This window comes from Lissotriton helveticus, chromosome 1_1 (assembly GCF_964261635.1).
Source record: "Lissotriton helveticus chromosome 1_1, aLisHel1.1, whole genome shotgun sequence".
In the NCBI taxonomy this organism is placed as follows: domain Eukaryota; kingdom Metazoa; phylum Chordata; class Amphibia; order Caudata; family Salamandridae; genus Lissotriton; species Lissotriton helveticus.
In genome coordinates this window covers 644,525,296-645,678,728 of record NC_136057.1, presented here as the reverse complement: position 1 = coordinate 645,678,728, position 1,153,433 = coordinate 644,525,296, and the positions used below count along the sequence as shown (strand labels likewise).

The 1,153,433-nt window shown below is 44.8% G+C and overlaps 1 protein-coding gene across 1 annotated transcript; it reads left to right on the top strand.

Moving 5' to 3' along the window:
- Window positions 1-280,700: 280,700 nt before the first annotated feature.
- Window positions 280,701-1,021,155, top strand: SEMA3C (semaphorin 3C). Its single transcript, XM_078674175.1, has 18 exons — window positions 280,701-281,040; window positions 283,504-283,643; window positions 588,256-588,416; window positions 624,893-624,955; window positions 649,683-649,802; window positions 672,696-672,786; window positions 677,774-677,893; window positions 683,003-683,145; window positions 690,476-690,590; window positions 695,018-695,087; window positions 743,384-743,528; window positions 828,901-829,123; window positions 913,258-913,346; window positions 927,003-927,044; window positions 969,387-969,544; window positions 993,127-993,194; window positions 1,006,404-1,006,534; window positions 1,019,594-1,021,155. The coding sequence occupies exons 2-18, from the start codon at window positions 283,541-283,543 to the stop codon at window positions 1,020,002-1,020,004; spliced, it is 2,253 nt and encodes a 750-aa protein (XP_078530301.1). The 5' UTR covers window positions 280,701-281,040; window positions 283,504-283,540; the 3' UTR covers window positions 1,020,005-1,021,155.
- Window positions 1,021,156-1,153,433: the final 132,278 nt, after the last annotated feature.

Genomic DNA, 1,153,433 nt, shown 5'->3' with positions numbered 1-1,153,433 from the left:
TTAGATAAAGGAGATCAGCCAATATACATACTCATTGGTCACAGCATACTATGTCTTGACAGGGTGATGACTCTTAAGACTGTTGTAATTATTTAGTGCTAGGATGGGCAATATGGCAACAGGTTTTTTGTCGATGTTCCAGCCAAATACCTGGATTTTGTTCCCGGTGGGCAAGGAAGAGTTTTGTGACTAGAGGTTTAAAATGTGATAGAGCTACTATGTGGTATATATATAATCAGCTCTATGTACATCCTCTGCTTGCCTTCTTTCTCCACAGAGCGGGGCCTCCTAATTCCTGAGCATGGTCCCGGTGAGGTGAGGTCCAGTCCTCGGTCAGGCTGGGTGAGCATTTTTGAGCAAAAAAGTTTTTACAAAAGTATTGTTTTGAACCGCATTGGGAAGAGAACACGATTAATAATCCTTAATTGCGTTATTTGATTTGTTACAGATGCCATCTGCATTCACTGATGCGGAGAAGTAGTAAATCACAGGTTGTATTTATTCCAAACGTTTGTTAATTTACTCAGTTTTACACTAAGACACGTTTATAAGCAGTAGCAATCTCTTAGAGCAGAGGCCCTGACGAAAGCCAATGGGATATTATACCCGCGTGGCTGAAACATTTTGGCAGTCATTTGTTTATACTGCCCTTTGCACTGTTCTGTTTTTAATTAGTGGATGTCCCTATGCTTCAATAAAATGTGTATTATTTTGGGACACATCACTCTATTTTAAACATCACCACCTACATTTGTTTTAGCACTGCACGTTTGTTTAATTGGTAATCAACTATTTACCTGTTCTTTGGTTATTTAAAAAGTGGCTGTGGGAGAGATCCAGCTTGCTATTACCATAATGGTAATATGCCTCTATGATCAAGAGGCGTACCATATCATGAAATGGATGACCAAATGATAATACTGATCACATGGTTAAGTTGATGGCAATCCAGGTATATCGGCTTGGATCCTCCCACGTATCACTTCTGTTGGTTCTCTTCCGAATTTGAGTTCTTTGTTTCTTGTTTGGGCTCTTGTTGTAACTAGGGTACTGACTTACCGCGGTGAAGTCTTATTGAGCCTACCATAATTTCGGTATTCAGGCCCCCGGTTCTTGGTTGTTGATCATATTTGTCATTGGGATCATGTTGAATGGATATAGTCATGATAAGATTGGGATCCTTTGTATTAGACTCCAAAGGGTGTCATGGTCCACATAATTCCGGTTAAAGAACTCAACACGCTGTCCGGACGTGTAAAAGCTGCAACGTTAATTTCAGAAAGGGTGTTCAATAGGGCGGCTACTAATTTGAGTAACGACAATAGGATTAGCCCTCTAAACCAGGCATTAAGCCAAATAAATGAAGTGATACGACCATTACATCTTAACTCTGCATTCTGGCAAAAAGATAGGGAAATACTGATATAATAGAGAAGACGACACTGGGGCAATAGCACTAATATTTGATATGTAAAATTAAAACGCATCGCAATGTGCTGCCCACAAAAGTTTAAAATCGTTGTTTATATTGAAGAGTTATCTTAGAGTCTTTTAATTTAATAGGGTATGGAATCTTATATCAGCACTATGTCTTCCTGTAGGATTCCTAAAAAGAAAAAAAGGGACCGTTTTAATCAATCATCCCGAATGAATAATAAAATCCACGGTGTCCATACTAACCTCAACAAGTGAGGAGATATCATATCCAACCAGGGAGGTTTTTTTCCCCTGCTTTCATGAAAGGTAAACATACTACAACGTTATTTATAGTATAGAATGTGTAAGCAGCACTAGAACATAATTTGAATAATATGTCTATGTGTGTGTATACAGGTGTAATCACAAGAGAAGATTCCATAAAGAAACGAATAATACAATAAAGTAGCTTCTTTGATCTACACCTGCTGCAATAATAAGATGAGACTGCCATCCCCAATTAGAGCAAACAATCAAGATGATGGCTTTCAGAAAAGATTAGCACTAATTTGTAATATGGCCTTTTGTTTACAGTTCTCGGGAGGTCCTCACTAAGCTGGGACTTTTTATCTTTGAAAAATTATTAACAAGGGAGGCTTTACCCCCTTCTCGTTTATACAGACGTCAGACACTATAAGAACTCTCATAGATGCGAATATGTGGTATGTGGAAGTGTGGAAGGATGTGAGAGATATAGTATGTAAGTCTTTCAAAGATGGTGCCACATCTAAAAGGAAGTAGTAGAACTATGTTAGTTTTAAAAGTGGTTTTATCGGGGGGCGTCGTCTGAGCGCCAAGGGAAAATGGCGGACTTCGTGTAAGCTCCGCCGCTACACGGGACTCCATCAATGCTTTCATACCTCTTTAGTTGTTATTGAGAGCGTAGAACAACTGCTTCTTTTGCCCGATGATGTGGTGAGTCTTCTGGCTAATTTTCAGATGTCTGTGCATCGGTGTTAAACCATTGTCCAGATACGGCAATTTCCACTGCTCAGAGACGCGAGCGGCTGCCATTTTAGGTCGCGCTCGCGTCTGAAGATTTGCCGATTTTTGCAGTTTTCGTGGAGGAACTTATCTGTATATTTTCACATCATCGCTCTCCTGCTGCAATGTTGCTCCTTTATGCCATTAAGGTCTAATTGAACTGGCTCTTGGCAATTTATGATGGCTTTGGACCTTTGCCCTCTCTGCATTTGCTAACTCACCTCAATGTTTCTCGCTACTTACTCAATGATGGCGGTAATGTTGCTACACTATTTCCTAATAGTGTTGTTTTTATTCTGAGGTGCCTTACACTTTACTAAGCTGTTCCTGATTCACTGCTACATCCTCCTGTCAGAGATGCGGGCGGCAGCCATTTTTGGCCGCTGAGCTCGCATCTAAAAGTCCTAACTTGTTTCATGCCATTTTTGAGGAGGAACTTGCTACTGTACAGGCACCTCACTGCTTTCATGCCAGCCTGTTACTGTTTTGTGCCCTCAATGTTTCCTACAGTCGGCTCTTGGCACTATATGGCAAATTTGGCCTTCTACTTACAATTTTCAGCGTTCCTTGCTCTCCAGCCTTTCCAACTTCATATTTAATGGACTGAGGAATTACTGCTGTATTCTCTTCTGCTGGTGGTATTTTTCCTATGAGATGCCTTCATCTCTCTTGTATTGTTACTAATCTGCAGTCCTATCAGTGATGCGAGCGGCTACCTTTTTGAGTCGCTTCGCTTGTGTATCAATACGCTTCTAGTGCTCAGCAACTTCTGGCTTCCTCATTTATCAGTTCTTTCTTCATGCTCTTCCCAATAACATGAGGTTTTGGTGCTCCTCTCTTGTTCAGTTACTCTTCACATTCAATTTTTGAGGAACTTTATTTGTGGTTCAGTGATTATTAATACAGTTTGGAGGATTTTTTTTTCTTCCTGTTTGTTTAGAACAAAACGATCAACACAACTATCCTGATTTGGTTCCCTTGCGGATCTTCACTCTTCTTCCGACAAATTACCTCTGTTGCAAGGTACAATAGCTAATGACACTCACAGTGCTAGATCATCCATAACTGGGACAAAACCAAAAAGACAAAAATGATCCACCCTCTCCCATTCATTCATCTCAAAATCCTGTTTTAGACTCTATGCTAGATAAAGTTTGTGGTCTTCAACCTTTCATGTCCACGACCAACAAAAAACTAAAACAGATTGAGGAGAGTTGGATTGTTATGGAGGGTAAAATTCTGGATTTGGAACAGCGTGTTAGTGACCTTCAGGATGTCTCTTTAAAGATTCCTCTACTAGAACAGGAAATACATAAGCTAAAGATCCATACTGAGGACCTTGAAAATCGAAACCGCAGAAATAACCTTCGCCTTTATGGTCTTCCGGAAAATATTGAAGGTCCTGATATGGTATAATTTCTGCAGAAATTCCTTCCAGAACTTCAATCATCGGTAACTCCCCTCAACATACAAAGAGCTCATCAATTGGGTTGTCTGAATTCTAATGCTACCAAACCACGTGGTATCATAATGCTCTTCCTTGAATTTACCGAATTAATGCACGTCCTAAAAGCTGTAAGACTTAAACGTCACCTCATTTGGTCTGGCCATAATACTTTCATCTCTCAGGATATCTCCAATGCAACTAACGCATGTCGTAAAGAATTTCTAGCTCTACGGCCTCAAATGAGACATCTTAACATGCAATATGGCATCCTCCACCCATGTCTGGATCCAGACTGCTCAAAAAATTTTAGGCCCATTTCCTTGTTACCCTTCCCGGCTAAGATCGTCGAGCGTTTGGTTAGTAACACCCTTTCTAATCACCTGGAATGTCAACAACTATTGGATGGGGATCAATTCGGTTTCCGGCCTGCCCACGGAACCGAAACAGCTTTAATCACCGCTATGGACGAGCTTCAAAGGCGGGCAGGCAGCGTTTCTGATCCTGCTTGATATGTCTGCCGCCTTTGATACGGTGAATCATAAGGTTCTGCTTAGGCGGCTGTCTGAGGCAGGAGTGAGAGGAACAGCGCTGCAGTGGTTCCAATCATTCCTGCAGGATAGGCAGCAGGCAGTATCCATGCCACCCTTTCAGTCAGCCTTTTCATTAATATCACACGTAGTACCCCAGGGCTCGGCTATTAGCCCGATTCTTTTTAATCTGTATCTCAGACCGTTGATCTCTCTTATTAAAATCTTTAATATCAGGATTGTCAACTATGCCGACGACACGCAGCTGATCCTCTCCTTAGAAGGGGAGGAACCTACATCTGTGGAGGTGCTCCACAATTGCCTGCGTGCCACGTCTCGGTGGCTAAAGGACAACTCCCTCCAATTTAATGCAGGGAAGACGGAGGTGCTCTTTAGCGCCGGAACTAAGGTCTCCCGGCCATTTCCAGACAACTTCTGGCCCCCGGAAAGTGGGTCCATAGTACGGCCGGTGAAATCAGTCCGCAATCTTGGGGTCATGATGGATCAAAGGCTCAGCATGGAGACGCACGTGCAAAAGACGTCTGCCTGCTGTTTTGCCATTCTTCGATCCTTGAGGAAAGTCCTGCCTCTCCTACCTATCCATGCCCGTGCTCAAGTGGTAAGGTGTACCATCCTCAGCAGGTTGGACTATTGTAATACCCTTCTGCTTGGCTCTCCTGGGTTCTTGTTGGACAGGCTCCAGAGGGTTCAATCCGCGGCGGCCAAGTTGGCCTTAGGGCTTCCGAAAAGATCTCATGGACCGCCCGCCCTGGGCAAACTTCACTGGCTCCCGGTCAGACAGAGGATACAATTCAAGGCCCTCTGCATAGTCTTCAGGGCTCTCCATGGATCTGGCCCAGCCCCTTTGCAATCAAAGTTTGCCTGGTATTCTCCAACCAGACGACTTCGATCCTCAGATGCTAAGCTGGTAGTGGTCCCCAGATTCTGGAAGGTCCGAGCTGGAGGTAGATCCTTTGAAGTGGCAGCTGCCATACTTTGGAATACCCTCCCGGTTGAGATTAGACACATCACTGAACTCCTTCCTTTTAGAAAATTATTAAAACCTGGCTATTTCCCAAGGTAACTGCCTGAAGCTCGCATTCCCTATGTTCCTTTCCTTTCCGCCTCATCAGACCTTATCAGCGCCAGGATCCCTGCAATGGTGACAGCCGCGCTTTATTAGTTTGTTAAATAATTAAATAAAAAGTCTCTGCAAGATTACACATAATGGCTGATCTCGTTCCTTTGAAGATCTGGGAAAACTTAGACTGTACCTACAGAATGTTTCTACTGCTGGAATGGATACTAATACTTGATTTTTCCACTCTTTCTTTTTGTTTTTAGGAATATTCCTTTTCCCCAGCTTTATATGTTTTGAACCATGACTTTATATCATTTATTTTTCTCTTACTTACTGAGGTATTTCTTCTTTATCTTCCTCTTTGTACCTAGTACTCAGTTCCGTGTCCTCTGGCGTCACTATGCTCCTACTGTCTCACCTTCTTCTCTCTTTACAGATCTGGCTGCTATGCTTTGATCTGTTCACCTGCTTCTACTTTTTACTTTCTTTTTCCTCTCTTCTTTTCCCTTTTTTCTTTTCTTTCTATTATCTCTCACCTTTCGTTCTAGCCTTTATTACATGGTTTTTTTCTAAAACTCCCTTTATTTGTTCTGCCATGATAATTGTTGCAGTTTTTTGCAAATGCACGTTGGACCTGTGAGTTTTTTTGTCTCATTTTTCATATGTAATTCTCTTGTGTGGTGTGTTTTCTTTTGTAGCTGTTCTCCTGCTGTGTATCAACTCCATCTGTGTGTTACCCTCCTATCTATCTCCATTATGTGTAAGTTTGTTACGTGGAACGTCCGTGGTCTTGGGAATCCAGTCAAACGACAAAAGGTACTGTCTCATTTATCCAAGCTTAATTCTCAGATCTCTTTTCTCCAAGAAACCCATTGTACCGAGGCAGAGTCCCTTAAGTTAAAAATGCAATGGGTGGGTCAAGTTGCTTTTTCTCCTGCATCAAACAAAAAGGGGGGGTGTTGCTATATTGTGTCATACATCATTGTCAGTGCAAATTTTATCTACACAGAACGATGATGATGGACGATGGGTAATGGCAAATATTGTGATTCAAAATAAAACTTTAGTTTTGCTAAATATTTATGGCCCTGTTAAACCAGACCCTAAATTCTGGAATGACATCAAAATTTTACTCTCCTTAATAGACTGCCCTAATATTATTGTCGCTGGTGATTTTAACCAATGGTTAGATCCCTTTTCTGATAGATTATCCAACTGTAAATTTTATCCCGACAAATCTCATAAAGCTTTTCAATCGGCCATTGCCTCTCGTTCATTGTATGATGTTTGGAAGACTTGTAACCCTGATTTGCTTGAATATACTTTTTTTTCTAATGTGCATCACACACGCTCTCGAATTGATTATAATCTGGTCAGAAAATCCCTACTTCCCTCTATTCAACACTCTGAAATTGGATCCATTTTTATATCTGACCATGCACCTGTTCATGCTGTATTAGACCTTTTACTTACCTCCTCCCATTTTAGTCGTTAGAACCATAATACTTTCTTACTATCAGGTACTGTTTTTATTAAAGATGCTACTACTTTCATTAATGAATTTTTCAATTTCAATAACCCAGTGGATACTAATGTTCCTATTAATTGGGATGCCTTTAAAGCCTTCTTCCATGCCTTTACCATTTCTTATGTCTAGAAAAAAAGAAAGCCCAAAGGAAAAAATATGAGGATCAATTAGAAAAACTTAAAGCTTTAGAACATACGTATTTTACTTCTCGATCCTCTTCTGCCCTTCATAAATTGATTAAAGCAAAATCTGACCTCAACAAATTGGCAACAACTGAAGCATGTATTATTCTGCTTAAAGTTAAATCTAAATATCATGGAGGTCAGAATAAAGTGGGTAAGATGCTAGCTAATTATTTGAAAATAAATCTGAACGTAAAAATATTGGTCCTATCCTTAATGAATCTACCCAAAAACTAGTTTCATCAGATGAAGATATTGCCGAGGTCGTTCATGAATATTATAAATCTCTTTATTCTGATGACACATTTCCCACTAATCAAAATTGAAATACCTTTTTCTCAGGTCTCCCTTCTCCACCTTCTTTACCTGATGAATTTAATGCATTAGAGAGGGACATTACTCCTCAAGAAGTAACTAACGCTATTAACTCTTTAAAAAAGTCAAAAGCCCCTGGACCTGATGGTCTACCTGTTAAATTTTACACCACCTTTACCTCCATTTTTGTTCCCAAACTATTGACACTTTTTAACTCTTTCATTGCAGATGCCAATGCGTCTGGATCCTTCCTGGATGCCTTAATTGTTATCATCCCTAAACCTGATGAAGACCATTCTTACTGTGAAAATTACCGTCCTATATCGTTAATAAATTATGATTGCAAACTTTTTGCCAAAATTCTCGCATCCCGACATGATACTATCATCCCTTTCCTGGTTAAAACTGATCAAGTTGGCTTTGTGAAAGGCAGATTAGCATCTGATAATGCTTGAATGTTCGCCAATATAATTTCATATGGCAAAAAATACAAGTTTCCCCTTGCAGCCCTGTCTTTAGACGCTGAGAAGGCATTTGAATGTATCAATTGGCAATTTATGTTTCAAACTCTCCAGTGGTTTGGTTTTTGGCCTTCCTTTATCTCTTATATTAAACTTTTTTATTCCTGTCCTCAAGCCAGTATTTTTGTTAATAACCATTTTTCCAAATTCTTTCCTTTGTCCAGAGGCACAAGACAAGGATGTCCTCTCTCTCCTTTATTATTCATCCTTTGCCTTGAACCATTCTTGGAACATATTCGTGTTAACTCACAGATCACTGGCTTCAAATATAATTCTATAGAAACTAAAATATCTGCTTATGCAGATTATATATTGATTTATATGTCTAATCCTGTTGATTCTCTCATGCACTTTATTAATGAAGTTCAATTATATTCTAGTATTTCCGGTTATAAACTTAATCTTTCAAAGACAGAAGTCTTGCCTTTAAACTCCATATGCTAACAATTTATGTTTAATGTTACTAATTTTGCTTGGTGTCCTTCTAAAATTAAATACCTCGATATTTGGTTTTCTTCATCTATAGCTGCCACTATTAAATTCATGTTTCATGCATTACTCACTAAACTCCAAACACTCCTCCTAACTAGGTCCCCCCTGTATCTCTCCTTGTGGGGCAGATTAGATACCATCAAAATGATGATTGTACCTCATGTTTTGTATATAGTGTCAATACTACCTATTCGAATTTCCAATGCCTATTTTTCTCGAATTCACTCTGCTTGCATAACATTTTTATGGAACAATAAACATCCGTACATTGCTTTAAATAAACGTATCCGTCCCAAGAATGAGGGTGGTGTACGCTTCACAAACTTTAAAGTATATCATTCAGCTTTTTATGATTAAGCAATCATTCGCTTTACCCAATGAGTTTGTTGATATTCCTGTACCCAGATGGCTCCTTTTTGAACGTTCTTTATTAAAAGATTTTTCTTTTCAGCATGTGATTTTTATGTCAAATTGTACATTTCTGTCTACTAACCCTATTTTAAAGTACTCTCAAACTTTACTACACAACACATTCTCTAAGGATTTCACCCCGCTTCAATGTTTTTTGTTTTCCACTATATGGTATAAAAAATTTCTTAAATACAAAGGTAAATCATTTTACTGCAAATATTGGAAAGAAAAGGGTATTATTTTTGTACACCAGTTACTTCACCAACATTCTATTATTCCCTTTCATGCCTTACAAGTACATTATCAATTGCCGGATTCTTGTCTCAATGAATATAACATAATTTTTAATGCATTACATTCTCATCTAACCACTATTCCTCTTCCAACTCACACACCATCTCTATCCCCTTCTACTCCTCTATACCCCTTATTTTCAACTCACTGGCCTAAAGCTGCTCTTGTATATAAGTTATTGTTATCAACTGTTATTGAAAGACCCAAATCCCATATTGAAACTGCATGGGAAACTGATTTGTCCGTTTCGTTTCCTATTACAACCTGGGATAATTGTGGTCTAAGTTATTCAAAGTTTCTGCCGCTGCTCGTATAACCCAATCTCTCTATTTTATTTATCATAGAGCTAATATTACTCCTGTTTCTATCTCTAAATTTTCTTCTCCATTATGCTGGTCCTGTTCTAATGATACGGGCACATTGAAACATCTACTATATGAGTGTTCTAATGTTTTCTCTTTTTGGAAATCTGTTTGGAATATTTGCATGTCAATTTTTAAATGTGATGTTACTTTATCATTACAAAATGTTTTTCTAGGATCTTTATCATCTGATTTTGCTGATTTATCTTCTGTTTCCATGTTATTTGACCTTTTTATTGCATTAGCTTTTAAAGTTATTCTATCATCCTAGAAAGACAACTCTAAAATGTCTCTAGTAACTTGGTGGAATTTTATTTGTGATGAACACAGTATAGCTACTGTTTCCTCCGTTTCTCTTTCTCAAAAAAATAAATCTGATCTTCTTTGGCTACCTTTTACTACATATCTTTCTACTCATTCTCCTATACACTAGCTCTTTTCTTTCTTTCTAGATGCTAATTTCTTGTACAATTTTGGTCCTTCCTTCACCTTTTTTTTTCTTTTTCAATCTTTTCTTTTCTCTTCTTTCTCCTTTTCTCTTTCTTTTGCTTCCTCGTTCTCTCCCATTGTTACATTTATATTATATCAATATGTTATTTGCCTAGATATATATTTTCATTATCCTATGTATATTCTATTTTTGTTTTTCCCCATTTTCTCTTTTGTCTTATGCATTTGAAAACTCAATAAAAACTTCTTAAACAAAAAAAAGTGGTTTTATCATATGTGCAAATTGTAATATATGTAGGTATTCCTGTTGTGAAGTAGCACTGATGTATATGGGTTTTTAGAAATAAACGGGCTGTATTAATTAAAATGATGTCTGACCTAGGGAATAATGGTGAATGATATGTCTCTCTCCCCTCTCTCTCCCCCGTCCTCCCACCCCCCCTTTGTTGTGTAAATTCTTTAGCTATAGAGGAGTAATGGCTGTATTTTATTATAGGCATCTGCATGAAAATATGTCACAAGATACAGAGTGTTAAATACCAGAGTCTTGAAAAAGATGGATTTTTAAGGTTTTCTCCATCGAAACGCGTCGACGCTATACCTCCATACACAATCCGCTTTGGGGACAGTGGTGTTCAAAAAGCCAATTATAGAGTGCTTAAGCCCACATCTTTAAGATGGTATCATAACGGATGTGTAACTAGTTAAGACTAAGTTGTTTGGTCTAACTCTTGTCTTTTCACTCCCTTTATATTTTCATACATATTGTTTTTTGATGGATTATTAGCTTTGGTGATTTTATGAATTTTGTATTTATTGATAGGATATTTCTGTGTTTTTATCTTGACAATTTCTGTATTAGGCATAATAAATCCATGTCATTTGATTTTTACCCAGTAGTTGAGTTTTTTTTCTTTTTATATGTGGCCAAATCTTGAAATGAGTTATTGAGATGAATGGGCATGAAAGTATATCTGAGTGATTAGTTTCCCAAATTGTGGTTCTTTGATCAATAAGTTACCTAAGGGATATTTTCCTTATTTCACTTTGTAAGTGATGGTGATTGCCTTAAGTGCAGCAGCAGGGAGTTCCTGGTCTTAATAGTGAGTTAAGAGAAGGATCTTCTTCCTGCCTTGGTCTTGCAGATCTGTGGGATGGTAGCCAAGGTCAGTTGGGTGGAGTGAGATGTCTGGTATGAGTGTAGAGGGAGAGGCTGTGGTTGAGGTATGCAGGTCCAGCCTTTTAGAGGGCTTTGTAGGCATGCGTGAGGAGCTTGAATGTGATTCTTTTGTTGACAGGCAGCCAATTTAGGTCTCTCAGGTGACCGGTGATGTGGTTGCCAGGTGGGATGTTCAGGATGAATCTAGCAAAAGCGTTTTTTTGGGAGTTTCTGGGTGGTGCTGGTGTAGAGTGTGTTGCCATAGTCGAATATGCTGCTGATGAATGCATGGGTTACTATTTTCCTTGACTCATTGGGGATCCACTAGAAGATGTTACGAAGCAGGCAGGGATGTGGAAGCAGTAGGACGAGACAGAGTTGATTTGGTGGTTCATTAAGAGCGAGGAGTCCAGGATGATGCAAAGGTTTTGAGCATGGTCCGTGGGTGTGGGGGCTCTGAACGCTGCAGGCACCAAGAGTCATCTCACGTGGAGGGAGAGGAGCCCAGGATGAGGACTTATATCATGTCTGAGTTAAGCTTGCGGCAGCTGTCCTTCATCCAGGTGGCAACTGTCTTCATCCCATTGTGGAAGCTGCTCTTGCTGGCTGTGGGTTCGTCTGTAAGGGAGGGAATTGGCTGGCTGTCATTGGGATCATACCTCTTCCAAGCCTCTTCCTGGGCTGAGTACAGGATGGAAGGAAGCAGAGGCTCACACTAATTAGCCTTCTGACAGTTCAGACAAGTAAAGGATATCTTTTTAAAAGTGACTGATCCTTAATGTTTATTAAAAAGAATCCCACTTTACCATTGAATTGGATATTCTCAAGATACAGGATTAGTATTCTAATCTATACTCTGGTTTACTATATAGGACAGCTATGCCTGCCACAGTGGAAAAATCTGTAAGGGCCTTGTCACTGTAACGACAATGTAACATGAATTTTCTGCATAACACACTTTTAAGTACCGTGCACCCTACCTTATGGGCTAGGCTACAATGCTTGCATAGAGGTAGCTTAATAGAATTTAAAAGGGACATTTTTACCTGTCAAAAAATGGGTATTTTAATAGGCTGTATTCCAAGTTTAAACTGCAGCTGCCAGGCTACAATAATATATTCATTAATCAAGGAGCAACCTAGTAACCCCACGACCTAGGCTGTATAATGATAAAGGAAACAAACTGGTCCCTGAAGGGGGAAGTGGACACCTCAACTTTCACAGAATACTAGTGAATAACCATCAGAGGATTGGTTTTACTTTAACACATACAATTGTATTCAATTTCTAATTATTTAGGAAGAAAAAATCATCGAGCTCAGATATCATGTACAATGAAACGGTGTTTCCCAAATGTCATAATGGTGCTGTGGAGATGAGGTAAATGAGTGAGAAGTGCACTAGTGCTGTATAATATATACATCCAAAGTGACTGTGGAGCATGCACAGTTGTATAATCTAGACTCTAAGAAAGAGCTTCAGCCTCTTGAATTACATATACACAGTACATTATTATAGTGTCAACATTTTGACTCTCTAGTTTTGTTAGCATAGGGTCATCATCAGGATGGATAAAAGGGGGCAACACCCATTGGATATTGCTAATGCAGTAAATGCACGCTCCCATCAGAACTGACACTTTTGTTGGAGCACTGCACGTGATTTTCGCATCGAAGAATGTGGAGCATTTATAGATAGCAAAAATAGGGCACCTTCTCTGAGACCATATACTGATTGTTGCGAACATGCCAACTATTGAATGATTGCATTCCACTGTGCATACCATTAAGAAGTCCACCTACTCTCCTGGAACTTGCTCCACAGTCATTGGACCATTAATAGACACTTTTCCTACCATACACTTATAGAAGACTTGGGGGCATATTATCAAGCCTGGGCGATACAATTATCGCCGCTTTATCGTCCGAAAACGGCCGATAAAGCGGCGATAATGGGCTTGATAATATGCTCTATGGAATTCCAATCGAAGCCCATGTTAGATGTGAAGACATCTAACATGGGCTTCGATTGGAATTCCCTAGAGCATATTATCAAGCCCATTATCGCCGCTTTATCGGGCGTTTTCGGCCGATAAAGCGGCGATAATTGTATCGCCCAGGCTTGATAATATGCCCCTAGTATCTTTTCTTAGGTGTTGTGACCTATGATTTGTGGATCCATTCCAGAATGTAATATTTGACATTTACTTTTGTGGGGCAGCAAGACCACCTGCTCTACTTTGTTCTACTCGCTGGGAACAGCAGGGTGGTCTGGAGTCGCAGCAAGTCAAGAAACAGTCTATTGCCCCTGAGCCCCACAAACTTATCCCAGAGGTCCCCATAGCACCACTGAGTTTGCCTGTTGTGTGTTGTGCCCTGCCATGCTCTCTCTCGACCTGCATTTTAATGATTTAGGTGGGGTAGTTGGCCTGAATTCTATGGTCTGAGGATTTGGCCACCCCAAAAAAAGGAAGAAGAGTTTCATCTTCTGGCTAATGCTTTAGTAACTTCTATAAAGCTGCATTGGTCCATGATGCCGTAGGGTTTGTGGTGGAGGTGGCAACAGTGTACTGTGTAGGGCTGACAGATGAGGAAGGAGGTAGGTATTTTTTATCTTGCTTTTTTTTTAAGTCCAACCAGGTAAGCAGCAGTTTCTAGTAATTATTTTGTGTTGTATCAGACTCAGTGCACCACCATGGACCTATACCCTACTTTCTCCCCTTCAATTCTACACTCTAAGTGGGCACATTGTGTGAATGTTGAGCGAAAGGGGAATGAGAGGTCCAGTAAAAGGAGTTAGGCATTGGATAAAGAGCCAAAGACAATATACCAGTGACTTCCATGAGGAGGAAAAGTGAAAGCCTCTCTCCCCTACCCCTCTTCAATAAGAAAGTTTGTCACAAAACACTAATGTTAGCTCCAACCCTTTACTGGAACAAAATATTGGAGCACAAGGTGCAGCTGAACAAGATGTAGATACGCATTGGCTAGGGGACCATTTGGAGGACTCTCTTCCCACTAACTTGCAGAATGTCCCAAGATCTTTTCCCTCACCCTGTCTTGGCTTTTGGAAGAATCAACAGAGGCAGAGCCCCCCCCCCCCAGAGCACAGGGATCACACATTAATCTGCACTCTCTGGGACTGAGCAGGAATTCCATGGCACAAGGACCATTGATCCATCAGGTAGACACAAATAAAAGATCTGTATCAGTATCTATTAATATTCTGCCATCAGCATCATCGTCCTTGCTGGATGTCATTTTATTATTACAGAAGACTCTACATGGAATCTTAGAGACTCTTGTAGTTCTAATCAAGCACTTCAATCTAACCATCTAAAGAATTTTCATACTGAGCTATGTAAAGTTAATAATTGTTTATCGATATTAATGTCTCCTTCTGAGAAAAAAGGCCCAGCAGTAAGTATGTATGATGTAGGGCTAGCAAATCTAGGAAGCTATAACCAGGACCCAGGCAGGTTCCCCAGCTCAGTATATATCTCCAAATGTCTGATGCTTGTTAGAAAAAGGCAATATAACTATGTGTGCCTCAACTTCTCCTCAAGCTATTATCTCTCCAAGAGTCAGAGAGTGGGGGGGAAAAAACTAGGGTTACTGGATGGTAGAAAAGAGATAGGAAAAACTCAAAGGCAAAATTAGTACTGCTTCCAAAGAAGTATTTAAGGCATAAAAGAGGGCGAAGCCCTAGCCACCCCTGTAGAAGTGTGGCTATAGGTTCTGGTTTCGAAAACATATCAACGAGGCAGGACAAGGCCAACTGGGAATAGCCAGTTTGCAAAAGAACAAGGAATTAAACAAAATAGAGGTTCTATTCGTGGTGATTTGGAGGGAGAAAAGTCTTCAACTGCCAAGGGAAAAAGAAAGAAAGTAATCCACATCAGGTAGAAGCACCATATACTTAAACCAGGGACTCATATGCTGTTCCAAGATATACTTTGTAGGGGGAAGAAAGCTATGAAAATTCTCCATTGAATTGATCCGAGATATTGTACATATTTAAACAGATCCCCTTACACTCCGGGATCCCCTCAGGATATCTAACCTATGTGCGATTTTAAGTTAGGGAGGTGGGGAGGGAATGAACCAAAATAGATTTTATTTAGTCTCTGATCACAAGCAAGGCCAAATCATGGCTGGGGATAAGGAACCCTTCTTTTTGCAAAAGGTCCAAGACCAATTCCCATGCTGATATCTCCCATGGATGGTTAGCCAGTCAGCGAGAGTTTATATTATCCCTCTCTACACTAGCGGTAACCCCAGGGACTAACCACTTGAGACATGGGATTGATCCACTGCCCACAGTGAATTGGAGGGTTGTAATAGCAAATGGTAGAGCATTGGAGTATAGAGGGCCAGTCCACAGATAAAAGCAGAATAGTCAGTTGCTCAATTGATACATTATCGGGCACCAAAATTGGGACACTGGGTAAAAAAATCATAGAATGTGCAGCCCTCTCGCAGCCTGAATATCCTAAGCTGGCACATCCACAGGTTTGAGAGAATTAAGAGAAGTGGTCATCTTGGTGAATGATTAAGTTTATACCACATAGTGTTCCTGCATTCCTGCAGGAATACCGGTTGTACAAGAACAAATCCATTGAGGGCTTTGTAGCGATCAACAGTATTAAGCGGTAGTAAGCATTTGAAGGGCAGAGTCTCTGCATGGGTACTGACTTTAATCTCCACCAAGATAATTAAGAATACCTTGGATATAAACAACGTGTCCATTGAAGTGCAAATCTTACTAGTAGAGCTGTGGGTGAAGAGCAAGAATGTAGGCAGTATATATTGATAAAAGTGTTCCACCATAAAGAGGAACATCAGAAAATGAATAAAATGGGTTTAGGATTTTGATTAATCATTCCGTAAGGTGATGGAAAAATTCCTGGCGGCAATATTAATTATGGCTGGAGATTTAAATGCATACTAGTACCCAAGGCCAACCTCTGGCAGACAGCCAGCTCCCTGCCGGGGGAGGGGTTTGAAGCCCCCTGTTTCCAAGCCACTATTGGCACGAGAACCCATCCCGTAGGGCCAAAAACATTTATTTTAGAGGGAGGGGTGCACTGTCACCCAACCTAAGCACAAATGGACCGGGGACCCTATCCCTGAGGCCATACACTAATTATAGGGGAGATGAGTGTGCCGTCCCCTTCCTAGAGTCATAAGAGGCCCCAGGGGACTTAGGGACCCCATGGCCTGTGCTGAACATATTTATATTAGGAGAGGAGGTGCATGGTTGCCCTTCCTGAGCCCAAATGAGCCCCAGTGACCCGGTACCCCAGGGTCATAAATTTACTATCAAGAAGGGGGCATGTGGCCTCCTCCATGAGCCTTAAATGGCCTCAGAGACCACATGACCAGGGCCAAAAGCAATTATTTTACAGGATGAGGGTGCTTGACTCCTCTTCCCAAGCTTAAGCCCTCTGGCCAAACCCACACCATACAGCCAAAGCTCATGAACGGCCGAGGTAGCTGCCCGCAGAGGGTCTTTTGCAGGCCAGGTCCTGCGGCAAATTTCATGCAGCGCACCACAAAAGGATGTGAGCGGCTTGGGCTTTCGTTCCTGCGGGCGACTTTACGTTAAAAAAAACTAGAAATTCACTGAAAAAACCAAATGACATTATACTTTGGTGTGATAAAAATATCAGATTTTGTTTTAAAAAACAAATTCTTAGAAATTCCCTGAAAAAAACAAAGGTAAAAGTGATGTTATAGTTAGGTGAATATGTCTGTGAGAGCAAAATGTTTGGAACTCAAATACCCACAGCACAGCTAACTATAACTCACGCCCACAATGCACTGCTTATGACCTCACATATTACATCACTGATGACATGTTCTATGACATCATCAAAGCTGCTTTTGTACACGTTACTCTACAAGCGAGCACAGCATTAGAAATCTGAAGGTAAGTACAAAATTGCCCAGAATAATATGAAGCATCAATAATGCCATCACACATACAACACCCTTAGGTGAACACGCTTGTGTTATTTGCAGCACTCACAATATACCATACACTTCATGGGGAGCCAAGTTCATATTAACAATCAACCACAGTTAGAAGGGTAACCCTTACTGCACACTGTGTTCAATATGTATACAGCTGTTCAGATAAAACCAAGTTTCCCCAGACACTCAACCTCCGTTACATAGCTAGTGCCCTACTACGGACAGCCTTTACCTCTATCAAACCCTTCACAGTCACCAAAACTACAGTGAGAAATGAAGTGAATATGAGTAGAAACGTGCAGACTGTAAACAGTTTTTACTCTATGGAGAGAGTTTACTCTGTACCACACTGTTTGCAGACAGTGAAACATTCATGATCAATATAACAGAGTATTAAAAAGTAACTACTAAGAACAGTGTTCACTCTATGCAAAATGTGTCCACAGAGACACTATTCATTCAAAAATCCCAAGGTATGAAGATGCTAAAGGTCAAACTACCTACAGCCTTCATTTTGTTTTGGCAACTTTACAGATAGCACATCTTCTGAAGTTAATCAAGCACATGTACATAGCTTAGTACCTGGTGAACAAGGTTTTCTATCTTACATAGAAATTGTCATGCTGAGACAATTCTGTCAAAATAGCCAGGTCTGCTTACAATCCTAACACACACATGGGATGATGTTATCAGTGGTCAGCAATGATGTCATTTGCGATATCATATTTCCTCTCCTGAACCCTTAACGCCCTTTACCTCTGCCCACACCTAAACTCTAAAATCAGCCTTACTACAGGTGGGTGTAATTTGCATCATTTTGTGCAGTATAATTACAGGAAATTACAGCAAAATTATGCATAATTACGCAAAATGCATCTTGCACCCCAAACATTACTGGAACAGTAATTTCGGGTAAAAATTCAAGAATGTTTATTCCAGTTCATTTCCAGTATCTCACACTGAAAACACTGCTGTTTGTGTTGTGATTTGTAATTTTTGCACTCAAAAATTACCCAAATGGTACGCTCAGTTAAAAATCTGCCAGAAATGTTTCGTGGCCACCTATGTTAAAGGAAGTGCTGCTCACGTTCTGCTCGGGTTAAAAAATCTTGAAATTCTGCTTGCATTAAAAAATTACCCAAATGGTGCATCTTGTGTTAAAAATTACACAATGAGACGTTATGGAGTGATGTTGGTAAATCTTTTTACCCAAAAGTACTCCAGCATGATTGAAATTTCTCCCAAGCTAAACCCTTACCTCCGTTTACAAGTACTCACCCCTAAACTCTATAATCACCCTTACTTCCCTGTGCCTCCGGCTACCCCTAAACCCTAAAACCACCATTAGCTCCCTTACCTACCTTTACCTCTACCCGCACCTAAAGCACATTTTTTAAATAACTTAAAAAGTATGTTATTTTTAAAAATCCATATCTGCGTGGTAAAGTATTATGTGATAAAGGTACAAATACATACCTGCTTGGTACTTGAATGCTTGGTAAAGACCGTGTGGTAAAGATCCAGCCTGGTAAAGGCTGCTTGTTAAAGGCTGCGTACACCTTCCAGACTCCACACTGGCACCGCTTAAGAACATCTTATATGCTGCAGCATGTATCATCCAGAAATTTGATTCTATCGTCCCGTTTATGCTGGAACTCCATTGGTTCCGAAGTCTTCCTGCACTATCTTTAAAACCAGCTGCATCATTTACAAAGCCATCATGACCAGCATCCTGTTTATCATGCAGACAAGCTCACCATCTGTGCTGGCTCTCAGCACACACAAAGCCAGCACACCAGGAGACTGCAAATGTACAAGTGTAATAAAGAAAAGAGCAAAGGAGACGTCCTTTTCCATATATGCATCAAGGATTTGGAACAACTTACCCTTTCTTTTATACCTGTCATCAGCATTTGACACAGTCTCCCACCCCATCCTGTTGAATAGACTTGTCATGATTGGAGTTCAAGGATACATGCTGGCATGGATGAAATCATTTTTGGAGGATAGGTCCAAGTCAGTTTTTCTTCCTCCCTTTCTTTCAGACCCAAGACCGCTCAGGCATGGAGTGCTAAAGGGCTCTTATTTGATCCCCACCCTTTTCAATGTCTACCTTGAGCCCCTGGCCAAGTTGGTGGAAGAGCAGGGTCTGAACATATTTTCACATCTTGATGATCTGCAGCTGATGCTCTCTTTTCACAATGGAGCCCCTGATGCCCTGCATTCCTTTAAGGATTTCCACAGAGCAGTATGTCTTTCAATGGGCAAAAACAGTCTCAAATTAAATTCCGACAAAACAGGAATTTTTATTTTTATTTTTTTTAAAACCTTTATTTTGAAACAAGGCAGATACAATCACCAGCCTGCAAGAACACAGCCGGCTATTATCGAAAGACGGGCAGTGCAAATCAATAATTCAAACCACATACATCCCGCCTCGAAAAGTCCGGATCAACAATCAGAATACTGTCGCACCATAACGGCACTAGGATAAGAGAGGTTTCATTTTTTCTTTGAAAGGAATCAAAAATAAAACAGGATCCGATGACATACAATATAATAACACCAGGGGTAGGGGACGTCACAAATCAGGATATGCACAATCGGGACCACTGCAGGCGGGGCGCATGCAAGAACGCGCATTAAAACAGGATAAACAATAGACAGTACAGCACGTTCCCCCATGCAGCACCCGCCCGCCGGGTCTAAAAAGAAAGTTATTAGAACATCCCCCACACTGGTTGAAGACATAAGAGTAAACCACACGCCATGCGGAAACCCATAGAAAAAAAAGGAAGAAAGAAGAGAAGAAGGCAAGCAAAACAAGAAGAAATAGAGGCCCTAGAAACTGAAAAAGAGAAAGAAAAACGAAGAATACCCCCCACCCTGCATCCCTGCCTCCAGCTACGGCCCCCCCCCAGCAGAGTGCCTGTCGCCCCTGTCAAGAAACCTGAATTTTAGAAGAAGAGAAGAGAAGTTACCACCCACCTAGACTAAAGAAGGAACCCAAGCGAGGGAAGAAAAGAAGGAAATGGAAAAGGAAAATGGAGGGGAGCCCCCTAACAGTCCCCCGGCCTCTCCCTCAGCAAGGAACGGATGTAGACAGGACATAAAACACCCCCTCGCAACAGAATAGAACAATGCACGGGGCACAGGAGCAGCCCCGCATGGTCACAAAAGTAAAGCAATACGGCACATACTCCCCCTAAAACCGGCAAGCAGGAAATATAGAAACGGAAGAAACATCATTTGTCCTTGACCCATCCTGCGCATATCACAATGGCCCAACAAATTGTCACACCCCAAATCAGCAATCAGAAGGATTAGAGATAGCAGAGGAAATCGAAACAGCAGCAAGTCTGTAGTGCCACAATGCGAGCAGACCACGTCCGCGCCCGCTTCCCTCCAGCGTGATAAACCCAACCGGACACAAGAACATGGCTGCCATGTCGCAATCGGAAAGTCAGAGCAGGGAAAAGAGCGTCACAGTGGAAAGCGAGGGTGGAGCAGAACCGACGATATCAACAGCATGGCGTGGAAACAAAGTCCCTGGTTCGGTTTCAGGCAGGTGCCCACGGATAGTCCTAGATCACAAACGTCACCAACTGGAGATAGCTCGAGAGCCCGTGGCCCGGGTTACAGGATATCAGTACCGGCGCCATCCTATCGCGCCTGGGCAAGTCACGCACCATCCGGGCTAAGTAGTTCCGCCACAAAGACAATACCCTCCAGCATATTACCCAGTGAACGGGCACCCTGCGACCAAATATAGCGGAGATTAGCTAGGGCAGCAGGGAGATCGCCAAGACATAGGTCTGCTCCATGTCCCCTATGTTGTCAAGCGCCCTTCCTCCATAGGACAGGAATCAGGCCGGGAAGCAGTCTCACGGACGTGGCACTATGCCCCCTCCACCACGTTACGAGGAAGCACCATCCGAGATCAGGGCCAAGGCATGCGCAGCAGGGCATCAGGCGTCCTGGGTTAACGATCAGGGCAGTAAAACAGCGGAGACTCGGCCAAAAACACATCCGCCGGGGGAGTCCGCGCTGTGAAATGCGACTGGGCTCAAATTCAGGATGCTCCCGCAAGTAGCGGGACAGGTCCAATCACGGACCCCGGCGGTAGGCGAACAAAGTTCCCAAAATAAGAAGGGGGGGACAAACGACCCAGTGAAATCAGGAAGGATCGATCTCGTAGGCATGTCCCCTTTCAGATGGGCGAGCGACCCGAAAATCGGCCAACTCGAATCAATCCGGAGCCGACCGGCCCCTCACTGCAACTGGCGGCCGTTGTTGTTCGATTGGCGGCCGGTCCAGCAGCTAGGCGAGTCCCCGGGCTTCACGCTGCCCCAGGCCGCAAACGCCACCTTCCGTTTCTCCCTTTGTGGAGGTAGTACAGACCTCGGGGGCACGCCACCGAGAACCGGAGCTGCTCCCACGCCCGCTCGCGTCCACCGTTATGCAGGACAGCAGGCAGAAGGCGTCTTCAGGAGGAGATGACACACGGAGCCGGGGGACTGGGCGGCCATCTTCGATGTCGACTTGGCTCCTCCTCCCAAAACAGGAATTTTATTTTTTGGCACAGTCACAAACCCTGACCCTCTGTGCCGGTGGCCATCTCAGATGGGACTCCCCCATCTCTTAGACCTGTCTTAGGAATTTGGGCGTCAAGTTTGACTTAACCCTATCATTTGAGCCACAGGTCAAAGCAGTTTCTGTGAGCTGCTTTGCCACTTTGAAATCTCTAGGAAGGATGCTACATTTGTTACCTGTGACTACCTGTAAGATTGTTGTCCATGCTCTTATCACTACTAAATTGGACTATGCTAACAGTCCTTCACTGGGTCTGCAAGCATATCTTTTGCAACAGACGCAGATCATACAGAATGCTGCTGGTAGCCTTATCCTTAAATTCCCGATTTGGCCATCAGTGCCAGTACATCTTTGCCAGCTTCACTGGCTCCCTGTGAGCAGCTGCATCAAATTCAAAACCCAAATTTTTACCCATAGAGCCTTAGAGAATAAGGGACCTTGATACTTAGGATGTAGACTCAGGCACTACTTTCAGAGCAGATCCTTCAGGTCTTACTCCCAAAGACTCATGCAGATCCCTAGGATCCATAGAGCTAGATGAGGTGAAGGTATTTCACCTTTCTAGCAGCTATGCTGTGGAATACGCTTCCTCTCAACCTTCATCTGGCTCCTTCCGAAAGGATGCCTAAAGCTCACCTGCTCAATGCTTAGGACCTGATTACGAGTTTGGCTCTTTCCGAAAGGATGCCAAAATGCCTACCTATGCAATGCTTACGGCCGGATTACGAGTTTGGTTGTCCTGTAGGGGGCCGCCATACCAGCGCCCGCTCCAGGACTACCAAACTCGACTGTCAGCCCCCGCCAGATCACAAGTAATCCTGTGGTCTGGTGTGTAGTTATTTGGCGTTCCCACAGTGGTGCCTATGAAAAGGACTCTCTAACTTCCCTTTCTACCTCATTATCTGGCCACAAATATAAACTTGTCATTGCTGATTTAGTTTCTATTATACCTAGGCGCCCCTCATGGCACACAGAAATCCTTTTGTTTCCTCAAAGCAAAAGGAGGAATTATCTTTCCCCGTTGCTAAGAATCCTTCCACAGTTACCAGCTTACTGCACACTTACCAGAATTCTCTGAGTTCTCCCATATCACTTTTATTGAGGCATCCTTCCTTCACAAAGTCAATCATTGTTTTAAATTCTTGATCTTTCTCACGCTCTGCTTGTCATTCCTCCAGATTTAATGAGTGTTCCCCTGTTTCATCCACCCACGCAATGTTTTCACTTTCCAACAATTCCTCCTGATTGTCTAGTAATATAGTGGCCATCCTAGAATAAAAATCTGCTACTCTGTTTTTCTTTCTCTGGATAAATACTCAACTTTGCACACAAAGTTTAACAAGCGCAGAGATAACTGGGCTAACCTAGATAATATTCTTGACATTCCCACAGTGGTCAAAATTTCCCTAAAGGTTCATGGCCAAATCTAACAAGCAGGTATCAGAAAAGGGTGTTCAGTTCCTTGAACACAACAGTTAGAGTCTAAAGCTTCCAAGAAGGACAATATGCTCCAATAAAAGCAAGATTCCTCACATACCGGAAGGTTCATCAGTGCGCTAGCTCCTCACACTAAAACATTCAAGAAACCTACTGACAGCAACAGCCTTCTCCTGTATGAAAGCCACCATGCTTTTCCCTGCCTCAACACAAGATCGTACAGCTGCAGCAAGGAAAATTGCATGCCCCAAAAAAGTGGCCCGTGACAATACCAAAACTCCTCCAAATCTCCTCTGTACTCCCCGCTCCAAAACACCTCAATGTGTAGGCTGTCTGAGGACCAAACACCCTCTCACAGTGTTCCATCAAGCACACTAGCATCACAACTCCCCTGAAGCTCCTCTCGTAGCTGGCCTGCCTATCACAGGCAGGAGGCAACACTACAAATGGTCTTCTCAAAGGGGGAATGGCCTTCAACATCTCTTCAGCCGCACATGAGAAAGACGCTCCTTCAAAGTTTGTTGTAAAAAACAAAGAGGTTCACTGGGAAACAGTGACTGGGTTGGTTAGTTAATAAAGCTTGACCGCAACTCTTTGTCAATTCCGTGTAGTAACACGCTACACAAATGGACGTTAAATATGCTCCATTCTTATGCAACCATGTGCTTTGTGTCTTCTCAGCAACTAATTTCCCTAACTGTCATTTCTAACATTCTAACTTCAACATTCCATGTTCTAGTGATGTCATTACTTCACCTCTACACTTGCTTTACAGCACAATGAAGTACCAAGAATGCAGATGCCCTGTGTAGAAAAAATAGGTAGTACTGCCAGTCATTCACGCCCCCCGTACTTCATTAACTTCACAACAGCTTTTACGCTTCAGATCTTGCAGGTCTACTTGTGGTGAACAAATGCAACTGCAATTTGACACACCAGCAAATACTAAAAGTGAGCTCCTTTAGAATATTACTTTTTTTCAATACAAAAATGTATTTGAAATGTACTTTTGGAACGAGTAACTAATGTGGTGATTGTGAGTTTGTGTCGTACAAGTAGGTTTCCTTTTTGTTTGCAGTAGTATTTACATAGAAAGGAATTGTGAAATGGTTGCACCTTTCTTTGTAGCGATGACATGCTAATAATTACTTAGTGTGATCCTCTTTCTTTCTTTAATGTTACATTACCAACTGTCTGCCATAAGTGTTGTTTCTTTCTTGATGATGTGCCTTGCATGTCTTATGTTCATTTAATGTACTTTTCAAAAAATAAACCTGATATGTTACATAAATACTGACTTAAAAAAATTTCAAAGTATGATTTAATATTTACATTTATATATTTATGCATTTCACATATAAATGTATTATTTATTTAATATTTGAGCAAACAATAATTGCGAGGTCTTTATGTTGTATTTCCATTGTATTTATGTTTAATACATTATTAAAATGTTATTCCCTGGGAAAGATAAACTAAAATGTAATATTATAGTCATCTTTAAATATTTGTATAATTTTTATTTCTCCTATTTGGTATTGATATAAATAAAATGACCACCTGCTGAGTAGGTGATATTTTCTGGTGGGAATTCCTCACCTTTCATAGGTCTAACAGCAACTTGTAATAGGATTTCTATTTCTGCACACACATTTTTTGGGTGCTATCTTACTGCACCACGTAAATCCAGATGTGGTCAAATTATACTCGGTAAATCCGTATGTGGCAAAATCTGTATGTGGTAAAATCTTTTTGTCACAGCCTTGTAATTGTATAGAGAAGATTTAATGCAATAGGTCATGCAGTAAAAATCTGCTCTGTGCAACTCATTTAGTGGTCATAGGTTTTGTGTACATTCATTCATAAAGAGGCGGACGCGCTTGAGGCCACCTAGACATTTCTTATGCAAGATCGCTGTTACAGTAGCTCTAGGGGCACCTGGTAAAAGTCTCCCATACTGTTATTTGACACTGATTTTAACTATACTGAATGTAAAGCTAGGAATTAATGCGCCGCTTTTTAAAAATCACTTTCACAATAACTGTTGAGCACTTCAGTTTACCTGCACATACTGCTCTCAGAATCGCTATTGGGTGCCTCCCTGGTCCACCACGGAACGTTCCGATTGTCTGGAGGGAGTAGACACCTACCGGAAGGTAACCAGACTTCACTTCCGGCGGACACCAGATGGGGTGGTTAGAGCCCTAGCTGCCTCCATAAAAATGGATGCAGGGCACGATGCGCAGCGGGCGTGCCTAAGGCAAGACCGTCTGCACCCGTCCGCGCCTGGTCATCGCCAGAAGCCAGAACCCCTGCCGGTCTAATCCCAGATCGTTTACACAAAACAATCATTCCTAAGAAATACTCCAACAAAGAACTTATTCGTATCGGAGACAGTCATCACTCTCACACACCTTCCATTAGAGCCTGCTCCCCACCAACAATTTGAGAAGGACCCTTCTCCTGCAGGAATTGCAGTTTCCAATGTGCAGCATCCGCAGGGCCCCCACCCAAGGCAATCAACGCCACCTCGCCCAACCAAGACACCAGGTCACTTCAGGTCCCCAGGGTACAGAAAGAGCCCCTGCATCACGCCCATCAAAAAGATAGAGGCTGGAATTGCTTCCTGGCTAACGTCTGATACCTACCCAAACATTCAATAAACATCTGGGATCTGCTATCCCCCACTCTTCGCCATATCGGGTTTCTGACCGAAACATTGACCAAGTCTCACTCCAACCCCAATAACGCCATCACTCTTCCAGAGGGCTACCATATTCAGAGACAAGACAGACCCCTCAAAGCAGGAGGAGGATTAACAATTATATACATAGACCCTATCAAAATCTCCTTCATTGATCAACAATGCAGTGACACCGTGGAGATACTAATTTTCAGAACTGAACTACATCCCCAACTCTGTTGGAAGGGTGCCCTAGTATATCGACCTCCAGGACACTTTTCCAATTTTCCATCTCAACTAATGGAACTGATCTCACCCCATGTGATCTCTACTAAGAATTTCCTATTATTGGGAGTCTTTAATGGGCATGGTGAAAATTCTGAAAACAGAGAAGCTGCAATACTATTGACAGACCTCACCATGCTTGATCTAAATAAAGTAAATAATGACCCCACCCATCAGGCCTGACATATGTTAGACCTTATTCTAACCAACTCCCCTAATATAATCAACAAAGTCACTAGCCCCTTGGAATGGTCAGATCATTTTTTGATTGACTTCCTAATCAGCAGCCAACAAGGCCATTTAAGCCCAAAAACAATATCTAGTAGGAAATACAGACAATTGCATAAAATTACACCCACAAACTTCCAGGAAGCTATCACCACTCCCCAGAATTCGGAATCCGACAGCACCGAGAAACGACTATCTTCTTTGACTGCTAGTTTGCTATCCACCATATGTCATCTAGCCCTGTTGAAACCTCAATCGAACACCAACAAACTCATACATACCCCATGGTACTCCCCCATCCTTAGACCTGAAAAAAGCCATTCAAAAATTAGAATGTCTATGTCGCCTCTCTCAAAACACACTAGATAAAAATCAATTCAAAAGTGCATTAACTGCATACCATAAAAACCTGAAATCTGCTTGCGAATCACACATTGCACTTCAGATCGATAAAACAGAAAATTCTCCTTGCACAGTGTTTCAGGTGATAAAATCATTTAGCAAACCAAAGAGCATGCAACACCGAAAAAAACCCTACTCAAATCCTCTGTGACAACATCGCAAACCATCTAGCTCAGAAAATAGAAAATATATACCAAAAAATTACCTCCGCCTCCGCTCACCATTCTGAACCTTACATAGATCTTCCCCCACCATACCTGACTCCTCTACCCTTGAAACCTTCTCAGCTCTTACAACTATAGGAGTAGAGGCTCTCTTAAGAACAGTGAAATCTGGGTCCACACTGGACCCATTACCGGCTAAGACCTCTGCCATCCTATCCAAAACACTTGCGGAGCCAATCTGCTCAATCCTTAACAGCTCCATGGAGGAAGGTATCCTTTCCACTGAGTGGAAAGCAGCACAGGTTATCCCCATTAGGAAAAACTCTAAAACCCCACCAAAAGATGTCACAAACTACCACCCCATCTCTCTGCTTCCCTTATACAGCAAACTTTTAGAAAAACACATAAACAAACACCTTTCCAAGTCCGCCAAATCCGCTAATTGCCTTGACCAATCAAAATCCGCATTTCGTCCAAGGCACAGCACGGAGTCGGTACTTGTGGAAGTCACTGACAACATTCAAAGGATAGCGGACAGTGGTCAGGCAGTACTTTTGGTGCTGCTTGACCTGTCTACTGCCTTCGATACCATCTCCCACCAGGTCCTGCTCAAACGTCTTAAGGAAAAAGTCATCCAGGGTAAAGCCTTGGACTGGCTGACCAACTTCTTAACTGACAGAACACAAACCATCAACCTCGGCCCCTACCTCTCTCAGACCAGCACTGTTACCAAGGGGGTTCCGCAGGGCTCTTGTTTGAGCCCTACATTATTCAATATCTATGTCACCCCCTTGGCAAGGCTACTGAGGAGACTCGGCTTCATTCCCATCTCCTACGCCGATGACACGCAACTTCTCCTTTCCTTTGATAAATCAGACCCTCACATTCAAGACACCTTCTCGGAAGGGATGAAAGGCATCGAGCAGTGGATGAAGGAAAACTTCCTTCAACTAAATACGGAAAAATCTGTTGTTCGGAGAAGCAAAACTGAGATGGTCTCCCCGCTGATGGCCAGGGGAATTAGGATCATCCCCTTCCTTAAAGCAGGTAGTGAACAACCTATGAGTGCGTGGAGATCATGAATTAACATTAGAGGAACACACCAACATTACTGCCAGGACATGCTTTCACACACTCGGCATCCTCTGAAGGGTTTTCCCCTTGCTGCCATTAGTCACCCGAAAAACCCTAATCCAGGCACTGATCATCAGCCGCCTTGACTATTGCAGTGCCCTGCTGATTTCTGCCAAAGAAAAATCCTTTAAAAAACTGCAAATAGTCCAGAACACCGCTGCTCGTCTGGTGAGCAATGTCCCTCCCAGAACTCCATCTGCTCCGCTACTCCACAAACTTCACTGGCTCCCAGTAAAAAAGAGAATTAAGTTTAAAATCTGCTGTATGGTGTACAAATCCCTACACAACATGGGCCCCAGTTATATGGCACAAAAGCTGGTCAGATATGCACCATCCAGGCCTGCGGTCGAGTCACCAAGCGCTCCCCTGCATTCTCCTTATTAAATTGGCACGCACGGGGGCAAAGCCTTCTCCTGTCTGGCCCCCGTTACTGGAACCAACTCCCTATTCAGATGCGCCAGTGTACTAACTTCTTGGCCTTCAGAAAACTTCTGAAAACTGCACTGTTCTGAATCTTCCCTGGTCGGGCCACAAGCAGTCTCAGCACGGAGATACCCCTATTGGGGTGATTCAGGCGCTATATATAAATAAAATAAAAATCAATAATAAAGAAGTGAACACACACCTGTTTTATCCTATAATGGATCATGACAAGGGCAGTCAACTCCCCATTCATGTCACTACAAATCTTTTCATATTATCTTCCTGTATGTTTCTAATAGAATGAGTATGACACATGCCCCTTCTTAGCAACTGAAGCAAATTAAGCAAAAAATATGGTTACTTTCTTCTTCCTCAGTCTCAGAGAAATGGTGCCTGCTTTCTTAGGTGAAGTCTTAAGCACCCACTATTATCTGTCAAGTATGTATGTGACTATGTGCAATCTCATTACCGAAGAAATGCTACCTCTTCACTCATGTCTCTGAAAGTGTATAAATGATGTCTGATTTGTTCACTTTTTTTACTTCATTCATTGTCATACAAATTGTCACTACCATTTTGTTTTTATGACACTAGGCTGCAAAGGTTTACAAAATATATATGTTACTCAATGCTTTAGGTGCCATGAGAAAATGGCACTATACTTTAAGTCCAGTTAATCTGGACTTGCACACTGCACCACCTTACCTATACATCTCACACTTTAATGGAATGTGAGAGATCCTAAACTATGCGACCCAACCATAGGCAAATGGGGATTTTGTAAATAAGTACTTAAAGCTATCTTGCTTATTTATTTGCAATTAGGTCATAATGATTGTAATAGTTGTTTATAGAGGCTTCTGAATTTATATTAAGAGTCTACAGTCCTCTGCATGATTGGAAGTTGTAAAGAGCACTGTAGGAACAACTATCTTTTGCATGGTGTACTACCAGATTTTTGCATGAACTTTTTTTGCCAGCTGTACAATTCTGTGTATATATAACTTACCCTTATGTCCCTATTATATACGACAAAGTGTATCCAGGGCCTGGAAGACAAATATCAGTAGTGGACTGCAACTCCTATTGTGCCACCCACTACAGTGACAGTGCAAACAAACTGCAGATTTGCCATAGTAGTTGTCTGGTGCCGTTTTAAACTGGAAATTCAACCTGAAATGATCCCTTTCGACAGATAAAAAGCTTCCTGTTAAAACTAATATAAGTCACCCCTAAGAAGGCCTAATGGCCCATAATGCAGGGTGCATAGTATTTCAAAGTAGGACATGTAGACATTTAATGTTACACATGTCCTTCCAAAGAAAAGAAACTAAAGCTATTTTGCCTGTGGCAAAACTGGCTGTTCCATAAGAAAGACCTTGGATTGATGTCCATTTAGGCTGCGCACCTGCCTGTGCGTGCAGCCTTGCCTTTTCTTGTGCCCAGATTGTCTCTGAGAGCGCCCAGGCCACTTCCAGGAGCAAAAGGGACTATAAAAGGACATTTTGCCATTGCCACGCAGCAATTGTTTTAAATGTCCTTTTATTGTCTCTTTAGCCAGGTGTGAAATCTCCTCTTTCTTCTGTGGCAGGCGGCAGGAGGCCCAGAACATCCTCAAAAACAAAAGGGGCGCTGCTTAAGTAAGTTTAAGAATGTAGCATTTCAGGCGGCAGTGTGAAATAAACGTGGTACTCCGGATTATTTTGTTTAAAGACTTGGCTAATACTTTTTGGTCGGGCCTCCTTTTCCTTCATTATCACATATGAAAGAATTATCGCAAATGAAAGAGCTTTTTCAAATATGTGATTTCAGGATGTTTTAGGTTTGTGCTGTGCATTCAGCAATTTTCAGGCAACAATAAAATGTATAGATAACACAAGATAAATGTTCTTGCTAGAGAGAGATGAATCTTTGACTAGTGGCAGTTTTGACTTATCATAAAGTAGTGTAAGGGTTAATATGCCTGCTGCAAAGAACATGTACCATGCAAATGACAGTACTGTATTTATGTGGATAGCTCCAGTGGTTACTGCTTTTGTCACGGAGATCCTTTTGTTACTTGCAATTCATAAATTACAATCCTAATATAGCACAGTGACCTACGAATTGTAATCAAAGAGCTGCTTGCAAACTGCATAGTATAGGTTAGAATTGTATGCCTTTTTCCAGAGCTTTCATTATCCTATTGTTGCAAAAATGGTTTCTTTGGGCGTAAATAGGGGTACATTTAAAATGGAATGGTGGAGCATGGCGTTAAGCTCAAAGTGCTAACGCCACACTCCGCCATTCAAAAACGCAGGGATGCACTGTATTTACAAAGGTTTTGTGCACCCCTGCGTTTTCACTAGTGATGTTGCTAAAGTAAGATGTCTAGTGCCAGCGCAAGCACCCTTGCACCATAGTGCAAGAGTGCCCGCGTTGAAGGGATGATTATTTATGTGCAGCAAGTTGTTCCTTCCTGCACGTAAACAATCACAAATGGGGATTTGTAACTTCTATGTGTGCTGCATTGAAGCACACATAGAAGTTGCAAATCGTCATTTTTTAAATGATTGTTTACGTGCAGGAAGGGACACCTTCCTGCACATGAATAATCATTCATGGCATTTTACTGTTTCTATTTGTGCTACACAATTGGGCACACAAAGAAACAGCAAACATGAGGGGAAATAAATCATTTCTCCTCGTTTCGCCATGTTAAGGGCATGTGTTCCCTGGTCTTAATTTTAGTGCTGCCTCCTATTTACGCAACCCTTATAAATAGGGGGCAACGTCAAAATCAATGGGTGTTGTGGCAGAATGCTCACCACAACACCCATTGTCCATCCCTTTCACACTAAATAGAGCAAGAAAGGGGGCCTTATTTACAGGGCGTCCTTGTGGCTTAACACTGCCTTATAAATAAGTGGAAGCCCCTAACACCATGGAACATCATTGAAAGTGATGTTCCTATGGTGATTGGGGCTTGTAAATATGCCCCACATAGCCTTATTAGTAATGCTAACCCCAACCACAGGGGCCAATCCCAACCACCGGGGTAAGTTTTAAATCCTTAAGACCAAACACTCAAATATACTGCCAACTAGTATCGATATGTGATTCCTATATCCTTTAATCCTCATTGTCTTTTGAAACATTTTCTCTAGATTGATTTACACACATGATTTACGTCTCTGTATAATGTACATTTGTGACGTAAAGTGCTCTGACCCCCAACACTGGTATGAGTAGTGCTGTACAACAAATGTATGGTGTGTGAGAGGCTGGCATTTGATAGATGTGTACTGTTGGAGGGTGGTAGTGAGGCAACCCGTGGAGAAGGAGATCATTGTGGGGCCCCTAAAAAAGATTGTCGCACGTGCACCCCCACAGGCGCTATGGAAGCAGTGTGTTGCTTGTCATGGATTCATACCATATATAACATGAACTCAATGTTTGATAGCACTGCTTTTCAAAGATTTGTGCTTGTCTCATTCCCATTAATAAGTAGGTTGGCATTTTTATTTTTTTATTTAACAAAATGTACTTTAACAGTTTGCTAAGGGTTTAAAGTGTCCACTTAATTGATATGTAAATTCTTTGAATATATGATTTATTTGAACAAAATATATATTTTTTTAATTGAAAATTGAAAAACAGTTTTTATCATAATGTAAAATTATCGCTGTACTTGGTGTTGATCCAGGCGGGGCCCTGCACTTCTGGCGGCAGACGCAGCTAGGGCTAGAAAAGCACAGCTCCAAGATCTGTGTGTGCTGTGTGCCTCTGATCTTACTGACCTTGTCAATGGATTGCTTCCCTCACCACACAGCTCCGCCTGGTAGCTATTGCCCCCTGATGCTTCTAAGTCCTGTGTTTGAGGTCACAATCCCTGGTGGTCCAGTGGGAAGCATTGCTGCTCCTGGCAGGATGAGGGAGAAGTAGAGGAGAGCAGAAAGGGAGAAAGGAAAGTGGGGAAGATAAAGAGGCACAAGGAGACAAGATAAAAACTTTTAAATAGGGAGTAACAAGATAAAGACAACCAAGAGAGATAGAGTGGAAGTGCATAGGGATAGGAAAAGGGGTGAGGAGGAGATAAGAGACTCAAATCAAATCAAAAAGTCTTAATTTCGATTTTTTCAATCATAAAAGACAATTACAACCTTGAACATTTTCAGAAATTTTTACAATTTAAAATTTTTAAAATTACCCTTCATTGACAGCTAGTAAAATCCACAGTTCATCACTTCGTCTCTCGATTAACAATTATTGGCCAACCACCGAACATAAAATCCATAGATTACAATCATTAAATAAGTTATGCTAAAAAGAAGACATAAATATTTTTAAAAAATTAAAAATTCATCACTAGGTACATTACTCACTAGATACATTTTACAGTTTCAAGTGTCATTAGGCCAAAATTACTGTAGGCTCATTTTACGGGCCCGAATTATCCACATCCAGTGGAGAAATTTAGCTATGGCTATAACTACGGCTTGGGAGTTGTCAGTACGTAAAATCCTGACTGCCTCACAACCCATTTCAAGACCTAACTGGACACAAATAGGTTTTAACCAAGATCTCCTAGGAACCTTATATTCTGGACAGGCAAAGAGAACATGCCCAATGACTTCCCGCTGATCAGGACAAAAGGGACAGGCCGATCCTTGTCCCCCTCGCCATTTTGCGGTGAGAGCATTTAATGGTAGTGTCCCCACCCTAAGCTGATGATATTTCTTCCTGTCCCCTGGGATGGTAATCCAATCCCAATTTGCCTCTATGGCCGGAGAATGCTTAAGTTCTAGGAAATCTGCCGTAAAAGATGGTTCAGTACAGCGGCCAAATCTCTTTACCTCAAGCATGTTCCAGTACATGTCTCGAAATGTTTTTCTAGGTGGAAAGAGATTTCCTACTGGGGCATCCCACAATGGAGATAATCCCATAGCCTTGTATATTGCCTTTACCTCCCTCATCCATAATATTTTGTGAGCCTTATCGAAGTCTCTTACCTCGAGGAAGGCCCGTGCATACTGGGAGAGTTCTGGAGTAACCCATAATCTCCTCCAGTAGGCAGCCGATCTATATCTGGCCATATCCTTGAGGCTATGAGACCCTAGGTCATAATGGAGAGGGATCAGTGGAGTGGAAGCCGGTAAGCCTGTGATGTTGCGCAAAAATGTATTTTGCGCAACCGTCAGCCTTTTCAAATTGCTGAGCCCCCACAGTTCCGCCCCATAGAGAACTGCTGCTCCAACGTTAGCGTCATAAATCTTAGAACCGGGGTAATTGGCCTAGTATGAGATAAGTAAAATTCCTTGGTGAATGCTCCTGTCAATTGTGCGTGTTTCGTGACCAGCTGGTTGGTGTGCTGTTTCCAATCTAATTTGGATGATAAAGTTATGCCCAGATAATTAAATACTTGGGTCTGCTCCAGTTGAACCCCATCCATAACCATCTTCCCTCTGACGAATTTATTTTTATGTAGGACCATGTACTTTGTCTTAGATGTATTAATGACAAGACCATGGTCTTTGCAAAAAGCTTCAAAGACTCCAACAGCCTTTTGGAGGCCCTGCTGTGTCTTCGAAATTAATAGCGTATCGTCTGCAAACATCAACAGGGGGATCGGCTTGCCATCCAGCTTGGGGGCATCGGTTGGTTGCTGTTCAAAATAGCCGATCACCCTGTTGATGTATAGTGAGAAGAGTGTAGGGGCAAGTACACACCCTTGGCGAACCCCCCTGGCGATAGGGAATTTATCCGTTACACTTCCCTGCTGGTTCCAGCGGACCCGGGCATAATTATTTTCATGCAGTCTAATTAAAAGTGACAAAATATCAAGGGGGATGCCCTGCTCTTGTAAGGCTGCCCACAGCTTAGTACGAGGCACCAAATCAAACGCTGATTTAAGATCAACGAAAACTGCAAAAAGCATACCCCCCCTAGTAACACTACACGCCAATATAATAAAACGAATCTAAAAACTTGGCCAATGGTACTGGTGTGACTATGAAACCCTGCCTGTAGAGGCGACAGAATATCCTTTTCCTCTATCCAGCCCTGAATACGCTGCAGTAAGAGCCTTGCCACTACCTTTTGTATGCAAGCAATCAAGCTAATTGGCCTGTAATTTCCTGGGTCCGAGCACTCCCCCTTTTTAAAAATTGGAATAATCTCGGCACCCTTCCAGGACTCAGGTATTGGTGAGCCCATCGCAATGCCATTAGCTAGCAGATGGATATAAGAGGCCCAAAGGTCCTTATCATGCATAAAAAGGTCTGCTGGAACGGAGTCCAGGCCTGGTGCCCTAGCTTTAAAGATATTGTTCAAAGTTTTAGTGATATCAGCTTTGGTAATGGAAAGGTAATTTGTGCCCTCAATTGTTTTTAGAAGAGCCTCGCTCTCTTCTCCCTCCTCATCCACAGTGGCAAACTGGGACGCATAGTGAGAGACCCAAGCATTTGGTGAAACATAATTGATAGGTTCACCCCTTTTAATCCCCCTACCCCATTTGACCATATCCCAAAAGGAGCACATAGATCTTTCTTTACTAGCACTCAGGAGCTCCCTCCAGTATTCATTGTCCCAGTCACTTTTGGCCTTAAGTTGTGTTTTTTTGTACGTGACTCGGGCGGTCTTGATCTTAACTATATCTTTGGTTTTTACTGCATCTGATAGGGCCCTGTATGCAACCCTACAGGATTTGCCATACCATTGATCCTCCTTTCTCGCTGGCCTACTCTGTTTTTTGGTCACCTTTTTGACGAAGAAAGATCTTAACTGATTAAAAAAACTGTCGTGAATCCGACTAGCATTTGACACGATTGCCTCCACAGTGGAATTATTCCTTAATTCCACTATAGCCTGAACAGTCAGATCCCTCATGGCAGCAACACCCTCTTCATTCATTACACAGTTTGCCCATCTGATTCGTCTATGATTATTTGAGAGGGCTATCTCCACACAATCCCCCAGGCCCTCGCGTTTTAGTAAATCAAATAACCTGAATGACATGATTAATGGGTTATGATCACTCTCTACCCGTTCCTCTATCCGCATGTCATCGATAATAGACCAGTTCTTCTTATTTGTAAGGATATAATCTATGCGGCTATGAGATATACCGTTGTTAAAGGTAGAGGCATCATGTTTGTCGGAACCCATTCTTCCATTAGTGGCACGTAGGCCATGCTCCACACATAGGACTTTGAGTTGTAGTGCTGCTTCTGACCATTTTTTAATAGGTGGTATTGTCAGCTGAGGGATCTTCCAAATGTAGTCCTCTTCCACTGTAAGATCCATATCATAGCTGTCTAGGGGTTCAAAACAGCAATTAAAATCTCCTGCCACAATGATGTTACCTTTTGAGCGATATCGCTCAAGGAGAATATCTAACTGATCAACTGCTTCGGTGGGTTTACCACCTGGGAGCCCCCTGGAATAAATATTAAAGACAAGGAGGTCCTTAAAGTCTGAGCTTTTGAGTTTGATTAGCAAAATATCTGGGCTATTTGTGACCAGCTGAGTAACGGAATATCTACTGTCCTGCTTAACCCATGTCAGCAAGCCTCCCTTCGGTCTTCCCCGTAAGCTAGGGATGGCAGAAGTGTAAAAGTTTAGATATCCTTGCTTAAATTCCGGAGTTACCTGCCATGTTTCCTGAAGGAGGATTATATCCTTATTATCCAGAAAGGCTAGCCAGTCCAGAGATGTTACCTTACTTCTCGGCCCTGCCACATTCCATGACATCAGAGTTGATAGGGCAAGAGAATTCGTACTTTCAAATTCGGTGTGGGGGTCAACGCTAACCATGCCCTCTTTGGGTAGTAAACCCCCGCATAGACTAGTATCTAATGCCTCCTGATTTAAATCAATTTTGTTTTGTGCTGTGTTGTCAACCATACAATCAAGTGGTTTATTAAGGCCATTTGTCCCTTCCAGATCCACTGAGATATTACATTTACCCATTGTGTTGGTCCGGGGCGTGCGGATGTTACTTGTAAGGGCAGCACTCTGAGCCATAGTGTCATACATTTCACAGACCTCAGATACTCTAATACACGCCGTATTACGATCCCTCAAGAGTCAGTCGCAGTCGTTTAGGCCTGACAGGATCCCAAACCTATTTCCAAGGTTAATCCCCCATTCATTAGCTGGAGCGCCTGCACCCCACCTATTCATCATGGTGTCCCACCTTGGCCCTGGAGTCTTAGGATACGTCACATTTTGCCGCTCACCATAAAAGAATTTTAAGGTGAGGGGAACAATGGTGCCCCTCCTGCGTTGAGGGGTATTTGACAAAACATTACGGAGCACAGCCGAATGGGAGAAGTTCACCACTACACAATCTCCTTTAAACTTTTTCGGTCTGTTCCCTATCCAGGCTTCCCTTCTAGCCGACGTAATCTCCCCTGCTAACTGCTGTTTCCCTCCAGGGGCCATCTGCATGTTACCTGACAGCCAGTGCAGCGCCTTACTAGAGAGAGATGTTGGGGATTCTGGCTGCCCAGGTACCAAAGGTGGGACGTTTGCCAGTACCAACACCAAAGGTGAAGCTTCTACAATAAATTGGGGAGAGTCTGTCTCTTGACAAAATACAGGTGGTACGGTTGGTGTTGGCAAAACCTCCTCTCTTACTACTGGGTGATTATCTACATTTGCTGGTGCCTGACCAGAGGGGATGATTGTTGTCGTACTCCTCTCAGCCTCTACCACACTCACACCATTCTCCCCAGATATACCTGCTAGATTTGAAACCAGAGTTGCTATGTTACCAACCTCCCCCTTTACCTTATTCTGAATCCCACCCAATTTTTGCACCTAAGCAGTGAGCTTATCAATTTTGGCTACCATTGGTTTGATAATAGCTTTGATTTTACACTCAATCATATCTGCTATCCTAAGAAATAGCTCATCATCCATAATATGCTTTGCGCTATCCTCCCCGGCATCCATATTCTTATCCTTAGTTTTCCGTAGTGGTGAAGCCCTTTTCCTCCTTAACCCTGAGCGTAGCCCGCCACGCTTGGGTTGGGTCTTTTTACATGTTCTAGCTGTCCTAGTTTCCTGCTCTGCAGAGGAAAGATCATCTTCTATGACATGGACATGTGTCTCAGGGTCAGAATCAGCATCACTTTCAGGGTCAATTTCTAAGTCAACCGCTGGGAGTGCGCTTTGATCATACTTGCCACTGGCATGAAGATCGGTTTCAGGAGCATCACTGCCAGCGGCCTGTAAGGATGTATCAACCATGAAGGATGATGGAGATGGACTCAAAGGAGGGAGAACTGGGGATTGACTTAGTCCTAATGACTGTCGCCTTTCGCTATTGATTTTCGTTACCACTTGGACCATGAAATTATCCATTGTGTTGGACGTGGTTGGAGCTAGTTTTTTCGGCATGCTACACAATTGCAGGTTAGCGCTCAAAAGAATATTGGAAGTTTATGGCCCAGAATAAGCAGTACTCAAACTAGAGAAAGGGAGGACACAACAACAATCCTCTATAAGATTTAGGCAAAATAGTCTTACTGCAAGAAGATGCCTCGAACTTAATATGGGCAGAGTGGTCGGCCCAGTCCAGTCGCGGCCAGTCTCGGACTGTCTAAGACTGTCCGCCCTTTGTCCGGGCTTCGTCCGGCACGTCCCGCGCGCGTCCTCACGGGACGAGGGACCTGGCTCTGCTTTAAGCGCCTCCTGGCGCGCTCAGCAGCGGCGGCGTCATTGCGCCCCAAGGCATCCTGGGGATTGTGGTCCTTGTGTCAGACCGGCGGAGCCAAGCCCGGCCGGTCGCTCGCGGTGATTTGTAGGCGGAGCCAAGCCCGGCCGTGCAACAGAGAAGCAAGAATTCAGCAGTGAGCCCCGGCAGCAAAAGAGTGATTGTCAAAGGACTCAGCACCTGGCTCTGCTTTAAGCGCCTCCTGGCGCGCTCAGCAGCAGCGGCATCGTTGCGCCCCAAGGGATCCTGGGGATTGTGGACCTTGTATCAGACCGGCGGAGCCAAGCCCGGCCGGTCGCTCGTGGTGATTTGTAGGCGGAGCCAAGCCCGGCCGTGCAACAGAGAAGCAAGAATTCAGCAGTGAGCCCCGGCAGCAAAAGAGTGATTGTCAAAGGACTCAGCACCTGGCTCTGCTTTAAGCGCCTCCTGGCGCGCTCAGCAGCGGCGGCGGCGTTGCGCCCCAAGGGATCCTGGGTATTGTGGTCCTTGTGTCAGACCGGCGGAGCCAAGCCCGGCCGGTAGCTCGCGGTGATTTGTAGGCGGAGCCAAGCCCGGCCGTGCAACAGAGAAGCAAGAATTCAGCAGTGAGCCCCGGCAGCAAAAGAGAGACTCATGATGATAGCAAAGAGAGAGGAATGATACATTGATTGGGGAATAAGATTCAGTGTCACTAGGGGTTCAGAAGTGCAAGGTGCCCACTGGATGTCTTTTAATACCAACCCAAAGGTAAGGGGAAGACAGTTTTATTTTGGCTTAGATTAGGGCAGATGGTACCCTTGCTAAGCCACTGACTTTGGTAGCTCGCGCATGGAATAAACTTGCATATTAAGGTATTGCTCGTCTTCAGTGCATGTAGCCTTGCCTGTAGTGCACAAAGCACCTATATCGATGCACATAAAGAAAAAAAAATAGAGGGAGCATTGACTAGGATGCAATATTAAATAAAATAATGTTATCTCCAACTGGGAGACATCCACATGTTTCATTATTGGACTCTTTGTAATAATTATTAAAAGCCCAATTTACTGGTAAAGTCAGACTTGCCATAAACTAAAGGAGAAGGTACTTTTAGTACGTTATCTTTTCCTTGTCTAAAGCCTTTGAAGGCTAATTTGCAATAACCTCCAACAGCAGCCCCCTTGTACTTATCTCAGAATAAGGTGTGAAAGCTGTTCCCAGACAGAGACTTAGGCTTTGATTCAGGGAGGTATTTCTATTTCTCTGGTAGCGTGACCATTTGGCTGTGGCTAGGAACCTGAATAACCTCAAAGAGGTCAACCCTGTCACATGTTAATGCTATCTGACACCTAGGCAGGGCCATTCTTTGTTTACCCAGTCACCCAGGCCTCAATTACATTGGGGGAGGAGTTGTCAGCAGAACTGGTTTAGAGTGCTCACAGAGGAGGGGCTGCTCATTTCACTGGCCAAACCTTTGGCATGGGGACACAGGATCTGAACAAGGAGAGAAAGGTTTTACCATCTTAGATATATGCAGGGAGGGACCCTGGGGAGTTGTTTGATGTAGGGCCACAGGAACAGCTGCAAACGTGGGTTGGATTACCATTGGAAATATTTACCCTATTGGTTATGCAGGGGCCAGAAGTCACCCACACTCACAGGCAGGTGCCAAGAATCAGTGTGGCACCCCCAGCATCTTTCTCATAACACTACTGTGAAAGATCAGAAGAGGACTGAATCTGCTGTTGGAGACATATGAAAAGCCTAGAGGACAGGACCAGCCCTCCCTCTTGAACCCAGGACAAACAAGTGGACTCCAAGGGTTATAAAGTTCCAACTGGACCTCACCTGGGTTCTGCTGGTAGCTTATGATGGAGTGAGTTTTGATCCACCAAGTACTGTTCTTGCGATCTTGAAACCCTGGGCTGTGACAAAGCGCGCACATCCTAGCAACCTGAGAAACCTGACTCCTAGAAAGGTTCTGGCTCCATAGACCGATGGAGAACTAGGAGCAACCTATACTGTGACTGGGCTATATGATTTAGTTTTCCCCTGTGCTGAGCCTTTCCGTAGTAGCAAGTCCAATTAAGAGGGATATCATGGAGAAGGTATCCAGCCTTGTAGAAACCTCTTTGGCTACATCCTATAGCCTTTCCCCTATGAAGGACTCTGAAGGGATCCAGGCTTTCACCATGTGACTAAGTCTGAAGATGAAATGTTTCACGAGATGAAGAATCTGAAAGTATCCAGCCATAGAGGGAAATTTTCTGGTCATGAAATGTGAGGTTCCCGTGCTCTGAGCTTTCCTGTTAAAAGTTAACAGCTTCACTGAAATCTCATCTAACGTCCAGGAGTCCTCCTCTGCCACAGCCTGCTGCCTTTCCCACTGAGTAGTTTTGACTTCAAAGTCTAAGTCTGAAAGTAAAATCTTCGACCGGGCTGAACCTGACTGCTGTAGGAGACCCGTGCTCCTTCAAAGACAGCCTCAAATCGTGCCTAAATCACGGTCTACCATGACCAGTTGAAAGCAGTTGGCACATAACACTTTTTGGCACGATTTTGAACCTCAACTATTAAAAATGTATATCTTCGGTTCCCAATATTGGATTATTGACATTATTGTGTTATTATATTTATTGAAAATTATTCTACCTTTCTAAATTGGTTTGGATTTTTCTTGTTTTGTGTTTAGACTTCATTACCGTTTTGGTACTCCTTAAAAACTTTACACATTGTCTGCTCTGTGCCGTAGCTACTAGGGGGTTGAGCATAGGTTAATTAAGTGACTTTAGTGATTCGCCCTAACAAGGATTAGGGGTATTAGTTGAGGCAGGTACCTTCCCCACTCAACATATCTCCCAATTTCTTACATCTATCCTTCGCACAATACAAACTAAGGGAGCTGAACAGTGCCATATCTACTAAGATGCAACAAAAAGGTGGGAACCTGGTATCCTAATTAATTCTAGCAATATATTTATTGCAACAACCACACTATATTCTTTTGGTGATTGGGTTATTTATTTACCCTATTTTTCAAACAACTCTTTTTTACAATTATATAAGGACTTCACATCCTTCTAGTTGAACACATATCCAATGACATTTACATACTTACATACATTTACAATTTACACCACATTTATCACATTTTACAATACCAACAATTTTCACAAACATCAATATAACACCATATTTTACAAACATGAATACAACACAGAACCAATGTATCATATACAATCAAAACGACACCACTAGGTTTCTTTTAGGGTTCCAAAAATCCAGTCAATTATTTCCTGAATTATACGTGTATCATACATAATTGCAATATGTTTATGTTTGCCATATAATGCCATCTTTATTGTAATTGCCGACGCGTTTCAAGCAACAAGGATTCTCAAGGGGCTCTCATCAGGGCTTTTTAATGTTAACACATTGGAATAATCTACAAACAAATAAAAATAATGCAAATAATCACTCTTTCCCTTACTTATTGTGTCTTACACTCGTATTATCATCGTATCTGCCGTTGTTTGATTTTGAATAATTCTGAATGGCTAGGCAGCTCTCTGGATTTGAAGATGGGCCAACTGTGACCAAACCTATTTGAACAGAAATTCCATTGAAGCAACCCCAGAAGCAATTACTAACTTTCTTTCCATTAGCGTATTGTTTTAATCCACATACCTCATTTATTTTTAGTAAGTGCAGAGGCAGATATTAGCATGGACTCGTTTGTCTCCTTATTAGTACCAGACCAAATCTACAACAGGAAGCAAAACACCTTTTATCACACACTGCTCCCTAAACAATCGCCTCATTGTCTTATTATGTTGTTACCAAAACGAACGCTGTTGTTGGCATACGTTATCGACTCACAGTAAATGTAGCATTTACGTGATGTTTCTCTAGGATTGCCCGCCTTTTGTTTTTGACACAATTATCTGTTTAGAAACTTAACAGAGCGTGTGCGATTATTGCCATGATAATGCCTCTGCACACAGTCTCTCCTCCTATTTATTCTGAAGTCTTAGTGTTCTCACTTCACTCTCCTTCAAAAACCGGGTCCTTTCTCCTTCCAGCGCGACCGCGATAGCCAGCAGCGGAAGTACTTCCTGGACAAAACTTCCGATTTAAACGGTGGTTTGACACGGGCTTCTGGGAATTGTAGTTTATCAAATTTTTGCATTACGAGTTTACTTTCTTAAATTTTCTCTGCAAGAGCACATTCCTGCACTATTGCAGAATTTATAAAACAAAACTCTATGTGTACAATGAATGGCTTAAAAACAGCGGCAGTTCCATTATCATGCTTATAAAAATCAACATTCTTGGGAGTGGGAGAGGTGTGGCGCCGCGGCCAGGGCGACTGACGCTGGAATCTGGGGATCAGGGTTCGATCTCCGGCTCCGGCAGCAGGTTAGCCCAGCACCATGTGACTCTGGGCAATAGCTCGCTTAATCTTCCCGACGGCCCCCAGCGCCTAGAGACCCTTACGGGTGATTGTGCGCTTTACAAATGTGGATTATTATTATTATTATTATTATCATTCTTAACACATATGAAGTTGCATGAGCACCTTCCTATATGCTTTTTTAGGGACATTATTTTACAGGATTCCTTCACAACCATCAAGTTATTTGGGGCATTACGCTTGTGACAGTTCCGACATTTCGTTCAGTCCTGTCAGGACACTGTTGAACCTCAATATTAAGTATGCCTCTTTAGCCAACAGCACAGAATCTATGTCTACCATTCTTTTAGATAGATTCAATGCGACCAGAACAGTCCACTTAAACTCACGTTCTTACTGCGCAGCCTTTATGAAGTGGTCTACCATAGGGGCAGTACTCACCTTCTTCTTGATTCTAGATCTATGCTGTGTTATCCTTTGATTTATTTACTGTTTTTTCTTACCTACATAGATTTTGCCACAAGGGAAACAACAACATACACAACGCTTTTGGTTTTACAGTTTGTGAACATCGTATGTTTGCATTTCACATCTTGGTGTACAAACTCTGTGCCCTCAATCGTAGATTCACATGCGACACAATTCCCGCACTTGTGATGACCCTCCAAGGGTTTCATATTCCACTGTGCTTGCAAATCTTTTTTGAGTTCTGTTTGAAAAATATCTGCTCTCACTATCTCCTGGCCAACACTTCTATTCTTCTTTATTGCAAATAGAGGCCGGGGCAACGAGCATTCCAAATTTTCTAATAAATGCCAATTGCATAACAAAATTTGTTTAAATGTATTGTGTCTGGACCAAAGGTTGAAACACATACGAACCTATCAAGCGGCACTTCTTCTTTCTTCTGTAGCAATGCTTCACGAGGCGTGAACCATGCACGCTTCATGGCGTGTTGTAGCATTTTTTTGGGGTATCCTCTTGCTTTCATTTGATCACAAAAGATCCCAGCATATTGCTCAAAAGCACTTTTAGTTAAACAATTTCTACGGATTCGTAGTAGCTGGCCATACGGGAGATTCTCCTTCAAACTTTTAAGCTGACAGCTATTGTGATGCAAAATCGTGTTTTTGTCTGTTTCTTTCTGATGTAATAACACTGTGAGTACATTATCTTTTGGGACAACCTCCACATCCAAACATGTCGATTTGGTCTTACTCTTAATTAAACTAAATTTGATATCTTGATGTCTAGATTCAACCACCCATATAAACTGTCTAAAGTCTCAACTGGACCGGACGACAGGCACCAGACATCGTCAATGTAGCGAAGCCATTGCTTGATGTTACTTGAGAAGGGATTATCATTGAAAATGAATTTGGCCTCATACTGGGTCATGAAGAGGACCGCCATCTCTGGGGCGAAAGGAAATTCCCATGGCGGTCCCCTTCGTTTGTATATAGAAGGCATTATCAAATTTAAAATAATTCTTTTTAAGGGCTACCTCTGCCAGTCAGAGTATAAACTGAGTAGAAACTCTATGAGGTCTTGGTCTTTTTTCTAAATATAGTTCAATGACCTCTAATGCTTCATCTTGTGGTATCTGGGTATTCAGGGAGGTGACATAAAGTGTCTACTAAAATAGCATGTTATTCAGTTTTCTACCTGCACTGGTGCACTTGAGACTGCCTTTCATCATGGTGCAAGGGTGCCTACGTTAGGAACAAGATTGTTTTTGTTCAGGAAGAGAACCTTTCTGAAAAAAAACAATCCTATAAGTCAATCCCATCTTTCTATGCATGATGCATAATGCATCACACACAGAAAGAGAAAGCAACGAGGAGAAATAAACATATTTCTCCTCATTTTGCCATGTTTGGGGTGGGGTACATTTTGGTGCAATTCCAAGATTTACTGATTTCAGTAAATCTGGGATTGCAATAAATTACATAGGTGGAGGCACAGCAATGTCCATGGTACACCCTTCAAACATGCAAAGGCTGCTGCATTATGTTACATTTCCTTACAAAGACAAGCAATACAGGACAAACCGCATCTTGTGTGCTTTGTAAATTTTGCGTAAGCCTTTGTGTTGTCTTGCGTCCCCTTGCAGATACAATGACAATGCAATGGCTTCGTAAATCTGGGCCATAGTCTATGAAATATTCTTTAAGAATAACACCTTTAAAGTAATGAATGTATGTGTTTTGATTTATCCTTTCCATTATAATCAGTCTTTAGTACCAAATAATTACTCTCAAATGCAAGTAGATTGCTACATATGTCCTCCACATTTTGCCCATAAATATGGTTCTGAATGACTTTTTTGTAATATTTAATGTTTTCAATTGGCAGAGAAAAGGTATTGTGTTCAGAAGTTCCTGCTATTCTATTCCAGGGTAACTGATTTAAGAAAAAAAAATTAAATACGCATTTCTCATTCATTAGCCAGTCTTCATCAAATTTTAAAATTCCCCTTGCTGGTAACTTTATTATGAAATACCACTTTCATATAAATGTAAATATTTGAAAAACAATTCTCACTATAAATATATCCTTTTAAAAAATAAATATGATTTTGTTGTACATTTTTGATTTATTTAGTCTTCCTTGAAATATTCCACACCACACATTTTAGCTCTGCTGTTATGGATGGAGTAATCAGTCCAGGTCTGTGAAACGAGGACAACCCCTAAACCAGACACCGGATTAACACAGAGCAGATTCCAAACGTGTGTTCTGTCTGAAATCATCAAACCAGTTTTGCGTTTTTTTGAATATTGATTTTAGACAAGGATTGAGTAGGGTGGTTTATTCCTGCTTATTTATCATCGGCATGATGTTAATGCAACCCAGACCTCTCTGCTGTCAGCAGTTACCTAAACAACAAGCAATAAAGGAAATATCCCTGTGCCATGTACTCAGTGTAGGACCATGTGCATCAAATCCTCTCCAGGGGCTGATTTGGGAGATAATTTGCATATAAAAACGGAGTGGGGGTGGGGACTTTACAATATGCTGCTTTACGGCGTGTCTGGGTTATTATCATTGCAGCTCAAATTATTTATGATCACAATTACACACTCTTTGATAAAAAAGGGCTGACTTGTCCATTTTGGCAGATGCATTTATTTTTCTCTTGCTGTGTATTTTCAGAACAGGCCTACAGTTGGAAATAATTTATTGCAGCGCCCCGCAGCTTAAAAGCAGAACAGTGATGTACAGAACTTCATAAATGATAACATACACACGCATGTTCTTCAGATCAATATCTGCGGGGGCCTCTCCGTGGACATCTCTCGCTGCGAGGCCTGCTTAATGGAACACCAAAAGGCCAAGCACGAATTCCTCAGAACATATATTTGGGTTGAAAAATGCCGAAGAAGTTTGCTTGAGGTTGTGAATCCACACGTGTCATTTTACAGGGGTTCACTGGCAACTAAACAAAGTAATGTGTTGTGGTTCAATGATAGGAGCAGAGTAACCTCAAATGCTAGGCTTTAAAAATCCAAACAGTACATCATATTAATAATAATAATATCAAAATCTCGGACACTTTCGCTAAAACAGTCACTGGTGCTGACTCCGCTGTTTAAATTGCTGTGTGAGAACGTTTTAAATTCTTGTCACCCCTGACACAGTTATCATCTACCTCAAATGTATTAGTCACAATTCGATGGACTAGTGCTTCCAGCCACCATTATTTTATGTTACACTTTATTTCAACCCCCCTCTTTCACTGTTCAGCACTCCCCTTTCCTTTCACCACAAAACATCTGATAATATATACCCATAACTATGAACGTCATATTAGTGGGGTACAGATGGATGACTTCACAAAAGGTGCCACCAGGTTTTCCCTGGTGAGGAGCCAGTTAGAATACATTGAATTGTGGGCGTGGCTTGACCGCCGGCAATGATGGCGGCGTAACATCGGAGCTCCGGACCGAACCTCCTCTCAACGCCAAAATTTAGCAGCAGTGCGGAGGTTTTCTTTCACCAGACAATTTATTCGCGGATCGGAACATGAGGTGAGCTGCATGCCCTCTTGTTTCCGGTCCCGCGCTGTTTCTTCGGTGTTGTTCCAGCTATTGCGCAACCACCCGCCATTTTACCCGCCGGCCACGTTCTCCTCACGGCGGCCGGCAGAAGAACCTTCAATATGTTTTAAACGGAGTCTGCTGGTATAAATATGGACATTTACGGAGGGTGAGCCTTCACAAAGTTTTATAATAGGAATTTGGTCGTTTCTCTTCCCCCTTGACTTTGTGACCTGTTAATAACGGCTATGTCCGTCATTTTGTGGAGTTTCTTTCTCTCACCGCCTCATAGCTCGCCCTGCCTGTCAGCTGGACCTACACTTACAGCGCACTACAGAGCTTCTACTCCTCTGGGCTTTTCCTCATGCATTCAGCTTAACCAACGCATGTTCCACACGCCTGTGGTTGTCATCCCTATGCCGGCTACGACTCCTTGAAGGCGGCCAGCTCGTGAAACCCACGAGGTGTCTACAGCAAGTGTGGTTGCTATAAAATTTAAAGAAGGACAACTGTTTGGCTTGCCATAGATGTGGGCTTTTCTCACCATGTGTCCTTTTCCACTGGAGGCTGTTTCCTACACTTATAACCACGGTTGTGCACTGAATATGCTCTCTATTATAATGCTCCTACTGTAACCTGCTTCACATCTCAACATTCTCCTCTTTGGATTATTTACGGTCTATTATCCATTCATCTGTGCTCTCTCTCCTCCCTGCTGGCCTTGCTTTTTGACCTACCACCGTCAATCTTGCTATCTATGAAATTGTCCTTCATAGCCACCACTGGGATTCCTCACACACTTCCGTTATTCTGCTTTAATTCTACATGACTGTGCTTGTTCTTGCATCACGTTTCCTTTATTTGGCCTTGAGGTGATTCCAGCTTGTATCTTACACTCAGTATTATTTTTCCTGTTCGCTCGTTGACTTCTCCCCTTCTCTCAATTAACACTTTGACCCTTTCATGGAGGAGCCCTGTGGTTTACTACTGGCCGCCACTGCTCATTTGCCTGTTGGCTCAGACTCAGACTCTCCTCTTCAGGACTTGGAGAACAACATGGCTTCAAAATCAACTCTCCCTCGTGGAGCCATCCCGAAAGCGCGTAACAGGGGCAAATTGGCGTCTACCATAGCTTCCTCTAAGCGTCTGAAGAATGATCCACCATCACCAAAGAGCAACTCTTCATCCTGTTCCATAGATCTCATCTTGGAGGAACTTCGTGCATTCAAACCCTTTATGGAAGCCACCACTAAGAGCATGCAGGCTATGCAGGAAAAATGGTCATCTCTGGAAACACGTGTCCAGACGTTGGAACTTTCCACAGACTCCTTGCAATCCTCTTGTTCCCATATCCTGTCGATGGAGGCGGCGATACTTATACTTAAACGCCAGACGGAGGATTTGGAAAATAGGAATCGTAGGAACAATCTACGCCTATATGGTCTTCCAGAGCTTACAGAAGGGTCAAACCCTACCGTCTTCTTTCAATCCTTTCTTGCCAAGATCTTAGATGCCCCGGCCTTAACGTCTATTAACATCCAAAGGGCTCATCGCCTTGGACCGAAGGTTGCTAGTAAGCCTAGAGGTGTCATTATGTTATTCCTGCAATATACTGACCTCCTGCAGGTCTTCTCAGCTGCCAAGCTCAAGAAGCAAATCATGTGGGAAGGTCATCGCCTCTATCTTTCACAAGATGTCTCCAAGGCTACTGCAGATCGACGGAAGAAGTTTTTGGACATGAGACCTCAACTTAGGGCCCTGAATGCTAGATACGGACTTCTACATCCTTGTCTCTTCAAAGTCACATATAAGGACAAAACAACCACATATGAGGATCCTGCAGCCCTGCAAACGTTTCTCCGACGGCATCGCCCAGAAGTTATGGATGTATCCAAGCCTGGTTGACAAGACCAACTACTTCTTTTAGGAACTCGTTGTGCTATGATTCTGTTGTCTTTCCATCATCGCTGATGTTGTGCATTCCCTACTGTCTCTTCTTACGATGGTCGTCTCTTTCTCATATGTTTCTTATGTAGTTCAATTGTAGTTTTGTTTTTTCATGTTCTCCTATGACACGTCTATCCATTCAATTGTATATCTCTCTTGTTTTTACAGAAGTCTCCTCCCTCCCTCCTATCCTGATGTGCCATTCTGTTCTTTATTTGCTGCGTTTTGGATCCATGATAGTTGAGGTTTGGTGTCGATTCTGGTTGTTGTCGTCGTTGTCACCCAACACCACCACCCCATCTTTGTTCTTGAGTTTTTTCGTTCCGTAAGTATGTTTCGCAGTCGTTCGTTTCGAACGTGTACTGTCTTCTTGTTTATTTTTGTTTCTGTCCTTTTTCATACACTTGATCTTTTCCCATTTGATCTTTCTTCTCTCTTTTCACTCTCTTTCCTTTCTCCTTTCCCCTTCTTTCTCTTTCCTTTCCCTGGATTCAGTATCATATTCATAGTGTTTCCTTCCCTTCTTCTTTGCTTTTTCTCCTTATGCTCTCTCTTCATCATCAACCTGTTTACAATTCTCTCAGTTTTCTCAAGTTATTTCTATGAAGTAATAAGCATGTTGCTCTTAGCTGTTTTTATTTGTTATTCCATTCCGTGTTACATCATGGAACGTTAAGGGATTAAACAATCCCATTAAAAGACAAAGGGTTCTATCGCATTTAACAAGACTTCAGTCTGATGTTGCCCTCCTTCAGGAGACTCATCTCTCTGAGTCAGAGGCTCTAAAACTCAAGCGTTATTTGTTATTCCATTCCGTTTTTCATACACTTGATCTTTTCCCATTTGATCTTTCTTCTCTCTTTTCACTCTCTTTCCTTTCTCCTTTCCCCTTCTTTCTCTTTCCTTTCCCTGGATTCAGTATCATATTCATAGTGTTTCCTTCCCTTCTTCTTTGCTTTTTCTCCTTATGCTCTCTCTTCATCATCAACCTGTTTACAATTCTCTCAGTTTTCTCAAGTTATTTCTATGAAGTAATAAGCATGTTGCTCTTAGCTGTTTTTATTTGTTATTCCATTCCGTGTTACATCATGGAACGTTAAGGGATTAAACAATCCCATTAAAAGACAAAGGGTTCTATCGCATTTAACAAGACTTCAGTCTGATGTTGCCCTCCTTCAGGAGACTCATCTCTCTGAGTCAGAGGCTCTAAAACTCAAGCGTTGTTGGGTGGGTCATGTTTTTTGCTCCCCCACAATTTCCAAGAAAAATGGTGTTGTGATTTTATTACATAAAAAGTTAAATGTTTCATCAATCTCTCATGAATGTGATGTTAATGGTCGCTGGGTTATTGTCACATTGCTTATAGATAATATTCCTATAACTTTTTTAAATGTGTATGCCCCAACTGGGATTGACAGATTATTTTGGCCCTCTATTTCAACTAAGCTGTCCTCCCTTCCTGGAGATTACATTCTTCTCGGGGGAGATTGTAACCAAGTTATTGACCCTTTCCTCGATCGTCATTCAAATGTTAAATTTGTTCCCTCTAGGATGCACACACAATTTGTTAACACTTTTCAAAATAATGCTTTGGTAGATATCTGGAGATTGTGTAATCCTGACCTTAGAGAATACAGTTTTTACTCCCCTCCACACCAATCACAGTCCCGCATTGACCATATCTTCCTTAGTAAATCCCTTTCCCAACACGCTATTCGCTCTAACATTGGTTCCATCCTACTCTCAGACCATGCTCCGGTTCATGTGGACCTTGACCTCCTTCCATTTTCCCCTCACTCTGGCAGATGGCGTTTCAACAATGTTCTTCTTACGGAACCTGTTTTTTGTTCTGAATTTACTGCCTTTGCCAATGAATTTTTCCTTTTCAACCATACCCCTGATTTCTCCTTTGTCACAGTTTGGGATTCTTTTAAAGCAGCCTCTAGGGGTTTTATTATTAATTTTGTAGCCCAACGAAAGAAACTTAGAGAAGCTAAATCCGAACGCATTTTAGCTAATATTAAAACTTTAGAGCTTGACTACCACGCTTCTAACTCTGAGACTTCTCTTAAAAAGCTTATTGATGCGAAAATCTCCTTCAATAAGTTCACAACTGATGCCGCCTCCAACCTTTTGCTAAAATGTAATTCCAGGTATTATGGGGGTAAGAACAAAATGGGGAAACTTCTAGCCAATTACTTAAAGATAAGAAGGGAGCGTACAAAGATTGAGGTCATCAGGACTTCCACTGGGGACTCTTGCTTCAAAGATAAAGACATTCTTTCTGAGTTTGTCAAATTCTATGACAGTCTTCATACCCCCGAACATATACCGGAGACTGCAGATCTTCTCTCATATTTTCATTCACTTCCCTCGCCCCCGGCTTCTCACGTTGATTTTACTGCCCTAGATCGGGACATCTCGCTTTCTGAGATCTCCCATGCTGTTTCTCAACTACGACTCGGTAAGTCTCCAGGCCCTGACGGTTTCACCATCGAATTCTATAGCCACTTCGCCTCTTTCCTTCTCCCTAAACTTTTACTATTATTCCAATCCTTCCTTGTAACGGGTTCTTCCAGCGGGTCCTTCCAACAAGCTTTAATCTGTTTAATTCCCAAAGACGATAAAGACCACTCGTTATGCAAAAATTACAGACCAATATCCCTGGTCAATACGGATTATAAAATTCTGGCTAAAATTTTGGCTTTGCGCATGGATCCCCTCTTACCCGATCTCATTGGTCCTGAACAATCAGGCTTTGTCAAGGGCCGTCTCTCATCCGACAATTCCCGTGTTTTTCTTAATATACTTAGCAAGGCTTCCTCTCTATCTCTCCCTCTCGCGGCTATTTCTTTAGACGCGGAGAAAGCCTTCGACAGGATTGGATGGGATTTTCTGTTTCAGGCCTTACGTTGGATCGGCTTTTCTTCCAAATTAATCTCTACTATCTCCCTACTCTATTCTAATCCTCAGGCTTCCATTTTCGTCAACGGAATGACCTCAGATTATTTCTCTTTACATAGGGGAGTGAGACAAGGTTGCCCCCTGTCACCCCTGCTTTTTGTTTTAGCTTTGGAGCCTTTCCTTACCAAAATTCGTCTAGACAACAGTATTTCTGGTTTCAAATATGATTCACATCAGGTTAAACTCTCGGTCTATGCTGACGATATTCTTTTTTACTGCTCTGATCCTATATCCTCTATTCCCTCTTTTCTTCAGCAAGTATCCTCATTCTCCGCGGTCTCTGGTTATTGCCTAAATGCTGATAAATGCGAGATTCTACCTTTAAACCCTATTTGTCAAAAACATCTTTTTTCTCAAACAGGTTTCTCATGGCAACCATCTAAGATCAAATACCTGGGTGTTTGGTTTGCTCCTCTCTTATCTGATATTCTCAAATTTAATTTTGATTATGTCTTCAAGAAAATGGAAACGGCTATTCAGCGCTGGAATCCACTCTTTCTGTCCTGGTGGGGTCGGCTTAATTCCATAAAAATGATGTTATCCCCTCTTCTTCTTTATACCATTTCCATGCTTCCCATACACATCCCAGTTTCCTTCTTTAAACGGATTGACTCCTTGTTGCTGAAATTCTTATGGAATGGCAGGCGGTCTCGGATAGCTTTGGCTTCACTGCGTAAGGATAAGGCCCAGTCTGGTGTGCGCTTTCCGGATTTCAAGGCATATCACCGAGCCTTCTCTTTGAAACAATCGTCCCGTTGGTTCTCTTCTGACCTTCCTTATTACCCGCCTGTCTGGTTAAATATGGAATCTTCCTTTCTTACTCCTTTTACCTTTCGCGAGTTCTTATCCTTCACATCTTCTTTAGTTCGCCTTCGTACACCTGTTATCTCTCATTCCCGTAATCTTCTCCTACCTTACTTCACCTCATCTTATCCCTCCCTCCTTTCCATTCACGAACAGCCGATCTGGCACAATTCTCATTTCAAAATTCGTAATCGTACCATCTTTTGGAAGACATGGCATTCTCGAGGTTTACGTTGGATCTCTCAATTAATCTCTCAAAATACTCCTCTCTCATTCCAGGAACTTCAATCCTCTTTCTCATTGCCTTCTTCTGATCGGTCGCAATATAATGCCCTTCTCCCAGTCCTGATCTTATATCTTCGCTCCTTGTCGCCATCTACTGATATTCCTTTAGACCGCAAAGCTACTTCTTTATTATTGGAATCCTCTCCCTCAGCTTCTGCTATTTATAACTCTTTCCGGTACGCCATTGACAGATTGAAATCTAAAATTGAGACTGCATGGGAGTTGGATCTTTCTCAGGACTGGCCAATGCTTTTTTGGGACAAAATATGGACTAAGATTCATAAAACCTCTAGAGCTGCTAATACTACCCAAACCTTATATTTCATTTATAACAGAACATTATGTACTCCTTTTGCTTTATCCCGTTTTTCACCTGACACTTCCCCCTTTTGTTGGTCCTGTTCTTGTCCCGTTGCAGATCTCAAACACATGCTGTTTGATTGCCCTCCTATCTCCAAGTTCTGGCATCTAGTTTGGATGCAAATACAAAAGATATTCCAGTTTCAAATCCCTTTTTCTCCTTCACAAGTTTTTCTAGGTTCCCTATCACCGTCACTCCCACAATCCTCTTCTCATTATCTATTACTTGACCTTTTAGTTGCTGTGGCTTTTCACACAATTACTTCTAATTGGAAACAGGCTGCAAATGTCTCTTATCAATCCTGGTGGAATGCAGTTTGCTTCCATCATCGCCTAGATACTAATTACGTATCTCCCATTTCACTTGCAATTAAGCGCGATTTGATTTGGCTCCCTTTGGTAACATATCTCTCCTCCTTTGCACCAGCACATGCCTCGCCAGACCCTAGCACAGTTGAGGTGCGCAAACCACCATGAGTTTCTTTTTTGTTTCTTTCATGCACTTTTGTTATGACATTACGTTCTGCTATATTTTATGGTACCTTTCATTCATATACATAGGTGATGTTCATGTAACCTTCATGCTTGTTCTATTTGCCTTTAATGAGAGTTTTTATTGAATTACTTATTTTATGTATATGTTTATCATCACGATGATTGTATCATTTTCCCCTTCCCTCTCCTTCCCTTCTTTATTTCTTCAATAAACTCAAACTTTAAAAAAAAAGAATACATTGAAAATAATACAGAATGAAAAACACAAAATATGTGCAAAAGGAGAAAAAGAAACACCCTTTAATACTCACTCTATCAGCAACTGTTGGCCTTTTATAAAATGGCACTCAAAGTGTAGTGTATTAACAAGTCGTGCAGACATTTCTGCCGCTGGTATATGGTTTAAAAAATCAAAAACATGGCACATTCTAAAATAATGCAAACTATTGCACACATTGCTTATTAATGTATATTGATGGGATTTTGATGTTAAAGTGATTTGTCTTAATGTTTTGATGCTTTCTGTCAGAGTGCACCACTTTGTTTTTTTTTGTTTTTTTTGCACCAATTAGAAAAGTCAGAGCAAAAATGTGTAGAAACGAAGTATAAGCTTGAAACTTTGCATAGTAATACTAAAGCTTCTATAGTTTATGAACATTTCAAAACGAATTTTGTAATAAGAGTTTAGAAAACTATGCACTTATAAAAATGTTGAGAAAAACTGAGGTATGTCCAAAGCTAGCTATTTTCCTGTAATAATGATTTGTGAAAGGTTTATATATACTTTATTTTGAATTGATGTATTCACATTATATTTGTTGTTGGCTTAGAGCTTATTTCATTTAAACTAGCAATGCCAACTTAAAGGCCTTTTCGAAAAAAAAGAAAATTCTAGTGCTGACCTTTCCCCTGATGTAATATAATGGTTCATTTTCTACTACTTAAATGTTGCTTTATTTGCCCTGTACATATGAAAACCACAACATTCCTGAATGTTTCTTCAGTGTTTACAGTGAAATATTCCTGTGGGAACAGAATTCCAGCTATTGCTATAAGATAATTACTGTGTAACTTCTTTTTTTACTGATAACAGGCCTATGTGGACTCTCAATCTCTAGTTTTTCATGACCAGCATAAGAAACCATTTCCTCATGTAACGTAACTGGTGCTTTGTAAAGCACCCTGATACCCTATTCGGTTCGGGTCTAGTTCGCGCTATATAAAACTCTGCAAAAAAAAAACTGTTTCAAGTGTCCTAGGTGACATTTTGCAAATATGGACATGTGATGGCGTTTCGATGGTGGTGTGATGCCACGCAAATGGAAATTGCTAGAGACTTTATCAAATAAACCCCAAAAGAGGGGCAATACCAAACTTTCATTTTTTCCATGTGAGAGAATGCTATGCTGACCCATTTTTGATGAACTTTCCTTTTATGTTTGAACTGCCTGACTGATGCTACAGTTGGTAGCTGATGGACTGAACCTTCTTTACCAAATCATTTCCATTTTTCATTTTCTTTATTTCTTTGCTTTTGTTAATTGAATCACCCTTAAAGGACTTAAAATGTGAACCCCTTTTCCAACTTTTGTAAGACTTGAGCAGTTGGACAACTAACTATCCTTCTGCCTTAATGTGGAGAAGAACTCTGTGACTCTGCAACTGACTCTTATCATAACCTCATTGGGAAGCTTGCTTAAATATTTGGTACTATTCTACAAGCTGTGATTTTTTTTTACTGAACTTCTCAAGAAATTACTCGTGTCAATGCACTTTGAATCTTTAATACAATAAGCAAGATTTCTACAGCATGATTTTAAGAGTGGTGTACCTACATCTGAACTTTAATTAGCAAGTTGACTGGCAATTAATGGTCCTCATTGGACAGCTAATGTGTTTGGTTACCCTACTTTCTACCCCTCCTATTGGCGGAGAAAGATAAGTCAGAGGATCAATGCCTCTGTGGTAAATGGAAGCGCTGCAGTATGTCTAATCATAAAGGGCCCAGCACGGTCAGAGTAGCAAATGCGAGTAAGCATATAATAAATGTTTTTACCACGCTTATGCAGTAACAAATCCAAAAGGTGAAGATTAAGTGGGTCATTTGCATTTGGGCAGAGCAAGTTAGTCTACCGTAAATTTGTGGCACTCCCATTCTATAAAGCTGATAGTTCCTCTTTCTCTGGTGCAGCACCTGGTAATGCCAGTGATTCCACTATATATGAATATATTATGAGCATTACCAGTGACTCTGGATGGTGGAAGTAATGGGTGCTAAAAGTTGAGCCCTAGTCTGCCTGCAGTCTTTAATGGTGGTAGTCCATCTACCAGAGGGTCTCCGCCACCAGTACTTCGAGGAGGTCTGCCCAATTTTAGTTGGGTTTCTTGATTCAGATCTCTGTCAGGGTCTGCCAAGCAAAGCAAGGAAAATCAACATTGGTTGCCCCTTATAGGGAAAAACTAGCTTTGTGTGGAGGCTGTTTTTTTATCTTTCCAGAAACAAGCGTGTCTAATCTAATCATTGGCTGGGGTGGGTGAAGCCAACATAGATGACATACCCATTCTGTACAGAGTGGGAAAGGGTGCGGTTAAAGAGTAGTTATTGTTTACGACTGGTCTAGAAATGCCAAGCTCCTCCCCTTCAGAGAGGAGACAGGAACAGCAGACCAGATAGCTTGTAACTGTAATGTCAGGGGCAACAAATACACCATATCTTTTAATCTATTACAATGTTATTGTTCTGTTTTTACCGTACTATTTATTTATTTTCTTCATATGGGAAAGGAGAACAAACATTTGTGTTTGGATTACATATCATCACTGGCATCACACAGCTATTCTTATCAGTTTCAATGAAAAATGCACAAATAGATGCTTAGAGGATAGGCTCCTTAAATGCAGTTATGAGGGTTGAGGTGGCATGGCTATCTACCATGTGAGCATTTAATAGCACTATTTTATTTAATATTATTTGAATAACTCCATCTTAATGGCCTTTATGCCAATTTACTAATTGTTCCTGCCTACACTCACTTTTCTCTTAGGATTCTAAAGTTATTGTTTATGCATCATATGACACAGTTATGTTGTCACTCGCTGATGAGGAATGATTCAAGAGTTTACCATTACCAGCTGTCTGTAGACCTGGTGTGGCGATGTTAAAAGTGTTAGCAGGTCTTGTGCTCACTTTCCCAAAGTCATTGAAGAACAAGTGTGAAGCATACAAAGATTGTTGATAGAGAAGTTTGCCATATCTCGAAGTTTGGAGGTATGAATGCTTTTTGCTGTTGTATTCCATACCCAGCTGTAGTGCTATTGATTAATCTCCAGACGGTTTTGTGAAAACTGGCAAATTTGGTGTCTTTAAAATGTTGGTAGGGCTGGAGCAAGATAAGATATATGTAGGTAGAATCTACTAGACTTGACGGACTCGACTCCAACACTGAGGCCTTTCATTGATACCAGCATGTTGTCAAAAACCTCTGGAATTCCATAAAAGGTCAGTCTGTCTCAGATGAAAGTGGCCTCCCTGCTACTCCTTCCAAGGTACTTACACTGTTGAATGTGATATATTTTCTGATTTCTTTCACCCTAGGACCTCTTGTTGGCAGGCAGATGAATTGTTTTGGCACCTTGACATATTTCCCTGGAACCTCATGGCTATAAATCAGTTTGAGGTGGTAGACCTTCACAGTGATGCCAGATATTATGATTCTGAGAGATGCAGTTAGAGAGAAAAGCTCCGTGTGTATCCATGAGATGCTTTATCAGGGACCCACCCTGCATATTTACCCTACAAGCTGAGCTTATGTCATCTCTGAGTTTTACTACAGGCTAGGTTGTTAATTCTTGTACTTTAAATCTTGTGGCGCATGCTTATCTCACAGCATGTAATTCATTTCTGTCTAAAATCACACTGAGCGCATATAGCCCAGATGAGATCAAGACTTTGTCTCCACTAATAAGAAGGTGTTATGTGCTGGCAGTGTAAAACAGTTGTGTAGCAAGGGTGTCATGCCAAGACCTAGTGCAAGCAAAGATAATGGTCCAGCTTGCACCTAAGGTCTGTACTAAAGGCAGCCATAATTTGGGTAGTGAATCTCTAACTGCTTTGAGGGCCAGTGCACTCAATGCACGTCTATGCTTACAGGTTTGTCAATTTCAATCTGAATTCTTTATCTCCTTTCACTTTTTCCCCTTCCTCACTCTCTGTTCCCCACCATCGATCACACACATCCTTATGCTCTTCCTTCCTTTGTCCTCCCCCTTTCTACTTCAACTCCAAAGATGATCTTCATTTCTTTCTGCCTACCCACTCATTTTCTGCCTACACTTACTCTCTATTTCAATCTCTGCTCTCCCTTACTCTTACACCATATCTTATTCCTACCTCTCACTTCCCATCCTCTTATTTCCTTAATGTGTCCTTTGTGTTTGTTCTCTTTTCCTCTACAACCTCTTCACCTTTTTCCATCCATTCTCTCATTCCAATATAATTTCTTTTTCCTTTTCTGTCCCCTCCCATCTCATTTTTTCTCTTTGCCCTCTCCATGAATGCACTCTCTTTCTCTATAAACACTTACATTTCCCCTTTCCATAGCTCTTTCTCTTTCATATGTCTTTCCTTGCTCTTGTTTGCCATCACTTTCTTTCCATTATTTCTGATCATCCTATGTTTTGTAACATTCCTCTCCTGGCCTTGCCCTTTTTTCTCACTCTTGCTATCATTCATACTGTCTACTTTTCTCTGTCATACTGATACTGGATTCCTTTATCCTTTTTTGATTTCCTTTGCTCTATTGCTCTTGCTCTTCTTATTCTTCATTTATGCTAACTTGTTTGTATCCCCTTTGTCTATTTTCTCACTCTCTCCATTCCTTTGCACCTTTTTATCTTCACCCACTCTTCTCTATTACCTTTCAAGCTTCCCTTGACTATATAGCACCTTGTGACCTCTTTCGTTACGCAGGTATCTCCTTTATTATTTCTCGTGGCTTACCTTTTCTTTCCCACCACTGCTTCCTGCGTCCCTCCCCTTTTACCTCTTCTATAGTTTAGTGTCTCCTTAGCTCTATACAAAATACATCTTTCTGTCTTTTTCATGCTGAGCCCCATGACTCTGCCTTCTCCAGTGGTGCGAGGCACTATGTCTATCTCGTTCTACACCACTATCTTCCAATCTCCCCCTGTCCCCGGAAAGAGTCAATGAACAAAAAAATTGTAATTGAAGGGAGTGTCTCTTAAATAAACTACAGATGGTGCAATGCACTCTGCACCCCCTTCTTGCCTCTGGGTTGAGGTGTCACTGCAGTAGCTGCACCATTGATAGCATTTGCCCTGGATTAGTCCCAGAGCTTTCTCATGTAGCACTATGCTCTCTCTCCATCTGGTGCAGGCTGTGTCCATGGGCAGACAACCTGGCTCTTCCAGTGCATATGCTATTTGAATGCTATGACCCCACAGTTGTATACTAAAAAACTCAATGCTGTAGATGACTATGGTTTTATCAATGAAATAATCAGTGACGTCATCATTGATGACATTATAAGACATCAACAATGATATCATTCAACGTCATGAGTAATGTAATTTGTGAGATGTGCAAGTTATAGTCAGCTCATTAATTATAACAGGTGATCTTCAGTGTGTTTTGGGGTTTTAAATGTTAGTTTGTATCTTATTTCATCATCTAACTTTTAATGTCATTTTAAGCTTTGGTGTGCAACTTTCCATGCAGAAGCAGAGTTGGAGAAACATTTTTTTTAAGAAAGTGTTGTCACGATTTGTCAAATGCCAGCAAAGTTATTAGCAAAACAAAAAATTATCTTCCTATAGAAAGTCTAACCTAACAATAACTCCACACTGGCCATTTGATAGGAAGAATGTTTTTTTTTATTATGCTAAAAACTGTAGTGTCATTTGATGTGCCTTCACAACACTTTTTTTCTAAAAATGAATCCATCTCTGCTCCTTCCTGAAAAGTTTCTGAGTGATCAATCAAGCTGGGGCTGAGAAAAATGTTTTTCCCCATCTGATTTCCATAGGAAAAATTAGACAATGATACAGAAAATACTGTTGAAAAGAATTACACCAAATCTGTCTAGAAAGAGTGCTGATTATTATTTTGTGTAATTATTTTCAGACATTTTAGAGAAATTAATGTTCAAAATGTATAGATATCTGTTGCTGAGAAACTCCTGCAGCAGTCCTACAGAAAAAATGTCATTCTTTTTTTTGTTATTGAGCAGAGCCAACAGAAAGCAGCCATTATTTACATATATCAAAAACTTAAACTGTAAGCAAACACAATCCATATTAATCACTTAATAAGTACAGATAGCAGCCAAAAAAGAAAACACCATCATCAAATTAACAATCAACAAAATAATCCCAGACCCATGAGAATTTTTTAGTTGCCCCCACCCGTTTGGCATAAGCTTCTTCAAAGTGCTTTGTCCGTTTCATCTTTATCAACCATTTCTCAAACAAAGGTATTTCAGATGATCTCCAGTTTTTCAAAATCAATGAACGGGCAACCAACATAGCAATAGCCAGAAAACGTCCCTCAGTTTTGGAAAGTATAGCCTCCCTAGTACCTATCCCGAATAAAGAAGCTTCCACTGAGGGTTTATACAATTTGTTAATTGCCCTACTAAAATAAGCACACAAAAAATCCCAAAAAGTTTTAGCTCGGGCAGGAAAAAAATGAATGTCGCCATCCCCTTCTGCTAGAGCACCGCAGCCAAAATAACTATTTATCACTTCTGGATATATTTTATTTAATGCTTCTGGGGTATAATATACCATCCAATTGGCAAAAAATTCCATTCTTTTATAGTTGGCAGCTCTCAAAGCCTTATTACCTAAAGTTGAAATCTTTTGCCAATCTTGATAAGAAAAAAAAACATTGTGTATGAATTTCAACTTTCTCCAGCATAACACCAAAGGAGATTCATCTTGAAAGTTCAATAAACAGTACTAATTGCCCACTCCAGATAACCTTGAAACATATAGTGCGGAAGCAATTCTACCTGGGGGATATTAAATATAAAATTATGTTTTTTCAAAAAATTAATAATTTGAATGTATTCCAAAAAAGTAGGTTTATTGGGTCCCAGACTTCTAGCCTGTACTTCTTCCCAAATAATCAACCTGCCCTGAATACCCAGTTGATTCATAACCGCCAAACCAGAGTCATTCCATGTTTTCAAATGAGTAGAATGAATATATAAACCTAAATCTCGACACTCAGTTAATTTTAATGAAAAGAACCCTGAGAGATCTTTTTGTTTAAAAATAATACGAAGTCTATTTGAAATATCTATTAACATTTTATATCTAGTTCTCTTTGGGAGTTTATATGTCTTTAAAAAAGTAGGAAGTTGAGTTCCAGCCTCTTGGATCATTCTGTTGATAAAAAAGTTATCAACCCGATATGGATTAGACAATAAACATGCTACATAATCAAAAAGTGATGCATCATAATATAAACGACTATTTGGAAGTGCCAACCCACCTTGCTGAGTATCTAATTGCAGAATTGGCAACTTAACTCTTGATATCTTTTTATTCCACATGAATGACCTAATCATAGAATCAATTCCTTTAAAAAAGCTAACGTTAACCTTTACCGGAATGTTAGTAAACAAAAATATCAAAAGGGTAAGAAAGATATCGTAATCAATGCCACTCGTCCTATCAAAGTCAAAGGAAGATTAGACCATTTATCCAGTAGTTTCTGGATCTTAATACTGGTGGCTTCATAATTTTTCTTAACCAATTCCCCATACTGACCTGAAACGTAAATTCCCAAATACCGAATAGGGTCGGTTTTTCTTACCTGTTGTTTTAATTCTTCTGGGAGGCATGCCGGCCCTGAATTTAACATTAAGATTTCAGTTTTAGAGGGATTCATTTTATAGCCCCCTATTTGTTAAAATTTCCTAAATTCTGTCATTGTTAACTGGAGATTGAACTTTTCTGGATCTAAATATAAAATAGCATAATCAGCGAAAAGTTTCAATTTCGCCATTCCATTGACTGGGGCTCTAATGTTCCCATTAGCTCATAATCTAATTGCAAGAGGTTCAATAAAAAAAGTGAAGAAAAGGGGTGATAAAGGGCAGCCTTGCCTAGTCCCACGATTTATTTCTATTAACCCAGCTTGGCTCCCATTGACTATTGTCTGTATCTGTGCCTGTACCCCCTGATAAATATTTTAAATCATAGTTATTACTGAAGATGGAAAACCAAACCTAGAAAGTGCATAAAATAATGAATCCGAATTAACTAAATCAAAGGCCTTTTCTGCGGCTACCATGATGATGCAGGCAGGTGTCTTATTAATATTAAAATAATCAAGAGCTTGAATCAAAAAGCGCGTATTGGTCGTCATCATACGGCCCACAATGAACCCCGTTTGATCACCATGAATAACTTCCTTAGCTGCTGAAGTAATACGCTGTGCCCATATCTTCATGAAAATGTTATAGTCGGTATTAATAGACTGATGGGTCGATAAGAATTCAGATTATTAGACGGTTTACCCTTTTTTTTACAAAACTAATTACTATTAAGCATGGGCGTAAAATCCGCTCCGCTCGCGGATTTTTCGGATTTTCGGCAAATTCGCAATCCGCGAACTCTCGCGAATTTGTCGAAAATCCGTGAATCCGCTCGCGGCGGATTTTTTGCTAGGTTGCGGCGCGCGGCGTGGTGCACGGCGTTCACTTTCCGTCATTAAGCGTTTGCCGAGTTGTTTTTCTCGATCATATTTTGCGAGTGCCGCGCCATTTTGGATCTTGCTGCATGATCCCGCGGGAGTTTGGCGCCCGCGAATACGTAATCGCGGCTTGCCACCTTGCACAGCACACCTCGCGAGAGTTCGCAATTGCGAACACGTAGTTGCGGCGGAAAGGAAGTAAAGTAAAGTAAAGTCCACATTTGTAAAGCGCACAATCACCCGTAAGGGTCTCTAGGCGCTGGGGGCCGTCGGGAAGATTAAGCGAGCTATTGCCCAGAGTCACATGGTGCTGGGCTAACCTGCCGCCGGAGCCGGGGATCGAACCGTGGTCCCCAGATTCCAGCGTCAGTCGCCCTGGCCGCGGCGCCACACCTCTTCCCAACAATCTCGCACTCGCGAAATAGAGATTTTGCAATTCTGCACAAGAAATCCACCAGCAAACAGGATAAACCTTCGGAAAATGATGATTTTTATCAGAATCACTCCTCAGGTTGACATTTACATGGCCTTTTTTTTTGCAAGGAGTCCATTTTTTTGGGGGGGGAGGGAAGGAAGTGCCCCACAGTCTCCAACTTCCTGTTCCTGTCCAGCAGGCTCCTCCCAGTGCTTTGTCCATCTCCTGGTCACTTTCATTTGGATCTGGAGCTGGAAGGATTACTTTTGTGGGTGCTGCTGGATATTTGGATTTGAGGCCTTTTTGACTTTCTTTGGATCACTTTTGGATTAGAAATCAACTTTCACAAGTAAGTTTGTTTGGGGCATTACAGTTGCTGCAACTACAATTTTTGAACTTTTTCAGAACATTAAATAAATTATATTGTGGGTAGCCACAGTATCCAGTAGGACCAGGGTTGGTTATGGGTGCATGATACAACTGTTTTGTTGAATTTAAACACCATTGAGGCCATGGATGGGCTGGGATTGTGCTGATTTTTGTTGTTTTTGTTGTTTTTTTGGGGCTGCTGGTGGGGCCCTTTGCCCAGGGGTGGTGAGTGTTGCATGGGCCTAGTCTTTCTGTGGGGTGTCTTCTTGAATTTAAACATCATTGAGGCCATGGATGGGCTGGGATTGTGCTTATTTTATTGTTTTTTGTCGTTTTTTGGGGGCTGCTGGTGTGGCCTTTTGCCCAGGGGTGGTGGTGCATGGACTGAGTGTGCCTGTGGCGTGGTCTCACTCTCTTTAATGTAAACATCATGGATGGCATTGGATTGTGGTGATTTCTGGCTGTTTTTCTGTTTTTTGGGGGTGTACTGTTGATGTGGACTGGCCATGTGGGTGGTGGTGGTGGCCATCTTGAGTGCTGGCTGGTACAAGCAACATGTGCTTGGGGTGCAAGGGGCCATTTTGAAGAGAGGCAGTGTCTGAGGCCTGCATTTATTTTGCCTACTTTTCATTCATTATGCCCAGGGGTAGTGAGTGTTGCATGGGCCTAGTGTTTCTGAGGGGTGTCTTCTTGAATTTAAACACCATTGAGGCCATGGATGGGCTGGGATTGTGCTGATTTTATTGTTTTTTGTCATTTTTTTGGGGCTGCTGGTGGGGCCCTTTGCCCAGGGGTGGTGAGTGTTGCATGGGCCTAGTCTTTCTGTGGGGTGTCCTCTTGAATTTAAACACCATTGAGGCCATGGATGGGCGGGGATTATGCTGTTTTTTGTTGTTTTTGTCTTTTTTTGGGGGGCTGCTGGTGTGGCCTTTTGCCTAGGGGTAGTGGTGCATGGACTGCGTGTGCCTGTAGTGTGGTCTCACTCTCTTTAATGTAAACATCCTGGATGGCATTGGATTGTGGTGATTTTTGGATGTTTTTCTGTTTTTTTGGGGTGTACTGTTGATGTGGACTGGCTTGGGGTGTAAGGGGCCATTTTGAAGAGAGGCAGTGTCTGAGGCCTGCACTTATTTTGCCTACTTTTCATCCATTATGCCCAGGGGTAGTGAGTGTTGCATACTTGCATGGCCCTAGTCTTTCTGTGGGGTGTCTTCAATGTAAACATCATGGATGGCATGGGATTGTGCTGATTTTTCTGTGTTTTGTCGATTTTTTGGGGTGTATAACTGAACTGATGTTCCTCTGTCTTCCATTGCTTTTAGGTGCACAAGACTCAAGAGAACCACCAGTGCCAGGAAGAAGTCCTGCAGCGGTGTGTGTGTGCAGCATAACGTCACGCGACGTCACGTCTGGACACAGACAACTCTGCAACTCGTGCAACTGCTGCCTGCTGTTCTGACCTGCTCTGAAGAAGATGGCCCCAAAAAAAGTTACCCGTAGCTCCTCTAGCAAGAAAGGTGCCAGTAAGGAGCAGAAGAAGCAAGTTACCAAGGAGACTGGTGTGCCGGCCGCCCCTTTTTTTGGGAGTAAAAAAAAAAGTATGCCTGCAGAAGCAGCGGGATCTGCTGGGGACCAAGCTGGGAGCAGCACCCCCGCTCCATTGGGCTCAGTGCCACCACCACCACCACCACGCCAACTTAGGTCCAAGCCCTTGAGTGCTGCAGAGGCAGCCAGTATAGTTGTTCAATCACCATCGACCAGTGATGTTGGCTCATCGCAAGAAAGCAGCAGCAATGTCCCTCAATCAACACAGGTTGTTGTAGCTCATCTGAGGAGTGTTGAACAACCACAGCCGCAACAACTATCACATGTGCAAGTACAAGCCCAAGTACATGTGGAAGGAGAGGCAGCGCAAGGAGATGCGCAAGCAGAGGTGCATGGAGGGTCACAAGTGCCCACAATAGTTGTTCCTCCCGAAGTAGGGGCACATCAGGAAATCGACAATCAAGGCGAGGTATCATTTGAGGAAGACACTCCTCCTGATGATCATTCATTGTCTTCCACACCCCTAGCAAGGAAGAGATCAAGGGTGGTGTCTACATCTTCTTCAAGCACACCTCCTTCTGATGATACGGATCAAAATTGGGAACCAGCACCACTGCCGTCTGAGAGTGAGGCACACCATGATCTGACAAAGGTAGTTAAGCGTAAAAGGAAGCTCGTCCAAAGTCTCAGAGTTATGGAGTGTGATGATGAGGCTCAGCAAGAAGTGGCGGATACTGCTGCTGATGAAGACTCTGACAACGACGACCCAGTCATCATAAAGGTAACTGCAGTCCCAGCGGGCCTGCAGCAAACAGACATTTTGACCCTAGCCTGAAAAGCTGCTGAGCGTGATGATGATGATGTTGTCGACGAGGAGGCAGTGGAAACACCACCACAATCATTGGAGTTAAGTAGTACACCAACTCGTACCGCTTCCATATTTCTTTCTGGCAAGAAGGGACCTCCATCCACCTCGACCTTAATTAGTGGCGGTGAAAGTGCACAACGTACAAAAGTTGGGCAATCCAGATCCTCCACTTCATCTGGCATTAGCAGCATGACCACCACCACCAGTATCGCCACCTCCTCCAGGCCCCACAGACACTTCAAGTCACCAGTTTGGGACTTCTTTACTGTTTGCCCAAAAAGGGAAAAGTTCGCCATTTGTACCCTTTGTAAGGTTGCAGTTAGTCGTGGTAAGTCAGGTACCAACTATGGTACCGGAGGCCAGAGAGGTCATCTTAAGAGACAGCACACTGTCCAATGGTTTGCGCACCTAAAGGCGATCAAGGAAGCCCGAATTGGAAGTCAAGAAAACGTTGATGTTTCATCTGATGATGACGAGGAGGAAGAAGACGTGTCAAACACTTCACTTACACCCAGTACCCCTGTCAGCAGCACACCCCATGAGAGGCACACTAAGAGTGTTGGAGCGAGTGAGACACCAACGCGCAAAAGTTCACCAGCGAGCCTAATTGCGTCAACGAAGTCATTATCATCCCGTAAATGCTTGGTCCAGGGCAACATTAGAACCATGTTTTCTTCAGACGCGCCATATGAACGCAACCACCCACTGACGCGTCTGTATAACACTAAGCTGGCTAAAATGCTAGCTGTGGACCTTCTCCCTTTTTCTTTTGTAGAAGCGGTAGGTTTTCTAGAATTAGTGGCAACGCTCTGCCCTAAATGGAAGGTTCCTAGCCGGTTCTATTTTGCCAGAGTTGCGGTTCCAGCACTACATGAAGATGTGCTGGAGGCGATTGGGGCAGCTTTGCAGAAGAGTGCTGTTCACACTATACATCTGACAACAGACATGTGGACCAGTGGCGCAGGCGCTGATTACATGTGCATCACTGCACACTGGGTCTCTTTTTCAGGTGTTAAAGCAAAGCTAAACGCAGGTGTTGACCCGGACCAAGTTTTTAAAGCTGCTCAGAAACATGCAACACTAGCCATGTTTGGCTTGGAGAAAAGTCACACAGCACAAAACATTTTGGACGAGTTTAACAAAAAGGTCTTTCACTGGCTGTCCCCAAAAAAACGCCGGATTGGTTATGTTTCCACGGATAATGGCGCCAATGTAGTTAAGGCCATGGCGCTGGGTGACTATTTCAGAGTGCCGTGTTTGGCGCACTGTATCAACCTGGTAGTTCAAAAATTCTTGAGTGATAGAGACAGTACAGCGTTCGAGGTAATGGCCACCTGCCGCAAAATGTGCAACCATTTCAGCCATTCTTTTAAGGCCCGGAAGCATCTGAGGAGGCTGCTACTTGAACGTCGAATGCCAGTGAAAGCACTCATCCAGGAGGTGGCAACACGTTGGAATTCAACCTTCTACATGCTTGAGCGTCTGTATGAGCAGTATACGGTACTCGATCACTATTTCTTAACAGAGGGTACAGCTCAGATGGACCTGCGGATGGGTGCGGCGCAATGGGACATAGTTAAAAGCCTGACAGACATGCTTCGTCCTTTTGAGTTCTTCACGCGTGCAGTCAGCCAGGAGGACTGTAATTTGGGAAAAGCTATCCCATTGTTGTGCATGCTGGAGCACCAACTGAAGGCGGTGTCTTCTGAGTTTGAAAAAGATGCCAAAAAAAAGACTCTTTTATTTTGTCGGAGAAATTATTAGAGCGCCTACGTGGTGATGAACGTCTTAAAAAGATCAACTCAGAACAGCATTACATTTGTGCTACTATTCTGGATCCACGCTACAAAAAGGCGCTGGCAGGCCAATCATTCTTTCCTTTTGCTGATGAAGATGTTAAAAAGTACAAACGTTGGCTAGCCTGGTCAGCCAAGAGGTTTGAAAAAGAACGGCAGGATATTGAAGGAGAAGAAGGCAGTACATCAGCATCAGCAGGCCATCCCCAGTCAAAAAAATCCACTTCTGCACCTGTGGCTGTGACACAAGTGACCTCTCAGCCGTTAAAGACACCGGCAACTGGATCATCTGCACCAGACACAACAGTAACAGTGGCTGCTGTAGAGGATTGGCTAACTTTGCTTGGGTATGGTTCTCGAAAAAATGTCACAGGTACAGCAAAAAGTAAGCAAAGTGGAGGAACCGCTGAGGACCTTGAGTCGATGGTGCAGGACTATCTGAATGACTCAACAGAGGTCTTTCTTAATGATGAGCCATTGCAGTATTGGCATGGGAAAAAACAATTGTGGCCACAGCTCTCCAACCTGGCTATAAACTATTTGTCTTGCCCACTCGCAAGTGTGTCTTCTGAACGGGTTTTCAGTGCTGCTGGTGGAATTGTAACTCCCAAACGGAGCCGCCTCTCGCCCAAAAATGTGGAGCGGCTGACAATGATCAAGATGAATCAGCACCTCATACCACCAGATTACAAAGTACGAGAAAGCACGCCGCATGAAGACCAGGAGGACGGCAACGTAGATGAGGGGATTTGTTCTCTGTTCGGTCACACTGACCTCATCCTGCCTGAATTCGCAGAGTATGATGACGAAATCTTCTTCTTATTCCCTGACACCGAGCCCTGAAAATGAGACAATGAATCAATAACTTTCTTTTTCGTCCTTATTCACTTTTATTCCTGTGTGTCTGTCTTTCTTTGTTTTGCACAGTTAATTTAATTCAAACTTTAATCACCTAATCCCAAAAACAAGCCCATCAGCAGAACTGTCTTCACTTGTTTGCTTATTGATTTGAAGGTGCCGCAGTCTACATTCCTCAGGTTCACAAGTTCTGAAGAACATGCTCCTCTATCCTCCTCCTCCAGACTCCTATTTCCCTCAAAGCAGAGGGCTGGATTACGCCCAATGAAGAAAGACTCAGCACTTTTGGAGGTGTTCTACTTCTTTGCGGGTGAGTTGACGGCTCTGGGCCCATTGCTGTGAAGCTCTAATAACGGATAAAAGTGTTTTGGACCAAATATGACGCGGAAATTTCTTGCCGTTTTTGCTGACTTGCTTGCCTTTGAGGTGCTCTTTGGCGGGGTTCCGGGTGTTTGTGGGTGAGTTTTGGGGTCTGGGAGCACTGCTGCGACAGTCTAATCTTGATTGCATTTGCTTTTCAGGAAATCCGTGGTGGAAAACAGGAGTTATGATGATGACCTAGCTGCACAGCGCGTTTGGACCGAAGGCCGAGAGATATTGTAAGTATGAGATTTTGCTTTTTGGCTGTTTGGGGGTGTTGTCGTGTGCTTTTTGGCGGGTGGGTTGGCGGGTCTCTTGGGGCATTCCTGTGAAGGTCTAATAACGGATAGAAGTGTCTAGGACAAAATCCATGCAGATTTTTTTTTTGCTATTTCTTCTGACATCTTGCTCAATGTAGCGTTTCCGGGGACCTGTTTGAGGGGCTTCCTGGTGTTTGTTGGTGGGTTTTGGTGTCTCTGTCGGAGCACTGCTGCGACAGTCTAAACTTGATTGCATTTGCTTTTCAGGAAATCCGTGGTGGAAAACAGGAGTTATGATGATGACCTAGCTGCACAGCGCGTTTGGACCGAAGGCCGAGAGATATTGTAAGTATGAGATTTTGCTTTTTGGCTGTTTGGGGGTGTTGTTGTGTGCTTTTTGGCGGGTGGGTTGGCGGGTCTCTTGGGGCATTCCTGTGAAGGTCTAATAACGGATAGAAGTGTCTAGGACAAAATCCATGCAGATTTTTTTTTTGCTATTTCTTCTGACATCTTGCTCAATGTAGCGTTTCCGGGGACCTGTTTGAGGGGCTTCCTGGTGTTTGTTGGTGGGTTTTGGTGTCTCTGTCGGAGCACTGCTGCGACAGTCTAAACTTGATTGCATTTGCTTTTCAGGAAATCCGTGGTGGAAAACAGGAGTTATGATGATGACCTAGCTGCACAGCGCGTTTGGACCGAAGGCCGAGAGATATTGTAAGTATGAGATTTTGCTTTTTGGCTGTTTGGGGGTGTTGTCGTGTGCTTTTTGGCGGGTGGGTTGGCGGGTCTCTTGGGGCATTCCTGTGAAGGTCTAATAACGGATAGAAGTGTTTAGGACAAAATCCATAAGGAAAAACCTTTTGGCACTTTTTGTAACTTAGGGTTCGTTAGGGTTAGCTAACTATTATTTTGGCCATACTTATTTATCCTTAAAAAGGTGACTCAGACAGAGTACGCAATTTCAACAATATTGTACTGTCTTAGGGAAATCAAAGTGTGACTTTTTGCACCACACAGCGTACATACCTTATATTTATTTATCAGTGGTATTGTAATAGCACTTCCTGTTTTACGTTCAATAATTACAGGCCGGGTTTCAGTCAACATCCGCCAGGCAGGCAGTGGACAGGGTGTCTTCTGTCAGTGGTCACCAACATTGATGGACGAAGCATCAGCTGGAATGGAGGAGTGCCGCTAATAAGAGGAATTGTTTGGTGCATGCAACTTACTTACCAAATTCAACAGGACAACTCCAACAACATACAGAATACAGATACAGTATCCATTGTTTTCTTCTATGAGTGTGACTGCATGTGGTTAGCTTTAGTTTGTACCCAAAGATTTCTTTATCTTCAATTATTGTTTGTCCATGCTGTGCTTTTTTTTTCTTCTCTCAACAAAACCTACCCAAAAAGAACCCCCCATTCCCATCCATTTTCCAAACCCTAACCCTCTTCCCCCGGGCTGTGTGGTTTTGCTTGATGACTGACTAAATGACATCAATAATTCCACACACTTGCTGGGGAGGATAAGGTCATAGCAACAGGCTGGTGAAGGAATACGAGGATATATTCTAGCCTTACTCAGCTTCAGTACTATTTCTTGTAGTAGTAGGAGCCAATGTCAAATAAATTCAACGCAAGTACTAGTTATACTTGCAATACTTTACCATTTGTTAGGCTACATTGTGGCACTGTTCTAGTGTACTGTCACCTGCTATATTCTCGATCGTGCCGTAACCGTTGTAATGCTACAGTAAGGACAAACCAGGTTTCGTTTTATTTTTTTCCATAGGCATGCAACTGCCACTGTGTCACACCACTAGTACCACCGCAATGAGGAAATTTCATCCGCCCAGGATTGCCAACCTTAATCCCCATTTCACGTGGAGCCAGCCCTGGGCCTAGCCCTAATTTGTAACACAAATTACAGGTAAGATAAGCGTTTGGTGGGAGGTAGTATAATGGAGTATTAGGACTAGACGAGAGATTGACGGTAGTACTACTAAAGTCCTAGGACTCTTCAGGAAAACAAACTTACTGTTACACCCCCACCCACCAGAATGAAAAGCAGTAAAAAACAGGTATGGTCAGATAAAGTTTAAAAAAGTATATTTATGTAGCCCTAACAAAATAATCTCCCTCAAGACCCTCCCTAACCCCAACGATTGTCTATGAAAAGTCCCAAAAAGCACCCAACTCCCAAATCCCACCCCCCAAAAGTCTTTAAAAAAAGGGCAAGGGACACTCCACTACTGGAGGGTGCTGGTGAATTTTGCGGCCAGGGCATCATACTCCTTGCGGAGGGTGGCATGCTCGAAGCGGAGGCCCTCCACCAAGTTCTTGTACCTATGGACCTCCTGCTCCAGGTAGGACATTCTCACTCCTAGGCGGCGCTGGCGTGCCTTGCAGCTCCTGTGGGGGGCAGCTGGTCTTTTTGCTGCTTGGCGGTGGCGGTTGGCTTTGTTAGCCCGGCTCCGTACCGCTGGAGCACTGCGCTGGCTGGCAGCCCGTGGGTTCACGGAGGAGGATGCAGCTGTCCCAGTCGAGGATGTTTTGGTTGCACCGGTCGACTGCGTGTCCTCCGACTCCTCCAGGGCCACCAGCCGCCGATATTCCGCGACAGTGGCATCCAGCCTCCGTTGCCGGGCCATTCGAGCCTGCTCCCTCCGTGATGTCGATTTGGAAGGAGCAACTATATGAAGAAAGAAAGACATAGTCTGTAACCATTGCTCCTTAACATTAATAACACAAAGTGATTGAGCCGAAAGTTGTGTCACAGTACAAGTAGCAAATTGAAAGCACAGTACATAACTATTGAGGACAGTATCTATCTAACCTCCCACTTCTGCATCCTTGCTCTAACATTAGTGGTAGTTTAATGAACAAATTCTACGACCACTATGGACTTCCATTACAGTCGACTATGACAGTACACCAGTTTTATTCTTCTTCTTCTCTCTTGTTTCGGAAAATTGGTACGTTATCTTATGCAAGCCGGCAGAATGCCAGTGCAGTGAACTTGCACCCGAGAAAAACAGACGCACACCATGATGAGTGAGACAGACTTGCGTTACTGTACCGGTCCAGTACATGCAGGTGGTGAAGCTATTACTTTTCTATTACGGGTGGCACTGAGAATACTCTGTTACAAGGGCTACTGCTTAATTAATTTACCTTTCACCCTACAGTGCAAATAAGTACTAGAAAAGGAAAATGAAGAAGCTAAATAATTAGATTATCTATCACTTCACATGGGATGTATTTGATGACATATGGGATGACTTTAGGTGCTTTGCTTATTATTGAGTGAACAGTGATACACCCACACATGAATGACGTACTACTACTAAACTAAAGTTATTAAGAGAGGTACGGAGTGTCCACCGTAATAACCGGATATATGCTGTGCTTGCAGTTGCAATACAAACTATTGCTACTATTCATGGTAGTATTGGACAAATTTACAATTTCTTTTCCTTGCCTTCCCTACACTGGAACGGACGTGTGGGTGCGGTGTTACATGCTCTTCAAGGTAACACTTAGTTCATCCAGTGACCATCTACTCTCTCTAGATACACATGTGCTATCTAAGAGTCAGATAATACCATGCTCCAGGCATCTATCCATTCAAAGTATATGCACACATACAGTTTATGTTTCACCCACCCAGGCTGTTGTCCTTCCACCCATCCTTGCTTCATCATTGACCCAGCCATGCACCATACCATATTCTTTCCTTCCCAGCCACCTCGGGGGCCAAGCAAACACATATCATTCTTCTTTGCCAGCCATCATAAAATTTCTCGTCCTTCCACACTTACTTACACCCGTCTTTCGCTTTTCGAATATATAGCTTACCTGTGCCCGCCACCACCGTGTCAACCCTCACAGGCACATTGGTGTTGTCCAGCACTCGCACCGCCTCCTCCCCAGAAGAGTTGTCCTCCTCATCCACCACCTCCGCGCTGGCCCCGCCACCAGATGTTCCACCTACAAAGTAAATTTTTAGAATGTTAGAATACACCACTCACTACTGTATAATATTTGGTCGAGGAGGAATAAAGAAAGTTAAAAAAAACGAAATACAATGTAATAATTTGTAACTGTATACTCTACAGTAAAAATGTCCCTTTTTTCAGGGAAGGCTGTTGTCTTGCTGCACTTTTTGTCACAACTGATGAATGCTTGCTTTTTATTTTTAACACACAACACTTTTTCTCCTAACAGAAGCTTGACTTCTAAGAACACGATCAGGGTCAAGCTCAAGTTCAAACCAGGTGAGAGCTCAGCTCGACCACAAGAAATGTGTCCAATTAATCGTTAGCACTAAGCACTTTTCCATTTTCAGTTAAACGTTTACTTTTATGACAAAGTTGATTTTAATAAATGTGTTTAGTTTTAATAAAGCTTTTAAACTTAAATAGACTCTGTGGTTTTTGGTCCTCCAGACTAGAGTGGATGAGCTAAAGGTTTTGGAATTTTTGCAAGCATGAGTGCCTCTGACACTTCTTGACTGTGACTCCGTACTCCTGCCCTGCGTAGGATAATCTAATGATCATTGGGGATCAATTATCGGTGACTTAGGGAGCTAAATGACTCTGCCACACTATCTAGTCAGTAAGGAGATTGGGGGTTCTTCAAAGTCTGATATCACTGAGGTATGTGGAAAGAAAGTCTACCTGCGCCTATTATAATTGATAAACAATGCACTATTTAGTGTTCATAGTTCGGTTTGTGCAGATTTGTCCCTGCAACAGTGGTAGAATGGATTGTCTATCCAAAACAAAAGTAAAGTAGTATCTTATTCTTTCTTGGTGGTCATTCACCTTTTTATTGTTGGCAATTGTCAAAGCATAAACATTTAGAAGACTTGAAAAGACATTATGGACAATCCCAGAGATCTGCACTCAGTGCATAGAGCTATTTCTGACTAGAATGGGAGTCCAATGGAATTGCCAAATGTGCAATCTTAGTTAGCTACACAGACAGACTAATAAGAATAATCTAGTAATACCACAGGGAGTCATAGTCGAGGCAGGATAAGAATTTAGATCCAGTCTACAAGAAGATCAAAGACGATTTAGAAAAAATCGAATGAGGAACGCTAGGAAAAAATAGGTACTCTTTATTAAAATTAAAACTTACTGGGGCCAGCAAAGGAGCCCTCGCCTGCCCGATCCTGGCCTGCATCCTCCTGAACAGCACCCTCCTCCTGTGTCCTCTTGCCCTTGGGGGGAGCTGATGTACAACATGAAAGAAAGAAAGACCAGAAAACATGGGTGAGATTTGTCAACCAAATCAAACATTTCAAAAGAACTATAACAAAATATTTTGGAGAAATAGCAAATAGATAGGTCAATATATCCCGTGGAATAGTTGTCTATCTCATGTGGTATACTACGTTATTCGTATTGCCTGATTTGCGGACCGTTGACTTTCAAAGTTCCTATGTAACTCAATAAACAGACTACTAAAAAGGTTTGCCTAGGCCTGGCAGGCAGAAGTCCGCAGCACGCAAAGTGACAGACAAAGTCCATCCTGCTTGCAAACTCAAACTATCAATCCACCGACCACCACCACTATTTCTTCTTATAGCCATGTGTCTAAAGGAAGGAATGGACTTCAGTCTGTTGGGGCCGATTTAGAAGTCCCTTGGGGCTCATTTTCCTCCATTGTTGCGTGACTTTTGTGACGCAGAGGCAGAACAAAAGAGTCGCCATGGTGCGACGTATATATTTTAAAAAAAACGCATATGGGACATGCATCACGTTGTAAAGCCCAGCACCATCAGGGGGCGTTCCGGCGCAAGGGAGGGGGTTCCTGCGCAGGAACGAATCCTAAAAGTGGCTGAGGGAAATCTACAAGATGTCAATCAGTCAATTTTAGGACAATGATGCGTGACTCAAACCCTGCGCCTGCTTGAAGCCGACGTACGGCGTGATGCAGCATTGGGGAGATAGGGCACCCCAGAGCATTGCTGGAGCTGCGCCATCGTTGGCACGCAACTCCAGCAATGCGCCGCCTTTACGCCACAGATGCGTAAAGCTTCTTTGACGTTTTGGGCCAATGGGTGGTGGTGGCATGGCGCACAATTACTGCCGCATCCCTGCTACTTTGCAGGGATGCGCCGGTAATTGAAAATATGACCCTTAGTGTCTAGCATTACGCAGTTCTTTACACTACACTCATACATAATTTCTCAGGCCAATGAAATGAACACAAAATACAAAACAAATAGGCATAGTAGCAAGCAAGGCTACTGAGAAGGAGAGCAGTGCACCTGAAATGCATAGAAGATTTTGAAATATAATTTACCTAATGTAATCGGCAGCATTATTGCTCTTGGTAAAGAACAAAGATTTGCAAATAACAGTGCCGGATAAAACAGATTAGTGATGAAATAGCTAGAAATGGCTAGGCTACTACTACTCACCAAGCCCGGGGACCTCTACGCCGAGCGCGTCCAGCAAGTCCCGTTCCCGGTCCATGACATCCGTCCAGCGGTGGGTGGCCTGGTTATAGGTGCGCCGGACCCCAGAGAGCTTAAACATGGCCCGGCACACCTTCTCCCACCGCTTCCGGCGCTCCCGGATGCCATAGCCGGTTGCGATCTAGCCGCCTCCCAGGATCGTCTTGGGGAGGCGGCGCTCGACGTGGAAGATGAGTGTGGCCACCTCCTCCGCGCTAAAGATCTCCCGTGGCATCACTTGCTCCCCCCTCAAACACCCGCACGGGAGCCGGGCACAGGGTGCGGGACCCTTCCCCTTCTCAGGGTGCTTCCCGGCTCCCTTTACCATGGTCTGGGCAGAAATGAGTGAAATAATAAAGAAGAAATAGAATAGGGAAGAAGAAAAGAAAAGAGTTTAAAAAAGTAGTTTAAAATTTACAAAAAGTAGCAGAAAACACAAAAATATAGAGCTAGAAAAATAGAGGGATAGATAATAAGTAAAATAGATCAAATAAACTTTAAAAAACGAAGGATGGCAGAGATTCAGAGAGGATACAGAAAGCATGCCCAGAACCATAGCAATGAATGAGAAACAAGATGGCCGCGCCCATTCACGACCGCGTGGGTAAGTTCGCGCGAGATTTTCCTCGCGATCACGAGCGAAATTGTACTAGCGAGCAGCACACTTTGCGAGATTACACATAGCGGCCGGAAACGGAATTACGTCACGCAAACAAGATGGCCGCGCCCGTGTCCGACCGCTAGGGTAACTTCGCAAACGTATAGCTACAAGCGCCTTGCGAACATGCAAAAAATCACACGAACATACACGCCGCAAAAAAAAAATTGTATTCGCACGGATTCGCGCCCCGCAAATTGCGCGAAATTGCAGAAAAACGATTTTTGCTAAACTGAAAGCAATCAGCAGGTGCAAAAGTTCAAACTTAACATTAGTAACCATTCACTCTAGTGCTTCCTGAGGGGCCCCTCCAGAGTTCAGTTGCCTATTTGCAACTATTCCATGACCCTGCTATGACCCAAACAGCAGGCTCATAGAATAGCTACAAGTAGACCATAAAAGTCCTGTGACAAAAAAATTGCACTGCAACAGAAAGCAAATTACAGATAAGGAAGGAAGCAGGTGCCAGCCAGACTGGAAGTTTCAAAATTACTGACACATTAATCACCCCCAAATTAATTCATGGCAGTTGAAGAAGGGCAGGTGTGCTTGCTTTCACTGCAACAGAAAGCAAATTACAGATAAGGAAGGAAGCAGGTGCCAGCCAGACTGGAATTTTCAAAATCACTGACACATTAATCAACCCCAAATTAATTCATGGCAGTTGAAGCAGGGCAGGTGTGCTTGCTGTTTTTCACCCCCATAATCTACAGTGATAAACAAACCTAATGGGTGGCAGTGAGGATGTACCAGAGGGTGGCATGGGTGTACCAGAGGGTGGCAGTGGTGAAACAGAGGGTGCTGTGAACCTGTGATCATAAACCAGACATAGAAACAACATAGTCGCGGCCGTTGCGAGCAGAAAAGTAAGTTCGCAATTGCGAAATGGTCCTCAAATCCTCACGAACGCTCGCCAACACAAAAAACATAAAAATCCGCAAATCCGCGAGAGTTCGCGTATTTTTGCGGATTGCGAATCCGTAAATTCGCAAATTCGCGTACGCGAGATCCGCTAGATCCGCCCATACTTAATTACTATCGCTTATTTTAATTCAGAAGAAACAGCCCCCCCATTTTAATATAATCAAATAACTTTTCCAAAAAAGGGGTCAACTCCTTCACAATACATTTATAAAATTCACTCGGGATTCATCCTCACCACAGGCTTCAGCTCCAGACAAAGACTTAATAACTGCCGAAATCTCGGCCTCTGTAATTTTCATCTGCAACATCGCCGCTAAATTCTGAGATATTGTAGGTACTTGAAGTGGAGCGAAATACTCCTGAATCATCTCCGCATTAACCAAATATCTAGTGGTGTATATTTGTTGAAAATGATTGAAGAAGATACGGGGAATTTCAGCTCTATCAGTAACTACTGTATTTGATTGGGGATCTATTATTCCTATGATACAGGCGGATTCTTGTAGGGCCCTGGTAGACCAGGCAAGCATCTTACCCATCATTTGGCTTTCTCTGTAGACCATCTGAGAATATGTCTGAGAGCTATTTATCTTCATTCTTAATGGTTGAATGGTACGAGTCCCAAGGGACAGAGTAATGAGAGTAGGGGGTACACCATGAAAGAAAATGTTGCAGCTCCTATTGCAGGACTCAGGCACTTGGTCCCCGAGTCCGAAAAACAATCATATCGAGGCATACGTAGGTGGTGGCAGCTCCTGCGCTACCCGCTCATGCTTTGGGGGCAGACTGCGAGTCACTTGCTGGTGTGATTACTCTTCTGCTTCCTTTTCCTGATCGCGATCTGTTTTAAAGTGTTTTAACATCATTTTTAAATAGTGGCCTGTTTTAAAAAACCTTACGATCTTAGTTGACACTCACCTGTGCAAGGAGGTGCGCTCCTCCTGCCCCGGTCCACCGCGGCTTTTTGTGCCGTTTGAGTGGAGGGCAGGGCGCCATCTTGGGAGTGTCCCGGCTCCTGGCGGGACCGTAGGCAGCGGTCTAGCTGGGGGAGGGGCATGTGTATACATTGTCAGACAGTGTGGGGTGCGATATGGCAAATGTAGGTGGTGGCAGCTCCTGCACTACCCGCTCGTGCTTTGGGGGCAGACTGCGAGTCACTTGCTGGTGTGATTACTCTTCTGCTTCCTTTTCCTCATCGCTATCTGTTTTAAAGTGTTTTTACATCATTTTTAGATTGTGGCCTGTTTTAAAAACCCTTACAATCTTTGTTGACACTCACCTGTGCAAGGAGGTGCGCTCCCCCTGCCCCGATCCACTGCGGCTTTTTGTGCCGTTTGTGTGGAGGGCAGGGCGCCATATTGGGTGAGTCCCCGATTCCAGCGGGACCGTAGGCAGCGGTCTAGCTGGGGAAGGGGCTTGGGTATATATTGCACCTGTCTGTCCGGACACGCAGTGGGTGCGCCACCGGTGCGTCAATAGCACGCCAAAGGCAAGCCCATCTGCGCCCGTCCGCGCCCCAGAAGCGACCAGCGCCAGCCACTCTGGTTGGGTTGCGCCTGTTCTTGCCAGTAGTAAGAGTGTTTACACCCGCGATTAACTGCTAAAGCTGAAGGCCACTAGCTGTGGCAGAGGTAAGCAGTGGAATTTCTTCATAGTTTATCTAGAACCTGCCCGGTCTGTAAATTCTGCTTTCACACCAATCTGATCAACCCCCCTATCTCAGACTCCGGTGAACCTAGGATTTTGGCAGCGCTCATTAATGCGCGCTCGATGGTCAAGCACGCATCTGACATTCATGAGCTTTTGTCAGACACTAAATTGGATGTTCTCTTCATCACAGAGACTTGGCTTAATGAGTCTTGTGCTCCGGGTAGTGGAGTTCGCAATTCCTAGGGGATACAAAATTGCCAGGGTTGATCGCAGAACTGGGAGAGGAGGGGGGACGGCTGTGGTGTTTAGGGACACGTGGACTTTTACCAGCGAAGTCATAGGAGATTGGGCGGAGGGTGAAGCCCTGGATTTTGCCTTCACCCTTTCCCCTCACTTTTCACTGGGCGGTACACTGGTCTATCATCCGCCGGATCCTCCCGGAGCCTTCCTGAAGGCTTTTGACGATATTATTATTCCACGCGCCCTCCGCTGCCCTAAGTGTCTTCTTTTGGGGGATTTTAATATCCATTTGGATTCCCTGGCCGCTCATGATGCGGGGGCTCTCTTGGATTCTTTGAGCTCAGCTCAGCTGACACAATATGTGAAGTTGCCATCCCACTCGGGCGGCCATCTCATAGATTTGGTTTGCACTAATTTCTCCATTAAGGTAGAAGATCCTGAACCTGTTACGTGGTCTGACAATCACCTGATTAGGTTCTCCTGGATGTCGGGCAGGCCTTCTAGAAGCCCTGTCCTGCCTCCCGACCTACACCCATGGAAGATTAATCTTCCAGCCCTTTCGATGGCCCTACTTCAGACTCGTCCGACTCCCGCCTCTGATATGGCAGGGGCGGTGGACAGTTTTGATCACTGGATTAGTCAGGGGGTCAGCGCCAGCTCCAAAGCTACTCGCGGTAGCAAACAGCGCTCTCTCCCCTCGCAGCCCTGGTATTCGAATAAGCTTAGGGATCTGAAACTGGGGTGCAAAAAGCTGGAGCAATGTTGGCGCCAGAAGCATTGCATGTCGGCTAAGATGACCCTGCGCTTAGCAAAGAGGGAGTACTATATGGCCATTAGAAAAGCTAAAAGCGACTACTTTGCCGGGAGGATTGCGTTGGCTCAGAACAATAGTAAGGAGATCTTTGCTATCGCCAAGAGCCATTTATCTTCCATTGCAGAACAAAGGTCGCTTCCTGTCTCCCAACAATGGTGTGAGAAGCTGTCCACCTTCTTTGTGGACAAACCATTAAGGATTCAGGATAGTGTAGGATCGCATTTCAGAACTGTGGAGACCCCTTCCCCAGGGCCCCCCTCTATTTCGTGTGCTGTCACCCCTCAGCTTACTTCATTTGTGCCTGCTGCCGAGTCAGACATTTTGGCAATTCTTAGTTCCCTTAAGTCTGGCTCACCCTCTGACCCCTGCCCGGCTCGGGTATTAGCCGGGGTAGCCGAGGAGGTTTACCCAGCAGTAGTGGATATCATTAATCTTTCCCTTCAGACCGCCTTGGTTCCATCTCAATGGAAACAGGCTAAATTGCTATTCCTTCTTAAGAAACATTCACTGGACCCTTCGGTCCCTGCCAATTACCGGCCTATCTCTGTACTACCGGCCTTGGCCAAGGTCTGCGAAAAAGTGGCTTTTCGGCAGCTCGAGACCTTTGTGGAATCATCAGGTGCTTTGCATGCAGCTCAGTCGGGGTTTAGATCTGCTTACAGCCCGGAGACCGCTGTGGTGGAGATGTCAGAGGCTATCAGGGAGTGTCTAGACGGGGGCGGCAGGGGGGCCCTGATTTTACTTGACCTCTCTGCTGCCTTCGATATGGTGCACCGCCAGCTGCTCCTGGTCCGGCTATCTGCGATTGGCTTTTAGGGCCTGGTCTGGGAGTGGGTTAAATCTTTTTTGGATTCCCGCTTGCAGCAGGTCTGCATGGCTCCCTGTTCTTCCACTGTTAGGAAACTTGCTACGGAGGTACCGTAGGGCTCTACTTTGAGCCCTCTGCTATTTAATATATACTTAACCCCTTTGGTTTATCTGGTAGAGCTGCTTGGAGCAATATTTATAGCATATGCTGACAATACTCAGCTGCTATTTACCTGGAGGGGCTCGGATCTGGACATTAACACCGCCCAGACGTGCCTAGCATCCGTATTCTGCTGGCTGTCCCAGGCCTCTCTGAAGTACAATGAGGACAAATCTGAGGTTCTCATGTACGGGCAGTTTCCTTTGGACTTCAGACAATGTTTATGGCCGCCAGACTTTCCCTGCCCTCGTTCTGAGGGTGGACTGGCAAAAAACTTGGGGGGGTGGTTCAGTGAGGACCTTCGGTTTACTGACCATGTAAAAAAACTGACTGGGGTCTGCTTTGGCACCCTCAAAGCACTTAGAAAGATCTTCCCTCTGCCCCCGAGAGTGGCCAAAGAGGCGGTTGCCCGTGCTCTGATTCTTTCTCGTCTAGACTATGCCAATGCTCTGTTCATAGGCATGTCTGGCTATCTGCTACAAAAACTACAAATTATGCAGAATGCCGCGGCTAGACTCCTTTTTAACGCCGCGAGGAGATCCAGTGCTCTGCAATATCTACGGGATCTGCATTGGCTGCCGGTGGCTCAGCGAGTACAGTTCAAAGTCATTACCCTGGCTGACCGGGCCCTCCATGGCCATAGTTCCATTTATCTTACAAATTGTTTTAATTTCTATGTGTCGAATCGACCTCTGCGGTCTGCTTCTTTTCACCGGATGACTATCCCGCGCTTCCGCAGAGCTCGTATGGGAGACCAGTCACTTTCTGTCAAAGCAGCAGCAGCCTGGCATTTGCTCTCTGCAGACCTTCAATTTATTCAAGATATTCAACTCTTTAAAAAACACTTAAAAACACATCGGGTTAGTCAGACCGTCTAATTGACTCTTACCCCTACCCCAGCTCACTCCCGCGCCAGGACACTCTAGAGTAAAGTGCGCGATACAAATTCTCTATAACATATAACATATTTGGAGCCACAAAATGTAGCAAACAAAATAAAAGTAATTGTAGGGTGGGAGTCTGTGGCTGGTTGGCCACTCGTGGGGGGTTGGCCACCCAAAGGGTTTTGGTCATATCGCAATAAAATATTACTTCATGCTGGAAAAAAAAGAGAAATCCACAGAAAAAACAAAGTTTAAAGTGGAGCTATACATGAGGAAGGTAGTAAAATTTTAACTTATGATAAATAAACCATAGAAATTCACAGAACATTCACTACAACAAAATAACCTGAATAAGCCCAGTTATACATAACTGACAAAAGTATACTTTGCACCCCTGTGATGCACTACTTATGTACTCACATACATCACTGATTACAACTGAAATCTATAGCAGTCCAAGTTACACTTCTATAACTTATATAGAGTTTCACCTCTCATGAGTCATGGCCCTTGATGATAACTTTGGCCCTCATTGGTGAATGAACACCAAGTTTGACAATCGCTTAACATATGCAGCTAAGGTTTGACATGACAATTTTTCATGTATTTCTGTGCAGGGGATAAATAATTATGCAGGTGAAAACATAAGTTTTCCCATTTACATCCCATAGGAAGTTTTGTTCATTCCTACAGCAAAAAACATGGAACTGTTTTAAATGGGAACATACCATTTGTTTGCATCCATTTCATTGTTATGCCATTTCCTTATTGGAATTGACTTATGGACTCTAATTTCATCATAGACTACCCCATTCTTTGTCATTTCATTGTAAGGAATATATCGGTAGAGTAATGGGTAAGGGGCTATGGGTAAATGGGTAATAGTAAGAGCATAGTGATGAGGCGTTAAATGTAGGAGTAAGAGCCTAAGGTGGTAAGTGTGGTGGATTAATAATGTAAAAGTAAGGGATTAATGGTAAGGGTGAAGGATAAGAACAAAGGTAAAGGGTAGTTTAATGGGGAGTATTGTGATTAAGATAAGGAGTTAGGGTATGGGGGCTAATGGATACAGGCAAAAGGGGATTTGAGGATGGAGGAAAAGAGTTGGGGTAAGTAAGTAGGGGTAATGGATTTGGGAGGTAAATTTAAGGAGTTGGGGTAATGACAAGGGAATAGAGCTTTAAAGGGGAGATGATAAGGGGGAAGGAGTTTAAGGTAAGGGGGTAAATGGTTTGGGGTATAAAGGTAAGGGATTAAGGTTGGGGAAAGTTTAAGAGCCAGAAGGTACGGGTAAAAGGGTTAGGGGAAGGGTTCCACAGTTAAGAGTCGGGGTTAAGGGTAAGTTGTAAGGTGAAAGGGATAATAGATTAACCGTGTAAAGGTAAGGGGATATGGCTAATGTTAAATAATGAAAATTGCAATGAAATGGTCGGGAAACAAAAATCAATGCAAGGAAACATCCAATATGCACTTGCTATGAAATAAGAAATTTACTCAGAAAGTGTAGTTTCATTCGTTTGGTGTAAATGCATTTAGTATATTTGGAGATATAAGTTTTTTCAAAACACTGCTTTCTCTTTTCTATATCTCTGACACTTAAAATCATGATTTTGAAAATCCTGTCAATCACATTTGAATATGTTGATAAATATGACTGGCTGATGAAGGAAATGTGTTGTTTATGTCGACTAGCTTAAAAATCAGGTTATTTGGAAAAATCACGATATTCTTGCTGTAGAAAAGGCAATTCCACAGCAGAGAGGGGGCACTATGAGATATGCCTGCCTCCAGGGAAATGCTCGGGGTCACTCTGAGGCATGGAAAATTGAGTCAAAAAACGGAAATAAGGAAGCTACTGTAAAATCATGATTTTCATGAAAATCATGATCATGCTGCCACCCTTTTGTAGTGGAAAAAAGGACACTATTTCGTGGAAAAAAACAAATTTTCATGAAAATTTTCTTTTTTGCAAAAATCTAAGTTTTATGGTTCGCAAAACACCAAGGTAGGGTGCACAGGAAGATGCTATACGTCTGGTCAATTGGCAGGCTCTGTGGCCAAACTTCGCTGGGCATCACCAATGGCCACACACAATTGGGATGGCACTGGCATCATGTTGGACACAGAGCTTGGCTTTTGGGATTCAGTACAAGACAGGGCAGAGCACAACACATAATTGCCATATGGCAGGTTATTGAAGGCCATCATAGAAAATACAGAAATTCATAGAAAAAACTATTAAACGTTAATTATGTTTCAGCTCATTCAAACCGAAAGATCCGCTGAAATTCATCAGTAGAACACATGCCACAACTTGCACTGCCTGCCATGCTCAATACAGCATTTAGCCAATAGCACAGGAAAAAATCTGACTAAAAAGAGCAAAACATAGTGGATGTTGTGATTTATGGTGGCATTCTATATAGTAAAAGAGAGACATTAGTGAGTAAACAACATATTTCAGCATACTTGTGTTAATATTTTGGCCACATAAAACACTTGGTCTGCTTCTCAGAATAATAATTTAAAGCAGGGGTATCCGACATTTTCTATGACAAGAGCTACTTTTATTTCATTAAAACCATTCCGAGCAACTAATATTATTGCAAATAGTGACCACAGCAGAAGCAATTATATTAGTGACCAGCCTATGCAAGATTATCATGAGTAATCACCTCAATGCATCAAGTAAATTTGCCAGAAATAATGTTAAAAAAAGGCTTTGAATATGCAGTGCCGCTAAATGGGTAATACATATCAGCCATGTTTTCCTGAGCTCTTAGTAGCTAAATAAGAGGAATCAAGGTCAAAACCTGCTCATTGCACTTTTTCTTTTAGTAAATGTTATAGTTCACATAGGCATAAAGGCCAATAGTCATCTGACAAAGAGGAATGCAGATTGAGGGGAGTAATCAGTGTTTACAAAATTGCAGGTAACTTAACAACTTGTGTCTAAAGAGAACCTCCCTAACTATAAAAGCCAATTTTCCCTTTTTTGCAGTTTGCTCCAATTTGTTGAAACACCAGACTACTCCAGCATTAGAGAGTAAGTTCTTTGCATACAAGTGACAGTCTAAGCGGATAGCTTCAATCATTGTGTTTGCAGAGAGATCCAACAATCATTTTATACACAGCCCTTCAAGGGAACCCCCACACACAATGTTGGTCAGGTGCAATCAGTTATTCTCTATATAGGGCTTGGGACAATAGTTTACTAGGAACTGCTCTTAGGAGCGTTTCAAGGGAGTAGCTACCATCCATTGTATCAGAACTTTTCAGGGCATTGACTGTGCTCAATAGTGGTCTCCTTAAAAATGGAAATGTAATGACCAAGGCACATTTTTTGTTATTTCAGTTTCAACTATTTAAAGGACCTATTAAATTGCTTGACTGTATAAAAAACACTAGAATTTAGTTGACTTTGCAGAGAGAAGCAGTGCTTTAGTTTTGTAGGCAACAATAATCAATTTTTTCTGACTGCAATAATCCTCCAACACAGTCATTTTGAATCGCAAACCATAATTTGGATCACAAACCAATCAGGTGTAATCCTACAAAATTAGGTCACCAATACACATTAAATATGCCACATGGTAATTACCACTTAAGGGTTAAAGTAGAATGGCTGACTTAAAGTGCATAAGGAAAGTCTGCAGAGAAAAAATGAACTAAAGAGATGTGAGGACGCACCCTTGCCATATGTCATTTTTAATTGCGAACCTTTTGCCATTTAGATTCACCTGCACCCAATTGTTTAAATGAAAGTTCTGTATCATATACAGGAGACCCATAGTTTTATTCAGGTCAAATACAGAGTGGAAGTCAACAGAAAATAGCAGTTTGTCTGTAGACTTCATAACTATTTTGCCTAATGACTATAAAACCAAACAGCGATAGATCATAGAATCGTGTGGGCAAAAGCCATCCTGCTCCAATGGGATCAGGTTGTCTTTGGGTGTCCAAATGGTTAACATTTTTTTAAAAAGTACCTTATCTTAAATCTACCTATTATACCAAGTAGGGGAATCAATCTGTAATTATTTGGTAGCAATATATCACCCCACTTTAAGACGGTTCTAAAGTCACCCCATGCCCAGAGTCAGGAATCACCCCTTTCTCTGAAGAGCATCTTAAAACTTAGAATAGAGGCCCACCAAAAGGCATCAGCTTTTAATGGAATTTCATGTACGAAATTTGGGCTATCTGCTCATAAGATTTTTAAATCTTTGAAAATTTTTAAGTAAAAGGCCCACTTCTACTAATTCTAGAAGTTCTTGATCAGGAAGTAAGTGCTTTCTGCAAAAAGACTTAAGAACAGAATGTTAGAGTTAACTTTATATATAATGGATTTATCTTTCCAGGTTTCTACAAGAACAATGCTTTCAGGAATTACTTATTAGACAACAGATCTCCAATTTACTAGAACCTAAAATTCATTTGAATTCCTCCTCTAAAGCACCAAGAGCATCTTCTTCCAAGAACTCTAAAAAAAAAAATATTTTATGAGGAGAATAGTCCTATTTTTAAGTGTTTCAGAGGTTGGTGGGTAGAATCACTTCCTTCCTTTTTTAGGTCTCGGCTAGTAACGCGTTGAAAGCGCGTTCTCGCCAGAGAACTATTGTCGGCGTCTCAGCAGTCTGAGAACACCGAAGTGAGACAAGACCTGGCCGCGCGCAGCGTTTTCCCATAGGATAACGTTGTGCGCGCGGCCAGGTGTTGTCTACACGGCATTGCATGGCTGACCGGATCGCATCGCGCGCCTCTCTGGAATGCAGGGGGAGTCTGCAGAGAGGCGCGCGGCGCTGATAACAGCTTCCCTGAACGGCCCCCTCCTTCCCGTTGCAGGAGCAGCTCTGTTTTCTGTAAATATTCTGAGCATAACAAGCACGGCTCAAGCCGTTGAAAGCGAGACTTTAAGAAACATCTGGGCAGAACTTCACCCAAGCGCATCTTGGTAATGCATTCAGAATGTGTGTTCATACATCCCCGAGCACGGAAAACGGTACGAATATTAACATTTATGACTTAACCATTTCAAATAGTGTAAACAAAAATAGAAATGCATTATTTAAAAGCTCCCAGCAGCAAGTACGGTGCTGCTTCGTCCAGGGGTGCCGCACATGCTCCTATACCCGAGGAAGTCACAGGCAAATAAAATCTGGGCGCCCAGGTCGAGGTACATGATCTGGTCTTTCTGCTGGATCAATATCGGAGCAGGGGGCGGGGCCCTGTGGAAGGCTGACCTTTTCTTCCCCCCCCCACAGGTCAGATCATCTTCATCAAAGCAGGTCACGGCATCTTCATTAGAAGCGGCGCCAAGAGCAGACACTGAATTATACGGCACCCAGCGTGGCGCCAATCCCGACACGGACTTGAAAGAGTCGTGTAGCGCCTAGTAAGTACGGTCCAAAAACAGTAAGCCACAAGGCGCCAAGAGCAGCCAGTGCATTAAATCCAGTAGGCAATATAACGCAGGGACCAACCACCATGTTCAAATGGCACACCATTCGGCAGCAGTAGCAGCCCCACGCCCAACATGGTGCCTCCAATATAGTGCTAAGAGCAACAACTAGTTTAAAACCGCAAATACGTACAGTCACTGTATAAATAAAAAAAACACTATCGTCAATAGTTAAAAAGGATAAAATTCTGCGCCAAAGGTAATCTTATTTAAACCGACCAAACGCAGCCATGTATTGGAAACCCGATGGCACGTAGTGCAAGGAAAACGCTCCTAATGCAGTTCGTATTAAAAGAGCACAATGCAGCGCCAGACTGGCCAATCAGTACAGAGATATATGCAGCCTATTTATTAAACAAGGGCTCCTTGCAGCTCTGTGGACAGACAGTGAATGAACTTTATGCAAACAGTCAATGCTGCCATAGAGAAGAAAACTTTACCACACAGCAAAGAGACGGAAAATCTGTTCGATACCAGGGTTTGCCTTAAAGTCTTGTAATACCAGCACCCTCCCCCCTCAAGATAACCCTTACTTTAACACTTACCTCTCCCACATGCCCCTCCCCAAAGTTAGGTACCCACAATGTATTCCGACCGGGAAGCTAGCTTTGGGCGAAGATTTATTCTGAGCCCTGGTGCGCGTCTCGCGGCCTCAGAGGCTACCCAAGAGCTGGCTGCTCCTCGTGTCCATCTCTCTGAGCCCTTGTGCGCGTTGAGGTGGCCTCAAGCGCTACATCACAATCCACAAACCGCAGTGCGAATGGCCGCACACAGACACAGGTCTTATTTCTGCGCCCTCCTCCTTTCTTGGGGAGCCTCCGAGGCCGCGAGAATGTTTCACTCAAACCCCAACTGCGGAAAACGAGGAAATTTTGTAAATAATGGGAAAGCTGCACTTTTGCAGCCCGAACAGCTATTTTCGTTTTGACAGCAATGACCACCCACCCCCATATGGAAGGCCTCACCCGCGGCCTCCGCACATTACCCAAGGGCCTGTCCCCACTCCCCCCCGCTGGTGGGGCATGGTGTAGCAATCGCAGGCCCGCATGGTGCAAATCGCAGAGCCTCAATGTGCAACGCAGCCCACGTGGAAGTGATTGCATTTATTTTATTAAAATAAACACAAATGTGTTTTATGTACTGAAAGTCAGCCCAAGGGAATGGAGAGCGAGGTAGCGTAAAACCGCACAAGCGCCTCAAGGTGCTAGGGGAAGGGCTAATAATCACACAGAGGCGGGGGTGCTGAATCCGCAATACCAGCGCCCAAGGTCATCCGTGCAGGACACGGCAGCGGCGGCGCCGGTTCTCTGCGAGCGCCTCTATGGTGCCACACCACTTCTTCGAGCCCCCGAAACCAAAGCAAGGCCGCACCCGTGAAGTTTCCTATACTTTGCCAAATACTTCAGCGCAGTTACACGTTGTAGAACACATTCAAGTGTTCCTACGTTAGCCTCGATTATTTCTCGTGCGAGAACACCCCCTTTTAAGTACATTTCCCTTCAAATTACTTTCGTTTGAGTTAACGGATGCAGTAAAAAAAAAAAACGGCAAAGAAATCGCCAGTCCAATAACCCCCTATAGCGCTTCACAGCTGCTGTTCAGTTGGCCTCTAACAACACAGCCTCTGTTGCACCTTTAATTAATGCACTAGTATCGATAGCTCTGTCAGAAGACAATAGTGGTCAGACTCGCAGCGGCGAGGTGGTTGTTTCTTCTGAAAGATGATGAAGGCGGCCATTGAAGCACCCTGGCCTGGGATGGACTGGCCGCTGTGAGATCCTCGTGGGATAAGGGGCATTTGCAATGCAATAGGTCTCGCATTATTAAAGTTTGAGCTATTGGCATTGCTAAATAATGCAACACCAATAGCTTTTGTTGCAGTTGGTGTTGCAATATTTAGCAATGGCAATAGCTCAAACTTAATTAACCCGAGACCTATTGCATTGCAAATGCTTGTTGACTTCTGCTGAAGTCTGTTGAGGTTCTTGCAAACTTCCTGGCAATCAGCCTCAAACTACCCACTATAAGAATGCATTTTTTACACACATTTATTAAAATGAATACAATTATATTGAAAGCACTTCATTTCATGAACTATGAGTTTCCCATATTAATGTATAGATCATGTTCCCCCAAATTGCTAGTTTGACAATGTTTGCATTTTTCATTCTTAAAGACTTCACTAGAGGTCTTATTCGGACAAATGGCCCACTTTTTATGTTGGCAGAAAGGATACTCATCACAATGGTGATGAAGTACACTTCCCACATACATAATGGGCTACCTGGCAAATTTAAAAGTGAGGAGACCACAGTTTGGCGATGACAGAGACAACTCCAACAATGCCAAACGACTCCGATGGCACAACAGATTAAGAACCGTTGGAGAATTGGCTATAAATCCACCCAATTAAAATGGTAGACATAAAGCCATTTGTCTGATTCTCACTGCACTAAAAACCCAGGCAGTAAAAACATTAAAATGTACACCTTGCCATAGGAGATTACTCCCAAGGTCAGGGTGTGGGGGTGGCGGTGGAGCACTGTTTTCTTCATATTCAAAACGAAAATCCCTCTTGGGGTTATATTTTTGAAAATAAAAAAAACATTCTAACTCTGCTGTACAACTCTGTCATGTATGACGGAGACATACATCGAAGTTACAGTGAATTCACAGGAACTGCCTTGACAGCGGTGCCTGTGAATACTGTAAAATCTGTTATCCTGTAGGACTTTTCTAAATTGTAGCAGGCAGGACCTCCGTCTGATGTTTCTAATGCCATATAACCACTCTTTATTAAAATGATTACTGTATGAATTCGACATCCATTGAAATAAATTCAATCTCAATCGGAAGAAGACATTTTCCAATATTAAGGGTGGGTGTTACATGGCTGTCAGATATAAAATGACAATTTAAATGAATTAGGTCAATTTGTGCCAGAATAAACATTAAGGGCCGGATTATGATTGGGGCGGTCCGACTGCTGGACCGCCATTGCGGCAGTCGGGAGACCACCATCAAGTTGGAGGCATCCCAACCGGCGCATTACAAGTAACCAGCCTACCGCTGGTGAGCCAACGGCGGCCTTGATGCGGCGGCAAGCTTCGGATCACAGTGTGAGGTTGAAGGCACTTCCGCTTCACTGCAGCACCTGCATTGTCTTGTGCGCACTGTCGCCAAGCCCCATTTTGTGCAAGACACACAGTGCGCACACTACAGTGCAGGAAGCCCCCACCACAATTCCCAATATTCAAAAGCACCCAGGGACCCTTTTTTGGGGCCCTTTCCCTACCTTTTGGCTGACCTTTTCATGGCAGTGTCCCTGCCATGAAAAGGTCAACGGAAATGTGACTCATAATTGGCACAGCAGTACGGGCAGCTGCACCGCCTTCAACCCACCGCCTTTCCCACCACTGGCACAGCTGGATCCAGGATCCTGGCAATGGTGGTGGTCTTGTGGCGGTCCAACTGTCATGTTTGCAATCGGGAGGGTGGACCACCTACTCGACGGCGGTGTTTCCACTGCTGATGCCACAGCAGTCCCCAGACTACCAGACTCATAATCAGCCCTTTAGTGTTCTGCCTTGCCTCTACAGTTGTAACATTGTACTTTGGATTGCAGGATCTCAGTAGACATTAACACATCTGAATATGCATCATCCAATTGAATACGAGGGAATTTTAGGTTCAAATCACCTTCTAAGACAACAGTCCAGAAAGGGTGCACAGAATTTAATTTGGTCTGATAATGGCCTGATGTTCTGGCTTACTTTTGGATATTGCCTGCTGGTGGATCAATATATATGTTAAAACATATCATCAACCTGTTTTGTAACCATCCTTGATCAGACTCCAAAATGATTGCCAAAATTCAGAACCAATCAGTGCCTATCACCGTAGCACTTTTCATCACTGACATATCAACCGTCAATAGCCCCTTGATGGTCAACCTTGTCCTCTAGTAACTACATCTTTAGAACCCGGTGCAACCTTCAGTAAGGGAATTAGCCACAAGCAACATTTCATGAAATCTATTAATACTGTCACCCAGCAGGCCTGTTGTCAATGGAATTAAATCCATGACCATTCCAAACCAAGAGGCCTAAGCTTGTTGACTGCTCATTTAGCTCATATTGACCCTTACCCTGCCTGCCTTGGTGCCCAAACTTATCTTGCACTGTTCATTTCTAGGCAGGTAGGTCTTGCAGTTAATGACACCAGTAACACCGGTGCTACAAGCATGCCCTAAAATGACACCTGCATCAATGATAGTACAGTTAGTAGCAACAATTTCATTGTAACTTCAAGTTTTAGCAAACTGTGTTCAATACAATTAGAGAGCTCAATGCCCTCTACTCCAGAAAGTAAATTTCAAAGCAGGTTTACTCATGCTTTTAGTCCCAATAGGATTGCTTGAAGAAAGTACACTATTGTCAGAGCTAGCTCATGATCAGTTTCTCTTGGGTCAGGTAGAAGGCCCAGATTCTGTTGCTGCTTTTGGTGGGCCAATAGTTGTTGGTTAGAAATAGGAGAGGATGATAGTCGCAGCAGTGAACAAGTCCAATTGAGTCGAATTCTGTATAGGAAGAAGATCATAGAGCAACTGCCATCATCAGGAAAACTTTGAGTCTCACTCAATGTCATGATTTCCCTGCTACTCAATAAGTCGCAGAGTCATTGGTATATAAAAAGCCCCCCATCCCGTGCAACCAGCACGGCCATATGTATAAGTTATGTTTGGTGTTTAACATCTTTTGCGACTATTTATACATGGTACATCATGTTTTGTAAAGTAATGCCCTTTATATTGTCTGAGCACGAGTGTTTTAGAAATGGGTCAATGTGCACAAGTCAAATGTGTCACATTGCGAGTCTAAAGAAAGACTGTGTCTCGGACCAAGTGCAGCTTTGCGTCCGCTCCACAGCTGATGCACAGAGAAAAGAACAGAGCAACGCCACGTACGCAGAGCGTGCATCGGCGCATAGGCCATCTTGGGTGTGGCAGTATTATTTAATTCCACACCCAGTTTCTGGAAGGTGCTTAGCCTTCCGCCCCTTACCAGGAAGAGAGGTGGTATCCAGGAACGCTTACCTGGAAATCGACGCGGCTTCTCTTCAGCTCCCGGTTTCACTACATGTGGCATCTCAGCTTCACTAGGGGCCAGATGTTGGTAATCTACATTTACCGATTCTAAAATACCGAATTTTACCGATTCAGTATTTCAGAATCGGTAAATGGTATGTAGCAAAAAATGTGTTACATTTTAACGAATCGGTAATATTCGGTATTACCGATTCGGTATTTACCGAATTGGTAAATACCGATTCTGTGTTTACCGAATCAGTAATTCCCATTCATTCCTATAGGCCTGGAGGCCCATAGGAATGAATGGGAATTATCGATTCGGTATTTACCGATTTGGTAAATACCGAATCGGTAATAGGGGGACAATTTTCAAGGGTGGCAGGGTGTCACATTGACACCCTGTTGCACCCCTGAATAGTGCATGGGTGCACATGGGGCACACATACATGCCCTAAGGGCATGTATGTCTGCTACATAGCACAGTTAAAAAATCACAAAATGGCTTTTTTTTTAAGGTTTTCGATATTTACCACCAACTTTTATTTGGTGGTAAATACTGAATCCTTAACTGTGCAATGCACTCATTTGAGTGCTCCCTACAATTCAGATTCGGTAATTTATCGATTCGGTATTTTAAGGAATCAGTAATTTACCGATTCCTTAAATTACCGATTCTGTAAATTACCGAATCTGAAATGTAGCCAACCTACATCTCAATTACCTAATACCGGTCGGTAATGGCTGAAATTCGGTAATTTCGGCCGTTACGACCGGTATTAGGCTACCTACATCTGGCCCTGTGGAGCAAACCTGTGGGAAAAAACAAAATAAAGCTAAGTGCATCTATTTATTTTACGGCGCCCATAGCAAGACAGCAATGCCTGCTTAAGAGTTTATTAAAACAAACTATAGCCAATTTATGGAACACTTTTCTGCAGTAAAGAAAGACCATTTCAGCACAAAGACTCTTTTAAAGACTAAGGGCCAGATGTAGGTATCCAAATACCGGTCGGTAATGGCCGATAATACCGATTTTCGTCCGTTACCGACCGGTATTTGGATACTGAGATGTAGGGCATTAAAAAACACAGATTCAGTCAATTTACTGAATCGGTAATTTTACAGAATCTGTAATTTTACCGAATCGGTAAATTTACCGATTCGGTAAAATTACTGAATCTGTGTTTTGAGATGTAGGTAGCACTGTAAACAGTGCTACAGGGCTTTAAGGATTCGTTATTACCACCAACTATTAGTTGGTGGTAAATAACGAATTCCTATGTAAATGCAAATATGTGAATTTACACCTGTGCCATGTGGCACACATACATTCCCTTAGGGACACAAGCACTAATCAGGGGTGCAACTGGGTGTCAAAGGGACACCTTGCCACCCTTGAATTATTCGGTATTTACCGAATCGGTAATTACCGATTCGGTAATTGACATTCATTCTTATGGGCCTCCAGGCCCATAGGAATCAATGGCAAATACCGAATCGGTAAATACCGATTCGGTAATTACCGAATCTTACTTATTCGATAAAAAATACAGAATTATTACCTACATCTAATTTACCGATTCTAAAATACCGAATTGGTAAAATTTGGTATTTTAGAATCGGTAAAAAAGATTTACCTACATCTAGCCCCTAATCAACAATATTCGTGAAGAATTTGAACTGTCGAAAGTTTGTTTGTTTTCTTCCTTTGTTTCTTTTTTAGTGATGGAACATGTAAAGGTTGAAACTTTATAGTAAGTAATATGTAGAAGAAGTGACAAAAGATTATTGTGATATATTCAATTTTGTTATTGATAATAAGAGTAATTTTGAATGTTTATTTCTTCAGTGTTATCATAAGAAGAAGAGGACAGAAGTACATCAAGCTCCAAAAACACACCCCATAAAACAACGCATTGAGAATCACAACACTGTGCCCAAAATCTTTAGTTCGCAGGCAGGAGAGACAACTAACATAAGGGATTGTATAGTATGAAGGGAGGGACTAACTGTACAGATCGCAGATCGACAACAAGAGCCTTCCAGCGCCCAGTATCCGGCCCTCCTCCCTGAACCCTGTAGCATAGCTCTAGTGGGAGTTAGAACACACTGGTTATAAGGTAAGGTAATGGGAAGTTGGTCCATACCGTCTCTGCGAAACTCAAACATGCAATTTAGAAGGTAAGATTGCATGGTTGGTCTGACACTCAACAAAATAGGAGAAGTATCTAATTTGACACTTGCTATCTCAGATGCAGATGCAGCAATGGATTAACCTTAGAATGGGGTGTCAATCACTCACTGGGTCTGTGACTTTTTAGTATTTTGAAACAGAATTTTGTATAGAGAAAGATACATTTAGGTGCTTAAATTTCCTTCTGTTTGGAAGGCAAGCCAGTTTTGAGCTGGGGACAAGAAAGGTAACTTACTTGCTAATTGCACAGTCTCAACAACATTTAAAGTCTTGTAACTTCTTACAGCTCCTCACAGCACCTCAGGATCTGCACTATTCTCTACAGGCATGTTCTAGAAGCAGCTTTTAAGATGGTATCTATCAGTTAGGCAATTGGCCAGACCTAGACCTGACAAACTCGTAAGTCAGCTTTAGTAACAAAGTTCAATAACAAGAGCTGTAGCACACTGTCAAGAGACAATGCTGCTATGCCTTGCTATCTGGCCTCATACAAGGCCTAGGCCCTTTACACCAGAGAGAGGTTAGTAACATCTTGATGTCCAAAGTACCAACAACAACTTCCAGCTGTTGCCAATGTCAGCCTAATGTCTGCCCCAGTGGTTTAGCGTTGTTTCATTACAGCTGTCAGTGCAATGCTCCATGCTTGCTCTGTGTAATCTCTCCTCCCGTGATGTTTACCCAGGGCACATTCTGCACTGCAACCCACCCTGCAACAGAAACAGAGAGTAATCAGGGAAGAGACCACTCACTAACTCATAGAGCTTGGAGACAATTGCCAACCTCAAATAGGCCAATCCTCCACTGCACAAACATGGGGGCAGGGGAAGCGGGGAGCGCAAAGCAGTGAGCAGAGGGCAGGAAGAGGGGCAGGCAATTTCACTGTGTCACTGATTTCCTGACCTCACCTGAGCTCTCCACAGCAAACAATGAATGAATGCACACTACAACTATACCATATGTGTAAAGTATTCTGAAATTTAAAAAGTATGTTTTCTAGTAAATAGAAACATATTCCAAAACACTTATTGCACGTTTTGAAAAAATGCACAGTATAAAAGAGATGTTCTGAACATGTATATAGCCACACACTGTAAAAAGTGACACTTTACAATAACCATATTAAGAAACAAACAATTTCCACTATAAATTACTCTATATTGTTAATGTGCAAAATAAAAAATACAAACAAATGCTAACACTTTATGGATATCACATTCACTATTCGCAAAAAAAAGTACTCTGATTGGGGAAAGTTAATTGCGGGGGAGGGACAGATTTACTATTCCACACCAAACTAAACCACATACGGGAAAGTGTTGGATTTTCGGGAGGGGGCAGATTTGCTGCTCTCTCGCTAAACCTTACCATATTGGGGAAAGCATTGTACTGTGGAGGGATTCCACATTAGTATTCCAGCTTCAAATTTGACCACATTGGGAAAGTGTTGGACTATGGAAGATTCATATGTTTGATAACTACTCTAATCGTAACCACAGAGGAAAAAGTATTGGAATTTGTGGAGCTAAGATTTATCATTCATATTCCACATGTAACCACATTGGGCAAGGTATTGGACTTTGGTGAGATGGGAGAAAAGAGGGGGTCATATTTACCATTCCCACTCCAAATGTAACCACAAAAGGGAATGTGTTGGACTTTGAGAGGGGCAGATTTCATATTCCCATATCAAGCACAACCACACAGAGGAAAGTATTAGACTTAAGGGATTTCATATTTACTTAAAATTTAGCCACATTGGGGAACGTTTTGGACAATGGGGTGTTCAGATTTACTATTTCTGTTACAAACTTGACTACTATGAGGAAACTTTTGGACTTTGGGTTGAGAGGGGTTCTGATGGTGAAATTCTCGGAACAATTCATACTCTTAGGAAGTCCTGAACCCTATAATCACAATTCCTTCACCTGTCCTAGACACTTTAAAAGATCAACCAATCAATCAGGGGTTTATAAATCTCGCTACTCACCCGTGAGGGTCTCAAAGCACTAATGGCTAGATGGTGCAATTATCAAAATGGCAGCCCTATTGGTGTTTTCAACCTGTAGGCAGCCTTATTGTTTTTTCAACTTGTCATCACTGTAATAAAAAGCAAAATATAGCACTTGAACTGATGCAAAATCATTAAAATCACTATGGATATGGATGGTGCCATCTTTTAATAATCTACATTAAAACATGTAACATTGCATTGTCAATAATCTAATTTTCATTAAAACATTATTAAACCATTCAATGTCTGTAAAAGTCTTTCTTTTAACTTTAATGAGCTGCCACTGCAGCCATGTAATAAACCAACAAGATTCTCACATTCCAGCGCACCACCTCCCAGTGCTCTGAGAAACACATGAAATCTCTCCCAGGGGCATCAGTAAAACCCCATAGGAGACTTAGGTTCTCTCATCTACTGCTAGACACTTATCTAAAATAAGATTGTAAGGACTCCATTCCCTGGTTGGGTTATGTTAAGAAATCATTGCTAGAACTTGGAATGTAGTGTAGCTCCTATTTTCCCAATAGGCTCTGCGCATTGGAATAGTACCTACAGCAGTAAAGGCCTAGGCCAGACGTTAACTAGGTCTACTACTGTCGATACTAGACTTAATTTTTGGGTTTGCCAGCTAAGCTCAGAGTTCGCTAGAAACTTTCTCGAATGTTCAAGGAAGGATTAACTCCCCTAATTAGACAAGAAGGGATTTAGTTTCTGACAACCATAGAACATGACAACTTTGCTCTCCCCTAATCAAGAGTCAATCTCGAGAGTCGTGTGAGCACAAGGCAATTATTTTACTCAGTCAGTACGTGCATTCTTAGTCTCATCAGAATGTAGAGAAAAGGAAGAGACGGGCGTGTTCAATAAAAGATGTTATTTATTGATCAGTCTCTTTTCTCGTACAAGAGAAATGGATCGATATTATTGCAATACTTATAGTTAAGTAAAGTGCATACATTAAAAGCAATAGTATAAAATAATACTGTAAAAACATTGATATGGTTTCTGAGCCATATGATGCTTTAAAATGATTAAAATATATTTACATACACATATACATTTGACTAAACGTACTCAACTGGTGTTTCTAAATATGCCTACCCCGTGTACCTGACCTAAGTCTAATGCGTGGGCGGGAATAGAAAGTTACAGTTTAAGTTAAGTTTGTTTTTGCCAAGTGAATAACTAAAGAATTCTCTAGGAGGGGTTATTCAGTTCTGTACCTGGAATTTAGGATGAATGAGGAATGGTATCTCTTTCTCTGCTCTCGATATTCCAGGCTGCCTGCGAGGGCTGCCCAGAAGCGCCGGTGCTGGGTCTCTCGGCTTGAGATAGCAGCGCGTCTCTCAGCGCGTCAGGAAGGCGGGGCTGCTGCCTGCGGGGTCTGCTTCTGCTCTCGGCTTCGGCAAGTATGGCTGCTCCGTCTTGTCACCACGCGTGTGTGTTGCATAGGGCAAGGTCGGCAATATTTATACCTTAAAGGTGCCGGGATTGACGTAAGGATGGACATAGGTACGTCAATAAAGATGTCATACGACTTGCTCGTTAGCACATTCTTTACTAAAGTTCTCTGTGAAATCAAAACAATGGCCGCACGGATTATCCAGGTTGTCATAGGTTTGATTTGTCATGAGAACGTCGTATGCCTTATCAGGGGCTGGAGGAATGTCGCTTGTCTAATTAGATCTCAAGCGTTATGACCTAATCAGATAACACGTTCCTGTGCCGTAGTGTGACTGCGTCAGATAACGGTATCTGCATCATGGGGGATTTCTTGCCTCATGGGCTGACTGTTAGTTAACTAGCTAGGTAGTTTAACCAGAATAGGGTCAGGAATAGGGGGATCGATTCAGAACCTATAGAAATACACGACAGGAATTTCTAATTTTATTTACTGTTCAAGAGACACTCTAAGACAATAGTCAACGTCTTATTCCAAGAGCATAGAAATGCCACCAGATACTCAACACTGTTAAAAACGAAGGGGCATATTATCAATGCGGGCGATATGAGATTATCGCCACTTTTGCGGGCCGTTTTCGGCCGAAAAGCGGCGATAATCTTATCGCCCTATAAGCAAGCTGTCGCTAACAGCAGTTAGCGACAGCTTGTAGGCAATAGCTAGCGGTTTGGGGCCCGCTTTGCATGTCAGCGATATTTATCGCTAATGACATGCAAAGTGGGTGTACCCAACCTGTTAGCGACTGAAAGCAGTCGCTAACATCGCTATCGCCTATTATCAACGCAGGCGTAGTGATGAAAATATTCACGCTAAGCGCGAATATCGCAAAAACCTAACGCCTGCTCTCACCACTTCTTAACCTGTATAGCCAATGGGAGGTGGATATTCAGGTTAAGACCCTATTAGCGATAATGCCGAAATATCGCTGGATTTCCAGTGATATTCACGCATTTCGCAGCTATCGCCGGACATTTTATCGCTTTGGAGATAAACATTGCTAATAGCATGTTATCTCTGTTATGAAATCTTGCAATGTGCGGCGATAAAAAAAATATCGCTAAGCTCATTTAGCGAGAAGTCCTTTACTCGCTATTTGGGGATAACCTCTGCACGTGGGACAGAGCCTTACTTACTCTGGACAGCCGATAATGAACAAAGATTTTTCCTGACCCAAATCAGGCTTGGCACATCGCACTTTTTGGGGGCTTTTCCTCAGTGTGGCACACGGTCTTCCTATCTGCCATGTTGCCCCACTGATAATTCTTCACCACAATCCATTATCCATTTTTGTTTGTATTTACACAATGCTGTGGAAAAGATTTTTAGGCCCTTACTTCCTGATTACCACCCAATAATGTGAATGGCAAGTTTGCACATTTTACAGCTTTTAGATACTCCGCCTACCTCTTCTGCTGTAATAAGTTACATTAGTAAGGCACTTAGAATCAGGAAATATTTAGAGACTTAAGCCTAGTCTTTAGAGAGAAATTTACTTAGGCCTAAAATGTTTTGGTGCATTGTGCAATATTTTTGGAAGTACTTTAAATGGTAATTAGATCGTTTTTTATATTGTAACTTATTTCATCCACACTGTGTTTGTTGTTCTTGTAAACTCTTTTATGTGACAATCTTTTTATGTCAATTGGCCGAATAAAAGTCTTTTGATGATGATGATAATGGTGTCCACTTTTTGTAGCCTATTTCCTGGTGGGGAGGGCTGCTGCTCTTCTGGCACCTCCACAAAACACTCTACAAACAATGGTGGTGATTCCCCTTTCCCTCCTTGGGCACCAAAAAAGCTAGTAGGCAAATTTGAATGCACTTGCGTTTGTTTATGGAGTTCTCCTCCATCCCAGCCATAAATATTGTATTAGTGGCTTTGCTACTTTGACAAGAAACAAAGACGCTGTAGTTGTGTTAGCTATGTGGCTTTGTGTTGCATTTCTCCTTGTCATGCCGGGTGCTGTTTACCCTCTCTATTGAGGCACCTAGTGTGTACAGAAATCTAAGCAGTGCTGGAAATCCATTCCTGTTTTGCCTTGCTCACTCCCCAGCTGACCAACACTACTCCTATGCTGGAACAATTCAGCAAGGCTGTCTTTTCCCACCTGGGTTTTTAGTGGTGAGATGGTGCTGGGGGTGTGCTTCCCACTCCCCCAGACTTGGGTATGAGGAGTGGGGCAGACACACTGCCTCCCTGTAGGTAGGGCAGTGGTGCTCATTATTCCTCTGTCCTGAGGGGTGGGATCCTGTAGGACAATTGCTCTTTCGATCATCCCCCAGTTGATGGAGTTTCTGGGAATGGAGGTCCTGGGGGCAAGGTATTGTCTGAAGGGGATTCACACATACCTTTTCCCCATTAAAACTTGGCAAACAGGTGCGCCGAACCTTGGGGTAATTTGAAGAATCTGCAGCACAGTGCTAAGTTCTCATTTTACTACCGGATCCACCTGGGGGAACACTTTCTTCCTCATTTTCTCCAGCTCCGGGGCCCCAGTTTGAATGAGAAGATGTTGTTTGCTCCTTGTGGCAAGCTTGAGACACCATGAGCTATTTGTATAAGGCTTCCTGGCCTCCAAGCTGTACTTTAACTTCTGGGGCTTGATTTTCTGCCCCTGCAGCAGTTCCAGTCTACTGTCTGTGTTCCTAGCACCTGTTGGCACCCAGGGGCTTCCTAATCAGACCCTTTACAGCCTGCAGGCAGAATCGTCCTCAGGCATCATGGCAGTAGCCATCTTGCAGGGCATTTGTATGTTAGTGGAGTCTGTGGTCCCCTATTGATGGAAGTCACCCATCTGAATAACCAGTCACAGATGTTTCAGAAGGACTATCTAAGATTCTCTAAATTCTCCAAGTGCCATAAGGAATACGGTTATGATGTACCAGAGTGGATCTGCACATGGGGTACATACTTACCGTAGGATTGATACCCGACCAGTATCTCCAGGTCTAAGGGGGGGGCTCAGTTTTTGCCCATAATGTGTAAATCAGTAAAGCACACAGACTTTTCAGTGATCATTACAGATGCACACTTTTAGAAATTGGGTTTCTGGTTGGCTAGGGAATAGTCCAAAGCCAGGCAGAACCACCACTCTAGTCAGGGGAAGGGAGTTACACACCCATAAATAACCTTTCTCACCCCTTTGGAAGCTTGGCAGAGCAGTCAGGCTTGACCTAGAGGCCCTGGGTAAAGCGTTTGTACAACACACACACACACCCCAGTGACACAATAGGCACACCATAAAAAGAGACTGCACAGATAGTTATATAAAAACATCCTTTGAATTTTGCACAAAACACATTAGACCACAATCACATATATCACTGTGCCACTAGGCAATTGTCATGAGGTCACAAATATTTATAAAATAACTTTGCCACTAGGCAACGGTCCCAACATCACAATTTGTGCAAATAAAATAAAGGTTCATATGCATGTCACCCACATACCATTACTGCTCATATAAATGCAACTCATGAAATAAAGGATGAATCAAGATATTCAGGTCACGAAAGGCAGCAGGTTATGATAAAAAAAACTTGTTCACCATCATGGCAGTGAAAACATAGGGCACAGCATTCCTGCACTCCTGTTCCACGGTGTGCGGTCGTTTCCACAATTCCCCGGTGACAGGAATACCTGCATACCTCCACAAGGAATTACAGAAAGTTACTTTGTGTTGAGGGGGCACATGTGTATGCTATAATTACTGCCCCTGAAGACCCGAAAGGCAGTTGCAGCCCCTCAGTCCCCTGCCTGGTATGTCAGGAATGTCGAACACCTTACTTAGCCCCAGGAAGAACACCACTGCCTCACTGGAAGGCCTCTCCTAGGTCTCTGAGGTAGGAGACACAGGAGCGCTGGCTCCTTGCAGCGGAGAGTGATCAGGTGGTCCTGTGCAGCTGGTGAGGTGGTGAAGTTCCTGCTTCAGACTCGAGGGAACACCCCTCCCTGGTGCGGTCTCCTTCGGTTCGCTAGGCCCCACTCACCACCAGCCTCTTCTGGGACTCCAAAGCAGCCGTCACTCTCAAGCCGGCACCCTTGGGCTGCCGGAAATTGGACAGAGACACTCTCCCCATCAGTAGGTTGCCAAGCAACGTCCAGGGCGTGCTGCAGGCAGAAGTCACAGAATCAGCTCCTTTGTGTAGGCAACCCCCACGCTCACCACATGGCTGACACAAGCAGGGGGGAAGAGGGCTTCTTCCTTCTCAGCTCTCCCCTTCCGTCCCTCCACAACCACTTGGACCAGGCAGCGCTGCACACGCTGCCAGCACACAAGAGCGATTTCCATGCTCATTCCACAAAAGCAAAGGGGAAAAAGGTAGCGCTACAAGCGTTTTCTGCAAGTCACCTACGCACTCACCATGCGCTATATTTTCCAATACATGGGGCAAGCCACTCATCCCTGTGAGATCACTGAGGGCACACAGGCAGGAAGCAGGCAACAGGCCAGCACACAGTGTCCTTGTAAGCCTGGAGATAGTCCTTCCAGCAGGTCAGCACAACAGAGCAAAGTCAAAGTGGCAGTTTGTGCTGGTAGCCTAAACGCTTTTCCTCTAGTACAGTCTGTAGAGTCTGCAGTGGCTGGGTACAAGTCCAATGCAGTGTCTCAAATCATGGGGTCACAGCCACTGTACTTATACTGCAAATCTATTTGGTTTGGTGGCACTTCAAACACTTTTTAGCAGCGCGCAACACCTCTTTTCAAATCCCAAGCCCTGGCCCCAGACACACTATGGGGGGCGGAGACAGCATTGTAAAAGGCAGGCACAGCCCGGTTAAGGAGCTGGTGCATCTCCTCCTACCACTCTAAATGCAGACCAGATCTATCAGGTGCAAGGGGAACGACTCCCGCCACTTTAAATGCAGCCAAGGTCTATTCAGCTTACCGCTGAGTCACCCAGGAAACGCAGGACACTAACCCTGGGCGTAGTAGCGCTACGCTTAGCTACGCGAAGTGCACTTCGCACTACGCAAGCTACGCGAAGCTACGCGAAGCTACGCGAACTGCGTAGTGCTGTAGGGAAAATGCTGTTCACACTGATTGCACAGTGCTGGATGCTTGTCCGCACTGTGAAATCATTGCAAACAGCATCTTGCACAGTGCAAGCGGTCGTTTTCTGCCGCTCGAGTAGATGTGTACTCGAGCGGCAGCTTTCAAAACGCGAACTGGTAGTTTCTCATCGCGAGAGGTCACGAGCATATGAGACTGCTCGCAATGAGTAACCTGACCTCCCCGAGTTGAGAATCTCGCCGGGAGTTTTATTTTCCACGCTCCCGATCGACAACCTGAGGTTGCTGATCGCGAACGAGGAAAAAGTCTCGCCGGGATGGTGATTTTGCTCGCTTGTGGTCGCCAACTTGATATTGAGTTCCGCGAGCGAGCAAAAAATGGCCACTACGCATTTTTGCACTGTGCTACGTGCAATTCGCATATCGCGTAGTTACGCAAACTATGCATACTCTGCGAGCGTAGCCTAGTGTTCCGCCCTGGGTTACAGAACACATCTCAGCCCCCTTGTGGCTGTCTAGAGTAAATGCACATTCCCTCGCTACTGTCAATCTAAACCAGACAGTGAATATACAGCCAAGCCGGGCACAAAGACTCATAAGCACACAGAAATGCCCACTTCTAAAAGTGGCATTTCTAAAATAGTAATGACAAATCTGCTTTCACCAATAAGCAGGATTTATCACCACTATTCCAAACATACCAAACATACGCTACCCCGTTCATATCATCAGAAATCACCACTGAAGCACATATCTGGGAATTCCCAATGCAAAACTATGAGAGGGCAGCCTCACAGCAGTGAGAAACCAAATAGGCTGTTTGTTACTACCACGACATGCCACAAAGCAAAGGAACAAGTCCTACCTTTTACCTACTCAGCACTCTGCCCATAAGTCTAGATTGGGCCTTCTTTAGGGGTAACTTATATGTAGCAAAAGAGGAGTTTCAGATGTGGCAACCACTTTACATGCCACCTCACTGTGACAGAAAACTGCGCAAGCAGGATCTGCAACGGCAGAGGCCTGAGAGAGGTTTGAAAGGCCACTTTGGTGGGTGGGGCAAATAGTGCTGCAGGCCCACTAGTAGCATTGAATTTACAGGCCCTGAGTATATGAGATACCATTGTACAGGGGACTTACAGGTAAATTAAATAAGCCAAACAGGTGTAGACCAATCTTACAAGTTTACAAGAGAGAGCACATGCACTTTAGTGCTGATCAGCAGTGGTAAGGTGCCCAGAGTCATAAATCCAACAAAAACATGTTAGAAAAATACAGGGGGAAGGCAAAAAGTTCTGGGATGACCCTGCATAAAGGGCCAAGCCCAACACACACTATGAATGCCCACTCGCATTATAAGACCACGTCAGCACCAATTCCTGAAGGATCCATTCTGCGACAAGCTCCCTGTGCACAGATATCAGGCTGAGCTAGGCAGTAGTCTCACACATGCAGAGCACACATGTGCACATATGTATGCTCACAAGTTCACATGTAGTCAGACCAGAGACTTTTATAACACCTGCGCAGCAGGGCAACTTATCTTAACAGGCTGGTAATGGCAGGTAGCACTCTAAATCCATTTCTTCCCAATTTAGTGTGACTGTGACTCAATTAGTGAGACTCACTCGTACAAAACCTAGTAAAAGAATGGGAAAATGAATAGGACATTATTGGGTGGGACTCATTTAGTACAAGGAGGTTCAGAGTTACAAGTCCCTCTCTAGACGTAACCACATTGGGGAATGAGTTGAACTTTACGGATTTTATATTTACTAATCCTAATTCAAACATACCCACTTTGGGTAAAGTGTTGGACTTTGGGGAATTCAGATGTATTACTGCGACTCCAAATTTAACTACATTGAGGAAAGTGTTGCACACTGGTGGTGGGGAGGTCAAATTTATTATTCGAAATCCAAACATTATTTTGCTGGGGAAAGTTTCTGACTTTGGATAGTTCAGTTTTAATATTGTGTCCCAAATCAGAGTAAATCACTTTGAGAAACTGTTTAAATTTGACTTTTAATTAGTCAGATTTGCTATTTCCAGACACTGGGGTAAGTATTGAACTTTGGGAGAGTTCAGATTTACTATTTCCACTTCACACTAAACCACATTGCAGAAAATGTTGTACTGTTAGGGTTCAAAATGATCAGTGTCCATAACATGTTAATAGAAATTATACTAAAAATAATATATTACGATAAGTAATTTTCACTACCCAAAAAATAAACTACATGAGAGAAATAAGGTAAATTATTAGTAACAAAATAAGAATGAACACATATTTATTATAACTCAATAATATATTTCTATTATTGATTTAAAAAATAATATATTTAACATTTTAAGAAATAAATATAAAAGTAACAATATATTAAATTTTAAAACAAAAGTGCATATTTTTTTACTCCCAATAACAAATACAAACCTATCTTTATTTAGAATCAAAATATATATTAGATATAATTTAATATATATATTTTAATCTAAAAAGTATTAAAAATTAGTTTAAAAAACAGATAACAAAAACCTTTTAAATAAAATTATACACAAAAAATATATTTCACACAATTAAAAAAATTGACATATTAAAACAAATTTTTTAAAAATTGTGAAAAACAATATATTTAAAACATGTTACTTTACATAATTAAAAAGCAAAAAATATAAAATTACTTGTATAATTTCATTCATTTAGTTTAAAACATTTCAATATTTTGAAAAATCCCACAACAGCAATTATAAACCTAACAAACTTATAAAATTAAAACTTTTATTTTACTTCCCACCCTATTCCTCTAGAAAACAAACATTCCATTAAAAAAAATATTATACAAATATTTTAAAAGCAAAGACAATATATTAATGCAAAAATAACATACCTAAATATGCCTAAAAAGCTATATACATTACAATGATATAAAACACATTGGGGCCGATTACGATTGCGGATTTCCCGCATCCACCGGGCCGGCGGAATCCACCGCCGGCCCGGAGGATGCGGGAAATCCGCCGGGGAGCCTTGCAAGACCCACCGCCATATTAGGATGGCTGGTGGGTCTTACTATCTGTCCGCCGCTAATCCGCCGCGGGCGGAATCCGCCCGCGGCGGAAAAGCATTAACATGGCTGGCGGTGTCTATCAGACACCGCCAGCCATATTAGGATGACAGCGGAAAGATGCCTTTACACGGCGGCATTTCCGCCGTGTAAAGGCATACGGAATTGTGTTTGGGGGCCCGTTGCGGGCCCCCAGGGGTGAAGGGGGCGTGGGGGGTGCACATGGGGGGTACCTATGGTACCCCCCTGCAATTGCCTGCACAAAGCGGCAGGCACCGCAAGTTGCCTGCCGCTTTGTGCATGCAAATGCACAACTTACTTTTTTATCATTGCGGCGGGTGCTGCTTCAAGCAGCACCCGCCGCAATGATAAAAATACAGGATGTGACCGCCAGGGTGGCGGTCACATCCTAATTTGCACGGAGGGACCGCCGCTGCCCCTGCGGACGGTCCCTCCTTCTCTATGGTGGCAGACGGACTCAGGTCCGTCCGCCATCATAATCGGCCCCTATATTTCCAACAACTATAATACAATATAGCAAAATATTTATTATTGTAGCTGCAATTTTCTGACCCATTATATTTTTGACATTGTGATATGTATGACAAAATATTTGTGTCTCACAATATCTGTTCTAATACGTCTTGTTGGAACACTGGCAACAATAATGCACAATTGCCAGATCACAAAACGAACAGCAGGTTTCCTTCAGAAGTGCACTCAGTGTGAATCCCTGCATCGCCATCCTTCTCTACTCGTAGGAGTTAAAAACTGACAGCAGAGGTTTTGAAGCTGCTTCAGAGGCTGTACAAGCAGCATGAGAGAAATATGCTGTGCAAACAAGGGCTGCCATCAAAATACTGAAGAGCATAATAGTCAGCACATTCGGCCCCCTCCTGCTTCTTAGTCCCTTTGGTGCTGCACTCGGTATTCCGCTGATAGCTATACCCTCGGCTCTTAAACATTTCTGCTATTAGGTCATTCAGACTTTCAGAATAATGTCTATGAACTGGGCAAAATTCTGCCCATGCATCGATGTATATAGACAGGCGCTAATGTGGTAATGTTTCCAAGCATTGCAGAACATGCTTCAGCACAAACTTGTGCTTGCAACACAATGATATTTGTCCTATTACTTACCGGTAATCTTCATTACTCCTGGTCCCGTTGACCTCGTCCCATTCCTTAAAATATGGAGATGACCATCTCCACGACAGAAAAAAAGAAAAGGAGCATGCTGGGATACCCTACCTGCTCCCTCCCACTGGGAGTACATAAGCGGTACCAGACCAGCATGCAGCCTGAAAACACCAAGCCAACAACAGGAAGGCCGGCCGCAAGGGAGGGAGGGAGGGAAGTAAGGAATGGGACGAGGTCAACAGGACCAGGAGTAATGAAGATTACCGGTAAGTAATAGGACATTACCCCCAGGTCCCTCCCGACCTCGTCCCATTCCTTAAAATATGGAGGATACCAAAGCAGAGAACCCGGCCTTCCGGAACCCCACCAACAACAATGGCACCAGACCAAAAAACAGAACCCCACAGGCCCGAACCAAGACCCCAAAGGCCAGAAGGGGACCGCCACGCCGAAGGGAGGCACAGAAGCAGAGACAAGCCCCCAAGGGAGCAAGCAGAGGGGCCAAAACCAAGGCCCCCCCCCCACGACCAAAGGAAGCCCAGGAGAAGCGCACGTGCCCCAACAGAGAACGGAGCCAGGAAAGGGCAAACAACCAGCGAGAAACCCCCAAGGGCGAAGCCCCCGGACCCAGGCCGCCAAACAACCAGGGACCAAAAGGCCAACCCAGCCCAAAGGACAAGGGCAGAAAGAACAGCCCGCACTGGGCGGACGAGCCGAAGGAACAGGAAGGAACAAAGCAGAGGGACGACCCCAACACAGCAGGGGAAGCCCCCAGCAGAACCGAAAAGAGGGCAGCAACAGGGAACCACAGAGGAACCAGGCAACAGGGCAGGACCAACCAAAGGCCAACCCCCGCAGAGACTCCGAAGAGCAGCAGCACCCAAAAGGCCAACCAACCGGGAGAAGAACCCAGCGCCCCAGTAACGACCAAGACCGGGGCAAAAACAAGGGCGCAGCCAAGAAAGACAACAAAGGCCCACACGGAACCACGGAAACCAAAAAACCCCAGAACCGGAAAGGAGGAACCGACCCCAGGAGGAAAAAGGGAGACACCACGGAACCACCGAAGGCGAAACCCCAAAGGCAGAAGGCCAACAACAAGGCCCACAGCCCAACCACAAGAAACCAGCCGAAGAACAGGCAGGCCAGCCAGCCAGGAGGCACACAACACCGCACCACCAGGACCCAGAAGGACAGGCAAAAAGGAACCCCCAACCAGGAAGGGGCACAGGAAAGGCACAACAGCCAACCACAGCCAGACCTCCCCGAGAAAGGAGAACCAGAGGAAGGAAGCCCAGAGCCCACACAACGGACCCAGCGCCACAGCCAACAGAAGGGAGCGGACCCAGAAAGGACCGAAGACCAACCCAGGACCGTGACAAAGCCCAAGAGAAGGAGCAGCCAGGAAAGGACCCCAGCAGGGACCAAAAAAAGGACCCGAAGCAAAGAAGGGCCCCACAGCTCAAAGCCCAACATAAGCAAGCCAAGAGGCGCACCAGCGACCTTAACGCAAAGCGAACAGGATGCCAAAACAGGGACCGGAAGGCAAAACCAACAGAGGCAGAGCCACGGCCCCCAGAGCACTCGGAAAAAAAAAACGGCACCGAAAGCAAAGGAGAGGAGCCCGAAAAAGCCCAAGGCACACCACCCAACAAGGGAGCGGGAAGGGACACCCCAGCACCAACGAGAGAGCAAAGGGCGCAGGCCGAAAACAGCCCGCGCGGGAGAACAGGGCCAACGCCAGACCCCCCCAAAGCCCCAAACCCGAAGCAAAGCCAACCGACACCCAAGGCAGAGCGAGAGGGGCGGGAAGCAGAAACCCGGCCGCACACCAGGGGAGGCAGACACCCAAACCCCACAAGGAGCGAAAAGGCACGGCCAACAGGGCAGGGCACAAGAGGGGAAACAGGGCAGCAGGCAAGAAGAAACCCAAGCTAACACCACCAAAAAGGCCAAGGCCCACCAGCACGGAGGAAGGGCATAACAAACCCACCCCCCCCCCCCCCCCCCCGGAAACCTGGGGGGGACACCACCAGAAGGCAGACACCCCGAGCACAGGGCAAGCAAAAGCACCCGAAGGGAGCAAGAAGCGCCCAACAGAGAAAACCTCAGGCAGGCAGGCAGGCCGTCACCCAGACAGGCACCCACCCCTCCCGAACCAACAGAAGGGCAGGAACCAAGGGGCGAAAGGAAGGCACAGAGACGCCACACACCAGGGGAGACCGACACCCAAAACCCACCAGCAGGGAAAGGGCACAGCACAGCCAGGACCGGCAGACATGGCGGGGCACAGGAGCCGGGCACACGAAGAACAAGAGCCCACCCAAGGCAGAGCCAACGACCCAGCCACCACCGGAGGCAACAGCAGCCAGCGAAGCAAAGCCCCAGAGCACAAGCACCATCCAGAGAAACAAGAGGGGAGAAGGAAACCACAACAGGAAACCAAACCCCACCAGGCAGAAGGCGGGAAACAAATCCCACAACAACAGGACCCACCAGGAGCGTCAGGACAAGGCGCCACTAGGACAGAGGAAGGGCCCAACAGCCCCCCCCAACAAGGAAACAAGGGGAGGACACAGGAACCCGCCAGAAAACCTGAGCAGGGCCCAAGCAAAGCACCCGAGAGGAAGCAAGAAGCGACCAGCAGCGGACACCCCAGGAACCCGACAGGCACGTACCAGGACCAAACCCACAGGAACGCCAGGAACCAAAGGGCAGAAGGCCGCAGAAAGCGAGCCACGGCCCAGCAGGAAGACACCCCACCAGGGACGGCCAGGCAGCAGGAGGACTAGACGCCAAAGCCACAGGGAAACACAGCCGCAAAGCACAGCACAAGCGGCAAACGACCCACTCCAAACGGCAAGCACCAGAGGGAGAGGCCAGACGGCAACAGCAAAGAAAACCAGCAAGAACCCCGGAACCAGAAAGCACAGGGAGCCGCAGCAGCAGGAGAAGGACAGAACACGAGCCCGTCAAGGCCCAACCGAAACCCCCAAAACAGCACTCAGGCCAGGGGAACAGGAAGAAAAAGCCCAATCTAAGGCACAAGGGCAAGCCAACCAAAGGGGCACGCCAAAGGCACACAGGAGAAAACAGAAGCGACCCCGGAACACAAAAGAACACAGGGAATCAGGGCGCAGGCAGGAAGAGAGAACAGCCCAACCCCAAAAGAAAAAAAGGGGAAACACACACCCCTCCAAGGGCACACGCGCACCCACCAGGGGCGGGGCAACCGCAGAGCAGGTGGGCCCGAGCAACAGGGGACCCCCCCAGCAAAAAAGTCGGGCCGGAGAACTCCAAGAGAGTGCCAAAAGGAGGGGGCCAACCCGAACGAAGAAGGGGGCCCCCACCACAGGAGAAACACCCCAGAACCACACCAAAGTCGGAACTCCAAGAGGAGGAGAAAAGGACTCCAAGGTGGCAGGAGGAACGCACCAGCCCACCGCCCCGACCAACAGAACACAATCCGCCGAGGAGGCACGGGGAAGGCAAACCAAGGCAGCAAGCATGCAACAGCAACCCCAGCAGCAGAAGAGCCAAGGCAGGACAGGAGACCAAGCGACCTGCGGACACGAACGGATGAAACAGTGCAGGAAAACAGCACACACCCCACTCAACCGGCAGGGAGACGCCCAGAGGACGACACCCACCAGCAACAGTCACGGACAACAGCAGGCAAAAGACGGAACCACATCCAGCAATGCCAACCCGCCCATACACAGCGGCCACACAGCGCACAAGGACAGTGAACAGGAAAGAAACAGCCGATACACGGCACTCACCAGGGAGGCAGGAAGAGGGCCACAACAGCACCCCACCCCACCCCCAACAGACTGCCCAGGCGCCCACCAGATCACCAGCGCCGGGCAGAGAAGTCCTCCCCGCCAAGGCCAAGGCAAAACCCACACCGGCCACAGGCAGGGAGCCAAGGACCAGGCCCAGGAGGAACCTGAAAAAGAAAAACAGCAGGAAAGCGGGACAACAAAAAAAGAAAGAAACAGGGACCGCTACGCGGTACTCACCAGGAGGGTAGGAGGAGCGCCCCAACAGCTCAACGCCCCCCCACGAAACAGCCCAGGCGCCCTCCAGGACATCGGCGCCAGGCAGAGCAGACCACACCACCCCGACATCAGGGGAAGACACCTGGGGAAGACATGCGGCAGCCAGGCAAACACACCCATCAGAAGCAGGGCACAGTGACCGACATAGCAGAGGACACAGACGGCTCATTGACAAATTGTGGGAGTTATAGCATTTCCAATGCAAGATTAATCTCCACATTATGAGAGTCAATGCAATATACAGGCAAAAATTACACATATTCGCCCAATGTGGGGATCAAACCCACGACCCTGAGAGTAAGAGTCACACACTCTGCCAACTGAGCCAGCCCGGTTTCCGGAAACGGAAAGCACATGGCCAAACAAGGCGCTATTTTACCATTGAATGTGGCCGGCATCGAGAACCAGCCGGTCCCCACATCCTTGCAAAGCACAGTTTTCCATCAAATGCGAGCGAGGGCAGCGACCAAGCGGAAGAAATGGACAGTGTGTCAACAGCAGCCCAGCACACACATCGGAATCCGCACGCAGGGCACAGAGAGAGACAACACCGCAAAGCGGGACTCACCCATAGCGGGGGCCGCAGCACCACGAACAAGGCCCCCACACACCCAGCCGGCTCCTGAATCCATCCAGCGCCGCGCCGCCAACAACAAGAGCAGCGCGTCTCCCACCCGGCCAAGCTCGGGGAGACGCGCACAGGCGACCCGGAAGACCATCGGGAGATGGCGCACCAGCCGCAAAGGGCCGGCAAACTGGAACACCAGCCAGGAAGAAGCCACGCAACCCAGCAAGCCAGGCAGGCCGGGAGGCAGACACACCAGGAAACAGCACCCCAGCCCGCGAAGCCAGGCAGCCGGGCAGGGGGAGCAGAGAAGGACCAGCACGCCACCCCAGCCCAGCAGGAGCAGGCGCAGGTGCAGAAACATCATAGCATACCAGCAAACTTTCTGTCAGAGACAGAAAAAAAGAACAGGCTGCATGCTGGGCTGGTACCGCTTATGTACTCCCAGTGGGAGGGAGCAGGTAGGGTATCCCAGCATGCTCCTTTTCTTTTTTTCTGTCGTGGAGATGGTCATCTCCATATTTTAAGGAATGGGACGAGGTCAGGAGAGACCTGGGGGTAATGAGCTGGTGCAAAGGATGAAAAAAGGATGAAACACAAGATCTCTTTTGACAGTTCACACGGTTGTTTTGTTGCTCAGAAAGTAATTTTGTGCAAAGGTTGCTGTAGAAGAATCCCTTTTCTGCATAAAATAAACCCCAAACGCGATTTCTCTATGTAGGCTGCCTGAACTCAGTATGGCCTAAAACCAATGTTGCCACGCAGTTTTGCCAAAGCTGAAATATATGTCCTTGGCTCAAAGATTAACAGTTCTAGCACAGAGGACAATTGCCTGCCACTAGGCCAGGAAGAACAAACAGGTGTTAAATATCGAGCACTTCACAGGTATCAGCTATCCGAGAGTGGACAGAAACAGTTAGCAGAAAAAGGGGCAGCCTTAGCAATAATTATTTTGCTTTGGAGATCTGTCAGAGGACTTCTTTGTTCATTCCTAGGATCCTTTTAAGAGTTCGTTTTTCCTCAAATTTAAAAATGCATGACTGTGGCTTTCTCTTATTGGATTGTTGTCATTTTGGTGTTAACTAATTGATCAAAATCGACTCTATTTTTCTAAATTGGTGTGGGACTTTTCTTGTATTGTATTTCACTTTATTTCTGTAGGGAACCCTACACAAGCAGGAACCACAACCTCTGTCATTGTGAAATTCAAGAAAATTCCAAATTAACCTGTCCTTAACACTCTGGTAGCTTGGCACAAAAGCAGTCAAGCCTTTAACCAGCACTTAAAACAGTTAATAAAGTCAAAACATAATACAAGAAAAATCTCATACCAATTTGGAAAACAGAGGAAAATATAATAAAATATTTGACACCAAAACAACAGGAATCCATTCAGTAGAACTAGAGAGCACTATTTCAAAGTTGTAACTAAAAACAGTGCCTAGAACCACAAAGCACCATCTGTGGTTATCTGATCTCACCGGACTGAGACAAAGTCACTAGTTCAGGTCGACACTGTCCGGATACAGAGACCAGGTTAGGAATACTGAACAAAGTACCGTGAAGTACCTTAAATCCTGTTTGCGAAGCGTTATGAGATCCCACATCAAGGATGCGTCATGCACAGCTGCGGCCCGTGGAGGGAGTTACAGTGGGGCAGGAAGGCGGGAAGGGGGAGGGGCAGGGTGGAGGGTGCTAAAAACCGGCATATGGATAATTGCAGGTAAGTACACAATTTAATTAATAAAACGAAAATCGTAGCGCGCACAGCATCGCATTTTGCGATGCAGTGTGCGCTACGAAATTCGTTTTATTAATTAAATTGTGTACTTACCTGCAATTATCCATATGCCGGTTTTTAGCACCCTCCACCCTGCCCCTCCCCGCCACCCTGCCCCACCGTAACTCCTTCCACGGGCCGCGGCTGGTCATGCAGCGGTGGTTTAGAGGAGCTTGGAAGCTGTGTTGCGAGGTCCTGTATCATTGTTAAGGATGCCATTAACGAGGGCTTTGTGATGCAGAGTCCTTCCATGAAGATGCATTATGCACCGGAAGTTCAAAGGGGGCTGCGATGCAGAGTCCTAAGTAATCATAAAGGATGCCACTTTCTGTGCGCCTCCTATATGCATATTTGCCTCTGTGCTAAGATCCATAATGCAGGGCAGCAGCAAAAGTTATTCCTTCCTTTTCATGGGGCCACGCCTTCATGAATATGAGGGAATGCCATCTTAAGTTAGTGCTGGCTCTACATATGCACAAGCACTATCGGTAATGCAGAAGGGGACACACAAGTATCTCCTTTCCCTTCTGTACTACCATTGCACCCCAGCGGTTCACAAAACAGCCACACATGCACGTTGTGCCTCATGTCACTTCCTGCAATATGGCCCATGGTGTCCACTTTGAAGTAGGAGAAGGTTCTGGAGATTTTCACCCCCAGAGGTGCTTGGAATTTCCGGCCCTAAAATGAAACAAAAAAAGAATTATACATCGCAAAATAGATATTTTAAATAATTGTGCTTCCTTATACATATATATATAGATATATGAACCCCTTCCCCTTTGATAATGTTGAAACAATATTTTTAAAGAACAGGCAGTAGTTCCACAGAAAACTGCCTACTCTTAAATGAGCGTCGAAGGGGTTAAAAAATTACATTTAAATGCTTCATTTTTTTCATTTTAAATGCATCCCTGTGATGGCAGAGAATCCTAGTGGGTGGTAATTGCGACCTACCTCATTAAAAGTCATGAGGTAGGCTATTTGCAACCTCTTGGAATCACTAACCAAACTCAAAAGAGTTTCATACAATAGGAAGGGCGATGTCCTGATTGCGATTTGCAGGAAATCGCTATTAGGAAATCGCTATTCCTAATCTTCGTACATCTGGCCCATTATTATTTACATTCTCAAAGGAGAAGGGGTCCCTTGGGGCCCCCTTCCCCTTTACAAATGGGTTACCACCGGTTTTAAACTGGTGGTAAAGTACTACTGTTTTGTAACTGGAATTTGGTTTCAAAACAGTAATACATAACATATTGATTTGGTATTTGGAAGGGATGCCCGAAACACGTCCCTTCCAAATACTGAATGGCAAAGGCAAAATGCAATTCGGTAACAAGTTACTGAATCGCATTTTGCACTTTGTACATTTGTAAAAGCCTTTTTCCGGTTGCAAACTACCAAATCGGGAAAAAGGCTTCGTACATCTGGCCCCAAGTACGCTTTTATGAAAAGTATGTTATAATTTAATTGGTTACGCACCAGTCAGGAAACACATTTCTTTGGTTAATACTTTTATAAGTTACATCACATTAGTTACAGGTTCTCCTTTTACTTTTAGAGTTATTTTTTATAGGTCACTTGAATGGATTCTCGGAGAAGCGCTGGTGCTGGAGGGACGATTAAGGGATGCCCTTCTGCCTAATGTTTTTTTAAAGTGGTTTTGCTGCTGTTAAACAGTAGTTGCGAGGAAAAGTCCTGAAGGCACGCGAATCGACATATGTTCCACGTTATTTTTTTACTTCAGATGTCTGTTGTGAGTTCCACTAAGACGTTTCCAGTTCATGCCTTTGCAAGTTCACTTTCTATTGTGCATATTTTCTGGATAAACTAAAATTCATTGTGCTTAAAATACAATGCAGTCACAAATAAGATCTTTAAGGCACATTACATTATGAACTTAACATGAACACAACTTGAATGTTCTGAAATCACATTTTAAATTGTAACATGTTAACACACATAACCAGCGATGCCTTGATTCAAATATTATAAATATGTTTGTGACTAATTGGTATGTCCAATGGTATGTTCTCACGATCTATCTCACTTATAATGTTATTATTTTAGAAATTGGGTCGAGGACATTGCCCTCATTTAAATATTGACAGGAAATCCACAAACTTGTGAAATGTGAGCACATTGTCAAACAATACATAATGGGCCATAATCACCATTTGCACTGCATGTGGAAGTATATGCCATTCACCTCACATCTTACTTGCTATGCTTAGATCCAATATTTGCTAAAACCACCTAAGCGCCAATGAGATAGCCATACCCAGGAGCTGAGCAGCATTCCCCCTCCCTCCTGCCGTTTCTCAAAACACTCTGAGCTAGGGAGGAGGAAGGGGGCATTGGTGTGCCCTGCGGCACAGCCTCTGCCTTTCGCTTTCCTGACACACATAATTCCTAACGGACGGTGTTTCCGCCGTCAGGATTATGATGTTGATTTCTGACAGGGTTTCCATGTTAGGCTTTCCGACATGGAAAGCCTGTCGAAAGTGGATTTAGGGGCCCCTAGCAGTGCCCCCTTATCCCCTGGGCCTACGGTTGTGGACCCGGGGGACACCTATGGTGTCCCCCTGTAAATCCCTGCACCATGTGGCAGCCACCTCAAGGTGCCTGCCACAAAATGCAGGGATTTACAGAAACTTCCATTTCTCTACGGGAGCTTGTGCTGCGGCCGGGTTCCGACCACTGCACAAGCTCCCATAAAGAAATGGGAGTCTGCGACCGCACCATGTGCAGTTGCATTGTAATTGTGATTACCTGAAAGAGTCTGTGTGTGATTATGGCCTTACAATGATCAGTTAGTGAGTAAAGGAACTCAAGATAGTGAGAGAGGGGTGGAACTTTGAGATATAAGGTAGAAAACAAGTTGAGGTTATCAGTTCTATGAACTGATGACACCTGATGGTGCTGTGGCGAGTAAGGTACAGCCTACTCTACATTCTGTGGTGATGCCCACCCCTTGTTTTGTTATGCAGATTATATTTGTAGAGTGCACTATCACCCAGGAAGGTATCCTGGTGCTGATCAGGTGTGAGTCTGGGCACACCTATGGCCTAGTGGGACTACTCGAAAAGCCAGGTCTCCAGATTCTTGGGGAATCAGAGAAGTAAGGAGGAGGCTCTTATGTGTAGCGACATGTCTTCCATGCTTTAGAAGCAATGTAGGAGAAGGCTCTCCCACTAAATCTACTTTTCCTTATCCATGGGATTTGTGCAAGTAACTAATATTGGGATGATGTTCAGGGTACAATGGCAAAATCAAATGATCCCAACCATCAGCCAAACCTGCAAAACCTCTATGACACCTCAACACACCAAAATGAGCTGGACACGGAGGGACCACCAAATACACAATTCTTCAGGAAATCTGCCAAACTAGTCCTACCCCAACAAAAACTCGACATAAAATGATATGACAGTGATGTTCACTCAAAGAACCTGGGGCTAACTGCACCTGTTTAAAGACCATCAAACTGACTTAATCTGTCTCTTTCCCTTTCCAGTTTCTCAGTAACTATAAAATAATGGCTGACACATATATTTCACAGGCAGACTCATTACCAGACATCTAATACAGACACTTGGAATATTGAAACTCTCCCCAGGCAATGCACTGATGCGCCATACACTCTTTAAATCATGATGCAAGTAAAAGCGCCATTTGTAAACCTTTGTATTAGTGAAACATGTAGCTTGTCCAGTGCTCTGAAACCCTCAAGACAAGCTCGGGGTCTAGAAAAACTTGAAAAAAAATAATAAATCATAAAGGTAATGTGGTAGCAGCAGTCACCTCCATTAAGTCACAGATCCCATTCAGGACATGGCTCTTGTTGTTAGTAGTGGGCCAACTGGAGAACTCTAAGATTAAAATCCTCCCCCGCCTTCTGCATTACTTTGTGAATCTTCCACTCTCACGTTCTAGTTCACTATTTTGATTTCTTCACGTCCTTTTGGGTGATTTATGCTGGTACAACTCGTGCAGGTGGGTGATCTTGGCAAAACTCCAACTTTCCCTGGAGCAGGTGGGTGATCTTGTCAAAAATCCAACTTTCCCTGGAGCAACGTGCCCTGCGGTGCAGAAATTTGAAAATGTTTACCTGGTGCCCAACTGCAATGACTCTCCTACTGGCTGGCAGGCTGGTTTTTAGAAGACACAGGGTCAATCAATCCTCCTCTCTCAAATGAAATTGTTCTTCACCCCTTGAACACATATGAGCATCATTGCCCCCTCCAGGGGCTTGCCCTCCTCTCAAGAGTGTATCTCACTTGTCAGACACAAGCGCTTCCTCTCACTAGGCATGTTCTACCATATGCTCCAGCAATAGCGTTACTCAGATACCCTACACGGAGGGGCCTCCACGTTAGCAGCTGACTACAGAGGTGGGAGGATGATGAAATCATCTGCATGGGTGACATTCACTCGCATGGGCACCTGATGGTGTTCGATATGCTGACTGAACAGTATGCACTCACTCAGTTCCAGTTTCTCTTCTATGCTTCCCTGAAGAGAGCAATAGAGGATACATGGGTAAGTATGCGGTCTGAACCAGTAACACACCAGCTTTGAAACACGCTGCACACTATGGGCTTGGGTTGCAGGCTGATCACATGGCTCACTAAACCCATACTTGCATATACACAGATATCACTTCAACCCTTGCAGGAGGTTTGAGAGATGGAGTTTGGCAGATCACTTCATCATAAGGAATGGGAGAGGGATTAGCATACCTGAGGAGGGTATCTCATAATGGCTGCCCAAAACCCATCCAACATTACATACTTCACTAGGCATACTTATCCCCAAAACAATTGGCATGCTTTTTTCCAGCTGATACCTGCACCATATATAACACTCCATGGGCTGGCCTGAAGCACATCTTGTGGGACTGCCCACAGATGCAAACATACTGGATTACTAGTCACTCACAGCTGGAATGGCTAACTAGCATATCGAACATCTCTACCTGGGACAGGAGCGCCCTGGGAGGCGTAAATGCAGAGTGGCGGCATGTTTCCTTGACATGGCTATCATACTGGCCAAGAAAAGGATCACTACTCGCTCGAAATCACCTAGATCCCTGAACAATGGCTGGCCCAGTTCACCTGATGGGCAAAGGCTTAAGCAGTGGCATTACATGATGAGGATGCCAGAGAACTACACCGATGTCCACTGACCCCCAGCTGGGAAGCACTATTCTCTAACAGATCAATCCATTATTGGAGTCTTCCACAAACTCCACGGCTCACACTCCTACGGGCTACCATACAGCGCGAGTAACCACCCCCCTTTCTGCAGGCTAAACCCTGCTCCTTAAGATCCAAACATTTCCCTGACGCATGAGGCTCACATCTTGGTCCTTTTCACATCTCCCCTATCCCCATACCAACCCGATGTCCTAGCAGTACAAGAGGAGCTTTAGACCCACTGACCACGGGACTACTCTGAAAAATGGAAACACTGAACAATGATGACCGCTCTGTATAAATATCAAAACGGTATGGTCTTCCAAATGTGTCAATCTTTGTTGTGTACTTGTTGAAAAAACTCAATATAGAAACGCGTTTAAAAAAACGGTGAAGATGGCTCTCCACAAAGGTTTGCATATTGAAGCAGCGGAGAACTTCTGCTATTCCATACCATGGAATTGCTCTCAGAGCTACACAGAAGAAACAAAGCAACAGGATGCAAAACGGTCAGTTTTTAATAGAATCTGGCAATGGTTCTCGGAACTACATGGCGATTGTGACTCTTAAATTTATTTACATGTATTTCATTACCAATTTGGCATGCAGTGCTGTATATAAAAAACACAAAATCCAGTTTCACAATAGTTGATTAAGGTTGGATAATCCTCTAAGATGGGCTTTCAATTTAGCATACAATAATTATGGCAATAGCTGAAATGTGTATGTATATAATTCCCGTTTGAACCCTGTCACTTTCTGCTCCTTCCTTACCTCTGCATTGGCCTTGCTCACCTGCCATCTCCCTGCCACTCAGTACACCCCTTCTTCAGCTGTTCTGTCTGTACTCCATGGTCCTGGTCGAGGTATCATGGCTTCGGTGGGGAGGCGCAAGTATGCTTAAATTATTACTTTCTCACTGTTTTATGCTTTGGTAAAATGTTGAACTGCTCACTTTGTTGCTGGTGCATAATTTTTTTATTATTTTATATATTGCTAATAAACAATGCTTTAAAAATTAAAAACATACAGTGTCAACATAACTGTTATTGCTATCACCTCCTGACTTTGCGGCAGATGACTTTTTCATTGGCAGTCAAATCATCCATTACTTAACAATGGACATTTAAAAATGCCTTTAAAGAGACAGGCGTTGATACTTCCAGAAAAAGTCATCGGATCAAATCAGAAAGAATTAAAGAAAACAGTAATTACGAATATTTTTGCATGCATCATCCCTGAAAATTAACAACTGGAAATATACAAATCAGATACCCCAAGGAAAGACAAGAACATAATGAATGTTGAACGTTTTCCATGCCCAGAGAGACGTGTACAGTTGAATTTGGCATAATAGTTATGATACAAATCTCTATTGGTCGACATACAAAATAACTTATATTTCAGTTTTGAGATGCCAGTGCTATATCAGGCCTCTTTTGTCAACAAAATAAGTGCTAAATTACGAACTGCTCACTCTCACGTCATTTTCGTATTTTTAATACATGGCTGGTGATATACCTTAACTTAATTTCGAAATGAACAATCGGAGCCATACACTGCACACGAAAAGCCAGTTGCGTTGAAGTCAGCTGTAACAATAGATCCTTTCTGCACAAAATGTCTAAAATTAGCTAATGCGTTAGTTGTGAAATGGAATGCTCTTACATACATCATCCTCTTCAATAAGTCAGTAGTCGTTTGGAATGATTTCAAACCCGCCTAGTTGGCTCAATATTCTTTAAGTATTTAAACAATACATCAAATGTGACATTAGTGTTTTACAAATGCCTGAGGCATTTCATCATGTTCTCAGCATGCATTCAAATTTTCCGTTGATATTCACTAATGGTTTTCACTTGTATCCAGCTTTCTCTTCTGAACTTATTAGGTCTAGCTACAGACAGCTTTGGATTTGTGAAGAATTCTTGTTTCCAAAACTTAAGAAAATGTGCAACAATTAGTACATAGAGAATGGGCACTGAGTCGGACCACTTCAGCCATTATCCTCTATTAGTTTTCCATGGCTTGCCATTGCTTAGATGGGCCGTCTAGCAAGTCCATGGCATTTTGAAGATGGGTGCATTGTTGTCCTACATGTTTTCCAATAATAATGGTGCCCAAGAAGTCATTTTGTTAAAAGAGCCTGTGTGCACTTTGATGTATTTACTTAACTGACATGATGGCATTTTAATAGCTTCTTTATGGCTTTTTATTCGCCTTTGTGACAGGAAAAAGTCGCTTTAATAATCATGCCAGCAAGCTCATTTGTTTCATTTTGTTATTGCAATAAAATGTTGTTGGGTTTACAGCTTTTGGTTTCATCAAATAAAGACTACATGTGCATATCCTTTTTTTTACAGCTGCACCTAAAATATTATTCGTATTGCCCAAAGTAACTACTATGCAATTTTTGTTGCATCTGCCTCTTATGTTTGCCACTAACAAAACAAAATTCATATCCTGACTCTTTTCATGTGTAAAGAACAACAATATCTCAACTGGATTCAATTTGGTAACAGAAGCATTCGTATGTGCAAGACATTACAAAAGATCTGAACATAAAAGAGAGACTCTGGATTTCAATTTATTTAGAAGTGCATATAGCATCATATATTTGGAAATATATTTTCATCAGGACAATTAGGAAACAGTTTGAGAAAACAGCATTGGAGGCATATAATGCTTATGGCAACCCAAGGGGGCTTAGTGTGCAACGTGATAGTATGACAAGCGGTGACGGCGCAAGTGACATATGGGTGAAAGAACAGCGAAGGACGCAAATTAAACAAAGATGAAAAACAATATATACAAAGTAACTGGTTCCTCTTTGGTGAATGGGTATTTACAATTAGTTTTGGAACCAAAGGGTGTGTTGCGCCATGAGTTGCGCTGTATTGTAGGTCGATGGCGTTTTTATCCTACTGATTTAGGATCTTCATCAGGACTGGGTTGCCGAATGATGATAAAGGTGATCTTGGTAAAGGCGCAGTAACTGAGCCCCGTTAGGCCATGGATCAATCAAAAGGAGGAGACGGTTGAGGAGAGATACTGTCACAGAATTCAGTCTGTAGATGCATTAATGGCTCCAAATACGGAGCCCCGATCTGGAACAGGTGGGGGGGAGGAGATATCAAATTGGTCAGAGGCAGGGTCCGGTGATCCGCTACCTGTGTCCCGTGTTGGGATCGTAACAGAGCGCAGGAACAGAGCCCGACCTGGCTGTGAACGATTAAAAAGTTGGATTGGGTGCAGCCGGGTCAAGGGATCCATGGGCTGCCTCCCTGTATGGGAACCATGGCGGCATGAGGAGGAGATAGCATTGTGTAAGTCAGACGAGGCCCATTCAGGTGCAAGGAAATCTTCTCCCACTTCTCTAAATTCAGCCCAGGTCCATTCAGACCAGCTCTGACTCATCCAAGAAAGGCAGGACACACCTCAGCGCCCCCAGTGGCTGTCCACAGTGAATGCACATCACCAGCCCCTGTCACTCCACAGTCAGACAGTCAATCCACAAACCAGCAGAGGCACACAGGATGACTTAGCAACAAAATGCCCACTTTCTAAAATTGATATCTTCACACACACAATATAACCATCAGCTTCACTAAAAGATGCATTTTTATATTCTGAGTTCAGGCATACTAATCTCCATCTTTCTACCTTGTCCCAATGGGAAGTTATACTTATAAGGTGCCATAAGTAAACTCCCATTCTATCCTATGGGACAGACTCAATAACGGAAAACAAAATACACTATATTTCACTATTAGGACATGCCACACACACCAGTAAATGTCCTACATTTCACATACACTGCACCCTGCCCACAGGGATACCTTGGGCCTACCTTAAGGGTGACTCACATAAAATAAAAGGAAAAGTTATGGTCTGGCAAGTGGGTGCACTTGCCAGGTCAACATGGCAGTAAAAACTGTACACAGACACTGCAGTGGCAGATCTGAGAACCTTTTGAAAGGCTGCTTGTGTGGGTGGCACAATCAGTGCTGCAGGCCCATTAGCAGCATTTGACTTACAGGCCCTGTGGACACATAGTGCACGGTACTAGGGACTTAGTATTAAGCCAAACAAGCCAGTCATGTTCCCTAAGACCTAAAACCAGCAATAACAGGGTCAAAAACAGGAGGCCAAAGTGTAAAATTCTGGGGATAACCCGCTGGAAAAGCCAGGTCTAACAATAACAAACCCTTTCCTATTATATCAGGGCTCTTAGTTCCTGCGCAAGTGTCACTCTTTGTCAATGTACACACATGGTAAAGTTATAATAGCCAAACAATCATCACCCATACCACAAAAAATGTGGAGAAAGAGAGTGAGCACCTCACGGTAGAACCGCCAATGGGGTTATCTGGCTAGCAATTACCAGTATACCCACTTATCATCATAGGTAGCTCACTCTCAACAAAGTGGAAAGAAAAAGATACAGACACACGGAAGGAAAGGACAAACACCATGTAACAATCCTTATACTTCACAACAGTCAGACAATGTGCTGAATGTTCGTGCCACAGCGGGTAACAAGTACCAATCACTGTTTAGTGTACACATTCACCAGTAACCCCAGTGAGAAAAGAAAAAAGTGAATCTCACACGTTAAAATTGCAGCACTCACTGGCCACTCCTGCTTTTATTCTGGGATGTGAGTACTCCAAGCTAAAAAAAACTCACATTTGACCAAGTTTCATGTGAGTCTCAGTCGCCGACATGTTTCGTTGCTGTATATTTTGCAACTTCATCAGGGCAATTAGGGGTTCGCCACTTTTAAATTCCACTCATCGCTTTATTGTAACCTGTGATGATTAAAATTGACAACAAAATAAAATAAAGAAATTGTGAGCCAAAAGGTCCTGACCTTCAATAACCAACCGGCCAGGTCAGATATCGAGCAGAAGTTAAAAGAGTCAGAAAGTGTGGCGCTTAGATTGTTGACAGCATAATCACCTGGGGGTTGCGTCTCTACCGCATACCTGCTACCTCCCTCAAACGGACTTCCGTGTCATCAAGATCACGTAGCCTAATGGAAACCCGCTACAGTCTGGGCTTCTGTAAAAACATGTACACAATCATGTAAGTAGGGAAATGAATGAGGAATTACCCCCGTCCCACACCACAATGTGTAGCCGGAGGCTGCTCAACTCCCCCTTGCAATCTCTCTCCCCATATGCAGGTTGCCTCCCACACCTACTTTGAAATGTTATATGTCATCCTCTTTGTACATCCCATTTCAAAGAACCCCAAAATCAAACAAATCTTACGGCACTGCCTTATTACACACATGTAAAATAATGCAAAGTTAAAACGCTGGCCACGCCCTCAAAGTGTACAAACCAAACCATCGGCATGTTCGTAGCCCACAGCAATACGAACTTTTCTCGTCAATACCGGTATCTGTTTGAACACACTCGGAAAAAGAGAATCTTTCACCCCAAAGCTCGTCCGTCTTACCCTTGCCGGTGAATACACGTTCGGTCACTCAGCCCCAGCACACCGCATTGTCGCTTTGCCGGTTTATCTAGATGCTGCTCCACCCCTAGTATCCCATATCACATGCTGCCCCTTGTCACATGGTCTGGTAGAGTAACGATACATGGATGAAGACTACGGCGGCCATCTTAGAATGGACCATCTTCCACTAACCCTCAACCATTTAAAAACATAATCGCTTTTTAATTATTAAGATACCACAGTTCAGTGACACCAACGCGTTGTTCCCAAAATCTGGAGTAGTTACTGTTTAGTCCTATCCTCAAACATTGAAATTAGTGCCCCATGTATACAAAAGGGAGTCAGTACGCAGCGTCTTAAAAGGCCTGCAGCTCATGCCACTCAATTCAGTCGACAATACCGGTCGCCCCCACGGTGCAAAAATTATCCAGTGATGAGCTGGAATTGATAGGCAATCAACCCCAAAAGTCAACCTCTCCCCCCCAAATACAAAGGGTAGGTTATAGATCTCACTACATGTTCTAACATAGTCAGGGGTAAAAAAACATTTGTTAAAAACAGTCGACATGTAGCCAATTCCACAGCCCAGGTGCCAGGACAGATGGTATTACATAGTGGAAAGTGGAAAGCCTAGTGTGTGCATATAGGGGTCACCGCCGACTAATCTTGTTCCATTCAATGGAGTCATTTAATCCCACCCTGTCAACTTGCTCCTGATAGATCCACCGGGCCTCCTTGCGGGCCAAAATGCTCTCGGCATTGTGGCTATCGCAGACCACTCTTTCCAGGACCTCCCAGTGTAGATCTTTAGGGTCATGTCCTGCCTCACTGAAATGTTGTACCAAGCGTGTGGTTAGTTTTTTCGCTTTCAGGGTGCTTAAATGTTCTTGAATGCGTACCTTCACCTTTCTGGAGGTCAATCCGATATAATGTAGACCGCATCTACAGGTTAGTCTATAAATCACATTGACCATGTTACAGTTGCTAAACCTCGTAAGATGTCAGACTCTTCCATTCCTCAAAGCAACGGTCTTTGTCGTTTTCGTAAAGCTACATACTGAGCAATTAGTACAAGGATGGTGTCCAATTGGCAGCGAGTCCACGTGCGGGGCACTAAGAATCCTAGTGTGGACTAGTTTGTCCTTCAGATTAGTTGCTCTTTTAAAGGCAAACCGCGGCGGAGGCATCTTGCTCACACTGGTATCCAGAATGGTCAAATGCTTCCTCACAATCTGCCTCAATTTCGTTGACATAGGATCAAACATGGTGACCACAGGTATACATTCCTGTTTCGTTTTGGTGTTTCTCTCAAGCAGTGCCTCCCGGGGGGTGTTTAATGCTAGTTTTTGGGCTTGTTTCACAACTTTCCTAGGATATGCCCTAGCTGTGAGTTTACTGACCAGGTCCTCTGATTGTTCCACAAATGCTTCTGTGGTGGAACAGTTGCGCCGATAGCGCAAAAACTGACCCACCGGGAGATTGTCCCTTAAGGCACGGGGGTGGAAAGACTGGTAATGAAGAAGCGAATTCTTACCCGTAATTTTATGATGAACTGTCGTGATTACTCTATGGTCCATAGCTGTGATGTCAACGTCAAGATATACTGCTGGCGTTTTACTAATCGACCAGGTAAACTTAAGGCAATCATCTGCCTGGTTAAGCCATGCAAGGAAACTCAGAAGATGGTCCTCTGTACCTGTCCAGATACAAAGGACGTCGTCGATGTATCGACGCCACAGGGATATATGATCCCTGAAGGGGTTATTTTGATGGCGGACCACACCTGCCTCGAACTGGCCCACATAAATGCAGGCCAGACTCGGGGCAAATGTGGCCCCCATCGAGGTCCCGGACACCTGCAGGTACAGCTGGTTCTTATATTAAAAGAAATTTCTCGTCAATGCAAGTTCAATGCATTGCATCACGAAAGTCGCTGGAGTATCATAAAACCACTCAAGTTCCCCCAGGGCCCGTGCTGCTGCCACCAGCGTGGCGTCCTGGGGGATGCTCGTATAAAGTGACTCGATGTCTATAGTCACTAACAGCTGAGAGTCTGGGTCAAAATGGATACCCTCAGGAATATTAAGGATGTCCGTAGTGTCTTGCACATACGATTCCTGGGTTACACAACGGACATCCTTAATATTCTGTGGAATTGGCTACATGTCGACTGTTTTTCACAACTGTTTTTTTATCCCTGACTATGTTAGAACATGTAGTGAGATCTAAAACCTACCCTTTGTATTTGGGGGGAGAGGTTGACTTTTGGGGTTGATTGCCTATCAATTCCAGCTCATCATGTGACAAGGGGCAGGATGTGATATGGGATACTAGGGGTGGAGCAGCGTCTAGATAAACCGGCAAAGTGGCAATGCGGTGTGCTGGGGCTGAGTGACCGAACGTGTATTCACCGGCGAGGGTAAGACGGACGAGCTTTGGGGTGAAAGATTCTCTTTTTCCGAGTGTGTTCACACAGATACCGTTATTGACGAGATGAGTTCGTCTTGCTGTGTGCTACGAACATGCCGATGGTTTGGTTTGTACACTTTGCAGGCGTGGCCAGCGTTTTAACTTTGCATTATTTTACATGTGTGTAATTAGGCAGTGCAGTAAGATTTGTTTGATTTTGGGGTTCTTTGAAATGGGATGTACAAAGAGGATGACATAACATTTCAAAGTAGGTGTGGGAGGCAACCTGCATATGGGGAGAGAGATTGCAAGGGGGAGTTGAGCAGCCTCCGGCTACACATCGTGGTGTGGGACGGGGGTAATTCCTCATTCATTTCTCCACTTACATGCTTGTGTACATGTTTTTACAGAAGCCCAGACTGTAGCGGGTTTCCATTAGGATACGTGATCTTGATGACACGGAAGTCCATTTGAGGGAGGTAGCAGGTATGCGGTAGAGACACAACCCCCAGGTGATTATGCTGTCAACGATCTAAGCGCCACACCTTCTGACTCTTTTAACTTATGCTCGATATCTGACCTGGCCGGTGGGTTATTGAAGGTCAGGACCTTTTGGCTCACAATTTCTTTATTTTATTTTGTTGTCAATTTTAATCATCACAGAATACAATAAAGCGATGAGTGGAATTTAAAAGTGGCGAACCCCTAATTGCCCTGATGAAGTTGCAAAATATACAGCAACGAAACATGTCGGCGACTGAGACTCACATGAAACTTGGTCAAATGTAAGACTTTTTTAGCTTGGAGGACTCACAGCCCAGAATAAAAGCAGGAGTGGCCAGTGAGTGCTGCAATTTTAACGTGTGAGATTCACTTTTTTCTTTTCTCACTGGGGTTACTGGTGAATGTGTACACTAAACAGCAATTGGTACTTGTTACCCGCTGTGGCATGAACATTCAGCACATTGTCTGACTGTTGTGAAGTATAAGGATTGTTACATGGTGTTTGTCCTTTCCTTCCGTGTGTCTGTATCTTTTTCTTTCCACTTTGTTGAGAGTGAGCTACCTATGATGATAAGTGGGTATACTGGTAATTGCTAGACAGATAACCCCATTGGCGGTTCTACCGTGAGGTGCTCACTCTCTCTCTCCACATTTTTTGTGGTATGGGTGATGATTGTTTGGCTATTTTAACTTTACCTTGTGTGTACATTGACAAAGAGTGACACTTGCGCAGGAACTAAGAGCTCTGATTTATTTATTTTATTTATTTATTTATGGGATTTTTAATGCGCAGCTACTACCCTGGGGTGTCTAGGCGCAGTGAGATACTCTGGGATACACAGGATTCAGGGCACAAACTTATTGGTTAAACAGCCAAGTCTTCAAGGCCCTACGAAAGGCAATGAGTGTTGGTGCAGTTTTAATATGCAAGGGGAGTGAGTTCCATAGTATGGGGGTTGCTACCAGGAAGCGTCTGTCTCCCCATGTAGCCGTTCTTGTACGGGGAACGTGCAGTAGACAACTTGCTGCTGATCTTAGATTCTTTCCAGGTATGTACACCTGAAAGGCTTCCTTTAAGAACTTCGGCCCGGTCTGATGGATGGCCTTATAGGCGATGCAGAGAGCCTTAAATTTGATTCTGCTCTCCACCCTTAGCCAGTGTAGATGGCGAATGGCTACTGAAGTGGAGTGTCGCCAGGGAATATTAAGCAGGATCCGTGCTGCCATATTTTGCGCAGACTGGAGTTTATTCAGGATGTATTTGTGTGTACCAAGGAAAAGAGCATTTCCATAGTCCAGTTTTGAATACACTAAGGTGGTGATCAGTGTTTTTCCTGCCGAAGCAGGTAGGTATGGCATGAGTTTTTTTATTTTCTTCAGCACAAAGAATGCAGCTGAGACCACCTTATTGACGTGATAACCAAAAGATAACCTGTTATCAAAAATCACTCCCAAATTCCTGACCTTAGCAGCTGGAACCGGGGGGGTGCCCATCTGGTAGGGCCACCAAGTTGAAGACCATTCTGGAGAGATTTTTCCGAAGGTCATGACTTCGGTTTTCTCTGCATTAAGTTTCAGGCAGTTACTGTGCATCCATGATTGTACATCCAGTAACCCCTCCTGAAACTTCGCTGCTATCACTGGACCATTTTTGTGTACCGCCAACACAAGCTGGGTGTCATCCGCGTAGGTGGTTAATCGCATCCCATGAGATTTAATGACCCTCGCCAAGTCCGCAACGTAGATATTAAAGAGCGTGGGACTTAACGAGGATCCTTGAGGGACCCCACAGAGCAGTTCAGAGGTGGGTGAGTAGTAATTGCCCAATTTGACTGCCTGTTTACGATTGACTAGGAAAGAGGCTATGAGATCTTTAGCCAGATGGTTAATTCCAAGGGCTGCGACACGGTCGACCAAGATGACATGGTCGACCGTGTCAAAAGCAGCCGACAGGTCCAACAAGATGAGCACTGCCGCTCCTCCCGAATCCATGATCTCTCGAATTTCGTCCGAGGCCTTTACCAATGCTGTCTCAGTTCCATGTCCCTTCCGGAACCCGAACTGAGTATCGTCTAAGAGTTTGTGTTGTTCAATAAACTCTGAGAGCTGTTTATTCATTATTGCCTCTACGATTTTGGCGGGGAAAGGAAGGCAGGCAATAGGCCTGTAGTTGGATGTGATGGTGGGGTCTAAAGAAGGCTTCTTGATCAAAGGTTTAACAATGGCCTTCTTCCAAGTCTGTGGATAGACACCGGTTTTAAAGATGGAGTTACATATATTGGTCAGCGGCTGAGTGATAACCTTATGTAGTTGATTCATTATGGCCGGGGGCATGGGTCCAGTGGAGAGCCTGATTTAATCTTGCCAGCAAGTGCGTTGACCTGGTCTTCAGTAACTGGCTGAAACTGAGTGAGGGAGGAATGCTTCAATGCTGGTTGACTGGTTAGGTCAGCAGCTCTTCCCACCAGCTCTTTAGAAAAAGTGGGATAAATATCCATTACCTTAGTGGTAAAAAATGTGGCCAGTGAGGTACAAAATTCCTGCGAGTTCTCTATAGTGAATCCCACTGGAGGACTGGACAGAGAGTTCACCACTTGAAACAGCATCCTAGCTGAGTTCTGTGCGTGCTCAATACGACCAGTGAAGAAAAGATTCTTTTGTGTGCTAATAGCTTTTTTGTATATCGCTAGAGCACTTTTATATTCTTGCTTAGCCGAGGGACTATAGTGCTTTCTCCAGCGCCTTTCTAGATTTCTACAGAACTGACGCTGGAGCCGCAACTCCTCTGTGTACCACTGGGCAGATGGAGTCGCTCTATTAGGACGATAGATTTTTTCAGGTGCAACTTCGTTAGCTGCTTTTAGAATCCATTCCTGAAATTTAATAGAAATGGTTTCGGTATCACCTCCGCTTTCCGGGGCTGATGACAACAAAAGATTTGAAAGATGTGGTATATCCACATTTTTCCACATCCGCGCCCCCACTGCTGCCCTGACTTTGGTCTGAGGGGGTTTGGAGGGTAGCATCCGAATCCTGAAAATAATGGCTTGGTGGTCAGACCATATCAGAGGTAACACTGCTACTAACTCAATGCTGTGGTCATTAGTAAACAGGCCATCCAGCGTATGCCCGGCCTCATGCGTGGGGCCCTTCACCAACTGCTGCAGTCCTATTGCCTGCATATCAGTAATGAGTTGGGCTGTATCAGTATAGGTCGGGGATCCTATTACTGATTCCGTAATTTCAGTAAGTGCAGCTAAGAATTTGGTCCGAGGCCCTGGTGGCCTGTACACCAGGGTTCCTTTGAAGGCTAGTTTATGCGTGAGATTAATAGTAAATGCGAAAGCTTCGCAGTTGGTACTTTGAATAGGCTCAAATTTGGCCCGATAAGTGTTCCTATAAAAAATGGCTAGGCCTCCGCCGCGCCCCGAAGCTCTATCTTGTCTGGCTACACTGTAACCTTCAGGGGTGGCTTGAACAAAATCAGGGCCTGATGCTTCATCTCCCCATGATTCAGTGATCAACAGGAAGTCCAGTTCATGGTTAAGAATGCTCTCCCTGATGTCCAGACTGTGTTGGGGGAGGGAGCGTGAATTAATCAGTGCTGCTCTAGTATACTGTGCCGCTGGGGAAAGGGCACTGGCGATTACAGATGAATAAGCTGTAGTATTTATCACAGGCAGGGGAGGTGGCAGAGTGAACGAACAGCCTACACATGATATAGGTGTGGTTATTAAGTGTTTAAAAGACGGTAGTGCTTGACAAGACGTACCCAATCCTGTATTCCACTCTTTCAGCTGTGCGGAGGTATAGCGTAAGGTAGATCCGGATCTGGCTCGGACGGGCGCAGACGGGCTTGTCTTAGGCGCGTCTTCGGCGCGCGCCCGCTGCGCTCGTCCGCTGCGCATCCTAGACGAGCGAGGACTAAATAGCTCTCTCCCAGAAGTGGAGAAGAGCTAGACCATTTCGCTAGGGTTCAGTGCAGCAGTTATGTCGTCGCAATCAACAATTAAAAATACAATTTTTTAAAATTCATATATTTCTTCTAAAATTCATTTCTAAAATTCATTCAGTGTGTCACTGAATCATCTATTAGCAGCCTACAATATGAAAGTGCAAATTCTGTCTTAGGTGATCAGCGCTAGTGCAAGTATTAGCAATTCAAGCTCAGAGGTGTGTGCAAAAGAGTATCACAGAGCGGTGGACTCGCTCGCTCTAAATAGCTCTCTCCCGGAAGTGGAGAAGAGCTAGACCGCGTCCCGACCCAGCCCCAAGATGGCGGCTGGTGCTCGTGGACGAGTGCCCTATTCCCTCCGCTCTGGCGGGTCGGGTAGGTGCCAAAGAGTGTGCATATTTCGCTAGGGTTCAGTGCAGCAGTTATGTCGTCGCAATCAACAATTAAAAATAAAAAAAATTAAAATTCATATATTTCTTCTAAAATTCATTTCTAAAATTCATTCAGTGTGTCTCTAAATCATCTATTAGCAGCCTACAATATGAAAGTGCAAATTCTGTCTTAGGTGATCAGCGCTAGTGCAAGTATTAGCAATTCAAGCTCCGAGGTGTGTGCAAAAGAGTATCACAGAGCGGTGGACTCGCTCGCTCTAAATAGCTCTCTCCCGGAAGTGGAGAAGAGCTAGACCGCGTCCCGACCCAGCCCCAAGATGGCCGCTGGTGCTCGTGGACGAGTGCCCTATTCCCTCCGCTCTGGCGGGTCGGGTAGGTGCCAAAGAGTGTGCAAATTTCGCTAGGGTTCAGTGCAGCAGTTATGTCGTCGCAATCAACAATTAAAAATACAATTTTTTAAAATTCATATATTTCTTCTAAAATTCATTTCTAAAATTCATTCAGTGTGTCTCTAAATCATCTATTAGCAGCCTACAATATGAAAGTGCAAATTCTGTCTTAGGTGATCAGCGCTAGTACTGCTAGTACTGATATAATAGGAAAGGGGTAGTGATATTATTATGCACACACCTACATGGATCCTGCAGTCAAATTGAATAATAAGAGTGTCTTGAGGGACATGCCATAATTTGGTTTGGTAGCTTTTGAGTGGGGGCGGCCTGTACCTCTGTTTCCCCCTAAGACTCCAAGGGAGTTGATCTAACAATAACAAAAACAGTCCTTTTTGTTTGCCATTACATGTTTAAGAGAAGCACACCCTCTTAATTCATAATCATTTTGGCGAGGGTCTTATTTGATGCATTTAACAGTGAGAGTAGTCTATACGATTTGCATCAAGTGGATTGCAGCCCAATTTAAGTAGTACAGTTATTATAGCTTCCCAGGTTGTATCTGGGAGTGTTCCTGTCTGCTATCCCTTCAAGTACATTTGAGTCGGATGCAAGTTGCGATCTATACAGTTTAAACCTTTGGAGGTACTGTGGGAAACATATTTGGTATGGGTGAAATGCTGTTAGGACTCTTTGTGTGTTTTATCAAAGAGAATTAGCTCTGGAATGGGTGCTCCTAGCGTATGTGTGATTTGGAAAGAAAACACATTATATTTATAGTAAAGCCCTCACTCACCAACATAGTTGGTGACATGCTTCATCATCGGGCCCCACCCAAGGCACAGAGTAGCTTTGCGTGTGCTACAACGTCTGGATACAGCAGAGCTGGTATTGTGCCGTGAGAGTGCAGTGAGAAGGAGTGAGTGAATGTTAAAAAAGCTGTCCTAAGGGTCCCTGGGATGAAAAAGACTATTTTAATCAATGAGCCCTTGGCAGTTGATAAAAACGAGAGGCGTATATTTAAGGAGATGTTAGGTAACTCCAATATCCTAGTCTGTCAACATGTTTCAGCCATGCTCTCTTATTGGTATGGCTTTCTTCAGGACCTATGAGTAGTGCAGAGAGAATGGCCTAAAAATGTGTTATTGGAAGACCATGAATGTGACACACACGCTAAGGTGTGGTAAATGGTAGAGGAGAATTTCCCATCGAATGGCGCTTTCCTGTGGGGGAAGGAAAAGGACAATCAAACATACAGAGAAACATTTAACATACTGGTATAGTTGTTTCGGGAGCGGAGTGTCCGTGCTCTTATGTGGTCAAAGGCACAATGAGGCGTAATTGGTTAAAGTAGATGCCTCGCAACTTATGCGGTACCAAGTGATAATCCAGGATGGGCATAGCGTGGTGCATCGTGTGACTTGAACCTCAGGCAAGAAAAGAAAAATATCTTACTCAGACAATACATGGAAAATGCCCCATGATTTCCATGCGGGGGCCCGACCTGTAGTCATACTTTTTGTGACTAAAGTTAAAAGAGAAGTCAAAAGCGATTTAAAAACTGACCCGCATGTTAGGCTGTGAGAGTCTGCCAGCAGCGGGGTGGAAGGACAGTGTTAGAGCGTACCCCCCTTAGGAAGTTCCCACTTCCTTTGTCAAGGTCCAGCACTCTCCTCGATACCTGCTTCAGCCGCCATTGAGCTCCCTGGTAGAATGAGTGAAGCTGAGCGGTGGTTTAAATATTCTGCTGGTTTCAACAGGTGTCAGCGAGTTTGGTTAATTGGGAACCGCTCTGACTGGTTCAATGGGTTTCAGGTGTTGATTTAGGCTGTCTTCCGGTGAATCTGCAGGAGAGAATAGACAGAGGAAAGACATGCCCCTGTGGGAGTGTAGACATAGAAAAAAGACACCTCCCTGTGTCGAGAGCATGTGTGTGCAAAAAAATAAAGATAACATTTAAATTAATAAAAGACCTAGAGGCGCCACTAAAGTCAGCAGGTGTTGTTATTATCAGTTCGAGTTTGCCTTCTTAATATGTCTGGTAAAAAAAATGTTTTTTTGTTAATTGGGAACATATCACAAACAATAGCCCAGACCACCAACTGGGATAAACTCACTGCGAAGAAAAGCAACAGGATCTGCACCATACTACATGGTGTGATCCTAACCAAATACCTCCGCACGAACACCGCTCCCAAGGGCCTCTTAGTGACCAATGCGCCCAGGATCTTCCTGGAGGATGCTTCTTTCAGGAAGGATTGGGCTCAATTTGCATGGGGCTGCACCAGGGACTGGTTGGTGCTCATTATCAAAACCGCCAAGTGCCTCTCCGACGCAATGATCATAGACATCCAGACCACTGAGAGCTACTTCAAGACAACAATCAAATCCTTTAAGAAAAAACTGGATGAATCAAACAAAGACCTAGCTGAATATAAGGAATATTTGACACAGGCCAAAATTAACAAATTCCAAAAAGACCTAAAAAGATTTGCTTATGACAAAGTGTATCCATATGCGGATGACAACTATACTGTTACAAGCTGGCAAGAAACTTTTTCTGACTCAAGATGACAGCTCACACACATAGCTGCTCCACATCTGGCAGCACATACAAACGAAAAGGCAGGGATAGAGCACCTAAATGGCAGCAATAACACTGGGGTAACTACCAACACCCGATCCTCAATTGTGGCCCACCAGTGTTCAATCATCCCCAACAATACCCCTTCTTCGGATGGCCACCATTGTACCCCCCTGGACAACATGCCTTTTTCCAACCAAACCAGAGGCTACCTTTTTTAGGACGAGGCAGCCCTGCACAAGGAAGGAGACGGAACAATCAACAGGTACACTGGTCAGACAATGAGGGACCAGTAGGCACCCACACGAGGAGCAAGACTAGGGAACCCTTACCAGGAACCAGCGGAATTAGATAATAACAACCAGAATGCACAGTCACTGGTTTTTAACCTATCCAACATCACTTTGTCTCCCACAGTTGTCTTCCACAGAAGAAGATGTCCTCAACAAAGGCCTTTCCTTTGTACCGACTACACGCCTGGACAAATTCCATCTCCATGTGGAATTAACTGAATTCTTCCGTAAGCTGAAACTCAACTTGTTTTTTAAAAAACAACCACCAACGGAATCCAATGTACACACCAATGAGACAGGAATGAAAGTAAAATCCTCATTTTGCCCACTCCCCTCCAACATCCCGGTGGCAATCACAGCCTTCGAACAGGCAGTCTATCACAAAATTGAAAACCTTGATCACCTAAGCCCTTCAACAACCTGAACACTAAAGAAAGAGAGGCCATACACAGCCTCCGAGAAAACCCCCTCATTGTCATAAAACCAGGTGACAAGGGTGGAGGGATAGTCCTCCAGAATAAGACTCCATCCGAGGACCCTCAGAGAAAACCTGCCATACGGCCAATTTCTACTGATACGCCATAACTGCAGTCTCACCGGAGACTACAAACAGCAATCCTCTGAACTAGCGGACAAACTACGAGCACGCGGGTACCCGGAGAAGATAATTAACACCACCAAGAAGAGGGCCTGCAACCAACAAAGGGACGCCCTCCTAGAGGACACTACACGGGACAACACCATGACACGCTTTACCTGCGTCACCACCTACAACGTGGCCTCTAATCAAGTAGCCAAGATACTTAACAAGAACTGGCACATAATAAACAGTGGCACAATGAAATGGGAACACCCACTATTGGCATGCAAAAAAGCGGGCAGCCTTCGCGACCGTCTGGTCTCCATCAGACCACCTATACCCAGAACTCTAGCACCTAACAATGTTCTTAATGTGTGGGGGCTCCCAGGCATCATAGGTCACTACCTCTGCGGTGACTGCAGTGTCTGCCACCTTACAAAAGCGACCAGAAACTTGAATCTAGAGACAGGAAAAACATGGCAACAGCTTCACCATACTAACTGCAATTCCAACAATGTCATCTACCTTATTACCTGCACATGCGGCCTACGGTATGTAGGCAGGAGGAGCCGCAAAGTCAGAAAATATAGGCAATCTAACAGACTACTTCATCCAAGCAAACCATACCCCAAATGACCTACACTGGTCTGTAATAGAACATATCAACAGCCAGACCCAACCAAACAACAGGACTACTTAAGGAGCAGCGTCGGATCTATCGCCTTTCTACGAACGTCACAGGGTTAAATGATAACATACCCTGGAATAGCCTGAATCCTACCTGAAACCACAGCATCATGCGCATTGGAACTTCCTACTCTCAAAGAGGCCAAATCTGGACATCATACCATCCCCACTGTGAGAATAACACTATAAAACCCCTTGTCTTTTCTCCCAATTGGCCATTAGGAACCCCATTACCACTTGAGTGCCAAGACTGAAAGATCCTCTTACCACACTACAGTGTGATTGCAAGTGTACATTTATACTACACCCAACTTTCTTCTCTTTTTTGTGATATGTTCCAAATGTTTAAAAAAATTCACCAGCTATACTAAGAAGGCACACTAGAATTGATGATAAAAATACCTGATGACTTTGGTGGTGCCTCCAGGTCTTTTATAAATTTAAATGTTATCTTTTTTTCTATGTCTACACTCCCAGAGGGGCGTGTCTTTCCTCTATGTCTATTCTCTTCTGCACACTCACCGGAAGACAGCCTAAACCAACACCTGAAACCCATTGAACCAGTCAGATTGGTTCCTAATTAACCAAACTCACTGACACCTGTTGAAACTAGCAGAGTACTTAAACTACCGCTCAGCTCCACTTATTCCACCGCGGAGCTCCATGGCAGTTGAAGCAGGTATCAAGGAGGGTCTTAGACCTTGACAAAGTAAGTGGGACCTTCCTAAATGGGGTACGCTCTAACACTGTCCATCCACCCCGCTGCTGGCAGCCTCTCACAGCCTAGCATGCGGGTACGTTTTTAAATCTCTTTTGTCTTCTCTTTTAACTTTAGACTCGAAAAGTGTGACTACAGGCCGGGCCCCTGCATGGAAATCATGGGGCATTTTCCGGATATTGTCTGAGAAAGATATTTTGCTTTTCTCGCCTTTGGTTGAAGTCACACGATGCACCACGCTATGAGCATCCTTGATTATCACTCGGTAACGCATAAATTACCAGGTCGTCTATTTTAACCAACTACGCCACACTCCATCCTCACTGTGCCTTTGACCTCATATCCGCATGGACACCCCGCTCCCGTAACAACTATACCAGTATGTTAAATGTTTCTCTGTATGTTTGTTTATCGCTCTATTTCCCCTCAGGAAAGCGCCATTACAGGATATCCTTCTCTACCACATACCACACTTTTGCGCATGTGTCACATTTATGGTCTTCTAATAACACGTTTTTAGGCCATTCACTCTGCACTACTCATAGGTCCTGAAGAAAGCCATACCACTAAGGCAGCATCGCTGAAACATGTTGACGACTAGGGTATTGGAGTTACCTAACATCTCCTTAAATATCCACCTCTCGTTTTTATCAACTGCCAAGGGCTCATTGATTAAAATAGTCTTTTTCATCCCAGGGACTCTTAGGACGGCTCTTTTAACATTTACTCACTCCTTCTCACTGCACTCTCACGGCACAATACAGCTCCGCTATATCCAGATTTTGTAGCACACCCAAGGTGCACTCGGTGCCTTGAGTGGGGCCCGATGATGTCACCAACTAGGTTAGTGAGTGAGGGCTTTACTATAAATATAATGTGTTTTCTATCCAAAACAAACATGTGCTAGGAGCACCCACTCCAGAGCTAGTTCTCTTTGATAAAACATATATACCAGCGGAAGTGAACTGGCTCAAGTACCTTTCCTCCCTCTCCTTTTGATTCTTAATAGGACTCTTTGTGTGCCAGTTGGCAGGCAGTTGATCGATGGGTCACTGCAGGAGATGCCTGCACCGTTCCTTCCTTGCATGCATCGTAAATTAACAAACAGTATATATACTTACCTACGTGGACTTTGTCTTCTTAACAATGGCGACAAGGGTGGGATGGAGCAGTGTTGACGGTCTATGAGTACAAGAATTGAGTTGTTGTTTGTCGATTAATGATTTCCAAGTGGAGGTGTTCTAACATTTGGAGCATTCATATTTCCTGGATCCTGGTGACCAGACGAGGAGGCGTGAGCATGCTGGTGTTGTTGGTCAGGCCAGTTTTCGCGGTGGCGCAAATTCACATTATTGTTGATGCTAGCAGCCATTTCTTGAAGGAAGCGTTACCTTGGCAGCTAGAGGCCATGTCATCGAGCGGCAGCCATTTCCTGGATCAGAGGTTATGCAGTGAGGCTGCTGTTGCCTTTGTGATATGTTACTGTGAGGCCACAGGCTGCAGCTATTTCCTATGCATGGCCTTACTCAGCGAATGATGCCCTAGTATGCGTTGCGGCAATGAGTATGATTATCTGGGCAATGCTACAGTTGGCAGAGCTGTGAGGGTAAATTGGTATTGTGGCAGTCATCTTCTTGGTGACTGACACAACTGTTATCTGTTATTATACCTGCATTTACTGTGACTGTCAATTCTGTATGGTATTGTGGCAGTCATCTTCTCAGTAGCAGGCACACCTGGCAATTGTTTATCATTCCTGCATGTACTGTGACTGTTGATTCTGCATACACGATGGAAATAATCCTCTCAGTGACTGGCACACCAGAGATATTTTTATTGTGGTTTATTCTGTGTGCTGCAACTGTATCAGGCATAGGTTAGTGATTGGCACACTGGGAATAAATGCTGGTGTGTGTGCAATAATAATATTGTTTTCTTGGTGTCTATTTAGCGTTAATTATTTTCCACTGCAGTTCCAAACCAATAAAGGCATTGTTTTTACTAAGCAACTGTTAAACCAATTTTGGTATATTTTGGGCAATTACAGCACACAGCCTCCTCCCTTTTTCCTATCTTAACTGGGGGAACGTCCTCTACAATTGGATCTGTGGCTTGATATGTTGGAAGGTTATGTGGATGAGATAGAAGAGGGTGAATACACAGCAGAAAGACAGTTATGTCTACTCAAACATAGATTGGGTGCCATAGGTTTAAGGGAGTTTAAGTAATTATCTACTTTAGAGAATGTCAATAATGTGTATGTGTATGAGCATGCTATCGAACAGATGCAAGAGAGCTATTGTAAGTAGGAAAGTTAAAGTTGTCCTGGATTGATTTAAATTTTATTCCCAGGCACAGAAAGAGGATGAAACCTTTGACCATTTTTTGCAGTTTTAAGAGGTTTCGCTGTAGCATGGGACTTCGTGCATATGTCTTAGGACCAGGTTTTAATAGATCAGATACTGAAGGAGACAAAATCTAAGAAAATCCAAGAGAAATTATGGTCATTTGGGGAAATGACTTTTAAGGCAGCTGTGAATGTTGCTAGAAATATAGAGGTGTCATAAAAATGTATAAAGCTGTGATAATTGAAAGTGAATATGCTGTATCAATATCTGCGGTTGGACGGGAGAAAGTTGCAAAAGATAAAGGAAAGATTTATGAAGCAGAAAGTAATGAAACAACGCAAACTGGAAGAAAAGGGTTGGCTTGCTATAAATTTGTGGATTAAGTATCCACTTAGCTGGGGGGCGTGGCATGGCGACCGGCACGATGGCTGCACTGTAGTGCTGCTCTGCCAGCCACCGAGTAAAATCCTTAATAATCCTGCCTATCCCTAGCCATCCAGTGCTGCTACTTACTGGGATTGTGTGGCTGCCACAGCGACTGACCACATGAGTGGTTTCTCGTGTGGCTGGAATGAGAATTGAAGGTTGTGTCGCGTGGTGATGCTGGCGGACTGACCGCGATATAGTAATGGCGGAGGAGCGGTAAGAGGCCTGCTCGCTGAGATTTCTACCTCTGTGCGGCCACTGCTGAGAGGTGCGAACGCTGCCTTACACCACATGGGATGATTATAACTGGCCGGCAGATGTCAGTTAAGTGCACTTGCGCAGGGGCGCTGGTTGCTGAGAGGACTGTAAGGAGGGGGAGTGGGCGCGCTGGGCGGCTGAGTCACGCGAACGGCCGGCTTCCATTCCTGAACTAGGCCGCGTGAAGCCTGCGATATTTGCTGACTGTGGTGGAGCTCCCGCTCGATACATCAGTGCTGCCTGGTCTGCACTCACCGCCGGCACTGATGTCTCGCCACCTATGTACCGGCCTGGGAGGTTGAGGGTGTGCTCCTGTGGCCGGTGACAGCTGAGCTGTGAGTGTGCTTGCTGGTCCTGAGGCCTGCACTGCGTGGAAGGGGGCCTTCTCGATTGATTTGGCCTTTGTACTGGCGGCTGCTGGGTTTGGTCCACAACGGTGAGATCTATGATTTTGAGGTAGGATTGTGCTTCCCACCCCCTCCTTTCCTTTGGAGTTGTACTGCCAAGGGGCTGGCCTGCTGTCGTGGGGGGGGTGCCTTCGGGGGCGCCACGTGGAGGAGTGGTTGGAGAGACCTCAAAGGATAATCGTCTGCTGGACTTGTTTTAGGAGTGTGAGGGCCAGCTATACATCAATGATAGACGCACGGTCTGTGGGACGGTAATTGCGATCACACGACGAGAACGCTGTGCGCCTGTTGGCGTAGCGGCCATTGTGCATGGAAAGAGTTGAGGAGGCTTGGTTGGCTATATCTTTGCCTGGCCTGGAGAGTGCGTGGAAGTGTCTTTGCCGAGTGAACAGTGTGACACAATCTGGACTCTTATAATTGGCATTCCTCAAATAGAGTGGGCGCGATGGGTAAGCCGGATAGATCTCAACCACGCCTCAATTTTGAGTTACATAAGGGCGGCAAGGCCAATCAGAATGCGGCCTCTGACTCAGAGCTTGAATCGGCATCACAGGGTCCTACTGCGTTGGAGAAATCCCTTGCCGCTATACAGGCCAGTCTTCAGGTGATAGACGGCAAGATAGAGGCACTAAATGGAAGGATGGACCATTTCTCGGCGAAACTTGACAAACATGCAGCATGCATAGGTGAGGCCGAGCAGCGCATAACAGACACGGAGGACGGCCTACAACAAGTAGCGGCAAAAACTGCTGACATCACGAAGATCCTCACAGTTATACAGGCGAAGAATGAGGATATTGAGGCGAGATCGAGGCGCAATAATATCCGCGTTCTAGGCCTTCCAGAATCTACGAACGTGGGGCGCCTTGAAGATTACATTGAGATGATGATGCGTGAAGTGTGTGGGGTGCACGAGCTCTTGCCTATGTTCGCTGTCGAGCGGGCCCACCGGTCATTGGCGGTGCGCCCTCCTCCGGGTGCCCCGCCGCGTCCTATAATTGCTTGACTATTGAACTTTAGAGATCGAGACACTGTCCTATGTATCACCAGGCAAAAGGGCACAATCACCTACCAGAATAATACATTGTTATTCTACCCGGACTTTACTGCACAGGTGCAGGTGGCTCAGAAGGAGTTCCAAAATGTCAAGAAGGTATTATTGAAGGAACAGATACCGTATGCCATGCTTTATCCACCCAGGCTGTGCATCGGGGAACAAGACGTGGGCAAATTTTTCATGAATCCGAAGCAAGCGATGGAACATGTCAGATCCCTGCGGCGAAGACAAAAATCAGCTGACTGCACATCTGATATCGATGACTGATCAGTGAGAAGGGCATGGTCCCTGCACATTTATGTGATATAGCTTGTTGTATCTCATGGTCTGGGTGGGTCAAGATTCCTCTAAAGCTGTCACTGTTGTTAACTGGGTCATCCCAGGTGGGGTGGCATGGTTCCTTTTGGGGGGTAGCTGGGTACCATGTGCTCGGAGCACAACGGGTGTGGTTGTATGGCCCTTGCTTTCTCGTTAAACACAAAGGGGAAGTGCTAGTTTACATGCAGATCTCAGCACAGATGTGATATTGCTTTATAGAGGTTGGTCTCAGTGGTGGGTTGACTAATTCCATGCTCGGTGGCCCCCTCCCTCATTGAGATGGTAGTGGACTTGGCCGCTATGTTCCCCAATGGGTAATACCCACCAAATACGATGTACTTTGCTGTTATTGTTGGGGGGGTGGGGTGGGTGAATATTCGCTTTGGCGTTTGGGGTTGCCGAAGTGGGTGGAGGATTGCAGAAACTGTTTTTGGGACGGGGAGGGTGTGTCTTTGGCGATTTGGGGTTGCCGAAGTGGGTGGGAGGTTGGGGGGTTGATTATTCTTCCTGTGTACTGGATTTGTTATTTGGAAATACTGCAGCCGGAGAGTTTGGTCTACACATGTACTTCTGCATTTTAACTTGGCTTGTTGCATGCATAAGTTTCTGTCAAAGTATTATTGATGACAGGTGAACAATATAATTGTGTTACTTGGAATGTTCGCGGCCTAAACACACCTAAGAAGACGAGACAACTATTGGCACACTTGGATAGACATAACGTAAACATTGCTCTCCTACAGGAGACCCATTTAAACAAGTACACAGAGAGCTTAGTACCACGTAGGTGGGCATCTTATCGACTTGCCTCCTCTTATTATACTTATGTGAGAGAGGTCCTTATTCTTATTAAGAGGGGGGTCTTGTTTCAATCTATTGACACCTGTATTGACAATGAGGGCCGCTGGGCGAAGGTACATGGAAAGCTGGGGAGGGTGTTGGTAACCATCGTGAATATTTATTGGCCAGTGGTTGATGAACCGGCATCATTCTTGAAACTATTTCATGTGTTGCGCACTTGGCGAGAAGCACTACTCTTGTTTGGGGGAGACCTCAACACACACCTCAATCAGCAGGTGGATAAATCCAATTCCACTGGGGCACGTATGATTAAAGTTGCACAATGTATACGTGAGTTTATGGAAGAGATGGGCCTGGTTGATGCCTGGCGCCTGCGAAATGAAGGGGTCCTAGAAGGCACACACATTTCTCCTGCCTTTAACACTTGGTCTTGTCTGGATTATTGGATACTGAATGGTGAGGCTAATGGTTGGGTAGAGAAGGTGTATACATTGCCGAGAACCTTATCGGATCACAATCCCGTCGTCCTTAAAATAGCTGTTCCACTTAACCTGCATCGCCCCTTCACTTAGCGCTTTCGGGCAGATTCACTACTAGGCCAAATTTATGCCGAGACCATCCGAAATGCTATTGTTCAATACTTTGACTTAAATACGGGCACGGTCGACAGTCCTGCAACCCTATGGGAAGCCTTTAAGGTTACGATTAGGGGGGTGTGCATAAGCACTTTGGCGGGGATTCTACGTGACCTGAGGAGTCAACTGCATCGATTAGAAGACCAATTACGAGAGTTGGAATCTCAATATGCTGCTTCACCCTCCCCTGATACACTGGCACACATTAATGACTACGTTGAGGAGTATAACTCGACAGCCGTAACAGAAATAAAATACCTATCTAAACGGTATGTAGCAAGAGCATATCGCGAGGGTGGTAGGCCCGGTAGGGTTTTGGCCAGTCGACTCCGAGATAGAACTGACGCCCTTCCAGTTGAACATGTAGTAGACGACGCTGGGGATGGTCATTATTCTCATAGTACCATCACAGCCCAGTCCCGGGGCGACATGTCTGATTCTGCATTGCATGACTATCAGGCTGACACGGCCTGTGTCTGGTTATCCGGTGTGCATAGGAAATACCTCAGCCTTCCCATTTACGAGGCAGATATCAAGGAGGCCTTTATGTCGCTGCCTAATAAAAAGGCCCCAGGGCCCGACGGTCTGACGGCAGAGTTCTATAAAGAGTACGTTGATCTCCTTACGCCACATATATTGGCAATGTATGCAGAGGCACACGATCTGGGCTATCTTCCGCCATCCCTGAGGCAAGCCTTAATTATTACACTGTTGAAAAAGAATAAGCCTTCCACGTGGTGTGAGTCTTATCGCCCGCTCTCCTTGATCAATCTTGATGCAAAGATCCTCGCAAAAGTGCTGGCCACTAAATTACAACCTTTGTTGCCTCTCCTGGTACTACCAGATCAATCCGGATTTATCCCTGACCGCTCTACCTCCTTGAATTTGCTTACGATATTTGCCATGTTCTATGTGCTTAACCCAGAGTTGCCAGTCGTGGCCGTTCTTTTAGACGTGGCCAAGGTATTTGATTCTATAGCATGGACATATATGATATCTATCCTCTATAGGATGGGTTTCACTCCTGTTTCCTACGTTGGATCCAGGTCCTATATACTGATGTGTCGGCGACGGTAAGAGTGGGTTGGCTCACCTCGGAACCATTTGCCATTGAACGAGGCACTAGGCAAGGCTGCCCATTGTCCCCTTTTCTTTTTGCTATTGTTTTAGAGCCCCTTGCATGCAAAATTTGTCAATTTCACAGAGAAGCTGCACTGAATTTTAATAATCGGCCGGTGGGCATTTCACTATACATGGACAACATGGTCCTCTACGTTCGGGACCTACAGACATACTTGTCCCAGGTTATCTGTGAATACATTAATTTTGAGCTTTTTTCAGGTTTGCACATCAATTGGGAGAAATCTGTTCTCATCCCCCTTACACCTGCTACGGTGGCGCCTCAGGTGGAGTATCCTTTAGTCTGGACGGAGGACCCAGTCAAATACCTGGATGTTTGGATACACCGTGATCCTGAGACCGTAATCAGGGAAAACTATGGGCGAGCCTATACGGAATTGGTACAGCGTATTGATCGTTGGACTGGTTTGCCACTTTCACTGGCATATTGCATAGCAGTGATAAAAATGGTTATTCTCCCCATGTTCCTGTACTTATTTTGTAATATCCCTATACCTTTTTACCTTTATACCTAAACATTTTTTCAAAACAGTGCAGAATCAGCTGGGCTACACTGACGTTGCCCTTTGAGAAGGGAGGGTTTAATGCCCCGGATCTTTTTGTATATTATCTATGCGGGCAGGCTCAATATGCCTATTATTGGTTTAGGCCGCTCGGCTTCATCCTCCATGTGGCTGTGGAAGAAGGGAATGCAGGCCCTGTGCAATTAAAAAGTATCATCACACACACCAATAGACAAACGCCCAAGTCAGAGATCAATACGATTGACACCACTGTTTCAGCGTGGCAGGAGATTGGGAGGCGGACAAATAGATTGCCCCTTTATGCTCCTGCATTGGGCATTGAAGGACATGCTGCTTTTTCAATGGCTGGGGAGCATGGCCCGATTAAGACCCTTAGGGAGGCAGGCCTCACGAATATGTGTGACCTATACAAAGAGGGGGACATATATCACGGGTGCAGATCTGTACTATATACTAAATCCTACCCCATTGTTTCGATATACTTGTTGTAGACTGCGGGGGGCAGTCGAGATTACTATACATGATTTCCAGAGGAATCAGAAATGTCGAAGGCGTTACAGTTGGTCATAGTCTCTGCATCAAAGGAAAAACTACTAACTAGGTTGTACAGGGCTGTGCAGGAGGAGATGGTACGTCAAGGGGATAAAAGTCTGGCGTGTTGGAACACTGTGTTGGATTCACAGATCACGGTGGAAGTGTGGGAGAAGATATGCATGTTGTCGGGGAGGCTGTCGTCTAATAGTAACCTATGCATTATCCACCTAAAGTTTCTACATCAAGTGTACCACACTCCCAAGAAACTTTACAGGATGTGGCTCAGGGATACAGATTGCTGTAGGCGCTGCGGGCAAGGAGGGCCGACTTCCTTCATCTTGTATGGCAATGCAGGATGGTGCATCTATATTGGGTGGAGGTTGTTGATCTCCTATATACCATGACTGGCCGGATGCTAGATTGTACGCCACTGGAGTGCTTATTGGGGTATGTGCCGGGACTGAGAGCTGGGCTGGGTCGCTTTGTACGAGTGGCGGTGTTATTGGCAAAAAGGAGGGTGTTAGTCACATGGGATGGTCGCCAGCGACCGAGTTCTGCTAAATGGCTCACGGACATGATATATTGTCATGAACAATTGGAACTATAAGATGAAGAGCTGCCGAGTTCCTCTCGACCTAGAGACATATGGGCTCCCCTAAGGGAATATCTATTGGCACGGAGTGAACATGATGAGTGACATTGCTGGGTTAAAAAGGTTCACCGGACTCTATCGTGCTATAGTACAAGTGGTTGGAGGGCATGTGGATATGCTGATATGTAACATGTTATTTGTTCATACTGTGATGCCAAACTATTGCTTCTATTTAACACAGGAAGGGGTTTTGTAGGAGTTTGTTATGTTGGGAGCACTTGCATTGTAACGTGTATGTGAGAAATGGATATGATGTGCACTATTGGAAAACTAATTTAAAACAAAACCTTAAAAAAAAAAGTAGTCACTTAGCTAATTCTAAAAGGTATCCTGCTGTAAGTAAATTTATGCAGTATGTGCAAAAAGAAGGGACATTTTAGCAGAGTATGCAAGACCATTGACATAAAGGTACATTATATAGCAGAACAAATCGAAATGATGGTATGCTATCATGAGCATATGTTTGGCAGATTATGGCCTGGTAGACAATTGTATGAATCTGATGCTAGCCTATGTAGTTTTTCAGGCCATAGGATTCCCTTGCAAGGATTCATGTGGGCTTTTATCAAAGTTAGTTCCAGACAGTGTTGTGGTAAGGTTTATGAGCTATCAAAGGTGCTAAGGTTTATGAGCTATCAAAGGTGCTAAAATTTTGAATTGGCCTCACATAATGGAGATGAGCATGAGAATGAATCCCAGTGCCAATCCCCCGGTGTATTCTGTATGTGAGGTAGCACAAGTAACAAATGTGGCGAAAGAGGAATTCAAGAATTTAAAGGGTGAATATCCATTGCATTCAGTGATGGTTTGGGGAAACTGGAAGGGTTCAAAAATAAAATTGTGTTGCATAATTCCGCTGTGCAGATTAGACAGAAGTTGAGAAATGTATCATTGAAATTTAAAGGGATACTACAAAATGTATGTAAAAAAGAGATAATAGAACCTGTTGAAAGTTCTGATTTGTTTTTGCCAGTTTTGATTTCACTCAAGGCAAATGGTGAGTTAAGGCTTTTTGTGGACTTGAGGTGTTTCAACAAAGCTATTTGGGTGGACACTTTTGCCCTAACTATTTTGCAAGAGTTGATGTCTTCAATTGGTGATTCAAACCCTCTTTCTACATTCGCCTCACAAGGGCATATCACCAAATTGAACTGGAGGAAGAATCAATACTGCACCGCTTTCATAAGGCCAGAAGGAATGCTCCAATTCAAAAGAATGTCGTTTGGTCTTGCGAGTGCTACTGCTGCCTTTCTGTGAGAAATGTCTTGGATTTTGCAAGGTGTAAAAAGTTGCGAAGGTATTTCAGGATAACATTTTAATGTTTGGTAAAGATCAACAAGAACAAGAAGTGAATATAAGACTAGTCTTATTGGTTCTTATGGAAAATGGCTTAACTGTATAGAGAGAAAAGTGTATCTTTGGGAAGCAGCAATTTGAATATTTAGGCCATGTAATATCTAATGAGTGTATTCATCCTAAAGTAAGCCATGTTGAAGCAATTATGAATGCACTAGTACCAAAAAACAAGTCAAAATGAATGTTCTTTCTACGGCTGACAGAATTATATCCACATTTTTTTAGAACTATGGGTCAGATTTAGGTAAACCCATTTTACCGATTCTAAAATACCGAATTTTACCGAGTCGGTATTTCAGAATCGGTAACTGAAATGTAGGAAAAAAATCGGTAATTATTACCGATTCTGTAAAATTCATTGGTTTCACTTTTTTTCCGATTCGGTATTTACCGATTCGGTATTTCCCATGCAATCCTATGGCCAATAAGGCCCATTGGAATGAATGGGGAATACCGATTCGGTAAATTCCAAATCGGTAAATACAGAGTCGGTAAATACAGAGTCTCCGATACCGAATTTTACAGAATCGGTAAAAATTACCGATTTTTTTCCTACATTTCATTTACCGATTCTGTAAAATTCGGTATCGGAGACTCTGTATTTACCGACTCTGTATTTACCGATTCGGAATTTACTGAATCGGTATTCCCCATTCATTCCTATGGGCCTTATTGGCCATAGGATTGCATGGGAAATACCGAATCGGTAAATACCGAATCGGTAAATACCGAATCGGAAAAAAAGTGAAACCAATGAAGGCAGCCAATCAGGTGCAAACACACTCCCCCTCCCTACCAGGAAGTGGCTACCCAGGCAGCTGCAACTAATTAGAAGGTTCTGGAGAGGCAGTCAGAGCTGAGCAGAGTCACAGAGCAGCAGGGAGAGTTTTTTGAAACTTTACCAATGGAAAAATGGCAAGCAGCAGTGAAAGCCAGAAGGCAGAAAGAAAGAGGAAAATAAAGTTCAGCAGCATGGAGCTGCAGGTACTTGTGGAGGAGGTAGTGAGGGTGCAAAACAAACTTTTTGGCAGGCACTCCCTCACTGTTCCCGAGTCTGCCAAAAGAAAAATCTGGCTGGCAATTGTTGAAAAAGTGAATGCTGTGGGAGTCACAACCAGGAACACTGAGGATCTTAAAAAAAGATTCTATGACCTCAGGAGCCTCACCAAGAAGAAAATGGCTGAAATCCACAAGCAGGCAGGCCTAACCGGTGGAGGCAGGAACACAGCCCCCCACTGACTGACCTGGAGGAGTTGGTGGCCTCAACCATTGAGGCAGACAGCGTCTGCGGACTGGGAGATGTGGACAGCTCAGCCAGAGCTGCAACAAAAAAAGGTAAGACGCATGCGCAGCATTACACCCCATACCAACCTGCTTCCCTTTACCCTTTGTGGACAAGCAAACCCCAGTCCAGTACTGCTATCACTATACAGGAGCAATGCATTATGGGAAATGTAGTCAGCAAATGTAAGACCATGTGTAACAGCGCAGACATCAGCAAGTTAGTGAAATGAATGCAGATAAATGTTATGTTATGTTATGTTATGTTATGTTATACTTGGTTTTGTATAGCGCACGGCTACTCAAAGAGTGTCCCGGCGCTTTGGTTTGCACACCTATCTCATAACATAACACGAAAAGACAACAGAAAAACAAAGAATCCAGAAAGAAGAGAAAAAAAAAAACAAAGAAGCAGCTAAGAAGTAAAAAGCCAAGTTTTGAGCCCCTTCCTGAAGGCCAGCAGGTTTGAAGTACTGCGCAAGGCCACTGGCAGCGCATTCCATAGCTGGGGAGCCAGCAATCTAAAAGAGCGGCCTCCAATACGCGCCCTTTTGACCCGAGGGACTGCGGCGAGGAACAAGGATCCTGACTTCAAGGGCCTGGCTGGATGGTAAAAAGCCAACCTTTTTTGAAGGTATTTCGCTCCGGAGGCATGCAAAGCTTTATGCGCCAAAGTCAAGGTCTTAAAGATAATCCGCTTCCGGACGGGAAGCCAGTGCAGTGCCTGCAGGAGGCCCGAGGCTCTGGCACGGCGAGGTAGTCCAAAAATTGCCCGTGCTGCCGAGTTCTGGACCACCTGCAACCGTTGAAGCAGATATTCTGGCAGGCCGAGATAAAGAATGTTCGAGTAGTCAATTCTCGAGCCAATTATCGCCTGCACTGTAATCTTCCTGTGCTCCTCCGATAGTAAAGGGAGAAACTTACGCAGCATCCGGAGCAGGCCAAAACAAGTGCCAGTGAGGCCGATTATCTGAGAGCGCAGTGTTAGGCCGTTGTCAATTTTAATCCCTAGGTTTTTAGCCACCTGGGACGAACTTGCTGGTGGAAACATGTTCTCTGGCCACCACACCTTCCGGTCCGGATCTGAACTGCACCCGAAGAAGAGGACCTCGGATTTGTCCGAGTTGCACTTGAGGCTGTTATGTTGGAACCACTGAAAAACAGCCTCAAGGCAACCCCGGATCTTCCCTCCATCGAAGTCCGCACCACTCTCACAGGTGAAGAGGAGCTGGGTGTCATCAGCGTAGGAAACGATCTGAGCCCCGAAAGACTCCGCCAGAGCCGCCAGAGGGGTCATGAAGATGTTAAATAGAGTCGGGCTCAAGACTGAGCCCTGAGGGACTCCGACACCCAATGGCGACATCTCGGCGGAGCAAGCAGAGGCCCAGACCGTTTGTCGACGGTCCGCCAGGAACGAACGAAACCAGTTGAACACCGTCCCCCTCAGACTGATCTCAGAGAGTCTTACGAGGAGACCCTCGTGGGGGACGGTGTCGAAGGCCGCCGACAAATCTAACATCACCAGCATCGCCCTGCCACCTGAATCCAGCACCTCCTTAATAGCCTCCGAAACTTCCAGGAGTGCTGTTTCGGTGCTGAGATTAGAGCGGAATCCAGACTGAGTGGGGTGCAGTAAATCATGGGACTCCAGATAATCGGCGAGCACCTTATGCACATGTTTTTCAATAATCTTAACGAAAGCAGGCAAAAGCGAAATAGGCCTGTAATTCGCCAGCACCTCCGCGTCCAATCCGGGCTTTTTGAGCAGGGGAATAATCATCGCCTGCTTCCATGACTGAGGAACCACACCCTGTGCAAGAGAGCAGTTCAGCAGGGGGTTCACATATGGATTAATGGCTGCTGCCATTTTCGCCATAAACTTGGCGGGACAGGCATCCCGCGGGGAACCTGATTTTAGACAGGTCATCAAATCCAACGAAGAGGCCGTAGAGAGAGGAGGAAAAACTGCCAGAACCGGACCTGCACTAGACGGGATAGCCGAGACATTCTCCGCCAGGCAGGGCACCTCGGGCTCCTGCACAGGGAAAGTGAAATGAAAGTGAAATGTGTAAAGCATTTATTGTAGTGACTGTGACACAGTAGCACTCAGTTGATATACGCTTATTTATACCTAGGGGCCAAATCAGGCAGTCGACCCACTGACACAGAAGGGACTGCACCAGAGAGGGAGGAGAGTGAGGAAGCAGGTCCAAGCCAAGTGCAAGCCTCGCAGGACGAAGGTGACACAACTGGCATCTCCCATGAAGATGACACTGTACTGACCCCAGCTACACTCCCCACAGCTTTCCCAATCCCCTCACTTGGAATTCTCGCCAGAAACTTCACCATCACTGCTCCATTCCACTCCTGTAACCCCACCAGCCAGGAGGCGTGTTGTGGCCCCACTACCATTAATGGAGGCAGCAGAGGGTGAGGGGGAGGCTCAAGTCACCGTAGATGTGAGTTCATCAGCACTGCAGTCCACAAATGAGACAGTGACTGCTCGCAGAAGACAACGCAGACCCAGCAGTGCAGGTGGACGTGATGAGGGCACTGTGTTCCGTGGGCTGGAGGGGAGCATGGTGCGCATTCAAAGGATGCAGGGCAAATCAATCCAAGCTTGCCAACGCCAACTCAGAGCCCTGAATGTGCAAATAGGAGACATGGAGAAGGGTATGAGAGACATTGTGGAGGCGAATAAAGAAGTTGCCAAAACAAATAGGGACATTGCAGCAGGGATGCAGCAGATGAGCAACTCAGTTAGGCAGCTATGCTCCAAACTTGACAGTCTGTCACACACAAGGCGCAGGGATGCCCGTGCCCACAATACGGCCATCAATCGCTTGGCGACTGCCACATCCCTGCTATGCAGGAGAGGCATAAATATGCAGGAGGCATTGACACAGAATACAGCTGAGGTCACCAGGAGCATGGCCAGAATACAGCTGAGGTCACCAGGAGCATGGCCAGAATGACGAGTGCACTAGAGGTAATGTTGATAACATAACATAACATAACATAACACAGAATCCTGCCCTGGACGTGGCAGAGGGTGATGACACTAGTAGCCGGAGCAGCATAGCAAGCACTAATGTGGAGACACGAAGGAGTACCAGGCGCCAAGCTGAGGCTGCAGGGCACGCTGAACAAAGCGAACAACATCCAAGTGGTTCAGGGAAGCTCGGGCGCAAGTGACGTTACCGTTCATGGGTGAAGTAACCCGGGACATATAGTCCCCACGTGTATAATGTTTATTTTGTTGCACTTAAGTGATTGAACGTTGTGGCACCATTAAAATACGTTGGTCCCATACACAACCTGTCTGTGTCTCATTACTTACTCAGAAATAGTTGCGTGTAATCTCCTCACGTCTGTATCTGCCATCACTTGGTGTTGACACTCCAGCAGGTTGTGTTTCAGGCACAGCAATCTCGTCGTCATGATCCTCAAAGTCTGACAACTCCACCTCAGTCCCCTTCTTCACAGCAAGGTTGTGCAACATAGCACAGGCAGCAATGATTTTACAGCAGGTGATGGGGGTATACTGCCGGGCACCTCCACTCTTATGCAGGCACCTGAACCTGCTCTTCCATATACCAAAAGGTACGCTCCACAATATTTCTTGTGCTCTTGTGGGCCCTTTTATATCTCCTTTGGCTGGGTGTTGAGGGGTTGAGGCAGGGGGTGAGTATGAAGGAGCGGAGGGCATATGCACTGTCTCCTAAATGGGAATACATTACTCACATGCATACATGTACTTCTTACTGCAATAGGTGTTAATGGGGTCACACACTGTGTCTTACCTAGGAGATATCCTTCACCAAATTCCCCTGCTGTCAGCCGTGCATAGATACCGCTGTTTTGAAAGATGAAGGAAATTTTGCCACAAGGTCAGTGATGGCGCGCTTGGCATTGCAGATCTCCTGCCCATTGATGGTGTGGGTGGACTTTCTATTCCTATATATGTATTCGGTGGCAGCAGGGGGACAAATGGGAATGTGGGTGCCATCAATGCAGCCAATGATATTGGGAAATGCGCCATCAGATAAAAGTCAGTTTTTGTTTGTAGCAGTTCAGCATGGGTTGCAGGGAAAGATATATACTGGTCCATTCTCTGTACCATGGCGTCAAGGAATTTGGTGAAAAAGCGTGACAGGCTGCTCTGGGTCACCCCACCTACCGCAGCAACCACACTCTGGCAATTCCCAGACACAAGCAGGTGTAGGCTGCCCAGCACCTGCATGTGGGTTGGAATGGCATGCGCCCTTGGGGTAGTGTGCTCCAACAGTGGGTGGAGGTCCCTGATGAGGTCCAAGATGGTGTCTGGCTCCAACCTGTACCTCTGGAGAATCTCTGGCTCTGTGAGCATGAACAAGGTGATCCTCTGTCTGTAGACCTGCTCCTGTCTCTGCCATTCCCTCTCTCCTTCCTCCTGTAGCCGTAGCCGCCTCGCAATGACATAGAATGCCGCCATTGTGTAGAAAGTATTGCATTTTGGGTCCTTTTTTATAGGCTGCACCTGGTTACCACCTGATTTCAATCCATGGTAAATACTGACTCTTAAATACCGAATTTCAAGCAAAATCGGTATTTAAGAGCTTACCTACATCTCAATGTTCAATTTCACCACTTCTTATTTACCGATTCGGTATATTTACCGATTCGGTAAATTTACTGATTTGGTAAATATACCGATTCGGTAAATTTACCGATTCGCAAACTGTTGCGATTCGGTAAATTTACAGATTCGGTAAATTTGCCGATTCGGAGGGTTTACCGATTCGGTAACTTTACCGAATCGGTAAATTTACCGATTCGGGCGATTTTCTGTCCCCTACATCCCAAAAGCACAATACCGGTCCGAAACGGCCGAAAATACTGATTTTCTGCCGTTTCCGACCGGTATTGGGCTACCCACATCTGGCCCTATTCTGCCAAAGTAGAGCAGCTATGGTCTTTATTGAAAAAAATACAAAGTGCTGTGTGCAAAGTGGGCTTAGGGGGGCTACGAGGAGGGGCACGGAGGTACAAAGAAATGCCTTAGCCCTCCGTGTAGCCCCACTATGCCACCCACCTCCACCCTCCCTATATTACCAATGAATTTTACTACTGAAAAATACATTAAAACACACTTACCTGTACTGCAGCGTCCCAGGACTGACCCTCCTCCTCTTGGTTGCCGTTTTTTCTAATCTTTGCTAAAACTGCACATGCTTGCGTGACCGCGCATGCACAATTCTCACAAGAAATGCACATGCGTGGCCTGAGTGTATGCGCAGTTTTCGCAAGGATTAGAAGAAATCGTGATAAAGAGGAGAGAGCACAGCCAGGGCATGCCGCAATACAGGTAGGTGGGTTTTAATTCATTTTTCGATACTAAAATTAATTGTTAATATAGGGGGGGTGGAGGCAGGGGCTTGCCAACTACGCTATTCTGCATAGTATGTGGAAATTTGCCTTTTCCGCATTCTTCTTGGAAAGAGGAGAAGGTAAATCTCCGCACACGCTGCAGGCGGAGCAGAGGTCTCCGCACAGGCCTTCCCAAGATCAAATAAAGTGTTTCATTGCAATTAAGAATTAAAAAATGCATGCACCTGCTTGCTTAAAATCATTTGTCATGGGGGTGAACTTTATAATATAAGTGGACCCCATTGGGTACCGGTTTGGTGCAGTATTTCTAAAAAAAGGATTGAATGGATAGTAACATATGCATCTCGTACATTGTCTCAGATGGAACGTAATTTTTCAGTCATTGAGAAAGAGCTACTAGCAGCTACATGGGCAGTGGAATGGTTCTTGCTATATGTTTGGGGGAGGAAGTTCAAAATTCGCACTGACCTTGCTATGCTATGCTATGTTGGGCTATGGAATTTATAGAGTGCATGGTGACCTGGAGGCATCCCAGAGCTAGGAGGGAGAGGAAGCACAGTGAGCCTAAAATGTAACATAGTTAATAATAAAAAGACCACCGTTGAAAGAGCCAGGATACAATGGATGTCCGAAAACACAGCTCATTGTCCAGACACCTTATGGCCAAGGGGAGAGAATTCCAGAGTTTAGCAACATTAAATTGAAAGGAGTGCCCTCCCTTACTGGCTCTTTTAACTCCAGGAACAGTGCCCAAATATGGTTAGATGAGGGAAGAGCCCTATTGGGGATATAGAGAGTTGAAGGATGGGTGGGCCTTTCCCATGAGGAATTCCATGGGTAATGAACAAGGACTTGAATTCAACTCTTTAAGTTATTGAAAGCCAGTGCAATGTCATCAACCCCATTTGGCTGAGACCTGGGAATACCCAGTAACATACGAGCTGATGCATTTTGTACCCCTTGCAGTTTATGGATGGCAACCTTGGACATACCAACTAAGGCGGATTCCCATAGTCCAGGCGGGAAAGGATTAATGCCTGGATTACTACGTGCCTCGCAGTCTGGGGAAGAAGCGGCAAAACTTAACTCATCATCCGCTTCAGGCCAAAGCAGCAGACTGATGTTTTAATGGCCTGTGCTGCCATAGTCAAGGAATCATCAATCCACATGCTTAGACTTTTTATAGTTGGTTTATTAGTTTGGGGAGACCCAAGCGAGTAGGCCACACCGGATCATATTGGACGGGGGATGTATGGCAAGTACAATTAATTCAGTTTTGGCTCCATTGAGCTGAAGACGGGATTGATTAATCCAGCAGGCTATTTGTTTCCAACGTGTTCCCAGATTAACTGGGGGTAAGTCAGAACAAGGTATAAGTGAAATCACCACCTGGATGTCATCCCTGTAGGAGACTATGGACATCCCATAGGAACTCAATGTCCGCCAATGGTTGAAGATTGATGTTAAATAACTTCGGGCTGAGAGAGGACCCCTGCGGGACCTCACAAGTGACAGGCAAGATATTCGAGGTGTGGCACTCGTCAAAGACTTGAAATGTTTGGTCAGTTGGAAAAGAACCAATCCAAGCTAAGGCTTTCCCTTTAACACCAGCTTTAACAACTCTGTGCAAATGTATAGAATGGGCAACAGTGTCGAAGGCCACACTAAGATTCAAAAAAATCGATGATGACCGTGCTCCCAGAATCTAATTTCAGTTTAGCCACTTGGTATTGTGTCTAGGGCAGAAGTCAGTCTGTGTTTAATGCAAGCAAGAGCTAGCCTCCAAAAAGTCAGAGAGACATCTGTTAACATGCTTTGCATCCATCTTACCAAAAGAAGGCAAAAGTAAACAAATCACAGATCAGCATTTTTAAATCTGGAAGTGGAAGGAATCTCACACCAAGGCTAACAAAGTTGGCATTAAAAATGCAAGTGTTTTTTTACAAAATTGTGCATGTGCCAGGGTAGAATAACAGCATTGGCAGTGGATTATCAAGATTGCTGTTGAACAATGGGAAAGTAATTGTAGTGAATGAGAATGATTGTGAGGTAACCTTTACATATGAGGATGTATGAATATGTGGATGACAATGGAGAAGCACAAGACTTGGTTGAGAGCTTAATCCTTCACTTGGCTGGTAATTCAAGGCTGCAAAGAGACATTTTACCATCCAAAGCGGAAATCTGTGCAACAATACTTGATCCATGGTACAAAAAAATACTTACCACTTTGTTTCGTGTTTCTGAAATGGATGTTTCACTACACAAGATGTATAATGTTGATAAAGTGAGAGAGCTTGTAGAAGAACGGCTAGAAATGAGTGTCATGCGCATAAGTTCTGGGGTATAGCCGTCAAATTCCAGAGCGGGCTGCGATGTTGTCCCAGAGCATCCAGCACCAGCAACAAGAACCCTGACAACAACAACAACAGGATCAGAAGAATTGGACCTAACCTATGGATTGGCTTGGTTTCAAGTGGCAGGGCTTAAGTCAAGTGCAGAGGCAAAGGCTAAAGAGGTCGAGCAAGTTACAGCCCCAGAGACCATTCAGAGGATGTCCCAAGACTATCTGGATGATGAAAAGAGGTCTACACAGACCACTACACATTCATCCATGGGTATGAAAGATGTGCCAATGGCCAGAGCTCAGCAGGCTGATGATAAAGTTATTGCTTTGTCCAGTAGCCAGTGAGTCTGCTGAACATGTGTTCAGTGCAGTTGTCACAGTTGTCACAGTGAGAAGGACCAGTTTCTCACCTTAAAACATTGAGAGATTGGCCATGATCAAAATGAACACTTCACACCACATAATTACACAGTTCCTAAAATACGACAAGAGGAGGAGGAGGATAAGGATGCTTGGTCAGACTCAAGTGTGTTAGCTGACCAACTTCTGGGCGAGCCCCTGAGTGTGCAGATGAAGTCTACTTCCCTAACTGAGTAGGTTACCATAGACATTTTTTATTTTTTATCATGGAACTGCTTAGTGCTTTGCACCCAACAAAATTTATATAACCAGAGGGAAATTATAAAAAAGATTTGTGTATGACTTATTCAATCCCACCATTTGAAGGTACATGGATGGCCAGACAAATATGCAAAGAAGAATCATCACCAGACAATGCCTGCCTCCGTTCCATGCATTTCCTTCTCTTTTTTTATCCCCTACCAGGGCTTCCCCAGTAAAGATCATTTGATTTACAAGACTGGCAATTTGTTGCTTGCAGTTGCATCAAAGAGGAGATACAACTGTGTACCACTATGCTTGGATTGGAACAAGTAACTATTATCCCAATGAATTATATATTATTGAGTGATTGTGAGAGATGACTGACGATTCATGTGGTGGCAGACGGTGAGGAAGAGTTTTCAACTAATTTGCAAATTAGATTTCGATGATTTGCAATATTTGGGGCCTGAAGGGTGATCATTTTTGCTGAAGGTATTAGGCACTTTAACACTTAGCAAGATTTACTTGCAGGGGCTGTGAGAAGTTGGCCTGGCATATGATGTCCACTATTCTTGTGGGCACCTTGCACCAGTCCAAACGACCCTTATTGATGGTAGGTTTAAGACAACCTTTATAGAAAGCTATCCTAGTGGTAGCTGTGAAGAGCAGTCTTCAGGCGAAGTCTTGAAGGAATGTAAAGCAGCTTGTTTTACCAGTCTATAATCTCTTGAATGATCAAATGAAAGTACATTACATAAGGTATATATATAAAATGTATGTATTTATTCTAAACACAACCCCTCTAGTCTCTTTATGAGGCTAGAGGCAAAAGTACAATACAAGAACTTTAAATAGCACGCAGTAACTAGCACTGTATAAGTTTTGCCCTAGGGGCCTCAAAACCATTTACTAAAATAGTGGTATAAGAACCACGTGAGGGATAGAAGTTAGGCCTAGGGCCTGTAGAACCGCTGGGGCAACCAGGAACCACCCAAGGTAGGGACGCAGGAGACAAACGGGGGACGCGTGCAGTGTCTAAACACAGCCGTGAATCACCATAGACTTCTATGAGGAAAGTTTAAGTTACAATTTTCAAGATTAAGGACACTTCTGAGTGAACTACGATGGAACCCCTGTAGACTTAGACACTTCGAGAGTCAAGACCCATGGGAGCACCAGAGTACTCGTGTTACCTCACCCAGGGAAGCCGGGTGCATAGGTGTCTTTTAGTGACGGGCTTCGGCGTCGATTCCAATTGAGAGCTGCGAAGAAGTGCTGCAGGCGACCAGAGGAAAAGTGTCCGGGTGGATCCAAGGGTGGATCAGAGATCTTAAGAACCTGAAAGCAGAGGGTACAGAGTCTGGGTCACTAGCCAGTTACCAGGATGGTGACAGGAAGATGTCAGCCGATGTTGGGTGCTTTCAAGTGAAGTAGGTGAAGCTTGACTCTTCAGCCACGAGGTCCAGGAGGTGTCGACAACAACCAGGAGCTGGATTCGAGCAGACCCATATTGGATGTCGAGTGCTGCTGATTGGTATCTGGATTGGAGCCAACAAGCCTTGGCAACAGCATCCTGTGCAAGATGACAAGATTGGCTTCGATGCAGACCAGCAAGATCTGAGGGATGCACCCTTTGGAGGGGAGTCAGGGCACATCCGGTGCAACCAGGAAAGCCTAATAAACAAAGGATTGTTCTACGTGGGGACCCACTAGCCAACGGACTAGAGATCGTAAAGGAGCTTCGAGCTGCAGTGAAAAAAGTGGACTCACAGAACACTTGTGGAGTGTAGGCCTCTCAGCTTCGGTGCAAATGGTGCTCTGGGGAAGGGCAACAAATAGCCCAATGCACAACTTCAGAAAACTTCGGGAAGTAGGTGCAGTTGCAAAAGTGCAGGATGTCCAGGAGTTCCGGTCCCACCTCTCTCGTGTTGGCTGCGGGTCTCAGCTTTGCTGGGATCTCGTGTCGGCCTCAGAGATGTCTGGAAGTCCATGTCCTGTGTTGGAGATTCTTCAGGATAGGGCGGGAGCCTCAAAAATGCAGGCTTGCAAGATGCTCTTAGGTGCCTGTTTGAACAGGGGGGTCACTCCTTGACCCCAAGGGAGATTTCTTCAGTCTTCCAGTTGATATGGAATGTCGAAGGTCCAAGATTTTGTCTTCAGATTTTCGTCCAGGGTAATCTAAAGTCCTAGGGACTGTGGTCCTATACTTATACTAGGTTTAGGGGATGGACTAGCTCTAAGGTCCCACCTATGGGAGGACCTGGGGAGGGGGTGGTTACACCCCTTCCCCTTTGTCCAGTTTAATGCCAGAGCTTGGGCTGAGTGCCCCAGCAACCGGTTTGAACTGTAAAATGCATGGAGCACCTTGTGTGCCCCAAGCAGTGTCTGAAAAGCATTCACTGAATGCAACCCACTCTGCACCAATACACTAAAGCCTGTCTGGGGAGGTGCTGGCACCTCCCTGGACAGGAAACCTATTGTCCAGGCCTCTCTTGCTGGAGTTTCGTCCAGCAGCAGGAGGTCAGACTCGTGTCTGTGGCAGCAGCATCCATTTTGTGATGCTGAGGCTCTTTAAATTTTTAACCGGATATACCAGTGTGTACATGTCTTCTCCCTCTAGAAGGGTGGAATGCTACCCCTGCCGCCAGAACTAGCGGGGGTAGTATTCCAAAGTGTTTGACACCAAACCTGACATGTTTTGATAAAGCCAAACCAAAGTTAGCATTAATCGCGAGGATTATAATGCATTTAAGAGTATATGGTATGGCTATATCATAGAACAGCTATAAGGAAGGGATTACGAAAGCTGCAGAGGGGCTCGGTTCATGCTAGGGCACCCTCTCACACAAAACCAAGCACTCTGCCTTCAGGATTGTCAAGTCCTGCCATAGGAGTGACTTTTAGGTTAATATGTATCTATATATATAGGTAGATATAGGTATACTATATCTAAGTAAGGGGTGCTTACACCACCTTACCCTGGATGAGAGTGCCTCTGGGGTACCTATGCCCTTGGTACCTAAGGCACCATATACTAGGTACTCATAAGGGCGACCCAGTAAACAATCCAGTATGTACCTAGAGTACATGCAATCATTTTAGAGAGAGAACAGCTTGGCTGTGGTCTTGATTTGCAGGGCCACAGCCAGACTAAGGTCAAAAAACCAGTGAAATACAGCAAAAAGTGGGGATAATCATAGGAAGCAGATCCTGCTCTCCTACACAACCCCCCTCACCTCCCCCCAAATGCAGGGACATTAAACTAACCTTGACCAGTTGAGTCTTCATGTTCTACGTGGAAATATCTGGAGAGTCCATCTGCATTGGCATGGTTACTCCCAGGTCTATGTTCCACTGTCTAGTCCATTCCCTGTAGGGAAATGGACCACCTGAGCAGTTTGGGATTTTTACCCTTCATCTTTTTTAGCCATAAGAGGGGCGTATGGTCTGTCTCAACTGTGAAGTGAGTGCCAAACAAGTATGGCCTCAGCTTCTTCAGAGCCCAAACTACAACAAAGGCCTCCCTCTCAATAGCTGACCAACGTTTCTCTCTAGGGGTCAGCCTTCTGCTAATAAAAGCTACTGGCTGGTCCTGACCTTCATCATTCAATTTTGACAGCACAGCCCCTACCCCCAACTCAGATGCATCAGTTTGGACAATGAATTCTTTGGAGTTGTTAGGACTTTGCAGAATTGGAGCAGTGCGCATGGCCTGCTTCAGGTCATCAAATGCCTTTTGACAGCTGACTGTCCAATGAACTTTCTTAGGCATTTTTTATCGAAGTTAAGTCACTCGGTTGTGTCACTAAGGAACCATACCCCTTGACAAATCTCCTATAGTACCCAGTCAGGCCCAAGAAAGCTCTGACCTGAGTCTGGGTGGTTGGAGCAACCCAGTCCAATATGGTCTGGATTTTGCTCTGCAATGGTTGAACCTGGCCTCCACCTACAAGGTGGCCCAGGTACACAACCTGACTCTGCCCCATCTGGCACTTAGTAGCCTTGATAGTTAGGCCAGCCTTCTGCAGGGCCTCCAAAACATTTTTCAGGTGGATCAGGTGATCTTCCCAGGTGGAGCTTAAGACAGCAATATCATCAAGATAAGCTGCACTATAGTCTTCCAGGCATGTTAAGACTTTATTCACCAACCTTTGAAATGTGGCAGGTGCATTTTTCCGACCAAAGGGCATTACCACAAAATGATAATGTCCACTAGGGGTTGAAAATGCTGTTTTTTGATTGGCCTCCTCAGCTAGTCTGATTTGCCAGAAGCCAGCTGTCAAATCAAATGTGCTCAGAAATTTGGCAGATGCCAACATATCTATGAGCTCATCTGCTCTAGGAATTGGATGGGCATCAGTCCTGGTGACTGCATTGAGACCTCTGTAGTCTACACAAACCCTCATCTCTCTCTTACCACCCTGGGTGTGAGGTTTGGGTACAAGGACTACTGGAGTAGCCCAAGGGCTATCTAAAGTTCAATCACTCACAGATCCAACATTTTCTGGGTATCTGTCCTGATACAGTCCCTGACATGATCAGGTTGCCTGTAAATCTTATTTTTAACAGGCAGACTGTCCCCAGTGTCCACTTCATGAGTGCACCAGGTAGTCTGACTTGGAGTCAGTGAAAACATATGTCTGAACTATTACAGAACTTGTCTGCAATCAGTTTGCTGCTGATCAGTGCGGCTGCCTGTCAACAGATACCCAGGATATAGCGGCATGGATTAGCAAATTTAGCTGCACAAATATGGAAATTTAGCGGCACAAATTTGGAAATTTAGCGGCATTTTTGCGGCACTTGATTTTACTCTTAGTCCTTCATTCTCAGCCTTAAATCAATGGAAACTCTTTTAGCAGAGTAGTCCTCTTTGGGAAATGGAACAGAGGAAGCAGCCCACAGGTGAAGGCTGTTATCCCTTGGAAATGCAATCCTCCATTTGCTTTAGTATAGGCTCTGAGAAGCCCAACAAATATGGCTTGGTAACATCCCATAGGAAATGGCGTTCCAGAAGCTACCTTAGTGAAATTACATATTTGCCTAAGATCACACAATGTGCCATGTTACAACCAGCTCGGAAAGCCAAGGTCAGGCAGCCCAGGCCAGGGCCTTTGTTGGACCCTTTAACTCTGTTCTCATGATACCCCTCTGAGTCTGACTGGTCGGCCCACTGTTGCTTATTGCTGTATCTGGATTGCTAATTGGTGCTGACGAGGTGAAACCTTTGACAAGATAGTGTTAAAATGTAGTTGAAACCTTTGACAAGATAGAGTTAATATGTTTGACACTGACTAAATACTGAGGTAACAAGATCACAAAACGTGCCACACTATGCCACATAATTTGTCTCTTCCTGACACTTAATTTACTCAACCCTGCCACATAATTTGGGCCTCTTCCATCGCATTATTCCAGTGTCCCTGCTGACAGCCTCTCTATACATCACAGGCTGTGTCTCCTTCCTCTCTCTCTGAAGTCATAACATGCCCTTTTTCTATCTCTCTATCTCTCCATAACCCACCCTCCTTCCCTCTCACAGTCGTTCTGTTATTTCTGTCTCTCCTCTGTCTCTGTCCCTGCATTCATAACAGACCCTCCTTCTCACGCCCAGCCCAGCTGGTCATCACAGGTTTTCTGCCTCTCCTCTCTGTCTGTCTACGTTCATAGCACCGCCCTTCTACTCACCGCAGGCTTCGTGTCTGCCTCTCTGTGTCCCCCCACTCACCGCCGGCTCTCTGTGTCCCCCTTTCCTTGTCCCTCCCTGCTCCACAGGCTCGCTCTCTCCCCTCCACCGTCGGCCTCGTGACCTATCACGGGCCCTGTCTGGATCAAATGAAGACAAGAAGAGAGCCCGGAACTAGGTGCCAGAGCACATTCAGGAGTTTGCAGTCAGAAGTTTCCGGAAGTCCGATGGTGATATTACTAGGATCCCGCCACATGGGGCCAAAGCACAGAGCTATCCTGAGTATGGAGAAGTTAGCTGATGAGATGGAGAACAAGGAAAGACAATTTCTGAAATTATGGGGACCGGTACTTGGGTGTTTGGCAAAGGGCTGCAGAAGTGGAGCATGTCAGAGGAGATGACAAGCCCTTAGATTGATAGAGGACAAGATGTAACAAGACGCTCCCCCTAGAAGAGAGGGGGGGACTTGCGACTGAGCACCGCATGGTCTATTAATGAGGTGAAATATTCAATTTAAAAAATCACAATATTTTTATAATAAATTACTGAGGACCTAATCGGAGTGCCTTTTTTTTCAAATAAAAAATAATGCAAGAAAACCAATTGAAAAGTAAAGAGAGCCTCTAAGGATTAACCTAAAATTGTGTTTGCCCACAGTGACATTTGCCTTTTTACTTCTGTCTCTACAAAACGTATTTTCATGAACAAATAGTGTTGACTAGTTTCCCTAGCGATACACATTTTGTTTTAGTTTACAGACAAAGCTCTAGATTACAAAATTAACTCAAAAAATAGTTTGCACTGATGTATTGGAAACATGCTAATGGGAACTTCTTAAATGCTTAAGTAATAGGCACACCTGTATAAGTATCAAGAACACTTGCATCAAGACATTGAAACGCGCAGCGTGATCAGACATGCACCCACACAAACCACCTCCCCAAGCTCCTCTCTTACCCGAATGGATGGTCAGTCGAGAATCTGAGAGCCGTTCAGAGTGAGTGGTATTCACCGTGCACTGTTGTAAAAATCGCTGAATTTTTACAAATGTGCCGATTTCGCTGGCCCTTTTGTAAAAATCGCTGCATTTTTACAAAAGTGCTGATTTTGCTGCAAACCGTGAAATCGCGACATCCTGGAGGGTCTGGGCAAGGCTTCTCCATCAACTGATCCATCATCAGGGTTCTGAGAGAGCAGGTCTGGGAGAGGATCACTCTCTTCCTCCTGTCCTTCATCAGTAGCCATGAGCAAGCCCATGTCTGCCCTGTCAACATATGCTTTGAGTCTGTTGACATGAAGCACCCTATGGGGGGCTCCTGGGAGTTCCAAGATCTACCAAATAGGTAACCTCTCCCTTCTGTTCAACAATAGTGTGGGGCCCACTCCACTTGTCTTGGAGAGCTGCTGCGGCCACAGGCTCCAACACCCACACTTTCTGTCCTGGCTGGTAAACAGTCAGTACAGCCTTTTGGTCATGCCAGGCTTTCTGTAATTCCTGGCTAGCCTCAAGGCTTTTAGTTGCCTTTTTCATGTACTCAGCCATCCGGGTGCGGAGACCAAGTACATAGTCCACAATATCCTGTTTAGGGGATTTGAGAGGTAACTCCCATCCCTTCTTCACCAGATAAAGTGGTCCTCTGACAGGGTGCCCAAACAGAAGTTCAAATGGGCTGTAGCCAACCCCCTTCTGTGGAACCTCCCTGTATGCAAACAAAAGGCAGGGTAGCAGGATTTCCCATCTCCGCCTGAGCTTTTCTAGGAGACCTTTAATCATACCCTTTAAGGTTTTGTTGAACCTTTCAACTAAACCATTGCATTGTGGATGATAGGGTTTGGTGAACTTGTAGTTCACTCCACACTCCTTCCACATTACAGTCAAGCAGCTAGACATAAAGTTTGCACCTCTGTCAGATACTACCTACTTAGGAAAACCCACTCTTAAGAAAACTCCCAAGAGGGCTCTTGCCACAACAGGTGCTGTAGTGGTCCTAAGGGGAATTGCCTCTGGGTACCTAGTGGCATGATCTACTACCACTAGGATAAACCTGTGCCCAGATGCTGTTTGGGGATCCATTGGTCCAACAACGTCAATCCCTACACGTTCAAAGGGAACCCCCAGCACCGGCAGTGTTATAAGGGGGGCCTTTGTAGTGCCACCTGCTTTGCCACTGGCTTGGCAGGTTAGACAGGAGAGACAAAACTCCTTGGTGTCTTCAGACATGTGGGTCCAGTGCAAGTGAGGGATAATTCTGTCCCAAGTCTTGTTCTGGCCCAGGTGTCCTGCTAAGGGAATATCATGGGCTAGTGTCAAACGGAAGCCCCTGAATGCCAAAGGTATGACCAACCTCCTGGATGCTCCAGGCTTGGGGTCTCTACTCTCTAAATACAGGAGTCCTTCATCCCAATAAATGTTATGGGTGCCACTAGCATTCCCAACAGCCTTAGCAGCAGCTTGCTGTCTGAGGGGTTCAACAGAAGGGCAGCTCAACTGCGCCTGACTCAGATCTGCCCTGGAAGGGCCCCCTATCCCTAATAACTCAATCTGATCAGGCTCAAGCTCCTCTGGGACAGTTCCTTCTTCAGGCTCACAATCAGCTTCCTCAGAAGGCTGATCCTCACTCTGAGTCAGGGGGGAAGGCACTGCATTAACCCTTCTGCTCCTTTCCTTGGTAGGCAACTGGTCCATTATTCCAGAATCAAGTGCCTGTCCAGTGTTAGACTTTCTCACCTGTGAGCTAATCACAGCAAACACATGTGCATGAATTCCAAGCATTGCTGCATGGGTCCTTTACTCCACTTCAGACCAGGCTGAAGTTTCTAAATCATTGCCAAGAAAGCATACAACAGGGAGGTCTGCACTGATCACAACTTTATTAAGGCCAGTTACCCCTCCCCAGGAGAAATCAACAACTGCCATGGCAAGGGTTGTCCTGACATTTCTGGCGTTGATCACTTGGTAAGTCTCACCAAGTATGACTTGTCCAGGGTCCACAAATTCTAGTGTCACCATTGTGACATCTTGCTCCTGTGTCGCTGTAGGCCTCAGCCTTTTTCTCATTAATCCAAGGTGTTTGTCTGTACTTGCCCAGATTACTGGGGCTCACATAGGCAGTCATATCTATGCCTCCACCACAGTTCAAAACAGCTTGAGTTAACACTCTGACTAGGCCAGAGTCCATCTCAGATCCCAGGGGTAACCCTACTATACCCTTCTGCTGGGAACCATCACTTGTAGCTGTACTAGGGGGAACAGTTGCCTTAGGGGAAATGGAGGATGGAGCTGTCTCCTTTTTGGTGCAATCACTAGTCCAGTGACTATTATTCTTACAAACTTTGCACCATGGTTTCTTTGGGACTTCTTTAATTTTTGTTTGGGGAACCCCACCATTAGAAGCTTTTTGGGGTACTTGTGAAGACTTCTGGTCTTTAGCTTTCTCCCCACCCTTTTGATCTTGCTACTTTTGGTCACCACCTTGGTTCTGCACCTTCTGCTTCACCCTGGTTCTGATCCATTTGTCTGCCTTCTTTCCCAATTCTTGGGGAGAGGTCAGATCAGAGTCTACCAGGTGCTGATGCAACAGGTGGTTCTGACAGTTATTAAGAATTTGTTCTCTCGTGATCAGATTATACAATCCTGTATAGTCACACACTTTACAGCCCAGTAACCAGCCCTCCAAAGCCTTAGTAGCACAATCAACAAAGTCAACCAAGTCCTAAGTCTGTGCCTTCTGGGTGTCTCTGAACTGCAACCTGTACTGTTTAGTGGTTAAGCCAAACCCATCTATCAGAGCACTCTTCGGAACCTTGTAATCATCAGCACCCTCTTCTCTTACAGTGAGGAGCTTATCTCTACCTTTGTCTGCAAAGGAGAGCCACACGATTGCTGCCCACTGCTCCTGGGGTACCTTCTGTACTTTACAGGCCTTCTCCAGTGCAGTAATCCATTTGTGGATGTCATCCCCATTCTGATAGGGAGGGACAATTCTGTTAGGGTTCTATGGTCATAAGACCTATCCCTACCACTAGGGATATTGCTGCCAGCATGGGACTCTAGTCCCATCTTTTTTCTCTCTCTTTCAAGAGCTAGGGTCTCCTTTCTAAGGCTACTTCGTGTCTCCTTATCCTAAGCTCGGCTTCTCTCATCCTAGCTTCATGTTCCCTTTTCTCATGTGAGGTACCCCTTCTATGAGAAGAGGCAGAAGACCCTATACATGTACCAGAATGGTTAGATTCCACTGAAGGTGATCTGTTCCTTCTAGGCACACCACCAGGTCTACTTGGGAGGACAAGGGGAGGCCCATTCTGCCTTCCTCATCTCCAGGTAGATCTGGATTCTCCAGGTTTAGGTCACTGACATCTACCTGGTCTACATCATCATCAGAGTCCAGGTGGGGCACCCCACTAGGGTTCTCTTCTTCTGATGTGTCCATCCCATTGCTTCCTTTGTCAGGATCTGATGCCTTCTTAAAGTCATCAAGCATCAACACCTCTATAAGGCGTTGAGTATTGGGGTTCTGTCCTGGCTTCAATTTTCTCATGGCACACAAAGTCCTTAACTCTTGGAAAGGAAATGTGTCACACTTAGTTACCTGTCATTGACTGGCATCTGGAACAGACCCACTGGGTCCCTCATTTGAAGACATGACTAGTGAGGTGTGGTGTGTGCACCTACCTAAACTACTTGGTTTCCTACTAAACCTCTCAGAGTTGTAGAAAGGGTATGCTAGGCCCTTGACACACACCTCTACGTTCAGTAGAACTTACTGTATTCTAAGCTTGATTAATATATACCTATGGTACCTTTAGTGATTTTTCAAATGATATTCTCAAGATTATCTGGTAAAACAATGCAAGCTGGAATCACACACTTTCCACAGCAATTTGAGAACTTGGCCTGGCATATGATGTCCACTATTCTAGTGGGCACCTTGCACCAGTCCAAACGACCCTTATTGATGGTAGGTTTCAGACAACCTTCATAGAAAGCTATTCTAGTGGTAGCTGTGGAGAGCATACTTCAGGCTAAGTCTTAAAGGAATGTAAATCAGCTTGTTTTACCAGTCTATAATCTCTTGAATGATCAAATGAAGGTACACCACACAAGGTATATATGTATAAAATATATGTATTTATTATAAACACAACCCCTCTAGTCTCTTTATGAGGCTAGAGGCAAAAGTACAATACAAGAATTTTAAATAGCACACAGTAAATAGCACAGTATACGTTTTGCCCTAGGGGCCTCACAAACTGTTTGACCTGGCATCATCGGCGTGAGTCTCCCTTCCATTTTTGACAGATTGCCTCCTCTGTTTTGATATGTTTTTGCTGGTGTTATGCTTTGGGCTCTGTGCCACTGCTATTCAGTGCCACAGTGCAAGTGCTCCCTATGTTAAATTGATGTACTAATTGTTGATTCCATGATTGGGCTATTTTATTTACCTGCCAGCCCCTAGTACAGTGCACCATGTGTGCCCAGGGCTTGTAAATCAAATGCTGCTGGTGGGCTTGCAGCACTGGTTGTGCCACCCACAGAACCATCTTGTAAAGTGTTTCTCAGGTCTGCCTTTGCAAGGCCTGTGTGCAGTCTGTGACTGCCGTGTCGACTTGGCAAGTGCACCCACTTGCCAATCCCTAAACCTTCCCTTTGCTTTATAATAGACACCTCCTGTGGTAGGCCCAAGGGCAGGGTGTATTGTAAGTATAAGGTAGGACATGCTCTGGTGTGTGTAGCATGTCCTAATAGTAAATTACAGCCATTTTCATTTTTTACTATTGCAAGGCTACCCGTTCTCCTTAGGCTGGAATGGGAAGTTAGATTATTACATTCTTATAATCCTAACTGACTCAGGGAACATGGTGGAAATTCGAAATTAGTATGCCTAACCTCAGAATAATAAAATACATATTTTAGTAAAGTTGGTTTTAATATTCTGTGTTTGAAAATACCACTTTTAGAAAGTAGGTATTTTCTTGCCTAACTGTCCAGCCCGCGTGTGCTAGGTTGTGTATTCCTTTTCTGTGTTTGTGAGTGACAGGGCAGGGGGATTCCAGGAGACAGCCTGGGGCAGCCCAGTGGTGAATAGAGAGATCTGCATCTAGATGGGTGGGAGGAGTTGTACCTGGGACCTGAATAGGGTTGGGCCTTCCCTCTACAATGCTGGTGCCACCTCCTGTGGCTTGTCTGATGTCTCTGCCCTGCACTGTGAAAGGAGAGAAGGAATCTTGTCAACAAGGTGCTCAAGAGCGGTATCTTCCCTCCCCTGTGCTGGCTCCAGCTCATGTGGGGCGGTTGATGTCTCTGGCCTGCACATTGAAAGGAAGAAGAGAGTCATGTAAACAGAGTGCTCCGGAACAGGTTTGAACTAGGCAGAGGCCTCTCTGAACCAAGGAAGCTGCAGGAGTTTGACTGCCCCTCTGCCAGTGTGCTGTTTGCTGGGTTGGCCTGCAGTGGTTGCTTCATTGCCAAGGAAAGGAGAAGGAACTTTTTAAGGAGTTTCATCATTTACAGAATATTCTCCAAGGGCTTGAACTGTACTTGCCTCCTGCTGAAGTCTCAGGGACAAAAGACTTCATCTCCAGCTCCCCTCTGAATTTCCTTGCTGGGAATTCTCAACTCCAGACATTTGCACGTCGCTTGGAGCTGGAAGCGCGACACATCTAGAGGAAGCATGTCGCCGTCGCAGCTGAAATCATCGCATCGCAGGAGAAGCAAGCCTTCGCCGCATCTCCCTGGAAGCGTGTGTTCATCGAAGCTGCCTGCTGTCGCATCACCGGAGAAGCGTGACGCCATCGAGAGAGTCGCCATCGCATCACTGGAGAAGCATGTTGTAGGGCCTGTCGCGGCTCCAATGTACAGAGTCGTTACAAGGCTGCCAGGGCGTCTACGCATCATCATCGCATCGCCGCATCAAGGGCTCCATCTTCTCGCATCGCAACCGGGTCATCTCATCGCATCAAGGCGCCATCTTACGCACAGCAATTGGCCCGCAGGCCGAAAATCTACGCATCACCCCTGTACTGGTAAGGATTACGGCGCATCCCCTACTCTGCGCAAGCATTGAGGCACGACGCATCATTTCCCCGGATCACGGAACCGACGCATCTCCCCTTTTGCGAGCCTTTCGTTTACTTTGCGTTACGCATCCAGGTACTTTGTTGAGAACTTTGTCGCATTTATCATCAACTTGAACTAAGTAATTTTCATCATCTTTGAAGAAATCTTAAGTGTAGTATTGTGGATTTTTGTCATTTGTGGTCTCGTGTTAAGTCTATATAAAGAATACTTATTTTTATAAAACCTGTGTTGTGTCCATCTGTAGTGTTTTCACTGTATTACTGTGTATATTCACAAATGCTTAACACACTGCTTCTGAGATAAACCTGTCTGCTCGTGCCAAGCTACCAAGGGGGTGAGCAGGGGTTATTAAGGAGTGTAATCCCCTTATCCTGACTTAGAAGTAAGGGTCCCTATTTGGACAAAGGTGAATACAATTGCCAACTAGAGACCCCCAGATCTAACATTGGTGGTCAGCGGTGAGGATTTGGACTTTGCATTTGTTTTTCATATACAGTGATTGATGTACACTACTAGTGAGTGCAGACCAAATGCGACCACATCCTTTTTTTTTAAATCTTTTTCCTTGGGCTGTTAGTTTTTCCTGAAAACTCCCAATTTTTACTACCATGAGTAAACCAGCATCTGTCGCATCTATGGATCTTGAATTTGAGGAAGAGAGGTTGGATACCTACACGGTGAAACAGCTCAAACCTCTGTGCAGGAAATTAAAAGTTGCTACACTAGGTATTTCTAAAAAGGATGACTACCAAAAGGCACTGAGAGCCTGGGTAGAAGCAAGAAATGCCCCTGATCTTGAGGTGGAGCCAGTTGTGGATGCAGATGGGCTCATTGAAAGACCTGTCCCCCAGAGAGTTGGAAGACAGGGAGAGAAACAGGGCACTCAAGCTAGAGTTGGCTAAGCTTAAGATGGAGAGTCAGAGGGAAACCGAGAATAACAGGTTGTCTTTGGAAAGGGAGAGATTGAGAATGGAACATGAGAGGATGTTGAGGGAGTTAGAAATCTAGGCCAAGGGCTTAGAAATCAATCCCTCTGGTGACAGCGCACCATCTGTGCCTTCAGAAGGCAGGGTACATATTCCCAAAGATGTCATCAAAGATTTCCACAAAAGTGAATATATTGGGCAGTGGTTTGCAGCCTATGAGAAAGCAATGTTGGCCCACCGGGCCCCTGAGAAGGATTGGGGAGCGGGGTTGTGGGGCCGCTTTTTAACTGAAGGTAGGGATACTTTGTTAGACCTGCCCAGTGAGAATAGGATGTCTTATGCCCACATAAAAGAAGCACTGATGACAAGGTATAGTTTAACTCCAGAACTCTGTAGACAGAGGTTCAGGAATTGTAAGAAGTTGGAGGGAAGCACTTGGGTAGAATATGTGTCTTTCTTTTGCAGAGCTATGGATGGTTGGGTGAGGGATAGCAATGTGGATAATTTCCAAGTGCTCTATGATTTGATTGCTAGGGAGCACTTGTCTGCTAATTGTTTTCCAGAGCTACGGCAGCACCTTATTGATATCAAGTTGACTAACCCTTGAAAGCTTGCTGAAGAGGCCAGGGTCCGCACGGGTCTTGTGGGAGACTCCGCAAAAGATGGACAGGGTCCCCAGCAGAAGAGTGAGGGGGACAAGGGTAAACAGAGGGAGTTCCAGAAAGGTCCCCAAAGTAATTTCCAAGGGACCCAAGGTAAGGGTTCCCAGCCTCCCCCTGAGTAGAAGTCAGGATCCCAGACAGGTAAACCTGTTCATAGGGGGCCTGTTACCTGCTTTCCGTGTAAGCAGGTGGGACACAGATGCTATGATCTCCAGTGTCCCCAAAAGGGTCAGTATGCGCCACTCCGTGCACCACCCCATCAGATGGCCAGTATAGCCCAGGGTGGGGAGGAGATGGGTGCCCAAGGTGGGTGGGGTCCCGCAGAAATGTCCCTTGTCTCATTAGGAGACTTTGAGATGGTCCCTAGAACTTAGCTGCCTGATAACACTAAAAAATACAGGCAGTGGGTGACCATCAATGGCTATAGAGTTGAGGCTCTGAGAGACACCGGAGCCAGTGTGAGAGCTGTCAAGTGTCACTTGGTGTCTGAAGAGCAGGTGGTCCCCAATGCATTCTTCCCTGTTGTTGTCGCTGACAACACAGAGGGCTGTTGCAAGGTGGCTCAAGTTCCCTTTGAGTGGGGAGGGGGTCTATGTTACTCTTCAAGTAGCTGTGAGGCCAGCCATGCCTGTTGATTGTCTGTTAGGCAATGATTTGTAAAGCTCCCCTTGGGTTAAGGTGGAGGCGCATTTAGAGATGTTGGGTATGCCTAAGTGGGCGTGTGTGACCACTCGGTCTATGGCAGCTAAGGGTGCTCAAGAGACCCTGGAGGCTGAAAGTATGGCCCAGGGACCTGCCTTAAAGAGAAGACGTAGGGGGTGCGGGAAACCACCCCCATTGTTCCCACGGTCCAGGAGGAGGCAGACCTTGAGGGGGATGCCCTGGAACCTACAGGAGAGCATGTTTCTAAACTGGGAAACCTGTCTGACCTGATCCATTGGCAGCAAGAAGGGGGTCCGTCCAGGGAGGAATTTTGTGGAGAGCAGCAGAAGTACCCTTCTCTTGTGTTTGAGGCAACAGGTCACAAACCAGGCAGCAGGTGATCAGTCTGGATCACATTGGCTCTACTGGGAGAACGATCTCCTGAACAGCGAGCCTAAGGTTGCTGATCCTGGGCAGCCCAAGTGCTGGTGGTACCCCAATGCTTCAGAGCCTTCCTACTGGGTTTGGCTCATGATGTTCCTTTAGCTGGTCATCCATCTGGGGCAGAACAAGACCTTTGAAAGGCTTGCCTCCCACTTTTATTGGCCCCAGATGCTGAAGAGTTCAGATAATCATTGTAGGACCTGTCAAACTTGCCAGGCAAGTGGGAAAAGTAGAAGGAGGCACAAGGTCCCTCTCCAACCTTTCCCTGTAGTCAGTACCCCCTTTGAACGGGTAGGCATTGACATTGTGGGGCCACTGGACCCCAAGCCAGTCATGGGCAACAGGTTTATCCTGGTCTTGGTGGGCCATGCTACCCAGTACCCGGAACCCATTCCGCTCAGGACAGTGACATCCCCCGTGGTGGGATGTGCACTGATGGGGATCGTCTCCCGTGTGGTGTCTGACCGAGGCCCAAACTTCATTTCTAATTATATGAAGTCTCCGTTGAAGGACTGTGGTGTTACCTAAAAGTTCACCACCCCTTAACCACCTACAAGTTAATTGGCTGGTTGAAAGGATCAACCGGACACTCAAAGGCATGATCATGGGTCTTGAGGAACCAATGAGGCATAAGTGGGACGTCCTCTTGCCATGCCTTCTGTTTGCCTACCTTGAGGTGCCACAAAAGTCCCTAGGGTTCAGCCCCATTGAACTTTTGTATGGACACCCGGTAAGAGGACCTTTGAGTCTGGTCAAGGAAGGCTGGGAGCAATCGCCCAAGAAACTTCCCCAGGATGTATATAGTTACATGCTGGCCATCAGGAACCAGACTCGGCGATTCAAAGATCTCGCTCAGGCGACTCTGGAAGCCCGCCAGGAGGAAATGAAGAGGGGGTATGATCAGAATGCCACTCTGATTGAGCTTCAACCTGGACAGAAAGTTTGGGTCATGGCCCCTATGGAGCCTTGTCTGCTAATTGTTTTCCAGAGCTACGTCAGCACCTTATTGATAGCAAGTTGACTAACCCTTGAAAGCTTGATGAAAAGGCCAGGATCCACACGGGTCTTGTGGGAGACTCCGCAAAAGATGGACAGGGTCCCCAGCAGAAGAGTGGGGGGGACAAGGGCAAACAGAGGGAGTTCCAGAAAGGTCCCCAAAGTAATTTCCAAGTGACCCAATGTAAGGGTTCCCAGCCTCCCCCTGAGTAGAAGTCAGGATCCCAGACAGGTAAACCTGTTCATAGGGGGCCTGTTACCTGCTTTCAGTGTCAGCAGGTGGGACACCGTTGCTATGATCTCCAGTGTCCCCAAAAGGGTCAATATGCGCCACTCCGTGCACCACCCCGTCAGATGGCCAGTACAGCCCACGGTGGGGAGGAGATGGGTGCCCAAGGTGGGTGGGGTCCCGCAGAAATGTCCCTTGTCTCATTAGGAGACTTTGAGATGGTCCCTAGAACTCAGCTGCCTGATAACACTAAAAAATACAGGCAGTGGGTGACCATCAATGGCTATAGAGTTGAGGCTCTGAGAGACACTGGAGCCAGTGTGACTGCTGTCAAGTGTCACTTGGTGTCTGAAGAGCAGGTGGTCCCCAATGCATTCTTCCCAGTTGTTGTCGCTGACAACACAGAGAGCTGTTGCGAGGTGGCTCAAGTTCCCTTTGAGTGGGGAGGGGGTCTCTGTTACTCTTCAAGTAGCTGTGAGGCCAGCCATGCCTGTTGATTGTCTGTTAGGCAATGATTTGTAAAGCTCCCCTTGGGTTAAGGTTGAGGCGCATTTAGAGATGTTGGGTATGCCTAAGTGGGCGTGTGTGACCACTCGGTCTATGGCAGCTAAGGGTGCTCAAGAGACCCTGGAGGCTGAAAGTATGGCCCAGGGACCTGCCTTGAAGAGAAGACGTAGGGGGTGCGGGAAACCACCCCCATTGTTCCCACAGTCCAGGAGGAGGCAGACCTTGAGGGGGATGCCCTGGAACCTACAGGAGAGCATGTTTCTGAACTGGGAAACCTGTCTGACCTGATCCATTGGTAGCAAGAAGGGGGTCCCTCTAGGGAGGAATTTTGTGGAGAGCAGCAGAAGTGCCCTTCTCTTGTGTTTGAGGCAACAGGTCACAAACCAGGCAGCAGGTGATCAGTCTGGATCACATTGGCTCTACTGGGAGAACGATCTCCTGAACAGCGAGCCTAAGGTTGTTGATCCTGGGCAGCCCAAGTGCTGGTGGTACCCCAGTGCTTCAGAGCCTTCCTACTGGGTTTGGCTCATGATGTTCCTTTAGCTGGTCATCTGGGGCAGAACAAGACCTTTGAACAGCTTGTCTCCCACTTTTATTTGCCCCAGATGCTGAAGAGTTCAGATAATCATTGCAGGACCTGTCAAACTTGCCAGGCAAGTGGGAAAAGTAGAAGGAGGCACAAGGTCCCTCTCCAACCTTTCCCTGTAGTCAGTACCCCCTTTGAACGGGTAGGCATTGACATTGTGGGGCCACTGGACCCCAAGCCAGTCATGGGCAACAGGTTTATCCTGGTCTTGGTGGGCCATGCTACCCAGTACCCGGAACCCATTCCGCTCAGGACAGTGACATCCCCCGTGGTGGGATGTGCACTGATGGGGATCGTCTCCCGTGTGGTGTCTGACCGAGGCCCAAACTTCATTTCTAATTATATGAAGTCTCTGTTGAAGGAGTGTGGTGTTACCTAAAAGTTCACCACCCCTTACCACTCACAAGTTAATTGGCTGGTTGAAAGGTTCAACCGGACACTCAAAGGCATGATCATGGGTCTTGAGGAACCACTGAGGCATAAGTGGGACGTCCTCTTGCCATGCCTTCTGTTTGCCTACCTTGAGGTGCCACAAAAGTCCCTAGGGTTCAGCCCCATTGAACTTTTGTATGGACACCCGGTAAGAGGACCTTTGAGTCTGGTCAAGGAAGGCTGGGAGCAATCGCCCAAGAAACTTCCCCAGGATGTATATAGTTACATGCTGGCCATCAGGAACCAGACTCGGCGATTCAAAGATCTCACTCAGGCGACTCTGGAAGCCAGCCATGAGGAAATGAAGGGGGGTATGATCAGAAAGCCACTCTGATTGAGCTTCAGCCTGGACAGAAAGTTTGGGTCATGGCCCCTATGGAGCCTTGTGCGCTCCAGGACAGGTGGACCAGTCCATATGAGGTGGTGGAGCGCAAGAGTGATGTCACCTATCTGGTGAACTTGCAGTCTCCCAGGAACCCTTGAGGGTCCTGCATGTTAACTGCCTAAAGCCCCTCTTAGAAAGGTCCAAAGTGGGCATGCTCCTAGCGACAGATGATGGAATGGAGGAGGAGACAAAGCCTCTTCTGACCTCCTGCCTGCAACAGAGCAAGATGGGTCAGTGGATGGTGTCAGCCTCTCTGCTACACTGACCCCTGATCATCAGCAAGATTGTCTCCAACTGTTGGGGCAATTCTCTGATCTATTTTCCTTGGTTCCTGGTGTCACAGAGTGGTGCATCCATGATGTGGACACTGGAGACAGTCCTCCTGTGAAGCACAAGGCTTACAGAGTGACTGAAAAGGTCAGGGCTTACATTAAGGAGGAAATCTCCAAGATGTTTGCTTTAGGGGTAATTGAGTCCTCAAACAGTCCTTGGGCCAGCCTAGTGGTCTTGGTCCCAAAGGCTGCCGCACCGGATGCCACACCTGAACTCCAGTTCTGTTTAGACTACTGAGGGCTCAATTCAGTCACCAGGACTGACGCACACCCCATCCCCAGAGCTGATGTGCTCATTGATCGGTTAAGGGCTGCACCGTACCTCAGCACATTTTATTTGACGTCTGGGTACTGGCAGATCGCCTTGACTGATGGGGCTAAGGAGAGGTCAGCATTCTCCACATCAGATGGGCACTACCAATTCTGAGTTATGCCCTTTGGGATGAAGAATGCCCCTGCCACCTTTCAGAGGTTTGTCATCCATGACATTGCAGTGTTCAGCGCCAGTTGAGTAGAACATCTGCACCACCTCTGGGAAGTGCTGATGGCACTGCGCAAGGCAGGCCTCGCGATCAAGGCGAGTAAGTGATGGGTTCCGTGGTATACTTGGGTCACCAGGTAGGAAGCGGCCAGGTGGCGCCCCTACAACCCAAGATTGATACCATCCTGGCAAAGGGGAACCACAAAGGCTCAGACACAGGTGAGAGCCTTTTTAGGACTCACGGGGTACTATAGGAGGTTTTTCAAGGGGTATGGCAACATTGTTGCACCCTTGACTGAGCTGACTTCCAGGAAGCAGCCCAAGAAAGTGAACTGGACTGACACCTGTCAGAAGGCTTTTGACGCCCTGAAGACTGCCATGTGCACAGCGGCCGTGCTTCAGGCGCCCAACTTCTCAAAAGAATTCATTGTTCAGACAGATGCTTCAGAGCATGGTATGGGGGCTGTTCTATCACAGATTAATGAAGAGGGCCTGGAGCCACCTGTAGCCTTCATCAGTAGGAGGTTACTTCCACGGGAACAGAGGTGGAGTGCAATTGAGCATGAGGCATTTGCTGTGGTCTGGGCACTGAAGAACTTGAGACCATACTTGTTTGGAACTCACTTCCTGGTTCAGACCGACCGCAGGCCCCTCAGATGGCTAAGGCAGATGAGGGGTGAGAACCCAAAGTTGTTGAGGTGGTCCATTTCCCTACAGGGTATGGACTTTACGGTGGAACTCCGCCTTGGTACAGAACACGCCAACGCTGATGGTCTGTCCAGGTTTTTCCACCTTAGGGATGAGAACTCCCAAGGGGAAGGGTAGTTCTCTCCACATTTCAGCTGGAGGGGACATGTGTTAGACCTGGCATCATTGGCATGAATCTTCCTTCGATTATTGATGGATTGCCTCCTCTGTTTTGATATGTTTTTGCTGGTTTTATGCTTTGGGCACTGTGCCACTGCTATTCAATGCCACAGAGCAAGTGCTCCCTATGTTAAATGTATGTACTAATTGGTGATTCTATGATTGGGTTATTTGATTTACCGGTCAGCTCCTAGTACAGTGTACCATGTGTGCCCAGGGCTTGTAAATCAAATGCTGCTGGTTGGCTTGCAGCACTGGTTGTGCTACCCACGGAACGGAAGCAGCTTGTAAAGTGTGTCTCAGGTCTGCCATTGCAAGGCCTGTGTCCAGTCTGTGACTGCCATGTCGACTTTTCAAGTGCACCCACTTGCCAGGCCCTAAACCTTCCCTTTGCTTCATATTAGACACCCCTATGGTAGGCCCAAGTGCAGGGTGCATTGTAAGTATAAGGTAGGACATGCTCTGGTGTGTGTAGCATGTCCTAATAGTGAATTACAGCCATTTCGTTTTTCACTATTGCAAGGCTACCTGTTCTCCATAGACTAGAATGGGCAGTTAGATTATTACATTCTTATAATGTGTATTCCTTGTCTGGGTTTGTGAGTGACAGTGCTGGGGGATTCAAGGAGACAGGCTGGGGCAGCCCAGTGGTGAATAGAGAGGTCTGCATCTAGATGGGAGGAAGGAGTTGCACCTGGGACCTGAATAGGGCTGGGCATTCCCTCTACAATGCTGGCTCCACCTCCTGTTGCTTGTCTCATGTCTCTGCCCTTCACTGTGAAAGGAGAGAAGGAATCTTGTCAACAAGTGCTCCAGAGCTGTATCTTCCCTCCCCTGTGCTGGCTCGACCTCCTGTGGGGCGGCTGATGTCTCTGCCCTGCACAGTAAAAGGAAGAAGAGAGTCATATAAACAGAGTGCTCAGGAACTGGTTTGGACTAGGCAGAGGCCTCTCTGCCTTCAGAGAACAAAGGATTTTGGGATATAAATATTGGGACCCTGATCCCAAGAAATTAGATCACTTCTGGAACAAGAAACTTTTTGCCAAGGAGAAGAACCAAGGAAGCTGCAGGAGTTTGACTGCCCCTCTGTCAGTGTTCTGTTTGCTGGGTTGGCCTGCAGTGGTTGCTTCATTGCCAAGGAAAGGAGACGGAACTTTTTAAGGACTTTCATCATTTACAGATTATTCTCCAAGGGCTTGAAATGTGCTTGCCTCCTGCTGAAGTCTCAGGGACAAAAGACTTAATCTCCAGCTCCCCTCTGGTTTTCCTTGCTGGGAATTCTCAACTTCAGACATTTTCGTGTGGCTAGGAGCTCGAAGCGGGACGCATCGAGAGGAAACGTGTCGCCGCCGTAGTTGAAAGTGTCGCATCACCGGAGAAACGAGTCTTCGCAGCATCTCCCTGGAAGTGTATGTTCATCGAAGCTGCCTGCTGTCGCATCACCGGAGAAGCGTGACGCCATCGAGAGAGTGCCATCGCATCACCGGAGAAGCGTGTCGCAGGGCCTGTCGCGGCTCCAAAGTACAGAGTTGTTACAAGGCTAGTCGGGCGTCTACGCATCGTCATCGCATTGTCGCATCAAGTGCGCCATCTTCTCGCCTTGCAACCGTATCATCGCATCGCATCAAGGAGCCATCTTGCGCACAGCAACGGGCCCGCAGGCCGAGAATCTACTCATCACGTCCGCACCGGTAAGGATTACGATGCTGCCCCTACCCTGCGTGCAAGCATTGAGGCACGACGCGTCATCTCCCCGTTGCTAACACTGCACATGCTCGCGTGACCGCGCATGCACATTTCTCACAAGAAATGCACATGCGATGCCTGTGTGTATGTGCAGTTTTCGCAAGGATTTAAAGAAATCGCGATGAAGAGGAGAGAGCACAGCCAGGGGACGTCGCAATACAGGTAGGTGAGTTTTAATTTATTTTTCGATACTAAAATTAATTGTTAATATAGGGGGTGGAGGCAGGGTCTTGGCAATTACACTATGCTGCAGAGTGTGCGAAGATTTGCCTTTTCCTCGTTCTCCGTGGAACTCGGAGAAGATAAATCTCCGCACACGCTGCAGGCGGAGCAGAGGTCTCCACAGAGGCCTACCCAAGATCAAACAAAGAGTTTCATTGCAATTAAGAATTAAATAATGCATGCACCTGCTTGCTTAAAATCATTTGTCATGGGGGTGAACTTTACAATATCGGTGGACCCCAGTAGGTACAGGGTTGGTACAGTATTTCTAAAAAAAGGATTGAATGCATAGTGGCATATGCGTTCCGTACATTGTCTCAGATGGAACATAATTTGTCAGTCATTAAGAAAGAGCTACTAGCAGCTACATGGGCAGTGGAATGGTTCTTGTTATATGTTTGGGGGAGGAAGTTCAAAAGTCGCACTGACCATGCTATGCTATGCTATGTTAGGCTATGGAATTTATAGAGCGCATAACCATGCGTGGAGGCATCCCAGAGCTAGGAGGGAGAGGAAGCACAGAGAGCCTAAGATTTAACGTAGTTAATCATAAAAAGACCACCGTCGAAAGAGCCAGGATACAATGGCTGTCCGAAAACACAGCTCATTGTCCAGACACCTTATGACCAAGGGGAGAGAATTCCAGAGTTTAGCAACATTAAATTGAAAGGAGTGCCCTCCCTTTCTGGCTCTTTTAACTCCAGGAACAGTGCCCAAATATGGTTAGATGATGGAAGAGCCCTATTGGGGACATAGAGAGTTGAAGGATGGGTGGGCCTTTCCCATGAAGAATTCAATCGGTAATGAACAAGGACTTGAATTCAACTCTTTAAGCTATAGGAAGCCAGTACAATGTCATCAACCCCATTTGGCTGAGACCTGGGAATACCCAGTAACATACGAGCTGCTGCATTTTGTACTCCTTGCAGTTTCTGGATGGCAACCTTGGACATACCAGATAAGGCGGATTCCCATAGTCCAGGCGGGAAAGGATTAATGCCTGGATTACTACGTGCCTCGCAGTCTGGGGAAGAAGCGGCAACACTCTACTCCTCATCCGCTTCAGGCCAAAGCAGCAGACTGATGTTTTAATGGCCTGTGCTGCCATAGTCAAGGAATCATCAATCCACATGCCTACACTTTTTATAGTTGGTTTATTAGTTTGGGGAGACCCAAGCGAGTAGGCCACACCGGATCATATTGGACGGGGGATGTATTGCCAAGTATCATTAATTCAGTTTTGGCTCCATTGAGCTGAAGACGGAATTGATTCATCCAGCTGGCTATTTGTTCCCAAAGTGTTCCCAGATTAACTGGGGGTGAGTCAGAACAAGATATGAGCAAAATTACCACCTGGATGTCATCCCTGTAGGAGACTATGGACATCCCAAAAGGAACTCAATGTCCGCCAATGGTTGAAGATTGATGTTAAATAACTTCGGGCTGAGAGAGGACCCTTGCGGAACCTCACAAGTGACAGGCAAGATATTCGAGTTGTGGCACTCGGCAAGGACTTGGAATGTTTGCTCAGTTGGAAAAGAACCAATCCAAGCTAAGGCTTTCCCTTTAACACCAGCTTTAACAACTCTGTGCAAATGTATAGAATGGGCAACAGTGTCGAAAGCCTCACTAAGATTAAAAAAAATCGATGGTGACCGTGCTCCCAGAATCTAATTTCAGTTTAGCCACTTGGTATTGTGTCTTGGGCAGAAGTTGGTCTGTGTTTTATGCAAGCAAGAGCTAGCCTCCAAAAAGTCAGAGACACATCTGTTATCATGTTTTGCATCCATCTTACCAAAAGAAGGCAAAAGTGAAATAAATCACAGATCAGCACTTTTTAAATCTGGAGGTTGAAGGAATCTCACACCGAGGATAACAAAGTTGGCATTAGGAATGCAAATGTTTTTTTACAAAATTGTGCATGTGCCAGGGTAGAAAAACAGCAATGGCAGTGGATTATCAAGATTGCCGTTGAACAATGGAAAGGTAATTGTACTGAATGAGAATGATTGTGAGGTAACCTTTACATATGAGGATGTATGAATATGTGGATGACAATGGAGAAGCACAAGACTTGGTTGAGAGCTTAATGCTTCACTTGGCTGGTAATCCAAGGCTGCAAAGAGACATTTGGCCACCCAAAGAGGAAATCTGTGCAACAATACTTGATCCATGGTACAAAACAATACTTCCCACTTTGTTTCTTGTTTCTGAAATGGATGTTTCACTACACGAGATGTAGAATGTTGATAAAGTGAGAGAGCTTGAAGAAGAACGGCTAGAAATTAGTGTCCTGCGCATAAGTTCTGGGGTATAGCCGTCAACTTCCAGAGCAAAGGCAAAAGAGGTCGAGCAAGTGGCAGCCCCAGAGACCATTCAGAGGATGTTCCAGGACTATCTGGATGACGAAAAGAGGTCTACACAGATCACTTCACATTGCTGCATGGGTATGAAAGATGTGCCAATGGCCAGAGCTCAGCAGGCTGATGATAAAGTTTCTGCTTTGTCCGGTAGCCAGTGTGTCTGCTGAGCATGTGTTCAGTGCAGTTGTCACAGTTGTCACAGTGAGAAGGACCAGTTTCTCACCTTAAAGCATTAAGAGATTGGCCATGATCAAAATGAACACTTCACACCAACCACACAATTACACAGTTCCTAAAATACAACAAGAGGAGGAGGAGGATAAGGATGATTGGTCAGACTCAAGTGTGTTAGCTGACCAACTTCTGGGCGAGCCACCTGAGTATGCAGATGAAGTCTACTTCCCTAACTGAGTAGGTTACCATAGACATTTTTAATTTTTTATCATTGAACTGCTTAGTGCTTTGCCCCCTAAAAAAGGATATAACCAGAGGAAAATTATAAAAAAGATTTGTGTATGACTTATTCAACCCCACCATTTGAAGGTACATGGATGGCCAGACAAATGTGCAAAGAAGAATCATCCCCAGCCAATGCCTGCCTCCGTTCCATGCATTTCCTTCTTTTTGTTATCCCCTACCAGGGCTTCCCCAGTAAAGATCATTTGATTTACAAGACTGGCAATTTGTTGCTTGCAGTTGCAACAAAGAGGAGATACAATTGTGTACCACTATGCTTGGATTGCAACAAGTAACTATTATCCCAATGAATGATATATTATTGAGTGATTGGGAGAGATGACTGATGATTCATGTGGTGGCAGACGGTGAGGAACAGTTTTCAACTAATTTGCAAATTAGGTTTCGATGATTTGCAATATTTGGGGCCTGAAGGGTGATAATTTTTCCTGAAGATGTTCAGCACTTTAACACTTAGCAAGATTTACTTGCAGGGGCTGTGAGAAGTTGGCCTTGCATATGATGTCCACTATTCTAGTGGGCACCTTGCACCAGTCCAAACGACCCTTATTAATGGTAGGTTTAAGACAACCTTTATAGAAAGCTATCCTAGTGGTAGATGTGAAGAGCAGTCTTCAGGCTAAGTCTTGAAGGAATGTAAAGCAGCTTGTTTTACCAGTCTATAACCTCTTGAATGATCAAGTACACCACACAAGGTATATATATAAAATGTATGTATTTATTCTAAACACAACCCCTCTAGTGTCTTTATGAGGTTAGAGGCAAAAGTACAATAAAAGAACTTTAAATAGCACACAGTAACTAGCACAGTATACGTTTTGCCCTAGGGGCCTCAAAACCATATACTAAAATAGTGGTATAAGAACCACGTGAGGGATAGAAGTTAGGCCTAGGACCTGTATGTGGTAAATAAAGATTTACCCTGGCATAATTTCTAGGCATTAACAAATAGCATGTATCAAATGAGAGGCAGAGAGTCCGTGGTGTCCAAGTTAAAAGGGCTTTATTCCAATAACTCGAGTTAAGGGAGAATCTGTTCCATCACCACTGAGGTTCAGGAAGGGTCTTCTAACATTTAATAACAATGAACAACATATATACATTTTGTCTTGTACATAGGGCGTAGGAAGGAACGCAGAGCAGAGAAAGAAACAGATAAGAGCATGTGGGCGTACATGTGGGTGTACACTTTATGAGTCATAGGTAGGTGATAGGTAGGTGTCATAGGTGGGTGGTACACAGAGGAGGAGCTTGCATGACCAGCTGGAACTTTGCCCTACTTGTGTGCAACTTGGTCATGACGTGCAATTGACGTGTAACTGGGAGGAGAGCTGACTTTAAGTCTAGTAGAGAAGCCTTCAGTGTCAGGGCGACCAGCACGTCTTGTACTATCTGATATCTTGATATCGGGGATGTATTATCTGAAGCAAAAGTTGCTCGTCACTAGGAATCAGAAAAAGCATATATTTCTTCGTTCATTGCGTGGGGGCTGTGAGCAAGCACTGTGATTTCATTTAAACGGACACAGGAAAGCTAGGCCCTATCTTTACAGACGGGTTCTGTTTACTTTTTTCACCGGGCATGCAGATAACTGTTAAGCAAAATATACTGTCTTGGCAACCCTTGCTCAGCTGAGCTAGAAGTATGCGAGGTCAGAGATACGTAATTGCAGCTTTCAGTGTGTCAGGAGTCATGAAAACCCTGATTCAGAAAGTGGTTCATTACGATATTTTATTTAAAAGTGCACAATGCAAATACATGGGCCTTCATGTTAGCTTAATGTTTGGGAAACTTGATGACAGGCACCTTAATACAGGACGTGATTGCAGAGGCCTTGTGATTCAGGCCACTGAGAGAAATATGCATGGGTGACATGCACACATATGTAACATAGGGTACACGTAGGGGGCATCTTGGTCAGGCAAAATTTCATTTTCCTCATGTAGAACCGCTGGGGCAACCAGGAACCACCCAAGGTAGGGACGCAGGAGACAAACGGAGGACACGTGCAGTGTCTAAACACAGCTGTGAATCACCATACACTTCTATGAGGAAAATGTAAGTTACAATTTTAAAGATTAAGGACACTTCTGAGTGAACTACGATGGAACCCCTTTAGACTTAGACACTTCGAGAGTGAAGAACCATGGGTGCACCAGAGTACTCGTGTTACCTCACCCAGGGAAGCCGGGAGCAACGGTGTCTTTTAGTGTTGGGTTTCTTCATCGATTCCAATGGAGAGCTGTGAAGAAGAGCTGCATGCGATCAGAGGAAAAGTGTCCGGGTGGATCCAAGGGTGGATCGGAGATCTGAAGAACCTGAAAGCAGAGGAGACAGAGTCTGGGTCACTAGCCAGTGACCAGGATGGCGACAGGAAGATGCCAGCCGATGTTGGGTACTTTCAAGCGAAGTAGGTGAAGCTTGACTCTTCAGTCACGAGATCCAGGAGGTGTCGACGACAATCAGGAGCTGGATTCGAGCTGTCTCACATCGGATGTCGAGTGATGCAGCATTGGTATCTAGATTGGACCCATCAAGCCTTTGCAACAGCAACCCATGCAAGATGACAAGATTGGCTTCGCTGCAGAACAGCAAGGTCTGAGGGACTCACCCTTTAGAGGGGAGTCAGGGCACGTCTGGAGCAACCAGAAAAGCTAAAGAAGCAAAGGAATGTCCTTCATGGAGACCCACTATCCAACAGACTAGAGATCACAAAGGAGCCCCAAGTTGCAGTGAAGAAATTGGACTCACGGAAGACTCGTGGAGTGTAGGCCTCTCAGCTTCAGTGCAAAAGGTGCTCGGGTCAAGGGCAAAAATAGCCCAATGCGCAACTTCGGGAAACTTCAGGAAGTAGGTGCAGTTGCAAAATTGCAGGATGTCCAGGAGTTCCGGTCCCACGTCTCTCGTGTTGGCTGCGGGTCTCAGCTTTGCTGGTATCTCGTGTTGGCCTCAAAGATGTCTGGAAGTCTATGTCCTGTGTCACAGATTCTTCAGGATCCGGCGGGAGCCTCGAAAATGCATACCAGCAAGATGCTCTTAGGTGCCTGTTTGTACAGGGGGGTCACTCCTTGACCCCAATGGAGATTTCTTCCGTCTTCCAGTCGATATGGAATGTCGAAAGTCCAAGATTTCGTCTTCAGAGTTTTGTCCAGAGTGATCTAAAGTCCTATTATACTAATTTTAATGGGAGGGCCTATGGGAGGACCTTAGGAGGGGGTGGTTACACCCCTTCCCCTTTGTCCAATTTTGCACCAGAGCTGGGGCTGGGTGCCCCAGCAACCGGTTTGAACTGGTAAATGCGTGGAGCACCTTATGTGCCCCAGGCAGTTTCTGAAAAGCATTCACTGAATGCAACCCACCATGCCCCAATACACTAAAGCCTGTCTGGGGAGGTGCTGGCACCTCCCTGGACAGGAAACCTATTGCCCAGGCCTCCCCTGCCGGAGTTTCATCCAGCAGCAGGAGGTCACACTCGTGTCTGAGGCAGCAGAATTCATTTTGTGATGCTGAGGCTGAGGCTCTTTAAAACTTTAACCGGGTAAACCAGTGTGTACATGTCTTCTCCCTCTAGAAGGGTGGAATGCTATTCCCGCTGCCAGAACTGGCGGGGGGTAGTATTCCAAAGTGTTTGACACCAAACACAACATGTTTTGATAAAGCCAAACCAAAGTTAGCATTAACCACGAAGATTATAATGCACTTAAGAGTATATGGTATGGCTTTATCATAGAACAGCTATAAGCAAGGATTCCGAAAGCTGCAGAGGGGCTCAGCTCATGCTAGGGCACCCTCTCACACAAAACCAATCACTCTGCCTTCAGGATTGTCAAGGCCTGCCATAGGAGTGACTTATAGGTTAATAGGTGTGTATATATATATATATATATATATATATATATATATATACGCTCCGTGGGGTGACCAAAAAGTAAGCAGCACACTGCACACAGCCGCTTTTCCCCGTAAAAGCATCTTTATTGGCATGAGCAGCCCTCTTTGCAGTCCATTTCAGCAGAAAACCACAGCCTGACGCGTTTCGTGTCTCACTTCCTCAGAGGCTGTTTGTGATTCAAAGGAGCAGGGCGTGTCCACATCTCCCTAATTATTTATGCTGTGTATCAGCGCGTTAGGGTTTCTGGGGGATGTAGTCCGTTTAAAATCCATAGATGGATGCTCCTTACATTAAATGTTTTGCCTGTTCAAAGGCTCTGAATGAGCCCCCTGGAAAGACGTCTGCTCTCAATCCAAGGATGCGTGCTCCACGTAGATGAGCTCCGTGTATCAGTGCTCCGTGGCCCTCCATAGATTCGAGGTGGTGCCAGCTCGGCGGCAGGACCGCCGCCTTAAATACACGCTCCGTGGGGTGACCAAAAAGAAAGCAGCACACTGCACACAGCCGCTTTTCCCCGTAAAAGCATCTTAATGGCATGAGCAGCCCTCTTTGCAGTCCATTTCAGCAGAAAACCACAGCCTGACGCGTTTCGTGTCTCACTTCCTCAGAGGCTGTTTGTGATTCAAAGGATCAGGGCGTGTCCACATCTCCCTAATTATTTATGCTGTGTATCAGCGCGTTAGGGTTTCTGGGGGATGTAGTCCGTTTAAAATCCATAGATGGATGCTCCTTACATTAAATGTTTTGCCTGTTCAAAGGCTCTGAATGAGCCCCCTGGAAAGACGTCTGCTCCCAATCCAAGGATGCGTGCTCCACGTAGATGAGCTCCGTGTATCAGTGCTCCGTGGCCCTCCATAGATTCGAGGTGGTGCCAGCTCGGCGGCAGGACCGCCGCCTTAAATACACGCTCCGTGGGGTGACCAAAAAGTAAGCAGCACACTGCACACAGCCGCTTTTCCCCGTAAAAGCATCTTTATTGGCATGAGCAGCCCTCTTTGCAGTCCATTTCAGCAGAAAACCACAGCCTGACGCGTTTCGTGTCTCACTTCCTCAGAGGCTGTTTGTGATTCAAAGGAGCAGGGCGTGTCCACATCTCCCTAATTATTTATGCTGTGTATCAGCGCGTTAGGGTTTCTGGGGGATGTAGTCCGTTTAAAATCCATAGATGGATGCTCCTTACATTAAATGTTTTGCCTGTTCAAAGGCTCTGAATGAGCCCCCTGGAAAGACGTCTGCTCTCAATCCAAGGATGCGTGCTCCACGTAGATGAGCTCCGTGTATCAGTGCTCCGTGGCCCTCCATAGATTCGAGGTGGTGCCAGCTCGGCGGCAGGACCGCCGCCTTAAATACACGCTCCGTGGGGTGACCAAAAAGTAAGCAGCACACTGCACACAGCCGCTTTTCCCCCGTAAAAGCATCTTTATTGGCATGAGCAGCCCTCTTTGCAGCCCATTTCAGCAGAAAACCACAGCCTGACGCGTTTCGTGTCTCACTTCCTCTGCACTGCAAAGAGGGCTGCTCATGCCAATAAAGATGCTTTTACGGGGAAAAGCGGCTGTGTGCAGTGTGCTGCTTACTTTTTGGTCACCCCACGGAGCGTGTATTTAAGGCGGCGGTCCTGCCGCCGAGCTGGCACCACCTCGAATCTATGGAGGGCCACGGAGCACTGATACACGGAGCTCATCTACGTGGAGCACGCATCCTTGGATTGAGAGCAGACGTCTTTCCAGGGGGCTCATTCAGAGCCTTTGAACAGGCAAAACATTTAATGTAAGGAGCATCCATCTATGGATTTTAAACGGACTACATCCCCCAGAAACCCTAACGCGCTGATACACAGCATAAATAATTAGGGAGATGTGGACACGCCCTGCTCCTTTGAATCACAAACAGCCTCTGAGGAAGTGAGACACGAAACGCGTTAGGCTGTGGTTTTCTGCTGAAATGGACTGCAAAGAGGGCTGCTCATGCCAATAAAGATGCTTTTACGGGGAAAAGCGGCTGTGTGCAGTGTGCTGCTTACTTTTTGGTCACCCCACGGAGCGTGTATTTAAGGCGGCGGTCCTGCCGCCGACCTGGCACCACCTCGAATCTATGGAGGGCCACGGAGCACTGATACACGGAGCTCATCTACGTGGAGCACGCATCCTTGGATTGAGAGCAGACGTCTTTCCAGGGGGCTCATTCAGAGCCTTTGAACAGGCAAAACATTTAATGTAAGGAGCATCCATCTATGGATTTTAAACGGACTACATCCCCCAGAAACCCTAACGCGCTGATACACAGCATAAATAATTAGGGAGATGTGGACACGCCCTGCTCCTTTGAATCACAAACAGCCTCTGAGGAAGTGAGACACGAAACGCGTCAGGCTGTGGTTTTCTGCTGAAATGGACTGCAAAGAGGGCTGCTCATGCCAATAAAGATGCTTTTACGGGGAAAAGCGGCTGTGTGCAGTGTGCTGCTTACTTTTTGGTCACCCCACGGAGCGTGTATTTAAGGCGGCGGTCCTGCCGCCGAGCTGGCACCACCTCGAATCTATGGAGGGCCACGGAGCACTGATACACGGAGCTCATCTACGTGGAGCACGCATCCTTGGATTGAGAGCAGACGTCTTTCCAGGGGGCTCATTCAGAGCCTTTGAACAGGCAAAACATTTAATGTAAGGAGCATCCATCTATGGATTTTAAACGGACTACATCCCCCAGAAACCCTAACGCGCTGATACACAGCATAAATAATTAGGGAGATGTGGACACGCCCTGCTCCTTTGAATCACAAACAGCCTCTGAGGAAGTGAGACACGAAACGCGTCAGGCTGTGGTTTTCTGCTGAAATGGACTGCAAAGAGGGCTGCTCATGCCAATAAAGATGCTTTTACGGGGAAAAGCGGCTGTGTGCAGTGTGCTGCTTACTTTTTGGTCACCCCACGGAGCGTGTATTTAAGGCGGCGGTCCTGCCGCCGAGCTGGCACCACCTCGAATCTATGGAGGGCCACGGAGCACTGATACACGGAGCTCATCTACGTGGAGCACGCATCCTTGGATTGAGAGCAGACGTCTTTCCAGGGGGCTCATTCAGAGCCTTTGAACAGGCAAAACATTTAATGTAAGGAGCATCCATCTATGGATTTTAAACGGACTACATCCCCCAGAAACCCTAACGCGCTGATACACAGCATAAATAATTAGGGAGATGTGGACACGCCCTGCTCCTTTGAATCACAAACAGCCTCTGAGGAAGTGAGACACGAAACGCGTCAGGCTGTGGTTTTCTGCTGAAATGGACTGCAAAGAGGGCTGCTCATGCCAATAAAGATGCTTTTACGGGGAAAAGCGGCTGTGTGCAGTGTGCTGCTTACTTTTTGGTCACCCCACGGAGCGTGTATTTAAGGCGGCGGTCCTGCCGCCGAGCTGGCACCACCTCGAATCTATGGAGGGCCACGGAGCACTGATACACGGAGCTCATCTACGTGGAGCACGCATCCTTGGATTGAGAGCAGACGTCTTTCCAGGGGGCTCATTCAGAGCCTTTGAACAGGCAAATCATTTAATGTAAGGAGCATCCATCTATGGATTTTAAACGGACTACATCCCCCAGAAACCCTAACGCGCTGATACACAGCATAAATAATTAGGGAGATGTGGACACGCCCTGCTCCTTTGAATCACAAACAGCCTCTGAGGAAGTGAGACACGAAACGCGTCAGGCTGTGGTTTTCTGCTGAAATAGACTGCAAAGAGGGCTGCTCATGCCAATAAAGATGCTTTTACGGGGAAAAGCGGCTGTGTGCAGTGTGCTGCTTACTTTTTGGTCACCCCACGGAGCGTGTATTTAAGGCGGCGGTCCTGCCGCCGAGTTGGCACCACCTCGAATCTATGGAGGGCCACGGAGCACTGATACACGGAGCTCATCTACGTGGAGCACGCATCCTTGGATTGAGAGCAGACGTCTTTCCAGGGGGCTCATTCAGAGCCTTTGAACAGGCAAAACATTTAATGTAAGGAGCATCCATCTATGGATTTTAAACGGACTACATCCCCCAGAAACCCTAACGCGCTGATACACAGCATAAATAATTAGGGAGATGTGGACACGCCCTGCTCCTTTGAATCACAAACAGCCTCTGAGGAAGTGAGACACGAAACGCGTCAGGCTGTGGTTTTCTGCTGAAATGGACTGCAAAGAGGGCTGCTCATGCCAATAAAGATGCTTTTACGGGGAAAAGCGGCTGTGTGCAGTGTGCTGCTTACTTTTTGGTCACCCCACGGAGCGTGTATTTAAGGCGGCGGTCCTGCCGCCGAGCTGGCACCACCTCGAATCTATGGAGGGCCACGGAGCACTGATACACGGAGCTCATCTACGTGGAGCACGCATCCTTGGATTGAGAGCAAACGTCTTTCCAGGGGGCTCATTCAGAGCCTTTGAACAGGCAAAACATTTAATGTAAGGAGCATCCATCTATGGATTTTAAACGGACTACATCCCCCAGAAACCCTAACGCGCTGATACACAGCATAAATAATTAGGGAGATGTGGACACGCCCTGCTCCTTTGAATCACAAACAGCCTCTGAGGAAGTGAGACACGAAACGCGTCAGGCTGTGGTTTTCTGCTGAAATGGACTGCAAAGAGGGCTGCTCATGCCAATAAAGATGCTTTTACGGGGAAAAGCGGCTGTGTGCAGTGTGCTGCTTACTTTTTGGTCACCCCACGGAGCGTGTATTTAAGGCGGCGGTCCTGCCGCCGAGCTGGCACCACCTCGAATCTATGGAGGGCCACGGAGCACTGATACACGGAGCTCATCTACGTGGAGCACGCATCCTTGGATTGAGAGCAGACGTCTTTCCAGGGGGCTCATTCAGAGCCTTTGAACAGGCAAAACATTTAATGTAAGGAGCATCCATCTATGGATTTTAAACGGACTACATCCCCCAGAAACCCTAACGCGCTGATACACAGCATAAATAATTAGGGAGATGTGGACACGCCCTGCTCCTTTGAATCACAAACAGCCTCTGAGGAAGTGAGACACGAAACGCGTCAGGCTGTGGTTTTCTGCTGAAATGGACTGCAAAGAGGGCTGCTCATGCCAATAAAGATGCTTTTACGGGGAAAAGCGGCTGTGTGCAGTGTGCTGCTTACTTTTTGGTCACCCCACGGAGCGTGTATTTAAGGCGGCAGTCCTGCCGCCGAGCTGGCACCACCTCGAATCTATGGAGGGCCACGGAGCACTGATACACGGAGCTCATCTACGTGGAGCACGCATCCTTGGATTGAGAGCAGACGTCTTTCCAGGGGGCTCATTCAGAGCCTTTGAACAGGCAAAACATTTAATGTAAGGAGCATCCATCTATGGATTTTAAACGGACTACATCCCCCAGAAACCCTAACGCGCTGATACACAGCATAAATAATTAGGGAGATGTGGACACGCCCTGCTCCTTTGAATCACAAACAGCCTCTGAGGAAGTGAGACACGAAACGCGTCAGGCTGTGGTTTTCTGCTGAAATGGACTGCAAAGAGGGCTGCTCATGCCAATAAAGATGCTTTTACGGGGAAAAGCGGCTGTGTGCAGTGTGCTGCTTACTTTTTGGTCACCCCACGGAGCGTGTATTTAAGGCGGCGGTCCTGCCGCCGAGCTGGCACCACCTCGAATCTATGGAGGGCCACGGAGCACTGATACACGGAGCTCATCTACGTGGAGCACGCATCCTTGGATTGAGAGCAGACGTCTTTCCAGGGGGCTCATTCAGAGCCTTTGAACAGGCAAAACATTTAATGTAAGGAGCATCCATCTATGGATTTTAAACGGACTACATCCCCCAGAAACCCTAACGCGCTGATACACAGCATAAATAATTAGGGAGATGTGGACACGCCCTGCTCCTTTGAATCACAAACAGCCTCTGAGGAAGTGAGACACGAAACGCGTCAGGCTGTGGTTTTCTGCTGAAATGGACTGCAAAGAGGGCTGCTCATGCCAATAAAGATGCTTTTACGGGGAAAAGCGGCTGTGTGCAGTGTGCTGCTTACTTTTTGGTCACCCCACGGAGCGTGTATTTAAGGCGGCGGTCCTGCCGCCGAGCTGGCACCACCTCGAATCTATGGAGGGCCACGGAGCACTGATACACGGAGCTCATCTACGTGGAGCACGCATCCTTGGATTGAGAGCAGACGTCTTTCCAGGGGGCTCATTCAGAGCCTTTGAACAGGCAAAACATTTAATGTAAGGAGCATCCATCTATGGATTTTAAACGGACTACATCCCCCAGAAACCCTAACGCGCTGATACACAGCATAAATAATTAGGGAGATGTGGACACGCCCTGCTCCTTTGAATCACAAACAGCCTCTGAGGAAGTGAGACACGAAACGCGTCAGGCTGTGGTTTTCTGCTGAAATGGACTGCAAAGAGGGCTGCTCATTCCAATAAAGATGCTTTTACGGGGAAAAGCGGCTGTGTGCAGTGTGCTGCTTACTTTTTGGTCACCCCACGGAGCGTGTATTTAAGGCGGCGGTCCTGCCGCCGAGCTGGCACCACCTCGAATCTATGGAGGGCCACGGAGCACTGATACACGGAGCTCATCTACGTGGAGCACGCATCCTTGGATTGAGAGCAGACGTCTTTCCAGGGGGCTCATTCAGAGCCTTTGAACAGGCAAAACATTTAATGTAAGGAGCATCCATCTATGGATTTTAAACGGACTACATCCCCCAGAAACCCTAACGCGCTGATACACAGCATAAATAATTAGGGAGATGTGGACACGCCCTGCTCCTTTGAATCACAAACAGCCTCTGAGGAAGTGAGACACGAAACGCGTCAGGCTGTGGTTTTCTGCTGAAATGGACTGCAAAGAGGGCTGCTCATGCCAATAAAGATGCTTTTACGGGGAAAAGCGGCTGTGTGCAGTGTGCTGCTTACTTTTTGGTCACCCCACGGAGCGTGTATTTAAGGCGGCGGTCCTGCCGCCGAGCTGGCACCACCTCGAATCTATGGAGGGCCACGGAGCACTGATACACGGAGCTCATCTACGTGGAGCACGCATCCTTGGATTGAGAGCAGACGTCTTTCCAGGGGGCTCATTCAGAGCCTTTGAACAGGCAAAACATTTAATGTAAGGAGCATCCATCTATGGATTTTAAACGGACTACATCCCCCAGAAACCCTAACGCGCTGATACACAGCATAAATAATTAGGGAGATGTGGACACGCCCTGCTCCTTTGAATCACAAACAGCCTCTGAGGAAGTGAGACACGAAACGCGTCAGGCTGTGGTTTTCTGCTGAAATGGACTGCAAAGAGGGCTGCTCATGCCAATAAAGATGCTTTTTACGGGGAAAAGCGGCTGTGTGCAGTGTGCTGCTTACTTTTTGGTCACCCCACGGAGCGTGTATTTAAGGCGGCGGTCCTGCCGCCGAGCTGGCACCACCTCGAATCTATGGAGGGCCACGGAGCACTGATACACGGAGCTCATCTACGTGGAGCACGCATCCTTGGATTGAGAGCAGACGTCTTTCCAGGGGGCTCATTCAGAGCCTTTGAACAGGCAAAACATTTAATGTAAGGAGCATCCATCTATGGATTTTAAACGGACTACATCCCCCAGAAACCCTAACGCGCTGATACACAGCATAAATAATTAGGGAGATGTGGACACGCCCTGCTCCTTTGAATCACAAACAGCCTCTGAGGAAGTGAGACACGAAACGCGTCAGGCTGTGGTTTTCTGCTGAAATGGACTGCAAAGAGGGCTGCTCATGCCAATAAAGATGCTTTTACGGGGAAAAGCGGCTGTGTGCAGTGTGCTGCTTACTTTTTGGTCACCCCACGGAGCGTATATATATATATATATATATATATATATATATATATATATATATATATATATATATATATATATATTCACTGAAAAAACCATAGGTTATACACCATATATAGTTAGGAATTAGCATTTAAAAAACCTTATTTTACTCACACAAAACCATTGAAATTCCATATATAGTTAGTTGCACTAACTATATATCGCGCACCCGCAATCCACTGCTGATCATGTCACACATTACATCATTCATGACATGGTCAGTGACATCACTGATGACATCACTGATGACATCTCAAATGACATCACTGATGAGATCACTGATGACATCTCATTTGACATCAATGACCACATCACTGATGATATCATTCATGTGACAATACAATGCATCTCCTCACGTTTTAATATAACCTCTGTTTCACCCAGTGTTAAATACAGAGTATAATTTTTGAAACCATTGACACACCAATACTAGTTACTACATACGTACTAACTGATTCCTACGTCTACACACACATTCACTCATTCACCCATACAATCATTCATACATACAATCACTCATCTTTACAACACTATCATATGCACTCATACACCTATACAGACACTTACACTCTGCCACTCATCCATGGAGTTACTCACACACCTAGTCAGTCCTGTAAAGAATCAATCACACTTCCATTTTCTTGTCTATACAGTTAAACATAGAGCACCTTACATTTTCAAACATATACTAACACATACTTACTTTCTTATACAATCATTGATACAAGTACACATTGATCTGCACAGAGTCACACACCTCCCAGCCAGCCACACACACACTCAGTCTCCTATACAAATACTTGGACAATCAATCAATAACCCATATAGTTAATCATATAGCTACTGATCAACACATGCAGCAGTTTACAGAACAACAGACATAATGATGCACAAATTAAGACAGTTTAGTCACTAACCCATGCACTCAGTGAGACACATTTAATCACTCACTCATACATTCAGTCATGCACCTACTAAATCCTTCGTCCAGACACTTATACATCTACTCATTCTTCAATATGTAAAACATATTTAAACTTTACAGAAACACACAGTCACTGGATGATGTCATCAGTGATCTCATCAGTGATGTCATTTGAGATGTCATCAGTGATGTCATCAGTGATGTCACTGACCATGTCATGAATGATGTAATATGTGATATGATCAGCAGTGGATTGCGGGTGCGCGATATATAGTTAGTGCAACTAACTATATATGGAATTTCAATGGTTTTGTGTGAGTAAAATAAGGTTTTTTAAATGCTAATTCCTAACTATATATGGTGTATAACCTATGGTTTTTTCAGTGAATTTTCAAGGTTTTGTAAATGCTAATTCCTAACTATATATGGTCTATAACCTATGGTTTTTTCAGTGAATTTCAATGGTTTTTTAATAGCAAATATCATAAGCTGTCGAATGTCAAGTACGTGGTAAGTAAAAACATTTTCGTGTTTATGCACACTGATCTGCTTTGAATGCTGCCCCCCACCCCTCATTTCTATTAGGAGTACTCTCTCTTTGCAGATAGTGAAGGGTAGTTAACGCAGCCTTTTGCCCCCTTTGTAATCCGTCGTGCCTGCTTCTCTCTCCATTTGATTGATTGTTCTCTTTGGTTCATTCTCTATTTACAAACAAGCACAGAGTCGCAATACTCTGTTTAGTCTTTGCAGATAGCGAAAAATCGTGTAAAAAAACAAAAGGAATCGAGCAAAATCAGTAGGCCACTAATGGGATCTCTTTTTGACCTCGCTAAAATAGAAACATTAGGAACAACCTGTTGAAAATAGCAATGCGTATGTACATAAGCGGCGTTCATTTGTGTTCACAGTACCCCTTGTTGATTGTTTCAATCGAGCATTGAATTGTTCGAAGTTAATTCTCTTAAGGATCTTCTCTACCTGCAAACGAGGAAGAATAGGAATATTCTCTCTCCCTTTGCAGATAGTGAAGGGTAGGTAACGCAAGCCTTTAACACGTCGTACCTATTTCATTCCTCATTGATTGATTGATTGTCCGAACATTGACTGTTTGGGAATTAGTTCTTTTTGGAGGTATTCCCTGTTTGCAAATAAACGTAGGAAAATCTTTGCAAGTAGTGAAAGGGTACGTAATGCGGACCTTTCTCCCCCGTTGTAATCTGTCATGCCTATCTACTCCCCACTGATTGATGCACCTTTTTCACCCGGACCATTTTCTAGAGATACGTCATCTGGCCCGACCAGAGAGCACCCCTAGTGAAAAGGACATATGCAATAATAACGAAGTGATCACTGTATCCTGTTAACAGAAACTTTACCATGAAACAACCTGGAAAGAAAAAAATAGGAAAACGAAAATCAGTAGGCCACTGATGAACATGAACTTTTATTAAACAACGAACAAAGAAACGATAACATAACGTAATGATAAAACCTATTAATGTCCTAGAAACAAGAAAACGTTAAAATATGCCAGTGGTGAGAGACCAGAAAAACAGTAAGAGAAACCAAATCACCCCTCGCTGTCCCACCGCCTGCCACGCCAAAAAAATCGATAGACTAGGGAAAATGCAAGTCAGTAGAACATCCGCCCCCACTCTGGAAACTTCCAAGGTGGGGCAGGGTTCCGGCTACACCCAGCCGGGAGCAGCCCATATAAGGCAGGTCCTGCTGCCACGCCTCGGCCAGGAGATCCTAACGTAGGGTGTAGCCGGAGGAGAGGCCGAGGCCAGCGGGACCCGGCCAGGGGATTGCCTTTACAACGCTGAACAGTTGCAGGGGGGGGGAATGTCTCCTCGACCCTCCCCTCTCTCTCCCAGTCCGGCCGCGGTGGCCCTTGAGAGTTGCAGGTAGTCCCGCCACATGCTCTTCCGGTCCGGCCACCAACGGTCGGGGGGCCGAGGCCGACGGGATCCGGCTGCAGCCGATAAACCAAGAAACCCGTTCATGGGGCCAGAGCCAGGGGCGTCCGGCCGACATCCACCGGAAGCCCGGCCCGAAGACGGACGGGACACTTCTTTCTTTTATAATGGCTGCGACAACACTGGGGGGGGATGTCTTGCACATGCCTCCGACCCCCCCCCCCTCGTCCTCATCGCCTGGTCCGGCCATACCAAATCTCAAGCGAGACGCCGTGGGGTGCACTGGGAGGGAGAGACGGTGCGAACAGGCCTCTCCCGCCTCCCCAGGTGGAGGCTTCCCAGCTGCACCCTCAGCGCTCCAGGCGCCCGGAAAAGGGTTCTTCCACTGTGGCCATGCTGCAACGTCTCGCCCGGCAGGGTGGAGCCCGTCCGCTCATGTGACCCCGCGATCGCCGGTAGCTGCCGAACTCTCAAAATGGCGGTCGACCTGGCAAGAGCGGGCCCAGCATAAAGAAATGGCCCGGTCACTGGTTGACTCCACCACCGTAGTCCTCCACGACCTTGAAGATTCTAGAGGAGCCGCGGGAGTCTCCGACCCCCGATGGGGAATGACTGCCATGATCGCCCGTGGAGTGACGAAACTGTATCCGCGGGACATCGGCGCTCCCATGCTGGCGCCAGCCTCACTTTGAATTACTAGAATCCTGCAGACCTCACTTCCGGTGAAAGCACAGTGTGACCCGGTAGGAAAAATTATTGCACCCCCTCCCCTTTTTGACTGATAGTTCAAACCACCGAAATTCCTTTCCTTTGCCCTTTTAACGGAACTTTGGACTGCCTCCCCCTCTTTTACATTTTCTAGAGAAAACAAAACATTAACCACTACATTAGCATAGCAGTTGACACCAGAACTGTTTTCAAATTGAAAACCAACAACATCTTCAACAGAATCCTTTTTGTTTCTGCTGTGACCCTGCTACAGCACAGGCATTGTCCCCAGCAGTAATTCTGCAATGCCGGTAAGAATTGCTGTGGTGCCTACTGGACTCACTCACCCCCGCGGCGCCCCACGCCATTTTTTGCTGGGCGGCAACTTACTAGACATCACTTTCGTGCCATCTAGATTTCAGCGCGTTCTGCTGCCTTGGAACTATTCGCACAACAGACCGTTACTGACAAGAATATTTCATTATTGGTGCTGTCAATTTCAATAAATCTATTGGATAATTCAAAAGAAATTGCCACGGTCTCTTCGTTGTTTAAATGTTTTTACTGTTTTTGTTTTCTTGTATATATTTATATGTTATTAAAGTTTTATATTCCTACTACTTTGTTGGAGTGCTATATATTTTTAATGTGACACATAATTGTAAAAACTTTGATGTACAAAGAGTCATTCCTGGAATCTTCCGCTTCAGGCTCGGTCCCCTCCCCAATCACAATACAGGATGTTTTTCAGATAGTAGGAACACGTGTGGTGTGACGGATCTCATCGGGTGTGGGCCTTGATCTACTATAACTCCTTTGAAGAGGGGTGATTCTTTACAGCTGGGGCCATAAACTACATCTGCAGGGCTAGCTGATAGCCTGGACAATCGGACACAGAGAAAGAGGAGTGTCAGAGGGTGCGGTAGTGAATAGGGCGAAAGGGAGGTGTCGGGCGGGCACAGAGTGTGATTCTCAGGGAAGAGCAGCGCAGATGGGGGGAGGTTTATTGCCCATGCATAAGACAGAGAGCGGTGGTGACCAGTGCCTAGGGAAGATGCTTGCGTGGGTGAGGAGCCATGCTACGAATCGACAGCGTGCAGAGAGTGGGTCTGGTCAAGACATCTAAAATGGCTGCCGTGCACGACAAAAGTGTGGCATTTCAAAAAAGGCAAGATGGTGCAGACAATGTTTTTCAACACTTCCTCATTTCCTTCGAATCGAACGTTAACAGACGTTGGGGCATATTACCAAAGTTAAGCGATATTTATCGCTAACGATGCTTACCAACCAATTTTTTACCACTAAGCATCGTCAGAAATTATCGAAGATAAACCTTGCTATTATCAAGGTTTATCGCAAATGCGATAATAAACGGCCGCAATGCATGAATATCGCTAAAAACTCAGCGATATTCATGCATTACCGAGCTAATGCTCTTAGCCATGTTATCCACCTCCCATTGGATAACATGGCTAAGAACTGCTCAGGGCAGGTGTTACTTTTTGGAGATATTCGCGCTTAGCGCGAATATCTCCAAAAGTTGGTAATAGGAGATAGATATCTTGCATGTTGTAATGCAAGTTATTGTGGTATATGGAACTCATACCATAATCTCTCAGGAAAGCAGAAACTGATCATTTTGGGACCGCCTAAAAAGGCCTAGGGGGTGAGGAGTACTCTACTTTGCCCCCTTTTCACGTTCCGAACTATTTTATTTTACTCTCTTCTGTAATTACACAAAATAGCAGCGATAAGATGCATCGGAGACACACAGTGAGAGAAAGGAGGCCGGAGATGAAGAAGAGATGTCAAATACACATTGGAGATAATATAGTGGCAGAAGGGAAGTAAATATGAGTAAACTTACCATGTAACATAAAAATGTTGCACTCTATACTATAAGTCTCATTTTATACTACAATCACTTCGCTACAACCTCATAAATTAAAAATAAAAATGAATAATGTCTCAAACAATTTTTGATTTCTAAATATAAATTTATTCTTCAGAATTTTCTAAATTTGAAAGAACTAGTAACATGTCCTCATCAGCAATGTCCTCATTAAAAGTCTTCAATGATGATTCTTGTAACTCTATGGTCTCCAAACACTCGATAAATTCGCCATCAAGAGATTGATCAAAAAAATCATTCAAGTCATCTCCTCCTTGTGACAATATTTCATTATTGGTGCTGTCAATTTCAATCAATGTAGTGGAATCATTCAAGTCATCTCCTCGTGACAATATTTCATTATTGGTGCTCTCAATTTCAATCAATGTAGTGGAATCATTCAAGTCATCTCCTCCTTGTGACAATATTTCATTATTGGTGCTGTCCATTTCAATCAATCTAATGGAATCATACAAGTCATCTCCTCCTTGTTTTTTTTTTTTTTATTTTTTTTTTTTTTGTCCTCATATATGCCACCAGTTAATGACTGCTCTATAATAGGCGCTCTTCAAGCCACTGTCACAAACTGTCCTTTCCAGCCCTCGTGTTTGTGGATAGCTGTAGAAGATTGCCCAGAGGAATGGTCGTTACCCGTCCAACTTCCTTTCGGGTTGGTACTTGCTGCTAAGGAAGGACAGGACCACTTACCTCTGGCATAATCATTGGACTATTGTTACTTTTCGATCCAGGCATTCATTGCTGACCACAACCTGACAGCTTTCTCACCCCCACATAAAATATCAAATTTACTCACCGCGACGATGTATTTGAGACACTCTGCAAATTTCGGGGGGGATACAGACTTCCATGCTTTACATATCTCTCTTCTGGCAATGGTCATTACATAGAAAATAAACTGTGACAATTTACTATTAAACACGTAATCAGGTAATAGGCCGAAGAAAACCAATCTGGGTGTACATTGAATTGGGACCGACAGTACCTCTTCTAAGAATTTGCGCAATTGTTCCCAAAAATTAGCTATGTTAGGACATTCAAGAAACATATGAATGTCATTTGCGCTCATTAGATTACACCTAGGGCAGAAATATTGCGCCCCTGAAATCCTAGAGAGTTTCGCTGGGGTCCAATATACCCTGTGCAGTGTGTATAAGTGATTTCTTCTTAGATTAGAAGGTTTGATTATCTTTTGGGATAATGAAAAAGAATCAATCCATAATTTCTCTACATCCTCAGCTATCTGAACTGTGGAAGGGTCCCATATTCTCGCAATTTCTATCTCCAAATTGTCTTTATTATTCAGTAATGTATTATACCATTGTGCCGTTTCCCTTTTCATTACTCTAGGCTGACTAAATAGTTCTAGAAACGGTTCCTCATCATTTATATCCCAATTTTGTCTACCCCACCAGGCCGATAGTTGATAGAACTTAAACCTTGTTAACGTCCCTCCAGTTATGCCCTCTAAAAATTCCCACTTTAAAGCTTTTGTTTCATCGCATAAGTCCCCCCATTTCAGAAGGCCTGCTCTTTTTAAGGGGAGAGCCAATTGGTCCATTAAATATTCCGGGGTGCCTGGTGAGTCCCAAATTGAGGAGTATTGATGATAGTATTGAATACTCAGCAACCTACACATCTGTGACCAATAGTATAGAGCAGCCTTTAGAACTTTCAGCCTAACTTTTTTGAAAAAATTTTTGTCACCAAATTTAAACAGAAAATAATCAGTACCAAACGGGAGATCTTGCAGCATTGCCTGGAATAGTAGACTGTTTGATGTGAGATCCAATTTATTAGCTAGTATCCTAAAGTTTTTAAGCTGGAAAGCATAACAGTAAAATAATAAATCTGGGAGAGCTAAACCACCTAATTTTAATCCTCTCCTTAACTTCTTCCATGCTATCCGTGGAGATTTTGTTGCCCATATAAACGACCCTATTCTGCCTTGCAGATTAAGAATATCTTTTCTGCTAAAGACTAAGGGGATAGAGTTAAACAAAAACGTAACCTTGGGGAGAATGATCATTTTGACAAGATTCACTCTGCCATAGATGTTTAAAGGCAGAGTGTTCCACCTGGACAGAAGTTTTTTAATCTCCTTTATCACTGTTTCCCAGCTAACCTTCGGGGTATCATCTATATTCTGGGTTAAATAAATACCTAAATATCTCATCTTACATTTAGCTTCGGGAATAGGAAGTAAGTTATTCCAACACATTACCTCGGTTTTCTCCTTGTTAATAGAATAACCTGAAATTGAGCCGAAACTCTCCGCCAGCTGAAATAGCCTGGGAATTGCTACAAGGGGGTTAGAGGTGTACAACAGAAGATCGTCTGCATATAGTGCTGTCCTAATTAATAATTCCCCAATTTTAAATGAGGAAATAATAGAATCATGCCTTAAAGAACAAACAAAAGGTTCAATATAGATATCAAACAGCAGTGGAGACAAGGGGCATCCTTGCCTTGTTCCTCTGCCAACACTGAACCATTCAGACAATCCTCCGTTGACCAGAATCTTGGCCCTAGGACCTCTATATAAAGACACCACACTATTGATAAAAATTTCAGGAAAGCCAAATTTCTTCATCGTTGACCATAAATATTTCCAGTTTACTTGGTCAAAGGCTTTCGCAGCGTCTATTGCGACTATGGCCAATGGTTTTTTATTTTGAACTGCATAGTCAATAGCTCCAATTGCCTGAAATGTGAGTTCATTCAATTGTCTGCCCGGGATGAATCCGCGTTGGTCCGGATGTATAATGGATTTAATCACCTTAGCGAGCCTGTTTTCCAGGATACCTGAATAAACTTTTAAGTCTGAGTTCAGTAAGGATATGGGGCGGTATGATTCTATCCTTTGCGGGTCTTTGTTCGGCTTCGCAATTAATGAAATGGTTGCGTCCAGCCAAGAAGACGGAATTTGCTGGCCTTGAATGAAGATTTTGTTGAAAAGTTTACGCATTGGAGCAATAAGTTCATCCAAATTATCCTTATAGATTTCTGTTGGAAGCCCATCTGGACCTGCAGCTTTCTTTCTTGCCATTTTCTCGACTTGAGATTTAATTTCCCCCTCGGTAATTTCTTTTCCTAAGTGAGATATTTCTTCATTACTCAAACAAGTTACATTTTTCAGAATGTCCAGGTTTTCTATTTCCTCCGATGAAATATTCAATTTTTCACGATAAAGATCTTCATAGAAAGATCTGGCCTCCTCTTTAATATCTTCGTCCTCAGATAGAACAGCGCCAGTTCCTCGTTGTATTAAAGTTTTAATGTTGTTTCTAGTCCTGTCAGATCTGGCTTTCCAGGCAAGTAATGATCCACATTTCTCCCCATATTCAAAATTGCGCAACTTGCTTACCTCCCACTTATCTCTTAATATTTTTTCAGAGTGTAATCTATGTTGAGTTCGTAGGTCATCTAATTCTTTTTCCACCCTCAATATTTCAGTTCGATCATTAGAGATGGCATAGAGGAGTTGCTGCTCTTTTATTTTAATTAAATTGAGGTTGTCTACTTCTTTACCTTTAATTAGCTTTCTATTCAAGGCCATTTGAGAACCGTATATACCTCTTAGAAAAGATTTAAGAGCGTCCCATATGATCCGGTTCGGAGCTGAGTCGTTGTTAAATAGGAAGAACTCTCCTATACTTTTCTTAGTGCTAATATTGAAATCTGTTTTTAGTAAAACGGTCCTGTCCAGAGTCCACCTGAATTCTGATAAGTTCCTTTTTTGCATGCTAATACACAACTTAACCACCGAGTGATCTGATAATCCATTCGGAATATATTCAATAGAATGTGTATCAGATAACATTGCTCTATCAAGCAAGAAATAATCTATCCTGGAGAATTGGTGGGTTTTTTTGCTATAGAACGAATACTCTCTCTGGGAGCCATGTTTGATTCTCCAGACGTCGCACAGCGCATACTACTTAATGATATTATGTAGCATACAAATCGATTTTTTTGGGCTATTATATCTAGCCTTTGATGTGCGGTCTAGCTCTGCATCCAGTAGAAGGTTAAAATCTCCCCCTAACACTATAGGGATAGAAAATTGTAATAAATAACTTGCTAGTTTATGAAGAAAACATGGATTGTCTTCATTCGGGCCGTAATAGACCCCACATAAGAGTTTAACAGTGCCCACTGATACCACTACCGCCAACCACCGCCCTGCCTGATCTGTAGCCCAATCATGGACAACTATTCCTTTATTGGCCCGAATAATGATTGCCACCCCTCTCGTTGTACCCGATTGTCTTGAGCAAAAAATTTCCTGAACCCACTTGTGTTTTGTAAAAATATCTCTACATTTGTTTGCTTCCAGGTGAGTCTCCTGTAGAAAAATTAATGATGCTCCAGAATTTTCTAAGAAGTGAGAAACGTTAAATTGTTTCTTATAACTCCCTAATCCGTTAACATTCCAGGAGAGGATTGTAGTTTGGCTAGCTTGCGCCATATACTAATTTTAAATTTTGACTGTGGCTAAAAACAAAACGTAGTACCTTATAAAAATGATAGTTATTAACAAAAGTAAAAGGCTTTTTTATGGTGCATGAGGACATTTTTTTTTTTTACCCCTACCCCTGGAACACCCACCCACCCTCCCTGTGGGGAACCCTTCCCTCCTAATTGGCGAAAATACGCCCTAAGAGGCCCTTTTCCCTGATTGCCCTACCCTAAAAATAAAGAAAAACATATGTACGGGTCTCATTCCCCTATCTCGCCTATTGTTTTCGTGCAAACTCTTAACTTAATTCTGTGTAGTGGAAACATTGTATATATATATATATATATATATATATATTTTTATTTTTATTTTTATTTTTTTTATTCCCCTTTCATCTTTCCCTTTACCTTTCTCCCTTTTTTTTTTTTTCCCTTTTTTTCCCCCCTTCTTTTTATTATTTTTGTTCTTTCTTTTTTTTTTTTTTTTCCCCTTTTTTCTTCCTCTCTTTCCCTGCACTTCATTACAAACATACTCTACCCTCCACTAATAGTAGATTTTTAGGGAATAGAACCTATGAACTGTCTCTAATTATACTATTCCTCTTGAGCCTTCATTCTCTCAAGAATAGAATCTACTTCCTCTGGGAATTGACATGTGTACATTTTATTGTTCCACATAATTTTTAAGAGTGCTGGAAATTTCATCTGTACATTTGCCCCCATGGAACGTAATTCTGGCATTCTAGACCCTAACTCCCACTGCCTTTGAGCTGTTTTACCGCCTATGTCCGATCTAATGTGATATGGGTTAGCTTGAAAGTGTAGGGAAGTGCGTGATAAGCATCTATTCAGGATCAGTTCCTTCACACTGTATGTTTGGAAGTATACCAAAATCTTCCTGGGAGCCTTCCTGTCTGGGTGTAGCCTAAATGGGTCTCTATGTACCCTCTGAATTTCTGCTTCTAGATCAATATCCGGACGGTCCTTGAGAATATCTGCACGTAGTAATCTGCAAACAAAACCTTTTATGTCCTCCACCTCGGCCCCTTCCGGAATTTTTAGAATCCGCAAATTGTTCCGACGAGATTGGGTTTCCAATCTCTCTAAATCCATAGACAGAGATCTATTCTGGGCCTTCAAGACTGTTATATCTTTCGAATTGATGTTTGAGGTCTCTGAGAGTGTTGAAACCTTCCCTTCCAGTGTACTGGTTCTAATATTGATACCATCAATTTTTGCCTCTAGTAAATCAAATCTATCATGCAGACGCTGTTGATTTTTTTCGGAAGTCTCAAATCTACTTAGTAAATCTCCTCTTAAAGACTGCAGAAGAGATCCAAGGCTCTCGCTGCCACCACAAGCCCCTTCTTCCTCGGTGTGGAGAGGTTGGGGTTCGGGTTCGGCATCCTGCATGATGGTTTCCGGCGGCTCCCTTTCATGACTTAGTTCTCGGTTAATGGAGCTTGGTAAACTAACTGAGGGTTGTGCAGTTGCATCAATTACATCGATTACCTTGGTTGTGGAGACTGCTTCAGCTGTTCCTTCTAACGTGTCAGCTGACTCCAAACCCCCATATTTATTACTCAGGGGGAAAGAAGCTAAAAGCGGGGAAACTGCTACCTGAGACAAATTATTTAAACTCTGCCCCTTTTCGCCCCCTCCTTCCGTTCCGATGCTATCCGACTTGGAAGACAGTGCATGCTCCATTATCTTGAAGTAACTCTTAAGTGACGGGGTACCCCTAGGCAAATTAAATTTGGATTGTTTTAAGTCTTTGGTCTTTCCCTTCTTCGCTCCCCCTTTTCTGCTCTGTTTGCCAGGTGAAATCGGCTCTGGACCCTTACTACTCGCCTCGACCAAGTCCGCAGTGTTTAGGACCCCTTTTATCTTAAGCTCCCTGCGAGAGCGAAGCTGGTATCTGTTTTTGGTAGCCCTCTTTTGTTCGCTGATAACTACTCCCACCTTGGGAGGCTGTTCAGGTGGCTTAACTGAAACGGGCCCTTTCGCTGTATCTCTCTCCCTGGAGGGGCTCACGTTTCCCAAAGCAGATTGCGATATTACAGGAGGACCCCTATCTGCATCCATGCAAACTGTGGACTCCCAACAAGATACTGACACAGGGAGATATGAACAGAACTCTCTACTTACAGCCCCTGTCAGCCGATACCATAGGGCTGCTCTCTTGCGGAGCCCGATACTATAAGATCTTACCCTGGGTATTACACAGACTGCAGTCAGCTCTGCCGGGGGTCGTATAATACTACCACTGCTCCCATTCTTGGTGCACTGAAGTCTTGCTCCTGATGCCGGCAATGACGCTTCTCCAGAGACCCGATGCAGCTGACCGGTAACCGGCTCCCTGGCGTACCGCCGCTCGTGAAACCAATCTTGCTGTTCTCTCATCTGCCAGGTGATCCGCGCCGGTCCTAGAGCCCTCTCCTTTCCGTCTCAGAACTCACTGCTCACTGCTCCCTGCTCGCGGTTTCAGCGTTCTGCCTCTCTGCCCCTCCGTAGTCACTCTCTATCCATTAGGCGCAAGGAAAAAAGGTAAGAGGGAGAACTTAGTTGCCGTACATCCGAGAGGGAAGACGAGGTACGACTTCTCACTCACCTATACAATCAACATGATCCGCTGTAATTCCGCTGTAATCCGCCAAAAGTAGAGGGAAAGAGACCCGTAGAAAACTTGGGTTAGGGCTTCTGGATCAGAGCCTCGCAGCAGCCGCTAGCCTGCCGCCGCCATGTTCCCCTTCCCTCGACACGCTCAGTGAGTGTGTGGGCTGCTGAATTTGAATTGATCATCTCCTCCTTGTGACAATATTTCATTATTGGTGCTCTCAATTTCAATCAATGTAGTGGAATCATTCAAGTCATCTCCTTGTGACAATATTTCATTCTTGGTGCTGTCCATTTCAATCAATCTAATGGAATCATACAAGTCATGTCCTCCTTGTGACAATATTTCATTATTGGTGCTCTCAATTTCAATCAATGTAGTGGACAATTCAAAAGAAATTGCCACGGTCTCTTCATTGTGAGCCATTTTATTTTGAAATTGCTTGCTGTAAATTGCAGAAAAAAATAATCACTTTCATTTATCGTTTTTAGTAATACATAATATAAAACTAACTTTATCAAGTATTTAGTATAACAGAAGGACTGCAAATAAATAACAGAAAACATTTTTCAAATTATCTTCAAGTGTACAACATAGTTCCCCTTACAAATTAACAACTCACCTTTTTAAAAGTAGCAGAAGTGTTAGTACTGTGTAAATCAAACACCAGAAATTCACCACCAAAAATTCCTCACAAATGTACCTCAGACAGTAGTATCACAAAATGGCTGTGGTTTCCTCTCATTTGACATATATACATAACCAATTAACTTTCATCACACACAAATACAAAACCAAAGTAACATTTTAATTGGTTCTAAATTTCAACACTTTCAAATGTGTTTTCCCCATGCAATTTTCCATAGGACATTTACATACGTCTACAGCCTGAATGGCTGAACGGAATTACACCAAACTTGACAAAATGGTACATCAAACCTAAGAGGTCAGGAAGGATCTACTATGCCCCCTTATGGTCATTTCCCCCTTCGCTTCGGCCTCCTCTTGTCTCTCAATCCTACCGAGAGACAAGATGGCGGCCGCTACGGACTGTTTGGAATGTTGACAGACGCCGGAGAACCAATCAGCTTCGCAAAGCTCCGTAACGCGAAAAGTACGCGAAGCGGAGCGCTGTTACAGATATATATCTTTTTTTGAACGTTAATTTCTCAAAATCCACTGGAGCACATATATTGAGACCTAGCAAAGGCACATCGGGCTACCAGTCCCTAATATTTTGCCAAGTTTCGTGCAAATCCATTCAGCCGTTCGATTATTATTATTTTGGGTTTTTTTTGCCCCGCGGAGCCCTTTTAAAACCTCCACATCAAACGTAGGGGGTCAGCGAGGATCTACTATTCCCCCTTATGGTCATTTGCCCCTTCGCTTTGGCCTCCTCTTGTCTCTCGATCCTACCGAGAGACAAGATGGCGGCCGCTACGGACTGTTTGGAATGTTGACAGACGCCGGAGAACCAATCAGCTTCGCTTCACAAAGCTCCGTTGCGCGAAAAGTACGCGTCCTGGAGCGCTGCCCGGTCCGCTGTTACAGATATATATCTTTTTTAAACGTTAATTTCTCAAAATCCACTGGAGCACATATATTGAGACCTACAAAAGGCACATCGGGCTACCAGTCCCTACAATTTTGCCAAGTTTCGTGCAAATCCATTCAGCCGTTCAGGCTAAAAGTGAGGCCAACCGCCCTATGGAAAACTCAATGTTAAAAACACGTTTTGGGACCCCCCTTTTTTCTCAGCCCCCCCTTGACGAACCCCCCCCAAATTTTCAGGGGCTGCTCAGAAACAAAATGTTCCATTTTCCTGAAAATTTCAGCCAATTCCGTCCACAAACGCCAAAGTTATTAGACATAGAATTTTCAAAAATCCCATAGAGAAAAAATCCTAACTATATATACCTACTGGCGACCGCCAGTAGGTAATATGTGTATATATATATATATATCTTCTTCAGAGATCTGACCAGTCACTTTAGTTAATAAACACAAATGTACACAAAATAATCAAATTCTGTTTCTATTCTTGTTCTTCAGCAGCAGTGCACCACAGATCTATATTGCTTGGCTCTGGACAGATTTGAGTGCCTACCCAAATGTGAAACTCCTCTTATGTGGTTGTGGTCAGGAGCGTGTTGCTTGTAACTGAAGACAGACTTGTGATGCCACATCATCATCAGATGTTGCCCACCCAGCCAAATGTTATGTTGACAGTTGTGAGATTGATCAGCCCAGGACAAGCAGCTACTTGTCCATAATTGGTTGTAAATTCTCAGTCAATCAATAGATAACTTTATTTGGTTTGTCACAACCATAAAGCACACAGTAAAAATTTGTATCAGTCAGAATTAAAAGTAAAATATTTTCAATAATACTTTAAAATATTTACAGTTTCTAAAAAATTCCCAACCCCTTTCCAACCCCAAGCATTTGATCTTTTCCACTTTCGCTAGTAGGTTATCCACTAGTGTCTTTTACCCCACGGCATATGAAAATGTTTGATGAGTCCCCCCATCAGCTTGTTATCGCCTGTCTGCAAGTGCGAATATTTAAGTCAATTAAGGCTGTTTTGAGCAACTTCCTTCTTTCAACTTTTACAGTCTCACAAACGCACATTAAGTGGCATATGGTTTCTGTATGATACCCACATAGACGGCATGTCTTAGCTTGCTGTTTACTTTTCCAGGTGGGGACCAAGTCCTTCGAGTTGTAATCACCTAATCTGTATGCCTTGAACCTCCTTTTTAATGATAGACGGAAGTGGGCCGCTAAATAGGGTTGCGGTTTTGGCTTTATATATGAATTTATTACCACCCAGGCGTGACGGCGTTTGGTCAGTCTTCTTTTATCTTCCACGAAGGATAATGTCTTGGTCCTGGTGTTACACACTCTGTTAAATGTTGTTCTTTCCAGGCTGCTGTTCCAGGCTTCCTCGATCTCTAATACCTCCAGGGCTGTACGTAGATAGTCACCCCAATTATTTGATTTTTTGGGGTCAAATTGCGTCTTTATTTCCGTCCAACATAAGTTATTCAACGATCCCGTTTCCGAGGCTCTGAATTTCCAGCACAGTTTTGCAAACATTGCTTTTCTTTGGTATTCTTGGTTCTGAAGGCCGAATTCCAAGCGTATCTGTGCTGGTGATGATCCTTTAAAGAGGTTAAAAACTGCTTTATATACTTTTGTCTGTAGTTTGTTTAAAATGTTAATTTCTTGGCCATGCCACATTTCCAGACCATAGGATAACGTTGGGAGCAATTGTGCTGCCATTATTTTCAGAAGGTGCCCATGTGAAGGACATTCCAGTTTCTTATAAAGCTGTTTGTAGGCGAAAGTTAATGATTGGGCTTTTGCTTTTATATTCCTTTTTTGATTGATCCATGAGGGACATGTTTCTGCCCACTTTAATATGGGGTGATACTAGATAAGTGAAGTTAAAAAATACCTGGCCTAGTGGTAGAAAAAACTGTTTAATAAACACTGGCTGGTATTGTTAAAAAAGTGAAGCGGGGAGAAAAAGTGGGTTAATGGACTTACTCTCCTGTGTGGGTCAACATGTTTCGGGGCCTCAAACCCCTTCGTCAGGACCGGGGACTGATCCCCCTGTCACTCACTAAGGTTTCACCACAAAAATATATGGTGTATGTACTAAGGATGATCAATGTGTATAGATATATTTTATAAATATATATTCCTGGCTATATCAGTAATGCTGATGTAATATGCTCAGGATGTTTGGAGTCAGTGCCCCATGAGCCAGCTCTGGAGCGAAGGGTAAAAAGAGGGTCCAAATTAACCCCCAGCAACGCGGTGCTTCCTCCTTCTTCCGTGGCTTCCGTGGCTTCCTGACGAAGGTGTATTTTAGCACCACCTCTTCACTGCCTTTTTGCCCACTATAATACCCAGATATTTATATGATCTTGTTTCCTCAATTTGTGTATTCTTTGCGTACCATTTATATTTTCATGGCCTAGGGCCTGCTAGTCTCACCACCTTGGTTGTTGTTTTGTTTAGTTCCAGGCCTAAAAGATCGAAATAGTCAATTAGTTTGTTTATGACTCTTTGCAGCCCTATCGGTGTTTGGCTCACCACCACAATGTCGTCCGCATATTGCAGGAACTGAATTGGCTTGTTTGCCAGTTTTGGTGGATGACCATTTGTTTTTAGCTAGTAGCTGTTTAAATCTGCTAAGTATACATTAAATAAACATGGTGAGAGCACACAGCCTTGTTTTAATCGATTGGTTATGTTTATCTTAGACGATATTCTTCTTCCGTCTCCAAGCTTTACTGTGGCCCAAGTTTCGCTGTATAAAGATATTATTGTGTCCATCAGTAATTTGGGTAATCCCCATGCTTCCAATTTCTGCCAAAGACGATCGCGCAGCACTCTATCAAAAGCAGATTTCAAGTCAATGTAACATGCCAGTAATCCTGCCTTTTTCATTTCTGTTTTTTCAATCAAGACCGTCAGTGCTGAGAGGTTTGTGATGGTACCCATGCCTTGTCTGAAGCCTGTTTGAAATTTTGGAATTATTCTATTTTCCTTCGTCCACTCCTGTAGGTATCGTAAAATACAAGAAGCAAAAAGTGTTGCCTCTACATCAATGAGGGCAATGAGCCTGTAGTTCCCGGGTTCTGTTCTGCTACCATTTTTGTAAATTGGGTGGAAAAGATTTCCTCTCCAGGACTGTGGCATCTTATTTTCACAAAACAATTGGTTACAAAGTGTTGTGAGATATCTGGCCCAAAATTCAGGGTCTTGTTTAAAAAGGGCGTTTGGAAGCCCATTCGGCCCAGCGGCGCTTTCAGTTTTCAATTTTTTTATCAAAAATGTTATATGTTTTACTGTTATCAATGGTATTAGGTCTTCCGATTCCGTGGTGGTTTGATCTTCTTTCAGGTCATCTTTTTCGAGAGTGATTTCTACTGATTTCAGTTCTTTTTCTTTTACTTCATCTATGCTTGCTTCTTCCCACATATGTGTCCCTGTTTGAATATTATACAGTTTGTCGATATATTGCAACCAAGCTGATTTACTTATTCCTACATTCTGTTGGGTTCCTGTTCCCTTTGTTAATTTGTTTATTAGACCCCAAAATTCACTGCTGTTCGATAATTTGCTTACCCACAGCAATTCCTCCCATAGGTTTTCTGTATGTATCCTTTTTGCATCTCTGCACTTTTCCTTGTATTCTTTTCTCATTTTTAGGATCTTAGTATAATCTCTTTCTATTCCCATTCTGGTTACTACAGCATTTAATCTTACCTCCTTTGAGATGTTTCTTTTTTGATCTCTCAGCTGTATATTATACCATCGTTATAATGAACAAAGGTCCTTAGCTTATTTGAGAATCAAAAAACAATACTGTATAGGAACACTGTGGAAAGCTATACGATATAAAGTTTCCAAACCCAGCCGGGAAAGGAGTTTATTATCAAGAAACAATGTTCAATCTTACAATACAAACGTAATAACAAGACACAAGCCTGTGCCGTACAAAAAAGAGGAAAAGGAAAAAATAGGATATGGTGAAAGCGGTGTTTATCAGGCAAAGGAAGAGAGCAAGGACAGGGCACTGAAACTTAGTAAAAGATCACTAACAGTGTCGCCTGGAGTGGAGTATACACAATCTCATTTGACAATATTGTAAATGTAAACCCACTCATGGGTGTCGACGTTTCGATCCCTATTGCTCAACTAGATACATGGGATCATCATCAGGACTTTTGTAATGAACAAAGCATGCCTGAATGGGAGAAAGCCTCAGTAAGTCTAAGCAGGAAGCCTCACATGGGAGGTATACTTCAATTCGAGGTTTATGGCCGAAGAGATCGTACACGTAATTAGGTGTCGGGGAGGTCTTATTTGGGGGTCCAGACGAATTGTTAGTTAAGAAGATTCTTGGTACAATTCGTAGTTCGTTTCCAACTGCATCCGATGGCAGCACTTACTTAGCTCATCAAGGGAGCGGGGTAAAGATTTTAAAGTGTAGGCAGCAGTGACCGTACACGGGGGTTGCCAACAATGTGGCGTTCGGACGTAAGTCAGGTGAAGACTCGTCTCTCCCGTGGCTGCTCGGTCAATGCCGGTTGCAACCTGTTCTAATTCAAACCATGGACATTCCAGGAGCAGATTCTTATTCTCTTCTCCTTTTGCGTAAATTCTTGTTTTTTTTTTTGCTTTGCTCCCTTCTGTCTGTGATTTTTTCATCAGAATCGATGTAAGTTCAAAGTATGAGTTACCCAGGACCAATCTTGATTTCCTCAGACTGATGATTCCACTATCTAGGACTTGTGCTGTTTAAACATGAATCCCGGCTTATTTGTTGGGTTGTGGTCGTACTTCTTGCTCCCTTTAAGACGGAAGTTGCTTCTCCGTTTGTGTTTGCTGGTTGGTGTGCCTCATTGTTTAATAGCGGGTATGGATATTTTATGCACATTGGGTATGCTAATGTTACGCCCCAGGCTGCAAAGACCGCTCTTGTGGAAAATATCAACTCGATTAGCTCTTTTGATGCCCATGTTGTACTGCTTACTTCTAATTCTGTCTCTTTAATCATTTGAACAAATTCTACCGCCAAGAGTTTCGCTGATGTAATTTTCCTTAATTTATGAATCCACTTTTCCTTTAGTAAAATATTCTGGCCTGAATATTAATTTACAACCTGGCTCTGCTGAATCTATTTGTCGGTTCTGATTTTGATTTGGTCCAGTTTTGTCCATTGCGGATTCCCGGGGATTGTTTGTATTTTGATTCATGAACTTTACGATGGGCCTTTCTTTTAGGGGAGGCTTTGATGTTAAGTCTACATTGTGGCTTTGTTCTGTTTCAATCTCTGCTGTTCTATGACCTGACGTTATCCTTGTATGTATTTTTTTCAAATGGTACGTTGCATGTCCTGCCTTCCTTGTCCAGAGTAATTATTAATTGTGTATCAGTACTTGTGAAACGTCCAGCTTGTTGTTCAAGACTTTTTTCCCTTTTAGACAGGTCTGATATCTGATCATCTGATTTCCTTATGATTGTTTTTACTTGGTCCCTGTTTATTAATCCGTCTTGGTTTTTCGATGCTGATTTATATTGCAGTATTCTTGTTTCTCCTTCATGTTTTTCTATTACTGGTTTATATGCTGACCTTTTTTCCTTTGTTTCTGATTCAACCTTTATATTGTTTATTGTTTTTACTCCTACATCCTGTCCTCTTTTTGATTTGTATTGGATGATTTCTGGTGACATCTGTTTTGCAATGCATGGATGAGCTAAGGCACCCCGTACTATCTGATGTATTTATTTCTTGGCCATTTGATTCTACCTTTAAGATGTTTTCCACCCAGTCATTACTGCTTTTGTTCAACTTTTGCATAAATATAGCATAAATTAGACTTTTTTCCTGCTTAGCTATTTTACTGACGTTCTTCCTAGCTTTCCGCGCTCGTTTGCGTTGTCTTTTTGTTTGGTTGTCTAGTAAGCCTGGTGAAGCAGAAGTTTTATTTTCACTATGCCCTTTTCCATCATCATTTGTTTTGTTTGCTTCCATTATTTTTATAACGTCATCAGATTGAGTGACTGGCCTCCTGTTTTCTTGTACTGGTGTCCTCATTTTTTCGCCCTTCTGTTCTCGGGCCAGTATTTCTTCTGTTGTTCTTGTTGTTTGTGCCCCGTGTTGGCAGCCAAGCGACCGTCTTTCATTTTGATCGAATGATAACCTGTGACGGATATTATTGGGGACCGGTAGGGTAGGGGGATGAAAGGGATATTTCAGATGAAATGCAGTGATGCAGGAAGAGTGGCTATGTATTCTTGGGGAAAGTGATGTGACTAGATCGCTGTAAGCAATACCTGTGTGTGTGAAAGGGCTGGGCTGCCATAACGAGGCTCCAGGCAATGCCTGCAAAGAGTAAATCCAGTACTTGTAAAGCGCACAGCTACCCGTAGGCATCCCTGTGCTGGGGGCCGTTGGGAAGATTAAGTGAGCTATTGCCCAGAGTAACATGGTGCTGGGCAGACCCCTGCCGCCGGTGATCGAACCGTGATCCCCAGCGTCCGGCGTCAGTCACCCTGGCCGCTGCGCCACACCTCTTCCCTTGTCTTTGTCACACATTTCCCCAGGTCCTCTTTCCCTGGGCTGTGTGATTTATTGAAGTGTATTTCACACCATAAGTGTTTCAGACACTGGATGTGGCGGGGAGTGCAGGGGAGGAGGCTGTGTGTAGGCCTGGGTTATGCCCAAAAGCACCCAGTCCATTCGAAGCCTCTGGGTGCCTGCAGTAGTCGAATGGCTCACCCACTGACCAGACACCCCGCAACCCCAACCATGAACACTCCTGGAAGCAGCACAGTTTAACAGCTAAAATGACTTAATCCAGCTTGCATAACAACGTGTCTGATTGCCAGCAGCTCTGCATGTGGTTACAGGGAGTGTTTACTTGCCTCCAAACTCAGAGTATGAGCGAAAAGGAGCATGTGACGTGGCTCACGCACCAGGGATATTATGGTCGAACTGGCAGAATTCAAGCTCTGCCCGCCCGAAAGTGGCGTGCCCCCTTTTTGCAACAGCCTCTCCTGTTTGTTGATTGTTTTGCAAAAGTAGATGCATATACACACTGTGTTACAGATGTTGTACACAGCAGCACAGAGTAGAAGCAATGCTAATAAGAGTTATCATCATTACCCAGACCATATCAGCGGGGTTTATTTCACCCTCCCCTGAATAATGAAAGGCTAGGTTAACTGCAAAAAGATTTGAACCGGCAGCAAACAGGTACAACTTTAGGGATATTTCTAAATCTGTCTGCCGTGTTTATCTACTGGTAAGGTTCATTTGGGGAGCAGTGAACCCCCTTAGGCCCTCTGCTTGGGTAAAACTCATTTTACCGGTCTTGAACTAGATTTTTCTTTTGCATGTTTTTTTTTCGCTGTGTCGCATGTTTTCTTTTACTCTGTCGCATGTTTAACACAAATAAAAGTTAATTGCTAAAAATAGCAATAACTACCAATAGGAGTTTTTCATTATCCATACGAGAATGCATAGCAGCTGTGGTAATTCATTCTACTAGCCGTATGGTCTATGAAACAGATTGGGTTGGAACAGGCACTAACAATTAGGCACAGTTGAAAAATGTCAATTTCATGTTGAATGTAGGAGCAAGGATGCTACTGTGAGAAGTTGGCCTGGCATATGCTGTCCACTATTCTAGTGGGCACCTTGCACCAGTTCAAACAACCCTTATTGATGATAGGTGTAAGACAACCTTTATTGAAAGCTATCCTAGTGGTAGCTATGGAGAGCAGCCTTCAGGCTAAGTCTTGAAGGAGTGTAAAACAGCTTGGTTTACCAGATTATAACCTCTTGAATGTCTAAATGAAAGGAGAACCACACAAGGTATATACATAAAATATATGTATTTATTACTAAACACTTTCTAGTAATCTCTTGATCAGATTACAGAGCAAAGTACACAATTTAAATGCAACAAAACTTCAGTAAATAGCACAATATACCCGGGGCCCCAGGGGGAAAACAAACCATATATTAAGAAAGTGGTATAAGAACCACAAATTGACTAGACACAAGGCCTAGAGCCTGTAAAATCTCTGGGACCACAAGGAACCACCAAAGGTTGTGACACAGTGGACCCAGGGGGAACGCGTGCAGTGTGAGAACACAGCCGCGAGATGCCATTAGCTTCTATGGGGAAAGTCACAGTTGGAATTTTAAAGATTAAGGACACTTAGGAGAGGACTTTGAGCAAACCCCTTTAGACTTAAGAGGTTCTAGGGCCAACACCTATGGGAGCACCGGAGTACTCGAGTTACCTCACCCAGGGAAGCTGGGTGCATAGGTGTATTTTGGTATCGGGAATCGTCGTTGATTTCAATGGCGATCTGCTGAAAAGTGCCGCTGCCGTCGAGAAGAAAAGTGTCTGGTGTGATCCAAGCCTGGATGGAAGATGTGAGGAACCTGAAACCAGAGAGGACAGAATTTGGGTCTCTTGCCAGTGACCAGGGGCATGATAGACGAATGCCCACGATGTCGGGTGATTCAGGTGTGAAGAGGTGAAGCTTGACTCTGCGGCCACAAGGACCAGGAGGTGTCGAAGACAACCAGGAGCTGGATTCCAGCTGTTCCACAAAGGATATCGAGTGCTGCGGAATCGGTGCCCAGATTGGACCAAACATGCCTTGGCAACAGCAACCCACGCAGAAAGAGAAAATATGCTTCGGTGCGGACCAGCAAGGTCCGGGGGACTCACCCAGGGGTGGAAAGTCAGGGTACATCTGGACCAACCAGAGAAGAACAAAGAAAGACAAAGTTGCCTTCTCAGGGACCCACGAGTCAACGGACCAGGGATCGCATAGGTACCTCAAGTGAAAACACAAAGGGCCGGCTCACGGAACACTTGTGGAGTGTAGGCCAGCAATCTTCAGTGGAAAAAGTGCTCAGGGTCTGGGCTACAAGTAACCCAATGCACATCCTCAAGGGATGTCGAGAAGCTGATGCACTTGCAAATGTACACAGTGTCCAGGGGATCTGGTTCCATGGTACTGCGGGTCTCAGCTTTGCTGGTGACTCAGGTCGGCCTCGGAAAAGTCTGGAAATCCACCAGGTCAGATGTATCTTTGGTGCTTACCAAGCAGGGGAGTAACTCCTTTACTCCAAGGAAGATTCTTCAGTCATCCAGCGTCGTGCAGATCGTCGAAGTTCCAGGATTCAGTATCAGAGTTTCGTCCAGGTATAATCTAAAGTCCTGTAGTCAGGGGTTTCTTTCTTATACCCAAGGAAGGGGTTGGACATTGTTGGACCTGGCCCTTTTGGCAGGTTCACCCCGAAACTTTTTGCTTTTTACTAGCCTGTTTATGGAACCTGGGTTGGTGATTTTAGGACTCTGCACACTTTTTCACTGTGGTACAGTGTAAAGTACGTGTGCTCTCTATGTATGTGTGGTGAGTGACCTGCCCTCCCATAGGAATGAATGGGGAATGTGTATGCCCATGGTAGTTCCTGATGTGTGGGGAGTGCAGGGTCGAGTTTGATATGTGTGAACTCGTGAGATTGAATGCTGCGAAATGGTGCATGTGGCATGATTGTGTCTAGTCTAGAAGTGCCACTTTGAGAAGTTGGCATATTTGTGTAATTTGTGCCTGGCGTGTGATTGGCTGGTGAGCCTGGCCCAGAGTGCCTGGGCCTGCTTGTGGATTGACTGTCTGGTTTGAGGGTGACAGGGGCTGCAGAGCCCAAGGAGGTTGTCTGAGGCAGCCCGTGGATGAAAGGCAGCATCTGCTGCCATGGAAGTGGGTGGAGATCGCACCTGATAGTGAGTGAGGCTGTGCCTGCCTGCCACAATGCTGGCTCCACCCCCCCCGCTGGGCGACTGTCACCTCTGTCCATGATACTGAAGGGACTTCCCTATAACCAGTCCTAGCTGGTTTTCACACTGCCTACACAAAGACTTCAAAGACTTTTCTGTGTATAAGAAGGGGCTGTGTCCCCTTCCAAAATGTTCTTGTTTCTGACTTGAATCTGCCAGGGGCGTGCTGCTGCTGGGGCTCAGGGGAGTCCCTGAGCCCTGCCCAGCCCCTGGACTCCTGATGGACTTGTCCTGAACCCCTGGATGCTGGAGGATTTTCCTGCTGGGGTCTATGCTGCTCCCTCTCTTATTCCTGGACTCCTGGGGGACCTCTCTGCCTTGCTTGGGCTGATGGGGGGACTTGGCTTTGCCCCCCCTGGGAATCTCTGGGACTTTTGCAGCATGGAGAAGCTGCCTTTTCCTGCAGAGATCGTGAGCTGTTTGCTTAAGCTATCGATCCCTTGGCCGGGTGCAGCTGGCTGCCCTCTGCCTGGCTTGAGGGCGCCGCGCTGTGAATTGCCTGCCCCCCAGCTGCTGTGCTGGGATATGGACGTGCTCATCGGCACGTGGGAAGTGGTGGCAGTGCGCCTGGAAGTGTTTCCAGGACGAAGGAATCCTTGTGGGGTATTCGCGATATTCAAATCGCCCTACTGTCCTTGTGCGCACTAAATCTACCTCCCCGCATTTCACCGCCGCGGCCCGGGGGCCTGAAACTGACCCGAGTGTTCCAGGAGCTGTGTAAACAACCACGAAGGGGCCGTGACCTGATTGGCCGAGCCACGAGGAGAGCCGCGCTCTGATTGGCCCTTTGCTGTGGGCCTGCCCCAAGAGCCGCGCTCCAATTGGTCGATTCGCCCCGCGTCAGAGGGGCCTGGTCCAGGAGCCGCGCTGCGATTGGCTGACTCCTGGAAGCTGCGTGACAAGTGTGGAGGCTCGCCTCCCGAGCCGCGACCTGATTGGCCCATTGGTGAGGAGCTGCTGCGGAGACGTCGAGGGCTGCGCCGCGAGGAAGAGCCTTTACGGAGAAGACCCGTCCACGCCGAGGGATCTATGAGCGCCTCTGTGACCCCCGGCCGGGCGCCCCATCTACCGAGTGCCGGCCTACCTCCCCCGCCGCTCGTTGGAGTGCTGAGAGCGGGCAGGAGAGCAGCCGGGTCCGGCCGAGTCAAGGAGCGAGTGTGCTCTGTCAGGGGCGGTGCGCCTGAAGCCATTAGAAGAGCGAGGCTGTGCCGGGGAAAGGAGAAGAGCCCGAGGAGTACTCGGTGAGGCGCGCTGAGAGTGCCTGGGGCTGGAGCAAGTCTGTTCCGATCGACGCGGTGCGCCCAGAGCCACTGGGGAGGCGGGCTCGCATTGTGTGGGCACAATAGAAGTGAAGGTGAGATTTCAGAAGTAAATCCCACGCGGGCATTATGTGAACAGTGCCTACTAAGGTCTTTTTGGAAACATTAGCATTATTACTGATGCTAGAGACATGAGACTATATTCTTCTTTAATGATAAGAAACTTCCTGATAATACAGGTGCAGATGAACCAGAGAGGTTCATGTGGGCATATTGGTTCAAGAGCCTGTGGGGCTCCTGCCGTTTGGCGCAGTACTGATCAAGGGCTAGTGAGAGCCCATGCCCTAGTTTGCTTGTCATCACAGGTGCCCAGCAAGTAGTGGGCACCTGCACCATTTAGGCCCCTGACATTGAGACTCAGGGCGTCCCAGCCCCAACAAGGCCAGTTGGCCTAGGGACTGCCACAGGTGGTGGCTTATGTAAGGAGGTGCACAATTGTATGGTTTTTATTCCTGCACCGCAGAATGTTTTTAGACATCATGTGACTTTTGCGCTATTGTATTGTTATGGTACCTCTGAATGTATTTTTATTGCATCATGTGCTTGTTCTTAACACCGCTGAATGTGTAGGTTTATGCATCATGTGTTTCCCTTTACTCCTCCTCTGAATGTATATTTATGCATCATGGGTAATGTGTTCTTTCCTAGACCCCTAAATGCTGTGTGATACTTAGGTGGTTGTTCTTTTTAGTACAGGTGGTCCTAGGGAGGTCCTGGTCCCCTGCGTGACATTCTCCTAAGGTGTTTAGGGTTGCGTAGGTGGTACTTACCTGTTACCAGTAGATACTGGTTGTGATTTACAACTGTTATTCTTTTTGCTATACTTATTCTAAGTTCTATAAGTGCTATTTCTATATCTACAAAGTGTTGATTCTGACAGTGGCCCATGTGGCCCTGTCCTGTAAATAATCTCTTATGAATGTTGCCCGTGCCAGTTGGCACAATGTACATGTGTGATTTTTATCTGATGTGTTTTAACAATACAAAAGTTATTTTAATATAACCTTGTGTGGAGTTCCTTTTGTGGTGTGCCTAGGATGTTGTTGCTGTTGTGCGCTGGCACAAATGCTTTACACATTGCCTCCGAGTTTAGCCTCACTGCTCGTGCCAAGCGACCAAGGGGGTGAGCAGGGGTTATCTTGGCGTGTGACTCCCTCGCCCTGACTAGAATGATGGTTTCTGCCTGGCTTTGACGTCAGCCTTAGCCTACCAGAAATAGCCAGTTCTAACATTGTTGGTCAGCGGTTCAGATTTGGACTTGTGTTTGCGCAGTGCCACAGCGACAACTGGCTACATTACAAAACTCTGCATTTTTCAGATAGTCACATGTTTGGGATTATTGTTTATGATTTTGTTTTTCCTCAAGAGTGTCATTTTCAGATGGTGTTCCTGCGCTTTATGTTTAGTGGCAGATGAGAGAAAATGACAGGGCGGGATGCCAGTAGAGGGGGAGGTTCCCATAGATTAGGAATCCCTTGCTGGGTCCAGTGTCCAATTCCTGTCCCTGTGTGGGTAGATGGAAGAGATAGAGTGTGGAGGAGAAATGACTAGCTCAGGAGGGTGGTTATTCCCTGAGTGTAGTGTGTGTGTGTCTGGATTCCCCAGTATGGTAGGATCCAGTGGTGGCAGCTAAAATGTGTCCAGTGCGTGAAGTCCCATTCCCAGTTCCCAGAGTATGGTGCCTGGTGCTCAGTAAGAGGGTACAGGTTGAGAGTCGGGGGCAGTGAGGAACTGTCTCACCAGTCTGGAGGGGGAGTGTATGGATGAGTGCTGTGTTGAACTGGAGGAGTTGGTGTGAGTTTTTTTTTAAAGGAGCTTGCACAGGAGGTGTACCTCTGGTGGTGTGCAGGAGGTCCTGCAGAGGCACTGGATAAGAAGGTGGATTTCTGGCGGTGTGCTAGATGTCTTGCAGAGACATTAGGGAGTGATCCTAAAAGTAGTGGCTTGTGTATCTGATGATCCTGTGTAGGTGAAGAGGTTCATGTGTAGCCCAGCTAGGTCCCATTAGGATGGTAGGGGTATAGGGGCTCACATCCTGTCTCAGTGGAGGCGGAGTGAGTGTGGGACGGTGTGTCCCACGTTGGCCCGAAACCCTATCTCAGGGCCTGGAGGGTTCCCTAAGGGAGCGCCAGGTCAGGGGCCTAGGCTGTACTTACAAGTCATTTGAGGAGGATCTTCCTGTGTCTAGAGGACGGGGAGTGTCTGTAACCAGAACTCCGGCGGTCCTGGTGTTGGGCTGTACCTCTCCTAAGTGGAGGGTGCAAAAGTCCTGGTTCGCTGGGCATTTGACCGTCTAGAGTGCTTGACCATTTTTGGGGCCTCTGGAGGTCGTTCCCCAAGGAGGGGGGAGGCCAGGTTCAGCCTGACCTGGAGGGAAGGGCATCTGTAATCAGTGTCCTGACCTGGTGTTTGGCTTCTAGGGGTACCGCTCCAAGGTGGGAGGGTGCAGAACTCTGGAAGGGGGTGCAGAGGGACGGTGTCCTTACTTCTGACCCCGGTGCAACCTAAGGGTTTAGATCCTAGGTTGGGAGATTAGGAAACTTCTAGGTCAAGAGGAATCTATGCCAAAGTAGATCAGCTGAAGAGATTGAGGGGGCTGCCCTTGCTGTGTGTTCTGGGGCCCACCTGCAGTCTGTTGTTTCTACTAAGGTGGAGGAAAGGGGATTTTGCTGTGTGTTGTGTCCCCCCACCTGCTTGAAGAGGGACTGTGCTGTGTGCTTTGTACCTCAGAAGTGAAATAGTTTCCAGATCCCAGGTGGTAGACCAGTGATGGAGTGAGGTCCTGATCTGGTGACAGAGTTGTGTTCTGGTGGGTGCTTCCCTGGGAGGGTGCGGAACCCCAGAAGTAGAGGTAGGGTGGGATATTCTTGCCCGTGACCTCTGGTCAGCCTGAGGGTGTGGTCCCTAGGTTGAAGGTTCAGTGGTAGTTGTAGCTACACTGAGAGGGAGAGTGGAGAATGTCTATTGTGTGCCAGGGGTTACTGCCCCCCACTCTGTGGATTGGTTAGGACCTGTGATTTGGATGGCCTAGGGCCTGGTCCTGGCTGTGGATGACTAGTGTGTACCAGTGGGGTATCCTAGTTGTGCCAGAGAGCTTTCGTTGAGGGAAATCTATGTAGGTTCAGAGTGGCGAAAAACTGGAAGGTGTCCCTGCCTTGCGGGCCCTTGTCCATGTTTTGTCGCCCAAAGCAAGGAAGCCCATCAGTGGAGTGATTGGTCTACCCTGCGTTTTGGCTGGAAGGGGGTTGTGTTGGACCTGGCCCTTTTGGCAGGTTCACCCCGAAACTTTTTGCTTTTTCCTAGCCTGTTTCTGGAACCTGGGTTGGTGATTTTAGGACTCTGCGCACTTTTTCACTGTGGTACAGTGTAAAGTGCGTGTGCTCTCTGTGTATGTGTGGTGAGTGACCTGCCCTCCCATAGGAATGAATGGGGAATGTGTATGCCCATGGTAGTTCCTGATGTGTGGGGAGTGCAGGGTCGAGTTTGATATGTGTGAACTCGTGAGATTGAATGCTGCGAAATGGTGCATGCGGCATGATTGTGTCTAGTCTAGAAGTGCCACTTTGAGAAGTTGGCATATTTGTGTAATTTGTGCCTGGCGTGTGATTGGCTGGTGAGCCTGGCCCAGAGTGCCTGGGCCTGCTTGTGGATTGACTGTCTGGTTTGAGGGTGACAGGGGCTGCAGAGCCCCAGGAGGTTGTCTGAGGCAGCCCGTGGATGAAAGGCAGCATCTGCTGCCAAGGAAGTGGGTGGAGATCGCACCTGATAGTGAGTGAGGCTGTGCCTGCCTGCCACAATGCTGGCTCCACCCCCCCGCTGGGCGGCTGTCACCTCTGTCCCTGATACTGAAGGGACTTCCCTATAACCAGTCCTAGCTGGTTCTCACACTGCCCACACAAAGACTTCAAAGACTTTTCTGTGTATAAGAAGGGGCTGTGTCCCCTTCCAAAATGTTCTTGTTTCTGACTTTAATCTGCCAGGGGCGTGCTGCTGCTGGGGCTCAGGGGAGTCCCTGAGCCCTGCCCAGCCCCTGGACTCCTGATGGACTTGTCCTGAACCCCTGGATGCTGGAGGATTTTCAGGCTGGGGGCTATGCTGCTCCCTCTCTTATTCCTGGACTCCTGGGGGACCCCTCTGCCTTGCTTGGGCTGATGGGGGGACTTGGCTTTGCCCCCCCTGGGAATCTCTGGGACTTTTGCAGCATGGAGAAGCTGCCTTCTCCTGCAGAGATCGTGAGCTGTTTGCTTAAGCTATCGATCCCTTGGCCAGGTGAAGCGCTGGCTACCCTCTGCCTGGATTGAGGGCGCCGCGCTGTGAATTGCCTGCCCCCCAGCTGCTGTGCTGGGATATCGACGTGCTCATCGGCACGTGGGAAGTGGTGGCAGTGCGCCTGAAAGTGTTCCAGGACAAAGGAATCCTTGTGGGGGATTCGCGATATTCAAATCGCCTTACTGTCCTTGTGCGTACTAAATCTACCTCCCCGCATTTCACCGCCGCGGCCCGGGGGCCTGAAACTGACCCGAGTGTTCCAGGAGCTGTGTAAACAACCACGAAGGGGCCGCGACCTGATTGGCCGAGCCACGAGGAGAGCCGCGCTCTGATTGGCCCTTTGCTGTGGGCCTGCCCCAAGAGCCGCGCTCCAATTGGTCGATTCGCCCCGCGTCAGAGGGGCCTGGTCCAGGAGCCGCGCTGTGATTGGCTGACTCCTGGAAGCTGCGTGACGAGTGTGGAGGCTCGCCTCCCGAGCCGCGACCTGATTGGCCCATTGGTGAGGAGCTGCTGCGGAGACATCGAGGGCCGCGCCGCGAGGAAGAGCCTTTACGGAGAAGACCCGTCCTCGCCGAGGGATCTATGAGCGCCACTGTGACCCCCGGCCGGCCGTCCAATCTACCGAGTGCCGGCCTACCTCCCCCGCCGCTCGTTGGAGTGCTGAGAGCGGGCGGGAGGGCAGCCGGGTCAGGCCGAGTCAAGGAGCGAGTGTGCTCTGTCAGGCGCGGGGCGCCTGAAGCCATCGGAAGAGCGAGGCTGTGCCGGGGAAAGGAGAAGAGCCCGAGGAGTACTCGGTGAGGCGCGCTGAGAGTGCCTGGGGCTGGAGCAAGTCTGTTCCGATCGGCGCGGTGCGCCCAGAGCCACTGCGGAGGCGCGCTCGCATTGTGTGGGCACAATAGAAGTGAAGGTGAGATTTCAGAAGTAAATCTCACGCGGGCATTATGTGAACAGTGCCTACTAAGGTCTTTTTGGAAACATTAGCATTATTACTGATGCTAGAGACATGAGACTATATTCTTCTTTAATGATAAGAAACTTCCTGATAATACAGGTGCAGATGAACCAGAGAGGTTCATGGGGGCATATTGGTTCAAGAGCCTGTGGGGCTCCTGCCGTTTGGCTCAGTACTGATCAAGGGCTAGTGAGAGCCCATGCCCTAGTTTGCTTGTCATCACAGGTGCCCAGCAAGTAGTGGGCACCTGCACCGTTTAGGCCCCTGACATTGAGACTCAGGGCGTCCCAGCCCCAACAAGGCCAGTTGGCCTAGGGACTGCCACAGGTGGTGGCTTATGTAAGGTGTGCACAATTGTATGGTTTTTATTCCTACACCTCTGAATGTTTTTAGACATCATGTGACTTTTGCGCTATTGTATTGTTATGGTACCTCTGAATGTATTTTTATTGCATCATGTGCTTGTTCTTAACACCGCTGAATGTGTAGGTTTATGCATCATGTGTTTCCCTTTACTACTCCTCTGAATGTATATTTATGCATCATGGGTAATGTGTTCTTTCCTAGACCCCTAAATGCTGTGTGATACTTAGGTGGTTGTTCTTTTTAGTACAGGTGGTCCTAGTGAGGTCCTGGTCCCCTGCGTGACATTCTCCTAAGGTGTTTAGGGTTGCGTAGGTGGTACTTACCTGTTACCAGTAGATACTGGTTGTGATTTACAACTGTTATTCTTTTTGCTATACTTATTCTAAGTTCTATAAGTGCTATTTCTATATCCACAAAGTGTTGATTCTGACAGTGGCCCATGTGGCCCTGTCCTGTACATAATCCCTTATGAATGTTGCCCGTGCCAGTTGGCACAATGTACATGTGTGATTTTTATCTGATGTGTTTTGACAATACAAAAGTTATTTTAATATAACCTGGTGTGGAGTCCCTTTTGTGTTGTGCCTAGGATGTTGTTGCTGTTGTGCGCTGGTGCAAATGCTTTACACATTGCCTCCGAGTTTAGCCTCACTGCTCGTGCCAAGCTACCAAGGGGGTGAGCAGGGGTTATCTTGGCGTGTGACTCCCTCGCCCTGACTAGAATGGTGGTTTCTGCCTGGCTTTGACGTCAGCCTTAGCCTACCAGAAATAGCCAGTTCTAACAGACATACACAGGGGACTCACCTATGGGAGGGTTTGGAAAGAGGGGTGGCTACAAGTTGCCACACTTAACATGCCCAGTAAGTCTTGGCCAGTGTTTCTTGATACTCTTAGTGGCCAGTGTTGAATGCAGGCCAACTCCAACTAGACAAACCCTTGTTTGCCTTCAAGAAGTCTAAGAATCTGAAAGACCATTTGGTGCACGCAGCATTACCCGCTCCCGAACAAATGGCCACAATTGACACACTTTGGGGTCTCCCGCTGAGGTACTGGGTTTTTAAGAACCGGCACAGAACCGGTAACCCAGCGGTGTCAGGGTACACCCAGAGACCTCGGGTTCTTCCCTGATCCAGACCACAGAAACTCAGAGTCTTCTAGGTGAAGTCAAAGATCGATTTATTGGCTGCAACCAAGGTAACAAGTGTCCTAGAAGTACAACACACGGGGAAATATATTCTCAGGAGACTGCTCAAATTTACAAAGTCAGGCTTCTCTCTTTATACAGAATATTCAGCTTCAGGCAAACATTCTTCAAATTTGCAATATATCATTTACAGGTCTTGGTTACAAAAGAAAAGCAGAGTCATGATGACATGTACATATTTCACGTTGTGCTGCCTACAACAAATCACCCGGCGAGGCCCAACATTTCATCAGATATCGGTGGACCCCCAATAAAACAGGCACCTCCCCACCATAAAGTAAGTGAAGCAAAAAGAGTAGAGACAGATGTGAGCAAGATACGGCAGGTGTGCGCGCTGAAATGGTTTTTGGCTTGTTGAGCCTTGATGCTATCTTGTTCGGCCACTGGGAGGGGAACTGACCTAACGAGTTCGGCCTGGGGCAATGGTTCCAACTTGCACAGGTCATAGGAAAGTCGATTAAGGAGTATGTGTCCTTGTGGAATTGAATTCAGCTGGATTAAGGCCTATGTAAAGGGCAACACATAAATGGAAGCCAAGGGTTCAGAACGCAAGTACGATTTCGAGGTGAAATCGTCACTCGAATATGCTGAAAATACATGTACATGGTGTGCTCGTCATTCTCGGTCTTTTGATACCAAATTCGTCATGTTTCGACGAAGTTTTAATTCTCGAGTCCAGAACGATTACATGAATCCAGAATTTTTAGAATCACAAACCCTCCTTTTGCCCTTACATAGGCAATTAATCTATTCTCAGGTTAATCTGAGTCCAGATCTATATTCCTAAAGTCATTGAGATGTTGCTGTAACATCATTCTAGTACTCAGTTCATCTCTTGATACAGGTTTCCTTACACATGATGTAACACAGAGGCCACATATTGCAGGAGCACACTGTATGCACAGACAGAACAGGAAAAGAATGGCTAAGACCATCCCAATGACCATCAGGATTTTCCATCCCCAGGCAGATATCAGTTCCCAGAACCATCCCATTAACGACCAATCTCCTTTATCCACATGAATAGATTCTGAAATCTTATGTAGTTTGGAGATGGCCTGGTACACTGTTGGAGCGTTATCAGGGATGAAGATACAGCAACTAGATTGGATCAATCTGCATACCCCACCTCTGTCTGCAAGTATGACATCTAACGCGACCCTGTTCTGAAGGGTCATAAGTCGATCCGACTGGAGCTCAGCAGTCAGGTTACTAAGGGCACCAGTAGTTTCTATCACGGTGGACTCAACTACCCTTGTCAATTGCCTTATGTTCCTGCTGTTAGCCATGGATCCCCAGAACGGCAGAAAACCCTTTGCAAAGTCTCCAAATTCTTGACCTGCAGTGTCTTCTTCACTCAAAACACCTCTAACTACCCTTGTCCTGTGGTAGTCTGCTGCTGCTGTGTAGGTGGGAGGCAACAGGAAGGAAACAAAACATGAGCCTGAAAAGTCAGGGGGCAACCATGTATAGGCTCTATCGTGACAGATGAAATAAGTACCCTTAGCTGCTAAAAACGCAGGGGAAGTCTGAGATCCAAAAACATACGTTTCAGTACAGACACTCTTCCCTAATTGAGCCCTGGGATTCGTGCCATTACCTTGCAGACACAGATGACCCTGATGGGGTACAATCCAAATCGGGGACGATCTCCTAGCTTGCTGTTTCTCACTCAGAGTAGCTCCATATCCAGTCATGTTCCATCCTATGTATAATAGTGTCTCATCTCTAGGGATAGTCTCATAAGAAATACCTTCCTTTTTCTAGGATTGTCTGTTACAGAACGCAGGGGGTAGATTTCGTGTGCATATATGAACATTGTCCTATATGCCCATACAGAACCATTGTGACTAAATGGCAGGACCAAATAAGGGATACCTTTATCAGTTGTGTGAGGCATGAGACCGCACACCCAACAGTTAGTTGTGTTCATTACAAGTTGGTGTTGATGCAAGAGCTGAACAAAGGAGTTATTAATGAACTCCAATCTCCTATTTGATTCGTGGTCAGGCAGAGGGTGGAAAGAATGAGAGGAAACAGTGGGAGGAGGTATGGGTGATGCAGTGGGTGCAAATGTTACACGAAAAGAAAATAAGACATAACTTATCAGAAATATCATTACACTGAATAGCATAGAAATACACAATATTATAAAACTTTTCCTTGTCATCACGTTGCACAACTTGTGCTTTAAGTTCGTTCGTTTGGCAGGTCTCTTCGCATCGGGAAACTCCATCCTCTCTAAAGTGCTGCCCGCGGTGGTAGGTTGCCTCTGCTAAAGGATGCTTCTGTCAGTCTAGGGCAACTCCCTTGGACCAACCAGAACTACCGACCTAACGTCGTCAGCTGCACCCCAAAGACTTTAATCAACCGCGGCCCTAGCAGCAGAACCCGGATGGCGGTTCGAAAAACAAAAAATAAGCAAGTTTCTTAGATGGGAGAGCTGCACTTTCAAAAATAGTACTTGGGAGGAAAAAGAAATATCTATTTATTAGTCCATGGATCTTGGTCTCAAATTGCAAAAAGAAATTGTTTTATTAGTTCGTTTTTCTCGGTCTCAAATTATATCGTTGTTTCCCAGGTATTGTCTGATCCTGGAACAAGAGGTCAGGCTCTGTAGTGTTCAACCGATTGGATGGCGGCACAGCCTTGTGCAAAATGTTTTCATTTTCTCGTTCAGAGTCAGTTCCTTTTACATGCGAATCATTAAAAGGGACGGCATGTGGCACGGTATCAGGTTCTGGGTCAGCGACACCCTTCTGGACCCACTGGTCATCGGGCAGAGGGAAAGGGATTTTCTTACAATGGATCCCGTGGACCCAGTTGGCCTTCTCCTCCACCCGAACGGCTGATCTGGTAGAAAGAAGGACGAGATGAGGCCCGGTCCACCTGGGCTGGTCGTTCTTCGTTTTTTGAAAATTCCTGACAAGTATCCAGGAACCGGGGTCAATGGCGTGACCCGGAGTCTCAGAGAACGGAGGCAGGGTGTTGTGGACCTGTTGATGCAAAACACGCAATTTAGCCGTCAATTCATACAGATAATTAAGCAAAATAGGGTGAACTTAGTGGGTCTAGGCACTCCCCATATGTTGGCTGGCCAGCCAAAAACTATCTCATATGGACTAAGTTTCACTCGTGAATGCACAGTCATTCTAGTGGACAGGAGTGCTAAGGGTGTAGCGTCAGGCCATTTATGACCTGTGCTCGCTTGGATTTTGGCCAGTTTGAGTTTTAAAGTGCCATTGTAACATTCTACTAATCCAGCTGATTGGGGGTGATTTGTAGCATGGAACTTCTGCCGAATACCTAGCCCTTCACACACTCTCTTCATCACACGACCCACAAAGTCACTTCCATTATCAGACCAGACCATTCTATGCATTCCGAACCTGGGGAAGTACTCTTTCACAAGGGCTTTTGCTGTGGACAAGGAAGTATTGTCTTTTAGGGGATAGGTTTCTACCCATCTTGAGAAGGCATAAACAACAACGAGTACGTATTTTAAATTGTTGCACCTCTCCATGTGAATGAAATCTAGCTGCAAAACCTCGAACGGGTACGTAGGAGGTGCAAAATGACCAGCTGGAGTTGGGGTTCCCCTACCAGGATTGTGTTTCAAACATACCATGCAATTCTTGACAACATTCTCTGCACATTTGGGAATCCCTGAATTCTTCCATACTGGGGCCAACAACTCGCAAATCCCTTTCACGCTGATATGAGCCATTCCATGAGCCATTGTAACCACTGCAAGCACATATGCATCGGGTAACAACCATCTCTGATGCTCTGATGATTCAATCCAGCAACCATTTGCATCCATTCTACCCGTACTTTCTCTCCACGTACTCAACTCTTTCTCTGTGGCCTCAGCTTGAATGGACTTCACGCTCTCTACTGTGTCTTCACACATTCCAACATCACCAGTCCATCTTGCAGGGCCTGTAACATACATTCGGCTCATTACATTCTTTGACGTTTCTTTCGCGATCTCATCAGCAAATGCATTTCCACGACCAACATCATCAGTCACCTTCTTGTGAGCACTACATTTTACAATCGCCATTTGCAAAGGCAAGGTCAGTGATTCAAGAAGCTCATTCACCAACTGACCATGCTGAATCTTAGCTCCATGCGAAGTCAGGAACCCACGTTCTCTCCACAATCGCCCAAAACTGTGAGCCACTCCAAATGCATACTGACTATCAGTGTAGATAGTCACTTTTATTCCTTTAGACAACACACATGCTCTCGTGAGTGCAATTAATTCCGCTGCTTGAGTTGAATTATGTGGGACACGTGCAGCTTCAACAACTGTATGCAAAGTCGTGACAGCGTATGCTGCAGTCGTGTCACCACTCGGGAGCTTGAAGCATGAACCATCCACCCATAATGTACCATCACATTCAGCAAGAGGAGTATCGGATAGATCTACTCTCCCTTTCGTCTCTTCCTCTGTTCTGAGGAAACAATCGTGCTGTTCTGAGACATCTGATTCCTCTGCAATTGGCAACAACGTAGCTAGGTTTAAGGTACTGCACCTTTTTATGTGCACATGACTCGCTAGTAATGTCAATTCGTAACTGGACAATCGAGCACTAGTTAAGTGCTGTGTCTTGGTTCTATTTAACAACGTGTCTACTGCATGTGGGACCATCACGACTAGTGTATTATTCATTACTAGACCAGCAGACTGTCGAATAGAGACAGCTGCTGCTGCTGTGGCTCTTAAACAACTCGGCAATGCTTGTGCTACCAGATCCAAGGTCGACGAAAAATAGGCACATGGACGCTGCCTACCTCCAAACACCTGAGTCAACACAGACAATGCACAGCCCTCTTTCTCGTGGACATACAATGTGAAAGGTTTACTGTAGTCGGGGGTACCTAACACAGGAGCCGAACATAATGCTGTGCGCAATTCGAGAAAACTTTCCTGACACTCTTCAGACCAAGGAATGGGATTGGGTGTATGTTTACACGTTAATGCCACCAAGGGTTTGGCTAATAATGAAAAGTTCGGAATCCACTGTCTACAGTACGATGTAATGCCCAAGAAAGCACGCACTTCTCTTTGTGTTCTTGGCACGCTCAATTTCGCTATTGCCTGAATTCTTTCTGGGGTCAGTTTCCTTCCCTCCTTCGATAAGAGGTGACCTAAGTAGGTCACTTCTTGTCTGCAATACTGCAGTTTGGAAAGTGACACCTTGTGATGAAGATCACACAGATGACGCAATAATGACAGCGTGGCCTTTTTACAAATTTCCTCAGTGTCTGCAGCAATGAGCAAATCATCCACATACTGTACAAGAGTAGCACCTTCAGGTAAAACAATCGTATCAAGCTGTGTTTTTAGAGCTTTACTGTATATTGATGGACTTTCACAGTAGCCCTGAGGAGTGCGTTTAAAGCGGAAGCTGCGACCTCCTAAACTGAAGGAAAAAATATCCCTGCTTTCCTCAGCAATCGGGATGCTGAAGAAAGCATTCTTCAGGTCAATCACCGAAAACCAAGAGGCAGAAGCTGGAATCATAGTCAATAATGTGGTAATGTCGGGGACAACTGGGAATTGTGGCACAACTATTTTATTCACCTCTCTCAGATCAATCACGAATCTGTACACAGGTGGCTGAGAAGGGTCAGTTCGTTTTAAAACAGGCAGAACAGGACTATTGCAAACGTTGCCTCGTGTTTCTTCAATCACATCCTTTTCAATCAATTCGTAAACGATCGCTAGCAAAGCTTTTTCACCTTCACTCGAGATTTTGTATTGTGGAATTCGTGGCATTTTAACGTTGGCTTTTAACGTTACAACATATGGTGGAATTTCTAAAAGGCCCACATCATTAGGACCAGCGGCCCAAAGAATATCTGGAAGAAACGACAGTTCTGCTGGAAGTTTGTCCCTCGACAAATACATGGGAGAAACCACTTTCTTACCTAAAGTAAGTTGTACTCCTGAAGGAGAACAGTACAAAGTCGCATACAATCTCTTTAACAAATCCAATCCTAGCAAGTTTTCACCACAACCTGTTGTCAGAATAAGGGGTGCTTCGAATTCGCAAGGACCAACAGAAAGAGACAAAGGGTTAGGAATCGGATTTTTAACTGGGGCGCCAGAAAAACCTACAGAAACGTTCATTTCGCCAGACAAAGGTGCGCCAGGGAGTTTGGAGTGTATAATAGAACTCTTTGTAGCACCAGTATCCAACAGAAAAGGCTCTGACACACCTGATGTAATCACCTCAACATAAGGTCCACTCTGATCTACTGGAACTGAAACAACTCCCTCTCTTTGTCTATGGCTGTCCTAGCAATCATTACCCTCCAAATACTCATTTTCTGTATAGTAATCATCAACATAGTATTGAGCTGTCCTGTCAGATGCGTTGTTCCGCTGATCGAATCTAATCTGTTCAAAAACATATCTCTGCGTCGTTGCTTCCCATTGATGGAAGACTTCCATGACAGACTCTACATCATACTTCACAGTGTCCATCACCCATTTCCGTGCCAAACGATTCAGTGAGTCTCTCTCTTGATAGTCAGGCAGTCGACTTCGCAACTGTCTTCGTTCCATTTTAGGGGTCGTAGTAGGCGACCCGAAAAGAGGTGAGAAAAGGTTAGTGACAGTGCTGGCCATTTTCTGCCGAATGGAAGGTGAAACTGAAGGAAGAACGGGTGGAAAAACGGGGTGAGACAAGGCAGGGGCAAAGACAATAGCAGAGGAGGCATCAGGAGAAATAGAAGGAGCATTGGACAAAATCGTAGAGGGAGCATTAGGAGAAGTAGAAAGTACAGTGGGCAAAATCGTAGAAAGTACAGGTGGAGCAGATGTGGTCGGTGGGCCTGGAGAAGGCTGCACCATGGGGACAGGAGCTAGCTGGAGAACAGCTGGTGAGTGCTGCGGAGGAATAGGAGGCACAGGTTGCACAACTAAAGGTTGCGGTGGTGCCGTGGCATTTTGCGCATAGGGGGGTGGTGAACTTAATAAATGCGACATTAATGGATCTTTTTCACGCTCTTTTGCTGCCTCTTGCTGAAGAGACGGCAAAACTGGATAACATTTATCTATCGCCATTTTACGTTGCGGTGTCAGGGTACACCCAGAGACCTCGGGTTCTTCCCTGATCCAGACCACAGAAACTCAGAGGCTTCTAGGTGAAGTCAAAGATCGATTTATTGGCTGCAACCAAGGTAACAAGTGTCCTAGAAGTACAACACACGGGGAAGTATATTCTCAGGAGACTGCTCAAATTTACAAAGTCAGGCTTCTCTCTTTATACAGAATATTCAGCTTCAGGCAAACATTCTTCGAATTTGCAATATATCATTTACAGGTCTTGGTTACAAAAGAAAAGCAGAGTCATGATGACATGTACATATTTCACGTCGTGCTGCCTACAACAAATCACCCGGCGAGGTCCAACATTTCATCAGATATCGGTGGACCCCCAATAAAACAGGCATCTCCCCACCATAAAGTAAGTGAAGCAAAAAGAGTAGAGACAGATGTGAGCAAGATACGGCAGGTGTGCGCGCTGAAATGGTTTTATGGCTTGTTGAGCCTTGATGCTATCTTGTTCGGCCACTGGGAGGGGAACTGACCTAACGAGTTCGGCCTGGGGCAATGGTTCCAACTTGCACAGGTCATAGGAAAGTCGATTAAGGAGTATGTGTCCTTGTGGAATTGAATTCAGCTGGATTAAGGCCTATGTAAAGGGCAACACATAAATGGAAGCCAAGGGTTCAGAACGTAAGTGACGATTTCGAGGTGAAATCGTCACTCGAATATGCTGAAAATACATGTACATGGTGTGCTCGTCATTCTCGGTCTTTTGATACCAAATTCGTCATGTTTCGACGAAGTTTTAATTCTCTAGTCCAGAACGATTACATGAATCCAGAATTTTCAGAACCACACCAAGACTTACTGGGCATGTTAAGTGCGGCAACTGTTCTATGTGTGACAGGACTATAGAGGGCAAGGAATTCATGCACAATGATATCAAGTATGCGCGTAAGGAATTTTCTACCTGTAACAGCACAAATGCCATCTATGCCATTGTTTGTCCGTGTTCTATGATCTATATAGGGCAGACAACCCAGAAGGCACGCACAAGAATGTGCCAACATAGGAGCAGAATACGTTGCAGGACTCCTAATGCTCCCCTTGTGCACCATTTTACTGAACGGTCTCACACTGAAATGGACTTCAAATGGACTATTATTTCTGTGATAAGACTCCCCAGCCGTGGAGGTAATTTGCAGCAGTTGCTAAACAAGGAGGAACTACGTTGGATACTGAAGACACAGAGTCTGCACACTGGCCTGAATCGCACCGAGGATTGGACCTCCTTGATCTAGGCTTCAGCTTTGCCTTGTTTAATGGAACTTGTTTATGACTTTTGATGTAACTGGACTACTTACTTCTGTATAGTATGCTCTGACTGGTTTATTCGATTTTATTTGTAACTTTCTCCCGTTAATTTCAGCCCCTCGAGCTCACTGTAAAGAGTTTTTTCATGTGAATTTTTTTTTTATTTCGCTATTTTTACATTGTCTATGTGCTGCTTGACCTTCTAAATATGTCACTGTGTGTCTGCACAATGTGGGTATCACGAAACGCACTTCTTGAATCGTAGAGCGGTTATGCAGCGACATGTTCTTTTCTACATTGTGGACCCTCTGGCCTAGTACACCCAAGATGGCCGCCACACTTTCAATCTGTGCCCGATCCAAAATGGCCGACAGTTTTTGCCATGTCCCTATTGGTCCCCAGCCTCCACGTGATCGCGAATGATTTCCATATCGCGTTTACACTTTTCTGAGTGCAAGTCGTGTTGAATCCTCACGCCTGCAAGGACCCCCATTGCGGACCTGCTCCTTATACTGTCAGGTAAGACTACGCTGATTCATGGCAGGATCACTTATACGATCCTTCCGTACATGCCGGCATTAATGCTCCATATTTACTTTCTGTTCCAACAGAATTCTAAACGAGGGCATCTTCCCTGCTGGTAAGCCCGTTTAGCAGAGTACTTACGTTTCACCGTTTACGTGCTCACCGACACCCTAACTTACCCTCTCCCTTTCCTCATAGATCCACTCGAGTCTAGATTTGGATTCACCCATTGGTAAGGTTTTTCACCCATTATTACGGCAACTAACTCTATGGTCATTAGATCGTGTTCACTGATCTAAATTCCCCCTCCTCAGAATACAGCCCTATATCGAGTTTCGTGCTGAACCCTTTCAGCCTCACTCCACCGGTAAGCCACTTCTTGTCACGACGTATCTTGTCTTATCTCGTACCGTCTCTTATCACTACACTCCTTTGAGTACCGTTTCTCACCGCTACACTCCTTGACAGCCCTTCACTTTGGTCACAATTCATGACACAGTCCACCTGTATAATTGCGTATTAGCGTTCCACTTCACCTCCCTTTCTTATCAAGTCTGAGCCAGTATGAGTCACTATTGGGACGTTGCGCCACCCACTTCGCTCCTACTTTCCATCACACTGCCTGTATCCAGCATGCATCACACTCCGTTGCCGCTGACACCTTGGCATGGTATGAGTCTTGCACTGTATACGCAGTTGTAATAAGGGTCTGATTTACTGACATGTTTCATTCTTTTATGTTTCCCTTTTCTCCTTATTTTTCCTGTTATGGTATGGCATATTGATTCCCACGCAGTGGGGACAACTGTGAATGTTAACTCTTTAGGCAATTATTCTTTGTCCTGAGGATGAACCGATATTGTTTAAGGTTCGAAACGTCACCGACCTAAATGCATTAAATGCATAGCTGACACAAATCGTTCATGCATATGTGTATATTGTGGATTATCTGTTTTATGATTTACGATATCCAGATGACCTGATATTGCCTACTACTTTCCCTTTTTGTTTGTGTTACCCTAGTGTGTTAGTCGGACATCGGCTGGTGTCCCGCTTCTATCACACTCTGTGTTTTATCGTTTTGTGATTATTTCTATCAAGATAATAAATTGTCCGGCTGGACACTTCTTATAAAAATATAGTTCCATTTGGTCTATAATTATTCTCCTAAAATATTCCTCTTGTCTAAGGACCACTGTCTTTAAAAATTAAGTACCTACCCAAGTTCCTTAGCATATTGCGCCCTGGGTTCCCTTGTTTTGTTTAAATGCCATTCCAAAGTTAGCATTTACCGCGAAGTTATAATGCACTTAAGAGTATATGGTCTGGCTGCATCACAGAACAGGCCCAGAGAATAGATTCCGAAGGCTACAGAGGGGCCCTCCTCATGCATGGGCACCCTCTCACACAAAACCCAGCAGTCTGCCTTCAGGATTGATAAGGCCTATCATAGGGGTGACTGATAGGTTTATATGTGTAGTGATTTAAGGTAGATATAGGGAACCTATATCTAAGTAAGGAGTGCATACACCACCTTACACAGGCTGCAGTAGCAGACCTGTGGTGTCATTTGGAAGGCTTACCAGGGGTGGCATAATACATGCTTCAGCCCATGGTAGGCCTCTGGGGTACCTATCCCCTTGGTACCTAAGGTGCCATATACTAGGGACTCATAAGGGTACCCCAGTAACCAAACAAGAGTGTACCTAAAGTACATGGAATCATTTTAAAGAGGAAGAAGCTAGGCTGGGGTCCTGGATAGCAGGGCCCCAGCCAGACTAAAGTCGAAAAACAGTGAAACACCAGCAAAAAGTGGGGATAACTATAAGAAGCAGATCCTAATCTCCTACAGGTACTGATTCACCTCCTGCAAGAATTTAAAAAAGGTTGGGCGCATCATGCCTGCAGTCATTATTACCCGTCTCAGGCAAGTATTTTATTCCTCTCTGCATCTGATGCGCGATAGTGTAGATATATGGTCACAATGGAAGACAGGCAGACAGGGAGAGACTGGCATTCAAAAGATGGCTTTACCCAGGGGCAGATGTGACCTGCCTCAGGCATCCAAGGCTTGATTTGTATTAAGGTCCTGGGGCCTTGTCAGGAGGGCCATGAGACTTGCGTCACCCATCGCCCCTGACAGTGATGCATATAACAGCACCAACCCAACTACTAAGCATCTCATTCCACCAGAGGACAATGCAGGCTACGCTAAGCCACAGAAGCTATGAGGAAATGGTAAGGCAGGCTTGAGATTTCTATGGGTGGTACAGCCAATCTTCTACCCAAATGTTAGCCAATATGGCTACAGGGAGCCCCTGACTACAACCCAGGAACAAGGAGACTGCGGAGTGACAACGGCACAAGTGGTCACAAGAAGACAAATGCAGAAGTGAGTGGTCAGATATTAAACAAATATGGCATCACCCAGAGTACCATAAGCTGGGGGTAGGGAACACAATAACGTTGGTAAGTAAGACAGAAGATTCGGCAGGTGGGAATATCAGCAGAACGATAATTACATCAGCGAGCTTGACAGCTGGTGGGGCCCGGGAATTCTCCATTAACAAGGTTTTTAAAAGCTAGTTAACCTGGGCCCGGGGAGCAATGCAGGCCTCACGAGGAAACATGGCAGGCATAGTGGATTCCTGCCGTGCTTTGAGAGGACTCTGCGCAGGAGGACCCCCCCAATGGGCATGACCCTCTCGGCTGTCGTGAGTTCGTAGAGTAATAAAGGTTGGGGTAGCCAAGAGTAAGGACATAATGTTGCCTAGAAGGGTGTTTAAAGGAAATAGGAACTGCGCAGGAGTTTAATACAACTGCACCAAAGACTTAGTTGCCAGGCAACTCACAAAGGTATTGCACTCCCAGACCAGGGTACAGTAAACCCTAGGTTCAGTTACCAGAAGTCGGTTGCAGGGGCCACTGCCTTGGCAAGGAGATATGTGTGACTAACAGTCATAAGACGGCTAAGTGAGAACTGTGAGCCATTACCAACAGCAGAGAGCTGCAGGCAGCATTAAGGCAATAGGTTAGAGCATACTATTCCCCCAGTCCTACATTACCCGAAGGTTAAGTAAAGGGTAAGTGGGGTAAAGATCAGTGCTTAAGATAAAGAGGACCCCCTCAACACGTCTAATCCCTAGCGCATTTTACCTCAGTGGTAGCCCACTGACTCCCTTTGGTGCAAAGGTTAGTGGCAGTGCCGAAGGAGTACTCCAGGACAGGAGTAACATAAATGGGGTAGCATACGAGGAAGTCTGGGCAAGGCAGGGCTGGCATTGGCAAGTCAGTGGAATGTGGTAGTTGGGATAGGAGGGACTCCTGACAGGGGTGGGGATGGTCACGCTCTTACTTGTACATTGTAGGGGTCTTAGAGAAGATGGGTTTTAACTGGAGGATGAGGGGGAGTGGAGAACAGGGGGGAGCTCCCTCCGATCGTCAAACCGTAGGTAGCGTGGCGGTAAAAAAAGCCAGGAAAGAGATAATTACTATTACTAGAGGTAGATGGAAGGCTCACACAGTGTCCTTGGGATGCCTCCCAGCAGTGGCACTGAGGAAGTCAAGGGCAGCATGCCGTAAGAGAAATAGTAGATGTGATGCTCCCATAGGACTCTTGTGATGCCTCACTGCAGGGCTACAGAGGGAGCGAATGAAAGATCTCAGCCTCAGGATAGAGTAGATGCTCAAGCAAGGTCCTTGGGATGCCATACCGCAGGGACCCCTGGGAGCAGGTACAGCCCATGAAAGTGTCCAGGGCAAGCGGGACGGCACTTGCAGCCCGGGCAGGTCCTCACGGACACCCTCGAAGTCAGTAGCAAGTTGAAGCCTAGACCTGTGAATTGAAAGCTCGGACAAGGGGCCCCTCCCTTCCCTGGAAATTGAGGAGGTTGGGTCCATACAGCAAGCAAGAATTATTGCAAAGATCAGGAAAGAGGTAGCATGGACATTAAGTGAGCTGTTGATATGACCACAGGCAGAATAGATGAAATGCTCACACAGGGTCCTTAGGATGCCACTTGGCAACGGGCCTAAGGTGCAGGCGAGTGGCAAACAAAGGGTCCCGGGCAAGCGGAACGGCACTTGCAGCCCACAAAATTTGGTAGCAAGGAGAAGCCTGGAATCGCAGACAAAAAGGCCGAGCACAAGGGGCACCTCGCAAAATATACTGTCTGTGAGCGAACAACAACAATAAATGTACAAAGACAATGAAAAGGATACGATAACATGGATGTTCATGAATGAAAATATGATTTGCGAAATGTACAACCATGTTATGTTTGAATAAACTGCGACCTTTTAAGGCACCAAATCATGTTGTCAGTGGAATAATTAAAAGGTGAAAAGGATGCAATTATGTGGGCCGAGGGGGGTGAGGAGGACTTGCCCCTGGGAGGGGTTATGCTTTTCCTATTGAAACTTTGGTCCTAACTATTAATGCATGAGGGGTATCGATATATATATATATATATATATATATATATATATATATGGCTGCTGTTGTACCTCGGATGGAATAAACCAATACAAATTAACCAGCTATCGTGGTCCGCGCTCTTTTCTTTCTCATGCCTGGGTCAATTGTTGCGCATATATGTTCCATGCCAATGCCCTAAGAGAGAGGCTATTACACCGGGGCTACCCAGCAAAATTACTGAAACGTGCGCTCAATAGACCGTGGTGGACACCAAGAGAGACCCTTCTAACAAAAAAGATTAAAAAAGACCAAAATAGAATCGTGTGTGTGTCAACATTTTTCCCAACATCTAATTGGCTGAAAAAGGAGATATGCAAAAATTGGCATTTAGTCAAGGATCTGGGTGGACAACTAGTTGAACTACCGCTTTTTGCATTCAAGAAAGATAAAAGTGTGGCAAACCACATAGTCAGAGCAGCAATGCCAAAACAAAAGCCTCCATCACTCAGAGAATACATGAATTTACCACCAATCATAGGCCACCATCAATGTGGAACATGCGTGTGTTGTTCCCTGACTATGGAAGGAGATGTTTTCCAACATAATGGCATTTCATGGAAGCATTCCAAATTTACGAATTGCAAGACTAAATATGTAATTTACGGCATCTTATGCCCTTGCAACAGGCTCTATATAGGAAAAACTAGCCAAGAGGTCAGACAGCGAATCAACCAGCATAAATCGCGAATTAAGAAAGCCATCCTCACTGCACCACTTGTTCAACATTGGATTGATCATTCATACACAGAGAATGATTTAAAATGGACAGTGATCTCCAAGGTAGAACCCGATCCAAGAGGAGGCGACCTGGAGGAGAAATTATCTTCACGAGAGGCAACTCTGATTTTGAAATACAATTCTGCAGTGACAGGACTAAATGAGATGTCGGAATTATACCATCTATAACACACAGAGTTCTTTTACATCTCCAATGTCTTCTTACACACCCAAGGTATCTAGATGCAAGCATTCACATAGAGTCTGATTTATGAATGAAGAATATTGTAAAACTGACATATTCCACGGACTATATTGCCCAGCAGGCATCTTAAAGGCCCCCCCCTTCTAAAAAAAAACACAGCTCCTCGGCGGAGTCATGAATGCTTCCTCCACGAAGATGACACCTTGCGTTGGAAAGATAAGGGCAGCATCAACAAGAGGAGGGCTCGGGCCACGAAAATACGAAAACTCTACTGCAGCACAATTGCCCTTGAAACGACTACAATTCCCAGAACTGCAGCACAATTGCCGTTGAAACAACTACAATTCCCAGAACACCTAGCGCCAATACGTCATATCTTATACGCGGGCAAACGAGGACCACAGAGTGCGACGGCGGACTGAGAGACGCCGTGCCAGGCAGAGGAGACCCGTTCTTTAACAAGGTAGGCAGTCTGACACACCGTATAACTACGGAATAGGAGCATAGCGAGACCAGCTCATTCCTGACCCAGTGTGGGTATAGGACGACCGCCATCAGATGGGCATTTAAACTAGTTGGGGAAGGCACGCCACAAGTTGAGAACAGAACGCGACCTCCCTTACCATGGAATGCATTTCCTGACACATTCTCCCCCTCTCCTCTCTCCCACTGTGCCTTGCAGGTATCGGGTTTAAGGAAACCAGCGAGCCAAATTTTGCCTCACGTGGGAATCATTGTTCCGAGAAGGTAATCGTCTCCCCATTTTCATTTACAGTCCCTCTTTTTGTGTATTAGCTTGTGGATCATTATATGGTTTCATCCTGTTAACAGCATACGATGAGTGCCATACTCCATAGGAAGGTGTGACTATGGACCTGTGACATTGGAAACAGGAGTCCTGCAAGACTACTAAGAAGACAAGGTAACATGCTTGGTTACGCTTGTCCGTTTTAAAGTTGAAGGTTTCACTCAGGAGTGAGGATAGTAAGGATTGTTGTTTTATCTTTCACAGGACTGAACCCCCATGGTCCTGAGGAGAATCCCCACAACTAAGGGGCTTCGAAACGCGTCGACCCTCTCTGATTGCAAGGCCAATCTTGTGACAGTGTTGTTGTGAAACACGTAGATTGTTTAACGTTTTTGATGGCCTTTTAGATGATTAAGCTGTTGTTGTCATTTGAAACAATTAAAAAAAATAACAATAGTACCCCACCACTTAAAATAATAATAGGTTCTGTTGAATCTTGGTGAGGCTATTCACGCTCTTTTTTTCCACTAAATTCTTTTTTTCTTTTTCTTAATTTCATTTTTGTATGTTTTCCCCTGAGTGCAAGATGTATGTGTATGACAGTTTCACAGAATAAATGAAAGATGATAAATAGGTTGCATGTTTGAAGCCTACTTTTTCTTCCATCTTGGAAATAATTGTTTCTTGAGCGCTCGCTCTCTTTAGCTTTCTTCACACACCACGGACTTTTTCTAGAATATCTTTTAACATAATTCCCTCTCCCCTTCTTTGTCCTAAAATAAAGAAATAAAAAAACAATGCGATATGAAAAGTATTTGTGAATACATATAAAAAATTAAAAAGATTAAGACAGTCACAATCTGTTTTGTGTTTATGCGACAAATGTTTAAAGTCTTTGTGCAATGAAAAACGTGCGAAATCATAAAGCAGTACTGGCACTTTGTTTTGTTGAGAATCTTCTCTTTCTCATGGCATGGGAAAATGGTGAAGGAGTTACCTGCAAAATATATATATATATATATATATATATATATATATATATATATATATATATATATATATATATATATATATATATATATATATATATATATATATGTATATATATATATATATATATATATATATATATATTACCTACTGGCGGTCGCCAATAGGTAGTTATAGTTAGGACCTAGTTTCCATAGGAAATCCTCAACATTCTATTTGGATTAACTTTGGCCCTGGTGGATGAATCTTTGCGAATTTCTCAAAGAAGATGGCTCGGTCCGCTGCGCTCCTTCCCTGAAAGTTTGGGGGGGAATGGTGAAGTGGGGGCTGAGATAAAAGGGGGGTCCCAAAACGTGTTTTCTCCATGTTATTTTCCATAGGACGTTTAGACACGGCTACAGGTCGAACGGCTGAATGGATTTATAAGAAATTTGGCAAAACTGTAGAGTCCGGCACGCAGATTACGCTTTTTTTGGAATGGTGTAAATCTGTTCAGTAGTTGCTGAGAAAATTAAAGTTAAAGTCAATTATATATCTATAAGCGCGCACGGGTGCGCGCACTCAAGCGGCTGCGCGCGAGCGGAATTTTTTTTTTGCTGCGTGACGTCTGTTAACGTTCAATTCGAAGGAAATCAGGAAGTGTTGACCGCCATTTTGTCACTGCGAGTAAATATATTGTCATTTCAAAGCGTTGGAACATGGAAAGGGGAGAAGGTAGAGATTGTTTTGCTGCGTAGGTTCTCTCAGGGTGTGCAGTAAGGCCCTTAAACGCGAAAATATATATATATATATTTTTTTTAAGTTGCGGGGTGCGCGCACTCGGGCGCGCACACCTATTTACAAGAGTGTGAAAATGGAGATAAATCTGAAGTTTGAGTGCTTTGATATAAGGTGGCTCTGAAAAGAGCCCTTGTGTTAATTGAGTTTTTTCTGCATTTATAAGTAAGTACCGATGCAGAGTCTGATGTTGCAGAGGAAGATTCTGTTTCCCTCATCCGTGAAATGAACACCATCTGTCCTATAGATGTCTTGCATGTGGTAACGCAAGTTGTTGTGGTAAATAGAACCCATGCTATAATCTCTGAGGAAAGCAGAAACAGATTTATTAACATGTCTCCTTGCTTTCTCAATTTGTGCACAATGTTGATTGGACCAATTCCATTTCTGTCTTTGGCATATATTGGAATATACCAAGGCAGTTCGAGGAAAAAGTGTCATCAATTGTCGAAAGGTGTCTTTTAGAAGCATTTCCAGACCTACCCCAGTCAATGTGCCTAGATCGTTCCCTCCACAGTGCACAATTATAAGGTCTGGTTCTGGGAGATGCATAAAAGTTTTCACCAATGGTATTAATTGGTGACATCTTAATCCTCTTTGCCCAATCCACGTTATCTGCACATTTGGTAAATCAAGGTTGGAAATTCGTCTGCTTGCTGCATATTTTCCACTCCCGTGAATATAGCTGTGTCCTAAAAGCCAAACCTTCATTTTCAAGGCAGATGCACTCGTACTCCGATGGGTTCTGGAAGTGGAATGGCAGTTAGAAGCTGAAAGTCAGGATAAAAAAATGGATGAAGCTTGGTGTGGTTGAAAAACGAAAAATGATTGGTTGATTCTAATACGTGAAGATTGAAGACTACGTTGCATGTTAATGTTATGTAAAAGAAAAAGTAGTATTGGGTGTGAAAAAAATGACATGTAACAGAGCTGTGGATAGGCAGGTGTTTCTGGAGGGAAAACAGTGTTGTTAGTTTGCTGTAGAACGTTGAGATATGAACTTTTGACCTGTGCCTTCAGCCAGGTGCAGAATGAGGTGTTACCATGGAAACAGCCAGAGATGGCAGTGGGTGATGGGTGACTTTTATGTGACATCGAAAATATTGTGAGGGACAACCAACTGAAATGTAAATTTGAATGCAAAATTTTGCGGGAGGAAATATGATTGGCTGAAGAGACATATATGAGTCTGTATTGACTGGATATCTGTGCCATTGAATTTTGGTTGCAGTGATAGCAGCATAATTGAGACTTCCGTCAAACGAATATCTATTTTGTGACTGTCACTGTTGTACATCGTACAAAGCATTGGTAAAGGTAAGTCTGTAACTGTTTGTTTTGTCATGTACCGTAAAATATGGTTTACTCACAAACAATGATTGATTTTCCTCATAGTTTGAAACTAAACTCATTTTTGGCTGTCATAATGTGTTGTATTTCTAAAACTATTTTTAATTTAAATGTGAAATATGAAGTTTAAAATATGTTTAATATAAAGAGTAATTATTTGTGTGATTTTGAAGCCTTTATATATAATAAGAGAAGTTGTTTATGAAGTGAAAAAATGATATTAGCAGAGAGACAGATAATGCAGATAGAGAGAGAAATGGTAAATTACATGTGATACCGTCGTGAAAAAATGTTTCTGGACGCGGCCTGCATTGGTGGGTGTAGGGTGAGAGGGGCAGGTGGTTGAGTGAAATAAAATGAAAAGTTGGTATATTACATGTGATACCGTGTTGAAAAAGTGGTAATGTTTAATGAATTCTTAAAGTTTGTGTCAGACGACAAAATTATAGTGCGGTTTGTGGCCGCGGCCTGCGATGGTGGGCGTAGGGTGAGAAGGGCAGGTGGTCGAGTAAAATAAAATGAAAAGTTGGTACATTACATGTGATATCGTCTTGAAAAAGTGGTAATGCTTAATTAATTCTTAAACTTTCTGACAGACGACAAAATTACATTGTAGTTTGTGGCCGTGGCTTGCACTGCTGGGGTGAGAGGGGGAGGTGGTCGAGTAAAATAAAATGAAAAGTTCTGACCATGAGGTTGTACACAGATTTGTGCAGTAAATGTGTTCGTAAATTGAGGTACCAAACAGAGTATAAAAATATCTCTCTCACTCCTGCTGTTTGACTGCATCTTCATCTCCCTTCTGTTTTCCGTCTCCGTTGCCCTGTGTTATCTTATTGTGTGTGTGTCTGTCTGTGTCTGCCTTCAGTCCGGGTTGAGGAACTTTGCTGTGGAGGCACACACAGATAGTCTCATCAAAGTAGTTGGAACGTTTTGAAAAAACTATTTATATAATTGAAATGCTTTTTTGAAGTGCTAGTGAATGTTTTCTTTCACAATTACCGCTCGGTTGTTTCCATAGAGCAGAGGGTATGTTGTATTTCACTACTTAGTGCCTCTGCATCTGCACTCTGTTCTCTGGTGGCTGGCGGAGAAGTGTTTGTTATTGTGGAGATTAAAGCGTGATAAGGAGTGAAATACGACATAGCGTCTGGTCTGTAGAAGCGTGGGAGCAGTGATTAACTCTGAGAGAAGCGGAACTGCGGTAGTGCTTGGTAAGAGTAATAAATTATTTTTTTACAGAGGTACAACTGTCTGCATGGTGCGCGACCTACTAAGAAAGGGTTCACGGGCTGTTATAGGCCTGTGGGTTCTAGTATGAGTAAATCAGGTCGACAAAAGAAAATATTAAGTTAGTACAGCTGAAGTTACGTGGAACACATGAATACTGTTTCAATATACAATCATTTTAGTTGAAATTATGGATTAAAAGAGAGAACGTGTATATTTGAAATGTTTATTCAGAAATGCACTGTTTTCAAGGCAAGTTTCTTATCGAATACGAGTACAGACATTGCAAAAAACAAAGTAATCGGTATAGCCACTAGTACATAAAATACAAACGGTATAGTTGATGAAAAATGAATATGGTTTAGCAAAATTAATTATACACTCTTATGAGGAAGTATATTGGGGCAGATTTATGAAGGCCTTGCGCCGCCGGTGCGTCACTTTTAACATGGGAAAAAATGACACACCGGCGGCGCAAGGCCTTCATAAATAAGGCTCATTATATGTTAATAAATGGAAGAAGGTCTCTGGCCTTTCAGTTTAGGAACGATACATGAAAATGCTAGTGGTTAGACAATATGTCTTTATCAATGAGCTCTCTGCATGCGAAGCACTATCACGTTTCTGTTATGCTATTGTGTAAGGGAAAAAAAACGCGCCAAAACCGACAAAATGGCGAGAGGTGCATGTATGTAATGTGTTGGATCGTTCGCAAATCAGGGTTGAGAAGAACTACTGTATTGAGATATCTTTTGAAGGTTGCAGTATTGCATTTGAAGCACAGTACGAAAAACAATGGAAATATTATTGAAAGAACATATTTTTCTCTTATGTATTAAAAAATATTTTAGTTTATGGAAAATTAAAGGTGCAGAGGTGTGTGAGGCGGAAATAAGCAGTTCAAATGCGAAATGGCGTTTACAGTTATAAAGTTATAAAAAACTCATTCTATATTTACACATTAATTAGGGCACATGTAGCATATATTACCGAGTTTTGCTTCGAGTACGTTTGAAAGAACATAAGATAAGATATACAATAGAATTGTTGAGATTAGACTTTAATAAAAAATAAAGTTCAAAATCGAGTAGCTGAAGAAAAAAAATGTAGTCCACAGAAAAGATCAAAATTTAACCAGCAGGAAATCATAATGTCCACTGTTAGTAAAGCCAATAGGTCTGTTCATGTTAAGAAAATATCCAAGAAAACGTGAAAAAGATAGGGAGGCAAAACGAAATGTGGACGTCAATGGCTTGTATAACAGTCATCCAATTATTGTATAGGCGAAGTAGGCAGCAACTGCTTCTAACAGGAAGTCACTGTTATGATCCGAAAACATGTCAGCCATCCAATTGAAAAGAGGAAAGCAGCATTCATGATCTGTTATTATCGGAGCCTCTAGTACCATTAGAGGACAGCTCGGTGGGTTTTCAATGTAGCTGTCTGTCAGGAAATCTTGCGCCGCTGCGAATATATTCCAATGACCTAGAACTCCTTGTATTGCTGCAAAGGCCATAATCCTTCCGTTGCAACATAGCTGTTCATGATCAATTAACGGATTCATGAGATGATTGTAATTCACTTCAGGAGGTACCAAGTTGCAGAGACATAAGTCCAGGGCCCACATGAAATCACAGCTCAGGCAATGAAATACAGGCTGTACACAGGTGAAATAGAAATATCGAAATGATAATCGATATGAAGTATTCAGAGTCGAGAGTGCTAAGATGCCGTAGTAGTCAAGCATCTTCTGGCGAAATAGTTCTAAGTGTTCCGGCTTGTTTGCGAAGACAGGAGGGACATCCATTTTGAAATAAACGAGATGGGAACACAAACGTCGCAGCACTGGCAGTTCAACAGGAAGTCCATAGAAATAGGTCGCAGAGCATGGAGTGAAGAGTAGCAGAATGACTTGATATAATTTTTGGCAGTCCGGTCACTAAACCATTGCTTAGTAGTTATAAAAAAAATAGCCTGTCTTGAAGTGGAGGATGCGTTTAAAATTAAGGGAGTCACCTCAGTAAATTGTAAAGGAAGGCCACTCTTTTATAAGGAATGGTGTTGTCTGTGAATATTAGCTAAGTGAAAGATATGTTCGCGAACAGATGCTACGCTAACTTGTTTTTGTGACAATAAGGCTGTTGTTCATGTCTTGTGATTCAAGGCCGGAATTCGCTGCCAGATGAAAACATCAAGGTTCACATGCGTGGGGTAGATAAACTACATTCTTAAAGGGAAGCAAATGCAGAGTGATTTTTACCGCGTAAGCTTTGTCGTTTAAAAAGTCATAGTGATTTTCATTATATGTAAAAAATAATATCACTGATGAAGAATGAAAAAAAATCGTTATAATAATAGGCACTGGTGTATTTTTGGAAAGATATGCAACATTACAGGGATTCCACTTAAATAAGTCATGTAATTGAAAGTGCCTGCATGTGGACGACTAAATACATGTTTAGGCGTTTAATATGCAGCTTTGAAAAAAAACGTGTGTATGGTTTAAAAATGAAATGTAAAGGTTTAAAGCAGGATTTTCCAAAGCGGTCGTGGAGGGCCAGATGTATGGTAGATTAAAAAAATTACTACAGGTTTTTCAATTGAGTTATCTAAAAAATATGTTTCATTATCTACTGTGTCGTTTTTCAGCATGTTGCTTATTGTTTGAGTTTTACTATTGCTGTGTCTTATACATTTTCAAGGGGCGGATCTAGGGTCATGGTGGCCGTGGGCAGGGAGCGTAGGTAGGGGGCCCTGTAACAGGGGGTCCGGGCGGGGCGGAGTGCGGAGCCCAGTGAAGAGGGGGGGGGTCAGGGTGTTTGGAAGTGGAACAGAGCCAGAGGACGCGTAATTCTTGGCATGGGCCATCACAGAAACATGTATCTATTGTCAGAGAATTATTATATTAAGGATATATATTGGCATGGTGGCCCCTGGGGTTTGGTGATCCAGTGCAGGTGTACAGCTTGCATATGCCTAAGGCCAGCTCTGCATTTTCTGTGTATGCAGTTGTTGTCCGTTACATGGGTTTTTACAAAACGTGTGTGTGGTGAAAATGAAATGTAAAGGTTTAAAGCAGGAGTTTCCAAAGCGGTCCTGGAGGGCCAGATGCATGGCAGATTATAAACATTACTACATGTTTTTCAATGGGGTTATCTTAAACATATGTTTCTTTATCTACTGTGCAGTTTTTCTGCATGTTGCCTATTCTTTGATTTTTACTGTTGCTGTGTCTTATACATTTTCCAGGGGCGGGTATAGGGTCATGGCAGCCCTGGGCAGGGAGCGTAGGTAGGGGGCTCTGTAACAGGGGGTTTGGGCGGGGCGGAGCAGGCAGCCCACTGAATAGGGGGGGTGGATCAAGGTGTTTGGAAGTGGAACAGAGCCAGAGCACGCCAAATTCCTGCCATGGGCCGCTACGCAAATATGTATGCATCCTTAGAGGATTATTATATTAAGGATATATATTAATATGGTGGCTCCTGGGGTTTGGTGGTCCTGTGCAGGTGTACTGCTTGCATATGCCCAAGGTTGGCCCTGTATTTTCTGTCTATGCACTTGTTCTCCGTCACATGGGCTTTTAGTTATGAAGGCCTTGTGTCGCTGGTGCATCAGTTTTAACATGGGAAAAAGTGACATATCTGTGGCGCAATGGTTTCATAAATGAGACATTTTGTATCTTATTGTAATGATAGAGAATCTTGGGGAATGTATCTGTTATGCTTGTTCTTTGCTATAATGGCTCTATGTTGTGTAAGAAATAAGTCTGTAATAAGTTAATTAAATTTTATTATTTTCTTTTTTACAGTGTTTGGTGGTGAAAAGCAACAACCTGCCTTCTGAATTACACAATTTGAGGAATTATGTTCTTTTTTTCAGGTGAGTTGGTATTTTTGCATAGGCAATTTTTTTGGGTGCACATGAAAATAATGAAGAAGATTTTTTTAAATGTTTGTAAAATTTCATTTTGAAATATGATTTTATTTTGAATTATTCACATGGGTTGTATCTGCTTATACTAGATATGTATTTTGAGATATTCTCCACTGACAGTTGAAATTATCTTTTAATGGGCTTGGTGCATGTGTTGTTTTTGATGGAGTTCAGATTTATGGATCATTGGGGTATAATTCTTTCATGTTTCCATTACTTAAATCTTGTGAAGTGCTCATGATTTTTGAAATCTTGTTGCATTATGTTTGGCAGTCTTTCTCCTTTATTTACAGAGAGGTATTATGATATGGTTCTAGGTGTGATGGGTATCTTTCCTGCATATCTGTGATTATACTATGTATAGGTATTGTTTTACATATTCATGCAGAGGTTTATTATGAGGTTGTTCTTCATGCTTAGTATGACATTTTGTATATGCTATGACATTTACATGGTGAGTATGCTGTTGAAACATAAAAGGAACTGTCTCTGTGGAAAGTAGTAATCTGTTAAGTGAATGCTATGGTTTGTATAGTGTGAGCCTTCTCTTCAGAGTGCATATAGGTTACATAGCTCTTTGTACTGGTGAACTGAAAAAATGGGTCTCTAAAAATTAATTCTACAGTTAATCAATATTTGTGATATCTAGAAAATCGAAAAAGAAATTTTACCGTAAAATGTCTTTTAAGAACAGTAATTATTTAATGGAAAAAAAAGATCAGTGTTAATGTTTAGGGTTATATTAACAAGCGGAACGTGGTATCTTAATATATGTACAGTTAATAAGTTAGAAATTATAAAAATATATGTAGTTTAAAAATTAGTAAAGGTACTTTTAAGTTATACATTTATGAAAAAAAGATATAATTTAGTCTGTATATTTTTTTAAAAGGATACAGAAGAATAAACTGAGTCTAGTTATGGAGAATTCCTCAGAAGAGAAACAAATTCATTTTGAAATCATTAACGAAGTGATAGAGGAAATTTTAGATGCAGTCTTTGAAGAGGAAATTGATGAAAATAATGATTTTATGGACATGTCTTTAGACTCAGCTTACTTAGAGATGGTAGAAGGAGATGAGGACTTTGGACTTGAAGAAGTTACTGATGATATAATGCTGGAAGTTCTACTAGATTATGAACTTTTCAATGAATAAAAAAAAATTTGATAGTAAAGCATTCTTGAAGACAGTTTTCTTGTCCTATTCATCGATGATGTGCTTCATGAGAGTGATAAGACATGTTCTCATGAAGTGTAAAAGAGATTGTAGTAAAAAAGGTTAAGACATCTACGATGACCCATAGTTCTTGAAAAAAGTGTACTGTTTGTATGCTTTAAAAATTAGAATTAAAAACTGTCTATAATGTTAAAACAGATATGGAGTGTGATAAAATTAAGAACCAACATTTACTACAGGATTTCCTACTCTGTTCAGAGACTTTCTGTTATTTTCTTTATTCTACTTAGAAAATGAATCTGTGGTTTAAATTTGTACGTTATATGCTAGTAGTCAACTATAATATTTGTTATGTTTGTGTTTTACAGATTGAGAATTTCATCAAAATCTTAAATTAAGATGCCGACCAGAACTGAAAAAAGAAAGCTCTATAAACGGACTTACAATTTGAAGAAGAAAGGAATTGAAGAAGTATCAAAAGAACATAGGACGGATAAAAAGAAGAGTGCTTCTGGTAAGCAAACCAAAAAGTTTTTGAGAGCAATATGTGGAAGGAAAAATGTTAGTATTGAAGTCCACAAGGAAAAAAGTATACCAGTATCGAGAAGGAGACATGGAACCAAAGATAAAAATGTTTCTGGAATCAGCAGACAGGAAAATCTGTACAGTAAAACTCGGATGAATCAATTTAGCCAAATCAGGAAGCGTATGTTTTACAACAGAGTAGTTTTGAATTTATTACAAAAGGAGAAAGTTTCTAAAAGAAGATCTGCTTTTCTTAAGAAGAAACAATATATAGAGGGTATTGTTGAGCGCGCGTTTGAGACAAAAAGAAAATTATTTATTTTAGTACTTAATAGAATAAATACGCTAAATAAGGCAATACGAGTTTTAAAAGCTAAAAGTAAATGGAAGAGATACATAAATAGGAGTAATTTTTGTAAAGTGTTTTCTGGGAAGTGGATGCATACTTCAACTTCTGAACCATTTTTTAATGAAGAGAGTTACTTTCAAAGTAACGATTTGTTGCATGCAGTTGACACCAGTGGTCGAGGATATTGTCGTGTATTTCTATAGGTTCTGAATCAGTCCCCCTATTCCTGACCCTATTCTGGTTAAACTAACTATCAAGTTAACTAACAGTCAGCCCATGAGGCAAGAAAACCCCCATGATGCAGATACCGTTATCTGACGCAGTCACACTACGGCACAGGAACGTGTTATCTGATTAGGTCATAACGCTTGAGATCTAATTAGACAAGCGACATTCCTCCAGCCCCTGATAAGGCATACGACGTTCTCATAACAAATCAAACCTATGACAACCTGGAAAATCCGTGCGGCCATTGTTTTGATTTCACAGAGAACTTTTGCAAAAGAATGTGCTAACGAGCAAGTCGTATGACATCTTTATTGACGTACCTATGTCCATCCTTACGTCAATCTCGGCACCTTTAAGGTATAAATATAGCCGACCTTGCCCTATGCAAACACACGCGTGGTGACAAGACGGAGCAGCCATACTTGCCGAAGCCGAGAGCAGAAGCAGACCCCGCAGGCAGCAGCCCCGCCTTCCTGACGCGCTGAGAGACGCGCTGCTATCTCAAACCGAGAGACCCAGCACCGGCGCTTCTGGGCAGCCCTCGCAGGCAGCCTTGAATATCGAGAGCAGAGAAAGAGATACCATTCCTCATCCATCCTAAATTCCAGGTACAGAACTGAATAACCCCTCCTAGAGAATTCTTAAGTTATTCACTTGGCAAAAACAAACTTAACTTAAACTGTAACTTTCTATTCCCGCCCACGCATTAGACTTAGGTCAGGTACACGGGGTAGGCGTATTTAGAAACACCAGTTGAGTACGTTTAGTCAAATGTATATGTGTATGTAAATATATTTTAATCATTTTAAACATCATATGGCTCAGAAACCATATCAATGTTTTTACAGTATTATTTTATACTATTGCTTCTAATGTATGCACTTTACTTAACTATAAGTATTGCAATAATATCGATCCATTTCTCTTGTACGAGAAAAGAGACTGATCAATAAATAACATCTTTTATTGAACACGCCCGTCTCTTCCTTTTCTCTACATTCTGATGAGACTAAGAATGCACGTACTGACTGAGTAAAATAATTGCCTTGTGCTCACACGACTCATGAGATTGACTCTTGATTAGGGGAGAGCAAAGTTGTCATGTTCTATGGTTGTCAGAAACTAAATCCCTTCTTGTCTAATCAGGGGAGTTAATCCTTCCTTGAACATTCGAGAAAGTTTCTAGCGAACTCTGAGCTTAGCTGGCAAACCCAAAAATTAAGTCTAGTATCGACAGTAGTAGACCTAGTTAACGTCTGGTCTAGGCCTTTACTGCTGTAGGTACTATTCCAATGCGCAGAGCCTATTGGGAAAATAGGAGCTACACTACATGGCGCCCAACGTGTTTGGAAAGGGCGATAAAACTAACGTAAGACATTTAGAGTAACTCAGTCGTGCTTTCTCACTCAGACCCCTTTTTCCAAATACTCCAAAGACGTCTGGAGTGGGTGAAAGGTTATTATATCCTCCAAAACCTCGCAGGAGGGAACTCCTATGTATGGTTCTTGGTCTAGTCAACGTTGAAGGATAAAACAGTTCCAGAATATTGTGCATCTAATCTCTGTTTCCATAAGAAACCTGATCTGCAAACAAACATAATACCATCCTTTCGGTAAAATGGCAGAGAGTGATGATGAAAGAGAGGCAATTAGATTAGCTACTGAAATAGCAGATGCTGATGCTACCATGCAAACAGCAGACCCGGATATAATACTCATCCAGGTCGCCAAAAGGAGATCTATAACCTTAAAACTTATAGAAAATGGACTGACACCTAGAGGTGGCACAGTCATATTCGTAATTGAGGCACACGAATATCGGCAGACAGAGGTATACTATACATGGATACATTTTCCAGCAGCAAATGCTGTAACAAAGTACTTCCACTATTACAAAGTAGAGGAACCTCCTAATGAGTACACTCCTTTCGAGGAGGTGGAAGTACCACTCAAATTCCAAGAGCATTTGCTCTTATTTGATGGCGCCCTAAAACATAACAATCACATTACAAGGCTCGGTCCTTTAGGAAGACCAGGAGCAACGTGGCCGGTCCTAGCCGGATACACACCACATCCAGACATCGAAAGAATGCCTGCAGCAGAGCTGTTAATACAGCTAAAACAACTACTAAAAATTCATAGACAATTAGTTCAGTATGTAATGCGGACTTCAACAATTCAGCCAGCGATTAAACTACCACAGCTGAACCCTCACCAGGGGAACACAAATAAAATTACACCACAGAACATCCAATCCTGCCTAGGTAAAGTTCCAGCTAAACGGGAACAAATACCATTCTGGTTGGCACAGAAAATTACCCAAATAGAGGCGGTGTTTCCTGACACCACCCCATTAGAAAAACACAGGATTCTGACTATATGTCTCCCAATGGGAATCGCACCACACATTGAGGACTGTGACACTTGGGGTACAGTCTTTGCTTCCATCTATACAAAAACGCACGGTGTTCCATCCATTTCGGTGATACCAGATGTGCTAAAACAAATTCAAGATGAATACGGTCCAGAACCTGCTTTAACTCTTGGTATGAAATTACTGAAAGACTTCAAGCAGGTCTCGGCTATATTACTAGCCAACATAAAAGGTGAAGCAGCAAACGTGGCGATCCGCCAGAGGTTAAAAGAGACAGATATAGCAGACCAACCAGCTGAAATTGCCAGAATCATAGAAAAATCCTATGAAGAACTAGGCAGAGATAGTCTAGGTGGAATACCAGTAAAACCGCAACTGACTACAAGTCCAGAAAAAATGTTTTTTAACAATAATAATAATTCACCAAAAAAGAACTGGGATGGAAACAAACAATCCAATCCTAAAGAAAAGAAATTCCAGTCCAGAGGAAGGTCTCCTAGGCGAAGAGAGAAATCTCCAAACCCGAGACAAAGATCACCCCAGAGTGAACCCTCTGGGAATAGATATAACCTTAGAAATAGGGATAATATTAAAAAACCTGATAGATATCAAGACATTGATACACGTCCCTCTCAATCTTTTCAGAATTCCTCGCAGAAATCGGAAAGAAGAGGACGATCAGAAGAGCACGCCAAGTCCAAAGACAAGGAACCTGCTCAACTGAAAAAGAAATCACAATTTCCAAAAAAGAAGGTAGCTAGTATCAAAGTAGTTAACAATGCCGAGAATACTGAGGACACAACTGAAAAACGGAGAATGGGCTCAGACAATGCTAGACAGCGCAGCAGAGGTGAGCATAGCTCGCAAAGTCCTTATGAATCATCTGGAGACAGTGGACACGAATGAATACCTTCAAGTGGAAACTGCAGATACCAGAGTTAGCAAGACCCACAAAATATACGAGATAACATTACGTATAGAGGGAGATAAGACTAGGAAAATAAGGGGACTATTTTGGGATAACCTCTCCAAGGGTTATGACATCCTTCTAGCTGAAAAAGACTGGCCACCAGAGTTTGTCAGGGAGTGCCCTCATGGCGAAGAAGTAATTATGCCTGCCTTCTCGAATCAAATGCCGATTCATAAAAAATATACACTTGCTAGAAAGTGGGCAGTGGCCTTAGCACCTGCTTTATATAAAAATCATGTAGGATGGGATGAGGATTCTCCTCCTCACAAAATCCAGTTAAAATCACAACCAACTGCACAAAGGCAGTACCCAATTAAGCAAGAAGCTAAAAAACAAGTAAATGAAATACTAGATCAGCTAGAATACCAGGGGGTGATTGAAACTTGCACCTCACAAATGAACAATCCTTTGTTTCCGGTCTCCAAACCAGACAATTCATATCGCCTAGTTTTGGATTACCAACACCTTAACCCATGTTGCAAAACTTTTGCAGTGCAAAACTCACACAGTGCTGCACTAATGAATAACATAGTGCGCAAAAAATACAAAACAACCTTGGACATCTCCAATGGATTCTTTTGTCAAAACATAGCACCAGAGAGCAGATATTTAACAGCTTTCTCAGTAAATGGCACTCAAAAACAATTCTGTCGGTTAGCCCAGGGGTACAAGAACAGCCCGGGGGTATTCTCAGCGACAGTAACAGAATTACTACAACAATATGATGATGAAGCATTATCTTATGTCGATGACATTTACTTAACAGATGATGACTTGGAGACTCACTTGAAAAGAGTGAACACCATAATACTTGGTTTCGCTGCAGAGGGTTACAAATTCAACTTCAAAAAATCCAGAATTGCCCATCTGAAAATCCAGTACGGAGGATATGAATTATCAAGTATTGCCTGGTTGACAGTCTTTTAAGAACTAGAAGAATTAAAAAATCTAAAATATGAAAAGACGTATCCTCTGCCAATCGACATTCTGCCTCTACGACATTACGCCTGTGTAATCTATACAGACGGACATGCTCAACCCTCCGTTTGGGGAGAACATGCATACAATCCCACATGTGAGATTACAAAAGAAGTGTGGCGCGGAGGTAAACTAAAACCTCTATTAACAAAATCACACTCAGTAGAAACTAATTAAGAACTACAAACTGAAATAATAGCTTTGAAAATGGCGCTAGATAATGCGGATCGCGAATTCCCGACACTTATAGTGTCAGATTCATATTTCTGCGTCAAAGCATATAACAAGGATTTGCAGACATGGATTCAGAACGGTTACAAAGATGACACAGATGCACCAATAAAGCAGAGACTTCTCTGGGAACAAGTAGCTCTTTTGAAAAAAGAACTACCAAAGACTCACGTGATACATACACTGAGTCACCAGCGTGATGGCGTTCACGTTGTAGGGAATTCATTGGCTGAAACAGCCGCAGCGGCAGCCAGTAAACCGGCTCCCGTAGATCGAAAAAAGCATACATTAAAATACATTGACGGTGAAACATTGCTGGCGGTGAAAACGTCATCAAAAGGCGACTGCTCAGCGTTACCGATCAACTATCCACTCAATTATACATACATAATCGATGCAAACTCCGTCCCTTTTGCTCGAATCCCTGGAGTGGGGGATAGAGTGATTCCAAACATGGACAGGAGACACTTGTTAATCGCAGACGCACACATGGGCGAGGGTCTCAGACACCTTAAATTAAAAGATTCTCTGGAAGAATTACAATCACGGTACTGGTGGCCAGGCATGAGCCTGCACTACACCATGTTTGTAAAAAACTGCCCAAACTGCAACAGAGATCGCAGTGGGGAGAGAAGCAGTTTAATACCTCGTCGTATCAAGGCAGATAATATTACCAACAAAAAGAATGGCTTGCGATTAACATACACAGGCTAGTTCCACTTATAATGTAGATCCACAGCACTCGGCTGACGCCAGAACTGTTATAAAAGATTTGCGAGTCTTTATCGGCACATACGCAATTGGCATTCTGCATTCGGACAATGGTCCTGCTTTTAGCTCTCGGGCTTATAAGGAGGCCATGGTCAGCATGGGCGTGCAATTGCGGTACTCTTGTCCATTTCACCCTGAGGGGAACGGAATTGTTGAAAGAAAAAACCAAGGCAGAAAGCAATCTATAATGGAAAGGATATTAGGTTCGGGAGCTGGGTGGGTCAAACATCTAATAAGTGTCCAACGTAGTCTAAATAACTTGCCAAGAAATTCTCTGAAGGGATTCAGTCCGTACGAATTATTATTCGGAACTAGGATGTTGATCTCTGACCTTGATAGTCAGACTTCAGTGGTAATAGAAAAAACCTTTGATGTCAAAGACCGTTTGGCTATTTTGCAGGACTTAAACAAAACAAGAAAAGACCTGAGCAACATACAGTTGAAACAACAGCCAACAACCACTGAAGAATCACCACCTGTCCCAGCAAGACCTGTCTGGATTCCAAAAGTCGGGGATCTAGTCAGGGAGAAGATCGCGGTAAAGAAGGAATTTGGGCCTTCTTACAGAAAAGCAGTTCCTATCTTGTCTGTCAACGGGACAAGATCAGTTGTACTACCGCCACTTGCTGGAAAAAAGGAGAACCGAGTTGTATCCATCGACCTGGTAAAACCACAACATGTGGCCGATAACAAACAGTAGGCCAAGTGGACTCCCAATAAGTAGCAGAACACCAAGGTTTGCTACCAGTACAGAGGTCCTAACAAAGAGGCTCATCACATTCGAAACGCCTAAAGAAGAACAACAAGGACTATGCAACAATGCAATAGAACTCAGACCTCTGAAAACCCAAATAAAGACATTTAGCAGAGACACACCAATCTACAATGAAGTTCCAAGTGAAAATGCAAGAAACAAAAATCCTGAACCAATTGGAACAATTGACAGAACTGCATCTGGTTACTTCATCAACTTCGATGATTCCTCTGAAGGTTTCAGCGAACAAAAGACACAGCCATCATCAAAATCCTTTAAAGACAAAGCTAAGGAACTTTTGAAACAACTGAAAGAAACATATCTGGTTACTCCATGGATTGAATTTTGGGTGGGTTTTGGTGCATTTATCCTCATACTTTGGCTCATCATGGTATTTACCTTGGGACGCTTCATTGAGGGAAAATATGCTAAAATGGACACAGCAAGTCAGAACATCAACTTGGTCCTCAAGCCACACACATCTTCACACGTCGAGAAACGAGAACTTTCTTCAGAACTTTCTTCAGCCAACTTCACAGCAATTCCAATACCTGGTGGGGTAGCCTGGGACAACACTGACTATGAAATTTATGGTCCGGTCGAGATCCTGAAATATCCACACCAAATCAAGATCTCCTTGAGTGACTTTGCAAAACCAAACTCATTTGCTGATGATTGGGACTTTGAAAGTATAAACAATATGATGTCTGACTTAGTAATGTCTGCTAAATTTACAAAACATGATTATTTGCAAGGTTCTACAAATTATGATAGTATGTATTGCTATAACCATTATGGTAACCATTTCTTGCATAAATCTGCACAACCTAGAAATGTTTTAAATTATAATCAATGGGAACATTGTGCTACACCTCCAAAAGGGAGCTCTAGAACCGTTTATGACAAATATTCATATTTTTCAGGTTTTAACATAACTAATGCTGAAACATTTTATTACAAATTGTCAAACAAGACAGGGATGAAAACCATGATAACCAACACAAAATTGATATATTCAGATTCATTCTTTGAAAAAATGAATACTTTTGGATTTGATTATTGGGACAAAAATGTTGATTTGAAAAGTGTTTGGGGTACAAAAGAATGGCAAGTACAGGGTATAGAAGCTTTGTTTAGAGCCTGCATGATCCCAGAACAAATGATATTTTTAAATGACACTGTTCAACAAACCACCTGTCTTGGCTTAGCCAAAATCAAAGATTTAAATAACCTGTCTATTCCAAAGCCAACAATGTTTAGCAATAACTCAGATACAGATGAAGAAATAGACATAAGCCATATACTTAACCAAAACAGAACACATCCTGATTGGAAACAATGGTTGATCTGGCCCACAGATACAAATAACTGTCAAGATAGATTCCTGAATAAAACACAGGGTTTCAAAATGACCAGGCCAGACCCAAGATATCCTCAAAGACATCACCCAGGGATAATAACAACCTACAGTGTGGGCAAATTATGCCTTCAATGGCTACAAACTTCCACACTGCCTGAAATTAAGCAACACCTAACTTTACTTACTGATGGTGCTGACTTGCGTGATTTCATACTGGGACCACGCAAACAGCGTCAAAAGCGTTTCATAGCAGCCTCTGTATATGCAGCATACAATGAGGCCTGGAAGGTTACTCAAATTGAGACAGCAGAAAGAATACGGGAAATTGACCGTATCAATTTGGAAAAATCACTTTCTGTAGTGGACAATGGGTTAATGACTCTGTCCTCCAGAATATTTTCATTGGACAGCATTGTGTCTTCAGCAATCGATATATTATCGCAAGACTTACTGTTATTACAACATGGTCAGTCACAATTGCGCTCTATTGTACAGCTTGGCTGGACGTTACAAAATCTGCGTTCAGGCTATGTGCCTTGGCGTTTAATCAACACAACGTCACTATTCCAAATCTTTAACCTTACTGATAGACAAATCGGTATGGCGCAGAAGGGTGCTGATTATACAATCTTGAGCATTGAAAAACTAGAAAGATTACCAATGACAATGTCAGAACGACCTGTCAGTGAATGGATAATCCACGGAATCATAAATATTCCAATCTCAACCTTCAGGTTTCAATACTGCCAAAAATATATACAGGCTGGCATGTACGAGAAATTGGGAAAGGGGTACCTTAAAACAACTTGGAACCGGCCCTATTCACATGCATGTGTCAGTAACAAAGGACAGAAAGTGTTTCTTAGTGGCAACAATTGTGCTATGTCACTAAGCGGCACGCTTCTGTGTAACGGTATTAGTTTGCATGGAGCCTGTGAAGGGAATTCATACAACCTTTCATGTCACCAGCAAGGCGCACCTGCAACTGAAATAGAACCATTCTTTCAAAGACTCTATAATGGGAGTTACATTCTTATTGTAGACCGCAGATGTTGTAGTCTTATGCCCGGGACTCCTTATCTAGTCACTACAACGGCGAAGGTCAAGTGCTGTGGACGTTCTTTGTTCCCCAGCTCCTTTCCAGACAGGGAGGCAAGGGCATGGCCCGGTTTGAAAATTACTTCTATTCGAATAGATACTTTAAGCAGAATGAAAACAGTGCTTCTTCAGACGCCTACAAGGCTCACGTCATCTAAAGAAACGTATGATCTACAAGTCGCAAGGACGACTGCAGAGATACATACATTATTATCAACTAATTCCCCCGTACATTTCGCGGAAATCCTGAGCGAAATCTTAAATATTTCTGATACCACTGGGGTCTCAAAGGTATTTAAGACAGTATTTTCGATGGCATTAACACCATTCAAAGCCATACTGGGTATTTTTCCAGATTTCGTCCATTCGATTTTTGGCGGACTTCCCCTGATCCTGGGACTAATTGCAGGAATCCTATTCCTAGTCCTTATTTTTCGTTATGGCAACCCATGTCACAGATCAAACTCTCGCGACAATGGAAGATACGATCCTAGCCATTGGATACCGGGACCGGATATCAAAAATCCTGGGACTCTCCCGGCTTAGAGACCTAAACATGACTTGGTTTCTATCATTTCGACCAATGTGGCAAAGGTGTGTTTTACCTGTACTAAGGTGTCTGCTATGCGGAGAAGAATGCGTGTTAGACACCTGTCTGACGCTACAATCGGATGCGCCGGTGGATGCAGATACACTGTTGGTTCCTACCAAGGTTCACGCACTGTGCTGCCCTCAAAGGCTGCCAATTCTGATGACGGCATTCCTGGAATCTTCACCACTACGATTGAAGAGTAGTGAAGTTCAAGATGAAAGCAGCATCGAACAGGTACGACCTTCTGTCAGCAATGCAAATCAGAATGTCAATGGAGACAATCATGCGCATGAATGCATGGTTACCCCTATTTCCGACTTAGTGGAACTTTCCCATGAAGCTGTTGACAGTTTTTTCGAAAGCCTGAATGATATGATGTTCTCTCCGGAACAGAAATAGAGACTTTTGAGTAAACTCGCACACGGCGTTCCCTGAATTCGGCCTTCAACCTTTAAAAATAAAAGTCACATGAACAATTACAATCCAGTTCACGGACAGCAACTTTTTTCAAGAAACCCTTAAAAAAAATTTCTATATATTTTTTTCCCGGGACATTGATCTTCTGCTTAAAGTAAGAAACTATTCCTAGAGAACTAAGATTTCTATTTTAGATACTTTATATAGACTTTAGCTGCCCGCTGGTATGTTCACAAATATTTTATTATGTGATGAAGTGGTCTCGAACTTCCTTTCTGTATAGCCATATTAAGAGCCATTTCATGTGTATTTCTCATATACCAAAAAGCAATAATGCATTACATTGCGTGTTTACTTTTGCATTTTATTCATAGCTTAAGTGCGTACAATATATATGACTGCAATTTTTCAGTATATTTGAAAATTTCGAAATGCATTTATGTATTTTGGGGTGGTAAGGTATACACTATACTCTATAGTATGTTGTACTATGTTATACTATGCATAGATTAGTAGATATGACCATAGTTAGCGTGGAGTGGGTGTCGTGTATTTCTATAGGTTCTGAATCAGTCCCCCTATTCCTGACCCTATTCTGGTTAAACTAACTATCAAGTTAACTAACAGTCAGCCCATGAGGCAAGAAAACCCCCATGATGCAGATACCGTTATCTGACGCAGTCACACTACGGCACAGGAACGTGTTATCTGATTAGGTCATAACGCTTGAGATCTAATTAGACAAGCGACATTCCTCCAGCCCCTGATAAGGCATACGACGTTCTCATAACAAATCAAACCTATGACGACCTGGAAAATCCGTGCGGCCATTGTTTTGATTTCACAGAGAACTTTTGCAAAAGAATGTGCTAACGAGCAAGTCGTATGACATCTTTATTGACGTACCTATGTCCATCCTTACGTCAATCTCGGCACCTTTAAGGTATAAATATTGCCGACCTTGCCCTATGCAAACACACGCGTGGTGACAAGACGGAGCAGCCATACTTGCCGAAGCCGAGAGCAGAAGCAGACCCCGCAGGCAGCAGCCCCGCCTTCCTGACGCGCTGAGAGACGCGCTGCTATCTCAAACCGAGAGACCCAGCACCGGCGCTTCTGGGCAGCCCTCGCAGGCAGCCTGGAATATCGAGAGCAGAGAAAGAGATACCATTCCTCATCCATCCTAAATTCCAGGTACAGAACTGAATAACCCCTCCTAGAGAATTCTTAAGTTATTCACTTGGCAAAAACAAACTTAACTTAAACTGTAACTTTCTATTCCCGCCCACGCATTAGACTTAGGTCAGGTACACGGGGTAGGCGTATTTAGAAACACCAGTTGAGTACGTTTAGTCAAATGTATATGTGTATGTAAATATATTTTAATCATTTTAAACATCATATGGCTCAGAAACCATATCAATGTTTTTACAGTATTATTTTATACTATTGCTTCTAATGTATGCACTTTACTTAACTATAAGTATTGCAATAATATCGATCCATTTCTCTTGTACGAGAAAAGCGACTGATCAATAAATAACATCTTTTATTGAACACGCCCGTCTCTTCCTTTTCTCTACATTCTGATGAGACTAAGAATGCACGTACTGACTGAGTAAAATAATTGCCTTGTGCTCACACGACTCATGAGATTGACTCTTGATTAGGGGAGAGCAAAGTTGTCATGTTCTATGGTTGTCAGAAACTAAATCCCTTCTTGTCTAATCAGGGGAGTTAATCCTTCCTTGAACATTCGAGAAAGTTTCTAGCGAACTCTGAGCTTAGCTGGCAAACCCAAAAATTAAGTCTAGTATCGACAGTAGTAGACCTAGTTAACGTCTGGTCTAGGCCTTTACTGCTGTAGGTACTATTCCAATGCGCAGAGCCTATTGAGAAAATAGGAGCTACACTACAATATGAGGTGAAGGAGGGATGTGTAATTGAGAAAGAGAAAATTGTGGTTAGAAATGCAGAAGAGGTGATGGCTGGAGAAGCTTCAGGGGGACGTCCTAATGTTCCTGTTTACAGTTGGAATTGTAGTAGCATTTGTAGTGTACGACAGGATTCAATTGATTTCTTTCGCAATTTCTTACGTAAGTACACTAAAGAAAGTCTTAGAAAAAAAATTGTTATGTTGCAAGAATTAGATCATTGCAGAGTGCGAGAAAAAATAGGTCTGCAAGGTCATACTCTGGCTTGTCTTTCTAAAAAAATATGCCAGAGTGTGTTTCATCACTTCAGGATGTTAGCAGTGCATCATACTAAAATGAGAAAATTAGTGAGAAAGTTGTATTATGCAAAAAGTCCAGCACTTAAACAGTTAAATAGTGCTCTTTTGCATGGATGTGAATTAGATGTTAAGAAGATTTGTGCAGAAATTGAGGTAAGTTATTTTGGTCCAGAGGAAGATAATGCAGAAACTGATATAATTATAGAAGGAAATGTGTTAGAAAATGTTGGACATGTTAATATTGAACATTTTGAACAGGAAATAATAAAGTTTAAGGTAATTGCAGGTGAGAAACCAAATTTTTCTTGTGTCTGTTGTCGACGCATTCATTACAAAAGTCAAACTAGGTTAGTTGACTTATATTTAAAAAGTGAAGATGAAAGTAATGGTCAATGGAAAGATTTTGCAACTTATTTGTTGGTGGAAAACTATTTTGATTTGGGTTTTGCGCAACGTATTTGTAAATATTGTTATAATAAATTAAATGAAAATAAAATGCCTGCTAGAGCTGTTCATAATAATCTAGAGTTGATAAATATTCCATCAGAATTGATGGATTTAAATACTTATGAGACTATTCTGATCCAATGTGTACATCCTTTTCAGGCTATTGTTCGTATGGAGCCTAAGACTGGTAAATTAAATCCTTCAGATTTACAAAGAGGATTAAAGGGTAGAGTTGTATATTTGCCACTTGATTTTAAAAAAAATATGGAAACAATTGGTGTTGAAAATGTAGAAGAGGAACCTCTAGTTATGCTAGTTAATGGTGTACCTACAAAGAGTAAGAAAATCTGGCAAGATTTAGTGGATGTTAGAAAAGTCAAAAAGGCAACGTTGTATTTAGTTCAAAACAATAAGTACTATAAAGATGTATACGTAGAAGAAGAAGATGTAAGTGAAGAAGAGGAGAGTGATTTGTCTATTGGACAAATTGAAAAAGTTGACCTATCCAGAAGTGAAGAAATTTATGAACATTACAGTGTTCTTCCACTGCATTCCAAAGAAGCAATAGGGAATGCTATTGAATTATTTCAGATGAAAAAGGCGAAAGGAAATCCTATTAGTGTGTGGGAAGAAAGTTTGGAAGGTCGTTGTTTCCCACAGTTATTCCCTACAGGTGAAGGTACACGATATGATGATCGACCTATGCAGATTCCTGCATCTGAATACCGGACAACAAGATTATATGCAGAAGATCCGAGGTTTCGGCAATGCATTCCATATTTGTTTCATCTTCTGTTTGAGAGTGACTTATCTGGTCTCTCTTATGCAGTAAACCATATCTTAAAAAGTGGAGTTCATCTGCATAATATTTCAGCAAAGGAATTTATGGATAAAGTGCAACAGAAAGATAGTGTTTTGGATTCACATCTAACTAATTTAATGGCTTGTCAGCGTGGTACTAATGAGTATTGGTACCGTCGTCATGGAGATTTGAAGTGCATGCTTAGAAACTTAGGAGCACCAACATGGTTTTTAACTCTAAGCTGTGCAGAGTATGCTTGGGAAGATTTACTTGAATTTCTTCAGGAGGCGAATGCAAACATAGAAAATATAAACTACAAGACACCCGGAGAACTGTGTTCGTTAGATCCGGTTAATGTTTGCAGATATTTTAATCATAGATTTGAAGCTATGATGTCTTTTCTTACAAACAAGAAAAATCCGCCTCTTGGTGAAGTACTGGATTTCTTTTGGAGAAAAGAATACCAAGCAAGAGGTGCTCCTCATATTCATATGCTGTTATGGATCAAGGATGCTCCTAAATTTGGAAGAGACTCGGATGAGACTGTACTGTCTTTTATTGAACAGTATGCCACTTGTGACATACCTAATAGTACAACTGATAACGACTTAAGAGGAAAAGTGTTACGCTTTCAAAGTCATCGTTGTGGAAAATATTGTCGGCGAAAATTCAAATCAAAGAGTAAATTCTACACCAAATGTCGATTTGGATTTGCACGACCGGTACTTTCAAAAGGAAGAGTCAACAATTTGATGTCATCTTTGCGACATAACATCAGAAGAAGGTCACCTAAAAATACGTACAATTTAAGAAGAGGTGAAGAATCCAAATATATAAATGACTATAACCCAGTCATTTTGTCCATGTGGAATGCTAACATGGACATACAATATGTTGCAGACAACTCTATTGCTGTGGCTCGATATGTAACGTCTTACATCACAAAATCTGAAAAGACGGAACTGAAGGAGATGTGGAAAGACATTTCTCATGAAAAGAGCCTAAGCAAGAAATTGTATACGTACAGTTTGAAGATGTTGTCTCATCGAGAAATTGGAGCATATGAATGTTGTGACCGATTATCATCAGCAAGTCTTTATGCTAAATCAAGGACTATTCTCTGGGTGAGTTTGGGTCTTGCAGAAACACGAAACCGTGTTCTAAAACCTGTGCAAGAAATTGAATATTTAGCCCAGAAAGAACCAAACAGTACAGACATTCTGAAAACAAATATGTTGGATACATACTATCCAAATAGAAGTACTCTTCTAGAAAACATTTGTCTGTATGAAATACTTCAAAACTACACTTTTAAAAGGAATGTTACAGAGAACATTGATAAAGGTGTATACGCTGTAATTGGACAAGAAGGATGTCTGGTGAAACAAAGAAAAGGACACTTGATTAATCATCGGAAACTGAGTTGCGAAACACCTGACAAAAGAGAAGTTTACTATTTTGCTCTTTTGCAACTCTTTAAACCATGGCGTAGAGAAGAGGAACTACTTGGGGAGTTTCATAGTTATGAAGATTCATTCAACGCTTCTAAAAGTAGTATTGAATGTCCTGTTTTTAGTAATTATCTCCAAATGTTGAATGATGAAATAGAGCAAGAAGCGACAATTGCAGCGGAGATTGCTAGAGATAGTTCACAAGATAGTCAAAGTTCGGCTTCATTAAGTCAAGATCCACTGGGACAACCAATTATCCAAAATGAAGCAGCCACCGCCATGGATGAGGTGGAAAGAGCAATGCAGCAAGGTCAAGAGGAAGCAATCAACTTAGAAGAATTAAAGAAGCAATTTAATGTTGAGCAAAGACAGATATATGATGAAGTGACAGAGCACATTGAGCATGGCTTTCGTCATGAGAGAAAAGATTGCTCATGTATGTCATTTCAACCTATTCGATTATATGTAAGTGGAGAAGCTGGAACTGGTAAAAGTTTCCTAATTAAAGGAATTACTACATATTTACAGCAAAGAACTCAGTCAACACTGTCGTGTGTTGTTACTGCTCCAACTGGATTGGCAGCACATAATATTAAAGGTATTACTTTACATCGTTTACTGATGCTGCCAGTTGAACATGAAAGTAAATTACAATATCACAAGCTATCTGGAGAAGCTTGTTTTGAAGTTTCTAGAGTGCTTAAAAAAATGAAACTTCTTATTATTGATGAAGTAAGCATGGTATCTAATTTATTGCTTGCTTTTGTGCATTTAAGAATGCAACAGATACTTAAGACAGAGTATGATGTGTTATTTGGAGGTAAACATGTCATAGTTTTAGAGATCTACTCCAACTAACTCCAGTGAAAGGACAACCTGTATTTGAAACTGTTACGCATGAGGAGACTAGAAAGTGCCTGGGCAGTATTGGAAATGTTAATATATGGTCACATTTCAAATATACTGAACTGATTCAAAATATGCGACAGGCAAAGGATACTAAATATGGAAATATTCTTCAAGATATAAGGATTGGAAAACTAACTGAAGATGCGAAACACACTCTACGAACACGATTACTTTCCAAGCTGTTTCCTAATGAAGATAATGTACCTGAGAAAATATATAGTAAAGAGGTAGCAGATAAATCAGTGATATGCTTGATGCCAACTGTGAAAGAATGTTCAGTTTTTAATGAGAAAATGTTGAATTTAGAAAATCAAGAAATTAGGAAACTGGAAGCTAAAGATAGAATAGAGCATGAAGGTAGTACTATTGTTTTGTCTGAAAATTTGAAGTTAAAATTGGATTCTCTTCAAAAAAGTATATCTAAAACTGCTGGTTTAGAGAAAAATCTGTATGTATGTTTAAATTGTCGGATAATTTTAAGGAGAAATTTACATGTAGAAAGAGGATTGGTAAATGGAGCAATGGGTAATGTTGTTGGTTTTGTCAAATATACAAATAGAGATGAGATTGAATTTTTAAGAATAAAATTTGATGGAATTGAGGAAGTTCCGAAAATTAGTCGCTGTTCAAATCGTTTTTTGCTTGTGAAAGACTTATATGTCCGTCGGAAGCAATTTCCAATTTGTTTGGCATATGCAGTGACTATTCACAAATCTCAAGGTTTAAGTGTAGATTGTGCTTTGGTAAATATTGGAAGCACTGTATTCAAAGAGGGTATGGCATATGTTGCTTTATCGCGAGTTAGAACTTTATGTGGACTTTATTTAATTGATTATGATGAGACAAAGATTAGTGCAGATTTAAATTGTGTGAAGGAGTATAATAGGTTAAGAAGAGAATATGCTCCAAGTTTACCTCAATATCCTTTAATTGAAAGGCGTATGGTTGGTCAGAAAAGGAAAAATGAGGAGAAATGTGCTGAAGTAGTTGAGAAACGACGAAAAAAAGATGTAGCTGTTGTTGGTAGGCATAAGAAAACGGTTAGTATTGAAGAGATTGTTGGATTTAAGTTTGAAAACAGGTCTGGTGTCAACTGTTATGCAAATGTAGTAGTTAATGTTGTTTTTTTTCTAAAAAATGTTAAAGAACAGATTGTAGAAAATCAAGAGCAAACATTTTGCTATTCCTTAAATTCTATATTTGAAAAATGTAGTAGTGGTGAAAGTGAAGTAGGAAGTGTTTCAGAACTAAGGAATGTTTTAGACATATGTGCAGGAGTAAATCAATTTTCACAGAATATTCAGCAAGATTGTCAGGAATTTATTATGTATATGTTTACAGTTTTGGAAGATGAAGGTGTAGATATTGATAATCTTTTTGGCCTTTCTTATAAATGGGAACATAAGTGTGATAATTGCTCATTTTCAAGTAGTACTGATATACACAGTGAAAGATTTATATATTTAACATTACCAGACTGTAAAGAAGTGTCTTTTAATAAACTAGTAAAAGATGCGCATCAGAACATGGTCTGTTTTCAATGTAAGTCTGAAATGTTATCAACTTTATTTATCCATAGATATGGACAATATGTAATATTAATGTTTCAACGATGCAGAGCTGATGGGAGTAAATTGTCAACTTTAATTAAAAATGTTGTGGCTACTCAAGTATCTATTTCTAGAAGAACATTTGTAACTGAAGCCATCATTTTTCATGAAGGGCCTTCCACATCATCAGGACATTATACAGCTTATTTGAAGTGTGGAAGTGGCTGAACGCTTTGCAATGATACCCAATTGACTTTTAAGAAACGTTTGCCTTTTGCCTTAACTAACTCCTATCTGCTATTTTTGGAACCCAAATTTCAGTAGAATCACTTGCTGTAGGAAGATTAATACTGTAAAGATATGAAACTTTCTTGTTTACAAATATCATGTGACTGAGGGTCTACAAATCTATAAATGAAATTTATGTTTGGTATAGTGATAACATCAGGTAGAAATTTAGTTAATGTTTGATGGTATAAAACATGTTACACATTGTTACTGTAAAGGTTCACAAAAGAATAGATAAGATTAAGATTAAGAAATTTCTGAAAAAAACTACTTAACTCATAGTATTTGGCCATGTGGAAAAATATGAGAGAAGAAAATGAGTACTTTAGATAATTATTTTAGAACATATATGGACGCAAGTTTTTGGGAGAGGTATTTAAAAGATAATGAGTTAACTTATACAATTTGGCCACGCGGAAAGGTATGAGAGAAGAAAATGTATAGTTAAGATAGATTTTTATAGGAGATACTTGCACAGTGTTTTTTTGAGATATATTTAAAAATAGGTCGTATAGTTTAATTAGTTTGTAACTGTGGAAGATGTAGTGTGCTTACTCAAGAAATTGCGAATTTGAGAAAAACATTTAAGATATGTTTTTTTCAGGTATTTATAATATGTATGGAGATTTTGGATGGGTTTTTTAAACACAATCATTTTGATTGTGTTTTTTTTTTCCCCGCTGTTATATGATGAATAATATTGAAATCACTGTTTATAGTGAAAATCAATGTATTCTGAGGACAGCAAAAATAAACCATTTAATATGTTGTTTGAGTTATTTTGTTACATTGAATTTAGAAATATGTATTAAAACATATTTTTTTACTGTCTTCCACAGATATTATATTTATAAGGTAAGTACAACTAATAACATCCGAGAGTTTTCTCTGCCTCTCTCTTATTGACTCCTACTTTTTTTTATTTTATGAAATGTACATTATAATCTTATTTTTACTTTTCTTCCACAGGTACTACGTTTTTAAAAGAAATTTACTTTACTTTTTTACTATTTTTTAGGTAAGTATAAAAAATAAAGAAACTTTTACATCACTGTGTCATTTCTTTGTCTATCCTGCTTAAAGCAATGTCATGTTTAATATAAGCACTTCCACATAGGATTGGGTGCATTGTTATAAGGGATGCGTTAAAAGTGATTTAATGAAATGAGCGACATTTTACTGAGTGAGTTCAGCAACACTGATATATGAAAACATTGGTGGGAAATGATATTAAATGTTACATGTTGTTCTTTCCAGGAGTTTAAGTCCTTTGCTGCAGTGGCAATTCTGCCTCAGCATTAGGGGGCCGGGGGGCTGAGTGGTACTTCTATGCTCATGATAGAGGTACTCCTTCATGAGCCACGGTTGAGATCTGTTCATGATACAGTGGTTCTGTCATGGCTCTGCTTAGTCAATAGAACGTGACATGGAGGTACAATATTAGTGCTGTGCAAGCACAGCGGCAAGCCCATGACAAAACTGGTCTATTCTGAGGACAGCTGAGGCAATGCTCGTGATGGAGCGGCTCTGTCATGAGCATGGAAGGACTTTACAGGTGTTAAAAAAACATGAGGGGTCTCTTCAAAGAGAGTGTTGGTTATAATTTAAAGGGCACTTTAAAACACATTGTAGCAGCTTTATGTTGACGTTGCGTCTCTTTGCGCCACAATTTCGTCAGTTTATTTAATACAATGACAGTGGAAATAATGTACCATATTTACAACGTTATGGATCTAGGAGATATGTCACATTCTAAAGCCCTGCACCATAAGGAAGTGTTCCTCTGAAGGAATGCGTCTTGAAAGTGGCTGACTGTAATGCATGATATTTCACTCAGTGACTTTCAGACCTATGCTGTTTCAAAACTGTGCATGTGCTTGAAGCAGGCGTAGGTATTGACGCAGTATTGTGAATATAGTGCATTGGTGAGCCTTGCTGGAGCTGCATCACACTTGCGATGCAACTCTAACAATGTATTACTTTTTGAGCACAGATGTGTTACGCATGTATGGTGTTTTTGTACCATGGTGCGCCACATTTCAAATGTGGCACACCATGGGTAACGGAGCACTAGCATACTGTGGTGCACATTAACTGGTGCATATCTGGGTATGAAGTAGTTAACATAAATCTGCCCCATAGGTTACAAATCCGCGTTTAGTAGAGTGTTCGGCCTTTGTAGTGTTATGTTTTTTCTGTTATTCTATGTAGGTATGTAATATTGCAAGATTTTTGTCACGAAAAAGAAGCCATGAGTATTGGGTTTGTGAAAGATTGCAAGATTTTTTAAATTAAAAAGCAAGAACCATGGCATTGTTTAATATAGCATTGTAAATACATATCTTCAATAATGATGAGAGAGTAAAAAAAGGTTAACCTGATGTTTTAAAGTTATTCACAGGCTTCTTTAGAGGAAGTGTTCTATATGATTGTAGCATGGGTGTTTGACTTTTTTATAGGTAATAGAATGCATTTTGTATGCTGTAGCAGGAGGAGTACTACATGCTTGAATATTCTTCAGTGCTTATTTTCATTTCGTAAGTGGTATTGAGACCGACACAGAACTTCAATGGATCGGAGGGGCTGTTCCTGTGCATCTGGAGGACTGCCAAGCCGTTGCAGCAGTGGGAGTGAGGCCTCTCAGGACAGAGAACTTCAATGGATCGGAGGGGCTGTTCCTGTGCATCTGGAGGACTGCCAAGCCGTTGCAGCAGTGGGAGTGAGGCCTCTCACAGGGGCGCAGCTCCTTTTGATGCTCACAATTGCAGATAACAGGGTAGAGATGTCTGTGGAATTTATAGATGGTTAGTCACACTAGAGTGTGGGCGGCGCCCCTAGCACTTCATTACGGCACACAGGGGAGCCGCGTTGCACAGTTTGAGAATCAGAGACTTAGGAGATAAACCTTCATAATAGGAAGGCTTCTAAGTGATAAAAATCGCCGGTGCTCGGCGTTAAAAATATCACTGCTATCGGTGGAATTTTCCACGGTGTTAGTGCTTCAACAGAAATGGGAACACATATCTGATAGAAAATCCTGTAACAATCTCAGTATTTCACATTATCGCGTGAAAAGAAAGTCTTTCGAAAGATGTTGAACGTTGTTCTCTTTTGAGAGTAGAAAAGAGTGAGAGAAGTGGGTGGAGTGCTCCATGTAAATTGCAGAATAGAAACTACTAAGAACCAATTGGAAGTGTTGTTTTCAAGTCACATGACTTCACATGCGCGTCTCAGGACGTGTACGCGGTGATAGTATCTGGTCACGTACGCCATTTGGAAGTAGCGGTCTAATTCAGCGAAGTTTCAAAACGTGAAAAGGAGTAAATCCAAACACATCCGGATTTAATATATCTTCTGAGCTCGATTCAAGCATACAATTGTTAAAGTATAAAACCTTTTATATATTTTTTTTAAAATACCAAGGTGTGTACATTCGGTCACGCACGAAAGTTTAAAAAGACATTCGGCTCCATTTAATGAAAATTTTCATAATAATAAAAAAGAAGCCTAGGTTTAGTGTCTTTGACGTAGTATAAGTTCTTTGATGGGTCTATGAAGAAATTTAATAAGTTGCAATTGCAAAGTTTTCACGAAATATATAGGCGGGTGCGCGCACACGGTCGCGCACGAACGAAAGCCAAAAAAGCGGAGATAAACCCCCTTTATAATATGCTCCTGGAGCTCTTTTTGGTAGAATGAGTTAGTTCTGAAAAGAACTTTTTTTTTTTTTTTTTAAAACAAGTGTTATGTTGTTTTTGATTTTTTAAACTTGCAACAACATTTTCATGTGTGACACAGGATCAAAATGAAATGAAGAAATTTATCTTTTCTCGGGGCATTTATGACTCTCAATTTTTAGTTTAGTAAGAATGAGGCTCTGCTCTCCGTACAGAAGAATTTCTCCACAGTCGTTGTATTTCATGTGCACCTTTGCAAGATATGGTCTCAAGTCCATCACAGCACTCGATGGAGATACAGGTCGTCCACCAGAAGATGTGCTGGCCACCTCTGATGGTAATAGCGTGGCCAGGGCTCTTGTCGATGCCTTTGCAAATTCCACAGGGTGCACTTGTTTGACATGCCGCACCATGGTATGTATGGAAAAGGAATATTTTTTTGTTGGATTTCCTCTTGAGAGAACCGAATTGCATATCGTGCAGGTAACTTTTGGCGCATTCACTTTCTTTTGTTCTTCAGGATAAGTGAAAAATTGCCAAATAAAAGATTCCTTTTTTCTTTTTAAAGGTAGTCGCTCATTTCCTTCAGATTCGGAAGATGAATGCGGGGCGGCAGCCATTTCAGCAAAGTCTTCCGAAGGGTGTTGAACGTCGTTCTCTTTTGAGAGTAGAAAAGATAGTGAGAGAAGTGGGTGGAGTGCTCCGTGTAAATTGCAGAATAGAAACTACTAAGAACCAATTGGAAGTGTTGTTTTCAAGTCACATGACTTCACATGCGCATCTCAGGACGTGTACGCGGTGATAGTATCTGGCCACATACGCCATTTGGAAGTAGCGGTCTAATTCAGCAAAGTTTCAAAACGTGAAAAGGAGTATATCCAAACATATCCGGATTTAATATATCTTCTGAGCTCGATTCAAGCATACAATTGTTAAAGTATAAAACCTTTTATATTTTTTTTTAAAATACCAAGGTGTGTACATTCGGTCACACACGAAAGTTTAAAAAGACATTCGGCTCCATTTAATGAAAATGTTCATAATATTAAAAAAGAAGCCTAGGTTTAGTCTCTTTGACGTAGTATAAGTTCTTTGATGGGTCTATGAAGAAATTCAATAAGTTCAGATTGCAAAGTTTTCACGAAATATATAGGCGGGTGCGCGCAGTCAGTCGCGCACGAAAGCCTGGAAATGCGCTATCCATTTTATTGAGAACTGTTGCCGAGAGTGCGCACACCGGGTCGTGCACGAAAGTTTAGAAAGGCTATTTTTATTTACAGGCAAATTTTAATGCGTTGAAAAAAAGGCAAGGTACAGACTTTCTAATTCTGTATCGCTTTACAAGGAGTCTCTATGCAACTTGAACAGTGAAGAAAACGGCTTGTTTCCGAAAAAAATATTGCCAGAACTTTATTGACAAAAGTATAGGTTGTATACACGAGATATTTCTGAATTAGCATTTTAAAAACCAATGAAATTCACTGAAAAAACCATAGGTTTTACACACGTTATAGTTAGGAAGTAGCATTTACAAAACCTATGAAATTCACTGAAAAAACCATAGGTTTGACACCAGTTATAGTTAGCTGGAAATTTTACTGATATAAAACCAATGAAATTCCACGTTATAGTTATTTGGACTCACTATAACTTGCGCGTGTAATGCACTGCTGATGACGTCACATATTACATCACTCATGACATCACTGATGACACCATCCTTGTGACACAGTGACAGACCTCCTTTCACTGTAATCTAACCCTTGAAACACATATTCAAAAATAGAAACTAAAATTTTCAAAAAAAATGGAGATACCCATACCAGTTACAACAACCAATTCAATAATTCCACCATCTATATACACATGCACTAATTCACCAACAGTTCTATATAGTCACTCATACATATATTCACTAATCATATGTAGTGATACACCTACACATCGTGTTACACACCGACAGTCATCCAAAAGTTATTCACACACATACTCACACATGCAAATAAACTATTGAACATCCGTTTATTTGCATAAACAGCTATACACACACTACCACTTTACTTCTAAGGAAACTTACACATACTTACTCTCTTAAAAAATCACTTATAGAAACACATACTAATTTAAACAGGAACTCTTACAATCCCTCACTCTCACATATACTCACTTATATACATCAATATTCACATATACTACATTAAAACATATGTAGTTACTGATAAAGACACTAATAAGACATTCATTCACTCACTAACACAGACATATACACACTAATCCACCCATACAGTCCTTCACATATGCTGTCTTCAAAACACATACAAACAGAGACTCAGTCATTCTTGCATCTATGTAGTAAGTAATACCCCCACCAAACCATGCAAACACTCATACTGATACTAAGAAAAACATCTAATAACCTATATACATACACATGTACCTACTCATCAACCCATGCAGCCACTTATACACAAAGTGAAAAACGAATACATATATTTAAATATTTAAGCATTACTCAGTAATATATGTATTCACTAAGATATTCAATAATATATACATATATAACACATATTTATTTTTCAGAAAGACACACATTCACTGGATGGTGTCATCAGTGATGTCATGAGTGATGTAATATGTGACGTCATCAGCAGTGCATTACACGCGCAAGTTATAGTGAGTCCAAATAACTATAACGTGGAATTTCATTGGTTTTATATCAGTAAAATTTCCAGCTAACTATAACTGGTGTCAAACCTATGGTTTTTTCAGTGAATATATATATATATATATCCAGCTCCTAGCGGGGTGTGTCCAACAATGAGCTGCACTCGAGTGTCTGGGTGCCTTCCCCAAAGCATTTATTCGGTGTGGGCAGTTACATTTTCAAAATTAAGAGCCCTTGAAGGGTTTCAAATGTTTTCTTCTTCAGAGGCCGTCACAAGAGTGCACGCCGGTTTCTCGCTTCCCTCGGTTTGGCAATATCATGCGCCCTAATGGGCTGCTCCTTATGATACAACACGTATCCTTCTGGGAAATGTAGTCCGTTATGTATCCAATGATCGATGCACTCACAATCCAGTGCCAAATGTAGCTGTCCTAAATCCATCCACAACACTCCACATTCTGGGTCCCGTGAGGAGAATTTTAGAACATAAACATTTCACGGGAGTCGCGTACTCAGCGCGCTCCAGCATGTATATGACGTCACGTGTGGGCCGCCACCGCGCAAGCGTCGCATACCGTAATACGCATGTGTCACGAATGCACGGGAGCAGGAGTCGCGGAGCGGTCGCATACAGGTAGCGCACACCACGTAACATTGTACGTATATGATGTAACTGAAAAAAAAATGGCACTCGTTGCTCACCATACGCGGATCCTTCACAACATTTCCAAAATGGCAGCTAGAATACGCGGAGCTGCTGCAGTAGGTATGCTTTGGGTGCGCAACTCCCCCAAAAAATTTTCAAAAACATTTCAAAAAGAAAATTATAGAAATATATTAAAATACAAAAAAAACAAAAGAAGTAAAAATATTTCAGTTTTAAATTTATTTTAATTTTTTTTTTAATTTTCAGAAAAATAGATAATGTTGTTTAATAAATAAAATATTTATAAATAAACAGTTGAAAACTGTAGAAATTCAGTACAAAAAAATAGGTATAACTACTATTGCACTTAAAAATTAGCATTTAAAAAACCTTTGAAATTCACTGAAAAAAACATAGGTTTCAGAGACATTATAGTTAGAAATGAGCATTTTAAAAACCTTTGAAATTCAGTGAAAAAAAACATACGTTTCAGGGACGTTATATCTTCAATACAGATTGGTATATATATATATATATATATATATATATATATATATATATATATATATATATGAGGTATGTTGGATTCCCAACACCAGCAAACGCAGCAAGGCAGCCACGCACGCAAGCAGGAACCAGTGAGACCCTCGAAGGTGCAAAAATGTTCTTTTTATTTAAATATAGCCCAGCACCAGTCCACCATGACGCGTTTCGGCTAGGGATGGCCTTGATCACATGTCAGCGTCAAAGGGGCTGACCACCCATTTAAAGTGCAAGAGTGCCATCACATGTCATAGAAATCAAAGAAATACTATTGATTTCAAAGCCTCTTAACACAAAAATCACGGCATAAATGCCCGTGTATACACATTTAACATAACAGCAACAACAGTCATAATATAATATCAGTAAAATACATATTATAGACACAAATTGTAAAACCTCAGTGAAAAAGAATGAATATTCATGGCAACGGCTAGAGAAAAACTTCTAAAATTCATATAAAAGTTAAAAAGCCGAATAAATATAGATGATCATATTTACATCTAAAAATCCAAACACCACAGTTATGTATAGAATATACAACAAATATCTGCGGAAATTACACCAGAACATATCTCTAAATCCCTGTTGTCATGGATTCAATGCCTTGAGAAGTTAAAAACTCCAATGAGCAATAGTATTGACACTGAGGTTAAAAAGTGCTTGTTATGTGCAAATGAGCAAAGAGTACAAAAAACTAGCTGTGTGGCATTACAGTGCTACCAAAAACAGAAGTGCAATAAATGTGTTTCATAGATCTAAAAGAAGATCAGATTGTAAACTTAAGGTCAAAGGAGGGTCCAGGATGCAAGTTAAAATTTCATTTTCCTTAATCCGGTCCAAATGCAGTGCAAACACTAGGCAGTCACAGTACCAATAGGGAAAGTGTAAAGTGCATACATGGCAGTAAGAGAAGTACTACAGATAGGTGTGGCAATCCTCCCCAATATTGAGCCCCTGTGGTGACTTGGTGTCAAGTGTTATGATATAACGGGTCTCCAATCTACGTAACAGGGACTCTCTATCTCCTCCCCTCCTCTGGGGAGGAACACAATCTATCACATAGTACTTTAATAAGGAGGCATCTTTCCCATGCGTTTTCTCGAAGTGCCTGGCTACTGGGTAAGCCACATCTGCATTGGTGATAGCACGCAGATGTTGAAGGATTCGCTTGTGGACTTGTGGTCTAGTACTTCCCGCATATCTAAGCCCACAAGGGCACTCTAAAACATACACAGCAAACTCAGATTTACAGTTGAGTTTCTGTTTGATTTTAATAGGAAAAGGGGAAAGTGGTGTGTTGAACTCACTCTTACTAACACCATGTTTACAAGCTTTACAGGTGGAACACCTAATGAAACCCTTGCTGCCTTCTAACCAAGAACCAATGGGTATCTCAGGGCTACTGGAAACCAAGCTGTCTTGCATTGAGCGTGCTTTACGATATGTGATACTAGGATATTTGGGCATAGTGGAACCAATGACAGGATCACTGGCTATTAAGGACCAGTTATCCTTGATAATTTTTTGGATACTTTTATGCTGATTACTATATCCTATAATCAACCGAGTCTCCTCACATGTTTTATGGACAGGTATCGGCTCACATGCTACTCCTGAGCCCAGAAGTGCAGATCTTTCCTTTTTGTTAGCCCTGAGTGTAGCACTATCAATGATTTCAGGTTTGTAACCTCTTTGAAGAAAACGAGCCCTACAGTCGGATTGAGCCAAACGGCATTCTTCATCATCGCTGCAAATTCTCCTGATGCGGAGCATCTCCCCATAGGGGATACTCCGTATCAAGTGTGCTGGATGGTGACTACCAGCATGCAGCAGTGTGTTACCTGCTGTGGGCTTCCGGTATAATTTAGTATGGAGGGTACCATTCTGAACAAAAATGTCCACATCTAGGAACACAATTGAATGCGCGCTGACATTGCTGGTGAAGTGAATGTTAAGATTATTTTCATTCAATTTTTGTATGAACTCATTAACTTCACTCTCAGAGCCATCCCAAACTAAAAACAAATCATCAATATATCTATACCAGAGTTTCACCTTGGTGTTCATGGTGGCTGTATAGTTCTTCATGAGGACCTGCTCCTCCCAGTACCCCATGTGCAAACATGCATAACTGGGAGAGAAGCAGGCCCCCATTGCCACCCCCCTGGTCTGTAAGAATAACTGATTGGCAAATAGGAAAACATTGTTCTCTAGGCAAATGGAAATCATATCAAAAAGCATTTTCGAATGTTCATGAAAGCACGTTTCTCTCATTCTTAAAAAATGTTGGGTTGCTTTCAAACCATCTTGATGAACAATACTGGTGTATAACGATGTAACGTCCATAGACACCAGAATGTAATTGGAGTTCCATTCAAAGTCAATGAGTTTCCTGAGTAAATCACAAGTGTCTAGGATAAAGGAGGGCAAGCATTTTACATGGTCTTGTAGGAAGAAGTCAATGTATTTGCTCATATTCTCCAAAAGGCTGTTACACGCGGAAATAATAGGCCTGCCAGGCGGCTGTAGATAGTCTTTGTGCACCTTCGGGATGAAATAAATTACAGGAGTAACAGGATTCTCTTTCTTTAGAATTTTATATTCATCCATAGTGAGCAGGCCTTTGCTCCTCCAGGCCGAAATATATACATATATATAAAATAGATATTTAAATTTCAAACAAAATCACATTTACTGGATTATGTCATCATTGATGTCATCAGTTTTGTCAATTAAAATGTCATCAGTGATGTCACTGACCATGTCATGAATGATATAATATGTGCCATCATCAGCAGTGCATTGCGGGCACGCGAGTTATAGTTAGCAAAACTAACTATAACGGAGGAATTTCTATGATTTTGTACGAGTGAAATGTCCAGTTAACTATAACACTCATGAAACCTATGGTTTTTTCAGTGAATTTCAAAGGTTTTTTAAATGCTAATTCCTAACTATAACGTCTCTGAAACATGTTTTTTTTCAGTGAATATATATATTTATATATACATATATATATATCTATGCTCCACAGCACCAAACAATTCAGCGCACTCACAGGCAGGTGCGAATAGATGCGGGGGTGCACCCGCATCAATATTCCAGCTCCACTTTCTCTCCGCCACGGCTTCCGCCAGGAAAGAATCGCACTCGCAGGGACTTGTCACCATACGTTTATTACAGCAACAGTATGTAGAGTATGTATGTATCTAGAGAAAGGTTTACTCCCAAACGCGTCTATTTACTTGTTGCTCTGTTGCTGTAATAAACATATGGTGACAAGTCCCCTCGAGCGCGATTCTTTCCTGGCGGAAGCCGTGGCGGAGAGAAAGTGGAGCTGGAACAGGTAGATAGATAGATAGATAGATAGATAGATAGATAGATAGATAGATAGATAGATAGATAGATAGATAGATAGATAGATAGATAGATAGATAGATAGATAGATAGATAGATAGATAGATAGATAGATAGATAGACAGACAGATAGACAGATAGATATAACACCATATGCGCCCCTCCTCCTCCTCCTCCTCGGTAAGGCCAAAAAGAAGGTCACAAACTCCACTTATTGCACTTTTTTTTTATTGTTCTTCACCTCACAGTCCTAACGCTTTTCGGTCACGAAGTGACCTTGATCACATATATAGACATATAGATGTATATATTAATTTAAATGTAGAAACTATTTGCTTAACTTAACATTAGTTCCTATGCAGTGTTATTTTGTTCTGAGGCTCATGAGTGAGTGAGTAATTCTACTTTATGTGCTGTATTTTCAGAATCAGGGTCATTGAACTTAGGGGCCCATTAGGATGGCAAGCGGATCGCACCCGCCTGGCCGGCGGTAGTCACTGCCGGCCCGGCGGGAGCGATTCCCCCGCCATCCACACAGTAAAGACCCCCGCCATATTATGATGGCAGGGGGGTCCACGGTGGACGGAAAGACCGTCTGCCGCTTTTCCGCCCAAAAACAAGATTAATATGGTGGCGGTGTCTGAAGGACACTGCCATCCATATTACAATGCCTGTGGAGATGTGCGTTGCTGCCATGGAAAGGCATGTGGTCTTTGCCTGCGGGGGCCCGTAGTGAGCCCCAGGATGTTGGAGGGGTGGGTGTGCACATGGGGGGTACCTATGGTACCCCCCTGCATGTGCATGCACAAGGTGGCAGGCACTGCGCGGTGCCTGTCTCGTTGTGCATGTAAATGCATGACGTGCATTCCCAGCATTCCGCCCGCCACAATGCTGGGAATAGGGTTTGCCACCGCCACAGTGGCATCCTAATGTTAGGTGCGGGACCGCCGCACCCCTTGTGGACGGTCCCGCATTCCGTTACAGGAAAGTCCACCCACCATCGTAATAGGCCCCTTTGTGCGTTCATGATTAAATGACCACACATTTTTTTAAAGATTTTCAAGTCACCTAAAAATATTACATTGATCGAGATTTAAAAATCCCATCTTGGCAAAAATGCCCCTAGCTTGCAACTCCCTGCCGAACTAAACTGTTGTGGATTTCTGTAATACCTGCAGCCCGCCTAAAATGAGATGCAAGAAGCAGTAACAGTCCGATCTTCTCCACTAAGCGTTTTCAAGCTTCGGGAGCGGCTAGTAGTATTTCAAACGGTTAACGAGAATAATACAATAGCTGGCTCTGGCTTTCAACTTCAGAACAAAAGCAGATCTCTCTTCCATAAAAGGACTCACTCACTTTTTCCGCGGTAGCTTGGCCGCTTTAATTTCATGGCCAGCATATTTTCCAACAGCGGGACAACACACAGCTCTAGTCCTGCTTGTTGCACAATGGTCATTCTGTTAAAGTAGGATGCTAGAAATCTTCTGCACTGTGAGGTCGTCCTTGGGATAGTTATTTACCCGGCTGTTATAAATAAATCTCGTTGTACCCATGTAGCTGTGCGTGCGTCTCCTGCTCGAAAGAACCGGCTCCCTTCTCCTCGCGCACGCCGCCTTCACTGTCTTAGTGAAAGTGGGCGGGGCTCCAGCATCAGGTATCACGCGCACTGCGCGGATTCGCCAGGCCGCCGGTGTGCGCGCGGCTCGGCCTGCGGGCTCTGTAAGGCAGTGGCTGCGGAGGGAGGGCGGCGAGAAGTGAGTGTGCGGCAGCTGTAACTAGAAACCCCAGCCTGCTGTCAAGGCTCGGCTACTTTCGATCCCCTCCCAGGCACTTGATACGGGAATCAAGGCAGGGGGAAGAACTGACGGCTTTTAAGAAACGCAGGATAGGATATTATTTTAAAGGAAACTGGAAGTTAATGCTTGGAAGCAAAGAAGTCAAGTTTATCATAATGTCCCGGCGTCGGATTTAAAAGATTTTCTTCACGCGATTGGAGTTTGTACTGTGATTCAAGCCAGATGCCCGCGAATACCTCCGTGTTGCTGTTTTCTTCACGTTGGTAAGGTTACCTTAAAGTTATTTTCTTGCACAAGTCAAGCATGCACGTATTGTACAGACTCTGCAGTAGATTATATTTTGTTCAGGGGCTGCCAGGGAAAGCATGAGGGAAAACTTGCTGCACATAGTCTGGCTCTTGGAAAACGAGAATACATGTGCACTCTTACTTCTTGGCACGGCACCTGCCAGAGGCAGCGCTGCGTATGTACAAAACTTAAACAACGCGGCAGACACTGTGACTCTTCACAAGTCATTTGATCTGAAAACGACTTGTAACTTTCGTTTTAGAACATGTTGGCACTTTTATTACCATTTATAGAAAAAAGCGAGTCATGCTGCTGGGGCGCGGGTTCCTCAGAAGCGGAGCGGCGTTTTCTACCGCGTTCCTTCCTACTAATTAAATGTGGTGAAATGAACTCAGGGCTCGCAGCGCGCTGTGACCCCTCGCCCACAATTAACGGAGCTGGATTTAACACCGCACATTCACGGCAGATTTATCTGAGCGTTGCAGTGGACAGACTGCTTTTAAATGGAGATGGACAAGAGATATGTGCCTGTGTAAGTTGCTGCTGTCATGTCGACTTAATGTCATGTCATACACTCCAGGCAATAACACGCATGAATAATTCACAGAACTAATGCTGGGAAAGGTAGCCGGTTTAGCCGAGAATATAGATTTTTGTTAAGGCAGTTAATGCACACAGGGCGGGGGAACTGTCCCCGGCTTCTAAATGAGTCCGATCTCCCCAAATTCAATTAAAAGGAACCGTTACCATTTTCCATACAATTGCATGAAATGTGCATTTGAGTCAGATGAAAAGGGGCTTTCTCCCCTCTTAATTCTTGCAAATGAGGCATGCGGTACTACAACTAGCGTGGAATACTAATCCGGCCGCATCTGTTAGAGCCACATGTTCGCTTCTTCGCACATTTGCTGTTGCTTGACAGTGCAATCTGTTCAGTGTGTAATGCGGGTGCTTCTTCTGAGGGGGACAGTGCAGAAACGAGCCCTCTGTGCCAGTAACAGCTTTCACCCTGGCTGACAGGGTGCCTTTTGACTCTGCAGTTTGGGAAACCTGCTTCAGAGCGGAGTACGGCTGCTGCACTGCAGGTCAGGGCTCGGGCTGTGGAGAGCAGCCCCTTGAAACGTCTGTGGACCCAGAGTAAATGCATTAATTCTGCTGGCACATCTTGTATCCGGTTCATTGCCAGCAGCGTTGATTTTGTCGGTTTGTGTGGCAACAAAGTTACCCGATGCCCTAATTATTTGTCAGCGCCAGCTGATACCATGATATGGTGAAGGCAGATGCAGCATACATGGGCGGCAGGCATGCCCTCTGCAACCCGAGCATTCTCACCCCAGCTCCAATTCCAGCCGGAGTATATGATTTCACATCAAAGAATACGGCATACGCCTATATATTTAGGAACTACATTTTATCCCGTAATTTGACAAGTTTTGAGTTTTGTTTTTACTTTTGGCCACAGCAGTCAGAGCTGTTAAAACGTAGATTCTTTACTTGTCATTATATTTTTCATTGCCAGCTGGTCAGGACTTTAATGGCCAATAATGCCCTCTAAATGCGTTAATTGTTCTCAATACGGGCACGAGCTGACGAAGCAGGCACATGTTGAAGTTCAGGGCAAATAACATGTGTTAACGCCTGATAGCATGTCGGCAATGAAGCTCTTATCGCTTGTCCCTCTAATCTCACCCACACAGGCAGATAACCATGTCAACTGTCTGCCTCATGTACCAGAGTCACACTCCTTGAACTCAGAGTGCAGGCAAATAACAGCAGGCATTGAAAGCTAAGCCAATCTCAGCATTCCATTCAGGGTCCTAAGAATAGTTATACTTTGATGGGGCTATGCAGTTAGTTTTCCTCATGAAATACATCTCATCACAAAAAGTTAATGATTACAATAGTTTAAGTGGGAAAGCCGTGGCTGACATTTCAGTTGACAAGTTTCAAACAGTTTCTAGCTATTATATGAGTTACCATCACCTTCTGTCCTTTTCTGAAGAATTTCAGGGTGGTCACTCGACCCTGGTATTAGTTCTTGATGCCCTGCTACGTCTGTTAATATCAGTTGGTATATTGTTCAAGTAGTCACATCTGCCACTGCTCCTGGATAGCCCAGTGCACAAAACAGATCAAAGAAGGCACCATTTGTAACTTTAAAACTGGAGTCCGTTGTATCAATAGTGCAGTAGTTGGAGTGCTACCTGGAACCAAGGGTGTTGGCCTTCTACACATTGAATATGGCTGGATTTCCATACCTAGCTACCTAACTCGAGTTAGAAGGGTCCATTTTTCTTCCTTCGCCTTGAGCCCATGCCACCACACTAGTTACAATACCGCTCAGTTAGATCAGGCTTCTTATTGAAGAAACTCCTTGTTTCCATGTGATTGATCTATTTGAATGGAAATCTGAGTGTGAATTATTTTCTTTTTTATAGGCCTACACAATAAACTGCAGATCACCAATCAGAAGAGATGGCCTTCTCTGTACCCCTCCTCTTGATGTGGACTCTTCTTTGCAGTGCTAGCGTGAATGGGATGTACCAGCCGCAGGCAAGAGTCTACCTGACATTTGATGGTAAGGCAAAGCTCTCCTTTTCATGTGGTAATGCTCTGGTTACTCACCGGTAATCTTCATTACTCCGAGTTCAAGTCTTCCTCGCCGTAGTCAATACAGAATAAGCTTCAGCTCCTCCTCCAGAACCTTCCACATGTGCACTCATGGGTACCGATCTGTGCTAAAAGCAACAAAAAAAAACAATTGTGAATGGGACAAAACTTTTTACCAGTTTTCCACACTGGAGCGATGTAAACACTTGCTTATAGTAAAGCCTGATGTTTGGTGGAACATTACTTTGGCTACTTTGACTATGTAGTTAGAGAATAGCGATGTGAAGAGAAGTTCTTCCCAAACCCCTGCAGCCACCAGCAGCACCATGGGAGCATGGGTGACTCTCGTTTAAAGTTCACTCACACATCATTAGCCTCTATATAATGGGTTTGTTTTATCATTGGTCTAAGACTGCCATAGAGACTGCACAAGAAATAAAACTAAAGGCAGGGCTTTAAACAGGGCGGCTCCTGCCGGGACTGAGATCAAGCAGTACGTAAACAATGATTTTGAAACAGATCCCTACTGTCCCAGTAGTTATTTCCTTAAATTTATAGGCTAAACATTGATCAATTCCTCAAGAATGCCTGTAAAAACCTTTAAAGTAATCCATATCACTGCCAGAGTCCCTCCTTCCATTGCTTATTTTACTACATCTTGCATTCCGTAAGTGTCTTTGTTTTACTAGTTGCTGTGTTTGTACAGTTTTTTCACACAACACAGACATGTTGTGTAGCACATATGTAGAACTGAGCCATCTCTAGGTGTCTGGGTGAGTTCAGGTTGTCGATGAGTTTTCAAGGTGGGGCACTATTGAGAACTCTGGAGGGGAGCCTGAAGGCCCTGTGAGTTTCTTTTGGTTCCTCTTTCTGGTTAAAACGGTGTTCAGAGCGTGTGCTCCTTGAATCCGTGGCCAGTCTGCGGAGAGTAAATGCTGCAGAGGATGGTCATATATGTGTCAAATCTAATTCACAGTCTCCTATCTTCAGAACAGAAACATTTGAACTGTAATTATTAGCAACCAAATCCGTGTTGTTACTCATTTCTATGATACTGACGGCAAACATTGGCAAAACTAACAGGTCTGGCTTGTTTTAGGTGCATATTTGTCATTGTGTGATATGTTTGGAAATAATTTGTAGTTGCTCTTCTTTAGCCGTGCCCCCCACGCACCTTTTTCATTTTACTTAAAACATTGACTAAAGGTAAATTGTACCAAAGACATGTGTGATATTGTGTTCCTGGAAATTTTATTTTAAGGCTGTATGGGTGTGCTGTTGATAGGTATTATTTTAAAAATGCTATATCTATAATGACGAGGAGTCACTGTTGCTAAAATGTGTTTCATATGTTTATATCTGGTGTATTAAAATGTCCAAGTAGTATCCTTAATGTCCCCATCTCTGTACCCCTTGGCGGATTTCCCATGTTAGGGTCCCATTGATGAAATGAAATGAATGAAATGCCGGCATTTGTAAAGCGCACAGCTACCTCCACCGGAGGTGTCCCGGCTCTGTCCGTATACCGCTTAGGAACCCTTCCTGGCTTTTTCCCTGTGAAATGTCCACTCCTGGGCACCCCCAAGGTGAAGCCAGACATCTCAGCGCTGTTGGGGCCGTTGTGGAGATTAAGCAAGCTATTGCCCCGAGTTGCAGGTTGGGACCCATGATTAAAATAGGCACCGAGGCGAGAATTATCAGGTCCCAGGAAATTGAGCCCAAGACCCGCCGAAGCAGGTATTGAACCCTGGTCCCAGACCAGACCTCTGCGTCAGGGTCTGCCGCTCTAACCATTGAGCCACACTTCTCCACAATGTCCTAGTGTCCCCTGTTAGCATCCCTCTATGTATTGCATGTATGACAATAATGGACATGCAGTATACATCTAACATAATTTCCGTTTAAGAGTTTATGTCTATACAAGTGGAATTTTACTGCTATTACTTTAGTGGGAATTGTAGGTTTGAAGGTAGGTAATAAGCACACAGCATGATGGGTCTATAGACTCCTTGCTGCTGCAATGGTATAAAAGGTCACAGAATGCTGACTTTTTTTTGCTTGTTAGATGTTCAGATGATTGAGCCATAGACATCTTTTTTGAGAAGCAACAAACTTTAAAAGTTCTTACAAGCTTGTACAGGATATCTCAAGCAACAATTGTCTTTTCTAAAGTTGACTGATGAAATCTTGACAACTTCCTGTGGCGACACCAGAGAGAGATACTGGAATCTTTCCAAAGGTAGCTTGTAATGTGCAGTAATCAAACCATGCATACAGTGTGCGTAGTTCCCATGCCAGCACATACACGAGGGTCTTCAGTCCGTGGTAGAACAAGTGGACAAGGCCACTAGCTTACCCTTCCCAAGTCATCCCGCTTATACCCTGTAGTGCTTGCGGTATGCAACTCATCTGATAGTGATTGAATCATGTCTGTGCTTCCTGTAAGGCTAGAGTGCTCCAGTTGTATTTCTTGAATTAAAATCACGAGAGTTTCCTTCCTTGATTTATTTGTAAGAGCAGTAACTCCCTCTGTCACTCGAGCTGAGCTGGAAATAGTAACTTGCCTTGGCACTGTTTGTCTCAATCTGATCTCACGCTATATTCCGTTTCCAGGCCTTGCTGGTGGCCGAGGCCGTGTTTAGAATACATACATTGTGCCACATTCATGAGGTTGTATGTCACCGTAATTCAATGCTCCAAGATTCCTCTCTGTGAGCCCTGTGCCTCGAGGATCCCTATTGAAACCCTCTCCCAGACAGGCCCAGAGAGCGCTTCACCTGACCGGTTACATTAAACAGGATCTCAGGTTCAAGCCTGCATTGATCCGCTCAGAGGCAGGTGTCTCCGCCATCTAGTGCAGTAGATCAGAGTGGCTTCCGCTGTTCTGCACGATGAGTTAATCATCATGACAGTGAATGCCGTCTATACATAAAGCCATTACCCTCTGCCTTTATTTAATGATATTTACACCTGGGCAGCAGGAAAGATTCACATCAGTTTTCCGTGGCAGTAACTCTGCCTTGTCTGTGGCTGGTGCAAGGGCTCGTCAGGCCATTTATCCCACCTAGCACTTCTCTGAGGCAATTGGAGCTGCCTTTTGAAGTCTGGACGCTATCGCCATCTTGAGCTCCATGTCATTTATGGGGCAAAAAGAGAAAAAGAAAGCGAAAAACTGAGTGAGAGAAATATGGGTGACCAGGTTTGGTTTGAGTATTGTTGCCAGGGTTGATTATGGTATCCAGCCTGGCCTTGTTGGGCGCATACAGCTTGTCACTTCTTGGATTTAGAGCTATTCACCACCCACCACCTCATTAATTGTATCTTACAACAGTATATTCAAAATATTTATGTATTTATGTCCATTATTTTACATTAACTGGATTGTTTTTCGGGTGTTAAATTCATTCATTCATTTGAGTCCACACCTGGAAGATACATTTGAGTTCCCGAAAATTAAAACCTAGAACTGCTTTTTACAAACAGCCTTTGCCCTTCCTTCTTCTTTCACTTGACCGTCGGCTATTCTAGAGTGGACAAAAATCAGTGTCCGGTCTGAATGACACCACAGAATCAGACTGCATGCCCGGGTGCAGCCAGGGAACCCGTGATAAAATACAAAGCCAGGATTAGAAAACCCTTTTTTTCTTGCACTGGCTCTTAAATGCTATAAAAAGGATACCAACGAATACTGCCGGTTAAAATAACATTCCACCAAGCATACATCATCACTGGTACACGATCTTGGTGACTTTGCAGCTACTCGTTACCAACGCCGCCCTCAAAAAGAAGCAATGATGCCTATACTACTCTTTGTAAAGGATAGTGACAGTGGACAACACCACTTACTGCTACTGTTGTATTTCCCAGCAGTAAAATCACAGCCATCCGTCAATAATGTGGAGGGCGGAGATCCGACAGGCCAGATTCCCCTCCTCTCATCAGTGATTTTGTTTTTTTTGATTTTCGGGCGCGCGCTGATTTCCCTTCCAGTAACAAATGCCACGTTGAAGGTGGTATTTTATGTGTGAGGGGGATTTCCGATGCGAGTGTGATTCATGCCGCCTGTGAGGCGTTTGAGGCTTGAGGTGACATTCGGACAAGTAGCTATTTTAGCACCTTGCACTGCCTGTCCTTTCGTAAATGCTGCAAGGTTATTCACAAAGACTGTCTGCACGTTTATTTGCATAGATTGCCAGGGGGTTTATTTGCATAGACTGCTTGCAAAGTTATCTACAAACACTGCCTGCGAGGTGTTTTTCCATAGACGGCTTGCAAAGTTATCTAAGAAGACTGCCTGCAAGGCTATTAACACAGGTTGCACGCAAGGTTATTTACATAGACAGCCTGCAAGATTATTGCATAGACTGTTTGCAAGGTTATTTACATAAGGTGCTTGCAAGGTTATTTCCTTAGACTGCCTGTGCTGTTGGTAGTGCCCTTTCAGTAATTATGTATTCTACTGGCCAATAGAAGCCAGCAGAGGTAGGGGCACTGCTGAGTTTGCTAGCGCCGTCCAATTAGAAAGAACCCCCGTTTTCCATTTAACCTAATTTATGGATTTCCCAAACAAATATTTCCATTTCTATCACCTGGTGCAGCGGATTGTGAGTGTGGCAGGTTTTGCTTCTTCTGTGGTGCTCTGATGGGATTGCTCTACAATGGCTCACTGTGGAGTTAGCAGAATTAGCAGATAAATCATTTAAATCATACCATGCTAGACGTATGCTTTAGGGCAAGGGCTTGTTCATTTCTATGTATATTATGGGTGCATACATAGACTTTGTATGTTCTTGCAGCTGGAAGCAGAAAACGCAAATTTATTGTTCAGGCAGGGGCTCTGAGACCTACAACAAGGGCAACTGTGATGGGAGCCCAGGGAAAGATCATAACGAGAAGAAGAACGAACATTTGATGAGCGCCTGATTGCAGGTGGAATAATACACCATGGTTGAGGCATACAGTCAAACCTGTTTAACATGCGTGGCTTATGTCAGGCCAGTGGATGCTTTCATAAGAGCTGGTGCCGAGCACCAGAAACCACAGGCTCACATGAAGCACTGGTTTTCAGTCTCTCGCGCTCTCTCTCTCTCTTTTTCTCACTTCCTCCTTTTATGGTTTTCTTAGTCTTCTCGTGGGTCAAAGTCTGATGAGGAGGAATAATTGAAAAAGATGAGTAAAAATAAGTCCTGGTGCCCAAAAATAAGGCCCCACATGCAACCGATGGCTCAAATGAAGCACTGGATGTAGTCCTGCCTGTGACTTATGGAGGATTGCATTCAACGTGGGAATTCCCATAAATTGTGAATTTTTGGATGTTCAGATACCTCTGAGGTGTGCCTTTTTTGAAACACCCACTCTCTGCCTCTGTGAAGAGAGTTGCCTTAAATTAAATAACAGTCATGTTTTGTGAATACCAAAGAAAAATTGACACTTGTAAACATAGATATCTGTGGAAATAGCTTTTTAAAAGAAGCACTTCGAATTTTTTTTTACAATGTAACTATTAAATATGTGCATGTTAATTTGTCCTACAAAACAGTATCTTATGTTTAAAATTGACTTCATAGAAATGTTTATATCTCTGTAGCTTTGCGCTTGTCAAGCTTATGGATAAAGAGAAAGGCAACAGGCCGGTATATTTGGTAGTCCATATTATTACTTAAAACATATATTGGTATTTGTTTGGTAGTAATGAATAAATTGATGAAAATTGATAATTTTTAGCGAAGCTAACCCATTTAATATTAATCATACACAAGGGCTTGCTTACAGAACATCACTTCATTAAATGTTATCAATACCCGTCAGTTTGCAAACAGCTGTGTCCTTCAGCTTTGGCTTTGCATGATTGTTTGGGAAATGGTAATCCTACGCTGATGTACCCCGTGTGCTTCATGCTTCTGACCATACACAGGAAGGGATCTTCATCCTGATTAGGCAGTGAGGTATCATTTGTTCTGACTGGCAGCAGGCCACCCCTGCAAACCTAAAGCCCTCTATGAAAGCTACTCCCTCTGGTCTGTTTCATGACATTACTTGAAATGAGAATAAAAGAGCAGAAGAAATCTTGCCCACAACTTTTTTCCTGTGTCGAGTTGGAATTACATGAAAGCCCACTTGAGATCTGAGTGACCAGATAACACTCACAATATTTTCTTTATGGCTATTTGTTTTAAAAGAAGAGGTCGTCATACATTAGTTTAAGGACATCCTGGCAGTGGTGGAAGCTAGGCTTACAAATGTCTCAGCTAAAATCCAGCTTATTCCTACACTACCATGCTGGTGCTCACTGACTTTTGTAGCAGTTCTGGAGCCTGGAATTTGTTCCTGATTTCTCAGGGAAAAGAGAAAGCATGTTCTCTTATTCAAAAAGCTCTTTTGCAATTAACCTGTTCACCAGAGTGGACAAGCCAGCTCCCAAATCCTGCTTCTACCACCACTGTGATGCTCTATTTGCTTTTATGTGCCACCAGCTGATGTGAAGACTGTAATGCTTTGAGCCATGTGTGGCCTATAAGCTGTGGGAACCAAGAAAAACAGCTCCTAAACCTGTTTCTACCACCATTTTGGAGTTCTGCTTGCTTCTATGTCCTGCAAGTTGATATGAAGACTTCAGTTTCCGTAAAACTATATGTTAGCTGCGGGACCCAAGGAAAAATAGGAATGATCGCTGCAAGGAAAACTCCAGCACATTTGAATGCTGTGCACCCTTATTGTGGTGGCTGGTTGCATACAAAATACATGAACGAGCCTTGTGTGCTTTAATGGAATTGTGGTATGCCCGACTTGTTCATTTCGGACCATCCTAAATCCTGACACTCTGACTCTATCCAGCACTCTTTTTGTAAGTGACAAACTGCCCGCATTCAGAGTGGTAGTCAGCATTGAGCAACGTTTGGACTTTGCCCACAAAGTTGATTGTAGTTTAGTCCACTTGGTTCACCTGGTGTGCTAATTTCCTGTTGTATTTTGTGTGTTGTGTATTACTTGTTAGCTGTCGCCCAGGCAGTGCATGCGCTGTCTCTTCGAGACATGCTGTATCTAGAATATAGGCTTGGAGCATCCCACTCATCCCAAACCTGCTCCAGCTGCTCTGACCTCCAAATAAACACTTTCTACACCCTTCCCTCTTCTGTGCCTCCACTATCCTTGTCAATCCAGCTAACAGACTCACATGTCCACCGCTCAAATTAATCTAATTTTTCCCTATGTTAATTCACCACTAAACCTGTATGGGTTACGGATTACCATGTTGCTCTTTGAAAAGTGCTTTGATGCCTTATCAGGGGTACCAAGTGCTTTATAAATGAAAAGCCCTCCCTCTTCTATCCCACCACTATAATTTCCAACCCAAATAACAGACTCACATGCCCACCGCTCTAATAAATTTCATATTTCCATGTACTAATTCACCACTAATCCTTTCTGGGTTCTGGGGTACTGTGCTACTTGCTGTAAAGCGTTTTGACACCTTGTTAGGGGTAGTAAGCGCTATGTAAATGCAATTATAATTAAAATGGGCTTTTAAAGTTGTCCCAGTTTCTTTTTGAAAATTTAGCAAGTCCTACACTTTCTGTAGCTCTTGAAGTTTAAAAACGTTTTAAAAATGTATGTGAATTAGTCAGTCGACTTTGAAATTTTGCATATGCTTAGCTGCCGTGCAAGTATCCCAATTTAAAAGTCTGCAATGTCATCAAAGAGAACCAACTACCAAGATAACAGACTTTATCTCACCATCAGTGCCCTACGGCCTGATTTAGACTTTTGAGGACGGATGCTGCATCACAAATGTGACGGATATCCCATCTGACTTATTACAAGTGCAATAGCGTATCATGCTCGGGAGAAGTCACATCTGTGAGGCAGGGTTCTGGGAAAGTCAGGTACGTCTGTGTACACTCTTCTTGAATCCTGCATCTTACTTTACAGCTATATCATTGTTTTGTTCCTCTGTGCATCTACTGTCTATGATTTGATTTGAATCCTTGATCTACCTTTGCTGCTGTGTTTTTAGTATAGCTAGTGTTGCTGCTTCCTATTACATTGTCATCGCTTCAGCTTCTTTGAGACTTCCATTTGAAATATCTGTATAATGAATAGTTAAATTGTTTATTCTTTTCCAGTTTTTTCTTCCATTTATCACTTTTCTGTCTGTTCTCTTTGTAGAGACAGATCTCTTTGTTGTATCTCCTGCGCTAACCCTGTGTAAGAATTTGCCTTTCCTTCCCCAGTACTGGACATATATTTCTTTATGAGTTTTTTAGAGCACGCAGTTACCTTCTAGAACTTTCTAGAGCTAACCACTACTAACCAATACATGTCACCAAGAGCAGTAATCAGTCGGAGAACAACCAAGTATGTCCTAAATGTCACATGATTAGGGTTGATACACAAACGACAAGTCTGAGAATTCCATCTTGTTTTTCAACAATCAGAAAACGAGCGAGCACCCTTTGTATGCCTTCAAATATTACGCAGGACCAGGCGACAAGTGGAAGTCAAGCATGACATACCAGCTAGGAAAGGAAGAGAGAAAACGCACAAAAGAAATGTTATTGTTATAGATGGCTGTATGGCAGAATGCACTACAAAAATTGAGCCTAGAACCAGCTATAGTACAAATACCTGAGAACCATGCGTTAGCAGACAAAATTGACAATATTTTCCTCAAAAGCTACACGAGAAAGCAAGCAGGGGTATGTTTGGCGATATGGGCAGAGCAATTATGCTTCTCTTCATAGGTGAAGTCAAGACGTACATTTTCGGTCCCTGTTTGAATTTTTTTGTATCTGTTATGTAGGCATGGCTTTGCATTTTCTCTCCTGCACGCTATCACTGTGCTAAAATTACCTCTGAATGTTCCTTATATTAGGTCTAAAAGTCTTTGACATTCATTGTTTACCTCACCATGTACCAGGTAACACACACCTTTTGGGGAGAGTTTACTGACGTATGCTGATCCTGGGTCTACTGTAGTTTCAGACATGGTACTGAATATTTTGGTTAAATTCAGTGATCCTTTCACATCTGGTTGATATTTAGCAATGCCCCGTCCACGCTATACATATCATGTTTCATGGTGTCTGTAGGACACAGTCTCATGTCAACATACCCAACTAACTCAAGTACAGAGAGAATCTACACCTAACCCCACACTCACAACGAGTGTAACAAGGATACTTGTTTGAGTTATTTCATCCCCCTGTGAAGGTTTCCTCTGGCAAGATGTTTGTGGGACTTTAGTTGTAGCACATGTACCCAGATATTGCCATCTGTACAATTTCTACCTAACATGCGGATTTCCTGTTTTGGCATCACACTCAAAAATGATCTGCTGGGTGTATGAAGCCATATCAAGAGAGTATGGGATGGTTTTATACAAGATGTACAAGATGAACAAAACGTTTTCTAGAGAGGCATACATCTCTGAATTCAACCTAGTGTACTGGAAATATTAGTTGAAATCTTTTCACAAGGCCTTCCTTATGTCTGCAACGTGGACAGAAGTTTGAATATTTCTCTCCCTTCTGGTAATGTTTTTCGAAACTTTATTTGAGCAGAGGTCAAGCCGTGATTTCACCAGAAAGGGGGATTGGTTTCCAGGTTTTGTATGGCAAGGTTCTGAAGGATCATTAAGTCCAGAATATTTCTTGTTTTTTGTGAGGGATGCTAAAAATGTTGCCAAATACTAATAGTTAGTTGTTCTCATTTAGGCCTCCTTCTTGGTTATTTCCAGCATTTGTGCACAGGTTTTCCATAATGAGAATTCTTTGTGCCCGTATGTGTAGGGTGAAAAACATGCCATTCTTGTTTACAAGAGCTGTTTCGTGGTTTGTGCGGTTATGGGGTCATCACATTGAGGTCTGTGCTGGTTTGGGTCAAAAGCAACATCTCTCTGAGATATAGGCCCAGATGTATGACCCTTTTTAGCGGTTGCAAATGGAAAATTGGGCCATTTGCAATCTTTAAAAGGGGTTCCCAGCAGCAGTTTTGTTGTTGATAGCAAAAAAACGGGCCTGTCAGTGGCGGCTCCTCCGCTGAGGCGGAAGAGCGTTGCCGCACTGAGCAGATCAATGAGGAAAAGATAAAATGATAATAGCTCATTATTATTATCATTTTATGTGTCCCTTTGCTCATCTGGGTGGGGGTGGGCTGCTTTGCTCACAGAGCAGGTCGGGATGAGTGGGTTGCCCACTTCAAGTTTCAGGACTCTTTTGGCCAGCCGTCTTGGGCCGGTCAAACCGTCATGCGCACTTTGCATGTTCTCCATGCAGGCTGCGTTACAGCCTGCATGGAGAACATGCCCAGCCTCCCATTCTCTTGCTGAGCGCTGATCCATGGCGCTCAGACCAATCACAGTGCTGTTGCAGATAGCAGACAGGTAGTGTTTATTTGTTTTTTTCTGAGTCTTTCGGGGGTTCGAATTTGTGACCTGCAGGGTAAGAGCAGACCAATATGTCAGCAATGAAAACCTAACTCACAATGCCATCATTCCAGTCCTATACAGTTTTGAAAGTGTTTCCTCCCTCTGCCTATATGCATTCAACATTCCAGGAACACCTTTTAAAGTTCGGCGTCATAAATATATTCTAATCGTACATTTAGTGTAAGATTTTCCATTCTAATCAACTAATTCGTTAAATTCACGATTTAAGTGAATCACATCTACACTTCACTCTGCAGAAATAAAGTTTGGCACATTCAAAATGATTGAGGAGAGTTTGCACCTTACTTGAAGAAGTTCATTTCAAGTCAAACATGTGCAAAATGGGTGCAATCCCCTATTGAGCAGTTGCATCTGCACGGGGTACAAGTGAATCACCGGCATATTTGACAGCCAGGGGCGTAACACAGGCCCCCGCAGCCCACGCGGTGCGGGGGTGGGGCCCTAGCTCCAAGGGGCCCCCTCGGTACTGAACTCTTGCCGGGAGAGCTCCTGATTGAGCCTGGAGGGGGCCCCCCTAAGTACCGTGCAGGGGTGCCCCCTCACTTTTCGTTACGCCAGTGTTGACAGCAGTAGGGCGCCACTTGTACGAGGCAGAGTCCTATTGCACCAAGAGAGCGCAGGTTTCCACTCGTGCAGTTCCCATTGCTAGAGTGCGCCGCGGGGCCCACACCTCACCCATTCACCATAGATTAAAGCGCATGCAGTGCTGGGGTCCCTGAAGCTACCTCTCCTCTCTGACAGGGTCATGTTCAGGGTCGTCAGTAGGGCTTTCTACAGCACACAGACAGGACTGATCCCACGAGTCATGTGCAATGAAGCGTTCATTCAATCCCACGCTTCTCTTTAAAGTGCTGGCCACTAATCTGATGGTGTGTGCCTTAGCACATGCCCCTGACATTTCAGTGGTAGAGTCTAGCAGGGCCGGATTACAAACCGAATGCAACCCTGGGACAAATGTTCAAAGCAGCCCCCCCCCCCTCTTTCTATCCGTCCTTTGTCTCGCTCATCTCTCTCTCTTCCCTTCCTTTCGGATCTCTCTTTATCCTCTCCCTCGCTTTCCTTCTGCTCCCTGTCACTGTCTGTTTTTCCTTTCTCTTATCATAAACACCCCCCTGTGACAGCTGCACTAAACCCAGGGGTCCTGGAGAAAGTAGCAGAGGTGCCACTGGCCCCCACGGACCTTCAAAGCCCGGCCTGCAAGGGCCCTATGAGTAAACTGGCCCACCCCACCCTGGCCTGGAGCCTCATGGCCGCGGGGCACTGCCTTAGCACACTAGCACACATAAGGAGTGTCAATTATGGCAGCACACACACAGCATGGTGAGCACACGGACCTGTTGTAATACAGCTAGCTCACTAACTTCATCCAGTCGTAAAGCTGGACGCACCTTTTATTTTACTACATTTATTCTTTACAGCATAGGTTGAACCACCCCAGATACCCTACCTTATCTACATAAACAAATCAGAATTAATCAGCAAATAACTGCAAACAGAAAACATTGCAAATCAATGCGTTACAGGCTAAGGAGATAATGATGAAATACCTCGGCATTGGATAATATCTCTGGACTATGCGGCAATTGTAGTTAATAGCCAATCCCTCCCCCCCCCCCCCAAATAAATATATAATTCTCTGTAAGGGATTCAATTTAGTCAGCTGCAACGAAAAGCTTCCCTAATATGCAGACTCCTACTCGCCCTGAAACCCCTCCCCCCCTTTATGTTTATTTACAATGTTATTATGGAATAAGAAAACTGCACGATTTGTACAAAACTGCATGACTGGCTTTGCTTTCCGTATTTTCCTCTATTCGATTTCGGGAATGCTCGCTGGAAACAGCTTTCCTTAGGGGAAGGCTGCTAGCATGTTTTGCACAGCAGTCTTTGCACGTGGCTGGAATGTGGATGGAAGTCATCAGCAGTGACCCAAAGACCCCTCTCTGATTTGAAAAATATGTGTATTGTTTCCATCCACCTGTTTGTGAAAGAGTGCGGCAAAATAAGAGTGGGTGCACATTTCTGTGTTTTAAATAGTGCGGCGCAGAAGAGGCGACTTCCACCGAGCAGGGCACATGCGCTATTGCGCTCGCGTTGTTCTCTTGTAAGCACAGTTCGCAGAAAGGCCAATATGGTACTTGTGGCCGGGTGAGGGGTAGAATTACAAAGCAGATATCAAGGCGAACCCCCAGGACAAGTTCACTTTCTGCTCTCACATCCCAGCAGCGACCCCAAAGGATTCCAGCCAGCATATAATCCCCCCTTGTTTGCCATCAGCGACACACGCGCAGCTCGGAAATGCACGAAGCATCTGATCGCGTTCGGATTTTTGTCTTTCAAATATTAGAAACAATGCAGAAAAATATAACTATAAAGAGCAAATCCCGATGCAATTTTAGAAAACATCCTTTATGAAGAAAAATGTTAATTTGCTCAAGGCTTTCCTCACTCTGCTGTGTTGAATGTGTACTTTACATTACAGAGGGATTATCCCTGTGTTTGTTACACATGCTTGAAAAGTTCTAGCCTCATGAATATATGCATAGCCGCTATATGCAGCCGTGTGGAGAATACCGGAGGAGGCGGGAGCGTGCGCGCGCATCTGCTGAGGGAAATGCGAACGAGAGCCGGGCCTTTGGGATTTTGCAAGGGTTAGTGTCCGCGTCTTTCATCAGCACCGCAGCCTTGGTCAGTGCAGGGGCTGGTGCTTAGAATGCCAGATTCTTTGTTGGAGTGTACCAACCAGGGCAGCTGTCGTGGGCGTTTGGTGAGCTGCTCCGAGGCACTGATTTTGAAACATCTTATGAATAGAACAAGGTCAAATATGACACAAAATGTTGCTGTAAGAAAAATACAAAGGAGCCTCTGATTGGCCCCACATGACCATGAAGGGATACAATGCCTTACAAGCAGGAAAAAGAATATGGTACCAATGTCCTACGTTTTAGTAAAATGTTTTGGAAAAGGGGTCACCATGAAAATGCAAATGCTCCACCATATATCTGATTAGTATATGTTTGCTTTCAAGAAATACAGCAATGGCATACAGACACGTTAAGATTGGGTGATCAGCCTCAGACAATATTATAGGTCTGACATATTTCAACTAAATACATGGCTACACTTTTATGTCAAAGGATCATATACCAGTGAAGACTAACGATTTCGGGGCCCATAAAGCGCTATCACCAGCACTCTTAATTAAAATTGTATCTATTAATCTAACTGAAGCGACTAAGCAATATATTTTTCCTAGCCTTGAGTGGGACTGGGATCCTGGGCGGATGAGAACTGCTGGAAGTTTTCAAAGGATGGAGAGTCTAATGAGGTTTCAAATGTGCTAAGGAAAGCATCACATAGCTGCCTCTCCCCTGTTGTGCACACTCATTGCTTTTACCACTGCAGAGGATCGACCCCAGAGAAGTATCCAATTAAAAACGAAGACATCATTGAAAACTTGTGTGATAACAATAGCATTACAGGTTAACAACAGGAGTTTACTGCTAACCCTGGGTGAAATGTGCATACTTTACTTTGTGAAAATTACATGCAATGGGAAAATATTACGTGAAATCAAGTGGAGTGCCGGTGTGGCGTGTTGCGCTTTTGTAGGGCACGAGGACAAACTCCGCTCTTAAAGAGAAAATCTCAATATCATATATGAAATGAATAACAGCTTCTCGAGTTCTGTTCATTCACTTTTTTCACATTGCTCCTGCAATAGGATTTCCCCCTGACTGACATCTTATTTATGCAAGATGGTGTAAAGGTGTAATCTTTGGAATTTTGCTTAACCATCTTAATGCGAAACGCCAAAAACGTACACAAGATTACACCAACGTAAATTAAATTTCCCCCAGGACTAATAATTACTGGAACTAACGAAACTAGGATAACATTGAGGGGAAAGATCAGGTGCATTCACTTATTTAAAGATTGCCAGGATGAATTTATGAGCACAATTGCAATGTTATAAAAAAGGAATAGGCTTGAAAACTGTAAGTTTATTCTTTATTCGAACAGTAATAGCGAACACATCACTCACCTAAAAAGGACTTTAAGTTCTACAAGCCACAAGGGGTCAACAAAACTTCAGGTTGCTCCCTTCTCACCTGCTTAATACAGAAATCTTGCAGCCTTTGAACAAGCACAAGCCTATTTTGAACAGTGCAAATCAGGAGTTCAACAAGTTTGTTAATAGGCTTCCACCCAATTCAGGAGAATTTGTCATGCAAAACATAAGAAAAAGGGCCTACTTTGACACCAGAAGGACCCAGAGCTCTTGACATTAAATTATTCTAACATTGGGGAGATGATGCTGGATTCACTTCCTTAGAGGAGCATAAAAAATAAAAATGTAAAATGACAAATGCACTGTATACGTATAGGATACAGATGTCACCACAAGATAACACGGATCAGACACTGAACAATGTTCCCTGTATCATGTGATCATGGCGATCTTCCAGTGAGTTTTTAGGCACTCTCGGAGACCTGAACCTCTCTCGAGGTGTGTAGGTAAGAAGGAGAGGTGGTCAAAAAGCATGAACAATCACAACAATGTACCTGGGTCTGATAGCCAAATCTGGGTTGGATGTAGAAAAACGCACTACAAATCAATGATTCTGACAAAACGAAAAAGGAAAAACAAGCTTTTTTAGGTCATGAACTCTCACCCACCCTGAAGTGGCACGCTTCATCATTGGGTTCCTCCTCAGACCCCAACTACTTGTTGTGGTGCGGTCTACAACTCCTGAGATGAGAAGCTCTTTGATGTTCAACCACCCTATGAGAGTCTAGGGTGTTGGTAAGCAAAGCAGAGTGCAAGAAGCATGGTGTTGGGAATAATAAAACTGTCTCTAAGTCACACCCTCCAAGTTTATTCTTGTCTGCCAGGGACATATTAAAAACAGTAAAGTCAAGCAGGGAGGAGGGTGATCCCTGACTATATCATTGGGTCAGCATGTTTCTCCCAAATGGTGAAGCTCAAAGAAAGCTTTTCTACATTGCCTCCATCCTGGATCCTCACTTATTATCTCAAATAATTACATTGAATGTGACCGCACCAAAACTTGACATCGTGGGGCAAGAGCCCAGTGGAGTAATGGGCATTCTGCAGAACCAGTTTGTCAAATCTCTGGAGTTACATTATTTCATTAATGTGTAGCTCATCCAATTATTTATGTGTTCTAGTACTGGTAGTCCTGAATTCATTATGTACTGAACTGGATTAAAGTGTAAGAATTCATAGGCAAATCCTCAACAGAATGATCTACTCATGCATGGGATTAAGAAACTTGAGGGCTCCAAGTTGTAAGCCATATGCAGGACTACCTGTGTTATGTGTCAGAGTCTAATACATTAATTATGTGTCAAGGAAAGGCAAATTATGTGGTAATTATGTAATAAAAGGCAAATTGTGTTACCAATGACATGACATTTTCTGTAGCTATTATGACGTTTTAACACAGTTGTAGAAAAGGAATCCCAGTGCTGTGCTATACAGTTCCCTCTGTTTCTTAAGAAAGACACAACAGGCACTCTGGAAGCACATATGCTAGTTAGAAAATAGACAAAGCAACTCACCAGAACATATTTTATGATTCAAGAAATTACACCTTAAAAATATGCAATATTTGTTGGATCCTTCTAAAGCCTTAGCAATCTCTTGAAACATCTGCCGCCTCCAAGAGAGCTCTGAGAACACTGCACTGGCTTCCAATTAGAGAACGTGTGGTTTTCAAAGCACTTTGTGTTGGCCACCGTATCCTGCTTACGCCATACCACCGACCCGCCAACTGAGATCTAGCGGGACAGGGATGGTACTGGTGCCTAAGTCAGGAGAGTAAGAATGGGAGGTCACTCCTTTCGTGTCTTGGCTGCTCAGAAATGGAACAAACTCCCTCTGGAGCTCCGGCTGGAGAAATCAGAGCCCAAGTTTCGCAAGGAGTTGAAAACATTCCTGTTCCCCAATAGTAGAGCTATGCTCTGCTAGGGTACGTTTATGTGGGTAGTATCTGTAGTGGATTGTTTTTTACGCAGCAGTCCTTAGCGCGGGGACACACTGGCACAGTGTAACCAGGTGCTTTATAAGCTTAAATAATAATAATAAAGTAGTGTCTGTGATGTAAAAAATTAGCAAGTGGGACTTTATATGTAAGCTATGTTTATTGAGGCAGAAAAGCTATGGCCCAGTCCATTAACTGAGAATGTTTTACACTATCTAAGCTTAGCAGATGCTCCTTACTCCTTCTTTTTACTCCAATTCTTAACACAGCTATCATCCTTTTAGAATGCTCAGTTTATTAATTCATGTTATGAATATCTTAGTGCATACTACAAATGAATCCCTCTAAGGTTAGGTCTTGGTTCGGTGTGCTGTGTATGTTTATATAGGGGCAACCATTTTGCCACTGCAGTCGACAATTAAGGCATGCCTAAGGAGGCTTTACTAACATATGCATGATATGATATCTGGCAGCTCATTGTTGACCACTGTCTGTGATAGAAACCCTGGCCTGAGCATCTTCCAACATTTATCTGAATAGTTTAAGTTGATGGCCCATAGTGATGTCTGTTATCTCTTTGACAATCACTACTGGTACTTGAAGGACTGCTGTCGCTGGACCATTTAGCATTAGCCTATATAGGCTGAACCCATTTGTTGCTCTAGCCAGCATTTCCTGGATGTCCATAGGTCAAACAGATTATCAACTGTCCTACCACATGTGATTGGTTTACTTTTATTGTTTCTCATAAGTGTAAGTCAAGCACTCCGTACAAGATCCTACACTTGACATCTGCTGGTAATGTGACTAAAACCATGTGAGTATGCTGTTTTAAGAGTCCTACACCCTCTTTGGAGACTTAGCCTATTATGTATTTGCTTAATTGTAGGAGTTATGTTGCACAAAAGAGAAACGTATAAGAAATTCAGTTTACACTCCACATTCTTCTGTGGTTTGAGGAAATACCACACTAAGGATTTCCCTTGCTTTTTTTCAAATTGTCTTTGGTTTGTTGAATTGTCCTTGAGGGGAAATCGATTGGCAGTAGAGGTTAATTCTAGTGGTGCACAGCTTTCCACATGGATGCGACCGTAGTTAGGGTATCGATTTCCAAGGTGTTCTCGTGACTTTCATGACTGCCTGACAATGTACTCATTTAGGCATCAACAGCTAAACAACGTAAGTCAATGTGTCTTTCATGTCACCTCTGCATTGATCTTTCATTTTGTCTTCACTTTTTCTTCTGAGACCTGCCAGTTACCACATTTGCTGAATTACATAGTTTGCGACAGTCAGACTGTTGTTGTTCTAGCAAGTCACGGCACATCCTAGCACAATTGGGCCAATCTGTGTCTGTAAATTGTGGTGATTTCAGGAATAGCAGGTGTCCATCTGCAGTGACTGTCACGTGCTCAAAATGCAAGCTTTACAATATTCTCATGAAAATAGAACGACACAGAAAGGAAAAGTCTTAACGCTGAATTGTCTTTCTGTTGAACATAACATTATAATAAAAAGCTCGTTTTTCTTTTAATTACGTTCACTCATTTATGTACTCTCAAACACTGCAAGAGCACCGTCATTATCAATCGTCATTGCATATTTAGCTTGCCCATCCATCATTGAGTAGGTGTTGAATACACATCGATGATTTATGCATCGGTATTTAACAATGTAGCTGATATGACTCAACAATAGCAAACCTTTCTCATAGTTTGCCTTTTGGGTGGTGGTGTTAATTATTTGCTGAACTTTTCTGGGCCTGTATCATTTAATCACTTCAGTCAATAAAGTGACTTCAGTCAATAAAATAACCTAGTGTGAAGACCGCACGTCACCATAAACCTTTATTATAATAAATGCATGAAGAAGTTCACTGAGACATTCACGTCTGCATACATGAACCTCAAATCAATACCTTGTTGTAACCTCCTGAACTGAAAAATGGGTGAGTAGTAAGCAAAAAAGGCACTGCTCATGTCTGTATTCATTGTGGGTTCAACCAGCGAATATAACCTATCAAGAACTTTCAGATGAACTCACACCAGAATAATATGTCTGCATTGGTGTTTTTCAAAGGTTCAATCCTTTAACAGAGGTCCATTCAAGTAATTTAAAATGGTGTGATGGACTCATTTTACGAGTGTGTCTGTATGCGTGTGTCTGTGTGCTTGCATGGAGCACTGACCTTCTGCTGTAGATGTACTGAAAACATGCACTATTGTCGCTCCCACAATAAAGTGTTACAGAGAGGGATATGCAACTATCAAGTGTCTCTTTTCTAATGAACGTGGTGTAACATTATAATGCTTTTGAGAATCATTTCTTGATGCATTTGGCCATCATGAAGTTTCTGAGATTGCATAGCAGTCATTTTCTAGGAAACAGTCGATATTTTAATGCAAATATATTGTAATAATCATCAATTGAAATTGTCAAAATTCATGAAATCTGATTAGTTTGTGAACTTCTGTGGAGAAATTCTTATTTAAAGGGCCATATCCCCTTAGAGTAAAATTCCATAAAATAATAAAGTCCAACATAACTGGGCAGTAATATCTGGGGGAGAGGGATTACTCCTGGTCTTGAGGAGATCACATTAATACCCTCCTGCCCAAATCTGGGAGCAAATTGTAAGCAGTTCCACAGCTGAGATCCAAGAACAAAGAACATAGAAAGCCCTACTCCCCAGCTGAGATCTAAACTGGGGAGGAGCTCTACACAAGGCTGTAATCTAGAGTAGAGACCCTTAGGACCACAGCTTGAAGAGCAGGGTGCCAGACCTTAAAAACATGTGTTGAGGTGGTGCATAGACAAGAGCAAGTACTGATATTGCAACGAAATGTGAGGTTGTGTTTCAAGATACATACTACTGACTCCAAGGACAGGCACTATTTATTGGCACTATTGAGAGATGGGTCACACAAGCCAATGAATTGTTTCTCTGCCCATACTCGGAAATCTATTTTTGGCATGTCTCTTAAATTGAGAAAGGCATTACTAAGTGCAGGCGACTCATTTACGTTTGTTTTATAATACATCTCTTAGGGCAGTGTTGCCCCAGATAAACCATCTACTATTCAGGGGCGGCTCTACCAAGATGGCAGAGGAGTGTCGCCCCACTGTTTTTAAGCAGTGCGAGGAAGAAGAATCATAAAATGATAATAACTTAGAGTTATTTTATGTTTCCTGCCACTTTGCTCAGGGCTGCTCTGCTGTCGGAGCAGGGCAGTGGAGGAGTGGTCAACCCACTTCTAAGTGCACAATGGCTGTTTGGTCAACCCTCTTGGGCCGCCCAAGCCAATCATGCACACTTTCCCCATTCTCCATGCAGACTACATTACAGCCTGCATGGAGAACAACCCCAGGCCCCCATTCCCTGGTTGAGCCCCGAACCAGGACACTCAGAAGCAATCACAACGCTGTATTTTAATTGGTATGGGGAGCCTGGCTGTACTTCCTGTTCCTGTCTGAGGAGGAGAGCAGAGACGTGGGGCCCTGCTCAACAAGGTAAGTATTTTTTATTATATTTTTTCTTCAAAATTGTGCACCATTCCCCCGACCCCCCACCCCCCTCACTCCACGCGCACCCACACCCGCGACCGCTAACTATGCCAGCCTCCAAAGCTACTATTGCAAGAGTTAAAGAGTAATATGTAACTTACTGCATATCTCTGCTGCAAAAGAAGTTGCTAAAGTCTGACCAACCTGCAGAATAACTCCAGGGATTAAAGCTTTAATTGGAGGGGAGTAGCCTGGGCGATATCTCTGCTCCCTCATCAATTAATGAATGCTATGTAATCTGAGGAATGTTCAAATGCATTCTACAATTTTCAATTGCTATGTATTCTGTGAGTTAAGTATGCGGTTTCTGTGGTTTTGAGTGATGAATAACATGAAGTAGAGACCTTTTGTTTCCAGTGTTTTTTTGGAAGTTGGGTTATCAGCTTTTCTTGAAGTGGAAACTAAATGGCAGGCTGTTACCTACATATTAATTGCAAGCGCTTGCTGTGATAATTCATGCATAATACAAATTTAATTTCAAATTGATATTTTAATCTTGACATAGCCAGGAAATCTTTAATTGAACACATTCAGAGAGAGTGCGCTTTGGATCAGCCCCCATACACCTGGCAGTTCCATCAGCCATTGATTTAAAATGTATATCTTTTACAAGCCCAAAGAAGTATTTATTTCTCAGCATCACACTATTGGCTGTTACACTGATTAATCCACCTTCCTTTTCAGTGTATGAGGTGCACCAAACTGTCCCTGCCCAAAAAAGGGCAGGGACTCTTTGAAGGATGCTGAAGCCTTCTTGAAAAGAAGGTGTCTCCCATTGAAATCAACATTTAAAGGTGCATTCAGAGTGATAAGCAAATGGTTACTTGAATGATGCAAATGCACTATATTTGTTAGGCTTGTTTACATGGAGCTTTGTGCTTATTTGGGATTTTTCTAGTGGGAAATGAGTCTGTTGTGGATTGGCCCTATTTTGGCTTTCTCCTCAAGGTGTGTTGCCCTTGTTTCAGGCTTCTTTACCCATGGTGTGAGTTTGCCCTGGCCTGCAAACTTCTCCCCGTGCATTAGCCAGATTTGCGTGGCAGCTTCCACCTGAGACATTGCTAACTTTTTAATTTTTAGTGCCTAAGGAAAGTGGTTTGCAAAGCCAGACTTCTTGTGCCAGTGTTCAGCGGGTCTTCGTGGACACTGTGAAGGGAAGAGGAGATCGGGGAACGGGGAGGATGCTGAGTTGTACTGCCATTGACAAAGCTACATTCCTTAGCAGCACACTTCTTTGTACAACATCCAAGCCCACAATTGCTTACATGCTCTTCTTCTGACATACTGATGTGTCCACATTCTCCACTGTCCCAAAGTGCAGAATTGTAGCCACATTGAGGTTAGTTAACAGATGCATCTACACGTGTTATCATGCCACCTTCCCTCTGTGGTGTAGTAAATATCACTCATATAAACACATACACTGTAAATGAAGCAGCAGCCTTTCTCCATTCATGAGGCACTCTAAATAACAACACATTCTGCTTAACGATATCAAGGTTCTACTCTTATACAGTGTCTGGGGTTTACAGGTTGTAAGGTGTAGACTGAGTTTTTAAAAGGGGGTTTCCTTCTTTTTACTTATAGGAGATAAAATAACCGTGCAGTGCCAAATATGTCCTAAAAGGCCTACACTCATATCGCATTTCACGTTGTTAAGCTCGCAAAGCATTTGGCTGTGTTATTTTTGTTGCTCAGTGTAAATGAAATTCAAGATCGAAGCACGGGCTAACCCAGTAGTTCTCGCTTTTATGCTCTAGCGCATGAGGGTAGAATGTATTAGGGGTGGGCGGAATTTGCGTAATTGCATTGCGCAAATCTCCAGGAAACGGCAAAAGTCTCCACGAACATGTAGAAATTCCGCGAACACGCGGAATTGCTTGTTCGCGATGCTTTTTTCTTGTTCGCAATCGCTGTTTGCATGCTTGGGGGGAAATATCTCATAAACACGCATTTTGAGAACGCGAACAAGCAAAGTCGCGGAATGCAAAATTTTGGGCAATTTCACGTTCTCCCTGGAACGCCAAATTACTAGTGGCGGGTGGAATTTGCGCAATTGTGTTACGCAAATCTCTACAAAACGGTAAAAAATCTCCGCAAACGCTGAAATTCCGCGAACACGCAGAATTGCTTGTTCACAATGCTTTTTTCTTGTTCATAATCGCTGTTTGCGTGCTTGGGGGGAAATATCTTGCGAACACGCACTTTGAGAACGGGAACAAACAAAAAATTTCACGAAGTCGCGGAATGCAGAATTTAGGCCAATTTCATGTTCTCCACGGAACGCAAAATTACCCAAATTCCGCAAATTCCCCAAGCGGAACGGAACTTACCACCCAGGCTTAGAAATTACCCAAATTCCACAAGCAGAACGGAATTTACCGCCCAGGCCTAGAATGTATGCACGCCTGGATGTACTTGTGTTAGCATATGAAAGTCATTGTTTCGATTTTATTAAATAATTTTGCAGCTACTTATACCTTGGTGTTACCCAGATGGAAGAGAACGGGGAGAACAAATACTCAGATGTTAGCATTACTTATAGTTCACCTTTATATAAGTTAATTCTCTTATTTGCTGGTATGTACAGGATATGTAACCTGGCCAATTTTCATAATGTTTTGCATTCTGTCTCCCTCTGAAAATATAAATTAGATATTGGTGATGATAATAATAATACAAATAATCATAATCCTATAGTAACCACAACAGCAATAATAATAACAATAACAAGACTTATTGTTAAAGTTATTATTTTTATTGTTATTATTATTATTATTATTATTATTATTACTATTATTGCCAACAATAATAATGCCTTTGTACAGAAAAAAGCCAGCTGCCAAGCCTACCTCAAATGTAATTATTTTCCTCGCCCTGCGAGGATGAAATGTATATGTATGGGGGAAGAGTTCTCAATCTGTATACATGCTTTAGCTGAACTCCCACACAGCCCCAACAGAACAAAACTGAGAGGAAACAGGTGTCAACAGGAGTAACTGTGGCTAAGCTTTGATATCCTGGCGTGAGCAGCAGCAGCAATTCTACTGAGTGGCTGAAGGGAAAAGAGAGCAGCAGCAGCACTGTTACCAAACAGCGTTATCAGAAGCAATCACTAGAGGTCAGCAGAGCACCAAGAGGATTGGTCACACACCCTCAGCCCAAGGGTCATTCTCAAAGGTCAGTAGTCCAGGACTGAAGTGTACTTTCAGGGTGTAGCACCACAGCTTCCTGAGATGATGTTGCTGACTTTTAGGGACTCGAGTGGTGCGTTTTTCAAATCCACAGGGCTGGTCCCTAATGGCCCAATCATTCAAGGGAAAGCTGATGGTGTGATTACCTCCTCTGGAACCAAATCTACAGATGTTTACCAGAGCAATGGTTTATTGTAATTCCTCCCAGTGACCATACATTCTCTGTGTTGCTTCACTCTTCTCGTTTTCCAAGTACTCAAAGCATGAGTGAGAAAGTTCCATAGTGGCACCAGAAGTCCACTGTAGGCCATGATGCCGAAACTGCTAATAGTCCACTCACAATTCTTTACAAGTCCAATTCGCTGGACCTCCTCGATTGGTCAGTAGACTCTTCTGGGTTCACAGTCCATATAACGTTTATTCTGCACTATTTCATACCCCCTCCCTATTCCATTTCCCAGCATTTTAATTCCACTAAATTTCTGTAGGATCCCTCTTGCTCGATGTAAAACTTCAATCCCCTCTTCACTCAGATAAGCCTGTCAAGAGAACAGAGGCATTCCTATCTCACAATCCACCCAACAGGCATGATTTCCCACAGAGTGCTACGTCAGGGTGGGAGGGAGCGCTGACTCTCTGCGAGGAAACTGGACAAAAGTTCTATTAATGTGTTCTTGGCTGAATCAGGCTAATCTTTTTCAGTACAGCCCCTTATCGATCCTCTTATCAAAGGACACCTTTGAACTTTTGCACTGGCAGACCTCACAGTGGGCTACTGGCATAAGCTAATTAAATGTACCACTGCCATGGACTTGTAAGTCTCCTAGTATTTTACTTCTGGCTGAGAAAAATATTAAAACATCAAATGCCCATGCTTCAAAAAGTAAACAGATTTTCAAATTTTCTTTTTTGATTGGCATTTTTTGGGCAAGATTACTTTTATGTTGTGAATCTTATCTTCCTGGCTGCCTCCCAGGTCCTTTACATTTGCCCATTTGAGGGAACACCTTTGCAGGCTAAAAGGGCCATCTCACTGCCACAGTTAACTTATAATATTTTATTAACAATAAAATATGTTAGTTATTCACACTTTCACCTCCCAATTTTGACCTACTATCCTAACTTGGTGTCAGAGGAATCCTACAGTAGCTGCACTTGAGGGGAAGGGAAATTACTTTTTACACACTACATACAGTGACAATGTTTTTTGATAGCATTTGAAAGCATAAAGGACCAAAATATGAATGAATTCGGTAACAGCATGGGCAGCAGAAATTTCCTATGTCGTTTTTCGAGAATTCCAGTATTTTACCTTTCGAGTTACTATTCAGATTTAAATAGCAAATATTTAAAATAAGAAATAAGATTATTTTGCAAAAGCATTTTAAGTAACTGTCAAAAAATGGGTTAATAATTTTGGGAAGGGGGCTCTTGCCAACTGATTGAACACAATTAGGAAAAATTAGGAAAAAAAACACGTCTTAGAGAATCTCTGATGCACCCCTAGTAGTTATGGCATTAGAAGCCGCAATCCCAGAGAAGTGTGTGTTAATTTCAAACAGTACCAAGAACTGTCAAGTAAAAAAAACAGGATAACTTTCTCAAACCAATTTTGAAAAAGAGAGGAAAATGTAATGAGTAAAAACATGAAAATTAACAAAATTGGATTAAGTGGAACTGGAGGTATGAATGTTTTAAGTTTTATGGCATAGGTGCCTTGAAAAAGAAAAGTGCCAATGAAAACTAACAGTTTGTGGTTCACCGAGACCTAGTCAAGATTTCAGGTGAAGTGGAAGTTGGCTACACAAATCCGGTCATCTTGATGAATGTTTTTATCTGCTGACCTGGTCTTTTTTGTGGGGGGCAGGTCTTCTATTGGGGAATGGCCCAAGGCTGAAGCAAGCAAGTGTCTCCTGAAGTTGTATAAATCATAGCTTCCTGGGATGCTTTGCTGCTGGCTTGAATATGCTGCATTGCAGCAGTGCAAGATTTTAGCTTCGGATGTAGTCACTTTTTTGGTCCTCAGAATCCTCCAGCATGTCAAGGCTATAAGCTGTAGCCAGGCAGGGCTACAAGCGGTCAGATGGCATTTCTGCACTATATTTCTCTTGTGATGCAGCAGAGAAGATATCCACAACAATTGTGATGGAGAATCTTAACTGCAAAACTACAAATAAGGCCAATAGACTTAAATTGAGTTCTGCTTGTGGTAACAATTCATAGTTTAACATGAAAAATGTGTTAAGCAACGAAGCTATTGATTTTAACATTGTATTGCTTGGCCCCAATTAACACATGTTTGTATACTGGAAAGTGGCTTACTGCTAAAAATTCTGAAGTAAATCACCCTTACTCATTGAATAACACTTTGTAAAATGAGCCCTTTGTTGGGAAATATTAGCATACAGAGTTAATGTAGTATGCTGTGTGTGGGGAGAAACATAAAAAGTAACTATTCTCACATTTCTGCGCACAGATGTAACAAATGTATACATGGTCATAGACAGATAATACTTAGTAACACCTTGTAAAGAGAATGAATTTACTTGTGGGATAACCTACTTGGAAATGTGAATAATGACTCTCCAAACACTATTATTTTCCCGGGGGGGTATGCAACAAAGGTGGTAGCTCTAATGCATGAATTGCTATAACTAAAATTAAGTTGTTAATTCTAAATAACAAGCATGCACTTTGTAGACCCTTTTCAACTTCTAAGGGTGGTTCTTGTTCAGCCTGAAAGTTTGAATGGGAGTGACCTGAACATGCACTTTGAATATAATGCAAAGCTTAATAAAGCTTCTGTAAAGCTGGGCAAAGCAATTTCAAATCCCAGGGATCTTCACAGCACATTCAGCTATCCCTAAACGTTTGGCAGGCCGCTGTGCTCAGTAAATAAAACAGAATCCAAGAGAGCTCAACAAGGATGATGCTGTATCAGAAACCGAGTCAATATTTACCGATATATCCAAATTAAGGCAATACAAACTCATGTTCAAGATCGAATTAGTAAGTGTCATCTAATTTAATATAAGATTTGTAGAAATCCTTGCCATTCATTTCGCAGTGATATGTGTGTCATGCCACTATTATGTTCCAAAAAGAATGTCATTAAATAACTTTCAAGTATATCTAGCTTTCTTTACTTACTACTAGGGGTTGTCAATCACTGTGAAAATCATGGCTTGCTTTCAACCTCAGACCTCAGCTCTGAGCAAGTGGGATGGGCCCATGGAATCAATGGTCCAATGTTTATCAGCAATGTTTGTGAGTAGGGTCGCCCTCTTACCCATGTGGCAACTCTGACCTTTTGACTGAAGAATAGATCACTGGCACTAGAAAACAGGCCACGATGACATACAAGCAGACACCGAATCTGCATATGGCACATACACAAGAATAACTGGCTTTGTTGAAAGGCTCCTTATCAACAATTTTAGCATCTCCTCATCCCTCTCTAAAGGAAGATGAAAAGGGTTTTCAGGCAAAATCTTGTCTTTAGTCATGTATTCCCTTGATTACGCTTTAATTGTAAAAAGTGAATTTTCTGCACCATAAATAAGAGGTCAATTTACCTCTCAAGCCTACAAATGTCTAGGGTGCAAAATCTGTTTCGCAAAAGATCCCTAAAATACAATTATTTTCCCTGCTCTTCCCTAATAAAAACTGAAAACTCGTTTTAGAGCCCTACAACAAAACCTTGAGCCATTCTGATTTCTAGCCATGTTTAAACTTTCCTTCATTTGTATGCACCACACAGCTGTCTTTCTGTGTGTTGATTAAACTATGTAGTAATAAAAATATTTTCTTTTACTTATACTGCGTGTTGAATTAATTGTGCTGGTTTGCTTTTCCCAATTGTCTAGCTGACTACACATAATACATGAACCGTTCCAAACACCCTCTTTTGTGGTAATAAATGTGTTGCTGCAAAAGGTTAAATCTCCATCTCTAGATGCTGTACAGGAACATTCAAGTAATAGCACACATCCCGCTTACTGTGGGTGATGTAAAATGTGAGGTGGATGAAGAATTAACCAAGATCTTCAAATGTTAGTCAGCAGTGTAATTCACTTCTTCATTACAGAGACTGATGAAATATAATTTAGAACTTTAGAAACGGATTCTGGAGTGCAGCCTGCCTCTGCTTTGCCTTTGGGTTGGGGCGTCTCATCCACTAGGGCAGAAGAGCATCACCCCACTGCTTTGTCGCAGTGCGAGAAAGCCAATACATAAAATGGTAATAACTTTTAGTTATTACCATTTTATGTGTACTTTGGGCATTGCGGTTGGGCGGTGCTGCTCTGCTCCTTGAGCAGGGCAGACGAGGCGTGGTTTGCCCACTCCTGAGTGCGCAAAGACTTTTTGGCAGGTCTGGGCGGTGAACTGCATTCTGTTCGCGGAGTTTGCGGAGGTTGTTGCACTCCGTGATCTACAGAGGTCACGGAGTGCAGAAAACTCCGCTCTGCGTAGTACAGCGGAGTTTTTTCCTCGCTCGCACTCGGTAAGTTGGCGAGTGTGAGCTGCCGCTCGGGTAGAATTTCTATCCGAGCGGCTGGAAGATCAGCCGAATGGCAGTTCGCACTGCACTCCGCCACTTGCGGAACTCTGCTGAGTTTTTCACACTCTGCCCTTCTGTATGTCCACCCCACAAGTCCCTGGCTGGGCGCCGTCCCGACCAATCTTCTGATTGGCTATGGGGAGAGAGCCTGGCTGCCTGCAAGCAAGGGAGCAGGAGCAGTGAAAACGTGGGACCTGGCAGAAAGGTAGGTTTTACTTTAAAAACATTTTTATTATGATTTCCCCCTTTCCACGTGACGCTCGCCTCCCCATATGCCCCCCGCACCCACCTCCCCACCCACGAGCCATACCGGCGGCTACTGTCTTTCAGTCAGACCCATAACTGCTGAGTGAACAATTAGGAGTGTATAAAGTGTTCACCAGCGCATTAGGCACTGTTACCCTCAAGAGCAAAACTGTTGGATACAGGATATTGTTAAACCAGCATAAGGTTTCTACTATCCTTTTTTTTTATTGAGCAGAGCTTTCAGAGAAAACATTCCATGTTGATACATTACAAAAATCCATCATTAACATTTCTCATTTCACAGCTTATAAAACAAAGTAAAAAAAGTTTCCAATCATTCTGCAAGATATTTCCATTTCCAAGAATTTTTTTGGGTTGCCCCCATTCATTTAGCATAGGCTTCTTCTAATTTATTTGTACGTACCATTTTATTTAATCATTTCTCAAACACAGGTGCTTCCGGTGATCTCCAATTTTTTTTAAACTAAAGAGCGAGCAACCAGCATAGAAATAGCAAGAAAAGACCCCTCAGTTTTAGATAATAAAACCTCCCTAATGGTAATCCCAAACAGGACTGCTTCTGCTAATGGATCAAATGATTTTTGAATCGCCTGACTAAAATATCCAAATATTTTCTTCCAAAATACTCTTAATTTGGGACATGAGAAAAATATATGCCTCCAGCCCCCTTCGAATGGGGTACAACAACGAAAACACCTATATTCCACCTCTGGATACATTTTATTTAGAGCCTCAGGCGTATAATAGGACATCCAGTGTGAAAGAAAAGCCATTCTTTTATAATTGCCAGCTCTAAGAGTCTTGTTTTCTGTGGTAGATATTTTAAGCCAATATTGGAGGAAAAAGCACATTGAGTTTCAGAAGCAACTTTCTCCAAATACTTTAAAACCAGAGAAGATTTGTTTTGTGTTCGCATTAAACTATAGCAATTACCGACCCCACTCATATTGGAGGTAAACAGAGCGATAGCAGCCTTTGAGGGGGAGCTGTTAAATGACAAATTATGTTTCTTAAAGAAATGAACTATTTGAATAAATTCAAAGAATGTGGGCTTATTACTCCCATTACATCTAGCCTGAACTTCTGCCCACGTAATCATCCTCCCCTGAATAATAAACTGATTGACTACCCCCAAGCTGGCATCATGCCAAGTTTTCAAATGAGCAGAATGCAAGAGGAGGCCCAACTCTCTACATTCATTAAGTTTTAAGGAATAAAAGCAGGCAAGTCCATTATGTTTAAAAGCAGAGGGAAGACTGTTCAAAAAATCCAAAAGTGTTTTATACCTTGTTCTTTTTTGAAAGTTTGGCAGTTTTTAGAAATGTGGGGATTTGCGTTCCTGCTTCTTGGACCATCTTGTTTATTAACAAATTGTCTATCCGTTTAGTTTTTGATAATAAACAGGCTGTGCAGTCCAGAAATCCAGATTCATAATATAAATGAATATTCGGCAGTGCTAAGCCACCCAACTGAGTATCTAATTGTAGCACTGGGAATTTAACTCTAGCGGCCTTTTTGTTCCAAATAAAGGATCTAATCATCGAATCAATTCCTTTAAAATAACTAAGATTCCTTTAGATTGGGATATGAGAAAAAAGAAATATCAATAAACATAATATAGACATCTTAATGAGCACCACTCAACCAACGGAAGGCTAGCCCATTTTTCAAGTAATTTCTTATTTTGATACTGGTGGCCTCATAATTCAGTTTTGCCAACTGGCCATATTAAGCTGTGACGAAAATCCCGAAGTATCGCATGGGGTCAGTTGTTAAAGCCTGCTGTTTCAAATTCTCAGACAAAAACTGGGCCCAAATTTAAAAGTATAATCTCAGTTTTGCTGGGATTGATTTTATAGCCCCCAATTGATTCGTATTTTTTAAATTAAGCCAGAATCAATTCTATATTTGATTTATGAGGAGACAGGTACAAAATGGCATCATCAGCAAAGAGTTTAAATGTTGCCATGCCACTAATTGGAGCTTTAATACCCAGATTAGCATGCATTTTAGTTGCTAATGGTTCCATAAAAAAAGTGAACAAAAGGGGAGAGAGGGGGCAGCCTTGCCTGTTCCCCGATTGTTATCAACTGACCCTACTTGATCACCATTAATTACTCGCTGAGCCTGCGCCCCTTGATAGATATTTTGCAACATTAAAATAACTAGAGCCGGGATCCCAAACCTTTGGAGCCCAAAAAATAAAGCGTCCCAGTTAACTAAATCAAAGGCTTTTTCTGCATCAACCATCATTATGCAGGCTTGTGTCTTATTAACGTTAAAATAATCAAGAGCTTGTATCAAGTAGCCTGTATTTGAGGACATAGAACGCCCGGCTACAAAACCTGTTTGGTCGGTATGTATTACTTCCTTTGCCAAAGGAGTACAATGCTTTGCCCAAATCTTCATCATAATTTCATAGTCTGCGTTCAAGAGGCTAATCGGTCTAAATGAGTTCACATTATTTAATGGTTTACCCTTTTTTATAAAGCTGACTACGATCGCAATCTTGAACTCCGAGGATACCAAGCCACCAGCCTTGATATAATTAAAAAGTTTCTTGAGAAATGGGGTCAACTCTTTTGCAAAAATGTTATAAAATTTGACAGGAATGGCATCTTCCCACAAACTTTAGCCCCTCTTAATGCCGTAATCTCTGATCCAGTAATTTAATTTTGGAACTGGGTAACTGCATTTTGCGATATTTTAGGTAGTTGTACTTAGGTAAAATATTCATGGTTCGCTTCCATACTAGTAGAATATTTTGTAGTATATAATTGTTGGTAGTGCTCAACAAAAACCTGGGCAATATCACCTCAGTTACCAAAAAATTAGTTTTTGAATCTATTATTTCCAAAATACAAGCTGATTCCCGTTGAGCCTTTGTTGACCAAGCCAACATTTTCCCGACCATTTGACTTTCTTCGTACAACTTTTGTAATTAGGTCTGGGAACTATTAATTTCTTCACAAACAAAGTAATCTCTCAACGTCTTCTTTGCCTCTTCCCACTGCGCTCGTGATGAGGAAGATAACCATTTAGAACATATTTGAGAGATCGCTGCAGTTCTGAAATGTTTTCTAGTCTTGCCCTAGCTTTTCCAGCTAATACAGCTATCATTTGACCTCTGGCAGCAGCTTTAAAACCACCCCAAACAGAAAAAATATCCGCAGTTCCTTCATTAATGTTGAAGTATTCTAGAATCCATGCCCTAAACTGTTCAAGCCACAGAGGATCTTGAAGAAGGAGGCGGTCCATATGCCACCTGGACCTACTCCTCTTCGGAACCCCAATTTCCACATCGGTCTGAACATAAGGGTGATCGGAGAAGGCATTTGCACCAATTACTGCAGCACTGAGGACCAAAGAACGTGAAGTTAATAAAAAATCGATTTGTGATGCTCTCTGATATTGGCGGGAATGGCAAGTGTATTCCCGAGCATTCTGATTTAACAAACGCCATAAGTCAATTACCTGAAGGTCTTCATCACAGCGCCTAAGACTTGTTTTGTCTTGGGTTTCAGTTGTTTCTTATTCATGTGGGAAGTATCAGTATTGAGATCCTGTATAAAATTAAAATCTCCTCCTAACACGATTTGAACAGGGACCCCTATCAATAGCTTATAAATAGTCTGGAGTGAGGATGCCTCATCTGCTATAGGCCCGTAGTAGTTGATAAAATTGAGCACCTGATTATTAATTTTAACCTGGACCCAGACCCACCTCCCTTGGGGATACTGTTGTACTTGTAAAAATTCCCACTCTAATTCGCGCGAAACATAGATTGCGACCCCTCTGACTGCTGCCCCCGCTGAAGCAAAAAAAGTTCTGGAAAAAAAGTCCAGTATAAATAATTTTGGTGAGTTGGTTTTCAAATGAGTTTCTTGGATGAAAAGAATTTGAGGTTGTAACGTAACAAGACACCTAATTCAACCTCCATATTTCTGTCCATTCAATATCCCGTTAACATTTAATGAAACTATCTGACATTTTCTAATTGTACTCATTCTGCCGGTAGAGAACAACAATTTTCCCATTCAAGAGTTCTGCTCAATATTTGAGTTCTCTGTTTGCTTTTTTATTAACCCCGCTCCCCAACCCCCACCCCGAAGCCAAGGGCTCCCACCCCAAGGCGTCCACCACCCCTTAGACATGTGTCCTGCCCTGCTATCCACATTTCCCCCTTCCTAAATTAACTTAGTGGTGCCTTGGTACTGCACCTGGGGTGACCTACACCGCAAAAGAAGAAAAACACATCTAGGATCACTTCCCTACTGAAATCACTTTCGGCAATTCCTGGCCTTCCTTAATTCGTGTACACATGTGAAACTTTCCCTGCGCTAGAACTTTTAGTCTGGACTGCTGCGATGAGCTTTAAAAAGATATGGTAATTTTACAAACTTCTTGCATCTACGTGCTTCGGCAACAGATATGTCCGAAAAAATTCTGCATTTAGTCCCATTGTTTGAGTCGAAGTGTCTCAACTGGATTGCTTTAGTCAATATCTTCTCCTTAACACGGAAGTCCGCAAAATTGACTAGAATTGTGCGAGGAAACTTCATGTTGGGTTGAAGATGAGCTGGTACATAATGTGCCCGGGTCACAGTTAAATCTCCAGAGAACTCTGGAATCACTTTTTGCTTGAGAAATGTCTCCACCTATTGCAGTGTATGGGCTCCTTCGGGTCCTTCCGGCACCCCAACGATTTGCAGGTTAGCGCAGCATGAATGATTTTCAAGTTTTTGTTTTCCAAACTTATTTTATCATGAGAGGCAGAATTTACTTGCTGTAGCATAGCATTCATTTGATCCTTGAGGTGTGATATCCTGGATTCTGCTTCCTGAGTGGGAAAGCTTGCCACCGCCTCTTCAATTTTTCCAAGTCGAATATGAAGTACTGCTATCTCAACTTCTTGAGACTTGTTCACATCATGGATTTCTTCAAGTATTAGATTAAGCATGGTCTTCATGTCGATCTGGCAGGTATTAGTGATTTCACTTTGATTTTCTGCATCAGGCTCCCCGTTCTTGGCAGCCCCATGTTTGCCATTTAGCGCTGGTGACTCAGTTTGCTCTATACTATCTTTGTCTTGAATGTTCTTCTTAGTTGAAGCTGGTGGAGCCGTGACTTTAATCTGAGTTATTGGGGAATCTTGTGTCTGAGGCTGAGTCAGCGCCTGCAAAGATTCTGCACACTCGTGAAGAGTTGAAGTTGAAGTTAAAGTTGGAGTTTTACCATTAAAGTGCGAGGATGACTGAGCAACCACAGCCCATGGACTAGTTTGAATAAGAGTGGGGCCGTTGTTATCCAACCATAGATCTCCAATTGTAGAAACTTGTTTTAACCCTTCGGTAGGGAAGGAAGATGGAGGTGAAGATGACTTAGTTATAGAGGAATGTTGGACAGGCCACATGAAGGGCCGCTCTCCCCCGGCCCAACCAGGCCCGAACCAGCCACGCAAGTACCACACACCACCATTACACGTCCACCGTCCCCGCAGGGACCCCTACACTCGAACCTGTTGACCGCGTAGGCCGACCCACTACCGGCCTGCGCGCCCATCCTGGGCGCCATCTTGGACACTCCACCACGAGGCCGCCTGGCCCCCGATCGACCTCAACCCTGGGCCCGGCCAGGCCTCAGACATTCCGGCACCAACATCCACCCAGGAGGTGAGCGGGCTACTTGGTCAGTCAATGGGAGCAAGAGGTGTCGATGGCTCCCCCCGCCAAGTACCGCTCGCCCATCGCCTCCCCGGGCGCTGGCTCCACCCCCCTGCTGGGTGTCTGAACCCCCTCATCCCGGACCTCCCGACCTCCAAGTGCGAGGGTCCGGACATCAAAGCACACCAGCCCTATAACTGGGGCAGCTCCAGAGCAGGACGGGAGTTGTATCTTGGAGTCGAGAGACGCAAAGAAGAACTCATCCTTGACGGACTACTGGCGCTGCCGTAGCTCTGTCTTGTGCACCTTCGTCTTGCCTGCTGGCGCTGCCGCGGCTTTGGGAACCACCCTATCCTTCATCGTCGTCGGGACCTGCTGGCGTGGCCGCAGACCGTTTGTAACCACCACCTTCATCGGGACCTGCTGGCTCTGCCGCGGACCGTCGTCTTCCTTCATCCATCTCGGGACCTGCTGGCTCCGCCGCGGCCCGTTCATCTACACCACCGAGCTCGAGGATTGAGAGCTATTTCCATCTCTTTGGTAACAAGACTGTCCCGCTACCCTTTTCCCAAACAGAGACCAGAATAGAGGGGACCCCTGAGTCCAGACCTCCTTGTACCATTCTACCGTACTCGAAGAATTACCTATAAAGTATCGTTGAACTTTATCATTGTGTGGTGTCCGTCTGTGGGGGGAGTTACTTGTCTGTACGATTCACTGGAGACGGCTCTCCCCGGAGACCTCTCCCCTTATCCTCGGCCGACCCTCCCGGTCCGTCTAACATTGGTGGCCAGCGACGGGATCCGAATCACCGCATAAACCGTACAGAGAGTAGCTCACCCCACGGCGAATCACGATGTCAACTAAAGACAGCGGATCAACGGAGAAATTCCAGATGGAGAAATTGGACGAGTACAACCATCGTGAACTTAAACAGTTCTGTATCGAATTAGGTATCGCTACCACCGGACTAAATACCAAAGATGACTTTAAGCAGGCCCTGGAATCTTGGGCAGAAACCGGGGCTGCCGGAACCCCCGATCAAGACATCGCAGCACAAACCCCCATGGCCCCTGAAGACCGAAGAACGGGTCTCTCGCCAGACGAGATCCAGGAACGAGAAAGAACCCGACTACACGAGCTGGAAATGGCCCGGCTCAAAATGGACGTTGAACTAAAGTTGGCCGAACAGAAAATCAACTTAGAGCACCTGCGTCTCCGAGAAGAAAGAGAGGAGAAACAGAGACAAAGGGAGCTCGAGGAAAAGAAACTGGCATATGAACATGAGCGGAAATTAGCTGAAATCGACCTACGCAAACAGAATAAAGAAGCAGGGGTGCCCGAGCAACCCCACACTCCAGGGGCAACAGAGAAGAAGGTACACATCCCCAAGGATGTCGTTCGAGAATACTTCCGAGAGGACGACATCCAGCAATGGTTTAAGGCCTATGAAATCGCTATGACTGCACACCGGATCGATAAAAGCGATTGGGGGGCCGGTCTGTGGGGGAGATTCCTCAATGAGGGCCGCGACGCCCTGCTGCAACTCCCGGACCACCAGATGACCTCCTATGACCATATGAAAGCTGCACTCCTCACCCGCTATGGCCTCACACCCGAGATGTACCGTCAGAGGTTCCGAGACTGCACCCGCATCCCAGGTACAACTTGGGTGGACTATGTCAATTACTTTAGCCGAGCCTTCGAGGGCTGGATCAAAGGAAGCAGGGTCACAACCTACGAACAACTGTTCAATCTTATGGTGTGGGAGCATCTGTCGAACAATTGCTTCATTGAACTTCGTCAGCACCTCCTCGACAGCAAGTTAACGGATCCCCGGCAGCTCGCAGCTGAAGCAGACCGGTGGGAGATCACCAGAGTGAGTCGAAATGGGTCCTCCGAACAGAACCGGAACAACAATGGTCAGCACCGTCCCCGAGGAGGTGGAGGCCAAGGACGCGGAAGAAGCAACGCTCCGGTCACCCTCACTACCAGCCCCACCCCCCCGGCCAACCGGGGCAGCACCCCAGCGCGACCGGGACATCGAGCCAATGTTACCTGCCATCGATGCCAACGAGTCGGACACTATGCAAACGACCCAAACTGCCCCCAGTACCAGAGCCCAAGACCCCGCCAAGTAGCCGCTGCTGCTCTGGGGGAGGAACAGATCTCAGAGGAACAAGAAGAATATGAACAGGACCACCAAGAATGGGAGCCAGCCGCCATGGCTCTCGCCTGCCTAGGGGGGAGAGACATGGTCCCGCGGGTCCCCCTACCCGCTAATACCCAGAAGTACAGCCAATGGGTGGGCATCAATGGACGCCGGGCTGAAGCCCTTCGTGACACTGGGGCCAGTGTAACAGCCGTCCGCTGTCACCTGGTGACCCCCGAACAATACTTACCAAACATTCTCTGCCCTGTACGTTCAGCCGATAACTCAGAAAGCCTGTGTCGGATGGCCTGCGTCCCCTTCGAATGGGGAGGGGTCTCCGGCATGTTGAAGGTGACGGTCCGAGATGATGCCCCCGTAGACTGCCTCCTGGGTAATGACCTGGAAAGCTCTCCATGGGCAGCAGTCGAACGAAAAGAGCACCTGGGGATGCTGGGCGTCCCGGACTGGGCGTGCGTCACCACCCGGTCCATGACCGCCCGTGCCAACACCCGCCCAGAGGAACTCGAATGGCCGGCGCCACCGCCTCCGGTCGCCCCCGCCGAAACCACCGACCGTGACGTCCCCCCCGAACCAGCTCAACCTCCAGACCTCGCTAACCTCGACCAGTGGCCTCAAGAGGGGGGGCCCACGCAAGAACAATTTCGCCAAGAACAAAAGACCTGTCCCTCCCTCGAGGGACTCCGCCAGCAAGCGCTAGCCCAAAGCGCAGGGGATACCTCCGGAACTCACTGGGTCTACTGGGACAATGATCTGCTGTACAGTGAGCAAAGAATCGCGGAGCTGGGGGCCAGCCGAGTCCTAGTGGTACCCCTCCGTTTTAGAGACTTTCTGCTAAACCTGGCCCACGATGTCCCCCTGGCAGGACACTTGGGTCAAGACAAAACCTATAGCCGCCTGGTGACCCACTTCTTCTGGCCCAAAATGAGGGACAATGTACACCAGCATTGCCGATCTTGCCCCACGTGCCAAGCCAGTGGGAAGAGCGGCCGCAAACTGAAAGCCCCCCTGCAACCGTTTCCCGTGGTCACCACCCCGTTCGAGAGGGTCGGAATCGATATCGTAGGGCCCCTGGACCCGCGCACAAAACAAGGCCATCGATTCATCCTGGTGCTAGTGGACCACGCCACCCGCTACCCGGAGGCTGTTCCCCTGCGGACTGTGACAGCCCCGGTAGTCGGCCGGGCTCTGATGGGGATCTTCTCCCGGGTGGGCTTCCCCCGGGAGGTCGTCAGTGACAGGGGCACAAACTTTATTTCGAAATATATGAAATCTCTCTGGCAACAGTGCGGGGTTACCTACCGGTTCACGACCCCCTATCACCCTCAAGGAAACGGCCTCGTTGAGCGGTTCAACCGCACGCTCAAAGGGATGATCGGGGGGTTGGAAGAGCCCCTCCGTCGCCAGTGGGATGTGCTGCTGCCGTGCCTCCTCTTCGCATATCGAGAGGTTCCCCAGAAGTCCCTGGGCTTCAGCCCATTTGAACTGCTATATGGACACCCCGTGCGCGGGCCGCTCAGCCTAGTCAAGGAAGGCTGGGAGATGCCCCCTCTAAAGAACCCACCAGATGTTTTCCGCTACCTCCTAACACTCCGCAACCAGACCCGGCGATTCCGAGAACTAGCAAAAGCCAACCTAGAGGCCAGTCAAGAGGACATGAAAAGGTGGTATGACCGGAATGCCTCCTCCATCGAATTTGAACCTGGGCAACAGGTATGGGTGATGTCCCCCACCGAACCCTGCGCCCTACAAGACAAGTGGACCGGGCCCTTCAAAGTGGTCGAGCGCAAGGGTCCGGCTACCTATCTCATCGACTTGGAATCTTCCCGGAACCCCCTCCGGGTCCTCCACGCTAACAGACTGAAACCGCACTTTGTACGGACAGAACTCAGCCTCCTGATGGCCACAGACAATGGGGCTGAAGAGGACTCCGAGCCCCTCCCGGACCTCCTACGAACGCGGGAGAAAGATGGTTCCGTAGAGGGGGTCCGACTCTCAGAGGCCCTCACCCGAGAGCAACGCCAGGAGTGCCAAGTTCTCCTGTCACAATTCGCCAGCCTGTTCTCCCTCACCCCAGGTGTCACTTCCTGGTGTACGCACGATGTGGACACGGGGGACAGCCCCCCTATCCGCCACCGGGCCTACCGCGTGCCAGATCGGGTACGGGCCTGCATCCAGGAGGAAGTAGCCAAAATGCTCACGCTCGGGGTCATCGAGCCCTCAGACAGCCCCTGGGCCAGCCCTGTAGTACTGGTCCCCAAAGCAGCTGCCCCCGGCACCACACCAGAACTCCGGTTCTGCGTCGACTACCGGGGCTTGAATGCGGTCACCAGGACAGACGCACATCCCATCCCCCGGGCAGATGAACTAATCGACCGCATGGGAGCTGCCCGCTACCTCAGTATCTTCGACCTAACGGCGGGCTACTGGCAGATCGGCCTCACACCCCGGGCACAAGAACGTTCGGCCTTCTCCACTCCCGATGGCCATTACCATTTCACAGTCATGCCCTTCGGCATGAAGAATGCCCCAGCAACATTCCAACGACTCGTCAATCAGGTCCTGGCGGGGCTCGAAGGATTCAGCGCCGCCTACCTAGACGACATCGCTGTATACAGCAACCAGTGGTCCGAGCACCTCCGCCACCTCCGAGCAGTGCTGCACGCCCTTCAGCAAGCTGGCCTCAGGATCAAGGCCAGCAAATGTCAAATTGGGCAAGGGTCTGTAACCTACCTCGGGCACCAGGTGGGAAGCGGCCTGGTGGCCCCTCTGCAGCTAAAAATTGCCGCCATCCAGTCCTGGCAGCCCCCCATTACCCAGACCGAGGTACGGGCCTTCCTGGGCCTCACGGGCTATTACCGAAGGTTCGTGAAAGACTATGGTACTATCGTGAGGCCCCTCACAGAGCTCACGTCAAAAAATCAGCCCCAGAAAGTCAACTGGACCCCAGAGTGTCAAGCTGCATTTGAACAATTGAAAGCCGCCATGTGCTCCGCCCCTGTGCTCCAGGCCCCCGACTACAGCCGGGAGTTCATCGTCCAGACGGATGCCTCCGACCATGGCATTGGGGCAGTCCTGTCTCAAGTGAACACCGAAGGCCGTGATCAGCCGGTGGCCTTCATCAGCCGGCGACTCCTACCACGGGAACAACGCTGGAGCACCATAGAGAGGGAGGCCTTTGCAGTGGTATGGGCCCTCAAGAAGCTCCGGCCCTACCTTTTTGGCACACCCTTTCGGGTACAGACCGACCACCGACCCCTGCAGTGGCTGATGCAGATGCGGGGGGAAAACCCGAAGTTACTACGCTGGTCCATCTCCCTACAAGGGATGGACTTCACAGTTGAACATCGGCCTGGGCCAGATCACGCCAACGCAGATGGCCTGTCCCGGTTCTTCCGCCTCGACGAAAAGAGTCCCCAAGAGAATGGGTAACTCTCCCCGCCTTCAGCTGGGGGGGACGCATGTTGGACAGGCCACATGAAGGGCCGCTCTCCCCCGGCCCAACCAGGCCCGAACCAGCCACGCAAGTACCACACACCACCATTACACGTCCACCGTCCCCGCAGGGACCCCTACACTCGAACCTGTTGACCGCGTAGGCCGACCCACTACCGGCCTGCGCGCCCATCCTGGGCGCCATCTTGGACACTCCACCACGAGGCCGCCTGGCCCCCGATCGACCTCAACCCTGGGCCCGGCCAGGCCTCAGACATTCCGGCACCAACATCCACCCAGGAGGTGAGCGGGCTACTTGGTCAGTCAATGGGAGCAAGAGGTGTCGATGGCTCCCCCCGCCAAGTACCGCTCGCCCATCGCCTCCCCGGGCGCTGGCTCCACCCCCCTGCTGGGTGTCTGAACCCCCTCATCCCGGACCTCCCGACCTCCAAGTGCGAGGGTCCGGACATCAAAGCACACCAGCCCTATAACTGGGGCAGCTCCAGAGCAGGACGGGAGTTGTATCTTGGAGTCGAGAGACGCAAAGAAGAACTCATCCTTGACGGACTACTGGCGCTGCCGTAGCTCTGTCTTGTGCACCTTCGTCTTGCCTGCTGGCGCTGCCGCGGCTTTGGGAACCACCCTATCCTTCATCGTCGTCGGGACCTGCTGGCGTGGCCGCAGACCGTTTGTAACCACCACCTTCATCGGGACCTGCTGGCTCTGCCGCGGACCGTCGTCTTCCTTCATCCATCTCGGGACCTGCTGGCTCCGCCGCGGCCCGTTCATCTACACCACCGAGCTCGAGGATTGAGAGCTATTTCCATCTCTTTGGTAACAAGACTGTCCCGCTACCCTTTTCCCAAACAGAGACCAGAATAGAGGGGACCCCTGAGTCCAGACCTCCTTGTACCATTCTACCGTACTCGAAGAATTACCTATAAAGTATCGTTGAACTTTATCATTGTGTGGTGTCCGTCTGTGGGGGGAGTTACTTGTCTGTACGATTCACTGGAGACGGCTCTCCCCGGAGACCTCTCCCCTTATCCTCGGCCGACCCTCCCGGTCCGTCTAACAAGGAAGTAGATGGGGAGACGGTTTATTAGATAGTGATACTGTATTTACTGCGAACTCAGCAGTTGTAGCACCTGATACACTTTGGGGTGACTGCAAAGCAACTTGAGGGGATAAAGGTAGCAGGTTCTTTTTAACAAAAAGCGGAAAATGTTTGGAATTTTTGACCTCCTGCTTTTTCTCAGACACGAGAGTCTCTTATTCAGTATTTTGTTGCTTGTCTTTTCTCTCTAGCTCTGTAATCTCAATTAAACTAGTCTCATTTAGGTCTTCCACCATCTGCTGATTTTCGGACATATCCGTCTTGGAACCTTCGGAGCTGAGGTTCCTATTATCCAATGGAGAATTTAATTCAGTCGATCTATCGGCTGCCTGCATGTGTGGGATGGATGGAGTTGATCGTGTGAGTTTGCTGCTCTTGACAGTTCTTGAACTCTCTCTGTTGTGTTATATAAATAAGGCTCCCTGTTTTCCATTTTTACGGATTTTTACAGATAAATACAGCAGAAAACAATGTGTTTTCTGTCTGCATTTATTTTTAAAAGTGGATAAATACAAAATATGTGCTTCTTTTAACTGGCTCTACGTGCTGTCTTTCATGAATTATAACTCAACAGCTGAGCAGATGGACAGCATGGGAAATTAAAAAACAGGATGACATTTCTTTAAATAACTGCATGTATCAATATACATTTGTGACATAATGCTAATATTTGCCAGTGAAGGTACTGTTATGTAATATTTGGCAACTTAAATAGCTAAAACTTGACAGACAACAAAGTATAAGTGCGTGTCTATCATTTAAAGAAATATAGAAATGTACAGTTTTACAACTACATTTATACGCAAAACACAAATTAAATATGGATAAATATAACCCTAGGCGTAGGACTACGCTATGCTCGCGCAGCGTGCATAGTTTGCGTAACACGTAGCACAGTGCAAAAACATTTATGCGTAGCGGGCATTTTTTACTTGCTCGCAGCCCTCAACGTCAAGTTGGCGACAGCGAGCAAGCAAAATAACATCCCGGTGAGACTTTTTCCTCACGCGCAATCAGCAACATCAAGTTGCCGATCGCAAGCATGGAAAATAAACCTCTCAGCGAGATTCTCAACGCAGGGAGGTCAGGTTTCTCATTGCAAGTGGTTGTGTATGCTCGCGGTGAGAAACTACCAGTCGGCATTGGGAAAGCTGCCGCTTGAGTACAAATCTACTCGAGCGGCAGAAAACGACTGCGTGCACTGTGCAAGGTGCGGTTTGCAATGATTGCACAGTGCGGACAAGCATCCTGCACTATGCAATCAGTGTGAACAGCATTTTCCCTACCGCACTATGCAGTTTGCGTAGCTTGCGTAGTGCGAAGTGTACTTTGCGTAGCTACGCGTAGCGCTACTATGCGAACTACGCCCAGTGTTAGATAAAGTCTTAAACAATTGCCAAATAATACATATGGATAAATACAGACGAAAAAGTAAAAAAAAAATAAAGACCATAAAACCGGGAGCCCATATATAAAGTACAGTCATTATTAAAAAAAATAACAGAAAGTACACCTCAATATTCCTTGAAATTATGATTTTCTATGATTTATCACTGACTGAGAAGAGAGTTTTACATTAATTTTATGTTTAAAACGTAATATTTATATGGTAGGTCATGTATTTCATATCAAACTATGGGTGATTCTAATATTTGTAGGTAGTCCTCCTTGACCTAAAAAAATGAGGCGACTAAAAATAATCTTGCTGGAAAAAGTGGCTGCTTAAATGTTCCCTATGCTGATATACCAAGATAGTTTTAACATGTTTTCAAGTCCCTGTCACCTGACGGCATAAGATAAAGAGCCTCCACTGGATGACTGCATGCGACTTATTATACAGGGTCCTGGTGTTTATAGGATATTAATGAATACTATCTCTAAAACACTGGCATTATTTGATTTCATATAAACACAGCCAGAAAAGATTGTAAGTAGTTTTTGATTTCACCCTAGAGCCGTATTACAAGCTATTTAGTAGGCTCAGCTTCCACAATATGTTTTTGGGACCATTGGCACCCACGGGTACAGAGTGCTACATAACTTGTTCATGTTAAAGTACTAGGCTGGAGCATGTAGCACTGCATGGTATGAATGGAAATGCAGAGCACTCATTCGTCGAATATTAGCACGCTGCTTGATTGTGGCCACGTCATGATCCTGCTCTTAGCGCTGCACAGGTGCAGAGCGGATACTGCCATTTTTTGGGCAGAAAATGCGCTCTCTAGAGTATATACATTAACTTCAAAATCTATGCATTAATCATTAATGCATGAATGCAGACAGCGCAGCTCGAAAGCACAGAACAACTACAGGTGAACCTGCCTTCCAGCTTTGTTGTCTTCATCTCATGCATTAACGCAAAGTTTTTCTGAGTTAATGTATGTGTCTAGATCGAGAAAATTCGAAGAAATACCAATACATAGGTTGTCCACCGCCAAGTAGCTGCTGGACAAAGTGCAGTTGTCTCCTTAATTCAAGTGACAACGAATGCAGGACGAGAAAAGAGACAGCATTTTCCTTTGCCTCTGGGTTCTTCCTGTTGCTGAACCCAGGACCCTTTTCCCAAAGGCGTGGTTTTGTTGTTGAAATGTTACATTTCCGCATTTTCGATAATTGTGATCTGTAGTTGTTGAGTTGTGGTATGTCTTTGAACGAGCCTTAGAAGGGCTCGTAGGGGCGTTCATCTTTTCAACATACAGAGGAGCCGTTGACCCCAGGTCAAAAGGTCACTGCCTTGTGTGTAACGGTAGCCATATATCAAGTGCGATTGTTTTTTCTCAATGGACTCCTCGCTGGCGCTGCGTGAGCTTTATAATCATAAATCGTGTGATTGTTCTAAAGCCACAGATACCATCTGCCAGGGCTGCGACTAAAAAACATAATTCAGCCAGCCTCACAAAATGGCCAGATCCGCTTACAAGTGGACATGTTCTGAAAGGACAAATTCCATGAGTAAAATGTTGTTGTTAGGCTATTTTTTCTATTTAAAGGCATTTCTAAAAGAGAAATGCTGCATTTTTAAAAGAGAAATGCTGCATTTTGACAATTCTATGTGCCAGAATATCTTAAACTCTGTAAAGAGAGAAAAGATTTCCAGATTACTTTCTAATTTAAAGAAAAAAAAATTAAAATGAGTTTAGGCAAGTCTGCAACAATGTGACCTTTATTTCGGACCGAATGTGCCAGCTTGCGTTACAATAGTACTTTTTATGTTGGTTTTGCATGAAGAGATTGTTAGAAGCGGCTGTCTCTAGTTGGCAGAGGTATACACTTCTGACAAATAGGGACACACCTTTTCTAGTCAGGGCAAGGGGATCACACACTTAGATAACCCCTGCTCACCCCCTTGGTAGCTTGGCAAAGCAGACAGGCTTATCTCAGAGGCAGTGCGTTAAGCATTTATGACCACATACAGTAATAAAGTGAATACACTACAAATGGACACGACACAGTAGTATTATAAAAATAAGGATTTTTATATAAGGCTTAGCACAAGACCAAATAACGACGAAAATATACCACAATCTTAATAAATACTCTTGGAAGGAAAAATAATAGTTCAAGCGTAGTTTCTTCTTAGCACAAAAAGTCTTTAGTATCAAAAGCAACTCTTCTTCTCTAAAACATAGTTCTTGGCAACAATGTAACCCACACGGGAGTCACACGACGTCGAGGAAAAGTTAATCCAAAGGTTCGGCGTCGACCGCGAGGAGCGCTACGTCGAGCCCGGAGTCGCACAGACCCCCACAACACAGTACCTTGGAAAAGTGAAGCACTCGATGATCAGCAGCGTCGAGATGTCCGGCGTCGCGTCTTCGGCGTCGATCGGGCCTCGGAGTCGGGGCGATCTGCAGCGGCGTCGACCGAAGTCAGGCGGGAGCAGCGCTCACGAGATGAAGCAGGATACGGCGTCGTCGATGTCGATGTTGCAAGAGTGAGCAGCGCTCACGGCGTCGAGAGGGCTCGAAGTCGATGCGATCAGCAGCGGTGCAGACACGAGGTCACTTGGAGCTGGAGCCGAACTCACTACTCACTGGCGTTGTTGCTGGCGTCGATCGGGCCCGGCGGCCGACGTCGAGGAAGCGGGACACTGGAGCCGTTACTCACGATGTCGAGCTGGATTCGGCGGCGTCCGTCGGCGTCGAGATTGCTGGATTCTTTCAGAGGGGCTGGATTCACAAGTTCCAGCAAACAGCACTTTAAGCAGATGAAGTCCTTTAGCCCTGTGACTTCAACAGGAGACTGGCACTCTTCCAGCCCTTGGAGATTTTCTTAGCAAAGATTGAGAGTACACACACAGTTCCTCTCTCCTGGTTCCTTGGCAAAAATAAAGAAGCAATGCAGGATTCCCCCAACAAACAGCACTCTGGCAGAAGGGGTAGGCAGTCCTTAGATCAGCAGGCTTCTTGTCCTTGGTTCAGGTTTCCTTGTCAGAAGTGATCTAAATTCTTGGTTCAGGGGTCCTTCTCTTATACCCCTTTTTGGCTTTGATCCCTTTGTCCATGCAGGGGAATTTCCCCCCATCTTGGGTTTGTTGTGGGTGTTGCCAGGCCGAAGCACCTGGCCTATTCACTGTGCAGGGCAGAGTCTTCAGCCGCCCAGCAGGAGCGTAGCCAGCATTGTCACTGGCAGGGGCAGGGCCATCAAGTGCCCGGCAGGAGGTGGGCCAGGAAAGTCCCAGGCAGGCACAGAGTCATCAGCCGCCCGGCAGGGGGGCGGAGCCAGCATTGTATCAGGCAGGGCAGGCTATCAGGAGCTACTCTTCCCCTACTCTCAATGCAAATGCCCCACTCACCCCACACTGACTCATTCAGACCTCTGGAGCCACCCAGCTCCTGTCACACGCACACCAGAACCAGCAGAGACCGGTAGACAGTTAGACAAGAAAATAGCTACTTTCTAAAAGTGCTATTTTCAAACACAGAGTCCAAAAACCATCCACACAAACGGATGCGTTATTAAACCCTGAGTTCAGGGATATCAAACTCGACATTGCACCATGCTCCCCGAGCCCGCTAGGATTATAGCATTAATAATCCTGGCAGCCCATTCTAACTGATGGAGAGCAGGTTACCTTACACTAGTGAAAAACGAATATGGCTGTAATTCACTATTAGGACATGCCAACCTTGTCAGGCTTGTCCTACCTTATGCTTACAATGCACCCTGCCCGTGGGCCTACCATAGGGGTGACTAACATGAAGTTAAGGGAAGGTTTAGGGACTGGCAAGTAGGTGTACTTGCGCAGTCTGCGTGACAGTGCCAGACTGCACGTGGTCTAGCAATGGTAGACCTTCAGACATACTTTTACTAGGCCGCTCTTGTGGGTGGCACAACACGTGCTGCAGGCCCACTAGCAGCATTTGTATTTACAAGCCCTGGCACTCCTGGTGCACGCTACTAGGGACTGATAGTAAACCAAATAAGCCAAACATGGAATTCAATCAATACAGCAATTTCACATAGGGAGCACTTGCACTGTGGCACTGATCAGCAGTGGCACAGTGCCCAAAGCATTTACCAGCAAAAACATCGTAAACAGAGGAGGCAAACAGAAAAAAATGGAGGAGAGACTCATGCCAATGATGTCAGGTCTAACACGTGTCCCCTCCAGCTGAAATGTGGGGAGAACTACCCTTACCCTAGGGAGTCCTCATCACTAAGGCGGAAAAATCTGGACAGACCATCAGCATTGGCGTGATCTGTGCCAGGGCGGTGTTCCACCGTGAAGTCCATCCCCTGTAGGGAAATGGACCACCTCAACAGCTTTGGATTCTCACCCCTCATCTGCATCAACCATCTGAGGGGCCTGTAGTCTGTCTGAACCCGGAAGTGAGTCCCAGACAGGTAGGGTCTTAGCTTCTTCAGCGCCCAGACCACAGCAAATGCTTCTCTCTCTATCGCACTCCACCTCTGTTCCCTGGGAAGTAACCTCCTACTGATGAAGGCTACAGGTAAGTCTCGGCCCTCTTCATTCACCTGAGCTAGAGCAGCCCCCACGCCATGCTCTGAAGCGTCCGTCTGGACAACAAATTCTTTAGAAAAGTCGGGTGCCTGGAGTATGGGTGCTGTGCACATTGCAGTTTTCAGGGTGTCAAAGGCCGTCTGACAGGCGTCAGTCCAGATCACAAGTCGTGGCTGCTTCCTGGAAGTCAGCGAAGTCAAGGGGTGCACAATGTTACCATAATCCTTGACGAACCTCCTGTAGTAACCCGTGAGACCCAAGAAGGCTCTCACCTGAGTCTGGGTTTTGGGCGGTGCCCATGCCAGGATGGTATCAATCTTGGGTTGCAGGGGGGCCACCTTGCCGCTCCCTACTTGGTGCCCCAAGTACACCACTGAACCCTGCCCAATCTGGCACTTACTGGCTTTGATTGTGAGGCCTGCTCTGCGCAGGGCCAACAACACTTCCTGAAGGTGGCGCAAGTGTTCCTCCCAGCTGGCGCTGAACACTGCGATGTCGTCCAGGTAGGCGGCACTGAAATCCTCCAGTCCAGCCAAGACCTGGTTGACCAACCTCTGGAAGGTGGCAGGAGCATTCTTCATCCCAAAGGGCATAACCCGGAACTGGTAGTGCCCATCTGGTGTGGAGAATGCTGACCTCTCTTTTGCCCCATCAGTCAAGGCGATCTGCCAGTACCCAGACGTTAGATCAAACGTACTAAGGTACCGGGCATCCCCCAACCGATCTATGAGCTCATCAGCTCTGGGGATGGGGTGCGCGTCAGTCTTGGTGACTGAATTGAGTCCTCGGTAATCCACACAGAACTGAAGTTCCGGTGAAGCACCAGGCGCTGCAGCCTTTGGGACCAAGACCACTGGGCTGGCCCAAGGACTGCTAGAGGACTCAACCACCCCTAAGGCAAACATTTTGGAGACCTCCTCCTTGATGTATGCTCTGACCTTGTCAGTCACTCTGTAAGCCTTGTGCTTCACAGGAGTGCTGTCCCCGGTGTCCACATCATGGACACACCACTGCGTGACACCAGGAATCAAGGAGAACAGATCAGGGAATTGTCCCAACAGTTGGCGACAATCCTGCTGCTGCTCAGGGGTCAGTGTGTCAGAGAGGACAACACCATCCACTGACCCATCTTGCTCTTTTGCAGACAGGAGGTCAGGAAGAGGCTCACTCTCCTCCTCCATTCCAGCATCTGTAGCTAGGAGCATGCCCACTTCGGACCTTTCTAAGTGGGGCTTTAAACGGTTGACATGCAGGACCCGCAAGGGGTTCCTGGGAGACTTCAAGTCCACCATGTAGGTGACATCGCTCTTTTTCTCCACAACCTCAAATGGTCCAGTCCACCTGTCCTTGAGCGCACAAGGTTCCACAGGGGACATGACCCAAACTTTTTGTCCAGGCTGAAGCTCTACCAGAGTGGCCTTCTGGTCGTACCACCGCTTCATCTCCTCCTGGCTGGCCTCCAGATTTGCCTGAGCAAGATCTCTGAAGCGCCTAGTCTGGTTCCTAAAGGCCAGCATGTAACTGTATATATCCTGGGGAGGTTTCCTGGGAGATTGCTCCCAGCCTTCTTTGACCAGACTCAAAGGTCCTCTTACCGGGTGACCATACAAAAGCTCAAAGGGGCTGAACCCTAGAGACTTTTGTGGCACCTCACGGTAAGCAAACAACAGGCATGGCAAGAGGACGTCCCATTTACGCCTCATTGGTTCTTCAAGACCCATAATCATGCCTTTAAGGGTACGGTTGAATCTTTCAACCAACCCATTACCTTGAGGGTGGTAAGGAGTGGTGAACTTGTAAGTTACCCCACACTCCTTCCACAAAGACTTCATATAGTTGGAAATGAAGTTGGTGCCCCGGTCTGACACCACCTCTCTGGGGAACCCCATTCTGGAGAAAACACCCATCAGTGCCCGTCCCACCACGGGGGCCGTCACTGTTCTGAGAGGGATGGCTTCCGGGTACCGTGTGGCATGGTCCACCAAGACCAGGATGAACCTGTTGCCCAGGGCTGTCTTGGGGTCCAGGGGCCCAACAATGTCAATCCCCACCCGGTCAAAGGGGGTACTGACCACGGGAAAAGGTTGGAGGGGAGCCTTCTGCTTCCGCCCGCTTTTCCCACTTGCCTGGCAAGTTTGACAGGTCTTGCAATGGATATCTGTATCCCTTCTCATCTGAGGCCAATAAAAATGGGTGACAAGCCTGTCATAGGTCTTGTCCTGCCCCAGATGTCCAGCTAACGGAACGTCATGAGCCAAACCCAGTAGGAAGGCTCTGAAGCGCTGGGGTACCACCAGCACACGGGCTGACCCAGGCTCAGCAGCCTTAGGCTCGCTATACAGGAGGTCGTTCTCCCAGTAAACAAAATGTGACCCTGACTGATCACCTGAGGTTTGGGCTGAGGCCTGCTGCCTCATACCCACAAGAGAAGGGCACACTTTCTGTTCTGCACAGAATTCCTCCCTGGAGGGACCACCATCCTGCTGCCAGTGGGTCAGCTCGGGTAGGTCTCCCAGTTCAGCAACTTGTTCACCTGTGGGTTCCAGGGCATGCCCCTCAAGGCCTGCCTCCTCCTGAACCACGGGAACTATGGGGGACGGTTTCCCGCGCCCCCTGCCTCTTCTCTTCACAGCTGGGTCCTGGGCCATACTTTCAGGCTCCAGAACCCCATCAACACCCTTACTTGCTGTCATGGATCGAGTGGTTGCACACACCCACTCTGGCACACCCAGCATTTTCAAATGTGTCTCCCTCTCCACCTTAGCCCAAGGGGAGTCTTCTAAATCATTGCCCAGGAGACAATCAACAGGCATGGCGGGCCTTACAGCAACTTGAAGAGTACCTGAAACTGCCCCCATTCAAAGGAAACTTGAGCTACCTCACACTCTCTCTGGGAGTTATCAGCAGCTATCACAGGGTAGAATGCGTGGGGAACAACCTGCTCTCTGGACACCAAGTGACACTTGACAGCTGTCACACTCGCTCCGGTGTCTCTGAGAGCTTCCACTCTATGGCCATTAATGGTCACCCACTGCCTATATTTCTTAGTGTTACTAGGCAGAGGGGGTGGAGGGAACAATTCCATGTCTCCTAGAGAGACCAGGGACATCTCTGCGGGACCCTCCCCTCCATGGGCAACCATCTCCTCCCCTCCCAGGGCTACACTCGCCAACTGACGGGGGGCGGCACGTGGTGGTGCACTGGGTGGTGCACTAGAGTTCTTCAAGGGACACTGAGGATCATAAAAACGGTGTCCCACCTGCTTACAAGCGAAGCAGGTCATGCGGCCCCTACGAACAGGTTTACCTGTCGGGGCCTCTGATTTCTTATCTGGGGGAGGCTGGGAACCCTTCCCTTGGTTCCCTTGGGGATTACTTTGGGGCCCTTTCTGGAACTCCCTCTGTTTACCCTTGTCCCCCCCACTCTTCTGCTGGGGACCCTGCCCACCTTTGGCTGAGTCTCCCACTGGACCCTTGTGGACCCTGGTACTGACCCAGTGGTCCGCCTCTTCAGCAAGTTTTCTAGGGTTAGATATCTTGCTATCAATAAGGTGCTGGCGCAGCTCTGGAAAACAGTTATTAGACAAGTGCTCCCAAGCAAACAAATCATAAAGAGCATCATAACTTTCCACTTTGCTGCCCTTTACCCAACCATCCATGGCTCTGCAAAAAAATGACACATATTCAACCCACGTAGTACCAGGCAACTTCTTACATTCTCTAAAGGCCTGTCTGTACTTTTCTGGGGTTAGGCCATACCTTAACATTAAAGCATCTTTCATATGAGTATAAGACATCCTATCCTCAACAGGCATGTCTAACAGGGTATCTCTTCCCTCATTCACAAAGCGACCCCACAACCCCGCTCCCCAATCCTTCTCAGGGACCCGGTGGGCCAACAATGCTAACTCATATGCTTTAAACCATTGACCAATATCCTCATTCTTCTGAAAATCTTTGATCACATTTTGGGAAAATAAAACCTACTTTCTGCAGGCACAGATGGGATGCTGCCACCAGAGGGATTCAATTCTAACTCTTTAGCTTTGAGCTCCAACTCCCTCATCCTGGTATCACGCTCAAAAGCTAACTTCTCTCTTTCAAACTCTAACCTTTTGATCTCCATATCAGCTTCTCTCCTGCCTCTTGCATTCTCTATTTCCAACTGCCCATTTATCTTAAGTTTTGCCATCTCCATGTTGTATGCTCACTCCTTCGCCCTTTCTTCTCTTTCTTCAGGAGAAAGACCTTTGGAGGAAACACTGCTGCCAGGAGAGGATGCGGGCCCATTCACTGGCACCTCCTCCTCCCCTTCCCCTGGCAGTACCACCACCGCATCAGAGGGATCTCTGGCCTCTACCCAGGCCTGCAATGCTTTGAGATATTCTGGTTTGTTTTTGCAGCCTGTGGTAGGAACTTTAAATTGCTTGCAAAAGGATTTCAGATCCTTTAACTGATAGTCGTTGATCTTACTCCTATCAAATTCCTCCTCAACAACAGGTGTAGTGCCTCCAGCATTACTCATGGTCAAAACTGGCAGTTTCAAAAATCAAGCTCCAGGAAAGCGGAGAACAAAAATAGAATATCCAACCAAAACAGATTGTGGCTGCGCTATGGTCTGCTTTCACTATGTAGCGCACACTAATCACTGCACATGGGTCATAAATGCAAAGTTCAAATCCCACCGCTGCCACCAATGTTAGAAGCGGCTGTCTCTAGTTGGCAGAGGTATACACTTCTGACAAATAGGGACACACCTTTTCTAGTCAGGGCAAGGGGATCACACACTTAGATAACCCCTGCTCACCCCCTTGGTAGCTTGGCAAAGCAGACAGGCTTATCTCAGAGGCAGTGCGTTAAGCATTTATGACCACATACAGTAATAAAGTGAATACACTACAAATGGACATGACACAGTAGTATTATAAAAATAAGGATTTTTATATAAGGCTTAGCACAAGACCAAATAACGACAAAAATATACCACAATCTTAATAAATACTCTTGGAAGGAAAAATAATAGTTCAAGCGTAGTTTCTTCTTAGCACAAAGTCTTTAGTATCAAAAGCAACTCTTCTTCTCTAAAACACAGTTCTTGGCAACAATGTAACCCACACGGGAGTCACACGACGTCGAGGCAAAGTTAATCCAAAGGTTCGGCGTCGACCGTGAGGAGCGCTACGTCGAGCCCGGAGTCGCACAGACCCCCACAACACAGTACCTTGGAAAAGTGAAGCACTCGATGATCAGCGGCGTCGAGATGTCCGGCGTCGCGTCTTCTGCGTCGATCGGGCCTCGGAGTCGGGGCGATCTGCAGCGGCGTCGACCGAAGTCAGGCGGGAGCAGCGCTCACGAGATGAAGCAGGATACGGCGTCGTCGATGTCGATGTTGCAAGAGTGAGCAGCGCTCACGGCGTCGAGAGGGCTCGAAGTCGATGCGATCAGCAGCGGTGCAGACACGAGGTCACTTGGAGCTGGAGCCGAACTCACTACTCACTGGCGTTGTTGCTGGCGTCGATCGGGCCCGGCGGCCGGCGTCGAGGAAGCGGGACACTGGAGCCGTTACTCACGATGTCGAGCTGGATTCGGCGGCGTCCGTCGGCGTCGAGATTGCTGGATTATTTCAGAGGGGCTGGATTCACAAGTTCCAGCAAACAGCACTTTAAGCAGATGAAGTCCTTTAGCCCTGTGACTTCAACAGGAGACTGGCACTCTTCCAGCCCTTGGAGATTTTCTTAGCAAAGATTGAGAGTACACACACAGTTCCTCTCTCCTGGTTCCTTGGCAAAAATAAAGAAGCAATGCAGGATTCCCCCAACAAACAGCACTCTGGCAGAAGGGGTAGGCAGTCCTTAGATCAGCAGGCTTCTTGTCCTTGGTTCAGGTTTCCTTGTCAGAAGTGATCTAAATTCTTGGTTCAGGGGTCCTTCTCTTATACCCCTTTTTGGCTTTGATCCCTTTGTCCATGCTGCGGAATTTCCCCCCATCTTGGGTTTGTTGTGGGTGTTGCCAGGCCGAAGCACCTGGCCTATTCACTGTGCAGGGCAGAGTCTTCAGCCGCCCAGCAGGAGCGGAGCCAGCATTGTCACTGGCAGGGGCAGGGCCATCAAGTGCCCGGCAGGAGGTGGGCCAGGAAAGTCCCAGGCAGGCACAGAGTCATCAGCCGCCCGGCAGGGGGGCGGAGCCAGCATTGTATCAGGCAGGGCAGGCTATCAGGAGCTACTCTTCCCCTACTCTCAATGCAAATGCCCCACTCACCCCACACTGACTCATTCAGACCTCTGGAGCCACCCAGCTCCTGTCACACGCACACCAGAACCAGCAGAGACCGGTAGACAGTTAGACAAGAAAATAGCTACTTTCTAAAAGTGCTATTTTCAAACACAGAGTCCAAAAACCATCCACACAAACGGATGCGTTATTAAACCCTGAGTTCAGGGATACCAAACTCGACATTGCACCATGCTCCCCGAGCCCGCTAGGATTATAGCATTAATAATCCTGGCAGCCCATTCTAACTGATGGAGAGCAGGTTACCTTACACTAGTGAAAAACGAATATGGCTGTAATTCACTATTAGGACATGCCAACCTTGTCAGGCTTGTCCTACCTTATGCTTACAATGCACCCTGCCCGTGGGCCTACCATAGGGGTGACTAACATGAAGTTAAGGGAAGGTTTAGGGACTGGCAAGTAGGTGTACTTGCGCAGTCTGCGTGACAGTACCAGACTGCACGTGGTCTAGCAATGGTAGACCTTCAGACATACTTTTACTAGGCCGCTCTTGTGGGTGGCACAACACGTGCTGCAGGCCCACTAGCAGCATTTGTATTTACAAGCCCTGGCACTCCTGGTGCACGCTACTAGGGACTGATAGTAAACCAAATAAGCCAAAAATGGAATTCAATCAATACAGCAATTTCACATAGGGAGCACTTGCACTGTGGCACTGATCAGCAGTGGCACAGTGCCCAAAGCATTTACCAGCAAAAACATCGTAAACAGAGGCGGCAAACAGAAAAAAATGGAGGAGAGACTCATGCCAATGATGTCAGGTCTAACAGAGATCTTGACTGCTTCCTTGTAAATCTTATAAATCTGACACCTTTTAGCACTCCACTCATGCATTAAAGAACACATCCATACATTAAGACAAGTTAAAACCGGAGTCCTTAGTGTGGTTTTGCCTTCGAGGCTTAATAATATGCACAATTACTTTATTCATAAATAAAGAATCACGGCAGGAATCAGCAAAACCCATAATCTGCTGTAAATATTTGTCTCACCATAAGGATGAAGCAAACCGCTCTTTTCAGTGTAGTACGATATTCAGTTTCACACTTAAAGGCGCAAGAAAATGTTCTTAGAATAGTTCATGATGTTAAATCTGCTTTTTCAAAATATTTTACCTAAGTTAACCAGCCATGGAGGTGGTTCTTATATTTTTAGCCATCTTTTGGTTATTTAGGTTGTGATAAACATAAACCTCCAGCCAATGTTTTTTCTGGTCTAGGAATCATTGGAGCATGACTTAAGGTCATACCCCAACACAGTTGCTCACCCAAGTTCCACTGATGTGGACCACACTTATTTGTTTGGATAAATAAAGACCACAGTTTATTGGCTGCTTTCACTTGACCTGTATTGGGCAGGGGAGTAGCTTTGGGGGTAGAAGGGAGGGAGTGGTGGGGTCAGGCTAGTGTTTGGGATGTGACAATGCCAAATAAATACATTTTTGGCTTGGTAGTTAGGTCTGAGGACCCTGAGTCGGATCAGGGTTTTCTTGACATCCTCACTCCACGCAGATTAAATTGTTAATTTGTTTGATCAGGAACTTTAATATATATTTAGGCTCATACTTACAAAGATTTTGCATTGGGTATGTGTCACTTTTTGGATGCGGCTCCTATGCAAAATCCTTTTTGGTATCTACAAAGCTACAACAATTTCAATTTGCGTGGCTTTGTAAGGAAAATAAATGCAACACAGAGCATTATGCTGCTTTGCATTACTTTGTGTCAGTTAGGCTTTACATGGATGGTGTATGGCAGTCATGTGCATCAACCCATTGATTTTGGCGCCAACTCATTATTACATGGACCATGATTTACAAAGATTTTGCATCTGTGTTGTGTTACTTTTTTGATGCAGCCCCAATGCAAAATCCTTTTTGGTATTAACAAAGCCACACAAATGTTGATTTATGCATGGCTTTGTTAGAAAAAGTAAAGCAATAGAGTGCATTGTGCTGCGTTTTGCTTTAGGTATGCATTCCATGGTTGGTGCATGGGCCTTCCTGTTCATCCACCTATGGATTTTGACCCAAATTCATACTTAGAAAGAGTTGTAGACATGGGTTTGTGCCAAAATAGTGTGCCTTTCTGAGGCTGGAATAACAAGGGGAAATTTCTTTGCAGGAATAGCATCGCAGATGGTCGTTGTTGTAGCGCTAAGAACATGGCAGGCATCATGGATACTCATCAATGTAGCTCAAATGTGGCTTATAGGTGATCAGTGTGGACAGCAAGATCGTGACATGACCTGGCTCATTTGTGGTCGCGAAGAACCCAAAAGTTCAGGATTTCTCTTTTTATTCCAGAAGGAGCTTAACTGATGCCACATCCAGGATCTAGGACCTGGGAGGCACCTTTTGTAAATCAGGAACTCACTCCAGCAGAGGCCAGCAGGACTCAGGCAGGTCCAATTACAGGTCCAGGCAGGTTCCAGTCTTCCTTTCCAGACAGCATCGCAGACTTCAGGCAGCAGCACAATCCTCTGACAGCAGGGCAGAGCTTCTTCAGTTTTATACACAGGTCCAGAAATGTATCGAAAAGTGGGCCTGAAAGCCCGATTTTTACGTCTCGCCTGAGACAGCGCATGCGCTGTCTCTTCAAGACATTTAGTAAGTGGCTTTTAAAAGTGCCACCGGAGGCTTTTGCTGGCCTACAGCTTGCGCTCACGAGCTTGTGTGTGTACAAAGCTGCCATCTGCGTTTTTATTGCTATAATCGGGCTTCTATGCTTGCACTACCACCCTCCCTCCTGGTCAGCTTCATTTGTGTCTTCTAGCTGTGAATCATGCTCCTCTGCTCGCACTCCCCTTCCCTTCTCCCCCCTCCTCTTCGTCAGTTTCATTTGTGAATGCTCCTGCTTCCCCCAGACACACACCATCAGTCATCAGTGCATGCTTTCACAAGCAGCACACACACCACCAGCCGTCGGTGCACACTTTCACCAGGCACACACACTACCAGCCGTCACACAATACCAGGCGTCGATCCACGCTTCCACCAGGCACACACCACCAGCTGTCAGTGCACACTTTCACCAGGCACACACCAGGCACACACACACCATCAGCTGACGGTGCACGCTTTCAATGGGCACACGCACCACCAGCCATCAGTGCACGCTTCCACCAGGCACACACACCATCAGCCGTCAGTGCACGCTTCCACCAGGCACACACACCACCAGCCGTCAGTGCACGCTTCCACCAGGCACACACACCACCTGCCATCAGTGCACGCTTTCACCAGGCACACACACCACCAGCCGTCAGTCCACGCTTCCACCAGGCACACACACCACCAGCCATCAGTGCACGCTTTCACCAGGCACACACACCACCAGCCGTCAGTGCACGCTTCCACCAGGCACACACACCACCAGCTTGAGGTTCCGTGAATTCTGACCCTGGGTCATAATGGTCGTGGTTCTGTTACGAATTTGGTAATAGTGAACCGTAAACAGTGAGCTCAGCAAGCATGAGTGTTTCCGTCATGCTACACTGATGGATTCACTGTGTATTTGACGATTTTGTTCTGAAACCCTTGGGTTCCATTTTGTGCATGGCAGCCATTTTGTGGTTGCCCTCACATAGGCCCATGACTGTGGCTGAACAAGTTTCTGGGACACGTGCACCTTAGTTTGAGTTTGTGCTGACTCCTGTCTGACCTGAAATGAACTGACCCTGCTGCCTGAAGCTGACCTTGCCAAACTAGTTCTTGCCCTCTAGCTGATCGAGATAGAGATCAAAGAGCAGGACATTGCTGAGTTTATGATACACACACACACCTTTCTATCTTGCGTCTCATCTCTTTCTGTTCCTTCTTTATTACCTATTTACGATGGGGATGTGCCCATTTTTATTATGGGTCAGATCGACCTGTCTGATGAAAAATGTTAAGTTTAACCAATGATTGATTATGGGCTGGACAAACTGGAAAATGGGCTTGTAATCATGCTCCTGCTTTTTGTCGTGGAAACATGTGAGTGGTCAAACTGTAAATAAGGAATATTTGCCTGAAGCACAATTTTTTGTATAAAAAGGGATTGCTTGCTTTGTAAAATGGAGCAGTCTCCTGAGAACTCATACCGTGTTGACTTCTAGGACTTCTGTTACTGGCTGCAGCCAATAAATTGGATCACTGACGCCACCAAGAAGAGTCCCGTGTCTCTGTGTTCTAAGACAGGTGATACCCGAAGACTTTGGGCGTGCCCCTGGCGCCGCTGCACTCTAAAACCCGGTTCTTCAATTGGCGCTCAACGTGGAGCGACTTCAGCTGTACCGGTCCAAGCCTGAAGATCGTGAGGCGCTTCGTGAGGAAATTCTGGAGGACGGCCACCACTTCATCGACCCCGGAATGTCGAATGTGGACTGAAGGTCTTTTCTGCGAGGCTTCCCGCTTTCCTGGCGGCTACGAAGGACTGCTGCCCTGACTGTCGCTCTGTCTTGGACCCATTTGTGATGCTTTGTACGGCGAGACGATAGACGGGTCTTCTGGTGGCGTGACTGATACCTCAGTTAAGTATAAGTGGGTCACTCCCAGTCCTTAGTTTTTGGTTCTTTGGTTCTTAGTTTGTTTGGTCCTTAGTTTTGATTTGAAAATTGCAATTTCCAAAGCTGATGGTCTTGTATATTTACGAGTGTATCAGTAGAGATAATCCCTTGACGTTTGAAGCTCGATTAGTGAGCGAAGATGCCTAATCGTAGCAAATTTGGTACTTGGTTTGGTTGTGGTTGTAACAGGGATTCCCGATTGGAGGATTCATGTCCGATACCTCCAGTTGGAACTCCGACTTATGAGCTCTACTCTAAACACGGCGTGGGCCCCATTATGTTTAATGAAGTATAGGTCCGATTCACTAGGAAAGACGGTGTTTTAAAATGGCCACATCATGGTAGCTATGACACAGAGATTCTAGATAATTTGGAAGTTAAACTATTTAAGATGAAAGCCCGGCCGGCAATGTTTGACTCCTTTCGCCTTTGGCGTAAAAGGCCAAACAGAGAGAAATAAAACAAGCTAAAAGAGATAAAAGAGAAAAGGGGTTGTCGATAATGCAAGCTGCTAGGCAGTTTAAGGAGAATGAAGAAGATAAAGCAATTGAGGTGTTAGATAGGCATCGTTGCATGGCCATAGATAAATGTTATCCGGCCTTGCCGTCTTCTCCTCTGAAAGCGATTGAAGATCTTGAGAAAGATCCTTTGATGTCACATTTACTGAGATTACCACCTCCTTATGTGCAGGGTGCTACTGCACCTCCATTACCACCAGTTGTTCCACCCTTTGTTGTTCAACCTCTTGCTGTTGCTCAGCCACCTGGTACTCCACAGGTGGTTTTACCTCCTCCTGCGCAACCCGCTCTAGGGTCGCCAGATTTGCTACCAGCTTTGCCTCAAACTCCTTTGCCTTCCGCTTCGGCATCTGAAACTACTGTTCTTATTCCTACACCTTCTTTGCCTCAAAACACTTATTCTCCTGTTCTTATGACTGCTTCTTCTCCTTCTATTCGAAAACAAATGACAGAGACTGTTTCTAGTCTATTGTCGCCATTGTTTGGGTCATTGAATATGACCCCTGTTTCGGAACGTAAGCAGAGTCGTAGTCAGCTTCCTGGTTCCGAGGAACGGGCTGTGTTGGATTTGTTGGCCCGTAAATGGATTATAAATGCCTCAAGGTATAGTTTGCCAGCGGCCATGGATGTTTTCTTTCAGTGGGAACCGCCTAAGCAGAAGTATGTTTTTAATACGATGTGTCTGTTTTTGCGTCAGGAATGGGAAGATAATGATTTGGGTTTGATCCCGCAGGAACTACTTGATGTTCAGTCGGATTTTGCTAAAGGGATGATAGTGGAATCTGATATTACAGATGCCGTAGAGACGATACTAGCCTTTAGATCTAGCCTTCCGCCTCAGACATTGTATGAACCTGATTCCTCTGTTAGAAGGAAAGCGAGACAATATCCCATGAGAGAAGTTCCCCCAGTTTGGAGAGAAGGGGACCCAAACGCTAATCCAGCTGTTCTGCCTCATTTTCAGCGAGTATGGGTACATGTGCCATGGAAGAGAGCAGAGGTCTTGGCTCTTAAGCAGTCTTTACCTGACCCCCGTAAAAATCCGGCTGGTTATTACAAGGAGTTGTCTCAGACAGTTGACGCATGCATCATGAATTTAGCCGATATAGATATTCTGTTGGGTAACGTAGTACCTCAACCTCTGTGGGCAAAAATTCGTCATGAGGATCATGCGATTGAGTTAGGTGATTCATGGGTGAATATCGCTGCTGCAGACGCTAGACAGGTTGGTGGTGCTAAACCTGAGGCTCTAGTGGCAGATCTACCTGGCAAAATTATAGATCTTATGAAAACGATGATGCCAGCGTTACGAGTAAATTGGGACAAGTTAGCAGCATGTAAGCAGAAGAAGGACGAAAGTGTATCTGATTTCTTCACTAGGTTTGAAGAAACATTTATAGATCATAGTGGCCGGGATATGAGTACGGAAGGTGGGCAAAGATTGTTCATAGATAAATTTGTTTTTAATTTGCTTCCTGAACTGTGTAATAAATTGAAAGATTCTGAAAGTTCTTGGCCTGTTTCTTCGCCGGCCCAGATATTGGCGACTGCACAGTACTACGAGAATAGGGACAAGGACGAGAAAGATAGATTAGAGAAAAAGACTAAAGATTTAAAGACAAAGGTTCTTTTGCAGCAGGCGTATCCGCCTCGCTCGAATCAACAAGAATCACAGTAACGTCCACAGTTTCAGCAACCTCCCCCATTTCAGAGGCCGCAACAGAACGTTGGGTATTTTCCTCCAAGACCACCCTTGGGTTTGAATCAGTGTGCGTATTGTAAGGAGGAAGGTCATTATAAAAATGAGTGCCCTGTGTTGCGACAACGTGCGAGTGGTATGCCGGCCCCGAGAGGTCGTGGTGGTTTTCAGCAAGTGTCTGGGGGTAGAGGAATGGTGCATTTCCTCAGAACGAACGTTCCTTTCCTCCACAAAATTCTATGAATTGCTTTGATCAGCAGAAGATTACATCTGGTCGATCGACTCAGTACTATGCTGATGACTATTATGTTGAGAGTGAGAATGCTGACTATAATGATTGCTAGGACAGCCATAGACAAAGAGAGGGAGTAGTGTCGGTTCCAGTAGATCAGAGTGGGCCTTATGTTGCAGTAGCCACATTGGGTGTAGTAGAGCCTTTTCTTTTGGATACTGGTGCGACGAAGAGTTCTATCATGCACTCTAAACTCCCTGGCGCACCTTTGTCTGGCTTAACGAATGTTTCGGTAGGATTCTCCGGCACCCCAGTTCGTAACCCATTTTCTAGTCCTTTGTCTCTTTCTATAGGACCTTGTGAATTGGAAGCACCCCTCATTTTAACGACAGGTTGTGGCGAGAATTTGTTGGGTTTGGATTTGTTGAAAAGGTTGAATGCGACATTGCATTGTTCTCCTTCGGGAGTACAACTTACATTGGGTAAGAAAGTGATCTCTCCGATGTATTTGTCTAAAGATCGGCTTCCACCGGAATTGTGTTCTCTCCCTGATACTCTTTGGGCTACTGGTCCTAATGACGTGGGTCTTTTGGAGATTCCACCTTACGTTGTGACGCTTAAAGCAAATGTAAAATTGCCACGCATTCCCCAATATCGGATTTCTAGCGATGGTGAAAGAGCGCTGTTAGCGATCATCTATGATCTGATTGAGAAAGATGTGATTGAAGAGACGAGAGGTAATGTGTGCAACAGTCCTGTTTTGCCTGTCTTGAAGTGTACTGATTCTTCTCAGCCACCTGTCTACAGGTTTGTGATCGATCTTAGAGAGGTTAACAAAATAGTCGTGCCACAGTTTCCAGTTGTTCCGGATATTACTGCTTTGTTGACTTTGATTCCGGCTTCAGCTGCTTGGTTTTCAGTTATCGACTTGAAAAATGCTTTCTTCAGCATTCCAACTGCTGAGGAGAGTAGAGATATTTTTGGCTTCTCTTTAGGAGGCCGAAGCTTCCGGTTTAAGAGAGCTCCTCAAGGCTATTGTGAAAGTCCTTCTATTTATAGCCAGGCTTTGAAGACTCAGCTTGATACTCTTGTGTTGCCTGCTGGTGCTGCTCTTATTCAATATGTGGATGATCTGTTAGTGGCCGCTGATGATGAGAAAACTTGTAAAGAAGCTACTCTTTCTTTGTTGCGACATCTGTCGGACTTGCATCATAAAGTGTCACCTTCTAAGTTGCAGTATTGTCGACAAGAAGTGACCTACTTAGGTCATCTCTTGTCAAAGGAGGGAAGAAGGTTGACCCCAGAACGAATTCAAGCGATTGTGCGAATGACTGTGCCAAATACGCAGAGAGAAGTACGTGCTTTCTTGGGTATCACGTCATATTGTAGACAGTGGATACCGAATTTTTCTCTGCTGGCCAAACCTCTGTTGGCTTTGAGTTGTAAAGATACACCGAATCCCCTCCCATTGTCTGACGATTGTCAGAAAAGTTTTTCCGAATTACGTGATGCATTGTGTTCGGCTCCTGTGTTGGGTACTCCAGACTATAGCAAGCCTTTTACATTGTATGTGCACGAGAGAGAGGGATGTGCGTTGTCAGTGTTGACACAATCTTTTGGGGACAAGCAGCGTCCATGTGCGTATTTCTCGTCGACTTTGGATCCGGTAGCTAGAGCGTTGCCGAGTTGTTTGAGAGCCACAGCGGCAGCAGCTGTTTCCATTCGACAGTCTGCTGGCTTGGTGATGGATATACGCTGATTGTGATGGTTCCACATGCAGTGGATACCTTGTTAAACAGGACCAAGACACAGCACTTAACTAGCGCTCGATTGTCAGGTTATGAGTTGACACTCTTAGCGGGTCATGTGCACATAAAAAGATGCAATACGTTGAATCCAGCTACGTTGTTGCCGATTTCAGTAGAGACAGGTGTTTCTGAACAGCACGATTGTTTTCTTAGGACAGAAGAGGAAACGAAAGGAAGGATAGACCTTAGGGATACTGCTCTTGTGAAGTGTGATGGTACCTTATGGGTGGATGGTTCATGCTTCAAGCTTCCGAATGGTGATACGACTGCGGCATATGCTGTTACGACTTTGCATACGATTGTTGAAGCTGCACGTATCCCACATAATTCAGCTCAAGCAGCAGAGTTGATTACACTTACGAGAGCGTGTGTGTTGTCGAAAGGGAAGAGAGTGACTGTATATACCGACAGCCAGTATGCGTTTGGTGTGGCTCATAGTTTTGGACGCTTGTGGAAGGAACGTGGGTTCCTTACTTCTCATGGAACTAAAATTCAGCATGGTCAGTTGGTGAATGAGCTTCTCGAGTCACTTACCTTGCCGTTGCAAGTTGCGATTGTGAAATGCAGTGCACATAAGAAGGTTACCGATGACGTTGGTCGCGGTAATGCGTTTGCGGATGAAGTTGTGAAAGATGTGGCAAGGGATGTGATGAGTCGAATGTATGTTTCAGGCCCTGCAAGATAAATTGGTGATGTTGGAATGTGTGAGGATACGATAGAAAGTGTGAAGTCTATTCAAGCTGAAGCTACAGAGAAAGAGTTAAGCGTATGGAGAGAGAGTACGGGTAAATTGGATGCAAATGGTTGTTGGGTTGAGTTGTCAGAGCATCAACGATGGTTGTTACCCGATGCGTACGTGCTGGCAGTGGTTACAATAGCGCATGGAATGGCTCATATCAGTACGAAAGGAATTTGTAAGTTGTTGGCTCCAGTATGGCAAAATGCTGGAATTCCTAAGTGTGCAGAGAATGTGGTCAAAAATTGTATGGTTTGTCTGATGTACAATCCTGGCAAGGGAACTCCAACTCCAGCTGGTCATTTTGCGCCTCCAACGTATCCGTTCGAGGTTTTGCAGCTAGATTTCATCCACATGGAGAGGTGCAACAATTTGAAATATGTACTCGTGGTTGTTTGTGCCTTTTCAAGATGGGTAGAAGCATATCCCCTGAAAGATAATACTGCCTTGTCCACAGCTAAAGCCCTTGTTAAGGAGTTTTTCCCTAGGTATGGTTTGCCGAGAATGGTCTGGAGTGATAATGGAAGTGAATTTGTGGGTCAAGTGATGAAGAGAGTGTGTGAAGGGTTTGGTATTCGCCAAAAATTCCATGCTGCAAATCACCCCCAATCAGCTGGTCTAGTTGAGTGCTATAATGGCACCCTTAAGTTGAAATTGTCCAAGATACAGGCGAGCTCTGGTCTTAAATGGCCTGATGCTTTGCCATTAGCACTTCTGTCAACAAGGATGACTGTACATTCTCGAGTGGGACTTAGTCCCTATGAAATAGTTTTCGGTCGCCCGGCAAACATATGGGGAGTGCCGAGGCCGACAAAATTCAGCGAGATCGAACACCCTGTACTGCTTGATTACCTGTACGAATTGACGGCTAAATTGCGTGTTTTACACCAACAGGTTCATGACATATTGCCTCAGACTTCTGAAGATCCAGGACATGCCATAGATCCCGGCACTAGGGTACTGATAAAGAATTTTCAGCGGACAAAGAACGATCAGCCCCGCTGGACCGGTCCCTACTTGGTGCTATTATCTACGCGATCTGCAGTACGAGTGCAAGGGAAGAAGAACTGGTTCCACGGCGTACATTGTGAGAGGGTTCCTTTGCCTCTGCCGTACGACCGGTGGGTCCAGGAGGGTATTCCTGATTCAGAAACTGACACTGTGCCTCGTTTTCTGCCTTTTAGCGATGCACGTATAATTGGGACGAGTTCTGAGCGTGAAAGCGACAATCTTCTGCAAGAAGCTGTGCCACCATCAGTTCGACTGGACACTACTGAGCCTGAACTTTTTTTCCGAGACCAGACATTGCCTGGGAAAGGCCGTTATAATTTGCGACCAAGAATTATGGGACTAATAAAATAGAAATTCTTTTATTTGCTATTTTTTTAAATTCAGCTCTCCCATCTGAGAAACTGTTTTGATCGATTTTTGTTTTTCGAACCGCCATCTGGGTTCAGCTGTAGGGTCGCGGTGTAAAGTCTTTGGAGTGCAAGCCGAAGACACAAGGTCGACGGTTCTGGTTGGTCCTAGGGCGTTCCCTGGACTGACAGACGCATTCCTTAGCGCGGAACACCCAACCGCCGCGAGCAGCACGGTTAGAGGATGGAGTTTTTTGAGATGGAGAGACCTGTTGAAGAAATTAGTTTTAAGAGCAAAATGTGCCGAATTATGAGTAGAAAGTGTTTTTTGATATTATGTCTTTTCATGTTACTTAGCTTGATGATGTTCTTGATGGAATATATTATATTCTCTTTTCAAGTGACGTTTGCACCCACTACACAACCCATACCTTCTTCTACTGTTTCTTCGCATTCTTTTCATCCTCTGCCTAAACATGAGTCCATTAGGAGATTGGAATTCATTAATAACTCCTTTGTTCAGCTTCTGCACCAACACCAGCTAGTAGTAAACACGACTAACTGTTGGGTGTGTGGTCTTATGCCTCACACTACTGATAAAGGTATTCCTTACCTGGTCCTGCCATTCAGCTTTAATGGGTCTGTGTGGGCATACAGAACGATGTTCATTTACGCTCGTGAAGTCTACCCCCTACCTTCTGTAAAGGACAATTCAAAGAATAGTGCTCTAGTTAAGGGTATAGTCGACATGATTAGAGGAGTTAGCTCCTATGAGACGATCCCAAGAGATGAGACACTAGCATATATTGGATGGAACGTGACTGGATATGGAGTTAGTCTGAGTGAGAACCAGCGAGCGAAAAGATACTCTCCTATTTGGATCGTACCCCATCAGGTTCATCTTTGTCTACAAGGTAATGGCAAGAATCCGAGAGCTCAGTTAGGGAAGAGTATCTGCACTGAGACGTATGTTTTTGCGTCCCAGACTTCCCCATCGTTCCTGCCAGCTAAGGGTACCTAATTTGTCTGTTACGATAGAGCGTATACATGGTTGCCCCCTGATTTCTCAGGCACATGTTTTGTCTCGTTCCTGTTGCCTCCCACCTATACAGCTGCGGCAGATTACCACAAGACGAGAGTTGTTAGAGGTGTCTTCAGTAAGGAAGATACTGCAGGACAAGAAGTGGGAGATTTTCTGAAGGGTTTTCTGCCGTTTTGGGGGCCTATGGTTAACAACAGGAACATACGGCAATTGACGAGAGTGGTTGAGTCCACCATAGTTGAAACTGCCGGAGCCCTTAGTAACTTGACTGCTGAGCTCCAGTCGGATCGCCTTATGACTCTTCAGAACAGGGTTGCGTTAGATGTCATACTTGCAGATAGAGGAGGGGTATGTAAATTGATTCAATCGAGCTGCTGCGTTTTTATTCCAGACAACGCTCCGACAGTGTACCAAGCCATTTCCAAGCTACATAAGATCTCCGAGTCTGTGCATATGGACGAAGGAGATTGGTCGTTGATGGGATGGTTCTGGGAACTGTTATCCACTTGGGGATGGAAGTTTCTGATGGTCAGCGGGGTGGTATTAGCTATCCTCTTCCTGTTCTGTCTTTGCATACAGTGTGCTCCTGCTATATGTGGCCTTTGTGCTACTTCGTGCTCGAGGAGACCTGTCCAGAGAGAGTTACTAAGTACTAGGATGATGCTACTGCAACATCTTGATGATCTGATGAGTATAGACCTGGATTCAGATTGACGTGAGTTTAGGTTATTGCCTATGGAAGGGCAAAAGGAGGGCCTGAGGTTCCGTGAATTTTGACCCTGGGTCATAATGGTCGTGGTTCTGTTACGAATTTGGTAACAGCGAACCGTAAACAGTGAGCTCAGCAAGCATGAGTGTTTCCGTCATGCTACACTGATGGATTCACTGTGTATTTGACGATTTCGTTCTGAAACCCTTGGGTTCCATTTTGTGCATGGCAGCCATTTTGTGGTTGCCCACACATAGGCCCATGACTGTGGCTGAACAAGTTTCTGGGACACGTGCACCTTAGTTTGAGTTTGTGCTGACTCCTGTTTGACCTGAAATGAACTGACCCTGCTGCCTGAAGCTGACCTTGCCAAACCAGTTCTTGCCCTCTAGCTGATCGAGATAGAGATCAAAGAGCGGGACATTGCTGAGTTTATGATACACACACACACCTTTCTATCTTGCGTCTCATCTCTTTCTGTTCCTTCTTTATGACCTATTTATGATGGGATGTGCAGGTTTTTATTATGGGTCCGATCGACCTGTCTGATGAAAAATGTTAAGTTTAACCAATGATTGATTATGTGCTGGACAAACTGGAAAATGGGCTTGTCATCATGCTCCTGCTTTTTGTCGTGGAAACATGTGAGTGGTCAAACTGTAAATAAGGAATGTTTGCCTGAAGCACAATTCTTTGTATAAAAAGGGATGGCTTGCTTTGTAAAATGGAGCAGTCTCCTGAGAACTCATACCGTGTTGACTTCTAGGACTTCTGTTACTGGCTGCAGCCAATAAATTGGATCATTGATGCTACCAAGAAGAGTCCCGTGTCTCTGTGTTCTAAGACAAGTGATACCCGAAGACTTTGGGCATGCCCCTGGTGCCGCTGGTTTCTAAAACCCAGTTCTTCAAGCTGTCAGTGCACGCTTCCACCAGGCACACACACCACCAGCCGTCAGTGCACGCTTCCACCAGGCACACACCACCAGCCGTCAGTGCACGCTACCTCCAGGCACACACACCACCAGTGCACGCTTCCACCAGGCACACACACTACCAGCCATCAGTGCACGCTTCCACCAGGCACACACACCACCAGCCATCAGTGCACGCTTTCACCGGGCACACACACCACCAGCCGTCAGTACACGCTTCCAGCAGGCACACACACCACCAGCCATCAGTGCATGCTTCCACCAGGCACACACCACCAGCCGTCAGTGCAAACTTTCGCCAGGCACACACACTACCAGCTGTCACACACTACCAGCCGTCAGTGCATGCTTCCACCAGGCACACACACCACCAGCCATCAGTGCACGTTTTCACCGGCACACACACACAACCAGCCACCGGTGCACGCTTTCACTGGGCACACACACCACCAGCCGCCAGTGCACGCTTCCACCAGGCACACACACCACCAGCCATCAGTGCAAGCTTCCACCAGGCACACACACCACCAGTCAGTGCACACTTCCACCAGGCACACACATCTTCAGCCGTCAGTGCACACTTTCACTAGGCACACACACCACCAGCCGTCAGTGCACGTTTTCACCAGACACACACACCACCAGCCGTCAGTGCAGCAGGCAGGCTACTCTCAGAGTTTCTTGGTAAATATGTGTTCGATGCCTGGGAGGGAGTGGGTCGAGTTTCCTTAAACCATGCTGAGTATGCAGGTTCAGTGCATGAACTCCTGTGTGAGTGAGTCATGCTGCCTGGGGCTCACTCTCTCCACACTTGTAAATTGCACCTGTACCAGGCTTTTTCTTATTTGCAAAGTTCGGCACATGCGCACAGCTAGGCAGCCCCCACACCCACGGAAATGACTGTTTCTGACAACCAGAATGGAAACAACATTCAGAGCAATGAAAACAAGTTCATTTGATGCAAAGAACTGTTAACAAAAACCATGTCCAGCTATTGTAGATCTGGCAACTTAAACAAAACAGCAACAAAAAGCAAACAAGCATTGGCATAGCCAATAATTCTCGCTTTTTGGACCCTATAAGTATTTAGTTATGCAGCAGAATATCCTTGGTGCAACAACACCAACTCAACTGTTGCATGGCTAAACAATTATAAGGTCCCAAATGCGAGACCTATTGGCTATGTCAATGCTTGTTATATCTGGAGGATTTTGGAATGTCCTGCCTCCTTTTCCTGGTGCCTGTGTGCCTGCAGTCACAATAGGGTAATGTGAAGTTCTTTGTGTGTGAGCAGTACTTCCCTCCCATCCTGCCTAGGATGATCCATCCTGACAATACATAGTCTCTCTACTGTGCGGCTGTCTAGGATGCATACCCCATGGCCAACTGCTAACTTCACCTCGTCATGTGACCCAGGTAAAAAGCTGCAGACACCATTTGGATAGGGCAGGAAATACCAACTTTCTAAAAGTGGCATTTTAAGAATTGGGACTTAAAATCTGGCTTTACCATTCAAGAGGGTTTTAAATTACAATTCCCCAATCACCAAATCTGGCATTTCTACATTCTTCCAAACAATTGTCATCACATATCTAATGTAATCAAGTAACCCAATGTTGTCCTGTGGAAAATGTAGACTTTGCAATAGCAAAAAAAAAATGTGTTAGTCTTTCACTACCAGGACATGTAAAATGTAAAAGTAAATGTCAAACTTCTTACATACAATGCGCATTGACCTTTGAGTTGTTTATGGCCTACCCAAGGGGGGACTTATATGTACTAAAAAAAGGAAGGTTTAGGCCCGGCGAAAGGTTTATTTTGCCAGGTCAAAATGGCAGTTTAAAACTGCACACATAGGCTTTAATGGCAAGCCTGAGACTTGCTTTTAAAGGTCTACTTAAGTGGGTGGCACAATCAGTGCGGCAGACCCTCAAGTAGCATTTAATTTAGCAGCCTTGGTTATATGGTGTACCCCTTTACTAGGGACCTTCAAATGCATTAAATATGCTAATTGGATGTAAGAAAATGTTATTATGTTTACAGGAATGAGCACACATACTTTAGTACTGACTGGCAGTGGTAAAATACACGGAGTCCTAGAGCCAACAAAAATGAAGTCAGGAAAATAGGACAAGTGAAGGCAAAAGGTTTGGGGGAAAACCACGCCAAGGATGTCAGGTCTAACACCACCCCATTACTTTTCAATAACTTCACCTGGGCCTCAAAATATTGCTATTCCCGTTGCAACTCAGTACCCAGGTATTAACTATCTCATTTAATAATTTTATTTTACTGCATTATCTTCTTATGTCTCACTATCTGTGAAGCTTTGTCACCAGTTGTTTTCTCATGACAACTACTGTAGAAATCTGTATTATATTGATTATAACTTCTGTGCTTTATCTCTGTTGACAGTGCTCAGATTCATAAGTACATAAAATTATTTATTTTATTTATTTTAAGAATTTATAAAGCGCAACTGTCACCATTGCAGGCATCCTGGCGCTGACAGAAACCAGAGAGGAGCGAGAAACAGGTACCGGGGGAGAAAGCTAGCAAGGGAAAAGCCAGGTTTTCACCTTTTTTCTAAACTGCAAGAGTTCATTAATGGACCTAATCTCGATGGGGAGAGTGTTCCAGAGTCTGGCGGCAGCCACCTCGAAGGATCTACCTCCAGCGCCAACCTTCCTAAATCTAGGAACAACTACCAGTTTAGCATCAGATGAACGAAGATGTCTGGTAGGGGCATACCAAACAAACTTGGATCTTAGAGGGACTGGACCGCACCCGTGGAGAGCCCTAAAAACTATACAGAGGGCCTTAAATTGGATCCTCTGTCTAAGAGGAAGCCAGTGTAGTTTTGCCAGGGCAGATGGTCCATGAGATCTTCTCGGCAGCCCCAAAGCCAATTTAGCAGCCGCAGATTGGACCCTTTGGAGCCTGTCCAGGAGATACTCAGGGGACCCGAGCAGGAGGGCATTACAATAGTCCAACCTGCTCAGGATGGTACATCTAGCCACTTGGGCGCGGGCATGGGTAGGTAAAAGGGGCAGAACCTTCCTTAGTGAGCGAAGGATGGCAAGGCAACAAGCCGATGTTTTCTGCACATGGGGGTCCATGCTGAGCCCATGGTTCAGCATGACCCTTAGGTTGCGGACAGAGTCCGCAGGCCGTACGTTGGAGCCTGTTTCCAGGGGCCAGAAGTTGTTAGGGAATGGGCGAGGGATCCTCGTTCCAGCGCTAAAAAGCACTTCGGTTTTCCCGACGTTAAACTGAAGTGAATTAGCCTTTAACCATCTTGACGTGTTCCGTAGACAATTGTGTAAGACCTCCACAGAGATAGAATCCTTTCCTTCCAAGGAGAGGATCATCTGCGTGTCATCGGCATAATTAACAATTCTGATGCCGAATCCTTTAATAAGCGAGATTAGCGGCCTGAGGTATACATTAAAAAGAATTGGGCTGATAGCAGAGCCCTGAGGAACTCCGTGCAGTACCGGGGAAAAGGATGATTGGAAAGGAGGCAAAGAAACTGCCTGCTGCCTGTCCTGCAAAAAAGAGTGGAACCATTGCAGTGCTGAGTCTCTCACTCCAGCCTCAAACAACCGCCTCAGTAGGATCTTGTGGTTTACTGTGTCAAAGGCGGCAGACATATCGAGCAGGATCAAAAATTATGCCTGTCTTCTGTCTGCACGCCTTTGAAGTTCGTCCATAGCGGTGATGAGGGCTGTTTCGGTTCCATGAGCAGGCCGAAAGCCAAATTGGTCCTCGTCAAGTAAAAGATGAAGTTCCAGGTGGGTGGAGAGAGTGTTACTGACCACCCGCTCGACTATTTTGGCGGGGAACGGCAGCAGTGAGATAGGCCGATAGTTTTTGGAGCAGTCAGGATCCAAGGAGGGTTTTTTTAGCAAGGGGGAGACTAACGCCCGTTTCCAGTGAGCAGGGACGGTGCCAGTCACCAGGGATTGATTGCAGATAAGATGGAGTGGGGGAAAAACTCATCTTCAAATTCCTTCCAAATTTTGGGAGGCACCGGGTCCAAAGGAGAGCCGGAAACAATCCCTCTAGCTACCTTGGAAAAGTTATCAAATGTAAGCGGCAGGAGCCTGAACAATAACTTGTCCAGAGCCAAAGCCGAATCAGGTAGTGGGTCAACCGGGGGAACAGGACCAGGGTCAGAAGGGGAGTCAGTGTCAAGAGGAGTGTCCAAGTCTTTAAGGATCAGTTCTATTTTCTCCTTAAAGAAAGTGGCGAGATTGTCGCAGAGATCTTGGGACGGGACAATCACATTCTTGCAAGACTCCGGGTTGGTGACGCTATTTAAGATGTTAAATTCATGTTACCACATTACCAATGTTACCACATTGAATACATCCAAGAAGCATTATCCTTCAAATTGGATAGTGTTTTAACCAGGTCTAGATTAGAAATTTGATTCACCATCTGTGTACGCTCCATGGCACGTCCTCAGTAATGTGTGCCTGATGCAGACAAGCGCAGTGTGCCCAGTTATAGAAAAAATACACTCTCTTCACTTCAGGTGCAAACTCTGACCGTTCACACCTGCACTGGAACAGTGGGTCGAAATCACAGTTCAGTCTTTTACAGCCTGTGAACCCGACCACATTTTGAAGAGGAGGCAAGAACCCCTTGCTCCCAGTGCATTGTGTAACTTGACCCCCAGCGGAGCTATATGGGAGGTATATGGGACCTCCATGTCCCCCAGCCAAGAGGCTCCTTCGGTGGGGGAAGGGAGCTATTGATTTGTGCGCAGTCAATGTGCCTCCTGATGGAGACTTTGCCCTTTTACTCTTATGTGTAACTTGGCAAAGATGCTTAAGTGTACCCTCACGCAAATGAGGAAATGCCCTTGAGGTCATGATGTAGCAATACATATTATAGCAGGAGCCACATAAACATCTTCAGCCCCTTATGTGATACCTGGTCAACTAGGTGTGGAGAAATTGCAATTATCTGTTACAGCCAAGGCACATTGTATATAGTACAGCCTCAGGAGTCTTCCAGTTCTATACAATGAATCAAAGGTTATGTTTTGGGCTAAAAGTCCCAGAATGCTCACTCATGTGTACCCATGCTGCAAGATTGTTCTCTACACCTCCCACTATTGATATCTGTAAGAATGTTATGAAGATAAACATTTTCATTTATCTTCAATTGTATAACAGGATGTCAGGGTTTCTAAAATGGTGGCTTGATGCCTTCACTTTTACCACAGATCTATAGCTATACGCATATCCTCTTCAGGAAGAAGCATCCATTGATCTCTAATTGCATTTTAGTCATCCAGTAAATGGCCGAGAGGTTGCTCATAGGTAAACAATCACCCAGAATCAAGTATGGGTATTGAATTTTATTCTGGAATGCTTTGAAAGAGATTTCATGGAGATGGCAATACACGTTTATGGAGTCACTAGATCTTAATTTAGAAAATTGAATTGAAGTAATAAGTTTGCGATTTGATGATGTTACTGGAAAGTATGTCTAAAAAGAAATTGTGGGTTCAGTATTCCATTTTAATATCTGCTGATAAACCTGCCCAGTGATGTGATAACTCCTTGTGCTGTGTTTGCCAGCATGTGAGTGCAAGTGTGCATATACACATTGTTGTTCAATTAGTTACTAGTCGAAATTTTGTGATCAGTGTGGAATTTATGAACTGAACTATGCATTAATAACTAAGTCAAAACATTCCTTTTAGTAATGGATTGCAATCTGAACTACCTCATCAGTATTCATGAGGTATGTCACAAATTGTGACTTACTATGATGGGTGAACATCACAAGGGTGGTGACATGCGGGGATCAACAGACCATCATGTTTGTAATCACTTTTTTTTAATGCTGCCTACTTTTTTTTAAAGAAAACAGGACTGCATTTATGAAACAAAGTGTTAAACATTTTTTTTAAGAATGGACAGTGGTCATCTGGACCACTGCCCTACTTCCTGGCAAAGTTTGTTTTACATTCACAAAAAGAAAGGGGTCCCATAGGTATACCTTGTTATGTTATGTGTATTTGTAAAGCACACTATCACCTGCGAGAATATCTCGGCGCTGAGCAGCTCTGCGTGTGCCTAGCCCTGCCTATGTTAGGTTGGATAATCGAAAAGACAGGTTTAAATTTTTTTGCAGAATTCCAGAAAAGAGGAGGAGCCGCTGATGTTGAGTGGGAGGTCATTCCACACTTTAGGAGTGATGTAAGAGAACATCTGTCCTCCTGATCTGGTTTTGTGTATGCTTGTGATGTGTGTGCGTAGGAGTCTTGCTGAGCGGAGGTTTCTGGGTGTTTGAAGGCGATGCAGCTGTTCGGGTAGATGGAAACTAAGGTGTTTATACCTTGAAAATGTGTGTGAGCAGTTTGAAATTAGAATATTTGTGTATTGGAAGCCAGTGTACCTCCCTAAGGTGTGCTGTGAGTGTGAGTTTTGTGTGGGATGCTGAGTCTGAGTATTGCTGCCTAGGTCTGGATGGTCTATTGTCCTCTAGTGGTTTGCTTCATGATTCTGGTGTAGAGGGTGATCCTGTAGTCCAGCTTGCGGGTGACTACGGTGTGAGTGGTAGTTTTTCAAGCGTTGCTTGTGAGCCATTTGAAATTCTTCCTCAGCATCTGCAGGTTGTAGAAGCAGGATACAGTTATGGCGTTTCCGTGTGTGGTCATATTCACTTTGTCAATAATTATTCTGAAGACTCTGCCATGGGTATTGTGCAGGGGGCGGCTCCTCCACTAGGGCAGAGGAACGTCTCCCCACTGCTTTCTTGCAGTGCAGGGAGTAGAAACATAAAATGCTAATAACCACCATTTCATGTTTCTGCTTCTGGCACTGCGAGAAAGCAGACAGTTTGGTTGAGGGTGGACGGGGCGGGGCTGCTCTGCGAGCAGGGCTGGGAAGGGGAGGAGTGGTGTGCCCACTCCTGAGAACGCATGACTGGTTTGGTCGGCCCCATGGGGCCGACCAAACCAGTCATGCGCACTCTGCTCTTCTCCAAGTAGGATGCAATGTACCCTACATGGAGAACATGGCCGGGCCATTAGCCCCTGGCTGGGCGGCATCCTGACCATCACAGCGCTGCTTGCATCGTTGGGATTGGCTTAGGGGTGGGGCCTGGCTGCCTGCTTTCTATTCCTGCCAGAGGCAGGAGAGCAGGAGAGGAGCAGAGACTATGCAAGACCCGGCTGGCGGGAAGGTACGTTTAATTTTTTTCAATTCTTAAATTAACCCCATGTTACCACCCTCTCTGGGCAACACCCCCACCCATGAGTCATGCCGGCCGCGACCGGTGCTGGGTGTGGGTCTGAGTATGGTTGGCCACCAGTTGGAGTCCCATGGTGAGATATTCTTGCTGAAGATCACTGCTCCTACCTTGTTGTTGAGCTTTAGACAGTTGGCCTACATCCATTTAGCAACTTCGGTCATGCAGGCGGTGAACTGGTTTGTTGGATTGGGATCTTTTGTGAATCAGTTACCAATCCAACCTAGGGTTGAACAGCATTCCAGTGGTTTACAACCGCTATTTTTTTCCTAAACTATTGATATATATGAATAGGACTTGCTATTTTAAAGGGACACCTACAACGCACTCCTTCCAACTAGATATTGCTTCATATTTTTAAACCCATTTTAGGAGTTAGAAAAAATAACCAACTCCTAAAATGGGTTTAGTATGATGTGCAAAGCAGTTTTTCAGTCTCAAATTTTGAATCGGAGCATTGCAACCACAAAAACGCTTTGTGCATCTGGACCTATATTTCAGGTGATGAAAACTATATTTTTTTCCAAAATGTCTTACTTAGATGATATGCTTCTTTTACTCCTTCTATTTGACCCTGCTGCCAGGATTTGTTTGGCTCCTAATTTTCCTTTAAATATTTATGACATTATGAAATTTGGACATGACAATGAATCCAACATACATAATTATTATCTTTTTATTTCATATGCTTGCACCCTAACAATTCCCTGTAAGATAATGGAAGATATGGTATAACAACAATACAGGTGAGAGAGGCACTAAAGCCTGGCTCGAGCTCAGCTTGAGGTTCCGTTGGATCCTCAAGCCCACAAAGAGTTGAGCTTTTATGTGGCTTCTACCTGCCTCCTATCAATACCTCAAATGTGGCGTTATGGCCAGAGTGGTCGACTTTGAACCTGGGAAATCAGGTTTGAGTCTTGGCATGGACTCTACATGCAATGATTCAGGGCAAAGCATTTAATCTTCCCAAGTTGAGTTTGTGTTATATAAAAACTGCAGAAAATGCGCAAAGAGGTAAAAACAAAGCCTTAACACGAGGTAAGACAAATGGCTGAATTGTACAAAGTGAAACCAGAAAACCCTGATAATTGGTTAAAATTGTTGGAGTGTTGTATTGTTCAACATTTTGAACTGCTCCCCAATTCCTTTCATGGTGAACTACAATCGATTTTAAAATTAACAAGCACCACACTTGGATACATTTTCACAATAAAGTTCTAAAGTTTTTTATGAGATTTTCACTTGGCTACATCTGGTTGAAGTTTATTTGAATTTCAAGCATTCACTTGTAATAATAGGTCTTCTTGCAGATGCATGTTAATACAACACTAACTCGGGGATATATTTTTTTCTAGTTTCATAAGTGGAATCTGTATTGTGCTGTAAATGTGAAAGTGCAGTATAAACACATATTTTACGGGTGTGGTAGCTTTATTTTTGTTGCCACGGATCTTACCAAAATGGATTGTTAGAAATGTCTTGGCTTAAATACAAATGACTATCGTCTATTAAATGTGTATTTATTTATATCATGCCCCCCTACTGGAGGAATTCTCTCTTTGTCTTCCGCTTGTTCCAGAGAGGATAGTGAGCAAGGAAGGAAGGAATGTAACGATCAAGAGAAAGATCAACGAAAGGACAAAGGAGGGAAATAAGAAAGTAGGAGGATGGAATGAGGAAAGTGAGAGGATAAAAGGGAGGACAGGAAAGAGATAAAGTGAATGAGAAAGAGAAAGGTGGACGGGAAGCTGATTGTGAATCCTATGGCCATTCATTCTATGATCTGGGCTCAATATGGACTGCTCTGTGAGCTATACATGTTTAAGAAATTGTCTATCATGATACAAATCATTTCTCCAAGAATAAACTCTCACGCTCAGGGAAACCAATGAGTACATTATAAATATTTATATGTTGTTTGCTCGAATATATTAATTTGAAGTTTTAAACCAGACTTCTTTAAAAACTATACAAATTTGCATTGAGCCCAACTTCTTAGCTTGAATTATTTTTCTTGTGTATTTTTATATAAACTTTGTTGCAGCTGCTTTAACCCCTTGTGTGCTCATGACGGCTCCACTCCGTCATGAGTCACGAGTGGCGTGTGCTCATGACGACATGGAGCCGTCATGCTGCTGCCGTTCCGCCCACGCGGCACCAATTCCCGCCTGTGCAGGCGAATTAATGAGCGGGCGGGGTCATGATGGCACCACCCGTCATGAGCACACGCGGCCCGTGACTCATGACGGCGTGGAGTCGTCATGAGCACCGAAGCGCCACTCTCACCCTCTAGCTTCCCCCCCGCCGTGGCGAAATTCATGGCGCAGGGAAGGGGTTAAAGTCGGCGTTATACTTGTTATTCATTATGAAAAGCAGACCTTGTGCAGTAATTATAGATAAAGTCGCAAAGTTCGAGTCTTGAAAGATAACAGGTGTTTCTTAACCTCACTTCTTCAATTTCTTTAAATAAAGACATAGATATTTCACACCTCCCTCTGTCCTGCTGCAACATGTTATTACAATGATGCCAGTCTATTTAGGAACTACTGTCTCGGGCAATGAATTATATAGCAGATGTGTTCACGTGCAAAGGAAATATGTTTATAGGGAGTAATTCTCAGAAACATGGCTGAGGGACAAGTTAGTGGAATGACAGATGACAAGTAGATGTTCAGAAACTTGAGCTACTTTGGCAGCAAATATGTTGGCACACAATCTGCTATTGTACATTGTTTTTCTTTTTTCACTGGGTTGAAATTTATTTGAATTTCATGCATCCACTATCACATATCTCGTGCATATCAATTACATATCGTAGAAATATGATGAAGAGTGAACCTATATGGTTCTGACCTGTGTGGAGATGGCACTGCCAGGATTTTGAAGGATAGGTGTTTATCATTGTAAGACATCGGGCTTAACAATCATCTTGCATTTTGGCTTTATTTGATCTATTGAAATTCAGCAGTTGTTTTGGGTGGCAAAAGATGCTGGATAGGGGCAATGAATAAAACGTATTTTGTGCCATTTGTTTTGTATTTGAATACGTATACTGATGTTTTGGCCTATTCAACGTTTTATATATTTTTCATATTTTATTCTGTTAATGCTGAGCTGTAAATATTAGAAAAACGCAGAAAATTATGATGTTAGCCTCTTTGTTTTTATTAAAACCAATCTAGGTGTGTGAACAGCTCTAATCCAAGTATATGCAGTATTTAGTCAAAATAAAATGCTTACAAATTTTCAGGCTGAAATATTAATCATTTGGGCTAATTTGAGTCACGTTTCTGCCAGTGTCTCTGATTCACCATTGTGATAGCCGAGTTTAAAGGTGTCTGACTGCGCACCACATGGTGTGCACTGACACTCTCTAATGAATATGGAGGAGCCTGGTGATTGCCCTGCTTTTGCATATTCATAGATCTCACCAGGAAGCCCACCAGTGGGGATGGGAACCTGCTGGCGACATCAGCCTCCATCTCTAGTAATGGAGTCGATAAAGGTCTGATATATTTGCTTAGCTTGCCTCTCTGTGCTTGTAACCAGAGCAGAGAGATGGAAATCTTTATCTGAAACTGAGCACATTTAAGATCAGAGCTGTTTTCTTCTAGAATGATTCCTTATGCTTTCTCTGCAAACTTCTGATTGCAGCCTGAACTGAAATAGTTTCTTCAAGTGGTGATGCGTATTGCAATAAATACCTTAATGAATAAGGAATGTGTTGATAACGATTTCATTTTGAACACAATGGTAACTGTGGAAACATGATTTGCAATTATTAGCAATTTGTACTTTTGCACTATATTGGTTTCACGTGTATCTTTATGTGATTTGGGAATTTTAAAGTAATACACGTTTTTGCATTTCTAAATCAACAATACATAATTTCTGCTCTTGTAAACTATCAGTGAGTGATCTTAGCACATATAGAGCAGTAGTAGTTTGTGCTTAAAAATAACTCTATTCATTTTTCTTGATCACTGCTCGTGTCAACATTTTGGAAAATCTGAAGTGGGAGCAAGTAGGTGCCTACACACACACATGCACGCGCACATAAGCATACACGCATGCACGTATACACACACACAGAAATTTTCCTCTTTATTGTCTCAGAGAATGCAACATTTCATTTTTGGAAAGCAGATGCTAGGCTTTTGTGTGCTGAGTTATCTGGCACAGAGAAACAGTCGAACAGAGTTACTTATTTGGCGTGTTCAAAATTCCATTCACAAGAGCCAAGGGGGATAATGAAGGTGTTCAGTAGTCTTGTGTGGTCAACTTTGGAACATTAGATATTTTTCCTGAGTAGTACTTGAGCATGTGAACTGCATGTACTCATCAGCAAGAAACAGCATGGATCAATTGGAGTTGGAGGTATGGGAATAAGACAGAGCAGGCATCAAACATGTCAATAAGTATGACATACCAAGAGACTATTAAAGTGCAGTGAGCACAAATACCCAATTCTCTGGATGAGTTGTACCATTGTTACTTGTGCCTTATAAGATGCATTCAACAAGTCTATAGGGTGACTTTGAAAAACACGTTCATTTCACTGCTTATGCAATCACATGGCAAGTCTGCTTCAGGCGTAGCAAATAGTTTCACGTCTTCCTCCATGTTTTTCAACCAAACAATCTTCTACTTCCCCTGAAACAGCTCCGTTAGAGTTGATTTTGTTCTTGCAGGCAGAAATAACGTAGGAAAAAATATCTGATGTTGTTCAGTGTATATAATGTGTAGTGGTTGCAAAAATACTGTGTAACATTGTTCATAATTAAAAGGGAACCTTAACTTGATATGAACAATGTTTCATTTTTCTTATGACCCCTACACTGCCAGGTTTGATATTGCATTAGTAATCACAACTGCATAATGGCTATGTCTGATAATCAGTAAGCCATATGTCAATTGCATTCATAATCTATAGAAAGTCTGCTGAACTCAAGCAAAATATGCAGTTACACTTGTTGTTATCGTATTGTGTGGATTTTCAAGGCCAAAGAACACCATTACTGACAGGTGGTCTTAAACATGTGTGAGATTTAAGCAGAGCTTTAAAGAAACCTTTCGACTTTACTGATGAAAACAGTAAAACACTCTGATAACATCTGCCTGGGCTGGAATGCTGTTTGCATGACTGTTCAGCGCGCATGCTTTCAGCTGTTAACATTCAAGATACAGGATCTCTTGTGAGGCCCGACTGGTATTTTGTTGAACATTGAGAGTCAGGGTACACGTGGGACCTTCTCCACTCCCTGGAATGCACATCGGTGTTGATAGTGTCCCTGCCTAAAGTAACATGTGGGTGTGTCTCCTTGTGGAATCCCAAACAGCGCTCGGATCCCTTTCCAGATACTCCTGCAAGTGCCAAGCAGGTTGTGACCCACGCTGCTTACATTTGGATGCATCATCAGTCTATGGGATGGTGTCGGTCATATATATGCTGCCAAAATGCTAAAATCAGTGAGAAAGACACCGCTATTTTCATTTTTATTCTTTTTGTGGAGAGCAACCTAAAAACGTTTAGCATACTGAGCTAAGGCATTGAGTTTCCCAGGCAGCCACAGCATTGAAAGTCCTGCTGCAGCAAAGCACATTGTACTGATTATGGACTCAGTGGGTCATCTGTGGCTGTATCATGCTTAAATTCACTTCAGGTTGAAATGACATTTGTTGTAGGTCATTCTTATCTGCCATTCAGACTATCCTTGGTACATGCTCGGGCATTTGAGAAGAAGTAAAATACTCTCTGTACTCAGGAATGCAAAGTTGTCATTGCAGTTTCTATACTGAACTAGCTTTAAATGCTGCTTTTCCTTCTTAAAACGTTATTTCACTAAGGCGGATTTATGTTAACTTGTTGTGCTTGCTCAGTACAAAGCGATCCAAAGAATTGCATCAATGTACTTACCATTAAAAATGCTTGTGACTGCAGCACGCAATTTTCAAGATCCACACAAGTGCCTGTACAACCGTTGATAAATCTAGGCCTCAGTGTCTCTGTCTCTTACTGACATTTGCCTGCTCTTGCAATTGCACCTGTTTTAAGGTCGAGCCTGAACAGTGCATGCTATGCTCTTTGAGGCATGCTGTATTAGGGTATGAAGCTGAAGCTCCGCCCACTCCACCGCTCAAATTTTTCATTGGCTTGTGTCATTGTCCTTTGTAAATGCTGACTTCTGATTCGTTAATAGGCTTGTTAGTCCCTCCTTAAAACCAGCTTGTCTACATTTGTAACCTGCCCCTTTTACTTCTGTTGTTACACCATAAGTCTTATTTAGTCTGTGAGCACTATTTTCTTTAATGAATTTCTCCTACAGCAGGCACGACATGCTTTCTTGCAACATTCAGCGCGCCATGTGTGCTTTCTCTTTCCAAGCAGCCCTGGACAATGGCGGCCGCTTATGTGAAATGAAATAGGTTTCGCATTTACAAGAGTTTCAGCTATTGGCATTGTAAATGACAATGCCTTTTATTAATGTGTTCATTATCAAAACAGATAAATAAAAGGCATTTGTCATTTACAATGCCAATAGCTTAAACTCTTGCAAATGCGAGTCCTATTGCATTGCAAATGCTTGTTATTGTGTGCTTCAGTTTCTTGGAGTTCCTTCTCCGGTAGTTTCTGGTAGTGACTCTTTTTAGTGCACTGTTCTCGCTCTGATGGGTTGCTTTTCACCAACCTGTTGTATTACCTCTTCCATTGTGGGAAAAGGAGGAAATATGAAAGATGCAGTATTTAAAAAAGACTCCAGAGCTCTAGTAAAACTGATAAGTAAAATACAGGTTTCCACAAATGTAATGAGAGATGCAGATATTTGCAAACTACCTCTAAATCGTAACGTTTCCATATTTAATCAGGCCTTTTTTGTAAATGAAATTACCCTGGCAGTCATTTGTTTTGATAGCGCTGATGTCTCATCTGCCACAAAAATGTTCTGTAAACCCACTAGTCTTTTTAATGTAGTTAATTCTATAAAGTCAGTCAGAAATGTAGAAAACTGTAAGAAATATATTGTGTCCAAAATCAGTTGTAGAGTTAAAAAGTGCAGTGTCCAACAAGACATCCTGCACCTGATTGTATTGTTCTGTAAGAGATTGTATGTTTTTTAGTGCAGTACACATATGTTGCAAAACTCCGGACAAGGGCTCTATTTGTTGCTTGTTGCCCACTCACTATCACACTCCTTTTAAGATGGGTGACTACGGTCTCCCTGATGAGCTCATAGCACTACAGTGACTGCTGTTAGCCAATTGTAGTAGAAGAGTACAAACCTGTTTATCTCAACCCCAGACAAGAGGTGACATACTTCAACTCACACTTGCATAGCTTGTTATGACGGGGTCCTGATTCCCCCTAATTGAGTGTGAAGTAGTGTGTTTGTGAAACTTAGGTAATATGTGAGGTGGGATGCCTATGTTGGAGACCTTCCAATATGTTGCTTTACAGGTTTTGTATTCAGAGTAGGTTGTCTCCTTACCATACGCACGTCCCTTTGAACTGTGCCTTAGATTTCCTCTGTGCTAAAATTCTTTGTGGAGGCAGTGGACTGTCTAGCTCAAAGCATCATTCCAAGATAGGCATTTTTGTTGCACTGGGAGCAAACCAAATCAGTTCCAGTAGGTCAGAGTGTGACCTAGCTAGAGCAATGCGATATCTGTGACCTGGAAGCAAAACCCAGTTGCACAACCCTTGTAAAAGGCATAGCAGGTTGACCCATACTGTGCTGCTTTGCGCTACTGGCAAGGAAATGCAGTATCACCTTAAACGAGTTGTTATGGAGATCTGACACACACAAAGAGAAATGCACTCTGAGTTGACTGATTCATCCCAAAGGCTTGGGGTCTTTGGGAAGAATTGTTTGGACAGGTGGCTTGGGTCACCTGTTCCCAGCCAAGCCACCTGTCCCCAGGAATCGATATCTAGCATATTCAGTGTACCCCTTTATATTGAGAAACTTTCAATCAATCAATCATTTATATAGCGTTGTGGATCACCATGAGGGTCTCTAGGCACTCATCAAGGCACTCATTAGTGTAGAGGAAGGTGAATACCAGTGGTAGAATCATTGACTGTCTCCTATTACAGGGTTCATATCATACTGAAGGTATTGAGAAAAAACTGATTTTGCCAATCATCTCAGGCAATTAACCAATCCTCCCGGAGCAGGTGCATTGGCAGGAAGAGGTTGGATTAACGGGGACTGCGGTGATGTGACCTGCAAACTGCTGATCTGCCTGCCTTACATTTTCCCTTGTGTGAGCTCCCTGAAGTCAGCATACCTTGTTCTGTAACTGGATTGAGAACCTTATGCCTGCACCCTGCATTGCTCCATCCTGCCCCACACCCAGTGTTCATGAGAGACGTGTCTTCACCCTTTATTGATATATTTCTACCAGTCCCAAATGAGTATGTGATGCACTTAGGCCTGCACCATACTTCACCATACTTTTCAAGCAGCTGCTGACCATTGGGAACCAATGTGTTCTAGTCTTCATTCACCACATTTGTTGCAATGCCGGTGCTCATCCTTTTGCAGCTTCCACTGTCCCCTCTTCTTCAACCTGTGGCCATCTGGCCCCAATGGATGGGGTCCTGCACCCACCCCTGTGGCTGCCTGTCCTGCGTGGCCCTGACGTTAGCTTTCACCACCTCATGATCAGAGTCCCCAAGAACTGTGTGACTGCTGTCCAACAGCTCACCCTGTGTGCAGCCCCAGTGCATTGGGGCTGCACACAGGCTGCACATCAGATATCAAACTGTGCACAAATGAAACAACTGCCCTTGACTATTAGTTGGGAATCATCTTTATGCATCCCTTGTACGTGTGTGTGTGCATGTAAGTATAGCACACGGTTACAGAGGCACCTGGATATGCAGTCAAATATAAGAGATACAGTCAAAAAACTATTAAAGTTACTTACCTCATCTTTATCAATAATAAAAGTCTTATACAATTTAACAACAAACATTGATTGGACGTTTGATGTATTGTGAGTAATTCATGTGCCCCTGAGTTAGATGTTCGACCCCACAGCACCGTCTAAAAGTAACCATAGACTGTTCAACCTCACTTTCCTTTGAGAGTCAAAGTCCAGAAAAGAGGTAATTGACAGTTCACTGAGCTTAAAGTGTCACCTGGTTCCTGTGTTTCAATTGACAGGAGCAATACTTGTAACAGGGATCGCCTAACTGTCCTTGAGTAAAACTGGTCTGACAGCAACGCCTGTGCAAATGTGTGAATGCGGATTCAAACAAGGACCAAAAGCACAATGCAAGCCGAAAATTTGCTAACATTTCCAATAGTCATTAAAAGTTTCAAAGTAATAAAATGTAAAAAGAGAACAAAAGAGAAAATGTTTACATACATATGTAAAAAATTACCCAATGCAAAAATAAAAGAAAATATGAAATGAAAGCATAGGTTAGCCCACCAGTCATGGCACTGAAGTACACCACATATTATGCAGATATGCACATGTACACAAGCAAAATAGTGTCATTCCTTGCTGTATGCTGCAGAAGTAAACTGTGATTCACACTTCAACTGACCCATGGAGGAAGAGGGCTAACTAAAAGCCCCCCTATTTTGGAAGTATGCATGTATTTTTATCTTGATTTTGTTTATTACATGGGGTTGGCATGACAGAAAAAGCTAATTTTATTGTGCTAAACATTTTTTGGAAAACTGTCAATATGGCAGGGTGTGTGTCTATTTGTCATTGAATAGAGGTTATGAGGGTGAACTACTGACAGCAGTTGGAGGGAGATGATGGCCCACCTTTTACCACCCATAAGGATCTTCGAAGCACTGCCTTTCAAGCAACGTGTGACAGAGAGGAAGAGACTCTTACCTGTGGAGTTAGTTACTACCGCTTGAACATTGTTATAGCAGGAGCCTTATGGCTGCTAGAAAGTTGAGAGCTTTTTAATATTATACTTGTGATAATGTGAATTTATCAGGTATGTGTGCAGTGGCGGCAGGCAGGGAATGGTGGAAGGGAGATGGTGGGTTAGAAATATAATAGAAGACTTAACTGCTCCTCGCCGATCGCCAGCCGCCGCCGCTCCTCCGTCTTTGCTCTTCCTTGATCCCGGCAGAATCCAGGCTTCCAGGACCCCCCACCCAAGACAATCCCAATGCTGCTGTCACCATGACAGCAGTGTTGTGATTGGTCTGAACGATGTGGTTCGGCACTCAGACAGGTAGTTGGAGCCTACGCATGCTCTCCTCCCAGGGAGTAATACAGCGTGGGTGGAGAACATGCTAAGCACACATGATGGTTTAGCCAGCCCAAGACAGCCAACCAAACCTTCATGCGCACTTAGACGCACCATCCACTCCTCCCTCTGACAGGAGCCCAGCCCGGCCCCACCCTAATCTGGCTCCAATCCGCATTTTATTTTTCCATTACACTGCTTATAGCGAGCAGTGGGGTGATGCTCCTTTGCTTTAGTGAAAGAACCGCTGCTGCATTTGTACTCTATTTGGATATTTTTCTTTAGACCCTGGACTAGTCCCATTAAAACAAAGACTAAGCAGACACTACATTTGTGATATTTTTGTGATATTTGTGGGGTATTTCTAGAGCGCGACGTTCGCTCCGGAGGGAGCATCTTGGCGCTGGGGATCCTAAATGAACCACTCCAGGAAGAGTTAGATGGAAGCTTTGGCGGAAGCGATTTTGGAAAAGGGGGGGTGGTGATGGACAGAGTTTCTGAATGATGCAGAATACTCTTACCAAGCTTTGGCGGAAGCGTCAGAGAGATTAAAAATCCATGTCTTTAGCAGCTTTCTAAAGGGTTTTTCCTGGGTTTGTTGTCTGAGAGTTTTAGGCAGTTTGTTCCAAGCTTTAGTTGCAAGGAAACTGAGGGTCTTCCCACCCTTCGTTTTCAGATTGTATTTGGACGGAAGGATGAGGTTGTCGTGGGTTGAACGAAGATGACGGCTGGGCACGTAATGGGGAAAACGTTTGGTGAGGTATTTAGGACCCGTTCTGTTGTAGGCACGAAAGGCTATAATCAGGATTTTGAAGAGAATCCTCTTGTGAGGGGGGAGCCAGTGAAGTGAGCGGAGTGCTGCAGAGATAGAGGATCTACGTGGTAGGCCCAGGACAAGACGGGCAGCAGTGTGAAGTACGCTCTGCAGTTTTAGGATGGTACTCTTTTTGGCGCCTGCGAGCAAACCGTTGCAGTAGTCCAGTCGCGAGATTATGAGTGCTACTGTCACTGTTTTTCTGGCTTCGATAGGGAGAAAGTCAAAGAATTTTCTCAGAGATCTGATTGTTCCGAAGCATTTGCCTGCGACGGTTCTGGCATGCTGATCAAAGGAAAGATCGGAATCAAAGATTACGCCGAGATTCCTGGCAGACAACACTGTCTCGGGGGGGGCAACAGAATTATCCGGCCACCAAAGTGCTGGACAGAAGGAGATATTTGTGCCGATCGGGAGGATCTCCGTTTTACTTGAATTGCATTTCAAGTGGTTATTTTCCATCCATCGAAATACTTCGGTCAGGCAGTGTTTCAGATTGAGTTCGGCTTTGGTGGAAAGTTTATCCAGTGGTACAATGAGTTGTGTGTCATCGGCATACGAGGTGACAGGTATACCGAATGACTCTATAAGATTGAGGAGAGGGATAAGGTAAATGTTAAAAAGGAGAGGGCTCAGGATGGATCCTTGCGGGACACCTGAGGAGACGAGTTTGACTTTGGAATGGAATGGGCCCAGAGAAACGGTTTGCGAGCGATCGGAGAGAAATGACTTAATCCAGGATAGGGCGGAGTCAGAGATGCCAATGTCTCTGAGTCTACTGATGAGGATGGTATGGGAGATGGTATCAAACGCCGCCGTTAAATCGAGAAGGATAAGGATGGAATTTTTTCTCTGATCTTGTAGGGTTTTTATAGTGTCAGATAGTTCGATGAGAGCGGTTTCTGTCGAATGCTTGGGGCGGAAACCGGATTGTTGGGGATGGAGGAGGTTGTTGTCATCTAGGTATCGTTTCAACTCAGTATGGACCAGCAGTTCTGTAATTTTACCCAAGGCCGGGAGTAGTGAAATTGGGCGTAGGTTGGTTAGGTCCGTCGGGGGTTTATTTGCCTTCTTCATCAAGGGTTTGACGATTCCTTTTTTCCAACGGCTGGGTACTAAGCCAGAGCTAAGCGAGGAGTTGATTAAGTTGTTGATTATCGGGTTAACCTCGTCGATTAACTGGTGGAGTATCTTGGGGGGACAAGGATCAGATGGAGCACCGGATTTGCAGGCTAAGATGGCTTTTTTCGACTGTTCTGGAGTGACAGGGGAGAAGCAACTTAGTGTGCAGCCTTGCGGGACCAATGGGGAGGGTACAGAAGGAGTGACAGGGGGGGGGAAAGTTGATTTGGATCGAGGCGATTTTGTCCTCAAAATAGTCAGAAATTTGGTCACAAAATATCTGGGAGGGGGGGATTTCAGGCAAGAGTGCCTTTGGCTGCGTGAATGATTTGATTATTTCGAACAGCACCTTTTGTTTTTGGCCTGCGTTTTTTATGGCGTTGACGTAGTAGTTTTTTTTTGCCAATTTTATTTCCAAGAGGTAGTTTTTCCTAGTGGCGATATAGGAAGTACGATTTGTAGCCTCGTATGTCTTTCGCCATTTTCTTTCTGCCTTTTTACATAGCAGATGTGCATTTGCAAGTTCTGGTGTAAACCAGGGGGCGTTGGTTTTGGTTTTGCCCCGGGAGGTGCGGGGGCGTGTGGGCCGGAATCTGGATTTAATTTCTTGAGTGATCCAGTTATGGAAACGATCGGCGTCAGTATCGACATCGCCGGAAAGGATGGGAACTTGAGTATGCATTGAAGGATTAAGGGTGATGTTATCCTGAACCTTTTTCCAATTGATGTGAATGTCGGGGCGAGAAGCAGCTTTGTCACGATTGGGAAGATTTTCGCTCAGGATGTGAAATGGGATCAGGGAGTGATCAGACCAGATCTGAGGTGAGGGGGGTAGTGTGATCAAGGAGGGAGAATTAGTGCAGACTCCGTCGAGGGTGTGACCTAGAGAGTGTGTGGGTGAGGTGACGAGTTGCTTAAAATCGAACATATCAAGGGTTTGTACGAAATTGATGGTTTGAACATCAGTTTTTGATTCTAGATGGAGGTTAAAATCACCAAGGAGGGTGAAGAATGGGTATCTGAGAGAGAGTAGTCCTAGGAAATCATACAGAGAGTCGAGGAACTCGGATGCGTTGCCGGGTGGGCGGTATATGAGTCCACCTGAGAACGAAGTGTGTTCGTTCAGTTTAATGGAGAAGCCTAGTCCTTCCATCTTTTTTAGAGGCTCTAGACTAAAGGTGTTGCACGGGAGAGTGTTTTTGAGGATGATTGCAACACCGCCGCCTCGGCCCTTGGCTCTATCTTCCCTGAAGAGAGAATAGCCCGGGGGAAGGGCAACAGCAATATCCGGGTTACTATCTGCTGTCAGCCATGTCTCAGTTATCATGAGGCAATCGAGGTCGGACTCCAAGATGAGGTCGTGTATATCTTGGTTGTGTTTGCACAAGGAACGTGCATTAATCAGACCGCCTTTGAAGAAGGGTTGAGGGGCTTGTGAGGTATAGGCCGATGGGACAGCTGAGTGGAGTCCAGTTGACCAGTGGCAGTGTATACAGCTGACTGGGCCTGAAAGTGCAGCTGGGTCGAATATACATGGACACCGTTTAGTGACCTGTAGATGATGGAGGTCGCTAGGTTGGAAGGTTATGTAGGAGGGGTTAAGGGCAGAGTTTCCTGCGCCTGTCGCGGTCTTGTCGCGGACGGGCGCAGACGGGCTTGCCTTAGGCGCGCCTTCGGCGCGCAAACGGCGCTCCCGCTGCGCTCGTCCGCTGCGCTTCCTCCATTGGCACATGTTTATAGTGTAGGGAGGCAGGGGGGCGTGGCCAGCGAGGGGGCGTGGCCTCATTGCACGCCGTCAATGGCGGCGGCCAGAGGGCGTTTGCACGGAGTGAAAGGGGGCACTGCTCGTAAGCTGCAGGCTCCAGGTGAATCAAGTAGGCACACAAGGTAAATCAATACACTCAAATGGTTTAAAAATGGTTAAAACAGCTTGAAACAGGAGAATGCGGCTCCCGGCTTTTCGCCTCAGGAGTAGGGATCTATAAGACACCAGCGCTCGTATTCAGCGCTTATGTACTCGGTGGGGGGGCGTGGCCAGCGAGGGGGCGTGGCCTCGTTGCACGCCGTCAATGGCGGCGGCCAGAGGGCGTTTGCACAGAGTGAAAGGGGGCACTGCTCGTAAGCTGCAGGCTCCAGGTGAATCAAGTAGGCACACAAGGTAAATCAATACACTCAAATGGTTTAAAAATGGTTAAAACAGCTTGAAACAGGAGAATGCAGCTCCCGGCTTTTCGCCTCAGGAGTAGGGATCTGTAAGACACCGTCGCTCGTATTCAGCGCTTATGTACTCGGCGGGGGGGCGTGGCCAGCGAGGGGGCGTGGCCTCGTTGCACGCCGTCAATGGCGGCGGCCAGAGGGCGTTTGCACGGAGTGAAAGGGGGCACTGCTCGTAAGCTGCAGGCTCCAGGTGAATCAAGTAGGCACACAAGGTAAATCAATACACTCAAATGGTTTAAAAATGGTTAAAACAGCTTGAAACAGGAGAATGCGGCTCCCGGCTTTTCGCCTCAGGAGTAGGGATCTATAAGACACCAGCGCTCGTATTCAGCGCTTATGTACTCGGCGGGGGGGCGTGGCCAGCGAGGGGGCGTGGCCTCGTTGCACGCCGTCAATGGCGGCGGCCAGAGGGCGTTTGCACGGAGTGAAAGGGGGCACTGCTCGTAAGCTGCAGGCTCCAGGTGAATCAAGTAGGCACACAAGGTAAATCAATACACTCAAATGGTTTAAAAATGGTTAAAACAGCTTGAAACAGGAGAATGCGGCTCCCGGCTTTTCGCCTCAGGAGTAGGGATCTGTAAGACACCAGCGCTCGTATTCAGCGCTTATGTACTCGGCGGGGGGGCGTGGCCAGCGAGGGGGCGTGGCCTCGTTGCACGCCGTCAATGGCGGCGGCCAGAGGGCGTTTGCACGGAGTGAAAGGGGGCACTGCTCGTAAGCTGCAGGCTCCAGGTGAATCAAGTAGGCACACAAGGTAAATCAATACACTCAAATGGTTTAAAAATGGTTAAAACAGCTTGAAACAGGAGAATGCGGCTCCCGGCTTTTCGCCTCAGGAGTAGGGATCTGTAAGACACCAGCGCTCGTATTCAGCGCTTATGTACTCGGCGGGGGGGGGCGTGGCCAGCGAGGGGGCGTGGCCTCGTTGCACGCCGTCAATGGCGGCGGCCAGAGGGCGTTTGCACGGAGTGAAAGGGGGCACTGCTCGTAAGCTGCAGGCTCCAGGTGAATCAAGTAGGCACACAAGGTAAATCAATACAGTCAAATGGTTTAAAAATGGTTAAAACAGCTTGAAACAGGAGAATGCGGCTCCCGGCTTTTCGCCTCAGGAGTAGGGATCTGTAAGACACCAGCGCTCGTATTCAGCGCTTATGTACTCGGCGGGGGGCGTGGCCAGCGAGGGGGCGTGGCCTCGTTGCACGCCGTCAATGGCGGCGGCCAGAGGGCGTTTGCACGGAGTGAAAGGGGGCACTGCTCGTAAGCTGCAGGCTCCAGGTGAATCAAGTAGGCACACAAGGTAAATCAATACACTCAAATGGTTTAAAAATGGTTAAAACAGCTTGAAACAGGAGAATGCGGCTCCCGGCTTTTCGCCTCAGGAGTAGGGATCTGTAAGACACCAGCGCTCGTATTCAGCGCTTATGTACTCGGCGGGGGGGCGTGGCCAGCGAGAGGGCGTGGCCTCGTTGCACGCCGTCAATGGCGGCGGCCAGAGGGCGTTTGCACGGAGTGAAAGGGGGCACTGCTCGTAAGCTGCAGGCTCCAGGTGAATCAAGTAGGCACAGAAGATAAATCAATACACTCAAATGGTTTAAAAATGGTTAAAACAGCTTGAAACAGGAGAATGCGGCTCCCGGCTTTTCGCCTCAGGAGTAGGGATCTGTAAGACACCAGCGCTCGTATTCAGCGCTTATGTACTCGGCGGGGGGGCGTGGCCAGCGAGGGGGCGTGGCCTCGTTGCATGTAGACAGAGAAGGGAACTGGAAGATCCTGGAATATGTAAAATTGTGAACGCCTTTATCTGTGTAGAACTACACAAAAGACCTTTGTTATGATGACAATGTCACTGTAGTAGGAATGCACTGGTTGTTCAACTCTTGAACCCTTCAAATCTTTTTCACTGTAGTAAGACTGTTTAAGTCAGTCAACGCTTCCACCCTCCAAGTATAAGCCAGACTCCAACCTGATGTCCCTAATTAAGAATGTAGGCACTCATCAACGCTATCGTTCCGATAAGGCCCTGTTTACCAGTTAGATGTAGTGCAATTACAGTACAGAATTCTGTTCCGCCTGATAATGAGTGACACAGTATTCTGACGCGACTTTGCATGGAAGAGCAGCCAGGCCTTGTCCAGCAGTCCCTGAAAAGCTTTTTCTTTGGCAGCCAACACAATTCTTGTCTTTCCATTCTTGATCTGCCAGCCCCTTCCATCTAACCCTGCTTCAATTTACCAGCTACTCAAAGGACATGGTAAATGTGAGCGATAACCCCTCGGAATAGGGAACCCTTTTTGTGGAATTCCACACAGTAATTCCATATTTTGTGTTATTTCCCATTCTGAGGGATGTAACTAATAATAGGTAGAATTCCATGCTGCGATATCAACCTCAATCAATCAATCAATCAATCAATCAATCAGGGGGTTTATAAAGGGCACTACTCACTCATGAGGGTCTCAAGGCGCTGGGGGTGGAGGGGGGTAGGCGGCTCCGGATCAGTCGAAGAGCCAGGCCTTGAGGTCCTGAGGTCCTCAAGACCTCTGTAATTCTGACTACTGGGAATCTGTGCACGGAATTCCACCTAACTCATAATCAGAGCATAAGTAAGAATGCATTCACTGAAATAAAAAAGAATTGAGAACCCCACAACTGTTCATATCTTAGCTCAGAGTATGTGTGAGGTTTTAGAAGTAAAAACTCAGTTATGTTTTCAGCTTTGGAGCACACTGTCTTAGTCCATCCATTTTTTATGCATACCTGGTTTTTGTAGGTGAGTTTAATTAGCCAAAAGAATATGCATTACTGATATTTGTTCAGGATCACACAGTAGAACTGAGCAGATATGCCAAGTTTTGAATTCTGGAATCCCGGTTGCATAGACACGAATTTGGACTTAGTGCCTAAAGTTACCAAAACGAAGCTTCAACCCTGAACCAATTACTAAATACAATGGGATTATGGTAGTTAATTCACTTAAGCAACATCAGTGAAACTGCACCTGTGTATCATGATTGTAGAAATGTTCATACTTATGAAACATAGTTATCATAAATATGCATGCTTATAAAGTAATGGCTCTAGGGCAAGTGCATCTTACATGACTACATTGCAGGGTACTCGCTCCCCACCCTTCACAGGCTCTCTGCACAGCCCAGCACCTTAGTATATATACCTCAAGGTACCCGATGAGTAAGATCTAATTGGTTTCTAGCCACATGTTTGATCAGGGCCTCTTCTTTTTCTATTGCTGCTTTAGAGAACATGATTTGTGGCTTGTATATGGACGCAAGTGAGGGAAACCACTGCTCTAGCCATCAATTATTGGCAAAGGAACCCCTTCAATGACGTACTTGTCTATTGTGTAAAAGGACACTTTAGTGGACTCAACCAGAGCTCGCACCTTTAAATAAATGCCTTCTTTTAGCTGCACTTTCTACGCTCCCAATCACATGTTCTAACAATAACATTCTAAGACCCCACCCCCACACTTAACCCACTCCTCAAGCTCCCACATCCCGCTTTATGGCAAGTCACTTTTCAACAGCTGTAATGAAGCAACCGTGTTTCCCTTTTCATCGTAGATTCTTTTTATCCTTCCACCCGCCCTCAATAGACTCCGGCGACCACACCTTGTGACTCCAATGATATCTTTCATTTCTTCCTTTTTCTCGTAAACGTGCAATCTCTTCCTCTGCCTTATCCTGAGCTCTACTTTCCACCTGCTTTCAGCAACTCTCCTTAACATCACTGCTGACATACCCACACGTAATGCTCTGCCCTCTCCCGCCAACAATGCACACTCCTCCTTACTTGCACGAGGATGGGTGTCGTGGCTTTGGCGCAGAGAGAAATGGAGCCTTGCACAATCACACTACTGAGCGCTAGCAGTGCAAGCTGAACACTAACATTCACGTGGTATTTACTCAAATACGTTCACTATGTACGGTATCTTCTCATCTTCCACATTGAATTTAAACATCCTTCATTTGCTAATGACGCATGCACACCGCAAAGTGCAGTTTACCGCCCATCTGTTGTGTTCTTGCTCCAGTGTGGCCCATACTGCCGCCGGCAGGGTGGGGCAGCATTTGTATGTAAAAAATGTTGATGTAATAGTTTGACAGGCCAGAAAAATGTTGTGCTTATTAGGAGCAGCTGTTTCCCCGACCAGGACAACAAATGTGAAATTCCAGATTCATTTCATAACTTTGTTTTCGATATGGGCTGAACAAAATCTTATGGTTTTACAAAGCAGACACATATTGGTTTTGTAATTGTGTTTCTGAGAGAATAATGTGGGGGAAGCTGGCCAGTGCCAAGAAAAGATCGATTAAAAGACAGCCAATAACTGATGGAAATGATCTTTTTTGCATGTTGCTTGTTCGCCAATAACTTTGTATTTGTTAATGTAAGATAATATATTTTTATTTTAATGCCCTTATTTTTATTTGATCACATTTTAAAGTTGTTTCCCTGTACCAGGAGGTGCCCAGCTCCCTTGTTAAAAAGTATAGGCTCTGGATTAAAAAATAAAAGGTTTGTTGCAAGAGTTCAGAATTGGTTGCACAACTGCTGTGGAGACTGGTTCTCTATGAACAAGTATTGGATTTGTCGGCCTTTTACTTTAACACACACTGCATTGGCTGTAGGCACCAGTGTGGGGCAGTGTATTTCTGTGGACTGGATTTGTAGGACCCGTCCAAAGTAATGCAGCGAGTTTAATTCCTAATCCTAACAAAACGAGTTGAGATTACTTCTTCTATGCATCAACTGCATGGATATTGGTGTAAGGAGCATTACAATGTAGACTAAGAATATTCCTGGCTTTTTTCTGCCGCATGCCCGGCAGAGGAGGGGAGGTAAAGGCCAGGGTGGGTGGAAGAACATGCCCATTCCTTTGAGAAGAGGCTCATGCCACCACAGTTCCCTGCTACAACCCTAGCCACGACCTTATGGAATAATTTAATTTGCCTGTTCAAAAAATAAACTGTGCACATACAGCACAGATTGTTCACATTTGTCTTGCGAATTCAGCCATGCACCTACTTCACCCTTAATGTGCATTTTGTGCTTGCAGGATAAATTTCATTCTGGAAATCAGGCCAAAAATATACAGGATATGATAATGTACACCCCTAGTTTCACTAAGAATATCTGATTGGAAAAAGGCTAGCACTCCATTGTGTGGGCTTACTATTGGCCTTAGCAGATAATATTCAGATGAGGTTTTGTGATAATTCTGTCTCTTACAAACGTTCTATACAACCCTCTGTGATTCTTTAGTAATGGGCATAAATACTAAGTACAGTTCTAAAACTACTCAATTGGATGACACTGAATTATTCTTTTTTAGAGGTACCAGGGATACAAATTTAGTAAGGAGTGGCTGAATGAAATCCAATTCAGTTACTTCAACCCTTCACGCCCTACTTAATTAAATAAAATCCCTCAACTTCTGGAGGTTGTAGTCTGGAATATAGAATAACGGAATATTGTGATACCTTATCACCGTAGGCAAAATATTGATGACCAAAATATTGAAAGGTAAGTGCATTGAGGGAAGTATAGAGTTACTATTCTCAAGTTCACATTTAGGTACCTTGACAAAATATATATAGCCATGGTACACAGATGTGGAGTGAGGTATAGAAATCTATATATACGTACCTGTTGATTTTTTTCGCTTGGGGGGAGGTTCATTTAAATAAAAAAGAAATATATATATATAGAGATAGATAATTAAACTCACCTTTTCGACGGCAGGATCTCACGTCTTCTCTGCTCACCTGCTCTCCAAGAATAGAAAGCAGAAGGAGGCAGCTAGGCTCCCTCCCTGCGTTGTGATTGGTCGGGACGCCGACCAGCCAGGGTTTAATGGGAAGGCCATTTTCTCCATATAGGCTGCATGCAACCTACATGGAGAAAAGGCAGAGTGTGCATGACTGCTTTGGGCTGCACCAGGGGGCCGTCTAAACAATATTTGTGCACTCTGGAGTGGGAAGGCACACCACTCCTCCCCTCCCCTGCTCTCAGAGCAGCCCTGCCCACCCGCCCACTCGGAACCATACATAAAATGGTAATAATTGAAAGTTATTGCCATTTTATGTTCCTGCTTCTCGCACTGCGAGAAGTCCAGTGGGGCGACGCTCCTCTGCCCTAGTGGACGATGCCCTGCGTTCTATATAAGATACATTGATTGACAGACGATTTCTGCAACTTGGCAGAAACAATTTCTTCTCATTTTGATATGGATTTTTAAGTTTGTATTAGCTCTAAAATAGAGAACGCACGTTTATGGTGTATTGCAACACATTGAAAATTATTTTACATTTGCTTTCAGACAATGCCTTTGGAAGTATTACGAGGTATCACTTGGTAGGCTACCAACTACCATTTTGTTTCATGACACTATCCGGAAAAAGTCAAAGTTATAAATAATACTAACAAAATAGTTTTGTCTTTCTCTGGGATTATGTATTTTACTAAATGGTCTTCTGGTGTGTCATGGGTAGCAGAATAAACGAAAACCTCCATAACAGACCATATGAAAAGATGCTTCCTTAACATTTTCCAAGTGCTGGGTCCCATCCCATTTCAAATCTAGACAAGAAAAACTCTGGTATAATTTGTGCACAATTCTTCTCAGTCAGTTTTGGCATAATGTCACAGAAGCAATATTTTTAGATAAACTAATGCAAGGGCCATGAAAAATGTGAGATGAAAATATCAGTTTCTAATGTTTCTTTTATATTTTCTGTCACAGGACTTTCATCAATTTGTCGTAACTCAGAATGATTGTTATTATATTAAGGTAACATCTACATAACCTTCATGGAGCTGTCAAGCGCTTCCAACTGTATTTCAGTGATGCAGGACATGGTTGTGGATTTGTCCATCTTATTTATACTCAGAGTTATCTACTCTGGGACTACAGCAAGGTTGCAATTTGGTATCAATGGGGAATGCACAGTTTCCACATTGCCAGGGGTGTTTGACGAGGATCTGTCCTTGCAACCTTTATCTTTAGAATTCAATTTAACGACTTGCACAAGGTGCTGGTGGAGGGGAGCAGGGACATGCCCTAGGTTGGCTCTTGTCCAATCCCCATTCCTCTTTGCGTGGATGACGTGGTTGTATTGGTCCAGACTCCAGTAGCCTTTCGATTATTATCGGATAGCTTTAAGTTATTCATGACAGATTTGGACCTTAAGATCAATCTTTCTAAGTAATCCATCATGTCTTGTGGCTCACATAGAGCTACCTCTCACTCTTTCAATTTGAAGTATACACAATTGACACAGATTGAGACTTTCTCTTATCTGGGAGTGCTCTTTGACTCATTGGGGGTTCTGGGAACTACAGATAACATCTAGAATGGACCAATTTATGAAGGTCTCCAAATTCCCATTTGCATTTTCTCATAGGACAGGCATGAAGCAATTGAGTGAATTATATATGATGTATCAAGCTAAATGTATATCTGTGGCAATGTATGGTGAAGCCATTTGGGGACACATGAATGTAAGGAGAGAGGATGTGGCCCAACGGCTAGAGCAGTTGATTCTGAAGTTGGGGAACCAGGTTCAAGTCTAGGCAAGGATGCTCAACATCCTTTGATTCTGGCCAAATCACTAAGGCTTTATTATGAGTCTTGTGGTCCACAGACCTCCAGACTGGCGAGGGAGCAGTGGTGGAGGTCTTCCAACCTCCCCATTATGACCAGGACAGGCAGGGGGGCCACCCTGGGACCACCACAACCGGAAGGTATTGAGTCTGCAATGTGCTTGGCGGGGCTGCTTTGACCTTGCCTAGCATATTTTGAGTTTCCTCACCACCACACTTTTCATGGTGGTGCAACCTCGCCATGTGGATGCACACAGGGGGGCACAACATGTGCCCTCCTATGTGCATGCACACCAGTATCTGAACATCATGGACTGCAACAGTCCATGCCGTGAAGGTACTGCCTTTGATGTTGCAGCTTTGGTGCCTATTTATTAGGCACTACTCCTGGAACGCCAAAATACTGCCCGCCAGGCAGGAGAAAACTCCTGATCTGGCAGGTGGTGTTTACAAGGGTTTGGCCGTGCAGGAGTGGGGCGATCCAGCTCCCACACTGCCAAACTCTTAATAAGGTCCTTAATCTCCCTGTGCCTCACAAAATGAATGTGTCCGTCTGCAACTGATGCTCATGTAAAGCATTCTGATACCTTCAATTCAAGTTTGTGCTATATAAAACTCTAAAAAAAAAGTTGGTACAGCAATCAGAAGATGCGTGCCTAAAGAGATTGCTCTCAGGGCCCCCAAGCTGTCGGTCCACTCGGTGCCGTAGTGAACTTGAAGTAATATTTGTTGAAGATCTTATTAAGGTACAACCTCTTTTACTAGCTCTGGGTATGGACTACGGCAACACTAAACAGAATGATAATTCAGGACTTTTTATGTCTCGACCAGTCAAGTCGCAAACCCTGGTTAAGATATATTAGAAACTTCGGTGATATGTTGTAACTTCCTAATTTGTTTGAGGATCCTAGTAGGTTGGAAAGGATGGGAAGGAGAAAATTACAGAATTTAATATTCCAGCATTTGGATCTGCATCTATCAGACAAACGATACGCAATATATCATATTCCACACTGTTTGATGAGGGAATGCAATCTTAATTGGATCGTATCAATGATAGCTATCAGTGATATCTACTAGTAAGATTTTGGTTAAACATTATGTATCGCATTGTGACTTTTCCACATCAAACTGATTGGTCACAAGAGGTAAAGAAATGGCCTTGTGATTAAATTTCTACTCAAGGGATGCACTATTTGTTTTCATTATTTTTATGTGCCTAGATGTCCATTCCTAAAGCAGGTGCTAAAGAAATATCAGTTAAGACACTGCAGCGCTGTATTGGTGTTTTTGCAAAACCTACTAAGAGAGGAAGACTGTGCTCATGTAATGTCATATATTAGACAAGCTGTTTCTATCAGAAAGAAACTGGATGGATTGTTTTAATTTGGTTTATATGTGCAGTCCTGCTCTGTGATGGCATTAATTTTAAGTGGTGTTGCAAATTAGACAAGCTATCTATATCACCAAGATTGGATGGTAAGCTTTAATTTTTTGTTTATATCTACGCTCTGGTTTTATGATGTCATTAAATTAAAGTATGCAGTAAATATTCTTAAGATGTAATGAACCGATGAGGCATTAATGCACTTTCATGATTTTAACCTTTTAAAATCAAATAAACTTTATATTGATTGATCATAAAATGTATTACAGTTTAGAGTGTTCAGAAAAACATTTGCTTTTTAGGTCTCACCTATTGACAGCACATTTGCTATCACTGCAAATTGTATTGTTTACAAATATAGGTTTAGAGACTACCCATTTCTTGTCATTCATATTCTTCATTGTTATTCTTCTTTTTTGCCTCCTAATTGGCCAGCGCGTGTCAGCCGCCACTTCCTTTTCTTTCTGTGGAAAATAGACCCAGCACACGTTGCTTCTCCTACATTAGCGCCCGTTCACTACTCACACTGTGATTGAAGTACTATTTCCCCTAACCCTCCCACTCCCCCATGTCCATGTTTTTTCTTCCCCCTCCAGCCCACCCCTTCTCTGTGTTGTTTCTTCCCCCTCCCATACCTACACTCTCGGTTTTGCTTCTTCCCCCTCCCCACCACCCCTTCTCTGTGTTGGTGCCCCTGTCCCTCAAACCTCCTCATCATTGTTGCCTATACCTCCACCCCCTTCCCTTATCCCTGATTTCCTGTGCTGCCCCCCAAAAAGTTCTATGATGCGCCACCAGCCCTGGCTGCGTTATAGCGCTTTTTTTTATAACTTTACTGTTAGGCATGCTGCACAGCTATGACTAGAAGACATTGGCAAAGCCAAAAACTGTTGCTTATGCAAGACCTATTGGCTTTCCCAATGCTTGGCAGGCAACAATATACATGGAATTGACCAGGGACTGATTTATCTACATTACAATCATAGATTCTCATAATAAACAATGTTATGCATATACAAACATAAAATAAATGAATATAATGTGTGTTGTTTTTATGACAGAATGTTTTTGCCCATTGAAAGTAGGTTTTTTCTAGACAGGACACGGCAGGGCAAGATGGCGGCTGCGTGAGCTGCGCGGAGTTTGCTGCCTGACCAGCTTACCTGCAGAATGTTGTTTCGAAGCTGAGCTGCTGCCTTACCGGATCGCTTCAGCACGATAGAAGCTGAACTTGAGCCGCATAGATTTCCAGTGCCGAACTCTCGACCCTCTGAGATTTCGAGTGAATGATCCTTGCTTTGGTTTGTGCCGGCTCCACCTGACGGAACTCCGCCTTCGAGCCTTGCGGAATAGAGTGGGGCGGGCGTCGGTGAGAGAGTTGGATCTGTGTCGGGTGCTGATTGCCACACAGCCGCTGGGGGAACACGCCGGCGGAAACGAGATAGCACATCCCCGGGCTGCTCCCAAGGATGGGGCTGCGGGTTTGAAGGACATCGCTGCTTTGAGGGCACAGGAGATGGCGGGGGTTCTTGACGCGGCCTCCGCTTCCGGCCCGGGGGACGGAGAAGCTGCGGAGACTGTGGTGGAGGGGGGTGGAAACTCCGGCATGGAGCAAGCCTCACTGGATGCGGGAACTAAGAAAAAGACCCTGACAGTTCCTGGTATGTTCACTAGCAAGCTGGTAAGTGGAAAACAAAGCTATCAGTCAAAGCTTAATCCTGAGCGAACGCCCATTCAGCTAAAGAGTAAAAGAACTGTCTCTACTGCTCCTACTGCAGCTTTGTCAGACACTGTTACTACTATGGTTACTGGTTCTATCCCTGGTATTACAGCTATTCCCAGCAATACTACTCTGGCTGTGATTAATCCAGGCAAAGTAATATCTAGGACAGACAATGTGTCAGCAGGGTCAGATGCTGCGGGTACCCAGGTTGCTATGATGTCGTCTGTACTATTAATACCAGAGCCATCTATTGAGATACAGCCAGAGAGGCAGCCAGAGGAGAGCTTAGGTCTGGACCCTGATTGTTATACCCTCCCTGAGGAGCTGCAAGAAGGAGGGGATAAAATACCTGATACTCCTGACGGGGAGAACTTTTTCTCGATGGCTGAGGAATCAGACTCCATTGTGGGCAGTGACCTGGAGATCTCAAAGGCAGATGGGTCGGCAGACAACAGCAACACAGATAGTACTCCCACAACTGCGGATACGCTCAGAAAAGCCTCCAGCCGTCTTTAGGGGAAAAGGCATCCTAGCTCCCGGCGTCAGAGTAGCCACTCCGATTCTAACACCCATCTCCAGTGGGACTACTTGAATACAAATCCAAGAGGCGACAGGGGTGAGGGAGGGATGGGATTCCAGGAGAAACTCCATGCTTCAGGGTCTAAGAGCAAGCCTGCTCCCTCAATGTCTTTAATTTATGCAACCCTTAAGGCGATACAAATCGCGGCCCGCCAGGAGCACAAAAGAGCACAATTGGCAACTAAAAAAATCCAGGGAGCTATCTGGAATACTACGAAAGCTTGTACTGAAGTTATGGCTCGAACAACGGCGCGGGAGGAACGTGTAGTAGGTCTTGAGGCTGGGTTGGAGAGCACGGAGCAAAAGACATCTGCCAATGATGCCAGAATGAACCGTTCACCACCCTACCCTTCTCAACACCCTCAAAGATCGATTCGGCTTTGAAGGCACGGTTCTCCTCATTCCTCCAAAACAGATCCCAACAAATCAAACTTAGCCATTTCCTCTCCAAACCACAACCTGTTTCACTTGGAGTACCTCAAGGTTCCATCCTCTCCCCTACCCTATTCAATCTTTTCATGGAACCACTCACCCTCATCCTCAAACACTCTATTATCAGTTACCATCTCTATGCTGATGACACGCAACTATACTACAAGATCAAATCTCACAAAGACATCCTTCACCTAAATGAGACACTGACTAAAATTCAAACCTGGTTCCATCTGAACCATCTCAAACTAAACCCCCAAAAAACTGAAATCATAATCTTCTCCCCCAAAAACAATCCTCTTCCCATCCAACTCTGGGTAAAGGACATCAAAACACTAAACTGTACTATCTCCACCTCTAATACTGGTAAGTCCCTTGGCATCAGTATTGACCAAAATCTCAAACTCATCCCCCACATCAAAAATGCCTCCAAAAGCGCTCTTCTCACCCTTCTCCACCTTAGAAAACTCAAACCTTTTATTCCAGCAGAAGATTTCAAACTTGTTGTCCAGTCACTTGTCCTCTCCAGGATCGACTATGGCAATGCCACTTTGGCTGGCACTCCTAAAATCCATCTTGCCCCAATTAAATCTGTCCTCCACCTTGCGGCTAGACTCATCTCCGACTGCAGAAAATTTGATCACATCTCCCCTATCCTCAAAAATCTCAAGTGGCTTCCAATAGAAGGAAGATCCACATACAAAATTGCCTGCATCACTCACAAAGCTCTTCACCAAAACACCCCTTCCTACCTTGCAACAAAACTTCAGAAAGCAGGTTGTTCCAGATCCCTGAGAAGCACTAACTCACTTATCCTGATCCCACCCAGACTTAAACATCATAAGACCCAATCCTGTGTGTTCTCTGGTAACGCTCCCACAATCTGGAACTTCCTCCCAAAGGATATCCGCTGCAACCCTTCCTACTATCTCTTCAAAAAAGAACTTAAAATGCTGCTTCTCAACGAATACTGGGGTATCTAATGTCACGGACACGGTACATGCCCAATGTATCGTGATACTTGTAGTATGACACCATCCCTGATAACTCCTCTCTCTCATACTATGCTCTCCCCTCCCTCCTCCGCTATACCCCTTCCCTCTCTATCTCACCCTCGCTTCACTTCCATCTCTCTCCTCCCTTCTTTATTTGTATGCATTTCAATTTATATGTCCAAACTCCTCTGACGCACTTGACTTGTTTGATCTCACTGTTCAATGTTTGTTTTTACCTTCCTTGTAAAGCGCTCTGATACTCTCGGGTCCAGCAGCGCTATATAAAACCTTTGAAATAAAAATAAATAAATAAATATTAAATAATTAGAATGATGGACGTTCTATGGAAACTTGAGGAGTCGGAGAATCGACAGCGTCGCAATAATCTGCACTTTTTGGGTATAGAAGAGAAAGTTGAAGGAGGGGACATACGTGGGTTCGTGATCAGGCTCTTTAAGACCGCTTTCCCAGAACTTTCACATTGGAACTGGGAAACTGAAATCCAGCGAGTCCACTGATTCCCTCTAATGGCTAAGAGCAACTCCAGGCCGGACCAAAAACCACGAGCAATCCTGATATTTTTGGGGAATTTTTTATTGCGGCAAGCAATATTTGAGAAAGCCCGGCCAGATGCTAAGAAAGTAGCTGAAGGGCAGACTTTGTTCGTGCGACCTGACTTCTGCCATACAACAGTCGAGAGAAGATGGCGTTTGAGGCAGGTGATCTCCCCTTTCCAGAAACTGGGTTGTGAAGTTTATCTGATGAACCTTGCTCGGCTAAAAGTTATACATCAGGGACGGCTTAGGGTATTTGTCTCTGAGACTCAGGCGGGGAACTATCTAAAGGAGATATCCTGTGAATAGAGGAGTTTGTACAGTGTTTGAAATGCATAGGCCTGGGTCCTGAGGTCGGGACCTGTCTTTTTCTTTTTTTCATTTTTCCTTCTTGGGTCATCTCTCCTTTGCTATTTGTTGTATCAGTTGGGGGATTCTACAGTGGGTAAGGGGGAGGGACGACAGGGCTTGGCTCAATTGGTGTTTTTGTTAGCTAGGTCAGAGAGCAACGGGCGCACCAACGTGGGAGGCATCACAAGCCTCTGGAGACCTTTTTTGCCTTAGTGATGGGTGTGGAGGGCGGGGTGGGGTAGGGAGGATTCACTTTAAGGATAAGGCAAGCGGAAGCTATAAGGGAAGTTCCAAAATGTGTTTTTCTTCTTTTTTTCTCCCCTTTCTAAGCTATGGCTATACTGTCTGATGTATGTTTTACATATTGTATGGGGTGTGTCAGGATAGCCACTATTAATATTTGTGGATTAAATGACCCAGCTAAGCATCGAAGGATAAAAGAGGATGTCCGAATACTGAAGGCAGATATAATTTGCCTCCAGGAGACCCACATCGAAGCCAGCAGAAGTAAGATCATGGAGCTGGATGGGTTACAATTGATTTCATGGTCCAAGCAGGAAGTTAAGACTCGGGGGTGGCCATATTTGCCCGTCGGGGTATGGGAGATTTTTCCCGCTCTATTTCAGATAAATATGGCAGATGGGCAATAACTCAGTGAGTAATAGACAACAACTTGCTTACGCTATGTTCAGTATATGGCCCAGTGTTAGACGATCCTGAGTTGTACGAATGGTTGAGAGTTGAATTGGTGGGGTGGCGCTGCCGGTCATATTGTGTGGTGACTTTAATATTAATATGAATTGTGTAATATCGAACCATCTTGAATTGACATATCAAGGGCGTAAGCCAAATGTTTTTAGATCTCTCTGCCAATTAAAGGAACTGCATGGGTTAGTGGATGCATGGGCATCAATTCAAGGCAAGGATCCTGGGTTAACTTATTATTCTGCCCCACACCAATCACACTCAAGATTTGATTATTTTTTTATTTCTCAAAGCTTGGTGCAGGGCTGTAAAATTGAAAAATTCCCCAGGGTAATGTCCGACCACAATCCCCTGGTTTTGGAAGTGAACATCAAGTGTCGAAAAAGTATTTCCACCTAGACTTTTAACAGGGCCTTGCTGAGTGACAATTTATATACGGAGCACATGGCTATGTGGATTACCAGATTTTTGAAGGAGAACCGGGGTAGTACTAGTCTGCAGAATGTTTGGGACACCTTGAAGGCAGGCATTAGGGGGGAGACTATGCAGTTTGGGTGGGGGGCCCAGAAGAAAGAGAGAAGCAAGTTAAAAGATTTGTATGAGTTGCTAACCAAGGCAGAGCTAAATCTGGTTAAGGCTATATCTGAGGGAGGGGATATTGATTCAGCTCAAACTAAGATTATAATTGCCTGAGCTAATATAATGGGAATTTCCTCAGCTAAATCTGCGGCCAGATATTTTGCGTGGCGTACCAAACTCTATGAGAGTAATGAAAAAGTGGGGCATACTCTAGCTGTGCGAACGAGAGTTAAGGAAATACAAACCCGGATCAAGGGGGTTAATGATCCCGATATCGGGTTTGTGACAGATACAGATGCAATTCTTGTTGCTTTTGAGAAATGTTATCAGAAGTTATATAACAGAGATGTATCAGGGCTACAGGCCAAATTCACTGGGTATCTCAATAAGGTAAAAATTGAACTTCTGACATCTGCAGACAGGGAAATGTTGGATGCTCCGTTTAATCTTGGCGAGGTAATTGATGCATTAGATTCAGTGCCATCTGGCAAAGCGGCCGGGCCGGACTTTCTCCCTGGGGAATTTAAAAAATAATTCCAAACGCAGCTGGCACCAACTATGCTGGAGATGTTTGGTCTGATCCAGAGGGGGGAACCTCCCTCTGCCTCTTGGAGGTATGCAAAAATCGTCATATGCTTAAAGAAAGGGAAATTGTCCACAGATTTAGGGGCATATCGGCCAATTACAATGATTAACAATGATGTTAAAATTTACTCGAATATTTTGGCCAACAGACTGGCATCTGTAATTAAAAAAATGGAGTCTCCTCAGCAACATAGTTTTGTCCCGGGCCGGGAAACAATAGATCATATACGCAGGACAATAACTCTATTTGTCTATACTAAGATGACAGGAGACCCTATGGCCTTCATTTTATTGCATGCTGAAAAGGCATTTGATAGGGTCTCCTGGCCCTTTTTATGGGCAGCTATGAAATATTACGGGATTGGGGAAGGCTTTATACGAGCTGTCCAAAGCATGTATAGGGATCCAATTGCTAAGATGGTACGGATGATTGCACAGTCGGGAGAGATCAATATAAGGCGAGGCACTAGGCAAGGGTGCCCTTGCTCTCCTTTGCTATTTGCGATTTATATCGATCTGTTAATAAGATTGATACAGGAGAATCAGTCAATACTTCCAGTTTCGGCTCGAGGAGGATATGTTAACATTTTAGGGTATGCGGATGACCTAGCTATTACTACGTCTGCACCGCAGCAGGCATTGAATGAAATAGTCCTGCTAACTTCACAATTTGGTAGGATCTCCGGCTATCATCTGAATAAAAATAAAACGCAAATAGTTATTAATGATAAGGTAGATCTTGTGGACCAACGTATTGTGGCAAAGGCTAGGTATCTAGGCGTCGAGATAAGTTCTAACCCCGCAGTTATCGTAGACTTAAATCTAGCACCATTACTATGTAGCATGAAATCAGATACTAGGAGGATGAGTAATCTCCACCTTACTCTTATCGGAATTTAGCAAGATATGGTTCCAGAAATTCAATCAGGCCGTATTGTGGCTTTTATGGGCAGGGCAGTGCCCAAGATGGGCACTTAGGTTTATGACTCTACCCAGAGATCGGGGAGGATGGTCTGTCCCTAATTTCCACATTTATTAATGGGCAATTACTTTAAAGTACCTAGGGGAGTTGGTGAATGGGGGCAACCTGGGAGGCTCAGAAATTTCTATTTTTCAACTAATATATGGGGCAGAAGCAAGGGGCCTCTTATTGAGGCAGATCGATTTTGCATATTACAAGAGGGTTAAGTTTAAGATCTTGTTAGGGGCTTATAACGTTTGGACTGCAGTTAGGAAAAAAATTGAGATTGGGTGGCTTCATCGGTACTCCCCTCTAGCTAACAATCCCTTAGTTCCGGAAATTTTTCATGACGTATATTTTAGAAGATGGGGTGTTAGAGGGATTCAATATAGAATTGTGGCGCTGACTTACTCTCTTTTGAGGCCATCAGGAAAGATTCTGTATTGAGAACAAGGATTTTCTTAAATATTTGCAAACTCTGGATTTTTTGGCTAAAAGATGTCCGAATCAGAATCGAATCCTGGTACTAGATTTGTTTAATTGTAATCATCTGATTACTTCTGTGGTCTACAAATTGATTAATGAACAAATGGGAGATGATCTTGCTAGGCATTTTGATCGATGGCAAACAACATTGTACGCTGGACAAGGGGAGTGTGAGGATTCCCTACTGCTTAGCCAAACTTCGTGTATCTCAGCCAATTTGCAAGTGCAATGTTTTAAAACTTGGTGTGACCTTTATATAACTCCGGCACGCATATACCGATGGGTGGGCACATCAGGGATACATTGCCCACATTGTGGGTTGTTGGCTGCGGGTAGCACACATTTGTTTTCCACATACCCAGGTCTTTCGCAAGTATTATTTAAAATCGAATGACGACTGGAGTCTGTATTGGGTTACACTGTATCACTGGCCCGCAGGTTATAATGTTGGGAATCTCTAATAAAGCTATGGAAGAAACTGGTAGGAAAATGGTTTTTATTGCAATGGCGGTATTTCGTCTGTGTCTGGCCGCGGTATGGCTTGATGCAGACCCCCTGACAGAACATATATGGTTCAGCAAATTGCTATCTATATATAATTGGAAGATTGCTGCGTATAAAAGGAAGGGTCGGCAGGCTAGAGAGAAAGGGGAAAAATTGTGGTTGTCTTTAACTAATTGGCTTATTAAGGAAGTATGAAGAAGTTTTAGTTTCTGTACTGTATATGAGTTTTTTGTTTTTTTAAAAAGGATGGATTCACCAGGGTGAGGGGTGCGGGCGAAAATGCAAAACATTTGGGGTATCAGCCTCAGTTTTTCTTTATGTGATTTCAGCTACTGTGTTTTTTCTCTTGTGTGTGTCTTGGTTTCCCAATTAAAAAAATAAAAAAGAAAGTAGTTTTTTTCTGCAGTGCAAGTGATTGTTCTCAAGTATTGGACAGTTGTATTGATATTATCTCATTTTCATTTGCTCTGTCTTTACATTCTTTGGTTACTTCATTTATTATGTCTTTCATTGATACTTAACAGGACAGACCTTCATACTTTACTATATATGCTAGGTTTTCACATATATATGACTGTGCAAAAGCAGCTCACCTCTGATAAGTGCACAATTGCTGTTTTAGTCTGACTGTCACATTCAGTATGTAGTTACAAAGAATGGTCGGTTACAAAACAGTGTTCATTACATTTGTTTCCTCAGTGAGTAGTTAGAAAGGTACACATCAGTCATATCAGATAGAGACTGAATTTAATTCAGTTATAAGCAGTGGTATAAACACAGTTATTTAGTATTTAATTCATACATTGCATAACGGCGAGTTTAATCATTGTGCAAAATAGTGCTCAGTGGGTGACAAAAAGGAGGGATTCCAGATTCAGTAGGGTAGGGGGTGGTTGGAATAGATGGAGGGACAAAGAAAAGGAATTGTGTCCTGTTAGACAGTTCAAATTTAATAACGAAGCATTTCCTTTCTGTGAATAGAACACATAGTTCCCTGTACAATCAATACACGACGGCCATTTATGGCAGATTCTGGCAAAACGTGTATGTTGGAGAAAATATGTCGACGTTTCGACCCCGATATGTAAGGGCGGGTGGTTCCTCAGTTTAGGGTCTTCATCAGGACAGTGAAGATAGTGTGAGAGAGCACCTAGGGAAATAGATAGGGATATCACTCAGTGGATGAGTTTAAAATGAAATTTAAAAAACATAGGGATCAATGAATGGTCCCCGAATTCGTGTACCTGCATAAATTCTGGCGTATCAGAAAGTCCCACCTCAGTTGAAGACTCGCGCCGTAGTAGATGTTCTGTGAAAGAACGATTGGCATTAAGGAAGGTAAGAAAGGGGCAGGTCAGGAAGTGGACCTCCCAGGCATGAGATGTCCCTACTTACTGAGTTCTTGGCGTTGTCCGCCTTGGATAGATGTAGGGGGTCCCAGGTCGAATGGGAAATGGCGTAGCATCTGTGGATACAAAATATATCTTTGTGTCTCTATGCCATTGGATGGGTGCACAGTATTCCAGACACACAGGTGGAGTTCAGGGAATCGAAGAATGGTGAACTTACTTAAAATGTCTTGATTCTGTATAAGGAGGTGGGGATTCAGTCAAGCACCAACTCAATGTATAAATCTTCCACAAATTATTCTTGCATCATCTGTAAAAACCACATTGCACAAAGACATTCAGGAATAAGTCATTGTGTCGGGTTCCTATTAAGCGGTAATCAAAATACGTGCTTTATATCTCGTCAGGGACAAATCCCAGTGGGGAAACAAGTAGAGCTTCTGGGCATCTAGATAACACGGGAGTGCTGTCAAGGCTCAAAAGAGCGCCAGGGTTACTAAGATGGCAGGAGCGCTCTGTCTCTGAAGATGGATCAGGGTCAGGAAACATGAAGAGCAAGGGTTTTCAAGTCCCCGATTACGCTGTGCAAATAGAGCGCCAGGGAGACTAAGATCTCGGGGGTGTTGCGCCTATGACATTGAATCGGGGCTGGGAAACTGCGTCCGAGGAAAAGTATAATCAAATCCCCGGTAGCGCTGTGTGGTCCCCAGGTTGCCACGGCCACGGGTTGTATCTCTAAGCCACGTACCTATGTTGAGCTCCGAAGGCTCCAAAGCCGGTCCAGTCGGCGCCCGCACAGGATCGCTACTAGGAGGCTGGATGCGGGGGGCGTGGTTTGTAAGGCGTGGTATACTGCCTCGCGGTGCCGGCGCTGAATGCTGCTGCTCCCGCGGTGGCTGGACTGCGCATGGGCACAGGTGGGGACGCTGTCCCTATTGTAATGCGCGGCAGTCAGTCCTTATCATACTAGCTACATTTAGGTAAATGGTTATAAAACAACACTGGAGGCCACAAATTGTGCCCGTGGAGGATAAGGGGGACATGTGATTCATTGGTTAGTAGGTCGGCCTATCAGTCATATGTACACTAAAGAAAAACGTGAAAAATCAGAGGTGAATAAACCGAGGTTGGACTCCAAGCCCTCTGTTAGTAAATGAAACTTCACATCAATTGTCAGTATGTACTCCTGCATAAACCGCAGTTGTGGGTGATTCTCTCAGTATATAATTCGACACAGGTAAAGCTGGTTACATAGTTAGACAAAAAAGGGATACATCCAAAATATCTACATCATCTATGCATGGAGGCTAGCTGAGATGCATTGTACTGACCTACTCGTTCAGCGCAGGTAGCGGACCCCCAGTATTCAGCTGGTTGGTCGCAGATGGTATACGTAGACATTTGCTAAATGTTGAATCGTAATCAGTACAGCATTCTGGATCAACAATATCCAAATGGACTAAGCAAATTCACAAATAATGTATATCACAGCCTATCATAGTTTGAAGTATTAACAGAAATCAGTGGTCAGATGATAATCCCGTAATCAGTACAGCATTCTGGATCAACAATATTCAAATGGACTAAGCAAATTCACAAATAATGTATATCACAGCCTATCCTAGTTTGAAGTATTAACAAAAATCAGTGGTCAGATGATAATCCCGCTAGCTGGGAATAGGTAGCATCAAGTTCATTCAACCCATTGTCCACAGTGTCAAGAGTGTACATCCATTTACATTCACGTAAGTTCAGAAGTGAATCCAAATCCCCCCCTCTAGGACCAATTTCGATTTTCTCGACCACCAGCCATTTGAAGGAATCAGGAGTGTGGGCTTTGGACACAAAGTGTTCGACCAAGGGGGAACCTGGTGTTTGACACCTTATCCGACTGCAGTGTTGGAGAATGCGCTTCTTCACATGTTGTTTAGTTTGTCCAATGTATACAAGATCACATGGACATATAATGGCATAGATAACCCCACTTGTATTACAGTTGGTCATTGTTTTGAGATTAACCTTATGGTTCCGATATTCCCAAGCCTTAGTCTCTATGGTGAGTGGGCACGCTTTGCACTTGGTACATTTGAAGTGACCTACTACTTGGGGAAGGTTCCAGATACTTTGTAGAGTCGGAGGGGTAGGTGTTTCCAGAAGAGCACTGACTACTTTATCTCTGATATTTTTGGCCTTCTTGAAGGCATGCATCGGGGGTTCTTTGTGGTTGATGACATCTGCTACTATCTCCCAGTGTTTATTGACTGCCTTCTTGATCAAGTTGCTTTTGGTGCAAAATGTGGTCACACAGACAATCTTGTCTGGGTTAGTTGGACGTTCTTTGGGTTGGAGCAGATCTTCCCTTGGACTGAACCAGGCCCTCTTTCTTGCCCTTGTCACTAGGCGTCTAGGGTATCCCCTTTCCATCAGTCTCACGATCAGATTATCCGATTCCAAAAAATAATCTTCTTTAAGTGAGCAATTTCTCCTCAGTCGGAGGAACTGCCCGAAGGGAAGATTATCACGGAGGCTCCGTGTGTGGTGGCTTGAATATCGCAATAGACTGTTCCTTTCCGTGGGTTTTCGGTAGAGGGTAGTGTGGAGATGGCCATCACGAGCTATGATACTGATGTCTAGAAAATCAATCGTTGTTCTGCTCCTGTTCATGGTAAATTTAATATCTTGGGATTGCGTGTTGAGCCATGTAAAGAATGAATTCAGTTCCTCTTCTTCTCCTGTCCACAACATCAGCACGTCGTCGATATACCTTCTCCACATCCAAATGTTGTTTTCATATGGATTGTTAGGTGAGAGGATGTATTCCCGTTCCAATTCTGCCATATACAATATGGCTAGGTCAGGAGCAAAGGCTGCCCCCATCGCTACTCCCTTACTCTGGAAGAAGTATTCATTTTGGAATACGAAGAAGTTTTTCTTCATTGCCACCTCCAGGAGCTCAATAATAAAGTCCGTTGGTACTTGCGGTGGTTGGATTCTCCTATCCAAAACTTGCCTCATGGTCGCCAATGCAGGGTCTTGGGGAATACTGGTATAAAGGGACACTATATCTAGTGTCACTAATAGTTGTTTGTCCTGGTCAAAAGTGACATTGTCAACTTGGTTGATAATTTGCATAGTGTCACGGACATAGGTAGGGGTAGCAGTCGCCAAAGGTTTCAAGAACATGTCTATGTATTTACATAGAGGTTCAAGCAGAGATCCACATCCTGAGATGATTGGGCGTCCCGGCGGTTTTGTCATGCTCTTATGGATCTTGGGTAACGTGTAGATCGTTGGGGTTGTCACATTCAGTAAGCACGAACTGAATTTAAAGCTCAGTCTCTTCTTCATCATGTTTGTTCTACAAGTAATTATTATGTTTTTATTGATGTTCATCTGTTTACAGAATAATTAATGTGAAGAAGACAAATCTCCAAAGACCACCCAAATAATAAGCAATTCAGGGACAAGTCAAGTATTAGCACTTCATTTTCAATAACACTGTATTTTAGGACTATTTAGTCAGAGCAATTTGGAAGAGAACACCGACTCATCCAAGAAATTTCAAATGATTCGCTACATAGAATATTAATTATACAGGAACAGTGGTCCCTCACATCATAAGTAAAAGGCAATGATTAACGCAGATCAATGATCAATATGTTATAAAGGTCCCAATAGGAAAATATACTTTTATTTAGATCATTAATAAATAGGACATAGAATGTAGGACAGTATTCAAAAAGCGCGTTTCAACGAAATCAGGCATAACAGTGCGTAGCCAAAATACAGTTTAGGCCACAAGCATATAGGAAGAACCATTGCACATGTTTTCAATGATTAGTTGAATGACTCGGTGTCAAGGTGCTGAAGTCGACGGCGTTTTTAACCCCTTTTATAATTATGGGATAATCACCAGGACATGGTAAATAAGGCCTGAGAAGGATGCCTGACAAATGGGAATAGAGAAACACGCATCAAGGCAGCCAACTGAACAATGTGGACGGCGGAGTGTCGTGTTTAGGCCATTGTAGAATTTGGCAACTGGGGGGTGGGGTGAGGGGCACGGTGTGGGTCCAATTATGTGTAAAAAATGTGTTGACCAGACCTAGTAACATGGAGGGGACATCATGTATGCACAGGGGGAGTGGATTAGGAGATGGGTAGACCCAAACGCTGGTGGGACACAGCATTTGTCCGAATGGAGCATGTAATCATGGATTCAAGGAGTGTTCACCCCATTTAGCAAAGGACCCAAATCCCTTATTTTTTTGTAAATATACATAGAATATTAAAGCACATTCTGCACAACTTGTGACACTTGGAATCAAACACACAGAAACACCTGGGTCTGGGAGAAACCTAGCTGATTGTGAATGTTTCTTCTGTAGGACGAATCCCCTTACCCACCAGAAGAGGCATGCTTCATCATTGAGAGTCTCTTCACACTGCAACAGCTGAGCATGGAGTGGATACAACTCCTTCTCTTAGAGTAAGGAGTTCTTGGGATGTTTTGAGAGAGTTGGTAGAAACTCTTTGGTGAACTAAAGAGTCTTGAGGCTCACAGAGCGTGCAATAAGTGGAAAAATAGAGAAGGGACACTGCAGTGTTTAATTGGCCCTTCTTACATGTGTTACTGAATATAGGCCAACATGCTTCTGCCAACATGACCGTCAGAAGAGGTGAATTGGCAGTTTCTGTGGCCCTCTAGATCGCTTTTGCTCATATACCGTGCTGATAAAAGGAAAAATACCAAACCAATAAATGGTCCACAGTCAAATTCTAAAGCGTACCCACTTCAATTCGTCGGGTGTTGGTCGTCAACTCAAGGGAGCCTGGCATGGTGCACAGGGTGCTCTCTATCCTTAAAGGAAGGCCCCTGTTAAACATCCTGTCACCGCCAGGTTCAAGGACCACCTGCAGGGCTTTAAATCTATTCTAGCCCTCTATTTTTGTGTTATCCTGACACTTGGAATCACCCTGTTTACATGAAGATGAATTGACTGATGACATGAGGGAAGGAGGACTTTTCTATGCTGTGCTGATAACACTCTTGTTGTCTGGGGCATAGCTTCAAGGGAGGTGTTTAGGGTGTGACATCCCCAAGCAAATGTGCTCTGGGCTTGGTTGTTTGGGACCCTGAGGAAAGTCTGCAATGTCTGTGTCGGTTTCTCTCATTGTTCCTAATGTATTAAGAAGTTTTTGCTTGCTCATTTTTTGGAACTGGAACCTACATATTTTTCATTACTTGTTTACACAAAAAGTAGCTCATTTGGACACATAGACGTACTCCTGAAATAGGTGCAAATGTACTACTTTTTGGAATTTACAAACATTGGCAGTAGGAGACTTGGAAAGCTGCATCATAAACTTTCCAGGCATACTACTGACAACCAAACACTCAAAAGGTGATGGGATAAATGTTGGCAAATCGTCTAACGGCTGTCAATCACTCAGGGCTGCATTTCAAATTATTGTTTTTCATCATTGTGCCACTGTAAACAGAGGCCTAATTAATGTAAATTAGTACTGACCCTGTTCCTCCTGAGAGAAGTCCATCCCAAATCATGGTCATCTCACTCCTGCACCTTCTGGCCCACTTCCTTTTTAGGTGGGAAGTTTGAGATTAATATCAATCTCTATAACTAAGCTAACTGATTTCTAAATAAGATGTTTTACTTTACCTGCATCTCTCATTGGACTCATATGAGATTTACGTTACACTGTCGTAATGGATCACTGACAGAATATCGAGTAGCAAAATATCAACCTGCCAAAATATCGAGGAAAAAATATAGAATGCCAGAATATCGAATTCCTATCTACAATCAGGTAAGTACAAAAATATTAAATTCAAAATATCGTTGTAATGTCTTGAAAGTAATGTAAAATTAATGAAATTAACGAAATAATTAATATAATTAACTAAAACATACTTAGAAATACTTAAATAACCCTAAAATTAATAAATAATTAATGTAAGTTAAAAAAATAAACAAGCATTTTTATTTTTTAATACTTCTATATATATTACCTTAATATTAATAAAACATATTCAATATTTTTAGCGTAGGATAGTGGGAGGGTAAAATGTACTATTCCCACTCCAGTGAGTGCAACAGTAGCGAAAGCGTTGGATAGCAGGAGGGTAAAAATTACTATTCCCACTCCAGTGAGTGCAACAGTAGGAAAAGCGTTGGCTAGCGGGAGGGTAAAAATTACTATTCCCACTCCAGTGAGTTCAACAGTAGGGAAAGCGTTGGATAGCGGAGGGCAAAAATTACTATTCCCACTCCAGAGAGTGCAACAGTAGGGAATGCGTTGGATAGCGGAAGGGTAAAAATGACTATTCCCACTCCAGAGAGTGCAACAGTATGGAAAGTGTTGGATAGTGTAGGGGTAAAAATTACTATTCCCACTCCAGTGTGTGCAACAGTAGGGAAAGTGTTGGATAGTGGGAGGGTAAAAATGACTATTCCCACTCCAGAGATTGCAACAGTAAGGAAAGTGTTGGATAGTGGGAGGGTAAAAATTACTATTCCCACTCCAGAGAGTGCAACAGTAAGGAAAGTGTTGGATGGTAGGAGGGTAAAAATTACTATTCCCACTCCAGTGAGTGACACAGTAGAGAAGGTTATGATTTAATATTTAAATAAAAATACTAATAAAAATGTAATTAAAATTAATTACCAATTACAAAATATTTTAAAATTCATTAATTATAAATACCAATAAGTATTATTTATTCACAATTAATTACCTACTAATAATTAATTAACAACAAATTACTTTTCAATACCAACAATTAATAAGTAATACCTTTTTTACCAATTGATAATTATTTAATAGTAAATTAATTATCAATACACAAAAAGAATATACATATTTACTTAATTATAATTGAATTACTTCCCACCCTATACCCCTATAAACCCACAACCCGCTACGAATAATAAACTAATACAATTAATATAATTATCAATTAATAAGCAATAAAAATTAACTACCAATTAATAATTAACAATAAATTATTTATCAATACCAATAAATAAAAGTAAATAATTACTTAACAATTAAATTACTTCCCACCCTACTCCCCTAGAAACCCACAGTCAGCTACAGAACTAAAAGGCAAAAATAAATTAAAAATAATTAATACTTCCTAAAAATTAATATTTAATTTACTATAATTACATTACTTCCCTCCCTATTCCCCTATAAACCCTCAACCCGCTACGGAATTAAATTACGCAAAAGTTAAATAACATAAAATTCATTACTTTAAAAAAATTCAAACATACATGACAAAAATAATACATACTTTTAACACATATACTAACACTTGAAACACTATAAAAAATTCGATATTTTTAACAACTATATTATGACTGTCGATATTACTAACTTCGATATTATGGAAATCGATATTTCTTACCTGAATTTCGATATTCTGCACCACTATATTTTGGCAATTCGATATTCTGTCCATTCTTTATATAAAACTTGATATTCTGTCAATTCGATATTTTTTTTTCGATATTGTGACTGTTCACCTGTCGTATTGTATCATAATTTTGATAATTTCATGTTAGTCTTATTATACACAATTCCTGCTATTACGCTACATTGTGCGTAATGCAAGTTATACTTGTAATCTCTAATAGAAAATTAAGAACACAAGTCATTTGAGATGTTTAAGGCTGCATTGTAATGCAAAGAAGGCAGAGGTGCTGCACTGAGTCTGATAAAGTCAGCGAGCATGGAGTCCATCTATAGTGACCATTCCAAAAGAGCGGTGTCACATGCATTATTGAAGCCCATTCACAGTGAAACATTCTGTATTACTTTAAATGGCCATCAATATGTTGTGTAACTCCCCCGGGAAAAGCAGCACACATGTATAACTCTGGACAAAAACCTTAATATGTCTGCACATATCAACACAATGGCAAAAAACGCCAGGTTCCACTTAAGCTACTTACGAAAACTAAAACCTTTCCTAAACAAAGCAGACCTCAAAACAGCAGTTCAGGCACTGGTCATCTCAAGGATTGAATACGAATGCACAACCCTAGCTGGGCTGCCAAAAATCCCAACAGCACCATTGAAAGCATGTCTTAATGCAGCCACAAGACTCATAGCGGGATCCAGAAAAGTTGACCATATCTCTCCACACTTGAAAGCTCTCAACTGGCTACCGTTTGAAGCACGTATCCAGTTCAAGCTGGCATGCATCACCCACAAAGCAATACATAATAAATCTCCAGTATACCTCGCCAAGAAACTCACGCTGTCGGGAGGGTCACGTTCCTCTAGGAGCAATGCGGAATTACTATTGAAACCGGCGCGCTTCTGTAAGAAAAGAACGTATGACCGAGCATTCTCAGGGGCTGCACCGAGAATTTGGAATGCCCTCCCCCCGAACTTGAGAAGAATTCCAACCATCGCAAAATTTAAAAAGGAAGCAAAATCTTTTTATATGAGGAAATTTCTCCCTTAATCCTTACAACTGTACTTCAAGTACTTCATTATACAGGGCTGGCAGAATTTTCACACAAGCAGCCATGGTACTAAGTTTGGAATGTTATATTAGTTTTTATCTCATTTAAGTTCTAAAGACTCTATGGAAATCTATCTGTGAACTTTCGGATATGTTATCTTTCTGTGAACTTTTAACGGTGCTGCCATTTCGGAATTACTTATGTCTCATTCACCAATGGCTAGTAATATGTAAAAATGATGTTTATATTCTACTGTAAAGCGCTCTGATACCCTGTGCAGGGTCATGTTCGCGCTATAGAAAACAATAAAAATAAATAAAATAAATAAATAAATAAATAAATGTAGCACCTTCTGAATATTATTAAAACATCCTATAAGCATTGTATCAATACTGACAGAAGTAGATGGCAAATTGTTAGAAATGCTCTAGTTCATTTAGAAGAGTTCAGAATCACAGTGTAAGAGGGCTCAGGTGACATCATACAGAGCCAGTAATTCAAAACTATTCTTCTGATTTCTAAAGTCAACATTCTTCCTGACAAATCCCCCTTCCTAAAAATAGAATTGCTCACTGTGGACCCCGGTCAGAAAAAGATCTATGCTAATCTTAAGCATGGAAAGTGCTGCATCTCTGCTCATATTGAATGGAGTTGCGATGGCAATCAGTGCTCCATTGTGAGAGCAACCGAGGCATAAAAGACTACTGATGTATTGCAATCTAAGCTCCTTGTGTCATTAGGGGCTGTTACTTTGTCAAGCACTGTCTGGAAAACAGCACCCATGATTGATAAATTCCTCCCATTGAAGCCAATAGGGGGAGTCAGTGAGCAATAGAATTGTATTGATAATATGAGAACATTCGATTCCATTAAATGATTCAACAAGGGAGATCAAAGTCCTTTGCAGCCTAGAGAGTCTCTTGGCTCTCTACTGTAAATGTTAACAACTGTATTGATTATTGGAAATTTAAAATCCAATTCTGCTGGATTATTACAAGTCTGCATAATCTAGCTTGTGAATGCCCATACAAGCATGCATTGTGATTTAAAAATGAGTGCTTCATTATGAAGTATAGTTCTCTCATTCTTTCGATGGAAGTAGTTAATTAGAAAACCATATAATTGAATACCGAGAAGTAGAGAAGAACTTCACTACACAAAGATTTATTTAGAGATGGCGTCTGTTTTCATATTCTGGGTTTATACTCCTTTTTTAATGTATTCCTCATTCGCGGCTAATCGGTACAGATGGAGGGTCCACATCCCCCACCTTTTTTCCTGACATGAAGAGTGTCTGTCCAGCTCAACAAAGGTCGACCTAACAGACAATCTTATTTATCAGGTGCTAAATGTGCAGACGCCTGGCTGCCTGCACTGAACTATACCAGGATGAAGATTTCACAGCCCTGTGGGTGTGACCTTCTCAGTCTGGCAAAAGGGTCTCAAGGCCCTCCCCTCATGACGAGGGTGAGTGTCACTGATATTCTTGAACCTGGGTGCTTCAGTTGTCAGCACTGATGCCCAGGGCAGAGTGTCAATCAGTAGCACCGAGTGGGGTGGGGTTAGCAATCTCACTGACCCGATCCGACTCTGTGACGAGTAAAGGACAGCTGCCTTCCCTCAGTGGCTGACCTATAGTCCCAACCTTCCAGAGACCTCTGAGGCTTCCCTCCCGGAGAGCTGTATTGAAGGTAAGATTCATGCTTTTTGATGTTTGGTGCATGCATGTATATATGAGTGTATGTGTGTATGTATGTGAGTGAGTGTTGGTAATAGGTGTGTGTGTGTGTGTGTGTGCGCATGTGTGAATGCATGGGTTTGAGAAAGTGTGTATGTGTGCATGACCCCCATTCCTGTTGCAATTACCGACCGCCACTGGTATTCCTGACAAATCATGCATGCTACACAGCCCTCAGATCTCATTCACTATAATCAACACAAGAAACAGCACAAACTTACAATTCAGTTCCTTTCTGTGTGCAGTAGCGGCCCGTGGAGGGAGTTCCGTGGGGCAGTAAGGAAGGGCGGGGGAGGAGCATCGTGGGGGGTAGTAAACACCGGAATATGGATGATTGGAGGTAAGTAAAAAAATAAATAAATAAAACAAATTTCGTAGTGCACGCTGCATCGTATTTTGCGATGCAGCGTGCGCAACAAAATTCGTTTTATATATTTAATTGTTTACTTACCTCCGATCATCCATATTCCGGTGTTTACTACACCCCACCCTGCCCCTCCCCCGCCCCGCCTTTCCACCCCACGGAACTCCCTCCACGGGCCGCTACTGTGCTGTGTGAACAGGAAGGGATATTTCAAGTACATCCACATTTTAAAGGCTAAACCCTGGATTTCCAGAGGGGTGTTTGTTTTCCACTTAGTAGCCCAATGGCTACTTTGGCAATGCAAATATAAGCAATTATGTAAACATTTACTTTTAGTCGAATGTGCTTTACTGCCCCAGTTTTTCTTTTTAAAGAATTAGCAGTTTGCAGTAGAATCAAGAAGAATCTGAATTCAAAATCCTGCTGCTGAATACTGCATGCTGTGTGCTGTATACCACTGTGGCCTACCTAGCCAGAGATCAATGCATATTTTACCCTGGGCACTCTCTTGAGGGGATCCCGTTACCTCATGCAGATGCGTAATTTGTGAATGGCTGGTTATTAAGGTATAATAACATGAATCGTGAAGATATGGAGCCAGAATGAAATGTATTTTTACTTGTGATAGGTACATACTAATGAGGTTAAGGTGGAATTCTATCTGTTTTATCAGAGTTTTCAAATCATTCATGCAGCTGCAAAAACAGTCAGTAGGCGGTCATCCATTTGCTACAGCTTTCTGTGCTCCCTTCTTACTATAGACGAGTTCCACTTCTCCACTCAAAATGTAAATAACACTCACAAGCCTTGCTCACAGCCACATAGACATGAATTCTTAAGTAGGGCGAAGAGTGTCGAAGGTTAATTACATACAGTGTTTAATTATGTTCAATCAAGACTTGGTCTACAAACTTCTGATTCTCAGCACAATGTATATATCTGCTCAGTAGGATTACTCACGCGCATGGAAGCAGGTATATTTATTTTTGGAATTCACAGAAGCTTATAAAAATAAGCTTTTAAATCTGCAACACTCGCAGTTCTACTGAAAACATTGTTGTGTGTGTAAAAAAAAAGCCTTCATATCAGGGTAGTTCTTTTATTCAACTTTTTTCTCCCAAGAAGAAACTCTTTTTTTTTACACTGCAGCCAACATTAAGGGGTCAATTACGATGCTGCCCGGAAAGGTTCCAACCGAGCCTTCCGGTTCGCTTCGTAATCGGTCCCTCGGTTTACTAAACCAGCCGGTCATTCCGGCTGGCTTCCGACAGGCTCAAGAAGCCTGCCGGCCAGTAGGAACTGGCTTGAAATCCCAAAGGGCGGGCCTTTCCGCCCTTGGGATTACAATTCCCGGTATCTGGCATGGTTTCCATGTTGGCCTGTCCAACATGGAAACCATATCGGAAAGCGTGTTTGGGGGCCTCCAGCAGGGCCCCCTTGTGTGTGCAGCCTCCGGTTGGGGGCCAAGCTCCCCTGTTGATCCCTGCACCCCGTGGCAGGCACCTAGATGTGCCTGCCACAGGGTGCAGGGATGAACAGCACCTCCCATTTCCCTATAGGAGTATGTATTACGGCTGGTTTACGGCCGTAATGCATGTTCCCATAGGGAAATGTAGAAATTTGACCGAACAGTGTTAAGTCGCATCCTAATTAGGCAGTCGGGACCGCCAACCAGATGTCAGTCGGTCACAGGACCGAGACGATGTCGGGCGGACTTAAGTCTGCCCGACATTGTAATTAGGCCCTACATTCAGTTAATATGTTCCTCATGTTGGCAATATTTTAAACAACTGGAGCTTCAAGAGCAACAACAAAATTAGTTTTATATATTTAATTGTTTACTTACCAAAATCAATCTTATTGATTGATTAATTGAACTCTTTAAAAAGAGGGTTGTAAGGAAGGGGTACATCCTAGCCAGAAAATTGTTCAGAGGAGGACACATGAAACATGGTGGTAAATTGTTTGCTGAAATGGGAATTGTAAAAATGGAGCCCAGCTGTGTGATGTGGGTTTGCGCAGCACAGTCCTAACATTCTGGGCATAGTAGAATAAAAAGAAGGGGATTTTGGTGAACTGTCGAAATGTGTCTTTAGACTGAAGATAGGTTGAGAAGAACAATCATTTTTAATTATTAATTCACTGTGCCTCCCCGTTTCCTGGCTTGATAATGTCTCATACTTGCGGTTTCCTAAACAGGCTGTACAGTAATCGCTTGCACTTGTAAGACCAGAAATATCTTAATATTTTAAGCAGCATTAACCCTCATCACAAAGGGATGGAAGTGCATTTTATTGGCCCGAATGTCTTATTACTATGCCAAGATATGTTTGGCAGCTGCCTGGGTATTTACACTGTGTGGCCTGGTTTGTTTAATAGCCATGTCATCTTGCTATCTGAGCGTATTAATTGATGGAGACCAAGCGGTGCATCAATAACTCCAAATTATGAAGCGTGTGAGCCGTTACTTGATAATATATTTATTGCATGTAAACGTGTTATATAACTTATCTTTAAATAGTAAAGTATTCTCATCGCATGGGGCACAGACATGAACACCAACTTCTAAAAGAGGCTTCTTTATTGTTACCTTTTCTGAAGTATACTCCCTGTTCTACTAGTAACATTCATGTTTATAATTGTAACTATCTTCTGCAGACATGGTTTTTTTCTTGTTTTAATGTTTTTTTTTTAATTCTTCTTTATTTCGAAATAAGAGGCTCCCCTCTAAAGCATGCAGAGTGTTGGAGAGTTTTAGTTATGGAAACTTCAGTCGTCAGTGGCCTGGTGATCGAGGCATCCTAACCAGTTGCAGATTACATTTGACCTGAATTGTTGATAGGAACTTGAATTAGATAGTAGTGCCCCAGCCACAGGCATTGCCCTTCGTAAGGACTCTATGCTGCACCCCTCACAGATATTTAGTAAGAGTAGGTGCATAAACGTACAGTGCAATCACTACTTGTCTGTGTGGTTTAGCATCCCATTCATACCTTTTAACCACTTCCACGCTATTGACGGAACCGTTCCGTCACGCCCCTCGGGTGGGCTGTGCTCATGACGGAACCGTTCCGTCACGGCCCGGCCGCCGCGACTGCGCGGCGCTGATTTCGCGCCTGCGCGGCGCGTTTCAATAAGCGGGCGGGGCCGTGATGGAACCGTTCCGTCACAAGCACAGCTCACCCGCGAGACGTGACGGAACGGTTCTGTCACCAGCGCAGGTGAGCCGCGCGCCCCCGCGACCGTTAGCGCTGCGGCGGAATAGCCGCCGCAGCGAAGGTGTTAACAGCAGACCTTCAGCCTGGCTTGTGAAGAAACCCTCCGACCTCTTTGAAGGACACCCACCTTGGCAGCGCCTTTTGTAATCCATCCTTGGGTGGTCTATATTGGCTAATCCCGAGGCTGTCGTGCTGCCATAACCATCAGTTCTAAAATAGACTAAGGGGTGGATACAGCAAGTCTTTTTTAATTTGCAAAGGGAACACCTGAATGTGAATGAATGTGTCTGCACTCTAGTTCCACAGGGGGTATTTGTACTGGGGTAGTGGAAATGGAGGAAAAGGACTCAGTGAATAAATGCACAGGAAATCTAGGGCTTAGTTCCCAGAAGAGGTGAATATACAACCCAAGAAAAAACACAGACACATGAGTAGAAGGAATATAGTGTACTGCCCTGGAGGCATGAACATGCAACCCACTGGTGTGGTCATCTTTGATAAACTTGAGGAAGGAATGCATTTGCATTAAAGAGAAAGGGGAGAATTTAAAGGGAGAATGCGACGCTAAAAAGAGCACGGTTTATGAACCATGCGGCAGATTTTCAAAGAAGTCCCTCAACGGAGCGCAGCAGCCAAAAATGCTGTGCGGCGTGACAGGGACAGAGCAGGTGAGCACCACATCTACAGAGATATGGCTCTCTCCATCCTTCTCCCTAGCGCCAGCGCTGATTACAGCTGCCGTGTGCCAGGCAAACACCTTAGCACCATACCGCTAGTGTGCCTGCCTGAGTCTAGCATAGGTATTGTACTCGAAGAAAAATACTATACCGATACTATGTCTAGACAGGTTCATACACTTTTCCCACTTTGCATGTTTGTTGTACAGTGCAGCATGCATGCAAAGTAGGAAAAGAAAGGAGAAATTAAAACATTTCTCTTCTTAAAGCCTCCTTTCAGATGGCGTTAACTTTTGGCGCTAAACCCTGTCTACAATTGCTTGTAGAAAGGGTTTTGCATCAAAAAGCATGGGTGCTTGTATGGGAATGCCCATGTACCACCCATGTAACACCCCCTTAGCGCTAAGTAAGGCAAAGCAATGCTTTGCGCTGCTTTGCGTTACTTGTAGGGTACTTTCCAACAGAAAACAAGTTTTGCGCTGCAAAGTAAATTGCTAAATAAACATTTTGTTCTGGTTAGCATCCCTTTTGAGAGACTAACCCAGTGCAAAATGTTGGAAAATCTACCCCCAAGACTCTTACAAAACCAAATAGGAAAGAACCCACAATAAAATTTCTTTCATGTCTCTACCCCAGTGCTTAATTTGAACCCGTGGTTTCCGGTGCTGGCACCAGCACTTAATTGTCAGCACCGCCTCTAGTGACAGTTCACCACATAGTGGCACTATCTGTCTAATTTTGATATGAGCACAACAACAGTGTTTAATAAGTCAATATACATAATGACATGGATAATACCTGCAGCTCTCACCATTATTATAACTTTGGGTGGCCTTGCATAGTCTGAATTGTCACACTTTTAGCAGTGCAGCGGTTAGCAGTTGTGTTTGTACTGTCATTGGCAGCACTGGCAGGGGCAATGGGTGGTGCAGGCTGCAATGGCCTCCCTAGATGGGCCCTGACAATTATTTATTTTACAAATAAAGCACTGCTCCACCCCTTACCTGGATGGCCATACTGGATACCTTTAAAGAATAAAGTAGGTAAGGGTAGGCCATGTAGGAAGGATTTATATTTTAATGGGCCAAATACAAATATAACTGTCTAAGTTGAAGTTTGCATTGAATTTGACTAGATGCAATATAGCACTGTGCATAAATTCAGTATGCATTGAGAATAATTTTAATTTTTTTGCAAAAATGCGTTAAAGGTGTTCTGTGAAAAAAAAACATAGTCTGTGTGGCCAAAGGCCAAGTGGTATGCAGAAGGTTGATATTAGGATAAACTATGGTGGTTATAAAAGATATATTTGCTGGATAGTTCAATTTATGATCTTGAAAATATCATCCTGAAAGTATACATAATTCTGCAACAGGTATCGAAACATGGTGGGGGATAGTAGTGATATGGAGGTATGTTTTTTCTGGAAATTGGACAACAGTTGGAGTAAGTTATACACCAACATCTTAGTCAGATCTGTCCCCTAATGCTGGCACAAAGTACTGAACACATAACCGCCCAGGTCGCTCTTTGCTATAGCAGAATTCCTACAATTTAACATGGCTTACTTGGCATTTACTTGCACATAGCAGGTAGATCATAATTTACACCTTCCCAGATACGTTTCTAACGCACCAGAAGTTGTACTAGTGGACGCTATGCTCCCCATGGGGCTGATGAACCATCATCAGATAATTTTTTATTAAATATGCAGTTAAGGAGAAAGTTTTTTACCAACAGATTGCTCCTCCTATTAGACTCTGGGGCCCTCTTGCTGACACTTTGGAACCCTTACCTGGTCTTTTGGTTCGTGCTGCCACTCTGCTTGCCCTGCAGAGCGGACTATTCCAGGATTCACCTAGCGCCTCGCCGGACCCGCTTCACGGGTCCCGCAGCGCGTTTGCTCCAGACCTTGGGAAGCTGCTGAGAGGAGCGCGGGGTAGGCGTTAGTGCCGGCGGGGCTGCGAGCAGGAAGGCAGGGACTCCAGTGACCAGGAGCCCCTGCGTGCCCAATTAGCCACACCTGGGATGCTCTCCCCGCTGGCCACGCCCCCCGCCAACGGAGCTAAAAGCGGGCTTCTCCCTCGGCTTACTGGGACCCTCTTGCTGACACTTTGGAACCCTTACCTGGTCTTTTGGTTCGTGCTGCCACTCTGTTTGCCCTGCAGAGCGGACTATTCCAGGATTCACCTAGCGCCTCGCCGGACCCGCTTCACGGGTCCCGCAGCGCGTTTGCTCCAGACCTTGGGAAGCTGCTGAGAGGAGCGCGGGGTAGGCGTTAGTGCCGGCGAGGCTGCGAGCAGGAAGGCAGGGACTCCAGTGACCAGGAGCCCCTGCGTGCCCAATTAGCCACACCTGGGCTGCTCTCCCCGCTGGCCACGCCCCCCGCCTATCAGCCTATGATCCATCAGCATCGGTGTATTTAGGTAACTCGATCTTCCGCTTCGCGGGAGCGCGCCGGGAGAAGCCCGGGACAAGGGCGGGACCGTCTGTGGCTGTCAGGGGCCAAAGGAGGCCGGGCTGGGCCACCTCTCTTACATCCTATTGTGGACCAGCTAGGGTACTGTGTTAAACGAGGAAAACGTCCTGGTCCACTGATATTTATTGTTACCGAACTTACTGATACAGAAAAAGGTCTAGACCTTGCCTATCTGACCTAAAGCAGGACCTTGCGGAACAATCGAAACTGTTTATTGCTGTATGGTCTTGTTTTTCTTATTATTAGTTTTGTTAGTACTGTGACCTAGCTCTATTATATTATCCAACTTATTGAGTGCCATCCTTGACCCTTGTTAGCATTTTCTATTTTATAAATATGCCTAGAAAAGCGGCCCCTGTGACTTCAGAACCACTTAATACTTTAGACTCTTTTTTAGTCCAAGTGGTTAAGAAAATAAATAACGAGAGAAGGGAATCTCTAGGCTTGAGTCAATCTCCAATCTTGTGCCCACTGAGTCCTGCCCCTGATGCACAACTGTCTGGGACCCCACCATCTGATCCCACGACTCATATACTTGACACTAATTCCCAAGACATCAGCAATAATGAAGAAAATTCTGATTTGCTAGTTGACCTTTCATTAAATGTAGTGTCTGACTCCGAGCAACAGCAAAATATCGCAGCGGAAGTCCCTTCACCTTCGTTGCCTGTTGCCCGGCCAGTGAGAAATTGCAGAAAGTCACAAGCTAAACGTGGGGGTAAACAGACAGGAAGGAAAAAGCCTTCCCCATCATTTAGACAGAAAGGGAATAATGTGGAGCGCGAAGACTCAGAAGAGTTTAGACAAATCATTGACGATGACCTATTTAACAAGATCTCGGATATGATAGATATTAAAATTAGGACTATCATCAAGCCACTTATTGGGAAAATAGATAAACTAACAGCAGAAGTAAAAAAGATGGGTGGGTCGCAAACCAAGCTGGTTAATGATTTGGATAACTTAGCTACTCATGTTATCAAACCAGTAGTCATAGCAGAGGAGGGCACGGGTCCTGATACATGCCTCATGGAAGGCCAATTACAGCCCACTCTGGCAGGGCAGCTACCACCATTTGAGCCCAGCTAGGATGTAATAAGAGAGTCGCCAACCTTACCACCCGCTGTGTCAGCACCACTGAACTTAGGGGAGGATTCAATACAATTTATCATGGCAACCTCACCCTTAGTTCTGGTATTGGCGAACGTCCCTGTCCTATCTCATGAGCAAAAAGAATCCTCCCAAGGACTAAAAGATAAAGCTCTATATTGGCTTACCAACAATATGTATATGGCACCCCAGGGAGTTGACCAGCGAGCGGGGGAAATTGTCATGACAAGGAGGGTATCATGGATTGGGAACAAGCCAAAGAAATTTAAAGGGGACTGCGTAGTTCTGAATTTTGCCAGCGCAGAAGTACTCCCAAACATCCTTGCTAACATCTTCCCACCTCAACGCAGAAGCGGTTCCATAATCCCCCTTACCCTGAAATTCTTTTATAACAAAAATGAAATTGTGACTTCCCCTAATATCTCCAGGCCTAGAAGGAATGCAAGAGTTACTTACTGGGGTGGGGAAACTAGACCAAGATTCAATAATGACCGTCCCCACCCGATGATTGGTCTTGGGACAGGGCAATACAACTTCCCGCTTGGGCCAATGGCTAGAACTCCGGGACCAAATTGGCCCAACATAAATAGGTGGGGAGCAAGTACCCCGGGATTTCATAATAGAGGACAGGGAAACGGATTTATGGCCAGGCCAGGAAATGAACAGTTTTTGATGCGCCCTAATACGCCACAGCCTATGTGGAACACAGTAGTGAACGGTTGGGGTCAGGCGGCCACCCCTTTTGATTGGGGTTTTGGAACAGGGAACAGGTACGGAGTCTTGTCCAACCTAAATGATTGTGACTGACATACAGAGGTTACTAATCTGGGAAATAATGCTATAACCCAACAATTAGATCGGAATAGCCCACACACTAATGGATTAAATCCTAATGAGCCCATCCTTCAGACGGGGCAGGAAGACCAAATTATACCTAGACATGACCATCCCCCCATGTCATATCTGTCTGAGCACTGTGTGAATCAGTGCCTTGCCAGAGACAAGCCACAGAGCCCATTGAAAGCGGGTCCCAAAGAACCAACTCAACTACCACATAATAATGCAGGGGCATCTGTGTGGTATCCTGAACCTAAGATAACCAGAGACTCCTGTAAGTTGATAAGTTGGAATATGGCAGGGCTAAATGGCAAGCGACAGGATAAGGCATGGTCAAACTTTGTTTTAGGCCACCACATCATCGCCCTCCAGGAAACCTGGGACATCTCTGCCAACCTTTGGTGGGATGGGTTTATTAGTTTTACTAAAGCAGCTGTTCCCAGTCGCATGGGGAGGGCAAAGGGAGGCCTTCTAATTTTGTTCTCACTAGACCTAAAGGGAAGCTGTAGGCAGATTAGTACCAACTCGCCAAACATTCTGATGGTAGAAAGAGTGACTAATAACATCAGCAGGACTATTTTTATAAACTTCTATAATTCAGGGAATTGCGACCATAGAGGTCGAAACATCACTGATTTAGATAATATTCTAAATTTGGTCAGTCAGAATACTAAGTCTGATATTGAATACATTTTATTAGGCGATTTTAATATCCACCCGTGTAACTTAATTTGTATGAAAAGTAGCATTGAATGGGATGATGGCCTAGAGGGACCCCACTTTGAACACACCACAGAGGGAGAGGAGCTGGAAGATCTTCTTGCAAATTTCGATTTGCACGAACCAGACGGTGGCATTAGATTGCCAACCTTCACTGGCATCCCTCAAGGCACAATTATAGATTATATATTCATATCCCTGGGAATCCTAAACCGGGCTATTTCTTATCGTACAGTACAATCACACTTTAGCGACCACAACCCGGTAGAATTAGAAGTAGCGTGGGGAGGGCATATGGGACCATCGCCGTTGACAGCAAGGCCTGCCCACCCCCTGAGGACTTCTGACCAAGGCAGACGCATGAAATGGGCAAAGGTGGTACCGGAAAATTTCTATGCAGAAAATTTTGTTAAAATTAAGGACCAGGTCGAGACTTGTAAAAATCCCTGTGCCCAGGGCCAAGAAATCGTTGAGGCATTTGAGGGAATATGCGGGCAGGTATCACAGGATCTTCTAGCAAAGACAAAAAAAGGTACCCCAGGAAATAAGCGCTGGTTTGATACAGCATGCTCCAAAGCACATAGATCATTGCTGGTAGCCCTAAAAAATACCCCTAGGGTAAAAAGTGAGATCACCAGACTTAGGAAGATCTATAAGCTAGCTGTTAAAAAACGAAAGGATATCATCAAACAAGAAGCATGGGATAGCCTCCTTTCAGTGGCAGTCCTGAAAGATAGTAAAAAATTCTGGGAGATCATTAAACAGCCTTTTTTTTCGGATGACAGCAACGAATCTATGGACTGTGTTGTCTCCGATGAAAAATGGCTGTCACACTTTAAAAATGTCTATGGGGATACTGGTGACGCGACTAATGATGTCCCGTTGAAAACCTCAGTTATCCGCCCCATTTTTTTTAACCGAAATGAGGTGGAAAAAGCCATCTTGGCCACTAAAAAGCATAAGGCACCTGGCCCTGACGGTGTTCCCGCCGACTTTTTCATGTACTCACCAAAATTGTGGGCTGAAGTTTTGGCAAATGTGTTTAACGCTGTTAATGGTAATTCTGCACCCGCCTCCTGGGATACCTCTACCATTGTCCCTATTTTTAAAAAAGGTTTGCGGGATGATCCAGCCTGCTATAGGCCTATATCCCTTTTGGACTCGTCAGTAAAAATTCTAGGTAGAGTTCTTTTATCCAGGCTGAGGGAGAACGTTGAGAACTGTGGTGGGTTATCTGAAATTCAATACGGCTTTAGGGAAAGAAAGGGTACCATTGAACAGTGCGTTAATTTACATCTGCTCATCTCCAAATATACTGTGGCCAAGGAGGGGTCCATGTATCTTGCATTTATGGACCTCTCCTCAGCTTTTGACCTAGTCAACCGGACAAAGTTGTGGTCCATCTTGTTAGAGATGGGTATTGATGAGGCATTGGTCACCTTTATAGCTACCCTGCATCAAGAACTCTTTTCTAGTGTACGCGTAACAAATGAGGGCAGGTGCACCACTCCCTTTAGATCATTAAGGGGGGTGCGGCAGGGCTGTATTTTAGCCCCCTTGCTCTTCACCATCTATATCAATGGCCTGGGCGCACATCTGGGGGGCCAGGAAGCCGACGTCCCGCGTGTAGGAGCGATTAAGATTCCGGCGCTCCTATACGCGGACGACGCCGAGCTGATTGCCCGCACGGGTGTTGGCCTCCAGTGCCTTTTGAATGCCTTTGGTTCGTTTATGGAGCAACTGGATCTTAAGATAAACGTAACCAAGTCACACACAATGGTGGTGGGTCGAGAGTGTCGCAAGAAGAGAAATAAAACATTTACATGCAGGGGGGATATGGTTTCTAGGGTATCTACATTCCCCTATTTAGGCGTATTGTTCGACCAGAAAGGGTCCTTGGGTCCGCAGGTAAGAGCCAAGAGGTTGGCTGTTATTAGATCATCATCAGCGCTCCTGGGCTTTGCCGGCAGGTTAGGGGCTAGGCCTATGGAAGCTATACTAAAAATCTATAACAGTAAATCTGTAGCTATTGCACTATATGGTTCTGCATTGTGGGGATTTGTAAATGTAGAACCAATTCAGAAAGCGGAGAACAGATTTATCAGAACCCTACTCTCTGTTCCCCAGTCGACCCCAACTTATTCTATCCACAAAGAAGTGGGCCTACAGTTTCTTTCTGATAAGCTGAGTATGGCCCCCTTGATACTTTTGCTGAAAATGTGGATGAATGAAGAACTCCCACTGAACCACAAGATCATGTCTGACGTGCTGTCCCTGGATAAATCCAACAAGATTCCTTGGTTGGCTTATCTGACCAGGGCATTTTCAGACCTAGGCCGTCCGGAGCTTTTCACCTCCCCTGAGAATATTAAGATCCAAGACATTGATTTTGTGAAAAAGTCCTTTATGGAAAGGAAGGAAGCATGCCGCGAAGAATGCGAATTGGTAAAACCAGCAGTGAAGGACCATTGTTTACTGGCTAACTCGTCATCACTTGCACCTTACCTTGGCTTTGTAACAACTCCCTTCCATAGGTTTCTTTTAACCAAATTCAGATTTAATTTGCTACATTTTTATTTAGGCTCTTTTAAAAATTGGCAGAAGCCAGAATTAGCTTTGCCCTGTAGCTGCGACCAGTTTTCAGTGCAGGATACGATGCATTTTGTTATGTTTTGCGGGTTGTTCTCAGAGCCAAGGAAAAAATATTTGCTGCCTATATTTAAAAAGGCCGGCTTCACCCAAGTGAGACCGGCTTTGCTCTACCTACAATTATTACCCAATCCCTACGTTACTTTCTGTATTGCTAGTTTTCTGGTAGCCGCCTCAAGGGTGAAAGCTGTCTGCCAAGATTAGTTTTAGAGTAAAATGTTCTTTACCATTTATACCTATGTGCAAATGTTACACTTTTTTAATTGTTTGTTATATTGTTATTCGTTTAATGTTTTCTGTGTAAATAGGAAAATTTTATATGAAATTTATTTTATTTTTCCTTCTTTGTATGGCTTTTGAGTAAGCCGAATAAAGTTATTCTGACAGACTCTGGGGCAAAATGTATTTGGATTGATGGACAAGGTAGTATCAAGGGATACTATGCAACTGAGGGCTATTGCACTCAATGCCTCCAAGATATAGAACAGCTTCTGATTATTTGGAGAACAATCAATGACTTGCTCTTTCTTCGTGGTTTATCATCTGACTTTATTACTGCATAGGGGCTAGGTGGTTGTGCTTTTTCGTAGCGACTTGATGTTGCCTTTCTCGCGGTTGTAATCCCTCTCAAATCCCATCAAGAGACAACTTCACTAATGTGTGTATCAGACTCTTGAAGCATATCTTGTCATTGTTCTTTCTCTTTATTCAAATCAAAATATTTCTCCATATTGAGTCATTTTGGTGCACAATATATGAGTAGTGCTTTGCAAGAGTAAAAAGAATATTAAGCTTCTTCCTTCCCTTTTGTACAAATAAAGCCTCATTCAAATACTTTTAAGAACGTGTACTTGATTACAGCTCAAAATGTCTACTACCTAATGCCCTTTAAATTACCTTTTCAAATGTTTGCGGCTAATCCAAATGCAAATGTTGTTCAGTTTATTTGTGCAACTCAAGCCAATGTGAGCGCCTTTATTTTTTAACTATGTTGCAACTATTCCGGACAACTGCGGTTTAACACTAGTGCTGCAGGAAGAGTGAGCATATGACTCTAGGTCAGCATTTTAGAAACGTGCTTATTCTACGTGGCAATAAACTGGAGATTTGGGGGGGGTCATTGAAAAGGACACATATATTCAATGAAATTAATAAATAAACGCATATCCTCAAAAACCCAAAGTTATGTAAGCGTGCTTCTGCATAGTCTCAAATGATTATAGTTGTTTCTCTACTTTGTTTATCAATATTATGATATGTGTGTTATAATTAACCTTAACATTCTATTTTGTCCTCCTAAATTACTATTCTGTTATCATGTCAATGTTGCTTCTGAATTCCAGGATGATGTCAGAAAACAGGCATTGGGAAGGACATGACGTGAGCCAGAACTTTTTTTTTAAATAAACTATTTGTAATTGGGAGTTTAGTAATAATATTATTAACATTAAGAGCAGAATATCACAAGTGCCTGTGAGGCATACGATTTCAATTGATAGGGTGTAACCCATCCGCATTAAGCTAAGTTGATGCCACACTACGTCTGTGCTGGATTTAATTTCGGGAGCATTGCATGGTATATTATCCTTATGTGATTGCCTCTGGAATGCCAATGGGCTCGGAGATTTTAGATCCTTATGTACATATTTGCAACTGGTGCGATTGGAATGGATCTTCTTTTACAGTCATTGAGTGACTGGTAATAAGCAAGAGAGAACAGTGCGTTGAGCTGCTCCAAAGCTCATGTAGAACACACATTATACAGAGATTCAATTTCAGTGGTGACAGGTGCTGGTCTGTAGCCACTTAGCAATCAGACAGGAATTAGCGCTTGTTTTCTTAACATTAGCTTCAGTTTGGAAATGTGGAAAACGATTGCTCATACCAAATGTTCCAGTTGGTAGAATTACCTTTTTGTCCCTTATTTAAGAGTTGCAATGATATTTACTAGAGTAGATTGACTTCTGTCTCCTGGTGACATTGACATACACTCTTCATGTGTGATTCAGCTTCACCCTCCACAAATTCACCTCTTCTTGTAGAGATATTGTTTTAACTATATGTTTAAAATCGTTCTTTTCCAACCAAAAGCAAGCAAGAGAGGTCAATTGTGAAGTACCAAAGGGCTCTGCACTTGGCACCATTCTCTTTAACATCTATTTGGCTCCCCTTGCAGCCATCTCACACTTATGAGGCTTCAATGTGGTGTATTATGCAGATGATACTCAGTTGATGTATGCCTTCAAACCCCTGGATTTCTCTGTCACAGCTAACTTCTAAGGTTGCTCATCAGCAGTTGTGGAGTGGATGCACAAAAGCTGTCTCTGCTTGAACTCAGAAAAGTCTGAGGTTTTAATATTTGGTACATCCTCTATACTTGACCTGTCCTATCTATGGTCTACAGAACTGCACTATCTTTTAAGGCACATTAAAGCCACCACAGGAGTCAGTTATTCTCGGTTTAACTCTCTAAGAAAGACACTTCCTTTTTTTTGCCTGAACATACTTGAAAAATCATCACCCTAGCTTTAATTGCATCAAAACTTGATTATGCTTAGATGCTGTTGCTCGAATCTCCTCAAACACTGAACAACAGATTACAGCTGGTTCAGAATGCAGCAGCCAGATTCGTTCTGAACATCCCAAAACATCAATCAATACAGAATGGCTTGAAAACCCTCCCCTTCGTATTAGCCAAAGAATAAAACTGGAATCTTCTCCTCACACATATTAGGAGTTTAACATCAGAGGCCAAGTTGCAGACCCTCTCTTCAATTTAATAAGGTCCTGTCCTCTATAGACCAAGGTTTTTTCTTTCTTGCGTCTTGGTACAACTCTGTGCAAGGACGCTCCTGTTGGAGCAGCTGTTGTGCTCTATAAATTCTGATTATTCATTCATTCATGATGATTTAATGTGGTTGTCTATGAAGCACCTTGTCCAGTAAGAAAGTGTTGCACCTTGTAAAATCCGAGTTAAATGATTGTTGATTAGTAACTTCTCCAAAATGAATTGTATCACCTAGTGGTGCTACTTTTGTTATTATTAGTAATCCTGATATATCTTCCTATGTTGAATTTAACTATGGACATCTTGCAGCCTGGAAAATGACTGTACCACAAGACTCAATCTATGTCTGATTTAATAGGACTTAATAGACAAAAAGTGGTGTAGCGTGGCTTGTGTTCCCATTCAAAGAGATCATGGCCTGTCAGTGCACATTGGACTGTTCCAATTGGCGCAGGACCAAAGCTGATTTACATATAACGTGTCCATGTTTGAGGTGGTATAGTCCACAAAAAACAAATGACTGTAATGCAGTACGACCAATTGCCAGTAGCGGGGACATTTTTGCAAGATTTCTGCCAACCACTTTTGTGTTTTCCTTGGTCTGAATAATCAGGACAGATCTCAGAGAGGTTGTTCAAAGTATTCTGAGTTGTTGCTCTCTACCGATGAAGGAATGAATCCAGAATTAATTGTCAGAACAGGTTGCATCAGCAAGGGTGAAAAATTAAAGACTACCACTGAAGTAAGTGTTATCATGCACTGCAAGTCCAATGATGCTTTAGAACAAATTGAGTGCTTGGATGCGAGGCTCCCTTGAGCTACTGACTGATGAGCTTAATGCATCTGTGCCCAGTGAGTGGTAAAGAGACCTGAGAATACTTTGAGTACCATTCCCAGCACCCCATAAATGACTTGTTGCTCTCTATTGATGAAGGAATTAAAGCAGAAACACGCACCACCAACAAAGGTGAAAAATTAAAGACTACAACTGAAGTAAGTGTTATCATGCACTGTATTTACCGTGATGCATTGAGGCAAACTGACTGTTGGGATGTGAGTCAGTGTGCTCCCATCCTCCTTCTATACGGAATTTTGCCTTTTACTTGCCTGAAAGATGTTTAGCAGCCTTCCCATTCAGGTTTTTATATCGAAGGTGCTAGGACAAATGTATTTCCACATAAATAAACCAATAACATTACAGACCACCTGAGCTGAGCTCCAATGTTGCTGAGAAGGTTAACAAACTATCAGCACCTCCGTATTGCTGACATTAGGATAGAAGTGATGTTTCTTCTTGCATCTCTACACTCTTTCTAGACAGAAGAGCAGTGCTGATGCATCTCTTCCCCAAAGTAGATTTTTTTCAGAAGAATTGGGGTGTTAGTAACACACCTCTTGTAGTGTAAAGATCTGAACCAACAGGAATTGTAAACTATTGAATATAGTATGTGATAACATTGGGTACTAGGCAGCTACACATGAGACAGAAAAATAACAAAAATAGTCTACACTTAATACTGCCCTCTGTTGGATAAATATGACTCAGTTCACATTAGGGGAGTTCATTGTGTTCTCATCTACAGTTTAAGGCATTGCATTGGAATGGAAGGGTCCACGGTGCCAAATGTAGATGCCAGATCTAGTATTTTCATTGCACTATGCCTTGCGTTGTCTTGTAGATCTGATTATTCTTGCCAAAGCAGCACCATAGATGCAGGGTTCTTACTTAGATTAAATCTTAGGTAATGTTCTTCATTTACTTCTCAGAAGTTTCAAATTGAGGTCCTAATACCTGCTTTCATTATTTTCCTTGTACAGGGAAGACCAGGTTCTTCATTATAGCTTTGACTGAGCATCACAATTGGTCTTTGGCCTTTAAAAAGAGTGATCACTGCTTGTTTCCTTTCATCTGGTGCTCAGGTAAATTGCAGTGAAGAATATATGACTGTATACAAATGTTCAACCACTTCCTGATTATTATCCTTCAGTAAGTGTGGGTAGATATTTTCTGAAGATGGGGTTCTTTAATTTTTCTGACTATAGAAACAACGTTGTGAACTGTTAGCAAAACAAAGTTGTTATGTTCATTCGCAAAGGGTGACTCATTTCCACAACATTCACTAGCTGTTTCGTGCCTAATCATGTCAACTTTTGTTAGAAATAATCTGATAGGAAACCAGCCAATGACTGGGTGCAGATTATGCTATGTGCCTCTAATCAGACTCATATCTCGCTGACATTGCCATGACTTTCACAAAATGTCTAGTAGCACACAAAACAGGTTTCTTGTAATATGATCTAAATATTTGTGTATGTCATCATATTATGATAATTTATACAAATGTGCGTACTGTAAGGGTTGTCTTACAAGTTCTGCAGTCCTGATCGACCTTCTTTTTCCCTTTGAGGTGTTGCCATTTAAAGTTGCAGTTACTTTTCCAATAACATCTGTATGCATCTTTATACAACAGAATATCCTTAAATGGACAGAGATCTGGAGGAGTAGATCTCGTGTTATTTTCCCTACTAAATGTATTTCTGTAGGCAGATGTTGAAATAGTAACTCATTGCTGACATTTATGCTCCAGGAGAAGAGTAAGGAAATAAGCATTAAGAGCTTTGTGTGGTCACGAGACCGTGGACATTTTAAGATCAGGGAGTCTAGTAATAAGACTTAGAAGGTGTGGTTTGTTATGGCTTGGGTCATGTAATCCTGGCAAAATACTTACGAGTTCAATAATATCAGAAAATAAGTTGCATTGTCATTAATTTGTATATTAAACTCATGGATTGCAGTGCTGCTAAAATGTAGGGAGTGTTTAAGCTACTATTCCAAGAAGAGGGTCTCTTCTACTGACCAAACATTTCTATGCCATGTGAAATGTGTCAACCTACACCTCAGAACATCTCTTCTGTGCCATAACCTTTCTCTTCAATACCTTGAATATCTCTCCATTTTTGTTGTCTTGGCGGCTTGTGTCACTTCGAATCATTGTGCTGGTGTATTTATAAAGCACGTGTTCAGATTTAGTCGCTACCTGTGGGTTGCCATTTTTCCTTTCACTCTTTCCACTAATATTGTAGGATTTTAATTCTCCTGATTCTTTTTTCACTTCTGTGCAGGCTGTTTTGGCATTTGGGTGCGAGAGATTTGCTTGGATGAGGAAATATGAAACTCTGGGATGGAGATGGAGACGTGCTTTTTTTCTATGCTGGAGACCGAGGTCCGCCATTCTTATTTGCAGGCTCTGATATGAAGTGCGCCCTCACCTCATGTACATTTCAGCCCCTTATGCTGCTATAAAAATGCACTTACATTCTGAGTTTTATGTGGGCTACTTCTAGCATGTGTAGTGCAACAGCCACAGCTGCCAATAAGTTCCAGGATAGTGTTGTTTCTACCCGTGGTTGTGGTTTGCGGTTAGTCTCACGTCCACATGATATTGCTTACATACTACATTCCCTCTAACACATTCAAAGTACTTCGATTTTTTGTGTTCTTTCTTTCAAGAATTGCATTAAAATGTAATCGTTTTATACATATTATAATCTGTCAAAAACACTACTTGAAAGGCAATGTATATGTTTACTATTGCCTTTAATGTTGATGAGGCTACGTCGCCATTACCAGTGAGTATGTTCTACATCATTCTCCAGCCCTGTCTTTGCTCTGCTGAAGTCCCCCTTTCTCTCTGTTGATTGGCTGCACGTTTGGCTTGGTTTCTTTCCCAATATGTCATAAACCCCATAGAACCTGAGGTCTTTCCTGTTTGACAGAAATGGAAGAACATGAAAAAAGCAATAAGAACAGCACAGGTCATGAACTGCACTCCATGGCAGGCTGACGTGGGCAGGTCAGGCAACAATGGCGGGCACTGTGTCAGTCTCCATAACATCTCACTGCTAAAGCTGCAGTCTTAGCGGCCCGAGACACGCTGTACTCATTAAACAATAACTGGCTACTCTTGTGAAAGTTATGGGTTTCTGGGAAGAGATCCCAATGAGGCGCTTGGATAAAGTGTTCATTTTTTATATCTGGTGGGGAATTTCCAAAAACTCCAAAAGCAAAACGTTTACCATTTCCTGAAAAATTTAGAAAATGTTTCCTGGATCACAGCAAGATGCAATCTAACGCTTGCATTTTACAACCAGGTCATTGCATAACTAAATTAATAACTGAAGTCAGTCAGCTGACATTAACTAATTATGTACATAATGAAATCTCAGCAGAGGCTGCAACCACCGCCCATCTTAAAGTAAGTTCTGCAGGCCCTAACAGCTGAAAATAATGCAATCTTTAAGATGTATTCTTTATTCATTCAAAACAATGACTCTAACAAAAAAATGAATGACGCATGTAAATGTATTCGTCAATATAAAATACGACAGATGCACTTTCAATCCAAGACCTCCAGGTACAATATCTATTAACTTGACATTCTAGTGGACATATCTTCATGGTGACAAATAAGCAAAGCCATGTCAACCACAAGCTACCCATTGTGCCATATCCACATGCTCAAAGGCTCATCCCTTCCTATGAAGCTCTTGTCGTGTCAAGTCTAAAACACATTTTTTAAATACCTGCAATCTAACTTTGAATATATGGTCATCCATCCAACAAGCAAGTGGTGATCAAAGATTCTATAGGCTAACAATAAATGCAGAGGACAAAACGAGTGATAATATTAATATGAGTATGCCTCAATCAAGTCTATGTAATTCGACATATCTAATCTTTTGAATACTTTTTTATTCACTGTTAACCTTTCAGAAATGAAGACCAACAATAAGAGGGATCTCGTTTTTGTAGGGGTATTAATGAATTTATTAGTATCATTTTAATTTTTGGGGAAATTACTCATTTACATCACAAAAAGCCAGGCCAAATGAGAATTACATCTGAGAATGAGATGGAGTGGAAATTTACTACGCTGCTGTGGGAACAATATCTCACATTTGTGACAGGTTTGACTTAGGAGGGGACACCCATGTTTCCTAGCAGGATAAGCCCCTGACTCTGCCCTGTCTTCACAAAGGCAATGGGATGACCACCACACTCTAGGAAAGTATGAGAGTGTGAACGGGATTTGAATTAAGAATGTTTAATGCCATTACAGAGTCCAAGTATCACAGCCTCATATCTTCCACCTGATTATACATCTTCCAAACTGCATCACTGTCACAAAGGCTTTCACACTCTTTTCACTATTTGAAGACATTACTGTTGCTTGAAATAATAAACTCAAGAACCCCTTGAGTTTGTTGATCACTTCTACATTTCAGAGCATTTTATTCAGCTTTATTTAAACCTCCTCGTTTTATCACCAAGGTGCTTTGACTGTTTCAGCTTTATGTTATGAAGGGTGCTAGTGGGGAAAGGAAGAAAGACAAATGTTGGTTTGCATAATGCACACTCCAGGTGGCAGTGTTATTAGTGTGCTCATTAATCTTATTACAGATAGTATACTATGGTATTTGACTTTCCGCTAACAGTAGGGCCACAAGGCACTGTATGTAAGTGCTTTGATAGAATTCTATGAAACGATTTTCCATGAAACAATTTACTTACCATTCATCACTCAGACACATAGATTACAACAGTGTTCCGGTTGATTTTAGCACTATGGGTTTAGTAACTTAATTTACACAGAAAAGATATTTGATTAAAAACACAGAAAACACACGCACACAAACAAACATAAGCATGCACACCCACTCACATACACACATCCCAAACACACGCGCGCGCGCTCACACACACACACACACACCCTGTGTGTTTACAAGATTGATTTTTATGTAGATCTAAAACAGCCCACTGTTTAATTTGTGAAATGTCTATTCGGACATGATACGATAGTCTCAGATTGTGAGTCAGTTTTATTGTATATTTATATTTACAGCTAGGCTAGTTGTGCTAAATGTTCTGTTCTGTGCACTGTTTTTCCTCACTCTACATCTCTGACTATCTGCCCCACTCGTTTTTCTCTTGTTCTTCCACTTCAGATCGTACCTAGTAGAAAGGATTGTCATTTTATTGGAGATTCCGGAAAGTCAGCATGTAGGTAATAGCGCGAAAAAACAGCAACTTCGTCGGTAATTTTTTGTCATTGACATTCATATATAAACAGCGTTCTATGCATCACGTGCACAAGGGCAGTCTTTGACTGTTATAGTTACTTACAATAAATTGTGGGAGCAATTGAGTAATGTGTGCCTCCGGCCTGCCTATCTTAGATCACTGTTTCTAGAGGGAGGCCTTGCATCGATGTAATTCGACAATAAACTGCTAGTTGAGGGGTTCAATTTCTCCAGCCTATTCGTGCGCTGAACTTTTTACCCAGAAGAAAACGTGATGGGGTGCTTCAGCTTGTGCTGTGATTGGGTGATTAATGGGGCTCCACATCAGAAGTGGATGCCAGGTGAGTTTTGAATTTGTACCTCTTCAGCCTATGTTGTCTTCACCACCCCAGATGTTCAGACCATGACATGTGCTTTAAGCAACCTGGAGTTCTAAGACATTCTCAGAGCGTTCTAGCTCCTGCCCCTGGGCTGGCTGATGATCTCTGGAGCCATCTGCACATTGTGTCTATTGGTTCACTCATGACAGAGCCCAGGATTAGGGGGCTTGTGTGGGGAAAGGACATGTTGCTGCCTGCCTCCCATATTTTGAAAATAAGAGGTAAGGTGATGCTGTTCTTTGATTGATATTGGAGAATCACAAGAGGCAGCCACATGTTGAGATAGCTCGTGAGGTGGGGACATCTTACGACCGCAGTCACCCTCCCATTGCATTTTGAGAGCACTCACACCGTTCTCACCTAAGTGTTCTGTGTAGACGCACTCACCCCTGGGTGCCTAAACAGCAATCGACCACCAAAATTGTGACCGTGAAAGTACAATGTCCAAACTCTCACAAGTGACTTATCTCCTGAATTGAAATTAGCACATGTATTACATTACCAAACAGTTTCCTTTGCAGTTATTCTCTTCAAACACAGTGACAGAGTGGAAATCGTATTGTGAAACACAGATGCCTTTACACTGGCTTATGTCTACTGTGACAATGGATTGAACAAAGTGGTTGATGGAACAGAAAGTCATGACACTCCACTCTTGCTATGTCTCTGACAGACATCTTAACAGTCCAAGCTACATCCAGTTTTGAAGTGCAGAAGTTATAATCAGCGGCATTAGTGGTTTTACCACTGTTCTCAAATGGGAAAAGGCTATAGATTAAAATTTTGGACAAATCTGAAAATAAAATTCACGTATTTTGTTTTCGCCTGTGGAGCAGAATTGGGATCAACTGCTCTGCAGGTGTGAAAAAACCCAAATACAACAGCACTGTTTCTTTTAGAAGTACTGTGAAGCGCCAGGCAATATATTTACCTTAATGCTAGGTGCATTAAGGTAAATACATTGCCAAGAACCCTGACAGTGAAACTTGAAGCGTCTTCAACGAAGGGAAGTCTGTGTGCTGCATATAGCAAACAAGAGGCACTCACAGGTTCGTGCTGACAAAGTTTCTTTGAAGAGCACTGTCAGGCGACAATCTTTGTAAATAACTTAATGTAATTACATTACGGGAATGGAATTGCTCAGCCTTTGGCAATGCTGGATACCACAAGAATTCCTTGTTTCCGGCATTTGTCATTGCATAGAATGAGGATTTTTTTGTTCTGAAAGCAGTGGTGGCTGGTGACATTTGAAAGTGGTGAGGCGTAAAAGTTGTGTGTGGTACACAGCGGCGAGCAAGCCCGCACATATCAAGGACATTTTGGAAAAAGAGCGGCCAAATGGTGCATTTTCAAGGATGTTTCAAAAAGCAAGAATGTTATCCAACTCTCTTGTATACCTCTTTCTCTGTCAACAACGCTGTAAACTCCCTACCTATATCTCTTTCTATACCTCACGTATCCCTTGTTTTATCATCTTAGTCTCCCTTCAGTGCTTACCCTCTTTACATTGCACACCTTCTCTACCTCGCTGCAGTTTACTCTTACCTCCTGCTGTCTTCCACTGCTTACGCTCTACATTTCCACTCTCTTTCTGCCTCACCTTTCTCTACTTGACCTCTCTCTGCCTTTATACTGTATTACATTTTTCTCTACCTCACAACTTAGTAAATCATCATCTTTTGATCTACCAGACACCAGTGTGAAAGCGAGGTACAAGGCATGACAGAGCAAATCAAGAAGCCATGGATGCCGGCATTGGGCAGATTAGGACAATAACGAGTATTGCTTGGTGGCGATGCTCCCAATGAATGGAATGTAAAGCAGTGGTTTTCAGTGACTGAAGTGGAGGGCAGTGAGGGCAACGGATCACAGAAGTGGAATGAAACAGACGGGTAGTTTAAGTACATTGGGGTGCAGTGTGGCATTAAGAATGAGACAGCCTGGCTAGCAAAGCATGAAGAAGACAGTAAAAGTGAGGGGAGGACAGCAGAGAGGGAAGTACAGCAGAGTGCAGAAGGTGATGAGGGACAGACGCTTGTCAGCAAGATGTAGTGGGATGACAGTGATGAGCATGACGCCAAGAGACGGTGAACAGAAGTTGCAAAAGGCAGCGGGTATTTCAAAGGCTGGAGTGAGTGACGGTAAAAGGAGACAGGAATGGGCAGAAAGTGAAAGTGGATGATAACAGGGCAGTCCATGTTATCCTACACCAATGACGTTGTCCCTATCAAAACTCAGGATTTATCGCTTTCTCTATGGGGCAGGTCTCTTTACCAATGCCCCTATCAATATTCTGTTGCAGTGGGGGGTGAGGAGGGGGGTGAGAGTCTGATGGCTCTCTGTCAATGCCCTCAAGAATCTCAGACCTTCCGCTGACTCTCTGTTGACACACAAACACACACATACGCGCGCAGACGCACACACGCACACACACACACAACAGTCGGAGATTATTGGGGGGAATTGCGGAAGGGATAGAGAGAGAGACACACAGGTGCCACTCGTCTGCTTCTCGGATCTCTTAGGACAACAGGTTCTTCAGGTACTTCAGACTTCAGGAGAGGAGGAGGCATTGCACAAACGAGATTAACCTGCCTAATCCCACTAATCCTAGGGAACCAGGAAGGTTAACCCATTGACCGCGGCTGGAATTCCGCCGCGGTGCGGGTGATTTATGACTGGGCGTGGTCAGGACGGCCCCCGTCCTGACACGCCCACCGTGACGTCGGACGGCCGGGGGCCGTCCGACGCACGGAAAGGGTTAAAGCTCCTTGTTATTGTTGCTAGTGCGGTGATTAAAGCTCGCGCCTTTCACCTGGGGGACGCGCCACGCGCGCTTCATCTCCCTTCACCCTCTCTCCCTGTGAACTTTTGTGTAAGCGTTTTCAGCGGAATACGGCTATCTGGTGATGCAAATCCACTTACAATTTTCCCTCGGTCACAAGCTTCAAGCATGCTGTGGTACCCTCCCCTAACAGATATATGTAGCGACTTCCAAACAATACCTTACAAATACCTAATTACAGAGACCCAGCAGAGAGATGATTGGAAGAGCTTAGGTATTTGAAATATGTGAGTGCGCAACAAATTCAAGGATCTAACAAGTGAATTAGATGCTTCAGATAAAGCTTGTGTCCAACAGCGGCCTGCATGCTCGAGGGAGGGGAGGTGGCTACTCGCAGGTGGGGAATAAAACAATTAAAGACAGACAGTAAAACGTACCTGAGAGGCCGGTCACACTGTACTGGTGCAGTGGCGGCAGCTGGGTCTGCGTGTTCCTGCTGCAGGAACCAGAAGCAGCCAGCAGGCAGCTTCCCTCCCCTACGCAAGCCAATTGTTGTGATTGTAGGCGCAGCAGGAGAGCGCCCCAGCCGGGACATTTTCTCGGCATAGAGGAAAAGGGAGAGTGGGCGGCCCTGCTCGAGGGCAGGGGGGAGTGGCTTACCCACTGTTGTGGGTACTGACTGTTTGGTCGTCCCTGGAGCCACCAAACAGTCAGTACCCACAACAGTGGGTATGCCACCCCCCTCCTGCCCTCAAGTAGGACCGCCCGCCCGCCCCCAACCAGGCACAGAGGCACTTCTGCTTTTTCGCAATGCGAGAAGGCAGAAACATAAATGATCGTTTTTACCATTTATGTGTCTGCCTTCTCGCACCGTGAGAAAGCACTGGGGCGACGCCCCCATGCCCCAATGGGGGAGCCGCCACTGTCTGAAAGACATTTCACCTTCCTACAGCTTTTTCCAATTCTGGGCTTGGGGTTGTAAAAACAATAGGAACAGTGGAAGTGCCCCCAATTTCACATGCACTTACTATGGATGTAAATAAAGGATTTCGCCCATCTCTAAGTAGGATCTCACCCATCGCATTATGCATGGCTTGCACATCAAAACCCTAAACATGGGCTATGACAGATTTTTTACTGAAATGTGACAGCATTTTAAGCATAGAAAAAGTGTAGCATATTTGTGGTATTTCTGTGTGGTGTTAAGGTATTGTGGTGGCATCATATGTGCTGCAGAGTTGTGAAGACTCAGAAGTCCTACTTCACTCACATGTAAACAAAATATAAAGGGCTGTACTCAGTTTTTGGCTCTGCAGTCATCTTCAACAGCATGACTCTTTCAGGTCTTACAGGCGTACATGGAAGGCAAAGACAATAACATGCTATGCCTAGGCTCCGATGGCCCCTTATGACTATGAATGTGTTTTTTCATTGATCTAACACGAATAACATATGTCATATCATAAACATGAGACATCATTTAGGGCTTGGTGGATACAGGACATTGGCCGAAAATTGTCTGATGTCCTTCCACCAGTCCTGTCATTGTCCACCCTAATTTGGAAATGGGTATATGGTTTCTGACAGCAGAGCCTTAACTGCCTTGGCAATTGGAATCCTTTAGCCAGTAACTAATATGCTTCGACCCAACAACTACTGAGCATCGAAAGGCTGCCTTATTTTGAACGGGAGTGGGATTATGACCCAAGGAAGATTTTAAGTTCAATGTGCAAAGATGTCAACGGCAATATTGCTTATCCCTTTTCTTTCACACAACCACAATTTGTGACAATGATACGAGCGTAGAACATGTTCTAAAAATATATACAAATAAATAGCATAACAAGCTTTTAATTTCCATTTTTTCTGATATCCCGCATTTTGTGACCGCATGATTTAAGATATCTAAGCTACCATTACTAGCTGGGCTGTTCTACACTTTTTGATTGCTGTGTGCCTTGGTCCACAACGAAGATAACTACTTTGTAACTTCTAGAAGTCCAAAATGTATGGATTATTGCACTCCCTGTGCTTGACTAAGTGGCTGACTGCTGCTGAGTTTCCAAAAACAAATGGTTGGGCTGTGTAAACGGGTTGGAACTGCGTGGTTTGCTGACCTGAGTGTGCAATACACAAAACTATAGTTAAGCCTTCCTGAAGTCAGATGCAACGCTATTCAATTCAGACACAATATCAGATATTTGTAGTCAACCATCTATCATTCAGCCAACACTTTCCAGACATTGTTTCAATTAGTCCTTTATTGCTAATTTTCAAAACCATGAAAAGCCTTAAAAAAAGAATATAGTTTGGGATATAAAAGACTGCTGTGGATTGCTATGTCCAGTCGAGAAGCTTCAATAATATTATTTAGGTGTTTCATGGCACAATGGGCCTGATTTAGAATTTGGCAGATGGGCTGCTCTCTCACAAACATGATGGATATCCTGTATGCCATATTATAAGTGCCATATGATATAAGGAACTTGTAATACTTCGGGTTGAATATCCATCACAACTTGAAGGAATATCCCATCCGCCAAACTCTAAATTAGTCTCTTGAATGCCTCCCTTATTCCCATCTTCCAATCCTACTTTCCAGATTATGACTAATATAGATCAAGTAGGGGTGGTTAATAGTGAACATCTGCGCTAGCTCAGAGCAGAGCTGGTAGTCTGCTTTCTGTGGTTGCAGCGTCTCAAGGGTATACATATAAAACATAATTTCTGGAGTAAGTGCATGTGCTGGGGACAGCAACGCTTGGGAAGAGGTAAAACACTGCTCACTGTTTCCGAACATTGTGAGAAGTTAGCCTGGCGTATGATGTCCACTAGTTCTAGTGGGCACCTTGCACCAGTCTAATCGACCCTTATTGATGGTGGTTGTAAAGTCAACCTTATAGAAAGCTAACCTAGTGGTAGCATGAACCAGCAGTCATCAGGCTAAGACTTCAGTAGGCGAGTTAAGCAAGTTGTTTTACCAATTATAAACCCTTGAGTACCAAATGAAAGGACACCACACAAGGTATATATCAAATATATATGTATTTAATCTAAACACAACCCCTCTGCACTCTTTATGAGATCAGAGGTAAATATACAATACAAGTCACACAATTAATATACGATATGTTGCACAGTATACATTATGACCTAGGGGCCTCCAAAACCATATACTGAAATAGTGGTATAGGAACCACGAGAGAATTAGAAAGCAGGCCTGGGGCCTGTGGAATCGCTGGGGCTACTCTAAACAACCAAAGGTTAGGAAGTAGGAGGCCCACGGGAGACGCGTGCAGTGTCTAAACACAGATGCGGGTTACCATTGACTTTCCATGGAGTTCGTAAAAGTTACAAATATACAATTTAAGGACACTTCTGGATGGACGAGGATGGAACCCTTTTAAACTAGGACACTTTGAGAGTCAAGACCCACGGGAGCACCGGAGTACTCATGTTACCTCACCCAGGGAAGCCGGGTGCATAGGTGTCTTTTCGTGTCGAGTTTCGTCATCGTTTTCTATGGAGAGCTGCAAAGAAGTGCTGCAGGCGACCAGAGGAAAAGTGTCCGGTTGGATCCAAGGGTGGATCAAAGATCTGAAGAACCTAAAACAGAAGGGACAGAGTCTGGGTCACTAGCCATTGACCAGGAAGGAACCCGGAAGGAACCAGGCGATGGTGGGTGATTTCAGGTGAAGAAGTCAAACTTGTCTCTTCAGCCACGTGGTCCAGGAGGCATTGATGATGGCCAAGTGCTGGATTCGAGCTTTCCCACAAAGGATCTAGTTGACTGCACTGTTGGTATCCGGATTGGACCCAACAAGCCTTGGCAACCGCAACCCATGCAGGATGTCAAGATTGGCTCTGTTGCAGACCAACAAGGTCTGTGACGCTTCCCCTTTGTAGGGAGGCTGGAGCAACCAGGAAAGCAAGTTAGTTTCAAAATGGAGTCTTCAGGGGGCTCACTAGCCAACGGACTAGGAACCGGGAAGATGCATCAAGCTCAAATGCAAAGGCGGGGCCCACGGGACACTCGCGGAGTATGGGGGCCTGGGCTTCAGTGCAAATGGTGCTCGGGGCTGGGGCTTCTTGTACCCCAAGGCACAACTTACTGAGGCTTCAGAAAAGGAGTGCAGATTGCAAAATGCAGGATGTCCAGGAGTTCCGGTCCCACGTCTCTCGTGTTTGCCACATGTCTCAGCTTTGCTGTGGATGTGAATCGGGGTCAGAGATGTTTAGAAGTCTGTGTCCTGTGTCGCAGATTCTTCGGGATCCTGCGGGAGCCTCAAAAATGCAGACCAGCAAAGTTGCTGTTGGTGCCTGTTTGCACAGGGTGGTCACTCCTTGACCACAAGGGAGATATCTTCCATCTTCCAGTCAGAATGGAACGTGGAAGGTCCAGGATATGTCTTGCAAAGATTCGTCCATGGTAATCTAAAGTCCTGGGGACACAGCTCCTATACTTATACTAAGATTGTGGGCTGGACTACCTGAAAAGGTCCCTCCTAAGGGTGGACCTGGGCAGGGGGTGGTTACACCCCCTTGCCTTTGTCCAGTTTCGCACCAGAGCTGGGGCTGTGTGCCCCAGCAACTGGTTTGAACCGGGCTATGCATGGAGCACCTTGTGTGCCCCAGCGTCTGGAAAGAATTCACTGAATGCAGCCCTCCCTGCCCCAATACACTGCAAGCCTGTCTGGGGAGGTGCTGGCACCTCCCTGGACAGAAAACCTATTATCCAAGCCTCCCCTTACGGAGTTTCATCCAGCAGCAGGAGGTCAGACTCGTGTCTGTGGCAGCAGCATCCATTTTGTGATGCTGGGGCTCTGTTTAACTTGAACCGGGTTTTATAGTAACTACATGTCTTCTCCCTCTAGAAGGGTGGAATGCTACCCCCGCTGCCAGGACTGGCGGGGGGTTAGTATTCCAAAGTGTTTGACAACTTACACGACATGTTTTGATAAAGCCAAGCCAAAGTTAGCATTAACGAGGATTATAATGCACTTAAGAGTATATGGTATGGCTATATGATAGAACAGCTATAAGGAGATGGTTCCGAAAGCTGCAGAGGGGCTCAGCTCATGCTAGGGCACCCTCTCACATAAAACCAATCACTCTGCCTCCAGGCTTGTCGAGGCCTACCATAGGAGTGGCGTATAGGTGTATATGTGTCTATGCATGGAGGTAGGTATAGGTATACTATATCTAAGTATGGGGTGATTACACCACCTTACCCAGGCTGTGTGAACAGACCTGTGGTGTCAGTTTGGAAGGCAAACCAGGGGTGACACAATATATGCTGCAGCCCCTGGTAGGCCTGAGGTTCACCTATGCCCTGGGTACCTATGGTACACTATAAAGGGGCTCACAAGGGTGACCCAGTAACCAATCGGGCATGTACCTAAAGTACATGGTATCAATTTAGAGAGAGAACGGCTGGGCTGTTGGTCTGATTGGCAGGCCCACAGCCACACTAAAGTCGAAAAACCAGAGTATCACAGCAAAAAGTGGGGGTAACCATAGGAAACAGACCCTACTCTGCTACAAACATTGCACACACTAACTCGTACAAAATCTGGGTTAAGCACATAGCAAGCAATGGCACAGCAAATAGGTCTTGCCTACGAGAGCAATTGGCTTTTTTTATGTTTTGTAGCTATGTTGTATAGCAGCTCGCCTGTTGTTCAGCATAGCTAAAAGAATTAAAAAAGCATTATGATGCTTCCCGAGGCAACATGAAGGAGGGCGATGGAAGGCAAGGAAGTGGGTGGGGGCAGAGTTTTGAAAAATGCAATAATAACACAGCTAGTGCTGACAATGTTATAGTACTTTTTTATAGCATCCTGAGGCAACACAGAGGAAGGTAGGAATCACAGAGGGAGGATGGGGGACAGCGCGTAGGGTGAGAGGCAAGGACACATTTGGGGAGCACACAGACAAGGGTGTGCAGGTGGGGCTGGCACAAGAATATTGACAACACAGGGTGGGATGGAGGAACTGGAGCAAGCACATGTACACAGAAGTTAGGCGAGAGGGGCTGGGTGCAAGCAGGAGGGTGGAAGCACTGGGGAAGGAACATGGAGGGGAGACAGCTGAAAAACACACACTTTCGTAGAGTGCTTAAACACAGAAAACACAAGGAATGCATCTATGCTCCAGGGTGAGGACAAACACATGGAGAGTAAATACACTCTCAGAAGCTGACCAATAAGAAGAAAGCAAATGAAAGTGATGATCAAGCCAAACAGTAGTAATCAATGGGTGACGTCTAAGTCCGATGAAAGATAACAAAAGGTTTTTGGAAGAGACAAAGCATGCACTGTCTTCATTGAGACCTACGAACAGGCTCTCTGCTCGTCACTGAGCCAATCTGTCTGTTCATGATACCTGCCACGGTGCTTTGTTTTCTGATTTGTGCCACGAGCTGATAGACTGAAAGCAGGAAGATTCATTCAAGAAATGTAACTATTTGTTTCCTTTTTTTTATACATGGAAATCATACATTTTTTAAAGTCTTAGAATGGAAATATTTAGATGTTTCCACATGGACTAACATAAAGCTTACCACATGCACTATAGGTATGAACTTTCATAATTCCATCTTGCAACCAAAATGTACAGTGACTGTACCCAGATGTGGTAATTATCATAATGTGTGAGTCAACCCAGTCACAAACACTTTAGTAGGGTTTTCTCAGTCAGACCATGCATGCATTGTGAAGGTGAAGGTGTCATTAATGTGATGGGAAGCGCCTGCTCTGTCGGTAATTCCAGCTGGATATATAACGACATTGATGTAGATGCTTGAGTGAAGACATTTGGGTGCATGCTTATGTGATTTCTGTGTTTTCTGGAAAAAATGAAATGACTGACATGTAGAAAATAGATGTAAGTAAACACCCATCACTCTCATTCAGACGTCACCTGTGTGGATGTATGACATTACAACGCATGCTTTTACCACGAATGCTTTTACATCGCACTACCATTATAACGCATAGCGCTTTGGGGTGCTGGATAGTGAATAGTTTAATTTACTATTCCAACTCCAGTCCCCGTGGATAGTAGGGAAGGTGTTGGATAGTAAATTAAATCTATTCCCTATCCTAGAGCGCCCCCCAGCGCAATGCGTTGTAATGGTTTGCGTTGTAAAAGTTGCGATGTAAAAGCACTGCGTGGTAAAAGTTGCGTTGTAAATGATGTTTCCCCACCTGGGTACCAGAAGCCAAAGTCCGTAACCTGGGCAACACACAAAGCCAGGTGAGAATTAGACGTAAGTTTTTAGCACATAGGAAGTGAAAATATCACAATGGATACTGGGCTGCATCACACAAAGTATGTCACACAGGCAGCATCTTGCTGAGAGCATTGCTGCAGCATCATGCAGTAGTCTGCAAGTTGGACCGTGCTCAGCAGGACATCGTTTAGAAGTCTGTGCCCAAGAGTATAATGGCCCTTTTTTTGAAGTGATGACAGGGACACATTGATCTATTGAGTCCTCCTCATGAATCCTTGTTGGATTGTTGCCAACATTACCCTGAAGCAAGAGACTGTGGTATCCAGCTGTAGCTTTTCTCTGACTGTTGCTCACACTGCGATGAGAGACCATTTTCCCTGTTGGTTTTATCTTCCGCCTATTGTATCAATTTGCAGCCTAATCAAGGATGTGTTGTCCTGAGTTTTGCTTTACTTCTCTTCTCTGACTTCAGTGGTGCACACGTCTATGGAGGCCAAATGTTCACAGTGCTCCAGCTTCAGTGGGAAGCTACATAGCTGCCACGGTTTCAGGTGCTTATGTGTGACATTTTAATAATATCAGTGTAATTATGAGTGACATTTCAACGAATATGAGTGACACTTTCTCGCAAGCAAAAATCAAGCAATTAAACATATGGGGGAACATATACATATCAGAAATTACACCCATTTGAGCACCAAGAAACTCGAAGAAGTAATTGAAGTAAACTGCACTAACGGGGGTGGATGCAAAAAGTGACGGCAAGCTACTCTGTCAACCAATGCACCCGTGCTGAGTGGTGGCCTAAGTAAAAGCTTCCATGAAAACTAAAAGTAAGCCAAACATAAGCAAATACTTGACTTACGATATGTGTAGAGAGAAGAGCCAGTGTGGAAATCAACATATTCAGGACAATGTCTGCAACTTAGCCGCCAATTATACCATGCCTCATACAAACAAAGTTATCCTCCAAGCAAAGTGATAGCAAACTCGCCATAAACAACACAGGTGGAAACAATCATTTTAAACATGTGGCAGAGTTAATCCAGAAACATGTGACTGCAGGCTGAGCCAAGGAATTTAATAAATACGTGAATCTCTTCAGTTATACTGTGCCCATTCACCATGTTTACTACGTGAAAATGAGATCAACCAAAATGCAAAGGAAAAGTGATAATCACAACAATTGTAGAAAGCCCAAAATACAGCGATTGCTGCCTAAACTATCAATAAATGATGACCTTAAACCTGATGATGCAGAACCCTCACAATCTCAATTCAAAATATAAACAATGAAAAGACTTCGGTAGTGCGTCAGACACAAATGTTTAAATGCACCCTTTCGTTGAAAACAAAACAAAAAAGAAAAATGAAACAATGCCCCATGCATAATTATTCACCATTTAGGGTTGTATTAAGATGACTCCTGCTTATGCACAGAATATAACTCGATTTTTCCAGGAGGCCTCTGATGTTTCGTAATATGTACTGCTATTTCAAATACTCAGGGTCATAAACAGGCGGGACAGAATACGAATGAATGATGGTCGAATACGCTAAATTCTTTTCTTGCATGCTCGATGGCACGAATTTCAGGAACTAGACCCCAGCATGACCGTCGGCGTTACTTGTAGTGTGCCCCCAGAGCCTCCAACAAATGAGCAGATGAATCATATTGTTCAAGAACCGGCGAGGGGCAGTTAAGTGTGCCCCCTGCGCCAACATGCGAGGTCTGGATAGGTGAATGTTGCGAGTGTGGGTGGGACATGATACACATGTCGATTCCAAAACTAAAACTAAAGCCCACCTCCTACCTCATAGTCGACTTGTCCAACGGGTCGCCTGACAGAGACGGGCAAGCTAAGAAAATAAAACCTTGCGCCCACCTCCTAGGAGGCCAACTACCCTGCATGCAGTAATCACAAGGGAAGCCCGCCTTGAAAAAAGACAACGACGATAAGCTGCAATAGACAACTTGGAAGTGCTGTTGATTATTGTTTCATCAGGCTTCGATACCATCTAAGTACCTGACACAGTCAGACACTGGCACGCTTTCTATTTCACAGTGAGCTCGCTGTTGCAGCTCCTTGTACAGCATGCCTGGGGGTGGTCCCTAATTATGCGTGACTAATGCATTCAGTGCGGTAATGCGGGCACCAGCCCTGAAATGCCTTGGCGTCATGCCTGATGCGTGACACTTGGCAGGGCTGCCAGGCTACACTTAAGTGTTCATTTACAACCTATCGAAGAAGTGAAAGAAAATAAGGATCTGATTTTTTTGGCATTCCTCGTTCAGCAAAAATACCCAGTAATTTCGACTAAGAGTACCACTTATATCAAACCCTTTGCTCCACTAATTGTTAGTTGGTATTAAAAGCAAGCTGCTATAGGCGAGGTTATTTCTTGGCAACGACTCAGGCTTGAAAGTCAATGTGTCACCAGCAGCTTTGCTATAATTTATGCTTACAGCAGCAAGTTTTTATAAGTTAATGGGGCATAATACTGAGAGAGCGCAAACTGACCTAAATGTATGAGTGCATCACACTTACCCGTAGTAAGCACAAATCATGAGGAGAAATGCCATGAGTGCTAGTAGTATCTGCAATTATATTCTGAATGTATAGCTAATGTAGAGATTTAAGTAGAAGTGGAACTAATACAGAAATGTGTGACACTATATGATTTTATTAGATGTGATTATTCCTGAATCCATGTCGTGTAGCTGCTAAAATGTAAGATGGCATGTGGTTAAACGCAGAATGTGGTAGGCCTCAGGGCCAGAGCTAGAAGGGAAGGGGAAGGTGTTTCTTTTCACGACATAGATTGCACTAATGTTTTGGTCATTGCATTAATGGGCCATGATGTATAGATGTGTTTACTGAATAATAGAATAAGAGTATTAACATGCTTTAATTAATGAAGAAGTTGAATGCTATAATTATTATGAGAAATGCTGTAGGCCTGAAATGTTTTAACATTGATTTACACGTACTGGTCTGGGCCGAGAAATGTTGCGAAACTTTTTGGAAGTCTATGAGAGTTGGGATCTTGGCTGCAGATGTCTGTCTGCAAGAGAAAAGGGGGGATCCAATTATAAATAATATGAATAGAGGTCTGTTCAGAAGACGGCCCAGACATGGAGGAGGGTTCCGGAATGTTTTAAGGGGTATCAGCGGGCCGGAGAAGAGTCTGAGAAGCAAGGTCAACTCCAACGTATGAGGCCCAATACAAAGCAGCATGGAAAAAGCCAGAAGCTACACCACGTGAGGGGCGTCTCACGAGGGGCGTCTCAAATGTTGTTGACTGTTTTGTATTAGGGACAGCACCCCTGGGTGGAGTTAGAGCAGATGCCTGAGGACCCTTTAGAGAGCGGATGGGTAGGCAGAGAGGGGTCATGACTGGAGAACTATAGGTTTTCACCAAGAGACTAAGAGTGAGTGACTTCCCTTGGGGGTCATTCACTGCTGACACCTTTTGTTAGGTTGAGACTTGGTTAAGTAGGGATACCATCTAGAGCAGGGTAGGGACAGCCTAACCTGTGTGTTTTCCTCCAACTTAAATGAAGGAGAGATCTCAATATGCGTCAATGCTGATAGCTTTATTATTCTTAGAACTTGTGCTGGTAATTTCCGTTGCTCGTCTGAGGGCTTTCAGAGAGCACATGTATGTAGTTGGACCTGTGTATCTCGTGAATCTCATTCTGAGATGCCTGTATTTGCAGCTTATCCTAACCTTACAATAAACTTTTGAAAGCTAGAAGTTGTTTGTGATCTTTTGGAGCGGAGTCCTTTATTGGGTGAACTAACTTGGTAAGAGATGCACTTTCTTCCCTCAATGACAGGCAACAAAGGTTCAGTCGACCAGATCGGGGTTTAGATCAATAGTGATAAGGTATCGATCAAAATCTCGCCCTTCCAGTTGGTAGCTATAGAGGATGGTTGCCTTCTTGAGGACGGTGACCTAGGCCAGGTTAGCTTACCCCAAGGCCCCTAGAGATCGATGATCGGAAGAACCGCCCGCCGAAGAAGATCCGGATGACGTGAGACAGAAAAAGCAGCAGTATCGGTCGAGAGTGAGTATAAAGGGTCATGCGTGTTAGATTGCGGTGTTTTTGTATTGTATCTATGTTGTAATGTCTGGCGGAGTTGAATGTCTGTAGAGTGACTGTGGAACAGGTTGTGAGCGCGCGCAACCGGTGGAAATCTTAAGTTCAAGGAGAGCTTAAGTGGTTCGGGTGTATCGGACACCCAGAGTAATTGTCAACTAGTGTGAAGGGGGTCATGAGGTACCATTGATCACCCGAAAGACCGAGATAGGGGGAACGTAAGAGTGAGTGCGTGAGTAACGGACGCTGGTCGGAGGTTACTGTGTGTGTAAGCAACCTATCAGAGAGACGATAGACATTTCGTCAGTTGTGTTGACAATTACATATAGACTGTGGACGTACAGTCGAGGGAAGTGACCGCTTGGTCGGAAGTAGTCATTTTTCGGTGTATGAATGGGACGCATGCATGACCGGGAGACGAGTTGAGAAAGGAGGGGTGCTGCTGCGAAGCGGAGAAAAGTGACGTCAGGAAGTGTCGCGCTGTGATTGGCCGACCGGAGAAAGACCGCGCTGTGATAGGCCAGCTAGCAAAGACGTCAGAAAGTGTCGAGCTGGGATTGGCCGACCGGAGAAAGACCGCGCTGCGATAGGCCAAGTTAGCAAAGCCGCGCTAGGATTGGTGGATTGTCATCAGGAAGTAAACAGAGTAGCGAGGCTGGATATTGTGCGTATAATTATGAAGTGTTTTAAATGGCTGAGAGCGGCGTTTAAAAAAGAGAAGCGGGGATCGGATGAAGGGGAAGAAGCCCCGCCGGAGGGTACGCCGGCTCGTTACATGGCAGTGAATGTTGGGCTGCATACGATCCTTTGGATAACAGAGTGGAGTAAGATTACGGAAGGAAATGAGGAACTGACGTTCCCGAAGTACGGGACGTTCAGATTAGAGGTGTTACATCGATTAAAATCAGTCATGACCTCAATGAGACCCTTGCCTAGACCGACCCAGTTTGAAGCCCTTGATGCATGGATTAGGGCAGCGCATGTAAAAAATATGAACAGACGACAAGAAAGGGTGAAACGATCGGTAAGGGCAGTGCAGGATGCCAGATGGGATGCGGATGCTAAAAGATGGAGAGTGCATAACATGGAAGTCAATAAACTGTACCCAGTGTTAGAGGTGCCCGGAAATAAAAGCCCCCTAGAAGAAGATGATGAGAGCGAAACAGAGGACAGCCTGATAAACAGATTATTGACAGACAGGCCACCCCCGTATAATAGAGCAGGGGGAGAGGTCGAGCATAGTGAAAGAGAAAAGGGGGGCAATGCAGGAGAGCATGGACCGCTTCCCAGTTCAGAGTGGGATCCTGAGGCAAAGAAAGAGCTGTCCCAGCCTAGTCAGGTGCAACAGGTAGTTGGGAGGTTTGTGGTACAAAGAGCGCCGGAAACGGAGTGCGCCACATCCTACGCATTACCAGATGCACTACAGGTACCTGTTACCATAGGTCCTATAATATCGATATATGACCCAGAGAGAGCAAGAGGGGAAGAACGGGTACGGAAGGACGGAGAAAGAGCAGAGACGGCAAGGAGGAACGATACGATCAATTTCCCAAGTCAGATGCCGATACCAAGAGAGTGGAGCACCCCGGTGCACACAGCAGGGGATCCAGGAGGGGATCCTGGGGGCCCTAGATGGCCAGTGGATATGAGGGGATCTGGACGAAAATCCTTTCAAGAGCTAAATGAGTACATGAAGAAGTGGGATGAGGCAGTGGAGGCTCACAAGAGCATCATAGCTGCGGAAGCTGAAAGGGAAAGTCAGGACAGCAGAGCTCGGACTCACTGCGGGGCTGGGGAGAGCAGCCCGGAGTGGGACTGGAGAGAGAGAGATAGTAGGGGAGTCACCCATTGGGCCCGGAGTGGGGATAGAACGGACCTGGAAAACGGGGGCCCCGGGAGTGGAGGGGTGGCGCGCCCAACACTCAGTGAAGGGGAGAGGAGAACGCAAGAGTACAGAAACAGCTTTAAGTGTACCCACTGTGTGCCCGGCACCAGAGAACTGAATGGGAGTTGTGAGAGGTCGCACCATAGTCCCTGTGATGACGGACACGAGCGCAGCCCAGGGAATATGGGGAACCAGGAAGGATCGTATCGGATACTGAGCGATACTAGGCAAAGGGAGAGTAGCGACCAGAGGGAAAATAACAGAGAGGCGTACGGTGAAAGGAGAGAAGAAGGAGAGAGTGGGCAGAGCAAGAGTGGGGGTAACAGGCCCGTGTTCCATCACCTTCCAAGATCGGATGGCCGAGCATGGGACCTGGAGAGATGGGAGCAAGGGAGAGCACTCATTAACTCTCCCGAGCCCAAACGTAGAGCTCGGAGTTGGGATGGTAGGGAGACCAGTGAGCCCCCTTCGAAAGACATATTGCGAGCTGAGATAAAAGCCAAGAGACTCGATGTCGCCAGCTTAAGGTCAGACCTGGATGACATGGTAGATGGTACCCTGCCTTTAGAGAGAATGGAAATGTATGAGCAGGATGAAATACTGTATATGGCAAAGGACATCACTCGAAAGGCGAGAGCAATCCATGAGAAGTTAGTCGAATTAGCAGGCAAATATATGGTGGACCTGTCAAGAACCAAAGCATTACAGAGTAACCACAGGCTACATTACACAGATCGAGACCTAGATGAGAGGAGAACGATCGGGCTGAAAACGCACATAAGGGAACTGATCACTGGAATAAGGACATGGAGGGCACTAGATAAGTGGGAAGAGAGGTGGTCCAAGAAAGGGACCGTCAGGAGAAGCACGCTTGGTACGACACCAGGAAGGCTGCAGGGAATAGGAGCATACCCTTTGCGTGAAGTCGCAAATGGGAATTATGTGCATGTCCCTTGGAGTAGGGGAGATTTAGCTGCTTTTACCACCTCCTTCCCCAAATTGCGGGAAAACCCAGTGGAGTGGTACAAGCAAGTTGAGAGATTTGTAAAAATCTCAAAGGTCCTATGGATAGATCTGAACACGCTGTTTGACATTGTAGTACCAGGAGATCTGTGGACAGCATGCAAGGTTAGCGCTGAGTGGCCCACAACGGAGCCGGAGAGAGATGCTAAGACTAATGGGCCGTCCGAGATTGTGATGGCAAAATTCGAGAGAGTGATGACTTGGCTGAAAGAGAAAGTGCCAATGCAAGACATAGATTGGGTCAGAATAGACCGAACTAGACAGGAACCCAAAGAGACAGTCCACGAATATTACGAGAGATTGCTGAAGGCGTTTAAACAGTATAGCGGTCTGGATGTAATGGATCCAAAAGACATAGGGCAATTTGTGTCCAAGTTCGTCCTGGGACTGAGACCGGATATTAGTTTAATGATTCAGCAACACTTGATTTGTTGGCAAAATAAACCCCTAGACGAAATACTGAGATATGCCAGGTACTGCTGTGATGAGATAGACTCCAAGGCTAAGAAACTAAAAGAAAAATTGATGGTGGTACAGATGCAGGCAGCAGGGAAGGGGGGACAGCAGCAACAGCAGCAAGGAACAGGTACAGGAGGAAAGAAGCAGTACAGTCAGAACAAGGGCAATGAGGAGAGTTCCACCTTTAGACCCAGAATAGACGTAGCTGCCTTGAAGAAAACGACTAGGTGCCACCAGTGTAACGAGGTGGGACATTGGAAACGCGAGTGTCCCTACAATGTAGAGATAGGAGAACAAGAGATAGAGGAGGAAGAGGTCCAGAGCGCGCCTACAAGAGGGGTGACGCCATACCAGGGAAAGGTGCTCAAAGGGGGGGGGGCTCCTCCCCGAGCCCAGTTCCCGCAACCTCCCCGAGTAGGGACTATGGGTAAGACTTATAGACAGATGCCCCTGTTTGTAGGAGGAGAAGAGTGCTATTATGTGGACCCATTAACCGGACAGAGAGTGGAAAGGGAAGACTGCACCCTCGGGGCAGCCTTGGAGGTGGACCAGAGGGGACCCTATGTCGAAGCAGAAGTAGCAGGGTGCCCCACGACATTTCTGGTGGACACAGGAGCCACTAGATCCACGATCAGATCAGCTGCAGTTCCAGACCTGCCCATGTCTGGAGAGACCATACAAGTGGTGGGGATCGCAAACAGGAGAATAACCAGCCAATTGACAGAACCGGTACAGGTGAAAATAGGGAAGTACAGCGATGAGCACCAGTTTGTGGTTTGCGATTCAAGTCCTGTGTGTCTGCTAGGCAGAGACCTGTTGTGTAAATTGAATTGTACAATATACTGTACACCTCAGGGAGTGGAGGTATTGACCAATGATGATGACGCAGACTTCAAAGTTGCAAACTCAAGAATATGCGTGGAGCTGTACCCTACGTTGACAGTAGATGAGCTCCCCTGGGACTTGAGAGAGACAGTGGCACCAGAAGTATGGGACTTCACTGGGGAAGAGATTGGATTGGTCAAAGGGGTGGACCCAGTGAAAATTGTAGTGAAACCGCATGCTGAGTTCCCAAGAACACCCCAATATAAATTGACTCCAGAAACGATTGCAGGCATAAAACCCGTGATCGAGTCCATGATTAAACAGGGAATACTGAAAGAAATCGTGGGTAGTCCATGCAACTCCCCGATTATGGGTCTGCAGAAACCAAATGGGAAATTCCGGATAGTGCAGGACCTCCGAAAGATTAATAACATAGTCGTTTCGTGTTGTCCAGTGGTACCGAATCCATCAGTGATACTGTTTCAGATTCCATTCCAAGCTGAGTGGTTCACTGTGATTGATCTTTGTCAGGCTTTCTTTTCGATCCCTCTGGACGAAGAAAGCCATTTTCTTTTCGCATTTAAGCTGGAAGGTCGCGTCCTAACATGGTGTCGTATTCCTCAGGGGTATAGAAGGAATGGTATGGCTTTGGTATCATATGCTGATGATACCCAGTTGGTGGTGGCACTGAATAACAACAGTGGTCTGGAAGCCCTTCACTTTAAACAGACACTCATCGACATCACCAACTGGATGACGGCGAACTTTCTCCAACTAAACGCCGGTAAAACCGAGATTCTCCTCTTGGGAAAAAATACAGCTTCCTGGGGAGATAATTGGTGGCCTGACATTCTGGGCCCACCCCCCAAGCCAAAAGACTGTGTAAAAAATCTAGGTGTCTGGGTCGATTCGGCCCTAAAATTTACCATCCACACCAAGAAAGTGGCCGCCACGTGCTTCGGCATTCTACGCAACATCAGGCCCATCCTGAAGTTCTTTGACTGCCGCACCCGCCAACTTATCGTCCAGGCGACGATCCTTTCTAGACTGGACTATGCCAGCTCTCTCCTTTTGGGAGCAAACTTGGCTGAAACCACCAGACTGCAGAGAGTCCAGAATGCGGCTGCCAGGGCTCTGGTCGGCCTCCCTCGCCACTCTTCTGTCTCTGGAACGTTAAGAAAACTGCATTGGCTCCCGGTGGGAAGAAGGATCCAGTTCAAGGCTCTATGTCTAGCCTTCAAGATCCTCAAAACCGCCTCTCCCCCACTGCTGAGTCCCCTCCTGTCTGAGTATACTCCCAGTAGATCCCTCCGCTCAGAGGGACAACATCTAGTGACCATCCCCCGCACTAGACTTGCTAGAGTGGGGGGACGCTCTTTCAGCCTCCTCGCTGCCAAGTTATGGAACAGCCTGCCTGTAACCATACGGGGGATGCATGATCTTTTAGCCTTTAGAAAAGCCATCAAAACCCATCTTTTCCAATAACCCGTTTTCTTTGTGCACCTTCATTCTGCACTCTGGTCAGCTTGCAGCGCCGGGACGCCCCTTGGCTGGGGCAGCCGCGCGCTATACAAATTCTCATAACATAACATAACATACAGAGAGCCCATCGATCTTCAACCAGCTTTTGAAGAAAAATCTTGAAAGTCTAGTGCTGCCCCAGAAGTCAGTTCTGGTCCAGTACATAGACGACCTCCTCGTGGCGTCAGAAACAGAAGAAGCTTGCAGGGAGGACTCCATTGCTTTGTTAAATCACCTAGCTGCCAATGGGCACAAGGTGTCCCCGGGAAAGTTGCAGTACTGCCTGACAGAGGTGCAGTACTTGGGACACCGAATAGAGAAAGGCAAACGAAAGGTGTCACCAGACAGGATAGAGGCGATCATGAAAATGAATGCGCCTAGGACACAGAGAGAGGTCAGGATGTTCCTAGGGATGGTGGGTTATTGCCGACAGTGGATCGCGAACTTTTCACTGAAAGCAAAGCCCTTGCAAAAACTGACGCATAAGGAGGTGAGCGATCCGGTACCATGGGACAAAGACTGTTTGATGGCATTCCTACAGCTGCGAGAGGACCTGTGTCGTGCTCCGGCATTGGGAATGCCTGATTACAATAAACCATTTTTGCTTTACTGTTGTGAGAGAGAAGGTTGCGCGTTGTCTGTGTTAGTCCAAATCCATGGGAATGCCCGTAGACCAGTTGCTTATTTCTCGGCTACTTTAGACCCAGTAGCCGCAGCGTTGCCCGGATGTCTCAAATCCGTTGCTGCAACGGGTGTCAGCATTGAGAGATGTGAAAATATCGTCATGGGGCACCCGTTAGAGGTGTGCGTGCCCCATTCTGTTGAACTGTTGATGACCAGGACCAAAACACAGCATCTGACCAACAGCAGGCTCACGCGCTATGAGCAAGTTATTCTTGCTGCAGAGAATGTGACCCTCAGGAGATGCTCTGTTTTGAACCCTGCCACCTTGATGCCACTCCCAAATGATATCGAGGATGATGATGAATGTACAGACCATGACTGCCTCGATGTGACTGAACTATGCACCAAACCCAGACCCGACATCGTAGATGAGCCACTGACCGACCCAGACGAAATTTTCTTTGTCGATGGCTCATGTGTAAGAGACGAAGTTGGGCAGTTGAGAGCAGCTTACGCTGTTTGTACAATTACTGGAGTTGTGGAAGCTGGGTGCCTGGAAGGAGTACACTCCGCTCAGGTAGCCGAGATTATTGCCTTGACACGTGCTTGCTTGGCAAGCAATCAAATTCGAGTCACCATATACACCGACAGCCAATATGGTTATGGGGTGGTTCATGATTACGGGCAGTTATGGTCTCAAAGAGGGTTCATGACCTCTTCAGGCTCTCCCATTCGCAATGGAGAGTTTGTGCGCCTGTTGTTAGAGGCGTTGCAATGTCCAGCAGGTATCGCAGTTGTAAAGTGCACCGCACATACCAGAAATGTGGACTTCGTCTCGCAAGGCAATAGATATGCCGACGAAGTCGCGCGGTATTGCGCGGAACAAGGGTACTCTTTCACAGAGGTGGAAGTGGGTGGAATAAATGTAAGGACTGAATTAGCCATGATATTGGAAACTGTTGATACTTGGGACGAACTGACAACCATGCAAGAAAATGCTCCTGATTTTGAAAAAGAAACATGGGAAAAGGCAGGATGTGTAGTGGGTGAGTCCCATTTTTGGGTCTCAGCAGATGGCAGAGCAGTGTTGCCCAATGAGATGGTGAGCCCAATGGCCAGACACATACATGGTCCCGTACACCTAGGGAGAGACGCTATGCTGAGAGTGTTTAGACAGACCTGGTACAATCCTAAGTTTAGAATAGCAGCAGAAGCAGTGTGCCAGCGTTGTGTGACCTGTCAGCAGCTGAACGTAGGGAAAAGAACACCAGTTGCACTAAGCCACATAGGAAGGTCTGGAGGTCCATTCAATCGAATGCAGATAGATTTCATTGAAATGCCGAGGTGCAACCGCCTCCGCTATGTCCTGGTGGTTGTTTGTGTATTCTCCAGATGGGTTGAGGCATACCCTACACGTAGGTGCGACACCCTCACAGTGGCCAAGTTACTGCTTAGGGAACTCATTCCGCGCTTCGGGGTGCCGGCCTCTTTGGAATCAGATAGGGGAACGCATTTCAACAGCGAGCTTGTGAAGATGATTTGTGCGGCTCTGAACATAGATCAGAAATTGCATTGCAGTTACCGACCAGAAGCCTCAGGAATTGTGGAGCAGATCAATGGCACGATCAAAGCCAGAATTGCAAAAGTGTGTTCCTCAACGACCCTGAGTTGGCCTGACGCCCTGCCATTGGTCCTCATGAGCCTTCGTAGTACCCCAGACAGAAGAACGGGGTTGTCACCACATGAGGTGTTAATGGGGAGAGCAATGAGGCTGCCATCTGTCCCAACTACTGCACTGTTAAATATCACAGATGATATGATCCTGGACTATTGTAAGGGGCTGTCTGACGCCATTCATTCTGTGTCCCTTCAGGTGCAGGCTGCCGAGGTTCCATCGTGCCAGGGCCCGTGCCATGACCTGTATCCTGGGGACTGGGTCCTGGTGAAAAAACATGTGAGAAGAAGCTGCCTGGATGTTCGTTGGCGTGGGCCCTTCCAGATCATCCTGATCGCGAACACGGCTGTGAAGGTGGGAGGCCTGCCCAATTGGATCCACGCGTCACATACGCGAAGGGTTCCAGCACCTCTGGAAGAAACAGCTCCTCTCTCGGATAGACGTCCAGCAGAGGACCGAGAAGCCATAGAGGGGGCTAGCCAAGCTGTAGAGGTGCCAGCGGAAGCAGGGAACGAGTCTGACCAAGCTGAGGACGGTCAGTACAACAGCGAAACAGACGACGCTACAGAAGGAGAAAGTAGCTGGGAGTACGAGTCAGACACTGACAAGTCTGACAGAGAGCGAGAACAGACAGGAAGGAGAAGGAGTAGAAGGGCACGTGGAGAAGCTAATTGGCCGCAAAGAAGGAGCTCTAGCCTGAGGTCAACTCCAGAGATAACCCTTCCTCCGATATCAGAAGACTCAGACCCGGAAGAAGGTGCTCAGGGCGCTGAAGCACCGGACCGAAGAAGGTCAAGAAGAGTGCGTGTGCCTAGCAGAAGATACTCCACCCCTGAGTGGACATATCTGGCGACAAATGTCTTTGAAACAGGAGACAGGGAGGATCCGAGCGGTGGTGGTGTCCAGTTCTGAGCCCATCGTCACCGTGGAAATACGACTGTTGGTACCCGGAGTCGAACAAGAAGGGTCACTAACATTCATGCTCCCCAGACCTCCCCGCCTCAGCAAGTTAAAACACATGTTTCTCTCAGAATTGCAATTCCCCGACTTTGGTACAACGATAACAGCCCATGAAGAGCACAATCTTCGTTTGGAAATACTGAACTTTGCTATCGAAGCTGCAGGCACAAACCTGATAGTAGATGCTTAAAGGACTTTGTAAATAAAGCGAGCAGAAAAAAGAAGATTACCTAGCGCCCAGGAAGCAGAGAATATTAGGGACCTTCCCTTGAGTTGATGGAGAAGGGCTAGGGTTGTCTTTATTGAACTGTTAAAGGACCTTTGCGAAGAAGGTTGTCAGCTTCCAGTTGTGTGGATTCTGAAGACAAAAAGAGTAAAAAGAGACTGTAAAGGAACGAGAAGAAAAGAACTTTGTGCCAAGATAAGAGAGAGCCATATTGTCTGACGAAATGGAAGCCGGCACCCAGAACCGCAGAGCTAAATGTATAATAGGTACACTAATAGTAGGAGTGATAATATTAATAGCTTTAGTGGTAACAATTTCTTATGTAAAGGGACATGAGGAAGAGGCGAAGGTAACTGATGTGAAATCTGTAGAAACGCTTACACCCACTGTTGCTGGTGAGAAAAGGGAAAACACTCAAGAGAAAGCGTTATTAGCTGCAGAAGCCCGCAGGTTACACGTAGATGAGTCCCAAGGAGACTTTAGGTCAAATGCTTATGCTAAACTCTTATATGAATACGTGGATGCCATGGAGGTTAAGGACTGTTACGTCTGCATGCAGTTGCCGGCGTCTGTAGATGAAGGCATTAGATATCATCACCTCCCGCTGACATATGGCATTACATGTAGCTTATTGCTTAGTATATTTTATGGGAGAGATAGTTTTGAATACTATTTCTCCAATTATGATTCAGTGTTGCCAGAAGTCCCAAATTATAAGCAAATGAACAAATGGGACTACTGGAAAAGTGAAGACAGATTGGCCAAGTTCTTCATTCCTTGGATTACCTTAGATACTTCACATGCCCGTAGAAATAACCTGACATGCAAAGTGTCAGAAGTCGAGAAGAAGTTCATAGGGCAGGTGGATGATCGTTACAGGAGACAAAAGATTTTGAAAAAATCAGGACAATGGAAAACAGATTGGACCGAGGAAGAGAAGGCACACAAGAGAAAGGGTAGTAGTGGTCCAATAGCTTTAGATAAGACGCAGAGAGGAAAGCTATGTCTTCACCGAGCCAAAACGTATTACGAAAATGTATACGTGGGAGAAGTCAGCTGTGAACATGCTTTCAATATAGAGTACTATACTAAAGATTTCCTGAAGGGAATGCAAGTGATTCCAAATGTGTATTTTGTATGTGGAAGAAATGCCTACGTGAGACTACCTGACAACTGGTATGGATCATGTTACCTAGCAATTGTCTTCCCCAAAATATATCATGCACAAGACTTAGAGATCATCGAGGGCAAGACATCATCGAGGGGAAGGAGAGATATAGGAGATGCAGAAATGGTTGGAGATGTCTTTGGAGCTGTGTTCCCTCTTTTGGGACTAATCCTTAATGATGTTAAAATTAGACGACTGGCAACAGTCGTCGACAGGTTGTCTGCCAGCACTGCTCAGTCCTTAATGCTGGTAGAAGGAGAGATGCAATCGATAAGGGCTATGGTTCTTCAGAACCGTCTTGCGTTAGACGTCCTACTAGCAAAAGAGGGCGGAGTCTGTAAGGCTTTGAAGGTCCAGGAATGTTGTACTTACATTCCAGACAATTCAAAGCCCCTTGAGAAAGTTATTAGGAACATAACTGATATTCATAAGGAGATCGAAGACTTGAGTAGAGAAAATGTCTGGGAAAAGGTGGGCCACGGAATGAGTGAAGTTGGAGGGTGGATCTCCACCCTAGGCAAAAGCTTTGTGTGGTATATACTAAAACCTATCATCATAATATTGATCTGTGGGATCCTATTGTGGGGATTGGTGAGGGTATTCAAATGGTACAGAGCAAAAAGGTCAGAAAGGGCCCAAAGAGAGCAGCTGCAGAGATTGGCTGCCATACAAGATAATCAGTACAGGAGTCTGAGGGCTCTGGAAACGCAGAGACAAGTTATGCTAGCAATAACTGCAGTTTAAATGTTAGTGATGACCCCGAGAGGTCATCAAAGGGGGGAACTGAGAGAGCGCAAACTGACCTAAATGTATGAGTGCATCACACTTACCCGTAGTAAGCACAAATCATGAGGAGAAATGCCATGAGTGCTAGTAGTATCTGCAATTATATTCTGAATGTATAGCTAATGTAGAGATTTAAGTAGAAGTGGAACTAATACAGAAATGTGTGACACTATATGATTTTATTAGATGTGATTATTCCTGAATCCATGTCGTGTAGCTGCTAAAATGTAAGATGGCATGTGGTTAAACGCAGAATGTGGTAGGCCTCAGGGCCAGAGCTAGAAGGGAAGGGGAAGGTGTTTCTTTTCACGACATAGATTGCACTAATGTTTTGGTCATTGCATTAATGGGCCATGATGTATAGATGTGTTTACTGAATAATAGAATAAGAGTATTAACATGCTTTAATTAATGAAGAAGTTGAATGCTATAATTATTATGAGAAATGCTGTAGGCCTGAAATGTTTTAACATTGATTTACACGTACTGGTCTGGGCCGAGAAATGTTGCGAAACTTTTTGGAAGTCTATGAGAGTTGGGATCTTGGCTGCAGATGTCTGTCTGCAAGAGAAAAGGGGGGATCCAATTATAAATAATATGAATAGAGGTCTGTTCAGAAGACGGCCCAGACATGGAGGAGGGTTCCGGAATGTTTTAAGGGGTATCAGCGGGCCGGAGAAGAGTCTGAGAAGCAAGGTCAACTCCAACGTATGAGGCCCAATACAAAGCAGCATGGAAAAAGCCAGAAGCTACACCACGTGAGGGGCGTCTCACGAGGGGCGTCTCAAATGTTGTTGACTGTTTTGTATTAGGGACAGCACCCCTGGGTGGAGTTAGAGCAGATGCCTGAGGACCCTTTAGAGAGCGGATGGGTAGGCAGAGAGGGGTCATGACTGGAGAACTATAGGTTTTCACCAAGAGACTAAGAGTGAGTGACTTCCCTTGGGGGTCATTCACTGCTGACACCTTTTGTTAGGTTGAGACTTGGTTAAGTAGGGATACCATCTAGAGCAGGGTAGGGACAGCCTAACCTGTGTGTTTTCCTCCAACTTAAATGAAGGAGAGATCTCAATATGCGTCAATGCTGATAGCTTTATTATTCTTAGAACTTGTGCTGGTAATTTCCGTTGCTCGTCTGAGGGCTTTCAGAGAGCACATGTATGTAGTTGGACCTGTGTATCTCGTGAATCTCATTCTGAGATGCCTGTATTTGCAGCTTATCCTAACCTTACAATAAACTTTTGAAAGCTAGAAGTTGTTTGTGATCTTTTGGAGCGGAGTCCTTTATTGGGTGAACTAACTTGGTAAGAGATGCACTTTCTTCCCTCAATGACAGGCAACAAAGGTTCAGTCGACCAGATCGGGGTTTAGATCAATAGTGATAAGGTATCGATCAAAATCTCGCCCTTCCGATACAATAGGAACTAATTGATATTAAATGGTTACTCATTCCCAATATGAAATGTTCAAGGCAAAATAAATGAAGATGAATATTGTCAAAAGCCAATTAATTTAAGCACAATACATATAAAATATGATCTTTTATGGACCAACGAGATTGTAAAAATGCTGTGTTATTGACATAACGGATATCACCATTATTTGAAGCAGAAACAACCAAACCTTTCTGTTGTGGCTGTTATCTAGATATTGTAGGGTTAATGTACTGCAATGTATCTTGTAATGTCAAAGGGAGCTTTAACACATCAATTGTGCTTGTAACATGATGGTTGCCCACTATTCTATTGATGCAACAGCAGTGGATAATTGATATGTCATTTTAAATAACCGTGAAGTTTGAGGACTTTTGTTCCTGAACACACGTGAATTGGTGAAATAATAGCATGTACTACATGTCCTATCTGTCCTGTTGCAATAAATATGTAAGTCTAACCAACAGTTGTGTGGCAGTGTGTAATAAGATAGGCTGTAGCATTGATGTGATGATTTAAGTAGGTTTATTGAATAATTATAAGTCCAAATCATAGGATCATTAAAGCCCCACCAGGAGCAGCTCTCTTGCTGCTCAGCCCAATCTCCCAACTGTCATCCATCCCACAGGCATACACCACATTCTATCATTACATCATGCTTTGTTTTAATTGGTTACATCAGGTCTGAGTTGCTTTTATTAGGTTTTTCTTGTGCATGACTAAGAGAGTTACTGCTGGCTCTGATCATGTGACCAAGGCCCACAGGGCAGCTCCTGTGACATCATGAGTACAATGCTCAGGCTAGTTTGAAATTCTTATAAAGAACCACCAGAGGGCATTTGGTGTAAGAAGCAAGAAGAATGGGAAACGAGAAGTATGTCCTGTCAGACATCACTCAAGAGTCCTTCGTACAAGACCTAGAATGACTAGATAGATCGCAACTTTAAGGCACTGCCTGGCCACCTCTCAGGATTTGCCTGCCTCAGAGGAGTCCAGGGCTGAAGTTTGAAGACAAAAGGGGGGCCCAGTTTGCAAGGCCTCTGTGAGGCTTTGCCAGATACAAATAGCTGCTGCTTCTTGGAAGAGGTCCCTGTTGCTGACTGTTACCTGGTGGTAAGTAGTACAGGTGGATGACAAGAGGATTGTGACTGAGTGACTCAACAGAGAGCCCAGGGTACCTTTAGTGCCAGCAGGGTGCCGGGATGTAAAGGTGTGCTTTCCCAGAAGTGAGATGCATTTCAGTTTCCCCGTAAGTTTGAGAGAAGGAAATACTTCTCTGTACGTATCTGTGCCACAGGTGGTGTAGGGGGCAAGTAAGGAATCAAAAAGGGGCATTCAGTTTCTCTGCATTGGCAGGTTTAGGACTAGAATAACATAATCTTGGGCTATAGGCTCTTTGGAAAGAAAAGCTGAAGGGTAGCTGCCTGTGCTGTTTGGCAGAGACTTGGAGCAACATGGAACCTAATGAGTAACAGGTCATTTATGATATCCATGCAGTGGCGGCCGGCACAGATTGGGAGTAATGGGTATAAAAATAATAAGAAAAAAAACCTTACCCTACCGTCGCGTCTCTCGTCCCTTCACACCGCCGTAACAGGAAGCACATCCAGGCTCCCCTAAGCCAATCGGAACGCTGAATGCAGTGTTTTTAATGTGCTGAATGCCATGGTTCAGAGCACAGCCAGGGAATGGGAACCTGGGCATGTTCTCCATCCGTAATGCAGCCTGGATGGAGAACATACAAAGTGTGCATGATTGTTTGGCCAACCCGAGACGGCCAACCAAACATTCATGCGCATTTACAAAATGTGCACCCCACTCCCCCTGCTCCTGTCATCTGAGCAGCCCCGCCCGCCCCGCAAAGCTGCTACAGCAGGACAAAATAAAATGATAATAACCTTGAGTTATTATCATTTTATTTCTCCTTTATTTCACTGCTGCATTGCAGTGGGGTAACGCCCCTCCACCTTAGCGGAGGAACCACCACTCTATCCATGTTGAATCTGAAACTATGTATGTATCTGTTTTCACTGTTGGGGTAACCCTGGAATGTTACACCTCGACCTGAACCTTCTTTTCAGTGTATTCACCTTCTGAAGTCTCACATTAGGATGCAAGCCAGGCAATGCAGTATTTCTATGAGGTAACAGAAATTATCATGTTTTTGGATGGAGGTGGAAGGCTAAAGCTGGTGCTCCTGGCAATGCATACGATAGCTGGGGTCAAGCACCTCCATTGTAAACCTCTTTGGGCCAAAGCACGAGTCATGGGCATGGTGGTGGTGGTCCAGCTGGCACAGCACCAGCGGTCCAACTTCAAAATTACAACCTTGATGGTCAGACCGCCATTGCTCCGCAGCAGGGAACCGCCATTTCCTGGTGGAGGTGCAGCTGTCAGGGGCTAACTAATATGCTGGTGCTGTGGCGCCGCCATGCACACTATGAGTTTCAGGACCGCCAGCGGTGTCATGGAGGTCTTTCCTTCATGCAAAGGCTGGCTGGTGGTCCCGAAACAAAGGGGGGCCTACAGGGCCATCTGTTGCCCATGTGCATGAGGATTCATGTAGAGGAGGCACAGCATGTGCCCACCTGTGTGCATTTACCCCAGTTCCTGCACAGCATCGACTTTACAGTCCATGCCATGCAGGAACTGTTTTGGTGTTCCCAGTGTGGTGCCCATTTTTAGAGGTACCGCTGTGGGACCACCAAAAAAAGCCCACCAGACACAAGCAAACTTGTAATCTGGCGGGCGGCGGGCGGTGTGACCACGGGTTTGGCGGTGTGGGAGTGGGCCGCTGGTGTGGTGGTCTTTGCCAGTTTGCGCCCAGGGCAGGTGGATGTACGATTTTCGATTATTGCCATGAAGATCCTTGTGAGGGCAGGATCGATGAAACAAAAAACCCTGAGATGTTTTTCTTGGTGTCTGCTGGGTTTGTCTACAATTTGTGTCCTTACTTGACTCAATATCTGACTTGTTTTGACTTTAGTCGAGCTTCACGAATTTAGTTTGGCAGATGACTTTGATGACTTGTTAGTAATCCGTTCACTTGTAAAAACAGGCGAGGCATCCTCCACGGAAGATGGAAGAGCGCCTGGAGTGCATTTCAGTAATAAGGAGTGAATGCTTGATTTATAGACACAAAGTATTGTGAAATCGCTTTTACCACCGCTTCAACTTGAAAAAAGTAGCATGCTAAATAATATTGCTGTCAGTGTTGAATCTGCAAGAGTAATCCTCAAATGTTAGCAAATTAAATACTGTTAAATTGAAATAAATAGACAACACTATTCCCCAAGCTTGTTTTGAGATCATAACAATCCTTTGTGGGTTCTGCCAATGCATACATCACTCTGAAAGTCTTTTAAAATAATGCTACACTGTTAGATATCATTGTGGACGCGCCCAGTCTTTCTGTTTATTATTCCACCACTTGATAAACAGCTTTTCTAGAGTTTATATAAATAGTGCAGGGGACATGTTTCTGAAGCTCAGGCAAGTGACCTGCATTCTATTATTTTCAAATCAAAGCCATGTATCAAGCAATTCCATAAACATAATCTACAATTGCCATAAGTAAGCAAAAACATTGGAGAAAAAGATGGCATCTGCAGAATCCTTGAGAATCCCTGCCTCCTTAGGTGACCTCCAGGTAGGTAGTCATGCTGTCCCGCGAGTGGTAGGGACAATGATCTGAGTGGATCTGTGTATGCCGTTCATACGCAGCACTTGTGTCGTGGTTATACATCTGTCTAGCACCATCCAAAGTTTCCATGACACTGTGTCGCACTCAGTACTTGCGCTCCCTCTCATGTGGACCTGGGAACACCCTCAATCGAACAGAAGGCACAATAGTTTGATAAAATATGTTGTTTTTTGGTGTGTGTTTGTGAGTGGTTAGTAGATAGATAAATGAGCAAGTAAAATGATTTTGATCTAGGAAGATGTTTGTGGTTTTTATGTGAAAAGCTGGTCTGCCAAAGGGCATTTTTAGATATGGCGTTGGAATTGAGTTTACCTTTGATTTTAATAAAATTATATATTTAACAGCCTTAAAAAACTAGAACATTGGTCCCCATAATACATAGTTGGAGATATGAGGGGACACAGTTCCTGGCGAAGGGGATTCCAAATCACTGCCTCATGGTAGCACGCCTGAGTGTCCTGCTCCAAAGGCAAGCCCAGGGGTGGAAACTTCTCCATTGGGAGTTCAAAAACCAAGAGGTCTGAAAATCTTAGTAGATATCACAGAATGGTACTTTGAGGAGAATAAGGGCTTCATGCAATCAGAGGTACAGATATGGAATCATATAAAGTGGTGTTGAGCGGCCATGCGGTAATTTAGACAGAGGGTGGCAAACGGCTTGGGCAATTGAGTGACTGTTGGTGTAATTAGAGTTTGACCAGGGAGGATCAATCCCATGTAGGTCAAACACAATTGGTGCACTTATTGAAAGAGGTTACAGACAGCTGAAAGAACAGGAAGCCAGAGCACAATATCGTAGCAAACAGTATAAATTATATAGGTCCCATACAACATGTGCATATATTGAAAGAGAGGCACATACAGGTGACAGAACACAACAGAGCACAATATCGTAGCAAACAGTATAAATTACACTATGAAGCAGGTATGCTCGTGGCAGAATAGAAGAAAGACATAGATGGATCCGTGAAAAATCTACTAGAGAGGGGATGAGGCAGACACCACTAGAGAAGAGAAAGCACAATCGTTGGCAGGATATCTTGGTAAGGTGTATGAGTCCAATTGGCACAAGACACATTTTTGGAAATGGAAGGAGAGAAAAGGGTAGATTAAGAATCAGAAGCAATAAAACAATTAGAGAGCAAAAAGACTCCAGAACCAGACGACTTCTCCATAAAAATGGCTAGCTGCCTAGCTAACAAAATAGCACCACCAACCAGAGATAGTTCCATGGCGCCAGAAAAGATTAACAGTTCTCAGCAAACCTGCGTAGAGTAACCATAATATCTATTCATACGCAGCATAAACACCTGGAAGACTTCGCCTCACATCAGTCCATTTCTCTGCTGAATGCGGAGGTTAAAATTTGGGGAACAGTAGTGGCTAACCACTTGTAAACAATCATAACTAAGTTGATCTGTCTAGGACAATGAGGTGTCATGTTCTGTAGGGGAACACAAAATAACTTGAGATGCTTTTTTTGTGCCTACATAGAGCTAGGGCTATACAAGAACTAGCACCAACAATGTCACTAGATTTACAAAAGACATTAGATTTCGTAGAATGGTCCTTCCTGTTCATAATATAAAGACATATAGGCTTTGGTCCTGCATTTTGGTCCTGAGTCACCCCGATTTATGCAAAACTGATAGTCAAATTGAAGGTGAATTGCAGATGTTGGAACCACTCTCTTTGGGAGGGGCGCTAGGCAGGGTGCCCAATATTCCTGATCCTGTTTGCCCTGGCCCTGGAACCTCTAGTGAGTTGGACTTAGGAAGAGACATTGCTTAGGCGACTTTGGTTCGTCGCCCAATTAGGTTGACCTTGTTTCATTATACACATCATTCTGAGATTATGCACAGTCCATTCTGAGACTGCGCATGATACTTAAACGATAAGGGGAATACTCTGGATTTTGCATTAACTAGGCCAAATCGATAATATATCAACCAAAGGAATGTATGCATATGGATTCCTGTGACAGAGATCCTATTGCACTACAAATAACAAGGGAGGGCTTTAAATCTTTGGGAATATATATAACAAAAGGTAGAGATATTTTAAATGAAAGGAATCTGACGCCCCTAATGGATAAATTTAAAAGCAACCTAGCGCATTGGTGAAAATTACCATCCTCTTTAATGGGCAGAGTAGCCCTATTTAAAATTATTTTGCTAACATTTCAATATGTACTACTAAACAAACCCTATCTAATAACAGACATATTTTAAACAAATAAAGACTGATACTAGAACCCTTCTGTGGGAAGAATGAGGAGGGGGGCAGCTAGGTTAACAATGACTATCCTATGCAGAAGACCATATGATGGGGGAATGACATTAACCAACTTGAAAGAAACTATTGGCTGCACAGGAGGTGCCAAATGATCATTGATCATTTAGAACACAAGCAAATGCGGCAAATAAATCTGATAAACATGTACTAGGTCCCAGGGGATCTCCGAGAGGGTTACATGGCAGGTGGATACCACAGACCTGGATGGATAATACAAAGAAGACCCTGGTTAGAATTTAGTAGATATCAAACCAAACAAGCATTGGCATAGCCAATAGGTCTCGCATTTGGGATCTTATAAGTGTTTAGCCATGCAACAGTTGATGTTGTTGCACCAAGGATATTGTGCTGCATAACTAAATACTTATAAGGTCCCAAAAGTAAGACCTATTGGCAATGCCATTGCTTGATAAAGGATAGGCGGAGCGCAGTCCATCAACCTGGGAAGGATTAAATGCTCACTTAGCCTCCTCGACATGACAAACCCCAAGCTTCACGCTGCATGCTGAGTTCTGTAGTATGTGTACCAACCCAGTGGTCTGTGTTATTGGATAACGGGACAGGGGTTGGGCCCAATTAGCAGACATTTTATGTTCAGGCTGACAGTTTTATTTGGCATTAGTGAAAGTGAAGGAATTCTGCCTGACCTTTGTTCGTCTTGCCTATTCAGTGCTAGGTGTCATGGCTGTCACTACTACAGCGCGTGTTTGGCCCCAAACTTTGCCAACAGCATGTAAAACAGGGATCGGGGGTCTCTCTAGTTCAGCTCCTAAAAACAGCTCCCATGGACTGAGGCCAGAGAGGTAACGAGAGTTTGTTGCAGGATGCTGTGGTTGCCACGACGCCAGAGAGGCAAAGCCAGTCCCGGCAACCCGCTGCATGCTACCTTTCCACGGCCAGAGTAGCCAGTACCTGGGACCCGGTCATGGTGGGCAGGAGTGCCTTGCAGTACCTTACAGTATGCAAGATGTTTACTACCAGAGAGCGGGTGTTGGACTATGATCTGCTGCACCTCTGCCAGCACGGACCCTGGGAACAGATGGATTGGACATTTTACTGCCCACCAGTCCTGTACGTCTTCTCCTTGGAAGACGCCAAAAGACTGAGCCATGAGAGACTCACGAGCCCAGTGCATCTGCCAGAACGTAAGGATTGACTCTCATGATGTAAGTGATGCGGAAAGTAAAACAGCGCGATATGGGCTGTGAAAGGTAAAAGAGTTCAAGGCATCATTAGGGATCTGAACTCATCTGCTGTGCAGTGTCACCAAATTTCGAAACCCTTCTTTTGAAATGTGGCGTAACAGCCAGAGCTGGCGACTGTGTACCCTTTGTACACGTTTGTACTCTTAACATTTTGCTACTGGTGTGTAGCAATATACAGACGCTCACCATTTAGATTTGTGTTTAATAGCTGCCGCGTAGAAATCTAGTGTCTCAATAGTGGGGCGGTGAGATTGTGACGTTGCAAGAGCCTTTGTGTGGAGGCTGGGGGGAGGGAAGAGCAAGAGAGCTGTGGTAAACAGACATGAAGATAAAAACAAGCCCCGGAGTGGTGTGCGCGCCCGCTTGTGCCCGCCGCTGCACGCGTAAAACAGATGGCACACTGCGTGTCGCTGCCTGTAACAGCAAGCCGTAGGCCGTGGGTGGCTACAATTCCTGGCAATGGTGGTACATGCACCAGCCTTTGCCCAATTGCGTGCTGCCTTCGCATGCAAAGATCAATAGAAAGAAAGCACAAAAAAAAAACACACGAACATGTGAAAAGTACAGATTGATTTCAAGAAGTCGTTTTGCTAGAGCAGCGCATGCGCGCTGCGCTAGGCTCGAGGTAAAAATAGGTTGTCGAGGCAGAGGCACGCTAAAAATGGCACTAGAGAAATTGGGCCTATTGCCAGAGGGTCAGTATCGGGAAGGTTGTGCGCAAGTGGAATATAAAGAAGGTATTTCCGAAATAGGAGATTCATGAGACACAAATTGTATAAATACTTCAAAACCTTGCAGCAGGAGTTTCAACTGTCAAATGCACAACATTACAACTACACACAGCTTCAGCATGCCCTTTGATAATATGCACAGCAATTGCAAGATATACAGGAAAAATGACCACTGGAATATAGATTGCTAGCAGCCCACTTACCCCAAATATATAGAACAGTTGTCACATTTATGACACATTTTGTCACATTTATATCTCTAAAGTATAACTGAGAACAATATTTAGGTGCCGTTGATGACGAACACTTGAGCAAAGCTTTCGAACACCCAAAAGAGGTAGTGAGCAAGGCGGGTGTTAAACTTGTACAATTGAAGACCCAATAGCGCATGTAATACACTGGATGGAGGTCGGGATGACAGATCCTGTAGGACAATCTGTCAAACTGGAAGCAGCATTCATATTTTGTTAGTTGTCCCTGCAGGCAATTATGGTGTAAAGTTACGAGCCACTTTGGTAGGATACTGGCAGGGCTGGACTGGCTGTAGTGGGCATCGGGTTTTCCCCATGAGGCTGGAATGATGGGGGCCGGGTTTTAAGCAGTGGGGGCTGGTTTTGCTGGTTTCGCTCCTGGAGCTGGTTTTGCATTGATGCTGCAATAGCGGCCTCCAGTAACAAAAGCAGCAGCAGCACAGAGTTGCACCCCCCAATACACAGCCTTCCCTACACCCGGGGATTGGTCCAACAAAATTGCCAGGCTGCTTTGGGTTCCCAATCCGGCCTTGGATACTGGGCTACATTTTTCGACTACTGGCACACGTCCTAGGCCAATTGAGGGATATCACAATGACAGATACCAAAGAATATTCTGTAATTTAGCACTTATGGTGGCTACACAAGAAATTGATCAAAGTTGAAGGAAAACAATGCCACCATCAATTAGTGAAGGCCTGAAAAAATATAGATTTGCGTATGCCTACCAAACAAGCATTTGCAATGCAATAGAACTCACATTCCATTGCAAACAGTAGTTATCACGGACAATGGGAGGGATGGCGGGGGGAGGCATGGACAACGGGAGTGAGGGGGTAGAAGGCACGGACAATGGGAGTGCGGAAGGGGGAAGAAGGGGGCGAGAAGGCACGGACACAGGAGTACGGGAATGGGATAAGGCACGGACAATGAGAGTGGAGGGAGGGGGGCGAAGGGGGAGAGAAGGCATGAATTATAGGCAATAACTGAGCAGATAAACAGCATGGAGAGTTAAAAAACAGAATGAGATTCCCTTAAAAAGGCATATGTTAACATATATTTGTAGCATAACGCTAATATGTACCTGTGGGTGTAGTGTTTTGTTACGCGTGACTGCTTCATTTGCTAAATCGAGACAGGCATCCATGTATGAGTGCACGTTCAAGAGTTATATAAATATGGAAATATACCATTTTACGGTTCCATTTATTCTCAAAACACAAAATAAGTATGGATAAATACTAATAAGATGGCAAAAACAAAATACGGATAAATACAGACGGAAATGTTACAAAAGTAAATACCATAAACCCCGAGCCCTGATAATAAATAAATAAACATCTGCTTCCCCAACCATTCCTTTAGCTTTGGGGACCTGGAATAATCTGAGCTGTAGCACTTGCAGACGAGAGAGGTGTTTAGTAGTTGCTTGTGGCAGTGATGACAGGGCAATGGGCAGTGCAAGCTGCAGTCGCCTCCTTGGTCAGGGCACTGGCACTTATTATTTTACAAATTAAGCACTGTTCATAGTGTACTTTTTGTGGGTTGTGTTCCTGTTCAGGTTTGGATGACGAGAAAAAACACGAGTTACTCTCCTAAACGCGACCTTGTGACGTGCATTCCGAGGATAAGTAGCCAGCACTAATTGTCCCGTGGGCGAAAAGCACAAGGAGAAAAGCACAAGAAGAGCTAATGAATCTGGCAGCAGAGCAAAGCTGGCAGCAGAGAAGTGTTTGCTGAGACTTTGCAAAAGTAAACAATCTTCCCCAAAAACAGCCAAAGCCTGGGAGGTTCATACATAATGTGTCACGGGGGACACTTTTACCTCCTAGAAACCCTTCATGTCATTCGAGATCGGATACTACGACAATCCCTTCATGAAAATATTACCCAATTAAAGACTTTCAGCGTGGAAGGATTATATTCATAGTTGCATGGTCGTGTAGAAAGCTGTAATAGGAGAGGCACATTGTGGTAGATACATTTGGACAATAACGTCCTGTTTGAAATACCAGATTCGGTGTGGCAGTAATACAGTTTTGAATCACTACTGCTTAAGGAAGACATTGTGTGTCCCATTTACCCAAAAGTTAGGTGTCTAATTGTAATAATGTGCAACCCTGTACAAAACAGGTAGCCAATTTAATAGAAGTCATTTGCCAACCGCAGAAGGATGAAGGCCTTCATCTTCCCTGCAGGGTGTCACATTTGTGAACTGTCGGGTGCATACAGATGTGGCTAGTGAGCACTTAGCTCTATCGGCCATTTTGCTAGTGACAGATAAAGCACATCACTTATAGCAGAGCACACATTTTCAAAATATCTAGAAAATGAGTCCGTTTGTTTTCTGTGCATCAGTGAGCTCCCAGCACAATTCTGCAGGTTTCTGTCAAGCTATTCATGGTGTTCCAGAGAAGCTTTTTGCGTCTAAACTTCTCATGAAGCGAAAGGAAACGCTGTACTTTATCAATGATTCAGCCCAAGAAAATTAAAATACAATCTTCCTTTTGTTCACCCGGTATTCCAGCACATGTATTTGCCTAGTTACAAACTATTGCTTGTTCCAGTGTCTGGTGTTCTTCCCATAGTCAATAACAACTCACATTCTTCTCAAAATGTCCAGACTGTTCAGGCAGTGGAGAATATTTCATTATGGGTACTCTAGTCAGTGAATGTTTGAACCCCTGAGCAGTCGCGGCTGGCAGTGAACGGGGTGTCCATTTAATAAAAAAATTTCTGGTCTGCGAGCAGTGGGGTGATGCTCCTCGAGACTATGCCTTAGCGGAGGAGCCGCCCCTGTCCCTGAGCTTCACACGCTTGCTGTGTTCATCCGCCGGGTAGTAGCAGATCCAAAGGTGGCTCCCTTGCCTGCTGCTTCAGTTTCATGAACCTTATATTTCCTTCCCATCCAAACACAGAAGTGGAGAGAGAAAGGATAGATTCCTTGCCTATACTTATAGACCTCATGTACACATGCTGAAAGAGCAGGAGAGGCGAGTTTATGCATAAACACCAGAATTGAGTTAGATATGAAAGGATTCTTGATGATAACGTGCAGGAAGAGCTCCTTCCATTGGTGTTAAAAATTGGGTTTATGGTTGGCGGAGGTAAGCACCCTGTCCAAGCAGGAACCAAGATCCTAGTCAGGATAAGTGTAATACACACTAAAGGAACTGACAGCTGGCTTCCGGCGCTCAGCATAGAACCTTCGGCATTCCAGCATTCCACGGCGGTGCGTGGAGCGGAATGACGTCACAACAAGGTTTATTTGTGATCAACCTCTGATAGCTTGGTACAGATCAGTCAGGTTAATCTAGAGGCAACGTGTAAAGTATTTATGCACAAACACATATACACACACCCATACAAACACACACAGTAACACAGTGAAACACCACAACAATAGTTAACACCAGTTTTGCAATATAGCCAATATTTATCCGAGTAAAACAAGACCAAAATGACAAAAATCCAACATACACAAGTCGTTATGAATTTTGCAAGATTAAATCAAAATGCTATACTTAGAAGTCAGTAGCTCCATGTGGGGCTATCTGGTTGCGCTTGACCGGGGCTAATCCAAATGTTAAGTCCAAACACTATGGAGCAGGATACAGGATTGAAGCACACCCCAGGACAGTACCTAGAATGCATTGAATCTCAGGGACGATGTGTTGAAAAATGGAGGGGATGAGTCGCTGTTGAATGCGATGCATTGGGTTCGCAGTCGGGCAACTTGGATGATGCGTCAATGTCAAGAGTGCCGTGTGTCAGTCCCATGTGTCGATCGAACCACTTTGCTGCAGGTAATGCATTGACACAAAGCCACACAGGGCTAGGACTGTATCAGTGACGGGGACGGAGTGTCACAGACATCGGCAATGATGTCTCCAAGACTCACACAGCAGCAATGACTTGGAGGTGCTGTGTCGGCAGAGTTGGAGCTGTGTTGTTAAGTTGAGGTTGTTGTATCGCGCAGCCGGCGAGTGGTGTCCACGGCTTTGGTGCAGGCAGCGTCGATGGGTCGATATCACAGAACAATGTGCCGCTTCCGAACAACGCTTCGAAGTCGATGCTATGGGCTCTTGGGTTGCAGCACCAAACACTCACTTCCAAGGGCCAAGTACTGGATTTGGCATCACTTGGCAGAGCGGGACTCACAGCAGAGGAGACCAGGTGCTGGTAGCAAGATGTAGGTGAAGTCCTTGATATCCCTGAGACTTCAGAAACAGGAGGCAAGTCCAACAAGCCCTTGAAGAACCTTTAGAGATGCAGGATGTAGAGAGTCAAGTTAAGTCCTCTTACTCCCAGGCATGAAGTAGCAGGCAGCAGGCCAACACAGCAAAGCAAGCAGCAAAGTGGCAGTACCTCCTGGCAGCACAACAGGTAGAATATCCTCAGTTCTACAAGGGTTCTGAGTGCATGGCGTCAGAGGTCCAGTACTTATACCCATTTTAACATTTGAAGTAGGGAGACTTCAAAGAAAGTTCTTTGTAGTGCACAAAACCCTTCCATTTCTGGCCCTGGTCCTAGACAAACTTCAGAGGGTATGCAACTCTTTGTGTGGGGTCAGGCACAGCCCTATTCAGGTGCAAGTGTCAGCTCCGCCCTCGCACTCTAGCTCAGCCTGGTGATGGGCCATTAGGATATGGAGGGCATGCCTCAGCTCCCTTTGTGTGTGACTGTCTAGAGGGAATGTACAAAGCCAAACTGTCACCCAACTCAGACGTGTATTCCAGAGATAGACAGAGGCCCTGAATGGTTAAAGTAAAAAAAATACCAACTTTCTAAAAGTGAGATTATCAGACCTGCAGTTTTAAAATCAACTTCACTAAAATATGTGTTTTTAAATTGTGAGTCCAGAGACACCAAACTTACTCTTCTTATTTTTACCCAATTGGAAGTTACACTCGTAAAGCGTTACAAGGCAGCTCCAATGCTAATGCATGGGAGAGATAGGCTTTGCTGTAGTGTATTTTATTTGCAGTTTTTCATTACCAGGACATGTAAAACTTCAAAATTCATGTCCTCATTTTAAATATACTGCACCCTGCTCATGGGGATATCTCGGGCCTACCTTAGCAGTGATATATATGTAATAAAAAGGAAGGTCTGGGCCTGGCAAGTAGGTGAACTAGCCAGGTCGAAATGGCAGTTTAAAACGGCACACAAAGGATCTGCAGTGGCTAGCCTGAGACATGATTGAAGGAATACTTGTGTGGGTTGCACAGTCAGTTCTGCATTCCCACTAATAGCATTTGATTTACAGGCCCTGGGCACACGTAGTGCACTGTTCTAGGGAATTATCAGTAAATCAAATATGCTAATCATGGAGAAACTAGATGCCATTAAATTTAGGCACATAGCACATGCACTTTAGAAGTGAGTCCTAAAGCCAACAAAAATGAAGTTGAGCCCACAGTCAAAAAAAGGAGTGCAGAAGACAAAGCGCCAGGGGAACCACGCCTAAAGATGCCAGGTCTGAAAATTGGTGTTCTTTGAGCACTAACACTTTGTACACTATGTTAACAGATAGAGTCTTGTTATGTCCCTTTCTTTGCAGTAGAGCATTTTTAGTGCTTTCCTTTGAAAAAGCAATTGGTGAACAAAATGATCAATAAATGTAGACGGTTGCGCGCATGAACGTCAGCATGAGGAGCAACAGCAGAGTGATATACATGTCAGTGAAAACATTATCAACAACATTTATATATCACATCTGAGCCAGAGTTTTTTTCAAGATGTGCTCAGCCAGGAGTGTTTCTCCTGTAATAGTTCCACATCCCCCAAGAACACTTCATCTTCTTTCATTTTTAACAGTGTCCACCTTCCTCGCGTAGGGATTTATTTGCAAACATGCATCAGTCTATGGACTTACTCCACGTCTTTATGTCAGGAGTAGTTCTCTGTATCCCTGCAAGCTAGAATCTGACCCAGACCATTGAACGTCAACTTGCTTTTTTGCCAGATCGAGTTCACCGCTGATCTTCATCATCATGTAGGGTTAGCAGTATCCCCAACCCAGCAGGGGCGGCCTTAGGCATGTGCTAGCTGTGCACCTGCACAGGGCCACCAAACCCCAGGGGCCTTCACGCCAATATATATCCTTAATATAATAATCCTCTGAGGATGGATACATATTTGCGTGGCGGCCCCTGGCAGGGATTTGGCAGCCTCCCGCTCTGTCTCACTTCCAAACACCCTGACCCCCCCCCATCTTCACTGGCCACCGCGCTCCGCCCCACCCAAACGCCCTCTTCCAGGGCCCCCTACCTACGCTCCCTGCCCAGGGCCCCCATGAGCCTAGAGCCGCCGCTGGACCCAGACCCGATCACAGTACTCTGAGGGAGCTGCCTTCTCAAGGCATATTGCAGCTCTATGTAGTTATTGTTATGTACATTAAAAGAGAAAAGTAAAGTACACATGAAAGACAATTGATGCTAACAACGTGGATTTCATTCCCTCACCATCTTTCCATGTTGCTAGAGCCCAGGCTGATGCAGTCTGTCTTCCTGGAAATGTTTCTTCCAATGGAATACAAATGGCCAGTCATTATGATAAAGGTCCTGAGTGATATTATCAGACATTCCCACGTGCCCTCCCTCCTGCTCTCAGATGAGATTCCTCTAACTACTGGCATCTCTGAAATGCTTTCAAGGCACTGGGGAGCGTTGCCCTGTCAGCGTATGTTTCTCATAATGAAATCAACGGGACCACATGCGGTTTGTGCTGAACGTGGATGATTAAATGAATCAAGAATCTGGCCAGGAGGCATTTGCAGCAGCCCCATGGAGGAAGATGGTGAAACGTTCTAATGCTCTCCTGGAAAATTCCAGCCGTTAGTTCAGTATCATCAAAACTTTGAGATGTGGGCTACACTGAGGACAGTGGAATTACGAGGCAGGGTTGAGTAAATTATGCGGCAAGAAAAGACAAATTATACCGCTTTATGTGACACATTTTTTAATAGTATTACTTCATTTTTTTGTACATTTTACGCTTGTTAACACTTTCTGGGTATTGTGTGAACCTATTTAGCAACAGTTTAATACCCAAATATAGCAATAAGCAACAGAAAGGTAGCCAAGGAAAAGGCCTTCTACTGCTCAGCAACATATGCGGCTGAATTTATTCGCCCTTGCGCCATTTAAAATCTGCATCAATTAAACACTGTGGCTGTCACATGCTGGATCTTCTGCGTGCTGCCCCTAAGCTGTACTGGTTCCATGCTGAATCGTCTGTTTGCTCACCCTAAGCTAGCACAGTTTACATTTATTTTGGTCCTTACTTGGTTAGATTATGAGCCAATATTGTTCACACTTTTGCCACCAAATTCCTGGCAGCCTACTGCGTCGACTGATTCTTCTTTGATCAGTTGACTCTGGCACAAATTAGAGCTGTCATTTCCAGAGACATTTGAAGGCATGGGCAAAGTGGGCTCTGGCTCAGGGCCCCAGCCTTTCGGGGGCCACCCTGATAGAGGCAGCTCTTCTGCAGAGAGTCTTCCCCTGAAGACCTTAAATAATTCTTAAACATATTGTTTCAAATGCCGTTTTCCCTTAATTTATTTTATTTTTAATGTGGGTGAAGTGTGAGAGTTTATTACAGTCATTCTGCAACTAATGTTTTGTTTTTGATTCATGCAACATCCATACAAAAGCTCTTTTAGATCAAAACAGGACCTCACAAATGAGAAAAGGGAGGGTGTCACAAAGATTATTTGCAGTAATATTAGTGAGCACTTGCTGTTAGAATATTGAAACCACACGTGGTCCTTGAATATTAGATGTGAACACATTTAGAATATGGACCAGTGTGCCTATGCACTGTCTTTGACATGGCCAAAGAGTGCATGAAAGATCTGAAACTGGATCATAAATTGAATGCTGTTCTGAAAAGGGTCCCCCAAAAATTCGTTTTGCCCAGGGCCCCCAAAATCCTTAAGATGTCCCTGGTCATTTCTTTGTGGGCCTCGATATTTTAAGGGAATTGCTACAGCACTTGACTCTACTATCCCCTTTAAGAGTTCTGAGTTGCTCTACCACGCACTATCTTCACCCTGGTTTAGGGCTGAGGTAACAGCATTAAAGGCACTGCAAGAAACTGGGGCAGGATCACCTCATATTTGACATATGGAAAATTATTATACATAGTGGAGTAATGAAGGTACAAGAAAATTACTAGATTTGTCAGGCCAGATAAACCATTCTAGTATCAAATCAGCTGTCAACTGTAACATCGTTTTTGCGATCGATAAAAACTGAGTTCATCCTAACGTTACTAAAAATAGACTTACCGCCATTTTTCTAGCCATGTGTTTGGACCATTCTGATGTTTCTGATTTTCTCCAACCTAAAATAAACAAAATCCTGATGTGTTTCATCCTGTGCCCCTGCCACCACAGATCTGATGCAGCAATGAGGTGACAAGGACCACAGTTGTGCAACACTCCTTCTACCTGTTTCCTGATACCTATGCTCTAATTACAGCTAAAATCAACTTGATTCCCCTATGGCTCACCAGGAGGTCGGTCCATGTTTCAGCATGGTGCTTGTCTGCCCATTTCACTTTATTCACTTTAATTGGAGACTGATTTTTAGCGGTCAACTTTTTAAAAACGTATTTTACTAGGAATCAAAAATTGTATTTGCTGCTCATTAGTTCTTGGCTTTGCGAGGTGGGAGTTGTGTTGCACCCTGGGAGTGGAGGAAAAAGGAGCCTTCTGGGTCGAACAACTATAGGCGTCGTATTTTGGTTAGTGCATGCTCTAGTGATCACCAGGGCTAATGTTCAAAAGACTTGGACGGTAAGATCTATATTAAAAATAGCAGAGACGCACTTATTTATGAACCTTGCCCCGGTTACTAAATGTCAAATGGAGCCATGGGAGTGGAAAGCAGACCCTTGTCCCGGTTTGGACAATTAAGAAAGTTTCCACCACAGTCCGTGCTGCATTGATTAATGCACGTTGATGCCTATATTATTTATGATCTTTTAGAGGAAGGTATTCTTGATTTTTTATGTATAACGGAAACCTGACTTTCAGACTATTCTAACCCTTCTATTCCAAGGGCTTCAAATTTTATAAAAACGATCATCAAGTGGGGAGGGGTGGTGGACTGGCAGTTATGGGAGAAGTGTGGCTCACTGGTTAGAGGAGGCAGACCTGGAAGCAGAGGTCAGCCCGGGACCAGGGTTCAATTCCCGGTTCGGCGGGGTCTTGAGTCCTAAAATGTCCATGGACTCGACAATTCTCGCTCCGGTGCCTACTCGATTCACGGGTTCACACTCTGCGACTCAGGGCAATAGCTTGCTTAATCTCCACAACGGCCCCTCGCGGCGGGATGACTGGCTTTCACCTTGCGGATACCCTGCCGGGGTTATCTCACAGGGGAATACCAGGACGGGTTCCCTAAGCAAGCGCTTAGAAACCGCTTGGTGATTTGCGCTATATAAATTCCTGTACATTTACATTTACATTTACATCCTCAGAGAAGAATGGGGCTGCCAATGTATAGAGGTAAAAGATTTGTTGAGTGCCGAAGCCATTGGCTTCGGCATTTCTCTATCACACCATCACTCCGGGGCAGGAGTTCTATCTTATAGGCCACTTCGACCGGCTGGCTCGTTCCTGAAAACACTAGATAAGGCTTTAACCCACTTAGCCCTAAGATACTTGCATTTCATTCTTTTAGGTGGTTTTAACCTACTCCTGGATAAATCTACTGATAATGAGGCCTTGGATTTTAAAGAAATGATGAACTGTCTTGGCTTAAAGAAATATGTTGTGAAACCAACTCACCGAGGGGGTCAGACATAAGATCACGTTTTCTCCAATGTTGCAATACAAATGGAGGATCCACAAGCCCTGATTTGGTTGGATCACTATCTAATCAGACTTTCCTGGCAGGTGCCAGCAAAATTAGATCCAGCACTGGGCAGGATTACCCGTAACGGGAAAGCTTTTAACAAGATAGATCTGCTAGAATTTATGAATGTTTTAAAACAACATGTCCCGGACCTGTCAGGCGAACTTGAGGATGATATCACAAAATGTGATGATTGAATTAGAAACACCACAGAGGAGCTTGCACCGGCTCTCCAGAGTAGAGTACATAGAAAGACACCTTCCAGTCCATTGTTCTCGGTTGCCCTTAAAAAAGAGAAACAACGCTGTAAACTGCTATAACGGAAATGAAGAAAGGAATATAATTCAGCTGATAAACAGACGTTTAAAGTAGCACAAAAAGAATACTATGCCTCTGTAACTAAAGCTAAACAAGCTTATTATGGGGAGTAAATTGAAAAGGCAGGAAATTGATCAAGAGCGATTTTTTTTCCATAGTTAAGAGTGTTATTGCCGCATCTGCATGCCCCTATTCCCGTTCGGCTTCAGCTGATGATTTGAAAAGGTTGCTAGCTTTTGAAATACCAGGATTTTGAGCATTCAAGCCAGCCTATCAGTAGGCTGAATACCTGCTGTAGACTCTGGAACACAACAAACTAGTGAGAACTCCCCTGCTAGGATTGAGTTGAGCACCTTCGAGACAAAGTTGCTGGACTGCTACCGGAGTGGAAAATAAAAAAATAAAGAAATACTAAAGAAGACGTACCTGCTGGTCGAGTTACCAGCCACCATCTCTCTGCTCCCTCTCCTCGTCGCAGGAAGTACCCGGGCTGGAAGGCTGCCTGAGCCAATGACAACGCTGGAATGCAGCGTTGGGATTGGTTCCCCTAAGTTCACCTACGCCAATCTCAACGCTGTATTGCAGCATTGTGATTGGTCTGAGAGCCCTGGTTCAGCACTCAGACGGGGACAGGCAGCCTGTGCATATTCACCACCAGGCCGTGTAATGCAGCCTGGTGGGGAACATGCAAAGTGCGCATGAATGTTTGGCTGGCCCAAGACGGCAGGTCAAACATTCATGCACACTTTGAGTGTGCTCAACACTCCTCCCCTGCTCTGGCCAGCCTCGCCCCTCCCCGCACCTATGAGTGAAAAAATAAAATGATAATAACGATTTACATTAAATTTTTTCTCTTCACTGTTCTTAAAGCAGTTGGGCGATGCTCTTCTGCGTTAGTGGAGGAACCACCCCTGTTCAGAGCCCGATATAAAACAGGAACTGCACTGGTGGAGGTATCAGTATATATTAGAAAAACCCTGAATGCAGGGGGAGTGGCCATATTGATTATGCTGGACATATCAGCAGCATTCGATACTGACCCCCACACGAATCTAACGTAATTTTTAGCAAATAGGAGCCAGCAAGTTTGGATTCTCCCATGTTCCACCAGTACACGTGAGGTGAATAGAGGTGTTCCTCAGGCCGCAGCCCTGAGCCCAACACTTTTTAATGTATATCTCACCTCTCTGGCTCAGCTAGCAGAAGAATTGGGAGCAAAAGTGATCTCCTATGCAGATGACGCACACCTGCTCCTATCCTGGGACAAGGGAGTTGAGCTGAAGGGCACACACATTGAAACCTGCCGAACCGCAGTTTTTCACTGGCTTTTGCCTCGCTTTTTTACTACTTTCTTCTTCCTCTCCCCAGCTTTTCTGAGTGCTTTCTCCTGCTTTTGCCTCATTTTGTACTGCTTTCTCTGTCCTTTTCCTCCATTTTTTATGTTCTTTCTCCTGCTTTTGCCTCGTTTTTCATTGATTTCCTTGAGAATCTGCTAGCAACTCCAGCGTCTTGAGACCCTGACGGGTAATTTGCAGCACTTTATAAATCCTGATTGATAGATTTATTTATTTATTTTATTTTTGGAATTTTTAATGCGCAACTAATACCCGTGGGTGTCTAGGCGCAGTGAGATACTCTGGGATGCACAAAATTCAGAGCGTGAACTTATTGGTTGAATAGCCATGTCTTCAAGGCCTTGCGAAAGGCAATGAGTGTTGGTGCTGTTTTAATATGCAGGGGGAGTGTGTTCCACAGTTTGGGAGTTGTTACCAGGAAACGTCTATCTCCCCATGTGGCCGTTCTTGTGCGGGAAACATGCAATAAACAGCTTGCCGCTGATCGTAGATCCTTTCCAGGTATGTACACCTGAAAAGCTTCCTTTAGGAATTTCGGTCCAGTCTGATGAATGGCCTTATAGGTGATACAGAGCGCCTTAAATTTGATTCTGCTCTCCACCCTTAGCCAGTGTAGATGGCGTATGGCTACTGAAGTGAGGTGTCGCCAGGGGATATTAAGTAGGATCCGTGCTGCCATGTTTTGCACAGACTGTAGTTTATTCAGAATGTATTTGTTTGTACCAAGGAAGAGGGCGTTTCCATAATCCAACTTCGAAAACACTAAGGTGGTAATGAGTGTTTTCCCTGCTGAGGCAGGCAGGTATGGCATGAGTTTTTTTATTTTCTTCAGCACGAAGAATGCAGCAGAGACCACCTTATTTACATGGTAACCAAATGATAACTTGTTATCGAAGATAACTCCCAAATTCCTAACCTTAACAGCAGGAACCGGGGGGGAGCCCATCTGACTGGGCCACCATGTTGAGGACCATTCGGGGGAGATCTTACCGAAGGTCATCACTTCGGTCTTCTCTGCATTAAGTTTCAGGCAGTTACTGTGCATCCATGATTGTACATCCAGTAGCCCCTCCTGAAACTTAGCTGCCACCACTGGACCATTCTTGTGTACTGCCAACACAAGTTGGGTGTCATCCGCATAAGTAGTCAATCGCATCCCATGAGATTTAATGACCCTCGCCAAGTCCGCAACGTAGATATTAAAAAGCGTGGGACTTAGCGAGGATCCTTGAGGGACCCCACAGAGCAATTCAGAAGTGGGCGAATAGTAGTTGCCCAATTTGACTGCCTGTTTACGATTGACTAGAAAAGAGGCTATAAGATCTTTAGCCAGATGACTAATTCCAAGAGCTGCGACACGGTCGACCAAGATAACATGGTCGACCGTGTCAAAGGCAGCAGACAGGTCTAACAAGATAAGCACTGCCGCGCCTCCCGAATCCATGATCTCTCGAATTTCATCCGAGGCTTTTACCAATGCTGTCTCAGTTCCGTGTTCCTTCCGGAACCCGAACTGAGTATCATCTAAGAGCTTATGTTGTTCAATGAACTCAGAGAGCTGTTTATTCATTATTGCCTCTAATATTTTGGCAGGGAAGGGAAGGCAGGCAATAGGTCTGTAGTTGGAAGTGATGGTAGGGTCTAAGGAAGGCTTCTTAATCAAAGGTTTAACAATAGCCTTCTTCCAGATCTGTGGATAGACACCGGTTTTAAAGATGGAATTGCATATGTTGGTCAGCGGCTGAGTAACCACATTGTGTAGTTGGTTCATTATGGCTGGAGGGCATGGGTCCAATGGAGAGCCTGATTTAATCCTGCCAATAAGTACGTTGACCTGATCTTCGGTAGCTGATTGAAACTGAGTAAGGTAAGGATACTTCAGTGCTGGTTGAATGGTTAAATCAGCAGTACTTCCTGCCGGCTCTTTGGAGAAGGTGGAATAAATATCCATTACCTTAGTGGTAAAAAATGTGGCTAGTGCGGTGCAAAATTCCTGCGAATTCTCTATTGTAGATCCAGCTGGAGGATTGGACAGAGAGTTCACCACTTGAAATAGCATCCTAGCTGAGTTCTGTGCGTGCTCAATTCGACCAGTGAAGAACAGATTCTTTTGTATACTGATGGCTTTTTTATATATTGCTAGAGCACTTTTATATTCTTGTTTAGCCGAAGAACTATAGTGCTTTCTCCAGCGCCTTTCTAAATTTCTACAGAACTGGCGCTGGAGCCGTAGCTCCTCTGTGTACCATTGAGCAGAAGGAGTCGCTCTGTTGGGGCGATAGATTTTTTCAGGTGCAACTTCGTCCGCTGCTTTTGATATCCATTCCTGAAATTTAATGGACATGGTTTCAGTATCGCCTCCGTTTTCCGGGGCTGATGACAACAGTAGATTTGAAAGATGTGATATATCTACATTTTTCCACATCCGCGCCCCCACTGATGCTCTAACGCTAATCTGAGGGGGTTTGAGCGGTAGCATCCGAATCCTAAAAGTAATGGCTTGGTGGTCAGACCATATCAGAGGTAGCATTGCTCCCAGCTCAATGCTTTGGTCATTAGTGAACAGGCCATCCAGCGTGTGTCCGGCTTCATGCGTGGGGCCCTTCACCAGCTGCTGCAATCCTATTGCCTGCATATCAGTAATAAGCTGGGATGTATCTTTATTTTCCATATTTTCCAAAGGAAAATTGAAATCCCCAAGAATTGTATAAGTCGGGGATTCTATAACTGATTCCATAATTTCAGTAAGTGCAGCTAGGAATTTAGTGCGCGGCCCAGGTGGCCTGTATACCAGAGTTCCTTTGAAGGCCTGTTTATGAGTAAGATTAATGGAAAATGCGAAAGCTTCGCAACTGGTACTTTGAATAGGCTCAAATTTGGCACGATAAGTGTCCCTATAAATAATGGCTAGGCCTCCGCCTCGCCCCGAGGCTCTATCTTGTTTAGCTACGCTATAACCTTCAGGGGTAGCTTGCACAAAATCTGGGCCTGATGCTTCATCTCCCCATGATTCTGTGATGAACAAGATGTCCAGTTCGTGATTAATAATGCTCTCCCTGATTTCCAGACTATGTTTGGGGAGGGAACGTGAGTTAATAAGTGCGGCTCTAGTATACTGTGCCGCTAGTGAAGAGGCACTAGCAATTATGGATGAGTAGGATGTGGTATTTATCGCAGGCAGGGGAGGTGGCAGCGTGTAAGAACAGCCTACACATGACATGGATGTGGATATTGAATGTTTTAGAGACGGCAATACTTGACAAGACGTACCTAATCCCGTGTTCCATTCATTCAACTGAGTGGAGGTGTAGCGTAGGGTAGATGCGGTATACAGGATGTCAGCAGGACCAGGGGGGGTGGCCCTGGGCCCGGATCTGGCTCGGACGGGCGCAGACGGGCTTGTCTTAGGCGCGTCTTCGGCGCGCGCCCGCTGCGCTCGTCCGCTGCGCATCCTAGGCGAGCGAGGACTAAATAGCTCTCTCCTGGAAGTGGAGAAGAGCTAGACCGCGTCCCGACCCAGCCCCAAGATGGCGGCTGGTGCTTGTGGTCGAATGCCCTATTCCCTTCGCTCTAGCGCGTCGGGTAGGTTCCAAACAGTGTGCAAAATTATGCTAGGATCAGTGCAATGTTAATATCTTCATAATCAGCAATTAAAAATACACTTTGTTTTAAAATGTCAATTTTCTAAAATTCATTCAGCAGCTTCCTAAATTCGTTTCTAGCAGCCTACAAGGTAAATAAAAGGTTTCTATGTAAAAACGAGCAGCGCTAGTGCAAGTTCAGCTTCGTGTAATGTGCAAATGGTATCAACAGATCTGTGGGCTCCCTCGCTCTAAATAGCTCTCTCCCGGAAGTGGAGAAGAGCTAGACCGCGTCCCGACCCAGCCCCAAGATGGCGGCTGGTGCTTGTGGTCGAATGCCCTATTCCCTTCGCTCTAGCGCGTCGGGTAGGTTCCAAACAGTGTGCAAAATTATGCTAGGATCAGTGCAATGTTAATATCTTCATAATCAGCAATTAAAAATACACTTTGTTTTAAAATGTCAATTTTCTAAAATTCATTCAGCAGCTTCCTAAATTCGTTTCTAGCAGCCTACAAGGTAAATAAAAGGTTTCTATGTAAAAACGAGCAGCGCTAGTGCAAGTTCAGCTTCGTGTAATGTGCAAATGGTATCAACAGATCTGTGGGCTCCCTCGCTCTAAATAGCTCTCTCCCGGAAGTGGAGAAGAGCTAGACCGCGTCCCGACCCAGCCCCAAGATGGCGGCTGGTGCTTGTGGTCGAATGCCCTATTCCCTTCGCTCTAGCGCGTCGGGTAGGTTCCAAACAGTGTGCAAAATTATGCTAGACATTTGTAGATTGACATTTGTATGATACTGGATGGACGCCCAAAGCTGCTTTGATTTTCTTAGACCTCTGAGCAGCCTTTGACACAGTCTCTCATGCTATTGGAGATTTCCGTCTCTCATTGTGAAAGCTCTGACTTTGAAATGACTGGAGTCCTTCTTAGAAGGACGAGGTCAGGCGGTATCCATTGACCCATATTGTTCCAGCTTTGGCTGCTTCATTCTTGGACTAATCAAGTCATTTCTGTTTTTTGTCTCATTTAAAGTCTTTCCACTGACTACAGATTTAACAAACAGATGTTAAAAAGCCATAAGGTTGCGTCATAAGGTTCTCAATGAAACTCGAGCAAGATCCATGATTTATTCATTATATGCCCTCTATGAATCTGTGTTCTGGGACAGCTAGTCTTTTGCTTGTTCCCAAATGTTACTGGGCTCGCCTAGGCAGAGGACCCTTTTCAGTTCTTACTTCTATGGTTTGGAAAGCCTTGCTTTGTCATGTATATCTTACTACGGATATACAAGACTTTAAAAACTACTGAAACTTCTGCTATTCGCCTCCTTTTAAGTGGCTGCTTCTTTGGCATATGCTACGACACCTTTTCCATGGATAATCACATGCGTCTGGGCCATATTCATCAAGGTTTTTAGAGCTGAACGACTTGGTACTGGGAAGATACATTTCTGAGAGGTTCCCTACCCAAATGATAAGTTATGGATATGAGTGAGAACTGAATGTGAAGTACTTGAGTCAAAACTTATTGAAAACTTCACTTTTTATTTTAAGGGAAACAAGCTACCTCTGCTTTAAAATGTGTAAACTTCCACATACTTTAAAGCAATGCTTGGGAAATATAAATATCTACTGCAGCATGCTTATACCAGTTACCAACTTCAAGAGGTAACTCTAGCCGCTGTAATGTTTTCCAAGCAGTTCATTAGATATCAAAAACCCACATGCCAACATTTACTTGGAGCCTGTGGCAAGCAGGTGGAGGATGGGTGTCTCCATTCACCCACACATGAGGACACCTAGTTCTACTTTAAGGAGGTGTTCATTATTGGTGAATGTCTACTGCATGAGGAGCTATGTGCCTTCAAAGAATGGTTGTCCTGTTATTTTTTTTAACTAAATGTCACTAACACATACTTCCTCTTGTTTTCTTTGTTGGTTAAATCTTCTTTAACACATAGTTGTCTTCTTTGCATCTCTCTTTACTCTTCCATGATGAAATTCTTGGATTTCACCTTGCAATCCGCTCTCAATTTTAGTTTCCTGTGAAAATAAATTCAATTGCACTTAGAAGAATATTTCCATTCTGAACTGCGCCGGCTGCCTCTTTACTCTCAAATTTCTTTCAAATGAGCTGTATCTTTCCTCGTTTTGTTTTGCAGAATCCATAAAAAATATTTCTTTAAATTAGATTAGAACATTCTAAGGGCTGGTAGAAGCCCGGAGCATCAACATTCCAATGTTTGTTCACAGCTCTTGCTGGAGGCCTACGGAGCCGGAGGGGATTTCAACCCCCTTGGGCTCTGTGAGACCTTTGTTTTACAAATTAGAATATTCTGCTCTCTAGAAACGGAATGTTCTAATAGTCTTAGAGCCCTCTGTAGCGGGCTGTACCAGCCATTAATGGCCTGCTCCCTTGTTAAAGGACCTCACCTTTTGCACTTTCTGCAATGAGTCTCAACATTATGCATTTGCTCCTGAGTTTTCTGTAGTTTCCCCACCTCTTTCCAATGGGTAATTGCTACCACTTTAACCTGCGTTACTTTGACAGCTAAACCATCTTTTGGCCTTTTATTGGCCTTGAGACTATCATAAATGTTAAGCAATGAAGTGCATAGAACTTCAATTTATAGCGGGCTGTGAAAAATGAGACATTTTCATGGAAAGTAATAACAGTGTACGGTTTCAATATATATTATTTTATGAAGAGCTCATAAATGGAAGTTTATAAATGTGTTATTTGACGTCAGAAATGAATTTGTTTCAGTGATTTCTTCATTTCAGTTGCCTTAACTCTGCTAGGAGTAGATTAAGGCCAGTTTGGCAGAAACAAATTTGTTTCCGCATTAAATACTTTCTGTGCACACAGGCAAATTGGAAACAAATTGTACATTTAAGATCCATTTTCCCTGTGAGTTCCTTGTTTAATTTGTTAAACGTTAGCATGCATTATGTCTTATGGTTAATATGTAGAACCTCATGCTTAGTGGACCATTCAAAATTTGGAAAAGGCACCGGAAAATTGTTTTTCCTCAGTGCAGTAATTGCAAGTAGCAATTATCTTAAGCTATTGGAAAGCACATTTGTGTATTCAGAGGCAATGGAGCAAATTTCCACTTCCTGAAAACATACGTTTTTCATACATGAATGAAATTGCTCCTCAGCTTTCGGATCTGTGTAATACCAAGACAGCCGGATTAACTTCTTGGAAGAGTGGTTCCTTCCTTCTTGGATTCATAAATTGAGTACTTCTGTTGTGTGGGCACTAATATGTGTTTTTCAGTGTTCCATTTCTGGTCCTGTGACAGCTTCAATATAGCCTCACGAATTAGACCTCATTTACACACAGAAACACAAATCGTAAGTGTCTAATAGAAACCTCCAAGCAAACATGTTACGGTTATTCTCAACAGTTGTGATTTCTGGGCTTTTCAATCACTAGTTATTATTTTTTTTTATATATATATATATATATATAAAGGGTTACATATTGCTACAATAATCCTGTTATCACGTTCTCAGGCACAGCTCATTTCACCATTTATTGAGGCTCAGCATTAAAATATCACAAAGTATGACCCTATGTAAAGTGCTCTGTCATCTCTCAGATCAGGCTCACACGATAAAATCCTGTATATAAATACATTAATTAACTAATAAATAAAACGAAACAGAAGGATAATGATACTATGAACTATAAGATTAATTTACTTAATTGACATCTTTGTTCATTATTTTGAATAAAAGTTCCACTTTTGACACCTCATCTCCCCTTCTTTCAGACTCTTAAAGTAAATCCAGCAGCCCTAGAATTGGAGGCATGGCATTTCTGATGGACTTCCCTAGCCCATTGGCTGCAATTCTCATATAGTTCTGTTCAAAAACTTGATTTGATCTTTAAAAAAAGAACATAAAACACAAGAATACATTATAGCCTGAAAATAGCTATCATAAATAACATACATCAAATGGCATTCTCATTCTGTACATATTAAAACCATAAAATCAAATAAAAAGACCATCTCTTTCTACATAACGGACTATGATTAAAATATATTAGTCCAACAAACATGAGGCCTGCACATCTAACTCCCATCCATAGACTTTCTACAATGAATGGCCATTTTAAGAATATAGCACACTATATATATATATATATATATATATATATATATATATATATATATATATATATATATATATATATATATATATATATATATATATATATATATATATATATATATATATATATATATATATATATATATATATATATATATATATATATACCATTTGAAGATAAGATAAAGCCTCTCGAAATTTATGAAAGGCTACGTTTTTCAGAGTGTATTTGAGGTGAAACGTTTTTGAATAAAAACTGCAAAAAACGATAAAACACAACAGCGATTGCTCCGCCCTACTATTACAGGGGCAAGGGTCCAACCAGCTAGCCCGCACCTTTTCCTCATCACAGGCGCCAGACCGTCTCACACCTTAATCTAAAAAGAAGGGACCTCTACTAACACATAAGCTCCAGAGTAAGATACAGAGACGTTTCTCCTGTCACGAGAGTGAAATAGTAATTACAGATGGTATATTTACTAATAGCTTCTTGGCTTCTCTGTGAGGAAGTACGTTCGCCACACCTTGACGGTTTTAGCAATTAAACCAACGGTACTAAACAGTTCAGGGAGACCAACGTCAGCAAAAGATTTGCTGACTTAATTCATCCAGGGAATGGTGAGCCCCTTATCTTGGCTAAGGCAATCCGTAATTACTGCTCTTTTAAAACTTGGATCATTATTACTCCACACACTCACCCAGAGCAGAAGAGTTGCTAATTTGATGGTATCTAAAATATGTTCTAAATTCAATTCAGAGTGCAGAATGAAATTAGCAATAGAAGGCGAGAGAGATTCATTAAACGCCCACAGATTCTATTTTCTTTTATCTGTAAAGCAGAAGCATTATGGTGTCCCCACATGATCTGTATGTAGCACGCTGCATTTTGTAAACTTTAAGATAGGGGGAGATAGTGGGCCTAGCATCCTTCTTGACTAAATTAAATAGAGATCCTGACGCTCTTCCAAGTCTCAGGCGTGGCTCTTCCAAGTCTCAGACGTGCTGTGTTTACTTGTGGCTGCCAGTAATTGTCTGGGGCGAACACTATGCCTAAATAGCAAAGGTTCTGTACTGCACTAAGGGGTTGCTCGTTCAGTTTTAAGCTATCAGGGGTTGCCTTACCGGGCCCACTAGCCATTATATGTGATTTCCCAAAATTAGTTTTCATTTTAAGGGTGCTCATAAATGATACGAAGGATTCTACTAAAATATGCAGTGCACGGGAGACAATTTTTGGCACATCCCAGTGGAACTTGTTATGTGCGTGTTCTGATCGTTAATATGCAGAACAAAAAGCAGGGGTACCCTAGTACCTAGTTGCTAATGGAGACTGTGTAAAAAGTTGACTAAATGGACTTCTACACCTGATTTGATTAACATCAACCATAATGTATTCCTATTTACACAATCAAAGGCAGTTGACAAGTCCATAAAGGCCAGGTACTGTGGGCAACACTTAGCAATAGTGCATTACTCACTATCAGGTGTAAATTCAAGCACTGCTCCACTGGCAAGGGTATGGAATTTTATTGTCATAACCCTCCCCAGAACTTTCACAGAGTTGCCATCCAGGGAGATTGGTCTATAATATTTAGATAACCCTCTGTCACCCTTCTTAAAGATTGGCCCAATTGTAGAGCGAGACCAAGACTCAGGAATCTTATCACGTTAAGAGTTATTTAATAAGTTTGTGAGTATGGGACCACATAGGTCCAAATTACATTTAAGGAGATCCATGGCGATCCTGTTTGGACCTACATTGGATTGGATAGCATCCTTTACTTCCTGAACAGTAACTTGGAGAGGGTTCAGGTGAGCAAGATACTGTTGCATTTTACCTTCACACTCTTTATCTTTCTCCAGTTGGTATATATTGGTAAAGTGCTTAACCCATTCCTAGCCTGAGATATTGCAGAATAGAAGTTGATTAGGGGGAGCACCTCACTGCTGAAGCCTATTTACTGTTCCCCAAAATACTTTACTGTAGCTTTGAGCGGCGGTAGCTGACTCAAGTGTTTCCAATCTTTTAGAAACAAAAATGGCTCCCTTTCCCTAATAGTCCATTTATAGATGTGTCTGGCTTCCCAGATCGCCTTAACATCCCTGAGAATCCTAGCCTTCACCTTTTTCAGGTGATGATTAGCAGCTGAACAATTTTCATCAAACCATTGCAGATGTTCAAAAACAGGTTTACGTGGTTTCGAAAAACAATTCTTAATGGCGTCACACCTTTGCTGAGATTGAAAGAATAACACATCCCCTGAACCATCACCTAGGCATCCCCCGAAAAACTGCAAGTTCTTTTTGATAAGGCGATATAGTATTGAAGTAAGATCTTTTAAGTGCCATATTACCCTTAAGCCGTCTTTGGAGTGCTTGTTAATACCATTATAGATTAGAGGTGTGTTGTCCCTACCAAGTGGGTAGGTTCCCTCAACTAGTAAGGCATTGTGATCACTCCATTGGGTTTAAATCACTGCGCCATTTAGGCACCACTGAAGGAAGAATTTGGAAGCAAATATATAATTGATGATTGACGCTTGTCCCCCTCCTCTTTATGCTGGCTTATTTAAGCAGGGACCCTGAAAATAGTTAACTATATCCACAAGATTGAACCGGGCACAGAGTCTCTCAGCTCCAACCCCCTGGCGTTGCATAATGCAGTATCAAAGCAGAGCTCTGAGAACCAAGCTCTGTTTGCTCGCTACCCATCTTCACACAGAAATGCCCACGTATTAAAATTTGTGGTGGAAAGGATTTGCCCTTTGGCAGAGGTTTCAAGCCCATGATAAATTTAAATAGCTTATCAAACAAACAAAAATGCGACTTGATAAAATCATTGTTGTAAAAATTAACCAAATAGAAGCTAAAAGAACTAAAACAATCATAAATGAGCAGAGCCAGGTATGCTGCCCTGGCTGTATTTATAACGGAGATTTTAATTATGAGATTAAGTATAACCCAGATAGAGTGACCCTCTTTCGCTGTCCAGTGAGATGAGGCTGTAGCAGGACAGGAGTAACACGAACACCCTTTACATAAAATTGGTGACGCTGCCAAGTGTCCTGAAAAATGGCAAACACATATTTATCAAAGACAGCCACTCAGGATTGTAGATCTTGATTTTTGGGCCAGCCACATTTCAACTTGTTAATGTAAAACAATTGCTACCACTTGACCCCCCCCGACATTCTGCCCTGGATCTTGAGCATCAACAGGCAAAGTGACACCAGATGTACATAAATGGGCACAAGTAGCCATATCAGCCTCGGCTGTGGAAGCATAAAAAGTAATGGCAGTAATTTGTAACTGAGAAACCTCACCCACTTAATCAGTTCACTATATTTAGTGTATGAATTCGGATATTGGGGCCGATGAACTGTGAATCCTGACCATCAAGAACCATTAACGGGACAAACCGATTGTTACATGTGATATTACAATCATCAAATATATCATGAGCTGGTGGAACCTGAGATAGGGCTAGGTGCCGCTCAAGGTGAGGGCGAGAATGCTAACATTACCTTCGTAACATAGGGCTGATAATGCTGGGACAGAATTTTCCTTGTTATCTCTGGATACATGAAGTTAACAATGATACAGTCCCCTAGAATAGACTTAGTGGAGGGACAAAGCCAAACTACTCGAGATGTACCAGTAAAATATTTTTATAGTCCTGTACGTTGACGTTAGACTGATTAACCATCGCGCGCCAGCCCTCTGCCACCGGATCGCAAGCAGCCCGGTGGCAGAGGGCTGGCGCGCGATTGCTGGAGCGCTGCTGCAATCTTTATTTTAACTTTTGTCCTGCCGATTAGGAGCAGTGACAGCTATTTGCTTGATCTCTGTCCTGGTGACTACGAGCAGCGACATTATTTTTAAATAACCTCACCATTGTCCTGCTGACTACGAGCAGTGACATTATTTTTAAATACCCTCACTATCGTCCTGCTGACTACTAGCAGTGACACTCACCTCCTAACTTGGTCGTCACTCTCCCAGAAGCCAAGCCGCCTGCTGTGGGTTGACCGCTTAACGGGGTTCCCCAGCGGCCGCGGGCGCCATCTTGGATCGGGTGGGTTGGCGTGCTAGAGCCTCGCCACACCCCCCTCATCATCATCCTATTTAGGACCAACCTCTTCCCCCCCCAAGTGATCGCAAGCAGCCCGGTGGCAGAGGGCTGGCGCGCGATTGCTGGAGCGCTGCTGCAATCTTTATTTTAACTTTTGTCCTGCCGATTAGGAGCAGTGACAGCTATTTGCTTGATCTCTGTCCTGCTGACTACGAGCAGCGACATTATTTTTAAATACCCTCACCATTGTCCTGCTGACTACGAGCAGTGACATTATTTTTAAATACCCTCACTATCGTCCTGCTGACTACTAGCAGTGACACTCACCTCCTAACTTGGTCGTCACTCTCCCAGAAGCCAAGCCGCCTGCTGTGGGTTGACCGCTTAACGGGGCTCCCCAGCGGCCACGGGCGCCATCTTGGATCGGGTGGGTTGGCGTGCTAGAGCCTCGCCACACCCCCCTCGTCATCATCCTATTTAAACGCCCACTATGTGCCAGCGCAGCGGACGAGCGCAGCGGGCGTGACGTAGGCGCGCCGGAGTTGCGCCTGGGTTAAGCCCGTCTGCGCCCGTCCGCGGCCTACCGGGGCAAGGGGCACTCTACTCTGCCTCTTTTCTTACTTACTCCCGTTCCCCCCTTATTATATGCCACGACTCTGAACTCCCCCCACCTGAGTCATTCCCTAGGCTCGCCTCACTTGGCCTGATTACGATCCGTAAATCTTTTCCTGAGATTATTGCACCTTTCTCCACCGCCAGGTCCCCAGCCCCGGGGCCCAGATCCTGTACTCCTCCATCGGTAAGAGTTTCAAACTCCTCCCTGTCAGTGTCCTACCTCAACACTCGGTCCCTGGTGAGCCACCAGTCAGATATCTTTTATCTCCTGGGGTCGGAACAGCCGGACATCTTGTTCCTGACCGAGACCTGGCTTACAGATGATTCCACCCCTGATATCCTGGCGGCTATCCCCCCTGGATACTACATACTACAAGCCAACCGTGCCTCTGGTAAAGCCGGAGGGGGGGTTGCTGCCATCATTAAGCACCCGATTCGCTTCTCCGTTGTGCCCACTACCAGTATCCCCATGACCGACTGCCTGGTACTTAGACTGGAACAGCCAGGGTCATCTTTCATATGTGCCCTGGTTTATCGTCCCCCTCAATCCATGCCTAACTTTCCGGCCCACTTTGGCGATCTTATTTCCCAGCTTACTATTAATAACGCCAACGTCTTGGTCCTGGGTGACTTCAATTACTGGCCTTCGGACGCCCATGAAACCCCAGGCTCATTGGCTTTCTCAGACCTCATGCTAGGTTTAAATTGCACTCAGCACATTCACTCACCTACGCACATCAAGGGTCACACCCTTGACCAGGTTTGGACATCCTGCCTGGATATTTCTGCTCCTCTTGTTCTTCCCTGCCTTTGGTCAGACCACTCTTTAATCACTTTTACCCTAGCGATGCCCTCGCCTGCTACCAAGGTTCGAGAAACTAACTTCCTGGCCCGCAACTGGAACAGGTCAGATCTAAACGAATTTACCTCTCTTCTTAGCTCATCTGTTCCACCCACCTCTGACCCATCTGTCTCTATCGATTCTCAGACACTGAGCCTCACTCATTGGCTCACTTCTGCTGCTGACGTGGTAGCACCCTTAAAATTAGTCAGAGCGAGACGATGTCATGACGCTCAGAGGTGGTTCACCGAGGACCTGAGAGCCTTAAAACTAGGCCTCCGTCAGGCAGAACGGCGCTGGCGCCGGGGGTATTCCCCCGAGACTAAAGAGATATTCTCCTCCCTGCTCAAAAGGTATAAAACAGATATAGCATCGGCCAAATCCCTCTATTTCTCCAACAGAATCTTGGATTCCTCAAACAAATCGAAGGATATATTCTCAATTGTAGAGGAACTGTCTAATCCGGCGAGAGTCACTATTGCGCCTCTCCCCTCCCAATCCTTGTGCGACTCCCTGAATCAATTTTTTGTAGAAAAAATTGCTAAAATTAAAACCAGTATTGCTGCCCAAGCCCCGCTAGCCCCTTCTCCGCTCATGGGCCCCATTAATCATCCTAACCCTCATATTTTAACCCTGATCCCTCCCATCTCGACAGCCAATTTTCTCTCACTCTTGCACAAAGTCTCTTCCGGTTCCCCCCGCGATTGTTGCCCTCCCTCCGCCTTCCGGGCAGCTTTCACCTCCTGCCCTGAACCCCCCTTGGCCCTTTTAAACAACTCTTTGGCCATCGGGGAAGTCCCGTGTTCTTTTAAACAGGCCGAGGTGGTCGCTATCTTAAAAAAACCCTCGGCAGACCCTTCCATCATGAGCAACTACCGCCCCATATCCCTTCTCCCTTTCCTCAGCAAAGTCTTGGAGTCGCATGTAACTCACACACTTAGCACCTTCATCGAGGACTCATGTGTTCTGGACTCCCAGCAGGCCGGGTTCAGACCTGCGCACTCCACGGAGGCAGTCATCCTCTCCGTGATGGATGAACTGCGCAGAGGGGCCGACGCTAACATCCGTCAAGCCTTGGTCCTCTTGGATTTATCAGCCGCCTTTGACACGGTCGACCATGGTATTTTGGTCGACCGTGTCAGAGAGGCAGGTATCCATGGTACCGCCGTGGACTGGGTTCAGTCTTTCTTGACGGAACGCCAACAAGCCGTCAGGTTGTCCCAGTTCTCTGCTACCCAGGTAGGGCTGATCTGTGGCGTCCCGCAGGGCTCCTCTTTGTCCCCCCTTCTTTTTAATTTGTATCTGGTCCCTTTACTTCGTGCCCTCCGTGGGTTGAGTGTCACCGCGTTTAATTACGCGGATGACATTCAACTGATCTTTACCATTGACTCCTCCGATGATTCTATTACCACTTTCCAAAACACGCTCTGCTTCATCAGTAATTGGATGAGCTCAAACCATCTGAAGCTCAACCCGGACAAGACTGAATTGATTCTTGTCGGGGGACCCTCCAATCCTTGGCAGCCTTCCTTCTGGCCTGTTAGTCTGGGTAGTCCTCCTTCCCCAGTCAATTCCGCCAAAAGCCTGGGTGTTGTTATAAGTAACGATCTTTCCATGACACCCCAGATCAGCGCAGTAGTGTCCGCCAGCCATTTTCAACTCAGGAAAATTCGAAAAATCTCCCGCCTACTTGCCACCGAAGCTCTTACTTTAGCTCTGCTTGCGTTAGTCATTTCCAGGCTTGACTACGCAAATGCATTGTATGTAGGCATCCCTGATTACCAACTGAAGAGACTCCAGTTGATCCAAAATCAAGCCGCCCGCTTAATTTACCATCAACCTAGAGATCAACATGTCCGTCCTCTCCTAAAAAATCTCCACTGGCTCCCGGTATCCGCTCGCTGTAAGTTTAAGCTTGGATGCATTATCTCAAAATCTCTCTCAGGCCAAGGTCCCTCTTTTATTTTTTCTCTTCTTCACCCGTATGCCCCTCCTCGCAATCTTCGTTCATCTCAGATGGCTTTGCTATCTGTTCCTAGATTTAAGAGGAAGAAATACGGTGGCCTCAGGTTTTCATTTCTGGCTCCATCTTTCTGGAATTCCCTCCCCCTTCCTCTCAGACTGTCACCTTCATACCACGGGTTCAGATCACTCCTTAAAACCCTCCTCTTCACCGAATCCTATTCTTAGACTCTGTTTCACATTTCCTTCACCGCTCCCTCAGCACAAGCGCCAAGAAACCTAATGGTGTTAGCCGCGCTAAATAAATTCTTTTAACATAACATAACATAACAACCAGCTAATCGCACACCTTATTTTGAAGCTGATTGATTGACTCCTGATTAGAGTTTAACAATGGGGAGACACCGACCAAAACATCAACATATGAACAGCAGGCAGGGGGAAGATTATTCACAGAAAATTGAGGAAACTGTGGTACAGAATGAGTTTCTTGCACTACAGAATGTGGTGTAGCGACCTTGACCCTGCTAGGTAGGTGGCTCTCCCTCCGCACAGCACCACCTGTGTGTCCCTGCCCCAGCTGCCGCTGCTGAGGGGGTTTGAGGCCCTCTTCCACCCACAGGCTACCAATTACGCCTCATCCCTGGTGGCCAGTGGTAGGTCGTAGGTTTGTATCACCATCTGTATTTTATTGTATTACCTTTATTGTTATTTGGGGATGTGACTGCTGTTGTCTGTTTTTCCTCTGGTGCCTGTATTTGGTCTGTGCCTTCTTTTCTTTCTGTTCCCCTTGTTGTCCCAATGTTTTCTCTGCCCGTTTTTGCCTTCTGTGCCCTTCGTTGCCCCGCAATTCTGTGCCAGTTTTTGCCTTCTGTTCCCTTCGTTGCCCCGTCATTCTGTGCCCGCTTTTGTCTTCTGTTCCCTTGTTGCCCCTGTAATTCGGTGCCCTTTTGCCTAATGCTCCCTTCATCGCCCCTCACCGCTCCTGCTCCAGCCGCTGCGTCCCCCGCGGCCCCGCCCCTGACCACCCATTCGATGCCCCTGCCCTGCCTCCCGCCTCCCAGCTACTCCTCCCTCCCACCTCCCTATATATAGCGGCCGGTGCGCGGCCGCGCCTCTGGCGCGCCAAAGGCACTCCTAAGGCAAGCCCGTCTGCGCCCGTCCGCGCCTTGACCGCGCCCAGCACCAGAACCAATGGTCCCAGCGCCCGCCACGACGACTGCCGCCACTACGATGCCAGCACACTTCACGCTCTCAACTCCGGACAGACCCACACCTGCTTCAAAGCTGCCCCGAAACGCACATAGGGTCCCTTCATCTGCCGGAACTGCAGCTACACTAGCCTCAGAGCCGACGAACCACCCGCCAAGAAAGGCCACAATCACCTCCGATGCATCGTACTGAACACCCGCCCCGCACTCAAACATGCCGTCGAGCTCTGGGACCTGCTCGACACCTCAACTCCAGACATCGCCTTCCTGACAGAGACCTGGATGAACAACTCCTCCGCACCCGACATCGCCATCCCAGACGGCTACAAGATCACCTGCAGAGACCGCCCCAACAGAGTCGGAGGAGGAATCGCCATGGTACACAAGAACAGCATCAGGGTCTCGACCAGCACTGACGACACTCACAGCTCCGCCGAACACATGCATTTCCAGATCCACACAGACCCCAACTCCACCCTCAGAGGCACCCTCGTCTACAGACCCCCCTGGACCCTGACCACAGTTCAGCGCCTTGAGACTCTCACTGGTATGTAGTGCGCTCTACAAATGACTGATTGATTGATTGATTTTATAGCTCGGGGGAAGCATCTGTGAAAGCATCAGGCCTAGAAATCGAGCCAGACAGCTGCTATGCATGGAAAGAACCATGAAGGGGGAGGACAGCTAGATATGGTTGTGTTTGTGGTCTTAGGCTCATTCGTAACTACCTTCTGTAGTTGCACCTGCAGTTGCTGACACAAATTCAAATGTTTCCCCACTGCTGATTCCAATTTGCCTGGCTTCTCCCTCAGATGGCCCAAACACTCCTTCAGTGACACGGTAACTATTTATTAAAACCGAGTCCCAGACAGAATTATCTGTGACCCCTATAAAATGTTCATCTGCCATGTATGGCATTGCTGATGTTGTCAGCAGATTGTCCACAGTTCTCTGGGTCTTTTGCTTACACTCTGTGGCTGGCGGGGCTGCAGGTGACATAGAAACCGAAAGCTCATCACTGGGCTTGGGGATAATAGTGCAGGAAGAGGTCGCTCCCTGACCCAATTCCAAAACAGAACTCTCCAAATTAAGCAAATCAGACACCAGCTCCACCATATAAATGATATCCAGTGTGGAAGGGGGAGCTATTCCAGTGCATCCTAGGGACAGACGTCTCTCTTCCAAATCAATCTCCCTTGAGAGAATACTCACAGCTCTGGCCAGAAATGAATCTATTGTGGTTGGATAGTGCCAAGAATCGCATCATAATGCCAGCAAAGTAGATAGCAAAATAGTATACCTTGGACTATTCTCACAGACTTCACCGGAGGACAAGATGGGACACTACAATAAACAGGGGGGTTCTATAGGACCATAACCACTTACTTTTAATCCTTTTAACTTCTCCTTCGATCGACAGTTCAAAATGAAGGCAATAACAGAACACAGAGCCAAGAGATGTTGCTTAGCCTAGCCTTGTCTGGCTGTGAATGGGTGCAGACAACATCACCGTTCAGGTGTGGCACACGCTTGTCCCGCGCCACGGGAGAACTGGCGTGCTTTCAAGCGCTCTGCGGCAATGGGCGTGGCGAAGCAGCGTTGGCACCTCTCCTGACGCTAAGGATGCTGGATGCCGTAGTCCCCTGCAATGTGCCCCCCTAGAACAGCAGGCCCTGTGACTATTCCAACCCACGGGAGACCTGGTTCGCTTTTAAGCGCTCTGCAGAAGCTGATGGGGTGAAGCAGCTGTGGCGCCTCTCCTGTGGCAAAGAATGCTGAATGTGGTAGTCCCCTGCAATAAGGGCCCGAGAACAGCAGGGACAGTAACTATCCATAATGACAGAAAATTCCTTGACAACTGTGAGAGTAACCACGCTGTTCCTTGTCATTCACTCCCACTTTGGGCTTGCACTGCCCCTTAACCCCGAAACACCACCGCAGCTACACGCGAGTTGACCGGACCCCGTCCAAGTCTCTCCTGCGAGATGCTCAAACCTCTGCCACGAAGATCATTAAAAGGTTTTTCCTATAGGTGTTCTGCACTGTGATCATATATACTTTTAAATGACGGTGTTACTTGCTCCATGTGCTTTTTCAAAATTTAAAACATGGTACATACTTTTCATCTTTAACTTCCTCCCTTAGTTGTCACAAAACTTATTTTTTATCCTAAGTTCCTTTATCCCCTAGATTAAGAGTAAGACGTGCTAAAATGAAAATACAGACATCATTACAGTGCATGTTTATCTCTCTTAGCCATTTACGCAATTAAATCCTCCTTACCTCGGTTTGACATGCCTCTCTTTATTTTTTTTACACATATCTTCATTTTGTTGCTCGGAACTTCTCTCTTTCTGTAACCATATGCTGCATATTTGCTAGAATTTTCTACCCCTTTGGCTGAAAGTTGGCTCCACCCTCTCGCCTGAAGATGCAGAGTCTCAGCAAATGGTTGGATATTGAACAAAGGTGGGTGGTGAACTCTACTCTGCCAGCGGAGTTGACGGAGACTTTGTCACTCCGGGCTCTGCCCGAAGTGTGGAGCTCAGGCAAATAGTGCCCACACCGCCAGCGCTCGCTCCACATTGTGCACCATAACACTTACATACCAAGGAAGCTCACGAGACATATTTGTGGGAAAACAGTGGTGCAGGTTTATTTCGCACAACAAGTAGCAGATAAGGTGGGTCATCTTACAGGCGATCCAATGCGGCAGCCCCTCGCTGACCCGCATGCCTAACGAGCCATCTTGCACGGCGAGTCGATGCTCTGACGGTGCAGTACATTATCACTTTATTTCGATCTACTCCCGCCCCCCCTGTCAGGGCGGAGCGATGAGGCACACCCCCGGTCGGTTCAGGCCCCCCGACCGCCCGAAGGACTAACGGGGCGCCGACGCTGTTTCCTGGAACCCCCTCGGCTCCAGGTTCTTGGCTCAGGCACCCCTACTGTGCCAGGCAGAGGTATTGACTGTATCCTTCTGCGGCAGAGGTACCCCTGCTGTCCATCTGCTTCCAGATCGCCCTGTGACTCCGCCTGCAACATAAAACAAGACCATTAACAGTTCGCAACTTCGCCTGCCGCTCTGCCGCTGGGTCAGGGATAGGGTGGGAACAGCGCAGAGCAGCCCAGGGAACGAGCGCGGCAGGAGAGACCGAGCAGCGTTGCTGTACTCTCTATAAACCCCTTGGGAACACCCATCCCGCCAGAGGGCGCCCTCCCATTGGTTGCGCCCTCCCATTGGTCATTAGCGAGGATGGCGGGTCAATAGACTGGCGCGCTGTAGTTCCTCTCGCGCGGCATGTGGTACTAAGACGCTGTCTCGCTCAGCTCCCCTTTGCGTCGCGCGGCCAGCGGCATAGTGCCCACACCGCCAGCGCTCGCTCCACATTGTGCACCATAACACTTACATACCAAGGAAACTCACGAGACATATTTGTGGGAAAACAGTGGTGCAGGTTTATTTCGCACAACAAGTAGCAGATAAGGTGGGTCATCTTACAGGCGATCCAATGCGGCAGCCCCTCGCTGACCCGCATGCCTAACGAGCCATCTTGCACGGCGAGTCGATGCTCTGACGGTGCAGTACATTATCACTTTATTTCGATCTACTCCCGCCCCCCCCTGTCAGGGCGGAGCGATGAGGCACACCCCCGGTCGGTTCAGGCCCCCCGACCGCCCGAAGGACTAACGGGGCGCCAACGCTGTTTCCTGGAACCCCCTCGGCTCCAGGTTCTTGGCTCAGGCACCCCTACTGTGCCAGGCAGAGGTATTGACTGTATCCTTCTGCCGCAGAGGTACCCCTACTGTCCATCTGCTTCCAGATCGCCCTGTACTCCACCACAGCTCTGGAGGAGGCCCCCGTCGATGACAGAGCCCCCCACCAACTAGCTACTTTCTGTTGCTGTTTAGTGCACTTTAACAAAGTCTATTTCTCACCGTATCGGTACCGGCCAATCAACGTTTCTTGCTATAGTTCTCATGCTCTCAATCACATCGGCCACACCACTTATGGAAATTTCTTAAACGGGTCTTAAGACGCGCCCTTGGTTACATGAGCCATGGTGCATCAATAATCATGACAGTGATTGTCCTGGCAGATCACTGCAAGATAATTATTTGCGACTGGCTAGGGCCGGCTAGCGGATGCCCGTAACCGTCAATGTCATTCCCAGTTCTCAGTTTAATGTTTGCCATTATTGCGGTGCTCTCCTTGTACCTGTGTTTGTTACCCTTAGGTGCATGCCCCCACTTCTCTCTGAACACACCGTATGCTATTTTTCACGTGTTGTCTTACCTTTGCACTTGCACAAGCGTCATGGCTGTCTCTGTACGTTTGTTCAAGTGCCTGGGTGTCTGGTATGTATTGCGTACTACCTGTGGAGCCCCACTCAGGGTGGCGTGTTTGCCGAACAAGCCTGGCATGCCGATTTTGCTGCACCCCTTATCACCGCCCAAATAGTGGATCCGTGGAGGATTCTCTGGTGTAACACAGTGCTTGTGTGATTAAGTAGAGCCTGGGTAGCAGTTTCATACCAGGAAGAGTGTCTGCCTACAATTTAGTAGATTTTATGATAAAAGAAATTAGTCGCTTCATATGTAAACAAAACATTTGGGAACAATACACCTTTGCTAGCGCTAACTTTGTCTACGGGGCACACCAAGGCCGTTCAATATGGCATTGGTTTACTTAACATCAACACTCACTTGTTCAGCATTGATCCTATCTCCGATGCAGGGGTGTTTGCGCCAGTCCGCATACTGCCAGTTGCAGGTTGCTATGCGTGACATCTTATAAGTTGAGTGTACTTATGGGTGACAGTACAATGCTACGCGTGACGCTTCCTCGTACGTAAAGTTAGGCAATGAGACGAGGGAACCGCAGCAGCTCAGCAAGGGGTCGTAATTATCTGATCATTGTGACTTGTGCCGTAGCGTCTACACACACCATTCGCACACATACATAATGTTTATTCAAACTGGAAACAAGTTAACCCCTCGTATTCCAAAGATAGCATGCCTCTGTTTAACTTACTGGAGTAATTGCTGTGACCTATACATACTGTCGAAGTTTGGGACTAGGTAAATGTGGCATAGCCATATCTCCAGTCTTTTTACGTGTGACATATAAATGTCTTATGTCTAGCACTTTGCCGCATGTTAGAACCAAGGACTGAATAGAGATCGGCAGGTGCGCCCTTTTAGTAAGCTAATGACATCTCTACTGGTAAATTGAACCAATTATAACTTAGGAACTTTAACATTATTATTAATCATAGCAAATTTTAATTAGAAGAACGTTGAATTCTAAGGACGTCATGTATTCATTAAATTGGACTGCGAACTCCCTGTTCAGAATATTTACAGGATGTCTGTTTATTAGAGTATTTTTACTGGGTTTTGGTACTGAATATGTAATGGCAGCAGCGTCGCGTGGCAAGGACTTGAATTCTCGTGGCCAAGCTTTACTGCTAATGAATCACGGCGTTGACGCAAGCCGTACAGAGTGTATATGAACGTGTGGAGTCTGCGGGATCCCCAACAGCCTGATACGAAAGATTAAAATGCCATATGAGGATATTGACAACTATCAATTAGACGGAAGTAAAGTGTGTTGGGTGCCACCCTCTCCCGCCCTTCACTGCAGGGGGGACGCTTCGCAGAGCGCTGATCCTCAAGATGACTGCTGAAGACGATAGCTATACGGCAAAGTTTGTGACGAGCGCGGGTGTAAATGAGGCAGTTTTCCTGGCAGAAATCCGACACGGCCCTCGCTGCATCAGCCCCACTGAACCGCACGATTTCCATTTACTTGTCTTCCCTTGCTTCCTTAATGTGATGTGCTCGGCACCCAAATAGGTCAGGGTTTTCACGTGGAGGGCAGTTGGCTTGGGCGGAGGGGTTCGCTTGGCATAAATTGTACGTCTTGGAACCTTGGAACGTGCCTTTTAATAACACGTCAGTTTAGAGGCTAGACACCATCTTCGCTCTAGTGATTTGCAGAGGTTCTTTGGCTCTGCAGTGCTGAAGAAAACCAAGAGCCCCACACTTTTGAGCTACATTTCTTGGAATGAGTGACTGGAGCCAATTTCAAGGCAGAGTTAAGGATCTAATTATTGAATGAGTCAAGGTCCTCAACCACGTTTTCCACTCGAAGAGGGGGTAGTACTGAAAAGAACAGAGATTAAGTTAGGGGCATTTGAGCAGATTTCGTCCAGCGTGTGGCCTTACAAAAAGGGGGCAGCAGTTACCCTTTAGGGGAGCACTAGCTTTCGAAGATGATAACTTCGGGATTGGATGGGTCACCAAATTAAAATTAAAATTTCCTAGGGCAATAAAGTTGGCGTAATGAACTAGGGAAGAAGCAAATACTTCCCCTAGCATGGAGAGAAATTACGTTCCGGGACCAGAAGGACGATAGAGCAGGCAACCAACTGGTGAGGGGTTGACTTTATGGCAAAAGCCCCGGTTTTCAGCTTCTTTAAGGAGGGCATGATCAAAGTTAGCCCAGTGACGCAAGAGCTAATAATAGATCTCCATATGCATATATAACACCTCGCCTATTATTAACATAACATCAGCTCTTCCCATTCCATGTATATAAATACATGCTCACCCTTATAACTGCCCTCACTGTTAGCTGGCTTAAGGAACACCACATGAAAGTCCAGAATGTAGTTAAAAGTTTGCAATGTTAGGCTTTCCATTTAAGAGAAATGCAGTGACCCAGGGCCAATAATGGCCGGTACAGACCCTTGAATAAAACATTCCAATGTTCATCTTTCTGTTCTTCCCTTCCTAATTTAAAATATTTATAACATTCCAATTGCTTTAAAGCCCTTCCGCCTCATGCTACAATGACTGATAAATGTACTCATCCTTGTAGTAGGTCTGAGCTGTGTTTTCAGGGCCTTTAACAACTGTTATTGCCATTGACTGTGGCAGTGCTCTACAATCCTTAATTATGAAATATGTTGCACCACTGACGTAACTAGGGAGACGTGGGTCCCAGTGCAAGCAATAAACAAGAGGCCCTCGTTACTGGCCGGGAAGTAAATAGAGCAGCAATCGGAGTGCAATGGGCCCCTCGAGCCGATGGCCCTGGTGCTACTGCACCTGCCGAACAACTGGTAGCTACGACCCTGTGTTTTACTCCACTAAATGTTGGTTGTTTTGCCCCGCCGCCCTCAGCAGCTGCCTGCCGCAGGAGTGAATGCACAGCCAGACCCGCTCTGGTACCTGTGAGCTTTCACAGTGGCGAGGGGGATTTTTCTCCTCTCGTCCTGGAATGTTTATTTCATTAGCTAAAAGTGTACCTTTTTGTCACTTGTAAAATATTGATGGGAAGACCTGCTCGAAGCTCAGCTAAGGGTTAGTATGTCAGTGGGGCTCTGGAGACACTCTGGTTCACCCCTAGTCTCGGTGATAGCGTGAGGGAAAAAAGACAACAAAGAAAGCATTTCAGCATGAACAAAAAAGCCTCCTGCTTACAACGAATATATGATGATACAACGAATTCCGTTGCAACGCATGCCTTTACCACGCATGCGTTACAACGGAATTCGTTTACCACGGATAAACTTTTCCTCGAATAATTGCGTGGTGACGTCATACGTCGTTAAGAGAAAACGGCATTTTTTTCCGATTTCTCTCAAACGACGCTGACGCCGACTTGACTTATGGTGAGTTGTTTTATTTGGGGGGGAGACCCCCCCAAGCCCCCCTTTTTTTCTTTTTACCTTTACCACATATGCCTTTACTACAAACATCGTAGTAAAGGTATGCGTGGTAAAGGCATTAGTGGTAACCACGCATGCGTTGTACTGCATGCGTGGTTAAAGATTTCGGGGAAACGGCTTCGTTGTAAAGGCCGTTTCCCGCTTACAACCAGAAGAGACATAATATCCACAAATGGAAAAAAAGATTCTAAGTGCGTCTTTGCTTTATAGGAGATGAAATGCGGTTTGAGCCCGTAGCACACTGGGAATTTGTATGCAAATTAGCTCGTAAATCCCCTCGCAGATGTGTCCTATGTACTGTGCCCTGTCATACTGTGCTCACAGAGATATTACAAAATCGTGGACGGAAAAGAGTTAAACCAGGTGGGTTTTCAAACCGAAGAATACATGCGTCTCCGAAAGGCTATTTTTGCCTAAACGAAGAGAGCTAGCAGATGGGAAATTACCCAGGCTTATTCAGAAATAAAATCATTGGGACTCTTTTAAAACAAATGGCAGCACGGGAACAGGGCAGGGGTCAGAGTCAAGGTGATGTGAAAGGAGGACGATTTGAAAGTGAAACTTTGAATCCAGGGGCTTCAATTGTTTGAAACACAATGTGACACACACCTTCCCGCGGAAAGCATGGAAGTATTGGACTCGATTGCTCAGTCACACACTCCCCCACAACAGCCTTAACCAAATTGCGACACAGAAAGCATGGAGGGATTGGACTCGGTCCCTCCCTGGCACAGACTCCAGGCCACGGTATTACAAATCGCGAGACGCACTTTCTCAAGCGAAAAGTTCCCGCGCCCCAAAACACGCCCGCACCTTACACCGTACCAGACCTAATGTAAGTAGAATTTGTCCTTAATTTATGCTCATCACATCATACTCGGACACCCAAACGCTTCCAACATAAGGCCTCGCTATCAGGTCACCGGCTATACAAGAGCTGAATCACAAAGCTGGTGGAAAACTTTCATACCGTGTGGGGATAGCTCCAGCGCCCTTAGCGTTATTAGCATCACGCGCCAAACAATGGAGCTAAGTAGCTGCGGGTGCAATACCGCAACACATGGCACACCAGCACCAGACAAACGCTACGTCAGCAATGATGGCACTTATGCAAGTATCTAAAGCAAACCCTTCGTCGAGCCAAATCTATGTAGATCAACTTAATACAAACCCAGACCTCCTTCTTAGCTCTGTGCACCGAAACCTGTTCCTCGGTATGAATTCGCGTTGGGAAGAGCAGGCTGCGGAATCGTGACGTTCTTCTAATGAGGGCCTATAGTCCGTTTTTACTTTAGAAGAGGAACATGCGGCACATAATATCACGCCCAGTGGGCCCCACCGCCAATCAGCGGCTCTACGTAAGCCTAGGTAGCCATAATGTAAGCGACTATTATTCAGCGTTTACAGGGTGGAGTAGGTATTACAGTGAACATTCGTCTTTGTTCTTTGGACCTCTTTATCACCGATCTATAGCCTAAGAGCAAATCTCGGAGCCATGCTTTTAATGGTGATATATATATCAATGATACAGTCAAATGCCCAAACTGAAATATGCAAGAGACGCCTCAAAGTCAAAGATGCCGCGCACCTCCCGTTAACAACATTATGGCGCTACACTGTTTCCCTGAATTTCCCACAATGCACTTCTCCATACCAAAAAAGGGGGGGGGGATAACGAACGGCCTGAACAGGGACTTGAACCCTGGACCCTCAGATCACAAGCCTGATGCTCCACCAACTGAGCTATGAATTAAGGTGACTTCTCACGGACTGCAGGGTACTGTACAACAGGAAAGGCGCTCGGGCAGCCAATGCAAAACATCCTGCACGAATTATTTCAGCGAGATCTTGAAGGCAGAACAATATAAACAAGGCAAGAGGGTCGCAGTACACAAGGAAACAAGCTGTTCGCAAAGCTGCTCGGGAAAGTTCACACGCTACCGTAATGCCATAACTTTTATTCAAGGGTTTGTATTTTATCCATTTGAGTTCGCCAATATATCTTTGTTTGGTGAATAAAGGAGTCCGGAAACGGTAGGTACATTCGAAAATTCATTTCAAATGTGCGCGCTCCCGCGGCTCAGCATGCCAGCACTGGCCCACATTAAACAATACCAACATCCATTTTAAAACTCTACAAAGGTGCGAGCAGAAAAGCTGCAGCTCGTGCGTGGAACATATCCCGGCGGGGGTCTCTCAAAAGGGCGCGGCCGATGCAATCAACAATGCTGAGACGCGCCGGCTAGAAAAGGCGCAAAGAAAGGGACACGCACTCATAGTGCCGATGCTGCCATTCCCAACATCCCTCGGCTTCTGACCGTGTTCCAACAAGGAGATGGGGAAACCCATGACGGATGAAAAAACATACCAGCGCAGAGCAGCCCAGGGAACGAGCGCGGCAGGAGAGACCGAGCAGCGTTGCTGTACTCTCCATAAACCCCTTGGGAACGCCCATCCCGCCAGAGGGCGCCCTCCCATTGGTCGCGCCCTCCCATTGGTCATTAGCGAGGATGGCGGCTCAATAGACTGGCGCGCTGTAGTTCCTCTCGCGCGGCATGTGGTACTAAGACGCTGTCTCGCTCAGCTCCCCTTTGCGTCGCGCGGCCAGCGGCAAACTCTGCCCACTGCCAGAGCAGAGTGTACAGCCATGAGTCCACTCACCCGCAAGAGCCGCCCTAGTGAAATGCGCCAGTCACTGCAAACCACATACATTTAAAATATATTCCACTTCTTTTTAGAGTGGGCCCATACCTGCTCATTAATAAAAAATAAAAATAAATTAAAAAGCATAACAAAGTCATAATGCCTGGATTGACGGATGTGCACTGGTGGAGAAAGGTCTTTTTTCGATTTCTTTGAAGGAGAATTTTGGTTCCACTTTCATCTTTGTGGGACTAGCATGGGGCTGGGAGAGAAGTGTGGGAGGAGAGTGGAGACGTATGATCCCTTGAGATTTCCATCAATCAGAGCTCGTGTGTGCTTGTGACAGGGCAGCCTACTCTATGGGTGATGGTTTCTGGATCTTGATGCCAGACCCTACGGCAAGGACTTGGTGTTGCTGCACCAGGGTGGTCCGCTGCTTTACCCTGGCCCGGGGGAGCCTCTGCTTCGGGCGCCCAATGTGCATGACTACAGGGGCTTCTACCAAGGGCTTTGGGCCCCACAGCCAGCCTCCCAATGCTGGACGGCTCCCGGGTTGCTACAACAGTGGCTACTACTCCAGACAGCGGCACAACGCACATGCAGCATCCAGGGACCACTAAGTCACTGGGGTGCCAGCAGTGCTCCTGTGTCTGGCTGCAAGCTCAGGTAAAGAGAACAGAGGCAGGGAGGGGCAGTGGTCACCAAAAGAGCAATGTATGTAAAGTTTGGATGCAAATAATGTCTAACTGGAGTAACTTCAATACTGTAGTAAGTAAAGAGGTAGCACAGTACCACTTAATAATGACTACGCAAATAGGCATTTCACATCAACTCGGGTGAATGGCTAACAGTTAAGAAAAAAATGATGACTGGTGCATTTGCATTCAGCCCTTCAAGCGAAGTAATTAGAAAGAGGCCCGAACGTCCCCCCTCTTTCACAACGACAGGGATGATCCTACATTGGACCATGATAGCAGGAACTCCGCTCGCTGGTGGAACTCCACGGAATTCCGCTGAGTTTTTCAATGTCTCCTCCCAGGCCTTATATGGAAGTGCCACTGTCTGACGTACGATCTATAAGCACAATTCTGAGAATCAACCATAGACCACTGTTTATTAATTTGCTTTGGTTTAACCACTTTAATATCTAGGTTGGCATCTAAGATGAGCCCTCTTTGTCAAACTCTGCCCATCAGCTCGCAAGATGTGTCACTGAGCCGAGTGCTAGCTGCCCGCTTCGGGTGCGCTATGAAGCTCACAGGTTTTAATCCCAACAAGACCAAATAAGCCTGTAATTCTTCCATTGTTAATTTATTGAATATCAATAAACTGGAAAATAGTACCACCTTTTATTTATAGCTGTTGCAAATAGCAAAAAATGCAGTATGGACTGTAATGCCCAAACATTATCCCTCCCTGAGATGTGCAAAATCTATTTGAAGAGTTACTCTTATAGAGTATAGTAAGACTAAGATTTCCTTTAATCTTTACTTCTCCCAACCTTCAAGAAATCGATGACATTGCGCCACCTTTCCGTACATTCAGTCAATTTTTGGTCACAATGGGCCTCGTTCATAAAACAAAAAGTTGTTAGGAGCTTACTCACTGCAAAAGTATGAGTGTTTTTCAAACGTACTGTACAAATTACACATGCAGGTTATAGGTGGAAATTTAAAATTGCAGATGCATGTAAGAAAAGCACTGTAAATATTCATCAATATCTACAAAACGTTCACTGAGTTAACATTCATTTGCATTTGCATTGCACTTCCCTGATACAACAGGTGCCACTTGCAAGTGTGGCAACATCTGCACATCAAGCAGGACATCTTGTAGATGATTTTACATCTCTGGATGTAAAATCATGTATATTCTAAGTTTATCATTCAGGATCTTACTTAGATATGTAAAGTTGCCATTTTTTTCAGGCACAGTTTGCACTTAGACTTGGAAAAGTGTTTGTGAATCAAGTGATTTTCTGTCCCTTTTATGGTTTAAATGTATATGATGTTAGTGTGTTAGTCGTAATGTTATTAGCACCTTAATGCACTGCCATCAGCAAAAGGGTTTATCATCTGCTTGGTTATTCTCAAAACCTGGGAGTGGTCGGAATTAAAAACAAGCAATTGCAATGCAATAGGTCTCGCATTTGCAAAAGTTTTCGCTATTGGCATTGTAAATGACAAACCTTTTATCTATGTGTTGGTTTGGAAAACAGATAAATAAAAGGCATTGTCATTTGCAATGCCAATAGCTTAAACTCTCAAATGCGAGACCTATTGCATTGCGTCGCAACTCTTCTGGCTCATCTCTGCTGATTAGCAGAGATGCGCCAGAAGTCGTAAATCTGCCCCATAGTGTCTGCTATATTAAGGAAATTTAAAGCTACATCATGCAGTGGAATCTCTCCTGTGGTCGAAGTTTACAGGGATACAGCCATAAATGGGGCCATCTATGGAGTAGAGATTTGGGGAAGCGCTGACATCTCTCCCCTTGTGCGTGCCAAAAATATGTTCATTAGATCAATTCTTAATATGCCGCCCAGCTCCCCCATGGTCCCTATTCGTTTTGACATAGCACTGCAAAAGATCGATGCTGTTGCCTCTGTAAGTGTTGAAGTTCTGGCTACACATCTGGTCAGCACCGGAGCTACATATTGATCGGGATGCTCTAGCAGAGCTTTTAAAGTTTGATGGAAAGGCCCAGACGCAATTGCTTAGTAAGATGAAGTCCCTTTGTAGTTTCATTAAAATGGAAGAAGTCTGATCTGCTCCATTGGCATTATCTAGGGAAACAGCGGTCAGGATAAAAAAGAGTTTTAATTGCATAAGTGTTTAGCAAGCATTGAATTGTATCTAGACCGGATTACACCTAGTCTTGATAGATCTTTGTACATTAGGTTCAGAATTGGTAATCTTCCATTGAAATCCCTCACATTAAAATGGGATGGATCTCTGAACTGGACTGCTGATTGTACCTTTTGGCAGTTAATAACTGATGCAGAGGACAATTTCTTGTTCTTTTGCCCAGGCTATGCGACTCAAAGAAAGCGCTATATCGGTCCGATGTGTAGGCTGTTAAGCATAATGCATTTCTGGGAGGCTGGAAGGATCTTGATATGTGCCACTTTATTATTATTAATTTTATTATTATTATTATTAACGAGTTTTAATATAGCGCCTGGTTACCATTAGGCATCCCCGCGATCATCCAGAACAAGACATCACCACACTAAGCACAAGGATTAGGCAGGAAACAGAAAAGTTTTAAAAAGTTTTCGAAACCGTAAAAAGCTCGCTTCCGAGCGCAAGTACAGAGGGAGGGAGTTCCACAAGGTGGCCACGTTTATAGAAAATCTTCTGCCACCGGTTCTTGCCTTCCTCACCCTCATAACCTGCAGCAGATGTTGATGGTCAGAGCGGAGGGAGCGGGAGGCCTTGTAGGATTGGACCATATCCCCAAGGATAGGTGGACCTTTCCCCTGTAGAATTTTGTGGGCTACGCAGAGTGCCTTGAATTTCACCCTCTCTCTGACGGGGAGCCAATGTAGCGCCCTCAGGGCAGGGCGAGCCGACTGACGCCTAGGAAGATCCGTCAGGAGCCTGGCGGCCGCGTTCTGCACTTGCTGCAGTTTATTTAGGGTGGATTCTGGAGCGCCCAGAAACAGGACATTACTGAAGTTCAGCCGCGAGATGATAAAAGCCCCTGAATGAGTAACCTCCTAGAGGCCGCTGGAAGGAGAGGTAGAATCTTCCGGGCTGATCGGAGCAGGCCGAAACACACGCCTGAGATCTTTTTTGCGTGTGTTTTAAAGGAGAGGTCCTGCTCGAGCCACACCCCCAGGCTCTTGATCTCCTGCTTGGGGGTGGGTACGGGTCCCAGGCAACTGGGCCAACTGCTAGGAGATAAAGATGGAGGGGAATTCCCCAGCAGCATCAGCTCCGTCTTGGAGCCGTTGAGCTTGAGAGCTGAGCTACACATCCACGTGAAGATCTTATCCAGGCACATGTGCAGCCGGTCGGGATGGTGAGCCAACTGGGGAAGACCTACCACCAACTGGGTATCGTCAGCATAGCTCTCCAGAGCATCTTACTTTTGCCATGTCAAGTGAGACTTGGCAAGGCTGCCGGTTAATTACCCAAAACACAACATGTTGGCAAGACTCAAATTAGTAAAGTTAGAACATAGTATCAGGCTTGTAATTAAAATGCAGGTGCAAATGGCAGCGACCGGCCTTGCCAGTTATTTACCCAAAAGGCACAATGTTTCACTGCTTTTGGTCGCTTTTGTCTGGGCTTAACGTCCCACTGTTATTGTGTGTAGTATTTTTATGCAGCCTCCATCTTTGTTAATCTTTTCTGTTTTACTTTTATGGTTTTTAGCTTTTTTTTATTGCTTACAATGTCGCTGCCATTTGCACCTGCATTTTAATAAAAAACCTGATATGATGTTCTAACTTAACTACTATGAGTCATGACAACGTGTTGTTTTTTCCACAAGATACAGCTTCTTCTCGACAACTATTTTCTGCAGGAAGTGCTTCCTGGTTTATCCTATTTTATGCAAATTTTAAAGCTTAAGTCATTAAGTGTGATGTGATGTGAATCAATGAAGACATTGTATTTTATTTTGTATACTGCCAAACGTTTATAGCCTATGGCCTAGTAAAGTATTTCTAAAGAAATTGTATTCTTTTAGCACGAACTACGAACATTTTCCTCACTGTATCCAGGCTCAGATGGTAATGGTGCTGTGCTTTGTGTGACTAGAGGCGGCATTTAATTTTGTGGTGCACCATGGTATGAATGGTTCGGAGTTTGAGGTTTTTGTTGAAAAATGCTGTCAAACTATTTACAAGTAAGTAGAAGATAGCATTTTGGCTTATTGGTTGAAAGAGATGTCACTTCCACAAAGATGTTTGTATGTGGTTTCCAATGACTTGGTGCCTCAATGGCAGGGCCGTGGACTGCTGTTGGGCTCACAGGGTGATGTTATTGCTTTGCACTGCTAGCCCCATTCCAAAACATCGCCATCGTCCCAAGGCTCATTGACTGTGCTGTACCCCTGGCTCCCTGACTTGAAAGCAGTGGTTCATGGTAGTTCCCCAGTTGATTATCACATCAGATGAGCTAGTGTAGATGGTCTTTGGAAGACTTGCGAGGACAAAGTTCAAAAACTGCAATACTGACTCAGATCAGAGCGCCTGGGCCTACCGATCTTGCTCCCTGAGTGTAGCAGCCAACACTCCTTCCAGCATGGAACCTTGATTCCAATGCTCTCATTTACCGTACCAGAGTAAACTGTTTTTAAAAGAAATATTTCCCGCAATCTGTGAACTGCACATTTTTCACTTTTGCCTGCATATACAGTTCAGTGGTAATGGTGTACTGACTGAAATGTCTCTAATATATCAGTGACTAGCTAAAACTACATTCCTCATGCCGAAAATATTCGGGATTCCCAAAAGAAAGACAATGGTGGCAATTATATGGCAAAATATATAGTAGTATTGTTGCTGCAATTTATTCTACAATGTATCCTACAATATCTAAATCAAGAGTTAACTATGGTAATAAAAGTGGAACAGTCAGACGTAGTAGTCCAAAATATTTATCACAGTAAGTAGTGAGTAACAAGCAGTTTGGGGAAGCTGATGGAAAAAGCACACATTCAGTCCAAATAAAAGTAGACAAGAAAATACCCAAATACGAGAAACGAAACTGGGAGCAGTTCTGTAAAAAGCAAATCACATTCGAGAGAACAAGCTGTCAACACCGTGGAGCAGACGGGCTGGGAGGGAAAGTGAAAGTGCTGTGTAACGCCAGCCTGGGGACAGGAGATGAGCACGCGAACGGAGTGCACATCTCCTGTCCGCGTGTCCCACCTCCTGTCCCCCTTCCAGCACCAAAGCGGCGCATGCGCTGCGTTCGCATGCGAGACCTAAAAAAAGGCTAGACATAAAGAGAGTTACTAGGAAAAGAGAGACAGACAAATAAACCGTCTGATAAAGAATAGAAGGAAGAGAGTCAGGGATTGTTCCTGTGATTACTTGACTGATTGACAGAAGGAGGTTACCATTAATTGCCATTTCCTCTGTGAGAATCAGTAAAAGCAACGAGATGAGGTAACTATAGTTCAGAAGCAATGACATACTCTGGCCTAAGAAAACGGACAAAAGACAACGCAAATTAAAAAACACCCTCCCTGTGAGTATTAATAGGATATATTAATATTAACTTGAAGTTAATATAACAGTTATAAGAGATGTGAGTAACATTTTTGGCACGTGTTTATTTGCGACCTCCACGTAAGTCTTCCTCGCCACCAGAGTTACAAAGGGAGCTTCTGCTCCACTCCAGAACCCTCCAAAGCAAAATCAGCATCCCAGGCCTCCCATCCCTCCCCAACATGGGCGACAACCGTCACCCTTGACCCAGTATAAGGGGGGAGGGGGGTTGGCCCACCACACTTTTTGTTTTGTTGTTCTGTGCTGACTTTCCAAGTATGCGTTTCAGGTCAGTGCGAGGTCCTGCTCTAGCAGGACCCATGACCCTGGGAAGGGGCCCTGCCCAAGTGGCCTCATTTTCCTGGGGTCCCCCCCTTCCGGCCTCGTGGCTCTAGGCCATGCACTAGTGATCTGTGGGGTTTGGGGCTCTGCTGTTTGTGTAGCCCTGGACAAGCGGGCTCTAGCTGATGGTGGGCTCCGGGGTTCAGCTGTTTCAGCCGCGCACTGCGGGCTTACCTCGATTTTGCTCCTGTCTCCGCTCCAGCTGAGACGCTTGCAGGCGGGGGCTTCTCTGCCCGGCGGTGCCTGTTACCGGTCAGTGTCTTTTCTGAGCTGGGTAGCAGAGATGCATGGCTCCTGCCTCCCTCGCAGTCTGGCACTGGCTCAAGCCCAACTGCTGCTCTTCCTCACCGGACACAAGATGCTCACATATGCGTCTTGTGTACCAATGCTGTGGTAGGGTGACCGGAGGTCTTTACGACATCCGGTCTTCCTGCCTATACTGCCTCCAAGGGGGCAGCACCTCACGGAGCCAGCTTCTTGCTTGATTGGGTTGCTTGGCAACGTATGCTGCTGGCTTGTTTTCAGTGTGCAATATTTTTACAACATTGTGTGGGTATTTAAGTGGACGGTGGAGGTCAGTCCTCTTATATGCTGCTGGTTGACACTTGAGTAGTTATTTTCCCCTACTGTTTTTTGGGTTGTGTGCCTAAGTGATGGAGCCTGCTGATGAACCTCCAGTGGAGGCAGGGCCCAGCTCTCAACCAACAGCTGATTTCCTGTCTCTTCAGGCTATCCAGTCTATGATTCAGGCTGCGGTGGAGGCAGCATTTAAGGAGTGCAATGGCCCCTCTTACACCAAACGACAGCTCATGGATCCTCCCCCCTGCATTGAGGGTGAGGATGAGGAGGAAGATTTTAGGGCAAGATATGTGCAGGGCCAGGAATTGAAAGAGGTCCTACAGCACATCAAAGACAACATGGCTTTTTCAGTTCCTCCTGTAGAGGAGCTGGCAGAGGACTTCTTCATGCAGTATCAGAGGAAGGAGATATCATCCTTACCCTTACAACCTTCTGTCAAAAGGGTGATCGACATTGAGGGGCAGGAAGTAGACAAGCAGGCTTTCCCAAGCTACCTCTCTAAGCGCTACGCCATTCAAGATTTCACCAAGGATTTTCCATCTTCCATGAAGATGAAGGTTGATTGCTTCATGGGGTCATTATTTCAGAGGATGCCCCTCCCTTGGATCTTGTCAATAAGAGAGTTGAGGCGGCAGTTAAGCGTTCCTATGTAACTGCCAACTTCTCCTTTAGGGCTTCCGCCTATTTTTCTTATACTGTCCAGTCTCTGTTGAAAGACTTTCAATCTCTGGACGAGCTGTTGGAGAAGGGGGCTAATGTCCTGCCTACTCTGGTGGTCATGGAGCAAAAGACAAGGCTATTATCAGCTAGTTCCTTCGATACCTTGGGAGCTGCGGCCGCAGCTGGGGGTGTGGCAATTCAGGCTCGTCATCAGGTATGGCTGCGTCATTGGAAGGCGAATGCTGCCCAGTAGGCCTTTTTTATGAAGATCCCTTTTTCAGGGACCAAAAAATCTGCTGAGGACTGGTGCTCTTGGAACCGGTCGGTACTTCTCGAGGCCGTTTCTTTGGTCCAAAGAGGGCTTTTGCTCCTCCTTCTACTCTTAGAGGGGGCATGTCCTTTCGAGGAAGGGGTAGTGGCTGGGGCCCCTCGTTCTCAAATAAATCCTGGTCTCAGCAAGCTGAGTCTACCCCCGCGTCAAAATCCTGATTATCCTCAGGTCCCGGCTGTCAGGGCTCTGGTAGGTGAGCGTCTATTGACTTTCGCTGTGGCCTGGGAAGGCTCCGTTTTAGATCAGTGGGCCTATGGATTGTGCGAGAAGGCTACTCAATTGTTTTTGACTCCCTCCTTCCGGACGCTTTCATTATGACTCCCCTGCCTTCTGCCATGCAAAAGAGTGAGGCACTGTTGGCAGACATTCAAGATCTTCTCATCAAAGGGGCCATTCATCCAGTTCCGGATTGTCAGAGGGGTCTTGGAGTTTACTCCATCCTGTTTCTGGTGAGAAAGGTTTCTGGTGACTTTCGTCCAGTGTTGAATTTGAAGAGGGTGAATTCCTTTATCCCGTGTGTTACGTTTAAGATGCTCTCTTTGCAGGAAATCCTTCCATTGCCGTTTTAAGGGTAAGTGGTGGCTTTATTGGGTCTCATAGACGCCTACCTCCATGTGCCCGTCCACCCTTCATCTCAGCGTTTCCTCCAGTTTTGTGTGGGGGAACAGGCACTTACAATTCCAGGTACTCCACCTGGTTTGTTTTCTTCCTCAAGGGTTTTAACAAAGGTATTGGCCCGGGATCCAACAGCCTTGTTCGGGATCCTCCACAGGAAAGGAATTTGGGTATTCCCGTACCTTGATGATGGGCTGATCTCTGCCTCTTCTTTCTCTAAATGTCATGTCCAGAGAGTCTGCAAGGTCCTGGACCATGATGGGATCCTGATCAACCAAAAGTGATTCCATCTGGAGCCTACCCAGGACTTGGTGTTCATTGGGGGTCACCTGGACATAGCCATGGGGATGATGTTCTTGCCTGGGGAATGGAGGGCAACCTTGTGGCAGGACCTGGGCTGTCTCCTGGCCTTGGATTACGCCCCTGTCCATCAGTGGTTGAGGGTGCAGGGGTTGATGTCGGCGAGTTTCAATGTGCTTCCCTGGGCTAGTTTCCACCTGTACCTATTGGTGAACCATCTTTTGTCCCAGTGGGCTCCTTGTTCCACGGATTACGATATGCCAGTGGTTGTGTCTCTGCAGATAGGGTCCGATCTGGGTTGGTGGTTGGTAGAATCCAATCTCTCCAAGGGTCTTTAGTTTCTTGTGTCCCCTTCCTGGGTGGTTACCACCTATGCCAGCCTCCTGGGCTGGGGGCGACATTAGATTCCAGGTCTGTGCACGGTCTGTGGGATTGCTTGCAGGCGGGTTGCTCGTCCAACTTCCAGGAGATGAAGGCCGTCCATCTGGTGTTGCCCCAGCACTTCGGGGGCATAAGGGTTCTAGTCTGAACAGACAATTAGGTGGTGATGGACTACCTCAGTCATCAGAGGGGTTGCAGGGTTTGCTCCCTTTGGCTCCTGGCATAGGAGATTCTGTCCTGAGTGGAATTGACGGTGTTGTCACTCAGGGCGTTCTATCTCCCGCGGAAGGAAAACTGCATGGCAGATCGCCTTAGCAGGGTCTTTCCTCACTTGGCTTCCATCTCCCTGACAGTGCTTGTGTTCCTTCTGTTGCAGGAACAGTTTGGGTGCCCGACTGTGGATCTGTTTGTGGATGTGTACAATGCACTCCTGCTTCACTTCTGCGCACTCCCCTGTGCATGGTGCATGGTGACTGGATGCATTGTCGTTCCTTTGGCCAGGCTCCCTGCTGTACACATTTCTTTGGATCCCCCTGGAACGCGATCGAGCATATCGCTGACGCGTTCTTCCAAGGCTCCAGATTGTTGGTAAGACTCCTTTTGGGCACTCCTTCTCCTGGACCGTCTTAAGTTTTGGGCACCGCGCATTTAACCGTCCCTGTCCTATTTCTTACAGGACCGCCTGGTTACTTAACCAATTCCTCCCTTCCTGCCCTGACTCATTCGGTAGGGCGTTCTCGGTAAACCAGCCATGAGGTTATTTTTCCCACTGTCGTATCAGCATGTCACCTAGCCCTGATGTATCCTTTTCCCGGTGGGTTGTCATCAAGTCTCACACCGGGTCCACCAATTGCCGAGTAGGCCTGTATTTAACCTCCTTCCCTCCTGTGCTGTCACCCACGCACTTTAGCCGGGCACCCCTCACTGTATAGTCATCGTCGTCTGTCCATTCATACAGCCTTCCCTCGCTACCGTGATTATTGCACGAACTCTGTTGCCTTGCCATCTTCGCGCCGCTTCGCCCATGCAAGTTGGGCCACAGTCACCTCATTTTCCCACTAATTATTATTTCAGCCCATTTCACGTTAGGGCACTACACGCCACCATTGTCATTATTTACCACTAAGGATCACTTTGTTTGCACGCTGTGCATGGTATAATTTTGTCACCATCATTGGTACAATGGTACCTAGAAACGGTTATTATTACTTGCTTTTCAACCCGGTCGATTCTAGTAATTTGTTTCTTTATGTATTTTCTCCCCTTTTTTCCCCTTTTCTTCATAGGCTATAGAGGCTTTTATTCTTTAGGCATTGCTAGTGTCCTGATGATGATCCCCATGATTATATAGTGGGATCGAAACGCCTTCGACTTCTCTGTGCACCATATACAAAAAACGTATACTATGTGTTATATAGCTGTAATGGTGCCACTGGAATTTCTGTTATAAATATCAACCACAGGAATCTGTAGCTTTTTGCCTAAAAGCCCTGCTCTGTTTGTGATTTTCTTCACCATGCCAATTTGTTTGTGTTAGGGTACAGGCTTGTGCCCCACAACGAAGAACTGTTGAAGGAATTTTGTTTCTAATTTTTTCTACCAAGTAAAAGATTGCGACCTCTGTCCGGCTGGACATGTCGTAACGAATATAGTATCCATTGTGTCTATATTGATTGCGGTGTGAATATTTCATGTGCATGGGACCACTGTTGTTTTAAAAAATATGTTCCCCGAGGTCCTGTGCTGACTCGTTTGGGCACCCTTGTTGACCTTTAAACATAATTTGCGCAATCGCTTGATTGCAAGGGCAATTCTTGCCTGCCACTTCCTCTAAGTGGGTTGCTCCCCTCACTTCCCTTTCATAGGTCAGATTGACATTCCCGTGCACCCTTTCTTCCCTCACGAACGCTGTCATATTGATATGTCCCATCCACCCCCTCTGTACTCGGATGAGTACATCAACAAAATCTGTGCTGGCCGGTCTCTGTTCACAGACCAAGAAGACATCACCACTACTGGTGGTACCAATCTAATAGATGATTTAGAAAAACAAAAAAAGAAATTTGTATCGTCTGGAATTAATGAGTTTAATGCTTACAGAATACCTAAAATCCAAAACCATACCACTGGGATTACAGGTACGAAATATTCCAGGGGTGTTCACCGATAACCCCAAATATATCACTGGTTTCAGCCATATAGGGACCACCTGTTCAAGACACTGGTTAGTCTTGGGTACAGAAACAGCAGCAGAGGAACTCAAAAAATTAAGTGTAATTATTGAAGATTTAGAAAAACAGATCTCTGAGAATGATACTATTGTTGATGCCAAGAAACTCTTATAGAAAATTGAAAAGAACATAACAGAATTTCACTGTATTGAACAAAACAAAAAATCTGTAAAAGTAAAAAAAGATATCAAATCCTTCACTCCTGAAAGGACATACCCATACCTTCAAAAAGACTTCTACCTCAACCGTAATTTCAATCAAAACCCACAGAATCCTAGACCCTGGGGCCGCTTCAATAGAAAAAATACCATCGTAGTATTTACTGACTCATCTGCCGACTCTTCTGACAATTCAGATGCAGGTGAAGGCTCAAGTACTGCCACACGCAATTCCAACCCCCATTTTTTAGCGAGAGGTGGCGGAGAACCCCCCAAGAGAGGCCATGTAAAACAACAATCGAGATAGCACAATCCCCCAGGGGAAAGACAAACCAGACACAAGTTCTACCAGTGGTAATAGACACTGACTCTCCAGACATGACCATCCCTATATTTAACCTGTCTGATCACACCCTCTCCTCCCAGGAAATCTCAATACTTAGCAAGGGGCTATCATTTGTTCCCACTACCTACCCTAAATTCCTCGACCTTCAGTCTGAATTACTGGGTTTCTTAAGAAAAATTAGATTACGTGCATTCTTTGATAAAAATCCACCCCAGCCCAAGAATGCCTCCACGCCCTTTAGACCTCCATCCACTTTCTCTCCCACGGCCAATATGATCCCCAAAGAGGTTGCCACATTTGAGAAAGTTATACTCAAGGAAACCACCAACCTGGCCAAGTCTCACCTGTTTATCCCATATAACATCACACTAGACCAGAAGATGGCAATTTCATCACTACGTGAGAATAGCACTCTTGTTATAAAGCCTGCGGATAAGGGTGGGGGTATAGTTTTACAAAGTATTGACAACTATAAAACCAAACTCTCTCGTCAGGTCTCCAATACAGACCATTATTGTAGACTTCGTACAAACCCTACTAAGGAACTACAAGTTTTGATTAAACAAGTTACTACAGAGGCATTTGAAACAGGCTTCCTCAGTAAACATGAGCTGAATTTCCTCAATGTAACTCATCCCAGAACCCCAGTTATCTATACCCTCCCCAAGATTCACAAACGGCTTGATAACCCCCCCGGAAGGCCAATTGTATCTGGCTGCGGGTCGGTTAGGAACCTCTTGGTCACTATGTGAACTTTTTCCATAAAGCTTTCGTACCCATTACTAACTGTTATGTCAGGTACAGTGTGTCCATGATACATCTGATTGAAACTCATCCCTTTAACCCTGAAAGCGAAACTCTATGTACGTTGGACGTTGAGTCGCTTTATACAAACATCCCACAAAGAGAATCACTGTTTGTCTTGCTGAACATCCTTGACACCCGTCCCCGCCCACATACAGTACCCACACTGTTCATCATACAGTTGCTTGAAATTTGTCTCACTCAAAACTTTTTTATGTTTGACAATGAGTATTTCCAACAAGTAAAGGGCACGTCCATGGGCGCAATTTTTGCTCCAACCCTGGCAATTTTGTACATGGACTGGATTGAATGTAATACCATCCTTCCCTCTACGAACCCATTCCATCAAGGGGTTCTCAAGTGGAAACGATATATAGACGATATCTTTCTTATCTGGGGGGGGCCCTGTGGAAACACTCACACCATTCTTGCATTGGTTAAATAATAACTGCAACGGCTTAACTTTCACCCTGAACCACAGCAAAATCAGTATCCCTTTCCTTGACCTGTGTATCCAACACAAGGAGGGCTTGCTGTTTACGTCCTTATTCCGTAAACCCACGGAGGGGAATACATTGCTTAGCTACAGCAGCTGCCACCCTAGAGCCCTTAGGGACAGTCTACCCTACTCCCAGTTTTTGAGATTAAGGAGAAACTGCTTCCTTAAAACTGACTATTTTACAGAAGCTAACACACTTGCAGCCAAACTGAGATTCAGGGGCTACCCTTGCCGCTTGGTCAAAAACGCCATGAAAAGGGCGTGGTACTGCCCACTTGAGGTGTTGCTAGAACCCAGACCCAAGAAAACGTCTGACAAACTAGTATGTGTGACCATATTCTCTTCTGTGTTCAACAAAATCACAAAGAGCATTAAGAAAAATTGGCATATCCTCAACTCAGGGACTCTTGACCTTGAAACACCCATTTTTGCTTTAAAAAAAAGCAAGAATCTGGGAGACCAATTGGTAAGGGCAGCTCTCCCTTGCTCAAAAACGGCCAACACCACACTCAACGACCTCTGGCTACTCCCTCCCCTGAGGGGTCATTCTAAATGTGGAACTTGTGTTGTGTGTGATTTCTGTATTGAAGGTAAAGATTTTGTGTTTAATGATGTGAGAAACGTACTTAACACCTTCACGAACTGTAACAGCTGCAACCTGGTCTATGCTATCTTCTGCCCATGTGATATGATCTACGTAGGCCAGACTAAACAGAAGATCAAATTACGGATTTCGCAATATCGCAGCAGAATTAGATGCAAAATAACCAACGCTCCACTGGTGGAACATTTCAGTGAAAAGGGACACAGCGAAAACTATATCAGATGGACTGTAATCAGCCAGGTTACATTACCCCCAAGAGGAGGTGATTTGACAAAAATGCTCAACAAAGAGGAACTAAAATGGATCCTAAGAACAGATAGCCTGAACTCAGGGCTGAATCTACAAGAGGATTGGACCAACCTGATATAACTCTAATGAACAACTATACATGACCTTTTGACAGTTTCCCTTTTTCCCGTCACTATGTAAAATAATTGTACAGCATTATTTACTCTTGGTTACTTTTTCTTATATAACCTCCTTTAATTGTGCCCCTGTCGGGCTCTTCCTAAGAGTAATAATCTCCACCTTCTTCCCTGCATGACCGCGTTCACACCAAGATTGCCCTCACGTTGTCCTTTTTTAGGTTTCGCCTGGGGCCGGAGCGCCTAGCTCCGCCCAGGAGAAATCTTATGTCTCTACAGTGTGGGGCTTAGTCCCGCCTCTGCTTCCATTGGCTAGCTCCATAAATGGAGGCTAGCCATTGGAACAGAGATCTGTCCATCATGGCCGGACCAGATTCGTGGGCGTTCCTGCAATTTTTTCCCTCTCCACCCTTTTCGCATCGTCATCAGGCGGTGGGCGTGTTTATTTTTTTCTTCTTTCTGCGGCATCCTTCCTCACACCAGCCCGACGGCTCTCCATGTGAGGACGCAGACCTGACCGGCTCTCTACTCCGAGCCGACACAATGGAAGGTGATTTGTGGCCAGTCTTTCTCGTGCAGCTCACAGGGCTCTCGGTACGAGGCCGTGCTGTCCCCCTTGTGCTGGGAGAGAACAGGCGCTCCTTTCTTCCCATCTAAACACGGCCTTGGTGGTTTGCCTTTAATTCCGTACATGGCGCTTGCGTGCGAGCAGGGCTGGGTTTATTGCCATGGGTGTTAGGTTTGCTGTAATTTATCACATAAAAATTTGCTCCAGTTTTCCGAAAAGAAACCGCAGCCCACCCTGGCTGCTCCAGTGGCAGAACACGAAACTTCCGAGCCCCGTTCAGCTGCAGGCCGCATCCGAGTCCCAGCTTTGTAAGCGGCTCTGGCCCCCAGGTCTTTGGACTCGCTCTCCCCGTGATGCTCACTCGCTGTCCCGGACCCGTCCCTTCCTTGATAGCGGTGGCACCGGGGAGGGGCGCCTGGTCCCTGGCCCCTGGCCCCCTTGAGTGACCGTGCACCAAGGGCAGAATCAAGCAGCACCCCCGCTGTCCAGTGGGTGCCTCGCCCTGATCCGGGGGGGTGACCCCTCAAATTGCGAAGCTGGGATCATCCTTCCTTGTGCGGGGGCAGAGCGGCTCCTCGTAAGCTTTTAATTCTGCCCAAAGCTGCTGCGCCGCTTTGTCGTGAGACCTCATGTGCTGGTAAAAGAGCCCTCGGCTGCAAGAAATGCCTCGGCGCATCGCCGGCTCACGGCCTCAAAAAAGGCCTTTGTGCGCCTGGCTCTGACCTCAGCTCCGAACTATGCCCCTCGCTGTCCGTGTGCTGTTAACCCGCCCCCTCCCGCTGTCCGTGTTTAATGCTTGTTTGGAGAGGTTTTCGGCTACAGAAGCACAAACGGAACTCTGAAGAGAACTGAATCTATTTTTTTTGTGCCAAGTGAATTTGGAAAGCGCTTCGTGATGGACTGTGTCCATTTTTGGAGAGCTAAATTAGCTACTGCTGGGGCATTGTTTTTGTTGACGCAGTGTATAGGTTGTGAGGCCGTGCAGCTGCCACCGCAGTGGGCGAGCAGAGAAAGGAAGAGTTCTGGCCTCCGTTTCCTGGCTGTGGCATTCGTGCCCTGGGAGCCTTTCTCCTGATAGCGACCATCGGAAGCTGGAGACGGCAGAGTCCCCATGTTTGAAAGGCTCGGTGGTTTCTGAAGCTGTCCAGAAGGCTCTCTCTTCTCAAAGTTTACTAAAAGGTGTACTCACGGTAGGTGGGCAATGCTTCTTAAACTGCCACCGCAGTGGGCGAGCAGAGGAAGGAAGAGTTCTGGCCTCCGTTTCCTGGCAGTGCCTTTCACACTCATGCTTCCTCGCAGCATCTCGACAGTACTTAGCAGTGCCGAAAGAATGTTAAAAGTGAATGGGAAAGGGAGAAGTGCTTATTTTGTGTGTGTGATTCTCTTCTTCCCCCCTCCTCCTAAAGTTCAAGGGCTCAAACATTGGTTGTAATGGCACAACTTCCAAATGCTGTGATTTTCGAAAAACAAGGCTGTGCAAACTCCATTCGACCCCATTCTAACACCTTGCAATTCCTTCATCTCACTTTTGCAGGTTCTGCCTCTTCATCACTGCTTTCTCCTTTTTATCACCATTTTCAGTTTTTCTCTGCCCCCCCCCCCGCCCCCTTCAATGTTTCTTTGATGTCTGTTTCTTTCTGTCGTTCAAGGCCGTCAATGAAAAGTAAGTCACAGTCCCTAAAATGACTGCCACTTTGCACGACAGTTTAGGCAATTCTGAATTGGTTTTAAGTAAGGAGCTATACCTTTACCGTGGAGTACCCTGGCACTCACTGGTTTTATAGACAATACATCTGCTGAAATCTTTTTAAAAATGGATAGACGAAACATGTTGTTAACAAAAAAGACACCTGTTTAGAGATTTAGTGCAATTGGGGTGAAATGACGTTTGAATGTTTTGTGGCTAGATAAGAAAAGAAGATCTTTCCAGTCAAGCGACAGAAAGTCGCATTTGAAAAGGTTATGTGTTAAGTGAGCAGGGAAAGGTGCTTTTGACACATTTTCAATAACTTCACACCCGAGGCCAGGCCTGATATTGGTATTCAGTTGGGCAGAGAGACTCTTTCTGATACGGACCTCTGCAGCTTGAAAATGTTTAGGGAACACATGGTCGCAATATTGTTGATGGAGATGTGCATCAGGGCTTGCATATGTCAGTTTTAAACTGGTGAATTCAGTAGGGGAGGTGTTTGTGCCAAGTGTTGATTATGCCACAAAACAAAATGAAGGTAGGTAGGTATGTACAACGTAGTATAGTTTAAACCACACGAAGAATGGTGGAGGGAGAGGAAGAACTCTTTGTAGATTACTAAGAGTTCTTTGGTCTAGTTATTTATAAAGTTTTGTTGGCCTGTAAAATGTAGTATCTAGAAGTTGAAGCCTGATTTGTTAATCAGTTGTGGACATGATTGTATATATGCACAGTAGTGGTTAAAGGGAGCAGTGGGCGTGTGTGTGACTGCTCCAGTGTGTGTGTATGTGACTGCTCCAGTATGTGTGTGTATGACTGCTCCAGTGTGTGTGTGTGTGTGTATGTGACTGCTCCAGAGTGTGTGTGTGACTGCTCCAGTGTGTGTGACTGCTCCAGTGTGTGTATGTGTGTGTGTATATGACTGCTCCAGAATGTGTGCGTGTGTGACTGCTCCAGTGTGTGTGTATGTGACTGATCCCGAGTGTGTGTGTGTGTGTGACTGCTCCAGTGTGTGTGTGTATGTGACTGCTCCAGAGTGTGTGCGTGCGTCACTGCTCCAGTGTGTGCGTGCGTCACTGCTCCAGTGTGTGTGTGTGCATGTGACTGCTCCAGAGTGTGTGTGTGTGTGTGTGTGTGTGCGACTGCTCCAGGGTGTGTGTGTATGTGACTGCTCCAGAGTGTGTGTGTATGTGACTGCTCCAGAGTGTGTGTGTATGTGACTGCTCCAGATTGTGTGTATGTGACTGCTCCAGAGTGTGTGTGTGTGACTGCTCCAGTGTGTGGCTGGCTCTGGGTGTGTGTGGCTGGCTCTGGGTGTGTGTGTGTGGCTCTGGGTGTGTGTGTGTGTGTGTGGTAGTAATTGCTGTCTGCTGAGTTCGTCCGTAGGGTACAATAGGTCTCACATTTGCGAGAGATTAAGCTATTGGCAATGTAAATGACAATGCCATTTATTTATCTGTTTTCAAAACCAACACATAAATACAAATTTTGTCATTTACAATGCCAATAGCTCTAACTTTTCCAAAGGCGAAACCGTTGCATTGTAAATGCTTGTTTATTTTGGTTACCCTTCTCTCCCAAGATGGCCCCCGCAGTGTCCGTCTTTTATTTTTATGACTATCCCTAGGCCAGCTTCAACCAATGGTGAGCCTTCTCACAATACTTAAACTGCACACTTCTTCCCCGGCACGCCATCGCATTGCCATGAAGACTGACGCTCCGACTGACCCGGTAGGGTTGCTCTACGGGGAACCGCTGTACCTTTCAGATGTATATCACGTTGGACTGGGTTTTAATTGGTCCTTCCCCACCTTGTTTGCCTTTAGGACCCTTCCCCCCTGGAACGCGATCAAGCATATCGCTGACGCGTTCATCCAAGGCTCCAGATTGTTGGTAAGACTCCTTTTGGGCACTTCGTCTCCTGGACCGTCTTAAGTTTTGGGCACCGCGCATTTAACCGTCCCTGTCCCATTTCTTACAGGACCGCCTGGTTACTTAACCAATTCCTCCCTCCCTGCCCTGACTCATTCGGTCGGGCGCTCTCGGTAAGCCAGCCATGAGGTTATTTTTCCCACTGTCGTATCAGCATGTCACCTAGCCCTGATGTATCCTTTTCCCGGTGGGTTGTCATCACGTCTCACACCGGGTCCACCAATTGCCGAGTAGGCCTGTATTTAACCTCCTTCCCTGCTGTGCTGTCACCCACGCACTTTAGCCGGGCACCCCTCACTGTATAGTCATCGTCTGTCCATTCATACAGCCTTCCCTCACTACCGTGATTATTGCACGAACTCTGTTGCGTTGCCATCTTCGCGCCGCTTCGCCCATGCAAGTTGGGCCACAGTCACCTCATTTTCTCACTAATTATTGTTTCAGCCCATTTCACGTTAGGGCACTACATGCCGCCATTGTCATTATTTACCACTCAGGATCACTTTGTTTGCACGCTGTGCATGGTATAATTTTGTCACCATCATTGGTACAATGGTACCTAGAAACGGTTATTATTACTTGCTTCTCAACCCGGTCAGATCTAGTAATTTGTTTCTTTATGTATTTTCTCCCCTTTTTTCCCCTTTTCTTCATAGGCTATAGAGGCTTTTATTCTTTAGACATTGCTAGTGTCCTGATGATGATCCCCATGATTATATAGTGGGATCGAAACGCCGTCGACTTCTCTGTGCACCATGTACAAAAAACGTATACTATGTGTTATATAGCTGTAATGGTGCCACTGGAATTTCTGTTATAAATATCAACCACAGGAATCTGTAGCTTTTTGCCTAAAAGCCCTGCTCTGTTTATGATTTTCTTCACCATGCCAATTTGTATGTGTTAGGGTACAGGCTTGTGCCCCACTACGAAGAACTGTTGAAGGAATTTTGTTTCTCATTTTTTCTACCAAGTAAAAGATTGCGACCTCTGTCCGGCTGGACATGTCATAACGAATATAGTATCCATTGTGTCTATATTGATTGCTGTGTGAATATTTCATGTGCATGGGACCACTGTTGTTTTCAAAGCATGGTGACTGGATGCATTGTCGTTCCTTTGGCCAGGCTCCCTGCTGTACACCTTTCCTTGGATCCCTTTGATTGCTCGAGTTCTTTGCAAGATTGGCCAAGACAGGGCGCTTGTTCTGTTGGTGGTGCCAGCTGGGTTTGCCGCCCTTGGCTTCCTCTTCTGAGGGAGATGGCTGTCCAGGAGTGCTTCCGTACCCGTTGCGGGGCCCTCTGCTTCCTGTGGGGGTTCTGTGTCGACTTCATCTTCAGGCCTGGCTCTTGAAAGGATGAGCCTCCTGTCTCTGGGTAGGAAGGGATTCTACTCTCCAATGAGGGCGCTCGATTTCCTTTCCAATGGCTTTGTTTTGGGCCTGGCCCCTTCTACTCTTTGGGCTCATTGGGTGGCCTTGCAGGCTTTCAGCAGTCCTCTTTTGGACGGGTTGGGTCTATTGGTCTTGCACCTTCCTGGGATCTTCCATTGGTGTTTCAGGCCCTTCAGGAGGGTCCTTTTGAGCCCCTGGAGTCCGTGGATATCAAATTCCTCACCATGAAGGTGCCATTTTAGGCATCCATCCCCTCTGCTGGCCAGATCGGGGAGCTGGTATCTTTTCTGCGCTCCCCTTCATTCTTGTGGGTCCTGCCGGACTGTATTGTGTTACACCAACATCCTAAGTTTCCGCCCAAGGTCCCCTTGGTTGTCAACCATTCCCATGAGGTGGCGTTACCTACTTTCTCTCCGGTCATTTGGTCTGGGGTGGATTCTGCTCTCTCGCTGTTGGATGTCCGGCATGCTGTGTTGCTGTATTTGGAATGGAATGCATCTATTTGCTGTTGTGACAACTTGTTTGTCACTTTTGGTCCCGTTCGCTCTGGTCATAAACCTTCCCTCTCCACCCTGAGTAGGTGGATCTAGCAGGCTATCTCACTGGACTACAGTGCTCAGGGTTCTGAGGTGTCCGCCCGGGTGGAGGGTTGGTCTACCAGGGGACTGTCTGTCTCATGGGCTTAGTTCAAGGGGGTGTCTACTGAAGATATCTGTAGGGCCGTGACCTGGTCCTCCCCACACATGTTCATGGATCACTACCAGGTCTTGGGGGGTCCTTCTGCTGGGGGTTATGCTGAGGCGGTTCTCAGGCTGGTTCTTCCGGCTCTTGATGTTCCCACCTTCTGTGCTTCTTCTTTGTTTTCTAGTTGTTTTAGTTTTTGGATTAAACCTGCTGATATGCATTATCCCATTGTCTGCGGTTTGTTGTGAGTTTCAATGAAGCCGCTGGGCTTGGGTATGTGGTCACTTTGTAACTCTGGTGGAGAAGAAGACTTACGAGGAGGTAACGGCCCAGTTACTTACCTGTAATCTTCATTACTCCAAGTATTGTCTTCCTCGCCACATGAGTTCCCATCCCTCCCTCCCTAACGGCCTCATTGGTTCTTGGGGCTTAGTAGTTCTACAGTAAGTGGGGTGAGCCGACCCTCCCCTTATACTGGGTCAAGGGTGACGGTGGTCGGCCAATTTGGGGAGGAATGGGAGGCATGGGATCCTATTTTGCTTTGGAGGGTTATGGTGTGGAGCTGTAGCTCACTTTGTAACTCATGTCGAGAGGAAGATAATACTCGGAGTAATGAAGATTACTGGTAAGTAACCGGGGCATGACAACACCCTTACTTGAATGGAAGGTTGTGTTAACTGCTACATGATTTGAACGCATGACCTACTGGTGACAGCAGACGTCTGCCGTGAGTGTTTAACACATGTAGCCTTCTTGCCCCATTAAATGAAGAGAATGGTGGGTGGAAATGAGAGCAAAGGAAGAGGCTGACCACCATGGAAACTCTTCCTGATGACTGATGTCAGATTAGTCAGATTGAAGTCGATATGGTTCAAAGGCAGCAGCACTCAACCAGGGCCACTGTGGTTTTTTTACTCAACCGTGCACCTGCTAAACAGGCGAAGCATCGCATTTTCTCACAGATGGATTTCTACAAAGCACCTTTGCCGTTCATCACACAGATGCTGACATGCTGCTTAAATGCTGCTTAAGCAACCATGCAACTGGAATGAACTGTTTATATGGCTTTGCCAGTCACCATTTTCAAGGAGCTGTATTGTGCCTGTCATGGTGCTCGTTGATTCTTAGTAACATTGAATATCACCTCTCTTCATTTCTGTGAAGGAATTTCAGCTTGTGGAGAATGTGTGACGCCGTTCTCAATGGAGCTGCGCGGGCCATAAGCTGTAGAATGTCAGCAATGGAAGGTTAGACCGGGACGGCAGCTGGACATCTCTCTTTGACAGATGGCAGCCGGGCTGCTCTTTAGCAGCTGTCGGACGGACTTGGCGGCGCGTCAGCGCCCTGAGATGAAGCCGTTGCCTCCCTAGAATCTTCCAGAGTGTGACCTAGAGGGCCTGTCTTTGTGCTGCCGGTGACTTGCTTTGAGGGCTCCGGCGGAAACAGTGATATATATGGGTTTGTTTGTGAGAGAAGCGAGACAGATGTCTCGTTTGCAATTACATCGATGCTGGGTGAAAATGAGTTTCTCATTCACCAGATAAAGCGCACTTGGATGTATCGCATTTGTAGTCTGCAGAGGTTCTGTTTGAACTGGAGCTCACGCCAGCAATGATTTTTTACAGGAAGCGTGCATAAGGAAGAAGGAACACGCGCTTACAAACATATTATGCGTCGTGTCCGCAGCGTAGGTATGCATTTCGTGGCCACACTGAGGAATTATTGTCCAAGACAACGTTTTTTTTAAAATAATGTTCAGGAGAGAAGACGTAATTAAAACATATTTGTAAACTTAATCAAAATTGCTGAGTTGTTTTCCCCTTTACCAGTGAATACCCGGAGAACTGGAATGCTCCTTTCCTGTCACCGAGAGAATTTGCCCTTTAGCATAGTTCCAGAGACAGAGAATATAATTTTCCTTTGCAAAATGACAAGGCACCAGTGATGACTTTCTTGGCAGACTGAACTGTACAACTACGCCATAATGCAGTGTCTTAAAACACTTGGCAGGGTGAGCCTCCCATCAGGATGTGATATTCTTAAGTAATTTTCCAATGTACTCTGTGAGGATGAAACGTGTTTTTCCTTGAAATTCGACTCTGGAATGTTCTCAGCGGTAGCTTGACCACTATGATCTGAGCAGCGAAATACCCCCTCACACCCGTAACAAATCAGGATTGATTTCAGAAACCAATTTGTACACATTGTTAAATGCAGTTACAAAGTAATTTTCTTTAAAAAAAAAAACACTGATTACTTACGTAAAAAAGCATTGCCAACATCAATGAGTCTGGCAAACATCGCAATATGCAAAAAATAAAGGAGTGGGGTACACCAGCCCCGGAATAAAGCACACTCCCTTTCAGTGCCAGTGCACAGGTGAGCGGGTAAAATGCGATCCCTCACAGTACAAGCCAGCCAATGGCGGAAGTGGGCTGACCTGTTGCACCATGCATGCTCTATGCTGGACAGAAGCAATTATATTTATTTATTTTAAATGCAGTATGCAAAAAAATAAAGGGAGGGTCTGGCATCCCAGGCACATCAGTCTAACACTGAAGAGCAAATTTTGTTTTCTTCGTTTATTTTCCAAATATACACAATATGCAAACCAGTTACAGAATGGCTCAGCAGTCCACACACTCCATCCGACACTGTCCGTGCAGTACATTTCAGCCGACCATGCACATGTGAGCAGGCAAAAAGTCCTCACTCTCAGTTCAAGACAGCTAATGGATGAGCTGGACTGACCTCTTGCAAAATGCTGCATGCTGTGGTGTCCAGAAGCAACTTGAGAGTGACACTTGAACAGGACAGTGGATGAAAATGGCTGACGAATATTCTCTTTGTATGTGCATGTTAATATAATTCTGTTAAGAAACAGGAGGCTGATGGGAAAGCTAAAGCTTTCTCTAGCCCGGATCTGTAGGAAGCAGGGTCTTTATATGGTATACCAAAAAGAGAAATACTGTGCAGAGAGTCCAGGTATCCCCTTTTGAGTGGACAGAGGCTTGCTCTAGCAATCACAAGGTGCTCTTCTAGGGGGTAGAGTGGTCGAGCAGCCTTAGGCTTATCAGAGAGGAGTGTTAGACATCTGCAAAATACACACCATCAATAAATGATGCATAAAACTTAATAAGAAGAGTCACACCAATTTATAACAATAACACATAGCTTTATATATACATTATATGTATTTAGGCACCAGAATCATTAAAATCAGGTAAATATGTTTCGAGATAGAAATACTTTACGTTTTCAAACATTGACAGTGCAATTTCCGAGGCTGTTATGTTTCCTATGGGAGGAAAAACAAATACAGCATACAGATAAGAGTACAGCGACTTACGTGACCAATCTCCTGGACTTAAGTTGAGTATGGGGTGAGATCCAAGGCAGCACCAAGAGGTCACACCGGGTGGAACCGGGGCGGCCGGGTGTAGCGGTGCATTACATCTTCTGGTACCCAATGTTAGTCTATGAGGATCGATCTTCGTGAAAAGAGACTGCAGGTTTGGACTAGGCAGCCAGTCAAACTGAACCAACTGAGTGGCTCAGGCCTCACTTGGTGCACCTTTGGTCCTCTTCTCCATGGATCAGGGTCAACAGATGCAGAGGTGTCCTGAGGCGTCAGGTTTTCGTCACATGGAGCACTCACAGTCAAGGGGGCCTGCAAACAGAGGCTGCGGCGGCATCGGGGAGTCAACAATGGGCAAGCCCAAGGTGGGTTTTTGTTTCTGGAGGGCTAGAGGCCCACTGTGGCACTGCTGGCCCACTTCAGCTCAGGATAGGCAGCACAGGTGCAGTGGTGCTTTTCGGTGTAGGATGTTGGTGGGCCGTAGATCTCTCAGGTCTCATGGTGTGCCTTCGGGATGCAGCGAAGCAGCTCCGCTGGGGCATTAGAGTTCCTGGTTCATGGTTGAAGTACTGGCAGTCCTCCCAGTCTTAGGAGACACAGCAGCTGCAGGACAAGTCAACTTTGGTGCAATTGTCAAAGTCAGCAGGCAGGCTAGCAGAGTTGGTGCTAAGTCAGTTGCTGATCTTCTGTTCTTGTTTCTTGTGACTCTTCACATCCGTCTTCTTCGTTCAGGTCTGCATGATCTGATTTTCTAGTGCCAGGGGCTTCCATACATACTGAATTTACGGGAATTAGGTGAGTGTAGGTGGTAGCCAATTGGCTACCTACCCATGGGATCAGTATAACCCCTATATGAGCACTTTCTGTGGGAAGTGGGCATAACCTTGTCCCAGAGGTCCTACGTTTGCCATCACAAAGATGGCAGACTCTGAATGTCTTTAATTCAGATAGGCCAACTTAGGGGTGGAACTAGCCTGAAGGTGACCATACACTGGCTACTAATGTCCGCACCTTATCCAGGTGCCAAGTGTACCCTGGTCAAGGGGGGGGGGGTCAGCATCCTCTCTTGCGAGGGAAGCCAGATCTGCATATGAAAGGCATGGGAGCTTCGAAGCTCCCTGCCTTGGAATGCTAATTCTCAGGCCACCCTCTGGGAGGGGGTGTAAAAACCCTCTGTTCGAGCAGGCTTCATTCCTGACCCCCTGAGAATAAAGGCAATCAACCTTCAAGGTCAGAAAGTCATCTGGGATGGCTGACTGGCTAAGACCAGTCTGTGAACACACCAGTAGTTAGAAGGTTTTTAGGGGGTACCTCTAAGGTGCCCTCTGGATGCATGTTTTAATAAATCCAACACTAGAATCAACGTATGCTTAATATTATGAGATGTTCGATACCAAACATCTCTAGTTTCAGTGAAGCCATCATGTAACTGACGAACTCGTTCTCACCAGTGTCCAGCACATGTACTTAAAATGGCTTCCCTGGTAACTTGCATTGGCAGTAATGGAACTGACCAGCATAGGGGCATATCTGCTTAAGCAGATATGTCCACACATGTAGTATAGTGCATCCTGCCTCAGGGCTGTAAGGCCGGCTGGGCATGGTACACAAGGATGTGTGCCATGTCATGTTTTCACTTTTGTCTACACCAAGACTCGCAGCCAGCAGTGTTGGTCTGTAAGTGATTGGTTAGGAGTCCCCTAGGAAGACACAATTAATGTTGCAGCTCTTAAGGACCCTCTTTAGCTTCCTTGCCCTAGGTACCAGGGGTACCATTTACTACGGACTTACCATGAGTGCTAAAGGAATTGCCAATTGGTGAAACAATTGTTCAGTTTTGGGAAATAGATCTGGAATTTGGGACCTATTTAGCAGGACCCCAGTGCACTTCCAGTGAAAATGTCATCAAATACCTGGCAAAAAGTGGGGGTGATGATGTCAAAACAGGGCACTTTCCTACAAGACCTAAAAAGAATGTCTTAGGTCATGATATCAACACATCTATTCTTTCTATAAATGTATAACAATTATATTATATGTGTTGCTTTGTCTATGCTGTCTTTATATGATGCCATTGATCTAGAGTTTCTCTATTTAAATCAATTGAACAGTTTACCTCTAACATTTTCAAACTAATGCACTGTTTGTCCCCATGCTACTTTCCGATCTGGGCTTTAGTTGAGGTGGCCGCTTTCTAAATTAACCTGTGTATCACTTTACTTATGCTAGTTTTAAATTCATAGATCAGTGTAGGTCTTTTTGTATCTATTTGTTGTTTTACCTACCTCTATGCATAGAATTGGTTGAATTATCGTGCCTAAAATCCATCTATTGGTTTGGCTAGGTTACCTTTACTTAGGATTATGCCACCATAAATCCATATATTGGCGAACCATAAAGATCCATATTACCTAGTGGGCAAGCACGGATAGAATCCTGCCAGCTGGTCACAAAGATACAAATGCCTCTTCTCCGTTTTGATGACATAATTAAATGGGACCTCCCCCTCACCCCATCTCAATGTCAAGATGTGTGTTCCATGGAAAAGTGATGGAATTTGACAATTATGCCAATAAGTAACAGAACCCCCAGACTAAACAAGAAAAAGAGTACTGGCGTTGTAACTCTGACATGTCACCTAAAACGTATCACCACCTGAGCACCACCAATGAAGGAAACACCATTAAGTAGTTAGCAAAGTCTAATGAAGTAGCAATTTCACAAATCAATCTGCACTGCGTTGTTTCTTTCCATAGACCTGACACAGTAGCCAACAAAAAGAATGCTTCAGTTGGCTTCTACAATGGTCCTACGAGAGTTGTAACTTCTTAGTTGTCTTTGCAGTGCCAGGCTCAAAGATTTGGTCAGAAGCCTGCATCTGGCATACTTTTAGGTCAGTGTGCCAAATGCTAAATCTGTATAGTCATGATTTCACCCAATGCCTCTTTAATCCAACACCAGGCAGTCAGCCCCTGCCCCTTTATCTCACTCTTGCAGGTTCCTGCTTTCTCCCTTAGTCACTTTTTTCCTTCTTTCTCTTCCTCCTTCTTTCCCCTTGCATGTTTATCACTCTCTTGCTCTGGGTGAAAATCTGTTGAGGAAAAATAAGTACTGGTCCCCAAAAATAAGTGTTGGTGGGCCCCACCTGTAACCACTGGCTTACATTTGAGTAAATGCCCCTGGAGCACACTGAGTAGAAGAATACACTCATCCACAGGTAGTCGGGTGTGACTGAGGACTGGTTGTCACTAAGCATGCCCAGTTCATGCCTAAGAAACCACTCCTGTCATCCACAAAATCTCTCTAGCACCTTCTAAGCTTGCCAGTTAAGAATCAGAATTGCATGGGCTCACACTAGCGTTTTTTCCTGGTCAATGCTTTGCACTTTTTAACAATTGCAAGTCATCACTTTAATGCCTTAGTTCAATCGATCATTTCAAGCATCCATTATCCTTGTTCTATTATTTTAAGGTAGTTACAATATTTTGTCTTTCCTTATAATTTGAACCATTCCATTATTGTATTTCCTTATTCAACTTAAATGAACTTAATTATGCCTGACTATCTTTAATCTTTGTAAGAGTGTTTCTTACTAAGATTCATCTTTGTGTTTGATCTCTTACCAAAATGGGAGCTGCTTTGCGATTTAAAGGAGCCGTTTCAGGTTTTTTGTGAAATTTCCAAAACTGTTCTAGGGTGAGGTTTGATTTGAGATTGCTTAGCATGCCCCAGAGTCCCCTAGAGCATGGCGATAGAATAAGAGCTCATTCTGCAGGAAAACGAGAGTGCCATGTTGTAGCAGGAACAATATCCCAATTGACATCCAAACTGCCCAGACCCTCCTCAAATTCTGGAAGAAATTGGAGACAAGGAGAATTACCAAATACATACATCACTAGAATTAGCTTGTTGCCTGGAGAAACAAATGACTGCTCGTTACTAGAACTTCTGCCTCTGCCACTACATACGTACCTACAGGGGTTTTGATATCCCATGCAGGACTGTGTAACTCCAGCTGGGATTGATCAGTGAGAACCATTGACATCTGAAAGCATTAGGCCAGCACTAATGACACATCTAAGAACCAGAGTATGATCAAATAACCTAACTGATTAAATTAGGGATGCCTTTAGGGACCGAATGAAGAGCTTAGTTATGATTTGAGCTTAATTCAGTTTGTAGGTTAAATAACATAATTCCTAATGTGCCTGAGGGATTGAAGGTGTAAAAAGGCATATTCATTTGAGACCTAATAGAGGCAATTGAGTTAATCAGGTCAGGTGATTGTTAAGCGCGGCTACTCACCCGTAAGGGTCTCAAGGTGCTGGGGGTGTGGGGAGGATTCACAGGTTCCAGTCCATCAAGAAGGGGGTCTGTAGAAGAGCCAGGTTTTGAGGTTTCTTGCTAAAATGGGGAGCGATGTTATCTGTCTGAGGTGGAGTGGAAGGTCATTCCAGGCACTGGCCGCGCAGAAGGAGAAGGAGTGGCCTCCCGATCTGGTCTTTCTGGTACGGGGGACCACGGCGTAGGAGAGCTGGGTTGATCTTAGGGTCCTTTGGGATGCATGGAATTTGAGTCGGCTGTTCAGGTATTCTGGTCCGGTGTCGTGGAGGCCTTGTGAGCGTGTGTTAGCATCTTGAAGGTTACTCTAGCTTCGATGGGGAGCCAGTGGAGTGTGCGCAGGTGCTGGGAGATGTTGCAGTGGCTTGGCAGGTTGAGGACCAGTCTTGCGGCGGTGTTTTGGATGTTCTGTAGCTTGCGGGTGAGGTTTTTATTTATTCCGGCATATAGTGAGTTTCCGTAGTTGAGCCTGCTGGTGACCCGGGCATGAGTGAGGGGTGTACAAATGTTTCCCGGACAAAAATGTAGATTTATCATTTTAAAAGATTAGTCTTACATTTTTTAAGTATCAGTTGGTGGTTCAAAATAAAGCATGAACATAGTATCAGTAGTGAGCATCAGTAGGAGGCTGTTAGAGATTTAAGCAGGTTGGACTGGGCAGATAGAGAGTGCAGTCAGAGGATGATGCAAATGATTATACAGACATGTAGCTCTAAATCTCTTTTTTCTGAAATGAGAATGTTTTGATGGGCATGGCATACTGTTTGGCCTTTGTGTCTTCCATCTTTGAATAGTGTATAGGGAGTTGCCATACTGTGCATTCCCATGTCAAACCTTGATCATCAAAGTGTTTGTGACATTAGAGTTGTGCAACATCATATATTTAGGACTTGCAAAATGTGCTGCTGTACTTTAGAGAAACCACGATGTGGCAGCATGGGCATTATTCATTTTTTGCAATTTCATGCTTTCGTTGGATCGTAGATGAAAAATAATTTAATCTTAATACATCATGCATTGTCCATAGAGGGTACTGAACTGAAATTTCAAAAATAGGAAACTCAACGCAGCCCTTAAATGCCTTAAGATCTTCTCTCTGGCTGAATATGGTGCCCTGTTTACAATTTGTGCATTTAGCTTTTATTCTCCTTAGCACCCATGCCCCTGATTAAAATGTGCCTAAGCATCTACGGTCCAGATGGAAACAAGACACTTTGGGGCATATGTACAATCCCCTATTGCCACCACAATGTCACTTATATTGACTTTGTGGTGGCGATAGGGGCTGCGCCTTATTTACAAGGCATCGTTAAGCCGCTTCACGTGGATTGTTTAAGTACAGGAAGGTTTCTTTCGGTACATAAACAATCCTTTAGAAAAATGACTTTTTGTGACTTTCATGTGTGCTGCATGAAGCAGCACACATGACAGTGATAGAATGGCATTGCAGGATTGTTTATGTGCAGGAAGGGACACCTTCCTACATCTTAAAAATACTCCTTTGCAGCAGACACCTTTGCACTCTGGTGCAGGGGTGCCTGCATTGGGGCTAAGTTGCTAAACTTAGCGCCATAGCAGGGGGAAAAGCAAGACTACACATTCTTGTGAATATGGTGCAGCCTTGCATTTCAGAAGTGGCGGAGCGAGGCGTTAAGCCAGGAAAGCTAACGTATCTCTCTGCCTCATCCTTGTACATATCCCTCATTTGTTGTTTACATTCTTTTTTTTTTAAGTTCAAGAAAATTTTATTAAGATAAACAAAATTGTCATTACAAAAAGCAGAGAGAAATACATCGTCATCAAAAAGATTAATAAACTAGGGCATCACAATAAATATCATAAAACAATGAATGCAGGGGGAAAAAGAAAAAAGAAACAAAAAGTAGATGAGGCTGGAAAATGTAAAATATACACTGGGGGAGGTTTGATAATATGGGAAAACAATGCAACTAGAGCAGAAATGCAAATGGTAATGAGAGATAAGGAACTAAAGGAAATTCAGGGGGGTTTCGAAACCTCCTGCTGAATGGGGGTAAATGGGAGGAACGTTTGGCGCAAATATCCACGTAAAGGGTGATGGGGAGCCATAACGCATGTCGTTTTGGGGCCAGGTAGAGGGGATAAACAAATGCAGTGTCCAATCTATGATTATAACATACGTTAAACCACCAAGCTTTGAAAGCAATATCCTTCGAATTTTTCCAGTTAACAGTAATCTGTTGAAACGCAACAGCTAATAACAAGTCAATAATATGAACATTTGCTTCAACTTCAGACCAGGAGGAAGAAAGAGAGCCAAGGAAGATGTCAGTGAGAGAGAAGGGGAGAGAGGTCTGAAAAATAGAATTGATCTGGTCCCAAACCTTGGACCAAAATGCGTGTGTAAGAGGACATAGAAAAAGCATATGAAAAAGCGTGGCATTGGGGGCAGAACAGGACCAACAGAGGTCCGGAACCAAAGGGAATCGTTTGTGGAGAAGAGATGGCGTGTAAAGGAGTCTGTTAAATATGAAGAAGAGTGTTTGTGTGAGAGATGCAGCTCTAGAGGATTTGCGGAGCTTAATCCATATTTTATCCCAGAGGGAGGTGGGCCAAGATACGTCGAGATCAGATTCCCACTGCTCTTCTACTGTGGTTTTAGGGCGAGGTAAGGGAGGGTTATGAAGAGAATGATAGATGGAAGATGCGGAAGGATTGGAGCGTAATTGGAGATGCAGAGAAGAAGCAAGAGTATCAGAAATCGCAGGTAACGACGAGCGAGAGAGGGAGTCGTATGCAGACAAAACTGCGGTCTTAAGTAAGATATACTTGCGAAGAAAGGAGAAAGGGAGAGAAAAAGTTTGGCGAAGGTCAGGGAAAGGTATGAAAAGAGATCCAGTAAAAAGTTGGGAAACCCAAATTAAACCCCGCTGCCTCCAAGTTTTCCAGTGAAAAGGCTTCTGATTAATAAGAATACTATTGTTATACCAAATAGTAGTGGCAAGGAGTTTAGAAAGAGAGGAGGGAGGTAGCGGAGTAGAGGCTAAAAGTAATTTCGCAGTGTATTTGTGAATGGGGGTGGATAAGAATTGGGGTTTGCGAGAAAAGGAGAGATATTCGGCAAAGGAAAAGGGAGAGAGAGAGTCGTTCAAGTTCAGCCCAAAGGGGAAGGGATTCGGGAGGGTCCTTAAGCCAGATAGCGGCTTGTTTCAGGAGGAAAGCTTTATGATAAGCGGGAAAATTAGGGAAATTAACCCCGCCCTCCGATTTGGGGAGGCGCAGTCAAGAAAGAGACATGCGTGGTTTCTTTCCCGACCATAAGAAGGAGGATAATGTAGTATTGAGCTTAGCAAAAAATTTTGCCGGAATAGCAAGAGGAATATTAGAAATGGTATAGAGGACAATTGGGGAAAGCATCATCTTAATGGTGTCAAGGCGGCCCCACCAGGAAAGGTATAAGGGATGCCATCTGGAAGTAAGGTCAGTTATCTTCTGAGTACATTTAGTGAGGCATAATGAGATAGTATCGGGGACAGAAGGGGTGATGTGCAGACCGAGATATTTGATATGGGTCGGACTCCATTTGAAATTGGAGGTTGCGAAGTCAGGTTTAAAGGTGAATTTAGTAAGGGGCAAAATTTCACACTTATCATGATTTAGTTTATATCCAGAAAGATGGGAGTAAGTAGTAACTTCACTAAGGAAAGCTGGGATGGATATAGATGGGTTCGAAATAAAGAGGAGAATGTCGTCAGCGTAGGCGGCTAACTTAATTTGGGATTGAGAAAGAGGGAAACCATGAATGTTCGGGTTTTGACGTAACTTAGATAGAAAGGGTTCTAGGGCAAGGTTAAAAAGAAAAGGGGAAAGAGGACAACCTTGTCTAACGCCCCGCCCAAGACAAAAAAAGGAGGAGATCAGGCCATTAGCACAGACCGCTGCCCTAGGGTTCGTATAAAGAAAGGAGATGAGGGAGATAAAATTAGGGCCAAAGCCAAACCATTTTAAGGCAGAGAAAAGAAAAGACCACTCCACCCTGTCAAATGCCTTCTCGGCATCCAGGGCGATTGCGGCCAGGGAATCATTAAAGCGGGAAGATTTAGAAAGAACATTAAAGAGGAGCCTGGTGTTGTCTGAAATGAAGCGACCCTTAACAAATCCTGATTGTTCAGGTCCAAGTAGATCTGGGAGAAAGGTGTCTAACCTAATGGCCAGGGATTTGGCATATAACTTATAATCAATGTTGACGAGTGATATTGGTCTATAATTCTTGCAGTGTTGGGTATCCTTTCCTTCCTTTGGTATAATGCAAATATAGGCATCTGAAAAAGTGCCCGAGGAGGCACCGCTGGATCTGAAGGAATCGAGAAGTTGGAGTACTTTGGGTAACAGGAGAGTAGCAAAGTGTTGGTAAAATTCGACAGTAAAACCATCAGGGCCGGGGGCTTTGTCTTTCTTAAGGGAGTGGAGCGCAATGTGTAATTCTCGAATAGTGAGGGGAGTTTCGAGTGAGGTTAGGTCAAGAGGAAAGTTAGGAGGAGGCTGAATGCTTGCAAAGAAGGTGGAAAGAGAGTGTGGAGAGGGTTGGGTATCAGAAGAGTAAAGCGCAGAGTAGAAACGAGAGAATTCCTCCAAAATAGCAGCATCTTTATGTTGTAGGATTGAGTTAGCATCAAAAACAGATTCAATATTAAGTTTGTTTTGTTTAACTTTCAAATAATTAGCAAGAACTTTCCCCGCCTTATTCTTCCCACCATAACATTTTGAACTGGATTTCAACAAGTACAGCGATGCATCATCAGTGGACTGTTTGTTATAACTCATTTTTGCATTTACAAGGGCTGTTAGGCTATCCTGAGTGTGAGAAGTGTAAAAGGAATGTTCCAGGGCTTTGATCTGAGACAAAAGAGCAGCGGTATGTTTACGAGCAAGTTTACGCTTTGTGGCAACATGTCGTATAATGAAATCTCTGGCCGCAGCTTTGTAAGCGTCCCAAATAGTGTGCACGGCTAGAGAGGGAGTGTCATTAAAAGCAAAAAATTCAGTAGTAAACTCAATAAAGGAGGCAGTAAATTTGGGATCCAGGAGAAGGGTGTTGTTGAAGCGCCATCTCTTGGGTCCAGTTGAAGTGGGTAAAATGTCAACGTGAATGAGGACTGGGGCGTGATCAGAGAATACTATGGGGCCAATCTCAGCTTGGGAAAGGGATTGAGAAATATGATGAGAGAGAAAAATATAATCAATGCGGGATTGGGAATGGTGAACCGGGGAGTAGAATGTAAATTCATTACTGGTCGGATTACATATGCATCAACTAGCTTATGCTGAGAGATGGCATGTGTGAAAAGTTTATGGGATTTGTTAGGAACAAAAAAAGTGTTGGAGTGTCTATCCAAAAAGGGGTCCAATGGCATGTTACAATCGCCCGCTAATATGAAGTTGTCATCAATACAAGCAGTAATACGAGAGGCAAATGCAGACCAAAAAGTAGGGTTTCCGCCTGTGGGGGCATAAACATTGAGCAGGGAAAAAGGGACACCCCTTGAGGAAAGTTTAACAAATAGCCATCTGCCTTCAGGGTCGAAGTCGGAGTGCAATACAGAATGAGAGAAGGACTTACGCATTAACAAAGCAACACCATTTCTTTTACCATCACCAGGAGCTGAAAAAACTTTACCCACCCAACCTCTTTGAAGCTTGAGAGCCTCAGCATCAGATAAATGAGTTTCTTGCAAAAAGGCGATATCCACATTCAATTTAGCTAAGTGGGAAAGTATCTTTTGCCTCTTAATGGGAGAATGTAAGCCTTTAACGTTCCAAGAGATAATGCGAACTGACATCAAAGATAAGGAAGAAGAAAAAGTAGAAATAGGGAAGATAAGAAAGCCTCAAAAAGTGGAGGAAAGAAAAAACAGAAAAGCAGTGATAGAGAATCAAGGAAAAATGCAAAGGAGTGAAAAATCAAAGAAGGAAAAGCCAAAGAAAAACAAGGAAGAAAAAACCTAAGGATAGGGTTGCGAGGGGATGCCTCCAAAAGAAGAGGTGAAGTATGATAAGAGAAGAGTAATGCGGGCCAGAGGCAAGAAAAGGTAAGGGGAGATAAGATCCAGAAGAAACAGCCAGAAAACAGGAAGACAACACACCAAAAACAAAAAGGAACCATAGAGCAGAAAGGTGAAAATAGGGTAGTCGTAGGAAAATAAAGGGGAAAAGCTGGAATATTTGTGATAGAAAAAAGAGCAATGCCAGAGAAGAGAGTCATGGGAAGGAGGGGAGTGAAAAGTAGGTGGGACAGTACCATCAGTAACAGAGGGAACAAGAGCGAAAGAAATGCAACACAGAAAACGAATCCATTCAATGATAACATGGTACGGTACAATAAGGGGGAAATACTTACATAGAATTTTGGAAGGAAGGGAGGATTGACGACGGGACGAAATGGGAACAGAACGAAAGGAGAAGACGGGAGGTAGGCAAGACCAACCAACGAAGGGGGAACAGGTAGGGCAACGAACGATCCAATCGGAGACGACAGGACGGAACGCTATGAGAAATCTTTGGAGAAAGGAGAACAATAAGATAAGATAAAAAGAAGGGCTAAAAACACCGACCGGTGAATTACAGACAAAAAATAACTCAATGAACAAATAACAAAGAAGATAAACATAAAGACTCAATGAAAGTCTTCGAACATGAAACTAAGCAAACATGGGTGAACAGTGTTCACAATAACCAGGTGAAATAAATTCGAGCTGCGACATAGTCAAGGTGGAAACGATGACGTGGAATTGGAGAACTCCATGCCTGTAGAGCCACAAGAATTCAGAAAACTCCGGAGTCGCACAGGGTCCTCATAAGAAATAGTCTTGTTGTTGTAGGTGACTTTGAAAAGACATGGGTGAAAAAGGCCATATCGAGCTCCAATGGAACGAAGAGCAGGTCTCATGTCCAAGAAAGCTTTTCGGCGGTCCGCAGTGGCCTTGGCGTAATCTTGAGCAAAATATAAGGTGGAGCCTGACCAGGTGATGCGAGGAAATGCCTTGGCAGCTAAGAGGACCTTCATCAAGTCCGTGTATTCAAGGAAATACATTATTACACCCCTCGGTTTAGTCGAAGGCGTAGGAGAAGATGGGAGTCGTCCAAGCCTGTGAGCACGTTGAATGTTGAGAGATGTGTCATCCGGCAAGTGCAGTAGCTTGGGAATAAAGGATTGAAAAAAAGTAATAGGATCCTCCCCCTCGCTTCCCTCCTTCAGGCCGTAAAGACGTAAATTATTGCGCCTATTCCTATTTTCAAGATTTTCGACCTGTTTCTGTAGGGAGGAAATCTGAGAGTCCATGTGAACGACTTTGGTCGCCGCTTCCTGAAGCGATGAAACCTCCTTTTCCACAGTAGAAACCCTGGTGTCCATGGTCGACCAATTATCAGTGAGCGTTTGCAACTTTGCATTGGTGTCCTCCATGAAGGGTCTTAGGGCTCGTATTTCTTCAAGGAGCAATTCAATTGATATAGGTGAGGAGGAATCCGAGGAGGAGTTTGATGGAGAAGGGGGATTCTTTTTCAGCCTTTTGGGGAGTGAGTCAGGCTTGGGTGGCACCTGAGGAGAAGACGCCGCCATGTCAGCTGCCACAGAGTCAGTGGATGGGCTCAGAGACGTGTCAAGGCTAGCCAACGTTGTGAATAACTTGGAATTTTTAATAAAGTTGCGCTTAGGAAGTTTGACAGAGCGCTGTGCCATCGATATATCAATAAATGAGGCGTTGGGAATAGCGCAAAGTTCAGCGCAGCAAAATGGCCGCCCAGCCTGAGGAGATGGATAAATTTGAATCAATAACAACAGGTCAATGCATATAGTAAAAAAAAGTCACCTTGGTTGAAAGAGGAGGGCATCCATTATCGTTGAGGAGAAAACGGCATCAAAAAGGAGGTCTTTGTGAGGCAATACGTGCAAATGCGGTAACATGCGCGAGGCTCCGGCAAAAAAAGAAAAACAAAATGGCGGTCGCGACCCGGAGGAGCCGCGACCAAGAGGGAAATCAGGAAATAAATGCCGCTCGGTGCAGTGGAGGAACAAAAGTCAGCCTGGGTGGTTCCTGAGAAGCTCCGACATTAGGTACGGGTCTCCGTGGCTCGCAAAAAGAAAGCGAACCGCCTGTCTGCCCCGATGTGGACGGAGCCGCTACCCGGTTGCTGCCATTCGCGTCGGGCGCTTAGCCACGCCCCCCTGTTGTTTACATTCTAAGGTTCTTATTTAAAGTTATTTTTATATGATAGCACAACCACCACAACAGCTATGCCAGGGCCTCAAAATGTAAAGATTTCTGCCATGTTTGTAGACATTTGTCCCCAGTCTACATACCCTGTGCACTTTTAGTTAATACGCATAGTGGCAGGTCCATGATGTAATGCGTCCATGGCAGACCAGTTTTCATTTATGTTGCTACAGAAAATAACCCTAAAACAATTGATCCACCTTCAGCTCTAAAATAAAAATGTTTACCATATTCACCCATTCATTACCGTGAGCCTTACACAATATCGTCTATTGGCCCCTTTCCGTAGTTTGCGCTTTATAAGGCTAATATTCGTTCATATTCTAGGAGTTTTCCCAATGTAATAGAGACATTTCATGAGCTTTTTGTTCTGATCCTCAATGGTGTCCTAAATTGAAAGGTCTCTGGTGGAAGTGGGGTCAGAGAGGCACCATAAACTGAGCATCCTTTCTGGCTAAATTTGTATTGGTGCCAGATCAGTCAAAAAGGTGTATCCCAATGGCAGAGTCATCAGCTGCTCTACCACATAAAATACTCGATTGTTCTGCTTTCTAAAAGAGAGGGGAGAAGAAAGGGCAGCAGGGATGAGACTTCTGCCTTTTTGGTAGCTGTCCCATAGTCACCTTCCTGGACAGGATGCCTTATGTCATGAAAATTGTTTATGAGAGCCCAATGTGTAGACTGTTGCAATACCAAAGTAAGACCACGAGGCCTGGATCCATGCCATTGGAGACAGAGGGTCACCATCTAAATCTCACACATGACTTACAAAGTCATCCTCTTCACTTACTCTTGCATTCTAATGACAAACTCAGCTTTACAAGAGGAAAACGTGACACCAGAGCAAATCCCATCACATCCTCGAAATCCATAAAAACATTCAGCCAAGCCTCCTCCAGTCTTACAATGAGTTAGTTTTGGCTTAGTGTTACATTTCCAGGAGCAAACCATACACACTTCAAAAAGTTTTTTTTAATTTAGCCTGGACTTATCTAATACTATGTGTGAAGAGTTCCCCTGCCCAGTTGTTATGCTTTTGCTATACAAGTACCACTAGTGTAAACACTGCACAGTAACTGTGTGCCATTATATTTCCTATATGACATGCAAGGTGGAGCAAAGAGTCAAAGAGCCACTGCTCTTCCAATCGTGTAATTACAGCTGCACTTTCTTGTGCCTGTTGCATTGGTGCTCTCATAATCAGTTATGCAATAAACAGCATGCATTTACAGACCACTATGGACAATGTATAGGCTAAATAATGCCTTATATAATGCCTATTGTAATGGGCCCCTATGACCTCCACTTTGCAGTAAAAAACAAACATTCTTTGATCTTAGAAAAATTGCAAATATGTTACAAGAAGCGAATTTCATAACATTTGATATTCCCATTTATCTATTCAAATTGGAAGCTTGCAGATTGCACAACAGGGTCAATGCCCCTATTTTCTGGTGTGTTGCCATGTTGCCAGGAGTCTTCCTGTCTACCCTACTTCATCAGCTCGTGTTACAGGTTTATCACGTAAGGAAGCCAGTCAAGGCTTGCTGAATTCGTTTAATTAAAGGTAATTGATAGACCAGAACCAGGCCAGTCATCAACAATTCACTTAATGTATTATTTTTCCGGAGTCATCGTCTTATCAAAAGATTGAAGCACACATTAATTTGAACATTCCATTCCAGTCCAAATCTCAGAGGGGTGTGCCAGATGCAAAATGAAGAATATTTGCACTGGATCATTACCAAAGAAAAAATAGACTCCAGCTCTAAAACGAATTAACTGAGAAATATAATATAGGTAAACATATCTAATGGAATATGTTTATGATATTTGATGGGTATTCATCACATTTTTTTAGGGTTCTCATGGGGGTCATGCTAAAGAATGTAGAAACTTGATGACTCCAAGTAGACAGATTTGTTTTGACGAGGCTTCATACATTCGAATTAATAAGTTTCTGACAAAAGGTTCTTGTTTTTTTTAAATTTTTTATTTAGGTTTTATTATGTACCCAGGCTGCATAGCTGCACCTCCCTTCCATTGGTCTTCTCCTCTTGCATGTTCCACTCATCAAATGCGTGTTGCTATATATTGTCCCACGTCACACTTTCACTTTTTCTAATTTCATTTTGAAGCCCTCCCGTATTCTTCTTCCCTTCCACTTTGGGCATTTCATCCTCGCCTCCATCTCTTAGTTAACTATTTACATTTTTATGTTTTCAATGTTATAACACAACCTCTTAACATCACTGCAAGGCCCTCCCTTAAGGATTCCTTACTTACTCCCTGAAGGTTTTCTCCAATGGGCTCTGTCCTTCTTTTGTTTACATTTAATCGCCCCCGATCTAACTTATTAGCTCCCCTTTTCCTTGGTACTGTGCCCTGGTCACTCGAAGTTATTCGATTTTCTCTGCTTTTAGCATCCTCCCCAAATCTAGCTTCTTGCACGGGTTGCACTGGACATGTTAAATAAACCACTGCAACTATGCCTTTCTTTTCGTGCTTTTCCAAATCCCATCACAGCTGCCCGCACTTTCCAAACAAAAGCCTCATGGGGCAAGCAGGTTTCAATAATGATACCCTTATTTTGCTTTTATTATCTTAGCCTCAGCAGCAAAGACATCCTCATTGAAAAAATGCGAAGTGTTATGTTTAACAAAGCAAACACTAGTATGCTCAAATAAATAATAACAATGCCTGTGCCAAGTTCATGTTAAAAGTCAAATGTGAAGATATGAATAAAGAACTTAATATATTATTTTAAAATATTTATGTGATATAATTACCTGGGAGTTTTTATGGTACTGCCCTAAAGTAATAATGACGCTGCTTGTAGGGCCTAGGTTCAAGTAAACTGTTGTACAAGAAAGGGGCCACCAAACTATGTTCTACAAGCACAATTGTGCTTATAACTTTTGTGTACCCTCTGTGGTTTCTCTGACTTCCTTCTCTGTTTTGCGAACTCTGCTCTTCATTCCAGTTCTTCATATCTCCTTCCTTTCCTCCCTCAACTCATTGGATTCTTGGTTTCTTTTTGTCTCTTGCGCTCTATCAGTCATGCACCCATGCCCACGTACATAACCCCCCCCCCCCACACACACACACACACAAATGAACATGCAAACACCCACAAAAACTTGTTCGGTCGCTTATTTAATAGAACTTGTGAAAATATTTATGCAGTAATTATTCTTTCTGATCCACCATTTTAACCATTAACACCACTACAATGAGAATTAGCCTTATCTCTCTTGTTTGTGTGCTAAAGTTTAGTGCTAATCTTACTTCACCATTAGCATGTTCCATTCAACATATATCCTAACAGACAATACATTATTGTTGCTGTATTGAGGAGCACTTATATTAATTCAAAGGGACTAACTGCTATTCAGTCCCTTTGCCAAACCTGAGCCTGCCCCCCTCCCGCCCCCCCCCCCCACTGCTTATATGGCAAGTGAAGGGTGTCTTGCAGGGGATGAAACAAACAACAATAAACCTTAAATGGTCTCTGCAGTTGGCTTGTGGTCTCCCACACCTAAATTGTAAGATGTAGGCATTTGAGCATTCTCTGCTCCCCATGAAACATTATCCTGTGCATGACCTAATCGACAAAGGTGATATCAGAAATAGCCAACAGTCAGTGTAATGTGAATCAGAAATTGTAAGAGGGTGAGTGTTGTACAATTGCCATTGGCCGCCTCTCTGACTGGAAGATATTTGGATCTCAGATATAACTTTATTCTTTCAATGATGTAACTAATTTAATGTACACATCAAAGATCTCAAGACCTGGCTCTTCGACTGAACCCCTGCGCCCAGATGGATCTACTGCCTCTTGAGACTCTCACAGGTGAGTAGCCGCACAATATAAACCCCTGATTGATTGATTGATGTGTGACATCTTAATTGGTTGAGACAGTAATGATTGTGAGGAGATATAAGAAGTGATAAGGGAGGTGGAGGGTAACATCTGATATCACCTGTTCTCTGGCAGCAAGATGTATATCTGTAGGAAACTGGGCTACTGGCTGATGGGGGTGAAAATGTACTCAAGCAGCAACCACAACCCTTGTCAGGATGAAGTCACAAGCAAGCCCCAAATTAACCTGTGCTCAACCCTCTGGAAATTTAGCACTGAGCACTCGTGCCTATCTTAGAGGCAATGTCTAAAGTATTTATGCAGCCCAGTAATAATATCAAAACACCACACAGCAATGCTCCTATACCAAATTAGAAAAATAAAGCAAATTCTAATGAATAAAACAAGACAAAGCAACAAAAATCCAATCAGTGTAACCAAAGATATGCAATTAAAAAAAGTTCTGTGAAATAGTGCCCAAAAGCACAGAGCACCAACTATAGATATCTGATCACGCCGGACCAGGAGAAAGACACAAGTTTGGGTCGTCTTCGATAGAGTACGGGCCAGCTACAGGGACATCATTAAACCTGCTGAATAAGAGTACCATCTCTCTTAGTTGAGAAACATTGCACGGTCCCACATCGAGGATGTGTTGTGTTGCCAAGGTGATGACAGGTCCGGGTTGGAGGTACGTTGAGCAGCATTGGGTCCGGGGAACTGTGAGGCTGCGATGCAAGGACCCAAGTCATCATTGAGGAAGCCGTCTACGAGGGAAGCTTGCGATGTGAAGTCCTACGTCAAGGATGCATTGCACACTGTCTGGTGTCAAAGAGGTTGCGGGGTCTGTGATGCAGAGTCCTGTATCATTGTCAAGGCTGCCATTGACGAGGGACTTTTGATGGCAGGGCCTGCATCAGGGATGCATCGCGCAGAAGCTGCTCCATTGGGGCTGAGGGCTGTGAGGTTGATGTGGTGTCCTTCTGCTGGAAGAAACCTCGCAGCAGAGTCGATGCTTCGGTTCTGCTTGGTCTACAGATTGGCTGACAGAGCACCTTCGGGCCCACTTCCAGGGTCCAGGACTGAGATGGCACCATATGGCATGGTAGAACTCACAGTTGCAGAGTTTAGATAATGGGTACAAGAGACTGGCCCTTGCAGTCACTCTGATGGTCCTGGTTACAGGTTGCAGGTGCAGTTCTTCTCATCCAGGTAAGCAGGCAGCAGGTCAGCACATCAGGCAGCAGTCCATCAGGGCAGCAGTCCAGCAGAGTGGCAGTTTTTTCAGCAGCACAGCGGTTCTTCTTTCGGCAGAGTCTTCCACAGGGCCAGTATTGTTCTGAAGAGTTAGTTTCTGAGGTCCAATATTTATATCTGGAACCTTCTTTGAAGTGGGAGAAACTTCTAGAGGATTCCTACTGAAAAACTTGGATTTCCTGCCTTCCCTGACCTGGTTACAAGCTAACCACAGGAGGTATGTAATACTTTGTGTGAAGGCTGGAGAATGCATATTCAAGTGTAAGTGGGGCTGTGCTTAGCTCTGCCCTCCCGTCCTGCCAGTGATGACCCTTTCTTGCAAACCTAAGCTCTCTATTGCGTTTAGATATCAAGGAGGAATGCACAAAGACCAACTGCCAACTACACCTAGTCATGTGACCCAGAGACAGGCTGCAAGCACTAAATGGCTATGGTTGGAAAGTGAAACTTTCTAAAACTGGCATTCTCAAAATTGTAATTCAAAATCCGAACTAACAATAAAAGAGTATTTTTTATTAGAATTCCAAAGACACCCAAAGACTGTTTACCTATTCTCATTTGGGAGATATCCTTATTAAATTTAATCTAATTGGAGAGGTAGGCCTTGCAATAGTACAAAACAAAGTTAAGAGTTTTTCACTACCACGGCATATAAAACTTAAAAGCAAATCCCCTACTTTTTAAAATACATTGCACCCTGCCCTGTGGCTGTTTAAGACCTATCCTATGTGTGACCTATATCTATTAAAGAGGGAGGCTTAGGCCTGGCAAAAGGTTTATGTTATTATAACAGCAGGAGCCTCGTCAGGATCCCCAACGCAGTCACATTCACACACACCATTAAAAAAGTGCATGCGAAACAACTCCGCTGTGAGTCCAAACCAGAAAACAAAATGCAAAATATCTTACATGTAGCAAAAATGGAAAGAATAATTATACGAACCGTATGTGAATGTGACTTGGGAGAGAACATGAGTATTAACCCCTAATCTGCTAGCCACATTCCCCCGCTGTGCTGGGGGGAGGGAGGGAGGGCACGCGCAGCGTCCAGGTGCTCATGACGAGCTCAGCTCGTCATGAGCCACGGTGGTCGTGTGCTCATGACGTTTCTTTAGAAAGCTCGCACATCAGGGGAATTTGCCCAGCGTGCGAGCGTTCTAAAGGTAATGACGAGCTCAGCTCGTCATGAGCATGGGAGGGGTTAAGCACGGAGCACATCTATTGAGCAATGGTTAGACACGTGGGTTCATAGCTTTGGATATTCACGTTGTAGTGGTGGGAGAGCACATGTTTTAGATGCACAGTGCACAATGGTTGTAGCTTGGGTCTCTAATGTGGTGTCATTACACTTGCACATAGTGTTCGGGTTATGTAACAAGTTTGAGTTTGTGCTGGAAACACGTGGTTCTCATTTCTTACCTTTTTCCACCATTGTTACGCCTGAGGAAGGGCAGTTATTGATCGCAATGCATAGGGATTATACATTTTAATGTTGAATTATAAGGAATCTTGAACCTCTATGTGTCTAAGGACAAAGCCTTCATAGGCACTCGTTGAACCTTGAAAGATTGAAAAAAATATACTAGTTAAACTTGGACTACTTCTGATTATTTATGGAATAAACTTGATTACAAAAGGAAGATATTATTCGAACTTTATTGGATTGTTCTAAATAGCTGTGCATGCTGGGTTGGGATCCTAATGATGCTTCAGCTGTTATATTTTTACATTTACGTCAATGGACGGAGCATGTTCCACTGTAGCACGCCCTATATTCAGCAAATGATATCAAAAGACTATATTTAGGACTGCATTCTACCATTTCTGATATGAAAGGTTTAATTTCCCAGGTCTAAATGGCAGTTTAAAACTGCACACAAAGGCTGCAATGACAGCTACTAAAGTGGGTGGCAGAATAAGTGCTGCAAGCCAACTAGTAGCATTTCATTTACAGAGTATTGTAGTACCACTTTAATAGGGACTTTAAAGAAAAGTAAATGTGCCAATTGGGATAAGCCAATGTCACGATGTTTTAAGAAGTGAGCACATGCACTTTAGCAGTGGTTAGTAGTGGTAAAGTGCACGGAGTCCTAAGGGCAACAAAAACAGCATAAGAAAAATACAGAGGAGTGAGGCAAAAGGTTTGGGGGAAGACCACCGTAAGGCTGACACGTCTAACAATACCTGTCACCAGGCCTCTGTTCATCCTGTAGGTTTTCTTACTGTTTGACTAATGGTCAGTGAAGATTGAGAGCAGAAGCTTTTAACTATTAATGAGAACAAAAGGTACATCAGCAGATAAAAGCCTGTAGCATCGTATCAGCAATAGTAGGTAGTATCACCGTAATTTCTCTTTTGTAGCACCTTTCGAAAGTCCAATCATGTCTCCACATTGTAGGTGGCATTATTTGGGATCAAATTGGACTCAGAGTCCATCTTCAAGGGGGTGTTACAAAATATGAGTTTCTTTGAACAGGGATCACATCTAGACACCTTGTCCCACTCTTTATCATCTTATGGAATGTGTCTTCATGGAGCTCTCCCATGCCTCTTTATGTTCCATTCAATATTACACTTGTTGGGGCTGTCACATGCAGGGTAGACTTTGTAGCAAGGTGGACGAAAGATATAAAATGAACAGGAATGTGGATGAAGCATTTTGGTTGCATCGCCCAACCAATCTATGACAGCGTATGTGGGTTCACAGACAGTACTGAGCCTAAAAGGCCTAATCCCAGATTATTTATTAACTACACAATGCACGCTTAAGTCAATTGCATTTTTAATAAGAGTTTGGAGTTCAGTTCTACTGTATTTTCTAAATGCCTATTTATTGCATTTCCTTAAATGATTCTTCGAACTAGAATATTTTCCTTGGAGAGTGAGTTTCACTAGCGAGGTTAAGCCCCGCCCCTCTTTTCCATTGGCTGGCATCACCGTTCATGCTAAATGGTGGCCAGCCATTGGAGAAGAGGTCCCAGTGAAGTTCTTCTTTCTCTTTAAGCCCCGTCTTTTTCAGACTGGGTTCCTTGACTTACTGGTGGCGTAAAAGGTTTCTTATCTTCTTTACCTTCTTTATGGGGCCATGTGTTTCGCCCCATACAGAAGGTAAAGAAGATAAGGAACCTTTTACCACTGCAGTAAGTCAGGCCGAGCCTGTCCGAGTGGGACGGGGCTAAAAGAGAAAAGGCTGTGTCATGACGAGCGCTTGTTCTGCTCTCGTCTGAAACCTCGTTACTAAATTTAAAGCTGGCAGCGAGGTAGCCTCGGGGCTCCGAGTGACTCTGCCCCTTCCACAGCGGCAGTGGAGCTCGCCTCTGCACCCGAATTTCTTTGTTCGAAAGAAATTCAAGTGTGTAAATGCAAAGCCCCCTTGCCTCACAAGCCCTCTTGTTTAGTTGAGCCCTTACACAGATTGTCATGCAGGCGCTGTGGCAAGCACCTCTCAGGCACAGTTTTTTCCTGAGGCCAGTGCAGGAGGTGTGGGTGTCCGTCAGCCCTGGATGAATGTGACTTCAGGCAAGGTGCACCGCCTTGGGAGGAAATGCTGCTATCCTGGGGCAGCGCGCCCTCCGAGGCTTTTTGTGAGGTCCTTGAAAGCGAGGGAGCCCCGGACACCTCACCGCCAGCACAGCAGCCCGGAGCACTGACCGAGGGTGCAGCTACTCCTGCAGGACACCAAGCAGTGCCCCCTCCTTCAATGGCTGCATGGAAACCGGGCTCTAGGAGCGGAGGGTGTGGGATGGGGTGTAGGAGGAGGTACTTTACGATTAAAGCAAAGAGGCGGATAGAGAGAAGGGAGAGGGGCGGCGAGGAGACGAACAGGGAGTAACCTCATACCGCACACTGTAGATTGTTGAGGGGGGGCAACACCGTCGGGCAGTGGCACAGTGTGAGAGAAGGGCAGGGACCAGTTTGCCTCTTTTATTAATATACAGCTCTCTAAGGAGAACAGGGGGCGTTTCGGCAACACAAGACTAGAAGAGGCATCCTTGAGGTAAACAAACTCAAGGGACAGGTGTGCATTTAAGGACAGTGAGATTTGAAAAAAAATAACGAACCCCCAAAGAGTCAAGGTTGGTGACAGATGGGCATTTAATCAAGAATAGCATTATATCTTGTCTTGTAATCACACCGATACGGTTGCAGATGCTACTGAAGATGCGCAGACAAGTACCTCAGAGCCCGGTAATGTCTGACGGTGGGGACCGTTGTGGGGACCGGTGGAAACTTCCGCAAACTGAGAGCCGAAAGGACTATCAGACTGCCAGGCGTTGAGAGCCAGCGGGCCGAGACCCTGGAGGCCAACGGTGGAGGAAGGTGAGATGGGGGGGGGTCATGACGGCATCCCTGAGACAGACTGGGTGGCAAAGAAGACTAGCCTGTAAACAGAAAGCTAGAAGGACCTCCGCAGAGAGATCAGAGGGCGCACTGTGAATGCTGCAAAGGTCCAAGGATTCGCACGAGAGAGAGGGCGGCTGAGAAATGTCCATACACTAGCCTCTAGGTGTGTGCAGGGTGGGTGATGTGTTTCAGTTTGTCAATAAATAAAGGAGTCCCATAGGAATCATTCAATGTAAATCACACCAAGGTATAACAGCTCGGTGTGCTGCGTGTCCGTGGTTAAAGAATGGTAATAAAGCCCTGGAGTACATTAACTATCCCCAATATAGGTTTTAATTTAGTTATACAACACACACACGCACACGCACACACACACACACACACGTCTTTCCCACTCAGTCTCGCACACTGTGGTCTCTGACATGGACACCTATGCACAGACGAGTGCGCTTATTCATTCAGTCTCTCTATCGCACATTCATTCTTTCATGCACTCACATTTGCAACCATACACTTTCTCTCTCACCTCACTTGCTGGCCTATTCACACACTCCCACACGAGAAGCCTGCATGTCACACTGCTGCTTCTAGAGTAAGGGTGCTCTACATACTTGTTAACTAAGTTAGAGCTCCATTTTCCTTGATATTTGTTAAATGTCCTTTATAAGTTGCTAAGATGGGTTGGACTTTTTTCACAACTTTGTTTTTACTCCCATTTTTCTCATTGGTAGATTAAAGCTAGATTCCAAAACTTAAATATTTTGTTGAAGGCTATAATGTGTGAATTAATATTGCCTTCGAGGAGTTTTTCACTATGGATGTTAGAAATTCTTCCTATTGCGTTTGGAACTGCCGATCCGGCTAATGGTGCGCATGTTTGCGCCTTAAACTCCATGTCGCCTTAGCCTTAATTGCGGACATCAGCAGATAGCTGTTTTTTCCCTTCATTTTGCACAGAACAAATTCAACTGCCACGTGACTCTTTTCAAACTAGCGCCTGCCATGTTATGCATGCACAAAGGGGTCTTCAATAACGATGCCATTAAAACTTACAAAGTCGCTTTGGCGGAAATGTGAGCAGACCGAGCCCAAGGAGGGGTACAGGGGCTTCACAGGTGACTTTATGAAACACCGAGATCGGAGGTCAAAGCAAAGTACTCACCATTTGCCACCAATAGAAACGCAATTGTTGTGTTTGAGGCTATAGATTCAACTGACATGCAATACTTTTGTGTGCATGCAAGAAATGTAACCTTAAAACCATTATTACAATTATTATTGCAGCATTCCATATTATTCTGCCGTATATTTAATGTCTTTCCTATAAATAAAAAGAGAAATGGAGCGTTTTATAACATGCACATTACAGCAGCGGATAGCTCGGAAGGCTGTGCTGCACACAGACAGCACCCCCTATGAGCCGCAGATGTCTTCAGGGTGCACCCCAGGTACTGTAAGGGAATATTGGCATGTCCGAGTCTGATCAAAAAGCAGGAAAATGCAAACAGATGACTGATGCGAGGGATGTGTGTTAGCTTGGCTGGCCCGCTGCTCCCCAGCTGTCCCCCGCCAGTATCGCCAGGAAGGGGGCAAGGGTGACTGTGGTCTGCCTGGGCAAAAACATTTTAAGGATTCAGGGGGCCCTGGGACCAACAGATTTTGGAGGCCTTATTCGGAACAGCTTTGAATTTATGACTCTTCAGTTTTTTCATGCCCTCTTTGGCCAGGTCACTGACTGTGCACAGCAAACTCAATACCCTTGACATGTTATCATCTTTTTAAATGTTTGACCATAAGGGTGATTCCTATCGTCTGAGTATAAAGAGGTCAAGATGGGGGAGGGTGGACATGAGGGACGCCCCGCCGTGCGTATTACTAGTGCTCTCCCCGCTGTGCTACACCCCCCCTCTGTGCGCATTATTAGTGGGCTCCCCTATATGCTTGTGGTGAAGTCCCGCCTGTCCCAGATGTGCTGCTCAGTGGCGTGTCCCACCGCCACACTACTGTTCTGGGTGGATGCAGGTCCACCCCTAAGCAGATGTGCTGCTTGTATCAGAGCCTCAGCTGTGCCGCGTCCCAGGGAGCCCCTGTGTGTGTGTGTCTGTGGCTCTGTGTGTGTGGCTCTGTGTGTGGCTCTGTGTGTGTGTGTGTGTGTGGCGCTGTGTGTGTGTGGCTCTGTGTGTGTGTGTGGCTCTGTGTGTGTGTGGCTCTGTGTGTGCGTGTGTGGCTGTGTGTGTGTGTGTGTGGCTGTGTGTGTGTGTGTGTGGCTCTGTGTGTGTGTTGTTCTGTGTGTGTGTGTGTGTGTGTGGCTCTGTGTGTGTGTGTGTATCTGTGTGTTGCTCTGTGTGTGTGTGGCTGTGTGTGTGTGTGTGTGGCTATCTGTGTGTGTGTGGGTGCAAATGCAAAAGATTAAGCTATTGGCATTGTAAATGACAATGCCATTTATTTATCTGTTTTCAAAACCAACATGTAAATAAAAATGTTGTCATTTACAATGCCAATAGCTCTAACTTTTGCAAAGGCGAGACCGTTGCATTGTAAATGCTTGTTTTCTCTTGGGGCCACAATACATACCTCTTTGCTCCAAGATAAACATCTGGTTTGGACGGATTACATCGCCTTTGAGAAAGGGTTGACAGCGGTTTCTTCACAAGGGTGTGGGAGTGTCACCCCCCACCCACTGTGAGCTGTTCAGGAAACAATAAAATGGCAATGTATATATTTAATTGCCATTCTATTTTTCCAATGTACGCACTGTAGCAGCCAGTCTACCAGAGTGGGGTGTCTTATCTGCTGCTGATTGGCAGCACGGAGGACTGGAACAGTGGCTGGCCAGACTTCTAAGTGCGCATGTCACTTTAGCCGGCTGTCTTGCTCCGGCAAAGTGGCATGCACACTTTGAAGCTCTCCACCCAGCTGTCTTAGACAGCTGGGGGGAGACCAAGCAAGGTCTCCAGGGCCTGTAGGAGCATACAGCTAGGCAACTCCATCCAATCCTGGTGGTTCTCTCATGCATAAGAGAAGTGCCAGTATTGGTTAAGGGAATTGACGGAGCCCATTCTGCAGGTGAGAAGATGATTGGGACTGAAGCGAGGATGTGGAGCCAGGCAAGTGACTTATTTTCTTTTAGTTTTTATGTATTTTGTTTGTGTATGTATGTAAACTGTCCTGCTTGCAAATTCTCCGTATTTCGTTTCTGACTGTCATGAGGCTCGGATCATATTGGAGATCAGTGAGAAGAGAGGCGATGTGGTAGCACTGGAAACAGTTTTGTTTAGCACCTGAGAAGATTTGAGCCTAGGCACTTTGAGGCATATCCTTTAATCACGACACCCCATAGCAGTCAAAGAAGCAAGCCGCTAAGTTTGTGCCTTCAGCCTGGACAACATCTTAAGTATCATGTTGCCGGAGCAGTAGCAAACAACTTCTTTCTGCTGCCCGGTACGCGTTGCTGAAGCCCCTATGGTTTGTATCTGTGCCTCTTTTTCTTTTTGGGTCTGTCCCGTCTGGTGGTGAGTCAATAGATGCTTTTTGTTTCTGTGTGCTGCTTTGACTGACGGGAACTCTCTACCTTGAGCCTTGTGTTGCAACGAGATTGTGTACTGTATAGCTTTACGTACCTTGACTGTGTGTCACCAGGATGCAAACTTACCATGGTCTGAATGACCGTCAACCGTGAGGCAGGTTATGATAGGAGAATGGTTTTCACTGTGTACAGCCTTTTGACCTGTCTGCGTCCAGCACCGATTTCAAGATTGCAGCTGTTGTGTCTTTTCATTTTCATCTCTGATGTAAATGCCTGCATTTGTAAAGCGCACAGTTACCTCCAATAGAGGTGTCCCAGCGCTTTGCTCAAACGCTCCGTCCATCATCCCCTTTTGTATCGCTTTGTTCGCCCTAAGTGTGGCAGGGTATGGTCAGACGTGAGTCCCTTGCTCACTTGGCCACTGGATTCAAGATAGCCTGGCTGATGAGGATTATGAATCCGAAACCGGTCCCAGGATGCTTGTTTCCGGTCCAGGGAAGACATGGCTTGGCAGTTCGGGCTGGACTGTTCCCATGAGGCACAGGGTCAGACTGATTTACATATGGCCATGTCTGAACTGGGGTGGCTGAGTGGGCTAAAGAATGGTGATGGATTAAACCCAGGTCATTTGACTGGGGTGAGTGTTTGATTTGCTCAAACGCTCCGTCCATCATCCCCTTTTGTATCGCTTTGTATTTGTAAAGCGCACAGTTACCTCCGATGGAGGTGTCCCAGCGCTGGGGGCCGTCGGGAAGATTAAGCAAGCAATTGCCCAGAGTCACATGGTGCTGGGCTAACCTGCCGCCGGAGCCAGGGATCGAACCGTAAACCCTGTGGTCTGGAGTCAGGCCCCCTGGCCACAGCGCCACACCTCTTCCTGGTAACTTTTGTGAGGCTTTACAACAAACTAACACCACAGGTCGGATGTTAATGGTTTTTAATGGTTTTGCACAGTTGCACCTATGGTATGCCGATGTGTGTCTTTGGTGTGGGCTTCCTGTTGCACGGTTATTGTTGACTGTCCTTCGTAAAGCACACAGTCTACCTTTACTTGGCCATCGCATTGCCTTTCCTTAGTCAGAGGTTTGACCTTCCAAACAATTTCACCAATGACAAGAGACTAGTTCAGTTTTGTGGAGCTGCCACTAGGGTGAATGTTAGTTTTAATTAGTTCGGATTTTTTGGGATGGGTAAGACTAGAAGGTTTCGCCAGATTGCTTCTGTTTTTCATAACTTGGCACAAGTGCCTAGCGGTGGTTTGCCCACCCCGCTACTCTCTACAGCAGGAAGCCACCACTGGAAATGGTTATCCCTCTTCACAAAGGCAGTGACTTGAGATTTGTTTATTGTCGAAGGTTTTAGAAAAGAATAACTACAGGGGGTTCCATTCATGGCTATGACATGTGCAGTGAATCATCTACATTAGATGTTAATCGGTCTAACACTTATTTATTTTACAGTGGCTACACTGTTGAATCAGACGTCTTTGGTATGTTTTACGAAAACAATTGTGCTGTTTTGCTGAAGCGATTACTTTGTTCACTAGTTACGTGCAATTACAGAGCAGCGGTTTAGTACAGAAATAGATATTTTTTGATCTGGAGCAGCTTTGGACTCAAATGAATCGATGGAATTTCATAACCGCCTAAGTTTTCTTTATGTTGTTTTTTTCCCTTCTTCTTGTTCCCCTAAGAGTAGATTGTCCTTGTTAATATTGAGAAAGTCAATGTCAATATGAATAATGACACATTCTTGTATAAAAAGGAAGTTGCATCTTTATTGATGAATTCGCCCTTTATGTTCTCCACGTAACCCAGACTCAGAAATATATAGGGAGGCTCAGATACCCAGGTCCAAGGTCACTGATTGAAAGGTCACAGGTGGGGTGGCACAAGGCTGGCAGACAAACGTGCAAACAGGAAACCCAAGATCAATCCCATATAGGCGCAGTGACACCACAGTGGACCAGGGTGTTTGGCCACAATAAAGCTCACATGGCGGGAGAGGTAACCGCATTCCCAAAACTCCATAAAGTCCGATGCCACATAGCCAATCAGGACACACCACACACATACAAGCGGTGATCACGCACTCCCCATGCCGGACATCTGTGCACATTATCCACTGGCCTCATTGTGTCCATGCATGGTTGAGGCACAACTGGATTCCTCATCGGATACATTCATTTATGGCTCCAAAGACAGCGGTTCACATTCCTTACTAAATGTATCACCTGAACTATTTTATGGCACTCAATGAATTGTATAAAAACTCATGTAAGATCGATTGTAAGTTGAGACAGTTCTCAGACCTTATGCCTGTGGCTGTTCTCTCAGCCGCACGGTTTAATTAAACTAACTGTTCCTGTTTTTCAAACACCTCTTGTCTCTTGTTTTTTCAAGCTATTTAATTTTAAAGCAACATCCCAATTATCAACATGCTCTTCCCCCTGACTTACAGGGTCTACCTATTTTAAGGAGTGGCATTTTATTATTTCTTTCTCCTCAACTCCCAGAGTTGCAGTCTGTTTGGAGAATGATTGTGTGCATGCGGGCATATTAAGGTGTATCCTCATCTAGCTCCCTCAGCACTTTCTCTCTGTTAAATCTTTGAGTAATTGTTTGGCCTCTGAAAAATCAACTGGGACATTCTTTTACCAGGTCACAGGCACATATCTTTTGATTTCTTGTAGAATCACAGTAATGCTAAGAAATCCTCTTGGCAGGCTGAGAATTGAAAGACGCCATGGACATGTATTTATGCTAACGCTAACGTCCCACAGCACCCTGGTCAGTGAGACTCTCTAGAGACACATTATCCCTCTTTGGAAGTATCCTTTTCCTTGCGTCATTACCAGCATTGTAGATCGGGATGTACCAGGAGGAGGGAACAGAACAACAATTAAACTAAGGGAAGCAGCTATGTTTTGTTATCCTGACATAGATCTATGATTTCTAGGTTTTTCCTATTTAGGCTCTCTGTGAGCATAAAAAGCTAGAGGGCTTTTCATTTACCCTTAGACCACATTTATGATGTTATGTCATGTGAGTGTTCTGGATGATGAATACAAGAGCAATCAGAGCACAATATTTGAGTCTCATCTGTATATCTGTGTTGTTTCATTCCTAAGGATAGAACTTTATGCACCACGGCAGTTCTAACCAACTGTTTCCGTTTCCAGCCTTATGGGATTTTTGCACATCTGTCCTGGTTTTCTGGGTTTCCCTCTCCACTCCATGTCCTCTGGTGCCATGTTTGAGTCTCCTGAACCTTATGCAGTTTTACAAAAAATCTAAGATCATAGACTTTTCAATCCTCTGGTACACCCTGGCGCACATGAAAATAAGTAGGAAAAGAGGAAGTAGACGAGTAGAACGTATTCTCCTAATCCACCCCGCAAATGTTTTCCGGAGGCTCATTTCCAGTAACTCTGGCTAAACTGCAGGTGTGGTGATGTAGTAGGTAGAGTACAGAACACCACACTTCAGGACAGCAGAACCCCACAACTACAGATAACTGTTGCACACTCTGGTATGGTAGACAAGAGTGTTCTGTTGAGTCATGATGTGTGATAAAGTATTCAATCAGTTGCCATGCTTAGGGATTGAGCGCTCCTAGAGACATCGCGCTGGGCTGTGGGGCAGCCGCCATCTTAGGTGAGTGAGGGAAGCCAGGGAGCGCCGAATTGCGGGCGCCATTTTGGCTGGGGGGTCTAGTGCTCACACTACAGGACTGCAGAGTCTACGGCTATTTAATATGGCTACCATACAGGCGCGCAGCGTGGGCGCGCAGCGGGAGCGCAGGCGGAGCGCCGGAGGTGCGCCAGAGGTAAGCCCGTTTGCGCCCATTCGCGTCCCGGGCGCGCCGGGGGCCGGACTGGCTGCCTCTGGACACACAGGTGCCCCTCCTCATTCGTATACCCACGAGGAGCTTCTGAGTTGTAACTCTGGCTATGCCAGTAGTCTAAGGGACAATGCCTCTACCAGGCATCCAGCAGTGGTGTCCTGCGGATTGCTAAATGTGCGCTCGCTCGTTAAACACTGTGACGAGATTGCGCTACTTATAGAGTCCCGGAATATGGACATATTGTTCATGACAGAGACTTGGACAACATCTACCAGCTCTGTGGAATTGGGGTCTGCGTGCCCCCCGGGCTTTAAAATAGTGCATACTCCCAGAGCGGGAGGTAGAGGAGGCGGAATCGGCATTATATTCAGACAGACTTTACATCTTGTTCAGCATAATGTGAAGGTTATTGCTAGATGTGAAACTCTGGCCTTCTCCATCAAGGATCCAGGTGGTGTGCTACTCACAGGTCTATTATGTTATAGACCTCCAGCTGGCCCGCTAGCAGCCGTTCCTGAGCTCATTGATCTGGTATACGATCTTGCCCATGCCCACACTAAGATGATGGTGCTGGGGGATTTCAATTTGTGCTCAGAGGGTTCAACTAAGTCTGCCTATGAAGATCTAGTACAAGCCTGTATTAACATCGAGCTGCATCAACTAGTACTTACTAAGACCCATGTAAAGGGTCATATACTTGACCTCCTTTTTGCGGACCCCGGCAATACCTCTATTCGGGATATTCAACCGCAGTGCTGGACGGACCACGCTCTTGTTCAGTTCTCCTATGTGTGACCTAGCACCCCTCTGAAGAGAGAGAGTGCGACGGGCACGAGAACAGGGAGACTGTGGTCTAGGCTCCTTAGACAAGCCGCCCCGCCTTCTCTGTTGCAGGACGGTTTTGTGTTGGGAGAGAGCGTGGACGAGAGCTATGAGACTCTCTGCCAGAATATCTCCACAGCGCTGGATTCCGTGGCTCCGAAAAGGAAAATCAAAGATAGACCCAACCTGGCCATGCCATGGTACTCGGAAGATCTCCGGCAGCTCAAGCTACAATGCAAGCGGGCTGAGCGAACCTGGAGGAAACAGTACCTGGAAGTGCATAGGGTTCTCTTTAGGCAAGCGCTGGCACTTTATAAGACCAAGATCAAGCAGGCCAAAGCCAGTTTTTTAGAAAGTTCTCTGCTGGCAGCGGCCAATAAATCTCAGGCCTTATTCAAGATCGTAAAGGACCTGGCCCACCCCGGCTGTACCAAAAATGCCATTCCGGCCTCACAAGCTCTTTGTGATCAGTTAGCACTAGCCTTTGAGGATAAAATCACCAACATCTTAAACAACCTCCCTTCCTCAACTGGGAGCACTTCACATGATCTCATCCCGCCCGAAAATGAGAAGGAGCGCACTAAACAGGCGGAGCTAAGCACGTTCCCGCTACCATCTTTTGAGGACTTCTGCTCCTTGGCTGATGGGGTGTCCTCTGGCTCACCTCTGGATCCTTTACCACCTAGATTTTGGAAACTCTGTCGGGATGAGCTGTTTCCACCACTGTTTCTTATATGTTGTCAGTCGCTCACCTCGGCACGAGTACCAAACTGCTGGAAATTGGCGGTGGTCTCCCCACTGCTTAAAAAGGAGAACCTGGATCCCACATGTCCAGCTAACTTTAGGCCCATCTCCCTCCTGCCTTTTCCCATTAAGATCCTAGAGAAACTGGCCACAAAACACCTTTCCAACTTTCTGGAGAAGAACGACTGCTTGGATGTGGCTCAGTTTGGGTTCCGACCGGCACACGGGACAGAGTCAGCTTTGGTGTCCGTTCTGGATGATCTTCGGATGCGGGCCGACATGGGTCAGGCAGCCTTTCTTGTGCTGCTTGACATGTCGGCCGCGTTCGACGCGGTCAACCATGTGACCCTGATCAGGAGATTGTCGGAGGCGGGGGTGTCAGGGTCGGCCCTCGACTGGTTGGTGTCTTATCTAGAGCAAAGACATCAGGTAGTTGCACTACCGCCCTACCAATCTAACATCAAGAGGGTAGGTCAGGGAGTTCCCCAGGGCTCGGCCATCAGCCCCATCCTCTTCAATCTGTACCTCCGGCCTTTAATCACACTGATCAGGTCTTTCGGCATTACGGTCACCAACTATGCTGACGACACCCAGCTCATCTTCTCGTTTGAGGGTAAGGGTGGGGTGTCACAGGAGGTGTTCCATCATTGCATGAGGGCCACGGCAGACTGGTTAGGGAATAACTCCCTTCAATTCAATAGCTCGAAAACAGAGGTTTTACACTGCTCCCTGGATCGGGTTCCCAGGCCCCTTCCCCAGGGTTTTTGGCCTCTTGATTTCCTGGGCTCAAATCTGCCAGCTGATTCAGTTCGGAATCTGGGGGTGATGTTTAGCTCCGATTTACAACTGGGCACCTCAGTAAACAAGACCGTGGCTACGTGCATGGGCCTACTTGGATCACTGAGAAAATTTTTACCTTTGCTTCCAGCACCGGTAAGACCAGAAGTAGTGCGGAGCATTATCCTTAGTCATTTGGACTATTGCAACGCATTGCTTCTGGGGGCTCCAACTACCGTGCTTGGGAAACTTCAGCGGATTCAGAACTGCGCCGCTAAGTTGGCACTCTCACGGCGCCGCTCGGACTCCTCCACCAAGGCACTCAGGGATCTTCATTGGCTCCCAATTTCTCAACGGGTGAATTTTAAGGCTCTGTGTATCGTTTTTAGGGCTCTGCACCATCAAGGCCCGCTCCCTTTACAAGACTTATTCTCCTGGTATACCCCCGTAAGATCTCTTCAGTCGGCTTCGGCCTTTCTGGTGGTGGTACCCAAGTTTCGGAGGACTCGGATGGGAGGTCGCTCCTTCAGGACGGCTGCGGCACGGCTGTGGAACTCCTTACCATTGAGTCTCAGGAGCCTGGAAGCTCTTTCCATCTTTAAAAAGGAGCTGAAAACCTACCTGTTCCCCAGGGTAATGCAGTAAGAGCAGAAGTTGGTAAAATCTCGCTTTGTGTCAGAAACAGTCGTAGCACCAGGATGCCCGGTGGGTGACAGTGATAGCGCTTTATAAGAACGCCTATACATACATACATACATACAATGAATCACAACTTTCCTTCAATCCCTCCGCTAGTCCTTACTCTCTCAGCTTTCAAGTTCAGTCTCCATCCCTCATTGAATCCTCACTCAGATCGTACCCTTCCCGTCGCACTGTATGCCCCCAAAAAGCCCTTGGCCCCACAATGGTTTCAGTTCCATCACAGAAAGATGACAGTGTTTAAAAGTTGATAGATCCTCTCAGCGATTACTTTACAAAGGAACTTCTAGTATTTTCTGTTATAGTGCACATTTGTGTTTGGGGTCCTTTATAAAGCTCAGAAACTGTCATGCCATGTTCCTGAAACCATCCCTGTCCGAGGCACATGTGGGCATTTTGTGTGCATTCATGAAAATGATCTTTCAAATAGAAATTGACCTGGCAAAAAAGATACAAATTGCCAGGTTAGACCTAATATGGAGAAGCCATCCAGAAGTCTATGATGTCTTGTTGATTGTCTAGTACTTCCTGGCTTCATTTTGACTCATATCGCCTTGACATTGCTAAAAAAAATCTAACATTTTCATAAATATGTGAACTAGACAACCACCACACTTTAGGAATGCTTTTTTCCACAATTCCTCTTTTGGGGCTACAGAGATCAAGGAATGCAGTTTATATAAATGTACCTTTTGCATTATTACCCTAGACCTCATTTCATAGGATCCTCTCTGAAAGGATTTTCCAAAAAGAAATTATGCACCTTACCTAACGTCCGCAGTAAAGTAGAGTGAACTATGACCATTGGCTCAGGGTTAAAGTGCACTGAAGACATGAACTTACCTTATGTGTGAGTAAAGAACAGAGGCAGCATGCTATCCTTTCAAGGTATTCGCTATGCACACTCTGCAGTGCCAATTTGTAAATATAACATTTGCCAGAGAGTCAGGATGATGTAGAGGAATACAGTAAAAAAAGATGAATTGAACAGAAAAAAAGTTAAAGACAACGTGCGATCAGATAAAAATGAAAAGTAAGAAAGACTTTTGGAGTGAGTGGACAGCGCAGGGAAAGGAGCGGGGGCAGTCAGAGATTTATTGAAATGAGGCAAAATGTAAAGAGGAAGTCGAACGAAAAGCGAGAAGTAATGGAACAGAGGAAGCATTCCTGACACTATATATGGCATCCATTTCACATATACGTCAATGGGCTAAGAGCCACCTAACATTACCACTAGGAAGGAAAATGCTCGGAGTTTGAGCACATGGCCCAGGCACCCTCTTGAGAGCCAATGTGTACAGCAGATAGCAACATTTACTTATTTTCTAGAATAATTGAGCAATAGAAAAAAGCTTTGGCTTTCATTACTATTTCCCAAAATTTCCTGCCCACTCTCCGCTGCTCCCCGTTGACCTCTACCTCACCCCCGCTACACCCCCATTGCTTCCCCACTCCTCCCATCGCAGTTATTTGCTGTCGGGCCACTCCATTTTTTAAAAACACTTCCATGCACATTTACATTCTTATTTTTATATATCTTTTCAAGTGTTATCTGCCGTATTGGAATGGTAAATTAAAAAAATTAAATTGTGGCTGCATCAATATGCTGGGCTACTAAAACCTCATAACATGTGCACACATAAGCACGTCACTAAGCACTTTTTAACTTTTTTCATCCACAAATTGTTTTATTTTTGCGAATTCTACACAGTATGATAAAAGGCATTGTCAAAACCTGTAGGTTGAAAAGAAAAGCCATATTGACTTTGCCCATGCTTGTTTCTGATAGCACGGTTTCTATACGAAGGGGTTGATAGTCTTGATCTACTTTAACTACAATAAACATGTTTTCAGCCACCCAAAACCAAAATGAAAATGTCACCCCTGTCTGTCCGCTCCCCTTTCCCCTGTTATTCCCATCCTTTCTTCAATGCATTATTGTTCCATCTCACTTGTACAATGTTCGGCTATCCAGTGTTTTGAGATACAGCATTCCCTTCTGCGTCGTTCATCTATTCCATTATTCCAGCCACTTTGTAACTGTCATCCATGCCATTCAGAGACAGCTGGATGGATGGCCAGAACCTAATTCAATTTGCTGTGTAAAAGAGAAGGCACTTTAAGTGTCAGGCGTGAAATGTAGCAGGACTTTCAGAAAGTGCTGATCGATCCTGCTGCCAGGGCCTTATTCTCTATTTCCACTGAATATTCCCCAGGCATAGTGGCGATTGCGTCCAATCAAGCACAGAAAAAACTCTACTTTAAATAAATAAGATTTTAGTTCCATTTTAAAAGCACCAACGCAACACACTGTGAAGTCTCCAACTGGCAAATAAACGAAAAACTATGGGCATATTATCAAGCACAGCGTTAACATTTTCGCCGCTTTAGTGGCTGAAAAGTGCGATAATGGGCTTGATAATACGCCATAGAGAATTCCCATAGAAGCCAAGGTTCACATCAGAACATGGGCTTCTACGGGAATTCACAAGGGCGTATTATAAAGCCCATTTTCGCCGCTTTAGCGGCAGTTTTCTGCTGCTAAAGCGGCGATAACGTTAACGCTGTTTCATGATAATATCCCTCTACATTTCTTGATCGGTCAAGCTAATTGTTTCCTACCTAAACAGATTCCGAACAATTTTGCAAAGTGACAAAGAAACAAAACTTTTGTGCGTATATGAATCTTCTTGTGGACAGGAGAAGGGACCTCCTTAGAGCAGAAATAATGCTCATCTATCTATATTTTTATATGTGTAGACATTCATGCGACCCACTCCAAGCTGTGACCGTCCCGTCGCTATTTACACTGTGGTTCTTATCTGAGAGGATTCAGGAGCTTATCTGCCCGACTGACCACCAAAGAGTGACTATTGCATGGTCTCATGCTGCACACCAAAGGGAAAAAGTGCTCTACAGTCTTCATAGCGTTTTTTTCTGAGAACCCAAGGACTCACTGACTGCTGCATGGAAGGTTGTTCCAGCCTGTAGAAGCCCCAAAAAGCCACACGAAGACAGATGTGAGGGTAAATAGTATTTATTCCCCGGAGCACCGGGAACCACGTCTCATCTCTACGCGGTCGGCGCCGATCCCCAAAATGGCCGCCTTCCGCTTCCTGCCCCAGCTTTCCAGTTCCGGGTGACGGAACACTAGACCGTCACCACACAACCCTTGCACCAATGACAAGGGGACCCCACCTTCTGTGCAGTTATGAATATGTAGTACCCCGGCCCACACAAGAGCCAAGGATCCAATATTTCCAGATCATCCACGTACTATGCTATGCTGTCTTTTCCTTCCTCAGTGTTTGCTTGAGTTCCCTCCTTCATTGCACCTTGGGTTACTGAGTCCATTAATGTGACATTGCTTAAAAACAAAGGTTCGATGTTATGAGGATGATAATTGAAAATATCAGAAGCATAAGTAATTCATAAACACCTGGAGAGGATTTCAAAGTCCAGAATCCCAGTAGTTTTTATTGAATCCTTTTTTTGCATTTTGCAATGCATTGCATGCAACAAAATTAGTTTTATTTATTTGGTTGTGTACTTAGCTCTGTGTGGCCGTATTCCGCAGTTTACTACCCCCCACCCTGTCCCTCCCCCGCCCCCATCAGTGCCCGGTAGCACTCCCACCACGGCCCGATACTGGGTAAGAGACCTTATCTTTACCATGGACAAGCCAACCCCTTAGCCCACATGCATGGGCGCTAGGCCAACAACAAGTCAGGATAACATTTTCACATACAGTTGGGTTAACCAGGCAGGAGTTTCATGCTTGTGTACAGTGCAGGATACATTCTCACCCCAACAGTGTTCCTCTTTAAAAGTGAGGCTATTCCACTTTGCAACACTAGATAGAAGTTAGATAGCTAGTATTAGCTTAGCCACTGAGACCAATTTGCCACTTTCTTGACGGATTAATTCCTGCACAGAGATGGGTTCTTTTATGTATATATAGTTCTCTTTTTTGCCCCACGTCCAGCAGTAGGATTCGTCCACCCATTTCCATGTGATAGACCAAAGGCTTGGGCAAAATGTGTATGGCCAATTTCAAACGTTCGTTGGTGTTTGATATTGGGCAAAGATAAATAGTAATGTTACAAATGTACCAGCATATGTGATTTATGAATAAAGCTACAGTTGTTTATCTCAAACTGTGAATTAACATTGTCTGGTATTAATCTAACTATCGCCTGCCTGTAGTGTTATTCAATACTTGAAATTATAACCAACCACTATCGATAATTTAAAATGTAGCGTTAGTGATTGATTCCAAATTTAACTAAGAAAACTGTACTTTCTTACTTTGCATGTCTTCAGCATGTTGAAAGGATATAGTGCGTCCACTGTCACACAAAGTTAATTATACAGTCTCTTCTGTCCAGGTGAGACTTCGGCCAAAATAGTTTTGGTACCTTTTTTAAACCATGATACACTGTGAGACCATGTTGGAATAATTTAGGAGCAGACAGAAAATGTTTTACTTTTCTCAAAGTTATTTTCTCCCTTTTGACTATTGTCATTCTCTAAGGAAAGACTTACGGTTATGTAGCTGCAAAAACGTTCACCAAATTTTGACCGGTTCGGACATCATGTCACTCCCCATTAGCAGATGTTCCAGCTTGCCATGGAAGGAATTCTGCCTCAAAACTGGTCGTTCAAAGAAAAAAAAATGCAGTTCTCTCTACAAAATCCTTTATCCACACCCTCAAAAATCACCTGTAACATAGAGCTCAGAACTTCCTTGTGTTACATTATGTCCGGGTGGGTTTAAAACCTATTGTGATACCATCAACGGTACGGCTAGTGCATAATCAGTCTGGTTAATGTTTCACTCTGCTTTTTGTTTAGATTTTTTTCTCCCATTTAAGCCCCTAAACAAGGTTTCTCCAATGAGTAGCTCTTGAGCTACTGGTAGCTCTCCAGCTATCTTTAAGTAGGTCTCCTGTGTGTAGCCCACTCTACTAAAATGGAAGCGTTTGTTTGTTGAATTTATATATGTATCCCAAAATTGAAAAACCTGTATTTGAGATGTAAGGTGTGTATTTTCAGAACTCATAAGCTAATGTTTGGAAAAAAAATGGTTGAATTTCCAAAATATATTTAAAGCTCAATGTTTGAGTGATATATCATGCAACGTTCGAGACTCATTACTAACATTCCCTTGGTGCCAGGGGCATTTCAGATATGGCTGTCATATATTAGCCATGTAGAAGCATTCCAAATAAATAAAGCCTTTTTACATTACTGACTGATGCACTGAGGTCATTATTGGTAACCTTGCATGCGGTGGCCACTAATGTAATCATGTCTAATGTGGTCACTATTACAACACCAATATTATTAGTAGCTCGGGACCATTTTCATTGAGCATAAGTAGCTGCTATTACATAAAAGGTTGGAGACCCCAATATGAAACGACCTGACTGCCTTCTGTTGCCTCCGGCCCAGCATGGAGAATATAAAATAAATGAAAAAACACTAGTTCCTCGAAATGCGACAGAAAAGCTACAGTCAACCCTGCCTGCTGAATTTGCTCCAGTTGTGGAACTGTGGAGCAAGATACCTACCTTTAACTCGAACTCAATATTATTGCACTAGAAAAGTGACATTTATTTCCGGTGTCAAATGTGTTGGCTTTGTTGCCTTTAATAGCAAGTGTTACATTTATGAGTAGCACCAGAGCAGTGTGTGAAAATGCTTCACCTGTCGCGTGAGAAGCGATTTTTCACACGTCAGGTGGTTGCAAACTATGTTCAGTAAAACATATGCTTAAATATTTAGCAGAAATTTGCATGGCTATGATTCAAATAATATTTATGTAGACATCGAGAAAACATAGAAGCTTTTGATAAACTTAGCGCGTTTTAGCCGAACCTGGTGTATGTTGGTGCAGGTTTGTATCATGTGAAAATTACTCTTAAAATGTCATTTATTCATTTCTACTCATTTGCTTTTTTTTATAAATTGCCTCATTTATGTGCACAGACATTTGCGATTTCATTTAGATACTTCGGGGTAGATGTATCAAAATTCCATTTTGCGATTTCTTAATAGCGATTTTTAAGGAATCGCTATTTAGAAATGCAAAATGGAATGTATGTAAAAAATCGCTATTTTTTAGCGATTTCTTATTCTTCCTTATTTGCGAATTCGCACTTTGCGGATTCGCAAATAAGGAATAATTTCCCATGCATTCCTATGGGCCAGGAGGTCCATAGGAATTATTGTGAAATATTTCTCAATTTGTGAATCGCATTTTGCGAATTCGCAAATTGAGAATAATTTCAAGGGTGCAGGGGTGTCTCAAAGACACCCTGCTGCACCCCTGAAATTTACATGTGTGTGCATATGGCGCACATACATGCCCTATGGGCATGTATCTGCGTCACATGCCACCTTCACAAATGCCAAATAGGGCGTTTTTAAATGAAATCGCAAATTACCACCAACTACAAGTTGGTGGTAATTTGCGATTTCTTAACAAAAATTTGCAATTTCAGAACCCCACATACATCGCATTTAAGGAATCGCAAAATGCGATTCCTTAAATGCTTAAGAAAAATAAGGAATCGCTAATTATTGCGATTCCTTATTTTGCGATTTTTTAATACATTCCCAGAAATGCAAAAAGGCCTTTTGCGATTCGCAAAGGCCGAAATTCGCAGAATTTCGGCCTCAGCGAATCGCAAAAGGCTTGATACATCTACCCCAAAGAGCTTAACAAAGGCCAAGGGAAAGCTTAGAGTCCATGACAGTATCGCATCTGCACTCACCACTGAGACCATGGGTTCTTCGTTAGAGAGGTTTAACATATGCAACAAAGGTGGGTTCTGAATCGAGTAGGGAATATCTTTATATGATACAAACAAGCAACAGCTTTCTGTCCATCCTCTGTTCTAATTAAACATATGCTTTAGTACCTAGGGTTGTTGTGAATAGCGATGTGAAGCACTAATAATACATAAACACAGAACATGCACGTCAGGTATATCTGGAACCAGTGACATTGTGTGAAAAAAGTAAATGTTGCTCAAAGAAAATCTCTGATGCAGGCAATAGTTCTTAATGCACACACACTTAAATTGCACTAAAAAACAATTGTCAAAAGTATATTGAAATATTTTGGGATTCCATATTGCCAATGTATTAGCAATAACATTCACACAAGAACATCCATGCTTCTGCCGTCGACTTTTCCTTACAAAGACTTCTGTGACCATACTCAATGCGTCCCAAAAGACGTGCACTGGTTTGGATGTGTACATCCAACATTCCATAGATTTTGCGACTGCTGGCAGCTTGGATTTCATACAAAGCGCACGCACCGTGCAGTGATCGCTTTATGTGTAGCTATATTCATAATACCGACCGACACCCGTCTCCGAGGACAGCGCCACCTTCAACTGAAGGATGGTTTATTTATATAACCCTTCCCCATTCTAATTTGGTTGCCATATACAGTTTCACTCGGCCATTTTCAGTTCCCAGAAGGCAATTACCATAGCCGCTTCTGTTTACACTGCGCGCGCTTGCGCTAGCGGCGCGAGCGATCCCTGATGTGAGGCGCTGCCTGACTTTAGAATTAGAAGGCACCCCCTCTTCCTCACTCATTCATTTGATATCTAAACATGCGTGTCTTATCTGAGCACTTCCCATGTATTATGCCAGAGTAATGTGTAGTCGAATGCTTCAGCTGTCCATTTAGGTGTAAACACAAAGATGGGGCTGATAAAGGCTATGGTACATGTACTTTAAACAGTGCGTGAATGTCTGTGTGTGAAAGAGCTATTTATTTTAAGACCACCCACTTCAGGTGCAAAATAGCCAGCACATCCCAAAATGTCAGCATTCAAGTTATGTTTGATCAGAAGAAAGTCTCAAAGTTGGAATTTCAGACTAGCGGATCACATGATTTTTTTCAATATCCCCGTACCTATATCTTTTCCTTTCTCTTTCTCTCACCTCATTTTCTTTTCTAATTCGCTCTTCCCTGTCCTCTTTGACTCGGCTGTACAGTTTTAAAGAGACTTTAAAGTTAACTTTCATCTTAGTTTTATGTTTTCGTAAAAAGTAATACAAATATTTCATAAAACAACCGGCTGTGTCAGTAATTTATTTCGAATTTGTCTATTCTCTTCACCTCAGTTTCAGGGGGCCTTGACAACACACTTCGTGCCTATGTATAGCATAAATCAGAGGTAGTGTTTAATATCAGACAGAAGGGACATATTTATTTTTGGTTTCTTACCTTTACTGCTATGGTGTTTTGCTGGACTTACAGTTCCATGAAAGGTGAATGAGATTTCGATCCTTTCTTCAGTGACATTTTGCTGTAACTTAGGGCCCCATGCATGGCATGGCACAATTTAGCGGTTGCAAACGGATAATTGGTCCGTTTGCGACTGCCAAAGAGTTGTTTGACATGTACTAACCCTATTTTGCGAGTCGGTAACCTATTACTGACTCCCAAAATAGGGTATGCGAGTCGGTATTTGGAAGGGGCATTTCAGGGGCGTCCCTTCCTAATAGAGAGTTGCAGGGGCACGTATGAATGTTTTGCAACCAGAATACGGTTGCAAAACATTCATATTTTACTGAGTCCGTAAAGGAGGTGGTAACCCATTCGTAAAAGTGAAGCAGTTCCTATGAGAGCCTTTCCATTTTGCCTATATGGGCGCCAAGTTTTTTAAGATCAGGCAGGGTTCTGAGAGAGCGCAAACTGACCTAAATGTATGAGTGCATCACACTTACCTGTAGTAAGCACAAATCATGAGGAGAAATGCCATGAGTGCTAGTAGTATCTGCAATTATATTCTGAATGTATAGCTAATGTAGAGATTTAAGTAGAAGTGAAACTAATACAGAAATGTGTGACACTATATGATTTTATTAGATGTGATTATTCCTGAATCCATGTCGTGTAGCTGTTAAAATGTAAGATGGCATGTGGTTAAACGCAGAATGTGGTAGGCCTCAGGGCCAGAGCTAGAAGGTGTTTCTTTTCACGACATAGATTGAACTAATGTTTTGGTCATTGCATTAATGGGCCATGATTTATAGATGTGTTTACTGAATAATAGAATAAGAGTATTAACATGCTTTAATTAATGAAGAAGTTGAATGCTATAATTGTTATGAGAAATGCTGTAGGCCTGAAATGTTTTAACATTGATTTACACGTACATGTCTGGGCCGAGAAATGTTGCAAACCTTTTTGGAAGTCTATGAGAGTTGGGTTCTTGGCTGCAGATGTCTGTCTGCAAGAGAAAGGGAGGATCCGATTATAAATAATATGAATAGAGGTCTGTTCAGTAGACGGACCAGACATGGAGGAGGGTTCTGGAATGTTTAAGGGGTATCAGCGGGCCGGAGAAGAGTCTGAGAAGCAAGGTCAACTCCAACGTATGAGGCCCAATACAAAGCAGCATGGAAAAAGCCAGAAGCTACACCACGTGAGGGGCGTCTCATGAGGGGCGTCTCAAATGTTGTTGACTGTTTTGTATTAGGGACAGCACCCCTGGGTGGAGTTAGAGCAGATGCCTGAGGACCCTTTAGAGAGCGGATGGGTAGGCAGAGAGGGGTCATGACTGGAGAACTATAGGTTTTCACCAAGAGACTAAGAGTGAGTGACTTCCTTTGGGGGTCATTCACTGCTGACACCTTTTGTTAGGTTGAGACTTGGTTAAGTAGGGATACCATCTAGAGCAGGGTAGGGACAGCCTAACCTGTGTGTTTTCCTCCAACTTAAATGAAGGAGAGATCTCAATATGCGTCAATGCTGATAGCTTTATTATTCTTAGAACTTGTGCTGGTAATTTCCGTTGCTCGTCTGAGGGCTTTCAGAGAGCACATGTATGTAGTTGGACCTGTGTATCTCGTGAATCTCATTCTGAGATGCCTGTATTTGCAGCTTATCCTATCCTTACAATAAACTTTTGAAAGCTAGAAGTTGTTTGTGATCTTTTGGAGCGGAGTCCTTTATTGGGTGAACTAACTTGGGGAGAGAGGCACTTTCTTCCTTCAATGACAGGCAACAAAGGTTCAGTCGACCAGATCGGGGTTTAGATCAATAGTGATAAGGTATCGATCAAAATCTCGCCCTTCCAGTTGGTAGCTATAGAGGATGGTTGCCTTCTTGAGGACGGTGACCTAGGCCAGGTTAGCTTACCCCAAGGCCCCTAGAGATCGATGATCGGAAGAATCGCCCGCCGAAGAAGATCCGGATGACGTGAGACAGAAAAAGCAGCAGTATCGGTCGAGAGTGAGTATAAAGGGTCATGCGTGTTAGATTGCGGTGTTTTTGTATTGTATCTATGTTGTAATGTCTGGCGGAGTTGAATGTCTGTAGAGAGACTGTGGAACAGGTTGTGAGCGCGCGCAACCGGTGGAAATCTTAAGTTCAAGGAGAGCTTAAGTGGTTCGGGTGTATCGGACACCCAGAGTAATTGTCAAATAGTGTGAAGGGGGTCATGAGGTACCATTGATCACCCGAAAGACCGAGATAGGGGGAACGTAAGAGTGAGTGCGTGAGTAACGGACGCTGGTCGGAGGTTACTGTGTGTGTAAGCAACCTATCAGAGAGACGATAGACATTTCGTCAGTTGTGTTGACAATTACATATAGACTGTGGACGTACAGTCGAGGGAAGTGACCGCTTGGTCGGAAGTAGTCATTTTTCGGTGTATGAATGGGACGCATGCATGACCGGGAGACGAGTTGAGAAAGGAGGGGTGCTGCTGCGAAGCGGAGAAAAGTGACGTCAGGAAGTGTCGCGCAGTGATTGGCTGACCGGAGAAAGACCGCGCTGTGATAGGCCAGCTAGCAAAGACGTCAGAAAGTGTCGCTCTGTGATTGGCCGACCGGAGAAAGACCGCGCTGCGATAGGCCAAGTTAGCAAAGCCGCGACAGGATTGGTGGATTGTCATCAGGAAGTAAACAGAGTAGCGAGGCTGGATATTGTGCGCATAATTATGAAGTGTTTTAAATGGCTGAGAGCGGCGTTTAAAAAAGAGAAGCGGGGATCGGATGAAGGGGAAGAAGCCCCGCCGGAGGGTACGCCGGCTCGTTACATGGCAGTGAATGTTGGGCTGCATACGATCCTTTGGATATCAGAGTGGAGTAAGATTACGGAAGGAAATGAGGAACTGACGTTCCCGAAGTACGGGACGTTCAGATTAGAGGTGTTACATCGATTAAAATCAGTCATGACCTCAATGAGACCCTTGCCTAGACCGACCCAGTTTGAAGCCCTTGATGCATGGATTAGGGCAGCGCATGAAAAAAATATGAACAGACGACAAGAAAGGGTGAAACGATCGGTAAGGGCAGTGCAGGATGCCAGGTGGGATGCGGATGCTAAAAGATGGAGAGTGCATAACATGGAAGTAAATAAACTGTACCCAGTGTTAGAGGTGCCCGGAAATAAAAGCCCCCTAGAAGAAGATGATGAGAGCGAAACAGAGGACAGCCTGATAAACAGATTATTGACAGACAGGCCACCCCCGTATAATAGAGCAGGGGGAGAGGTCGAGCATAGTGAAAGAGAAAAGGGGGGCAATGCAGGGGAGCATGGACCGCTTCCCAGTTCAGAGTGGGATCCTGAGGCAAAGAAAGAGCTGTCCCAGCCTAGTCAGGTGCAACAGGTAGTCGGGAGGTTTGTGGTACAAAGAGCGCCGGAAACGGAGTGCGCCACATCCTACGGATTACCAGCTGCACTACAGGTACCTGTTACCATAGGTCCTATAGTATCGATATATGACCCAGAGAGAGCAAGAGGGGAAGAACGGGTACGGAAGGACGGAGAAAGAGCAGAGACGGCAAGGAGGAACGATACGATCAATTCCCCAAGTCAGATGCCGATACCCAGAGAGTGGAGCACCCCGATGCACACAGCAGGGGATCCAGGAGGGGATCCTGGGGGCCCTAGATGGCCAGTGGATCTGAGGGGATCTGGACGAAAATCCTTTCAAGAGCTAAATGAGTACATGAAGAAGTGGGATGAGGCAGTGGAAGCTCACAAGAGCATCATAGCTGCAGAAGCTGAAAGGGAAAGTCAGGACAGCCGAGCTCGGACTCACTGCGGGGCTGGGGAGAGCAGCCCGGAGTGGGACTGGAGAGAGAGAGATAGTAGGGGAGTCACCCATTGGGCCCGGAGTGGGGATAGAACAGACCTGGAAAACGGGGGCCCCGGGAGTGGAGGGGTGGCGTGCCCAATACTCAGTGAAGGGGAGAGGAGAGCGCAAGAGTACAGAAACAGCTTTAAGTGTCCACACTGTGTGCCCGGCACCAGAGAACTGAATGGGAGTTGTGAGAGGTCGCACCATAGTCCCTGTGATGACGGAAACGAGCGCAGCCCAGGGAATATGGGGAACCAGGAAGGATCGTATCGGATACTGAGTGATACTAGGCAAAGGGAGAGTAGCGACCAGAGGGAAAATAACAGAGAGGCGTACGGCGAAAGGAGAGAAGCAGGAGAGAGTGGGCAGAGCAAGAGTGGGGGTAATAGGCCCGTGTTCCATCACCTTCCAAGATCGGATGGCCGAGCATGGGACCTGGAGAGATGGGAGCAAGGGAGAGCACTCATTAACTCTCCCGAGCCCAAACGTAGAGCTCGGAGTTGGGATGGTAGGGAGACCAGTGAGCCCCCTTCGAAAGACATATTGCGAGCTGAGATAAAAGCCAAGAGACTCGATGTCGCCAGCTTAAGGTCAGACCTGGATGACATGGTAGATGGTACCCTGCCTTTAGAAAGAATGGAAATGTATGAGCAGGATGAAATACTGTATATGGCAAAGGACATCACTCGAAAAGCGAGAGCAATCCATGAGAAGTTAGTCGAACTAGCAGGCAAATATATGGTGGACCTGTCAAGAACCAAAGCATTACAGGGTAACCACAGGCTACATTATACAGATCGAGACCTAGATGAGAGGAGAACGATCGGGCTGAAAACGCACATAAGGGAACTGATCACTGGAATAAGGACATGGAGGGCACTAGATAAGTGGGAAGAGAGGTGGTCCAAGAAAGGGACCGTCAGGAGAAGCACGCTTGGTACGACACCAGGAAGGCTGCAGGGAATAGAAGCATACCCTTTGCGTGAAGTCGCAAATGGGAATTATGTGCATGTCCCTTGGAGTAGGGGAGATTTAGCTGCTTTTACCACCTCCTTCCCCAAATTGCGGGAAAGCCCAGTGGAGTGGTACAAGCAAGTTGAGAGATTTGTAAAAATCTCAAAGGTCCTATGGATAGATCTGAACACGCTGTTTGACATTGTAGTACCAGGAGATCTGTGGACAGCATGCAAGGTTAGCGCTGAGTGGCCCACAACGGAGCCGGAGAGAGATGCTAAGACTAATGGGCCGTCCGAGATTGTGATGGCAAAATTCGAGAGAGTGATGACTTGGCTGAAAGAGAAAGTGCCAATGCAAGACATAGATTGGGTCAAAATAGACCGAACCAGACAGGAACCCAAAGAGACAGTCCACGAATATTATGAGAGATTGCTGAAGGCGTTTAAACAGTATAGCGGCTTGGATGTAATGGATCCAAAAGACATAGGGCAATTTGTGTCCAAGTTCGTCCTGGGACTGAGACCGGATATTAGTTTAATGATTCAGCAACACTTGATTTGTTGGCAAAATAGACCCCTAGACGAAATACTGAGATATGCCAGGTACTGCTGTGATGAGATAGACTCCAAGGCTAAGAAACTAAAAGAAAAATTGATGGTGGTACAGATGCAGGCAGCAGGGAAGGGGGGACAGCAGCAACAGCAGCAAGGAACAGGTACAGGAGGAAAGAAGCAGTACAGTCAGAACAAGGGCAATGAGGAGAGTTCCACCTTTAGACCCAGAATAGACATAGCTGCCTTGAAGAAAACGACTAGGTGCCACCAGTGTAACGAGGTGGGGCATTGGAAACGCGAGTGTCCCTACAATGTAGAGATAGGAGAACAAGAGGAAGAGGAGGAAGAGGTCCAGAGAGCGCCTACGAGAGGGGTGACGCCATACCAGGGAAAGGTGCTCAAAGGGGGGGGGGCCCCTCCCCGAGCCCAGTTCCCGCAACCTCCCCGAGTAGGGACTATGGGTAAGACCTATAGACAGATGCCCCTGTTTGTAGAAGGAGAAGAGTGCTATTATGTGGACCCATTAACCGGACAGAGAGTGGAAAGAGAAGACTGCACCCTCGGGGCAGCCTTGGAGGTGGACCAGAGGGGACCCTATGTCGAAGCAGAAGTAGCAGGGTGCCCCACGACATTTCTGGTGGACACAGGAGCCACTAGATCCACGATCAGATCAGCTGCAGTTCCAGACCTGCCCATGTCTGGAGAGACCATACAAGTGGTGGGGGTCGCAAACAGGAGAATAACCAGCCAATTGACAGAACCGGTACAGGTGAAAATAGGGAAGTACAGCGATGAGCACCAGTTTGTGGTTTGCGATTCAAGTCCTGTGTGTCTGCTAGGCAGAGACCTGTTGTGTAAATTGAATTGTACAATATACTGTACACCTCAGGGAGTGGAGGTATTGACCAATGATGATGACGCAGACTTCAAAGTTGCAAACTCAAGAATATGCGTGGAGCTGTACCCTACTTTGACAGTAGATGAGCTCCCCTGGGACTTGAGAGAGACAGTGGCACCAGAAGTATGGGACTTCACTGGGGAAGAGATTGGATTGGTCAAAGGGGTGGACCCAGTGAAAATTGTAGTGAAACCGCATGCTGAGTTCCCAAGAACACCCCAATATAAATTGACTCCAGAAACGATTGCAGGCATAAAACCCGTGATCGAGTCCATGATTAAACAGGGAATACTGAAAGAAATCGTGGGTAGTCCATGCAACTCCCCGATTATGGGTCTGCAGAAACCAAATGGGAAATTTCGGATAGTGCAGGACCTTCGAAAGATTAATAACATAGTCGTTTCGTGTTGTCCAGTGGTACCGAATCCATCAGTGATACTGTTTCAGATTCCATTCCAAGCTGAGTGGTTCACTGTGATTGATCTTTGTCAGGCTTTCTTTTCGATCCCTCTGGACGAAGAAAGCCATTTTCTTTTCGCATTTAAGCTGGAAGGTCGCGTCCTAACATGGTGTCGTATTCCTCAGGGGTATACAGAGAGCCCATCGATCTTTAACCAGCTTTTGAAGAAAAATCTTGAAAGTCTAGTGCTGCCCCAGAAGTCAGTTCTGGTCCAGTACATAGACGACCTCCTCGTGGCGTCAGAAACAGAAGAAGCTTGCAGGGAGGACTCCATTGCTTTGTTAAATCACCTAGCTGCCAATGGGCACAAGGTGTCCCCGGGAAAGTTGCAGTACTGCCTGACAGAAGTGCAGTACTTGGGACACAGAATAGAGAAAGGCAAACGAAAGGTGTCACCAGACAGGATAGAGGCGATCATGAAAATGAATGCGCCTAAGACACAGAGAGAGGTCAGGATGTTCCTAGGGATGGTGGGTTATTGCCGACAGTGGATCGCGAACTTTTCACTGAAAGCAAAGCCCTTGCAAAAACTGACGCATAAGGAGGTGAGCGATCCGGTACCATGGGACAAAGACTGTTTGATGGCATTCTTACAGCTGCGAGAGGACCTGTGTCGTGCTCCGGCATTGGGAATGCCTGATTACAATAAACCATTTTTGCTTTACTGTTGTGAGAGAGAAGGTTGCGCGTTGTCTGTGTTAGTCCAAATCCATGGGAATGCCCGTAGACCAGTTGCTTATTTCTCGGCTACTTTAGACCCAGTAGCCGCAGCGTTGCCCGGATGTCTCAAATCCGTTGCTGCAACGGGTGTCAGCATTGAGAGATGTGAAAATATCGTCATGGGGCACCCGTTAGAGGTGTGCGTGCCCCATTCTGTTGAACTGTTGATGACCAGGACCAAAACACAGCATCTGACCAACAGCAGGCTCACGCGCTATGAGCAAGTTATTCTTGCTGCAGAGAATGTGACCCTCAGGAGATGCTCTGTTTTGAACCCTGCCACCTTGATGCCACTCCCAAATGATATCGAGGATGATGATGAATGTACAGACCATGACTGCCTCGATGTGACTGAACTATGCACCAAACCCAGACCCGACATCGTAGATGAGCCACTGACCGACCCAGATGAAATTTTCTTTGTCGATGGCTCATGTGTAAGAGACGAAGTTGGGCAGTTGAGAGCAGCTTACGCTGTTTGTACAATTACTGGAGTTGTAGAAGCTGGGTGCCTGGAAGGAGTACACTCCGCTCAGGTAGCCGAGATTATTGCCTTGACACGTGCTTGCTTGGCAAGCAATCAAATTCGAGTCACCATATACACCGACAGCCAATATGGTTATGGGGTGGTTCATGATTACGGGCAGTTATGGTCTCAAAGAGGGTTCATGACCTCTTCAGGCTCTCCCATTCGCAATGGAGAGTTTGTGCGCCTGTTGTTAGAGGCGTTGCAATGTCCAGCAGGTATCGCAGTTGTAAAGTGCACCGCACATACCAGAAATGAGGACTTCGTCTCGAAAGGCAATAGATATGCCGACGAAGTCGCGCGGTATTGCGCGGAACAAGGGTACTCTTTCACAGAGGTGGAAGTGGGTGGAATAAATGTAAGGACTGAATTAGCTATGATATTGGAAACTGTTGATACTTGGGACGAACTGGCAAACATGCAAGAAAATGCTCCTGATTTTGAAAAAGAAACATGGGAAAAGGCAGGATGTGTAGTGGGTGAGTCCCATTTTTGGGTCTCAGCAGATGGCAGAGCAGTGTTGCCAAATGAGATGGTGAGCCCAATGGCCAGACACATACATGGTCCCGTACACCTAGGGAGAGACGCTATGCTGAGAGTGTTTAGACAGACTTGGTACAATCCTAAGTTTAGAATAGCAGCAGAAGCAGTGTGCCAGCGTTGTGTGACCTGTCAGCAGCTGAACGTAGGGAAAAGAACACCAGTTGCACTGAGTCACATAGGAAGGTCTGGAGGTCCATTCAATCGAATGCAGATAGATTTCATTGAAATGCCGAGGTGCAACCGCCTCCGCTATGTCCTGGTGGTTGTTTGTGTATTCTCCAGATGGGTTGAGGCATACCCTACACGTAGGTGCGACACCCTCACAGTGGCTAAGTTACTGCTTAGGGAACTCATTCCGCGCTTCGGGGTGCCGGCCTCTTTGGAATCAGATAGGGGAACGCATTTCAACAGCGAGCTTGTGAAGATGATTTGTGCGGCTCTGAACATAGATCAGAAATTGCATTGCAGTTACCGACCAGAAGCCTCAGGAATTGTGGAGCAGATCAATGGCACGATTAAAGCCAGAATTGCAAAAGTGTGTTCCTCAACGACCCTGAGTTGGCCTGACGCCCTGCCATTGGTCCTCATGAGCCTTCGTAGTACCCCAGACAGAAGAACGGGGTTGTCACCACATGAGGTGTTAATGGGGAGAGCAATGAGGCTGCCATCTGTCCCAACTACTGCACTGTTAAATATCACAGATGATATGATCCTGGACTATTGTAAGGGGCTGTCTGACGCCATTCATTCTGTGTCCCTTCGGGTGCAGGCTGCCGAGGTTCCATCGTGCCAGGGCCCGTGCCATGACCTGTATCCTGGGGACGGGGTCCTGGTGAAAAAACATGTGAGAAGAAGCTGCTTGGATGTTCGTTGGCGTGGGCCCTTCCAGATCATTCTGATCACGAACACAGCTGTGAAGGTGGGAGGCCTGCCCAATTGGATCCACGCGTCACATACGCGAAGGGTTCCAGCACCTCGGGAAGAAACAGCTCCTCTCTCGGATAGACGTCCAGCAGAGGACCGAGAAGCCATAGAGGGGGCTAGCCAAGCTGAAGAGGTGCCAGCGGAAGCAGGGAACGAGTCTGACCAAGCTGAGGACGGTCAGTACAACAGCGAAACAGACGACGCTACAGAAGGAGAAAGTAGCTGGGAGTACGAGTCAGACACTGACAGGTCTGACAGAGAGCGAGAACAGACAAGAAGGAAAAGGAGTAGAAGGGCACGTGGAGAAGCTAATTGGCCGCAAAGAAGGAGCTCTAGCCTGAGGTCAACTCCAGAGGTAACCCTTCCTCCGATATCAGAAGATTCAGACCCGGAAGAAGGTGCTCAGGGCGCTGAAGCACCGGACCGAAGAAGGTCAAGAAGAGTGCGTGTGCCTAGCAGAAGATACTCCACACCTGAGTGGACATATCTGGCGACAAATGTCTTTGAAACAGGAGACAGGGAGGATTCGAGCGGTGGTGGTGTCCAGTTCTGAGCCCATCGTCACCGTGGAAATACGACTGTTGGTACCCGGAGTCGAACAAGAAGGGTCACTAACATTCATGCTCCCCAGACCTCCCCGCCTCAGCAAGTTAAAACATATGTTTCTTTCAGAATTGCAATTCCCCGACTTTGGTACAACGATAACAGCCCATGAAGAGCACAATCTTCGTTTGGAAATACTGAACTTTGCTATCGAAGCTGCAGGCACAAATTTGATAGTAGATGCTTAAAGGACTTTGTAAATAAAGCGAGCAGAAAAAAGAAGATTACCTAGCGCCCAGGAAGCAGAGAATATTAGGGAACTTCCCTTGAGTTGATGGAGAAGGGCTAGGGTTGTCTTTATTGAACTGTTAAAGGACTTTTGCGAAGAAGGTTGTCAGCTTCCAGTTGTGTGGATTCTAAAGACAAAAGGAGTAAAAAGAGACTGTAAAGGAACGTGAAGAAAGGAACTTTGTGCCAAGATAAGAGAGAGCTATATTGTCTGACGAAATGGAAGCCGGCACCCAGAACCGCAGAGCTAAATGTATAATAGGTACACTAATAGTAGGAGTGATAATATTAATAGCTTTAGTAGTAACAATTTCTTATGTAAAGGGACATGAGGAAGAGGCGAAGGTAACTGATGTGAAATCTGTAGAAACGCTTACACCCACTGTTGCTGGTGAGAAAAGGGAAAACACTCAAGAGAAAGCGTTATTAGCTGCAGAAGCCCGCAGGTTACACGTAGATGAGTCCCAAGGAGACTTTAGGTCAAATGCTTATGCTAAACTTTTATATGAATACGTGGATGCCATGGAGGTTAAGGACTGTTACGTCTGCATGCAGTTGCCGGCGTCTGTAGATGAAGGCATTAGATATCATCACCTCCCGCTGACATATGGCATTACATGTAGCTTATTGCTTAGTATATTTTATGAGAGAGATAGTTTTGAATACTATTTCTCCAATTATGATTCAGTGTTGCCAGAAGTCCCAAATTATAAGCAGATGAACAAATGGGACTACTGGAAGAGTGAAGACAGACTGGCCAAGTTCTTCATTCCTTGGATTACCTTAGATACTTCACATGCCCGTAGGAATAACCTGACATGCAAAGTGTCAGAAGTCGAGAAGAAGTTCATAGGGCAGGTGGATGATCGTTACAGGAGACAAAAGATTTTGAAAAAATCAGGACAATGGAAAACAGATTGGACCGAGGAAGAGAAGGCACACAAGAGAAAGGGTAGTAGTGGTCCAATAGCTTTAGATAAGACGCAGAAAGGAAAGCTATGTCTTCACCGAGCCAAAACGTATTATGAAAATGTATACGTGGGAGAAGTCAGCTGTGAACATGCTTTCAATATAGAGTACTATACTAAGGATTTCCTGAAGGGAATGCAAGTGATTCCAAATGTGTATTTTGTATGTGGAAGAAATGCCTACGTGAGACTACCTGACAACTGGTATGGATCATGTTACCTAGCAATTGTCTTCCCCAAAATATATCATGCACAAGACTTAGAGATCATCGAGGGCAAGACATCATCGAGGGGAAGGAGAGATATAGGAGATGCAGAAATGGTTGGAGATGTCTTTGGAGCTATGTTCCCTCTTTTGGGACTAATCCTTAATGATGTTAAAATTAGACGACTGGCAACAGTCGTCGACAGGTTGTCTGCCAGCACTGCTCAGTCCTTAATGCTGGTAGAGGGAGAGATGCAATCGATAAGGGCTATGGTTCTTCAGAACCGTCTTGCGTTAGACGTCCTACTAGCAAAAGAGGGCGGAGTCTGTAAGGCTTTGAAGGTCCAGGAATGTTGTACTTACATTCCAGACAATTCGAAGCCCCTTGAGAAAGTTATTAGGAACATAACTAATATTCACAAGGAGATCGAAGACTTGAGTAGAGAAAATGTCTGGGAAAAGGTGGGCCACGGAATGAGTGAAGTTGGAGGGTGGATCTCCACCTTAGGCAAAAGCTTTGTGTGGTATATACTAAAACCTATCATCATAATATTGATCTGTGGGATTATATTGTGGGGATTGGTGAGGGTATTCAAATGGTACAGAGCAAGAAGGTCAGAAAGGGCCCAAAGAGAGCAGCTGCAGAGATTGGCTGCCATACAAGATAATCAGTACAGGAGTCTGAGGGCTCTGGAAGCGCAGAGACAAGTTATGCTAGCAATAACTGCAGTTTAAATGTTAGTGATGACCCCGAGAGGTCATCAAAGGGGGGAACTGAGAGAGCGCAAACTGACCTAAATGTATGAGTGCATCACACTTACCTGTAGTAAGCACAAATCATGAGGAGAAATGCCATGAGTGCTAGTAGTATCTGCAATTATATTCTGAATGTATAGCTAATGTAGAGATTTAAGTAGAAGTGAAACTAATACAGAAATGTGTGACACTATATGATTTTATTAGATGTGATTATTCCTGAATCCATGTCGTGTAGCTGTTAAAATGTAAGATGGCATGTGGTTAAACGCAGAATGTGGTAGGCCTCAGGGCCAGAGCTAGAAGGTGTTTCTTTTCACGACATAGATTGAACTAATGTTTTGGTCATTGCATTAATGGGCCATGATTTATAGATGTGTTTACTGAATAATAGAATAAGAGTATTAACATGCTTTAATTAATGAAGAAGTTGAATGCTATAATTGTTATGAGAAATGCTGTAGGCCTGAAATGTTTTAACATTGATTTACACGTACATGTCTGGGCCGAGAAATGTTGCAAACCTTTTTGGAAGTCTATGAGAGTTGGGTTCTTGGCTGCAGATGTCTGTCTGCAAGAGAAAGGGAGGATCCGATTATAAATAATATGAATAGAGGTCTGTTCAGTAGACGGACCAGACATGGAGGAGGGTTCTGGAATGTTTAAGGGGTATCAGCGGGCCGGAGAAGAGTCTGAGAAGCAAGGTCAACTCCAACGTATGAGGCCCAATACAAAGCAGCATGGAAAAAGCCAGAAGCTACACCACGTGAGGGGCGTCTCATGAGGGGCGTCTCAAATGTTGTTGACTGTTTTGTATTAGGGACAGCACCCCTGGGTGGAGTTAGAGCAGATGCCTGAGGACCCTTTAGAGAGCGGATGGGTAGGCAGAGAGGGGTCATGACTGGAGAACTATAGGTTTTCACCAAGAGACTAAGCGTGAGTGACTTCCTTTGGGGGTCATTCACTGCTGACACCTTTTGTTAGGTTGAGACTTGGTTAAGTAGGGATACCATCTAGAGCAGGGTAGGGACAGCCTAACCTGTGTGTTTTCCTCCAACTTAAATGAAGGAGAGATCTCAATATGCGTCAATGCTGATAGCTTTATTATTCTTAGAACTTGTGCTGGTAATTTCCGTTGCTCGTCTGAGGGCTTTCAGAGAGCACATGTATGTAGTTGGACCTGTGTATCTCGTGAATCTCATTCTGAGATGCCTGTATTTGCAGCTTATCCTATCCTTACAATAAACTTTTGAAAGCTAGAAGTTGTTTGTGATCTTTTGGAGCGGAGTCCTTTATTGGGTGAACTAACTTGGGGAGAGAGGCACTTTCTTCCTTCAATGACAGGCAACAAAGGTTCAGTCGACCAGATCGGGGTTTAGATCAATAGTGATAAGGTATCGATCAAAATCTCGCCCTTCCAGTTCCCACGGACAGCTGCCTACTCGAAAAAAATAAAAAGGTAGTTTTCAATTTTTTATTTTTGAAATGCATCCCGACAATTCTTGTGTAGCCACTGTCTGGTTGCTGAAGAATCCTGTTTTTGTCCTGACAGACTTCTGTCTCTCAGTTTATTGTGCGTACAGTGGCTGCCTTTAACTTGATTTTAGTGCTAGATGCAGGAGGACACTAGGATTACGAAAGTACACACCCAACTCACACCTGCAGCCCCGAGACCATAAGTTAGGTGTGGCCAAAGAACTTTGTCGTCTTGAATATGCCCAAAGTGGGTAGGGTTGATCTGAAAACTTTTACCCCATTGGTTAGGGAGAGCCCAGGAGTCATTCACGCCCACTCACCTGTGCATAATTGTGACACCACCAGGCACCCACGTCAGAACACTGCAGGACCTGAGGAAGAACAGATGAGGACTAGACCTGCTATCTGTGACCTCTATGAGGAGCCTAGGAGGACTGGATCTGCTACCGCTTATATCTTTTGTACCCTGGACAAAGAAGTGGACTCCAAGGGTCATAAGACTTACCTCCTATTTTGCTACAGAGAAATACCAAGCTACAAGAAGCCTTTCTTGCAACTGGTCAACTAACCAGTGGCAACTTGACCTGGACTGGAGCCTGCTGTTGTCCTCTGCCGGATAGACTGTAACTCTCTGAGTGCCTCCCTTGTGGTCTTAGGGGGCTTTAAAAGTGTACTCCTGTGTTCGATTAGGGACAGAACAAACCTGGTTGGTCCATCGCGGTTAGTCTTACATTTTGGATAGGTCCCAGTTTACCGCTACCATTGACCACCATTGGCACTTGTTGTACTTCTTGGCGCTATTTCTACTTCAAAATTAAAGATTTATATCAATAGTTCCCCGAATTGGATTTTTGTGCAATATTATTTATTAACTTTTACTCTACATTTTCAAATTTCGTTTGGGATTTTTATTATTTTGTATTTTGACTTTATTATTGTGTTGGTAGTGCATAAATACTTACAAAGTGACCTAGGTTAAGGCTCTCTTCTCTTTTTCATTGCTACCAGGGGGTTGAGTTCAGGTTAAGAGACTTTGAGGGTTTCCCTGACAAGAGTTGTGATTATTAGGTGAGCTGTCACTCATCCCAAATAATAATCTAATTTCGTATAGTACATGTTTAATGTTACTTTTTAAAGTAATTTTTTGTGTGCTATTGTTTGTTTATAGAAATTGCTTTTCTAAAATATAACTTGATTTAATTTGTTTGAGTTTTAAATTCATTTAAATGTGATTTTAAAAAATAGTTTAAAATGAGCATTATATAATTTCCCAACACTTTCCCTCCCTTGGGCTGTAGTGGAGATGCTAAATCTTACTCCTTTCTCACCTTAAATTACAGCCCTTTCCCTACTTTTGCTTAGGTTGGAAAGGGAATAGTAAATCTGTCCTTTCCAAATCTGCAGTTTTCCGTATTGATTATTAGGTTAGAGTTGGAATAGTAGCCCTGACACCTCCAAAGGCAAACACTTTATCGACTGTTGCTTAATTATAGTGGGGAATATTAAATCTGACCCTTCCAATGTCCAAAGCTTTCACCAATATTGCTTAGAGTGGAGTTAGAATGGTGAATATGACTCCAATATAATCCAACACCTTTCCTACTGTTCCTTAGGATGAAGTCAGAATAGTAAAATTGACCCCTACAAAGTCCAATGCATTCACTATTGTTGGTTAGGTTAAAATGGTATTAGTAAATCTTATCCCTCCAAAGTTCAGTACTTTCACCAATTTTGCTTAAATTGGAGTGGAGTGGGATTAGTACAGCTGACCCCTCCAAAGTCCAACTCTTTCCCTACTGCTGCTTAGGTCGGAGTCGGTGTAGTAAATGCCACCTCTCAAAAGCCCAATGTTTTCTTTACTGTTCCTTCGGTTACTTGCCCTTTTGTTGCCTACATTAGAGTGGTAATAATAGTTTTTACTCTTCTAAAGTGCAATATTTTCCATACTGTTTTTGGGTCGAAGTGGGAGTGGTACATTTTATTCTTCAAAATGTAACATTTTTTGACATTTTTGTTGAATTTAGAATGATACTATGATTATTTATTTTTTTAGTTTAATTTTTATTTTAAAGCCGTTTAATTGTTTGATATTTGTTTCAACTTTTGTATGTTTGCTACTTTGGATGTAGTGTTTAAACTATTTTCCATGTCTGCTGGAGATATATCTATTTTTATAAATTATTATATTTTTTATAATAGTATTTTAGAATTTTGCTCTGTTTTCATTTAAATTGTTGTTGTGCTTTAATATTTTTTTGTGATTTTATTTTCCAGTATATGTTTGTTGTAATTTAATATTTCAATTTTATTTAGTAACTTAGAAATATTAATTTGAATATTGTGTTTGAAGTTTTAATTATTATTACTTACATTGTATAATTGTGATTGATTTTAATTGGTTATTATAAATGTGTTATATATATGTTGCAATTTTAGTTTTTATTATTATTTGTTTTAATTTTTGTAATAAATTAACTGTATTTAGTTATATATTACTTAGTATATATACATTTTTAACTTACTTTTTTCAATATCTTACCTTTATTTTTGGCTATATAAGTTTCACCCAGCACAACGGTAGTTACGCCAATGCACTCCAGTCCAAGAAAAAAATATCACTTCCAATTGCGTGGTCCAAGAATTATTTATTCAATTCTATTCCAGCATGTTAAATCAGATAATGGAACAACAGCCCCAACGCGTTTCAGCGATAAACTCGCCTTGTTCACGGGGAAAAAAAAATAAAAAATAAATTATATATATATATATATATATATATATATATATATATATATAATATGTACTGCAAATCGATGCTCCTTCCGTCTCGCCCACGGCAGAGGATCACCACAGTCGGCGAGTGCGCCGGACAAACCATAAAGTCAAAATTCCAATAAGGCGATCACTCAGAGCTTGTACCAACAACAGTAGATGGTTTAGTTCAGTAACACATTTTTCTTGCATAGCATATATATATATATACATGCACACACACATACATATATCTGTACATTTAAATCTATAAATGTATATGTTAATCTCTTGTAAATTATTTTATTTTTAAATAGTGTTAAATGTATACTTACCTTTATAATCACGATATTTAGTACTTAAGTAGTTTAGAGATTATATTTTTATAATTTACATTGCAAATCTGTAAACTCGATATTTAATATCGCATTATTTTTGGTGTGATATTTGTGTATGGTGGTATTTTTTAAATCGAGTTTATACTATAGAAGTATTTTAAAAGAAGAAACTTTGTAAATCCATTTCATGGACTACAAAGGACGTGTAACACTTTAAACTTATATAATTCAAACCAAATTAAAGGAATGTTTTCAGGAACTCAATTATATGAGAAACCTGTACCAGCCAAGAGAAGAACTATTTTCATATCTACATTGAGCCTTCTACACAGAAATGTGAATGATTTCCAAAGTAGTCTCCTCTAGTCACATGTGTCCTAGTGCATGCACAATATGTGAGCTAGCTGAGCGTTCTAGTTCTTTATTAGAACTCTGTGATTTCCACAAACAGCTGTTATGGAATGAAGTAATAGTGCCCAACTAAGAGTTAACCAATAGTAGCATTTTTGATAGTGTACATGTGTCTGAGTTACAATAGGCATTAATGATATACACACACATTCTCAGATTAATCACACATACACATGCATGCAGAACATCAGGTTAAACACAGACCCACACAAACACATTGACACACATCTTCAGATTAAATACACAGAAGTCACACAAATTATCAGATTAAAAACTCACATGCAACATCCTTTTAAAATGCATGCTTGGGCAGATGCTTTGAAGACAGTGAATCTGTGTAATTTAACAAGGACAGATTAACAAAGGTTCAATTCATGTATTTGAGGTATTGGTCATACATTAGTATACATGGGTATTTCATTAAGGTGAAAAATTATTATTACCACTAATAGAGTTTATCAACATTAAAAATAATTCTGCACTTTATTTAAGTATAACACTTTTAATAACGTTTTTTTTACAAATGCCCTTGAAATGAAAAAAAAATAACTTGTGAATGTCAGAGAAAAGAAAGTGATGGAAGCAAAATATGTATGAATGAATTAGTTAAGCTATGGCTCAATGTTATAGCTCCCTAGGCACCTAGGAAATGTTTGGGAGTAATTCATAATGAAAACATCAATACAGTGTAAATCACATCTGTTACCTTAGTTTATTTAAATGGAACGAAAGACTGTAATAAAGACATTTATAATTCCTGAATACACAGACTAGCTTTTTCATGACATGTTTATGACTCCATCACACGTTGCAGTCTGATGTCATGGCACATTAAGCCCCTAATATGTTTATTCGTAGAGTTATGAATCTGCTGACAGAATGGCAGGAGTGCTCATTGTAATATCCAAATTCCAGCCTTATACACTAGCAAGGAAACAGGAAGAAGGTTAAAGATGTAGAAATAAAGTAATCTCTTTGGAACATAAAGTCCCATAACTTGGCAGAAATGTACTGAATTGCTCAAGTGAAATCTCCTCCCTCATTTTTGCCATTTGCAGACAACCAATAATGTTCCATTCTGATGTTAACAGATAGAAGGAGTACATTAGCCAGTGAGGATGTCAAAATTAACCATGGGCGGAGCAGGTGTTGTGCCTCACCACGAAGTTCCACGACAGCTGGAAAACAACTCCATGGTACTTCGCTCCGCACCCTCCCCCCCACCCAAAATAATTATAAAGTAATTAAAAAGGCACATACCTGCCGTGGCTGCCTCTTCCTCCCCATGGCCGCCCTCCTTCCTCGTCCTCGCCGTCCTTCTCCTTAGATAACCTCATGCGCTGTTGGTCTTGCGCGTGTGCATGAGCACTAACAAGACGTACAACGTAGGGGTTATCAGTGAAGAAGGATGGCAAGGAGGAGGAAGAAGAGCGGCCATGGCAAGGAGACAGCCACGGCAGGTAGCGCCTTTTTAATTACTTTAAAATTACTGTGGGAGGGTGGAGGGGCCGGCTAACTACGCTCCGCCATGGAGTCGTAGTTTTGCCTAAACTCTGCAATCACAACAGAACGTGGAGTAGGCAAAACTACGTAAACTATGCTGGCGGACCGTAGTTACCCACCCGGGCTTAGTCAAAATCCTCCACTTGTTAAACATCTCTACATACACTTCAGATTCATTCAGGAATTCACCAAGCCCCCCAGCGAAGCCACAGATGTCACACCCTCCCAGGACCTCTGCAACAAACTCAGCTCCTACTTCCACCTGAAAATAAGATCCCTCGACGACAAGTTCAGCTAACAGACTGTGGACACCAAACCAATTCCTCCCCCAAGCAATGACAGCCAGTCTACCGTCTCCTCCTGGACCCCAGTCACAACTGAAGAGACTGCATTGTCCATGAAAGGCATTCACTCAGGAGCCCCCACGGACCCCCGGTCTCTGCACATCTTCCACAGAGCCGACATAGCACCTAAGCTACGACGCACCATCAACGTCATCTTCGATGCAGGCACATTCCCTTACGACTGGAAACATGCAGAAGTTCAGCCCCTCTTCAAGAAGCTCTCAGTAGATCCGACGGACCTGAAGAACTACCGACCCATCTGTCTTCTCCCTTTCACTTCCAAAATCACAGAAAAGATCATCAATGCACAACTAACGAACTTCATTGAAGAGAACTCCATACTCGACCAATCCCAATCTGGATTCGGCAGCAAATACAGCACTGAGACTGCCCTACTCGCCGCCACAGACGACATACGCACCCTCCTCAACCAAGGCCACACCGCAGCCCTGATCCTGCTTCACCTCTATTCAGCCTTCGACACATCTCCCTCCGCACACTCACTGCCTGACTCCATGATGCTGGCATACAGGGAGCCGCCCTCGACTGGCTCCGCTCCTTTGTCACCGGCAGAACCCAAGGAATCCGACTCATGCCCTTCCTCTCCGAACCCACAGAGATCCACTGCGGAGGGCCCTAGCGATTGTCGCTCAGCCCCACGCTCTTCAGTATTTACCTGCCCCCCCTCACTGCCATCGTCAGACAGCATGGACTCAGAATAGTATCCTACACCGATGACACCCAGCTCATCCTCTCCCTCACCAAGGACCCCCACACCACCAGACTCAGCATCCTGGATGAGCAGCAGCTGCCTGTAGCTCAACTCGGAGAAGACAGAAGTCCGCGTCCTCTGACCCTCCCCCTCTGCGTGGGACAACACCTGGTGGCCCACCCCCCTCGGCAGCCACCTCACTCCCATGGACCACTCCCGGAACCTCAGCATCACACTCGACTCCTCCCTCATCATGACCTGACAGATCAACACCGTTGCCTTCCCCTTCTTCAACACCCTCTGCATTCTTCGCAAGACCTTCAAATGGACCGCCGCGAATCCAGAAAGACCATCAGACACACACTCGTAACCAGTAGACTGGAGTATGGAAATGCCCTAGATGCCGGAATCAACAAACCCTTGCTCCGCAAGCTCCATACCGTACAGAACACCTCAGCCAGACTCATCCTCTGCATTCTTCGACATGAACACATCACCCAACATCTGTGAGATCTCTACTGGCTCCTCGTCGAGAAGAGAGTAACCTTTAAAAAACTTACCCACGCCTACAAATGCCTCCACAACACAGGACCCCAATATCTCATCGAATGAATCTCCTTCCACGTACTCAAGAGAAACCTCCGATCTGCTGACCTCACCCTTGCCGAAACTCCGTGCATCTGCAGAGCCGGAACGGGTGGAAGAACTTTCTCCTACATCGTGGCAAAGACCTGGAACAAGCTCCCTTTCAACATCAGACACCCCCCCACTCTACACACTTTCAGGAAGAGCCTCAAGACCTGGCTCTTCAGCTGACATGGAGCTGCAACCACCCCAGCGCCTTGAAACCCACATGGGTGAGTAGCGCACTTCACAATTCCCTGATTGATTGACATGGGGAGTTTGATACACTAGCACTAGCATGGTTGTTGATGCAGCAGCTGCTTGTGATTGAAAAATTGTTCTTTGAAGGCCACTTGTTTGTGACTTCTTGAAATACATATTCACCACCTCTACTTCCTCTTTGGAATTAGTTTGTGGCAGCTGTTCTACACACTGGAGGATGCATATCAGCACTGAAATAGAATGCAACAGTACCCGCTTTGACTCATCTGTCCAAGCTCCTTGTTGCCTGATCTAGCTAATAAAGATAGTCACCAGCATTCTTTGTATGATATGTATATGATACGCGATTTCTGTCATACATTTTCTTAGTGAGGGTTGGAAGGTTGGCATTCTCTCTAAAAGTAGCTAAAAAATGAACGCATACATCTTACTGGTAGGGTTTTTGCTAAATTTAGCTGAGCGCCGCCACTTTCACTTTTTTATTATTTAAATATAATCTTGTTCAGTATGGAAACAACTAGTATGGCACGTTCAATCCATGACAATCTTCTTGCATTACCATTAATATTATTGAGCATTGTACTCTTAACTAATACATCGCTTGAACATAACCTCTCAGCACCTAACCATTTCCCCAAATGCTTTTCACTTCACAATCCTCATTAAATATAACCATTATTCACTTTGCAGCTTTTTCCCTGCATCTACATTTCTGCACCCCTTCATGCTCCTATCTATGTCTTTCTTTACATTTCTGAAATACTCTTCACAGTGTCAGACAACAATAATCGCAGTGGAGTAGAATTTGTTAAAGATAATTTGCAAAAAGGCAACATTGGTAAATTTTGGCCCATCGTTTGCTTTGCAGTGAACCACGATTCATCTGTCTTTCATCAAATGCGCTTCCCTTAAACAAGTGGCAAAACTACTTTACTGCATAAACAAAGTTACTTGTGAACAACTTGAATTAGTTTCCAAGAAAATAATTGCACCTGGGAGAAGCTGATTAGTCCTTGGGAAAAAAACATTCTTATAACAAAAGGCATGAACTCCTGAAAAAGAAGCACGTGGCGAATCAGCAGATTTTTCAAATTTTCAAATTAATTTACAGTTTTTCCAAAAATACAATTATACAGCTCCACTCTCAGTCTATTGTCATCTAAATATCCAACTGACCTACTGAAGATTTTGGTTTAGCCCAAAAGGGAAGGCTTTTGGAAGAGCAGCAAAAACCTTATTTAATCAATAAATAAAGCGGTTTCCAAACTTCTAGTCCAAGATGTAGGAGTTTAAAGAGAACTCACATTTATACTAAGGCTTTGTGCATGTTTATTTTCCATATCATCTGTCTAACCATAACCACTGTGCCAGCTAACACTTGCTTTGCTCAGATCGCATAGAAGGTCACAGTAGGTAGTACTCGCAACTGTTAGCACATTAAATCCAGTAAAACAGAACAAACACATGTTGTTGCACTGCCACACACACGGATTCCAAGTCCTTGAATAGAGGGTGTGAGGTGAATGTGTGATGTTAATATACCATAGGAGCTGCCCTAGAGTGAAAGATTCTCCACCATGTAGGATTTCTATGCACATCTGGATGGCACGAGGAACTGTCTTCAGAAGTGGCTGAAGGTCTTCCAACTAACCTCGATCAAAGGTTTAACCTGAGTAAACTTTTATACTGATTCCCTAATAGCTCCTAAATCCAGTGATAGGTGGATTTGCACCATGGGACACTCCATATTTATAGAAGCATGAGAGCAGAATTCTCATAAAACAGTTTTTTAAATATGCATATTGTCTAACTGCTGATTGGATAAACTGCTTGACTTTGCCTGCCCAGACAGTTATTGTCTACTCGATCAGTTACAGGCATTCATTCTACGAGTTGCATAAAGAGCCAAAGGATGAGTCTGGCATGCACAGGAGTGGTCACTAAACCATATTGGTCCCAATCTCTGGAGCAGTCACATTACCTATTCGTAGAATGGGCAATCACCGTGTTTTCAGAAGAGCCCTCATAACTTTTATGTTCTGTTAATCGTCTTTTTCCTTGTGCAGTCCTTTGTGTTTGCCCCCCAGTACCAAGATGCTCTAGATTGGACGGGCACATTATCAATTAAAAAAGGACAGTGACCATGTGTGCATTTTCTAGGGGATTATTCTGGCGCACCGAATCTGTGGATACTTTTGACAGTATGGAATCAAAATAGGAAATGGGATTAATGATACAACAAAGACATTTAATTCACCCATTGTACCGTTGACACAAGTGTGTTATTTTTCAAAGTTCTTGTCTATATTTATATATCACTGAGTGATTATTCGTATGTGCACATACATTTCTGTGAATCGCTAGGCTGGATTTCAAACCCAGGCACTCCTGTGCTATGATGGTTTCATTGCCCCACAGTCATGTCTAGAATCATGTTTAAAACGATGTGCATACTCCCTTGAACTATGGCTGGCACATTACCCTCATGGTAAGTGAGGAGCTGACTTACTATTCAACTCGAGCACTGTGATCAGATGATCAGGCCCAAAGAGAGTGCCACAATGCCAGAGGACGTGTATAGGTGGTAGGTCTCTCTCCACTGCAGCCCCCTGAAGGTGGGATGCCCCATGCGCTCAGCAATACACATTGGCTTTGCGAGTGTGTCTTGACCTTGTGCAAGGAAGGAAGTGGGCCCCCTGACTGTTGTTTGGATTATAAAACACAGCAATAATCAGCGTTTTTTGGTGGCCCCTCAACCCTCTGGGTCCCTGTGCCACTGCACATGCTGTACCAATAGTAGGTGTGCCCCCTGGCTACACATTCCACTAGTGTCGTATCAGTTCTAATAATATAATATAATGTAGCTTGTTCCTAAGCATAACAATGAAGAGGATGGTACCTACATTCTAACGTGTTGATTGTTAAGATGCCAGTTTCAAAAGTCCCTCTAGATGGGTGTATGCCGTTTAATAACATATATCATTGTCCTATCAAAAGGCGTGCTGTAGTTTACGTGCCTGCAACTTTCAGAGAGCCACGCCAATATAGACAGTTGCTGGCATTAAAAAACACAAAAGGCTACACGGGAAAATGCAAATATATGTAGATACGTTCTGTAATTACATGCACACAAATAAAACACAGAGAAGGGCTAGAGAAAGAAAGAAATAGAAGAAGGAGCAGAGAGACTATTAATGTAAATGTAAATGTACAGGAATTTATATAGCGCAAATCACCGAGCGGTTTCTAAGCGCTTGCTTAGGGAACCCGTCCTGGTATTCCCCTGTGAGATAACCCCGGCAGGGTATCCGCAAGGTGAAAGCCAGGCATCCCGCTGCGAGGGGCCGTTGTGGAGATTAAGCAAGCTATTGCCCAGAGTCGCAGAGTGTGAACCTGTGAATCGAGTAGGCACCGGAGCGAGAATTGTCGAGTCAATGGACATTTTAGGACTCAAGACCCCGCCGAGCCGGGAATTGAACCCTGGTCCCGGGCTGACCTCTGCTTCCAGGTCTGCCTACTCTAACCAGTGAGCCACACTTCTCCATAATGTATTATTTGGAAGAAGTATACATTTGTCTCAATCTGAGATTATTGAGACATTTATTCTCTGTTTATGACACCGCACATCTGTGACGTTTCCCATATTCATAAGCAACATCTAGGAGGAGTCAGCTGGCTAGATCACTTTATTTCATGTCCCTGGCAGTAATGTAAGTCTAGCAGAAAAGATTGCGAACGATTTTTAACGCCAACCACAATGTCTGACAAATATCAAGTAGCGAAATGTAGTACATTTACTGAGCTCATACAGTGCACGGACGGCTAAAATCGAAAGCATATGTTCTTATTAGACGCGTAGCTTTCTTTTCTGCAAATCATTCTGTAACCCGACATTGGGGCTACTGTAATTCTGTCTGCGTTTTTGGCATTTGCACAGAATGACAGACACGCATGAATAGGCTTAAAAGCTCTGTAAAATATTTTCGTGGCACATCATGTAAGTAGTGACATATTTGGCCAAGGTAATGCCTTTTTACTCAAACTAAGCAGAAAAAGTTTTGTCTGACACTTGAAAAGCCACAAGACAGCATGACAACTTCTGACTGGGACCTTTTTCGAAGCAGCAGGAAATTTGGTAACTTAAGGACCTTTTATTTCAACTTTGGAAGGCAATAAAAGGGTTTCTTCAGTCCAGTGTAAGGGGGCACTCAGATGTATACAATGTAAACCTCCTCTGAAACAGCTTTCACACCATGGAGCTGCTGTTCCTGCAGGCTGACAAAGGCCAGGGGGTGGGGCCAGGATCCGTGGAGAAAACTGGTATTGAACCGGCTTCTCAATTTGCGGCTATATTAACACTTCTCTTCTGTTCCTCACACTTCCCACAGTCGGTTCTTTGTTCAGAGACAACCATAATCCTGCAAGCAATGTGTTCCTACAGCACATGAGACACGTTTCAGAATGTTTTCAATGAACTGCTATGAAAATGTATTCAGTTTCTCAACAATACATAGTTTGGAGAAATACTGTATTAATGTGTAACTGCATTTTATACTCATTTACTAGTAATGAGACACCCTGGTGACAAATGGCTCCAGTGTTTTAGGAAGCGAGATATGTTAAAGCTGTCATTTAATTTCGAGCATTCCCCAATAACTCAAATGCCCCACTTCTGTAACTCTGGCTTTGGATTTAGGCTGGAGTTGTTACTTTGCAGATGCACTTCTGATTAAAAATCAAATAGATGTTCATGTACACAATCGCAGAATGAGGTATACATACATACAATAAAATCCTAATGTCTATGTATACCCCTTTTGAATGAAAATGGTAAAATATTTCTACTCTAAAGTAACAAACAAAAAAATATTGCGGTACCTAATTTACACTGTGGAATGCAAATGAACATTATATAAGGAATGTGCTTGTATGTTTGATTGTGTGGGTAAATCAATGGGATATCTTGCAGACAATTTGACATTGTGTACATCAGAAGCGGTTTTAAATTTTTGTATTCCATTTTTATTACAAGTGGAGGCACAGGGAGATTACGTGGCTTGCCAAGAATCACACAATCGTCTTAGTCAAGCACCAAAGCCAGCATAAGATCCAAAATGCGGAGTTACATACATTTCCACTTGGTGGTACGTGTCCTAGCAAGGTGAAAACCTCTACCACATTGTGGCATGCACACCAGTGACAGGCTAGGCTTCTGCCAGTGATAAACCAACAACAGAAGGAGCTGCAGCCTATCGTTACAGGTGACTAGCCTAATTTTAATGGTGGTGACTGGAGAGGGCCCTGCCACCTCACAACACTGTCTCCACATATTACATCTATATTTTGAATCCAGAGCTGCAATGGAATTCACCACCCATGTTAAGGCATTAGAACTACGATAAATATTGAATATATTTATCATAAATTAGTCTAAATTAATAAATTAAATTATTGTAATAATTGACATAATTGCTGTAGATATATAAATAGGTAATAATTCACACCTCACACAGACAACTGTTATGTTAAGAAAGTGAATACCTGTAAGGTTATATTATGGATTCTGCACATTTAGCATTATTACCTAAAGCATTGACTACCAAATGTTCAATGTCTGCTATAATTCACGATCTTGACTTCAGAGAGCTACCATAACACCAATCTAATAGGTTAATTTCTCAACAATAACACCTATCCCCTTCTTGTTCGCTGTCAAACGTTAATTGTTTGCTAACAGTACATTTGAAATGCTTTGGAGTATCTGTCATATTACGCATGGTTGAAAGTACTAGAGGCATTAAAACAATCCTGTTTTTCCAATGTAATAAATTCAGTTGATGTATCATGTACTGTCAAACACCTTTCACCTAGAGAAAAAGTGATTTTCAACAACTTTTGTACTTTATTAACTACTTGTAATTCTTTCTCTTTGGTAAGTGCACTTTCTAGACCATAATCGAGTAGTTTAGAAATTGTGTTTCCTAACAGATGCTTTAAACTGCTTGCAGTTGAATGCCAGTAAGTCAGAGGTTTTGCTGCTCTGGAAGGATCGGAACATGTGGTCCGAGCAGTGCTGGCCGGATAATCTCAAACCGGCTCATTTGCCCAAAGAGGCAGTAAATAACCTTGGTGTGTGGATTGACAGTGGTCTTACCTTCGACACTCAATCGAATGCTGTGGCAGGGATCTATTTCGGGCTCCTGCGAGGTTTAAAACCTCTCTTGGGGTTTTCCCTCCAAAAGTGCGTCAATCCATTGTCCAGGCGAAATTTTATCTAACCTGGACTATGGTAATTCTCTCTATCTTGGTGCTAATAAGTCCAGTATTAGGCACCTGCAGAGAATTCAGAACGCAGCGGCACGCATTCTTGTGGCACTCCCAAAATCTTGCTCGGTTTCTCATGTTCTACCTAAATTACACTGGCTGCCAGTCAAAAAACAAATCCAGTTTAAAACACTCTGTGTGTCCCACAGGATTCTGACTCAACAAGCACCTTTGGGGCTGGCCAATCTGCTAGCGTTCAATGCACCGCGGCGTACCTTAAGGTCTGCCGACCAAGCCCTGGTCTGTATTCCTCGAGTCTCAAGAGCTAGAGCCAAAGGTCGCTCTTTTCGCAGTCTTGCGGCGAATCTATGGAATTCACTCCCTGTCTCTATCAGAGGGGTCCAGAATCATTTTGCATTTCATAAAGCCATAAAGACCTGGCTCTTCCCGGCATAACTTTTTTTGCCTCCACGCTCACTCTCAATTGTCTTTGGGGGAGCTGGGACGCCCCGTCGCTGAGCAGCAATGCACATTACAAATCCGACTATAATAATAAATCCCACATAAGGAAGAAATATATTGAGGAGAGCTGGCAATCCCTTACTTGGCTAGGCAACATAGGTAGGTAATCCTAGCAACCTCTGTCACATTTAGCAGTAAAAAGGTGGCCAAAATGCAACAGACACAAGATTGACACAAAAGGTTGTTATGCATTCTGAACTCTTTATAGTGGGACTGTTTCCATGTATAGTCATAGAGCCTGGTTACTCAATGTACGTATACTTTCACTCCAGGTGAAAGCATAATAAAACAGAAATCATATTAAATAGTCTTTCCTTAGTCATTATTGATGGCACTGTATGAGTCTTTTTTCCCTGTCCTTTGCATTTTTGCCATTCCCAAATTGTCAGGCCTGGACTCATAATATTACATTGATTTTTATGGAAAAAGGAGGAAAACATATGTGGGTCTTAGATGTGTATGCTCGGAGAAGTGGGAGCAGACATTTCTAAGCCTAAAACCCAAGTGCAATATAATGGAAAGGCTTGTGGTCAACATAATGCAATCCTATCCCCTAGACTATGGTGTTAACTTCAGTACCAAAGCAGACTGGTCTTCCATTAATGTGCATTTTGATTTTATTTAGAGCTCTTGTACTTTAGTATTAGCAATACAGAATTTGCATAGTCTGAATCAAATATGAATCACAGCAGAATGTTAACACTTTAATAAATTAGTTGTAGCTTAGTAATGCGTTTTCTAAATTTGAAAGTTGTCTTTATGAATGGTGACTTCATGTAATGCTTATCAGTTATATTGTTACTGTTATTTCAAATATTTGCGGTTGCATATTAAGCTGTCATTTGTGTTTTGCATTCTACTTATTAACTTAAACAAAGTGAGTGGGACATGCTAAATGTTTGTGTTTCCTTTTCCAGAGCTCAAAGAAACAAGGACTTCTGAATTTTACAGCATATCCCAGAACCCTTTGGACTACAGGATATTGTTGATGGATGAAGATCAGGACCGGATCTATGTTGGCAGCAAAGACCACATTCTGTCTTTGAACATAAATAACATAAGCCAAGACCCTCTGAGTGTAAGTTCAAAGCAAGTACTTCCACAGCGCAAATTTATTGCACTACCAATCTTTCAATTTAAAGGAAATGTGGGTTTCATATTGATAGTTGCAAGCTGCAATCCAAATACACTCCAACCACTCTGAAGTGTAACTGCTTGGAGTCCTAGAGAAAAAGAGGCGTGCAGGCAAGTGGTGTCAAATCTGCATTTCTTTGTCCTAATTCTGTGAGAATTGAAACCACTTAAACAAGCTGTCTGAATCATGGTGAGTATCCGTTGATAGTCATATTATCGACCATATTTACACCTCAATACATTTCCGTGTTAGGGAGATGCTGGGTAGAGGCATCAAACCTTTTTTTGAATCCTGCAATTTTTGGTTAAACAATTTGATTTTGGTGTCACTCAATTTCCTTACCTGATCAATTTGGGGGAGCTCTGAGGCAATCAAAATTCAGCATGTTTTGTAGAAGTTCCACACCCACTAATATTCATTGAAGGGCATGATTCAAACCCAAGCCTGCTTTATTAGGGCACTGAAGAGGAGACTCTCAGGACAGGTGACAGGTTAACTATGCATGTGTTGATTATTTTCAACGCACAAACTATGTGAGCATATCTCTACTGCAGCTAATGTGTACATATGTAAGAGAAGTTCACATTAATGATTGGATAACTGAAAAGCACCATCTATGAGATTCACCTGAAAGGACTCTCACAGTAACTATGTAAACACACAGCATAACATATACGTGTGTTCTAAAAATTAGCTTTATGTATTGAATATATGTATTGCATTATACATGAATGTATTTACTCTTGTTGCTATTGATAAAGTTTATTGTATGAATAATTAAAATAGTTAATCTCAGGACCAACACTTTTTGTGCCAATATGCTTGATAAACTGAGACAAAAGCATGTGTACCATATTGTTGCGGGGGCTCTGTACATACACAGAACTTTACGCAGGAAAACAGGACCTCGGCGTATAGGCATTGTACCCTCCTACCACCTTAGTGCCCATAATCCCAAAACCGACCAGCTATAGTGTCTCATTCATTCTCCTACATAATAACGAAGCTACAAATGATTAGACAACCCAGAAAACAACACTCCCGACTCTCTCAGGAATCGCGGTAGGAAGACCTACCCTTTTGCTCACTCACTCGTACTTGTCCACAATAAGGATTGTCAGAGTCACTGTATAGTTCAAAATGTTTATTTTAACTATTGTGCTCTATAATGCAGTATACGAGCCACTACCAGCAGCAAAGTGCATAAACCTAGAACAGTTAGCATTGTTACAATACCATAGAATATAAAGGGGGCTGCCATCATATACAGACAGTGGAATAAGGACAATAAGGCCTAACCACCTCCTCTTGGTAAGGTGAAGTTTATTACATAAAGGAAGATCTCTGGGCTTTGTCAGCAGACCCCATACCTTAGAGCCTAGATGGTAGGTTTACATCATAGGAACAGCATAGCTCTTCTCCAAGGAAAGGTCTCTGTCCAAGTGTGTGTGAACAACATGCATCCCCGTAATATCAAAGCATGCGCTTTCCAGCAGTGCAGCTGTGTTTAGCATGTTTAGTCTAAGTGCTAGGATCTGACCATAACAGAATAACAAGGGACATGCTTATCGACCTTGCACATCGTGTTCAGACTGAACTCCAGGAACAGCAGGGAACGCAGAAAGCAGACAGTTCTCATGTGAAAGGCACAAACAGAGTCTCGCAAAATAAAGTCAAGTAGTAACGTGCACAAAAGCAGCATCATGACAGCAGAGCTCATGCTAACTTAGCAATGTCGAGAATTACCCTAACAATCATAGAACAATATATTAGAGCTATCTTGTTAAAAATATGGGTACTTGTAGTTATTTTTGACCGTGAGTGCACTTAAAATAGACCAACATGGCCCAGTCATCCTTCTTATGGTCCAAATTGCATACAACTAAGGATCAAGGAACTTGAAATTCAGTTTATGTTCACTTTATATGTCATTGTGTCATTCACACTTCATTTACAATTTCATTTATAGTTGTTATGTAATGCACTTTTTCATTAACATAGTATCACTCTAACATAACCCAATGCATCTACAGAATTCGGTGCACAGTATGTGAGAAAAGAAATGCCCCGAACAAAGGGCAGCGTACTTAATTTGCATTTAACAATGATAGAATACTATTCTAGCATTAAAAACAATGTTTTGGAAGCATATAGGACCCATCACCCTCATCATACATGACTGTATAGTGTTACACTTTTCAAAAAATCTCAGGATGAGCCCATCTTTCACTAATAAGATACTGGTGAACAAGCAGTGATGTAATGAAACTTGAGGGGGCCCCCTGCAAAGTATATGGAGGGCCCACCCGTAGTCAATCAGGAGCTCTCAGGCCAGGGGCCCGCCACCCATGCACCATACCAGAGGGGGCCCCTGGAGTTCAGGGGCCTTCCTGCTTGCTGCAGGGGCTAATGTTACGCCACTGTGAACAAGGACCGATGAAGGAGCATGCCACCCAGTGTGGGTGAGGGGTAACACTCTTTTTTATGAAAAAAACTCTTTTTTTTCAAAACCTGGAGCAAAGAGAATAAAGCTTCCTTAAGCCAACCGTCTGCAAAGGAGAGGACATGACAAAAAATTGGGAATATTCATTTTAACAGGCTTTACAAGAGAGTCCGTCAGCCTCTCGTTTGTTTGACTCAATAAGGTGAAGCAAATGAAGGTTTGCCCCAAAATCAAGATTACAAGAGAAAACCTAGTGAAATGTGCATGAAGAAAGGAGGCCCTAAAGAGGCAAAATATTAAGTAGTCAGATACTGCATGATATACCTCATTCTGACCTCCACAACACAAAATTTGCCATTAATAGTAACTCGGGTAAATAGTACGCGTTGCAGCATCAGTATCTCACTGGCTGGTATCACCATGTCAAAACAGTTAAATAGTAATTAAAAAACATTAGATGTGTAGCAGGGACACATCTGTTGCTCGATTTATGCATTTTGGGACGGGACACCCTTACATCTTTTGCCGCATTAGGGGTCGAATACTTTGCATGTTAATGGGCGCATTAACTTACTTCTTATGGCCTCCCTTTACTTTTATTTGTTATTGAAAAGATGACTCGCTCAACAAGAAAGCAAAGCAGTGTGTGTTCCTATTCTTGCATACACCCTTTATACTGGAAAGAGAGATTACCTGATAAATTGCATAGCATAGTTTTCCAGCTTTTGTTTCACATTATCAACTGCACTGGCCAAGTTAGATTGTAACCATGTGCATGACAAACAAACAGCAGTTTGTGTTTTTATCAGAAGAATTCAACGGAGGCATGGATTTCCAGATAATGCTAAAGGGGAGCATGATCTGAGGAGTGCAAGGCAGGAAAGAAACACGGGAGGAAACACAATAAAAACACGAGATGCATGTAAGTATGTGAAAGAGAAGGCTGATGAGGCACCGTCCAGTTTATGATTCAAGCGTGGGTAAATGTGCCTATATATATATATATAGATATTCATACTCTCCTTTGAGAACGAGTGCTTACATTTAGAAACTTTTCTAATCCCTACTGCATTTTAAATACTGTTTTGGCACTTTACAAAAATAGAGCCAAAGAGGAAATCTCATAGGAATTCCAGCTCCACTCCGGAATCACATTTTATTATTAACACATACGAATAATTATAAACACAAATAGAAAAATGCTAGTTTTAGTAAATACATATAAACACACATAGAAACATGCTAGTTTATCAAATTCACCGTTTACTTTAAAAATCTCACTTGAAAGTACATTACAGAGGCAATAGTAATCCCGTTCTAAGATTTGTGATTGATGAGCAGTCGCTAATAGTCAAGTTGCAGGATCTTGATTTAATAGATCAAGACTGATTTTTAGGAGATTTCCATAATCCCCTTTGTAACCTGTATAACACTAAAGGAAAAACAAGAGTGTAAGTCACACGTACCTTGCAAAACGCCAATAAATTTGGGTTCTGCATTTAATCCCATCAAATATTTAAGCAGCAACTCTGCTTTTTGAATGAGTTTTAGTTGATTTCAAAAACAGGGTTGTAGCCTCACAACACCATAATTTTGTTTAAGACAAATAGTTAGTATGTTTATAGAGTGTTGATATAAGCTATTAGCAAATTCATATGGATCACCTTCGATAGGTTAGCTCTTAAAATGGTGAGATCATGCCTAAACCGTGCTTCTCTTATTTAGCCCAAGATGGTGGAACCCGAACCCTGAAAAAAACATATGACTCAACCACCAAAAAACTTGAAGATTTACCTGCTCAGATTAACTGTTGCTAATGTGCCTTTGTTTCAGCTGCATTTTGGTATAACTTTTTTCTTATAGCTGGTGTATTTAGGTGTCTTTAGAACGCTTTGTTGCTCATGTGGCAAGGTTCCAGTTCTAGAAGTATTCAAAATAATCAATAAATAATATGTACAACACTGCTTTTGATGCTCTAACAGAACAATGACATTGTGAAAACCACTCACATCTTTCTTTAGTGGCAAATATTTTTCCCGTGGATGATGCCTCCCACGAGACAACTGTGACGAGGTACTTCTGCCAGGGGTAATATCAACAAGGAATGTTCAAATGCATGGGCTAAAGCCTCCGGCAATTTGCAAATCATAGCTCCGCCTCTTTTGTGGAATTGGGAGCTATTTTTCTACAGACGATATTTGTGTAATAGGGTTTAAGGAAGAACCCCAGACTGGATTCACTCAACTCCATCCGTGTGCCATGGACAGACCACTCCCTCATCTCTATCTGGTTCCTAAAACCCAATGTCACAGAGCCAAAACATGTAATCTCAGTCCTGGGACGTAAATGTCCATGGCAGGCCCCCAAAGCTTGGATCACAGACCTGGAGTCATCAGCCCCACCAGATTCCATAGATTTAGAAGAAGCCCATACAAACTGGTTATCTTGGATAAACGGATCCATAGACTGGAGCTTCAGGAAGCCAGGCCCAATAACACCCAAAAAAAACAACAGATCATCCTGGTTCAGTCCTGAGTTGGTCGCCCAAAAGAAAACCTGTAAAAAGCATGAACGAAGTTGAAGAAAAACGTATGACCCCAAGCTCAGAATCGCCTACAAATTAGCCATCCAGCAATACCACAAGAAAATTAGGGAAGCGCAAACGTCCTTCTTCGAGAAAAAAAATTGAGAACTCCTCCAACTGCTCAAAGGAGCTATTTAAAATTGTAAAGTCCCTGTGTGCAATCGACTCATGTGCTAACATTTCCCAATGCTCAAAAGAGAGATGAAATGAGCTAGCCTCATTCTTCAAGAGTAAGGTGGAAAACATTTACAACTCACTACACAAAAACACAAGCCCGACTGCAACATCCACCAAAGCCCCCGCCACCTCTCTAGAACCTCGCAAGATCGTAGAACTGTCACCGCCCTCTCCCCCCCTGAACTACTCTGTTTCCTCAAATTGAGTGAGTAACTAGTTAGATGAGAGGCAACATATAGATACAGACAGTTGTACACATTCAATAATACAACGCTAGTTTTGTGCCATTTTTGGTCTTTTATTTCCAGATGTGCTTGGTATGCAATTGATGGGACCAGCCAACGCGTTTCGCCCAAACATGAGCTGCTTCAGGGCAAAATGTTTTTGATCAAAGGCAAGGAACACAGTGGCTCCCTGTTACTAAATATAAAATCAGAGTCACCCCTAGACCCGGCGCCCTGCATATTCTCGTTCAAGGGGGGAAAAGTGTTCTAACCCAACTCTCCCACCTCATCTCCTTATCCCTCGAAAGTGGACAGTACCCAAAGAGTGGAAACATGCCAATGTAAAACCCCTACTGAAAAAAACCCCAACTCAACCCGGCCTCTCTGGCAAACTACCGTCCGATCTCACTGCTACCCATCTTGGGCAAGATTGCGGAGAAAAAATTGAATAAGATTATCACGCAATTCCTGGAGGACAATGTAATCATACACCAAACACAGATGGGATTTCGACCAAAACACAGGACAGAATCGGGCCTACTTGTTGTCACCGAGAAACTAAAAAGCGTCCTAGATCAGGGAAGCGCTGTGGCACTCGTGCTTGTGGATATTAGTGTGGCCTTCGATACTGTTGACCACGCCGTACTGGTAAATAGGCTCAAGGGTATTGGAATCAAAGGCACAGCCAGCAAATGGCTGGCATCCTTCTTGAAAAGTAGATCTTTCCAATGCATGGAGGCTGGAATCTTCTCAGGTCCCTTTTCAGCCCCATGGGGGGTTTGTCAGGAATCCTCCCTAAGCCCAACCCTCTTTAATATATACCTGAGCCCACTGGCTCATTTAGTACAGGAATTCGGCCTGTCCATCATGTCATATGTCAATGACACACAACTAAAATTGTAAAGTCCCTCTGTGCAATCGACTCATGTGCTAACATTTCCCAATGCTCAAAAGAGAGATGCAATGAGCTAGCCTCATTCTTCAAGAGTAAGGTGGAAAACATTTACAACTCACTACACACCAACACAAGCCCGACTGCAACATCCACCAAAGCCCCCACCACCTCTCTAGAAACTCGCAAGATCGTAGAACTGTCACCACCCTCTCCCCCCCCTGAACTACTCTGTTTCCTCAAATTGAGTGAGTAACTAGTTAGATGAGAGGCAACATCTAGATACAGACAATTGTACACATTCAATAATACAACGCTAGTTTTGTGCCATTTTTGGTCTTTAATTTCCAGATGTGCTTGGTATGCAATTGATGGGACCAGCCAACGCGTTTCGCCCAAACATGAGCTTCTTCAGGGCAAAAAGTTTTTGATCAAAGGCAAGAAACACATTGGCTCCCTGTTACTAAATATAAAATCAGAGTCACCCCTAGACCCGGCGCCCCGCATGTTCTCGTTCAAGAGGGGAAAATTGTTCTAACCCAACTCTCCCACCTCATCTCCTTATCCCTCGAAAGTGGACATTACCCAAAGAGTGGAAACATGCAAGTGTAAAACCCCTACTGAAAAAACCCCAACGCGACCCGGCCTCTCTGGCAAACTACAGTCCGATCTCACTGCTACCCATCTTGGGCAAGATTGTGGAGAAAAAAGTGAATAAGATTATCTCACAATTCCTGGAAGACAATGTAATCATACACCAAACACAGATGGGATTTCGACCAAAACACAGGACAGAATCTGGCCTACTTGTTGTCACCGAGAAAATAAAAAGCGTCCTAGATCAGGGAGGCCCCGTGACACTCGTGCTTCTGGATATTAGTGCGGCCTTCGATACTGTTGACCACGCCGTACTGGTAAATAGGCTCAAGGGTATTGGAATCAAAGGCACAGCCCTTAGGGCCTCCTATTTCAATGTGCAACTTCAGAACGAGCAGCGGACGTGCGCAGCGGGCGCGCCGTTCGCGCGCCGAAGGCGCGCCTAAGGCAAGCCCGTCTGCGCCCGTCCGCGGCCGGACGGGGCTAGGGGCACGATTCCATGCCAAATTCACATCATACTCTTCTGAGGAGATCACTACCCTCCAAGGCCAATGGCCACTCTCAGAATCCGTCCGCAGGCACATTGCCTCATTAGGGCTCGCCCCTTCTTCTACCCCAACATCGTCGCCGCCTTTGCCGGCCTCACCGCCGCACTGCCCTTCCCCGCCTGATCCCCTCCCCCCTACTCCCTCATTGTCCATTCTTTTACTCAACACCAGGTCAGCGGTCAAACACCATCATGAGCTGTTTGTCCTGCTCGACTCCGAGAAGCCTGACCTACTGCTCTTGACTGAGACCTGGTTCTGCGATTCTTCCCTCCCCGTCCTCTTGGCTACCCTCCCCCCCTCCTACGTTGCCTTACGCGCTGATCGTCCGGCGGGCAGGGTAGGCGGTGGAGTGGCATTAATCGCTCGGTCTGAATTGAACTTTCAAACCCTTCCCTTCCCCCCCATCCACCCCACTGAATTCCTTGTAGTTCGTTCCCTTTCCTCCTCCTCCCCCATCACTTCCCTTTTGATGTATCGCCCACCCCAGTCTTCGTCTTTGTTCTTACCGGCATTTCAAGACCTACTGGCCACCCTGGTGGTCAACTACGCTTCGGTCTTAGTGCTAGGCGATTTTAACTACTGGCCCTCTGACCCTTCCGAGTGTTCTGCTTCGAAGGAATTCACAGAATCTCTTCTCTCTCTGAACTTTGTTCCGCACGTTTCTGTCCCCACCCACTCTCACGGCCACATACTTGACCAGGTGTGGACTCTCAACCTTCCAATTTCCCCGGTGACTGTTTCTCCCTGCCCCTGGTCCGACCATGCCTTTATCTCTTTCTCCATTCCTCTCAAACGGGCATCTAAAGTCCCACACGCCAAAAACACCTGGGCGCGGAATTGGAACAGAGTTGATCTTTCCTCCTTGACCTCTCTGCTTCAGAACTCCATTCCGACCCTCTCCGGCCTCTCATCCGACTCTCAAGCCAAGGCTATTAATGCCTGGCTGGCTGAAGGTTGTGACTCAAAGGCTCCTCTGCGTCGCATTTCCATCCGACGACCCAAGGACTCTAACAGGTGGTTTAACGACAACCTAAAAAAGTTAAAACTGACCGTTCGACAGGCAGAGAGGCATTGGAGAAAAAATTATTGCCCCTCACTAAAAACCCTTTATTACACATCACTTGCCGAATATAAAACAGCAATCCTCGCCGCTAAAACCACCTATTATTCAACTAAAATAACGTCAGCCGAAAATAAACCTAGAGAGATCTTCGGTATAGTGAATGACCTAGCCTTTTCCGACAGAGCTTCACCCCAAATCCCCCCATCCCAGCCTCTGTGCGACCAACTAAACACCTATTTTTTGGATAAGATCGTAACCATTAAGGCCAACATCCCTTCCCCCTCGTCTGCCTTCATCGATCCTTCTCCTCCCACTGTTCAATATCATCTTACCTCCATTCCCCCCCTCACTGAGGAAGTATTCCTGGAGTTACTTCCCAAAGTAAAATCGGGTTCTCCGGCAGACATCTGTCCGGCACGAATCCTGCAACAAATCTACTCCTTCTGTCCTGAACCCCCCATTACTTTCCTCAATAGTTCCCTAACGCAGGGAGTAGTGACCCCTGCGCTCAAATCAGCCACCATAGTGCCCATTCTAAAGAAGCCTGGCGCTGACCCGTCCATCTCAGCCAACTACCGCCCCATTTCCCTGCTGCCCTATCTGGGCAAGGTGCTGGAGCGCCATGTCACAGCGGTACTCAGTACCCATGTTGAGGCAAATGGGGGTCTGGCTTCCCGCCAGGCCGGCTTCCGCCCCAGGCACTCGACCGAATCAGTCGTGGTATCGGTCCTAGACAACCTCAGGAAGGGAATGGATCACAACAAACTCCAGGCGCTGGTGCTCCTCGATCTCTCCGCCGCCTTTGACACGGTGGACCACACCATCTTACTGTCCCGTGTCAGGGCGGCTGGAATCGAGGGATCAGCCCTGGTCTGGCTTTCCTCCTTCCTGAGGGACCGCACCCAGGCGGTCCGGCTAGGAGACTTCACGACCACCTCACTCCCTGTCACTTGTGGTGTCCCCCAGGGTTCCTCTCTTTCCCCCCTACTGTTCAACCTTTATATCTTTCCTCTCATTTTTGCTCTTCAGCAGCTGGAGGTCACCGTGTTCAATTATGCGGATGACCTCCAGCTCATCTTTGACCTATCCTCTTCTCCCCGCTCTGTATCTAATTTCCAGTCCATTATGATTTTCATCAGGGACTGGATGAACCACAACCATCTCAAATTGAACCCGGACAAAACCGAGTTGGTTCTTACCGGTGGTTCCTCCAGTCCCTGGAACTCTCTTTTCTGGCCCTCTTCTCTCGGTCCCGCCCCCACTCCTTCAACCACGGTCAAAACACTGGGTGTCAAAATGAACAACCATCTCACCCTCCATTCACAAATCAGCTCTGTAGTCTCCTCCTGCTTCCTTACCCTCCGAACCATCCGCACTGTCTCCCGCTTCTTTTCCCCCCAGGCACTCAAGTTGATTATGGCCGCTCTGGTAATATCGCGGCTGGATTATGCCAATGCCCTATACAACGGCATCCCGGCATACAGCCTGCGGAGGCTCCAAATGGTCCAGAACCAGGCGGCCCGGCTGGTCTATGGTCTCCCACGTTACCACCACTCCACACCCCTCCTCAGGGAGCTCCATTGGCTTCCTGTTAAGGAACGCTCCCTTTTTAAAACAGGCTGCATGGTATTCCAGGCTCGCCAAGGCACTGCCCCCGCCTTCATCTCCTCGCTGATAAACGAATATGTTCCCACCAGAGAGCTTCGTTCCTCTTCTAAGTCTCTCCTTCAAATCCCACGTTTCAAACGTAAAAAGTGGGGTGGAGCCAATTTCTCCACCTTGGCTCCTCTATTCTGGAATTCCCTCCCCGACCACCTTCGCTTTGCCACTCATTATGTTTCTTTCCGCAAAGATCTAAAAACGTTCCTTTTCAAACAGGCCTTCTCCGTGTAAACTGGCCTTTTCTTGCCCTACGACAGGCTTATTTTGCCCCAGTTGCTGGACCCTTCACTAGCGCCAAGAAACCGTACGGTGAACGTTGCGCTTTGTAAATGTTTTAAATTGGAATTGGAACAAATGGCTGACATCCTTCTAGAAAAGTAGATCTTTCCAATGCATGGAGGCTGGAATCTTCTCAGGTGCCTTTTCAGCCCCATGGGGGGTTTGTCAGGGATCCTCCCTGAGCCCAACCCTCTTTAATATATACCTGAGCCCACTGGCTCATATAGTACAGGAATTCGGCCTGTCCATCGTGTCATATGTTGATGACACACAACTAATAATCTCAATTTCAGAATCCATCAACTCGGACCACAGGCAAATTGCCCCTTGCCTGGAAAATATTGGGACTTGGATGGCCGATTGCAGCCTTAAGCTAAATTGGGATAAATCTGAGCTCATGATCCTGGGCAGTAACTTTAGCCCACGCTCAGAAATCCCCTGGCCAGCAAAATGGGGTACCCCGCCCCAACCAAAACCTTCATAAAAAACCTAGGAATGTGGCTAGACCAGAACCTAATGATGGAAGTCCAAGCACAAGAAACCTGGTGAACACCTGTTTTGGATGCTCCGAATGATTAGAAAAATATTGAGCCTGCTCCCAGAAAAATCAAGGAAGACAGTGGTGCAAGCCTTAGTGATGTCAAGGCTTGACTATAGGAAGTCATTATATCTGGGTTCCCCCAAAGATGTTACAGACAGACTGCAAGTAATACAGAATGTGGCAGCCCGACTGTTCCTGAAAATACCTAAATACCAGTCAGTAAGGGCCTCCCTTAGGAAGCTACACTTGCTTCCGGTCTGTGCCAGAATCAAATTCAAGTCCCTCTGTCTGGCCCACAGAGCCGTGCACGGGAAAGGTCCCACGCTGGTATGAGACTTGATCTCTCAGTACTCACCACGTCGCCATCTCAGGTCAGGATCAAAGTTCCTGATGAAGACCCCAAGAATCAAGAGATCCAGATGGGGTGGAAGGTCATTCAAACACCTGGTCCCCAAGCTGTGGAACAGTATGGACCAAGAACTGCGAATGATCGAGAACAAACGACATTTAAAAAAAGACTAAAAACATGGCTGTTCCCCTAAATATCTGCTGACACTCCCCCTATCTTGCCTCATACTGGTGCTGGGATGCCAAGGGTAGCCATGCCTTCTACAAATCCCTAAACCTAAACCGAATCTCCCCCAGGGACCGCCACTGCCCCAGGGCTAAATACTACAATGGAGGGTGGCCACGCAACCCCATCGTGGATCCATGTATGTTCCTGGAGACTGCCACCCACTCAGGTCTGGCTACTGCTACCTCCTGAGGTGCCCAACCTCGGCAAGTTGCTGTTTGCTTTGGCTTGATGGGAGCTGCAGAAAGCAGAGTTTTTATTTGTATCCAAGCAAGTAAATATGCATGCTGGAAAAGAGATAAATACACTGATCCTGCAAGCAGGCAGCTGCTATTTAGACAGCTCCCTGCTTGCATCAGCGAGAGCTGGCTGGTCCAGAAGGGCCCCTGAGGTTCCCCCATGGTTCCTTTGCACACTGGGTGCTTGATTTGCACCCAGGAGTCATCGTCGGGCCCTGGGGGATGGGGTCCATGGGGCCAAACGCACCTGGGATGGGGCTATACATACAAAATATAGTAAATCCAGCATTTTTAAAGCGCGAACAGCTACCCGAAGGCATCCCAGCACTGGGGGACGAAAGGGAAGATTAAGCAAGCTATTGCCCTGAGTCACATGGTGATGGGCTGACCTGCACTGGTCCCGGGGATCGAACCGTGAGCCCTATTTTCCAGCGTCAGTCGCCCTGGCCGTGGCACCACACCTCTTCCCTTACCCCTCTACTATTCAATGAAGGACGGTTCCTTCGGGCTGGGGTCTTCAGGCTGAAATCGATCCAGGGGAGGGGGCCATGCAGCCCTCCTCCCCCATTAAATATAGGTATTTTTAATGGCTGGGCCCTGGGGGATGGATTCGGTAGGGCGGAAATCGGCTTAGGGAAGCAGGCAGCATGGCCCCCTCCACCATTTGTTTAGGGACAGGTCCTGGAGGATGGGGCCCCCGGGCCGAAATGAGCCCAGGGCTGCGCGGTCCCCCTCACCCATTTAAATGTTATGTTTTTAAAGGCCGGGCCTCAGGGAATGGGGTCCCTGGGGCCAAAATCGGACCAGAGAGGGGGGGCATGTGACTCCCTTCCTCTTATTTATTGCTGGGCCCCTACGCAGGGAAGATGGTGGTCCTCCTGGACCAGGGGGGTCCTTGTGGCCCCCAGATTCATTTATTTATAAGCCCTGTGGAGGTGGTGGTCTCTGGGGCATACAAATGCCCATGGAGGGGGGCCCATTCACCTCCTCCTTATTTAAAAAAAAAATGGACATGCCCATAGGACCTGGCCCATCTGGGGGCGTTTCCTAAAGAAGTTTGGAAGCCCATGCTTGTTTGTTTTCATTTTTGCTGTTACACACACCCACTCACATACCCACTGAAACATTAATGTGGCCACTTACCTACCAACTCAGAGACCCACACACTCACTCACAGACCCACTGCGAGACGTAAACACCCACTCACAGACCCACTCAGAGACTCATGCAGTCACTCACAGACCCAGTGAGAACTTATGCAGCTACACCCAGGCTCACTCAGACACCCATACACCCACTCACACACATTGAGACACTCATGCGCTCACTCACACACCCACTGAGACACACACTCACTCTAAAAGGTTACAGGTTACAGTTAGGAAATAAAATTTAAAAACCTTAGAAATTCACTTATAAATCCAAAGGTTACAGGCACGTTATAGTTAGGAAATACATTTTTTTAAAACCTTAAAAATTCACTGAAAAAAACAAAGCTTACAGGGACGTTATACTTAGGCTCAGATTTCACTCATACAAAACCTGAGCAAAACCTGAGCTAACTATACCTTGCACCCCTGCAATGCACTGCTTATGATCTCACATATTACATCACTTATGACATACATGGTCAGTGACATCACTGATGATATCACTGATGACATCTCAAATGGCATCACTGGTGACATCATCCATTGAGCGTTTTTGGAAACGGTTCTGGCTTAAAGATATATTCTAAGCTACAGCATAAGTTATATTACTATTTTTTGTATTAGTAATTAATCAGACTATTTCTAACATATCTGATCTGAATGGCTGTGTGATTGTATCACTGTGTGATATGCCGGCGCACCTACTACACAGGTTATAGTGATTTTGGAGTATTTCTCATTCAGTGAAGCGGGGGCCCTCCGTTGAGGTTTCACACCAATACAGACAGGAAGGCACTATCCCCCAAGGTACATTCTCCAGAACGGGGGGAGGCACATATGCCCTATACTGTGGCAGGGAGACCCCACAGGATCCCCACATACAGATTGGCCACAGAGCAACCGCCCGCAAACACGCAGTGCCACTGCTGGCAGTCTAGGTCCCATGGTCAAAATGTACATGGACTACATGGCTGCATGGGGGACCTCCTCCATCCTGATCCGAATGGCTGTCGACAAAGGATAAATAGACGGAGCCGCACCACACTTGATTCCATTCTTGGCGGGGAGTCCAAAGTGGTGGTGATGCTCAGGTTGTATTGGATTCTTTTGTGACTTGGCAACACAGCTCTCCGTGAAATACGGCTCAGTGTGCCCGATCCAGGCAGCAAGATTTAAGATGGGAACATGCCAGTTCTAGGGCCCATACTTTATAAGTACTAAGGTGCTCCACAAACGCTTTTTGAAGAGGACATTAGCAAAAACCAGCACCCGCCACCCACTGCACTGTAGAATAAAAGCTTTCCCCAGGCACTTGTGACTGCAGAGGCCAGGAGCAACAACCAGTGGTCACCACGTGCTGTGCCCCAGAGGCGACACATGCAGACAGCAGTGGGCAGACAGACCAGAACAACTGTTGTATTAGCTAGAATTGTAAGAACTGTTTATGATTAAATTCCAGCTCGCACCTGTATTCCAGTCTCCATGGTGATGCATGTGTTGAGGCAGTTAGAAGCTGGAGACTGGAGAATTGGTAGTGTCTGTTGGTGGTGCTTTGAATGGATTAAAATCTAGACAGTGTTTGTCATTTTAACACTGGCGACGAGGAGAAGCTTGTGGGAGACAAGCCTACCCACCACCAACTCCCCCGTGAACCCATGAAATTTGAATAGACTTGGTTTTACTGTCGGCAGTTTCAAGGACGTAAGCGTTTCTACTATATTGTGTTTTAGAATCCTGTATTCGGATTGTACCTGCACTTCCTCGCCTCTTCGATTCGTATTTTAACCGAAATTACCTTGGATTTGAAAGTTTTTGTTTTCTTCAAGCTCGCTTGTAACTCACGCTTGTTTTTCGCTCTTGACTCGCGCTTACACCGCTCGAGCTCTCGCCTTCCTGCAATTGCCCTCACGTCATCACACACGTAACGTCGCGCTATGCTACGATGTGGCACCATTTTGTTTACAGGTTTCCATAACAACGGGCAGAGATTATCAACGACGGAGGTTGTTTTAAAAATTGGTTTTCACGCGATTGCAACCACAGAAAAACATTGCGTTTGCCTCCTATTTTAAGCCTTTAAATTGCTGACTCTCACATTTATATCAACAAGTCTACCACCTCAATGAGCCAACATCCTGCATTCCTCTGTGAAAAAGGTGAGCCTTTACTTCCATGGAAGAGATGGAAGAAACTATTTGATTCCTATTTGGTGGCTATAGGTGGGGAAAGATTTTCAGCTTTTAGGAAACAATCTATTCTTCCTAACAGCTTGGCTATTGAGGGCCGCAATATCTATGACAGCATTGATGAATTGCCCATTGGTGAGGGTAATGGTGAACCTGCAGATGTTTATGAGATGTCTATGAAAATGTTGGAGCATTATTTTGGGCCACGTATCAATGTTGTACTTGAACGACACAAATTCTTCATGAGGATTCAAGAGCCAAACGAAATTATGTTGCATCTTTGAAAACATTAGCTCGAACTTTGCGAATTTGGTTATTTAACTGAATCTTTAATTCGTGATCAGCTAGTCAGATGCACAAACAGCTCTAGGGTTCAAGAGAAACTCTTATCAAGGAATCCCTCGCTTAAGGAAGCTATTGCTATTGTTGAAGGTGTAGAAAACACTTCTGGAAGAGTGAAAGAAATGAAAGAACATAAGCCAGCAGTTGAAAATACTCTTACACCCAGCAATATACATGAAGTTTCAGTTGCTGATGCTCAACAAACTTCAGGTGAGAATATCTGTAAAGTTATTCAGACTTCTATAGGAAAAGCTCATATTGAACAAGGCAAAATTAAATGTTATCGTTGTGGGAGCTTTCCTCACCCTACGAATTTTCCAAATTTTTATGCTAAAAATGCCACTTGTCTTAAATGTGATATTAAGGGTCAGTATGCTAGAGTTTGTAGGTCTGGTGGGAAAGTCCACACAATAGGTAGTGTTGAAACCATTACTGTTACGCCAAGAATTTTTGTGTCTAATGTAAGAAGTGATGGTGTTGTAGATGCTGATCCAATATTTATGCTAGAATGTTGATATTGGAGGAAAATTGTTTGTTGTGCTGGCAGATTCAGGTTCTCCCTTCATAGTGATTAGTAATGAAATGTGTAACAAAACATTTCCTGATATCCAGTTACTTCCTCCTGATATCAACCCTGTAAGTTATGGTGGAGTACGTATTGCTGTTTCTGGCTATACAGTTATGAGAATACATTTCAAAGGCAGAGAAACCATTGGGAAAATATATGTAGCACATCGTGGAGACAATCTTTTGGGATGGAGGCATCAAAGAGATTTGGGTATAATTCTCAATCCTAACGCTCTCAAGGCTTCTGATCAAGTTATGTTAGTTGATTATAACTCAAGTTCCAACAATTTCTTCGAAGAATTTCCTCAAGTTTTCACCGACAAGCTCGGTTTGTTGAAAGACTTTGAACATCGTATTATTCTCAAGCAAAATGCTGTGCCATGTGTACACAAAGTCAGGAAAGTTCCAAATTTGATGATCGGTCCGTTAAAAGTGGAACTAGATAGATTAATCAGTTTGAATGTAATTGAGGAAATTGAGTCATCTGAATGATTGGCCCCAGTGGTTTTGGCACCCAAAGATGGTGGAAAAAGCCTTAGGGTATGTGTGGACTTAAGAGGTCTCAATAAATGGATATGGGTGGACCGCTAACCTCTCCCTTACATTGCTGAGTCAATTACTATGCTCAGTGGGGCTAGATTTTTTTCTGTACTTGATTTGTCTTTGGTATATCAGCAGGTGCCACTTCATCAAGGGCCATATGTATCATGCAAATTCGCATTTGCAAAGGCTGAAATTCGCAGAATTTCAGCCTTTGCGAATGCGAATTTGCTAAATGGAATGTATTAAGCAAAACTGTTGCAAAATAAGGAATCGCAAAATTTGCGATTCCTTATTTTGCAATTGCATTTAGGAATCGCAAATTTTGCGATTCTTTAAATGCAATGTATGTAGCAAAAAAAATTAGCAAAATGCCCTTAAGGAATCTCAAATTACCGCCAACTTCTAGATGGTGGTAAGTTGCAAATTCCTTGAAAAATGCACATTTTTGCATTTTTCAAAGTGCCATGTGACGCACATACATGCCCTTAGGGCATGTTTGTGTACCGCATGTGCACCCATGCATATTTCAGGCGTGCAACAGGGTGTCCTTTGGACACCCCTGAACCCTTGAAACTATTCTCAACTTGCCATTAGCAAATTGCGAATCACAAATTGAGAATATCTTCCCATTCATTCCTATGGGCCTCCTGGCCCATAGAAATTAATGGGAAAGTATTCCTTAATTGTGATTAGAACATTTGCTAATCGCAATTAAGGAATTCTAAGAAATCGCAAAAAAAATGCGATTTTGTACATACATACCCATTTGCGATTCTCAAATAGCGATTTCTTAAAAATCGCTATTTGAGAATCGCAAATGGTTATCTTGAAACATATTGCCCCTAGACTCTAAGCATCCTACGTCCTTCGTGACACCGTTGGGAGCTTTTCGCTTTGTCAGAATACCTTTCGGTTTAGCATCAGCTGCAGCCTGTTTCCAACGTGTCATGAAGATGGTGCTAGGTGATATGTCAAACATATTATTTTTCCATAATGATATTCTGGTTTATGGTAAAGATGACAATGAACATGACGTCACATTAAGGAAGGTTCTTATGAAACTGTCTGACAAAGGACTCACAGTTAACAGACAGAAATTAAAAATTGGTGTGTTCTCAGTCACATATCTAGGTCATGTAATTTCGGGGGAGGGTATTCAACCTAAATTTGAGCTTGCTAAGAGCATTATTGACGCGCCTGCACCCACTGACAAAGAGCAAGTTAGGTCCTTTCTTGGACCAGCCGAATTTTACGCAAAGTTTGTCAAGGGATTTGCAACTGTTGTTGAACCAATTAGGACTTTACTAAAAAAGGGAACCCAATTTGTATGAAATGATGATTGCAATGCTGCTTTTGCTTCTGTTAAACACGCTATCAGTCAGATGCCTAATCTTAGTTATTTTGACTCTAAAAAAAAACTTTTCTCACTACGGATGCAAGTTTTGTCTGGTCTGGGTGCGGTTCTCACTGAAGTAGATGCTGGCGTTAAAAAAGTTGGTGCATTTGCATCTAGAGCGTTAAGAAAGCGGAACAACAGTATCCATGTATAGAAAGAGAAGCACTTGCAATTCTGTGGGCAGTTAGACACTTTACATTTTATTTGTGGGGATCCCCCTTATTGTCAGATCTGATCATAGTCCACTTGTGCAAGTGTTCTCCTGTATGGAAAGTGAAAGGTTGACCCCAAGATTAAAACTTGGGGTTTACTAAAATATATGAGATTGACTGCTGCATGGTTTGAAGATAATCTCAAATGGTTACTACCAACGTTCTCTTTCGCCTTTTGTGAATATTGAATGCCCTGAAGAAGTCCTGTTTAACAGGAAGAAATGCGTTGGCTGTGGCTTTTAAAGAACAAAACAATAAAGAAGAAAAAAATCTTTTTCAACCTGAGGATTATTTGATTAAGAATTATATGTAATGATCTGTTCGTTTGGAGTGGTGCAGCCCTGATTTAGTTTATGTATATATATAAAGGAATTCTCAATGTTAGCATTTGGAAGGAGCAGGCCTCACAGTAGTGAGAAGTAAATTAGGCTGTTTGTTACTACCAGGACATGCCACACAATAACCTGCACAGCACTCTGCCCATAGGGCTACCTACTGCCTTAGGGGCGACCTATATGTAGTAAAAGAGGAGTTTAAGGCTTGACAAGTAGTTTTAAAGGCCATGTTCAGGTGGCCGTAAACTGCACATGCAGGCCCTGCAGTGGGAGGTCTGAGACATGTTTGAACTGTTACATTAGTAGGTGACACAACCTGTGTTGCAGGCCCACTAGTATCATTGCTCATGCCTCCTATCGATATAACCTTTCAAACCTGTCTCAGGCCTGCTACTGTCTTCCATAAGACATGGTATGATTGGTCTGCTCCTGCTTGGCATATTTAATTTTCTTGTAAGTGTCTTTTACAGTGGTATCCCATATACCCATATGCCAAACAGGAGCAAACCAATCTTACCATGTCATACGTGAGACAGCGCCTTTGCTTTTGCACTGATTAGTAGTGGTAAAGTTCCCAAAGTCCTAAGCCAACAAAAAGATGGTCCTGACAAATAGAAGGAAGAAGGCAAAAGGTTTGGGGATAACTCTGCAAAAAGGGCCAGGTCCAACATTTGCTTTATAATAAAGGTGGAGTAACTATCCTTTTTCTTAAAATAATTTCTTATCAAATTGTGAGGACATGGTTCTGTTAACGCGGGATTACTGGTTACTAGTTACCTTACCAAATCCCAAACTATGTCGACTGAATCGTTGGTACCTGTCATTGAGTAAAAGGTAATCTTACAATAAATCAATCAATTTAAGAACTTACACCACTCTAAATGACCACTGACCAAATTTTAAGTTTCAAAGATTTAATATAAAGTCAAAGATAACTGAAGATACAAACTTCTCAAAATGAGATTAAGAAGATAAATCGGTATCACTATGAACATGAACTTTTTGAATAGTCTGAGTCTGAAAAACAGAATAATAAGTACAAGCTCAAAAACCATAAGGGTTGCCAAAATGGATACAAGTTGCAACCTCAAAGTCATTACAGAAAAGAAAATTAAGGTTAGTCTGTCCCTACACTATCCTAAGTGACATCCCTACTTAGCAAGATCTTTACCCCTCTAGGTGTCAGCCGTGGTGACTTCCTAAGAAGATCACGCACTTCTCTTTGTCTCTTCTCTGATAATGGGTCTCTCCTGATCAGCCTATCTGCCTACCCATCCGCTTCCTTAGGCTCCCAAAATCATCTGCTCTGCTCTCCTCCCGGGTCGCTTTCCCTAATACCAAATCACATTTCCAATAGAAACGCCCCTTGGGACGCCCCTCACGTGGTACATCTTTGCGCGGCAAACTCCATGATGGTACTCTTGAAGACCCTCGTTAAAGTTGACCTTGGTTCCCAGGCTTCTTCTCCAGTGCGCTGATACCCCCTGAAATTCCTGGAAACTCCTACAGGCCTGCGCCAAGCGCCACAGAACAAAGCCTCTTTCATTCTAGCTGATTAAGACCCTCGCACCTGCATACAGTCCGTCCTGCAGTGGGCCTCAAATTCCAAACTCCACCATATCTATAGGTCATAAAATATAAGTGAAGCTCTGTACTTGGCACCTCTCGACTTCTCCTCTAACGAGCACATGGCACATCAAAGGAGATGACATTATCAGTTCAGGCCTACTTGATTTACATGAAGCAGGTCCCTGCACTCTTAAAACATTAACTTGATTTAAACAGCAAACATTCTTAACTAACATACGTTTCTAAAACAACACATCTATAAAGCATATATTTCAAACTTAGTTCGATAATACATTTGGAAGAACCACGTTCTATTCAACTCTAACATGATTCCTTTAACATGAGAACATGAGGTTTTCATATTCATCCCAAACATTTCTACATTAGTCTCACACAGTTATGATTATTGTTACTCTACTTAAACATTCTATGCATTTCACCACTGAATATAAGACACTCGGTGTATTTCACTTCTAAATATAAACACTCTGGTGCAAAGTACATGTTAACTAACTACGTGCTTGTAAATATGGTACACTTATACATTTTTTTCCCAAACTTGTGCTCTCTCAGTCCCCCCTTTGATGACCTTCTGGGGTCATCACCATCAAGACACTAAAAATGTAGAACCCTTCAAAGTGAAGTCATGACTGTGCCACTTCTTTTCATACTCTCTAATGCTTTCAGACTCTTGTATTGAGTATCTTGCATCGCTGTCAACTCTTCCTCCTGTTTCCTCATAGTTCTCTGCAACCTATTTGCTCTATAACATTGATACAAACGCACCAATCCCCACAAAGTGATTACGCAAATCACAATTATGATGATGGGTTTCAGTATGTACCAAACGATACCCTTTCCTAAGTTGGCAAACCAACCTCCAACTTTACCCATTCCATGACCTACTTTTTCCCACACATTTACCTTTGCCAGATCCTCAATTTCGTAGTGTATGGCAGTGATGTTTCGTATATACTTCTCTAGAGGTTTTGAATTGTCTGGAATGTAAGTGCAGCATTCCTGGACCTTCAAAGCCTTACAGACTCCTCCCTCTTTTGCTAACAGAACGTCTAAAGCAAGTCGGTTCTGAAGAACCATTGCCCTAATCGATTGCATCTCCCCTTCTATCAGCATCAATGATCTTGCAGTACTGGCAGATAGCCTATCCACGACTGTAGCTAACCTCCTGATCTTAATGTCATTCAGTATCAGTCCTAAGAAAGGGAATGCAGCACCGAGTACATCTCCAACTACTTCTGCTGCACCCAGCCCTCGCTTCCATCTAGTTGGTATTTCTTTCTTTGGCGTGTCTAAATTCTCAACATGATATATTTTAGGGAAGACAACAGCCAGATAGCATGATCCGTACCAATTATCTGGTAACTTCACATAGGCATTTCTTCCACATACAAAATATACGTTTGGTATTGCTTGCATCCCCTTCAAAAAGTCCTTAGAGTAGTACTCCAATTGAAAGGCATGTTCACAATTGACTTGACCTACATAAAAATTCTCATAATAGGAGTAACTCCTGTGTATGCACAGTTTCCCCCGTTTCTCCTTATCTAAAGCAATTGGACCAATACTACCTTTTCTTTGATGTGCCCTTTCCTCCTTGGTCCAATCTGTTTCCCATTGTCCTGATGCCTTCAAAATCTTCTGCCTCCTGTATCTAGTATCTACCTGTCCTATAAACTTTTTCTCAACTTCTGATATTTGACAAGTCAGATTGTTTCTTCGAGCATGTGAAGTATCTATCGTTTTCCATGGAATAAACCATTTGTGTAATCTGTCTTCCCTTTTGTAATAGTCCCATTTGTTCAAATGCTTGAAATTCGGGACCTCTGGCAATGTCGAGTCGAAATTCGAGAAATAATACTCAAATCCATCTCGTCCATAAAATATGCTCAACAACAAACTGCATGTGATTCCATATGTCAATGGAAGATGATGGTATCTGATACCCTCCTCCACAGAAGCTGGTAATTGCATACAAACGTAACAATCCTTCACTTCCATGGCATCAACATATTCATAAAGCAATTTAGCATAAGCATTTGACTTGTAATTTCCCTGTGACTCATCTGTATGTAGCCTTTTTATTTCTGCATCTAACAACGCTTTGTCTTTATCATTGATGTTTCCCTTTTCCTTAATAATGGTAGTTTTCGGTGTTGACACTCCCTTGACCTCCTTGGCTGCAGTTTCATCCCTCTCGTGTCCCACTAGGAATGAAACAGTTACCACTAAAATTATAAGAGAAACCACTACTCCTAAAAATGTAACAACTATACATTTTGCCCTGCGGTTCGGGTTGCCAGCCTCCATGTTCTCAAACAGTGTAGTTCTTGACTTTCTTCCAGCATTCACTTCTTCTCTTTCCTGAGCCAAAAGTCTTTCTTTCTCGCAATGTCTCTCTTTTGAACACTTGGAAGCTTGACAATTTATTTCCGCAAAACAGTTCAAAGTCCCGTAGAAATTAGACAACCCTAGCCCTTCTCCATCCACTAAAAGGAAACCCCTATCACTTTTCTTCTTCCACTCGGCGCTAGGTTATCTTGCAACAAGTTTTTACAAAGTCTTTTCAAGAGTCTTATATCCGTCTGAAGTTATGTATGGTTCAAGGAGTGACACTACGTCTTCATAAATGTCCATCCGAAGTATCATTCCCTCAGGTTCTGGGCAGTTCGTACCACAACATGGAAAGTCAACTGTTTCTAGGATTATTCTCCTTATTTCGCTCTGGACAAGTGGACGGACGAAATTGAGAGTTAGCGTTTTTTCAATTTCTACTCCTGGTACTATCAGTTCTACATCCACAATTACAAAGGGGTCCATTCTAATCAGGATCACTTTCTTCACCTTTCCAGTTCTGCGCCCCCTTGAAGACATTCGCAATATGGTATTAGTCCACAACAATGAGTGCTCCTAGAATTTCTACTACTCGCTCAAGCATTTCCAAACGAAGAAGAGTTCCCTCCAATATTGGATATCGTGAACAGCAAACTGGAAACTCAACTGTCTCTAAAATCAATTTTCTTATTCCGCTCAGGAGAGCAGGATGAACGATGTTGAGTGTCAGCAACCTTTCGGTCTCCGCTCCTGGCAGTAGAAACCTTATTTGCACTGTGATGATCGGATCAGTTCTGACCAGGTCCACTTCCCGGATCCTCCCGGTTCTGTGCCCCCCAGACATCTGCAACGAGGTAGGTCCAGTCGGGAGTAGAGTATCTTCTACTAGGCCCTCGCACCCTCCTTGATCTTCTAAGACCCTCCTCGGCTTGATCCTGGATATCTTCTTCTGGATCTGAGTCTTCGGATATAGGAGTAAGCGTTTCTTCCTGGGCCGACCTCAAACTTAGCCTTCTTCTCCTTGTTGGCCAAGTGGCAGCTCCAAGCCTTATTCTCCTATTCCTTGTCCTCTCACTTGGTCCTTGGTCGCTCTGATACGGATCTGAGTCTGAGTCGTATTCACTTCTGCTCTCTCCTTCAGTTGCCTCTTCCGTCTCACTGCCGTCCTGCCTTCGCTCTTCTTCTGAATCCGTTGCGTTCCCAACTTCTTCCGACACCTCCTCAGCTGCTACAATCCCTTCTTGCGACTCTTCTTCCACTTCCGGGCTTTCGTCTGGGATAGGAGCTGTTCCTTCTAGAGGTGCTGGAACTCTTCGAGTATGGGATGCATGGATCCAATTTGGCAGCCCCCCGCACTTCACCGCGGTGTTCGTTATCAGGATTACCTGAAAGGGCCCACGCCAGCGAACATCTAGGCAGTTCTTCCGGACGTGTTTTTTAACCAAGACCCAGTCCCCTGGGTTCAGGTCATGACACAGGTTCCTCGATGCTGGAACTTCAGCCGCATGCACCTGAAGGGACACAGAATGGATGGCGTCAGACAGTCCTTTACAATAATCCAAGATCAGATCATCTGTAATATTCAATAGGGCAGTAGTTGGAACTGTGGGAAGTCTCATGGCCCTCCCCATCAGGATCTCGTGGGGAGAGAGACCTGTCCTCCTGTCAGGTGTGCTGCGCATGCTCATGAGCACTAAAGGAAGAGCATCTGGCCAACTCAAAGATGTGGATGCCACTACTTTAGCCAATCTATTCTTCAATGTGCCATTCACTTGTTCCACAATTCCTGAAGCTTCTGGTCGATAACTACAATGCAGCTTTTGATCGATATTCAGTGTGGAGCACAACATCTTCACTATTTCGCTGTTAAAATGTTTTCCTCTGTCAGATTCCAAAGAGGCAGGCACCCCGAAGCGCGGTATCAACTCCCTGAGCAACAATTTAGCCACTGTGAGTGTATCGCACCTACGTGTAGGGTACGCTTCAACCCATCTGGAAAATACGCATACAATCACCAACACATACCGAAGGCGATTAACTCTTGGCATTTCGATGAAATCTAGTTGCATCCTATTGAAAGGCCCCCCCGACCTCCCAATGTGACTCAGGGTGACTGGTGTTCGTTTGCCTACGTTCAGTTGTTGGCAGGTAACACATCGCTTGCATACTGATTCTGCTGCTATTCTAAATTTAGGGCAATACCAAGTTTGCCTAAACACTCTCATCATAGCATCCCTTCCTAGATGTACTGGACCATGTATTTCTCTCGCCATGGGATTAGCTAATTCTTCAGGTAACACAGCTCTCCCATCTGCTGAAACCCAAAAATCCATTTCACTTCGCACACAACCTGCTGTTTCCCATGCTCTTTTCTCAGTTTCTGGTGCATTCTCCTGCATTATTCTTAAATCCTCCCAAGTGTCTACAGTTTCTAACATCATACTTAATTCAGTCTTTTCTTCTGCACCTTCTATTTCCACCTTTGAGAAAGAATAATTTTGTTCCGCACAATAGCGTGCGACTTCATCAGCGTATCTGTTGCCTTGTGACACAAAATCTGTATTCTTAGTATGAGCTACACACTTTACTATTGCGATGTCAACTGGACCTTGTAATGCTTCTAACAATAATCGCACAAATTCTCCATTTCGAATGGGCGAACCAGAGGAGGTCATGTAACCCCTCTGAGACCACAACTGCCCGAAATCGTGAACCACACCAAAACCATATTGGCTGTCCGTGTAGATGGTGACTCTCTTTCCGTTTCCTGCTATGCAGGCACGAGTTAGGGCAATAATTTCTGCTACCTGTGCGGAATGTACTCCTTCCAGGCAAGCGGCTTCCACAACTCCAGTAATAGTACAAACAGCATAAGCTGCTCTCAACCGACCAGTATCGTCTCTTAAACATGAGCCATCAACAAAATAAATTTCATCGGGGTCAGACAATGGCTCATCCACAATATCTGGTCTGGGTTTCGTGCATAGTTCAGTCACATCAAGGCAATCGTGGTCTTCACATCCTTCGCCTTCTATTACAGTAGGTAATGGCATCAAAGTAGCAGGATTCAAGACAGAGCATCTCCTGAGGGTCACGTTCTCCGCGGCAAGAATGACTTGCTCGTAGCGCGTGAGCCTACTGTTGGTCAGATGCTGCGTCTTCGTCCTGGTCATTAGCAATTCCACTGAATGTGGTACATACACCACCACTGGATGTCCCATCACAATACTCTCGCTCCTTTCAATGCTGACACCCGTTGCAGCAACGGATTTGAGACATCCGGGCAACGCTGCGGCTACTGGATCTAATGTAGCCGAAAAATATGCAACTGGTCTACGGGCATTTCCGTGGGTCTGTGCCAAGACTGACAAAGCACATCCCTCTCTCTCACAGCAATAGAGTGAAAATGACTTCTCGTAATCGGGCATTCCCAGAGCCGGAGCACGACACAAATCGTCTCTCAGCTGTAAAAACGCCACCAAACATTCTTCATCCCATGGTACCGGATCACTCACCTCCTTGTGCGTCAGTTTCTGTAAGGGCTTTGCTTTCAGTGAAAAGTTAACTATCCACTGTCGGCAGTAACCCACCATTCCTAGGAACATTCTAACTTCTCTCTGTGTTGTAGGCGCATTCATTTTCATTATCGCCTCAATCCTCTCCGGGGACACCTTACGTTTCCCTTTTTCTAACCTGTGCCCTAGATACTGTACTTCTGTCAAACAATACTGCAACTTGCTTGGAGATACCTTATGTCCATTTTCGGCTAAATGGTTCAGTAAGGCAATTGAATCTGCTTTACAGGCTTCCTCTGTCTCTGACGCAACAAGTAGGTCATCTATGTACTGGACCAGAACCGAGTTCTGCGGCAGTACTAGATTTTCGAGATTCTTCTTCAACAACTGATTGAAGATGGATGGGCTGTCTGTGAATCCTTGTGGGATTCGACACCATGTTAAAACGCGATCTTCCATTTTAAAAGCAAAAAGATACCTGCTCTCTTCATCCAATGGGATTGAAAAGAAAGCCTGGCAAAGATCTATCACTGTAAACCATTCTGCTTGATATGGTATTTGAAACAATATCACTGAAGGATTCGGTACCACGGGACAACATGAAACGACTATGTTGTTAATTTTTCGTAAATCCTGCACTATCCTGAATTTCCCGCTAGGTTTCTGCAAACCCATAATCGGGGAGTTACAAGGACTACCCACGATTTCTTTCAGTATTCCCTGTTGTATCATTGACTCGATCACAGGTTTTATTCCCGCAATCGTTTCCTGGGACAATTTGTATTGAGGCGTTCTTGGAAACTCAACATTTGGTTTTACCAGAATTTTTACCGGTTCTACCCCTTTAATCAATCCTATATCTTCTCCTGTGAAATCCCACACCTCTGACGCCACTGCATCTCTTAAATCTTGGGGAAGATCTTCTACAGTCAGAGTAGGATATAGTTCTACACAGAATTTTGAATTGGCCACCTTAAAGGTAGCATCATCGTCGGTAATCTGTACCTCCACTCCTTGTGGGGTGCAGTATATGGTGCAATTCAATTTGCATAACAAATCCTTTCCCAACAGACATACCGGACTCGAGTCACAAACCACAAACTGATGTTCGTTCATGTGGTTTCCAATTTTCACAGACACTGGTTCTGTCAAGGGACTAGTCATTCTTTTATTTGCGACTCCTACCACCTGAATTGTTTCCCCTGACATCGGCAAGTCTGGAACCACCGCTGATCTCAGAGTCGAACGAGTAGCCCCAGTATCCACTAAGAACGTAGTGGGACACCCTGCCACTTCTGCCTCAACAAATGGCCCTCTTTGATCCACTTCTAGGACTGCCCCGAGGGTACAGTCCTCTTCACTGCTCACACGTTGTCCTGTCAATGGATCAATGTAGTAACACTTTTCTTCCTCGATGAAGAGAGGCATCTGCTTAAAGACCTTACTCCCTGTCGCTACCTTCGGTGGCTGTGGGAACTGGGCCCGTGGGGCCGAAGTCCCCCCTTTGGCCACCTTGCCTCCTGGAACTGTCACCTTTGGGGTTGGGACTTCTTGAACCTGCTCTTCTACTTCCAGCTCTCCATTTTCGGGGTTAAAGGGACACTCGCGTCGCCAATGCCCCACCTGGTGACACTGATGGCACTTTGTCGTTTTCTTTAAAGTGGCAAAGTCTATCCTAGGTCTCTGTCCTTCTTCATTATCTTTGTTCTGACCGTTTGGTTTTCGTCCCATCCCCTGCTTCTGCTGGCCACCCTTCCCAGCGGACTGCATTTGCACCACCATCAATTTCTCCTTTAGATTCTTGGCTTTAGAATCTATCTCGTCACTGCAGTACCTCGCATAACGTAAAATCTCATCTAGTGGTTTGTTCTGCCAACAGATTAAATGTTGCTGTATCATCAAACAAATATCAGGTTTCAACCCCAGGACAAACTTTGACACAAACTGCCCTATATCTTTGGGATCCATTACATCTAGTCCACTGTATTGCTTGAATGTTTTCAATAATCTTTCATAAAACTCGTGAACTGTCTCCTTGGGTTCCTGCCTTGTTCGGTCTATTTTCACCCAATCTATGTCCTGTGGTGGTACCTTATCTTTCAGCCATGCTATTACCCTTTCATACTTTCGCATGACAATCTCGGACGGTCCATTAGTCCGAGCATCCCTTACTGGTTCAGTATTTGGCCATTCGACACTAGTCTTGCACGGGATCCATAAATCAGATGGGACCACGATGTCAAACAACGTGTTCAAATCTATCCACAGTACTTTCGAGATTTTGACAAACCTCTCTACCTGTTTATACCATTCTACTGGATTGTCCCTCAACTTCGGAAATGAGTTGGTAAATGCAGCTAAGTCTCCTCTACTCCAGGGCACATGTACATAATTTCCATTTGATATTTCTCGCAAAGGGAATGCCTCCATCTGCATTACCCTTCCCTCAGGGGTCATCACATTTGTACTTCGCCTAACTGTGCCCTTTTTCGACCACCTTTCTTCCCATTTGTCCAATTCTCTCCACACTCTTATCCCTGATACCAGCTCTCTTATGTGTGTTTTTAATCCAGTAGTTCTCTTCTCATCTAGATCCTGGTCTGCGTACTGTAATCTGTGGTTACTCTGCAATGCACTTGTCCTAGATAAATCCACGGCATACCTGTCTGCCAAATCAGTCAGTTTCTCATGAAACGCTCTAGCTTTCCTAGTAATATCCTTTGCCATGAACAATAACTCATCCTGTTCATACAATTCTATCCTTTCCAAAGGCAATGTTCCATCTATTATCTCATCAACATCTGATTTTAAACTAGTAACATCGAGCCTTTTTGCCTTAATTTCAGCTTTCAAGACACTCAATTTAGCTCCTCCATCCGCATCTCTCCCATCCCAGCTCCGAGATCTACGTTTAGGTATTGGTGAGTTATAGGGAGTCCTCCCTTGTTCCCATCTCTCTAGGTCCCATGCCTTTCCATCTTCTCGGGGTGGATGGTGAAACACTCCTTCATGCCTCCTAGCCTCTCTCTCCCCATCCTGGCTAGTTTCACGGGATGCAGGGCAAGATGTTCCATTACTCCCTCTTTCTTCCTCATGCATCTGTGACCTCCGATCACTCGATGTATGACGTGACCTTTCACTGTTCCCTCTGTGCCAGTGCTGTACATTTTCCCCAGGTGCGTGTGAGTGATGAGTGCACCTAAACCTATCTCTGTACTCTTGCGTTCTTTGGTCTCCCTCTGTTTGCGTGAGGCGAGACACTTCCTCACACTCCATACTCCTCGTATTCTGTTCCTGCTGTTCTCTCTGATTTGTAGGACATGCATCCCCTCTATTCTCGGGACTTCGGCCTTCCCGACCCTGACTGCTTTCGCTGGCCCCACAGTGAGATACAGTCCCGTTACCCCTGCTTTCCCACTCTGGTTCCGTTCTTGTCCTGTTACTCAGGGATACTGTGGACCCGTCCCATTCCCTTAAATCAGCTCTTAATTCTGAATAGGGTCTTGGCCGCGGTCCCCTTAAATCCATTGGTCCTCTCGGACCTCCCTGTTCTGAATTGGGACCGACAGTTGTGTCTAATGGGGTATTCCATGTTACCGATCCTGGCAATTGCTTCCATGCATTTGTCACGTTATTCCTCCTTTCCATCTCGATCCTTTCTCTATCTAATTGCCTCTGGTCTTCCTCTCTATCTCTCTCTGGGTTATAGATCGATACTATAGGTCCTATGGTAACAGGCACTTGAAGAGCATCTGGCAATCCAAAGGACTCAACCCTTTCGGTGGCTGGCGTTTTCTGCACCACAAACCTTCCCACTACACTCTGTACTGTGCTAGGTTGAGGTGTCTCCCCACCTTTGGTAGGTGTCCATTCCGATATAGGGAGTGGTGTATACCCCTCTATGGCATTCCCATCTTCCCTTGCGAGCCCTCTATCTTCAATTTCCTCAACTCTCGGAGGTGGTCTATCCATTAACAATCTATTTATCAGATTGTCTTCCGACTCGCTTTCCTCGTCTTCTTCAATGAGGTTTCCTCCTCCTGCCACCTCCCTCATCGGATACATTTTTTCCACCTCAATAACCTGTACCCTCCACCGCTTTGCTTCCTCATCCCATTTAGAATCTCGTACTGCCCTTACCGATCGCGTCAGCCTTTGTTGACGCCTGTTCAAATTTCGGTCGTGTGCAGCCTTAATCCATGCATTAAGGGCCTCAAACTGTGTTGGTCTGGGCGAGGGTTTCAATGAGGACATGGTTGCTTTTAGCCGATGTAACACCTCTAACTTAAACGTCCCATACCTCGGGAACTGCATTTCCTCATTCCCTTCCGTAAGCTTATTCCAAGCCCCAATCCATAATATCGTATGCAGCCCCACATTCGTTGCCATATAATGAGCTGGCGTACCCTCTGGCGGAGCCTCTTCCCCGTAATAATGTTCACTTCGTTTACGTTTAAAAATCCCTTTCAAACACTTAAAACACTTCATGATTTCTCTTTTCTCTGCGTTTGTTTACTTCCTGATGACACTCCACCAATCTCAGCGCCGTTCTCACTAGCTGGCCTATCCGTACGCGACTTTCCTCCGACGTCACTCTAGCCGCCCAACCAGAGCGCGGCTCTAGCTAACGTCACACCAACCGCTCAATCACAGCGCGGCTCTAGCCGACGTCACCCGTCCCCCTTCGCAGCAGTTCCCCTCCTTTCTCAGCTCGTCTCCTCGGTCATGCACGCATCCCATTCATACTCTGAAAAATGATTACTTCCGTCCAAGCGATCACCTTTCTTGACTGTACGCCCACAGTCTTTCTGTAGTTGTCACCTTAACTTGGCGAAATGTCTTTCCGTTTACTTCCAGACAGTCGCCCTCTCTGATAGGTTACTCACACACAGTAACTTTCGACCAGCGTCCGTTACTCATACACCCACTCTTACACTCCCCCTATCTTGGATCCACGGCGGTCAATGGTACCTCGTGACCTCCGTACTATGGTCGACAACTACCCTGGATGTTCGATACACCCAAAACCACTTAAGCTCTGGCCTGAACTTAAGATTTCACCAGTTCACCCGTTTACCAGGTAACCAGCTTACCAGGTTGCGCGCGCTCACAACCTTCTCTCATTCACACTACAGGCATTCAACTCCGCAAGACATTACAATACAAATACAACACAAAACACCGCAATCTGTTCACGCATGACCCTTTTTATACTCACTCTCCTCCGATACTGCTGCTTTTCTCGCACCGTCTGCACCTTTCGGCACACGATTCTTCCGCTGCTCGTCTCTCGACGTCTAGGGGCCTTGGGGTAAACTAACCTCTCTAGATTACCTTCCTCAAGAAGATAACCATCCTCACTCTGCTACCAACTGTTAACGCGGGATTACTGGTTACTAGTTACCTTACCAAATCCCAAACTATGTCGACTGAATCGTTGGTACCTGTCATTGAGTAAAAGGTAATCTTACAATAAATCAATCAATTTAAGAACTTACACCACTCTAAATGACCACTGACCAAATTTTAAGTTTCAAAGATTTAATATAAAGTCAAAGATAACTGAAGATACAAACTTCTCAAAATGAGATTAAGAAGATAAATCGGTATCACTATGAACATGAACTTTTTGAATAGTCTGAGTCTGAAAAACAGAATAATAAGTACAAGCTCAAAAACCATAAGGGTTGCCAAAATGGATACAAGTTGCAACCTCAAAGTCATTACAGAAAAGAAAATTAAGGTTAGTCTGTCCCTACACTATCCTAAGTGACATCCCTACTTAGCAAGATCTTTACCCCTCTAGGTGTCAGCCGTGGTGACTTCCTAAGAAGATCACGCACTTCTCTTTGTCTCTTCTCTGATAATGGGTCTCTCCTGATCAGCCTATCTGCCTACCCATCCGCTTCCTTAGGCTCCCAAAATCATCTGCTCTGCTCTCCTCCCGGGTCGCTTTCCCTAATACCAAATCACATTTCCAATAGAAACGCCCCTTGGGACGCCCCTCACGTGGTACATCTTTGCGCGGCAAACTCCATGATGGTACTCTTGAAGACCCTCGTTAAAGTTGACCTTGGTTCCCAGGCTTCTTCTCCAGTGCGCTGATACCCCCTGAAATTCCTGGAAACTCCTACAGGCCTGCGCCAAGCGCCACAGAACAAAGCCTCTTTCATTCTAGCTGATTAAGACCCTCGCACCTGCATACAGTCCGTCCTGCAGTGGGCCTCAAATTCCAAACTCCACCATATCTATAGGTCATAAAATATAAGTGAAGCTCTGTACTTGGCACCTCTCGACTTCTCCTCTAACGAGCACATGGCACATCAAAGGAGATGACATTATCAGTTCAGGCCTACTTGATTTACATGAAGCAGGTCCCTGCACTCTTAAAACATTAACTTGATTTAAACAGCAAACATTCTTAACTAACATACGTTTCTAAAACAACACATCTATAAAGCATATATTTCAAACTTAGTTCGATAATACATTTGGAAGAACCACGTCAACCCCATCTCACATTATTTTAGCAGCACGTTTAGATTTGCTGTGAATTGCCATGAGGCCTACACATTATACTGGATTTTCAGAGTTCTATTCAACTCTAACATGATTCCTTTAACATGAGAACATGAGGTTTTCATATTCATCCCAAACATTTCTACATTAGTCTCACACAGTTATGATTATTGTTACTCTACTTAAACATTCTATGCATTTCACCACTGAATATAAGACACTCGGTGTATTTCACTTCTAAATATAAACACTCTGGTGCAAAGTACATGTTAACTAACTACGTGCTTGTAAATATGGTACACTTATACATTTTTTTCCCAAACTTGTGCTCTCTCAGTTCCACACAAAAGATTGAAATATATTCACAAAAATATCTTTAAAATACGTACTCCTTATCTCTGGTTCTATAGTGATTTCCCTTTTTGGCCCATTTTGGTTCTCCCTCAGTTGTATGTATCAGCTGTTGTAGCCTGCCATTGCTAAGCACAGCCACATATAAGACGCTTGTTTTTATGCCATGATATTATTTTAGGAATACACTGCACATGTTATTTGTTATTCAGTAACTCCTCATGAGATTAAGTCTGAACATCTTGTACAAGGTCGAACAACATGGTGTACTGTTTTCTTGTGCACGGTCAACAGCATCTCCTAATGTTATTAGACACAACATAGTACCACGGATGCAGCTTTCGAACAAAGTAGTTCTTATCATATAAACTGTGTATCATCCCCTTGGGGGGCAGAGGGGAGAATTCCAGCAGAGAGACCAATCCTGGAACGGAGGCAGCAGCCTTGCATAAACTGAGTTTACACCTATGGTGCGGACTACCTAACTACACACCCCAGGTATAGGAGTCTGTTGCTAATCCCAGAGGTCACTAATAAATCACTGTGCTCACATTGTGAGGATTGGCCTAGATAGATATATTAGTTACCATGGTTGGGTTGTTCATTGTATACAGCCTTCTATTAATGTTGATTATGTAAATGTAAATGTAGGTGTACTTATATAGCGCAAACCTGTCACCCAAAGGGCATCCTGGCGCTTGCTTAGGGAACCCGTCCTGGTATTCCCCTGTGAGAAACCCCAGCAGGGTGTCCACAAGGTGAAAGCCAGGCATCCCGCCGCGAGGGGCCGTAGTGGAGATTAAGCAAGCTATTGCCCAGAGTTGCAGAGTGTGACCCCGTGATTCGAGTAGGCACCGGAGCGAGAATTGTCAGGTCTGTGGAATTTTTGAGCCCGAGACCTGCCGAGGCGGGGAATCGAACCCTGGTCCACGGTTGATCTCAGCTTCCGGGTCTGCCACCTCTAACCACTGAGCCACGCTTCTCCATTATGTTGCTCAGTTGTTTTTCTTTACTTATCACAGCACACCTGCTTCAAAATACACTACAATAGTTTCAATAAATATATTGTAAAGTTCCTTCACGTCTTTGTTTTCTTTACTATGGGCATGCATGAGTGAGAAACAAAAGGTGATGATCTATTTTCACGGTTCCTTTGGGGACTAGAGGTTTGCCAAAATCACCTGTTACTTTGGGAAGTTAGGAGTTTAGGTGAGCCACTGTGAGCCAGGCGGGCAACTAGAGGCAAATTTCGGAGGAAGGCTGGAAAATATTTCGGCGGGGGGGGCTAATTCATCCAACCACGGACAGAGTGGCTGTAAGAAGGGGTGAACACATAACAAAACCCTAATTTACAAGTAAATGGTCTTTTAAAGACCTGTTAAGTACTCGGGTGCAGTTGCAATTAGACAGTCGCCAGCCCGTGAAACTGTCTCCGCGGGCTGACACACACGACGAGGGGGGGTGCTGAAGCCCCGTGGGCCCAATGGGTGTTGCACGCCTGCTGTGAGCTAGTCGGACTTGGGCCTACAGGTACTGATGTGGTAGAGAGACTCAGTCCCTACATTCTGACGTCCTGTTCTCCGAAGCACAGTTCTGCTTCCCAGCAGAATCCCTGCAACAGTTCTTTATATGCCCCAATGGATCTGAGCCTGATTTTTTCACCAATCTTATTAAGCTTTTTACTGAATTTGCCAAAACGAAAATCATAATAGACGGGAATTGGAACACAGTTTAAGATCCAATCCTAGAAATGTCAGCCTGCCTAGATCATGTGGCATGTCAATGACTGAGGTTTGATCTATAACCTACTTTCAGACCATATGTTACTGAATGCATGCCACATTCTCTATCCTAGGGCTAGAAGATACACTTTCCTATCTTGTATCCTTGGCAATAAAACTCACATAGACTGATTCTTGCCGAGTAGAATCCTAATTTCCAAGCTATTTGAATATTAAATAACTCAATGAGGTATTTCAGACCATGTTCCTCTTAGTAATTGTTAGAAATGAGATCTCTGGTTGGCTAAGGCTTGCGCCAAAGCCAGGCAGAGACCACCGCTCTAGTCAGGGCAAGGGAGTTACACGCCAAATATAACCCGGCTCACCCCCTTGGCACGGACAGTCAGTCTTATCCCGGAGGCAATGTGTAAAGCACCCACAGGCCGAGGTCCTAAATTACCCTCGGAGCCCCGAGTCGGGTCAAAACATCGACGCCCACATAATTAGCCTGGATCACAAGCCCCGAATCTATCGTGCCACACAAGGATACATTTTCTGTATTTATAATTGAATGTAAAGAAACCTTGATTGTCTCAATGTGGCCAGGCTAGAAAAGACTGACAATTGTTTATCAGTCCAACATAAAAATGTTTTTAAATGTCCCCTATCACACTTTCTGCAATTCTTTTTCACCGCTTCCACACCAGAGCACCTTCTCTTTTTGCACGTTCCATTGAAGCAACCTTTACCCCTCCCCCTTCCTCTCTTTGTTTGACACAGTAAATAATCAACTGTTTGCCTTATGATTTGGAATAAAACTCTTGGTGAAATATATCTTGGTTGTTGCACTTTTTAATCTAAATGTACTGTATTTATTACTGCGAGCTAAACATTGTGCACACTTAAAAAATCGTTTTCTAAACAATAAGTGTAGACTTGATACATATTGTTTAAAAGAAAAGGTCTAGGACCATTGTCTTTTGTACTACATTGAACCCATGACTACGACCAGTAATGGGGAACCCCATTTTTGTAATGGTGACCCAATCAGGATGGGCAGACATATAGCCATTTTTTTACTGCCTGTCACCGCCTGTGAGAAACAGTAAATTATGATAATGCCCCCCCCCCCCCTCAGCCCCCCGCCATGGGTGTCATGCAGATGCAGCCCTGCGCTAAACAGTGAAATGCTTTGATAGGAACCACCATGGCGGGGGTTCCTGTCAATGCATTATAAATGACTGTCTTCTTGGTGGTCATTTATACATTTCACGGACTGCCACTGGGCCATAGGGATGGAGTACTTTTCTCCATCCCCCTGGTGGAACAATGGGCCATCCTCCAAATAATGTATCTTGCCCTTAGTCTCGCAACTCAAACAAATAGCAATGAGCTTGATAAAAAAGAATCGAGGCAGGAAGAGGCAAGAGTTTCTGTTTTCAGTGGTCTAGTATGGACAATCTGTAACTCAGTCCTTTGTAATCGTAACTGAACACACAAAGGGAAGGAGGAAGGCTGGACGAGAGGAGGGTCAGGTGGAATGTGTCATTTACATAAATAATTTGACGATTTGACTATTTGTCTATCTTTCTGCTTATCCTCACTCCATCCTTTCTTCCCTCGCTCCCATCATCCACACATTTATCTCTCTGTATTCTTCCATAGGCTGAAGATATCCTGTTTCATAATATATATATCAGTTTCAGAAAACGCATTTCAGTTTATGTACATTCGTTAGCGTTGTTTATTCAATACAATTGCCATATATAAAGTGAAGAAAATATATTAGGTGAAGACAACATCAATAAATAAAAATATTTCTGATATTTTCCAACAGGTTTTCTGGCCTGCATCAGCCAACAAAGTTGAAGAGTGCAAGATGGCTGGCAAAGATCCTACAGTAAGTACAAAAAAATAAAACGTAGAAAATGTGGCCTCTTGACTCAGAGCAACTGGAGTTCAGCCAAACATAAGCTAAAAGAGGTGTTGGTTTTCTAAATGCCTTATTGGTGAAGCATCACAATGAAATGTAACTAAGCAATAAACCCTTACTTATTATTCATCATAAAATCTGAAATGGCAATGTCTGCTGAGCACTGGCTAAACCAATAACGCGTTTCAGGCACATTACATTCAAAGGACATAGTCTGCCGAGCAGATGACATTACCCGTGTAGTGCTGTATGCCAGACAGTCTTCTGTCTTTTTCCCGGAAATAATCCTGGTGAAATGTTTATGGATGATCGCTGAATTAAAAATACGCCTCAGTAATAAAAACACAGTTCTTTAACTGTAAAATCAAATGGCGTCATTTATGATGCACGCTTGGTTGCAAAGCATAAGTTAGAAGAAGATGTTTTAATGACTGAAGAAAAGCTCACAGAAAACAGAAATTACAGATTTTACGAAGTCAGTGATACGGCGAGTGAACTCTGCAAATTATATCTTTTAGGTTTCCTCATTGGTAAGCTGTTTACAATAATGTTTATATTGTTATCAACAAGGCTCACATCACTGATAAATTCGGTTTTATTCTACTACTTTTGTCTGGGCCACCTCTTTCAACCTCTAGCTTGTTATTTATTGCCTTAATCCTGATCGCCATTTGGCTGTGGTAGTTATCTTTGTTCAGTCAAATGTAGTTTAAGCATGTGTTATACGCACAGTGCGTTCTTTATGTTTTGTCTGTAATGTAGCGGGGCCACAGCAGATACAGGAGGGGACCGCGGGTTATGCCTATAAACCAATAGGCAGAAAAGAAAGAGACACACACACTTGGCAGTTGGTGCGGGCCGGAAGACCACGAGTGGTCTCTGTCCGTTTATTATATAGCTTCTGGCCATGCCTGGCAAGGAGATGTACATGGTGCGTTTCAGAGGCAAGTTGTTTACTGTGGGGGAGGGGTTAGGTGCCCATTACATCCCTTCCTAACTTGGCAATGAACTAAGCATGCAAAGTCTCTGAGCCTCTGGCTCAGTGGTGGATTAGGTCAAAGGTAATACCGGTGCTGTTGGGAATGTCCTATCACCTCCCCAAGGCCCGGGCTGCTTTGGGAGTCGACCTCAGCATTGTCTCAGCACCGTCTTGGCTGGGGGTCTTGTCACGGGGGGTAGCTTCTTTTTCCGCTTGGCTTTCTGATCTTGGAGGGCTTTCCCACATTGCACTGTATTGCACTTCATCTGGTTCAAAAGAGCTGGTGGAGTCTACCATCCAGAACCATGATATGTTCCTGGTGACCAATTAATTCCCTTTACATGCGGTGATCGTGGCCCCATTTGCCTGGGTGACAGTCCACACACCAGGCTCAAAGGGTGTACAGAACTTCTATCCCAGTCGGCGTTCTTTGAGCAGTAGACTGTCACCTGGTGAGATCACTCGAGAGGCTGCTCGCGCTTGGGTGCAAATTGGTCTGAGTGTGCCGGGCTTGGTGCTCATCGGGGCATACTGTGGCAGAAACTATTCAGAATTGACCAGGATGTAGTGTCCCTTCGATGGCCATTGAGCATTAGGTACCATGGAGTGGTGCAATGGGGTGTCCCTCTGTATTCCCTCAAGAACCTCTGGAGGCTGACTTCGGGGCTGGTCCCTTCTACTACAGCGATTCTGAGGGTCTTGTTTAATGTCTGCATGAACCACCCCGCCTCTCCTTTCGCTTGCGACCATTGGGACGTGATTCAGCAATGTTGAATCCCTAGGCACTTTAACAGGCCAGGGAACTCAGGGGTATATTATCAAGGACCGGTGTATAAATTATCGCAGTTTTATCAGCAGGAAACTGCCGATAAAACGGCGATAATGGGCTTGATAATATGCCCTTGTTAATTCCCATAGAAGCCTATGTTACCACCAGAACATGGGCTTCTATGGGAATAAACAAGGGCGTATTATCAAGCCCATTATCTCCATTTTATCGGCAGTTTCCTGCCAATAAAACGGCGATAATTTTAACACCGGTCCTTGATAATATGACCCTCAGACCCTTGGAAAGGTGGTCCATTGTCTGTCTTTATCTCTTCTAGTAGTCCAAAAGTGTGAATGCCCTTTCCAGCACCGGGTCTACGTTGTTGAAAGCTGTGGTGTCAGCAATTTTGATGAGAGGGTACTTTGAGTAACAGTTGACTATGACCATGTTGTTCTCCCGTCCGGTAAACTTCCTAGTTCAAGATTTACTTTGGACCATGGCGTGGCACATGACTCTTCTGTGGTGACGGGTGAGGGCACCACTTGAGAGCTGGTAAGTTGGCATAAGGGGCATTTCATTGAATGTAGCCTCTAGACCAAGGAAACAGACCTTCTCTCTTATGTGGGACTTCATTTTCACAGTCCCCTGATGTCAACCATGAGCCAGTTCTGTCACTTGGTGCAGCAGTCTCTTCAGGATTACAAGCGCTGTCCTCTCAGGATGAGTCCATCTGTTGTGGCACTTACCTTGTTGAGCACTCGCCACATTTACGTGCGTTTTTTCCTTCTCCAGGCCTTGCCACCCATTGACATCTTGTAGGAAATTGTGGCATGAGCCATTTTGTAGAGTACCCTTCACTTTCTCCAGCACTGGATTTGTTGCGGGCGCATCTCTGATTTCAGGTAGGCTTAGTGCTGGTGGGCAAGCTCTTGGGACACTATGCTAAAGTGCGCTTCGGTGTCCTCCGTGTTCTCGTTCCCGCGTTCTTGCTAGCAGGCGAGGGTGGATAGCATGAGGGAAAGTCTGCTGAGTTTTTGGATCCCTGGAGGTAGGTGACCTCCATGTGGTAGTGTTGAAGTTGAATGGCCCAGCGTTCAATCTGTGGTGGAGGGTGTGGGACAGAACCACAAAAGAGAGAAACAATTGGTTGGTGGTCAATGTCTACTCTGAGATACAGGTCAAAGTATCCACAGGTCTGTTTAATAGCTAGCACATCCCTCTCGATTTGGGAGTAACATGCCTCTGTCTGCATCAGTGCTTGTTGGCGAAAGCTAAAGGGGACCACTTCCCTGGCTCCACCTCCTGGGAGAGCATGGCTCCCAACCCAACTGGGCTGGTATCGACTAGCAGTTTGGTTTGTTTCTTTGGATTGAAGTAGGCCATGGTGGACTTGTTTAGCAGGGCTGCCTTCACCACTTGAAAGGGGCTTTCTTCAGTGGTGTTCCATCTCCAGGGGACATCGGACTTGGTGAGGGTTCTCAGGGGCTCAGCAATGATAGCCAAATTAGGGTAAAACTATCACAATAGGTGGGCATTTCCAAGAAACTTCACACTTCCAAGATGGTCGTCGGGATGGTGTCTGTTGTATGGCTTGCGGCGTTCGAGGACCAACTTGCACACCATCCTGGATGACCACATATCTGAAAAACTCGATTGAGTTATAGAAAAAGGAACACTTCTCCTGGTGCAGAGTGATGCTGTGCTCCCCCAAGCATCATGGCATGCCCCACAGGTGTCTTTGGTGCTCTTCTGCTGTTTCAGAATATACTAGGATGCCATAGCTCACATTCATGACACTCTGGAGGCCGGACAGTGTCTCCTTGATGGCATCCTGGAAGATCTCTGCTGCAGAACAAATCCCAAAGTTTACTCTTTTGTACTGGCACACCCCCCTTTTTGAATCGTTTTGGCCACCACAAGTGTGGAAGGGTATGCTCAGATGTGAGTCCCTTGCTCACTGCACCATCAGGATTCAAGCAAGCCGGGCCGAAGACGGCTGTAATGCCAGAAACCGGTCCCCGGAAGCTTGTTTCCTTTCCAGTAAAGAATTGGCTTGGTAGTTTGGTCTGCCCTGTTCCCATGATGCACTGGGCCAGGGACAGACTAATTTGCATGTAGCCAGGTTCTGAACTGGGATGGTGCAGTGAGCTAAAAAACGGTGATGGATCAAGCCCTGATCTTTTGACTGGGTAGGAGTGTTCTGCTTAATTCAGATACTCTGTCCATCACCACCCCCCTTTTTGAATCCCCCAAGCATCATGGCATGCCCCACAGGTGTCTTTGGTGCTCTTCTGCTGTTTCAGAATATTCTAGGATGCCATAGCTCACATTCATGACACTCTGGAGGCCGGACAGTGTCTCCTTGATGGTATCCTGGAAGACCTCTGCTGCAGAACAAATCCCAAAGTTTACTCTTTTGTACTGGCACAGCCCTAAGTGTGTCTAAAATGTGGTGATGTCCCTGCTTTCTTCGGAGAGGAGCAGCTGGTAGTGTCCTGCATTGAGGTGTAGCTTGGAAAATCACCCCTACCCATTGAGGTTGGCGATGATGTTGTCCATTGTGGCTGTTATGTCTCTCTCTCTTGATGGCCTGATTTCGGAGGCGTATGTTGATGCTGAGACATATCTTCCCTGGCTGTTTTGGCTTCTCCGGAATAACAATGGGAGACACCCATGGTGTTTGCCCAGACACTTTTTTCGGTGACGCCTAAACTCTCAAGCTTGTCTAGTACCTATTCAACCAGTGGCCGCAGACAAAAATTGAAGGCAAAGGGCTACTGGTATGACAGATTTGTCAATGTGTAATTTGATCGGAGGGGCTTTTAGGTACCCTAGTCCTTTGAAGAGTTCAGGGAATTGGCTCAGGAACTCATTGACCTGGCAGGCTGTACAGAGGAGGTGTGAAAGATCCAAGGTCCAATTCTTCTACAATGAGAGTGTCAGACTTTTTTGCTGACCACGTGGAATGCTGTTGTGATCTCTTGATCTTCTGAATTTACTTGGACTGTCATCTACCCATTCAGGTGCAGCGAGGGCCGGCTGCTGTAGGTGTAGATTTTGGTATTCGTCGGGTACAGGGGTGGTGGGATCTGTATTGCTGGATTTCCATCACATTAACTGAGGCGCCTGTATCAATGAGGGCCTTGACGTCTGAACCGGCAATCTGGACCATGCATGGGGGTTGTGGCCGTCTATGTAATTTAATTTGTGCCCTATTGTATATGAACTATTTGTATATATGTATGTAATCTTTATTCGAACGTGTGCCCTATTGTATCTGAACTACTTGTATATATGTAATTTTTATTGGAACGTGTGTGCAATACGTAATTATAAATGTAACTGACTGACATTATTACTACCAAGTGGTGTATGCAACTGAATTTGATCTAGACTCACACTGCAACTCAAACTAGAATAATGACAATAGGAATTGGTCTGATCTTAGTGTTTCCTGGTGCCTTGTTTTTATTGTCCTATAGTATTATTTTAAATTTAATGAATTGCTATTTATTAAGTGTTCCTCGAATATGTGTGTTAATTTAACTGAGAAGGACCCTGTTGCTAGTTCTCTTTAATTCCAACCCGGTGCTGTGTAGATATATATATTGTATTGTAATGCTTTAAAATGTATTGTATTGCATTCTTTTAAGGTTGTTTAACCGAAATAAAGAATAATGAGAATTTCAAGTCATTGTCTGGTGATGAGTCTTCCAGAAAATGTCTATGGCGTTGTGATGACTTGGTGGCATTCTGCTGCTCAGAGTCATCCAGTGTCAGTTGACGTATGGCCTTGATAGGGGTTCACCTGCCCCTTTTTCCTCGTCCTCTGGGCCTCCTCGGCACATGGTCGCAAAATGATTTTGCTTATCACAGTTTGAACAGGTATGTCCCTGTGCTGGGCAGCCTTCAAGGGGTTTTTCTTCATGTCCACAATACCTGCAGTGGTGCCCTTGTTGAGGGGTGATTTGAGTCTTTGGCTTGTTTGTCCTTCCTTTCGTGTGGATGGCGTCTGCTTGCTCAATTTTCACCGTGGGGGTCTTATCATACTGTTGCGTGATGGCGACGTCCATTTTGGCTGCTCGTGCTGCGTAGGGATCATGGGATCTGGCCATAATGAGGATGTCATGGAGGCTGATGTTGAGCTGCCTCTGGATGAGGCCTCAGAGGATCTTGTTCCTGCAGCCTTGAATGATTTGTAGTTTTGCACCCTTATTTCTTTAGGTTGGTCATCTGCTGTGCATGTGCTGGCAAGTGCTCGTAGGCACTCATAGAATGTGTCTATGGATTCCCCTTCCCACTGTTGGGCTTTGCAAAGATTGAAACATTCAAAGTCCGGGTTCAATTGTAGATCGAAGTGTGCATTGGGCACATCTACAGTGGTGTTGTAGTCGTTGATAGTGCCTGTATTTAGTAGATGTTCGAAAAACTTGTAGATTTCTTCGCCTGCGTAATGAAGCAGGAAGGAGTGTTTGATGGCTCCATCAGTCATGCGTGATGTGACAAAGTAGTTTTCCAGCCTTCCAATCCATGTCTTCCATCGTAGTGATGCATTGCCTGGATCAACAAGCTCACGGAATGGTTGCAGCACTTCTATGAGTGCATGTTGTGGGGTTGACTGCCCCCATTGTGGGTCTTGCTGAGGAGCAGCTTATGCGTCATCTGCCGTGGTGAATAGGCCTGATGCCCACAGGTTTGGGCATTTGAGCTAGCAGTGATGTTGACACGTGTGGTGTTACCCACCTGATGCTTGTTGACAGATCCTCTTTGTTGAGCTTCATCAAAAGGTTCTCTGTGCAGCAGCTTTCTTGCTCTTGCTCTTTATCTTTATATCTGCATATTACACCTTTGTCCCACTGTCTATAGCTGTTGTTTCACTAATCTCCTTCTTTTGGTGCCACAGTTATCTCTTTTTCCTTCCTTATTCTTCCTTCACTCCCAGCCTTTCCACCCCTCCCCAGTGCTGTAAAGTTGTTTCCTGTACCTGAAGTCCACCAACAGCAGACAGCTGCTATCCCTTGGTACAAGCATGGGATAGAATGCAGCTTGCAAGGCAGTTGTTGTGCTGGGGCACGATGGCAGGGCCCGGGCAGCTCGTACAGTGAGGTGGGGAACACAGGGCTTGCTGGACCTTCAGCGCATCCCAAACACAGACGGGGCTGTCTTGTGAACAGTAGCGGTCAGTGGTGGGAGTAGCTGCCGGGCGGTGACGTGGGGAGGGGCAGGGTGGGGGTTAGTAATCTATAGATTACAGGTAAGTAAACATATAAATAAATTAGGCGAATTTCGTTGTGCGCACTTCATCCCCAAATGCGATGCAGTGCACGCCACGAAATTCGTCCATGAGGCTTCAGCTGACTTGCGAGCGTTATCACGCGCGGTGACTCTGGCGGCGACTGGGGAACAAACGAGGGCTCTAGGTATCACGGCTGGGATGTTCTTTTAGCAACTTTAACTCGTAGTCTACTCTGAACTCCACCACCATAGGAGGGTTTTTATTGGCTCCCTGTATTTTGCTCCAGTTTGGCTTCCCTATCTGGAATGAGTTAATCGCATTGGGGATCATTTCTAGTGCAACTGTAACAATATATTAGGTTACGGGTGACGTGAGCCTTCATTTTTCTTCAATATTGGGTTATACTTTCTGCTCACCACAGTGTTCTACTAGGTGTGACTGCCCTGACTTCAGTCCATTATGTTGTGTGGATTTCGTATTTATTGCTAATCAACCCTCCCTTACTTCTCGTTTGATTCTGGATCTTAAAGAATCATTTGATAGCCTTGAGAAAGTCTGAGTACTGATGAGTACAGATGAAACACGTGTTGGCTGTTTTTTACATTGGAAATTGGTCTGAAAATCAATAAAAGGAACGTTTTCTACTGAAGCACCGTGGACTATTCATCATGTCTTGTTTAACATTGAACTGCCTAATATGACTCCAGGATTTGTGGGATTGTTTTATTGAATTTGGATTAATATCGGTCCATAATACTGTTTCTTGTGTAGGACCTATTCACACAGATCATGGGTGTGCTGTATTAGCTTATGTTCTTTGACATGTAGGTATGGGATTGTAGAACAGAGAGAGAGTGAATGCAACATTGAGTCATTGGGTGAATGAAAGATTACATGAACGTGAAGAGGAGTGACTTAGTACATGAATGAGTGATCAAGTACATGGATGGACGAATAAATGCATGAATGAATTGATCACTTACAATTGATAGCCAGTTATATTGGATTTCCCAATCCTCGTTTTTTGGAATTAAAAGAGCTAAAACTGTCTATTGCGAGATCTAAAAAGGATGAGAGATGTAAAAAGAGCTAAACAGAGGGCAAGGGTGTTGAAACATGGGGCACATGGAGTACTCAGAAACACATGCCGCTGAATTTTGGCTCTATTGCTGTGATTCTGAGGTTTTTTGCAGTCGCCTCTGAGCTGAACTTCCCCTGAAGTCCTATGCTTTGCTGTGCTTCTTCAGTCTGTGTTGCGCTCCTCCTATCTGTGCTGTTTACTTGCATTCTCATTTGCGCCAATGCAGTTGTGGAGTTCTTCAGGATCTGCTGTGCTCCAGCAGGTGGTGATGTATTCCTGCAGTGTCTCTAGTGCTCCCTGAGTCTCTAGTGTACTCCTTCGGTCTGAGTTATGCTTCGACCACTTATGCCATACTCCTTTAGCCTCTGCTATACCTCTGCATATTTTCTATGCTTCTATTGTCTGCTCTGCTGCAGCAGTCTATGCTGGCTTCCATCAGTCTGTGTTGCGCCACTCCAGTCCAGGCTGGACTTCTGCAGTCTGGTCCAAGGTGCTGCATTTTCTGTGATGTATCCAACAGTCTCTGCAGTGCCCCTGCTTACTGTGCCGTGGTGCACCAGTCTCTACTGTGCTGCAGGCATGGCTGGCAAAGGTAAGCGCATTGGGCAGGGGAGGGGGATTAGTTAATAGATGAAGGAATGTAATTTAGTTTTTATTTGATTTTCCCTATTCCTTCGTCTGTTGACTTCCCCACCCCACTGCGCTTGCCTGTTCCGGCCACTCCTGCTGTGCTGTAACAGTCACTGCAGAGTTCAAGCATTCTTTGCTAACACCCTGTGCTCTTACAGTCTGGGTTCCTATGGTACGCACTGTGCTCCTGGATTCTCTGCTGTTCTCCAGCAGTCATGGTTGTGGTCAAGCAATATGTGTTTTGTGACAGCAGTTTCTGCTGTTCTTCACCACTTTGCTGTGCTCCTTTGCTCTCCTCTTTCAGGGGCGGCTCTAGGCTCATGGCGGCCCTGGGCAGGGAGCGTAGGTAGGGGGCCCCGGAAGAGGGGGTCCGGGTAGGATGGAGCCCCCCAGAGCTCAGGAAGGTGTTTTAATAAAACGTCCAGAAAAGGCGTTAGATGACCAGTACCTGCGGCTGCTCCTACCCTTTCGAATTCGTCTCAGAACTATAAAATTTAGGAGGTGTATTGTGACACACGACATGAGGGATTGGCACACACGGCTGCAGTGCCAGGGCCATGACAGGGGCCCAGGACCCACAGCCCCCCCATAGAGAAAGAATCGGTGGCCTCTTTGCCCGGAAACATCCCTGCCAGGGGCGGCCACGTGTATCATTCTGCTCATGGATATCATCATTTTTTTGTTCTTGTTTATGGTCGTCAGCGCCTGTTTTACCTAGTGCATCAGCAGTACTCTGGCCACAGGATTCTCCATCTTTAGGTTTTCCTTGGGTGATAAACTTCAGGATTGCTCCTTCCTGTGACGCTACGAAAGCCTGCTGAGCCGCCTTTCTCTTTCATTTCGAATAACCAGATTTGTGTACTCTAATTCTCTTCATTTTGCTTACAATGTTATATATGCCAGTACCAGCGGGCCAGCAGTGGGAAGGGAAAAAAAGAAGCCAATCAGGAACCAGGAAGAACGCAGGCGCGGAGGCCAGTGAAGGGGGGGAGTCAGTGTGTTTGGAAGTGGAACAGAGCCGGAGGCCGCCAAATTCCTGCCAGGGGCCGCCACGCAAATATGTATACATCCTCAGAGGATTATTATATTGAGGATATATATATTGGCATGGCGGTCCCTGGGGTTTGGCGGCCCTGTGCAGACGCACAGCTTGCACATGCCTAAGGCCGCCCCTGCCTCTTTGGAAGCACTCTTCAAGCAGGCTCACCTGACTGCCTGCTAAATAAATGCTAAACTGGTGTAGAGAGGCATACCAAGCAGCTTCAATGGCCTCTGAAATTTCAAAATCGAACGTGATTTGCATATTGAAGTCATCAAAGGCCATGTTAGCTATGTTAACATGCATACCATCACGATGGATACAGTGCATTTATTTAATTGGGCAGAAATATGCACAATACAATATTATGATACAATGTGCCTGAGCAGGTATGTATCCATTCATTCATTCATTCATGTTTTTATTCTGCCACAATTTCCACTCGCAAACCTTGTTAAAGTAGCAGCTTTAGCATCCTCTCTCAAGGTATGTATTCAAAACCACCGTGAACTTTATAATAGATCAGCAAACTTAAGCCTCGTGTCTAGCATGTCAAGAGCTTCCTCCCTGCAGGTTAAAGAAATTATCTAATTCCCATGACCATTCACCATATTTTACATGGCTGACCATTATGGAGGTGACTGTTGAAAATGGGGTTAGACCTGCTACCATAATTTATGCAAGTTGCCTGCCACCATTTCTGTTGGATTTACTGTTGCAGATGGGTGTTGAGGCGCTAGTGGTGTCAGCGTCATTTGGAACACAGACACCTATATAATACTTGGGATCAAAGAGCAGGGCTAACAGATACTAAGACTTTTGGGCAGATCTATTGTTATCACTTTCTTCTAAGTTAATCCTTAACACTTTCTTAGTGTTACAGATGCTGTATAAGTCTTTTTATACTTCCTTTTATTTAAGATAAAATAGGTATTATTTCCCAAGGGGCCTTGTAGCAGTAAATGTCAGGCCACCTTCTTACTCACTACAATGACTTGTTCTCTAAAAATTAGAGAAAGTAAATTACCTTTTATCAACATTTTTTTTTTATAATGAAATAAAAGATTTGGACACTTGTGACACTATAATTTCCGCTTGCGGCCTTTACTGTGCTTTAATGCCTATGCCTTCAATGCCTAGACTAGCCTAGTCTAGCAAAAACAGCGAGAAGATCACCCATCCCTCATGCATGTTCCACGCAGGGGACAAGCTGCAGTAGCTTAAACATTTTAGGCCATATGTATGACCATTGTTTGCGGCTCGCAAATTGCGACAAATTGCGAGTCGCAATATGCGAGTCACTAAATTCAATGTATAACAGTGTCTCAGACACTGTTTGCGGTTTCCCAATGGGGTCTCAAATTGCATGCCTTGTGAATAATAATGAGGCTGTCACAATTTGTGACCCCTTTGGGAATGACTGGCACTCCCAGGGATGGTGGCCTGCTGAGGTCAGCAGACCACCATGTCTGGTACTGCTTTGTCAATCAAGCAGTTTTTAAAAAGGAAAACGGGATGCATTTAAAAGAGAAAAATAAAACTTTTCAGTTTCATTTTTCAAGGGCAGGCAGTGGTCCCTGGGACAAATGCCTGCTCTTAAAAAATATTTGTACAACCATTCACAAATGGGAAGGGGTCCCTTGGGGACGGTAAACAACCTTTACAACGCAACTTTTACCACGCAGTGCCTTTACAACGCAACTTTTACAACGCAAACCATTACAACGCATTGAGCTGGGGGGCGCTCTAGGATAGGGAATGTGTTTAATGTACTATCCAACACCTTCCCTACTATCCACGGGGACTGGAGTTGGAATAGTAAATTAAACAATTCACTATCCAGCGGCTAAAAGCATTATGCGTTGTAAAGGTATTCGTTGTAAATACCGCGTTGTAAAGGCATACGATGTAAAAGCATGCGTTATAATGTCATACATCCCTTGGGGACCCCTTCCCGTTTGCGAGTGTCTTACCACCCTTCCGAGAAGGGTGGTAAACTCATACATTGGGTAAGGACTTGCTATTAGGAAGGGACGCCCTTGGCACGCCCCTTCCTAATAGTGAGACACTAACCGTATTTTGCGAGTCGTTGATAGGTTAGTGTTGGACCCGGCCTCGTGGCGTGGTCCCCCGTCTCCCGCATTGTGGGCCCGGGACAACAGCAACCCCTATCCCCTGGCCGAAAACTATCCCCTCCGAACATCACGAGAGCCGCCACCCCTGGCGAACCCCCGGCTCTCCCCCTCGGGAGCCCGGTGACCCCTGCTCGCCCCACTCTGCGGATCCGACCCCGATTCCGGCCCACCATTTCAGGCCCCGACTCCATCTTGGACCCTACATGTCCGGACCACGTGGCCTCGGCCCGACCTCGGCCACAGCCCCAGCGAAGCCCTGACATTGAGGCACCAAGATCCAACCAGGTGGTAAAGTGGCCATTTGACGGATCCAGGAGGAGGGGAGTTTCGATGGGCCTCCAGCCGTCCCCGGACGCCTGGTTTCGATCGCCCTCCGGCCTCCCTGGGCGCTGGCTCCACCCCCCTGCTGGGTGCCTGGACACTCTCATCCCGGCCCCTCTGACCCCCAGGCGCGAGGGTCCGGACATCAAAGGACTCCAGACCTATATCTGGGGCAGCTCTGGTATGGGTCAGTAGTTGTATCCTGGAGTCGAGAGCCCTGCTGACGCTGTCGCGGCTGACCCTGAGAAGAACTCGCTACTTTGAACCCTGAACCCCTGGAGCCTGCTGGCGCTGCCGCGGCCCAACCTCGCTGAAACCACCTTTGGATTCCTGCTGGCGCTGCCATGGCCCAACCTCGCTGAAACCACCTTTGGAGTCCTGCTGGCGCTGCCGCGGCCCAACCTCACTCAATCAATCAATCAATCAATCAAACCACTTGTATAGCGCGCTACTCACCCGGAAGGGTCTCAAGGCGCTTGGGGGGAGGGGGCCGCTACTGCTCGAACAGCCAGGTCTTGAGTTGTCTCCTGAAGGCGAGGTGGTCCTTGGTCAGCCAAAGTAGGAGAAGGATCTGCCTCCGGCGGTGGCTCTTCGGATGCGTGGTACGGCGGCGAGGGTGAGGCTGGCGGACCGTAGCTGGCGGGTGGGCGTGTGGAAGGTCAGGCGGTCGTTGAGGTACTTGGTACTGAAACCACCTTAGGAGCCTGCTGGCGCTGCCGCGGCCCAACCTCGCTGAAACCATCTTCGGAGCCTGCTGGCGCCGCCGCGGCCCAACCTCGCTGAAACCATCTTCGGAGCCTGCTGGCGCTGCCGCGGCCCGACCTCGCGGAACCCCCCAGCTCGAGGATTGAGAGCTGAGCGTAGGGTATCCCTGTGCCAGACTGGTACCAAGACTGTCCGCTACCTTTATCCCCCAGTTACCGAGACTCTAAGGATCCCTCGATCCGTTTGTACATCTTGCCGAAAGAACCAATCGTTATTGCCGATAAAGACTCTAAGAAGTTACCCTTTTGTGTGGTGTCCCTTTGTAGTGGTGTGATTGCTCTGCTGTGACGATTCTAGGAGAGGACCCCCATCCAGGAGGCCTCTCGACGGCGCTCGGCCAATTCCATAAGGAGAGGTGGGTCTCGGGGTGGTCAGTCAGACATCTTCTGCCTCCCCAGGGACCGCCTTTCTAACATTGGTGGCAGGCGGTGCGATCCGAGCCGAGGCAAATCGTACAGAGAGTGACTCACCCACTACTGACAGAAACACACCGCAAATATGACGACCAAAGAAACCAGACCGACCGCAGAGTTCCAGAAGGAACGGTTGGAAGAATATAACCACAAAGAATTGAAACAATTCTGCAAGGACCTGGGCATCGCTACCACTGGACTGGGCACCAAGGAGGATTTCAAACAGGCCCTACAAACGTGGGTGGAGGCAGGAGCAACGCCACCCCAGAGCAAAGACAACACAGTTCCGAACATGCACCTGGAGCCCGATGCAACCCCAGTGGGGGAAAGACCTACAAACATAGACAAGGGCCTCTCCCACGAAGACGCCCGAGAGCGAGAAAGGAGCCGGCTCCACGAATTGGAGCTCGCCCGACTCTGTCTGGACGGAGAACTACAGCTGGCCGAGAAAAAGATAGCCCTTGAGCAACTACGGCTGCAAGGAGACCTAGAGGAGAAACGAAGGCAGAGAGACTTGGATGAGAAGAAGCTCACGTTCGAGCACGAGCGTGGCTTAAAAGAACTTGAGATCAAGGCCAAAACAGGGGAGGCCAGCGCCTCCGGGAACCGGAGCCCACCTCCTCCTGTGGACACGAAGGTCCACATCCCCAAAGATGTCATCAAGGAATATTATAAAAACGACGACATCCAACAATGGTTTAAGGCTTACGAGGTAGCCATGGCCTCTCATCGAGTACCCCAGAAAGACTGGGGTGCCGGCTTGTGGGGGAAGTTTGTCAATGAAGGGAGAGATGCCCTGCTAGAGCTCCCCGACACAGAGATGACCTCTTATGAACACATGAAAGCCGCCCTCCTTACTCGCTATGGACTCACCCCCGAGATGTACCGGCAGCGATTCCGAGACTGTAAAAAACTCCCCGGTACTCCATGGGTGGAGTACGTGAACTTCTATAGTAGAGCCCTAGAGGGGTGGATCAAAGGCAGCCAGGTCACCACCTACGAGCAACTGTTCAACCTCATTGTATGGGAGCACCTCTCCAACAACTGTTTTATCGAACTCCGGCAGCATCTCCTCAACAGCAAGCTGACCGAGCCACGGAAACTCGCCGTCGAGGCCGATCGATGGGTGAGCACCCGGGTCCCCCGGAGCCCGATGGGAGACTACGGCCGAGGTTCCCCGGGGAACCACTGCCCGCGAGGCGGCGGGTGGGGCCAGAACAGGAACCGCGACTCCCCCGCGGAGCCGCCCCGACCTCCACTTCACCATCTCTGGCCTGAAGAGGGGCCCCCCCAGCATGGCCGGGGCCCCGCCCGAACGTTACCTGCCACAGATGCCAGCGGCCCGGTCATTATGCCAATGACCCCCTCTGCCCCATGAACCAGCCTCCAGGCCGCCAGATCGCCGCCGCCCTAGGAGAAGAAAGGGGGGGAAGAAGAGGAATATGACCCCGACCAGGCCGAGTGGGAGCCCGCCGCTATGTCCCTGGTATGTCTAGGCGAAAGAGACATGACCCCCCGGGCCCGATCCCGGGCAACACTCAGAAGTACCGCCAGTGGGTCACCATTAATGGGCACCGGGCCGAAGCCCTCCGTGACACCGGAGCCAGCGTGACGGCGGTCCGATGCCACTTGGTGACCCCTGCCCAATGTGCTGTGCCCCGTATGGCCTGCGGACAATTCAGAAAGCCTGTGCCAGATGGCCCGTATCCCCTTCAAGTGGGGAGGGGTGTCAGGCATGCTGAAAGTGACCGTCCGGGACGATGCCCCCGTGGACTGCCTCCTCGGGAACAACCTAGAAAGTTCCCCCTGGGCCGGCGTCGAACGGAGAGAGCATCTGGGGATGATAGGCCTTCCCGAGTGGGCCTGCGTGACCACCCGATCCATGGCCGCCCGGGCCACCACCCCGACGGAAGCCCGTCTGAAGACCCAGAGTGGCCAGTACCTCCGCCGCCCGCCATATCCGAAGACAACGACCCAGAGCCCGACCCACTGGGGCCCCACAGTGAAGGAATTGCTGAGCTTGGCAACCTCCCAGAACTAGCCCAATGGCGCCAAGAAGGTGGCCCAACACGAGAACAGTTCCGGCAAGAACAGAAAACCTGTCCCTCCCTCGAGGGAATCCGACAGCAAGCCACCTCCCAGGCCGCCGGAGACCCCTCGGGGTCCCACTGGGTCTATTGGGACCATGATCTCCTCTACAGTGAGCAGAAGATTGCCGAACTAGGGGCCAGCCGGGTGCTGGTGGTCCCCCTCCGATTCCGAGCGTTCCTCCTGAACCTGGCACACGATGTACCTCTGGCCGGGCACCTGGGGCAGGACAAAACATACAGCCGCCTGGTGACCCATTTCTACTGGCCAAAAATGAAAAATGATGGGAACAATCACTGCCGAACTTGCCCCACCTGCCAAGCCAGCGGGAAGAGTGGAGGGAAGCACAAGGCCCCACTCCAACCCTTTCCAGTCGTCAGCACCCCCTTCGAGCGGGTGGGAATAGACATTGTGGGGCCCCTGGAGCCCCGCACCTCCCAAGGGCACCGGTTTATTCTCGTCCTGGTGGACCATGCCACCCGCTATCCCGAAGTCATCCCTCTCCAAACTGTGACGGCCCCCAAGGTGGGCCGGGCGCTGATGGGGATCTTCTCCCGAGTGGGCTTCCCCCGAGAAGTCGTCAGTGACCGGGGTACGAACTTCATCTCCCGATACATGAAATCCCTGTGGCACCAGTGCGGGGTCACGTATAAATTTACGACCCCCTACCACCCCCAAGGGAATGGGTTGGTGGAACGTTTCAATAGAACTCTCAAAGGGATGATCATGGGCCTGGAAGAGCCCTTGCGTCGCCAATGGGACGTACTGCTGCCCTGCCTCCTCTTCGCCTATCAGGAGGTCCCTCAGAAGTCCCTGGGATTCAGCCCCTTCGAACAATTGTACGGACACCCCGTCCGGGGTCCCCTCAGCCTAGTCAAAGAAGGCTGGGAGGTCGCAGTCCAAGATGCTCCCCCCGACGTCTACCGGTACCTCCTGACCCTCCGAAATCAGACTCGGAAGTTCCGGGAACTTGCAGAAGCCAACCTCGAGGCCAGCCAAGAGGAGATGAAACGCTGGTATGACCAAAACGCCTCTTCCATTGAGTTCGAGCCGGGCCAACAGGTCTGGGTCATGTCCCCGGTCAACCCTGTGCCCTCCAGGACAAGTGGACGGGGCCCTTCAAGGTGGTGGAGCGCAAGAGCCCTGTCACTTACCTGGTGGACATGGAGTCCCCAGGAACCCCCTCCGGGTCCTCCACTCCAACCGGCTCAAACCGCACTTTGTCCGAACGGAGCTTAGCCTGCTGATGGCTACCGATGGTGGGGCCGAAGACGACTCCGAGCCCCTACCGGACCTCCTGAGCACCTCCAAAAAAGACGGCTCCGTCGAGGGGGTCACCCTCTCCTCCGACCTGACCCCAGAACAGCGCCAGGATTGCCGGAAATTGTTGGGTCAATTCGCAGACCTATTTTCCCTCACCCTCGGAGTCACCCAGTGGTGCGTCCACGATGTCGACACCGGGGACAGCCCGCCTGTGCGACACCGGGCCTACAGAGTTCCCGACCGAGTTCGGACCTGCATCCAATCGGAGGTCTCCAAGATGCTGGCCCTGGGGGTAGTCGAACCCTCCGACAGTCCGAGGGCCAGTCCAGTCGTCCTGGTCCCAAAAGCCGCCGCCCCGGGCGACACTCCCGAACTGCGATTTTGTGTCGACTACCGGGGATTGAACGCCGTCACCCGGACCGATGCATACCCCATTCCCCGGGCCGATGAACTGATCGACCGCCTGGGGGCGGCCCGTTACCTGAGCACCTTCGACCTAACCACCGGCTACTGGCAGATCGGACTCTCTCCGGGCGCACAAGAGCGCTCCGCTTTCTCGACCCCAGATGGCCACTACCACTTCAGGGTGATGCCCTTCGGGATGAAGAACGCCCCCGCAACCTTCCAGAGGCTGGTGAATAAGGTATTGGCAGGCTAGAAGGGTTCAGCGCCGCATACCTGGACGATATTGCGGTGTACAGCCTCCACTGGGCCGAGCACCTCAAGCACCTCTGGGAAGTCCTGACGGCCCTCCGACGGGCCGGACTGACAATCAAAGCCAGCAAATGCCAGATAGGCCAAGGTTCCGTGACCTATCTGGGACACCAAGTGGGGAGCGGCCATGTGGCTCCCCTTCAACCCAAGATCGATGCCATCATGGCCTGGGAGCCCCCGGTCACCCAGACAGCAGTCCGAGCCTTCCTGGGGCTCACTGGGTATTACCGGCGCTTCGTGAAGGACTATGGGAGCATTGTTGGCCCCCTCACCGAACTCACTTCCAAGAGGCAGTCCCAGAAGGTGCACTGGACCCCCGAGTGTCAGGCCGCCTTTGAGACTCTGAAAACAGCGATGTGTACCGCCCCCGTGGTCCAAGCCCCCGACTACAGCCGGGAATTCGTGGTCCAAACAGATGCCTCGGAGCACGGTGTCGGGGCGGTCCTTTCCCAACTCAACCCCGAAGGAGTTGATCAACCTGTGGCCTTCATCAGCCAGCGTCTGCTGGCCCGAGAACAACGCTGGAGCACCATTGAACGAGAGGCCTTCGCCGTGGTGTGGGCCCTCAAGAAACTCCGACCCTATCTCTTCGGCACCCACTTCCGGGTGCAGACTGACCACCGACCCTTGCGGTGGTTGATGCAAATGCGAGGGGAGAACCCAAAGTTGCTGCGATGGTCCATCTCCCTCCAAGGGATGGACTTCACTGTGGAACATCGCCCCGGCAATGACCACGCCCATGCCGACGGCCTGTCCCGCTTCTTCCGCCTCGACGAGGAGAACCCCCAAGAAGATGGGTGACTCTCCCCGCCTTCGGCTGGGTGGGACGTGTGTTGGACCCGGCCTCGTGGCGTGGTCCCCCGTCTCCCGCATAGCGGGCCCGGGACAACAGCAACCCCTACCCCCCGGCCTAAAACTATCCCCTCCGAACTTCACGAGAGCCGCCACCCCTGGCGACCCCCGGCTCTCCCCCTCGGGAGCCCGGTGACTCCTGCTCGCCTCACTCTGCGGATCCGACCCCGATTCTGGCCCACCATTTCAGGCCCCGACTCCATCTTGGACCCTACACGTCCGGACCACGTGGCCTCGGCCCGACCTCGGCCACAGCCCCAGCGAAGCCCCGACATCGAGGCACCAAGATCCAACCAGGTGGTAAAGCGGCCACTTGACGGATCCAGGAGGAGGGGAGTTTCGATGGGCCTCCAGCCGTCCCCGGACGCCTGGTTTCAATCGTCCTCCGGCCTCCCTGGGCGCTGGCTCCACCCCCCTACTGGGTGTCTGGACACTCTCATCCCGGCCCCTCTGACCCCAGGCCCGAGGGTCCGGACATCAAAGGACTCCAGACCTATATCTGGGGCAGCTCTGGGATGGGTCAGTAGTTGTATCCTGGAGTCGAGAGCCCTGCTGACGCTGTCGCGGCTGACCCTGAGAAGAACTCGCTACTTTGAACCCTGAACCCCTGGAACCTGCTGGCGCTGCCGCGGCCCAACCTCGCTGAAACCACCTTTGGAGTCCTGCTGGCGCTGCCGCGGCCCAACCTCGCTGAAACCACCTTTGGAGTCCTGCTGGCGCTGCCGCGGCCCAACCTCGCTGAAACCACCTTAGGAGCCTGCTGGCGCTGCCGCGGCCCAACCTCGCTGAAACCATCTTCGGAGCCTGCTGGCGCTGCCGCGGCCCAACCTCGCTGAAACCATCTTCGGAGCCTGCTGGCGCTGCCGCGGCCCGACCTCGCGGAACCCCCCAGCTCGAGGATTGAGAGCTGAGCGTAGGGTATCCCTGTGCCAGACTGGTACCAAGACTGTCCCGCTACCCTTTTCCCCCAGTTACCGAGACTCTAAGGATCCCTCGATCCGGTTGTACATCTTGCCGAAAGAACCAATCGTTATTGCCGATAAAGATTCTAAGAAGTTACCCTCTTGTGTGGTATCCCTTTGTAGTGGTGTGATTGCTCTGCTGTGACGATTCTAGGAGAGGACCCCCAACCAGGAGGCCTCTCGACGGCGCTCGGCCAATTCCATAAGGAGAGGTGGGTCTCGGGGTGGTCAGTCAGACATCTTCTGCCTCCTCAGGGACCGCCTTTCTAACAGTTAGCAACTTGCAAATTAGGATTAGTACATTGGACTGACCTATTTTGCGTTCGCCAAAGGGGCCAAATCCTCTTCGCGACCGCAAATAGCGGTCGGACATCTGGCCCTTTAAGTTTTATCTCAAACCAGAATGAATTTCTGATAAAAACGAGTGTTTGTATTTACATAGCTGTATAGCACACACTGCAAACCCTAACCTAATTGCTTCTAGGTGCTAGAGAGAACCTCCTTCCAGGATCTCAGATCATGGTTGCAAAGAACTGCCAAGGCTTCAGGTGGCCAGAAAAACAGAAGCTTTAGTTGCATGGATGACATGCTATTTTTTAAAGAGTATCAGGGTTACTAGATTAGTAATTATAAAAATACCAAAGATATTACATGGGCTGAGTGGGCCGATTACAGCAATGCAGCAGCCATAGACATGACCAGAGTAGGAGCACAACAGTTCTGTTTCAGTTGTAGCAAGGTGACCCATTTATTACTAGAGTGTAGGGTCTATGGTGGTATGATGAGCGCGTCCATTAAGAGGTTGGTTGTGACAGAGATGGCCATGTGTTCTGGTATTAAAATAGATATGTTTTACTTTGCACCTGAGGAACATGAGTAATGTACAATTGTAGATATTTGAGGCAAGGATATTCCAAAGGTGGAGTCCTACCTCAAATATATTCAGGATTTTACCAAGTGTTATATCACCAAAAATATTTCTAGGATTCATGCTCATGAAGATTAGCTTCACTCGCGACGAATAAGATTCAACACAGTGTGATACACCAAAGGGACAGTACACACTTGGCCCTCATGGAAGCCCTCAAGCCTCTAAGTTTTGATTAGAGTACACTGCCATTTACACAAAGAGCAGTGGCCTTTACCTTTGGCTCTTTGTGTGTGCCGGGGCATCACCATGAGTGAGATGTATTGTCACGGCCTGACAGGTTCCATGGTTCAAAGCCCCCAATCAAATTTAAAGTAATCATGGTACCAGGTTGGAGGATTTTAGGAGATGAGACAGGACAAACCCCTAACAATGTTTTGGAATTGCCTTTATCTGTCTTCTATTTTATATGGCATGTGAATAATTTCAATTTTGAAAATGTAATGCTGTTTAGAAACGTGCACCCAGTACCCCAGAATGTTACACAGTTCACTAAACTCTCTGATACTGTTTTATATACAATTTGTATATTGACTCCTACTGTATTACCAAATATGACAAACTTTGCTTTGTATGTGTGTTGTTGTCACATTCATGCTAATGAGGGAAGTCCTGCTGTCCTTGTTATATGCTTTCCAACAGAACACGTACCAGGGCATTACCTCCCCCCCATCCCCATAGAGAGGAAAAAAGTGTTGATGCGTGTGATTCCCACAGAGGAGACTATACGCAGGCAATCAGATAATCCCAGGGGCTTTCTGGTGACCCAACACAAAAAAGTGTACTCCTCATAGTAGAAATCAATAGGGGAGCTACAGTATGGGGTGATTCCTTAGTCTCATGATAAGACATTCTGCATGATTGTCTTTTTTTTTTATAGTTAACTGATTTCAAATGAAAAACCAGTGCTATGAATTCTGTTTTAAAATTTGTCAATTTTTCATCATTTCATTTTTTATGTTCAGCCCAATAAAGATATTGGAAGTAAAAGTTAAAGCGAAATATATCACCATGCGTGGTCTTGTTCTACAGGCAGTGATTTTTCAGCTTGAGCAGGGGGAAGATGCTCCGTCTGTTTAAAAAGTGGTAACAGCCCTGTAGTAATTGCCTATTAATTAAAGCGTCACTACTGATATCAGCTCTAATTTTCTGGAGAAAGGGGTATGGCTGGATTTCATCTCAGTGAAATTTGCAGGAAGAGAAACAGATCATTGAATGTGCTAAAGCGCAAGTAGCAGAGATAAAACAGAGAGGTACAACATGGAATATTTGATCATGTCCTATTTCATATTTGTAAGAAAGCAACCTCTGAATGTATAATGGAGAAAGGCTATGAAGGTGTTTGATTAAAACACAGAATTAAGGTACACTCAAAAGAAGAGGATTTCTCTCGCATTAATTTGGATTATGGTGATTAAGTCAAGTTTATATTTCTGTGTTCTTTCATATGCTTGAACTCTTAAATGCTTCTGTGGGCATATATGCAATGAACAATTATATTGTCCCAACCTTTCTGTGGATACATAAAGTGTAGCCTTTCTGCATTTTAAAGAAAGAAGAGTGGTGCTCAAAAATGTTAAGATTTAGAAAGGGTTATGGAATAGAAGATTTATGTAATAGTTTCCTCCTGGAATTTAGCACAAAGATAGGCAAAGTGCAGTAATGCCTGCAACATTTTAAAGTCAATACGTTTGGGATGTTTGGGCTGGCTATAAGTCAATGTGGGCATGCTGATCTCAGACGGTTGGAAAAAGGGATCATTGAGAAGGTTAGTTCTATCAGAAAGTAAGAGAGTGATAGGAGAGGCAGATAGGTATATCCTTGTGGAGAGGAAAACATCACATTGCTTAGCAACCAGGATAACTGATAGAAGTTGCACATGCTGTGTGGAGATGGTGAGAGTTAAAGTAAGGAAAGGAAATTACAATTTGCGAAGCGTTTGAATAATAAGGGGTTTGTAGCAGATGGCTAGTTGCATGTTCAGCTAACAAAACATGTAGCAAATGTAGTACTAATTGTTTTTCTAGTATACCATTATGTTAACAAGTTGCATTTTGTTAGCTCTATATTCGAAGGAACGGGAAAGGTGTTTTATGTAAACAAGATGCATGCATTCTGATGCCATCAGCAGCAGCTAATACTTTTCTAAAAAATTTAAATATATAAAGGAACGATTTTCTTAAGTATGAGTGTGATTCTTAGCCTGTCTACCATTTGATATCTGAAAGTATACTTCAAATACAACAGGCACTGTAAATTCCAATAGCTCTCCCCTCTACATTTATTGTTTTAATGCAAATATAGGCCACTTAATTAAATGAAAAATATTCACTCGTTTTTTTAAATTACAAACTTTTCACTTGTCCAGTTGTCCATTCTATCATTTTTTTGTGTGAAGTTTTAGAAGAATAAATCACCACCAAATCAAACACTCAAATTGCAGGCAGCTGCAATGTTACAGTGTGACTTAAATACTTTATTACACCAACTTTAAAAAGGAAACGGAATGAATCACCATCTAACTGGGCTCTAAAAGCAATTCAAGAACATCAGACAATATCTAAGTTGCTATAAATTGTAAATACAATATAACATTCTTTGAACCAGCTTTGTCACTGAAGAAAAGGGAATTATGGCCTTTTGCACTCACCCAAAGTGAAGGGGTCAATGACTAAAGTCAGTTGACCCACTGCCATACGCAGTATGCTTCAGTGGGCAGAAGCAAAATGTGAATGACAATGAAACAGACCAATGGATAAAATCACTGACCAAAAGCCCCTCTAGGTATGTGTAATATGTATGCAGTTTGATGAAAATAATGGTCTGGAGAAACAGCTGAAGCTGTCTCAAGGCCAGACCTAAAAATGTGCCTGTCTAAACAAAGCTTTGCAGTTCCTGGTACTGAGAGCTTTTGTTATTTAATTTGGTTATACATTTTGGGCCCATTTTCGAATATTTGGATAAGAGTTGGTATAATATACTCCTGGATTACTCATGAACTCGAAGAGTAAGACAGGAGTATTTCAGGCTTACTACAGAATTATTGGAGAGAGCCAGGCGTGCTCAAGAGGAATTCCCACCTGCAGCCAAATGTGTATTAATCTAGCAAACAGCCTGCACACACAAACTGGCACGTCAAGTGTGATCCTTTCACCCTCCTGGCATGCCCCCTGACCTCCCTCTCCTCCATCCAATTAATTCCCTTGCCCTGTCTTCCTCTTGGCCATCAGGTCCTACATTAAATAGTAATGAATGATAAGACGCAGGTCTTAGAGATCACGCCTAGCCGCCGCCATTTTAAACAAAAGTAAAAAGGTGCGAGTCAAAGAAAGTTCGTTCTGGCAGCTCATTACTCATACTTGAGATTCTTTAAAACAAAGGGCGAAAGGCTCCTTTGGTATTTTCAAACAGGTGCCATTAACGGCAGAGACTGAGAGAATGTGAACGATGAATGAAACATGCGATCTGGTTAGCTTTAGACCTTCGCCTCATCAGGCAGTGACTGATGAGCAGATAAGTGCCGGCCCAGAGAAGAAACACCTGTGAGGGGTCTGCTGCAGGTTTATAAGCGGAATGGCAATTCATCAGCTTTATGATGAGGGAGAACGTATGTAGAACGTTCCAGATCACCGACAATTGTTTTTACTAGTGCGAGGAGATTATAACATATTCGTTAAAATACAGCACATTTGAAATTAAAAGATGGCGTTCCCGATGGTGTGTTTTGTCCTTTGGGTGAACGGCGATACATACCATTCGTATTAGCAACACCGCACGTCCCTAACATGCACTATGAATCCCCAGCAGGCTCTCTGCAAATCTTGGGTGACATGAGAAAGACAGGCTGTGTACACATCACTTATCAGACATAACGGACTACGGACAGAGATTAGGCGGAAAATGCATGCCATATATCTCACGTTTAATAGGTGGTGGACACGGGAGATGGAAATCGTAGCTTCATCTATGCTAATAACTAGCTGGAGTCGTTTCGTGTTTGTGCACTACCACCCAAAAACGTATTTCTGTGAGATTTAATATGTTTATGCCCCAACTTCCTATTCATACCTGCCCGTCATCGTAACACATGATTCACAAGTGCATTTAAGAGGATGGTTCAGGAAGACTTTTAAAGAACTCAAAATATATGACATAAAAACACATCATTCTTACTTCTGAAGTCTGGAATCGTTTCAAGAATTCATCATTCTCACATCGTTTAAATCAATGTTTAGTTACAAAATAGATGTTTGCAGAAATCACAACACTGGAATATTCAAACAGCATAGTATATTAAATCGTGGTAAAACAACATTTCGAAGCAATCAGAAATAATCTCAAATCCAACCAAGAGACGTTAGGAAATATCAAGAAAGCCTGCAAGAAATAAGAATATTTCTTATCATCATAATTGTAATATTGCTAAGTAATGCATCTGAAAAGTTATGTTCATCTGTCCTTGATTTTAATGCCCCAAAAAAATATATATTTATATCTTGTCTTTTTTGCTTCCCGTTAGCACGGCTGTGGCAACTTTGTGCGTGTGATTCAGAGTTACAACCGGACACACTTGTACATTTGCGGAAGTGGTGCTTTCAGCCCTGTATGTACTTACGTGAACAGAGGACGCCGGTCTGAAGTAAGTGTTTCAGTTACTTTTGTGTGTCATTGATTGCGTATTTCATTGAAATCCTATTAAATTTAAGTCTTACTGTGCCTGCTGGCCGGTATTTACAATTTCATACCAACAGCAACATTTATTATTCTAATATTTTTCATACCATTTGTTTCTACACAGTAATAGATTGGAATATAGTTAGACCTGTAATATATCTATTTATGTTTTTATTCATTGATTGCTCAAGAGTTTTATATAGGTTTGTATGTCATCTCTGGCTACTTAACAGAGCTGTTCTAAGGTACCAAATGTAAAACAATAATTCTGCTGATTCACAGTTTGCTACGTATGATTCAAAAGCACAGAATATTCATTATTGTGATGAAATTATTTCTGTAGGAATTACCTCACAAATTGTAATTTTACAAGGCATTGTGAAGGAATAACACAGGACTCAAAATATAGGATGTTTATGTCCGATGAAGTAAATTAGGATGTGCGAACATAGAGCCATCACTGCAAACCCTGGCAGTGAGGAACAGTAACACAATTAATTATATCCCTTTCAAAGTCAAAGTGAAAGAATCTTGTATAGCGCCCATATCACGGTAGGTCTTGTGGCGCTTGCGAAGCTTCCAGAGACTGAGGGTCATATCCAATTTTGTTATTTCTGGTCAAACAGCCACGTTTTCAATTCTTTGCGGAAACACTGGTTATCCGCAATAGACAGAAGATGAAACTGTAGCTTGTTCCAGAGATGAGGGGCGAGAAAAGAAAGAGATCAACCCCCATTACGTACGGTGCGGACTCGCAGTGGGGTGAGAAGAGATTTTGAGCTGGACCTTAGTGTTCTTTCTGTCTGATATCTTTTGAGTTTTTTCGCTAAATAACCAGGCCCAGTGGCATAGATACTTTTATGAGTTAGGCACAAGACTTTAAAGTAACCTGTTTTTCTAACTGGAAGCCAGATGAAAAGCCTCAGACTAGAGACTGAGGGAGATCTAGGGGGTAGATTTAGGATCAATATGGCTGCAGTATTCTGCAAGATTTGCAGTTTAGCAAAAAGGTCTTCACTTAAGGACGATAACAAGACATTCCCGAAATCCATGTGGCTTACAATTAAGCCCTGGACCAATGGCTTCCTGGCTTCAATAGGTAGCCATTTAAAGATTTTACGTAGCGTCCGCAGTATCCCGTAAAAAGTACCCAGCACAAGATTGACATGATTTTTAATGGATAACTTGTTGTTGTTGGACCCGGCCTCGTGGCGTGGTCTCCCTTCTCCCGCATAGCGGGCCCTGGACAACAGCCACCCCTATCCCCCGGCCTAAAACTATCCCCTCCGAACTTCACGAGAGCCGCCACCCCTGGCGACCCCCGGCTCTCCTCCTCGGGAGCCCGGTGACCCCTGCTCGCCCCACTCTGCGGATCCGACCTCGATTCCGGCCCACCATTTCAGGCCCCGACTCCATCTTGGACCCTACCCGTCCGGACCACGTGGCCTCGGCCCGACCTCGGCCACAGCCCCAGCGAAGCCCCGACATCGAGGCACCAAGATCCAACCAGGTGGTAAAGCGGCAACTTGACGGATCCAGGAGGAGGGGAGTTTCGATGGGCCTCCAGCCGTCCCCGGACGCCTGGTTTCGATCGCCCTCCGGCCTCCCTGGGCTCTGGCTCCACCCCCCTGCTGGGTGTCTGGACACTCTCATCCCGGCTCCTCTGACCCCCAGGCGCGAGGGTCCGGACATCAAAGGACTCCAGACCTATATCTGGGGCAGCTCTGGGATGGGTCAGCAGTTGTATCCTGAAGTCGAGAGCCCTGCTGACGCTGTCACGGCTGACCCTGAGAAGAACTCGCTACTTTGAACCCTGAACCACCTTTGGAGTCCTGCTGGCGCTGCCGCGGCCCAACCTCGCTGAAGCCACCTTTGGAGCCCTGCTGGCGCTGCCGCGGCCCAACCTCGCTGAAACCACTGGCGCTGCCGCGGCCCAACCTCGCTGAAACCATCTTCGGAGCCTGCTGGCGCTGCCGCTGCCCGACCTCGCGGAATCCCCCAGCTCGAGGATTGAGAGCTGAGCGTAGGGTATCCCTGTGCCAGACTGGTACCAAGACTGTCCCGCTACCCTTTTCCCCCAGTTACCGAGACTCTAAGGATCCCTCGATCTGTTTGTACATATTGCCGAAAGAACCAATCGTTATTGCTGATAAAGATTCTAAGAAGTTACCCTCTTGTGTGGTGTCCCTTTGTAGTGGTGTGATTGTTCTGCTGTGACGATTCTAGGAGAGGACCCCCATCCAGGAGGCCTCTCGACGACGCTCGGCCAATTCCATAAGGAGAGGTGGGTCTCGGGGTGGTCAGTCAGACATCTTCTGCCTCCCCAGGGACCACCTTTCTAACAGTTGTCATTCATTATTCCAAGGTTGCAGACTGCTTGTTTTAGGGACAGGCATGGGCCCAATGCCTGAGGCCACCAGCTGTTAGACCAATACTCTTTGGCCCTGCCGAACAGAATGATCTCGGTTTTATTGCTGTTTAGCTGGAATTTGTTGTTGCCCATCCAGCTGTTAATGTGGGACAGACAGTTTTTAAACTAGATTATTATATCTGTAGGGTCATGGTCAAATATGATCAACAGCTGAGTGTCATCAGCATATGACACTACCTCAAATCCACAGGACCTGATTATCCTGGCCAGTGGTGTTACATAAAGATTAAAGAGCATAGGGCTCAGGTTTGACCCCTAGGAAACTCAAATGCTTACTCGTCTGCTGCATGAGGCCAGGGATTCTAAATGCACAGTGGTAGAACGGTCCTTTAGATAGTTTTTAAACCAGTCCAGAGCTTTTCCTCGGACCCCCATTTTCCAGAGCCGTTGTTCTAAAATGTCATGGGAGATGGTGTCGAAGGCAGCTCACAGGTCCAAGAGAACCAGCATAGCTGATTCTCTTTTATCCAAAGCCAACCTGATGTTATCAACCATTTCTACTAATGCCATTTTGGTGCTATGCGCCGACCGGAATCCTGATTGCGATGGATCAAGAAGTCCATGGCTTTCCAGATGGGCATTAAGTTGTTTGTTTACCAGGGATTCAAGCGCCTTCCCGAAATAAGGCAACAGCGAGATGGGATGATAATTGCCTGGTTCCCTGGGATCTAAGGTAGGCTTCTTCAGGAAAGGTCTGACTTGAGCTGTTTTCCATCTTGTAGGCACCGTTGCTTGGTCTAATGACATATTAAAAATCTCTGTTAATTTTATTATCAACAGGGGTGCTAATTGCATGAAAAAGCGAGGAGGAAGAGCCAGGATTAATTTTAGCAATAGCTTCTAATAACTGTTCGCAGGTCACAGTTTTAAATTCGACCTGCAGAGGCAACAATGGTAGGCTCTTCACAGCTGGGTGCCATCACTATTGTTAGCATTGTCCTGGGGGAAGGATCTATAAATAGCTTTAACCTTTTCTTCGAAAAATGAGGATACTCTATCAACCCTTTCTTGTGTGGGGTGAAGGGTGTGCTGATTGGCCTGAGGAGTGGTGAACTCCTTCAGAATTGTACATAACTCTTTGCTGGAATTAACAGCATTATTAATCCGCGCTGTTAAATAAGACTTTTTGGTGTGTTTAATATTGTTTAAATAGGTACAATGGATTTCTTTATATTTGGTTCAATCTACAGTGGTTTGGTTTTCCTACAGTGCCGTTCTGCCGTTCTACTGAACAATTTCTTGTTTTTTAATGCTATTTAAACCATGGAGATGCTTTTCCTTTAGTCTTGACCCTTGACATGAGTGCTACTGTGTTAAAGGCAAGAATTATGGCCTCTTCAAAGGCCGTTGTTGCTTGATCTACATTATCTGTATGTAGTATGGTTTCAGCATTAAAATGGGTTTCAAAAGATGTAGGGGGGATTTTTCGCCAGGGCCTAATTAAGGCCCAGTTATTATTCTGGCTGGTTATTGGAGCATCCATACAAAAGCCACATTTTTGCAGATGATTGTCCGACCAAAGGAAAGGTTGAGGTTGCTCACTGTGAGTTTAGTTGAGTTGGTGAACAGTAAATCCAAGGTATGACTGGCCTGATGGGTAGGACCTACTACCAATTGCACCAGTCCTAATGTCTGTAGTGAGGTTACCAATTGGTCACTATCGGAGTCCTGTGATATATCCGCATGATAATTGAAATCTCCTATGAGAATGAAATTATTTACGCCTAGAACATAAGGCGCAATGAGTTCCAGTAGAAGATTTGCAAAATTAGCTTTTTGGCCTGGGGGTCTGTAAACTAATGCCCCTGTCCATATTACAGATGACTGGATCATAATTTTAAAAATGAGTATTTCAGCTTTGTCCGTGTTCCAGGAATCTAGTGTGATGATTTTGAATTTTTCCTCGGTGGCCACTGCTATCCCCTCCCTCTCCCCGCCGTTATATCTAATCTGGTTAACTGATATTGAGATGGAAAGGCAATCGCTATGTCCGGGGATGCCTGGTCATGGAGCCATGTTTCAGTTATGAAACAAACATCTGCTTTTTCCTGATCTAAGAGGCTCCATAATTCTAAAGCGTGTTTGTGGATTGACCAGGCATTAAGATAGAGACCATGCAGTTGGTACGGATTGTCAGGTAAGTCCCTTTTTTCCTTAAGGCAAGAGGTGGTTGCCATACGTGGTTCCTTATTAGAGATCTGAACATCGACCATTGGAGGCACAGAAGACTCCTCGGTACATAATAGATTTTTTGGTTTCAAGATAGTGAAGGGCCTATTTAGAGATTTTAGATCTGTGCTAGAATAACACTGAGTGGCCATAGTAAATGGCTTACCTTTTACTATATCCCCTATAAGAAAAGAAAAGGCAAGGGTCCTGGCGGCTGGTGGCTATCTGGCATGAACATGCTTGCCTTGGGCGCACCGCCGGGGCGCCGCTGTGCGCGTCTGCTGCGCGTCCGCGCCTCTTCCTGCTTTAAATAGGCAGAGGGGAGGATGCAGCACCTAGACCACCAACCTGACCAGGACCACCAGTCCCAGTCCGGAAGTGTAGACATAAGCCCTGAGTTCCTCCGCACAATCGGCACAAGCCGCGGCGGACCAGGGACCGGGCACTGGTTAAATCTGGCAAGTTTAGGTGAGTTTATTACAAGTCAACAAGCGGCTATAATTCCAATGTAAAAGGCAATATCATCATTGATAGGCAGCAGCGTCCGTGCAAATAGATTAAACGCAATCCCACCAGTGCGGAATTTTAAAAGCTATAAGCGCGACTATTTAAAAAAAAAAAAACATACAACCAAGAATCTGGGGTCTAAATAATAACTGTGTAGTCAGGAGTCCGCTGCGCGTCCGCGTCCCTTCCTGCTTTAAATAGGCATAGGGAACTATGCAGAAGCTAGACCGCCAACCTGACCGGAACCACCCGTCCTAGACCGGATGTGTAGAGATAAGCTGTGAGTCCCTTCGCACAATCGGCACAAGCCGTGGCGTTCCAGGGACTGGGCACTGGTTGAATCTGGCAAGTTTTGGTGAGTTATATACAAGTCAACAGGCGACTTTAATTCCATTGTAAAAGGCAGTATCATCATTGGTAGGCAGCAGCGTGCATGCAAATAGATTAAACACAATCACATCAGAGCGGAATTTTAAAAGCTATAAGGGCAACTATTTAAAAAAAAAACAACATAAAACCAAAAAGCTGCGGTCTAAATAATGACGTGTAGTCAGTAGTCTCCTGCGAGTCCATGCCCCTTCCTGCTTTAAATAGGCAGAGGGGAGGATGCAGCAGCTAGACCGCCATCCTGACTGGAATCACCAGTCCTAGACCGGAAGTGTAGAGATAAGCCCTGAGTCCCTCCGCACAATCGGCACAAGCCGCGGCAGACCGGGGACCAGGCACTGGTTAAATCTGTCAAGTTTAGGTGAGTTATATACAAGTCAACAAGCGGCTATAATTCCAATGTAAAAGGCAGTATCATCATTGATGGGCAGCAGCATGCGTGCAAATAGATTAGACTAAATCACACCAGTGAGGAATTTTAAAAGCTGTAAGCGCCACTATTTTTAAAAATAAAACAACATAAAACCAAGAAGCTGGGGTCTAAATAATGACCGTGTAGTCAGGATTCGATTGCGCGTTTGCGCCGCTTCCTGCTTTAAATAGGCAGAGGTGAGGACGCAGCAGCTAGACAGCCAACCTGACTGGAACCACCAGTCCCAGACCGAAAGTGTAGAGATAAGCCCTGAGTCCCTCCGCACAATTGGCACAAGCTACGGCGGACCAGGGACCGGGCATTGGTTAAATCTGGCAAGTTTAGGTGAGTTATATACAAGTCAACAAGTGGCTATAATTCCAATGTAAAAGGCAGTATCATCATTGATAGGCAGCAGCGTGCGTGCAAACAGATCAAATGCAATCACACCAGTGCGGAATTTTAAAAAGCTTTAAGCGTGACTATTTTTTAAAAAACAACATTAAACCAAGAAGCTGGGGTCTAAATAATGACTGTGTAGTCAGGAGTCTGCTGGCGAGGGGTCATTATCTTATTTATTTTCTAAAAGAAATCTTGTTTCAGGATTTTCTTTTTGATTGATTGAAAGCATTGGCAGGAATTGCCATGAAGGTGGTTCCTGGCAATGCTATTTAAATGACCGCCAGCTTGGCAGTCATTTATAAATTGGATAGGTAGTACCTACACTAGGGCGACAGAGTAATTTACTTTTTTCACCCTGGCAGAACTGTGGGCCATCCTTCAGAATATAAATCGGACCTATAGTCACTTTTTTGGAGCTTGGATTCTTCCAGCCGGGCAAGGCTGCAAACTGAGCTGGAGAGGGCTCCACTAGGCCAGATACCTTCTCTGCAAGGTCCTGTTGAATCGGATTTACTGCTGAGGAGAAGCTCCAAGCAGGAAAAACCTGAATCTGTGTCCCAGCTGCAACACATCCACTTCATTTGGCCTGGCTGGTTTGATAAGGTCCTCCAGAGGTTTTTCGAGCCAAAAAGTCCCAGATTTGCAGGGGAGGGAGAAGAAGTCCAGCCAGACACAGCCAAGGGTTCCAGGACCTTAGGAACAGCACTTGGGGTCAGAAACCACTCTCTCAGAGGCTACAGCAGGGTAGGGGGCAGGACTAGCTGGAACTAATTGGCTAGGCAATTCTAGGAAATGCTTTATTTAACTTGAGCAGCAGGTCAGCATTATGACACTTAGAGTTCATACATATGTCCTGGGTACAGTAGAGAGGCAGTCCAGTCATTCAGGGCTCATGTCAGGTTGTAGACAACAGGTTAATTCCTCTTCTGATCTTCCTCAGCTCCAGTAGTGTTCTGCCAAGGGTGATGCAAGTGCCACATTTATGCCAGACCCAAGCTTGTGGGTGGTGGGTGACTCCTGGCTCCTCCATAACCAATGAGGTAAGCATTCCTATGGGTTAGCCTGCCCACATTTGCTGCATTTCCTATGTGTCACACTGCAACTGTGCCTAAATCCAGGATGACTCATCCTCTCCAGAACTGTGGCCGGGGAAATGAGCAACCCCTCCTCCTTGTTAACTTCAAACCAGTTTGGGGACAGCTCGCTCCCCATTGAGATTGGAGCCAGCCAGACTGGGGGACCAGAAATGGGTCTTAGAGGTGTCTTATGGCATCTGCCTGTTACCGGGGAGGCTCCTTTTAATGGAATAAAGTACCTGGATGAGGGGTAGGATGTTTGATTGTTTGCTGGCGGTGAGATGTGGTGTGGAGAGAATGGTGGGACATGATAGAGGTGGAAGAGGATTGAGCATTGAGATAGGGGTAACCGGGGTATCTCTCTGGCTGTGCTGGGGCGGGGCCCTGAGACTACAAAGTGGTACCCTATGTTGGCTACAAGCAATGTATGTGGCCTCAACACATTTGTTAAGCAGTACAGGACACATACATTTCTCAAACAACCCAATATCCGCATCGATTTCCTTCAGGAAACACAACTACGGGACGGGGAGAAACAAAAACTGTGAGGATGTGGCTGGCCAGCTTTACCCCTCCACATACTCGAGCAGTGCAAGGAGTGTGACCATTTGGATAACCCCTGTGGTCTCATTTCAGATGACCTATTGCAAAGCAGATGTGGAGGGTATGTACGCTCTACTTCAGGGAATCCTAGATGGCAGGGAGATCTGCATGCTAAATATTTACGAACCAAACAGAGATGACAGGGAGTTTAGGCCAGAGTCCGATCCCTGTTGCTACTCTACCTAGGTACGCTCATTCTGTGGGTGGGAGACTTTAATTGTGTCTTGGATGTCCAAAAGGAGAGATATCTGCTGGGGACAAAGCTATTGATGGTAGCTGGGTTACGGAATGCTATTGTAGAGATCTGGGGACCCCAGCACCCAGAAAGGAGAGAGTACTCTTGTCACATGATAGTCCAAAACACATACAGCAGACTGGATAGGTTCCTGGTGACAAGGGTGGTGGCACTGAAGGTAGGGTAGACATACTACCTGGTGTGCTATCTCTCAGACCATGCCCTGTTATTGTTATAGTGGGGCGCAGAGACCTAGCGATGCCACTTTGGAGACTCTGAACTGAAGTGCTCCCGGACAGTGCGCTCTTGGAGGGCCTTGGTGTGGCAATTGAAGGTGTACTTTAAGGTGAACTGGCAATCTGCAGGCACAATGGGTTTAGAGTGAGATGCACTCAAAGTTGTCACCCATGGGGAGTGTCTCTCTCAAGTCTGCAGCACCCAATTAGAGGCGGATCTTGGGGAGGAAGAGAAACCATTGGAGGCAATTCAGCATGAAGCCCGGGAGCGTTAAAGTGATGACGCCCCGATGGTGGCTGCTAGGCAAGCACTGTAAGGTACCTGGGACCTCCTAGACAACTTCACGAGGTGGAAATGTCTACAGCACTTATACCACGAAGGTGACAGACCAGGATACTGCTGGCCTGGCTGCAGAAAAGGGAGTGCCCCCACCCCCAAATATTGAGCCTTATACCCCAAAGGGTGGAATGTGTCTGGCTGGACTTCTTCTACCTCCCGTGTGACTAGTAATGCCTTGCTTCATGAGCACCTGGTGACTCCCATTGGGGACTCCACCCCTGTAAATCTGTCAGGTGTTGAAGAGTTTCTCAAGAAGGTGGAGGTGCCCATATTAATAGGCGAACAGTGTAAGCTGCTGGAAGCTGAAATACAGGGGGAGGAATTGGAGGAGGCACTGGGGAACATGCTCAGGTGCAGAGCCCTGGGACTGGATGGTCTAATGGTGGAGTGGTAGCAGCAACAAAAGGCACAAATTATCTCCGGACACCTGGAGACCGTTCAGGAGGCATACCGCGTGGGTGCTCTTTACTAGTCTATGTGGGAGGCGCTGATCGTGATGCTCCCAAAACCAGACACGGACCATGATGACCAGGGGTCATATCGACCATTGTCAATTTTGAATGTTGACACCAAGATCTTATCAAAGGCCCTGGCTTCTAGGCTCCACAGTGTGATAACGCATTTGGTCCAGGAAGACCAATGCAGTTTTATCCCAGACAGAGGCACGCAAATGAGTCTGCTGTGACTTTCCCATCTTCTGTACTCGGACAGTGGGGAATGGATGGAGGGGCTCTTGTGGCCCTTGATATCAAAAAGCGTTCAACTCCCTGATCTGAGTGTACTTGTGGGAGGTCCACAGCTGGATAGGCTTCAACCTATGGATCATGCGCTGGGTGTGACTACTGTACGCAGCACTGTTGGCTGGAGTGCGCACCGGGAGCAATGTCTCTGACACTATAACAATAGCAAGGGGCACCAGGCAGGGATGGCCCACTATCCCCATTACTATTCGCCCTGGCAGTGCAGCCTCTAGCAATATATCTTAGGACCCGCATCGCCGACTGCGGCATAAGAATTGTTCATAGCATGCATCTGCATGTCATGTCTATGTATGTGGATGACACACTTGTATATTTATGACAGCCTGGGACAGCGGTCCGCCCTCCTTCTGCAGGTGGTGGAAACATTTGATGCCATGTCTGGTCCACAAATAGTTCTTGTGACATGTAAGTAACATATCTATATAGTTACCAATACCGTGGCATAGTAACCGGTAACGATCGTCTCAGCATCTGCTTTGGTTGCGTAAAACGATTGACGCAACCGAAACAGACGCTGAGAACTATTTGTGGACAAACTAACTTTTTGTGAATGTACACCTTCAACTGACATTAGAGCCTTGAAGAAGTCCCTATAGGGACGAAACACGTCGGCTAATGAATTGTGAATCTTGGATTTTATCAACATGAAGTGTTCAGCTTTTCCAATAAAGAATAATTTTCACCAAAAAAAACCAGACTATATGGATTTAAAAATGTCCTCAGATTGTCAATAACAACTTTTGTTCAACTGAGTTTGAATATAATTATAATCTCTGTGTGCGGAATTCCTATTCTTCAAGCTTTTCAAACATATTCTTTTTTCACCTTCCTTGAAATGCATGTCCTTTCTTCTTCAGCTGCCTGTTCCATGTCAGTTTAATTCCAGCCTCATTGAGTTTTAAAAAAAACATTTTGTTAAGAGTTTTATATAGTGCGATCTAGACCAGAAGATACCAGGTATCAGAGCGCTTTATTTAAGCACCAGTTTCGTTACAGATGAACACATTCATTTTTTTGTTTAGGCACGGGGAGATTAAGGGCCCTATGTAGGACACCAAATACCGGTCGGTAACGGCCGATCGGTATTTGGCTTTTGAAATGTAGGGTGCCTTAAATTTATCGAATCAGTAAATCTAGATGTAGGTGGCACTAAAAACAGAAGAATTTGTTATTTACCATGAAATACTATTTCATGGTAAATAACGAATTCCTGTATACATGCACATCTGTGCATGTACACCTGTGCCATGAGGCACACATTCATGCCCTAAGTGCATGTATGTGTGTCACATGGCACGCAAGCCAGAATCAGGGGTGCAACAGGGTGTCAAAGTGACACCCTGTCCCCCTTGTCAATTCGGTAATTTTACCGAATCGGTATTTACCGATTCGGTAATTGACATTGATTCCTATGGGCCTCAAGGCCCATAGGAATCAATGTCAATTACCGAATCACACCGATTCGGTAAAAATTACAGAATTTTTACCTAAATCTCATTTACCGAATCTAGAATACCGAATCGGTAAAATTCGGTATTCTAGAGTCGGTAAATGAGATTTACCTACATCGGGCCCTAAGTGATTTGCCCAGAACGACAGCAGTGGCATAGCAAGGTCGGGTGGTACCCAGTGCGGAAAATCTCTTGTCACCCCCGCCTTGGCAAAATGGCAAAAATCTGTGTTTGAAACACATATTTTTGCCGTTTTATCACCCCCTCAGTGATGACACCCGGGGCGGCCTGCACCCACCGCACCCCCCTTCCTACACCACTGAATCACAGGATAGTGAGCGTCTTTGCCGAGACTCAAACCTGATTCCCCCGTTTCAAGGTCGACCGCTCTAAATGTTAGGCTACATCTTTGTGTACGTCCCTAAACATAACACATCAAACATAACATTACATAACATAACAATGCAGAAAATAATATTTTTGTGTTCAAGTAGATGAAAGGCAGTGTTGCCATGGTATATTTTTTTTGTGTTGACTTAATGGAATTAAAAAGAATTAATGGACTCTGTTTTTATTTAACTTTTTTACTTTTCCTCTACCTTCCGTTCCTCTTTCTCCTTTTTCCTGTTTTTATGCCTCCATATAAGTTAAAACGAGAAGGAACGTTGAAATGAAGATACATTTGTATTGTGTCCTGTTCTTTCTTCCCTTATCTTCAGTCTTTCATCTCACTCTTACTTTCTAGATACGCTAGGCAGCGCTGAAAGCACGTTTAATAAACCAAATTAATGCGATAGCATGAATACGCCTTTCTAGCCGTGCCCACCATTTTTCATGGAATGCTAAATGAAGGCCTGCATGTTTCTGAGCTACAAAGAAAAGAAATAGCTGAACCTTACGAGTATTCTAAAAAGAAGCTTGAAATGGCTGCCGATACTGCGCGTCTTTGACAGTGGAAGGTACTGCGTGGTAAGTGCTCCTGGCCATGCCTGCACGGTAAACACAAAGGAGCATTCCCCGGCTTAAACATCAAATTCATTAAACAGTGCGCACTCTCTCCTGAGTGCAGTTTGACATTTGGCAAGCCTGAAGCACCGAAGAAGACGCACATGGCTAAAGGGATTATAGCTGATGGCAATCACACATTAAAAAGGAAGACGGGCTTCCGTGAACTTCACTGTCTCCAATCAATTGATTACACAAACTGCTACCTTGCTTGTCTGGAGTCTGTCAGGCTCGCTCCCTCCCGTTTTGTGCGCACACAGCTCATTCCGCCCACGTCAATAACTGCAGAGCCCCTTTCAGATCACTAGACACCCGGGTCATTCCTTCTGAAGCTGACCGGCACATCTACCAAGGGAAATACATGTATTTCTGCCTCAGAGTGGTATCCGCGAATTTATATTGGCCATTGTGTCTCATGATCAGCCTGCTGTCTTTGCTTAAAGAGAAATCAAAAAGGTTATCCTCACTTCCATGTTCATGACCAACCCAGACATTAGCAGGCCTGACCGGCAGAGAAAACCCACAATGAGAGAGGGGCTTTCCCTGCTTTATTTGCAGAGTGTTCATCAAGAGAACGGTGAGTTACTTGTTTTTGGTGACATGTTTGAACATCCTTCTCCTGATGATCATGATGCGCTCATTCAAGAACAGAGGGTTCAAGCTGATACTCGCCTACAATATGAGACTGAGTTATGGCGGGCAGAAGCCACTGAGCGTCACTGAAGTACACCTACTTTGAACATGTGCTGCTGCACACAGGGGCAGCAGTGTTCCGTGTTGTGTAGCAAGAGGTGGGGTGTTTTGTAGGGTTGTATTAGTGATGTGCAAAGGTTCCTAAACACGCATGCATCCTTAGGGGGAGAGTTTTGATGGTTCACTACTCAGAAATGATGCCTTCATAAAGTGAGAAGTGAGATATCGACAATTCAAAAAGGCTCAGCACATATCCAGCAGCCTCTCATGGGATGATAACTGCTTCCGGTGCATTTCTCCTTATTAGGGCAGCCACTTTGATCCCTGTTGCCAGGAGACCACATTTCCAGTCCTGTAATTTTCTGCTTTGAATCATTGTCATCACCCATGCTCCGGGACTGAGTGAAGGGAAAATATTCTCTTGAAAAGTTGTGAGAAGTTGTAAACTTTGCATCAATGAAGTCAGAGAAAGATTCCTGACTTTACATGACTTCCCTAAGCAGTGTAACTCCTCCCAGCCAACTGCAATGAAAATGTTCCTTATGCAGGATGTCCCTAGGGTGTAATAGCCTGTGTCAGGAGCTATAATGGTGGACATGCATCGGCTCATGCAGGTAAGAGAGACATGGAGGGGAGGGCAAGCCAATAAAAGAGGTGGTTAGGGGAGATGAGGAGGCTAATGGGGTCATCAGGGTGTTTACTTGGGACTATAAGACCCCAACTTCGCTTCCCTCATGGAAAACCTCCACATCATCGGACTCAATCAGATCGTACCAGGACCCGCGCACTCAGAAGGACACACCCTCGACCCCATCTTCACAGCAGGAAAATCCATCTCCTTCAGCCACACCTCTGAACCCCCATGGACGGACCAACGCTGACACAGAGGCTGCTCGGCTGACTATCACTGTGTCCTGGTACATGCTAATTGCCTGTTCAGCTTTTTAACTTTTTAAAACTTACTTCTGCTGCTCAATATTGCTCCATATCTGTTCTGGCACTGTTCTGTGGCATTCTCCCCGGTCCACCACAAGACTAGCTTGATTGTTGTGGAGGGAGTCTGGACCAGGATCCACTTCCGCATCCACTTCCGGTTAGGCGCTCTAGTGCTCCAGCCCCATCTACTTAACCGGGTGTTCTTTCCGCCGCGCAGCGGATGCGTGCAGCAGGTGCGCCGGCGGTGCGCCGAAGACGTGCCAAAGGCAAGCCCGTCTGCGCCCGTCTGCGCCCGTCTGCCCTGACGTCGCCAGGAGCCAGGGACCCTGGTCCTTTCACTCCCAAACAGGACCCTACTCCGCATCTGAAATACTCTGGTAAGGAGCTGTTGGAGATGAGGATAGCCCTCATAACCCCTTTCTGCCTTGAGTTCTGGCCAAACCCAGAGGGCCCTTCCGCATGTCGAGTCTGTCGGTTCCAAAGTACCCCAGTCGAAATAGATTTGATCCATGCTGAACCCTGCCGTGTCTCCTTTAATACTTACTCTCTTGTTCCAAATCTTGCCCCCTCCACCTGATTTAGTACAGGTAAACCCCTCAATATTCCTCAGTGGGAGTGGAAAAGTCTGTTATGCAATATTAAATCCCTGCCCAAGTATTCTACCAGGGTTTGGAACCTTCTTTCCTCAGAAGAGCCTGAGCTCGGGTTTTTTACCGAAACATGGCTTCAACCTCATTCTCTCCCATCCACCCCCCTAGCCCTGCCTGAAGACTACAGGCTTATCCGGATGGACAGACAACTAAAATTAGTGGGTGGAATAACCATTGTACATAGAGACAGGGTTAAAGTTACCGCTCTAGAACAACGCTGCAAAGCCATCACCGAAGTCACGGTATTTCGAATAGACTTCCCCTCTCAACTTAGCTAGAAGGGGGCCTTAGTCTACCGACCTCCAGGCCCTTTAGCTGAATTCTCACTGTTAATCACCGAATTTTAATAACTCCCCATGTGATCTCGACCAGCAACTTTCTGCTGCTGGGTGATTTTAATATTCATAGTGAATTCACTTCTAATGTTGACTCACTAACACTCCTGTCAGATCTTACCCTCCTGTCAGATCTAAACTCAATAAAGGCCCTACTCATATAGCAAGCCACACATTGGACATTATATTCTCCAACTATCCTAGTGTTCTCTGTGCGCCTCTGCAGCAACTCACCTGGTCAGACCATGCGTCCATTGAATTCTCCATTCAAGGCCCAAGGGAGATGAGGGGTCCTAACCCAGTCACCGATTACACCCGTAGACAGTGGAAAACAGGAAAGACGTTGGCGCAGTACACATAATGAGAAGGATAACGATCGGTTCTTGGCCACTTTGTCCAGCTACCACAAAAATATAAAAGGCTGCGCGTAAAGCCCACATTGCATCTCAACTAGCCCAGGTTGGCAACGCCCCAAAAATGTTATACCGTATCCTCCAATCCTTTACCAATCCAAAGGCCTGCGAGAATTTAGAGGTCCCTATGCAAACTCTCTGCAATGATATCGCCCAATACTTCTCCCAGAAAATAGAGCTCATCTACCAAAAAATAGTCCAATCAGGGAGCCAGCCTGTGGGCTCTATGTCATCCGATCTGCCAGTACAGGCAACCTCTTGGTTGCTAAAGAGTTTTCCTCCTGTGACACTGACAGACGTAGATTCTCTTCTTCGCATGGTCAAATCATGTTCCCCCCTAGCTAATATTCCGGCCAAAGTTGTCACCTCTCTGGCCTGCCATCTGTCTCCTCTCATTCAGGGTCTTCTCAATCTCTCACTGAGAGAGGGTCATGTTCCGTCAGAACGGAAAGCAGCACAGGTCATGCTGTCCGCAAGAACAACAAGGCTTCACTAATGGACCTCTCTAATCTCCGCCCCATTTCGCTCCTTCTCTTACTGAGCAAGCTTTTGGAGAAGCACATAAATAAACACCTCTCCAACCATGTCGAACAGGCTGGTTGCCTAGACTCCTCTCAGTCAGGCTTCAGGCCCAAATACAGCACAGAATCAGCTCTGTTTGCAGTCATGGATAACATCAGGATGGAGAATCTATGATTCTGGTGCTGTTGGACTTATCAGCTGCGTTCGACACGGTTTCACACCAGATATTGCTCAGGAGAATGAAGGTGGCTGGGCTTAGAGATTTGGCTCTGCAGTGGATGACAAGTTTTCTATCTTCTCGTTCTCAGACCGTCATCCTTGGCCTGTACCGCTCGGCGCCAATGAAATTAACCAAAGGAGTGCCCCAGGGCTCCAGCTTGAGCCCTACTTTGTTTAATATCTATGTTGCTCCCTTGGCCGACCTCCTCAGGGCATGCGTGTTCACTCCCATCTCTTATGCCGATGATACACAACTGCTTTTCCCAATTGACAAATTCACTACAACAGTACAGGCGACCTTCTCCTCTGGTATGAGAGCTATCTCTAACTGGATGAAGAGTAACTTCCTCCAATGTAATGTTGGGAAGTCGGAGATTCTGCTCTTTGGAGAGGCTCCCCTACTATGGACTCCAGATTGGTGGCCGGCTGACCTTGGGGTTCCCCCTGATCCTAAATCCCTAGTCAAAGACCTAGGCATTCATCTTGATCAGGCTCTTACCTTAAAGGAGCATGCCGCTCAGACAGACAGTTCCTGTTATCACACAATGGGCCTACTACGCCAAGTCTTTCCTCTGCTTCCTGACTCAACGCGGAAGACCTTGACTCAGGCACTTATATTAAGTCGCCTGAACTACTGCAATGGCTTGTTGATTTCTGCTAATGAGGGCTCACTTAGCAGACTGCAGGTAGTCCAGAACACTGCAGCACGTTTGGTCCTTAATACCCCTCCCAGGACTGCCTCCTGCCCTCTTCTTTGCCAGCTGCACTGGCTTCTTATACGCGAGCGCTTCAAGTTAAAAGCCTGTTGTACCATTCACAAGGCTTTATTTAACCTTGGCCCCGCTTATCTCTCATAGAAATTCACACCTTATCTGCCTTCAAGGCCCCTCCGCTCGGGATCCAAATCTCTTCTTGTGGTCCCTCGAGTCAAGAAAGCCAGATTGGGTGGGAAGGCTCTTTCTCATCTCGGTCCCCTATACTGGAACAAACTTCCTCTGCATCTAAGACAATGTTCATACCACCTACAATTTAGAAAGCAACTTAAAACCGCTCTTTTCCATCTGTAATGTTGCAATTTAGCCTCATGTTCTGTCGCCTGTCCAAAGCGCAGAGATACCCCTTAAGTGGTCGATTCAGGCGCTATATAAACAAATAAATAAATAAAAACTCTGCGTCCACTTCACCTTCGAAGCAAACACCTCCCTCAGACACTCACCCAAGCTCCAGTGCAGGAATTGGAATAAGATCTCCAAAAATCAGCTTGCCGCCACCCTCAGTGGCTCCATTCCCACCACTCAGACGACGACCTCACCACCGACACCCGCATCCTACACAAATGGATCACCGACTGCACTAACACCGTCGCCCCCTCGAGCAATACTCCAACCCTCATGCCAAGAAAGCCAGCTGGTTCTCCACCGATCTCCAGGAATCCAGACGAATCTGCAGACACCTTCCAAAAACTATGGAGGAACTCCAAAACCTGAGCAGACCTTGACAACTACAAAACATCCACCACCGCCCACCACAAACTCATCAGACATTCTAGGAAGAAAGCTCTCCAGGACAGAATCTCTACCCAGGCATACAACAGCAAATAACTCTTCGGCATCATCAGAGTTCGCCCAACCCAACAGTGAGTCCACCGATATCCCACCCTTCCAGGACCTCTGCAACAAACTCTGCGCCTTCTTCAATCACAAAATCAAGACCATCTACGACAACTTTGACGACAAAAACCTCCACTAGGAACCCACACCCACAATGTCCGACAACACCCAGCCAAAAATGGACAGCTGGACCGCCCTCAGCATCGAGGATACCCTAAAGACCATGAAGAACACCCACTCCGGGGCGCCCACAGACCTCTGCCCCCACCACATCTACCACAGAGCCGCAGACTTCATCGCCAGACACCAACTCTCTCTAAGTTCCTGAAGGACCTCAAGACCTGGCTCTTAACCATATCACCATGAGCATACTGCAACTGCATGAACCCTGGTGGGTCCTGGAAGACCTGGATTGCCCGGGAAGACCTCATGACCTACCTCACCTCTCGACAGTACTCCGTAAGCACCTAGGAGCAGCACACAGCCTCCCCTCAGCGCCTTAAGACCCTTCCCGGGTGAGTAGCTGCGCTTAACAAACCTTTGATTGATTGATTGATATAAGACTCTAATGTGGGAAAACTATGGGCTAGATCGGGACAGCACTGGTGTGGGGGTCTAAGGTGCCATGGGACATCTTTAATGTGGGTACATGTATACAATATATAAAGTGTAAAACAGATGTTAATAGTATCTGTCAAGCATAATCCTGTAAAGGCAACATCCATGTTCCTCACGCTTGTCAATGGCAACTTTCCTTGGATAGCATTCTCTTTTAATTGTCTCTTTTCGTAAGGATGCCATCTCATATTTAGTCACCCTGGTTGAATTCACAAAGAACAATTAAAGGTTGCGGAGCACTAGCGACTTAATAGGTCTTCAAATTATCCAAAGAAAGAAAAAGTGATCATCTAGATCTCTCTATTGACATATTCTCTCGCTTTCATTTCCTGACCTGTTTTTCTTTTTCAACGTAAACTCTCTACTTAACCTCTTTTGGGTTATTGGGGTGTTGGACCAAGGAAGGTACAGGGGAAGGGTGACAAAGGATACACAGTACTATGGGGGAGATGAGCAGGGAAGACATGGGGGAAGGGAGTGAGAGGACTCATGGTGCCCAGAGAAGACTGGGGGCAGTGGAGAGAGGGGAGCCAGAGAGATAAAGGGGATTGGGGGGCATAGGTGACATAGGACAGCAAGAGGAGGGGGTCAGAGAATATAACTCTCCTGCAGCCGGCCCCAACCACTTTAATTGGCACTGCTAATAAATGCAGTGCTGGTTCACTTCTTTGAATTTTTCAGTTTTTATGGGAGCTTTTGAAAAAAAGATCACAAGTTGCAAAATTCAAACTGGCAAAATCCTAGGGGCTCGGATTAGAAGATTAACAGCCAGATTCATGAAGCAAAATTGCGATCGCAATAGCTGTGAATTAGCTATTGCGATCGCAATTAACAGAAAAGCAATTCATCATTTGAAAAACACTATATTTGCGATTTCGCAAAAAAGAAATTGCGAATTCGCAAAAAAAATCACAGAATTTAGGAGGAACCCCAATAGCGAATCGGAAATAGCGAGAATCCATGGATTCTGCGATTTAGTTAGCGAATCCGCTAAATATTCGCAAACGCTATTCATGAAAACTCGCAAATAGCGAAAAACCCGAAAATCGCTATTTGCGACCCGCAATTTAAGAAGAACCAAAAGCAGGTGGTAACCATTAAGGAAAAATAAAAAAAATAAAAAAAACCTAATGAGCCACAGGTGCAGTCCTGAACAAACACACTTAAGGAAACACAGTAGTAGCATGAGGACTCTCACAATGCCAGGACTCTACATGGTGGTCAGGCGGCGCAGGCTCCAGGCTGCAGCACGGAACAGACGCAGGATCCAGGAGAGAATATTCCGCTTGCGGGTCACCATGCTGGGCCAAACAAGGGAGCAAATTTACACAAAGTACCGCCTGAATGTGCCAATGGTACTAAAGCTGATCCAGGACCTAGACCCCCTGATGCAGCACCCAACAAGGAGGACCAATGCCGTGCCTACACATGTTCAGGTCTTGTGCTGCCTGCACCTACTGGCCTCCGGAAGCTTCCAGGGGATAGTCTCTGTTGCAGGGGGATATCCCAGAGCACCATGTCCCGCTCCCTAAAGAGTTTCCTTGAGGCAATGCTCAGCCGCCTTCACCACTGCATCTCATTCCCGACCACCCAACAGGACTTGAATGACACCAAGGTACAGTTCTACAACGTTGCCCAATTCCCGCATTGACTGTACCCACATCCACATCTGCCCACCAGCACAAACGGAGTACATGTACCGCAACCGCAAAAACTACCACTCCCTCAATATCCAGATGGTGTGCAACGCAAAAACTTACATCACGGACATAGTGGCACAATATCCGGGGAGCACACATGACTCCTTCATATTCCGGCACAGCGGCATTCACACACGACTGGCCAGGGGAGACTTTGGCGAAGGACACCTACTAGGTAAGTACACATGCCCCCATATAATACACTGTGATCATGTAGCTGCGCAGAACATGCACTCACCCTCTGCTCCTTACATTCAGGTGACAGCGCTTACGGTCTCCGTGAGTACCTCCTCACCCCTTACCTCAACCCTGCAACACCACAGCAACGGCGTTACAATGCAGCACACATCCGCACTAGGAATTGCATTGACAGGACATTTGGGCTTCTGAAGAGCCGCTTCCGCATACTGCATAAGACTGGTGGGGCCCTCAAATACGAGCATGAGGTCTGCTGCCGCATTGTTGCCGTGTCTGCAATACTCCACAACATTGCTACCAAGCGCAGGATACCTGTTGAGATATCTGGCAGTGAGTCGGAAGGGGACAACCGCCCACCTCCACATGCGCTTCATGCAGGCGGGGAAAATCCAGCTGAAGGACACAGACGCCGCAACCAAATCACTAATAACTTTTTCTAGTCCACCCACTCCCCTCACCCAACACTTCACTCATGCATGACAATTGAAATAATGACATGAGTCTGGTGTACTGTTATTGAAGAAATATTATTGTTATATTCACAATAATATAGCATTTTTCCAAAAGAAACATTTTAGGTGTATTGCATCATACATCTCCTGATTTGTTAGAGGGCATGCTTTTCTCATCAGCATGTCCCTGCATGATGAGCAACAATGTCAATGGCGCCTACGGCCCGAGGCTCCGATTCGCCTCTCAACATCTTCATCCAGAGTCGCACGTGATGCCGCAGTAGGCCTGCTGCTGCGGCGGGGAACCCTAACCGGTGGCAAAGACAGGCTGCTGTGGCTAGATGTTCCCTCACTACCGTCCTCCCCTCCTGCCTGGCCGTGGCCAGTTCCTGCAGAGCCTGTACTGCAGTGGTTGCCTGCTCAAGTGCCCGTGCCACGTCCTGGCAGCATTGGACCATCTGAATTTGCATGGCCAATGATCTTCGGGACATCTGTGATGTTGCGTTTCCAATGATGTAATTTGAGCGGGTGTACGCCGAGAGGCATGTTAGGAGCTGGCGGTGGCGGCGCCGGGTGAGGTCCCGCTGGGTCAGCATGACCTCAGTGTTTGCCTCCACTGCTGTGGTCATTCGCTCCATCCGGTCGGACAGCTGGCCAACATTCCTGGCTGTATTGTGCAGCTGCAGATGTATTGCTGCAAGGTGTCGTGCCTGTTGTTGGTGGACGCGCAGCATGCGGCGCTCTATTGACAGACCCGGCACACGCACAGTCACACCCCTCCTGCCGGAGCTTGGTGTAGTTTGGCGCTGCTCCCTGACCTGTCCGCTGGACTGGGTGCGCACAGTAGGTGTGCGTTGTGTTGGTGGCCTGGCGGCTGATGGTGTTGCCGATGCCACTGTCATGGGTCTCACAGTTGGCGGTTGTGGAGTGCCTGTTGTCGCTGGCGTTGCAGGTGGTGGTAAGGCTGCTGGCGCTGGCATTGCAGGTGGTGGTAAGGCTGCTGGCGCTGGCGTTGCAGGTGGTGGTAAGGCTGCTGGCGCTGGTGCTCGGCCTGATGGCCCTGGTTTTGGGTTTGGATGAGCATCACCCTCAGAATCCCTAGGATTCTCATCAATTTGCAGCCCCTCACTGTCGCTGCTGGTATCTTCAGCTCCACCTGTGATATAAAGTGGACGTTGATTAATAACATGGATCTTGCACATGGAAGGTTGCTACATCATGCAGGCTAGTATTCCCTGACTGACTGTTAGATTGACTCTATTAGGACGTATCTGGCTGTATGGGGCTGAATGTAAATTGTGGTCAGACTATATGTCCCACAATGCATTAGGGATTTTCTGGTGTGCATGGGCTGCATGACTGGGATTTCTAATGGGTAGCTTTAGGGTCATGGCCATTGTTAGGGGACAGGGTCGCAGTCGCATGGCACTTACCTTGGCTTTCTTGTGTGGGTCGGGAGGAGTCCAGCCGGGTTACCCCCACGCATGCCTCAGGATGCAAGGTGTCCTCAACGAGGTCCTCCAATGGGGTGTTGGGACTGTTGGATCTCCCCCTCCTGTTGCAGCACGCTCACCCAGCCTCTCGGCGATCTTCTCCTTGGCACGACCTCGGAGGTCGTACCACCTCTTCTTGAGATCGTCGATTGATCGCTGGGTGACTCCAACAGAATTGACTTTTGCGCGGATGCGCTACCAAATTCGCCGTTTGTCGGCCTCTGGCACCCTCCTGGAGTCCTTCCCAAACTGTCTGTCATGATCTCGACTAACTCACTCATTCAAATGTTCTAGCTCCTGTTCTGAGAATTTTATTTTTCTCTTTCTCCCAGTAGAACTGCTCCCTGCTGCATCCTGTGCCATTGCTGCAGTGGGGTGTGTCCTGAATCAAAGCTGGAGGTGGTTTAGAGTGGAGCTCTGGGCAGTGCTGCTTCCAAATCAGCCTCAGTATTCAGAATGAGGGAGGGAACTGCCTGCTTCCTGGTTGTGATGTCATCACTGTGCTCGAGATGCGATTTCCCGTTTTTGCGATCTCGCTATTAGCGAGATCGCAATTTGCGATTTCGTTATTAGCGAGATCGCAATTAAAACAACGGAAATTGACCGATTTTCCGATTATTCTGCGATTTAGGGAAAATCGCAATCGGCGTTTGCGGCCAAATGCGAATCGCTATTTTTTATCGCATTATTTCATGAATCCCATTATGCGAATTCTAAATTGCGATTCGGTATTTCTCGCAATTTAGAATTCACAGAAAATGGGTTTCATGAATCTGGGGGTAAACCTTTTGGTTTTAAAGCGGACAGGAAAAACAGAAGAGATAAATCTGCTTTAGACTTTGAATGTTATATAGTGCCAAACATCACAGATTTTAGTATGTTATGGTTCAAATTCTTAGAACTAGCCTCATAGAGGAGTTAGGCAGAGTGACTGTCCTGACAATCATTCCTTTCGAATGTAGATTATTTGCAAATTCCAATAAACAATTTTTATTTATTTGCAGGACCATATTTTCTTAATTGACTTCAAAAGCGAGTCTGGCAAGGGACGCTGCTCCTTCAATCCAAAGGTGAACACTGTTTCTGTGATGATCAGTAAGTAAAGTGCCAAGATCTTGAGATACCTGGTTTCAATAAACTCAGTCCACATAAGTGCAGCCCCAAGGGCAGGAGGACAAATTCAGTTTTAAGTTTGTTAATATCCCATATAGCAGTGCGTGTCTGTGGGTGTTCGTGCGTGTGTGATAACAATAGCTGTCTTTGTCTTATTTTATTTTAATTAGAGTTTCTGAAAAACATTAGTGCAGCTAGAAAGTAAAGTTCTTTGAAAGCATTCGTAGAGGTCACTGTCTATCTAGTTATTGGTTGTAAAAAGAATGAGGGACTGGTGGTGGGACAGCCTTGTTGGAGTATAAATTGGACCACAATGTGATTTAGGATGGAATTGCAAAGGTGGGTGGTAGACAGATATGTTTTGGGTTCACCACAGCCAAATAACCTGATAAAGGCACACAAAAAGGCCAGTTTGCAGCGCTCCAGGGTCTGCCTGGATTACTGCAAGTTTTTAGCTGTTCCTCTACCTTTTGTGTAACATGATTTTTCCTACAGGTTGACTACTCTGCAGCACAACGCTTTAAATACAATAACTCTTGATTTGCTTCCCTAGAAGCCTTTTCTCACCAGGTCCCTGTACCATTGGAGAAGTAGGAACCCTTGTGCCTGTGAAACCTAAATTGTTCCTTAATGCTCAACTGAGTTAATTTTCATGGTTGCTGCATATAAGCTTTATACATCACTCCTCGGATGTAAGGGCCATATGCCCCCGTTAACTGCAACTCCACTTTCAACACCCACTTTAGACAGTATATTGTTAGTGTTCACCTACAGTAACCAAAGGAATTTCCCCGGTAGGGTACAGTTCCAGACACACTGAGTTAGGGCTTTCTTTTTTTATCAAGATAAAAGAGAATGGCAATGTGTTAATGCCATGATTAGTCAAACCATTCAGGTATGAATAGAGATTGATCAATGGCCAAGCATCCAGACACGAGGACCATCATAGTGATAGTGCCATTACGCATAGTTAACCATGAACCTAGGGTGATTTTGCAACAGCCAGTCCAAGGCAGCATTTTTCTTTTGACTTTTTGAAGAGATTTTTCTTAATCAGGCTTTTGCCATTCATCAAGAATATCCAGATACATATAATTGCTTAATTAACAAAAGGTCAAATGGCACAGTCGGTTACAACATTGAAAGATCACAACCATACCAGGGTTGGAAGGGATCAATTATGTTCGCACCTGACAGCCAGCCTCTGAGAAGACATATCAGATCGACTGGTTACACTTTCAGCATCTCATGGGAGGACACACAGATGAGATTCTTTAACCGCATGCGCGCTAGCGGTTTTCCCGCTGTGCACGACGGTTTTTAAAAAGCCGCGTTACATGACGAGCTCAGCTCGTCATGAGCGTACGAGCGTCGTAACTCATGAAGAGCTGAGCCCGTCATGAGCGCGGAAGAGGTTAAACATATCCCATGCTCAGTTTTTACTCATGCTATTACTAAAAGCATCCTACCACTCTAGTCTGCCGGGACTCAACAGACACCAAGGCTCACCTAGAGGGTCAGGGGATGATGAACAGGAAGTTACTGCAAGAAATAAGAGGCAAAATAATGTTGTTCCAGGGAAAATAATCAGTCCAAAAGGGAATGTTGACAGAAAGGCAGACACAATCACCTTCTATGCACATTCCTGACATTAGGCGAGCCAATCACTAAGTAGGAGATCCTCGAAAAATTCCCCTTCACATTGCAGGAGAGGTCACTATCATCTTGGTAAGCTTGGTGTGTGATGTATGTAACTAACATCATAGAAATATCCACAGTTTCCAATCACCTACATGGAAATAAGAATTAACTATGTAATACAACCCTTTGGCGAATCTTTGTCCCTTGCTGTAGAAAACGTAGAGCAATGTTCTACTCTCCAAATTATTGAAAGATAAGTGAATATTGACAGTAATTGTGAAAAGCAAAGTACCTTCCTGGTGGATTCTGGGCGGCACAAATATCTATTAACAGAAGCAGAACATGAATTTGAACAATCCACAGTCCTCTGTAAGTCTAGCCATAGATTGTTATGAGAATAGGAGATTCTTGTACCTAAGCTAACACAAAACCCTTGTGCTGCTGGCAGAACCATTTGATGTACTTAGACGCTCTTGTTCAGTGATCTTCGTTCTCTTTTCAGTCACACTGTCATGAATCCTCTCTTTTACTGCTCACCACCAGGATGCTCCTTTGGGCGACAGTCGCACTTTACAAATACAATATTCATTCATTCATGTTTTAGCGCACCCTTCTTTCTCTTTGTCCATATCAGGGCATTTGTCTGAAGAACCTAATCAAATCATGCATTTTATTGACTGTACAAAGCTACGCAAGTCTCCAATATGGAACTGCACCAGCCTTCGTTTGTAGTTAACATAGTACCACTGACTGTGTACAGTTAGAGAGACGTGCAAATGGTGTTGGTATCTCATGAATGCATTTGAGAGGAATCTATAAATAAAAAAAGGTAACTGCATTTTGAATTGACTGTAGTGTGATAGTACATCATACATATGTGCGTGATAGTTATATCTGTCAAAGCGAGTATGCATTCTCTTTTATCTCTACTCATTCCTAAAATATCACAAGACTGAATATCAGTGTTCTGTCTCGTTAAAAACTGAGAGCTGGTTTTTGTTCTGAAAAAAAAAAAACTGAGAGCTGGTAGAAGGTAATTATGTAATAAAGTTCACATGTGGTTTTGCACCAAGCTGTAAAATGATGAAGACATTCTAAGCATGGAAAGGGAGGTAATCATTGCATTCTGTTAACTGTAAGAAAAAGTCATGTTTTGAAGGCATATTTGGCCAATTCACATGCGTGACATAATTCAAAAAAACATCCCGGTACTTCAGATCGAATGTGCGTGACTGGCTACCTTTTGCAAAGATTGACTAATATGTGTACATTTCAGAAGTATTTCAGCTAGGAAAATTACGACTTGTAGAATCTTTTGACATTGGCACGAGCTTCCCATATCCATTGTAAAGTCTCTACATTACGATCATTTACATTAAGGGGTTGGCAACTGGTTTTCCCAATTATCAGTTTTTCAGTACTTTCTTTATATAGAAACATTAATTAATGCAAAATGTGTAAATGTAAAATCTTTTTCACCCACCTGTGGAGTTCCTTGCACGTTCCCATATAATCTGCATCACATATGTCTGGTCTGATCATGTGTACCTTTTGAAATATAGGTTACTGCGAAAAGCATTGCCAAACTAGTAACTATAGGCATGTTAAATATCAGAGACCTATTCAGATAAGCCTTGCTAGTGTGTTACTCTATCTGACAGAAGGGGAATACTAGAGGCACATGAGATGTCTTCTATCAGATGATCTCTGTTATACAAACCCTAAACAAACAGCAGGTCTAAGGCAGCCTTATCTGGTAAGGGCCTATGGATTTTACTTAGAACATGGAGCATGATGACTTGGAACCATTTTCACAGCAAGTTAATAAAATCATACTCAAGGTGGGGGAGAAACCTGGCCTCTGCCTCTAGGTTCTGTAGTGTTATTTGAAGCAAATGGTGTGTAGGGTAAGAACATATTCTGCATTGTCTCTATTTTCCAAATGTTTTACTCATTACTTCATTTTCAGCAAATTTAAGAAGAGGTGTTGCATCTCCTGACAGGTGTACACTTGCAGCAGTTTGCATTGCAGCACTCTAAGACAGACGTTTCAGCAGCACATACAAGAGAACATAGAAGCTCTCATATAATTTTGGATAGATCCACACTTTCTTGATGTTGGTAGACCCAAAATCTGACAGAAAAAAATAATAGGGAGGCACAGATTACCCTTGCCTGATTCCTTTCCTGAGCAGAAATATCTCTGTGACTCAGTTCTGCCTACCACGTTATTTGGAAGCCTTTATCCCAGGGTGAAGCCATGTGTCTAACCCAGATGTCTTGTTAGACCTCCAGTGGATATCGTGTTTAGTTGTGGAACCACTATCCAATGATCAATTAGCCGTCAGCTATGGTATCTTAGGGCTGTTATCTGGATGGCATCTTTCAAAGCAACATTAATGTTAAAACCCAACTCAGCATTATCATGAAAACTGTAAATGCATATTCATGCTGGCCAGAAATATTTCACTTTTATTCAGTTCAACCAAACCCACTCTGAAGTAGACCAGGTATGTGCTCACATCTTGACCATGAGAATAGGCCCAAGTATCACATTGAGGCAGGTTAAACATATTACAGTTTTAGCAATCAAAACTGCAGTCTTTTTTCACATATAACTCCATAGAGATTGAATCCAGAAAAGCCAGTCAAACAGTGCACAGAATTCGAATGTTCATATTCCAGCTCTTTAATACCAATAGGTCTGATTTTAAATTTACAGACTCATAAATACATATCTCGATGCTATCATCCTGTACTTCAAGTCCTTGGGGTTCATGTCTCTCTTCTATGTACAACACTCCCTCGTAGCCTAACACGTAACTCAGACACTGGCAAATTCATAAGAAATTTGAAAATACTTCATTTACAGCCCATCATTGTACTGTATGTTAACACTTTCTCTATAAAAACTTCACATAAATACAATAATTCACATGTAACATATATATTACACTAGCATTTTTTCTATATGCAATATTATGGGTCGCCGGGAAATCGTGTATTTTAAATGAGTACATTTGCATTTCCTTGGGCCAGATACATTCTAATCTGTGTGAACATAAATTGTGGCCAATATTTTACTTCCATGTGAATAGTTTAATTCTAAATTGTTTGTGTGACTTCATTATACAGTCCCAACAGCATAGATGCTGATATTGCATGCTTATCAACTCTTTATGTGGTTATTTGTTACAGTTTGCTTTATGAATATATTCTGTTTTGGTTATCTTCCTGCAGGACACAGTAATAATTTCTTGCTCATAGCACTTCCACCTTCACACATTATTAATGCATGTCTCGTTGTTATCTTCATTTAATTCTCTAGATGAAGAACTATTCTCAGGAATGTTTATCGATTTCATGGGAACTGATGCAGCCATTTTCCGAAGTGTAACAAAGCGGAATGCAGTCAGAACTGACCAACACAATTCTAAGTGGTTAAGTGGTAAGAGGAAGGTTACTAGAAATATTTGTTTCCAAATTGTTTTTATTTCATTTTCATGCAGTGCCTCAAATAAATATTATCTCAGTTCGAGCAGCTGATGTGAACAGAGCTTAACATGAATGGTGTTGGCATAGAAGTGGGTGGAAACTAGTTGGAGAATAATGGGAAGAGATGGGAGAGTTAGAGAATGCATCGTCATGGATTTAAGGGTAAAGACAATGGCCCAGGTGTGCAAACAATGTACGCAAGACAGTGCTGCACTGCACGAAAGCGAGAGATCCGAACAGTGCCATACCTACTAATATATGTTGCAGTTTTTCTGTCTCCATGTGCTAGTGGACTTAGGTTTTCACGCACCACTGCAGACACCCTTGTGCCCTAGTGCACGTGTGTGTGTGTTCTGTAAGCAATAGTTTTTGTACTGCACGGAGACCCTTTTATTACAAAAAACATCCTTCCACACTTTTTCTGCTTTGTATATGTGCAGTACAATGCAGCACACATGCAAAGAAGGGGAAACAAGGAGAAATGAAAACATTTCTTCTTGTTACTTCTGTCTCCAAAAGGCATATGATTGCGGTGGAAATCCCAGTCTATTAATGTTTGTAGACAGAGATGTGTGTCAAAACGTATGGGGTTTGCATGGGAATGACCATGGAAAGTCCCCTGGATGCAAAGCTATGTAAAGCAGCTCATAGCACAACTTCCTTACTTTAAGAAACTATCCGATTGTAAATCCCAGCATAACACTTTGCGTCAGGTTTGTGTTACAAAAGTAACGCAAAGCCTGCGCAAAGCATTAGTATATCTGGGCCATAGTTTCTGTCTATCGACAAAGTCTAAAAACGTTTGCATTTGTTTATATTTAGCAGCCCAGATATCATATTACTTATTATATCTCTATGAACCAGCACTCAATGTCATTTTGTTCAATACTTGTGAATACGCTACCTCAGCAGTGCTGCCCTCAGTATCGACTGATTTTGAACTAGCACAGATTTCAAAAGGAAGAGTATTGGGACACTGAGGACGAACAGCCAAACAATTGATGGCCAGCACCTTAAAGATCCAAGGGCTTAGATGCTTATAATCTTTCTTCTCCTACAACCCCCCTTCCGCCCAACACATCTGGAGTTGTGACCAGTACATCTTTCATGTTCTTGGCATACTTCTCTGAAATGGGAACTGGTTGAGTGCGAAAACAATGTACTTTTGTGTCAGTGTGCCAGTAAAGCTGCATTATTTCTATGTAGCTACCCACACAATGCACATTTATGCATGCTTGTCCAGAGAATATCACCCTACCAGGAAGCACTACCTCCTGGATGAAGACACATTGTGAAAAACGTGTCTATTCATCAGTTACTAAACCTTTCTGCACACCCCTTCTAACAAAACAGAGAGCACAGATGTGCAATCAAAAGTTAATATTTTCAGACCTCCACTCACAAAAAGCTACTCAGTGCAATCTGTAAGTAGCACTATTGTAACATTATCATATGCTGCATTCCATTTTCTCCTTATGCCAAATCCTTTTGGAATAGAAATGGAATCCCTGTCAATGGAACTCTATAAATGGAATTATGACATTTCAGCAATGATGCAAATTGTGTTTTCCATTTCTTCATTTTAATGCACACATTACAATAACTCCTCTATTTTTATTTTCGTTTACTATATATTTTAGGCTGGCTTCACAGTGCAGCTGTCTACAAGGCATATTGAGAACGGGTCTTTAAGATACATATATAGCGGGCCTTCATCCACCCAGTGAAGTATTACCCCTTACCTGATGATGTTGGCTGCTTGGTATATTCTGCCAGCTCCTATAGAGTGCTTTCTCTGGATCTGAAACCATCACAAATTAAATTCCCCATGTCATATATTCAGAAAGCAAAATGTTTGTTTTATTTCTTTATCACTACTGGAGGCTGTTTATAATGTTTTAGTTATGGCTAAAATTCAAACCAAACCTATTGGTTTTATAATGTGTATCCTACCATGGATGTGTTCAGGTGCTTTATAATTAAACAAACAAATGGAGTCAGATGTCTCGAGTTACAGAGAATGCTAGAGAACTCGTAGTTGAAAAACCTACCAACCATAGTAAATAGTTGTTTTAACAATCTATTTGTTCCTGATAGAGGCGAAAAGAGATTATAGCAATACTAGTAAGTGTTATCTAGAGGGTAGGGAGGAACGGGAGAGTAGAGAGGATGGAGAAAAATGAGTTGATAGCACATAGACAAAAGGCAAGGGATTAAGGAGAGGGATGGGAGAAAGAGGTGGCTACATAATAGTGAGAATCTAGGATCTGTTTGGTTGACAATTTAAGTGCTGCTTGTAATACATTTCTTTTTACAAAATATATGAGATCCTCGTGATCTCTCATTTGAGCTCGAAGGAGTTTTCCAGAAGGGGGATACTGCTCTTGAGATGGAGTCAAGCCTGGGTATATCTGTGCTCTTTAGAGGTTTATTTATTTCTGAATTTTGTAGGAAGAAGAAAATAAAATTGATTTACACAGAATAGATGTCTTTGAACCTTATGCACACCTTCCTTAACGTTGTTCTTTCTGTGTTGGAAAGCCAATGCAGTTTTTTTAGTTTGAGGATTATGTGATCAAATGTTTTGGTTGCTGAGACCAGTCCATCTGTCAAATGGGATATCATCAGGCCTTTGCTCGCAGTGTGGTTTATTTTTGTTTAGTTAGTTTGATATGAGGGAATGAAGCATCATTCTTCTACTTATTATTATTATTATTATTATTCTGCATCAGTATTTTCACTGATACAATTAATACTATTCCTATTATTTTAACATAATAATAATAATAAAAGACGTATTACTGAGATATGATGAAATCCCATATATGTGACAATTATAAAAGAATAATAATACCAATATTAATATTGATGTAAAAATCGAATGCTCTTTACTATAAGCTTATAATAACACATTTGAACTTCAAAGTATAATTCATTCTTGTGTAATTTGTTCTAAAATCTTTTGCAATCAATCATTATCCTACATTTCTGTAACTAACATCTAATTCTTTTTTTGTTCTAAGCATCCAGAAAGCTGATTATAAGTAATAAGAGATAGAAAGTGGGGTCCATATTTCGTCCATATGCCTTACTATTTTATTGAACTGGCTTAGTGCTTTCATTGAGTGAATCTTCTTACTTCCTCAGTGAGGACAAGTCCTCTAAGTCTGAATTGGGATTTGAGTGGATTCAATTTGCTGCATTGTGACTTAAACAGACATCATCAGTGATAATCTGGCTATTTATTTTCTTAAGACTCAAATGAATTGTTTGTGTCTTTTGAAAAAGCACCTGGCTGATAAAGCGTTTACGTGTGTGTATGTTAGTTATAAAAGTACCTTTTTATGTTTTCAGTTAACAAAGCTTGAATATTTCACTCAGCTTTCTTTTTGGCAGTGGTGGCCAGCACTGATCTGGGGTGGGGGAGAGGGGGGGGGGGGGTCGGCTAAGGTATAAGGAGCCATAATTGTAAAAAAAAAAAAGGAAAATTAACTTACCTCCTCGCCACTCTGTCCCACATTGTCGCTCCTCTGCCGAACAGGAAGCAGCCAGGCTTCCCTGACCCAGTCACAATTCAATGCAGTGTTGTGATTGGCTCCCTAAATCAATCACAATGCTGCAATGATTGGTCCGTGGTTCCGTGCTGAGACGGGGACTGGGTGTCTGGGCATGTTTACATGCTAAAGTGCGCATGACTATCTGGCTGGTCCGAGAAGGCCGGTCAAAGCATCATGCTCACTTTAGTGTGCCCACCACTCCTACCCTGCTCTGTCAGCAGAGCAGCTCCGCCCTCATGCTGCAGCAACAGAGAAGAATACAATTATAATAACATTGTGTTATTATCATTTTATTTTTCCTTTCTTTTACTGCTGCACAGCAGCAGTGGGGCGACGCTCCTCTGCCTTAGCGGAGGAGCCAATACACTCGTAATTGTACATCATCCAATTATTTTGTATTCAATTTTCTACTGTTTCTAAGCTTCTAAGGCTTCATAATAAATTTACCACTAAACATGCGCAGTGGGTATTTTTGTCTGTGTTCATCAAGAATTGACAACATAGAAACGGGCTGTAAGGAATCACTATCACTCACTTATTATGTAGTAATAACTCTATCCATGCCCCGGGTTATCCATATTTGGGTGGATTGACCATCCAATCTACCCCTCCATATTCCAGCCCCCACAAGCAAAGGGGTTGAAGGTTGGGTCAAGGAAATAGAAAAATCCCTATTCCATAGCTCTGCAAAAATTTGATAGGCCATAGATCAAGTTCTTGTTTCCCAGGGACTCCTTTTCTTTAGTTTAAAACGTTTTTCCTAGTGGATAGTAGGACTGGGATGGTATAAATTACATGGGAGTTGAATCAGAGCAAGTAGACGGGAGTCCAAGGAAGGAGTTGACACTCTAAGGCATTCCCTCTCCCTGGACACGATGCTTCATTTTTTTCTCCATATTGGATAATTGCCTTGTGGCTACAGGTGTCAATTTCTGTGAGGTGCAAGTCGGGTGCTGTGGCATTTTTTTTGGTTTTAGATAAATTGAGATAACTGATAGAGGACAGTTAAATGCCATAAGAGATTAAACGTATCCAATTGTCAGTGTTACAGAATAGTTTCTGTTTAAATGAAGAGCACCCCTCAGTTGGTGTGAAAAAGAGACTTTCTTTGTAAAGGTGCTTTATGATGCTCACTTCTTTAAAGATGCCTGTATGATAAAGTCCTAACTTAAAAAAAAACGTTTGCACGTTAGTAGCGTATTATTTTTACATTGTTGCTCAGTGAATCACACCACAATCTTAGGGAATTTTAAAAACATGTTTGTGCACCCTGTAAAAAAAAGTCAGAATTGTAGCACTGAGTTTTGCCTGGGGCTGTGTGGCCTTCTTTAGTATAGATGTGGATGACTGGAAATAAAAGCCAGTCATGTAATTGAACATTCCAGAAACATTTACACAAAAAATACGTATTTCATAACAATGTGTAAGCCAAGCACAACTTTTTAATTCAAGATGAAAACTTCCATTGTGTTGTAAGAATCTACCATTTAATTAATTTCTTTCAGAGCCAATTTTTGTGGATGCGCAGCTCCTCCCAGATGGTTCACATCCTAATGATGCCAAAGTGTATTTCTTCTTCAAAGAGCGGCTGACAGATAACAGCGGCAGCACCAAGCAGATTCATTCAATGATTGCCAGAGTCTGCCCAGTAAGCATTTGTTTCTCTGCTATTTCAGGACATCTAATTAGCCTAACAAGATGAGAGTACAAGCAGTACATGGCGGCAGTAGAAGCATGGTTCCTGTTTCTTAATGTCGGGCAGGATTTGTGAGGCACATTAAAAAGGCATTAGTGTCTGAATGAAATCCTGACATCCATACAATTATGAACTCCTTCTATATTTTTATATGCATGACAAGGGAGCTGGTCAGGTGCATGGTCTTTAAAAATATTTGTTGTGTGTTTAACTAACACATCATGACATTCTTTGTCAGCAAATTTTACAGAATTACTTTAAAGCTCATTAATATTCCTAATTCACACTCAAACATATATACATAGATATAGAGATATATGTATATATGTATGTAAATATATGTATATTCATATATGTATATTTTGTTTTCATTTATTTAATTTGAAAAAATTAACGGTTTCCATACACAACAATGTTATGTTATGAAGGGGTGAATGGAGGACAACATGTAGAAAAATAACAATTACTTGAAACCAAGGTAGCTGTATGCGAATTTGGGAAGCAGTAAGGCTTGCAAGTCAGCTTTTGTTTTTTAAATTACTGGTGGTGTGGTGACGGTCTAGTCTTTTGGGCCGGAACCGGAAGGGTACCGGCGGAAGCGGAAGGCGGCCATCTTGATAGGCGCCGACCGCGGTAGAGAGATAAGCGGTGTTTCCCGGCGCTCAGGGTAAATAAAGATATATCTACCCTCCAAACCCTGAGTGGCACACATTATTCACACTCCCACAGTGGCGACGAGTGGTGCTCTCCACGGCGGCTCCTGCTCTACACGGAGTTCGCCGCGGTGACGAGAACAACGCGACGGACGCCCCGCCCTCACGAGGAGCGTCCATTCCGACCCGGAGCGCGGCAGAGGACGGCGATAGGCGCCGGTGCCGCCCGCGCCCACCCCACTATTACCAGTGGCCCTAAGGGGGCCTCACATGCAGCTTTCCTCGGACAAGCACATCGAGTCCACTCATAAGAGCCCGTGGAAGGGCTTGGGACTAGGCACAGGTGTCCCCTCCACCCGGGACAGTCACGTGGCTTGGATCCCAGAGTGCCACACAGCCTGCCCCAGGGGAAAACGAGCCGGAGAGGGACACAGAGGTGAAGCTCTCGGCGGTCAGTGAAGGGGAGCACACCACCCCGTGGCAGTGAACCCTACGCAAAGCTGGCGGAGCTCCTTGTCCGGAGTGGAAAGTCGGAGAGTGACGGGGGTGCTGGGCCACGTCCCCAAAGAGACACGGACACAGAGTCAGGAAGTGCGACGGCCGGAGGGAGCAGTGGGGTAAACGCAGATCAACGCCAAGCTCCAGGTAGCCCCCGCAACTGCGACAACCCAGTTCCGGTCAACCCCATCGTGGTCAGAAAAATGGCGGCGCAATCCACATCTCTCACGCAGATGGTTCCGTTCTTTCCTTCCAGAGGGGAGCCGGCGATGCCCTGGGAAGACTGGAAGAGGTACTTCCAGAACTATTTGGAGGCACTTGAAGAGGAGAGCGGAGCGGCGTACTCAAGTAAGCGGAGGTTGAAGATACTACTGCACAATCTGGGGCCGGAAGGCATTAGAGTGTTCGATACCATCGTGAAAGAGCAGAGAGCCAATGATGATGATGATGTCTTCAGCCACGCTATTTCAGACCTGGACGCGCACTACAGACCGGTGGTGTGCGTGGCTATCGACAGGCACAGTTTCTTCCACAGGAAGCAGGGAGGAGGTGAGACAGTGGATGAATATGTGGCGGTGCTCCAAAAACTGGCCCTCACATGCAAATTTGGTCCTCTCCACGATGAGCTCATCCGTGATCAAATCATCATGCACACTACGAGCACGAACGTTCAAGAGAAGCTGTGGGTGAATGGTGATGCGCCCTTGAAGGAAGTTTGGGCCATGGTGAAGAAGGCGGAGATGTCGAAACATTGTGCGCAAGCAGCTAGAAAAGACACGGGGGGCGCCCAGACAGTGTGCAGGATAATGACAAACAATAGAGGAGAGAAGACTAAGCAGAAGGACACGACAAGGAGTCAAGACTACAAAAAGGGTCTGCAACAGTCCGGAGGAGCAGCCCAGAAAGCAGGCAGAGGCGGAAGGCTATGTTGTTACCGGTGCGGGAGCACTGCGCATTTGGGGAATGACAAGGCATGCCCTGCATTTAGAGCGAAATGCACATACTGTAGTACCTTCGGTCACTACGAGAAGGTATGCCGTTGTAAGCCAAGAGGGACCACAGTCAGGTACGTGGACCAGGAACAGCATGAAGAAGAGGCGAGCCGAACGGATGAGGACGACCAGCAGGAGTTTCTATACATTGATGCCCAGATACTAGACGTAGGAGGCACGGAATCGGACAAACCTAAATTGGACATGCAGATAGGAGGAGTGCCCATAGAAATGATTGCGGACAGAGGAGCACCCATCTCCATAATCCAAAAACAAGTGTGGGGCAGAGAATTCATGGCAAAGGTGAAGGAAGAACTACGACCAATGGATATACGACCAGTCACGTATACGGAGCAGAGGATACCGATGCTAGGGTACTGCCCTTTGCTGTTTGAGTTCAAGGGCCGACAGGCCATGTGTAAGCTTTACGTGGCGGTGAAAGGACCGTCTGTGCTCAGTTGGAAGGACCAGGGAGCGTTGGGGATACAACTCAACCCTGGTGGAGTGGAGAAGATTCTGTTGATGGACATGGACCAAAACTGTGACACAGAAGCATGGCGCAGGGAGTACCCCAAGGTGTTTGGTGGACAAATAGGTGAACTGGTCAAATACCAACACCTCATAAAATTGAAGGAGGGAGCCACGCCGGTGGTGCACAAGGTACGGAACATCCCGCTCAGATGTCGGGAGGCGGTCCAAGCGGAATTGGACAGACTGGAAAAAAGCGGGGTCATACAAGCCATAGAAAGCTCGGAGTGGCTCTCACCCATAGTGGTGGCCCAGAAACCGAATGGGAAGGTGAGGCTGTGCATCGATCTGAGGGAATTGAACAAAAACATCTTGGTCGACAAATTCCCTCTTCCCCGCATCAACGAGATGTTGGCGAAAACGAAAGGTATCAGGTGGTTCTCCACGTTGGACTTGTCTTCAGCTTACCACCAGGTGAAACTCCATCCTTCGTGCAGCCATCTCACGTCTTTCATCACCCCTTTCGGTTGCTACAAATTTGTCAGGATGCCATTTGGGCTAGCATCTGCAGCAGCTGTGTTCCAAAATCTGATGCATAGTCTTTTCAGGAAGATCGGTGGCGTCCAGTTCTTCCAAGATGACATCCTGATCATGGGAACATCCAAACAGGACCACAATGAAAGATTGCATCAGGTACTACGCACCCTGCAGGCAAACGGATTGACGGCAGAATGGTCCAAGTGCAAGCTGGGGGTGCCATCAGTAACGTACCTTGGACATGAAGTGAGCGAGAGAGGAATTGAGCCAAAGAGGGCTAACATGCAGGCAATCGTGGACGCGCCAGCACCAGAGAAGAAGGAGGATGTCAGATCATTCCTGGGGATGGCGGAGTACTATAGCAAATTTATTCCCAACTTTGCCACTGAAACTCATTGCATGCGCCAACTACTTAAGGAAAAGAATGGCTTCCAATGGCGAGAGGCAGAACAAGAAGAATTCGCCAAACTGAAACAAGAACTCAGTACGACGATACCGCTAACAGGGTTTGATCCGGATGCCTACTCTATCCTCACCACTGATGCCAGTGAAAAAGGCCTTGGGGCGGTATTGATGCAGAAATCAGAGAAGGGAGAGTTATCCTCCATCAGTTTTGCATCGAGATCTTTGGCGCCGAATGAAGAAAAGTTTAGCGTCATTGAGAAGGAGATGTTGGCAGTGGTGTGGGGAATGGAGAGATTCAGGCAATACTTGTGGGGAGCAAAATTCCTGGTGAGAACTGACCACAAGCCATTGGTAAAGGTACTGACATCATGTGGCCATGCCCACGCCACTCCCAGAATAGCCAAAATGACATTGAGACTTCTGGATTTCATGTACGATATGGAGCACATACCAGGGCCACAAAATAAGGTAGCTGACTTCCTGAGCCGGGCAGCAGCAAAGGAAGGAACAGACACGCAAGAGACCCCGAAATGGAAGGGTTACGTGGTGGCCACCGTCCAGGACATGGAAGGAGTAATAAGTGCCCAAGAGTGGGAAGAGGCGTACAAATTGGACGAAGATCTGGAAGCAGTAAAAGGGTATGTCGTCCATGGATGGCCTGAGAAGAGACATCTCAGAGAAACATTACGGAGGTACTGGGAAGTCCGGGACGAGATGTCACTGGGAGAGAATCCCGTGTTCCTGTTAAGGGGTGACAAGGTGGTGCCCCCCCAAGGGGTGATTGACCATTTACTGGCGTTGCTGCACGAAGGACACCAGGGTATCACAAAGACCAAAGTCTTGGCTAGACAGATGTACTGGTGGCCAGCCATCGACTCCCAGGTAGAGAGATACGTGAGGCAATGTGAGTCGTGCGCAAGGGCCGACAAATCACAAAGTGTAATGAGACCTCCTTTGGGACGATTCCCTATTCCAGAAGGACCCTGGGAGATGGTGTCTGTTGACATCATGGGACCCATTCTTGACAAGGAAGGACTGCAAAAATATGTGGTAGTGTTGATTGACAAGTACTCCAAATGGCCGGAGATTGAGGTGCAGGAAGTTATGGATACAGAAGCCGTCATTTCTTTCCTCAGGAATGCGTTCCTCAAGGAGGGAATCCCGAACGTGATTATCTGTGACAATGGACCACAATTTACGTCTGCGAAATGGGAAGCGTTTGTGTCAAGAAATGGCATAGAGGTCAAGCACACACCTATATATCATCCCTCAGGGAATGGACAAGTTGAACGTTTCAACAGGGTGATCATGGGCACAATTCAAGCGGCCATCAACGATGGATTGGACTGGGAGAAGGAGTTGCCAAAAATGATATGGGCCTACAGGATCACTCCAGGAAGTACGGGTTACAGCCCATTCAAAGTGCTACGGGTAAGAGAACCTTTCACAAAGGACAATGCTGTGTGGAGGAAGATGGTTGTGTAGAGCAAATGGTCTCCAGCGGTGGTCAAAAGAAACTTGCAAAGAGCACAGGAAACATACACTGAACATTTCAACAAACGACATGGAGTCCAAGGAGCGACATTGGATAGAGGCGATTGGGTGAGAGTGAAAATACCTACGCTCAAAAGAAAAGGGGAAAGCAAGTTCACCCCACCCCTACAGGTACTAGAACCATATGCAAGATCTGCACTGCTAAGTGATGGAAAGGTGTGGTCGCAGGACAGAATGGCTAAATGCAGTATGATCTTGAATTGGAGAACAGATGGAGGCGAGGAGATAGAGAATATGGAGACGAGTGAAGAAGGACGTGGAGGACAGAGAAACGAGCAAGTGGGAGAAGGCAGATCGCACGTGGAAGATGGAACGGGAAATGATAACGAGGAGGTCCGAGGACATCAGGAAGAGAAGGGCGTAGACAGAGGAGAGAAAGGAACTGAGGAGATTAGCGTGAAGGCAAGAACCGGGGAACGGAGGTCAGAAGGACAAAGCAGAGAACTAAGCGAGGGAGTGAAGGTGACGAGAGCCGGAAGGAGGGTGAGAGTTCCAGAAAGATTCAAGGACTTTGAGATGGACTAACAGTAAGACTTAGTGCTTGTTATTATTGTGTAAAGGGGGGAGATATGTGGTGACGGTCTAGTCTTTTGGGCCGGAACCGGAAGGGTACCGGCGGAAGCGGAAGGCGGCCATCTTGATAGGCGCCGACCGCGGTAGAGAGATAAGCGGTGTTTCCCGGCGCTCCGGGTAAATAAAGATATATCTACCCTCCAAACCCTGAGTGGCACACATTATTCACACTCCCACAGGTGGCTACACAAAATGCATAGCTAGTCAAGGTTTAAAAAAAATGAGGGGCAGCTCTGGGCAATTGGAGGACTAAACACCACACATACAGAAATGTGTTTCTGGGTACTTCCTACCTGCCCACCCTGCAAAGGGAGAAACACACGTTTTCACACCCAGGCTATTGTTTCTGCTCTGGGAGCAGTTTTCAGACCTTATTAGGGTCAGCACTGGCAGGCAAGCTGGCAGTTGGTTAAAGCTTATTAGTCTACTGGAGAGTCAGGAAGGTAAACGGTAACTTTCTAAATGTTGCTTTTCCTAAATATTAATTAAAAATACATCTTTACCATTAAATTGGACTTTTTATAAATATTCCAAATAGACTTTGTATGAACTTTGTAGCTGTTTCCTGGAAAAGGTTTATAATATGTACTTTCACATTTTCGAGGATCCAGTTACAGCCCAGCCAGAGAAACAAGCTTTTGGGGGCTAGTCACCGGAGGAACATGCTAAGTTTTATTTTGCACATGTTTCAATTTAAAAATATTCGGCACCTTACTCTGTGAACAACAAGTAGTACTTAGGCTTGACATAATAATATTTAAAGCCGAGGTTCTTGTCTGTCAAAATGCTATTTTTACAGGTATGACAGCAAGTTATTAGGCTGGTGAAGTTAGGCTACACATAGTAGCAAGAAGCCATGTTTTATAGGTCCACTCTGATGGCACAGAAGGTGCACCAATCCACAGGTGGCATTTAACTTCCAGGTCCTGGGTGCATTTTCTACACGACATACAAGGGACTTGTGGGCAAGTTAAAGATGTCAATCTGGGGCAAGCCAACTTAACTATGTTCAAATGGGAACACAGGCACTTCTGGGGCGGTAAAGTGTGCAGAGTTTATAAACCAGTAAAATAGAATCTTGAAATGAATAAAAAACCTGGGGTGACAATGCAGAAAAAGAGAATTTGCTACACCCACCTGTGACAGGAATTCTGGAATGACTGGAGGACTGTAGCTAAACTATTCATCCAAGAGTTAAATACTTCACATTTTGCAAGAAAATCACTCACACTTATGTTAACAATTTATCAATTAAAAAATATGGCCCAAAACAGCACCCTTTTCATGGACCTCAAAAGGATCAAGTGGAATTAATGGTAAACCTTAATTAGATCAGAGTGTGCCAATTATCATTGGCTGGCCCATAAAAATGATGATTTCGGCTAATGTTGAAAAAGGAGGTTTCTATATATGACATTAAAAGCATTCTTTGGCTTTATAAGGGCATTTCAAATGATGGATATACGTTTTTAAGGACAATCATGATTAAAACCAGCTAAACAGATTCACTTTACAGCCTTGTTGAGTATCTGTTTAAAGCAATGTGAATAACGATGAAGAGCATTGCTTGTTATTTTTCTGACGCTCTACCTAATTTTTTAGAATGACATTGGTGGCCAGCGCAGTCTTGTCAATAAATGGACCACATTTTTAAAGGCACAACTGGTATGCTCAGTGATGGAAGACGATGGAACAGAGACTCACTTTGATGAGTTAGGTAAGATTAAGTTTCAAGCATTGTTTTCCTTCATGAAAACAGTTTTTAATTGCCCTTCATTTAATTGAAATACCATATTGTGTGCTTTAGTGGTTTCAATGATGCCATAGAAGGCTCCATCGACCACCATCTCCAGCTTCCTGGAAGTCATTAGAATGGGTCTACTGCTCTTCGGCTTCAAGGACAGTTCCTAAGGTAGTAGCGAGTATCAGACCCAGTAATAGAAAGGTGGATTAGATGTATTTACTATCTATGCTCTGAAATGTGTTAATTATACAATCTTTCTTTATCAGTATCTTTTACAGTATACTTAATTCAGTAAAAATATTTGTGCGGAAAAGCAAAGTTTGACTCAGTAAGAATGCCAGTTCTACAACAAAGCAATAATAGGTATATTTTCAAACGTGAACTTGTTGGGGCTTGAGCTAAACCAATGTCTTCTAGCATTCAAATCATATACACACATATGTTGTTTCAATTTAAGTGTTCTGATAGCGGGAGAAGGGGTTAGTATAGTAAGTTGTGTTATGTAGTCAGGATAGATTGCTTTTAATAAGGGGACAGTGGTGGCTAGAAGAGGCTGCCATTGTACCACAGATTGCCTGTATGGGGGAAAAAGGTCAGGTGTATGGCGTTTGAAATGTGGCCTCATTTAGATGAGGTAGGTGGCCAGAAATAAGGTGTTACAATTTGGAAGATTGTCTGTAGAGTATTGAGTCAAAGTCATTCCTAAAAGAGTAGGTCATTAGTGACTAATCGAAAGGTCTCCTGAGCTAGGGCCTTACGCCATGAGGGGTCTGCAGCTCTGATTTTTATATCAGAATACGCGTATTACTAGTGAACATGAATCATTTGACGTATTTCGATTAAAAGCCATGTTTTTGCATGTCTGTGAACCTTTTTCTCAGAGGTTCGTGTGTAGTATGTATTCACGGTGCGAAAGTAGACTTGAAGGAATGGGGTGAGAATGAGTCAGTTCACTTATGAGAATTAATATTAAGTAATGTAAACATTACTAACTCTTCACTTTTCCTCCTTCTGTTCCTTATTTTCTTTGATCTATCAATCAGTCAGGGACTCATAAAGTGCTGCTACTCACCCATGAGGGCCTCAAGGCACTGGGGGTGGAGGGCTGCTGGTCGAACTGGGTGGAGGATCATTCGAAGAGCCAGGTCTTGAGGTCCTTTCTGAATTGGGTCAGTAACGCTGATTGCCTGTGGTGCAGGGGTAGGGAGTTCCATGTCTTGATGGTGAGGTCGGAGAACAATCTTCCTCCAGTTCTGGTCTTGTGAATCCTGGGGATGGCGGCAAGGGCACGTTGGGCAGATCGGAATTTTCTGGTGGGTAAGGGGAATGTGAGAATGTGAGGCGGTGGTTCGAGTATGCTGGTCCTTCGTTGTGTAGTGCTTTGTACTCGTGAGTAAGGAGCTTGAAAGTGACTCTTTTGTTGACTGGAAGCCAATGGAGTTGTTGGAGGTGTTGTGTGATGTGGCTGCGGCAGGGGATGTCGAGCACCAGTCTGGATGCGGCATTTTGGATGTACTGTCGTTTAATGAGCTGTTTCTGGGTGGCACCAGCATAGAGTGTGCTCTCATAGTTGAGTGTGCTGGTGATGAGTATGTGGGTGAACGTCCTTCTGGATTCTGTGGAGATCCATCTGAAAGTCTTTCGGAGCAGGTGGAGTATGTGGAAGCAGGCTGAGGAAACTGCGTTGGCGGTCATTCTTGAGTGAAGAGTCCAGTATGATGCCACGGTTGCGTGCGTGGTCCGTCGGGGTTGAGGGTGCACCCAGAGCAGCTGGCCACCCATTCCCAGGCTGGCCCAATGGTTCCCAGGATGAGGACTACAGTCTTGTCCGAGTTCAGCTTGAGGCTGCTGTCTTTCATCCATGTTGCGACAGCCTTCATTCCGCTGTGGAAGTTGGTTCTGGTGGTTGAGTGTTCATTGGGTAGGGAGAGAATCAGCTGGGTGTCGTCGACGATGACTTCGGGGGAGCGCCATGTTGACGTTGAAAAGGGTAGGGCTTAGGAAGGAGACCTGGCGGGCTCCGCAGCGTATCTCTGTGGGTTCTGAGAGGAATGGTGGTAGTCTGGCTCACTGGGTCCGGCCGGTGAGGAAGGACTGGATCCAGTCCAGAGCCCTATCGCGGATGCCTGCGCCATGGAATCTGGTGATTAGGGTGTGATGGGAAATGGTGTTGAAGACAGCCGAAAGGTCTGGTAAGATAAGGGGTGCTGTCTCGCTTCGATCGCGGAGGGATCATATGTCATTTGTGGCGATGAGGAGTGTCGTCACTGTGCTGTTTGTTGGTTTGGAAACTGGATTGGAAGGTGTCCAGGATGTGCTTTTTTTATCAATTAACTTGGAGAGTTGGTTAATAATGGCCTTCTCTATGTCCTAGGCTGGGAAGGGGAGGAAAAAGATTGATCTGAAGTTCTTGAGGTCTGTTGGGTCTGCAGATGGCTTCTTAAGCAGGGGGTTGATCTCGGCGTGTTTCCAGTCGTTGAGGAAGGTGGCGATTCCGATGTAGCAGTTGATGATGCGGCTGAGCTGGGGGGCCATGGCGGGAGCTGCTCTGTGGAAGATGTGGTACGGGTATGGGTCTTTTGGGCCCCTGAGTGGATGTTCTTCATGGTCTTGAGCCTGTTCTCAGTCATGAGCATGGTACAGCAGAGCATGGTCTGTTGAGGGGCGGATTGGTTGTCTGTGATAGAAGGGGGTGTGGCAACCTGGTGTAGGGTTTTGAAGCTGTCATAGATCTTCTTGATCCTGTGGTGGAAGAAGGTGCTAAGTTTGTTGCTGAGGTCTTGGGAGGGGGGACGTCTGAGGTCTCACTGTTAGGCCTGGTGAATTCCTTGATGATGGTGAAGAGTTCTTTGCTGTTGTGTGCGTTTGCGTTGATTCTGTCCCGGATGGCCATTTTCTTAGTGGTTTTGAGGAGGAGGTGGTGTGTGTTGACGGCGGATTTGAAGGTTGCGTTATTCTCCGGAGCTTCCACTATTTCGTCATCACTACAGAATGGCCCTCGCTCTATCTGTCACCTTAATCAACAGTTATAAATCCCTTGACTCTTCAATTTTGCAAAATAAGCCTCCATATACAATATTTTACATTGATTAAGGAAGAAGACCTCTTCCATATTGTGCAGTTGTGCTCATAGCTGAGACCATATTGTGGCATCCTATGCCTGCAATCATGCAGATGTTCCCTGCAAGACTTGAATCCTGTTCATCAAAAAAGCACTGCCCTAATGTCTATGCAAAATCGCACTCCAATTAAATGTAGGAATTTCAAAGGCAACATACAAGGTTGTTTGGTATTGATTAAGATTCTGTGTTTCTTTAGGATTGCAGGGTACTTGAGTGTCCTAAGACAACTGACCACCGGAAGGATTAATCAGAGATGTACCTAGGTACAGGTGTCCTGCAATAGCCACCAGGTGGAGCACAACTATGAGACAGGCTAAAATACTTGCCAAAACAATTTCTACAATTATGAGGTTGAACAGCAGAACAAGCTGATGAACACTCTGGTGTCAGGGCAAGCATTGGGGCATGCAAATATCCACTTTGTAGATCTATTGCAGTGATACACTCCCATGTCGTCACCTATCGACCAGTGTATTGCAGTCTATTTGTTGAAACCCATAAAGTACCAAACAAAATGTTCTTTATACCTATCAAACAATGAAAGTAGCTCAGTACAATATAGATCCATGGTGAGCAACGGTGCCCACCTCACGTTTCACCAGTTTTTAAAAGTCATCTTAAAGAGCCGTTATAAGTAACACATTCCTGAGTCATGGGTCTTCTGATTTGTGTCATCACCACAATGTGCTCAAGGGGGCCTTTCACAGCCACAAAGCACCACTAAACAGCAGAGCATTCAGATCAACATGTTTTAAACTGTACAGTCTGCCTTTATCAACAGTTGTCTTAGCAGATGACAGGAATCCATGTCCCCACTAGACATCTCTGTAACAAGCAGAATCAGTTAACGAGGCGGTTTACGATTCTATTAGATCAACCCCACAACAGTGCAAACACTCTCTTGGAGAGCATCCACCTCGTTCTTTGAAAGCTCTTAAGGAAGTTATCATGGACTCATTGAAATCAACCGTGTAAACCATTGATAGCTGCAGTTAAAAACAATCGAGGCAGATCCTTGGATTGTTCAATGGGAGGTGTGGCCAGTAAGGACGTGAAAGCAAACCTTCCCAAGCCTGCCCGAGTGACCATGGAGCACATCTACAAACACATGTTAGTACATTACAGGGATCTATTTAGCGCGTGAGTCATAAGAGTTCCTTAAAATGAACATTTGAATTCTGTAAGATTTGATGGTAAAATGTCGTGTATGTATATATACTTTTTTTTATAACATTAATAAATGCACTATGAGTTGATTTTATGTTTTTTTCCCACCAGAGGATGTATTTTTCTTAGAAACAGACAACCCCAGGACTACATTGGTGTATGGAGTATTCACAACTTCAAGGTATGCCTTTAAGTATTGACTAACAGTTTGAAATGTTAGGTTGTATTTGTATATTTTGCCAATATTAACAGAACCACATCTATTTATCTCTGGAGGATCTTTCCCTTTTCTGCTAAAGTGAAAGGAGGACTATTTCTCTTACCACAGCAGGTCACGGTGGGTTCTTATCACACGTGCCAACTCTTTCCGAAATAACCAGAAAGTATTTTCATTTTACCGCGAATACTACTACAAAGGATCATTATTTTTTTTACATAATACGACATTTCTTAGTTTGCACAACCGGTAAAAAGGCATTAGCATTGCTTTCGCACTGTTATGAATGTTATACTTCAGCACAGCAAGCTTTTTAGTTTATAGTTCTTGCAAGAGGCCTTGTGGTGTTATTAGTGCACTCCAGCGAGGTGAACTGAGGCCATGGTACTGGTAATATGAACCTCAGTGTGGGAGTCAGCAGGAGCCGTTTAATACAAACAAACCCCTTTATCCCTAGCTACCAATGTGCAATTTAAAGCTAGAACGTAATCAACAATTCTCATCTGATATCTTTGTTTAGTTGGAAAATATATGATAAGACCTGAGGACATTCATATCAAACCTTCTATTGCCACACCAGGGTGGTGCATATTTCTTTATCTTCATTGCATAAATGGATTAAATGTTCTTTAAACGATGCAGAATATAGTGGGAGTAGGGCAACATTGCCCTGAGTTAATAACACTCTGCTGAACTTGCACCATACTATACTATTTAAACCTACTGCACATGCTTTCACATTGCAATGATAATTATATTATGTTTTACATAAATATCAAATTATATTGGATTGAAATATGACCATGCTTGAGTCTTGCCATGCATAAAACATCTGCTAGCCACCCCTTAACCCCTTAACGCTACCCTCGATTGCAAACTTAGCACACTCGACCACCCAAAAATCTTCTAACACTTTCTCAAGATGCAGTCAATCTTCCATCAGGCTGCCCTCCACCCATTCTCTTCTGGTTTTTCAGGCCGGGTGCACTCCTTATCATGCAACACAGAGTTCCTGCATACTCCTTAATCCTGCTTCTCTGCAGAATTGCTATGTGATATATCCAGTAAATTGAAATAAATATAAATGTAATTCAAGGAAGGAGCTAAATGCTAACTGGCATTCGTTTAATTAAAATTATCCCCATTTAGAAATTAAATACAGTAAATAGAAATTTAGGGGCATTCCCAAAGCCCCTTTTTCGTTAAGCAGACTCTAGTGGCAAACACAAGTTATATATTTCCTCACTTACATCACATAAGTTGATGGTTAGGTTGTCAAACACAGAGTTGATTTGAATAACAGTTTAGTTTAAAACAATCCAAAAAGTTAAATGCAATTGACTTATAAAGAATATTACAGATTAAATTAAAATCCAGCGTTTCATAATTTACTGAAACAAAGGTATGATGCCGCTGTAAAATGCTCACATTTTTTTAAAAATACTTTTTTTACACTTTTGACATTTTTGAAGTAGTGCCTCTCTCTTACTATGTTCCATATCATGATCTACATTAGATCACACGACTGTGAATCACCAGTTGGTTAGTAAATTATATTGAGAAATTAAGCCAGCATAGATCGACTAAGAAATGTAAATTATTAATATTCAAACTGAGATGAATGTTCGTGAATTAGGACTAGATTACAAATCAGGCCTATTTCTCCCTGATATGTGGTGTTTCCATGTCCACAGGTTAAACCTAGACATGGGCACAATAACTTTTGTGGCCGGCTGCATCAGGTGCACTAGGGGCACCCAAAATTAACCATTACAGGTAGTGATTATCCACACTTAATTTTTTTTTAAGTGATTTATGATACAGTTTAGGTCTATGGTATATTGCCACACAAGTCAACAAAAGAGACCTTTTTCATTATCGTGACTACATGGGAGAAGTGGCAAACATCTGTCCATAAGTTCTGTCCTGAAATGCAAAACCCCTTCCACATCAACAACCACAGGCCACAGACAATAGTTGGAGGCAGGGACACCGAAGTGTTGCCACAAGTCCATGATGGCCATGGCATTTTGCATTTAGACTGAGTTTAGAACAAGAGGTGCAAGTGTCTTATTGGCAATATTGTGGAAGTCTCTCATAGCTGATTAATCAAGGTGATCTCCTGAGCTGCAGCCTACTGTCTTATTTCATTTAGGGTGGGCAGAATATTTCCTTCTACCCATGGAATAGGTGGGATTTGGCGACTGTAATGCGGAGTTCTGACCAAATTCTGCCAAGTGCCGCGTGGCGGAAATTTGTTTTCTTGCAAGGCTTCAGATATACGAATATCAGAAACGCCCCAGTGCTATTTTCTAACATGGGCAGCCGCGGACGGTTGCAAGCAGTTGCAATCACAGGCTGCTTACTGAGTAGATTTGCTGCCTCTCGAGTAGATTTTCACTTCGAGGGTCACCAAAATCACTTTGAATGGCCGCGCCCTTTTGTAAATTGCATGGTGATATTTGCGTTGATTTCTCAGCGCCACTCGCACTCCTGGGGATAAATTGCAGTGCAAAAAGCACTATGTGCATATTTTCCGCCTGTTGATGGGACTCAGTAGTATCTCACAGAGTTTTCATGTAACTCTGCAGAATTCCACCGAGTAAAACTTCACAAGTTCCACCCACCCCAAATTTAATTTACCTTTCATCCCTTTTTTACATAGGTTCATTCTTCTGTAGCCTTTACATACTGTACTTTTTTAGCCATATAGTTCACTGCTTGAAAAGGTTCATTGTCACACAAAGGACAACATAAATTTTTTAAATACATTTAACTGGTTTCTTTTAAGACAGGAGGCAGACTTGCTGTTTGGACATGGATCTATATGCTGTTCGGTAGCCTCACCCAACATTGCCACTGGTCTGTACATTGCCTTGCTTATAAAGCTACACACTGTTTCATGTAGTATATTGTTTATCCTTTAAAGGCCCTGCCTTTAAGAAATAATGCTTGTTGGGATCCTGTTGTTAGAGTCATATTCGTTATCATCTTAGATGTTTTCTTTCTGCAGTACTTCAGTCGAGACCTCAGCATTTTCCTTTTTTTTTAAAATACATTTATTTTGACCATTTGCTTTTACAGAAACTCTAATACTTTCACACATTCTAATACTATTTTAATGTATAATACTTTTTGCAGAATGCCCTATCCTTTCCTAACTTTTGAAGTATGCTTCCATTCTAAGGCAAGGCTGTCTATGGTTGTTTTCTTCCATGCACTAAAGGGCCTGTTTTGTTTCTCGTTGTAATGGTGAGCCTCAGCCAAGCTGCTTCAAACAGGAATAATGCGTATTCACGGTGGGTGGCTGCAGGCTGTTTGCAACACTATGCATCATTTCCCAACTCTAAGACGTAGCTGGCAAGATTATGATACATTCCAAAAGCAGCGGAAATTCAGATTGTGAAGGCTACTTGGAAAGCAGCACAAATTTCCAATTAAGCACGAGTAGCAATTATTTGCTCTCATTGTCTAGTGTACTGGGCATATATATATATTTAAAAAAAATATGTGTCTATTTATTTGAGATTTCTTTGGCAACACGTGCCAGCTGCAGTCAGGTTCTGGATGTCAGGATGATGGAACTAGTGGCTAGGTGAGGAGAAGAACATAAGAGGTTAATGGGAAGAAAATAAAATGCCTCACAATTTCGGATTAGGCCAGGAACTCTTGCTACCATCTTAATAAGGAATTCTGAGTAATGTGTTAATACCACAAGCGGTCAATTCTCATGTGTTATTACTGCGGAGTTTCTGGGAGCAAAGTGGCCAGGTCAAACCGGCTGATTTTCTCCCCAGGAAAAGATCCTCAGTTGGGGAATTAACTATTGAAATCACTACGATTAACACAAATTTCCCCAGTGTAAAAGGGCAATATTTGTAATACTGTGGTAAAATTGTACTCCGGAATTACCAATCCTCCTGGCATCGGTTATTCTAGGTGCCAAATTAACAACTTGGGTTTAGTGATGTTGTTGTAATGAAGGGTTAACAATAGAACTGGAAGTTTCTTTGGCATCTGTGAGTTGGTCACATTACAGTTCCTGTTGTGCCAGTACGGTCATTTTAGGCTTCTTTCATTTTTCCTTCATAGAACATTCTGCCACCCATATAGATATGCCATTATTTATTTATTTGTTTATTTATTTACTCAAAGTTTTATATAGCGCGAACAGGATCCTTACAGATATCAGAGCGCTTCACAAAGACAGGGTAGGGGCAGTAGGAGTCAACAGAGATAATGGGAACAGTATAATAGTCAATAACATGGTAATAACATGGATAATAAAAACATACATAAAACCAATCCATATACAATCAGGTAAGGAAGTAATATAGGACAGCACAAGTCATTGATCCCACTACAGAGGTGTTCAGGTGGATCAGTAAACCAACGTGTATCATATCTTGGTCGGTAGTAAGAGAGTAGCGTAGTAGTGCCCCCAACAAGTAGAGTATAGTGCCAAGGGATAGGGTGAGCAGTGATACAAAGCAATGCAGAGTCTCTGAACCAACATCTATAACGATCAGGAGATCTTGGCCAGAAGGATTGTTTTCACCTCTTTCTTGAAGAGTGCAGTGGAGGAGATCAGCCTGGTTTCAGGAGGGAGCGCATTCCAGATCCTGGGTGCCATTCCTGAGAAGGAGCGCGTGTAAGTTTTCACTTTCCGGAATCTACGAGGTTTCAGGAGTAGATTTTTTGTACTCCTATTGGATCTCGAACCTCCTGATATAGACAGCTTTTGAGCGAGGTAGTTGGGTGCCTTGTGGTGCACGGCCGCGTGTGTCATAACTGCAATTTTTAGCTGTATTCTGGCTTCAAAAGGCAGCCATTTTAGAGACTTTAAGTCTGGTGATATGTGCGAATGCTTTCTAGAGCCAGTAATGAGTCTCGCGGCAGCGTTCAGGGAGGCTCTTAAGGGTGCTGTTGTGGATAGCGGGAGACCGCTGAGGGCCGCAATTCCGTAGTCTATTCGAGGGATGACTAAAGCTTGTACAGCAGTTTGGAAGTCTTTGGCCGGGAGGAAGGGTTTAATTTTCCTCAGCGTGTTAATTTTCCTCAGCGTGTTAAAATGTGTACTGTTTTCTTTGGTTCCTATATATTTGGACTCACACACTTTCAACAGTTTGAAAGTGCATATATGCCGTGGCCAAGATAACGGTGGAGTAGGTTGCGCTTTTGCGCTCATCCGTTACCCACACTGATTACAGCGGTCAGTGGAGGTGGCCCGGCACACAATTGTGGCATTGAGTTCCGCTGGACATGTAGCAGCGTGCCTAAAGCACGGAGAGCCTGGTTTTAGCGGCAGACTAGATTTCGAGCACCCGAGATTCCCGGAGCTGCAGACAGTGCTTACTACAAAATGGCAGCCGCCTGAACTTCTACAAAAAACATATGTGGCTGTCCCTCGGGCCGCATTGGGTGGCAGAGTATTTCTCTGAGCTTTCGACCATGTGATGACTGCCAGGCCCTCAGAGGGGACCGCCACTGAAGAGATGTCCCTTGCAGATCGGAGGGGATCCCTGGCCCCAGATCTCTGCCATTTCACAAAGGGCCTCGGGTCTTTCACTATTACTGCAAGGTGCAACCTGAGAGCCGAATTCACCTGGGTTGTGCCCAATGCACCCATAATAAAGCAGGCTACCAGAGTTACACAGTCCCAGCAGATTTGTGCAGCAACTGGACACAAGGTATGAGGGGACTGTGCAGGTGAGGCTGCAGCTTCACATCCACTCATGGCTGGCCCCATGTGAGCCCCCCTCAGATGCTCCTACATTTCCCTGCTAAGGGATCTGGGGAAGGGCGGAGCAACCACTGGCAGTGGAGTAGACTGGAGTGCTTTGTCCCCTGCAGAGCCTCCGACCCTGGCCTTCAGAGGTAGTGCTGGGGACTTGGGCTCCACTTTGCACACAGCGCCTATGGTCAGCTGTATCATCCTTGAAGTACCCATGACCCTTTGAGGCCTGGGGAGGCCCCTGGGTCTCGCCCCAGTTGGAAGGACCTCTTGGAGACTTCTCGAGACCCCCGGACTGCAAGGTGGGCTGTGTGGGGTCCCAGTGGGCAGAGAGTGTTGTCATTGAGGGGCCCGGAGAGGGCAGCTTTACGACCTGGCCGGCCATTCCTTGCTTTACCCAATAAGCAGGCCCTGAAGAGGTGAGCCCCATCTGCCCGGGTCATTTCTTGAAATATACTCCATAGGATATGCGTGACTCACCCCAAAGCCTCCAGGTGTTCCAAATTTCTTCCCTGCTTTTGCCTCACTTCACTGCACCCCTCATTTCTGCGCATGCGCTTGCAGGCCAGCTTCTCTCCAGCCTCATTGGGGATATTGGCTGAGGGAGAGGTTTAGCGTCCCCGGCACAAGGTAAGGCCTTCAACTATAGCTGGAGCTAAATTAAACGTGACCAGTCAGTGAGAGAAATTGTGGCACAAACCACGCCAGCTCATGTGAAAGACTCAGCCCCTAATCCACTGCCTCTGTCACAGTCTGATGCCGAGGGATCCTCCGATTTGGACCAGGTCCCAATGATCCTGGCCTTTTTGGCCTCCCTCAACCACTCCATAACACGGACATTCAAGACCTTAAGAAGGATCTCACCGAGGACCTGAATGAATTGTGGCACGATTTGACATCAGTGGGTGCCCAGGTTGCCTGCTTTAAGGATTCTGAAACCATGCAGGGGAGAAGTCAACATTTACGTCAGTAGATCATCTACCTTCATGAGCAACCCTTCAAGCTCAGGGTCGAAGATGAGGATTTTAAAAATCGGTCCCACTGCAACAACATACGCCTACATGGGGTCCTCACGTGTTCAGAGGCCTCAGATATCCATTATAACCTGGGCTGGGAAGAAGATGCATCCTTACAGCTGGACAGAGTGAACAAAGCTGGCCATTCAGGCAGACCTAATTTCAAACCTGCAGATGTACTAGCTTGTGTGCATGAATTCCAGACCATAGAGGACATTCTTCAGAGAGCGAGAGTCAAACAACCTATTCAGTTCCGTGGTCACACTATCGGCCTCTTTCAAGACCTCTCCCTCCTCACACTACAGCGCCTTAGACATTTCAAACCTGTTACTGATTATTTGCCAGCCAAGAAAGTGTCCTACAGCTGGGGGCATCCCTTCAGGCTGGTCTTTCATTGGGAAAGTCAACTCCATCAAATCAAATCACTCACAGATGCCAATCAATACTCGGCCTCCCGGAGGACTCCTCCCCTCTCTCTACATCTTGCTCCGCTCGGGGTCCCTGCCCCGGGTAATGGCATGGAAGAGAGTAAGCAGATGCAAGAAACACTCCAGCCGTAGGCCAGAGAAACGAGCTCGGGAGCGACAAGCGGTGCTGGTCAGTCTCACCTCGAGCACTGGGGGTGCTGCCTCATGAGATGTGCTTAGCCTGCAGTACCTTCATGGGCGTCTCCCACCCAGATGGGCCACCATATTTCTCAAAGCCAGCTTCTGATACTGAATTGATTGTTTTCTCTGACTCATATGATCCACAGAGATAGCATGGTGGAGCAAACTACACTGGAAAATTCTCCTCTAGCTATAGCACCTCACCCACAATCCATCTCTAAATCAGGCCCTTGGGCAAAGTACAGGTGACTCACAAGGCCAAGTGAGACATCTTTCCAGCATCCAGTAGTGCAGTTGATACGACATATATAACCATTACAATCATTAATCATTACATGCCACTAAACCCATATCGAATCCATCAATCAGCGCACAGTAGGGTATCATATTTGTCCACTGTAAGTTGCAAGATAGGAGCGCAGTGAGCCCCAAATGTCCCTGGGCCTGGCCGTTTCTGGGACCAAGGTCCAATATGTTTTAGCCTGTGTAGAGCAGGTAGTGAGCCCATGTAACCATAATGCACAGCTGACGCCCCTCCAGTGAAGCTCTCCAGTTCCCCAACATTAGGTCCATCACAACCAATTCCCTATATGACTTAGAAATATCTTTTACGTATCTCAATAGAGCCATGGGTGGAGTCACTGTAAATTCAACAAAAATTATTATTTTCAGTTCCCTTATAAGTTTCTGCCTGAACGTATTAATCACCGGGTAGGCCCAGGCATTTGCAGGCAGCCTGCATCCGAGGCTTTGCACCTCCAGCAATTCGAGTCTGCAGCCAGAACAAAGCGCAGCGTGGCAGCTGGAGTCTATGTTCGGTGGACATATTTCAGTTTAATGAGTTGGTGCTTTCCGTCGAAGGGGATGTCTTTGACTTGTCAGTAACAGTATAGCCAGAGACGTTTTAAGGCATGAGCAAAGTGGGCTCTGGCCCAGGGCCCCAGCCCTTCAGAGGGGGCCCCTGATAGAGCCATCTCTGTTTCCGCAGTCTTGCCCTGATGAACTTGAATAATCCTTAAACTTATTATTTTCAATATTATTTTCTTTTAATGTCTTTTTACGTGGATGAATTGTGAGAGTCTATTACAGGCATTTTTTAGAGCAAGGGGGCCATATTAATTAGAACGGCGATAAGGGACTTGATAATATGCCCTAGTGAATTCCCATAGAAGCCCAAGTTCTGGTGTGAACATGGGTTTCTATGGGAATTCTCAAGGGAATATTATCAAGCCCCCTTATCGCCGCTTTATCGGCAGTTTCCTGCCGCTAAATCGGCGATAATGTTATCGCCATTCTTGATAATATGGCCCTCATGTTTTTATGGTTCATGCAAAATCCACAAAAAAATAGATTCTTTTGGATCTGAAGTTAAGCATTCTCAATGTTTAGCATACTCAATAATTCCCAAATATGGGGCTCTGATGGCCAGCTGGTATGCAATTTCAAGTGGCTGCTATGCTAAAACTTCAATGGAACAGGGTTTAGTATCATATTAGTAATCCGGAATTGCTATGAAGCAGGTATTAATAAAAAGGAAACCCAGCGTTTCAATCCCTCTAGTGCAACGTTGTTTGATCCTTGCTACTTCAGCAAAGACAGATGAGGTGAGTACAATTTAGTTACCCCAGCTATATTAGCTAGTTTAGACCAGGCCCATGTCGTGCACTTGACTATGTGTACTTCAGAGGAGGGGTGACTTGGTTGATTAAAAATGGCGGCACGGATGGAGTAGGAGCTGCTTGTCCCGCCTCCAAGCCTTGGTGTGGTGCTCTCCGAGAAAGGTGAAACCAGTGGTGTGGAAACTGTGCCTGAGCAGAGATAATAGATTTAGAAATTAGGGGCAGTGAAACCACCCAACTTGTGTGTCAATTTTAGTTTATTGTATGCGATTCAAGGTTGCTGACCATTACCAGTTAACCTCTCTGTCTGCTGCCTTTCAGAAGTCCAATCACTTTAATTTCAGGTTTTTCAGCAGGGCTAAGTCTGAACAACCTATTTTTCCAGATTTTTCATTCAATCTAATCAATGGACTCCATAGTATTTAAGTATGCACTTACTCTTTAAGATACACTCTTCCTATGGTTGTCTTAAACGCTTCCCATAATGTAGAGACAAAAGGTACAGCTCCCTCATTTAGTTGAAAGTAGTGTTTCATTGCTTGCTGAATCTTTTCTTTAAACACTGGTTCACAGTCTCCACAATGCCTGTGTCCTTGTAACTGTGAGAATGTTAAGTGTGATGAATACCAGTAACTGGTCTGAGACAGTGCTTAATTTGTAAAAAAATAAAAACAAGAAGTACTAGGGCTCTTGTGAGGAGGCCACCTCAGCTCATACCACCCATTTCTCCCAGTAGTGCTGCCAATAGCAGTACACTCACTGCTAGCCAGCACACTCAAACAAGTGTGACAATTCAGACTTTAAATATACATTAAATGACTAATACATGCCAACTAAGCTATTCTTATATCTTTGGGTGGCAGGTATTAGTAATTTCAGTGTTTAATCAGTTATTAAACAACAGCTGTTGTGGGCCTCAAAAAATAGGACAAACAGCACCACCATGTGGCTGGCTGTCATCAGAGCCGGTGCTGACAATACAGTGCCGGTATCGAGCACTGGAAAGAACTGGCTCAAATTAAGCATTGGTCTGAGAGTGTTTTGGGTAAATATGACATGCATCCCAGCCAGCCCACTGAATCCCTGGAACCCCACCAGAAATCGCTTTTGGACTGGGAACCATGCACCACCAAGATAAATTAGTAATTTCTGGTTGTCAGTTGTGTAGTGCAGTAAAGAGCTTCCAGATCCAGTTTTTGTATCCTGTTGTGTAGCTCATGGCATGCACTAAGACGTTTACCAGAGCCAAAGCGAGTGATGTGCAGTTTAGACTGCAATATTAAAATCTCCACGCCCATATGATGGTGTATTTGTCAACGGAAGCAATCTGCATCCCAATTTCAGAGATGAAATCGGTATCATCCAAGTTTGGGCTATATAGATGTAGCAATCTGATGTGTGTCATGCCCAGTACACTCTGGACTAGTAGAAAGTGCCCATGCTCATCTATTCTAATCTTTAGTGGCCGGAACTGTTACCCACATTTAATCAATATTCCCCTTGCCCCTTGGAGTAGCCAGAGTAGGAGGAGAAGAAGCGGTATACACACCAACTAATAGCAAACTTGTTCATATACAAGGTTGCTAGGTGAGTTTGTTGAGTTAATGTGAAATGTATACCATGTCTATTAAGGTACACTAACACCAATCTGGCTTTGCGATAGTCATTGTTACCATGCCCATTCCATGTTGTCAGTTTTACTTTATAGGGCAAAGGTTTTTTCCCGGGATTGAGTTATATGAAAATAATCACTATATCTACTGTTTGGGCTGTGCATGTCGTGTAGATATATAAACTGTATATGTGAGAATGCAATATTAATAGTTCCCAGTTCTTCACCTGCATTAATTGCCCCCACCACCCTTCTCCCCCACCAAGTCCCAACTTCTCGATCAAAAAGCCTTTGGTAAAAACATCAAAGTAAACATTATTAACATTATTCAACAGTAGAAAAACTTTCACAAGACTTACAGTTAATACGTTTCATATGACCAGAGGTACAATTTGGAATAAATCTGGCCTAATTTACCGGAATAGTACAAATTAGTGATAGTTTGAGCTGTTGCATCTTAGGCCGCCTTGAACGCTATTGTGCCCTCAACGATCTTCAGTCGTTATCCAGCCAGAGGATTCTCCAGTCCATTACAGTACAGCACATGAGAAGGTTATATGGCCAGGTACAGCAAAAACTAGTGTGGCATAAAGGAGATTAGAGAGCATAGTTTGTGTTACATGTCAAAACTCTGACGAGCTACAGATAATATTCCATTACTTGACATTGCTGAGGTGGATAGATGAGGAGCGGGTGAGTTTTTGCTTTTCTCTCTCTTTTGACACACCAAGTCTTTCAGAAGGACTTAAGGTCTTCTGGGGTGGTAAATATTTTCAGTTTACATTTGAATGTGAGCTTTAATCTGGCCAGATGTAGCATGTCGTATTGAATGTAGATTCTTCTTGGTAGGACTGAATTTCTTATGGACTTTTTGTGCTGACTGAGTAGATCTGGATAGAGAGAGAGTGACTAGCTCTCATGTTGTATTTCCCTGTTGTCTGCAATGATTGGGCAAGGCAGAGCTTTTGTGACCAGGAGAGGTGCTAGGGATCGATGTGCTTTCTTAATTACAAACATCTCAGAAAGATTTTTGGGCGAAAGATATCAATCACCATGTTTTCAACATAGTCTTCAATTCACTGCATGTTAGTGGATTCTGGGCAGTGGCGTAGCAAGGGGGATTCCAGGGGTGGTCTTTGGGCAGCATGAGTTTTGGGGGCGGTGGCCTCCCACCACTCTTATCTTCAGTCTTGCGGATGGCACCTCCCCCCCACCCGGTCTTTATTTGGCCATGCGAAGCGGCAAAATCAGGGACCGCCACGGGAGGACCCAGGGCTAGCTATCCCACTGATTACGGGATTCTTTTAACGCGCAAATTGCACCTACATGAGCTGGCTTCCAAATCTTCACCACATCTCCAGCTTCAGCTCATTCTGAAGGTTCTTCACCTGCATTGTGGAATTACCTTTGACATCTGAAATTCAGCATTCTGCCATGTCCATTCTAGCATGTTGCTTCTCTAGGTGATCCTTCATGCCATCAAGGTATTGTGTGTGAAAGTCTATTTTGTTATCAATAGTGGCCAAGATCCCTTTCATTTCCAGTGGCAGTGTACCCACGTCAGCTGGCTCTTCCATTATGTTGCCATGACCGGTGCTAGATGCAGTCTCCGAGTTCGGTTCCCAGTCCTGGGACCTAATTGCCTTCTTGGTGACTTCAAATACAATTTGGATTACCTGCCATCTGGTTTACCTAAATGCTCCGTTGAAGGAATTGACAATTAATAGGAAAGAGATGGTTGCAACAGTCCAATGCAAATGTCACATACCCAAGAGATCAGTGCAAGCAAAGTTAACTGAGTAAAACTGCATTTCAATTAGACTGTCACTAGTGTGATCTGACACCCACTGGAGTCTCATGTACATCAGTTCTCTCTCTCGTTAGCATTGTAGTACTTAGTACCCCTTGGTCTAATAGAAACAAGTCATTATCTACTTAGCAGGAGTAGACATGGCACTGGTGAACAGTTTGATGATGCCCTAACTAGATATGTTGCTTGTATTTTCAGAAAAATAGCCCTATTTAGCAGTAAAACGCTAACAGGTAAAAGATCAGTTGTACATCCAAGTACTGGTGAGTTATTGGATTCCTTGATTGAAAGAATTACATGTTCATTAATGGTGTTGATATACTACAGGTTACAGCTGTCTGAACTTTATCCTCCAGATACCAAATTACAGCAGCTTGGGAAGGCACCAATAACCTAGAAGATCGTGTGTTGAGATCAGTTGAAATTAATATGAAGTGAATATGTTTAATCACAACAGAGCTAATACTGTCAAAGATAGCTTTGGAATATGTCCAATCCTATGTAAAATCTGGGATAATGTGGTAACAATAGCACAGTACAATTTAACCAAGTTTAGGCAAGGAACTCATCAATAAGGATGGTGATAGAGAGCTTGTTTTTGGAATAGTAGTAAGTCATGTCTTGTGCATAATATGTCAGCTGACACATTTAATTTGTGACTGACATGGGAGATGAACGAATGACATGTAAAGTAAACCCAATGTCATGTAGGTGTACAATTATATACATCTGTTTACATGTTGTATTATATTGCAATGTGCTTGATAGAACTCTCTAAACACTACACCAGGAAAAAAGATACTGCTGTTGCCATCACCAGCCCTAGTATATTCTTGGTCTCATTTATATTCTGTACGCAGTTTGCACATTGGTATTAGCACATATTCTAAAAAGATCTGTAATGCTAAACAGTGCTGAAGCACTGAATAGTCCTGTGGGAAATTTTCCCCGAGGGATTTCAAAATGATCAGTAATATTTTGCCCAGATAAGGCCAATTGTGTTCAGAATTTTATGCCCTATATGCCATATTTTAGGATATGTGTAGATGTAATAAAATGTAGGTTAAAATTACATCACCTATAAACCATGGTTGTTCATAGCATGTGCATAAACAAGGTCATTATGGGACATTGTCTGACTGGGAAGGAAACACAGACTGCTGAATGTATGCATAAGTACTCCTTGGCCAAAGCACAAAATATATTTGGGACAAGGTAGCAGGGCAGAGAGAGCTGACCTATTTTACCTCCCCCTATGCATAGATTCATTGGAATTCTGATTTCACTCCAAAATTGAATGAGGGTATGTTTCCAAAATGGATGTGAGCTTTAATCTGGCCAGATATAGCATGTCGTATTGAATGCAGATTCTTCTTGGTAGGACTGAATTTCTTATGGACTTTTTGTGCTGACTGAGTAAAATCTGGATAGAGAGAGAGTGACTAGCTCTCATGTTGTATTTCCCTGTTGTCTGCAATGATTGGGCATGACAGAGCTCTTGTGACCAGGCGAGATGCTAGGGATCGATGTGCTTTCTTAATTACAAACATCTCAGAAAGATTTTTGGGCCAAAAATATCAATTACCATGTTTTAAACAACGTCTTCAACTCACTGCATGTTAGTGGATTCTGGCCAGTGGCGTAGCAAGGGGGATTACAGGGGTGGGCTTTGGGCAGCATGAGGTCTGTGGGCGGTGGTATTAGATGCCTTCTCACCTTAAATGCATATATCCAAATGCAAACCAAGATTGTAGATGGGATGTGGTTTACAAGGTGCAACACTGCATATGTGTTAGGAGTGTCAGTAAACATGTGGATGGAGCTGAGGAAATCCTTACAGCAAATACTGGGTTATACTTTGCCTGATGACGCAGCAGTCATGATTCTCGGCCTGAGGTTGCAAGGATACAAATGCCTAGGACAAATGGAATAGTATGATATTTTCAAGTTCCTGGGAGCTGGTAAACTGGCCACAGCCTGTAGCTGGAAAAAGAAAACAATGCCACCATTCTCACAGTGATATCACAAGCTCTGGTCGCTTGCAACACTGGAGCACCTAACAAGTAATGTAGAGGGGATGGGTACTGATTTTGAAAGCAAATGGGGACTGCTAATGGATGTTTTGAATAGTGGGATGGCACCCTATGGCCACTATAGTGGACAGTGATGGGAATGTTTAAAGCTGATACATAAAGGGAGATTGTCCATCAGATGATATAACTATTACAGAGTGGCATACAGGAGAGTTGGGATAATGTTGTAAATGTATGGGTTGGGACCATAGATTGATCTCAATCAGGTGTAGGATAGTGAGGTCTAAGAATTCATGGAAGCAAGCTTTACCAGGCGATACGCCGCTGGCCCTCATTAAATGTTTGTTGATTGTTAAGTGATGCATATTGAAAACTTAATAAAAAAACTTTGAGAAAAAACTAAGTCACCTTCTTCCCATAGTATTAAAATGATTAGGAGTTTTGGATATGTTGTAATTGTTAGGTAATGGTTCCAGACATTTTTCAGAAATTCAGAATTAACAGACTTCACGTAATAACGACTTCATATATGCTACATTTTATACTTATAAAATAAAAATCATAGGTGTGTAAAAAAGTTGCAGCTTGAGCTAAATGTTTATAAACATTTTAGCAGTGTTTAGAAGTTTGAATTTCTAGCTAGGTTTTTGAAAATCTTCTTCTGCTTATAAAATATGAATAGTCAGTTAAACAGTTTTAAGAACTAGTACGAGTTCTAAGCAGTCGCAAGAAACAGTTCTACATTAGTTGTAGAATTTAAAATATATTTGATAGCCAGATGGTTAAAATTTTGTTAGGAAACAATTAAAATATTAAGTAGGTTATTTAGATTTAAACATTGTTATGTATACTGGGCATGTCAGGTAAAAGAGTACAAACTTAAATCCGACTTAAAGGAAGTTAAATTGCTATCTGCATCTTGTTTAAAAATTTGAGGCAACTTAAACATTTAAGTTCAATAGCCAACATTTTGTAGGCATTTTAAACTTGACAAATGTTCAGCTGGGTCATGTTCTTGATGAAATGATAATGCTGAAGAACAGCTCCTGAATCCGATTAAGCAAGATGCCATTGAAAACATGCCTCCTTTTTTTAAATAAATCTTTATAGATAATTTTTTTCATTTTCTCCCCTCCCTGATTTTAAATAAAGATCCATATGAAGCAATAAAATCTATTGCATACACGTGCCCAACCAACCCCCCACCACCTCAAGCTTGAGCATATGCGTAAGAAAAACAGCAATTAAAGAAAATAAAACATGGTAAATAATAAATGACATTTTTGTGTCTAAATAATAACAGTGAACATAAAATGCATTTTCTCACTACATTTGTAAACAGAGTAAATTATATAGTAAAATAATTATCAGACCGGATTCTGTATCCAACGTGTTAGTGGGTCCCATATTTTCAACCCTGTATTTTGACTCTTTCTACCTTTTTTTCCGAATATAGATTTTTCAAGATTATATGTTGCCAAATGGTGGTAGAAAAGCCTATTGTTCATGTTTGGATGTTCCTTTTCAGTGCCAAAAAATAGACAACCAAAATGATGGATGGTTGTTTTTCATTTACATTTCATAACAACGAAAAATTCACTAAGCAAGCATGGATGGGTGCAAATATGTCCTGACTACAGCACTAAGATAATTGTAGCCTGACCCTCTAGGACATGATCCCTCTGCATGACAACACAAGCAACCATTGACCTATTTCAGACATATCGAACCTCATCAATGATGTATAGTCTGAGTCTACAGCAAACCTAAGCTTGTGAGCCTCTTCTAAGTATACTTGTGTCACTTATGGAAACTCACTGGATTATCAAAAATGATGAATGTAAAAACTAGGGTCACAAAATAGCCACTGGGAGTTCTTTCGGGTAGCAGCCCATGCCATTTGCATTCTTGTGCCAATGCAGCGGAGGAAGCAGCATATGCAAATCATTCTTCATTATGCCCTCAAGAGAAAAGCCCCGCCCCAATTGCTAGGCTGTGAAGCTGATAAAAAAAAGCAACCACACATGCTTTTGCAGCTAATTGGGTCTCATCTGTGAAGTTCAAATGGGATTCTCGGACCAATCTACACAAATCTCTAGACTAAAAGCATCTCACAAATGTTTAAATTACACTGTAAAATGTGCACATGATTTACTCTAATATTAAATGTTACTTCGAACTTACATAGCTCTCAATCTCATGTAATATATAATAATTTATGACTGCTGTAATGGAATTCATTTGATATCTCAAACATATGCATACTTAGGTTACCACACATCCGCTAAAGAAAAAGGGAAGATACAAGAACTATTTTAACAAGTGCTCTTATCATTTGAGAAATAATGTATAACTCCCACATAATTTGAGGAGTAATGCATATCTGAAGACAAACCATTTTCATATTTTTGATTCGTGTATTTATATGCAGTTTTATATAGCACAAATTAGATTCAGTGGTATCTGAGTGTTTTATATTAACATTTTAAATATAACTGCAGAGAGGCTACAACCGAGGCAATTAGTCAAAAAGGAGAAAAACAAACTAAGATCTTATTTACAAAGCTACAAGTAATAGATATCTTAGTATTTACAAGCATCAGTAGGTATTTTAAGTTTTTCTTGAAGGTTTTGTGCTAAGGGTCACTACCTGTGAAGGAGCGATCGAGTTCCAGTTTCTTGGAAGCAAATTCAGAGAATGACCAGGAGATAATTCTTTGTTTCTTGAACCTGGGTGGTTCCAGGAGAGGGAATCAGTAATTTTGAGAAAACTGCTAGATAGTCCGAGTTTCTTTGCTAAGTTCTTTGTGCAGGGCGTTGTGAGTGACTACACAATTTTAAACATGCTTCTAGTTTCTATCAGGAAGAGGTTGAGAGTTATCACAAGAGGCGTAATGTGTTTATTCATTGCCCTTGTGTCAAATGCAATCCCATGTTACTGGGGCCTTTTGAAGTTGCCTATTACATTACTCAGATACTAGCAGGACCTGTTAACTAGCACATTGATGCATTCGGAATGCTTCTCATCTATCATTCTCAAAGTAACCCTTTGAATGAAAAATTATGAGACTGATCCTGCGGCCTTCTAAATCAGTAAAAATATAGGACAGATTGTCTCCTTCATTCACAGCATACTCATGATTGTTAGTGCAGGTTTTATGCTCAGCAGAGTCTAGATGATTTTTTAACAAATCCACAAGATTTTCAGCTTGGAGACCTCTTCATGTGGGTCAGCAGCAGCGGATGGCATCCTGTGCCCAGAGAAAGAAAATCCAGCAGCACATAGGCAAGGGGAGTGTGATGACTATCAGGAGACACCAGCCAATGACAGTATGTTTTGAAACTGTGTGTCTCACCATAAAGCAGCAAAAAATATGTCTGAATCCACATGTTCGTTATCAGAGGTTCATGGGGAGCCCTTGTTTCCTGACCTCCACTAGAAGCAGATCCTGATGAGGAACAGGGTGGCCCAATCTCTTTAGAAGAATGTATTGTTCGGACTAAATGAAGGTCACTGAAAGGTAAAATATGCACTGGTACCTATAATTTCTATTGGATGAATATGATGAAAGTGTTCTGTCTGCCTCCGTCTACAATGATCCAAAATAGAGGATTTAGAAGAGTGTCACAAATGTCTTAATATGTAAAACCTTTGAGAGGGCTTTCTTTTTCCTATCACTGTATTTCTCTCTTTCTCTTCTTATGCGTCTCCATTTTAATGTATTGTTTCTCTTTGGTGCTTCTATTCTCTTTTCCTCTTCTTCTTTACTACAACTGGATGTAGTATGGCACTGTTCCACCTCTACGAATAGCATGCGTTCATCATACATCAGGGAAAGCCTACATATTGCATAGTTATTGAGTCATTGAGCATTTCATCCTGATGTTTTAATTAATTATACAGTGTGTCTTCAAAATATATGAGCAGGCAAGAACAATATACTGTGTTGACTTGAACTTAGTAACTTCTAGTTCGGACCCAGAGTGCTTCCTCCCCTCGTCTTAATAATTATTAAACTGAGGTAATTTGGTAAATACCTTAGTGTTTCATGCCAGGGCTGGACTTTTACTAGTGATTTTGCGAAGACTAATGTGGTCTTGATGACTCAGTTCCAACAATAGACACACTGTTACATTCAGACCCACCTTGACTCTAAAAAGTGGGTAGACAGGCCAAGTGTGATAATCATTGTTTACATATTTCAATCTGAAATGAAAAAACAGGCAGTTCGATTGTGAGATCTCAGTCTGGAACAAGTGGCTGGAGTCGGCAAAGAATTCTGAGCTGGAATGAATCCTTCAGCTTTTTGGAGGCAAAGGGCAAAATAAGAGATTTGGCATATGAAGTGAGCTAGTATGAAGTGGACCGGGTAATTTATACTTCACTATTAGATCAGACACCAAAAAGCTCCTCCTGAAATAGTATAGGTTCTGGGTGTTTCCTGTGTATTTCCACTCGATTTAGAGATTGAGTTTAAAAATGGGGACTAACGGATGCAAATAGTATTTGCTCATGTTGGATCTGAGATGGTGTTTTCTAGGCCAACTTGCTCACCATTTGTTATCCAATGGACCTTTTTATCAGATTGAGAGGAGGTAGGAGTTATGCGTGGAAATAGGGGTACCCCTGAATAAATTCCTTAAATCAGGGTCAAAGTACTATGTGTGAATAAACTATTTAGGAAATGAATTAAAAGTGGACCTATAGTATATAAAGAGAATATGTGACCAGAAAAGAGAAAGTATCAAAAATATAATGTTATTATTTTTATAAATTAACTGTTTTTAACAATCATTTTAAACAATAAATGAAAAGACAAGAAATATAACATCAATAGTATTTTTTTATAGCCTTGTTATTTCTATCTTGGCCTGTGTATTGGGTATACAAATGAATGTATGAGTGTTACTAATAATATTCACACATACTAATCCATTCATACATGGCCTAATGATGTAATGTAATAAATCATTTATGATGTTATGTTTTATAAATATAAACTTGTATAATAGAATAAAGTCCAAACAATACATTTTTAAACTCAAAACAATACATTTTATACATATATTATTTTAGACTATCAGGCAGTGTGGTCATGGCTAACATAATTCGTGAGGTGGTAGGAGTTAACATTTAAATCAATCGAATTTAATTAACAGTGCAAACCATTTGGCTACACAATGAGGACCAGGAATCGGTAGCTATGCTTAAGAAGGTTCATTACAACTTCAGAATCCAGTTAGATGCACGACTCTTAACACAATGCTATAAAGGTACAGAATAACAACAGACAGGCCTAACCTATGAAAAATATTGAGGCGGACCAATATTGGGCAAACGAGCAGTTCGGTCACAGCAATACAAAAGAATATTTAGAGAATCTGATGCTCATAGAAGAGTCTCGTATTTAATGGTCTATACATGGGTAAATCTAAATCAACTAAAGTAAAGTCACAACTAAAGGGATGACTCTAAAAATGTAAAGGGTTTCAAAAATCAGGAATTTCCATACAGGAAATAGGAACTTGTCAAGGAAAAATAAATAGGAAGGTGTTAGAATTTCAGAAGCTCGGTCAAGGGTCTTCTTGGGTCAGGTAAGTAAGTGTTAGCCTAAGCCATACTCAGCAAAGAGTCAAGGAAGGCAAAGAGGCCTAAACCTCTCCCAGACCAGAGAAAAGTGCTCTAAGTATTCAGGGAAAAATCTCAGAAGGGATCTGAAAGGATTTTAAAAAAATGATCTCCATTGTTGTGAACACTAAGGGCCTGATTACTTTGTGACAGAGTATCCCATCCACCAAACTTGTAATCAGGCCCTAGGTTATAACACACAAGAGTCTTCTTGGGCAACACCCTTTTGCATGCATCATCAGGGGTCTATTGTATTTCTCCACTTCTCACATTGTAGACTGCTACATTTTCCAAATGTCCCACACCGAACATGGGAGTGGCATTGTCTTCTTACGCACCACCTGGGTTGTAGCATTTCTGATTAGGCCTTTCAGCTTAAGCTCTGGCTTCCCATGTTCTTTAGTCAAGGTCTTCTTCTCAAGGCTCTTTATCACTAATACAGTAATGTATCTCTTTTTCAACTAATAATGAGTGTGAATACCTGCAAGTAATGTCATGTTAGCAGAAAATGTAAACCAGCATTTATGCGGCATGAAGAATTATAGACTTAAATTCTCAGCTTAAAGCACGCAAGTGCACATTTAATTTGCTCGTACACCAAGGAATATGAATGATCAATGCATGAGGTTCATGTTACATAAAGCATACAGTAAATTGGATAATCATGTGTAAGAACTGCATTTAAATGAAATATGAAACATTAGGGCACACATTACATAAACTCTTTATAGTTTCTAATGTAATCACATTCTACACATTTGAGGATGTTTTCTATCCAGTTATCAAAACAGTAAATGTTATTCAATTTACATTATGAAAGTCAAATATAATCTCTATAATACGTACAGGTATACTAAGTAAGGATGGCTTATTAATTTCTTATGAAATATGATTAAGCACATAGTTTGAGTAAATTCACTAGTCCTACAGTAAATGCACTTTACTAATAATGTGAAATGAACACTAATTTTAATATTGTTGGATCATATAAGAATCATGCCCTACATTAACATTTATATCATGAATCTGTTATGTTGTTGTGACATATTTGTGACATATATAGGGTGGGCAAAGTTGTGCTGCACCAGACCCATAGATTACCATTGCCAGCTTACCTTGCAAGGGGAATTACTACCATGTATGACATAAAAAGACCTGGTGGCGCGTGTTCAAGCAGACACAGAAGTGAACACAATGTCTACTTAGCTTCTCCCAGGCACTGTTGCTAAGACAGACACAAATTGCGTTTCCATCCATAATATTTACATTAATCAACTGGAAAGATTTTGAACATGAATTTGTACTATATTGATAACCTGGAGTTAAATTTACTAATGTATGCTTAAAGTTTTATAATTTCATTTTTTTAAGAAAAACAAAAATATCTACAAAACACTCAATTGCCATACAATTGCATAAAAATATGTTTTACATGTAACATGATGTGTAATATGTCATATATCGCTGAGTAATTTACAACAAGGGGTGGTGATGGACAGAGTCTCTGAATTAAGCAGAGTACTCTCACCCAGTCAAAAGATCAGGGCTAGATCCAACACCGTTTTTTAGCTCATTGCACCATCCCAGTTTCAGAACCTGGCTGTATGCAAATTAGTCTGTCCCTGGCCCAGTGCATCATGGGAACAGGGCAGACCAGACTACAAAAGCCAATTCTTACACTGGGAAGGAAACAAGCTTCTGGGGACCGGTTTCTGGCATTACAGCCGTCTTCGGCCCGGCTTGCTTGAATCCTGATGGTGCAATGAGCAAGGGACTCACATCTGAGTATACCCTTCCACGCTTAGGGTGGACAAAATTATTTACAACAAGGGGTGGTGATGGACAGAGTCTCTGAATTAAGCAGAGTACTCTCACCCAGTCAAAAGATCAGGGCTAGATCCAACACCGTTTTTTAGCTCATTGCACCATCCCAGTTTCAGAACCTGGCTGTATGCAAATTAGTCTGTCCCTGGCCCAGTGCATCATGGGAACAGGGCAGACCAGACTACAAAAGCCAATTCTTACACTGGGAAGGAAACAAGCTTCCGGGGACCGGTTTCTGGCATTACAGCCGTCTTCGGCCCGGCTTGCTTGAATCCTGATGGTGCAATGAGCAAGGGACTCACATCTGAGTATACCCTTCCACGCTTAGGGTGGACAAAATTATTTACAACAAGGGGTGGTGATGGACAGAGTCTCTGAATTAAGCAGAGTACTCTCACCCAGTCAAAAGATCAGGGCTAGATCCAACACCGTTTTTTAGCTCATTGCACCATCCCAGTTTCAGAACCTGGCTGTATGCAAATTAGTCTGTCCCTGGCCCAGTGCATCATGGGAACAGGGCAGACCAGACTACAAAAGCCAATTCTTACACTGGGAAGGAAACAAGCTTCCGGGGACCGGTTTCTGGCATTACAGCCGTCTTCGGCCCGGCTTGCTTGAATCCTGATGGTGCAATGAGCAAGGGACTCACATCTGAGTATACCCTTCCACGCTTAGGGTGGACAAAATTATTTACAACAAGGGGTGGTGATGGACAGAGTCTCTGAATTAAGCAGAGTACTCTCACCCAGTCAAAAGATCAGGGCTAGATCCAACACCGTTTTTTAGCTCATTGCACCATCCCAGTTTCAGAACCTGGCTGTATGCAAATTAGTCTGTCCCTGGCCCAGTGCATCATGGGAACAGGGCAGACCAGACTACAAAAGCCAATTCTTACACTGGGAAGGAAACAAGCTTCCGGGGACCGGTTTCTGGCATTACAGCCGTCTTCGGCCCGGCTTGCTTGAATCCTGATGGTGCAATGAGCAAGGGACTCACATCTGAGTATACACTTCCACGCTTAGGGTGGACAAAATTATTTACAACAAGGGGTGGTGATGGACAGAGTCTCTGAATTAAGCAGAGTACTCTCACCCAGTCAAAAGATCAGGGCTAGATCCCACACCGTTTTTTAGCTCATTGCACCATCCCAGTTTCAGAACCTGGCTGTATGCAAATTAGTCTGTCCCTGGCCCAGTGCATCATGGGAACAGGGCAGACCAGACTACAAAAGCCAATTCTTACACTGGGAAGGAAACAAGCTTCCGGGGACCGGTTTCTGGCATTACAGCCGTCTTCGGCCCGGCTTGCTTGAATCCTGATGGTGCAATGAGCAAGGGACTCACATCTGAGTATACCCTTCCACGCTTAGGGTGGACAAAATTATTTACAACAAGGGGTGGTGATGGACAGAGTCTCTGAATTAAGCAGAGTACTCTCACCCAGTCAAAAGATCAGGGCTAGATCCAACACCGTTTTTTAGCTCATTGCACCATCCCAGTTTCAGAACCTGGCTGTATGCAAATTAGTCTGTCCCTGGCCCAGTGCATCATGGGAACAGGGCAGACCAGACTACAAAAGCCAATTCTTACACTGGGAAGGAAACAAGCTTCCGGGGACCGGTTTCTGGCATTACAGCCGTCTTCGGCCCGGCTTGCTTGAATCCTGATGGTGCAATGAGCAAGGGACTCACATCTGAGTATACCCTTCCACGCTTAGGGTGGACAAAATTATTTACAACAAGGGGTGGTGATGGACAGAGTCTCTGAATTAAGCAGAGTACTCTCACCCAGTCAAAAGATCAGGGCTAGATCCAACACCGTTTTTTAGCTCATTGCACCATCCCAGTTTCAGAACCTGGCTGTATGCAAATTAGTCTGTCCCTGGCCCAGTGCATCATGGGAACAGGGCAGACCAGACTACAAAAGCCAATTCTTACACTGGGAAGGAAACAAGCTTCCGGGGACCGGTTTCTGGCATTACAGCCATCTTCGGCCCGGCTTGCTTGAATCCTGATGGTGCAATGAGCAAGGGACTCACATCTGAGTATACCCTTCCACGCTTAGGGTGGACAAAATTATTTACAACAAGGGGTGGTGATGGACAGAGTCTCTGAATTAAGCAGAGTACTCTCACCCAGTCAAAAGATCAGGGCTAGATCCAACACCGTTTTTTAGCTCATTGCACCATCCCAGTTTCAGAACCTGGCTGTATGCAAATTAGTCTGTCCCTGGCCCAGTGCATCATGGGAACAGGGCAGACCAGACTACAAAAGCCAATTCTTACACTGGGAAGGAAACAAGCTTCCGGGGACCGGTTTCTGGCATTACAGCCGTCTTCGGCCCGGCTTGCTTGAATCCTGATGGTGCAATGAGCAAGGGACTCACATCTGAGTATACCCTTCCACGCTTAGGGTGGACAAAATTATTTACAACAAGGGGTGGTGATGGACAGAGTCTCTGAATTAAGCAGAGTACTCTCACCCAGTCAAAAGATCAGGGCTAGATCCAACACCGTTTTTTAGCTCATTGCACCATCCCAGTTTCAGAACCTGGCTGTATGCAAATTAGTCTGTCCCTGGCCCAGTGCATCATGGGAACAGGGCAGACCAGACTACAAAAGCCAATTCTTACACTGGGAAGGAAACAAGCTTCCGGGGACCGGTTTCTGGCATTACAGCCGTCTTCGGCCCGGCTTGCTTGAATCCTGATGGTGCAATGAGCAAGGGACTCACATCTGAGTATACCCTTCCACGCTTAGGGTGGACAAAATTATTTACAACAAGGGGTGGTGATGGACAGAGTCTCTGAATTAAGCAGAGTACTCTCACCCAGTCAAAAGATCAGGGCTAGATCCAACACCGTTTTTTAGCTCATTGCACCATCCCAGTTTCAGAACCTGGCTGTATGCAAATTAGTCTGTCCCTGGCCCAGTGCATCATGGGAACAGGGCAGACCAGACTACAAAAGCCAATTCTTACACTGGGAAGGAAACAAGCTTCCGGGGACCGGTTTCTGGCATTACAGCCGTCTTCGGCCCGGCTTGCTTGAATCCTGATGGTGCAATGAGCAAGGGACTCACATCTGAGTATACCCTTCCACGCTTAGGGTGGACAAAATTATTTACAACAAGGGGTGGTGATGGACAGAGTCTCTGAATTAAGCAGAGTACTCTCACCCAGTCAAAAGATCAGGGCTAGATCCAACACCGTTTTTTAGCTCATTGCACCATCCCAGTTTCAGAACCTGGCTGTATGCAAATTAGTCTGTCCCTGGCCCAGTGCATCATGGGAACAGGGCAGACCAGACTACAAAAGCCAATTCTTACACTGGGAAGGAAACAAGCTTCCGGGGACCGGTTTCTGGCATTACAGCCGTCTTCGGCCCGGCTTGCTTGAATCCTGATGGTGCAATGAGCAAGGGACTCACATCTGAGTATACCCTTCCACGCTTAGGGTGGACAAAATTATTTACAACAAGGGGTGGTGATGGACAGAGTCTCTTTGTGTTGGTGCTCTTTGTGTTCAAGGTAGCTGCTAGGTCCTCCCCCTAGGTTGGGGGGGGGGCAAAATCATCACCTCTCTCATTGCCTGATATTTTACATTTCCAAAGTTCACTTTTGTCAATTTGCTTCATGCTTGTAAGCATGTAAACTTGCTTTATCAAAGCATTTGTGGGTGTAGTTTAGTAGCTGGCTCCGTTACATGGAAGAATTGAGTTTTTGCCTCAATTTCGTGGTTTTAATGAAATGCGTAGTTAACAAATCCTCGCAAACTCCGGGAGCGGAGCGGAGCGGAGTTCATGACCCAGGGTTAGTATAAATCAGGTGAGCAAACAATGCACAGTATTTAAAATATCTTGTGCAAAGAGGCAGTGTACAATTAGATAAACAGTCAGTGCATTCAAGAACAGTTCAGGGCTAAGATTAAGAAACCAGCCCCAAGTGCCGGAGGCAGGCAGATTTACTCTTGTCAGTCAGTACTCGAGCAGTGTATTTGTTTATTAATTTTTGCTTTTGCTTTTGAGCAAGGCAAGTGGGTTGGAGCGCTGCTGCCTGAGTGCTGGAGGCAAGCCCTTTGAAATGTAAGTTGGGCAAGGAACAGCTGTGTCCCTAAACATCCTGGCAAGATGGCCCATCCTTCCCACATTCTGTTCCCTGTTATTCACTCTCACTGCATATTCTTAATGGGAGGGTCATTAATAGGCCTAGGCTGCTGGAAATTCCTAGAAGGCCTTAGAAAGTTTAGTGCAGGGAACATTTGAGTCCAAATATGACTTTCTACCTGTTCCTATTCAGAAATTAGCACTATTAAATGCAATGAGGTAACCCAATGTTATTCTATAGGAGAGGTAAGAGTTACAATAGTGAAAAAAGATGTTGGTGTTTTTCACTACCAGGACATGTACAAGGTGAGGACAACATGTTTGGGGGTGATCCTGCAGAGAAGGTCAAGTCCAACAATCATTATGGTTGGTCTTTGAGAGGTTTTGCACATTGGTTCAAAGTGCACTGGTAAATTTAGTTCAATGTCTTCTACTGCCTTGTGAGGAGATGATTATCTCTTATGAAAAATCTTATTTAAACAACCCCTTCATCAGACTTACAGGTAAATTTGCTAAAACCTTCTGAAACACAGCAAATAGTTGCTGAACTGAGTTGTGTAAGAGCAAGAGAGCACATAAGTGACATATTTACTAAAATATTGTATGTCCTGCTCTCTCCCTAGCGCTGGTGCACAGTTAGGCTGCCTAGCACACACCTTTGCACCATTGGTAAAGAGTGTGTATGTGATGTGCATGATGCCTAGCATAGGCTTTGTACTTGAAGTGTATCCTTCCAGTACAATATACTGTGCTTAGACAAACTTGAAATCTTTTCCCACTTTAAGTGTTTTTGCACACATGCAAAATCCGAAACGTTTGGAGAAATAAAAGCTTTTTTTCCAAGCTAGTACGACTCTCAAAAAGGAACAGCACAGTCCTGCGCACTCAAACAGAATATAAACAACAATGTGAAAATAATAAACAGGATTGAAAAGAAATTTTATCCAACGTCGATTTCTTGGAGGTTCATATATCTCTCCTTTTTATTAGAACATCAGATCATAGATAATATACAGCCAGCCGACACGTGTTTTGTTGAAGGACTGTACATACACAGTACCCCCAACTCTTCAGTGCTCAATGGCTGAATCCTTTGTAGTAAGGCCCAGTTCCGGTGATAATTCCAACCCGGAAGGGTACCCCCTGTAGTGGTATGCGCGAAAAGTGGTAGTCACCGCTATGTGTAAAAAACAATCCAAGGCGCCAGCTAATCCATCAATTATTAATTTTTCAAAATTGAAGTAGGTATGGTCGTATCCATGTAGTGTCATTCAGTAATAGGTCTGTAACCCACGGGTACGTGTGGCATGAAGTTCTCTGGCACAATCGCCCTCGCTGTACTGCCGTCTGAGATCCGACTCTCAAAAAGGCAATATTTTTTGGTACAAAACCCTGTTCACTATTATTAGTAGAGAGGGCTTTGCATCAAAACCCATGGGTGATTGCATCGAAATGCCCATGTACCACCCATGGAATGCACTATGATGAATAATAAAGTGTGGTAATTTCAGGCAACTTTACAGCAAAAAATATGTTTTTGCTGGAGAGTAAATTCAAAAAAAACATTTAGTGCTGGTTTCCTTTACTTTTGTGATTCAAACACGTGCAAAAATTGGTAAATCTGCCTCTTAGAGTATGTCAGACTATATCAGTATCATAATCAGAACCACCATCAATTTCCTTCCATATGCAAATAACTACTGTTCAGCACTGGGATAAAACTTCCTTCTATTGTAGCACTATGAAGTGGCTTAAAAGTGACACAATCACCCTATATAAATTATTGGAAATGAAAAAAAAAGTCTTCTAATATCACAGCATCTATAAGGAAATTGGAATCTGGAATTCACCCTTCCTTTCGGTCTGTGACCAGGATAAGAAAGAGAGAAAGGGAACTTTTAGATGACCCTCGTGGATTCTCCAGAATCATTTGCCCCTTTCTGTTCTGGTACCAGAGGGGCTTGAGATGGGGGAGAGGTGTCAGTTTCAAGACGGGGCAAGGCAGCAAAAAAAGCCGCTACTACCATATGGCTATTCTGCCTACTGACAAACACACATACATAGAAAAGCATACCCAGAAGCAAACTCACACGCTTAGCGGGCGGCAGGTGAATTTTTAAAATGGCAGGCGTAAATACCCCAACTGAAGTGAGTGAGCCTGACTATTCCTAGGTGGGTGTTGGGGGAAGGAGCAAATTGGTGCAATATTTGCCACAGTATACACAAACAATTGGCCCAGAAGTTATATTCTTTATGATGCAGTTGTTAAGTGGTGCTTGTTAAATATTCCTATAAGGCACTGTAAAACACAATAAAATAACTTTGAGTTCTTTCTTTTTCTACACTGCAAAACAGTCTGCTCTTCAGAAAAAAACGTGGAAAAAGGAGAAATGGAAGGTCCTCGTGTTTCCAGACACAGGTGCCAAACTCAGAATTCCATAAAACCCCTAATTTAGTCACAGTTCATAAACAAGAAAAGTCAAATAAGAAGAATGTAAGAAAAGGAGAGGAGGCTAGGATTACAGGAGATCTTGCCTCAACCTATATCAACGCCAACACACATAAACATAGAAAAGAGAACTTTCTACTTACGAAAACTACATTTTTATTTGTTGTACATTTAAAAACAAGAGCTGTGGATAGTGTTTTCTATCCTGTCAATAGGCATGTGACCATATGTCGAAATATCATGTACGAAAATACTGCTTGACATAAATATTGTTTACTGTATATAGTATACAACAATAACAACCCATAGGGTGTAGTTTTTATATAATTAATTTTAATGGGGGAACATTTTAAAACGTTATTTTGGCCTTGATATTCAAGTACAATACCATCCTAAATAGCCTTCACACAAGGAATTAAGTTGCATGCTCTCCTTTGTAAAAGGGAATTATAAGGCCCAAGCCTGTCAGAATTTGTAAAAAATATATATATCTATATATATATATATTTCGGAGAAATTCATCCACTGTAATTGAATTTGAATGGGTTCTTGTAGACCAGGCATGTCTTTTGATTTCACATCCAGTGTCGGCTCCTCTGCTAAGGGGGAGGAGCATTGCCCCACTACTTTAAGAGCAGTGGAGAGGAAAAATAAAATAATAATAATGGAATATTATAATTTTATTTTTCCGTTCCTATGTTAGGGACGGGGGTGGCCAGAGCAGGGGCCAGGCGGAGGAGTGGCAACCACACTCAAAGTGTGCATGACTATTTGGCCAGCCGTCTTGGACCAGCCAAATAGTCATGTACACTTTGCATGTTCCCACCAGGCTGCATTACACAACCTGGTGGGGAAAATGCACAGACTCCCTGTCCTCGTCTGAGCACCGAACCACGGCGCTCAGGCTAATCAAAATGCTCCATTTTGGTGTTGTCATTGGCTTAGGGGAACCAGTCACAGTGCTGAATTGCAGCGCTGTCATTGGCTAGGGAGCCTGGGAGCCCAGGTGCTTCCTGCGATGGAGGAGAGGTGGTGGAGCGGTGGTGGCTAGAGACGCAACCCGCACGTATGTTTTCTTTCTTTTTTAATTTTCTACTCCCCACCTCCCCCGCACTCCACCCACCAACCACCGTTCCCTACCAGCTGCCACTATTCACATCATGCACAATTTTATCTTTTATGGATATTCTCTGTTCTTATTAATTTTAAGTGAACAGCTTCTTATATTTATGAGCCCTCTTCTATGCTTTTGACATATGGTACCTCAGGCTGCTTTATGTGGCCGCACTGAATCATTTTAACAAACATGTGACACATGTGAGATGCACCTACACAACAGTATATCACATGCACGCACATACATGAACAATGATTAAAAATCGCATACCTTGTCAAGTGAGCCTGTACTCAAGTATACTCCATACTCGGAAGAAATGTTTGAGCAGGGCCTCTTAACTGTCTCCATAGCAACTGAAGTGTTTAAACAACCTGAAATTAATTTACACCAACCTGCTCTAATTTCTACACCTCACACAGAGTTTTCCAATACTCTGAGTAGTCTGTAGCATCCAGACAGTGTGACGTCCTGCCTGACGCAACATATACACTAAGGTAATAAGCATATGAACAAACACGTCTCCTCCAGTTGAATGCGCTCTGTAATATTATTCTCACTCACATTTTCCTTCAGTGTCAAAACGTGCTCCAGTTATTAGTCAAAGTTATTTATTCTGGTTGTTGTCTCAGTGGGGGAATGGGCGCAGATAGTGCACAGTACACCATTAAAGTCTCCACCCTGGTGATACTTTTAGTGTTAATTGCTCAGACCACCTTTTCTGAAGCGGTTGACACACTGCAGCACCAACAAATGATATTAAGAAATACAAAAATAGCTTCAACAGAAGCGGATTACCTCCTAGTGGCAGTAGTGGGAGAATTGTGTGAGAAATCACAAAGGCGCTGGTTTTCACATTCTAATCGTTCATTGTGACTCACGGGCTCCATTTTTGGCAGAAATTGATTCATAAACGAACAAAGGCACCTTGTATGAAAGGAACAAGGCCCACGGCGAAATACATCTCATAAACTGCCGAAAGGCTCGACAGGAAATGGGCAGAAAGAACACTGTCTGTAAACAACTGTTCCACATTTTAGGTATGCAAAACAGTATTGGAAGTCGGTTTCACGGTACGAAAGGTGTATGCTTTCTTGTTTCATGCTCTTATTTACATTTTACCTCTGGGGCTTTTTGGAGTTATACTTTTTGTCAACATGGATGCTTAACCTTTCTTACACTTAATTACGCTCAGAATCCTCGAAAGACAGCTTTTGTTCTAAAAAACAGGCACATTCAGGCTAGAGAAATGACTTTATGCAGGAACAAATATTGAGCTGAAGTACCTTGGGCCTATCACGTGCACTGACTGGCACAGCGGAGAGGTCAGAGCCTGTGTGTTTTTAGGGCTCGGACTCCTCCCCACTGAAAGTGGGAGGAGTTTCGAGATCCTAATGTTAAAGAAGAGAAAAAAAAGTATCTCCTAGGGCTTTGGCGAGACAAATTCCACACATTCCTTAGCGTGTTCTGTCATCTGGCCAGTGATTCGTCTTCGTTGTGTTGTCGTTTTAATAGGCTTGAAGTGATAGGGTAAATGTAGTTTTGTTCCGCCATCTTGGGCATTTTTCGTTCGTGCTCGCGCAAAGAAGTACATTAATTATAATTAGGAGCTGTCAGGGTGCCTCCGTAAGTGAATCCAGATGGCCGGGCGCGTTCACTATTCAGCAGCGCTCAGCGCGCAGCTGCTGCATGCCAGGCCGGGAAAGGGCTTCATCAGCCTCACTCATCCGGATCACAAACTCGGATCCTCACCATGATGGAACACACCCCTTGCTGATCTAAACTGTTCCAGTTCAGACTGGGCTTCCACACGCAACTCTTATTTCAAAGTTCAGGTAAGGTAAACCGAACTGCAACTCCAAGCTATATTTGTTTTTTTTGGTTTCGTAATTGAGGCCAAGACCGAACTTTGCAAAAAAAACAGGCTGTGAACACATTGTGTGTGTTTTAATGTTGCACTTCGTTGTAAATCCTTGACATACCTTTTTTTGCACTTTGGCTGCAGCTTGTATAAAGAGACTCGCCATCCTAAGTGTGCAATTCATTCCTTTCTTAGTTCGTCTCACCTCCTCCCTTCTTTTCTACTCTCCCCCCGCCCCTCCTATTTTCTTGCCATCGCTGGTTGCACTCTCTCCTCTCCGCTACTAGTAATACCCGATGCAGAGTGGGGGTGCAGAGTGGCGGTTCAGAGTGCAGAGTGGCGGTGCAGAGTGGCGGTGCAGAGTGGCGGTGCAGAGTGGCGGTGCAGAGTGCCGGTGCGGCGGTGCAGAGTGCAGAGTGGCGGTGCAGAGTGGCGGTGCAGAGTGCAGAGTGGCGGTGCAGAGTGGCGGTGCAGAGTGGCGGTGCAGAGTGCAGAGTGGCGGTGCAGAGTGGTGGTGCAGAGTGCAGAGTGGCGGTGCAGAGTGGCGGTGCAGAGTGCAGAGTGGCGGTGCAGAGTGGCGGTGCAGAGTGGCGGCGCAGAGTGGCGGCGCAGAGTGGCAGTGCAGAGTGGTGGTGCAGAGTGGCGGTGCGGCGGTGCAGAGTGGCGGTACAGAATGGCGGTGCAGAGTGCAGAGTGGCGGTGCAGAGTGGCGGTGCAGAGTGGCGGTGCAGAGTGGCGGTGCAGAGTGGCGGTGCAGCGGTGCAGAGTGGCGGTGCAGAGTGGCGGTGCAGAGTGGTGGTGCAGAGTGGCGGTGCAGAGTGGCGTGCAGAGTGGCGGTGCAGAGTGGCGGTGCAGAGTGGCGGTGCAGAGTGCAGAGTGGCGGTGCAGAGTGGCGGTGCAGAGTGCAGAGTGGCGGTGCAGAGTGGCGGTGCAGAGTGCAGAGTGGCGGTGCAGAGTGGCGGTGCAAAGTGGCGGTGCAGAGTGGCGGTGCAGAGTGCAGAGTGGCGGTGCAGAGTGGCGGTGCAGAGTGGCGGTGCAGAGTGCAGAGTGGCGGTGCAGAGTGGCGGTGCAGAGTGCAGAGTGGCGGTGCAGAGTGGCGGTGCAGAGTGGCGGTGCAGAGTGGCGGTGCAGAGTGGCGGTGCGGCGGTGCAGAGTGGCGGTGCAGAGTGGTGGTGCAGAGTGCAGAGTGGCGGTGCAGAGTGGCGGTGCAGAGTGGCGGTGCAGAGTGCAGAGTGGGGGTGCAGAGTGGGGGTGCAGAGTGGGGGTGCAGAGTGCAGAGTGGCGGTGCAGAGTGGCGGTGCAGAGTGGCGGTGCAGAGTGGCGGTGCAGAGTGCAGAGTGGCGGTGCAGAGTGGCGGTGCAGAGTGCAGAGTGGCGGTGCAGAGTGGCGGTGCAGAGTGCAGAGTGGCGGTGCAGAGTGGCGGTGCAAAGTGGCGGTGCAGAGTGGCGGTGCAGAGTGCAGAGTGGCGGTGCAGAGTGGCGGTGCAGAGTGCAGAGTGGCGGTGCAGAGTGGCGGTGCAGAGTGGCAGTGCAGAGTGGCGGTGCAGAGTGGCGGTGCGGCGGTGCAGAGTGGCGGTGCAGAGTGGCGATGCAGAGTGGCGGTGCAGAGTGGCGGTGCAGAGTGGCGGTGCAGAGTGCAGAGTGGCGGTGCAGAGTGGCGGTGCAGAGTGCAGAGTGGGGGTGCAGAGTGGCGGTGCAGAGTGGCGGTGCAGAGTGGCGGTGCAGAGTGGCGGTGCAGAGTGCAGAGTGGCGGTGCAGAGTGCAGAGTGGCGGTGCAGAGTGGCGGTGCAGAGTGCAGAGTGGGGGTGCAGAGTGGGGGTGCAGAGTGGCGGTGCAGAGTGCAGAGTGGCGGTGCAGAGTGGCGGTGCAGAGTGGCGGTGCAGAGTGGCGGTGCAGAGTGGCGGTGCGGCGGTGCAGAGTGCAAAGTGGCGGTGCAAAGTGGCGGTGCAGAGTGGCATTGCAGAGTGCAGAGTGGCGGTGCAGAGTGGAGGTGCAGAGTGCAGAGTGGCGGTGCAGAGTGGCGGTGCAGAGTGGCGGTGCAGAGTGGTGGTGCAGAGTGGCGGTGCAGAGTGGCGGTGCGGCGGTGCAGAGTGGCGGTGCAGAGTGGTGGTGCAGAGTGGCGGTGCAGAGTGGCGGTGCAGAGTGGCGGTGCAGAGTGGCGGTGCAGAGTGCAGAGTGGCGGTGCAGACTGGCGGTGCAGAGTGCAGAGTGGGGGTGCAGAGTGGGGGTGCAGAGTGGCGGTGCAGAGTGCAGAGTGGCGGTGCAGAGTGGCGGTGCAGAGTGGCGGTGCAGAGTGCAGAGTGGCGGTGCAGAGTGCAGAGTGGCGGTGCAGAGTGGCGGTGCAGAGTGCAGAGTGGGGGTGCAGAGTGGGGGTGCAGAGTGGCGGTGCAGAGTGCAGAGTGGCGGTGCAGAGTGGCGGTGCAGAGTGGCGGTGCGGCAGTGCAGAGTGCAGAGTGGCGGTGCAGAGTGGCGGTGCAGAGTGCAGAGTGGCGGTGCAGAGTGCAGAGTGGCGGTGCAGAGTGGCGGTGCAGAGTGGCGGTGCAGAGTGCAGAGTGGCGGTGCAGAGTGCAGAGTGGCGGTGCAGAGTGGCGGTGCAGAGTGCAGAGTGGTGGTGCAGAGTGGCGGTGCAGAGTGGCGGTGCAGAGTGGCGGTGCAGAGTGGCGGCGCAGAGTGGTGGCGCAGAGTGGCGGCGCAGAGTGGCGGTGCAGAGTGGCGGTGCGGCGGTGCAGAGTGGCGGTGCAGAATGGCGGTGCAGAGTGCAGAGTGGCGGTGCAGAGTGGCGGTGCAGAGTGGCGGTGCAGAGTGGCGGTGCAGAGTGGCGGTGCAGAGTGGCGGTGCGGCGGTGCAGAGTTGCGGTGCAGAGTGGCGGCGCAGAGTGGCGGCGCAGAGTGGCAGCGCAGAGTGGCGGCGAAGAGTGGCGGCGCAGAGTGGCGGCGCGGCGGTGCAGAATGGCGGTGCAGAATGGCGGTGCAGAGTGGCGGTGCAGAGTGGCGGTGCAGAGTGGCGGTGCAGAGTGGCGGTGCAGAGTGGCGGTGCAGAGTGGTGGCGCAGAGTGGCGGCGCAGAGTGGCGGTGCAGAGTGGCGGTGCGGCGGTGCAGAGTGGCGGTGCAGAATGGCGGTGCAGAGTGCAGAGTGGCGGTGCAGAGTGGCGGTGCAGAGTGGCGGTGCAGAGTGGCGGTGCAGAGTGGCGGTGCAGAGTGGCGGTGCGGCGGTGCAGAGTGGCGGTGCAGAGTGGCGGCGCAGAGTGGCGGCGCAGAGTGGCGGCGCAGAGTGGCGGCGCGGCGGTGCAGAATGGCGGTGCAGAATGGCGGTGCAGAGTGGCGGTGCAGAGTGGCGGTGCAGAGTGGCGGTGCAGAGTGGCGGTGCAGAGTGGCGGTGCAGAGTGCAGAGTGGCGGTGCAGAGTGGCGGTGCAGAGTGCAGAGTGGCGGTGCAGAGTGGCGGTGCAGAGTGCAGAGTGGCAGTGAGTGCAGAGTGGCAGTGAGTGCAGAGTGGCAGTGAGTGCAGAGTGGCAGTGAGTGCAGAGTGACAGTGAGTGCAGAGTGACAGTGAGTGCAGAGTGACAGTGAGTGCAGACTGACAGCAGAGTGACAGTGAGTGCAGAGTGACAGCAGAGTGACAGTGAGTGCAGAGTGACAGCAGAGTGACAGTGAGTGCAGAGTGACAGCAGAGTGACAGTGAGTGCAGAGTGACAGTGAGTGCAGAGTGACAGTGAGTGACAGTGAGTGCAGAGTGACAGCAGAGTGACAGTGAGTGCAGAGTGACAGCAGAGTGACAGTGAGTGCAGAGTGACAGCAGAGTGACAGTGAGTGCAGAGTGACAGTGAGTGCAGAGTGACAGTGAGTGCAGAGTGACAGTGAGTGCAGAGTGACAGTGAGTGCAGAGTGACAGTAGAGTGACAGTGAGTGCAGAGTGACAGTGAGTGCAGAGTGACAGTGAGTGCAGAGTGACAGTGAGTGCAGAGTGACAGTGAGTGCAGAGTGACTGCAGAGACAGTGTGTCAGGGTGCACATTGTGTGAGTGTGCAGAATGAGTGTGCAGGGTAAACAGTGTGTGACTATGCAGGGTGACATTGGGAGTGTGCGGGTGAGCAGTGTGTGAATGTTACGGGGCAGTGTGTGAGTGTGCAGAAAACACCACACACACATACACCACACACACATAACGCACACACAAACCACACACCTCAGTCTCTCAACACCACACACTTGTCACCACTCAACACAACACACTCACCACCACACTCACTCCCCAGGCTCACCCCCACAGACTCACCAGCACACACTCACCAGCACACAGAAAACAACACACACAACAACACACCCCCAGCCGTCAATGAATGCTTTCACCATGCACAAACACCAACAACCATCATCCATCTGTGCACGCTTTTACCAAGCACACACCCACCAGCCGTCAGTGCACCCTTCCACCAGGCACACACACCTCCAGCCGGCAGTGCACTTTTCCACCAAGCAATCGCAGTATGGTACACTTTACTTTTAAACATATTCATATAAAGCACAGCATGCCACCATTGGTAAAATTACAATTCAACCAACATACTACCACTACACACCACATGCACACACTCCATAACACATGGCAAAAAGACATTGGCATTTACAATGCCATTAGCTCAAACTCAAATAAATCCGAGCCCGATTGCATTTCTAATGCTTGTTTCTCGTTTGCACTGTCTACAACGGATACCTGAAAATGCCACTGAGTAAATGCATGCAATGCTGACAGAACAGCTTGAAAACAGTGACTGTCTATCTATTTTTAAGCTCGGCTGTCAGCAGTTAATGCATTGACTAGGAACAATTCAGAGGTATAATCCATATTTGAGACATTACAGAAATAAAGGGATGAGCGAAGTTACTTTTATTCAATCCAGAGAAGCAGTGCGAAACTATGCATAATTCTGCTGTGTCCGCATCCGCGTACCCTGGATTGGAAACAGGGAGGAATACAGGCGAATTTCTTGTTCCTTACATTGAGAAATGAACAGAACGAGGAATTACTGTTTCACCCAGCACAGTCAGGGGCGGGCCATTTTGATCAACCTAAAGGTAATCACATTACGAACCTTGGGTTCCGGAGCAGCGTGATCCCCGGCGTAAAGCTCTTCGATGTCTCGCCAGCGGTATTAAGCACTAGATAAATATAATTACAATTAAATACATCTATGACAATGACCGGACCCTGACAGTGCTCTTCAGAACAACTTTGCCAGAAGGGGGTGAATGCGTGTGACACCTACCTGCTAGTGCGCCAAGAGGACCTGTGGTGCTGCACAGAGACTTTCCTGCTGAGGAAGTAGTTTTCAAGTGCACCATCAGGGCTCCAGGCAAAATATCCACCTCATTACGGGTAGCAATAAGGTAACTACATTGCATGAACGCTCAGTGTGTTTCTAGAGGCAACTGAGCTTTTTGCAGTTTTTCTTCACCCACTAATCAGCACCGGTGGAAAAAACAGGTGAAATGCCTGTTTTTTTTCCTTTCTGCACCAGAATTTCACCCATTTCTATTCCTCAGCTGTGCTGTGAGCTAGAGCAGTGGTTTATAATTCGACCTCTGAAGCTTATGAATATTTTGCAGCGGTGGAAAAAATAGGGCTTTAAACCTTTATTTAGACCCAAGTAGCCACATGTCTGTCATCATGTATATGCTTAATTGTAGCTTGTGCATGTGCACAGGTCCTCATTATCTCAGTTCTCGATCTCCGGCTCTATATCTTCGTGGCCTTCTATATGGTCTCTCACAACTGTCTTGTTGACCATCTTCCTGCATTCGCGCTCTCCTTGATGCTTCAAGACTGTGTCTAGATAGTCTATTCTCCTCCTTACCTTTCAGAGTTTAAGGAATGTTTCCATGTGGTCCCGATGGGATTGCCTGAGTCCTACTCTTGCAAACCTCCATATTCATCTATTTGCACAACTTCTTTGATCCTTTGTTTTCTGCCTCATGTAGTATTGGACAACTCCCACATTTTGGTAACTCTTGATGACCAATGCTGTGCGGCAAGGAAGACATTTCAAAAGTGCATTCTTTATATTGTCTAATTGATGAGCAACAATTCCGTAAAGCTTACAAGTGATGATGATCAGTGGCCAGAACAGCCCTCGATCTTGGCCTTCAAATTTCTGGCACTTCTCTCTTCCTTCCACCTCTTTATGTAGGCTGTGGTTCATTTCTATCAGGATCTCTTTCTCTCTCCACTCAGGATTTTCTCCACCTGTTTTTTGTCTAAATGGGACCGCTGAGGAAAATCCTACCTTTTCTCCCATGCCCATCTTGAAGCTTGGTAGTTAAAGCAGTCTTTATCAATCCCATTTTCTTCTGCAAATTACTTTACCTTGGTTCTCCTTCTGACTTTCTTCAGTGTCTTCAATGCCTAAAAAATACAACCGTGAGATTAATATTCAGTCTTCTCCTGTACATTCATATCACACCTGTTGCTTAGTTTCTTCACTGGCTTCCCATCACAAAACATATCACTTTTAAATCCCTTTGCTTGACCCACAAGGTCTTTCATAAAGTTTGTCCCCTATAGTACCAAAATAAATTTCTACATTACACCTCATCATGCCTCATGAGATTGTCTGCGGCCAAACTGCTTCTGGTCCCTCAGCTGAATTGTGCCCATGCCTGCGGCCAGCTCTTCTCTGTTCTTGCTGCAAAGTACTGTATGCATGTTTGTGGTAGAACTATATCTTGGTCCTTGCCAAAAGGCCACCGTGACCTGTTCAGATTCAAAGACAAACAAAGTCAACACACAATAAGAGAGATAGCTGGTTTGTGAACTGTTAATGCATTGTGATGCATTGTTGTTTGAAGAAGTGTATCTTTATTTCATTCATAAATTGGAGCAGCCCTAATGCATATGGGGGTGTTGACAAATGATTAATAGGTAGGAAAGGCCTGCTGCCTTGTGTTTTTTCTTTTTTCATACTTCTTAGTTTTCAGGCTGATGGTGTCCTGGATGCAGGGATGCCAAGATTTACCTGAGATTTCAAGATTGACTGCACGATAAGTGAGGGTGCTTGTCGTCATGACTTTGTAAAGGATATAGCTCGTTTTGAAGAATGTGTGGACGAGCTAGGGGATCCAATGAAACTCCAGCCTGATGGGGGTGATGTGACTAAATTTCTTCAGGTCCTGGATGAGATGCTGTGCTGTGTAGGATGTCCTTAAGGAGTGCACATGTAAACTCTGAAAGGCCATGGATCAGGACATTACCAACGTCAAGACGCGAGAGTACTTGAACAGCAGTTCAGAAGTCACTTTCTGGAAATAACTGTTTGTCTATCTTTGGAAGAGAGAGCTGGCAGCATGTCGTTTTTGGGCTTTTTGGCAATGTGTTTATTGAGGGTGAGTTTGGTATCCACTATGAATCCAAGTGACTTGACATTCAGTGAAAGCTAGAGGTACAAAGTCATTAAGGTTCATGTCATTGAGTCAGATTTGTACTGTTGTTTGTTTTTTCTTGGCAAATAGCAAGAATTCTCTCTCAGTTGGTTTGAGGTTCAGGTAGGTGCCTGGACATACAGGTCTGGATGGTATGCAGGCAATGTTTGAGGTGTTGGCTATCTGAAGCAGGGACGCCTTTCAAGTAAAGATGTCTATCATTGGCATATTGGTAATTTTTGATGGCTGTATCTGTGAGCGGAGCATCCAGTGGGTTCCTGTAGAGGTTGAAGATGATAAGAGACAACATGGAACCTTGGGGGATTCCTTTGAGTATCAATGGAACAATCTTCTGGTGCACCGTCGTTCTACCGAGCTTAACCTACCTTATCGCAAAGCTTTAACAAATTTGGCCTTTTTTTCTGGTATTCTGGCCTAGCCAGGATAGTTTTGCTCACTGTTGTTTCTTTTCAGGGCCAGGATACCTTTTAGGTAACTATGTGGTCTACAAAATGCAAGGAATAAATACATTTAAAAAAAATACATCTGAGTTAGTGGTCATTCTATGAAGGTGTGCTTAGCTGAGAATAAAGCAAAAATATGTCATATTGTCACTCAGTAACAACTTCATAAACATGCAACAACTAAATAACCCAGTAAAGAGAGTATCAGTACTAATCACAACAGAAGTCATGCTCACATTCTGATAGGTAGGCCTACAAGTGTAACAAAGCTGACCGTGCACTTTACCACTAAATACACAATACCGAGCTAAAGTGCTCCTGCACTGAACGTTGCCGCACAGCACCTGGTCTGCATTGACCAGTACACCCTTTGATATAAAGCTCCACTGTTGCTGATATGAAAGCATCCTTTGTGTATGAGTGCTAAACAAATAAAAGGCATAAAACACTGGGATCCTCCTTGTGCGTTCACCACTCTTTATGACGCACCAGTCAACCTGGGGCAAAGACTAGTACACAATATATGTTTGAATATATGTAAGTGTACAGTTTGCAGCTGCTAGAACCTTTTAAAGTCATTTTTGTGTCTTTTGGAAGGTAAAAAATAGGGTGTTGCGCATGCAAGTACGAAAAACATGCTACTGTACACATGCTTATTTAAAGTGCTACTTCAGTTACTACAATTGTGCATTGTGTATTCTTGATTATATACAGAAAAGAGCCTTGTAGTGGTAATATTGTCCAAATAGATGGCAATGTAGGTCCAGAAGTGTGTGAAAAGTGTCGAGTGGTTTAGAAAGACAAGAGGCCACGGCGTATCATGTTATAATAACAAGTATGAATTCCCAAACGAAGGTGGCCTCTGGGACTTTTGTGTCTTGTGAGCTTGGTGTGTGTGAGTGGGTGTGCGAACGGTGGGAGGGACAACAGTAGAAGGTGCAAAGGGATGAATGAAGCTGAGGGGGGTCATTTACAACGTTGTATATACAAAAGCATGAACTCAAACTTTACTGCACTTTCTCACAAGTGGACAATGCACACACAGCTACTGATTAACTAAGAGCAAACTGTGAACGAAATCACAAAGGTGGATCTCGCAACAAAGCCAGCCACAGGAACTCAGAGGAACACAAAGAGCAGCACACAGTTCTTTCCACAACTGCACTAGAAGGAGCGCTCCAAACTGAGGCCATCTGCTGACCGCTGGGGGCTTCCGTAGGCGTGCCACGTTTAAACAGCGCCATTTTATGGGACGCATTGACTCCTGCAAAGCGTGAGACACTGAAGGCACTGCAGGCCTTGGAGCTGCCCCCCCCCCCCCATTAACACCGCGAGTACATGCTGATGCTGATGTATAAAATGCAGAAAGCGGAGTGGAAATGAACGGCATAACATCAGCCCAGCGTCCTCCTGTCGGACCACACACGGCCAGCTTCACAGGGAGAGAAGAGCGGAAGTCTAAACCCGAAGCTGCTTTATGTTTTGGTGTGGCACGGCGATTTATGATTTAGTTTCGTTGCGAAAAGTAGGTTAGGATGTGCTATCTCTAAAAGATTCCCCCGCTTACGTTTTATTTCATGTTAAAATTGGCAATGCCACCTGTGTGTCACATTTACACACCTGTAAATGCTGCAATTACACACCAGTTAGACAGTTTATTTTCCAGCTTGGGGGCCCACAGTGCTTATGCCAGTCTCACAAACATTCCTATTAGAGCCTTCACATGATGATGACCTTATTACGTCATCATCTGTCCTTTATTCACCCCTCAAATGAGCGCTTCTATCCCTCTTCTGTTTCTCTCTCATATCCTTTTATAAAAAATCGCTCTCCCTCTGGAGGACTCCGGTCACATTCTTTCCACTATGTCTTCTGGTTAAGTCCTTCTTTGGGAATGATCTGGCACTTTTCCTGCTGACTCACGCTTTCTGCTCCAGTCAGATGTCCTTTCATGTTCTCTACTCTTATCTGCTCATGCTGGCCTCGCTTCATCATCATTCTCACCTTGCCAGGTTCTCTTCACTACTATCCCTGAAAAGGCACCTGCTCAAACTCTCTTGAACCCTTAAAACACTATTACCCCAGGGCTTAACTCCACATTGGACCATGTTCCCAATGGTCATCAATTTGTAGCCAGTTAGGGATGTAGCTCGTCCCTTCCCTTGCCTCTGTGAGGACTCATCATCATCATAGTTATTTTCATTCGACTGAAACCTACGGAAACTGTTTTTTTTCCGCCAGAAGTGGATACCGCAATACAATTCCAATCAGAATCAAACTGAAAGCAGTATTTGCACTTTGTCTTAACTCTGCCACTGAGCCTTTATTTTCTTGGTACCTTTTGCAACTTATTGGTGAATTTCTCATTTAGCATGAGCATGTCTGAGGTGTTGTGCTGTTCTTATTCTAGATCTGGGTGAATGGTGTTTTAACATGCATTTACCTCTGGGGACCTCTTGAGTCGTTTTGTCATCATGGGTGGTGGTTAAGAGGCTTTTTAGACAGCCCACCACTTTTTCATGATTAATCTTGCCATTCTTTTTACTTCCCTGTACTTATGGCTGCCATCTTGGGAGGAGACGCACCCAATCTAGGGACTCCCATTCAAGAAAGACCGTCTGCACCTTGGATTTTGATCCTTCCGATTATTTACTCAAGATCTGAGCTGATGGAAATTAAAAACACAATACAAGCCAATAGTAGTTTATCCATCAAGGCCCCCTTGCTTTGATAGGGAGGACAAACTCAACATCTGCCATATCCCCCACTCGGCTAACACTATCATTTATGGGTTTTTACTAAATCTGTTAGCACATTTGCCCTGCTCTATTTTCTCCTTAATGTTCCTTCTGTGTCTGCACACACTGAAGAAGTAGAGCTGTTCATCACTGATCTTGAAATAGATGTGTTGTTTGTAACAGAAACGTGGCAGCTTGAGGTTTCTAATTCTGATCTCTAAGTTACCATTCCATCAGGTTATTAGATGGTCATTGCAATGGTTTTGCAAAAACAGGGGGGAGGGTTCTTGCCATTGTTTATGCAACATTCTTAATAATTTCCACTTCATCTGACAAAATATTTATCGGAGAGGAGTCTTTATTTTTCAAGATTGCAATTAACAAGTCTGTTATTACGTCTGGGCTTTTACTCCAGCATCCACCAGGCTCACATAATCATTTTGGCCAGGAGCGAGCCTACGGCATTGTACCAATTTCGATCAATTGTTCTAACTTTATTGTATTGGGGAATGTTCATTTATGTTCGTTGTCATGTCCTGACACTATGTTGCTCAATGTATAGAATAATACATGACTATTCTAGGACACTATGAAAAGATCAGTCAAGCAATAAATACTACAGGTCATATTCTTTCATATTTTTCCTCCAAAAGAGCTACACAAAACACATTCTTCTATTGTGTTTTGCGGCTCAGAGCATCTTACCATTTTCCTTTCCTGCTGGAGTGTTAGCTGCACATTAATTTGTCAGACTTTGAATAAGAGCTCAGTTACTTGCTGCCACTGGGGCACATTTCTAAAGATAAACTGTCTACCATACAGAGGAGCTAGCTAAGGCCAATCGAAGCTGTAGGAAACTCGAGAGAGCCTGGCAATTGAACTATAGCTATATAGCTATATAGCTATATGTGCAACTTTGCCCTCCAGGCTATAGTTCAATTGCCAGGCTCTCTCGAGTTTCCTACAGCTTCGATTGGCCTTAGCTAGCTCCTCTGTATGGTATATAAAATAAACACGTTTCCAGAGGATATTTTGCTTAGAAAAGTGATGCTGCTAAACACTCCACACAGGAAGTCTTCACAATTGTCAACCAGCATTTGCAAACCCATAGGTCTCGCATTTACGCGAGACCTATTGCAATTAAGGATATCCTCAAAAAGACACACAAGCACCATAAATAGCTTTAATAGTGACTATTTAGTCTTACAGTTATTATAACAGATCACTGTAAGGAACTTTTCAAAACAGACAAGAGGGTTGCTCAAGTGGGAGTGTGGAAAAAGGATTGTGCTCGTGAGAATAGAACAGAGATATAGGGAGGGAAATCAGAGAGTAGTTAAAACAATCAATTGTACATAGTAATGTCCTTAGTAAACTGGTCATGGTTTACAGCACAGCACAGGAGGAAAACCGGCATTGGCGAGGTAATTCCAACCTCGTTGTGGGCTGCAGGCACTGTCTTCGCCGCCCCTGCCCAATGGATACCTGCAACCTGGGGCTGAGGCGTACGAAGGGGAGCTGAGGAGGCTTCGTTGTGGACAAAGCAGCCGAAAAATACGGAGCATGACATTTTGCTTTGTTTTTGAGGACTTACTTTGTTTTGTTCCCGCTTTCTGCACAGAACTTCCATTTGATCCCCCCAGCACTAACCCCCATGGTCCACTCACAAGGGACTCTGGGACCTGTAGTTTTCCCAGGAGCAAGGGACTCTACACAGGTGTGCTGTTTCAGGTTTTCTGGGGGAGGTGCGGACTCGTGACACCGAGTTCAAAAGAGAGGCGGGACTTGCATGCAGAGTGATATCTCTGTGGAGGCTTTGGGCGCTGACGAAGGCACGACATCAGCCAGAAATGCATCCGCCAATTTCCTGAATAAAGCCTCCAAACATATCCCCTTGGGTCTCTGTTTTCTCTCCTTTTTCGGAAGGAGCCTGCCCCGCACATATTCACGCGCCAGCCTGTAGACGCCATCACAGAGCACCCCGCCTCACCTTGGGATCGGACTTCACAGGCTTGGACTGTCACCAGTTCACACTTTGCTTCACCAGAGTTATTTGGGTAGTCCTAATCCCGCCCCGGAGCACAGGAGGAAAACCGGCAGTGGCTGGCTAATTCCAACCTCGTTGTGGGCTGCAGGCACTGTCTTCGCCGCCCCTGCCCAATGGATACCTGCAACCTGGGGCTGAGGCGTACGAAGGGGAGCTGAGGAGGCTTCGTTGTGGACAAAGCAGCCGAAAAATACGGAGCATGACATTTTGCTTTGTTTTTAAGGACTTACTTTGTTTTGTTCCCGCTTTCTGCACAGAACTTCCATTTGATCCCCCCAGCACTAACCCCCATGGTCCACTCACAAGGGACTCTGGGACCTGTAGTTTTCCCAGGAGCAAGGGACTCTACACAGGTGTGCTGTTTCAGGTTTTCTGGGGGAGGTGCGGACTCGTGACACCGAGTTCAAAAGAGAGGCGGGACTTGCATGCAGAGTGATATCCCTGTGGAGGCTTTGGGCGCTGACGAAGGCACGACATCAGCCAGAAATGCATCCGCCAATTTCCTGAATAAAGCCTCCAAACATATCCCCTTGGGTCTCTGTTTTCTCTCCTTTTTCGGAAGGAGCCTGCCCCGCATATATATATATATATATATATATATATATATATATATATATATATATATATATATATATATATATATATATATATGTATATTATATATATAAAATAAACATGTTTCCAGAGGATATTTTGCTTAGAAAAGTGATGCTGCTAAACACTCCACACAGGAAGTCTTCACAATTGTCAACCAGCAATTGCAAACCCATAGGTCTCGCATTTACGCGAGACCTATTGCAATTAAGGATATCCTCAAAAAGACACACAAGCACCATAAATAGCTTTAATAGTTACTATTTAATCTTACAGTTATTATAACAGATCACTGTAAGGAACTTTTCAAAACAGACAAGAGGGTTGCTCAAGTGGGAGTGTGGAAAAAGGATTGTGCTCGTGAGAATAGAACAGAGATATAGGGAGGGAAATCAGAGAGTAGTTAAAACAATCAATTGTACATAGTAATGTCCTTAGTAAACTGGTCATGGTTTACAGTAGCACCAGTTTTACAATGGGGCCTGTCTCTCATGGATTCAAAAGGACTTTTCTGGTTCTGGATGTTGTACAGGGAATAATCTTCTGTGAAGAGGTAGGGAATAAGCTTCCTCTTCATTTTGGAACAGAACCTGATTATAGGGCCTTCAGAAATAAAATAAAATTGTGGACTTTCAATGTAACTATTATTCAGGCCTTATTTTGCAGTTAAAGCCTGGACACACAAGAAGCTAATTGCTGCATCCTAGAAATGATATTTAAATATAAATTCAGTCTTATGTTATCTTATTGTTATGGTATTTGAACTTGCAACGCGCACAGATACTCCAAGGTGTGTCCCGGCGCGAGCCTGAAGAGAGGGAGAATGGGCCCAGATAGAGTGGAGTTACGTTAGATAAAAAGATAAGTCTTCAATTTTGTTTAATAGACAGATGTCTTGAATACTGCGGAGAGCCGGAGGAAGTGAGTTCCAGGCTGTGGCAGCTCTAACAGCAAGTTAGCTGCCCTCCACTCTTGTAAGCCAAAAGTGAGGAATATGGGCCAAGAACTGAGATGATGAACGAAGACATCTGGTGGGGGCGTAGAACAGGAATCTCTTCCTTAAATAGGTGGGGCCGCAGGCATGCAAAGCACGATGGGCCAGAGTCAAGGCTACAGGCAGCTAATGGAGTAAAGAACAAGAATTGGCAAAGCCAATAGCTCAGCCTTAGCAAGCTAGTGTAATGGTTATTATTATTTCATTGCATGCATTCATCACATATATAAAAATAGGAAACCATGCTGCCTCCAAAGTATGGCTGTCACATGCTTGCATTAAAATGCTGCCATTTAAAACAAATCTCTGATTCAGTTTTATTCCCGTTTGTTTTAAATAGCAAACCTTCCATTTTACTATTATTATTATTTGTGAAGAAAGCAAGGATAAATCACCACATAACCAAGGATTCAAATCGCAGGAAACTACAATATTACAATCCCACTTACAGTCTTAAGAACAAAAAGTTTAAAGAATACCTGGTATTTATGAACATAAAGTAAAAAGCCCTCTTTTAATCACCTGTGCCACTGAAAAGAAAGAAACTATTTTAGATGGATGTGAACAGGCTTGGTGCAGCCAGTTGAAATTAAGGAAGTTCATGGAAAAAGTGGACTAGCCCATTGCATTATGCTGTATGCCATGATTGGCGAAATCAAAATGTGAATGTCAATTTACCAGACCAATGGATGAAGCCTGCTGACCAAATTCCCCTCAAACATATATGTTATGTATTGTGTTGAAAGAAAATAGTCTAGTGAAATGATTAAAGCTGTCTCAAAGGCCAGACCTAATAAATGAGTTAAAGGATGAATGAAGAGGAGCCAGATAGTAGGCGTGTCTTCACAAAAAAGAGCGGGCGTAGGCTGAGTGAGAGTGGACAAGTGCAGAGATGAGGATCTAAGAAATGAAGCTAGTCAAGAATGAGAGATTCGGTGCAAACATTAAAAGAGCAAAAGACACACAATTGAGGGACGGAATGCAGAACAAATCAAAACATTCAACACCAGTCAAGAGATTTGGGTTAATCCATCATTCTTTTGCTCACCATGCCACCCCAGTTTAGACCGAGATCGATTGACTGGGGGTGAATGTTTGATTTGCTCTGCACTCCGTCCATCATCTGTGTGTCTTTTGCTTTCTCGCCCTAAGTGGGCCAGGTATGCCCATATGTGGGTCCAGGATCACTGTGTCACTGGATTCAAGCTACCCTGGCTGATATGGGGTGATGTCCCGAAACTGGTCCCAGGATGCTTGTATCCGGTCAATGAGGACCTGGCTTGGCAGTTCAGGCTGAACTGTTCTCATGAAGCAGTGTCAAGACTGATTTGCATATGGCTGGGTTTAAACTGGGAACGCATTGTGAGCAAAAAGAACGATGGATTTAAACCCGATCTATTGGCTGGGGGTGAATGTTTGATTTGCTCTTGATTCCATCCATCACCTGTGTGTCTTTTGCTTTCGTGCCCTAAGTGCACCGAGTATGCCCAGACGTGGGTCCTGGGATCAGTGTGTCAATGGATTCAAGCTAGCCTGACTAGAGAGGGATGATGCCCCAAAACTGGTCCCATCAATTTGTTTCCAGTCCAGTGAGGACCTAGCATGGCAGTTCGGGCTGGACTGTTCCCATGAGGCACAGTGTCAACACTGATTTGCATGTGGGTGAGTTTAAACTGGAGTGGCTTGGTGAGCAAAAGAACGAAGGATTTAACCCAGATCTATTGACTTGGGGTGATATTTGAGTTGCTCTGCATGCCGTCCATCATCTGTGTGTGTTTAATATTAAAAGAGTACTGTGTTTGTGTGGCAGGGGCATATATACTCTGCTTGTAGATCCCAATTTGGAATATATGTTTTATTATTATGTTTTATTGAATGTTCTTTAAAGCGCTGCATGATTGGGAAGCAATAAAGATTTATGCATAATGATAGCCTCCGATCTTGCAATGAAATCCGTGTCCAATGCTCATCTCTCTGTTGGCCTACCACTTCTCAGAACATCTATAACCAGGGCTGGACTGGGAACTAAAGGCAGCCCTGGCAATTTTCTTAGACCAGTCGTGTGAGGGGGAGGAGGGAAGTGTTGGGATGGCTGCCTGGCTGGGGAAGCACTGCCTGCCCCGGGAGGCTGGTAGGCTTGTTTGCTGCTTTTGTTACTGGGAGCCGATATTGCAGCAATGCTGCAAAACCAGCCCCCAGTAACAAAATCAGCCCCCACCCTTCCAGCCTCCCGGAAAAACGCCTAATGCCCACTACAGCTAGTCCAGCCCTGTCTATAACCATAGCCCCCTGACCTCTAACCCTGAGGTGACTTCCTTTTTTCTGTTTCCTGCCAATGCTGCCACTTGAACCCTTTCCTAACCACACAGGAGGGAGATTCACAAGTCATTGGTACCAGTGGGATCTCCGGTGTTGCATGCAGTCAGCTGAGCTATGTAGATATTGACTGACTTTCATTTCTTGACTCTTAATATTTCCACCCATACTGCTGCCCTTAATACAGTACCTTTTCAATGGATAACTGAAATGATGAAAGCTTTTGAACTGATTTGTAACGGAGGGTAGTATGCCTATGCCACTCATGTTTCCCTTGCTTTTGCAGCTCTGTTTTTAAAGGCTCTGCAGTGTGTGTTTATCACATGTCTGACATCCAGACTGTCTTTAACGGACCTTTTGCACACAAGGAGGGGCCGAACCACCAGATGATTCCATACCAGGGCAGAATCCCCTACCCCAGGCCAGGCACGGTAAGTTACAGAGCATGTGGGCTTTTCAGGTGTTGATGATACGGTATGTAGGAACAATAATGCATTAACAACACTTATTCAACCACAACTCTCATATCAGAGTGGAACATTTCAGTTGTTCATTCGGTATTTGGAGTAGCCCATGATTAGAGCTCTAGGTCTACCTGTGGCGGTAGAAGAAGCAAAAAGAGGTTGTGGCAGGAGCAAAACTGAACTATGGTGCTGGTAAGGAGCTTTGCAACAGAGAACATAGTGCAAATGGTGTCCACGGAGAAGGCAATGATAGAAATGAAGTTGGGTATTCAGGAGGATAAAAGATGAAAAGACAGGCATAAGGGGCATTGAGAATACGTGTGAGGGCTTAATTTGTTAAGAAGTCATGATTAACAATGCCAGTAGAGGTAAGACTGCCAGAAGTCTCCATTTTACTAAAGTCATATTTCTCCAGTCCTGACCATTTTTAGGTCTCGCCTGACAATAGGAGCGCATGCGCTGTCTCGCCATGATAGGGACTTTTGCGATCAATTTAGCCAAAGCTGAATGCACACGCGTACCGATGGACAAAAATGGCTGCTCTCGCAATTCACAATGTTAAACGTGCACGTGTACGGATAAAAAAATCTTGCGCATGTGGACAGCCTGACGCCATCTTTGTTTACTTTAACTAGCGTAGGGATGTGCACACGTGTGCGCACGCATTTTTTTGTCTGTACCCGTGCATGGCGGCATGATTCCGCTTTGTGCTTTTGCTCCCTCCCCTCTTACCGCCCACCCTCTTGAAGTAGTGGTCACGGTTAGCTTGGAGTGTGCGGGAGGGGACTTTTGTTCTGGAAAGCTGGGTCACCATCTCTTTCCAGGCAATAGGCTTCTAGACGCTTTCTGCCGCTAGGAGGTCATCTTTTCCTTTCCTCTCGCTTAAAACCTGTGCCTCCTTTCTTTTCCTCTCTTCTACTCTACTGTGTACTGTTTATTTGCCTGGTCCTCTTTTGATATCTTTCTTTGAAATCCTGCACCTCTCCCTTTCTTTTACTCTGTCTGTCCTCTTTTTTCCTCTCTCCCCCTTTTATTCCTTCGTTTTTCTCTATGAAATCATGTACCACTCTTTCACCCCACCATGTCCTCCTTCTTTGCTCCTCTCCTCCTTTAATTTATTTCTCTGACACCCTCGCTCTTTCTCATCCTCCTTTCAGCCTGCGCCATCTCTTTCCTTCCCCTCTCCTCCTACGGCCCTCTTCCCTCTCTCTCTCTGATTCCTTCCCCCTCCTCTGCCTCTCCTGGCTCCCTCCCGGTTGTCCTTCTCGTGGGCGCCGGAGAGGACCGGGGTCCCAGCGGGTTTAATTAAATGCTAAGCGCCGCCATCAGGTCTTCTCCTTCAGAACTCTGCGCTGCGGCGCCTTGGCTCCCATCAAGGCCCACTGCTCCCGGGAAGCCATCCTGCATGGGGCGCTGGGGCCGCGGATGGGGCCTCCTCCAGAGGAGACGCCTCGGAGACTAATGGAGCAGGACATAGAGCAGAGTTATTCAATCTGTGGGGCGCGCCCCTCTAGGGGGGCGCGACACCGTCTCAGGGGGGGCGCGCACTCATCCCTGAAATCTCACCTTTGTCTTCTACTGTCACACATCGGCGCAATTCTACTTTACCAGCAGGCAGAGTCGCGCCTAGAGTCAAATTTCGGGAGGAGGGGCTGATTCTTGAAGCAAACAGAAGAGGCGAGCTGCAGGGGCCCTAAAAAGGGGTGAAAACACCAAAGCCTCATTAACATGAAACAAGGTCTAAAAGACCTGTGAAGTGCTCGGCGGCTGTGTGTGCCCAGGAGCTGTCTCTCCAGGGCTGACACACACTGGGAGGGGTGGGGGGGGAGGGGGTTTGAGGGGCTGAAGCCCTTGGAGTACAATGGGCGTTGCGCACCTGAATATATATATATATATATATATATATATATATATATATATAGCGCTCCTGTTACCTCGCACACAAGCATAACCAAAGAGTTTCACAATATTTACTTTTTAATTCACCCCGACAATCGGTACTCCAAGATGTGTCTTGAACAGAGGCTTCATATTTAACGTTTCAAAAATCAGTGAAATGTCCGACTGTGTCCTTATATATTCAGGATATGCCGGGATGCACCCGTCAAGCATTGCCACTGATCACAGAGAACGTCACTGCAGAAATGATTTTACTAAAACAATTTAGATGTGGCATTCAGACAATGAGGCTTTTGTGCGGTTCCAATTAAACATAAAGAAATTACATGTAATAGATACTGTGTCACGCTGGTGAGTATTCGGTTTAACTCTTCTACGAGATGGTTCTTGCTGAAGAAATAACCACCAAGCAGGTGACTTGCACAAGGTGTTAAAGAAAATTTAACGTTGAGGCTGGAGAGTCCACTGGGTCGTGATGGAAGAGCATTTACAAATTAATGTCTTAATAACATTGCTTTTCTACTGAAATCCTGAATCTGTGATGCACGGTTAGAAATGTACTAAATACATACATTTTTTCGTGAACCTAAATTCAACTTAGGCAAACAAAAAAAGATAGTGAATCGGTCATCAGATCTCATGTCACCAGGGAGGGGGCCTGTGGCAGTCACAGGTAAAACACCAGCCTGGAGCCTCAGCACCAGCAACCCCTGCACCGGCCCTGTAGGTTACATGCGTCATTCGTCCCGTCTAGCTCTAGGTAAGAGAGCTTTTCTAACATTGCTGGGCCATTTGGTGCTGCGCAGTTTTCGGGGCGGGTGGAGGCTCGTTCGGTGGTAAAGTCGAAAGGTTGGAGGGGGAGGGAGGGAAATGCACCCTGCATTCAGACAACTTGCTCCTTATTCTCGCCCTTCACTTTCATGCTCAACCTGCACTCACAGCGATCACAATGCCCTCACACTGACCCCCATGCACTCACACCATTCACCCTGCACTCAGTAATCACTCTGCTCTCACAATGCACTTGCGCGGTTTTCCCTGCACATCAACCTGCAGCCACACAGGCACACTACCCACCCTGCATTCATGTGACACTTCACTCACCTGGCCCCCTCACTGCTCAATCTGCAATCTCACTTAAACAAGCCCATCACTAACCATGCATTCATTAGTCCCACTCTGCACTAACATGCACACCCAAATTCATATGGTCACCTCACTCACCCTGCAGTCACTCCACCTACCCTACTCTCACACTGTTGCATACATCACTGTGCACTCACACGAGCATTCCTGACACCCTCACAGCACAGAGGGTTAATGTGCCTACTACAAAGAAGGTGCACTATGCAGATCAAAGAACTGAGGGACATATGTTCAAGGAAGTTTTGGAGTGAGGCGTTAGCAGTCATGGGTTAAGGCCTCTCTCTGCCACTTCGGAAAGCTGCACCATATTTACAACAATATGGTGCAGCCTTGCATTTCCCCTGCTCTGGCGCTACACTTAGTAGTGTAGCGCCAGCACAGACACCCTTGCACCATAGTGCAAGGGTGTCTGCGTGCAGGGGAAGATTGTTTGTGTACAGGAGGGGGACCAATTTTTAAATGCCATTTGTCACAATTCCATGTGTGCTGCTTAATGCAGCACACACGGAAAACCTAAAATTGATTTTTTTTTAAAGATTACAAATACAAGGCATTTTGCTTTTTCCATGTGTGCTGCACAAGGCAGCACACATGGATGAAGCAAAAATGAGGAGAAATAATGCATTTCTCCTAGTTTCGCCAGCTTAAGACCAGGTTGTCCCAGTTCTTAATTTTAACACTGCCTCCCTTTTACTCTGCCCTTGTAAATAGGGCGCAGCATCAAAATCAGTGCCTGTTGCAGTGGAACGCCTACCGCAACACCCACTGCCCACCCTTTCACGCTATGCATAGCATGAAAGGGGGCCTTATTTACAAGGCAGCGTTAAGCCAAGTTAAGTGGCTTAACTCTGCCTTGTAAATGCGGCAATGCCCCTATCGCCACCACAACATTGTAAAAAGTGACAGTGTGGTTTCTATAGGGGCTTGTACATATGCCCCTGAGTATGATGAAACCATGAGTAGCGCTATAAAAAAAATTATATGCTTGCCAGAAAAGTGCTATAGAGAGGTGAGGTGCATTGTTGGTGAGTGGTAGTGAGGGAATTCATGGAGAAGGAGGAACACTCATTGTTTTGAACATTATTTGCCGGATATGGCCCGGGATATGCGGGTGGCGATCGATTATGTAGTGTACCAGATTCCAGAAATTTCTGTCAGGAGGTGGGGGGGGGCCCGACATCTAAAAAAATTCAGCTGGGGGGGCTCAACCATCAAAAGTTTGAAGACCTCTGACATAGAGGGTGGAGACGAGAGGCGTCCGGCACTTCCTGCATGCTCGTGGACGCCCGTCTGTCACTGCAGCTAAGGATGGGCCTGTCTGGGAGTGGCCCGGAGGAGAGTGGGCTCTGAAGGAAGACATCCACGACCCTGTAACTGTTAAGGTCAGTCTGGGGGGGACCGGGGTTCAGTTATTAGGGTCAGTCTGCGGACCAGGGTTCAGTAATTAGGGTCCGTCTGCGTAGGCGAGACCTATTGGCTATGCAAATGCTTGTTGTAACAGCCTCATGCATTGTGGTAGATCCTCGCTCGTCCCTGACACCAGTTACACTAATTTAGCGAATTAAAGTAGTTAGGTCAAACATCCAGGACTACGTTCTATTATGTTCTTGGTGTTACAGATTCATCTTGGTTCTTTAAATAGAGGCCTGGTGGAAGTTTAGTGTCGGGTGGTTAGTAGATAATATCTGTTTGTAAGGGAACTAGAGGATAATGAGGCAGTGGGCGCTTAGAAGTCCTCCATTAAAGTCTAGTAGGAGTATTTCTTAAGAGCTGTGGGCAGATTTCAGAGTTGGTCATTTGGACAGTGGCATTAAAGAGTAGCAGTTGCGCAGTATATTAATATTATTCTCCATTTTAAAACACTGTAGTGAAACAGATTTTTGACATATTTGAAGCTGTTTACAAGAATACAAGCAATAATATTCCTTCTGTTTCCTGGCCTTTTTACAGCAAACAGACGTTTAGCAATAATTAAAGAAAATAGGATGTTTCTGGCTTTGATGTCTAGTCTCATATTGAAGTTACTGTTTTTTACGAAAACAGGAAATGGCTTTTGATTGTAGGCTAATTATTTGCCTACTGTACCGGAAGTACGCCTACGTGTATTATCTCTCATGTCTGGCATGGCACTGCTCTGGCCTCATTAGTCAAAGAACTCAGCTGGTACGTTATGGTCATGTCCGTGTAATTTCTGTGCCTTTAGAACAAGAGCGTGATTTTGTTCTGCTGTTGAACGAATTGAAAACATGGAATGGACAGAATGGGACATGATTATTAACGACCCGGCATATTTTCAGAGCATTATTGTAAAACTTTACAGCCAGCTTAGGGGTGTAAAAAAATACTTCGATACTAATGTGGGGATGTCAAATTTATTCTGACGAAAGTGATCTTTAATGTACGATGGATGCCTCTGCTCGCCACTTATGCACAATTTAAGGGTGTTCTCAACTTCTGTGAGTACTGGATGAGGCACACTTCGCTAGTATAACCCAATCAGTTTCACTACTGTCATGTGAGCCAGTATTCCAATGACTGGAACACCAGACTCCCCCTTAGCGACATTAAACCTGATCAAGGATTGCCAGCTGCAGCTGCTTGCTCTTTTGTTCCCCTTGGTGCCACCTGTGCTTGTTGCGTTTTGAACATTGCAGGGACTGCCCTGGTGAGAATGCAATCAAAGCACTGTAAGAGGTTTACATTTTTCAGTTATCTCCCGTTGGCCCTCCCATAAACCCTCACGAGCAAATAGGAGGCTGTTGAGGGGGTGGGGGTGGCGGGGTTGAAAGGTGAAAGGGACTTTTATTTCCATTCTGTGCTCTATTTCTAGCAACAAGCTCATGTTATTGCTGAAAGGTTGGAGGAGGGACACTACGTGGGAATTGTTGGTCACTCTTCCACACCACTCACTCATGGCATGGGGAGGAAAAGCAAAAGCAGGCTACGGGTAGCCACAGGTACCAGTGAAGACCAGGAGGGCACAACTCCTGTGCGTCCTCTGCCTTACCCTGCTGGACCTGGTATCAGCTGCCCTCAAGTGAGAGGTCTCAACCGGTAATCATTTATGGGGGAAAGTACTGGGAGAGTAACAATTACTTAGCGAAGGGAAGAAAGGAGACCACAAAAGGATTTGATAGGAAGTGAGGGGCATATTACCAACAAGTAGCGATATTTATCGCTAAATAGGCTTAGCGACGATTTTTTTATCACTCAGCAGCGCCGGAATTTATCGCTGAGAAAACTTGCTATTAGCAACGTTTATCTCTAAAGCGATACATTTTCCGGCGATAGCGGCGAAATGCGTGAATATCGCTGAGAATACAGCGATATTCACGCATTAGCGACGAAATGCTCTTAGCCATGTTATCCACCTCCCATTGGATAACATGGCTAAGAACTGGTCAGAGCAGGCGTGGTTTTTGGCGATAGCGCGAATATTTCCATCGCTACGCCTGCCTTGCTAATAGGCGATAGCGACGTTAGCGACTGCTTTCAGTCGCTAACAGGTTGGGTACGCCCCCTTTGCATGTCATTAGCGATAAATATCGCTGACAAGCAAAGCGTGCCCCAAACCGCTCGCTATCGCCTAAAAGCTGTCGCTAACATCAGTTAGCGACAGCTTGCTAATAGAGCAATATAATTATTGCAGCTTAGCGGCCGAAAACGGCCGCTAAACCGGCGATAATTGCCTAGCACCACCCTTGGTAATATGCCCCTAAATTCTTTGTTGTAAGTAGTTATATCGGCACTACAATACAGTTTATGCAAAAGTAACCAAAAAACACAATTGTGCACTGAACGTGCTTGTGATAGTGGATGGCGCAGTGACACAAAGGAGTGAAGAACAGCGTGATCGGTGCAAGGAATATATACAGAAATTGTAATAGTGGTCAATGAAACAATAAGGATTATATACAGAGTAACTATTTTTTCATTAGGGCTATTTAAGTAGACCAGAGTGACGCCAAGTATACGCTGGTAGTGGTAAAATGATCCAGAAGGTTTTGAGAATTTGAGCTAGAAGGCAAAAGCGTCGAGGAAATTCCTGGTTAGATCTGCACAATGGAAGTACAGGATGATCCGAGTAAACAGAATAAAGCTGAGTGAAATCTCAGGGTGCCTTGGTCCTATGTGTTCAGGCCGTAACTTATTGCGGCGAGGCCAGCGGTCCTCTGGGAGGTCAATTACGGGAGTGCATGCGGCTGAGTTTGTTGGAAGCAGGCGGTATGAACGGGCGTTTGAAGCCAAGGAGTGTTTCCTGGCTGTTTGCTGTTGCGCTTCAATCGCCGGTCCACACCGCATGCTTCCAACAAACTCAGCCGCATGCACCCCCGGAATTGACTTTGTAGCAATAAGTTATGGTCAGAACACATAAGACCAGGGCACCCTTCGGGCTCAAATTCTCAATACCTTCTGGATCATTTTACCAATACCAGAACAGCACTACCCTGAATAAAGTAACCTTGTCCTGATGATGACCTAGAATTGAACATGTCGAAACGCCGTTGACTATTCTCCGAATACTTGGCGTCACTGTGGTCTACTTAAAAAGCCCTAACGAAAAAATACATACTCTGTATGTAAGCCTTATTGTTTCGTTGACCACTATTACAATTTCTGTATATATTCCTTGCGCCGATCACTCTGTTCTTCACTTCTTTGTGTCACTGCACCGTTCACTATCACAAGCATGTTCGGTGCACAATTGTGTGTTTTGGTTACTTTTGCATAAACTGTATTGTAGTGCCGATGTAACTACTTACAACAAAGAATTTACTTCCTATCAAATGCTTTTGTGGTCTCCTTTCTTCCATTCCTTAAGTGATTGTTACTCTCCCTGTACTTGCCCTCATAAATGATTACTGGTTGAGACATTTTTTTTTGGTTACATGCTCCACCCGGGTCTCGAATGGGTTATTTTTATTTATTTATTTATTTATAAAGTTTTATATAGCGCGAACATGATCCAGAGGGATAACAGAGCGCTTTACAATGTGATGGGAGGAAGGACAAAAGCAATATCTATATTAATATCCATTATGAAGAAGGGAAGAAAAAAATACAGTGCAAAATACAACCAGGAGGGTAATACAATAAACAGGTGTAGGCGGGCAGCAAGGGTGAGACACAGTGTACAATAAGGGGGAGCTGTATCAAATGGAAGAACAAAGGCAGTAGGAGCAATCTCAACGGGCCCGTGAGTCTAACCCTATTAGGGTACGAAGTTGTTCTTTAGGAATCTTTTGACTTCCACTTTGAACTCCGTCGATGAGGAGATTCTGTGAACTTCTGGTGGAAGAGAGTTCCAAATCTTAGGGGCAGCTCCGGAGAAGGCTCAGTGACAACTTCTCTTTTTAGTAAGGATGAGTGGTTTCAGGAGGAGGGTAGAGGCGCTTCTTGAAGCTCTTACACCACAGGATATTTTAAGTTTTTGCGCAAGGTACGCAGGAGTGTTGAGGTGAAGGGCTTTGTGTGTAAGAACAGCAATCTTTAATTGAATTCGTGCTTCGAAGGGCAATCAATTGAGGGATTTTAGGACTGGGGATATATGACCTTTTCGCTTGGTATCTGTAACCAGTCTAGCAGCCTGTCAAGGCTTAACAAGTTTACTCTTGTTCTTCGATTCCTCAAGTGATTGGGGCTTCAGCATTCAGTGCTTCTCTCACACTTGTTCAGTGGTGCCTGCACACCTACACTCCACTATAGCAATGTCCTGAAGATCTCAACCATCCTAAATCCACCCACAGCCAAGATGATGAGAGGTGGAGATTCCAAACTCGTCTCTGCCTCATTTAACACCAACACCCGCAAATCCCTTCACTGTGTGAACACACCAACCATCCTATCCCTCCATTCTGCAGCACGTACGCAGATCTTAGAAGTGGGATGTCAGAAAATATACTGAGGGTCAAGCAGGACTTACCTCTGCTCTGTGCATACTAGGAAGCAGCTGGCATATGTGGCTATACTTTAACGTATGAGGTTGTCTTGTGGTGTGTAAATAGGTCTACGTTTCCGTACATGGCAATACACTCCTATATGAGACTGTATTGAGCATATATGCTTTACATCTGTATAGGAAGGTGCAATAGGCATCTAAAGCTTATTTTGTGCACTTGAGGCTTTGTCAGGTATTGGACTCTATGCCATTACATGGTGAGCTATGTTTCTGAAGTTGAGGCTTTACTAGGTATAACAGGTACACAGACGAATGGCTACACCGATTAATATTATACTATATCTCGGTATGTACACATGCAGATCTGATGTTCCTTTGGAGAGCAAAGAGCCCATCCATGCTGGTATCAAACTGTACCTTTGCGTATGAGATTGCCCTGCACATTAGAGGCTATGGTTACTCATGTGAGGTTACACTGTTTATTTTGGAATACCTGGTAGAAATTGTACTGGGTATATAAGGTGATAGCCTTAAATACAGGAATACACATGGAGCATATTAGGCTGCACTATGTAAATATACCAGTAAAAACACAGCTGATGAACAGGCACTGGGCTACACCTGGACACATAAAACTTTGCAGTGCTTAATTTGTACAAAAAAAAAAAAAAGCCAGGTCCCTCGTCAGTAGGCCACTGTAGTTTGCACCATGCGCTGCCCCTGCCAACACTGCCAATGACAGCACCAACACAACTAGTAACCATCACACTCCTACAAGTGTGGCAGTTGAGAATATTCTAGGATCCCAAAGCTATAAGAATGGCCTAGACAGCACGTGTTAGTCATTGTAAATGAATGATGAATTAATATTGACTGTTTTTGTGCTCATTTTTCAATTAGACAAAACAGAGCCATCATGTAGCAGATTGTCACAAGCCCCGGTGATCACAATTAAGTGCTGGTTCTGAGCATCGGAAACCACTGGCTCAAGTTAAGCATTGTAACTGCAAATGTGTGAGTTCAACGGGCACATGGGATCATAAGAATACATATGAGGCTCCTCTTGACATATGCACACATGAAACTGCACTGTCCATATGAGGTAATAAATAGGCCTATAATTGGTTGTTTGTTCATGTGCGAATAGTGGTGGCAACTGGGCACATTAAGGGCTGGCTATCAATTTGAGGGTTTGCCTGGGTATTTGAAGCTTTAAATGAGCATTACTAGGCTGTTCTTAGCTATTTCATGTGTTGCCTACAAATTACAGAGCATGTCTAACAAGGCTAGGGCATAAGAAGGTTATACCTGGGAATATGACATATGGTTGAGCCAAAGCATAAGGTGGTTGTGTCTTAGCATTTAAGGCTATCACTGTTTCTTTGAGGCCATATGTTGGCTACATTTGAGGATAATGGTGGTTGTGCCATGGAATATAATGGTGTTGCCTTAAGATTGTAAGAAGCAACAGTGTATTTATTTCATGATGTATCTGGTGATTTGATTTCAATGTATAAGTGGGCACAGGGGACTGTACATCATGCATATGAGGCTGATCGTGCAGTGCCCTTGCCTGAGTTTCAGACATATCATGGCAGCACCCATAGAATATCATGGCAAAAAACTGTAGGTTTATCAACATACATACCCCATTGTCCTCTTTAGTAACTTTCTTACATCATTACTTGTATTCGTATTGTAGTTTCATGTCCTCAATGATCCCATTTCGTGTTATGTTATAAAAGCAAAATGACGCATGCCATCCCTTCATGTCATGTTATGAGGCCAAAAGGACACATAACATTACTTTATGTAATCTGTCTTCAAGGTGATGTGATGTAACGTTCTGTGAGGTCATAGGGGGGGAAAGGGCGAATGGAGCCTCTGATATGGGTTGGTGAATTAGCAGCATCATCCAGGGCATCAACGTACCTCATTAGCATAATCCTCCCCACCTCCTAGTAACTTCTCTCTGCCTCTCAATACTTTCTAGTATATGCACTACTGCCTTCAACTATTCCTATCTACCTCCTCAGCAACACACTCTCATCCCTTCAGCAACACATGCTCACTCTCTCAATCAACCTCTCAACCTCATCTTAACGCACTTCTAACCCTTTGCACCACTATGCTCAACATCCATCATCGGCATAACTTTCCTGCACCTTCAGCACCATTTATCTTCCAATTTAGACCTTTCGCCTTTGTGCCATCTCCACACTTCTGTGGTACCGCCCTCTCAATCTGAGGCACCAAACAGCATTTCAGCCATTTAACTACGTCAGCAGCCCTCAAATTGGTCACACTCTTTAATTTGAGATGTGCTATTATTATGTTTTTATAATTATATAATTATATGTTGTGTGCCTAGGGAAAAGTAAAGAAAAGAGCAGAATAATGGTTGCTTCAGCTATGATGAATGATAAGAATGAACCATTTTTGAAGATCTGGGAGCGGATCAAAAATTCAAATACTTGCTTCAATTTACGCAAATATGCATACGTGTGTTGGTCTTTCAATGCATGGAATATATAACTATGTAACAAGTCGTCATAGTCAAGCAATCAAAAAGGTTCATACAACAAAAATCAGTTCATTAAATTGAAAATGAACGGTGTAATTGCTTTTTAGGTCGAGCTGGCGTTGGAGCGCGAAGCGCTCCCGCCAGCGAGACTATAGTCACCTTCCTCCCTGTCAAGGGAGTATCAGCTGTGAACGAGCCCGATACAGACCTGGGCACGAGCCGACCCAGGTCTGTGAACGCGCTTCAAGGTTGAGCAGCTTGTGCACGTTTGTTGGACGTCAGGCGCTGCAAGCCCGCCAGACCAATTATCCCAGCATGAAACTCTACTTCCTGAGGCGCCACAAGAACAATTATCCCAGCAGGAGTCTCCACTTCCTCAGGCGCCGCAACAATTATCACAGCATGAGACCCACTTATCACAGCATGTCAACAGGGCCCCAGGCTGCTGGAGCACTCAACTATAAGTAATGTGCAGTTGAGTGCTCCAGCAGCCCTGGGGCTGCTCTCTGCATGCTGTGATAATGATCACTTTGGGGCCTCATGCTGTGATAATTAGGGCGGCATGCTCTATTTGCAGCACTGAACATTTTCAAAGAAGGCAAAGCAGTGACATTCATTGGAGACACTCACCCTCACGCCCTCACCCCTCACACACCTCCTCACCCTCACACACCTCCTCACCTTCACACCCCCTCACACACACCCTCACATACCCTTACCAGCACCGCAAAACACAACACAACACAGCACAGCAAAACACAACACAGCAAAACACAACACAACACAACACAGCACAGCACAGCAAAACACAACACAGCGCAGCAAAACACAACACAGCACAGCACAGCAAAACACAACACAGCGCAGCACAACACAGCACAGCACAGCAAAACACAGCACAGCACAGCAAAACACAACACAGCATAGCAAAACACAGCACAGCACAGCAAAACACAACACAGCACAGCAAAACACAACACAGCACAGCAAAACACAGCACAGCACAGCAAAACACAACACAGCACAGCACAGCAAAAAACAACACAGCACAGCAAAGCACAGCACAGCAAAACACAGCACAGCACAGCAAAACACAACACAACACAGGACAGGACAGCACAGGACAGCACAGCACAGCAAAACACAGCAAAACACAGCAAAGCACAGCACAGCAAAACACAGCAAAGCACAGCACAGCAAAACACAGCACAGCACAGCAAAACACAGCACAGCACAGCACAACACAGCACAGGACAGCACAGCACAGCAAAACACAGCAAAGCACAGCACAGCAAAACACAGCACAGCACAACACAACACAGCAAAACACAGCACAGCACAGAAAAACACAACACAGCAAAACACAGCACAGCACAGCAAAACACAGCACAGCACAGCAAAACACAGCACAGCATATCAAAACAACACAGCACAGCAAAACACAGCACAGCACAGCACAACACAGCACAGCAAAACACAGCACAGCACAGCAAAACACAACACAGCATAGCAAAACACAGCACAGCACAGCAAAACACAACACAACACAGCACAGCAAAACACAACACAGCACAGCAAAACACAGCACAGCACAGCACAGCAAAACACAGCACAGCACAACACAGCACAGCAAAACACAGCACGCACAGCAAAACACAGCAAAGCACAGCACAGCAAAGCACAGCACAACACAGCACAGCAAAACACAGCACAGCACAGCAAAACACAGCACAGCACAGCAAAACACAGCACGGCAAAACACAGCACGGCAAAACACCGCACAGCACAGCAAAACACAGCACAGCACAGCAAAACACAGCACATCACAGCACAGCAAAACACAGCACAGCACAGCAAAACACAGCACAGCAAAACACAGCAAAGCACAGCACAGCACAGCAAAACACAGCACAGCAAAACACAGCAAAGCACAGCAAAACACAGCACAGCACAGCAAAACACACACAGCAAAACACAGCACAGCAAAACACAGCACAGCACAGCAAAACACAGCCGAGCAAAACACAGCACAGCAAAACACAGCACAGCAAAACACAGCACAGCACAGCAAAACACAGCACAGCACAGCACAGCAAAACACAGCACAGCACAGCAAAACACATCACAGCACAGCAAAACACAGCACAGCACAGCAAAACACAGCACAGCAAAACAGCACAGCAAAGCACCGCACAGCACAGCACAGCAAAACACAGCACAGCAAAACACAGCACAGCAAAACACAGCACAGCAAAACACAGCACGGCAAAACACAGCACAGCAAAACACAGCACAGCACAGCAAAACACAGCACAGCAAAACACAGCACAGCAAAGCACAGCACAGCAAAGCACAGCACAGCAAAACACAGCACAGCAAAACACAGCACAGCAAAACACAGCACAGCAAAACACAGCACAGCACAGCAAAACAGCACAGCAAAACACAGCACAGCAAAACACAGCACAGCAAAACACAACACAGCACAGTACAGCAAAACACAGCACAGCACAGCAAAGCACAGCAAAACACAGCACAACACAGCACAGCACAACACAGCACAGCAAAACACAGCACAGCACAGCACAACCAAGCACAGCACAACCAAGCACAGCACAACCAAGCACAGCACAACCAAGCACAGCACAACCAAGCACAGCATAACCAAGCACAGCATAACCAAGCACAGCATAACCAAGCACAGCATAACCAAGCATAGCGTAATAAAGCACAACAAAACATAGCATAACAAAAAATAGCATAACAAAAAATCGCATAACAAAACACAACAAAACATAGCATAGCATAACAAAACACAGCATAGCATAACAAAACACAACATAGCATAGCATAACAAAACACAACATAGCATAGGATAGCAAAACTAAACAGAGCATAGCATAACAAAACAAAGCATAGGATAGCCTAACAAAACATAGCCTAACAAAACATGGCATAACAAAACATGGCATAACAAAACATGGCATAACAAAACATGGCATAGCAAAACATATAATAGCATAACATATAATAGCATAGCAAAACATAGCATATCAAACACAACAAAACATAGCAAAACAAAGCATAGCAAAACATAGCATAACAAAGCATAACAAAGCATAGCATAACAAAGCATAGCATAGCATAACAAAACATAGCATAGCATAACAAAACATAGCATAGCATAACAAAACATAGCATAACAAAACATAGCATAGCATAACAAAACATAGCATAACAAAACATAGCATAACAAAACATGGCATAACAAAACATGGCATAACAAAACATGGCATAACAAAACATGGCATAACAAAACATGGCATAACAAAACATGGCATAACAAAACATGGCATAACAAAACATGGCATAGCAAAACATATAATAGCATAACATATAATAGCATAGCAAAACATAGCATATCAAACACAACAAAACATAGCATAGCAAAACAAAGCATAGCAAAACATAGCATAACAAAGCATAACAAAGCATAGCATAACAAAACATAGCATAGCATAACAAAACATAGCATAGCATAACAAAACATAGCATAGCATAACAAAACATAGCATAACTAAACATAGCATAACAAAACATAGCATAACAAAACATAGCATAACAAAACATAGCATAACAAAACATAGCATAGCAAAACAAAGCATAGCATAGCAAAACACAACACAACACAACATGTTTACTCTCCCCTGAGGCGGAAAGCCGGGGGCTCTTCTTACTATCCCTTGTCAGGTGAATTAGCGCTGTGATTCGGCGACCGTTTTAAACTGTGTATATATTTTAATCTGATACTTTCTTAAATCGCTGCTTAGAAGCGCTGCTCGAGTACAAGAACTACATTGTACTGAGGCACGCTAATCTCACCTTTTCCTTCCCGGCGTGGCCGATCAAGGGCTCACGACGCGGGGTAAAGGCGCCATCTTGGAGGGAGGAAGGGTTGGCGGTCCAGTGGCAGGACGCCTCCCGCCCTCCCGGATACTTAAACAGGTTAGCCCAGCACTCGCTGTACATGTTTACTCTCCCCTGAGGCGGAAAGCCGGGGGCTCTTCTTACTATCCCTTGTCAGGTGAATTAGCGCTGTGATTCGGCGACCGTTTTAAACTGTGTATATATTTTAATCTGATACTTTCTTAAATCGCTGCTTAGAAGCGCTGCTCGAGTACAAGAACTACATTGTACTGAGGCACGCTAATCTCACCTTTTCCTTCCCGGCGTGGCCGATCAAGGGCTCACGACGCGGGGTAAAGGCGCCATCTTGGAGGGAGGAAGGGTTGGCGGTCCAGTGGCAGGACGCCTCCCACCCTCCTCCATAGAGTATTTAATGAGGAGACCATCCCGACCGCGCAGCGGGCGGGCGCAGCGGGCGCGCCGGCGGCGCGCCAAAGGCGCGCCAAAGGCAAGCCCGTCTGCGCCCGTCCGCGCCGGACACGGGCCTAGGGCCACTACCCCTGGCTCTACAAACAGTAATCGCCCCCTATTGTACTCTAACTCGATGCTCACCAGCCTGCGTCCACAGGTAAGGGAAGAATGCACCAGATATAGTCCGGACTTAGTTTCCTCTCTCACCACCTTAGAATGTAATCACTGCCAGACTACCATCGCTCTACTTAATAAGCCCATCGGCAATAATAGTGAAAATCAGAAAACACAAAAATTTATTACAGCTCTCATTAACGTTCGTTCCTTGGCCAAACACAGGCAAGAAATTGCCGATCTAATTCAAGACAGGAACATTGATATAATGTTCCTGACAGAAACATGGATGGACAAAGCATCAGACCCAGATCTGGTCATAGCCATACCAAATGGGTTTAAAGCCTACAGGCTGGATAGAATAGGCAAAAGAGGAGGTGGGATTGCCATTATTGCTCGAGACACTTTTAAAATCCGTATCAAGGCAATACCAACCACTGCGTGCGAAGCGCTCCAATTTGACATCTATCTGTCTCCTTCGTATAATTTTAAAGGCATACTAGTGTATAGACGGCCTGAAAGTCGGTCGGGATTTCTTCTAGAAATTGCCACCATTTTAGAAGATTTTGCTACAGAGAAAGCCATGACAATCTTAGGAGACTTCAACTTCCATTTAGATTGTATCCAGGATAAAGATACCTTGTCCTTACAGTCAGAAATGGAAGTATTTGGTTTATCACAACTAGTGACAGGTCCCACTCATAATGGAGGACACACATTAGACGGCATATTTTCTAATCTAAATAATCTGCTAGTCACGGAGGTCCTGCCAATGACTTGGACGGACCATTACCTGGTACTAGGTATGGTAGAAATCATTAAGATCCACACGGATAAAACGCCTACCCTTAAGCAGGAGTCATTTAAGGTGTGGAAAGATATTAACATTCCCAATCTTAAGGCTGCATTAGACGCTTCCAATCCTACATGGTCTAACGATCCGGAAATAGCAGCAGAACAATATCAAATTTGGCTAGAACAAGCCACTAATGAACTGGTTCCTGTCAAAAGAATGTCTAGGAATAGAAGTTCCCCATCAGCACCCTGGTATACGGAACAACTTAGGAAACAGAAGCAGATATGTAGGAACAAAGAAAGGCACTGGAGGAAGAATTATGACGATGAAAGTAAAAATAAATACAAGGAGCTCCAGAACCAATATAAACTTATGATCTTGGAGGCAAAAAAAAGATATTATTGCGAACAAATTGAAAGTGCAAAAAACTCTAAAAAACTTTTTGATATAACTAGACAGCTTGCAGGAGATGTTCCCGATCTGAACCCTCCATGTTCGCAAAGTTTCTGTGATTCACTAGCATCCTTTTTCTTCACTAAAGTGAACGATATTTTTTCTGCATTCACCGCTGCAGATAATCTAGACACTGAGGACACGACAATGCCTCGTTCTGATAATATTTTTCCCCAATTTATAGAAATCACAGAGACTCAAACTCACGACATTCTCAAAGTTATTAAATCTGGTTCAGCACTAGACCCGTGTCCTCTGCAAACCCTCCGTCCATTGATGAACACTGTGATTCCTGTTATAACACAAATTTGTAACTCAATGTTCCGCACAGGAATTTTCCCCAGCCTTTTTAAAAAAACCCTATTAAAGCCTCTTTTAAAAAAAACAGGACTGGATAAAACGGAGTTGAAAAACTACAGACCCATAGCCAATCTTCCACTCCTGGCCAAAATAGCTGAAAAGGCCATGAATAATCAACTTGCGGAATTCATCGAGCAATACCAGCTGCTCGATGAAACCCAGTTTGGATTCCGCAAGTTTCATGGAACAGAGACGGCGCTCATTAAAGCGGCAGATGACATCCGGCTAATCCGGGATCAAGGAGGTGCAGCACTGTTGGTGCTACTAGACTTGTCGGCTGCCTTCGACACGGTTGACCATAAGATCTTGGTCAACCGTGTCGAGGAGATGGGTGTGCAAGGTTTAACTAAAAAATTACTGGCATCTTTTCTGACGGACAGATCTCAGGCGGTCATCTTAGGACAATTTGAATCAGCTGAGCTGTCCTTGCCATGTGGGGTACCTCAAGGTTCATCCCTGAGTCCGACACTATTCAATATCTATGTGTCGGACCTTGCTAAGACCATCAAAGCACATGGGATGAACCTTACCTCATATGCGGATGACACTCAGTTGATCCTGGCCGTCAGAGACGATGGGGATAGAGTAGCGGAGAATTTTAGGGCAGGTATGTTGGCTATCGGACAGTGGATGTCGGCAAACTGCTTAAAATTGAATTCCGAAAAAACCGAGGTGGTAACCTTTGGCCACCTCAGCCCCACCTGGTCTCAGGTGTGGTGGCCATCATCTTTTGGAACTTTGCCGAAACCCTCCACGAAGGTGAGAAATCTGGGCGTCATCTTCGATGATAGCCTGAACTTCATGGCACATGCCAACCAAATAGCTGCAACAGCATTTTATAAACTACGCTTGGTAAAGAAGGTTCTGCCTTTCCTCCCAAAAAATGTCGGTAAGACATTAGTCAGCGCTCTTGTCCTGTCAGCATTGGACTATTGTAATGGCTTGTTCGCCAACACTCAAATCAGAGTCATCAAGAAAATGCAGACAGTTCAGAACGCTGCAGCAAGACTTCTCGCTAACATTCCCAAGTTTGAACCAATAACTGAAGTCCTGAGAAGCTATCATTGGCTGCCCATCAGAAATCGTATCAAATTTAAAACTTTGTGTATTGTCTATAAATCACTACATCACCAAGCACCTCAATTTCTGAGAAACCATTTGGTTCCATATATTCCTTCTCGCCCACTCCGTTCAGCTAAACAGAATGATCTGATTGTTCCACGGACCAAGTTAGTCAACTGGGGAGACAGACGTTTCCTGGTTGTGGCTCCAAGGCTATGGAACACACTTCCTCAATCTATCAGATCTAGTCCAAACCTGCTTGTCTTCCGAAAGAAGTTGAAAACGTGGTTGTTTAACCTTTAGAACCCACTGCTTACCTCAGGAGAGTTGTTGACATTACAGCGCCGAGATGCCTGCGGGCAATTGTTCGCGCTTAAGAAATGTTAAAAATAAATAAATAAATAAAATAAATAGCATAGCGTAACAAAGCATAGCATAACAAACACAACAAAGCATTGCATAGCATAACAAAACAAAGCATAGGATAGCAAAAAAACATAGCATAGCATAACAAAACAAAGCATAGAATAGCAAAACAAAACATTGCATAGCATAACAAAACATAGCATAACATAACAAAAATTAGCATAGCATAACAAAACAAAACATATCATAGCCTAGCAAAACATAGCATACCAAACACAACAAAACATAGCATAACAAAACATAGAAAAACAAAGCATAACACACACAACCACACACACACAACCACGCACACATAACCACAACCAAAACAAAACACAGCACAGCAAAGCACAGCACAGCAAAGCACAGCACAGCAAAACACAGCACAGCAAAACACAGCACAGCAAAACACAGCACAGCAAAACACAGCACAGCACAGCAAAACAGCACAGCAAAACACAGCACAGCAAAACACAGCACAGCAAAACACAACACAGCACAGTACAGCAAAACACAGCACAGCACAGCAAAGCACAGCAAAACACAGCACAACACAGCACAGCACAACACAGCACAGCAAAACACAGCACAGCACAGCACAACCAAGCACAGCACAACCAAGCACAGCACAACCAAGCACAGCACAACCAAGCACAGCACAACCAAGCACAGCATAACCAAGCACAGCATAACCAAGCACAGCATAACCAAGCACAGCATAACCAAGCATAGCGTAATAAAGCACAACAAAACATAGCATAACAAAAAATAGCATAACAAAAAATCGCATAACAAAACACAACAAAACATAGCATAGCATAACAAAACACAGCATAGCATAACAAAACACAACATAGCATAGCATAACAAAACACAACATAGCATAGGATAGCAAAACTAAACAGAGCATAGCATAACAAAACAAAGCATAGGATAGCCTAACAAAACATAGCCTAACAAAACATGGCATAACAAAACATGGCATAACAAAACATGGCATAACAAAACATGGCATAGCAAAACATATAATAGCATAACATATAATAGCATAGCAAAACATAGCATATCAAACACAACAAAACATAGCAAAACAAAGCATAGCAAAACATAGCATAACAAAGCATAACAAAGCATAGCATAACAAAGCATAGCATAGCATAACAAAACATAGCATAGCATAACAAAACATAGCATAGCATAACAAAACATAGCATAACAAAACATAGCATAGCATAACAAAACATAGCATAACAAAACATAGCATAACAAAACATGGCATAACAAAACATGGCATAACAAAACATGGCATAACAAAACATGGCATAACAAAACATGGCATAACAAAACATGGCATAACAAAACATGGCATAACAAAACATGGCATAGCAAAACATATAATAGCATAACATATAATAGCATAGCAAAACATAGCATATCAAACACAACAAAACATAGCATAGCAAAACAAAGCATAGCAAAACATAGCATAACAAAGCATAACAAAGCATAGCATAACAAAACATAGCATAGCATAACAAAACATAGCATAGCATAACAAAACATAGCATAGCATAACAAAACATAGCATAGCATAACAAAACATAGCATAACTAAACATAGCATAACAAAACATAGCATAACAAAACATAGCATAACAAAACATAGCATAACAAAACATAGCATAGCAAAACAAAGCATAGCATAGCAAAACACAACACAACACAACACAACATAGCATAGCGTAACAAAGCATAGCATAACAAACACAACAAAGCATTGCATAGCATAACAAAACAAAGCATAGGATAGCAAAAAAACATAGCATAGCATAACAAAACAAAGCATAGAATAGCAAAACAAAACATTGCATAGCATAACAAAACATAGCATAACATAACAAAAATTAGCATAGCATAACAAAACAAAACATATCATAGCCTAGCAAAACATAGCATACCAAACACAACAAAACATAGCATAACAAAACATAGAAAAACAAAGCATAACACACACAACCACACACACACAACCACGCACACATAACCACAACCACACACACAACCACAACCACACACAACCACACACACAACTATCTATCGCCCTCACTCTATCTGTCTATCGATCTATCGCCCTCACTCTGTCTATCTATTGCCCTCACTCTATCTATCGGCCTCAGTCTATCTATCTAATCGCCCTCACTCTATCTGTCTATCTATCGTCCTCACTATCTATCGCCTTCACTCTATCTTATCGCCCTCACTCTATCGCCCTCACTCTATCGCCCTCACTCTATCGCCCTCACTCTATCGCCCTCACTCTATCGCCCTCACTCTATCGCCCTCACTCTATCGCCCTCACTCTATCGCCCTCACTCTATCGCCCTCACTCTATCGCCCTCACTCTATCGCCCTCACTCTATCGCCCTCACTCTATCGCCCTCACTCTATCGCCCTCACTCTATCGCCCTCACTCTATCGCCCTCACTCTATCGCCCTCACGCTATCTATTTATCGCCCTCACGCTATCTATCTGTCTAGCTATCTATCGCCCTCACTCCTATCTATCTGTCTAGCTATCTATCGCCCTCACTCCTATCTATCTGTCTAGCTATCTATCGCCCTCACTCCTATCTATCTGTCTATCTATCTATCGCCCTCACTCCTATCTATCTATCTATCTATCTATCGCCCTCACTCCTATCTATCTATCTATCTATCTCGCTCACTCTATCTCTCTATCGCCCTCACTCTATCTCTCTATCGCCCTCACTCTATCTCTCTATCGCCCTCACTCTATCTATCTATCGCCCTCACTCTATCTATCTATCGCCCTCACTCTATCTATCTATCCCACTCACTCTATCTATCTATCGCCACAGCATCACTAAGGGGCACAACAACATCACTATGCGCTACCACAGGATCATTGAATGCCACAGCATCACTAGTCGCCACCACAACATCTCTCAGCCCCACCACAGCATCAATCTGTGCAACCATTTACCAACAACTGGGTCAAATATGATCTCTCAATGTTTCAAGCTTTATTACAAATGTCACAAAAAGAGGTTAGTATTTCACTTCTGTTCTTGGATTTTCGTCACAATAAAATACACTGAACATATTCTTCACAAAAGTTATTTACAAAAGTTTAAGCTATTGCCATTATAAATTACAATAACTTTTATTTAAGTATTAATTATTAAAAAAATTCAAAGCCATTGTTATTTGTAATATCAATACATCTAAGTCACGTGAATACAACACATATTGCATTACAAATGCTATAGGTGTCACAAGTTATAACTATTGGCATTGTAAATGACAAAGCTATTATTTTTGCTATTTTCAAAACCAACACATATATAAAAAATGTGTCATTTAAAATACCAATAGCTCAAACTTTCCTAATGCGAGACCTTATGCATTGCAAATGCTTGTTAAAAAGATGTGACAGTGAATTCCTGTCACCATGCAATTCTAGTCCCTGCAACATACCCTTCCTTGAAGGAAAGCGGCCTGGACTTCCATCAGCGTCCGGGACCATCTCAGGTAACATGAGGAAGTGTGTGCCTCACACACTTAGCCATCAGTGGGGCCAATACAGACGCTGACCAGTGGCACCGGCCCTTTGGAGTATCGGTTTAATGGACTGCAAGAAAGATAATGTCTTTAAAGTCTGCCGCAGCGAATCCATGTTGAGAAAATATTCCACAAACAATGTTGAACTTTGTTCATGGAGTCTGCCAATGATGTCCCAGTGTCCCCATTAATAACGTGAGCAGCTTGTGGGCGAAACAAAAAACTGTTGGCATGTGATGAAGGGCAGCCAAAGATGGCACACTATTTTCTCCTCCATCTGGACACATTTATTGTTCAGTTGAGTCCAGCCAAACCTCCTTTTACCAAAGTCTTCCAAATGTTTAGTCATTTGAATACCGCCCTTCTGTTCTATATTTATATTTTTTTTAAGTGCATTTGAGCGGAGGTGGCATCCCACGCCATACAACCGGAAATTATATTTTTGGATAGGATGGACCAGTCATTCCATATTTGTTCATTTTTAAATTGCTCCGTGCCAATCTAAACACGATAGTACACATATATTTTAACCTACATCTTGTATTTTCTAATGGTCTAAAGGAAATATTCAACATCGTAATATCCTGCTGTGAAAATCACCATCCGCTGAGCCATCTATGATCAAATCATAAACTATTTAAGGATTTAAGAACGAAACGAAAACGTAAGCACAAGCGTGCAATCAGCAATTAATATTGGAATATGGCCGTTTTTATTTTGCTTGTTTTGAGCAATACCTTTATTTTTCTTAGTTTGAATTATTATTTGGTGCTGGAAACCACATTTTGAGGTCCAGAGATAGATTATGTTGTCAAGAGTGATCACTCAGCAATATTTGTTTACATATTTGAATCCTATTGTTGGCTTAACCCTAACAGCAGTTTTTATCCCTGCCAGTTTTTAAACAACAACAGATTGTCTATCATTGGCACATTATTATTTATTATAAAAATGAATGTAGTGTCGAATAATAATCCAGATATCCATTCTCTTGCAGAAACCTTGCAGGATGACACGGATTGAGAACCGAAAATAAAAGCCCACACAAAATGTGCCCCCACATTTTTTTTGTGGTAGTGCCGCCCTTTTTTACTTAAGTATAAAGTTGTGTTTCCCGGGGCACTCCCCCTCCTTCACATTCGATCGTAATCACCCCGCGCAGCCGATGTGAACGCTGCCGCGGGTAAAACCTTAGTCTTGCCGCCATCAGCCGATAACGAGGACACGCCCACTAACCTGAGGCCACGCCCACATCTGAATATATAAGTCGCGTCAATTCTTCGCATTTCAGTATACCTGACAGCTCCTGAGGCGGAAAGCCGGGAGGAACGCATAGCCGTTTTTTAAACAATTTGCCTGTGTTAAAACTGTTTTTACCTGCTTGTTGCACTCTTCCCAGGGCACTCCCCCTCCTTCACATTCGATCGTAATCACCCCGCGCAGCCGATGTGAACGCTGCCGCGGGTAAAACCTTAGTCTTGCCGCCATCAGCCGATAACGAGGCCACGCCCACTAACCTGAGGCCACGCCCACATCTGAATATATAAGTCGCGCTAATTCTTCGCATTTCAGTCTACCTGACAGCTCCTGAGGCGGAAAGCCGGGAGGAACGCATAGCCGTTTTTTAAACAATTTGCCTGTGTTAAAACTGTTTTTACCTGCTTGTTGCACTCTTCCCAGGGCACTCCCCGTCCTTCACATTCGATCGTAATCACCCCGCGCAGCCGATGTGAACGCTGCCGCGGGTAAAACCTTAGTCTTGCCACCATCAGCCGATAACGAGGCCACGCCCACTAACCTGAGGCCACGCCCACCCCTCCGCCCCATAAGGATGTGCCTCAGCCGGACGCGCAGCGGACGCGCGCTGCGAGCGCGCCGCCAGCACGCCGAAGTCGCGCCAAAGGTAAGCCCGTCTGCGCCAGCCCGGGCCCAGGGCCCAGTCCCCCTGCTCCTCTCATCTCATCAGCCATTAGCTACTCTTCTAGCACTCTCGGGAAACTCGCTATGAGTACCCATGTCCCCTGTCTCCACTCAATCTCTCCTGATGAGCAGTACAACAAATGTAACCATTGCTCATATAGACTCACCCCCCACTCACCTCCTAAAGTTACGACAATCAAAATAGCTCTGCTCAACTGCAGATCCCTTCCCAAGCACAGCACCGAGTTAAGCGATCTAATACTGAACAACGACTTAGATGTGCTGTTCCTCACAGAAACATGAATCAACTCATCCTCCGACCCTGACATAGTTCAAGCCCTTCCACCGGGCTACACAATTAAACATCTAGATAGACCCCAAGGATCAGGAGGCGGCATTGCAATCATCATCAAAGCCCACCTCACCTCCCAACTTAAGGACAGCCCAATCCTCGACTGCGAAAACACTCACTTCTCCCTACATCTCTCCCCGGAGAAAATGCTGTTGGGGCTGTTAATCTACCGACCCCCGGGCCCACTCGGAGAGTTCACTAACTCCCTGGTGGAGACTGTCACTTCTCTAGCCTGTCTATCCTCCAACTTTACGGTACTAGGATACCTTAACATCCACTTCGACGACCCAGGGAACAAAATAGCGGGTGACATCAAAGAAGACCTAGCAGCTCTCAGCCTCTCCTTGAAAAACTCTCAGCCCACCCATAATAAGGGCCATCTCCTGGACCCTATTTTTTCGAACATCCCGGAACTCACCTCATCCTTGCCCTTACCCACCCCCTGGACTAATCACCACCTTATCCTCCTCAAACTTCCAATCTCCATCGAAACCAACCACAATCTTCTCCCCCAAGCTCCCTCTCGCCCGTGGCACAACCTAGACACGGACGCCTGGTCTAACCTGCTGATAGCCTCCAACCCCACCCTGAACCCGGACCCTTCACTGGCAGACACTCAAATCCGAGATTGGATAGAATCATCCTTGAACGTGGTTCTCCCCGTCAAGTACCTCCCCAGTAAGAGGGTATCCTTTAAATCCCTCTGGTTCACCCCGGAATTGCGGGAACTACGGAAAAAATGTAAAAGACTCGAACGCCTCTGGAGAAAAGATTGGACTCCTAACAGCAAAGAAACCTATAAATCATCCATGAAGCAATATAAAACCCTCATCAAAAATACGCAAGCCACCTACTACGAAGGGAAAATCCTAGCTGCCTCCAACTCCTCCACGGAGACCTACTGCATTGTCAAATCTCTCATGAAAGTCCCCGAACCGCAGCCGGCCGCGGATCCCACCGGCGCCAGATGTACCCAACTCGCGGAGTATTTTTCATCCAAAATCCTCAAGATCATTATGACCTTTCCCAAACCCCACCCCCCTACCGACCCACCAGCAGGTCCTATCGATCAAGATGCCCCCGCCCTGAAGGCCTTCCTCCCCATCTCTATAGAGAGGCTGGAGACCACTCTCAACCTTGTGAAGAGTGGCTCCCCGGACGACCCAGCTCCAATGAGCAAACTGAAACTAGTAGCCCCCACAATATCCCCTCCTCTCACCAGGCTGATAAATGCCTCCTTTTCCAGCGGGACAGTCCCCGTTAACTGGAAAAGGGCGACAGTACGGGCACTTATCAAAAAACCCAACCTAGACCCCCTGGAACCCTCAAACTTCAGACCCATCTCCCTCCTCCCAGGCATCAGCAAAGTGGCAGAATGAATTGTAAATGAACAGCTCTCTACTTTTCCAGAGACAAACAACCTCCTTCGCCACTCCCAGACAGGGTTTAGACCAGGACAGGGGACTGATACCGCCCTCTTGGCCGTAACAGAGGAGACAAGGACCATCTTGGGCGCAGGGGGTTCAGTGGCAGTGATCCTCCTGGACCTGAGCGCTGCCTCCGACACGGTGGACCACACCATCCTCCTCCACCGTCTCCAAAAAATCGGCATCACTGGGACTGCCCTGGCCTGGCTACAATCATTCTTGGAACACAGGACCTTCCAAGTAGCAGACAACTATGGTCGCTCCAAGGCTTTCCCCCTGAACTGTGGGGTTCCCCAGGGATCCTCCCTGAGCCCCACCCTTTTTAATGTCTACATGGCCCCTTTAGATGACATCGCCTCACCATTCGGCATAAAGGTGGTCATGTATGCCGACGACACACAACTAGTCGTCTCCATCAACCAGGCAGACCAATCCATGGAGAACCTAGTCTCTTGCCTGCATAAAATATCCAAATGGATGGGCGACTCCAGACTCAAACTTAACGGAGAGAAATCCGAAATCATGCTCCTAGGCAACCCAAACAAACTCCCTAAAACCCTCGCCTGGCCATCCAGCATGGGCACCCCGCCCACACATAAACAAGAAATCAAGAGCCTGGGCTTTTGGCTCGACCAGGACCTTAGCTTCAGAGCCCAAGCAAGATAGACAGCCGGCACCTGCTTTGGGCTCCTGCGAGCAGTTCGGAAGATCCTCCCCCTCATCCCCCCCCCAGTCTAGGAAAATTTTGATCCAGGGCCTCATCATAGCGAGACTGGACTACGGAAACGCCTTGTACTTGGGCGCACCAGTAGCTGTTATAAAAAAACTTCAGCACGCCCAAAATGCTGCAGCAAGACTACTAACGGGGACGAATCCAAGGTGCTCAGCTAAACCCTCCCTCAAGGCACTTCATTGGCTTCCCATCCAGGAGCGCATCGCCTTCAAAGCCTTGTGTATCTCCCACAAAATCTTACAAGGCAAAGGCCCACCCATATTAAGATCTCTTATTAAGCCCCACAAATCCACCAGACAGCTCAGGTCGGACTCTCTACTCCTGGCCAGCGTCCCCAGAATAAAAAGAGCTCGCACGGGCGGTCGCCGCTTTTCTTACAATGCTCCTAAGCTCTGGAACAGCCTCCCCATTAGCATCCGCAAAGAAAACAATCTGCTTACATTCCGCAGACTACTGAAAACCTGGCTGTTCCCTCAATAATCCCTCCACAGGAGCACTATTAGACTGTCACTTTAGCGCTGGGACGCCCCAGGGTAGCTACGCGCTCTATAAATCCTCAATCAAATCAAATCAAAATCAAGGCAGAACCACTTTAAATGTGGCTTTGTGAGCCAAATTCAGGCATGCCTCAAACTTGACTCAAAATCGCACTAATCAGTGACAATAAAACCGAAAACTGTTTGAAACATGACTCTGATCTTTCAGGCCGTTGTTACAAGTTGCCTGGAGAAGCCTCTTATGCGTCATACCCCTTTTTTGGGCAATTACAGATTTCCCTCCCTTACCAAGCCCTCGGATTTGCTCCTGGGCCCGAGGCACAGGAGCAAATCCGAACAGAGCAACTGCTGAGACTGCAGGAAGCTTCTGCGCTCCACTGCCAGCAGATGAAAAATAAAATGATAAAACAATTTTCTTATAATTTGTATTTATTAATACCTGAGCAGCTTGATGTAGCCATGTTGTCTTGGGTGGGGCCAGGCCATGGCAGGGAGCGACAGTGTCGGTTGGAGGCAACTCTGACTGACATCATAATGAGGCCCTAAGTATTTAAAGGAGGTGAGCTGCTGAAGAAATTTCTCAAGGGGCATGAGTGCCCTCGTGGAGTGTGTTTTTATGATACTGTGTGAGACCCAGTGGCATAACTGAAATTAGTGGTAGCTTTCGGCCTTGGGAATCCCATAATCGTTTTTGTGTCCCTCTAAGGTTTTTTGGTGGTTTGTCTTGAAGAAGTCCCCAAGGCGAAAGCAGTCCTTCTCTCTCCAAACAGGAAAAGCCCATATCACGAGGCCTGGGGTGAATTTTGTGCTATCAAGAACAGGCTTAGAGGGGAGGGAAAGGTGCTGAGGCCCTGGTTGGCAGTCACTGAGTTCTAGACTGTTAACTTGGCTCTAGTGAATGAGAAGGAATACATAAGCCTGCCGCTCATGGTCTTCACCCAGGTACACGGGACCTCACCCAGTGGTCTGGCTGTGAGGTTCTAATCTATGAAACCCAGATCTCTTGACTGGGGGTGAATGTTTGATTTGTTCTGTAGTCCTTCCATCATTTGGATGTATTTTGCTTTCTCACACTAAGTGCGCCGGGAATGCCCAGATGTGGGTCCCGGGCTCACTATGCCACTGGATTCAAGCTAGCCTGGTTTATGAGGGGTTAACTCCAAAAACGATGCCAGGATGCTTGTTTCTGGTCCAGTGAGGACCTGGCTTGGCATTTCAGTCCAGACTGTTCCCCTGAGGAGCAGGGCCAAGACTGATTTGCTGCTGTAGGTGGTGGCCTACTGGATGTAATACACCAGGGCATCGAGTTGTCAGCCAAGCCGAGGGCCTGGTGGTGGGGACGGGGCTCCACTTCAAAAACGTTGCACCTGTGCAGTGGCTGACGTGGGGGCTGAGGGATAGGGGTTGGCTGCACCCCTTTCCCCCACTCTTGTGATTAGTAGTGGAGGGCTGGGAGAGAGGGGTAAAATGGTGGTGGCCACTGGGAAACTACGCGAGGCAGATAGCTAAGGGCCAGATGCAAGGGGCAGTTGGCGGCCCACTGAACGGTGCTGGGATTGGCAGAGCAGGCAGCCGGACGTGGCCTATTTATAGGACAGTGCTCAAACTATCGGACCCAGCAAGGTGGCTGCCTTGTGAGGGCATTGGACATACTCGGCAGGAAATGTGAGCAGAGGCATGTCTCTAATGCAGGACTGCTGCAGCCTCGACGATTAAGCAAGGCGTTCCCACCCAACAGTGCCATAGCATAGGGCCCACTGAGAATGGCAACGAGATCGGACCGTAGACCCTCCATGGTAAGCCACATGAAAGCGACTCCCCTTACCCCGGAGTCCTATCAGGACGTGTCGTAAGCAGTAACTAGGGCCCAATGTGGAAGGGGGGCAGCTGGAGCCCACCCTCGTAGATTTATCTGACCTGGGCGGCATTAAGGCTTGAATTACATGTCGGTGCTAGAGAAGCAGCAGGACAGGCAGTGGTGCACCTGGAAAGCTCCCTCCAACGCGGTGGAATAGGCCTAATCGGGTCACTCTCGGGGTGGATCTTCAGTATATCTTGACTGAAACAGGCCACCATAGCCATCGGAAGAGTTACTGCTGCAATGGGGGAAGGAGGCCGCCCGGCCCTTTGTAGAAGACCACTAACAACAGCAGACAGTGGGCCCAGATTCCTCGGGGGCAACTCGACAGCCCACCCATAATAAGGGCCATCTCCTGGACCCTATTTTTTCGAACATCCCGGAACTCACCTCATCCTTGCCCTTACCCACCCCCTGGACTAATCACCACCTTATCCTCCTCAAACTTCCAATCTCCATCGAAACCAACCACAATCTTCTCCCCCAAGCTCCCTCTCGCCCGTGGCACAACCTAGACACGGACGCCTGGTCTAACCTGCTGATAGCCTCCAACCCCACCCTGAACCCGGACCCTTCACTGGCAGACACTCAAATCCGAGATTGGATAGAATCATCCTTGAACGTGGTTCTCCCCGTCAAGTACCTCCCCAGTAAGAGGGTATCCTTTAAATCCCTCTGGTTCACCCCGGAATTGCGGGAACTACGGAAAAAATGTAAAAGACTCGAACGCCTCTGGAGAAAAGATTGGACTCCTAACAGCAAAGAAACCTATAAATCATCCATGAAGCAATATAAAACCCTCATCAAAAATACGCAAGCCACCTACTACGAAGGGAAAATCCTAGCTGCCTCCAACTCCTCCACGGAGACCTACTGCATTGTCAAATCTCTCATGAAAGTCCCCGAACCGCAGCCGGCCGCGGATCCCACCGGCGCCAGATGTACCCAACTCGCGGAGTATTTTTCATCCAAAATCCTCAAGATCATTATGACCTTTCCCAAACCCCACCCCCCTACCGACCCACCAGCAGGTCCTATCGATCAAGATGCCCCCGCCCTGAAGGCCTTCCTCCCCATCTCTATAGAGAGGCTGGAGACCACTCTCAACCTTGTGAAGAGTGGCTCCCCGGACGACCCAGCTCCAATGAGCAAACTGAAACTAGTAGCCCCCACAATATCCCCTCCTCTCACCAGGCTGATAAATGCCTCCTTTTCCAGCGGGACAGTCCCCGTTAACTGGAAAAGGGCGACAGTACGGGCACTTATCAAAAAACCCAACCTAGACCCCCTGGAACCCTCAAACTTCAGACCCATCTCCCTCCTCCCAGGCATCAGCAAAGTGGCAGAATGAATTGTAAATGAACAGCTCTCTACTTTTCCAGAGACAAACAACCTCCTTCGCCACTCCCAGACAGGGTTTAGACCAGGACAGGGGACTGATACCGCCCTCTTGGCCGTAACAGAGGAGACAAGGACCATCTTGGGCGCAGGGGGTTCAGTGGCAGTGATCCTCCTGGACCTGAGCGCTGCCTCCGACACGGTGGACCACACCATCCTCCTCCACCGTCTCCAAAAAATCGGCATCACTGGGACTGCCCTGGCCTGGCTACAATCATTCTTGGAACACAGGACCTTCCAAGTAGCAGACAACTATGGTCGCTCCAAGGCTTTCCCCCTGAACTGTGGGGTTCCCCAGGGATCCTCCCTGAGCCCCACCCTTTTTAATGTCTACATGGCCCCTTTAGATGACATCGCCTCACCATTCGGCATAAAGGTGGTCATGTATGCCGACGACACACAACTAGTCGTCTCCATCAACCAGGCAGACCAATCCATGGAGAACCTAGTCTCTTGCCTGCATAAAATATCCAAATGGATGGGCGACTCCAGACTCAAACTTAACGGAGAGAAATCCGAAATCATGCTCCTAGGCAACCCAAACAAACTCCCTAAAACCCTCGCCTGGCCATCCAGCATGGGCACCCCGCCCACACATAAACAAGAAATCAAGAGCCTGGGCTTTTGGCTCGACCAGGACCTTAGCTTCAGAGCCCAAGCAAGATAGACAGCCGGCACCTGCTTTGGGCTCCTGCGAGCAGTTCGGAAGATCCTCCCCCTCATCCCCCCCCCAGTCTAGGAAAATTTTGATCCAGGGCCTCATCATAGCGAGACTGGACTACGGAAACGCCTTGTACTTGGGCGCACCAGTAGCTGTTATAAAAAAACTTCAGCACGCCCAAAATGCTGCAGCAAGACTACTAACGGGGACGAATCCAAGGTGCTCAGCTAAACCCTCCCTCAAGGCACTTCATTGGCTTCCCATCCAGGAGCGCATCGCCTTCAAAGCCTTGTGTATCTCCCACAAAATCTTACAAGGCAAAGGCCCACCCATATTAAGATCTCTTATTAAGCCCCACAAATCCACCAGACAGCTCAGGTCGGACTCTCTACTCCTGGCCAGCGTCCCCAGAATAAAAAGAGCTCGCACGGGCGGTCGTCGCTTTTCTTACAATGCTCCTAAGCTCTGGAACAGCCTCCCCATTAGCATCCGCAAAGAAAACAATCTGCTTACATTCCGCAGACTACTGAAAACCTGGCTGTTCCCTCAATAATCCCTCCACAGGAGCACTATTAGACTGTCACTTTAGCGCTGGGACGCCCGAGGGTAGCTACGCGCTCTATAAATCCTCAATCAAATCAAATCAAAATCAAGGCAGAACCACTTTAAATGTGGCTTTGTGAGCCAAATTCAGGCATGCCTCAAACTTGACTCAAAATCGCACTAATCAGTGACAATAAAACCGAAAACTGTTTGAAACATGACTCTGATCTTTCAGGCCGTTGTTACAAGTTGCCTGGAGAAGCCTCTTATGCGTCATACCCCTTTTTTGGGCAATTACAGATTTCCCTCCCTTACCAAGCCCTCGGATTTGCTCCTGGGCCCGAGGCACAGGAGCAAATCCGAACAGAGCAACTGCTGAGACTGCAGGAAGCTTCTGCGCTCCACTGCCAGCAGATGAAAAATAAAATGATAAAACAATTTTCTTATAATTTGTATTTATTAATACCTGAGCAGCTTGATGTAGCCATGTTGTCTTGGGTGGGGCCAGGCCATGGCAGGGAGCGACAGTGTCGGTTGGAGGCAACTCTGACTGACATCATAATGAGGCCCTAAGTATTTAAAGGAGGTGAGCTGCTGAAGATATTTCTCAAGGGGCATGAGTGCCCTCGTGGAGTGTGTTTTTATGATACTGTGTGAGACCCAGTGGCATAACTGAAATTAGTGGTAGCTTTCGGCCTTGGGAATCCCATAATCGTTTTTGTGTCCCTCTAAGGTTTTTTGGTGGTTTGTCTTGAAGAAGTCCCCAAGGCGAAAGCAGTCCTTCTCTCTCCAAACAGGAAAAGCCCATATCACGAGGCCTGGGGTGAATTTTGTGCTATCAAGAACAGGCTTAGAGGGGAGGGAAAGGTGCTGAGGCCCTGGTTGGCAGTCACTGAGTTCTAGACTGTTAACTTGGCTCTAGTGAATGAGAAGGAATACATAAGCCTGCCGCTCATGGTCTTCACCCAGGTACACGGGACCTCACCCAGTGGTCTGGCTGTGAGGTTCTAATCTATGAAACCCAGATCTCTTGACTGGGGGTGAATGTTTGATTTGTTCTGTAGTCCTTCCATCATTTGGATGTATTTTGCTTTCTCACACTAAGTGCGCCGGGAATGCCCAGATGTGGGTCCCGGGCTCACTATGCCACTGGATTCAAGCTAGCCTGGTTTATGAGGGGTTAACTCCAAAAACGATGCCAGGATGCTTGTTTCTGGTCCAGTGAGGACCTGGCTTGGCATTTCAGTCCAGACTGTTCCCCTGAGGAGCAGGGCCAAGACTGATTTGCTGCTGTAGGTGGTGGCCTACTGGATGTAATACACCAGGGCATCGAGTTGTCAGCCAAGCCGAGGGCTTGGTGGTGGGGACGGGGCTCCACTTCAAAAACGTTGCACCTGTGCAGTGGCTGACGTGGGGGCTGAGGGATAGGGGTTGGCTGCACCCCTTTCCCCCACTCTTGTGATTAGTAGTGGAGGGCTGGGAGAGAGGGGTAAAATGGTGGTGGCCACTGGGAAACTACGCGAGGCAGATAGCTAAGGGCCAGATGCAAGGGGCAGTTGGCGGCCCACTGAACGGAGCTGGGATTGGCAGAGCAGGCAGCCGGACGTGGCCTATTTATAGGACAGTGCTCAAACTATCGGACCCAGCAAGGTGGCTGCCTTGTGAGGGCATTGGACATACTCGGCAGGAAATGTGAGCAGAGGCATGTCTCTAATGCAGGACTGCTGCAGCCTCGACGATTAAGCAAGGCGTTCCCACCCAACAGTGCCATAGCATAGGGCCCACTGAGAATGGCAACGAGATCGGACCGTAGACCCTCCATGGTAAGCCACATGAAAGCGACTCCCCTTACCCCGGAGTCCTATCAGGACGTGTCGTAAGCAGTAACTAGGGCCCAATGTGGAAGGGGGGCAGCTGGAGCCCACCCTCGTAGATTTATCTGACCTGGGCGGCATTAAGGCTTGAATTACATGTCGGTGCTAGAGAAGCAGCAGGACAGGCAGTGGTGCACCTGGAAAGCTCCCTCCAACGCGGTGGAATAGGCCTAATCGGGTCACTCTCGGGGTGGATCTTCAGTATATCTTGACTGAAACAGGCCACCATAGCCATCGGAAGAGTTACTGCTGCAATGGGGGAAGGAGGCCGCCCGGCCCTTTGTAGAAGACCACTAACAACAGCAGACAGTGGGCCCAGATTCCTCGGGGGCAACTCGACAGGCCGAGTGGAGTGGGCTAATCCCCACGGTCAGGTGGCGGATACTACACTGGAGGTCAGGGGGTGCTGGCAGGATGTTTGTATTTTCCCTCACAGACTGTGATGTCAGGAAGTAAGCAACAGTGGGGAACGGTGGACAAATTCCTTTGGCATTGGCGAAAAAGCCCTGAAATGGCTTACATCTTTTCTCACGGATCGGACTTTCCAAATTTTCTCTCACACGTCCACTTCCAAAACATATGTATCCCCACATGGTGTGCCCCAGGGTTCTATCCTTAGTCCCCTTCTTTTTAATCTTTACGTTATTCCTCTGGCCCAAAATATATACCCAGCTGCAGATAAGATGAATACATGTTGGGCGCCCAGGGCAGGTGGGCCCCAATAAACGCTATGCTAGATTAAACTGAACGGTAGCAGCAGGATTGTGTACTCTTGCACAGTTAACAAGCATTTACAATGCAACGGTCTCGCCTTCGCAAAAGTTAGAGCCATTGGCATTGTAAATGACAAAATGTGTATTTATGCGTTGGTTTTGAAAACAGATAAATAAATGGCATTGTTATTTACAATGCCAATAGCTTAATCTCTCGCAAATGCGAGACCTATTGCATTTTCACCCACGCACAGAGAGCCACACACACACACAGAGCCACACACACACAGAGCCACACACACAGAGCCACACACACACACAGAGCCACACACACACAGCCACACTCACCTTGCGCACGTTAGTGTCCACAGCGCTACTTGAAGTATCCTGCCCATGCCGCCTTCCTTGCTATTCTCCCAGCCCCTCTGCCTTCGGATGCTGCTCTCCACCTGGAGGGAAAAGCATTCACGCCAGCAGCCCCTCCTCGAGCTCGCTCGCTCCGTTCCTTTAAGACAAGCAGATGAGAGTAAACAGAGCAAGGTCCGCGGGCTCCATATGTTTCCTATGGCCACGCACCCGCTCCGACATTTCCCTATGCCCAAGACACAGAGGGTGGAAGAGATGCAGCCCTGCATAATTGCAGTTGCCCTTCCTTAGGCCTTTTGGCACAGGCATGGGGTATCGGTTCGGGGGGGGGGGTGAAGCATTAGTGAAACATTGCACTGTGACACCAGAACGGGCTGATCGGTTTTCTCAAAACGAATAGACAGTTTGCAAACTTCCCAAAGTTAAAGAAAACAAATTGGAAAGTTCCAAGGGTTCCCGTCTCTACAATACAAACTCGCACGCCCAGATATGTAAACATAAACAACTCTACAACAAAAATAAAGTTTCAAGTGCCGCTCTTCCTATGTCTATAAAATATATCATTACATTCATTATTCCTGCGAGAGCTGAAACACACACACCCATTGTGTTACAGATTTAATACAACGAAGATTTAGCTGCAATTTTAGTCTTTCTTCTCCTACATGTGTGGGCTACTTTTCAGTCTGTCTTCTATGTTTATGTAATTTATAAACAATTCTGAAGGCTACATATTGTAATTAGCACTCCTAGAATAGTTATGTGTCCATATCCCATAATTCTTTAAAATGGTTGTGAGGCGTAGCGAAGGGCTGAGGAGGAATCTAATCTTCGGAGCTCCGTTAGACAGGTAAGAGGAGCGAAGAAGCTGTGGTGGGTTGGAGGGGGAGGGGTGACCGTTAGTAAGCGGGGTTGGAAAAGAAGGGAGAGGAGAGGTGCTGTGCTGGAGGGGCAGTGGGGAGCAATGCTGCAGGTGGTGTGCAACGCTGAGGATGTAGAGAAAGTGGCGAGCTTGGTGGATGGCAGGGTGGAGATAGTGGAGGAGCGTCGTCCCCGGCTCGTGCTGCTGCTTGCCCGCTTCGGGTCCACCCTGCTCAGACCCGCCTGCAGCGCTGCACGGGTTAAACAGGATGGGCCTGGCTCCGGCAACTCTTGGAAAGTCCCTGAAGTAACGTGTCCGAAGCTGATGATTAAAAGAGAGTTAATTATAGAGGCGAAGACCAGGTATGCTGGGCCCTGGGCTGTTGAGGGCGCAGGATGCGGGCAGGACCACCCCCTAACCCCCCATGTCTGCTGGCATCAGACCCCGGTGCTCGTGGCCCCGATAAGACCCCGTGTGCCCCTCCGTAGTTTGGTCATCTTTTTCAGACAATGTCCTGGTGAAACTCTGGCTGCCTTGGGGGTAGGAGGGGGTCCCACCGGGCATGCATTGGGAGGGTGGGTGCATTCTGCAACAGGAGCACCCATCTCTTGTAGCAGCAGCGTGCCAGGCCTTCGAGAACCTTCCTTCCCGTAGCGTGCGGGATGCGAGAGCCAGGAGTGTGCAGAGCAGGCTGTCACTTGCCACCGCGATGGCTGTGGGTGGGACACCTTCCAGTTTGCTAAAACTGCGGCATGTGTTACAAACTCAAACTTTAGCAGAGGTCCACGGTAAAATTGCAACCCAAGACATGCGTTGCAAGCAGCCCCTTTAGTGACGTGGTGCCTACTGGGGGAGATAAACACCACCCAATGAACAAGACCCAATGGGGGTTTCATTGTATGACTATGTATAAATTGCCCTTACATTTTTTTTATCCTCTAGACCTGGTTCTAGAATGGTCCAAAGACAACTACAAGTCCAAGAATGAAGAGTTAAAGTCTGGACTAGGTGGACTATTAAATCCTGACTTAAGAGCCGCCACGTGGTTGGAAGCCGATAGCGTCCGCTTGTAGCACTGTTCACTCAAACAGTCCTAAGAAGAAGTCTTGTACCTGAATGTAAACTTTAAAAACCAGCACTAGACCGCCCCCCACCAATTCTCCTTCTGTGTGCAGGCCTTAGACATATGTTAACTCCATTTACTGACAAAATGGCTCCAGAACACCACTTTTCCGTTCCTGTACTATGCGTTTACACCACTGCATTCTGGGAGTTGTAGTTTTGGTTCATATTGAGCCAGATGGAGTTATTTATTTATTTTGAGAGTTTTATAGAGCGCGAACAAGACCCTTGCAGATATCAGAGCGCTTTACAACACAGTGAGGTTACTTGTGCCAAAGTAGATAGTTATCCAACACGTCAATCAGGTGAACAAAACAGCTTGTGCAAGGCGAGCAGAGTAGATGCTAGCGAGTAAGATCCTGTTGAGTTAAGGCCAAGGCAACTATAATAACTAGGTAGTCGAGTGGACAGATGTCAAGGAGGAATAATATAGTGACTAGGTAATCGAGTGGACATTTGTCATAGGAGGAATACTGGTGAAGGTAAGAAAGATCATCAGAGATTCATAAGTCTATGTTCATGTGAATTTAGCCATGAGGATCGATTTTACTTCCTTTTTGAAAGAAACAGTAGAGGGATTGCGTCTGGTTTCCGGAGGTAGAGCATTCCAAATCCTGGGTGCCATCCCTGAGAAGGATCGTATATATGTTTTTTTTCTTGTTGAATCTTTGTGGCTTCAGGAGTAGATTTTCTGCGCTTCTTGTGGATCTTATACCACAAGAGATTGTGAGTTTCTATGAGAGGTATTTCTGAAGCATTGTGATGTAAAGCCTTATGCGTCATGCACGTAATTGTCAGGTGGATTCTGGCTTCACATGGTAGCCAGTTCAGGGATTTTAGGTCTGGGGAGATGTGGGCCCTTCTTTTTAAGCCTGTAATGAGTCTCGCTGCAGCATTGATGGAGGCTCTAAGGGGTGCTGTTGTTGCTTTAGGTAAACCACAGAGAGAGATATTTCCAAAATCCACCTGCGGTATGACTAATGCTTGGCCTGCCAACTTGAAGTCACTGTGGGGCAGGAAGGGTTTCAACTTCCTTAGAGTCTTTATCTCGAAGTTTGCTCCCTTTGTTGCAGTGCTAATGTGTTTCTGCATATTTAGGTTACAGTCTAGGGTTATGCCTAATGATTTCGCTGAGTCAACCAAGGTAGGCTGAGTGTTGAATGCCGTAAGATGTTTGAGCCAGTCCTGAAAGAAGGGAACTTTGGCGGGTGGGGCTATAAGGAGGAATTCAGTTTTTAGAGCGTTCAGTTTGAGGTGGTTCTCTGCCAACCAAGTCTGCGTTTTCCCAAGCATTGTATTAAGTAGTTTAATGTCTTCCAGGGTGTGTATCTTAAGGTAAAGTTGGGTGTCATCTGCATACATGTGGTATTGCACGTTCGATGCTTGCAGCAATTCGGTGAGTGGTTCCATGAATAAATTGAACAGTGTCTGTGATAGCGAGGACCCTTGCGGGACTCCCAACGTTACTGGAACAGATTTGGATAGGGTGTTATTGACCTTAAATTTTGGGTCCTGTTTTGAAGAAAGGAGGTGAACCAGTTGAGCACTGACCCTGATAAGCCCATTCTCTGAGTCAGCAGATCTACCAGGCTTTCGTGTTTGACCGTATCAAAGGCTGAGGATAGGTCTAGCAGGATGAGCAGGCAAGCATAATAGTGCAGAATGAGTTTGCCTGCATTCTTACCAGTGCATGGGTTGCGCCATACGACCCTGGCAGCTGAGGGTAGAGGGGAGATGACAATGCTCAGTTCAGTGCTCTGTACTGGGAGACAGGATTACTGCTTGGGTGCATTGTGGTAGCACGGGACGTCCACTAGTGTCCCTGAGCACTGCATTTAACGGTCAGCAGTGCAGCGAAGCATGCGTGTCTAGCTGCAGTGCGCTGGGTCTTTTCACGTACTCGTCTGTAGTACTCCCTGTGAACTTTGATGTTGTGTTGTGAGAAGACGCGCTGTACTTCTGGGAAGGAGGTCCTCGAACGAGAATAGGGGCGGGTCAAGCTGGTCTCGGGGCGGTGGGGTGGCAAAGCCAGATCAGGTTGCCACCCATCCTGCTGCTAAGGGCCACCCCTCCTTGTTCCCAAAATGTTTACATTTTGCTAGTCAGGCCCTTCATTCTTCGAGCCGCATCCTCCCATGTATAATTCAATGGTCTCGCTTTAGGACCTGTGAAGTTACAACATTTGCAACATAAAAACATTGCTTTAGAAAAGTGGCATTTATAAGTAACGAAACAGTTGTATCCTTTGTGCTTGGTCAACACGGGGAAGGGCCTTTGTCCACGATTTGCTACCTACATGCAGTGTCCTACACGCGTGTGCGCTTAACTCCGCATGTGTTTGATCAATAAGGCTTCTAAGCACCTGAGAGGAATACTAAAGGCGCTCCTTGGTGGAGAGCACGGACCCACCCGGATAGACTCCAAGAGGGCCACTATCACGTGGCCCCAGTGCGCTGGGTGAAAAATCATATATTAGAAACCACAGATAACGACGTTTTAGCCAAGAACAAACTGCATTATGGGATTTGTATTTTTACAGTCACCATCATATATGCAATTAATTGCACGCGTACCTATTGCTACCATGGTACTATGTATACCATGGAAAAGTGAGTAGTCATTGGTAGACGTCTCCACTCCTAAAATATAATCATTGGTCGAAGACCATTATCTACGTACTGGGTTGAGCGCTCCCTTCACTGCCCAAGGAGTGTGAGGCAATGGTGGTGGTGGAGGTTTTCGGCTACCTCGGCATATACATCGCCACTCATCCCATACGCTTTAAAGGAGATGTGCCCCACTGGAGAACCCCTCCACTCTCCTTAATGCGCTGAGCTGCACTATTTAAAATGATAGCGCTCCCCCGATTTCTGTATATACTACAGAATACACCATTTCCAGTCCCCTCTTCATACTTTAAAGCTATAGAAAACAAACAACGAGCACTACTATGGAATGGGAAAACCCCACAAATTGCCAAATAGAATTTAGTGCTAGGATGGAATGATGGGGGTATGGGGTTGCCCGAAATACCGAAATATTACTGGGCTGCACGGCTAATGGTAACAAATCACTGGTTACATCGACCCCTAGACATACAGCATACAGAGTGGACAAATTTGTCCTACAGGCAGGGGGTTATGCGAGTGTTGAAAGTTGGGCTGAGACCGTCAACATTATCGGCGCCCTCTTGCTCTCCTTAACCTTTTTGTGCGCGTAAAACAGCCGCCATTTTGAACACCATGGTTTCCCTGCTCTCGCCGAGAGCCAGCGCGCCTCTCTCCCCCTCCTAGCTTTGCCGGCATCCCCCGCATACTGACAACCCCCCTGCCTGCACCTGCCGCGAATCATAAAACCCCTCTTCAGCGCTGCTCTGCCCCGGGCCCTCGTCCTGTTCTCAGCGCAACACCTCCCCTCTTCCCATTTATGATCCCCGGCCCTTTGATGCAAACCCCCTTTTTCCCGTGTGCCCGTTCGTCCTCCTCGTTCCCAGGCCGACACCCAGCTCTGCCGATACTGTTCCTTGCCCCTCCCCGTACAATAGAAAGTTTCCCCCCAGCAAGGGATCCCCGGGTTGATCAAAGCCCCCCGCCCTACGAGATCCGATCGAACCCCACACACTCCGTGAATCGGCGGAATATCCAGCTGCGCGATGATCACCACCTGTTGTGAACGGGGCAGGGACTTCCACTGTAACCTTGCGTGGGAACGGGTTGGGAAGGGGGGATTCTGAGGATGTCTTTCCGTACATCAAAGTACCGACGAGAATGTGTTACGTGCAATAAAGAGATAAACTTGTGTATAAGAGGCCAGGCCTCAGGGATGCAGTTAGAGCACCTCAGAACGATACCTTCTGTCCGTTTCGTTGTGTTCTCCTCCGGAGAGAATAAAAATCTTGTTTCCTGCCTTCCAGTCTCCAGCGCCTGCCTCTTCAATAGTTTAACTTCTTTATGGGTTCAAGAGGCGACACCGCCGGGCAATACTTAAGGATCGTATATTCTGGTTGGTAGTGCCACCCTTTTTTCAACAATTGGCGTCCCAAGCGTGGGGCCCATCAGCGACCCATGGATCCAGTGGGAGAGGTCCTGATGACAAAGTGAACGACTGCAACGATCGGGAACGCGTCTGTCCGATAGACCCTCGTCTGACAGCCGATCATCCGAACTTCACTGGTTCCGAACAGACCTCTTTCGAGTGATCTACGGTCCTGACTGGGAACCATAAGGAGTGCCGCGAGGATAACGGAGAAGAGAGGACGATCGGGCGCTGGATTCGGAAGACAAGAAACTGTCCATGCGGTCCGGGTAAGGTCGTGTAATCACGACAAGTTGCGAAATGATTGCTTGATTGCTTGATTGTTTAAAAATACTAGTATTGCTCTTTTTATTTATTTGGAGATTCACTGTCTGCAAACGGAGAAACAACGGGCTCTCTCTTTGCAAGCAGTGGAGGATAGGTAGGGCAGCAGCCGTGCTTATTTTTTCTCCCCCACTCAATAATTACTTGAAACTGAACTGTTGTTCGCAAAACTATTGTTTCCTGGAGATTCCCTGTCTGCAAACAGGGGAGAGACCACCCTTTTTGCAGACAGTGAAAAGGGTAGGTAACGCAGATCTTTGCGGACCTACTCATTCTCCCCATTGTTATTTATTGGTCTTTTGTTATTTTGATCCATGAGGTATTCACTGCCTGCAAACAACGTAGAATAGAAATATTCTGTCCAGTCTTTGCACCTAGTGATAAGATAGGCAGTGCTGACATTTTAGTCCCTCGTTACGAGCCGTCATGTCTGTCTTCTCCCCACTGATTAGTAGCCTGTTTAGCCCGGACCGCTTATTAGAGATGGACCATCCAGCCCCACTGGAAGGCACCCCTAATAAGGACATGTTCATAAAGCATGGATTGACCGCTATAGCCTATAGTAAACTATGGCATAAATATACGAAAAAGGGTCAAGAAAGTCAGTGGCCCCTGATAGGATCCTTCGATGATGATAAAATAAAAACGCTAGAAACTGCCCTGGGTAAAAACAAGACAACACCCACTATGCTTGACAGTTTCGGCATGTGGCGAAAAGAAACTGAACAACGTAAAAAGAAAACTGAGAGTAGGCTGGAAAAAGAGCTGCGAAAAGCAGCCCACCTAGCTGCCCAGAACTTAGAAAAAGAGATAAAGGAAAGAGAGAAAGCTAAACAGAAACTAGAAATGGAAACGCCAAGCCAGTGTCCGGTTAGAACTCCCTCCATGCTCTACCCTGATTTACCCTCGAAACAACGAGCCAATGAGGACCTGCTGTTAGGTCCTCCTATCATCTACATGCCCCCTCCATATGCCCCTTCTCAACCCTTGGCGCAGCACGCGCCACCCCCAGGTACAAACGAAGGTACCGCCACAGCGTCGGCCCCAATGGCCTCTTTGCCAGCCGAACCCCTTGTATTAAAACCCGCATCAACAACAACGTTAGACGACCATGAGACTCGAGGGGCTGGCCCTGCAAGAACAAACAGACTAGACAAAGATGAGCGAGCGGGGATCGACAAAATAGCAAGGACACTGGTAGAAAGGAAGGATGATGAAGAGTACATCACAGATATGTTCAGCTCGTATACAGGGAGTCACAGACGACATTTTACCGTACGACTGTGTTATCATGTCTTGAATGCATACGAGGACCGATATCGAGACAAAGGTCCCGAGAGCCTAAGGACTCTGTACCGGAAGGTCGATATCGGGGATGAGGGCGAGTATGATGTGTCGGACCTCCTTACGCGTACGCTTGAGGTTTTCCGCCACCTCACTGAACGAAAGCCGGGAGCTAAATCCGCAACCTCCGTAGTGACCGAACCACCAACCGAGCAATCTAACACCATGATGCCGATACGAGAGGCTGCCCCTTACTGGGTTCCTCCTCGGGGTACAGGGACTCACGATGATGCAAACAACCAAGATGCGAAGGGAAGGGTAGTGTACAACTGGGTCTACCAGCCATGGGACCGGCAAGAGATACTGACATTCCGGAAATCTCTACCCGACCTACGTAAAAACCCCACTGCCTTCTATACTGAATTGGGTACAGCCCTGGGCTCAACGATTATGACCCTGGCTGACATCGACTTGTTCTTCGGGTTATGTCTACCAGCTGATGTGTGGAAGCAAATCCGGAAAGTCGACCACCTTGAGCTGTTTGGACATACCTGGTCACAACTCAATGACCTGGATAAACAACGGGGACCAGGACAAAAGCCTTTGAAATCCATTCTAGACCTTCCAGATAAAATCGTAGAGAAATTAAAAACCCTAATCCCAGAAAAGAAAGTGGACTGGTCGATAGTAACAGCCTGTCGCCAAAAACCCCAGGAGGATGTATCGGAATACTTCTCCCGGTTTGAAACGGTGTTCTCCGATTACAGCGGCCAGGACATGACCACTGCAACCGGACACCATCTGTTTGTCCAGAATTATGTTAAGGGCCTATCATCGGAAATCTCCCAGAAACTACAGGCCAGCGAGAGTAGTTGGGCAGCCTCCAAACCTACAGCGATTCTCCAAATGGCCCAATATTATGAGCATCAGAAAAATGAAAACGATAGGGCGACAGAGAAAAAGAAGAAGGACTTAAAAGAGAGGGTGATGATTGCCAAACTGCAAGGGGTGACTATAGGACGAGACCAATACCGGGGAAACTACCAGACAAACGTCCCTAAGACTACATTTCCCCAGGACCGCACTCTGACTTCCTACAGTGGACGCACAGACCTTAGAGAAAACCAGTGCGCTTTCTGCAAAGGGACTGGCCATTGGAAATCCCAGTGCCCAGTTCTTCTGGAAATGATCAGAAACAAAGACCCCAGGGATGTAGCAAACGGACCGAGACCTAAGGGACAACAACGAGGGCCCCCAAATGACGCGACTAACGACAGATCAAGCAGACCAAATACGTTCGATCGACCCAGGCAGAACCAATATCAACAATCTGACTATGACGACACTCACACCTTCGCATAGGACAGCCAAGGGCGAGGGAGGGATCCAGTCGAGCTCTATGTTGACCAGCAGGGTCCTTATGTCACTGCTAAGGTCCTGGGTACCAAGTCTCCATTTCTGGTAGACACTGGCGCAACACGTAGTGCGTTATCTAAACGACTGATTCCAAGGGCACCCTTGTCTGGCTCACTCATAACATCGACAGGTTTCGATGGAACGCCCTCCACCAACCCTTTGTCTGCCCCGATTCTCTTTGACGTAGAAAACAACACCACCGACACCACGTTCTTGCTTTCCTCCAATAGCCCTGACGCCATTATGGGACTTGACTTACTGAAACACTTCCGAGCGACGATCAGGTGTTCTCAAGATGGAGTTCGAGTGTTTCTTTACGACAACCCCGTTCTGCTTAGACATTGCTCTCCCCGACACATGTTTTCCATCACCGACGTTGACGCGTCCCTGCTTGACACTCTACCTCCGTATCTGTGGGCCAAAGCGGATTCGGACGTAGGGCGTATGTTAATTGACCCAGTGCACATTACTGTCCGACCAGACGCAACACTCCCAAAACTCCCACAATATCGGATATCGCCAGAGGGCGAGAAGGCATTGGTAATGATTATCTAGTCACTGATAGACGCAGGAGTGGTAGAGGAAGTAGTTAGCAACGTTTGCAACAGCCCTATCTTGCCCATTATCACAGAACTGCGAGATGCCCTTTGCTCAGCCCCTGTCCTAGGTACCCCTGATTACAAAAAGCCCTTCTCCCTTTACACTCACGAAAGGGAGGGGTGCGCTTTATCTGTCCTGACCCAGGCCATCGGCCCTAAGCAACGACCGTGTGCTTACTTCTCTGCCACTCTTGACCCTGTCGCCAGAGCCTTGCCTGCCTGCCTTCGAGCTGTAGCTGCTGCTGCAATCTCTATCCGACAGAGTGAGGGGATTGTACTCTCGAATTCCCTCACGGTACTGGTACCCCATGCAGTCGACACCCTCCTGAACCAAACCAAGACGCAACATCTGACGAGTGCACGACTGACTGGATACGAACTGACCTTGCTTGCCCCCCATATCACCCTGAAAAGATGCACCACACTGAACCCAGCAACTCTGTTACCCTTGCCAGAGAACGATCCCAATGTGCACCCCGTACATGACTGCGTGACTCTTACGGACGAACAGACCAGGAGTAGGGTCGATCTCAGAGACACGGCTTTCCCTGACCCCGACGGGGAGCTGTGGGTGGACGGTTCTTGCATCAAACTCTCCGATGGTACCACTTCCGCTGCCTATGCAGTCACCACGGCTCGAACTGTAGTAGAAACAGCCCGCATCACCCAGCGATCTGCCCAGGCAGCGGAACTGATTGCTTTGACGCGAGCCTGCATCCTGGCAACAGGAACCACAGCGAACATTTACACCGACAGCCAGTATGCCTTCGGGGTGGTTCACCATTTTGGGCTCCTCTGGAGGGAGAGAGGATTCTTGACCTCACACGGCACACCCATTTTGCACGGGGATTTAGTCTCCGCCTTAATCGAAGCTGTCCTCCTCCCCAACAAACTTGCCGTTATCAAATGCCAGGCACACAAGAAAGTGACAGACATTATTGGACAGGGAAATGCACTAGCCGACATCACCGCCCGAACGACAGCTGAAAATAGAACGACAACACGTATGTACGTGACCAGGTCACAAGCAGAAAACTGGACTGACGCCAAGGACACAATTAGAGACATACAAACGGCTAGCACACAACACGAATTGACTGAATGGACACGGGTGGGATTGAAAGACGATGAAGGCTGCTGGCGGACAAAAGACACGAACAGATGGTTGCTACCTGATTCATACTTGATTCCCATATTAACCATGGCACACTCCCCTGCCCACATAGGATCAGCCCCCATGATCGAACTTGTCTCCAGGGTTTGGCACAATGACAAGATCCCAGATTCCGCCAAACGCCTGGTCCAACAATGCTTAATATGCCTGCAACACAACCCCGGGAAAGGAACTGTAGTACCCCGGGGGGGATTTGGGGTCCCAAACCACCCATTTGAAGTCCTGCAGATGGACTACATCCAGCTAGACAGATGCCAAGGCTTGAAATATGTGCTCGTCGTGGTGTGCGCATTTAGCAAGTGGGTGGAAGCATATCCAACCCGTGACAACACCGCTATGGCCACTGCAAAGGTTCTGTTAAAGGAGTTTTTCCCCCGTTATGGCCTCTGTCGTGTTTTATGGAGTGATAATGGCCCCCACTTCGTAGCCAAAGTTATCCAGCTCATCCTAAATGGGCTGGGTATTAAACAGAAATTCCACGCAGTCTTCCACCCTCAATCTGCTGGGCTTGTCGAACGACACAATGCCACACTAAAGCTTAAACTGGCCAAAATAGTGGCTACCACGGGCCTGAAATGGCCAGACGCCCTCCCATTGGCATTGCTATCGATGCGCTCTACCCCCACCCGACATCACTTAACCCCTTATGAAGTTGTCTTCGGTCGACCCATGAGCGTCTGGTCTGCCCCGAAACCAACTTCCATTCATGACGTTCCGGACGTCCTAATGTCTGATTATCTGTACAAATTGACTGAAACTTTGTCTGTCCTTCATCAGCAGGTGCAGCAGGCCATCCCCGATGCTTCCAGGGGTCCGGGTCACGCCATCCAGCCGGGGGACTTCGTGCTGATCCGAAATTTTCAGCGATCAAAGAGTTTGGAACCCCGGTGGACGGGCCCCTGGCAAGTGCTGATCACCACTCGGACCGCACTTCGAGTGGAGGGGAAGAAACACTGGCTGCACGCTCATCACTGCAAAAAGGTCTCTCCAGCCCTGGCCACGACAGACACCGTCAACACCCAAGAAGAGCTCCTGAACCAGGACCGACCATCGTTGAACTGCTATCCTGATACTGAGACACTTGAACTTTCAAAACATCCTGACCCCACTGTGCCATCTCGAGAAGGGTATTTCCTGCGTCGAAAGGAGGGAGCTTCGGCTAAGTAGGCCACGGACTAGGTTAAAGGATCTCAGAACGGTGACCCAAACTACCAAGGGTTACCTGGAGAGAAGCTAAAACTAAGTCTGTGGTCCTGCCCACTACCGAGCACCTTGAAAACGAAGATGATGGAAGCGCCAGATAAGAAGATGATGGAAGCGCCAAACAAGAAGCCGACGGGGACAGCAGGAAATACCCACTACAGAAATCCGAGAACAGACAGACTCCATAGCTCAAAGACAATTGCACTCTTCATCACAATCCTCTTCTGTTTTCTCCTCATGACCACGCTCTGGATTTTGGAAGAACATGCACCTGCTCACGAAACATTCCTAACCACTGCTCAGCCTACCACCATGAAGGACCATTATCTAATTTCGCTCTCTCCTCAACTAAGAGAGAGGCGAAAGGAGTTTTGGAACAACTCTTTCGTGCAGCTACTTCACCAGCACAATCTTGCCACCAATACCACCAACTGCTGGATCTGTGGGTTGCTACCCCATGCCACTGGACATTCAATACCATTCATCCCTTCACCCTTCTCTGTCCACGGCTCCTGCCTTGCTTGGCTGATCCTCCTGCAAGAAAGCTATACGGGCAATGCCACCTCCAGCAGAACTGCAGCACATTCTTCTCACGGGGCCGGGCGAAACAAGACAAAGACACACTTCTGCCCGCTGACCCCCAGCGACTCGATCCAAATGGACATCCCGGCTAAAGAACGAATCGAAATACAGGTGTTCAACAATCCAACCAGACCCACCTTCTCCTATCTGCGGAAACGAACGGCTGCCACTCTGACTGTGGCCCTGTCGGTCATCAACGTCACAGGCCACATGTGTGTAGAAGGACTTAGGACACAGCTGGTGGGTCGCAGCGCTTGCCGCTTTACCAGAACTTTGGATTCCACGGATCCACCTTCCTTTGTGTCATCCCCAAACATGTATTTCATCTGCGGCACGAAGGCCTACACCTGGCTCCCCAAAGGCTGGGGGGGCACTTGCTACATCTCCTTCGTCCTTCCTCCGACTTATGTAGCCCCAGCGAATCACCACAGGCAAAAACGAGCCAAAGACATTGAACAAGCCGACTCAACAGGGGCACAGCTCCTCGATGCTATGAAAGGACTCGTCCCCCTCTGGGGCCCGATGGCAAACAGCCGTGCCATCCGACATTTGACTCAGGCAGTCGAGACGACCATGAACATCACAGCGGGCATCTTTGCCAACAACACTGCCGAGCTCCAAGCGGTCCGTTTGGTGGCTCTTCAGAACCGCCTCGTTCTAGATGTGGTTCTGGCGGACCGTGGAGGAGCATGCCGCATTATTGGGTCCAGCTGTTGCACATACATACCGGACAACTCACCCTCAGTGTACAAAGCCATCGAACATCTTCACAGACTCTCTTCGGAAGTTCACCAAGAGCAAGAAGAATGGTCGCTTGGTGGTTGGTTCTGGGACACCGTCAAAAGCTGGGGCTGGAGACTGCTCACCATTATCATGATTCCCGTAGTTGTAATATGTGGCCTGTGCTTGGGAATTCAATGTCTGCCACCTATGTGTTCTTTATGTGCGAGTTGTATTTTTCCCAAAACTGTGGACTTTGGAAGCGAACACATGAGAGCATTGTATGATACCGAAGTTAGGAATTTGATGAAAATTGACATTGAGTAAAGCAAGTTGGCTAGATATGTTGAAAAGGGGGGACTGTTGAAAGTTGGGCTGAGACCGTCAACATTATCGGCGCCCTCTTGCTCTCCTTAACCTTTTTGTGCGCGTAAAACAGCCGCCATTTTGAACACCATGGTTTCCCTGCTCTCGCCGAGAGCCAGCGCGCCTCTCTCCCCCTCCTAGCTTCGCCGGCATCCCCCGCATACTGACAACCCCCCTGCCTGCACCTGCCGCGAATCATAAAACCCCTCTTCAGCGCTGCTCTGCCCCGGGCCCTCGTCCTGTTCTCAGCGCAACACCTCCCCTCTTCCCATTTATGATCCCCGGCCCTTTGATGCAAACCCCCTTTTTCCCGTGTGCCCGTTCGTCCTCCTCGTTCCCAGGCCGACACCCAGCTCTGCCGATACTGTTCCTTGCCCCTCCCCGTACAATAGAAAGTTTCCCCCCAGCAAGGGATCCCCGGGTTGATCAAAGCCCCCCGCCCTACGAGATCCGATCGAACCCCACACACTCCGTGAATCGGCGGAATATCCAGCTGCGCGATGATCACCACCTGTTGTGAACGGGGCAGGGACTTCCACTGTAACCTTGCGTGGGAACGGGTTGGGAAGGGGGATTCTGAGGATGTCTTTCCGTACATCAAAGTACCGACGAGAATGTGTTACGTGCAATAAAGAGATAAACTTGTGTATAAGAGGCCAGGCCTCAGGGATGCAGTTAGAGCACCTCAGAACGATACCTTCTGTCCGTTTCGTTGTGTTCTCCTCCGGAGAGAATAAAAATCTTGTTTCCTGCCTTCCAGTCTCCAGCGCCTGCCTCTTCAATAGTTTAACTTCTTTATGGGTTCAAGAGGCGACACCGCCGGGCAATACTTAAGGATCGTATATTCTGGTTGGTAGTGCCACCCTTTTTTCAACACGAGGGCACTTTGCACTACTCCCAAACACCTCCAGCTCTTGGGTCCAACTAAACACACCGTCCAGCATTGGCACAATGTTAACAAAAGGATGGGATAGTCTAACAAGATAACACAGGCCACCCTGCTATGAGATATGGAATGACTAGGCACTCTGAAGAAACTTCCCGGCTGAGACAAATGGGATCTAATAGCCATTAATTGGATGGGCAAACTGTGTATTGGTTCCATTCACAGCACTACAACGAGAGTACAAATTATCCGACACAGATATATTTCGAGATCTACAAATCAGGCATGCCTTCCAGACTGCTATCTCCAAGGGAGTGGAACTTCCTGCAGCCTCCACACTGGAAGATAGGATGCTGACAGATTATATGGACCAGAAGGCGATTTCTTAGACCTACTAAAAATTGATCAATAATTCCTCCTGAAACTCAGAGAACAGTGGCAAAACGATATAGGAGAAGTAGATAATGAAGACTGGCAGGACGTATTGGCATCCCGATGGAAGTTGCTGTCTCTGCGAGATCCAAGTTAATACAGCTTAAGATATTGAAGAGAGCATATTTTTTATGTCATACTCTCACTAAGATGGGTAGGGGGTCGTATCCTAAGTGTAAAAGATGGTGCGGCCAAGAGGGTTGTTTTATTACACAATTTGGGACAACACATATGTGAAAAGGTATTGGGAGGGAGGCTATTCACTGTTTAAGTGAAGTATTGGAGATGGAATTAAAACCTACGCCTCAGTGGGGCCTACTAAATGTGTATGAAGCAACCGACTTAAATAGCAAATAAAGGACCTGGGTAACACTCGAAATGGTAGTTGCTATGCCTAATATTGCAAGACTGTGGGGAGAGCCCGATGCACCAAAACAACAAGACTGAATAGCAGACCTGGATTGGTGCATGGTAGCGAAGCAGGTGGTATATGAAAGTTGGGGCTGTCCCAGAAAGTGGGAGCAAATCTGGGGCAGGTGAAAGTTGCATAGAGGAAGCCCATGTATGACTCCCTTGATGGGAGCCTGCAATCAGAGGAGTCAGTAATAGATAGACACCCTGGGAGAGTGGCAGGAAACAAAATAATAATAGTAACTGATGAAAATGTGGTGTGTATTGATTTTCCTAAGTCATTAGTTGGCGATGTTAAATGTACTGTATCATTCGCTGTCATGTCATCAATAAAAAGAGTTGAAAAAAACAAGACTTATTTGCATATGGCCAGGTCTAAACTGGGGTGGCATGGTATGCTAAAGAACGATGGATTTAACCCAGATCTCTTGAGTGGGGGCGAATGTAAGATTTGTTCCGCATTCCATCCATCATTTCTGTGTCTTTTGCTTCCTTGCCCTAAGTGATCACTGTGCCACTGGATTCAAGCTAGGTTGGCTGATAAGGGTTGATACCCCGACGCTAGTCCCAGGATGCTTGTTTCTGTTCCAGGGAGGACCTCGCTTGGCAGTTTGGGCTGAACTGTACCCATGAGGAGGTTGGTCAAGACTGATTTGCACATGGCTGGGAAAACTGGGGTGGCATGGTGAGCAAAAGAACAATGGATTTGACCCAGATCTCGTTACTGGGGTTAATGTTTGATTTGTTCTGCATTCCGTCCATTATTTGTGTGTCATTTGCTTTCCGATGAAATACCAGGATTTTTTGTTCTCCACCTTACATCATTCAACCATATATCGTACTTGAGACACCTGGCAGTAGCATAGTAAGTGTGGTTCAGGGTGTTTAGTGCAGGTCATGAAAGCCAGTCTAGGGCATTTCTCTTCCTTAATGAAGTTCATACAAGCAGTTTTGAGATGGATATCCTCCTTGGGGATAGGTAAAGGCATCTCTTGGAATAAATGCATGAGACATGCTAGTAGCATCATTTTAAAGGCTGATACGTGTCCAATTCAGGAGAGAGAGTGATTCCTCCAGGCTGACATTGAGGATTTAGCCTCACACTGGAGGGACTCAGGGTTGCGTTTGGCAGAGGCGGAGAGGGTTGGCATCAGGTGGACACCCAGGTGTTTGATAAAACTTGAAATCCATTGAAATGGTTTCATTGTGGTTAAATATTACGTTGAGGGATTTCCACCTACCAGGATCAGGCTGTCAGTTCATCTGCAGGTCCGCAACCACTTGGAATTTCTCCAGGGGAGAAATCAGGGCTTGGAGAAAATGCTGCTGCTCCAAGAGAGTGAGTAATATATCGTCGGTGAAGGTGGGCACCTTAAAGGAATCCCTGCAGAATTAGATGCAATGTATCTGTGGGTCGTTTCTGATTTTCTGGAGGAGGGGCTTTAAGAAAAGTTCAAATAGGGGAGGAGGTAAGGGGCATCCTTGTTGAGAGCCCCTGCAGATTAGGATGGGTGTCAAAGATTGACAATTGACCCTAACTTATACATTAGGTTTGCAGTAAAGTGTGGAAATCCATGCTTGCATTCTGTCGCCTAGGCCGGACCACTGGAGAACCTTGAAGAGTATTCCCCAGTCAACTCTGGAACACCTTCTTGATATCTAGAGACAGTAGACAGTGGCCCTTCCCTTCTTCCTGGCTATATCAATAACATAAAAAGAAAGTTTAGTTTTGTTTTAGCTGGTCTGATTAAGTATGATTCCTCCTTGGATCAATGTGGATCAGATCGGGCATCAATTTATTGCGGAAGTTGACCTTCAAGAGCTTCAAGATGATATTTAGTAGGGGGATTGGGTGGTAGGAGGGATAGTGGATTGGACCATTGTCCGGCTTGGGTTTCAGTTCCATGTATCCTTCTGTCATGCATCATGATGCTTACTGTTCTGCCGTAAGGGTGTTGAAAAGAGAGAAAAGGATGGGGAGGAACTGTGGAGTGAAGCATTTATGGAAGAGAGGGGAAAAGCCAGCGGGTCCTGGGGCCTTGAAGGGTTTGAGCTGCTGAAATGGGCTCATCGAGTTCCACAGCTTCATCTATGGAAAGTTGGGGCAGTGTGATAGAATTGAGGAATTTCTCTTGATTATCTCTTGAGGTCAGTTATGCAGCATAAAGGGATTGGTAGAAAGAGTGAAGAGCTTTGAGTTTACCCTCGTTTGACGTGTACCTGCCGTTGTCTTGTCTTTTCTGATTTTACAAATGTTTTAAGCCCGCAGTTTGTGGGATATTAATGTGCCCAGCTTGTTGCTCCCCTCATGAAAATGGGGCCCATTCAAGCTAGTATATAATTGGCTCTGTAGCTCTGTAATGTGTGCATTTGATTCCATATCACCATATCACCAAGACCTTTCACCAGAGCTAATTGGAAGGGGATTGTTTGTTTTATTGTTCAATTGACATCAACTCTGAGGGAAGTTGGTACTTGGTCACGTCTCATGTACCATTGAGCCTGGCTGCCTCTTGAATAAAGTACCTCTAATGACCACCTTAGGGGTGTCACAACCTGAGTTTTTGTCCACCTTCCAGTGTCATTGTGGGTCAGATAGTCAGTAAGCTTCTCCTGGAGCCCGATCAGCACCACCAGGTCTCATAGGAAGAAGTCATTAAGATACCATGTTCCATGTTGTGGTCTCCCTCCTCCTTCTCTGCGGAGTGTCAGTAACACTGGGCCATGATCCAAGAGGATTCGGGAGAGTTGGTTAGCCATCATCACAGTGTGTTCTTAGGGCTTGTCTATAAAAATGAGGTTGATCCGCATGAATGCACTGGGTTCTGCTGAGAAATGGGAGGCATTCAGTAAATCCAGGTCATCTAGCTGAAATTGCCCATCTGAAGACATTTCCAGGGTCCTCCACTGGCGGCGGTTTGTTTTATCTTGGGAAACGTAAGAGATGAGGTTGATGTTGCTACAAGTTATGCGGGGGCCCGCCATGAATGCAACAATTGTCTATTGGCAAAACCTGTTCTTCCCCAGAGTTAGGAGCAGAAATAGATGTAAGGTCTATGCGGCTGTCCTCCCAGAGACCATTAACCATCGTCCATCGACCCACTCTACTTGACTTGTGGTTGTGTTCAACGAAAATGGCAGAGCGGGCAAGAAGGGTCACAGTGCCTGCCTTCTTGGCACAAGATGAAGTGTGGTCTTGTACCAGAAATCAATGGGTTTGCAGTCTGCATGTGTCTACATTCAGGAAGTGGGTTTCCTGGAGAAAGCTGAAATTTTCTTTGATGTAGGGAAGTTTCCCAAGATTACATAGGCACTTAGAGGGATTGTTGAGCCCCCTGGCATTATAAGTGACACCATCAGGGTAATGGGTATAGTAGTCAAGGATGAGGGGCTGTAACAGGGAGAAGGCAGGTGGCAGACCAGCTTTAAGTCGGTACTGATCGTGTGCATTTGGGTGAGTGTTGGTGTGTGAAAAGCTCCACCTCCTTTCCCCCAGAAAAGCTAAGCATAAAAAAACATTCTAAGTGGTTGAGTAACAGCAAAAGTCAACCAACTGTGGATGTTGAAAAGTCCTGGGCGATCACCACCTGAGAAGAAATTGCCACAGATGCCAGGGTCCTGCCTTCCATATTTCAACAATGTTTTAGAGGAGACTATAGGCAGTAGCGTGGCAGTGGAGTCCCCTTCCCGACCCAGACTAAAGGTGAAGGTGCCGGGGAAGTCTTGTGATCCTTGGGTGATGGCCCACTATTCCTTGCAGTAAGGTTGGTCAGTCCAAGATTTTCGGTCCGTTCTCTGTGTAATTTTATGAATGTATGCCAGAAGTAAGCCTTTACTGTTTTTGTTCTGTGGTCTTCCCTGCCCTGGCACTTTCTGACAAACGGAACTGCACCCACGGAGCACACCCCAGTCCTAGGAGGGAATGTCATCCTGGCAGTTGGCAGGCAGGTTCAGGATCTGTTTAGCTTTATGGCCTTCCCCGGTGAAGACGATGCCAAACAGGTGGGCCAATTGGTACTTCATGTTCCTGGAGATCAAGAAGTCTGTGATCGGTTTAACACAGGTACCATTTTATTGGGAGGAATAATAGGGCAGGAATCTCTCCATCTCTGAATACCCATAAGAGATGGGTTTTCAGTATTCTTCAGAATTTCAGAAGTTCTCTTTGTTGTCGGAGCTGATAAAGAGTTGTGGGATGATTGTTGTGTGGAAAGGATCACCGAAAATATTATTATAAGCTACTGCCAAGGTAGTCTGTTGTTTCAAGCTACATTCAATAAAGAGTGATGCGGATACTTTGGTCCAGAACTGTTAGAATCAGACTGTGCTGCCATATTCATTTATTTAATTATTTATTTATGTGTGCAGTTTTGTATAGCAGGAAATAGAGTTCCATGTGAGCTTTGAAGTCTACCTTAAGACATAACATAAGGTACAGTGTTGTTGAATGGTCATTGACTTGATTAAGTCTTTCAGTGAAGTCTGTACAGAAAATGCTTATCCCATTGAAGTTTATTTGATGTAGATTGAGGTGAATAGTAGTCTCTTGAACTAAGAGAGTGTGGACTTTAGGATAGAGAAAGGAATTCAGAAATTAGAAATAGGGGACGATGTAAGCTGAGGCTTCGTTCCAATTTCTTACCAAGAACAAATATGCTCATGCACTCCAAGAAATTAAGGCCTCTTACATTGTGTGATGATGTAGTGTAAACTACTCTAGTAATTAAGGTGGGAGTTGGGAACCAAAGGTGCATGATCAGCAGTATTACCCTTTTAGGTAATTCTTTAGCAGAAATTAGCTTGCATGATGGTGTGTAAGAGACTTAAGAAAACATAGGGAGGTAGGATCATTAAGACATTGTTGTGTCCAATGTGTAATGTGGCTGCCATGCCTAATTTAAGTGTTGCTGGTGTGTGGGGTTACTTATCAGGAATTCCGTCTGTAGGTGGTCAGAGATAGGATTTAAGTAGTGGTCAAAAAGACAACTGTGCAAAAAGCTCTGTATCTAACATCTGCAATGCTTACATGCTCAAAACTGCTGCAGATGCTTCCAATAGATATTATCGAAATGTAGCAATTGTATTCAATTACTTCTTCAAAATAACATGTTGATTTAAAATAATATATACAATTAAGCAACAGCCTAACATTGATATTTGTTCTCAACCACTAATATTTATTAGCTGATTATTCAATCATTGTTGTTTAAACCCAACTACAATTAAGTTCCTTTTAGAGGGCTTTTTTTCTGATCCTTCCAGATTTATCATGATGAGGTGTAAAAGCTCTTTGCGGACAATCATAGAGGAGATGAAGGAAATCTCTTTCAAAGGACATTCATTTGACTCGCAGCACAGTCTGACAAAATCCTAAATAAAGCTCCTCTACATGAATAAAACCCTCATTTTGAAACAGAATTAAAAAGCTGTATATCAACCAGGAACACTTGTCAACATTTCACACGAATAGTCCCTCCGACTTTTCCCTCATCCCAGACAAAAAAAGGACATGTCCTTCTTCTCCATAAAAGCATTATGCCCATTCACATCACAAAAACGGTGGTCTAGAAATCAGCCTGTAATTCTCCAGGAGATGTGAATATGATTCGATGGTGAAGAGCAGCCCAGTTACAATCAACTCTTACAACAATCTGCTATGGCTTTTTAGACCAGTTCCAAAGTAGGAAATAGGATGGAAACATCTATGCTTATAGTTGTGTAAGAGGTTAAGGATGTTTGAGGAAGGCAGATCCTGGTGTCTTTTTCTTCTTGGCCTACCTGTAAGCATTTAACCAGATTAATCATAATATCCTTCTTCACATACTGAGCCGCAGATTAGGAAGAGACGGCTATCTTCTCAAATAGTTTGAATCGTGTCTGGTTTATAGATCTCAATGTATCAATGAATCAAGATCCGAAATGCCCCATTCAAACTCATCACTGTTCCTTTGGGAGTTGTACAAGATTCAGTTTTGGCTCCGCGTCTACTCAGTTGTTATGTTAAACCACTGGCCAATCTATTGGCGAAGTCCCACATTGCCATTGCTTTATATCTCCACAGAGCTGATGCACAACTCAAAATAAGGGTAGATACCCTAAATGCTTTGACACATGAGTCTGTGTGCTAATCCTCTGCAGGTCTCGTGTTCCACTATATCACAGATCCAAATGTAGCTCAATTCACAGAAGGCAACCAGGCAATCACCAAGCAGTACCCAAAAGTTGGTCTGGTAAACTCAGCATCCTCTCAAAAATAAAACCTCTGCAAAATCCCTGAGTTTCTGGATGGATAAGTCTCTCAACTTACATTCCCATTTCAAAGCAGTAATTAAAAATGTAAAGTACCAACTTAAACCATTGAACTATATCAAACATTTTGGGACATATTATCAAGAATAGCGTTACAATTATCGCCACTTTAGCGGCAAAAAACTGCTGCTAAAGCGGCGATAATGGGCTTGATAATATGCCCTTGAGAATTCCAATAGGAGCCCAGGTTCACACCAAAACATGGGCTTCCATTTGAATTCTCAAGGGCATATTATCAAGCCCATTATCGTCGCTTTAGCTGCAGTTTTCTGCCGCTAAAGCGGCGATCATTTTAATGCCGTTTTTGATAATATGCCGCCAAGTTATTTGACTGCTTCACATCTGTTCTGAGTCCCTTCAATGGTTTTCTCTAGAATCATACTACAGCTACAAAATGCCCGGGCAGCTACAATATGCCCGGCTTCAGAATCAAAGACCTTCTTTCTAATTCAGCCTCCTATCTCTCATCAAGGCTCAAGCAATCTAGTGAAAGCAGCTCTCTAAAAGCAAATTCCCACTCAAACGCTGACCTACAGGTTCAAGAAAAGCACCAGCAATTAAAAGGTCAATCTTGATTAATATTCTCTAAAATTGGAATAAACTACCTGTTCATGTCACACTCAGTACCTGCCTACTTTTTTCCAAACAGTGTTAAAGGCACCTCCTAAGCAAGGTCTAGTTTTCATTCGACAAACCGCTCCCCACTCTCTTATGGAAACCCTAGTACATCCACACCCTCTTAGCTATGGTCCCTCCCCTTTTACTGCTGTATGTGTTTCCTTCCTCATCACTATGTTCCAAACTTCTTAGACGCTCTGTCCAGCCAAACTTATTTTCTCATCTCTGTCAGACTGAGTGGAATTTCATGTTGGGAGATATGTATGCATGCTGTTTCCTGCACTCTGTCACTTAGCGCTTGGTTTGTGGTTTTCTTATTTAAATATATATTTGAAGTCTACCCTGCATTCTCTCACTAAGTTGCACCATTTGTAATTGCCTCTTTCACAACATACATATGCTGCACAGACTGTTCATTAACTAAGATTTTTGAATATTTTACCTTGTGCTTGCCGTCTACAGGACCCTGCCACCCGAACATGGGGGTCTTTGTTGCGCTATATCAAAAACTATGAAATAATGTAAATAATAGTGACTTCCCCAGGCACGTTTTTCCATATAATACAGGGTGAAATGAGCAAATGCAGAAAGCTGTAACTGTGTTTTTACATGTTATCCCCTCTCCAATACGGGTACATTAGAATGAGGAGATAAAACTGCGTGTGTTAAAAACTCAAGTTGTGGTATCAGTATTTCACTGAATGGGTTCTCCTCCTTGACATATAAGGACATTCAGGAGAGCCAGTGTAATAGCTTTAGTGGAAGGTTCCTACTTTCTTTACATTTCTGTTTTAAGTTCAAGGACTTTGTTATTTTTTACATGTGAAATTAAGTTGTTCACATATCATTAATGGACTAGATTATACACACCTGCATATACACAAACAAAAATATCGGAGACTAAGTTTCTTTTTTTAATTTAATAATAGTGCAATAGTCTACTTGTGTTGTTATTTTGTTCATACCAGTACATTAAACTATACTTTTTGATGTCTTTTGTATTACTAAGTGAACTCACAAACATGTACGCCTAGTTATACAGTGAACCAGGACGTGCGGATCTCATACATCTAAGTAGTGTTCTATATGCCAATAAGTGTATGTGTGATGGAGCTGTCGGGGAATAAATCTTGTTTCACTAATACAGATTAAGTTACCGACTTGTTTAGATTGATGCAGTAATATGAGCCTCATCAAGTGGTGGAAAGCACTATGCAAGTGCCAATATAATACAATAAAACAGTTAATTCGCTGAAATAAGACAAATTAGATATTTCGAAACATAGACAGTGGAGACTCCTCCGCTATTGCGGAGGAGCGTCGCCCTCACTGCTTTTAAACAGTGGGAAGCAGAAATATAAAATGATCATAACTTTGCACTATTATCATTTTATGCTGCTTACTACTGCTTTGCCGGTGGGTGGGTGGGACTGCTCTGATCTTGGAGCAGGGTAGGGAAGGAGTGGTTTGCCCACTCCTAAGTGAGCAATGACTATTTGGTCGGACCTCATGGAGATCAAGCCCAGGCTCCCATTCCCTGGTTGAGCATCCCAGCAGGACGCTCAAAACCACTCACAATGCTGCATTGCAGCATTCTGATTGGTTAGAGGAGCCTGGGTGCTTACCAATTACAACGCCTGCATTGTGATTGGTCATTGTGGCCTGCTTCCTGTTCCTTTGTGTGCAAGAGGAGAGCAGGAGCAGAGACACAGGACCCAGCCGGCGGCAAGGTAAGTTTATTTATTATTATTATTTTTTTAATTTGCTCCTCAAAATACCAGCGCCATCTACTAACTCAGTATGGCTGAGCTGGGGCAGTGAGGACATATGCTACCTACATTTAATCAGCTTTTTGATGGTCTAAATGTGGAGGTGTATGCAGGGAAAGTGGTGAGAACCCTGAGACTTGCTGGCATGTGAGGCATCCTGGTCGATGCCAGAACCCTCCAGAGGGGAGCAAAGTTGACAAGTTCTAACCCTTTCTGCCGAATGCTCCACTTTGCCATTTTTGCATCCACCTGGATAGATAGAGATACTCTTTGTAATCAATTTCCACCCTGACAGTTAAGCCCTGCTGTGGAGAAACACCTTTTTTTCAGGCAATTCTTTTTTATTTTACAATACCACCCTTTGTGGAGCATGTCTTTTCATTGTAGTCACATTTTAGTGGCACATGTTATAACCAGCTGTAGCCCATCCATACGGGCAGAGGTACCACCCCCTCACCTACGCCCCCGAACAAGAACAATGTCTGTACGGTTGAGCAAAGGTCAGCCTGACAGATACTCTTCTTGTTCAGGTCAAGCAGCCAAGAACTGTACATGTGCTAAATGCCGGAGCGGTACTTTGTCAGGCTGAGGATTTCACAGTCCTGTGGGTGTGGCCTCCTCTACCTGGCAAAAGTTCCTCGAGGCCCTCCCCTTTGTGATAGCAGAGACCATCACTGATCGGCTCGAACCTGGGCACTTCAGTTTTAAGCCCTGAAGTGCCAATCAGTGGCACCTTGGCACAGAACGGGGTGGGGTCAGCAGTCTCAGTGACTCTCTCTCCCTCTTGGTCAGCCTTTGAGAGGAGGCAGCAGTCCCAACACTCCTAGAACCGCAGAGGCTTCCCTCCAGAGCTGCAGCACAGGTAAGTTTTATGTTTTTGAATGGATACGTTTGTGACTGAGTTTTGTGAATGTGTGTGTGTGTGTGTGTGTGTATGGCTGGATGTGGGTAAGAGTGGTTCGCCCACCTCCTCCCTGTTAAATTTACCATCTGATGTTGATTATAACCATAACTGATTTAGCTGTCTTCATGTTGTACCAAAAGCAAAGTAATATTGCGGTCATTCTTTGAACTAGGCATTTGCTGTTGTGTACATTACCATTGTGGCACAGCACTGTTCATTTATCATTCTCATTGAGCACATTAGTTAGTACGGTCTTAATCCGATCTCCGTTTTGGCTAGAAGTTTTGGAAAATGTAAGGAATAAAGTCGGATTTGTGGGTTCAGTACAGTTTGTTCATGCGTGAGCTGACTCCACATTTGTAGGTCTCAAAATATGACAGTACAGTGTATTCATTGAGAAATGCCATCTGTTTGGACGCGTGTTTTTTTCGCAATGAATCTCTGAAAGAATTGTGCTGTTCCGATGAATGTTGTGAAACTTGCTTAAAAGTGTTGCCTCACAAAAGTCCATGCTATCAAAGCAGAAGCTCAAACAGAGGGAGTGGATTCCCAAAGTCCTTTTGGCCATTAATGTACTTTTACAGCTGTAACTGTCTGGATTTATGCCAGCTAGGTGTTCACAAAAGAATAAAAGGCGGTCGTAAATCCATTAACTTCCATATAATTGTAAAACAGCACAGTGTAGGTTCACGCAGTAGTAAACTGCACACAAGAGGCGGCAGCTAGTAATAAAGGGCGGAGTGAGCCTTCTGAGTTTATTGCCCTCACAAATGTCAGTTTGTGAGCATTCCTAAACTCCTCCCATGCCCTTTCCCACCCAGCAAATGGTCAGATATTTACAACAGACAAAAGATGATCTAAATGCCTTTCTAGGGAGGGAACAGGAAAGGAAAACATTCAGACTTCGTGGAAAGGCAGAAGAAGAATGCGTTTCTACACGTGGATGAATGTTTTCCCTGTGGAGAAAAATAAAAGAATGTGCTGTTGAATATTACAGGTGCCTTTCCCTAATGCCAAATTGAACTATGCATTTAATTATGTCTTGGTAAAATGCCCAGATATAGAGTAGCCATGAATTTCTAAGGCGTAGGCCTGAAAAGTTCTTTTTCTGAATTTCAAAATAGAAGGGAAGCTAGCAGCAACAAGCTAGAAAGGAACTCTTTCTTCTAAGGAAATCGTTTGTGTATATCCGGCTCAACATCTTTGTTATTACTGTTTCCACACGATCAGATTCATGCTGGTTTGGGTTTTAGTTCCAAACAGCTTCATGATTTCAATTATCACGATCACCAAAATCCAATTATTGTTTATTTTGTTCCCAATAAAACAAGAGGTTTGTCGGTTGTTGAGCTCAGCATGTTTTCTGTAACATGAAGCCAGTGCGAGTCTAATAGGCTGTTGACGTACACGCTAAGTATTGGTTTCAAGAAGCAGATACAGTCCACCATATTTAAATATCCCCCCCGGCCCCACTGTGTTACAGTAGGCCATGCTTGTATGGGATGTAAAAGTTGTCCTTAATCAAAGCCAGCCTTTGTCTCCAGAAGAGTGTTACTTTGTAACGTCTTGTTTTGAATCGCTGAAACAGCTGAGGGAGTTTGCACACCTGTGACACCAGAATTATTCAGGTAGCACAATTATTTATTAATATTATCCCCGGAATTATGTGCTTCAAATATGTCCACCTAACAGCACCATTCTCTCAGTGGACGCTGCTGTGCTGGAGGCTTAATGGCCTTTGCCTTCTGACATGAGAAATATCACCAGTTAAAAGAATAGGTTTGTGTAGAGGTCGGTTACCTCACAGATCTAATAAACCTTCTGCACTTTAAAGAACAAAAAACAACAGACTTCTATAGAAAAGTCATATGATCTGGCCCATAAAGAGAGAAAAACTATTTCTGTACAGAGGCTGTACATCATTCTCCAAGCAAATTCTCTGGAGGCCGTGTTAGGCAAACCTTTTAAATTAAGTAGCTCTTAGGAAACCCTCCACCAAGAAAGTATTCCATCAAAATGTCCCTGCAGATCTAGGCACAACAGTATCTATGTACAGTGCTCAGATCTGTTTGTTTACCATAGCAGCGTGTAATTCCTTTGCTATGAAAGAAGGGGTAAATGAGTCATTCCGTTACCAGATATTTGCATTTCTAATGATTTTAGGTTAAATGGGAGACATCGGTGTGTTACATCTTTTGAGAAACATTTTAAGACGTTTCAAATAAATGCCCAGTTCTTCCACTCACTTGAAAGGGTATTATCCACAACACTGACCGGTTGAAGATTCAATTTAGCTAGTCATACAACCTCTAGTCAACGGGTGCATTTCAGGTATTTATTCTACAAATGTCCAAATGTTAGTATTGATTGTGAGTTTGTTATGTTACTTTACAAACACAGTAAAGAAAAGTTTCAGATTATGGAGCATAGTAGATTAGATATGATATATGGAAGGCTGGTGTGTAAGGTAAGTATGGAAGAGAAGGTATAGTAGTATAGTAGGTTAGTTATGGACTTTAAGTAAGTAATGGTAGGTAAGCTACTGTAAGTATCATAGATATGTCTGGTAGTTGTGGTAGATAGGTATGGTAAGTAGGTATGGTAGGTACGTACCGTAGGTAAGTAGGTATGCTAAGTAAGTAAGTATAGTAATCCCTGGTCCTTGACTGTCTCTATATTTAACAGACCTACCCTATTAGTGACCAGAACTGACACAATAATTCACCCTCTCCTCGCACCGTGCTTTGACCCTCACTATGGCTACAACTATCACCAGCCCTATTGAAGGCTCACTTTCACAAGTGGGCTTCAATGCCTTTAAGATTACTTATACCCTAACCTTGCTAAAAATGCTGCTACAAAATTCAAACACAATATAATCAAAAGACACCCGGAACTGCTTATATCAGATACATATTTCTGTATGTCTAATGGCAACATTGTGAATTACCTAATCTTCTTCAAGAACAGAAGAGCCCATTGGAGGAACACTCTCATATCCTTTTTTCAAGTCAAACAGATAAGGAAAACACCTCATGGTTTTAGTCTTTCCATGAGTTCCTCTCCAATCTTCAAAGCCGATTTTACCATTACCTTTTACAACAGTGGGATCGTTCTCACTCAATCATCAGATCGAAATCTAGAGCAGTTCAACAAACTCTTTATGAAGATAAAAAACTCATTGGCTAACAATACAACTTCTTTGCGATAAGATCTAGCTCTAGCAACCTCAAGGGTACTCCAAAGTGTTGTTCCCAGTTCCTCTTTTGATATACCTCCCTCCTCGCCCACCAATCGCCCTTCGTCCCTGCCGGGTGGCGGACTTAATGCTCCACCCAGTTTGATGTCAGCAAGCCAGAAGCTTGGCGTCTCCCCTCTCTGCCATTGCTCATTCATCCTGGGCCTCACTTTCTAACCCTTCCTCACCGATTGAGCACACAAGACTGCCATCAAATGTTACATCTTTATCCTAACACACCTAATCACCCTATGAGCACCTCCATTACACCACACTACTTGTCTTGTACCAACCTTCCCTCCCCTGCCACTCCTTCCAATCGAGTAGGGCTCCCGCAAGTATTTAAGGATGCATACATTCCCCTGCACCTTCCCATCCACATCTTACCTCATACGGCTATCACTCGAGGTCCCCCTTCTCCACAGGACCCCGCCCCTCAGTTCCTTTCCGTAAACCAACATTCAGACTTGGTGGCACGTCTGGACAAGTTACATCTCAAAGTGAACCTTCTCACTCACGAATTCCATGAACTGTTTGCTCTCTCGCTAAACCATCTGCCCCTGCTCAATTCTCTTAGCTCCTTAGGAAGGATACACACAGTCCCCGCCAGTGCACCCTCTGGCCTTGACCAGCACTCCTCGCACCCTATTTCTAAAACCTTACCCCTCCCTAATGCCACCTCCCGCCCTCAAAGAACGATGGTCGAGCTTGTGACCAGCGGGATTGAGGAACTACTCCTCTCTTACTCAATCACTCTAGAAACTGACAAAGTCCCTATGGCCCAAATTCAAACCATTCTCATCACCCCACACAGGGAACCTTCGATCAACCACAGAGTCGTAAATAGAGACAACCTCAAGCAAGTGAATATCTCCCAGACTCTTACATCAGACACGCCTATACAACTGAAATGCACATAATTCAATTGTAGATCAGCTAACAAACATGCCTCAGATATTTTCGACCTCATCCAAAGCAATGAGGTATTGCCTCATTGCTTTGGATGAGTCCGCCTGGGACGACTCCGCCTGGGACGACTCCTGGTGGCCCCCCGCCCTGGGCACCGCAGCCACACAGACAGACAACGCACGCAACCTGGGCTTCATCCTGGACTCCTCTCTCTCCATGACCAGACAAGTCAACGCAGTCTCCTCGTCATGCTTCAACATCCTGCGCATGCTACGGAAGATCTTCCGGTGGATCCCCATCGAGACCAGGAAGACGGTCACCCAGGCCCTCGTCACCAGCCGACTGGACTACGGCAACGCCCTCTACGCCGGAACCACCGCCAAGCTCCAGAAGAGACTCCAGCGGATCCAGAACGCCTCAGCCAGACTCATCCTCGACATCCCCCGACGCAGCCACATCTCCGGACACCTGAGAGACCTGCACTGGCTCCCCGTCAACAAGAGAATCACCTTCCGTCTCCTCACCCACGCACACAAAGCCCTACACGATCAAGGCCCGAGCTACCTCAACAACCGCATCAACTTCTACGCTCCCAAACGCCACCTCCGATCAGCCAGTCACGCCCTCGCCGCCGTCCCCCGCATCCGAAGAACGACAACAGGAGGAAGGTCCTTCTCCCACCTGGCCGCCAAGACCTGGAATTCCCTCCCGACCGACCTGCGCCTGACCCAAGACCACCTCTCCTTCAGGAAGAAGCTCAAGACCTGGCTGTTCGAGCAGTAGCAGCACCCCCCCCCCCCAAGCGCCTTGAGACCCTCCGGGTAGGTAGTGCGCTCTATAAATGTCCTTGATTGATTGATTGATTGATATTATCATCCTCACGGAAACATGGCTAAATCCTTCCTCCAACCCCATCTTAGATCTCCTAGTGCCCCCTAGTCATGACATAATCCGTCTAGCAGAACAACAAAACATAGCGGTGGACTAGCGTGAATACACTGGAACACGCTATCTGTCTCTCACATGGAGACCCCCACCTCACCTTTAGTTGAATACGTTTGCCTCAACATTTCTAGTAACCACAAACTTCATACTTTCTACCACCCTCCTGGTGATAACTTCCTCTTCATTGAGCAACTAATGGAAATTATATCTTCCAATGATGACCCATCAGTATCCCAAATCTACCTTTGTGATTTCAACCTTCGTTGGTCTAAACCTAATGACCAAGCGCTGATCTGACTTAACGCATTCCTATCTGATCTAGACCTTATCCAATTCTGTGACCGACCAACTCAAAACAAAGGAGAAATTCTGGACCTCATTATTTCAAAAGTTGATGCCATCACATTGGAGAACATTCCCCCGTGTGATTGGTCCGGCCATTGCAGCATCTTCTTCTTTATCAATAGGGAGGTGATATGTAAAAGGGTCCAACCAAAGAAAATTAAACAGTGGAAAAGAGACCTCAGGAACATTAACACAAACTATCTAGGCATCGAATGTAAAAATGCCTTGTCTTCCCAAACTGACATGACTGATGTACATGATCTCACTGACTCCAATAACTCCACTATCTCTGGTATCATGGATTCAATAGCTCCTCTACAGCGAAAAAAAGCCTCTTCCAAAATCTCCAAACCCTGGTTCAACGACAACCTAAACTCTGAACGCCGCAACCTAAGGGCTGCAGAATGTCTATGGAGATCCAAACCTTCTTTTTATCATCTTAAATTCCTGAGATCGGTTAAGAGTTCTTACAATAACAAAATCAAGATGGCTAAAGCCGATTATTTCATCATCATCATCATCAAAACTTTATTTCGGTCTACTATGGACCATGACAGTACAAAAAATAAAATAGTACAACACAGTAATTTTTAAAATCATCATCACAAGGAATACAGCAATTAAACAATCTCAACAAGTATGCCAAATAAGAGAGAGGGGGTGTTATTTCCACATTTCATCAATAATTTACAGATAAAATCATTTGTATATAAAAAATACAATAATTATTGATACGTATAAAAAGAACAGGGGTATTGAAGTTAAAAATATACATTCGATGAAATTTAAAATATTACTATACAATCGGTCAATCACTGCTGAAATACTCCAATATAATGTTATAAAAATAAAAGACAAGGTGCGTTTTGGGATGGAGAAATTAAATAAACGTATTACCTCCATGTATCAGTTTAAGCAATGCGCTGCTGCTATTACAATTATAAACCATTTTTGGCTCTAAGGAACATTACGTTCATAAGAAACCTGGACACGCAGAATACAACCAATTGAGTAGTGTCTGATCGCAGAATCCGTTCTGCCTGTCTGCAGTGTCTTAAATTAAGGATGTTACATAGGGGTTTGATCCACCTTTTTCTCGAATATTGATAAGCCGGGCAGCAAAATAAGATATGCATGTCATTTTCTTGAACCGATGTAACATTTTTACAGAAACTACATTTGTCAGAGTCTTTATCTTGGGCATTACTGTCCCATTTAGATTTCTTGTCGTTGGTCTGAAGGACCCCATATCTAAATTTAAGATTAAGATTTTGCTACCGGAGATTCAACCTCATCCAAGAGAATTTCAAATTTAGGGATATCTTTAAACTGGAGAAACCTTGTAGACAGACATCCTAAACTGGTATCCTGTAGCAGTGTGTTACTTAAAAAGTTCCAGAATGATCGTTTTACTATTTTGCTACAGGTTTTTGTTAACTCTTGAGGGTTTTCCCAGTAGTTGGATAAACCTATTCTTTTAAACCAAAGAGCAATGTGTTTAAACCATAAGATATCTTTTAAACTACCGAAGGGCATTATCTCTTGGAGCCCCGATCTGTAGTGGACAAGCTCATCAGTTGTCCAGATTCTTATCCAATACATAAGGGGGTGCAACGCAGCGAGACTGTCAGTGCGCTGTAAATTAATATCTAAAAAAAACGGTACCATTGGAGTTCTGTTAGGTAAGGATAATAACCTCCATACAAAGTTATTCTCTCCCACTTCAAAATTACGCTTGCAGTGTGGACCCCAGAGTTCTGCCCCATAAAGGGCCGCTGACTGGGCCTTAAATTTAAAAACCTCTATAGCAGGTGAAACTGCCTTAGAAGTACTCTCTCTATGTTTCTTTAAAATAGGCATGGAGTTTTGGAGCAGAACTATTTTACTTTTTTCCAACTGGAGTTTCCATGACATTTTGGAATCCAGGGTGATACCTAAATAGTTAAAATTATTCACATACTCTAGTCTTTCGCCATGCAGTTCCAATCTTTTTCTGAACGTTTTACTTGGATTGATAGACATATATTTTGTTTTGCTAGGGTTGATTTCAAGTCCTTTTTTATTACAATATAGGTAAAAGGTGTTTATCAGGTTTTGGAGGCCACCGGGAGTCTGAGAAATTAATAGTATCGTCTGCGAAGAGGAGTGCGGGAAACAACCCCCCCCCTAACTTTGGTGAATCACTCTTGCTTCCTTCGAGAAAGGAGGGGATGTCATTTACATATAAGGAAAACAAGGTTGGTGCCAGCACACAACCTTGTCACATTCCGCGCTTCACTGGAATCTCTCTAGTAAGTTCTCCCCGTGGTCCCCACCTTACTTTTGCAAAGTTACTTTCGTGCATCCTGATAATTTGAACTAGTAATTCAATTGGTACTCCAAGGTTTCTCATGTGAATCCAAAGACTAGTTCTAGAGACCAAGTCGAAAGCAGCTCTAAGGTCCATGAATGCTTCATACAATGTGCCCTGTCTAATCGTAATGTACTTCCAACATAAACAATGGAATCTAAAGACTTGATCAATGGTGCTGATCTTTTTTCTGAACCCTGCTTGAAATTTTGTTAACAGATCAACTTCTTCCATCCAAGATGAAAGACGCAACAGTATGTGTCTAGCAAATATTTTCTGTGGAATGTCTATAAGACTGATCGGGCGATAATTCGCCGGGTCAAGTCTATTCTCCTTTTTAAAAATCGTGATAATTTCATCCCCCCTCCAAGTGTTTGGCATCGGGTCGAAATTCGCTATTGCATTACATAAAGCGTTCATATACGGAGCCCAAATTGTTAAGTCATGTTTTAAAAGGTCACCGGGAATTCTGTCAGGACCCGGAGCTTTACCAGATTTTATTGTACCTAGAACATAATTGGTTTCTTTTAATGAGAAGTGTAGCTTGGCAACCTTTGCAAGCTCAATCATTTCGTCCGTCAGATCAAAGTGGTCAGTATTAAGTTCTTTGTTGGATTCAGAGAAGAGGCCAGAGAAATGGTTAACCCAGGTGACCTCATCCACATAGAGGTCTCTATGTTTATCCCCTGTCCTATTGCCTTTTGTAAGTAAATTCCAGAATCCTGCTTGATCCTTTACTTTGCAGCATTTAGAAGACCTGCCCATATCTCCTCGTCCCAGACTCTCTTAGCAACAGCTATTGTTTGATTGTAGGCAAGCCTGTTTACCCTGGTTTTAACAGTATCATTACTTTTTATTGCTTTTATTAACTCGGATTTTGCTGCTCGACAATCCTTGTTAAACCATGGTTTGCCATATTTGACCCTTTCTGTTGTCTCTCCCTTCTTTCTTTGTATTGTTTTACTTAATATTGGGCCTAAAGCTTCTACTAGCCTACCATGAATATCAGTCAACATAAGAGGCAGGACATTACTCTTGATATACGGAGATAAAATATCTGAAAAGGTTGAATAGATATTCATCATTGCTTTTTTGTCCTCCAAGATGTATGGCCATTTAACTGCACGGTCATTCCTATTTAACATGATTTGATCATCTGAGGGGTCATAATTCGTTTTTTCAAAGTCTATTATAGAAAAAAGTTCTATAGAGGCCCTCAAACTCAGGGGTAAATGATCACTCTCTGTTCTAGAGATTATTTTAAAGTCACGCAAGAAACACCAACAGCTTAGTGACACCATCATACAGTCTATATAACTTTGTGAGATGTTTCTACGAAACGTATTGGCTTTTGGTCTGTCTGATAGAAGACGCCCATTACATGATCTAAGACTATGTGTCAGAGTTAAGCCTAGGAGCTGGGTCACAGCTGCTGTGCACATCACCTCCTTTTCACTAGCCAGTGATGGTATATTATACGCTTGGTCTTGTGACTCCATCAAATCACCGAAGCCAAGCACTGGCTCATAATTACAATTGAAATCACCAGCTATAAATATACTTGGATCATGGCCTAATGTTTCAAGGACTCTGTCCAACTTATCAATGACTAGTGATGGACCATTTGTTGGAGATGGTCTATTGTATACATTAAAGAGATATGTAACTTTATCATCTTTAGCCTTTAATTTTAAGCCCAGTATATCTGGAGAAGTAATATCTAGAGAGGTAATCACAATTTGCAGAGACACGCTGACCCATATAGCCAATTCACCAGATGGTCTTCCTTTTACTGAAGGAGTCGCCCCCACCCAGTAAGTTTTAAGCCTACCCTAAGGGGGCATTCTAACATCCAGGTCTCTTGTAAAAGTATAATGTCGTACAGTCCAACAAATGCATGCCATGTAGGATCCGGCAGATTTCTGTTTAACCCTGCGATATTCCAGGAAATAATATTTAAATCTTGGCAATTACTGTGCTCTCTGAGGCAGGGAGAATCAATTCTTGGTGTTTCCGTACTTGGATGTAACTTTGATTTTGTGTCTAGAGCAAGTGCAGAATGAAGGGAAATGGTATCAGCCGTTTGTATGTTCACACAATTATCCACCCCTCTTGTACAACTATTTGTATCCGTGTCAATTCTTTCCTTACTTACTACCCTCTGGACTTGGTATGAAAGAAGCTCATGGTCTCTTACAGACTTGTCATTCCTAGATTACTGTCAATCAACCCCCTCCAGCCCCATTAGAGAAGAAAAACGATTAGTAGTGAGGATATTAAACACTGGGGGCGGATATGTCCGAGAACTTAGGTTCCCACGTCTCCAAGGGTTATCAATTAGAGCTTTCTGGTAAAAATAGCTTAGGTCTCTAGTCAAGATACCTCCCACGTAACCATCAGAGAACCAGTCACGGATGTAATTTGTCACCCTACGATCTCTAGAATTTATAACTATTATATCCCCTGGGATGTCCTTCGGTCTCCTCCCTATCCAACCTAACCTTCTAACATTTAGAATTTCACCATCTAGATGTGCTGGCAAAGGTCTGGTTGTTCTTAGCCAGTGCATGGCTTTGTTCTTAAGGATCTGTTAGTTTTCAAATTTCCCTGATGGCAACTCGGGTACTCCAGTTAATACAATAACGAGGGGTTCTGCCTGCGGTGGAAGATCAATATGGTTTGCAGGTCCCATAACCTGTTTGTTCTTATTAGGGCTCCTCTACATATTAACCTGATTCCCCTGAACTTTCTCCTTTAGATGCCTACTTTCTGGTGGATCTCTAGTATTAATGGACTCTAAAACTATGTTCTGAAGCTGTGTACCTGTGGGATTATCATGAGCTGTTTGATGCAACTTACTGCTACTGGATTCATTATCAGTTACTGTGGGCACTATGCTAGTCTCAGGAATAATCATGGCAGTTCTCTTGGGTAACAGTTCTTTAAGTAGATTGGAGTTAGCTATTCCAATGTCAGTGATGGCCTCTAATTGTACATTTATTTGCTTGACCCTCTCAACTATAGGTAGAAGCAAAGATGTAATCAAATTCTCAATGTTATTCATTGATATTTGCTGAGAGTGTATGGACGAAGAACCCTGGTTTTCCTCGCTTGCATATGGACTTTTGAGTTTTTTTGGACTCATGACAGCCCTATGGGTTTTTGCGTGATTTCCCCTATGCTTCGCGCCTCCCCTCTTTCTTTTTGAACACCAAGTGCCTACCCCTGGTGGTTTAATACTAGTAATCTTCACAGGAATGGAATTACTAGGAACGGCAAGTAGTGACTCTTCTAAAGATGGTTCTTATTGAGTGTCTAGACTGGTGTCAGAAATAGTCAGATCCCGATGAGTCGCTATTCGAGCTGAAAGGTCTTGCAGCTGCGGGGGAATACCTATAATAATTGCTCGGTCGTTACTAGTACTAGTTAATGTAGGTGTGCTAGCTGACTGAATAGCCCACAAAGATGATCGTTTGCTCTGCCATTCTGCAGATATTCGTCTCTCTGTTAGTACTATTTCTTTTTCAAAAACAGAAGTAGCCCTTGTAATAAAAGCATCTAGAGTCCCTCTAACAAAGCCACCCACTGACGATTTCCATCCTAGGCTCAAAATATTGTTCATATTTTATACTGTAAGTTTAGCACAATGGACAAATGTTGACAATGAAAGGACTTTCAGTTCCTACGTGTTATCTTACTTTGGTATCCGTGCGATCAAAGGGGGTGGCCCAGCCCAGCCATGGACAGCCACGGACGGCCACAGACGGTCCCGGGCTTCTCCCGGGACGCTCCCGCGCCGCGGTGATAGTGTACTAGTTAAATCACGCCTGAGGCTGGGGGCGTGCCGATGGTCCGGGCCAGGTGTGGGGAAACAGAGGGAGTCTTGGGACTTGCAGTCCCCAGGTGACGGCAGTAATGATCCAGGTAGGGCCGCTCTCACTCAGGGTGCTGTTATTACAAAGTCTTTCTCCCCGTGGATCCTCAGGAACAGATAGAATCGCCACACAAAGGTTTGCCGAGAACGGGAGAACACATCGCAGGACAACGCCACAGCCAGCACCAGCGCTGCGGCACCCGTGATAGCGGGTGCGGCGAGCTGTTTTCAGGGCACCTGAGGCTGGGGGCGTGCCGATGGTCCGGGCCAGGTGTGGGGAAACAGAGGGAGTCCCCCGGTGACGGCAGTAATGATCCAGGTAGCGCCGCTCTCACTCAGGGTGCTGTTATTACAAAGTCTTTATCCCCGTGGATCCTCAGGAACAGATAGAATCACCACAGAAAGGTTTGCCGAGAACGGGAGAACACACCGCAGGACAACGCCACAGCCAGCACCAGCGTCGATTATTTAATAGCCCAACTTACTCAAGCCTCAAATAGCCCCAAAAAACTTTTTGAAATTGTCAAACAGCAATCAGCAATAGCACCCAATCCCTTCGAATCAACACACAATTCACCCTCATGCAACGATCTGGCTATCTTCTTTATAGAAAAATTAAACTCATCAGTCTTGATCTTGAATCTAAGAGGGCTCTACTTACATCATCTGAGAATGCGGCTGATCCTGCCCTCTCTGAGAGTCTAAAGCCACTTAGTATTAGCACCAAGAACATGGCCTCATGGTGCTCCTTTTCTCCCCTCAGTGAAAACAACATCTACAAAACTCTTTTGAACATTAAATTGTTTGGAGGCGGCAGCTGTGCATATTTCTCTAATCAAAGAGAGAGGGACCCAGGAACCAAAGGGGTTGGGTACCAGTCAACAAGTGTTAAAACAGAAATCCCCTTTGGGTGCAATCACTCATCCAACATTCGTTGTGTCAACAGGAAACAATATCAAAAGTAAAATTTGAGCAGAGAGGAAATGTAAAGAAAACCGATAATAAAAGCAGGGGCAGATCTTGCCAGAGTGGAAAATAACTTCCTCAGACGCCTTTTGGCCCTCCCTCGTGGCACACCCCTCCTCCCCTTAAGATTAGACGTAGGTCTGCCCTCCATCGCTGAAGAGCTGGAGTCAAAGCCATTAAGATTCTGGCACAGGCTCTGGTCCACCAGCAAGCTCGCACACTACAGGCGTGATCTCTCCTATGTAATGGACCTGAACCAGCGCGACAGAATCCCCTGGTTGGCTTTTATTAAGAAAGGACTGTATTGTATGAAATTGCCTGAGCTATGGGAGGATCCTGAACAAGGTTGTCCAAGGGTTTCCCGTAAAAGATTGGTCCAAATTCACAAGGAGTATAGTTTAGCTCTTCTGCTGTCCGCATCTAACACCGGCACCCTAACTGATCGTTTTCTGAAATCCAAAAATTCCTACGAATTCGAAGGTTTTATGGACATTATTTTCCCCATTTTAGCAAGAAAATTGTTTATACAGTGGAGGTTAGGCACTTTGCCTATTAAAACCTTCACTTGTAAATGGCTACAGGGGGACGATAAAACTTGTCCAGGCTGCAACACCAATGATGAGGAGGAAATTCACCTTTTGTTTTTCTGTCCTGCATACAACAAACCAAGGAAATATTGGTTGGTGCCCCTATGCAGGAACTTGGAATTTAGGAGTCATGTGAACGCGTACAGAATATTAAAAACTAGTACTCTGCCCAATATAGTTTTCGCAGTGGCCAAATTCCTCATGGCTATGTGGCAGATAAGGAAAAAATTACTAAATGCACGTGTGCTGAACATATGAATTCTCTCTTCTGATTATGAATTGTATTTTCAAATTATGAATTGTCCCTTCAAATCATGAATTGTCCCTTCTAATTATGAATTGTCTTTTCTAATCCTCATCATGTCTGGATCAATGTGGAAATTATTTTATCTAATGCGCTTTTATAATTGTAATGAGATTTTTAACATGGATGTCTAAAAGGTAATATGTATGTATCTTTTATGGTCTAAATGACCGAAATAAAGAATTTTTGGATTGGATTGGATAATAAAAATGTGCACAAAATGTATTCTCATAATATTAAAAACAGATCCGGTGTCATATACCACAAAATCAATCCTATTAGAAATACATTTCTAATTCATACAATGAAAAGCATAAAACAGTTATAAAAATACCACATATATGGACAACAGTGTAAAAAATGGGAGCAGTAGGAAGGAAAACTGCAGAAGTTATACAAAGAGATCAATATTGATTCATGTTTTTTTTCTTCAGATAAAACAATTGTCTCAAAACAACTTTAAGCAACTTTAAGCACTATCCCCTCATATAGGCATCGACGCGTTTCGGTGGGCAATCAATTAGTAGCCAGCACCTTCTTCAGGAAAAATGTATTTAATTCCCATTACTAAAAACACATCTTTAAGTATAGGGCTGAAAAGGCCTCCTGTGTTTGGATAATTGGAGCAGTCAGAAAAACTGTCAATATCTCTATCAAATACGTAGGGACTGCCGACTCTTTGCAGCAGAATTATCTTTTGATGCTGTATACATAGATTGGTAGTTATCAAATGTTTGGTTTCTATATTATCCCCACTTATTTTTAAAAAAAAGGCGGCCACACACAGTTAGTCACAGGTTCTTCCGCACTCAGAACTACCCAAATTGTTCTGATAAACTATAAAAACCACCGGCAGTATATTTGGTAATAATTCCAGGACCAAAACAACGTGAGGAGCGGCCACTTTCACGTGGTCTTAATCCCTTCCACGATATAGGCCAGTCAAATAGTTCTGTATGCACCGGGCGCACGCCTTCAGCATCAGAAAGTACTTTCTGATGAAAAGAGATAATAAAAATGCGCACAAAATTTATTCTCATAATATTAAAAACACTATGTGGCAGGCACCGCATGGTGCCTGCCACATAGTACAGGGAAATGCACAATATGAATTTTTGCCATTGCGGCGAGTGCTGCAGCAAGCAGCATCCGCCACAATGGTAAACATGCACAATGCGACCGCCACTGTGGCGGTCGCATTATAATTGCATGTGCGGGACCACCGCCATATGACCGGGCCGTCCCGATTACAGTGACAATGGCGGACGGACTCAAGTCTGTCCGCCATCGTAATCACCCTCTAAGTTTTCAAAGTGTTTTAAAGAAAATGTGAGAGAGGAACGGAACAAGAGTGATAGAGTAACATGGTCTATGGCATAGATGCACTTCATGGGCTTGTCACAATACTGTGAACTCATTAGTGCTATGTTCACACCAGTCTAAGAAAGGCTGGCAGTGCTCCCAGAACATCATTGCTGCTTGGCTATTGGCTTCCCATTTCTGGGGGACACCCTGCATATAGGCACCTGAATACAAAATGATTTGGTGGTGGCCATTTTGAAGTTATTGAATATACATTTCTTTATGGTTCAGAGGATCTATGCTAGACAGTCAAGATACTTTGTTGCTGCTGCCAGGACCTTCCATCTAGACTTCATGAAAACATTGGAGCAAGGTCTGGAGTTGAAGTTGAATACTGACAAGTAGTCTAAGGAATTAATTGTACTTTGAAACTCAATTTCATTAGTTAAAGAACATTTCAGAAAAAATACTTAAAGATGTAGAAACTATTTTTGTTGCACTTTGGATGTAAAGGTATGTAAGGGATTGGAAGGATCCTCATCACAATGTATTTGTTATATTTAAGTTAGTGGTATTTGTTTAGCGAAAGACTATTCATTGATATTAGTGTGAATTACGGGTGAATGTTTATTTATATTGCAGGTTAAGAAATGTATATAAGTACATAGTAGAACCGGAGAGAATGCATTCAAACGAAAAGAACTACAGTTTTCACATCAGAAATGAATGAGGGATTTTGACAAGACCTATGTATATATAAAATTTGCGAATAATATATTGGTCTTTCCGTTCAGGAATGCTGGAGTTTCGTGAATATCCTAGAGAGTCTGAGACATAGAGATATTCTGGAGGTACTTAATTTTCAACAGTTGGGTTAGAGGACTCAATGTACAGATCATGTATTAAGGATATCTTTAGCTATCAACTATGGACCAGCAGGCATCAGCAGGCTCAGAACAGACACCAGCGCCCAGCAGTGTAACGAGTCAGGCTGCTGATATTCAGTGCCTCTGTTGCTCCCTCTGGTCCCTTTCCTCTTCCCGAGTGTACTTCTAACAGACATAATACTATTGTGTATAATTCAATGTGAATTCCGAGTAGTGTGGATAAGTACATCCCTCCTGTCGGATCTGGAATGTATGTTCATACATTTTGATATGTAGAGAAGAGAGAAAGGGAATGGTGAGAGAGAGAGAAAGAGAGACAGTGGGAGACAGGGCGTCTGGAAGAGTGTTTTATTCCTGGGAGTGAACCAGGCAGGTGCTTTATTTGGGTTTGATTGGAGTCAGACAGGATTAGCTGCTTATGGAAGAAGAAAATCCCTCTAATGGAGGGTAGATACAGAATAAGGGGCATACAAGTTACAGAGGCAATTGTGAAGAGGATCACTGTGAAATAAAAAAAGCAGAATTATATATTATTTAGAAACAGTGAAGTATATGCTGCAAGTCGGAATTTGACTGTCTTGTTTAATCATACGTTATGGAATTACCTACAAACCAAGTAAAACATACCAGAAATATTTGAATATAAATTTCTAAACTATGTAAGACACCAGGAATGATGCGCAGGCTTTTAGCACTCCAAACGAAAAGAATATTTCCATGTGAAAGCCCACCAACACTGAAAATCTATTTTCTAGCCATGTTCGGTAATTTGGTAGAACTAGTAAGGCTTGCCATGTGTGTTGCCTATAGCAGTATCTCGAAGGGAGACGATACCACTCCGGGCACCTTTGAATTTCCTGGGGTCTCAGTGCCCAGAATTAGCAGGTCCTCAAACACCAGATCTGATAATTCCGTGTCCAGAGACACTGCACGCTGGCTTTGAGGCAGAGCTCTCGGTGCTGTTGCACCCTGCCTGGCCAGGATAATCCATACTGCAGCATAGGTGGGCAGGAACAGCTCCCCCAACTCAAGAAAAATCCACTATGCCCTTCTGTTCCTCTCGTCTCCCACACCTCAACTGAAAGAAAAGGCTTCCACATAATTACCACTTGCTCCAAGCAGGTGGTAAATGTGTGCTGTTTCGGGGACATATTTGCCCCAGAAAGGGAAATGAAGCCGAAATTAACCTGGTATTACTGGTATCCACACCTTTATATCCACCTAACTACCTTATTGAAGTGCCAATTTTGTAAGTTACACTAGACAGAGCTCTAGAAACTCAGATGATGTCTAAGAATATAGTCACATAGATGTTTCTAAAATATTGATTCAAAAACACATTGAGGCACATTGACGCCTGCATAGGTGGGGGGAGCTTTGTTGGTGTGTGTGCAATCGCAATACTTTTGAAGCTTACAATATTTCAGAGGCACTGGCTGCTAAGTGTTATTTTTCTTGTTTAATACCAAGAGAGAGGTAGCAGACGCGAGTTTGGCAGACAAGAGAGATCTTTATTTTTGTTCCTCCTCCTTGCTCAGTGCTTCTGTGGTTTGGGCTTCTGTGAATATTTATGGGTCGAGGCCTTGGGGTAACTGGATCTGCAAATCTATCCACTGGTGTCCTTCGAGAGCTTATTCTGCTTTTCGATTTATCTCCGACGCCTTTAGTAGAAACATTGCTTGAAGGCATTCTTTTCAGGTTGTTTAAATCGGAGTGATTTGCACTATAAAAACCTTTCCTGATTGAATACTAATTCGCAGCAAGCCTTGAAGGCTCTGCAGGGAGCAGGGCAGGGATACGACTGCTTTTCAAGGGGAAAGAAGTGATGAGCCAGCAGCATACTTTTCAGGTAGATGTATACTTTCGGTATTTAATATAGAAACAGAGAGCTTATGGTAGTTGAATAAGCAAATCATGCAGGGGTCTCAGCTAACAACAAACATGTAAGTGATGGAAGAATTTAACTTGGTTGCTAAGCATTTGTCACGGAACTTGCTGACTCGTGAGAGAAAAAAATTGGACCACAACAGAGTGAAATGAGGGATTTGTTGGGGGGAAAACTTGATTTCATAGATAGAAAAAGATGCTTTGCAGCTTTTGGGGAGATGCTGTAGCCTTACAACTAGAGCCGTTAACCTCGAAGATGGGAAACCGGGTTCAAGTCTCGGCAGGGACGCTTAACATCTTGTGATTCTAGGCAAATCACTTAATCTCCCGGTATCTAACAAAAAATGAATGCGTCCATCTGTAACACAACTGTTGCTCACGTAAAGTGCTCTCTTACCTTCGGGTCAAGTTCGCACTATATAAAAGTCCGGAAAAAAAATTGTGAAACGGTACCAAGTGGTTTCTTAAGTTTACGAGCCAGATCATCAGACCGTCCCTGGACCTGCCCTCCCGCCTTATTCCAGTGTCAATTAGGGTGACCAACCGTCCGTAAATTTCACGGAAAGTCCGTAATTTCGGCCGTCTGTCCGTTGTCCGTGAAGGATTCTTTAACGCACGTCATTTGTCCGTAATTTTAACCGGTCGCACCACGCTAAAGCTGGCACAGCTTCCACCCACCTCCCTTCTTGACTCCGATGCTGTTGAGGCCGGGTGTAACAGACTCTGATGCAGTACCAAAGCTCAGATACCCAGCAGCATTGGAGAGGCACAGCGGGATGGCAACGCTCACACCTTCAGTCCTTGATGAGCTGTTAAGAGGTGCTTGAAGGGGACTGAGAAGGAGGGGTTGCAGCTTCAGGAGCAGGGGCATCTATTGAGATGAAAACAGCCCTGAATGCGTCTCTGCAATTTAGAGGGGCCTCACACATTCCCTTCTGCCCAGGGCCCCAAACATCCTAGCACCAGCCCTGATTACACCGAGGCAGCAGGTGGTTCTAGTCACAGATTACTGTCACTAAATTGTGAACAAACCTCGATTCTTCAAACATGCAGTCTATAATGTAATAAAATAAAGAAATGGCACAATCGCACCCACACTGATTAACAAAGTATGGAGGACAATCAGTTAAATCAGTTCTCTTGGAGTATCTCCTTTAAGTAAAGTACTGTACATCACAGTGGGGGATGGCAAAACGAACATTTAGGAAATAGAGCCTGTCTTCTCGTTGTCTTGTCCGGGAGGGGGTGAGGAGCCCTACCCCAACCATGGAAGAGACCAAGATGATACTAGAATACTGCATGCCCACCCTGTGCCCACGCTGGTGGATCATGTTCCCCCTGCTGTGATGTCTCCTGCCCCCCTAATGATGGCTCCTGTCCCCCATGTGGTGGCTCCTGCCCCCCCCCCACCTGTGATGGCTCCTGTCCCCCTCCTGTGGTGGATCCTGTCTCTGCCCTGGGTGGCTTCTGTCTCAGTCCTGGAATGGCTCCTGCAGCGAGGGTGAAGTTCTTAATGGGCCTCTTCTCAATAAGGCTCAGCTCAAAATTAATATGAAAAGGTGGGCGAGTGAGTTAGTGAAGGGATGGATGGATGGCTGGATGAATTAGTGAAAGGGTGAATGGATGAATGAAAGATTGAATGGATGGATAATGAGAGAGGATGGATGGATTGATGGGTGAGTGGAAGAATGGAAGAGAGAAAAGGTAAATAGCTGGATGTATGGGTGGAAGGGTGCGCTGGATGGGTGAAAAGGTGGATGATGAGTGAATGAGTGGGTGGATGGATGAGTGAAATGATGGATGAATTGATGAATTGTTAAGTGCAAGGGTGAATGGATGGACGGATGAGTGAAAGGGTGGATGTAAGGATGGTTGAGTGAGTGAAAGGGAGGGTAGATGGACACAAGGATGAATAGATGAGTGAAGGAGTGAAAGGATAAATGGATGAGAGAAAGGATGGCTGAGTGATAGGGTCGATGGATGGATTCATGAGTGGATGAATAGATGGATGGGTCTGTGGATGGATGGAAGGAAGGATTACTAAGTGAAAGGGTCGATGGAGAGAGAAAGTGAGGATGGATGGATGACTTAAAGGGTGGATGGGTGGAAGGGTGATTGACTGGGTGGATGGATGAGTAAGTGAAAGGATGTCTGGATGGATGAAAGGGTAAATGGCTGGATGGATGAGTGAATGGATGGATAAGTAGAAAAGTGGATGGATGAGTGTACAGATGGATAGGGTGAAAGGGTGGATGGATGGATAATGGATGGATGAAGAGATGGATGAGTGAAATAATAGATGGAAGGATACATGATGGATAGGTTTGCAAATTATTGAATATGTTTGGATATGGCTGGGCTTACTTATATACTATTGCGCGACCTCTGATGTGTCTGTAAAACTTATCCAATTGTCCTGAAGTTTTGTCCTGAATTTTGACCTCCTGTCCTGAATTTGTGTCCTGAATTTTGACCCATTGTCCTGAATTGTTACACTCACCTCCCTGAATTTGCACCAATGCCACTTGGTCACCCTAGTGTCAATACTCAGACAAAAAGAACAATGGATTTTTAGTGTAACCAAGACTTGCTTTTCAGGAACTGGCTGAGCACAAGGCTTCTATTCCGAAGTTACCTGGTGGGGCAGTTAACATGCAAAGCAATTCAAACAGTCATGAATTCAGTTAAAGGATGTTTAGATTAATACATTAAAACTGTATGCATTTGGTCAAGGCATAACGTTTTGAAACGCACATAACCAGTGCTAATAAAAAAATATCACTGCAACAAACAAAATGCCCCTGTGCCTGTCAGCATTATTCACTGTCTGCAAAGTGTTCAGAAAACGTGACTTTATTTTCTATCTCAGCTATCACCCCTCAAAGTGATGGCTTTCTTCCTTATTCAAATGTTTGTTCCACTTAGCAGTATTTCGGTCTCCCAGTGTTTGGTTGACTTGCATGCTCCAACTGCTGATATTGCTTACATTTATAATTTCAGAGGAATCCATGTGTTTTCTTGCTCTCTCCCTATGTGCTGCTTCCCCCTCACATCCCCAACCCAAGCTCTTAGTGTTGCTCCCTTTTCCAGCTTGTCCGTTAATTCCCCTGCCCTGCTCTTCCTTTTTCAAATTTCCAAGTCATCATCCAACAAGCTCCTTAGTTACCCCCCCCCCTCCACACTTAGGAACCCGTTTTCTCACCTCTACTATCCCTCATCAACCATCTATTTCATGCTTAATGCTAGTCGCCGCTTTTGACTTTGTTAATGCAGGATGCTGTTAAAACGCACCGGCATAGTCAAAACTGGAAGTGGGTACTTGCCATTAGAGAAGCATAGAAAAACATTGTTTTCCATACTCTCAAGATGGCCACCACTTTGCACCAACCAAAGTGCTGATGCAGTCTAGCGGCCATCTGGAAAGCATAAAAAACAATGCTTTTCATATTGTCAAGGTGTCCGCTACCTTTTTTCATGTGACGTGACAATCTAACACCACATGAGGCAATGTGGAAGCGATCTCGGAAGCATGAGAACATTTTTTCCTGCCAATGTTCTCAATCGAACGTAGTGTGATACATTCATCAACCTCTCTGCCCATGAACTCTGCAGTACTTACAATAAATCTTTTGTATAGCACGAGGAAATCCATCTACGTTGCATCTATCCCCGCTTTCTTTTGATTTAGAAACATGCTGCGGTGAGAAGCCCATGAAAGAAATACAGGCCGTTGAGCTCTGTAAATATGTCATGATCTCATGCCCCCATTACAGCTCTCTCTACTGTGGGACTGGGCTGGGCAGTCACTGAGACCTGCAACAATATTAACAACTTATACATTATAATTGTATTGCTGCTGGGGGTCAGTAATGAATGCTGGAGAAAGGATACATTCCATTTATTAAATTGTTACTTATTTAGCACCCACTTATTTTATTGAGCCCAATACTACACTAACCAACGCTCTTTGGGCCATATGTACAAGAACTGGTGAAAATAACCGCTAACTCTAGTTAGCGCCAGTTTTCTTACCGCTCTGTACCGCTCAAAACTATCGCCTTGTTAGCAATGTATGTACAAGACGTTGCTACATGGAGATAGCTTCAGGGATCAGCTGTGACAATTGCCGCTAACATTAGCGTGATGGTGATGGGAATTCTGGGGTTAGGGGGTGAAAACCAACGAAAGGCCGATTAGCGGCAAAAAACGCACATTAGTCAGCCCAACTTGAGTGTTTTTGCCTCAATTGGAAAAAATTGTCGACCACCAATAGAAAATAGGCAAAATAAACAGTGAAATGCAGAATGCAGCAGCCACGGCCAAGTGAAGCACACATCAACAACCCCCTCAAGCCACCCAACATCCAGGATGACCAGGATGAGAGCCTGGATGCCTCACTGGACCTGGAGCCTGGATGCCTCGCTAGACCTGCGTCTGGAGCCTGGATGCCTCGCTGGGCCTGTGCCTGGATACTGGATGCCTCGCTGGACCTGCGTCTGGAGCCTGGATGCCTTGCTTGACCTGTGCCTGGAGCCTGGATGCCTCGCTGGGCCTGTGTCTGGAGCCTGGATGCCTTGCTGGACCTGTGCCTGGAGCCTGGATGCCTCGCTGGGCCTGCGTCTGGAGCCTGGATGCCTCGCTGGACCTGAGCCTGGAGTGGGATGCGGAGGAGCTGTGGAGTTGATGAGCCATGGCAGTAGACATTGAGGCACTGCGATCGCCCGTACCTGGTGGTGAAGTCTGGTAGGTCGCATTGAGACAAGTTGCTGACCTGTGTGAGAAGACCGCCTTGCGCCCCTTGGGGTTGTGAATGGTAGAGGCCCTCCTGCAAACCAACGTAGGGACGTCTGCATCGCATACCATGATCCACCACTGCACCGGGGTGCACAAAGGGGATTACCAATGGTGGGGGACGCCTCTCTGCATCACAGGCCGGATGATGTTGAGCTGGCCAGACGCTGTGGAGGGTGAGGTCCCTGAGCTGCGCTGAACTTGTGTGGCAGGAGCGCTGTAATTTCACGCCTAAGGGGGCCCTGCTGCATCAACTGCATCAGGAGGTTCAGTAGTGGACTTGGCGGCGACTGCTTTACCCAGACTTGTGAAATGCTTCCTGCTTGAGGCTCCTGCTGGCTGAGTGACACATTTGGAGAGATTGCAGCGGATGGCGCCACAGTGTCAATGTCAAGGGAAGGAAAAGATAGGACGCATAGCGGAAGAGACCCGGGGTCCAGGCAAAACTAGCACCATGTTGCACTGTATTTGCAGAGTGACACAGGTAGGCATATGCGTGACCTTGTGAAGCCCTGTGCCACATCATGCCTGCATCAGGTATGATGTACCCAGGGTGTGCGTTCCCACGCGACAAGGCCTCATAGGAGTGGCACCGCGAAATCCCTCAGATTTCATTGCAACAATTGTAGGACGCACTGAGTCAGTACCTTACGCCTGCCTAACGGCAGGCGTAAGGGTGATGCAGTGCCACAGGTATAGGCTGACTCCATGCATTGCTGGAGTTGTGTCATGCTTGTGACACGATTGCAGCAATGCGTGACTTTAGCGCAGACACACACGTCAGATTTGCAGACCTATCTGTCGTTACTTGTGTCATGTAGTGCTGTCCAGTAAATACTGCACACCCATGGTGTCTCAAGAAGGGCGTAGTGAAAAGTGTTGCAACGCTGTCTTGTCGCAGCGCTGCAACACTTCTTATGACTGAGGCCCAGGAATGCGCACTTATTGATGGTGTGCATTCCTGCCGTGTAGTTTTGTCGCAAGGCAGCGCTGCAACATTGCTTGCAGCGCTGTCCAGCACCAAAACCTGTTTGAAAGAGGCCCCAAGTGTTATCTTCATTTTCAAGACGAGCTTTTTTCTGGACTTCAAAAACTGCCTCTAACGGCAGTTAGAGGCAGTTTTTTTGGGAATCCCTTGTAAATATTGTGAAGTGGAGTTAGCGGCCATTTTTGCACAGGAACGCCTCCCTTAAATGTCATTTTCGCTAACAGAAGTTAGGCCGCAAAGCTGTCAGAAAAGTGCCACTAAGGCAGCGTTAGCCCCTTGTACATCTGTCCCTTTGTGTTTGAAGTGCAGCAAAAGCCTTTGAAATGTTGCCGTTAGTCTATAGCTTGAAAGGGATTTAAATCCACAGAAGTAGAGAATTTGTAAATCTCTCCCCAGTTCCTTTCTAATTCCTCAGCTCATTTTGTAGTGGTATTGTTTTTTAATAAAAAATATTTACTTCATTATGAATTCTAACATCAGGTTTGTTAAAGCAATGAACATTATACCTCAAATGTAATTTGACCTGAAACCATAGACCTAATTTGGTTTTCCTAGTTCTATTTTTTCACTTTTGAGAATTGAGGTATTGTCTGACAGATTTAACTAACATGGCCTATTGAGATGTATACTTCATCTGTATCATATGTCACACCTAGCTTTGAATCAAAGGATAGTCAGAAAGAAGGAAACAGACCTAACCTGGAATTTCTTCATTGACATTCGATAACGAACACTAATTTGATCCTTTGATCCCATCCTTATTATTTTGAAGAAGTGTGTTTACTGAATTTTCGTTGTTTCAACTATAGCTGAGGATAGTGTTGTCATACTGGCCTCATTACCAAGGTACTCCAAGGAATCCTAAGTAAAGCCTGTTTAATTTTGTGCAATGGTCCGTTTAGCCACTGTCCTTCCTACAAGCCAATTTCTAATGGGTTGTACTTAGTTTTTAGGGCCGTTTGTATTGTTATTCTTCTCTTGGCAAATAGTCCTTCCCCAGGTTCATTCTGTTGCTCACAACATTTCATATTAGACTTGTTCCTGTCAGATTCTCAACCTATCAGGTCTAGATTGCCACACCGTGGGATGTCTCTCACTGCTCCTTTTCAAAATGTACCTCTGCTCCTTCTTTAAGACTGTGAGGAATACAGGTTATATCAGGCATCTACCTGGCATTTTGCTTTTTGAACTTTTGGATTCTTCTCTTTTGATGTGGTCTTCTCCTGCTGATTAGGTGTAGGCCCCATGTGTAAAGTCAAAATATTAAACCCTGGTCCTGTCATTTCAGACCCACGATTGTATAATTGTGATGCAGAAAAAACACAGACGCACCAAATGGCAGTTTTACAGAGGGACAATAAAATAATTACTTTACATGATTAAACGTGTGGAAATGTTTCAAAATATGTAATAATGCTCCATCTGCTGCTTGAATGAACACATGTCATTTCAGACCCACATTATATAATTGTGATAGCAGAAAAAAACACAGGCACACAAAATGTTTTTTTTACACAGTGAAAATGAAATAATTACTTTACAATCATCAAACCTGTAGAAACGTTTCAAAATATGTAATTATGCTCCATCTGGCTCTTGGATGAACACATGTTTTTATGCGTCTGTTCTGTACTCTCTTTTTACTGTGTTATGTTATTGCGAAGCAGCCCCCTTTACCTAAAGCGCCGGGACACTCTTTTTGAGTAACCGTTGCGCTATATAAAAGAATAAATCAATCAATCAAATCATGTTAAATTCAGAAAAGGACCAATTGTACATTAATGTGTTTGTGGAAATCTTTAACACATCTAGACACCAGCTCTTCCTTCATGGCTTATGCGGTGTTCATTATGACAAAGAAAACAATTCTGAGAAAAAACTGTACGTTCGGTATATCAACATTTTGTGTGACTTTGACCTCACTGAAAGTACTAAACTATGCCATAGATATCTCATCGGTGAATTTTACTCTGCCCGAATGTTTCCCTACAGTGCCCCGGGGGAGCCTTTACACCCAACATAAAGACAACGAAGGAGTTCCCAGATGATGTGGTCACCTTCATTAGAAATCACCCCTTGATGTTCAATTCCATCTACCCAATAAATAAAAGGCCTTTGCTTATCAGAATTGGCACCGACTACACTTATACAAAGATAGCTGTGGACAGGGTGAATGCAGCTGATGGGCGATACCATGTCTTGTTCCTTGGAACAGGTAAGAAGGAAATATATTTGCATGCACATTTTACCTCATAGTTTTAGTATCATTTTATAGTATGGTCTTACTAAATTGCAATAACATTACTGTTCGTATCAAGAAACCAGTAGAAAAAGGGGGAAACTCTGGCAAATGTTATTTGAATTATATTACTTGTTTAACCATTTGTCAGTGTGGATTTCTGCTTTAGTTTAATTTTCAGGTCCAACGTTGTTCTGTGTGCCCTGTTTGAGAGTCTTCAAGAAATATTTTTATATTGTCAGGTTTTGCTTTTCTCCTAAAGGTAGCACTGCCAGTGCTTTATTTGTGAAATAATGAGTTCCAATGCCCAAAGCTCTGCTGAGAGGTTCACGATCAGTCAGTGGTCGAAGTGCATTAAAAAATAAAGGGAACTCTAATGCTGTGCACAGTGGGGGCAGGTTGAGTATAAGTGGGGTGAGGTCGAAGGCGTGGCTTAAAAAACAAAACTACTTTCACTACTTTCGTTGTTTCACTTTCAGGTATGTACATATAAATGAACACACCGTTTAAATGTGAAAAAAACAGGTAACATCAGTGAGGCAGGGGAACCGGGTAAGGGGGGATTTTGAGGGATGATGTAGAGGGAAAATTAAATAAATAATTACATTTTCCTCGGCATCATCCCTCGAAATCCCCCCTTACCTGGCACCACTACCCCACCGCTGTTACCTGCACTGTGGCTGTATGAAACCTCTATTAATCAATGCACTGCAGACGACTTTGTAACCAGAGAGCCATGACATTTAATCCTGATTGGAACCGTGTAAAATAGTTAGGAGTGTAACACAGGTCCCTGCAGCCCCTTTGGTGGCATCTGTTAAAAGCACACACTTCACAGCTCAGCTGGTAACTCTTTTGCAATACCACCCAAAAGGAATACACCTGTCTCACCAGCAAGTGTCAAGTGATTCCATTAATTAAAGCCAATACAGGCTTCAAAGATCCCTTCACGTGTGCAGATTGACACTGTGACGGGTGCAATTAAATGTCGGCGTGCAGAATACCAAGACTGCTCATTTTCGAATCCACCTTATGCCTCTTTACCCACTTCCCGATGGCTGCTGCCCCTTTACACCACTCTTGAGTCTATTTATAATGGTTTTTCCATCTTTCTATTCAGGGGCGGTTTTCTCATTAGGGCGGCAGGGCTCCGCCCCGCTTACATTTCTGCTTCAATTAGGGTTTCCTTTTTATTTAGAAGAATTCCAAATCCATTACACCTGCGACCCTCGCTCTGCGCAAGGATCAGGCAAAACCAGGCACATGTGGTGTTAGAGCGCATGTGCGGGGCGTCGCAGGATTTTAAGAGCTGGCCTTATTTCAGCCCCGTCCCCCGGTGGCTTCCAACAATTGAAGTCTCTGCCCTCTGATGACGTAATGCAGCCTCGCTGATTGCAAGCAGCCTGGGCGCTTTAAGCAGAAGCCCTGGGTTTCCAAGTCTGCTTGTCAATCAGGGAGGGTGCACTACGTAGGTCACTGCACCCTACCCATTTTCTACCACGTCAGCATGGGGTGGGAGCAAGACTCCATGGTCCCACCCCCCCCTGGGAAGAGCTGGGAAAGGCCTGTGGTGCTCACGACACGAGGCTGTCTGAGGCGACCTGATCTGCAACACTCGTGCTCTTCTTTTTTGCTAATTTGCACTTGTGAACACTAAGCGCTCCTGAGGCGAAAAGCCGGGAGTTAGGCATTCTCCTCTGTTTTTATTCTTTTTAACGAAATCACTACCGCATTTTAACCTAAAATTGTGTTGGCTTCGAAATTTACGTGTGTAATTTGTTTCCCGCTTCCCGCTGTCTGTCACAGCAGGGCGCTTCCTCCCACCTCATTTGTACTTACCGGGGGCCGATTTTAGGGCCTTTTCGGTAGAATCACTGACTTGCAAAGGGCGACGACTTTGGCCGCCATTGCAACAGAAATAACGCGGTCAGCGCTCTAGCGGTCGGGCGAATCACAGCCCGGGCGTATAAGAGCAGCAGGCTGTCAGTTACTCTCTTTGCTAATTTGCACTTGTGAACACTAAGCGCTCCTGAGGCGAAAAGCCGGGAGTTAGGCATTCTCCTCTGTTTTTATTCTTTTTAACGAAATCACTACCGCATTTTAACCTAAAATTGTGTTGGCTTCGAAATTTACGTGTGTAATTTGTTTCCCGCTTCCCGCTGTCTGTCACAGCAGGGCGCTTCCTCCCACCTCATTTGTACTTACCGGGGGCCGATTTTAGGGCCTTTTCGGTAGAATCACTGACTTGCAAGGGCGACGACTTTGGCCGCCATTGCAACAGAAATAACGCGGTCAGCGCTCTAGCGTTCGGGCGAATCACAGCCCGGGCGTATAAGAGCAGCAGGCTGTCAGTTACTCTCTTTGCTAATTTGCACTTGTGAACACTAAGCGCTCCTGAGGCGAAAAGCCGGGAGTTAGGCATTCTCCTCTGTTTTTATTCTTTTTAACGAAATCACTACCGCATTTTAACCTAAAATTGTGTTGGCTTCGAAATTTACGTGTGTAATTTGTTTCCCGCTTCCCGCTGTCTGTCACAGCAGGGCGCTTCCTCCCACCTCATTTGTACTTACCGGGGGCCGATTTTAGGGCCTTTTCGGTAGAATCACTGACTTGCAAAGGGCGACGACTTTGGCCGCCATTGCAACAGAAATAACGCGGTCAGCGCTCTAGCGGTCGGGCGAATCACAGCCCGGGCGTATAAGAGCAGCAGGCTGTCAGTTACTCTCTTTGCTAATTTGCACTTGTGAACACTAAGCGCTCCTGAGGCGAAAAGCCGGGAGTTAGGCATTCTCCTCTGTTTTTATTCTTTTTAACGAAATCACTACCGCATTTTAACCTAAAATTGTGTTGGCTTCGAAATTTACGTGTGTAATTTGTTTCCCGCTTCCCGCTGTCTGTCACAGCAGGGCGCTTCCTCCCACCTCATTTGTACTTACCGGGGGCCAATTTTAGGGCCTTTTCGGTAGAATCACTGACTTGCAAAGGGCGACGACTTTGGCCGCCATTGCAACAGAAATAACGCGGTCAGCGCTCTAGCGGTCGGGCGAATCACAGCCCGGGCGTATAAGAGCAGCAGGCTGTCAGTTACTCTCTTTGCTAATTTGCACTTGTGAACACTAAGCGCTCCTGAGGCGAAAAGCCGGGAGTTAGGCATTCTCCTCTGTTTTTATTCTTTTTAACGAAATCACTACCGCATTTTAACCTAAAATTGTGTTGGCTTCGAAATTTACGTGTGTAATTTGTTTCCCGCTTCCCGCTGTCTGTCACAGCAGGGCGCTTCCTCCCACCTCATTTGTACTTACCGGGGGCCGATTTTAGGGCCTTTTCGGTAGAATCACTGACTTGCAAAGGGCGACGACTTTGGCCGCCATTGCAACAGAAATAACGCGGTCAGCGCTCTAGCGGTCGGGCGAATCACAGCCCGGGCGTTACTTATGAAGTCTGTTTTCCGTCCGCGCAGCGGGCGGGCGCAGCAGGCGCGCCGATGGCGCGCCGGAGGCGCGCCAGAGGCAAGCCCGTCTGGGCCCGTCCGGGCCAGACCGGGCCTAGGGCCAGCCACTATGCCCGTGTTCCCCCTTGGACCCACAATGTTTTCTAGGGAGGAACTACTTTCACTTCAACTCACGGGCATCCCTGGATGCCCGCACTGGGTTGGTTCTAGCCTTCCTTTCTGCCGATGCCCTGCCTGTCCGGCCCCCGGCAGTGGGGAGTCGGTTGGTAAGAAGGTGGGTAGAACCTTGCAGATGGCTCTCTTGAACTGCAGATCGCTGCCGAAGCATGCGATCGAGATCCACTTGCTATTAGAAGATAGCAAGTTCGACCCGCTCTTCCTGACGGAGACATGGTTATCTCCTCACTCATAAATAATCAACAGAGACCACCTGAAAGAAATATTCAGTATATATTCCGATGTTGTTGGAATATACTCAGTGTGTTAAAATACCCCTCACACACCAAAAGGGCCCTTGGTGTCATGCTTCATCATCGGGGTCTTCCCGCCCCCGCTGCGGGATGGGGCAGTGCTGCGACAAGCGGCTACGCCGGAGCACCTTTTTATTGTGAGTACTATGTGAGTGATAATGGAGTGAGTGTCAGTGGGGTCAGGAGTGATAGACAGTGAAATTAAAAGATACCTGGCCTGGTGTTTAGAAAAAATTATTTAATAGGCACTGGCTGGTATCATTAAAAGGGGTGAGGCGGAGGGCAAGAACGAGTTACTAGTCTTGCTCTCCTGTGTGGGTCAACATGTTTCGGGGCGTCATGCCCCTTCGTCAGGACCGGGTATATAGATCCCCCTGTCACTCACTAATGCGCTCCCACAGATAGAGAGTGATATGTACGATCAATGTGTATAAATAAATTTTATGATACACGTGAAAAAGCTAGCTCAGTACTACTGATGATATAAGCCTGAAAGGATAAGAACACAGGATTTAGAATGAGCGCGGATCCCAATGCGCTTTACTAGTGAGTACCTGTAAGGAAGGAAAATACAAAAAGAGGGAAGAAACACACTAATAGGCTGTTACATGGCACGCCAAAGATTTCTTGGGGGGACCAGGTTTGCCGGGATGAGAAGAGGAAAAATGCAACAAAGCGGAAACATACATTCATGGGTTTTTGCATGGCCAGCCAAGGATTTCAAGGGGGGGGCCAGGTTGCACGAAATTGGTAAAAATGGGAAGGAATACACACACATGTAAACACACACAACAATATAGAGCATCAGAAACTAGCGGTAAGATGCCTATTCAACTAAATACATACTTTTTGAATGAGGAGACAATGCCCCATGAGCCAAGCTGGGCGAAGGGTAAAGAGGGTCCAACTGTGGGAAGGAATGGAAAAAAGGCACAGATAGTATCGCCAGGACCTAGATTAGCAACTTACACTCAATAGGATAGAGTAGTGTATTCCAGGTCAGGTCTGTCGGCTGTGCCGTACTTACTCAACCCCCACACCTCAGTGCTTCCTCCTTCGTCAGTGGCTTCCGTGGTAATGGTAAGCCTGGGCGGGGTGGGTCTTTTATAGTCTGGCAGAGGCTTGTTGATTGAGCCCTGATTGAATAACTCGAAACCGGTGTGAGCGTTAAGTCGAGTAGTTAGGGCTAGTGACTCAAGCGGCCATTGTTAAATGTCCGAGGTCTGCTGGGCGGGGGCAGGTTTTTTGGGATAATTGCCAGAATCTGTATGTCTTGTTCCTATGTAGGGTAGCGGTAAGGACAGGGTGTCGGCAGATCGCTAGGATACACCCTTGGTCCGTGCATGAAATTGTATCGGCGTTTGCCGACCGGGGCGCATGCGCGGTGATGCCCTGTACTGAGTACACACTCGGCGCACCTCTGAGCAGCTGCATTTAAAATAAGAGCGGCTCCTGTTTTCAAGTAACTAAAAAACCTGTAGTCTGACATAGTGGAACTTGATTTAAAAGATATGTATGTTAACTTTGGTAGAATAATGCCTGCATAGACATAAATACTGATATCTATATATTCTGTTCTGCTAGAATAATAACCAGAAAGTAGTTTGCCTCAAATGGGGCTTTTTTCTGAAACAGCCCGGAGGTCCAATCCCCCTGCCTGTGTACAATAACAGGGATCTCCCACGGATCCAGCGCGAAGGAACGCCTCTCCCCCGCGCATGCGCGGAGACAGACTGGAAGCGGAGCACCACTGCGCATGCGCCGAGTGTGTACTCAGTACAGGGCATCACCGCGCATGCGCCCCGGTCGGCAAACGCCGATACAATTTCATGCACGGACCAAGGGTGTATCCTAGCGATCTGCCGACACCCTGTCCTTACCGCTACCCTACATAGGAACAAGACATACAGATTCTGGCAATTATCCCAAAAAACCTGCCCCCGCCCAGCAGACCTCGGACATTTAACAATGGCCGCTTGAGTCACTAGCCCTAACTACTCGACTTAACGCTCACACCGGTTTCGAGTTATTCAATCAGGGCTCAATCAACAAGCCTCTGCCAGACTATAAAAGACCCACCCCGCCCAGGCTTACCATTACCACGGAAGCCACTGACGAAGGAGGAAGCACTGAGGTGTGGGGGTTGAGTAAGTACGGCACAGCCGACAGACCTGACCTGGAATACACTACTCTATCCTATTGAGTGTAAGTTGCTAATCTAGGTCCTGGCGATACTATCTGTGCCTTTTTTCCATTCCTTCCCACAGTTGGACCCTCTTTACCCTTCGCCCAGCTTGGCTCATGGGGCATTGTCTCCTCATTCAAAAAGTATGTATTTAGTTGAATAGGCATCTTACCGCTAGTTTCTGATGCTCTATATTGTTGTGTGTGTTTACATGTGTGTGTATTCCTTCCCATTTTTACCAATTTCGTGCAACCTGGCCCCCCCCCTTGAAATCCTTGGCTGGCCATGCAAAAACCCATGAATGTATGTTTCCGCTTTGTTGCATTTTTCCTCTTCTCATCCCGGCAAACCTGGTCCCCCCAAGAAATCTTTGGCGTGCCATGTAACAGCCTATTAGTGTGTTTCTTCCCTCTTTTTGTATTTTCCTTCCTTACAGGTACTCACTAGTAAAGCGCATTGGGATCCGCGCTCATTCTAAATCCTGTGTTCTTATCCTTTCAGGCTTATATCATCAGTAGTACTGAGCTAGCTTTTTCACGTGTATCATAAAATTTATTTATACACATTGATCGTACATATCACTCTCTATCTGTGGGAGCGCATTAGTGAGTGACAGGGGGATCTATATACCCGGTCCTGACGAAGGGGCATGACGCCCCGAAACATGTTGACCCACACAGGAGAGCAAGACTAGTAACTCGTTCTTGCCCTCCGCCTCACCCCTTTTAATGATACCAGCCAGTGCCTATTAAATAATTTTTTCTAAACACCAGGCCAGGTATCTTTTAATTTCACTGTCTATCACTCCTGACCCCACTGACACTCACTCCATTATCACTCACATAGTACTCACAATAAAAAGGTGCTCCGGCGTAGCCGCTTGTCGCAGCACTGCCCCGTCCCGCAGCGGGGGCGGGAAGACCCCGATGATGAAGCATGACACCAAGGGCCCTTTTGGTGTGTGAGGGGTATTTTAACACACTGAGTATATTCCAACAACATCGGAATATATACTGAATATTTCTTTCAGGTGGTCTCTGTTGATTATTTATGCTTTCATAAGAGGAGGATTAGCCCACCGAGGTGCCGAGTTGCACCACCTCTTCACTCCCCTTTTTGATATTCCCTATCTCCTCACTCAGACTTCGATATTGTCTCGGCGCTTCCCAGTGGTTTCAATATCCAATGCTTGAACAGAGATAAAGGTATGGGGGGAGGACTCGCCATAATCCATCGGGAGTCTCTGACCTGCAGATTGAAGGAGGGTGGAATTTTAGACGCAGAAAGTGCTAGCTTTAACATTCAGCTCTCACCCACCCACTCCCTGTCAGGTCTTCTCATCTATAGACCCCCGGGGAGTCTAAAACATTTCCCTGACTCCCTCTTAGAAATCTCCTTATCAACTGCCTCTCAGGCCCCGAACTTTTTGATCCTGGGCGACTTGAATATACATTTCGACGACCCCAAGGATAACTCTGGGGCTGAACTGATCACTAATCTTAGCTCCTTTGACCTGGAATTGGCAAATAAGGAAGCCACCCACAATAAAGGTCATTTGTTGGATCCGATCTTTTCCAACATCCCCCAGCTCGCAGCCAAATCCCCCCTACCCCTGTTATGGTCAGACCATTTCCTAGTTCCTTTTTCATGGGAATTTTGCCATGGAGGAACCAAGGTCCCCTGTTCCCGTACGCTTCAAAGGCCATGGCCAAGGCTGTCAGTAGAGAATTTGTCAACTGCTCTCGAACAATCCACACCTCCTACAGAATCGGATGTTCTACAGGCAGATATAAACTTTCGAGACTGGCTCTCTAAATCCCTGGATTCGGTTCTGCCTCTTAAGCTTTGCACTAAAAAGAGCAATACTTTCAAATCTCCCTGGTTCTCGCCCGAACTAAGAGAACTCAGGAAAGATTGCAAAAGAGCAGAGCGCGCTTGGCGCAAAGACTGGGCACCTATTCACAAAACTGCATATAAAGCAGCCCTAAAACTTTACAAACTAGGACGGCAAAAATCCAAAGCTGCCTTTTTTGAAGAAAAAATTCGTCTCTCTTCTAATTCTTCTAGAGAAACATTTAAAATTGTGAACCTGCTTCTTAAAGTCCCAGCTCCCTCCCTGGTTCAGAATGACCCAGTACTGAGATGCAACCAGTTAGCAGAATTTTTCGATACCACAATTCGGAAAATTCTAGACAGCCTTCCTCAATCCTCTGCCATTGAACTCACCGAGACACCCTCTCCTGACCCTTCTTGTCCTCAACTTGAGGCTTTTAGTCTTATATCCACAGAAGACTTTTGTAATATCCTTTCCACTATCAAAAGCGGCTCTCCCTCAGACCCAGTCCCGATGCACATTCTAAAGCAAACTTTAAACATCATTGCCCCCGTAGCCACTGAGCTACTTAACTCTTCATTATCTTCGGGCATAGTGCCCCCGAGTTGGAAACAGGCCAGAGTTAAAACGCTTTTAAAGAAACCAGGATTAGACATCTCCGATCTGGCCAACTTTCGCCCGATCTCGCTCCTACCTGGACTGAGCAAAGTGGCCGAAAAAGTGGTGAATAGGCAGATCTCAGAGTACCTTGAGGCTAACCATCTCCTCAGTGACTCTCAGACTGGTTTTCGCCCGGGTCAGGGCACAGACACCGCCCTTTTGGCGGTGACTGAAGAGGTAAGATGCATCTTGGATTCAGGGGGATCAGTGGCTCTGATCCTCCTGGATCTAAGTGCTGCATTCGATACTGTGGATCATGCAGTCCTGGCCCAACGCCTGGCCCTGCTGGGCATTACAGGATCAGCCCTTAAATGGCTGCAATCCTACCTGGAGGAGAGATCCTTCAGGATCTGGGAAAATGGGTCCATGTCGGAGGCCTTCCCTCTTCAGTGTGGGGTGCCGCAGGGCTCCTCCCTCAGCCCCACACTGTTTAATGTCTACATGGCCCCGTTGGAGAAGGTGATAGCCCCATTCGGGGTTAAATCCATAAGCTATGCTGACGACACCCAGCTTGTTGTCTCGTTGTCACAACATGGGGGCAGCCCGGTCGATCTCCCAGACTGTCTTACAGCCATTTCCTCCTGGATGTCCAGCGCGAAACTTAAACTAAATGGATCTAAGACGGAGATCATGCTCTTAGGCAATCAATTCACCTCCCTGCCCCCTGAGATGTGGCCTGCCTGTATGGGAGATCTCCCTCCCCCCAAGCAGCAAATTAAAAGCCTAGGGATTTGGTTCGAACCCCAACTGACCTTCAAGACCCATGCGCAGAAAGTGGTTGGAGGCTGCTTCGGCCTGCTTCGGGCAGCCCGGAAGGTCCTCCCTCTCCTTCCGTTTCAATCTAGAAAGCTGCTAATCCAGGGTTTGATTCTGTCCAAACTGGATTATGGTAACTCCCTCTTCCTCGCAGCCCCTCTTGCTACTATCAATACTCTTCAGCGAGCTCAGAATGCCGCAGCCAGGCTGCTGATGGGGGTGCCGAGACGGGCCTCAGCCAAACCATTGCTGAAAGCCCTGCACTGGCTCCCCATCCAAGAGCGGATCTCTTTTAAGTCTCTCTGCATCGCACATAAGACTCTGCAGGGTAAAGGCCCTCCGGCCTTGAGAGGACTGATCCGACCTTACAAGTCGACCAGGGCTCTTCGCTCGGATGGAGAAAATCTGGCCATTGTTCCACGAGTGAGGAAAGCACGAACAGGAGGCCGACGGTTCTCACTGAATGTGTCAAACAAATGGAATGCCCTTCCTAGAGAACTTCGAATGGAACCGGATCACCTGAAATTTAGAAGAGCACTCAAAACCTTTTTGTTCCCTACCTTCCCTTAAACCTTGCTTCTCGCTTGAGTTCACCAGGTTCAGATTAGGATTAGCGCTGGGACGCTCCAGGGCAGCCATGCGCTCTACAAGTCCAAAAAAAAAAAAAAAAAGCAAGCAGCAAAGTTGCTCGGACCAGAGAGGCTGGCAGTTAGTATCCCAGGCAAGTGCGGGTGGGGGCTTAGAGAGGGTTTTAATGGGCTGTATGATTTAGGCTCTAAGAACCAAAGGAAAAAGCGGGCCTAGAAATATGTCCTTACCAGGTCCATATTTATAATATCCAAAGGGACCAGCAAATTATATCACACCAGGTTTTGTTGCTCGGCAGGCAGTGTGTGAATCATCCGTTCTTTGAAAGTTATTTCTTGAAGTCTGATAATTGGAAAATGTCACATTGTGCTCATTTGGGTAATAACTGGTCATGGGCTACTCATGGATGGGGAATATGGAAATGTATCGTAAAAGTAAAACTGTCCGTATTCAGTAAATAATTGTGCGTCATTCATTAAAAGGCCTAAGCATCTGAAGGATAATTACACTTATGCAGTGAGTACCTTGCTCCTAGATGAGCAAAGACAGAAGCCCGTCATAAATCATCAGCTTGTGATGATGGGGCAGGTTTTCAGGAACTTGATTAGTCTTGTGGATGGTTTGTGAGGATTATTTCTTTATCCTGTGGGGTCTAGATTGAGGGGTGTAGTTAGAAGATAGGAACATTTCATTGTTTAGTAGTGGTGACTTTAGTTTCCTGCGATTTCACTTCAGATGATGTTTTTTTCTGTAAATATAAGACACATTCTAGCACGTAAAAAAGGACTTAATGCACCTTTCTGAATTCAACACACTTGGTAACTGCATCACTGTGAAAAATGTATTTAGTGTCATTCAACTACAGCAAATGTATGAGCATAAATTTAAGTTGGGAGGAGAATTGCCTTTATCCTAAGTGAATCCCACCAATTTATTAACGTGTAGTGGTTTTGCTGCCGTCTTCAACAGTTCATTAATTTACAAACTGTTGAAGACTGCAGCAAAACCACTACTGATGATGCCATCAAGCTATCTTTTCAGTTTTCCACTGTGCTCTTCTTAGATCACTGAGCTGAATGTCTGAGCTCTAGATTTTAGTAATACAAATAAATCTGCAAGTCCTTTTTCTATGACTAGACCTTTGGTTGCTATCATTTTAAATGATTCACCGTTAACTGATTTCTTCTCTTCGCTAAACATCATCTTGACTTGGGGTTCACTGTTTCTCTCAACTTAACTACAATGTACATTTCAAAGAATCAAAACTAAAGGCTTCATCTTCCTAGTGTGAGGTAAACGCAAGCCCAATGCCAGCAGGGCTGTACAGAAGGGCCTTGCTACTCACTTTTAGGCATGCTTTGTAGCTTGAGATCACATACTAGTTTGCACACATTATGGTAAATATTGACAGACCTCATTCACTTACTTATTATTAGTGCTTAATTTAAGCCAGTGGTTGTAGGTGGGACCCGCCATTCAGTAGCACCAGTCGCAAGGTTCTGAGCAAAACGTTGTGCCTGCCACTTATTCTTTTACAAATTAATCACTGCTAGTTAGCCAAGAGCTTAGCACAAGACACTCATAGAGTAGGTGTGTTTATACGAAAAATCCTCATTCTGAGGTGCTGTGTGTTTGACTATTTTGTGTTCACACCCTGAACATAGTCTCTTTGCCAGAAACCTTCTTTTAAAGGTGGTTAATAAGATCTTTTTTAATTGAAGCAAACCCTTGGATGATATTCTAATAGTATATCTGCTAAGCTTTGATGACACAAGAATTACTCTATATGTCACCAGTGAACAATGGAGGTTGGTAGATGATGTTGCTTCTGTTGGTGAAGGGCTGATGCTGTAGACCATATGAACCCCAAAGAGGAGGTAGTTGGATCATAATATTTATTTGAGCTCTATCCATGAGATACATTTCTTCCTTTAACGTTTGATTTCACTTTTTGCTGATCTGATCCACCAATATCTGGCTTATTGTGTGCTGCCTTGGGATGGCATGAAAAGTGACAGATGTCTGTAATGACATGTTAAGTCTTCTGTGGTACTGGGTAGTGACTTGCTACTCACCAAAAAAGCTCTACAACACCCCATCAGGGGTAACAAGCACTATATAAATGAAAACCTTTTTCCTTCATCTATCCCTTTGCTATCCTTCTGATTCCAAATAACTGACTAACCTATCCACCACTCAAATTACTTTCATATTGCACTATACTAATTCAACACTAATCCTTTATGGTTTCACGATTAGCATGCTATTCGCCGAAAAAGGGCTTCAACGCCTCCTCATGGCTAGTAAGCGCTATATAAATGCAATTACAATACAAAGCATGCGCATAAAGGAATCATTTCCTTAGTTACGTTGCCGAACTTACAAGCTCCTCTGCTTTTGTCTATCAAGGGTTGATGGGCATTGATGTGGTCAGAATGTATAATTATAATAAGCATCTAGTTCCAGGTCTAGGACCTCTCCTCTCAAGTCTAGTGAAAACAGATGCCAAAATAACTAGGTTTATTGTGCTGACCATATTGTGTCACTCTCTAGCAACCCATCTGTTTATCAGAAAAAAGCCTGTTCTGGTTTGTTCATGTTTTTTTTATTCTGTTTCTCCTAAATTGCAACATGAGTGATTTCCCCTAGGCTGTCTAAATTAAAACTCCACTTTGCGCATTCCTTGTGTAATCTGCACCCTTTCTAGAAAGGTTCGAGGGAATTTTTTTTAACAGAGTACCCTTCATTCCTTGTTCCTTTCTTCCCATCTCTTTTCTATCTCTCTTTTGTTACGTGTTATTCCATCCTTGTTTCGCCCTTATTCAATTTGCCTCGTGCATATGTTTTACTTTCTTTGGAAAGGTTAGCATTAGACTGACTACATTTTGTGCTACTATTTCTTTTAAATTTAATATGCATGGCACTTGAGAGCATTTTAGTAGAGATTTCCACCATGTAGCCTTCAATATTTATACTGACATCTCTGAAAACAGGGATAATGTATATTTCCATAACAGTGCTTACCTCAAAAGAAGAAATAATCGTGCCTGCTAATTCTCAGCTAATAAGTGTTTGCCCTGTATTTACCGCCACTTTTTTCTTAATTATTATTATTTTTCTTATTTAGTAGAAATGTAGGGAAACATGAGGAATACAATAAATACGTGATTTTATACACCGATAAAATTAAAGCATTTTTAATGAGGTGACTGAAAAACCACCACCTCGGCTGCTGCTGAATAATTCTCTGACACGTTTCAAAAGCTTTCTAATAACCTGCTTCGGATCTGGTTCATGAGGTACTGGGCATGTGTAAACTTTAATGCATCTGACAGCCAGGCCTCTCTTGGGGCCATGCTGGCGCAGTCTGGGTTGTAATTAATGTGGCCGAGTATATTGCTGTAGGTTTAACTGTATCCCAGATGCTGTGATTGTCTGTCAATGACAGTAGCATCCCTTCTTCCAACTAAACTGCGCTCAGAAAGGCCTACTAATCTCCAAAATACAAGTGGCAAGGCCTGTGCTGGGTCTATTAAAAGACTAGATAGATGAGTTTGAGGATGGTATTTAAGGTGTTGTGCTTGTGCCTCATTGCGGTTCCTGTTGAAAGAGTTGGACGGTCTCTGGCTACGTACATAAGATGGGTTTCTAGAAGCATACTGAGGTTACGGGCAAAAAATGGAAAATACACAGGAACAAAATAGAAGACTGTTTGACCAATGACTGAGGGGTGTGGAGGAAGGCAAAAGTAAATAGGTGCAAGTTTATTGCCAGGTACTATGACACTAGTTCTGTCTGCTTGCAAACAAGTTGGGCCCCTGCACTGTTGACCCCTGAAAGGTGGGCACTGGTGCAATTTGAATTGGAAATATGTTATCCCCGACCTCTCTCCCATTTGCTCCTAAAAATGTGTACTTTGGCCATGATGCAAGAAACTCCTCAAAAATTAGTTACCTCAGTGTTCTCCCAGTATGGTCCATGTAATGTTTGCTCCTGCAGGTTGGCCCTCTGTGCACTTAGCTAATTCATGCTGAGGCGCTTACAAAGTTTGCTAGTAAATCGTTGGGCCATAGTCCATTTTTAAATATTTGGTCCTTGGTGTCGATTACTCATAATGTTTTGCTTCAAAGATATTCACTCTGTAAAGATAGATTTTATTCTGTGGAGTTCTCTGGTTGGGCAGATCAAGTAGTCTTTTAATGCATTTTTTACCACTGGATATCAGTAATTATAGCCTGCCTGCAGTCTAGGAGAGAGCATTGCCAGTTCTAGCGATTTAAGATCAGTTTGGTCAGGTGTGTATCTGCAGCTTGTTAAAATGATAACATCCCTGACTGACATGAATGTGTGGAGACTTGCCACAGCCAAAGTTAGGGCCTTGTAATGGCATGGATGGATGTCAGGGTGGGAGTGTTAACCTGTGAGAAATCTCCTTTCTTGGCTTGCCTTTAAGTTGTTTATTAAAAAAATTATCAATGAGGTATTGAGCAGATATTTATCCAGAGTTAAAGATGTAACTGATGATAGTTTGAGGGGAGGCAGTGGCCTGTTTCTGTTTAACACAGTGGCTTCCGAAAGTCTTGAAAATGCACCATTTGCCTTCAAATTTTTCAAAATTTTATCGGGGGGGAAACCCCCCCGAACCCTCCTTAGTTGGTTCGGGATCGCTCACTGCGCTCGCTCGCGTGGTGTGCTCCACAATTAATTTAACGCCTCACCATTTTCAAATGTCACCAGCCGCCACTGTATTCCTCCTCCTTTCCCCTTTGTGCATTCTTTCCTCTCTTGCTCTTGGTAAATTTCTGATGCAGTAAAATAGTTTTGGTCACAGAAAATGAGTGATAGTGGTCCCTACTGGCAAATTTACCACTGAGAAATGCTATTTGATGTACTTCTTAGGCATAAGATCCACTATTTATAACTCACTACAAATGGGTTTTATGGTTGCCTGTAAACACCATGCAGCACAAATGAATAAAGGATGTTTCCAACATGTGAGGTGCACGTGTTGTAACTGTTGTAACTGTGAGCTGGTGAATTCTGACTATACGACTAGTAACGAAAATATGTCTGGCAGTGTTTCTACCTCTTGTATTAAATTAATACCTCTGCCTTTCTTATTCCCTTTTTCTTATTTCCGTATCTTATTCCGATAGTCTCCCCAAATCATTAACCTAGTCAAATGATTTTACAACATAGTGGTTGTGCTGAAGATGTATCTCTATGTTTTTGAGCTGTATCGTCTGCAGCTCATACGCTGACTTTTATAAATTCAAAGTTACATGTATGTGTTTTGGAGAGTAAAATTGCATAAAACAGGTGCTCTGCATTAATGTACAAATTCATGTTATAGCCCTAAGATTTCAAGCGAGAGCACGGTGATGCGATGTTTTGCAGAGCATGTCGATTCCCATCCACAAAAGAAAACACACACACACAAACACACACGTACACCCACACACACACATCACAAACACATACGTACACCCACACACACACATCACAAACACATACGTGGAGATACGTGGAGTATAAACAAAGAGTGGTTATAAATAGTATCCCATGAACAATGACAAATGACTAAAATTGTAAACCCAACCTCATCTGTGAGAATGGTATATTTATAAAGACTATGGCAAATCCTTATGCACTTTAAATACCTATCTAATGTGATGAATCTCAACGTATTTTGCAAACCTCGGTCTAACCCCCGGGAGGATGCTAAATCTTTGTAAAGCAGCTCGAATCCTCTAGGTTCTGTTTTAAGATAACCTCTGTCTCATTTTATTTTTACAGGTTTAATAAAAATTGTGGCCTCCGTTTGTAGAGAATTAAAAAACAATGTAATGAATGTAAATTAAGCAAGCATGACTGCCCTTGACTATGTATATCAGTGCCGGACTGGTCGTTAAGCTTATCATGCCTCTCTGTCACTCTCTGCAGCTCACACGATTTACTGCAGCAGACACAGCGAGTAAGAGAAAGAGGATGAGAGAAAGAGACAAAGAGGAAGAGAGGGGCGGAGATAGAGAGGGGGAGAGAGAGAGAGGGGGGAGAGAGGGAGAGAGTGAGAGAGAGACAAAGAGAGACAGAGAGAAAGAGAAAGAGAGAAGCACGGCTGATTTCAACAATTTATCCAAGCTGCTTTCCTACTTGGGTCTGGTTTATGGGATGGACTAGAGCCTCCCACCAGTTTCCAGCATTAAGCTTCATTTTTAAATATGTTAAGGTTGATTTGAACAAATTCGGTACATTATATTCAATTTCAATTAACTTTTAAATTCTACTGTTTTTTAGTTCAGCTCTGAAAGCAAATTACAGTGTGTTATGAAAAAATATCTTACTCAGCTGAGCCTGCGGTTTGAGTGTAATGGCCTTCTTGGGGATTACATTAAGAAGTGTTAAAGTAAACCTTAGTTTTAGGAGAGGGGGCATTCCTTGCTCTGGGTGGTCCCTTCTGTTGGACAAACCAATGCCTGGAGCCAGAACAATGAAGATACGGGATCAAACGCGTACCTGAGCACACAGCTGCTCAAGGTTCTTTGTTTAAAAGATGTTCTTAAATGAATGTCCAGTCCTTTCTGTTTTCCAGGTAGTTTTACATGAAACTTCAAATGGAAGACATCTGTCTTTGCATTTACATTTAGCTAACCAAGCCTGATGAAGAGTTGGGGTGCTGACCCGTGTATTTCTAGCCACTAAACTAGCCCTGTACATTAGTGGCTAGAAATACATTTGATGATGGGCATAGAATGTTGATAGAGCTGGGGGTCACTTGCTTTGAACGCTCTTTGGTCAACTCATTCTTCTTTTTCATTGGAAGAAAGGACCATTATATTGGCAAAGATCCTCTGCCTATGAAGTGAAGAGGATCTTCCACAAGAGGACCTTCTCTTAAATTGTATGTTACTTTGTGCACATGTGTTATTTGTAAAGTGCACAGTTACCAAATGTTTCCTGCTGCTTCAGCATAAGAATAGAGGGGGCTTTACAACATGGTATGTAGTGTAACGAGTACAGTTTTATGCTGTTAATCTAAAAATGATTTCACATTGGCGGATCCAGCGCAGAGCTGATTCTTTCAAATTGGTGATGCAGGACTATGCGTAAGTGTGGAGAGCCAGTCTAAACTGCTCCCATAGACCGATAAGGCTTACATTTTTTTAACATATACAAAAATTAAATAAAAGGTGTACCACAATCAAAATGAGATTGCTATATTTAGCAACTGTAATGAGTTATCAAACTTTGGAGCTCAACAGATTAAATCAAATAACTTAAGGATCAGTGACAGAGTAATAGTTTCCTTTATATCTGCCTCCACAGACCTTGAATTGGAATGTTTGTGTACCTAGTTTTATTTCAAAAACTATCTTTTTGGACATGTCTGAGTAATACTATTTTGAGGTGTGGAGGTAGTATTGTGATGCGGTGCTTAGTGGTCTATATTCAAAGGCAGATAGTGGATAAGTCATGTTAAGTTGTAATTCTTTTAATTGACGTGAAACGCACAATACTCACCTCATATTAACTGTCACTTTGTGATGTAAAACACTTCCTAAATGATTGATAACTCTTCCCACATAGGTCGCACTATAACCACAATCCCCAATCCAAACAAGCATGTAAGTCTGCCTGTACTGAAAGGTACATTATTGTGCCTGTATTGTGTCCTGGGGCTTAGAGTGCCACAATCTCACACTAATTGCAGTTGCATACTATAGAAATTCAGGAAAGCCTAACATATCATGAAATTAGTAAACTTGTGTGGCAATTCTCTTCATACCATATAGCAATGCTGTAAAGTTTATTCGTGACCCATGAAGCATGTAGAGTTCAGAAAACATTATGCTAAAACGTAACAGCACCATCAAATATGGTCAAATTAATATTCAAAATTTATTAATTGAGAATACTCAATGGGTAATAGCAGGTAATTTTGACAATTGTAAAATTCTGGCACTGGTATATAATAGCTTATTCATGGACACAAATGACAAAAGTCTGCCCCTGGCACATTGGAGGTAATTATTTTCATTTGGGGGACACCTGTGACAAATTTTGAAGAATGAAAAACCGAGGTCAACTCCCGAGGAGGTTAAGGCTTTACTGTCACACAATCAAATGATTTGACTGTTCCATTAGTGCTCTTTCGGAGTATTTTTAGCAAATTTATGTTGAAATTGTGCTTTAAAATTTGATATTTCCGCCCGCTATTGTTTGATCCATAAACGTCCATTGTTCTCTGTCAAAGGACGATTCCCCTCCATATTGAAGCACAACTGAGAAGCTTGGAAGTATCGCGATACCACTGGGATTCCCATCCCCCCGTCAGGATTCTCATTTGGAGGGATTTGAGTCCTAGTTGTATAGCGATACTTCCAAGCTTCTCAGTTGAGCTGCATTATGGAATGGAATCATCCTTAGACAGATAAACATTGGACGTTTATGGATCAAACAATAGCGGGCAGAAATATCTGGCATGAACTCTGGATTCCAAAGAAGCACAGAGCATGGGGCCTGTACTCTCCTGTCACGGTGACAACTCTAAAGGTGTGGGATGCTACAGCGATCTGACATGGGCTTACCACTTTACCCTCCCCGATGACCCCGCTGATTGACAACCCATGAATCCTTTCAGCGCTGACGTGAGATGGGCTGTAAGAGGGTGGACTCCCTTTTTGACCAGAGCGGACTTATCCCTTTCACTCAGTTCCAGGCGGACTATGCAATCCCAGCAGTGGACTGCTATATGTACCAACAAGTGCAACACTGGGTAACATCTTCAGCAGTAAGACCTGGGGCCTCACGACGGTTAACACCATTTGAAAAGTGGCTCGTCACTAAAGATGACAAGCGCCTAATATCGGAACTCTACGCATTCCTCTCCCCGGGCACTTCTCCTGCAAAGACCAAGGGACAGTTAAGGTGGGAGGAAGAATTAGGCAGAAACCTCCAAGCAAAGAATGGCAGGACATCTTTGAGAGAGCACACCACATGCCACACGACATGTCAGGTACGGAGGCAGCATATAAGGTGGTCGTGTATTGGTATCTAACCCCGGCCTGACTCAATCACTGGAATAAAGTTTGCCCGGCATACTGCTGGCGGGGCTGTGGCCAGACTGGGTCCCTAGTGCATCTTCTGTGGCATTGTCTAAAACTAGTGTGATATTGGGATCTAATACTACAAGACATCAATGAGGCTTTCGATACGGACATCCCACGTATCCCAGCGTACACGCTGCTAGGCCTCTCCAACCTCTTGACCTTCCCTTTTCGCTCCTCGAGAGAGGAACAGATAGCCATAGCCTTGAACGCTGCATGTCTAGAGTTGTTAGCTCACTGGGGGTCTGAGAAAGTCCCAGACCACTCTGCCTGGCTTAGACGATTATGGGTGGTGTTGGGCATGGAATGGTTATTGTTGGTGGCGGACAACAAAGCAGACGTTTTTCTGGAGCAATGGGCTCCCTTTGCAAACATCCTCAGTAAGGAGTTCAGAGAAGTAACCTGCCCTAAGCTCCTACAGGTTTTACGCCTCATTGACATAGACCAACTTTATAAGCCGTGCTGAATAGTAGACAGAGGCTCCTACAAGATCTCCACGTGGGGATGATACGGGGTGTGGAGGAGACTGGCTGGGGGTTTTGGAGGGGGTACTGTTTCTCTTTAGCTTTTCTTTCTTCTTTCCTCTCTTTTCTCAAAGGCTCGCCGCTAGTTCTTATGGCTGGGCAAGCGACGAACTTCGCTAACGCATAGCCCAAGCTAGCTCAAGAGATCGAAGATTATAGAGCATACCCTAGATGAGTAGCCTAATGTAGCCCCTAGCCCACGCTGCCTGCCTCCGGGTTGTTGGCTTACAGCCTTGTTAATTCCCTGAGATTGGTGTCTACACTGTTGGCTACTGACAATGTCTGAAATTTGATCTTTTCCTCTCGATACTGTGCCTTGATATAAACCAATAAAAAGAGTTATTCCATAAAATGTGATATTTGAGCCCATGTATGTTTACATTTTCTCAAGGACAGACCTCGAACCAGAGCCTCCCTAAAAAGAGTCAGTCTTTGCCTGCTTAAATTTTGGGCAGGTACTACATCCCAACATTTTCGAAAATCACAATCTACCATTGCCCATCACACAAATCCTGCTACATACAAAATGCAGTCAGTTCATTGGTTGGTTTTAGCACAATTGAAGCGAAGGAGTCAGGCACATTAGTGTGTAAATATCTACCAGCAGCAATGAGTGTTTATACTATTGATCGCTACATATTAATCATCCATGAAGTATTAATCATCCATGAAGGTCAGCTTAAATAATAGTGTGTGTGTGTCTTACCCATAAAACTGACGAAAAATATACGAAAAATGTAGGTGAGAAAAAAAGTTATAACACAAACATTCCATATATCACTGTGGGTGACATGCACTTTGTCAGGAAGGAACTTAGAAATTAATGTGGGTCATAAAGCAAATAAAATATGAGCCTGAGCAAACACTATGTATATAATATATTTTCAAGGTACAAACCTACTATAAGAGGTAAATAAAGTTCACGATATCGGTAACAAAAAATCAAACCCAGCTGGTGACCACACAGAATATGAAAACAGTAATCTCAGTAAATGAGAAATGTACACACCTTTTAGTCCATGAGCATCATAAAATGTATCAAACAGAAAAATAAGAAGTCAAAACACATTTGAAACTCCCAGAGGCTGTTTCTGTGGTTTGGTGCAGCTTGAGAAAATAGTAAGCACTGTCTTTTTCATACAGCTTGCATTTGTCTAATAACAAAACGTGAACACATGCTATTTTTCATTTTGTAAAGAAGGAGTCCATTTATCCCTGCTTGTAATTGTTAACTTGGCTAGCAGTTTTCACAGCATGTAATCTTTTAAAATATATGTATATATCACCTTCATAAAGTAAAAGTAAAGTCCACATTTGTAAAGCGAACAATCACCCGTAAGGGTCTCTAGGCGCTGGGGGGCGTCGGGAAGATTAAGCGACCTATTGCCCAGAGTCAGATGGTGCTGGGCTAACCTGCCGCCGGAGCCGGGGATCGAACCGTGGTCCCCAGATTCCAGCGTCAGTCGCCCTGGCCGCGGCGCCACACCTCTCCCACATGGGCACAACCCGCCACCAAAACTATGTATTGAGCAAAGAGTTGCCACTACTACTGGTACTAGATTTCCTCTCTGAGGAAAGAGTCCCTCGGCCCACCAGACCTTCTTACTAGGATAACATTTCATTATAACAAACCAAGTAGGGCATGAAATCCACAACTCTGGCTAAGTATTGCCACACCAAACATGCATGTCCATGAGAAGTCACAACAGAAGCCAAACCAAATGTCCATGCACATCACTACTCAGAAACTGTATAACTAACAAACAATTCAATTGAACAACACCAGCACTTCTTCAGGTAATAAGCAACCAGTCAACCTCTTTTGCGAAAACTTAACATCAAACTCTCATGGCACGAGCACCCTTAAACACATTAAATCATCAACAAGCAATACACTGAGAAGCCAGAGCCTTACTCTGCTATAACTGCAATTCATGACAAACCCCAGAGTCATTTAGAGAGGACGTCCAGTTTCCAGACGTTCTACCAGACCATACAAATGGTAGAAATTAACCCCGCACATTTCCCAAACGCAAAATAGCGTAACATTGCTTTTAAATTTCAATTAGTGCATTTACACTGTTATAGATTGTGTGCCCTAGTAAACAGCTCTAAAAAAATTGCGATAGAAAGTGACTTGTACAGAGATAGTTTATAGTAAATGGACAATTAATTAAATTGTGACGTGTGATTTTTTGGGCATATTCAGATTTCACAGGTACAGAAAAATGATACCAACTCTCATGTCTGCATTCTGATTACTCCCAGTGGTAATGTACATCAAAGCTTTGTGACAAAAAGGCTTGTTTATCCCATAGTTTTTAGTGTCTTTCTCTGAGATTCATACTGTTTGCTGGTTAGGACAATTTGAGCTCCTGGTGAAATAAATATTGATCAAGGATGTAGGAAATATGAAGTTAAAATGCTCATTATCGAGATGCAAAATAATAATCAGAGAGAGGACCAGAGGCATAATTCAGTTCATATCGCACAGGGCCAAAATCAATGTTTAAAACCCACAGACTGGGCTTATGTTGGTGGCAGGATGAAGTATCCAGCAGAGGGAACACATTCTATAACAACTTCAGAATTATCCGATAAAAAGTAAAGTGAGCGGCTGTGATGTGCTAGGTACCCCGTTCTAGTTATTTAATCATTAGTAATATTATTACTACCGCTACCACTATTACTACTGCTACTACTACTAATAGTAATAATAACAATACCATGACATCAGTAATGAGATGCTGCATGGATGGAGTGCATACAACACGTTGCACAGTGTTTCTGTAAGGCCTCCAGCAGCTGTTCAGCATTTTTCCAAAGACAAATATGCTGATTAGCACTCAGTAAACATGGTGATTGAGAAAGAAAGAAAAACTTGAATTTTTAACAAAATATAAAATTCTTTTGTTGTAAGAAAAGGTGATGGTGAATCACATGAATGGAAAACAATCTAGAAACGGGATTACTGGAAGAGAGAGACTGAGGCTCCAGATATGGCCCATGACGATCAGAACGATTTCTGGAGCAAACTATGTTTCTCTTTCTCTCAAAGATGTATCTTTATAGCTAAATTAGAACCATTATCCATTCTGTGCAACACTTATTGAATAAAGGTATCCTTTATGTGATATGTTATTATCAAGTATTAATTTTCAGGTTGATGATAGGCCCACCAGTATATTTTTACATGTGTGCAGTGCAGTAGCTAGACCTTTTGCTGCCAATGATGGTCGGGGCATTAGCCGACCACAGGTAAGAGTCGGGGGTGACGACAGACCCTGCATTTGCGGCCCTGTGACTTCTAGAGATAAGCGCGAGGGAAGCAGCCACCACCTCCAAAACTCGTGCCACCCGGGGCAGACCGCCCACGCTCCACCCCCCTTGCTACGCCACTGCGTTTGTGGTACATTATTTGTAATGTGGAAAAAGTATTCAGCTTTCAGTGCCACTGTTTTTTAGAGATGTTTCTTTTGTGGTGGCACAAAAGGGTGCTCAGTCGTTGCAACACAGTAGGTATAGTGCTGGAGCAGATGTACACAGATCCTACATTATGGTGCACAAATAATCTGAAAACAAAAGCAAAGTATGAAAATATTTTGCAATTCCTGAACGTGAACAACCCCTGTGACAATTCATGCTGCATTAGAGCTTGCTTGTGTGAAAAAGTGGGAACTACAAAATGGGTTGCCTACTTGTGTACCTGTGTCGTCAGGGCTTTAAGTAGGATGAAAAAACTGGGGGGGTCTCTCAAAGGGGCACTGTCAATGTAATTAAGGGCGTGGCTTAAAAACATGTAAGCTAAAAATATGAGTTTAGCACAGTGTGCTGCCCTACTTTTATTTTGCTGTACCTGTCATTGCGTCCAGATATATGATACAAGTCACATCATACCTACTAGTCAGAACTATTGCCTTTGCCAATGGTTGCTAGTTGCATAAGATAAATAAGCAGCAACTATGGCTTGTATATAATATTGAACAACACTTCCACTTAAAACCCTGGTGACACCACAACAATGTTGCTTCTCTTGAGTTTCGAAAAGAGAATGGAAATCCAGAGAGAAAATGACTCTCTTTAAAGGATTTCCCTTCTCTTACAAGGCTCACCACACGCACAATAAGTGCAAGCTGTCACTGCAGTCCGGAAGAAAAACGGACCGCCTGAGCGAGGGCACAAAAGAAAGCCCGATAGAGACCCGTTTCGAGGCCCCCTGAAGAAAACTGCCGGTGCTCAGACCCGGTCAGACCCGACCCACTTAAAGCCATGTGTGTCGTACCAAATGCATTAACTGACTACGTTTTGTCATTGGTCACAAACATAGTTTGGCAATATCTTCTTTCCATGATAAGTTGCCAATCTTTTATACTGACAATGGAGGAGTTCTACCACCCACTTTCTATGTAAAATAGGCATAGCAGGAAGTAATCTGTCTACTTAGTCTTGGTATGGCTGAGTACTTGTGTAGGGCCGTAGGAAATCAACCTTTTCTCATGGTCACACCAGATTATTTGCCCTTTGCTTGACCCTTTTGCTGCTGGTTTTACAACTCTGCACTTTACCCTTGCTACCCAGGAATACACTGCCTGTGCTCCCCTTTAAACATGGTTACATTGGCTTTTTCTGTTTTCTACATTTAAATTGCCTTTAAGTCCCTGATATATTGTGTAGAAAGTGCACTCATGGCTTGGAAGTGGACTGCAGCACTTTTTTTGCCATCCACTACAGGTACAGGCCTTCCTTGTGTAGCCTGACGGCTGCATTGTAAAACCTGCACTGTGGCCTGTCAAAATAACCCTTTTGACAGGTAAAGACCTCTCTTTTAAGTATTAGTAAGTCACCCATATGTAGGCCTTGTAGCCTGCAAGTCAGGGTGCATTGTATTTAAAGGTGGGACATAAAGAAAAATAATATTTCCATTTCTCTACAGTGACAAGAGCTAAAAGTTTATTTTCACTGTTGCAGGCCTAGATATCATATGTAAAAATAGAGTGTGGACTACAGTACTAATACTGATAACTCAAGAAAGGGCCCAGCTAAAAAATAATTCAACCAATATTTTTAATAGTTAAGAAAAAATCAAATTCAATAGTGAAATCAGATTTTTGATAAATATTAATGAAAAGTAACTTTTAAAAAGTTACCTTTTCCCTCCCTGAAGTTCCTGGGGGCTAATTTGCAATATCTCGTCAGTAACTTCCATTCTGTGCTAAGCCTGGATAGAGGTATGAAATTCGTTCCAGGAGCACACAATGGGCTGACCTAAATGGGAAGAGATGTCTTCTCTGAGATCATTAGAATATGCAGTGTGGGCCTTTGGGTATTCTGTTGCCACGCACCTTGACGAATGTTTGACTTCAGGGAGCCGTTCTCACTCCCCCGCCAGGTCGAACACAATGACAAGTGAAACTCGGTAATTGCACATAGTGTGTTTACAAGATCAGCACTACGTGCGCACTTACACAGGCTGTGACTCTGATCTATTCCTAAAGCTAGGACATAGGGGAGCTATTTAGGGATTTATCTAGTCCTGAGGAAGGCTGGGAAAGACGCTATATCCGGCTGAAACATGTTGACAGTCTTACAGAGTGGAGGAGTAGAAGGTCCATTATAGACCGTGCATACCACCATCCACTGGTTAATAAGAACCATTTTAAGCCTTACTAGGGATTCCACAAATAAAGGGGTAGTAGGATATCCCATAGTTAGTTTTTTGTTTTTTCTGCACTTTGCTTTGGATCCCATGATTCTGTTCATGTTTGTATTGTCTCCCCCACCCTGTTGCTCTACCTCTGTTGTTGGCTTGCGCTGAGGTGTATTTAGCAGCCCTATGATGAAGCATGCCACAAATGTTTGTGGTTGATGGCAGTTTATCCAACCTGTGTGTTTTGTCCATGAACCTCTTCTAAAAAAGTGACATTGTTACTACTCCTACTTTTCTTTGTGTGTTATGTCAATTGTGTGGGAGGTCGAAGTAGGATGATCCTCCTGCCCCTTACTATTGTGTGTGGAACAATATGTTGACACCACAGTGTCAAATCCTGCCTAACAGTTCTGCTGAGCCATATGAATCATTTGGGTGCACTTGAAAGGGAGAGGTCAGGATGCCAGGACAATTCTTGTGTATCACCTGTCTGGCTGCAGTAGTTTCCCACTTTTGTCCTACCAGCCTCCTGTCTGTGGGTTTGCTTGTGGGCACAGTACCAACTTTAAACTAGATTTTAGTGTTAGATGTGAGAGAAGACTAGTAGTTATCAAGGTGCACTCCCCTACACACCTTCAACCCTCAAATTCCAAGTTTACAATAGCCAAAGACTTTTGCCATCTTGAAAATGCCATCACACATGGCATTTAGGGACTGTTTGCAGTAAGGCAAACAGCAACTACTGTAAATGTGGGTACGGTTGCCCTAGGAACTTTTACTCCATTGGTTAGGGAGTGCCCAGGAGTCATCCCTACCCACTAGCTGGTGCCAGGTATTAACGTGGCACCCCACAACACCTCATCAGATCACTTTGACTTGTGAAAAAACAGAAGAGGACAATCTGTCTTTGGCATGCAAGGAGCTCTGAAGGACTGGGCCTGATTCCCCTTGAACCAAGGACAAAGAAGTAGATTTCAAGGGTCAGTTGGCTACATGGCTATAAGCACACAAAAAGCTGGAAGCGACACTGCCCTAAAATTCCCTGCTGAACTGGGAATTGGAACTTTGATTGGACTTTTCTGTTGGTCTTTGCCTAGAAACCTGGGAGTCTCTAGGTGTCCCCCCTAGGTCTTGGGGCACTTAGAAGTGTACTCCTGTGGTTGAGTGAGCACCGGGAAAAGGTTTAGAAACTTTTGAAAAATGTTGTTCCAGAGCCATGGGGAGCCTACAGTGAAAAGTACCCAACTGCCAGTTCCACTGCCCCATATTTAATTTCAGATTTATCCCCCAGAAAGGCTCCAGCATCTCTCAAAACGTCGCTATCTGTTATTCGGCTTTGAAACGTTTTCAAGGAAAAACCTCAAAATCTCACAAGCTTTAGCTGGAACCACCTGTGGCAGGTATCTGACCGCCAGAAGCAATAATTTCTGATTTGTCTGACATCACAAGAAGACAGATTTTTCTTTAAAAAAATAACAGATTCCCTTTTTGATTAGGACTATGGGCTTCTTTTTTTGGTGTTGGGCCAAAACTGATTTGCATGTGGCTGTTCCCTCATCTTAATAACACAATGTGGAAAACATGATAGTAAGGTATGCTAACCAGAGCAATAATAATGACTATGAATAATTGAAGCATTTCATCCATTGCAAATGTGTGTGCTTCTCAGTGAGCACCCTGGGTGTGCCTCGTCAGTGAGGTTTGACTTTTAGCAAAAGCTGAACACCGACAACCGAAATAGCAAGAAGATTCAGACAATATTTTCTGGGTTTTAGTGGCTAAAATAATTTACTCTGCGGTGGACTTTTCTACAAACCCGAACAAAAGTTGTAGTGCTTTTTAAAAACATGCAAAATAGCTTCAAGGGAACCACATTGAGATGTTACCACGTTATTTCATGACCAATTACCTAGGCCATATTGCTATGTAAAATATCAGAAGTCAGTGAATTAGAACATTAAAGCATCCATCCCTAAATGTTTCAAGAAGCGCATTGTACCATGGTGAAGTTTGCTGCTCAGTCACGTAGAAATAAACACGAAGATAGAACATTTTGGCACGGGTTTATTTGGCTCAAACTTTAAAATGCTGGCGGGAGAAGAAAGTAGTCGTTCTTCGCTGCAAGGCCGGGTACAACTCATTCCCGCCGTGTTCTGGTGTTTTATGCCACAGATGACTTTGAAAATGGGTGTTTTTGCGTCGCCGGTTCTAGAAGTCCCCAAATGTGCACGTCTTCGCATGAGCTTTCTATTTTTCTCTTTACTTTATTGAATTCAAGCGAGGGGAGTGTTAAATGTGTTCGCGCTCCGCCGCTGGCGAGGCGTGCAGCCCGGCGCTGAGGTAGGAGACAGGTCACCGACAGTGGCAGACCCCGCGGGCGGGCAGCGGGGGCTCGTCGCGAGCGTCTGCTTGTAATTGGCGCCAGGTGTCAGGGCCTCTTTGCCGCTTCTTTGCAGCTCAGTCAGTGGTCTGCGCAGCGGTCTTCAAACAAATTGATGCAGTGCTCTGTGGTATCGGTCCTTCCAGTATGTGCTGACAAAGACAGTATTCGCCAGTATCTGTCCTGACAGGTATTTTTTTTATTTAACGTCTCTATTAAACAACATGATTAAGGGCGTAGCAGTGGTATAACGAAACTTGAGCCCACCGCAAAGTACACGGGGGGATTAGAGGGGATCGGGGGACAGCCCGCCACCTACCATTTTTGGGCAGCCCACCACCTACCACTTTGGGCCCAGACCCAGTCAGTCTACTGCGCTGAGGAGGCACCCCTGAAGCTAGGGGCCCCACTTAGCACCACGGGGGCTGCAGAGTTTAATGTGACGCCACCGGGGCGCACCATTACAGGGGCAGCAGTGAAGTACTGTGCAGTGAAGTGTATTGTTTATTTAATTGTGAATATCGACTCTGAAGATCGAAATCTTAAGAGCTTGCAGAGTTTTCTCAGATAATCGCCTTTATGGTTTATTGGTAAGGGATGAATGGACGGAGGACGGACCAGCTTTGCATATGGAATCCTGCATTTCTGGTTAGAGGGTTGATTGTGGCGTATGTGGTTTCTTCTTTGTACTGAAGGCTTTATTATGGACTTCTATACGGTTGGTCATTAATTGAATAATCCATAGGTGAGTTACAGCTAGATAGGAGTAATGAAGGACCTTAAAATGCATACATTTGTTTACAAGTCTAAGGGTTAAAAGATACACTGATGCAGCGTCAGTACATAGACGTTGCTACTGGTGAGCACGCTTCACTAATACTTGTTGCGTAGATAGATTGGTTTAAATAACTCAGGGTTTTTGGTGATTCATCATTGTGTTTTTCATTCGAGGGTATTGCTGCATTGGTTTAAATAATAAATGCATATGAAAGTGAGAACTTCTTTGCATGGTAGTGCAGTAATTCTCACAATAGTAATAGACATATGTGGGAAGAAAGACCGACAGCAGCAGTGCAGGATTTTTCCAATATTACATCAGTCGCTGCAACTCCCCTAAGGCAGAGGAGCGTCGCCCCACTGCTCTTTGACCACTGCAAAAAAATAAAATGATAATATCAAGACTTTATTATCATTTTATTTTTCTGTGCTGGAATCAAGCCAGGTCAGGGCAGAGCAGAGCTCGTCAGAGCAGAATGAAGAGTGGTTTGCACTCCCCAAGTGCGCATGCCGGTTTGACCGGCCCTATGGGGCCAGCCAAACCGTCATGCTAACTTAGCCTGTTCTTCAACTGGCTGTGTAACACAGCCCGGTGGAGAACATGCCCAGGCTCCCAGGCACTGCCTGAGCAACAAAACAGGCCACTCAGACCAAGCATGACGCTGCTGTTGCAGCTTCGTGATTGCCTGGGAGAGTCTGGGAGCCTGGGGGCTTCTGGTGCAGCTGCTGGTAGTGCAGACGGAGGAAAGGCGTGCAGCAGTATTAAGTTCATTTCATTTTTTTAATTCTCCCCCTCCACCTCACCACCCCGTTCCAAAGCAGCCATCATTGCAATATGTCCCGGCGGGGAGTGAAGTGCCACTCCAAACTTACGTACACTAAGTAGAACAGATTCCATCTGTTCTATAGAGAATAGAAAGTAGTTTTTCCTTCCTTGCTGATTTTTCTTTACTATATACATAGCAGTTGGCTGTCTTACCTGTTTAATACAGTAAATAATTCAGTGCAGAAAAGCTCCCCTATGCCTACTTCACATAATCAAGAAATAATAGATGCAGAATGACAGGCACTGCAGTGTTATTGACTCATATTTGGTAATAAATCTAATTCAGAATCACAACTTGCGAACATTCTGTCTCAATGTATATGATCTTGCATCGTATGCCAAGACTCCCACCCCTGTGTATTTAGATGGGTTTGCCTCTGTAAGAAACTGTATCATTATTTGGGGCGGAAGGTTGCCCACCCCAAGTAACAATCACAACTCTTGTCAGGGTGATCTCTCAGTCACAAAACTACCCTAAGCTCAACCCCATGCTAGCTATGGCATGGAGCAGAGAGGCTTGACTTAGGGTGATGTGTAAAGTATTTATGCAGGACACAAACAGTAATAAAGTAAAAACACAAACAAAAAACCATCAAACTAAATTAGAAAAAAAGAGAAACGTTTGCTGAATAAAATAGCACCAATAGACTAAAAGTCAATAAAGGGAAGCAGAAATATGATTTTTTAAATGTGTAAGTGAAAATAGCACAAAAAAGCGCAAGAGGCCATGGTGGTCAATAGTCACAGTAGACTGAGACCGAGGTACAATTTGAGGCAGAACCCAATGAAGCCCTGGTTGGGTACAAAAAGTGGATGGGTCCAAGTAAAAATCTGGAATTCAAAAAGTTTTTAAAAGTTTGAAAGTCCTAATCCATAGTCACAGAGTTTTGCTGAACTAAAAGTCAGCGAACTCCACCAGCAGATCAGAATTCTTTACCCAACCCTTACTTTTATATGTCCTAAATATCATGCAACCTACCTTATTTGACATTAAGGGATACTTAGGGGATACTTATTAATAATTAAAAGTAGAGTTTAGATCTGTCAAAAGGATTATTTTGAAAGGTTGAATTCAGCAGCGGCTCCTCGCTAAGGTGGAGGAGCATCGCGCCACTGCTCTGCGAACAGTTTAAAAAGTAAATATATAATGTTAATAATGCAATGTTATTATTTTATTTTTCCGTTCCTGCTTAAGTGTGGGGCGGGACAGGGCTGGCCAGAGCAGGGACCAGTGGAGGGAATGGTGAGCACACTATAAGTGTGCATGATGGTTTGCCTGCCATCTTGGGCTGGCCAAACGGTCATGTGCACTTTGCATGTTCTCTTCTGGCTGATTTGTACAGCCTGGGTGGAGAACATGCACAGCCTCCCAGTTCCTCTCTGAGCGCAGTTGATTGGCAATCAGACCAATCACAATGCTGCTCTAACTGACTTCATGCTTTCTGCTCCTGGAGTCTACCGAAGAGTTGAAGTGGAGCGAGAGGTGGCAGCCAGCCTGCAGGTGAGTTTTTTTCTCATTTAGCCCTTCCCAGCCCACCTTCCCCCCGCCCTGCCACCCCTTTTAAGCAACAGCCACCACTGGTTGAATTTGCTGTTATAAGACTACCCAAATCTTCTACAGTAGTACGCCTGTTATCATGTTTTGCCCTGTCACACTAATGGTGGCACAATGTGTGCTGCCATCCATTAATTACATTTAACTCAAAGGCCCTGAGTTCACTTTGTACCATATACTAGGGATGTAGAGGTAGTTTAAATATGCCAATTAAGAGTGTAGCCAATTTCACCATGTTTTAGGGGTCAGTTCACTTACAGTGAGCACTGGACAGCAGTCTCTCAGTGTGCAGAGTCCAAAAACCGGCAATACAATCTAGCTGGTGTGGACGCCTAATAACACACTCATGGAAGGTTAAACTTCTGTATGCTTACCCATCCCAGTGCTAAAATTCCAAGTGCGTGCCAAGTGTGTTTAGCTTGTGTGGTGCATGCATGGTGTGTGAGTGACCCAGGCCAGGCATTTGCACAAGACAGGTGAGTTTTTTCCCCAGACAGTAGAAGTGTATTGCTGATATTCCCTAGATTCTAAAGTGATGGAAATGGAGTCAGGGCTCCATTGGAAATTCAGTTAGACCTTGGTATTGAGCTGCTGATTAGTTATACTGTGCACTGGCATTTGGTGGATGGTAGGGATGAGAGGTAGGAAACAAGACTCTGTTGTGGAAGGTGAGGCTAGCCCTTAGGTGACACCCAGCCCCTTGTCGTTCCCTGATTGCACTTTCAGTTGGCTGATGAAAGCCAGGAACAGAAATCTCACATCTCTTTGTGCCTCTGTTGTTGGTGCTCCAGCTGGAGACTACCCTTTTGTGAGAAGCATCACTCTACAGAAAGACTGTGTCTGGAGAGCATCCTGGAAAGGAAACTTGATAAGAGAACCATCCCGAAGCAGTTCTGAAGATGCAGAGAATCGATACCTATCTCCTGCTTGACCTTGTTACCCCACATGCTGTTCCAGTTCGAAGTCCTCAAAGGCCAAGGAAGGGAGTGCTCCCCAGAGTGCTCAGAGGATGCTGTGCAAGCAGAGCTGGTGTTTCCTGACAGCCGCTTCCTAGAGGTGACAGGACCTCACCTGGGACTTCACCTAACGCTAATAATTTGCTGGAGAGCTGTGTACGTGTCCTGAATCAGCAGAAAACCTGTCCACCTTGCAGGAGGAGTCACTGTCTAGGCTCAGTAAAGGGCAGCATATCCCAAGTGCCTTATCTGTGGACCCCTGTGTCAGTAGGCCTGAAGTTTCTTTCTCCACCGTAGCTCCGACATGAACCATAAAGATTGAGACTGTGATTGCTGAAGGCTCAGTCAGTCAGGAGAGCTGAACTGTGCTTGTCTCCTTTATCACCAGAGCATCGGCCTGTGTATGGTAGCATCATCACCAGCATTTCTCCCATATCATGATTGCCATGTCACTAGTGTAATGGCCTGTGCATGGCTACATCATCACCAGAGTAACAGTGTTTGCATGGTTGCATCATTACCAAAGACTTGGCTTGTGTGTGGCTGCATCGTAACCAGAACAATCAGCCTTCGTGTGATTTTACAGTAAGCCCATGAGTGGCCCCTACCACCTGCAATAAATCATGAACCATCAGGATTCAAGCAAGCCGGGCCGAAGAAGGCTGTGATGCCAGAAACCGGTCCCCGGAAGCTTGGTTCCTTCCCAGTATAAGAATTGGCTTGGTAGTTTGGTTTGCCCTGTTCCCATCATGCACTGGGACAGGGACAGACTAATTTGCATATAGCCAATTTCTGAGCTGGGATGGTGCAGTGAGCTAAAAAACGGTGATGGATTAAAACCATGATCTCTTGACTTGGTAAGAGTATTCTGCATCATTCAGAAACTCTGTCCATCACCACCCCCCTTTTCCAAAACATGGCTACATCATCACCAGAGTAACAGTGTTTGCATGGTTGCATCATTACCAAAGACTTGGCTTGTGTGTGGCTGCATCGTAACCAGAACAATCAGCCTTCGTGTGATTTTACAGTAAGCCCATGAGTGGCCCCTACCACCTGCAATAAATCATGACTGACAACTCCGCATTTGCAGAGTGGGTGACCCCACAGGCATCATAAAACACACAAGCGAAGCTGCCAGCTGATGTGCCACCTCTCAGAAGAGAGAAGTGGCTGAGCACACAGAGGAAGATACTAAGAAGCTGCCATGAGGACTAATCTACATTTGGCAAGAAACTTAATTTTGAATGCAAATCCATCAAGTAGTGAGACCTGCTCCTCAGCTCTAATATTGCTTATACCTCTTACCCTTAGCCAAGGGCTCACCTAGATGATAGGAATACTGGAGCAGATAGAGATGTAGCACTGCCCGATAGTGCCCAGGAACACTAAGGGGCTAATTTAGAGTTTGATGGATGGGTTACTTCATCACAAATGTAACAGTTAGCCTGCCCGCCTTATTACAAGTGCATTATATCATATGGCACTTGTAATAAGATTGACAGGAGATCCATCATGTTTCTGATGGAGTACCGTACTGCCGAACTAGAAATCAGGCCCTAAATTATATTTGTTTTTTTTCATGTGTAGTATTTTGTTCTAGTATGCATTGAAGTACTTTCTTTCTTGAACGGTAATTACTGGGTTGGTCATTCGCTCATTGTGCTGTTGTCTGAATGGTGAGCTCTGAGCTCAATCAACGCCTCACTACCTCCCTGAGAAGCCTGTGACTGCTCGCAGTCACTACCACTAAGAATCAAGTTTTGAAGTGGTTGTAATTGGCTTAGTTTGCAGAGCCATAGTTGGAGGGACCCCATGAGATCAGAGGTACACAACATCAACCGCCACAGTTGAGGCCAATAGCCCTTCCTTGCCTCGGGGTCCCTGGGACTGATTCTCACAGCTTCCCATATGCAATGCATGGCTGAGATAAAGAATTAAAGGTGATATGACTGAGTGTACCTCTCAAATATAAGATAGCCTCTCATGCAGGTGGAAGAAGGATCAGTCATGTGAGAGTAAAGTACTTCTGTTGAGATTGGCAATGACTTAAGCCGGTGGCTGAAGGTTCCTGAGCCAAAGAGGCCAATGGCTGAAGGTGGCTGAATTAAGGTCCATTAAAGTATGCATAGAATACAATGCGTTTGTTGTGAATAGCATCTGCGCAGTGACTCGTGAAACCTAAAGAGCACTGCCACATGATTGGTGGACAACTGGACAACAAAATATATCAATAAAATAAAACAAATTTAGCTAAAAAAAAAAACTGAACATAAATAGCATTGTTTGACCTCTGACACAAAGAGTGCAAAATACCACTGATCACACTTTCTGTGCCCAACAGAACAGTTTGTCTAGTCTAGGCTGGAAGTGCGCCCTTTTCATTAAAATGTGATCTTTTAGGAAACAGTCATATTTTTTGTATGAGATGGAACCTGACCAAAAGCAGATGTGACTCATCAGGTCATTAAAGAGCTGCAGATCCAATTTAATCCTCATTCAAAATCCTGAAGTGAGAAACGCCCTCCTACAAAACCACGCACCGTGTTTTCAGTCTTCCAGTAATAATTTCCACCGTTTGACTAATGTTTGAAAATATTCTAGAAATGCCACATCTGTCGGAACCTGCCACAAACACTGAAATATTTCCATACCGTCAACATAAATAAAAAGACTCCTCGCAAATTGACCTCTCCCGACTTCTAAAACTTTCTTCCCTGTAAGCAAATGATTTGCATTGCGAGCAGCAGGGCAGGTTCAAACTTCACAAAATCCATACATTATTGAGAGGAAAGTCCCTGTGGGCCGTTGGATGACTGCTGAAAAGCCAGAAGCCTGTAATTAGGGACTCTGAATGCCTTTGTCTTTCCACAAGTAGCCGAATTTGGCGGATGCAAGAGTGGTTGGGAGCCAGGTATTGCACAGGCAGAGCACATGCCTGATTCTACAGATGGCCACGAGAACCAGCGTCATGGCATCGCCAACCTGATCAATGACCCCAGGGGCGTAACACAAGCCCCCGCAGACCCAACATTGCGGGGGGGCCCCGCCGCTCCGGGGGCCCCCGCGGGCCCCGGGGCCGGCCGGGCCCCTCACGCACTCACTAATACATGATCATCGATCTCATCTGCCGCACTGTTTGGTGCGAGGGCGGCGTGGGCCCCGGCCGGGACCCGAGTTTGAAATGGTGGCGCGGGCCCCGGCCAGGCGGGGCCCCTGTGGTGCAGGCTGGGGCGGGGCCCCAGCCGGGGCCCCTGTGGTGCGGGCGGGGGCCCCGGCGGGGCCCCCTGGGAGTCACTGTCAGTCTTCAAATGGGCACGCAGGGGCAGAGTCTTCGAAATGGTGCGGACAGTCCTGGGTGCGGAGAGTGAACGACAGGAAGTCCGAAATGGTGGGTGGGGGGCCCGGGGCCCGTCACGTCACCCCTGGTGTGAGCCTGTGAGTGAGTCGAGCCGCTGCCACTGCCAGCCGAGCGGCCCGAGGGCCGAGGCACGCACTAGTTGTTGTGTGTGGGCGGTGGGCCCCGGACGGGGCAGGCACTCTGATCAAATTATAAATGGTGCAGGGGCCGCGGCGGCCACCCCTGAGGCCGTTTATTTTAGGAACGATGAAATGGCGGCAGGACCGACAAATGCAATGAGGCAATTGGTCACCACTCACCAGCCAGCCCTGCCCCCGCACCCCACGCGCATACGAGGCGAAAGTGAAAGTTAGGACTGGAAGTCCTAACTTTCACTTTCAATTCCGCCGCGTATGCGCGTGGGGTGCGGGGGCAGGGCTGGCTGGTGAGTGGTGACCAATTGCCTCATTGCATTTGTCGGCACAGCACATGCACAATCACGCAAGTGCAAGGTGTGGCATCAGGCCAGGGGCGCGCATAGCCCAATCCATAGTTAAGAAGAAGAGAAAAGAAGACAAACTGACAAAGCCAGGCCCGCCGCCCACGCTCAGACAGGACTGTCCGCCTGGTCCGAACACAGTAAGTCCGTCCCGTCACCGGCGGGGCCTTTATAATTTAAATTGCCGGGCCTGGGCCTGGCTAGCGCTAGCCTTGCGCTCTCTGGGGGTGCGGCACATATTGTTTAAATGAAGACGTGTCAGTTTGCATCTCCGTTGTAATGCTGAAAGGGGAAGCATACACAAATGTGCCTGCTTGCACAAAGAGGCGCGAGGCACAATGCAAGAAGAGCAGGCCGAGGAATAAAGTGTTCTCATTTTCTGCTTATCCATGCACACTATTGCATATACATCTTTTATTTTAACAAAAATTTTTGTTGACGGGCCCTGCATGGCTTGATAAATGGTTTACTAAACTTTGCACGTTTAAATTGCCTTTCGTTTCGAGCGCTTGTGTGCTCTAGGAAAAAGGCATTGAAAGCATTAGCAATTATTGTATACCGATCATGTGGAATATTGCATCGGGCTTGGGGTAGGAGAGAGGAAGAAATATATTGAAGCTAGGTGCGGGAGGTTTGGGGAGAGAGAAAGCACCGACGCCTCTTCGGCTATTAAAGTGCAAAGTTCTGCTTTCATTACTGCAGCCATAGGCTCCAAGACAAATGAGCAAAGATGCTATTTCCAGGCGCTAATGGGTTTGGCAAACACCACTCAGGGATACGGCGTCTCAATTCCTCATCTTCCGGTGCACGTGCACTGCGCCACATCACACAGGTAGATAGCAGCTAGAGGGCATAGGGCGAACGGGGCAGCGGCGGGCACGGGGGGGGGGGGATGTGAGAGCACAGGTATATGGGCGTCTGTGTCTGTGTGTGAGGTGGTAGCGGCCCAGTTTGTTCGTGAGGTCAGGCCTGCGTGAGCCGTGAGGTAAAATGTGGAGGGGAGTGGAAGGCAGGGGGTGGGTGTGTGAACTGCAAGGTTACCAAGGTATTTATCATCATTCCAAAGGACCAGGGCAGGGTTGGTAATAGGGAGATCTGGGTCAGGTGAGTGGCACTGGCGCAGCCGCGCAGCGTTGGATGTCACTCTGTGCGGGTAAGGAGGTTGTGAGGTGGATCGCTTGCATTGATCATTAGGAGGACGTCAATTTAGCGGATTCCAAAACATATGGTAGAAAAACAAACATCAGCAGGCCCTTTTGCAAAGCAAAACGGTGGAATATAGCAGACAGAGTATAACGTGCAGTCGTGCACTCCATATTTTATAGCATTATTTATTTAAATGTTGCTCGTTTTCGGGTACTGGTGCTTTGAACTTGGAGACCAGAGGGGCGCGTGGCACTCAGACGTGCTGTCGTCACCACGACACGCGGCGTGTACCCATGAAGAAGTGTAACAAACAGTTTGGGTGTTCGTGAATGAAGTACAGCAGGGTATGTGTCCATGGGACCCCAGAGATTCAAGGTAGATGGTCATGGAGGCAGAATGGTGTCATGAGGGTAGAATGGTGTGCAATCCAATCCATTCCGAGGTTGGGTCTTGGGTGTACTGAAAGGAATGTGGGTGTTGAGGGAGTGTGCCGTGTGGGTGTCGGTCGGTCACGGTTAACTGGTTGTTGTGTGTGGGCCCCGGACGGGGCGTGATGATGATAATTATACACAAGAATTTCAGAATAGAATCAGCGCAGCACAGGTCTGTCAGTGCACACGTCAGCACAGACCTCTTGGCAGTGCTGCCATGTGCCTCCTCTATCGTAGTGACGTCACCGAAGTAGGGCTGGGGGACTTTTATGGCATTGATAATAAAGCGCTCTGCTGGTATAAGCTTCAGACATCCATTATTCATAGCGTTGCTGCCACAGGTGGGCGGCTTTGTAGCGCTTGGAGGGGTGCGCGCTCCTAACCCCTCAAGGCAGCATAGTTGTTAGGCTATCACGTGCACAATGACATCTATCCTGTGTAAGGTAACCGCAAGCTGGGATTTTTGGGATGGGGGCATACCTAGGACGAGCAAACCAAAACTACAAGTCCTAGTATCCACTTGTTCTTCTGACTGGACTACTGGAAGGTCTCACGTGAGCCTGTGGCAGGAGTGTGCTTCCATACAGGGGCGGCACAGACTCCTCCTGAACCTGGGGGCGCTCCTATTGCAAAAAATGACAATCAATTGAAACCCCATTTAAAGTACACATATGTTACTCTCCCCTCCCTATTGTGCAATGTGTGACGCAGATTAGCTGTCGCACCTTCCACCCCGTAGATTTGGGCTCCTCGTTAACACTAGTGGATTACTACAGCTCTCAAGAGTGTGCCTCCGACCGCAGGGTACCGATGACTACATGGCATCTGGACTATTGTTTCTTGCCACGTTTTTTAAAATTAACAAATCGGGGCATTCTGGGACTTGTAGTCCTCATTTCTTTGGTTAGGTCAGTTGGCCCATTGGTATAACCCGACTGAAAACATTGAGAGAAAAGCCTGAGTGGTGAATGCAAGCACTGATTCATGGTCAGGTCACCTGAATTCCTCTGGAACCCCACTCTGGAAGTCTGGTTGGGTGGGGAAAAGTCAGTCATAGCATTAACTAACGACCAATATCTCCAGTGAATAATACATGATGACATTAACCAGCATTGGCACAGGCAGTACACCTGGGTTTGATCTGACAAGGCATACAAACAAACCCTTGCAGAAATGTTTCCACAGAAGAGTGAGTTAAACCCATACCTATTGCCTTTGCTGATGTCTGTAGTGGATGAGATGGTGGTGATGGAGGTATTGGCGGTGGTAATATTGATTGGGGTGTTATGGTATTTGCAGTAGTATTGCTGGTGGTTTGGTATCAGTGATGGTATGGATGGTGTTATGACATTGATGGGGTTGGTATGGTATAGGTGGTGGTATGGGTGATGGTATGGGATTGGTGGTGGTATTATTGATGGGGTGTTATGGTATTTGCAGTGCCGGGGGGGGCCCCTCCATGTGCTTTGCAGGGGGGCCCCCTCAAGTTTCGTTACGCCACTGAATGACCCCAGATGACCCCTGTAACTTCAGGCCAGGCTTGCATTCAGAGGGCTTCCGTAAAGCATTCTTCAAGTTGCTTTTCTACTTTTCTAACAAAGCGCAAACACTTTCCGTAGCCTGGTGATAAGAAGTTACCATGGCGTTTCCAGGACCATTACCTTCCTTGTAAGTTCTCCAGAGCTCTTGAGCGCAAGGATGCTAATACCGAATAAAACACCCAAATATGCTAATGCTGTTAGACCACCTAGGAGGCATGCAACTGCACATTGAGCGTGTTTTATCACGTATCAGGGCACTTTTTACCACCATTCGAAGGGCGATGAGTAAATTGTAATTGTATGAGACCCGTCGACCTTTGGCTGGACAGCAGGGCAACCACTGACCAATGTCTGCGTTTTGAGAATTCATGTCAACACATCCTGCTGGGATGCTGGCCCGCAACCGCACCCAATAGCAGTTTACGGCACTCTCATGTGCCCAATAATACAGATATCACACCACGGCCATACTTGCAGATCATACATAGTATCCGTTTCAGCAATATTTCCTACTGCTAGTATTTTGATGTATTTTACTAGGGCTTACTGATGTCTCAGATTTACTCCTAGTGATAGGCCACAAATCGTTACAACTCCGTGTGGGTGATCCCATTTAAAGGCTGTTAACTAAAACCCATCAGATTAGAATTCAGTGGTTGTCTGTACTTATTCTAATTCAATTGGGGTTTGAAATTAAGTCCATAATCTAAATGATTATTAAGTGTGACTGTCACAGGTGCTCACATCAGTATACCACGACAAGTTCCCAGTCTCATGTGGGTGTTCAGGTTAAAATAATGGTCAGTGTACAGTATCTATGTAAAACAGTGCATTCAGTGAAAAACTAAACAGTGCCTAGAAGCACCAGGACCAGATGAGGCTCCTAGCACAGGGCATTGGGGCTTCACCCAACAGATTTCATGGTTACACAGATGGTAATTACTAAGAACAGTTACCATCCATATAACATACATATTTTTGTAAAATAAAGGCTTTAAATGAACCTGTGGTACAAAAGGGGGTGGTGATGGATGGAGCATCTGAATCAATCAAACACTCACACCCAGTCAAAAGATCTGGGTTTAATCCATCACCGTTCTTTAGCCCACTCTGCCACCCCAGTTCAGACATGGCTATATGCAAATCAGTCTGACCCTGTGCCTCATGGGAACAGTCCAGCCCGAACTGCCAAGCCATGTCTTCCCTGGACCGGAAACAAGCTTCCGAGGACCGGTTTCTGGCATTCCAGCCGTCTTCAGCCCGGCTTGCTTGAATCCAGTGGCAAAGTGAGCAAGGGACTCACGTCTGAGCATACCCTCCAACACTTATGGCGGCCAAAAGCGGTACAAAAGGGGGTGGTGATGGACGGAGCATCTGAACCAATCAAACACTCACACCCAGTCAAAAGATCTGGATTTAATCCATCACCGTTCTTTAGCCCACCCTGCCACCCCAGTTCAGACATGGCTATATGCAAATCAGTCTGACCCTGTGCCTCATGGGAACAGTCCAGCCCGAACTGCCAAGCCATGTCTTCCCTGGACCGTAAACAAGCTTTTGAGGACCGGTTTCTGGCATTCCAGCCGTCTTCAGCCCGGCTTGCTTGAATCCAGTGGCAAAGTGAGCAAGGGACTCACGTCTGAGCATACCCTGCCACACTTATGGCGGCCAAAAGCGGTACAAAAGGGGGTGGTGATGAACCTGTGCCACATGTCGCCCTCAGTGCCTGGCTGCCTTTAGTCCTCCCCAGCATGCGACTGGGGCAGCCAGGCAGGGCCGGTCCTAGGATATGTGGGTCCCGGGCATAATAAGAACATGTGAGGCCCCTAAGCAGCGACAACTTGGAATCGGATCAGGCCGGCTAAGGAATGTTTAAAAAAAAATGTTTTTTTAAATGAAACCCCCACACCCGCGACTCATGCTGGCCGCAACTGGGTTTTGTCAATGGTTGTTAGCTGTTTAAGCTAAATGAGTAAAAACGATACATTATTTTCCTTTTCCCTTGTTGTTTTGACCAATGAGTATCTCCTTCACACACATTTGCATAGAATCACAACTGGAATGCAGGACCATTACTCTTTGTGCTCTGCAGAGAGGCCATATTTTGAATGATCATATAATCTGAACACCTTTTTGACCCACAGACAGGCACAGTGTGAAAGTTGTACTGCCTGCAGCCTCAACTCCAAGGTGCTCAACTGTAACCTGTTATATACACCTGACAGCAGCTCAGTACAAAGGGTATACCATCCAAGAGTAATATGTTGTGAGATGAAATACAGAAACACACATGCTGAAAATAACTACCACTCTAGGGGAAGGCAAGATTAAGTAAAGCATGTGAAATATAAACAGGAACAAAATCACTGCCATTGATTACCCTAACATCAGGATCACTGCAATAATGCGGCAGGAGACGGCTAAATTATGTGTCATGGTGAGTAAATAATGTGGCAAGAAAAGGCAAATTATGCGGCGTAATCTGGCACATTTTGAAATAGTATTACTTCATTTTTTTGCCATTTGTAAACTTGGTAACACCCCATTAGTACCAATTTAACACCCAAATTTAGCTGTGGGAAACAGAAAGTTGGCAATTCCAGCCTTCCAAAGGGCCTTCCCACATGCAGCAAGACGTGTTGCTGCATTTTTAGTAACTTTTGAACCGTTTGAGATAGAAAGCAATTTTGTTGTTAGAATCTGAAGATTATGCAGCAGCTGATCGATTATGTGGCAAATGCGTCAAATGCATAATTCTGCAGAAATCGCTGCTGCTGCACAATCGCATAATGCCAGTGGCCCTACCAAACATGTAGTATCTGACTTGGAAAGAAAATAGGGCCTATACCAAAATAAAAGGGGTCCCCATTAGTGTGTGCGTTAGCTAGAAACGTGCCCCATGTTTGCAAACTGGGACAGTTTTAAATTTGTAAAGATATGTTGTGTAATTTTTTTGTAAGGTATGGAAGACTACACTGATTTTAGTTTGGTGCAGGCAGTATTTGCTTTAATATCATAAAAATCAATAGTAAAAACCGGTTCACCTGACCATAAAGCAGGTCAACAGCTAGCCAAAGAAACGGCCTACATACTGACCTGACAGCAGGGCTTTAAGTGGGATGAAAAAAACTGGGGGTGTCTTTCAAAGGGGAGTTTCTGATGTAATTAAGGGTGTTGCTTTAAAACATGTAAGCTATATAAATCTCTGCTTAGCATAGTCTGCAGACTGACTGGTATTTTGCTGCCTCTGTCATTGCCTCCAGAAAAATATTGCAACAAGTAAAATTACACCCACAACAAGCCAGGACTATTGGCTTTGTCAGTGGTTATTAGTTTCATATGATGAACAAGCAGCATCTACGGCTTCCTTGTATATAATATTGAAAATGCTCCAGTTCTGACAAGATGAGACTGTGAAAGAATTATAACGAGTCTCTTTGAAGTTTCATTGAAGGTAGCAAAAGGGGGCACTGCTGCAGAGTTAAGATTTGCTGTTTCACTCTGAGGGTGAGGGCAAAAATGGAGAGCGGGCCCGTCTCATCACCTGCTTTTCAGAACTTTCATTCATTGTGCAGACACTGGATCAATGTTTTTGCAAGCAACTTAAGGACATGAATATAGGGCCCCTTTTGAATGTCCATTTTAATTCACTACCGGGTCTGAGACTCGAGTGATCCAGCACACTTTAAACCTGCTGCATCCACTTTTACATGCTGATTCTGCTCCTCTGCGCGCACCTCTTGTCTCACTGCTGCACACACACCTATCTGCTCCCCCTCACTCTATTCAGTGTGTCTTACCCCTTTAATCCCCCTCCCTGCTCCCTTTCCACTTGTCCTAGGTCAGCAGTTTCCATTGGGATGCGCCAACATCGCCATTCAATCTTTTGATCTGCACCCAGCAGGATGTTCTGCTTTTCATTGATGCAGGGGCAGGGCACCCTTCACAGTAAGGGCACTTCAATAAACGGTCTAATTGCTACCATCAACATGGAGATGCAGCCATTAGGCCCACAGAGATAGGCCTGCAGGGGAGATTGTTCAAACAAAGAAAAGATATAAACTCTTAGGGAGCCCCTTGGCCTCAATAGTCTGGAGTCTTTAAAGGTGCAAGGCCCGACGGCTGCGAGCAGGCGCGGGGTCCTGGGCAGCTGCCCATGCTGCCCATGACTAGCGCCGGCCCTGCAGCTAGGCACTATCCAGAGAGGCATATGCACTAGTGCCCATGTGCTAAATCACATTTTGCTTTTTACTATTTTGAAACCTATGCCAAGGGCACATATCAGCCAAGCCCTGCAATTCTCAGGGTTCTTAAGAGATCACTCAATTATGAAGCGCAGGAGGGTCACGTTTTGAAGCAGTCCTGGGTGTGTAAGGCAGCAGCCCCCTATTTCCCGGGGCTGCTTGTCAATCACTTCACAAGCTGCAGGAAACACCCTTTCCCAACTCATCTTTTGTAGGGTTACTACATGCTGCCTGTGAATGATTGAGGACATGTGACCCAACGTCACAGAGACTTCGGGTCCTATGCACGCTGTAAACATGTTTTATGCAAAAACTCTGTTTACAGGATGGCTCCTCATCATTTCGATCGAAGGCTGTGAGGGCTGCAACACCTTCTCTCACCACCTCCTGTCCTCCTGAGTGGTTAGCAGCACACTCTGTTAAGGGCAGGCGTGCATGCTACTGACCACTCCGATTAGAGCAGGACCTGACACTGTGCCACTATCAGGTAAGCAGAGGTATCACCTTTTACCTACCAGCCTGTGTTTTGTTTTTTCGTGGACCGGAGTGTCGTTACAGCAAGAGCAGACGACTTTAAGGCATGTGGAAAAGTAAATTTTGCCATGTTATATGTGCCTACGTGTTCCCCATCCTATGTTATTATGTGCATGATTAGATATGCATATATCCCCCTATGATCGATTAAAGACGCAATTATAGTTGTGTCCAACTCTAGTATGCCAGTTTCCAGTTCTCGTGAAAGCAACAAGTATTAGGCCCATGTTACCACGATTTACAGTGTACACGTTAATTCATTGAATTGTCCCCGTTTCTAGGCCTCAAAAGGGCCCGGACGCCAGATTCAAGCTCCAGTCTTCTGAACCCGCTCCGAGGAGCGATACAGCCCCCACCTGCATCCCTGACCCTTCACTTACTTCCTGCCGCACGGTGCCCGGCCCGGCCTGGCTCTGCCTGCCTGTCTGCCAAGAGTATGTTATGCTTCTAGTTATCAGTCCAGCCTCTCGTCTTTGCATTCCTAAGCTACTGAACCGCATTAACAGTTTCAGCTATAGTCTAGTCTTTCTGTCTCCATGAAAGAGAAATACTGTATTAATATTCCTAGCACACACAATACATGTAGAATAAATGCATGCACCAGCCTTAGTGTCAAGTAGCCTCTGCCCTGATAACTTTTGGATTCTATCAACATGTACTCCAAACACAAGATACCAGATATGCCATAGGTACATGTCGTCTTGACCCCGCAGACTTTAGTCTCCTCTTCTAGTGTAGAAGTCATAGCCCCCAGTTCTCCCTGGTAACACGTCATAGCCCGTTTGCGCGCACCACTAGGTTAAAGGTCCCAGCTGCTCAGGTAGCCCCCTCCATGTTTCCGCCCACTCATGACACTTCTGTGACGTTTCACATCACATGTCTATGTATACGCCCTGTACACGCCTTCTTGTTACACCCATTTTTTGTTCTTATCTTTCGCGACTGCTACGAGTTACGCCTACTGCAACGCCTATTGTATGCAATGTAATGTAATGTATTATACTATATATATGCTGCACTGTCGATGAGGCATTGCAGCTGCCATCCATTCCATTTCCGTGCAGGCTATCCCGTTCCTGTCCCTTCCCTTATGCCTGATTAAAGCCTGTTAGACTCAGATACCTCGAATCCTGTCTCTTATTTATTGAGCTATCTGTTTTATTCAATGTATTCAAAAATAGTACCGGTAATTAATTATTTATTTACCACATAATGGCACACGAATAGGGACTTGCCCTTTCCCCACGCGCCGGTGAAGCCACGCAGGCCCCCTGACCCTCTGCAGCCGTGACGGAACCATACCGTGCACGTGCAGATATTTCTGCTTCAAGTATCCCTCAGGCCCACGGAGGAGACGGAGGTTGCGGTCCAGCATCCAGACGAGGCGGTGAGGAATGCGGCGAGTCCCGACCAGAGCCCAAGCCGAGAGTACAAGGTCCGAGGTATCCGGAGGCCCACCTGTAACTGAAGTCCGAAGTTCGTAGTCCGACGTCGTAGCAGTCCAGTCCAGTCCGAGGCCTTCCATTCTTGCTGCCCGGTGAGTACCGTTGCTGGGGTAGTATCTAGACATGGTCAATTAATTTGTCTCTGGTCCGTTGGGTTTGGGTACACAGATCCAGTCCGAAGTATTCACCTAGGTGGATACGGGTCCTGACGTGTCTCTTTATGGGACCGGTATGTTTCGTACTGTTTTAGCAGTGCATCCAGTAATTCTAGTAAGTCTGTTCTCGAGAAGTTCAAGTATTATGTTTTAAATGTACCAGGTAATATTCTGTTCGAACTGTTATTAATGTTATTTAATGTGTTTTCAATGTCGTGGTATGAGTGATTTGTTTTGCTATTTCATTACTGTGTTTATCGTGTATTGTATCGTGTTTGGATTCAAGTCTAGAATGCCTCTGTTTTCCAAGTTACGTCAGATAGGAACCCGGAAAGGGTTACTCGAAGAATCAGTTCCTGTCCCGCCTAGGGACAGTCCAGGACATTTTATGTATCACAAGCATGGCTTAAGTGCCATATTGTATTTAGATTCATGGGTCGACTATACCAAGGATCTAGAAGAGAAATATAGATGGCCTGTATCAGGTACATGGGATGCCGAGTGCATCATGCGAGTAGAAGAGGCATTATGGAAAAAGAAAGCCCGACAGTCCCAGAAAGATGCCATCGAGTTATGGCGCAAAGAATCTCATAGAAGAACCGAAAAAGAAATCAGAAAAACAGAGTTAAGTAGGGAATCCTCAGAGAGAGCCCAAGAAAGGGAACTTCTAGAAGAAGGTGAACGAGTTAGAGCAGAACAGTCAGACAGACAGAGAAATGCTCTTATAAGGGGCATGTATCCTCTTCTTGCCGAGGGCTTGCCGAAGGCAACCCCGGAAGCATCCAGTAATTTTCCGCCACCATTAGTCCCGACTAGGCTACGTCATAAACCGACCGCAGCTGAAATTTTTCTTTCGTCCTATTTGGACGATACAGTCCCAGAATATGCAAATCATATTCCGCCTGTTCAACCTCAGCACCCTGTTAATAATGTAATCCCTGTTCCTCCAGCCACTGGTCCCGGGGACCAAGTTAATGTACCCCCGGCCCAGCCTACAGTAAATGCACCCGTTTTACCAGTCACGTTACCAGCACCCGCACGTCCGGTATTACCTGACGACTCTAGCCCAGGAGGGGCGGCGGGAGGCGCTCCTACCACCCCGCCTCAAACGAAACGAATGACGCTGAGAGAAGCAGCGTTACAACGTACACCGAAAGTCTCTACTTACGCAGCCCTCAAGAAATACCTTACTGATTGCGTATATGATTCAGTACCAGGTGAAGATTACATGATACTGTATTCAGTACGTTTACGACAAGTTACCACCTTTTTGGTTACTCTGCCAGACATGAAGGACCATCTAGATAGAATATATCGTTTTATCCGTACAGGGGAGGATCCAGAAAGTATTCACGAAGCTATGGCACACAGAAAAGTCGAGACTCAACATCTGATTTTACAGTTTTTGATTAACTGTTTAATAAGAGAACAAGACTATCCTGAGAAAGATAAAGATAAGATGAAAGTCCTGACAAAGTGGAGTGATAATATAGCCGAGGGAAAACACAAGACACAGAATTGTATAGACACTATGTACAGGAAAATCCGTAAGGAAATTCTAGACATACACGAAAAAGAGAAAGCAAGGAAAATAGCCGAGAAAGAGAATGACTCTTCAAGTGAAGAGGTAGACAGCGAGAATCCCGACAGAATAGCGTATGTAGGTAGAACTAGACTTTCCGACAGACATTCACGTTCAGATTACAAGAAAAGTTTTCCTCCTCCAGTGCCAGAACAATGTTCTCTTGAGCAAGTATTCCAAGCTACCGATAAAATTCTGAAATCACGAATAGGTTATAGTGAACTTAATACCATGCATGAACAAGAACTAGCCCGATCAGCAGTCCGATGGACTAGTGATTTTACCACGTTTCCAGAAGAAATCGTGGCACAAATGTTCCTGAAACTGCCCCCAGCCGAGCAGCGTCTGGTGGGTATGTATATGATCCAGCACCTCATCACACTGTATGAGGTTCAGCATTCTGATCCAGGTCCTTTACATGATGTATTGAACGAGTTACTCCAGTACAGATGGAAAGGTCTAGGTACCGATTTAATTAATGTCATTCTAGAACAGCGCCACAAATACAGTACGTTCCTGACTCCGCATTCTGTTCCCGTTCCACCCCCAGAAAGGAAGTCATTCTACATAGATAGACAGAATCCGTTACGAGAAGTACATCCAGTTAGGACAACGGGGGGTGCTCTAGAACGAGTATTTGTTTACACCCCCATCACGAAAATAGAACTCTTAGAAATGAAAAAGTTAATTCCCTGTCATGACAAAGATCCAGCAGGGTTCCACCGTGAACTAAAAGACATGCTCCGTATGGGAGAATACACGTATCCTGATATCATTAAAATGTTAAAGGTCTTGTTGCCTGCGGGCATATATGAAAAACTTAAAGAAAAAGAATGGGAGGTGGGAGAGAATAAGATAGATTGGTCCGCATTAGAAGCCGAAGATAATACACGAGTACCAGGTACCGGTCTTGGGGATAAAGCTAAAGCTTTGCCCGAACTGTTAATACAAGTCTTGCCCAGATTACTAGCCACGAAAAAGGAAGACTGGGATGCCATCTCAGCCTGTAAACAGAAACAAGATGAAGATACTAGTGACTTTTATTCTAGATTCGAGAAATGTTTCATTATTAATAGTGGTCTGAAAACAAGTAGTGAATCGTATCCTCATCTTTTTGTTACCAAACTAGTCGAGAATTCAAGTCCACAAGTTAAAAATCGAGTACTGAAAGTCGAGAGTTCTTGGCAAGCTAATACTCCGTCACAGATGCTCCAGATGCTCCAGTATCACCAGAACAGAATCAGGGAAGAGCAGGAACATGAAAGAAGACGTATGAAAGACACGAAAATGAAAGTATTAGTTGCACAGTCTGTTCCACAAGACAGTCAGAAGAGGGGTCCGAATCAAGCCAGTCATCCTACAGCTCCCGTTAAAGGGACATGCAATTATTGTAAACAGTCAGGTCATTTTATAAACGAATGTGCAGTTCTGAAACATAACATAGCTACTGGTAAGACTAAAGAGAGACCGCGTCCGCCTAGACAAGAACATGTTTTACAGACTTCCCAGCCACCGCAGAACGCACAACAGACAGTTACAGTACCGCAGCCTATCGCTGCGACACAGCACGTTACACAGCAAATGTACCAGTATGCACAGACAGAGTATCCAGATTATCAGCCATATTCATGAAACAGCCTAGAGAGGGAGGTAGGCTTGCCTCTCATCGAGATTCCTGTAGATCAAGAGGGTCCCTATGTACACAGTCAAGTATTAGGGAAAGACAGAAAGTTTCTGATCGATACAGGGGCAAGTAGGACTACTATCAGTCATGACGAGGTTCCAGGGGCTCCGCTCTCAGGCTCAAGAAATGTTTCCCTTGGATTTTCAGGAAAGCCTATTGTTAATGAAATATCGAAACCAGTTACTCTAGAAGTTGGTCCATTGTCCCGAACTACAGATTTGTTACTCACGAAGTCATGTCCAGAAAATTTGTTAGGCATTAAGACATTAAAAGAATTAGGAGCAGTCATTTGTTGCTCCCCAGAAGGGGTCCGCCTGTTCTTGCGAGATTTTAAAGGTCATTATGTATTACGTGATTTTGATCCAAGATTATTGAATGTACCACAGCATTTATGGGCGCAAGGTCCAACTGATGTAGGTTGTATGCACATTACACCCTATCGTGTCACTCTGAAGCAAGGTGTTGTATTACCACGAATCAGACAGTACAAATTGCCACCTGAGGCTGTAACAGCCTTATCCAAAATTATTGACGAACTTATTGTTCAAGGAGTAGTTGTAGAAACTGACTCCAATGCATGTAATTCTCCTATCATTCCGATTCTGAAACGTACTGATCCAAATGCACCTCCAGTTTATCGATTAGTGATTGACCTTCGAGAACTTAATAAATGTATCATACCACAGTACCCAGTGGTCCCAGATATTTCCTCACTCTTGACTGCCATTGATTCTGAAGCCACGTTCTTTACTGTAATTGATCTCAAGAACGCATTCTTTAGTGTCCCCATTCATCCAGACAGCCAGTTTCTTTTCGGATTCTGTTTAAATGGAAGAAGCTATAAATTCACACGAGCTCCTCAAGGTTTCACAGAAAGTCCTAGTATTTACAGTCAAGCACTTAAAATACAACTAGACAATATTCACATGCCAACTAACACTGCCCTGCTCCAGTATTTCGATGACCTACTGATCACAGCCCGTTCTGAACGTGACTGCGAACGTGCGTCACTTACAGTTCTGTATTTTCTGGCCGAGATGGGGCACAAGGTGTCCCCTTCCAAATTACAATTCTGTGTCCAGCAAGTGGTATACTTGGGACACTTACTGTCCAAGAGGGGTAGGCAGTTGACACCTGACCGTATCCAGTTAATAGCACGTCTTCCACAGCCCAAGACTCAGAAGGAGGTACGAGCTTTTATCGGCCTCACTTCTTACTGCAGACAATGGATTCCTCAGTATGCATTTCTAGCCAAGCCACTGATACAGTTAACGACACAGGAGGCAGCCGTATCGACTGTCCTCCCTTGGACCCAGGAACATACACTTGTTTTTAATGAGTTAAAGAAAGCTTTATGTAATGCACCTGTTCTAGCAACACCAAACTACAGTAAGCCTTTTACACTTTTTGTTACTGAACGTGATGGTACTGCATTATCTGTTCTCACACAAGATCAAGCAGGACAATACAAGCCCTGTGCTTATTTTTCTAGCACATTAGATCCAGTAGCCCAGGCTCTGCCTGCGTGCCTCAAGTCAGTTGCAGCCACAGCTCTAGCTATCAGACAGAGTGATTCCATAGTGTTAGGACATTCCCTGACAGTACAAGTTCCACACTCCGTGGAAGTTCTTTTAAACCGAACACAGACTCAGCACTTGACAATTGCACGTTTAACAGGTTATGAACTGACACTGTTTCAGCCACACATAGAAATCAGACGCTGCAACGTTTTAAACCCAGCTACACTGTTACCGTCAGTTACTTCAAGTCCTGCCACACATGACTGTGTGGAAGTTGTTAACACCATGACAAAGCCAAGACAAGACTTGACAGATATTGCATTACCTAATCCCGACCTGACACTTTATGTGGATGGTTCATGTATGAGAACAAGTACAGGAGAACTAGTAGCCGCGTATGCAGTGACTACTGACACCGAAGTTATAGAAACACACCGTATTGACACCCTGTCTGCTCAAGCAGCAGAGCTCATCGCTCTGACCCAAGCCTGCATACGAGCCAAGAACCTGAAAGTTAACATATACACAGATTCACGTTATGCATTCGGAGTCGTACACGACTTTGGAGTGCTCTGGCAAGAGAGAGGTTTCATGACTTCTCATGGAACCAAGATTCAGCATGGTCTCCTCATTCAAGCTCTGTTAAATGCAATACATTTACCGACAGCTATCGCCATTATGAAGTGCAAAGCACATACGAAAGTTACTCACATCATTTCCCAGGGTAACGACCTGGCAGATCGTACAGCCAAGCTTACAGCTCAGACTCCAGACATTCCAGTTAACAAGACATCGACACACATTCCAGATCAGACTACTTGTATGACAGTTAAGGACCCTACACAAGATGTAATAGATATACAGTCACATGCCACTCCAGATGAAATCAAGAAATGGTCCGAACAAGGAGGGGTCCCGACAGATCAAGGATGGTTGACGAAGGGAAAAGCCACATGGTTTCTCCCTGACTCAATGGTTCAAGTCATCATTAATACCGCACATAGTCCAGTACACCTAGGAGAAAAGGCCATGTTAGACAGTATCCAGAACCTTTGGTTCAACAAACATTTACGAGCAGCCGCCAAACAGAAAGTACGTACCTGCATGATCTGTTGTCAGTTCAATCCAGGTAAAAGTGTCCCGGTGGAACAAGGTGGATTCCATCCTCCCGACCACCCTTTTGAAGTCCTCCAGATGGATTATATTCAGATGGAGCGATGTCGAGGTTTCAAGTATGTCCTCGTAGTTGTATGTGCTTTGTCCAGATGGACAGAAGCATATCCAGTTCCAGATTACACAGCCGCGACCACTGCCAGGCAGTTGGTTCGTGAGTATTTTCCCCGCTATGGTTTGCCAAGGGTCGTGTATTCAGACAACGGCCAGCCATTCTCATCTGAACTCATGAAACAAGTATCCCTTCTGTTAGGGTACCAGTGGAAGTTCCACTGTGTACGACACCCCGAAGCAGCTGGTCTAGTAGAGAGACATAACCAGACTTTGAAAATCCGCATTGCAAAAGTATGTACAGAAAAAGGTGTAGATTGGTTAGTAGCACTGCCAGTTGCCCTTTTTTATATGAGAATGGTTGCACACTCTAGATCAGGTCTGTCCCCATACGAGGTCGTATTCGGCCGACCTCCAAACATGTGGGGTACACCTATGCCCCGAAAGATTACAGACGTTTCCAGTAATATGCTGACAGATTACCTAGCTTCCTTGATGTCTGCCCTACACTCTTGTCGTTCACAGGTTGCCGCTGCTTTTCCAGACAACACCGAAGTGAAACCGCACGAAGTCATACCAGGCGACTTCGTCCTCGTGAGAAACTTCGATCGTTCAAGTCCGCTGGAGCCCCGTTGGAAGGAGCCCCAGTTGGTGTTATTAACAACAAGGACCGCAGTCAAGCTCGAAGGACGCAAAGGCTGGGTGCATACCAGCCACATCAAGAAATTCCATGGATTACGGCCAAAGACATTTATCAAAGACTGCCCCGTTCTTAAGGACTGTCCAGACACAGACTCTAAACTTCCCCTGTTAGAGAAAACTCCGCAGCAGGAGTATAAAGCCAAACTCCGGTCTAGTAAAATAAGTCAGCCAGTTTAATTGTTTAAGTCCCTCTCGGGTGAAGCGGTTAGACAGGTTCCTGACATGTATGAGATAGACCCACACAGTGAGAGAGTTAGTCAAAACTCTAAGAGATGTATTATCGTCCTATTCTTTTTATTATTCTTGAGTCTTATGGTTACCTGCATAAGTTATGCTTTTCATTTATGTTTTCCTATTTCACATGTACATATGTTTCCTAATGTTACAGTAGAGCACACATTTAGTGACCTGCCTCCTCACGAGTTATCCTATCGTCTTGCTATGCGTAATAACACATTTATCAGAATGTTACACTATTCACACCAGACCAGCAATGCCACTAATTGTTGGGTGTGTGGTCGACTTCCCCCTTTCCAGACACCGAAGGGAGTTCTGCCACTTTTTCCTTATCCGTTTTCACACAATGGTTCGTGTGGAGCATGGTCCACGTTAACGTCTTCCTCAAATGATATGTCCCTTTTGAATCGAACATGTTTCCCAGACAAGCAAGGTCTTTCCCATAGAACAGGATTAGATGTAGAAAACGAAGTATATGATTTAGGTAATTATTCCTCAAATTTCATGGTTTTGAATGTCCAGTCCGATACTACTCCAGATTTGCCTGCTATTTCAGTACTACCCGTCAAAGGCGAATTATGTGTCAGAAAGAATGGTTCCGTACATGTAGGACATAGTGATTGTACTACTATTGTCGAGTATAGTGACAGTGGGAAATCTATTTTCAAAGCCTCACGTCATTCTTATTTTGTTTGTGGTCAGACCGCATATATACGTCTGCCCCTCGATTGGGATGGAACCTGTTACATTGCCTTCCTACTGCCACCAGTTTTTCTAGCCCCATCCGATTATCACAGAAACACACATCTAGTACACGTTAGACATAGAAGGGAGACTGAGTCCCCAATTGTCGACCAAACTGAAACTGCTCTAGAACAATATCAAGACTTCAATAAAGGTTTCTTTTTCTTTATAGGCCCTGTCGAGAATAGTAAGTTAATACGTAGGTTAACCAGAACCCTTGAAGCAGTAGTGAATGAGACTACTTCCGCTCTAGGTAATTTAACCGAAGAGCAATCTGCCATTAGATTTGTCGTGCTCCAAAATCGTCTCGTCCTTGACGTCATACTGGCCGATAGGGGAGGAGCTTGTAGAGTCATCGGATCTAGTTGCTGCATTTTCATTCCTAATAATGCACCGTCTGTTTATTCAGCTATAACCAGACTTCATAAAATTGCCCATCAGTTACACCAAGATCCAGGCACCTGGACATGGTCCGGTTGGCTCTGGAGTATCATATCTGCCTGGGGATGGAAAGTATTGTCATTTATAGGTATAGCAGTAATGATCATATTCAGTTGCTGTCTCTGTTTACAATGTGGCCCTGCGATTTGCGGCTTGTGTGCTACATCCTGTATTCCTAGTCCTAAATCCCGTTCCAAGATAATTCGAGACGAGCAAATGATGCTATATGAACAGATAGACGGTATCATGAATATTGATGTTTCCTGATGGAAACGTAGGGCACAAGGAGGGAATGTGGAAAAGTAAATTTTGCCATGTTATATGTGCCTACGTGTTCCCCATCCTATGTTATTATGTGCATGATTAGATATGCATATATCCCCCTATGATCGATTAAAGACGCAATTATAGTTGTGTCCAACTCTAGTATGCCAGTTTCCAGTTCTCGTGAAAGCAACAAGTATTAGGCCCATGTTACCACGATTTACAGTGTACACGTTAATTCATTGAATTGTCCCCGTTTCTAGGCCTCAAAAGGGCCCGGACGCCAGATTCAAGCTCCAGTCTTCTGAACCCGCTCCGAGGAGCGATACAGCCCCCACCTGCATCCCTGACCCTTCACTTACTTCCTGCCGCACGGTGCCCGGCCCGGCCTGGCTCTGCCTGCCTGTCTGCCAAGAGTATGTTATGCTTCTAGTTATCAGTCCAGCCTCTCGTCTTTGCATTCCTAAGCTACTGAACCGCATTAACAGTTTCAGCTATAGTCTAGTCTTTCTGTCTCCATGAAAGAGAAATACTGTATTAATATTCCTAGCACACGCAATACATGTAGAATAAATGCATGCACCAGCCTTAGTGTCAAGTAGCCTCTGCCCTGATAACTTTTGGATTCTATCAACATGTACTCCAAACACAAGATACCAGATATGCCATAGGTACATGTCGTCTTGACCCCGCAGACTTTAGTCTCCTCTTCTAGTGTAGAAGTCATAGCCCCCAGTTCTCCCTGGTAACACGTCATAGCCCGTTTGCGCGCACCACTAGGTTAAAGGTCCCAGCTGCTCAGGTAGCCCCCTCCATGTTTCCGCCCACTCATGACACTTCTGTGACGTTTCACATCACATGTCTATGTATACGCCCTGTACACGCCTTCTTGTTACACCCATTTTTTGTTCTTATCTTTCGCGACTGCTACGAGTTACGCCTACTGCTACGCCTATTGTATGCAATGTAATGTAATGTATTATACTATATATATGCTGCACTGTCGATGAAGAATTGCAGCTGCCATCCATTCCATTTCCGTGCAGGCTATCCCGTTCCTGTCCCTTCCCTTATGCCTGATTAAAGCCTGTTAGACTCAGATACCTCGAATCCTGTCTCTTATTTATTGAGCTATCTGTTTTATTCAATGTATTCAAAAATAGTACCGGTAATTAATTATTTATTTACCACAGGCAGGGGGACAAGGTTCGCATTTCAGTGTCGACTCGGCATCCTGTGGTCCTGGGCAAATCAGACACTCAATCTCTCTGTGCAAAAAAACCCAAAAACCTGGTTAATTTCAATCTTTTGTCCTGATCCCGGCATTTTCTGATCCAGCCTTGAGGCTGAAACAGCCCAAACACAACACACCCACTTACCTGTAAGCATTACATTGTATTTTACTTTTGTTTTGTTAATATTTTGGCAACTGTGCACTTCCTTGATATGCATTTCACAGAATCACAATTGGAACTGGAATATGTGACTCTTGCTATGCAAGCTTGACAAAAAGGTCAAGGGTTAAATGAACATGTATTCTGGATTACTTTCTGGCCCACTGACAGGCAGTGTCAGAAACTTGCATCACCATCAGCCGCAACTCCACAGCTCTCAATCGTGGCCTATTATAAACACCTGGAGGTCACTCAGTGTACTATACAAGAGTAATATGCAGAAATAGCGCTGAAAATTACACCTATTTGCACCACCTTTTAAAAAAATGTATTGGGGGAAACCCCCTCAAACCCCACCTTGTAGTGCCCTCTCCCTAAAAATAACATTGGGCTTCCAATGGTGCTGCCCACCAAACATTTTGTACCTTGAAGGAAACCACCGAGACTGTAGTTCTCCTCAAGGTACATGCTGGGATGGTGGTCTTCTCTAAATTTGATGGACAGTTGTCCATCAGGATGGCAGAGGTAATGCCCTCAGCCACCCTCTCAGAGTACCCTCTGTCAATCTTAAAATCAGGCGCAGAGTTATCTGTGTTTGGAATGCAGCTGACCTGACATTTACTTTTACAAAATGTATTCACTCAACAAATGGTACCCTCCCAATGCCAACCTTCAAGATTACATATTTGATGCCACACCAGCAATCTTATTAAATGTCCCTTGCCTTGCGCCAGTCATTACAATTATATGGGGATGGGTCTGCCTTTGTAGATAGGAAGCTTGCTGCTCAAAATCTAAAGAAACAAATCCTTTCCCCGAAGGGCCAGCCCTACAAGGATTGCTTACCCTAAATCCGTACTATTTTGACTACCCAGTCCTCCTCAGACTAAACCTAACCCTGCATGGAGGAATATTCATAAGAACTTGCAAGAGGAACAGAGACCTAGTGTTATAGAATTACTGCTAAATAATCAAAACATTAGCTGCTCAGTCTCTTCTTTGGCTCAGTCAATCCTTTCTGATGATATACAGATTGAACAGCATGTATTTAAAAACACAGTCACCAACCCCACTTCTTTAGAGTTCATAAACACCCATGTTTTTTAATGAAACTGAGAGAGCGCCATTTACAGTGAAAATTGTAGGGGTGCATCATATGTACAAGTAGTCAGCACCCGCATATATAGAGGACTTTTAATCATGTTTAGATGCAATGGAAGTTAGAGAACTAGATGAATTGCAAATCCACACTTGCTGTTTAACTTAGAGATGCTGTTGAAATGAAACCTTTCACTAATGAGATGTGTGTTTAGACGAGCACTATTGTGCCTATAGGGACTGCTTTTCTTTTAAATGTGTAACGGTGTTTTATATACTCGATAATTAGCTTAAAGTAGAAAATGCATTTGCTGTTAAGATTGAAGGCCTTGTGAATCAAGAGATTGCTCATATAAGATGGTGGGCCTATAAATCAAGCAGAGACCTAGTTCATAGAAGTGGTGCAGGCCTATACGAAAATGTCTTGCTTAACATTAAACCGTAGAAATGCTTTTTGAAAGAGGCTTTTAGAAAATGTTGCAACATTATTAGACGATGAGCCTATTTGCGTGTATTTCTTTGCAGGTGCATCACCAAGTAGATTGTAGAGTAGAAGGGCCCATTGTGTGTGAGTGTCAGAAATACTAGACTCAGACATGGAGGAGTAGACCCGGAATTCAGAGAAGCAACTTGAAAGGAGGAAGAGCCTGGGACTCAAGGACGTCTGCATGGACAAGGATGGACAAGTGCCATAACGGAAAATTTCGAACGTTAACACCTTCGAGAGGGGCGTACCTAAAGGCGTATCATTCACATTGTGGGGTTTCGTATTAGGGACAGCACCCCGAGGGTGGAGGCAGAGCAGATGAGCGGAGGAGATAGAGAGAGCGGTTGTTTTTGGGCAAAGAGCTTAGTTGCAAGCAAGGGACTCTAGTTTATGAGAGATTGTGGGCAACTTCTTTTGGAAGTCACCACAGCTGACACCTTTTGGTTAGGTTGGGCTATTGTTGAGTAGGGATGTCACTCAGTACAGTGTAGGGACAGACTAACCTGAATTTATGTCTATTATCCTGATGAGTACCAGAACTCAGGTTATAGCAATCCTGTTTAGTCTGAGGATTCTGGAATTGATTCTCGTATTATTCATCAGCCGCTTGAGACTTTTCCGTAGGATTATGTTTGTATTAGTGCCTGTTTATCTTCTGAACCTCTTGCTGAGGTGTCTGTATCTTCAGTTGTTTTTGGTTATGTAATAAACCTTTTAACCCAGTCCTTACTCAGTGGTTCTTTGGGGAAAGCAGTTGGGAATCGGAGAAATTGGATTTATAAAATGTGACTAGATTGCCTAATTCATTCTATGACAGGTAAAAAGGTTCAGTCGACCTGTGACGGGATTCTGGAGAATGGTAAGCAGACTCTAGAGTTGAAATCCCGCCTTTCAGTTGGTAGCAGATTAGGATGGTTTACCTTCTGGAGTGAGGGTAATCTAGAAGTAGGTTGAGATTTCCCCGAGGCCCATAGAGAACCAATGAAGAGTGTCCAGAGAGTCGCGGACGGAGGATGGCGTTCCAAAGAAACTGACGGATAGTGACAGTGCGGCAGAAAGCAGCAGGTCGGAGGAGAGTGAGTATGAAAAGGGTCATGCGTCGTTAGATTGCGGTTATGTTGTGTTGTTGGGTTGTGATGTTTTGCGGAGTTGAATGCCTGTAGTGTGAAAGGATCAGGTTGTGAGCGCGCGCAACCGGAGAAAATCTTAAGCTCAAGGGGAGTTTAAGTGGTTCGGGTGTATCGAACACCCAAAGTAATTGTCGATGATTGTTAAGGGGGTCATGAGGTACCATTGATCGTCCGCAGGACCGAGATAGGTGGAACGAAGGTGTGAGTGCGTGGGTAACGGACGCTGGTTGGAAGTTGCCATGTGTTTGTAACCTATCAGTTGAGGCTATTGTCCGGTCGTTCGGGGACAGACATTTGCCGGTTCGGTGACAATTACAGTTAGACTGTGGACGTACAGTCAAGGAAGCAGTTGCTTGGTCGGAAGTGATCATTTCAGTGTATGATTGGGACGCATGTGTGACCGGGAGACGAGCGGAGAGAGGAGGGGAGCTGCTGCGAAACGGAGGCGAGTGACGTCAGAAGGAGCCGCGCTGGGATAGGGCGGTTAGTGTGAAGCCGCGCTGGGATTGGAGGATTGTCATCAGGAAGTACACGAGCGCTGTAAACAAGGAAACGTTGTGGGTTTCATCATGAAATGTTTTAAAAGTATTGCAGAATTGTTTCAAAGGTGAAAAGATGATAGAACCTCAGGGTGGGGAGGAGGCTCCATCCGAGGATACTCCAGCTTATTATATGGCGACAAATGTTGAGTTGCATACCATACTGTGGCTTGATAACTGGTGTAAGATGACAGACGGAAACGAAGAATTGACATTTCCTAAATACGGAACGTTTAGACTAGAAGTGTTGTATCAGCTGAAAGCGATTATGGCTGCGTTGCGACCTTTGCCCAGACAATACAGTTTGAAGCGCTAAATGCATGGATCAGGGCAGCCCATGACAGGAACAGAGATAGGCGACAAGAAAGAGTGAAACGATCAGTTAGGGCGGTCCAAGATGCGGGATGGGATGCCATGGCCAAGAGGTGGAGGGTACAGACCATTGAAGGGGATAGGTTGTACCCGTTACTGGAAAGTACAGGGGATGCACAGAGGAAAAGTACGGAGGATGAGGACAGTGAGACGGACGACAGCCTGATAGAGAGGCTGTTGTCAGAGAGACCACCTCCCTACAATCCTGAGTTGAAGGGAACGCCAGCATCGGCGAAGAACTGGGAAGGCTCTGACGGGGATGGTGGGGTTCAAATGGTGAGTGGTTTGAGTACCTCAGGGGACAAGCTTTGCCAAGCGGAGGGAGAAAAGGCACCTCCACCCTCCCCAGTGACGAGAGTAGTGGGGAGATTTACAGTACAAAAAGTTCAAGTTGAAGAGGGTGTAAACTCTCAGAAACTGCCAGATGCCCTTACAGTACCTGTTACCATAGGTCCCATAGTGTCAATGTACAACCCCTAACAGAGCCGAGGCGAGGATCCACCACCAAGAGGGAGTGAGAGATGTGTCAGTGAAGACAGGGGTAATGTGGCGGATGGATGGAGGCAATTACCAAGGCCGGTAGAGAGGAGCACCCCTTTGGCAGCATCGGCAGACTCCTCAGAGAATCAGGGAGGTTGGAGGGGACCAATGGATCTGAGGGGACCGCGGCCGAGGTCGATGAGGGAATTAAGGCCAGATTTGAGGACTTGGGAAACAATTGTGGACACTCAGAGCGACAGGTCGAGGAATGTGTTTGGCTCTGGGAATGAGGAGGATAGGATGGAGTCTTACTGTGCACCTAGCGAAAGCAAGCAGGGATGGGAACGAGGAAGTGTGGGGAGCAAGGGGACGTCCCACCACACTTCGGGCGACCGTAGACAGGAGTGGGAATACGAGGGTTGGGACAACAGGAGGGTTCCCCCTAACACACCTGAAGAGAAAAGCAGAGAGAGTCAGGATAGTGGCGGGAGGGACTCCAAGGAATCTCCTAACCAAGGCACATTGAGGGCGGCAATAAAGGCAAGAAGGTTAGATGTGTTGAGACTAAAGTCGGAAGTGGAGGAAATAGTGGAAGGTACACTGCCACTAGAAAGGATTGAACTTTACGAACCAGATTGTAGTGTAGTTCCTATCTTCCCAATAGGCTCTGCGCATTGGAATAATACCTACAGCAGTAAAGGCCTAGGCCAGACGTTAACTAGGTCTACTACTGTCGATACTAGACTTAAGTTTGGGGTTTGCCAGCGTAGCTCAGAGTTCGCTAGAAACTTTCTCGAATGTTCAAGGAGGAATTAACTTCCCTGATTAGACAAGAAGGGATTTAGTTTCTGACAACCATAGAACATGACAACTTTGCTCTCCCCTAATCAAGAGTCAATCTCGAGAGTCGTGTGAACAAAAGGCAAATTATTTTACTCAGTCAGTACGTGCATTCTTAGTCTCATCAGAATGTAGAGAAAAGGAAGAGACGGGCGTGTTCAATAAAAAGGTGTTATTTATTGATCAGTCTCTTTTCTCATACAAGAGAAATGGATCGATATTATTGCAATACTTATAGTTAAGTAAAGTGCATACATTAAAAGCAATAGTATAAAGTAATACTGTAAAAACATTGATATGGTTTCTAAGCCATATGATGTTTAAAATGAATGAAATATATTTACATACACATATACATTTGACTAAACGTACTCAACTGGTGTTTCTAGATACGCCTACCCCGTGTACCTGACCTAAGCCTAATACGTGGGCGGGAATAGAAAGTTACAGTTTAAGTTAAGTTTGTTTTTGCCAAGTGAATAACTAAAGAATTCTCTGTGAGGGGTTATTCAGTTCTGTACCTGGAAGTTAGGATGAATGAGGAATGGTATCTCTCTCTCTGGTCTCGATATTCCAGGCTGCCTGCGAGGGCTACCCGGAAACGCCGGTGCTGGATTCTCGGCAGGAGAAAGCAGCTTCTCTCAGCGCGTCAGGAAGGCGGGGCTGCTGCCAGCGGGGTCTGCTCTGCTCTCGGCTTCGGCAAGTATGGCTGCTCCGTCTCGTCACCACGCGCGTGTTTGCATATGGCAAGATCGGTAATATTTATACCTTTAAGGTGCCGAGATTGACGTAAGGATGGACATAGATACGTCAATAAAGATGTCATACGATTTGCTCGTTAGCACATTCTTTTACTAAAGTTCTCGGTGAAATCAAAACAATGGCCGCAGGGTTTTGCCCAGGTTGTCATAGGTTTGATTTGTTATGAGATCTCCGTATGCCTTATCAGGGGCTGGAGGAATATCGCTTGTCTAATTAGATCGCAAGCGTTATGACCTAATCAGATAACACGTTCCTGTGCCGTAGTGTGACTGCGTCAGATAACGGTATCTGCATCATGGGGAATTTCTGCCTCATGGGCTGACTGCTAGTTAACTTGTTGGTTTGTTTAACTAGAATAGGGTCAGGAATAGGGGGATCGATTCAGAACCGATAGGAATACATGACACCCACTCCACGCTAACTATGGACATATTTACTAATCTAGGCATAGTATAACATAGTACAACATACTATAGAGTAGTGTGTATACCTTACCACCCCAAAATACATAAATGCATTTTGAAATTTTCAAATATACTGAAAAAAAATTGCAGACATATATATATGGTATGCACTCAAGCTGTAGAAAAATGCCAAAATAATCGCATTTGTATACATTATTGCTTATTTGGTATATGAGAATTACACATGAAATGATTTCTGACAGAAAAAAGTTTCAAGACCATTCCATCACAGAATAAAATATCTTTATGAACATGCCAGCGGGCAGCTAATGTCTATAAGCTATCTAAAATTTTTTTGTATTAGAAACCTTAGTTCTTTAAGAATAGTTCTTACTTTAAGCAGAAGATAGTGTCCCGAAAAATATGCAAAAATATTTTGGGGCTGCTGGAAAAACTGCTGTCCGTGAACTGGAGCGAAAATGTTCATGTGACTTTATTTTTAAAGTTGAAGGCCGAATTCAGGGAACGCCGTGTGCGAGCTTGCTCAAAAGTTTCTATTTCTGTTCGGGTGAGAACATCATATCATTTAGGCTTTCGAAAAAACTGTCAACAGCTTCCTGGGAAAGTTCCACTAACTCGGAAATAGGTGTAATCATGCATTCTTGCGCATGATTGTCTACATTGACATTCTGATTTGCATTACTGACAGAAGGTCGTACCTGTTCGATGCTGCTTTCATCTTGAACTTCACTACCCATCAATCGTAGTGGTGAAGCTTCCACGAATGCCGTCATCAGGATTGGTAGCCTTTGAGGGCAGCACAAAGCATGAACCTTAATCGGGCTCAACAATGTTTCTGCATCCATCGGCGCATCCGATTGTAGCGTCAGACAGGTGTCTAACACGCATTCTTCTCCGCATAGCAGACACCTCAATACAGGTAAAACACATCTTTGCCACATTGGTCGAAATGATAGAAACCAAGTCATGTTCAGGTCTCTAAGCCGGGAGAGTCCCAGGATTTTTGATATCCGGTCCCGGTATCCAATGGCTAGGATTGTTTCTTCCCTTGTCGCAAGAGTTTTGTCTGTGACATGGGTTGCCATAACGAAAAATAAGGACTAAGAATAGGATTCCTGCAATTAGTCCCAGGATCAGGGGAAGTCCGCCAAAAATCGAATGGACGAAATCTGGAAAAATACCCAGTATGGCTTTGAATGGTGTTAATGCCATCGAAAATACTGTCTTAAATACCTTTGAGACCCCATTGGTATCAGAAATATTTAAGATTTCATTCAGGATTTCCGCGAAATGTACGGGGGAATTAGTTGATAATAATGTATGTATCTCTGCAGTCGTCCTTGCGACTTGTAGATCATACGTTTCTTTTGATGACGAGAGCCTGGTAGGCGTCTGAAGAAGGACTGTTTTCATTCTGCTTAAAGTATCTATTCGAATAGAAGTAATTTTCAAATCGGGCCATGCCCTTGCCTCCCTGTCTGGGAAGGAGCTGGGGAACAATGTGCGTCCACAGCACTTGACCTTCGCAGTAGTAGTTACTAGATAAGGAGTCCCGGGCATAAGACTACAACATCTGCGGTCTACAATAAGAATGTAACTCCCATTATAGAGTCTTTGAAAGAATGGTTCTATTTCTGTTGCAGGTGCGCCTTGCTGGTGACATGAAAGGTTGTATGAATTCCCTTCACAGGCTCCATGCAAACTAATTCCGTTACACAGAAGTGTGCCGCTTAGTGACATCTCACAATTGTTGCCACTAAGAAACACTTTCTGTCCTTTATTACTGACACATGCATGTGAATAGGGCAGGTTCCAAGTTGTTTTAAGGTACCCCTTTCCCAATTTCTCGTACATGCCAGCCTGTATATATTTTTGGCAGTATTGAAACCTGAAGGTTGAGATTGGAATATTTATGATTCCGTGTATTATCCATTCACTGACAGGTCGTTCTGACATTGTCATTGGTAATCTTTCTAGTTTTTCAATGCTCAAGATTGTATAATCAGCACCCTTTTGCGCCATACCGATTTGTCTATCAGTAAGGTTAAAGATTTGGAATAGTGACGTTGTGTTGATTAAACGCCAAGGCACATAGCCTGAACGCAGATTTTGTAACGTCCAGCCAAGCTGTACAATAGAACGCAATTGTGACTGACCATGTTGTAATAACAGTAAGTCTTGCGATAATATATCGATTGCTGACGACACAATGCTGTCCAATGAAAAAATTCTGGAGGACAGAGTCATTAACCCATTGTCCACTACAGAAAGTGATTTTTCCAAATTAATACGGTCAATTTCCCGTATTCTCTCTGCTGTTTCAATTTGAGTAACCTTCCAGGCCTCATTGTATGCTGCATATACAGAGGCTGCTATGAAACGCTTTTGACGCTGTTTGCGTGGTCCCAAAGTGAAATCACGCAAGTCAGCACCATCAGTAAGTAAAGTTAGGTGTTGCTTAATTTCAGCCAGTGTGGAAGTTTGTAGCCATTGAAGGCATAATTTGCCCACACTGTAGGTGGTAATTATCCCTGGGTGATGTCTTTGGGGATATCTAGGGTCTGGCCTGTTCATTTTGAAACCCTGTGTTTTGTTCAGGAATCTGTCTTGACAGTTATTAGTATCTGTGGGCCAGATCAACCACTGTTTCCAATTTGGATGTGTTCTGTTTTGGTTTAATATATGGTTTACGTCTATCTCTTCATCTGTATCAGAGTTATTGCTAAACATTGTTGGCTTTGGAATAGACGGTTTAATTAAATCTTTGATTTTGGCTAGACCAAGACAGGTGGTTTGTTGAACAGTGTCATTTAAAAATATCATTTGTTCTGGGATCATGCAGGCTCTAAACAAAGCTTCTATACCCTGTACTTGCCAATCTTTTGTACCCCAAACACTTTTCAATTCAACATTTTTGTCCCAATAATCAAAACCAAAAGTATTCATTTGTTCGAAAAATGAGTCTGAATATAACAATTTTGTGTTGGTTATCATGGTTTTGGTTCCTGTCTTGTTTGACAATTTAAAATAAAATGTTTCAGCATTACTTGTGTTAAAACCTGAAAAATATGAATATTTGTCGTAAACGGTTCTTGAGCTCCCTTTTTGAGGTGTTGCTCAATGTTCCCATTGATTATAATTTAAAACATTTCTAGGTTGTGCAGATCTATGTAAAAAGTGGTTACCATAGTGGTTATAGCAATACATACTGTCATAATTTGTAGAACCCTGCAAATAATCATGTTTGGTACATTTAGCAGACATTACTAAGTCAGACATCATGTTATTAATGCTTTCGAAGTCCCAATCATCAGCAAATGAGTTTGGTTTTGCAAAGTCACTCAATGAGATCTTAATTTGGTGTGGATATTTCAGGATCTCGACCGGACCAAAAATTTCATATTCATTGTTGTCCCAGGCTACCCCACCAGGTATTGGATTGGCTGTGAAGTTGGCTGAAGAAAGTTCTCTTTTCTCGACGTGTGAAGATGTGTGTGGTTTGAGGATCAAGTTGATTTTCTGACTTGCTGTGTCCATTTTAGCATATTTTCCCTCAATGAAGCGTCCCAAAGTAAGTACCATGATGAGCCAAAGTATGAGGATAAATGCACCAAAACCCACCCAAAATTCAATCCATGGAGAAATCAGATATGTTTCTTTCAGTTGTTTCAAAAGTTCCTTAGCTTTGTCTTTAAAGGATTTTGATGATGGCTGTGTCTTTGATTCACTGAAGCCTTCAGAGGAATCATCGAAGTTTATGAAGTAGCCGGATGCAGTTCTGTCAATTGTTCCAATTGGTTCAGGATTTTTGTTTCTTGCATTGTCACTTGGTACTTCATTATAGAGTGGTGTGTCTCTGCTAAATGTTTTTATTTGGGTTTTCAGAGGTCTTAGTTCTATATCATTATTGCATAGTCCTTGTTGTTCTTCTGTAGGCGTTTCGAATGTGATGAGCCTCTTCGTTAGGACCTCTGTACTGGTAGCAAACCTTGGTGTTCTGCTACTTATTGGGAGTCCACTTGGCCTACTGTTTGTTATCGGCCACATGTTGTGGTTTTACCAGGTCGATGGATACAACTCGGTTCTCCTTTTTACCAGCAAGTGGCGGTAGTACAACTGATCTTGTCCCGTTGACAGACAAGACAGGAACTGCTTTTCTGTAAGCAGGCCCAAATTCCTTCTTTACCGCGATCTTTTCCCTGACTAGATCCCCGACTTTTGGAATCCAGACAGGTCTTGCTGGGACAGGTGGTGGTTCTTCAGTGGTTGTTGGCTGTTGTTTCAACTTTATGTTGCTCAGGTCTTTTCTTGTTTTGTTTAAGTCCTGCAAAATAGCCAAACGGTCTTTGATATCAAAGCTTTTTTCTTTCACCACTGAAGTCTGACTATCAATGTCAGAGATCATCATCCTAGTTCCAAATAATAATTCGTACGCACTGAATCCCTTCAGAGAATTTCTTGGCAAGTTATTGAGACTACGTTGGACACTTATTAAATGTTTGACCCACCCAGCTCCCGAACCTAATACCTTTGCCGTTATAGATTGCTTTATGTCACGGTTTTTTCTTTCAACAATTCCGTTCCCCTCAGGGTGAAATGGACAAGAGTACCGCAATTGCACGCCCATGCTGACCATGGCCTCCTTATAAGCCCGAGAGCTAAAAGCAGGACCATTGTCCGAATGCAGCATGCCAATTGCGTATGTGCCGATAAAGACTCGCAAATCTTTTATAACAGTTCTGGCGTCAGCCGTTCGCTGGGGCCACATCCATATGAATCTCGTGCATGAATCCACTGCGACCAAGATATATTTATAGTTACCATCCCTTTGTAAGGGACCGCAGTGGTCTAGATAAACACAGGCTAATGGTTTATCCGAGATTAGAAGGGGCGTCTGCGCTGGACGTCTCACCGTTGATACTTTCATTTTTTGACATATTTCACATTCTAGAACATAGTTCCTTGTTTGTCTTCTCATTTGTGGCCACCAGTACCTCTGTTTTAATAATGATACTGTGGCTGAGACGCCAGCATGAATAGAAGCAAGCCCTTCATGTGCCGCTATTATTAGTCCTAACCTATGTTCCATGGTTGGAATTGCCCTATCCCCCACTCCAGGGATTCGAGCAAAAGGAACATTGTTTGCATCAGTTATGTATGAGTATTTTACTGGAAAGCCTTTAGGGAGTGGTTCTATCGAATCCTTTTCTGAAGCGCTGACAGCTTGTAATATTTCGCTGTCTATTTTTGTTTTTGACCGGGTGACGGCAGCTACGGAAGCCGTTTGCACAGCTGCCTTCGCGGCCTCATCAGCCAATGAATTCCCTGCAACGTGAACGCCATCACGTTGATGACTCAGTGTATGTATCACGTGAGTCTTTGGTAGTTCTTTTTGTAAAAGAACTACTTGTTCCCAGAGCAGTTTCTGCTTTATTGGTGCATCTGTGTCATCTTTGTAACCGTTTTGAATCCATGTCTGCAAATCGCTGTTATATGATTTGACGCAGTAATATGAATCTGACACTATAAGTGTCGGGAATTCGCGATCCGCATTATCTAGCGCCATTTTCAATGCTATTATTTCAGTTTGTTGTTCTGAATTACTTTCTACTGAGTGTGTCTTTGTTAATAGAGGTTTTAGTTTACCTCCGCGCCACACTTCTTTTGTAATCTCACATGTGGGGTTGTATGCTTGTTCTCCCCAAACGGAGGGTTGAGCATGTCCGTCTGTATAGATTACACAGGCGTAATGTCGTAGAGGCAGAATGTCGATTGGCAGAGGATATGTTTCTTCATATTCTAGATTTTTTAATTCTTCTAGTTCTCAAAAAATTGTCAACCAGGCTATACTTGATAATTCATATCCTTCGTATAGGATTTTCAGATGGGCAATTCTGGATTTTTTAAAGTTGAATTTGTAACCCTCTGCTGCGAACCCAAGTATTAAGGTGTTCACTCTTTTCAAGTGAGTCTCCAAGTCATCATCTGTTAAGTAAATGTCATCGACATAAGATAATGCTTCATCATCATATAGATGAAGTAATTCTGTTACTCTCGCTGAGAATACCCCCGGGCTGTTCTTGTACCCCTGGGCTAACCGACAGAATTGTTTTTGAGTGCCATTTACTGAGAATGCAGTTAAATATCTGCTCTCTGGTGCTATGTTTTGACAAAAGAATCCATTGGAGATGTCCAAGGTTGTTTTGTATTTTTTGCGCACTACGTTATTCATTAGTGCAGCACTGTGTGAGTTTTGCACTGCAAAAGTTTTGCAACATGTGTTAAGGTGTCGGTAATCCAAAACTAGACGATATGAATTGTCTGGTTTGGAGACCGGAAACAAAGGGTTGTTCATTTGTGAGGTGCAAGTTTCAATCACCCCCTGGTATTCTAGCTGATCTAGTATTTCATTTACCTGTTTTTTAGCTTCTTGCTTAATTGGGTACTGCCTTTGTGCAGTAGGTTGTGATTTTAACTGGATTTTGTGAGGAGGGGAGTCCTCATCCCATCCTACATGATTTTTATATAAAGCAGGTGCTAGAGCCACTGCTCACTTTCTAGCAAGTGTGTATTTTTTATGAATTGGGATATGTTTCGAGAAGGCCGGCATAATTACTTCTTCGCCATGAGGGCACTCCCTGACAAACTCTGGTGGCCAGTCTTTTTCAGCTAGAAGGATATCATAGCCCTTGGAGAGATTATCCCAAAATAGTCCCCTTATTTTCCTAGTCTTATCTCCCTCTATACGCAATGTTATCTCGTATATCTTGTGGGGTTTGCTAACTCTGGTGTCCGCAGTTTCCACTTGAAGATATTCATTCGTGTCCACTGTCTCCAGATGATTCATAAGGACTTTGAGAGCTATGCTCACTTCTGCTGCGCTGTCTAGCATTGTCTGAGCCCATTCTCCGTTTTTCAGTTGTGTCCTCAGTATTCTCGGCATTGTTAACTACCTTGATACTGGCTACCTTCTTTTTTGGAAATTGTAATTTCTTTTTTAGCTGAGCAGGTTCCTTGTCTTTGGACTTGGTGTGCTCTTCTCTTTGTTCTGATCGTCCTCTTCTTTCCGATTTCTGCGAGGAATTCTGAAAAGATTGAGAGGGACGTGTATCAATGTCTTGATATCTATCAGGCTTCTTTATATTATCCCTATTTCTAAGGTTATATCTTTTCCCAGAGGGGTCACTCTGGGGTGACCTGTGTCTCTGGTTCGGAGATTTCTCCCTTCGCCTAGGAGACCTTCCTCGGGACTGGAATTTCTTTTCTTTTGGATTGGATTGTTTGTTTCCATCCCAGGTCTTTTTTGGTGAATTATTATTAAAAAATATTTTTTCTGGACTTTCAGTCAGTTGCGGTTTTACTGGTATTCCACCTAAACTATCTCTACCTAGTTCCTCATAGGATTTTTCTATGATTCTGGCAATTTCAGCTGGTTGGTCTGCTATATCTGTCTCTTTTAACCTCTGGCGGATCGCCACGTTGGCTGCTTCACCTTTTATGTTGGCTAATAATATAGCCGAGACCTGCTTGAAGTCTTTCAGTAATTTCATACCAAGAGTTAAAGCGGGCTCTGGACCGTATTCGTCTTGAATTTGTTTTAGCACATCTGGTATCACCGAAATGGATGGAACACCGTGCGTTTTTGTGTAGATGGAAGCAAAGACTGTACCCCAAGTGTCACAGTCCTCAATGTGTGGTGCGATTCCCATTGGGAGACAGATAGTCAGAATCCTGTGTTTTTCTAATGGGGTGGTGTCAGGAAACACCGCCTCTATTTGGGTAATTTTCTGTGCCAACCAGAATGGTATTTGTTCCCGTTTAGCCGGTACTTTACCTAGGCAAGACTGGATGTTCTGTGGTGTAATTTTATTTGTGTTCCCCTGGTGAGGGGTCAGCTGTGGAATTTTAATTGCTGGCTGAATTGTTGAAGTCCGCATCACATACTGAACTAATTGTCTATGAATTTTTATTAATTGTTTTAGCTGTGTTAAAAGGTTTGGTGCAGACATCCCATCGATGTCTGGATGTGGTGTGTATCCGGCTAGGACCGGCCACGTTGCTCCTGGTCTACCTAAAGGACCGAGCCTGGTGATGTGATTATTATGTTTTAGGGCGCCATCAAATAAGAGCAAATGCTCTTGGAATTTGAGTGGTACTTCCACCTCCTCAAAAGGAGTGTACTCATTAGGAGGTTCCTCTATTTTGTAATAGTGGAAGTACTTTGTTACAGCATTAGCTGCTGGAAAATGTATCCATGAATAATATACCTCTGTCTGCCGATATTCGTGTGCCTCAATTACGAATATGACTGTGCCACCTCTAGGTGTCAGTCCATTTTCTATAAGTTTTAGAGTTATAGATCTCCTTTTGATGACCGGAATGAGTATTATATCCGCGTCTGCTGCTTGCATGGTAGCATCAGCATCTGCGAGTTCAGTTGCTAATCTAACTGCCTCTCTTTCTTCTTCATTTTCTGACATTTTACTGTCCTGAAGGTTAGTTTGTTTGTTTACAGATCAGGTTTCTTATGGAAACAGAGATTAGATGCACAATATTTTGGAACTGTTTATCCTTCAACGTTGACTATACCAAGAACCATACATAGGAGTTCCCTCCTGCGAGGTTTTGGAGGATATTACCTTTCACCCACTCCAGACGTCTTTGGAGTATTGTGGGAAAAGGGGTCTGAGTGAGAAAGCACGACTGAGTTACTCTAAATGTCTTACGTTCGTTTTATCGCCCTTTCCAAACGCGTTGGGCGCCATGTAGTGTAGTTCCTATCTTCCCAATAGGCTCTGCGCATTGGAATAATACCTACAGCAGTAAAGGCCTAGGCCAGACGTTAACTAGGTCTACTACTGTCGATACTAGACTTAAGTTTGGGGTTTGCCAGCGTAGCTCAGAGTTCGCTAGAAACTTTCTCGAATGTTCAAGGAGGAATTAACTTCCCTGATTAGACAAGAAGGGATTTAGTTTCTGACAACCATAGAACATGACAACTTTGCTCTCCCCTAATCAAGAGTCAATCTCGAGAGTCGTGTGAACAAAAGGCAAATTATTTTACTCAGTCAGTACGTGCATTCTTAGTCTCATCAGAATGTAGAGAAAAGGAAGAGACGGGCGTGTTCAATAAAAAGGTGTTATTTATTGATCAGTCTCTTTTCTCATACAAGAGAAATGGATCGATATTATTGCAATATTTATAGTTAAGTAAAGTGCATACATTAAAAGCAATAGTATAAAGTAATACTGTAAAAACATTGATATGGTTTCTAAGCCATATGATGTTTAAAATGAATGAAATATATTTACATACACATATACATTTGACTAAACGTACTCAACTGGTGTTTCTAGATACGCCTACCCCGTGTACCTGACCTAAGCCTAATACGTGGGCGGGAATAGAAAGTTACAGTTTAAGTTAAGTTTGTTTTTGCCAAGTGAATAACTAAAGAATTCTCTGTGAGGGGTTATTCAGTTCTGTACCTGGAAGTTAGGATGAATGAGGAATGGTATCTCTCTCTCTGGTCTCGATATTCCAGGCTGCCTGCGAGGGCTACCCGGAAACGCCGGTGCTGGATTCTCGGCAGGAGAAAGCAGCTTCTCTCAGCGCGTCAGGAAGGCGGGGCTGCTGCCAGCGGGGTCTGCTCTGCTCTCGGCTTCGGCAAGTATGGCTGCTCTGTCTCGTCACCACGCGCGTGTTTGCATATGGCAAGATCGGTAATATTTATACCTTTAAGGTGCCGAGATTGACGTAAGGATGGACATAGATACGTCAATAAAGATGTCATACGATTTGCTCGTTAGCACATTCTTTTACTAAAGTTCTCGGTGAAATCAAAACAATGGCCGCAGGGTTTTGCCCAGGTTGTCATAGGTTTGATTTGTTATGAGAACTCCGTATGCCTTATCAGGGGCTGGAGGAATATCGCTTGTCTAATTAGATCGCAAGCGTTATGACCTAATCAGATAACACGTTCCTGTGCCGTAGTGTGACTGCGTCAGATAACGGTATCTGCATCATGGGGAATTTCTGCCTCATGGGCTGACTGCTAGTTAACTTGTTGGTTTGTTTAACTAGAATAGGGTCAGGAATAGGGGGATCGATTCAGAACCGATAGGAATACATGACAAGATGAGCTGTTGTTTGTGGCGAAAGATGTTACCCGGAGGGCCAGGGCAGCTCATGAGAAACTCTCTGAATTAGCAAACAAGTATACTGTCGATTTGACAAAGACAAAAGCACTACAGGGTGGCCACAGGTTACAGTACTCAGACCAAGATCTTGACGAAAAGAGGGTGATCGGGCTAAAAACTCACATCAGGGAGCTGATTGTGGGAATACGAACGTGGTCCCAGTTGGAGAAATGGGAGGAAAGGTGGTCAAAGAAAAAGACTATCAGGCCGAGTGTTATTGAGACATCCCCGGGAGGAGGGTTGATGCATGCAGTAGCGTACCCCTTGCGGGAGGTGGCTCATGGGGGATATGTACATGTACCCTGGAGCAGGGGAGATCTGGCTGCCTTTACGAACACATTTCCAAAATTACGTGAGAGTCCGGTGGAATGGTACAAGCAGGTAGAGAGGTTCGTTAAAATCTCAAAGGTACTGTGGATTGATTTAAACACACTGTTTGACATTGTAGTCCCAGGAGATCTGTGGATAGCATGTAAGGTCAGTGTTGAATGGCCCACAGCGGAGCCAGAACGAGATGCTGCCACGAACGGACCATCACCTAAGGTGATGGCAAAGTACGAGCAGGCGATCACATGGTTAAAGACTAAGGTACCACCACAGGACATTGACTGGGTGAAAATAGACCGGACTAGGCAGGAACCAAAGGAGACAGTCCATGAGTATTATGAGCGACTATTGCAGATTTTTAAACAGTACAGTGGATTGGATGTGATGGACCCAAAGGACATGGGACAGTTTGTGTCCAAGTTTGTTCTGGGACTGAGACCTGATATCTGTCTCATGATACAGCAACATTTAATTTGTTGGCAGAACAAGCCTCTGGATGAGATCTTGAGGTATGCCAGGTATTGCAGTGACGAGATAGAATCCAAGACAAGGAAGCTTAAGGATAAGCTGATGCTAGTGCAGATGCAATCGGGAGGACAGGGTCAGCCAGGCAATGGCACGTTGGGGAGGAAGTCAGGGGGACAGAAAAGGGACAACGAGGAAGGTCCGAGACCCAGGATAGATATAGCGACCCTGAAAAAGACGACCAAGTGCCATCAATGTCATGAGGTCGGGCATTGGAGACGCGAGTGTCCCCATAACCCTGACAATCAGGTACAGGAGGAAGAGGAGGAGGAAGTACAAGCCCCTCAGGTACGGAAGGTAACATTGACAAAGTTCCAGACGACGAAAGGGGGGACCTCAGCCCCTAGGGCTCCGGTTCCCCAGCCGCCGAAGATTTCAGCAGGGAACAAGGTTTACAAGCAGATGCCTTTTATAGTTGACGGGAACGAGTGTTATTACTTTGACCCAGTGACAGGACGGTACCTGGATGGGGAGGAGGGCTGTACTCTTGGAGCAGTGCTGGAAGTAGATCAGAGGGGACCTTTTGTGGAAGCCAATGTGGACGGACACCCTACCACCTTTTTGGTTGATACTGGTGCTTCCCGGTCTACTGTGCGGTCCGCAGTTGTCCCCAATTTACCCCTTTCAGGACAGACTATCCAAGTGGTAGGAGTGGTGAACAGAAGAATGACGAACCCCCTGACTGAGCCAGTCCCAGTGAAGATTGGAAGTTTTAGAGACAGACACCAGTTTGTAGTGTGCGATTCCAGTCCCGTATGTCTGCTGGGAAGAGATCCTTTGTGTAAACTCAATTGCACCATCTACTGTACCCCCAAGGGAGTAGAGTTACAGTCTAACGATAACGACGCTGACTTTAAGGTTGCAAACACGCATGTGTGCATTTAATTGTACCCTGCTATAACAGTGGAGGAACTCCCTTGGGATTTAAGAGATTCGTTCTCACCGGAGGTGTGGGACTTTACAGGGGAGGAGATCGGATTGATCAAAGGAGTAGAGCCAGTCAGAATTCAAGTAAGACCGAATGCCGAATTCCCAAGAACACCCCAGTACAAGTTGACACCGGAAACACTTGCAGATATAAAACCCGTGATTGAGTCCATGATTAGACAGGGAATCCTGAAGGAGGTTATGGGCAGTCCCTGTAACTCTCCGATAATGGGTTTGCAGAAGCCTAGTGGGAAGTTCAGGATTGTGCAGGTTTTACGAAAGGTTAACAGCATAGTTGTTCCATGCTGTCCAGTGGTACCGAATCCATCAGTGATACTGTTTCAGATACCGTTCCAAGCTGAATGGTTTTCTGTGATTGATTTGTGTCAGGCTTTCTTTTCCATCCCATTGCATGAGGAGAGCCAATTTCTTTTTGCGTTCAAAATAGAGAGTCGCGTCTTAACATGGTGCCGTATCCCCCAAGGGTATACAGAGAGCCCATCGATCTTTAATCAGTTGCTGAAAAGGAATCTTGAGAATCTGGTACTGCCGCAGAATTCCGTTCTCGTACAGTACATAGACGACCTCCTTGTTGCGTCAGACACCGAAGATGCTTGTAGGATTGACACCATTGCCTTGCTGAACCATTTGGCAGAAAATGGACACAAGGTATCCCCTAACAAGTTACAGTACTGCCTGTCTGAAGTGCAGTATCTGGGTCACAGAATAGAGAAGGGAAAGAGGAAAGTGTCGCCTGACAGGATTGAGACGATCATGAGGATGACGGTGCCCTCGACTCAAAGAGAGGTTAGAATGCTCCTAGGCATGGTTGGCTATTGCCGACAATGGATTGCTAACTTTTCTCTGAAGGCGAAACCATTGCAGAAGCTGACGCATAAGGACGTGAGTGATCCGGTACCATGGGACACAGATTGTATGATGGCTTTTCTTGAGTTGAGAGAGGACTTGTGTCGTGCTCCGGCTCTGGGAATGCCCGATTACACCAAATCATTTGCATTGTTCTGCTGTGAGAGAGAGGGGTGTGCTTTGGCAGTCTTAGTGCAGGATCATGGAGGTGTCCGTAGACCAGTTGCTTACTTTTCGGCTACCTTAGATCCAGTAGCCGCAGCGTTGCCCGGATGTCTCAAATCCGTTGCTGCAACAGGTGTCAGCATTGAAAGGTGTGAAAGCATCGTGATGGGATATCCACTGACAGTACATGTGCCTCACTCTGTGGAATTGTTGATGACCAGGACCAAGACACAGCACTTAACTAACAACAGGCTCACACGCTACGAGCAGGTCATACTTGCTGCGGAGAATGTGACTCTCAGGAGGTGCTCTGTCTTGAATCCTGCTACCTTGTTGCCATTACCAAATGATATAGAAGATGATTGGGAAGACCATGATTGTCTTGATGTGACTGAACTATGCACCAAACCCAGACCAGATATTGTCGATGAGCCATTGACGGACCCAGATGAAATTTACTTTGTTGATGGCTCATGTGTAAGGGACAATACTGGTCAGTTGAGAGCAGCGTTTGCTGTCTGTACTATTTCTGGAATAATTGAAGCAGCCTGCCTGGAAGGAGTACACTCCGCGCAGGTGGCTGAGATAATTGCATTGACGCGTGCCTGTCTGGAAGCCAATGGGATTCGGATCACCATATTCACTGACAGTCAATATGGTTTTGGGGTGGTTCATGACTTCGGACAGTTGTGGTCTCAAAGGGGTTACATGACATCATCAGGTTCCCCAATCAGAAATGGAGAATTCATCAGGTTACTGCTGGAGGCTTTGCAAGGTCCAGCAGAGATAGCGGTGGTTAAATGCACAGCTCATACCAAAGGCACTGATTTTGTGTCCATGGGGAATCGCTATGCTGATGAGGTCGCACGTTATTGTGCAGAGCAGGGATACTCCTTTACTGAACAAACTGTCGAGGGGCCAAAGGAAAGAACCGAGTTAAGCATGATGCTTGAGGTGGCAGACACATGGGAGGAGTTGAAGAACATGCAGGGCCAGGCGTCAGATTATGAGAAAAGGGTGTGGGAATCAGCTGGTTGTGTCAAGGGAGATTTGGACATGTGGGTTTCGGCAGATGGAAGAGCGGTGTTGCCGAATGAGCTGGTGAGTTCAATGGCACGACAGATATATGGTCCTGTGCATCTGGGAAGAGATGCGATGGTGCGTGTGTTCAGGCAAACGTGGTACAATCCCAAATTTAGACAGGCTGCGGAAGCAGTATGTCAGAGATGTGTGACATGTCAACAGATGAATGTGGGGAAGAGAACACCAGTTACACTGAGTCAAATTGGAAGGTCTGGTGGACCTTTCTATAGGATGCAACTGGATTTCATTGAGATGCCGAGGTGCAACCGCCTGAGGTATGTCTTGGTGATAGTGTGTGTGTTCTCTAGATGGGTTGAAGCATATCCCACTCGTAGGTGCGATACACTCACAGTAGCAAAACTATTGCTGAGGGAGCTAGTGCCACGATTCGGGGTTCCGACCTCTTTGGAATCGGACAGAGGAAAGCACTTTAATAGTGAAGTTGTGAAGATGCTCTGCTCTGCCCTGAACATTGACCAGAGACTGCATTGTAGCTACCGTCCAGAGGCTTCTGGCATGGTGGAGCAAGTAAACGGAACTTTGAAAGCCCGAATGGCAAAAGTGTGCTCATCTACATCCCTGAAGTGGCCCGATGCCTTGCCGTTGGTACTGATGAGTATGCGTAGTACACCAGACAGGAGGACAGGACTCTCACCTCACGAAGTACTGATGGGGAGGGCTATGAGGCTGCCATCTATCCCTACAACTGCCCTGCTAAATATCACAGATGATCTGATTCTTGATTATTGCAGGGGACTTTCTGATGTCATCCGTTCTGTGTCCCTTCAGGTGCAGGCTGCTGAAATCCCGGCTTCTAGCGACCTCTGTCACGACCTGTGCCCGGGTGATTGGGTCCTGGTGCGGAAGCATGTCAGAAAGAGCTGCCTGGATGTCCGCTGGAGGGGACCTTTCCAAGTTATTTTGGTGACTACAACTGCTGTAAAATGTGGCGGATTGCCAAACTGGATCCATGCTTCTCACACCCGACGAGTCCCAGCACCCTTGGAGGGAACAGCTCCTCTCGTAGATGAAAATAATAACGAAGAAGAGGATTCATCAGAAGGGACAAGTCAAGCTGTGGGGGTGCCGGTGGAAGTTGGGGACTCCCCTGATCAGACAGGAAACGACCACGACAACAGTGACACTGAATCCGCCTCAGAAGGAGGAAGTGGCGAAGAAGGTGATCTGAGCGCAGAAGAGGCTGACAGTGGACACGAACAGGGTGTGCAAACGAGAAGCAGGAGAGCAAGAAATGCAGAGGCCCGCTGGCCCGAGAGGCGGAGGCGAATGAATGTGAGATTGGCTTCCGAAAGAGATCTTGCCCCTGTATCCGAAGAATCAGACCCAGAAGAAGGAGAACAAGAACCAGAGCAAGGGGGTCCGAGAAGATCCAGGAGGGTGAGAGTACCTTGTCGAAGATACGCCACTCCTGAGTGGACCTACCCTTTTACAAATGCCAGGTGTACTGAGGTCCGGGAGGGTGAGGTCTGTGGCGGTGACCAGCACAATCCCCAATGTTAAGCTGGAGGTGATATTGTTGGTACCTGGACTTGAAATAGAAGGTGTACTGACACTCACCATTCCTAATCCCCCTCTCCTAAGCAAGATACGTGATTTACTCCTGGATAGACTGATTTTTCCTACATTTGGTCCTGATGTACCATCTTATGATGCAGTTGTGCTCCGCATGGAACTTTTAGACTATGTGTTACAGGCAATCGGATCAAGTATCATCATTGATTATTGAAGACTTTTGAAAGACTGTTATAATTAGCTGTTGAACTAACCTAGAGCCGAGTGGAAGAAGAAGAAATTTAGGGACTTTCCACAGAGGACGGAGAAGGGTTAGGGCTGTCTGTTGTTGAAGCAAAAGAAGAACTGAAACGGGGATTTCTGCTGCCAGATGTGGTTTGAGAAACTCGAATAACTAAGAAAGAGACTTTGGGTGCTTTCCGAGAACGAACTACTTTGTGCTGAAACCATGGCGCCTGGAAACCCGAATCGTAGAGCTAAGTGCATAATAGGCACCCTTTTAGCAGGAGTGATCCTCCTAATAGTTATAGTAGTTTCAGTTTCCTATTTTGCACCACACGAACAGGTAGAGAAGGCTGAGGGGACACCGACACCTACCACTCCTAGCCAGAAGGAAGACAGAGCAAGAAGAGAGAAGGCCTTGCTGGCTGCAGAAAGTCGTAGGTTACATACAGATCTGTCTAAAGGGAATTTTGGGCAGAATGCATATGCAAAGCTGTTGTATGAATACATTGATGCGATGGAGGCGAAAGACTGTTATGTGTGTATGCAATTACCAGCTTCAGTAGATGAGGGTATTAGATACCATCACCTTCCATTGACATATGGCATTTCATGTAGTTTGCTGCTTAGCATATTTTATGGGCGAAACCATTTTGAATATTTCTTTTCGAATTATGATGTTGTGTTACCAGAAGTCCCTGCTTATAAGCACTTGAACAAGTGGGATTATTATAAGTCAGAGGACAGACTTGGATACTTTTTCATCCCCACGCAAGAGTTAGACACCCCGTATGCACATCGACACAATTTGACATGCTTGTTGTCCGAGACAGAGAAGAAGTTCATCGAGCAAGTAGAAGATAGGTACACGAAGCAAAAACAGTTGCGAGATTCAGGGCAAGAAAAAGTGGATTGGACCGAAGAAGAGAAGCAGCATAGGTCAAGAGGGAGTTATGGTCCAATAGCCTTAGATGCGGTCCAGAAAGGGAAATTGTGTCTTCACCGACCACAGACATATTATGAAAACGTATATGTGGGTCATACTACATGTGAACACACCTTCACATTGGAGTATTACACGAAAGATTTCCTGAAGAGTGCGGTGCAGGTGATCCCTACTGTGTATTTTGTCTGCGGGAAGAATGCGTATGTGAGACTGCCAGAGAAGTGGTATGGAACATGTTACCTAGCAATTATTTTTCCCAAGATTTATCACACTGAGGATTTTGCGCTTTTAGAGGGAGGGCCTCAAAGGAGGGTGAAGCGAGGGGAAAGTGCTGGAGCAATTGTGGGAGACGTGTTTGGAGCAGCGATACCTATGCTGGGAGTCATCCTGAATGATGTGAAAATACGGCGGTTGGCAACTGTTGTGGACGAATTGTCAATGAGTACAGCTAAGTCATTAGTGTTGGTTGAGGGTGAGATGTTGTCGATCAGGACAATGGTTTTACAGAACAGACTTGCTTTAGACGTCATCCTAGCGAAAGAGGACGGAGTCTGTAAGCGTTTGAAGGTTCAGGAATGTTGTACTTATATTCCAGACAACTCTAAAGATCTGGAGAAATATATAAGCAATATTACTGCAATTCATTATGAAATTGAGGACTTGACTCAAGAGAATGCGTGGGAGACGGTTGGCAAGGGATTTGGAAAAGTTGGAAACTGGTTTGCAAATTTAGGGAAGGGTTTCCTTGGGTTTGTACTGAAACCCCTCATCATAGCAGTGGCATGTGTGATTGCTTTGTGGGGTTTAGTGAGGATGTACAAGTGGTATAAGTCAACTAGATTGGCGAGATCAATGAGAGCGCAAGAGATGCGAATGGAGAGGTTGCAAGACAATCAATACCGCAGTTTGAGAGCATTAGAGATGCTCAAGAGAGGGAAAATGGCCACAAGCTCTGTTTGACTTGGTTCTTACCCTGAGGATGATGTGAGGGTGATGATGACACGGGTCATCAAAGGGGGGAACTGAGAGAGCGCCATTTATAGTGAAAATTGTAGGGGTGCATCATATGTACAAGTAGTCAGCACCCGCATATATAGAGGACTTTTAATCATGTTTAGATGCAATGGAAGTTAGAGAACTAGATGAATTGCAAATCCACACTTGCTGTTTAACTTAGAGATGCTGTTGAAATGAAACCTTTCACTAATGAGATGTGTGTTTAGACGAGCACTATTGTGCCTATAGGGACTGCTTTTTTTTAAAATGTGTAACGGTGTTTTATATACTCGATAATTAGCTTAAAGTAGAAAATGCATTTGCTGTTAAGATTGAAGGCCTTGTGAACCAAGAGATTGCTCATATAAGATGGTGGGCCTATAAATCAAGCAGAGGCCTAGTTCATAGAAGTGGTGCAGGCCTATACGAAAATGTCTTGCTTAACATTAAACCGTAGAAATGCTTTATGAAAGAGGCTTTTAGAAAATGTTGCAACATTATTAGACGATGAGCCTATTTGCGTGTATTTCTTTGCAGGTGCATCACCAAGTAGATTGTAGAGTAGAACGGCCCATTGTGTGTGAGTGTTAGAAATACTAGACTCAGACATGGAGGAGTAGACCCGGAATTCAGAGAAGCAACTTGAAAGGATGAAGAGCCTGGGACTCGAGGACGTCTGCATGGACAAGGATGGACAAGTGCCATAACGGAAAATTTCGAAAGTTAACACCTTCGAGAGGGGCGTACCTGAAGGCGTGTCATTCACATTGTGGGGTTTCGTATTAGGGACAGCACCCCGAGGGTGGAGGCAGAGCAGATGAGCGGAGGAGCTAGAGAGAGCGGTTGTTTTTGGGCAAAGAGCTTAGTTGCAAGCAAGAGACTCTATTTTATGAGAGATTGTGGGCAACTTCTTTTGGAAGTCACCACAGCTGACACCTTTTGGTTAGGTTGGGCTATTGTTGAGTAGGGATGTCACTCAGTAGAGTGTAGGGACAGACTAACCTGAATTTATGTCTATTATCCTGATGAGTACCAGAACTCAGGTTATAGCAATCCTGTTTAGTTTGATGATTCTGGAATTGATTCTCGTATTATTCATCAGCCGCTTGAGACTTTTCTGTAGGATTATGTTTTTATTAGTGCCTGTTTATCTTCTGAACCTCTTGCTGAGGTGTCTGTATCTTCAGTTGTTTTTGGTTATGTAATAAACCTTTTAACCCAGTCCTTAGTCAGTGGTTCTTTGGGGAAAGCAGTTGGGAATCGGAGAAATTGGATTTATAAATTGTGACTAGATTGCCTAATTCATTCTATGACAGGTAAAAAGGTTCAGTCGACCTGTGACGGGATTCTGGAGAATGGTAAGCAGACTCTAGAGTTGAAATCCCGCCTTTTCAAAACAATCTATAATTTGCTATGAAAAGCAAGAGAAAGATGCGCTGAATCCGGATCTCTCACCTCCAACCTATAATAAAAAATGAAGGTGACTGAGGTGGGCACTTTGCAAATTTCTACTGGTGAATACCCATCCCAATACATTGATTTAAAAAACTTGTGAAACTGTAACTGGACAAAAGTCCCTTTGATGTTAGGTTTGTATTGCAACCACCATTGGGGATGCAGATCTTTCTTTTTAAAATAACCAACTTCATTGGAAATTTAGCGGCAAGACACAGTGCAAGATATGGCCGATGTACATGCATGGCATAGCATAATAGCCACACAATTTCCCCCATATAAGATAAAAATCTTTTTAAAAACTTTTTCATGTTGACTTGTGAGGCACTGGTTCCACCTCATTTCCTGTTGTCTCTGGTTCTCCTTATGGTGGCCTGGCGTATTTTCTTTAAATGTTTAAGTCCCTGGGGTAGTGAGTGACCCACATTGGCTGAAGAAAGACGGGTGAGGGGGAGAAGAGGGATGCCAGCTCACAGATAATAGAGGGGAAGACAGCTGTATGCATGTTTGATGAGGGGAAGAAAAACCAAGGCTCAAGGAGCAGGTGAGCATCATGTGTGCATGGCAAATTCAACTAAAATAGCTTTAGCAAATGAGGGTATAATTGGTCGCGGGGCATAAATGATGACTTATGTGGGGTCTCACACCTGCTCTTCCAGAAGAATCAGACAGGCAAAATCAAAAACCTGACACATCCACTTTTAATCAGGTTTTCTATAAGTTGGAATTGTAGCAGATGATTTAAATATTGAGATAATTTCCCTAGTGAAATCTACACATGGTATTGAATGAGAGCAAAAAGGACCATGTTTCCACTACAGAAGATTAATAAATGGTTAGATGGGTAAATGGACCCCACAATAATTTCAATGAGTCAATCAAACTATAGATTCAGAGAATGATTTCATTTTCTTTCATCATTCATACCTTTGCAGCTCTCTTCATCCCCCACTTGATACACCTAATTTACTGTAAGGTAACTGTAGGAAAGTGCCCTGTTTGACATGGTCACCCCCACTTTTTGTCTGGAATTTGATGTGATTTTGACTAGAAGCACACTGGGTTCCTGCTAACCAGGCCACCAGTGCCAGATGTCTTTCACAAAAATGTTTGTTTTTCTCCAGTTGTTTTCTCCAATTGGCAACATCTTTAGTACCCTCAGTAAGTCCCAAGTAAATGTTACCCCTGGGGCCTGAGGCACTAAAGAGGGTCCCCAAGGGCTGGAGTACAAATTGTCCCTCCCCCACCCAGGACGCCTCACCAAGCTCATATAAACCGCATGTCTTGGTGCATAGAACACAAAACGACACACAGCCCTGCGTGCCATGTCTCCTAACACTGCATGTAATATTTGTAAGTCACCCTTTCAGCAGGCCTTACAGCCCTAGGCAGGTGCCTTATATTACATGCAAGGGAATATCTGCATGAGCAGATATGCCCCAGTGGTGGTCAGTTCCATTAGAGCCATACAAGTGAACATGGACTCCATTTTAAAACATGTGCTGGACACTGGCAAAAATGAGTTCCCTAGCTATATGATGGCTTCACTGAAAAGAGGGATGTTTGGTATTAAACATCTCATATTAATAAACCCACACTGATGCCAGTCTCAGATTTAGCAATAAATGCACCCAGAGGTCACTTTAGAGGCGCCAATTGAAAACCTACCAGCCCCTGGTGCAGACTGACTGATTTTCATCAACCCACCACAAGAGATGAATGTCTGACCTCCCCAATGGTCTCAGGAGGCCAGAAACCAGGCCTGCTTAGGCAGGGGTGTTTTCACCTCTTCCCACGGGATGATCAACAGATTAAAATTCCAAGGCAGGGGAGCTTCAAAGTACCTACTACCTTTGGTATGCAAATATGGTTTCTCTCACAGGAGAAGAAGCCTTTGTCTAGAGCCATTTGGCTACTGGACAGGCAGCAGAATTGTCCAGTCAGACAGGGGTGTCCACCATCAGGCTAGTGCCACCCCTAAAGTGGGCTACCTGAAGTGGAGGCGACTTTTCAAAGTTAGCCATATTGGTGTTGGCAAAATCAGGATTTCAGGGATAGGGTTATGACTACTTCCCCCAGGAAGGGGTCGTATAGGGGGCGTAGTAACCCCAAGGGTAGGTAGCCCACTACACTCTCCTAACACCCTTAAATTCACTATTTAGGGAAACCCCTAGCACAAGGAAATCAGATTATCCCGACTAAAAGAAGAAGGACTAAAGAGCTGCGAAAAGCAAAAACTGTTGAAGATGCAACTGACTTAGTAGCAACCCTGCCGGGCTGTCTGCTGTTCTTGACGACTGTGCCATAGTCAACTTATCCGTAAGCTTTTGTTCCTCCAAAAGCCTAGGAGGACTGCCAGCACTTTTGCCATGATTCAGCAACTCCTGCAGAGCAGCAGAGCTGCTTCCCTGCATCCTGCAGGCACCCAAAGCGAGTCAAGAGGATTCCGGACCGCCAAAACCTGATACTGGAAATTACCACTGCACCATGCTGTCTACCTTGGAATTGCCCACTGTGGACTTCCTGACGCCTCCTGCAACCTCTGTTTGCAGGCCCCCTCTAAAGAGAGTGATTCCGGTGATGAAAATCCGATGCTTGTAGACACCTCTGCACCTGTCGCCCCTGACCCATGGAGAAGAGGACCAAAAGTGTCCCCATGCACCATGAGACCTAAGTCCCCCTTGTGGTTCAGCCAGACTGGCTTCCTAGTCCAAACCTGCAGCTTCTTTTCAACCACACCTATCCCCATAGGATAACATTGGGCACCCACCGCTAAAAAGCACCTCTGCACCTGACTGCCCCAGTGCCGCCCGAGATGACCTGTTGGTGCTGCTTTGCCCCATACTCACCACAAGTCCAGGAGATTGGTCCCCAGTGACTCCGAAGTGCCCGAATTCAGTACATGTTTTTCCCCATAGGGTAACATAGGGAGCCCGATGCTGAATAGCAACTCTGCACCCAGCCGCCCCAGCCCCCACAAGGTGACCTGTGGGTGCTGCCTTGGACCTTGCCCCATACTCACCTTAAGTCCAGGCGAGAGGTCTCATAAGGCAATATACTCTCCCTGAATGCTGGTCTTGTTTTTCCTTCCATAAGATTACATTGCAACTTCTGAAAAATGCACTGTCGACTTTTTAAATGCACCTACCCGATCTTATTGACTCTGGTGCCTAAACATATATAAAAATATTGGTTATTTTTATAAATTGATGTGGATCTCCTTAATGAGTTGTTTGCGTCAATTATTGACTAATGTGTGTATTTGCAGATGCCTAACGCTCCTCTCTGATAAGCTTAAGGCTGCTCGACTACACTACCCCCTAAAAGAGCACATTGGGGTTGCTAGAGTAAGTCCCTGTCCACTGTTAAGGGAATACCTGGACTCTCTGCACGGTATACTTCGTTTCAGTATTCCTTATAAGGATCCAGCTTCCTACAGTAACAGTGGTGCATCATAAAATAATTATTAAGTACATAAATACATCTATGTCCCCATAAATGGCTTCCTGTGCTCACACTCTTACAACTATTGCATTTTGAGTGATGTGGTTCAACACACTTGTTATAAGAGCCCCTATCCTCCCTTTGGTTAATCAGAATACAGTGCGTCAAAAATTTAAAGATGGATACTTTATGTTATTGCTGCATATTCTGTTAGGGCTGTCTCAAAATGTGCCTACTAGTGCAAGTCTTTGGTTATATCACTTCCAACTATGTGATAGATATTCAAATTTTAGTTGAAAGCTATGTGGCTGCCCTCATGCAGTACACCACACCACTAGCAGATATTTTGAAACTAAAGTAATAACATCTTTGCAAGAAAAGACTTTTTTCACTGCCATAGTAATTCTTAGAGAAATTGATCTTGCGACATAACTTCTCTTTCAGACCTTGGAACTGTGCAGAAAGTAGTAGTTCTGCCTACCAACAGCTCTGCAAATGGCGAACTAATCCTGGAGGAAATGGAAGTTTTCAAGGTTTGTGCATCCGTGTCCGTTAATCAAGTGTGCATGTTTACTCAAAACTTTGATCTAACAGTGTTTGGTAAAGACTTAAAGTTGTTTCTAAGAGATCAGATATACAAATGTTTCAGTGGCTATTTAATCTAGTTGACGCAACACCGTAATGAAATAATGAAACGGGTTGATACTTCATATTCTGTAACTTCATGCTTATTTGGTTAATGAAAGCAAGGTGTTTTTCTACAGTTTTATCTCTCTTTCTGCATGAGTTGGAAAGCTATCTGCTCTCTCACTGCACTGAAATATCTTGATTTTGTAACATACAATTTGATGCTGTGTGCAATGGTTCACCTGAATAGGCGGCAGTGTATATAAGTATTTTTATTAGGTCGAGCCTGGGCAGCGCATGCGCTGCACTGCAGCATGCTGTATTGGAGTATGGAATAGAAACCCCGCCCACTCTCCGCCCATATCTGTCATTGGCCTGTGTCATTGCCCTTCGTAAGTGCTGGCTTCTGATTTGCTAAAAGGCTTGTTAGTCCCTCTTTAGTACCGCCTTGTCTTCATTTGTAACCTTCCATGAGGACTGGCCCTTATACGGTACGTCTGTTTTAGTCTGTAAGCACTATTTTCTTTAATGAGTTTCTCCTACTGCAGGCACGACGTGCTTTCCTGCAACATACAATGCTCCATGCATGCTTTCACTTCTAAGCAACCCGGAACAATGACGGCCAGTTCTTTAAATAGGTCTCGCATTTGCAAGAGTTTGAGCTATTGGCATTGTAAATGACAATGCCTTTTATGCATGTGTTAATTAGCAAAACAGATAAATAAAAGGCATTGTCATTTACAATGCCAATCGCTTAAACTCTAGCAAATACAATACCTTTTGCATTGTAAATGCTTGTAATCTTTTGAGTGAATCATTTGTGCAAGCTCTCTTTTCCCTTATTTCCTGTATCAGGATGCTGCACATGGTTCCTAGATCCAGCTGCATTGCAACAGTAAACTTGAAAGAAGAAGGGACTGTATGTGTGATTGAAAGTGAACTTTGACCTGGACTTTTCAAGCTATTTGTATTTTACATCATCCTATTTGAGCCACAGTGAGAAGTTGTTTTTCCTGGCGAGAAGGTCACAATAAGCGAATCTCTTGTCTGTTATGCTTTGGTCCTCTGAAACAATCTGTTACCAGCGAAGGACCATGAGGTGTTAGTATCACTTAATTCTTTAAATTAAATCCTGATAGTACATACTTAGTATTAGAAGGTGCTAAACTGTTGCCCATTTTACACTTTTGCTGATTGGACTTATTGAGAATTATAGATATACTTTTTATGAAGATGACAAAGAACAAGGAACACAGTTATTGTTTGGAAGAGGCAGAATGTCCACCAATCTCACAGTTCTCCTGCTCCATTTTGATTTAGGTGTGGGGGAACCACAGAGCTTCTCCTGGTTGGACTTCAGCTTGCCCCACCAGCAGAAACCCTTAATCAGATGCCTCCTCTTCCACTGAGCATCCAATTTAATGCATGGTAATCGGCACTGGATTAGCCTTCCGACCATCACCATGAGAGAGATGGCAGTCAAGGCCATGGAAAACATAGAAATATTTTGATTTGCAGGGAGATACTGTCCTGTGCATCATGATCATTGATATTTTTGTTTTTCTGAAGGAAACTTCAGCTTGGGGTGCTTGTTTCAGTAAAACAAAAAATGAATACTGAGCGGGTGAAAACCCTATGATGACTTCTGGGCGTTCATTGGTGCTCTTTAGAGCACTAAAGGCATATTGATAATGTCAGGTAGGTAGGAATGTCTAGTTTAGGCGCATGAACCTCTGCCCTGGGAGCTGGAGCCTCTGTTTTTCTCACAAACTGATGGACTTCAAGAAAGTGTGTAAATGACCTCTTAAACTTCTCAAGAGCTTTTGACGTGTTGAATATATCTCTTTTTGATAGACTAGATATAATTAGTGGGGATTCCCTCTATTAGTTGATCTCGATCGACATGAGTATTCTCTCAAAGTGAAGTGCTATTTTAAAACTGAGATCTTTATTTTCCCATTTATTTGCATACTTACTTTATGCAAGTTATGGTTAGTGTAATGTAAAGTAGGTTAGTGTCTTTTTCCTTATCTGGTAGCGCAGTGAATAGATTATTTTATTTGTTTATAACATTTTACTTTTTCACATTTAAATTTTCTAACCATAGTAGAGATTGTTTAGTTCTAAATTATTAGTCCCATTAAGTCACAAAATTACATTTTATGAGACTCTTACAAAAAAGTATGTATCCAGGTAATTTAAAGTCACTGGATATCTAAACATTTTGAGCTTGTGTGCTTATTTAAGGTGACTTTTATTGCTTCTCATTCTTCTAGAGGATTTGGTTTGCATATCTAGAGGAACATATACTATTCATTCACATATGGAGTATTTAATAAAAGTGTGTCAAATTAACAAAGTTGTGTTTTGGCACTTTCTCTTAGTTTCCTTCATGAAAGGGCAGTGAAAAAGTAGGCTTTGTGGGAATAAAACTGTACTATTCACAATTTGTACACATGGAAATGTTTTTCACATGAAAAAGTTTTTGCCTGTAGACTTCTTTTTGTGAATCAGAAAATATCACAACTTTGTAAAGCTGCGCAATGGATCACCTTCTCAAAACTTTGCCAGTGAAATTATAAATCACCACGCACCTAAATAGGGGGGAAAATGTAAAGGCACTCTATTAATCTGTTTTACTTTTAAATGTATCAAGAGTTCAGACGAATTGTGGAATTCATTTTATTAATCTAAAGCCAAGGTCGTTAAAAATGTATTAGTAAAACAGCCCTGTTGGGAAAGTGTGAACACAAATGTACATTTGTATATTGGTTGATACATATCAAAGGAACTTTGTTTATTAGCATTGACTTTAATATTTTTTACTACCTGCAACTATGGTTTTGGTTTTGCCTGATAGTAATGTTTCTCCTAAATTTGAGTCCTTGTCAGCATTTACAGAATACAATAATCTGTATTTCATTCACTAACCAAAGATCACTCGCGAACACAACTTGTGTAATATATCTATGATGTATGGTTTACAGGTTTAACTTTAAATGATGCAGGTAGGCCACATATATTGCTGAGAGAGTTAAAAACCCTGGCTGATTCTTGTAAAAAACTAGAAAAGTATTTCATTGTCTGAATATGTGACCAATGATACTTGTCAATGAATTCTTGAAGGAGTCACCCTTTCTATATCAAAGTACCTGACTGAATGCCCCCCCATGATGCACTGAGTTCATAATTAAGTATACATTCTTGATAATTGATACGTCATATTTCCTACTTAATTGATCTCTTAATGAACACCCAGGCCAACATTCCTTAATCTGTGAGCGAGCATATTTAAAATGTGAATGTAGCAAAAACACTTTAGGAGAAACATTGAGAGCCTGAATCATAGTTTTCTGTGAGGCGGTCTGATGCTCACCTAAGGAAATCCTGAGTACCCAGGATTAAACCATGTCTTCAATTTGTGAATTGAGCCATGCATTATTTTCTTTAAAAACATTCCTCTAAAACAACCTAATACAAGGTCGTTTTCCAGCAATTGAAGTGTTGCTACATGAAACTTTAGTGTACACCTACAAATGTTTGGTTATGTATGCCTTTATCCCTTGCTAGTTTATGCAAAAAAATACAAAGCCCATCAACAGGGGCAAGTAGCAGGTTTTGTAACGGCATTGTGTACAAGGGCCAAAAGATATGCTACTTCTGCAACTCCTATGATTTTTGTGAGATGACACCAATGGCGAAGTCTACACAGTCGCAAGTATTCATTTAATACCTGCCTTACATTGCATTTCTCAAGCTACGAAAATACACAAAGACAGCCAGTACAGCTCTTTGTAAGACAAGCACTTACTAATAAACTGATTATGCATAGTAGATAAACCCATTGGGTATATTTCTCTATGTTTCATCCTTGCCAAGAGCAGTGTCCTGAATTTACCTAACACAGTGCAAGTTTAGGAATGCTGGCCAGTATGTTGAGAATACTGCACTCAGAATATGGCTAAGCACCCATGCGGTCTGTATGGTTCTGGTTTTCTCATCCTCACGATCACACAAAGGGATGTTCTGTGATCTCCCTGGAGTGCCAGGCTTCGAGGGTTGTGGCGGGACTCTGGAATCCAGTGTGGAATGAAGGATGTCAAACCTAGTTTTCTTGTTTATTTACCAAAAGAATGGCACATCTTTCTGCAAAGCAGTGTGGACATGATTTATAACCTTCATTTTCCCAAGAAGGTGGTCTGTCCATACACAGTTATTCGAGGTTCCCAATTAAAGACCAAGTATGTTCTTTTCCTGTGATGTCAGTTCCTGTTTAGATCACATTCAATGGAGACAATCTAGTGAGTAAGATGCATTGTTTTTCATCACATTCTTCACTCCTTTCTTCTATTTTCTTCTTCATTCTTCTCTTGAAATTCTTCCTTGGCTCTTTTTTTACTCCTAATGTTAGGGGGACTGGTGACTGCCAATTTGTTTAGATTAACTCTTCATCTTTAATCAAGAGCTCCAAGATTGACATAGGAGGTTGTTTCCTCTTTGCAAGGGTTTCCTTCAAAGTGAGGCCCGGGTAAGGAGACAAATGACGCCTTTCAGGTACAATGTTCTGTGCAGAGTGATACTTTGGTTACAGTTAGGAGCCACACTTTCCTAAGGCGGTCAAGAGTTTGACGTAGCAAACCTTTTCAGCATTCAGTCCTTGACAAGTAAAAGACCCAACTGTCTCACTTTCTTCTGATGGGCAACCCTCTACACTGAAACTGATAACCTCGAGTGTTGATTTCATGGCAAAATCATATGCACAGTAACAGATGCAAACATTCTTTCAAAATCCAACCCCTCTTCACAGAAAACCACCTACTAAAGAAGAGCTCTGAATATCAAAAACCTTCACCACCACCACCCAGTCTATAACATGCTTAACTGATCATTATCTATGAGGATGCCCTACAATGAGAAGAAGCCTGTTGCACTCCAAGTGCCCCAACATGCAGTTCTTTAATATTAGTCCAAATATACAATTCTGCCCATCATTGAGGTATGTCTTAGATTTGGGTAAATTAGCCTTCTGGAAAAATGTCTCACTCGATTGATTGAACTGAGATATCATATGAACCTAGCAAATTTAAGAACACTGATATTATTCATCTACCCCAATGCTTGGAAAGGAATAGCTACTGCAATTTCTGGATTTTGTAGATTCACAGGCACTCAGTTCCAAAATGTCTTAAGAGACTTTACTCTTTTAGCTAGTGGTGTGTGAAATTTGTGTAGTTTGTTTTTGCATAATTAAATGAAATTGCAAGAAAGTTATACAAAATTATTTGTAATTACGCAAAAAAATTAAATATGGAATTAGTGTGAAATGCATTCTTGTGTCCATTTTGGATATGAGGAGGAATTTTGCACAAAATATAGTACAAAATACACAAGTGGCGTGCGCAACAGCTGCTTGTGTTCTGGCCTTTTGCATTGTTGCCATGTGTTAGCGCTAAGACTTTTGCCAGTAACACACAACGTGGCATAATATTATATAATTTCAGTAATTTCCAGTTACAAGGCAATCACAAAATATCCAAAATTATGCAAGTTTATGTCAGCATAAATTAAATTTCATTCGGGTGTACTTTTTGCTGGCTTCTCTTTGGGACATTACATTAACAATTTTATCAAAGAATTAAATGTGATGCACCTAAGCAATAAATTACCTTAGCACTCTGACAAACTAGCCATATTGTACACCTAACTTTAACCAAAGTTTTAACTGCCATCATATAAGGGGATTATGTAACTATATTGCGGTTAACTAATCTACCAATGAAAATATTGCATCCACTACATTCTCTGCTGGTATATGATCATGGTAAGTATATATTTGCCTTTTTTAACTTCACATCCACTTACAATGATATATAATGGTATGTTCAATGCAGTAGATTCAGTCTATTTGAAGGCCAATATTTAGACCACAGTATAATGGTAGAAGACATCATGATGGGATTGCTGCCTTTAGTTTTGTCCTAACTCTAACGGCTGGATTTCTTAAAATTTACTTTTTATTAGTTAAATTATTAAAGAAGCATTCAGTAACAACAGACATTACAACACCTAATACTAGCCCAATAAAAGTCTAAAAGGCCTAATTTTAATCCTGTGAAAAGCTTCTTGTTAACTTGGCACAAACGTTAGTTGGGCGTTGGCAATGACCATGTAAAAGAAAGAATCCTATATGAATTACTAAAGCAAGTTGGACCACAGATAAGTTCCACATCCTCCAAAATGAGATTTTCACTATTTCTAAGACAATACATAGGTTCACAAGCTATCCAGCATAAGCTCTTAAATACCTTTTCTCAAGAACTCTGACATAGAACAGCATTCTTATGACACAGTTCTGGTAACCATCATCTGCACTTGCAATTGGCTCCTAAATTATGAGCGATTGCAATTGAGAAATTGAAGTTCTTTATTCAAAGTGCACAGAGGCAGCAGAGAAGCTATGAATGCAATATTTTCACCTGTACTACGGCCTTACCTTCAGAACAGCTGAGTGTATCAATTGTGTTTTCCATAGTCATACATGCCAACCCTAACGATTCAGGTGGGAGACTACCAATTTCAAGGCTTGTCTCCGGCCTCCCGATTCCTGTATGCTAAAACACGACTCCTCTGTGGGCTCCAGTTAATAGGGATTAGTCTTGTGTCTCGGACTGTGCACTGTGAGTAACCTGCTCCTGCAGGCCACTGCACAACATTTATTATCAGGCTCTCTTTGGCTGCCATTGTGCTTGCTCTGTGCTCCTGACAGGTAAGAAAAACAAAAACTTATATTTGCATTTATGATAGCCGATCCTGTGACAGCACACTTCCAAATCCCATTCATGACAATAACCAGATTCAGGCCTCAATAGAAATCAATGGAGGAAATACATTCTCCTGATTATTTTTTGAAATTTCCCTCTTTTCTCGTCTAAAAGGTTGGCACTGTATGCACAGCAGCAAACATCTCGTCTTCTGTCCAGCTCAGAGTGTTTTTAGGTCTCGGCTAGCGTAGGCTGCGCACATGCGCAGTCTCGCTGGCGAGATTTATTGTCTCTGAGTAGCGAGGTTAAGCCCCGCCCCTCCTCTCCATTGGCTGGCCTCCTTAACTGCGGCCAGCCATTGGAGAAGAGGTTACAGTGACGACATTCTTTCCATCTAAGCCCCGTCCTTTTCGGATTGGGGGGGCGCATTTTTGACATTCTTTCTACCTAGTGACGTTCTCAGTCAAAAACACGCCCCCAGTCTGAAAAGGACGGGGCTTAGATAGAAAGAAGAACCATTTGTCTGTAAGCCCCGTCCTTTTCAGACTGGGGGCGTGTTTTTGACTGTTGTTTACATCCTAGAAAGAAAGTCAAAAACACCCCCCCAATCTTAAAAGGACGGGGCTTACAGACAAATGGCGAGCGCTTGTTGTTCTTCGATGCAAAAATCGGTATGTTTACGTTGCAAAGTCCAGACTAGTAAGAAAACATGTAATATATCACAAACTAACTTGTGTTGTTATTCGAAGCAAAAATCGGTACGTTTATGTTGCAAAGTCCAGACTAGTAAGAAAACATGTAATATATCACAAACTAACTCGTGTTGTTCTTCGAAGCAAAAATCAGTACGTTTACGTTGCAAAGGCCAGACTAGTAAGAAAGCATGTAATATATCACAAACTAACTCATTTATTCATGTTCGTTTCAAACAAATGAACTTTCTTCGCGTATTAATAACAGATCAGAGATCTGCATTAGCCGCGACTATTCCTAGTTGAGGTTATGTTGGGGGCGCACTAGTCCAACATGGCCGCTTCCGACGTACGGCATCTATCTCACGTTGCACGCACCAGCCCTCTTGCATGTCTTTCTTCTATGTCCATTCCGTATACCAGCTGACTGGAAGTGGGTGCCGCGTGAGGTCATGCACCGGCTGTCCGGCGGAGCCAAGATGGCACCTATGGCTGCGAAGGTGAAGCAGGACATGCCACCCCCTGGGGGTACGGCTCCATCGACTACAAGAGGCACCTGCCTCAGAGGGGGCTCTCCGGTATGTTAAGGAGACATCCAGGATTTGAATAGAGGGGAAGTGGCGGCAAAGGTGACCACCTCTCCTCAGAATGGTCGCTATATCCAGTCCTGAACTTAAGTGTGGGAACGCAGTTTACGCTATCACACCTTTTACAATTTTCTGAAAGTGCACAACCTTCATGTATGCAATGACAGAGAGAATAGGTCACACTGGGTCCCTGCGTGGACACCTGCTACAGGCCACTTTTTGCCATTCTGACATTTGTAGTCCTGCTGTGTTTTTATGATAAGCTGTAAAAGATACCATAAGAAACGACTGCAAGATCCGCTACACACATGAACGGCAACTCTCTGCTGCACTTGAAGTTTAGCAAATGTCACACAGCATTATAGAAGAGGGGGTACAGCAAGATCTGACACGAGAGCACTGCACCCTACAGCGAGGTTTTAACGATGATCTCTGCCTATCGGGTCCCCCTGGGCTCTTTAGGGAGAGCAACGAGCAGCGCCAGCATGTGAGAGCCCTGGCTGTGCCAAGCTGTAGGTGTTTCTGTGTGTGTGTGTGTGTATGTGTATATGTGTGTGTACAACCATGAGTCCGTGTGTGTGCAAAATGTAGGTGTGTCAGTGTTTGTGAAGTTGCATGAGCGTGCCGGTGTGCAAGTATGGGTGTGTGCACAGGTGTCAGCGTGTGATTAAGTGGTGGGTGTGAGTGTCGTCTGTGTGCAAGTTGTGAGTGTGTCCGTAAGTTGTGTGTGTCTGCATGCGTATAAGCACGAGTCAGTGTGTGCAAAAGTTATGGTGTGTGTGCAAGTTGTGTGTGCGTGGAAGTATGAGTGTGTGCATGTGTGTCAGTATGTGTGCAAGTTGTGTGTGAGTGTCAGTGTGTGTGTAAGCACGAGTCCGCATGTGTGCAAGGTGTGGTGTGTGTGCGAGCCTCCTGCGCTGTGTGTCTCTGGGCCTCGGCAGACCACGGCTGTTCCGAAGTCCAGGCGAGGAATGCGCTCTCTTCCCATATCCTCAGCCAGCCTCCTCTGTCACTCCCTCCCACTCCCTCCTCCTGCAGCCTCTCCCTCCCCAGGGACAGCGGCCCGCCCCTGGCCCTTCCACAGCCCGCCCCACATCACCCAGCATCCCCCATCACTGCTCCCCACCAATAGTGCATTTAATTCTTCGCGTTACTACGATCGATGCTGGCCTGGACTGTGCGCTCGTTATGTTTTTAGTGTGAACATCTTATTTACTTTTGTGATTTCATATAGCGCTAACATGGACCGGAGGCATCAGAGCGCTTTACAGTAAAGCAGAACATGTGAATAACAACTAGACCTGGCCTTTGCGTAACTGATTAGTTGCCCACATGACTCACATTACTCCTGACCTGTGCTGTATCTGCTCTGTGTTCCTTTGAACATTACCGACAAGGCCTCACTTTCTATCATTTATTTTTAACAATAATAGCCAGTAACCCCCCCAGATTTCTACTGATATAAATAACACAATTATTACTGCCCAGTACAACACCTTTGCAAATACATTTTGTGAAATTTTGGCCAGTAGGTCACATATTTTTAGTTTATATGAACAATATTGACTGGTAAGGACCAGGGCACGACTGACAAGCACACAAGCATGACAAAGGTTTGTGCAGCTGTGTACGAGGACAGTGTGCTCCCGTTGGTGTGTGCGACTGTGCAGTGAGGACACTGTGCTCCCGTTAGTGTGTGCATGAGGGTAGTCAGTGGGCGCGCACGCTGGTGAGCTCAATCTAGGGTCACACATGCGGGTCTGTGAGTCTGTCCATCCATGGAGCAGTGCACTCAGAAGAGGTGTGTGTGTTTGTGTTATTGTTGGTGCGGGTTTGTGAACTATGCGAGTAGATTCGGCTACGGCGTGCCTGGGTGACTGATTGCATGTAGTGATTGTAGGGGTGATGTCTGGATGGGTCTGTGGGTCGGTGTGTCTGGGTGAGTATGTGATAGGTCGGTGAGTCTGTGGCACAACAGTGTGTGTATATGGGTCTGTGGTAGGTCGGTGTGTCTGGAGGGGTCTGTGGTAGGTCGGTGTGTTTTGGTGACTTTGTAGCACAGCAGTGTGTCTAGATGAGTCTGTGGTAGGTCTGTGTGTCTAGAGGGGTATGTTATATGTGGGTGAGTCTGTGGCATGCCGGTGCAAGTCTCTCGTGGTTCGGTGTGTCTGGATGTGGCTTGCTGTGCCTGTAGTGTGAGAGACAGCATTGTGTGTACGAAAGACAGCAGTGTGTGTGTGAGAAACAGCAGTGTGTGTGAGAGCGACAGCAGTGTGAGAGACAGCAGTGTGTGAGTTCTAAGGAGAGACAGCAGTGTGAGAGACACAGCAGTGTGAGAGAGACAGCAGTGTGAGAGACAGCAGTGTGAGAGACCTTTTATTATGTTTTGGTTTTGGCATTGTTATTTGCAATGTCAATAGCTCAAACTCGCGTAAATACGCGACCTATTGCATTGCAAATGCAATAGGTCTCGCATTTGCGAGAGATTAAGCTATTGGCATTACAATGCCATTTATTTATCTGTTTTCAAAACCAACACATAAATGAAAAGTTTGTAATTTACAATGCCAAAAGCTCTAACTTTTGCAAAGGCGAGATCGTTGCATTGTAAATGCTTGTTATGCCTGGTAGCTGCAATCTGTTAGTAATGCAGTTGTGTGAGATGTGCTAAGCTGTTAGCCTAAATTGAGATAATGCAGTGGATGGAAAGTTAAACGTTATTTTGATCGGGTATAGAAGGTAATTTATAGAAGTTTTGAGATACTGAGAGTTGTCTCTCAGTTGCCTGAAGTCAGCCTGAAGTCAGGGCTCAGGCAGAAGGGAATTTAAAGGCATTTTTTAGTGTAAGGCGTTTTGAGAACAGAAGGTGGTGTGGCTGTGCTTTTAGGGGCAGGCTGGTGTATCCTCAAGTACCCAGCATACGTGTTTCATGTTGACCCATAGTCCTGAATTTCATGAACTGTGGAGTACGGGGTGTGAACTGCGGGAAATATCCTTTACAACGAAACTTTTACAACGCACTACCATTACGACGCAACTTTTACAACGCAAACCATTACAACGCATAGCGCTGGGGGGCGCTCTAGGATAGGGAATGTATTTAATATACTATCCAACACCTTCCCTACTATCCACGGGGACTGGAGTTGGAATAGTAAATGAAATAAAACACTATCCAGCGCCTAAAAGCACTATGCGTTGTAATGGTATGCGATATAAAAACCGCGTTGTAAAGGCATGCGATGTAAAAGTATGCGTTGTAACGTCATACATCCGTGAACTGCACATAGGAACATTTCTTTCCCCAGCCCAGGGCCGGACTGGTTATTCCGACACTGGCATTTCCCGAAGTGGCTGTAGGTTAGGGGCTGGTTTCAGAGTGGAGCAGACTGTCATGAACCACCCATTCTCGTATGGCCCCCAGCTGGTTTGCCATCATTGTTTTAGTTTACAGACTGGCCCATCACAGCCTTTTTTGCGCATTCCTGAGAGGAACAACGCATGTAACAAGTGCTATATACGCAGTCGTGTGTGTATGAGGCACAAACACAAGGGTGATGTTGAAAGATAAACGCAAAGAAAAGAAACATAGTTTAGGGCTTACACTAATGAGTCAAACTTTCACTACAACTCTCAGTCAATACGGTGTACTCTGAAATCTGCTTGTTCCGCATCCCCATATGTACTGAGCACAACATTACACACTAGGGTGTCTATGTACACCCAGTTTTCAATCATTAATTGCATTGTCTACACATGCACATTATATCTGTGCCCAAAAGCAGCGGTGTAGCTTGGGTGGGGCTACGGTGGTAGTTGTCCCGGGTGGAAAATTCTAAGGGGTGCAAAATTTGAAAAGAAAAAAAATTGGCTACCTCTCTTGGCTCCGATTTTGTTTCTTTTAAAATGTTGCGCCCGGTGCGTGTTAGGGGGCACAATACTTGCCTTGCACCAGGTGCTTGCAATGCACGCTTCGTCGCTTCCCAAAAGGCACCTAATCATAGACTGGGAAAAAGATTTTGTGGCTGGGTTTATTAAATTTAGTTGTCTCTTGATGCAGTGCAACCACTAAAATTGAGAACTGTCCCAAACTTATAAAATGGTATTCACAAAAATACAGCAATTACCTATTTTTAATCATTGGCAAACACAAATTATGCATTGGACAATTAAGGCCTAATGTGGAAAGGCATTTCTTTGTTCTCCCATATCTGCTATTTAATGTAGACACTAATATCCCAGATTAATTCCAAAGAACTAAACGTGCCTGGGAGGATTAGTGAAGTGTATGTCTTTTTAGGGACGACGCATTGGGAGTTCCTGTTCTCAGATAAGGTGTTCATCCCATATGAGGTGTTCGGTGATGCTCGCGGATTATCTCGGCTGACAGGTAAACATTGGCTCACCCCCACGGGTGCTAATGTTTAAGAGTTCGTAGAATGCCCGGCTCAGGGAGGTTACCAAAGCGCACCTCAGCAAGAGCCTTCAAGCAGCTGATAAAGTGAGTGCTGATGACGGGCTGACTTACCAAGGCATTGGCAATGAATGCATTGTCGGGCTCATGGTGTGAGCCGGCTGTCACTGCGTCCACCACATGCTGACAAATAGACTAGCAGAGAAGAGCTGCAAGCCAGACCTACGGCAGAAGAAGAAGGCACTTTTGTAAAGATAAAGGCCTAATATTTTGAGGTTCTCTGTTTAAAATTAATTTCTCTGAGTTTTTGTGGCTCAAACGACGTGGCTAAGGAATAGATTTCATTATGAAGGAACCCCAAGTTCTTCAAAAGTACGTGGTAGGTGCCTGTAACCGGACACAGACAATACCAAAATCTTTATTGAAAAATAGTGGTATTAAGATGCAAAAGGCACTTTAACTGCTACTACTATCTTTACTTAATGTTCTCCTTTTTTTCTCCCAAAATGTGAAGGGTGTCTAACTCCACGCTTAAAGTGGAAGCTCGTTTCGTGATGGCACCATTGTGACAATTGCTTTTAATTTTCCATACGTTTCTGTCAAATGTTTTCCTGCGGGGTGACAGTAGTAAAAGCAAATTCATAATATGTCGTACTTGTAATATTTTGTGCCCTACACATGCTCCATCTAAGGATGTACTGAAAATAAAGGACATGTATGCAAACGCACTGTTTCACCACCATGAAGTATCCCTTTCCTTCCACATCAAATAGTAGACACCGGCCAAAGTGGCCTCCTAATTCCAGAATATGACTACCACTGTCCAAGGGGTTTTCAATCCGAATGCTTTATTAATTTAATACATGTTGATACCAGTACCCTTTGTTTATTTTTTATGGATTCTGTTCAGGGTACATACTCTGAAATTCTAATTTAGCATTAAATTACTTTCTTCTCACTGGCTATCTCACTCAAATACCAACCTCCCCCCTCTGTGTAAGTAGAGAGGCAAATACACCTGTGCCGCGGAAAATGGTAAAACGTGATAGCATGAATCATGGTACATTCTACCTTTTTTTATATAATGTATTTTTGTTTTTTCTTTTAGAATCATGCCCCCATAACCACAATGAAGATTTCATCTAAAAAGGTAAAGATAATCTTTTGTTATGATATTAATTTATCTTCTCCAGGTTTAAACCAAGACAAACGAGACACATTAAGATATATTTCTAAGATATTTTGCTGCGACTAATTGAGTATTGTTGCTTCTGTGTGTTTGTGAATGTCTAGCAGCCCAATTCAGAGATAGAGGTCGAAGCCTAGTGTGACTAAAGGGAATCTGTGGCAAAACTTTAAAGGGACCTTCCAGTGAATGATGTCACAATGTGACTCAAAGCCCAAGCTAACATCACCAAAGAAAGGAACATCAAACAAAGGAACATTCTAGAATGTTTATTGTTGGTGACTGTTAGATGTCGGACTAGGTAAAAAAAACAGGGTTTTTTTTAGTGGAAGGCTCCTTTAATATGGGAAGAAGCACTAGAATATGTGCTATATACGCAGTCGTGTGGATATGAGGCGCAAACACAAGGGTGACGTTGAAAGATAAGCACAAAAAAAAGAAACATAGTTTAGGGTTTACACTAATGAGTCAAATTGCATACTTAACTATACATGGCCAGAACTCCTACAAGTATTAACGTATTATACTGTTAGGCTTATGTTTTACTCAAAGCAGCCACTGTTTCCAGAAAACACTGGCCGCATCCTCAGTTATTTGTGACTTAAAGTGCATGCTGTGAACCAGGTATAAATACAGAACCCACTTTATGATAATATTTATATTTTTCTTATACATGCAAGGACAAAAATATTTAGTGCCCCCAAGAACGAAAGATATTACAGCAAGACATTTCTCAAATCTTAAAAATAGTCCCAGATTGTGGGTGCGTAAATAACACATTTAGCCACAGTCTTCTTGACTGACAATTGATATAAAAAATACGTCTTTTTGGCGATGCATATTCAAGTGGCGTTAAGAGAAATGTTATGTCTAGCATGGTTAGACTGAACGAATCAACGGTGGAATTGTATTTGTGTTGCAGTGTTTACAAAAGCAGCTTTCATAACGATGCTGTGTGCTCAGCATCAGTTTCTGGTAGTTGTATCTTAGGAACACTAGAAAAATATACTACACTGCCTCCAGTTAAGCGAAGATCCCCTCATAGCGTATCATTTGTTTAAAACCCACTCTCACTGCATTGCATTCAAGAATTAGTAACTCAAAATATTCCACTGCATCAAATGTATACTATCCTATCACACTGTGCTCTATATACTTTGAGGCACTAAATCAGCAAACCACAACCCAATTTCTACGAACAGTAAGACAATCCTATTGAACACACCCCATTACACTGAAGCCTAGGAATACTTAATGGTAGAAATGGGGGTGCAAAGTCTAACACTTACCAACTATATTACACCTCAGGGACACTCAAAACCCACATTGCGCTTCACCCTTTGCTGTATTACCACTCCCTACTGCGTCTGTTATAGGAATACTACACCACTTTTCTGCATGCATCAGAGCCACTATCTAAAGTCATGTTTACGTCACCTGAGATTAAATGTAGTTACTCCTACAGACACATCAGAGGCCCTAGTATGAGCAGGCCATTCACTTTTTTTGTGTGTAACTCGTTTATGGCAGATGTATTTGTATCTCTGTTCTCACACACACTTAGGACCTAATTACGATGTCGGTCGGTAAGCCTCTGACCGCTCATTGGGGCTTACCGAACGACATGGTAGGTTTACATTCCGTCTACCAAATTATAATGTCGGCAGTCGGAGTGTAAACTGGCCGGGGAAAGTGACTGGGTTCCGACAGGTTCAAGGAGCTCGTCGGCCTGTCAGAAGTCACACATAATCCCTTAAGGGACGGCGTTCCCGCCGTTGAGATAATGATGTCGGTTTCTAACAGCCTTCCCATATTGGCCTTTCTGACATGGAATGGCTGTCACATAGTGACTCTGGGGGCCCTAGCAGGGTCCCCTTCTCCCCTGGCCCTCTGGTTGAGGCCCTGGGGGGCACCCTTCACAACCCTGCACCATGCTACGCTTTGCAGAGATGTGCAAAAACTTCCATTTTACAATGGTAGTATGTGCTGTGGCCGGGTTCAGACCACCCCACAAGCTCCCATTGTAAAATGAAGTTTGCGACCGCACCATGTGTGGTCGCATCCTAATACGGTATGTGGAACCACCGACCTATGGTCGGGCGGTTCTCTCAACGAAATGGGGCAAGCGCAAATCCACCCAACATCGTAATGAGGGCCATAGTTGTGGACTCTGCACGTCTCCTTTGACTTTAGAGGCACATGCTCTCATTTACCCTTTTCAATATCCTTTCTTCTATTATGCACTGATGATGCTGTGAATAGCACTGTGGTGCCTTTACAAAGCAGAACTATAGGCAAAGCAAAACTAAATCTGCTTTCAAAAACATTTCTCCATCAGCCCCTTTCTCTCTGCTGTTTCTGCAATCTCTCAATATCTGGATTACCTCCCTTAACCATGTTCATTTTCTAAACCTATTTGCATTTTAACCTATCTGCCAATGACATCTGTAAAAATAAGTATAAAAAATGACTTACTGCCTCCGCTCTTACCCTCTATCATAAAAACACTAAGCATGCCCGTAAATCCCATATAGCCCTCAAACTTAGCCAAGCCAAAAACACCCCTAAAGTCATGTATCAAATTCTGAAAACTTTCACCAACCCCAAAGCTTGCGAATCAGAGGAAGACCTCTCCCAAGTGCTATGTGATAATATAAGTGACCACTTCATACAGAAAATTGATACCATATACAACAAAATCGCCGCAACCAGAACCCCCCTTCTGCAGACACCTCCACGGCCCCCCTCTGTAGCCCCACACTCAAAACAAAAACAATGTTGAATTTCCCCCCTCTAACGCGAGAGGAAACAGAAACAATAATGGGAAAAATAAAATCCGGATCTCCGCTTGATATCATATATGCCAAGATCTCCACATCTCTTGCAAACCTACTATCTGACCCCATTTGTTCCATACTGAACCAATCTCTGGAGGAAGGACACCTACCTCCCTCATGGAAGGCGGCTAAATTGCCCACAAAGAATCTCTCGAATCTCCGCCCATCTCCCTCCTACCCTATTTGAGAAAAGTTCTGGAAAAGCACGGCAACAAACATCTATCCGACCATATCGAAGCGGCTGGCTACTTGGACCCGGCCCAATCGGGCTTATGACCAAAATATAGCACAGAATCAGCCCTAGTAGCCATTACCGATAACATCAGGCTTGCCCTAGATCAGAACCAGCCCACCCTCCTTGTGCTGTTAGACCTCTCCGCGGCTTTCGATATGGTTGGCCACCAGACTTTGCTCACGAGAATGAGGGAGGCAGGGATTGGGGGAGTGGCCCTGAAATGGATGGTCAGTTTCCTTTCTAACCCCTCTCAGACCATTAACCTTGGCCATTCTGGTCCAAATCACAAGAACTAACCAAGGGGGTGCCACAGGGATCATGCCTAAGCCCAACTATGTTCACCATCTACATAGCCCCCTTGGCAGCTCTATTAAGGGGCTATGGGTTCGTCCCACTATCTTACGCGGACGATACCCAGCTCACCTTCTCCTTCAGCAAAGCTTCTCAGACAGCCCAATCCACCTTCTCCTCCAGCATGTTGGCAATATTCCATTGGATGGAAAACAACTATCTCCAGCTGAATGCTGGGAAGTCAGAAGTCTTGCTCTTCTGAGCTGCCCCACTCCTATGGACTCCTTACTGGTGGCCTCTGGAACTGGGAAATGCCCCAACCCCGCTAACACAGCTAAGAACCTAGGAGTGTACCTCGAACAGACTCTCACCATGAAAAAGCACTTAACACATACTGTGGGCTCATGCTTTCACATACTGGGCCTACTGAGAAGAGCTTTCCCCTATCTTCCCGACTCCATTAGAAAGACCTTGACTCAGACCTTAATAATGAGTAAGCTACATTACTGCAATGCCCTATTGATCACAGCCAACGAGTCCCCATTAAACCGCCTTCAGATGATACAAAATACTGCAGCTCGCCTGGTCTTATATGCCCCCCACAGATCAGCCTCACGCCCTCTCCTACACCAACTACATTGGTTGCCCATTCAACAGCGTGTGAAGTTTAAGATCTGTTGTCTAACCCACAAAGAAATATGGGGAAATGAACCATCCTACCTGGCAGAGAGGCTTCACCACTACACCCCCATCGGGCTCTGTGCTCAAGCTCCAAATCCCTTCTCAAAATCCCCAGAATAAAAAAAACACGGATTGGAGGCAAGTCCTTCTCTTACCAAGCCCCACTCATATGGAATCAACTCCCTCTCGCCTTAAGGCAATGTCCGGACCACCGGAAATTTAGGAAAACCTTGAAAACAGCTCTGTTTCCAGTTTAGCCCACTGCCGCTGTTTCTGCTGCATCTCCCAAGCACTGAGATGCCCTCCTGAGGGTGATTCAAGAGCTATACAAGACAAAAATCAAATCAGACAAATCATCTTGTATGCTACAATTCTTGCAAAAATGCACTGCCTTTTTATTAGGTCTCAGCTAAAGATACCCTTATCGGTCTTTTGGCAAGATCTATTATTTAGAGTGGGCTTAGTGCCAGCCCCTTGCCCATGATTGGTTGGTTTTGTTGTCTTAGTTGTGTGCTCGATTCAATGACTTTCCTCCCTACTCTTGTTTTTTTTCTGTCAAGAGTATTTCAGTCTCAAAGCGCCCTGATAAGATGAGTTACATCCCCCACTGCTCACTTGAGGGGATTTTTTTTAGGTCTAACTAGAGATAGCCTTAGCAGTCTAGTAGACCACATTTTATCAATACATGAAAAAATAAACAGTATTTACACGTACAAAGTAGTACAGCAAGGGTGACCCTGTCCTCAGGCAGGTCGCTCTCCTCGTCGCACAGCTCCACCAGGGCTTCTGTATGCCTCTGCTGCCTGTCACCTCCTCTGCCGCGGGTTCGAGGCCCCTCCGCCTTGGTAGTCCTGTACTGCCTTAAATTGTTCACTGCTTTTGTCTTATTTTGTTTTCGGCCTGTGTACGTTTTTGTTCCTTGTTTCCCTCTTTTTCCCCCTTTTCTCTGTGCCCGCTTTTTGCCTTCTGTATCCCTGCTTCGCCCTTCCCGCCGCTACATCCCCTGTGGCCCCGCCCCTCTGCTCGCCCTTTCGCCACCCCGCTCCCGCCTACCAGCTGCTCCTCCCTCCCACCTCCTCTTATATGGCAGCCGCTGTGTGGCTGCTTGCCGAGGGCGTGCCTAAGGCAAGCCCATCTGTGCCAGTCCGCGCCCAGCGCCAGAACCGCTGGCCCTCGCGAGCGCCATGATGCCCGTCACCGCTATGATGCCAGCACCCTCCACGCATTCAACACCAGATGATCACACACCTACTTTTGGGCCATCCCAAAGCACACCCAAGGACCCTTCTCCTGCCAGAACTGCAGCTTCACCAGCATCTGAGCCGCCAATCCACCCACCGAGAAAGGACGCAACCACCTCAGATGCATTTTACTCAACACCTGCTCCGCCCGCAAACGTGCCGTCGAACTCTGGGACCTACTTGACTCCACCTCCCCAGAGTCCTCTTCCTGACGGAGTCCTGGATGAACCCCTCCTCAGCACCCGACATCACGGCTTCAAGATCACCCGCAGGGAACGCACCAATGGAACAGGAGGAATCGCCATCATCCACAGAAACACTCTCAGTGTCTCGACCAGCAACGATGACACCCTCAGCACCGCCGAACACCTGCAATTCCAGATCCACACGGACCCCAACACCACCCTCAGAGGAACCCTCGTCTACAGACCCCCAGGACCGCGGCCACAATTCAGCGACTCCATTGCCGACTTTATCAGTACGCATGCCCTCGCCTCCACAGACTACATCCTCTTCGGGGACCTGAACTTCCACCTCAAGAACAACAACGGCACCAACTCCACCACCTTGATGGAGAACCTCGCCAACCTCGGACTGAGACAGCTCGTCACAACACCTACCCACTCTGCCGGCCACACGCTTGACCCTATCTTTTCCGCAAGCACCCACGTCTCCTTCTGCCACACCACTGAACTCCACTGGACCGACCATCGCTGCATCCACTTCACCTTCCGGAAATCCACCACGCACGACCGCACTCAACAGAACCCCGCTGCTGCTGGAGCAAAGTCACCGAAGACCAGCTAAACGCCACCCTCATCCGAAGCCCACCCGTCGACCCCACCGACCCGACACCGCCACCCACAACCTCAGACAGTGGATCGACAACTTTCGCCAACACTCTTATCCCGATCAAGAAACCCTCCAACAGACACACCAACAAGAGAGCCAGCTGGTTCACCACGGAACTCCAGGCCTCCAAGCAAACCTGCCGAAAACTAGAGAAGAAATGGCACCACGAACAGACACCGGACAGCTAGGCAACCCACAAGAACGCCATCCGCAGACACCATCACCTCATCAGATCCATCAAAAGGGCCTCCTTCAAAGACCGCCTAGACAACAATGCACACAACAGCAAAGATCTCTTCAACATCGTGAAGGAACTCTCCAACTCCAGCTCCAACACCAATGACATCCCACCTTCTCAAGACCTCTGCGACTCCCTTGCCACCTTCTTCCATCGCAAGATCGCAGACATCCACGACAGCTTCAACACCATGACCGCTCCAACAGCCACCAAGACCTCCGACCTCATGGCAACCATCCACACTGATCCCCTGCTCACCTGGACCAACATAAACGACGAGGAAACCATCAAAATCATGAACACCATCCACTCCGGCTCTCCGTCAGACCCATGCACAACCACATCTTCAACAAAGCCAGCGCCACCATCGCACCCCATCTACGCAAGGCCATCAACATCCCCTTCCAGACTGCGACCTTCCCAGAGAGCTGGAAGCATGCCGAGATCAACGCCCTACTCAAAAAAGCCCAAGGCTAATCCAAAGGACCTCAAGAACTTCAGACCCATCTCCCTGCTCCTGTTCCCGGCAAAGGTCATTGAGAAGACCGTCAACAGACAACTGACCCTCTACCTCGAGGAGAACGCCATTGTGGACCCGTTCCAGTCTGGGTTCTGCTGCAACAACAGCACCGAAACTGCCCTCATCGCCACCACTGATGACATCAGGGCCCTACTGTGGTACAAAAGGGTTGTGTAGAGTGCAAAAAAATTATGGATTTAGGCCCAGATCCTTGTACTGGGGTGAATGTATGACATTGTTCTACATTCTGTCCATCAACTGTGTTTTTTGCAATTTTCACCCAGAGTGGGCTGGGTATGCTCAGACGTGAGTCCCAGGCTCTCCACACCACTGGAGTCAAGCTATCCAGGCTGATGAAGGCTGATAGCCAGAAACCGGTCCTTGGATGCTTGATTCCGGTCTGGGAAAGACATGGCTTGGTAGTTCGGACTGGACTGTTCCCATGAGGCACAGGGTCAGAGCTGATTTGCATATAGCCAGTGTCTAACTCAGGGTGGTGTGGAGTGCAAAAAAACGATGGATTTAGGCCCAGATCCTTGTACTGGGGTGAATGTATGACATTGTTCTACATTCTGTCCATCAACTGTGTTTTTTGCAATCAGGGCCCTACTGGACAGTGGCAAAACCACAGCCCTCGTCCTCCTGGACCTGTCAGCCGCCTTCGACACTGTCTGCCACGGCACCCTACGCACACACCTCCACAACGCAGGGATCCGAGACAAGGCACTGGAATGGACCACCTCCTTCCTCTCAGGCAGAACCCAGAGCGTCCGCCTCCTCCCCTTCTGATCCGAAGCCAACGAGATCATCTGCGGCGTACCCCAGGGCTCATCCCTCAGCCCGACATTGTTCAACATCTCCATGGCACCGCTCGCTCACGTTGCCTGACTGCACGACCTCAACATCATCTCCTACACCGACGACACCCAGCTGATCCTCTCCCTCACCAAGGACCCCCTCACCACCAAAACCGACCTCCACGAAGAAATGAAAGTAATTGCCGAGTGGATGAAGAACAGCTGTCTGAAGCTGAACTCGGACAAGACGGAAGTCCTCATCCTCGGCTCCACCGCCTGGGACGACTCCTGGTGGCCGACCCCACTGGGAGCAGCACCGACACCCACTGACCATGCACGCGACCTGGGGTTCATCCTCGACTCAACACTCTCCATGACCAAGCAGGTCAGCGCCAGCTCGTCCTCCTGCTTCAACACCCTCTGCATACTCTGTAGGATCTACAGGTGGATCCCCACCGAAACAAGAAGAATTGTCACCCAGGGTCTCAGCAGCAGGTTGGACTACGGTAACGCCCTGTATGCAGGAGCCTCAGCCAAACTCCTGAAATGACTACAACGCATACAGAACGCCTCTGCACGCTTGATCCTCGACATCCCTCGCCACAGCAACATCACACCCCACCTGAGAGACCTTCACTGGCTTCCAGTCAACAAGAGGATCACCTTCAAGCTCCTCACCCACACACACAAGGCACTCCAAAACACTGGACCGGCATACCCCAACAGACTACTCACCTTCTACACCCCAAACCACCAGCTCCGCTCCGCCGACCTCGCCACTATCCCACGCATCAGAAGAACGACCACGGGTGGCAGATCGTTCTCCCACCTTGCCGCCAAGGCCTGGAACACCCTCCCCATCCTCATACGGCAGACCCAGGAACTACTTACCTTCAGGAGGCTACTCAAGACCTGGCTATTCGAGCCGTAGCAGCACGCCTCCCCCTTCCCCCCAGCGCCTCGAGACCCTCACGGGTGAGTAGTGTGCTTTACAAATGCTCTGATTGATTGATTGATTGATTGAAAGGGTCAACCCCATGCAGTCACTTTTTCTCTTGTGTGTTTCATGATTAGGCATGCCTTAGATGGGCTGTTCATCAAGCCAATTGCATTTCGGTATTTCTTGGGAGATTACAGACCCCCATTACTGTTATGGGTTTCAAGGAGTACTGCTATATGTTATTGCCCTTTCACTAATCTTTCATTCAAACCTCCCTTGCTCTCCATCCTCACTTTCTTCTGCTGTTATAGCTTGATCTCCCACTAGGCGGTTCTTGTAGTATTTGAGCACCAAGAAGGTAATGTGTCAGCCCTCACTGCACCTCCACACACTGTGGTTGTTCCAAAAGGACACAACAAAATGGATAACCAGTTATAGATAAGTCTCGTGCTGTCCTAGCTTGCACCCCAATCCTACTGCTTCCCTTACATCCCACAATCCCCACCTCCATTGGCCATGCTTTGAATCTTGAGCTGATGTTAGATTGATTTGGTCATTAAGTGATTTTACTTTTACTTAATGTGATACAGTTATCCAGCTTTATAAGTGGCGCTGGCCCAAGAAAGGGCACAATGGAGAGTAAGCATGGCCGTCAGTTATTAATCAACTCTGTTCTGAACTGACAAATTAGCTTGTTTATGTCTGGCCAAGCACTGGTTTGGGTTATTCGTCTTTAAGAGGGACCAAATTAACATCAGTGTATAAACCTGACTCTTGTGCATGTGATGCAACATGTGCTTTGTAGGAGCGTAGGATCTGCTTTCTATGGTTACCCCCACTTTTTGCTAGTGTTTTACTGTTTCTCAACTTTAGTCTGGCTGGGGCCCTGCCATTCAGGACCCCAGCCTAGCTCTTTCCTCTCTAAATTGATTGCATGTACCTTAGGTACACTCCTGGTTGGTTACTGGGTTACACGTGTGGGTCCCTAGTATATGGTACACCAGGTACTCAGGGCATAGGTACTCCAGAGGCCTACCAAGGGCTGAATCATGTATTATACCACCACTGGGAAGCCTTCCAAAATGGCACCACAGGTCTGCTACTGCAGCCTGGGTAAGGTGGTGCATGCATTAATCACTGACACATATACGCCTATCAGTCACTCCTATGGCAGGCCTTTAAATCCTAAAGGCAGAGTGCTTGGTCTTATGTGAGAGGGTGCCCATGCATGAGCTGGGCCCCTCTGCAGCTTTTGGAGCCTATTCTCTGAGGCTGTTCTGTGATGCAGCCATACCATATACTCTTAAGTGCATTATAACCTCGCGTTAAATGCTAACTTTGGAATGGCGGTACAAAAGGGGGTGGTGATGGACGGAGCATCAGAATCAATCAAACACTCACATCCAGTCAAAAGATCTGGGTTTATTCCATCACCGTTCTTTAGCCCACTCTGCCACCCCAGTTCAGACATGGCTATATGCAAATCAGTCTGACCCTGTGCCTCATGGGAACAGTCCAGCCCGAACTGCCAAGCCATGTCTTCCCTGGACCGGAAACAAGCTTCCGAGGACCAGTTTCTGGCATTCCAGCCATCTTCAGGCCGGCTTGCTTGAATCCAGTGGCAAAGTGAGCAAGGGACTCACGTCTGAGCATACCCTGCCACACTTATGGTGGCCAAAAGCGGTACAAAAGGGGGTGGTGATGGACGGAGCATCTTAATCAATCAAACACTCACACCCAGTCAAAAGATCTGGGTTTAATCCATCACCGTTCTTTAGCCCACTCTGCCACCCCAGTTCAGACATGGCTATATGCAAATCAGTCTGACCCTGTGCATCATGGGAACAGTCCAGCCCGAACTGCGAAGCCATGTCTTCCCTGGACCGGAAACAAGCTTCCGAGGACCGGTTTCTGGCATTCCAGCCGTCTTCAGCCCGGCTTGCTTGAATCCAGTGGCAAAGTGAGCAAGGGACTCACGTCTGAGCATACCCTGCCACACTTATGGCGGCCAAAAGCAGTACAAAAGGGGGTGGTGATGGACAGAGCATCTGAATCAATCAAACACTTACACCCAGTCAAAAGATCTGGGTTTAATCCATCACCGTTCTTTAGCCCACTCTGCCACCCCAGTTCAGACATGGCTATATGCAAATCAGTCTGACCTTGTGCCTCATGGGAACAGTCCAGCCCGAACTGCCAAGCCATGTCTTCCCTGGACCGGAAACAAGCTTCCGAGGACCGGTTTCCGGCATTCCAGCCGTCTTCAGCCCGGCTTGCTTGAATCCAGTGGCAAAGTGAGCAAGGGACTCACGTCTGAACATACCCTGCCACACTTATGGCGGCCAAAAGCGGTACAAAAGGAGGTGGTGATGGACAGAGCATCAGAATCAATCAAACACTCACACCCAGTCAAAAGATCTGGGTTTAATCCATCACCGTTCTTTAGCCCACTCTGCCACCCCAGTTCAGACATGGCTATATGCAAATCAGTCTGACCCTGTGCCTCATGGGAACAGTCCAGCCAGAACTGCCAAACCATGTCTTCCCTGGACCGGAAACAAGCTTCCGAGGACCGGTTTTTGGCATTCCAGCCGTCTTCAGCCCCGCTTGCTTGAATCCAGTGGCAAAGTGAGCAAGGGACTCACGTCTGAGCATACCCTGCCACACTTATGGCAGCCAAAAGCAGTACAAAAGGGGGTGGTGATGGACGGAGCATCAGAATCAATCAAACACTCACACCCAGTCAAAAGATCTTGGTTTAATCCATCACTGTTCTTTAGCCCACTCGGCCACCCCAGTTCAGGCATGGCTATATGCAAATCAGTCTGACCCTGTGCCTCATGGGAACAGTCCAGCCCGAACTGCCAAGCCATGTCTTCCCTGGACCGGAAACAAGCTTCCGAGGACCGGTTTCTGGCATTCCAGCCGTCTTCAGCCCGGCTTGCTTGAATCCAGTGGCAAAGTGAGCAAGGGACTCACGTCTGAGCATACCCTGCCACACTTATGGCGGCCAAAAGCGGTACAAAAGGGGGTGGTGATGGACGGAGCATCTGAATCAATCAAACACTCACACCCAGTCAAAAGATCTGGGTTTAATCCATCACCGTTCTTTAGCCCACTCTGCCACCCCAGTTCAGACATGGCTATATGCAAATCAGTCTGATCCTGTGCCTCATGGGAACAGTCCAGCCCGAACTGCCAAGCCATGTCTTCCCTGGACCGGAAACAAGCTTCCGAGGACCGGTTTCTGGCATTCCAGCCGTCTTCAGCCCGGCTTGCTTGAATCCAGTGGCAAAGTGAGCAAGGGACTCACGTCTGAGCATACCCTGCCACACTTATGGCGGCCAAAAGCGGTACAAAAGGGGGTGGTGATGGACGGAGCATCTGAATCAATAAAACACTCACTCCCAGTCAAAAGATCTGGGTTTAATCCATCACCGTTCTTTAGCCCACTCTGCCACCCCAGTTCAGACATGGCTATATGCAAATCAGTCTGACCCTGTGCCTCATGGGAACAGTCCAGCCCGAACTGCCAAACCATGTCTTCCCTGGACCGGAAACAAGCTTCCGAGGACCGGTTTCTGACATTCCAGCCGTCTTCAGCCCGGCTTGCTTGAATCCAGTGGCAAAGTGAGCAAGGGACTCACGTCTGAGCATACCCTGCCACACTTATGGCGGCCAAAAGCGGTACAAAAGGGGGTGGTGATGGACAGAGCATCTGAATCAATCAAACACTCACACCCAGTCAAAAGATCTGGGTTTATTCCATCACCGTTCTTTAGCCCACTCTGCCACCCCAGTTCAGACATGGCTATATGCAAATCAGTCTGACCCTGTGCCTCATGGGAACAGTCCAGCCCGAACTGCCAAGCCATGTCTTCCCTGGACCGGAAACAAGCTTCGGAGGACCGGTTTCTGGCATTTCAGCCGTCTTCAGCCCGGTTTGCTTGAATCCAGTGGCAAAGTCAGCAAGGGACTCAAGTCTGAGCATACCCTGCAACATTTATGGCAGCCAAAAGCGGTACAAAAGGGGGTGATGATGGACGGAGCTTCTGAATCAATCAAACACTCACACCCAGTCAAAAGATCTGGGTTTAATCCATCACCGTTCTTTAGCCCACTCTGCCACCCCAGTTCAGACATGGCTATATGCAAATCAGTCTGACCCTGTGCCTCATGGGAACAGTCCAGCCCGAACTGCCAAGCCATGTCTTCCCTGGACCGGAAACAAGCTTCCGAGGACCGGTTTCTGGCATTCCAGCCGTCTTCAGCCCGGCTTGCTTGAATCCAGTGGCAAAGTGAGCAAGGGACTCACGTCTGAGCATACCCTGCCACACTTATGGCGACCAAAAGCAGTACAAAAGGGGGTGGTGATGGACGGAGCATCTGAATCAATCAAACACTCACACCCAGTCAAAAGATCTGGGTTTAATCCATCACCGTTCTTTAGCCCACTCTGCCACCCCAGTTCGGACATGGCTATATGCAAATCAGTCTGACCTTGTGCCTCATGGGAACAGTCCAGCCCGAACTGCCAAGCCATGTTTTCCCTGGACCGGAAACAAGCTTCCGAGGACCGGTTTCCGGCATTCCAGCCGTCTTCAGCCCGGCTTGCTTGAATCCAGTGGCAAAGTGAGCAAGGGACTCACGTCTGAACATACCCTGCCACACTTATGGCGGCCAAAAGCGGTATAAAAGGGGGTGGTGATGGACGGAGCATCTGAACCAATCAAACACTCACACCCAGTCAAAAGATCTGGGTTTGATCCATCACCGTTCTTTAGCCCACTCTGCCACCCCAGTTCAGACATGGCTATATGCAAATCAGTCTGACCCTGTGCCTCATGGGAACAGTCCAGCCCAAACTGCCAAGCCATGCCTTCCCTGGACCGGAAACAAGCTTCCGAGGACCGGTTTCTGGCATTCCAGCCGTCTTCAGCCCGGCTTGCTTGAATCCAGTGGCAAAGAGAGCAAGTGACTCACGTCTCAGCATACCCTGCCACACTTATGGAGGCCAAAAGCGGTATAAAAGGGGGTGGTGATGGACGGAGCATCTGAACCAATCAAACACTCACACCCAGTCAAAAGATCTGGGTTTGATCCATCACCGTTCTTTAGCCCACTCTGCCACCCCTGTTCAGACATGGCTATATGCAAATCAGGCTGAAGACGGCTGGAATGCCAGAAACCGGTCCTCGGAAGCTTGTTTCCGGTCCAGGGAAGACATGGCTTGGCAGTTCGGGCTGGACTGTTCCCATGAGGCACAAGGTCAGACTGATTTGCATATAGCCATGTCTGAACTGGGGTGGCAGAGTGGGCTAAAGAACGGTGATGGATTAAACCCAGATCTTTTGACTGGGTGTGAGTGTTTGATTGATTCAGATGCTCCGTCCATCACCACCCCCTTTTGTACCGCTTTTGGCCGCCATAAGTGTGGCAGGGTATGCTCAGACGTGAGTCCCTTGCTCACTTTGCTACTGGATTCAAGCAAGCCGGGCTGAAGACGGCTGGAATGCCAGAAACCGGTCCTCGGAAACTTGTTTCCGGTCCAGGGAAGACATGGCTTGGCAGTTCGGGCTGGACTGTTCCCATGAGGCACAGGGTCAGACTGATTTGCATATAGCCATGTCTGAACTGGGGTGGCAGAGTGGGCTAAAGAACGGTGATGGATTAAACCCAGATCTTTTGACTGGGTGTGAGTGTTTGATTGATTCTGATGCTCTGTCCATCACCACCCCCTTTTGTACCGCTTTTGGCCGCCATAAGTGTGGCAGGGTATGCTCAGACGTGAGTCCCTTGCTCACTTTGCCACTGGATTCAAGCAAGCCGGGCTGAAGACGGCTGGAATGCCGGAAACCGGTCCTCGGAAGCTTGTTTCCGGTCCAGGGAAAACATGGCTTGGCAGTTCGGGCTGGACTGTTCCCATGAGGCACAAGGTCAGACTGATTTGCATATAGCCATGTCCGAACTGGGGTGGCAGAGTGGGCTAAAGAACGGTGATGGATCAAACCCAGATCTTTTGTCTGGGTGTGAGTGTTTGATTGGTTCAGATGCTCCGTCCATCACCACCCCCTTTTATACCGCTTTTGGCCACCATAAGTGTGGCAGGGTATGCTCAGACGTGAGTCCCTTGCTCACTTTGCCACTGGATTCAAGCAAGCCGGGCTGAAGACGGCTGGAATGCCAGAAATCGGTCCTCGGATGCTTGTTACCGGTCCAGGGAAGGCATGGTTTGGCAGTTCGGGCTGGACTGTTCCCATGAGGCACAGCGTCAGACTGATTTGCATATAGCCATGTCTGAACTGGGGTGGCAGAGTGGGCTAAAGAACGGTGATGGATCAAACCCAGATCTTTTGACTGGGTGTGAGTGTTTGATTGGTTTAGATGCTCCGTCCATCACCACCCCCTTGTATACAACTTTGGAATGGCTGCATGGAAACATGTTGTGTTTGGTGTCAAACTTGGAATCCTACCCCCCGCCAGTCCTGGCGGCAGGGGTAGAATTCCACCCTTCTCGAGGGAGAGACAAATACACACTGGTCTAACCGGTAATAGTTTAAAAGAGCCCTGGCATCACAAAATGGATGCTGCAGCCATAGACACTGGTCTGACCTCCTGCTGCTGGACGAAACTCCGGCAGGGGAGGCCTGTACAATAGGTTTCCTGTCGCAGGGAGGTGTAACAACCTCCCAGACAGGATTTTGTGTAGTGGGACTGGGTGGGGGCACTCTGAGAGTGCTTTGCAGACAGCACTGGGGGCACATTTGGTGTCCCTGTGCATAGTCCAGTTCATACCGGTTGCAGGGGCTACCCGTCCCTGCTCTGGCGATAAACTGGACAAACGAAATGGGTGTAACCACCCCTCTTTCCAGACCCTCCCATAGGTGTGTCCCTAGAGTATGTCCAACCCCTTTTCTTAGTATAAGTAAGGGACCCCTGGTAACAGGACTTTAGATTACACCTGGACGAAACTCTGAAACTGAAACCTGGAACTTTGACGCTCTACTAAAGACTAGAGGACGGAAGAATCTCCCTTGGGGTCAAGGAGTGACTCCCCTGTTCAAACAGGCACTAACAAATCATCTTGCTGGTCTGCATTTCCGAAGCTCCTGACGGACTCCGAAGTACCTGTGACACAGGAAGAGGATTTCCAGTTTTCTCAGAGGCTGACACGAGTCCCCAGCAAAGCTGAGACCCGCAGCCCTCAGAAGTGATGTGGAACCGGAACACCTGGACACCGTGCACATTTGCTAGTGCATCAACTTCCTGAGTTTGTCCGATGTTGTGCATTGGGTTATTTGTAGCCCAAGTCCCGAGCACCATCTGCACCGAAGGTTTTGGGCCTACACCCCCGAGTGTTCCGTGAGCCCGCATTTTGCATTGCCGCTCGACTGGTCTGTCGACTGGTGGGTCCCCACAAAGGTAACTCTACTTTTCCTTGGGCTTCCCTGGTTGCGCCAGACATGCCCTGACTCCCTACCAAGTGGTGAGTCCCTCAGATCTTGCTGGTCTACACCGAAGCCAATCTCTGCTTTCTGCGTGGGTTGCTGGTGCCAAGGCTTGATGGGTCCAATCTGGAAACCGACACTGCAGCACTCAACATCCTTTGTGGGACAGCTCGATTACAGAACCTGGTTGTCGTCAAAGCCTCATGGTCCTCGTGGCTGAAGAGTCAAGCCTCACCTTCTTCACCTGCAAGCACCATACATCGGTGGGCATCGGCCTATCGTCTTCCTGGTCACTGGCAAGTGACTCAGACTATGTCCCCTCTGCTTTCAGGTTGGAGTCATAACTTCCGAACAAAGCCATTGTCTCTTTACCAGATCACGAAAATTACTGGACTGGCAATTAAATTAAGAATCTAGCCGACTGGTGGAAGTCTTTCACTGAATTTCTTTGAGGCTCCAACCGGCTGGTGGAGGCACTTGTGATTTATTCCCATGTCTGACTAAGAGGCAATATATTATTCACAGAGATGCCAAAGAAATCTGCTTTTGGGCTGCCAATCCCTACCCCCCTGTCCTGAGGAAGACCCACCTTGACGCATTTCACTTTTGCGCAACTCACACGTTTGTAACGTCGGCGTAATATATATGTCTACACAACGCTCATGATCACAGTCCCATTTGTTATTGGATCCTGAAGCAGATGTGCAAAAATAATAAGGACGTACATGTTTATAAAACCTTCTCCCCCTTTTTTCATTGCATGCTCAATTGTTTCTGTGTATAGTGTACTGTCTTTATCACCAATCACCACATGTCACTTTATCACCACAGTCACGTATTTCATATTGCAATTGAAATTGTAAATTGTGACAGCTATGATCATTTGACTTTCTCCGAATACATTATTGAATTCTAATTTTGGTGTGTGTTATATCTTTAATTTTTTCTATTGCAAATCATTGATATGTGTTATAAGTAAGCTGTTGCTACTTGCCCTAAGCAATTGAAAACCCCGACAGAACAGTTTTTTCTTTTAACTACGTATACCCAGATTCTGAGTGACACTGGGTTGCCCCATTACATTTACCACTGTGCTGATCAAGAGCAGCAGTTGTCACTTTCATTGCCAAAATCGGTGGACTAAATTGCTTTTGTTTTACCAGGGGGTTGTCACTTTCATTTCTAGAATGATTGATGTTTTATTAAACCACATAATCACTGTGGTCTGTAGAGGTATTACCTGTCTGTGCGTTCTAGCTGAAGTGTCAGTAGCTTCAGTCTACTGCACTATTTTCCACAACTTCAAGCCTAAGACTGGTTCAGATGGCGAAATGACTGTAAGGCATGAAAATTAAGTAAGGAAAGGGAAAAGGACATGTAGAAAATGTCAATCTATGGTGTAAATTTCCCCCATTTTCTGCCCTATCTGTCTTGCTGTATTTGGAACTGTGTACACTTTATCCCTGCTAAACAGGAGTGAAGTGCATGTGCCCAGTTGACCTACCCCTGATTACCTTGCCTATATGTCCCTGATAAGTGCTGTAGAAAATGCACTGAGGGGCTGGAAGTTAAATGCCCCCTGTGGACTGCAGCACATATTGTAAAACCATTTGGAGCCTAAGTCCAGCAGCCTAAAAGCCTGCTGTACAACTTGTCAAAATAATCCTTTATGACATGTGGGAAACTCTGCTTTTGATCTATTAGTCACACCTCAAGTGCACCGTATTGTCCAGAAGGTAGGATGCCTGATATTTAAAAGTCGAACATGTGTACAATTAAAGTTGACATGGTCCTCTACTGACTAGCCCTGAATAGCATTTCTAACTGGCAGAGATATAGCTGCATCCTGGTAAATTTCAAAGTACAGATTTTAAATTTTAATCTGTACCTTTTGACAGGAAACAGCTAGCATAGTCATTCCAAGTCTATTCTCATATTTATGAAAACTTTACTCCATTGGTGAAGCTGGATTTTATTTAAATATGTAGGAAAAGTAACTATTGGAAAGTTATGGTTCTCATGCCTGAGCCTCAGTTAGTGACTTAAAATCAGTCTGGGACAGCGTGCATGCCAGTGTCTCCCTGACAACCCTCCCTGCACCCACAGCAGACATTATGGCCTGACCGGTTGTCTCTCAATAGACTGTGTGTGGGGCGATGTTGTTCTTCCTCTTAAAGTAAGGACATTTGTTGAGGTCTCAGGAAGTTTGTTAACTTAAAAAGGACCATGGTGAGGCCTGTCCTTTCACAAGTAGATGTAAAGAGAGACCTGTAGGAAGGAAATCCTTTGTTCCCCAGGTTCACAATAGCCAGGCTGACGCTAAACCCAGTGGTATAGAAGCAGCCCCCAAAAATAGTTTGGAGTGGACATGGGGAGGGTACTGCTCATTTCCCTGTCCACACCTCTGGGTGGACACAAAAGCTGTGCACAAGGGAGGAAGGGTTCTCCCATTTTGAATTTCAGTAGGGTGCACTGTGATATTGTTTGCCGTAGGGCACACAGGAACTGCTGGAAAAGTGGGTAGGATTACCCCAGGGAATGATGATCCAATTGCTTATGGAGGATCCCCCCAAAATCATCTAGCACAACCCCTAAATTTGGCACAGCAAAGAACCTTCCTCAATTTCTGGGCATGCCGAAGATCAGAAGAGGACTGGACCAGATTACTGTAAGCTGAGAGGAGTTCTGAATGACTGGATTGGCTCTCTTTTGTACCTAGGTCAAAGAAGTGGACTCCAATGATCAGTGAGTTAACCTCTTGTATGGCTATAGTCAAGTCAAGTCAAGTCATAGGGTCTTCTATAGCGCAACATATCACCGTTGGGTCTCAAGGCACTTTGCGGACACAGTGAGGGTGATCAAAAGCCATTAGTTGTGAAATAGCCAGGTTTTTAGTTCCTTACAAAAGGACATGTGATCTGAAATGGCAGAGATATGTAGGGGGAGCTTGTTCCAGAGATGGGGGGCGAGATAAGAAAAAGACCGTCCACCTTGTCTCGTGGTGCGCACTCTCAATGGTGTTAAGAGAAATTTAGAGCTAGATCTCAGGGTTCTGTTTGGTTGGTATTTCCGCAGTTTATTAACTAAGTACCCTGGGCCAGAATGGTAGAGGCTCTTATGTATGAGGCAGAGAGTCTTAAATTTGCTTTTCAGCCGAATTGGTAGCCAGTGTAGGAATTTCAGATTGGCACAGGAGGATGATCTCCTGGGTAGATCCAATATGAGTCTGGCAGCAGTGTTTTGAAGGATTTATTGTCATTTATGCAAGCCAATAGTGCATTACCATAATCCACTCGACTCATAATTAGTCCCTGGATCAATGGTTTATGAGAATCGATTGGTAACCACTTAAAAATCCTGCGCAGATTGTGTAAAATTCCATAACAAGTGCCCACGACCCGGTCCACATGAGCTTTCATCGACAGTTTATTGTCAATGATGATCCCCAAGTTGCAAACAGTTGATTTAGGTGGTGAGCAGGGGCCCAGTGGTTGCGGCCACCAGTCACTGGACCAATGATCTTCAGCTCTGCCAAACAGAATGATCTCAGTTTTGATCTTGTTTAGTTGCAGTTTATTTTGACCCATCCAGTTATCAATGTGGGTCATACATTTCTTGAATCTGATGATAGTGTCTGAGGGGTCGGGGCCAAAAGTTATCAGCAACTGGGTATCATCGGCATATGATACCGTTTCAAAGCCATACAGTTTGATTATTTTGGCCAAGGGAGTCAGATACAAATTGAAGAGCATGGGGCTCAAAATGGAGCCCTGCGGTACCCCAAAACACACTGATCTACTACATGCTGCCCTAAGACCAAAGTGAACCGAGGTCGATCGGCCTTTCAAATAGTTCTTAAACCAATCCAAGGTCTTCCCCTGAACCCCCATCTCCCAGAGCCATTGTAACAAGATGTCATGGGAGATGGTGTCAAAAGCGGCCGATAGATCTAATAGCACCAAAATAGCTGATTCCTTCTTGTCTAGGGCAAGCCTGATGTTATCGACCATTTCGACTACCGCTGTCTCGGTGCTATGCGCTGCCCTAAACCCTGATTGAGAGGGATCTAGCAGATTCTGTCCTTCGAGATAGCCTGTTAGTTGTCTATTTACTAAGGTCAAGAACTTTCCCAAAGTAAGGCAGCAATGAGATAGGACGACAGTTAGCTAGTTCACTAGCATCTGAAGTAGGCTTCTTCAGGATAGGCCTGACAAGGGCTTTCTTCCACCTAGCAGGAACGATGGCTTGGTTCAGAGAAAGATTGAATATCTCAGTGAGCCTTGGTATCAGAGAGGGAGACAGGATCTTGATCATTCGAGGGGGGAACGGATCTGTAGGAGATCCGGATTTGATTTTAACAATAACCTCCGCAACCTGTTCCCTAGTTACTGGTTGGAATTCAGTCAACAGGGCGGTTTGTAAATCGCCACTGGTGGTTGTCTGCGCATAGAGACACAAAAGCTGAACTACCACTTTTCTCTGGATTCCCAGTTGTCCATTCACAACTCAGCCTGCACTGGACTACGCTCAAGGTCTTTGCTAGACCAAGCCCTAAAGTCCTAAGAGCAACACCTGAAATCTGTGAGTGTTGGGTGAAGAGCTGAATAAAAAGTTTGGAACTGAGAAACATTTTTACCTCCAGCTACCAAAGGACCAGGACCAACCACAAGAGTTGATCCAGCAAGGGCGCTCCCTCACCAGGCTAAAGAAACAGGTTAGGTCTGCTTGGAGTTTCGTTACATTCAGGGGACCCCCACGGACACTCGGCGAGAAGGTATTCAACCTCATGTAGTCTTCATTGGATATACCCTGCTGTTTAGCATGCTGGAAGAAAAGGACCACCATTTCAGAGACCTAACAAGACAATCTTCATTGGCCTGAGGCTTGGAAAGAATCCAGGCAACTAATGGGCCTCCGTGGGCAGGAAATTAAAATTTCTCCCTCTCTGAGTGTTTCCCGCCTAACCCAATGGCTTTAGCGGGACCCTGTCCAATGGCTATCAAACTTCCCATTCGACTTCGCATTGATTTTGCTGGACACAGCCTGCTGCCTTACCCCGTTGGAAGACTTTATCCTCCATTTTGCAGACTCAGTCCAAATGGTAAATTCTTGATGGGCCATCTCGCTTGCTGTATCCAACTTCAAAATCTCTCGCAGTTGGCCTCAAAGTGACCTAAGTTCTGCTCTACCGCTACCATAGACTACCTTTAGTGCTTTGTGCTTTTTGGTGTTAACTTCACTTACAACTTTAAAAACTCATATCTCTGTTTCCACTTTTTGTGTGTTGTGGTGTCATTCTTAAAATGTTCTCTAATTTTCTAATTTGGTCTGGGGTTTATATTGGTTGATGTTTTGATTTAAGAACTGTTTTTGCACTGAATAAATACTTTACACCTTGCCGTAAGTAAGCCTGCCTGCTCTTTACCATAGCTACCACAGGGGGTCGAGCTCAGATTAATTTAGTAACTGTTGGATTCATCCTGACAAGTTGATGTTATTATTACCTGGGTTGGGCGACTGCCCACCCCTAAAAATAATTTCATTTTTACAGGTCTTATGATACGCTCATAATCTTAAAACATGGCATACCTCTCTTTTTTTCAGGATGCCATAGCATAGTCTCTGACATATTGTAGAGGTGTGAAAAATGTATATTATTTGTTTTGAGGATTTAAGCAAAATTTCAGGAAAGAAATGCAAATCCTTCATTTAGTATTTCTTAGGGCAAAATCTGTAAGTGCATCAATTTTGACACAAGTATATATTTCACAATAGAATAATTGTGTGAACATCAAATTTGCTGCAAACAAAGCCGTTCGCTTTCTGGTTGTTCCCATTGCCCCCATGATATGATTTCACCATGAATGGTGGAGTAATTAACTAACATGACATAATGGTATAATTTGGAGAATTTCATGTACCAAGTGTCAATTGAAATTCCCAAAATTACTCAAGTGACACCAGCGTAATGGACATTTCACCCAGGCCTCCAATTTTAATACTTTGTTCTACCTCGATCGAGACTAATTCACAGCTGCAAAGAGCTTCATTTGAGTATATATATGACATAATACAAAAGAAACAAAAAGAAACAAACACAAAATTCAAGATGAGACAGCAGTTCTGGGTCTGATAATTTCAAACAGGCTAGTACCAAATAAAGGTGATACAAGGGAACCAGAAGTGTTTATAGTCGGGGGCCCCACTCTCATAAGCTGATCTGTATGTGTATTGATTATCTACATTATTGGGATATTTAGCGAGTCCTAGTTTAAAAATAGCATTTAAATATATACCGAATATATCCATGCTCCTTGTCTATTCTGATTTACACATAAATCCCAGAGCCTTGCCTTGTTGTGTTTCATTAACTGCCTTACTTGCAAGACATTCAATGGCTCTACATTTTCCACCCTACTAAAGGATAAAAGGCTGAGTCAGCCAGGCACATTGGCTTTGCCAATGTTTTTTTTTAAATACAAGCTTATTGGCTTTACCAGTACTTGTTTTAATTGGTATTGAGCACTCAATTAAAGTGATTGTGTTTCCTTGCTCTGTCCCTCTTCTATTTCCACCCCTCAACATTCTCTCCTTCAACTCCACTGATCTGTACCCACTGCCTGTCCTTTTCCCCCTCCTACTCCCCGTGTTACATATTTTTAATTTCTTTTTTTTCTAGAGATCAGCAGGTTTAAGGTCTGCCAGGACACCTGTTTCTTTTTTTGCTCTTTACGCATACTTACTTTTCACTTTAGAAACATTTAAAGTTACCATTTCAACATGGACACCTGCCATTGTTGCATTTTCAGCCGAAATGTACAAGTGTGACTTGTAAGCAATAGATACTGTGTCACCTTCCTTAAAAGTAAGGTATGTGAAACCCACCGCCCCAGGGATATTCTTAACCTATTTATTGTGATACAAAAGGTCTTTTACTATAATCTTTTTAAAATGTATTGTTAATGAATTGGGATTTTATATTTTTATGTGCTTTTATGATATTCTGTATATCGAAAAAAGCTTTGATGATGATGATGATGATTCTTATCACCAGGTTGGTGTGGTTATAACGAGTCAGTAAGAATTTAGATTCAGCCTGCAAAGATTGATAAAATGGCTGAATGTTCAGGCAGCCAGCACGATTTGGTAAAAGTAGGTTGTATCAAAGCATACAAGGGCTTGATACGCTGAGCATATTTCGGAATGTATGTATGCCCGAAATTCCAAAATCCCAGCAAGGATTGTAATTTTTTCAGTGTTGTAGGAGAGCGCAGATGTGCGCATTTCTCCAAGAAGTGGGGAGGCAATCCTCGACCTTCATTGTTGAGCTCATAGCCCAGGAACAATACTGTGTACTCTGCAATGTGTGACTTTGAAAAGTTAAATTTGTAACCGAAGTCCGCAAAATTACAAATTATGCGGGTCAATGCGGAACAGATGCGCCCATATCTCGTTGTCTGTGAGATAAATGTCATCCACATACAAACACGCATCGGGGTCGACTCTCTCTAGTAGAGATACGATACGATACGTGCAGCAAACACACCGGGACTTTTCTTATAGCCCATGGCCAGGCGTTTAAATTGGCGTTGTTTGCCACCACTGGTAAAACTGGTCCATTGGGAACTTAGACCAGACAAGTTATGGGCAAAAAAAACATTGGATATGTCAAGTGTGGACCATCCACCAAAGCAGAGCCGTGGGTATTCTGTACTGCACAGGTACGGTAATGCGAGTTTAAATGCCGGTAATCCAATACCAAACGGTACGAACCCTCAGGCTTGGTTACATTAAAAGTGGGTTATTCATCGGAGACACACAAGTTTCAATCACTCCTTGATATTCCAATTGTTCAAGGATTTCTGCAACGGAAGCTTTCGCTTCACGCCGCATGGGATATTGAGGTTGAGGCTGTGGCATAGACCGTAAGGGAATCTTGTGGTGGGGGAGAATTTATCCCAACCACAGTGAGTACGGTACAAAGCCGGCGCAAGGACCTTAGCCCACTCTTCTGCAAAATTCAGCGCACTGAATTTAGACACTGGCTGCGTGAAACTAGGGAGGATTACCTCCTCCCCTCTCGGAACCGCAAGAACAAAAGGTGGGGGCCAGTCAGCCTCCGCTAACAAAATGTCATAGGTAGTTGTAAGATTTTCCCAAAATACCCCTTTTATGGTACGTTGTATGTCACCTTCAATTAATAGGTAAATTTCAAAAAGCCTATCAGGGGGAGCTACTCTAGTATCAGCTGTATCAAACGCAATGAATTGGTCAGTCGCTGTCACCTTCAGTAGTGGACGCAGGGCCTCGCGGACAATGGTAATCTCCGCCGCGCTGTCCAACAATGTCAGCGCCCATGTCAGATTCCGAAGCTGCGTTCTCACTATCTGTGGCATATCTCGCTGTTAAAGCGGCAACTTTCTTTTTCTGAAACTGGGGTCTTTTCTGCGAAGAATTGCCTTTTCTGTCTTTCGGGCGGGGCTGGTAGCGACTCTGCTGGCCACCCCGACCTCTGCCGCTGCCTCCACCACCGGACGATGAGGCCGATGTGTCCTGTAAAGAACGAGGAGAACGTTGATCAGGAACCTGAAATCGATCAGGTGACGTAATCGTAGAGCGGTCGCGCAAATCATAAGTGCGCTCAGTAGACGGAGGCAGGGGTGACGCGGGACGGGACTCCTGATTCTGTTGCTATTTTCCCTGTTTTTTATTTTTGTTCCAATTTTGCTTTGGAGCTTTGAGTTGAACATCTTTCTCTGACTTTGAGCCCTGAGGTAGTTTTTTATCTTTAGCAGAAAAGGGCTTGACACCTAAACTATTACAGCCAATGGTTTTATAAGCCGCCGTGATAATTCTCGGTAACTGTCGGGGTTAATCGGCATCGGGGACATCGCGCAAGGCATTAGCCACTTGGAAGTTCACCACATCTCCCTTTATATTAGAAAGGACAAGATCGGAAACTACGTCCAAAGTGCCAACGAGTCTCATTCCCAATTCAAGCGCAGCCTCAGGTCCCTGTTCATCTTGAACACGCTTAATGACCGTCGGAAGGACAGCCATTGACAGAGTGCCGAAGCACCTCGTGCACACTGCCGCAAAAATTCTACCCCATGACTCACAGTCACTGGCTTCCGGTACCAAGTCCTTGGGTAAGCTAATTGGAAGAATCCTGTGTTTTTCCACGGGAGTCGAAATAGAAAAAACTGCCTCCAGCTGGTCAAATTTCTCGGCAAGCCAAAATGGCATATCATCCTTATCTTGGGGACGCTTGCCCATAACCACATTAACCATCATGGGACTAAGCTTCATTCTGCTCGGTCCAGCTGGTAGCGCCGCAACACCAGGGGCCCCACCCTGGAAATTGCGGGTGATATATTGAACTACGCCCCTGATAACACTGATTGCAGAGTTATATAGGGACGCAATTCAGCAACGGGGACTACCCCCGCACGAGGATACGGGGTAAATCCAGCCAAAACAGGCCAAGAAGCACCTGGAATGGACAAAGGACCTAACCTATTCGCCCTTACACTGTGGGGAAGGGTGCCATCAAACCAAACACGGTGCTGCCATGCAAAAATAGGAATTTCCTGGGTCCTATACGGAACATATTCCAAGGGCACGGCTGTGTGAGTATAAGTGTGAAACACCTGAGTAGCCGCATCCACTGGAGGAAACATCACCCATGAGTAGAAAGTCTCAAACGGGTAAGCAACCTCTGCACTCACCACCAAAATAACTGCCATGCCCTCTAAGCCCACGTTATAAGCCCGCAAATGATTGCGGACCCCAATGTGACTATGCTGCGCTATGTCAACATTAGCCATAGCGACACAGAGAATTAGAGGTACAAAGTAAAACTATGTAGCACAACTGGGTAGTAATTCTAAAGGAAACCATTTTGAAAGATTCAAGCTTGAAAAGACCTATGTAACTATAGGTAGGTTTATCTGTGACCACTGTTAACCGGAAACAATAGTGAAGGGGTTATGGACTGATGTAAGTACTACTCAAGCGTCATGTAATAAGACCACCATCGTTAGGGCGCCATGTTGCAGGGATTCTGCTTCTACACAGAACTGTGCACAGAGACTTGGTACCTTAGTGAATTAGGGTGTGCCAAAACTCACCTTAGTACCCAGCATCCCCTACCAGCCTAGCATCAGTGTCTCATTTGCTCTTAGTCCTATAGCAAAGAAACCAATGATTAGACAACCCAGAACATGTGACTTAGGTTACCTCAGGCAATGTAGAAAACAAGAACACTCTTTCGTTATACCCTCATACCAGTCCAAAACAGGGAGTAAAAAGAGACACGAGCAAGTCTAACGCTGTGTTCTCATGCGCAGCACCTTAGCTAATACAAGCAGACAAATTATTAGAAACAAGATTGTCAGCATAGTTACTATTCCATAAAATACAAAGGGAGAAAGCATTTTATAATGCTAAACGGAAACAGGTTAAATATTTACCTATATTTCACCCTCCCTTGCTAGTAGGTTATTTTATATCTAAAGAAGGTCTCTTGGGATTACATAGGTGGCCCTATAACTCTGGTATTTAGCAGAAGTGGATCACAACAAAATCTGTGCAAGCTCTCAGCATACGAATGTTCTCCAAGTGTGTGTGATCATGCCTACTCAGTGCATTATTAAACGCGCCAATATCAGAGGTGACCGCAGCTGCATATGTGTTATGTCTAGAACGTGCGCTGATCAGTCTGAACAACAACCACCGTGTTAAAATAACCTTGAAGGCCTCGTACCTCACTGTTCAGACTAAGCTTACCAAGCAAGGCTACTAATGTAGAAAAACATATTATTCTCGTGTGAAGCAAAACACTCTGCTAAACTCTAAACAATTAAGAAAGTGTGTGCAGTGTGCAAAAGACAGCAGAAAGGAAAAACGGCGTTTAAACTTCGAATAAGCTCATGTCAACTTAACACTGTGTGAATGCAAGGCTCAGCCCCACGACACAATGTTAGAACAGTAATTAGAATAAGGTCCATCGAGTATCTAGACTACTGTGTGCGCATGCAGCACAATGCACATGGGCGCATCTGTGTCAAACTTGCAAATGGTTTTTTGAAATAGAAAACCCATTTTAACATCGCCAGACTTGCCTGCACATGAGTTTTGATGTTCATGTTTGTATTGCATTTACAAAAGTATTGGTGCAGCCGATAGCTTGGCTTTTTAGAGCCAAGACTTGTTGGCTTTGCCAATGCTTGTCTTTTTACATATTGTTAGATGGCTCTCAGCTACTCAGTTTTTTACAATTAACAAAAAATGTGCAAAGACCACACTTACCATATATGTTTGTCAGATTTTAGAAGGAACACTTTCCTCATGTTTGTTCTGTCCCTTAATAATGTCACCCATGTTCTCAGGGTGAACAGCCTTTACAACGAAACTTTTACAACGCACTACCATTACGACGCAACTTTTACAACGCAAACTATTACAACGCATAGCGCTTGGGGGCGCTCTAGGATAGGGAATAGGTTTAATGTACTATCCAACACCTTCCCTACTATCCACGGGGACTGGAGTTGGAATAGTAAATTAAACTATTCACTATCCAGCGCCCAAAAGCATTATGCGTTGTAATGGTATGCATTGTAAAAAATGCGACGTAAAGGTAGGCGTTGTAAAAGTATGCGTTGTAACGTCATACATCCGTTCTAAGGCACAACTCTTGTTTCATAGAGAGCATTTCTATTGTCAGTCTCAGGAACATCAGGATGACATTACTAGAGAAAAACAGGACTTTGTTCATTGACATGTAAGTTCTAGTTGGGACTATTTCCCAAGGCTACCATAGAAGTTGTATTTCGACAGGAACAGAAAGTAATCAATAAGTTGCATACGGTTTCATAAAGCTAGGGACGTGGCCTGACAGCATGGCCGGCTAGTTGCATATCTGCATAGCTCCTGCCCCATCAGTCAAAATCCTACTGGAATCTTGGCGGAATTGTGACCCTTTGCACACCAACTGGCATCGGAGCACCCCCGGCCCAGAGGGTGCCTGTCGGGGTGTGAAAAGACTGCCCGCTGCCGGGGAAAACAACTTCAGACCCCCGGAGACACGGCGGAATGCCGATAAACAAGATGGCAGCCTGGCTTGTCCAGAGAGATAAAAGGCCTCTGTAAGCTGCTCCGAATTAATTACGGGACGAAGACTTGAATCCGGGATCTGACTGGAACCTCTACCCTTGCTGGAGGATGGAGATACAGCCTCACCCGATTTTGACAATTAAAACCGAACATGATCAAATGGTCTATTCACAACACGAGATCAATAGGGCATTTACCACCCATTTACAAAAGATATATTCTCAGCCCCAACTCCCCACCACCCCACAGGTTGTGGATGCCTACCTTACCGAGGTCGAACTGCCTTTCCTTGACCCAGAGAGTCAGGAGTCCTTGGGGGGCCCATTTCAGAGGGGAGGAGATGAGAGTGGCGATTGCCCATTTGAAGACAGCTAAGTCCCCCGGGATGGATGGCCTAGTGGCAGAGCTCTACAAAGAATATGGGGGTCTTGATTTCTAAACTCCTGGAAACTACTGTGGAAGCTGGCGAAAACGGCATACTCCCAGATTCCATGCATGAAGCGCTGATCGTGATGATCCCCAAACCGGGGAAGGATCCCCTGCTCCCCAGTTCGTATCAGCCAATTTCTATGCTAAACGTGGATCTTAAAATTATTAGCCAAGTGCTGGCAAGTAGCCTCCTTCCGTATCTCAGGCAGCTGGTGCCTGATGACCAGTCAGGTTTTTGCCAGGTAGGATGCATTAAGAAACATCTGCCGTCTCGCACACGTTATGCAATCATTGGAGGGTAGTGCCCAACAGAGTACCTTAGTATTCCTAGATATCGAACAAGCGTTCGACTCGATCAAATGGGAATACTTATGGCAGGTGTTTCTAAAAATGGGGATAGGTAAGAGGTTCGTAAACTGGGTGAAACTACTCTACTATGCTCAGCCTGTGGCGACGGTACGCACGGGTCGGTTTGTCTCGGATGCAATATCAATAGAAAGGGGGACACAACAAGGGTGCCTGCTCTCCCCTTGCTGTTCGCCCTGGCAATGGAGCCACTGGCATGTCATCTTCATGGGGTGCTCCAGGAAAAGGGCATTTGAGTGGGTGATACGGAACATATCGCTATATGCCGATGTTGCATTGGTGTACCTGCGCCAGCCGACCCAATCAATGCCGATACTGCTTGCGGTTTTAAATCAGTTTGCTAGGGCCTCCGGACTTTACATTAATAAATTAAAATCACAACTATATGCGATTGAGTCAGTGGGCGCGAGGGATGGAGTCCAGCTCCCTGAGATGGGGCTCCCATGGGTATCGGACACACTGCCCTATCTCAGGATCTGGATAAGTAGAGACGATGACACCTTTTACCAGCACAATATGGGAGAATACTCAGGGGTCTTCAGGACAGTATTACCTTCTGGAACACACTCAAGCTCTCATTGATGGGGAAGATCGCCTTGATAAAAATTGTGGTTTTGCCTAGATGTCTCTTCTCTATGCAGGGTTTCTTCTTTGAACTCCCACATCAGGTATTTAAAGAAATAAATGCACTGCTCATGCAATTGCTATGGAACGGGAAATGTTGTTGGGTCAGCCTATAGGTCATGAAACGTAAGTGGGGCAAAGGCGGTTTAGAAATTCCAGATTTAGAACTCTATTACTTTGCACGTACTTCTCTTGGGAAAGGTCACTACTGGCAGACACATATGGAGACCGGCAGTTACGTGCACTCCTTTGGCGGGCGGGGGTTGACGGGAACAATTATTATTAATATTTATTATTTATATGGCGAACCAATCATCCCCAAAGGGATCTCTCGGCGCCCAGGAAAAGCAGACGACCTCAAACCACATTACACCTTTAAATAGTCAGGTTTTTAGATGTTTCGTAAAGATAATCAGGGTGGAGCATGTCCGAAATCTTCTTGCAATGCATTCCAATATTTGGGAGCCAGATAGGAGAAAGCGCGAACACCCATCTTAACTTTTTTAATTCTCCACAATTGAAGGAGCTTTTTGCCGCTGAATCTTAGTTGCCTGACTGGGGTGTACCATTCTAATTTCTTAGTTAGGTATCTAGATCCCCGTCCGTGAAGTACTTTGAAAACTAAGCATAAAAGTTTTAAAACTGCTCTTTTCCTGACAGGGAGCCAATGTATCTCTCTCAATAGCTGCTAGGATGGAGTACGTGCTGGTTTATTCAATGTCAGACGTGCCACCATATTTTGAACTACTTGTAGTCATGAGAACAGTTCCTCTTCATCCCCCACCAGTAGGGCATTTCCATAATCCAGTCTACTGATTAGAAGTGCCTGTAACAGGACCCTTCTGGTGGAGAGAGGAATCCACGGAAAGATCTTTTTTAGCATACGCATCAGACCAAAACACTTGCCTGATAAGGTCTTAACATGTTCCTCCATAGATAGGTTGTTATCCAATAAAATGCCCAGGTTTTTTGCCCATTTTTTTGGGGTGGAAGCTTCTCCTAATTCCTCTGGCCACCAGTCCCTTGTCCACAGATCCTCAGCTTTCCCAAACAATAAGATCTCAGTTTTGTTGGAATTAAGCAGCAGGAAGTTCTTTCTCATCCATGTGGCTATTTTTAGCATACAAAGCTTAAATCTATCTCTGGTCACCTCAGGGTCCTTCTCTGTGGGGACTATCACCTGAGTGCCGTCCGCATAGGAGATGATTTGGAACCCACAAGATTTAATGACGGTGGACAGAGATGACACATAGATATTGAACAGGGTGGGGCTTAATATGGAGCCATGAGGTACACCTTTATCCACCGTTGTAGTCTGGGATACAAGGGTGTCAAGTTGTACACATTGAGATCTGTCCGATAGAAAACTCTGCAGCCATTCTAATTCCCTACCAGTGACACCAATCTCTCGCAGTTTATCTAACAAGATTCTCTGAGAATGTCCTCCATTGGTGCGATTACCAGCTACAATATGGAACCGAATGGTCAGAAGGCTTATTCGGGAGCGGCCATATGCCCCAGCGGCAAATTTCTGGCCTATGCCACCCTTTGCTCAAATTGAGTGGGTTATGTCGGCTGACAAATCGAAGGAAGGGGGCTGCGTAATGTTGTCTGACCTATACCCGGAAAACAGATTCAATACATATCAGGAGGCAGGTAGATACCTTTGAGTTGTGATCGGGGCAATTTTTGCAATATGCCAAAATAGCAGCAATGGAAACGCAATTATGGCATACGTTTCCAGAGGCCCCGGGGCACACCCATACCTTGGTCACTATGATCGCCATGGCTGGAGGGCGGACGTTTGTCACCCACCTTTATAGGGCGTTAAGGGGCGATATAAAATGTGGACCCATAAAAGTAGAGGAGAAATGGCAGCGGGTGTGTCTGCAGGAGATTACACCACAGGACTGGGAGAAAATCCACGAGAGCGTACGCAAGGTGTCGGTACCTAATAGATTCAAACAAATAGAGTATAATATAGTTCATATGAACTACCTTTCACCCAGACGGCTCCACACAATTGATGGTTCTAGAGATCCAAAATGCCCTAGATGTCGCTATGGTCAGGCGGATTTTCCACATATGGTATGGACCTGTCCAACAATTCAGACGTACTGGACGGAGGTCCTAGATGACCTGAACAGAATAACAGGGTGGATGATTGCCATGGATGTGCGCTCTTGTCTCTTGGGGGGGAAGATGGGGGGTTTGGGGGTTTGCCTAGTTACAGTTTGGATAACACAAAAACAAAAAACATGTCGGATTGGAAAACTTCTTTGGGGGAGAGTATATGTCTAAATTCCTGAGTCTATTATTGGAATGTTCATTGTGTCAGCTGTTGTCTATGACATATGTAACCCTGTATGAACATGGTCTATACCTTTGAAATAAATAAATTAAGAAATACATTAATTTAAAAAAAAAAAGGTTTCATAAACCTTAGTTTTATGATATTAGTATACATAAATATGACCCTCAACACTGTGCGATACCCACCCGTCTGCAGTTTTAAGACAGGCATAGAGTGCTTTGTTTCATGTGAAAACTAGACTGGCACAAGGTATGTTTGCACAATTATGTGACCAGAGTGTGCCAGTAAAAAGCCATGCCACGTTAAACCTTCTGTAATTCAGTGAATTTGAAAACGTTTGTATTCTCATTATATAGCGATAGGTGGAGCATGCATTTGAGACCCTGTAAAATACCAGAGACAATTCACTAAAGTGCTTTGCCGTTAAGGGCGCAAGGCCTTAAACTTTCCATTTTAGCAGGCGCAGGTATTTCCTCTAACACTCCCGCCATGGAAATCCTGTTCATGAGTTTAGTTTTCAAAACGCACACCAGAACAACTTCTGTCGAGGAGTGGATTTTATATCTTTCCGACTTTGTTAATGGAAAGGGCTACATCTGTTTCTAAGCAAATTCCGAAGCACGCTCATAAAAATACATAAATGGAAAGCTAACCGTGGAATGTTCTGCCTACCTCAGTGAGGGAAAAGGTCCACGCAAGTAATGGGAGGAGTGGAAAACGCTGCTTAAAAAGCGGGTATTTAGTAATTGTGATACAGTGACAAAGTTAGAAGCCAGAGCTCTGTATCCTTTTTGCCCCGTAAAACCGCAGCCTATGAATCCCTCAAGCAGTGACGCCCATGCTCAGATAACTGTTCTATTGGGCCTTAAATTACCAATTTACTGTGAAAAGCATTTTTTGATTCTTGTAATGTCACAGATTACCAGAATACCATAGTAGGAAAGGGTTTGGTGGTTACCCTTTCTGTCAAATGGTGTTAGTTGAACATCTGCAACATGATAATTAACGCGAGGCTCTTCGCAGGGGTTGCATATTATTTTGACAATTGTAAGTTTGTATATATATCTGTTGCAGTCTCCTTTCATCTATTTCTACTTCTGTTTTTAGCAACCTACAGCTCCCCATTCATTCCTAATGGGCTGCTCATTTGCCCTTTATTGTATCTGCAGCGTGCTGCTTCCTGTGCAGCTTCTATTTCTGAACTAGACGTATTGCCTGTATTTTGTATAATTGTTTTACTGTTCCACGATGGCCGTCATGTTTAGAAGCATTATGCTTGCTTATTACTACAGTGTTGCACTATACACTTTAGAAGTCGAAGATGACTGCCAAATAGGATCTTTACTGAGCGGTTACCTTAAAATGGAATTGTGCCTAGTACATCAATATTTTTACTAGGCCTAGGTAAACTTTAAATTAAGCTAGCGTAATTTATATAATTCCAGGAAAATCCCCCAATATGTTGTAATTATGCTGCATCACATAATCATGCCGCTGTTCGAGGCAAAATTATTACATGCGAGATCGGGTACAGCACAACCAGAATAAAAGCAACTGCTGTTTTCAGCATTTATGTTTTTAATGCGCAATCCATCCTCTCTTCAAATATTTATGTGAGGACGCATTTCACTCTAAAATATAGAACTTCATGGCAGGTTTGTATTTTGTATATGTACAAGTAATTTTCCTGCAATTACTTGTAATTTCATACAGCCGTAGGCTATGACTTGGATTCATGAGTGATGTCATCAATAATGCAATTTATCAACTCCTGAGTGATGTAAAATGTGAGGTCGTAAGCAGTGCATGAAAGGGGCACACAATATAGTTAGTTCAGTAGGATCTAATTGACTAGTGTTGGACATGGCTATCTCTGCAAGGTTACCCCAAACCTTTTGCCTTCACCTGTCCTGCTTCCTGAACCCATTTATACTGGCTTTTGAAGTGAACGCACTTTACCACTTCTAAACTGTGCTAAAGTGCTTGTGCTCTCCGCTTTAAATGTGGTTAAATTGGACTACACCCAATTGGCCTATTTAATTTACTTGTGATTCCCTGGTAAAATGATACTACAGGTACATGGGGCCTGTCAAATAAATGCTACTAGTGGCAGCCGCGGTCGGCAGTAGGAGTTCCTACAGGGCGGTGACGTGGGGAGGGGAGGGGCAGGGTGGGGGTAGTAATGTATGGATTACGGAGTTTAACAGGTAAGTAAACATATAAATAAATAAAACAAATTACGTTGCACGCACTGCATCGCATTTGGTGATGCAGTGCACGCAACGAAATTTGTTTTATTTATTTATGTTTTACTTACCTGTTAAACTCCGTAATCCATACATTACTACCCCCCACCCTGCTCCTCCCCCTCCCCACGTCACCGCCCTACAGGAACTCCTACTGCTGACCGCGGCTGACTAGTGGGCCTGCAGTACTTATTGTGCCACCCACTTAAGTAGCCCTTTAAAACATGCCTCTATTTTACCGTTGCAGCCTGTGTGTGCAGATTTAAACTGCCATTTCGACCAGGAAGAATAAACCTTTCGTCAAGCCCAAACCTCCCTTTTTAATTAATATCAATCGCCCCTAGAGTAGGCCCTAAAGAGACCATAGGGTAGAGTGTGTTGTATTTAAAAAGTTGGACGTGTACTTTATAAGTTTTGCATGTCCTGGCAGTGAGCACCAAGTATGAAAAGTAGAGCTACGGGCCGACTCTTCAGTACACTCCTGCCCCTGTGGACACTACAGAAGTACTGCCCTGTGCCAGAGGACTACCCTGCTGTTTGAGGCCTGCCCTGCAGTCTGAGAAGGAAGACTGAACCTTCACCCTTCATCCCAGGCTGAAGTGACTCAAAGGGTCAGCTGACTAGCACCATTTTCTGAGCCACAGAGACACGGCAAGCTCCAGAGACCTCTCTGCAACTTCCCAGCTGACCTGCTTCAGTGGAGGACCTGCCTGGATTGGCAATTACATCTGCCAGAACCTTGCTGGCCTCTGCTGAAATGAGTTCCTGATCTCCAACAGGTGCCTCCCAGATCCTGGAACCTTGGTTTGGCATCAGATGAGCTACTCATAAAAATAAAAGGAGAAATCCTGAAGTTTTGGGCTCTTCGCAACCGTGAACAGGCCCGTTTTCATCATGATCTTTCCACCTGTGCTGACTGCCAATGCAAAGGACCTGGGAACCTTACTCTGCACTACAGGGACTGCCAGCGATGACCGGCTATTGAAAATATGATCTTTGCACTACAGCATCGACAGCTCACGCTGACTGCCAACTCAAAGCTCCAGCAACGTCTGTCTGCGAAGCCCGACAGGATCTTTGCAATACGGTGATGAACGTCCATAATGCCCGGTCTGCTGTTCACCTTACAGCGATGACATTCCAGAATGCTGTCCTTTTGATCTCCTCCCCCACAAATGGAACTCTTCACACTGGACTTTAGATGGTAACTTTTGTAGTGGGACTAATCTGGTCCCTCTGTCTGTCCCAAGCTCCATTGGGGCCAGCCAGAACATGTGACTTTCACCGTTCTCACATGACCAGATAACCATTAGTTGCACTTTGTGCTTTTAGGTCCTATACTTATAATTTTAAAATTGCACATCTCCAGTTCTACTGATTGGATTTTTGTCAAATAATTTGTTAAAATGTACTCCATTTTCCTAAATTATTATTGCCTTTCCCTTGTGTTGTGTTTTCATTTTATTACTGTTTGAGTGCTGTTGAAATACTTTAAACATTGCCTCTAAGTTAAGCCTAACTGCTTTTGTGCTAAGCTACCAGAGGGTTAAGCACAGATTAATTTAGAGACTTGTGTGGTTCACCCTGACAAGGATTGTTTGTGGCTGTTGCTTCAGAAGGCCTGACCCCTCCCCCCAACCAACACCCCAATTTCTTATAATATATTTCTAAATTTTTGGAGTTTTAAACAATAGCTCATATCTCATTCCAATACATAACTATGATGTCATTTACCGGTTGTTTTTTTCAGTGAAAATTTGGACTTTGTTTTTTTAACTTACGTTAAGGTCTTAGGGCTACATGTAGGTAAAAGGCATTTACCGATTTGTAAATACCGCATTTTACCGATTCGGTATTTACGAATCGGTAAATGCTATGTAGGTATTTTTACCGAATCTGTAACATTCGGTAATTACCGAATCGGTATTGACCGATTCGGTAATTGCCATTGATTTCTATGGGCCTTGAGGCCCATAGGAATCAATGTCAATTACCGAATCGGTCAATACCGATTCGGTAAAATTACCGAATTTGCAAGGGGGACAGGGTGTCTCTTTGACACCCTGTTGCACCCCTGATTCTGGCTTGTGTATAGTTAGGTTAGAGACTAAGGGTCAGATGTAGGAGGCCAAATACCGGTTGGTAACGGCCGATTTCGGCCGTTACCGACCGGTATTTGGAGTTTCAGATGTAGGGGGCCTTAAATTTACCGATTCGGTATATTTACAGAATCGGTAAATTTACCGATTCTGTAAATTGCCAAATCTGTAAATTTACCGAATCTCAAATTTGTGATGTAGGTGGCACTGAAAACAGTGCGACCGGCCCTTAATAATTTGTTATTTACCATGACATACTATGTCATGGTAAATAACAAATTCCTGTGTACATGCACATCTGTGCATGTACACCTGTGCCATGTGGCACACATACATGCCTTAGGGTAATTTACAGAACCGGTAAATTTACCGATTCTGTAAATATACCGATCGGTAAATTTAAGGCCCCCTACATCTGAAACTCCAAATACCGGTCGGTAACGGCCGAAATCGGCCGTTACGACCGGTATTTGGCCTCCTACATCTGACCCTTAGTCTCTAACCTAACTATAATGTTGCTTTAACCTTTATTTAACATTTATTCTTTCAGGGAATATATATATATATGACATAAACCAATATCCTTGACAGGAATCACGCACTCTCAAGACACAACATAAAATAGAATGCTCAGGATTTATTTATTACGCTTCTTTGTAAAATGTTTCAGGTGCCTTGCAGCCTTGCTCATACGATGTGTTTATGTTGATTTGCTGGCTGACTGCTTCACTGGGGTACGCACTAACTTCCACAGGTCCGTGGTCTGGGTAGAAGCGCGAGCAACGTGTCCCCTGCAACTTTCTGTTTGTGCATAGAACTGCAACGCATCGCCCCCCCCCCCCCCCCCCCCCCCCCCAGTGCCCCACTTGGAGGGAATACAACACTCTTCTCTTTTGGAGAAGAGACTGGGAGGGATATACCACTCCCAGTCTCTTCTTTAAAAGAAAAGAGTGTTGTATTCCCTCCAAGTGGGGCACTGGGGGGGCGATGCGTTGCAGTTCTATGCACAAACAGAAAGTTGCAGGGGACGCGTTGCTCCAGACCGAGAGGGCGGTCACTCGCCGGTACCTGCAAGCCGGCACAAACATCACTCCCAGTCTCTTCCCCAAAAGAAAAGAGTGTGACAACAGCTCCGGGGGATCAAACAAAGGGCTTTATTAGTGGTAAAAAGTGCTGGCCATCCAAGGTTCCCTGAAACGCTAGGCAGACGCGTTTCAGCCTTATTCAGCTTTCATCAGTGCCCAATTTCAGTGTCTTCGATGGTTCACGGGATCTGCCACTCTGGTATTAAAAAGTGATCACACCACATCACGTGATCACTGGCTCCTCCTATGCCTCACAGCTGCAAGGCACCTCACGCTCCTCCTGCTGCTGCACTGCATTCTGGGCTTTGGAGTCTACCTGTGGAGGCCTATGCAGTGACAGACTTCACCAACATCAAGTGATGCCTCCAAACAGGTTCGCACGGTGCTCTCCCCCTGCCACAGTTTCACAGCAGCTAAAGTCCTTTGTTTGTCCGCCTTATTCCAGGCAGAATGAATTCTGCCTCCTCTCTCCCCAAATGTTGTATTCCCTCCAAGTGGGGCACTGGGGGGGGCGATGCGTTGCAGTTCTATGCACAAACAAAAAGTTTCAGGGGACGCGTTGCTCCAGACCGAGAGGGCGGTCACTCCAGTACCTGCAAGCCGGCACAAACGTCACTCCCAGTCTCTTCTCCAAAAGAAAAGAGTGTGACAACAACTCCGGGGGATCAAACAAAGGGCTTTATTGGTGATAAAAAGCGCTGGCAATCCAAGGTTTCCTGAAACGCTATATACACACACACTTGCCTATCAATGTGTTACTGTATTAAATATATGGAACAGCTAAGCAACTCAGAAGATGGTTAGGCTGAATAAACAGACATTTAAAGGGTATGCTATCCTTATGCAGACGTCTCTCTCTTTATCTGTATTTTGACCTTTTCTAAAAATATATTATGCCTCAAATTTTTAAAAACCCCTACCTACTCTCACATTTTTATGTGCTTATCTCAATGCTTATTTCTTCAGATTTCTCTTCAGCAGCTCATATTCCAACACAATCCCATTCAGGAATGGCTCACTTTTTTCTTGAATTCAATGTTAGTGATCCAGCGCAAACCCAATAAATCAATCGGGGATAAATATTCATTTACATCTCATACTTTGGCCCATACACATTCATCCAATTCCCTGATGCGCTGGGGTCAAGTTTGTTAAATTCTTCGTCAATTTCCTCTCAGTACTTAGACACAAATTATAAACATCATATACTTTTGCTTATGGAAAAATTAGCAATCCACTTTTTATCTACTTGGTCGATGAATCAATTAAGTGAAGAGTTGATGGCAATGGTAACATAGAATTTATTCATAAACTTTACTAAAATAACCACAGACTCTCAATGAGATGTAATAAGTTTATCTAGTAATGTCAAAGGGTCCAACAACACCCAGGGCAACACAATAGTTCAATATTAAGTCTGCTGATGCTCCTTGGCTCAATAACTCATTTTTCTGAGAGGCTTAGGGTGAGGATATTTCTTCCTGAGCGTCGGGTGCATGTGTGAGTCTGCAGCTGATCTTGGGGGCCCTCAAAGTCTAGTAGATCATTTTGTGGTACTTCTGTGTTCCAAGGCTACACGTTACTTTGCTTTTTGCAAGGTTTTTATGTACCTCTTGGTGTACAATTTTCTGTCTCTTGAGCTCGAATTAACCAAATCTCTCATGGTTTTCAATGCTGGGCTATCGTTGGTGAGCTCCAACCTCAAGGGGGTATTCTCTCATTTGCATTAGAGCACTGCCGCAAGCAAATACGGGAACACTTTGCTCTTCTGCCTTCACCATATTATAAACATTGGCACAGATTCAAAGGCGCCCCAGTCAGTTCTCCCTCCCCCCACTCCCTGAGAGTGAACCTTTAATACCTTCGCCGCTGGGCTAATTCCCCCACAATGCTGGGGGGAGGGGGGCAGCGCGCGGCGCCGCGGTGCTCGTGACAAGCTCGGCTCATCGCGCAGCACGGTGGCGCTGTGCTCATGACGAGCTGAGCTCATCATGACCACGCCCGTTTAATGGAACGCCCAGCACAGCAGGGGAATTATCCCTGTGTGGGGGTTCCGCGGCGGTCATGACGAGCTCAGCTCGTCATGAGCACAGCGCCACTGTGCCTCATGACGAGCTGAGGTAGTCATGAGTGCATCAGGGGTAAAGGTGGAAATGTGGTTAAAAGGAGCTGCCCCCAGACATCCCCCTTTCAAAAGCAAGTTGTGTTGCTGCCTTCAGAGTGAAAGACATACCAGCTGCTTCAAACAGCTGGTCCATCTTTCACTAATGCACTGCCCCAATGACACACTGACCAGGTCTATGCATGATGCACCCAGTTAAAGGTGATGTGTGCCTTATAAATAATACATGCCCAGAAGTGCTCCTGTAGCACCTCTTGGCCTCTCTAAATGTTAGCTGTCCCATTCTTATTAGCAGGACTTGCCCTTCTGATTATCACCTTACCTGGGGACTACATGGCAGCAGCAGATCACTTTCCACGCTTGCACTCCCCAAACATCTAGGCCTTCAGCTACTTGCAGGGTAATATGTGACATAACAACGCAATGATTTACATTGCGGTACGTTACATCGCAGTTATTACAATGCAAGTCATTACAACGACTTGCACTGGAGGGCGCTGGACTTTAGGAATAGTATGATTTACTATTCCAAGTCTAGCCTACGAAACAGTAGGGAAGGTGTTGGAATAGTAAATCACACTATTCTTTAGTGTATAGCGCCATCCAGCGCAAGTCATTGTAATAACTTGCGTTGTAATGACCGCGATGTAAAGCTCGTTTCTCCTTGCAGCGTGTCTGTGTATCCAGTTTGGAGACTGCAGTACTCACCAATGGGGCATCCATGATAAGGACTAGTGCACAGAAGTCCATTGAAGCCCACAGAGACGCTCTTCCTTCAGGGTCTCCAGACAGTCCACATTCTAGTGTTAATGAGTGAGAGTGAAGGAGCTACTACCACTTGCCATGGAGATGGAGTCCATGAAAGTCTACTATTAAAAGTCTAGAGTGGAGTTCTTCACAGAGGGACAGTGGCGTACAAAGGGGTGGCAGCGTGAGTTTAGGGGGCACCGGTACCCTCACCCCTCCCGCTCTTCTATGCATTGGAATATCGTGCTAGCAACCTCCCCTCCCCCATAAGGCCACCAAAGGGCGGGAAAGGCAGGGACCTCCACGGGCGGCAGAGTGGCTAGCTACACCACTGAGGAGGGAATGGATGTGTCGAGTTCTAAAGAACTAAGGACCCTCCTCAATCATGTGACACCATATCACCCCTCCATACTTAGCAGATATTTCAGGGGGGTCAGCTTTTAATCTAAAAAAATTACATGTCTCTTTTCACATTCTATTTTTTTATTAAAACATCAGCAGTGTTAATGAGCAACCTTACCACAGTACACTTGTGACAGTACATATAGAGCAGCATATTGTACATTCTTGAAAAATAATGTCTTTTCGAACTGAGCCGGGACGCCCTGAGAGCTACCCTCGAAACTATCATGTTCTCACACCCCATCTCATTGATATATCCTGTTTACCTTTAAATACCCCTATATAACTCCCACTGGCTCCATACCTTTTCCCTTTTGTTTGGGCTCTTTTCACATTCTTAGGTGCAAATGCGTCCAATATCTGTGTGTTTTTGGCTTCTCTTTTTATTAATGTCAGCTCATTTCGCTGAGCGCAAATCTTCTAATCATCATTTCTCACTACTGGCTCCTGAACTATGAAATAATCTACCTCTATTTTCTGTAACCTATGACTCCTAAGTACTGCCACCAAGTGAAAGCTAGAGTAATTGTTGCTCTTTCATTTGTAATTTGTATCAGTGGAAAAACGTGGGAACGTGGGAAATGTATTTGCATATTTGCTTGAATCTCCAGAAGCTGCACTTGTGTGGAGAAGTTCCGAAATGTGCATTGGATTTTTATGATCATTATTTTGCAAATCACTGGGAATGCCAGGGTTGAATGTCAGAACATCACTGTCAGAAATATAAATTGGCATAGATAGTGTGTTCTAAAAAATTATTATCAAATAGGCTGTTTAGGTGTAGATCTTTTATCGACAATGACCTGAGAATTTTACAAAGGATATTTGGGGCACAATATTTTTGATTATATTTTGGCAAAAGTGTTCTGGTCCCATAGTTTTCACAAGTATAACTTTGGAAATGTCTTTCAGAATGAATACGTTGAGCTGCTAAGCAGGGGGAAGGGGCAGTAGAAAAAAGCTGTAAAAATGGTTTCATGGAGTTTGGGGTGGGATTTTGGCGGCTTCCCTAAACCTCATGCCTCGGCTCTTAAATTGAGTCTGATTTTGCTCCCTAAATGGGAATAATAGTGTGCTACTGGCCAGGGCCAAATCCTTACAGCAACTCAATAAATGCCACATCGAATTCTCCTGATCTACAGTGCTAAGCTGTTGAACATCTACGACGCATTGATATATTTGAAATTAACTGCAGCAATCCCCTCTTTCACTTCCTTGATCATTCCTATTAAAATACCCCGAAATGGTAAAAAGTTAAGACGGACTTCCTGAAATACTGCAAAATCTTCTTAAGCAAACACTACCATCAAATTCACACATGCAAAAATATTATCCTGGCGTGCCAGCTGAGCAGAGTGAGCTATAATTTCGCTGAATATATTACAATGCTGCACCATCATTACCCAAAATTTGTAAAAAGGAAAGAAGTAATTTTGCTGCTCTAAACATTGTTAAATTATGTTTATTTTGGATTTGCGGTTATTTTCAGTGGTTAGCCGCACAGTGGAATTCGCGGCAGAGCGGAATCTTTCCACAATATCCGGCGCCCAAGGTTCACTTTAATTGTTTGAGTTTTGCATCATTTTGAATGTTGAATTGCAGAAGTGTGTTTGTCAGGTTGTCATTTGCTTCTTTCTACCTAATGAGATAACACCTGTCATTTCATCTTTTGCAGCAACAACTGTATGTTAGCTCGGAGGAGGGTGTTACACAGATCTCTTTGCACCGCTGTCACATCTATGGCACCGCCTGCGCGGATTGCTGCCTTGCAAGGGATCCCTACTGTGCCTGGGATGGAAATTCCTGCTCCAAGTTTTACCCCACTGGGAAAAGGTGAGCAAATAAACCATCAGCATGCAAATATGGTTAGTAGAGGTTTTATTGAGTGTCTTACGGGAATAGATTTTTTAAGTATGTAGTCTTTTTAAATTGGCTAAAGAAGATCCCCTGCAACACAATTGGGATTGACGCTTAGAAACGATTGCGCCAAAAGGAATGTAGTGGTGGATTTGGTCATGTGCCTGGAATGCCTACGCTGTGCAGGGTGCTATTGTAGTTGTCCAATGTCCTGACCACACGCCATTCCTATTTTCACTAGTATCACAGACTTTAAGGCTTTAGAAGGCTCCTCAATGCTCATGTTTTGTATGTTACCAAAAGGCAAATACTTTTAGGATGTGGACCATCTCCTCAAAGTATTCTATATGTACATTTCAACTGCTTAACATGTTTAAAAAATTGATTCCTGAAGCGTACTGAGAAAGTGCACTGCTATGGAGAACCGACTGATATATTTTGTGAATAATGTTTAATGTCTTAACCTTACCTGTTAAAATAGTCTTTTAAATTGTCTATTTATATTGACAAGAATGATGGTATCAGCTTGCTCTCCTGGTACATACATGTTTAAGAAGCTCACTAGTCTACAAGAGTCTACAAGAAAACAACGTATTACATTTGTGTGGGTATTGCACGCAGGCGGCAATATGTGGATCAATTTGTGAACAGAGTAATGGAATAATGGTAACAGAGCAGTAGTGATTACTCATGCAGTGACTGAAGAACTAGGTTGACATGTTTGCGTAAATTAAAATATTTTTATGGACAAGTAAGGGGAAATACGATTAGTTTGTTTGAAAATGTAAAGCCCATTTTTGATGAAAGTTAAAATGGAAAATATATATAAGGTGAAGACAGAACAACCACGAGACGTATTTTAATGACTCAGCATTATGGCTTTGGGGAGAATAGCGATTCTCCAATTAACATGCAAAGAGAATCTTGATTTAATTAAAGACATCCAGCCGCGGCCCGTGGAGGGATTTCCGTGGGGCAGAAAGGTGGGTTGTCGGAGGGGCAGGGTGGGGGGTGCTAAACACCGGAATATGGATAATGTGAGGTAAGTAAACAATTTAATAAATAAAACGAATTTCGTAGCGCGCCCTGCATCGCATTTTGAGATGCAGGGCATGCTACGAAATTCGTTTTATTTATTAAATTGTTTACTTACTTCACATTATCCATATTTCGGTGTTTAGAACCACCCCACCCTGCCCCTCCCCCGCCCGCCTTTCTGCCCCATGGAACTCCCTCCACGGGCCGCGGCTGAAGACAACATAGGCTACCATTACGCAGTAACCTTTTATTGTTACCCCAACATGCAGCCCTTTAAAGAACATCAAAGTACATCATAAATAGGGTTCCCAGTTTTTACTGATTTTCACAGATAAATACAGACAGAAACCTATTTCTTTCCTGCCTGTATTTATTTTTAAATACTGAAAAATACAGAAACTAGGCCTTCTGTGGGTGATTTTTTTCTACTGTCAATCATGAGTGCCAGGTCAGTAGGTGTACAGATTGAGAGGTAGGGGAGATGAAAATAGACTCTAGGTTTCCTAATTAAGCTTCATTAAGTGCAGATCTACAGTTACTGATGCTATTCTACAACAGAAGTGTTTTCAGATAACGCTTTTGCACTGAATGCCGCTGAAATCTTTAGGACATTCAAATGTAAGTATACTTTTATCAGTTAAATAAATGTGGAAAATACCCATTGCAGCTTCATTGATACAGAAAACACAAAAAATTGGATAAAACACAAAAAATTTGCAAAAAATAAATATGGATAAATACAGACCAAAATGTCGAAAAATAAATACCATAAAACCGGGAGCCCTAATCATAAAGCATTAGAATGTTCAGACAATATATGTACCCAAGGCACCCAGTCAACATCCTCTTTAAGCTGCAACGAAACACAATACATTCTTCATGCTCTGTCATATTTTGTCATAAGTTGTCTGCAAATAAAAACATAAAATTAATCCACAAGAACTTGTTGATTTAATATTATCCATTTTAACCATACTATTAAACGTAACTTTTCTATTGGTTTTTTTTTATGCTTCTCCGAAAAGGGTGAGTACGGTGGGATAATGTTAGCCTCTGTTGTCTTTAATAAAATTAAGATTCTCTTTGCATGTTAATTAGAGAATTACCATTTTATTACATGACCGGAGCCTGGTTCACTGATAGAATATCGATGTAACAAACATCAGTGTTCTAAATATCGAAGTAAAAATATAGAATACAAAAATATTGACTCCCTATATTTAAACAGGTAAGTACAAGAATATCTAATAAAAATATCAAAGTGAAAAATATAGACGTATCGACTTAAAAATATATATAACATAAAATAAATATATTAAACATTATTAATATTTTTAACAAAATAAATTAAACATAACAAATGAACTTAATTTAAAACAATATAAACACAAACATAAAAATGTGTACATATATTTATTTAAATATAATGTATTAACTATTATCTTTCTTTAATTGTTACACTTTTAAATATATAAAAATTAAATATATACATATATCAATAATTTAAAATAAACAAATAACCATCTTACAATGAATTCAAATATTTAACTAAAATAAAAATTAAAAAATACATTTTGCAATACAATAAATACAACAGTAGGCAAAGTGCAGGATAGCGGAGGGGTAACCATTACTATTCCCACTCCAGTGAGTGCAACAGTAGGGAAAGCGCAGGATAGCAGATGAGTAAACATTACTATTCCCACTCCAGTGAGTGCAACAGTAGGGAAAGTGCTGGATGGAGGAGGGATAAAAATGACTATTCCCACTCCAGTGAGTGCAACAGTAGGGAAAGTGCTGGATAGCGGAGGGGTAAAAATGACTATTCCCACTCCAGTGAGTGCAACAGTAGGGAAAGTGCTGGATGGCAGAAGGGTAAACATTACTATTCCCACTCAGTGCAGCAGTAGGGAAAGATGTTCCCCTTCCATCAGTTGGAAAGATCTGTCTTCCAAGAAAGAGGTCAGCCACTTCATCGCTGTATCCTTGATGCCTACATCCTTTAATCTGTTGATCAATGTACAGTGTTCTACCGTGTTCTACCGTGTCAAACACGGGGCTCAAATCCAGTAGCAGGATGGCTGCTGGGCACCCCTGATCCATGATATTAAACACTTCGATATTTTTTACATCTATATTACTTACCCAAAGTCGATATTCTGCACCATGATATTTTGTCTGTCGATATTCTTGAACCACGATATTTTTGCAACTATATTCAGGTAAGTCGATATTTGTGATTCGATATTTAGTCTCTGCATCCTGGAGGCTACCATTATACATGTTTAATGCCATCCAGCGCCACACTACTCACATGCTCCACAGGTCTTAAATATGATTTTCAGAAAGTAATCACATTAGGCCACTCTACCACTTTAAATATTTCTGTTAGAGAACCACCTTGTCAGCCATTGCACCCCTAGAGGTATGAGCACCTAACCTCAAAAGATGTATTCCTGCTACACTCATTGCTGTTCTTACCCATCTAGGTACATTTTCTGTTGGCACTGCTTTTGAAGGTTTTACATAAGACAGTAATACCTGTTCCTCTCCATCTGCCCTAAAATCCAGCTACTTGTTCTCATATGACATCATACATTTCACCATGCATTACTTATCACACTCATGAAAATAGGGGTAAACAATTGTCTCTGACACGGTTTTAGTCCTTTTCCCAACATCAAAATGTACCCCTTCAGGAGAATGAAATCTGTTCGAAATCTCAAATGACTTAACATCAGAAACCCTTCTAAAGAACATTAAACAAAGTAAAGTTGCTAACTTCAAAGAGGTCTGTCTAAGAGAAAAGTAATTATTACCTAGACATGAAGTGAATAACCTGAAAACTAAACTTAAGTCCCATAATGTTTCATAACGAGCCCTAGAGAGTCCTCTTAATCAAACCCCCTTCATTACACTTCTAATCAAAGGGACACTCCCTAATTGCAAAATAACTGAAGCATATCCGGTGGAGACAGCTTAATAGTCCTATATGAGAGACCAGAGTTGAACAAATCTGCTAAATAGTTTGCTATCTCAACTACAGGGGCTTCCACGGGATCGAAACCCCTTTCCATGTAACAACAACACCACTTTGTTTATATCCTCTTGTACCTTTTTCTAGTCCCTGGTCCCCAGAACTCATTCAATAGGTCTTAACCGGCACTGAAAACCTGAATATCTACTGGTACCCCTGAAATATTTCAAACAAGGAGGTTAATATTCCCTTCTAAAACCAAAGGGTGTTCGTTTCTCTCTGAATCCACCAGACGACCTAACGAAAGTGGAACAAGATGGGGTATTGCTACAGTGAATTCCATCATGCCTGGGGACCATACCTGAGACTTCTTAAAGGGTGTTAGTAGTATGATACTGAATCTTTCTCATCTGACCTTCATCAGCCTCTGGATCAACGAGAAGGGAGAGGCATAACCTCCCTCTCTCACCCAATCCTGGAAAAAAGTGTCTACCGCCATTGCGCTAGGGTCTGGTCTCAAATTGAAGTATCTGGGTACCTGATATTTCAACCTGCTTGCTTATAAGTCCATCTAAACTGGACCCCATAGCCTCTGAATCAGACCGAAAAACTCTGGATTCAACTTCCAGTCGCTGAAGTCCCTGACGTACCTGGAGTTCTAATCTGCCCTTAGATTTTCCTGACCAGGAAAGTATTCTGCTCTCAAAATTATCTTGTGATTCCAACAGAAATACCATATCTGCTTGACTAGATCTGCCAAAGCTTTCGATCTCGAGCTGCCCAGATGGTTTATATAAAAAAACAGCTGTAAAGTTGTCTAAACGAATAGGATCACACTATTTGGTAATAGGTCATTGTAGATCATTAATGCATTTAAGCACACCAACATCTCTAAACAATGTATGTGTAATGATTGTCCCTCCCTGGACCATCTTCCTCCTGTGTCTAATTTGTTCAAATGCACCCCCAGACTTAATGCTGGCATCCAACCCTAGAATCAATTTGGGAGCATTCGCAAAAATGGGTTTGAAATTTCAAGCATCTAAATTTTTCAACCACCATTCCAGATCCTCTCAAGCATCCACCGGCAAGGAAATTGGGTCGCCATTCCATAAACCTTTCCTCAGACCCAAAGCCTTCAGCCTCTGAAGAGCTCTGTCATATAAGATGACAGTAGTTCCAAGACTCTTGCTAGGTCCCACAAGGTGATCAGATCCCTTGCCAGAACCACAATTTTCTGCTTCTTTATCTTTGTTGAATTCTTTTGCAGGAGAATCACTTGGGATATGAGAGCATGCACTGGAAAACCTAGCAATTCTATGTTATATGTAGGGACCACAACAGACTTTTCCACATTTATTATAAACCTCAAACTCTGTAGGAGATTGCTTGTCCAAGCCAAATGTTTCAACAAATCTAACCTATTTGGGACATTAGCAGAATGTCATCAAATAGATTAGTAACCAGGCGCTGCTCTCTCAGGAAGGACACTACTTGGGGCATCACCTTGGGAAAAAACTATGGAGCTGAGGACAACCCAAAGAGTAGGCAAATAAACTGGTATTGGACATCTCTGCGCCTGAATCGTAAATACTTCTGACTGTCTTTTGCCCTAGGCATCATGATATATGTGTCCTTTAAGTCTAATTTCACCAATAAATCTGTTTGCTGCAAGATGTCCCTCAACAGATGGATTCCTTCCATCTTGAAATGTCTGTAAACCAGGAACTTGTTTAACTCCCTTAAATTTATTAAAGGACCCCAACCTTGTCTTTCTGTTTTACATGAAAAGCCGTACTCAAAAAACCTTCCACTTCCTCCAGTTTTACTACTTGTAGCAATGCTCCTTTCTCTAACAACTGGGCAGCCTCTGCATCTATCAATTCCATTCTTTCTGGATCCAAGGCCAACTCCCTTGGCTGTTTGCTTTGTACAAGTGTTCCACAGATCTCTATCCTGAAACCAGATCTGGTCTCTAACACCCAGTCGTCTTCTGTTATTTTCTCTCAATTGCGGGTGAAGAATATCAATTTTCCCGCACCTTGAGGTCTTAATCTTCCTCCACGAAACCTTGAATTTCACCCTTTCTGACGGTAGACACTTGAGTTGGAGCGGTGGACGCTACCTTGATTCCCATGGTGTCCTGTGCTCCTGTGAGTAGTATTGGGACATAGAGGATCGCCGGCTGCCAGCCAGTCCCTTCCTGTTAGCCCTTCCAAAGACAGCCTTTGAGCCAAATACACCCCTCGTGTTGGTCTTAACTTTGTTAAAGATGGTAAAAGTGCCAACATACTCCCCCAGGGATTTAACATGGCTCGCCAAAAGAGAAGCCCCTTTGGGTCATCCATGTCCATGTCAGAATGGTTAGTTACAAAGCGACAACAATATTTGTTACAACACTAACCTGACAAATCCAGCCATCGGGGGATATGGAAAAAGGACAGTCAGGCCAATATCCCACTTGGTGCTCCATCCAGAGAACAGATGTGACTGCTCTCCCAAAGAGTGCACCCAAGAGAATCTGGGAGTAGAAAAAATATACAGTAGCACATGGATTTTCTGCAATTAGGAGGGGCCTCCCTTGCTTTCTCACTTGGATTCTTTCCTAGGAACAGCATAGGAAAAGGCGCCAAACCCAAAGGATGCTACCTGCAGTTGGTATATAGAAAAGATAGGGGTCAGTTTCAACAACGTGCTCTTCTAACCACTCTCTCCACCTATACATATACACTTAATCACCACAAATAATCACTCACATGCAAAGCTAGGCTGCTAATGCTAATGGAACTGTAGAACCAGAAAAGGAGTTTAAATAATTGCTACTCCTCAATCCCTTCTCATGGAATTGTGATACATCTCATCAAACCTTTTGTAGTCATGAGGCTTTCTCTTCAATCAAATGAAATCCAGAAAGCATGTAGCGAAAACATGTGCAGGCAAATGAAACAGAAATATCTGTTGTCTGTTGTCAAGAAAAAGCGATTGAGCTATATTTGCGTATATATGCAAGTTGAGGTATACACTTAGCACCTTGTTGCAGTTTCACAGGGTAGCGTTATCCTACAGTGGCTGGTAGTGAGTAGAGATGGACCGCAGAACACCGCTGTGTGATGGAGAGCTGTCGGAAGCCACGAAACACAAGTGTCATGCAAGGACACTCACCAAAAGCTCCTCAAAGGAAAAATGGCCCTACAGGCCCCCGTAGTTTGTGCAATCCTTACAAGATATGCTGTTAGCACAGCGAGAGTCATGGAGTAAACACCACCACCAGGAGCTCCAAATACTAGCAGAATCCAGCTTGGAGATTAGCAGCGAGTACAGGAAATCACTGGGCAGGATCCCAAGTGCACATGCTCTGCCCAATGGAACAGCTATAACACTGCTAGCGCAGCAGAAACTTGGCAATGTCTTGTTGCAGGAACTAGCATGACCATCTTCCTTGCATCAAGAAGTTGACAAGCAAGGACAATCAAGGGGTGTGACTTAAATACCTTTGGAAGCAAGATGGCTGCTGGGGTTTTCTGCACTCCTGATTGCCGTCTTCTTTCTGGAAGTGTCTTCTGGGTCATTTAGTTTGGGATAGTGGTATTAATATTACAGTCTGGCAGAGGTGAGTGATTCAACCATGCTCCACAGTTATTCCCTCACATACAGAGGTTTGGTATACCTACAATGGGGTACTTTATACAGTGTCATGACTGTCCACTCTGTTGGACAAATCAGCTAATTTGTAGTTCATTCTCATCAGCACTGCTTTTCTCCTTTCCATGATCAGATCCGCATTAGCGTTCCCTGGAATGCAAATAGTGCACTGGGCCCAGCCTCTTGAGAGGTCCACTTTGACCTTGGTATTCTTGCTTTTGGTCTCCTCAGCCATATCAAGTATGCGAGTCATGGTTCCCAGCCTATAAAGGACCTTGTCCTAACATTGCTTCAGGAATTCCTCTATCCCCTTCCTGGGGCACTTTCCAAACTTCTATAAGAAGGTAATGGGTCCTGGATATAAATTGGATGTAGTACATGTCTTATATCCAGTGGATGGCCTGGAGCACTCAGCCCTCAACATATTGTGGATATTCTTATCCAAAGATCTCCTGACCCATAATTTTAGAAATGTCGTAACATGATCCACTGATCTGCACTCTACGGAAGGGAGCGACTGATGAAACGACTTGAGCGCAGAGTCGGGAAACCGTAGGCAGTCATGGCTTTTAAATGAAAAAGAAGCCACTTAATAAAGCAACAGTTGCTCTATAAAGGCTGCCAAGAAGATAACAGGTACCAAATGTAAATCAGCATAAAACAATGATACGACTACATTATTATACAAAATACTAACCGGGCCCATACATAACTTGGAAAGGGCAATCCCACGCCCATTATAACAAGTCACTAACTACAAAAACAGTAGTAAACTGCAAACAACTAAGACAATAATAAAAGAAATATAGGCAAACATGAACTTATCTGTATAGGAGCAGCTAATAAAAGAAGATAAAGACTGTGTGCCTTGGTTATATATTGTCTTAACATTCTAATGCTTTATGGTGTATTTTGATGTTCTTGAAAGAGCTGCATGTTGGGACAGCAATGCATAATGGCAGCCTCCCGTTTTCTGATTGCATTTTAGTTCAAAGCTTTGAAGGTCCTGAGACCTCTGTCTATTAAAGAAAGTAAATTGGTCCTCCAAGAGACTTCTGAATCGCCCTTCAGGCCCACGTACTCTTGCACCCAGATGAATCAATGCTTTTCCGGAACACCATAAGTGCTCATTTAAGGATTCTTATCAGGGCCTTCAGAAACATGACTACATTTCTTCTACCCTGCTGAGACTTTGCATGCTTCCCTTGTTGTTCTTCGCCATCTTTAAAACCATCTATGCACCCAGAATCTTTACAACATCCCATATCCATCAACATAACCTCCACCCATAATATAATCTAGCAAAGAGATGCCAACACACCTTTTTAAGGAACACTGCATCGCTGTGCAGTAAAATTACACTTTCACAGTCAAAATTCAGCTACCCCCTCCTGTCAATTGCCAACTTGCTGACTGTGTATTTGCCACTGACTGTGTACAACACTCATTTGCCTATGAAGTGAGTTGGCGCTATCCAAATACCTCATATAAACAAGATAATCAATGAATGGCATATCAATCAATCAATCAATCAGGTCATTTATAGAGCGCACTACTCACCCGTAGGGTCTCAAGGCGCTGGTTTGGGGGGGGGGTGCCGTTACTGCTCGAACAGCCAGGTCTTGAGCTTCTTCCTGAAGGAGAGGTGGTCTTGGGTCAGGCGCAGGTCGGTTGGGAGTGAGTTCCAGGTCTTGGCGGCCAGGTAGGAGAAGGACCTTCCTCCTGTTGTCGCTCTTCGGATGCGGGGGACGGCGGCGAGGGCGTGGCTGGTTGATCTGAGGAGGCGCTTGGGGGTGTAGAAGTTGATCCGGTTGTTGATGTAGCTCGGGCCTTGGTTGTGTAGGGCTTTGTGTGCGTGGGTGAGGAGACGGAAGGTGATTCTCTTGTTGACCAGGAGCCAATGCAGATATCTCAGGTGTCCGGAGATGTGGCTGCGTCGGGGGATGTCGAGGATGAGTCTGGCCGAGGCGTTCTGGATCCGCTGGAGTCTCTTCTGGAGCTTGGCGGTGGTTCCGGCTTAGAGGGCGTTGCCGTAGTCCAGTCGGCTGGTGACGAGGGCCTGGGTGACCGTCTTCCTCGTCTCGGTGGGGATCCACCGGAAGATCTTGCGTAGCATGCGCAGGATGTTGAAGCAAGACGAGGAGACGGCGTTTACTTGTCTGGTCATGGAGAGGGAGGAGTCCAGGATGAAGCCAAGGTTGCGTGCGTGGTCCGTCGGTTTGGGTGCGGTGCCCAGGGCGGGGGGCCACCAGGAGTCGTCCCAGGCGGAGGGCGCGGAGCCCAGGATGAGGACCTCCGTCTTGTCCGAGTTCAGTTTCAGGCGGCTGGTCGTCATCCATTCGGCTACCTCTCTCATCCCTTCGTGCAGGTTGGCTCTGGCGGTGGCGGGGTCGTTGGTCAGGGAGAGGATCAGCTGGGTGTCGTCGGCGTAGGAGATTATGTTGAGGTTGTGTTGGCGTGCGATGGCCGCGAGGGGGCTCATGTAGACGTTGAAGAGGGTGGGGCTCAGTGAGGATCCTTGAGGGACGCCGCAGATGACTTTGGTGGCCTCTGACTTGAACGGCATACCGTCACAGTGGGAGAAAAAAAAAATGAGACTAATGTGCAATATGCAAAATGAATTGCAATGGAAGACAATACAACTAGAAGCTATAATAATTGTCTACTCGAACAAATTAAACATATCCCAAAAACTGATTCTGTAACATGTTTTTGATAACTTACAATAATATGCATAGATATTAGTTCCTCATTAAATTTGGCATGTAAGTAAGTTATTCTTTAGTAGCTGAAATGGTATTAGGGCAAGGATGTAAATCTACTATGAACGGTAAGTTGACTGGAAGTATTTAAATATGGCAATATGACAGAGTGTAATAGCTGGAAAGTGTCATTTACTGCAGCTTCTATTTAGGAGCCCGCGCAAAGACTCCTTTTCTGCTCAGAGTTAAAAGTAAAAACATGGCTGTCACATAATTTTGCTCTCTGACCCATTGTCACCTCCTATATGTTCATGTAAATGAATAAAATGGATTAAACACAACTGAGGGTAAGAGAGCCTGGATATCTTATAAATACACTAAGATAACTTTAGTAATTCACTTAGATTCAATGTGATCTTCATTATAATATTGTTACTGAAAACACTTGACATAAAAGTCAAATGTATTTTTTTCATTATCTAAGATTGTTTTATATAGGCTAATACTAGTTCCCAGAGACAGCTAAAAATATGTTTTATTGAAAGTGGAACCTCTAAAACACCAGTTGCTGCACAAATACCTTTAAGGTGTATGAGGTCATTTAGAGATTGGATTGTCAATGCCGGGTTGTGATCAAGCGGACGTGTGGTACTGAGGCATATACTGCCTGACTCACAAAGAAAGTAATAGCCAGATGCCGGTTTACATTCATAGCCCTGCGAAGAATACGTGACATTCCCAAAGGGAACATATCTTCATATTGAAATATTCTGCAGCAGGGGAATAGGATCCCCTATCCAAAGGCCATTTTTATCTCTGCAGGGAAAATATTTTTACCCATAGAAAAAGCCCTTCTCCTACACACCATCCAAATCTGGGGGTGAACCATTCCCCTTCTCACCATGGTTGAGGATTTACACCCGCGCTTGTCTAAGAATAACATGTTCATTTCCAGAGTTGAAAGGTAAACAGGAGGAGTTTGTGAATGCCAGTTTTTGGAAGGCCGGAAGCGTATGCTTATTGCAGGGCCCTCTGCTTTCTTTTCACTATATTGTCTGGTGCCATAAGCACCTGTTTCAATATATTACAAAAGGACATACTCCATTCAATGATGAAACATGGTGTCTGATGCAATACATATCTCTGGCAATGTCAGCAGTGTTCCTATTATTTAAGAACACAAGCTGAAAATCTGTAAATATAGTTTGCTGAAGGAGAGTGGAGGCTTGGAAAGAGTGACACAGTTAGTATAATGGCCCCTCTTCTTATCACCAACCCCACCTCAACCATGCCCCTTGATGTCCTTGTTGAGTTGCATTTGGTCGGAAAAGCAAAATCTACCAAAATCGCAAATTGGTAAATTGAGCTCCGGAACCACCTATTCCAAATATGTATCTTGAGAGGAGAGAGCACTGAGACCATAGGAACACATTTTGGATACCTTGATAAAACCAATTGCTGAATGTAAGTAAAATGATACTCCTTGCCTTAGAAAAATCCTTTGGAAGGAATAGCAGGGACACTGTCATTCTAGCATTTCAGAGTTGATTTTATAGGAAGACAATTTTGGGTTTACCCTGACACTTAGGCCCTGATTCTGATGCGGTTAGGAAAACATTCCCACCTAGGGCCTGATTCAGATGCGGTTAGGAAGGCCTCCTAACGGCATTTGCTCCTTGCAAATCGGATCAGGAACATGTCTTACCGACCAATGGCCCAATTATGATGCGGTTAGGAACATATGCTCCCATTGAAGTCACTGGGATTCCAACAAAATCGGATCGGCCTCTCCAGATCCGAGTGGATCGAAAACCATTACCAAACTGATTCAGTCAGGAAGCCTTCCAACCCGCATCAGAATCGGGCCCTTAGTATTTGCCTTTTTGACACTTTGCCTGATCTGATACAGGTTAGCAATGACAACGTGGTATTTGGTTGTCTCGTTGGCGTATCTACTGCAGCCTAGATTTGAGGCTCTTGTATACTTTAGAAATAGAGAGAGAACAATTGAATTTTTTCTTTGCTGGAGCCCTCTTTGTTCAAAGTATGGCTCGAAAATGAACTGTAACTGCGCTTCGTGAAGATGTATGTCATGGTGGATAAAATATCAGCTGTTAGAGCTAAGTCTCTTTCCAAGTCTAGACAGCGGCCTTTACATCATGCTGCTCAAAGTGTTCGTTCTCCCTCTGGATTCCTCCCCATCGTCAGTCTTCAGAACACCTGCCTCCCCTGTAAGTATTAAAACATCCTCCATAAAGAAGAAATCAGGGAAGCACTGGAAAATGTTAGTCAGTATGTTGGCTTTGGTGCACAGCAGTTACAGCGAAGTCAGAGATGCCCTAGCAGGCCTGTGGATGTGTGTACAGACCATGAGTCTAACATGCAAAACGATACATGAACCCCACAACAAGAAACAGAATAGGACGTGCAGTCATTGTTGAAGCACAGCGTTGCAATTGTAGTGTTTGTTAAACGGCATTCATCAGTTGCCTCACTTCAGGAATGCAAAACTTAAACCGCATGTTTATGAAGAAACCTAATTTGAGCACACGTTATTTACCTTTTTATCTCATACAATCATAAATCTGCTTTGAGCGGTAATGGGGCAAGGAGTGTACATTGTGCATTCGACTGTTGACAAAAAAAGTAACACAAAACGTAATTATTAATATGCTCAAATGCATGTACAAATTGGGGGGGGGCATACATGACTAGAGGATGTGAAAACTGTGTGTCATGTATCACAGATGCAGGGCTACCCACAATGGCAGCCCATACACACTGCACCCTCATCCCAAAAAGAATGAAACCCCAGGTGATAACACACGTATTTAGTTCAAAGAATCCTCTTAATTTACCACTCCCCAAGAAATATAGAGGACTCTGTATATTCCACCCAATTGTGGTCGCTGCCACCGGCACTCACCTGCAAATGCACAACACGCCCTATATCATAACTCCAAAAACACCAGAATAAGCTAGTCATGGAAAAAAGAAACAGGAATCATTGTCTGCGCAAGACTAAGGGAGTCCCTGCTAAGCGACTCATACTATGGCAATATTCTGCTAGTTGGAAGATACAGAAATACAGTGACATTGCTGATGTCACCAGCAGATGAGTTAGACCCTCACAGCGATGATGAACCCCTTCACCGTGCAGCACCCGAGAGGCATGCAAATGAAAGTATGACCGTCGTCCGAAAGACATCTTTGCTGTGGAAAATAAAATTAGCCCAACACACCCCATCATGCCCCCTCCCCCTTTCTAAATCTGGCGCTGTCGCAGCATGCCCTGCCAAGGGCCTTCTGCATCCCTAACGCCAACATACACCATTAAGATCCTACTCCCTCTGTCACCAAACGTCATGCGGTACGTCTTCAGTCTGTTGCTCTTCTCAGGTCTGAACAGCAAGCTGGCACAACAGCAAGACCTGGCACCAGGACAGAGCATCATGTTGCCTATGGAAGTGCTTGTTGGAAAAAATGGAAGAGATGTTCAGCTGGACAGCAAATGCAGAGTTATATATCGCCATGTGGGTCATTTACTGCTGCTACAGCTGGACAGTTGTGGTATTAAAGGACCAACCTATTGCATCAGCCCTTTACATTATATAACAATTGAAGTACAGGCTTGAGGCTGATTATTTAATGGACTTCCATTAGTTAGGTGGATCTACGGAGTCAATGTATGCTTTAGGGTGTGGATAATTGAAGATGAGTGTCCTCCCTGGAGTACATTTTAAAAAGTATGCTACTCTTATTGTAATAAAAACTTTTTTACTCACACCAATGACCCATTAATTATTTATTTGGACTTCATGGATGTAAAGTCACCAGATTGTCAAAGGATATGATGTTATATCATACAGCAAATGATCCACGACAACAGCACAGGGTTGAGCCATAATTGCACACTCAGCCCTTCCTTAGCAGTTGCTGTAGCTGTTGCTGTTCAAGGCATAGGGGGAAGTCAATGAGTGAAAACAAAGTACACCTGTTTGTAGAAAGAGGTTTACTATCCCTTCCTGTCATTCCCTTCCTGATCTTGCCGCGCAACCCCGGGTTCTACAGGCAGTGCCATGGGCACCAAAGAGACGACAGCAGTAGTGCTTGCTACTGTGTCTTTTCACAGTTGATATCCTTGTCACATTCCTAGTTCAGCACAGACCAGGCCAGTTCAGGAGTCGAAGGAAAGCAACATGTATGATTTTGCCTCTATTAAAGCACAGCATATTGCAAATAATACTTGGTCTGGAAAATGTATTTATATTTATATGAAAGTATAATTAAATTAAGCATTAAACACGTTCCTCAAAGACCCTTTCTGTGTACGTGTGTCACAAAATGTGTCTAACTAAGCAGGCAAACGACACATGCATATAGCCCAATTCACAGATAGCGGCGCAGCTTGTACATGGTAAATGTGCGAGTTTCCTCTAACTTCAGGGAAGGTTCTGTATTCACACGTCGGTACTTTAATAATAATAATAATCCACATTTGTATAGCGCACAATCACCCGTTAGGGTCTCTAGGCGCTGGGGGCCGTCGGGAAGATTAACTTTGTGTTGTTGGAGTGTCAGGTGGAGTGCCCAAGTGATGCACAGCGTAGCCTTTCATGCACAATGAAGCACTTAAGAAGTGTACGTCCCCTGTTTTCATTATGCCTTCCTCTATGCCAGGTCCTACCTGCTGTAGGAGAAGTGAACACCATGGTGGCACATCTCTTTGTGACTCGGCGATTTTCCTGCATACACAAGAGCCACGGTCCTGGCCAGACCCTTAGTTCTGAATGTGTACATACTCCACCCCGTCCACTCTCACCAGCCCGACTAAATTAACTTTTTTCAACCTGTACATGCACTGACCAATATGGCAACTAAGACACTGGAAAATGTAAGTGTTGTATGTAACAAGCCAGCATACAAATTAAATATGCTTCATGAACAATCAAAATCATTAAATTTTGTTTCTATACACGTATAGTAGGTATGGCATAGGTTCTGAGGAGCATTTGTTCATTCTCTACAAGCTTAAAGTAGATGTGGCATGTATTATGCTTGACAGCTAGTCCTGCAGTCTTTATTTCACAGTTGATATATGATCACGGGGATATTTATATACAGCGCGTACTAAAAGTCCAACTGGAACAGTGGTTTTGCGATGGTGAGGAAGTCACAGTCCCAGAAGTAGTGGGACAGCAAGTGCACAGTTAACATGATAAGGTTGAGCTCCAACAGTACCCTTGGCAGTTGGTTCATGGAAGAGATACACCTCACCTTAATGGATATAAGTGGCTCACAGCTTTGTACCTGAGGCATGCTCATGGTATGACACCTCCAGGAGGTGATGGCAGATGCAATAGACACCAGAAACCAATATCTCAATAGGTATGCAGCATATTGTAGAGGCAGAGGAATTTCATTGGTAGAATGCATCTTAAGTCAAACACAAACCACGATAGGTCATGTGAAATAAAATTGAGATAACCATCTATTACCGACTTAAAGTTCAGGTCTTGAAATAAATATATCATTTAATGTGTGTTGTAGTTCATAAATGTTAAAGGTAATGTTAAACCACTGATGGAAGCCAATGCTGGTGGCAAGATTCTGACATGGAGTCGGAATTGGTGAAAACATGGCCATCTTGAGGTAGAGGTTGTTACTTCTATGCAAAGTTACGTTCAACATAATTGTTCATGCAGAACAAAAAGTAAAAACCGAATTAATGTATTAACACTCATTGGGAGCACAGGCAGTGAGGTACTGACCTCCATCAGTGCTGAAAGTGGACTCGAGTGAGCCGTACTTACTTTGTTCCTTTCTCTCAGTGTGCCACTTTTCCTTCACAGGGAACATCTGTGCCAAGGGTCATATATGAACTGGCATCCTTTTGTGAATGATACCCCCTCCCTTTAAGCACATATTCTGCACACAAACTGCTTCCGTGTGTGCAGCATAAGGTAGTCACGTGCATATGTAGATGCAGTTGAGCATTGAGAATCAGAGCAAACCTTTTATTATCTTCTGTTTGAATATTGCACGGGCAAGATCAATAAGTTTAAAAATAGGTTTCTTAATTTTAAAATCTGTCTACAGACACTCTTTGATAAAGCCAGTAAGAAGTAAATAAAAAGAGTAGACTTTGGTCAGCCAGCTTCAGATATTAGTTTTCATGTGTTATCGATTGCCATTGCTTGGTTGAACTCTCTGTAAAGCCCTGGCATTTTGTTGATGATTACAATTTTCCATTTGTGTTCCTATTAGATTATGGTGATGGGGATAAACTAATTATTTTGTGATTCTAGCCTAACCCAGGATGTGCTCCTTGATGCATTTCCCTTTTTGACGCAAAAGCATTTACATTTGCTGGTTTATGGCGTTTTTGTTTAGCATGTGCTTCTTGTTTGGGTGCCTTAGCTTGTGGAGTACTATTTATTATCACCCATTAAAATAATTTGTTTTACTGATAATACAGCTTTTTCTCACCACAAAGCAAATACACATATATATGTAGGTTTTATGAAAATACTGTCCCTTTGTCAAAATTATTTACTATGGAATCTTTTGCTGTTTATTCTTTTCAAGTATACCACTTACTGCAAATATGTTGTCTTCTCGCCTCCTCTTTATAAGACTCTTCTTCAACAGTACAGCTTAATTATGCTTAGAGCATCGCCAGAGTGCTTCCCCCACTCACTTCGAACTGTGCAGCTCTGGCACAGCAGAACAAATTTAAATACCTGGGAATCTGGATCTCACACTCCTCAGAGGACTTTTTGCACATGAACACTCAGGCGCAATTGACGAGACTCCACGAGGACATTGTCCACTGGCTACAGCTCCCCATTACCCTTATGGGCAGAGCGGTGTTGTTTAAAATGATGGCCCTCCCACGCCTACTGTATGTGGTGCAGAACACGCCGTATGAACTTCGGAACACCTTTTTTCGCATCATCGAAGGGGAGCAATGTACCCTGCTATGGGGCAGCGGGGTGCCACGAACAGCATTCCACAAACTTCAACAGGGGGTATACAAGGGTGGACTTGCTATACCAGATGTGAGAAACTACTACATACCATCTCAACATAAAAATATCAACGGCTGGCTTTTCGGGCCACAATCTGAACCCACGTACATAGTAGATCGCCAGGCTATGGGAGGGGCGGGATACTCCTAGGTGTTATACTACAGCAGAGGTGGAAGGCTGCTTCCTACGCACACTCAGATGGTGGTACAAGAATGGTGTGCTGCCACCAAGGCGCTAGGTTGGAAGGGCAGATTGACTCAACAGACCCCATTGTGGCACAGTGACGGGCTGAGCGAGCGAGGATGACTCATAGGAAGTCGCATAGGTATAGACACCCTTGGGGACATATGGAGGCAGGATTGAATGATCACTTTTAGCGAACTGCAAAAAGAGTATCAATCGGTAGATACGGAGCAATATCGGTACATTCAACTGAAATATGCACTAAGGTGTCACATTAAGGACGGGGAATCTATACCCGAGTACACCCTATTAGAAGACCAAATGTTACTAGACCCAATCCCTGACAAAGCAATCTCCCTCCCATACAAATAATAACTTACCTGACCCCCTCGGGACACTCCGGGTGACTTAGGAATTGTACATAGGTATGTTGGAGGATGACGACTGGCAGGAGGCGATACAGAGCCCGAGAGAAATTGCTATATGGGCCAGATTACTACTAATCCAGTTAAGAATTCTGCACAGAGCATACCATCCCCACACTCTTCAGCATAAGATTGGGCGGGCAGACTCAGATCAATGTGCTAGGGATTGCGGATTACCTGGCACGTTCTTTCACATTCTCTGGGAATGTCCAATAATACAACAATATTGGACAAAGGTGTCGGGAGTGATGTTGGGATGTTGGGGATCCACATACAACCGGAGGCACGCTGGCTTCTATTGGGCATTACTGTGGAGGACAGATGGCCTGCACAAACAGAAATCTGGCTAATGCCAGCTGCTGGAGTCGCTAAACGCAACAATGCACTGCTGTAGGGTGCACGAGGGCCTCCCAGGTTGTCGGACTGGAAAGCGGACATGGACTGGTGTCGCCTGCCAGAGATGGTAGTGTATTTGAGCAGAGGCTGCCCTAAGAAGGGGGGAAAATATGGTGGTCCTGGGAGAAATACAGAGCTTAGAAGGGGATGGGACCAGAGGGATGTGGACATGGGAACACAAACTGAATCTATGTGTACTATGTTGAACTGCTCCAGATACATGCGCTTTATTGTTTGGACACGCTAGTACTCCCCGCACAATGTGATGAGTATAACATTTGATGACCCAGTGTAAGATGTGTATCTGACTGGAAATGTGTGTTTGTTTAATAAAAAATACTTTAAAAAAAAAATTATGGTAGAGCAGCAGTCTGTTCAGGAAATTGCCCCTACTTCTATCTTCCACATTGTTGTAGGCCAGGATCGTGCTTCATTATGAGCATAATCTTCCTTTCTAGAATAGCTGGGGATAACAACTTGAATGTTACCAAACTATTACCAAACGCTTCCTGTAAAAAAGCGCTAGACCTAGTGATTTTGCTATTACTTTTACTCACATTCTGTTATCATTCCTCCTCCATGAAACAGGGGAACACGTTCACAGCGTCTGTCTATTTTAAGTGCAAAATTATAGAATACAGGTTAGGTGTACATCTAGAGCACTGTGCCTTTATTTGGAGCCAAAGAAACACAATAAGTACATTCACAGGCTGTGCTGAAACTATGGCTTCATCCACAGAATATTTGCTTAGAGTAGATAGTATAAAAATAAAATTTGTCTTTCATGAATTTTTATCTTGTTACAATGGCGGTTTGTTGCTTTAGAACAATGTAGAAATCTAGACCTTTAGCATAATAACTTGTCCAGAAATGTGACTATCTCCTTCTAGTTGAGATAATATATTGTATTGTTTATTCAGGCACATGACTGGAAGCGTTCTGGCTATTGTTCTGAGAGAAATGTCTCTGGTGGTTTTTCATAGTATTAAACATAGGGCTGACATGCACATGAGTATGATTAATATAAAATATTATGTGTGATATCTCCAAGGTAACTACGCCACCATTCATAGCTATTTTTAACATTTGCTTGCCTGTGTAAGAGCGCGCTGCGCGGTAGCGCATTTGATCCTCTGTGCAGTTTTAAGATTTTATTTTATTTGCGCCGTAGTTTGAGGTTTGATTTTGTGGGGACCACTCACCTGCATTATAAATAGTAATTTACACCGCTGTTTGGCGGGTCCCGGGTTCCTGGGTGACGAATTTGGGTGGGGACATCTTGGGGGAGGAAGGGTCGAGTTTGGCCGCCATCTTGGTCGGCACTCTAGCTCTAGCGGGACGCGCCTGATGCTTCGACGCTACATAAGACGGACTAGAAGGAGGCTCTTCCCTCCAAGGTAACTACGCCACCATTCATAGCTATTTTTAACATTTGCTTGCCTGTGTAAGAGCGCGCTGCGCGGTAGCGCATTTGATCCTCTGTGCAGTTTTAAGATTTTATTTTATTTGCGCCGTAGTTTGAGGTTTGATTTTGTGGGGACCACTCACCTGCATTATAAATAGTAATTTACACCGCTGTTTGGCGGGTCCCGGGTTCCTGGGTGACGAATTTGGGTGGGGACATCTTGGGGGAGGAAGGGTCGTGTTTGGCCGCCATCTTGGTCGGCACTCTAGCTCTAGCGGGACGCTCCTGATGCTTCGACGCTACATAAAGCCGCCAATGCTTACGCGCAGCGTGCGCGCCATAGGCGCGCCAGAGGCGCGCCAGAGGCAAGCCCATCTGCGCCCATCCGCGGCCAGCCGGGGCCTGGGGCCAGAACCCCTGGTTCCCGCCGGCTGTATACTAGAGGTGAGCTGTTGGACATAAATCAGGGATGTCTGTATCCTAGTCAGACATGTATAGACATACTTAGCCAGGAAGGTCTACTGAAACGTCATGGCACTACTTTTGGTCTTAACTCTGACGGCCAGGCACAAGATCTATGTTATGGTCTCTTAAATACGTGTTCTCTACAGATGCACAATCTGGAAGTGTTCTCCCTATTACAGGATGGAGAGCTAGACTTCCTGGGCATTACGGAAACGTGGTTAGAGGATTTCTCAGTGCCAGACTTGGTAGCCTCTATGCCGTCTAATTTCTCATCATTTTGCCTCAATCGAGCAGATACTATGAGAGGGGGGGGAGTAGCCCTTCTATATAGTACACGCTTGAGGGGCGAAAGATTGTTTGCTGAGAACCTGGGAGGGGCAGAGGTCTTGGGCGTTAAGCTCAGGCTAGGGATGGACTGCTGGATAATCATATTAGTTTATCGACCCCCCTGGGCGCTGCCGGTCTTCCCGGACTTATTCCTGGAACTGGCCCAGGATGTTCGATCCCGATATAATAATGTAATCATCATGGGCGACCTAAATTTCCACTGGGATAAGTCCCCTAGGGAAGGACAAGCGAACCAGATTGATGTAGCGCTCAGGTCCCTTGGATTGGCACAGAAGGTAATCGGCCCCACGCATGAGAAGGGCCATACTTTAGATCTCGTCTGGATTACGATCCCAGAACATGGCCGGGATCATGGTCTAGCGGAGGCACAGCCTTGTGCTTGGTCAGACCACTATTTGGTGAAAGGCAGGATATCGGCTGTCGAACAGAAGGGGAAGCCCGGAGTAGGACGGAGGGTTGTGAGGAAATGGAAGCTTATAGATGGGGAGGATATGGTAGCCCACCTCCTTGCTCGTCCCCTGACTAATAGGACAGACCAGAATCCAGATTCCATCTATAAAGCTCTAACAGACAAACTAAACAGGGTGGTGGACCTCGTGGCACCGGCTCGACAAATAAAGTTGATAGACAGAGGAGCAGGGGCCCCGTGGTATAATGAATCCCTTAGGGGGAAAAAAAGGACACTACGGAAAGCGGAGAGAGCATGGCGGAAGGGCCACAGCCTTAATGCACGGAGTTTGTACGTGCAGGAGCTCGCCTCTTACAAACATGCGATCCTGACTAGAAAAGCTGAGTTCTATGAGGACAGGATCTCTAGAGCCATGGATCCACAGAAAGAAATTTTTAAGGTCCTTAACGAACTCAGAAGAAACAAGGAGCAGAGTCCCGAATTTAAGCAAGAGGACTGCCAAAGATTTCAGGATTATTTTTCCAGAAAGATTGAAGATCTCTCATTGGAAATTACTACCACCCCGATTCTGGACTGTCCTTTGCAGACAGTCCCAGTCATCCATCCGGTTGATGACCCCTTGGTTACCCTGCCCTTGATTACAAAGGACAGATTGACAAATCTCGTAGGGCGGGTCAAATCTGGCTCTCGGGCCGACCCTTGTCCCCCGGAGGTTTTCAAATTAGCCATGCCAGGCATCGAGGAAGATGTCTTAACTCTCTTTAACAGTTCCCTGCAACTAGGTCAGGTTCCCCCCTCCTTTAAGGAGGCACGGTTGATCCCCCTGCTGAAAAAGTTGGGGGCAGACGTAAAGAACTTAAAGAACTTTAGGCCGATTTCTCAGCTTCCATTCTTGGCCAAAGTCTTAGAGCAGCATGTTCTTACGTTTTTTACCGACCATCTGGAGAAAAATGGCCTATTGGAGCAAAATCAGGCTGGGTTCCGTGCGCATCACAGTACGGAGTTGGTGATGTTATCCATCTTAGATGAGCTACGGAACAGAGCTGACAAGAAACTCCCTGGGGCCCTGGTGCTATTGGACCTCTCCGCGGCTTTTGATACCGTGTGTCATAGCCAACTGATGCTGCGATTGAGGGACTCTGGCATCCAGGGTACAGCACTTGCCTGGCTATCTTCTTTTCTCCAAGGGAGAACTCAGAGAGTTCAATTGGCAGACTTGTCTTCCACCACAGTGCCAATTACTTGTGGCGTCCCACAGGGTTCTGCCCTTTCTCCCCTCGTATTTAATGTTTATTTGCAACCCTTGATTTCGGCCCTTAACCAGATGGACTGTCAAGTCTATAACTATGCTGACGATACCCAAATTGTCATACAAATGGAAGACTGTCCGGATGCATATGCAAGAATGCAGAACATCCTAAGATACACTACTAACTGGATGTCTCGGCACTCTCTGAAAATCAATCCGGACAAGACAGAGGTGTTGCCAATTACAATTACTGGCAACCCCTGGAGCGATCGGTTCTGGCCAGTAGACCTTGGAACACCTCCAGAACCCGCAGCAGTAGTAAAAAGTTTGGGTATCTCTCTGGACGGCAGTCTGTCGATGCAAAGGCAAGTCTCTGGAGTGGTGGGCACCTGTGTAGGTCTGCTCCGACAACTTAGGGAAATTTCCTCACTCTTGTCCTTTACCACCCTAAGACGTGCCGTCTCTGCCATGATCCTAGGGAGGATGGATTATGGAAACTCATTGTATGCAGGGCTCCCTCAAAAACAGTTGAATCGCCTGCAGATCGTCATGAATGATGCGGCCAGGTGGATTTTTAAGAAACCTTGGAGATCGCACGCCTCCCCTCTATTGCGTGAACTCCACTGGCTTCCGGTTAAACAGAGGGTTCTGATTAAAGGGCTTTGTATCACACATAAAGCCCTGTATGGGAAAGCGCCAAGTTACATCAAAGCTCGTCTGGCCCCATACAAACCTGGCAGACGGCTGCGCTCCACAGATGCCTCCCTGCTAGTTCAACCGCGCTATAAACTATCTACCCTTGGGGGTCGCGCCTTCTCTAACATCTTCCCATCTGTCTGGAACAATCTACCCACTGAATTGCGCAAAGAATCCAACTTGCTGCTGTTTCGAAAGAAACTAAAAACTGTGCTTTTTCAGCAAGCATGGGGTGTGCTGTAAATTTTGATTATCAGCTGTAGAATTTGGGGGCACTATTTTATCTGGAAAGCGCTTAGAGACCCCTGGGTGATTATGCGCTATATAAATTAAATACATAAAAAATAAATAAATAATAAATAAATAAAAATATCTATTTCTAAAAGCACACATTATGCTGTATGTCCTCAATAGACACTAAACTACATGTAAAGTTTGTTTACTTGTTGAAAATCTATACTGTGTACAACTGGTATGGAAATGAATATGATTCTTATATATAAAATATGTCTCCACAGTGCTTAGGATTGTTGTAATAATATTTTCACTGGGAAAATATAATCATCTTTTTTGCTTGTTTCAATTATTTTAGGCGGAGTCGTAGGCAGGATGTGAGACATGGTAACCCTATGACACAATGCAGAGGATTTAACCTGAAAGGTAAGGTACAGAAATTCAAAGTACAACACGTTACAACCAGTGGCATGACTGTGATTTGTATTGTAAATATATAATTTATACTTGTCTTGCCAGTAACCCACATCAAACCACTGCTTAAGAAAACAATATTTTGAATGATCTGCTTCACATTGGATTTGATTTTCTAGGGGAAGGTTATATGCATTTTTTAACTAGATCGACTTGAAAGAATTATTTTTAGGTCCATCCAGACAGAATGTTGAAATCATTGTCAGTGCCCTGCACAATTTACGTAATGAGCTGCACGGTACACCCACGAGCCATCTTGGATGGCGTGTATGAAATTAGAAAGGTTTTGCAGTTCGTTAATGAAATACCCCTCTGGCATTTTGTTTCTGTTGTTTTTTTAAAAGTTGATCAACATTTGTAACCTTAACAAAATGGGTGGATTCTTCTCAAACCAAGAAAATATTTGTAAGGCGAAAGTTAGTCAATCAACTTTATTCAGAAAAATACCATAAAAGTTACATTTCAAATACAGCATTTGAAATCAGAATACAATCAGCTTGTACGTACAAATATAATTCATCCACTAATAGCTCAGACAATATATTTTAAATCATATTACGTCACCTCAAGCGATGTTCAAATAAATAGAATAACATTTGCAAACATTAGTTAAACATGACACTAATTCATACATTTCCTCACTCCTAAAACTGTGTGTATAAAGTTTAATATGTGCATCTTATTTCTTGTCTCTTAAGACGTTGTAAATAAAACATGCCTCGCATATGACATCTAAAAGTGAATGCCGGCAGGATTGGGACTATAAATCCTTTACATAAAGTACTATATAAAGAACAAAGTAATGTAAGATCAGTAGTACTTTGCTTAGAAAAGTTTTCACAGTGACATTTTGGCAGACTTGCAAACCAGCCTCTCTGATAGGGGAAGGCTGTCGCAAAGTGCAAGTGCTAAAGTGAGAGCCAATCGAATAAAAGTTATTCTGTAGATTACTTGAGGTAGCCAAGTACGGTCCTATACTAAGGGAAGTTATAAGGAAACTATAGGAGACTATTCTTGGAATGCTTGCAATTGTTCTGCCTTCTCCTTTGAATACTAGTTTAAAAACAAACTTGTAATCCTTAATTTGCTATTTTTATCCACCTGCTCAGGATTAAAAAAATATTCTGGGATAAAAAGCTCTGACATAGACTTTGATATAAGCGAGCCAAAGGACCTTTAGTGAGTCATTTACCTCAAGGCAATCTATTAAAACATGTCCTGAGGCTATTTTGTTTTTCTTCTTGCATTGGGAAATTAAAATGAAAACCCCAATTGTTTTAAAAGTCGTAAAATGTCAAACTGTTAAAATACAGTTAGGTTTGCTTTTTCTAGGATAATAGGTGAAACATCCTAAGTATAATGTTTGCTTTAAGTCAGAGTCCTAAACAATTGTTTGTTGTGAGTTGGAAAATAATGTACCTTACATGTAATTAAAAAATAAAGTTGTGAGACATTTTTCTAATCAAGGGAATATATTTGAGTATTTCAGTTAGGTTTGTCGTCTAATCCTAAATGAATTGAAATACCATTTTTATTTAAGATCGTTGTCTAAAATATTATTGTTTTCCCTTCTATCTATATTAAATAAATAAATAAAATGCCCCATATTTAACACACTTAAAAAGATAAACTGTTTGAATAATTTTAAATAAATGATTTTATTTTAGTGTGAGAAAATAAACTGTTCAAAGAAGGTTTACCTACTTTTTAAAGTTTTTTTATAATAGAGGTGAAAACTGAATTTAAGCCCCTATTTTTCACAAGAAACAGGGTCCACATGTGGACACATATTGGTGTAATTTTCCCACAAATAACTATAAAACTATTCATATAAAGTTATGAAAGCTAGTTAGCATAGCAATATATATTTTTCATTTTTTTCAGTTATATAAGGTGTATTCTGCCTGCTGACCCTGTGATTTAGATTAAATAAGTGATATTTAGAGGAAGCCTGTTGTCTTAGGGCCTGATTTACAGTTTGGCATCACAAACATGATGGATATCCCGTCCATAGTATTACTAGTGCCATTTAATAAAATGCACTTGTAATATGGTGGACAGGGTTTTTGCCAGGTTTCTAATGAAGTAAGGAACTCAAAACCAGACCCTTAGTTACCACTGTTGACATATGGGAGAGATTGGAATTAAAATGGTAACCTCACCTCATGGCAACTACATTTTTTATCCTGTTTTAAGGGAGCTATTCATAAAACACATTGCTTTAAATTAAATTTTGAATAAATGAAAGTAGTTGTATGCTAAATATATTTAACATAACATAACATACCACTACATAGCATATATATATATATATATATATATATATATATATATATATATATATATATATATATATATATATATATATATATATATATATATGTATATATATATATATATTGCGTTTCACCACACGCTCACAAGCGTGAAAATGCACTCGAAATCCAGAGTAATTCACCATTCAATTATACCATCCAGCAAAGTTCGTGGGTATATATTCTTTTATTCCAGCATGGAACACAGTTCATGGAACTAACCCACATGAACTGTGTTCCATGCTGGAATAAAAGAATATATACCCACGAACTTTGCTGGATGGTATAATTGAATGGTGAATTACTCTGGATTTCGAGTGCATTTTCACGCTTGTGAGCGTGTGGTGAAACGCAATACATACAGGGTGCCTTTGACCCTGGTGTGCACCGCAGTCCGAGGGTCCCGGTTTCTCAAAGGATGTGAACTTTTTATATATATATATATATATATATATATATATATATATGTATATATATTCTAATCATACTCCTCCTTCACAGTTCTGTCTAGGAAACAGCCACACCAACGCGGGCTTTAGTTAACGGGTATATTTCATGGCATAAAAACAGACGTGTTACAATCTTGTGATCTTTTTCACATAACCTGTTTTTTACATTTCACTTCCTTTTGTACAATGTCAATGCTGATGCATTTGTAATAGACATTTGCATGCCATGATTCCTTCTCAATTCAATAACAAAACCTTATCAACAGTCATGTTCTCAACTCAGTGGTTTAAATCGGATTGTAATTCTGACCATTACTGTGTGAAACAAATAAACAAATACAAATAGATACTAATAGATGATTCAAATATAATTCTATGAACCCTCATGTATTGTTTTTGTTTACTGGTTTTTAAATATACATACACACACACACGTAGATATATAATAAAATGAATTACTAATACTAACATAAAGCAACAAGCCATATTACAGTAAAAAGGAAAATTTTGTTTCTATTAAGATAATATATTTAAACTCAATTTCTACTACTTGGTAAAGACAATGAATTTGTGTTTGAATATAATTTGTTAATAATATCTGTAACGTTTACTAACTAAATCCAACTTTTTTTAGAGCTCCAGTAGCCTGTGTAAATTGTTGAGACTTATTAAAGCTTAATTCTCTACATTTTTGCAATGAATCCCAGGACTTTTTCAACCAGTCATATCTATAGATGCATAAAGAAAATATAAATGGCTCCAAAAAGTGGTAAATGTAACAACATAGTTTCAAGTATTTATGTTTCTAATCATAACTGGAGTTTGAAATTACATGAATTGTTAGTAATTTCTGAATTCCATTTAAAAGTTAGCAACACCTAATTCCGAAAAGAAGAAAACTTGTTGTTAACTTGGCACACAACTTTGGCAGCAGCTCTGCCTCTGCCTCTTTAAGAGATTTGTGTGCAAAAACTCCGTACAATTTCCATGTTTCAATTAGAAAGTAATATGCCTTACAAGCTACGTTCAAAGGAGAATCTATGAAACAATGTTGACCTTGACCCTGCTTGCAGGCAGGTCGCTCCCCATGCCACACAGCACCCCCAGTTTGTGCCGGTGCTCCTGCCCACACTGCTGCCGCATGTTCACGCCAGTCCTCTGCTGCTCCCCCTCCTGCCTTTCTGCCATTTTGCTCCACTTTCACTTTTACTATTTTTCACCTCCTTGCTTATTCTGCTCCAAATTGCTTACTGCCTCCTTTTTTGTATTCTGCTCTGATTGCTTATTTCCTCCATTTCCTCGTTGTTCCTGTATCTTCCACTTCCCGCCGCTGCGTCCCCTGCGGCCCCACCCCCTTGCTCACCCATTCGCCCTTCGCCTCCCAGCCGCTCCTCCCTCCCACCTCCCCTTTTAATGGCGGCCGCTATGCAGCGGACAGGCTGTTGGTGCGCCGAAGGCAAGCCCGTCTGTGCCCGCCCGTGCCTGGACAGCGCCTAGCACCAGACCCCCTGGCCCTCGTGAGCGCGACGACACCCGACACCGCTACAACGCCAACCTCCTCCACGCACTCAACGCCGGCCGTTCATCTACCTGCTTCCAGGCCACCCCGAAGTACATCCACGGACCCTTCATCTGCCAAAACTGCAGCTTCACCAGCCAGCGAACACCAGCACAACCTGCCCCTCCCACCAGGGCAGGCCACAACCATCTCAGATGCATACTACTCAACACCCGGTCCATCTACAAGCACACCGTGGAACTCTGGGACCTGCTCGACTTATCCTTCCCCGGACGTCGCTTTCATGACGGAGACCTGGATGAACCCCTCATCGGCACCCAACATTGCCATAGCTATCCCGGGTGGCTACAAGATCACCCGCAGGGACCGCAGCCTGGAGGAGGAATCACCATCGTCCATAGAAGTACCCTCAGAATCTCGACCAACACCGAAGACACCCTCAGCACCGCCGAGCACCTGCACTTCCAGATCCACATCAATCCGAACACCAACCTCAGAGAAACCCTCATCTACAGACCCCCCCCGAGCCCCATCCACAGTTCAGCGACTCCATTACAGACATCATCAGCTCACACGCCTTGGCATCCACAGACTACATCCTCCTCGGAGACCTGAACTTCCACCTCGAGAACACCAACAACAGCAACTCCACCACCCTGCTGGGCAACCTCGCCATCCTCGGAATCAAACAGCTCATCACGACACCCACCCACTCCGTCGGACACAGCCCCATCTTTTCTGCCAGCTGCCACGTCACCACCAACCACACCACTGAACTCCACTGGACTGACCAGCCCTGCATCCACTTCTCCTTTGAGAAAAACACCACACACATCCACCAGCAACGAATTCCCCACCGCAGCTGGAATAGGGTCACCGATGACTAATCGCCTCCATCGCCCGAGACCCACCAACCGACCACATCGACACTGACACAGCTGCCCGCAACCTCAGGCAATTGATCGACGACTGCACCAACGCTCTCGCCCTGATGAAGAAACCCTCAAACAGACGCACCGACAGAAGGGCCATCTGGTTCACCACCGACCTCCAGACCTGCCGAAGACTCGAGAAGAAGTGGCACCACAAACAGACACCGGACAACCACGCAGCCCTTAAGAACGCCAACCGCAAGCACCATCAACTCATTCGAACTGCCAAAAGGACCTCCTTCAATGAACACATAGACAACAAAGCACACAACAGCAAAGAGCTCTTCAACATTGTGAAGGAACTCTCCAACCCTAGCTCCAGCTCCAACGACATCCCGCCGTGACAAGACCTCTGCGACTCTCTAGCCACCTTCTTCCACCTCAAAATCATAGACATCCACGACAGCATCAACACTCAGACCCCGCCGACAGCCACCTACACCTCAGACTCACCGCCCCCCAGTCACACCGGCCTCCTCCTCTCCTGGAACAACGTCAATGACGAAAACACCATCAGACCCATGAACACCATCCACTCAGGCTCACCATCAGACCCCTGCATTACCACATCTTCAACAAAGTGAGCTCCATCATCGCATCCCATCTCTAGAAGATCTTCAACAGCTCCTTCGAGACCGCCACCTCCTGCAGAGCTGGAAACAAGCAGAGATCAATGCCCTACTCAAGAAACCCAAGGCAGATCCAAAGGATCTCAAGAACTTCCGGCCCATCTCTCTGCTCCCGTTCCCGGCAAAAGTCATCGAGAAGATCGTCAACAGACAACTGACCCGCTTCCTCGAAAGGAACAACACCCTGGACTCGTCCCAATCTGGATTCCACAGCAACCACAGCACCAAAACCGCCCTCATCGCTGCCACCGACGACATCAGGACCCTGCAAGACAACAGCAAAACTGTGGCGCTCATCTTCCTAGACCTCTCGGCCACCTTTGACACCATCTGTCACCACACCCTACGCACACGCCTCCACGACGCAGGGATCGACGACAAAGCCCTGGACTGGATCACCTCCTTCCTCACCGACAGAACCCAGAGAGTCCGCCTCTCTCCATTTCGATCCGAAGCCATCAAGATCACCTGCGGTGTGTCCCAAGGATCATCCCTCAGCCTGACCCTCTTCAACGTCTACATGACACAGCTCGCCAACATCGCCCAATCTCATGACCTCAACATCGTCTCATACGCCGAAGAAACCCAGCTGATCCTCTCCCTCACCAAGGACCCCGCCACCGCCAAAACCAACTTCCATGAAGGAATGAAGGCTATCGCCGAATGGATGAAGAGCAGTCACCTGAAACTTAACTCGGACAAGACGGAGGTCCTCATCCTCGGCTCCACCCCCTCCGCCTGGGACGACTCCTGGTGGCCGGCTTCGCTGGGAGCTGCACCGACAACCACCGACCACGCACACAACCTGGGGTTCATCCTGGACTCATCACTGTCAATGACCCAGCAAGTCAACGCTGTCACCTCCTCCTGCTTCAACACCCTCCGCATGCTTTGCAAGATCTACAGATGGATCCCCACCGGAACCAGAAGTACAGTCACCCATGCCCTTGTCACCAGCAGGCTGGACTATGGCAACGCCCTCTACGTGGGACCCATGGCCAAACTTCAACGCATACAAAACACCTCCACACGCCTCGTCCTCGACATCCCCTGCCACAGCCACATCACTGCCCACCTGAGAGACCTGCACTGACTCCCCATCAACTAGAGGACCACCTTCAAGCTCCTCACCCACGCTCACAAAGCACTCCCCGACGCCGGACCAACATACCTCAATAAACGACTCACCTTCTACAGTCCCAACCGACAGTTTCGCTACGCTGACCACGCCCTCACCACCGTTCCACGCATCCACCGAATGACCACCGGTGGCAGATCTTTCTCCCACCTCGCCGCCAAAACTTGGAACACCCTCCCCATCCACCTGCGACAGACCCAGGACCTGCTGACCTTCAGGAGACCTCTCAAGACCTGGATTTTCAAACAGTAGCAGCTCCCCCACCCCCTTAGCGCCTTGAGACCCGCATGGGTGAGTAGTGCGCTTTACAAATGCTTGATTGGAGGATGGATTGATTGTTAAAAAATAAACATTCAAAAGTCAGGAATACTACTCAGGGTAAACATATATTTCACAATGCTGACTAACTATGCTGTCATTTTGAAATATCCTATAGACTGCACATTGAAGCATTTCCAAAACAGACTAAATATACTTAAATATTAGACCCTGACACAGTACTACATGAAGAATATGTTGGGGTTATGGGGAGGTTAAAATATCAGTAGGAACTTTGGTACATATACATGGAATTCACAACATGGAAGGACTTTGGTTGTTTGATGGGAGATAAAAAACTTAGGAGAGAATTCTGAGGCCAGTAGAATGAGCATTAAGGCCAAAAACAAGAATCAGACACTAAAGCCAGTGTGAGGAATGAGCACAGAGTTAGGGATGAAGTATAAAGGCTAGATACGGAGAAGGCATGCTAAAATCAGAGTTCGAAATGATACACAAATACCAGAGTTTTTGTTGAGCAATTTCCCACTGCGCAGTGCGGAGAGTATAAGTTACACAGTGGTCATTTGGAAGGAAACTACCAAGGAATCAGTACATGATCAAAGAGGTCAAACAGGGAAGGTATTAAAGAATCCACATATATAAATGATGCATGAGGACCAGCAGGGAAGGTGAGTGGGAAACTGGGAGTGGGGAAAAAATCTAAATGATAAGGTTGTATGATAGAGGCACGACTGAATAAACCATGCCTGCCTCTACCATGCAGCCTAAACCACAAATGCGCCTTAACCACGCATTCCTTTACCGTGCATGCCTTTACCACGTAATTTTGTGGTAAAGGCATGAATGGTAAAGGGGTATGCGTGGCTAAGGTCACAACCTCCCTTCCCCCGCCTTAAGCTACAAACTCTCCCCCCACTCCCCTCCCTGCCCTGAGGTCCAAATACCCCTAGCCCTCCCAGCCACCATGCTGTCCCTAACCCTTAAACACTACCTTAACCCCCTCCTGCCCCTTTTTTATATATAGTTGCCCCTACCCCAGCCCTATAATCTACCCTGTCCTCTCCTAAGCCTAAAAACGACCCCAACTACCCATTTTCCTCCCCTGCCCTGAAGCCTAATACCATATCCCCTAATTACAAAAGCTACCCCGACCCTCCCAAGCCCTAAAAACTATCCCTGACCACCCAGCCCTGAACACTACCCCGACACCCCAGCCCTGAAATCTAGCTCCATACCCCCAGCCCTGAAAACTAGCCCCAAACCTCCCAGCCCAGAAAACTACCTGACCCCCAATCACAGAAAACTACCCAGATCCACCCCAGCGCAGAAAATACCCGACCCACCCCCAGCCCACAAAACTAACCCAAGCCCCAGCCCAGAAAATTACCCCTGACCCCAAGCCTAGAAAACTACTCCCGACCTACCCCCAGTCCACAAAACTACCACAACCCACCCCAGACCACAAAACTACCCCTGACCCCAGCCCACAAAACTACTCCCGATCTAGCCCAGAAAACTACCCCTAGCCCCCAGCCCAGAAAACTAACCTGACCCCAGCCCAAAAATCTACCCCGACCCCCCTGGCCCAGAAAATTTTCCCCGACCCCTCAGCCCAGAAAACTACAGTCCAGCCCCACTTGCCTCACTGTGGATCTATTCCTGCAAGATCTTCCTGCTTCCGTCACCTGCAGCCAGCAGCTAGACCGCGCATTGCATTATTAAAGTATATGCGTGGTTAAGGCATATGCATGGTTAACACAAGCATGGTTTAGCTTGCTGAGTCTGAACTCTCGTGGTTAACACCACTGTGTTCCGACTGTTTCCTAATGATAAGTGTCCAATAAATATCTCTGCCCTGGTGGAAACAAATCCACAAGGTGGATGGGGGTTAGCTGAAACCCTGTATATTAGGAAAATATAGCGGGGAATAAAAAAAAACATTCAGGCATGCATGCTGTACAGTGGTGGCTGGTTCCATAACTCCTAAAAAATGAGGACTCAAAAATCAAAAACTTAAAAGTGACCACAATGCAAGTGTCACTAGAATCACTAAAGTCAGCAAGCAACAACAAGCTGGTAGGCATGGGGAGCCAAATAAGCCATGGATCAGTGGTGGGACCTATTGGAGGTTGGCGGTGGTCTTCTGGCAATGTGGACATGACCCTTTGCTTTGGTGCTTTGGGCACTCTATTCTTTTTCTCTTTTCTTTCCTCCAATCTTTAACATTTCACAACTTTCATGGGTTGCAATAAATAAACATTTCTTCTTATAAAGAAAACTGAGTACTCAACAAGAAAAGTCAAAGAAGGTAATGGGCAAGAAAACCCTAAAGCGATGAAGAGTCATGGGGTGAAACACACTGCTAATTGAAAGTTTTTTTCTGGAGATTCTTCAAGATTAGATCCAGCTAAATCACCATTGACTGTTGCTCCCTGAGCTGCCAAGTGTACCCGGATACCATTAGGAATATAATGCAGGCCAAAGGTGAAGGAAAGGTAATGAGGTTACATATGCAAGAAATTCCCACTGGCTGGGCAGGTGGTGCTGAGATAGTTAAAAGGTGAGGAATCCCCCAAACTAGGGTATCATAATCAGTTCCCAACAACAGCAACCAGCTTAAATATCCTAAGATACCAGCCTATTGGTGAACAACCCCCTGCCACAAACCAAGACAGGTGCTGAGATGCTGCAGTCTGCTGGGAACTGACTGGTCTATACATGATTTGTGATGAAACCTTTCTGAAGAGGCATAAACTTACAGTTAAGCTGCAAGAAAAGGACAAGGAACACAAGTGTAAGAAGATCATGAAAGGGCATGGACTCTACCACCGTTGTGCATCACTGGCTTGAGGGAAGAAGAGCTCTCCTCAGAGCCATGAGACAGCACACCCCTGCTACGAATAACCAAATGAGCATGCTGTTATGCCACGCCAAACCTCAACAGCACTGCAAGAGCATCTGGAGTACTAGTGATGCAGGTAGGGGCAGCTTTATCCAAGTATGTTAGAACTGTGGCATTCTCCTGCTATCGACCTCCGTCCTGCAGCATCTTCACTGCTGACTCTGTCCACCCCTCATTGTAGATTACAGAATGCTCTTGTGTTGCAAACCTCCCCCTATATGCTGTTCTGCAACCTCTGGCAGGATATAAGCACAGAATACTGAGAAAAGCACAGGATTCTGGGAAGAAAAAGGGTCAGTTTAAATACACGTTATCATGTGAATTACATCCATTACTGAATCATAGCATGTTACTATATTGTGTTGCTTTGCACTCAGAAGAACATCAAAATATTTTAAGGTTCAAAAGTTCGCTTTCCAGTTTCCTGCTCTGGGTCAGTAGAAAGTTCAGACAGTTTTATTTGGCTGCTGTGGTGATTGACCCATTGTACTTTGGTGATCCATTTATGTCAGTTCAAATGTGTGATGCTAGCTGCTTGTAGCATTAAAATGGCTTTTCATAACACTGCAGATCTGAAAAATAGAGTATCAGGCAGAGAAAAAGTAAGAGTAATTGAGAAAGAATTAGAGAAGTTGAGACGTCCGTGAAAGTGATAGAGGAAGAGGAAAGAGGGGCGTAAAAGACTTAGGCTGCCTTAAAAGCCTAACTTATCACAAAAACATCATCAAGTGAGCAATATAAAAGTATTTTTCATTCCAACTTCAAACCTAAGATGTTATAAACCCTCAGTTGCAAAATCAGTGCTCAAAATGAGTTTCCAAAAGAGTTTGGCTCTATGCCCTTGCTTAACCAGATATGCAAATTCTAAACGTAATCACAAAACGGTTCTAAGAACCCAAGCATGAGATTAAACTATGAACTAGCTTGAACAACTATTTATCCACTTTATATGACCTTTGGAGCAAACGTTGTGTATCTTTTTGTCTTCCTTTCCAACTTTCATTTTCTTAAAGGCGAGAAGATAATGATACGTACACTATCACAATGATCTTACCCGGTAAATAAAGCTTACACTTGGACTACAATCGACAGTGAACTCCAACCTCTACTTACTGAGTTGTTCCGGTTCCACAAAGCGCTAGTACTCAATCTGCAGGGAGCCAAGCTGAGTTTCTGTAGTTGAGATCAGCATGCCACCTCTGCATTTCTTTTTTCTGCGTTGCCAGTACTGTGTTGGCCTTTTGTGACTTTGCTGTCTTTAATTGCTCTCTGAGCCCACACCATTCACCTATATTGGCATCAAAGTATCCACAATTAAATGTCGTAACTAGCACCATAGTCCTCTAAAAATTACGGGGCCAATTCACAGAACTAATCTGAGACAAAATCTTAAACTTACTACTTATGGTATTCACAGAAATCACTTAGGACTCCTAACTTTACGTCCACACTCAGGTCGGAATTTCCAGAGCCGAAATCCCGTACTTGTGCCAAAAATTCCACTTCTGGGCCGGAATACCCGCATTCTGGCTGATTGAGCATTTTCCTCAATGCTAATCACCTGTCCAAGTGCCTACCTTCCCCACCATGCATCAGATGAAGTCAATTAACACCAGAATGTGGGTATTCTGGCCTGGAGGCAGAGATTCCGTCCCAAGTGTGAAAATTCCGACACAAGTGCAGGACTTCCGCTCCTGGTGCGGAAATTGCGCTCCGGGTATGAACATTCCGGCCCGAATGCGGTCGTAAAGTTAGGAGTTGTAAGTGATTTCTGTGAATACCAAAAATCGTAAGTGCCTTCTGTGAATACCAGAAGTAGTAAGTTTAGGATTTTGTCTCAGATTTGCTCTGTGAATCAGCCCCTACCTCCTTGACATAACTCTCTTGTTAGGTTCATGTACTCTCCTCAAGGTCTTTGCGTTCCTTCACCAAAGATCTCATGGTCTCTCTGTACCTGCACATTATTTCAGCTTGGGTTAGATCGCCATCTTGCATTGCAGGACTTGGCCTTTCGTACTCATGCACTTTGCTGGGGTTTTGAAAGCATTTACTATTGAATGTTGAACATTAATGCATTGCCATCTGATTCTTGGTTATGTAGCTGCTTATATTTAGACAAACAGTTTTCAGAGTCACGGATGGTTTATGAAGTGTGTATATTTGCACCTATACCATGTAATTCATTTTTGACTGATAAGAATGTTTTGTCTCGAAAGTGCTGTACTTTAACCTCCTGACTCATTGCCATGTAATCTACTCTTGTTATGATTTAGGCCGCATTATTTTAACAAATAGGAATTTCTCAACAAACCCTACAACTCAGTCACATTTTCCACAGCAGTTTTTTAGTGTTTCCTTTGACGCACTGTGTTGGAAACTATCAGTTACACTGAGCAATGGAAGTTTGCAGTGAACTGTTAAATTGAGAAATACCACTTCATTCTGCAGAATTCCAGATTCCTTCTCAAGACTGTCTTTTGGGTTTCATGTCCAACATTCTAATTACCATGTATATGAACTAATGCCAGACCTTTTTATTCCACAAAAGTGTCCATATTTTTCTCTGAACACTCTTCTGGAGTCACCTTTGTCTGACAGTTTTTAATGTGCAGCCGCATTCAATTATAATAAATGGTTGCAAGTTATTAATTATATAAATACAAATTTGCAAGGTAGTTCCCACGTTATCTCTGCAAACTAACACTTTTTGTGTAACGAGACTGAATGGCAAGTCGTTTCCTCTTTTATGTGTTGCACCTTAGTATGAACATAACCTTGCCAGAGTGGGGCTTTGTTCAATTACAAAGGGGCCGCTGTTTTCAGAACTTGTACATGCCTGGGCCGCGAGCCGAGCTGGAGATTAGGGCTCAGGCGCGCGCTCACTCGCTATTGCAAACCAACTCAGTATCCTTGGCGAGCTCAGACATCACTGACTTCTGGTAACAATGACACGTAACTCCTGTACATTATTGAACACAGCTTCCTTATTTCCCAGCGTACAGAAACACAGAAGAGAGCTCCCAGTTTGGAGTGAAAAATAACACCACCTTCCTGGAATGCAGCGCCAAGTCCCCGCAGGCGACCGTCAAGTGGCTGCTGCAGAAGGACAAAGATCGGCGGAAAGAGGTAACAGCAGTGAGTTTTTGAAGGTTTTATACTTCAAGCAATGGCGTTTTACTGTAAGAAAGGTCTGTGGGGTTCGAGTTACTGCGCTGCAGCATCGTAAACCAAACGTAGACGACTTTTATATTCAGCTTTTCAGTTTGACTTTTTATTGGGGTCAATAGTATGAAGGGATTGGATTGAATAACCACTGAATAACCTTTGAGAGCAGATGTGTACGAGTGCTAGACAGACAACCGCGTAGGATGCGACTTAGGAGAGTGGTCTTCAGTCATTGTAAATTTGTCACTTATATTTATATTTTTGTTTGTACATCCTGTGCTTGTTGCGATTGATATTGTGTTCCTTTTGCCTGCGTTGTTTTGATTCTATGGCATGCTATTTTTCGCCAGGAAGTTCTTTAGTCATTGTAAAATGTGTCATATATATTCATATTTTTGCTTGTACAGTCTGTGCTTTCTGTGCTTGAGATTGTGTGACTTATGCCTGCGTCGCTTTGATTCTATGGCATGCTTTTTAGGTCTCGCCTGTCGATGCGCATGCGCATCGAGCTTGCGAGACTATTGGGGCTTAAACAGTCTTTAACCAACGTGCAAGGAATCGTGGCGATTCCTTGCAGTGCCCGTGAAATTCAAGCTTAATGCGCATGTGCATTGAGCTTAAAAGCGCGTGCACATGCCCCCAGCCGCCTGCTTGCATGTATTTTCCCTCAGCCGCACTCCTCCCACACCCCCGCTCCGCCCCCTCCCCTGCCTGCCGTGTCGCGTTTCTTCAGTTCCCTTAGCCGCACTCCAGGCCCCTGCTGCTTTCACACCCTCATGCCGCTCTCCCCGCTCCGCCCCCTCCCCTGCCCGCCGTGTCGCATTTCTCCTCCCCCTCCCCACAGCAATGCCCTCCGTCTTGTTTTACCTGTTTCTTCTTTTCTCTATCTGTCCCGCGTCCCTTTCTCTCTTTGCCTCGCAGCGTCTTTTTTTTTGCTTTTGATGCCCGTATGTTTCTTTACAGTATCTCAAGCATGCCAAAAGTTCTTTTGATTTAAACATAAAAAACGACCATGTCTAGAACTCGAAAGAGCAAGAGATTAGTGCCTTTCGTTTTTAAACTCTGATTTCCTCAAACAAACATGAGCCCGCGTCCTTTTCTCTCTTTGCCTCGCAGCGTCTTTTTTTTGCTTCTGATGCCCGTATTTTTGTGCAGGCAACCGAGGGGTTCATTCATGGCTGGCCGGTGGCCGGCCGTACTTTCAGTTTCCTGCTTCTCCAGCTCCTTCCTCTCTGCTGGAAACAGACAAAAGGCGCCAGTGGTGCACAACATAGACGGAGCCATCCGGCTTAATGATTGCTTTGGAATTCCATGTGTTAACAGTAAACAGACCAGAGGCGCCAGGAGAGCACAAGCCACACAGAGTTGCACCCCCACCTCCCCCTCTCGCCTTAGTCAAACGAGGTGTTTGTAACCAAGGCTGCGTCTTCTTTGGTGCGTTTATAATGTACATGGGATGTTTGGGTTCATGCTGGGTAGCGCTGCAGCCATTGACTCTCCCCCAGCCCTACCCTCCTTTGGCTTCTATAACGCACTGTTGTAGTACTGTTAAGGTGGGCTAAAATACAGGCACTTTCTTCTAAACTAAACATATGTTTGTCGTAATCTCTTTGTTTTAAAGTGCAAACAATGTTTTAAAATGCTGCCGCTATTAGTTACACGAGGTGTTTGTAACCGAGGACGCTTCTCCACATGATCGCCTGCCTCTCGCACACATGTGAGTGCGTTTCAACTATGTTTTATTAGTACCGTGCTGTGTGTTGGCTTTTTCATATGTTGTCATGGGTCTATATTTTTATAATAATGGCAGCGCTTTAGGCAACGCCACCTGCAGATAATTACCCGGACGTCTGCTGAGGCAATCAGCAGCGCTGCTCTCGAAGAATAACACGGGGGTCCATAGCAGTGCCACGCGACCGGTCCGGCGCGCTCTCCTCCCTGCTACCGGGGGCCAAGACAGGCAGGGATATCCTTAAATTGCACAGCCAACGAAACTCCAGGGCAAATGTGGTAAGGGGATAAACAAGGGCACGGCGAAAACATGGCAACAGTCACCGCATGCAAAACTCGATTGCTGTTTAATTTCCTACCCCACCACCATACAAGCATACAACCACTCACACATACAACCACTCACACATACAACCACTCACACATACAACCACTCACACATACAACCACTCACACATACAACCACCCACACATACAACCACCCACACATACAACCACCCACACAACCACCCACACAACAACCACTCACACATACAACCACTCAAACAACTACACACACAACCGCACACACAAACACACACATCTGTCGCACACACATCTCACACACGCAACGCCACTCACACACGCAACGCCACTCACACACGCAATGCCACTCACACACGCAACGCCACTCACACACGCAACGCCACTCACACACGCAACGCCACTCACACACGCAACGCCACTCACACACGCAACGCCACTCACACACGCCACTCATCCACGCAACACCACTCATCCACGCAACGCCACTCATCCACGCAACGCCACTCATCCACGCAACGCCACTCATCCACGCAACGCCACTCATCCACGCAACGCCACTCATCCACGCAACGCCACTCATCCATTTGAAAAACGAAAAATGTCAAACTCTTCTATTGCGAGACCTATTGCATTTTCAATGCTTGTTTTGTTTGTTCCATTCCTGTAACAGTTCTATAATGTAACGTAACTGGTTCTATTGTACAGTGCTCTGACACCTTCGGGTAAAGTCCGCGCTTTATAAAAATGCATTCAATAAAATAAAATAAATAAAATAAAATAGAAAGCACCCCCTCCTCCCCTTCCCGAGGGTGCTCAAGTATGAATTTAACTCGACTAGTCTATTCCAGCCTGCGGTTTGTTGCACACTCCCTGCTTTTAGATCTCCCTCTCTAAAATAATTATGACAGATTGCAGTCTGGGATTCTGCTTGAGATCTGAACCGGCCACTTCCTGTGTCTTCTCCTCATCCCCATCCCACCTGCCCAGAGCAGTCGGCCTCACCCCTGATTCATGACGCTCAGCCACGCCTCTCCGGTTAATTCAGGGACAGGACAAGGGCCGCGCTTCCCTTCTTTCAGCTGATTGCAAACATCTGCCGTCCCGATGCGTCCTGATTAACATGGCGAGGCCACGCTGAGATCACATGTGCTGGACGCAGCTAATGAAGACCTGTTTTTGGCCGTGTTTTTGTTGTTCATCATGTGTGTGTTCTAGGACATTACTAAGACTTCATTTGATGAAATGCCTCTGGTCCATGATGTGTTCCTCTTTTGGGAGAATATCCAGGTTTTAGTACATTCAAAAGTTTAAGAAAAGACTCAAGGTTAGCACGTGAGATAAAAGCGCACCTTCACAAAGCACGAGACTGCAATGGGTCACGAACAGGAACATGTCTGCGGTCCAAACTCGAATGAGAGATGTGAAAAGCTGGAGGGGAAAATACTTTGAAGAGCGCACTTTTCAGGATGTGCATCTGTTTTCTGACAAGTACTTCCAGTTCAAGTCCACCAGAAAACTTGGCATGAAAATGTTGCATTTGGAAAGAAGACTGAAAGGAGTACTTACTGTTTCTACAGAGCCACTGATTACTAGCTACTTATGTATATTGCAAGACTTGTTCCATCATGCCAACATCACACCAATATTTACAGAAACACGTTCTTGGGGTGACTTGGAGTTTGATGGATATTTGCATCCACCATGAAATGGCAGATGCTCTGTTCTGTAGACTCAAAATTGCCGCTCCCTGTTTAGAAGTGAAGGAACCAGTCAGCCAGATCCACCAATAGAATCCCTTGACATGGAAGTCGATCCATCATGGAGCTGCCAGATCATAGTGGCGGTCACCCTGCACTTTGTAGCATGGGGTGGTCACCTGCTTGACGTTTGTTGTCCCTACCCAGGACTGCAATGTGAGAAATGGCAGTCCCAGACCGTGAACCAACACAATGATCTCAATGTGCAGGAAAAAGCATTCCCTGTTCCTTGGGGACGTTTTTTTTAATAATACTGCAAGAACAAAGTCCCACTTTGGGAGTTTGTTCTTGCAGGACAACCTACTTATGTTGCGAAGCACATGACACATAGTGACCAATCAGCCAAGCATGGACTGCTCCAGTACGGCAGCTCCAGCGACAGCTGCACTTAAGGCCCACAGATCCACATGTGACAGGCAGGGTTCTCTAAATATGTCAGACAGCCCTCGTCCAGGGGAATAGAGGTGAAGTCAACATAGGCCTGGTGAGCTGACAGACCACCTGCCCTTGTCTAAATTACTCCCTTGTCATCTTTCTGAAATCATAGCTGGTCTCAGTTCTAACCCAAGTAGGTTTGGCAACTTCAAGAAACATTGTCTCCAATCAATGGAAGATATAGATGACTGAACTGGGTAATCTATGTGTCACCAAAGAGCACTTGCTTTGAAAAGTAGGCATTTTTGCCACAAGATGGCAAAGTGACAAAGCTAAACTCAACATCTGCATATTTGTCAATAAAGAAGTGAGCAATGGCTACTACCACAGTATTACCATGAGCACACTTACCAAGGAAAATGTAAAAGCATGAAAAGTCACACAGAGGGTTTGCAATCTTAGAAAAGAGGCAAGGAGATCTGTAGGAGAGAGCAAGGGTGCAAAACTAAAAATCAAATAACAACACACCTGCAGCAAAGCAGACCCTAATGGGAATATCATTGTGATCAGTACAATATAATAGCACACTCAGATGTGGACTATCATATGAACTGTCTAACCCCACCCTTCATCATTCCCAGCATAGAAATAGACCCAGCAACCCAGAACACTAGAAATATTGCGATTATGTAGATTGAAAAATACAAGAAACACCTGTATATATTGATTGCTGGCTTCATAATTTTGATAGCACAAACTGTGGCGCATGTTCTCAGCATCTGAATCTTATGGTGAGCACTGAAACCTGGCTCATCTCGCTGATCAGGACTGCCAGCACAGATTCTAGTTCATATAGATCAGTTTTGTGACTGTCTTCTCATACTAGAATCTTACCTACAAAGAACAGCACAAGTGAAGCCATGAGCACTGAACTGACACCTCTGTTTGTAGACTGCCACTGTGCGATTAGCTCCCTGCTGATAGTAAGAAGAGAAACGTTTAGCATTTCTGAACCACCTATTTTAAAGATTTAGAACTGCGTCTTGCTGTGTAAATCATATGACCATGTACACATATGATGGTGTATGTCACAATTCCATATACCACACAAAATGGGCAAGGCAGGACAGGCGCCTTTAATTACAAAATCAGCTTTCCAATGTACATCCCTAAAGAAATAAAGTACTGTTAGTTTTGGATAGGTAACATGTAAACTTCACCAAGGTGGGGAACATACCTTTCCTTTTTGGGAAAACATGCATGATGATAAAACACCAACACAAATTCAACACAAAACAGTACGGTATTACATAACACCCATGCACTTGTCACTGAGCTTTGCTGGACACACTGTAGTTTCTTTAGAATTATCTATCAGACTATTATATACGGAATTAACATCTTACTAAGGATCAGATGTACACATAACGTGCCACAAAATAACGGTCACAAACTGCCACCCGTATTTTTGCAACCAGGAAATAAAGTTTGCAAACTGACCTGGTTATTCCGAGGTGGTTTGTAAGGTTCTAAACATCGTGGGAGGCAAATTGAACTATCTCATGAATATTAATGTGGTAGGTCACAAGCTGTGACTCACCAGGATTGGATGCCATCAAACGGATGGTGATGTAAAGAAATTGGGGGTGCATTTAAAAAGACAAGCTATTTTTTGGGGAGAGTTTGCAGTGGTGCCATGTGCCACTGCTTATTCTCCAACAATATTTTCTTTATTTACAAAGGAGAAGGGTGCCAAGAGGGCGCCTTACTTCTTGTAAATGTCCAGGCACCTTCTTCTTGGTCTTGGTAACATTTTAACTTTTTGTTATTGGACCACAAAACATTGATGCATCGCATACCGATTCGGTATGTGGAAGGGATGCTTATTCGGAGATACCGAATCTTTATGTATTCTCTATTCTATTTTAAACATTTCAAAAGTATTTCTGACTTCTTAAACAAGATTACTACATCTACAAAAGCATTTTTACAGTCGCCAATACCCAATTGAAGTATTTGTGACATTAAAAATGCTTAACACACCCGGGCTGTGCGGCCCCCAAGGAATCGGTGGCTCACTTGTTCTTTGCCTGCCCTGCTTACAAAGGGGCACGGAAATTTTGGTTGAAACCTGTCTGCAGGGAAATGGGGCTGAGGTGCCACAGCCAGGCACTACGTGTCCTTTCTACAGATTCCTCATCTGCCAGTATGATCTGTGGGGTGGCTAAGTTTTTAGGAAGTGCGTGGTTGACACGTTCCCGGTTACTTAAACTACAAACTGAAGATACTACTAGCTGAGGACGATTTGTCCATGCTTTTATTGTATTTTATAATCTTTTATTGGGATGAAATGTTTATGTATGTGCATTCTTTTATGGTGAAAATTGCTTAACACACCTGGCTCTTAATATCGTTTACAAAAATACTGTGCCACTGTGTGTAAACCTTATACTATTAACTCTAAAATAGTTCTATTTTTATAAATGATATTTCGGACACAATATACATGTCACATGATATTCTTGCAAGTATAGTCTTGAACCACACTCCTGTTGATGAACGTTTGCTCTGTGTAATGAAGAAGTACCATAGAAAAGGAAAGTCAAATTACAGGCCAAGTTAGCACCCTTCATGGTCTGGAAATATACGCCTTAAACATCCTAAAAAATGTACACAATATTCCCAAGGAGAGAGGAGTGGTAAATTTTCAAATTAGCAACTAGTAACATTCAACATCACTGAAGGCTGTCAGAAGTGCCCTTTCAATGGCTCAGTGAGATCACTGATCTGGGTAAACAATGCCTAAGAAAGAAATAGAAACAGCTAGCCCTTGGGAGGCATCCCATGTTCAATGTGACATTTAGAAAGGCCTGATGTCTAGTCTATTCCAGAGTTTGATAGTTATACTCCAAACCTGTGCCACTGGATTGATGAGCAAAGCAGGCGTCTAAATTCCTGACTAACATCATGGAGAAACGGCCCTACCATCCAATCTAAACAAAATTTGGAAATGTATAATCTCGTGGAAAGCCACTGATATTTATGCATGTGGACTTTTTTAATATCAGAATCTAAAGATAGATCCAAGCTTTCACAGTGAGTAATTTAAATGTACCTAAACATAAGGATTGCCAAAGTCACTACGTGATATAAGGATCGGGTTCAGCAGAGGTTGGAAGAGGAAGACAAAAGGCTGCAGTTAATGACGTGTGGGACAAAAAGAAGCAGTATAGCTGGTGAATAGAACATGTGTTTTAAAGGCAAAGAAGGCAGGCCTATTCATAGAAACTTGCCATGGACATCATTTTCACAACAAGTGGTTCCTAATTTAGGGGAAGTTTTTTCAAAATATGCTCACATCAGCCATGCTTGTGGTATAGGAAGGCCTGCTAAGGAGTGATACGTCTTCTGGGTGAAGGTGTAAAAACGGGCTTGAATTTGTGAATACAGCCACTATGCACCAGAAAGCAGTATCTACAAAGTGGAGAAGTAATTACATTTGAATAGTTAACTTATGTTAACAGATACGCTGCTGAAAATGAAACATTCGATTTTGCTAGAGGGACATGTCTTAGTATTTAGCTGAACATGCAATATAATGTTTGAAGACCATGAAAGCACTACATGTAGTGACTGTTTATTTGAAGAAACTCATACCAAAGCCACAAAACAGCCTTCAGCTGTTATAAGATGAGTGAGGAAAAAGGCAAGTGAAACCCAAGACGAGGTTCTGGAATCTAGGAATTAGACAACGTAGGAACACTTATTTCAATAAGCATTTTTTTCTGCTGTGTAATCTCAGCTTCTATTACGCACAAGGTTATCATCTTAGGTTGCCCCGTGAAAATACATTAATGTGTAAAATGTAATTCTCAGTAAAATAAGAAATAATTTGGTGTTAAACGGAGTATTTTTCTTTTTTAAATTTTGGACATCAATCGAGTTTTTTGTAAATTGTCGTGACAGGAAGGTCCTTGCATGGGGAAGGACGTGCACCACTGCCATAATTGCCAAACTGTACTGTCCCTAAGGCTTATTTTTGTTTTCTAAGGCAAACACGGATCATACGTGTGCACCATGACATAGGCCTGTCTCACGGATTGCGGCATTGCTGGACTGAGAGGGATGCCCATAGTGGTGAAAGGGTACTGCCTTTAATAGGAGTTAAGCAGCATGAACATAGTGATGGCAGCCATGTAGTGATCAGTAGGCGTGAATAGGTTCTTTTTACCTGTGTCACTGGATTGAGGCCTACATGATTCTTCATTTAAAGTTACACTGCGGTGTGCTGAGCTCACCCTTAGCATATATTGGTTTGGTGTGTAGTGGTGTACGGTGCATGTGTGGTGTACATGTGCTGGATGTATGCATGCCTGTGAATAGTACAAAACAGGGCTAATACAGTACTGTGCAGTGTATCTATGTTATATGCATGTGCTGGGTGTATGTGTGCTTGTGAATGGAACAATACAGGGTTAATGCAATACTGTGCAATGCGTGTATATTATATCCATGTGCTGGGTGCATGTGTGCCTGTGAGTGGTACAATCCATGAATGATGTAATGCTATGCAGTGCTTGTATGGTAAACACATGTGCTGGCTGTATTTGTGCCTGTGAATGGTACAGTACATGGCATTCTCTGGGTTCCATTTTGGGAGACCCAGTACAGCATGGTAAAACATGAGGAGGTAGAGGAATCCCCCAAGACAGATGTGTGTTGCTGCATTCCTATAAGCTGGGTGCAGTGGCATAACATTGGCCCCGCAGGCCCTGCAGTGCCGGGGCCCTCAAGCTCAACAAGCCTCCCTCTGACACTGTTCATGGGATGCAATCCCCTGGCATAAGAGCTTCTGACTGGTTCTGGAGCAAAGGAGGCCCCCTCCATGTAATTTGCAGGGGGCCTCTGAAGTTTCATTATGCCACTGGCTGGTTGAGACACACTGGAGAAGGGAGATCCAGGCTCACTAGGCACCATTCAAAGGGTGCTCTTCGATTTAGAGTGAGATCACAAAGAAGTGGCCTGGGCACATCTTGGGATGATAAGAGAATCAAAATTAACCTTTTGATACACATTTCACTGTGGCTGACATTCACTTGAAAACTCTAGCCACTCCTGTGGAAGTGTTGTGGGGCTATCAGCTTTGGAGTCACCCCTGGTGTGACAGACTTCTTTTTGGAGGAAGAGAGGATACAGAAGTGGGCACTCAACAGAGACCTCAAACATAAATGTCAAAGACACATACTCTGAACAAATTAGGTATCTGGGATGTACTATAAGAAGGGGAGCTTGAGACTTGAACAATTGGAAACTTCACATAGCAAGTCAGGCGGTGAGAGGAGGAGCGGCTCTGCAAGACTTCTGCCTGTAACCAGGACTAGGGGCCAACACCTGCTATTCTCCCAGCTGGGTGACGGGCCATCACACACGGCTTCCCTAGTCACCTGCCCTGGAGCATCATTGCCTGTCTGCATACCAAGACCACTGTGCTCTGTCAGGAAGATGAGAGGGTTGGAAGGAGTGAGGTCCAGTGGGGAATACTGTTGAGTGGACTCCCTTAGTGAGGTGTGAGGAGACGGCTGCTGGACCGATCTAGTCAATGCCCGATTGCAGAAAAAAGTTTCAGACCCTCATATGCCAAAGGAGTGCCACCGTAAAGAGAGCCGTGAGGGGCCACCATGAAGTGAGCTTTGACCATCAATGTTCCTAACGGGTCATTGCCCATGTGCAGTGAATGACTGGCGACCGGGTATGCCAGGATGGGCCCGTGGACACTTTGTCATGCTGAGTGGGCTATAGCCCTTGTGCGACGATGAGCTGGTGATTACATAGAGGAAAAATACAATAATTATTTTTCCATAAAAGTAAGTATTTGGATGGAGAATAATTTATTGCTGCTGCTGCACATATGTTGAATTGTGAGCCTGTGGTTACCTCATGTATCTACCCCTCCCCCGAGGGAACCCTGGACTGCTTGCACCACTGTGTTACTGACAGTCAAATGCTGAAGCAGTCCTTGGCCCAGTTGCTCAGAATCTCAGATTCTTCAAACAACTGTTATTAATGTCTTATTCATGAGTTCTGCATTCTAACAACCTGCAGGGAATATCAATCATGTACCTTCCCACTGCAATTCACTCTTAGTAAGTTTCTGACTTCTTCTGCAGGGATGGCATGGAACTGACTAACGTAGTGCATGCTATGCTGGCTAACATGTAGGGCAGCAACAAAGACCCTCAACTTCTGTCTGTCTTGGGAATGTTCATATACAGTGCCGCAGTTGTGGTTCAGGGTCTTCATTTTTGTTTCTACAGTATGCCTCCAGGTTTTATTTGGCCTCCCTCTCTTCTAATTTCCTTCTGGGATTCAGTGCTGAGCTTTTCTTGTGATGTAGCCTTGTTCTCTTCTGATCTTGTGTCTTATCCATCTACAACTTATTCTGATGATAGTGTCCATGTTCTCTTGCTTGGACTGCAAAGCAGTTCCTGGTTGGAGATGGTTTGTTTCCAGAATCTGTGCAATATTCTTCTCAGATTACTGGTGTAGAAGGCTGATTGTTAGGTGATGTTGCTGTTCATCATTTGCCAGCATTCTGATCCACGAAAGCTTGTAGACAGAGTGCAGCTCTGGTAAAACCCAGCGTGTTGTTGGTGCTGTACTGAGATGACCTCCACACATTGTTCAGTAACCTGAAGACATTGCTGGCCTTGTTCAGTCTGCTCTTAATATCACTGCCTGCCCCTCCATCATGTCTGATAGTACTTCCTAGGTAGGTGAACCTTTCAACCATGGCTATGTCCTCTCCATCCACCTTCAGTGGTGAAGGGTTTAGGATGTTGAGTAGCATGACTTCTGATTTGTTTGTGTCGCTCTTCAGAGCCAATTGCTGTGCATAGATGTTGAGGTGAGACACCTTTTCCTGCATATGTTGATGTGTGTGAGAGTGAGACTAGGTCATCCGCATAGTCAGGGTCATCCACAGTAGAGAATAAGGTCCATCTGATGTCTCTGGCTTGGTCTTCTGTTGTGTGTCATATCTCCCAGTTGATGACTATGTTGAAGAGCAGCGCTGACATTACGCATCCCTGTCTGATACTCATCTTGACTTTGAAGCTATGCTCCTTATCTCCCACCATGCAGGTAAAATTATCGTAGAAGCTCATGATGAGGAGAACCTCTGCTGTGCTATGTCATAGGCTCTCAGTATGTGCTTGTCAAGGTGGATATTGTCAGACAAACTACCAGAGGGTGAGCACAGGATAATTTAGGGTGTGTATCTGACTTACCCTGACTAGGATTGTGGCTCCTGCTGAAGGACCTTGGTTTTTTCTTTCAAATTTCTAATATTTATAAAAAAGCAGAGTTTTCATGAACAAAGGGTAAATTCATAAAGCCACCCTAGACTTGAAGTATTCATTTATAGAACACAGATTTCAGCAGGAGGGGCAAGGTCTGCTCAACTATATTGGTTGAGTATGATTTGATGTGATATGAACATCAAAGAAAACAGGAGAGTTCTTTAGGGGCTAGGCAAATTATATTGGATTAATTTCTGGTTTGGAGTACTTTCCGGATTTAAGTCAGGGGGATTTTAGGTTTGTAAAAATGTAGTTTTTTTGTCTGATCAAGAAGCTGCTTTTGAAATCATTGACACCTATTTCCACTACCTCCTCTTTTTGAGTTGATGTCACTCAGTGAATACTACATGATAATTGGCCAATTGCACCTGGTCCAACTCTTACCAGCAAGTACTCACTGAAGGCTTCTAGAATTTTAATCCAACGTTAAACCTTTCAGTTGCTTTCTATTTTGAAATGCTGCAATTCAAGACTTTCTTCTGACTATCAGAGTGGTCAACACACTATACTTGCTTACTTCGCAATACAGCTCCTAAGACAAGCACTAATACTCAACAGAAGAACTAGCCAAGGTTCCCAACTCACACCACCAGAATTCAAAAAGAACTGCTACAGCTTAATGCTCCGAAACACTAGGATCATATTCATGTAGACCTTTGATACGTTGACTTACATCGTTGCTATCAATTACAGATTTGGGCTCAGATTTACTAAGAATGAAGGCAGTGCAACACAGCAAGACAGCTTACTGTGCTGTGTCAAAAGGAGAGAGCAGGAATGTGCCATAAGCAGTAACATATGATGCATTCCTGCTCTCTCTCTGCATTGGCACACTTGTGGCTGCCAAGCGCCAAGGCAGGCAACCTTGCACCATGGTGTAAGGGTGCCCGAGTTTGAGTTACAGGTAGGATTGTTTTGGTGCAGAAAACAATCCTCAGAGGCATTAGCCTCTTTCTGCAGCACACTTGGAAAGATGAAATAACAAGGAGAAATAAAGATGTGTCTCCTCTTTATGCTTCAACTTGGAAGACGTAGCATTTTGATGCATTCCCAGGTTTACTAGTATTAATAAATCTGGCAATGTGCCAAAATCCATGGGTTGATGCATGGAAACACCCAGACTCCTCCCCCGAAATGCCTTCCCAAAACAGAGTAACGCAAGGCAGTGACTTGCACTGCCGTGCACTGCCTTGACCTACTCCAGATTTACTAAGCCATGCAGAGCCACGCAAGGTGTGGTACTACACAGTTGTTTGTCTAAAATACTCAATGCAAACAATGCCAGATTAATCAACTTCTGTGATTTATTTGTTATGTACCAATCAAAACCAGAAATAATTTGTGATGTGAGAGATCCAGATATATTGAATGTTTTTAATTTTTAATCCACTCCCCGTAGAGATTGTAAGTCGAATTGCAGCTGTTTTGCTACAGTATGGTGCTGTTGTTGATCACCATTTCACCAATATTATTTGTCTTATGTTGTTCTTTAGGTAAAGCTGAATGAACGAATAATAGCAACTGACCAAGGCCTCCTGATCCGCTCTGTCCAGGATGCTGACCAAGGACTATACCACTGCATTGCCACAGAGAACAGTTTCAAGCAAACTCTAGCAAAGATCAACTTGAAAGTGCTGAACCCGGAACTGGTGGCCTACATGACGGACAAGTCGCACTGGTCCTGGGCCAGCTCGCTTAGTGGGCTGCAATTCCACCTAAAGGATGTGATTGGAGGTTTCAGCCACTCTGAAATGCAGCTGATCAATCAGTACTGCAAAGAAAGCAGACAGCGGACTCGTCATGAATCAGACACCCAGAGAACTAAAGTGGACTATGGCAAACTGAAGGCTCTTATCAACAGCAGAAAGAGTAGAAACAGAAGGAATCAGTTTGCTGGATCGTAAATTTTGATTTTGTGCATCAGAACCATTTGGTGCACTTGCACAGACATTTACTTTGTCCTCTGAGAAAAGACTTTCCTAATCTTAAAGTAAAGCAAATCTGAGAAATCATCAGTCTCATAGTTGCATGTATTTGTAAAAATAACCACTGATTAGGTGTTAGTTCATAAGGCCTTCTCATAAATGGTTCATCAAATCTATATACCAATGTCTCCAAGGGTTTTCATCAAATGGAATATCAGTGACTCCATGCTGAGGCCTAGGATCAAGGCTGACCCTATGGATAGGATCGAGGCTGACCCTATGGATAGGTAGATTTTGGACTGCCTGCCCTGGGTAATTGTGTGGAGTTATTGATGTACTATTCAATGTATAAGTTATACAACATTTAGAAATGTGTATGTTACATTCTTGAATAGGTCTAAGCATGTGTAGTGTGTCTATGTGTCTGGTAAGCTGTTCTTGGTGGGATGAAGAGAATGCTTAATTAAGTGAAAAACAAAAGGTTTGGAGGAAAACTATGATAATGAATTATTTCTTTCAAGCAGTGCAGTAGAAACCCAGACTAAGAATTAAGGGGCATATAATCAAGGACCGGTGTTAAAATGATCGCAGTTTTATCGACAAGAAACTGCTGATAAAACGGCGATAATGGGCATGATAATACGCCCTTGTTAATTCCCATAGAAGCCCATGTTAACACCAAAATATGGGTTTCTATGGGAATTAACAAGGGGGTATTATCAAGCCCATTATCGCCGTTTTATCGGCAGTTTCCTGCCGATAAAACGGCGATAATTTTAACACAGGTCCTTGATAATATGCCCCTAAGTGTATATATTCATGTATGCTGTATATATTTACTGGCTAAAGATAGGAAACAGGTTTCTAATTAGTTAGTTGGAAAATAAATATTTATTGACTCTGGAGCAATATTCCTACACCAAACATCCCTAGACGGTCGCCTATTGTTATCAGACAAACAGCGTAACGTCTACTTTAAAAATAGTGTTGTGGCCCTATATTTATTATAGCATCAATGCAACTCAATGATCTATTTGTGATCTAATGGCAGGAACGATGTTACGAAATGTTCACATATATCCAGCAGTAGATATCTAATTTAGATATCATATCTTTACAGCAGAAAAAAATACAGAAAATCATAGCAGAGATGCTTCATTAAAAGATGACAAATAGAGTACCATTCATTCCTCCACTTCCTAAATAGAGATACTTCGTTCCTATACAAACTAATGGTTTTGCTAAATAATTGAGATGCATTATAAAATCTGCGTTAGGGCACATGGCCTAATTCATGAAGGCAACTTACACTTTTTAGTAATTTATACTTTTGTGTAAGTTAGCTGTATTTTGGCTGTTCACAAAAATTGTAATTTACTGCAAAAGTGTAACTTGCCTGTCTCCACCAGATAAAAGGGCATGGGGATAAAAACCTTTGAGTAATTTACACTTTTATGTAAGTTTACTACATTTTGGAGTAAATTCTGATTTTGTGGATAGCCAAAAAGTACTAAACTTACTAAAGACTGTTTATTACTCAGAAGTGTAAGTTACCTTTGGGAGTCAGACCCAATATATTGTAATATCAGTTAGTCAAAAGAATGATTCAACTATGGGCCTTATTCATAATCGTAATTTTTTTTTGTAATTTAATTACTTCTCGGTGTTTACAAACTACCTGCAGAGTTTTACAACTTTACTTTACTTGTTTGTGCGGAGTTCTCCACACCTGGAGATTCTAGCAGAGTGGAGAACTCTGCACACATAACTATAGGGAGTGTGGAGTCATGAAACTCCACACATAGGGCTTGATTCAAAAAGCTAAACTTAGACCAAAAGTCTAAGTTTAGACCTGAAGTCTAACTTTAGATCTAAAGTCTAAATTTGGTCTAAGTTTAGACATAAAGTTTAAGTTTAGACCTAAAGTCTAACTTTACCAGTACTATAGTTAGACTTTTGATCCAAAATAAATGTTTTGAATCAATCAATCAGGCAGTCTTGTAGAGCGTGGAATGTCACCCCAGGGGGTCTCCAGTCGCTGGTGGGTAGTACGATCCTCGGTTGAATGGTGGTGGCAGTCGAAGAGCCAGGTTTCTGAGCTGCTTCTTGAAGTCCTTCAGAGACAGGGAGGTGTGCAGGTGGAGAGAGAGGTCATTCCAGGCTCTGGTGGTGAGGTAGGAGAAGGAGCGGCCTCTGCAGCGACTGCGGCAGATGCAGGGCTGTGGGCCTATGTGTGGGTAAAGGATCAGAGGCTCTGGTTGGTTGTTGGAATGTCAAACATAGTGTAGGCGGGTCCGGACTTGTGGAGGGCTTTGTAGGCATGCATGAGGACCTCGAAGAGGGATCATTCCTGGACAGGAAGCCAGTGGGAGTTCTAAGGCGAGGGGTGATGCTTGTTCTTCTGGGGCGGTCAAGGTTGAGTCTCGTTGCCAAGTTCTGGAAGGTATTGAGGCACAAAAAGGATTTGTTTGGTGGTACCGACATAGAGTGCATTGCCGTAGTCAAGTCGGCTGGCGACCAGGGCCTTGATGACTGTCTTCCTTGATGAGGCGGGGATCCATCAGAAAATCTTGTCGAGCATGGTGAGGGTGAAGAAGCAGGCAGAGGAGACAGAGTTGATCTGCTGCTTCATGGTCAAATTAGAGTCAGGATGGTTCTGAGGATGCATGCATGGCCGGTAGGGGTGGGTGAGGGTAGGGCTGAATGCAGCGGGCCACCATGAGTCATCCTACGGGGAGGGCTTATTTCCGAATATGTTGACCTCTGTCTTTTCTGAGTTGAGTTTGAGGCAGTTTTTCTTCATCCAGGCGGGGATGTCAGTCATAGTGTTTTGAAAGTTGGCTCTTGTGTTGTTGACATCTTCTGTGAGGGATTGGACGAGCTGGGTACCGTCAGAGTTTGAGATGATGTTGAGTCCATGGTTGCAGGCGGTCAGCCAGTGGTGTCTTGTAGGTGTTGAAGAGGGTGGGCTGAGGGAGGATCCTTGGGGGACGCCACACATGATGTTTTTGGATGCAGAGGAGAAAGGTTGTAGTAGATCCTCTGGGTTCAGCTGGAGAGGAAGGAGGACATCCAGTGGAGTGTGTTGCCCTGGATGCTGATGTGGTGGAGTCTGATGATCAGCATGTGGTGGGAGATGGTGTTGAAGGCTGCTGATAGGTCAAGGAGGAAGCGGGCGGCTGTTCCCCCATAGGTCGAGAAGACATCTGGTGTCATCAGTTGCTGTGATCAGAGTGGCCTCGGTGCTGTGGTTGGGGCAGAAGCCAGATTGGGAAGGGTCAAGCAGGTTGTTAGTTTTGAGGTAGTCTGTGAGCTGGCAGTTGATGGCCTTTTCCAAGACTTTGGCGGTGATTAGGAGAAGCGAGGTCTGGTGGTAGTTCTTGAGTACGTTGGGGTTGGCTGAGGGTTTCCTCAGGAGGGGTTTGACTGTGTGTGTTATGATTCCAAGCGTAGGGTTCGGTGGCTGTGGTGATGGAGGTGTTGAGGTTTCTGCAAGGGGGCGTGTGATTACTTCTTTCCCTAGTTTGTAGATGTTATGTTGGGGAGGGGTCCATGGGTGATCTGGATTGTATGGAGTCCATAATGGAGACAATGTCCTCAATGGAGAGCTGCTTCCAGTCGGTGCTTTGGTGGGGGTGGGAGGCACTGGCTTGGGTGCGGTGGTGGATGAGGCTGGTGGGTTGGGGTCGAAGTTACTGTAGATGTCGGCAATTTTGTGGTGAAAGAAGTCTTCTAGAGTGTCAGAGAGGTCTTGGGAAGAGCGGATCGTGTTCTCAGTGGCGGAGAGGCAAGAGAATTCTCTGACGATGCTGAACAGTTCCTTGGTGTGGTTGGTGCTCACCTCTATGCGTGTATTGAGGGCTTCTTTCTTGGTTGCTCTGAGACGGTGGTGGTAGCTGTTGAGGGCGGATCTGTATGAGTCGAGGTTGGAGCGGGATTGTCTAAACTTAGGCCAAAAGTCTAACTTTACTATTAGTAAGGACCTGAGGTCTAAACTTAGACTCTTGGTCTAAGTTCATCTTTGTGAATCAGGCCCTCAGTTTGTAAATACCTAAAAGTAGTAAACTTATACAAAAGTGTAAGTTTACCTTTGTGACTCAGGCCCTATGTCTCCATTTCTTTCTCAACCCTTCTCCAGACTACCTTCTCTGGCTTGATATGCAAAGCTATGAGCCACTCATTTCATTTCTGGGAGGTTAGTGTCTGGTGTACTGTGTCAGTCTAGCTTTGGGCAGTCAGAGCAGTGCTTTATAAAATGATGTTCTATGTAACTATAAAAGCACGTGTGATGCCTGTTCTGTACTCCGCATGAGCCACCCAATTCCCTTAGTGTTATAGGATCATTTTGTTTACATGATGGAAAATCCATATTTAGACATTGGCCTTTGTCTCAGTGTAAGGCATGATAACACCACACAAGGTGCAGATGAGCTAAACAGGTCTAATATACAACCTTTCAGTCCCCTTTTTTGTGTGTGCAGCATAACATTTTAGAACTAATCTTAGAATTTAAAAAATACTAAACAAAGCGGTTATAAGCTATTTTTGTGATTTTATCAATTTTTGCCATGTCCATTATCAGGCAGAGATGCAACTAGTAGTTCCATCCCTGTAAGTGTAAACCAAGTGAGCATTTCAAAGTATATAAAATACTCTTACATATTGTGCATTTAAAAAAAATATTTCTTTATTGAAATTTTTTCAAATACAGTGGCAATTCAGGGCTGAGCCCCATCATGGGCGCATAGGAATCAATAGCTTTAAATTAGACATGCAACATTGCCCACTCCCATCAAGTCTTACAAATAGCTAAACCGTCAATACAGTAGCTCAAAGCATTACAAACAATCAGCATTGCCCCTGTTAACCCAGATGGGAGTCAATGTCTTAGCCCAAGCCTGCATAGAAACAAACTCATGTGGCAACAAAAAATAACATGAAACTGTGACTCATAACTTGGCAGGCATACACAGCTACTCCTACCATTAATGCACAGAACTCAGCAGAGAGGATGGATATAAGAAAGGATAACTACTCAAAGATGCAAGGAGGGTAGCAGGTCAGTGCAATCTAATGGTTGTGTATACAGTGTGATTGTCCTGGTAGCATGAGTAAATGTGCTGACACGTTATTCTAATGTGTGTCCCGCTGAAGCCTTCATGTGTCATCAAGGTCGGGGGTTAGAATCTCTTCCTCGTCATGAGTGACACATCCCTTTAACACTTATATGTCTTTTGATTATCAATTAATGTAACTGATTCATGGATTATTTAGATGACATTAAAACATGTTCGAGCAACTTATTGAGGCCAAACAAATATCAATTATAGTTCTTTGTGAGCATTAATTGATATTAGAGGATTGCTACTTGCTGTGAATCATATAATGTAATAGTGTGTACAAGTTACATTCTCTGCAAAATATCTTTCACAGTGATGTCACCCTTTTCCCATATGATCCCACTGCATCAATGAGATGAGCTTGTTCCCTATCAGCCCATTTTTCACATGCATGAAAGTCCAATTTCAGAATAAATCCCTCAGCAGAGGAAGAACATAATATCTACCACTAGGGTGGTAGAGGCCACTGACATTGCAGTGGATTCAGGAAAGTTATGTCTTTTCCCAAGTCAAGGTGTTGATACACACCCATGAGGCATAGTTTGCTACCAAGTTGCAAGAGGACGACCAGCATTCCACTATAGTGGCGGAGTAAATCTTTGCATCACTTAGGAGATAGAAACAGATATCTGCTGCTCATGGGATTGGAAGAGAAAGAAGGGCCCGACTTCCAGTTTGGGATTTACGACCTCTAAAGATTGCCAACTGCCCCATTTAGGAATATCCCACTGTAGTCTTAATGCGTTACCAGAACCCTGTCCTAGGCCCTTATTATGATGTCGGGTGGATGGTAATCCGACAGCTCGTCGAAGGCTTTTCCCCCGACATCATAGGTTTCCGACCGCCATATAATGATACTGGCAGTCGGAGGAAAACCTGCAGGGTAATTCTGCTCCACTTCCAACTGGCTCACATAAAAAAGCAGGCGAAAACTGACTTTGGAGCTGCTAGGAGGGATATCCACTATGGGGCCCTTGGGGTCACCTATGCTTCCCCACTCAACATCCCTCATCATGTGCCCCTGCACTATTTCAGCTTGTTCTGTGGCCCTTTTCTGGGCGCTGCACCAGCTGCAATAAAAAACTGTGTTTCCGACCGTGGTCGCATCCTAATACTGTGGATGGAACCGCAGACTAATAGTCGGGCGGTTCCATTCCAGTTACGGGGTCGACACCGTAATCAGGCCCCTAATGAGGATCATCGAATTTTGATTTGGACCCTTATCTGTCTCTGAGATGAGGACTGTAATTTAAAAGGCCCACTTTTTAAGACAAGGACACATAAAAATGGACCTGATTACTGTATTTTAATTATCAATATTCTCCTTTGGTATGAAGTCAGATAATTTGAATTGAATGTCAAAGAAATTTTAATGAGATAACTTAATCTGAATTTGCTTTCCATCACGAAAATGTGATTGTGCTTAAATAGAAAGCATGACTTAACACATGGGCACTACATCTTCAATATTTCAGTATATTTCTCTTTGCACTGAGGGGAAAATATAAAATAACTATGTCAGCGAAGGTGTAAAGGGTGTCTTCCTATAGTCTTACTTACTCATGGTAGGCTTAAAATGGTTTGCTTGAAAATGTAGTGTGTGACATTGTTTATATTATTTAATGTCTTCCTTCATGGAGAGTTTTTAAATATTGTGTATATATTTTTTATTTGTTTTTTTGTTTTTTTAAAGAAAATACCAACTAGACTTAAACCTGCCAAATGTAAAGATGATGTTTTGTGCTGATAAATGCTGGACTGTATACAAAAATTCGCACCTGTTCTGTTTTGATACTATAGTGTTAAAAAGCTTTCAGTTTTCAATATGTGTTTCTCACAGTCACGTTGTACATACATTTAGCAGAGTGGTAGGGTTGTTGTGGAGCTTTTAGAAAGATGAAGCTGTACTCACAGTGAATCACCATTAAAACTTGTTTACAATAAACCTGAATGTAGGTAAAGGTACTAGTTATTTAATTGCAGACTTGAACCACTGTTTGCTTGATTAAATAAAGTAAGATAAACAAAAATACCATTTGTAGATAATTATTTCCATTTTGTATTGGTGTTATCCAATGACTTTGTAGAAGTTGCTAATTTTTAACATCAAATTTACTAACGGCCCCTTTACTAACACAGGTTGGGAAATATTTACACGGGCGTATCACCACCAGAATGTCACTTTGGCGATATCCCCTTCTTCTTATTTACAAAGAGGCGTTAATGTGGCTTAACATCGCCCTGTAAATTAGACCACTTTTTACACTTCACTTAGTGTGAAAGGGGCATGCAACGGGTGTTGCAGTGGGCGTTCTACCACAACAACCATTGATTTTTGATGCTGTCCCATACTTACAAGAATGGGGCAGGGTCTAAAACTTAAGCGAAGTGACACCTGGTCTTAGGATGGCGATACATGGAGAACATATTAATTTCGCCTCATATTTTTCTCTTTCTATGTGTGCCACATTTTGCAGCACAAATAGAAACAGCAAATCTCCTTTTAAGATTGTTTATGTGCAGTAAGGTGTTCCTTCCTGCACATAAACAATTGCCCCTGCAGCGCAGACACCCTTGCAAATTGTTGTGGTTGCACATTGCTTACTCCCACAGCCCCTGTTGTCATTATCAGTGGGATCGCGGTTGTATACCATGCTGTGGTTGCAGCTGTCATTGTTGCTGTGGCAGATGTTGTTCCTGCTGTGGTGGCCTTCTCCTTGCATGTAAAGTGGGATTTACAAGATAATCTCCATACCCTGTGGCAACCGAGTATATATTTATAAACTACATGTTATTTATGATTAATATTTTTTCTCCTTTTTCGGGGGGGGGACTCCCCTCAAACACCCCTACTTTAAAAAAAAAAAAATCATAATTTGTTTTTCTTTATTGGAGGAACCCTGCTAATTCCTCCTCTTTTTAAATTCCTGTTACAACCTCATACCCTAACCCACCCCTAAATCCTAAACCTTAAAAATATAATTATATTGTATACTCTTACCCAAACATAAACCCTAAAAATATCCTTATCACCGTATTCCCTTACCCACTGCTGTCCAAAATATAATAGGGCTTATTTACAAGGCCCTTGCGCCGCCGGTGCGTCACTTTTTGGGACGCACCTGAAGGCCATTTTTCTGACCCATATTTACAAGAACAGGAAAAGCCACTCTGCGTGGCTTTTCCTGTCCTTGTAAATACGGTCCTTTTACACGCAGCACTTTACATGAAAGGGGCGTTCCATGGGTGTTGCTGTGGGTTTTCCCACGCAACACCCATGCAACCTGGCACATTTCCAGATTTATGGGAAATCATAAACCTGGAAATGCGTCTGAATACTACGCCTCCTCAGGAGAGGCGTAGGGAGGCACAACAAGGAGAAATTTATTAATTTCTCCTCCTTTTTCTTCCTCTTTCTATGTGTGCTGCATTCTGCAGCACAAATATAATGAGGACATCACCTCCTATGATTGTTTATGTTCAGGAAGGTGGCCCTTCCTGCTCATAAACAATCATTTGAAAAGTGATGGAGCATATTATCAAGACAGGCGATAAAATTATCGCCATTTTAGCGGCACAAAACTGCCGTTAAAACGGCGATAATGGGCTTGATAATATGCTCAATGGAAATCCAAATAAAGCCCATGTTAGATGTCCTTCACATTTAACATGGGCTTCGATTGGAATTCCATAGAGCATATTATCAAGCCCATTATCGCCGTCTAAAACTGCCATCATTTTATCGCCTGTCTTGATAATATGCCCCGATGTTTTGTAAATTCTATGTGTGCTAAAGCAGCACACATAAAAGCTGACAAACTCTATTTCAGATTTTTTCATTTCAGGAAGGAACATCTTCCTGCAGATAAACAATCATCCCCATGACGTGGGCATCCACAATGTGCTAGGGTGCCTGCAAGGCACATGGCAGCCAATTGTAAATGCGTCTCATCCCTGTGTTTTGAAAGTGCCACAGCGTGGCACAGACAAAGGGCTTGGGGTGCCGCACTGCGACACTTTCTTGTAAATGAGGCCCTATGTCTTTAGCAAAAATGACATCTCTAAGAATATTAAAAGACACAAAAACATCTGTTAATGTAATGTAACCTATTGGCCCTAAGAAACTTTTTACTTACAAAAACCTTATTGAACTCTAACCCCTCACATCATGTCACATCAATCATCACATGCCCATGTCACATCAATCATGAACTTTGCCCTTAATTTTCAATTCTGGCATATAAAAATCAGTATGTCCAGGGCTGTTTGGGTATGCATAGACTTCACATTACCATGATTTACCTAACAGTCAAATACGTATGTTATAAAGCATATTCCTCAAGATGTCCAAAATAATTATTTAAAATTAGAATTATGGGCGAGTGGTCTCGCTGAGCAGCAAGATGGCCACTCTGTAGGCGAGCTCTGCCGGCTGAGCCAGGAATCCATACTCATCCTTGTACCCCGAAGCCTCTCAGGGGCGCAATACTGTGTAGATTGTGCCTGCTGCTGCCCTCCCGGTATGTGTTGATTGCGGGACTGCGTGGTGACTGGGATTCGGCAGTGTGGAGGTGCTGTGGCCTCTCTGAGTTGCAGCTGAGGCCTGCGCTGCAGTGGTCATCCTTGTGGCTAGGCTGACTGCCGCTCCCTTGGGCTGCGACACAGGAAGCGGAGTGCTGCTGCCCAACCGGGATCTGATTCTGTGATATACCGGTCCGGGAGTTACACCCGGTGAGCCGCCGTGGCCGGTAGTAGGTGTACCTGCAGGGCGTTGACGTGGGGAGGGGCAGGGTGGGGGGTAGTAATGTATGGATTACGGACTTTAACAGGTAAGTAAACATATAAATAAATAAAACAAATTTCGTTGTGTGTACTGCATCGCATTTGGTGATGCAGTGCACACAACGAAATTCGTTTTATTTATTTATATGTTTACTTACCTGTTAAAGTCCGTAACCCATACATTACTACCCCCTACTCTGCCCCTCCCCCTCACAACGTCACCGCCCTGCAAGTACACTTACTACTGTCCGCGGCTGCTGGTGAGGGGTTGCACCTGCTGGTGGCCGTTCCAGGCGAGATCAGGTGCTGCGCCCGGCGGTGTGTGATCTGGGGATTAAGCCGCCCGGGCCCAGCGCTTTCTACGGGCTTTGAGACGCTGCCCCTTGGCCTGTCCCCCTCACTGAGGAGCATTGGACGCCGCGGGTATGGTGGCTGGGACGCATGGGCCAAGCCCCTGTTTGTTGGATGTTGGAGGCGTGTGGCCTGCTGCTCCTCTTCCTTTTGGTGCTGAGGGAGCCTCATGCTTGCCACAGGGGTAGACGGCACACACTGGCATGGTGGGCACTGGTCACCCTATTAACTAAAATATACCTTGTTGCTGTCTGCCCTTCTGTTAATGCTGAGGTCTGGGTTTGAGCGCCTTATACTATCTGTGGCCAGCACATGCTTGTACAAGAGTCGGGCTCTGCTATATCTTCCACCACTGGCCTATCCTCCCTGCCAAACAGGCTGTCCTGCTCGTCTGCACATCACCTTCCTTGGTAGTCAAGTCACACTTGTGTCTCCCCTGTATATTCCTGGCACCAACACATTCTGCAAAGAGTGACATACATGCTTTATAAACCCAGCCCCTCACCGTGCATTGAGCGACTTACCGTTACGCAGCCAGGGCCCGAGTGGCGGTTTAGAGTGGGACTTACATAGCACTACAGTCCCCCCCACATCATTCCTACCCCTACGATCTACTGTCCTTCGGATTTCAGTGCACTATGGGCAAGAACGAGACCAAGCAATCCAAGCTCTCCTTTGAGCGGCGGCGTGGCTCCCGACAACCTGACTGCACTGAAGATGAGGTGGTGGGACCATCGATGGGGGAGGACTCAGGGGGCCACGATGCAGATCCTAATGAAGGTCAAATCCAACCTGAAGGCAATTGATTCCAAAGTAGATCTGCTCACATCGACCATGTAAACAACGAGTAGATATGAATTACACCAGGCACGACCAGCTGAAAGTCCGCGTCTCTGATGCTGATGATAGCCAAGTCGAGACTAGAGAACAGCTATTGAGCATGGACAAAGTACTGGAACTCATTAAGGCCAAAAATGAAGACCTCAAAGCGCGCAATCCAAAATGGAGGACTACGTGGAATACCTGCTTGACTACCTTTTTGGTGCTGAATTGTCCTCTGCAGGTCTCATTGAAAGGGCTCACAGGTCGCTCGGGCCCAGGCCTCTGGTTGGGGCAGCCACTCGCCCCATTATAGCTCGCCCGTTGAACTACAGGGATAGAGACTCGATACTCAGAATGACACATGAGAAAGGCAGACTTCAACATCAGGGTGACTTGATCTCCTTTTACCCTAACTTCACCATGGCAGTCCAGGTTGCTTGTCATGAATTTCTTCCTGCCAAGCGAATGCTGCAACAGATGGGCACACAATACACCCTCTTGTACCCAGCAAAGCTCAAGGTCAAGCGGGACGGCAGGTCACAGTATTTCACAGATGCTAAACAGGCCTTGAACCTTGCTAAGCAACCAGCCAAGTATACTCACACACTGGCGACCTCTCCGCACTTCTCAGCTGGGGCACAGCTAAGTGACAATGACTGAATTCTTGTAATTTGTTTGTGGTTCTTCCTAGTTGTTACATATTGTTGCTCCTTCTTGGGAACTTAGGAGGACCTGGAGCATTCTTGCTTCTCCTGGCTGTTGGGCCATTCGGCTGCGCTCTCTCTGTTTATGTCTAATTGTACGGTATTGTATTTGCATGCTTTCTGGTAGGGTACCCCTTGTATGGGAGGCCCGAATGATGCTTTATACTTAGCCAACCAGCCCCTATGGCGGGTAGTTAGCTCGCCATTCCGATTATCCCATTTCTTTAATGGTAAAAGGTGGGTTAGCACAACCTAATTGGGGGGTTGGTGTGGAAGGTGGGTGCCTTAGAGTACGCAACTTCTTAGTTGAGGCTGGGGGTGGATGGGGTTGGGGCTGTTTAAAAAGTTGTTGTCTATTCACTGTGCATGACTTTTATGGTATGAGTTGTACTTACACATCTGATATTGATGCTATACAATCTATCAGTGTTCTTGCCGATGCCCTACTCATGCCCCTTTGTCCTTTCCTCAGCCTGTAGTGACACGGCCATGGTCACGTGCCTAACTTGGAATGTTCGTGGACTGAATGAGGGCCGGATGTCCCGACTGATGAATGCCTACCTGAATAGGCACAAAATTGACATTTGCATTCTTGAGGAAACCCATTTGGCCAAATCTCCTCACCCAGGGTCTCTCGCCAGGGGGTTGGGGGCGACGGGGTGGAGGTACTCCTCAACATACTCTAATTATGCCATGGTGGGTCAATATTCTTATGCAGAAGGCTCTCGCTTGGGTGACGTCCCGCTGCATCTGTGACAAGGAAGGTCGTTACATCATTCTGGCAGGTACACTACAAAATCATCCCATTATGCTGGCTGCTATATATGGACCTAATTCGGCCGACCCTGAATTCTTTACCAAGATCTGGCATTTGATTGCTGACAAAGGCTCCCGGACAGTGCCAACAAATGCAATGGCAGGCCATCCTGAGCACATGCACAACCCCTGTCATGTGGAACTGTACCGAGCGCGAATGCTTCTTCTGTTGGGTTGACTACTAATAGCGGTGTTGCAAATCAGTTTCCATCTGAGTTTCCGTCTTGGCTACGTCACCTGCGTCCAGGTTCCACTGTCGATCATGCACATTTGAGTGGCCCATGGAAGTCTGCCTATCCAACGCAATGGTAGCAGAATTGGATTATGAGTTGTCAGTGCGCCCCCTGTTGGTCCACAAACAGGAGTGTCACCGGGATACCTGTGCATGGGATGCCTTGATCTTTGGCGTATGTGCTGGGAGATTGCACAACTCTTCGTGTGCAGTGATCACATCGAGGGGCTCCCCTATTGGGCTGTGTTGCAGATTGGTGAAACGTCAGATCTGGCAGATCAGCAGTGGGAGTGAAAAAAACTTGTGGGGGCCCAAGAAGGTAGAGTAAACGGTCCCCACGCTTAGAAGGGGTCTCATAGTCATAAATTGTAGTCTGGGCGTCATTTTAGAGTCCGGCAAGTCGCAGGTAGCTGGGCACAATAATCCCTGGGCACAATGGCCGCCATCTTAGGGTCAGGCAGCTGGGATCTGGTCGCCCTGTGCTGAATCCCCCAGAGTCAGGGTATCTTCCGAGGCACACACTCTCAATATCAGGTGGGGCACTCAGAGTCAGTGGGAATCCCCAACAACCAACATCAGAGGTCTCCTACCGGTGTGCCACGCAGGGGCTATGCATTGACTGCTACGGGCAGGCAGTTGCACTGGTTGCTATCACGCTGCAATATCCACTGGGTAGATGGGAGTTTTGTCGCTTTTTTATCTCGAGTGTAGGTTTTCTATATGTTGCTTACGGCTTAGGTTTCCAGTCACCACAGTAGGGGGCGCGTGCAGCCAGGCACCCTCGGCTAGAGAGCAGATTCCAGGTACGCAGCTGCTTGCACCCTCACACTGACCCACCGCTGCTTGTGCCCTCATGCAGAGCCACTGCTGGCAGGACGCGGCACTGGTGCATGGACATACGTGTGAAGATCATGGTCTCCTGCTTCTCCCAGAGCATGGGCGCTCCGCGCGCTCTTCTTGTCCGTACGGGGGGACACCATGGTCGATGTTGGGGAATGCTCACATATCCCTCCACAACAGTGGATATGTCTGGCTTCGCCTCGACTCTGAATGTATGTGCGTGCATCTACCCGTATGTACACACACTTGTGCAAGGTGATGCAGTCCCATGGGAGGAGCAGCATAACGTCATTTGGCAACGTTCCCAATTCAGACATACTGCTGGGTGGAGAGTACACACATGGCAATGTAGTATGACATGTGACCTTGTAGGACCCTTTCACCTGCTCACTGTCAGCAGAGCAGACAGTCAGCGCAGTCCGGTGGGACAGCACTATTACGATCATATGGGCTGTGAGTCGTGTCCCCTGACACGGGGCGAAGAGCAGATGCCAAACATCACATGACTCGTCCAGCAAGACAAGCCGGGCTGAGCGCGTTGCCATCTGCAATGAATTGTGTTCATTTTTGCCTCCCCATTTCTTGCACCTCGACATGTGTCCATGCTGTGTGTAAGTGTCTTAAGCATTCCCCTGCATGTTGTGTACCTCCTTGTTTAATCAATGTCCCTACATCCATCCATACTTTCATATGGAAGTGAACATAGACATGACACATCTGTGTGATTTCTAATGTTTTATTCACATTCTGGTGAATGCCGGACCTGGAGCTGTACATGGCCATGCCAAGCCCACATTACATGGTTGCCAGTGGTGGGCCAACCAGAGTCCTCTGGGGAATGAAAAGTGAATTGGAAGAGGGAGAGTGCAGTCCGCAGCCAGATTGCTGTGGAATTGGTAACCAGTGAAGATATGGCCGTCCATGTCGGGGTCCAGGTAAATGTCGTATAATGTTCCGGGGGACAGTGGGAGGTGTTGTCCCTGGGCATGATGCAGAGGGCTGAACCAGGCAGGGACATGCCATATGGCGGGGATGGATGCTACTACCTCCTTCATCACACAGTTATTACCATCCACATCTTACTCCTCTGATACGTCTTCTGTGTCCCGTGTATCAGATGTCTGTGGTGGTGTTATGGCTGCATCACTGTATGCCACTGAAGCATCAGGGTGATTCGGCTGCATCAATGTGTGCCACTGACACATCAGGGTGCGAAGGTGATTGGGCTGCATCACTGTGTGCCACTGACACATCAGGGGTCAGCGATGTGTGTGTCAAAGTTCCTGCTGCAGTTAATTGGGACAGGCTCAGTGGCAGCAATGGCAAGATGAGGAACTGCAAGGCATGGAACATCCCAGCTACGTCTCACTGGTGTTCAGCCGTGGCAACCATACTTGCAGCCAGCATCGGCTCCATTGTCTCCATTGTCCTGCGCATCTGTGTCAACTCTGTGCTGTCATCGCTGGTGCCTGTCTGACTAGACAGTTCTTGTATCCGAGTAATGGCCCCAGGGATGTCAGCCAAGGATTGTTGGGGAGCATGTTGTGGACAGTGGTCCCTGATGGGACTCAGACACCCAATTATGGCATTGAGTTTGACTGCCACGAGCTCGAAACCCACCCGCAGCTGATCAGCCATCTCCGCCTGGCAACCCAACACACAGCGTTGTAATTCCATGTATTGGTCGGGGGTCCTGTTGGTCCTGTTGGACGGCCGCGGTGGTGTGTGTTTCCTGCTGTGTAGTCTGTGCAGGGGGTGGGGTCACCTCGAGGCAGCTGGGCTGCCCTGCTCCTGGGGGTGGGGTGCGGAGGCTTCCATTAGCCTGAGCATATGTACAGGTTGTCTTCTTCATCATCACTGATGAGATTTGTGGTCTGTTCTGCAGTAGGTGTTGATTGTCCCATTGCAATGTAAAAGGGAGATGCAGGTTAACAGAGTGTCCCATGTATGTTTACGCTTTGTAGATGTTTACATACAGACTGCATGACAATGTACATTGTGACTGTTTTAGTGGAGCTGGCATTTGATGGCAGACAGTAAACATTTCGACAGGCAGGATATGTGGGGGAGTTGACTGATGGCCAGTTTTACTGGCACTGGAGCCCACAAGACCTCATTTCTTAACTACTACTGGAATATCTCGCAAGTGGGTTTCTGGGGAGGACTCGACCGAATAATCCACTATCTCCCGGACCACAGTTACAATATGGAGATCGTTTAATCTCAGCACACTCAGCTGGGACAGGATGTTTAAGTGATTTCTATCCCATTTCCATCGATAATATTTATAATCGATTTTATTTATAAAGCGGTCCTGTTGTAAGGCTCTTGGATTTCCTGTTTATGGCGTATTTTATTTCCTGGTACGGAATTACTTAATTCGCGCCTGAATCAACAAACCACATTTACCTGATGCTCCCCATTTTTTATCTCTGCATAGACGGTTTTTAGAGTCCTGTTTATTCACCATACAATGTGTTCTATGAATGTGGATGGGTATGGTATGCCCACCAACTAGATTGAGGAAGTCCACGCCCTGATGAAGGAAGTCTCAAGCAGTGGCATTTCCGAACCATGCGTTGGCGCTTTCACCAATGTTGTTGTGTTTGTTACATGTGGTGCACATTATATGTAGTTTTTGTATAATGCAATTTGTTTGTTTTGCATTTTCTTTTTTCTTTATGATGTATTGATGTTCACATTGTCTTTTTCTATATTTGGATAGTTTTGACAGTGTCTGTTCTCCTTATTTCAGGGCTCTCATGTTTCTATGTTGTTATTATTTGCCTAATGTATATATGAATGTTGTTATTTATTATTTGTCCACACCGATATACAAAAATTATTTATATAAAAAAAGAAATGAATTTTGATAACATGAGGAATAAACAATTGTACAATGAGTTTTTCTGTGGATGACACTTTTATATCTGGAGTTATTACCCATTCATATAAATTATAGTGGGGGGTCTTCCCTTGTGTTCTTTTTTTTGTTGTATTTTCCCTGGATTGGATTTCCCCCCAGAACTTGTGTTCTCAGGGCCCCTCTTCTGTTTTTTTGCAGTGCAAATTTTGACTACATGACGGATGTGTGGTTGCACTCCAACATTATCATCTCACAGGGTCATGCAGTGCCAGATGTAAGTGGCCAGTTACTACGCACAAGCGGCACCTGTTGTGTCCTCTGTCCTGTGGTGTAGGTGTTGCACTTTGTACCATATTGCTGTCAATGTTGATGTGCTGTGATTGCTATGTGTGTGTGCTGCATTGTGGGAGAGTCACCCCTGCAGCTGAGATTTCGCAGAGCCTTATCCCTTTGAGGCAGTGTGCCTTTGACTTATGTGCTTTTTGGGTGCTTGCATGTTTGCGACCTGGGTCATTTGCACTCTTTGAAAGGTTTTGTGGACTTGTGCATTGTTTTTATGCTGATGTGTTAAGGACGTCATGGGTTGTAGGTGCATGTGCATGTATCAGAGTGTGACCTGCTCCATCACGGATGTGACCCACACTGGGCCTCCTCAATGTCGAATCGTGCACCATGTCAAATATTGTGACTGCAGCTAAGCTATTAGTCATGCGGTGTCACTTGCATAGTCAGTGTGGCTCACAGAGCCGCTGTTTTTCTGGATTCTGCCCATCTGCATGAGTGTGTTGTGGTATTGGTGATGTGGATTGTGGACGGGGCCCTACTTGGTGTTTCTGTGTGCACTGCAGTGTGCCACGGGTATCAGGTACATGTTCCACTATCATTGTGTATGTGCAGTGTGCTACACATGTTTGTGCATGTGTGCCATTGTGCCCATGTACCCCGTCCCCCAGTCCCTGGTGATTACTCACCCTGTTGCTGTTGGGTCAGATCATATCGAGCTTTGTCCAGACCCCCAACTCCTTGCACCGTCTCTACACTGGTGACTGTGGCCACCATTTCCTCCAGCTCATCCAGCTCCTCCTGTGGCGCAGGACTCCCACCTCCAGTCGCATTTGCTGCCTTCCTGTTGGCAGCAAGTTTCTGTTTGGTTTGGCTTAGCACGTCATGCCAGTGCCTCTTGACCTCCTCCATTGTCCTCCTCGACACTCCAACTGCATTGACATTGTTGACGATAGACTGTCATATTTCCGTTTGTGTTGCCAATGCTGGAGTGGAGGTAATGATGAGTTATTGGTAGTTTTTGCTCACCTCCGTGACGATGAACCTGTCTTCCTGTGGACTGAACCCCATCTTCCTCTTCTCCCTGTTCTACCCCGAACACGGGGTTCCTGGCTGGGGCTTGTGGCGTTCAGGTTGTCCTCTGCGCTCGGTCCTGGTGCATCCATGGTGCTACGCACTTTGCTTTGGTTTCGGTGTTTTTTTTGTTGCTTTTACAGTGCATTTTCCCACATGAAGCGTGGGAATTGCAGGCCTGTCGCTGGTTGTCGATAGTTTTTGTATCGAGCTTTGGGGCATCGCAACTTTTTGGGTGTTTGGGTTTCGCATTTTTTGTGCATTGCGTTGTTTTTTACGCGGTCATTTGGAGCGTTATCCTGCTGCTATCACGTGGTGCCGCCAGGTTGGGAATTGTACGTTAAGACAGTGTTATTTTGTCACGGTAGACTGCGATATGCAGAGTTGCGTTAAGCTAAATTTGCAAGGTTCATCACACGTTCTTGAGAGTATCCCCCACTGTTTCAGAGCACATTCCAGTGCAGTTAACTATTCAATTGCCACTTTCTCTTCCCCATGATTTCTCCTGGCGTCCACCCCTGAGCGCACTGTGCGATGCGGTGTTTAAGGAGGAGTTCTGAACGACTATTTCAGAGTAGTTCGAGCTGAATACTAATTCAGTTGACTCGCATTCAGTTCTATGGGATGCGTTTAAGGTGTTCATTTGATGTGTATGCATTTCAAAACAGAATGGTATAATCAGGGATATTCATGGCATGCTCGCTAGAGTAGAGGCTGAAATCTAAGCATTGGAATCAGACTTCTATCAGTCCTCTAATCCGGTCACGATGGCTGGTATCTGGCGCAAACTGTCTAGTACCAGTACGAAACTTTGAGCGAGACTCGTTATCTGGGTAGGAGTCTCTTGCGTGCAGTTTTGGCAAAGGCAAACGCCCTGGTAGAACTCTGGCTCATATGCTCCCTAAACTACATTCATCGTCCCACATTTCCAAGCTTCTAATTGTTGCTGCTGCCTAATTAGATGCTACAAAGCGCTTGATACAGCAGAGTGTGCCTATCTCTTTCCATTGCTGCGGAGACTCAACACGCAGATATACCCTATCCACCACATGTGTGTGCCTTAATGGGCTAATCTCAAACCCATTCTCTGTCAAGAGAGGCACTAGACTTGATGCCCGTTATCCCCTTTGTTATTCGCTGTAGTGATGGAACCTCTGGCGGCACGCCTTCCCCAACATCATGCGTATTGAGGCCTGGGCTTCAAGTCTCAGGCCTTGTTTTCTATTTATACGCAGACAATGTCACCCTTTATATGAAGTACCCCCCGGCCTACGTAGCACCACTAGTCCATGAGGTCATAAGATTTGGCGGCCACTCAGGTGTCCAAGTGAACTCGTCTAAATCTGTACTTTTTCCTTTAACCGATATAACCACTAACTTTTCCACGGAATACCCACTGCGATGGACCTCCAGCTCAGTTAAATATTTAGGCATCGAGATCAGCAGAGACCCGGATGAGCTCTGGTGGTACAACTATGGTCAGGCCATAGACTGGCTAAAGTGTCGCATACTCATATGGTCTAGACTACCTGTATCTATAGCTGGCCGCATTGCCATCGCAAAAATTATTGTATTGCCCAAGTTTCTCTATTTATTTACATATATCAATGTCCTAATTCCACCTACTTCCAGTTTTTTCAAACTCCTGCGGTCAAACCTGATATTTGTGGTATGGGCAGGTCAACAACCCCACAACTCTTATGATCTGCTCACTCTACCAAAATTGCATGGTGGACTGGGAGCCCCAGATTTGCAGCTGTATGCATTGTGTGCTCAGGCAAACTTTTTACATTACTGGATTCTTCCCACACCATCCCAGCCTCATGTCACAGTCTAATTAGACAGTCTCCCCGTGGCCACTCTCCATGGCCCATTTATTCCCTTACAAACCTCCTAGAGCCGAGATTGATACAGTGCATTGTGTTCGTTGGGCCTTGGCTGGGCTCAGTAGGCGCATGGGTTGTCCACAGCTATATGGCCCCTCGGTCCCAGTGGCCAACCATCCAAAATCAACTGATTCAATCACTGTTACTTAGCTGGACATGCTCCTATACTTTCAGCTGCATGCCACATGGTGTGCGCTACATGACACCTTCCCTATCCTCCCGCTGTCTCTTGTAGCGCTGGAACATGTATACACGACACCGTCTCCGCCTCTATTGTCTTGTTCAATGATTTGTCCCTGTGGGTATACCAAAGGCGTGAGCAGCTTGGAGTGCAGACCTCGCCATCCCCCTGAGGATGTTCAATGTTCTTACTGTTGCTCCTTACTTGAAGTGTTATCCCCGAACTACCGTCTCAGTCTCATTCATTTCAAATTTCTCCACAGACTTTATCGCACTCCGGCGCAGCTGCGGAGGACGGGGCTCTCTCCTGACGCCAACTGTGGGCGCTGCCATGCGCCTTAGGCAGATTTAATGCATTTTGCATGGCTGTGCCCGACGTTCGCTGCGTTTTGGACTGAGGTCTTATGCACAATAGCTGCGATCGTGAGTGTGGCTATTCCCTTCTCTCCACTCACTGGCCAGTTGGGCTATGGGAAGGAGGTGCCTAGTGAGTTTTGTAACCTGGTTGCCTTGACTCTCCTCCTCGCAAAGCACAGACTTGCCATTCACTGGGGTAGGTCGCGGCTCCCTAAATTTAAAGACTGGATCAAGGACATAGTTCACTGCCGAGAACAACTTTCAACATATTGGGAATAGTTGACTCCGAATGCCCGTCACCAGGATACTTTAGGACCATTTCACCTATTTTCTTCGTACAGACAATGAGCACAACACTACTCCATAAGGTGCACCCAATGACGCACTCTGCCCCAATCCACTGGAAGAATGGTTTGTGATGTTGTCGCTTAGCCTGCATTTCCATGCAGCTATCTTTGCAAAGGGGGCACAATGCGATTGTCGGCTCTGGTGGACTGGGACGAGGGCCTCCTGCTTTCCGCCTCTATGCATGGACTCTTACCTGATATGGCATCTTGTTTTTACATATGCTATACTGTCCGTATCATCCTTGCAATTGTATGTACATTGCTAATGCATATGTTTCAACTGTTAATTAAAGAACATTTAAAAAAATGTGAATTATGAGTTTTATTTTACAAAAAACATAAACGGATGGAACTTAAAGTATCTTTCAAAAGGCTTGTACTGCCATTGTACACCGATTATCCTCCTCCTAAATGTGGGAACCCTCCACTAATAACACTGGATAACAGACACCTGAAGAAGGCCTAGGTACTGAGCTTATAAAAGATGGTGGTGTGCAGGCTAGAAGAGGGGATTAATTGCTCAGGAAATGTTGAGAATGGATATAGGGGAGTGCTTTTCCTTATTTCTGAGGAGATACTGCCTCCCCATGACATTCTGTGCTGGGCAGCCTGCGCAGACCAAATGTTCTCAGGGATTTAGACCATTTGGTCCACCTTCTGCACCTACATGCAGTCTGCCCGGCATGAAAGACCTTCAAAGCCAGTGCTGTCTTCGTGGATAGAGGGAGGGGTGGAATGGTGGTAGGAGGAGAGGTGCCCTAGGCAAAGAAAACCCCAACCTCTTGGCTTTCGACTATTGGCTGTCTCTTACAGGAGTTGCTGTAGCAATAGGGGAGCTGATGGCAGCTCCAGAAGAAGATGGCACAGTCCCTGCTGCCACCATATGGGGCTGGACAGGGCCATGTGAGTCACCTTCCATCACACTATTGGACTCTGATCCTGGTCTATTTTTCAGGCCAGTCCCTTCACCCTCTGTGCTACTGGGTCCTTCTCTGATGCAACCTTTTAACTTGAGCAGCTGTTCCAATGCTTCTCCTGATGATTGGACTGGTTTCTCTTCTGCTTGAGTGGACGATTTTAAATTAAATACCCAAGTAAGAAACCACTTTAAGTTATAACATAAGAAGTGACAAGTACATGTCAGAAATATATTCTTTTCAGCAATTGTTTGGCAACTGGCAACACATGCTAAACCCTGGAACAACATCACAATTCTGCCCAGACTCACATCCAAAAATAATAACGAAAACACATTATATTCAATTAGTCACATGTATTAATACTTAAATTGATCTCAATATAGAATGCAACCTTCTTTGTGAGTAAGCCATTCCCATACACAATAAAATAAGAGCCTTATTTGGAGTTTGCCAAACAAGGACTCCTTTACAAATGTGGCTATAACTCTGAACAGGTGGAAAAATCCACTCCGCTCTAGGAGTTGGTGTAATTTGGGAACTCCGCGCTACGTGTGTAATGCAGAGTTCCCACTAAATTCCATCATGTGGCACATGGCGGAATTGTTTTCCGTTGGCACACAGGACTTGCCACTTTTGGCACACAATTCCGAGCGCAACGAGATTTGCCGGCCACTGGCAAGCACAAGTGAAATTTGCCAGCCGCTGGAGTGCCTTCTGGCTATGCCGGCACCTTCCTGCTCCTTTTTCCTGATGCTGGAGAGAACAAGGGTCCAGTGCTGCACCTCGAGCAGATCCTCTACTCAAGACGCATCTAAATCTACTCTAAAAGATATTTTTGAGTTACTATTGTACTCCAACAAACTGTTCAAGTTGTTTTTTTAGTGTGAGTAGGCTTTTTTTACATTGACTTTTTTTCTAACTTGAAGCAAGTTCAACAGAGACTCTAACTTCCTATTCCTGTCCCCCAGCATTCTACAAGTGTTTTGTCCATCTACTGGTCACTTTTCATTTGGACTTGGAGCTGGAAGGATCACTCTCTTTGTCTGCTGCATATATAATATTGGATTTAGGTGCTTTGTTGTTTGTGACATCACAAGTGAGTGTTGTTTGTTTGATTTGAATTTGTTTAGCTCAGTTAATTTTCATATTTGGCATTGTTGAATTAATGGTAGCGTTTTCTTCAGTGTTACCATGCCTCCTTTGTCTGGCCAGTGTTTGTGTGAATGTGTTTGCCATAGGCCACAATTTGTCTTTGTATTTGTCCATGTCATGTGGCCAGGGATCATTTTGTGTGGGCATTGTCCATAAGCCTGCATGTTGTTGTGATGTGGTGCAGAGGGCACTAGAACCCTGTAGCACATTGAAGGGAGGGGCCAGCCACCAGACACCAGTTCTGATCAGGGAAGAGACTAGGGGAATGCCAGGTGAGCAGGGAGGAAGCAGGACGTGTCTGTGAACACACAAAACCATAATAAAGAAACTGAAGACCATACCTGTGTCCTGGCAATTCTTGGGGGCTGAGGCATATGTGAGACACGACATCTTGTGACGAGAAGGTGGGATCCAAATTGCCACCAGTCGGGCATGGGTGTGTCCCCCACGACATACAGAAGAAGATGGAGCCAGGAGCCCACCCATGTCCACCTGCCAAAGAAACGCGACTTCGGGATCCTATCGCCGGTTGCAGGAAGAACGTAGCCAGGAGCCCACTCTGGTCCGCTTGCTAAAAGAAATCCAGCGACATTGGGAGCTCAACCCGGTTGCTTTGAGTGAAGGAAATCGGTAAGAGGGCCCCGCCGACCACCCACCAACAAACTGCGCCCGCAGCTGCCCCAAGAACAAAGAGACTGCCCGAGCCTCCCACAAAGATTTCGAGCCGTAATCTCACAAGAACTCAGTAGCCATCTTAAAGTCAGGTAAAACTGGTTAATAGCAAGCAGGGAAGCACCGGCAGCCATCTTGAACTTAGGCAAAGCTAAGAAACAGTAAAAATCTTGCTCTTCACAAGATCCCAGCAGCCATCTTGAAGTCAGGCAAAAGTGCCAATAGGCATCGAGGAAGGCCCGGCAGCTATTTTGAAGTCAGGCACTGGCTTCAAAAGAAATGTGGCTCAATGGTTAGAGCGGCAGACCCTGATGCAGAGGTCTGGCCCGGGAACAGGGTTCAATTCCTGCCTCGGCGGGTCTTGGGCACAATTTCCTCGGACCTGATAATTCTCGCCTCGTGCCTATTCTAATCATGGGTCCCACTCTGCAACTCTGGGCAATAGCTTGCTTAATCTCCACAATGGCCCCAACAGCGCTGGGATGCCTGGCTTCACCATGGGGGTGCCCAGGAGTGGGCATTTCACAGGAAAAAGCCAGGAATGGGTCCACAGCGGTATGCGTACAGCGCCAAGACGCCTCAGGGTATAAGTGCGCTATACAAGTACGAATTCATTTCATTTCATTTTATTCAAAAAACACTGAAAACATACCGAAAGTGGCAATAAAAAGGAAATAATGACAAATAAAGAGGAAAATAGTACAAATAAAGAGGAATTTAAATAATAAAAGAAAGGCAAGCGTAGTAAAAAGGAGTAGGCCTGCACACCACCAATCATGACGGAGGACGAAAACGACAGCACCATTGCTAATGTAATTTTCTGCAGACCACTACCATTTAGCCTGTCAGACTCACAGACGAAAGGCATTCGCTGGGAGAGATGGGTCAGGCAATTTGAACGCTACATGGGTGGCACATGCAAAGAGTACACTGATAAGCAAGCCCATAGACTTGTTTTAAAGTTTTGTGGGCAATGAAGTCGAAGACCTGCTGGTAACGTTCCCTCCAGAACAAATATCAGCTTATAAAGGGCTGATGAAGTGCCTCACTGACAAGTTCGACCCTCAGAGAAATGTGGACTTTGAGAGATACACAGTCAACACCACTTGCCAACTGACAGAGGAATCCCTCTATGACTTCAGAACAAGACGGCACAAACTGGTTGCATACTGTGAATTCTATAAATTTGACAACAAGCAGGCAATACGACTACGCATCAGCGAAGACTGTCAGTCAGTGGAGTTTTGTGCATGAATACTAAAAGAATCTTACACATTGAAGAAAATACTAACACTGGCCCGTGCATCGGCAAGAGCAACAGCTCATGCTAGACAGATGGAAAACAGGAGAGCACTGATGGTGGAACAGGCCAATTGCACGACTGGGAATGCCCAAAACATGACAAAACACTGCCGCCCAGAAGCAGAAACAAGAAAGGACATGCTATTGTTGTGGACTTGAATGCCCACATGCTGGCGCCTGCCCAACAATGAGTCACAAGTGCCGAAAATGCCAAATAGAAATCTACTATGAGAGTGCCTGCATGAGCGGACAATTCAAAACTGAGCAAGGGAGACCAGCAAAACAATGAAAAACAACACACAGGTACACACGGCACACAGGCACACAACAACACAGTCAATCAGCTGAGTCAGATGGAGCAAATTTTCAAACGGCAGCAGAACAGCTGCATCTGATGTCAGACGTACCAACACAGGGTCGCACACCTGAGCACATCCAACTGGTAAAATAACAACAGATAAAGAAAACAGCAACAGTGAACATCAAGATAGGAAATCACTTCACAAATTTTGTTCTAGACCATGGTGTCTCATGCAACATCATGTGCATGTCAGAATATGAAAAGATTAAACAGAAACCAATGTTACCACCGTACAATCTTGATGTCTTCAATGGGGCAAAACGAACCGAGTGGTGAACATAGGGAAGTTCATAGAGACACTAACATACAAAGAAAGATTGATAACAGAAGAAGTGCATGTCCTAAGCAGAGACATCTCAGCACTGTGTCTACTAAGCAATGTCACCGCACAGATGATGGGTCTCCTAGCATATCACATGTCAGAACAACACAACATCCTGAGAGAACCCCCAGCAATACTACAGGGACTAAGAAAACTGAGAGACACACAAATAATGTTACGCATCAATGAAGCAGTCAAGCCCATTGTTCAGCATAACCGAAGAGTGCCCATACACCTTCAACCACAAGTGGAAGAGGAGATAAAAAGCTTACAGGCACAGGCATCATGGAGCCGGCTGATAGACCAACTCCATGGGTATCTCCGATAGCCACGTGACAGTACCCAAAAAGAACATGTCAAAAGTGTGCATTTCAGCTGACATGCGAATCCCTAACACAGCAATTGAGAGGGAAAGACACCCAGGCCCTCCTTTAAATGACATGATCAGCTGCCTCACTGGAGCATGTCTACTTTCAAAGCTAGATCTGTGCAAAGTGTACCATCAACTGGAGCTTGATGGACAATCACAATACACCACGATCATTTCTACTCACAGGTGCCTGTTTCGCTACAAGCGACTCAGTTTTGGAATATCATCGGAGGCTAAATATTTCAAGAAAAAGTGAGATGGGTGGTCCGGCCTGTAAAGAACAGCTTAAACTACAACGATGATATCTTGGTTTTTGGACGCTCAGATGAGGAGCGCGACAAAGCCCTACAAGAGGTTTGCAGCCAAGTGGAACAAGTAGACCTGAATTTAAATTAGGACAAATGTGAGCTGGGGAAGGCAGAACTAGTGCTCTTTGGGCAAATCTTTTTAAAAAAAGGAATGAGGCCAGATCCCAGCAAATTTGAAATGCTAAAAAAAAGACCTTCAGCAGATGTAGCAGAAGTGAGGTAGTTTCTTGGACTAGCGCGACACTGCACTCGATACACGAAGGACCTTGTCACCGTGAGAACCCTACTTCGAGAACTAACGAAGCAGAGTCACAGATTTTCCTGGACCATCGAATGCAACAGGGCGTTTGAGGCCATCAGACACGCAGTCACAGCAGTAGATCACCTTGCATACTTCAACCCGTCGCTGTGCACCAAGCTCACTGTTGATGCTAGCCCTTAAGGGCTAGGAGCAATTCTAGCACAACACAAGCCTGGAGGCAACTCGCCCCAGCAAGTTGTTGCATATGCAAGCAGGAGCCTAGATAGAAAGGGCATACTCTCAACCAGAGAAGGAAAGCTTAGCAGTAGTATGGGGGTGTGAACACTACCGCATGTTCATATATGGATAACCATTCACCATTGTAACTGACCATCAAGCACTAGTAATAATATATGGAAAAGCTAACTCAAAAATTCCACCATGCATTGAGATATGGGGAATAAGACTGATGGATTTTGATTTCAAGATAGTGCACAAACCTGGAAAGGAACACCTCCCAGCTGACTACATATTACGGCATTCTCTACCACAGGCACCAGAGAACACATCCATGGCAGAAGAGTACCTAAACTTCGTGTTAAGAAAAAACACTGCGCTCCAATAACAATTGAAGAGCTGGAATAAGAGACAACAAGCAATCCCACACTACAAGCAGTCAAAACAACAACACAACAGGAAAGATGGAGACATGTAAACTACAGCAGTCCCATGGGAGAAGGAGTAAGAAAGGAAGAAATGCTAGCATTCAAAAACATACAAGAAGATCTATCGGAAACTGAAAAAGGAGTTCTACTTAGAGGAGTTCGGATAGTAATACCACAAACGCAGAGGAAGCAAATTGTAAATTTGGCGCATGAGCCCCACAGAGGCATAGTAGCAACAAAGAAGATGCTAAGGAAAAAAGTATAGTTCCCAGGCCTTGATTGACTAGTGGAAGACACAATAATGAACTGTCACCTATGTCAAGTAACGGAGAGGCCAGCAAAGCCAGAACAACTACACAACTCCAGCCTCCCCAGGGCAATGTGGATGACATTGGCTGCTGATTTCTATGGGCCACTGGACACGGGCCACTACTTGCTAGTAGTAATTGATGAATACTCCACATTCCCCATCATACAACAAGTGTCATCAACATCAGCCACAGCAACGTTGCCGATATTTGATGACATATTTGCAGCATGGGACTACCCACGAACAATGAAAGCAGACAATAGGCCACCATTCTCGGGAGAGGAGTTCCACAGATTCATGGCGTACCTGGGCATCCACCACAGGAAGGTAATGCTTCTGCTGCCACAAGCAAATGGCAGGATAGAACAATTCATGGGAAACATCAAGAAAGCAGTTCAACGGGCCAAGCTGGCACAAATTACAGTGGCTCAGGCACTCTGTCAAATACTAAGAGACTACTGAAACACCCCAAACAGTTTCACAGGACGATGCCCAGCAGAACTAGTTTTTGGAAGAACAAGCACAACGGATATTGCCCCAGCTGGAGGCAAAATCGCCACCAGAGCACAACACCATTGTCACACAAGAACAAGAGGCTAAGAAAAAAATGAAACACTATGACATGCCACGCCATCGAAGATGAAGCAAGGAGACTCAGTGCTGGTACATCAACGTCAAACAAGGAAGTCGGACAGCATCTTCTCCAGTGAACCGCTAACCATAACAAATGTCAAAGGGCCCATGATAATAGCTGCAGCAGGTCCCTACAGGATCACCGGAAACAGCTCACACTTCAAGGAACTAAGGACATCAGATGAGGAAGAAGGAGAGGCTGCTCCTAGGAGCTGTGCGAAACCCGTCGAAGAGGAAGTAATAGACAGGACTGAAGAGACAGCACACTGCAGTGAGAGACGGGACCTCATTGAAGGGATACCGATTGAAGGAACTGCAATTTCCTGCCCAGAGAAAATGAGCAGAAAGCAAAAGAGACTAATCAAAGAAATATAGTGATGGGGTAACAAGCAAGCATCACCAGCAGCAAAGCAAACAAGAATGATGAGAATGTAGCAGGACAATGATGGCTGTGCTTTCTGTCTTGTGACCTGCCAGTGTGTTTCCTTTCACTCTCTCTCTCTCTCTCTCCTTTTCCTTTCTTCTTTCTTCTTTCCACAAAAGGGGGAGATATCGTGATGTGGTGCAAAGGGCACTAGGACCCTGCACCAGAGTGAAGGAAGGGAGCAGCCACTGGACACTAGTTCTGGTCAGGGAAGGGGCTAGGGGAGTGCCAGACGAGCAGGGAGGAAGACGGACATGCCTGCGAGCACATAAGACCATAAGGAAGAATTAAGAAACTGAATACATTATCTGTGTCCAGGTAATCCTTGGAGGCTGAGGCATATGTGAGACACGACACATGTGTTCTTTGTCTTCCATGCCTCCTTGCTTGTTGTTTGACCCTGTTGCCCACAACCATTTTGGGAAGCCAGCAGTGTGCTTTTGCCATAGGCCTACATGTGTTCCTTGCTGTGGCTATACCTCCTTGCTTTCTGTTGTTGGTTGACCATGTGGCTGGCAACCATTTTGTGTAGCCAGCCAGTTTTCTTGAGCCAAAGACCTACATGTACTCTTTGTTATGGCCATGCCTCCTTGCTTGCTGGTTTTGCTTGACCATGTGGCTGTAGGCCATTTTGTGTAGCCAGGAAGTGTGCTTTTGCCATAGGCCTACACATGTTCTTTGTCGTGGCCAGGCCTCCTTCCTTGTTGTTGTTGGTTGACCTTGTTGCTGGTGGACATTTTGGGCAGCCACACTTTTTTTCTAGTTTTCAGAGCCACTTTCTAGGGAGATGCCCCTTTGTTTGTGTAATGTTTTCTTTTCCTTGATATCAGTTTAATAACACGCTTGAGGATCACAGTAGTTTATGTATATTATAATTATGAACAGTGTTTCATATTCTATGCATTTTTCACCTCTACCTCCTGTACCCAATGGGTTTCTCATAGTCCCCGAGTACACCATCGATAACATTTTTTATGTAATGTTTTCACTTATATTTTTTTTACTTATTTTAATTTTATATTATTTAATTTGGAATACTTTTCCCAAAAATTATTTGATTTATTTTCAAATTTATAATTTTTTTAATTTGTGTCTATTTTAAAAAAAAATACATTTGCCTACCCCTTCCTGCCATAGGGACATAGCCATACAACAGCATTCATTTTTTAAGTAACCACACTAAATTATATTGTCTTTGTCTGTACTAGATCAAACCGCAACAATGCCATGTTTAACCAAATGTTTTTCTTGCTTGTTTGCTTTAATGTGCACAAGAGGTCCCACCCAGTGGACTGCCAGACAGAAGGAATGCATATAGTGACGTGACCACACTACGCGTGACGTGAGTCCTCCATTCTCTTCCACTTATGCAGCTAAGTGCCAGTACCAACTGACAGCTTCAAGATGGCCCCACAGAAAGGTGCTTTCAAGAAAGTGGCCAGTGAGAAGAAGCAGCTTTCCACCACTTTTGTGCTGACCAGAACCTTTTTATGGAAACTTGCTCCTGCCGCACTGGCCTCTAGGGTGCAAGCTGGGAGCAGCACTCTTGCATCAACAGTACCACAGAAATCTAAACACATGCCCATGTGTGTCAGCAAGGCAGCCAGTGCAATCATCACGATAAGCAGTGACATTGAATCCGATTTGTCTCTGTTGCAAAGTAGTACCCAATTATCACAGAAAGCCAAGCAAAGTGGAAAACAGCTGCAGCAAGCAATAGTAGCTCTTCCTGCAGTAGGAGTAGAACAGAAGGTTGATCTTCCTGCTGAGAAAGAATCTCCTCTTTTAGAACAATTAGCTTCCAGAGATCCAGCAAGAAAAAGGAAGGGTACTCCACCATCTTCTCCAAGCCCACCTTCTGATGATCTGGACATGGATCGGACCCTGGCTGAGTCTCTAACACACCAGGAGAGGCAAGGGAAAAGAAGTTCCTGAAAGCCTTAAAATTATGAAGGGGATGAGAAGGACGAGACAGTCATTGTAATGGAAGCTGGCCCAGAAGAGATAACATTACCCCTCCTATTCAACAGGCTCCAGGGAATGTGGCCCTGATACCACCACTACCGCGAGCACCAGCTTTCATTTTGTAAGGCCCTCAATGAGACCAGAATCCACCACTACCAGAGTAGCAGTGAGCACTGCATAGAGGCAATCATCAACACACCCATCTACCTCCAGTACTTTGGGCATTGGCAGTGGTACCTGTGGCTCTTTTTAAAAAGTTTATTGCCCCAGTTTGGGACATCTTTATGATTGGCAAGAAAGAGGAAAACATTGCAATATGCTCCATTTACAGGGCCAGCAATTGTCGAGGTGAGCCTGAGTAACACTATGATTCTGGATGCCAAACAACCCATATGAATAAACATCACATTGTCAGCTGGGAAGGACACCTTAAAAAAGAGCTACAGGTGGTGATAGTGAAGGTGATGAGAGCAGGGAATCCCCTCCAATCATGCTGGAAGGTGAAGGTGATGAGAAAGAAAAGGGTGACATCTTATTTGCGCAAAGCAGACCTGTCCCTAGCAAGTGCACCAGTATTATCCGCCACAGCAACCTCAAAATGGCACAAGAGTCTGATGGAGACACCACAGCAACAGGATACAGTGACCATTCCAAGATGCACACTGAGCCTACCTGCTGGTTCTTCTCTCTGGAAGATGCTTTCAGCAGTGACACCACGAAAAAAATGTTTAGGTAGGAGAGGCTGTATGAACACAGTCACCCAATGGCATGTTTGTACAATGGGGAGCTGGATAAAATGTTAGCGTTGGAACTCCTCCCTTTTTCTTTTTTTTAGGAGTGGGGTTTTTAGAATGTGTGGTGGCCATCTGCCTGCAGTGGAAGGTCCCCAGCCAAGCCTATTTTGCCAGAGTTGCTTTTCCAGTGCTCCAACATGATGTGCTGGAATTGGTTGGGCAAGCTGTGCAGCAGAGTACTTTTCACACTATCCAGCTGATTGCAGACATATGGACCAATTGTCAAGCAGGTGATTGCATGTATATCCCTGCACACTGGATCGCTTTTGTGGTGGTTTAGTAACAGCTATTTACAGGTCTTAGCACTGAAGAAACTTTAAAGGGTTTTCTGCAGCATATAACATTGGCCTTGTTCACCATGGAGAAACCCCATGCAGCTGCAAATATCTTGGGACACTTTAACAACAAGGTGTTTGAATGTCTTAAACTCAGAGGTATCTGAATTGGATTTGTTGCCATGGACAATGGCAGTAACATAGTTAAGTTCATGGCAGATGGTAAATATTTTGCATTGCATCACAATCTTTGTGCAGGACTTTCTCAAAAAAGAAGACCTAGTAAGGAACTATCAGCCTGATTCATCAAGCTAAATTGCGCCCGCAATAGCTGCGAAAATGCAATTGCGGGCGCAATGTCGGTAATCGGCATTCATCATTAAATCGCAAACACATAATAGCGAATACGCAATAATAATCGCACAATCCCGGTAGGAGAGCACTAGCGAATCGGAAAATGCGACTATCCACGGATTATGCGAAATAAATAGCGGTTTCGCTAAACAATCGCAATCGGTATTCATGAAATACCGCAAATAGAGAAAAACCCATAAATCGAAGTTTGCGCGGCGCAAATTAAGGACAACTCAAAGCAGGTGGTAACCATAAAAGCCATGTAAAAAAAAAATCAAAAAACAGTTGGCCAATCAGTAACAGGTTCAGGGCTGCCCAATCACACATAAGGACATTCAGCAGCTGCATTAGGAGTTCCACAATGCCAGGAATGTACATGGTCGTGAGGCGCCGAAGGCTACAGCGAGCAGCACGGAGGAGAGGCCAGATCCAGGAGAGGATATTCCGCCAGCGGGTGACCTTGCTGGGGCAAACAAGAGAGCAGATATATGCTAAATACAGGCTAAATGGGGAAATGATAATCCAGCTCATACACGACCTTGACCCCCTGATGCAGCACCCAACAAGGCTTACCAATGCGGTGCCTACACATGTGCAGGTATTGTGTAGCCTGCACCTCCTGGCCTCTGGGAGCTTCCAGGGGATAGTAGCGGCTGCTGGGGGGATATCCCAGCCCACCATGTCACGCTGCCTCAAGACTTTTGTTGACGCAATGCTGACCCAGCTACACCGATACATAACATTTCCCACCAGCCAACAGGTGGGACCAAGCTACAATTCTACAATGTAGCACATTTTCCTCATGTACTCGGATGCATAGACTGCACCCACGTCGCCATCTGCCCACCAGCTGCCACGGAGTATATGTTCCGCAATCGGAAGTCCTACCACTCCCTCAACATACAGATGGTCTGCAATGCCAAGACTTACATCACTGACATTGTGGCCCAGTACCCAGGAAGTACCCATGACTCCTATATATTCCGGCACAGCGGCCTCCACACACGACTGGCCAGGGGAGACTTTGGGGAAGGACACCTACTTGGTAAGTACACTTTGTCGACAATGTCACATTGCTATGAAGTAGCAGCGCTGCACAGGCACTCACCCTCTGCTCCTCTCATTCAGGTGACAGTGGCTACGCCCTCCGTGATTACCTCCTCACCCCATACCTCAACCCTGCTACACCCCAGCAACGGCGCTACAATGTTGCGCACATTCGGACAAGGAACTGCATATAAAGGACATTTGGGTTGCTCAAAAGCAGGTTCCGCATACTGCACAAGACAGGTGGGGCCATGTATTACAGTCCTGCAATGTGCTGCTGTAGTGTAGTTCCTATCATCCCAATAGGCTCTGCGCATTGGAATAATACCTACAGCAGTAAAGGCCTAGACCAGACGTTAACTAGGTCTACTACTGTCGATACTAGACTTAAAGTTTTGGGTTTGCCAGCTTAGCTCAGAGTTCACTAGAAACTTTCTCGAATGTTCAAGGAGGACTTAACTTCCCTGATTAGACAAGAAGGGATTTAGTTTCTGACAACCATAGAACATGACAACTTTGCTCTCCCCTAATCAAGAGTATATCTCGAGAGTCGTGTCAACAAAAGGCAATTTATTTTACTCAGTCAGTACGTGCATTCTTAGTCTCATCAGATTGTAGAGAAAAGGAAGAGACGGGCGTGTTCAATAAAAAGGTGTTATTTATTGATCAGTCTCTTTTCTCATACAAGAGAAATGGATCGATATTATTGCAATACTTATAGTTAAGTAAAGTGCATACATTAAAAGCAATAGTATAAAATAATACTGTAAAAACATTGATATGGTTTCTAAGCCATAAGATGTTTAAAATGAATAAAATATATTACATACACATATACATTTGACTAAACGTACTCAACTGGTGTTTCTAAATACGCCTACCCCGTGTACCTGACCTAAGTCTAATACGTGGGCGGGAATAGAAAGTTACAGTTTAAGTTAAGTTTGTTTTTGCCAAGTGAATAACTAAAGAATTCTCTGTGAGGGGTTATTCAGTTCTGTACCTGGAATCTAGGTTGAATGAGGGATGGTATCTCTCGTCTCTGGTCTCGATATTCCAGGCTGCCTGCGAGGGCTACCCAGAAACGCCGGTGCTGGATTTCTCGGCAGGAGAAAGCAGCTTCTCTCAGCGCGTCAGAAAGGCGGGGCTGCGCCAGCGGGGTCTGCTCTGCTCTTCGCTTCGGCAAGTATGGCTGCTCCGTCTCGTCACCACGCGTGTGTTTGCATAGGGCAATATCGGTAATATTTATACCTTTAAGGTGCCGAGATTGACGTAAGGATGGACATAGATACGTCAATAAGGATGTCATACGACTTGCTCGTTAGCACATTCTTTTACTGAAGTTCTCGGTGAAATCAAAACAATGGCCGCAGGGTTTTGCCCAGGTTGTCATAGGTTTGATTTGTTATGAGAACTCCGTATGCCTTATCAGGGGCTGGAGGAATATCGCTTGTCTAATTAGATCGCAAGCGTTATGACCTAATCAGATAACACGTTCCTGTGCCGTAGTGTGACTGCGTCAGATAACGGTATCTGCATCATGGGGGTTTTCTGCCTCATGGGCTGACTGCTAGTTAACTTGTTGGTTTGTTTAACCAGAATAGGGTCAGGAATAGGGGGATCGATTCAGAACCTATAGGAATACATCACACCCACTCCACGCTAACTATGGTCATATTTACTAATCTATGCATAGTATAACATAGTACAACATACTATAGAGTATAGTGTATACCTTACCACCCCAAAATACATAAATGCATTTTGAAATTTTCAAATATACGGAAAAATTGCAGTCATATGTATTGTATGCACTCAAGCTGTAGAATAATGCCAAAGTAATCGCATTTGTATACATTATTGCTATTTTGTATATGAGAATTACACATGAAATGGCTCTTAATACAGAAGAAAAGTTCGAGACCATTTCATCACAGAATATAATAACAATGAACATACCAGCGGGCAGCTAATGTCTATAAGCTATCTAAAATTTAGAAACCTTAGTTCTCTAAGAATAGTTCTTACTTTAAGCAGAAGATAGTGTCCCGAAAAATATGCAAAAATATTCTGGGGCTGCTGAAAAATTGCTGTCCGTGAACTGGAGGGAAAATTGTTCATGTGACTTTATTTTTAAAGTTGAAGGCCGAATTCAGGGAACGCCGTGTGCGAGCTTGTTCAAAAGTCTCTATTTCTGTTCTGGCGAGAACATCATATCATTTAGGCTTTCGAAAAAACTGTCAACAGCTTCCTGGGAAAGTTCCACTAACTCGGATATAGGTGTAATCATGCAGTCGTGCGCATGATTGTCTCCATTGACATTCTGATTCGCATTGCTGACAGAAGGTCGTACCTGATCGATGCTGCTTTCATCTTGAACTTCACTACCCATCAATCGTAGTGGTGAAGCTTCCACGAATGCCGTCATCAGGATTGGTAGCCTTTGAGGGCAGCACAAAGCATGAACCTTGATCGGGCTCAACAATGTTTCTGCATCCATTGGCGCATCCGATTGTAGCGTCAGACAGGTGTCTAACACGCATTCTTCTCCGCATAGCAGACACCTTAATACAGGTAAAACACATCTTTGCCACATTGGTCGAAATTATAGAAACCAAGTCATGTTCAGGTCTCTAAGCCGGGAGAGTCCCAGGATTTTTGATATCCGGTCCCGGTATCCAATGGCTAGGATTGTTTCTTCCCTTGTCGCAAGAGTTTTGTCTGTGACATGGGTTGCCATAACGAAATATAAGGACTAAGAATAGGATTCCTGCAATTAGTCCCAAGATCAGGGGAAGTCCGCCAAAAATCGAATGGACGAAATCTGGAAAAATACCCAGTATGGCTTTGAATGGTGTTAATGCCATCGAAAATACTGTCTTAAATACCTTTGAGACCCCATTGGTATCAGAAATATTTAAGATTTCGTTTAGAATTTCCGCGAAATGTATGGGGGAATTAGTTGATAACAATGAATGTATCTCTGCAGTCGTCCTTGCGACTTGTAGATCATACGTTTCTTTTGATGACGTGCTTGTAGGCGTCTGAAGAAGCACTGTTTTCATTCTGCTTAAAGTATTTATTCGAATAGAAGTAATTTTCAAATTGGGCCATGCCCTTGCCTCCCTGTCTGGAAAGGAGCTGGGGAACAATGAGCGTCCACAGCACTTGACCTTCGCAGTCGTAGTTACTAGATAAGGAGTCCCGGGCATAAGACTACAACATCTGCGGTCTACAATTAGAATGTAACTCCCATTATAGAGTCTTTGAAAGAATGGTTCTATTTCTGTTGCAGGTGCGCCTTGCTGGTGACATGAAAGGTTGTATGAATTCCCTTCACAGGCTCCATGCAAACTAATTCCGTTACACAGAAGTGTGCCACTTAGTGACATCGCACAATTGTTGCCACTAAGAAACACTTTCTGTCCTTTATTACTGACACATGCATGTGAATAGGGCAGGTTCCATGTTGTTTTAAGGTACCCCTTTCCCAATTTCTCGTACATGCCAGCCTGTATATATTTTTGGCAGTATTGAAACCTGAAGGTTGAGATTGGAATATTTATTATCCCATGTATTATCCATTCACTGACAGGTCGTTCTGACATTGTCACTGGTAATCTTTCGAGTTTTTCAATGCTCAAGATTGTATAATCAGCACCCTTTTGTGCCATACTGATTTGTCTATCAGTAAGGTTAAAGATTTGGAATAGTGACGTTGTGTTGATTAAACGCCAAGGCACATAGCCTGAACGTAGATTTTGTAACGTCCAGCCAAGCTGTACAATAGAGCGCAATTGTGACTGACCGTGTTGTAATAACAGTAAGTCTTGCGACAATATGTCGATTGCTGAAGACACAATGCTGTCCAAAGAAAAAATTCTGGAGGACAGAGTCATTAACCCATTGTCCACTACAGAAAGTGATTTTTCCAAATTAATACGGTCAATTTCCCGTATTCTCTCTGCTGTTTCAATTTGAGTAACCTTCCAGGCCTCATTGTATGCTGCATATACAGAGGCTGCTATGAAACGTTTTTGACGCTGTTTGCGCGGTCCCATAATGAAATCACGCAAGTCAGCACCATCAGTAAGTAAAGTTAGGTGTTGTTTAATTTCTGCCAGTGTGGAAGTTTGTAGCCATTGAAGGCATAATTTGCCCACACTGTAGGTTGTTATTATCCCTGGGTGATGTCTTTGAGGATATCTAGGGTCTGGCCTGGTCATTTTGAACCCCTGTGTTTTATTCAGGAATCTGTCTTGACAGTTATTAGTATCTGTGGGCCAGATCAACCATTGTTTCCAATCAGGATGTGTTCTGTTTTGGTTTAATACATAATTTACGTCTATCTCTTCATCTGTAGAGCTATTGCTGAGCATTGCTGGCTTTGGAATAGACGGTTTATTTAAGTCTTTGATTTTGGCTAGGCAAGACAGGTAGTTTGTTGAACAGTGTCATTTAAAAATATCATTTGTTCTGGGATCATGCAGGCTCTAAACAAAGATTCTATACCCTGCACTTGCCATTCTTTTGTACCCCAAACACTTTTCAATTCAACATTTTTGTCCCAATAATCAAAACCAAAAGTATTCATTTGTTCAAAAAATGAGTCTGAATATATCAATTTTGTGTTGGTTATCATGGTCTTTGTCCCTGTCTTGTTTGACAATTTAAAATAGAATGCTTCAGAATTACTTGTGTTAAAACCTGAAAAGTATGAATATTTGTCATAGAAGGTCCTTGAGCTTCCTTTTGGAGGGGTTGCACAATGTTCCCATTGATTATAATTTAAAACATTTCTAGGTTGTGCAGATCTATGTAAAAAATGGTTACCATAGTGGTTATAACAGTACATACTATCATAATTTGTAGAACCCTGCAAATAATCATGTTTGGTAAATTTAGCAGACATTACTAAGTCAGACATCATATTATTAATGCTTTCGAAGTCCCAATCATCAGCAAATGAGCTTGGTTTTACAAAGTCACTCAAGGAGATCTTAATTTGGTGTGGATATTTCAGGATTTCGACCGGACCATAAATTTCATAGTCAGTGTTGTCCCAGGCTACCCCACCCGGTATCGGATTGGCTGTGAAGTTGACTGAAGAAAGTTCTCTTTTCTCGATGTGTGAAGATGTGTGTGGTTTGAGGATCAAGTTGATTTTCTGACTTGCTGTGTCCATTTTTGCATATTTTCCCTCAATGAAGCGTCCCAAAGTTAGTATCATGATGAGCCAAAGTATGAGGATAAATGCACCAAAACCCACCCAAAATTCAATCCATGGGGAAATCAGATATGTTTCTTTCAGTTGTTTCAAAAGTTCTTTAGCTTTATCTTTAAAGGTTTTTGATGATGGCTGTGTCTTTGATTCACTGAAGCCTTCAGAGGAATCATCGAAGTTTATGAAGTAGCCGGATGCTGTTCTGTCAATTGTTCCAATTGCTTCAGGATTACTGTTTCTTGCATTTTCACTTGGTACTTCATTATAGATTGGTGTGTCTCTGCTAAATGTTTTTATTTGGGTTTTCAGAGGTCTGAGTTCTATTGCATTGTTGCATAGTCCTTGTTGTTCTTCTATAGGCGTTTCGAATGTGATGAGCCTCTTCGTTAGGACCTCTGTACTGGTAGCATACCTTGGTGTTCTGCTACTTATTGGGAGTCCACTTGGCCTACTGTTTGTTATCGGCCACATGTTGTGGTTTTACCAGGTCGATGGATACAACTCGGTTCTCCTTTTTTCCAGCAAGTGGCGGTAGTACAACTGATCTTGTCCCGTTGACAGACAAGACAGGAACTGCTTTTCTATAAGAAGGCCCAAATTCCTTCTTTACCGCGATCTTTTCCCTGACTAGATCCCCGACTTTTGGAATCCAGACAGGTCTTGCTTGGACAGGTGGTGGTTCTTCAGTGGTTGTTGGCTGTTGTTTCAACTTTATGTTGCTCAGGTCTTTTCTTGTTTTGTTTAAGTCCTGCAAAATAGCCAAACGGTCTTTGATATCAAAGCTTTTTTCTTCTACCACTGAAGTCTGACTATCAATGTCAGAGATCAACATCCTAGTTCCAAATAATAATTCGTACGCACTGAATCCCTTCAGAGAATTTATTGGCAAGTTATTTAGACTACGTTGGACACTTATTAGATGTTTGACCCACCCAGCTCCCGAACCTAATATCCTTTCCGTTATAGATTGCTTTATGCCTTGGTTTTTTCTTTACACCATCCCGTATCCGTCAGGAAGGAAGTGAGAAGATTCCCGCTGTGCTATGCTCATTTGGCCATGTTTCCCATCAGGCTGGAGGGCTAGAGTGAAGACAATGGTCAAACGTAGCATGCTCTTAGCGTATATGCCATTTAGACTCGCAAATCTTTGTATAACAGTCCAGACGTCAGCCGAGTGCTGGTGATCTACATTATAAGTGGAACTAGCCTGTATATGTTAATCGCAACCCTTCCTTTTTACTCCTGATTTTTCCTGGAGTAAACCGACGAGGTATTAAACTGTTTCTCTCCCCACTGCGATCTCTGTTGCAGTTTTTTACAAACATGGTGTGACGCAGGCTCATGCCTGGCCACCAGTACCGTGATTGTAATTCTTCCAGAGAATCTTTTAGTTTGAGGTGTCTGAGACCCTCGCCCATATGTGCGTCTGCGATTAACAAATTTCTCCTGTCCATGTTTGGAATCACCCTATCCCCCACTCCAGGGATTCGAGTAAAAGGGACGGAGTTTGCATCGATTATGTATGTATAATTGAGTGGATAGCTGATCGGTAACGCTGAGCAGTCGCCTTTTGATGACGTTTTCACTGCCAGCACTGTTTCACCGTCAATGTATTTTAATGTACGCTTTTTTCGATCTACGGGAGCCGATTTAGTGGCTGCCGCTGTGGCTGTCTCAGCCAATGAATTCCCTGCAACGTGAACGCCATCACGCTGATGACTCAGTGAGTGTGTCACGTGAGTCTTTGGTAGTTCTTTTTGTAAAAGAGCTATTTGTTCCCAGAGCAGTTTCTGCTTTATTGGTGCATCTGTGTCATCTTTGTAACCGTTTTGAATCCATGTCTGCAAATCCTTGTTATATGATTTGACGCAGTAATATGAATCTGACACTATAAGTGTCGGGAATTCGCGATCCGCATTATCTAGCGCCATTTTCAATGCTAGTATTTCAGTTTGTTGTTCTGAATTAGTTTCTACTGAGTGTGTTTTTGTTAATAGAGGTTTTAGTTTACCTCCGCGCCACACTTCTTTTGTAATCCCACATGTGGGGTTGTATGCCTGTTCTCCCCAAACCGGGGGTTGAGCATGTCCGTCTGTATTAATTACACAGGCGTAATGTCGTAAAGGCAGAATATCGATTGGCAGAGGATATGTTTTTTCATATTCTAGATTTTTTAATTCTTCTAGTTCTGGAAGATTGTAAGCCAGGCTACACTTGATAATTCATATCCTACGAACAGGAATGTCAGATGGGCAATTCTGGATTTTTTAAAGTTGAATTTGTAACCCTCTGCAGCGAACCCAAGTATTATGGTGTTCACTCTCTTCAAGTGAGTCTCCAAGTCATCATCTGTTAAGTAAATGTCATCGACATAAGATAATGCTTCATCATCATATATTTGTAGTAATTCTGTTACTCTCGCTGAGAATACTCCCGGGCTGTTCTTGTACCCCTGGGCTAACCGACAGAATTGTTTTTGAGTGCCATTTATTGAGAATGCAGTTAAATATCTGCTCTCTGGTGCTATGTTTTGACAAAAGAATCCATTAGAGATGTCTAATGTTGTTTTGTATTTTTTGCGCACTATATTATTCATTAGTGCAGCACTATGTGAGTTTTGCACTGCAAAAGTTTTGCAACATGTGTTAAGGTGTCGGTAATCCAAAACTAGACGATATGAATTGTCTGGTTTGGAGACCGGAAACAAAGGGTTGTTCATTTGTGAGGTGCAAGTTTCAATCACCCCCTGGTATTCTAGCTGATCTAGTATTTCATTTACCTGTTTTTTAGCTTCTTGCTTAATTGGGTACTGCCTTTGTGCAGTTGGTTGTGATTTTAACTGGATTTTGTGAGGAGGAGAGTCCTCATCCCATCCCACGTGATTTTTATATAAAGCAGGAGCTAGAGCTACTGCCCACTTTCTGGCAAGTGTGTATTTTTTATGAATTGGGATATGATTTGAGAAGGCAGGCATAATTACTTCTTCGCCATGAGGGCACTCCCTGACAAACTCTGGTGGCCAGTCTTTTTCAGCTAGAAGGATATCATAGCCCTTGGAGAGATTATCCCAAAATAGTCCCCTTATTTTCCTAGTCTTATCTCCCTCTATACGCAATGTTATTTCGTATATTTTGTGAGGTTTGCTAACTCTGGTGTCCGCAGTTTCCACTTGAAGATATTCATTCGTGTCCACTGTCTCCAGATGATTCATAAGGACTTTGCGAGCTATGCTCACTTCTGCTGCGCTGTCTAGCATTGTCTGAGCCCATTCTCCGTTTTTCAGTTGTGTCCTCAGTATTCTCGGCATTGTTAACTACCTTGATACTGGCTACCTTCTTTTTTGGAAATTGTAATTTCTTTTTTAGCTGAGCAGGTTCCTTGTCTTTGGACTTGGTGTGCTCTTCTCTTTGTTCTGATCGTCCTCTTCTTTCCGATTTCTGCGAGGAAGTCTGAAAAGATTGAGAGGGACGTGTATCAATGTCTTGATATCTATCAGGCTTTTTAATATTATCCCTATTTCTAAGGTTATATCTTTTCCCAGAGGGGTCACTCTGAGGTGACCTGTGTCTTTGGTTCGGAGATTTTTCTCTTCGCCTAGGAGACCTTCCTCGGGACTGGAATTTCTTTTCTTTAGGATTGGATTGTTTGTTTCCATCCCAGTTCTTTTTTGGTGATGTAGAATTATTATTAAAAAATATTTTTTCAGGACTTTCAATTAGTTGCGGTTTTACTGGTATTCCACCTAAACTATCTCTACCTAGTTCCTCATAGGATTTTTCTATGATTCTGGCAATTTCAGCTGGTTGGTCTGCTATATCTGTCTCTTTTAACCTCTGGCGGATCGCCACGTTTGCTGCTTCACCTTTTATGTTGGCTAATAATATAGCCGAGACCTGCTTGAAGTCTTTTAGTAATTTCATACCAAGAGTTAAAGCGGGTTCAGGACCATATTCATCTTGAATTTGTTTTAGCACATCTGGTATTACCGAAATGGATGGAACACCGTGCGTTTTTGTGTAGATGGAAGCAAAGACTGTACCCCAAGTGTCACAGTCCTCAATGTGTGGTGCGATTCCCATTGGAAGACAGATAGTCAGAATCCTGTGCTTTTCTAGCGGGGTGGTGTCTGGAAACACCGCCTCTATTTGGGTGATTTTCTGCGCTAGCCAGAATGGTATTTGTTCCCGTTTAGCCGGTACTTTACCTAGGCAGGACTGGATGTTCTGTGGTGTAATTTTATTTGTGTTCCCCTGGTGAGGGGTCAGCTGTGGGAGTTTAATCGCTGGCTGAATTGTTGAAGTCCGCATCACATATTGGACTAATTGTCTGTGTATTTTTATTAGTTGTTTTAGATGTGTTAAAAGGTTTGGTGCAGACATCCCATCGATGTCTGGATGTGGTGTGTATCCGGCTAGGACCGGCCACGTTGCTCCTGGTCTACCTAAAGGACCGAGCCTGGTGATGTGATTATTGTGTTTTAGGGCGCCATCAAATAAGAGCAAATGCTCTTGAAATTTGAGTGGTACTTCCACCTCCTGGAAAGGAGTGTACGTTTCAGGAGGTTCCTCTATTTTGTAATAGTGGAAGTACTTTGTTACAGGATTTGCTGCTGGAAAATTTATCCATGAATAGTATACCTCTGTCTGCCGATATTCGTGTGCCTCAATTACGAATATGACTGTACCACCTCTAGGTGTCAGTCCATTTTCTATAAGTTTTATGGTTATAGATTTCCTTTTAATGACCGGGATGAGTATTATATCCTCGTCTGCTGCCTGCATGGTAGCATCAGCTGCTGCGAGTTCAGTTGCTAATCTAACTGCCTCTCTTTCATCCTCATTGTCTGACATTTTACTGTCCAAAAGGTTTTTTCTTTTGTTTGCAGATCAGGTTTCTTATGGAAACAAAGATTAGATGCACAATATTTTGGAACCGTGTATCCTTCAACGTTGACTTGTACCAAGAACCATACATAGGAGTTCCCTCCTGCGAGGTCTGGCGGATATAACCTTTCACCCACTCCAGACGTCTTTGGAGTATTTGGGAAAAGGGGTCTGAAATGAGAAAGCACGACTGAGTTACTCTAAATGTCTTACGTTAGTTTTATCGCCCTTTCCAAACGCGTTGGGCGCCATGTAGTGTAGTTCCTATAATCCCAATAGGCTCTGCGCATTGGAATAATACCTACAGCAGTAAAGGCCTAGACCAGACGTTAACTAGGTCTACTACTGTCGATACTAGACTTAAAGTTTTGGGTTTGCCAGCTTAGCTCAGAGTTCACTAGAAACTTTCTCGAATGTTCAAGGAGGACTTAACTTCCCTGATTAGACAAGAAGGGATTTAGTTTCTGACAACCATAGAACATGACAACTTTGCTCTCCCCTAATCAAGAGTATATCTCGAGAGTCGTGTGAACAAAAGGCAATTTATTTTACTCAGTCAGTACGTGCATTCTTAGTCTCATCAGATTGTAGAGAAAAGGAAGAGACGGGCGTGTTCAATAAAAAGGTGTTATTTATTGATCAGTCTCTTTTCTCATACAAGAGAAATGGATCGATATTATTGCAATACTTATAGTTAAGTAAAGTGCATACATTAAAAGCAATAGTATAAAATAATACTGTAAAAACATTGATATGGTTTCTAAGCCATAAGATGTTTAAAATGAATAAAATATATTACATACACATATACATTTGACTAAACGTACTCAACTGGTGTTTCTAAATACGCCTACCCCGTGTACCTGACCTAAGTCTAATACGTGGGCGGGAATAGAAAGTTACAGTTTAAGTTAAGTTTGTTTTTGCCAAGTGAATAACTAAAGAATTCTCTGTGAGGGGTTATTCAGTTCTGTACCTGGAATCTAGGTTGAATGAGGGATGGTATCTCTCGTCTCTGGTCTCGATATTCCAGGCTGCCTGCGAGGGCTACCCAGAAACGCCGGTGCTGGATTTCTCGGCAGGAGAAAGCAGCTTCTCTCAGCGCGTCAGAAAGGCGGGGCTGCGCCAGCGGGGTCTGCTCTGCTCTTCGCTTCGGCAAGTATGGCTGCTCCGTCTCGTCACCACGCGTGTGTTTGCATAGGGCAATATCGGTAATATTTATACCTTTAAGGTGCCGAGATTGACGTAAGGATGGACATAGATACGTCAATAAGGATGTCATACGACTTGCTCGTTAGCACATTCTTTTACTGAAGTTCTCGGTGAAATCAAAACAATGGCCGCAGGTTTTTGCCCAGGTTGTCATAGGTTTGATTTGTTATGAGAACTCCGTATGCCTTATCAGGGGCTGGAGGAATATCGCTTGTCTAATTAGATCGCAAGCGTTATGACCTAATCAGATAACACGTTCCTGTGCCGTAGTGTGACTGCGTCAGATAACGGTATCTGCATCATGGGGGTTTTCTGCCTCATGGGCTGACTGCTAGTTAACTTGTTGGTTTGTTTAACCAGAATAGGGTCAGGAATAGGGGGATCGATTCAGAACCTATAGGAATACATCACACTGCCGCATTGTGGCTGTCTGCGCAATACTGCATAACATTGCAACCAAGCGCCGGATACCAGTCGACATATCTGGCAGTGAATCTGAAGGGGACGACCGGCCACCTGCTCATGCGCGCCTTGCACACGGGGAGAATCCTGCTGAAGGCCACAGACGTCGCAACCACATCACACTGAACAGTTTCTGATGCACCCTCCACCCTCACCCCACAAATCACTAATGCATGCAAAAATCAATAATGACACTACGCCAATGTGTGCTGTTAAAATAAATATATTTGTTTCATTCACAATAATGGTAAAACTATTAATGTTGACTTTGCTAATAGTATTTCAGCATACTGCTGTGCGAAAGGACAGGGCAGGCTTATACTCAGCCTGTGCCTGTAAGAGTCATAGAAAGTCATGTGCGCCTCCTGCGCGTACCACCCAAACGCCTCTGTGGTTCATCCTCATCCATGCCACGTGCAGCTGCTGTGGGCCTGGTGCTGCGCCTGAGTGTCCCTACGTGTGAGGCAGAGTGGCTGCTCAAACTAGATGTCCCCTCACTGGCATCATCACCCCCAACAGTGGCAGGTAGATCAGGACGGTGTAGTGCTGTCACGGCACTGGTCAGGTGCTCAAGGACCCTGGCCACATCCTCGCAGCACTGGATGAGCTGCAGCTGCTGCGCAAGGGACCGCCGCGACAACTGTGATGTGGCATTGCTAATTATATAATTTGACCTGGTGTAGGCGGTCAGCCTGGTCAATAGCTGCCGGTGGCGGCGGCGTGCTGCGTTGCGCTGCGATGTATTTGCAGCAGTGCTGGCCTCCATGGCTGCAGTCATGCGGGCCATACCCTCCCCCACACCTGCCATGGCTGCAGTCATGCTGGCCATTCCCTCCCCCACACCTGCCATGGCTGCAGTCATGCTGGCCATTCCCTCACCCACACCTGCCATGGCTGCAGTCATGCTGGCCATTCCCTCACCCACACCTTCCATGGCTGCCGTCATGCGGTCCATCCGGTCCCCCACTCCGGCAACATTGCGCCCAATGTTGTACAGCTGTAGCTGTATGGCACCTTGCTGCTGTGCTTGCAGCTGATGGATACGGAGCATGCGTCTTTCCACGCTCACTCTCAGCAGCGCCGGTCCATTCCCCCTCCTGCAGCTAGGTGCATTGGTCTGCAGGCGAGGCGTGCCACGCCTGCTCTGCTGGCCTGACACAGTGGGTGGCCGCTGTGTTGGCGCTGTTGCAGGCCCTGATGTAGAAGCACCAGCTGCTGGTGGTGTCACGGCAGGCGTTGTTGGTGCGCCAGACGCAGGAGGCACCCTGGTGGTGGATCTGGCTGCGGTAGTATTTGCTGGGGCAGGGGCTGGTGGCACACTGGTGGTGGATCTGGCTGCGGTAGTATTTGCTGGGGCAGGGGCTGGTGGCACACTGGTGGTGGATCTGGCTGCGGTAGTATTTGCTGGGGCAGGGGCTGGTGGCACACTGGTGGTGGATCTGGCTGTGGTAGTATTTGCAGCGCCAGACGCAGGAGGCACACTGGTGGTGGATCTGGCTGTGGTAGTATTTGCTGGTGCAGGGGCTGGTGGCACCCTGGTGGTGGATCTGGCTGCGGTAGTATTTGCTGGGGCAGGGGCTGGTGGCTGTGTATGTGGCGGCACCTCCTCCTCATCCGGTGCCTCCTCATCTATTTGCAGCCTCTCGCTGTCGCTGCTGTCTGCACCACCTGTGAGGGGAAGTGGACGTTCATTAGTTGCATGTATCTGTCACACGTGCAGTTGCTACATGCATGCTGGGTGACATTCCCTGACTGGCTATGGCTTTGCGTACTTTGGAACCTGTCTGGCTGCATTGTGGTAAATCTACATTGTGGCCACACTACATGTCCCACAATGCTTCAGGGCATTACCTGATGTGGAACGATGGCATGACTATGGAACAATATGGGAGGCTAATTGGTCATGGACATTCATAGGGGACAGGGTCGCAGTCGCATGCCACTTACCTCGGGTGTCTTGGGTGGTGCGGGATGAGTCCATACGAGTCACTCCGATGACCGCCTCTGTCTCCAGGGTGTTCTCTACCTGGTCCTCCATGGGGGTGTTTGGAGGGACTGTAGGTTCTCCCCCTCCTGTGCCCGATGATTCTCCAAGGCGCTCTGCCACCCTCTCTTTGGCACGACCTCGGAGGTCGTACCAGCGTTTTTTCAGTTCGTCCAGTAACCTGTCGGCCACACCCACGGAGTTCACCGTCGACGCTATACCCTGCCAGATCCTGCGTTTTTCCTGTTCTGCCACCCTCCTGGAGTCCTTCCCAAACAGTTTGGAGTGGTTGGCCACCACCCCTTCAATTAAATTCTCCAGCTCCTGCTCGGAGAATTTCAGCTTTCTCTTCCGCCCTGTGGTGTTGCTGGGCCCAGGAACTGGCTCCTCTGACATTGCTGCACTGTACTTGCTCAGTACTTTCCTGACAGATTTGCTGGAGCTCTTCCAGTTGCTGACTCGAGGTCTGCTTCACTGTGGTGTATGGGGGTGGGCCCTGGCTGCTTCCTGGTTGTGATGTCATCGCTGTGCTCGACATGCGACTTCCCGTTTTCCCGATCTCGCGCTATTTTAGGTCCCGCTATTGACGATCTCGCTATTAGAGAATTCGCAATTCCGACACGGATGTTGCCGGAAATAGCGATTTATATGCGATTTTCGAAAGTCGCAACCGGTATTTGCGGCCGCGTGCGATTCGCTTTATTTTCTCTAAATTATTCATGAATACCGTTTTGCGTGTCCTTTATAGCGAGTCGCTATAATTCGCTATTAGGGCCACGCAAACCGTCCCGTTGATGAATCAGGCTGTTAATGAGCACCTGTAGAAGAATCTGAACTCATTTCAGCCATTCTTTTAAAGCCCGGAAGAGTTGAGGATCATTTAATGTGCTAATAGAGTACCAGTTAAAGCCCTCATACAGGAGGTGCCAGCACGTTGGAACTCAACCTACTACATATTGCAATATCTGTTTGAGCAGTACACACTGATCAATGAGCATGTCATGCAAAAAGGGGATGCAACTAGGAATAGCATGATCATTGAGATGGACAAATGGGGCCTAGTCAAATGCCTGACAGAGATGCTACTTCCTTTTGAGGTTTTCACACAGGAAGTCAGAAAGGAGTAGAGTACGAAGGGCCAAGCCATCCAGTTGTTGCATCTGCTACAGGACCAGTTAAAAAAGGTGTCTGAAAGGTTTGCACTTGCAGGTGTGAATGAAAAGAAAGATGTGCATCAGTTGGTTGAGGGCTTAATCCTTCGCTTGGCTGACAATCTAAGGCTGAAATGAGACATTGTATTATCCAAAGAGTACATCTGTGCCATAATGCTTGATCCATGGTGCAAAAACATACTTCCCACTCTCATTCCCTTTTACTGAAGGGGATGTTTTACAATACAAGATGTGGATTGTTGAGCGGCTGGTCATTAGAGTCCCTCTTCCGGGCAGAAGCTCTGGGGTGATGCCTTCAACTTCCAGAGATGACTCACAGCAGCCAACAGCAGCCACAAGAACACCAGCGGAAACAACAACAGTAACAGAAAAATCACCGCTGACATCTGCATTGGTTTGGTTTCAAGTGGAGGGTCTTGAGTCCAGTACAGAGGTGAAGGCAAAATATGTTGAGCTAGTTGCAACACCAATGATCATTTGGAGGATGGTCCTGGACTATCTGTGGATCAAAACTCATTGGTGTGTTGGTATGGGAAGATGGGTCAATGCTCAAAACTGCGTTATCCCAAACAGTGGACAATGTCACCTAGATGCACTCTGCGAAGACATTTCAATATTTGTAAACCACAGTTTTTAAAGTTTCTTAATGATTTCATTTATTTTCTTCATAATTCTTTTGTAAAAATAATGATTCAATTCATCATGTTTCTCAATGGTATGCCCAATGCATTTCGGGCTTTCTGCCCTTCTTCAGGAGTCTTAATTTCTGCAAAAAATACACAGCATTTCATTTTTGAATAACATAATAATGACAAAAGAATTATGAAGAAAATAAATGAAATCATTAAGAAACTATAAAAACTGTGGTTTACAATTATTGAAAGTTAAGGTCCATTCTAAGCGGTACTAATGGAGTATTTTTTGGCAGGGTTACAATTTGTCATACAAAATTATTTTCTGTTAGTGTGAGGGTGCTAACAGGTCTGTGCCCCCACAATTCCGCCCCATAGAGTGATGCTGCGCTGGCTTGCACTTTATAGATTTCCATGGGTGGGCCGATGGTTTTAACAACACAATTCTTTTGAACTTTCAAGATTTCCCCCATAGCCTGCTTCAGTCTCAGATGAGCCTTTTCAATCTGCGGGCCCCACCCCATTTTGTCATTCACGTAAGTCCTAAATATTCAAAGACGGAAACCCTCTCCAGGGGTCTATCCTCCATAATTGGATGGGGCAGTTAATGGAACTGGCATTAAACACCATATATTTGATTTTATTGATATTGACCACAAGATTTCTTTTTTTGCAAAACTGGCAAAACGCGTTTAGTACACGCTACATGCCCATGGATGATTTTGAGAGCAGCAGCGTGTCATCCCCAAACATAAGTGCGGGAAACCTGCAAGATGCCAGTATCGGGCAGTCTATACCCTTGATGGCAAGAAGGTCACCCACCAGCCCGTTTAAAAAGAGAGAAAAGAGGGTTGGAGCGAGCACACAACCCTGCCTAACCCTCTTTTCTACAGGAAATGGGACCGTCAATTGACCATTCCTTTCATACCTTACCCTCGCAAAGGCACCATCATGTAGTAATTTAAGCTGGTGACAAAGATATGGTGGAACCCCCATAGCCAGCAAAATACTCCAAAGCTGGCTACGGTCCACCATGTCAAATGCCGATTTTAAATCTACGAAGGTTAAGTATAGACTTCCGCCTCCCAGCACTACTTGCTTCCAATGGATTAGCTGTAGCCTGAATAGCTGGTCTAATGTTGATGTCTTGGCCCTAAAGCCTGCTTGAAGCGGGGTCAAAATGTCTTGCTCACCCATCCAATTTTGCAACCGTTGAAGTAGGACCCTGGCGTAGATCTTTTGAGATACGTCTATAAATCTAATTGGCCTGTAATTTGCCGGGTCCAGAGGCGAGCGCTTCTTTTAAATAGGGATAATCTCAGCCCCCGCCGAAGTGCAGGGGGCTGGGAGACCCCTTATAATTGCATTAAATAAAAGTTGTAAATAAGGCGCCCACACTCCTTGTTCCTCTCTATACAAATCACCGGGAATCCTGTCCAAGCCGGGCGCTTTATTCCTTTGAACCTTAGCTAGGGCCTGCTGTACCTCAGGAATTGTACAGGGTGGTATATGCCATGAGGGATCGGGGTTTGGAATAGTAGCTGGGGGCTCACTTACTTCCACTGAGTGGTTTAAATATAAATCTTTGAAGTATAAGCGCCATGCTTCTTTAGAGATATTTGGATCTATGGTGGATTTGCCCTCAGGCTTGCCGGTGTGTACCAAGTTCCAGAAGGTTTTGGCATCCTTTGCGTCTAACGCAGACTTGATACTCTGCCATCTTTCTACTTCCCACTCTTTTTTCGTGTATAAAACAATTTTTTTTAAATCTGCCCTAGCTTCCTTAATATGTAGACGATTACCCTACTGAAGAGATAATAAAAGAGAGTTCTTCGCTGCTCTACATCCCCTATTAAACCATGGATTCTTGTCACCATGTTGTTTACTCTTATTAGGCCTAGAGTTAAAAAAGAAATCAGCCAGGATTAGGACCATTTCCTGGTGGATTTCTCCCAATTCCTCCAAGCTGGCGTTGTTAGGGAAGTTTTCTGAAACAAGGCTTACCTTTTCTAACGATGGAATTATACTTTTGTACATTCTTGCCATTGTTTCGGTAGATTGGGTGATTTTGGCCCAGCGAATACGTCTTCCTCCAGCCCCGACTCTGAGCTTACTACCATAGGTGTTTTCGGAGCCTTGAACTACGTCACTTGGGCAGATATCTAGAAGGGTAAACAAAGGGTTGTGATCGCTTTCAGTGCGTTTCACAATGCTAAAATCTCGAACTTTTTGCCAGAGATCTGTACTAATTAAAAAATAATCAATTGTCGAAGTCTGGCCTGCTCTTTCAAACGTCGGTTGGCCTGGGTTATCTTTAGGGAAGCGCCCATTGCAAGCCCTTATAGAGAATGTTAGTGTGAGGAAGATCATTTGGAGCACCACTGGGGTCCATCCCTTAACCGGATATATGTTTGGAGGTGAAACTGACCAAACTGCATCCTCGTCTGCGGTGTTAGATTGTGAAATGCCATTAAGGGGTTCATAATGACAGTTGAAATCCCCACCAATTAGGAGATCAACATCACCTGGAAGAGTTGTCAAAAAACTATTTAAGGATTCCAGAGTCGGAGAGGTCCCTCCGTATTGTACTGGGCGAGAGTAGATATTAATAAGTGCCAGTTTTACAACGTTCCTAGTTGACAAGAGAATACAGATAATATCGGGACAATGTGTATCCATCCTCCTGACCCCCAAACCAAGATGGGTTCCCACCCATATACATAATCCCCCTGATGGTCTGCCTTTTGGTCCCTTGACAGCTGGGACATGGTAAGTAACATATCCCACTCTATGTACCGGAGTTATACTCCAGGTCTATTGGAGTAGGCAGATTTCATGTGAGTCAATGAAATCTCCCCAGTCCGGGAGGTCAAGTTTGGACACAAGGCCCGCAATATTCCAGGACAAGATTTTAATGCCATCCTTGACGTCCTCTCTGGGGATCCCTGTGTTAACATCGGGCCCTGCGAACGCGTGTCCGCCTACCCCATCCGGGCTAGGTGGATGATATGATTAGGCCGCTGGATGTGTGATGGGTACCCTGGGGGTATTGGATCTGTCCCTTGTTGGATATTGACTGCAGCCCTCACCCATATTTTCTACTAAGGATTGTACCACGGAGTTACTATTCCCTGGTTTCTCCAATCCTGGGGATTCTTGTGCCGTCCTCCCTAGGGGTCCTTGGATTACTTCCACCAGTTCCTCGACCACAGTAAGAGCCTGATTGGCCTCAGCTAAGGTCAGTCAATCTACTGAATCTAAACGTGCAAATCTATTTTGCAGAGGTATATAAAATTGATTATTCCCATTTGGGCGTGTTGACCTACTGGGAAAGTGGCCCCTCCTATCTCTTGCCAGTTCAAAATTCCCCAAATCAACCGTTGGGTCTGGGGTATATGGAAATAGCTCAAATCCCTCGCTTGTATATGGGATTGTGGGTCAGCAGGTACACCCCAACAAACATGTTCAGCAACCCTCGGGTCATTGAAATTAACAACAATACATCCCCTGGAGTATTTTTCTTCTTTGGTCCCACCCAATCCACCCTTCTTACAAATAACATTTTAGACTTGATTTCACAGGAGGGGTCTGTTGAGATTTAGCCAGTGCATTGACTTATTCTTTAGTTGATCAAAAGTTTCCAATTGCCCTGGCTTAAGTTTTGGGACTCCTGTTAGTACAGTGACATATGGTGAACACTCGGGTGGCAGATCTAGATGTTGCTATTGGCTATCTACCTCATTCCCATGCTGTCTTTCCTTAGGACCCATAATGTTTGGCTGGGGCTCAGACTGTCCCTTGAAATTCTCTATTGCCACTACGGGAGACACCCTGCCGCTCAATAGTTGGAGGAACTAATGAGGAAAGTGTGCCAGGCCTCAAGGTTTGATTAGCACTTGAATTTCGACCCACTGTCATAGTTGGTGTTGAATTGGGGCCTTCTGATACTGGAGGCACTACGGACCCTCCTTCACTCCCCACCATCATTATGTCTCTATCGGGCCCTCCCCTCGCTATACTGCTATTCACAACATTTACAACAAGACTCATTGATAGCTCAAGCTCCACAAGCCTATTCTCAATTGACATGAGTCTCGATAACATAGGGTCCAGGGACTGTTTCACCAAAGTTCCTATTTGGTCCAAATGTTCTTTTAGAGACACTGGCGGTCCGCTCCCAGTCCCATTTTTTGGGGCATCAGGAGTTCGTGGTAATTGATATTCAATGAATTCCTAGCCACCAGATTTATTATCACCCTGCTTGCTCAATTTAGGGATTTTGGAGTTCCTCCCCTTCTTCTGGTATCCCCCTCGCTTCCTTTTAGTTGTTGAAGCCTGTGCATGATCGATCAAGGTAGGAGGCTGGCTGTGGACCATGGCCGTACATGATATGGTATTGTTAGAAGTATGTTGCGAGGGTTCGCTTCCGGGCACCGCCTTATCTTTTAATGAACAGACCGCCTGTTGATTCCCTGAAAAAGGCATCGTGGGTGAAGGAGGCAAAAGACCACTTACTACGGAGGAGGGATAGTTAATACATTTCGCTAGCTGGATCTTAGAGGGGGAGTCCAGCCCAGCCTCTCGCAATCTCAAACGGGCCCGCCCTTGGTCCGGGCTTCGACCCCACGCGCCTGCGCGCGTTCCGCGTAGCGGGAGTGGCGAATACCTAAATAGGTGTATGGGCATCTCAGCAGCACAGGTGCAGGTAGTCAGGTTGCCCCCTGAGACTTGCAGTCCCTCCACCAGGTCCAACAGGCACAGAAAACAAAGCGCAGATATAGAAGAACATAATTCGTCAACATTATCATTCAGGTCTTGTGTTGCATAAACGCTTAACCTTGTCTACTCCTGACTTGCAGATTTCGTGAGTTTAGTTTTATTTAATACTAGCTTCCTATTGCTCAGAGGAATGTAATATTGCTAGTTTTCGTTATAATATCATGTCCTCTTTGTTGTGTCATGGTGGTAGTCTGGTCTCAGTCTTTCTAAAGTTATGATATAAATATAATATAACCCACTAACTCTGTGTTTCTTTCAATCTAGTTGCCTGTGATTGATAATCGTTTGGTTAATCCTACAGTTGGAGGTCACCTAGGTGTGAATGGAAGCTCCTTGTGATGCTTTCCCTGTTAGCTCGCTAGCCTGGTGCTACTTCCAGCACTATTAAGAAGACACCTTGGAAAACCCTGCAGTAAGAAGATTGAGGGAAATAGCAGCCATCGCTTCATCTATTCAGATAGGAGACTATGGAGTGAAGTGAACTATTTTAGTGAGTAACTAATTACCACTGAAGATGTTGGTAATCTAAATTGTTGTTGACAATATAGGACGTAGCAATCCCCCTTAGTGGTCATTATAGTTAAAGAGGGTAGTAGGACTAGGGTATAACTAAACATCAAAAAAGATTTGAGGCATAAAGTAAAATAATAATTTCCCTTTAATTTTTACAACAGTAAAAGTATAAAATCCACCCTCTCCACCCACAACAGGTTATGTTATGTTATGTTATGTTATAGGCTGATTTGTATCGCGCACTGTTAGTCGAGACTGTCCTGGCGCGTAGAAGAAACAAAGACAGCATATACCGGGAATCTAAAAGCCTTGTTTAAACAGATGTGTTTTTAATAGTTTTTTAAAACTGGTCAGATCCATAGTGTGTCGTAGTTGGTTTGGCAGGGCGTTCCACATGTTGGCCGCTCTAACCACCAAGGATTTGCCCCCTAGGCGAGTTTTCTGAAACCTAGGGACAACCAGGCTTCTAAGTGCTGCCGAGCGTAGTTGACGCGCCGGCTGATAGAACTTAAACCTAGCCCTCAAGTAGGCTGGGCAGGGGCCATGGAGGGCTTTATGATCCAAGACCAGGGCCTTGTAACATGCTCTTTGGGTCACCGGAAGCCAATGAAGGTTGCATAGTTGTTTGCGGACACTTAGTCTCCTAGGGATGTCAAAAAGGAGCCTAACCGCCGCGTTTTGCACCACCTGCAGTTTCCCTAAAAGAAACGCAGGAGAGCCAATATACAGGTCATTGGCATAGTCCAGGCGCGAGAGTATGAGAGCCCTTGCCACAGCCTCCCTAGCAGCTCTAGGGAGGAGGGGAAAGAATGTCCTTAGGGTTGTAAGGGTGACAATACAGGTTCCCGCCAATCTTGTGATCTGTTCTCGGAATCACATATCCGCCCCAAACCAAATCCCTAAGTTCTTAGCTATCCCACAGTCACCCTTTGGGCAGGGTGATCCTGTGGGCCACAATGATGATTCTTTGAAAGCTATGGGGAATTGTCCGTAAAGGAGTATTTCGGATTTCTCCTCATTACATTTCAGACTGGCCTGGGCCAGCCAGGCAAATACTGACGACAGACACTGCTGGGCTTTCTCAGTCTGTAAATCATTGCCTTTCCAGGTGAAGAGAAGTTGGGTGTCGTCGGCGTAGGCCATAATTTTAGCACCCAAACTCTCTGCCAGATAAATCAGGGGGGTCATATAAACGTTGAAAAGTAGGGGGCTGAGTGTTGAGCCCTGTGGGACCCCAGTTTCCACTATGTTATCAGACGAGTGGAATGGAGGCAACTATACTTGTTGGAAGCGATCTTTAAGAAATGATTCCACCCATCTTAGTGCCAAGTCTGCGATCCCGATGTCCGACAGCCTGGAGAGGAGCTTGAGATGGGGAACAGTATCGAACGCGGCAGAGAGGTCCAATAAAATTAAAGCCGCTCTGCCGCCCCCATCAAGGCATTCTTTGATGACCTCCGAGACCTCTACAAGCGCCGTCTCGGTGCTAAAAGATGATCTGAAGCCAGATTGAGCAGGGTGCAGGGCCCCTGAGGCTTCCACAAATTTCTCCAGTTGTCTAAACGCCACCTTCTCACAGACCTTTGCAAGAGCTGGGAGAAGGGAAATGGGGCGATAGTTCGAAGGGAGCAGTGGATCAACTGTAGGCTTTTTGATCAGGGGGAGAAGTTTATCGTGTTTCCACTGAGAGGGCAACGCACCTGATTGCAGTGATTCATTAATCAGGGTCGCTACTATAGGAGCGATTACATCAGCCACCCCACTAAGAACCCTAGCTGGACAGAGATCTGTTGGGGACCCTGATTTAAGGGATTTAAGAATGGCTGCCACATCCTTCACTTCTACTCTATCAAAGCCAGAAAGGAGCTGGGTAGGCACGATATTATCCTGAAGTGTCCAAGTAGAAGATAGGTTGGCAGGGGCAGGAAGCTTAAGGCTGGCCTGTATCTTTTGAATTTTGTCAATAAAAAAGGTGGACAGCTTTTCTCACCAACTGGGGGAAGTAGGCGTGGAAGAGGCCTCTGCTACTGGAGAAGTAAAGTTCCGCACAATAGCAAAGATTTCTCTGCTATTGTTCTTAGCTCTAGAAATTCTCTCGGCAAAGAAATCACCCTTTGCCAGCTTAATGGCAGCATAGTACTCACATTGAGCCTTGCGTAATTTCGCCTTGGCTGTGGAGCAATACTCCCGTCGCCATGCCCGCTCTAGCTCTTTACAACCTAACTTCAGGGTTTTTAGGCGATCAGTGTACCATGGAGAAGAAGGATAGTCTCGTGGTCGATTATTTCCTGAACGGATGGGGAGCGTCTTTATAACAGTGCTCATCCATTCCAAAAAGTTTTCCACTGCCCCCTCTAAGTTACAGGCGCCTGCAGGGCGGGACTGTGCTAGAGCGGTGGATAGGGCTGGAATGTTAATTTTTACCTGGGGTGGGCCGTGGTTCCCAGCCCACGGTTTACGCGGGCTACCCAAATCCCAGGAGAAACAGATGAGATGGTGGTCTGACCATGTGACAGGGCGGGAGGTCACAGGTGCTAGGGAGAAATTGGAACAGACCAGGTCAAGACAGTGACCTCCTGAATGGGTAGAATCAGGAACCTGTTGTGAGAGGAGGGTTGCGTCACACAGATAGATCCCTTGTCCCCGGGGCTGCAGGATTGTCCATATGAATATTAAAATCTCCCAGCAGCATGAATTTGGAGAACCTCAATGGTCTTTGTGTGACTACCTCCTCCAGAGATTTGAGGAAGGTACCTGGGGGACCGGGGGGACGGTATACCAATATCCCACCTAAGGTGAAGTGGGGGGAAAGGGCTAAAGAAAATTCCATCGCTTCCCCTCCTAGAATGTCCCCTGTGCATTCCTTTGTTAGAATCCAGTTGTCCCTATAAATCATGGCAATGCCTCCGCCTCTGCCAGTATTACGGTCGAGCCTGGCTATCCTGTACCCACGCGGAGTGGCTAACTCGATCACTGGAGCGCAGAAATCATGTAACCAAGTCTCCGTAGTGAACAGGATGTCGAGGCACTCGTCCACTATCAACCCATGAACTTCCTTCGAGTGTTTGACCATCAAGCGGGCATTAATAAGTGCTGCTCGAATGTTGGTATGCTGATCAATCCTACACGGAGAGGTGGATGAGTGATCCGTGAACTGAAACCGGCAGGCGGGACAGTAACGTGTCATGGAGTATAATACTTCCCACTGTTTGGAGCTGTTGCATGGGTCTTTGTTAAGTGCGAGCAAAGCCTCACGACTGTAGCCCAATATTTCATCTCCAGACTCTGCCGCCCCAGCACCAGCATTCCTGGCCCTGTGCGCCGACGGGGCGCGGATGGGCGCAGACGGGCCGACCTTAGGCGCACCTTCGGCGCGCCATCGTTGCGCCCGCTGCGCTCGTCCGCTGCGCGGGCGAGGACATATGTGCAATTTATGTCCTGCCTCCCCAGGTAAGCTAGACCGCTAACTCCGGCCCAACCTAGCTCTGGGAAACACAAGATGGTGCCTCGCCCTCCACACAATCTGCACAGTCAGCCGCGGTGGAACGGGGCGAGGGAGGCCACAAGGAGAACCAAGATCCTCTAGTTCTGCCTTGTCATTAAAACAGTGCTCGAAATTGGTGAGTGATAGTTTTAAAAGTGAAAAATCGGCGCCAGCATCTAAATCATGCCAGTGCTCACAGCGCGATCTGAGTAAGTAATTAAAAGTTTTTTGCAAGCCCCAAGAGTATAGCTGCACACGCTGTCAATGAAACCCCCAGCGAACCTCAGGAGCTGCCACCACCCGATAAGGTCCACTCCTTTCCTCAAACATCAACCCATCTCCAACCAATGTCCAAAAGAAAGAATGTCCTACTTTGCCTTCCCATTTCCCACCCTCTCCACCTACAACAAAAGCCCCTCCCACCAAAGTAAAAAAGTAAAAAAGGGCAGAAGCGGCATCAACGTTGGAGCTAAGGTTCGCCACCTCCTGGCGAAGCTGCACCAGCTCACGGACCACGTGGCGATGGAAGCAGTCTGGGTAGGAGGGGGGACAGCAGTGATGGATCAGGAAGAGGGTCCCAGCTGCTGGTGGTGCCCCTGACATTGTGGCGGTGCTGGCAGCTGGCTGGAGGAACTGGGGCCCAGGCAGTAATGGGAGATGCCTCCTCCAGAGCCACCAGCCGGCGATATTCTTCCTGCATTGCCTCCATCCGCTGCTGCTACCTCTGGGACCAAAATAACACTTTGTGTGTAAAAAACTAAAACTAAAAATAAATGACGTCTCAATAATGAGAAAGGCATTGTGCACTATGCAGCACAATTCTTCTTGTTGTGCTAAATTAATAGATCTATGCTAGCGTGTTGGGTACTTTGCTAATCTCTGCAGTCTACAGCTGGGGCAGTAGTAATGTACAATTTATTATCTTACTTTAATTCCAGTCACCCAGCTCTTCCCTGAATGCCTTTCAATTCTACCTTGACTCCAAAGAGGCTGATGAATAATAAGAGTACGTCACACATGTCAGATATAAAACAAGGATATTCTGTCTGCTGTGAGTAGACAGTGGGAAAAAGTATGAACTAAAGTACAGGGAAAGGAACATGAATGTTTTTATTTGGCACATTGATCACAGAGTATCTCATTGCCAAATTCTAAATCAGTCACTTAGTCCCACTTTACTCCCTGGTCTCTTTCTCCATCACAAATTATTTTCAAAAAATACTTTCACTTGGTAGTGAGGAAACTTACTCTACTGCAAGGTAAATTAAAGGGATTAGGATAAGTAGAGGTTTTGCTATAGAACAGTGGGGTGCCACTGATCAGTGCTGAGCTTTGGCTTAGTCGCCGTAGTTGACGAATGAAAAAAGGGAGACACTTGAACTGGCGTAACTGTAAATCCTTTATTGAAGACATGAAATATATCTATATGCATGTAAATCAATTGCCCAGAAAAATGAGCCACATGCCAAGAATGAATTTTTCCAATTCGTTGGTAGGCTGGGACAGAACTTAGTAAAGAATAAAGGAGAAAAGCACTGGTTGGAGGTGACCGAGTGAGCACTAGGAAACACACCCTTATTGATTTGTAATGCATTGAAAACTTCGTAAATGCTGTATTAACTAAATCAGAGGCACATTGCACAACCAACACTTCAGTGCCAAATTGAAACAAGCTGCAGTTAGGTCGTGAGACGGGTGCTAAAATGCTATGGGCAAAGATTTTAGGCATGATCATGGGCAGGATACCTGCCTCACTTAACAAATACAGTGAGTATACTTAATTTGTCAATAAGCAAGAAATGTCACTAACCACCAACCGTTCCTGCTGCTGCTGAGACTCTCCCGCCAACCGCCTCTTCCACCTCAGGTGCACTGGCACTGAGGCTGGCCCTTGCACTGGTGGTCTGTGTGGCTAGAAGAAAAATGCACATTTTAGAGGCCAGATACGCCTCCCCTTATTATTATTTTGTTTACAAAATACTACCGCAATACCTTCCTGCAGTCCAGTTAGCATTATCTTCTATCAAAACTATCACTTTTGGTGGTTTGTTCCCATTGGTTGGCAATGTTGGAAAACCCCGAAAATATATTGACATGCAAACACGCACCCTCCCTACATACACTCGCCCCCGACGACACCAGCAATGGTCTACTATCCCCGTTCGCAATAATTCCCACCGCCCCCGTCGTGCTCTCAGCCCCTTGTCGGACCACGACCTTTGCTCTCTCCTACGCTCTTATGGCCCAGGTCCGGTAAAAGACTTTTCCAATTCGCACATCCCCATACCCACAATTCCCACAAACCCTCTGAGGCTCCCAACACTCAACAACAGAGGCTCCGTCCCTAACAACCTCAGGAAAGTTCCCCTCACACTAGAAAGCTCGACCACCCTTCTCTCTCCCAAACTCAAATGCATCCTACTAAACTGCAGATCGGCCCAGAGACATTCCTCCGACATCGCGGATCTTGTCTCAAATAGGGAGCTGGACCTAGCCATTCTAACGGAAACGTGGCTCACTGAAGCCTCTACCCCGATTATGGACATACTAGTCCCCCCCAATTATCACATCATTAGGCTGGACAGGTCTCCTGGCAAGACGGGCGGGGGAATTGCATGCATTTTTAAGAGCAACCTCTCCGTTACTCAAGTCACCTCCCCCTCCCTTTCCTCCTGTGAACTCCTCTGCCTAGACATCACCAGTGAGGGCAAACAAGTCTGTACTTTACATCTCATCTATCACCCGCCTGGTGACAATCTCATTTTCACCCAACAAGTCATGGACCTGATCACTTCCAATGCCGGTCGGCAGACCACTCAAGTCTACCTGGGTGACTTCAATCTCCACTGGAACGATCAGAAAGACACCGTGGTGAATAGTCTCAAAACTTTCCTCAATGCGCTTGACCTCACCCAATTATGCGATAAACCAACACACGACAAAGGCGCGATACTCGATCTCATCATTGCCAAAGAGAACGCTATTCAACTGGAGGCGATTCTACCCTGCGATTGGTCAGATCACCACATTATCACCTTCTTTATCAACGAAAAAGTTAAACCTAACCCTACTCAACCAATCAAATCCAAAACATGGAAAAGGGATTTGAAGAATCTTAACCCCTCCACCCTACCTCCCCACATCGGCAACCTCCTCCTTCCCCCTTCAGGTGCCTCAGATGTTCAATCACTGACTGACCACTACCTTGACTCTATGAATACAATAGTCAATGAAGTCGCCCCTCTGCAACTGAAGAGAGTCTCCACCAAAATTTCTAACCCCTGGTATGATGACAGACTCAATGACGAAAGGCGTAATATGCGAATGGCAGAGCGCACCTGGAGATCGGACCCTTCAGCACTGCATCTCAAAAAGCTCAAGAACAAGAGAAATGCCTACTTTAGGAAAATAAAGCGCACAAAGTCGGACTTCTTCAGCCGCCAGTTGGACCAAGCGAAGAACAGGCCAAGAAAGCTGTTCGAGCTAATCAAGACCCAAACAAAGGCACAACCCACACAATCAAATAGCACAACAAATGACACCCCACACTGTGAAGCCTTCTCTGCTTTCTTTAAACATAAGACTGACAACATAAGAAATGACCTCATCATGGATGTAAACCGATACCCCAACCACACCAGAATGGCAGACACTCAACCTAAAAACAAGGCATCCTGGCAGTACTTCGATACCTATTCGGAAGAAGCAATACACAAACTGCTCTGCACCTTGAAGCCCTCTAATCACCTCACAGACCCTCTACCTGCTAATGCTGTAAAAGACTTTATCCCCTTGCTCCTCCCTCTCTGGACCAAGATCATCAACAGTTCTTTGCAACAAGGACACATTCCAGACTCCCTTAAGGTGGGGCAAGTCACGCCTATACTCAAGAAACCTACAGCTGATCCGTCTGACCTAAACAACTATCGGCCCATCACCAATATCCCCACCCTGGCCAAACTGCTGGAGAAATGTGTCCAACTCCAACTAACAAAACACATTGATCAATTTGACCTCCTCAACCCTCATCAATCAGGCTTCAGAGCGAAACATAGCACGGAAACAGCTATGACACACATAATTGATGACGCCCTCCAAATTCTGGATCGCAATGAGTCCTGCCTCCTCATCCTTCTTGACCTCTCGTCAGCATTTGACACGGTCAAACATGAGAACTTGCTGGAGCTGCTAAGTACTAGAATGGGGCTATCGGGAACTGTTCTCAAATGGTTTTCGTCCTTCCTTCACAACCGGTCTCAGAGGTTCAAGATCGACAATGTACTATCTACACCTGTGCCTGCAGATCTAGGGGTTCCACAAGGATCCACCCTCTCCCCTACACTGTTCAACCTCGTTATGGAACCGCTCGCCACCTTGCTTCAAGCATCCAATGTTCAATTCCATATGTACGCTGATGACACACAACTCTACCTAAAGTTACAATCCCCGGAAGATATCAAACATCTGAATTCCACGCTTATTAACACCCAATCTTGGCTGGCCGATAATCACCTCAAACTAAATGCTCTGAAAACTGAGTTCCTACTCATCTCACCCCCGGCGAAAATCTCCACCACCCAAACCTGGCTCAACAACCTAACAGCACTCAATGTCCAACCTACCATCGTGGACTCGGCGAAATCCCTAGGCATCACACTCGACGCCAAGCTCGACATGCAGCAGCACGTCAGCAAAGCCACAAAAGCAGCTAATTTCCAAATTAACACGCTGAGGAAAATTAAACCCTTCCTCCCGGCCAAAGACTTCCAAACTGCTGTACAAGCTTTAGTCATCCCTCGAATAGACTACGGAATTGCGACCCTCAGCGGTCTCCCACTATCCACAACAGCACCCTTAAGAGCCTCCCTGAACGCTGCCGCGAGACTCATCACTGGCTCTAGAAAGCATTCGCACATATCCCCAGACTTAAAGTCTCTAAAATGGCTGCCTTTTGAAGCCAGAATACAGCTAAAAATTGCAACTATGACACACGCGGCCGTGCACCACAAGGCACCCAACTACCTCGCTCAAAAGCTGTCTATATCAGGAGGTTCGAGATCCAATAGGAGTACAAAAAATCTACTCCTGAAACCTCGTAGATTCCGGAAAGTGAAAACTTACAAACGCTCCTTCTCAGGAATGGCACCCAGGATCTGGAATGCGCTCCCTCCTGAAACCAGGCTGATCTCCTCCACTGCACTCTTCAAGAAAGAGGTGAAAACCATCCTTCTGGCCAAGATCTCCTGATCATTACAGATGTTGGGTCAGAGACTCTGCATTGCTTTGTACCACTGCTCACCCTATCCCCTGGCACTATACTCTACTTGTTGGGGGCACTACTACGCTACTCGCTTACTACCGACCAAGATATGATACACGTTGGTTTACTGATCCACCTGTACACCGTTGTAGTGGGATCAATGACTTGTGCTGTTCTATATTACTTCCTTACCTGAGTGTATATGGATTGGTTTTATGTATGTTTTTATTATCCATGTTATTACCATGTTATTGACTATTATACTGTTCCCATTATCTCTGTTTACTCCTACTGCCCCTTCCCTGTCTTTGTGAAGCGCTCTGATATCTGTAAGGATCCTGTTCGCGCTATATAAAACTTTGAATAAATAAATAAATAAATAAACACAGTAGCATTGTACTTTACTAAATCAGATCGGCTATAGTAAGTGTAATATTATACTAAACTATTCCTAATTTCCTAAACCTAAAACCTATTCCTAATTTCCTAAACCTAAGCTAATAATGTATTTCAATGAATAATGTTTGCTTCTCAGCCCCATTTAATGGGCCAACTCAAGCTCCTTTTTCAATGAATAGATGCAAATTCATCACTGGGAGATTGGGACTGTATAAGCTAATTATAGAAAGGCACAGAGAGCTCTTATTCACTGATATCACTTACTGCCACTATTTTAGTGACAGCACAGAGGAGCCTTCACAACTTCGTAAAATAATTAGCCTAAGCGAGTGCCGAGTACGATTAGGTAGCGCCAAACACCTGACTAGTTACCTGACTAGCAGTTCGAGCAGTTCCTGCTCTTGGTAAATTATGTCTGCCCAGCTGTGTTTCAGCTGCTGCACTGTGCGCTGCACCCAACTATCCCGCGGCACACACCGCTGCATTCTGCTCCGCAGCAGCCGACGCTCCCGCAGGGTGTACCCCGTACTATGAGCAATGAAATGGTGGCAGTTTGACAAACAGAACAGCCAGCACCTCCGCTTTGTTTGCAATAAAGTCTATTAGCGTCTCTTTTTAAAGCGTGCTCTATGTCTGATACCGTGCCACCCACAGTGTCACCTAATACATTACGGACCTCGCCAAATATATTAATCAACTTACAAACATAGAGCACAGCAACAAGCAAGTAAACAGCTGATTGATCCCAACCAGCAAAATAATTTTAAAGCAAAATACATGAAGTGGATTTTGTTCAGCAATCGTTCTTCATGACAGTTGTTCTGTGGTCACAACATTGGATACAGCGACAGCCGACATGTGTTTCGTCGCCATTTGCGACTTTTTCAAGGCTGTTAACAAATCATACCTAATGTTACTTTGTTGTATATCAATCAAAAGGAGAGATAAAATGACTAAAATAACTATATTGTGATTTTCCAAAGGGTCCCATAACCCCTTTGAACTTAAGTGTGCATGCAAAGAGGGCTAACATGCCTTGGAATCTCCTAAACTTAATTGTGGGACTCCAACTGATACAAGATGTGAAATTAACAAGAAATAATAATCAAGATTGTGTTCCATCCACGAAATAAGTGAAAAGAATAGTGAGATAAAAGGTACTAGATAAAGAAAGGAAAAGATCAAGCTACCCAAACAACACCCGTGTTCAAGGTTAAAAAACCAACGTTAAGACCAGGTAAACAATATACCTTTTAATGAAATATCGTCAGAGTTTGCTGATGGGTTAAATGGATCAAAGCACATAGAACCTGGATGCGGTAGATTTGATACCAGAAAGTGAGTTGTTCAATTAGAAGTGTCATTGACTAAAATGGTTATTGAAAGGAAATGGCAAGAAATGAATCAGTGAAATGGAAAGGAAGAAAACAAACTGTAGGAAAAGCAATGCTGGGTGTCAAACTAATATGGCAGCAGAAAGCTGAAACAATAAAAGACGTAGCCAAGCAACTACTGGTGCATGTGAGATGTATACAAATTAACCTTTCATTCCCTAGAAGTACCACCCACAACACAGATATAGCAAGTCCGACTAACTAAGCCAGACTTACTGTTCCCCTTTCAAAAAATGTTCATGCCTGACCTGTCTGAATCTTAAATGCAGGGGCAGCTCCTTCACTAAGGTGGAGGAGCGTTGCCCCACTGCCTTTTTTCAGCATGCCAAAAAAGGAAAAATAAAATGATAATAACAAGATGTTATTATCATTTTATTGTTCTGTGCTGGGGCAGTTTTGTGCGGCAGGGTTTGGCTGCGCAGGAGGGCCAGCCATACATTCATGCTCACTTTGCATGTTATCAACCCAGGCTGCTTTACATCCTGGGTGGAGAACATGCCCAGGTTTCCATTCCCCAGATAAGCGCCTAACCACGGTGCTCAGACCAATCAGCATTGTGATTGGCTCTGGGGAGTCTGGGTGCTTTCCAATCACAATGCTGCAGGATTGTGATTGGCTTAGGGGAGCCTATCCTGCTTCACGCTCCAACAGAAACCAGGAAGAAGACAGCACAGAGGCGGCGTCAGTAAGTTAATTTTTTTATTTTCATTACCCCCTTCATTCCCTTCCCCCTCTCCCCGCCCGACTGCCAATTCGGGGGAGCAGCCACAACTGCTTAAATGAGGCCCTAACCCATAGCTTTCCAAACTTTTCATGAGAGTGACACACCTTTTAGACAATTTTGATCGTGTGACACGCTAACACGTGTGCAGCGCGCGAGCCCGTACCACCTTAGGAAGGTTGGGGGGGGGGGGTTCTCCCCCTGAGAAAATTTTAAAAAAATAGTGGGCAAATGGTGCATTTTCAAGCAAATTTGAGAAAGCAGGATGGCTAATAAAGCAATTGTGAATCTCTTCTAACAAAGACAGTGACTCGCAAAACTGGGTGTAAGCAAGGTTAAGTTTGTGCCTGAAACAAGAATATAATCATGCACATGCCCACAACCATTGTTCATGCATAATAACGTCCGTGCTGCTGATCTATTGCGGAACTGGTGGCCGATTGCCACCTGCGCCCTTAGTATCGCTATAATAAAATAAACATTAAAGATGAAAAAGTCAATCTTAGAAAACATGTTTCACCTGTAGCGCATATGAATTATTTTAATGCACACCGTACCACAGAAGCGGGTATCTGGGTTATGTAAATGTGTCTCTCATACCTCCCCCTCATACTCTGCTTATAGTGCTGGAGTATGTAAATGTCTCCCATACCTCCCCCTCATACTCTGCCACAAACATGCATAAATATACAACGGATGACGGACCACAGGTTAAAAAACAATCACATGCATAGAAATATGTGACGTTTACAGACTCGAGCACACGCTCTCCCACACATATACACACACTCACACACACACAGAGGACTCAAAGAAGCACCGGCATGATGAACGCAAATTCTCAGACACTCGCATACACAAAAGCTTGCACTCTCCTAGACACAAAGGGCAATTAACTAGCAAACACACAATGCTGAAACTAGACAAACTCTCCGGGAGCACCCCAAAACAAAAACAGAAGCACCTGCACTTTTGACAGTACACCCTCAAGTAACTGAAATCATATCTGCCCTGCTAGATGTTTCAAATACAACTGGCTTTAAACTTGCACACAGCTGTGAAAAAAATACGCAAAGCAAATGCAGAAACCATCGCAGCAGACAAACACACTCAACAACTCCTACACAAAGAAAAAGGTTCAGAAACAAAAAAAACAGGAAGGCAAATAAATGCAGGCTGGAAAGCCTAAACATGAATGTAAACAGACATGGACCCAGGAGCACACAGTACAAACCGGTGCACACACATGCAGACAAACTCCGATAATAAACAAAAACACAAAAAGAAACACGACCAAATACCCCTACACAGAACAGAGGTACACGCACAGAGAGAGTAAAAATACACAAATCAGTGCACGCACATGGGCAGATGCGCATATAAAAAACACACAATCACTGACACACATATAGAGGCCAATGCATCCGGGCAAGTGCAGGGAATAAAGTGCCTGACATAAAAATTATAGTCACAAACATGCTCAAAAACAGTCAAAGAAATGCCTGGATCAAACAAACATGAATGAGCAAAAACGAAAAAGTGTGCCGCCTTGCAAACACACGACATGCTAACAACACAACATACTAACACAAAAAAACAGGTAGCGTAGGGACGTGCATGTTAACTACTACCACACCATGCCGAGAGGCAATTGGAAGCAAATCCGAAGGTACCAACTCATTGACTCACACACACACAACACAACAGTATGAAAGCACACATAGGGAAAGACACAGGGATGCGGCAACAGCCATTCATCCCGACCCCACCATCTGTGCGTGCAGCATGTGCAGGTAGACTGCAGGCAGGGTGGGGCTCCCGGAAGCCTATCCTTGCGGTATACTGCCACAAGGTAAGTAAATCCCCTGACAGCAGTGTCACTTAAATTATGTAACTACGCCTCCTTCCTTTCTCTTTCCTCCCTCCCTTCGTTCCACCTTTCCTTCCTTTCTGTTTCCTCCCATTCCTTCCACCTTTCGTTGCTTGTTTCCTCCCTTCCTTCCACCTTTCCTTCCTTTCTGTTTCCTCCCTCCCTTCCTTCCACATTTTGTTACTTTCTGTTTCTTCTCCTCCTTCCATCTTTCGTTCCTTACTCCCTTCCACCGCTCCTTCCAATATCCATTCCTTGACCCACATCCCCTATATGTTACATCATTCATGAGCAGCTATCAGAAAACCTGGTGATGGAAACTGCCCATAAACAACTCAGTGACATTTTAGTGGCACAAGGGCAATCCTTGTCTGTGGCTGATAAAGATAATAGGGGGGAGGGGAGGGCGGGCTCATGACGCCACTGGCTGAGCAGAAGGTGCTTTATCTGCATATCGATTTAAAATGTCAGGTCTGACTCACAGAGCCAAATGGCTGGCATTTGTCATTTCAATTTTCACTTGCAAATGGCTCAATTTATGACGGCAAACTCGCTTGCATGGATTCACTTATTCGGGCAAAATATTGCCCTTGTTTGCTGTACCAGTGCGCATGAGTAAATCCTCTCATGGGGCAGGGCGTGGGAGTTCCAGGGTGGACATGCCCATGAAATGTAGAAAATATAGAGGAATCAGGAAATCAGAGATTTATTTCTGGCAGGGGCAGGAGTTAACCAATTTAGGTGTGACAATGAGAGGAAAAATATTTTCCCAAAGGAGGAACACAAATAATAAAATGCATTTGTGCTCACGCAAAGGCCCCCTGCTAGCAGACAGACTTAACTTAGAGGAAATCGGGAAAGTATTTATGCAGTACTTAAAGAGTAATACAGTTCAAATACAAAAAAATAACATGTAAATAACAAAATGGCAAAAATGAAAAAATTCCAATAAGGGGAACCATCAATATTAATTTTTGAAGATTTAAGTAGACAAAGCGTCAAGACGCAAAAAGTGCCAATGATAGTCAGGTAGAAAAGCTAGAACAGGTAGAATAGGGCTGAGGTGCAATTTCACACTGACACAATGGAGATTTTACCTTGTGACTTTCATTCTTTAAGTCCCAATCCACCACAGTAGTACAATTATAAAGCTCCCACAGTGTCGCAGACAGAGCCCAGTTCAGATCTAGTTGCTCCTGATCAGCTGGACAGGAGCAGGAAAGGCCTCTTGAGGCTTGTTGTATTCCTGCAGTTTGAACAGGAAGTCATCCTTATTACCCTTGAGGTCCACTTCTTTGACCTGGATACAGGCCCAGACCTACATAGCTATTCTCCGGTTACACACAGCAGATTTGCAACCTCTTCTGAGCCTCCTCAGGTCCAGCAATGTTCTGAAGTGGGTGCTTGGAGATACCACATCTATGCCTGGCACAAGCTAGAGGGTGGGAATGACTCTTGGGGAGGCTAACCCTACCCTCTTTGATCATTTTCAAGGTGGCTGAAGTCATCAGCCACAGTAAACATTGGCTCTGAGGACTGGCTGGGTATGTGTTGAGGGGGAGAGTGCCATGGTAATCTTAGTGTACTCCCACATCTAACACTAAACTCCAGTTTTAGGCAGTCCCTGCTTCCCCAACAAACTTAGAGACAGAAGTCTGGTAAAGCCAAAACTAAATGAATCGGCAACCAAACAGTGAATATGCAAGAAATGTTTTGGCATCTGGTTTTTGCCTTATAAAGTGAGCCCCAAGTGTGATATATTTTTTAAAAACCCAGCAGACCTGTGAAGAAGGTTTTTACACTCTGGCAGGATTTCACACTCTGATGTCCAAAAGTAGTCCATTATGATGGGGGAGGTCTGGCTGGGAGGACCAATGACGTGTGCAGGACTGGGTGTTAAACACATTTGTTTGCAACAGGATAGACCTCTTACATGGTATTCAAGTTTTTGGGCGCAGCCCAAAGGTTAAAGTGTCGAGGGCACAACAGCACCTCCCCATACCCAACTTTGTCCTGGGACCAATTTCACACCTCATTCATGCTTATCCAAATACTAATTACAGGTTGGAAGAAGGGAGAGAGCAACATGCAGAATTAGGTTCCAGGCACATCATGCAGGGCACATTAGACTTTCTAAAAGTCTGATTTTGGAAATATTAATCACAAACTCGACTGTACCATTTCATTGGGCTTGAAATACATATTTCAAAGAGTATAACAATGACATTTGTAGTTGTGTCTTAGGTAAAGATAACGTTTATTACACTAAATATTGCATCCCAGTGCTTTTCTTTAGAACAGCCAACTCTGCTACAGTGAAATAACTTTGAGGAGCTAGTCATTGCAAGGAATTTTTTTAAACTAATTTTATTACAATTATTTTGCTATATTGCTATAACATTCAGGAAATGTACATAATAATATTATCATAAATCACAATCACAATTACAATGCGTAGAAAATACTCAGCATCCTACCACTAGTGTTATGACTAATGTTTTGCCAATAACATAGATGTGGTATTAAGTAAAACAGACATCTCTGTAATAGTGTATCATACTTTTTATACAAATATTTTTAAACAAAGTAAAAAGTGAATAGTGTAAATCCTAGCAGAGGTACTTAAATGGGAGAGAGCAAAGGGCTGGTCAATGAAAATGTCACTTAATGTATTGTGTCCTGATCACTCCACTGCCTGTGGTAGCACTCAACTAGAGCCTGGCTTGGTGTACATGACGTGCTTTTAATTACAGTATGGCTGGGAGAGGTGAAGAATGAGAGGAGCTTAGTTCTTTATACAGGTTACAGATTGTAATGGTGCAAGGTCATGGTGAATTATATACCTCCTTTTCTCTCTAGGAGGGGTCTAGTGTCATTCTTGGCATATTGTTGAAAGGAGATCATCAGCTCACCTCATAAGACTTTAATGGGACGTTTGTACAGTCCTCTGGTCTTTCCCCACTCAAGGACACAGACTCAACCACTGCCCACTGAATAACTGATGTGTGACATTGGTAAATGTGGACCGAGGAGGGGGCCTTCCATTTCATTTCAATAGAGCATCTGGCCAACAATAGTGCTAAGGCCAGAATCCAGCTCTCTAAGCTGAAGAGGCCCTGACGACCAGTTACGGAAATCAATATAATGCAGATTTCCTCCCAGTAAGTGTATTCAATTGGCCCGTCCCAGAACATATTGTTTAATGTCTGCATTGGGAGCAAGGCAGTGAGGGCTATCGCCTATCAGTGATAGCAGTATCATAGATTATTTTTAACGTATACTGGGGTCAAATATGGACGGCAAAAAATATTGTACTAAATGTATTGCAACCTGGCATTTTGTGAAATCTAGTGTGGGAGGAGAGCACTATGTTTGATTAATTTCCTGAGTGATAGAGTAGCTGATGTCAGTGTCTCATTTGGAATCAGGTTCTAGTTGGGAAGCTACAATTGGATCAGAAATCGCCTTAACAAGCCAAGAAATCAGTCTACGGCCAGATCCAATAATAATAGCGTTTGGAGCAATGGGTTAGGCGAATGCTCAATGTTAGTGATGCCTTATACTGTACCAAGTGTCACCACTAGGTGCGCCTGTGTATGAGTAATTCACAGGCGGGTAGGCCATATTGTTCAGTCAATGTATGAAATGGGATAAAAACTCCATCCTGGAACAGCTGTCCCAAGCAGCCAATCAATGAATTCTTGCATGCCATGGCATGCCCGGACATACATCCCCCGCCGGAAACAACAGAGGCTCCTCAGGGGGATCTGTGGTGCAAACAGTGCAACAACAGAGGAGATGTTTAAGTCTCCGTGATAACTGTTGAATGCTATGTGCATTAGTCTATTGGAGGACTCCGGTAATGGGGCTTTGGGCAGAAAAGTTCTACAGGTGATGTCTAACACTGAGGGGCAGATTTATGATGACTGGCCAGTCATCCTGCGCCGCTGCTCCGCCACCCATGGTGCGCCGCATTTACAATGCGGCGCACCATGGGGCAAAAACGGCACAGATGCGTGACGCATCTGTGCCAAAAAGGTGGCGCATTGCTGGAGCTGCGTCGCAAGCGCGACGCAGCTCCAGCAAGGCTCGGGGGTATCCCCATCTCCACAATGCTGCGTCAAGACCTACGCCTGCTTCAAGCAGGCGCAGGCTTTTGACGCAGCATTGTCCTGAAAGTGACTGAGTGAAATCTTATAGATTTCACTCAGCCACTTTTGCGAGGCGCACCTGCCCCGGAACGCCCACCCTGCGCCGGAACGCCTCCTGATGGCGCAGGGCTTTACAACGTGACACATCTCCTAGATGCGTCATGTTGTAAATAGGGCGCATTGTTTGCGCCGCCGTTGCGTCAAATAAAGTGACGCACCGGCGGCGCAAGGCCTTCATAAATCTGCCCCCAAGTGTGTAAAGGAGGCTCCCCTCATGCCAGGCAGCTCATCACTGGATTGGCCACTGTAGCTGTGCTGCAGGATAATAGTGTTCAAAGCCTGGGGTGCTCAGAACTCCTCAAACTGTGTAGAGCTTGAGATTAGCCAGCATGACTCTGCACCTTTCGCCGCTCTAGATGAGATCTCCCATTATACAACCTAGTGTTCAGAAGAGGCTCTTTGGTACCCACTTTGGCAGGAATACTAATAAAGTAGTCTCTACAGTATCACTGTCTTAGTGATGGCCACTCCACCGGGGACTGTCAGGGGCAGGGACCTTCAAAATTCCAACTGAGCTCTAAGTGAGGAGACAGTTTTCATCAGGTTGTCATTTAGGAGGTATTTATTAGTGTAATTAATGTTTATATCTATAAATGGAAGGCAGAACTCTCCTAGCAGACATGATGCCTGTCAATAACCTGTGCTGTGTAACTGGGATTTAATGGGAACATGCAAGATTTCAACAAGTTCACCCCAAGGCCAGAGGCCACCTCTGCTACTCCCTCATGAATCTCCCTTAAGTGTACCAGGACGTCATCTGTATGTAAACACACCATGAAATTAGTTTAACTGCCCATGGAGATCCCCCAGTCTTTGCCAGCTAGCAAAGCCAAAGGGCCTGGGGCTCATTGCTAGCGCATATAACAGGGATGAGAGCGGATATCCATGACAAGTGCCTTTTTTATAAGGAAGGATTAGGATATTTAGGATATTTTTTTCCAGTCCAGGGAGGACCTTGCTTGGCTGTTCTGGCTAGACTGTTCCCATGAGTAGCACAGTCAATACTGATTTGCATATGAATAGGTCCCAAAGAGAATGGCATGGTGAGCAAAAAAACAATGGATTTAGGCCCGGATCTCTGTACTGGGGGTGAATCTTTGACAATGTTCTGCATTCCTTCCATCGTCTTTTTGTGTTGCTATAGTAACTCCAAGTGGGAAGGGTTTACTCAGACATGGGTCTCGTGCTCACTACGCCATTGGATTCAAGTTACCTGGCTGATGAGGGGTAATACCCCAAAACCGGTCCCAGGATGCTTGTTTCCAGTCCAGGGAAGACCTAGCCCGGCAGTTTGGACTGGACTGTTCCCATGGGGAGCAGAGTCAAGATTGATTTGCATATGGCTGGGTCTAATCTGGAATGGCATGGTGAGCAAAACCTTTTTGGATTTAGGCCCCATCTCTGTACTGGGGGTGATTGTTTTACAATGTTTAGCATTCCGTCCATCATCTGTCTGTGTTGCTATAGTCACCCGAAGTGAGAACGGTATGCCCAGACATGGATCCCGTGCTCACTATGGCATTGGATTAAAGCTAGCATGTTCAGTATTCCAGCCATCATCTTTTTGTGCTGCTATAGCAAGTTTCCAAAAGTGACATTTTCAGAATTGTGACTTAAAATCTGACTTCCCGATTAATGGGGTCTGCCAATTACAATTCTTTAGACATCAAACTTGAAATTCCTTCCTGCTCCCAACTGAACGTTATCACTTATTAAATATAATGTGCTAACCCAATGTTATCCTATGGGTGTGGTAGGCCTTGCAGTAGTGAAAAACACATTCAAGAGTTTCTTACTACTGGGACAATGTGAAACTTAAAAGTAGATGCCCCACTTTTTAAATACACTGGGCCTGATTCACAGAACTAACTTAAGACTAAATCCTAAACTTACTACTTTTGGTATTCACAGAAGTTAGGATTTTGTCTTAAGTTTGTTTTAAGACAGACTTAAGACAGACTTAAGTTAGGATTTTGTCTTAAGTCTGTCTTAAGTCTATCTTAAGAAAAACTTAAGACAAAATCCTAACTTCTGTGAATACCAAAAGTAGTAAGTTTAGGATTTTGTCTTAAGTTAGTTCTGTGAATCGGGCCCATAGAGCCCTGCCTTATGGGCTGTTTAGGGCCTACCCTAGGAGTGACTTATATGTATTTAAAGAAAAGGCTTAGGTCTAGAAAAAGGTTTATTTTACCTGGGTAAAATTGCAGCTTTATAACTACACACAGGCTGCAATGGCAGCCCTGAGATATGTTTTAAAGGCTACTTAAGTGGGTGGCACAATGGGTGTTGCAGGCCCACTAGTAGCATTTAATTTCCAGGTGCTAGGTAGAAGTAGAAACACTTTACTAGGGACTTACAAGTAAACTAATGTGCCAATTGGATGTAAGCCAATTTTACCATGGTTTAGGGTGAGAGCACAAGCTATTTAGCAATGATTGGCAGGGGTAAGTGTGCAGAGTCCTAAAAGTCAACACAAACAGGTTCAGAAAACAGGAAGGTGAAGGCAAAATGTTTGAGGATGCTCTTCAGAAAAGGCCAAGTCCAACATAGCCTATGCATTTAACATGCACAAACCATGTTCTTCATGTATTGTACCACTCACAGGCACACAAACACCGAGCACATGCATTTAACATGCACGCACTGAACCCTTCATTTACTGTACTACTCATGGGCACATATATGGCCAGCACATGCATTTATGTCAAAACAACAAATAGGTGACACTTCACCTAATACCTAGCTGCACAGCAAGAGTTTAACTTCACTCATGATCCAAAGATATTCAACATTTAAACTTGTATGATTCTCAATTAACATTAATTGATTTATTAAATTGTGTGAATATTTCACATTTGACACAAATAAAAATGAATTAGCTGTAACACTATCCAGTCCATTTCAAAGGATTATATAGAACATTTCTTGATTGTGATCTTTAAAAGATCTTTTAAAGATCACAATTAATAAATGTATATAATCCTTTGAAAAGAATAATCTTCTTAATTGCATTGGAAGGGGAGTTATATGTAGTAACACATATAAGTGCCTTTGTTTCTGTTTTTATGTTTCTTTCCAGTAGGGTGGACCGTGGTGCGTTGCAGGATCTCTTAAGTGCAAAACACAGCGGTCTGCACTACTGGAAACAAACACAAAAACAGAAACAAAGGCACTTATATGTGTTACTACATATATCTACTCTTCCAATGCCATTAAGAAGATTATCAATAACAAGCCTATGTTCTCCTTCAAGCACAACAAGAGCCTTAGGAACACTTTGGTCCATAAAGGCACTTACAAATCCAAACAAAACAAGCAGGTGACCTTGTGGAACCAACCCTCGGTTAGGGGGCATTACCCATGTGGATTGTGTATAGTTTGTCAGTTCACTAGTCACACTTTACTCATAGATCTAGGCCTTACCTACCCCTGGGAACAGCTAGATCATACGAACTGCAACTCGGATAACATAGTGTACATGATCACATGCCCATACAACCTAAAGTACATAGGCATGACTACCAGGAAGGTAAACGTGCAAATAAGTGAGCACAGGAGTACAATTAGGCAAGCTATCTCAGCCACTAAACTGACAGCCCATTATCTTGAGAAAGGGCACACAGACAAAGAGGCACACAGACAAAGATCTGGAGTGGACCATCATTGAACGGGTCAAAGGTGGTATTAATGTGGTGAGGAGACTACTGGACATGGAACAACGCTGGGTCTACAGAATACAGACCCAGATAGGAGGACTGAATGATTCCATTCCATGGAATCAACTGAATGATAGATAAATGAGTAGTACACACTCTGGGGACGCTGAATCTATGGGTGCTAACTATTAATATCAGTGTGTTATGTAGGAACTAACTGAGATACCTATAGACACATAAGGGGACCACAGAAAATCCTTGAGATAAGGGTATGCATTACCATTTTACTAGTCCATTATCGAGAGGACTATTTTACTAAGGTAAAATTGAGACAGTTGACCTAGTAATTACAATCTTATGGTCTTTACAAGATATATCTGTCTTTGTCCCTGATAGATCACCAACTACTGGATACATGGTGTTGGCTTGTACTGGAACGTAATTTAAAAAAAAAAATGGAAAGATATTTAAATATTTAAATATTTAGAGTGACATTGAGACATTTGACTACAATCCCACTGATGCAATACATGCAATCTCTGCCGGGGTACTCCTGAGAGAAGGTTAAAGGCTCATTGAATCCTCGAGATCGGGGTATATCTCAATATTCTGGCAAGATAATTACTAATAATATAAATACTATGAGAAGCACAAAGGGACATGCAACCGCCGTTACCAATAAGGTGCGTACACACACCATTACAGATGAAGAATATACTAGAATCCTCATGATACAGGAAGTGGTTTGTATTCCATCCCATGACTTACTTATATGATGTCATCATGGAGTGCGGGCAGAGTCACGCCCGCCAGCCACCCGTAAATGCTCTCAGTATGCCTGGGAAAAGCCGGTCTCTGGCACTTGACTTTCCAAATGCTGGGAGACACAGACAAAGTAGGTGTGGCAGTGGGGCAGGACCTTTGAAGAAGTGAGTTTGGGGCAGGAATGAGCATGGAATTGAATAGTACTACCGACACAGTACAGGAGCAAAAAAAAATAATGCGCCAACTTCTAATGCTGTGGGTGTCTTTTCAATTTTGTCTCCCCCTTCACTCCGGACTCAATTTGTAGAGTCAGACTACCAGGCTACCCCCCACAGTGCCGCAGTCTCTTGAGACGATTTAATACCTCCACGTAGAGGTAAGATGGTGATTGTGGTATTAATGAGTTTGAGACATTAAGAATCTTGGGCAGTACGGAAGTAACAATATGGTATGGATGGTGAGGCGCATGTTTTTTTTGACACGGTTGTGTATAATTACACTTCATTCTTGGGTTGAGTGGCAGTATCCAATCGACATTGCCACTACAAACGAATTCATGCTGTAACTGAATGTATACCTTGAAGCACGGTTTTGAGTATGATAACCTCGCAATCTAATCGCACTATCATACCCATCCCGAATGGCAAGCATGTGTGATGAGAGCGCAGTGTGGATAGGGAAATGAAGCTCATAAACAAATTCCCTGATATGGTTTCTTACAGATGGAGAGAAAACATTTGGGAACAGGAAGATAGATAAGTGATCTGTTTTCCTTTTTCGTTTAGGTGCAGCTTTCTGCCCTCTACAACTAAAAACATAGGACATTCCTACACTAACTAAAAACCAGGGAGGACATCCTTTTTGCCCTGGAGAAAGTCCGGGACCCGATTGGGCCATTTTTTAAGGAATGAAACATGTTGACACTAGGGTCATAGGACCATCACCTCCTGACGACCCACATATACTTTTTCTTATTTTAATGTCCCCTAAAGTTCCGCTAATAAAGGGATACCAGGAACCGCAGGAGGAGTTTTAATCTTTAAACCCCCTGGCCATATTCTTCTAAGTGATCCCTGAAATATGGTTGAGCCCTCCCTGACCTGTAGGAGTCAGGGTGAACCAGATGATGAAGCATGACACTACTAGAGTGTGTGAGGGTGATTTAATAAAAAGCAATTGCTTCCTTTCCCACACTTGAGTGGTTCACATCCCGGGAGTTTAATTTCCCAGCTGTTTTTGATTTAAGTGGGGTACTTCTATTGACATTATATTTGACTTGGGAGGACGTAACCCCTTTCCACCCTTCCGGTTCTGGTGAAGTTCTCTTCTCCCACTAGCTATAGTTGACAAGTATCAGGTGAAGTGTCAGCTGTTTGTTTTGACATGTTTGAGTAGAGGCAGGTAACCTCTTCCTGGTTTGCATGCATAGTTGAAAAATTTCAGATATCATTTGATTCATGGCATAATAGGTGTGCGCAACACAATACAATTCAGCACATGCATTCACCATGCACGCACTGCTCAGTACTGCATTATTCCTGTATTGAACCATGCCCATGCACACATACACCCAGCGCAGATTAACCACATGTCTGCTGTGCAGCACGTCACACTATTATGATATAGGCCAAGGATGAGTTAAGCACACAGCAGCTGGAACTTTAAAAGTTAATAAGTCTGTAAGCCTCATTCCAGTGACAGGTTAAAAAGGACCTATTCACTCCTACTGATCACTACATAGTATGCTGCCACCAACACACGTGCGCTGTTTAATTCCAGGGAATGGCAGTGGCCTTCCACCACTGTGAGGGTAGCGCTTTGGGCGCCCCTCCTGGTCCAGCAAGACCACAATCCATTAGACAGGCCTATGTCATGGCACACATGCATGATCTGTGTTTGTATATGACAACAGAAATCATCATTATAGATTCAGAAATCAGTACAATTGGGCACTCAGGGCAGGGGTGGAGGTATATTAGAGAACTTTTCCATCCCAGAAATGAGCGTAACAATCTTTGCCCTAATTAAGGCTGTGTGTATAGTAATGGGATCAGTCGGGTCATCCTGTGATGCAGTCCCACTTCCTGTAGTACTGTGAACATATAGTCACTGTTTAGCATGTCAAATTCCTTTTCTAGATCTAACATTCAGCAGGTAACAAACAGCCATTTTGATGTTGCTTCCTCTAGCAGTTTTTGTAGGCAGCGTATGCTAAGGGGAGTTGATACGCCAGGGATGAATCCATTTTGGAAGGGATAGACCCAGTCAGGTATCACCATCTGTAATATGGCTGCTAGGATTTTGCTTAGTGCCTTGTAATCATCATTATGAATGGCTAGGGGCCTGAAGAAGGAGACATCCATGGTGTCTCGGTCTGACTTGGGAAGGGAAACCCAAAGAGCTTCTCATATGTAGGGAGTTAGAGTGCCTTCTTGGAGTGCTTATTTGTATGATTCTGCCAATCTCAGGACCAAGACTTCAATGTATGCACCATATAATTCAATCGGGAGGCCATTGAGGGCCAAGATTTACCATTTTCAAAGTCTTGCATAGCGTACCGAATCTCCTGTTCCGCAAACGGGCTCTCCATGGACTCCACATGTTCAGTGGGGATCTTTGTAAGGGTCGGTCACTCTAGGAACTTGGCAATGTGGGACAGCGCAGAGGAAACCTCAGGACTTTATATGGAGAGGTAAAGGGAGAAAAAAAGGCAAAGTGGATGGATGATTGTAAGTGTGTAGCTGTTGGAAATTGCCATCTTTTATGCGGTATTCCCCAGACTTTTGCCTTCTTTTACTGAATCTGTTTTTGCTGGCCAGAAGACTATGCATACTTTAATCCCGTCAACCAGTGGTAAAGTGCTTGTACTTTCCCCCCTAAACATGTTAGAATTGACATACCCCAAATTTGCAAACTTAATTTACTTGTAAGCCCCTAGTATATGTTACAACATGTACAAAGACCCTGTAAATTAAAAGCTACTAGTGGGCTGCAACACTCATAGTGCCATCCACTAAAGTAGCTCTGTAAAACATGTCTCCAGGCCTGCTATTGCAGCCTGAGTAGACAGTTTTAAATGGCCATTTTAATCTGGCAAAAAGAATATTTTACCAGGCCTAAACTGTCCTCTTTAATACAATTTAAGTTACCCATATGGTAGGCCTTAAAAGCCGATAGGGCAGGGTATTTAAAAAGTAGGACATGTATATTTAATGTTTTACATGTCCTGGCAGTGAAAAACCTTCGAATATGATTTTACCTGTGGCAGGGCTGGCTGTACCATAGGTTAACACTGATTTACACTGTTACATTTATTACCTGCTAAAGCAGTTTGGGAATAGCTAGAAAAAGGATTCAAGGACTCATTTCAATAGTAATTTCAAGTCCAACTTAAAGGTCAAGGCAGTTTTTAAATGACTATTTTGGAAATTACACTTTTAGAAAGCTTTTTTTTCCTGCCTAAACCAAAAGGCTTCCTGCCAGTGTCCAGCTATCACTTGACCCCTAACGACTCCCCAGTGATGAGATGTGTATTTCACCCAGAGAGAGGACAAAGAGCTTTGGGGATGGTGGTATATATCTTCCTTAAGCAGGATGCCTGGAGGCTGTGCCCAGCCCCTTCTGGAGTGTCAAATGATGCCTACCTTGTCATCGGCAGATGAAGCTCCCAGCTAGGCCTGTCTCCCCTTCTCCTGCCTAGTCAGGCTGGCATCAAACCCAGTGTTAGGGTAGGAACCAACCAGAACTGGCTTAGAGGTTGGACAAAGGCTTGTCCTCTACCCAAAGACTGACACTAGGCATAAAAGTGGACCCCACAGGCCCCTCTTCACAACACAACTGGACCTATATAGAATCTCAAGAACGACTACCTTGCTGTTTAAAGAACCTGAAGGAAGGCTGGAATTACTTTTCTTGAACCAAGGATCCCAGACTTGACTCCTAAGGTGAGTGGCTCACCTCTTGTTTGAGCTACAGGGCAAAATAGGCTTCTAGAGGCTTTTCCGTGCAACTGCATAACTGGGCAGTTCCAACTGGACCCTTCCTTGGACCCTGATGCTTGTCTCTGTGAGAGTGAGTCCTAATCCCCAAGTGGTGCTTCCCAGGTTCTCGACCCTTGGCTTGTGTTAAAGTGTACTTCTCCTGTACCCAAACTGCAAGAAGTGGATCTTAGAAACTTTTACCTACTTTCTGCCTGGAGAAGTGATGGAGACCGGATTCTTTGTCAAAGCGGCAGCTATTGACATTGAATCACTGGTCAGTCTCAGCTTTCTGGCTACCTTGCTTAAGAAAATCTGACTTCAGAAAGTTTCTTAGTTCAAACATAGAAGGCTTCACTGAGACTGAAACCAAGCTTGAGCCAAAGCCGAATTGATGTCAAGCCCTTCCAGGGCACAAACTCCAGACTTCACCCTCTCAGACCGTTACTGCCTTTTCACTGACCCCTCTGGGACCCCGCCCTTCATCACCCCGCTGTTGCTGAGCCCCACTTTGGATCTAGCTTGCAGCAAGCCTCGCCAATTACTACTTTTTCTGCATTCATTTTTCAAGTCCGAAGTTAAACTTTCTACCGGGATGATCCTGGTCTTGTATCTGACCACTGCTCCACCAGGGTCGACCTTAACTTTTGTATTTGATCCAGTCTAGCAATCCCAGATAACCACATTTTGTGCTTTTAGGGTCTATTTTCGAGTCACACCAAAAAAATTCAAATTCTGGTTCTACTTATTGGATTTCTGTAGTTTTGGTGCAATCTTATTTATTGAAGTGTGCTCTATGTTTCTAAATCACTTTGGGATTTTTTTTGTGTGTGTTTTCACTTTATTACTGTTTGAGTGCCACATAAGTACATTACACATTACCTCTATGGTACGCCTATCTACTTTGTGCCAAGCTACCTAAGGTTTAAGCACAGGTTTCGTTAGGGACTTTAGTGGTTCACCCTGACAAGGGCTGTGATTATTATTTGGGATTGGTTCTCAACCTCTCACAACTAAAATACCAGTTTCTATTTTACAATTGTGCTGATTAGGCAGATACGGATATCACAAATAGGTATCTAGTCTCTGTCTATATTTTACCAACCAATCAAGTAATTTCCTGCATTTATCCCTCTCAGCATACATTTTGTTCATGTGGACTTTATAATCAATGAATTTCAGCGACTCAATTAACTGAGCGGAATGCTCTTTAACAGTATTCAGCACCTCTTTAGAGGCACTGTAAAGACATTTAATATTTAACTTTCACATGTCCTACTTTTAAATACCATGCATCCTGCCTTATGGGCAATGAGGCCTACCCAGGTGTGACATTAATATTTAAAAGGAAGATTTAGGCCTGTCAATAAGGGATTATTTTGGCATGTCGATGTTACAGTTTAAAACTGCAGAGCCAGGCTACAGTGGCGGGCCTGGAGACATGCTTTACAGTGCCACTGCAACGTATGGAACAATGAGAGCTGCAGACCACTGGTAACATCATTTACAGGTTTAGGATACACTTGGTACCAGGTACTTATATGCAAATTAAATAATACAATCAGGTGTATGCCAATTTTACCATGCTGAAAAGAGGATCAGAAGCACTTTACCTTTGGTTAGAATGGGTGAAGTGCACAGAGTTCAATAGCCAGCAAAAATAAGGGTTGGCAAAAGGCAAAAACGTCCGGGTTGACCCAGCAGAAAGGGCAAGTTTCCAACACTTACTCATACTTGCTAAGAAAGGAAGGAGCAGGATGGTTTGCTAATTTGGAAAATGCAAACAAACACAATAACCGTAACCCTGAAAAACAAAAAGACATTAATTTTTCTTTTTTGATTTCACTGCCCAGCACTGACCTCCTGTGCTCCAGTTACAATATAGGGAACTGTAGACCATCTGATTACAGAATGATATTCAAACACATGGAGCCCGCGCTTCTTCTAGAACTAAGGAAAATTAGCACCGGGTGGTCTTGTTAAAGACATATTGTACTCCGGCTCCAGTGGGGCTTTGATAAGGGAAAGATTACATGACAAAGAGCACCTTGTATTTCATGATTGAACCTTTGTATAAATAAACCACATGCACAAACATGATTTTGCCTTAGAAAGAAAGTTGCATATAACAAGGTCTTAAAAAAATATAACAATAATTGAAAAATATATCTATATATAAAATTGATTTGGCATTAAACAACTAAAAGGTAAGGATACCTGCATCTCTTGCTAAAGGCTGGAGGATAGAAAACTACAGATGGAATGATTACAAAGTGTTCATGGTGAGCAGGCATACACTCTGAAAGGAGCTAACACATATTCCTGCAGTCACTGACACTGAAATCAGGCCACAAACCTTCTGTCATTGCAACAGAGGGTATTTTGTGGCAGGGGTCAAGGCAGTATTATTTGTGAATAAACATTTAGGAAATGGATAAAAAGAGGACTTCATTGTTATGTCCTTTGTCCATCGAAGCACGAATCTTGTGAACTCCAGGGCCGCATTGAGCTGTTACTATACATTCTGGGACATTATTTATATTTATTTTAAGGTAAATATCAAACTTATATTTCATAAATACAGCACACATAGTGCATATTATAGTGCCACATCGATCAGCTATTTGTAATTACATGCTATCCAATTACACTTTTCCTACTTTGCCTTGATTATATTCTCTAGACGCACCTCGAGCACCATCCTGAGTCCCCTATAGAAATAACCATCTATTTATGGGATGGCCCTTTGCAACTATATGAGGTAAGATACTGACTATCAGACACTTTTATCAGACATCTGACTTCATGATTATGGTAATAACACGGAGCATTTTAGGATCTCTCTGAACGCTATTATCTTTGATAGCTCTGCATATCGTTCTTAGCGCTATTAGATAGCCTAAACGCATGGTATACATGGAGTTGTTAGCACTTCGGAATCATGAAGCTATATGCTCTTACCATTTAAAGTGTAACTGTTTGATAAGGACTCTGGATCTATTATCAGAACCTCATCCTTTTCTCGTTTTATACCAACTGCTGATGTGGCACCAACTAGTATTCTCGACGCTGTCATCTTTTTTATTTTCATTTTAGAAGCCACTAGTAAACCTACTGGTATTATCAGCCTCGACTCCACGCTTTTAAGGTAGAAGCTATCTTACATCTTACCAGGCAATACTATCTCAGTGATTTAATAGTCACAAACTATCCGTCTGGGAGAATTAATACTCGTTCTATTTTTGTTACAAGTTCTATCACCTCTACTTGGCTCATCTTCACGCACTACTCTCACGATTCTCTTGGTGGTCTTTATTATTTTGGGTATGGGTTCTATCTCATTTTATGCCACATTGATTTTCTTTTCTTCCCTTTTTTAACTAATAGTCTTGAGTGACATGTGGGATAATATTCTCCTCACTGTGATGTTTTAAATAACATTTTTAAATAGTATTTCTGATCTGGTAAATGACAGAAAGATGTAGTAGGATCTCCAATAAGTGTCCAGATTTATATAATTTTCTCAATCTGTTTTCTCTACAGACTCATATGACTACCTGATGAAGACGTACCACTTGTTATCCGTTTCCTAAATGTTTATTCACAAATAATATTTTAACCCTGATTTAGGAAATTGATTCAGGGATACCCCTTCTTCCTACAAACAGGGGTCAAGACAGTAACATATTTGCGTTTGGGAACGTGCTCCCTGGATGCAGGGTACAAGACATCCCTTGCCATATTGTGTAGGTGGGCGCATCACTTGTTAATTAAGGCCCTCTGGAGTCCTGCCTTTATCCCTGAATATGATATTATACACTGCTATACCTTGCATTGCCAGATACACTTCCTATTGGGAAACATCCTTTACAACAAAACTTTTACAACGCACTACCATTACGACGCAACTTTTACAACGCAAACCATTACAACAAATAGCGCTGGGGGGCGCTCTAGGATAGGGAATGTATTTAATATACTATCCAACACCTTCCCTACTATCCACGGGGACTGGAGTTGGAATAGTAAATTAAATAAATCACTATCCAGCGCCTAAAAGCACTATGCGTTGTAATGGTATGCGATGTAAAAACCGCGTTGTAAAGGCATGCGATGTAAAAGTATGCGTTGTAACGTCATACATCCCTTCCTATTACAGGGTGGACTTCCACACTACCTTCCTGATTCATCATGGTGCCTGTAGTCCTTTCTGTCTCCAAACCCTGCCCCGATCATACCCTGGTGGAGGTATTCTATTCTCTATCTTGATTCCTGGATCCCACAGCCTTGTTTATACCTGCCTATTGGACTTTTGCTCTGTTAGATCTGGCCCGTACTCCTGGCTTTCCTCTGTCCTGTGTCTACTGTTTTCCCTGGACTTCCCCTTTCCAAATCTCAGTTCTGCCTTACTGTCATTGGTGGTTCCCTGACTCCTAGCTTCTGATTTATTCTCTCACTGCATCTGTGGTCCTCCCCTGAGCCTCGTGCTGTTTCTGCCTGGTGAGCCCAGATTGCAGCAGCTCACAACTGACCTTGCTGCTGTGCATCCTTGCTCTCGGTTTGGTCCTTCAGTATATTCCAGGCTTACATTTAATTTCAGTTTTATTTGTTGTCTTATTCTACGTTACGGTTCTGATCCTATGTTCAGTTATTGATCCACGTGGCCGGTCTCTTTTTTATCCTGCCTCTTTGATCCCCTGTTTGCCTTGACCTTAGTTCTGACTGCACACATCCAGACCTGTCGTTCATAGGCAGATTCCTTATCTTGTATTTTCTGTGTTCCTTTTCTGACTTTCATAGTTAGTGTGCAGGTTTCCAGTATATTAATCTTTGCGTTTTCCAGTTTTTTTACTGATCCATATTCCAGTCTAGATTTTCCCTGATATGTCCCAGGGTAGAGCCAGCACCCCATTGTGTTTCCTGGTCCTGAAATCAGAAAGTGCTCCTGACAGATTGTACACAACTAGCTAGATTCCTGATACCACTGGTTGTTCAACTATTGCCCTCTGAAGATGCATTTCCTTATCTTACTTACTGAAAGTTTATTTCTATGAGAAATTGCAAATTGGTAAATTACTTCATTCACAAAGGGGTGTTCTTATCACAGAGCAAAACCATAAACCAAAGGTGGTCTGTGGTTTTTCTAAAATTAATTTCATAATATCATTGAAAGCATTTTTTGACGGATTTGGCAAAAGCATATCAACATTTAACAAGCGGGCACAGCAAAACAATATGAACCAAAACAATAATAACAGAGACACATAACAGAGCTATTCTATTTTCCCCTAGAGTGACTGAAGAGTGATGCAGGTCTCTGAAGAGAAGTGACGAGCAGTGAAAAACAGCACTACAAGAGCCACACAGCACCACTAGAACCACAACAGAATGTAGATGCCAACTAACTGTAAAGCAACCCAATGCTTTCTCTGTTTTGATTAGGAGCAGAACCAAACTTTTAATCTTTTGCAATGCTCCAAACGGCTTACAATTGTGTCAGGGCCTAGATGCTCTCCATCGAGGTTGCACAATCCTTTCCAAACAGAATTATTGTCTGACAGGATAATTGTCAACTGTACTACCAGCACCACCAAAATCCAAGAAAGGGAGCAAGCATGCACCAGTACTCTATTAAAATCTGTTGTGGGGCAGATGAGAATGTGCATGGCATGATTTTGAGGGTATAGTCGGCATGCTAGGAATGATGAGGTTTCCTGTGGGACCCCCTACTGGCCGAATGAGAGCTCTCCAGATGGTCCCCAAGTGACTCGTGGGAAACCATATGGAGTAAAGGTAGAAATCATGAAAACTGAAGAAGAAATTTCCAGGGAGCCTCAAAACAATCTTTAATTCAATAGCAGGGAAGTTCTTCTGTTTCTGTCTGCTCTGTGCCTGGAGCCAATAAAAACATGGCAATTTAAAGGGTAGCCACAATGAGTGGTCAATAATGAATCCATAGGTCAATTAAATTAATGTCTCAGACTTTAGCCTTCCATCTTTTCCAGCAGTATGTTATAGTTTCTGTTTTTAGGATATGCTTTCAGGCAAAAAGCTATCTCATCGGCTTTTTACTCCTGAAATTCCATGGCAAATCTTAGCTTTCCCCGTTCTCAGGCTGCACTAGACTATATTAAAGGGCAGTAGGTACTACAATTGTGCTTGTTACTTTATTGGAATGAAACTTACCCCCAGATTCATCATTGTCCTCTTTTGCGAGTCCTTAATAGCGATTATTAAGAAATCGCTATTAAAGACTCGCAAAACGGGATGCATGTAGAAATCGCAATTAATTTAGTGATTTCTACTGCTTCCTTATTTGCGATTCGCTAATTGCTAATCGCAAATAAGGAATGGCTTTCCCATTCATTCCTATGGGCCTCAAGGCCCATAGGAATGAATGGGGAGTCATTCCTTATTTGCGATTAGCAATTAGCGATCGCAAATAAGGAAGAGATTTTAAGGGTGCCAGGGTGTCCAAAGGACACCCTGTAGCACCCCTGAAATGCAAATGTACACAGGTGTTACGCACACACATGTCCAAAGGACATGTGTGTGTGTAACATACAACTTAGAAAAATGCAGTAAAGTGCATTTTTCTAAGTTTTCGCTATTTACCACGAAGTTGCACTTGGCGGTAAATAGCGGCCCCATATTGAGAATTCGCAATTTTAAAAAGGTTCATGAATAGCATTTAAGGAATCTCCAATTGAGATTCCTTAAATGCGATTCTTCGCAATTTAGCGATTTCTGTAATTGCGATTTTTGCATTTGGGATGATGAATCCCAAATGCAAAAATAGCGCTTGCAAAGGGCCGGATTCTTAGAATCTGGCCCTTTGCGAGCCGATTTTACTTTGATGAATCTGGCCGTAAGACTCTTACTAAGACTCTGACTTAGTTCTGCAAGGTCTGCTTCCACACCTCGGTTGTATAGCTCCACCCAACCCCACTCAATATACAGTTGATGTAGTGTCCATGCTTTGAAGGTTACTAACAGAACCTAAACAGGGATTCAGTGACACAGTGGTAATTTGAAAACCCAATTTCATTCTTTACAATATCACACACAAGTAATGCACTAAGACAAGACCATTTATGCTTAAAAGTGTTTATTACAGGCTCATCCTGTTGCTTAGCACATTGAAAATAACCATGGTGGTGGCCAGAAATAGTGATTGTGGTGTGTGTTTCCTTAACCAAAATGATAATAAAATTGTTTATAAAAAAAAGAAGAAAATAATCACACAGAATTAAAATGATTAAAACAGCACTAAAGTATGTTGCAAACAACAAAAACAATAACTACCATAGTAGAAATATCATTTAGCAACCTGACACCCTTAAAACTACTTCTAAACGCTGTACTACAAGAGCATGGCATAGCGCAACTTGCATCCAGAGGGCCTCATTTAGGAGAAGTGACGCATCGCTGCGTGAAAGCAGCGATGCATCACTTCTCAGTGCGCCCTATTTGCGACATGATTGATGCGTCATATTTACTGTATGACGCATCATGTCGCAAGGAGTTACAGTTATGTCAGTATTTCTGACATATCTGTATGGCGCAAAAGTGACGCACTGCTTGAATGTGTCACAAAAGTGACGCAACTCCAGCAATGTTTTTCTTTCATATGGGGCAAACCCCATGTGAAAGGGCTTGCGTCAGTCTTATGCCTGCTGTGAGGCAGGCGTAAGATATTGACGCATTTGCACCCTAGAAGTGGCGCAGTGAAATCTGGTAGATGTCACTGCGTCACTTCTACTTGGCTTACTTACGTTAGAACGCCCACCCTGCATACATTATACCTGATGCAGGTATAATGTAGTGCAGGGGTTTACAAAGTGACGCATCTGCTTAGATGCGTCACTTTGTAAATAGGGTGCAACAGGAGGCATGTTTTACGCAACGGAAGCGCAAAACTGTCGAATTGGCCTCGTAAATAAGGCCCAGAGTTTCTTAATGAGAATCAACACACTGCATACCTGTTTACAGCAGGGAGCTTTAATTGTCAATAGCTGGAAGAGAGTGTTCCCTCGAAAGGAAAACACAAATCAGTGCCTCTCCTCTAGAACCTGGCTAGGTATCAGTTTTCAGCACAGAACTGGATGCTGCAGCATCACAGCGTCTAGCAGTGTCTCAAAGGATCTTCTGACAGTATGTTGTGCGATAATCTGGGGTGAAGGATCTCTTTCGCAAAGGGGTCACTTGACAGGCCTTTTATACTGTCTTATCTGATATGGGAATTCCTGACATAATCTTAGGAATGTCTGACATAAGCTGTGTGTATAAATATGCCAGTCAGAGCCACATTCTTATAGACAAATAAGGAAAAAACACAGACTGGAGTAAATTACCTCATTAAAAATGAGTATTTAGTCGCATTGATGTGGTTGACACTTGTTATTCCTCACCTTTACACGCAATGTATAAAAACAGTAGTGATGCCTCTTAATAATGGTATTTCTACCACCTGGCATTACCACAGTAATCTATCTATTGAGTAACAATGTGTGATAGTATTTAGGAAACATACACATAACCCGGTGTACAGGCCAGCTTTCACAGAAGTGTTATATCCCTACTAGGGTTCATCCGTTTAGGTAGGGGCCTCTTTCTTCCGAAACAATTACCACACTAATAGCCAGCAACATATTATTGCGTTCTTATGATAATTCAAAAGCCTTCAGCATAGTATCTTAAAAATGTTGACATTATAGTTACACAGGACCGTCTCTCCTTATTTCAGGTAAAGATCAATGAACAAGGAAAAAGTGAGCATTACTATTACCTTCCACAATCATCAATGTAAAATCAGTGTACTGTGGTTTTTAACTTTGAAAGATAAAAGTTGGTGTAAAAAGCTGGCTCTTTAAATAATATACCAAAAAGAGGTATATTATGTAGAGAGCCCAGGTATCCCTTATGAGTAGGCATGGGCTTGCTTTAACAATCCCAAGGTGCTCTTTTTATGGGAGGTTGGTTGAGCAGCCTTAGGCTTATCAAGGAGGAGTGTTAGACATTTGTTACATGCAAACAGTCAATAAATGATACACACACACTCAATACGGAGATCAACACCAATTTTGAAAAATAGCACATATGTTTATATAATTTGTAGCCCCAAGAACTTAGTTATTGGGTAAGTACTTTTTAAAATAGCCATTTTGAAGAAAATAGGTAAATATATTTAGATTGTCTCCAATGCAGTACTGTTATCCTATGGGGAAAAACACATATACTGCAATCAGGTACTTAGGAGTGACTTACAGAACTAATCTTCTTGAGTTAAGGTCAGTATGAGGCAAGAGTTCACAAGGCAGCACAAACAGATCACCTCGGGAGGCTCTGGAGCATCCAAATGCAGAGGTGGTTTTCGGCATCAAATGCCCCATTGGTTTCAATGGGAAATGGTCCTGGGAGAAAGAGGCTGCAAGTAGGGACTAGGGGGCCAGTCTGGCTGAACCAACATGGGGGTCTCAGGTTTTACAAGGTTCGGGCACACAGGGGAACCTTCAGTCCAATGACATTTGCAGTAGAGGGGGCCTGCACAAAGAGGCAGCAGGCGGTGACTGGGAGTCCAGTCTGGGAAAACCCAAGGTGTGGTTCAAATTTGGAGAGTCTCAGGATCTCGCTGGCACTGTAGTCCCATTCCGACTCGGGTTAGGAGGCACAGGTGCAGTGATGCTTTCTGGTGTAACGTTTTTGCGGTTCTTCTTGGGTGCCTGCAGGGTGAAGTGGAGCATCTCCGCTTCTTCACAATAGATCCTGGCTGCTTCTCAAAGTCCTGGCAGTCCTCCCAGGGTTTTGTAGTCAGAGCATCTACAGGATGAGGTATCTTTGATGCAGTTGTCGGGCACAGCAGGCAACGCAGTAGGATTGCTACCAAGCAATTTGCTGCTCCTCAGTTCTTGCTTTTCACAGGTCTTCGGTGTCCTTCTTCTCTTCAAGTCAGTAGAATCTGCTTTCCTAGTGCCAGGAGCTCCCCTGAATACAACATTTTGGGGTGTTAAGGGGAGTGAAGGTTGGTAGCCAATGGTCTAATTACACTTGGGGTCACTACACTCTCATATTACCACTACCTGTGGGAAGTAGGCATAACCCTATCCCAGAGTTCCTAATTCTGCCATTACCAAGATGGCAGAAATTTCCTAGAGGGGGGCACATCAATCAGCTCACTTTAGGGGTGTGACTGGCATGGTAGTGCACCACTCCTCCCTGCATATCTCATTTCCCACCTGTCCTGGTTCCAAATGGGCCCAGGGCAGGGTATTGACATTTCCCCTGTCTGGGGAAGCCATATTCACAAATCAAAGGTGGTGGAGGCCTTTGAAGCTTCCTGCTTTGATATACTGATTACCGAGCCATCCTGCTTGGAGGTTACCACACCTCAGGCCAGAGCAGGTATTTTTGTTCTGACCTCACAGAGTGTAGGCTCTCACCCGCAGATGGTCAGACACCTGTCTGTGTTCATAGGCTGGTCTTTATCAGTCAGCAAGCAAACTAGAGGCTGATAGAATTTCAGGGGTCTGGGGAGCTTGTTTTTATTAGTGCCCAGCATATGTACTTAAAATGGCATCCCTGTTCACTTGTGACATCTAAGAATTGGCTTAGACATCCCTAGGGAATATTTGCTCATGCAGATATGTCCACACATGTAGTATAGTCACTCTGCCTTAGGGCTATATGGCCTGCTGCAGGGGTGGCTTACCTATACTGCATGCCATGTCTGTAGGCCTGGTAAACAGGGATGTGTGTCATGTTGCGTTTTCACTTTTATCTGCACCAAGACACACAGCCTGCAATAGCAGTCTGCATAAGTTTGGTAAGGGATCCCTTAGTTTGGTACAATACATGCTGCAGCCTTTATGGACACTCTTTAGCCTCCTGGCCCAAGGTACTTACTAGGGACTAACAGGGGGTGCTAAAGGTATTGTCAATTGGGGAAACAATTTTACACTTTAGGGAAAGAGATCTGACACTGGGGACCTGGATAGCAGGAACCCAATGCATTTCGGTTAAAATTGCAAACATGACCAGGCAAAAAGTGTGGGTGAACATGTCAAAAAGGGGCATTTTTCTAATCAATCAATCACTCAATCACGGTATTCATAAAGCACACTACTCACCCGTGAGGTTCTCAAGGCGCTGGAGGGGGGGGCTGCTGCTACTGCTCGAAGAGCCAGGTCTTGAGGAGCCTCCTGAAGGTGAGCAGGTCCTGGGTCTGCCGTAGGTGGGTAGGGAGGGTGTTCCAGGTCTTGGCAGCGAGGAAGGAGAAGGATCTGCCTCCGGAAGTGGTCCGTTGGATTCGAGGGACGGCGGGGAGGGCGAGATTGGGGGAACGCAGCTGGCGGGCGGGGGTGTAGAAGTTGAGTCTGCTGTTCAGGTAGGCTGGTCCGGAGTTGTGGAGTGCTTTGTGTGCGTGGGTGAGGAGCTTGAAGGTGATCCTCTTGTCGACGGGGAGCCAGTGCAGGTCTCTTAGGTGGGGGATGATGTGGCTGTATTGTATGAAAGGAAGAAGGCAGAAATGCGTCAAAAGTCAAGCATGCTGCCCATATTGCTGGATGCACACTTGTCATCAGGCCACGCTATTGACTGACTTTTGAAACTAAAGAAAGTAAAGAAAAACTAGGCATGGAAGATTGTTCTCCTGCCCCAAACAAATGATTCTGATGACTTCAAAAGTATATGTGCGCACTACAGATGCCAATACTAAGATTGGCGTTTACGACATTGATCAGTTTCATGGTTTTTGGCTGCATCTTACTATTTAACACAAAAGTCTTGCTCTAGCAAACACTATTGTCCTGAAGATGGTTTGAAGGACTGAAGCCATAAGACCGAAACATCAACCTCATTTTCTATTCCGGAGAAACTGTGTCAAATCTCTTGCGACATATATTTTCATTATGAGATTTGTTGTGTTATATGTTGTTGTGAAATAGTTGTTGGTCATGAATTGTTAGGATTCTTTATTTTTACTTCCTTTTCATGATATTTTGCTGACTTTATTCATGTGTTTGTACTCCTTTTTAACCATTGCTTGATATAAACAAATTTGTACCTTCAAAAGTCTAGGATTTCCTGTGTTTTTTGTGCTGATCAGTTTCATTGAGGGAAATTGTCTAATCCTATAAGTAATTCTATATTCAATTAAGTCTTTTGCAAATAAATTCCCTTGTAAGCACCCATTACTTTTTATTGCATTAGTGCTAGGCTGCCTAAAGTACACCCGCGCTATGAGAGAGCAGAAGTACGCCCGATATGGCGCATTTCTGCCTTCTTCCTTTCATACAATACAGCACAGCAAATTGCCTTAGTACTCTGCGTTGCTTGAAAGGTTAGTAAAAATGGCCCATAGCTGCATATTTATGGTTTAAATGTCTTCATTAGTTTAAACATGAGTGATTCAAGGCTTGTAAGCCAACAGGCCACATAACATTAGACTGTGTGACATCCCTGCAGATGCACTCCCCCCAACCCCGGACCCGGTAGCATATAAAACGAAAACAACGCTGTCTCAAGCATAGCCAATCCATGAATTGGACTCTCTTAAGTGGTAGTGAGGAGGGCCTCAGACAGACAAGGAAGTATTTGGGACAAGTAAGTTTGTGGAACTCTGACGTTCATATTTAAAAATGGACTCCATAGATTAGGGAATTTAGTAATCTGATTCGATATGGTGAGGGTTATCCGTTCCATCCCTAGTATGTACCACATTTGGTGTAGCCTTCCTTGATGAGATGGAATGCGCCCTGTTCTCCAGTCTGTCAGGCTATTCTGCAAGTCTGCCCCCAATGCCAGTCCTATCTGTTTGCCCTGGTGGGATTTAAGTGGAAAGGTGAGTGTGTTCGGAAGGCCCAGGAGGATATAGGCAGGTAATCTGGAAAGTTCTGTGACAAAGTGCGTGTCAATGTCATCAAGAACCTTTGCCCAGTAAGGCGTGAGTTTCGGCATTCCCTTAAGCTCTGTAGCAGGGTGTCTAGTGGCCACATTGGTGCCAGCACTCGATGATCTGGATGAATTGCATTTGTGTAATCAGTTGGGTGTGAGGTACCAATTTGTGACAATCTTTGTCGCCGTTTCAATGCTGGACATATCATGGGCAGTATGCCTCGCTTGATAATAAATGTCTCCTCACTTCTACAACGTTAGCTCTCTTCCAATTCCTGACTCCCTGCATTTTTGGCTAGTGCATCTGGATAGCATAACCGTAGGGCTTGTGAAGCGATATAAGTCCGTAATGAGACAGGCATTGGAGGACCTAGAGAGCAACCAATGCTTGAAGGGGGTGAGATGAAGCTGTGCACCAGGACAGACAGATGGATGTGTCACCCAGTGGCAGAGCTGGATGTAATGCCAGCGCTCAGATTCTGTCAATGCATGTTCAGTGCGTAGGAACTCAAAGGTAGTAGGCCCCTCCAGGTCTAATAGGTGGCCAATAGATCTACTGCCCGCTTGGTTGCAGAGGTGAAATGTGGGATTGTTTAAGCTTGGGGTGAAGTCTGGGTTCCCAACTATATGCGTTAATGGGGAAGGAAAGGATGTAAGACCCTCTTGCATCACTAGTCTATCCCAGGCAGCCAACGAACACCTAGTAATGGGAGAAAGATAGAGGCTTTGGGTCAAGCGTATTTGGGGAGAAAGGGAATACTCCACAGGAGCTGCCCTGCTAAAGCCTTGTCTATGAAAAGCCAATGCTTCTCAGACTCATGACGAGACCATTCGCGAAGACCCTAAGTTGGGTAGCTTGGTAGTAGCGATAAAGGTTTGGAAGCCCTAGACCCCCTTCAATTGGGTGTCTATAACTAAGATCTCTGCGTAGACGAGGTCTTTTGTCAGCCTACACAAACAGGTTGAACTCCTGCTGGAGGGATCGTAGTGTCCCAGGGGGTGACTCAGCTGAGAGAACCTAAAAAAGGAAGAATCGCCATCTTCACAGCCGCAACTCATCCCAGCCGCAACTCATCCCAGCCAAGAGAGTGAATAAGGTGCAGGTCAGACTTGATCTGGCGGGTCAGGTTTTGCTGGGATCATGTTGGTAATATGGATCCCGAGGTATGCAATAGATGTCAGTGCCTGTTGAAGGGAAAAGGCCTGTTGTAAGGTGTCCAGTGTATGTGGGAGGCTGGTCAGATTAGGGGCCTGTGATTTATGGATATTAGCTTCCTGGCCAAATGCCTCCTGCATATCAAGAAAGGCAGGCATGTAGGTGAAAGGCTCCTCAAGATTTGCTAGGATATAATTTCCATAAAGACTGATAATGTGGTGCTCTCCCCCAAATAGAATACCTCATACCCTGGGGTTAGTCCCAACTCTATGCGCCACAGGCTCTATATAGAGAGCAAACACCAGGATTGACTAATTGCACCCCTGCTGTGTACCTCTGCCAATGAGAAATGGGGCAGTGGAGTGGCCATTGACCAGAACCACCACCGTAGGTTGGTCAGAGCTGCTGAGGATCCACCCACTGAAATGGTCCACGAGTCCCTAGTGCTTAAGGGTGGCTGCTAGATATGGCCAATGGATCTTGTCAAATGCTTTCTCACCCTCTCTGGCCAGTAGCATCGACTCTTGCTCATATCGTTGGGCTTTATCAATATGGTGGCAAATCGGTCTTGTGTTATCGCTGCATGGCCGTTGTGGCACGAAACCTGGGTGTTGTAGTAAGGTTTCACAGAGGTGCCAGGCCAGGTGGTGGGACTGTGAGGGCGACAGTCACAGCACAGTGTTGGGATAGAGAGTGAGGCTTGATCCTCACTTTCAGGACTATAGAGGTGACGTCCGGTGAGCCAAGGAAGTAGGCTAGTCTAGCACAGGTTTTGTGTGCATAAGAATAAAACGTGTAATCTTGACACTGCAGATAAGGAAATCTCCAAATATCAACTAGGCCCATATTCTTTAGCCCCCTTATTCCCTCTGGGGAAAGGGCTCCAGACTGGCCATGGTGCTGTGCAGATCTATCAATCTCATTGTTAAATACTAGGTTCAGATCCCCTCCTATCAGGACTAGTCAGTCCAGAGAGCTTAACACCTCCACTACCACCATTTCAAGAAAGGGCTCTTGTCCATCATTGGGGGAGTATATGGTGCCCACAATGATATTACAAGAACCCACGGTCAATGAATATGCTAGCAACCTACCCTTTATTGCAGCCTGCTTGAGACCTATTTACACCTGGAAAGTTTGGAGACTAAAATCGCCACTGCTGCTGTTTTAGTAGGGAGGAATGAGAAATACTGTTATGGAATGGCTATAGAGCAGAGCCTCCGGTCATCTTTAGTAAGGAGATGTGTCTCTTGTAGCAAGCAGATGTGTGCCCCAGATTGTTATAAATAAGAGAGAATAGAGCTCCTCTTGAGAGCGTGATTGAGGCCTTTAACATTGACGGTGAGGACCACTAATTGGTCAATCATAGCAACACTGCAAAACGGGCAGCTATAAGGATACCCCTGAGCCATGCTACTACCCTGTGGTGTAAAACTGACAAGGGAGTATTAGAAAGTCCTGGGCTTTAGCAACAGTGTTAAGGTCTTGTGGAATCAACCCCCAGGTCCATCAAAAAAGAACAATAAATTGCCCTATGGGCTAGAACAAACAATAGAAGAAAAACATTATAACATGTGTTAAAGTCCAGAGTGTTCAATCCCATCGTATACTATAGGAAAAAGGGTGTCAGTAGCCAGGGTCCCTCTCCTGCCTGAGCCGCCCTTCCCCAGAACAGAGAAAGAGAAGAAGAAAAGGGGAGCAGCAGAAAAAGGAGACGATTTTCATTGATTCATGTCGCCGCTGGGCCAGCCATGTCTCCAGCAGGACCAGGACAGCTTGTAGCTCCTTGGAAATACGGAACACAACACATAAAGGAGGGTCTCAGGGACAGTTTAAAGACCTGCAAGGTGTATTTCCCCAATTAACTAACATAAGCCACCTACCACCTTAGGTCTGGGAACTAGGGTGCACAATAAGCGAAAGATGACCAGCTAGGTAGAATATATGTCAACAGGTCAAGATAACAACCACCTCATCAGTCGAGGAGAGAGCTTCCACTGCCAACACCCATCATTCACAAATTGTGAGTTCTCATCCTTTGGGTCTGGCCTCCTCTCATCAGGGTACTCAGTCTAAGGAATTGACTCAGATACCCGCAGTAGTTTACATAAACAGAGGATGGTTGAAAATACTAAGAAACCCATAGGCATAGATTCTTGCAACTTGAAGAGGGTTTCTAAACAAAAAAGTGGAGCGCTAAATAATACGAAAAAGTGTGATTAAAAATAACTAGAGGGACTCCATACCAACTTTTATTACTCATTGACCGCCCCGGGGTACCGACGGATAGGTAAGGTCACGACGCATTTTTCCTTTTCTTTCTTTTTTGTCGGTTCGGTTTCTGCCATAATCTGACATAAATGTTAGTATAATTGTGACGGCGGTTGTATGGTTTGGGCGGCCGGGTCAACAGATGCATACCCTGCAGTTTGTCCTGGGCGCTTGTGACCCTCTACAATAATAACTTGAAGCATTACCCTGGGATTGAACTCAGTATTTCTGAGAGTAAGGCTTAATTCTCTGACAGCTATATTTTATCTATGGCTATTTACGATCGTGGTGCATTGAATATTGTCTGTATACTCGAGACTGACAGTTGCAGCACAAGAGTGACAGTGGCAGACCTTTCGAGACGCTCTCATGGGTGTGAACATAACAGCAGACTACACATTTCATGGGGGACACATCACGGTTTCTTTGTTTGTAACGATAACTGTGAGAGAGTTCACTCTTCTTCTTGAGTGAATTACCATACTGTGTATTTCCAATTGGATTCCTTTAATCTGACTTTTGGGAACAGGCGTTTTAATCTGAGAGTGCTTTTTGATGGTGCAGGATGGTATCATAGAGAACTGTGTGACAGAAGAGTATGCCTTGAATTAATGGATCATGGGCTATTTTCATTTCATTTTCTGTTACAGAGTGGGGCCCCCTTCCCTGAGTAGTTGCCAGGTAGAGTTGAGGGTTACACCCAGCACTAGTGGGTAAGTGAACATACTGTATGCACTGTATAGATGTTTTTTTAAATCAGCAAGGATTTCAATAGTGATGTGCCTCTTCTGAGAGGCTTGAGTGGGTGCATCTTGAATGGAACGTCCAGCTGTGTTTTAATACATACATATTGTTTTGCAGGTAGCCGATAAATTGTTCCACTGCTGTCCAGCTGGTTATTATCGGTGCAGTATATGTATTGTTTATTTTGCAATTGATCACCTTTTTTGGTTCTTACACTTTGAGAGCAGCAGCTACATATATTTCTAGCGCAAATGGTCCTGAGGAATGCCCCGATACAGTTAGATCCTTGTGAGGGCAGAAACATGTCGACCTATTCCATCGTCTAACTTTTGACTTTCAATTGTTAGCTTTCTGCTTTTTTAATCATGACAGGGTTACTCCGAGAATAAAAGTTGGTATGGAGTCCCCCTAGTTATTTTTAATCACACTTTTTCGTATTATTTAGCGCTGCACTTTTTTGTTTAGAAACTCTCTTCACGTTGCAAGAATCTATGCCTATGGGTTTCTTGGTATTTTCAACCATCCTCTGTTTATGTAAACTACTGCGGGTATCTGAGTTAATTCCTTAGACTGAGTACCCTGATGAGAGGAGGCCAGACCCAAATGATGACAACTCATAATTTGTGAATGATGGGTGTTGGCAGTGGAAGCTCTCTCCTCGACTGACGAGTGGTTGTTATCTTGACCTGTTGACATATATTCTACTTAGCTGGTCCTCTTTCGCTTATTGTGCACCCTAGTTCCCAGACCCAAGGTGGTTGGTGGCTCCTTGGAAATAGTCTCTGGGTCTGAGCAGAGTTTGTTAGCAGAAAATCTTGCCTTTTTCCAGCTGTGGGGCCTCCGTTTATCATGGATGTGTTGATTGCTCTGGGAACGTTCTGGACAGAGATCCTTGAGGTCCAACAGTTGACACGCCTCCTCCAATGATCGGAGCAGAAGACCAAATGGAAGGGGTAACCCCCACGAATACAGCACTCCTGCAACTCTAAGATGATCGGTGAAAGGCTGAAGGCTTTGCGTTTCTGGAGGGTTGATGCTGGTAGAGAACCGGATTATGACCCTGAAACTGAATTTGGCATTTGTCTCTTGCCTTTTGGAGAATATGTTCTTTAAAGGGAAAATCATGGACACATGTTAGTATGTCAGGTGGAGGGGCTGTAGATAATCTCCCAGAGCCAACTTTATGGGTGCGTTCCAGCTTGATATCCAGGTCTGGGGGTTCTTCCAGGATCGGTAGAAAGAGATTCATTACAAAGGAGGTGATATCTGATCTCTCTGCCCTGGAGGGACGGCCTCCGATGCGGACATTGTTGCGGCGTGACCTGTTCTACAGGTCTTCAGCATGGGCTTGTAAGTCGAGATGTTGATCTCTAAGATGAAGGATTTCCTGATTAAGTTGCTCAATTTCCTCGTTCCTTCCCGATTCATGATCCTCCAGGGTTGAACCCCTGTCCGCCAGACCATCTATGTCTTGACAAACCTCCTTAAGTTCACTGGGAGTTCTTTCTTGAAGGATTGGAGGTCATCTAGCAAAAAGGAAGGGGCAGGTGACCGGTGCTTCTGGGCCCCCAGCGTCAAATGTTTTATCCATTTTTGGAGTTGTGGTAGTGTCTCCTGTCTGGGTCCAGGGCTTCTTGAGATCCACTTCAAGCTGCAGCCTGCATCTCCTTTGCTGCCTCTTACCGTCTCCACAGCTGGGTGCTGCCATCCATTCCAAAAGAAAGCAAGGCCATGGGTGGATGGACTACAGCACTTGGCCCCCACCACGAGCACAGCTCCCTCAGGGGTAGCCCAACTTTCCTCTTGCCTGCTCCTTTGGCCCTTAATGCAGCTTGCCCATGGCACACCAGCCAGTTCCAGGCGTGGTCACCATCAGCACCGGGGCAGATTAATGAGTAGCTTCCTCACCAGGATACAGGTGGCACTTGAAAGGCCAGATGGTAAAAGGCAGACCAGGGACTCTGTGACCATGTCAGTCCCCTGATCAGTATATCGCAGTCCTCTCCAGTCTCTGGAAACGAGTCGACAAGGTGTGGCAGGACAGGAGTCTGCTCCGAAGTGTCCGTCATCGTAACACACCGGGTCGGGGTAGTGTGCTCACAGGGCCTCTAGGCAGTTGGGCCCGGCAATGGGAAGCAGAGAGACCAGAAAATACGTCTCACCCATCTGCCATTTTGACTATGCCCCCAGGGGCATATTTATGCGGACTATGTGCTATGCTTGCACCCAACAACATGGTGCATGCCCAACGCAAACCTCAGTCATATTCGTACCCATGCAAAGCCACACTGCATGGCTTTGAATGGCTTCACAATAGGGAGTAATGCAATGCAGAGCAAATCACTGCGTTGCCTTATCCTGCCCAAGGGAGTTGTTCCATGGGTATTGCGGTAGGTGTTCACCTGCAACACCAATGGTTTTTGAGACATTCCCTGATTTACAAGGAATAGTAAACCAGGGAAAACGTCAAAATCTTGTGCCTCCCCAGGTGAGGCGTAGTTAGGAGAAATATTTGTATTTCACCTAGTTTTTTTCTCTTTCTGTATGTGCTGCATTCTGCAGCACACATAGGGGCAGATTTACCAAGAAAGTGACTCAGTGTGTGCCCCAAGCCATTTAGCTGCGCAGCACTGAGTCACTTTCAAAGCACAGGGATGCAACATATTTGCAACAAGATGTTGCATCTCTGTGCTTCCCCTGCGTAGGCGCACAAACTGCTGCCATGGGCTGGCAAAGGCACCCTTGCACCATGGTGCAAGGATGCATACGTTGTGGGGAGATTATTTATGTGCAGGAAGGGTTCCCTTCCAGCACATAAACAACCAGAAATTGTATTTTCCAACTTTCATGTGTGCTGCATTAGCAGACATAGACCTTGCACAACGTCACTGTTTTATTGATTGTTTACATGCTGGAAGGGACACCTTCATGTACATAAACAATCACCAGAGGTGATTTCCTCTTTCTATGCATGCTACAAAATGCAACAAGCATAGACAGAGGAAAAAACGAGGAGAAATGAATACATTTCTTTGTTGCGCCTCCCTACACCTCCCCTGGGGAGGAGTAGCATTCGGACGCATTTCCAGAGTTACGATTTCTCTTAAATCTAGAAAAGTGTCTGCTTCCATGGGTGTTGCATGGGAACACCCACAGCCAAAACCATAGAACGCCCCTTTCACGCTTAGTGCTTCTTTTAAAGGGACCATATTTACAAGGACAGGAAAAGCCACAGCAGCTTTTCCTGTCCTTATAAATAATGGGCACTAAAACGCGCCGCTGGTGCGTCACAAACAGTGACAAACTGGTGTCGCAAGGGGCTTGTAAATCTGCCCCATTGAGAGAGGAAAACGCCTCTTAGCTATTGAGCAAGAAGGTGCCCCTTGAACAAATATGGTGCATTCCTGTCCTTTCCCTCTGACCAGGGCAACCTAGCAAGTTAAAGTGCACTACAATTCCAATAAATATGCCACATACTTTTTTAGGGACAGGTCAAAATGGAAAAAGTTGTTGCAACTTTACAGACGCTGTCCTGCCTTAGGTTAGCAAGTTATGTGAAATATGATGTATCTAACCCATTTGCATTCCACAAACCCATCATTTGAAAAAGAAAAGACCAGCAGCTCGCTTTTATTCCCAGAAATTCATGTTCTGAATACTGTAGTGAAATTCCTGATTTATATCACATCTTTGAGTAATTATGATGCATATTGTGTTTCAATATTAAGCCACGGTATCATTTTCCTTCATGGCAGCCCTAAGGAGAAAGACCTGAGATTAGTCATCAAGCACTGGAAAGTATGCTACAGTTGTTTGGGCCAAAGAGCAGTTTTGCTGGCCTTTGGAACACAACTTTGTGAATGTTAAATAATTCGACAGGACACGCGCATTAAAGTTAACTCCTCAACAATTAATGATCACATCACAGCTGTACAACGTGTGACGTATTCAACTTGCTTCGAACTCCCAGCTGCTAAAAATCTGGCAAAGACAGAAAGGAGATGCTGGCTGTTGGCACCACTACGTTCTGAATAGGAGTCAACGAAGAAACCATAGGCCCTTCCGGGACACTGCTGTGTGCCTCAGCAGAGGCCAGCAGTGGCTGGGACTTCAGACTTAGCTACACTGAATGCCAGAATTCGCACAATGGGTATATGTTTGCAATCTATGTATGTGTACCTTAGAGTTTAAAGATAATTTATTACAAAAAAGAAAATGTTCGTCTGAAGATGTCATTGGTCAAAGCATGAAGGACATTTACGTACCTCACAAGAAGCAACCGTTTCAAACCTTTCCCTTCATATATGTTATATTGTACTAGGCCATTCATATAGAATGTGCGAGCACGTCTGCGTGGCCTCTTGGGCAACAGGGCTGTCGGGAGAAGAGTCAGTAGTCGCAAACGCGCTGCCAACTCCACATAAGGCTATAATGCCCAGACAACGCCACAAATGCCAAGATACGGCCTAATGTGCCCATGCAAAACCATTGCATGCCGAATCATAAGAGTCCTCTGTGTACACATAGTCTTCATTGCCCTGGTACCGCCTCAGCTGCTCAATCACATTCTCAAGTGGCACATACATTATACTATGCCTATTGAGGCACCAAGATACAAGGATAATCGTATAAGCACATATGAATTACAATCTTGCGCAGGTTGGTATTGCCCCATATTTATTGGCATATTATATGTCAAGATAAGGACTTGTATAATAAGACACATAAAAAGGCAGGATATGGCCAATGACAACTCAGTTTGGTGCCTTCTCCTTCCTCCATCTTGTCTTATAAGCATCTTGTAGCTGTACACCCTCGGATGCTCAGCAGGGCTGGAAGTACCGAGGCACAGCCTCATTGCCCAAGGAATACAGGTCAAACTCAAAGGCTGAGTAAATCTGGGACTGCGTCAAAATCCATGGGTAGATGCATGGGAACGCCTGTGCTCCACCCATAGAATGCCTTTCCAGTGCAGAGTAACACAAGGCAGCCATTTGCAACCCTTTGCATTACTCTGGATTAACTAAGTCATGCATTGCCAAGCAAGTTGGCTGCATGGCTTAGTAAAGTCCTCTAAAGAGATGTCATTGCCTTACATTACCTTACATGACGCAAGGGCAATGCAAGCCCTTGGTACATCTAGGCCATGGGGACATATTTATCTAACTTTCATGCAGCACAACGCAGCAATCCAACTTGGTATGCCGAGCTGTGTAAAAGTGTGCAGGCAGGAATGTGCCAATTTATTATTATATCTGATGCATTCCTTCTCTCTGCCTGGACTGACACACAATGTGCTGCCTGGAGCCAATGCAGGCACCCATGAACCATGGTCCAAGCATGCTTGCATAGCGATACAAAAGGGAATGATGGACGGAGCGTTTGAACAAATCAAACACTCACCCCCAGTCAACTGATCTGGGTTTAATACATCACCATTCTTTAACACACTCCGCCACCCCAGTTCAGACATGGCCATATGCAAATCAGTCTGACCCTGTGCCTCATGGGAACAGTCCAGCCCGAACTGCCAAAGCCATGTCTTCCCTGGACCATAAACAAGCATCCTGCGACCGGTTTCTGGCATTTCAGCCGTCATCAGCCAGGCTAGTTTGAATCCAGTGGCAAAGTGAGCAAGGGACTCACGTCTGAGCATACCCTGCCAACTTAGGGTGAACAAAGCGATACAAAAGGGGATGATGGACGGAGCGTTTGAACAAATCAAACACTCACCCCAGTCAACTGATCTGAGTTAAATCCACCACAATTCTTTAGCTCACTCTGCCACCCCAGTTCAGACATGGCCATATGCAAATCAGTCTGACCCTGTGCCTCATGGTAACAGTCCAGCCCGAACTGCCAAAGCCATGTCTTCCCTGGACGGGAAACAAGCATCCTGGGACCGGTTTCTGGCATTCCAGCCGTCATCGGCCAGGCTAGCTTGAATCCAGTGGCAAAGTGAGCAAGGGACTCTTGTCTGAGCATACCCTGCCAACTTAGGGCGAACAAAGCGATAAAAAAGGGGATGATGGACGGACGTCCATCATCACCCCCTTTTGTATCGCTTTGTTCGCCATAAGTTGGCAGGGTATGTTCAGACGTGATTCCCTTGCTCACTTTGCAACTGGATTCAAGCAAGCCTGGCTGAAGACGGCTGAAATGCCAGAAACCGGTCCTAGGAAGCTTGTTTCCGGTCCTGGGAAGGCATGGCTGGCAGTTCGGGCTGGACTGTTCCCATGAGGCACAGGTTCAGACTGATTTGCATATGGCCATGTCTGAACTAGGGTGGCAGAGTGGGCTAAAGAACGGTGATGGATTAAACCCAGATCTGTTGACTGGGTGTGAGTGTTTGATTGGTTCAGATGCTCCGTCCATCGCCACCCCCTTTTGTACCGCAAGCCTGCTTGCATTACATGCAGGATTGTTTGGTGCAGGAAGGGACACCTTCCTGCATAATCCTCAGCGTCATTTTCCTCTGTCTATGAGTGCTGGACAATGCAGCTCACGTAGAAATAGGAAACCACGAGGACAAATAAAGATATTTCTCCTTGTTGCGCCTCTGCTGGGGATGCGTACAATATTTACACAGTGTTGGTAATCTGGGAATCAAGGTTAGATGTGTGGGAATAACCACACTACACCTATTGTATACCTCCCTCCTGCAGAGTAATGCAAGGCAGCAATTTGCTCTGCCTTTTTATTACTCTAGATATACCAAGCCACGCAAGGTGGCCTTGTGTGACTTAGTAAATCTCATTTTAGGTTTTGCATCCCCCTGCATCCTCACAGCCTTTAATACATTTTATCCTTAGTTATTAACCCATGTATTTGTATAATTTGAACCTGTTTTCAAAAATTTTCTTGTGTGGGAGAATCCCACCAAACTCACTTAGGGAAAGTTGCGTTCACTTCTTTTATTGGTACTTTCAGACCAGCTCTTGACGCTCTGAACTTTTCAAAGTTTACCTGTCACCCCGTGCGACGGAAAGTTCAGGCTAAAAAAGGTAACTAAGACTTAGCTATTATTCTGCCTGCCACGAAATTCGTTTTTGTTTTAAAGTTCTTTATTGAGTGTTAATACCCAAACACAGCATATATATAAATACAGGTGTATCATATTTCCCACCCCCTCCCACCCCGAGGATCTTCCCACCCACCCCACCCTGGCTGGTCCCTGAAGAGCGAAAAAAAACAAAAGAAAGGAAGAGAAACAATAATAAAGAAATGCATTTAACCGCTGGCATGAGAAAGGGACAGAAGAAAAAGGGACGGAAAAGGGGAAAGAAAGAAAAAAAAGGCACATTAAGTGAGAAAACACAATTCAGAAATTGAGACAAACAATAACTAGCCCATGTTAAAGCGCCAAGTTGGTATTTAAACAATACACATATACTTTACTTCCCAATCCCGTCAGCTTAGCTATTTTCCAACCATCTTGTCAAAGGAGCCCATATGTCCATCCCCTAGACTCTTGATCTCTGCCCCCTTCTAGCATATACTGCAGTTTCTAACCTGAAAACAGCCAGTAATCTCCCCTGCCATTGTTGTCCCATAGGGGGTACAGGATCAAGCCAGTGAGTGACCAAAGAGAGACGGGAAACTGTCATAGCAACAAAAAGAAAAGTCTAAACCCGAACTGGTAGGTGAGAGCTGCTCACTCCCAATACTATCAGCTGTGATGTCATATCTTCTCGCTGTCCCAGATGTGATTCAAGGATGGTACCAACTTCCCTTTTAATCAAGCCCAGATCCGGCAGGAGGCAAATTTGTGCACAATATCTGCTGCTGGATAGCTACAACGTGGACATGTTGTTCCCGCACCACCTCCCCGTTTAGAACTCTTCTATGGTGTTATGTAGAGATTAAACCAGGTCTTGGAACATTGCAATTGGAGATTCGTAGCAATACAAGAGGTTTGGGCCATATTTAAGGAACCTTCTGCCTCCCCCACTTCAACCTGTAGCCGCTCTTGCCAATGCTCCAGATGTTTGGGTAAATCATCCGTCATTGTTTCCATTAACTTTTCATAGATCCCACCAAGTGTACCAGACCCTTTGAGTAGCATCTCAACCAATGTCACCCGATCTAAGCCACTGCTGCCTCCAGCTTTCCTCCCTAAGAAATCTCTTATCTGGAGATATTTAAAGAATTGCCTATTGTCAACTCCAAAAGTATCTTTAATCGTGTCAAAGGTAATCACCCCTGTTTTATCCATGATGTCCCCAACCATCCTAACTACTTTGTCATTTCATATTTTCATAAATCCATCATTAAAAATACTGGGGAATGATTTTTTACCATACAATTTGATATTTGATATTTATGTGTATTTATAGAGCGCAGACATTCGCTCCGACAGGAGCATCTTGGCGCTAGGAAAGCGTGCTACGAGCACATGAAAGTGGAAAAGGATGAAGAAAAAGTGAAGAAGCTGAAACTAGATGGCTGCCAATACTGCGGTGTCTGATTGTTGGTACACCCATGTCTTTAGAAGTTTTCTAAAGATGCTCTCCTTGTCCGTCAATCTAAGATTGACCGGTAGAGTGTTCCATGCCCTGGCTGCCAGGACAGTAAAGGTCTTCCCCCCCCTGGTCTTGTACTTAAATCTTGGAATGGTGATAAGATTTTTGCCAGAGGATCTCAGACAACGCGAGGGGTGGTAGCGTATAAAACGCTTTGCAAGATAAAGGGGCCCTGAGTTTTTCATAACTCTGAAGACGGTAAGAAGAAGTTTAAAGAAGATCCTTTTGTGTAAAGGTAGCCAGTGGAGGGTGTTTAGCGCCATTGAAGCTGATGACCTTCTAGGAAGTCCCAACACTAATCGAGCAGCTGCGTGTTGTATGCTCTGCAGCTTTTTGAGGGTGGACTTTTTCACTCCCGCCATTAAACCATTACAGTAATCAAGTCTGGAGAGTATCAAAGCTACCGCGACTGATTTTCGGGCTGCAATGGGGAGGAGGTCAAAGAATTTCTTTAGGGACTTAATAAGTCCAAAACAGCGTCCAGCCGTGATCCTGACGTGTTCGTCAAAAGAGAGGGATGAGTCGAATTGCACGCCCAGGTTCCGTGCTGAAGATACGGCGCTGGGAGGGGCCTCAGATCCTATGGGCCACCAGTCCTTCGGGCAGAAGGACAGATCTTTACTCAGCGGTATAATTTCAGTTTTGGCGCTATTACATTTTAAATGATTTTTATTTAGCCACTGGAAAACATCAAAAAGACAATTTTGAAAACGCAACTCTGCGTTCGTACACTTTTTGTCGATCGTGACGACTAGTTGTGTGTCGTCAGCGTATGACGTGACAAGGATCCCATGAGATTCTATCACAGCGAGGAGGGGTGCCATATAGATGTTAAAGAAGAGAGGACTTAATATGGACCCCTGAGGGACTCCTGATGTTATGGGTTTCTCGCTGGATAGATAGGGGCCAAGGGACACAGTTTGGGACCTGTTAGATAGGAAAGATATAACCCAAGCCAAAACTGTGTCTGTCACGCCAATCTCTCGCAGTCTGTTGATAAGAATGACATGCGAGATGGTGTCGAACGCTGCTGTTAGGTCAAGCAGGATGAGGACGTCCTGCCTGCCCTCATCCTGCAGGAACTTGATGGAGTCAGCAAGTTCTATAAGGGCTGTTTCGGTAGAATGACCGGAACGAAAACCCGACTGCTGCGGATGTAAGATGTTACCAATGTGGACGAAAGTTTTTAGCTCTTCATATACTAGTTGTTCCGTAATCTTACCAAGAAAGGGAAGTAATGAAATAGGGCGCATGTTGGTCAGGTCGGTGGGGGATTTGTTCGGCTTCTTCATCAGAGGCTTCACTATGGCCTTCTTCCAGTCATTAGGCACTATCCCGGACTCGAGAGATTCATTGATGATGATGTTGATATAAGGGTTAACAGTATCAATCAAGTGGTGCAGAATGCTGGGAGGGCAGGGGTCAGTAGGGGCTCCTGATTTGCATGCCAGAATTGCCTTGCGTGTTTGTTGAATGGAAACAGGTTTGAAGTTAGAGAGAGGGAGATAGTTGTCTGTTTCCACGTGAGATGTATTCAGGGGGGAGGGGAAGTCTTTCTGGATATTAACAATTTTCTCGACGAAAAAGTCTGCGATTTGATTGCACAGGCTTGCAGAGGGAGGGATTTCGAGCGTGAGAGTTTTAGGATGGGTGAAGGACTTAACTATCTTAAAGATAGTCTTTTGTTTTTGATGGGCCTCATTTATGGCTTTAGTAAAGTGTTCCTTTTTAGCCGTTTTTATGTTGGAGAGATATAGGTTCCTTTGTTGGACATAAAGTGCCCTTGTGGAATCATCATACGTTTTTCTCCATTTTCTTTCTAATCTTCTACATAGAAGATGACTGTCGGAGAGGGCCTGGGTAAACCAGGGAGCATTAGGTTTTCTTTTGTGTTGTTTCACAAGTTGGTTTTTAGGTACGGAGTTCGCCGAGACAATTTGACCCATTCACGTATGGAAATTATAAAAGTCGGCTATTACATCTCCAGTAGGTTTCGGGGATTTGGGTAAAGGTTGAGAGTCCAGCTTAATATGTTCCAACACTTTCCTCCAGTTGACTGTGAAGGAGGAGGGGGGGTGTATCTTGCTGGGCAGAGTGTGAACTTGTGTCATAATGTCAAACGGAATAAAGGAATGATCAGTCCAAATTTGTGGTATCGGAGGGGACGTGTTTAAGGACGCAAGGTTAGAGCAAATACCATCAAGGGTATGACCTGCGAGATGGGTGGGCGCAGTAACATGTTGGGTTAATCTGAAGATGTTTAATGAATGTTGAAAGGAAATGGCGTGGGGGTCCACACAGGACTCTAAATGCAAATTCATATCTCCTAATAAGGTGAAATGGGGATAGCGCAAAGTAAGTGTTCCCAGGGCCTCATCTAATGAATCAAGAAAAGGGGTGGCATTCCCAGGAGGACGGTAAAGAAGTCCCCCCGAAAAGGAGGTAACAGCATTAATTTTGATAGAGAAGCCTAAGCCCTCACTTTCTTTGAGATGTTCTAGGTCAAATATGTGGCAGGGGAAAGTTTTTTTTATTGCGAATGCTATCCCACCGCCTCGTCCAAGCGGTCTGTCCCGTCTAAAAAAAGTAAAATCAGGAGGGAGGGCAGTAGCCAAGTCAGGATTGGATGAGTCATTAAGCCACGTTTCGGTGATAAAGAGGGCATCTAAGTTGTGGTCAGATATTAAGTCAAATATGTCTTGACTGTGGCAGGCGAGAGATCTAGCATTGATGAGACCTCCCTTAAAATAAATGGGATTAGTATTAAGGGTAGAGGGTGGGTGAGAATCTTCAGAGGTTAAAACAGGGGGTATCCATTTACAATGTGGACACGAGACTGGACAAGATAGGGGGTCAATGGGGGGGCAATCGGCGTAGTGAGTAACTGTGTGTGAACGTAGGGCAAGTACATTTTTTCTATCATACCTACATATAAGGGGAAGCTGGGCAACAAGCCCTGCGCCCTACACGATCCTGGCGCGGACGGGCGCAGACGGGCTTGGCTTAGGCGCGGCTTCGGCGCGCGTCCGGCGCGCCCGCTGCGCCAGCCCGCGCCAGGGGGTATAAGCATGAATTAGGCCCATACCAAGCCTTTTTCGAACAGGAACCCAGGTTTTAAAAGCACACTTTAGCGTCTTGAACTTCACTCTTTTGTAGTACTTAAAATCAGTATAATGTAGGAGACAGCCCCTAGCCCATGACCCCAACAATAAATCATAGATTTATGCGGGACCCGCCTCCTGCATTTGATCAGGTACCACCCCAATTAAGCTTCCTATTTTAAATAATATGGCCGCCCAGTGGTATAGTTGAAGGTTAGGGACCGCACACCCTCCTCTATCCCTGGGAAGCATCAAATATTTTAGGGCTCTCCGGGGACCGCAATTGGCCCGGAGAAATTAGGTAAACAGTTGATTCATCCTTTTAAACCAAGTCAGCGGAATTGCCCTAAAAAATATAAGACTTTTGGTAAAAACACCATTTTAATAACATTGCACCTTCCCACAAGACTTAATTTAAGATTGTCTATGCGATGAAAATCTGCTTTAAATTTTGGAAGCAATGGATCCAGGTTAATTTCAACAATCTTAGACACTTCTGCCATTATCTCGACCCCCAGATAAGTTGCTTTCTGTACGACCCATGGGTTATTAACCTGGAGACCCTTAAGAACCACAACAAGAGTTTTATTGGAGTTGAGTCGATAACCAGAGAGATGCCCAAAAATCTCTGCTTCCCTTTCAATTTTATCTGGTGCACCAAATGGGTTAGGGGTCATGATGGCTTAATCGTCGGCATACGCCAAGATCTTAGTGCTCCCCCCATCGCAATGTATTGCTAAGATCTGATTATACATCATTTTCCTGACCAGATGTTCAATGTACAAATCAAATAGCAGGGGGTAGCAGGGGCACCCCTGGCGCGTTCCCCTGCTAATCGACACAGGATCTGACAGTTCCCCCATAATAGCGATTCTGGCCACCGAGTTGTTGTACATTATTGAGATGGCCTTAATGAAGCCAGCACTGAACCATCTACTCTCGAGAGTTGCCTATACGAACGGCCAAGAGACCCTATCAAAGGCTTTCTCCGCGTCTAGCAAGATTAGCCCGATAGGGTCCCCTGTAATCTCAGCCGCATCAAAGAGAGCAGTCACCTTCTGGATATGATTGATTGTGCTCCTACCAGGAACAAACCCATGTTAGAAAGGAGAGACCAGTTTTTTAATCACTGCAGCTAGCCGATTTGCCAAAATCTTGGCATAGATCTTGACATCACTGTTTATTAGCGTTATAGGCCTCTAAGACCACAACTCTTTAACCGGTTTACCGGCTTCTCTTTCCTCCCTGGTTAGCCTTTCCCCTGGCAGCTCTGCTAGATATTCCCAAATTTCTTCCTCGCTTCCCGTCGTATCTTCAGTATAGAGTAGTTGTCACCCGGAGTGGGACGGGTATGCCCAGGCCTGGGTCCCGTGCTCTCCATGCCATTGGAGTCACGATATACTAGCTGAAGAGGCGTGAAACCCCAAAACCGGCCTAGGATGCTTGTTTCCAGTCCAGGGAGGACCTGGCCTGGCAGCTCGGGCTGGACTTTTCCCATTGGCTGGGTTCAAACTGGAATGGAATGGTGAGCAAAAAAAAGATCGATTTAGGCCCAGATCTCTGTGCTGGGGTGAATGTATGACATTGTTCTGCATACTGTCCATCAATTTTTCTTTTTGCATTTGTCATCCCGAGCGGGATGGGTATGCCCAGTCGTGGGTCCTGTGCTCTCCATGCCACTGGAGTCAAGCTATTCTAGCTGAAGAGGGGTGAAACCCTGAAACTGGTCAAAGGGTGCGTGTTTCCAGTTCAGGGAGGCCCTGGCCTGCCAGTTCAGGCCAGACTGTTCCCATTGGGCACAGGTCAAGACTGATTTGCACATGGCTGGCTTCAAACTGGAATGGCATGGTGAGCAAAAAAACTATGGATTTAGGCTCAGATCTCTGTACTTGGGTGAATATATGATATTGTTCTGCATTGTTTTTGCATTTGTCATCCCCTGTGGGCCGAGTATGCCCAGACCTGGGTCCCATGCTCTCCATGCCACTGGAGTCAAGCTATCCTAGCTGAAGAGAGATGAAACCCCGAAACCCGTCCTAGGATGTTTGTTTCCAATCCCCGAAACCCGTCCTAGGATGTTTGTTTCCAATCCAGGGAGGACCTGGCCTGGCAGTTCGGGATGGACTTTTCCCATTGGGCACAGGGTCAAGACTGTTTTGCATATGGCTGGGTTCAAACTGGAATGGCATGGTGAGCAAAAAAAACGATGGATTTAGACCCAGATCTGTGTACTGGGGTGAATGTATGACATTGTTCTGCATTCTGTCCATCAATTTTTCTTTTTGCATTTGTCAGCCTGAGCGGGACGGGTATGCCCAGACGTGGGTCCCTTGCTCTCCATGCCACTGGAGTCAAGCTATCCTAGCTGAAGAGGGGTGAAACCCTGAAACCGGTACTAGGATGCTTGTTTCCAGTCCAGGGAGGACCTGGCCTGCCAGTTCGGGGCGGACTGTTCCCATTGAGCACAGGGTCAAGACTAATTTGCATTTGGCTGGGTTCCAACTGGAATGGCATGGTGAGCAAAAAAAGATGGATTTAGGCCGAGATCTCTGTACTGGGGTGAATGTATGACATTGTTCTGCATTCTGTGCATCAATTTTTGTGTTTGCATTTCTCACCCCGAGTGAGAAGGGTATGCCCAGACGTGGGTCCCATGCTCTCCATGCCACTGGAGTCAAGCTATTAGCTGAAGGGGTGAAACCCCAAAACCGATCCTAGGATGCTTGTTTCAGTTCCAGGGAGGACCTGGCCTGGCAGTTCAGGCCGGACGCTTCCCATTGGGCACAGGGTCAAGACTGATTTGCATATGGCTGGGTTCAAACTGGAATGGAATGGTGAGCAAAAAAAAGATTGATTTAGGTCCAGATCTCTGTACTGGGGTGAATGTATGACATTGTTCTGCATACTGTCCATCAATTTTTCTTTTTGCATTTGTCATCCCGAGCGGGATGGGTATGCCCAGTCGTGGGTCCTGTGCTTTCCATACCACTGGAGTCAAGCTATTCTAGCTGAAGAGGGGTGAAACTGGTTCTAGCATGCGTGTTTCCAGTCCAGGGAGGTCCTGGCCTGCCAGTTCGGGACGGACTGTTCCCATTGGGCACAGGTCAAGACTGATTTGCATATGGCTGGGTTCAAACTGGAATGGCATGGTGAGCAAAAAAACTATGGATTTAGGCTCAGATCTCTGTACTTGGGTGAATATATGATATTGTTCTGTATTCTGTCCATCAATTTTTGTTTTTGCATTTGTCATCCCGTGTGGGACGAGTATGACCAGACCTGGGTCCCGTGCTCTCCATGCCACTGGAGTCAAGCTATCCTAGCTGAAGAGAGATGAAACCCCGAAACCGGTCCTAGGATGCTTCTTTCCAATCCAGGGAGGCCCTGGCCTGGCAGTTCGGGCTGGACTTTTCCCATTGGGAACAGGGTCAAGACTGTTTTGCATATGGCTGGGTTCAAACTGGAATGGCATGGTGAGCAAAAAAACCGATGGATTTAGATCCAGATCTCTGTACTGGGGTGAATGCATGACATTGTTCTGCATTCTGTCCATCAATGTTGCTTTTTGCATTTGTCAGCCCGAGCGGGACGGGTATGCCCAGACGTGGGTCCCGTGCTCTCCATGCCACTGGAGTCAAGCTATCCTAGCTGAAGAGGGGTGAAAACCTGAAACCGGTCCTAGGATGCTTGTTTTCAGTCCAGGGAGGACCTGGCCTGCCAGTTCGGGGCGGACTGTTCCCATTGAGCACAGGGTCAAGACTAATTTGCATTTGGCTGGGTGCAAACTGGAATGGCATGGTGAGCAAAAAAACAATGGATTTAGGCCGAGATCTCTGTACTGGGGTGGATGTATGACATTGTTCTGCATTCTGTCCATCAATTTTTGTTTTTGCATTTGTCACCCCGAGTGAGAAGGGTATGCCCAGACGTGGGTCCCATGCTCTCCATGCCACTGGAGTCAAGCTATTAGCTGAAGGGGTGAAACCCCGAAACCGATCCTAGGATGCTTGTTTCAGTTCCCGGGAGGACCTGGCCTGGCAGTTCAGGCCGGACTCTTCCCATTCGGCACAGGGTCAAGACTGATTTGCATATGGCTGGGTTCAAACTGGAATGGAATGGTGAGCAAAAAAACGATGGATTTAGGCCCAGATCTCTGTACTTGGGTGAATATATGATATTGTTCTGCATTCTGTCCATCAATTTTTGTTTTTGCATTTGTCATCCCGTGTGGGACGAGTATGCCCAGACCTGGGTCCCGTGCTCTCCATGCCACTGGAGTCAAGCTATCCTAGCTGAAGATAGATTAAACCCCGAAACGGGTCCTAGGATGCTTGTTTCCAATCCAGGGAGGACCTGGCCTGGCAGTTCGGGCTGGACTGTTCCCATTGGGCACAGGGTCAATACTGTTTTGCATATGGCTGGGTTCAAACTGGAATGGCTTGGTGAGCAAAAACAACTATGGATTTAGACCCAGATCTCTGTACTCTGGTGAATGTATGACATTGTTCTGCATTCTGTCCATCAATTTTTCTTTTTGCATTTGTCAGCCCGAGCGGGACGGGTATGCCCAGACGTGGGTCCCGTGCTCTCCATACCACTGGAGTCAAGCTATCCTAGCTGAAGAGGGGTGAAACCCTGAAACCGGTCCTAGGATGCTTGTTTCCAGTCCAGGGAGGACCTGGCCTGCCAGTTCGGGGCGGACTGTTCCCATTGAGCACAGGGTCAAGACTAATTTGCATTTGGCTGGGTTCAAACTGTAATGGCATGGTGAGCAAAAAAACGATGGATTTAGGCCGAGATCTCTGTACTGGGGTGAATGTATGACATTGTTCTGCATTCTGTCCATCAATTTTGGTTTTTGCATTTGTCACCCCGAGTGAGAAGGGTATGCCCAGACGTGGGTCCCATGCTCTCCATGCCACTGGAGTCAAGCTATTAGCTGAAGGGGTGAAACCCGAAACCGATCCTAGGATGCTTGTTTCAGTTCCAGGGAGGACCTGGCCTGGCAGTTCAGGCCGGACTCTTCCCATTGGGCACAGGGTCAAGACTGATTTGCATATGGCTGGGTTCAAACTGGAATGGCATGGTGAGCAAAAAAACATTGGATTTAGGCCCAGATCTCTGTGCTGGGGTGAATGTATGACATTGTTCTGTATTCTGTCCATCAATTTTTGTTTTTGCATTTGTCACCCCGAGTAGGACGGGCACGCCCAGGTGTGGGCTCCGTGCTCTCCATGCCACTAGAGTCAAGCTATCCTAGCTGAAGAGGGGTGAAACCCAGAAACTGGTCCTAGGATGCTTGTTTCCAGTCCAGGGAGGACCTGGCCTGGGGATTCGGACAGGACTGTTCCCATTGGGCACTGGGTCAAGACTGATTTGCAAATGGCCGGGTTCAAACTGGAATGGCATGGTGAGTAAAAAAACAATGGATTTAGGCCCATATCTCTATACTAGGATGAATGTACTGGGGTGAATGTATGACATTGTTCTGCATTCTGTCCATCAATTTTTGTTTTTGCATTTGTCACCCCGAGTAGGACGGGTATGCCCAGACGTGGGTTCCGTGCTCTCCATGCCACTAGAGTCAACCTATCCTAGCTGAAGTGGGGTGAAACCCCGAAACCGGTCCTAGGATGATTGTTTCCAGTCCAGGGAGGACCTGGCCTGGCAGTTCGGACTGGACTGTTCCCATTCGGCACAGGGTCAAGACTGATTTGCATATGGCTGGTTTCAAACTGGAATGGCATGGTGAGCAAAAAACGATGGACTTAGGCTCAGATTTCTGTACTGGGGTGAATGTATGACATTGTTCTGCATTCTGTCCATCAATTTTTCTTTTTGCATTTGTCATCCCGAGTGGGAAAGGTATGCCCAGACGTGGGTCCCGTGCTCTCCATGCCACTGGAGTCGTCAAAACTGATTTGCATATGGCTGGTTTCAAACTGGAATGGCATGGTGAGAAAAAAATGATGGATTTAGGCCCAGATTTCTATACTGGGGTGAATGTATGACATTGTTCTGCCTTCTGTCTGTCAATTTGTGTTTTTGCATTTGTCACTCTGAGTGGGACAGGTATGCCCAGACGTGGGTCCTGTGCTTTCCATGCCATTGGAGTCAAGCTATCCTAGCTGAATAGGGTTGAAACCCGAAACCGGTCCTAGGATGCTTGTTTCCAGATCAGGGAAGACCTGTCCTGGCAGTTGGGGCTGGACTGTTCCCATTGGGCACGGGGTTGAGACGGATTTGCATATGGCTAAGTTTAAACTGGAATGGCAGCGTGAGCAAAAAAATGCTGGATTTAGGCCCAGATCTCTGTACTGGGGTGAATGTATGACATTGTTCTGCATTCTGTCCATCATTTTTTGTTTTTGCAACGAACGAATTAGCACCCTTGAAAAACCACCAGATCAAACAAGGTAGCAAAAAGGCCCCCTGTTTCAACGATGACCTTAAGAAATCCAAGAAGTTTTGTCGTACTCTTGAGAAAACCTGGAGAAAAAACCCAACCACTGACAACCTGACCACCTTCAAGGACGCCACCCGCAAACACCACCAACTGATCCGATCCACCAAGAAATCAGCATTCAAGAATCGACTCGACAATAACGCCCACAACAACAAGGAACTATTCAACATCGTCAAAGAATTTACCAACCCCACCGCCGGCACCAACGACATCACTCCCTCCCAAGACCTCTGCGACTCCCTATCCTCTTTCTTCCACAACAAAATAGCCAACATACATAACAGCTTTAAAAACCAGTCCGAAGGACAGACCACTCCACCCACCACCGAAACAAAACAGCACCCTCACAACCTTTGCGCCTGGAACCCAATCACTACTGAAAACACCATCCGCCTGATGAACTCCATCCACTCGGGATCGCCAACCGACCCATGTCCCCACCACATTTTCAACAAAGCAGACTCCATCATCGCACCCCATCTCCGCGATGTCATCAACTGCTCCTTCAACTCCGCTACCTTCCCAGAAAGCTGGAAACATGCCGAACTCAGCGCCCTTCTGAAGAAACCCACAGCAGACCCTTCTGAACTTAAGAACTACCGCCCCATCTCACTCCTCCCATTCCCTGCCAAAGTCATTGAGAAGGCCGTCAATAGTCAGCTCGCCGCCTTCCGTGAATCCAACAATTCCCTCGACCCCTCACAGTCCGGCTTCCGTGCCAAACACAGCACCGAAACCGCCCTCATCGCAGCTACAGACGACATCCGAACACTACTGGACAACGGAGAAACAGTTGCCCTCATCCTACTGGACCTCTCCGCCGCCTTCGACACAGTCCGTCATAACACCCTTATACAACGCCTCAGCAACGCTGGAATACAAGGAAAAACTCTGGAATGGATCATCTCGTTCCTCGACGGGAGAACGCAGAGAGTCCGCCTCCCCCCATTCAAATCAGAAGCCACCGAAGTCATCTGCGGATACCACAAGGATCATCACTCAGTCCCACCCTCTTCAACGTTTACATGAGTCCCCTCGCATCCATCGCGCGACAACACAACCTCAACATCATCTCCTATGCAGACGACACCCAGCTGATCCTCTCCCTCACCAAAGACCCAAACACCGCCAAAACCAATCTACACGAAGGAATGAAAGAAGTAGCCGAATGGATGAAGAACAGCCGTTTAAAACTAAACTCAGACAAAACGGAAGTCCTCATCTTAGGATCATCCCCCTCTGCCCGGGACGACTCATGGTGGCCACCAGCCCTGGTTACAGCACCCATACCTACAGATCACGCACGTAACCTCGGCTTCATCCTAGACTCCTCCCTCTCGATGACCAGACAAGTCAACGCCGTCTCATCATCATGCTTCAACATCCTTCGTATGCTCAAAAAAATCTTCCGTTGGATCCCCACCGAAACAAGAAAGACAGTCACCCATGCACTGGTCACTACCCAACTGGATTATGGAAACACCCTCTACGCCGGAACCTCAGCCAAACTACAGAAAAAACTCCAACGTATCCAAAACGCCTCAGCCAGACTCATATTGGAGATCCCCCGTCAAGCTCACATTTCCGATCACCTGAAAGACCTCCACTGGCTCCCCGTCAACAAGAGAATAACGTTCCGTCTCCTCACCCACGCACACAAGGCCCTCTACGACATAGGACCCAAATGCCTCAACACACGACTGACCTTCTACACACCCACCCGCCAACTACAATCATCCAATCAAGCCCTTGCCATAATTCCGCGCATCCACAGATCTACCATGGGAGGAAGATCCTTCTCCTACTTAGCGGCCAAAACCTGGAATTCTCTCCCCACTCACCTCCGCCTTTCACAGAACCACCTCTCCTTCAGAAAGCAGCAAAAAACCTGGCTATTCGATAAGTAATGCACTCACCCTCCCTCAAGCGCCTTGAGACCCTCTTGGTGAGTAGTGCGCTATACAAATTCCTAACTTGAACTAGAAGCATTGGAAGGCAGCCCGATTGTCTAGGGCCTCCGAGACTTCCCCACCTTGAGGATCGTTGATTGCTAGAATAGCTCCCTGTGTCACCTTCTGCCTAGTGCATACCGCAAGCAAATGTCCCACTCTCTCACTACATTCATACATTTTAGATCTCCACGCCGCATATATCCTTGCCACCTTCTTTGTTGAAACTTGTACAATTTTTGATTTGGCTAGTGCTAGCCTAGTTTGTACCGGGCCATCTCTCCCCTATTCGTAATAGCTTCAACCAATTGCGTGTCTGCGTCCCCTAATTTATCATAGAGTTCCTGTAGATAGTTTAGTCACTTTTTGAGACCTCTAGACATACCTTGAAGTTTCCCCCCTATTCCTTGCTTTCAGAGCATCCCATACGATATCCACCTGGGTGCTACCCTTTTTCTCAGAAATAAATCTAGGAACCGATGTTCTCATATGCGCGATGTACTCTTTATCATAGAGGAGTGCTCTATCAAAGGTCCGCCGTGATACGTCCCTCTTTTAGGCCTGGAGTGGGATCTCAAGGACTAACGGAATGTGGTCAGACATGACCTGAGGGAATTTAGAAATCTGACAGTTAATCGAAAGACTCTGGGACACAAAGAAATAAACAAGCCTGGCGTGTGTCTGATGTGGGGCTGAAAAAAAGGTGAAGCCATAGTCATGGGGTTCTTGCGAAGTCCAGGCATCAATAAGCCCATGAGTCTGACATAGATCCAACAGTGATTTGAAGATTTTGGGTTTGCATCCTCTGTATAAGCTCGGCCCCAGCTTCATCGTGTTAGGTCTCAGATTGAGATTGAAGTCCCCACAAATTATTATCGGCAGTGGCCACCCAACAAGTTCCATATTTAACCAATTAAACAGAGCTGCATCATAGAGCATTGAACCATTAACCGAGCAGAGCGTGAAGGAAAAGTTATCTGCATTACATAAAGTAAGAGCCCAGGTGATGTACCTTAGAGCTTGAAAAATTAAAATCTTTCTACGAACCATGATAGCTACCCTTTTTGTACGTGTGCCTTGTGTTGTAGAGGAAATTAGCTGATAGCCTGTTAATTCTGCCACCTTTTGCCTCCCCGCTTCAATATATGTCTCCTGTAGACATATTATATCTGCATTAAGATGCTGAATATCTTCATTAACCCTGCGTGTTTTACGCTGACAGTTCAAGCCACATATGTTAACCAAGACAATTCTTATCTTACTCATTGCCATTTACAACATTCTCTATTGTCTTAAAAAAAATCATTTACCATACCATATGATCTCCATGCCATTACATATACCTTGACCCAGTGGACCAGCCATTCCCCCAGAAGAAACCCCAACCGCTCTCCTTCCCCCCACCCTACCTGGTGGCAAGAAAGGTCCGAAGACCCTTGAGACGCCTCCTGAATGATACTGCTTCCCACCACCACCCATCAAACTCCATTGTGCCAACACCAGAAAATAAATTGAATTATTATCCGAGTATTTCAGCCTAAAGAATCCTTATGATTGGAGGATCCTGATAACTCTCATAGAACATCTTGTGCTTGTATCTCAGAAAAAAAGACCTTTGAGTTTCCCTGATGAATAACCTTAAGGTGGGATGGGCTCAACAAGTACACTTCACAGCAGACCTTTTGGAAGGGAGCAATAATCTGACGTAACCTCCCCCTCCTTTCCACCGTAGCATGGCAGAAGTACGGCCTGACAAAAAAGAAGTGGCCCTCCGCTGAGCGCCTTGCTTCTGGGTGCGCTTTGTCAAAAATTGCTTGTCGTTGCAAAAAATTGACCCAAAAATTAGTGTAGCTCTGGGTTAGTTGTCTCCTTCCATTTGACCTTTCCTTTTCTTCAACATGAGTGGAAAACGATGTATGCATTGTACTTCTGAATCCCGATCCCAATGTGAACGTTTGGGAAAGACGCCCTTCAGCAATCTTAGCACCAACCCTCGGATGTCTTCCCCCTCCGCGCTTTCAGGAATGCCCAGTAACCTTAGATTATTGCACCGCTGGCGATTCTCAAAATCTTTGACCTTCCACATGACATCCGTCATCCGGGATTCATTCGATGTTACTTGTTGGGCAATGTTCTCTGCTCCTGTCTCTAATGATAACATTCGCTCTTCCAGAACCGTTGTTCTTTCTGCAATTTCTGTACAAGTTTTGTTGATTTTCCAGACGGCCCCTTGTTTCAGTTTAGTTGCATGGTGAGCCCTCTTGTGCTCCTGTCGAACCTCGGATTGAATCTGCTTAAGAGTTGAATATATAAGATCCATTGAGTGGGAGGCCTCATTAGTGGGCGACGTTGGGGTAGGTACATTGTTTTCCCCTTGAGCGCCAACATCAGGTGTCGGCCCGTTGTCAATATCAAAATGCGTAGTGGAGTATTCCCATTTTAATTGCCCTGATTGACTTCGATCGGAATCAGATTGCATTGCGCCCAGAGTTTCCTTTTTTCCCCCTTTATTTTATGTCTGAAGAGAAGACGCTTTTGTGTGCTGGGGTTAGAAAGAGAACTGTCCGAATCCGCCTCCTCCAGCAAAGAAACCTCATCGCCACTAGCACTAGCATTGGAAGGCTCCGAGTCCCCATTGAGGGAAAATAATTTATTGCCACCTTCAGGGGTAAATAACGTTGAATATTGTGCCAGAAAGGGTCTAGGGTTAGCACAAAAAGCATCCTTAGAGACCTGCTCCAATTCCATACTCCCCTGTTCTCCCCCAACCCGTTGCCTCCACATGTTGGGGTTCCCCCTGCATAGTTATCCCTTGGTCTGAGTTTCTAGGGAAAAACGGTACAAGTAGTGGAGGTTGTAAGACCCTCACCGCTTGCAGCCGTCACTTGTGAAGCTTCAATGTTGCTTTTTGCAGCAATCCCAGCACGCTGTTCGCCTTTCTCCAGACCCTCACCGCTTGCCACCGTCACTTGTGTAGCTTCAATGTTACTCTTTGCAGCAGTTTCAGAGCGCTATTCTCCTTTCTCCTGGATCTTTTCTCGGCCAGAAAACATTCCCGGAATCACCCGTAGTTTGTCTGATGCAGAGCCCGCCTCCTCGCTTGGACGCTGATCCCTTGCTTTCACTTTTGTGAGGGCCCCCTCTGCGCTTCCTGCAGCTGGGGAGTAGCGTCTCCTGCCTTCTTCCAACTTGAAGCTTTTCGAGTCACAGGGGGGCTGCACTGGCTCGCAGCTGCTACAGCTCCATTGTCTGTTGCCCCGACATCTCCACGGTCCCGTACGGATTTGGGTGCTTTTGGTGGCATGTTAATTCGTCTTGGGTGACGGCCCTGGCATCCCGCAGCCGACAGTACCCTCACTGCAGTCTGGATCAGCAGGTAAGCCAAGAAGCCCACTTTGCTGTGTGATCGCTCCAGTACTCAACTCACCCCATGTATCAAGCAGTACCTGGCCATCTAATGCTTTCTAATGCACTCTAGCTGGTGTCATCTCAGAGTTTTGCCAGGAGTCAGATGGGTGGTGAATTGCAGAACCTCATACAGCCGCCATCTTGCCGGAGTTCCGTTTTGTATTACTGCCACGAAATTCTTAGGACCATATTTATCAAAGTGTTGTGTCGCCTTTGCCCCCCCTCAATGGGAAGCAAAAGCAACGCAACCCACAAGATGCAATTTATCAAGCCATGCAAGGCCCCCTTGCATGTCCCTAAGTGACTTGAAAAATCTAGAGCAACACAATGCAGTGCAAATCGCTGAGTTGTGTTACTGTGCCCCAGGGAGGCATTCAATGAGTGATGTTTGGGTGTTCCCTCACAAAACCCATGAATTTTGAAGCATTCCCGGGTTTCCCTTAAGTGGTAAACCTGGGAATGCGCAAAAACTGCTACGCCACCCCTGGGGCCTCATTTATGAGGCCGTGCGTCAGTTTTACGCCGCCGGTGCGTCACTTTTTGTGACGCACCAGCAGCGTAAATAATGTGCCTTTTTGCACCTTATTTACAAAGTGACGCATCTAGGTAGATGCGTCACTTTGTAAACCCCTGCGCCACATTATACCTGCGCCAGGTATAATGTATGCAAGGCGGGCGTATTGACGCAAGGAAGGGTTGTAGAAGTGACGCAGTGAAATCTATGAGATTTCACTGCGTCACTTTTAGGACGCCGTTGCGTCAAAATCTTGCGCCTGCCTCACAGCAGGCGTAAGACTGACGCATGCCCTTTCACATGGGGCTTGCCCAATGTGAAAGGGAGCATTGCTGGAGTTGCGTCACTTTTGTGACACACTCCAGCAATGCGTCACTTTTGCGCTTACAGATACGTCAGAAATACTGACGTATCTGTAACTCCTTGCGACATGATGCGTCATACAGTAAATATGACGCATCATTGGTGTCACAAGGAGTGCGCAGTGAAAAGTGACGCATCGCTGTTTTCACGCAGCGATGAGTCTCTTTTCATAAATGAGGCCCCAGATGAGGAGTAACGAGGAGAAATATGTTATTTTCTCCTTGTTTTTCCCCTTTCTATATGTGCTGCATTCTGCAGCACAAAGTCTTCAAAATTGCTTCTCTCACCAGCAATCAAAAGGGATGGACAAATTGTAATTTTCCGAACGAGTAAAATGCTCTTTATCCCAACTTTAAAGCAGCCTTGTTTGTACAGGTATTCCTACTCTGTGCTGTCAATTTTCTACATGTTCATATGTGCCTACTCTGCAACTCCACTGATCAGCCTCTCTTTCAATTGTCTTGAACTATTGCTCCCCTCACTGACCAGTGCGTATTTCAGTTTATATCCTCTTTACTGCTTTCCATGTTATTCCCAAAACTCAGCCAATGATTTGTTGCAATTGGAATTACAAACAATTTCTATTGTTCAAGTTTATCAAATCTGTGCCGCATGGGGCTGAAAGCATCAATCCGTGTATTTGCAACTCGTGATTTACTATCGTTTCCGTGATTCTATCGTGTTTTCTACGCAGAACCATCAGGAAGTGATGGTCAAACGTTGGTTATCTGCTGCCATCTAGTGAGCATGAATGTGAAGCTGTGGTGGAATTCGAAGGAATAATACAGTAAATTAAGGGGTATGACGAACATTTTGTCAACCAAATAATCGCATCCTGAAAGTGGCAACAAAAGTCTCTTAAAAACATTTAGGGGCAGATTTATGATGACTGGCGCATCCCCAGGGTTGCGCCAGTCATCCTGCGCCGCTGCTCCGCCACCCATGGTGCGCCGCATTTACAATGCGGCGCACCATGGAGCAAAAACGGCACAGATGCGTGACGCATCTGTGCCGAAAAGGTGGCGCATTGCTGGAGCTGCGTCGCAAGCGCGACGCAGCTCCAGCAAGGCTCGGGGGTATCCCCATCTCCACAATGCTGCGTCAAGACCTACGCCTGCTTCAAGCAGGCGCAGGCTTTTGACGCAGCATTGTCCTGAAAGTGACTGAGTGAAATCTTATAGATTTCACTCAGCCACTTTTGCGAGGCGCACCTGCCCCGGAACGCCCACCCTGCGCCGGAACGCCTCCTGATGGCGCAGGGCTTTACATGCGTCACGTTGTAAATAGGGTGCATTGTTTGCGCCGCCGTTGCGTCAAATAAAGTGACGCACCAGCGGCGCAAGGCTTTCATAAATCTGCCCCTCAAAATGTTACATTTATTTATTACTGCTAAAAGTGGGCGGTGCAGAGTACAATCAAAATTGAAAAAAAAACGAAATGCTTGCGACTGATTCGAGGTTTTTGATGTCAGGGGCAGATTTACTAACATTTTGCGTCATAGTTGCACAACTTTTGTGGCGTATCCATGAAGCAAAATGCTAGTATATATTTGCAAAACCCTATGCATGGGGCAATTTATGCCACCTTGCGTGGCTTTGTTACGAAAAAGTTAACAATGCAGCGGTTTGCGCTGCATTGTGTTGCATTTCATTCTGGGAGGCATTCAATTGGTGTTCCCATGCACCCACCCACAGATTTCACGCAACTCCAGGGTAGAGATTTACCAAATCTCCACGCAATGCAGCACAGCCCCCGCAAGGCTGCGCTGAGTTGCACGACAGTGAGGGAGCAGGAGAGCGCCATATATTCAGAGATATGCCTCTCTCCTTCCCCTTTCACTTGCACCATAGCGCTAGGGTGTGTGTGTGAGTCCAGGTTTTGTACAGGAAGGATACCATTCCTGTACAAAATACTATGCCTAGACACGAGGGAAAGCTTTCCCCACTTTGTATGCGTGCAGCACAGTGCGATTCAAAAAGGGGGTGGTGATGGACAGAGTATCTGAATTAAGCAGAACACTCCTACCCAGTCAAAAGATCAGGGCTTGATCCATCACCGTTTTTTAGCTCACTGCACCATCCCAGTTCAGAACCTGGCTACATGCAAATTAGTCTGACCCTGGCCCAGTGCATCATGGGAACAGGGCAGACCAAACTACCAAGCCAATTCTTTACTGGAAAGGAAGCAAGCTTCCGGGGACCGGTTTCTGGCATTACAGCCGTCTTCGGCCCGGCTTGCTTGAATCCTGATGGTGCAGTGAGCAAGGGACTCACATCTGAGCATACCCTTCCACACTTGTGGTGGCCAAAACGATTCAAAAAGGGGGTGGTGATGGACAGAGTATCTGAATTAAGCAGAACACTCCTACCCAGTCAAAAGATCAGGGCTTGATCCATCACCGTTTTTTAGCTCACTGCACCATCCCAGTTCAGAACCTGGCTACATGCAAATTAGTCTGACCCTGGCCCAGTGCATCATGGGAACAGGGCAGACCAAACTACCAAGCCAATTCTTTACTGGAAAGGAAACAAGCTTCCGGGGACCGGTTTCTGGCATTACAGCCGTCTTCGGCCCGGCTTGCTTGAATCCTGATGGTGCAGTGAGCAAGGGACTCACATCTGAGCATACCCTTCCACACTTGTGGTGGCCAAAACGATTCAAAAAGGGGGTGGTGATGGACAGAGTATCTGAATTAAGCAGAACACTCCTACCCAGTCAAAAGATCAGGGCTTGATCCATCACCGTTTTTTAGCTCACTGCACCATCCCAGTTCAGAACCTGGCTACATGCAAATTAGTCTGACCCTGGCCCAGTGCATCATGAGAACAGGGCAGACCAAACTACCAAGCCAATTGTTTACTGGAAAGGAAACAAGCTTCCGGGGACCGGTTTCTGGCATTACAGCCGTCTTCGGCCCGGCTTGCTTGAATCCTGATGGTGCAGTGAGCAAGGGACTCACATCTGAGCATACCCTTCCACACTTGTGGTGGCCAAAACGATTCAAAAAGGGGGTGGTGATGGACAGAGTATCTGAATTAAGCAGAACACTCCTACCCAGTCAAAAGATCAGGGCTTGATCCATCACCGTTTTTTAGCTCACTGCACCATCCCAGTTCAGAACCTGGCTACATGCAAATTAGTCTGACCCTGGCCCAGTGCATCATGGGAACAGGGCAGACCAAACTACCAATCCAATTCCTTACTGGAAAGGAAACAAGCTTCCGGGGACCGGTTTCTGGCATTACAGCCGTCTTCGGCCCGGCTTGCTTGAATCCTGATGGTGCAGTGAGCAAGGGACTCACATCTGAGCATACCCTTCCACACTTGTGGTGGCCAAAACGATTCAAAAAGGGGGTGGTGATGGACAGAGTATCTGAATTAAGCAGAACACTCCTACCCAGTCAAAAGATCAGGGCTTGATCCATCACCGTTTTTTAGCTCACTGCACCATCCCAGTTCAGAACCTGGCTACATGCAAATTAGTCTGACCCTGGCCCAGTGCATCATGGGAACAGGGCAGACCAAACTACCAAGCCAATTCTTTACTGGAAAGGAAACAAGCTTCCGGGGACCGGTTTCTGGCATTACAGCCGTCTTCGGCCCGGCTTGCTTGAATCCTGATGGTGCAGTGAGCAAGGGACTCACATCTGAGCATACCCTTCCACACTTGTGGTGGCCAAAACGATTCAAAAAGGGGGTGGTGATGGACAGAGTATCTGAATTAGGCAGAACACTCCTACCCAGTCAAAAGATCAGGGCTTGATCCATCACCGTTTTTTAGCTCACTGCACCATCCCAGTTCAGAACCTGGCTATATGCAAATTAGTCTGACCCTGGCCCAGTGCATCATGGGAACAGGGCAGACCAAACTACCAAGCCAATTCTTTACTGGAAAGGAAACAAGCTTCCGGGGACCGGTTTCTGGCATTACAGCCGTCTTCGGCCCGGCTCGCTTGAATCCTGATGGTGCAGTGAGCAAGGGACTCACATCTGAGCATACCCTTCCACACTTGTGGTGGCCAAAACGATTCAAAAAGGGGGTGGTGATGGACAGAGTATCTGAATTAAGCAGAACACTCCTACCCAGTCAAAAGATCAGGGCTTGATCCATCACCGTTTTTTAGCTCACTGCACCATCCCAGTTCAGAACCTGGCTACATGCAAATTATTCTGACCCTGGCCCAGTGCATCATGGGAACAGGGCAGACCAAACTACCAAGCCAATTCTTTACTGGAAAGGAAACAAGCTTCCGGGGACCGGTTTCTGGCATTACAGCCGTCTTCGGCCCGGCTTGCTTGAATCCTGATGGTGCAGTGAGCAAGGGACTCACATCTGAGCATACCCTTCCACACTTGTGGTGGCCAAAACGATTCAAAAAGGGGGTGGTGATGGACAGAGTATCTGAATTAAGCAGAACACTCCTACCCAGTCAAAAGATCAGGGCTTGATCCATCACCGTTTTTTAGCTCACTGCACCATCCCAGTTCAGAACCTGGCTACATGCAAATTAGTCTGACCCTGGCCCAGTGCATCATGGGAACAGGGCAGACCAAACTACCAAGCCAATTCTTTACTGGAAAGGAAACAAGCTTCCGGGGACCGGTTTCTGGCATTACAGCCGTCTTCGGCCCGGCTTGCTTGAATCCTGATGGTGCAGTGAGCAAGGGACTCACATCTGAGCATACCCTTCCACACTTGTGGTGGCCAAAACGATTCAAAAAGGGGGTGGTGATGGACAGAGTATCTGAATTAAGCAGAACACTCCTACCCAGTCAAAAGATCAGGGCTTGATCCATCACCGTTTTTTAGCTCACTGCACCATCCCAGTTCAGAACCTGGCTACATGCAAATTAGTCTGACCCTGGCCCAGTGCATCATGGGAACAGGGCAGACCAAACTACCAATCCAATTCCTTACTGGAAAGGAAACAAGCTTCCGGGGACCGGTTTCTGGCATTACAGCCGTCTTCGGCCCGGCTTGCTTGAATCCTGATGGTGCAGTGAGCAAGGGACTCACATCTGAGCATACCCTTCCACACTTGTGGTGGCCAAAACGATTCAAAAAGGGGGTGGTGATGGACAGAGTATCTGAATTAAGCAGAACACTCCTACCCAGTCAAAAGATCAGGGCTTGATCCATCACCGTTTTTTAGCTCACTGCACCATCCCAGTTCAGAACCTGGCTACATGCAAATTAGTCTGACCCTGGCCCAGTGCATCATGGGAACAGGGCAGACCAAACTACCAAGCCAATTCTTTACTGGAAAGGAAACAAGCTTCCGGGGACCGGTTTCTGGCATTACAGCCGTCTTCGGCCCGGCTTGCTTGAATCCTGATGGTGCAGTGAGCAAGGGACTCACATCTGAGCATACCCTTCCACACTTGTGGTGGCCAAAACGATTCAAAAAGGGGGTGGTGATGGACAGAGTATCTGAATTAAGCAGAACACTCCTACCCAGTCAAAAGATCAGGGCTTGATCCATCACCGTTTTTTAGCTCACTGCACCATCCCAGTTCAGAACCTGGCTACATGCAAATTAGTCTGACCCTGGCCCAGTGCATCATGGGAACAGGGCAGACCAAACTACCAAGCCAATTCTTTACTGGAAAGGAAACAAGCTTCCGGGGACCGGTTTCTGGCATTACAGCCGTCTTCGGCCCGGCTTGCTTGAATCCTGATGGTGCAGTGAGCAAGGGACTCACATCTGAGCATACCCTTCCACACTTGTGGTGGCCAAAACGATTCAAAAAGGGGGTGGTGATGGACAGAGTATCTGAATTAAGCAGAACACTCCTACCCAGTCAAAAGATCAGGGCTTGATCCATCACCGTTTTTTAGCTCACTGCACCATCCCAGTTCAGAACCTGGCTACATGCAAATTAGTCTGACCCTGGCCCAGTGCATCATGGGAACAGGGCAGACCAAACTACCAATCCAATTCCTTACTGGAAAGGAAACAAGCTTCCGGGGACCGGTTTCTGGCATTACAGCCGTCTTCGGCCCGGCTTGCTTGAATCCTGATGGTGCAGTGAGCAAGGGACTCACATCTGAGCATACCCTTCCACACTTGTGGTGGCCAAAACGATTCAAAAAGGGGGTGGTGATGGACAGAGTATCTGAATTAAGCAGAACACTCCTACCCAGTCAAAAGATCAGGGCTTGATCCATCACCGTTTTTTAGCTCACTGCACCATCCCAGTTCAGAACCTGGCTACATGCAAATTAGTCTGACCCTGGCCCAGTGCATCATGGGAACAGGGCAGACCAAACTACCAAGCCAATTCTTTACTGGAAAGGAAACAAGCTTCCGGGGACCGGTTTCTGGCATTACAGCCATCTTCGGCCCGGCTTGCTTGAATCCTGATGGTGCAGTGAGCAAGGGACTCACATCTGAGCATACCCTTCCACACTTGTGGTGGCCAAAACGATTCAAAAAGGGGGTGGTGATGGACAGAGTATCTGAATTAGGCAGAACACTCCTACCCAGTCAAAAGATCAGGGCTTGATCCATCACCGTTTTTTAGCTCACTGCACCATCCCAGTTCAGAACCTGGCTATATGCAAATTAGTCTGACCCTGGCCCAGTGCATCATGGGAACAGGGCAGACCAAACTACCAAGCCAATTCTTTACTGGAAAGGAAACAAGCTTCCGGGGACCGGTTTCTGGCATTACAGCCGTCTTCGGCCCGGCTCGCTTGAATCCTGATGGTGCAGTGAGCAAGGGACTCACATCTGAGCATACCCTTCCACACTTGTGGTGGCCAAAACGATTCAAAAAGGGGGTGGTGATGGACAGAGTATCTGAATTAAGCAGAACACTCCTACCCAGTCAAAAGATCAGGGCTTGATCCATCACCGTTTTTTAGCTCACTGCACCATCCCAGTTCAGAACCTGGCTACATGCAAATTATTCTGACCCTGGCCCAGTGCATCATGGGAACAGGGCAGACCAAACTACCAAGCCAATTCTTTACTGGAAAGGAAACAAGCTTCCGGGGACCGGTTTCTGGCATTACAGCCGTCTTCGGCCCGGCTTGCTTGAATCCTGATGGTGCAGTGAGCAAGGGACTCACATCTGAGCATACCCTTCCACACTTGTGGTGGCCAAAACGATTCAAAAAGGGGGTGGTGATGGACAGAGTATCTGAATTAAGCAGAACACTCCTACCCAGTCAAAAGATCAGGGCTTGATCCATCACCGTTTTTTAGCTCACTGCACCATCCCAGTTCAGAACCTGGCTACATGCAAATTAGTCTGACCCTGGCCCAGTGCATCATGGGAACAGGGCAGACCAAACTACCAAGCCAATTCTTTACTGGAAAGGAAACAAGCTTCCGGGGACCGGTTTCTGGCATTACAGCCGTCTTCGGCCCGGCTTGCTTGAATCCTGATGGTGCAGTGAGCAAGGGACTCACATCTGAGCATACCCTTCCACACTTGTGGTGGCCAAAACGATTCAAAAAGGGGGTGGTGATGGACAGAGTATCTGAATTAAGCAGAACACTCCTACCCAGTCAAAAGATCAGGGCTTGATCCATCACCGTTTTTTAGCTCACTGCACCATCCCAGTTCAGAACCTGGCTACATGCAAATTAGTCTGACCCTGGCCCAGTGCATCATGGGAACAGGGCAGACCAAACTACCAATCCAATTCCTTACTGGAAAGGAAACAAGCTTCCGGGGACCGGTTTCTGGCATTACAGCCGTCTTCGGCCCGGCTTGCTTGAATCCTGATGGTGCAGTGAGCAAGGGACTCACATCTGAGCATACCCTTCCACACTTGTGGTGGCCAAAACGATTCAAAAAGGGGGTGGTGATGGACAGAGTATCTGAATTAAGCAGAACACTCCTACCCAGTCAAAAGATCAGGGCTTGATCCATCACCGTTTTTTAGCTCACTGCACCATCCCAGTTCAGAACCTGGCTACATGCAAATTAGTCTGACCCTGGCCCAGTGCATCATGGGAACAGGGCAGACCAAACTACCAAGCCAATTCTTTACTGGAAAAGAAACAAGCTTCCGGGGACCGGTTTCTGGCATTACAGCCGTCTTCGGCCCGGCTTGCTTGAATCCTGATGGTGCAGTGAGCAAGGGACTCACATCTGAGCATACCCTTCCACACTTGTGGTGGCCAAAACGATTCAAAAAGGGGGTGGTGATGGACAGAGTATCTGAATTAGGCAGAACACTCCTACCCAGTCAAAAGATCAGGGCTTGATCCATCACCGTTTTTTAGCTCACTGCACCATCCCAGTTCAGAACCTGGCTATATGCAAATTAGTCTGACCCTGGCCCAGTGCATCATGGGAACAGGGCAGACCAAACTACCAAGCCAATTCTTTACTGGAAAGGAAACAAGCTTCCGGGGACCGGTTTCTGGCATTACAGCCGTCTTCGGCCCGGCTCGCTTGAATCCTGATGGTGCAGTGAGCAAGGGACTCACATCTGAGCATACCCTTCCACACTTGTGGTGGCCAAAACGATTCAAAAAGGGGGTGGTGATGGACAGAGTATCTGAATTAAGCAGAACACTCCTACCCAGTCAAAAAGATCAGGGCTTGATCCATCACCGTTTTTTAGCTCACTGCACCATCCCAGTTCAGAACCTGGCTACATGCAAATTATTCTGACCCTGGCCCAGTGCATCATGGGAACAGGGCAGACCAAACTACCAAGCCAATTCTTTACTGGAAAGGAAACAAGCTTCCGGGGACCGGTTTCTGGCATTACAGCCGTCTTCGGCCCGGCTTGCTTGAATCCTGATGGTGCAGTGAGCAAGGGACTCACATCTGAGCATACCCTTCCACACTTGTGGTGGCCAAAACGATTCAAAAAGGGGGTGGTGATGGACAGAGTATCTGAATTAAGCAGAACACTCCTACCCAGTCAAAAGATCAGGGCTTGATCCATCACCGTTTTTTAGCTCACTGCACCATCCCAGTTCAGAACCTGGCTACATGCAAATTAGTCTGACCCTGGCCCAGTGCATCATGGGAACAGGGCAGACCAAACTACCAAGCCAATTCTTTACTGGAAAGGAAACAAGCTTCCGGGGACCGGTTTCTGGCATTACAGCCGTCTTCGGCCCGGCTTGCTTGAATCCTGATGGTGCAGTGAGCAAGGGACTCACATCTGATCATACCCTTCCACACTTGTGGTGGCCAAAACGATTCAAAAAGGGGGTGGTGATGGACAGAGTATCTGAATTAAGCAGAACACTCCTACCCAGTCAAAAGATCAGGGCTTGATCCATCACCGTTTTTTAGCTCACTGCACCATCCCAGTTCAGAACCTGGCTACATGCAAATTAGTCTGACCCTGGCCCAGTGCATCATGGGAACAGGGCAGACCAAACTACCAAGCCAATTCTTTACTGGAAAGGAAACAAGCTTCCGGGGACCAGTTTCTGGCATTACAGCCGTCTTCGGCCCGGCTTGCTTGAATCCTGATGGTGCAGTGAGCAAGGGACTCACATCTGAGCATACCCTTCCACACTTGTGGTGGCCAAAACGATTCAAAAAGGGGGTGGTGATGGACAGAGTATCTGAATTAAGCAGAACACTCCTACCCAGTCAAAAGATCAGGGCTTGATCCATCACCGTTTTTTAGCTCACTGCACCATCCCAGTTCAGAACCTGGCTACATGCAAATTAGTCTGACCCTGGCCCAGTGCATCATGGGAACAGGGCAGACCAAACTACCAAGCCAATTCTTTACTGGAAAGGAAACAAGCTTCCGGGGACCGGTTTCTGGCATTACAGCCGTCTTCGGCCCGGCTTGCTTGAATCCTGATGGTGCAGTGAGCAAGGGACTCACATCTGAGCATACCCTTCCACACTTGTGGTGGCCAAAACGATTCAAAAAGGGGGTGGTGATGGACAGAGTATCTGAATTAAGCAGAACACTCCTACCCAGTCAAAAGATCAGGGCTTGATCCATCACCGTTTTTTAGCTCACTGCACCATCCCAGTTCAGAACCTGGCTACATGCAAATTAGTCTGACCCTGGCCCAGTGCATCATGGGAACAGGGCAGACCAAACTACCAAGCCAATTCCTTCCTGGAAAGGAAACAAGCTTCCGGGGACCGGTTTCTGGCATTACAGCCGTCTTCGGCCCGGCTTGCTTGAATCCTGATGGTGCAGTGAGCAAGGGACTCACATCTGAGCATACCCTTCCACACTTGTGGTGGCCAAAACGATTCAAAAAGGGGGTGGTGATGGACAGAGTATCTGAATTAAGCAGAACACTCCTACCCAGTCAAAAGATCAGGGCTTGATCCATCACCGTTTTTTAGCTCACTGCACCATCCCAGTTCAGAACCTGGCTACATGCAAATTAGTCTGACCCTGGCCCAGTGCATCATGGGAACAGGGCAGACCAAACTACCAAGCCAATTCTTTACTGGAAAGGAAACAAGCTTCCGGGGACCGGTTTCTGGCATTACAGCCATCACCACCCCCTTTTTGAATCGTTTTGGCCACCACAAGTGTGGAAGGGTATGCTCAGATGTGAGTCCCTTGCTCACTGCACCATCAGGATTCAAGCAAGCCGGGCCGAAGACGGCTGTAATGCCAGAAACCGGTCCCCGGAAGCTTGTTTCCTTTCCAGTAAAGAATTGGCTTGGTAGTTTGGTCTGCCCTGTTCCCATGATGCACTGGGCCAGGGTCAGAATAATTTGCATGTAGCCAGGTTCTGAACTGGGATGGTGCAGTGAGCTAAAAAACGGTGATGGATCAAGCCCTGATCTTTTGACTGGGTAGGAGTGTTCTGCTTAATTCAGATACTCTGTCCATCACCACCCCCTTTTTGAATCGTTTTGGCCACCACAAGTGTGGAAGGGTATGCTCAGATGTGAGTCCCTTGCTCACTGCACCATCAGGATTCAAGCGAGCCGGGCCGAAGACGGCTGTAATGCCAGAAACCGGTCCCCGGAAGCTTGTTTCCTTTCCAGTAAAGAATTGGCTTGGTAGTTTGGTCTGCCCTGTTCCCATGATGCACTGGGCCAGGGTCAGACTAATTTGCATATAGCCAGGTTCTGAACTGGGATGGTGCAGTGAGCTAAAAAACGGTGATGGATCAAGCCCTGATCTTTTGACTGGGTAGGAGTGTTCTGATTAACTCAGATACTCTGTCCATCACCACCCCCTTTTTGAATCGTTTTGGCCACCACAAGTGTGGAAGGGTATGCTCAGACATGAGTCCCTTGCTCACTGCACCATCAGGATTCAAGCAAGCCGGGTCGAAGACGGCTGTAATGCCAGAAACCGGTCCCCGGAAGCTTGTTTCCTTTCCAGTAAAGAATTGGCTTGGTAGTTTGGTCTGCCCTGTTCCCATGATGCACTGGGCCAGGGACAGACTAATTTGCATGTAGCCAGGTTCTGAACTGGGATGGTGCAGTGAGCTAAAAAACAGTGATGGATCAAGCCCTGATCTGTTGACTGGGTAGGAGTGTTCTGATTAACTCAGATACTCTGTCCATCACCACCCCCTTTTTGAATCGTTTTGGCCACCACAAGTGTGGAAGGGTATGCTCAGACATGAGTCCCTTGCTCACTGCACCATCAGGATTCAAGCAAGCCGGGCCGAAGACGGCTGTAATGCCAGAAACCGGTCCCCGGAAGCTTGTTTCCTTTCCAGTAAAGAATTGGCTTGGTAGTTTTGTCTGCCCTGTTCCCATGATGCACTGGGCCAGGGACAGACTAATTTGCATGTAGCCAGGTTCTGAACTGGGATGGTGCAGTGAGCTAAAAAACGGTGATGGATCAAGCCCTGATCTGTTGACTGGGTAGGAGTGTTCTGATTAACTCAGATACTCTGTCCATCACCACCCCCTTTTTGAATCGTTTTGGCCACCACAAGTGTGGAAGGGTATGCTCAGACATGAGTCCCTTGCTCACTGCACCATCAGGATTCAAGCAAGCCGGGCCGAAGACGGCTGTAATGCCAGAAACCGGTCCCCGGAAGCTTGTTTCCTTTCCAGTAAAGAATTGGCTTGGTAGTTTGGTCTGCCCTGTTCCCATGATGCACTGGGCCAGGGACAGACTAATTTGCATGTAGCCAGGTTCTGAACTGGGATGGTGCAGTGAGCTAAAAAACGGTGATGGATCAAGCCCTGATCTGTTGACTGGGTAGGAGTGTTCTGATTAACTCAGATACTCTGTCCATCACCACCCCCTTTTTGAATCGTTTTGGCCACCACAAGTGTGGAAGGGTATGCTCAGACATGAGTCCCTTGCTCACTGCACCATCAGGATTCAAGCAAGCCGGGCCGAAGACGGCTGTAATGCCAGAAACCGGTCCCCAGAAGCTTGTTTCCTTTCCAGTAAAGAATTGGCTTGGTAGTTTGGTCTGCCCTGTTCCCATGATGCACTGGGCCAGGGACAGACTAATTTGCATGTAGCCAGGTTCTGAACTGGGATGGTGCAGTGAGCTAAAAAACGGTGATGGATCAAGCCCTGATCTGTTGACTGGGTAGGAGTGTTCTGATTAACTCAGATACTCTGTCCATCACCACCCCCTTTTTGAATCGTTTTGGCCACCACAAGTGTGGAAGGGTATGCTCAGACATGAGTCCCTTGCTCACTGCACCATCAGGATTCAAGCAAGCCGGGCCGAAGACGGCTGTAATGCCAGAAACCGGTCCCCG

Coding starts and splice junctions, on each gene's coding strand:
- SEMA3C (XM_078674175.1), top strand. CDS start 283,541: ATGGCCTTCTCTGTACCCCTCCTCTTGATGTGGACTCTTCTTTGCAGT. Junction 672,787..677,773: donor CACTGTTTCTGTGATGATCA/GTAAGTAAAGTG, acceptor TTAATTCTCTAG/ATGAAGAACTATTCTCAGGA. Junction 677,894..683,002: donor CAATTCTAAGTGGTTAAGTG/GTAAGAGGAAGG, acceptor AATTTCTTTCAG/AGCCAATTTTTGTGGATGCG.